This window comes from Meles meles, chromosome X (assembly GCF_922984935.1).
Source record: "Meles meles chromosome X, mMelMel3.1 paternal haplotype, whole genome shotgun sequence".
NCBI classification, from domain to species: Eukaryota; Metazoa; Chordata; class Mammalia; order Carnivora; family Mustelidae; genus Meles; species Meles meles.
Genome location: NC_060087.1, coordinates 11,418,361 through 12,571,793, shown reverse-complemented (window position 1 = coordinate 12,571,793; position 1,153,433 = coordinate 11,418,361). Strand labels below are relative to the sequence as shown.

The window sequence follows — 1,153,433 nt, the reverse complement described above, 5'->3', positions numbered from 1 at the left end:
GTGATCTCTCTCTCTGTCAAATAAATAAATAAAATCTTTAAAAAAAAAAAAAAAGAAATATCACTTTAGGGGCACCTGGGTGGCTCAGTGGGTTAAGCCTCTGCCTTTGGCTCAGGTCATGATCTCAGGGTCCTGGGATCGAGCCCCGCATCAGGCTCTCTACTCAGTGAGGAGCCTGTTTCTCCCTCTGTCTCTGCCTGCCTCTCTGCCTACTTGTGACCTCTCTCTCTGTCAAATAAATAAATAAAATATTAAAAAAAAAAAAGAAATATCACTTTAAAAGTAGGTTCCAGAGGTAACCAGAAGGGAGACGCGTTGGGGACGGGTGAAGTACACGACGGGGATTAAGGAGCGCGCTTGTTGTGATAAGCACAGGCTGACGTATGGAAGTGTTGAATCACTATATTGTATGCTCAAAACTAATATTACACTGTATGTTGACTAACTAGAATTTATTTTTTTCCCTTCCCTCTCCCCTCAACTAACTGGAATTTCAATAAAAACTTAAAAAAAAAAAGTAGATTCTACGTATTACAGAAATAATTTTAATATCCTGTCTCCTTTTTGTTTTCCACTTGGGCAACAGGTTAAAATAGCAATCCATACAGTTTGTAACCTGTCATGAAGCCATGGACCAACATTTCAGATTTAATACCCTTTCTTAGTGGGCATTCTGTCCACAGAAAATATTAATTTACACGAAAAACAATAATTCTGCCTGACACCTTTTGGAAATAAATATTTTCCCATTGAAATAGTGTTCTTGAGATCATCATATTAAGAGTTCAAAACAAGGGGGAAGTGAATGAAAGTATTCTTGGTTGGTGATATTTGGGAGTTATGTGGCAGCCTGGTAAAGTCTGGCCGACTACTGTCAAGGTCATTGTCTAGTGCCGAGGTTCTCAACCAGGGTGATCATGCTTCCCAATGGACATCGGCAATGTCTGGAGGCGACTGGGTTGTCACAACCCGGAGTGGGGCTGTTACTTCTCTCTAGTGGGATGCTCCTGAACATCCTTCAGTGCATAGGACTCAGCTCCCTGCCCCCACAAGGAAAAGTTACGGGCACCCCATGTCAGCAGTGCTACGATGGAGAGCTCTCGGTCTGAGTTGGGAGGCCCCGCTCCGTATAGCAGGGGAACTTGAGATCAAGAGGGTATGCTGTTTGTAGCTATGGGCCAGGATGATACACATAAACAGGGATAGTTCCAGGCAAAGCCCCTAGTCTCAGCACCCCGGGGTTATGTGAACCGGGGCAAACAACGTCCTCCTCTATACAATGAGGTGATAAAATTAGCCCCAGGTCCCTTTGTGCTCTAGCATCCTAGTTTCAGGGACGTAAGGCTTTACCCTCTCAGACATATATTATTTTTTATGTGTCACCTCGATCGGGTCATTAACTCTTCCAGAAGAGGCCTCTGTCCTATTCATTTTTCTGTCTCTCTTATTCTCTTAACACAAGCCCTGCAGAAATAATGTTTGTTGAACCGTATTCTTTCCAGCAGATTTATAACTTCCTACACCAGCAAAATGTTAACATGAAAGATTTTAATAACAACCATAGTTTGGTCATACTTTTCCATGGGGAATGCAGATGGGGCTTGACTTTCTCTTCTTGAGTTACTACCATGGCCACATAATTTATCTTCTAACCTAGGACACTTTTGAAAGCAAAAGGGAATGCTATTCATAACCACACCGGGACGATCGGCATGAACTGGGAAGTACAGTTGCCCTGACCAGTCTGAATGTCATCAGAATTCAAACTGTTCACTAGACAGATGTGTGTGGCTGGCAGATATTACGGCCACCCCTTAGGACCGCTGACCCCAGTTATATGGCCTCTTTGAAGATAAAACACAGCCAGGTCGTTTTGTTCACCTTGGATATTATCTGAATCTTCCCTTCACCCTTGCAAAACCCAAAGCTCATCCTTCCCCACATTAGAGTAGTTGACCTTTTAAAGCAAGTGGATAAAGTCCAGGAGTCTGGCTCGCATTAATCCAATCAAGTTTTATCCCATTCCTTAGCCTGTATGATCAGCCAGCATATCCTGTATAGAATGGGGGGGGGGGGGGCCTTTGTGATTCATTTGGGCTGGTGAGGAAGGAAAAGGCTCTGACCCTGTATTCTCCTTCCTGATGAAAATGGCCAAGCACTTGGGCTGGGAGATTGTAAGGCAAAAACACGCTCCTCCCACTTAGATGCATTTATTTTTTGACCGGTTTCCCTCTTTGAGAGTGTATTATTTACCTCTCTATCCCAGGATCTGGCACAAAGTGGATGATTCATAGCTATTTATTGAATGAATGGATGGATGGATGAACCACAGAGAAATTCCCTCTTTCCCCAGTATGGATAGAAACTGATGACCTCATGCTGAACCCCGTAAGTCTTGGCACTGAAGAATACTTGAGCTGGAAAGTCTCTTCCTCTCCCTCCCTCCCCTGTCCTTACTTCCTTCACTGAACTGTCAGTTCTACACAAGACACTGTAGCATTCCAGCCCTATGCCGCTTGTTGGAGACAGATATCCCAACCTGATGAAAGTCTATGGCCAGTTGCAACCCAAAGAAAGGGAATGTAAAGAGAACTACCCCAAGATCCAGCAAGTCCGCTTGCAGGTATTTAATCTGAAGAAAACAAAAACGTGAACTTGGAAAGAGATCTGTACTTCCAAGTTCACTGCAGCATTATTTACAATAGCTAAGACATGGAAGCAACGTAAGTGTTGTTAAAAAACAAAATTCGATGGAGTAAATTTGAAGATCTAAGTGGTTTTATTAAATGATTCATTAAGGGGCGCCTGGGTGGCTCAGTTGGTTAAGCGACTGCCTTTGCCTCAGGTCATGATCCCAGGGTTCTGGGATCGAGTCCCACATCAGGCTCCCAGCTCCATGGGGAGTCTGCTTCTCCCTTGACTTCTCCCTGTCATGCTCTCTCTCTCTCTCTCTCAAATGAATAAATAAAATCTTAAAAAAAAATAAATGATTCATAAATAAGACATCATCCCACCTAGCAAAGCAGAGGAGAGCTCTGATGAGCTGTACAAAATGGAAGGTTTTTATTAAAAGGGGGGGGGCACACTACTAAGAAAGTTACTAGTAAAAGAAAAGGACTGTTCTAGGCAAGGTCGCTTTCCCTCAGAGGCAAGAGAAGGGGGTTTTATCATGCAGACTACTTCATCTTTCTTTGGGGGATAGAGAGGACCCATGTGGCCGACTCATTGGTGCTGATCAGAAAATTCCTAACTGACCAGTTATGACTACATTTTTGGGGCAGGTTGAAACTGCAATTAGATTAGGTATTAAACCCTATTTGGGGGACTCAGCCTAAGGGATGCTGTCTTGGGCCTGCGGTTTTCTTTTTAACAGTGTCCACTGATGGATAAATGGATAAAGAAGATCTGAGATATATATATATATATATATATATATGAATGTTATCCAGCCATTAAAAGAATGAAATCTTGCCATTTGCAACAACATCCTAGAAGGCAAAATGCTAAGTGAAATGAGTCAGGAGAAAGAAAAAAACCATATGATCTCACTTATATGTATAATCAAAAAAAACTCAAACTCATAGATACAGAGAACAGATTGGTGGTTGCCAGAGTCAACCACCTGCCCTGAGTGGGCAAAATGGGTGAAGGGAATCAAAAGGTACAAACTTGCAGGGATAATATAAATAAGTCCCTGATGTCATGTACAACATGGTTGACGACAGTTAACAATACTGTATCGCATATTTAAAAGTTGCTAAAAACGCTTTGCGCAGTGGTCATATCGTAGCCAATGAGGTTTATCTGAGGCGTGATTATTGCTAATTAAGAGTTGCTAAAAGAATAGATCTTAAAAATTCTTATCACACACACAAAAAAACGGTAACTGAGTGGTGATGGACATTAACTAAACTTACGGTGATCATTTCACAATATACACAAATAATGAATCATTATGTTATACACCTGAAACTAATATAATGTTATATGCCAGTTATATCTCAATTTTTAAAAGAAAAAAAAAAAGTAAGGAAATGCCCCACTCCCCATCTGGGATTATAATGAGCTGATGACTATAGCAGGGTTTCTCAGCTATAAAATACCATGATCACAATTATCGTCACTAAAATTCTTTCAGCTTGTTGGCATTGGGTAACTCTTTCAGAATGCTATTTTTTTATTTTATTTTATTTATTTTATTTGACAGAGAGAGAGGTCACAAGTAGGCAGAGAGGCAGGCAGAGAGAGAGGGAGAAACAGGCTCCCCACTGAGCAGAGAGCCTGATGCGGGGCTCGATCCCAGGACCCTGAGATCATGACCTGAGCCGAAGGCAGAGGCTTAAACCACTGAGCCACCCAGGCGCCCCTCAGAATGCTATTTTCTGAGCAGAAGAGATAAGGTTGGAAAATTCTGTGCATGGCACCGATGATCAAGCCATTGCCTCTTCATTCCCCAAACACAGGTGAGGACTTTGATTTCATGTGTTCTGGGCACTGCGGAGAGTGCAAGGTTAAAAAGTGATTAAGTAGTCATGACCCCTGCCCTTCACAAGTCATACTACTCAAAATTTAACTGCCCTGTCACTTAAAAGAAGTTTTAAAACCCAACTAACTTCCTCACCCATTTTTAAGTTCACATCTCAAATTTTTCATCGTAAATTAAATATCTGTAAAGGTTAGAATTACCAATGCATTATAAATATGAACATTTAAAAGTACCCGACAGGGGCACCTGGCTGGCTCAGTCAGAAGAGTGTGCAACTCTTTTTTTTTTTTTTTTTAGCGCGCAACTCTTGATTTCAGGGTTGTGAGTTCAAGCCCCACATTGGGTGTAGAGATTACTTAAAAGTAAAATCTTTAAGGGGCGCCTGGGTGGCTCAGCTGGTTAAGCGTCTGCCTTCGGCTCAGGTCCTGATCCCAGGGTGCTGTGATGGAGCCCGGAGTGAGGCTCCCTGCTCTGTGGGAGTCTGCTTCTCCCTCTCCCTCTGCCCCTCCTCCCTGCTCATGTTCTCTCTTTCTTTCAAATAAATAAAATCTTTTTTAAAAAATCTTTAAAATAAATAAAGTGTCCAACAGAATCTAAATACCATTTGATACCTATCATCATCCATTTTTTAAATACAGAAATTTTACAGTATTTCCTTTTCTCCTCAATCTCATATTTTCATTCCACTTCTCCCATAGAATTTTATCCTAATGAAGTTTATTTTTATGTTTGAAAGATCCTGTCATCCTATAACACACACACACACACAACACACTTTTTGAACTCCAGTTCATCTTTCTCACCAAAGTCTAGCTGGGGCGTGGTACTGTTGGGTTCAAATTCTAGCTCTATTGAATAATAGTTGTGTATTTAGGTAACTTATTTAACCTCTATGAACTTCAGTTTTCTCTTCCATAATATTGGGATATTAATGTCGCCTATTGTATGTAAAGTTGTTGCAAGGACTAAATGAATCAGTATATTAAAATACTTAGTTCAGTGCCCAGTGTATAGTAAACATTTAGTAAAGGACGGCAAAGTATTAATCTGCTACACATAATACCTCTCCACTCAGCATATAAGAGAGCCCCCAGTGGAACATTTTTCATACATACTTGATCCATGATATTTTGGCCAACCTTTCCTTTTTATTGGAGAATAATTGACACACAATATTGTATTAGTTCTAAGTGTACAACATAGTGATTCGATATTTACATACATTAGGAAATAATAGTCACCACAATAAGCCTAGTTACCATCCGTTGCTTTGCAAAATCGTTACAATACTATTCATTATATTTCTGTGTCTTATTTATTCTGTAACTGGAAGGTTGTACCTCTTAATCCCCTTCACTTATTCTGTCCATCCAGCCCTGCTTCTTTATTCTTAGAATCCCTAACACAAACTACCAGTTTGCCAAGGATTCTTTTTCTAAAAGTACTTCAACATTTGATGGATGAGCAAATCACTAATTTCCTCCTGTCTGCCCATTGCCATGACAAACTGCCAAAGTTTTAAATGTAAAAACAGCAGAAACTAGAGTTTTCTTGACCATTTTAAGGAGTTATGAGGAAACGATAAACTATCATGTATGCTATTCCCTCCATAGCTCTTTGAAAATTACACAGTAACTTTAAGTTATTTTAAGATAATTTATGGCTCTCCCCCCCCCCCCTTTTTTTAAGTAGGTTCCACGCCCAGCATGGAGTCCAAAGCAGGGTCCAAACCCACTATCGCAAGATCAGGACCCAAGGTGAAATCAAGAGTCAGACACCCAACTGACTGAGCCACCAAGGCACCCTTATGGTTAATCCTTAATCAAAAGTCACCTCCACGTGTGATCCATGTGGTCTGTGTTTTGGTAATCCTATTAACTTAGAGTAGCTTTTTAAGTGAACCTTTGCTAGTAACAGGGATCATCTCTTTGGTTTCCTTAGGAACAGACTCAAGGAAAATGAATGCATCTGATGCAAAGAAAACCAGAGTGGCTGGGATGTGGAGCACACGGAATTCTCATATAGGGCTGGTGGGAGTGTAATATGGAAAACTTTTGGTAGTTCCTTATAAAGTTAAAATCCACTTGTCCTATGACCAAGCAATTCCACGCTTAGGTATTTACTCAAGAGGAATAAAACCCTATGTCCCTTGAAAATCTGCGCAAGAATATTTATTCTGCTTTATTCGTACTAGCCAAAACTCAAACATCCAACAACAAGAGAGTGAGTAAACGGTTTGTGGTCTATGTGTATAATGGATTACAACTCAGCAACAAAGCAGGATGAACCACTGATACACACAACCACGTGGATGAATCTCGAGAACATTATGTTAAGTGACAGAAGCCAGATATAAGTAAGTACATAACACAGAGGTCCATTTCTATGAAGACCTAGGATCTGTGTTCCGAGAAATCAGAACAGTGACTACCTGTGGAGAGGGGACTTTGATTGTAAAGGATTACAAAGAACTTCATGGGATGTGGAAATGTTCTATGTCTTGAATGGGGCAGAAGGTATACGGGGGTACATCTTTGTCAAAAATCCATCGAACACTATACTTACTATCTGTGCGTTTTATTAGAGGTAAATTATACTTAGAAAAAAAAAAGTGTTGAGAAAAAGAAGAAAACACAGCAGCATCCAAACTTACCATTGTAAGGGATCTTAAAGATCATTTCACTTTAATTTCCTCCATTTTGATGCCAGAAAATTCTATACAACAGCCCTAGTAGATGACCGCTAAACTTCAACTAGAGAAAACACAAAACCATCGCTCAGTCTTTTCCGTTTTCTGGCCTCCCCAGCTGAATCATATTGCGGGCTTACACTGGGCTTGTAGTTTTAACTAGTTCTTGCCCCAGCAGGCTAGGACTTCTCGCGTGAACTCAGCCCCGGGTGCCCTCACCCAGCTGTTGACCTTAGCACAGTACTTCCGCTAAGCAACATTTCTGCAGGGTCTTTAGAAGCAGCCCGTGGGCCTTAGAGTCCTCATTACGAGTAGATTATCTGAGACAATTTTGGGCAATTTGGGGTGAAATTTTCCCAAGACCCTTGAAAAATTAGTCTCAGATAAACACATTGAGCAACTTCCCCGGCAAGAACTGCAGTACAATGCAAGGACAGGAAAGCAGGCGGGGATCTCGGTTGCCTACGTCTCTTGTGTAGGAAGCCTTATAATTAGGCTGTCATACTTGAAACCGGGCTTGGGAACACAGCACAAAGCGTGACTGACGTGGATGTTTTCCTTCCCATCTCATGCGACATTACAGCACCAAGTTGTACCCGGACGGCTGCTGCGGGGGAGGAGGCAGAGCGGAGACCTCCTCATGCCCGGACCTGAGGGTCCCCAAAAGTGCCAGGAAGGGAGGTGGGGGAGCACTGCTATCCACAAGGGAAGAAAAGAAAAAGAGAGACAGAGAAGAAGAAGAATACAGATACACTCCTAGGAAATAATTTAATTTCATCAACCTTCTCCAGAAATATGAAATGTTTTGCTTTTTTGATTTTCCTCTTTGTTTTGTTTTCAAATAAGAGGGCAAAAACTTCACTGGGTACACACAAATAGATATTCAAATCTCAAGTTCTTAGTTCTAAGACTATGGCCCCACTGGGTAAGGAGGAGAAAGAGGGAAGTGGTTAAAGCCGTCGCAACCCAGGGGTGAGGGAGCCATGGACAGGTGGGGAGGCTCCGCACAGGTGCACGGCCCCTCCCGCTAACGTGATAGCAGCCGCCGCTTACTGGAAGCTCACTGTTTGCTTCCTGCTATGCCAAGCGCCTCGCGGGACACTGTCTGACAAGTCCTGTTATTATGCCCATTTTATAGGAGAGGGGCCTGCCGACTAGGGTGGCTATATAATTGGAATTGGCTGGGATCGGAACCGGACAGTTGACCCAGTGAGCTTGAACTTTCCATCCCCACGGGATACTCCTCCCAGGCCCCAAACCCCAACACAGCTGCGACACACCAATGTCTCTTCCGGGGGTCTGCAAGGCAAAATACAGCCCCAAACTGCCAAATCTCTCAGAGCAAAAGAAAGTAGTATCAAGTAAGTTTTGGACCTTTCTGCCTGCCCACGGCCGCAGGGCAAACAATAAAAGCGATCAAGAGGGTGGTTAAAAATTACAAGCTCTGGGGCGCCTGGGTGGCTCCGTGGGTTAAAACCTCTGCCTTTCGCTCAGGTCATGATCCCGGGGTCCGGGATCGAGCCCCGCATCGGGCTCCTTGGCGGGGAGCCTGCTTCCTCCTCTCTCTCTCTGCCTGCCTCTCTACTTGTGATCTCTATCTGTCAAATAAATAAATAAAATCTTTAAAAAAAAAAATTACAAGCTCTACTGAAAAGAGCACAAAAGAGCTATACTGTTTTCATTTTAATCATTTTTCTGGGTTTCTGTTAAGTTAGAAGAATTATCGAGTAATAGTTTATTTTAAATTCAAAACTGACACAGACCGTTAGAGTTAAATGAACCCAAACTAAGGAGGGAAAAACAGCGCGCAGGCGGATCAGCGAGTAGAGATCTCTGTTATGCATTATTGTATCCCCAGTGCCCCTTCCTGATTACCAAGTTCGCGTCATTGCAGGCAGCCCCACTGTCTCTCATCAGCAACTAAGTGTTCTTGCTATTTACCTCTGCTTCTTCCAGATTTGCTAAAAGCAGTCGGAAAGACTTTCACACTGAGTGTTATTTTTGATTCTTTCTCAAAGGCCCTAATATTTCTGCTAAAGATTCTGACTTAGGAAATTCAGTATCAGGGTTTCTCAAAGTATAATATTTTAAATGTGGAAAAGGTGACTCTCCTGCAAATATCAAGTGAGCGCGAATCACAGGCTTATTTATCTCATGAAATCAGAGAACAGCAAAGTAGTAAAGCTGGTTCGAAGGAGAATTCGAGAGACTGAGTATATACAGGCACTGAAAGAAGGAATGAGGGAGTAAGTACTAAATTAGATGTAAAAGGAATGTCCTACAGAGCAACAAAAATGTAGTCTTTGGGGTTATGTATTTTACTGGACAGAAATTATTTACATCTCAGCCAGCTTAAAAAAAAAAAAGTTCAAGTTATCACATAACCTCTCAGTGGCGGGGTTCGAATCAAGAGCAAACAGTAAATCAAATAAAGGTATGCTTTTTGCTTCCCTCTGGAATGAAATAATCCTGGGATGAGCCTGTTGGGAAAGGCTCCCATATGTCACTTAAAGGACACGCAGCCATCCCTTTGCCTTATGTCCAAGTTTTAGATAATTTTTCCAAGCAAATTTTATTTTATATCTACAATATATTTATTGTAGATATATATAAATATCTATAAAGTAAAATTTATTTTATATCTACAGTACTTTTATTCATTAGCAATAGGCATGGAATTTCAGTTTCAGTCTTCCAAATTCCCAGAAGTAAAAGTATTCTTGGGAGAACCTACTTTGGTTTATGACTGTGGGCTTAGAACCCAGCTCCTGGCAATGAACTTATTCTAGATGGTGTCAGGTAGACTCACTCCAATCCCGTAACTATGCCATCAAATTTGGTACTAACTGAATCCCAGTCTAATTCCAAGCTCTCTCCCTTCTCTTTCCTGCCACCGAATCCAAAGACTGAAGGACACAGTGAAAAACTACAGCCAAGTGTCTCTAGAGGGAGGATAAGATCTACCTTCGAGTCAGCCTGCCTTAAGTTCCTCTGTGTTCTCTGTTGATGGCCTGTCTTCTGTTCTTCCTGAAAGGACAATTGACCCTGGGGGCTGTGGAAGGTTGTACATTCAGTTTCTGCTCACATAGTGCCTTCTCTCAAACCACCGTCACTGCCTAAGCAGGTTTGCGTGGCTTAGAAATACTTCATGGAGGGGCCATGCTTGACTTGGCCCTTGGAGTATGTGTAGGACTTGGAAGCATGGAGAGAAGAGTTGAGGGCATTCCATGGAGGAATAATAAGGTGACCAAAGGCATAGAGTGAGGACAAGAATGCAGTTACTGTGGCTTGACTAGAACCACGGTTTGGGGATGTGAGAATTAAGAGTGACAAGCAGAGGGACACCTGGGTGGCTCAGTCGGTTAAGCCGCTGCCTTTGGCTCAGGTCATGATCCCAGGGTCCTGGGATTAAGTCCCGCATGGGGCTCCTTACTCAGCAGGGAGCCTGCTTCTCTGTCCTCCTCTGCCTGAAGGTCCCCCTCTGCCTGAAGCTCCCCCTGCTTATTCTCTCTCCCACTCTCTCTCTCTGACAAATAAATAAATAAATAAATAAATAAATAAAGGAGAGGCAAGCAAGGAGTTTGGGTTATATGACGTAAGAGGAAGGTAACATTTGTCAAGTACCTAATGTCAGGCACTTTTGAGACTCATTTTGCAATGCCAATTTCAGATATTATTCCTTATTCCCCAAGTCAACATGTTAGAGAGAGACCTTTCAAAATTAAAATAGAGAGGCAGGGTGTCTGGGCAGCTAGTCAGTTATGCGTCTGCCTTTGGCTCAGGTCATGGAGTCCTGCATCAGGCTCCCTGGTCAGCGGGGAGTCTACTTCTCCCTCTGCCCTTCAACCCGCTTGTACTTTGGCTCTCACTCTCTGAAATAAATAAAATCTTTAAAAAATAGTAATAATAAAATAAAATATAGAGGCAGAGTATTCCTTCTCCTAACATTACATGCCTTCCATTTTCCTTATCAATAAGCTACCAAATTTTTCTAGAAAATTTGGCCTGAGAGTAGCATAAGCTGAAAACTAAACACACCTACTCTCTGATGCTTGGGTGTTCTGTGACAGATCATGCCCCAAACTGATGTAGCCACCACAATACTCACAATCCTAGCTAATGTTTAGTGAGCAATTATTATGTGCCAGGCATATTGTACATAGTTTATGTGCACTGTCCCCTTCAATTGCCAAGACAACCCTATGTGGTAAGCACTACAATTTACTTCCATTTTGTCGAAAAGGAGTTTGTGACTTGAAGAGATAAGCAACAAAGACAAGGTCACAGAGTTGGTAAGTGGTGGCATAAGGATCTGAATCCAGGCCTCTGACTCCACATGGGAGAGAAATCTAGAAAGGGAAGCCTGCTGCGATGACCACATGACTGTGGCTCTTCCAGAACGTCACTCTGAACGCACATCTCTCCCACTGCAACGCGCCCATCTTATCTCCACCCTCCCAGTCCGGCCAGAAGCCAAGAGCTGTCATGCAGATGAAACTGCTCTATCTAAAATACTAAACTAATGACAGCATTACAAAAGGCAGACTGGTTCTGCCAAGTGTGATTGTGAGAAAGTGAGTAAAGGAATGAAGAGACAAGAAAGGAGAATGGACACAGAGATTAGGCTTAGATTCTAGAACAAGACTTCCTGAGTTCAAATCCTGCCTTCATGACTTACTAGCAATGTGACCTTAAGCAAGTTACTCAACCTCTCTGTGCTTTAGTTACCCCACGCAAAATGGAAATAGACACCCTGCCTGAAGGTCCTTATAAGGATTAAACGGGCAAATATTTGTAAAGCATGCAGAAAAGTGGCCGGCATATATTAAGTACATAAGAAATGAACTGAATGCAGGTGGGCCAATCATAGTCCTTCATGGCTCGAGCCACACTGAAATGTTTAAAAGTGGGATAAGAAATAGAGAAATGGACCGGAGGCTAGATTAGTAGCTCCTCTTCGAGCAAACACATAGGGTTTCAAAGGCAGTCGGTCAACACCCAAGGTAGCAATTGGCATGTGTTGGAAGTAGATGTAATTAACTTGCTTTGGTTCTAGCAAAGCCGCCCTGACATATATCATAGCACGTGTCTTTAAGTTCAGTAGCAGAAAAGCTTGTGAGTACAAGGGTTCAATAATGAGTGCTGAACATCTGAAAGTAATTCAGTTTTCCCAGTGGGTGATCCAATCATCGTGCTGAATAAGAATGGGTGACCCAATCATCGTGCTGATGAAAGATGGCCAGTCAGCCACCTAAGACAATATTTCCCAGGAACAGGAATTATCCCTATTGGGATTACATACCACCAGTATGTAACCTACCAAAAGTATGTAGCGGCAGTCAAATCGCTGACTCATATATGTCTCAGTAAGTAACTGCAGAGAGACAAGACTGGTAGGCTGAGTTTTGCCACCTTAACCAGATTCTCCTATTTTTTTTTTTTTTTTCTCCTGAAGATTTTTGCCTTCTACACCAGCTAGATCATGCCCTTTCCCTTCCAGGACCCTTTTTCCACAAGCCTCAGTATAGCATCATTTTATCAAGAAACAGACCTAATGGCACATAAGACTTGCGTACCTGGGTGCTCATGTGAGTCCCTTAACTGTGTCTTATAAAAGCATGTGTCCTGGGCGCCTGGGTGGCTCAGTTGTTAAGTGTCTGCCTCGGCTCAGGTCATGATCCCAGGGTCCTGGGATCGAGCTCCACGTTGGGCTTCCTGCTCTGAGGGGAGCCTGCTTCTCCCTCTCCCACTCCCCCTGCTTGTGTTTCCTCTCTCACTGTCTCTCTCTGTCAAATAAATAAATAAAGTCTTGTTTTTTTTAAAAAAAAAAAAGGGGGCGCCTGGGTGGCTCAGTGGGTTAAGGCCTCTGCCTTCGGCTCGGGTCATGATCTCGGGGTCCTGGGATCGAGCCCCACATCGGGCTCTCTGCTCAGCCGGGGGCCTGCTTCTTCCTCTCTCTGCCTGCCTCTGCCTACTTGTGATTTCTCTCTCTCTCTGTCAAATGAATAAAATCTAAAAAAAAAAAAAAAAAAAAGCATGTGTCCTCAGACAGCCTGCATAGTTGCTCTGCTGCTGTTATTTATCTTTTATTTCCTTTCCAATGATTGCTCTGCTTTTCTTCATTAATTCCTTTCTTCTCAGATCATTGCTAAATGCCAGTCTTCCCAGCCATGCAATGAAATAGGCTCTAATAGGTGTAGCTCTTGTAGAATATTGGAGAAAGCAGGTAGAGAGAAACCGAATGATTTTTAGTTCTGTGAAGTTTGTCTAGCTTCCATCTGACATTTAACTGTTGTACTAAACAAGCAAAATATTCTAGCGAAATTTGAAGTTTACGGAACTATTAACAATAATTTATCAAGTTATTCTTTTTCTCCTAAAACATGGATTTTGCTGTTAAAATTTTTTTCTACATCTCTCACTGTGATAGTCTTATATCTTGGAGCCAAAATATTCTTCACTTGCTTTAGTTTTGAAATGTGGCAACTCACAAATTAAGGCAGATTCATTTCTCAGACTGGTTACCTATTAGAAATGTATCCACTTCTTCTTCAGATTTCTTTAGATTTTTCTCTAGATTTCCTTCCCCCTTCCCTCAGTGGGTAGGATATTTCCTTCCTGCTGAGGATTCTCACTTCTCCTCAACACACATAAAACACAAAGGTTCTAAAGAGAAAGCATTTAGTTTGATTATAAGCAAAGGATCCCAACAGGAAATTAGGTATAATTTCATGTTACTACTGATAAACACCAAGATGTTGCTAGTCTTTTTTTTTTTTTTAAGATTTTATTTATTTATTTGACATGCAGAGATCACAAGTAGGCAGAGGCAGGCAGAGAGAGAGAAGGAAGCAGGCTCCTGGCTGGGCAGGGAGCCCGATGCGGGGCTCGATCCCAGGACCTGGGATCATGACCTGAGCCAAAGGCAGAGGCTTTAACCCCCTGAGCCACCCAGGCACCCTTGTTGCTTGTCTTTTGTTAAGGGATTATTTGTGTCTTCTGCTTTAAAGAAAAAGAAAAGAAATTGTTTTTCAATACCATGTTGCTGATTCACCATCAATATGTACATATTGTCCTGCCAAACAGTTGCGTGGTCCCATTTCTGATAAAGATATACAGATGTGCCTGTTAGCTGGCTGACATCGGAGGAGCAGCCTGTGTCCATTTGCTGTCTTCAAGAAAAGATGAGTGATCTATAAAGCTTTCTAACATAGAACCTTTGCCTTATCTAATAGGTAGCCTTAACTCAGTGATTCTCAGTCCTCGATTTTTCAATCTTCCTCTTTTTTTCCAACTACTTCAAGGTGTGTCGGGAAAGCTTTTAAGAAATTGGGAAATGAAATTAACTTCGGTTGAACCTACACTTGGTTGAATGTGTTCATTTTGAAGGTAGTGCATCTATTAAATTAAATTAAAATGTAGTAGAAAATGAAAAGATGGGGAAAAAAATCTTATCTTTTCCTCTGTAGTAGATACAGATACTGATTTATTAAAGGTCTTGCAGACTAAAAATAAACAAAACAAAAAACAAACTCGAAATATATGTGATTTGGTATTGAAAGTTGTAACACCATTCTACCCTTTGTGGACTATAATCCTGAAAACTGAGACATGCAGTTATAATCACATGACTAACTGGAAGCAATGAGCCTACAGTGAGATTGCAATTGTCAAAAAATAATCAGAAACAGGAGAAGGTTTTTAGGGGTCCCTGGGTGGCTCAGTCAGTTGAGCGGTTGAGCATCTGCCTTCCACCCAGGTCATGATCCCGGGGTCCTAGGATCAAGTCCTGCATCAGGCTCCCTGCTCAGCAGGGAGCCTGCTTCTCCCTCTCCCTCTGCCTGCTGCTCCCCCTGCTTGTGCTGACTATCTGTCAATTAAATAAATAAATTCTTTTTTTTTTCAAAGATTTTTAAAAAATTTATTTATTTGAGAGAGAGGGAGCACAGCATGTGAGAGAGAGAACATGAGTAGGGGGGAGAGGGGCAGAGGGAGAGGGAGAAGTAGACGCCCAACTGAGCAGGAGGCCCCACATGGGGCTCAATATCAGGACCCTGGGCCACGACCTGAGCTGAAGGAGCACACCCAACCGACTGAGCCACCCGGGCACCCCAAATACATAAAATCTTAAAAAAAAAAAAGAAAGAAAGAAAAAGGCTTTTAGTATTAAATAATATTCTAAATGTTAAATACCAGAACAAAAGACAGACATGGTAGGTCTCCTTCAGTCTCCCAGGTTCTGATATAAATGTAGACTTGCCTTAGTTTCAAGGGATCTTTGCTGTTACCCAGAGATGTAAAAATGCCAAGATTAAACAATCACTTTTATCTTGATCATATATGATAGCAAATACTCCTAAGGCTTACCTATGGACCTAAGGTATATATTAAGATAACTCGCAGATGAAACAGACTTACCATAGCATCCCATGGTACCCCTGGGTTAAAAGAAAAAAATATATACGTGTATATATGATATATACGAATATATACATCTCCCAAGAAGAACCTGGTTTCTTTTTTTTTTTTAATATTTTATTTATTTATTTGACAGAGAGAGAGAGAGAGAGATCACAAGTAGACAGAGCAGCAGGCAGAGAGAGAGGGGGAAGCAGGATCCCTGCAGAGCAGAGAGCCCGATGCGGGGCTCGATCTCAGGACCCTGAGACCATGACCTGAGCTGAAGGCAGCGGCTTAACCCACTGAGCCACCCAGGCGCCCCAGAAGAACCTGGTTTCTGCTAAATTTTGCTTTTTGTAAGATTTCATCCTACTAATTCTCAAATCAACACTTCTACTAAATAATTATTTTCTAGCCTTCTTCCAGTGAATATTCGGATGTATTAAGAGAAAATATGGCTTTTGCACAATTAAAAAATTGGCATTTTCAATCAAATAAAAGGTGATGTAATTTTCATTAGTTATTATTTTCAAAATGCTCAATATTTGTGTGAACTCAGCAATGATCTTAAGCCAAAATAAGGCAATTACATAGCCAACAAATATAAGCTCAGCAGGGTTTCATCAGGGGCTCATAATGGCTCTAGAAATGTGATTCAGGCCTCATATATCCAAATAGTAACTGACAGATGACCGTCAAATTCACATTCTTTCCACCACTCCCATCTAGAAACAGAGTCCATTTTGCCTCCCCCACCCCCGTGCTCCCGAATATGCATTGGGCTGGAAGTCCTTTACCAACATAATAACAGAATATAGAAGAAATGATGCTGTACCCTTTCCAGACTTAAGCCTTTAAGACACTTGGCTGCTTGGTTCTCTCTCGAAAGCTAGCTGCCATGTATGAAGTATGACCACCCTGAGCCCGTCATGCTCTGATAATCCCCAGCCACATGGAGAAACTCCAACGGATAAGACACTATATAAAAAAGGGGACCAATTTGCCTCAACGTTTCACATAACAGATATGTGAATGAAGAAGCTCTCTAGGGAGTGGACTCTCTCTCCTCCACCCCCCTTCCCCACCTCCACTCCTTCCTGCCTCATTGGCTGGACACAAAATTACAATGGAGTTGTCCTGCTAAGCCCTTGCTGAATTCCTGACCCATAAAATCATCATCAAAATAAAATGGTTGTTTTAAACCTCTAAGTCTTACAGTGGTTTGCTAAAACCAATGGATCAACTAAGAGATGATTCCTTTTGCATTACTGAAAGCTCAACTTTAAATTAACCTTTAAAGTGAGGGGCAATTATGTACAAATTGGATTTTTTTTCCTGTGGACTAGTAAATTAATATTAGAAGAATTATTGCTGGGGGCATAATTTGACTTCACTTTTCCTTATGTCCTCTAATCTAGTAAATGAAGACACCAGATTCTAGCCCCTAGCAGAGAACACATGATCAGAGCTCTAGGTTTCAGTGACAAAAAGAAGAGGGCATGTGGAATTGTCAGAATTATGCAACTTCAGAGATGGCCTCAGGAAAAAACCACCTGTGGAAGATTGGCAGAGAGAGAGCCATTGATTTGTTTAAGGATACTGACTGAGTAGTGACCTTGTGGTAGAAATCTGGAGACACACACCCAAAAAGTCCCCTTCTGCCATCAAGGAGTTTGTTTACGTGCTAGGTGAAGAGACAGGCAGGTAGACAATTACATTACTATGTGATAAATCCAAAAACCAAAGTGTGGGCCCATGGAAGCAGGATGAAAGAAGAGCCTGGTGTCCTTTAAATTAAGCTGAATGGGAGGAAGTTGCCAAGGTTCAGCTGGTTTTGATCTACAAATATGGTCACTTCCTACAGTTTCACCTACTAGTTTGGTCTACTTGGACGCAGTGCGAACAGGGAGAATACTGGACAATAGGGTTGGAAAGATAAACAGGGCCATTTCAGACTCAAAAACAAAAACCAAGGCTCCTTGATGTCAAGCTAATTCGACTGCTTTTTAAACTGGAGGAGACATTAAGTCTTTTAAGAAGAATAAAAGTAGGAAACTCTTTCAGAAAGACCACCCTTTATTGTGGCTCACTTAAACAACAAAAAAAAGAGTCTCCACCTTTTAGAGAGATATTCTCAAATATTTATAAATGAAATGATACAATGTCTGTAATCTTCCTCAAAATAAGGGCAGCGATTGGGAAAGTTGATGGAAGTAGAGATGAAACAAGATTGGCAATGAGTCTGATCGGTGCTTAAGCTGAGGCAATGGGTACATGGAGTTCATTAGACATGCTGTCTTTTTTTGTATATGTTTTTAACTTGCCATAATAAAAAATAAAAATACAGGAAAGAAAAATATAAAAGGAAGGAGGGAAATAAGAAACAAAGAAAATACCCTTGTTGCACTGTGGATCAATTTTGTGTGTGTTGGGGGTTGTATTAGTTCTCTAGGGCTGAAATAAAAAAATTAGTCTAAACTTCATATTTTAAAACAACACACATCTATTCTCTCACAGTTCCTGAAGGCCACAAGTCCAAAACCAAGGTACCAGTAGGGCCACACTCACTGCAGAAGCTTGAGGAAAGAACCCTTCTGGGCTTCTTCCAGTGCCCAATGGCTCCAGGTGTTGCTTGACTTATGGACACATCACTCCACTCTCTGCCTCTGTCTCACAGCATCTTTCCCTCTGTTTTTGTGCTCTCTTCTCTTCTTACAAGGATACCAGTCATTAGACTTAGGGCCCGCTTCAAATCTAGTATGAGGTTATCTCAAGATCCTCACCATATTTCCAAATAAGGTCACATTCTGAGGTTCTAGATGGACATGAATTGGGGCGGGGCACATTTCAACCCATGACAGGAGTATACGTTGGAAGTAAAAACTGAAACTGGAGATGGGAGGGAAAATTAGAAAACCAGTGAGTAATAATGTTCAGAAATAAGGAAAGCCAGAACTAAGGCATTGCCTGTGGGGATTCAGTTGGGTTTTACATGCAGATACATATATCATAGCTGCTAATATGGGCAGTAAGTTAATGACTGATGTAAGTTCACAAAGCAGCAGGAGGCCAAAGGGAACCTAGAATCAACTGGAGGAGGGCATTGGTTAGAGAAGGCTTCTAAGGAATCATCAAGTGCTGACCAGCAGAGGACGAGGCTTCACTCCAGAGAACAGACAGAATAAGGACATAGAAGAGGAAGTCAGTGCAATGACATGTGGAGAAAACTATAAACAATTTGGTGGTGTTGGAGTGTTAAATGTAAGGCAAGGAGAAGCAAAAGCAGAGCCTAAAGCAGTAGGCAGGGGCTAGATCAAGGACAACTATGAAAGCCATCTCAATGAATCAGTCCTTTTCTTGCTGGTTTTCTGGAGCCATTTCAAGGTTTAAGCAGGGGAGGGGCATGACCACATTTTCCTCTTAGAACGACTTGCCTGGCAAATAGCATTAAGGGTAGATTGGAGGCAGAGAGCTTAATTAGGATGTATTTGTGGTTCCAGCAAGAGATGATCGGGGCCTGACCTAGGGCAGCCATCATAGATTCGGAGAGTAGGGGGTGGAATCAAGAAATAAAAGCAGAAGGATGTGGCGATTCATGGGGACACCGAGGATTAGGGGATTAGGGTAAGGGAAGAATCAAGGCTATCAGCCAGAATGGGTTTATGAGTGATGGTGATGTCAACCACTGAAACAGAGAATACAGGAGCAGGTTTGTAGTACAGATGATCTTGAGTTTGTTTTATAATACTTTGAGTTTGTGGTCCCTATGGTACATGCAGGGGAATTAGCCAGCAGGCAGGTATAAATACAAGAGTATGAAATTTGAAGGAAGGATCAAGTTAGAGATGTAGATATTAATGCATCAGAATACTAAAAGTGGTCAAAACTGCAGAAGTAGCTAAGATTCCCAAGGTAGAAATTTAGAAGGAAAATGGGCTAAGGATGGAATTTAATAGTCAACAGAGGCTTATGTAAAGACAATATACAATAAAGTTGGCGCCACTGGGTGCCTTCGTGGCTCAATTGGTTAAGGAACTGCCTTCAGCTCAGGTCATGATCCCAGTGTCCTAGGATCAAGTCCCTTGGGCTCCCTGCTCAGTGGGGAGTCTGCTTCTCCTTCTCCTCTGCCACTCCCTCTGTTTGTGCTCTCCTGCTCTTTCTCTGTCTAATAAATAAATAAAATCTTTAAAAAATAAAATAAATAAAGATGGCACCACAAGTGAGTGGGAAAAGGAAAGCTGTTTAATAGATAACACTGGGAAAAAGTGGCTCACTGATGAAGAAAAATAGAACTGTACTAATATACATACAAAGATTGATAAACAGGGGTGCCTGGGTGGCTCAGTGGGTTAAAGCCTCTGCCTTCGGCTCAGGTCATGATCCCAGGGTCCTGGGATCAAGCCCTGCATCGGGCTCCCTGCTCTGCAGGGAGCCTGCTTCCTCCTCTCTCTCTGCCTGCCTCTCTGCCTAGTTGTGATTTCTGTCTGTCAAATAAATAAAATATTAAAAAAAAAAGATTGATAAACAAACATGAAATGTCCAACTGTCAACTTAATAGGTGAAAAAGTAAGAGGAAATCTTTGTGAATTTAGAGAGCTTCTTAAATAAAACCTCAAAAGCATAAGCAATAAGACAAAACAAGTTGATTAATTTCATTTAAGGTATCAGTTCAATGAAGAACAGCATCAATGACCAAATGGCAAAATGGAAGATACGTGCAATATCCAACACTGAGAAGAAAGGAATCGTCAAATTTTCAAGAAACTCCTAAAAATGAATTGTAAAAAGGAAACAACTTATAAAAATCAAAAACCAAGGGCCAACAAACAATATGAAGAGATGTATAAACCCATGAGTAACCAGAGAAATGCGAATCAATAGGACAATGCTCTACGGCTTCATAACCACCAGCAACAATCAAGAAGCTAGATAATGCCCAGGGAAGTAGGATACAGGGATCCACACACAACGCCAGTGGAGTGACCTGGTGAACCTGATCTCTATGGCCACCCCAAAGAATTTTGCTGAACTGTACAACTTAGTCAACTTGTATAAGACTACTCAACTACTCAAGAGTGCTACAAAGTGCTATTTGACCCATACATTACTCTTCCTGAATAATTCTGTGAGGGAAATAAGAACCTTACAAGTATTAAAAGTTGCTATTCAAGAATAGTCACTATAGGGGTGCCTGGGCAGCTCAGTCAATTAAGCATCTGCCTTCGGCTAGGGCCTTGATCCCAGGGTCCTGGGGGTCCTGGGACCGAGCCCTGCATTGAGCCCCGCATAGGGCTCTTTGCTCAGTGGGGAGCCTGCTTCTTCCTCATCCTCTGCCTGCCGCTCCCCCTGCTTGTGCTTTCTCTCTGGCTTTCAAATGAAAAAAAAAAAAAGAAAAGAAAAAAGAGAGCAGTCACTATAATATCATTTATACTTGAAAAAATGGTAAAGCCTTAAATGTCCATCAATGGGCACCCATTAATTATAAAGCACATTCAGCTTGAGTGCAAAAGCTCAATTTAGGGGATTAGAAAAGCAATTTGACCAGTCCAGATTCCCACATTTTAGTTATGTTATAGTTCTATCTGGCAGCAGTCACCAAACTTTTTCTATAAAGGAAAAGAAAATATATATTTTACGCTTTGCAGGCATATAGTCTCCATCACAAGTACTCAACTCTGCCATTATACTGTGAAAGCAGCCACATATACTACATAAATAAATGGACATTTATTTCCAATAAAACTTTATTTATAAAAACAGGTAGCAGGCTGGATCTGGCCCATGGCTATTGTTTGTCTATCCTTGCTGTTAGAAGAGAAGGAAATCTTCTTATGTTCTGGTTCTACAATGTTAGTCTTGAGAAATATTTCTTCTATCCTATTTCATCTTATTACTATGAGAATTAAATAGCATATGTGAATGTAAATTAGCCACTAAATGATATAAAAATATAGCCTGTTTTTATCATTTCCAAGTGTTTCTATCATTACATTTACTTCACTCCAGTCTTGAGACCTGCCTCTGAACGTAGGTGTTTGATAGGCATTTATCTGTCCGAGAAGCATGTTAAACATTCCCAGATCATTCTACCCAATCCCGGTCTTTGTTCATAGTCTTGCAGCCATGAGTTTAATCAAAGTCTTATCTAAAAGTCATCCTCAAGAAAAAAAAAAAAAAGTTACCCTGTTCAGATCATTCCTGGATTATTCCCATTTTTATAATTTGTAGAGCTATGCAGTCACACAGATCTTATGCACAGAAGGACCTCATGTTTGGTATGGGGGAGAAAAAATAATTTTCTCTCTACCCTCCAGGTTCTTTGCTGAGATCCCCTGTAATAAAAGACAGATTAACAAGAGAAAAACAAACAGAAGTTTAATACCATGTATACTTCCTGTATATATGGCAGAGACCCAGAAAAACTCAGTAACTCCCCAGAATGGCTCAAATCACCACTTCAAACATCGCCTCCAGCTATAGAAAAAGGGAGGGGGAAGCTGGTTTCATGAGGTGACCAGGCAAAGGACAGTGGACAAGGGTAAGGTCATTATGCAGATCTAAATCCTTGCCTTCTCCATTGAAGAGTATCTAGAGGTACCTGGGCGGCTCAGTCCTTAAGCATCTGCCTTTGGCTCAGGTCATGATCCCAGGGTCCTGGGGTGGGCCTGCATCGGGCCCCCTGCTCACTGGGAAGCCTGCTTCTCCCTCTCCCACTTCCCCTGCTTCTCCCTCTTTCACTCCCCCTGCTTGTATTCCCTCTCTCACTGTTTCTCTCTTTCGGTCAAATAAATAAAATCTTTAAAAAGGAAAAAAAAGTTTCTAGAGATCTGGTCGTCTTCCTTTTCCTGGTACAGGCAGAGAGATACGCTTACAAATGGAAATTTACCCTATGAAGGTAAATGGATCTTACAAATGGGTAACTTTTACCCAGTTGCAGGGCTCTTCCTGCACTTTTCGTTTACTGAAAATATTCAGCTGAAGATAATCCTTATGCCAAAGAGGCATATTTGTGGGTGGCAAATTTTGCACCCCTCCCTGGTTTAATGTTCTGTCTTTAAATTCTTAATTTTTTTTTAAAGATTTTATTTTTATTTATTTGACAGAGAGAGATCCAAAGTAGATAGAGAGGCAGGCAGAGAGAGAGAGAGAGAGAGAGAGAGAGGGAAGCAGGCTCCCTGCTGAGCAGAGACCCTCGATGTGGGACTCTGAGATCATGACCTGAGCGGAAGGCAGCGGCTTAACCCACTGAGCCACCCAGGCGCCCCTAAATTCTTAATTTTTGAACAAGGGACCCTGCGTTTCCACAAATTATGTAGCTAGTCCTACTCTTCTACACCAGGAAGAAAAATTAACATCCCTTTCCACATTTATAACACCTTCAAGCCACAAAATGTTTGATGATAAGAAAACTTAAATGACCTCTATTCCTTTGGATAGCTCCACAGAAATGTTTCCTGTATTCTTTTATCTCTTGAGTCTAGTCCACCTCAACGAAAAGAAGGAAAGCTCTTTAAATTATGTTAGACTTATGGAATGCCCCCAAACTGGAAGATATAAAATAACAGATTACAGATGCTTAGCTAGAAATATTAAAGGTTATTTTTGTCTTCTTACTGGATATAAAAATACTTGATCCATAAAGGTGATCTCAATAAATATTTTTTCCTGTTGTGATAGTATTGAGAATTTAAAATCAAGTCATAATTATATACTATTTGCATAGTTATAAATAACTTAATTAGTTTGTGGTCAAAATGCAAATACATACTGTTAAAGTACTAATTAAACTCTTCCTAGGAATTCACTTTGCTATTCAAATAGAAAACAAGAGGGTCCTGGTTTGAATGTGAGGGACAACAAAATATGTATAGGGTTTCAGGACAGATCCCCCCCCCCCCCCCCAATGTGCCACTTTGATGTAAGGGCCTATTTTATATTTTTATTTTAGCCAGAGGCTTCCATTGAGGTTAAACAATAACTTTGTTGTTTAACCCTTAAACAGTCCCTGCTCCCCTTCCCCCAAGGGACTTAAAAACAAGTCCCGGAAACCAGCCTCAGGTAACAAAGCTCAAATACAAGGGTGGGTCAGGCCAGGTGGAGACATCCGATCAGTGGGGGCGCATACTGTCTCCTAGCTACCAAGGTGATGGGCTAGTTTCCATGGCTACTGTGGGGTGAATTGTAATTCAATTAGCCACCTGTGTGTGGCCAGGCCTAACCACATGGCCTTTGCTCTACAAAAGTTAGTCTGGAAAGCAGGGAGGGGTCCTCCTCTCTCTAAGGGGCGGCCCCGACCAGTCTGTTTGACCATCGGTCTGATTCTTGATGCTTGGCACAAAATAAAGCTTTGCTTGACCTTCGCTTTGTATCAGTCTCACTCCCTTAATCACGGAGCCATTATTGGGGTACCCATTTTTGGGGGGACCTAACATTTGACATGTGCATTACTTTGAGCTGAAGGCACTTGAGACCCTGCAGGCTCAAGAGAAACTTTTGCCCTCCCTTTACCACAGAGAAGCAGCAGATTGGGGGTCTTTTCCAGAATAAGGGTCATTAACAGAAATAAATTTTATCAGAGTGACCCATGTGTATGATAGGGCAAACACCTAATTACCAAACATCTGCTCTCATCACCCTGTGAAGTGCCTTCCTTTCCTCTGAAATCCCAGACCCCAAGCCCCTTCTCCTTAGTTCAGAATGATGTACATACCTCATTTTGCCTGTCTCTGGAGTTTCCATCTATGTGGATTCCCCATACCTGTACCTATTAAATTGGATTTTTCTCCTGTTATCTGTCCCATGTCAATTTGTTTCTTAGTTCAGCTAGAAGGACCTTTGAAGAGACAGGAATTCTTGCTTTTCAACATATGTATCCCTAAAATATGCCAGTTTGGCATGTGGATTATATTGAGTTTAAGGCAATTGACACCCAGAAGTCTCAAGAAATCTTTACCTCTCCCTTAACTACTTAAAAGAATTTAGATAGGGGGCCTGCCCTGGAAAGAGAGTTATTACCAGAGATACCTTTTTATCGGAAAGATCTGTATGGCAGGGCAAACATCTAATTAACAAACATTTGCTCTTCTTATCTGTCTGTGAATTATCCCCTTTGAAGCCCCAGGCTCCCATGCCATTCTTTAGCTCAGATGACTAAGCCTCATTCCAAGCCTAAACTGACTGACTTGTCCTTGGGTCTCATGGTCTTATGGGGCTCCCATACATATGCAATTGGTTTTTCTCTTGTTAATCAGTTTTACATCAGTTTACCAGACAAAGAACCTAGAAAGGTAAAGGAAAAAAATTTCTTCTCCAACAAACGCTTCAGTATTACACTGATACTGTTTGGCACACATCAGTTGATTGTGTTTGCCCAGAAAGTGTGAACAATGACTGCTTCCAGCTGCTAGTGGGACGTGGACATTGCCTAAGAGTAGCAGCACGGTTTCAGTGGTCTGCCTTTGGTTTCCAAATCACACTGACCAGTTTCCAGCACTCTACAATGAGGTATTTAAAAGTAAACAGAGAACTGCATTGCTTCTTTCAAAGGGAGGGCTACTTTTTGATTGATTTATAATGGGGATAAGATACCCTTTCTTCAAAGAAAGCATATTTAGATACAATGAACCCATCTACTTTTTGTAAGTAACTTACAAGTCAAGGGAAGTAAAAACAAATATGACTTCAGTAGTGTTTCATTCATAACGAAAGTTGTTTAAAATTAAGTTTCTATAGTCAGGTAAGCCAATATTTGCTGGTGAGGTAGCCCCAGAAATTTCAACCCAAGATTCACTCTGGGCTATTTATGAGAAGAATGACCTAACCTAATTACAGACACTGTATACAAATATGTACATATGCATAAATGGACACATATATATATTTAGACACATTCATAAAATATATACACACATATGCTCACACATAGTAGCTGTGAATTTTTTAATTTTTCCTGAACATGTTATATAAAAAGCATTTCTCAGTGATGGCTGATTCTTTACAATTTGTAATATTCCCACTGCTTGTCATATGAATATCCATAAGTAGCATTTTTTAAAAAAGATTTTCTTTATATTTTTGACAGAGAGAGAGAGAGAGAGAGAGCACAAGCAGGGGAAGCAGCAAAGGCAGAGGGAGAAGCAGGCTCTCTGCTGAGCAGGGAGCCCAGTGCGGGGCTCCATCCCAGGACCCCGGGATCAAGACCTGAGCCGAGGGCAGCCTTCCCCTTAAGTAGCATTTCTAAAATTTATTCCAGATTTTTTACCATTTACTTGAAAACGTTAATTTCTTTGTGAAAGCATAAATGGTGTCCATTTAACTAATTAAAAGACTTAGCTGACAAAAAGTAGTTAGTCTAGAATTTCCTTTTGTATAGCTTTGGATATGGTGGAAGACTGTCAGCAAATGGATTTAAATCAGTCTGTCTTAAAAATTTTAAATTTAGAAAATATTGGAGCATTCAGACCTTGAGATGGATTCATCCCATCATTTATTTCAGAAATCCAAGTTTCTATGTATCTCACGGTTGGTCATCCTAGTGATAGAACTTTTATCTTTCAGGAAAGAAGCTAGTAAAAATGAATAGCTTTTGTCCTGAGTCTCCGACCTGAGCAGGGAGTCTCTGCTTTCCAAAAAGTCATTTTTATCTGGCATTTTCTTTCTTTTTTTTTTTTTAATTTTTTTTTAATATTTTATTTATTTGACAGACAGAGATCACAAGTAGGCAGAAAGGCAGGCAGAGAGAGAGAGAGAGAGAGAGGAGGAAGCAGGCTCCCCACGGAGCAGAGAGCCCGATGTGGGACTCGATCCCAGGACCCTGAGATCATGACCTGAGCCGAAGGCAGAGGCTTAAACACTGAGCCACCCAGGCACCCCTATCTGGCATTTTCTTATCTAAACTTTCCATTAACATCTACCATGTATGGTGTTCATTATATAGACATGTAGCTTCTGAGTCTTCAAAAAAAAATTTTTTTTTAATTTTACTGTGTCAGCTGTTTAGTATTTTATGGATTTTAGGCTTTGAAAATTACTATTCCATGTATGATATATCAGAATTCTTGATAATGTAGCATATATTTGCTAATCATGTCAGATAATAACTGAGTGTTGTATTCCCATAAGAAATTACACAAGACAGCACTCATTTCCATCATTTATGATCAAGGGTAAGTTACACAGGCTTTTTACTCTGGTTCAAAATTAATTTTAGTGGATGGGGAGCTGATCCATTTCTTTATTTTTTAATTAAAATTTTATTTATTTGAGAGAGAGAGAGAGCAGGAGCAGGGGGGACAGGCAGAGGAAGAGGGAGAAGCAGACTCCCTGTGGAGGTGGGAACCCAATGCGGGACTCAATCCCAGGACCCTGAGATCACGACCTGAGCCGAAGACAGATGCTTAACTGACTGAGCCACCCAGGTGCCCTGATCCATTTCTTTAAATATAGTTTCAACTTATACATACTACAGAGTCTTATGAAGAAAACTTTAAAACTCTACTGCAAAGCACAAAAAAGGAGAGAGAACTTGAGTCAACTTAAAAATATATGTTTTTTTCAATGGAAAGACTCAGTATCTTAAAAATATCAATTCTCTACTACTTCTTTCAGAAATCAAAACATGATAAAATGATTATAATGAAAACGTTTGATTCTGGCACTTAAAAGAAAGATAGATCAAGGTAACAAAATAGAATATGGAAATAGAGTAAAATAATTCAGGGATTTACTAAATCATAGAAGTAACATTTTATATCAGTGGAGAGACTATGTATTAGTCAATAAATATTAGAACAACAAGATACCTGTCTGGGGGAAAAAATGAAATGAATTCATTTCTCACTCCCCACAACAAAATAAATCTAAGATATATTAAAGATTTAAATTTAATAAAAATTAAAACAAATATACAGGAAACTCAAAGTTGTCTCTTTTTTTTAAAAGATTTTATTTATTTATTTTATAGACAGAGATCACAAGTAGGCAGAGAGGCAGGCAGAGAGAGAAGAGGAAGCAGGCTCCCCGCTGAGCAGAGAGCCCGATGCGGGGCTCGATCCTAGGACCCTGGGATCATGACCTGAGCCGAAGGCAGAGGCTTTAACCCACTGAGCCACCCAGGCGCCCCTCAAAGTTGTCTTTTTAAAAAGCATAATCTTGAGTAGGAGTGGATTTTCTAATTAAGATGCAAAACCCTGATGTCAAAAAACTGGCCCTTAACCTTGGCCGCACATTAGACTCAGCAGAGGATCTTGTAAAAACTTTGAATTCTTGAACTCCCCCTCAGACAAAATGATGCAGAACCTCTGGAAATGGGGCCCAAATCTCTGTTTTTGCTTTGTTTTTTGTTTGGTTGATTGATTAATATTTTTTAATGCTCTATGGTGATTCTGATACATGGTTAGACTTGAGAAAATGGCCACAAAATAAAACCTTTGAATTACCCCCACTCTGGAAACTATTTCAGATGTTCTTTGCCAAGAGGGACCCAACTGCCATTTTAATTTTGCAGCTGCCACCTTCCTCTCTCAGAGGCTTGCTGCTTTCGTGGCCTTCTCCCACAAACAAAAGGACAAATCTTTTCCATTCTCAGAATGCTGAAAATCTTTTAAGCGTCCTTCAGTGGGGCTGATGGCAGAAAACAGAAGGCATGCTCAAACTGGGTCATTTGAGAAAGGTTTAATTAAGGAGTTTGCATAGAGATGGAACCATTCATATCTTGGTTGTGGTGGTGATTACATGAGAATCTACAAATGTGAGAGAATTTTGTAGGACTGTATTTTAAAAAACATCAGTACTTTGAAAACTGATGCAATCCCAATAAGGTCTATAGTCCAGTCAATAGTATGATACCAATATAAATTTCCTTATTTTGTACTCTTTCCTTTACAAGATGTTATCATTGAGGGAAGCTGGGGGGAGGTACACAGAGTCTCTCTGTACTATTTCTGCAAGTTCTTGTGAGTCTATAATTTTTCCAAAATAAAGAGTTAAAAAGACAGACCGTATATAAGGATGTAAGTGAGGAGCAGGAAAATCACACAAGGGATGCTGTAGCAACCAGAACTGAACATTTGGGCCCAGTTTCCCACTCCCAGGCCTGAAAAAACAAAAGGAGTCATTGGGAGTGGGAATGGGGAGGAGGGAAAGAGAGAGAGAGAATGAACACAAGCTATATGAAAAGGGCTATCTGACAGGTGCTGTGACCTTGAGACAAGGGATGTCAAGTGGGCTAAGACATGGACTTCATTGATACTGGGCCCTGGTTCATTGTCTGAAATTGATCAAAATTAGTCCAGGGGCATGAGAAGAATTGTAAAGTTTGGAATAGCCACTGGAAGGAAATTTATGAAGTAGGGTATGATTTTACAAGAAGTCAGTCTCGGAAGAGTAATAATTACCAAACACATTTGTTATCATATTTTAAGCAGTAATACATCTCACAAGCATTATATGATTGTATTAGTTGGGAATCTTCAGGGAAACCGACTGAATAGGATCTATGCATGTATAGAAAGATGTATTAAGGAATTAGCTCACGTGATTACAGAGGCTGAGAAGTCCTAAGACCTATAACTGATAAACTGGAGACCAATGTCTAGTTCCAGTCTGATTCTGAAGGCCTGAGAACTAGTAGAGCTGATGATGTAAAGTCCAGTCTGAAAGCTGGCATTCTCGAGAGCCAAAAAAACTGGATGTTTTAATTCAAGTCCAAAGGCTAGAAGGAACTTCCCAACTCAAAACAGGTCAGAGTCCACTCTTACTTGTGTGAGAGTCAGCCTCTTTGCTCTATTCAGACCTTCATCTGATTAGATGAGGCCCACTCCTATATGAAGCACAATCTGTTTCAATCAGTCAATTCAAACGTTAATCTCATCAAGAAATCTCTTCACAGATACACCCAAACATCTGGGCACCCTGTGGCCCAAACTGACACATACAATTAACCATCACAATTATGGAAATGCAAATTTTTCTTACCAAGGAGTAACTCATCAGAATAGATAGTTGAATGCCCCATTACTTTGTTTCACTCTAGTGAGATACTATGAATAATAAAACCCTTGGATATGGTCACTGAAAGAGCCTGATGATAATTTTTTTTTCTTTCACTCAGGCCAGTCATCCTTTCTGCAGGAGAAAAAATTAATTGAATTCAAATATATTTTGCCTTGAGTAATAACTTGGAAATGTGCTCACTGGTCTCAGAGGTTCATTTATATTTCCAGTTGGGCCCAGTAGGAGTAAACTCATACGTGCATATTACATTCCAACAGCAATCAGCCTGATATAAACCACACAGAGCTCTAAATCCAAGAAGTGGTGTCTCAGAAAGGTAACACTCTGGGCACTTATATTGCCTATGCTTTTGTAAACCAAATGTTACTTAATTTTTTTTTTTTTTTAGAAGAGTTGGTACCTGACCTTGAATCCCAATGTGCATGCCACAAACTACAACCAAGATAGGACTTGACACAATTGCCACCTTTGCACTCAAGGGACTATCGGCTTCCTCCTGGATCCTCCGTCACCAGGGAAGGTAAAGTAAGACCACACACTTAAGATATCCTTGGTACAAAAAAAAAAAAAAAAGCCAGGTACCTATTATATGCATGAAAAATATTCCTTTTCATGCATTTGTTCATTTAGTCAACTGGTATTTACTGAGCACCTACTATGCACCTGAAATCATGACATGCTGGTATCTGATGTAAGAGTCCTTTCAGGTAGAGGGAGCAGAAAGTACCAGGAAGCCAGACCATGTAGGGGTTCCTTCTAGTCCACGGTTATTCAGAGTGAGATAAGAAGCCATATTCAATTACCTTTTTACAAAAAAAAAAAAAAAAGAAAGAAAGAAAGAAAGGAAAAGAAAAGCTTTTTATTTTTAAGGTAAAACATAAAATGATTAAATTATTTTAAATATTTTATTTATTTATTTGACAGAGAGAGAGAGAGAGAGAGAGAGAGAGAGAGCATGGGCCAGGGGGAGAAGCAGAAGGAGAACAGACTCCCCACTGAGCAGGGAACGCGATGACGGGGCTTGATCCAGGAACCCTGTGATCATGACCTGAGCGGAAGGCAGATACTTAACCACTGAGCCACCCAGGTGCCCCCGATTATATTCTTTTTAAGATAATAATGTTTAGAGAAAGTTTTAAATGAACTGAAGAAACTTAGTGTTTTCCATCTGTGTCCAAACAACGTAAGGTGACTCCTAGTGAGTCACACCCTTGTATAATCCCTCTACCACCACCCCATGGACTATGACTGGGAACTGTCACTTGCTTCTACTAAACTGAATACGACAAATGTGTTGGAATGTCACTCTTATGACTACTTTTTGTTACCGAAGTCTCCATCTTAGCAGAGTGGAGAGAGAGACTCTCTTGCAGGCCTTGAGGAAGCAGTAACCTTGTGACTTGCCTATGGAGAGGGCCAGGGGACATGGAACTGTGGGAGGCCTTTAGGACCTGAAGCCAGTCTCCAGCTGCTAGTAAGAAGCTGAGCGTCTCACCTCCTACCTCAACGTCCTACCACCACAAGGATCTGAATCCCGCCAACACTACATGAGCTTGGAAAGGACCCCAAACTCCAGGTGTTTTTCTCACCAAGGAGTTCTGCACCAACTGACATCTTGATGGCAGTCCAGTGAGACGCTGGGCAGAGAAACTAGGTAGGACCTGGACTACTGACCCTTGGGAACTGAGATAAAGACGTGACTTACTTTAAGTCCCTATGTTTGTGGTATTTTGTTACAGCAAGAGAAAGCAAATAACATGCTCTAACCTTGGTTTTCTCCTTAAGTTTAAGCAAAATTGTTTTTCCAACCTCGCTGGAGCCAGTTCTCTCTTGGGGATTGTTCACGAGCTCAGGAACATTAACCAATTCACCATCAGAAACCCTCTTGGCTTCTCATAAGCCCCAGTTTCCTGGTGAATATTGCTACTGCCACAGAGAAATTGTCAGCAAGGAACACTGGGGCCAGAAGTGGGAGACAGTATCTAGACTGCAGCATTCTTCTGTGAGAATGTGCTTTTCTTCTTTCTTATCCTCAGGCTCTCTGCTTTGGGGGCTCTCCTGGTTTTCTTAAAGGCAATCATGTCTGAAATTACCTGTGTTGATGCTAAGTAAATAGGCCAGTGTTATTCATTTCCAATGAAGACTAGAGTTTATCTGAGACATAGTTTGACACAGAACAGGCACACAATAGCCCCAGCATGAAGCGCAGAGTTTTCTAAGAAGTAAAACAATGAGATAAATCAGATTGCCCCTAAGTCATGTGCTGAAGTAACAATCCAGCCAGAGCAGAATGTTCGGAGGGTCAAGACTGTAATAACGGGAGGGGGCCTGACGGGACGGAGTGGACACTGTTAGTGCCCCTCCCAGATGCTAGGTATTGGCTGGGGCATCAGTCCTCCCGCAGTTATGACTACCAGCTGCGAGTACGTCACAGCCTCCCCTTTCTAGAACTGGTTTTGGTCAAAAGGAAGCTGACTTACCCAGGACGTTTTACACAGACAGATACACACTCACGAAGGAGAGACAGCCCACAGCCGATAATTGTCACGGACGTGCATCTCTTTTTATTTATTTACCTTTTTATTTTTTTTTTTAAAGATTTTATCTGTTTATTTGACCGAGAGAGAGAGAGCACAAGCAGAAGGGTTGGAGCAGAGAGAGAGGGAGAAGCAGGCTCCCCGCTGAGCAGGAAGCCCAATGAGGGACTCGAACCCAGGCCCCTGGGATCATGACCTGAGCCAAAGGCAGGTGCTTAACCGACTGAGCCACCCAGGTGCCCCATGGATCTATTTTTAAAAAGGCAAGTCCTTTGCTACTGTATGGTATATGGGACTACACTGTGGTGCTACTCATGTTCCAGAGGTCCCTGTTCCATCATGTAAAGGCTGGTCCTCAGCTGAGACCACATTTAGTGTTTACCTGCCTTCCCCACTCATTTTCGCCTAAGAGCACTCTTTCAGGAAACTGCTCACACAAGAATCACCATCTTAGGTTCTGTTTCCGGGTAACCTAATCTAAGACTGAAGAGCTTCTTGGATGCTGGCAGTGTTCTATTTCCCCCCCCTTTTTTTTTCTTTTTTCTCATTTGACAGCTTTAGGAGATATAACTCATGTACCACACAATTCATATACGTAGAGTGTATAATTCAGGATTTTTTAGCCTTTTCAGGGGGCTGTGCAGCCACCATCACCATTGCATTTTGAAACGTTTTCTTCCCCCCTAAAAGAAACCCGGTACCCATTAGCTGTCACTCCTCATTCCCAAACACCCCACCCACCCGACCCTAAGCAACCACCAATCCACTTTGTATGTCTACTGATATTGTCTATTCGGGACATTCTACGTAAGTGTCATTATAATATGTCATGTTTTGTGACTGGCTCCTTCCACAAAACATAATGGCTACAATAAAAAAAAGTGGACAGTGATGTCGTCGTTGACAATAACAGCTGTTGTCAAGGTTCATCCCTGTTGTAGCACGTACCTGCACTTCATTTCTTTTATTGCTGGATAATAGTCTATTCTACGCATATACCATATTTTATTTACCCATTCATCTGATAATAGACATTTGGGTTCTTTTCCCTTCTTAGTTATTAGACATGATGCCGCCATAAACATTTCTGTGGACACATGTTTTCATTTCTCATGGACACATGCCTAAGAGTGGAATTGTAGAGTCACATGGAAACTTACTTTAAACTTTTCCAAAGTTTAAACTCAAACTCTTTTTCCAAAGTGGCTGTACCATTTTACATTCCCACCAGCCCCATATGGGGGCTCCAATTTCCCCACATCCTTACCAATATTTGTTATTATCCACTTTTTAAATTATTATTATAGCCATCCCAGTGGGAGTAAAATAGTATGTCACTGTGGTTTGATGTGCACTCACCTAATGACTAATGCTGATAAGCATCTTTTATGTGATTATCGGCCATTTGTATATCTTTTTTGGAGAAATGTCTATATAAATCCTTTGTCCATATTTTAATTGTGCTCTCTTCTTATTATTTAGTTGTAATGCTCTTTATATATTCTTTACACATAAAGATATATATGTATATTTTTATATATTCTACATATAACTTCCTCATCAGATAAGTGATTCACAAATATTTTTCACCATTCTGTAGGTTATCTTTTCACTTTCTTGATATTGTTTAATGTTCTGTTTCTTGACCTGGATGTGGTTACATGAGTGTATTCACTTTGGGATAATTTATAAAACTGTGCACTTTTCTCCCAAATCTTTGCTCAGGTCTGGTCAAGTGAGGGCAGCAGGAGCCTTTCCTTTTCTTTTCTAGAAGAGATTTTTCCAAAATTCAGATTTATAAGGGAAAATTGGGGGGTAGAACTAGTTCTTTGGATATTGTAACTCTTTTTTTTTTTAAATTATTTATTTATTTGAGAGAGACAGAGAGAATGAGCGAGAGCATGAGAAGGGAGAGGGATAAGGCAGAGGGAGAGGGAGAAGCAGACTCCCCGCTGAGCAGGGAGCCCAATGTAGGGCTCGATCTCAGGACCCTGAGATCATGACCCAAGCAGAAGGCAGGCACTTAACCCACTGAGCCGCCCAGGCGCCCCCGGATACCGTGACTCTTATATATAATAATGTATTGTGTCCCGTCTTCAGTAAGATCTGTCTGCCTGCACTTTGGAGAACAGGCAGGAGGAACGCCCAAATGGGAGACTAGTGAGCACGCTTTCACTCATGGTATGTGGAGATGCTCTCCATCTCGGAGACTCTGAGACATAAAATCTCCTCAGGGCGTTGGGTCTTTAGGAAGACCATGCCCGTCACAGACATGCAAGTTTGCCTTTGTGATGTACACCCTAACTTAGCACCAAGGTCTCTGAACCTTCAAACACTTCAGTGCTGCCAACTTGATGGACTTGTTCCCACACTGTCCTTCACTGATCTAGTCTAGTTGTAGTCAAACTGTTGTTTAATACTAGACTCCAGTAAAACCGAGCTGCTCCGGTTGGAGCTGGGGGATTCAGAGCCCCATTTGAAAAGCGCTACAATCTAGTAAATATCAACAGTGAGCATGGCCGTGATCTGTAACAGTAGCCTGTACAAAATGACCGCGGATGACCACCAATAGGTAAAAAGACATTGTCTAAAATAGTTAGAGGAAAGACGCAGGTGAGAAGGAGTGTTGGTTTAGCAGAAATATCAAGGATGCTGGCTCCTAGCCCTCCCTCCGTCTGGGCTGGCTCCAAATCGTTAAGAGTTTCTACTACACATATCGAGAAGAGTAAAATTACAAACATCCAAAATGCCTACCAACAGGAATTTTAAAATGTTCACTATAGATCTGCATATTAACTCTATATTATTTTGAAAATTTACAATAGGAGGTTAAGTAAAAAGGGCAGACATGCAAATTTTAAGTGCATTCTTTTTTCTTCCTCTTTTTTTTTCCCCAAGTGCATTCTGAAGGACTCTGTAAAATACGCGTATGTAAATAAGAAGACAAAAACAAAATTCACAAAGGAGAACCAGACTGTTTTGTTACTATGGTGATTTATAAGGAGTTTTAAGATTTTTCAATAACATTCCTTTTAACACTATATTATCTTTTAATTTAAAAAGCCTCTGGGTGGCTCAGTGGTTTAAGTCTCTGCCTTCCGCCCAGGTCATGATCTCAGGGCCCTGGAATCGAGCCCGTCTTTGGGCTCTTCGCCTAGCAGGGAGCCTGCTTCCCCCTCTCTCTCAGCTTGCTGCTCTGCCTACTTGTGATTTTTCTCACTTATCAAATAAGTAAATAAATCTTAAGAATAAAATAAAAAGCCTCAAAAAAGCCTTAATCTTTAAAGATAAATTATAAGAATAAAAAGATAAAATGTGAGAAAACATATATGATATAAGGACGAAAGTGTTTTCTGAAGTGTCAAGCAGAAGAAAAGGTTTTTTCCCCTCACTGTACTGTTGGGGCTAAGGGCAGACCACCCCAAGATGAGCCACTTTGGCATGAAGATCATTTTGAGTTAAAAGCAATCAAAACCCAGCAGAGTCAGGAAAAGCTCTTAACCTCCCTCTCAACTGTCTGCTCGGACCAAGAAAAACAGCTCTGCACAAAGGCGACTCGCGTTCACCTAGGGAACTCATCTGCATAACAGGGCAAACTTTGTTTTCCAAACATCTCTTTTCACCTTCCTGCCAAGAGTCTTTCTCCCCTTACAATCCCCAATCTCTTTCCCCAATCTCTTACCCCTCTCTTTGGCCGAGATAAGTCTCTCCGTCGCCTTAGTGTCTTTAGAATTTCATTTCCGTGTGGATTCCCCACACTTGTGGAAATAAATTTTATTTTCTCCTGCTAATGTGGTTCATATCAATTTGATTCGTAGTCCACCCAGAAGGATCTTGAAAGGCAGAGGAAATTCCTCCTTAACGGTTCCACTGGCATCATTAAGATGGAAAATAAAAAGTTCCCAGAACAACTGCTGGAGCCCTGGGGATCCCAGCTGGAAATTTCATAACTGCTTTCTCAAGACATTATACAGAGGAATTGTGAGTATAAAAGACAACTTCGCAAATGATAAGTTCCGCATGTTTCAGAATATCCATAAAATTAGTTCCTTAAATTACTACAGTTTATATGAGAATTCTCTGCACTCAAATAATCATGTTATTTTCTAGCACAGATTTTTGTTTAAGCTTCATTTTGAAATATTCATAATTGGCTTCTGATTCTCCTGAGTGTCTCTTATATATCACTTGCTGGGAATCTAGCCAACATTTAAGAATTTTATTTTCTTTTTTGACTAATGTGGGGAAGGAAAAATCATTTTTCTTTCATCCTTCTAGGTTCGTGGCTAAGATATCCCGTAATAAAAAGACGAATTAACAGAAAAACAAACAAAAGTTTAACAACATAGACACTTCCTGTATACATGGGAAACACCCAGAAAAACTGAGTGTATCCCCAAAATGTCCCAAGCTGCCACCTTTAAATATCTGCAGCTAAAGACAAAGGAGACTTGGGGGGTGAGGGAGGCAGTCAGTGAGGTTATCAGGCAAAGTAAAGCAAACAGGGTTTGGTTGTTACACCAATTGAAGCCCCGGCCTTCTCCACTGATAAGAGTTTGAGAGATTTAAAGTCATCCTGTTCCTGGTACGGAGAGGGAGACACCCTTACAAATGAGGATTTGCCTTACGAATGTCAAAGTCTTTTCCGAAAGAGTGAGGGCACTGCTTTCAGAGCTTTCCCTATGTCAGCTGTTTCCTTAAAATGATCAGCGTAAAATAATCCTTATGCCAAAAGGTATATTTTGAGATGGTATGTTTTGCTCCGCTTCAGTAATAAGCAATATCCTTAAACACTTTAAATTTAATCATATTTATTTATTTGACAGAGCTAGAAACAGCTAGACAGGGAACTCAAACAGGGGGAGTGGAAGAGGGAGAAGTAGGCTTCCCTCGGAGCAGGGAGCCCGATGCAGGGGTTCTGTCCTGGAATCCTGACCTGAGCCAAAGGCAGACACCTAAAGATTGAGCCACCCAGGCACCCCAATATCCTTAAACTTAAGAAGCTTTAGCAAAGTGTGTGGACTAGCAAGTTTCCAAAAACATAATATAGCCACCAGATTGGCACTGTTCTGCTTAATTTAGGAAGAGTCAGGAGAGAGCCTTGGGAGAATTTGGAAGAGCAAAAGAAATAATATGACAATCTCAAATTACTAACACCTTCTGTTTTGAAAGTGGAAGGTTATTTGTTTTTAACCAATGGATCAATGGATTAACATCTGAACTAATTTGGGAGAAGAAAGGAACATTTGCAAACCACCCCCTTCCACAAAGTTCTATAACTAAGGTTTTTTAAATTTTGTTTTCTTTTTACCTCAAAGGAAACTGAAAGACCAATTTAGGATCTTTCAACTCTGCTGAATGTGTTGGAGATCTTTTTTTTTTTTCCCCCCTTAATTGGGGTATAGTTGACACACAACATTACATTGTGTGTATTGTTTGTGATCTTTTATTCAGTTTTTACCACTCTCTTTAAAAAACTTCTACACTGGAAAAAATTCCATAATTAAATGCAGAATCAAGAGCCTTCCCTCCATCCCCAAACAACAGTTGCCGTGTCTTACACGTACACATTTTACAGCCAGGCTCACTTCCTCTCTACTTTTTCCTCATTGTTTATCTCCCCATCTAACTGTCCGTTTTTACTCTGGCCCTGAGTCAGGGTATTTATGGACCAGAAATAAAATCACCCTCAACATGGGAACAGAGAAATGGAAGACATTGAAGGAATCAGAAGCCAGGCTGAGTTCTTGGGCAAAAAGACAGCAGAAGAGAGTAGATAAATGATCTCATGGTGTGATCTTAAGGACTACTTAATATATTCTGAAAGGACAGAGAAAGCTCCTGGGTCTGATAAGTGGTTTTAATTTAAGCCAGTAAAGTGAACCCAATAAGGTACCATCCCTTCTACTGCCTGAAGACCCTTCTTTATCTGATGACTGATGGGAAGGGGGATGTTTCTTATCTATTATGAGGCCAGTAGGCGAGGTAAATGTCAGTGTCAGTCTAGAGAAACTTGTCCAGGACAGTTTGTCAAAGCCAGGGTACCCCAAGCAAGAACCCAGGAAGCAGGGGTGATGAAACATGAGGAACAGGTCCCATCAGGCAAATGAGAAGAGTCTGGAAGTCTAGAAATAGAAGTAGAATGCCCTAGTTGGGCCCTGTTTGAATGAGTGGAACAGCTCCATTTGATGGATAAATAGAAAACCTAAGGGGACTTTGAATGTCTATGTGGATAATTGCTCATTCTAGTTGGGTTCAAAAGATGACTTAAAAGACCAGGAACTTAGGAATTGAGGGTATCAGCAACAATAAGAGACTGTTACAAAACAAAATTCAAATGAGTAAACTTTAAAGATGTTATTGGCTTTATTCAGTGATTCATGAATCACTGAATAGTGAATCACTATGGTCTACTAGGTAGAAAGGAACACTGAAGAGGTAAACAAAATGGAAGAGTTATAGGCAGAAGGGGGTATTGAATAAGGAAAGATTGGATTACCTCTTCTTTCTTTGGGGGATGGAAGGGGCCTATCAGGTGGCAGGTGGATTACATCACCAGGAAATTCCAGATTTACTGGTTTAAGATGACATTCCTGAAAGAGGCTGAAACTACAGTTAGGTAAAATATTAAGTTTTAGTTTGGTGACATGAGCTTAGCACATGGGCCTGTTGTTTCTTTTATAACAATACTTATTCATGAATCTTTTTTTTTTTTAAGATTTTATTGTTTATTTGACAGAGAGAGACAGCGAGAGAGGGAACATAAGCAGGGTCAAAGGAAGTAGGCTTCCTGCACGACTGATCCACCCAGGCACCCCTCATGAATCATTCTAGATTCTAGGTCTAGAATGAATCATTCTAGACCATTTATGCATCCATATTGGGTATTAGTCAAAACTCCCTTTGTTACAAAAAACTAAAATCTAAATCAAACTCTCATAAACAAAGAAAGGGATTTATTAGCTCACCAAGCAAGAAAGTTCTGAAGATAGCTCACAGAACTGAATGAGGAGATAAAAAAGCCAACACCAAGGTAGGCTGTCAGAGCCAGGGATTATAAACAAGGGTTGAGAGTTACAAAGTCAAAGAACCAGGGCTGATGAAATGAAAAGGAACATGATCCAACAGGCAGATGAGAAGAGTTTGGAAGAAGTCTAGAATTAAGGGCTAGAATGAGGAACTCAATGACCTCTAGCTTTCCATCTATCCCTCACCTCTACTGATCTCTGCTTCTACTTGTGTATTGTTCTCATTCTCTATTAGAAACAGGCTTGCTGTATATGGTAAATTAAACACCTTTCAGTAGTCCCTGACAAACATCCCAATGCAAAATAAAAAAGGAAGAGACATCTCCCATGCACACACAATTTGAATCTAAACAATTCTAAAAGAACAACAACAACAACAACTCTATTTGGCCTAGCTTGGGTCACATGGTTATCCTGGACCGATCATTGCAGTCACTGTGTCAAATGCCCATTCCTGTGGCAAGGGAAAACAAGGCACTGTAACTGAAAATCCTACTAGAATGCATGGAATGGGGGGGGAGAAATTCCCCAAGGGGAGGAGAAATTCTCCAAAGGGAAGAGAATGCTGAACCAGAAGGGGAATATGGAAGGATCATGGGCAGATGAGAACAACAGCTACCTGAGTCCTTATACATTTCCATCAAAGGATGATTATTAAAGGATGATTATTCCTGGGGGCAAGCCACATTCAATCACTGACAGCAATAGTATGAAACCATTTATCTCCTGATGTCTTTGATTTATAATTATACCCCAAAGTATCATTTTTTAAAGCAGAAAGCTGAGGTATTAGTAAAAGTGTAATAAAACTTAATATTTCCATGTTGTAGTCAGAGCTACAGTGGTGAAATGGAATATCGAATCACAAAGTTTCAAAGCTAATTGAGACCCCTTTTCCAATTCCTCATATTACAGGAGAGGAGGCTTGGGTCTGGGGATTTCTGTGTCAGGACAACTCCCAAGGCTTGCAAGGAAAAAGGCCAGGATCAGAACATCGATCTGTCATCCAAGCCAGCATTCTTTTCACTGCAAAGAGTAGTATCTAAATACAAATAATAGCCCATTTTTCTACTTTTAAAATGGAAGAATAGAGTGTATTACCTTTTTCCCATGAAGAATGCCTGCTTATTCATGGAAAAATTTATTTTCTACTCCATATAACTCCTTCAACATGACATTGATTGCATATTCCTTCAAAGTTAAGTGCAGTTCCCTTCAATCATCAAAATGCACTTCATTAAACATAAGAGAATCGAACTAAAAAATATTACCACCAGGGGCGCCTGGGTGGCTCAGTGGCTTAAGCCGCTGCCTTCGGCTCAGGTCATGATCTCAGGGTCCTGGGATTGAGCCCCGCATCGGGCTCTCTGCTCAGCAGGAAGCCTGCTTCCTCCTCTCTCTCTCTGCCTGCCTCTCTGCCTACTTGTGATCTCTCTCTGTGTGTCAAATAAATAAAATCTTAAAAAAAAAAAAATATTACCGCCAGCAGACCACACACATACAAATGTTTTGAAGGAAGGAGGTCTTATTTATATTTAAACTTTCTCATGACTTTCTGTAAGGCAAATACATAACAAATTTAAATTGCACGACCAAGTCTACATGTTGAAAAAGGAGAGTCTAATAAAATACTGCTCTTTGGTGCCAAGGAAGAACAGAATATTTGTTTTCCTGGAAACTTGAGCAAGAGTCACCTTAGGTCTACTCATTTAATGCAATTTTTTAGATAAGGCTATATTTTAAAAGGGAATTTTTAATATTTCAGGCATTATTTATGACATAGTAGAATTAGTTTAAAGATAATAGTGGTTCAATTTATACTCACATCAATCGCAAGGTCTCTTTAGTTCAATATTTTTTTTTAAAGATTTTATTTATTTATTTGACAGAGAGAGAGAGAGATCACAAGTAGGCAGAAAGGCAGGCAGAGAAAGGGGGAGGGAAGCAGGCTCCCTGCTGAGCAGAGAGCCCGGATGCAGGGCTCGATCCCAGGACCCTGGGATCATGACCTGAGCCAAAGGCAGAAGCTTAACCCACTGAGCCACCCAGGTGCCCCATCAATACATATTTTTTGACTCTCCCCAAGTCTGAGGTCTTTTAAGGGATAAAAAGATAAGGCACCCATTCATGCATCCAATCAACACATATTATCTCTGTGCCACCACTGAGATAGGAATAAAGGGTGAAAAAAAAAATGAGTGTGTGTAATCCACTGTAGAAAAAGGAAAAATTCTTGCTACTACCCTCCTAGAGTCTCTGGCTCGGGCCCTATAAACTGGACTGACAAAAGACAGATTAATGAAAGAAAAGCATACAAATTCATAATAAAAGTTTTATATGGCATGAGAACCTTCATAAGGAAATGAAGACAGGAAGAAACAGTTAAAGTTGAGTGCTTTTATACTAGGTTTGATGAAGAGTGGAAAGTTGTGAGAAAATGTAATGGACAAAAGGGCATGAACTGGGGGAATCTTAGCAAGGCCTCTTCATTCAGGCTCCTCTTAGGGTCCTTCCATCTCTGAGATAAGGTATTGAAAGGCCTCCTTTCACTTGAGAGTCTTATTATTTACCTCAGAGTAGAAGGGGGAGATCAGAGAGTCCTTGCACCTGTCACTTCTCAAATTCTTTTGATTTAAAATATTCAGTGTGCCAAAGCACGGTATTTTGTGGTAGTATGTTCTGAATGCCATCACTACTTTCAAGGACCTGATAAGTCAAGTCGAAGGGGGCAGACAAGGGAACAGAAACTTAGCAGAATGCACTTAAGAGGATAGGAAAGCAGGGAAGAGAGACTGTAATTCTGCCTTTGTGTCAGGGGAAGCTTCCCAGGTTTTGAGACTGCTGAGTTCCAAACAGGGATTTCTTTTTTTTTTTTTTTAAGATTTTATTTATTTATTTGACAGAGAGAGAGAGAGAGAGATCACAAGTAGGCAGAGAGGCAGGTAGAGAGAGGTGGGGGTCGGGGAAGCAGGCTCCCTGCTGAGCCTGATGTGGGGCACGATCCCAGGACCCTGAGATCACGACCTGAGCCGAAGGCAGAGGCTTAACCCACTAAGCCACCCAGGTGCCCCCAAACAGGGATTTCTTAAGCAGTTCTCATGGTTTGCCATGCACATCCATTGGTTGTCATCCTGTGTAGATGGTCTCTTTGTGCAAGTATCTAGACTTTCTGCTTCGGGGCCTTCTCAATCCACAAGGGCAAGCTTGTCCCTCACACCAGTTAGGTGAGGGAGAACAAGGGAGTTAAAGCTGTGAGAAGCAGCCCTCAACCAGTGGAGAATGGGATCTTGTGGATAAGTGTCCCAATTTCTTCACCTTGGATGGGGAGGAGTCCCCTGAGAGATAGAGCCGGGATGTTCATGGGATAACCTGCTCATTAATATACGTCATATAACTCCCTTTCCTACCTTACTTTCCTATCCCCTTCCAGTACTTCCTGGTATTCTCCCAAGTAAACCACTTGTACTCAAATCCTCACCTGATAGCCTACTTCTGGGGAACCTGACCTAAGGAAATACATAAAGCAACTGGAGATCTATTCATGAGCTAAATAAATCATGGTGGTTTTAAGGCACTAAGTTTTGGAGTGTTATTGTTATGCAACAAAAGTTAATTGATATAATCCAAAAAAATAAAAAGAACCAAGAAAAAACTGTAATTGAGGTATGTAGAAAATCAATAGAGCCATGGTTCTCAAACTTTACCTTGGATCAGAATCACCTGGAGTACTCATTAAAATCAGATTGCTGAGCCCTAACCCCAGAGCTTCTAATTCAGTTGGTCTCGGTTAAGATTTAAGAATTTTCATTTCTGGGGCGCCTGGGTGGCTCAGTGGGTTAAAGCCTCTGCCTTCGGCTCAGGTCGTGATCTCAGGGTTCTGGGATTGAGCCCCACATCGGGCTCTCTGCTCCGCGGTGAGACTGCTTCCTCCTCTCTCTCTGCCTGCCTCTCTGCCTAGTTGTGATTTCTCTCTGTCAAATAAACAAAATAAAATAAAATAAAAAGAATTTTCAGTTCTAACAAGTTCTCAAATAATGCTATTGCTGCTGGTCCAGGGACTACACTTTGAGACTCACTAGAGTTCACAGAAGCCAAAAGAGAAAGTATTTCTAGAATAGAGCAGTATTCAACTCCTTAAAATCCTACTGAGAAATCTAGTAAAATGAAGACCAGACAATAACTATAGGATTTCATAAATTATGACCAATGGTGACATTGACAATAGCAATTTGGGGGGGCGTGGTTTGGCAGCTAGTTTGGAGTAAGCTGGGAAGGGAATGGGAGGTGAGAAAGTGAAAACAGCACAGAGACAGTCCCTGTAACAAAAATGTTGGACGAGTAAACGGAGATACAGGGTCAAGAAGATTTTAATTTGGGGCAGTTGGGGATACTAGGGTGGATTTGTATGCTTATGGTAGAAATCCAGGAGAGAAGGAAAAAATGATGTGCAAAAGAGAAAGCATAATGGAGGAAGCAGTCCTTGGGGATGAAGGCAGATCACCTTTGAAAGAAGAAGGCATGTAATTTCCATCTTAGCTGGGGGAAGAATGGCACATATGGAGAAGATGGCTTTCTGTCCCATGACTTCAGTTTTCCCAATTAAGTATGAGATGTCATCAGCCAAGAGTGTGGGGAGGGAAAGGGGGATAGCAGCATTAGGGAAAAAGATAAGAGATTCTAATCTCTTGCGCTGAAGACAAATCTCCTTGCTCCTTGAAATGAAAGGGTCCATCAACATGAATGTCACTTAGGGATAAAGACATAGGACATTGAGATGGGACATTTATTTCACGCAAATAATCTGCACACCTTATATCTAGATCAAACTGGAACTGAGTATGCATATTCGTGGATCAGAACTCAGTTATTTCCCAGTTTTGCTTTGCTTTGAAAAGATTCCAGATAGTTTCTAGGAATGCATGAGAATTAGGACAACCAATTACTGGGAATTACTTACAATGGTATGGGATGATTTTTGGAGTATGTAAAGGTAGAGCGCCAGTCTGCTGTGTCCAGTGGCCCACACTAGCACCCTGACTGCAACCGCACCATGAATTCTCTTTTCACAAAGAAGAGCCTTTCAGTTTGGGATTTAATACAGTTTTTAGACCTAATTCTTTGTGAGTCATGAAATATGATTATTAGGAAGATGGTCTTATAAAAATTGTCCATCCAAAACTGTGTGTGAGAGCTGCTTAAATGTAATGTCTGGTATATTTTCACTGCTTGATTTTATATTTGCTTTAGTTTTTTTTACTACTGAAAAACTATGTTTTCTGGTTGTCTCTGGTTGACCTTTTTAGTTGGCTGATGATTTTGAGAGTGCTAGGTGAGGTACTGTGTGTATGTATATATATATTTATGTCATATATATGTAAATATATATATATTCTGATGAGATTAATATCAAGTTAGAGATTTATAAGTGTATACTCAGACTCATGAAAAATTCCTTTTATCAGTATTCTGACCTAAGTGGTTTGGCTATTTCTAAAGATGAGTGGGACAAGTCTATACTTTGGCTAGGTAGGAGGCATTGAAGACCTCCTATGAAACCAGCATTTATTTTTTCAGTGTCCCATTCCATGCAGTGGGGCCTTCACATCCTGCCCCCCAAAGCAACCCAGAGCTTCTGTGACATGAGCTGGTACCAAATCCTGTGCGTAGTGCAAAAGATGAGGTTTGTAGAGAGAAAGAAACCAGAGGAGCCCCTCATGACAATAACCAGTTTCCAAATCGGTTTTCTAAGGAGATATAAGAGAACGCTGTACAACAGGTCACTCGAGAATGAAAAAGTAAAAATGAGCATTAGGCATGCTCTCACAACTTCACCTTTGAAGCACTTACCCCAAATGTAATCAATTATATATAATTATTTGTGTAGTGTTTGTCATGCCCCTCTGACTGAAAGTTCTGTGATGGCAAGACAACGTCTGTTTTGCTCGCTACGGTATTTCCGGGACATAGAACAGTGCCAAGCATAAGGCGGACTTGCAATAAACTTGATGAAAGAGTCAGCAGTAAAGGCCTTCTGACATAACGAAGGACAGAGGATGGCCAAGCAGACCATCAAATGAAAAACAAACAGTGCTGTTTGGAAAGAGAAGGTTGGAATGCACAAACTATCTTGAACTGTTCGAACTCAAATATCTAGGGCAGGAGTTTTATAATTCTTATATGTACTCTTTTCCCCGACTACCATAATTGTCATTCTCTATTTATGGGGATTTGTTCTACGGTCCAGGGTGATTTGATCTTTGGGTACCTTTGTGCTTTTCTTCGGAGGAAAACCCATTTTCCCCCTTTTCAGAATCCATGCTATGGAGTAAGAAGTGACCAAAAGCCTCTAAGTAGGAGAATGGCCTGATCAGATTTGGATTATTAAGAAATCACCCCGGGTAATACAAGAAGTATTGAGGAAGAACTTAGAAGTCTCACTCTTCTTTTCATCTGGCTCCTGTTTTCATAGTTCCAAGCTTTTGTTCCTATTATTCCCTATGTCTAAAATGCCTGTATTAGTAGATAGGCCTGGATGCATGTAGTGGCTTACACAATAGGAGTTTTTTCCCTTCGCATGAAATAGTCCAAATGTAGGTAGGAGGTCCGAGGACAGAGCAGATCTATTCCATGAGGTCACCCAACAACCAGTCCTCTTCCAGCTATCATCTCTGACACTCTGTGCTGTCCCTATCATCATGGTCTAAGATGATCTGATGCTATAATCACATTCTAGTCAGTAAGATGAAGAAAGGTGGGTAGGGGAATGGATAACAGTGTGCCTCTTTCCTTATATGGATGGGTTGCCGAAGTTTCTGTCTTTCTGGCCATCTCATTGGCCAGAGCCTTATCACATGAACACAATTAGCAATTAGGGAGGCTGGGACAAATGTAGTCTTCATTCGGGGAGGCCATGTGATGGGCTAAATGCAAGGGGTCGATTCTCTTCATTTGAAAGGAAAGACTGACTCTTGACTGACAAGTAGCCATCTCGGCCATAGTACCTTCGTTTCCCTCCCAAACTATCAAAATCCGTTCTCTCCTTCAGAATCTGGTCTAATTTAAATTTCATACTCTCCGTGTGTGTGTAAAGATCAGGGAGAGCCAGGGAGTAATGAGTTTGTTTTCACTGAGTTTAAGGCATTGGAGGGCATGATTCAGAGATCTAAAAATGAAGATTCTGAGGACAGTGGAGTCAAAATCAAGCAACAAATTTTGAACTCCTTTAAACATAATGTGTAACCTTAAGTTTTTTGAGATGTCTCTCCCCACTTCTAGTAGTGAATAATAACACAAAGGTATGGCTTTGCCTAATACACGCTCTCCAAGTTCCTTCCAGCTCCCAAATTCCATGAGCCTTCCTTTATGAAATAGGGAAACCTCAAAGAACTCTGTTATAAGACAGATCACGATCAAAGACTCTACCAACCCTAGGTATGACTTGTTTCATTTTCTTGCCAAGAGTTGGTAATGAGTCCTTTGACTTTCTGCTTCTTGTGGGTTTCCTTTTGTTCCTAAGATTGGAAACCAGCTGTCACATCTCATTTGGCTTTTGGTTCCCATGTTCCATGTACCAATTCTCCAAAAGTGCTTTGGGGAAGTCAAGCATTCTCTTGGATACTTGGAAATTCAGACAAACCATTTGGAGACCCTCCGATCAATTGCTTTAGGTATATTTATTTTATTTTATTTTTTTTTAAAGATTTATTTGTATTTATTTTAGAGAGAGAGAGTGAGAGAGTGGGGGGAGGTGCAAGGGGAGGGGGGAGCGAGTCTGAGCACAGAGCCTAATGCAGGGCTCGGTCACATGGCCCTGAGATCATGACCTAAGCTGAAACAAGAGTCAGATACTTAACCAACTGAGCCACCCGGGCACCTCTAGGTATATTTATTTAGAGCTGATCTGAAATAACTTTAAATAACCTTTTAGCTAATTAACACCATAAAAAATCTTCATTAGTCATTAGGATCAAATAACCTTTAGTGAATTAGTTAATTAGTTAGAAAGGGTTTAATAAAAAACCTAAAATGTTCCCTATGTTTCTCCCAATTTCTCCCTATTTCAGATAGAAATTGATAATGCAATATTCTTACAAAACTGCTATTATTTTAAATACACAATTATTTGAAAAATAATGACTTGTTTGGTATAGTTATAGGAAAAAATAAGGTCCAAGTAAAGAGAGACAGACCACGGAGGGAATGCAAACAGGTGGCCCAACTGAGTCTATGAAGGGAAATGGCCGAAAGAAAGGGGTTGAACATAAAAAATATCCCAGTTTGTTTATGAGCAATCAGAGGCTATGATGGTAGATTTTAATATAAAGATAGGATCATGGTAATCTACCTCCTCTGAGCCTATCCCAACAGATGCAAATGGTTGTAGTCCTGTGTCTAGAGTCTATATAGCAGCCTTGCCTGAGTAAGGGGGAAATGTGTGTGGCAGGGGGCGTCTGATGGGGTTGTGGGCTAAGAATTCCAAAATTAAAACCAAATAAGAATGAGATGATCAAAGTAGGGACCAGTGAAACATAGGTAGGTGTCAGGGCTCATGAAATAAGCAATCTGAAAAAATACCAACATAACACGGCGCCTGGGTGGCTCAGTGGGTTAAGCTGCTGCCTTCGGCTCAGGTCATGATCTCAGGGTCCTGGGATCGAGTCCCGCATCGGGCTCTCTGCTCAACAGGGGGCCTGCTTCCCTCTCTCTCTCTCTGCCTGCCTCTCTGCCTACTTGTGATCTCTTTCTGTCAAGTAAATAAATAAAATCTTAAAAAAAAAAACAAACTAGAAGGCTCCTTTTAAAAAAAAACCAACATAACAAAAAACGGAGACTATTGTTAAATCACTTCATCTCAGAAATTGCTGCTGATTTGGGCAACAAGAGTGATTATTCTTATTTAAGAACAATGGGGGCTGAGTTTTGGCCAGTGACTGCAGGCTAATTTATAAGAGAAGACATCTCAGAAAAAGATGGTACATGGCACATTTATCTCACTCTTTTAGAACTGAGGAGAATTTATTCATGCAAATGTTTATATGTTATACCTTAATTTAGTGCACTATGAATTGAATTGTGTTAATTTGGGAAGGGTCATCTTCCTATGGGCCACAATTAAAGACACAGGGTCTTTTTATGCAAGGACATAACATTTCACTTTTAGTGCCAAATAATATTCATTCTAGTCTAGAACAACCCCAAATGTCATAGAGATGAGATTCACAGTTTCTTCAAGTGAGGAAGAGCCTTGAAAATTTTTTAAATCCATGTAACCATCACTGCTGCCTTTTTACAACGTATCGTGTGAATCACTCAACTTTATGTGTGATAGGAAACATTACAAAGAGGTAGATTTTTCTAAGTTGTTACACAAAAAGCCACACATTATAGAATATAGTAAAAATTAGAAATTCACAAAATAAAAAATGCTATTAAAGACTGAGTATCACAAGATGTGCTGAGTGACAAGAGAATTATTAATAAGAGCACATTATGTTCACTTTAGCAAAAAACAAAAAACAAAAAAACAAAAAAAAACAGACCCTCATAGTTTAAACTTCTTCCCTTCATCTCGGAGGAAAGAAAATGTAATATGTTCAGGTACATTTTGTGCCATCTGTGTGCCAAAGATTATGAACTTAAAGCTAAAGGTATTCTATAGAGGAAAAAAATTTACATATAGAATTTTAAAGTAATTCACTTTGCATAATACTCTCTAGCTCCAAGCCACATCATTGAAAATGGTTGGGGGGGGGATTGGGGGATGGGTGAAATAGAAGATGAGGGTTGGGGAGGGCACTTGTGATGAGCACTGTATTGTATATAAGTGTTGGCTCACAAAATTGTCCACCAGAAACTAATATTACACTGTATGTTAACTAACTGGAATTTAAGTATAAATTAATAGTAATAAATAAATTAACAAAAACTTGAAAACAACCTTGATAAAATATATCAGTATTGTAAAGGGAAAAAAAGTAATTTAGTACATGCTTTCCATATAGAATAAATAAAAGCAGAAGAGAAAGTAAAATTTAATCAAAGTAGGACTGGTCCGATTTTACTTTGGTGGGGAGGGGAAGGATAATTGAACGCATAACCTTGATAAGCATGGAGCCATGGAAAAGCTTAAAAAGTATGTATATATGAATTGAAAAAAAATTTTAAACTGTTAAGTCACTACTTTAAAACAACTCCCCAAAGTTGATTTCTCATGCTGAGCTTCAAATATCATTTTATAGACACAAAAAGAAAATGGTACTTTTGTAAAAGGCAAGGTAATTTATGGCAAATTCGTACAGGAAATACAAGCAGGGGGTTCTACTGCCTTTTCTCAGAAACATCGACACTGAGACCTAGGACGAACCTCTGAACCTCCCTCTGCATTTTATGATAGGAAGAGGTTAAATTAAAGTAAAAGAAAGGCCTAAGGACCAACTTTTTCTTCAGATACTATTATTTCATAAAATAAAAGCCAAGTAGTTGAGGAAATTTTTACCTTTATTGAAAAATCTGTGAATAATATTATTTAAATTCTTTTTATTTTCTTTTTTTTAAAGTAGGTTCCACACCCAGCATGGAGCCCAGTGTGGGGCTCAAACTCACGACTGTGAGATCAAGAACTGAGCCGAGATCAAGAGTTGGATGCTTCACCAACTGAGCTGCCCAGGCACCCTTATTTAAATTCTTTAATAAGTAGTTTTCATGTAAGTCAGTTAGCTCAGGGACATGGGTGGGATGTGTCTGTGTATACATAAAGACTTCATACATCCAGCTGTTCAGACCAGACCCTTGCAGTAATCCATGACTGCCTCCTCCATTTTCCTCATCTCCAAAATCCATTCTTCAATGAACCACGGCAACTCTACCTTCAAAGCAGATCCCACATTTGACCACTTCTCACTCCCGCCACTGCCACCATCATTGTCCAAGCCTATCAACGCCCCCAACTGCCAGAGCCTCCTAAGTGGTTTCTCCACTTCCTCTTCCTATAGCTCCCTGCCCTGTTCTCCAAGAGTGACCTTAAAGAACTCTGTAAAACCAAATCAAACCATGTCAGTCTCCTGCTCATAATCCTCCAGGGGCCATCCCTGTCACAGTCCGAATAAAACTTAAACCCTTCCCAAGCCTGAGCAATTTTATATAATTTGGTCCACGTTTTTCTCTCTGACTCTGCTCTAGCTAGCAACAGCTCTGGAAAATGAAACCCAACAAAAATATTTCTTCATTCTTTTAAAGTTTTTTAAAATTTTATTTATTTTATTTTTTAAAAGATTTTATTTATTCATTTGACAGAGAGAGAGATCACAAGCAGGCAGAGCAGCAGGCAGAGAGAGAGGGGGAAGCAGGCTCCCTCCTGAGCAGAGAGCCCAATGTGGACTCGATCCCAGGACCCCGAGATCATGACCTGAGCCAAAGGCAGAGGCTTAACCCACTGAGCCACCCAGGTGCTCCTTTATTTATTTATTTGAGAGAGAGAGCACAAGCTGGGCAAGGGACAGAGGGAGAGAGAGAATCTCAAGCAGACTCCATGCTGAGCACAGAGCCCAACGTGGGGTTCGATCTCACAACTCTAAGATCATGACCTGAGCTGAAACCAAGATATGGATGCTTAACCCACTGAGCCACCCAGGTGCCCCTATTTCTTTGTTCTTCATATGGTAGGCCCATTAGTTATCCATCTTGTAATCACTGTAGCTTGGTACAATGCCTGCGACATAATAACTGCTTAATTTCTTACATTGAATTACACCGAATCTTCTGATAGATGCATTTTCATAGGCTTTTTGGTAAAGTTTTAATTAATACCAGGTTGATATATGAGAATTGCTTTTCTTTCCTTCTCTTTAGAGGTCTCTAATAACATTCTAAGATCCTCTTGAGTTTCTATACATTCTTCTGCACATTTTAACCTCCATGTCAACAAGCACCTTCCTTGCATAGCATATGCTCCATAAATAGGTATTCTTATGGGAATATTTATTCTCTTCTGACTGAAACACGTGCCAAATACAAAGATCCAGCTTTAGAGTGGGAATCAGTAAACGTTTTTCTATAAAGGCCCATACAGTCTCTGTCAAAACTATTCAACCCATAGGACACCTGGGTGGCTCAGTCGGTTAAGCCGCTGCCTTCGGCTCAGGTCATGATCCCAGAGTCCTGGGATCGGGTCCAACATCTGGCTCCTTGCTCAGCTGGGAGCCTGCTTGTGTTCTCTCTCTTTCTGACAAATAAATAAGTAAAATCTTTAAAAACAAAAACAAAACTACTCAACCCTGTCATTGTAGCACAAAAGCATCCACAAACTATACATAAACACATAAAAATACACGGTCATGTTTCAATAAAAGTTTATTGCAAAAACAGGAAACAGGGTGCGTTTGACCCTCAGGCTGCAGGTTACCGACCTCTGCTATAGAGTAACATAAATACAAGTGTATATATATGCATACTAATTTATGCATGTAAACAATATATAGGTATGTACAAGCTATAAAACTCATTTTAGCAATTTTGAGGAAGAAAAAAGATTGAGATCATATTCTTACAAGATGGACTAAATAAAACTTTTTTAAATTTTTCATTTTTTAAAGATTTTATTTATTCATTTGACAGAGAGACAGAGTGAGAGAGGGAACACAAGCAGGGGGAGTCGGAGAGGAAGAAGCAGGCTTCCCACCAAGCAGGGAGCCTGATGTGGGACTGGATCCCAGGACCCTGCGATCATGACCTGAGCCGAAGGCAGACACTTAACGATGAGCCACCCAGGTGCCCTGAAACCTTTTCTAAACTATACTACATTCATTTCTCTTTTATATTTAACAACATCAGATTCAAATCATACACCATGAGAAAAGGCCGGGAGATCATTTCTGACCTTCCCCTCTGCCAGCATTCTCCAATGTTATTGACAAGTGTTCTCTTTTCAAAAGGCTGCAGCCCAAATAATTCCTTTCATCTTCATTCTCACAAAGCAAGTTAATACCTAATTAAAATGCCAACTCAATTAAAGATGAAAATCTCAAGTTAGTATTGACACTATTGAAAAAAAGGGCTCACCTCTCAGACTTGAATGATTTTGTTACAGTTTTTAAAGAAACCCAAATCTAGTACTGTTTGTCATGCTGCTCACCAACTGGGGAGGTAGTACTGAGTCACTGGGATCTGTCTCTCTCTGTGCTATAAAAAGAAGCTTAATGTTCTGGTCAGGAACCACTGGAACTTAGTATTGATTTTCCGTGCTCAATTTCTCTTCTAAGTCTTGGTCTTTCACTTGAAGATAATTTCATTACTATCAGGAAGCTTGGGCACCATGGAATGAACTGTAAGAAGCTAAGTTCTTTAAATGGATTTGGCCTCTCACTTCCATCTGCTAGCTTAGCCAGGCTGGTTTCCTTGGTTAGAACGTGGTACTTCACCACCTCTAGAGGAATATCCTTTTGAACATGTATAGTCCTTTTTGAAGAATTTGAAATTACTGCTCAGAGCAAATAATTAACTGAACATCCATGGGCAAATTGGAAAGATCTTGCTTTCCAGCCTTCTATGTATTTGATTTATTGATATCTGAGGCTCTTACCAATTATTGGCGGAATCTAATTGCTTCAGTGACAGTTCATTCCCCTGTTTTTTTGGTGCAGTAGCAACCTTTGAGCAATCATGCTCTTAATCACATCTTTCCCACAGGAAGGTTGAACAAAAAGCTTTCTGTAAAAGTTTGTTCTTCAAAGGGAAAAAAAACAAAAACAGTGAAAATGTCCAGCAATTGGGAAGTTGTTAGATAACTTATGGCAAATTCACATGGAATATTCACTCATTATTCTTTCAACAGATGTTTATTAGGCACCTGTTATGGGCCAAGATACTGGGGATAACAAAGATGAACAAGACCAGAAGGATCCCTGATCCCTGCCCTCTTGGAACTTACATTCCAAAGGAGAAAAAGAGAAAAAAAGAGCAAAAGCCAAGTAAAGAGGTAAGTGAATAAAGATAATTTCACAAAGCAGTAAGTGCTAAGAAGGACTGGTGTGCTGGAAGCATTAGAAAGCAAGAAATGTCTTTCCATCATATGTTTAATGGTAAAAGTTGGACTATAAAAACATCAAGATCCCAACTGTATAAAATCACACATTTAAAATATCCTTGAAGAAAATTTTTAATATTAATAAAAATTATCTCTTAATTGTGGCATTATGGATATCATTTCAGATAGGATAGGCTAGGTCTTGCTGCAGTAACAAATAACTTTGCATTTCAGAGGCTTTAAACAGCAAAGGCTTACTCTTCATCATCCAGGTTCTGTTGGTGGTTCTAGGTGACTCTTTCAGATAGCTGCCCTCCATCCAAAAGCTCAGTGTTACATGGGCCATACCAGCGTGGGTTTCCATGATCACTGAGGCAGGCGTAGAGAGAGGTGGGGATTTAGACACTGGCAATTAAATGCTCTTACATATCAGTGACACATTAACTTCCACTCACATTTTCATTGGCCAATGCAAGTCACAGGACAGTGCCTAACCTCAAGGGGGTAGGGAAACATGATGCAACACGTGCCTGGAAGGAAAGGAGAAGCAATGACTGATACACAGGGTAACACTGGCCCACAAGTATTTTTTATTTACGTTTAAATACTTTTCTGTGTTTTTCATACTGGTTTCATGAACATGTATTTGCTTTTGACTGAGAAGAAAAAGGGTTTTCTATGAAACAAAACGGGCTCAGATTAAAAGCAAATTATTCTGTGATTAGGTAATTCCCTGCAGGACACTGTTCTCAAACTTTGAAATACCACTCATTCCCCTAAACAAGAAGAGGTGGCCCATGGCTTTCTGATCAATTCGTCAAGTTCTTAGAAGTGATAGGAATGAAGCATTTATGGGTGTTCCTTTCCTTTAAAGGCTTAGATATGCCTATAGTTATTCAATATAATATGGTTCTTATAACGGAATTGGAAAAGGTCACAATGTGGTAATTTCTGAATTTGGGGTCCTGTGCTCTGTAGGTGAGTCTTGACTACCCCATTAAACATTCTGGCAGAAGCGAAAAAAGAAACTAAAACAGCCCTGGCCTGCAGTTAGTCAGTTCTAGGTGAGAAGAAAGTGAGGGCAGAACCTCTTCCCAGCACGCAGTACATTTCCGTGCCCTTGTTCATGGCAAGTGCTTAATCCATTTTGGTTAAACTGACTTCAGAAAATTAAAGCATCATAAGGAACAGACATTGGACAAAAAACTAAGGGTTTGGTTATTGTATACCAGTGATCCTCAACTGGAAGTGACTCTGCCCTCAGGGAGCATTTGCTAAAGTCCAGAGACATTTGTAGTTGTCACAACTTTTAGAGGGTGGGGGGCAGGGAGGGTGCTGTTGGCATCTAGTGAGTATGGGCCAGTGGGGTTGCTGAACATCTTGCATGCACAGGACAGGATCCCCTGCCACATACATGTACACAGCAAAGAATTATTCTGTTCCATATGTCAACAGTGCCGAGGTTAAGGAAGCCTGCTTCAGGTCAAGTTCAGAGCTGTTACGTGAGGGCATCTCTGAGATCCAGAACCCCCCCCGGAACCGAAGTTTTCTGCTCATTTGTCCATCAACCAACATAGAATCCTCTCAGCTTTCTAGATTCCCACCATATTCTTACTAACGTTCTGGAACAGGGTGAGGCGGTTTTGTCTTCCCCTCCTCCGTCAGCATTAAGAAGTCTGGACACGCTGATGTCCTAATAGCCCTCTGCATGGAAGGTGTCGACATGCGGCATTAGTCATTGAATCTCACAGAAGCTCGTCAGTGTCTCCAGCCAAATCTTCCTCTTTGTTCCGATTTCAATAAAGCCTTTTTAAAGGGGCTCTTCTATGAGCAATCCAATAAGATGCTATAAAGTATGCCAAATCCAATTACTTTCTGCATTCTTGCCTACTGTTTGGAAAAACCAGTCTCCCCTAAGCCACCAAGGTCATTCAAAAAACATGCCAAGGTGACCACATTAAAGGAAGTGGGAATCTTTTTTTTTTTTTTTTTTAGATTATTTATTTATTTATTTGACAGACAGAGACCACAAGTAGGCAGAGAGGCAGGCAGAGAGAGAGAGAGGAGGAAGCAGGCTGTCCGCAGAGCGGAGAGCCCGATGCGGGGCTCGATCCCAGAACCCTGGGATCATGACCTGAGCCGAAGAGCAGAGGCTTTAACCCACTGAGCCACCCAGGCGCCCCAGGAAGTGGGAATCTTAATGAAGGTCCTGACATCCACAAAGTACTAATGAGAGGGCAGGATTGGCTTGTTAGTCAAGAGTCTCGAGTGTGCCCAGAATATTAACAGACATTTTTTTATTCTGAGGCAAATGGCACTCTCACAACAACAGACATGAGCCACTGATGTCTGATTCAGATGCTTTGTCACCGAGTGAATCAGCAGAGCTGTTAATAAGCAGTGCAGTAGGGATACAGCGTGAACAATACTGGCTTTCAGTGTGTTCTCTGTTTTCATGGAAGCACTTTTCTTCTGGCTCAGAAGCCCACATGTGGTCCGCTCTGATGATGTGTTCTACCCCTCACCGGCACCGTGCATAAACCTGGTGGGCAAGGAGCATGAGAGATGCTACGGAAGCCACAGATGAGGAGCGGAGGAGGGAGTCTTGGCAGATGGTGCTTTCTCCCTGTGTAGTCCAACTCTCTTACCCAAGACCTTGGGGGTAAAATGCGAAAGACAAGAGCATTTATTTTCTACAATGCAGAACAAATGAGCACAAACTTAGTGGCTTAGAACAACATACATTTTTTAATCCCACAGTTTTCATGGGTCCTTAGCTGGGTCGCCTGCAATCAAAGTGTTGGTAGGAAGAGGGGTTTCATCAGACTCGTGGGCTTCTTCCAGGCTCACTCGGGTTGGTGGCAGAATTCAGGTCCTTATCGTTGGAGGACAGAGGCTCTCAACTCTTAGAGGGCATCCCTTTCCATTGTTGTTCACAATATGGCTGTTTGCTTCTTCAAGGCTAGGAGGAGATCATCTCACCTGCTTCTAGTCTCCTCTTTAAGGCAAGGTCTGGACCCCCTTTTAGAGGGCTCACCTGCTTAGAGCAAGACCACCGTGGATTTGCTCCCTTTTGATTAACTCAGAGACAGTGGCTTGGGTACCCTCATTACATCTGCAAAATCCCTTCACCTTTGCCACACCCATGCTCAAGGGAGAGGATTACACCACGCTGTGCACTCCAGGGAGTGGGAATCATGGCAATCACCTTAGAACGCTGCCTCCCACAGCAAACTTTTGCATGTTGAAGCTGACCGCACTGACCGAGAAAGAGTATATATGTTGTATGTCAGAATTCATATCCAATCCAGTAGGATGACAGCTTAGAATAATAAGTCAAAAGTGGCTAAAAGAGGGGCGCCTGGGTGACTCAGTCGTTGGGTGTCTGCCTTCGGCTCGGGTCATGATCCCAGGGTCCTGGGATCGAGCCCCGCATTGGGCTCCCTCCTCGGTGAGAGGCCTGCTTCTCCCTCTCCGACTCCCCCAGCTTGTGTTCCCTCTCTTGCTCTCTATCTCTCTGTCAAATAAATAAGTAAAATCAAATATCATTCTCAATGGAGAAAAACTGAAAGCTTTTCCGCTAAGGTCAGGAACACAGCAGGGATGTCCATGATCACCACTGCTATTCAACATAGCACTAGAAGTCCTAGCCTCAGCAATCAGACAACAAAAGGAAATTAAAGGCATCCAAATCTGCAAAGAAGAAGTCAAACTATCACTCTTCGCAGATGATATGATACTATATGTGGAAAACCCAAAAGACTCCACTCCAAAACTGCTAGAACTTGTACAGGAATTCAGTAAAGTGTCAGGATATAAAATCAATGCACAGAAATCAGTTGCATTTCTGTACACCAACAACAAGACAGAAGAAAGAGAAATTAAGGAGTCAATCCCATTTACAATTGCGCTCAAAACTATAAGATACCTAGGAATAAACCTAACCAAAGAGGCTAAGAATCTATCTGCAGAAAACTATAAAGTACTCATGAAAGAAACTGAGGAAGACACAAAGAAATGGAAAAACATTCCATGCTCCTGGATTGGTAGAATAAATATTGTGAAAATGTCTATGCTACCTAAAGCAATCTACACATTTAATGCAATCCCTATCAAAATCCCATCCATTTTTTTCAAAGAAATGGAACAAATAATCCTAAAATTTATATGGAGCCAGAAAAGACCTCGAATAGCCAAAGGAATATTGAAAAAGAAAGCGAAAGTTGGTGGCATCACAATTCCGGACTTCAAGCTCTATTACAAAGCTGTCATCATCATCTTTAAAGAAAAAAAAGTATCAGAAAGAAACTTGAGACCCATATTTAGCTTTTAACACGGAGAACTAGCTTAAAAGCACTTCCTGGAAAAAAGACTTGGGTTTTAATTGTTTAGAGCACAGTAAGTAATGTTGGTATAATGTGATTTTTTTTCAAGCTCAAAGTATAATTTACAGGGGCACCTGGGTGGATCAGTGGATTAAAGTCTCTGCCTTCGGCTCAGGTTATGATCCCAGAGTCCTGGGACTGAGCCCCACATCAGGCTCTCTGCTCCACAGGGAGCCTGCCTCCCCCTCTCTCTCTGCCTGCCTCTCTGCCTACTTGTGATCTCTGTCAAATAAATAAATAAAATCTTTTTTAAAAAATGTAATTTACAGAGCAATAATAAATTATAGCATCCAGATCAAGAAAGAATACATAAACAGTGAGCTTGGTATCACACGTGCCAAACTGTATCTGGAAAATTTTTTTGGCAGTTCCAGGTTTGACATTTTAAGCTGAACATTACTCAAAGGAAACCTTGAAATCAAATCATATGAAAAATTCCTGAAGGAACTATGGATGTTTATAAAAGAAACTGAAGAGGAAACAGAATTGCAACTGTGTACAAGTTGAGGAAACAGAAGTAAGACTCATAGATAAGTGTTACAAGAAAACATATTTCCCTTCAGTATAAGAAATATAGTTCTGGGGGCGCCTGGGTGGCTCAGTGGGTTGAGCTTCTATCTTTGGTTCAGGTCGTGATCTCAGGGTCCTGGGATCGAGCCCTGCATCAGGCTCCCTGCTCAGTGGGGAGCCTGCTCCCCCATCCCCACACTGCCTGCCTCTCTGCCCAATTGTAACCTCTGTCTGTCAAATAAATAAAAATAAATAAAACCTTTAAAAATTAAAAAAAAAAAGAAATACAGTTCTAATTTATAGAGTTGTATACAAAAGAAATAACTTGTGGGAAAGGGAACTAATGTTCAAAGCTGATCCCATCCACGGATGCTCTTGATTCCTTTCCTACCTCCATTAATTATGTCCTTTCTCACTTTGAACTTGACCCAGCCCATCTTCTGCTTGGTGATCGTGCATAGGTTTTTCCCATCACATACATAAAGTAACCTTCCTTGGCTTCACATTCCACCAAACTACTGCGTTCTTCTCCCACCCCCTTTGAAGCCTGGCCTTCTGAGAGAGTGGTATGCGCTTGTGATCTGCCCTCCATAGCCTTCGCTCCTCTGTCAGTCCACCCAGTCCGGCTTTTGCCCTGTGAGGCCACCCAAACCAATCTTTGCAATGTCACTGTAGATAAAGACTCTCTGCAATTTCTCTTGCATGACACTATTGACCATATTCTCCTTTTTGAAAGAATCTTTCCTTGGTTTCTCCAATATTATACTTTCTTGGCACTTCTCAGACCCCTCTGGCCACTCTTCTAAGCCTCCTCTGTGGTCTCCCTCACATCTAACCTGCACTGATGGGCACGGATGTTCCACCAGGCTCTGTCCTGGGTCTACTCTGTTCTCTTTTTACATGGTACCCTTTGCTGTTTCAATGACTCCTAGTGTTCTAATTGCCATTTATATGCCGTGAGACCTTACTCCCAGGGTAACTCTCTTTTCTGAAATCTATGTCTCTATCTGCAAAGACCAATGGGAGGGCTTCCCTGGAAAACCCCAGAGTCACCTGAAACTCAATGTGGCCAAACTTGAAATCATAATCCCCTACCTTGGCCCACCCCCAACCCAAACTCTCCTCCTTTAGGCTCCCCATTTCAGAGAATGGTTGGCAAGATGTCATCCTGGTCCTTACTCTCATCCTTACCATTTCTCCCTGGCCTATCAGTGTGCAAGTCCTGAGGACACTCTCCAGATCCATCTAATTTTTTCCATTCCCACTGATACTACCTCAATTCAAACCATCAACTTCTAATGATTACATCATTAACATCGTCTATAACTTCGCTTACATTTATTGAATGATTATCATGTACCAGGGACTGTTAGAGTAATATCTATTAATACACACACACACACACATTCATATTTTCCTCAAACCAACCCTATGAGTATAGGTACTCTTATTTCTCCCATTTTATTGAAGTAGAAATTGGGAAAATAAGGCGCAGACAGGTTAAGAACCCTCCCATGTTCACATACCTAGTAAGTGAAAAACCAGGATACGGACATGCAAGCTCAACCAGCTCACAACATGTTATAAGGGCTAAATAAATATGAATTAATAAACTAAACAGATTAAGCAAATTCTAGTTGATTGAAAGCAAAAGGGATTTCGGCTCTGGGTGACAGATTAGACTACAGAAGTATTTCTCAGTTGTCATTCAGCAGAACTTTAAAAAATTTCCTATCAATCATGGTCTCATATTTTTGCCCAATACAATACCACATACTTGATTTTCACTGCGATATCAAGTAGAATAAAAGTTTCTAAACACTTATTCTCCATTTCTGTACTTAATCATTATGGTCCGGTAAGAGATTGTGGACCGGCACCATGGATCACACTTTGAGTTCCACTGGAGTAGAGGATCCATGGGGTCTCTTTCAATTTGAAGATTATGTATTCTGTAGCATTAGAATCAAGATGCAAAGGGGCAAAATCTTCTCGAGAGTTAATAATGAGCCAGTGGAAGTCATCTACTCTAAATTTACCAATCAGAAGAGTGGTATATGCTAAGTGCTGTGGTGCAGAACCACACATACATTTAAAAAGATGCAGAACATGGGGCGCCTGGGTGGCTCAGTGGGTTAAAGCCTCTGCCTTCGGCTCAGGTCATGATCTCAGGGTCCTGGGATCGAGCCCCGCGTCGGGCTCTCTGCTCAGCGGGGAGCCTGCTTCCCTTCCTCCTTCTCTCTCTCTCTGCCTGCCTCTCTGCCTACTTGTGATCTCTGTCTGTCAAATAAATAAATAAAAATCTTTAAAAATAAATAAATAAAAACAAAAAGATGCAGAACACATGTTCCTCAATCTCAGCATACAGCTAGTAGGGCGGATTTAACCAATACCTCCAAAATGAGGACGAGAGAAGAGTGTGCTTCACGATATGTCCTATAAGAATATACAGACAAAAGACCTCATTCAAGTGGCAATTACTAGGGCATATTTTAAATAAGGAAGGCTATTCAGTTTTTTAAAAAATTGAGACTTGCAGGGCACCTGGGTGGCACAGTCAGTTAAATGCCCGACTCTTGGTTTTGGCTCAGCTCATGATCTCAGGATCACCATCTCAGGATTGTGAGATGAAGCCCTGCTTTGGGCTCAATGCTCAGTGCACAGTCTGCTTAAGATTCTCTCTCCTTCCGCCCCTCCCCTACTGCTCGTGTGCATGCGTGCACTCTCTCTCTCTCAAAATTTTAAAATAAAAAATAAAATAAAATAAAAATTGAGACTTGCCCACACAGAGTGAAAGTGAAATATACCCAAGAGATTTTAAGTGAAAAAAGCAGCCAAATACGGTCAACCTGTATAAAGTGCTGTTGTTAATTTTATACCCAATGAGAAACTTGTATTTGGAATATACAAAGAAGTCTTACAACTCATTTATAAAAAGACAAATAACCCTATTAAAAAACTGGCAAAGGATCTAAATAGACATTTCTCCAAAGAAGACATAAAAATGGCCGAAAAACACATGAAAATATGTTCCAAATCATTAGTCATTAGGGAAATGCAAATCCAAATTACAATGAGATTCCACTTCACACCCATTAGGATGGTTATAATCAAAAAGATAGACAATAACAAGTGAAGAAATTGGAACCCTCACATATTGCTGGAGGGCATGTAAAATAGTGCAGCCATTTTAGAAAACAGTTGCGTAGCCCCTCGGAATGTTGAACGCAGAGTTACCACATGGCCCAGCAACTGCACACTTGGATACATATGTAAGAGAAATTCAAGCATACGTCCACACAAATATTCATAGCAGAATTGTTCTAAGTTGCTAAAAATAGAAACAACCCTGATGTCCATGAAGAGACAAATGATGAATGGATAAACAAAATGTGGTATATCAATATAATAAAATATTATTTAGCAATTTAAAAAATGAAGTATGAATACATGCTGTAATATGGATGAACCTTTCAAATATTATGCTAAGTGAAAGAACCAGTCACAAAGGATCACGTATTGTATGATTCCATTTATATGAAATGTCCAGAATAGGCAAACCCATAGATATAGAAAATAGATTAGTGGCTGCCAGGGGCTGAAAGGGGGAGGGAATGGGGAGTGATCACTAATGGGCACATTGTTTCTTTAAGAGATAATGAAGATATTCTAAAAATTGTGGTGGAGGTTGCACTTCTGTGAATATATAAAAAAAATTGTACTGTAGGGACCCTGGGTGGCTCAGTCAGTTAAGTGTCTGCCTTCAGCTCAGGTCATGATCCCAACGTCCTGGGATCAAGTCCCACACCAGGCTCCTTGTTCAGCGGGGAGCCTGCTTCTCCTTCTGCCTGTTACTCCCTTGCCTGTATTCCATTCTCTCTCTCTCTCTCACACACACACACTCTGGCAAATAAATAAAAATTGAACTGTACATTTTAAATGGATAAAATGTACGTATGTGAATTATATCTCAATAAAACTGTTAAAATAATTTCTTTTTATGCATCTCTAAACTTAAAGCTATGACCCACTGCTAACTCCACTAGCGTTACAAAAAGTAAAGGATTAAAATTGAAAGCGATTTTATCTGTAGAAGCACAGTTTTGTGAAATGCCTCAGGCAAAGAATTAGTACGATAGGTTGATGCAAGACACTGTTTTATTAAAAATAATAACATACTCTTTTTTTAAAAAAAGGTTTTATTTATTTATTTGACAGACAGAGATCACAAGTAGGCAGAGAGGCAAGCAGAGAGAGGTGGGGGGAAGCAGGCTCCCTGCGGAGCAGAGAGCCCGATGCGGGGCTTGATCCCAGGACGCTGAGAGAATGACCTGAGCCGAAGGCAGAGGCTTAACCCACTGAACCACCCAGGCGCCCCCAAAATAATAACATACTCTTTAAAATACAAGTTCCTCTCTTGCCTCTGAAAATCAACAGCTATTCAGCTATTTATTTTTCTGAAACTGAAGTGTTTTGATAGTTCCTAATTATGAGATATATGGAGTAAATATCTCAAGAAAATCTATTGAAAAAGACCTATTCCTGGGGCACCTGGATGGCTCAGCCAGTTGAGCGTCTGCCTTTGGCTCAGGTCATGAGCCCTAGGTCCTGGGATGGAGCCTGGCATCGGGCTCTCTGCTCGCGGGGAGTCTGCTTCTTCCTAACCCTCTGCCCTACGCCCCCAACTCAAGCTCTCTCTCTCTAATAAATAAATAAAATCTGAAAGAAAGAGAGAGGAAGGGAGAGAAAGAAAGAAAGAAAGAAAGAAAGGGAAAAAAAGAAGGAAGGAAGGAACTAGTCCCTAAACTCTTAGAACCAGAGCTTACAAGCAGCAAGAGATTGAACAGGCAGCATGACCATCACTTGAACATGTGACTCACCTACTTCTGGTCTCTGTACACTCTGGAAACCAAGACATGTTCTTCAATTTTCAGTTTGAAATAATTTCAAATTTAAAGAAAAGTTACAAAAAAATATTAAAAGAATTTCCATGTACCCATTATCTGTGTCCATATTCACTAATTTTAAATAATTTGTCACATTTGCTTTTCCATAATCTCTCTCCCTCTACCCCCCCTTTTCTTCCTGAACCTTTTGCAGATAACGTGCACATTGACCCCTCAATCCTCCAGTGTGGATTTCCTATGTATCCTAACATAGTCCCAACATATAATCTTACATAACCACAGTACAGTTGTTGAAACTGGAAAATTTAGCATTGATGCAGTATGTTTTTTAAAAGATTTTATTTATTTATTTATTTGACAGACAGAGAGTGAGCACAAGCAGGGGAAGCAGCAGGCAGAGGGAGAGGGAGAAGAAGGCTCCCCACTGAGCAGAGAGCCCAATGCGGGGCTCGATCCCAGGACCCTGAGATCATGACCTGAGCGGGATGCAGATGCTTAACCACTGAGCCACGCAGGTGCCCTGCTGATGCAGTATATCATCTGTAGTCCATGTTCTAATTTTCCTGATTGTTTCAACAATGTGCTTTACAGCAACTTCTTTTTAGTACAGGATCTAGTCCAGTATCACACACTGCACTCAGTTATCATGTATATTTAGTCTCCTCCAATCTGGAACAATTCCTAAGCTTTTTAGTTTTAGTTTTGTATTTCATCAAAATTTTTTTAGTATTTTTTAATTTTTATTTTTTATTGAAAGATAATTAACATAGAGCATTATATCAAAGTGTACAATAGGATGATTCAATGATTCTATACACTTCTCAGTGTTCATCAAGATCATAAATATTTGCTTAAGTTTTTATTTTTTAAATTTTTTTGAAAAAGATTTTAGTTATTTATTTGGCAGAGGGAGAGACAGTGAGAGAGGAACACAAGCAAAGGGAGTGGGAGAGGGAGAAGCAGGCTTCCTGCAGAGCAGGGAGCCTGATGTGGGGCTTGATCCCAGGACCCTGGGATCATGAGCCAAGCTGAAGGCAGCTGCCTAACAACTGAGCCACCCAGGCAACCCAATTTTTTTTTTTTTTTTTTTTTTTTTTGAGGAAGAGTGAGAGACAGAGAGAGCATAAGTAGGGGGCGAAGGGGCAGTGGCAAAGGGAGAAGCAGACTCTCCACTGAGCAGGAAGTCTGACACAGGGCTCAATCCCAGGACCCTGTGATCAAGACCTGAGCCAAAGGCAGATGTTTAACCAACTGAGCCACCCAGGTGCCCCAAGATCATAAATATTTTATTTAACTCAGTATTTGTAAAGAGTATGGGCCAGTTATTTTATAGACTATCCCTTGATATGGGTTTGTCTAATATTTTCTCATGATTTGGTCCAAGTAATGCATATCTGGCTGAAATATTACATAAGCAATGTGTCTTTCTCAGGGTCTCATATCTGGAGGCACATGAAGCCTATTTCCCTATGTGTGTAGCAGCATCATTTACAATAGCCAAATTGCGGAAGCCGCTCAAGTGTCCATTGATAGATGAATGGACAAAGAAGTGGTATGCATATATGGCAGGACATTGTTTAACCATCAAAACCCAATGGAATCTTGCCATTTGCAATGACATGGATGGAGGTAGAGACTATAGTGATGAGCAAAATAAGTCAGGCAGAGAAAGACAATTACCATATTATTTTATTCATCTGTAGAATTTCAAAAAAAAACAAACAAGCAAAGGAAAAGAATGAGAGCTAGAGAGACGCAAACCAAGAAAGAGACTCTTAACTCTGGAGAACAAACTGATGGCTCCCAGCCGTAGGAGGATGGGCTGGGTAATGGCCCAAAGAGGTGATGGGGACTGACGAGTGTGCTTGTCGGAGGAGCACTGGGTGATGTGTGGAATTGCCGAATCACTGTATTGCACATCTGAAACTAATATAACACGGTATGTTAACAAGAAAAATTAAAAGAGTCTTAAAACTTGACATGTACAGAAATTGTCTTCTTGCCACATGTTGGTATTGAAGTTGTCTTAGACTATACAGACTACGGAGGGCAGGAACCAGACTGTGGAACGTACTTGTGAAGAACGCAGTAGTGATATGTGTTCATAATTACAATGAAAAATTCTTAGCAGCATGAAAGATGATCTTAGATTGGATATTTCAGATATGATACAGCCACTCTATGGAATGCTATGCAACCATTTCAAAAACGGAAATAGTGTTATATATATTGAAACTGAAATATCTCCAGGAAACATTCATGTGAAAAAAGCAGGATATATTAAAGTATGCACAGTATAATCCCATTTATGTTTTTTAAAACTATATTTGTACTTTTACATATTAATGTATGTAAATTTATAAAGACTAGCTTGAAAGAATACGCACCAAACCGTTAACAGTAATTACCTCTCTAGAGGCAAATGGGAAAATGGAGAGGGCACGGTGCTTGCTCTGTGGGGAATAAGACATTCATTTTTTAGTCTAGACACCTCTGTTTTTAGAACGGGAATGTATTTATGTTTTACCAAAGTATATATATTTTTAAAACATATATTTGCTAAAAACACCTATATTAGCATGATTTTCAAGATTTTTCTTGACAGTCTGGTTACGATTCATGCAAATAAAAGGGCTTGCAGATAAATGAAGCTTCCTTTACCTCTTTTTCGCTGAGATATATGTGATATGTATATGTTAATATGTATATTGTGTATATCCACATATATGTGTGATATGTATACAGTGCTTCTGAAAAATTATTTTCTATCATTCTCCAACATTCCCAAGTTTCACAGTTGGTGGTTACTTAACCTATAGAGATTTCATTTAATCATACTGGACTCATCAGTACTTTAGCAAAACAATAATTTAATTAGCCTCCAAGAACATTTACTGAACAGACCTTACACATTTGCTCAGGCAAGTAGAAATGTGAGAGTGCAGAGTTAACACAGTCATTCTTCGTCATTTCCTTGGCGATGTATAGGGAGAGTATCACAGACCATTTCACTTACAGTGGCTGCTATTTTTTAACTTGTTATTCATGGAAAATTTCAAAAATATAGAAGAGTAAACTGCACCTCAATGAATCCATCATCTAGTTTTAATAATTATCAACTCAGTTAATTTTTTTTTTTCATCTCCCCCTTACCAGCACCACTGTTGGGGGCCAGTTCTTCATGGGTCTCTTGTGTTTCTGCATATTTTGTGACCAGAGGTGCTGACTGCCTTGTTATGGACTCTTTTCAAGGATGCTTGTAAACAGTATTGGACAATAAAGATAGTGTCTCTCTTCAGAGCAGAGGGCAGATCTGTTTACTGACCAGTAAAACAGAGATAGTATCTCCCTCTGGGGCAAGGTCAGACAGGTCTACTTGTTTCCCATTATAAAAGATTCAGGATCTCTAGAGTCGGGCTCCCCAGCTGTGATGCAAACCCACTGCTCGCACAACATCCACCTGGACCGCTTCACTTTGCCCCGTGAGACTTGGAAAGCAAGAGGGATCTGATGTGAACAGGAAAGCCACACTGCTTGCTATTTGGTGAATAATAAAGTCTTTTACCTCTGACCCAAGGGTTTCATGTCTTCTGCCAGCTTCCATGAAACTGTGACAGACTAATTTGTAAGCCTACAAGTAGGGTAAAACCTAAGACCCTTCAAAGTTCTTGACATTCACTTCTTCTTTCCCATATTATTTTGAACAAACCCCAGATGCTACATTATTTCATCCATAAATATTTTGGTAGGTAAAAATGATTTTGAACATTCTTTGAAACTATCATAATCAAAGCTGATGGAACTTAATTCCACACAAGTGTTTATATACATACACTAACACCCCAGGGACCAAGTTTGGTAACTACCAGCCCAGGATCCCTTCCTCCAAAGAAATTCTTGGGATTAAATATATTTCAAGATCCAGACTTTTCAGATTTTAAGAAGGTCATAGAGAATGTAAAGTATATATTAAATAATATTTGCAATGGGCTTGGGATAGCACACAAGAAGCAAATGTTGATATTTTTGCCATGACACATGAATATTCACATAATAGGATAGAGACTGTAACTAATCTTTCTTCAGTTTAGCTCACTTTGTCACCAAACATGTCACAAAAAAACTGTTGCTTGTCAGAATTTAGGAATTTTCAGGACTGCAGTAAGAAACTATGGACCTAGACTTCTTTCATCAGGTTCAAGATTTAGGCCCTCAGCATCCTGATAAACAGGACCATTATAAAAAAACAAAAACAAAAACCACTTTTCAAAGACCTTCTGTTAATGAGTTTGGCCTCTTTTAAAAATAGACATGGCCGGGGCGCCTGGGTGGCTCAGTGGATTAAGCCGCCGCCTTCGGCTCAGGTCATGATCTCAGGGTCTTGGGATCGAGCCCCGCATCGGGTTCTCTGCTCCGCAGCGAGCCTGCTTCCTCCTCTCTCTCTGTCTGCCTCTCTATCTACTTGTGATCTCTCTCTCTGTGTCAAATAAATAAATAAAATCTTAAAAAAAAAATAGACATGGCCAAAATGAAGTTCTTTAATGCACTGATAAGATTTCAAATCACATATACTAATTTGACTATATTAATGATGTGTGATATTTTATCATGTTTCTATTTTGTTAGCATTAAATATTTCTGAGCTCTCATGATCCAAGTGGAAAATGAATGATAAAGTCATTGATGAATTCAGATAAAAAAGGTCACATACAAAAATTAAAAGGCAGGATGTTTAATCAAGGATGAATAAGAAAGGGACCTGGACCAGATCAAATCATGTCTGGATGATTTGATGTTATTTATAGCTGTGTTCACACAGAAAAAGGAACAGGACTCACAGTTTGCACACAAATTGTGTTCACGTAAGAGGGAGAAAGCACAATGCCTAGGAAGGACTTTTTCTTCTGTTCTCCTGCTAAGTATAGGCTGATAACCTGGAAGCTAACACGGATGAGTTTAGGACAGATAAGAACATGGTCCCAGAACACTTGACTGCTCTAAATAATATCTACTTCTTTGTGTTTCATGATTACATCTTTGAGTAGGAGGAAAGACTATCACATTATTTATTGAATACCCAATATGTGTCTGACGATTTGCCAGGTGATTTATTTGTACTGTTATCCTAATAAGAATAAAGAAAGTAAAGTTCAGGGAGATTGAATAATCTAAATGAATGAATGAATGAATGACTTTATGTGGACAAGCATTTCTTACAGTTTGTTAGGTGCCAGGCATTGCTATATATATATTTCAATATACAGATGAATGTATTGAATAAATGTATACATAGATGAAGGCCCAGAACTCCAACTTTCAGAGAGTTCCAAATTTAGTAGGAAAGAGAGATATGTAAGCACATACTTATGGTGTAATTTCACACATGTGGCTGTTGTAACTCAGGGTTTAAAAATAAATCTATGACCTGGGGCACCTGGGTGGCTCAGTGGGTTAAATAAAGCCTCTGCCTTTGGCTTGGGTCATGATCCCAGGGTCCTGGGATCGAGCCCCACATCGGGCTCTCTGCCCAGCAGAGAGCCTGCTTCCTTTCCTCTCTCTCTGTCTGCCTCTCTGCCTACTTGTGATCTCTCTGTCAAATAAATAAATAAAATCTTTTAAAAAAATAAAATTAAAAAAAATCTATGACCCTTAGAGATTTAGGGGCAAAAAAGATGTTACCAATCAGAGGCTGGGGTTAACCTATCCTAGTTCCTAAAAACACTGAAATTTAAGGCCTTCTTTTATATTCATATATAAAATAAGATGCCTTCTGAGAACTGTGCTGTGACTGACATGGAAGAGGGTCTTCATGACCATTGAGGAGGCAAGGGGATACTGGTGTCATAAACCGGCAAATTAAAAAAGCTACAGAAAGGAATGTTGATAGCTGTGCAGAAGGTCAATGTCATTCCTTTTCATAAGTTCTTCTAGCTTATTTTATTCATCTACTCATTCCAAGGATTGTCAGCAAGCTAATCAACCTATAGTTTGAAGAGTGCTCCTCCTTATTGGAAAAGAGAGAGACCATTTGCCCAACTCTCACCACCCAGAAGTTCTGCTGATATTGTATATTTCCCAAAGATTCCAAGCAATAATTTCATGTACTGCTCTTTTGCTGGGCTTGGTGTAAAGAACACAGGTTTTAGGTTCACATGTCAGCTCTGTCACCCTCTCTGATGTACAATTTCTCTCTAGTAGACAGAATGTTTTTTTTATATAACCCAACCTTTAAAAAGAACCAAAAACCCAAATATGAGATAATGACTTGCTAGAGTAGAGGATTCATCAGTCATGAGATAATGACTCCCAGAATTATTATTTTGCAGAATATGAAATTGAATGACACTCAAAACAATTAAACTCAGAAATAAACATGCTCCTGTCACAAGAAAAGAGGTATATTTGTACAAATATAATTGAGGCAACAGCAAAAGCAAAAAATAAGATAAGAGCAAAACAACGCAATTATTGTTGCCCCTTAAACAACATGGGGGTTAGGGGTGCAGTCAAAAATCAGCATATAACTTCTGACTGCTAATAGCCTACTACCGACCAGAAGCCTTACTGATAATATAAACAATCAATTAACACCTATATTTTTAGGTTTTTCTTTTCTTTGTTTTTTACTTTTTAGAGAAAGAGTGTGAGAGTTGGGGGAGGAGAGGAGAGGGAGAGAGAGAATCTTTTTTTTTTTTAATATTTTATTTATTTGACAGAGAGAAATCGCAACTAGGCAGAGAGGCAGGCAGAGAGAGAGGAGGAAGCAGGCTCCCTGCGGAGCAGAGAGCCCGATGCGATGCGGGGCTCAATCCCAGGACCCTGGGATCATGACCTGAGCCGAAGGCAGAGGCTTTAACCCACTGAGCCACCCAGGCGCCCCAAGAGAGAGAATCTTAAGCTGGCTCCATGCCCAGTGTGGAGCCCAGTGAGGGGTTTGATACAGGGCTTGATGTGGGGTTGAGCTCATGACCCTGAGATGGTGACCCTGAGTTCATGACCTGAGCTGAAATCAAGAGTCAGATGCTTAAGAGACTGAGCCACCCAGGCACGACCCCCCCCATATTGTATGTTATATGTATTATATACTATATTCTTATAATAAAGTAAGCTAGAGAAAAGAAAATGTTAAGAAAATCACAAGGAAGGGGTGCCTGGGTGGCCCCACCTATATTGGTATAGGTTATATGTATTATATACTATATTCTCAAAATAACGTGAGCTGGAGAAAAGAAAATGTTATTAAGAATATCACTGGACAGGGGTGCCTGGGTGGCTCAGTGGATTGGGCCTCTGCCTTCGGCTCAGGTCATGGTCTCAGGGTCCTGGGATCGAGCCCTGCATCGGGCTCTCTGCTCAACGGGGAGCCTGCTTCCCCCTCTCTCTCTGCTTGCCTCTCTGTCTACTTGTGATCTCTCTCTCTATATCAAATAAATAAAATCTTTAAAAAAAAAAAAGAATATCACTGGGCAGCTCAGTCAGTTAAGCAGTCAACTCTTGGTTTTGGCTCAGGTCATGATCTCCTGGTTGTGAGACTTAGCCCACGTTGGGCTCTGCATTCAGGGTGGTGTCTGCTTCAGATTCTTTCTCCTTCTCCCTCCAGCTCTCTCTCTCTCTCTCTCTCTCTCTTCCTGAAGGAAGGAAGGAAGGGGAAGGGAAAAAGGAAAGAGGGGAGGAAGGAAATCAGAAGGAAGAGAAAATAAATTTACAGTAATATACTGTATTTATCAGGAAAAAACCTACATATAAGTATAGACCCACACAGCTCAAACCCAGTTGTTCAAGGGCCAGTTATATACTCTACAGTCAAGCACATCCCTCACCCTACAGCACTATGGGTAATTCCTGCTGCTACTTTAGATACTGGCCTTAAGATCAGGTGACACGGGTATCACCTTCTTTGCCAGTCTGGATGCTGACCCCAAGTCTCCTCTTATACTTCCCTCTGGAGAGGAAACATGTTAAGTAGGTTCTGGTGAGTAAGAGGAGGGAGGCCTTTCTAGGGAGTCCAGTGGGCAAACTTCCAATCAAGATTGGCCTGGTGGAACCAGGTCAAGAAGTCACCCAGAACTGACCAAGTTCCTGGGATTAGAGAAATACCACAGAGCAGGAGAGGGGTTCCAACTATGTCCCAAATGACAAATTGTGCATGCTTCAAAGTTTCATCAAGAACTAGTCATGGACTCAGAAAAATCCAGCACAACTAATATCTAATGAGACCAGAGCGGTTGCCAAAGATCATCTTCACAAATTCACCTCTACCCACTCTGGGAATTAAACCACCTCTGCTTCCCTTGGGACTGAGGTTGAGACTTGGGGGACAGTTAGAATAATTTCTCTTCCAGATTCTTAAGGACTTTTTTCTATGTATTTATATGATCAGCAAAATCTGGATTTCATTAATCTCAAATAAGCACTATTTCTTCCTTTACACAAGCTATTCTTCCTCTCACCACTCTCTGCTTAGGAAATTTTTCCTCTTCACTCACTTCCCTAAACAACTTTCAGCAACTCTCAGTAAATTTCCTGAAATCTACTCTACTACTATACTCCAAAAACAATATTGAAGTACTTATATTACGAAATTAATTAAATTAATTAATTAAATTAAATTTAATTAATCTTTAAGCTTCTTGTGTCATTACCAAAGTTTCATTCCTTTCTGGGCTGGCATGAGTGTATTGTGATGCTTGGCACCAAGTAGACAGTAAATTAATGCTTATAAAGAAAATAAAGCATTTTAAAAAAAGAATAAAGCATTAAAAACTTTGGGCTTAAATTTTCTTGTGTCCTCTACATACCCATTCTGTTAGTAGCTCACACTAGTGTGTTTTGCTTCTGATACAGCACCCAATGATTCCCGTCTCCTGCATGCATACTTTTACGTAACCCCCTCCCTTTGAGTGAAGGTTGGACCTAGCAGCTAACAGAATATAGAAAAAGCGATGCGATCTCACTTCCAAGATGAGTTCACAAAACGCCGTGACTTGGGCACATTCTCTTGCTAGCACCCTCTCCTGTCCATCTGCTTGCTCCCCCTGATGAGGCCAGTCACCATGTATGAGATGCTCTATGGAGAGGCCCACATGGCAAGGAACCAAGGCAGGCCTCGTGAGGAACGGAGGGCTCTGCCAGCAACTCATGAGGAACTGCATCCGGCCATCAACCACTTGATCTTGAGCTTGAAAAGTAAATCCTTTCTGGTTGGGGGCCTGAGATGACAGCAGCCAGTGAGACCCTAAAGCAGAGGATCCAGCTGAGCCACGCCCAGATTCCTGGCCCCCAGAAACTGTGAGGTCATAAATGTGTGTTGTTGTAAGGCACTAAGTGTTGGGTAATTTGTACATAGCTATAGATAACTAATCATCGTTTATCAATCAGCTAGGGTTCACATATGATAAAACCCAACAATAACAAAGTACACAGCTTGCTTTATTTTTAAGCATAATTATTGGTGTGCAATAGGTATCAGCAAATTATTCTTCAGAATTCAAAACTGTGTTTTTCATTCATCAAAATGGTCAAAGCTCACTTGATCAAGTGAACTGTGCATTGATTTGGGCTTCTGAAAAGCACCAATTAAAAATGTAAGGGCCTACTTAATCAGAGGGAGCCATTTTGTTGTTTATGCAATAAACTTAGATTGACCCTGCCCCTCCCAGAGGAACTTACTTGCAAAGGCCAGATACAAGGGCGGTTCAGGCCAGGTAGAGACAACCAATCAGTGGGGCACGCATACTGTCTCCCTAGCTACCAGCCCCAGGTAGCAAAGCCCAGCTACAAGGGCGGGTCAGGCCAGGTAGAGACATCCAGTCAGTGGGGCACGCATTTATCTACTAGGGTAAATTGTAATTTAATTGGCCACCCCTGTGTGACCTAACATGACTTTGCAGTTTTCTCTGTGCATTGCGATCTCATTGGCCACCTGTGTATAGCCCGGCTAAACTACCTCTATAAAAGTTAGTCTGTGAGGCTGGGAGGGGTCGCCTCTTTGCAAGAGATGGCCCTGACCGGTCAGTTTGATTCTTGATGTTTGGCGTGAAATAAAGCTTTGCTTGACCTTCGCTTTGTATCAGTCTCGCTCCTTTGATTACAGACCCTAACAGAAAATCCAGGATATTTGTACACATGCATTCCATAAGCATTTATTGGGTCTGTATCGTGTGAGTTGGAGGCACGATTTCTCTCTAGCATATATGATTTTCTTTGGGTATATAATTTTCTTTTTTTTTTTTTTTTTTTCCGATAAATACATATTGCCTGTTGAAAAAGAAAGTTCCTCCCCTCCGAGGGCTAATATCTAGGGAGGTGACTGACATCTAAACAGACAATAACTACTTCTATTTCAAGTGATAGAAACCAGAGAGGAATGTGTGCTTTGCAGGCCTGTGCATGCTGCAACAAGCCAACTAATCCAACCTGGGGAGTGTGGATGCCCTTCAGAGCCTGGGTAGAATCTTCAAGGGCAGACAGAGTCACAGAAGAACAGTAAGAAGACTCCAGGCCAAGAAGATGGAATAATCCAAGGGATTTATCTGAATAAATTCTCCAGAACATTACTTTTGGTCAAATAGCATTAAACATATTCTTAGTAAGTCAACCGTTCTTTACGAGAAATATGTGTCTTATTACTATTATGAAAAAGCAAAAACAAACGGGGGTAATTTGCACAACTGGATCAAGACAATTAGAAACTAGACTTAGGATAATTTCCTAAGTGCTTGAAGCCAGTGCCTAGTTCAGAAAACCAGACTTGTCATCTTTCCTTTATTTATGATTCTGAAATGAACTTTAAATCCCCTGAATGAGAAGATAATCAGGAACTTCACAAATTAATGGATATAGATTTCATTTCTTAAACACTTAGGCCCTGACTTCTCTCAATTAACTTAATAATTACCGCAAAGAAAGCTCAAAGAACAGCATCCCAGTTGCTTTTAAAACCAAATACAACCTTACATTAAAAATGAGTAAATAAAACAAGCTTCTAGAGCTGGATGTACAAATTAATCTTCAATTGCATATTAAAAGGGTTCACCGAGTAAGTACATGATATATTTAAACTCTGGTCTCTCAGGGTTCAGTTTCCCTAGCAAGATGCTTACCCTTATATTTCTGGAAAAAAGCCCTCCTTATCTTCCGGATGAAACATACTTAGACCAAGGAGTCCTCGCTTGATTCCCAAAATGTTTTTTACTTTTATCATAATTATACCTCATACCAATTAGCAATAAACAAGATACCTTCCTGTGTTTGAGCTGAACTAAATTCATAAGCTTTAAAGGCTGAGCCGCTTAAGCATGGTTAGACCCAAGTAAAACGCATAGCCTCATCTATGGTATGTCCAATTTTTGCTGCACACCTCGGTAGTTAGACATGCTCTCTTACGGAGGACTGAGGGCAATACAGGCCACACCAAAATCTCAGATTACAAAGAAGCTGGAGGTGGAGAGGGAAAGGATTAGAATATAAGAGATAGGAGAGATGGTATGAATCTCTCCCTCTTCTCTCTAGCCAGGAGCAAGGGAACCTCTGGGAGATTCTAGGAATCATAAGATTGTTTACGTGCCTGCAAACACACACACATACTGACACACGAGCACACCTCTATATACCCCACATTCTCCAATCCCAGAGTTCACGCTTATATATTCTACGATAAAGGGAATAATGTGTTTCACCTGAAATCTGCTTGCATGAAATTCTGAACTCAAAATTCCTTTGGATGAATGTCATATTTACCATGTAATATTAATGTATCATTACCGCATAATATTACATGAATGTAATATATACTCTACATATGTCGGCACCGTTTAAGTGTTACCTCTTGAAACAGTTTCTTGCAGGGCCTTCATCCGCCATGAAATAAATCTGGTTGCCTATACCAGATTTATCTATATATTATATATACATATACATATATACATAAATGTATATGTATATATACATATACATATATTTATGTATATATGTATATGTATGTATATATGTAGATACATATACGTATCTGTATCTACATGTATATGTATATGTATATGTATCTATCTCTCTCTATGTTGGAGAGACCACAGAGACACAAAGATGCGCAGGGATCCCCATCCGTTCCGCCCCCAGCTGTTTGATTTCCCCAGCACAAGCGTGAGACATAAGGGTAAAGGAGTCTGAGACGGCCCCAACTCCAGCCACTGTGGCTGAAACCATCTCATAGGTCCCAAGAGAATCTGCCTGTCTACTCCCAGTCAACCCCCAGACTGGTAAGCAAAACAAATAGGAGCTGTTTTTTAAGCCCACATGGCAGGATGATCTGATAGGCAGCAGCAGCTAGCCAGAATAGTCTTTGAAGAAGAACATCGGTCTGGGTCTTCTGCCATTGGACCATTTTCCTGGTCATCTCAAAGATAGGAACTGTTTGGCAGCCACATCCTACATTCCCCCCCAGGGCTCACCATATACTCCTATTTTAGCTGCACGTTAAGCCCACCAGGACAGCCCTGCCAGGGAGAAGAGCACTGTTCTCAGGTTAATGAGACCAGGTACGTGATTAATGAGGGCAGGTGCACTGGCCTTCCCAAGCACCTGGCTGCCTGTGTTTACCTACTACAGCATCACTCAAGCAGTCTAGTCTGCATTTCACTTCGGATTCCCAGATTTTACTCCCAGACATACAGCTGTTCTGAAACACTCTTTACTTAGAGCCCCTCTGGCCCCATTGCCCTTAACGGCAACACACACTTCCAAACCTTTTCCTTTGTTTATTACACCCACTTGAACTACTGCCAGACTTGAACTGGCAATGCAATTTGGGAACACTTACGAAAACTATTACTTCACCCCCCCCTCCCAAATGCAGAATATTTTATCTTTTAAGAAAACATCCCACGGGGCACCTGGGTGGTTCAGTGGGTTAAGCCTCTGCCTTCAGCTCAGGTCATGATCCCAGGGTCCTGAGATCAAGCCCCACATCGGGCTCTCTGCTCAGTGGGGAGCCTGCTTCCTCTCTCTCTCTGCCTGTCTCTCTGCCTACTTGTGATCTCTGTTTGTAAAATAAATTAAGAAAAAAAATCCCACATTAAAAACTAATCCTCTAGCTCAAAGAAGATGGATTTCTGAGCCTCAAGATAGTGTTCGTCTATGCTAGGAGAGTTTAAGGTTACCTTGGAACCACGAAGACTTATTTTAGCTTCAAAGAAGAACTTTTGTTGTAAGCTACGGTATTAGACACCCAGACACACGCAGATGCATACAAGAATATACAGAACTTAACAACCACAAAAATTGGCTTTCCTGGAGGGCAGACAGAAGCTATGCCCAACTGCCCTCCGGTAGACTACAGACGTGAATAAGACACGCATTAACGACTTGATAGATGGTAGGTTATCACGGGAGCAATCGAGGCTTACTCAGTCAACTTGCCCAGCAGGACCAATCCAATGTGCCAAAGCAGGAATCTCCCAAACTCAAGGGAGCCCCGAGGAGGCACTGCTGTGAATGTTTTCCTGCACAGGCCTCCGGGAGGAGATGAATGAGAGCTACAGAAAGAAGCAACACGGGGCGCCTGGGTGGCTCAGTGGGTTGAGCCTCTGCCTTCGGCTCGGGTCATGATCTCAGGGTCCTGGGATCGAGCCCCACATCGGGTTCTCTGCTCGGCGGGGAGCCTGCTTCCATTCCTCTCTCTCTGCTTGCCTCTGCCTGCTTGTGATCTCTCTCTGTCAAATGAATGGATAAAATCTTTAAAAAAAAAAAAAAAGAAGCAACACAGTTTAAGAGGAAATTCTCATTTCCATGCGTAGCTCTTCTTTATTTTCTGAAGTGTTTTTGAGGGAAATAAATGGGTCCTTCACTGGGGTGCAATCTCAGCCTACTAAGGTCACATTCATAAAGGCGACCCGGCCCACGGAGAAGAGCGGGGCCTCCTGCTTTCCTGCTCCTGCCTCCCACGTGCTGTGTACACTCGCATCAGTGATATGACCTCTCTGATCTTCGATTCTTTTTCAGTAAAATGGGGGTTATAAGGCCCAGGATTGTGGCAGGGGTTAAAGGAAGGAATACTGTAACTAGGAGATTCTTCTGTGTGTACTTTGTGTCCTGAGGGCGCTTGTTTAAAATAAAGCCTATCAGAGGGGACGCGGGTGGGAGGCATGGGGGAATGAAGAGTGAACTTATCATGATGAGCCCTGAGAAATGTACAGAATAGTTGAATCACCGTATGGGTCACCTGAGCCTAACATAACACTGTCTGTTACCTATACTGGGATGAAAATTAAAAACTTAGGAAAAAAAAAAGAATATTGTAAATGGGCAGTTTGGAACCTAGAACGCATGAGGTATTAAATTTGTAATTATATACATCAAATACTAATACAATTGCTAATATTTCTTATTAAATTTTATTCTTTTTTTTCCATTTTGGAACATTATACTATTAATATGTATTGTTTAAAATACTTTTTTTTAAAGATTTTATTTATTTATTGACAGAGAGAGAGAGATCACAAGTAGGCAGAGAGATAGGCAGAGAGAGAGGGGAAACAGGCTCACTGCTGAGCAGAGAGCCCGATGTGGGACTCGATCCCAGAACCCTGAGATCATGACCTGAGCCAAAGGCAGAGGCTTAACCCACTGAGCCACCCAGGTGCCCCTAAAATACTTTTTTAAAACTCTATAGTCAAAGAGTCAAGGGACCTGCTTCTTTTCCCAACCCTGCTCTTGGTACACAAATGATCTGGCCAAGATGCTTTTATTTATGAGTTCCAGTTTACTTTTGGTTGAAAATAAATAAATAGTAAGTAGATAGATAGGTAGATAGATAAATAAATAAATAAATAAATAAATGAATAAATGGTTTGTATTTGCTGATATTTTCTCTCTGACACAGACATTTTAGCAATTGATGACCCTAAATTCAACTGAGTCTAATTTGTTTCCTCTGTCCAAGGTTGACTTGAGCAATGAAAGCAAAAATTAACAAGGAGGACTACGTTAAACTAAAAAGTTTCTGCACAGCAAGGAAACCAACAAAATGAAAAACCAAGCTACTGAATGAGAGAAACTATTTGCAAATCATTTATCTCCTAAGCGGTTATGATCCAAAATACATAAAGAACTTACATAACTCAATAGCAAAAAACACAAACACTGTGATTTTTAAAAAATGGGCAGAGTATCTGAATAGACATTTTTCCAAAGAGGACATACAGATGGCCGACAAGTACATGAGAAGATGCTCAACGTAACTAATGATCAGGGAAATGCAAGTCAAAACCACAATGGGATATCACCTCACACCTGCTAGAATGGCTATCAACAAAAAGACAGGAAATATTATGTGTTGGTAAGGATAAGAGAACCCTTGTGCACTGTTGGTGGGAATGCAAACTGGTGCTTACACCATGAAAAACAGCATGAAGACTCCTCAAAAAATTAAAAATAGAACGTCCTTTTGATCTGGCAATTTCATTTCTGGGTATTTAACTAAAGAAAAGAAAAACAGTTCAAAAAATTATATATATGCATCCCCATGTTCACGGAAGCATTATTTACAACAGTCACATTATGGAACCAACCTAAGTATCCATCAATGCATGAGTGGATAAAGACATCATGGTACACGGACACACACATACACATACACACACGTGAATATTATACAGCCACAAGAAAGAAACTCTTGCCATTTGTGACAACACAGATAGGCCTTGAGGGTGCTATACTAAGCAAAGTAGGTCAGAAAAAAAATACTGCATGATCTTACTTATATGTGGAATCAAAAAAAATGCTGAGCTCGTAGAAACAGAGAAGATGGTGATTGTCAGAGACAGGGAGGTTGGGATGGGCAAAAATGGGTGAAGGGGGTCTAAGGGTACAAACTTCCCTTATAAAGTAAATAGTCCATAGGGATGTAATGTACAGCATGGAGACTATAATTAATAATACTGTTTTGCAGGGTGCCTGGGTGGCTCAGTTGGTTAAACATCTGCCTTTGGCTCAGGTCATGAGCCCGAGGTCCTGGGATTGAGCCCTGCATTGGGCTCCCTGCTCAGTTGGGAGCCTGCTTCTCCCTTTCCTGCTTCCCTTGTTTGTTTCTCTCTGTCAAATAAATAAATAAAATACTTTAAAAAATAAATAAAAATAATACTGTTTGCATATCTGAAAGTTGCTAAAAGAGTAAATCTTAAAAATTCTCATTACAAGAAAATAATTTGTAACTATGTATGCTGACAGATGTTAATTAGATTTATTATGATTATTTTGCAATATATACAAATAACAATTCATTACACTGTACACCTGAAACTAATATAATGTTATTTGTCATTATACCTTAATTTTTTTTTAAAGTTGCTTTAATAAAGCATTTATTAGCGGCTTATGCTGAGGCCAGTGGTCTAGAGACTAGTGGTATGCTGGTAAATGCTTACTAATGTTGGCTCTCTGGAAGAAGAAAAACCAAACCAAACCAAACAAACCCTGATTTAGAGTGTTTGTCAATTTCCATGGTGTAAACACTCCCATTGTGGTCAATTTCCGGCTATCGGCAAGACGTCACTGAAGGTAGAATAGGAAAGAGATACACGGAACTGGCTTTTGTGGCGCTGGATCGCCCTGCTCAGCCCATGCTTCACGTTCAGTTCCTGAGCAGTAAGAACATCACGAGGGAAAACAGCTCCAGGTATCAGGATACTTTATATTCTTAGCCTCAATTCAGGACAGAGACATAAATAAACCCAGGTCTACCACACAAAATGTACCACTGAATTCACTGCCAGTTTGGAAAAAAAAGGGTTTTGGAGACCATGCAATACTGCACTGCAAACTCAATCTTTATCTACTTTAAAACATTCCTGAATCTCAGACTAGAAGAGTCACATATGACTTCTGAAGGTTCGAAGTCAGAAAATTAGCAAAAGCAAATTCTGTCTTTTCAATTCCTTAATGCTCATAAGAATGAAATTCGTCAAGGGTGCCTGGGTGGCTCAGTGGGTTAAAGCCTCTGCCTTCGGCTCAGGTCATGATCTCAGGGTCCTGGGATAGAGCCCCGCATTGGGCTGTCTGCAAGCAGGGAGCCTGCTTCTTCCTCTCTCTCTGCCTGCCTCTCTGCCTACCTGTGATCTCTGTCTGTCAAATAAATAAATAAAATCTTAAAAAATAAAAAAAGAATGAAATTTGTCAAATCAGCTCTCTCATCCGAAAAGTCAATCATCGATTTAATCATGGACAGACTCTGAATACAGGCTTTCCCTGGATGCTGAAGTTCAGAGTGCCCCAGGACTCAGAGCAGGGCTTCAAATGAGAACCAAGCACCGGCACGCTTTAACACCTGATACAGCATCTGTCAATTGCCACAGCGCTAAAGTCCTGAAATCCATTCTAAGAAAAACACTCAGGACACAATTCACCCCTTATTTTCTCACAAGCCTGACATCTTTGATCATCAGACTTCTCCAACCTCAGAGATTTGAAGTTAAAAAACCTTTCCAAAACCCAGGGTACTATTAGGAGTAGTGACAGCTGATATCTGACAGCCCTGTACACTGCCTTCCAAAATTCCCCTGAACATTTAGAAAGGAAGCACCTTCTGACTTGCACCTCAGCAAAGCATTTAAGGTTCCTAAATTGTCACCCTGAGTCATCATGGAAAGACCATTTCGATCTCATTATCTTCGGTGCAATGTAAGGAAAACATGTATTTTAGAAACATTTTCATCAAGAAGTTTTAGGGGTGCCTGGGTGGCTCAGTAGGTTAAGCATCTGCCTTTGGCTCAGGTCATGATCCCAGGGTCCTGGGACAGAGCCCCGCATCGGGCTCTCTGCTCAGTGGGGAGTTTGCTTCTCCCTCTCCCTGCTGCTCTCCCTGCTTGTGCTCTCTCTCTCCCCCAATCCCACTTTTCAAATAAATAAATTTTTAAAAGTTTTTAAAAGCACAGTCTTTAATATATAAGAAATTTAGGGGTGCCTGGGTGGCTCAGTCAGTTAAGTGTCTAACTTTGGCTCACATCATGATCTCGGGGTCCTGGGATCTGCCCCATGTCAGGCTCCATGTTCAGCAAGGAGTCTGCTTATCCCTCTCCCTCCACCTCTGTCCCTCCCCCATTTGTGCTCTCCCTCTCTCTCTGTTTGTGCTCTCTCTCTCTCTCTCAAATAAATAAAATCTTTTTTTTAAAAGATTTTATTTATTTATTTGACAGACAGAGATCACAAGTAGGCAGAGAGGCAAGCTGGGGGTGGGGAGGAAGCAGACTCCCCGCTGAGCAGAGAGCCCGACTCGGGACTCAATCGCAGGACCCTGGGATCACGACCTGAGCCGAAGGCAGTGGCCTAACCCACTGAGCCACGCAGGCACCCCTAAATAAAATCTTTTAAGAAATAAATAAAAAATAAAAATGAATTAAAAATTACTCATATGAAATAATTTATTCCTTGGAAATGTGATATTGCCATAGTTCTCTATGTTAAGGTACTAACATATAGAATGCCTACTGAGTACAGGCATTTTGGAGATAAAAACTCATAAAAAATATATGGAATGTTGTTGTTGTTCTTCTCCAATTCCTTTACTCAGTCCATATATCCAACCGCCACCCCCCCCACCATGAGTGTTGGCTGTTAGTAGCTTGCATTGCCTCCTTCTCTGAAAAAACTGTCATTGTCTGCCTGGGAGCCCTGTCACTGGGGTGGTCATTCCCTGCAAGAAGCAGCTTATTCCCATTAACTTAGTGACAAGGATGTACTAAAGTCCTTCCATGCCCACACCTGGCTAAAGGCAGAACCAATTTTGTGGTGCAATTTGTGCTCTAGAATTCCCTAAAGGATCAGACTGAGATAGTCTCCGGCTGAGATTACAACCCTGCTTGACTTCTTCCCTTGTCCTGTACTGTTCCCCTCAATTTCCTTCTGAGAAAATGTCCTCAATAAGGTATTTGCAAAAAAGTCCACATCTCAGGTTCTACTTCTGAAGTATCCAAACTAAAACAGACTTACACCATTTTTTCCAAGAATATCAGCCATATATAAAGGTTAGCTCAGCTATTAATTGGCCACTGATTGCATTTAGAGGATTAAAACTAAAAGGGGATTTAGACGATATGTCCATTCCCGATGCTCCCTGGTGGTCTAGTGGTTAGGATTCAGGGCCCTCCTATGTCTATTCCCAGCTAAGAGAGAATAATAGGCAGCAGATGGAATTTCCTGACAGATACACACACACACACACACACACACACACACACACACACACACACACACATATATATGGAAAATGGTTTTATGACATTAATACCAGGTAACAAAAGACAGTTTTCTCTAAAAGACAAAACAAACAAACAAATGAGATGTACGCTAAGGTTGCTCAAGCTTATTGCATGAAGAAAAAACACAGGACAGTCCTGGCAGACTCCCAAGTTGAGAATATAGAGCTGGGAGGCCAGAGAAGTCACGGTAAGAATTACTAAAGAAGGGGGCGCCTGGGTGGCTCAGTGGGTTAAGCCGCTGCCTTCGGCTCAGGTCATGATCTCAGGGTCCTGGGATCGAGTCCCGCATTGGGCTCTCTGCTCAGCAGCGAGCCTGCTTCCCTCTCTCTCTCTCTGCCTGCCTCTCTGTCTACTTGTGATCTCTCTCTGTCAAATAAATAAATAAAATCTTAAAAAAAAAAAAAAGAATTACTAAAGAAGAAAAAGCTACATAGAAGGAGAACACTGGAGATCAGCAGAGGGCCTCCCCCCCCACCCCGACTATTCAACTGAGTATAGGTCAGTACATACACATGAGGAAGGGAACACCAGAGAAGTTTAAAGGGAGAAATCCCTGAAGATCATACAGGACCAGGAATAATGCTCATTCCTAGCTGGTTGGGTGGAAAGCATAATTCACAGGGCACTGGGTAGAATACTAAAAGGGGTTTTGCCTTAGTAGTAACAGAAATATAGCGACAGACTACTCAATAATGCTCTGATCTCACCTAACAACCCTTAAAATCAATACTCAAAAGTATCAAACTGTTTCTAAGAAACTTAACTACACCCCAGAACACAGCTCAAGAATATTTACTAGAATCTGAAAATATACAGTATTCTTCAAGGTAAAAGTCACGTTTGATATCTAGTAAAAAAATTACCAGGCATGCAACAGATGCATGAAAAAGTGCTCCACATCACTCAGCATCAGGGAAATACAAATCAAAACCACAATGAGACACCACCTCACACCAGTCAGAATGGCTAAAATTAACAAGTCAGGAAATGACAGATGCTGGCGAGGATGCAGAGAAAGGGGAACCCTCCTACACTGTTGGTGGGAATGCAAGCTGGTGTAATCACTCTGGAAAACAGCATGGAGGTTCCTCAAAAAGTTGAAAATAGAGCTACCCTATGACCCAGGAATTGCACTACTGGGTATTTACCCTAAACATACAAAATAAAATTGCACTACTGGGTATTTACCCTAAACGTATAAACGCAGTGATCCGAAGGGGCACGTGCACCCGAATGTTTATAGCAGCAATGTCTACAATAGCCAAACTATGAAAAGAACCTAGATGTCCATCAACAGATGAATGGATAAAGAAGTGGTATATATACACAATGGAATACTATGCAGCCATCAAAAGAAATGAAATCTTGCCATTTCCAACCACGTGAATGGAACTAGAGGGTATTGTGCTTAGCAAAATAAGTCAATCAGAGAAAGACAAGTGTCATATGATCTCCCTGATATGAGGAAGTGGAGATGCAATGTGGGGGGTTTGGCGGGTAGGAAAAGAATAAACGAAACAAGATGAGATCGGGAGGGAGAAAAACCATAAGAGACTCTTAATCTCACAAAACAAACTGAGGGTTGCTGGGGGGAGGGGGGTCGGGAGAGGGTGGTGGGGATATGGACATTGGGGAGGGTATGTGCTATGGTGAGTGCTGTGAAGTGTGTAAACTTGGTGATTCACAGACCTGTACCCCTGGGGCTAATAATACATTATATGTTTATATAAAAATTTAAAAAATTATATATAAAAAAAGCAGAGTCTACCAAATTGCCATGGGTCACTTAGAGCATAAGAAAAAATATCAAGGGCTTCCTTATATATGTGGAAAATAGTGCATTAAAACAACACCAGTGGTATTCCAAACAACCACAATAAAATTTTTCTCATCAGTTAAAAAAAAAAAATTACCAGGCATGAAAAGAAACAGGAAAATGACCCAACATTAGAAAAAAAAAATCAATTAAAACCAACTCATAAATAACACAAAAACAAGGATTTTAAAAAATTATAACCGTATTCCACATGCTCAAAATATAGAGGAAAGACTGAACATGTTAAATAGAGACATGGAAAATTTGAAAAAGACCCAGTTCAAATCCCTAATGATTAAAATTACACTGTCTGAGATAAAAATACACTTGATGGAATTAATGGCAGATTAGCTATTACAGAAGAAAATATTAGCAAACTTGAATACTTAGTAATAGGAAATGAAAAACCCAGAGTTGGGGATTTGGCAGGGAGGAACAGAGAATCAGTCGTCTGTGAAAGAACTTCAGTGGACAAATATATATATGTAATTGCCATCTCCAAAGGAGAAGGGGAATGGACAAGACAGAAAACATATTTGAAGAAATAATGGAAAAAGATTTTCAAATTTGATAGCCTTTAAGCCCACAGATTCAAGAGGCTAAACAAACTCCCAAGTATAAAAATGAATAAAACTACATAAGACACATTATAATCAAAACACTAACAACCAGTGATAAAAAGAAAATATTGAAAGCAGGTAGAGGAAAAAATATGTATTAAGTACAGGAGAACAAAAATAACAACGACAACAGTTTTCTCATCATAAATAATGTAAGTCAGAAGACAGTGAAATGATATCTCTAGAGTTCTGAAGAAAAAACTGCCCACCTAGAATTCTATACCCAGCGAAGTATCTTTTTAAAAAATGGAGGCAGGGGCATCTGGGTGGCTCAGTGGGTTAAAGCCTCTGCCTTCAGCTCAGGTCATGATCCCAGGGTTCTGGGATCCAGCCTTGCATTGGGCTCTCTGCTCAGCAGGGAGCCTGCTTCCTCCTCTCTCTCTGCCTGCCTCTCTGCCTACTTGTGATCTCCGTCTGTCAAGTAAATAAATAAAATCTTTTAAAAAAGATAATAAAAATGTATTTGAGGTTCATATAATATGTAGAAGCAAAGTACAAGAAAACAACAGCATGAGAGTCAGGAGGGGACAAATAGTACATTATAGTAAGATCGTTAACTATATAGGAAGTAGTATAATATCACTTGAAAGCAGATTGGGGTAATATTTTGTGTTACCTCTGTGGGTAACTTTTTGTTTTATTATAAATTGTTACAAAGTTTGTATGATTATAAGTAACATAAAAAGTTAAAAGACAAAAAGCCACAACAGAGATAAATGGAAACAAAAATTACTCAGTTAATCCAAAAGAGGAGAGAAGAGAAAAAAGGAGAAAATAAAAGATGGTAAAATTAGAAAATAAATAGGAAGATGGTAGATATGAGTGTAGCCATATCTACAATCACATATGTGGTGGTAAGACTCTAAGATGGCCCCCAATTATCTCTGTCTCCTTGTATTTATGCCCTTGTGCAATACCCTCCTCTTGTGTGTAGATGAAACCTGTGACTTGCTTCTAACCTAGGGAATATGGGATGTCACCATCATGACTGTTACATAAGGCTAGAATTTCCATCTTGCAAGCAGACTCTATCGACTATTCCCTTTGCTAGCTTTGACGAAGTAAACCATCACATGAAGAAGTCCATGTGGCAAGGAATTGAAAGTGACAGCATGAAAAGAACTGAATCCTGCCAATAATCCCATTCGTTTGGAAGTAGACTCTTCTTCAGTTGATCCTCCGATGAGACTCCAGCCTTCCCAACACTTTGATTGCAACCATGTGAGAGATCCTGAAGCAGAGGACTCAGGCCATGCCTGAATTTCTGACTCAAAGAAACGGTGAGATAATAGATGTTTTGTTTCAACCTGCTAAGTTTGTGACAATATTATTCTGCAGCAATAAATATTAAAACATTAAATGTAAACGGTTTAAATACCCAATTAAAATGGAGATCATCAAATTGGATTAAAAAAGGAGACCCAACTATATGCTGTTTTTAAGAAATGTACTTTAAATATAGACACAAGCAGGTTAAAAATTAAAAGACAGAAAAAGATATACCATGCTATTTTGATCTAAAAAAAAAAAAAGGAGTTGCTTTGTTAATATAAGGCAAAGTAGATTTCAGAGTAAATATTAACAGGAATAGAGGAATAAAGGAATAGAGGGTCATTTCATAAAGAGCCCAATTCAGAAAGAGGACATAACAATCTTAAATTTGTATGCACTTAATAACAGAATTATTACATGAATTAAAAACTGGTAGAAGTATAAGGAGAAATAGACAAATTCATAATTATACTCAGAGATTTACCTTTTCTCAATAATCAAAAGAACAAATAGAAAACAAATAAGGAAAGAGAACAGTTGAACACCACTACCAACCAAATGTCTAATTAAAATTTGTACAGCACTTCAAAATATTGCAAAATATACATTTTTTTTTCTAGTGCACAGAGAACATTTACCAAAATAGAGCATATTCCGGCCCATCAAACAAATCTTTTGTCTCTTTCTCTGTGGTATTCTTAAATTATAGGTGCTAAAATTTCTATCTCTATCCTTAACCTTAATCACTAAAATTGTCAATGGGATTTCATGGGCAGGACGATGAGCCAGGCAAATCTCTAATATAAAGTGTGCCAAATGCTTGCTTTGGGAAAGAAAGACTTTCAAGAAGCAGATAAGATGGAGGTTGGAGGGACACTAGTTCACCTTCCTCATAGTTCTAAGAGTCAGCTGAGTTAGAAGCTTTAAACATGGGGGCGCCTGGGTGGCTCAGTGGGTTAAAGCCTCTGCCTTCAGCTCAGGTCATGATCCCCGGGTCCTGGGATCGAGCCCCGCATTGGGCTTTCTGCTCAGCAGGGATCCTGCTTCCTCCTCTCTCTCTCTGCCTACTTGTAATCTCTGTCTGTCAAATAAATAAATAAAATCTTAAAAAAAAAAAAAAAGAAGCAGCTTTAAACATGGTGTGTTCTGAATGGAACTCCCAAGTGGTCTAGACTAATCTATGCTCATAACAGATTAAGTCTTCTGTTACCAAAAAGGTTAAAGCCTAGTTACTTTTGGCTCAAAGACATTATGCATATTCCAAAAGTTTGTTCATATAAGATGGCATTTCGATCATCAGTAATACCATAAAAGTAATAAAAACCTCCAAGAAACCCAATATCTCACTAAGAGAGATATTTCTATCAGTATCTTTCACAGTGACATTACTGTGTCCAGGGGTGGGGAAATAATTTTGCCTGCAAGAGAATTTAAGATGATGCTATATAACTTTACTTGCTCACCCCATGTGAAATTAATCAACATTCCAATTCAACACTGCTACAATGTTGAATTGATGACTAGCTATAAAATCAAAGCTATTAATGGGAAGATAATTCACACAAAGTCACAATGATAGTGAACAAATGGGAAACTCCATAAAAAGGAAAAACGATGTGTAGAGGCCGCTTTGGGCAACAAGCTTGCACAACGGAGGCCTGAGTAAGGTAAAGGGGCCCACGGTGACCACCGGGCTGAATGCAAACAGGCTTATTAGGCGACCCACCTGGAAATAACCATAGACCCTCGCTGACCAATGGGCTTTTTACAAGAAAGCACAGGTACCAAAAAGGGAAAATTCCATATGTTCCCATAACTCCTCATCCCCCCCCCCCCGCCCACTTAAGTACAGCCCCTCACCACTGCCTCCTGGCAGACAGTCTCTCCTCTGCTCTCCCGCCTGTTGCCCCCTTGCCATGTATCCAATAAACCTCTATCTCCTTTGTTCTGCCTCTGGTGAATTCTTTCACCGCCCATGCTGCCGGCCTCCACCGGATCAGGTCACCTCACATGACATTTCTCTTTTGGGTTGCTATAGAAAATCCTCAGGTATGTGCAAAGCATAACCGATTTCTGGAAGTTTCTAGAACAGGTTACAACAATCCTAAAAAGCTTCAGGTTATTCAAATTCACATTAGTGCTCAGTAACTTTGGGCAATTTTGCAAAGAAAAGAATAAGATCTGGGTAACTAGAGCACGGATTATTTTTTTAGGAGATTAATCTTTTGCAAATTGGTACAACCATTCTGGAGGACAGTATTTACCTAAATGTAAAACGTGTGTACCTTTTAGCCTCCACATACTCACTGCTCAGATATGTCTCCAAAAATGACTCCTCAGATATGCCCAAGAAAGATATGTATTGTTAGAACATTTTTCTGGCAAAGAACACAAAATCAACACAATCCGTCTTGGTTTGTTGGCTCACAGGCTTGGAAAATGCAAGTGCAACATGGTTCATAGCTTGGGCCGTTTTTTGGGAGGTGAAGGAAAGAGCAATAGAAGAGTAGAGAAATGAGACAGGTGAGAGAGAAGGAAGCCAACACAGGGCACAGCATCAAGCTAATTTCCCCCGGGGACAACTAGAGTTTAGCTCTACTAAGGAAACCCGGAGAGCTAGAGTAAAACATATGCCTCAGAGGTAATCCGCCCTAGAGCGGAGAGGTACTTAGTGAGTCACTGGTGGAGAATTGTCCTTGAGGGACATGCATTCCATCCTGCTCAGTGGATGGCGAAGGGGACTCCAGGAGTAAAGAAACCCCTGGGGCAGAGAATTCAGCACTGACAGAAGTCAGGCCAGTGTGCCCCGAGGTGGTAAAGACAAGTGGATGTGGGTAGGGCACCGATAGCATCTGCCTCCAACGGACTCTGGGTTGGATGATCCAGCAGCTCAACAACATCATAAAGATGCTCTTTGCTCTGCTTTCCAGAGCGAATCTTACCCAACCAATGATTTCCATAGTGTTCATTAAGTGATTATCAGTCCCGACTAGGGCTAAAGATATTGTAGGCTACAGAAAGCACTTCAGTGTCCGTGTTCCAAGAAACAATGCTTATGCTTAGCCCAACAGGGCTGAACTAAGGCACAGGCATACCTCTGATTTTGCTACATGATTTAAATCGATCAGAGTCAACCCCCAAAGAGAAGGATGGGCTGTTTCCCTAGATAGAAAAGAAAAGCTGGGAACTATTGAGAAGGGAGAAGCTGGAGGTGGATGCTGGGTAGTTCAACTACAAATGTATAGTGACATGTAAGTCAAGATATGTGCATTAGCGGTGCCTGGGTGGCTCAGCAGTTAAACACAGCCTTTGGCTCAGGTCATGATCCTAGGGTCCTGGGATCGAGTCCCATATCAGGCTCCTTGCTCAGCAGGGAGCCTGATTCTCCCTCTGCCTGTTCTGCCTGCTGCTCCCCCCTGTTGTGCTCTCTCCTTTCTCTCTGTCAAATAAATAAACAAAATCTTTAAAAAAAAAAATGTGTGTTAATTGCAACCTTCTTTACAATAGCAAAAATCTAGGAATACCTAAATAATACATCAATAGGGGACTTAAATTTAAACAAATTATGGGACATTTTTATTATGGATCCCTTGCAGTGGTGGACCTTTATGTCGCTGATGTAGACGGGCCTCCAAAATATATCATTCAACAACAACAACAACAACAAAAAGGCAGGTGTAATTCTGTGTGAAAGGTAAATCACCTATGTCAATTAAAAACCAGGTAGATGAAAAAAAAAAAAAAACCAGGTAGATGAATAAAAAAATTATGTTATTTATTTATGTTAAAGCTAATCAGCCAAAGACTACTAAGGAAGGCTAAGTTTGAAACATGACAAGGTTAGACTGATCGTGTCTGTGCAGTGAGGGAGGGCCCTCCAGGAGAACCACGGAGTGCTGCTCAGCAGGAGGGAAGAGAGAAACATCTTTCGCAAGGTTTGCGTTCTCACTGAAGGATTGTGAGGAGGGCTCGAGAGAGTGGAGATCAGTTCTGGGTTGGCTGCTTTACCGAGGGAGTGTTAGAAGGGGAGCTCACCTAGGGATTGAATGCTGTCTTGAAGTTAGGGGACTTTAGCAGGATCGGGTCTCTTGATAGGAGATGCATGTAGAGAAGTGGGACTCCAGGCTGTCATCAGTAAGAAAGCGGGAGCCACTCACAGGGGGCACCATTACGGCATCTTATAGCTGTTGCACAGTCACTGGGGAAGAATGTTTTCTATTAATTTTGCATCTCATTTCATGTGGCTATCCCCCTTGCTTTAATGATAGAAGGACTTCCTTTTTTTTCCTGCCAAATCTGAGCTGATTTTTCACTCTTTCAATCCCAGATAGGTTTTTACTCTTTCTTAAGGAATAGTAAGAAACTGTTAACAGTAGTCACCTTTGGAAAAATAAAGTGGGTTGGGAAAGTAAGCAGTAAAAGATGCCTGTGCTATTTGTCTGTATCTTTCCTTTTTAGTTACATTTTCTAAATGTGTATGTATGTGAATTTTGGTTCATTTTAAGTGTTAACATGGATTCTCTGAGCAGTAAGAATATGACCTTTTTTGTTTGTGTTTTTTTTCTCCTTTTTATTTATCTGTGTTTTCTCAAGAATTAGTGTTATTTTAAAAATAACAATAAATAGACACTCCCAAAAAGTCAACAGTGTGACTGTTGCTACAGTCTAAACTTGGAGCTCAGAAATGAACTTGGCCAACCAATCCGACCCCCCCCCCCCCACTCTTCCCTTCTAATGCTACTACTTCCTGCTTCTCTTGGGTCTTTTGCTCCATGTCCAATCCTTGTCCCACCAGCTCCACCTCTAACAAAGGGTAGGAAATTCGGAGTGAGATCAGTGAGAGAGTGAGCCTATCATCTCACAGGGTGCCTAGATATTGCACTGAGACTAGAGAGCACAGTTGCAACAATGAACCTCAACATTAAGATCTTGTATCTCTTCTTCCCGTAACTCAGCCTTCTCCAAAGACCATACAACTATCAGTCTCAGCAAATGATGTGTTATTGTTGATCCTCCCCCTGCTAAAGATGAACATCCTATAATATTTCAATAGAAATGTAGCTGAGAAAAAGAAAGAGAGAGAAGAAATATAGGTGGGGAGCAGGTATGCTCCTTTTATAATATACCGTGAGGTAACTGATAGTATAGATAACTTAGGGGAGAAACCAAAGACATAAAGATACTTGTACTTTATTGCCTAAAAGTTCAATGAAGTCTCTCACCCAAGTGCCTCCCCTAAGTGCTTCCCCCATTCACAAAGGGATTTTTTCCTTTTAGAAGACTGGCTGAGAATGTTATAATTTGGGGACTTGCCACAAAAGTATAATGCTTGTAGCCATATGTCTAGGATGAGGAAGCAATGTCTTGACAAAAGAGAGTATCTTTCTTGTTGAGCCATTATAACAAAACCAATGACAAATGTGGGGAGTCTTCTGTGGGAGCATGCACTGTGTGTTTATGACATTCCCACTGGACCGTTATTTTTAAAGAGACTGATACCAAAAAATTGCTAGTGATATACAAGGAGTATTATCTACTCAAAAGTTGTATGAGCTTTTCTAGAGCCAAGTTCAACTATTGTTTCTAAACAAACAGAAAAATCTACTAAAATATTGAGTCTCTGATATCAAATTTCAATTATTTTGCAAACAGTTGAGAAATAATGACTTCAGTTGTTTTCCTGTCTTTGCTGTTAATAAGGACCCAAATTATCAGCATTTCTGACAAGCTCTGACCTTTCAGGCTAGTGTAATGATATTCTAAAGACAGTAAAGACTATACATATCGTCATTCTGCCAACTCATAGCTACAAACTTGTTAATGGAAAAATCTCTGTAGATTAATACCAAAAAAATTCAAGCCATTAAAAGTAAATAAAAAAAACTTTTATTTTCTAGTGTGCCATTTTCAATAAATACACCAAATATTTTGAAAGATACTCTGAACAAGTAAAAATAATTTCCAAGGAAACAGTTGCTTTCAAAGATTATCTGTTTCTTCTTTAGTTAATGGGGATATTATATGAAGGAAATATTTTAATGGGACTCAAATAAGTACAAGAAATATAGAATATATTATTGCAGGATCAGTGTTTAACCATGCCCTATTGAGTTATTAACAGAAAGGTATTATCAAGTGTTTATTGACATAATTGTGTGAAAACCACTATCAAACAGTAGGAGTTATTATAGTCAGAAGATCTGAGCTCATCTCAGACCATCATTTTCCAACTGTGTAAGTGGGTCTGTCATTCATTGTATCTGAGCTTCCTCTGATAAACAGACAGTATTGCTTTTTTCTTTTTTTTTAAAGATTTATTTATTTTTAGAGAGAGCATGAGTGGGAGTGTTAGAGGGAGAGGGAGAGAGAATTCCAAGCAGACTCTGCACTGAGCACAGAGTAGAGCCTGATGCGGGGCTCAATCTCATGACCCTGAGATCATGACCTGGGCCAAAATCAGGAGTTCGACACTTAACTGACTGAGCTACCCAGGCTGGGACCTCCTACCAGCAACCAGCAAGGAACTGAGGCCTCTTCCTGCAGTCGTTGCGTGACCTTGGCAATTGATTCTCCCACCCTAGTCAAGCCTTCAGATGACTGTAGTGCATGTCTTTACCTGTAACTTCACGAGACAATCTGAGCCAAACACATCCAGCTAAACCATTTTTGAACTTGTGACCCACAGATACTATGGAGTGATAAATTTTTGTTGTTTTAGGCCAGTAAGTTTTGGGGTAATTGCTACACAGAAATAGATAGTTAATACTCGTGTCTACCAGGAAAAATACAGCTACAAAGACAAGTACAATATGACTCTCTTCTAAGTATATGGAAATTTCCAAAGAAATTTAGAAAGAAATGAGAGATTTGACTTAGAAACAAACAATAACATTCTTTTTTTTTTAAAGATTTTTATTTATTTATTTGACAGACAGATCACAAGTGGGCAGAGAGGCAGGCAGAGAGAGAGGAGGAAGCAGGCTCCCCGCTGAGCAGAGAGTCCGATGCGGGGCTCGATCCCAGGACCCTGGGACCATGACCTGAGCCGAAGGCAGAGGCTTTAACCCACTGAGCCACCCAGGCGCCCCAAACAATAACATTCTTTTAAAGCTTCCACATATTCTGAGTTATAATGCAGTGAGAAGCTGTAATTTTCTGCCAGGCACAATGAAGGCTCTGCAGCCATTAGAAGACCCTGTGAGGAATGAAGAAACCTCTCTCTCAGTGGAGAGTAATTCTACACATGGGAGAATGTCACAAGCATCCTTAAACTTGGGCTCTACATTCATCATTTCAGACTGAAAGAAAAATCTTAGGCAAGCCTACAGTAAGTAAAAATCTGTATTATAAATACCCTGTCCTCTCCACAAAAAAAATCTATGTTTATCAAAATGATTTAAGAGAACCAAAGCTGCAGAAGAATGGAGTTAAAACTATAGCAGCGGCCTTCAAACTGGGGTTATACAAAGATCTTTCAAGAGGTACATGGACATAAATAGTTTTGAGGAAATCAATTTCAATTCAACTTCTATGTATATGCAGTCCTTCCTAAAGTGATCTGCCTGAGATACACATGATATGTGGACTTCTTTCCTACCTCTCCTTTCATAAGCGTCCTTTTACCATGTTTCAGACAAAGGCATAGTTCTGTGGATTCCCAAATCTTATTATTAAGAATGTGAAAAGTTCAGGGACACACAAACAAAGGAATAGTTTAAATACTGGTGTTTGCAAACTTCATTTATATAAATCACCATAAACTCACAGTAGGACTTGTCTCTTTCTTAGACATATTGTTATTGAATTAGAAGGACAGTAAGAATCATGTTGGGATGTTCTTTATTAAAAAATATTATAGTATGGGTAAGGGATTGTGAAATTCATATCAATTTTCATTTAGCAACCTTGCCTTTCAGTTCCATCAACTGTTGTAGAATAATGCATTGCTCCTGAGGATAAGTTCTGTTGAGACTGCTGCTGAGCAAAGATATGAAAGCACTGTTTTATGATTATCATTTATAGACAAAAGATTCAGACTGAAAAAAAATCCGACTTTTTTAAATGATGAAAATTCAGAGTATCAGGGAAAAGATACTGTCATTAGAGCTGGTTTTGGAATCCTTTTACATATTGGTTTTCGTCTCTTGAAAATACTAAATGATTTAGACAAGGTTGTGAAATAGGAGCACAGTTCATTCTTTACACAAATTATTTATTGAGTACCTTCCATTTACCAGGTACTGTTTTAGATTCCCAGATGCAATGCTGTAAAAAATAAGCAAAAATCTATTCTCTTAGAGCTTATAGAAAGGAGAGACAAACAATAAACAACAACAACAAAAAATAAGTAAATGGCATAGCACATTAGAAAGTCGTAAGTGTATAGAGAACAAGAAAAAAGGAAAGAAGATCAGAGAGTGCCGGGGACACTAGGGATTTTTTTTAGTAGGCTCCATGCCCAGCACAGAGCCCAGCGCTGGGCTTGAACTCGCTACCTTGAGATCAAGACCTGAGTGAGATCAAGAGTTGAATGCTTAACTGATCCAGTCATCCAGGTGCCCCTGAGGATTTAAAATTAAGTGGTCAGGGATGGCTCCATTTAGAAGATGACATCTGCATGAAGACTTAAAGGAGATGAGAAAACAAGACTTGTGGATATTAGGTAGAATGTGAGGCCAGTGTGGAGAGGAGTAACCTGGAGGGAGAGTAGAAAAATGAGAGGTGATAGAGGTAATATAATGTCAGGCCACGTGAAACCTAATAGGCTACTATAAGGATTTTGACTTTTACTCTGGGTATGGGTTTTGTGGAGTGACATAATCAAGGGCAGAAGCAAAAAAATCCAGCAAAGCAGTCACCGCAGTAATCCAGAAAGGGACCATAGATGCTTGGTCGAAGATGGTATCCAAGGACTTGGTAACAAGTGAGATACTGGATATATTCTGGACGTCAAGCCAATAGGATTTGTTGATGGACTGGATGTAGAGTGTAAAAGAGAATAGCTCTGTATTTATTAGAGAAATTACCTTCATAGTTAAACAGATTTCTGAAAAGGAAACTTCAAACTCAGGTGGTTTCACTTATAAATTCTACCACATTTATGGAAGAAATCACACTACTCTTACCAAAAACTCTTTCAGTAAACAAAGGATGAAAGAATACTGCCCAATTCATTTTGTGTGGTCAGCGTCACCTTAATTCTAAAACCTGATAGCAGTAGCCCAAAAAAGAAATTTATAGACCAATAACCTTCATGAACATAGATACAAAAATATCCTTAACAAAATATTAGCAAATGAAATCTAACAGTATATCAAAGGATAATACATGATGACCAAGTAGGGTTTATCCCAAGAATACAAGGTTGTTTAACATTAATGTCAGGGCAATCCACCATGTTAACAGAATGAAGGAGAAAAACTATATCATAATTTGAACAGATGAAGAAAAAAAAATCCATTCACTCATACAAACTCATAGCAAACTAGGAATAAAAGGGAATTTATTCAACCTGATAAAACATAACTTTCAAAAACCTGCAGCTAACTTCAGATTTAATGGTTAAAGTCTGAATTTGTCATCACTTTTATTCCATATTGTATAGGAGGTCTCAGTCAACTCACTGTGGCAAAATTTAAAAATTAAAAGAAATAAGAGGTAGAAAGATTGGAAAGGAATATATTCGCTGATGACAAAACTATGTACGAAAGCCTAAAGAATCACAAAATAAATTCTAGAACAAATAAACGAATTTAGTGAAGTCAAAGGATATAATGTTAATTTAAAAAGCCTATTAGTGTCACAAACAGTGGGGAAATGAAATTTAAAAATTGATTCCAGGGTGCCTGGGCGGCTCAGTTGGTTAAGCGTCTGCCTTTGGCTCAGGTCATGATCCCAGCGTCCTGGAATTGAGCCCCCCCCCATTGAGCTCCCTGCTCAGTGGGGAGTCTGCTTCTCCCTCTGCCCCTCTCCGCATTTGTGCACACGTGCTCTCCTTCTCTCTCTCTCTCTCAAAAAGAAATAGAATCTTTTTAAAAAAAAAATAAAAACTGATTCCATCTATAGCATCAAAAATTATGAAAAAATTCTAGCATAACATGTTATATAATATATATAACATACTTATAACATAAAACGTAACATAATCTAATAAAAGATTTTTAGGATCTGTACATTAAAAAATATAAAACATCACTTAGAGAAATTAAAGAAGATCTAAATAAATGTTGAGATATATCATACTACAGATAAGAACATTCCATTTTAGTAAGATGTCAGTCCACCCAAAATGAATCCATAGAGATACAACACAATTCTAACCAAACTCTCAACAGAGTTTTGTGGAAACTAACATGCTCAGTAGAGAAATACAAGAAATACAAGAAAAATCAAGGAACGTGAAATAGCCAAAACAACTTTGAAAATAAAGACCAAACTTAAGAACTTACACTACTTGACTTCATGACTTACTACAGGGCTGAAGTTGAGACAGTGTGGCTGGCATAATGATTAAAAAATAAGTCAAAAGAACTGAATAGAGTACCAATTACATGGTCATCTTATATTTTATAACATTATTAAAGGAATCCAAAGGGAAAAGTAGAGTCTTTTCAACAGATGCTGCTGGAATAATGGGATATCCATATGGAAAGGAAAAAAAAAATAACATCAGTGTCCACCTTACACAAAAATTAAATTGAGATATATCCTGGACCTAAACATAAAAGTGAAAGCCCTAAAGCTTCAGAAAACATTTTTCTGACAAAGGAGTGGTATTCAGGATATATAAAGAACTCTTAAAATTTAATAATTTTTTAAAAACCATTAAAAAAATGGGCAAGATATTTGAATAGACACTTTACAAAAGAACATATACCAGTGGCTAAAAAGCACACGAAAAAGTGCTTAACATCATTAGTCATTACGGAAATGAAATTAAAAACACAATGAGGGGTGCCTGGATGGCTCAGTCAGTTAAGCATCCGACTCTCCAGTTTAGCTCAGGTCATGATCTTGGGCTCCATATCCAGTGGGGAGCCTGCCTGAGATTCTCTCTTCATCTTTCCCTCTGCCTCTACCCCACCCTCCCAACCCCCTCCCCCCACACACACAATGAAATACTGCACATCTATCAGTAAGGCTAAAATTAAAAAGACTGACAATATCAAATGTTGCAAGGATTTGGGACAATCAGAACTCTCATACATTGTTGATATGACTGTAGAAGTATTCATCCTTTGCCAAAAGGTCTGGCAGCTTCTTATAGAACCAAACATATATGGACTGTATGATCCAGCAGGTCCTCCTAGGTACTACGAAAGAGAAACGAAAATAATGTCCACAGAAAGATTTATACGCAAATGTTCATAGTGGCTTTATTTTTAATAGTTGAAACTAGGGGCACCTGGGTGGCTCCGTTGGTTAAGCCTCTGTCCTTGGCTCAGGTCGTGATCCCAGGGTTCTGGAATCGAGCCCTGCATCAGGCTGCCTGCTTCTCCTTCTCCCTTTGCTGTCCTCCCTACCCCGCACTGGCTTGTGCTTTCTGGCTCTCTCCTTCTGTCAAATTAATAAATAAAATCTTAAAAAAAAAGTAGTTGAAACTAGAAACAGCCCAGGTGTCCATCAATAAGAGAATGGATAAGCAAACTATGATATATTCTTATAATGGACTACAACTCAGCAATAGAAAGACTGAGTTACCAATACACACGACGATATGCATGAATCTCAAAGACATTAAGCTGACTGAAAGAAGCCTTACACAAAGGAATACATGTTGTATGATACCATTTATATAAAGTTCTAGAACAGGCAAATCTTATCTATTGGGAAAATAAGTAGGACAGTGGTTTCCTGGCAGAGAAGTAGGTGTAAGATGGGGATGGTGTTTGCCTGGGAAAAGGCACGAAGGAACTTTTTGGAGTAATGACAGTGTTCTATATCTTGATGGGAGTCTATATGCATCAAAAACTCAGTGGATGTACGCTTAAGATTTGTGCATTTCATTGCGTGTAAAATTTACATCAAAAGGAGAACTTAAGGGGTGCCTGGGTGGCTCAGTCGTTAAGTATCTGCCTTTGGCTCAGGTCATGATCCCAGGTCCTGGGATCCAGCCCCGCATCAGGCTCCCTGCTCAGTGGGAAGCCTGCTTCTCCCTCTCCCACTCCCCCTGCTTGTGTTCCCTCTCTTGCTGTCTCTCTCTTTGTGTCAAATAAATAAATAAAATGGTTTTTTTTAAAGGAAAATTATAGATAAATACCGAACTCTAATTGTTCGTATGAATGCTGCAAAAGATGGAGGGAGCATACAGATGTTTTCAATTTACTTTGAAAATGCATCAACGTAAGAGGACTTGATACAGGTGATAAAACAATTATCATAAAATGTAAGTGGTACAATCTAGGTGACAGTATACAAATCATCCCAATAAAATTCTTTCAACTTCGCAGTATGTTTGAAAATTTTCACAGTAAAATCATTTAAAAAATTAAGGGCATATACACAGCAATGCTAATATTCCTCCAAGATAATTAAGGGTTTTTTTCCCCCCAAAAGGTACAACATTTGTATATTGATCTAGAGTTTGATGTAAAAAAATTAGGCAGGTCTGGGTTATCAGGAACTCAGTCAAACATTAAACAGTTATTTATTGAGCATCTACTATGTGCCAGGCAAAGAAAGTGAAAGAAAGTGAAAACGCGGAACAGTCCACTCAAGAAATAATTATTTACTTTTGTCCACAGTAACCTGCTTATAAAGGAATGCTTTGGGGAAAGGAGCTGTGACAAGAAAACCCTTCGTTCACAGCAATTTTCTTTTGTTACATTTTCCCCATCAGAGAAGCTACTTTTGACATGGGATATCAATACTGTTAAATAGAAAATAATAGCACAAATGCCGGTGTCAATTTCAACCTGTTCCTTGAACATATTTTCAAACTTGGAAGCAGAAAAATAGAGACTTAAAGAAAGAGAGGGCCTCACAAACATACAGTTTTTAAAATGCGGGCGTTATGCTGACAGATCGACAGAGCTCTAAATGTCATTCCCTCACCACAAGCTATTACGCATAGTGCTTGCACAGGCCTGGAGGACCTAGCAACAAGGGGAAGAAAGAGGTTTCCAAGGAGAGAGCACTGTTTTTTTTTGTTTTTTTTTTTTCCAAGCTAAACTTGAAATTGCCATGCCTAGAGGTCTAGACCAGGAAAATGAATAGCCAGCCAGTGCCTCAGCCTTATAACAGGGCTTTCCTGAATTTCCTGTTTCCCTGAATGATGCTGGATTTATTAGGTACATATTTTAAAATACACGGTTTTCCACTGTAGTTCAAGTTACATCTTGAGAAGGAGCTCAGACACTGATGAACGTTTTTGTAGCAAGATACATTCTGGTCTCTGAATCCACTGCCTCTTGCTGATGCAGAAGCAAAGTGTTAAGCCGGGAATGGGCAATAATGCCAGTTATCTACTGCTGTAATTCACAGCACAGCACCAAGCGGGACTCCGAGCGATTCAGATGCTAGGGAACATGCCTGGAGAGAGAGAAGTCAGAATTTGCCAACCAGAGAATTTGAAGCCCTTGCTTGACGCTTGTTCTCAAGCAACACTGGGTGTTCCGGGGTGTATTTAGGTCTCGTGACTCATTTCTCCCTTCTTTTTCCTTGGGGATGGTCTTACTCCCCCTGTTCTGCCCAAATTAGCCAAAGCTTTTATTATTCCAAAACCTGACTAAAACATTTCCTTTTCCTTGGAGGGCCTGGAGGAGGATCGCCTTGACTTTTAGCTTGATTGTCTTTCCTTTGATTTCTTCTCTCTTCCCTAAGTATCAGGGTAGCTTTGAAAGGGGGGGAAATATGGGGCGCCTGGGTGGCTCAGTGGGTTAAGCCTCTGCCTTTGGCTCAGGTCATGATCTCAGGGTGCTGGGATTGAAGCCCGCATTGGGCTCTCTGCTCAGCAGGGAGCCTGCTTCCCCCTCTTTCTCTGCCTACTTGTGATCTCTGTCTCTCTCTGTGTCAAATAAATAAATAAAATCTTAAAAAAAAGGATTTTAAAAAAATCAAAGGGGGAAAATGCCACGAAAAGGCTTATTTAAAGATAGAAATGGAACTGGGGGGAGATGCTTGTCAATGTTTGCTTCAGAGCTGAAGCGTGGGGAAAGAAACATTTGTGGATTCTCTAAATTCAAATTTTGAGTATGGTCACCTCCTTCTTGCTCTGCTGCTTCTGTGAAACACTGCCCAGGATCCACAGTATGAGCCCAGAAACCAGCTTCTCCCTCTCTCCCTCATTTCACCAACGTGTCCTCCAACAGACAAAGAGAAAAAGAGAAAAATAATTCAAGCACACTACAGACAGTTCTTATTCCCTGACAAAATACAACACACACACACACACACACACACACACCACATACAGATGCTTTTCCTATGTTTGCCCAGAGGCTTTCTCCACATCACGGGCTCTAGCATATGAGCAGAGACCGAAAATAAGGAGATGCTGCTCCATGAGACAAAAGGAAAAATCGGGCTCAGAATTCAATATTTCCTTTTATGTTAGTCTGATTTTTATATCTCTGTCTGGCCTGCTAGGTCACAGAATCTGGGGACTTGGTGTCTCAAGTCATAGGACAGTAAGACATAGGACAAAGTCATAGGACAAATGCCCTTCATCGCTACCAATCCCCACCCTACAATTCACATCCTAAAACTGACCAGGCAACAGTTCCTTATCTTATCCACTGCTCTCATTTCTCCAAATGGCTGTCCTAAAATTCCCTTAACAGGAAGAAAGTAACTTTTTGGTCTTGCCTCAAAGCATCTGTGGACTACAGTCACTAGTTTTCCCCTTGCTCTTAATTCAGCCATTGAGCCAATCAAACCCCTTCACGTTACCAGTAGTCTTTGTTTACTCCACTGTGTTTTCCCAATTTTAGGTATAATATTGTTTGTATTATTTTTGTAGCAACTCAGAAAGCCATATTAAGGACTTAGTTTGGTTTTTCTTGGCCACTGTTCAGTGAAGAACACAATCAAATTCTTTCCTCAAGAGGTAACATTTGTTTTTATAAACAATACTTTCATCTCATAATTGCCGCTGTAATAAGGATCTTTTTTGTCTCAAGTGATCAAAACTCAGTTCAAATTTACTTAAGCACAAGAAGAGGGAATCTGGGGGCTTGTTTCATCAACAAATCCAAGAGTCATCTGGCAGGAGCCCAGAAGAGTCTCTTTCCATTTCTCGACACTTTCTTTTTCTGCGTTGGTTTTATTTTCTAACAGTTCTCCCCCAGTGGTGACAAAGATGACCACCCAGAGCTCTGAGACCAAATCCTCCGTCCTTAACCCTACCGTCAGAGAGAGAGAGAATGAGATGCATTCCCCATAGCCCAGCCAAAATCCCAAGGAAAGTGATGGAGATCAGCAGGCAGGGGTTTCCCTCACTGGATCCTGGCAGAACAGCGGAGCTTCGGGTCAGAGAGAGGAGAACACAGCAGCTAGAAAGACAGGAATTTCAAGGACATCAGCTCTGATTTCCTGCGAGACGCACTTTATCCTACTAGCCAGCTTTTAGGAAAGTACAAGAAGATCCTGTCCATCTGGCAATTGGGTTCCAAATCAGGAGTCCAGGGATGAACTCACCACCGGTGAGACACAAAATGTGCAAACAACTAAAAACTTCTGAAACAATGCCCTCTCCTTTGTTCTCTAACCCAGAAGAGTGTATAGCCACGAAGATCCCAGACAAAGTAAAAATGGTCATGCGCAGACCTCGAGGGACTTGGAGTTCTCCAAGGTTAAGAGACAAGGGACCCACACAAGATTATCTGGAAGGAGGTTTGATGGTGGTGGTAGCTACTCGTTTATTTCAAATCTCTTTTAAAATTATATGACATAGACTCCAGCAACCTTCATACTTTAAGTTCTAAAGATTTAAATCAAGTTTTTCTGATTTTCATTTAAACATAGGATAATGGTGGTTTTAAAATAACTATCCCTGAAGTTTTATTAAAATAACACAGATGCGGGGCGCCTGGGTGGGTCAGTGGGTTAAGCCTCTGCCTTCAGCTCAGGTCATGATCTCATGGCCCTGGGACTGAGCCCTACATCGGGCTCTCTGCTTGGCAGGGAGCCTGCTTCCTAAAAAAATAAAAAATTTAAAAAAAAAAAAACAGATGCAAGTAAAGAGTATTACTTTCAAGATCTCAATTTGAAATGAAATGCAGACCTTCTAGATTTTAATGCATCATAAGCCACCAATTTCATAAAATGGCATTTACTTTACAAAGCTCATATCGCCTCATGGAAGAAGCCCTTTAGAAAGGGATGAGGTTATTTGATTCTCTAATGTCCCCATTTAGCCAGTGGCAGGTAGGTTTTCATATATCATTCCTTTAAAATATATTACAAAAGCACTTTCTACATATGGTTCTAGTACAGATGGAAAATGGGTTTTTTAAAACAGATTTATTCGACAGGGAGAGAGGGAGAGAGCTGAGGAAGGGCCGAGGGAGATAGTCTTAAGCAGATCCCGCACTGAGCGCAGAGCCGGGGCTCAATCTCTTGACCCAAAGAGCAGGACCCTGAGATCAGGACCTGAGCCAAAACCAAGGGTGGGATGCTTAACCGACTGCGCCACCCAGGCACCCCTGGATGGAAGATGTTAGGCATTAATTGTATGGAAATTAGAGGAAATTTTTCAGAAAATTTCAGATTAGAAGATGATAAGAAAGTTAAAAAAGGAAAACATTTTCCTTATAATGTGGCTTCAGTTGCAGGAAAACAGCTAAAATATTGACAAAAGAGATAACCTCTAACTTCAGGAAAAGCTACATATGGAATGAAGATAATTGTCATAGGGGTGGAAGGCAGTTTTCACTTCCAATGAGACACACATATATTGAGATATTCATGCCAGAGTAACCGGATAACCTCAGAGTAACATTAATATTTCTACACAATAAGAGTGGACAAACCTCTAAATTTCACAGTTTCCATAACTTTTAAGAGCTCCAGGCCTAATAAATCTAGAAAAGGTAGGAATTAAGGAAAAGTCAAATGTTGATTTAAACAAAAAATGCCATTATGTAAGATAGAAAAAATGGAAGTAGGGACAAAACTCTAAATTATTGCCTAAAAACGTGCTTCTACCCTTTCCAAACACTAGCTTGATATCTATCTCTGAGAATTTGATCACCAGTATCCAGAATGATCCCTTAGTAACCCCTGTCTCCAAGTTCATGTCCTTGTACAGTCCCCTCCCACTCTGACCTTACAGAGCTGACCTATTATAATCAACAAGATGTGAAAATAATAGAGTATGAGATTAAAAGTCGGGTCGGAAAGACATTGTAGCTTCTGTCTTGCCCTCTCTTAGATCACACGCTCTGAGGGAAGCCAGCTGCCATGCATCTGACACTCAAGAAGCAACTGGAGAGGTCCATGTGGCAAGGAACTGGGGCCTCCTGCCAACAGCCATATGTGTGTGCCATCTTGGAAATGGATCCTCCAGTCACAGTTAAGCTCTTGGGTGACCGCAGCCCCAGGTGACGGCTTGACTGAAATCTTAAGAGAGGTCCTCAGCCAGAACTGCACAGCTAAGATCCTCTCAAATTCTCAACCTGCAGAAACTATGAGATAATAAGTGTTGTTGTAAGCCATTACGTTTCGGAGTAACTCATTATGCAAAACAGAAAACGGGTACAGAGGATGTTAGCATAGTTTAAGTCTGTAAATATCTTAGAACTCTCTTATTAAAATCAACTGATGAATCATTAACCTGAGGGATAATGTTCTTTCCATCCAAAGATTTTTTTTTTAAATTTTATTTATTTATTTGACAGAGATCACAAGTAGGCAGAGAGGCAGGCAGAGAGAGAGGGGGAGGCAGGCTCCCTGTGGAGCAGAGAGCCTGATGTGGGGCTCAGTCCCAGGACTCTGGGATCATGACCTGAACCGAAGACAGAGGCTTTAATCCACTGAGCCACCCAGGCGCCCCTGTCCAAAGATTTTTGATGATTGTCATATATAGCTCTGGCTTGTGAAACACCTTTTAATAATGATCACAAACTCACAAAATTTAAGATCATTTGATAATCCTTCATACACCATTCAAATCATTTTATTACTACAAATAACATGTCAGTGGGTGGTTTTCCATACAGCTGGGCTAAGCATTCCTAGTTCTAGATGATAAAATCGAAGAGGTTTATTTTTCGTTTATGGAAGAAATACCATTTTCTGAATTGTCTGGAAAAGACTTCAGATACTTGGTACTAGTGGCATTGTCCTTAAAGATCTAGTATTTGGAACTGCCAAAGAGTTTTCATTTTCTCTAATTACCATGAATTTGATCAGAAGAGACCTGGTAAAACAGTTAAATCCAAGCACAGACTTTCAAACCCCTAATATAAGCATGGTTCTATAGCAAATAAAAAAAGATAAATATAAAACACAGTTTCAATGAATAGGTAGATAGAGCAACGGGGATTTTTAGGGAAGTGAAACTATTCTTCTGTATGATACTATAATGATGGATACTTTTGTTAAAACATATAGAATGTACAACACCAAGTGACCCCTAAGGTAAACTATGGACTTTGAATGATGATTATGTGTCAGTGTTGGTTCACTGATTGTAACAAATGTGCTACTCTGGTGGGAGGGTTTTGTGGGGTTTTTTGAAGATTTTTTATTTACATATTTGACAGAGAGAGAGAGACAGAGAGGGAGGGAACACAAGCAGGGGGAGTGGGAGAGGGGGAAGCAGGCTTCCCGCTGAACCGGGACCCTGGGATCAGGACCTGAGCTGAAGGCAGACACTTAACGCTTAATGACTGAGCCACCCAGGGGCCCCATGGTGGGCGGTGCTGATGATGGGATAGATTGTGGGATGGGAGGGAGGGGATATGTGGGAATTCTCTGTACTTTATACTCACTTTTGCTACGAATCTATAATTGCTCTTAGAAAGTAAGTCTTTTAATAAGAGGGAAAAAGCAGTTTCCGTATCCAGAAGACTTAATTATTTGTTCAACAAATAGTCACTTAGTTTTTCTTTTTCTATCCTTTTGCATTCCACCTTTCTGCTTCTTTATGCTTTATATGTGTCTCTTATAAACAGAACATGGATAGACTTGGGGTTTATTTAATCTAAGCTCTGTCTTTAATGAGGAATGTTGAACCATTTATGTCTATTGTTACTACAAATATATGTGATTTCTTTTTATTGAGTGTTCTATCTATCTAGATTCTTCTATGCTTTTTTTTCCCCTCTGTTTTCCATTTACTTAGGAGATATACATCTTATTTCTATTATTGTAGCAAAAAGATTTAATATACTTACTTGACCTTAAGATTTTGACTATAATCTCACGTTTAGACTCCTCCTGACAATTCAAAGTACTTAGAACCCTTTTACTCCATATGGACAGACCCGCAGGGAAAGGGGTGAAATGAAGGCTGGGGAGAGGGAACTGATATTTAGTCATACTAAACCTTGGAAAGTATTTGACTCTTTATAATTCACACACAGACCAGGTACCTGGGTGGCTCAGTGGGTTAAGCCTCTGCCTTCAGCTCAGGTCATGATCTCAGGGTCCTGGGATTGAGCCCCTCATTGGGCTCTCTGCTCAGCGGGGAGCCTGTTTCCCTTCCTCTCTCTTTGCCTGCTGCTTTGCCTACTTGTGATCTCTCTCTGTGTGTCAAATAAATAAATAAATAAATAAATAAATCTTTTTAAAAAAATGAAATAAATTACACACACAAAAACTGATAAAAAGGAAAAATTAAACTTAAAAGAAGGTGGCTAAGTAGAAATGAAATTATTGAGAAGAGCTATACAGATTTAAAAACCAAGTAAGAGAAATGAACAGACAGAACACAGAGGATTTTTAGGGCAGTCAAACTATTCGGTACGATGCTATAATGGTGGATACATGTCATTATACCTTTGCCCAAACCCACAGAATGTGGAACTCTAAGAGTGAACCATAATGTGAACTATGGACTCTGGGTAAGAATGACATGTCAGTGTAGGTTGTCAACTATAAAACACCACTCTGGGGAGGGATGTTGACCAAAGGGGAGGCTGTGCCTGTCAGAGGGAAGAGAAACCGGGGAGTATATAGGAAATCTCTGTATCTTCTACTCAATTTCACTATGAACCTAAACTGCTCTAAAAAATAAAATCCACTTTGGGGCGCCTGGGTGGCTCAGTTGATTAAGTGTCTGACTCTAGGTTTTGTCTCAGGTCATGATCTCAGTGTCATGGGATCAAGGCCCCCATGTTGGGCTCCACGCTCAGTGTGGTCTGTTTGAGATGCTTTCCCTTCCCTCTCCTTCTGCTCCTCCCCCTGCTCAAGCACTCTCTCTCTTTCTCAAACCAATCAATAAATAAAATCTTTCAAAAAAATAAAGTCTATTTTTTAAAAATCAAGTAAGGATTAGCATGTCATACCAATTGTGATTTGAAAGTACAATAACATGGTAAAATGACATTCTCTAAGTACTTGCAGTAAATTCTAAATTTTTGCTAACTACAAATCTTTTTGTACATAAATTTGCCATGTTGAAGTTTGTAAAAAGAAACCCCCAGAATCCCATGCTATAATTGATGAGGTTCACAAAATACACAAATACCAGTGGGAAAACTCACGTTGATAAAAGGGTTTGATGTTTTTAACTGATGCAATTTGGAAAATGGCTTTGACATTTTTCACTCTTTAGAAAAATAACGTTTTTCAAGCTACAGCAGTACATAACAAATTTACCAGTAACTCAACAAGTCTGGAAATACCAGTCGACCATTAAATAGTTCTTTCTACCCACCTGGTTCTGCCCAAAGTGTCAGAAATGGCTTATGGAAAAACAAGAAGGTGGTAAACTCTGAGAAATCACCTGTTATGGTTTTTCTAGTGACTTGATAGAGTTCTGTTTGTTAATAGAAAACTGGTTCAGTTATTAGATGAGTAAGTTCTGGAGATCTAAGGCACAGCAGTGGTGCCTATAATTAACAATACCGTGCTGTATATTTGAAATTTGCTAAGAGAGTAGATCTTAAATGTTTTCACACGCAAAAATGGTAACTTTACGAAGTCATGTGTTAACTAACCTCTTCTCACAACACATACGTATCAAATCATCACATTGTATACTTTAAACTTCCACGGTGTTATTTGTCAATTATATCTCAATAAAATTAGAGAAAATAAAATGCAAATTTGACCAAAAGAAAGAACATTCTATTTCCAGGGGGCAGTGGAGAGGGTGGCAGAAGCCAAAGGATTCAAACCAGCCCTGTCCAAAAGGAATAAAACATGAGCTCTACGTGTAATTTTTTTTCTAATAGCCACATTAAAAAGTCAGAAAAAGCAGGTGAAGTTCACTTAAAAACATATTTAACTTAAGCTAATATATCCTAAATATTGTCATTTCAATGGATCATCAATATAAAAATATTAATGAGAGACTTTCCATTCTTTTTTTGGTACCGATTCTTCCAAAATCTGGTATATATTTTATACCAAGAACACATCTCAATTTGCACTGGCCAGATTTTAAGTGCTCAGTAGCTACATACGTGCATAGTATCTATCATATCTGATAGCCCAGGTCCAAACCATCCCCTTTTATGTCCCAGCAAGACTGAAGATTGCAGAAAGAAAATTTACTATGAAAAATGTCAGAAAAGCAGGAAAGACTGATCAGACGTGCCCAAGTTAGCATTTTAGAGAAGAGGGCTCTCCCTTCTCTCTCTGTCCAAAAGGCCCCTTGATCAGGATTAAGCTAGAGCACAGTCAGCAAACTTTTTCTGCAAAGGACCAGAGAGCAAATATTTTAGGCATTGCTGGCTATACAGTCTGTTGCAATTACTCCTCTCTGCTGCTGCAGCCTGAAGACAGCCAGCGACACGTTCAGCAAGTGGGTATGCTTCTATTCTAATAACACTCTATTTACAGGCACTAAAATTTGGATTTCATGGAATTCTCACATGTCACAAGATTTTTTTCCAAACAGTTCAAAATAGAAAAACCATTCTTAGCTCAGGAGCCCTATCAAACCAGGCGGCAGACCAGACTTGGCCCACTGGCTATAGATTGCCAACCTCTGACCTACAGGGTGGGCTTGAAGGAAGGGGGTGCTAGGAGGCTGTCTTACTTTAGACATTTGTTGAAAATGAAAAATTAGAACTTTGGAAGCTAGGGGAAAAGAATGTAAAAACAACACAGGACTTAGTGTCCAGCCATCCGTGTTTTGACCTTCAGCCTGACATGGGTAAGTTCTCATGCCCTGGTCAGATCACTGATGCTCTCTGGTCCTCTGTTTCTTCCTGCCCGCTAAATAATTACCATGGCAACCTCAACGAGTCCAACAATAAATAGCTCACGGACTCACACGGTGTTAAATCAAAATGGGTAATATTCTGAACAGAGCCTGCACAAATTTACCATTTAAAATACAAAAGAAATGGCTCTGTTGAGAAATATCTAGGATTGCAGAGACGAATACATAGGTTGGATGCTGCGATAGCAATCTGGAAGCAATTCTTACTATAACGAAGTCAGTAATCACTACTGCTTACACGTTATAATAAAAAGAAACTCCATGTGACAACCCTGAAACCTGATTCTAATTGTTATTCATATTTTAAGTAACGAATAGATGAGTGTTTTGAAGTATTCAAATTTTCAGACTCTCAACTCTAATTAGTCCAAATATGCGTAGTTGTACAGTAGTTCACATTATTTCTTATTTGCCTTATTTTACAGATCTTCCATTAAATCTCAAGAAGGCAAGTTCAGCCAAACCCTTAACCTAATGTAAAATAACTGCTCAGACATAAAACCCGAGTTTTCCTTAATGCATTGGATTTCAGAATTAAAGTGCAAATAAAAAGATAATTTGTTGATCCTATTTCCCTATTAAACATTAAGATGATTTTTCCCCCCATGATGACCTATGCCAAGAATTTCAATAACAGCAAAAAAAGCAACAGAATTACCTACAAGTTGCAAGCTAAAAGAGACAGTCTGGATTGGCCTCCCGCAAACTATTCTCACCTCTATCCCTTCTCCCTTGACTTTCTCTACCCTAAAGTTGATTTAACTTCGAATGTTGTTCAAGTTGGCCATATGACGTGGTTCTGGCCGTGAGATGTGGCAGAAATCCCTGAGCAGAGTTACTTTACTTGAATAAAAGTAGGAGAAGGCCTTTGTCCTTCCTTCTCCTTCCTGCCTGGAACGTAGAAGTAATGCCTGGACACACCGCAGCCATCTTGCAGCTCTGGTGACAAAAGCCGCTAGCTAAGTGTGGCAGAATAGGAAGCTAGAAAGAGCCTGGATCCTTAGGCAGCATCCTCGAGCCCTGGATAACAACCTGGACAGCCTCCCTTGGTATTTCTTGTTTTGTGAGAATATAAAATTCTTCTTACTTTATGCAGCCACGATTTGCTAGGTTTTCTAGGTTTGGGGGGCATTTTTGGGCAGCTAATTGTATTTGTAACTGGTAAACAAGTAAAACAAGGCAGCATTTACTTGCCATCTATTACACACTAGTGATTCTCGAACTAGAGCATAGATCAGAATCACCTGGAAGATTTATTAAAATTCAGACCTGGGATGCCTGGGTGGCTCGGGACCGTTAAGAGTCGGACTCCGGTTTCAGGTCAGGTCTTGATCTCAGGGTTGTGAGCTGGAGCCCCACTCTGGAACCTCCCTAAACAATAACCAAATACATTAAATAAAATACATAAAATAAAATTTAATATATTAAATAAAATAAAGTCAACTTCAGATTGCTGGGCTCCAGCCCTAGGGCTTCTAATTCAGTAGGTCTTGGATGGCACAAGAAATGGCATTTCTAACAGGTGCCCACGTGATGCAGCCGCTGCATGGGGAGCAACACCGGATTACACAACAGCATTGTGTAACGTAACACAACATAACTGAACATCGGTTCCTACTTTCTGAGTTCCTGTTTCCCCACTGCTCTGCTTTTTAAAAAATAAATTTCTGCCTGATCTCCAGACCAAATGCTCCTTAGTAATCTGCACTCCAAGTGTAAAATAAGTTACAAAAAGATCAGCAGATATTATATTTCTGCTTCTGCCTGAAGCTGGACGATAGGGAAAGAGCCGTCTAGCACTTGCCAGGCTACACTATTTGCCATGTCATTTCCTGGCACATAATTATGCTGCTTGCTGACATCTATTCTACTTTCTGTCCTTCCGTAAATTGTAAATGACAGTTTGGAAGCTGCTGGCTGAAAATTCTGAAAAAGGAATCTTTACAAGGAGAGGCAAGGATAAAAATCACGGTCAATTTAGAGTGGCTGCTGATAAGCTGGCTGGAGAAGCTTCCTCAAGTTAGAGCGCTATGAAAGAAATGGAATTTCCTGCCACTCCCTCTTCCCCACCTCCACTCCCACCACTTAGAGTCTCAAAGCATGTGATCCACTCAACGATCCAAATTTCACCAGAAAGACTTAGACCAAGTCTCATGCTTGGAAGCCTTCTGCTGCTAGCTAGAGTAACACCCAGTTGAATTTTATGCTTAGGGTAGAATGAAAAGCTCCTTCCATGCCAACACATCGCCCTGTGCCCACAGCATGCCCCTCTCCCCATAATGACATGTTTTAAAACCCATTGCAAAGAGCCATTCTTTGAGAAAAGTAGTTCAACCATTTTCCAGGTCGAATATTTGGTCTGCTTTAGCTCCCCTCCCAGGAGCGGGTCAAAGGATTCCTTCTGTCCTCACTGCTACGTTTGTCTTAAGCCATGCTTTGTTAACCAAAAGGCGAGATGGGTCCATCTAATCCACGCATCGCTCATTCACTCCCCTTTGTGTTCAGGATCTCAGTGAGTGGCACAAAATAACTAGCCTATGTTAAGTAACCAAGTCTGGCTGGGCTTCATAGAAATACAGAATTAGGGAGCGAGCAAAGCTCATTAATCTTCCCAGGAATGACATCTAAGACCCTGACCTTCTTTTACCCCTGACCAGTCTACCGAGCTAATAATTCATAGATTCCTGGAACAGACTTTCATGGCTGCCTATATTCCTTCAAACATTTGCAGACTCTAGCCCCAGATACCGCTGGTTTTAAACCCTTCCAGTACCTACTTTAGCCTTTCAACAAGGTTTGATTCCTTGCCATTTCCCGTGAGAAGCCTGAGAATGAGGGACAGCGTGCTTTTCAACTTCAGCCAAAGCTCCTAAGTTTCTCTTGGAGCCAACCCACGCCACTACATCTAGCTCCATTCCCCAGCGTGGTTCAGTGAAGACAGAATATCTCACCTTTCCAATGAGCTACTTAGGGTACAAAACCAGCAGCTCTGGAAAACGTGGGGACGCATGGAGAATATATTTCAGACGTGTCTGCTCTTCAGCGCTTGCAAAGTATGCTTAACAGCTGAGAGAACGGGAAAGCCAAAGATGTAGTTTGAAAACAAATTCATGGGTAAGATTCCAATGCCTTTGACGAGATGACAGAGTACACGTATTCAGCGTATCAAGAACATAAAGAAATGATAAACACATGATGGAACAACACCTGAAAGGTAGGTGACTAAGCATGAATCGTTCCAGCTAATCCATAAATAGAAATATATGCCAATATATTAGTCCCCACAGGCCAACCGGGTATGCCGTGTGTTAAAAAAGATTCTAGGTAAAAATCTGAGTCTTAGTGAAAGTTGGATCTTTAGAACCACTAATAAGAATGACTCTCTTTGGGGTGCCCAGCTGGCTCAGTCAGTTAAGCGGCTGCCTTCCGTTCAGGTCATGATTCCAGGGTCGAGCCCCGCATTGGGCTCTCTGCTCAGCGGGGAGCCTGCCTTTCACACTGCCTCTGCCATTCCCCTTGCTTGTGCTCTCCCTCACCCCACCCACCCCCCCCTCCCGGTCAAAAAAACCCCCAAATCTTTAAAAAAAAAAAAAAAAGGACTCGCTTTGTAGGAATGTTTGTTAAGGGCTACACATCTTCCACTTGCTTTGCATGGATTAATTCCTTCCATTTTCACCACAACCTGCGTGTCAATATTATCGCCATTTTACAAATGAGGTAAGTGAAGCACAACAATTTAATAAATCGTCCAAGGCCTTCTCACTAGTAAGTGCAGGATCTGCGATTCAAACCCAAGCAGTCTTTCTGGAGAAACTGAACTGCGTCGTTGTTTTTGGCCTCCTACGTAAATGTACTATATCTGAGATTCTGCAGAGCTACTAAAAACCTTCTGAGGGGCCCCTCAAAACTTGAAGGTGCACGCTAGGCCTGGTATGTTGTGAAGCTCACCGTGGTACCATCGTGCTCCCCAGCATCTGGCCAGAAACACTTCCCAGTCTTTAGGTATCACCTTTCACAAAGCCCCCAAATAGGGCTATTTGGCCTCTCACTGAATAGGCTTTGGGAGAAACTGGAAGAGGTCTAAGAAGAATCAGATTACCCTGCTAACCTTGGGCAACTGTCAATAGAAATAAAAATATCACAGGCACTGGGAATCAACAGGCTTGGGTTCTAGCACTGACTATGCACTTGTCTGGCTAGGTAAAACAAACAAAGCCGCCAATATTTACTGACCATCGTTCTGGCTATCTACTTCTTAATAACGAAGTACCCCAAAATTAGTGGCTTAAGAGAACGACAATCATTTTGTTCTATCTCATGGTTCTGTGAGTCAGGAATTTGGTTGGGACTCCCTTGCATGATTCTTCTGATCCCCATGTTATCAACTGGGATTCCTCAGTGGTATTCAGCTGATGGATGGGCAGATCGGGAGGGTCCAAGATGGCTTCTTTCACGTGTCTGTCAGGGACGGCTGCGAGCCTAGCCTCAGTTAAGACTTTTGAGTAGAGTGCCTGTAGCTGGCTCCTCTAGCATGGTGGAGTCAAATTTCTTAGCAGGTGGCTGGTTTCCCTCAGGTGGGCATTCTAAGAGGCTTGGTAAGCTGCAAGGAGTATTATGTCCCAGCCTCAGAGTTCCCAAATATCACTTTTGCCATAAGCTATTGATTAAGCAAGTCACTAAGTCTAGTCCCAACCAAGGGGAAGAGAAGTAGATTCCAACTCTCAACGGGAGGAGTCACAAAGAAGCCATGTTTGATCTACTGCAAACACCTACCTTGTGCCATGCACTGTTCTAGCTGGTGGGAACCCTATACAGACAAAGACATAGAAGGCCCCTGCTTTCCTGGGTTGGATGTGTGCTTTACAACATCAAATGGAACATTTTTCTTATGAGACTGCCTTTTCTTTGAATATTCATTTACGACAGGGCCCTTCTTGATCCCCCAGGAGGATAAACTGGTGCTATGAAGAGCGAGACAGTAAATATTTTTGATTTCGCAAACCATACCATCTGTTGCAACTACACCACTCTACTGTTTGTAGGCCAAAAGTAGCTCTAGATCATTCATAAATAAATGGGCATGACTGTGTTCCTATAACATTTATTTACCAAAGCAGGCATTGGTCCTGATTTGGCTTCTAGACCACAGGTTGCCAACCTCTGACCTAGCAGATAATAGATGCTCAAATAAATACTGGTTGAATGGATGATTTTTTTTTAAAGATTCATTTATTCATTTTAGAGAGAGAGGGCTAGAGCACAAGCAGGGGGAGGGGCAGAGGGAGAGAGAGAGAATCTCAGACTCGCCGATGAGTGCAAAGCCCAATGAGGGGCTCAATCCCACGACCCTAAGATCATGACCTGAGCCAAAAATCAAGAGTCAGACACCCAACCGACTGAGCCTCCCAGGCATCCCAGATGGACGAATTTTTAAAGCCTGGAATTTGAAGAAACTATAAATGAATACTTGCATGAAACTTCATTCTCTCAAATGTTCAGCTGTTCCTTTCCACACAGGTTTAGAGAAGCTCAAACTGACATTCACATCAGCTCCACAGGATCACATGGACATCAAAGATTGAGGTACAAAGAGATCAGGCTATGGTACCCGTAAGCTAAGCCTGGATTAGGAAAAGAAGTTTAAAAAAATTCCAAGTAATTTGACAAAGTACAGCATCCTTTCTTGATCAAAACTCTTCACAGTATAGGGTTAGAGGGTATGTACCTCAATATCATACAAGCCATCTATAAAAAACCCACAGTGAATATCATTCTCGATGGGGAGAAACTGAGAGCTTTTCCCCCAAGGTGAGGAACATGGCAGGGATGTCCACTACCACCACTGATATTCAACATAGTACTAGAAGTCTTAGCCTCAGCAATCAGACAACAAAAAGAAATAAAAGGCATCCAAATTGGCAAAGAGGAAGTCAAACTCTCACTCTTTGCAGATGATATGATACTTTACGTGGAAAACCCAAAAGACTCTGCTCCCAAACTGCTAGGACTCATACAGGAATTCAGTAAAGTGTCAGGATATAAAATCAATGCACAGAAATCAGTTTCATTTCTATACACCACCACCAAGACAAAAGAAAGAGAAATAAGGAGTTGGTCCCATTGACAATTCATCCAAAACCATAAGATAACTAGGAACAAATCTAACCAAAGAGGCAAAGAATCTGTACTCAGAAAACAATAGAATACTCATGAAAGAAATTGAAGAAGACACAAAGAAATGGAAAAACGTTCCAGGCTCATGGATTGGAAGAACAAATTCTGTGAAAATGTCTATGCTACCTAGAATAATCTACACATTTAATGCAATCCCTATCAAAATACCATCACCTTTTTTCAAAGAAATGGAACAAATAATCCTAAAATTTATATGGAACCAGAAAAGACCCTGAATAGCCAGAGGAATGTTGAAAAAGAGAACCAAACCTGATGGCATCACAATTCCAGACTTCAGGCTCTATGACAAAGCTGTCATCATCAAGACAGTGTGGTACTGGCACAAAAGCAGACACACAGAGCCATGGAACAGAGTAGAGAGCCCAGAAACGGACCCTCATCTCAATGGTCAACTCATCTTCAACAAAGCAGGAAAGAATGTCCAATGAAAACAAGACAGTCTCTTCAACAAATCGTGTTGGGAAAATTGAACAGCCACATGTGGAAGAATGAAACTGCACCATTTCTTTACACCACACACAAAAATAGACTCAAAATGGATGAAGGACCTCAATGTGAGACAGGAATCTATCAAAATCCTTGAGGAGAACACAGGCAGCAACCTCTTTGACCTCAGCCACAGCAACTTCTTCCTAGAAACATCACCAAAGGCAAGGGAAGCAAGGGCAAAAATGAACTATTGGGACTTCATCAAGATAAAAAGCTTTTGCATAGCAAAGGAAACAGTCGACAAAACCAAAAGACAACTGACAGAATGGGAGAAGATATTCACAAATCACATAGCAGATAAAGGGCTAGTATCCAAAATCTATAAAGAACTTATCAAACTCAATACCCAAAGAACAAATAATCCAGTCAAGAAATGGGCAGAAGACATGAACAGACATTTCTGCAAAGAAGACATGGAAATGGCCAACAGACAACAGACACATGAAAAAGTGCTCAACATCGCTCGGCATCAGGGAAATACAAATGAAAACCACAATGAGATACCACCTCACACCAGTCAGAATGGCTATAATTAACCAGTCAGGAAACAACAGGTGTTGGCAAGGATACAGAGAAAGGGGAACCTTCCTTCACTGTTGGTGGGAATGTAAGCTGGTGCAGCCATTCTGGAAAACAGGATGGAGGTTCCTCAAAAAGTTGAAAATAGAGCTACCCTACGGCCCAGCAATCACACTACTGGGTATTTACCCTAAACATGCAAATGTATTGACCTGAAGGGGCACATGCACCTGAATGTTTATAGCAACAATGTCCACAATAGCCAAACTATGGAAAGAGCCTAGATGTCCATCAACAGATGAATGGATAAAGAAGACGTGGTTTATATATACAATGGGATACCATGTGGCCATCAAAAAACCCAAAATCTTGCCATTTGCAGTGACGTGGCTGGAACTGGAGAGTATTATGCTAAACAAAATAAGTCAGTCAGAGAAAGACAATTATGAGATGATCTCTCTGATATGAGGAATTCGAGAAACAAGAGAGAGGATCATAAGGGAAGGGAGGGAAAAATGAAAAAGATGAAACCAGAGAGGGAGACAAACCATGAGACTCTTAATCTCAGGAAACAAACTGAGGGTTGCTGGAGTGGAGAGGGGTGGAAGGGATGGGATGACTGGGTGATGGACACTGGGGAGGGTATCTGCTATGGTGAGCACTGTGAATTGTGTAAGACTGATGACTCACAGACCTGTACCCCTGAGACAAATAATACATTCTATATTAATTTTAAAAAAAAATTCCAAGTATACACATCAGAATTTGTGAGAGATCAGGAATTCAGGTTGAAAACTCAGGCACAGGGACACCTGGGTGGCTCAGTCAGTTAAGCATCTGCCTTCGGCCCAGGTCATGATCTCGAGGTCCTAGGAAGGAGCCCTGCATTGGGCTCCCTGCTCAGTGGGGAGTCTACTTCTCCCTCTCCCCCTACCACTGCCCCCCCCCAATCTCATATGCTTCCATTCTTTCTCTCTCCCTCTCAGATAAATAAAATCTTAAAAAAAAAAAAAAAAAAAGAATTCAGAAACATAGGGGCAGTGTGTCAATTTTAGCAATTGATTTTATATGCCATGTTTCATCAACTCTATGATACCATATAAGGGGGGAAATGCACCAATTAAATAATGAAGTACCTGAGTTGTAAAATGCATCCTAATTTTGGAGGTGTTAAAATGTGGGGGAAAAAAGAATGGCCGAGAACTGATAAAATATCATAAATTTCCTCATTCATTTGTCCAGAAAACAAACCAAAGCAAAGTAGCATTTATAGAGTGCCTCTAAGTCCCAAGCACTTTCCATAAATATTTCTGTGCAATCCTCACATCCATTTAAAGTGGCTCATTATCCTCTCTGCTCTCTGCATTCCTGCCTCCCTAAACCACTTCTGAATTGTCGGACAGGCCATTCTCTTCCCACCCAGGTGCCCTGTGAGTATTATTGTCTCTCTCTGGACCCCGAGGCCTTTCCCACAGTTCATCCCTACACCGCCTTCAGGCATCCACCCTCTTGTTTCTGTCTCAAGAAAATATTTTCTAAGCAAGATGCTCACGTTAGTTATAGTTCAGCACATCTAAGATGTTGTTAACTCTAAGACACACAACTATTATACCACTAAGAAAGAAAACCATGCTGACAATTAAATCATGACCCACTAGCAGGCATAATACACATCTCAATTTCACAGATGTTAAAATGTGGGAGGAAAATGTATGCTTTGGAAGTGATGAAATCTGTAGTTTGATACAAGTCAGTGATTTTTAGAAAGACTTGATACACGTGCTGAAAGGTAATGTCACTTTCCGTCCTATTTGCCTTTCCGAACAATGGATGAGATGAAGAAAATTTTACTCACAAGAATTCTTTTTTTTTTAAAGATTTTTAAAATTTATTAGACACAGAGAAAGAGATCACAAGTAGGCAGAGAGGTGGGGGAAGGAGGCCCCATGCTGAGCAGAGAGCCGGATGCCAGAATCAATCCCAGGACCTGAGATCATGACCTGATCTGAAGGCAGAGGCTTAACCCACTGAGCCACCGAGGCGCCCCTACTCACAAGAATTCTTAGGGAAGCTGCAAACAGCGGGAAGACTCGGGAAACCTGCCCCTTGTTGGACAGCTTGGAAGGTGAAGGGAGAAACATGAGGGGAGAGTTAGTGGGGGTGGAGGAGAGAAAGTCAGCTAAGGGCTGCTGAGATAATAGAAAGTTCAGCAGGTAGTTGCAAGTCTTCCTCTATGAGAACCCCAAAGCTGGATTAAATCTCCATGCTAACCATCCCATATATGGATGAAAACAAAACATACACACAGGCAGAGGAACCTTGAACTCTGGTAAGCTCAGGGCAGAATCGGGATGACCCACATGAATTCAGCCATGGAGATGGAGGGGAGATGGAAGCCCAGCCTGGAACTGAGAAGAGAGTGGGAGGATTCCCACATTTGGTCAAGCTGTGCAGCTGTGGGGTCCCAGCCACATTAACCTCCCAGAGCTGGAGATGGATTTGAGGTGATCCAGGACACACGGGTTCATCTTCTACCTGCTTAGATGGCAAGGGAGCTGCAGAGTGCAGTATTAGAATTGTTCTGAAGGTCGGGAACCTAGAAGCCAGAGAAGCTAAAGGAATTTGACCCTTGGTGATTCCAAGGGAGACGCAGCTGGTGAACACTAATATTTGCTAGAAATATTGATGCTGTGTACTACAGACTACATGTGTGTCCCCCAAATTCACATGTTGAAACCCTCTTTTCCAAAGTGATAGTAGTTGGAGGTGGGGCCTTTGAGCAGAAATTAGGTTTCAGTGATGTCATGAGGGTAGAGCCTCCATGATGAGATTGCTGCCTTGATAAGAAGCTGAAGAGATCAGAATGCTTGAGCGGGGCTCGCTCTCTCTCTCTCTTTCTCTCTCTCTCTCCCCACCATGTGAGCACACAGCAAGAAGGCAGTCACCTATAAACCAGGGACAGGGCCCTCACCAAGGACCAGACCATATTGACATGCTGATCTTGGACTTCCAATCCAGAAATGTGAGAAATACATGTTTTTGTCTAAGCCGCTGAGTCTACAGTATTCTGTTCTAGCTGTCCTGACACTGTAATTTGCGATCCCAACAGATGGGTCTTTATGAGACTCAGGCAGTTCAGAAAATGACTGGCCAAGCTCTCTTGGGCAGGTCTGCACACCCAGGCTGAGGCGGCAGAATGACTGTACCGTCCAGCCAGTCTCAAATTCATCTCACAGTGACTTCAAGTCGAAACGGAAGCACAGAGTGTCTTCCTCACGGGGCCCAGGAAATTAACCCCAGCCAGGAAGGAGACACAGAACACTCCAAAAAGCAGAAGATGTGGGCTCTGGCTCTGGTCTGTTTATACTCCTCCTAAGTGCCGGTGGCAAGGGCTCAGCGGCATGGGCTGACAGCCCCACGGAGACAAAATCCTCCCGCACTAGAAGGCTCTAGACTGACAGGGTTTGGACAGAGGATGCCGAGCTCAGGGTGGGCAGGTAAGGTACTTGCATAAAGGAAGCCAGGTGGGGACTCATCCAGAATCAGGACTTGCCGAGTATTGCCTCTCAAAGAAGTAACCATGCACTCCCAGATTTTCCAGTAAAAGAGATAAATGGAATTCTGATGTCCACGGTGATTTTCTGGGTCTTTAAACACTGGCAGCTACTTTATTCTTTTTTTTTTTTTAAAGATTTTATTTATTTATTTGACAGACAGAGATCACAAGTAGGCAGAGAAGCAGTCAGAGAGAGAGAGGAGGAAGCAGGCTCTCCACTGAGCAGAGAGCCCGATGCGGGGCTCGATCCCAGGACCCTGGGATCATGACCTGAGCCGAAGGCAGAGGCTTTAACCCACTGAGCCACCCAGGCGCCCCTATTCTTTTTTTATAAGCATCTGAGACTAGTCTGAAGGACCGACTTAACCATCAGGCTTCCTGCTCGCCATCTTGCAGGGAAGGCTAGCCCTCTGCCTCGCCCTCTTCTCCTTAGGGGAACCTTCTATAATCACTTCAGATTAAAGGCCCCAGAAGAAGTGCCTCCAAATGCATACTTCGGCCCTTGAGGCATGGGGTAGAGCTAACAGAGGACACTCTAGCCTGCTGCTCACTGCCTGGTGGCAAGCACAATTGATCACAAAACCACAAGGGCTGTCTTCCCCCGATTCTCAGAAAAGGGCGAATAGAGGTCCCCGCCGCAGGAGGAGCCGATCTGAGGGTTTTAATGCAGTAGAGCACTTGGTGTACTTGGGAACTAGCGGAACACCCAGGCGGCTGGACCGGGGCCAATGGGTCCGAGTGGCTTGAGATGAGGCTGGAGGAGTGAGCTAAAGCCAGATCACAGGACCAGGGGGAGCACACTCAGTGTCCGGGCTTCGTCCAAGAGCTGCGGGGACTTACTGGCTAGACAGAAGCAGGGGCATGGCCTGACCTGGTTTGTTTCACAGAGATCACTTCAGAGCGGGGTTTCTCCACCTGGGTAGTATTGTCATCTGGGATCAGCTCATTCTGTGTTGTGGGGGCTGTCCTCTGAACTGTAGGACGTCCAGCAGCAGTCCTGGCCTGTACCCACCAGATGCCAGGAGCAACCTCCTCCCCTACTGTGACAAACAGAAACGTCTCCAAACAGGTCTAAGTGTCCCCTAGGGGGCAGAAGTGCTGCAGTGGAGAACCACGGCTTTGGACGAGGGGTCCCAAGGACACCAGTGGCAGGGAGACCTGTTAGAACATTCACGGAAATCCAGGGAGGAAAGAATCGTGACTGAAACTGGTGTGTGGTTTTGAGAGGCAGAGAATAATCATCATAGTTCCTAGCTTGCCTCACAACAACCCATCCGGTAGGTATATGAGCGCCCTGTGATGGATGAGAAAACGGAGGGACAGAGAGTTTAAGAGACTTGTCCCCAGTGGGAGAGCCAGGACTCACTCAAGCACGGGCGTTCTGGAGCCAGAATCAACAGGATTTACTGATGGCATAAGGTAGGGGAAGGCAAGTTCACTCCAGTTAGGGGTCGTGGTGGGTAGCGGGGACATCTACTGAGCAAAGAATGCTGTAAGAGGAACAGATGGTGGGGGAGAAGAGAGGAAGTAAAAAATTCCACTTTTGGACAAAGTTGCATCTGAGGTTCCCGTAAGACATCCAAGTGAAGGAATCAGATAAGCAGTTGGGAGTGGCTTAGAATTATTCTGGATAAGAATTCTGGATTCGTTCCCATTTAGAGTTTTAGTTCCAGCTGTGGGTAAGATCATCTACATAGGGCAGAGATGAGAAGGAAAGTTGTGCAACCCTCCTTGCTTTTTCTGCTCCCTTCTGCTTTCTCCTCCTCTCTTGAATAACCGTCTGGCTGACTGGCAACTCTTTAAGGAGATCATAAAGGCCAAGTTTGGCCCTTCAGTCATTCATCCTATTTTATTATTTAAGAGACCACCATTATTTGGCATTTTGTTTCCAGAAGAACTGTAACTCAGAGAGGTCTATAGTCTATTTTTCATACTCCTGGCCATAAATAGCTCTCAAACCCTCGGACTGGCAAGCACAGGTGGTAAAATTAGTGACTAAGGGTTCCATCTTGGAAGTCAGAATGCAAGGGTTTGAAAACCAGCTCCGCAATAAATCAGCACATGAATATGGGCAACTTACCTAAGCTCTCCAAATCTAAGCTTCCTCATCTGTCAAATGGGCTTGTAATCGCTCCTCAAGCTCGTTGGCTTGTTTCGAGAAATAATGGATGCACATGGCAGGGTACCTTGCCCATAGCAACTACTAAACAAACATTAGTTGTTCTTATTAATTCAGATGAACCATAACTAAATGGGCCATGTCGCTTGTAAAATTTCTTTTCAGTGAAGTCAATTCAAAGCGCTGACAGATGGAAAGGACAGCGATAGTTCCTCCGCCCATTTAGGCGGAGAAAGGCTACAAGGAGGCGAGTTTCTGTAGCGTGAGAAGACTGTGGTTACCCATGTGGTCAGATGCTGTCAAGAGCCCTAAAAGAGCTCTTTGCCTCATCCTCATACTTCGCATTTCCTGACGCATAAAATCCCATTTGCATAGGACAAAGCCTTCCGATCCCGTGTTCAAGGATTTGGGAAGGAGTAAGATAGTTAATGTGATCCTTACCAAGTATAACAAAAGCAAACAAGGCAAACCCCCGAAGAAAAATCTCAGCCCCTTCTCAGATCTATGGACAAGGAATAATTCCTTTGCTTTTGGACAACACAGGGAATGTCTCTTTGTTGCTTTGATGATGACAAAGATACAGTCCTGGGCATTAAGGTTGGACCTCAGAGGCTCTCAGTTTCACTGTGTGTCAGAACCACCGAGTAAGATTCTGAATGATACCTATCATTCAGATAGGGCCCCACTCTCGGAGGTTCTGAGGCAACTGCCGGGGGGTACAACCACTTTGGAGCACTGTTTGTCAGTTTCTTATAAACATCCATGTGCCCTGTGATCCAGAAAATTCACTCCTAGGTATACACTGAACTGAAGTGAGTGCTCATGTCCACCAAAAGACATGCACAAGAATGTTCAAGGCAACCACATTTATAGTAACACAGAAACTGGAAACAAGCTAAGTGTACATGTATAGTAGAACGGACAGCGTAGTAGACGCATGGCACAGAACACTACCTAGCGATGGGGAAAAAGCACACCTCTGATGGAACAGCATGGGCCAATCTCACTCGTAACACTGCGTGAAACAAGCCAGGTGCGAGAGTATTTACTCTATGATTCTATTTTTATGAAGTTCAGACTATAATATGCAGGATTCATCTATGGTGAGAGAGGACAGAAGAGTGGTAACCCTTGGGGGAAGGTGATGGATGGGAGGTGTTTCTCCGAGGTGCTGGGAATGATCTGTCTCTTGACCTGAGTAACGGTAACGGAAGCGGATCCATATGTAAAAATTCACTATGTTGTATTCAAAAGATTTTTGCTGTGTGTGTATTTATTTGTTTGTTTATTTTAAATCTCACAATTAACATTTAAAATCTTAAAGTTAGAAGTGATTCTTAATATGGGGCCAGAATTGAGAACTTCTACCACCAGGCTACCACGATGGCCAGAGAATTGTTCTCCTACCCACCCCCAGCTTTGTCCTTAGGTAGCAAATTTCGCCACGTCATTCCCAGCTCTTATAAAACCGCCCATGAAGCTTCTGAGAGGCCAACAGAGAAAGCACTAAGTGCATCATTTAAAATTCCTAGCAAGGCTATTATCTTCACTAATTCAGCTTTCCTGCATTCTGCCATTGCCAATGGGGGTTGAAAATTCTCTTGTCAGTCTTTAAACTCTGCAGGTGAGGCCCATGTGTCCAGGAAGAAATCTAGGGCATAAACAGCTCTTAACATCCTCCTGGTTTAGAACTTAGCCTGTCTTCACTGCAAGTCCAAACAAGGAATTATGAAATATTGGCAAGTGAAGTGATTTATCTTATGTCACCCAAAAAATCAATGATCTAGTAATCTCCTGACATTCTCACTACCTCGACACCCTGACACTTTGCCATTAGTGTGCATTTCTGAATATAGAAACTGTCCCCAGAGCCACCTCGTGAATACTGGAAGTGATAGGAGAGGTCTTGGGAGGTTTGGTTTTTGTCTAATGAACATTTTTCCACTCAGGCCTGAGCCAAAAACACACCTTTTATCTTTAGCGTTACATGCTGTTGACATGGCACCAATAAGGCTAGGGCCCTTGTGTGCGCCTCGTCATTCACCTGAGGGTCCCGGATTACCCCAAACTATCTCAATCTGAAAAGCGAAGAGTGAAAGAAGGGTAGAAATGTTACAATGCAAAAGACACTAATCAGATACAGCGTTGTAATCCAAATTTGCTTGCCAGTTGATCCTGAATCATTAATCAGTTTGTTAACCTATAAAATGGGAAAATGAGGTAGGGTTCAAATATTTCACTGATTATTATAAATATCAAATGAGATAAGGCCTGCGAAACTACCTAAAGCCTCTACCCAAATACCCAAGGCTTTCTCCCTTTTGTTCATGCTACTAAATGTGCCTGTGAAGTCAGAGGAGGAGGACAGAGTTGGAAATGAGCTGATGGATGGTTTCTCTGCTAAAATATTTTCCAGCAAAAGACATCTTGTTAATAAGCTACTGTGTGTACTATAACATATATTTCTCAATTTATCTACCTCCTGCAGGATGTCAAAATAATTGGCCTGTAATATTTCTAAAATATAGTCAGCCATCTCTGGATTTATTATGTGAATATACATTTGCATAATGATGACTGAATTTACACATCATGCATCTTTCCAGAATTTAGGCTTCCATTACTCTTTCTTTTAAAATCGCAAGTCTTGTTACAAAATGCAAGAATCTCTAAGCATGGTTACCATTTTCTTCAGCATCAATATAGGTGATGGCAGCCGGGTTCCAACTGTTAGCCCAGAGATGAGAGATTAGTAGCCATTGATAACAAACTTGGAATTTTTCCTGCATTGGCCAAAGAGCAGATGGTCACGGCAGCAACGTTAGCCTCAGTAAGATGGCGGAACACCTGAGGCAGAAGCACTGTTGCTACCACATTTTTTTTTAAAGATTTTATTTATTTATTTGACAGGTAGAGAGATCACAAGTAGGCAGAGAGGCAGGCAGAGAGAGAGAGGGAAGCAGGCCCCCTACTGAGCAGAGAGCCCGATGCGGGGCTCGATCCCAGGACCCTGAGATCATGACCTGAGTCGAAGGCAGCGGCTTAACCCACTGAGCCACCCAGGCGCCCGCTACTATCACCATTTTATCTGTTGGTGGGAAAGCCAGTGCCTGCCCTAATCCAAGGACAGTGGAAATAGGGGGGACGTGGCCCCGACAGGCACTCAACGGGCACTGTTGTGTGGCTGTCCCAAAGCCACTCCCTGCCCCATTCTCCTTGCTGCCTCACACCACAGAGAGTGAAATGTCAAGTGCTTTCACATACTCGCTTTGCAGCTTTGCGTTGCCATATGACCCAGTTCTGGCTCATAACATACAACTGCATTTTTCCCCTTTTTCTGTCCATACGGTGTATCTTATTACACAGTCAAGGGGTGCCTAGGTGGCTTGGTTGGTTAAGCGTCTGACTCTTGATTTCAGCTCAGGTTGTGATCTCAGGGTTGTGGGACTGAACCCATGTCGGGCTCCAGGCTGGGCGAGGAGCCTCCTTGGGATTCTCTCTCTCTCCCTCTGCCCCTACCTACCCCTCTAGGGCATGCGTGTGTTCTCTCTCTCTCTGAGGGGAAAAAAAAAAGGAACATATGGTCAAATCACTGTGGTTTTAAAGTCATTTGAAATATCTCTTGTCTCTGCTTTGCCACTGACTTATTATACCTTTGGACTTGTTTGCTTTGTTTTGCCTTTTTACTTTTAGGAGGTAATTTTTTAGGAAATTCTTTTTAAGTTTAATTCTGGTTAGAGTTATGTAAAATATTGACATGATTCCAGAGTCAAGTCTACAAAACATAATATATCAGAAAATCCCATTTCTATCCCTATCTCCTCGACCTGATTTCCTCCTTCTTCCAACATGTAGCCAGTTTTAAAGTTTTTGGCTTATTTTTCCGTTGTTTTTTTCCCTCTTCTTTTTAAATAATTTTAGATTTACAAAAAGTTGCAAAGATAATACAGAGAGTTCTCATAGAGCTTTCATCTAGCTTCCCCGAATGTTACATCTTACTTAACCATGGCAGTTTCTCAAAACGTAGAAATTAACATTGGTATAATATTATTAACTAAACTACAAACCTCTCTCAGATTTCATGATATTGTTATTGTCCCACTGATGTCCTTTTCCTGGGCCAGGACCCCATCCAGGATCCTGCACTAGATTTATCTGTCCTAACTCCTAAATCGTCTCCAATCTGAGATGATTTATCAATCTTTTTTTGCCTTTCATGATTCTGACACCTTTGAAAAGGACTGGTCAGTTAGATTATATAAAGTTCCTCAATTTGAGTCTAAATGATGGTTCTTCATGGCTAACTTCAGGTCATGCATTTTGGGCAAGAAAACCATGGAAGTGATGCTGTGCCCTTCTCAGTGCGTCCTGTCAGGAGACACATGTCAATTAACCCCATTACCAATGAGGTTAATTTAGTTAAGGTAGTGTCTGCCTAGGTTTCTCCACTGTAAAGTTACTACTTTCCCCTTTGTAATTGCTAAATATTGGGGGAGATACATTTAAACTATACAACTAACCTATTTCCGGTAAAACTCGCTTTTTTTTTTTTTTTTTTTTGAAACTGGGTTATGAGTACTTGCAGATGATTGGATTTTTGTGTGTTCCAAAATTTCCATAACAAAGTTTTTTTAAACAGCTTTTTTTTCATTATGTTAGTCACTATACAGTACAGCATTAGTTTTTGATGTTGTGTTCCATGATTCACTGTTTGCATATAACACCCAGTGCTCCACACAATCCATGCCCTCCTTAATACCCATCACCAGACTGCCCCATTCCCCCCCAACTTCTCCCCTCTAAAACCCTCAGTTTGTTTCTCAAAGTCCATTGTCTCTCATGGTTCGTCTCCTCCTCTGACTACCATCCTTCATTTTTCCCTTCTTTCTCCTAATGTCCTCTGTGTTATTCCTTATGTTCCACAAGTAAGTGAAACCATATGATAATTGACTTTCTCTGCTTGACTTATTTCACTCAGCATAATCTCCTCCAGTCTCATCCATGTTGATGCAAAAGTTGGGTATTCATCCTTTCTAATGGCTGAGTAATATTCCACTGTAAATATGGACCACATCTTCTTTATCCATTCATCTGTTGAAGGATATCTCAGTTCTTTCCACAGTTAAGCTATTGTGGCCATTTCTGCTATGAACACCAGGGTACATATGACCCTTCTTCTCACCACATCTGTATCTCTGGGGTAACTACCCAGTAGTGAAATTGCTGGGTCACGGGGTAGCTCTATTTTTAATTTCTTAAGGAATCTCTGCACTGTTTTCCAAAGTGGCTGCACCAACTTGCATGCCCACCAACAGTGCAAGAGGGTTCCCCTTTCTCCACAACTTCTCAAACATTTGTTATTTCTTGCCTTGTGAATTTTGGCCATTCTAACTGGTGTAAGGTGGTATCTCAATGTGGTTTTCATTTGAATCTCCCTAACAGCTAATGATGATGAACATTTTTTCATGTGTCTGTTAGCCACTTGCATGTCTTCTTTGGATAAGTGTCTGTTCATGTCTTCTGCCCATTTTTTGACTTGATTATTTGGTTTTTGGGTGTTGAGTTTGAGAAGTTCTTTATGGATCTTGTATATCAGCCCTTTGTCTGTAGTGTCATTTGCAAATATCTTCTCCCATTCCGTGGGTTGCTTTTATTTTGTTGACTATTTCCTTTGTTGTGCAGAAGCTTTTTTATCTTGACAAAGTCCCAAAAGTTTATTTTCACTTTTGTTTCCTTTGCCTTTGGAGACGTGTCTTGAAAGATGTTGTTGTGGCGGATGTCGAAAAAGGTGCTGCCTATGTTCTCCTCTAGGATTTTGATGGATTCCTGTCTCACATTGAGGTCTTCCATCCATTTCGAGTTGATCTTTGTGTACGGTGAAAGAGAATGGTTGAGTTTCATTCTTCTGTATATAGCTGTCCAATTTTCCCAGCACCATTTATTGAAGAGACTGTTTTTCTTTTCCATTGGATTTTATTTCCTGCTTTGTCGAAGATTATTTGACCACAGAGTTAAGGGTCCATATCTGGGCTCTCTAGTCTGTTCCATTGGTCCATGTGTCTTAAACAGTTTTATTGAAATATAATTCACATACTATATCTGCTTAAACTTTTCTCCACTACTTTTGGTATACATTATTAATTCTTGCTTAAAACAATTATTATTGTAGCTTTTGCCAAATGGTTTCTACTTCCATCATTCTTTCCATATTTATTATTAAAATTTCATCAAAAAAAGAACTTTTTCTTCTCTTCCATTTATCATTTTACTCAATTAATTACTTATATCAGTATGGATTCATGGATATTTATTTTATTCTATAGGTTATAATCCATTACTATCATGATTTGTCTTGTTGCTCATATTTTCTCAGATTTGGCCACTAACAACTCCGTCAAGTTGACTCACATGTCCTTTCAACCCATCACCATGATTTCTTAGCACTTTTGCTTTCTGACGCCACAAGGTGTTTCCTGTATTTTTCCTGCCCCAGCCCTAGAATCAGTCATTTTTCTAAGGAGTCCCGGCTCCTTTTCCTGGAGAATGATTTTTTAAATCCAAGATTTAGACACTATATGTACTCCTGGTTACTGGGGTGTCATTGAATTTCATCAAAATTATTATTATTTTTTGCTCTGCAAAAGTACTGTTAAGAAAATAAAAAGACAAGCCATAGATGGAGAAAAAGATTTCTAAAACACATATCTGATAAAGAACTTGTTCTTAGAGTATTAAAACTTCTCAAAACTCAACAATAAGGGGGCATATGCCTGGCTCAGTTGGTACAGCATGAAACTCTTGATCTCAGGGTCGTGAGTTCAAGCCCCACATTGGTGTAGAGCTTACTTAAAACAAAACAAAACAAAACAAAGCAAAACACCACCACCAACAAAGAAAACCTCAATAGGAAGAAAACAGACAACCTAATTAAAAAATGGGCAGAGAGGAGCACTGTCTCAGCAAGGAGTCTGCTTGAAGATTCTCCCTGTGCCCCTCCCCCAACTTGTATTGTCTCTCTCTCTCTCTCTCTCAAATAAATAATCTTTAAAAGGGGGAAGTGCCAAGAATTTGAACAGACTTCACTAAAGATACACGGGTGGCAAATAAGCATATGAAAAAGTACTCAACATTGTTAGTCATTTGAATATGCAAATTACACCACAAGGAGCTGCCACCATACATCTGTTGAATGACCAAAACTGAAAAACAAAAACTGATAGTACTAAGCACTGGCAAGGATGCAGAGCACCTAGAACCCTCATACCCTGCTGGAGCAGATGCAAAATGGCACAGAAGACAGTGTGGCAATTTCTTATAAAGTTAAACACACACTTAACACACAACTCGGCAATCCCACTACTAGGAATGTACCCAAGAGCAATACAAACTTAGGTTCACACACACACAAAAAAAACTTACATAAATGTTTATATTGGTCTTATTCATAATCACCAAAAACTGGAAACAACACAAATATTCCCCATTGGAGAATACAGAATCAAACTGATACACTCATATAATGAAATCTACTTAGCAACAAAATGGAATAAACTACTGATAAAACATACAACAACATGGATGAATGTCAAATGCATTATGCCAAACGAAAGAAGCCAGGCACCAAAGGCTATATCCTGTAGGACTGCATTTACATGCCATTCTGGAAAAGACAAAACTACGCGGACAGAAAGCAGATGAATGCTTACCAGGGACTGGGGTTAGGGTACAGAATAATTACAAAAGGGCACCAGGGAATTTTTTAGGCCAATGGAAATGTTTCATATCTTGCTTGTCATGGTAGTTACATAACATTTAAATGTAACAGGTCACAGTGGTTACAAGCATTTGTCAAATTTCATAGACCTATACACCAAAAAGAATGGACTTCCTGTATATAACTTACTCCTCAGTTAAGAAAAAAAAAGGGGGGGAGGCAGGAAGGAAGGCAGACAAGAAATTCAAATCACATTTCTGAAACCCCAGATTAACTATGTCTTGTCAAAGGCTGCCCACAACACGTAACAGGGTGCCATTTAAATTTTCTATACCTTTTTGTGTTTCTCTGATCATAGGCCTGGAAATAGCCAGGAAACATCATGTGGGTAAAGTGCCTCTTACATTTGGAACAGGGTTTGACAAGAAAAGATGAGAAAAGCAGCTATTCTTCTACGCTGATAAAAGGTGTAAGAAGTAAACAGTGTTAAGAGGCTTAAAGACCCAAGCTCTGGCAATCTTAATTTAAGACATGCAGGTGGGCCAATTACTCCCTTTGAATAAAAGGCAGAAAATCTTCCCCAGCTTTGTTCAAGCCAGTGAGTCATTCGGAGCGAATCTATTCACAATGATTCCTCAAAGCAACAGGCACAGCTCATTACCGTGGTGGAGAGGAGGTGTCCGCCCGCTCTGAAGATCTTTCTCCCGCCTGTCCCTCTCGAAACCTGAAGTCAGGCATGTTTTCATCCTAATGTCTTTTCAACCCCCTCTTCCAATTAAACCCACATCTCCTTCGTCATGCCTTACAGCCATTCTCTACTAATGAGGCCAGCAGTTGGCGAACTGTGGCCCACGGGCCAAATCCAGCCTGCTGCATGTTTTTGTACAACCTGGGAGTGAAGGATGGTTTTGTTGGTTTTTTTTTTTTTGCATTTTTTAATGGTTAAAAAAAAATCAAAAGGAGGAAAATATTTCATGGAACAGGAAAATTATATAAAATCTGCATTTCAATGTCCATAAACGAAGTATTATTGGAACACAGCCATGCCCATTTGTTTCTGCATTATCTATGACTACTTGAGCTCTCCAACAGCAGAGTTGAGAAGTGGCCAAAAATCAAATAAATAAATAACTAAACCATGTGACTCACAAAGCCTAAAATATTTACTGTCTGGCCCACTACAGAAAAAGTTTGCCAACCCCTAATTTAGACATTTTCATTCTCTTGCCTGTTCTGTTGATGTCTACATTCTAAGTTTGTAAAAAGGCAAGGCTCGGCAGCATCCTCTACTCTGACATTGTAACAAATTGTACTCTTGCATAATACTTTTTGCTGCTGCTAAGCAGAATAAAGACATGTAACATTGCAGTAGGAAAAGAAATAATCTGAGGAAAATGGTGGATTTCTTGTTTCTAAAACTATCTACTTAAGTATTCCATTGTTAAGAGTCTTCCAGTCTTGGGGTACCTGGGGGGCTCAGTTGGTTAAGGGTTGGACTTTGGCTCAGGTCATGATCTCAGGGTCCTGGGATTGAGTGCCTTGTTGAGCTCCCGGCTCAGTGAAGAATCTGGGCCTCTCCCTTTGCCCCTCCCCTGACTCATGCTCTCCCTCTTGTTCTATCTCCAATAAATAAATAAAATCTTAAAAAAAAAAAAGAGCATTCTAGACTTACAGGAAATTTGTAAGTCCAAAACAATAAGTCGTCACTATCACTTCACAGTATCCAGTCACGCGACTCAAAGAACATTTTACGGGTCTATCAACTCTACAAGTTACCTTGTTGTCTTTCCAGTGTAAGTGTAAGTGTAACACTCACATTCAGAATTACGATGGCAAGTCTCACTGATTCTGGGCATTTGTCTACACCTGCTCATATCCTTACACAGCTCATATTTTCTTTTGACATTAACCAGATTACAAGGCCAAATGATAGAGGAAAAAGAGTGCTGGACCTAACATAGGATTTAGAGTCCAAAATGTGCGTTTATATTTTGGTTATGCCACTTATGTTGGATGAATTTCTGAACACCCTGTAGCATTGATGTCCCTATCTGTAAAATGGGCATAAGAATTGCCCCTCACAGGACTTCTGGGAAAGTGGTAATAATTATGTAGAAGCTTCGTGTTTGTGCGATGATGATGATGGCAATAAGGTTCATCAGATCTTGTGGGCTCCTTCTCTAATGCCCCCTCAACCTCTCTGCAATTACTTCTCTGCTATTAGGAAAGCAATTCTGCTAAGTAAGAGGTTTTCCCAACCAGTAGTGGCCAGTAAATTATTAAAAAATCAGTTTAAACTTTTTCATTAATCATTCCTATAAACTCACTTGACTAATGTCTGGCCCTTAAGTGGACAAAGACTTAACAGTTTAATATTGCTTTTATTCCGTACTTAGGGGAAAAGTCTCATTTCCAATCAGCAGGATCAAAGATACCTCACTAATAGGAAATGATGATCAATTAATTATGAGCTACACTGCTGTAAGGAGAAAATATGCACTTCCCTTCTGCAGTCTTATTATCCTTCATAAACACTGAGGATCAATCATCAAATACACAAATGACTATCACATCTTATGAGTTCTGAAGTAAGAGTTTAAAATGTGATTGATTAATCATTTCCATGGAAAACATACCTATAAAGGACCATGAAGGAAGGGGTGCCTGAATGGCTCAGTTGGTTAAGCGTCTGCCTTCAGGTCAGGTCACGATCTTAGGACCCTGGGACCTAGCCCCACATCGGGCTCTCTGCTCAGCCTGGAGCCTGCTTCTCCCTTTCCCTTTGCCTGCCTCTCCCCTGTTTGTGCTCTCTCTCTCTCTTTCTCTCTCTCTGTCAAATAAACAAAGAAAATCTTAAAAAAAAAAAAAAAGACCACGAAAGGACAAAAACAAATGGTGCTAGATGCCAACATAACATTATGAACAATGTCAATGCCTATGTACATGAGTGCCAATTTGATTGATATTGAAAAATAAATGTTGTAACATTTTTATGTTTAGAAAACTCACCTATTAAAGGGCACATCCAAGGGTCTTCTTTGATTACTGATTATTGCTGAGACCTATTGCTGGAGAACCAATACAATGAACTTTGGTTTGCCTCAGACACAGATCCAAGACTATATGAGAATTAGGCACACAGTACATATCCAGGGAGGTTAATGAACAGATAAATGAATTCTTCAAAGGTATTTGGTTTGGAAGTGGACTGGTCAAAGGGGACACTGAAATGGATCACCATCGACTGGCTCAGTGTGGCCTCCCAGCATGCCTTGCCCGGCCCCTGCCATTCTCAGCTTAGCCCTTCTATCTAGGACTCTTAGTCTTCAAAAAGAAAGCATAAGTATGAGTAGTTCCTAATTCTTGCATAGTCTTGCATCAGATTGGCACTCATGTACATAGGACCCTGGGATCATGATCTGAGCTGATGGCAGACACTTAATGACTGAGCCCCACCCAGGGGCCCCTTAACAGTCTTTTATTCTATTGAAGATTACATGCAATAAGAATCACATACGGGGGCTCTGGGATGGCTCAGTTAAGCGTCTAACTCTTGATCTCAGTGCAGGACTCAGTCTCATGGTTGAGAGTTCAAGCCTCACAGTAGGCTCCACGCTGGGTCTGGAGCCTACTTAAAAAGAAAAGAATTGTATACTACTCACAAAGTCAGTGGGCCATCTGGTTGTTTCTCTGCTCTAATTGTCTCCTATTACCCAGCAGTAAAAACCCACCCAAACCAAGTCATGCTCCCTTGGATGAGTCTTGGCCTCAGACAAAAAGATCTCCTTTGCTCTTTAATACCTAAGATGATTAAGAATAATGACCTCTGAAGGGTGCCTGGGTGGCTCAGTAGGTTAAAGCCTCCACCTTCGGCTCGGGTCATGATCCCAGGATCCTGGGATCGAGCCCCACATCGGGCTCTCTGCTCAGCTGGGAGCCTGCTTCCTCCTCTCTCTCTCTCTGCCTGCTTCTCTGCCTACTTGTGATCTCTGTTAAATAAATAAATAAAATCTTTAAAAAAAAAAAGAATGACCTCTGAAAAAGAAAAAAACCTCTGATAGCCAAAACTAATCTGATATTCCTGATTAGACCTCAATATTTTTACACACTCATCTAATACAGCCAGGCTGTTTTTTTCCTCCTGTTGGATATAAACAAACTGATAGAACACCAGTCTCAAACAAGGTTAGTCTGAGATCATGATAAAATGAAACAAAACAAGATCGCTTCATAATTTCGATTAAGCACTAACAAAAACAAGGTCACTATGCCATCCACAAAACACCCAATCATACAAGCACCCTTGCTTGCTGACATCATTCAGTCTAAACTGTTGCTTCCCTAGACTTCCCCCATCTCAGCAACTGAAGCCCAAATCCTAGAATATATTCTTTCTACCACTCTCTTACTGAGGGTACCCTGTGGTTCTCTACAATGAGTAATAAACACAGCTTATTTAATTAAGTGTACTTCCAGTGGTCTTTGGCTAAGGGGCACAGACACCTCCAAATACATCTTTTCCTCTCTCCTCTGGGGCACCAAGGTACAAGCGTATGAAAATTCTCACCACATCCAGTAAGCGACAAAGACTTGGCAGAATAACCCTGCACTCTAGCCGTCCCTTTTGTATTTTTTATTTAATTATCTCTTGGAAAGGGAATCTCCCAAGCCTGATCCAGAAGAAATTGGACTAGAAGGGAATTTCCCAAACCGTGCCTGGTGGGAAACCGGTGTCCTTCAAATGCTGATAGGTGTTCCAGAAAGGATTCTGTGGGAAAACAAGCTTGAGACACTCTGCATTCTAGAGTAAATCTCCTGGTACAGCTGGAGTCCTACCTCTATAAGCTACTTTGCGAGACTATTAAACCTCTCTTTGCTTAAATCTCAGTTCCTTATCTGCAAACTAATTCTTAGAATATGCCCTGCCCATTCCCCTGTGTTGGAGAGCAAATGAAAAATGTGACAGACAAGTATTTCAAAAATAGGAGAGCCTTCTGTTCAGGCAGGACATGGAGGCAGCATTGAATCTGAAAAGACCCTTCAGGGCAAAAGCCTAGTCCAGCAATCAGGCCAAGAGGATGCACATGGGGGGAGAGGCTAAGTCTTCCATGGCTATGGCTGAGAGACAAACCACCTGAAATCTTGCAAAAAACAGCCATTTACTATATTCATGGATTTTGTAGGCCAGAAGTTTGAAAGGGGTATCATGTGGCCAGTTTGTCTCTGCGCTAAAATGTCTGGGACTTTAGCTGGGGAAGCTTCAAATCTGGGAGTGACTCTATGGCAGGGAGCTCCATTTATTTATCTTGAAAGCTTCCTTGCTTCCATGTCTGGTAGCTGAGGCTGGCTATCAGCCGGAACACTTACACGTGGCCTCGTCATGGGGGTCTCTCCAGGTGAACCGTGGCTGGGCTCTAAGAGGGCAAGAGGAAAGCGGATGGCACATTTATGGTCTAGCCGAGAAGTCATATGATGTCACTTCTGCCATACTTTAACGGTTAAGGAAGTCACAAAGGTTCATCCAGTTTAAGGGGAAGGGGCATAGACCCTACCACCCAATAAAAGGAGTGTCAAAGTCACACTCTAAGAAGAGCATGTGGGATGGGAGACATTGTTGCCGCCATCTCTGGAAAGTACAGCCTCCTCCTCTGGGACAGATGCAAAGTCAATGAAGGAATATGGATACTTAGAGCCCAGCTGGAGGAGGAGGAGGAGGGAGGAAGGAAGAAGAAGAAGACGAAGACGAAGACGAAGACGAAGAAGAAGAAGAAGAAGAAGAAGCAGAAGGAGAAGGAGAAGGAGAAGGAGGAGAAGGAGAAGGAGGAGAAGAAGAAGAAGGAGAAGGAGAAGGAGAAGAAGAAGGAGAAGGAGAAGAAGAGGAAGAAGGAGAAGAAGAAGAAGAAGAAGAAGAAGAAGAAGAAGAAGAAGAAGAAGAAGAAGAAGAAGAAGAAGAAGAAGAAGAAGAAGAAGAAGAAGGAGGAGGAGGAGGAGGAGAAGGAGGAAGGAGGAAGACGGAAGAAGGAAGAAGAAATAATCAAGAATTTCCCGAGATTTTAAGTCTAGGTGGAAAAAAGGAAGGTTTGAGGCAGAGCTGTTTTAGGGGGAAAGATTATTTCAAAAGATGTTCCCAGTAGCTCTGTCCTTTGAATTTGGAGATCGGAGCATGTTTATTGGCAGAGATAGTGGAGCCAAGAGGAAGAGTAAAGATAGAAAATGGAAGAGGGAAAATTAATAGGGCAAGATCCTGGAGGAGACATAGAGGACCAAAATACTGAGGTGGAGGTTTAATTCCACAAGGAGAAACTCTGTTTCTCTGCAACAGGGAGAAATAAAAGAGAAGATGGGAGAAATAGAGCAGAATTCTGACACAGACAAGACATTTTGAAGTGGAGAGGAGGGAACATGGCAGAATGGCCTATATTCTAGGAGAAGTAAGAGGTAAGAAAATCAATTGAAACTCGGGTGAGATGTCCTAAGGTCCATAAGGAGTACCAAAACCCTGAACAGGACCTCTGTAAGACATGACTCAAGTATATCTTACTTTTAAAAGAAGTTGAAAGACTGGGGAAACTATAATTATTGTTGATGCCTGATGATAGACATGTCACAATGTATTATAGTGTTCTCACTGCTTATGTGTATATTTGATATTTCACAGTAAAATATTTATTTATCTACTTACTTACTACTTATTTTTAAGTAGGTCTCATGCCCAGAGTGGAGCCCAGCACAGAGCTTGAAATTACAACCCTGAGATCATAACCTGAGCTGAAATCAAGAGTCAGACGCTTAACCAACTGAGTCACTCAGGTGCCCAGTATACTTACCTGTTTTTTTAGAAGAAATTAATAAAATTGCATTCTTACTTGTGGGTTGTCAATAAAAATGTTTCCCCTAGGACGCCTGGGTGGCTCAGTTGGTTAAGCGGCTGCCTTTGGCTGGGGTCATGATCCCAGCGTCCTGGGATCGAGTCCCACATCGGGCTCCATGCTCGGCAGGGAGCCTGCTTCTTTCTCTGTCTCTGCCTGCCACTCTGTCTGCCCGCGCTAGCTCTCGCTCTCTTTCTCTCTGACAAATAAATAAATAAAATCTTAAAAAAAAAAAAATGTTTCCCCTACGTCAATGGCTCTCCATGGAGAATGGATTTTCTCTGTCTCATGCATACTAGTGTCCCACACTAAAGTACAATCAATTCAAATGTACCCATAAAATCTTTTGCCTAATGCTTTGTTTTTCTTTTTTTTTTATTTTTAGAGATTTTATTTATTTATTTGACAGACAGAGATCACAAGTAGGCAGAGAGGCAGGCAGAGAGAGAGGAGGAAGCAGGCTCCCCTCTGAGCAGGGAGCCCGATGCGGGGCTCGATCCCAGGACCCTGGGATCATGACCTGAGCCAGAGGCAGAGGCTTAACCCACTGAGCCACCCAATGCTTTTTAAAATGCCAGTCAAATACCTTCGTCAAGTTCTGAAATAATTTTGCTTATTTCCCCTAAGAGCACATTATTACTTTTTGTTGAAGTAAAACAATTTTCTTTTTATTATCATTATTATTACCTTTTATTTAAAAATTTTTTAAGTATCTTGTTTATTTGAGCAAGCGAGCTAGAGAAAGAGAGAGCATAAGCAGGGGGTAAGGAAAGGAGAGGGAGAAGCAGACTCCCCACTGAGCAGGGAGCTTGACATGGGGCTCCATCCCAGGACCCCAGGACCATGACCCGCGTTAAAGCAGATGCTTAACTGAGGGAGCCACCCAGGGACCCCCTTTTTATTGTTATTATTATTTAAGACAAGTTGTTTGCTATTCTGTCTTCCCTACAGCTGTACCCAAGTGAAGAATATCACAGGGCTTCTACTCTTGCTAGATTTCTTCCTGGCACTAGAGAAACACTGAGCTGACAAAATAAATAGCTCAAATCTCAGAAACATATTAGAGTGATAAGGAATCCTGTATGCTTCAGAGCTCTAATCATCAGCTCATTTATATTCATAGGGATTGAAGGAAACCTATGAAGAAAGGATATTCTTGCCCTATACAAAACTGTCACAGTCAGCCTGCAAGAAAGATCGAAGACTGAAGAAATATCCATGAAGCAGCCACTTGGTTTCCTGAAGCATGTCAGCGACACCCAGAATTCAAGTTCATGGTTCCACATCTTGGATTGTGAAAAGTGAGTAGGCAACGTGCGTGATTTTTGACCTTTAGTCAATATCTCTTTTCTGCCTTGTATTAGGAATAATGAGTTGTCATAAACAGCATGTGGCTCAAGTCAATATTCTGAGAAAATAGCTGGTGGGCTTTAGAAATTCGATGGCAAGCAACTCAAAACCTTCAGATGATTTTCTGGGCATACTGCAAGTATCTTAAAAGTAGAGTTGCCTAGCTTTCCAACTTTAGCTCTCACCAGACTACCCATATGCTGACCAGGCTCCTGCTCAGGTAAGAAGTGCTAGGATGAAGAACATAAATAATACAGTGGACGAAAAGAGATCTGAACAGGATAGAAGGAGAGGGAGAGAAAGCCAGGGAGATTAATGAAAGGAAGACTCAAAAGCATGAACTCGAAGTCTGAGGGCTAGAAGACATCACGCACTCCTTGCTAAGGGATCGGAGCATTTCTTTCATATCAGGACAGTAATGCAAAGACAGAAAACAGGAAACGCTTCAGTCAGATACGTTTGGCTAGGCAAAATAATGCCTAACTTCACTCTCAACGGCCTTTGACAGTAATTGGAAGAATGCAGAAGAAAAATTACGGATATCAAACGACAGCACCTTCTGACACCATTCCTCCCTTGACTGACATTAATCATGAGTTACTGTCCATAAAGGCATTTTTATTTAATGGAGAAAGAAGGCATATGCCACCTTATGTTAGCATTTTACTAAACAGTAGTTCTGGGATTCATTTGCATGTACTACAGACTCTGTCTGGAGCCCTGAGCCTGATTTTGATGCCTTTTGTAAAGAGGTAGACTGCAGGACAAATCAGGAAAAGAAACAGATTGAGAGTGAGGCTGGGGTGAGCCTCATGCTGATTTCTTCTTCAAGTCCCCTTGCTTCGTTAGTGAAGCTCTCGATTATCACCCCCATGTCCATATACACTCTTAGCAGAGAGAGAAGAGTCATCCCATCCTTTCCTTTTGGGTTTTAGTGAGTTCCCAAAAGAGCTAGTTGAAGAGTTGGTTTTGGATGGACCCTACGGAGATGCCACTCATGGTTCTGCCCTTGTCAAATCGTCCCAGGAGAAAACCTTGTCCATGTCAAGGCACACTGGTACCACAAAGCCCAGTATCCTCCGGGCTTGCGTGACACGGACCCCATGGCCCCAGCATTGCAGGCGAGGCCTGCAGTGGTCCAGCTCCGAGCTCTGACAGAGACTAACTCCCATGATCAAAAAGTGAGGAATAGGGGTAGACATTATGAACTCAGCAAAACTGACTCGAGGCCCTGAACATGAAGCAAATGTTGAAAAGCAAATACAACTTTTGTGTCCGCGCCTCCCTCACATGGTGGGCTGAATAATGCCCCTTCCTCAAGGCGCCCACGACTTAATACAGACAACGTGTGCGTATGTTACCCTGCATAACAAAAGGGATTTTGTAGATGTTATGAAATGGAGAATCTTGAGGTGGGAAGACTGTCCTGCATTATCTGGATGTGCCCCTCCTGTTCCCAAGGATCCCTTGCAAAAAGGACGCAAGAAGAGGGAGTCAGAGAGAAAGAGATGTGAAAGCAGAAGCAGAGAAACAGAGAGAAATTGAAAGATGCCGCACGGCTAGCTTTGAAGATAAGGAAGGGAGCCAGAAGCCGAAGAACGCGGGTGGTCTCTAGAAGCTGGAAAAGGCAAGGAAACGAATTCATCCCCGGAGCACCCAGAAGGAACACAGTCCTGAAAACCCACTTCGGACTTCTGATCTCCACAACCACAAGATCATAAATTCATGTTGTTTTAAGTCACCAAATTTGTGGCAGTGTGTTACAGCAGCCGTGGGAAACTGATTCGCAACAGCCTATGCAGACAAGATGAAATCAATTTGCTCCTGGTCCCCAAGTTCCAACAACGTAAGTCCCATCTTATTTGTCAGTAGAAGTCTAGGCTTTGTTTGACTTCCCACCACAAAGAAAAGGGAAGGCTTAGTCCTTCTCAGAGTTTGCCCTGGTTGTTTCCTGCTGACTTGGCTCCCTCCTGATTCAAAGTCACTCCTTCCCTCCACACTGGGGGCCACTGACGATCCTGCTGCTGGTCAGTGTCCTCTCCCAGGACTCACTTACTCACTTTGCACTCCCGCATCACTCTCTAGCCCCACTCTGCCCAAAGCACCATCCTGATCCCCTTCGTTAATTTCCAAAGTGAAATGCAAGGCTGCAGCTTGTGGCCATCAGAAGACACTAGTAAGTAATAATAAAACTGTAAGTTGAGGAAGGTATGAAACAGAGGTAACCGTCTTAGGCTAGGTTCCCTAGAAGCAGAACCTAAGATGAGAATTCTTGAGTATGTGATTTCTTAGAAAAGAGAGGAGTGAAGGAAGCAGGACGGGACAGAGGAAGGAGTGAAGTAATCATGAGGTCTCCCTGGGAGTTTAGCTTCAACCTGACCCCACGGGGAATCTGGAGTACAACTGCCCCAGAGGACAGCAGTATTTTAAAGGCAAAGGAGCCTGCCTTTTGTACCTTTATGCCAGTCAGTCACTGGCCATTGCCACTCAGGGGATAAGGTAACATAACTTCCCAGATGAGGAGACTCCCGTTCTATTGAGAATTCTCCAGAGAAAGAGGCACCTACGAACCATTAGCAAACAACACTCAGAGCAGCTCTGGGATGGCCACAGGCCCTTAAACAGACAGCGATCTGGGTAGGTACCAATAGCATCCATTACAATGACTGAACCAGAGCTCACAACCAGTCCGAAAAGCACCTCTGCAATTTCACTGGCCTCACCAGGGCTTGACTGAGTTAACCCTACTCATCATTTTTCCACTTCCTTTCCATTCCACCAACACAAATGTCTTTGATCTGGCTCTTCTCCCTGGAGTCAGAGGTCCCAGAGACATTTCTTTCTCTCTTAAAGATTCTTTTTTCTTTTTTTATTTGACAGATAGAGATCACAAGTAGGCAGAGAGGCAGGCAGAGAGAGAGGAAGGGAATCAGGCTCCCTGCTGAGCAGAGAGCCAGATGACGGCTGGATTCCAGGATCCTGAGATCATGACCTGAGCCGAAGGCAGAGGTGTTAACCCACTGAGCCACCCAGGCACCCTTCTTTCTCTCTTAAAGACATCACCCAATCCAATTCCAGGAATTCCAAGATGAGTGAGAGCCCTATTCCCTAATCTTGATTCTAGTACTCCAAGAGGATATTAGAACACAAAAGCTCAACATTAGTACATTTGGCCAAGTCTGACTCACATAAAATTGAGTAACATGCATGTAGGGCACCAACAGTCCAGTCTAAGTTCAGCCGACGTGATTAGCAGGGTTCATTTCCCTTTTACAGCCCTTCACTCCTCCTTGGGGAGGTGAAGATTAGTCCTCCATTTCATTCCAGCCATACACAAACATCACCATGAGAGTAAGAATCGACATGCAGGCACTGAGATCTATAAGCCCCTTCTTAGGGAAGAACGAATCACCAGGAAGTGTTATTCATACTTTAGGTGGCAACCCATTAGAAGTCCTGAGAAAAAAACAAATGAAGAAGGGTAGAATAGAACAGAAAAGATCAAAATTCATTTCAAACAATAATGCACATATTGTTTCATGGAGCAAGGCTTTGTTTCAGTTATGTCTATATATATATATATATATGTATATTATATATATATGTATATATATATATATGTATATATGTATATTCCAACATTTGGATGTGCAGGGTCATGACACATTTCTTACTACGGACAGGAATTAAAAAAAAAGTTGGGGAGGGGGCGCCTGGGTGGCACAGTCTGTTGAACATCTGACTCTTGGTTTCAGCTCGGGTCATGATCTTGGGGTCATGGCGATGGAGGCCCAAGTCAGGCTCTGGGTTCAGTGTGGAGTCTGCTTGCGATTCTCTCTCTCCCTCTCCCTCTGCCCCTCCTACTTGTGTGCACACACACACTCTCTCTCTAAAATAAATGAGACTAAAAAAAAAGTTGAGGGGAAAAAAAAAAAAACCCTCACCAATTTAAACACTCATTCTAATCCAGGCTTCTTGATGTCACTGGAGGTTTAGAAGTCTCCATTTAGGGGTGCCTGGGTGGCTCAGTGGGTTAAGCCTCAGCTGTTGGTTCAGGTCATGATCTCAGGGTCCTGGGCTCAGGGTCTCGGGCTCTCTGCTCAGCCGGGAGCCTGCTTCCTCCTCTCTCTCCGCCTGCCTCTTTGCCTACTTGTGACCTCTCTCTCTGTCAAATAAATAAGTAAAATCTTTTTAAAATAATAAATAAATAAATAATAGAAGTCTCCATTTATTGTTGTGGGTTTTTGTGTCATGTCTAGAGAAAGGTCCACTTGGGTATTTGTTTTTCCCCAAATGACACAACTCTCAACTCCACTCCATGTCCTAAAGGTGAACTGATCTCTACTTCTCCACAAAGGCTGCTTAAAGCTGTGAAATTATAACATTATGGGTAAAAGTGGGTAGCATTGTGTCCCCTAAAAAGATATGCTCTAGTTTTAACTCTCAGTACCTGTGACTGTGACTGTATTTGGAGATACAGTCTCTGCAGATGTAATCAAGTTAAAATGGGGTCATAATGGGTCAGGGTGGACCTCAACCCAGTGACTGGTATCCTTACATAACGAGAGGGAAATGTGAACACAGAAACACATAGGGGGGACATCAGGGGACAACCGAAGCAGATACTAGAGTGATGTGTCTACAAGGCAGAGAATGCCCAGGATTGCCGGCAACAGCCAGAAGCTAAGAAGTGGCAGAGAAAGATTTGTTGGAGCCCTGCTCCAGAAAACTGGCCCTGCTGACACCTTGATGTTGGACTTCTAGTCTCCAGGACTGTGAGAGAATCAGCTTCCATTGTCTTAAACCCCTCAGTTTCTGGTAATATTTTATGGCAGTCCTAGGTAATTAATACATGGCTTTTCCTACTTCTACCCTCCGCACCGACTTTTCAAAGATCTTAGGAAATATTTACATGTACCTGCTTAAATATTCATAAAACATCTCTGAGAAGATAACCAAGAAACGGACAACACTGGCTGCCTTTGAGAAATGAACTGGATACACACAGGATAAGGCAGAAAGACTTTTTACCATTTGGATTTTAAAGATTTTATTTATTTATTCATTTATTTATTGAGACAGAGAGCGGGGGCAGGGACAGAGGGAGACGAATAGAGACAGTCTCAAGCAGACTCTGTACTGAGCTTGGGCTCTGCACGGGGCTTGATCTCACAACCCTGAGATCATGACCTGAGCCAAAATCAGGAGTCAGATGCTTAACCGACTGAGCCACCCAGGCACCCCACCCTTCTGAATTTTAAAGATTTTTTTTTTTTTTTGAGAGAGAGAGAGAGAGAGACAGGGAGAGAGGAGGTGAAAGTGGGGTGAGAAGCAGAGGGAGAAGCAGACTCCCCACTGAGCAGGGAGCCCGACATGGGGCTGGATCCATGACCTGAGCTGAAGGTAGCCACTCAACTGACTGAGCCACCCAGGCGCCCCCCTGAATTTTAAACCATGTGATTTAGTATCTATTTTAAGGACAAAATAAGGGCGGCCCGGTCCTTCTTTCTTTCTCTCTCTCCCTCTCATCCATTCTCTCTCTCTCAAATAAATAAATAAAATCTTTTTAAAAAGAAAACAAAATAAAAATTTGGAAAATTTTTGACTTAAACTTGACCTACCTAGCAATCTTCTTCTCCCCACATATCACTGCTGATGGAAACCCATTCCATTTTTTTAAACAAAAGGGTAAAGTCTTGGGGTGCCTGTCAGTTGGGCATCTGCTTTCGGCTCAGGTCATGATCCCAGGGTCCTGGGATCAAGCCCTGTGTCAGGCTCTCTTCTCAGCACGGGGTCTGCTTCTCCCTGCCCTTCTGCTGCTCCCCCTGCTTGTGCTTGCTCTCTTTCTCTGTCAGATAGATAAATAAAATCTTTTTTTTAAAAAAATAGGGTAAAGTCTTAAGAAGATGGATCTCCCTCCTTCACAGAGAACCCATGGTTCATGCCATTTCCCTTTTGTACCACAAACACAGGAAGGCTAACTGTTCAGTCTTTGGAGAGAGAGAGAGAAGGAAAGAAAGAGAGAGAGAGAGAGCATGAGCAGGGGGAGGGCTAAAGGGAGAGGGAGAGAGAAAATCCTCAAGCAGATTCCATGCTGAGTGCAGAGCCCGACATGGGGCTTGATCTCATGACCCTGACCCTGACCTCGTGACCTGAGCCGAAACCAAGAGTCGATGCACCGCTGAGCCACAAAGGTGCCCGTAGCTGTCCAGTCTTATCCAGAAATATCTTTAGTCATCTGCCTCTCTCTTTCAAGCTATTTGCTTGAGGACAGAAAGGTAAAACGCTGGCAGCTGAAATAATGTTGCTCTCCATGATATTCCTTAATTACTGACTTAAATGAAGAGCTATTGTTACACTTCCTCATTTAAAGACATCTCTTATGAGCAGATAATTCACATGGGTGGCTTTAGAACAAACTCATCAGACAGTTTGAGACTGAATCTAACAAGGTATGCGTGGTGAATTATATCATTTGAAGTGTTGGACAAAACGGGCCCGAGGGTCTTTCAACATCAAAGCCTCCAGTGGGGGGGCTGCAGTGTAACTCGGGCCCTTCAGCAAAACACGCCTGTAAGACAACTCTACGCAATATGGTGATCAATGCATATTTTATGAATCGAATCAAATTAAAAGGCTAAAATGAAGAACGAGAAGAGACTTCAGAATTCTCAGGCCTGTTTCCTCTGTAATGCTCTGAAAATGAGCAGCGGACTCTCTGGGTTCGAATACTGACTCCACTTGGCCATGATTTTTCTAGGCTTCCATTTCCTCACCTGAAAAAGTGAGCCATCATAACATCAGCTGGATTCCCAGCTGAAAAGCATGTTGGCTACCCCAGCCGCCCCCTTCTCTGCAGAACTGCCCCGGGTTGAGTCACCATCTCCTCCTTGAAGTTACCGTCCACCCCATGGCCCACAGCCAACGACCAACCAATATGGGAGGCCAAAGGGACCCTCTCCTCTCAAGGCAGGAATAAGTCAGAGGTATGCCTTGCATTTCAGAGCCTCTCTTTGAGGAAAGGAGATCACGTCCTTGTTCAGCTTCCCTCACTCCTTTCCCTTCTTGCTTTCCTCCCTTCTCACAGGTTATTTCTGAGGAACACCCCTGCAGTACATCCCAGACACCTGACTTTCTACCTCAGGCTCTACTTCTAAGGAACCCAAGCTAAGAGCGGAGGCAAAGAGTTTCAAAGTTAAGTGTATAAAGAGTCGATCCTTTTCACCGTTATTACCTGATCATTCAAATTTAGGGCAGGCACAAAATCAAGGACCTCTGACATGCTCTAATCCAACGCACAGGCTTACATAGCAGAGTGGCGATATAAAGTCCCAAAAGAAAGAAAATTACGTGAATGAGTTTACTTCCAATGTGACACCGAAGACATAAATCAGGAGCCAGAAAGAGCTAGACTAGCCCCACTTAGATTTTTTTTTTTTTAAACTAGAGACCTGGTGGTGTAACGCCTAAAATTAGTATTAGATGCTGCCTTGACATCTGGTAAAATCAGGAAATGGCCGACATACGAGATCCTCTCCCGAGTCTGCTCTGGGGGATAATGACCTCCAGGCAAACGATTCTCCTTATACAGCGACTGAGCACAGCTCCTGCACATCCCTGAGTGGTGGGCTGCATTTCCCTGCAGCCTTTAGAACTACCCAAATGAGCCAATCACATCCTCCCACAGGAACCAGGGGTCACCTCTTGATACCCTCTTGACACCAAAAAGCCTGCCTCTCACAGCTGCTGGCTGCTGACTCTGCTCCTGAATGCAGTCCCCATGTAACCCTACATGGCATGTGGCACTGTCCTCCCCCGGACTGAATACCTGTGACCCATAAGCTGTTGTCCATCTCATCTACCCAGTGCTGGGTGTTGCGTGTTCAGCCGTCCCCAGAACCCTAGAGTGGAAAATTCCTCCCTCACTGGTGGGGTGAAAAGGAGGCAATTAAAACAGACCCTTATTATCAGGGCTTGTAAGAATTCTTACAGTTTTTTAAACTTCGCCATTGTTTTGTTAGACAAACGGAGAATTTTATATTTTCGTATACGAAATTAAAAAACGGTGTCTCTGTGTGTGTGTAAGAAAGAGAGAAAGAAGATTAGGGTTGGAGAGGTTGGGAGACCGTCTCTGTAGCAGACACAGGGAAGAGGCAGGCTCTGTGCGTGTGCAGGGGGGGTGGGATGGATGAGGCAGGGATCGGCTCAGGCCAGAGGAAATGAGCAACTTGAAGCTGAGACGAAGATGCAGCCCAGGTCGAAGCACCACGGCTCCTTGTTACACCAAGGTGCTTCCTATTGGAACAAAAACTCAAATTCAGTGGGAGGAGACCAGTGCTCAAAGGTGAAGGAAGTACAGGCACTTGGGCAAAAAGGAAAGATCAATGAGGAACTCGTGAAAAATCCATTATTTGTCAAGAAATCCTCACACTGATCCTTATTCATGCAGAATTTGAGGGATGAGATATGGTTTCTCTCACGACTTTTAGCTAAGGTCATCAAAAATGTTGGCTGCCGGGGCGCCTGGGTGGCTCAGTGGGTTAAGCCGCTGCCTTCAGCTCAGGTCATGATCCCAGGGTCCTGGGATCGAGTCCCGCATCGGGCTCTCTGCTCAGCAGGGAGCCTGCTTCCACTTCTTTCTCTGCCTGCCTCTCTGCCTACTTGTGATCTCTCTCTCTCTGTCAAATAAATGAATAAAGTCTTCTAAAAAAAATGTTGGCTGCCTCTTAAGCGTGCAATATCTCAGCCTTGGTAGTGACATTGTTACGAGATAACGGAGGACAAGCTGAAGGAGGTGGCCCATTTTAGAGGCTTACAGAAGAAGGCTTACTGATCATTCCCAAAGCAAATCCCTTCTGGACTTCTAATTCAGTTCAACTCATGAATTATGCACTGAGCACCTATATTATATGATACCTACTGTACAGGGCTTCTGCATGTGTGCACCTACGATAGAGGATAGAGGAGAGAACCCGCCATGTTAACAAGTCCACAGGTGATTGTTATGTGTGAGAAGTAAAAACTGAAAAGATACAACGGAGGAAAAGATGCAGGTGAAGCCTACTTGTGATCTCTGTGAAATAAATAAATAAAATCTTTACCCAAAAAAAAAAGCATTCCACACATCCATACAGTGTTGGAAATGTGCAAGCAATTCAGCAAATATTCATTAATTACTAAAAAAAAAAAACAAAACACAAGCATCACATCACAATGGTTGCCATTTTAATTTGGCCAACTCCCCATTTGAGGGAGACATTTTCGGTTACAAGTGACCAAAAAAAATCCAATTTAAACTCACTCAAATCATAAAAACTACAACTAAGTGGTCCCACAGTGTTTCTTCATTCAGGTGAGACTTGATCCTACAGCTCATGCAACACCACCAAGGACCTGGTTTCTTCTAGTTTCTTCTCAGCCTTCCATGGCACTGGCTCCACATTCAGGGTTTTCATGCTGATCCCCTGGCTTGCCCCTCCTTGTAGCAAAAGGACAGCTCAAGCCCAAACCTCACCACTTCACACCAACTCACTAAGATGACAGCTGTTCTCTTTCTCTAGCCCCTGCCTATCTTTCAGCCCCGCTCTGAATCGTGTTGTCACTTGCTCTCTGCAATCCACTTCCACTGGTCTATTTCCAGCTCATCAAATATGCCATCTTACTTCTATCAGAGCACATGGATTTCCGTGGTGTAGTCTGCCTCCTCCTTGCCTGGTTCATGCACACTCAAACTTCAGCTCCCAGCTAGCTTAAATCTTAGGACCTCCTTGCCATCCCCACCTACCAGCAAGGTCAGCCCCTGGTATACGCTCTCGAGACACAGTGTTTGTCTCTTCCACAAGAACAGAAACCATGTCTGGTTTTATTCACCGCTGTATCCTCAACATCAAGCATCTGAACAGTGGGAACTCAATAAATATTAGTTGGTTGGATGGATAGATGAACTTGACTTTGAAACCTGGCCATGTAACTAATTAGGTATGTAACCTTCAGCTTTTTTTGAGATTCAGTTCTCTCAACTGTGAAATGAAAAGGTTGGACTAGTTGACCTTTAAGATCTTTTCTGAATTTAAAACAGTGAATCCATAAGGTGCTACTGGCAAATATAACTGCAGGTGTCGTGAAACCAAACTAAAAAGTGACGCTTTTGGTTACTCTGCTATCCTTCTGCAAATTTTTTTTTTTCTTTTTACTCTAATTCTGACTTTGTGTGGTCTCGTGCGGTAGTTAGCAATCTGGAGAAAATGGTACCCTACAACTGTTACCAAGCAGCTGGAATTGCCAGATAGTTCATACGAGTCAGAAAAAGATAGGCTGACATTCTAGGCAAATGTTAAATGAAATGTTACTGAAAGCATTTTACACATGTTCCTTTGCCCACCTCACCCCACCCCAACATCAGCAATATTCAGAGTAAAGAGTTGATTTGATTTAATCCACACTTAAAAATAGAATTTCCATCTTTGTGTGATGTTTAATACAGAACAGTATGATACTGAAATAGTTTTATTTTGAATTTATAAAATAGCCTTATTGTACTTAAATTTCATAGAAATTCGATTAGATCCTAAATATATTTTCATTCAGGGTCCAATTCATAACCATCTATTTGTGCATTTAAAAAGAAAATACAATTCATCTTTTCACTTGACACGCCTAGGAAGCACAAGATAAAATTTCCTAACTGCTCCCCCATTCAACATCTGGATCTGAACTATAATCTGCCTATAAATAAGAAATGAGAATTTTGATCAGGCAGCTTTTGCAATCTGTTCAAAGCAGTCTGGGAATACTTGATTGCATAACAAATCTCCAAGTAAATTAAGTGGTGTTAAGACAGTTTAACTACCATAAAATATTTTATTATATTCTATATCCCCTTAAAAATTTATACTTTCTAATGAAGTGATGCAGCCAGAGTACTGGTAAAGAAAAAGCACTATATGGAACGGTCCCTGTAAAAAGAAACTCCCCTTTCTGAGAAAACTGAGGCCCCATTATTCCTTACATTTCCTCTTCTATGTGGCTGGGATAGGAAATGGCCAATTGTTCCCCAAACCATTTGCATTTCCTCCTTGGCGCCCAAGTAGACTACATTCCCAGCCTCCTGACCAATGGAATATAGACGAGAAGTCATCATTACCCCATTTCCAGGCCCAGCCTACAAAGCCCTCCCCCTCTACCCTTTTTCCTCCCACATGTTGACGATGGCTGAGATAGGTCTGCTTCGTTTTCTGAACACTGTGTGGGGTAGAGCCTCTCTCCAATTTCTCATATTTTCTTTTTTTAAGATTTATTTATTTACTTGAGAGAGAGAGAGAGAGAGAGCAGGGTGAGGGGCAGAGGAGGAGAGACTCCTAAAGCAGACTCCCTGCTGAGCATGGAGCCCAAAGTGGGGCTCCATCTGAGGACCCTGAGACCACAACCTGAGCTGAAATTAAGAGTCAGACGCATAACGGATGAGCCACCCAGGGACCCCCACTTTCTCATATTTTCAACCACATTAGAGCTAGCAAAGAGGGACTGCATTATCTCATCTTTCATTCTTAAGTCTCTTAAGCTTCAGAGCACACCACACAACCAAACCCACAGAGTGTTGTTTTTTTTTTAAAGGTGACATGAGTTTATCATTTTGTTTTAATAGATTTTAGCCACTATGGAAATATAAAGGCTCAGGACCAGAGCAAACTAATCTCAGTGATGGGTCTTGTTATCAATTTTGTTTTTATCAGTCATCGTCAAATGATCACACAGTGCTCCCTCCTTAACCAAGTTAGGATCTACATTCAGCTGCTAGTTATGGAGACCAAAGATAATAATGGTTTAACTGAGACAGATGTTTATTTCCCTCTCCATGTAAAAGAAGTCTATAGCTAAGCTGGGAAGCTCCACGGTATCATCCTGGACTCAGTCCCCTACTACATTTCTATTCCTTCAATATTAGAGTATGACTGCTATCCTCAAGTTCACCTCATGTTCCATAATGGCCACTAAGGATCCAGTCATCATGTCTGTGTTCCAGGCAGGATGAAGGGGAAGGAGTGAAACATATGAAGTACATATGCCAGCTGTGCACCCCTTTCGTAAAAAAAAATAAAATAAAAAAATAAAAAAAAATCCCACCTTTCTCTAGGAAGTCCCACTGCAGGCAGACAATTTCACCCTCCAACTCACTGGCAATACCTTGCTATAGAGGAGACTGAGAAATGAATTCTTTTAGCTGTGCGGGAAAATGCCCCAACTTTTTAATAGAAGAAAGGGATAAATATTTCCCCCAGAAGCAGGTATTCTTTGTTAGAGCCATTTCTTAGGTTTGGTTCTGAAAAGAAAGTTTTAATTAAAAAAGACTGACGAGATTTTTCCTGTGCTACCCAACGAATGTGCATTCTATTCATGAGAGCTATTGACCGAACTCAGTTGCCTTCCATAAAGTTGCAGATATTGTTTATTGATTGCCTTGTCTATATAACCTATTCGTTTTGTACTTTCTTTCCTCTCCGGGCAAAATTAATTTTTTTTTTCATTATATTAGAGGCCTTCTAGGCTATCTGCCCAGCCCACCAGCTCCCCTCGGTGAGAACTGCTCTCCCAGGCAAGAGTGGTCCCTGAGTCATATTTATGACTACCTAACCCGCCAGTTGGCCCTTGAATATTTGGGTCACGGGTGAAATTTACCCAAGCTGAGCAGACCTGGTTCTCTCTTATGAGAATGGATCTGGGATCAAATTCGCAAATTCACAAGTCAGTCTCCCCTGGCCATTCGAACAAAGGACATGGAAATTCAGAAATGATAGCGGTGCACATCTTCTGCCATGTTTATGCCAAGAGAGTGTTGTCTGCAGACATCTCCCCAAACATTACATCCAAACAGACGAGCTGGAAGGACCATTAAAAGCTGGTATACCTAGCGTCAAGGGCTTACCCTTACTTTTATGACCTAACCAGTACAATCCCGAACCTTTCCATCTGTGGGCTTTCTGTATGGTATACGAAAGCATGAAATTTACGGATTTTTTAAAAATCCCATCCCTATCCCTAGTGCACATTTGAGTACGGATCTGTTACTTCCCCCCCCAGTAGAGTCAACCTGCCTGCCACATGTTATCACAGGTTCTGAAGGGATAAAGATAGTGAAAGGGGTTGGGCTATTGGTTTGGTTTGTTAGATTCTATCTGAGAAGGAGAGTTCAGCGGAAGGGCCACCTCGTGCTAGGGCTTGCAACTGCACAGATGATTAAAACATGGACCCGGTCCAGGAATTTATAATTTGCTACTCTGAGTGACTCTCGGTCAACTCCAGTATTGTTTATGCACATAAGTCATATCTAGCAAGAAGGAGTTCAGATCTCTCACTTAGAAGATGACTCAAGGGGGGAGATGAGAAGGGGGAGATGATTCCATTGATTTCTTAGAAGAAGGAAACCCTTTCAAAGGTTTTTTTCCTCCTCTCTGACCAGATTTTTACCTACTCCCCTGTTTTTCTGCCTCTGTATAGATAGCTCCATGGAAGAGGGCATGAAAAAGAATGCCAAAGCAAAGTAAACAAAAGAAAAATATCTATACATAACTATTTTTAGGTAATCTTTAAATCAAAAAGCTCAGAATTATGCCAGGTTACGAAAGCCTATAAAACTTTTTTTTTTTTTTTTTGCCTATAAAACGTTTAATGCAGACACATTAAATAAAGAGCAATACTTTTTCTTCGTCTTCCCTTTTCACTCTGATTTGCTTTGTTTTTTTTTTTTTGTTTTTTTTTTTAAATTGAATTCCCTGACTTCTGAAACTTTTTACCAGCAGGCAGTGAGAAATCATATAAATTGCTGGAAATGAATGGTAACAGTCAGTCATTTCTTTTATAATGGACCATTAGATTGGTGTATTTGCATGTATCATTAAGATTTATTGCAAATTCTCTAATGGAATGACAATGTTAAAGATATAGTCTGTCTAATACAATTAGAATGTAGACTTCTGGGGCAAAATTACTATACATTTTCCTTGGAGAAGAAAAAATTATGTATCTTCTGCCATGAAAATACCAGTGAGAATAAAGAAGCTATTCCAAATGCTTTTGTCCAATCTTGCCATTTTTCCTATTGTAACAAAATTCTTATGAATTTCACATTAGCTAGTGAATCTTCTGGAGTGAATTTTTTTTTCAATGTAGAACACGGGATAATCAAGATTAGGAGCATTATCTTTTATTCATTAATGGAAAAGGCAAATGCTTTATGGGTACAATTACCAGCGAAGGCCAATGTTAGGTTTCCACAAAAAAACTGTAGTAAACTACAATTTAATTTTAATTTACAATTTTACCCGAGTAAAGTCTCCTTGTATCAGATGAGAGCTGGGACTAGGTACAAACTTTCAAAGGGGATAGAACAAGAAGTGAGGCCTTGTTCAGAGACACATATGGGTCCACCCCAACCTCGAGGCTGGTTTTCAAGAGCTTCTGGTGCCAGATTTAATTTTCACACCTTCTATTCTCATCAGTACTCGGAGCTATTGGTCACACACCGCCCCCCCCAGCCCCAGTGGAAGGCCTCCCCAGTGAATACTGCTCCCTTCTACTCCCTGAAATGACATAACTTTCCCATCACTCTTCGCATTGTTGTCACAGCTCCCTTGGCACCTGAGTCACTCCAGGGAACCCATAAAACCATATGGAAATCAAATCCAATGTGATTCTACATCTGGAAGGGTTTGGGAAATACTTCCCCAAGCCTGTAGTTTTATACTGAGTTTTTTCATACTCAGTGGATCTAAGGCTTTTGGAGACTGTATTTTCTTTTAATTTTTTTCTTAAGATTTATTTATTTATTTATTTATTTATTTATTTGACAGACAGATCACAAGCAGGCAGAGAGGCAGGCAGAGAGAGAGGAAGGGAAGCAGGCTCCCTGCTGAGCAGAGAGCCCGATGTGGGGCTCGATCCCAGGACTCTGGGATCATGACCTGAGCTGAAGGCAGAGGCTTTAACCCACTGAGCCACCCAGGCGCCCCTAGAGACTGTATTTTCTAACCACAACATTAATTTAACATATTAAATATTATGCATACAGTCTATAGAAAGGAAACATTAAAAAGAGGGGAGAGAGCCAGATGCAAAAACCAGTGGCTTTAACATGTATTTTTTAAAATGAATAACTTAAATCTGCCTCCTGGCATCAGAAAAACATTGTAGAATATTTTCCAGAGGTGAATTTTGGTTATTTGAAATTGAGTGATATGAGGGGTTTTAGTTATATCCAAGTGTATCATTATAAATGGAGTATGGCTAACTCAGGGGGTGCCAGAACCCTAAAGGAAAGAAAATATGAAAGAAAAATATGTGGTTTATTACACGTTCAGAAGCTTTGAAAATTTCTTTCTAAGTTGTACTTGAAATGTCTATGGCGTACTTTATTATAAATGAAGAAATAGAGTGTGAAATTATGTGAATTACTGAGTGACCAATCAATTTAAGTACATAAAGTGGAATATTCACTGAACCGCTTATACAGTGTTACCGGAGACAGAGCCATGGTGGAACGCATATACTTTGAAAACAATCCTGAAGGGTGTAAAACCATGTTGATCATCGTTTTTGGCAAATATTCTCCCAAATGTTACATCCTGGAAGGACCTACTGTCAGGTGCTTTCCAAACTACTCTTTTATGATCATGACCCAACCGATACGATCTGAAACCTTTCTCTCTCTGATCTCTTCCATATGGCACACTGAAATCAACACGCGATTTAGGAATTTTCTTTTGTCTACCTCATCCCCAGGTCCACCCTAATCTCTGGTGCAAATTCCCGAGAGCGTGTGTTTCCTTATTCACTTGTGCATTTATTGAGGGATCTGTAAGTAACCTGAGGACAGAGACCGTATGCAGTTCATCTCGGGATCCTCAGTGCCCAAGACAAGGTTGGTATCCAGCAGATGTCTGATGACAGCCTAGTTATGAATCTCAGGCATTTATTAATGTTGGGATCTCGGGCAGTAAATGGAAATCTCTGAGGCTCGCGTCTCCTCATCTATCAAGTGGGAATTAACGATAATGCTTGCTTACATCATGGAGTTATTTTTAGAAATAATGGTGTCAGAATATTTGGTTTTTATAATGTTGTCATCATTGTTATTACTGTTATTATTCTCATCATGAATTTTGAACTATTACCCGAGAAGAGTGACTGACTCGGTCCTCTCAAATGTATATGGCCGAATTTAAAGCTGGAAGATGAAACCTGACTCATGAGAAGATAATAATGGGCTACATGTTTTCACTGGAAAATTTGTGTTAGCAGCAAGAGCCCTGTTTGTTATCATTCAGACAGGGATACACAATGAGTATATGCAGGAATAATTGCAGTGTATCCATGGATACAAAAAATCTTGTCAACACCCATTGTTCTACTTATACCTTGGGAGACATGTCACCACATTTCTATAAATAGAGTAGAAATTAATTTAATTCAACACTGATCATGGGCCAGCCTGCGGTCCTCTGAGGAATAAGAGAACTGGACTTGAGTGTAATGGGGGAATATGTAATTTAGCGGGTGTAATGGGCCATATGTCTAGAAAGAGTCAACACAGCAAAGAAGAAAGTAAGTTTATAAAGGCAAATGAGGCTTCCTAAGGTCTTCGGCAAGCGACTGCCTGGGGAAGAGTGACCCTGAGAAGCTGAGCTACTTTATGCCCCAGTTTCTCCCGACCGCTCATTCAGCTGGGATACAAAACAAAATGATGCCTGGGAGGTTTCAGATTCAACATGGCAGGAAAATGATTTTCTGGTAAGGCTAAGAGGTCGGAAAGAATTAGAGAGGAGATGACAGCAAATGGGAGATGGCCGTAAAGTTCTGAAAGCTGGGAAGCAGATGGCTAGGTGGTAACTGACTTAGCATAAAGCGAAAACGTAGGTGTCCACGAGGATTCAGGGTCAGGTCGCGGTGGCAAGAAAAAGTCAATTTGAGCTGCAGAATCCCAGGGACACAAGTCAATTTGAGCTGCAGAATCCCAGGGACACTCAGAAACTGGCAGGACCAGGTGTTTCTGAAGGTTTCCTGGCAGAAGGCCAGAAAATAGCCATAGCTGAGGGCAGGGCTGCTGTACTAAAACCGGAGGGATTACTTGAGTTATTACATTTGGAACAGTGATAGGCTCCCAACCCCTTCTCCTACTTGGCTCTGAGAATACCAGCAGCCGCTCACTTCCTTCCCAGGTAAGATCATGATCCCTGAGAAAGTACTCATACATACTAGCATATGGGGTCTCCAATGCAACATCCAAGCCCCCTCTTCATCAACGTATGGTAAGGTCCATCGACTGTCAAGCCTGACTAATGTACAGTTTCCACTAAACTAAGCTTTAAAGTGTTTCACTCCTAGACTGTCAAGAATTTTGATTTAAAGAAAGTTTCTAACACAAAAGACAAAGAACCAAAATGGAAAGGGGGGGGCAAGAACTCAAAGAAGACAAAAACAACACAGAGAGTAGAGAGTAGAGAAAAACTACACCTCACTATAAATCATATCCCGAAACAGTAAAAGAAATTACATCATCCAAGGAACAAGAACAGCATTCTATACAAAAAAAGAAAAAAAAAGAAAGAAAAAAAAAACAATCTAAGAAGCAATAAAGAGTTTTTCGAAATTAAGATATAACAGAAAAGAAATCATTGGAGAAGTTATGAGATAAAGTGGAAGAAATTTTACAGAGAGCTAAATAGATAGAAAAAGAAAGAAATGGAAAACGCCAAGGAAAAAAATAAAATATGAGGATCAATCTATAAGGTCCAAGATTGAATTGTAAGAGTTCTGGAAAGAAAGATAAAAATGAAGAGGAGAAAACAATAAAAAAAAGAATTAAAATTGCCCAGAACAGAATAAGGGGTCCGGCTAGTGCCTAAGCACCTTACACTTGCTAAGGTATTACTATAAAATTTCAGAACACTGAGTATATGGGGAAGAGTCTAAAATCTTCCAGAGGAAAAATATAGCTCACAAATAAAACCTAAAGAAGCAGTCTGGCTAAAAGACAGTGGCATGATGCTATCACAATTCTGAAAAAACAGTTTTGACATTGGACTCTATACACAAGCCATCTCATCGATCTGTTTCGATGGTAGTTTAAAAATATTTTCAAACATGTAATATCTCAAAAACATGTAAGGTCTCAAAACCTGGGGTATTGCTATTTACATTTATTATTTCTTTTTATTTTTTATTCTTATTTCTTATTGGAAATATATATTGGGTCTTTGTCTCAGTCCTGGCTCTGAGTCCTCAAACCCTTGGAATTTCCTGTGATGAGAAAGATAAAGGTGCCATTCGTTATGTTAATGAGGTGACTTTTGGAAAGGACCTAAGGATGAGGGCTGGAGCCAAATCGTGTGATCCGAGGAGTGGAACGTTCAGTCCCACCCCCGCTAATCTCTAATCTCTCGGGAGGGAAGTGGGCTGGAGATCGGTGTTCAATCACCAATGACCAATGATTTCAGCAATCATATGTATGTACTGAAGTCTCCATAAAAAGCCAAAAGGACAGTTCTGTAGATAGGGTCAAAGTTGAGTTGAATTGTAGGACACCCAGCTGGTGTTGAAGAGTGACTTGGTAGGGTAGAAACCCCACCTCCATGTTGGAATTGGTATCAGAATTGGTAGATGTGCCCCACCAATCTGAGGGAGTAAACTAAGAAGATAAAGGGTCAAGAAAAGGCATCAAACAGAGGAGAGAGTAGAGAATTCTCTTTCACCAGGATGAGGGTGAAGAAAATCCCACACAGCTAAAAAGTGAACTCAGAGAATCACTGATTCAGATTGGAGAAAAGAGGACGAAGGCCTCCAATAAAGGTAACTCCAAATAGAAAACAAAGCTAGGGATTACGGCATGTGTTTGGTGTACTCAGAGGGGACTGACACCTCTGGCTGAGTGTTTGGCAGTGAATTAGGGAAAGATAAGTAGAAAGCTAGGCCAAGAATTACGCAATCATTAGCTCCAGAGAAAACAAATGTTTTCCAAGAAAAGTATATGTGCTGCTGAAGCGAGCACAAATGTTTTCCAAGAAAAGAAATGTAGTAATTATATGCTACATAATTCATTTCTGCATAATAGTTGCAAAGTCGTATAAGGAACAATGAATTCTGACCTAACTTTTTAAATTTTGCTGTAACAGGAACTGGAGGGTAGCATGGCGTAAACATATGTGTTTTGGAACTCAGCATGAGATGCGGAGGGGAATTGAGGGTAAGATTTAAATCCTCAGCCTCTGTAGTAATAAATTAATAAATAGTATCAAATTAGAAAACAAATTCGAACTCTCAGTGTTGATTTAAAACAAAGAAAAATCCCAGAAAAAAACAGTTGATAGAATCAACAGTGGTTGACTCTTAGAAGTGGGTGATGGGGTGGAGAAAGGTGGGGAAAGAGATGACTCATTTTCATTGAAAACTTTGTGGAACCATATGAGTTTATAGAGTTGTATGATAAAAACTAATTTGTTAAAAAGAAAGCATTGCTGTACATCTTCCCTCTCCCCCTCAGATCTACTCTTTGCTCCTCACCGTTGAGCATCCTAAAAAGTTGACTCTTGTGGACCCCACTAACAGACTTAGCTGAATTGGCCAAACAGCAGAGAGTAGAGTCAGAGGGAAGAGTGGGACCAGGGCATTGCTGTCACAGCTCTGTCTGTGCGTTGGCCCCACAGGCTGTCTACATCCTTCCAAAGAAGGTCATAACGCCACCAAGTTCTCTCTCCTCTTGCACTCCAGACCCAAGACTGACGACAGCTGCAGGGATCTATACTCAAGCACCACACTCTCCCTCAGGATTTCTCTCCACTCTCCCCAAACTTTTAAAAACAGATTCTTCATTAAAATTCTCTTCAAACTAATTTGAATGTGTCATGTATTTCCTGCCTGACCCGACTAACCCAGAGCTTTAGCTACATCTGCCTCCAGATGGACTAGAAAGTAATGATAGTAACATTTTCTTAACAACACATGCATATCTCTCTTCATGACAAATCTTTGAAATCATGGGTTTTTCTTAAGACTTACTGTTTTAGGGGCATCTGGATGGCTCAGTTGGTTAAGAATCTTGATCTCAGCTCAGGACTTGATCTCGAGGTTGAGAGGCATGGAGCCTACCTAAAAAAAAATTTTTTTTTTTTAAAAAGGTTTACTGTTTTGCAGTAGCCATAAGTTCACAGCTGATTTGAGAAGGTAAGGAGATTTCCTATATCTCCTTGCCCCCCACACATCCACAGTGTCCTCCACTATCAACGTCCTCACCAGAGTGGACATTTGTTACAACTGATGAACTCACACATGATAATCACCCCAAATCCATAGTTTACATTGTGATTCATTCTTGGTGGTGTACATTCCATGGCTTTGGACAAATGTATAATGATGGATACAGGTCATGAAGAGTATTTTCACCGCCCTAAAAACCCTCTGTGCTTTGCTTATTCATCATCCCCCCACCCACCCACCCACCCACACACAACCACTGGCAACCACTGATCTTTTTATTATCTCCATAGTTTTCCCTTTCCCAGAATGTCATATAGTTGGAATCCTACAGCATATAGTTCATGTTGTTTTGAGATCTTTTTCTTTCTAGTTTTATACTCATTATAGAAAAATTGGAAAATAAAGACATTAATCACTGTAATTCCACAAGCCTGAGTCAACAGATACTATTATTTTGGTGTGAAAACCTACAGCAGAGTCATGATTAGGCACCACTTCAAATGGATATTGTTAGGTGCTGCTCAGTATTTATACAGAGGAGAAGTGCTGTAAAGGAATGGCAGAATACAGGGACATCCAGTCTCTCTTAAAGCTCCCAATCAAGACTCCAACCCCCAAATGCTACACTTTGAGTTCACCATCTTCATTCACCTCCAAGCGACTTGGTGAAGTATTCCTTCCAACCATGCACAGTGCTGCATGACCTTTTACCCACCCTGTCTCTTAGCCACTTGTACCCTGAGATAACGTTCTGGCCCCCAACTAAGCCTGGTAGGAGGAGATCGCTCCGACACAGGCAGCAGCAGTAAAGTGGAACTAGAACATGATCTGCAATCTTCCAGTCATCCTATAAAAACGTCAGCTTCTCTTGTTTTACGGTCCCCTCCACCAAAGTTTCTTCGCGAAGTGTTCACAAAGCGATATTAATTTTGATCCATAGCTGGTGTGTGTGTGGGGGGGGGATCAAGTAAGAGTTATAAATAAACACTTTAACTTGGAAAAATGGAATGGCCTATAGATTAATGAACCTCGCCGACAGAACATGGGGTCAGGGAAAAGGAAAAACTTGTGTAGTCGGGGAGTCAAAATCGCACTGCTCTTTAACTTTGGGCTGTTATTGCTAAAAGTGCAGGAGCAATGGTGACATCTTGTGTCAGGTTCAAAAGTAACAGGATCTTAATTCTTGGTGGCGTCTACGGGGAGTACTTCAGATGAGGCCTAGCTAACATTCATCTTTATCTGCTCCTTTCAGCTCTTGATCAAATCATAAAACACGAGCATTAGTTGCTCAGATGCAGAGATGATATCTTCAGGAACGACGGGGCAATCTCCAGTTGGCCTTTCATTCATCTAGCTGCTACGTCAAGAGCAGGGGCACCCCCTGGAGTCCCAGACTAGTTCTTCAACCTCTGGAACCCTTCTGGAACCACTGTGGAACCATTGCTGGTAGCCGACACCTGAGGAGCGGAATCTTTTGTGTCATGTACTCTTTGTGGGAGCAGTGGGTCTTACCCCTGGCCACACAAAATCACCTGGGAGCTTATATAAAAATCCATACCTGGGCCTAACTCAGACCAATGAAATCAGCATTTCTGGAAGCTGAAGACAGACCTTTTTTTTTAGAAAGTCCCCCCCAGGTGATACTAGTATGCAATTTCACTTGGCTCTCTTGCCCTGGGAGCCCAACCACCATGCTGTGAGGAAGCCCAAGTACGCCTATGGCCCATGTGAAGACGATAGGCATCCTTGTGTTGAAGGTGTAGGCCAATCTTAGTGCAAATCTCTGATTATGCTTTCTTGAAAAACAACAGGGAATTTCTTAGAATTATTGAGTAAGAGAGTATCCTTATAAAATATATATATAAATGAAAAAGGATTTCATTTTTAAAGTTTAATCACTAAAAGAATTTAATTATGTATTTAAAAAAATATGTTGTCCTACAACTTTCCCAAAAGGTAAGTCTTTCCTCCAAAGATGTTTCTTCTTCTCCCATTCTCCATGGAACCCACCACAGTTATACCTTTGACCTCAGCATCCTACTGAAGCTACTCTCCACAGTTTGCCCAAGATCTTCCTATTGCTGAATCCCCGCTGAGTCTTCTCTTCCAGTGACCGAGCACGAGCATTTTGCACCGTCTGTAATCCCTCCTCCTTGACACTCACTTCTTCACTTTGTTTCCAGGACCCTGCCCTTTCTTGCTTTCCTCATCCCACTGGTTATACCTCCTCAATCTCCTTTGCTGGCTTCCTCTTTTCCTATAATGTTCCAGAGCTCAGCCCTGCCTCTCTTTTCTTCTCTGTTACTTCCTGTATGATCTCAACCAGCCTCAAGGCTTTTTTTTTTTTTTAAAGATTTTATTTATTTATTTGAGAGAGAGAACATGAGAAGGGAGAGGTCAGAGGGAGAAGCAGACTCACCGCTGAGCGGGGAGCCTGATGTGGGACTCCATCCTGGAACTCCAGGATCATGACCTGAGCCGAAGGCAGTTGCTTAACCAACTGAGCCACCCAGGCATCCTGTCTCAAGGCTTTAAATTCTACAAAATACCTCTAATTTCCCCCAGTTATATCTCCATGCCCTCCTTCTTTCCAATTCAGGCATGGTCATCCGACTGAATAATCAACAATTCCACGTGACACACATCACAAACTCAACATTTCCGAATCCTTTCCCCCTAGACCTTCTCAACCAGCAACCTTCCACATCTCAGGTCAAGGCAACATCTGCCTTCTATGTGCTCAGGCAAAATATCTTGACACATTCCCAACTCCCCCATTTTCTGCCATCCCATTTCCAACTCATCAAGAAATTCTGATGGCTTTACTTTCAAAAATATCCACAATCTGATCTCCTCTCACCACCTCACTGGCACCACCCTGGTCCAAGCACTTGGCCTCTTGCTTGGATAACTGTAACTCTCTGCCTGAACTGTAGGTCTCTCTGCCTAAATCTGTCCTTGCCACACACACATTCTAGCAGCCAGGGGGACAGAAACTTCTATAACATGTCAGCTTATATTGCTGTCTCTGCTAAAACTTCTCCATGGGCTCCCTCCCCTTTTCCTCCCACACCCAGTGTCCCTTTCCTCCTCCACATTTTTGGTTTTCTATTGCTAGTGTAGAAGAGGATGATTTTTCCTTCTACTCTTTTAACTCCTTTGGCTAGTCTAAGCATTAAATTGACATAAGACAGATTAACAGGAGAAAACTGAGTTGTGTCTGAACAGGTGCCCCAAAGCCATGAGACTCAAAGGCAGTCAGGCAATTAAGGCTTATAGGCCATCCTGAGCTAAGAAATGAGATAGGGACTGGGCCTTCAAAGGGGAGGAGGATAATTCACAGAACAGAAGAGCAAATGTTGGGTAATTAGATGTTTGTTCTGTCACACCCATAGGTCTTTTAGATGAAAGTTATCTCTGGTGAAATAGCTCTTTCTAGGCCAGGCTCCCTATCTAAATTTTTTAGGCAGTTAAGGGAGAGGTAAAAGTTTTTCTTGAATCTGCTGTGTCTTGATGGCCTTCACATGTCCAGGTGGCACATTTTAGGGCGTCATGAATATTCTGCTCCCCCTCGCTCATCTCACTTTCTAGCATGTTATATGGTTTGCTTATTTCTCGTGTCTTTTGTTGACTGTCTGTCTCTCCCCACTAGAATATGAGGTCTATGAGGGCAGGGATCTCTGTCCGTTTTCTACACTCATGTATTCTAAACACCTAGAAGAATGCCTGGAACGATGAAGGCACTCCCTGCGTATTTGTTAAATGAATGAATAGAAGTTATTACTCTACCTTGAGACCTCGGTTATGGCAGGCTTATCATAACTCCATTTATCTACCCTCTAGAAAAAGCGCACGTAGACAAGGTTTGTCTGCTTGACCCTCCACTTCCTCATTCAAGGTGTATTATCCTCTCGTTTCTGTTCAGACTCCTCGGGTATGCTCCACTCCAGGCTCCTTTTTCTCACAGAGGTCCAGGCTCCAAGATCAGGCCTTTTTCCTCTCCTGCCCCCATTCTGTCAGTCTCTTTCCTTCCAGCTCTGAATATCAGCAAATTGTCAGCAGGAAAACTTCCAGTTAAACTAATTCCAATTAAACTGATTCATAAAGGTCTTTGCAATGTCTTTGGTCCCTTTCCTAAGTCTCTTCCCCATGCTGAGGGATGAGCCATAGGATGAGCTGAATTCACCTTATCCATTAGATCTCCCAAACCTCCATTATTCAAGATTCAGAAGAGGAGGGAAAAAAACATGGTTTTAGTCATTTAAAAAAGGCAAAAAGAGGTAGTCCTTTCACTTATTCATCAGATAAAAGTATCATCAGATATTTTTTAAGCAACTATTATGTGTAGTCACTGTGCAAGGCACTGGGGATAGAGTAGAGATGAAGACAGACGGGGTCACACTCCCAGTGCAGCTGCAGCCCAATATCTGGATTTAAATGCTTTATGCAATGGCCTTAACATTAATTAACTGGTTAACATTAATTCACATTTATTAATTTAAATGTTTCTCCAAAGGTAAAAGCAAGATTTCCTTTATTATTAGACACTGTGATCAGTTTTTCCTTGTCAGTGTAAAGACAAAGGAATTTTATGCTATGAAAGGATTGTTAAAATGACCCACAAGATAGGCTTGGAAAGTTAAAGCTGATGACCGAAGCAAAGCCAAGACATTTACTTTACCACTGAAGGGGAACAGAATATGCCACCCCAAAATGTACCACTTTGACATGTGGATTATTTTGAGCCGAAGGCCATCAAGACACAGCAGACTCAAGAAAAACTTTCACCTGTCCTTAACAGCCTAAAAGAATGTAGACAGGGAGCCTGGCCCAGAAAGAGCTATTTCCAGAGATAACATTCATCTGAAAGACCTATGTCCATGGCAGGGCGAACATCTAATTACCCAACATCTGCTTTTCTTACATCCTGTGAATTGTCCTCTTTCCCTCTGCAAGCCCAAGCCCCTCTCATTCCTTAGCTCAAGACAACCTATAAGTCTCAACTGCCTGACTGCCTTCATGTCTTTGGGACACCCAAGGTAAATCTGTTTTTCTCCTGTCAATCGGTCTTATGTCGATTTAATGATTAGCCCAGCCAAAGAACCTAGAAGGGAAGAAGGGAACATTTTTCCACCCTCCACACCATCAAGTCAGCAAAGGACCTCATCATTCCTCTTTTCTAAACCAGAGACATCTTCAGAAGGGTCAGAAATTGCACGAGCCAAAACTGACCTCTTTCTGTAGCCTACCTGGGTCGTTTCTTAGGGTGAGATTATGAGTCCCACTGGTCAGGCTGTGAGCCTCCTCTGTCCCTTCTGTCATAGTGTCATGATTGAGCCTTTGACACCTGACATAATCAGTGAGCCATCTTGTGAGGAAGGCATTGCAATTTCTATCTTGCTGATGAGGAAATGAGAATTGGGAGGATAAAGGAATTTGCGCAAGACTACCCCTGCTGTTGGTGTTCATGCTGGTGTTTTAAAACCCGAATCTTGCTGCCTCGTAAGCTTACAGTGTTTTCACTGTGACATGCTGCCTCCTGGATCATACGTTTTGTGCGATCAAACTTAATAACTTTCTAATTCTGGTGTGACAATGGAAGGGGCACCCCTTTGTTCAGACAAGAAGAACCAAGAGGGGACTTACCTGCTTCTTGAATTTAATAAATAACAGCCGTGACAACAGAGCCTGGTAAATCGTTTATTTTTTTCCTGCATCTAGGTTTCTGTAGGTGGTAAATGGGAATAATGAAATAGAAAACACTCAAAGGGACCCTAGGCAAATAAATCGAGTGTTTACGACAATTGGACAAAGGAACACTAAACACTCTTATTAGTATATTTCTCATCTATATTAACAAGACTATTATAAGAACACTTGGAAACAATAAACTGCCAAGATCATTCACAGACAGAACTATGGCTAAGTGAATTGTGGTATATTCACAAAACGGAATATAAGAACAGTAGTACAAAGGAATGAACTTCAGCGACACGGGGTGATATAAGTGAACTGATGAATGTTAGAAACTTGAGTGGAAAAACACTATATATATTATGATGTTATTTTTTTATAAAACTCAAAATGAAGCAAAAATAAACTGTTCAGGAACGCATCTACATCTGGTAAAAGGGTTTTGTCTTTAATGAAAAGGAATAAAAAATTCTGAAGAGCAGTTATTTTGGTGGGAGAAGTAAAAATAATGGAGGAGAGCCCAGATATTAATGTGTCAACCCCTGTGTGTTTATATTGAACATTTTTCACTATATATATATATATATAGAGAGAGAAAGTATATATAGAGTTAGTATATATATATATACACATATTATTTTGTATACATAAAATATTATGTAATAAAAATTTAAAATAAAAATGTTCTTTCTGTCATAATATTGCAGGGTAAATTCCTAAAAGATCTTTTCTTTTTTTTTTTTTAAAGATTTTATTTATTTATTTGACAGAGATACACAGCAAGAGAGGGAACACAAGCAGGGTGGAGTGGGAGAGGGAGAAGCAGGCTTCCCACTGAGCAGGGAGCCCGATGTGGGGCTTGATGCGGGGCTCGATCCCAGGACCCAGGGATCATGACCTGAGCCAAAGGCAGATGCTTAACAACTGAGCCACCCAGGCGCCCCAATTCCTAAAAGCTCTTAAGACCAACCTATTTTCCTTGGAAAGTTCAGAATTTGTAAGAATTGAAAAGGAGGGTTGAAGTCTCAATTCTAGTACAAAGACTCACAATACATCTCTGCGGCTGGCCTTCAGAGCAGCCCTTATCAACTGACACGGCAGTTTCCTGGAGCCCAGGGTCACTCTTCCAACCCAACTCCAGATACCTCAGAATGAATGAACTGACTTATGTCAGCCAGCTGCTCCCTTCCACTGGATAAGGCCATCTGACATATTATGTAACCACTTTCAGGGGTTATCTTTTTTTTTTTTTTTTTTTTTTTTTTTTTAAGTAAGCTATACACCCAACCTGGGGCTTGAAGTCACAACCCCAAGATCAAGAGTCACGTGCTCTACCAACTGAGCCAGCCAGGCGCCCCATTTCATTCAATACAACAAATCTTCAGTCTGGAACACTGGACAAACATGTTTCAAAGACCGGAAAAGTAATGATCATTATCAGCAACTTCCCATCATTCTTTGTGTCCTTAATACTACAAGAAGAAAGTTTATGAAAGAACTCAGAAATACCGGAGAACCCTTGTGGGGCTTAGATTTACAACTGGGAGTTTTCCTTTGGACTATAATTCCCTGAACTTTTATGGTTTATTTCTAAGGGAAAATGAAACCATCCAGCATGTTTCTACCTTGGTTTTAATCCCTCTTATCTTCATGTAAGTCTCATCAGAAAGTTTCATGTCACTAAAAAGAAGGGTATTTGATCATTCTTGACTAGTCTTACTAGCAATCTCATTGAACAGCAGGAAGACAAAAGAAATGGGCCAGACACTTAATTCCGAACAGCCAAGAACAATCGATTAAACAGAAGTGTGGAGAACCTTTGAAGAAAGAGATAGCATTATCTAAAAATTCAAAAGGCAAGGAAAGTAAAACTAGATGTACACTTTCAAGAAAAAAAAACATTTCTGATTCACAGAAAAGAGAAAGTCACAAAGAGATAGTATCAAGGGACTCTAATTCAAGCTAGAAGCTCTAAAAATAAAATTCTGCGTATTTAATAAGAATACTCTAATACTACTTAAGATTAAAATAGAGAAAGAATTAAAGAAACAAATTTTGCTATAGGCTCAGGTGTTTGTAAGGATAAGAACTGGCCACACAACCTCTCCTAATTCAGGGAAGGGTTCAGGCATCAGGCATCAAAAATAAGGTCGAGGGGGTTAATATCCAAAATACATAAAGAATTTAGACAACTCAACACCAAAAATGAAACAAAACACCCATATAATCTGATTTAAAAATGAAGAAAGGACTTGTATCGACATTTTTCCAAAGATGGCATCCAGATGGCCAACAGACATATGAAAAGATGTTCAACATCACTCATCATCAGGGAGATGCAAATCAAAGCCACAATAAGATATCACCGGATACCTGTCAGAATGGCTAGAATAAAAAAGACAAGAAATAACAAGTGTCAGTGAGAATATGGAGAAAAAGGGGGTCTGGAGGGGTCCAGGGGAAACAGGAGATGGCTGTTTGAGAGTCATTGGTGGCTAGGCCTTAAGTTAAAGGAGAAAAGGGAGACCTTGACGTTCTCTGCATAATCCATCCCAGGTTCCCCGTGCCTGCAAGCAGTTAGGGATGCACAATATGCCAGGAGTAGGAGCGTACTTTTACCATCCAGGGTCTTGCCAGGCAACAGATGGCACATTCGCAGGCAGTAACTGAGAAGGGTTTAATGAAGAACTCGCTATAAGAACAAGGGCAAGGTTAAGGGAAACCAACAAGAACGGTGCAGTACCCTGGGCTGAGCAGTACCCTGAGAACTGAGCCCTGGGAGAGGGCTGCCCAGGCACCACGGCCACCCACAGTACAAGAAGGCAGCTAATGACGATCCTCAAGGAGGCAGGGTGGAAGTCAGAATATAGCACGCACCTGCAACGTCCTCCTTGAGCTTCCGACTGCCAGAGGGTAAATGAGCCCACTGATTGGGGCACAGAGCAAGGCAGAGAAGGGCGGGGAATAACCCAGAGGGGCGAACAGAGAGTAGGCAACACAGGCCTGGAAAAATTATGGGTATATGGAAAGATTTCGCTATAAAGATATTCAGCATAGCATTGTTTGTAAAATCAAACATATAGAAATGACCTAAATGCTACATAGGAAAAAAATTATGTTAAACCCAGATGAGGACAGAGAGGATCTTAGTGCTCACTTCGGCAGCACATATACAGAGAGGATCTTACCTACGTTTATTAGAGATAAACTACGGCAATTGGAATAGTTCCTTGCATAGAAAATACTCCTTGGGGGCGCCTTGGTGATAGAAAATACTCCTTGGGGGCGCCTTGGTGGCTCAGTGGGTTAAAGCCTCTGCCTTCGGCTCAGGTCATGATCCCAGGGTCCTGGGATCGAGCCCCGCATCGGGCTCTCTGCTCAGCAGGGAGCCTGCTTCCTCCTCTCTCTCTGCCTGCTTCTCTACCTACTTGTGATCTCTGTCAAATAAATAAATAAAATATTTTTTAAAAAAAAGAAGGGGGCGCCTGGGTGGCTCAGTGGGTTAAGCCGCTGCCTTCGGCTCAGGTCATGGTCTCAGGGTCCTGGGATCGAGCCCCGCGTCGGGCTCTCTGCTCCGCGGGGAGCCTGCTTCCCCCTCTCTCTCTGCCTGCTGCTCTACTTGTGATCTCTCTCTCTCTCTCTCTGTCAAATAAATAAATAAATGTTAAAAAAAAAAAAAAAAAACAAACACCAGGCGCCTGGGTGGCTCAGTGGGTTAAGCCGCTGCCTTCAGCTCAGGTCATGATCTCGGGGTCCTGGGATCGAGTCCCACATCGGGCTCTCTGCTCAGCAGAGAGCCTGCTTCCCTTCCTCTCTCTCTGCCTGCCTCTCTTGTGATTTCTCTCTGTCAAATAAATAAATAAATAAATAAAAAGAAAAGAAAATACTCCTTGAACGTTAAAAATGTTAGTGTGGGGGCTATAGTCACAGGCACAGAAAGACGTTCATGATTCAGTTTAAAAAACAGGTTACAGGTGGGGCGCCTGGGTGGCTCAGTTGGTTGAGCATCTGCCTTCCGCTCAGGACATGATCCCGAGGTCCTGGGATCGAGCCCCACATTGGGTTTCCTTCTCAGCGGGGAACCTGCTTCTCCCTCTCCCTCTGCCCCTGCTTGTGTTCCCTCTCTCGCTGTGTCTCTCTCTGTCACATACATAAATACGATCTTTAAAAAACAAAACAAAACAACAGGTTACAGGAGCGCCCGGCTGGCCCAGTTGGTGGAGCGTGTGGCTCTTGATCTCAGGGTTGAGAGTTCGAGCCCCGTGTTGGGTGTAGAGACGACTTAAAAATAAAATTAAAAAAAAAAAAAACAGTTACAAAATAATCCTATTTTGTTTGATAGCTAGCTACCTAGACAGATGCAGGATGCAGGCTTGGAAAAACACGCAGGGAGGTGGTTGGAATGATTAACGATGCTGTGAGGGAAACTGTGTTATGTTTTGTTTTGTTTGTTTGGTTTTTGCACTTCATGTTCTGATTTTTCCTGCAGTGAATACAAATTCCCTCGGTAATATAAGAAAATACATCTTTTTTTTTTTTTCAGTTTTATTTATGAAACAGTGTTCATTTTCCTGGTGTTTTCCTCTTCCTTCCCTGTGTCATCTCTTGCTCCTTAACCTTGAGAGGGGCAGCAGATGGCTGGGCAGGCATGTGGATGGAGAGGAGGGAGGGAATCCCACCATATGGGAGTCATGACTCACAGTTTTCACAGCTTGTGGGGCACCGAGGACCAAAATACAGAAGAGTGGCGGAGGCCTTGAAAAACCTCCTGTTCCCAAGGCTCTAAATCCTAGGAAGCTGAGAATTATAGTACATGCTGACGATGACTAAGAAGTATTTTTTAGCTACAATGGAAGCAGGATGAACGAGCAGCGAAGTGTATCAGTGCTAGCGAAAGATGTCGCATCCCCAGATAGCTTGGAGAAGAAGCGGTTGGTTTCAGTTGTGCTTTAAAGCAAGCCATACCTGGGGCTTTCTTCTCCTTGTCTCTGCCTTGGCCATCATCATCATCATCCCCACCATCATCATTCTCCAATTCTCCAAAGTCATTACGATTATCGACACCCCCAGCCCAGATAGTACACTTCCTGAGACAAATAAATACGCCTTAGCCTTGAATATACGCTGGAACACTGAACACATGATCCTACATAGGGCAAACCGGAACCGAATTCACAAGAACAAAGGCCACTCCTACCGAATGAGCAGATAACATGCTGCTGGGAGGAAGTTAATACACAGTATGACAAGTTTATAAAGCTTTTGAGCCAGCATCCCAAAGGGTGGGGATTTTAAATCATGTACCCCCACGCCAGTACATTTATATGTATTTATTTCTAAGTTTCGTACATATCCTACCACTATAGCACAATGCCATATATATTACAAAATACACACAAAATAAAAATTTTAATGAAAAAGGCGGTATTTGTTTTCTACAGGGGATCACGCATGGAACACCTCTGCCCTAAATGACAGAATCAGGATCCGAAGCTTTTGAAACAAATCCATAAAGGAGGCTGTAACCAACAACAGGAGATTAAATATAGATGAAGGTCAAATGTTGCATCTGAATTTCCAAACTGAGTCCAAGTTGAGGAATTCAATACGCAGGTACACTCCTGTAATGCCGATAAGCCACCACCAGATGACTTCTAGCTCTAGTAATTGAATATGGGTGGACTGAGCAATAAGCAGCTTTTAAAGAAAAGCCAACCTTGACAATTATTCAAACGTACCAGATGGTGCCCTGTTCTCGCTACTCTCACTATTCAACATTGCTGTATTAAATTAGCGTGTTTTCTTTCTAGGGATTTCTTGAAACAAAATAAGGTTTCCGAGGGCAAAAACAATACGTGCCTGCTTCCATCACTTTTGAAAACTGCTTTCATTCCAAGGCAACCAGAAATTCCCAGTTCCCCGAGAGAGCCTTACTTTTCATCCCTTTGGGACCAGCATCCTAGCCCCGGGTCATTCGTTTTGTTGGTTACTGACCGCAGCAGGAGGGGAGAAGGAGGGCACATCCTACCCAGTTCGCCAGTGTGGTTTCCTTGTGCAATTCCACCCAAATCTGGATGTCCGTGTCACAATTTCAGAATCAAATTAGGGAACTTCTGCAGAAACGGCCACTCCCAAAGGGTGGGGTAGGGGAAACCAGAGCGTGGGTAGAATAACCTTTGGGCCACAACAGCTTTATGAAAGGTGAGGGGGAGCAGAAGATGCAGCCCCAAATTGTGCCAGTTTGGTACGAGGACTGTTTTCAGTTGAAGGCAGTCAAGACCCAGCAGAAGGAAGAAAAACATTTACCTCTCCCTTAACTGCCTAAAAAGAACTTAGATAGGGGCCCAAACCAACCCAGAAAGAGACCTGTTATAAGAGATAACTTTTTATCTGAATGACCTATCTTGTGTGGCAGGGCAAACATCTAATTTCCAAACATCTGTTCTTTGGTCCTGTGAATCGCCCTCCTCCCCTTTGAAGCCCCAGGCCCCTCTCCTGTTTGCTCAACTTGTCCTTGAGGCTCACATCTTTGAGCTTCCATACATCCGTAACTAAATTTGGTTTTCTCCTATTAATCTGTCTCCTGGCCAGCCAAAGAATCTAGAAGGGAAGAATGGGAAAGTTTTGCTCCCCTACAAAGGTTAAGGTATGAGAGTAAAGAGAACGAAGGTTTTGGAGCCGAGCAGATCTGGGATGGAATCCCCCCTCTGCTGCCTACCACCCAAGCTTGGGCAAGCTTCTGAGCTTCTCTCTTACGAAGGCAATTAGTAAAAGGTTGTAGGATTTTGTAGGCTTATTGTAGACACTGGAAAGAGAATTTATAGAGTGCCACACCCAGGATCCAGGCTCACCTTTCACTCAGCCATGCCTGTGGATGTGAACACCTGAGGCATTTGCTAAAAATACAGATTTTTCTCCCCTAAAGATCCAGGTGCCCTAAGCCCAGGGTGAACAAAGCATAGAGCAGGGTGAACATTCCCGAATTCCCTGCCTCCGGGGGGGGCTGGCTTTTTTGAGAAGCCCCCCTCCTCCTCAAGGTGGATCTCAGGGTCACACAGGCTAAGCCACCCTGTGGCAACAGTGATTTACACTTATTGTGACCATGGTCAATGGTGATTTTGCTCCTTCCTGCCCAGCCCCACAGCACTACTCCAGGCTGCCGCAGTCCTGGGAGTCGGCCTCCTTTCTTCCACCAAAGGCGCGGCGTTTTCTACTCCACTTCCTTCCTCCCACCTTCACTCCTCAGTCAACCTGCTTTCTGCCATCTGTCGCACTGGAAAGGCCCGAGTGGATGAATTCACATGAAGACTCTGAACTGAAAATGACTTACTGAGTTACGCAGGCCGGGCATATTTCATAATAAGTGGCACAAACTAGAGAAATTTATCCTAAATAATAGCAGTCCGGGCCCAGTGGGAGATGTTTGGAGAAGAGGATCTCTCAGTCCCTGCCCCTGCCTAGTGCTGATACATTTGCATGTGTGTGGGAATCACTCGGAAGATCTTGTGAAAATGCAAATGATACCATCACAGGCTGTGGCTGAGGCAGGGCCAAGATTCCGCACTTCTAAGGAGCTCCCGGCTGTCCTGGGCTGGTGGTCCAAGGACATTTTGAGCGTCTAGGGTTGGGTAGTGGTGAAGAAAGGAGAGCTCGGGCCCTAACCGTCAGGAAGCTTACCGAAAGCTAGAGATGAACGTGATCAGGAAAGTCGAGAATCTCTTAGAAAGCATGGAGAGATAGGCCCGCTGCCAGTGCGCCCACACACAACCCACAAACCCCAAACCAGAGCTTTTCAACAACCTCCAAACTTCTCTTGATCTTAACCGAAAGGCCTGAGAATCAGCCATTCCTCAACGACTTAGAAATCGTGTTCTTTCCACAAGGAAACATCTCCACAGGGAAATAACCACCGAGAGCTCTGAAACGTATTGTAAAAGCATTTTATGCAGTTATTTTTAAATTACATCCAAACAATTATAGAAAGTGAGTAGAGGTAAGTGTGCTTGTTTACACAGGACAGACAATACAAGAACACCAAGAGAGCTGTTGACAGAGCCGCACTCCGGGAACAATGAAATTTCCATTAGCCCGGGTGAGCACAGTGAGCTCCACAAACGTAAGTGGTTTTGAAAACATTCGGCTGGCTACTGCTGTTAATGTTCTGTAGGAAGTTAAAGCACAACGTGAAACAATGTACTACTCAGTGTGAACGCGGGGAACAATGGAGCCCGGGCCTGGTGTTCTGGAACTGGGGCAGTAATCTCTTTGGAACCCTGGCAAGCACTGCTGGTCTGAAAGGTTACAATGAAGCAAGCGCCTTACTGGCAATTGTTCGGAGGAATACAAGTGTCACCTTGGGTGTGTGAGTGTGACGCCTCTAGGGACACCGACGTCCAAGGTCATAAACCTTACACTTGACCCTTCAGCTCCACCCATCAACTAGGAAACCCAGCTCAGGCATTTGCACAGATTCAAAGCGTCTTCCGGGGGTGGCCGGAACCTCCTGGAACAACACGGCAGTGTTGGCTGACAACCCACTTAAAAGCGCCCCCGCTCTCGAGAGGCCTCCGCCTATCACCCTCATCTGCAGTCCACGTTACCTCTTACTCAGGAGCCTTCCTCCCGTCCCTGGAAACTGGGCTTTTTAGCCTCCAGCTGCTGAGCTACCAGGCTGAGAAAAAAACAACATCAAGCAGTGTCAGCCAGAAATTTTCACTGTGTCTGCAGTTCCGCTTGTGCCTGTGGGAAGATGATATTATACCCAACCTCACACAAGCCTAGACTTCTTTGTGGGCACCGACCCATTAGATTTCAACCGCCGGGGCCTCTCGGAAAGGAGAAGACAAAGGAGGAGCAGCCTGTTCACTGTCTCGGTGGGGACAGGGTGGGACGATGGAGTAGTTTATTTCTGCTTTTAAACACATCACTCATGTGTTTCTTTTGTGTTTTAACTTTTGATTCACCTACAGTACACATACCGTAAAGTGCACCAATTCCGTATGGACAGCTCAGCGAATACTTGCAAACGGATCACATCCTCTGGTTGGGCCCCCAGACAGGAAATGGAGCACTGCAGGACCCCAGAAGCCCCCTTGGTGCTCCTTGGAGTCACTCTAGCCTCCCCCGGTCCCTGGAATGACTACCCTGACTTTTCATATTATTCCACAGATTGCTTTGGCAACTTCTCAAATTTTAAACAAAACTCTAAAAACTGATTTAGTTTTTGAAACACGAAATTAAAAGGGACTAGTACTAATACCCACTTTTTTTTCAGTTGGTTTTGTCACAATAACTTGAGAGTCCTCACATTAAAGTGTCTTTTTTAGGCCAGTTCAATTGCCCTGTACTGGATTGTGTGCCCCCAAAATTCATATGTTACATCCCAAGCCCCCAAAGTGACTGCGCTTGCAGACAGGGCTTTTAGGAGATGATCAAGGTTAAACAAGGTCACAAGGGTAGGGCTCTACTCTGATAGGACTGTGGCATTAGAAGTAGAGGACGGTAGCTCTGCCCTTCCACCCAGCCACCCCGCCCGGCCCAACCACAATCTGCCCTGTGAGGACACAGCAAGAAGGCTACCATCTGGAAGCCAGGAAGGAGAGCGCTCCCTAGGATCCAGCACCTTGATCTTGGACTTCCTCCCGGCCTCCAGAACTGGGAGAAATAAACTGCTATCGTTTAAGCCTCCCCAGTCCACGGTGTTTTGTTACGGCAGCCCGAGCTGACCCATACATCAGTTTTCTTTAAAATGCACTTCACTTTTCTGGGTAATGAGTTTATCACTGAAGACCAACCTCTACACTTCAAAATAACGCATTGTTTTTTCAGTACTAAGAGTACTTTGTCAAGTACACAAAATTAACTTGACACCGCCCACTAAGACAAGCAGGTTTATTAGATAAACAGAAAGAAACCTGGGCACAAAGTGCTGGGACATAGAGGCAGACCGGCCAGATCCGTCTCTTCCACGCAATTCATGCTTTCCTCAGGAAGTTTCGGTTAATGGCAAGTCAACAGTGGGTATTAAGGGCATCTCTAACGTACGGTTACCTGCCCTGACTTGGAAGGAAGGCAGGAAAAGCCCCCTGTCCTTGCCGCCACCTTTGAAATCAGGGCAGTAGCTGCAGCACCTCACACAAAAACTAGACACGGAACACATGTTGTTGATTAAAGAGGCCGCAGGAGGATTCGGCAGTGTAGCTGGAGCAAGAGACGTGCCAAGAGGCGGCTTTCTGTAATTAACACTCTGTTGGGAAGAGTGGGGCTCCCAGTGGAATCACCCACAGAACCCAAAGGGAGTGCAAGGATTCTATTTGCAAGCCAGTGTGACGAGAAGGGTTTCCAGTGAGTCATATTTTCAAAAGCCATCATTTCCCCCTGCTGTAAACAAATGCCAATTAATGTGTAGGATGTGACTTTCTTGGAGTCGAATAAAAATAACACGGCAACCGGGTGGTATGCAATTTGCCACTTGGGCTTTTAATTTACAGACCTACTGGCATGCCATTCGTGTCGGTCAAAGAAGAAAAGAAATAATCAGAAAGGTAGGCTAATGGGGAGACTCAGACGTTTGCATATCTGGGCCCTCCTCGTACCTCAAAACGCGCGGTTTGGTATCCTGCATCCAAATATAAAACAAATGATCTGTCTCCAACATAAACTATTGAGACTGAAAACCAGCCAAATGAAAGCAGCTGCCACTAGATTAAAGTGATTTTCTCAGCCAACTTGGATTAAAAAAGAAACATTTTATGAACATATTTCTTCAACTCAAGCAGATTTTTATTATTCTGTGTTTCAGCTGCACACAAAAATAAAAACAGCGTCTCCTGGCGTGACCATTTGCCAGAAATTTAATTTCAGATAAACAGATGGTGCTAAACTAAAAATATTAGTAGGGTATCATCTGTGAAATTCAAATCACTTTAGTATATGTTGTCCTTCGTCTTTTTTTTTAAACAAAGAAGTTTTTTTTTTCTCTCTAAATCTATGATGCCAAAATATAGCTAATATTTATGTTTGGGGATGTTGAACAAGGAGTAGCTGGCATTTCTCTTATGCCCCTTACCTCTAGGGGCTCTTGACAAGGAATAGACTTAAAATATGCTATTTCTTCTTCACTTCAGGGCCCTGAGCAAAATCTGAACCCAAATTTTGAAGACTACAAATTAAAGTTAGAATTCTCTTTCCTGGTTGATTTACTTGCTATTCAAGCCTTGGGCACATTTTGTGCACCCGGGGGTCTAAGTTTCACTGAAACTTACATGCCAGTGAAAAGCACAGAAGCAGATAAAGGAGAAGAGGGCTGGCCCAGTAAACAGCAGAAAGACAAGTTTCCCACGTGCCATTAGTAAGTAAAGCAAAGGGGCCCCTGCGTGGCTCAGCTGGTTAAGTGTCTGCCTTTGGCTCAGGTCATGATCCCCAGGGTCCTGGAATGGAGCCCCACATCGGGCTCCCTGCTCAGCAAGGAGTCTGCTTCTCCCTCTCCCTTCCCCCACCCTACCCTGCTTGTGCTTGCTCACTCTGTCTCTCCCTTTGTCTCAAATAAATAAATAAAACCTAAAAAAAAAAAAAAAAAGAAAGCTCTAACTGACTCCCTCAGTTGGATCACAGTGCACTCCCATTGTGTGCAGTCTTACTGCACACCCCACATCAGGTCGATCCAGGTGAAAGTGCCAATGTTTGATCGGTTTCAGTCGTCACATATTTCAGCCTAATATTGAGACTGTTTCCCAAGACCACTTCATTTCTAACCCTGCCCCTAGTCCAAATCAAGAATATTATTCAATAAGCATAATTAAGAGTACAAACCGAACACTGAAAGCCTTTCTAATATATGCTCAAGTACATTAAGAATCTGGGTCTACTTCTGCTGCCACCAGCATCCATAATTGTGAGTTAACTAGTTCAGGTAAAGAAATGGCTTTAGCATTAATTTTCTGGGAACTAAAAGAAGACCAGGACCTATTTAGAAATATATGGGTAGCCTCAAAGGGATTAAAAAACCCATAAATAGAGGCGCCTGGGTGGCTCAGTGGGTTAAAGTCTCTGCCTTCGGCTCAGGTCATGATCTCAGGGTCCTGGGATCAGGCCCCACATTGGGGTCTCTGCTCAGCGGGGAGCCTGCTTCCTCCTCTCTCTCTGCCTGCTTCTCTGCCTACTTGTGATCTCTGTCAAATAAATAAATAAAATCTTTTTTAAAAAAACCATAAATATATATGATTTTCCTGGATTTATACCAGCTTAGATGAGTGATTCTTCATGGCAAGGTTTCTCAGCCTTGGTACTATTGGCATTTTGGACAAGATAATTCTTTGTTGTTGGCGGGGCGGTTGGGGGGGCGCGTCCTGTGCACTGGAGAAAGTTTAACAGCATGGACCCTGGACTCAACCCACTAGATGCCAGCAGCAAACCCCCCCTCAATTAGGGCAACCAAAATGTCTCCACACACTGCCAAATGTTGGGATGAGGGACATGATCAACCCCAGTTAACACTTGAGAAGACTTCTTTAAGGTCTTTATTCGACGGCCAACGTATCTCATGTGTTTCTCCATCTTTCATGAGGAGGAAAGCCTCGCTGGAAATAATAAAGTGCTTCTCAAAGGCTTTGGGTTAGGGTTGCCAAATTTAGCAAATTCAAAATAGAGGATGCTCGGTTAAATCTGAATTTCAGGTAAACTTGAAATCATTTTTCAGTATAAACCTGTCCCCAAATACTGCGGAGCATTTAATCTGGCGAACTTATTTCCAGTGAAGGACTAATACCATGAATAAAGGACTACCAGTAAATAGGTAAATTACAATCTCATGACAGGGGAAAGCCAGGAATCAAACAGAATTAAGTAGAGTGGCGAAGACAACACAGTCAGCAGGTTATAGTAAGCGAAAGCAGCGCATACTTCGAAGTCGGGCAGCTCTGAGCCGGAACCTGAGGATGACCAGCCTCCAGTGTAGGAGGGGAGATTATAATTCCCAAGTAGTTACGTGAATGGTACCGTGAACAGGGGTAGCTTTCTCAAGATGAAGTGAGGAGAGCGCCTGGGTGGCTCAGTTGTTAAGCGTCTGCCTTTGGCTCAGATCATGACCCCAGGTCTTGGGATCCAGCCTCACATCAAACCCCACATCGAGGGGCGCCTGGGTGGCTCAGTGGTTTAAGCCGCTGCCTTCGGCTCAGGTCATGATCTCGGGGGCCTGGGATCGAGTCCCGCATCGGGCTCTCTGCTCAGCAGGGAGCCTGCTTCTCTCTCTCTCTCTCTGCCTGCCTCTCTGCCTGCTTGTGATCTCTCTCTGTCAAATAAATAAATAGAATCTTTAAAAAAAAAAAAAAACCCACATCGAGCCCCACATCAAGCCCTGCACCAGGCTCCCTGCATGGCAGGAAGCTTGCTTCTCCCTCTCCAACTCCCCCTGCTTGTGTTCCCTTTCTCACTGTCTCTCTCTCTCTCTGTCAAATAAATAAATAAAATCTTAAAAAAAAAAAAAAAAGATGAAGTGAGGGCTGCCTGGGTGGCTCAGTTGCTTAAGCAGTTAAGCATCTGCCTTTGTCTGGGGCTCTCTGGTCTGCGGGGAGCCTGCTTCTCCCTTTCCTGCTTCCCCTGCTGTGCGTGCTCTCTCTCTCTCTCTCTGTGTGTCAAATAAACAAGTAAAATCTTTCCAACAAAAAACAAAAACAAAGATGATGTCAATGACACATCATGTTTCTAGCATCTGGCACTCTGTGGGTGTGCTGGGCTGATGACCCGGAAGTGTAAGAGCACCATGGACAGGACGCTATCCCAGACAGAGGGGAGGCCGAGAAGACTGAGGTTACCTGTCCACTCGCAGCTACCTGTCATGCCGGACGACTAATAGCTCACGAACCCATTCAGGGCCCCTTGAATAGGGCTAGGCACATCTACTGAGCAGAGAGTTGTACAAAGACCAAGAAAAAGAGAATTGCAACCTGACATAAGCCCAGCTACATTGTTCAACACCTAAAAGGCTCTTCTCAAAAGAGCTTTTCACTCCAATTTTCCACCTTGCAATTGGTCTGACAATGTGGAGAATATATTAAGCATTTTTAAAGCCTTTTTTCTTCTTCTTTTTTTTAAAGGTACATCCTGGGGCTCCTGGCTGGCTCAGCTGGTGGTGCATAGGACTCTTGACCTCAGGATTGTGAGTGTGAGAGCCCCATGCTGGGTGGAGAAATTACTTTAAAAAAAATTTTTTTTTAATCTTTTAAAAGTAATAAAATTTAAGAAAGGTACCTTCCTGTATCTCAATTTCTTCATCTGCAAAAGGAGGCGGCAGGGCAAAGAACTCATATTCATTCCAGGTTTGAAAAACTATGTGATTCCTCCCTTCAAAGGGCCAAATGAAGTCTCAGTGCCTTCCAAGGGGTTCTGCTCTGGAAATTCTGCCAGCACTCAGCTCTCCCTGGGCTTTTACCATCTCTACCGGCCATTTAAACAAAACTACGTACCATGAGTTACTTCGTAGTTTCAAAGACTATATTACCCCCAGCAGTAAACCACTATGTTGAATTTTGTTAATTGTTCTACTCCCTTGCTTTTTCTTAATCGTTTCACCACACTTATCATGTATCCCTGAAGAATATCTGTTTTGAGTTGCTTGCTTTGGAACGCTGTGTGTGTGTTCATCCTCTGTATTCTAGGACTTTCTTTACTCCTTAGTATCCTTGTGAGATTCGGCCATCTTGACAGGTGAAATTCTAGTTCAATCACGACGACTGCTCTGCGGTATCGTATGATGTGAATATATTGCCATGTAGTCGTCATTCTGTCAATGGACTATTGGGTTGTTTCCAGTTTCCTGCTATTTTGAATAAAGCTGTGGTGGACATTTTTTATGTCTCCTGGTACACACAGACCAGAGTTTCTTCAGAGCAAACCAGTAAGGCCATGGGGCATGTACACCTTCATTTTCCTAGGGGATGCCGAATTGTTTTCCAAAGCGGTTTACCAATTCACATCCTCACCAGCAGAATGTTAGTTCTCTTTGAGGCACATCTTCTGCACTAGGTATTGTGAGAGTAAATAAAAAAAATTTCTCTAGGGGCTCCTGGGTGGCTCAGTGGTTTAAAGCCTCTGCCTTCGGCTCAGGTCATGATCCCAGGGTCCTGGGATCAAGCCCTGCGTTGGGCTCTCTGCTTGGTAGGGAGCCTGCTTCCCCTTCTCTCTCTCTGTCTGCCTCTCTACCTGCTTGTGATCTCTGTCAAATAAATAAATAAAATCTTTTAAAAAAAAATCATTGCTCTCTTGACAGAGGGCAAAGAGACCGTTGTCCCCCACTCCTGACCCTTCTCTCACAATGTTTTCTAAGACGCAGTAACATCATAAATCAGAGTCCTTACTCTAACCTTTAGAATAGAGATAAATCTCTCCAGTCCCCAATTTGGATGATGGAGTTATCTCTAAGGTCGAGGGCCAAATAGCCTCTAGATACGTAAATGTGTGTATCGCTGGAATTAGCTGAAGGGGCTCTTGAGAGAGGTACTAAGCCCTTTGTCTCCTCAGGAGAGAGGAGAAGTCACTGTTTTTCTTCCTGTTTTGCTCTATGTCTGTGAGATTTTGTCCTAATTTCATAGTCTCTTGTGCGGACTATCTGCAGCACGAATTTTCCTTAGCACAGAGAGGGGTCTTGCTGGCGGGATTGTTTTATTTTCTGATGTATTAGTCTTCCATCCATTAAATTTTTTTTCTTACTTTGGAGTAAATTTAGATTTACAGAAAAATCATAAAGATGGTATAAAGAATTATACCATGTACCCCTTATTTCCACTCATTGGACTTTTTTTTTAGTTTAATACTTAGTATATCTATTGTTTGCATATAAATTATATATAAACTATAGTATATATACCTGCTAATACATACATTTGTCTCTGTAAGAGTCTGGGGAAGGAGCTGCTCTAGGTTTTTTTTTTTGTTTTTTTTTTTAGATTTTATTTATTTATTTGACAGAGAAAGACACAGCGAGAGAGGGAACACAGCACGGGGAGTGGGAGAGGGAGAAGCAGGCTTCCCGCCAAGCAGGGAGCCCAATGCAGGACTCGATCCCAAGACACCGGGATCATGACCTGAGCCAAAGGCAGACGCTTAACGACTGAGCCACCCAGGCGCCCCTGCTCTAGGTTTCAGTACTTACTATAAGGCCGTAGCTCTGTGAATAAAGGCCCTCACTAAACTGGGAGGTAAAGGTGAGACAGGGCCAAATTGCTCCCTTCGGAAAATGGAAGTGATGGTGCGTTTGCCTCCTGAGAGGGACAAAACAGAGAAGGGAAAGAAGAGAGGGAGAACTGAACAAGGACACGAGAGGATGTGGAGTTGGAGATAAGGCCAAGAACTTGTTTTCAAAATCTAGATACCCAATATTAATTTTAAGTTTTGCCGGGGCGCCTGGGTGGCTCAGTGGGTTAAGCTGCTGCCTTTGGCTCAGGTCATGATCTCAGGATCCTGGGATCGAGTCCCGCATCGGGCTCTCTGCTCAGCAGGGAGCTTGCTTCCCTCTCTCTCTCTCTGCCTGCCTCTCTATCTACTTGTGATCTCTCTCTGTCAAATAAATAAATAAAATATTAAAAAAAAAATTTAAAGTTTTGCCCACTGTAATCCAGGGGTGCACAAAGTATACATTTTAGCCAAGAGCCCCGTGGCTCGAGCCAAGGCCAGAAACAAATACAGCTGATCTTGAAAACCACAGCTTTGAACTGCGTGGGTCCACTTATAAGCAGATTTGGTTCTGTAAATATGTTGGAAAGTTTTTACAGATTTGCCACAATTTGGAAAAAAACTTGCAGACAAAATGCATAGCCTGGAAATACCAGAAAGAAAGAAAGAACCAAGGGAGGGAAAGAGAGAGAGAAAGGGTTAGGTATTGTAAGAAGATAGCACATAATACATATAACATACAAAATACATGATCACTGACTTCATGTTATCAGTAAGGCTTTGGATATAAAGTAGTCTGTTAAGGTTGGGGGTAGTCAAAAGCTATACATGGATTTTCAATGGCAAATGGGGTTGGGACCCTAACCCTCTTTTTGTTCAAGGGTCAACTGTATTTTATCCTAGAATGAACTTCCGTATATAAATTTCATTCCAAAATATTACAATTTTATTATGAAAAGTTACAGTTGTCATTATTTTAAAAGTGTGATATTTTCCTGTAGCTACAGAAACATCTGGGCTCAGACAGCAGCTGGACTGCAAGTTTGTACCGAACGGACATTCACTTTCAAGTGAAGTGAGAACAGGTGCGCGCCAGCCAGCACAGCCAGCGTGGATTTCTGTTTCTGGGGATGTTGCCACCGATCTAAGTTTCCTTCCTAATAGTAACTGACCAAGGTCAAAATTCATCTCCTAGAGTTAAAGGTTAGAGTTAAAGCGACAGTGCCAGTTCACTGACCAAGGCTCGCCAACCAAGCTCTTGGGCGTGGCTTAAAGAGGCTAATTTCTGAATATTTTCAGAAGCAACCTTAAGATTGTTTTTTTCTTGCTCTAATAAGTGTGCAGCACTTACATTGCTTCACATGATTACGGGAGATAAATTTGTCCTGAGACCTTGCTTGGATCTGGAAATGTGGCGTTGGAGCAAGTAATTGGCTTTCAAGATGACAAAATTATCTCTGAATTTCCACCTGCATCTCAGCTTTCATTGCATTCACACCAATGTCAGCATCTGCAGTGGAGAAAAATGATAGAGGTATCTTTCCAGCAGGTCACGGAGAAAATGCCTGCAGCTTCAAGGCACATCAGTCTACTTAACTGCTTCAGCAGCTTCCAGCAAATAAACTATCTTCATTGCAAGTAACCACTGGTTGTTAATAAGCCCTGCTACGTTGGTATCATTATCTGCAAAGTACGGAAATCAGGTTCTTTTGTCTAAGTACCTTTTTTTTTTTCTTAAGTTTTGATTTATTTATTTACTTACTTAAGCAATCTTTACACCCAACGTGGGGCTTGAACTCACGACCCACAGATTAAGGGTCTCATGCTCTTCCAACTGAGCCAGCCAGGGGCCACCAAGTGACATTTTTTTTTTTTAAAGCATGTTATTGCTGCTTTTATATCTTATTTGACCCACAGTTTGGGAAGCACAGTTGGTAGCACTTTGCATACTGGTAGGGAAGGAGTTCTTGTTTATTAAAAATGACAATGAATTAGGGGTGCCTGGGTGGCTCAGTGGGTTAAAGCCTCTGCCTTCGGCTCGGGTCATGATCCCAGGGTCCTGGGATTAAGCCCCGCATCGGGCTCTCTGCTCAGCGGGGAGCCTGCTTCCTCCTCTCTCTGTCTGCCTCCCTGCCTACCTGTGATCTCTCTCTCTCTGTCAAATAAATGAATAAAAAAAAAAATGACAATGAATTAAATTCATGCTTCCTCGAGGTTAGTGATCCCCAGGGAATCCGATTTGGTAGTTTGGGGTAGGACCCAAGAATTTACATTTCTGCCGAGCTCCCAGGACGCACAGCTGCTGTGAATAGCTCTGAGTTAAATAATGACCTTGTCCCCACCCACAGACTTCAGTTGTAGGTCTGGTTTGCTGAAGGGATGTCCGTCTGCTCTCCTTGTTTTGCCAATTTCTAAGCTTCTTTCCTAGGAAACCATTCAGCTCTCTATTTTTCTTCTTTTTTTTTTTAAACAGCGGTATTGAGACACAATTCACATACCATATAATTCATCCAGTTAAAGTGTACGAGGCAGTCATTTTGAGTACGTCGACGAAGTTATGCAACCATCAACAGACTTTTGGAATATTTGCATCACCTCAGAAAGAAACTCCGTATCCTTAAGCTATCGCCTGCACTTTCCCCCCGCCCCCCCCCCCCCAAGTCCCTGGCAACCACCAATCCACCTTCTGTCTCCAGGATCTTGCCTATTCTAGATGTATTAGAGAAATGGAACTGTACGGTCACCCTCTGCTGGTACGTGTTTCCTTGAAGGGACAGGAGCTCGGCCATATTTGTCAGGACCGAACAAGATTAGAAAAACAACTCTGCTGGGCACCGTTCTTTAAGAAATGAGGCTCTCAGGGATGACATGTGCTCCTGAATAGGGTCAGTGGCATTGGAGATGAAGGTTATTTGGATTTTGAAGGTTTATTGTTTGCTGTTGTGCTGGGATCTACTTACCATATGTGGCCACTACCCCACCTTCTGCTACAACCCATTCTTTCTTCTGGAGGCCTGTCTTCCCTGTGCCAACGGTGCTGCTAATCACAATGCCCTCCTCCCAGCTCCCATCACTCCCCCACCCCCGCAATCCATGCTATAGACTGAACTTTGTGTTCCCACAAAACTTGTGTTGAGATCCCTGCTCCTGGTGTGAGGGTACGAGGAGGTGGGATCTTTGGGAAGCAATTAAGTCCGGGCCGAGCTGCATGAGCGGGACTAGTGCCTTCCTAAGAGACATGACCAAGCTGGCTTCCTCTCCCTGCACTCTGCCAGTGCGAGGACACAGCAAGAAGATGGCCATCTAGAAACTGGGAAGAGGGCTCTCACCGGAACCCGACCGTGCCGCCCCTGAAGTTCCTGCTTTCCGGCCTCCACAACTGTGAGAGAGAACTGCTGCTCCGGCCACCAAGCCCACAGTATTCTACGACAGCTGCCTGAGCTAAGACAACCTCAAGCAGGTCTGAAGTCTCAGAACCAGAAACGTGTGGTAAATGAACATCTGCTGTCGCCAGTCTCATGGCAAACGAGGAACTGTTTTGTGTCCATTTCTTATATCTGGCAAGTAGGCAAGCAGGTGGCCAGGCTCCCTGGTATGACTGAAAGGGGCTAAGAGAGTAAAAAGACCTCCGGAGAAGAGGCAGGTGAGTGTTTCTCCCACCTAGTAACATCGTCGCTCTGTGCCCACGGGCCGTAAAGGGATCTTGGAGGAATCAAGGATGCCAGCCGCATCTTCTCCTGCAGAAGATGCGGTTAAAGTGCACGAAGCTAAGTTTCTGTGTCTTTCGACATCAGCAAAAACACATTCCTTTAACTCTGTCTATGGCATCTTTCCGCCAACCATATCACTGTCCCGCTGAGAAAACGGTGCGATGAATTATCCCAAGATCCTTCTAACAGATCCCTTTTTATCTAAACTCCTTCTTGGTTGCTTTATGATCTGTTTTCAAAAGTTCCAACGAATACAACTACTGATGCCAAGGAACTGGGTCACCATTCTGCTTATCTAAAGATAAGGCCCTCGCTATACTTCTGTGCAAAATATGACTATATACCACTGTCGAGCAGGACATCGGGTACCAGCTATCAATCCCGGAGGGCAGAACACTGCGTACCAGCTATCATAGGACTCTAAACCCTTCTGCCCATTACATTATGCCATCAGAGTTGCCAAGGAAAACACAACACGGTCAAGCACTAAATGGAAAGATGTTGGGCTTACACGGGGAAAACAGACAAGACCAGCGTCGATAGTCGGGGTCGGTCCCCCATGGCCCAGCAGGTCCCCTGGGCAGCCAGTGCAGGGCAGTTGGCCCAGGCACACCCCTCTCGTGTCACAGCAGAACTCTGACCACTCCCCATGAAGTCTGAGATACTGCAAGTTAGGTGTGAACCTGTGGGCCATTGACGTACAGGCTTAAGCAGAGTGAAGGAACGTTCACTGAGCATGAAACACGGAAAGATACTCCCACACAAGGCAGTCAGCCCAGCACAGGCTGTGTGGGCTCCTTATCCCTTGGTAAGGAAGTGTTCCAGGTCCAAGGCCCAGTCTTCTGTGACCGAGTGGGGAACTGTGTACGTGAGCTTGCCTTCTTCAACAATAACCATATCCACTTGGAGACTCTGACTTGCAAGCTGCAGAAAACCTAACTCAGAACTGGCTCGTGTAACTGACAGGCTCCCACAGTAAGGGCCCCAGACTCCATTTCCTTGTGACCCTTTGCTCTGCCTTCCTACGTCAGCTCGCAACTATTTCAAGACAGGCATTCTTTATGGAAGCAAAATGGGTGCAGATTTTGTCTCTCCTGACATTAGACTCTTCTCTAATTGGACAAACTCAGCATTCCTGAAACAAAAGGGGCAGGGATTAAGGCTGCCACTTGTCGCAAGAAGCAGTCGCAAAGTCTGTCGCATGGACCCTAGTCTCTGTTTGGACTTAGCTTAGTTGATAACGGCTCTACTTCCGCTCTGGACCAGGCATTGCTGACCAATGAGCAACAGGCCCGCCCGACAGAAGAGCACAGGCTTCTACCCAATTCATAAATACTTCCTTTGCATGTAAAATCAAAGCCTCATTTAAAGGCAACGTAAGGGGCATCCGGGTGGCTCAGTGGGTTAAGCCTCAGCTGTTGATTCAGGTCATGATCTCAGGGTCCTGGGATTGAGCCCCACATCGGGCTCTCTGCTCAGTGGGGAGCCTGCTTCTCCCTCTCCCTCTGCCTGCCTCTCTGCCTACTTGTGATCTCTGTCTGTCAAACAAATAAGTAAAATCTTTAAAAAAAAAAAAAAAAGGCAACATAAGAAACCCAGAGGAGGGTACTTCGCCTAAGCAAGGGTGTTGTAGCGGCTCCCTTGTAAATATTGGTGGCATCTGCCCTTGATGCTTTAACTCCCCACAGAAGCTCCATGAGGCCTGACCCCACAGTATCCACTCATCCCCGACAGGGACTGGCTCTCAGACCATCCTTGATGTGTTCCAAACGAAGCCTTTGCATCACTGTATTTTAGCGTGTTAGTGGTTTTGTTTCCATTTTCAGCCAGTTGTTTGTTCGCTTGTTACACTCCCTTTCACTACCTTCTGACAGTGTGACATTCTTAGCTGCCCTCCTCCCTTTGTTCTCACAGCTTTCCACCCTCTCCACCTACAAATGAACACTTAGTTTTCATTTTCCAACTTATGGAGACACAGTAGCACTTCTCAGAGCCAAGTCAGAGGGTACTGGGAAGGTGAGAACTAACATTTATTAAGCACCAACCATGTACAGGCACAAGAGTAGACCTTTTTTTTTTTTTTTTTTGCGTCCATTTCATTCTCAAAGAAGTCTGTGGGATAGATCTAGTCTCCCTGCTTTACAAATGAGGAAATGAGCCCAGGGAAGGTGGGTAACCCGTGGAAAGTTATGCAGCTGCTTAGCGAAGAGGTAGGAATCTACATCTAAGGCCGTTTGATTTCAAAGTTTTCCCAAAGCTGTTTTCTTCATTACCTGGTGATTTCAATTTTGGCTGTAATAAAAATCATCCGGAGTTAACACACACACACACAAACACACACACACACACACACGACTTGGGTGCCACTCCTAGACAGGCTTCTTTTAAAAGGGTGGGGCCCAGACCTCAGCATTTTCCTTCAAAGCTCCTTGGATGAGTCTCATGAAAAGCCAGGGTTAGAACAAATTGTACTAGAAAAACTTGCCGCCCAAACCATATCAATAAATTTCATAAAACATAGCAGAGGCCGGACAGCACTTCAATCTCAACATCTAAAAATAGCTAATAGTGGCGCCAATATACAGTATGAAAGGAAACCCAGAGTCGGTTCACCTAGGATGCTTCACTCATGCAAAATGTTTATGACGGGCCTGGGACCAACTTAACAAATCCGATCCCAGACGCTTGCTCTGGACTCTGTCTCTGAGCCTGTGTATGACGTTTGACTTCTCGGCACACATCACGAATGTCCTGCCCCCTATGCCCTCGCCCCCACCCCCCTGCCGCCGCCCCCGGCCCGGGTTCACCTGCTGCTACCGGCTCTCCCTAGCACCTCTGGAGCCGGCTCGGCGCATCCACAGCTGTCTGGGAAGCCCCAGGGATTTCTTATTGCCTGGGACAGCCCTTAACCAGCGACGACAAAAGCCTCTTGATCGCCAAAGGGGGAAAACATTTCTGAACACCATCACAAGAAGGTTATGGGATGGATGCAATGAGCTTCAATTTCTTGAGAGAAAAGTATACCATTATCATAATGAAGACAGCCACAGATTCATACCCTGCTGACTCTATTTGACTCTATTAGTGGGTCCTTCATAAGAAAAATGATCTATTAGAGCAAATATTAGAAATAATTCTATGGTTTTACACAGGAGACGCTCAAGTAATTAATTAGTACGCCAACATCAATGGGTTGTGGGTAGTTTTTTTTTTGAAGGTTTATCATGAATAATCATTCACGCTTCATTATGTAAGATTTTATGTTAAAAATATGTGTTGTGGAAACAGTCTTCATTGAGATAAAAGCAGTTTGACATGGGTCACAGATTAGGGATAATGGAAATTCAACATTTTTTTTTCAGTCCTATCATTTAAATAAAATGATATTAAAAAAGGGGAGATCACTGGGGTTGCAACATAAAGAATATTATTCCTTGGCCATTACTTTGCAACATACAAAAGATTCTGCTGGGTATTATAGCTTCTAGCAGTCTTCGCTATAGAGAACTTTAGATAAAATTGACTAGCTCAAGGAGAGGATATTATTTTTGCGAGAATAAGAATGAGCAAAAATGCACAGCTCTCTCTCTCTCTCTCTCTCTCTCTCTGAATCTAAATCCCTAATGAAATGTATAATCCTGCAGCAGAAGAATTCGATTGAAGCTATTATTGTCCCGTCTGTGCTGAGTCAGGGCTGGCCACCTTGTACTTTTCTTCACAGAAAGCAGGGCTTCTTTCTCAGTAGAATTGCAATCTTTTTTCTGTTTTCTACAATTTGGACCTTTTTACTGCTGGTTGGATTTCTATTATTCATACTGTAAGGAATTTTAAAGCATTTCCTTAAAAACAAGAAGTTTTAAGTCTCTATAGGAGGGAATCACCTTAACCACGTAGTTAACTTTCTTCTGGTTTCATTTTTTTTTAAAGACTGTTATTTTTATGTAATCACTCCACGCAACATGGGGCTCGAACTCACAACCCCGAGGAGATCAAGAGTCACATGCTCTACTGACCCAGCCAGCCAGGCACCCCTCATATTTACTTTTCAAGAAAATCAAAATGATTTCTTAAAATGTCTAAGCCATAATAACCACAAACGAGGACTTGAACTTCCAGAGTTGTTTTCTCTTAACCCACTGGCCTCTGACCTTACATAAAGCACACTATTTCATTTCTCATTTGGGGTCATTTATCTTTTGGTCTGAGTGGTCATGACAAACTGGGGAACAAAGTGGGTGTTTCCTTATAGAGTCTGAAAGTGTAAAGGGGCAAGATGCTTCTCAGGAAAAAAACAAAAAACAAAATAAAACAGGAAAAAGTGCTGATCCTAATTGTGACTGAGAGACAGGGCAGGCCAGATATGGAAGCACATCTGTCTAGGCTCGCTGAACCCATGGGCATGCAAACCGGAGAGGGAGGAATTTGCAAACACTTAAATTAGTTTGAGGCAAACGGAGTGGGTGGGTAGAAAAAAGACACTGGAAATCACCGGAGCCCCCAGAGAGAAGGTGAGTTTGCTAGTAACTGCGTATTTGACCACCTCAGTATAATCATCTTTCTTTTTTTTTTTTAAAGATTTTATTTATTTATTTGACAGACAGAGATCACAAGTAGGCAGAGAGGCAGGCAGAGAGAGAGAAAGGGAAGCAGGCTCCCTGCCAAGCAGAGAGCCCGATGCGGGGCTCGATCCCAGGACCCTGAGATCATGACCTGAACGGAAGGCAGAGGCTTAACCCAATGAGCCACCCAGGCGCCCCAATCATCTTTCTAAAATACATGAACAAGTCCTGTTTTAGTCCTCAATCCCTACCAGAACATTCTGTATGGGCTTGGCTCGGCCTATAGTCCAACATTTTTATTCTTGATAATAATAATATGGAGACGTTCATGTATTAATTAAAAATGGTGTCCGTGTTCCAGATCATGATGGTAATTACTACTGTAGGCTTCAGGACAGATTGTAGAAGGGTAAAATGTAAAAAAATGTATTTACTCACCTGTTTTCCTGTGCTAAATGAATATGATGTTATCTTGGGGAAGCAGGAAGATGTAATGTTTTTGTCAACATTTTTCTTTGGGACTTTTTCATCTTTACTCTCAGTTTTTAGATTGTGGCTAGAAATCATTTTTTTGGAAAAATTCAAAATGCATTCACATCTTCTTTGAAGCAGATTTTTTATTTAAAGGAGTTGATTATTTGTTGTCAGCATTCCAAAAACATGTTTTGGGGGATTATTGCCCTCATCTGTGCTTATTTCTATAACTTACCAAATACCAACATTTTGGTTTGCAAGTAACTTTAAGAAAAAAAAAAAAAAACAGGTATTGGAAATGGATATTACTGAGATTAAGAGAGATGGCAATTTTGGTGTTTCCTACCTGAGGACTGTCTGAGAATTAGCTCTGTTGTTTTAGAATCGTCCAGTTGCCCCATACGGACCTGAATTTTTCTGTTACTCATGAAGATGTCATCTTATCCAGATATAGCCCCAAATTTTACCCTGGATTTTGTACTGATTCCTGTTCTCTTTGCTAGGGGTAGATACAGATGTTTGATATGTGAATTTATGCTTCTGAAAAGTTTTAAGTAATCAGTTAAGTTCACATACTACCGCATCACACAGAATTCTTGTTCATGTTTTCAAACACCAAATATTACTTTAAAATCATGCCCGCTGTAGCATTCAAATGAGTTTTCTGTTAGCACTTGGAAATTATAATATTCTTGGTTGTTTTATTTGTCAGCTCCCTTCCTCCTACTGCTGTTTGGGTGTTGGAGAAACAATGCAAGCCAAAAGACTTAAGTTAGAGTCATGGGAATGTTATAAATGGGAACAACCGGAACCAGACGAGAGACATAGATATTCCTAGGTCACTGTATGCATTTTGTTCTGGGTCTGGCTAAGAGTTAGGTCCTTTGATATCAGCTAAAACTGTCAAAAGTAGTCAGTTGCGAAAATGCAAACCTTAGGAGGCATTCTTCATCTGAAAATCTGTGTTAATGCTAACTGTCCAGGCCCCCAGGAGAAAATCTGGTGAATAAGATTGCAAGAGCAAATTCGAATTTTCTAATGCATGTTTCCCAGTTGGAAACAAATCACTTTTATTACCTTTTTCTTATTTTTTCATTTGCAATTTGTGGACTCATAAATATTATACGTAGTTTAAAACTGAATGGAATTCTATGATTTACTTTTTCATAAATTTTTTAGAAAGTAATTGGCTTGTTCTTTGGTGCTCTCCTGATACTGAAGATGAAAAATGTTATATAAGCATTTTGATGGATTTTGAGGTTTTAAAAAATTTATGGTGGGGAAGTTCACTCTAGAATAATACCGTTTCTGATTTGGTGTCTCAATTGTACTTTTTCTACTCCCACTCCTACCCCCATGTGCACACTCCACTCATTCATTACAATAGGTATGGTACCTGGAGGGGAACATTCCTAGTGAAAGCTGCTCCTAGAAAGTGGAGGAGAGGGGCCCCTGGGTGGCTCAGTGGGTTAAAGCCTCTGCCTTCGGCTCAGGTCATGATCCCAGGGTTCTGGGATCAAGCCCCGCATCCGGCTCTCAGCTCGGCGGGGAGCCTGCTTCCTTGCTCTCTGCCTGCCTCTCTGCCTGCTTATGATCTCTGTCTGTCAAATAAATAAATAAAATCTTAAAAAAAAAAGTGGAGGAGAGATATCAGTACCTCAAGTGAAGTGTTTGGCAACCGGTGGGTTTTGAGTTTGCCAACTCAGAAGGAGACACACTGTTGAGATTTTCACATTCATCTGTTGTGGGATATTGGAAAGACATTCAGGAACTTCTAGTGTATTCCTTGGTGGGCTACTTGGGTAGCCTCTGGGTTCTTGTTAAGGGCACCAGTAACTATTTTCGTGTTTATTTTTCTTAAGCAGGTATTTATTCCTTCCAGCTTTTGTTACACTTTGAAGGAAAAACTAGGTCCTTAAAGTTAATCTTGGAGATATATATTATATTATATTATATTAATGTGTTAACTGGCCTAGAAAATCTCTGAGTTTTTTTCCAAAGGTGACCCAGCTGACCCACTCTGAACTTGGGATGTTGGAGTATTTAGATACCTTTGGAAGGAGAAAAAGAAGAAAAGAAAAAGAAGGAAAAAAGTCACGAATAAACATCTGATTAGGTTTTCCTTATCTTCCAGGCTTGCCGCAATCTTTTAAAATCCTCATTCCGAATTTGGCATCCCATCCGCTCGGGTATCGTCTGAAAATCTGATCAATGTGCCAGCTCAAGAGAGCTAGATGGTCTACTGGAAGGGACTGTGCCTCCCCTCAGGGAACCTAGTGACAGGCTGTCTCGCAGGAAGAACTTCAGCTGACAAGGGCGGTTGCCTTGTGCAAATTCCAAGACTGGGGTGACCCTCACTCAGTAGGGCCATTCCAGTGACCATCCACCCCACCACCCACTTCCTAACGCACGACGATGCATTCCCGATCAGGTGCCTCCTGGCCCTCTCAACTTCTGCATGAGTACAGAGGAACACAGGCCTTCTCCCGGAGCCAACCCTGCAGACTCCCACTGTACCTTTCCCCCAAACACTTCCCTACAGGAAAGGAAAGAGAAGCGTTGGGAGGAGGGCACACACAACGCATGTGTGACATTGTCTGTCATAGATTTCATTGGTCCTCTCTAAGTTTCCTCAGTAAACCTGCCTCACCACTGCATTATGTACTAGGTATAGTATTTGATGTGGCCTTGGGATTTCGGAGCTAGTATTCAACGTAGGGCAAACACCACCTGACCTAATGCTATGATCTTTTGGGAACACAGAAGGGTTCACCCAGGGGTGAGATACATGTTCCCTGGGGTTGTTGGCAAGTCACCAAGCTGAGCTGGAATGACTAGTGATAAGGTGATCACAAGGCTTATGCCCAAAGGCTGCAGAAGTCCTAGAGCAGCGTACCTTCGATGAAAGGAACTGTGGGATGATAAAGCTGCCCACGACTTTATCCCCTGGTTCCTTCTCAGCAGTCAGAAGATCCTTCCAAGCCCTAAAGATGGCAAGGAAGGTGTGGAAGGCAGAATAATGGGTCCCAGAAGACATCCATGTGCTGATCCTCAGAACCTGGGACTATGCTACATGACACAGCAAAGGGGAATTAAGGTTGCTAATCAGCTGGCTTTAAAATAGGAAGGTTATCCTGGGTTACTGGTTGAGCCTGATGTAATAATGAGGGTTCTTTTTTTTTTTTTTTAAAGATTCCACCCATTTATATGAAACAGAGAGAGAGAGAGAGAGAGAGAGAGATCACAAGTAGGCGGAGAGGCAGATCATGACCTGAGCTGAAGGCAGAGGCTTAACCCACTGAGCCACCCATGCGCCCCAGTCATAAGGGTTCTTTTTTTTTTTTTTAAAGATTTTATTTATTTATTTGACAAACAGAGAGATCACAAGTAGGCAGAGAGGCAGGCAGAGAGAGAGAGGAGGAAGCAGGCTGTCCGCAGAGCAGAGAACCCGATGCGGGGCTCGATCCCAGAACCCTGGGATCATGACCTGAGCCGAAGGCAGAGGCTTTAACCCACTGAGCCACCCAGGCGCCCCAGTCATAAGGGTTCTTAAAAGCGGATGAAGGAGGCAGCAGAGTCAGAGTCAGGTTGTCCTGGAAGGCCACCTGCCTAGGGGACAAGGGTGTGCAGAGGCTAACACCTCCTGCTGTGTTAGGTCATCACCCAGGCCAAGTCAAGCAGGCCCTGTAAGGCCCAGGGAAGCAGTCGAGCAACTCCTGATCACCTCTCGGGATATTGTCTTGGGTATGAGTGCATTGAGCTCCACAGTGCTACATGATCAGCCCTGTTATTACTTTCTGGACTCTTCCTAGTAACACAGTGTCTTGTCTAACCTCTGACTTACTGAAGAAACCCTACTTATGGCCCAGTTATTTCCTGGCCCCGAGAGGAAGCTTGTATTTAACGAGCTCTGGGAGGAACGTCTGCAAGGTCTGATGCCTGAACGAAAACATCACCATGTATGCGACTGAAAGACTCATAACTCCTACAAAGAAGATGTCCCTAGATAACATCAAAGGGAAAAAGAGTTCTGTGATGAGGGAGCTCACGGGGGGAAGTGAGCAGTGTTTACTGACAGTAGACGGGTCCGGGAAACACTGAAAGAAGTCATGGTATAGAAGATCATGTTGCTACCCCAAGATAAAGTAAGGAACCATAAAAAGAAGAAAATATAGGTCACGTAATTTATGAATTTATGTTTAAATCTTGCCAACCAGGAGGGCTGATGGTAATAGCCTGGAACACATTTAGGAGGCAGGTGCAGAAACAGAAGTCCCTGATTGCCCTGTTCATATACAGAAATGCCTTACTTTTTATAAGTTTGAAGATTTAGTGACAGAAATGACTGGAGACTCCAGTACTGTGAGGAGCACCGCTATGCGAATGAGGGCTAAGTGACAGGTAATCAGGTCAGTGGCACGGGCCTAAGATCTAGGAGTGTGAGGACACAAAAGAGAAGGAGAAAAGTCTTGGCACACAGACTGACGCCAGCTTGGATAAAAAGGAATTTTTACGGTAACATAATAATGGCATAGAGGAAACATAATCTATACAACTGAAAAAAAACAGACTTCACGTCATCAATGTTATTTTATTAATCAAAATCATCACCATTATCATCATTTTTATTTCATCCAATTATCCTCGCCTAACCTTTACTATTCACGTAACTTCTTGGTAATCCAGCCTCTGCATTACTTTCTATGCCAAACAACTTTTATATGTCAAACACCAACACGTCTACGATCATAACCGGGCAGGATTTACAGTATCTATACTATTATTGTACCTGGACATCCCCTTCTAGAAGTCATCCCCTTACTGCCTTTCATTCCTTCAATTTATTTTTATCAACCCAAACGGGTGGACACACCACATTACTCAATGGATATTTGTGCAGCTGAGTTAAATGAAATGTTATGCTAATATAAAATAAATCATCAAAACAAATAATTTTTAAAAATATACAAAGGGCTTAAATAGACCTTTCTCCAAAGAAGATGGAGAAATGGCCAATCAGCATATAACAAAGTGCTCAACGTTCGTCATTAGGAAGACGGAAATCGAAACCATGTTGAGATACCATTTCTCGCCTACCAGGGTGGCTATTTAAAACAAAAACCAGAAACCAGAAAGTAACAAGCGTTAGTGAGGATGCGGAGATATTGGAATCCTCGTATATTGCTGATGGGATTATAAAATGGCACACCTGCTGCAGAAAACAGCTTGGCAGCTCCTCCAAAGTTTAAACATGAAGCTACCACACAGGCCAGCAATTCTACCCACAGGTATAGACGCGAAACAATTACAAACAGGTGTTCAAACAAAAACGACCACAGAGTTCAGAGCAGGACTATTCACAGTAGCCAAAGGGAGGCAACAATTTTCCAAATTTCCATCAGCTGATGAATGGATAAACAAAACGTGGTCTAACTACACAATGGAATATTATTTAGCGACAAAAAGGAGTGAGGTGGGGCACCTGGGTGGCTCAGTGGGTTAAAGCCTCTGCCTTCAGCTCAGGTCATGATCCCAGCGTCCTGGGATCGAGCCCCGCATCGGGCTCTCTGCTCAGTGGAGAGCCTGCTTCCCCTCCTCTATCTCTCTGCCTGCCTCTCTGCCTACTTGTGATCTCTGTCTGTCAAATAAATGAATGAAATCTCGGAAAAAAAAAAGAGTGATGCACTAACACAGGCTACAACATGAATGAACTCTGAAAACATGATGCTACGTGGGGGAAAAAAAAAAAACAGACAAAAAAGGCTGCATATTGTACAATCCCATTTATATGAAATATCCAGAAGAAGCAGATCCATGGATACAGAAAGCCGATTAGTGGCTGCTGGGGACTGGGGAAGGGGAGAATGGGGAGTGATTGCTTAAGGGGTATGGGGTTTCCTTTTGAGGCGATGAAAACTTTCTGCAACTAGATAGTGGTGACGGTTGTGCAACATCGAGGATTTACTCAATACCACGGAACTGCATCTTTTAAAACGATTAAAATGGCAAATTTTACTTTACGCGCATGCAATAACAAAAAAATAGAACAAAGCCACCTAATTAAGACGTCTGTCCATCTTGACCACAAGGATACCGAGACCTTGCCAAACACCTCGCAGGACTGTCTGTACACGACTTGCACCACATCACTTTGACCAACCAGCCTAACACCATTAGTAAAGGTACAAGTAACAGGAAATCTAATGACTGATGTGATGTACTTAGTGACCCCACCATCCTAGCCCCTACAGCCACCAATGTCCTGTGGGTGCTTGTAAATCATTCTTTGAATATTGTAATCAATGACCTGGGAGTAATATCAAGTATCCTAGACTGTTATCTTTGGTACTGTCTCATTTTCCAGAATTAGGTACCCTCCTCTTCTCCACACCCTTCCATTCCTCTAGTCTCCCTCCTAATTTCCAACTATAGGAATTCAGGGTCTCATTTGTAAGTTTTTGTTGATGGCTTATCATATGTACCTGGGCTCAAAGCCCAGTACTTATGGCCGATCAATGCTGCCTTTCTGTTTGCATTTCCTCTTCTTTTTTTTTTTTTTAGAAGATTTTATTTATTTATTTGACAGAGAGAGATCACAAGTAGGCAGAGAGGCAGGCAGAGAGAGTGAGAGGGAAGCAGGCTCCCTGTCAAGCAGAGAGTCCGATGCGGGACTCGATCCCAGGACCCTGAGATCATGACCTGAGCCAAAGGCAGCAGCTTAAACCACTGAGCCACCCAGGTGCCCCTCTTTCTTCTTCTTTTTGATCTCACCTCTCGACACTCTCCTCTTCACTCACTACTCCAGCCTCGCTAGCTTCCTTCCAGTCCCTCCCATCAAATATGCCATGCTCCCTCCCACCAGGCTTGAAGATTTGGCACTCTCTGCTCTGTCTGTCTGGAAAGCTTATCCCCCAGATTCCACTGGTTCATTCCCTCACTTTCTTCAAATCGGTGCTCAAATACCACTTTTCCAGGCAGGCCTCCCCCGACCACTCTATCAGAAATAACAGCCCCCTCTTCCCCTCTCTGGCATTTCTCTCCTGCTGTTTATTACCTCCTGACTTCTTTGTTTATCTGCTTGCTGTGTGTCTCCTGCTGTCACTCCCTTCCCCTCACCTCTCAGCAAGAGTTTTGTGTTTATTTTTGGATTGTCTGGCTCCCCTGGGATATCACGGGGGCGCTGTATTATTTAGGTAATAAATCCAGGGTGGCCTTCAACTCTCCCCTGGCCCATTCGCTCAATCCACTGAGTGTTTTTGGACAATCTTTATACTTGACCGTATCAAGTCTCAGAGACCCAGAAAATGGAAAATCGTGGTCCCTGCTGGCAAGGAACCTCTGGACTAGTGGAAGTGCCCGGACAACAACAGGTCAGAGAAGGGACCATGATCTAGGGAATGTCGAGGTCTCGTGGAAGAATGGAAAAGGGCTGAGGAAGGCTTCCACAGGTGTTCAGTTACTGAGGAGGAAGAGAACACAGGTCATTCACAGAAACTTAATATTCTGAGGCTGCAGCCCCAGATGCAAAGCATTTATCATCATCCGATCCTTTGTTTATCATTTATCTGCCCCCCCCCCTTTCTCCTTCCTTCTTGGGCTTATCACCTCCCGCGCAAACCCCAGGAGCTTGGCCATGAAAGGCCAGCAAGCAGTTTGACACCTGCAGGAGACAGAGCATGCAGTCAAGAAGACACAAAGGAGGAAACAAGGCAGGGAGGGAGTCCAGCGGCATGCTGTGTGCACAAAGCCCTCACTATTCCGGCTTGCAGATGGCTGCAGTACTCAAGAAAGCTGCCAGGTCAGATTACAATCAATCAAGAGTGTAGAATATGGGTCCTAGGTTCAACAGACAGAACCACTGGTAGGGGAATCATGGCTACACAAAAGCCTCCCTGTTTCAGGGTAGGCTGGAGCAGGGCACTGTTCGGGGAAAGGCTGGTTAACCAATCCAGCATATAATTGAGTCTGTTCTTTTCTCTGTTCTACTAATCATTCATTAAGCAGAGTGTACCACTCCCTGTGATCCGGACTCATGACTTCAAATCAAACAGAGGAGGCCAATTTCTGCAAAGCACAGGAAGGAAACAATCAGTGCCCTGGGCTTGGTTAGGCCAAGAAGCCTGCAATTGCTATTCTCTGGGCAAAATACCCTGGGAAAACTATAGCTTCAGACCTAGCACACAGCTGCAGCAGAAAAGGTCTAGGCTAATGAAAAACACATGCCTCGGACTTGGTTACCATCACACCAATTATTGTTTCAACAAATCTGTACAAAATTATGACGTTAGGACATTTTAGCAGTCCCTAAATGATTAGATTAGGGAAAGAAATGGACAACTGGCACAGAATATTTTAAATAGAAATATTATAGGGTAAGGGGCACCTGGGTGGCTCAGTGGGTTAAAGCCGCTGCCTTCGGCTCAGGTCATGATCCCAAGGTCCTGGGATCGAGCCCCGCATCTGGTTCTCTGCTCAGCAAGGAGCCCGCTTCCTCCTCTCTCTCTCTGCCTGCCTCTCTGCCTACTTGTGATCTCTGTCAAATAAATAAATAAAATCTTAAAAAAGAAAAAAGAAATTTTATAGGGTGAGGGGCGCCTGGGTGGCTTTGTTGGCTAAGCTTCTGCCTTCAGCTCAGGTCATGATCCCAGGGTGCTGAGGTCAAACCTGAAATTGGGCTCCCTGCTCGGTGGGGAGCCTGCTCCTCCCACTTGCACGCCGCTCTCTCTGTGTGTCAATAAATAAATAAAACCTTAAAAAAAAAAAGAAAGAAATATTAGAGTGTTAAACTAATTTGACCTGTTACTTTAAGGAGAGCTGAGAATTGTTGGAAAGTTGCTATTTGAAGAATTAATAATATTCAAATGCCACTTTATACCTACTATATCCAGTGTTTTATGACAGGTCCTTGGCATCCTCTATTTCACTGCAGCTTCAAAATAACTTTATGAAACATATTTTTTGAAGATTTTTTTTTTAAGTAATCTATATACCCGGTGTGGGGCTCGAATTTATAACCCCGAGATCAAGACTCACATGCTCTACTGACCGAGCCAGCTGGGTGCCCTTCTGAAACATATTATTTTGTTGTTGTTGCTGTTGTTTTAAGATTTTTTATTTATTTATTTGACAGAGAGAGAGAGAGGTCACAAGTAGGCAGAGAGGCAGGCAGAGAAAGAGGGGGAAGCAGGCTCCCCACTGAGCAGAGAGCCTGATGTGGAGCTCGATCCCAGGACCCTGAGATCATGACCTGAGCTGAAGGCAGAGGCTTAACCCACTGAGCCACCCAGGCACCCCTGAAACATATTATTAACCTCATTTAACAGATGAGAAAACTGAGGTTGTGAAAGATGAAGGAAGCTGACCAAGGTACAAGGAGTAGCCAAGATTTAAAGCCCGACTCTGCCTGACATGCTGTTTTGGATGGAGCCCTGGAAAGCTTTCAGGCTTTCAGTACCTTAAAAAACAGAGCCCTGGGGCGCCTGGGTGGCTCAGTGGGTTAAAACCTCTGCCTTTCGCTCAGGTCATGATCCCAGGGTCCGGGATCGAGCCCCGCATCGGGCTCCTTGGCGGGGAGCCTGCTTCCTCCTCTCTCTCTCTCTCTGCCTGCCTCTCTACTTGTGATCTCTATCTGTCAAATAAATAAATAAAATCTTAAAAAAAAAAACAACACAAAAAACAGAGCCCTGTTGGAGAAAGCATAAGATGAGAATTAGAAAAGTATTTTTGCTGAATGCGAATTTGCAATGATGGAAATTGCAGTAAGGAAATAGTTTCTTCAGTAGTTGTGAAAACACAGGATTCTCCGCCCAAATTAGCAGATACCCACAAGCAAAAAGAAAGCTGTTGAAAGAAAAGACTTTTATTTAAAAGAAATCACCTCAATTCAAGGTTAAATCATGAATATAAATGAGGCATAAAATGAGAGCATCTTTATGAGCAACACAGAGAAGCTTAAGAAAAGAGCCTCTTGGTTGAGTGTTTGTGCATTCAGCATTATGAGGGAGAACCAAAGAAAATTCTAGACACTGGCCTTCTACTTAGTTTGTGCCTGCTAATTCTAGACTTTTGGTATATAACTCATGAAACATCTCATTTCTGTTTAGGGTAGAGAGAACACCAAAACATACACATAAATCCCAAAACAATGGCAGACTTCAAGTGGTCTCTTCTGGATCCCCAAATTAAAAGGAGCTAAGGTTCAGAGTGTCCAGCGCTTCGTGCCGCAGAGGAGTCCCCTTCACCATGTCATTTGTCTGAACACCGCCAACAACCCAGAGCTCACCTACTTCAATTCCAGTCTCCTCATTATTAGTAGTACCTGCTTTATGTTATCTGAAATCTACCACCTTGTAACTTTCATCCATTGATCCCTGTTTTCCTCTTAGAACTAAACATAATTCTGCCTTCTATTCCATCTCTTTCAATGCTGCAAGAGAGACATCCTTTTGCCCCCTAAATACTTTATTCCATCTTTACTCATTTCAGTTTTTGCTCCTATTTCATGATTTATGGCACTGGATGGTATGACTCCTAGGAAGGAGTTGAAGTTGGTCTACGTCCCTCGTGAAATATGTTTCCCTGAATTGAACATAATAAATCAAAGGATGGTAAGATTGATTATCAAAAGCACAGAACAGTCAGAATACTATATTTCTATTTAAACAGCCGAAGATTCCTTTGGGTATATTTTTCCCTTCTATTTTGTAGCCTCATCATGCTCTTGGCTCTTACTGCCTTCAGGCCCCTGTAATCCCCGAGCCTTTTTTCCCCCACATGCTGCTATTTCACAAGTTCTCCCTATATCCTTAACTTTGGTTCCAAGGATAAAACACTCAAACTTGTCATATTTAAATTTCATTTTGAGAGAGATGACCACTTATACATTTATTTATGAATTTATCCTGCCTTATTCTAAAAGATACTGGCTGATAGACACATCATCCCTGGGACAATGCCAGTTTGCAACCTGCTTTGTCGTCTGATTCATTCACACTCCCTCCCAGCTTCTTATTCTCCACGTACTGATAACCAGGTCCCCTCAGTCCATATTCAGGTTACTAAAAAGGACCATGCTAGAAAAACAACCCTGTTCAATACAGACCTGCAACAAAATCTGCCAGATTTGACAAAGATCCATCAATCAGGATTCTTAAGGGAGAGTGGTCATGCTGCTAAATTTTCTTATGGTCTATCCGGTTTCCCCATCTCTTCCACAAGGATGCCATGGAAGTCTTTGAAAAATGTCTTGCAGTAATACAGAAACTCTAGGTCCACAGAATTCCTTTGATCTACTAGTCTTTTTTTTTTTTTTTTAAGATTTTATCCATTTATTTGACAGAGAGACACAGTGAGAGAGGGAACACAAGCAGGAGGAGTGGGAGAGGGAGAAGCAGGCTCCCCATGGAGCAAGGATCCTGATGCAGGGCTCCCTCCCAGGACCCTGGGATCATGACCTGCGCTGAAGGTAGAGGTTAATGACTGAGCCACCCACGTACCCCAATCTACTAGTCTAATAAACATATCACAAAAGAAACCAAAGCCTGCCCATCAGGCTGTCTTTTCTTAGTTAACTCATGCTGGTTTCTTTAAGGATCTCCTCCTCCCTCTCTGAGAATTCACACACCGCTCGTATGTATTCTTAATGTAGAATTAACACTGAAATCCCTGTTCACACTGGCATCACCCACCTTCTCCCCTTTTTGAAAACCAAGACATTTGCCCCTCTCCTGTCTTCAGGAAGCACTTCTCTTTCCCATAGACTAGAGACAGTATTTTAAGGACCTCTTTTGAAAACTGTTTTCATCTTCTCAGTTATGGCTTGTCCAAACCTGAAGACTCGTATTCTTTTAGTTTGCATCCTTTGAGTGGGAGTGATAGTAACAGCCCAGAACGGTTTCCCTGGAGAATGGGGGTACTGTATTTAGGAGTGAGGGATCCTGCGCAAACAAGAGATTCTACTGCGGCAGTGAACCTTAAATTCAAATACCCTTCAGCAAGTCTCAGTACTCTTGAGTTGTCTGTCTTGCATTAGTGTTAGAGGTCTGTGCTGTTCTTGTGGTTTGAGCCTTTGATTGCTATCTCCTTCCTCCCGGGTTTTTAATGTGTCTCTTAAAATCTGAGCTCCTCCAAAAAGCTTTAGTCCCTCTTACCAGCACACTTAGTCTCTTGCATTACTTTCTCCACTCTTATTAATAAGGGGCTCTCCGCGCCTTCATACAGACAACAGTCCCTTATGCTCACTTGTAACTGCTATTTCCTGGACGTAGGTGTATTCATTCGGTTTTAATGCTGTTAGTAGGCCCTGATCCCACAGAAAGTGATTCGCACACGGTCTGTTACTAACGTGGTTGAAAATTAGCCAAAGACCAGAAAACATGAAGCCATCGAGGGCCTCCAAGGTCAACAGGCTAGGAAAGATAAAGTATTCCACTATCAGGATGAAAACTGAATCCTCACATTAACGTTCCTAATGGCTTGCTTACCTTGTTTTTATACTTTCTAAGTGAACAGGAACAAAGCCACTTGCTGCCGCTCTCATTAACACTAATGATCAATAAGTAGAAAAAATTTTTTGCTGATTCTTATATTTCGTTCAAGATTATGTATGCTTAATTTAGAACTTATTAGGGCATTGCCAATTTTGCTCATTATCTCCTCTCCAAGATGAATGTGTTTCTTAAGCAAGTAGTTACCATGAAGCAACAATGACTGACTCAGTCTTTGTAATTAAGCAAGGTCTTCAGTTATCTTTACTGCTAGGGGTGGGGAGGGAAGAAGCAAGCATTAGCATTTAGTATTGACTTACTTTAGATACTCCCAAGAAAAAGAGGTACTTATAACAAACTCAACGCTGTTAATGACCAGAGCTGACTTGGTGGCCGAAGGAAGGGTTTGCCTCACGTCGTTCCCTAAGCTCTTTTGAGGTTCTTTCCACCCATTACAATCATGCTTTGAAATGAAAAGCCAGTACACGCTACACCATGAAGGAGCCCTGGAAACACTATGCTAAGTGAAGAAAGCCAGACACAAAGGACCATACATTGTATGCTTCCGTTGAAACGAAATGGCCAGAAGAGGCAAATCCACAGACAGAAAGCACATTACTGGCTGCCAGAGGCTGGCGGGGGTGGGAGGGTGGAGGTTGGCGTGGGAGGCAGTGCTGGAAAAATTACGGGGTAATGCTAAGAAGTATGGGGCTTCCTTTTGGAGTGATGAAAATGCTCTGAAATTGATGGTGGTGCTGACCACACAGCCACGTCAATGAACTAAAAGCCGCTGAACTGTACACCATAGCTGCGTAAACTGGGCGGCATGTGGGTCACACCTCCATAAAGCCGGTTTTTCAAAATGACACCTTAGTCTTTAGCAACTGGATCACCGTCGCCTTTTCCATCAGGTCCTGCTGCCACCCCAAGTGGCTTTAACATCCACACAGGTGACCTGCTACTCCACACCCAAGTGAGTCCGCTCCTTGGTCTTCTTCTCTTTTTTTTTTTCTTAAAGATTTTATTTATTTATTTGACAGAGAGAGAGAGATCACAAGCAGGCAGAGTGGCAGGCAGAGAGAGAGAGAGGGGGAAGCAGGCTCCCCGATGTGCAGAGAGTCCAATGTGGGGATCGATCCCAGGACCCTGAGATCATGACCTGAGCCGAAGGCAGAGGCTTAACCCACTGAGCCACCCAGACGCCCCCGCTCCTTGGTCTTCTCTGCTCCAGAGAGCCTCACCTCCTTTCTGCTCGGCCCCCCACTCTGCCCTGACGTGTTGTATACCCCACCCGACTTCCCACCTTCCCCCACCTCTGAAATAACGCATTCGTGTATTTCTCTCCGAACACAACTTCCCATACTTCTGGCTGTCTCACTCGGTTGTTCTAATTACAACCTGGCCTTGATAGCTGTAGGGTCTTCCTCTTCCTCGGCCCCATTACTTTCTCTCTTTCCGCTCTATCAGTATCCCCGAGGCCCCTCCTTCGCACCCTCCCTCCCTCCCATTCTGAAACTCCCCACTTTCATCGTCTGGCTTGAATGCCTCCCCTCACCACTCCAGTCTCTCATCCGTCCATCTCAGTCACCTGGCAAATCTCAACCCTCCATCAACGCAACTCATTACAGAATGACCCAGTCCTAGATCTTGTCTCCACTGCACATTCAGTGCCTTCAGTTATCCTTTCCTATTGCTCCAGAAGCTTCTCTTCAGTTCTCGAAGGTCTATGGTAGAAACCTGCTTCACAGTCCTCAACCCATCTCCACCTCCCTCTTCTACGCAGCAGATAATCCTACCTCCTCCTCTATGTCAGAGAAGGACCTCCTTCCCTACCACCAAACTATGTGCTTTATCTCCATACTTTCTTCCTCCTCTACCATTCACTGCTCATACCCTCATCCTCTCCCCGTCTGATTCCGACCCACCAGCAAGCAACAACAGCACCTTGAACTTGATGCCCCATCCTGTCCCAGCTACCTCTTTTCTTCCTCCTCTTTAAACATAAACCTCCTAAAAAAAGCTGTCTTCGCTTCTCCCTTTCCACTTTTTCCTCCATAGGCTGCAATGACTGTTTCTACACATCACCTCACTCAAACGGCTCTCCTGTCTATACATCACTTTCTCAAATGGCACTTTTTTTTTTTTTTTTTAAGAGACGGAGGTGGGGGGGCACCTGGGTGGCTCAGTGGGTTAAAGCCTCTGCCTTCAGCTCAGGTCATGATCTCAGGGTCCTGGGATCGAGCCCCGCATCGGGCTCTCTGCTCATCGGGGAGCCTGCTTCCCCCTCCCCTCTCTCTCTCTGCCTGCCTCTCTGCCTACTTGTGATCTCTGTCAAATAAATAAATAAAATCTTAAAAAAAAAAGAGAGAGACGGAGGTGGGGAGGGGCAGAGGGTGAGGGAGAGAGAATCTTTTTTTTTTTTTTTTAAAGATTTTATTTATTTATTTGACAGAGAGAAATCACAAGAGAGGCAGGCAGAGAGAGAGGAAGGGAAGCACGCTCTCCACTGAGCAGAGAGCCCGATGTGGGACTCGATCCCAGGACCCTGAGATCATGACCTGAGCTGAAGGCAGCGGCTTAATCCACTGAGCCACCCAGGCGCCCGAGAGAGAGAATCTTAAGTGGGCTCCAAGCCCAGCACAGAGCCCAACACGGGGCTCGATCTCACAACCCTGAGATCATAAGCAGAGCAGAAATCAAGAGTTGGATGCTTAATTGGCTGAGCCACGCAGGCGCCCCTCAAACGGCCTTTTGGAATCCAGTGAGCTCCTTCTGTTCCTACTTGAATTCTCAGCAATATTTGGTACATTGGACAACTTTCTGCTTCTTATCAGGATCTCTTTTTTTAGCTTTGTGACCCTACACACTTCTGGATCTCCTCCCATACTTTTTTTTTTTTTTTTTTTTTTAAAGATTTTTTTATTTATTTCTTTGACAGAGAGAGAGATCACAAGCAGGCAGAGAGGCAGGCAGAGAGAGAGGAGGAAGCAGGCTCCCTGCTGAGCAGCGAGCCCGATGCGGGGCTCGATCCCAGGACCCTGAGATCATGACCCGAGCCGAAGGCAGCGGCTTAATCCACTGAGCCACCCAGGCGCCCCTCCTCCCATACTTTTGATCATTCCTTTTCAGTCTCCTTTTGAGGCTTCCCCTTGCCTGCCCCCTAAAAGTTAGTACTCTGGAAGTGTGCCCTCATATTTGTATAAGCGATCCATTAATGTGTAACAAATTAACACAAACTTAGCAGTTTAAAACAATATCCACCTATCATCTCTCAGCCTCTATGGGTCAGGAGTCCAGGCACAAGTTTGCTGGGTCCTCTCCTCAGCTCTCACAAGGCTAAAGTCAAGGTGTTAGCTGGGGATGCATTCTCATTTGGAGCTTGGGGTCCTCTTCCAAGCTCATTCAGGCTGTTGGCAGAATTCAGGCCCAGATATCTGATCTTGGAGCTTAAAAAATGCGCTCATTCCACCAGCAGTCTGCTTTTTCTCTCGGGTTCCCTCTCTCAGAAAATCATCCCCCAGGGGCGCCTGGGTGGCTCAGTGGATTAAGCCGCTGCCTTCGGCTCAGGTCATGATCTCAGGGTCCTGGGATCGAGCCCCACATCGGGCTCTCTGCTCCGCAGGGAGCCTGCTTCCCTTCCTCTCTCTCTGCCTGCCTCTCTGCCTACTTGTGATCTCTCTCTCTCTGTCAAATGAATAAATAAAATCTTTAAAAAAAAAAATAAAAAAAAAAAAAAAAAAAAAAAAAAAAAAAAAAAAAAAAAAAAAAAAAAAAAAAAAAAAAGAAAATCATCCCCCATTGTCATCCGTGACTTAACACCTGCTCCCTTTGCCCCCACATCAAAGCAACCTACACCAATCAATCCTACCTCCTAAACTTTCCAGTCTCTCTCCTTCTCTTTACTCCTTGGTCAGGCTACCTTCACCACTCATGTGCATTATCCACCAGCTTCCCAACTGGTCTCTTAGCCACGAGTCTTAACCACTGCCATGGACATTGTGGACCGGCTTGCTCAATATCCATTCCGACCTCCTGGCAGCGCTTGCTCCAGAAAATGAAAAACGACATTCTTTAGCTAGGCTTCCGGCTGGGAAGTAGATTGTAACAATCACGTGTACTCACGTAACATTTGGAAGAAGGCAGTGATAGATCGTGAAAAGCGGCCTTGCCTCTGCTCTTTCAGCTGACAAGCTTGGTTACGGAAGCATTTGGCTTTCAGTGGCAGTTGGAGAGGGAGTCCAGACCCAAGCCATATAATGGGGAAAAAAGGCAGTACCCAAGCATCCATTTCATTGGCAACAACTTCCTGATTTCTTGAACACAGCAGAGGAGGCATAATTCCTGAAACTGGCAGTTACGGAGACAGCTTAACATCCCAGCTCACTGATCGTGGCAGGCACAACAGCTGCCTGGCCATCAAGTTCTACAGTGTTATTCTGGAAGGTTTTCTGGAAACTGAGCCTAAGTTTTACTTTCCTAATCATTTTTAGACTTCTTTGGTCAGGATTGGTGAGAATGGCTCATTCTATCTGCAGCTAAACTGACTACAATATATTCTGCAGTTAGCCACATTTCATCCAGTGAGATCTTTCTGAAACTCCAAAACTCAAATCCTATACTGCACTGCCCTTGCTTAAAATCTTTCGATATCCCCCAATATCCTTGCAGGAAGCCCAAGTCTTGTTAATCTGGTTTGAAAAGTCCTGCATGATATGGTTCTCCTGCCCTCTGCAGACTCACCCTTCCCCAGGGACTCTCCGGCCACGCTTATATTTATGCGTTCATCTCTTCATCTTCGCCCACACTATTCTCCCTTCGTGGAACACTCTTCCCCTATCTTCTCTTGCTTAATTCCTCCCCCCACTTTAAAAAAAAAAAATTCATTTGTCAGAGAGAGAGAGAGAACATAAGCAGAGGGAGCAGCAGGCAGAGAGAGAAGCAGGCTCCCCACTGAGCAGGGAGCCGGATGCAGGACTTGACCCTAGGACCCTGGGATCATGACCTGAGCCGAAGGCAGACACTTAACTGACTGAGCCACGTAGTGGTCCCTCAAATGTTGGCCAAAGACTGTGTCCTCCAAACAATCTTCCCTGACTCCACCACACATCACTAGTATCAAAACTCTGGGTTAGGCCCTCACTTATATGCTCCCACAACACCCTGGCCTTTCCCCTTTGAAAGAGCTGCTCCACTGTATTGGGATGGCCAACTGTAAACTGTACTCCTCGGACCTTTCCACCCCATGGACCTGGTGGGACGTTCCATCTAAGTGGTCCTCTATTTTATCCCCAGTACTGAGTGTCTGGCCCAGACTTGGGTGTATAAACTCAATGAAGTAACAAAGAAATTGAAGCATTTTAAGCAGAGAGTCTAATCTCTATTAGATTTATGTTTTAGATAAAACACTCAGGTGGCCATGTGCATACATCATAGAACAATGGCATGTAATGTGGAAGGAAGGGGCTGGGATAGAAGGTCCAGTTTCTTGATCTGACCTAGTACAATATTAGTGGGGATGGAAAGGATATCTTGCACGAAGGGGAAGAGGGGGATAGGGGGCACAGAAAACTGGCAACATTCGAGAAGTAGTAAGACAGGAGCTTATGAAAGCTTCTTCTGGCATTCCAATTCCATTTTTTCTCTAAATTGAAGTATAGTCATCCAATTCAATTTAATTAACATTTTTTGAGGGTCTACTTTATGCAAGGCATTGGATTAGGTTATGTGAGACAGAGATTCATAAGATACTGTCCCAATCTTGGAGATTCCAATGGTTTCACTTGGCTACCAGAGACACAAAAACTTTAAAAGAAAGCAGAGCAAACACAGGAGGAAGCACTGAAGACTTTACATTTTGAGGGGCTCTGCGTGTGTATAGTTTTCCAGTTTATTTGTTTGTCTCTTTTTGCCTAAAGATAAGGGCTAGTAGTTTATGGGCAATAGTGTACTGTAGTGGAAAAAACATTGCCTGGAACCAGAACACAGGGGTCTCTGTTCTTCACCTGCCACAAACCAGGTAGTATGATCTTGAAAAATTTGTTTAACTTCTCTGGGCCTTAATTTCCCTATTAGCAAAATGAAGTTTTCAGTGAAATGACCTTAAAATGTTATTATTTCAAGTATTTGTTATATTTTAAATACATGGCAGTATTTCTAAAAGCTCTTCAAGTCATTCAGTTAAAATGTTCAAGAATTCTTTCGGATAAATGTTTTAACTGTGTTCTGTAGTATTTATTTATTTATTTTTTGTTCTGTAGTATTTAGAAGACAAAAAAAAGAAGAAGACAGACAATCTGGTCACAAACTATAAACTTTGGTTTCTTGATTCAAAGAGATGATGATAATATTATCCACTTTGGACAATTAGGTACAGTTTACTGGAATGTGCCTTCCACCCCCATTTCCTTGGCTCTTTCAGCCCTGTGACTTGTTTGTTTCATTTTGACTTATCAGGGCACCTGGGTGGCTCAGTCCTTTAGCGTCTGCCTTCAGCTCGGGTCATGATCCCAGGGTGTTGAGACCGAGCCCCACGTCTCCCCGCTCACTGGGAAGCCTGCTTCTCCCTCTCCCAATCCCCCTGCTCATGTTTCTGCTCTTGCTGTCTCTCTGTCAAGTAAATAAATAAAATATTTTTAAAGTAAATAAATAGGGGCGCCTGGGTAGCTCAGTGGGTTAAGCCTTTGCCTTCAGCTCAGCTTCATGATCCCAGGGTCCTGGGATGGAGCCCCACATCAGGCTCCCTCCTCTGCGAGAAGCCTTCTTCTCCCTCTCCCACTCCCCCTGCTTGTGTTCCCTCTCTCGCTATCTCTCTCTCTCTCTCTGTCAAATAAACAAATAAAATCTTAAAAAAAAAAAAAATTCTGGGGGCGCCTGGGTGGCTCAGTGGGTTAAAGCCTCTGCCTTCGGCTCAGGTCATGATCCCAGAGTCCTGGGATCAAGCCCCATGTCGGGCTCTCTGCTCCCCGAAGAGCCTGCTTCCACCTCTCTCTCTGCCTGCCTCTCTGCCTACTTGTGATCTGTCAAATAAATAAATAAAATCTCCCTTAAAAAAGAAAATAAATAAATAAATAAACAAAATCTTTTTAAAAAAAATTCTGGGCTCAGACTACATGAGAATTTTTTTTTAAATTTCAATGGAAAGGAGACGCATGAAGGAGCACAAAAAGCAGGTTTAGAATCAAGAAAAAGCTATCTACTTGCTCTCCCCATCACTATGTTTCTTTCTCTTTGTAACTAAGTGTATAACAGCTTACAAAAACGGCCAGTAGTGCTAACAACTGTACCAGATGAACCCAGAAAAATCACTGGCTTGATACAAAGTTCTTTCTTTCTTTCTTTTTTAAAGATTTTATTTTACAGATTATTTTAAAAACTCAGCCATCTTAAACGAGTAACTTACGATGTCGCCCTGGATGTCAACATCCAGGGGACAAAAGTAGGGATGAGGAAGAAGGGAAGGAGAAGACGCCTTCCTGTGAAAGGTTTTTCTGGGCCCTGCCCGATATCACATTTCATCAGCGCAACCAGCCCCACAGGATACCGAACTGCAGGGATGACTGAACAACCGGGTCTAGCTAGCTGTGTGCCAAGGAAGAGAAGGGGCAGATTTTGATCACTTCAGGGTGAGTTTCTGCTATTTTCAGAGATACTGATTCTGTCTAGCTGTTCCCTCTCAACTCTCTCCTTCCTACTTCACGTCTGTAATTGTTAAAATATTTCAGAGGTGATTCCTACTTGGCATGAGTAGTTGGAAAATATTTTTAGAGCAGTGATATTCACCAAGTAAGCACCTGATTTTTATGGTGCAGCCTTCAAGTTTCTCTAAGTGCTCTAATGTCTAACTAACACCAACCCGGTATATTGGTTTGTAGATGGCGAACAGTGCTCCTACGCCACTTGGGTTTGTACGTCTCGATGTAGCTTCAGATTCATATAACTGGGAATATTAATCTCCTAATGTTATCAGACTTAGGTCAGTCACAAAAAAATATTCACACCTCAAGTTTCCTTAAGATCATCAGTCTTGGAAATTACATCAAAATTGCTGGCTTGAGAATTTGCCAGTTAGGTATCTTGGGGTTTTTTTTGTTTTGGGGGTGGGGGGGTTGGCGTAGAGCAGTGGTTCTTAAAGTGTGGTGGTCTCTGAAACAGTGGCAACAGCAGCACCTGAGAACTTGGTAGAAATGCAATTCTCAGGCCTCACCTCAGACCCAGTGAATCACAAACTCTGGGATGGGGCCCAAAATCTGCGTTTTTTTCATAAGCCGTACAGAGAATAACTTAGAACCAGTCATCTAGTTGAATTAGATTACTGCTGAAACATTTCATTCCAAGGACCAGGTCAAAAGAATATTACCTGAAATCGTTTTGTTGAAAACACCTCGACTTTCTTATGCTGCTGTGAATTCAGAGTACTGTGGAAAACTCACAGAATGAAAAGATCCCTGGGAGGCCCGGGAGGTCGTTAGGGCAAATAGTCTCCAAAGGTGTCCGTCATGGAAATCCAAGGTTCTAAGAAGCATCTTAAGGGACTACCCAAAAGAAAATGTGTTCTTATGTTTGACTGGTGACTGCTGCTCTAACCACCCGGAATTGGTCTCCAAAAGTCAAGAAATTCTGTGTCAGGAGAAATGGTTTTAGAGCTTTAGGAAAGAGCCAACATGTTACTCATCTTTGTATCCCCATTACTTTCCAGAGTGGCCAGCAGAGTAAACCATAAGAAACATAATAAACCAGCATAATAAACATCTATGTTAAACGAATGAAAGGATGGAACAGTCACCTCATGGATTCAGGTTCTAAATAATTTCCACGAATATTCTGGGGTCACTTAGAAAAAAAAAAAATCCCATTTCAAGAGTTTATTCTAGCTACCATTAAAGAATACTGACTGCCTAATGTAGGCAGCCAGTCTTTTCAGCAGTTAAGAATTTTAGCTCTCAGATATTTAAGAAGGTCTCCAACGCCTCTAAGAAAGAAAAAAAAAAACCACAAACAAAACTTATGTAAAGATAGTGCGTGTTCCGTTTCTTGAAATACCTATAAAAGCGCTCGGTTACTGCATGCTAACCTTTTCAATGACTAACTTGGAGCCTCTCAGCCTCAGCGCTGTTGACATTTGAGGCAGGATCATTGTCCTAGGGGACTGTCCTGAGCACTGTAGCAGCAGCACTCCACCTGCCCCATACCTGGGTGCCGAGATGACAACCACAATGTCTCCAGACACTCCCAGGTGTCCTCTGGGGTGGGGGGATAAAATTTTCACTGCCTTGGCCTAATATTAAAAAAAGAGCCATTTTCCCGCATTTTATTCAAAGCTCTGGAAACAGGCTTCGGGGAAAAGTGGATGTCCCACATTTATCTTTGGCTTATTGTTGGGGACTTTGGCAGTGACGGCTGTATCTATTTGAAATGACTGATTCACAAATCCTCGTTATTTTAGGCCAGTTTCCTCCTTGGAACAAGTTTGTCTTTGGAGATGCAAATCCATAAACTCTAAGCATCTTTTTTACACTTACGGTGCTCTTCTACATTGATACAGAGCTGAATTCCATTACAAGGGCATCTTTATTTAATAATTTCTAAGTAACACATAGACGGGCTAAAGATGCTGTACAAGTCCATAATATAGTGTTGACACTAACAGAAGAGTTTTTATCTACTTCATTGCAATATTTTAAAAAAATGGTCTAAGGAAAACTTGCACTAAAATAAAATGTAATAATAACCTTTAATACATCCTACCTCAAGATTCTGTCCCTTGAAAGAAAGTCATCATTGCTTCTGGAATTTACTTCCTGGCATCACTAATAATACTATTTTTTTGGTTTATGTTAGATGTTATCTATTTTCTTATTGCTAGTGCCTGAGGATTTAGCATGCTTTCAACAGCCCCTCACTTCTGCTCCTCTGTATTCCCAATATAAATACATTATAATTTTTACCTAAATCACAATGAGCCAACAGTGCACCGAGACATCCTTGGTGACATCCTCATGCTAATGTCCCCTGTCTTACTGCCCATGTGAGTATGTATTTCAAACATTCCTCTTTTTTTTTTTTTTTTTCCGTTTAATGGCATTTTGCGAGGGAGAGTAGATAAAAGCATATGGCCAACACACATTTAACAGGAAACTAAAACTAAAGCTATTTTTGAAAACTTTTAAAACATTACATTAAAAGTCTCAAAATTTTATTGTTAGAAGGCCCTCAACTCTTGCATTTAGCATAAATGAAAGCTAAGCACCTTTTTTTTTTTTTTAAAAGAAACGAGTGATATTAACTAGAATTATTGTGGTGATCATTTCACAAATGCATATAAATATCAAATTATGTTGTACACCTTAAGCTAATATAATGTCAATTATATCTCAATAAAAAAGAAATAAAAGGCAGTTTACCAGAAATACTTCATTTGTTCCCCTTCTGTATACTTGGGACATGGTTATTGTTCCCACTTAAGGACAGATCTGTTCTTCTTTCTTCTGACCTTGCTGAGTTTCCTTTATCTGCCTGGGCCATTGAAACCCGGGAAACATCAGGAAGCCTTGCACCAAGAAAGTCCATGTTCCTTCTTGTTCCATGAGAAACGATTTTGTAATAAATGTCTCCTGTACCAAAAAAAAAAAAAAAAGTATAAAGTCTGATTTTTAATTTTTCATAAGAAATTATTTTCGTATCAATATTAACAACCAAGAAATCAGGACCACCCACATAACAAAAGCAGAGGATAAAGAAACCCTATTAACATGACAGATGAAGCAGATACTAGGTGAGAAGAAATATGTACATAAGAAAGCCCACAATTTGGAAAATGTGGGAATCAAAGTCAAGCAGTTAATACTAACAGTGCTTCTTTTGTCTTTCACAGTGAATGCACAATTAGCACTTAATACTAAGACTGGGGAAAAACCATCTATAATCTACTGAAAAAGACCATCTGCTTCTATAAAATTTGTTCTTATACACTTGCCAAAAAAAGAGAACATATTAACAAAATAATGGGCCCTGCATTGTTAATTGCTAGGTTGTTTGCAGTTGTGCTGCTGCTATTAGAATTTAATAAGCTTCTTCTAAATTAATAAGCAGCCAAGATTATGTAATAGCTGCTTTCAGCTGCTAATTATTTTTCCCATAATTCCTTTCCCTCTCTACCCCTCACCCCCTCCTTTTCTTGGCTAGGATCACCAGAGACTGCCAATATGTCATCAGCAAGTCTGCCGTCTTCATTTTCAGAACCACAGACCAACATCAGGAGCATAACCAATGACTTTAAACTTGGAGGTAGTTAGCTTAAGAACACTGAGGATATGTGCTTTGTACAGAAAAAGAGAAAAACAGCCCTTGGATTCAGAGTGCACGTTTTCACTGCATAGTATTCAATCTATCTTTGAACTGGTTAATGGCATCTGTTTTGTGTAGTACGGGAGAAATGGGGCATTAATATGTGACTTTGGACCACGACTGGTTAGGAAGCAGAGAGAAATTTGGGCAGGGGGCCTAAAGACCACAGAATGCCAGTTCTGTGCTTTGTGTTGGCCACTTGTTTTCCAGTATACATTATCCTACATATTTGTGGGAAATTTTCCTAGCAGTATAGTAGTGCTTAAAAAAAGGGAGGTATTATACATTTTTATTTTGCCACATCAGGGTAATAAAAATGCCTTCAAATCCCTGTTATATACTATCATAGTTTTATGGACCTTTTACCACACACACACACACACACACAATGAACAATCCCTAATAAAGGATTCCTTTAAATTAATTCCGTTTAGCTTCGTGAAAAACGTAGCATTTCTTTTTCACTTTGGGTCATTAAAAAATTCTGGCGAGTACGTTTGGAAACCTCTGCAAAAAGGGCATAGCGCAATAAAAGCAATTTTCCAGCTTCCTTTGTAAGAACCTAAGTGACTGGGGTAATGAATACCATTCAACATGAGAAACCCGTGGCTGTTCAAGCAAGGTCACTTAATCCCATGGGGCTCCCCTTTCCTCATCTGTAAAAGATGAGTCGGACTAGATGATTCATCCGTCCTTTTCATTCAAAAAAATATGGACATCCATTATGTGCCAAGTACAATGCTCAGCACTATGGTTCTTAACAAATCTATCATTTCACAGTCCTCATCAGTCAACTCCCACTTATTAGATGTGTTATATACCAGGCAGCGAACTAGGTTGGGACGAAAAATGAAAAAAAATTAAGACGTGCTAAATACAGGCAAATGGACACGTGGGGATGCAAAAATGAATAAAATTCAAGATGTGCTAAGCAGAGGCTAATGAACATGTGGTTGAAAGAGGGATTCGTTCTTACAGGGTTTGAGGGTGAGGCTTCATAGATTAACATTTGACAGGAAGTACACGCCAGGCAGAGCAAGTCTTCGGCAAGGCTAATTGGAACCCAGGCGGCTTTGGGGTGGAGCGGCGGGGAACGCGACTCCGTGTGAAGAAAGTGGGATCTGAAACACGAGATGCTGTCTGGGCTTCTCAGCAGAGAACGGGCAGTAATTCATTAGGTCCGCAGCACTGCGAATAGGCGAGGCAAGCCCAGGGAACAGACACTTGCACAGCTTGGGGCAAAAAGTGTCTAGGTCTGTGGCAGTGCGATAGGTCGGACCGGCTGGATTCCAGGCGGGTTGGAAGCAGAATAATTGCCAAAGGCCCTCTGAACGCGTGCACTAGCTCCACGACAGAGCTGACTTGTTTTCCCCAGAGGTGCAGCACTCCCTCTCTCCCCTCACCATCATCTCGGGCAGTCACGCCTCCCCGCCCCACCCTCTTTGGGCTCGGAGAGTTATCGGAGCTCAAACTTGGCTCTTCGCAATCCTGACCTTCCCTGCCCCGCACGGCGGGGTCGACAAAGGGCACCGCAGAACCCTGTCCTCCCACCACCGGACAGCCGGGGAAGCTGCCTGCCCGAGTTCGAAACGCACAAGCAGGAGCACGCAGGCGCGCCGCCCTTGGCAGCAGCCGCTTCCGGGTCACGTGGCCTGACTTCCGGCCCAGACCGCCCCTCTCGGTAGAGACGTGGCCAATCGGCTTTCTTAGATTGTGCGGTCTCCGGCGCGGCCTCCGGTGCAGTTGGCGAAGGCCGAGCTGCTTCCCGCGCGTCGCCCAGCCCGCCCCTCCTCTCGCCGCAACCCCGGCTCCTCCTTCGTCCGGCCCACGGGGCGGGGTCTGCCGGCTCGCCCTCCCCTCGCCGCCTAAGCTTTCCCTCCGCTAACTGGGTCCCCTCCCCACAGCAACACGGCTTCTCTTCCTCAGCCTGGCGACAGGGGCTTCCCCTCAGCCGCCGCTGCCGCCGCCGCCGCCGCCACCGACGCCGGCCGAGCTCAGCCGCGTCCGCGGCCCGCGGCCGCCGTAAGTCCCGGGGGGCGAGCGGGGGCGTAGGGGACAGGCAGCCGGGAGGGCGGGTTGGGCGCTCCCTCCGCCGCCCCGCGCGCGCCCCGACGACCCCACCCCGCGCCTGGCCGCCCCGGCCCGCCAGGGGGTCGCCGCGCCCCGCAACTCACTTCTCTCCGCGTCCGCGCCGGTCTCCACTCCGCACCGCGCCCCGGGAATGCGGGGGGCCCCGCGGCACCTGTGGTTTGGGAATCACCTCAAGTTTTGCGGGGCATTTTCGGGAGGGGCCCGCGGCCGGGGGCGGTGGCGGCGGAGGACCCTTGGCGCCCCCTGCGCGGCGGCGAATGCCATTGTCTGCCCCGCGCCTAGCCTGTCACCTCTCCCGGGCTCGGTCAGTGATGGACTGCAGCCCCGTGGGGCGGCGGGGAGGCGTCGGAGACGGCCGGACCGAGGAACGCTGGCCCTGAGCCGGCTCCGCAGCTGAGCCTATTGTTTTTAAAACCAGTCTCGAGGAATTGAGGTGCCCTGTGATTTGCGGCAAAATCAAAGCATTAGTTTTTAAGTGGAGGAAAGGAATACTTGTGCCTCGCAACCGGGTATCGTCCCATGTTAGCACATAATTTATTTTAAAGAGTGAATTATTTATTCTGTAAAGTGGTAGGGAGGGGATATAGACAGCCTAGATAGAGCTCATACTCTTTCAGAAAGCAAACCGCCACTCCTCCAGGTCGTCGGGGTCCTGGAATAGGGGTCTGTTATTCTCAAAGTTCCGGTAACGGGTTCGCATTAAACGTCCAGTTGATGCTTTAGTTGCTGTTCCCCTCCGAATGCCGCTATCTTAACAGGAGTTGTATGGGAGGCACTTTGACATCAAAAATATCGTTCGCTTATTTTGTGCCAGTGAAGGTTTTAAGTGAGGCGTGATAAGCCAGTTTTAACTTTAATAAAGTTAAATCGCCACATCATAAATTTCTCAATACCATGTCGATGCCCGTTTGGATTAACACAAAAAGCGACAGTAATTTCTTAGCGAAATTTGGAGCCCATTTTTATTCTAAATTGGCCGTGTAGATTCCCCCACCCCATACTCAGATTTAAGATGGTGTAGTGCGTATTAAGAATCGGGCTGCAGTCTTACTTGTAGTAACACCGTTGAAGGAAGTTAACAACAGTTAGGAGGGGTGTGGGGGGGAAACCTGTCTGAATTCTACCTTTAAATTACTTTTGTAGAAACAATGCTTAATGTTTGCAGTTGGGAAGACCAGTTGGATTACAGGAAGCTTTCCTTTACAATTAAACATGTAAACTAATCAACAGATTTGAGGTTCCAAATACACGTATACAAAATAGTTTAAGTAACATACAGTAGAATTCAGCATCCACTCCATCTGTAGATGCGTTTTAAAAATTGTTTTAAATGAGGTATTTTGCGTAATGTGTCTGCATGTGTGTCTCTAAATTTTGGCTTTTTAAAGGTTTATATTCTCTTTCATATTGTTACATTAACCCACTTGTTTATTGTGTGTATATTTATGTTGGGATTTTTAGAAAGCAAAGATGAGAAGAGACACTTAAAAGTCAGGCTTTTATTAAGAGAAATGCGCATTTATGGGTTTTTTTTGTTGAATATTTTAGATCTTTTGTTTTGCTTAAAATGTGTGAGCGTAAACTGAAGAGGGCATTCTGAGTGATAGCAGTCTGAATACAAGTAATTCAGCCGGGGACTGGAACAGCCTCAGGATGAAAAATAGTTGTAGATCTGCTGTTTCTTTCAAATGTATCTAAACCAGTTGATGTCAACAGTTCTCTTTTGAAGCATACAGAGAGTGTGAAATGTACAGCACAAGTAGACAGTAGTTGTCTTAAATTGCAAGAGTTATCTTTCTTTTTCCTCAAAAATTTCACTTCAGCTTTTTACCTGTTTTTTATTTTTTTAATTATGATTATTATTTTGTGCCGCACACTACTCTCTGAACTTAGTGGAACGGGGTGGGGTGGGGAGATTTGCCCCTGGTGGGAAGATCTTTCTACAAGCATTTTCCTGCTATTTTAACTGGCGTAGAAATACTGATGGCTGCTAATCATTTGTCAGTTAAAGGCCCTGCACCCTAAGCTTCTCTAGGAACCATGTCATCTTAATCTTTACGGAATCAAAGTGTTGCATGTAATCTTGGCTCTATTTATCTTAACAGATGCAGTTTATGTTGCTTTTTAGTCGTCAGGGAAAGCTTCGACTGCAGAAATGGTATGTCCCACTATCAGACAAAGAGAAGAAAAAGATTACAAGAGAACTTGTTCAAACCGTTTTAGCACGGAAACCTAAAATGTGCAGCTTTCTTGAGTGGCGAGATCTGAAGATTGTTTACAAAAGGTATAATTTTCATTTATCGGAAAGGCGAAATCAGATTAAATGTTCAGTCATTTATAATGTGGCAATGGCAGACTTTTGAGAGATGACATTTACAAATAATGATTAATAATGATTTAGATGAAAAAGGTTTAAGTTAAAGCTTTGTGTCTTTTAAATAACTGGTGTTTTGATTGATTGCCCAGTCGAAAAAATAAAATCAGAAAAGTTGATTTAAAACTAATTATGTAATTAAAGGCATAAATGATTATTTCTACTTAATCATCTTTTTAGAAGAATTAAATGAATTTCTTCGCAGGTGAAAATGGGATCATATTTTAAATGGTGTAATTCTCTGAATTTTGACAAACCTTGCTTAAAAATCTATACAGTAATGACTGATAATTGACATGCCTTTTTTCTGACTTGTAGAATCTCACTTTTGAACACCTTGGATGCATAGATCATTTAGTCGTATAGAGGTTTTGAAACTCTATATAAGATTGCTTTGTTAGTAGTATTTATTAATATGAAGTACACTTGTTGCTGTCATGGAGGTATAATTAGATCTGATAGATAATTTTGTGAAGAATAGATTTTTAAATTTTTGATGTTGAAAAATGACTCACACGTTGGCTTTGAACACTAAATTTTTAAAAAATGTACATCTTTATTAATATCTAAAAGTCTTTTAATTCCCTAAAATAACATTTCTCAAGATTGGGCTAATCAGGGGTTAAAAGAAACTAATTACTTTGTTTCTTCTACATTTTCCCTCCCTTACAAATAATTTACTGTATTTAAGAAGAGTGTCTCTGCATATAAAAAAATTGTCTTCTGTAGGAAGTTCAGGGAGCTAACAGTATGGGCTGCAAGGCGGGGGTTGAAGAGAAGTCTGGGTTTTTATCTCTCTTCCTTTATTCTAGGTGTGGATGGGTTTTGTGTGTATGTGGGGGGTGGGTAGATGGCAGAGGAGGTGATGGGAGATTACAGGACATAGAGAATGTTTTAAATACCATAGAACTCTTTGCAGTAGAATAATTTTAGTCATCTTTGGGTGATTTTGGTTTAGTACTTGTTGAGAAAACTCACAGCATTTTAGAGCTGGGAGAAGTCTTGGAATAATGTAGTCAGGGGATTGTTTTTAAAAAGCTTTTTGCGGGGCGCCTGGGTGGCTCAGGGGGTTAAAGCCTCTGCCTTCGGCTCAGGTCATGATCCCAGGGTCCTGCGATCAATGGAGCCCCGCATGGAGCATCGCATCGCATCCCTTCGCATCGCAACCCATCCGGCTCTCTGCTCAGCGGGGAGCCTGCTTCCTCCAATCTCTCTCTCTCTGCCTACTTGTGATTTCTGTCTGTCAAATAAATAAAAATCTTTAAAAAAATAATAAAATAAAATTAAAAGCTTTTTGCCCAAAGGTCAGAACCTTCGATGAAACAAGTGGAAGTGGTGGTGCTCTCATGAAAACAGAACTGGGATCTCCTACCTCTGCTCACTTGGCTTGTGCCCTCTGCATCAGAGATGGTTCTTGAGCTTTAAAACCACTACTGGTTTTGTTGTTGTTGTTTTTAAAGATTTTAATCATTTTCTTTTATTCATGTGACAGAAAGAGACACAGCGAGAAAGGGAACACTAGTGGGAGTGGGAGAGGGAGAAGCAGGCTTCCTGCCCAGCAGGGAGCCCGGAGCCCGGAGCCCGGTGCCTGGTGCGGGGCTGGATCCCAGGACCCTGGGATCATGACCTGAGGTGAAAGGCAGGCGCTTAACGGCTGAGCCACCCAGGTGCCCCTAAAACCACTACTGTTGATTAAATTTCAGTTTTATGAAAGGAAGAATTTGGGAGAAGTGACTTGTCCAATATCATATTCTAGTTAGTGACTGACGAGGGGGCTAGAAGTCAGTTCTCAAGTGTGGAGGCAAAGGTTTTAAAACAGGGATGAGAAAAGAGCAGACAATGCCTTCTTGAAAGGTTCCTTGTAATTGGAGAATGAGTAGGGGGGAGGGCTGAGGCTGGCACCTGAGTGATCTCTTAGGAAACTGCATTATAATGAGGCCCTGAAGGAAGACCTCTGCTGTGGGCTCAGCAGGCGGAATGAGCTGTTCCTCCAAGGTAAGGTTTTTTGTTTTTTGGGTTTTTTTTGCCAGAAGCCAGGAGGGCAGGGATTCCACACTTCTGTTTCAGCAGACGGTCAGTGTGAGGTAGCAGACATGTTGACTTTGAGATGCTTGGTTTTCTCCGAGTGGGCTTGGAAGTCAGGGCCGAAATTAGGCATAAAGTGGTTTACCACATTCAAGGGGCAAGCAAAGGGGGAGAGACTAAGTATAGGGTCAGTAATGTCAGGAAGTGGGAGGGAGTTTTGAAAATTAAGTCACCAGGGCCAAATGTTGGAAAAACAGTAAAAGTGAAGAAAAAATCTGTTGGGTTTTATGGTGAGAGTTCAAAAAATGCCATTTGTTGGAGGAACATTTTCAGTGAAATAGTAGAAACTCTCGAAGAAATGGGGCGAAGTGTGAAGAGGTGGAGACTTAAACAGCAAATGTAGACTATTTCGGGAGCTTCGTGAGATGCGAAGAGGTGGTAACCGCCCATAGACACAGGAGTGAGGGACCGAGTTTTTAAAAAGGTGTGAGAGACTTCAGCTTATTTCTAGATAGGGGAAGGAGTCCCCCGTGTGGAGGAGGAAAATACCAGCAAGGGAATCAATCCCAGGAATGGAGTTTTCTGCCGCTGAAGGCAAAGGCCTGTTCCGACCGAAGGAAGGCGAGCAGTGGCTGGTGTCCCGCACGCAGCACTCAGCCCGCCCGCGCTGGCCTGCCACTTTTCCTTGTCAAGGCTTTAAAGGGTACTCTCACCTGTGTCTGATACTTTTATGAAGCTCCTGTAAGTAAAAGGTGTACTTAAAAAAAAAACAACAACAGCTTTATTGAGATAAGATTCACATACAGAACTTAGAATTTTTAATCAGTTTTTCTGTGCATCTGCCCCCGTTTCATACTGAAAATCTCATATATCGTATTTAAGAACATATTCTTTGTTGACGTAAACGAGTGATTTCTTTTCCTCCTGGTCCAGCTGGAAGAGGAGACCTTTTAAGCAAAAGGATTCTCGCTTCTGAGAAATTCTGAACCAGCACAGTCGCTGTTCCTGTCAGCAAGTGGTCTTTAGACCTGCCTTCTTCCACTGTCTCAGCCGCATTCTTCTTGCGAGCATTTCGCGGAGCTCCCCCTCTTGGGAAGGGTTTGGCGGGGGGGCGGTGTCCATAAGGAGAATATAGCTGAAAAAACAGACTGAAAATCTGGGGACTTGAGTTCTGTTTGGTTTGCACCCTTAGCTAGTTTTGTGACTTTGAACAAGTCATTTTGTGTGTGTGTCTCCTCATCTCCGAAATAAGTGCTCTTGAAAATCCCTGAAAGACCTAACCCTGTATGCTTTTTTGATTCCCGTTTTATGCAGCGTGTTTGGAAGAGGCACTACATGAGCTGTACAGTGAATCTAAACATACATGTATCTTACTAGTTTGAGACTTTGCCACAGTACTGTATTTTCTTGACTAACAAAAGAATTGTTAATGACATACCAGTGGGTATTGAGAATAGTTTAGTTACATTCACGCACCGGCAGCTGACGCTGAGCGGACTGTGGAGAAGTCATGTGTTTTGAATGTAAGAATAGGCACTTTCAGATGGTCTCTGAGTGCCAGGAATTGGAGTAAGCCTTAATCCATTCTGCTAAAAATAACCAAACATACCTTTCTTCTTACTAGTCCATTATTAATTTTACTTCAGGTTTAGACTTACAAATAGGTACTAAGAGAACAAAATGAGCTCATAATTGAATTTTTAAAAAGCATTTGGTTCTAAAAATAAGGAGTATGCTTCAGGTTCTCTTGGTAATCTTTTACTAAATCAGTATAACAACTTTTCTCTCCCTCTTCAAAGCTCTTAAATATTGCTTATTCAGTTTTAATTTTTGCCAGGTGGAGGATTACTTTATTTAATACAGTTCCTGGCTATAGTTTTTAATATAAACCTGGGGCTTTGGAGTCAAATTACTATTCCTGGGGAGGTTACTCAGTTAAGCTTGGGTCTCCTATAAATGCAAGTTAATAACAGTATCTTTCTTGAAGAGTTGTTGTGAGGATTAAAATGGTAAAATATGCAGAAGCCTTAGCTAACATTTAGTGTCTCACTCAGAGCGAGGACTCTGTGAATGTTACCTGTTAACTATTCTGTTTCTTTCTTCCATAAGCTTTCTGTAAAGAGGGGCGTTATAACCCTGATAACTAGATAATCACCTACAACAAAGAATTTGTCTAACTGATGGCTCTTTTTCCATTCTGAGTGAAAGCAAACATTAAGGTAGTATTGCAGGATTTTTATATTTATTTATTTATTTGGTATTGCAGGATTTTTTTTTTTTTAATATCTTATTTGAGAGAGAGAACAAGCATGGGGAGCAGCAGAGGGAGAGGGAGAAGCAGATATGAGACTTGATCCCAGGACTCTGGGATCATGACCTGAGCTAAAGGCAGACACCTACCTGACTGAAACACCCAGGTGCCCCTTTATTGCAGGATTTTAAGAATATTGGGATGCTTGGACACATCAGTCCTGGTGATATGTAGATTAATATTTCTAAATGATTCACACAATTAAGGACCATTGACAAGTGCTGTTTATTTGTTAAGTCAAGAGGCAGTTCTGTGGGTTAGGAGTGAGGATGCTGTAAGCATTAGATTGCTTAACAGTAGCATCGTAGGAATGCTGACATTAAGAGTCAAAGGAATTTTACCCAAAACTATTAATAAATTCCTTCTAATGGGATTATTTAAATAGCACTCTCTTCGTGTCAGCTAGTCATGTCTGTTTTTTATCTACCATTTTAAATGTGAATTCCTTTAATCTTTAGTTTTCTTGATGTGGAGACTTCTAACGTGTCATTTGTATCAGTTTCCTCAAATTCAAAACTATTTGGTGAGTATGGGTTGGAGAGGATGGAGAGTTGGAATTGCCTTTCTTTTTATTATTTTAATTTAATTTTTATTTTTTATTTTTTTAAAGATTTTGTCAGAGAGCACGCACAAGCACGGGGAGCTGCAGGCAGAGCAGGCAGAGGGAGAAGCAGGCTCTCCGACGAGCAAGGAGCCCGATGGGGGACTCAATCCCAGAACCCTGGGATCATGACCTGAGCCGAAGGCAGATACTTAACAGACTAAGCCACCCAAGCACCCCTAATTTCATGTTTTTAGAGAGAGTGTGAGTGCGCATGAGCAGGGCTAGAGTGGGGGGTGACAGAGGGAGAGTGATAGAGAGAATCCCAAGCAGATTCCATGCTCACTGCAGAGCCTGACACAGGGCTCAGTCTCGAGACCCTGAGAACACGACCTGAGCCAGAATCAAGAGTCGGACACTTAACTGACAGAGCCTCCCAGGCGAGGTCCCCGCTTTGCGTTTTAAACAGAGAACACGAAACCAAAGGGTAGGAAAGAGAGGAAGCACTTTGTTAAAGTTGGAGGTGGTACCCTCTTGGGTCCTTCATGCTAATAAAAGAACACATTCGAAAGCCTCCTCTTCAAGATTGCAGGAGACCTGCCATTTTAAATAACGTATTAATCAGGTAGACTGGACATGGCAAAAAAAGGCAAGCAGTGTATGAAGAGGGCGTCCCTGCGGTGGAGTGGGAAAAGGTCTGAAGATCGGATTTCTTGTCCCAGAATGACCACTTGGAGGCCTGGACTCAGGCCTCGTTCTTTTTTTCCTTCCCCGCCAATCAAGAATGATGGTGCTTGCTGTTGGAAAGACCAAATAATTGATCTTTATTTGGCCAATTTGATAATACGAATAGAGCATTCTGTAAATACTAGTTCCACTCATATTGAAGAGTAGGAATTCATTGAATTCCAAAACCGAGTTTATATGTATGTGTTATTTTCCATTAATGCTATGAGCAGTAATTAATTGCTCATTGTGTTTTCTAAAAATCACTGAGATGCTCCTCGGCGAAAATTACAATTGAAACTGAGACTTGTTTAGAATGTCTTGGGTTTCCTGCTTGTGTTTTTTCCAAAAGTCTTTAATACACTTAAACCATTTGTAAAATGCTCTTTTAATCCTCCTCAAAAGACTCGATCATTGTTTGTTATGCCTCAGGGTTGTATGTTAAGTTTGGCTTCCTTGGGTCAAGTATAATGTAGCCTCATGTGCTAGAATCCTAATTTGGAAGAGAATATGAGTTTTCCAGTGTTAATATTCAAGGGGTAAATGACATAAACTTTGATTTAACAGGTAGAACTTGGAAAATTTGAGAACAGGTCTCAGTTTCCCCTGTTCTCTTTCTCTGACTTCTGTAATAACTTAGAACTGTTCTTTTCTTGGAGTTTATTCCACAGTCCTAGAAACCTTTAAAAACAGTTCTATGCCATTGGGAGTCCAGATAGTAGTTACCCTTGGGGGTGGCAGATTGTGACCTAGAGGGGTTAGGAGAGGGGATTTAGGAGTTCTGTAATTGGTTTCTTGATCAGGATGCTGGTACACGGGGTGGGTTCCCTTTGAGAACTCCTCAAGCTGTACATATGACTTGTGTTCTTCTCTGTTGTGTATATTACACTTCAACAAAACGTTTCGGTCATTGCCTTCACATTGACAATATCCTCAATAAGTCCTTCAGTCGGAGAGTTTTATCTTCTTCCCTGTTTACTTGAAGTTTGAATTAATCACACCGTGCATTTTGTTTTAATTAGGTAAACATAAGATTATATTTCATACAATTTAGGACCATTTCATTCATTGTATTTCATAACTGGGTCCAGCTATGTTTTAGATATTCATAGAAGGCAGCCTGAAGAAGAGCAAAACGAGTTTAGTCTTTCTGCATTTCTAGATGGTATGATTGATTGTTTTTTGGTTTTTTGCTTGCCTGTACTTTTCAGACTTTCTCTACATGCATTCATTCCTTTTGGAGTGCAGGAGAAAAATCTAGACTGTTGTGAAAGGGGAAGTAAACTGTGTAAGTATGGGATCTTTCACAATAGGATATGAGAACATATTTAGATTATAGGGTAAAATTTCTTCCACATTTGCTTTGTTACAGATATGCTAGTCTGTATTTTTGCTGTGCTATCGAGGATCAGGACAATGAGCTAATTACCCTGGAAATAATTCATCGTTATGTGGAATTACTTGACAAGTACTTTGGCAGTGTAAGTAGTATTTTGTTTTAGGAAATTGAATGCCATAGTATTTTTTAAAAATCTTCTCTGTAACAAGTTTATTCTTTGATTGTCTTAGGAATTCTGTTTGAAAGTAACTGCAGAGGTGGGGAAGGGCTGACTCTCTTTTGCCAGCCGGCCCAATCAGTTAACTGCTGGAATGCTTGACCCCACAGCCCTGCTCATTTAATGATGGTTGTGAGAATGAGGTTTAAAACAGTGAAACAGAAAGGAGTTCAACTGCAAAGATTAATGTTCTGGAAGTGCTTAGTATAGAATTTAGATTTGGTAAGCAGTTATAATCACATTATACAGGAAGAATGTATTTAAAAACATCATTGTTTATGAGTAGAGAATTACTTAGTTGCCCACGTTGAGAACTTCCAGAATCAGGTCTTATTTAGTTTGTAGGCCTTGTGTTTCCAAGTACTTGAGATTTGAAAATTAAACTGACTAAATCAGTGATACTTAATTATTGGCAAGATTGCCATTTTTAGAAAGAATTAAGATCGATTCCCTGATCACCTTTTTATTCACTACTTGACGGCGGATAAGTATCTTTTGCTTTCTTCAATTGTAACATTGTTTTTCTTGCTTCTCAGGTGTGTGAACTTGATATCATCTTTAATTTTGAGAAGGCTTATTTTATTTTGGATGAGTTTCTTTTGGGAGGGGAAGTTCAGGAAACATCCAAGAAAAATGTCCTTAAAGCAATTGAGCAGGCTGATCTACTGCAGGAGGTAAGCTAATTGGAGTTCTCTTTACTACACATTAGCATGTTTTGCTATTGCTAGGGAAGTATCAGTTATGTTCCCCCATTCTTCAAGTTTCAGAAATTACTCTGAAGCATGCTTGGCATGTAGTGTCCATGAACAGTACATTGATTGGACTATGTGTCAGTCACATCAACTTAGTTATCTGTGGACGGACTGTTTGCTTTAGAGATGGTCTGTCATGTTGATGGCCCATTTTTGGAGCCCAAAACGTTTAGAGGACAGACTAAGAAGGGAAAAGATTTGTCCGACAGTAACTGGAGAACTCTCCATCCATTGCTCTCAGTTACTGCAGGTAACTCCTTTCCGCACAGTGTGGATGGGTCATCAGCCGACTGTGAGACTGTGTTACTTTCACCCCAGAAGGGCTCATATTTTCACCTCATGCCCATTAAGTGCAAATGGAGCCAAGCCAATGATAGTGTTAAAATTACACCCTTTGTAGAACTCTCTAGATATGTGTTAGCAAAACCAACTAAAAAGTATTTGGCGTTTTCTTTGCTCTTTTTAAAGATTTTATCTGTTTATCTGAGAGAAAGAGAGAGTGCGAGAGCACAAGTCGGGGAAGGGGCAGAGGAAGAAGGGGAGAGCAAGAATCTCTCAAGCGGACTCGGCACTGAGTGGGGGACCCAGCTCAGGGCTCAGTCTCGTGACCCTGAGATTGTGACCTGAGCCAAAAGCCCAAGAGTCGGGTGCTTAACCAACTGAGCCACCCAGGCACCCCTCTTTGCTCTCTTTCAATAACAGACCCTGTTCTGTCAAATGACTATATTCTTACTTTGCCTCAATAGCACAAGAACCGTTGATAAGCCCCTTCCATTTCCAGTTTCCACAGTTGTCCTGAGTTCATGGTATATTCGCTATTTCTGAACCCTCAATTTCTGAAGTTTAAAATTTCATAGATAAGGCCACCTTTTTCAAAATACTTAAGAATACCTTAATTCAGATACTAGGTTGAATTATGCTTTAGTGATCATTGTGGTTTTAATCAAATAGAAAGTCCATAGCACAAGGAGAAGCTAGTCAATTTAAAAAAATGTAGTGTGTTTCCATCAAGTTAATTCTCTTTGTTATTCTTAAAGGAGGCTTTAAATCCAATTTTTTAGCATTTCTGTTGTAACGGAAATATGAACTTAAAAGAGTAAATGTCTCTTTCTTAACTGTGGGCCTCAGGGGGAGGGCGGGCCTTGGATGAGGGCTCTTCGTGCGTCACTGCCAGGGTCAGATGTGAGGATTGCGCCAAGTGGGGGTGACGTCATCAGAACGTACATATATTAAATGTGAGACAATACGCTGTACATGTCACAGTCTTGAGTTAACCAAACAGTGGTTAAGGTCCCTGCAAAAGCGGAACCTTTTTTGGCAGCCCTGACGCTAGCCACTGGCAGTAGTGAAATGAGCACAGCCCCTTTTCCGTGTGTGTAGTTTGCCACAGTTCTCTATTTAATTGACTGTGGATGTGTCACTGGGGAGATTGTTTATTTTTTAACATCTGATATTGCGACCACAGGCTCATATTCGCCTATCGTATAATTGGTTTTGAAGTTAGGACCTCCTTATTTTGCTATTTACCAAATCAGACTTTTCTAAAAATAAGGTCAAACCAGAATCAGGAACTGGGAATTTTTTATATTTGTCTCTTTCCTTGTTCACTTTTACATTTCATTACTGTGGAACTATAATCTGCTCTGTCAGATCCTGGTATTTCCTCCAAGTGCTTCATTATTTCCTGATTAATTACATCTGTCTTAAAACATTTCTAAAGTTCTTGAAGTTCACCTTTTAATTTCAATATATTTTTTCCTGGAGACCACTGTTTAGGGCACTGATCTTTCCTGTGTCTGGATGGTTTTTTAAAGTGTACTAATTGCTATAGACCTCAAAATATGACCGATATACTAAGTTTACTTTATAACTTGTATTCGGGATAAAAATGTCATTCCAAGTCCATATTTGTATATGTGTGTATCTCCCCTATTGAAGTATCTTTTTTTAAAATAAACTTTATTTTTCTTTTTTTAAGATTTTATTTATTAACTTGAGAGAGAGAGAGATATCACAATTAGGCAGAGGCAGGCAGGGAGAGAGGGGGAAGCAGGCTTCCCACTGAGCGGGAAGCCAATACGGGGCTCAATCCCAGGACCCTGAGATCATGACCTGAGCCAAAAGCAGATGCTTAACCATCTGAGCCACCCAGGTGCCCCTCCCCTATTGAAGTATCTTAATAGTAAGTACCATCTCCCTTTTTTGAAGTAGTATTTTTGTATCTTAAAGAGAAAGGAGGAGTGGAGAGAAGCATAGGATGTCTGTGGTCCACGTTAAGATTTTTCTTTTCCTGGGGCGCCTGGGTGGCTCAGTGGTTTAAGCCTCTGCCTTCGGCTCAGGTCATGATCTCAGGGTCCTGGGATCGAGCCCCGCATCGGGCTCTCTGCTCAGTGGGGAGCCTGCTTCCTCCTCTCTCTCTGCCTGCCTCTCTGTCTGCTTGTGATCTCTGTCTGTCAAATAAATAAATAAAGTCTTTAAAAAAAAAAAAAGATTTTTCTTTTCCTGTCTCACCCTAGTTTTTTAAAAAAAAAAGTTGACTACTGTTAAATATGGTTTCTTATCTTTAGAGGAGAGCTTTGGCCTGGTTCTCATCTCTGACTACCCTAACACTGTTTTGTACATGAACCAAAGTGATAGTACATTAAGACATCTCTTCAGTTATCTGAGTGAACCATTTTTCTTAATTTAGCCATTCAGGTCTTGAGGCAGAACACCGCTGGTCTGTTCTGAATTCAGAGTGAGTTATCATACATGGCAGGCTTTAAGGCCTTTAGGAAGCCAAGCTGAAGTCTCTTTGGGGCAGTAAGGCTTCAGGTGATTCCGTTCAGGTTAACCTGTTACTCATTCAGGTTATTTGCCAGCATACTGTCACACATGCAGGGATGACAAGCTGCTTGTTTCCTAAAGTAGATTCGTTTATATGTTGATACATGATACGTGTTTGCATCTTTGGGAGAATATTTAAATATGTTCATAAAACAGGTGGTGGAATAAGATGAGAAAAAACTGCTAAATTTCTTTCAAGTTTCCCTTCTACCCAGGTTACATAGACTTCTTGTGGTCTGTTTAGGCAGTCCTTCATTTTATAGGCCAACAGAACAGACAGTTGACAAAGTAGGTTTTCTCATAGCGTATTATATATAGTCAGTGATGAGAACAGGTCTGGACACCGGGACAACAGAAAAGAACAGGGTGCTAGCTGGCGCTTATTGAGCACTTAGATGGGAAGCGCCCTGTGCTAATCCTTGGGGTGTCCTGAGCAGGATCCCGAGCACCTTTTAACAAGCAGAGGCTCGCGCAGTGAGCTTCCGGGGACTGTTCCCAGCATTCCAAACCTGTTCTGCTGGGCTTCAGTGCTGTGTGAAATCTTGACCACTGAGCAGTATCCATGTCTCCCCCCCGCCCTATTTGCGTATTGTCTTGCAATGTGTATTTTAAACCTGTTTTTGGTGCCAACTTCCGTGTTTTTCAGTAATTAAGAGATTCATCATTCTGGAGGTTTTTCTGTATGGAACAGAGTAGACTTCCTAAGACAGATGCCATTTTTTTACCTCTTATACTGAAAATGTTCATTGTCTTAACTGTCAATAGTTGGTATTTTCAAATTGGATATATAGATTAAAATAATACATTTTTAAAGTCATTTCTTGTTGGATTTATCGAAACTGGATTTATAGTAGCTTTTTTGGTATTATAATTTGGGATATAGTATTCACTTAGCCTATGTCACGAATATGATTTTGCTTCCAAAATTGTAAATATAGCTGCAGAGGCACTTAGCTAAATGTGGCCTTAAATTTGTAGAATTCCTAATTAATTTATTTTAATCTAGTTTTCTTTGTGTTGTGATTTTTCTATTTGTTATCAGCCCTTTTACTTGAATTGATTATTTCTAAACACCACGGATGACTTTGAATTTATAATGAAAATACCTGTTGGCTTAATACATGGAAATCACAAAATTATTTTGATTTTAGCCCTTTTGAAATTTGTGACATACACATTTCTATCCTTAAGAATGTTTATTTTCTTCAGAAAAATTTCTTTAAAATTTCAGTCCTTCATATTACAGGCAAACAGCACAGTTGGGAAAAAGTAGATCTCCTATTAGCATATTATAGTGAGTAATGAGAACATAAGTGTGTATTTGAATAATAATTGCTAAAACCTCGGACATAGTGATTAAATAATAAAGATACCGTTTTTAATTTTACTTAGCTACTTGGTAAACAGTGGTTCAGTTTTGACATTTCTGGAGTGAATTCTGAATTCTGTGTTTTTGGTATTTGGTTCTGTGAAAACATAATTAAATTTGGGGATAAAGCCCAGAAAAAATTGGTCCATTATCCAATTTTTAATGTTTTGGAATTTAACACCGGTTTTCTTAATATGCCACTGGTACTTAACTTGATTCCTAATTACTAAGGTGCAGCATGCTGAGATTACGAAACTGACATTCTTTGCAATACTTGGAACACTTCCCCAACACCACCAATTAAGTGCCTATTTTCAGCTAGTTTTCTGAGGAGGAGGACTTGGGGGAGTGGTACAGTTGATTTATAAACATAGATCTAATGACCAAGGAAATACAGAGTGCATTTTCTTTGTAAAGTCAGGCACTTACCAGTTTTTCTCTGCTCCTTAATTTTATAGAGCCAGAATGAAGAATGGGGAGGTTTGTCTGAGGATATCTTATGATAAAGAGCAGTCTAAGGCTTTAGTCCCTTTGACCCCCAACTTATTTATTGGTAACTACCAAATTTACCGTTTTTGTGGCATGGATAAGATGGGGTGTTATGCAAAGACTGTTGCACGTGAGATGATTTCAAGTCCTTGCCTGATCTGTGAAGATCGAACAGTTAAAACACCGGGCGTTGGGCTTTAACCTCAGCAGTAGCTGCATGATGATGTTGATCGGCGCTTTGAGATGTGTCAGCCTTTCTTTTTTATACTAACAGCATCATTTTGAAATTTGTGGGGGGTTTCCTTTTGAGCTTTGTTTGCTGTTGGTATCGTTTCTCACTAACGTAACCTGAGCAATGAAAAAATAAGTGAGGTACCAAAAGCAAGCATCACACTCACCAATTGGCTTCCACTTCGAGGTGACCCACTTTACGAACAGATTCCCTTGGGTTTGCCGTTGTTAATCTGCCTCGGCGAGAAAGTGGTGCTCTGTGGAGAATTAGCGCTGCTAGAATTGATCTGTTTTAGTGCTGGGGCTGCATGATAGATCTTAGTTATGCACCATCTTTGTGGAAGTAATAATAAATCTTTTGGACTGCATAAAAATGGAAAGGTAAGAATCTTAGAAAAAGTGATTTTTAAAAATGACTCTTCTGGATCTTAAAATTATTTTAAGTGGATAAGTACTTAGAGTATTTAATAACATGCCTTTTAGTATGAAGTTTGGGGATTTTTTTAATTAAAATCTTGCTAATTAAGAATATTTGGGTATGCCAATCAAACTCGAGAATATTGTACATTGTTTTATAACAGCTAGGTGTGTTCAAATACATACAATAATGTCCTTTAACAGCAAAGAGTATTTTGATATAAATCCTTGTAGGTTTTGGTCTAATCAGACAAACTCATAATTTCCACTCTTTGTTAAACCCTTCAAGCCTAAACCTTTTTCTTTTAAATTAGGCTAAAAGTTAACAAGGCTATATACTCTCATGCCAGCGTATTTTAAAAGGGCAGATACAGAAAAGACAGAAGGCAGAACAAATCTTGCTTGTTAACTGTTATAAGAAATTTGGCCAATGTCCTTGGTCACTGGTTTCCAGCTTGTAATCATTTTGCTCTATGTGTCTTTTTTTTTGAGCTCTTTGCTTTTCAGAATTCTGAGGCTCCCCCTCCCCTTGTTTCATTCTAACTCATTTTGAGCCTATTCTTGCTCCTCTGGACTATTTGTAATAATGAAAAGTTGGAGTAACTTAAAAATCAGCAGCTGTAAATCTGGTTTTCAAAGATACTTGACAAGAACCCACAGTAGTAAAATACACTTTTATGTCATAATAGTTACATGCACATAAACTGAAAAATATTTTATTAAATAATACTTTACTTCTTGTTTTGCAGTCTCACGTTTACCATCTGTCCTTTTTTTCAGTCCTGATCCTGATCTAAATGATTGTGTGCACCTTAGAACCTGCAAAGAGTCTATTCCTAGTTCTTGGTGATTTTTTTTTCTTTAAAAAGTACTTTCTCAAAATTTCAGGGTTTGAGTTCTTTTTTTCCCCTACTGACACATTCCTTAAAATTTTCTTTTATTGTTTCCTCTGTTGCCTTTTTAAAAAATAAAAGTTCCTATTACAGAAAAATCAACAAATACGGGCAAGCACACTAGAACGTGATTTTACCTGTCCATCAACCAGAGACAGTTAGCTTAGCTCAGTGGTTCTCAGCTGGGGTGGGGAGTGGGGCGGTCGCGCCTCCTCCCGGAACACTGAACAGTGCCAGCACGTCTTTTTGTGAGTGTCACGACCGGCAGTGGGGTGCTACTGGCGTCCGGTAGGTGAAGACCGAGGGTGCTGCTAAACGTCCAGCAGTGCCCCGGACAGCTCTCCCAGGACAAGGAATCATCCAGCTTCAAGTCTCAGTAGTGCTGTGGTTGCAAAGCCCTGGTTTAATTTAACACGACAGGATGTATAAAGATTCCATTTACATTTATAGACTGCTACATCTTTTCAATATAATATATAGTCCAGAGTTCAAATGACTGGCTGAAATGAATCACAAGTGTGGGGGGGTGGGGATCCCAAAGAAATGTAAAAGAAGGACAAATGGGCTTAATAAGAACATGTAAATGGCGATAAAAATCACTGCTGTGAGTCAACAGAATCACCTTTACTTGCTAGCCAGTGCCGGGGGTGATAATCTATGGTTGACTTCAGCTCCTAATCCACAGCAGAGCTTGTGGGATGTCACTATATAATTCCATTTCCTCGACCCCGAATCAGTTAATGTCTGTTAAGGTAATTGGGTTTTTACCTGGAAACAGAACTGAGTATACCCTGTAGGCAATCAGAATACTTTTTTAAATTTTCTGCTCATTTCCCCATCCACCTTAGGGACTTGGTAATTTTTTTTACAGGGAAACTAGTTTAAATGACCAGAATTTGCATATATAGACTTTTATTATTGTACATGTAGACTTTTTGTTGTTGTTCTTTTGTACCTTATTAGCCTTAAAGAATTTACTTGGTACAGATTTAGACTTTGAATATTTGAAATTCAGTGATAAAAAGAAATCTGTTACGTTTTGAAAACCCTGATCAAATTTAAAGCATTTCACATTATGATCCAAATAGAAGACCTAGGCAGATACAATATGGTTTCCCTAAAATATGCTTAGAACTATTTCTTTACAGTCTAATGTTATATTTACTAATTAATCTTTTTTAATTTAAAAAGTATAATGAACTGCCAGAGAAAGTAACTTGTTCTTGGTATTTTATAACTAATAGGTTTTAGAGTAGGGTTTACAAAATGTAGTTAAGTTATTCCCATCATTTTAAAGAGATTTCAGATATGTGATACAGATCAACAGCACAATAGAAAAAGACAGCAGTAGATATAAATAAATAATTCACAGATGAAAGAAAAAAGAAATGGCCCTTTTACATAAGGGAATGTAAATGAAAATATGAATGAGGACTTTTCTTGGTTCTTGAATTGGCAAGGATGAGTGACCCTCTTGTCTGCTGCTTGTGAGCACTTAAACTTATATTCCATTTTGGAGGATTAGTTTGGTGATACCTGTTAACAGAGAAATTTGTACACTTTTGACCCATCAGTTAAATTTCAAGGAATTATATCCAGTAGAAATATACAAGTGCACTAAAATTCAGTATAATATTAAGCCACTGGAACTTACCCAAATGTTAATCAGTGGGAAATAGGTTAAGGAAATTATAGTACGGCCATACGTGAAACTGTTACCCATCCGTAAAAGAAGGGAGATTGGTCTCTATGCAGTGATATGGAAAGATATTCCAGGTGTATAAAGTGAGAAAAGATCAGGAGTGGGGCATTAACTTAGCAGCATTACGTCTGAAAATGTTTGAGGTCCCCCCCTTTTCTAAAAGTGTGAAACCTGTATTAGAAGTATAAAATTCTGATTTGTAAATTTTTTAAGTGACAAAATGAAACTCTATGAGTGTAAGAGTACACATTGTGTTGTTCCATTACGTAAAATTAGAGTAGAATTTGCCAAAAAGAAAAGTTTCAGCATAAAGTGAAGCACTTGTGTGCTCTTGGCCATTTTAGGCACTAGCCATCTGGAACAACCATACTGCTCTTGCTACTCAGTGCTAAGGTAATGTTAAAAAAATTTAAAAATTTGACTTTCCTAGTGCCTCACAGTTGCTGGTGGAATAAGACTGACACCTGAGCTGTGTCATCTAAAAGGTACCTCAGAAGGGCTTTCAGTTCTCTGTATTCACTGCGAAACATAGATCTGAGTGAATTCGGACATTCTCTGGCCCGTTGGTCTTTAAGCATAAGGAATAGTGTTCCAGAGTCGAGAGTAGGGACTTTGCCACAGAATTCAGTGAGGGGCAATAAAAAGGACCACTGCATTCTAGAACGTGAAGGATAGAGGATGCTACTTCTAGTAAAAGGAAAAAGTGAAGCCCCTTCACAAGAAAAACGAGTAGAGCAGTAACTTCAAATCCCACTGAATTCCTTTTTCATTAAATGTAAATCATTTGCTCTTTGAACACGTTGTGTGCTAGAAAGAGAAAAACGGGAGACTAGGTTTTCAGTTTGGGGTCCAGTATCAGCAGTTTACTTAAGCACCGATCTCAACAAGACGTAAGCCTTCAGAGAAGTGCTAGCTTCCCGTTTCTTTATAGTTTCCCAGACTCTCTTACTTTTGAGTCATCAGCCTAATATGGTGACTATCTGAGAATTTTTCAGGTTAATAGGGTTTGTCTTAAGAATGTCGACGGTGTTAAGAGCAGGTATAACTTGATTCCGCTGCCATGTTAACCTGCACTTACTACTACCTCTGGTTCCTTTTGTAGGGGACTGAGAAAAAAGTTCCTTTTGGTGTGGAGGAAAGTTGAACATACGTGGTTAAGTTTTTTTTGTTTTGTTTTGTTTTTTTCTGTTTTTCTTCTGGCCTTTATTCCCATATAATCGAAATCACTGATGTTTTCGTGTATTGAGGAACTCAGCTTGCTGGGTAGTGGAACGAGAGAGTAGTTCTGCTTCTGCCCAGGACCCCTCGTGTGCTGTGACAGACTGGACGCTCCACCTCCCCAGTGCTTAATTAAATTAATTTTTCCATGACTCAGAAGATGCCCTGGTGGTGTGAGGGCCCAGAATACTGGAGTTCTATTCAGTCAACTATAATATTTTCTTTGGATATAAGAGAACAAATAACTTGGTTAATACGGTCATACCTGTATCGTTTAGCTTCAAGTCAACCTTTAAGGTTAGGTGGTCATTAAGGTATTTTTAGCACAACTTTTTCAGATTCCGTCTAAACTGAGAAATTACTGAAAACGTGTTATAGCAACTTAAAAGTGGTAAAAGAATACATTATTTTTGTGCATTTTAGGGTTTTTCTTAAAGGATGCTTTTCCAATGAAGAGGCTTTTCTCCCTATAAAGAATATTCCTCACAGTTGATGGATTCTCATTTCTTGCTTAAGTATAATAATATGGATCATTAGCTGTAAAGAAGTTTATCTTATCATCTATCCTTTCCCTCACTAATGTAGTAAAAGGTCTGTCAGAAATGCCAGGCAGTCTTGTTTAAGAATTGTTTGTAGCCTTTCCTCGTAAGTCTCTCCTGGGGAGGAACAGTGGCGTGCTCAGCCCTGTGTGGGGAAACTACCTCCCGCCGTTCTCTTTTCTCGCAGTGGGCATAAGCTCTCCCTGGTTGGTTTTCCCATGAGTGTATAAAATTGAGAAAACATAAAAGATGAAAAGCTATAATTTTATAGAGTCTCAAGAACTGGTATGTAGGTGGAAGGTTGACAGACTTAAACTTTTCTTGTTCTCTCTCCAGAAAACAGAGAATATGTATCACAGCAGGAGTTTCATTGGGTGTAAGAAAGCGTACTAGAATACGTGCTGGAGTACTGACATGCATCAAATGTAGTTGGATCTATGAATTCAGTTTGTACTTATAATTTTGTCAAGTTTGTTATTTATATTTTAGCATCACCTGAAAAGTCTCATTACATTAAATCCCAAGGGATAGTCCCAGTACTTTCTTTAACTGATTATTTTCATAGGGAATTTTACTCCGATACTGATCCATCATTGGGACTTAGAATTTATTTTTTTACAAAGAATATTGAAATAGGTTTAGAGGTTCGTTGGCAAGAAAATATTTTTAAATACTGTGAAGCCCTAGTGTCATCAGTACAGAAATAGAGAAATAGAATTCCCCTATGAAAATGAGAGCTTCTTTAAGAAAATGAAGCATTTGGGGTTCATTACTAGTATTATTTTAACTTGCTGGCTTATGCCACTGTATTCTGAATGGGGGAAAAAGCAAAACTCTTTTAAAACTGTCTTAAGAATTATCTGAGAATTAAATTTAACTGGCGCTTCTCAGATACTTTTGTATTTAATGGTTATTGTATAAAGGATCGGTTACATATTTGAACAGTTTACACAACTTTGTAGCCTAACATTTCAGAATGCCAACCTTAATATTAAAATGAGGATATTTTACAAGCCCTCAAATGAGCAGTTTTAAACTTTGAGTCACAAGCCTTTTGGCAGGGGTATAATCCCTTCGAGAGTCTGAAGAGCCATGGGTCCTCTTCTCAGGAAAATCTGTAATTTTGCGTCTAGTTTCAGGGATTTCTTCGAGTCCCCAGAAATCCATCTCTGGACACTCTTGGGTCTGTTTAAAACCTCATCTCAGGTTACCTTGTTGATATGAGAAACCTCTGTTCACATCCATTTGTAGGCATAGGCATTTAACAAATCTTTTTTGGAAAGTTCTTTAAAATCTATCTTGAGGATTATTTAAAAAAAAATATATCCTTAGTCTCAAAGGCGTAGTCTTCTGAAGTTAAGCTAAGTGAACCATTAAACACCTCCATTGCTACTTAAAATACCAAATAGGTGACTCCTTTTCCAGTTTTTCTTGGCAAAGATTTTCTTTTAGGATCTGTAGAAGCGTTTATGGTCACCTAAGGATGTAATGATTTTCATTAAGGGATTAAATTCCTTTCCTTTGTGTAATAAAATCCTGACATACTTGAAGACTGGTAGCATTCGAATTGAATTTTCAGTTAACTCAGTACTGACCAGACGATTTTACACTGAAAATCTTTGCAGCCTGTTAGTAACAGTGCTTTTGGATTTTGTCAAATATAGGTTATTATAGAGAGTTTATCATACAGAGTTACTGTATCTGTATCATTTATCATTATATGTAGAGTTACGTTAAGAGGAACTGGAACTCCTAAGCACTGTTTATAAGTTAAATGTTCAACCATAAACCAAAGAACAAAAACAAAACTTTACGTTTCCATTTTCTTTACTGTGTACTAAACATTCTAGGAATCTGATTGTGTCTGTCAGTTTGTATACTGTGTAAGAATATATGCATTTCTTTTGTAGCCACGACATGAATATTTTAATGTCCCTGTGTACTAAATGACTACTCGTCGTGTATGCAGAATTTCACAGAGGAAATAGAGAGCTGATATACTTATGAAAGAAAATGTCCTCAGCTTGGTGACCATCTTGTATAATAGAGCATTTCAGAACCAATACCTTTACAATTGTAATTGTTTTTCCTGACTCATTTTTCTTTTTGTTTTATTTTCGTTCTACATGTGATCTTGATGTAGTTTATTCCTGCTCGCAAACTCGTTTGATTTCTTGAGACATGACCTATGAATGTTTTGCGTAGTATTTCATCTTACATACACACATGTCCTCGTTTACGAACCATCCATGATTAAAGTCTAGTAAAAGGAAAGTGTAGCCATCGTTAAAATGTTCACCAAAGAAAACAGAGTGGAAGTGCTATGGCAGAATGAGCAGTGCAGTGACCTAGTGCAGGGCTTGGTCTTCACGTGTTCCGGGAGACAAGAAGTTCTATTTAGGGACTATGTTACAGCCTATGTGAGCCAACATATTCGAATGTATCGCAGAAAAGAGTATTTAGAAATACTTCCAAAAAGTAAGATCTGTACTGTTACGTAGTATTTAAGGGTCAAACATTCCCATTCTTAAGTATGTGATGCCACCTGGATTCAGTCACATTTGTGCTGGACAGTATTGGCCAGTCCCTCAAAGAGTGATCAAAAAGCTGTGTCAGAAGTCTCTGCGACAGTACCTCTCTTCGATAGGAAGTAACATTTTCAAAATGTTCATACTGACCTGATTTATATAGTTAAAATTCTGATACTCCACTCAAATACTAATATTTTACTAGTCCTGGTTTTATAGTATATATTAAGTCTTCCTTTAAATACTTAATGATTTGTTAACTGTGGTTTTATATTAAGGCTTTCAATATTGATCATTATTGTGTTACTTTTAATAAAACATGCAACTTAATTATAAAAGGAGAAGTACCAAATAACTCATTGTTTATAGCTAGAGAGTTTAAAGCCTAAAAGTAAGTTATCCTTAAACAAATTCAGAAGCAGCTCCAACAGGCTCACCACTGAAGGAAGACCTATGAAAACGTAGAGCAGGCAGGTGCGCAAAGCAGGGCTTTCCATTCGCTTTGTCCTGCATTACATTTGAAGCATCTGGATGGGCTGTCAAATGAGAAACTTAGCTGAAAGCATTGGGAAACATTGGTCTTTCGTTTCCATTTTTTCCCTCTGTCCCTCTCCCCGCCCTGCAAGATGTCACTCCTCTGGTTTTAATGCTGAATATGCATTGTCTCCTGCCAGTGCGCTTTGGATGCTGTGTGCTGAGCTGTAACAAGATGTTGCCTCTTTTGTTATTGGTATACAGCTGCTTGCTTTCAATTCATAGATTCTGAAATCGCTTTTCTTGCACGTCTAAAATAAAAGTATTGCATGTACTTTGTCTCATGTGAATGACTTCTTTCTTCTCCATCCCTTTGGACAAATACATATTTTGGTTTTTCCAGGTAATTTTATTAAATCGTGTAAAAAAAACCTAAAGTGGTTAAGCTGGCAAATTCTGTTAAGTGTACAGTTCAGTACTGTTAAGTATATCCACAGTGTTGTGCATCTGACTTTCAGAAATGTTTCCTCCTGTGAAACCGAAACTGTGTCCATTAAACAACTCTCCATTTCCCTTCCCCTTAGCCCTTGGTAACCACCATTCTACTTTGTTTCTAGGACTGTGACTACTTTAGCAACTGGTTCTTCTAGGTAATTTTGAGCCACAATTTCAGTGTTAACGTGAGAAAGTTACATTTTATACTACGGACACAATTTGTGAAAAACTAATGTACTATTTGTACAAGTCTCAAGGAGTAAAATGTATAAATGATTCCTTTAAGCCAGCCCTTGTAGGAAGGACACATTTTAAACAATGCGTATTTGATAAGTAACATGGTTCTCTTCATGAAATGCTATACAGGACTGCAAGCAGTGAGCACAGAGGGGAAATCGGACCAGGCCCCAGCGAACAGAAGGGAGACATTTTTACATGGATAAGCGAAGAATGTTAGCCGTGTAGAGTTCAGTGTAGGCGTCTTTTAAGAAATGCAGTAAAGGCCATATGGTGTTTTTAAGAACTATTTAACATTATCTATGAACGGGGGGGGGGGGGGGGTGGTTAGGAGCACTGACCCTCCCAAGCAGTTGAAAACCCACATACAACATTTGACTCCCCACAGATTTCATAGCCTACTGTTGACTGGAAGCCTCATCGATAACCTCAACATTCCAGTAACCCAGCTTCAGTGTACGTACTGTGCACTGTATTCCTACAGTAAAGTACGCTGGAGCAAAAATGCTAAGAAAATCCTAAGGACAATACACTTACGTACTGCACGGTAAAAAGTCTCCATATAAATGGACCCGTACAGTTCAAATCCGTGTTGTTCGAGGGTTAAATGCAAATGATTATTTTTGAATCGTTTCATTTATTAATGATATATGTGATTCATGGTCTACATTCTTCGGAGTGTCGCATCTTTTCCATTAGACTTTCTTTAAAAATGATCATGAACACTCTGAGACAATGCTAGAAGGAACCTTCATGTGCACACCCCTCAGCTTCAGCACCCTTCAGCTCAGTACTCCTAGTAATAACGCCTGTTGTGTCATCTGCCTGCACACAACCGCCCCCCCCCCCCCAGTTTTGGCCTCAGTGTTTTAAAGCAAGCCCGGGATCTCATTTCATCTTCTAGATAACGCAGTATCTATCACCAAGAGACAAAAGTACCACCACCACCACCCCCAAAATTAACAGTAACTCCTAATATCTTGTTTCTGGTTCAGTTTTTCCTAATTGCATTTCTGTCTTCAGTTTACTAGAACCAGATTCCCAATAAGGCTCACATTGTATCTGGTTGATGTCTCAATTAAGTCTTTTTATCTTCAACAACTCTGCTTTCCTCCCCTGCCCCCCGCTTTTTTTAACCTGAGTCCCCCATGCTGTAGAACATCCTCCATTCTGTACTTGGATTGTCATCTGGTGGCAGTATTGACCTTGTTGGCCCATCCCCCATATGTATTTTGATGTAGCCTGGTTGGGCTGAGGTTTGGCCTGGGGGCGGGGGGGGGTTGGTGCACGAGGTCAAGAATACTTCATAAACCCCCCCCCTTTTTTTTTTTACCAAAGCTGGTTTTTACCTATTTTTCATTAATAAACCTACTAAAAGATCATCATGTGGACTTCATACAGCATCGGTTTATAATATTTTATTTAGTACTGAATGCTAAATACCTTCACATAGGTAGGTCTCAATTATGTTACCAGTTAACATTTTTTGAGCACTTTCTAGAAGTCAGGCACTAAGCCTTCTCTCCCTTAAATGTCTATGCATGAAGGTAAGTACTGTGATCCTTGTTTTCCAAATCAGGAAACAGGCTAGAGCTTAATTTACTTAAGATTATTACTCCATGTGATGCTTACATATAATTAAATCTAATGTATGGATTTATGGTTTAATATTTTTCTTCTCCTTGTTTTGTGCTCTACCACAATTAGGATGCAAAAGTAAGTTAATTTATTATTGGAAACTAAAAATTGCCTTTTCTCCATTAAATTGTCATATGCCTTTTAATTACAAAATTTTTGCAAGTAATAACTGAATTTGACCTGGTCCAGGTTTTGTGATGTGCAAAACCAACCACTTTGGAAAATTTTTAATAATTTTCTAGATATGCCTGCTTTGTTTTTGTCTTCCTTTGACATTTAAAAATGAGTATCAGTTGCGGCATAAGACAAAAATATGCCTTTGCTCCTAGAGTTTTCTTTCTCATATGTTGCCTCCACTGAAGCCACTGGTTGCCCGGGGGAGGGCTGGGAAGGTGAGTTTCTGAAGCTATGCTGCTGGGGACAGTTAAATCAAACACTAAGTAAAAACGCAGAGGAAGACATTTCTATAAATACGTATGACCAAAAAGAAAAAGAAAACATGGAAAACAAAATTATGTGAAGATTTGGGAGAACTCTGGGTTTTCCCTGGTTTTTACTTAGGGGAGGCTTTGGATTTGAAGACTAAGGTGACTTACCTTTCCGGTAGCTAATTTAATAGCAGTGATTTCCTAAATTGCCAATGGGTTTGCCTGCTTTTTGCGTGACAGCAATGGTGCCCAGCACACTGGTAGGTGATCAGTAGGTATTTAATGCACGCTGAAAATATCCTTCTGTGGTCTCTGACATTTGGGGCAAAAAACCCTAAATAACCGCCTGCTTTCAGTATTCGAATGTGCCCGAACCAATGACCGGTTTGCATTGTTCTCTGAAACTTGCACATCCTACCGTGTCGGTTTCACATTCTCCGGCCTCCCCGGATCTGCTTACCAGAGTCTCACATTTTCCCTCCACAGGAAGCTGAAACCCCACGTAGTGTTCTTGAAGAAATTGGACTGACATAACTCTCCTCCCTTGTTGATGACTTCTGTGGCATTTCACACACTGTAGATGGTCACTGCCTTCATGTCCATGTTAGCTAATGGTATAAGATGACGTCTTGTCAGTATTACTGTTTTGCTAAGCTGCTTCATTCAGGCCTACACAATTTTTTTTTTTTTAAAGGGAACTTTGGTTAATCAAGTGATAACTTAAGGGACTTAAATACAAATTAGAACGATGCAGAAAAAGAAAGGTACCTTTTCTGGATATTTTAAAGTTTATAGATCTGTTTCTCCCAATTGAATCATGTTATCTATGAGAACGACAGAATCAGGCAATTTACATTCATTAATTACCGTCTTTGGCAAAGGAAACTGTTAAATTATAATATGCAACCTGGCATTATGAAACCAAAGACTAGTGTGTAGTATTTCAGCATATCTGAGAATAAAGGGAATCGATACTCACATAGCAAATGAATTAACATTTAACTGTTTATATTGAGACTTCAGAAAAAAGAACCAAATTTATACCAAAGACCCTTATTGGAAACTACATACTTAAAGGGAATACACAAATGACTAAATTGAAAGGATTCATTTTACATTAAAAATCATTTCTCCGGCATTCCAAACCGGGGTCAAGGAACAGAGATTGACTGTGTCATAGTGAGCATGTTACTTTTAAGGCCAAGGAATGTTCAACTCCTGAGACAGATTTTTTTTGTGGTCCTAACGATTTAGTGACTTAAGACAGCTTTTGAGGCCCCCAAATAAAAATGGAAACATTGACTTACCGGAATTCTTTACAACAGTATCTTACAGAAAATGTGTTCTTCTCTTCACAAAGTGTTGCTTAAGTCATTGTTTCAAGCATGGCTTGTTCCTTCTGGGGTGCTTGTTATGGCCCAGTTTATTTTGCTTCCCTCCACTTAAAAGTGCTGTAAACTTGAGGGCAGCTTCCTTCCCTTCCATGGCAATGCCTAGTTATCAGAAATCTTACAAAAGCAGACACCACGTTTCATGTAAAAGTGCGAGTCGAATGAGGTCAAATGACATTAGTAGGCCCTGTATTTCTTAGAGCTACACAGTTGTTTCAGTGTCAACCTGTATACACACTTCTGTGTATGTAGACACATCTTCACGGTTTACACTTTTCATTTGTATCTGCTGGGCTGGATTAAGCTTTGTTGTGATTGTGACCAGTACACATATTCAGGCCGTGTTAGCGCTCTTACCACATCACTGATTAGTTGTAATAAACGTTCGACGTACACCACTGTAGTGTGTTCTTATCTTTCTCTTTGCAAAAGTTTGTCAAACTATGGGGAGCTGCTGAAAGAATTTTAAGTTTTTCTCAGTAAAATGTCAAAAATTCACCTCCACGTGAAGGTGGATGCTAAAGGCACACATAAGACAAATGATGGAAGATGTAAGTTTTCATGTACTTCGAGCTCACTAAAGAATAACGTGGCTTCCCTGCTGAGAGTTTATCTACACATTTTCAGTCAATAAATGCCGCTTTTAAAACCTTGATGCAGCCGACTTTTCTACTTTCTGAATGAGCAATTCTCATTGCTGCAGGTAATCAAAGGTACTGCAAATCAACAGACCCCCAACCCCCGCCCCCCCCCCCCCCCCCGGAGGTGCTAGCACGCTCCCCGAACTAGCACCTAACATAAGCCGCGACTCAGGCTTTGATTGTGATCATTACGGGACCTCTTACTAAGTGCAGATGCGAAACTGCACATACTGAAATGAGGCTATTCAAGAACAAGGCATCGACTACCATCGGATTCCTAGTCCGCTACACAGGTACTTGCAGACATGGAGAGTCCAGCACTCATCTGGTTTATTCACTGAACACAGGCCTGATGGGCTTCTGCTGGTACTGTAGAGCTGGAACGTTTAAATCATAAATAGTAATCAGGTTATAAGTTTAAAAAACAATACATTTAAGTTCAAGATGGACATTTATCAGGATAATGAACCAGTTAACTGGTTTAAAACTGCTCCCCCCCCCCCACACACACCACAGCACCCATGAACATTGGAGGGAAAACCCCCATCATCTCATCATTACCTTGAGCACAAGCTGGTGGTTATCCTGTTTTGTCCTCCGTGACCTATGAAGCCTATTGAACTTGGGATACCACCTTTAATTATGCATATCTTGGTTGTATTTAGGGAAGTACTGAAAAGTACTGGATTCAGTGAGAGTTATTCAGCATTAGTGAATCCAGTGGGTAATTACAGACATTTTTCATCATTTTTAGGGTAAAGCAATAATTTAAAGTTGAACTTTAAAGTAAAATGATTTCTGGAGCATACTCCCTTTTATAGACTACATATAAAGAACTCTCACTTTAACAGCTAGCCACTCATTCAGAAATCCCAACATTGAAATTTCTTTCCCTGTTAGCTTCAATGGTTTGTGCATCCTCAGGCCCTTATTCCCAAATCCCAAGCTGCCAAAAGCCACATACTCTGAAATTCAAGATGTCCAGTATAGCAATGGGAAGGTTATGAAGAAAATTTAAAACGTATAAGGAAGTATAAGAGCATCTTTTCCTTTTTATGATCTGAAATCTAAGAATATTTTTTGCCTTAAGCCTTTTTTTTTCATAAGTTTCTCTGACCACTTTTTTTTTTCTTCCACTTTTTCTTTTTAAATGAGAATTGCTTTAACACTAGGGAGATGCAATAGCAATGACCATAATTTTCCTGAAAAGGACAAAAATAAGACTTACCTGTATATGAACAGCTCCCCAACACACTATGAAAAAGATGAAGCCCCCAATGGGAAACCTCCAGCTGAAGAGGGGTTGTGAATGTGGGACAGGATGGAGAGGAAAGAGACCGACTTTACGCTCTAAGTACTTTAAAACAAGGAATTTTAAAGACAAAAAGCTGCTCAGCTATTGCATGTAGAAACCCCCAAGAGATTATTAATAAAGAGCAAACAACCAAATTTCACAGGCATTAGGTACAGGAAAAGTGGCGAGCTCAGCCAATACATACAGAAACAAACAGTTCAACATAAAATTTACCAAACCGGCACAGATGTACTTGGCGGTGTGGCAACAGCAAAACTTATTATCAAGAGAGTAAATTTTTTGTAGCCTTTCCAGAGGGGCAATTTAGAAACACTTTAGGAGTCCTATCTCTTGATGTAACAGAATTTATCCTAAAGAAATGGTCAGAAATGTGTGAAAGTATTTAAGGAAATCCACAACAGGACTGTTTGTAGCACTGGATTCTTTAATAGTGCAAAATTAAAGATAATTTAAAATCCAACAATAGGGACATGGTTGAATAAATGGACAGGTCCATGCTGCGCAGTGAGAAAAAGAAGAAGCTGCATGAAATAGGTTTGGCGGAGAGGGAAAAAGCATTTTCAACTGCAGCCATATATGATCTCTGCGTTAAAAAGAAAAACACGTGTATAGACGCAGCAGAGGAGAAAAAAAGACATAAGCACTGCTCTCATGTTAACATTCTAAGGGCTAGGATTACAGGTGATTTCCATGTTATCTGTACATTTTAGGTTTTCTAGGTTTCTACACTAAACACACTGATTATTAGAGAATAAAAGCATTTTTAAATAGGCTTCTGGCCGGCTTGCTAGCCCATGGAGCTCAGAGCCCTCTACGACTATGCAGGTAGGAAGCAGCCATCCTCATAAATAAGATCTGCAGTCCATGAAGAACAAAGTACGTTTATTTGCATTTGGGGCTCTGGAGAGTTCGGTCTCTGCTGCCTGACCTCCTCCTGCCGCGACTCCTGGACCTAGAGGAGCTCTGGCTCCGGCTGCCCCGGCCCCGGCTGCGGTCCCTTTTTCTTCCTCTACTTCGGGAGCTGTGCCTCTCGCGGCTCTTGGATATGTGTTTGTGCGACTTCTTCCCCCGGTGACTGCTTCTCCTTCTCCTCTCAGCTTCCCCGTTTCTCTTGTAGGAGTGGGATGGACTAGGGCTTCGTCTCCTCCTGGGCCTCCCATAGTACTCATCGTGGTGGCCGGTCCTCTCTCTCCTCTCTGAGCCCTTACCAAAGGAGGAGCCCGTCCGATCGGGAGACAGGTAGATGTCTCGGTTAGCTTCCCAAAACTCATTGTTGGGATTTCTGAACACGTGCAGGAAGTTGCAGTGTTTTCCTCGAGGGCACTGTTGTATCTCAAACAAACCTGCAACGGCACAGTGAGGAAAAGCATTTACCGCCGGGACTCCATCCTTTCCAGAGGGTACGCTGCCAATGGGCAGACGCAACTGACCTATCTCCTCCTGCGGCCTATATGGATGGACGTCATAGCTCTGGCTCCCAGAATTTCAAAAATACTCAAAAGCTCTACCAAACGGCACTGTGAACGGTAACAAACCGGAGGTTTTCAGTAAGCTGGGTATCCTGTTCCCCAACCGGATGAGGGGGTAGAGGGCGACCAAACACACAGTGACCACATCAGGGGGTTTTAGAGTTTCCCCATCCCACTGATGGACAATGTCGAGCCCTAATTAACCCCAAAGAACCGGCCCTTGGGAGCCTCTGGGACACCGTGCTCTGAGAGCATGGTGGTGGCAGGACCGGACTGCTGGCCAACAGGGAGCCTGTGAGAAGTGCAGGGCTCGGTATTTTCTTTAGACTTTAAGAAGATGGCAAACATTGGCCTAACGCTTTTAACTTTACCAAGTGCTTTTAATATGGAAGATCCTTGCCACGATGAAATCTATTTGAACCACTTCAAGATCCTCTTGACGCTAACTTTTTGAAAGTCCGTAAATTCCCCAAATATGTAAAACAGTTAAAAGTGAAATATCTCCATCCCACACATTATATACGAAAGGTCAGAATCGATCAGAGTCTTAAATGTAAGACATGAAACCATACAACTGTTTGAGGAAGACATACAAGTAAAATCTGCATGACACCAAAAGTACGAACAAAAAAACATAGGGATATAAATAGATAAAATGGATTTCATCAAAATTATAAACTTCCATACTTCACAGGACATCATCAAAGTGAACAGACAACCCACAGAATTGGAGAAAATATTTGCCAGTCATATTTGCAAGAGGCTTGTCCGAAGAACAGGTCAAGCACTCTTACATAATTGCGATAATAAAAAGACAACCTAATTAACAATGGGCAAAGTATCTAAACAGACCTCTTTCCAAGGAAGATACACAAATAGCCAGTAATGAGGACACATGAAAAATGTTCAACATCATTAGTTACTAGGGAAAATAACAAAGCTGTTATTAAAAAAAAAAAAAAAGTAAACTAGTCTCCTGCTTCGGGGGAGCCAATGTCACACTCAGAAGTATCTCACTGAAAACACACTGGATTCCCAGGAACTGACAAAAATAATTGCCTTCAGGGAAAAAAAAAGTTCCATCTCTTCCAGCCCGCAAACTTACACGTTTCAGGCATAATGGTTCTTCTGCTTTCCAAAGCAAGGAATTCTAAATTCTTTGTTCCCCCTTCAATAAATAGTTTTTGAGTGACAGCGTCCATTAAGACCAGGCTGCCAAAGATAAACACTTGGTAAATTATAGACTTTTTTTAATTAGAGGCTTTAAGCCGGCAAGTGTAAAGCCAAAAAAAGCAAAGGGGAAGAAAGGTGCGCCCCCTAAGGCAAGGACAGTTCCCCCTCTTTGTTTCCGGAGTCGATCGACAATAAATAGTTTGACTAAGCCTATGAGACAGAAATACAAAAATAACGAAGCCTTCCAGAGGGCTGGCTACGCAAAGGACTGACTCATTTCTTGACTTTCCGGCCACAGTCCGATGAGTCAGTCTGACTGAATGCGCGCCCTGACGGGATCCTACAGCTATGGTCAATTTCCACTGCACGCAAGCACGTCTTTCAAGCAAGGCAGGAACTGTTAAACTGCTTTAGGCAGCAAGGATGACAGAAAATTCTTTAGGGATAAAGATGGGGAAAAAACTCAGCTTGAGTGAGGGGGTCTAATGAGAGATCACTTCCGACGTTGCAACAAGGAAAAAGGCTCCCCAAAGACACAGGTCCTCGGGCTTCCCGAAGTTTTAAAGCCCAGGACTGAGGATGAGGACATGGGAATTCTAGCCCCAACTCTGTCACCGATACACTGTAATTTCTCTCACCTTACCCATAAAGTGACCCACAAGGTCCACCACTGATGGACCTTGTGGACAGAAATGTGAGCTACTTTATAGAACGATCGCTGCTCATCTAGTTCCTGAGACAAAAGCCATGTTTCATCCCTTTAAAAGATTGTTTTTTGGGGTGCCTGGGAGGCTCAGTAGGTTGAGCATCTGACTCTTGAGCTCAGCTCAGGTCTTGATCTCAGGGTCGTGAGTTCAAGTCCCGAACTGAACTTAAAAAAAAAAAAAAAAGTTTTTTCTCTTAAGAATGTCCCTTTACACAACAGTGGAAGCACTGGGGTAAAATCATCATGTTGTATTTTACCACAAATTGCCATTTTCCATCGGGTCACTGGGCAGAATTCACACTGAAGCTGCCGTCCTGCATACCATCGTCCATTAAACAGGGAAAGGGCTGCTTGGCATTCTTCTTCCCTTAAAAAAAAAAAAAAAAAAACCCACAAATTAAAGGATGCCTTTTACAGTAACTGCCTATTATGGAGATGACCCCTAATGTTAACTAACCTTTTTATTAGTTTACCATAGGACCACCAAGTTCACTGCTTTAGTACTAGGGAGTCCTCATGAGAGCATTCAAGCTCCTGAAAGCTCACAATTTATTCAGGAACGCTTTTTACTAACCATCCCTGAGGTCCTGATCCATGGAAATCAGCTTGAGTCAAAGCTGCTTGAACCAAAAGACTGGACCATTAAAAATGCACAAGTGTCTCCCACTGTCAGAGCCGCTCCTTTCTTAGCTAGGGCTGCTATATTTCCTTATTACAATGGTTAATTTAACCCATTAGCCACAGCATGGCCCAGACAAACAGCAGGACAAGCAGAAATGATATACCAACTGCTGTCTTAGAAGGCCGAACGCACACCGAGATGGCACGGGGCTTCCATTTCTGGCTCGTTCAATGTATCCTGTTCTGTTACCCCTTTTCAGTGTGTATTTTAATTATTAAAACTATGAAAGTAAAAAAATAACCATTGTAAAAGTCAAAACTATGTAAGTATACAACAAATGACATACAAATGCATTTTCAAGTCCCTTCTCTATGTATGTCTATATCAGCCCTTAATATTTACATTTTTAAAAATACCACGCACATGAAAGCTATCTATTTAGTGGGGGAAACCTGGACAGCAACATAATTACAACACTATACCGAGACAGAACGGGAAGATGTTTATGTTCAGGATACTTACGATTGATACTGAACATACACATTGCCCCTCAGATGAGGTTCCAAGTTGCAGCTGACCTAAAGAGCAATGAAGAATTTGATCATCAAAAAAAAAAAAAAAAGGGAAAAGCAACCCTCCAGTCATCATAATGCACTTTGTCCAGGGTGGCACTACCAAAAGCAGTTCTCATTTGAAGATTCCAAATACCCCTCCCCGGTCTATGCAGGGCTTCCACGCGCCGCAGTGATAGAGGCCTCAACTATCTGATCCCTGCTGATCCGGGTTCATTTTTCACAGACATGAAATGCTTCACACATACGTAAAAATACAGAGAGCAAAATCAACACACATGTCTAGCCCCCAGGTTCAACACCAGCGCTTTCCATTTTTGACGAAGAACGGTTAAGTATGCAAAACATTCCAGACCCCGTTGAAAGCCTTCTGCCTATGCTCCCTGCCCCATCACAGGGATGAGCACGAACCATCCTGAGGCTGGCATATCCTTCACATTCCAAATGCAAACACACAGACATACACACGCACCCATGTGCACAGACACCAACACTCGTATCCATATGTACACAGGCAGACACACGCCACACGCACACCATCAAATTCTATACATACTATGCATAGACATGTCTCTTATGAATACATGGCTATATTTATGTATACATATGCAAAGCAACTTGTATATATGCACTGATAAACAACGTACAGTACTTCGTACATTTCAAATTTTTACACAAATAATGTATATTTTACATTCTTTTTTCACAGGTATCATCACAGAAACATAAGGACTCATTTTAACTGTACATTGGATATATCAAATTATCAAATTTATTTATCTACTCCTCTAATGATGACTATCCAGGATGCTTCCAATTTTTCATCAACAAACAGCCCTCAGGCCACATTCCTGGACATGCCTCTGTGGGGAGAAGGATTTCTCTAGTATGCATAACCAGGAGTACCGGGGCGATTTATAGGTTATACGTGCTTTCGACTTCACTAGGATTCACAAACTGCTCTCTGAAGTGGTTTTACTAATTGGTATTTCCTCGCCCACTCCTGGTATTAACAGAATTTATAATTTTTTTTACCTGGTAGGTGTGAATAATCTCATTTCATATGCACTGTTCTACTAGTTAGATTGAACATCTGCCTTCAAAAATGACAAATCTGAGGGCACCTGGGTGGCTCAGTGGGTTAAGCCTCTGCCTTCAGCTCAGGTCATTATCTCAGGGTCCCGGGATCGAGGCCCACGTCAGGCTCTCTGCTCAGCGGGGAGCCCGCTTCCTCCTCTCTCTCTCTGCCTGCCTCTCTGCCTACTTGTGACCTCTGACTCTCTGTCAAATATAAATAAAATCTTTTTAAAAAAATGACAAATCTGGGGGCGCCTGGGTGGCTCAGTGGATTAAGCCGCTGCCTTCGGCTCAGGTCATGATCTCAGGGTCCAGGGATCGAGCCCCGCATTGGACTCTCTGCTCCGCGGGGAGCCTGCTTCCTCCTCTCTCTCTGCCTGCCTCTCTCTCTGCCTGTCTCTCTGCCTACTTGTGATCTCTCTCTCTGTCAAATAAATAAATAAAATCTTAAAAAAAAAATGACAAATCTGGACAAACAGATCAATGGAACAGAACAGAAAGCTTAGAAGGAAACCCATGATTATATGGTCAATTAATCTATGACAAAGGAGACAAGAACATGCAATGGGTAAAAGTCTCTTTTTTAGAAATGGTGCTGGGAAAAATGGTCAGCTACATGCAGAAGAATGAAACTGGACCACTTCGCTACACCATACACAAAAATAAACTTGAAGCGGATTACGGACCTACATGTGAGACCTGAAACCATAAAAATCCTAGAAGAGAGCACAGTGATTTCTCTGAGGCTGGCCCTACTAACATTTTTTCTAGATAGGTCTCCTGAAACAAGGGAAACAAAAGCACAAGTAGGGGCGCCTGGGTGGCTCAGTGGGTTAAAGCCTCTGCCTTCCGCTCAGGTCATGATTCCAGGGTCCTGGGATCAAGCCCCTGCATAGGACTCTCTGCTCGGCAGGGAGCCTGCTTCCCTTCCTCTCTCTCTGCCTGCCTCTCTGCCTACTTGTGATTTCTGTCAAATAAATAAAACCTTCAAAAAAAAAAAAGCACAACTAAACTATTGGGACTACATCAAACTAAAAAGCTTCTGCCCAGCAAAGTTGACAATCAACCAAACTAACAAAGGCAACCTACGGCAGGGGAGAAGATATTTGCAAATGACATATTTGATAAAGGGTTAATATCCAAAACAGAGAAAGAAATTCTACAACTCAACACCCAAAAAACAAATAATCCCATTAAAAATGGGCAGAAGACATTAACATTTTTCCAAAGAAGATATCAAAATGCCCAACACATGAAAAGAAGCTCGACATCCCTTATCATCAGGGAAATGCAAATCAAAGGAGGAGATACCACCTCACACTCACCAGGAAGGCTAAAATCGAGAAGAAAAGAAACCAGCAGTGTTGGCAAGGATGTGGAGAAAAAGGAACCCTCGTGCACTATTAGTAGGAATGCAAACTGATGCAGCCGCTGTGGAAAACACTAGGTAGGTTCCGCAAAAAGTTAAAAAAATAGAATTACCTTATGACCCAGTAATCTCACTACTGGATATTTACTCAAAGAATATGATAACACTATTCAAAAAGATACATGCAGGGGCACCTGGGTGGCTCAGTGGGTTAAGCCTCTGCCTTCAGCTCAGGTCATGATCTCAGGGTCCTGGGATCGAGCCCCACATCGGGCTCTCTGCTCAGCGGGGAGCCTGCTTCCTCCTCTCTCTCTGCCTGCCTCTCTGCTTACTCATGATCTCTCCCTGTCAAATAAATAAATCTATTAAAAAAAAAAAGGATACATGCACCCTGATGTGTAGAGCAGCAGCATTTACAATAGCCAAAGTATGGAAATAGCCCCAGTGCCCATCAATAGATGAACAGGTAAAAAAGGTGTGGTATATATACCATGGGCTATTACTCAGCCATGAAAAAGAATGAAATCCTGTCATTTGCAACCTGGATGGAACTAGACTGTATAATGCTAAGTGAAATAAGTTAAAGAACAGTGATTTTACTCATCTGTGGAATTTGATAAAACAAGGGGAAAAAAGAGAAACTGAAAATAGACTCTTAACTAGAGAACAAATGGATGGTTGACATTGGGAAGGTGGGGGAACAGGTGAAACAGATGAAGGAGATTAAGAGTACACTTACCTTGATGAGCACTGTTACATAAAGAATTCAGGAATCACTATGCTGTACACCTGAAACTAACACTGGATGTTGACCATACTGGAATTTTTTTTAAAAAGGCCAAATCTGATTTGTTTTTATTCAATGGTATAAGAAGCTCCTCAAATATTGATAGAAATGCTTAGCTTTTATTTTCAAAATGAATCTACAATGTTACAAATTTGTTCTATAGTATTTTTGTTAGAGTACCCAAAAAGAGGCACAATCTGTAATGATAGTTTATAACACCATCCTTAGAAGAAAGACTAATGATAGTTTATACCACCACCCTTGAGGTCTTAAAAGGCCTTGGGAGGCCACGTCAGTTATACCAGTGACCTCAGAGATCATTCAATCCAGTGGTTCCCAAGGACCTATTAATTTTCCATGATGAATTCAATGTTCTGGAACTTTTCCTACTAAAAATCTACCGAATAGCTTTCCATTTATAAATGCTAATATGATTAGCACGAGCTTTGCTGATAAAATTCTAACGGAAGTGGGGAGGGGGGACCAAACCACACCGTGGCTAGCAGGTGCAGCCTGTTCTAAGCAATGATTTCCACTAACCAGGTGGAAGTTCTAAAGCAGCTCCATCGCTGACCTCACAGAAGCAGTACAACGTAGGGACCCCACAAGGGAAACCGCTGATGGGGTCCAATTCCCTCCCTTTCGGGAAGAGGCAAAGGCAAGAAGAGGTAAAGTGACCCACTCGGGAGCACAGAGCTAGTCAAACCATGAGGACTGCCGGGCTGACCCTGCCATACTAGTATTTGCTGTGTACGCTGAGAAGCGGCGTGAAGACTAGAAGGTGCGTGCAACAGAAGCAAGAGGTAAAAGGGAAAGAGAAATTTTAAAAAAGTTTTTTTTTTTTTTTTTTTTAAGATTTTGAACTCAGGGGCTCCAGGGTGGCTCAGTTGGTTAAGCATCAGCCTTGAGTTCAGGTCCTGATCCTGGAGTCCTGGGATCGAGCCCCGTGTCGCGCTCCCTGCTCGGCGGGGAGTCTGCTTCTCCATCTCCCTATGGCCCTACCCCAACTCCTCCTGTTCTTGTTCTCTCTCGCTCGCTTTCAAATAAGTAAATAAAAATCTTTAAAACAATAAAATAAAAATTGTGAACTCAGTGGACTAGAAGTATAGTTTTGCATTTCATGACTGCTGCTGGGGGCTTAGCAGCCACTGTTGCTGGCTGTTCCAGCTTTGCCCTGTCATTGCCAACTTGCAGAGGGAAAAACCTCGTGATTTTATTCTTTTTTCCCTTTCAAATTATGGGACATTTCCCCTACTCTAACAAAGCAAAAACACTGCTGTCTGGATCCAATCAAGTCAGTAAGTGGGAGGCCTCAGTATGCTAGGATTCAACCCCCGGGGTCCCGTAAGCAGCCACTGGTAAGTACATCTGCCTTTATTCTTGCCTTGAGGAACCTTTTCCAGTAACTGTGTACTCTCGGTGGCTCTTTTTCATCGGGTATGCTGCATCACCAGCCACGATTTGGGGAACACTATGTTCGGTACTGAGAGTACTGAAGGCGTAAACACACTGTCAGAAAAAGGAATCAAGGTTTCTGTTCTCGGGCAGCTCCAGAAGAGTAAGTGCCTCGATGGAAGGTGCAAGCGGGTGCCATCCACATCACGCAGCAAACTCAGTGAGCGGAGAGCTGGGCAGGGCGAGCACACCGTGGCTCTAGGTGAGACCCACTACAAAGGAAGGGAGGGGGCTGCCTTCGGCGTCACGTGCAGCCTCTAACTGAGCGCTGGGACGGCTATCTGCAGGACCTTATGCAGCTCGAATCTCATGCAGTCCCGCTGCTGTACCGGCAATGAGGGCTGGTGGGAAGGGAGTCACATTTACCGAGCACCTGGGTGCCCAACTTTGGACCGGGCCCTGCGCCATCGCACACGCCCCGCCCAGGCAGACAGCCTGCGCCCTAGCGCTCGCATCATCTAGGGCACTTTGGCGGGAAGTGAAGCAGTCCCCTTCTTCATGTGCATCGTGCACACCCACCTTGAACTGGATCACCTTCCCCACGTTCTTGAACTCGGGAAGCACGTCATCATAGAAGTCCAGGAACTGCTGGTAGGTTTCCTCTTCACTGTACTCTAGGCTGGCATCTGGGTCATAGTCATCCCTTCTGCACTGCTCCATTCCAAACGTTGTGAACATGCTTTTAATAAGGAGTGTGGGGCTCGAGGATGGGAAATTGTGTTTGCGTGAACACCTGCACATGAAAGGAAAACTTAAATGCAGCACTCCAAGAGTTAGAAATTACACACCAAAAGCTTCCTTTAAACTTGGAGATAGAGACTCAAAGAACTTGCTTAACTGCAAGATAATAAACACCATCCAGGTGTCAAACTGCAACACTTGAACTGCTCTAAGACTGACCGATATATATATTTGCTCTCCTTAAGATGTGAGGTTGGGAATTATTTCCACATCCGTATGCCATTCAGCTGCCTTTTGATGAAGTTCACAAAGTCTTATACATGTAAAAGCACAGGAAAGAGGTCCACTGACATGGCAGACTGTGGTGACAGGCACAACACTGTATGTGGGACTCAGGAGGAAGGTGAGAACAATACGATCGTGGCTCTATACCATCCTCTTCTAACTCAGTGCTTAGAGACGAGGGTAACGTAAGGGTTTTGAGCTAATGGACTAGTTCAATTGCACATATGTATACATAGCATTTCACGGTGTTCATGACATTTTTCTATTTCTTCCTCTGATCCTAGCAACCCGTTACTACAGTCGGGGCTAGTATTTTCTCCACTTTGCAAAGGGAAGCTGAGGCCTAGAGAAGCACTCTTACCCAAAGCACACGGCTGGTAACAAAGGGCCCAGAGATGGGGGTTAACCTCCAGTCTAGTGCCCGTTTGCCATCTGTGACAGGATGCAGAGAATTCTCGTGTCATCAGGTGGCTAACCATTATGAACGATTTTCTTTTCGTAGTTTGAACTGAGCCAGGTTGTACCTGAGTCATTCAAGTCTTATATGAGTCTACTTTATTTAGTTCCCTCCCCAAAAATGAGGGGAAAAAACATACCTCCAGGTTCCAAATCATCAGATTTTCCTGATTAGGTTTCCAGTTTAAAAAAAAACTGGTTAGGACAAAATTTTTAGGAAAAAAACAATCCCAGAATGGAGGAAGAAAAAAGTTAAAGAACAAGAACAAGTGTTGGAAAAATCAATCGCCTCAAAATGCCCAAATGTTTCTCTCCTCCTCACTTTCCATGTCTAGGATACACATCTGTGCACCATGTGAGACAACAGGGAGGGCCCCCCCCGCACCCGTGCCCGGCTCAGAGATGCAGAGTGTCCAGTCATGGGAAATGTTCTGTTCGCCAAAGGACCCTTCTAGATGATTCAGCAGAGACCTCGTGATGAGTTCCACCTTCCCAAGCATAGCTGCCCACAGCACAAAGAGGGAAAGTTCAAGCTGACTGCGAGTGTCAGCAGTGAGGCAGAATTTTACACGGAAGAAACACACAGATTTTAAACAAGGAACCAGTTTATGGGGGTTAAAATTCTGCTCATGGGATTATTACATCTGAATGAACCTGGCTCTACTTCCGAGGGTGTTAAGCGAGCCTCTGAGTTTTGGACCTGAGCCCGAATCCCTGTTTAGGGAAAAGCCCCATTTGGCTTGGAGACTGTCCATACAATCTGCGTATAATCAGGGCTAGCCCTACAGCTCCTACTGAGAAGTCACCTAAGACAAGAGACATTTGGGGAGGCAATCGAAAGGTGTGATGCCAAACCTGTGTGAGTCCCAGAATCACCTGGAAAGAACTGAGATTTCTCAAGTTCTGTTCCAGACCATCTGTTAAGACCTCAGGGTAGGGAAACCCTATTTTCAGAGAAACTCCCCACTTGATCCTGAAGGTCAGCCATGTTTGGGAACCCCTGGTTTAGGCTATGCTATTTACTTATGATGCAGATACTAGAATCAAGTAAGACGGCCGCGAAACCACACAGTAAGAAGTTACCCTAGCCCAAGGTCAGCCAACGAACCATGTGGTCTCCAGATGGCCCTTCCGGTGGAGCTAACTGACTACACCTCTTTATCTCTTCTGGAGGGAGCACTCACTACCTTTGTCCTTCACACATTTCAAGGTGCATGCTGAAACTGGGCTGCTATCGTTTACTGAAGGTCTCTGTAAGAAACATTTTCAGGAAAATTATGTAAGCAGCTGTTCATAAACCATCTATCAAAGTTATCGTCCACCTCCTTCCTCAGTGTCTTTACACAGTATTCCACGGGACAAACATTTAGAATCTGATGCCTGCAAAATCTATCTTTCCAGAGATACCACGCATTCTTTTTGGCAAGAAGCGAATCTCTGCCTGGGCTGTGTTAAAATCCAGAGCCAAGTGCACTGTGCACTCACAGTAACGCCCTCTCTCTTCCTTTCCTTGCTTTACATTTCTTTCATTACACTTGGGGCAGTACATTATAAGCTCTCTTTCAATCACTTCTGGAAACCGGGGAGTTATGAATAACTACTCTGATAAGTAAGTTTTACCTTTCATCAGTGATTATGTTTTCAGGAGGGGAAAAAAACACCACCACCACGGAACTCCCTTCAAAGCTGTGACTCCAAGCAGTATCAACTCCAGAAAGGTTCTAGAATTGAACTATGGACTAATTACAAAACCAGAACCACCAAAGGAATGCTGGGGGGATGGAAGTGTCTGTCTGAAGTGACAAGCCTTAACAGGCAAGAACAGCTGTGTGATTCTGAAGCAAGTCACTGCGGCTCTGAAAAAGGGGAACGGCTTCACTGTCTCCACCAATGGTGCTGGGTTTTGTAACTGCTCATTTCATCACATTTTATTTCATAATTCATCACTTGAATGATGAAAATACCCAAATTGCTCTCATACTTTGATAGCTGTGATCGTGAAATTTCATATGCCTATGAAAATACGAAAAAATGTTCACAAACCAATCTGCTCACAGTCACTATTTCCTTGGAATGAGTCTCAGGGGTGGGTGGGAGAGCCTAGCAGCCCGTGCTCCTTTCCGCACACTAGCACTGCCCATTCGGGACTTCTCTCCTTCTCTCGCCTGTGGCCATCAAAAGGAGAACTTAGAATCAGATGACCACCATCTTAAAATACAAGGAAACGTTAGAGATACAGCATAAACGAGGAATCCTGTAGCCAGAAAACCTTAAAGGCCACCTGGTTCAGCTACTCACAAAGATGTGAATTTATATGGAGTCTCAACTGTGCTTCACAGGTACCGCCCATGTTTTCTTTGGTGGGGGGTGTTTAACATCAATTATGACTATTTCTTGATGAAACTAAGCATATGTTCAGGAGATATTACTAAAGGCAAAAGGGAATAAAATCTCTTCTCCTTTCCTTAGTTCCTAGTTCCTCAGGAGGCTTTCACTACTGACCACATCCTACAGATCCTCTCACAGGCTTTATACAACACCAGCTATCAGCCGTAAGAGGAGCTGCACATCCCACACTGGCGGCTCTCAGTCCTAGGGTGTGTACGAACACCTGAGGACATTTCAAAAGTAAGGCTGCCCAAGTCTCAGAGATTTACTCAACCTCTGGTAGGACATAAATTTTTAAAAGCTTTCTAGAGGAGTCTAACGTGTACCTGGGTTGAGAACCACTGCTCTTAAAAAAAAAAAAAAAAAATTATAAGGCATGAGGGCTTAACTTAAACAAGAAAAGTAAGAGGAAGAGAGAAAGTTTGTATTTTCAAAGAAGGACATGAAACATGGCTTGGATAATTTTATGAATAAAATAACATGAGTGACAACATATAGTTTTCTCATTAAATACATATGAATTTGCCTATTCATGTCCCTTTTGGGATTAACAGGACCTTAAGAAATGATTAGATCTCTTCTGCAGAATGCTTAATCATTGTATTTCATCTTACATAGATTCAGTCACCATTATGAATTATTTTTCTCCTTTGAGTTGTTCATTCATAAATAAGCCAAATGATAAACATCACCAATTCTTGGCATATTATCAAGTACTTAAATATTTGCTTAATGAATGAAGACTTCGGCACTTAGTTCTCTACATGAACGTCTTGGTTTCAAAAATGCTGAGGCTTGTGAAGCCTCGGTGGCTCAGTTGGTAAAGTGTCTGCCTTTGGCTCAGGTCATGATCCCAGAGTCCTGGGATCGAGCCCCGCATCGGGCTCTCTGCTTGGAGGGGAGTCTGCTTATCCCTCTGCCTGCTTCTCCCCCTGCTTGTGTTCTCTCTCTCTCTCTCTGGCAAAGAAATAAATAAAGTCTTAAAGAAACAAACCACTGAGCCAAAAGAGGTAGACAACAGAAGTGTCTCAAAGAATAAGGGCAACCATAACAAAATGAAAATACCAGTGACCACTCAGGCCAGTGTCTGCCATGTGCCTGCCATGGTGCCTGTGCTTGCCCTGCATCCACTCCATGCAGCCTCACCACCTCCTTCGAAGGGAGAAACTGCTTGTCATCCCCATTTTACAGATGAGGAAACTAAGGCTCAGAAAGCTTAAGGAACTTGCCCAAAGGGAAAGGTGCTCAAGTCTGCTTCTGCACCCTGGCTCTGTTCCTGAGTCAGAGCAGACTGAGAATGGGGAATTAGAATACTTTTCCTCACTCACTCAGGTCCTGGCTTTCACAGATACCCCTTGGGTATTGGGCGTGCCAATTTCTCAAAGCCTCTTTTGCGCACAGTGTTGGCCACTCAAAAATAAGTCAGTAAGTAAGTACATAAATAAATAAATAAATAAGCAAGCCAAGCTGCTCCAGTCTCTTGAAATACGTTCTCTCCCCATCCAAGTTGTCCCACGTGGACTCACGCAAGCACAGGAAGAAAACGAAAAGCACAAGGTCTTCGTGAAGCTGTGGAAGGAATGCAAAGGAAGCTCTAGGAGAGAACCAGGCTGAGCCGGCCCAGGGAATAGGTACCAGAAGGGCAATGCAACTGGAGAAGCAGCAAGGATGCAGCCTGACAGGGAACCTTTCAAACTCAAGCCCACGGTGCTCCCAAAGAGAGAACGAAACAACCTTGACATTTTGATTCACTGAATTCTGACATGATAAAACAAAATGAGTTACCTATCTCCAAATCTGCACGCTCCTGTTTTACTGTAGAATGGGCAATTAGCTCGATCTTTCTCCATTATCCTTAAGTCCATGGGTGGCTCTGGGTTTTGCCATGTAGCACCATTTTCCAACTGTTGAAAATAACCATGACTTTTATTGGTGGTATAAAAATCCATGATAAACTTGATGTTTAAAATGTATTCATATATTTTGGTCAAAAAATATATGGGGACTTAAGAATATACACATTTAGGTCATAACAGGCAATCGAGATTTCACAATCGTCCAGAGACATGCACGGGGTCTTTCTTGGCTTCCAGTCATTGCGCAGGACTGGGCATCACCGTGGCTACCAGGAGCAGTCACCAAGGTCTCCCTGCTGCCCATCCATTCTGAATGGGGTCAAAGGACTTGCCAGGGAACCACGCCTGAGACCCAAGGCGCTCTGTAGCAAGTTCTACCATTTATTTCAGGGCAACAGTGCGCGGTGTCGCTCTCACACACTTCAAGGACTAGAAATAAGTAGAGTCCGCAGCGGGGGACATGATACCATTTGCTTTTGTTCATCAAAAACCACCTGCTGCTGTTGCTGCTGTAAAAATCACAGAGCTGCGAAGTGATTCTGATATTCAGATGCGACCTAAATAGCTTACCACAAAATTAACGTTCTACTAGAGGAACAGTTTCTAAAGAAATGTTCACTGGTCTCAAATTCTGAATGAAAGGTTTGAAAATACCTCATTTTCAGCCTGCTCCAGCATCTTCTGCACAGCTTCCTACAAATGGTGCAAACATAGGACTAATGAAAACCTGCAAGTCAGGAAAGTCACGTCTGGTTTCTCTGGTTAAGAAGCTCATGCGTAACAATTCATAAGAGAAAACAAAAAGAGAAATCACACCCGCCAAAGGCTTCAGGTTCTAATTTGCTTTCTACAGCACAGACCTTCTGAAAAGCTTTCAAAGGACATATAGCTGAGAATATTTATTCAAGTAGGACATTTATTAGCTCCCACTGCAAAACAGTCTTAAAATAGTTCCAGTAACAGTAATATTTAGCATATTTGATCATATATACCACATTCTAGCTTTCAAGATGAATGATACAGCATCAGTGAATTATTATATAATGCAATGCTTAGATCAAACGTCATCAACACTTAACAGATCTTAAATTATGACATGAACATAGTAATTCGGGTTGATGAGAAAATCTCACACTTTTCAGTAAGACAAAGAAGTCTTGCAATATACCAGTAAATTCTGAGCTCACTGTCATTTAAACAAGTTTTTAATTATTCTTGACAGACCTCCCTTGCCCCTTAACGCATTACATAAAAGACTCCTCTGTCTAGCTGCTTGAAGATGCTACCCGGTCACATGGGGGACCAGGCTAACTCCACGTGCTCGCAGTGCAACTCGGGTTCTTCTTCACCCCCATCCGCCTGAACGCCCCACATCTCAGTAACCGATGCTGCCATCCACTTGCCCACTTGTTTGGACTAACAACCTAAAAAGTAGAACTGGAACTCGTCTCCTTTTCCTTCTCCTCCCCGTCCATTCAGTCTACAAGCCAGAGCCCCGACTGCCTCTCCCTCCACACACCCCACCTCTGTGTACTTATCCTTACGAAGCTTTCCCCTCGTCCAGACTACCATCATGTCCTATCTGGAACAGTGGCCTTCTAACTGGTCATTCTATTTTCACTCCTGTATCCTTAGTGCGGGCTCCCTGCTCTCTACCCTCCCCCTTCTTTATATAAAAGTTGGAAGGATCTGGTAAAGGTAGAGATACAAATTAAATGAAGTCACACCCTGCTTCAAAACCCTGCAATGGCTTCCCATGGCACTTAACACAAAACCCAAACTCCTCCTTCCAGTCCAGGAGGCCTTACACGATCTGACCCTGCCTACCTTCCTGACCCCCTTCCTTGCCCCCACCGTTCTCTCCTTTGGTCTCCAAGATTCAGGCGCCCGGACATCTTTTCAGCTCCATGGTTCAGGCCTCTTCCCTCTGCCTGGACTCCTTCTCCCCAAGATCTTTGCACTCAGGTTTCAGCTCAAACACTGTCTCCTTGGACAAGTCTTCCTTGACTAGGCAATCTAAAGAAGTACACCCCTACCCCAATCACTACCGCATGGCTGTTTATTTCTGTATAGCACTTAACATCATCTCACAGCACTTAAAATTATTTTTTTGGTTACTTATCATCTGGCTCCCGCATCTAAAAAACTCAAGGAGAGCAGGGGCTGTGTTTTTCACTGCTTTATCTCCCTCTACTAGAAAAGTATCTAGAGACAGCAGAAACACGGACTGCATACCCCTTTATACATGCTTACAACCTACCTCATTTCACCTGCCTCTCCGTAATGTCTCACCTGACTTCCTTTGAAACAAAAGCCTTAGCTTTCTTAAAAGAAGCCTTGGCTTTTTTCTAATGCCAGAAAGACCTCAGGTGAGAACATTCTACTGTCAAAATGGGAATCAACTGCTCTATAAACAATGACAAGCTCCTGACAACTTCCCTGTCCCCTAAAAAGCTAGCGTGGTCTTGCCTCATCTGTAACGCAGCACTCAAATGAGGGTATTAAAAATCTGCACTGGAGAGGTGCCTGGGTGGCTCAGTTGGCTGAGCGCCCAGCTCTCAGTCCCGGCTCACATCACGATCTCACCGGTCATGGGATCGAGCCCCGCATCAGGCTCCGTGCTCAGCAGGCAGGCTACTTGAGGATCCTCTCCCTCTACTCCTTCCCCTGCTCACGTGCACTCTCTCACACATGCTCTCTCTCTAAAATGAATAAATAAATCTTTAGAAAAAAATTGCATTGGACTTCACTGACCTGAGACACAAAATATAAAATTTGTAGAGGCTGCTCCTACCCTATCATGACTAGGATATAAACAAATGCATTTTTAACTACCCACTTTTATGCTATTCAAACTTGGGAATATGATAGAAAAGATACATCCTGAGGACTCAGTCAAGGAATGATGAGCTGTGGGATCTTGGAAATAAATACACTGTGTTAAGGAATAGCAGCAAAATAAACCAAAGCAATCTTTAAGACTCTGAAAGATATATACACATACCTTATAGACTCTTTTTTTAACGAGGAACTACGTGTTAGCTACAACGGCCTTTATAGCCAAGTAGGAAAGGCAGTCACGATTTAGCAATAAAAAATATTTCCTAACTCCTCAATATTGGAGTTACTGATTTTTTTTCAGTCAATTGATTCTTGCCAACATGTTATAAGCAGTTAAATGTCTTGTTAACTCAGTGAGGATACGACACAAAGTATTCTCTAAATGGGTCAACCCACATACAAAAGAACCTCAGAAAAATGGTTTGGTGTGAAAGTAAAGAGCTAGAGCAAAACCAACATTTGCCCTAGGGTAGGACAAAGTGGAAAGCAGGGGCCAGCTGCCTGTTTTTCAAAATAAAACAACAAAGTTTTACTGGATCACAGCCACAACCATTCATTTACATATTACCTAAGGCTGTTTTCACGCCACACCAACAGAGTTGGATGCTTGTGACAGAGACCATACACACCATAAAGCCCCGAATTTTTACTCTCTGGCCTTTACAGGGCAAGTCGGCCAATGCCTGGTATAAAGGGGCAGAAGGGTAGTTAAAGGCAAAACTTAATTTAAGGTATCTGCCACTGCACAGACCCAAAGAAGAGATAAGGGAACTGGAGCGTGAATGTGTACTAAAAACAGGACTCTTCCTAGACAGGAAAATGAAGCCCAAAGCCCGATACGCCTACAGCCCAATCTTCAGCCCCATCCCACACCGTATCTGTGCACCAAGAGGATACGCAGTGCGTTTATCCTCCTGTGACAGGAATCACCTCTCTTTCTCTCTTCTCTTGCAGCTTCTGTTCCTCCTCTTCTCTCTCTCTTCTTTGCTGCTCTTCCCATTCTTCCTTTAACTTTCTCTTTACCAGAAAAAAGCAAGAGAAGGAACAGTAATTCTTATCACTTACTTCTTGAAAACATTTAACATATGGGGCAGATAAATGAAAAACTTTGCCACTGGTAAAATGCGTATTACCCATTTTAAGTTCGAGACCTGTAACTCTTACTGGGAGTTATTTTTGGTTAACTAATTAGTTAGCCGGCCATCGGACTAATATCGTACCTCTTGTTCTTCTTGCCGCCTTCTAGCTGCCTCTTCCTTTTCCTTCCTTCTTCTGAATTCTTCTTGTGCTTTCTGCTCCCGAAGCAACCACGCCTCATGTAATTTTTGCCTATAATGTAAAGATGTAATCAAATAAGAAAAATGAACACTAATTTACAATTACATACACACAATGATAGCAAAATGACATATTTGAGGATGATCAAGCTATCATGAAAGGTATTTCCTAGAAAGCAGTTAAGTGGAAGGTAAGAGGATCTCTTCCTAGTGGGTAACAGTTGAAAATCCCTACTTCTACACTTCCTGTCCATGACATCTTTCACACAGGAACAAGGACACTACAACTTGTCCTTTAGGCTGACCATTGGGATGTATAGGTGTCAATAAAGATGCCAACAAGTCTCAAGGCCCCATCTAGCTTTTCACGTTCAGAAGGTCCTACTCTTCCCCTTCTATGCATTTAACAAGCGGCACCTGTGAGACCGCGGCACTATGAAAACCTGGCACCTGCCCCCCTCTGTCTTTGCACTGTTCCTGCAGACAGTTAAGAGTCTGCCATGGCTTGTCCCAAGCACATAAACTGCTCAAAAAAGGGAAAGAGAACTCTATCTGACCAAGTTTTAAAATAAAGGATGCTACGGGTTTTGTGACAAGGAGTTATACAAATAAATTAGCAGGTGTCTAGTTTATTTTTAAAAATGATCAATTACAGGGTGATGCTACCTTAAAATGGCAAGCGTCTCAGACATACAATACCAAAATTTCTAACTGAAAGATGGGTTCCATTTATTTTCTTTTCTAAGAGCCCAACATGGGGCTTGATTCCAGGACCCTGGGATCCTGACCTGAGCCAAACGCAAACGCTTAACCAACTGAGCCACCCAGCGCCCCATGAACGGTTATATTTCAAAAGTTCAAAAGCCAATCGGGTGTTTAGAACTTAGATTGCATTTTCCCACCGAATTTGTAAAAGGGAAGTGAAATATGAGAAATGGTTCTGTATTACTTCAGCAACATTAGGCGTTACATAAGGTTTCAGTTGTAGTCTGGGGAACAGATTCACAACTTCCAATATCCTATGGGAAAAGAGATTTCATTTCCAGCTACGGATTTCAGGAGCCCATCTTTCACCACAGTGGAGGCCGGCACATCGCATCGGTCAATGGTCCCGTGCAGGTTGTGGATTATGTACAGATGTTTCAGTGTACAGAACTCTGACTTTGGAGTCTTTTGAGGAGCATTAATTACACATAAACCAAACCAAAGCACATATAAATCTAAGACCTCGAAAGAGTCAATGCTGACAGAGCTGCAACTTGGTAACTTGATATACTGTTGAGAAGCAGAACTGGAGACCCCGCCCCCCGCCCGACACACAGCTCAGTCAGACCCCGGCACCGGGAGGACCCAAGGAGTGTCTAGCACGGCTTCCAGCAGTGGCAGGCTGTGCCCTCCGGTGGACCCCAGCCCCTCCTCTCTCACCCCACTAAAATGCCTGCCAGACAAAGCTCAAAGCTGCTGGGAAAATGGACTCTGCTCTAGCCAACACAGGACCACAGGCCCCTGCCTTTGCTTTCTTAGAGGATTTACTAAAAATGGCTTATAATTGTGATTCGGTCTCTCTCAAGGACCTGAGAGCCATTTCTTGGAAATATCATCTTTAAGAAGGAGAGGGCCCCTGTGTCCCAGCGTCTGCGAAAGGCTGGAATCCTAACTTGCCTAACTGCCTGCTGGCCACATTTACCCTGACCAACCCTCCACACATCCTCCCCTCTCTCATTCCTCTGCGCCCCTACACTCCTCCCACCCTCTCCCTTGTAAAGGTGCCAATCGCGCCAGCAGGAATCAGAATGGAGCTCAGCTCTTTCCCCTACAGCCCGGCAATCCAATCCGTTCTCAACACTTCAACGTCTGCCTGTGCTAGTCTCTGACACTCTGCATGTGCTCTCAGGCAGTACATCAAGCCATACAGTGTTTCCACAGAATTAATTCTCCTGCTTTTCAGCAACACACTACCTTGCAACTGGTACAGGAACAAAGATCAAAGGAACACAAGATCTGGTTACCTGATTTAAAAGAAGCACCTCAAATTAAATGGGAAAAGAGAACACATGACCCCTATTTCATACCATATATGGCATCTTCATCATAACAGAAATCTCTAACAACCAGAGAGAGATATTTCCGCATCTTGGCGTCTCCTATCTACTAACACTATGTTAAGTGCATATACTTGCCACCTCATTTCATCTCCCCAATTCCATGAGGTAGGTACTAGGATTGATTTTATTTCCATTTTATCTCCATACTTAAGGCAAGGAAACTGAAGCTTAGAGAGAGAGAAGCAACTTGAGCACAGCTAGAAGGCGCCAGGGCCAGGACTCAAGGTTGTTCTGCTCAATCGACTCCATGTTCTCAATCACTGCTACATTTTCCTTTGGCATTTTGCTGATTGCACCTATTTACATGCTTAAGTGGAGAATAGGAGTGTGAATTACATCCAAAGCAGCAACATTCCCGACAAAACATGCCACTAAATAGCTAGAGATCGCCTATAAAATTTTCTTACTCCTTTTAAAAATATTTTTTTATTGTGGCAAAATATACATAACATAAAAATTTAGGATTTTAATCATTTTTAAGTGTACGGTTGAGTAGCATGAAGCACATTCACATTACTGTGCACCATTTGGCAAAAAAAAACTACCCCCTGAAAAATACTAAGCAAGAGAAATAGAAGATTTTCATCATCTTGGGATGGAAGAGGCCTTTTATAGTCCAGAGACCATGGTCAGATATCATGATGAAAGTCGATAACGTGAAAATCAAATTATGGTAAGTAATGCCATAAGCCAAGTTAGGTAGGACTGATGACAAATGAGAAAAACATACATCACACATATGACAGATAAAGGACAAACATCTTTAATCAGTAATAATCTTGCTTACCTAAACACACTTAAAAAAATGTTTCCCAAAAGAGGAGAGGTAGAAGACTTAAGCAATCTAAAATAGGTAATAAAATATATTAAAAAAATATACAAACTTGGAGCGCCTGGGTGGCTCAGTGGGTTAAAGCCTCTGCCTTCGGCTCAGGTCATGATCCCAGGGTCCAGGGATCAAGCCCCACATCGGGCTCTCTGCTCAGCAGGGAGCCTGCTTCCTCCTCTCTCTCTGCCTGCCTCTCTGTCTACTTGTGATCTCTCTCTGTCAAATAAATAAATCTTTAAAAAAAAAAAAAATCTGAGTATAAGTAGTAAACAATAGGAAATTCATAAGAAATAGTAAGTGAATGTTATTTAATAGTAAATAACCCAAATGTCCATCAGTAGAGAACTATAGATTATGAATCCAGAATAAATTATGCTACATCCATACCATGGACACTGTGTTGCCACTGAAATGGTTGAATTAGGTATCTGAACCAACACTGAAATATAGGTCCTATATATTAAGCAAAAAAAGCCATTAAAAATGCATAAATAACATCCCATTATAGACATAAACACATATAGTACATCTACATTCTTACATTTTTAACAGCGGCTATCTTTGGGTTTACTGAATTCACTGAAGCCCTTTCACTCTTTATACTTATTTCAATTTTTTTTTGTAAAAACATTTTCAAATTAGCAAAAATAGTGAAAAATATTCCCATTTAAGAAAAATTAGAACATCTAATTTTAGTCTGTTAGGTGGAGATTTAAATATTTTATCCAGGGTTATTTTATAAGACCTGTTTTGTACAAAGTGTTATAAAGAAGACCTGTACTAGTTTGTAGAGACTTATAATATTTTTTTAAATTTCTTTTTTTTTTTGAAAGTTTTTTTTTTTTAATTTATGACAGGGAGAGATAGGGAAAGAGGGAACACAAGCATGAGGGAGCTGGAGAGGAAGAAGCAGGCTGCCTGCTTCTGGGACTCAATCCCAGCATGGTGGGATCATGACCTGAGCCCAAGGCACACGCTTAACAACTGACCCACCCAAGTGCCGCCCCCCTTTTTTTCCCTTAAGTAGGCACCACACTGAGTGTGGAGATCCTGAGATCAAGACCTGAGCTGAGATCAGGAGTCAGAAGCCCAACCAACTGAGCCACCCAGGTGCCCCAAGACTTATAATAGTCAAATAAAACAACTGGATTCATGAGGAAGTTCTCCGATCACTGCTGACCTTTCTATCTCCAACAGCTTCTCTTCTTCTAGGTGTTGTTCTTCAATAAAAGCATCCTCCTCCTCCTTCTGCGAGAGTCCTAAGGAAATTTAAATGTTTTATTAAATGATCCAAATATTGTAAAACCTTGGTCAATGATTCATGGGGAAAAAAAAAGATAAAATCTAACCTTTACAAATATGTTACAAATCTCTTTTTAAAACCAACCAGATTTGAAAAAACTTTGAAACCCAAAATGAATAATGGTAGATAACACATTCAATTTAAAGTATTAATTTATGGTTCCACAGTGATACTCAAAAAAGTGGTGGGGTATGAAAGGGAACATTCATCTTTACAGAAAAATGGCAACTAAAAAATGCAGACTTAAGTAGAAAAGTCATTTTTGCAACCCCACTTGAAGAACGGATTTTTTTTTTAAATGCTAAAAACACTGGATGAAAGCTTGCTCCAAAGAAGATACTTACACCAACTCAAATCAGCAGCCCACGGAGTACTAATGACAAAAGGGAAACTTCCTTTACAATGGAGCCATCAGACTGACAACACTTTGACCACTCCCAGCAATACTAAGAGGGGAACAACCTGACATTACAGCCCCCCTGATGTGGGCAGTGAGAGGTATACAGCATCAGCTTTGTAGGATTTGCCATAACGGGCGTGACCTGAAGCTAATCAGAAGACAGGCTAATCCAGAATGCAGTGCATTCCACCAGACGACTGGCTTGAACTTTTCATAGTCCTGAGTCTTGGTTTGGGAAAGTTCAAGTACGGCATGCATATCACACACCATTGAATTACTATTCCTTTACTTGGCTGCAAGTCTGATATTACGCACTTCATTCTAAGGAGATGCAGGCTGAAGTATTTAGTGGTGAGAGATCATGATATCTGCAACTGACATGCAATAAATTCAGAAAAAATATGTACATATGTATCTATCTATATAGGGAGTGAGGCAAAATGTTAAAATGTTAACACTGGCAAATCTAGATGACGTGTTCATGGTTATTTATTGTACCATTTTTTCAACCTTCTGTACACTGGAACCTTTTCAAACTAAGAATATGGGAGGGGCACCTGGGGGGCTCAGTGGGTTAAGCCTCTGCCTTCAGCTCAGGTCATGATCTCAGGGTCCTGGGATTAAGTCCTGCATCAGGCTCTCTGCTCAGCTGGGAGCCTGCTTCCCCCTCTCTCTCTCTCTGCCTACTTGTGATCTCTCTCTGTCAAATAAATAAATAAAATATTAAAAAAATATATGGGAAAACGTTTTTAATATAACAACTTATTATATAATAATAATACATATATATAAATTCTTAATCAGAATTTAAATTTGGGGGGGCGGAGGAAAACTGAAGTGATCCTAAGGAAATATAACAGAAGATCTCAGGCTTAAAGGAAAAAGATTTTCTATCTGTCACATATGATGAGTATAGGTCTAATCAAAGGCACACCCAGTCCTAGATAATTACAATTTAGTTTTCTTAAGTAAATTCCATTATTTTAGTACCTGAAATTAAAATAGGTTAAAAAAAGAAAGAAAGAAAAAAAAATTGGGTAAGTTCTAGCTCACACAGAATAAAATCTAATTATTCAGATTACTAAATGAGCTAATGTTCCTAAAGGGATTTCAGACACCCTGGCCCAGAAGCTATGCCTGCCTGACTGACAGGTATGCCTATAGACTAGGCACTGTCTGGCACAGCTGATACTCAAAAATATCTGTTGCCTGACTCACTCAACCCCTCTATCCTCCCAAAAACAAGCTCACACTCCTCAGAAGTGATCACTAACAGTACCAGGTGTAGCATTTGCTCGACACACATACAGTCAAACGTATGCAAGGACACATGTAAGTATACTATACCTAATTGTATCATACATGTAACTGTATAAACTGGAATCACACAACTTGCTTTTGATTCTGAATGCCACCTTAACTTCTGACAAGGCAGCTTATTTCAGACTATTTCGAACAGAACTGGATGCTACCTATAAATGAGAGGTCAATATTCCAGAAATTTCTACCACCCATTTTCCAATTCACTTTTACCAGCAATTCTTATAGACTATCTCCCTATTCTAGCCTTCGGGGTACTGTCTGCCCATTCAATCTGTGCTACAATGAACAGCAGTGTTTGGTAGGCCACACTATTCATGAAGCGCAACTAAGAATTAGGAGTTGGAGTGGGCCAAGGTAGGAGCAGTAGTCCAGACACAAATGCTTCCACGTGGATCTGTCATTAGCTATATAATCCTGACCAAACCAGTGCCTGCAGCCTTCAACTGACCAAACTGACAAAGAACATGATCTGCCTGCCTCTCCACAAAGGCTCACTCTGAAAGCACTCTGCAAAGTCAAAGGGTGGGGGGCGGGGGGAATCCAATGCAATAAATGCAATAAAAACAGCTCTAGGATTTAAGAAAGGGAAAAAAGATTAAGTAGTTAAAAAAAAAAAAGTTGTATTAAAGAATACTGGTTAAGTAAACCAAGGTAGCTGAGATCATTGCGGGAGGGGATGGACACAGAAACCAAGGGCATTGATAACTCCAACCTACCCTGTTTTTTCCCTTTTATCCCTGATACTTTGTCCTGCCTTTAATGGTCTAGTTATGAATAAAAGAGAGATGCTAACACAGGCCGCAGGTAAACACCCTGCTTCTCCCATTCTAAATATTCCAAGTACTGCTACTAAAAATAAGTACTGGGCAATTCCAAGGGTAAATAAAATGTCTACAGTTGTTTCACAAGGCTAGAGAACATTGGTTACTTGAGGCCCTTGCCTGTGGACTACAGGAATCGTCCAGATACATTTTTGCAACGTATTCAAATATCGAATCATTACAATGTATACCTATAACGAATGTGTCAATTATATGTCAAAGGAAAAAGAAAGGATGTGAAGATCTGCCTGGATAACCTGGATGGCAGATCGTAATGCAGTGCTGCTGTGTGATTTCAGGGCTTCCATCCGCATTCATAGTTTTCTAAGTTATTACTAATTTCATTCCATTCAACAGGCGGGTTTAATATGTATTTGTTAGATTCTGCCATATGAAGGACAAATGACGCCAAAGCCAGTAAAAATGACACCACAGCCAGTATTTTAATGGGAAAAAACAACAACCGGTAAACAAGCACAGGGCAACAGTAGAGGCACTCCCAGCTCCAATCGGTTCCATGTGCACGCTCAGAGCTTGTCCCACACCATCGCTAACATCACATTAATGTAGACTGGAATTTTACTGGGTGTGTAATTTCACTTGGTTTTATAATCTTGTACATATGTCGTTTTCTAGTCAATTAAGAGTTTTGTATCTGGTTTTATGCTGGTATGTATACTTCAGTGGCATTAATAATAATCCGAGTCAACAAAGGGTCTCTTGTTACGTTTGAGAAAAATGTGCAAAATGTCTAAACCCCTCAAGTGCTGCTGGTTTTACAAAGGAAAACATTCGCTCAATACTTACTATGCGCTAGGGCTGTGCTGCTGTAATTCATGATGCCTGCACCTGTAATATCAGACACTTCATAAATACTTACACATAATCAGTGCTTGATTCACCATGACCTTTTCCCCCCTCTTTGGTACGTTAATATCGTTTCTGAAGGAGGTCTAACATAGCTTTACTCCGGAGGGAGCAGACGCCGTAACTCTCAGCAGGTTAAGTACTTGGCTTCCTTCTGGCACTGGGGCTTCGAGTTAAGACGGGAGCGGAGAGATCAATTTCATACACAGAAAACAGGCTAAGGAGTCGGTTACCTGAGTCCCTCAATCGAGCCAGTTCTTGCCGTCGTTTCTTTCGTTTGGCCTTCTTCAGGGCGGCCCTGTACTTTTTGTGGCTGGAAGATTGAAACAGGCACACACCGGCGTCAACTGACCGCACCTGCGGCGCTGCCTGAATGCCCCCCACACACGCCGCGCCGCGCCGCGCCCAGTGACAGGAAATCGCTCGGGGGCCGGGGCGTGAAATCTTGCTTCCCGGGTTTTCATCACGGAACACACATTTACTATCGCCTCGCCATTCCACGACCAGACGGCAGGTCTTTTCCATCCCACCGCCCGTACCCCTCCTCACCTCTCTGAACCCACAGAAGCCCGTGACAGTCCGGGTCGCACCCCCGGGAAGGACTCCAGCGGCAGCAGTAACTCGCCTGCTTGGCCCAGCTCCCCTTTCCTTCCTGCTTACACATCCTGCATGTCCAGCCTCGGGCAGCTCCGTCCCCTCTTCTCGTCGCCTCATCTCCCCCAGCCCAACTTACCTTAGTTTCTCAGGAAACAACATCTTCTCGGGCGCCGCCATTTTGCCAGGACGGCCACGCCCCCCAAGAGTTGGGCGGAAGAGGCGGGTTTAAGGGGAAGGGCGCGGTCGCGCGCAGGCGCGGGTGCCGCGGGGACTCTGAGGCGAGGGGGAGCGCGCCTCCTCCCGGGAGGAACAGAGACAGAAGACGCGAGGTTCCTGTGGGCGGCTCCTCTTCCCAAAACTCTGCACAGACAAATGTCTCCTTCCCGAAAATTCCTACCCCTCCCTGAAAATAATTCTTCCCTTCTAGACTTTCGCTATTGCCTTATCACTACCTGCCCCAACACCACAGTGGTCTGTCCTGTGGTCAGGAAGTTAAAGTAACACTTCTCTGTCTCTCTCTGGTCCTCATCCATTCACGAAACCTGGCCCCACGCAGTCACTCGCCTAGCGTGCCAGCCCGACTGGTCCAGGCTCCGCCTTCCGCGGTTCCACCTATCAGCCCCTCAAACTCCACAGTGCGCCAGTTTCCATTCACACCTGCCGCCTCTATAGGGAAACTAACACCCGCGCTGCAAACGTGTAACCTCTGCTCCCAAGGAATGTGCAACCTAGAGGCGGGAAAGGACCAATACATAGAGAAAATAATACAGTACAGACAACGTAGTTGACTTAACAGTCCACTGGGGATTCAGGGAGAACTTTCTGATGCCTGAGTTTTGCAGGAAGGTAGCCTTTACTCAGGTGGAGAAGGGTGAGATTCCCAGGTGGGAATGGTAACTGGAATAAGAAGTGGCATCGGCCAGAATTTTGGCAATCGAATTTAAAGGGAAGTTCCAGAGTATCAAGGATCACAGCAGTAGAGACGGGCTAGGTCTGGGTTATGTAAAACGGGCCGAGTAAACCATGCCAAGAGGTTCTAATTATGTTCTGCGGCAACAGGGAACCATCAAAAAGCTTTTAAGTTGAGGTTTGTTATCATATTTGTGTTTTAGGTAAATTACTCCGGTTTGCAATATAAAGGACGGAACTGAATATCACTGTCTAGATGAGCACTTAAACTGGAGCAGTGAGAGTAGGATTGAGAAAGTAAAATCAGCCCTGCTAATAATCAGACTGTGGTGTACATATACAAGGGCAGAGACAAGACCAGGAAAAAAAAAAAAAAAGAAAGAAAGAAAAGAAAAGCTTCTCTTAAGGACATGCTGCAGCTGCAAAATGATGAGCAATCGCCATCTTTTGAGGAAGACCTCAAAAGACCTGGCCTAGCTTTGTTCCTCTTTCCTCCAAATCAAAATCACTGAGCTACCCAACTACTAAACTGGCCCTGCTTCTCCTAGTCCATCCTGGGAATCATTCAGCAAACACCCCAAACTGCATAAAGCCTTGCCCTATTCCCTCTTGCAGAGACACTTGGAATAATACATCTCCCAGTTGACCTTGCCCAGCTCAGTGCATCAGTAATTAGTGTCATAAGCTCTGGAGTGGGACAGATGGGGAAACTCAAGCCGTGGCTCTCTGATCTTGAGTAAATTCCTTAGTGTCTAGTCCTGTTTTCTCATCTGTAGAAATTGAGGTAGAGATAATAGCTCCCAAGTGCACGCTGTATGTTGGCAAAGTGCCCGACAATAGTGTTTCTGACATGTTAGCTGTTGTATCATCATCGTTGATGTGAAAACTCCCCTACCTCCTCAAGAGTGGGTTGGTACTTGACCCGCATGTATGCTCTTAGCACAAGTATTTTGCCTCTGTAACACCTATCACACTATATTATACTTCATTGCCTTCACAAAGCTGCTGCTTACAATAAACTTTAAATTCCTTGAAGGTGGAGACTTAATTACAGCCCCTGACCAGAGAATGCCTTGAGTGGCCAAAAATGTAGCTGTACAAATCACCAATTTTGCTGGTACCTGTGACCAGGAAAATCACTGAGAATCATTGAGAATGGCTACTATTGTGAAAGTGTCACTGTTTGGGTTGCTGTAACATTTCTCATGAGTTAGACCAGACTTTCCTGTCAGGACAATAAGTAAGAATGTCTTCTAGGATGGGCACCTGGGTCATTCGGTTGAGTGTGCAACTCTTGATTTTGCTCTGCACTCAGTGGGGAGCCTGCTTGGGATTTTCTCCCTCTGCCCCTCCCCGCTGCTTACACATGAACTTTCTCTCTCCAAAATAAGTAAGTAAATCTAAAAAAAAAAAAAAAAATGCCTTCTAGGAAGATGTTCCTAATTAAAAAAGGATACAGATTTAGATTTTATTTTATTATGATTTACAAATGAAGGTAAATCTCCTTTTATAGGCGTTAGACATTTATCCTCTACAATTAACTACTGAATTCATTTTCCTGAACAAGATTGAATTGCTCAAATTAACTTCTAAGTTATTCTAAAAGCCAATTTCATCTCAAATTATAGCTACTCTCATTTGAACTCAATAAATCATTAGATGAAAATAAAGTATGTAAAAAATCTAATGCAAAGATACATTGTACGATGATATCCTAATAAATAGAACAAAGTAATCTTTATTCTGCAACATAATATTTTTCTTGGTTCCTGACATATATACATCATCTACTTACTCTCAGGTAAGTACATTTTAGTTTACCCTCCCTCTATGAGAAAATGCCTAAATTTTCATTTTACATCATCAGCAGAAACTAGAAAATAAAACGACCAAAGAATGATCTATAAATGTATCCTACATTTATTGCAAGCATAATGGGAGAGGAAGAAAAAAAAATGTCTATTCTCTAAAAGCCAAACTAGGACTCTTTGAATTAATTTGGATTTTTTTCTTGCTCTAGTAGGACTATGGTAATAGATTCATTGAATGGTCAGTGCAGAAATTCTCAGGAAAGAACATTTCATTTCTTACCTACCATTAATTTCAGAATTAGTCACCAGGTTTATTCCGGGACATACAGTGGGGTCTCAAATCCTCTCCCACCATCATTGCTATAGCAAGGGCTTTATATATTTTCCAGATTACAGTTATTAGCTAAGATAGCAAAATAAAATACTTAATGTATATTCATATGAAAAGTACATTCAAATCTATATTTACACAACTGATTAAAAGAGGAAAGAACTGGGGTGCCTGGGTGGCTCAGTCCGTTGGGTGTCTGCCTTCAGCTCAGTTCATGATCCTGGGGTCCTGGGATGGAGCACCATGTCAGGTTCCCTGTCCAGCAGGTAGTCTGCTTCTCCCTCTCCTTCTGTCACCCCCAAACTCTTGCTCTCTGTTGCTCTCTCTCAAATAAATAAAAGCTTAAAAAAAAAAAAAGGAAAGAACTATGCAGTGATAGTATTTCTTACTTGATTCTTTTGTCTGGTGATAAGGACTCAGCAACACAACGAGCATTTCTGAAGAGTGGTTGAACTCAAAAAGCAGGAACCAGAATGTACATAGGGATGACAAGTGTCTTAATCTGTTTGGGCTGCCATAACAATGAACCATAGACTGGGGAGCTTACAAACAACAATAATTTATTTCTCACAGATCTGGAGTCTGGAAGTCCAAGATCAAGGTGCCAGCAGAGTCAGCATCTGGTGAGAACTTCCTTACTGGCTCATTGGTGGCCATCTTCTTGCTGTGTCCTCACGTGGCGGAAGAAGTGAGAGAGCTCTCTGGGGTTTATTTTATTAGAGCCCTAACCCAATCATGAGACATCACCCCTATGACCTAATCATCTCCCAAAGGTCCCACCTCCTAATACCATCACACTGGGGATTAGATTTCAACATACAAATGGGGGGGGGGGTAAACATTCAGTTTCGAACAAGAACGCACTACTATTTACATGTAAAGTAGCCAGTATTACTTAGATGCCCTCATTATATGGTTAAAATTAGAGCCTATTTGCTTAAATAAACTATCTCCATTTTTTTTAAAGATTTTATTTATTTATTTGACAGACAGAGATCAGAAGCAGGCAGAGAAGCAGGCAGAGAGAGAGAAGGGGAAGCAGACTCCCTGCTGAGCAGAGAGCCCGATGCCGGGCTAGATCCCAGAACCCTGGGACCATGACCCGAGCTGAAGGCAGAGGCTTTAACTCACTGAGCCACCCAGGCGCCCCAACTATCTCCATTTTTGATCAATAACATATTATGGGAAAGAATTTACCCAATAAAGTTGAGTTAAAAAGACAATAAAACATTAAGTAGAACAGGTATCAAGTAAATAATGTTGGTTCTTCTAGTGACAGAGAAAAATACCTAAAGTGATTACAGTAGTGTAATTTTGCTAATAACGCACCAAAAGAAATGCTTCCCCCAGGGAGCAAGGGAAAGCCATCTTCCCCAGTTTTTTTGACGTGGATGCCTGCTTTTAGAATAGCCAACCTTACCCTAACCCATGTAGCTCTGGAAAGGAGAAAAGGACTGGTGGCTTGCCCTATTGGTGATGTCCTCAGATTGTGTACCGATCTGACAGAAAAAGGTGAGCGGAGAAGGGGGTGGTTTTTGTTTTCCTGCTTTTCTAATAAATGTCTTGGGAGTTTTCCAGTCACTTTCTGATCTACTTGATAAAGGATGTCTCACTAATATGGCAGAAATTGTACATATCTTTTAAAAATAGGAAGAAACAGTCATTCAACAAATATTAATATTGTAAAGAAAGGGTTTTATTATAGTATTTAATGAAGATGAGCAGCAATGGTAATACAAAATTCTTTCTCAAGCCCGCTGACAGACCTCAAGCCCATCTTCCCCCTTCAAGTTTAGGAAGGTACAAGTGAAGCACTTTTGGAGGCACAGAAGACAAAAAGTTTCTTGTTGGGGTGTCTCAGTACCCCCCAGAATCTGTAGCACCCCTTTGGAGGTCATATGACAGGGGGTAGAAAGCACACCTCCCCAAGGCAGTTTCCATAACCTCTCTGGAGAAGGTGACCAAGAATTTATCATGCAAACCAGGACACGGTTGAGAGTGAGAGAGTGCTGTTAATAATCACACCAGAACACCAGCTGCCAGTAAATCACGAGTGGCAAACTGGGACACACCCAATAAATACATCTTTGTAGCTCTAAGATTTAAGGACAAATCAGGCCTTGGTACATGGGCTCTTACTCCAATCTGGAAGACTCACTGCAAGAGAATTTTGCACGAGGAACTTGTGAGAGGCCTAGGAGGGAAGCCCATGTGCGCTGGAAAATGTGTATCTTTTGTGTTTACCCTTTTAAAATAACTATGGTTTGAGCAGATCAATTACATACATTTAACATAAACCTCCCCCCCATTTATCTTAAGAATTTTATTCATTTTCTAGATGTGCACTCTAGAAGCAAATGCCTTTACCAACCTCCCTTTTTAAAGAACAGATAACCCCCCAAACTTACACAGATAACTCCAACCTTTTTTTCTTCCTACTGAAGGTATTATTTATTTTTAATTGTGGTAGAACACACATAAAATTAACCAGCTTAACCTTTTCCAGTGTACAGTTCAGTAGTGTTAAGTCTACTTATCCAACCTTACCTTGCAGATCAGATGATTAGCATAGTAATGAAAGAAATGCTACTAGTAAATGCAATATGAGTTTGAACACAGGCTTACAGGCAGCTAGAAACATTCCAAGATATTTACAAGCAAAGGCAACAATGGCATGGCTTCCTCAGAATATGCAGAATTCTCTAGACTTTAGCCTGTTAAGTTTCTCTCCTTATTACTGTAGCAAAAGTCTTCTAAACCACTGTGTAAATTGGAAACATGAGGCATAGAACCTCAACTAATAAAATAAAGTTCAGAGAGTTTTCAAGGGAAATCAAGATAGTCCTGTCATTGTGGGAAATATTATATTTTATGAAACCACGTACAGACAATGCAAAATAACACTATAAACTATAAGCTGTTATATTACTCATCTTTTGAAAAAGATTTCTGTAAATATTCATGAAAGAATTTTAAATTCTAGGCACTTCAAGCATTTTCTTTAAAATGTTCTGCATATGCTTTTATGTGATCAAGTTTTGAACTAATATATCTAATCTTCAGAAGTACAAAAGGATTCCCAGTTAGAAGTAAATTCTTGTCTTCTTTGAACTACAAAATACTTTTTGTATATCATAAATTGATACTAAGTAAGCATATCATGTACTAGGAACAACTAAAGATCTGGGCAAATATACTCATTGCGAAGGCCTCAGAAAAGAATATATATTCATGTTTTGAAATAAAATATACCGAAAACGATGGCCTGTGTTCAGCAAGCCAGGAAGTACCAGTGTGGGCCCTAGGGCTGTTTCTCAAAGGCCTGCCTCTGGATAGTCAGTGTCTGCCTTTCTAGTTGTTACATATTTTGGTTACCATCCCTACTTATAACTCTACAGAACTACTAACTAATAAACATAAAAAGGCAGTGCAGAAATATCAGATGTAAAAAGACATTACAATTACCCAACAGGTTACTGTAGGAAACTCCCATCTCTTGCTGCTAGTTCAGCGTTAAATGTCATTATCAATCAAATGAAGAACAATTCACCAAAGAGCCTTCCTCAAAGACTGATGGAGCACTGCCACACCAAGAAATGCACATCTGCAATTATTATTAAATGTAGTTGTTTAGAATAGTCCAGTTAGCAATATTTAAAAAGCTAGTATTTATTAAAGCAAAGCACTGCCTGGAGATGGACTTCTTAGGGGATCACTTGGCTAGTTGACGGCTGGGGTTTCGCTTGTATATTCAGTACATAATCATGACGGAAGGAAGAGCGGACAGTGCGATTCATTAGGGGCTGAAGGGGGCGGAAATTGTCCACCATTCTTTTCTCTTTCTCCCCCTCGGAAGTGAAAAGCAGGGTCCGAAACTGCTCAAGCTAGAAACAGAAGTACGAAGCGTAAATAATTTCAATAGAGCAACAGATGCACTTTCATTTTTACAATTCTGAAACATTCTTCCAGAACTAGACACGGTACAACCTCTCTCTGGGTAGGAATGCCTTTCACTGCTGAACGGGGAATCAGATGTGTGGGGAGGAGTGGCAGGACGTGATAAAGACAATGCGGTACTTGGAATCCGAAGACTGGGGGCCAAAGGCCCGGTCCCCCACATACTGGCTATTTGCCAAGGACGAGTTATTTCATCTTTGATTCTAGGAACCTCATCTTTATTTTTTTAAAGATTCTATTTATATGTTTGACAGAGAGAGAGAGTGCAAACACAAGTAAGGGGGAGCAGCAGAGGGTGAGGGAGAAGCAGGCTCCCCGGCAAGCAGGGAGCCTGATATGGGGCTCGACCCCAGGACCCTGGGATCATGACCTGAGCCGAAAGCAGAGGCTTAACCGACTGAGCCACCCAGGCGCCCCTAGGAACTTCATCTTGAAATGGGCAAAATAACTAGCCTACAGGATAACACAGGGAAGGCCTGATGCATATATTAACAATGCCGAAAATGTTCGAATATAACTAAATCATTAACATAAACAATGCATTCTTCATTGCTCACTGTACCTGGGCATTGTGGGGAAGGCAGTGCATGGAGTTATCTTTTTAACAGGCAGTGGGATGCCGCCTGCCATCACTGTCGGAAAGAATTTTCTATGATGGTAGAAATGTCCTTTGCATGACTCATTACGGTAGCCACTAACCACATATGGATTCTGAGCGCTTTAAATGCGGCCAGTACAACTAAGGAACTGAATTTTTCTGTATTTATTTATTTCTAATATTTTAAAGTTTATTTATTCTTTAGTAACCTCTACACCCATCATGGGGTTTGAGCTCACAACCCCGAGATCAAGAGTTGCATGTTCTGCTGACTAAGCCAGCAAGGCACCCTGTAACTGAATTTTTAATTTTTATTTTAATGTATTTATATTTAAATTTAAATGGCCACATGGGGCTAGTGGCTAATGGACTGGACAGTGCAGCTCAGTACAAAAGGAGCTGCCCCAAGTCAAGGCTTGTTCTTTAACATGGCAATAGCATCATTCGCCCCCTGGCTTTCGGAGCAGCCATATTCTGGAACAGTTGACTTCAAGCCAGCCATAAGATATTGTCACAACACTTCTCGTCACTCAATCCCGCACACTGCAGCTATGGAGAGGACCACCTGGGGCACAGTATGCAAGCATGGGAAGATCTGTTTGGAACAAAGACTTCAGGTCAAGGAGAGCTGCCGAGGCAGGACTGTGACCAGAAGCAAGTGCCAAAGGGACTATACTTGCAAATTACTTATCTACCCTTGTAAATCAAGAACATGTCCAGAAGTTAAGATTTATTTTTATTCAGCTAACCGCAAAAGATTAGAAATAGCTCAAGTGTCAATAATAAGTTACATTAGATCTATAAAATGGACTAGTACATAGCCATTAAAAACGGTATCAAAGATATTGCTTATTACCTATAAAATGTCCCACATATCACTGAGTGAAAAGAGGAACAAAATGGGGCACCTGGGTGGCTTAGTTGTTAAGCATCAGCCTTCGGCTCAGGTCATTAACCCAGGGTCCTGGGATCGAGCCCCACATTGGGCTCCCTGCTTGGCGGGGAGCCTGCTTCTCCCTCTCCCACTCCCCCTGCTTGTGTTCCCTCTCTCGCTGTGTCTGTCTCTGTCAAATAAATAAATAAAATCTTAAAAAAAAAAAAGAAAGAGGAACAAAATGGTAGGTACACAATGATTCCATTTGGTTTGAGAAACTTATGTATATTTATACAGATAAAAGACCAAAGAATTTATATGTCTCTGTAAAGATAAAAAAACAAGAAGGATTTACCCAATGACTGACACTGATTATAGGTGACTGAATTGTAGATGACAACTAACATTGTTTTCCTGACTGAATTTTCTGTGTTGAGATTTCATTAGAAAACTACCCACATGGGCCACTAACCCTCTGATTGATTGATTTTACTGATTTATTTTTCAGTGTTATGTCAATTTTAAATATGAAGGATAGACACAGACTAAATGTATAGGCCAGCAAGACCAGGCTTATGGACAGTTAAGCTCTCTCTGTTTTGTCATTTGTTTTTGGTGGTTTTCATCACACACATTAAGAAAAATAAGTTACATGGTCTAACTTACTAGTTGCTTTCTTTAGGACTTCTTGGTTTTGGTATATAGTTAGAAAAGCTTCCTCCATTTGGAAGTATAAAAAGATTTCTCTGTGTTTATCCTCGCACTTTTATGGTGGTGTTTTTAACATTTAATACATCCGGAATATAGTCCTGTGCGAGGTCTGAATGGTGGATCTAACTTTTCTCCCTCCAATGTCTGCCCCGTTGTCGCCCAACAGCATTTACTGAAGAATCCCATTGTTTCCCCCCAGTGAGATGAGATGCTATCTTTATCGCAAACTAAATTCTCATATGTACTTGGCCTATTCTGAACTTAACATTTTCTCCCCTCCAGTGGTCTCTTTACTTTTGTGCCAGTACCACACTATTTCATTATTGAGGCTTTATAATTTTGTGGATCTAATCATCTCTCATTTTTTCTTTCAGAATTTTCCCGGGCTATTTATGCTGTTTGTTTTGCTGTGTGATTTTCGAAGTAGCACATCTATCTAAAAATCCCATTGGCACAGTAAATGGACCACATCAAATTTAGGGAGAATAAACAATTAATGGAGTATAACAACTGAAAGACAGTTGACATCAAAGGTGTTTTTATGCTGTCTTCTGATTCAATAGCGTAGTATGAATTTTATGAATTCTTTTGGGATCTTCAGGGATGTTTTAAGATTATACGTTAAATTTTCTTCTTATGCTTACTCCAAGCCATTTTATATTTTTGTTTCCATTATAAATAGTTTTCATTCTTTTATTATAACTTTATATCATTACATCCTTTAACTGATTATGATTTGTATATGTTAAATGTATTGATTTTTATAAATTAATATTATACTCCACTAATTACTGAGCTACCTCATTTTTGAAGTAGTTTTTTAATGTTTCTTTAGTTTGCTTTTTCTTTTTTTGGTCTAATTGTATTGGCTACTTCAGGAATGTAATATAAAATTGTATATTGTAATAATCTTTCTCTATTAGGCATACTATTTATTTTTGAACTGAGAGCAATCCCTTTTATCGAGTTAGGGAAATCTCCATTCGTTTCTATGTTATTTAAAATTTTAAGAAACTAAGGGACCCCTGGGTGGCACAGTGGATTGAGCATCCAATTCTTGGTTTTGGCTCAGGTCATGATCTTAGGGTCATGGGTTCAAGCCCTGTTTCAGGCTTCAAGTGCGAACCTCAGTGAGGAGTCTGCTGAAATTTTTCTCACTCTCCCTCTGCCCCTCCCTATGTGCTCTCTCTCTTTATCTCCCCCTCTCTCTCAAATAATGAACCTGGGGCACCTGGGTGACTCGGTCGGTTAAGCCTCTGCCTTCAGCTAGGGTCATGATCCCAGAGTTCTGGGATCGAGCCCCACATCGGGCCCTCTGCTCAGTGGAGAGCCTGCTTCTCCCTCTCCCTCTGCCTATGGCTCTGCCTACTCATGCTTGTGTGCACGCTCTCTCTCTCTCTATCAAATAAATAAATAAATATTTTTTAAAACAAAATAAAATAAATAAACCTTAAAAAATTTTTAAAACTGAATAGTGAATTTTGCTAATGCCTTTTAACAATATATAGAAATGGTTATATGATTATTCTATATAGAATCACTGATATGATGGATTATATTAATATCATTCCTAATAATGAACCATCCTTACTTTGCTGGAATATGAATTACTAAGTCAAAGTGTATTATTTCTTCTAATGTACTGCTAGCTTGTTTCTCATACATTATTTTTCCTTTTTTTAAAATATATTCTTCCGAGGGGCACCTGGGTGGCACAGTCAGTTAAGCACTAACTCTTGGTTTCAGCTCAGGGTCATGAGATCTAGCCCCACGTCAGGCCCCATGCTGGGAATAGAGTTTTCTTAAGATTCTATCTTCCCTAGGGCGCCTGGGTGGCTCAGTGGGTTAAAGCCTCTGCCTTCGGCTCAGGTCATGATCTCAGGGTCCTGGGATCGAGCCCCGCATTGGGCTCTCTGCTCAGAGGGGAGCTTGCTTCCCTTCCTGCCTCTCTGCCTGTTTGTGATCTCTGTCTGTCAAACAAATAAATAAAATCTTAAAAAAAAAAAAAAAGGATTCTCTCTCACTCTTCCTCTGCCCCTCCTGCTCGTGATTTAGTTCCTCTCTCTCCCTCTCTAAAATAAATAGATAAATCTTAAAAAACAGAAAATATAATCTTCAATCGTTAGCTTATCTTTATTTTTTGGTCCAATATTTGATGGACGTGGTATCTGTTATCCTGGCTTCATATAAAAAAGACTTTAGAAGCTTTTGCTCTTGTAAAAATGCTTTGTAATTAATAAAAAGTCCATAAAGCAAGCATTTACAAGTATTACTGTAGTTTAGTTAAATTGTGAATTAAACAGGATTTTGTACATTGACATAGTAGTCATCACTTAAACTTACTTTTTAAAGAGAAAATAAGTTCAAAATAACTGACTTAGAATTTCTGGACAGACATTGTGGGATTCTGTCTTAATCCTGAGGTTCCAGAGCAAAATTTCCTTAAGGATTTTAAAGGGTTTTGAGTATATCCATTTCCAGCCTTCATTCTTCCTTTTAAAAGGGTCTCGTGTATATAGAGATTTATTGTTATATATAAAATACACAATGCATAAGACATAATACGTCATTGTCAAATATGAAAGTAAAAAGCTTACGCTTCCTAAATTTTAACTCTTCTCTCTAGTTGATTTGAAGCATTCCCTAATTTATATCCAAATTTTAAGATAAGATGTTAGCACATTTTAATACAAATATAAAGCATTACAAGATCTTAACAACCAATACCTAAGTTGGAGCCCAGCCTTGCTTTAAAGGGGCAGGCTAGCATTTCCTCAGGAAGAAATGTGGAAAGAACATACCTGATCGTGATCAACCTCTACGGGCTGCTTCTTAATGATCCAGGTGACGGACTCAGAGAGTGGGGGGGTAGTCAGGGACCCCGAGTAGGTCCAGTAATCTGGGCAGGCAGGCATCAGGCAGGAAGGATCAAATGACCCAAATTCCACAAGGGTGTCCTGGCCAAGAGAAGAGATCACCAAGTCATCATTTTGTGGCGAAAAGCACTCAGAAATCAGAGGACGGGGTGATGAGTCTAGGGGAGTCTAGGGACTAGCAGCGGTCTGGAGGATCTCTGGGCACTTTGGGACCGACTCACGCCCCTGCCTTGTTCCTGTCATTAACTAGGTAGTTCTGCTCATCCTCCCTGGGAACGGGAACGAGGCACGACGTACTGCCTCCCTCCATTCTAGTGAGTTTACTGCAGGTGCTCTCCTCTCAACTCTTTGGGAGGCATCAGGCAGTAAGTAGCTGGTGCATGAACAAGGAGACTTCCCTTTTTCAAGAAAAACCGACAGAATTCTCCTTTCTAAAACGCAATGCAAATTTGGGGGAGCCAAGTTCCTGGACTAAAAGGGGGAGACAGGGAGGGAAGGGAAAAGAGGCAGATGGACAGGGAGGGAGAGGGAAGGAGGCAGTGGGGAGAGAGACTGAGGTGGGGAGGAGAGGGGTAGAGAGAGAGAGAGAAGTGGACCTCCAGGGAACGGCCCCTTCGGGACTCTGAATCACCAACAGTTAGTCTGGGGCCAGGACAAAGGTGTCCATTCTGAAGGATGTGGCTAATTGTTCTGTACAGCCGGCCACGCCACGTTTCTGTCCAACTCTTCTCTGCTTCCCGCCTGCGGGACCGGAGGTTGAGTCAGCAGGGCTGCTCTGGCTGTTTCCACAGGGACTCAGAAGGAGCAGAGGAGGGGACAGCACTGGGTTCCCGACTCCCTGAGGGCCAGGGCAGGGCAGCAAAACCAAAGCGGTGAGCATGCACCCACAGAATCCCTTCCGGCCCCTGCAAGGTGTCCCAGGGCCGGAGGCGCTGTCAACACACGCGTGTTGAGTGGCAAGTGCTCTTCCGGGGCAAGTCGCCAAGTGCCGTGTGTCTCTGCTCTGAGATTACACGAAACAGGCATTTCAAGTGACCTGAGAAAGACAGTATTACCTTATGCTTGATCGATGGCAAAGTATCCACCAATTTCTGTAGCTCTTTGTGATGTTTGCCTAGCTAAAGAAGCAGCAATGAGAAAATATTAAAAACCATGGACATCTGACTTTTGCCATGGTGACACGATGTGAATGAAAATGAGCCACCTGGTAATTACCTAAAAACAAACCAATCACACGACTTAAACTACACTTAAACTGGTAGTTTAGATCACTATAAGCATCACTGAATTCAATTAGACACAGAACAAGTGAGCAGGCTGTTTGGGGACAAGGTCCTAGTGCCTGCGGTGGGGAACGGGCTCCTGCTCCCTTTAAATATCAATCCTTGTGTCGCAATCTGAATTAATTACAATTAAAAATTGTTCCACTTGGGGCGCCTGGGTGGCTCAGTGGGTTAAGCCTCTGCCTTCGGCTCAGGTCATGATCTCAGGGTCCTGGGATCGAGCCCCGCATCGGGCTCTCTGCTCCGCGGGGAGCCTGCTTCTCTCTCTCTCTCTCTCTCTGCCTGACTCACTGCCTACTTGTGATCTCTATCAAATAAATCAATAAATAATCTTTAAAAAAAAATTGTTCCACCAAGTAGCCACATTTCAAGAGCTCATTTGCCACATGTGGCTTGGGACTACTCTACTGGGCTGCATTTTTATACCATTTGAAATATATTTAGAGCAGTCTTCTATTTAGCTGCCGTTCATTTTTTTTTCCTTCTTGCTTGCTTTCTTAAGGCGAAGTGTTGCTGACACACAATGATGCGTTAGTTTCAGGTGTACAACAGAGTGATTCCACAAGCCAACCATTGTTTCTTTTTAATCCCAATACACTTAGATGTTCATATTACAATGTTGTATCTTTTCATCTTAGGATAAAACACGTCATTTAAAGTTGGTCGGACTTTCTCACCTTTAAAAACACTCCGATCACAGCCAAACCATGTTCTTCCAGTGCTGCGTCCTCAAAGTTTTCAAACCTGACTGCATTCCAATGCACCAAGTGCAGCTGAAACACCGTTAAAAGCTGGTTTGCCACATAACCGCATAGGATTGCTCCAAAACAAACAGCCTTACTCAACACAACATTTTAACATGTTTCCTCACCCAAAGTAAAGCCGCTGAGAAAAGCATACAGCAGTCTGGTGCAAAAGGAGATAGAAATGAGTAGGAAGAACCGCATGCAGGAGCAGCAATTACTATTACTTTTTTTAGGGGCACCTGGGTGGCTCAGTGGGTTAAGCCTCTGCCTTCGGCTCAGGTCATGGTCCCAGGGTCCTGGGATGGAGCCCCGTGTTGGGCTCCCTGCTCAGTGGGGAGCCTGCTTCACCTTCTGCCTCTGCCTCTGCCTTCGGCCTGCTTGTTCTCTTGTTCTCTCTCAAAACAAATAAATTGTTCTTTAAAAATACTACTTTTTAAGGGTGCCTGGGTAGCTCAGTGGGTTAGGGCCTCTGACTTCAGCTCAGGTCATGATCTCAGGGTCCTGGGATTGAGCCCGCATCAGGCTCTCTGCTCAGCAGGGAGCCTGCTTCCCCCTCCCCCTCTGCCTGCCTCTCTGCCTACTTGTGATCTCTCTCTCTGTTAAATAAATAAAATAAAATCTTTTAAAAAAATACTACTTTTTAAAAAAAGATTTATTTATTTTGGGGGAAAGGCTGGGGGGGAGAGAGACTTTCAAGCAGCCTCCATGCCGAGAGTAGAACCTGATGCAGGGCTCGATCCCAGGACCCTGAGACCATGACCTGGGCTAAAATCAAGAGTCAGCCACTCCACTGACTGAGCCACCCAGGTGCCCTAATATTACCTGTGAATAGAGGGATTTGGAGAAAAAAAAGAGAAATACAACAAGGTGAGTACATTTCAGTGAGGGAGCAACGAATGTCCATTCCCATACTGATTTGCATGAAACCATCACATCCAAAATCCACTTGCGTCCTCAGGAGAGATTTTTATATTGAGAGAAATAGATTCTCTCCATGGGAATTAGACAAGAGTTAAGTCAAATTTCTTTGAGGGATAACGACTTAAAATGTGTTTCTTTTAAAGGTAACATCTAAAGGTAAATTAGGGGAAAATCTCTAAGAAATTCTACTTCCTTATGCCTTCCCTAGACTTCCCTACAAATTATTTCTTGTCCACCGTTCACAAAAGCATCTTCACCCCGCCTCCCAAGTAGATCCTCAAGGTCATGTTTCGCTTGTTCCTCTCCTCTCCTGAAGTAGACCCTGCCTCCAAGTCCTGTTGCCTTTATTTCAGAAATGCCTGTTAAATTTTGCTCTTTTCCTCTATTTCTATCACCGCAGCCTTCATCGAGGCTCCCACCAATTCTCACTTGGGTCAATTCAACCTGGAGGCCCTGTACTGTGGCCTGGGTTATAACTTCAGGCTATAATTTGAGCCGAGCTTCGAATTCCGAAGGATTCTCTTTTAGGATCTTACGGTTCATTTCTGCTCTATTATTTGAGATGAGATCATGTTTACATGTATAAACAGGGAGTAATCACAGATGCTTAAGAGAGCGCGTTAGCATTTATAGGACCTCCCCCAGCCCCCCCGATTCTTCCTGTGGCTGTCTTAGAAATACAGCACTGTCCCCCCACTCACAGTTGTCACTGCTCCCAAGCTGTTCAACATACCTCTGCTGGGTAACATTTGCTGTCCACGGTGTGCTCGGAGCCCCAGGCATCAATGGCCCCCCAGTGAAAATGGAATTGCTTTAACCGGTAGTTGTGCTCCAGGGGTCCTCCCTCGATCACTGAAATGGCACATCCGACAATTCAGGGGACAGTTTTTCACACCATGGAAGAACGTGGAGGAAAGGCCAGAGCTTTGGATGGACCTTTTACATGAACTGTCGTAAGCGGAGCCCACTCAAAAATTAGACACAAGTGCACAGAAACTTGACTCCCATGCAGTCAGTTCAAGTGTAAGGGCGTGACCTGTGCTCTGAAAGACACTGAGATTTAACAACACTCCAAGCTACCTACAACTGTTAAAGGCCAATTTTTGACTTATTTTTATATTCTATATTTACTGTGCCCACTTTTTTTTTTTAACGGGAACATGAAATAAGTTTCAGGGTTTTATTATCAAAGTCTTGCAAAACAATTTTAGAAACTGTACACCAACATGGGACAGACTGTAGCCTACCTTAGTTTTCAAGGCACAAACGTGAAGCTTGAAACTCCTGCGAGAAGTTGTTAGTTGCCTAACTATGTTGCATTTCACAAGGGACTACTATGTGCATTAGACTATGTAAAAGTAACACAAATGTTTTGTTTTTCTACTTGAGGTCAAATAAAAAGAACATTATGAAGTAGATCTGTAATATTTTAAAAGATGTGACGGTCCACTTAAAATGTACTACCCCCTTTGTCCAACACTGGGATGAAACCAAATTAATAAAAGAGTGGAACACTGAAAATCAGGACAAGAGATCACTTTCTTTCACAGATGGACTCAGGAGAGGCAGATAGCTTTCTCTGAGGTAGAGGTGAGATAAATGATTTCAGGGGAAAAATTCCCAAACGCCTTAATGAAAAAGTATATGACTCTACTTCAAAATATGCTACTCACCACCACCGAGAGTTTCATTTGAGATCTTGTTTCTGTAATTAAAGCCTCGTCAGCCATCAGAAAGAGTGAGTGCACAGATAATCTTTCAAAGTTAAACAAAAGCCACAAAAATTTAGGCACAAGGCTTAAAGGACTATCGATTTCAAATGTTCATTTTCAGATGTAACTGTAAGAAGGCTAATTTGTCATGTCAGCAAACAAGACCACAAGTAGATCCATCACGTCGGAGGACTTTAATGACAATTAGGATATTCCTGCCACAGTTAACATGCAATCAGTGCATTCCCTATATGGCTCTTTTATTGCAATGAATCAAATTCTAGAAATACTATAAGCGCACGTACTTAATAAAGGAGAGCACATAACAGAAACAGTCCAGGCCGGCTGTGGATGCAAGCCACTTTTCGTGTTTGTTACGGAGCAGCAGCAGGAGTCCAGCTGCTTGCTTACCCAATCAGATCTCACCATGTCAAGAACTGGTCACTCCTGTATGGCTTTCCACAAGCTTTGGGCTGTAAATAACTAATGTCAATATCAGGAGCTCTGGAACCATCTGTAACCCGGAGATGTATCCACGTGGGTTTGAGAAGAACAAATAGAGCATTAAGAAGTCACACGAAGGCACCGCGCTGCTGTGTGCATGCGGGAGGCTCCCCATGGAGGCCACATGCGGCCACTCACCTCCATGCCTTCTTCACGATGCTCGTCTCCATTCACGCCGATTCTCTTAGTGAGTCACCAGTTCCCTTTTCCACACAACAGTCTTTTGTTTTAGGGGAACTTGGTTCTCTTGGTTTCTCCTCTTGTTTCTCTTTCTCGCTGTCCTCCCCTTGTTCCTCTTCATCGTAATCCTGTGTAACTTTCACATCTATGTCACTCTCTGATTGTCTTTCCCGATGATCCATTTCCCTATTTTCCTTTTCTTCTTGCTTGTTGATTATTCTCTTTCATCTCTGCTTTTTTCTTTGCTTTTATCTTTCTTCTCATTTTTATGCCTCCTAGGGGATGGTGAACGAGAGAGTTTTCTCTTTTTAGGAGATCTTGGGCCACTCCTACTTCGTCCTTGTCCCTCTGTGCTTGAGCTTCTGGAATGTCTGTCTGTGCTATACAACTTTTTGGTGGTATTTTGGAACGTTCCTTCTCTTTATCTTCTTTCTTTTTGCACTGGTTTTGATGTGCTCCTTGGCCTTCTACCTCTCTCTCTGGAATGAAATCTTCTCTGTCTTGGACTTTTGGATCACTGCCTACTCCTTGACCTAGAATGTGATCTTCTCGAACTGCTTCTTGATTGCCTCTGCCTAGAAGATATGGGAGCCCTCCTCTTCTTAGAATATGATCTTGACCTTGAGTTACCGTGACTGCTTTTTAAATGTGCAATAAAATACAAATTTCTCTTACCATATTTATCCAATCCAGTTTCATAAAATGGAAATGTGGAAACAAAAGATGCTCTCTTTCTTTTTTAATGCACTGGTACTTTTTTTTTTTCTTAAGTAAACTACACTCATCGTGGGGCTTGAACTCACAACCCTGAGATCAAGAGTCACATGCTCTGTTGACTGAGCCAGCCAGGTGCCCCTTGTTTTTCAATTTTGGAAGAAAAATATTCAGATAAAACGAGATTTTAAAATCACCCTTCCTCAGACTTTGGGTCGTGCTGGTATTTTTTTCCCTTGAGTTTGCTAACACATATTAATGAGTTCCTCTTTTCCTCCATTTAATCCAACCCTGGTGATGTCTGTCCATGGTTAAACCAACACGACAGCACAAAACCCACCCATCTCATCCATCTTAGCGATCTTTTGCATCTCTTGCATCACTAGTTGAATTTTATGTACGACTACAGCAACCCCAAGGACCAAACACATTGGATATGTCATGCAGTGGTTGGCTATGTATCTTACTGCCTTTTGAAAATATTTCACATAATTTCTTCTTTAAAAAAAGTTTTTGAAAGAGGTGAGCAAAGACACCAATGAGAACTTCTCTTTGAGGGACAGGGGAGGTGCAGAGAATAATACCACCCGATTCACTAAATGACGAGGAGGATGGTACTAAAACATACCGAAATAAAAGTAAAATCATCTTCCAAAAACTTGTTTTTCTATGCCAGCTCCATACTGTGAGCTTGATTTTGGCAGATATTCAATCTAATGTGTTCAATGAAACTCCAGTTCTCGTGCCAAGTGAAGTGAGCAAGGTGAGAGGGGAAGGCCTTCTCTCCTATCCGCAGAAAAACACTGGCCACATACCCTGGACCCTGACGGTGTGCCTCCTCCCAAGATAGTGAGCAAGGCAGAGAGGAGATGTCAGCAATGGGTGGCTGCAGGGGGGAAGGCAGCAGAACTGGTCTCCAGGTGTGTTTTGATTCCCCCACACAATACGAATACATTTTAAAGTTCATTGCCAACGTTGAAAGCTATTCAATTTCATATAAAAATCCACATTTGCCATTAGACAAAGAGATGCCCCGCCCATGCTGGGCACACGGTCCCGCCAGGCAACAACAGGTTGGGTGGGGGGAAGAGCCACTGACTTTAGACGGTCCTGCCAGTTCTTCACAGTTGCCACTGCTGCCGATTCTTCCAGACTCTCCCAGCCTGGCTCACGCTCGTCACCTCTGCGGCATTGCAGGTACCTCTACGTTTGTGATCTCTGGGAGGGAAGTTAGATTCCCAGGCACCTGACTCGGGCACTTCTAGCTAGAAAAATCATTAAGTCTCTACATATGGGGGCGCCTGGGTGGCTCAGTTGGTTAAACATCTGTCTTTGGCTCAGGTCATGATCCCGGGGTGCCGGGATCGAGCCCCATGTCGGGGGCTGCTCAGCGTCAGTTCCCTGTTCTGCAGGAAGCCTGCTTTTCCCTCTCCCTCTGCCTCTCCCCCCCACTTGTGCTCTCTCTCTCTAATAAATAAATAAAATCTTTTTAAAAAAAAAGTCTCTACATGTGCTGAGTACTATACCTTTATAACCTGTACACAGGGAGAAGTGAGAGGGAGATACTCTCCTGTATGATGTGGCTAAGAGCATGTACTTTACAGGAAAAGGACCTCAGTTTGCATTTATGGGCTTTGTGTCATTAGCCATGTGGCCTGGCAGTTTCTAAGATGACTCCCAACGACCCCTATCTCCTGCTATTCACACCCTTGTGTGATCTCCTCCCCTGAGTATGAGCTAGGCCTTGTGACTTGCTTCTAAGGGCAAAAGTGGTAAGGATGTCACTTCTGAGATTAGGTTACAAAAAGGTGCGGGTTGCCATCTCGCTTGCCCTCTCGGACTCTTCTTACTTGTCCGCTCTGACGAAGCCAGCTGCCATGCTGTGACATGCCCACTTGGCAAGGAAAAGGGAGTGGCCTCTGGCCAACAGCCAGCAAAGAACTGAGGCCCTGAGAGAAACTGAATCCTGCCAACGGCCACTTGAGCGAATTTGGAAGAGAATCCTCTGCCAGACGAGTCTTGAGATGAAACGCCAACACAGCTGACACCTCAATCACGGTCGAGCGCGAGACCCAGAGCAAGAGTTCCCAGGTAAGCTGCACCCTGATTCCCCATCTCTGGGAACAGTCCACAGAACTTTCCGTGTCTCGGCTCCTGCCCGCCTCAGGATGTGCTTGTTTTCTTCCACGTTGCACTCTACGTGCTAAAACAAGCATGGTTCCGCCTCAAATGACCTCCCCGCGAACGCCCAGGTGTCACCCCTGCCCGGAAGCCTTCTCCCACTGGAGCCCATGTGAACACTAGCGCTCTGCATTAGCATCTCTTCACGGCTCTGTCCGCCCCGCCCCCCCCCCCCCCCCCTGCAAACTTCTTAAAGGCAGCGACCATCCCTTCTTCCTCTTTCTCTTCTGAGCACGTGGCACGGTGCCTGGCCCTTCGAAGATCCTCAATGAAACCAGGAACTAAAGAAATAGACTACAAAGTGTCGGTTGGGTTTGTTGATTGAAACCTCACTGGTATCCTCAGCAAGGGTGAGGAAAAGGGTGGGTTGGGGGCGGCAGAAGTGTGGATGAGAGGGGCAAGGACAGTCAGCAAGAAACAGGCAGAGGAGGAAGAGAGAAGACAGGAAATTAGGAAGCAGAGTAGTAGTCATAAGACACAGATGTGCTTATTTATTTGAGATTGCTGACATTTTGTTGTTTCAGTTTTCTAAGGTGAGAAACAATCGAACTTATAAAAAATTAGGTAACAAATATAAAACACCCAGCCTAGTGTTGGGCCTACAAGCTATGCAATGTTCACTCCCTTCCTTTGCTTTTAACACGGAGGGGAAGGAGCTAGCAGAGGAAGGGATGATGAAGGGAAAGGCGATACACAGGACCCATACAAATCAAACAAAATGCAAGGAAAAGGCCACAAAACTGGGGGTGATGGAAATCTTCTAAAATTGGACTGTCCTAAGTGTCACCACCCTGTGAATGTGCTAAACATCATTACATTGTTTTCTCTGAAAAAGGAAACGCAGCACCAAAATTTGGAAGGAGAAGCTCAAATACCTGTGGAAGCAAGAAATTCTTCCTGGGTTTACCCTGTAAAAGTGTAAAGGGATGTAAGATGGGGCAAGACGCACCCTTAGGAGAACAATGGGACTCATCTCTTGCTCTCTTTGAGGCCTGGTGACATAGCCAATGAGAGTACTTTCACAGGAGGTGAAATGAGAGATCATTTATGGGCCCAAGCATAATTTAGTGACCTTCCCCACAATATTATGTATCCTTCACACGCCCTCATTAAAATCACTGACTGTGTTCTATTCAGGGGAGACAAACAATAAAACAATACCCAGCAAAGGGCGGTGGTATGAGATGCTCACATACCTTCTCTTATAATCCTTCTAATTTCTGTAGGGTCGGTGGTGATGTCCCTCTTTCATTCCTGATTTTGGTAATTTGAATCTTCTCTTATTTGTTTTCTTGGTGCACCTATCTAAGAGTCTCTCAGCTTTGTTGATCTTTCTGGAGAATCAACTTTTGACTTCATTGATTTCTACTCTGTCCTTTATTATGCCCTTCTTTGTGTCTGCTTTGTTTACTTTGCTCTTCTCCTTCTAGCTCCTTAGGATGGAAAGCTAGGTTATTGATTTGAGCACTTTCTTCTTCTCTAGTGTGGGCATTTTCACATCTATCTTCCCTCTAAGCACTGCTTTTGCTGGATCCCATAAGTTTGGTATGTTTTCTTTTTGTCACATACCTTCCCCAAGCCCTCTCCTTGCACAACTTATTCTGAATTCTTCGTAAACCACATTGCAACAGCGGTGCCTAGTTTTTTTTGTTTTTTTTTTTTTAAATTTATAGACACTGATATTTATTAGCTCCTTTCCTTTCTAGAATTAGAATTGGTTCTTTCCTGTCTTCATTTCTATGAAGTCTTTGCTCTCTTTTACTTTTTCTTTGTGTTTTGTGTTCCTTCACTCTTTCTTCCTCTTTGAATGCTATGAATTATTTTGCAACAGCATGGAGAAATAGCAATGGAGAGTAAGCAGGAAATAGGAGGCAGCCACTGAAATGTGGAAAAAGAAAGACAGAAAGTTAGGTACTTATCGAAGATTAATGGTATCTTAAAGAAAATGATTATTAAAGCAAAACAAAAAGAGGTTACCTATTTTGGTCCCTCCTAACAAAACAAATGGAAAATTAGCAACCTCTCTACAGTTTTTCTAGTATGTTTTGGAAAAACAGTGTGACACTCTGACACACCTAGGGAGGGTAGCATCAAGGAATGATTTAGTTGTCTTGGGAGGTCTCTAATGAGCTATTATGAGGAAAATGGAGGTCATTTGTTTTCCATCTGAGACGTCCAATCAAACAGGTGGATAACAATTCTTGAATGTATTATTCAAAAGAAAAAAAAAACGACTAAAAAATAAAACAGAAGGCTATCTGCCTGGAACGGTCTGGAGATTAACTCACTTGGTTAAGAAACCGACTGAACAACTTCCCACAATTTCCAACTCAGTGAAGAAATCATAGATTGGAAACACACAGTCTCTGGATGGGCAAGGTCATTAGAAGGCTAACCAACATTCAGGATCTTCAGAAGAAAAGAAAGAAGGTTGCCAGGGACCTAGACAGGACTGAGACTTGAGAGGATCGCTACACCTCCAGAGTGCACAAACAAGAGGTGTTATTTACAGACTGGGTCTCCCCACTAGGCTAGTTGGCAGGAGTAATGGTAGAACTCGACAGAGATGAGTAAAGCTCATCATCGAACAAGACAGTCATCTGGAACATAGGAATGTAGATTGATTTTGAAGATTTCTGGAATCCTTATATACAATGTAATATTACAGGCTTCCAATTGAGATTGGGGCACACTACAGGGTTTTGGAAAAAATAAGGAAAGATACTAAAGAATCTGGGTTGAAAAGGAGTAATTACTTTCTTCTTGGTTTGTGAAATAGAAGTAAGATGGTCAAGGTTGGGGGCCATGTCATAATCTGGAGAGAAAGAAGAAAATGGGGAACATAGAGACACCTAAGCTCTATAAAGCCAGACCTGAGCACTTCCTGGATCACGGCAGAGAAGCAGGTCAAAGGGAAGAGAACTAGAGAGAATTCCCAGGGGAGGAGGAGTCAGTTTGCAGCTGGGCCGGAGGGCCCTGTCTAAGCATCAGAGCATCACTAGGAGAATGCAAAGAGAACCAAGATACGGTTGAGAAACCTAGAGCCAGGGTAGATACAGAAGGGAACACTTCTATTTAAGCTTTAAGCCACACTTTTTACTTCATTCATTCACACTTTCACGGGCTCATCTCCTCATATTCATTGGAGAAAACTAATTTCCTAAAGGGTTTCTTAGTCTTGGCTCTATTGATACTTGAGGCTGGATAAGTCTTTCCGATTGCTGTCCCATGTACTGTAGTTTTTCCTCACCAGTTTTTCTCCTCTTGACCCACAAGATATCAGTCGCACCGCCCTTCCCCCACTCCGCAAGTGTGACAACTGAAAATGCCTACACTTGTGGCCAAGTGTCCCAAGCCCCTGGGGAGGGAGAGGGGGCAAAACTGCCCCTGGTTGGTAGCCACACTTTAAAGATACACAATTTTAACTATTAATTATTTCAGACTAAGATTACGTGATACCATCAAATTTGGTTGGAAAAAAGAAGAGATGGAGAAAAGAAACCTACATAGACTTAATCACATTCTGTGTTCAACAGACACTAAAGGTTTCAGGTAAACTTTGAAATCACTCAGATTAGTTTATATCTGGGTAGACTGAAAACCAGAGAAGATTCAAAAGCAATATAACATTTGGATCTGAAAATCTCTTTTAAATTGTGCCTCTGTTAAACTAGGTAACATGGTTTAATCAACAAAATTAACATGACTTTCCATTTTTCTATGTAGAACTGGTTGTTAAGACTATAGCCTCATACACACATGAATATTCTTTTTGTCCCATGTCAAAGGTATTGCAGTCTGCTCAGTTAAATCTAAATTGTAATACTATTTAATGTAAAAGAGTGTTGTGAAGTGACCAAGCAGAGAAAATTAGTACATGTTCAAAGCACACAAAATAAACTTCAGGCAAAGCTTTTATTTCAAAACCTATCTCCTTTCTATACAGAGAGATATACACACTTATTAATAAATACTATCTATACTAGAGAAGAAAATGTTCAGAAAACCTAGACGGAATTTTTTTCCATATGTTCAAAAAGCTCAGTGCAGTGAGTCCCATGCCACTGCCCAAAGAGGGGGCAGCGTGGTGTGGCCTGTGCTGACACCAGGCTGTCCCTTTAACTCCAGACAAGACCACAGGTCGGGCTCTCACCTGACTTATCTGTAGAATCTTCAAATTCCACCAAGAAAGAGTACCCGTTATTCCAGACATGGAGGCAGGTGGTCGGGTCGTAAGAGATGGTGAGCGGTTTTAAGCCGGGATCATAGACGCTGTCCCTCCAGCGGATGTTGATGGGCGACTGGCGCTCGCCCTCCGGGACCAGGTCCACGGTCTCCCAGAGTGGGTGCACTAGGAGAAAGCACAGGGGGCCATCGTCAGGACGTGTGCTCTCTGGGATCACACACCGGGCTAGTTCAGGGCTGCGATGTGCCGAGGGGATGCAATCCAAGTCTCAGGGAGGAGCCACTCAGGGGCTCAGGGACCAGACAGAAGCAGGGGCCAGAGGCCGCGCAGAGAGCCCCTGGCACGGGAGCCGCCTGCCTGCTGCTCTGCCAGCCGGGAGCCACTCCGTCCGTCCTCTCCTCTCACCTAAAGCAAGCGCTGCCCGGTCTCCTGAGGACAGGAAGACCCATGCAGACCAGCACCATGCGGTAGGAGGCTGTTTCTCCAACATGTTTCTCTTCCTTATTGATCATTTTCTGAGCCCCACCCACCAGACCAGGTTCACATGCAAATACAAACTAATGAAACTTTCAATTGTGGATTTCTTTCCAACAAAGGCCAGAGGGAGGGAGAGAGGAGGGAGAAGTTTTGGAAAGCAAGTGTTCACCAGAGTGATGAGGGAACAGAAGGCTAGCTAAGGACAAAGCACAGGGGACACCCTGCAACCGGCAACCCCCACCCCCACTCCTGGGTGGGACAGGTGGGCCGTTCTTCCCGGAAGCTCCAACTGTCTTGATGTTAAGGCCTTGCTACAGGGAAAAACAACCTGCACTTGACAATGGCAAGGCCTCCAGTATCCTGGGAGCCTTTAGCATATGAAAGTTCTTTTGAAAACCTCCCTTTCCCTTTCCCTTATCTCCCCCAACTCCCAAGTATATAACCAGCTACCCACCCCCCCAACCCTGGGGCAGCAGCTCTTCCTGCCCAACGGTCCTGTCCCCGCACTTTCAATAAAACCACCCTTTCGCACCAAAGACGTTCAAGAACTCTTTCTTGGTTGTCAGTCCGGACCTAACCCCACCAACCTCACCTATATTCCAAAACCACATCAAAACATACCTCATAAGTTTTTTTTAATAGAAACATAAGTTTTTAATTGCTTGTCTAGCAGAAATAAAGGCGTGTGTGGCATGAGACTGTAATTTAGCTCCCAGTTTTGAAGATTTCTGGATTAGTTATACAATGCAGTATTACAGGCTTCCAGTTGAGGTGAGGGCAACACGCTAGGGTTTGGGAAAAATGGAGGAAGGTACCGATGAATTTGGGGAGGAAAAGGCATCACTACTTCTTAGTTTGAGATAGGCTAACCTTACGAATAACACTGCCAGTCATTTCACCATTAAAAAAAATGGGGCTTTGGTAGGGAAGGGGAAAAGCAGAGAATTACAATCTGGGACAAGCAAGGTCTAGCAAACCCATAGACAAGTGCAGACAACAAAGGAGAGGAACGCTCTTTTACAGAGGAAAGGAGGAAGCTGAAAAGGCTTTTAGAAACACAAAGTCCACAGAGTAACCTGGGAGCTGGAACTACAGTGGCTTCTCACTGCCCAGGTTGTAACTGTGTCTCACTGGCCGGGCTCTGGCTGGGGCAGAAGGGAAGTGCTCCCTCCTCGTGCTGAAATAGTAAAGGGGCAGCGGAAGGAGCATCCACGTGCAAAATCGATTTCTTCCTGTTGAGTTTGCAACTGACAAGGAGCGCTCCCACTCCATTACAGACATAGGTGTGCGTGCACAATCTGTCCCACACAGACGCCGCCCACCACTGACACTGATTTTCCACGAAGAATCCAGCACCGGGTGTTCCTGCTAAGTCTCTGAGAAATCTCGGCGGACTTCCTGTAACACAGAGAGCTGTTGAGACATCATGCAAGATGGACGGAACGACATGCATGACTCGGGGTGCTCCATTCCTCTGGCCCTTAGAAGCACCCCAGATGGGTAGAACCAGAGCAATTGGGAAAGTGAAAGATTTATGAATTGAGATAAATCGTTATCAATGACCCTCTGGGCCTCATCCCACCACGAAGAGTCTAAGGATTTGTAAGTGATGAGGCAGCTGTGACTCAGTCGATCTCTCACATGTGTCTGGTGGGGTCCCTGACACTCCACTGTCCTTCTTTTTTTAAAAGATTGTATTTATTTAATTGAGAGAGAGAGAACACAAGTGGGTGTGAGGGGCAGAGGGAGAGGGATAAGCAGGCTCCTGGCAGAGCAGGGAGCCTGATGGATGTGGGACTCGATCCCACGGCCCCGAGATCATCACCTGGGCTGAAGGTAGATGCTTAACTGACTGAGCCACCCCGGAGCCCTGAGCCTCCACTTTTCATAAAAAAACAGAAACTTACCACTGGTTTACTCCTACAGAGAAGGCATCTCCTTGAGGTCACTACCCCAAATCCAAGAAATTGGAAATTCAAGATCTTAGTCTTGTCATTTCTGGAAATAGTGCCCAGACAGAACAGACAAATCTCTTCAGGAAGTTGCCACAACTGTGATTCTCAATGGAGGGAGCAATTCTGCTCCCAGGGGACCTTTAGGAACATCTGGAGACTTTTTTTTTTTTTGGTTGTCACAACTGGAATTGGGTGCTACTGACACCTAGAGGGTAGAAGCCAGGGATGCAGCTAAACATCCCACAATTCACAGGACAGGCACCCACAAGAAAGAACTGTCTGACCGCAAATACCGATAATACCAAACTTGCGAAATCTTGGTCTAGAATTAAAAGCTATAGACAAACACAAAAGAGTATTCTCTTTTTCTTTTCTCATATAATACACTACTCCCATCTCTAGAGCGGTCTGAGCCCAATGTTTTTGGTATTTTCCCTAAGTGTAAAAGAACTGGTGAAGATCAAGACCTTGCTATAGAGAAGAATGACAACTTTCTGTTTCCTAAGTCCTGACTGAAAAATCCATATGAATGGGTACAACAGAGTCATAGTCAGATTACAATACACATTCCTTGCAGACAGGAGCCTTATCTTCCTCCCCTTTTTGTTACCTTGTAGTGCCTTATTCAATATATGTCCTTTTATTTTAGTATTGATTATCCATCCGCTATTGTTGGGATAAAAAGCTGTATTTACTTATTTGTGTGATATTTTTTAAACTTCTAGAAAGCCCTAGAACAGCGCTGATTCACTTGTACTATTCTTTGTTCTAATTTTTAACACAGTTAACATAACAGTGCAATATTAGTTTCTAGTGTACAAAACAGTGATTCAACAATTCCGTACATTATCGTCTGCTCATCACAACAAGTGTATCCCAAATCCCATCACCTGTTTCCCCCATCCCCCACCCACATCTCCTCTGGCAACCACTGGTTTGTTCTTTTTTTTTTTTTTTTAAAGATTTTATTTATTTATTTGGCAGAGAGAAATCACAAGTTGGCAGAGAGGCAGGCAGAGAGAGAGAGAGAGGGAAGCAGGCTCCCTGCTGAGCAGAGAGCCCAATGCGGGACTCGATCCCAGGACCCTGAGATCATGACCTGAGCCGAAGGTAGCGGCTTAACCCACTGAGCCACCCAGGCGCCCTGGTTTGTTCTTTAGAGTTAAGAGTCTGTTTCTTGGTTTATCACTCTCTCTCTCTTTCTCCTTTGTTCGTTTCTTAAATTCCACATGAGTGAAATCATATGGTATTTGTCTTTCTCTGACTAATTTCACTCAGCATTATACTCTCTAGCTCCATTCACATCACTGCAAATGGCAAGATTTCATTCATTTTTACACGGAATAACATTCCATTGTATACACATACCACTTCTTTATCTTTAGGCTTTCTTTATCTTTATTCTTTAGGCTGCTTCCATAATTTGGTTACTGCAAATAATGCTGCAATAAACATAGGGGTTCGTGTATCCCTTTGAACTAGTATTTTTGTATTTTGGGGGTAAATACACAGTAGTGCAATTACTGGATCGTAGGGTAGGTTCCTTAATGCTTTGAGGAATCTCTATATCAGTTTCCACAATGGCTTCGCCAATATGCATTCCCACCAACAGCACAAGAGGGTTCTTTTTTTCTCCACATACTCGCTATACTTGCTGTTTCTTGTCTTATTGATTTTAGCCATTCTGGCAGGTGTGAGGTGATATCTCGTAGTGGTTTTGATTTGCCTGATGATGAGTGATGCTGAGAATCTTTTCATGTGTCTGTTGGCTAAGCATGCGTCTTCTTTGGGGAAATGTCTGTTCATGCCTTCTGCCCATTTTTTAATTGGGTTATTTGGTTTTCTTCATATTGAGTTGTATATGTTCCTTGTATATTTTGGATACTAACCGTTTAACAGATAGGTCATTTGCAAGTATCTTCTCCCATTCCATAGGCTGCCTTTTACCTCTGTTGATTGTCTCCTTTGCTGTGCAGAAGCTTCTTATTTTGATGTAGTCCCAATAGTTTATTTTTGCTTTTATTTCCCTTGCCTCAGGAGACATGTCTAGAAAAGCGTTGTTACGGCCGATGTTAGAGACATTACTGCCTATGCTCTCTTCTAGGATTTTTATGATTTCAGATCTCGCACTTAGGTCTTTTAGTCCATTTTGAGTTTATTTTGGGTGTGGTGTGAGAAAGTGGTCCAGTTTCATTCTTCTGCATGTAGCTGACCAGTTTCCCAACTCCATTTGTTGAAGAGACTATCTTTTCCCCATTGCATATTCTTTCCAGCTTTGTTGAAGATTAATTGATCATATAATTGTGGGTTTATTTCTAGGTTTTCTATTCTGTTCCATTGATCTATGTGTCTAATTTTTTTTAAAGATTTTATTTATTTATTTGACAGACAGAGATCACAAGTAGGCAGAGAGGCAGGCAGAGAGAGAGGAGGAAGCAGGCTCCCTGCCGAGCAGAGAGTCCAATGCTGGGCTCGATCCCAGGACCCTGAGATCATGACCTGAGCTGAAGGCAGAGGCTTTAACCCACTGAGCCACTCAGGTGCCCCTATCTATGTGTCTATTTTTGTGCCAGTACCATACTGTTTTGATTACCACAGCTTTGTAATATAACTTGAAGTCTGGAATTGTGATGCCTCCAGTTTTGTTCGTTTTCAAAATTCGTTTGGCTATTTGGAGTCTTTGGTGATTCCATTTAAATGTTAGGATTTCCTGTTCTAATTCTTTGAAAAACGCTGTTGGTTTTTTTTGTTTTTGTTTTGTTTTTCACAGACAGAGATCACAAGTAGGCAGAGAGGCAGGCAGAGAGAGAGGAGGAAGCAGGCCCCCTGCCAAGCAGAGAGCCCCACATGGGGCTCAATCCCAGGACCCTGAGATCATGACCTGAGCAGAAGGCAGAGGCTTAACCCACTGAGCCACCCAGGTGCCCCTCTTTTTTTTTTTTTTAAGATTTTATTTATTTATTTGACAGAGATCACAAGCAGGCAGAGAGGCAGGCAGAGGGAGAGGAAGGGAAGCAGGCTCCCCACTGAGTAGAGAGCCTGATGTGGGGCTTGATCCCAGGACCCTGAGACCATGACCTGAGCTGAAGGCAGAGGCCTAACCCACTGAACCACCCAGGTGCCCCAATGCTGTTGGTATTTTGATAGGAATTATATTAAATCCATATAGAACTTCGAGTAGTATAGACATTTTAACAATATTTGTTCTCCCAATCCTTGAGCATGGGATGTTTTCCCATTTGTTTGTGTCTTCTTCCATTTTTTTCATCAGTGTTTTGTAGCTTTCAGGGTATAGGTCTTTCACCTCTTTGGTTACATTTATTCCTAGGTACCTTACTTTTGGTACAATTGTAAATGGGACTGTTTTCTTAATTTCTATTTCTGCTGCTTCATTATTAGTATATAGAAGTGAAACAGATTTCTACACACTGATTTTGTATCCTGCAACTTTAACTGAATTCATTTATCAGTTCCAGTAGTTTTTTGGTGGAATCTTTCCAGTTTTCTATATGTAGTATCATGTCATTTCCAAATAGTGAAAATTTTACTTCTTTTCTTTCTTAAGATTTTATTTATTTATTTATTCGACAGTGAGAGAGAGAGAGAGAGAGCACACACAGAGCAGCAGGCAGAGGAGGAGGGAGAAGCAGATTCCACACTGAGCAGAGAGCCCAAGATATGGTTGATCCCAGGACCCTGGGATCATGACCTGAACTGAAGGTAGACACTTAACTAGTTGACTGAGCCACCCAGGTGCCCTGTGAAAGTTTTACTTCTTACTTACTGGTTTGGATGCCTTTTATTTCGTTTTGTTGTCTGATTGTTGTGACCTGGACTTCCAGACCTATGTTGAATAAAACTGAGAGTAGATATCCATGCCTTTTTCCTGACCTTAGGGAATAAGCTCTCAGTTTTTTCCCACTGAGTACAATGTTTGCTGTGGGTTTTTCATATGTGGCCTTAATTATGTTTGAGGTATGTTCCCTGTAGCCATACTTTGTTGAGGGCTCTTATCATGAATGGATATTGTACTTTGTCAAATGCTTTTTCTATATCTATTGAAATGATCATATGGTTTTTATCCTTTCTCTTATTGATATGATGTATCTCCTCGATTGGTATCTGAATACTGAACCACCCTTGCATCCTAGGAATAAATCCCACTTCATCAAGATGAATGATCTTTTTAATGTATTGTTGGATTCTGTTTGCTTTTATTTGTTGAGGATTTTTGCATCTATGTTCATCAGAGATATTGGCCTCTAGTTCCATGTTTTGTGGTATCTTTATCTGGTTTTCATATCAGGGTGTTACTGGCTTCACAGAATGAATTTGCAAGTTCTTCTCTTTTTTGGGATAGTTTGAGAAGAATAGGTATTAACTCTTCAAATGCTTGGTATTGGGGTGCCTGGATGGCTCAGTCGGTTAAGTGTCAGCCTTCAGCTCAGGTCATGATCTCAGGGTCCTGCGATAGAGCCCTACGTTTGGCTCTGTGCTCAGTGAGAAATCTGCTTATCCCTCTTCCTCTGCCTCTGCCCCTCCCCCGGCTCATGCAAGCTCGCTCTCTCTCAAATAAATAAACAAAATCTTTAAAAATAAATAAATAAATGTTTGATAGACTTTGCCTGTGAAACCGTCTGCTCCTGGACTTTTATTTGTTAGGATTCTTTTGATTACTGATTCAATCTACTTCTTGGTAATCGCTCTGTTCAAACTGACTCAGTTTTCAAGATGCCTGGCACAAGGAGACCTTGCAACACCTTCCCCTCTAAGATACTCAGACTGTGGCTGAGAGTTTGAGGATTCACACCCTTCAAAACCAATTTACGAGGGTGTCCCGTAAAGACTAGGCAAAAAGGAAACTAACAAGCAGATGCCCAAGACGATCCCTCCTTTCACCTTGACTTGTCCCCCACACTCCATTCAGGAAATGCCCAGAATCTACCCTCACCCACAACAAACACTAGCCTAAGACAACCAGGCCTATTCCTTGGTTGCTATTTTGTGACCTTAACGCTCCTATCAACGTGTGCCCTTTGGTTCACAAGTTCAGCTTCTGGAAGGTTTTCTTTCCCCACCACTTCCTCCTTTAGCCCAAACCATCCCCCTACCAGGGGCCCTTGGTTACTGTCCCCTTATTGAAGACAACTTTTGTCAAGGGTTTGTTCTTTTAAGGATAATTCATATTCTTACTCTCTCCCCCCATCTTCTTCCTCCATGTTAAGAAAATACAGATTGAAATATCTTGGTAGTTGCTCACACTTTCCCTCAAAATAGGAAGAGGATTAAGTGTTCTAACAGTGCCTTCATTTTCAGGAGAAAATGAAATAAACAGAAAGTGATTTTATCAACCATGGTTTCAGCGAGCAGAGGTACACTGTCATTATAAAGGAGTTGTTATGCCCCAATAATGGGTCCGTGATTAAAGGAGCGAGACTGATATAAAGCGAAGGTCAAGCAAAGCTTTATTTCGCACCAAGCATCAAGAATCTAACCTCTTACAAGAGAGGGTGACCCTTCTCTGTTTTACGGACTGGCTTTTAAGGGCAAAGGCCACGTGGTTGGGCCTGGCCACGCACAGGTGGCCAATAAGATTGTAACACACACAGGAAACTCCACAGTGATGCTAGGTGACCAATTGAATTACAATTTACCCTAGTAGACATTAGAACCAGCCTATTACACCTTGATTAGGATTGGCGTCCAAAAGGCTCCTAGAGGGCGGGGGTCCCTCCTCCTTGGTAACCAGGGAGACAGTATGTGCCCCCCCCACCCCCACTGATCAGATGTCTCCACCTGGCCTGGTCCACCCTTGTATCTGGGCTTTGTTACCTGGTGCTGGCTTCTGGGACTTGTCTCCAAGTAAATCCCCTGGGGGAAGGGGAGCAGGGACAGTTTCTAAATAGGTCCTTACAGGAGTCACTAATATATTGGTGACAAGCACCAAAATCTCTTTAGATTCCATAATAATAATACGCTTGGTTTTAGTTCTTATTTATAGAACTAGTCCTGGCTTTGACTTATTTTGTGTTTGTACCACCCTATGTCTCCAGCCTGGGGAGGGTCCCTCTTTCAACTCCTGAAACAGAGAAAGCACCTTCCTGCCCTAGCCCCTCAGTTCCTGCTCCTTCTCATTCAAAATCAATTTCCCCTTAATCAGTTTCCCTCTTATCTATAGGTCTTGGGCTTAATTGTCACCTTCTCAGTAAATTCAGTAAAATGTTCTCTCACGGGCTACTCTCGTATAATATGATCTCCTCTTCTTAGTATTTTTAATCATAGCACTCTGATCTTTTTCTTTCAAAAGATCTATTACACTGGTATAGTTATTATGATATTCATATGAAGGGTAGTAGAATATGCCCCTGTAGGGAAGGACAAATACTTTTCTCCCTACGCTTCTAGGTCCTTAGCTGGGACACACACACACACACACACACACACACACACACTGACAGTAATAAAAAGCCAGATTAATAGGAGAAAAAAAATTTTTTAATTACCTACTTCCTGACCAGAGACCCACAAAGATACAAGACTCAAAAGGCAGCCAGGTGATTGAGGCTTAAAAATACCACTGGAGCTAAGGAAAGGGATGGGGCTCTAATGCTTCAAGTGGGGGAAGGCAATTCACAGGAAGGTGAGAAGAGGAAATGTATGGAGAGCCAAGTTTGCCTTCCCAAGCAGGTCAGGCTCCCTAACGAAAAAGCTGTCTCCGGTAATAGTTCTCTTCCTGGTACAGCCCCCCTTTTTAATGTAAATTTCCCTGACAGAAGGATAATGTCTACTCTGCTTTCAGGGTTTCTCCTGTGTCTGCAGTTTCTCAAAATAATCCTTATGCCAAAGAGGCATGTTTTAGGGGTGGTGAAGGGTAGTATAATATGCCATCCCGTGTGTCTCTTTTGTCTGGGAAATTTACATTTATAAGGGAAATCTCCTTGTGTGCGGGTGTCTCCTTCTCTGTACTAGGAAGAGGATGACTCTAAATCACCAGAAGCTCTCAGTGGAGAAGGCGGGACTTAAGTCTACATAAGAACCATGCCCTTGTCAACTGTGCTTTGCTTCGTAACCTCCCACAACTGCCCCCAACCCCAGCCCGTAACATCTTTTGTCTTTAGCTGGAGACGGTATTTAAGGTGATGGCCTGGGCCATCTTGGGGAGCTTCTCGGTTTTCCTAGGTTTCTCCCACGTACACAGGAGGTGTACAGGTTACTGCACTTGTATTTGTTTTTCTCTTATTAATCCGTCCTTTATTATGGGTGGTCTCAGCCAAGAACTCAGAAGGGTGGAAGGAAAATTATGTGTTCTCCCTGCACATATACATTGATTATCTGTCCCCCTCCCCTGCACTGCTCTGCAATGTACAATGGAACTGGCTTTCAATCACTGCGTGTGCATGGAATGTGTAAAATGAAGAGCATCCCTGGGAAGTTTCCAGTCCCATTTTATCTTTATTCCTCTTACTCTACTGATCACCACATTACTCCTCCTTTAAGGATCTTTCAGGTTAATCTCTTCCTCACCTTGCCCATGACCAGAAGCCCGAACACCTTGGACTTCTTACCACACTCCTTGGTTTCTCTTCCTGTTCTCTCATTCCTCTCTAGCTCATCTTCCCAAACTTTGGTTTTGACATTGTCTCCCACTGCTCTGACCTTGCCTTCTTTTGAGCTCACATCATTTGCACTCTTGCCCTTTTCACACCCAACCATTGCTCCTTTGGTGTGCCTTTGCTTTATCTGCTCACGGGGCCCGTGTCAAGGCCTCAGTGTTAGGGCCGGTGTCCTAAACTTCTTCTACAACCTCTAGGCTGAACCTGGTACCAGGCACAAAGAAGCCACTTAATGCTTATTTTATTGATAGAGAAAACCAAACAAGTTGATACCAAGGCTCTCTACCCTTAAATCACACCTACAGTCTCTCCAACCAGGCAAGCAGGTTTAGGTCAGAAAACTTCCTTTGTTCCTTAGGAGCCAAGGGCAGGCCACACCAATATGGCCCACTTTGGCATGAACATTATTTTGAGTTAAAAGCAATCCAAACCCAGTAGATTCAGGAAAAGTTCCTTACCTCCCCCTCAACAGCCTGCTTTATCAGGAAGGGAGTTATTAACAGAGATTCCTCCTTACCTAGGGAATTCATCTGCATAGAAGGACAACCTCTGTTTTCCAAACATGTCCTTTCACCTTCCTGCTAATGGTGTTTCTCCCCTTTGTGTCCTCAGGCCTCTACCTCTCTCTTTAGTTCAAATAAGCCTCATTGTCTTTGGAATTTCCATGTCTGTGGGGATTCCCCTTACACATGGATTAAATATGACGTTCTCTTGTTAATCTGTCTCATGTCAATTTGATTCTTAGTCTGACCAGAAGGACCTTGAACAGTAGAAGAAATTCTTACTCCCTAACCGTTGGCATAGTCTGCAGGATACTTTAACTCACTGGACATCTCTTGCCCCAGCAATGCCAGGGCTGAGAGACCCTTGGGACATCTGACATTCAGCCAGTGGAAGGTGAGATTTCTTACCATGTCAGCCCCCCAGAATCTCTATCCGCAGAATCCGATGGAGTGAGAATGGTGAGAGTCCTTTTTCTCTCTTTCAAAATTTCGATTAGCCAGAGAAAATACCTGTGGAAAATATTTGTCTTTGGGCCTAGTGACTCTGGTTAAATTTGATAGAATACTCTGGTTACCGATCCATTTCCTCCTAGAGATGGTCTTTGTTTTCTTTTATCTGTATCATTTGATGCACACATGAGGTAAAGCCTGTTACTAAGCCACACTTTGGAAGTCAAAGCCACAAAACTGGTGGGCATGGGCTGAGCACTTAAAAGCTATGAAAGCATTCACCACCTTAAGAAGACTCCCGTGATAGGGTAAGTTGGTCACAGAATGGATTAGATGGACACTAGGTCGCCTGCCAATCTCAAGAAAACCATGCACCAAAGTACACTGCAAAACAACCCAGTCCCCAACCCCATGGTACATCCTTCTTAGGTATTAGTGTGTCTCTAAGAGACCCAAGGCTTAGCCAAGACTGTTAACATGTGAATATTTTTCCTTTCATCTTGTTCTGTGTCCTAAGAGCTTGGCTTATTGATCAAGGAGAACATTCTCTTTGGTCTCCACAATCCAAAGGGCGCACTCACCAAGGTACACCTTGGTGGCCAATTAAACAGATCAAACTCGGACACACACACACACTCAGTCTCTCTATCCAGCTGTGTGAGCTCCCCGGGGTGTCTGACATGAGGGGTTCCAGTCCATAGGAACCTTTGTCACCCCAATCCTTGTTGCCTGTTAGTGCTGGGAAGTCCCATTCTAGTATCATCTACCCGGTGTCACCGATTAGTGGGTATATGACTGAAGGCATTTCACAATTTTGCAGGAGACCGGAGACACCATTTTCACTGCCTGTGTAACGACACTCTTTGCTTTTTTTTTTTTTTAAGAACTTATTTATTTATTTTAGAAAGAGAGAGAGAGTGAAGGAAGGAACAGAGGGAGAGGAACAAGCAGATTCTATATTGAGTGCAGAGCCCAACGCAGGGCTCATGCTCCCAACCCTGAGCTCATGACCTGAGCCAAAATCAGGAGTCCGACACAGAACTGACTGAGCCACCCAGGTGCCCCAGGTCTTTGTTTTCTCAGACTAATTTTGGGACTAAACTTCTGGATCACAGGGACACGTCACCTTTGCCCTCTTTGGATGCACCTGCATACATCTTTGGTTAAGCCATTAGGGCTTATTGGTTTGAGTTGCTATTAATCTTCATCAATGGCTAGATGATGGAATCTTTAAATTGGTATATTTATTTATTTATTTATTTATTTTTAAAAGCATTTTATTTATTTATTTGACAGAGGGAGAAAGATCACAAGTAGGCAGAAAGGCAGGCAGAGAGAGAATGAGAGGGAAGCAGGCTCCCTGCCGAGCAGAGAGCCCGATGTGGGGCTCGATCCCAGAACCCTGGGATCATGACCTGAGCCGAAGGCAGAGGCTCAACCCACTGAGCCACCCAGGCGCCCCTAAATTGGTATATTTAAAAGCAAAAGTTTCGGAGCGCCTGGGAGGCTCAGTGGGTTAAAGCCTCTGCCTTCTGCTCAGGTCATGATCTCAGGGTCCTGGGATGGAGCCCCGCATGGGGCTCTCTGCTTGGCAGGGGGCCTGCTTTCTCCTCTCTCTCTGCTTGCCTCTCTGCCTACTTGTGATCTCTGTCCGTCAGATGAATAAAATCTTTTTTTTAAAGATTTTATTTATTTATTTGACAGACAGAGATCACAAGTAGGCAGAGACAGAGGAGGAAGGAAGCAGGCTTCCTGTTGAGCAGAGAGCCCGATGTGGGGTTCGATCCCAGGACCCCGGGAATATGACCTGAGCCAAAGGCAGAGGCTTTAACCCACTGAGCCACCCAGACGCCCCCAAATGAATAAAATCTTAAAAAAAAAAAAAAGAAAAAGTTTCTTTATAAAGAGCTCTCACTTGTTTTATGAGTATAATGGCCAGTCTTGGGGCCTCCCTCAGCAAAATAAAATCACAGAAATTAGACTTAAGAATTTCCTTTCCATGTAAGTTTTTTTTTTAAGATTTTATTTATTTACTCGACAGACAGAGATCACAAGTAGGCAGAGCAGCAGGCACAGAGAGAGAGGGGAAGCAGGATCCCTGCAGAGCAGAGAGCCCAATGCGGGGCTTGATCCCAGGATGCTGGGATCATGCCCTGAGCCGAAGGCAGAGGCTTTAACCCACTGAGCCACCCACACGCCCCTCCATGCAAGATTTATAGGAACACTCAAGTCTAATCTCTAGGTTCAAAGTACACAGGTCTTCATGTAGATGCTGGAAGCCAGGAAATGAATTTAACAAAAGCACTTGAGACTGGCGATGAGCCCTGCATTGTTCCTGCTTTCCAAGGATTGATAACCAGGCTCTGCCAGCTTTGCAGGTGTATCTTAGACTCCCTACTAGAAAAGAATTCATGTCTCCTAGGAAGCAGCAAGATGTTTTAAATTATAAAGCCCTTTTACCTCCTCTTTGAAAAGATTCTACTAAATTTAGAGATTAAAAGGAACGACTATTCACAAACCCTCTTCACAGGAAACAGGACTAAAAATTTCTCTGGGCCCCCTTGCAAATGATCCTCAAAAGGCCATTATTCAGGGATTAATAGAAGCCCACGCTGAATTACGAACCCAGAAAGATGGCTTAAAATTCTTTGTTAAATGTTAAAATGTCGAAGGTTAAAATGTTAAAATGCTTTATACAGACTTTACAAAGATAAAAATCTTTTGATTCCGATTTTAGTTAAAAACCTCCCTAATATAAAGAAGCAAATTTGGTTAAAGACAGGTCAGTCCTTTGATAGTCACACTAAAATCTAGTTCTTTGAGGAACTAAAAACAACTCTTTGTCTTATAAATCTCTACAAACCCAGATATGCAACTGCAGGAGCCCGTCAAAGCCCACCCATCGGTGCCAATTCCCAAACCTCACCTACTCCTCTCGAAATGTTTGTGGATATTATGAAAGATCACAATAGTAAAACAACTGTCCTATACTTTAAAAGAAAGGTAAACTTTATTTTATCTTTTTAAAAGACTTTATTTATTTATTTGACAGAGAAAGGAGACAGAGAGAGCACAAGCAGTCAGGGGGCAGGCAGAGGGAGAGGGAGAAGCAGGCTCCCCCTGAGAAGGGAGACCTACGTGGGGCTCGCTCGCAGGACCCCATCATGACCTGAGCCAAAGGCACATGCTCAAACAGCTGAGCCACCCAGAGTCACCAAGGGACCCCAGAAAGGTAAATTTTAAGTCACAAGTGCCCTGAAACTCTGAGGAAAATACAAAAAATTCTTTGCATTCTTCCTGTTCCTTGAAATTATAAACCTTATGTTTTTAAGATGTAAATACAGCCCACAATTGCCTGAGAGTGAAGAAACAAAAGAGAAAAAGAGGTTTTTAAAAGATACAGACTTCTAGGGGCACCTGGGTGGCGCAGTGGGTTAAAGCCTCTGCCTTCGGCTCAGGGCATGATCCCAGGATCCTGGGATCGAGCCCCACATCAGGCTCTCCGCTCTGCGGGGAGCCTGCTTCCTCCTCTCTCTGCCTGCCTCTCTGCCTAGTTGTGATTTCTCTCTGTCAAATAAAAAAAAAAAAAAAAAGATACAGACTTCTAGAGTGGCTTTTGTGCCCAACTCCAGCGCCTCTTCTAATAGACAGATAGGTACCAAATCTCCAATTTGAAGATGTGGATACTCTCTCTGCCTTTGTGATGTAAATTTCCTACTCCCACCTTCTTTAGGACCTAAGAGCCATTCTTTAAAATACAAAAATTAGGCGGAAGGATAGAGACAAGTTTTTCCCCAAAACAAAAAAGGTGGGGAAAGGTATTTGGAAATTGGGCCTTTAATGTCTTTTCCACAGATACTACCAAGACAAAAGCTAGAAGACTGCATCTTGTCTGTATATGAGCATCTATATATGTTATAAATGTTGGATATTTTCTCTACCTCTGGATGGTATTGCTAAAATTAACTTGTAAAAGAGCTCTATTTGGTTGGTTTGAAGACAAGTGCCTATAAGAATTCAGCATTCCAAAAGTCTGAAAGATAAAAACCCAAATCTTTTTTCAAGTTGATGTGATCTGGAAAAATATTCAGTACTAAAACTAACTAAAGGTTGTTGGTTTAATTGAAATAAAATTGTCTTGAGAGTTAAGCACTAAATGTCAGACTTTTATGTGTTTAATGAAGGTCAAATGGATTCTTGTCTCTGTTACAAATTTGTCAAAAATATTAGAATAATGGTTAACTTTGTCTAATGCCTCATGAAGTTTTGTAAGTAATCTAAACATAATTGTTAAGAACAGGTAGATTAAATAGATATAAATAAGACTAAAAGGGTTATAAGCAAACTTTTAGGTGGCTTCCAAAATGTTTGGTAACCTGAAATTTTGGAATTTTCCTGAGTCCAATGATGAGTTGAATTTGTTGAATATTTGCATAATTTCTTTTTTTTGCACAATTTCCAAATAAGATAAAATAATGAAATATTAAGTAACAAACAAAGGTCTGTTTACTCTTGTCTTATTGCAGAGAAACTAAAAGCAAATATGGCTCTATTAGTAAACCTGCCATGTGATTTCTTTAAGAAATTGTACTATGAAAGTGCATGTTCCTAGAAATTATGAAATGTATAAATAAATTTACTAATCTGAAGAATACTGGAATAATAGAAGTTTATAGTTGCTTAGTACTTAGTTTTCACCAAAAGCTAAAGTTCCTAAGAGTTAAGAATTCTAATAAATGTAGTTAAGACTACTAGAAATAATAATAACAAAAACTCTGTATGCAAGAAAGTAAGATCTGTGTTTGGGGGGGAAAATATGAAGAATGCGAACACATTTTTGTTGAGGGAAAAGAAAGTATTTTTTCCTAAAGTGAGATGGATTATTTAAAGAAACAAAACTTAGGGCAAACTCTGAATGTAAACAAGAAAGTTACAGAAGGTTTATGAAATGGGAATCCTTAGAAGGGAATTTTGTATGTGGTCAATGCTAGCTAAGATTAGAATAAATTTAAATAAGTAAATGAGTTTTAATGTCAAAATACATTAATGCAAACTTGAAATTCTTGTTTTCCCTTTGTTAAAAACCCAAAGTTTTTTTAAACTATTGATCTACTTTTTTTTTTTTTTTGAAGATTTTATTTATTTGTTTGACAGACAGAGATCACAAGTAGGCAGAGAGGCAGGCAGAGAGAGAGGGGAGAAAGCAGGCTCCCTGCCAAGCAGAGAACCCAATGCGGGGCTCGATCCCAGGACCCTGGGATCATGACTTGAGCCGAGGCAGAGGTATTAACCCACTGAGCCACCCAGGTGCCCCTATTGATCTACTCTTACTAAGACATTATAAATGTTTTTATCTTTAAAGCTATCTGCCTAGGGGCACCTGGGTGGCTCAGTAGTTAAGCATCTGCCTTGGGCTCAGATCTTGATCCCAGGGTCCTAGGATGGAGCCCTGCATTGGGCTCCTTGCTCAGTGGGAAGCCCGTTTCTCCCTCTCCCACTCCCCCTTCTTGTGTTCTCTCTCTCGCTGTGTCTTTCTCTGTCAAATGGAAAAAAAAAAAAAAAGTCATCTGCCTAGAAAACAAGGATTCTGTAGTTTGCCAAAATAACTTCCTATGTTTTTCAGGTCTTTGATTTACTAAAAAATAAAAACAAAAACAAAAAACCAAAAACCAAAACAAAACCAAAAAAACCTCTGAACCTTAATATTTTAAAAAAACTAAATTTGATCATAGCTATGGAATCTTCTGTATTTGCCTTTGACATCTTATTATCAAGTTGGCTATATAGATAATTAAATACTGTTTCATAATGATCAGAGATTCTATTTAATAAAATGTTCAAACCTATTGATATTTTTTGACATACTTCCCAAAATCAAATTCTAAAATCAAATCTTTTGACTTCAATCTAACTGAGATGTTTTCCAGGGAGCTCCTGGAATATTTTTTTTTTCTTTAAAGATTTTATTTATTTATTTGACAGACAGAGATCACAAGAAGGCAGAGAGAGAGGAGGAAGCAGGCTCCCTGCTGAGCAGAGAGCCCGATGCCATGCATGCGGGGCTCAATCCCAGGACCCTGAGATCATGACGGAAGCGGAAGGCAGAGACTTTAACCCACTGAGCCACCCAGGCGCCCCTCCTGGAACATTTCAAAGATTTTGTGAGAAATTAAACTAATTAGGCTTATTTGGTATATTAAATTAAATGAGAAGCATTGGCAAATAAGTGATATTAACTGTTAGATTATATTTGTGTAGATATGTAATTAAAATAAGTATTCTAAAAACTGCATAAAACCCCTAGAAATCTGATGTTCTGGTATGTTATTATCTTGAAGTGTTGCAGGTCGGAGAAATAATCACATTTCCCTGCCACCTGCATCATAATGAACTCTAATTAAATCTTTAACCACGGCCATTTTTTAAAAAGATTTTATTTATTTATTTGACAGAAAGAGAATCGAGCAACAGGCAGAGGGAAAGGGAGAAGCAGGCTCCCCGCTGAGCAGAGAGTCCTGCAGGACTCAATCCCAGGACCCTGGGATCAGGACAGGAGCCCAAAGCAGACGTTTAACCACTGAGCCACCTAGGTGCCCCGTAACCATGGCCATTTTTAACTATTGTCATTTATAGTCACTGTTTTACACTGATCCCATTGCAATGTATTTCATCTTCAGGGACACTCACAGAAAAACTCTTGAGGACAAGTTTCCGATAACCTTAATATCATAAAACTGCTAGGTAAGAACTTCTAAAACTAATGGAAAAACTGGATTCAAGCAAAACAAAAACATGGGACTGAATGAACTGAGGATGATGATTATAATTTTTGTGACTTTTGTTTTGTAAGGACCTATTTTAGCCAGAACACTTCCATCCAGGTTAAACAATAACCTTGTTGTTTAACCCTTAAACTGTCCCTGCTCCCCTTCCCCCAGGGGACTTACTCAAAAACAAGTCCCAGAAACCAGTCCCAGGTAACAAAGCCCAAATACAAGGGTGGGTCAGGCCAGATGGAGACATCGGATCAGTGGAGGGTTGCATACTGTCTTCCTAGCTACCAAGGAGTATGGGCCCCGCCCTTTGGGAGACTTTTGGGCGCCAATTCTGACCAAGGTGATAGGCTAATTCAAATATCTACTAGGGTACATTGTAATTCAATTGGTCACTTATGTATGACCTAACATGACTGTGCAGCTTTCTCTGTGTGTTACAATTTCATTGGCCACCTGTGCGTGGCCAGGCCCAACCACATGGCCTTTGCCCTTAAAATCCAGTCTGTGAAGCAGAGAGTCATCGCCCTCTCTGTAAGAGGCGTGGCCCGGAACGTTCCGTCTGATTCTTGATGCTTGGCGCCAAATAAAGCTTTGCTTGACCTTTGCTTTGTATCAGTCTCGCTCCTTTAATCGCGGACCCATTATTGGGGGACCTAACAGTTTAAACCATTTCCAACTTTTAAAAATGGTTTCCTTTTCGAAATTAAGGAAATCTTTTCTCTTAAGCTAAGTGACCTATAATAGTTCGACAAATTATACCGTTATAAGCAGTTTTGAAACATTTATCTTTTCTCCCTATCTGAACCCTCCAGAATTCAGAAACTCAGTAAGAATACTTTTATTTTAATGGCAGTATATTTATTTTCATAAATTCCGTAAGAATCTGTTCTCCTTGTAATAGGACACAAGTGAAAGAACTGGTTTTATTACCAAGGCCTTGAACAGAATGTCATATTTGAGGGGCGCCTGGGTGGCTCAGTGGGTTAAGCTTCTGCCTTCAGCTCAGGTCATGATCCCAGGGTCATGGGATCGAGCCCTGCACGGGCTCTCTGCTCGGCAGGGAGCCTGCTTCCCCCACCTTGCAGGATAGAGGAAATTCATCCTTCCCAGTAGTTCACAGGATCACATCTATCCATTTCGCTCTCATTTCTTAAAATCCTACAGGCCCTCAAGATCACTTCCATCCCCTTCCCGGACAACCCTACACTATAGTAAGCATCCCTTCATCTGCTGTTACTCCTTAACCTCTATTCTCTCTACCTCCACTGCCTAATAAGGTAACCACTCACCCTCTGTGACTCTTTAAATTGAGCTCTGGTGTAAATGTAAAACACCAAGGGGCCTAAAGACTAAGCACAAAACAAAGAATGTAAAATATTTTATTTATAATTCTTATATTCATCTCATGTTAAAGTAAGAATATTGTGGCAATGCTAGGTTAAATATTCTTCCTCCCCCACAAATACATTGGTAAAAATAATTTTGCCTACTTACTATATTTTACCTACGTATTTGCTGTATTAGAATTACTTTCCCCATTTTCAAATGCAATTCACATATTATTTGTTCTTTTTTAAATGTGGTTGTTGGAAAACACAGACTTGCTTATATGGCTCATATTGGTGGATCACATTATTTATCCACTGGACATAGTTGTTCTACACCTTCACTGGCTTTTTCTCCCGTGCCTTGCCCTGTTCTTGTCCTTCTCTCAAGATGTGTGATTTCCTCTTCGAACTAAAGACCACCCTAGCAAGCCTAAGGCCCAGCAGTGACAGCCCCCTCCCATATGAATTGTTAATGATGATCACAGAATGACCAAACGTCTTCTCAGAGCATGAGGGCTGTAAGAGGTACTTCGATGCCGAGCCCAGGAACCCCAGCACACACACACACACACACACACACACACACACACACACACACACACAGTGTTATCAGCACAGGAGACTAGAGCCCACAGTTCCTGGGTTTTTGGTTAGCTCTTTGTTGCTGCTGACACCTCTGAAGCTATTAATACAATTCAAGGGGGCTCTAATCAGCCTACAGTTTCTCAAGGTTATCTGAATGTTAATGAGTCGGTCTGAGGCATCCTGAATCCATATTACTTTGGGATTACCAGAGTTCCTGGGAAGATACTGCAAAACAGACTATTTAGTACTAATGTTCTCGAGGATTTTCGTCCTCCAAAATTAACTGGAGAAATAACAGAACAACTGTCTAACACATTTCAGTTATAATACAGACCAGTCCTGTCAAACAGAACTTTCTCTGATGATGGAGATTTTCAATATGGTGAGTGCTAGCAACATGTAGCCATACCATTTTAATAAATTTATATTTACATGAAAATAAACACATAGGACTAGTGGCTAGATTTTATACAGTGCCATTCTATTCCACATTGTGCTAAAAAAAAAAATTCTCTTCCATCTAAAAGTGGAGATCATGAACAATAAGAATAAATGAAACAGTAACAAATAGCAAATACATACCATTTCAATTCTAGATGATATTCTTTGTATTTAATTCAATTAAGAATTAACATTATTAAATTTTGTTATGGTCTAAGATCTCATGTTTAATTTTTTTTGAAGATTTTTTTTTATTTGTTAGAGAGAGGGCATGTGTGCATGAGCAGGGAGAAGGGGCAAAGGGAGAGAAAGAAGCAGATTCCCCACTAAGCAGGGAGCCCAACATGAAGCCCAATCTCAGGTCCCTGAGATCGTGACCCGGGCTGAAGTTATACGCCTAACCGACTGAGCTACCCAGGCACCCCTCCTGTTTAATTTTTTAAGACTTTATTTATCCATTAATTTAAGGTACATTGGTTTCCTATTTATCCCTGTCCCCACACATGCAGCATTCCCATTATCAACATCCCCAACCAGAGGAGGACATTTGTTACAGTTCATGAAACTACATGACACATAATAACACCCAAAGTCCAGAGTTTACATCATAGTTCACTCTTGGTGTTATATATTTCATAGGTTTGGACAAATGTATACTGATCAGTACCCATCATAATACACAGAGTATTTTCATTACTCTAAAAATCAGGGGCTCCACGTACTCATTCTTCCCTCTACTCTAACACATGGCCACCATTGATCTTTTTCCTGTCTCCATTTGCCTTTTCCAGAATGTCATATAGTTGGGATCATAGAGTACACAGGCTTTTCAGATTGGTTTCTTTCACTTACTAAGAAGTGTTTAAGATTCCTACATTTCTGGGGCACCTGGGTGGCTCTGTGGGCTAAGCCTCTGCCTTCGGCTCAGGTCATGATCCTAGGGTCCTGGGATCGAGCCCCGCATTGGACTCTCTCTGCTCCGCAGGGAGCCTGCTTCCTCCTCTCTTTCTGCCTGCCTCTCTGCCTAGTTGTGATTTCTCTCTGTCAAATAAATAAAATATTTTTTTAAAAAAAGATATAATAAAAAAAAAGTTTCCTACATTTCTTTTCATGGCTTTCTAGCTCATTTCTTTTCAGTGAGGTACAAAATTCCATTGTCTCTCTACGCCACAGTTATGGTACCCATTCACCTACTGAAGGACATCTTGGCTGCTTCCATGTTCTGGCAATTACGAATAAAGCTGCTATAAGTAGCCATGTGCAGATTCTCGTGTAAACATAAGTTTTCGACAATGTTGGGTAAATACCAAGGAATATGAGTGCTGGGTTGTATGGCAAAGATACATTTTGTTCTAGAGGAAAACTGCCAAGTTATCTTCCAAAGTGGCGGTACCATTTTCCATTTTCATCAGTAATAAATAAGAGTTCCTGGTGCTCCACATCCTCATAACCACTTGGTGTTGTCCGTGTTCTGGAATTTGGCCACTGTAATAGGTATGTGATGATATCTTAACGTTGTTTTAATTTGCATTTCCCTGATCAGAGAACACATAGTAGCGCATCATTTTATACTCTTACTTGCCATCTATAGATCTTCTTTGCTCAGGTGTCTGCTAAGTATGGACTCTGATCCATTTCTTTTTTAAATTTAGATTTTCTTATTGTTGACTCTTTGGCTTTGTTTCCTGATCTACTCTAACCCTAAACTGTTTATGTGACAATTAAAATAAATTTCCGTAGAAGATACACTAAGTGAATTTGATTCTATTTTCATCTTGGGTAACAGGTGCAGGCTTTTATCTTTATTTTGTCATTTTACAAATCAAGTTAAGATTGTCAACACTGTCTGCTACTGGAGATAAGAGCAAACAGCCATCTGAGTGGACAGACAATGCTTCCCCGGGAGGCCGGGAGCGGAGACTGAGGTGAGGCACAGAGCACAGACAGGCTCTAGGAAATGCCGCTTTCGGAATCGGCCGTATCCTCCCACTTCCTTTACTCCTCATCCTCCTTAACCCCATCTGAACAATGCTCAAGCATCTGAGGGAGGCACTGAGCCTGTGACGACGATAAAGACGGTGATGGCGATAAGCCTAGTGCTAGAAGGACCCGCAGCACCGTCCCCACCGAGTGGCAGGCACTAGCAAAGGACTTTCCGGGTTATCTTTTCTAACCCTCAGAGGTCCTGGGTTCTTCTGGGGCACAACTATACAATGGGCCTTCTGCTGGGGTAGTAAGTTGCCAGACACGATGTGTACTGTCTTTACAATTGATCAGCAGGAGGTCTGGGATTTAGCAACAGGAAATGCTCAGTAGCTCAGGACAGCAGGGACCATAAATTCTCCCCAGCTGAAAAAAACATGCCAAAAGCCAAATCAAATTACGACTGTCACCTGTTTTCCTTAGTAACTTAAAAACAAGAACATCTGATGTGAAAAATTAATCACAGAAAGCGCACATCTCCCCAAGCCACCACTTTTTGTTTCAGTCAGCACTAGAACAAGCAAACTACCCTAAAGACATTCTTATGTTGGATTTTAGCCCTTTAACTTTCAACTCTGTTAAAAAAAAAAAAAAAGTAAAACTTTAGTAACTACATGAATATGACTAATTTTTTCCATTTTAAGCCTCAGACCACAAAATGCCAGTGTTGAAAAATAAGCCAGTCCTGGTAGGATGTGGGTCTGTTGGTAGGAAGCCACACCCAGCAACCAGAAATTTATTATGACTCCGACAAGTTCATTTGAATGAGAACATTGTCATTGTTGGAGGAAACAAAGTAAATATATACTAAAAATGTATTTGTGGAGCAGTTTCAACTCCTTGGATTTAGCTCAATTAGCGCTACTAACGTGAAAGCATTCCTTTCTTACCTTCTTCCTTTTTTATTAGGTGCATATGAAATCAGAAGAGAGCAAACCCAAAGGGAAAAAGTGGAGAAACTTAGACCCAGAAGGAAGGCAACATGAAAACTCTGTCAATTCTTTACAATAATGGAAAATATGACAAAGTCCTCTTTAACGATGTACGTAGCCATTTTATCTCTCCACAAATTCAAGTTCATCTCTCCACACACACACACAAAACCACATTATTCTCTACTATCATCTCACTGATTCTTTTTTTAAAAAGATATTTATTTATTTATTTGTCAGGAAGAGAGAGCACAAGCAGGGGGAGAAGCAGGCTCCCTGCTGAGCAAGGAACCCCATGTAGGATTCGATGTCAGCACCCTGGGATCATGACCTAAGCCAAAGGCAGACACTTAACCAACTGAGCCACTCAGCTGTCCCTGTCCCACTGAATCTTAAGCAGGGGCAGTTTTGTGCCCCCAGAGCCCATTTGGTAATGTCTACTGAGATCTGTGGTTGTTACAACTGGGTGGGGATACAATGGTCATCTTGTGGGTACTTGGCAGGGATGCTGTTAATCACCCTCCAGTGCACACGACACCGGCGACAACACAGAAGGGCCCCCCCACCCCCACCGCATGTCAGTAGTGCGTCGCTGGACAATCGCTGCACTTAGGGACGGGGCAGGGAACTGGTACTTCAGGAGGGGAACGAGATGCAAAAGCGTTCAGGAAAGGCCATCGGCTGCCTCGCTCCATATGCTGCGTCTACAGCAGCGCCCACACTGCTAAGCTGGTCAATGAGAATGAACCCTGCAATGTGTGACTTGAGAAAGAATATTCCAGACTGTGAAGCTACTGACCTGCTGACAAACATTAACATGCAACTTCCAGAACGTTAAGACTCGCAGAAATAACTGGCCGTCTGTGGATCAACGTCAACAAGAACAATACAGAATGGGTTCCAGAGTATTTGAAACTGGGATACCTCTCTTACCCTATTTCTGCATGGCATCATTTTTACTTTGTTTTGTTTTTTTTGTTTTTTTGTTTTTTTTTTACTTGACAGAGAGATAGAGAGAGCATAAGTAGGCAGCGCGACAGGCAGAGGGAGAGATAGAACCAGGCTCCCTGCTGAGAAGAGAGCCCAATGCAGGGCTCGAACCCAGGACCCTGGGATCATGACCTGAGCAGAAGGCAGACGCTTAACTGACAGAGAGACCTGGGTGGCCCTGCATGACATCATTTCAACATGTTAAAATTAGTCAAGCAAAGGGCTTTCCAAACCTTATTATGGAAATCATTTCGCAACGTATATGCATATCAAATCAGCACACTGCACACCTTCGACCTACATGACGTCAGGTGGCAAGTCTACGTCAATAAACCCGGGGAAAAAGAATTTTCCACGTTTATTTTAGAAGAGAAACAGAAACAAGTAGTTATTCTCACGGTTCTGAAGGCACACAATCCCACTCTGGAATGCCACTGACACCATATGGGTAAACACAGGACACATTTGACTGTCATAAAGCACCAAGCCTCTCGCTCACTCTATTTTTAAACACGTATTTATTTGAGAGAGAGAGACCATGGGCCAGTAGGGCCGGCGGACGCAGGGAGGGAGGAGGGGCAGAGGGAGAGGGAGAGAGACTCTCAAGCAGACTCCAAGCTGAGTGTGGAGCCTGACGCGGGGCTCGATCTCACGACCCCGAGACCACGACCTGAGCCGACACCGAGAGTCGGCCGCTTAAGTGACTGTGCCCCCGAGACACCCCCACCTCTTGCTCTCCACAAGGCGGCAGTGTACTCACGGGCTCGGTTCCGGCTTTTGTATGTGCAGGTGTAGAGGCTGCAGGGCCTCGCTGGCACGAACCTGGGGGTCTGGAATCTTCTCCACAGTGACTTGCATGGAGAGGCTTGAAGAATGACCCTCAGGCTACTCATCACCACCATGCTGAGTCTGGAATCCGGACCGGGCCCCGGATAACTTGCAGGAACCTGATGTCCTAGAGGCAGGAGGACAGAGGAGGCAAAGTTGTGAGCAACGGAGACAGACCGTCGGGTGGAAAGCTCCAAGCGGGACAACCATACGCAGACGATGCGTCCACACAGCAGGGCTGGGGCTGGGGGGGCGGAGGGGGAATGACTCAATACTTTATCCACTCCTCTTCCTCAAATTCATTCGTCACCTCATTGGCAGGATTTGGAAGACTGACTCAGAAGCCCTGCCTTTCTTTAAGGTTGACAAATATTAGGGCCCAGAGAAACCATCTTCTCTTTATCCACAAGAATGAGAAGACTGTTTATAGTAGTTTCTTAAAATTAAAAGAACCTTCCTGAAATCCAAATTAGATATCCAGCAGGCTATTTACACGTAAGAAGAAACCGAAGATTAAAGCTTCTGGGTTAAAAGGAAAAAAAAATCAATCTGTATCTGGATGGCTTTAAAAAAACACAAGGATCTATCCTGTCAAAATAGTCCTGAGTGGTTTTGAAATCTAAGCTTAAATGCTCTGTGACTCTCTGCCAGTTTTAGGTATAACACTGTATCCCTTGGTCATGGGGGAAATGGAAGTTAATCCTGAACTAATCTGCAAGTAGGTCCAACATGAATATTCATTTATGACTGTCCTGATGACCTCTCTACCCCTCCAGCGTTCCAAGTGAAGGTCTCAGAAAACAATGCTTTCCAGAGTGTTCAGAAATTACAATGTGAACTTTCACGGACTCTTTCCTGCCACCTCCACCCAATAATGCTACATCCACTTGTCCTGAAAATTCCTATCCCGGTACCAAGCGAGTGAACAAGGTCAGAAACAAAACAACTTTTTTTTCCTGAATATACCTTCACCCCAGCGTCGATTTCAAAGTGTTTGTAGTCATCCTTTGAGATGCCTCCTGGCAGCCGATAGAGACACCATTTGAGCACCTGTGAGGGACGTCTGGCCGCCTGGCCCAGTACCCTGGCGCTGACCTCGCGGCCTCAGTCCACCCCTTGCTCCCGTCTGCACACCAGCCCCACGGCCTTTGGTTCTTCCCACTCCCCAAGCGCCCTCTGGTCTCAGGGCTCCTGCGGATGCTTCTCCTCCCCCTGTGCCTGGTGAATGCCTCCCCTCCCCTCGGGTCTTCCTCTCCAGCATCCCTTCCAAGAAGCCTCCCCTGTCCCTGCGCTTACGCTCACCGCTCACCGGGGGAGCCCAGCTCCCTCTCCACCCCCCTCAGGGCACCTCCTGCACCGCACACCTGATCCAGAAGGTACTTGAAGACGCCCCCTCCCCAGCCACCCAGCCCCGCGGCACTAAGGACCCGGTCTGTCTCTGTCACAGCTGCATCTCTCAGGGACACGCTGCCTGGCCCATGACAGTGGCTCGGTGACCTGGGCACACTTCCTTGGTGACGGAGATGAGGATCCCGATTTCCAGAACTCCAGACCGGGAAGCGACTGCCAGCCCATTCCTGCTCCGTATGAAGGGCTCTTCCTAGATGCCTCCCTCACCCAGCTGTGGGGTCCTTCACACTTTCGAAACACTTTTCAGGGCTTGCCATTGCAGACGAGGGCCTCATGCCCCTCCCTGTGAGATCTGGAGGCCCCTAAACCTCTGCCCGATCTGAAGGAGGACCAGACCCAAAGACAAATCTAAGCTGGTGTCACAGGAATGGGAATTCTGCCAGTAAACGTTTGCATTTCAACGCTCATTGTCATTTCCTTTGTTCCCGAGAACCACGTTGGGTGGTGCCATGCAAAGCGGAACAAGGCATGAACTCTACCTTGCAGGTGGGCCATCAGCTTCTCCCCCTTGAAGCCTCTAGAAATGCACATCATATGGCAAGGGAAACCATCCAGGACTCCTCAGTCTGCCTTCGGCCTAACAGAGGCCACTCAACTGTCTGGCAGTGGTGGCAGGGGGAGGAGGGGGCCCAAAGACACAAAAAGAGAAATTATGATCCCTAGCAATGCTAAGCAGAGGCAAATGTTCTCAGGTCACCCTTCCCTCTCTCCATGTACTTCACTGCTTGTCACTGGCTGTGAACGAGCTCTTCTTCTCTGTATTGGTGCCCTTGACCCTGCTAGATCTGAGCTACGGATGAGAAGGCTACATCTAAGGGAAAGGAGAGAACAAAAACCACACCTGAGCTGTGTCCACTGAAAGCAGGAAGCAGCTTCTTCCTACTACTGCCCTGGAAGGAACAAATGAGGGCTCCAGGCAGAACCCTTTATAACCAGCAACACGGGACAAGGATTGCCAAGCGAACTGTGGCAAGAAGCCAGCCTTGAGGCCTGGAGCCAGGCACTCTGTCGTATGCATCACTTTGCCAGTGAACACACAACCCAGGGAGCAAAGATGCACAGTTACCACATTAAAGGGGACTGTCGAAAGTTCCAGATCCCACGGAGGCTCCTGACCGTCCGGCCTAGCTCCTGACCTGGGGTCCTTAGACCAACGGCCCCTGAAGTATGTCTGCATTGCCAAGAGACATCAAAAATTCTCGAACCAAGTTAAAAATCATTTTAGTTTTATGTGTGTACTTACATATATATACATTTTGTTTTGTTTTGAAGATTTTACTTATTTGTCAGAGAAAGAGAGAGTGCGAGAGCACAAGCAGGGGGAGGGGCAGGCAGAGGAAGAATCAGGCTCCCCACTGAGTAAGGAGCCTGATGCAGGACTCAATCCCAGGACCCCAAGATCATGACCTGAGTGGAAGGCAGACGCTTAACCAACTGAGTCACCCAGGTGTCCATATATATATATATATATATATATATATATATATATATATACACAATTTGGGGCATATATCAATATGCACCTTATTTAAGATATCCAAAAGTCTGACTCAGGATTTCAAATATAGATTGCTAATAAACTTTCAAGATATTATCTTTCTTTTTAAGATTTTATTTATTCATTTGAGAGAGAGAGCGCGCACTAACGGTGGAGAGAGAGAAGCAGACTCCTGGCTGAGTTGGGAGTCTGACATGGGGCTCGATCCCAGGACCTGGAGTTCACCACCCGAGCTGAAGGCAGACGCCCAACCATCTGAGCCACCCAGGTGCCCCTGAAGATATTATCTTGATAGTCCTTGAGTCAAATAAAAGTCCCTCATTTTCAAATACCTTCATTAACTGAATTAACTGAGCAGGCTTAAGGAATAACAGACCATTGGCTACCTCATTTCAGAATCTATTTCTTTTCTTTCCTTAATTTTTTATTTTAGCAAACTTCAAATTTGAACAAACAGTGAAAATAAATATAATAAAACCACTTACGTACCCTACACTTTATTTCAATAATTATCTTTTGATGGCCAAGCACGTTTTACTTATACCCTCCCTCCTACTTCCCCTCTCTGTGAGACTTTGAAGCAAAGGACAGACATCTTAGAAACTTATCCATGAGTGGCTCAGTGGGTTAAGCCTCTGCCTTCGGCTCAGGTCATGGTCTCAAGGTCCTGGGATCGAGCCCCGCATCGGGCTCTCTGCTCAGCGAGCCTGCTTCTCCCCTCTCTCTCTGCCTGCTTCTCTGCCTACTTGTGATCTCTCTCTGTCAAATAAATAGAAAAAAAAAAAAGAAGAAGAAAGAAACTTATCCATTGTTTCCCAGAAGAAAATATCTCCAAATTAACTTACAGTTTCTTCTCCATAATAATTATCTGTAGGAAACAGCCTCTGGTGATAGTTTATGGACAGAATATGAAAACTATTAATTTTCCAAAATTAAAAACATAGCAAAAGGCCCAGTAACCTGATACCTTCTCAGAGCCCACCTACTGATTCATGTAAACATTTCACTTCTCTCTTGATCTCTCCACCCTAATCCTGGATGAGAGCTCACATCAAGAACTTTATGCTTCTTTCTGACTTGGAAGACTACGCGCAGCATGCAACTGTATAATTTATCATTGCAGATCAGCAGAGTTAAAGGATTATACCAACTGAAATATTTAAGAGTGAAGCTTAATGTCCGCCTTCATCTCACGCAAGAAAGAATCCAGAAGCAGAGCAGCATGAGAAACACCTGTGCAGTGACACTGTACAAGACCTTGACACTTTCTGTGACTTCAGAGGGCCTAAGGGCTGAGAAAGCTCCCAGAAAGAGCTGGTAAGTGTTGTATAAATGAAAGTTATTATTATTCAAATTGAGTTTGCTAAAACGTCCCATGCTTTAAATGCAAACACTAAGAAAACAGAAAGCAGTTTGGGACAATTTTTAGTTTCGTGTTTTTCGTTTTCTTTCTGAGATAATACCATCAAACAATTTCAACTACACAGGGTTCTCTCTGATAAAATCAATTTGACAATGAAATGAAATTTTAAAAAACTGCTAAGAGGAGGGCGCCTGGGTGGCTCAGTGGGTTAAAGCCTCTGCCTTCAGCTCAGGTCATGATCCCAGGGTCTTGGGATCGAGCCCCACATCGGGCTCTCTGCTCAGCAGGGAGCCTGCTTCCCTTCCCTCTCTCTCTGCCTGCCTCTCTGCCTACTTGTGATCTCTGTCTGTCAAATAAATAAATAAAATCTTAAAAAAAAAAAAACTGCTAAGAGGTATGGGGAAACCTTGCTTCAATTCCATACTTCTTTCCATTGACTTCCATCCCTGAATTGAAGCAATCATGAATGATTATCTCATGCAAAGCACTGGGCTGGAGGAAGATGAAAAAATCACGTTTTCTCCCTATACTCACAAGCTTGCAATCTATTAAAAAACTATTAAACAAGTAACCTTTCTGGGTTTTTTAGTTGCCTTTTTCTTTTGCATTATGTGCAAAATGCACATAATATTTATCATTTTAACCTTTTTCAAATGTACAATTTGTTGGCATGAAATACATTCATGATGTTGTGTAACCATCACCAATATCTATACCCCAAACTTTTTCATCATCCCCAACATAAACTCTATAGACATTCAATGAAAACCTCCCCATTCCCCCTCCCACCAGCCCCCAGCAACCACGGTTTTAATTTCTGCCCATGTATTTGCCTATTCTGGATACTTCATGTAAGTGGACTCATATAATATTTTCCCTCCGAGTCTGGCTTATTGCACTTAGCATAATTAAACAAATACTTCTTAATCAAAGCCAGACATGATGACAGCTCTGACTTAATTCAATGAGAACACAGAGGGCAGAGGCTCTAAGTTTCAGGAGGGGGGCAGCATCTGAACCATGTGTCATTAAGAGAGAGACAATTTTAATAGGAGAAAGAAAGGTCGAGAGACATGGGGCGCCTGGATGGCTCAGTGTGTTAAAGCCTCTGCCTTCTGCTCAGGTCATGATTTCAGGGTCTTGGGATCAAGCCCCGAATCAGGCTCTCTGCCTACTTGTGATCTCTGTCTGCCAAATAAATAAAATCTTAAAAAAAAAAAAAGAAAGAAAGAAAGGTAGACAGGGGTAATGTCAGGGATTACGAGGACATTTGGGGAGGTGGGGGAGTTTAGTAGAAGTCAAGGCTAGAGAGGACAATTAAAATTGAAAGGCAGAACCTTGGGTTTATTCAATAATCCCAGTGTGAGAGAGAGGTTGACAAAGATGTGGAAAAGGACTTCGTTCTTGCTTACAATCTAGATGGAAGAGACTTAGTAATTCCCAGTAAGACAATGACAAGTACAACATATACTCAAAAGATGGGACATGCTGGTTTGTCCTTCAAAGGGAAAGCTGTAATAAGACACAGCCGAAGGCATGCCTAACTGCCAAAGAAGTTGTAGAGTCGAGTGGGCATGCACCTGGCCCTGCATAAGGGGCTCTATGGGGATTGGAGGCACGTTAGCGTGGTGCCAGAGAAGTCTAGGGGGACTGATCCTTGGCCAAGCTCCACGGAGAGCCAGGGTTGTGGTCATGCCTTGGGGGACTGTGCTGCACTCCACAGTCACGCGGGCTGTGCACAATGCTGAGGCCGGCAGCTGATGACACCTGGCCCAGAGAAAATGTCTCCTGTCCACTGCCAGACTGACTCTCTAGGGCCAGGTGGCCTGACATCACCTCCCCTTCTCCTTCCTCCTCCTTCACAAAACTCACCCAATGGTGGGACTACATGTCATGGTGTGGAAATCTGGCTCTGTCTGAACCCTAAGAATGCTGCTGACCTTACTGCAGTGGACCCAGACTCTGAAGATAACTTCTGGTGTGTTGGGACAAAAAAATCCTGCTTTGTAACAAAGCCAAGTGTATCTGAGCTTCTCATCATCCCAAGTCTGTTATGAATATCTGTCAAGGCACCGGCCACCAGAAGCCCGGGGGATGCAAAAGAAGGTTGGATCGGATGGGGATTTGAGATTAACTTGAATACCGATTTCCAAGAGACCGGAAGACCCTCAGGTATTATTCCATATACAGAGGACGGTTTCTGATGACCCCATGCGCACAGCACAGGAGGGAACGGAGTGTGCTGAGTGGAGCCGGGAAGGTCAGTGACAAGACATTCCTTCAACCATCCTTCATGTAGTTCATCATTCTTTTATCCTCTCATTCATCAGGACAGCAATTAAACACTATTAGATGCCAGACACTGTTCTAGGATCACTGAGGTGGGGGATAAAAGAAAGTTCCTACCCTCGCGGAACTTACATCCTACTAGGGGTTGACAGACAATAAACAGCAGTATAATATGTACATCAGTTGTACCGACAATTACATTAGAAAATACTCAGTGAAAGAGCAGGATAAGGTAAATCTGGAGCACCACTGGGAAAGGGGTGTTGCATTTAAAATCAGTTGCTCAAAGGAGCCTTATGGGGAAGGTGAGATTTGAGCAAAAGATTGAAGGAAATGAACGAATTAGTAATAGGGCTGTCAGGAGGAAGGGTACTCCAGAAGAGGGAATGGCCTGTATTGCTACCTCATACTAGCTCAGGTGCAAAGACCCTGAGGTGGGAGCGTGTCTGGCACATACAAGGGGATAGTAAGGAGGCCAGGATGGCAGGAATCGAGTGCACTAGGAGGATGGTAGTAGGAGAGAAGGTGGAGAGGTCACGGATGCCAGATCATGTAGATTTCTAGGCCACTGTAAAGGTTTTTTTCTCCAACTCACGGTTTCTCAACCATGACATATTGCCATTTGACCAGACAACTCCGTCTGGGGACTGTCCTATATGTTGTAGGATGTTTAGCAGCATCCCTGGCCTCTACCCATGAGATGCCAATGGCACCCTCCCTCCAACTGGGACAACCAAAAATGTCTCCAGACGCCACAGATGTCCCCGGGAAAGGGAAATCACCTGATTGCAAACGACTGCTCTAAGCGAAATCTGGACACAACGGAGTTTTGGCAGCACAGGAGGGACACCATCTGATTTATATTTTTGAAAGATCACTCAGGCTGCCCTACTGGAAATCAACTGGGATAGGAAGAAAGAAAGCAGCAGGGAGCTCCTTCAGGATAATCCAGGGGCTTGGAACAAAACATGTCACGGTAGAAGTGGTGAGAAGTGGTTTGGCGTTGGCTATATCTTGGAGAGACTGCCTGTAAAACGTGAAAGAAAGGAGTCAAGGATGGCTAGAAGATTCTTGGCCTAGTCAGCTGGAAGGATGGAGTTGCCGTGAACTGAGATGAGGACCGCACTGTGCTGACTAGGTTTTGGGTGGGACATCCGCAGGTCAGATTTGGGCACGAGAGGGTGAAATGAAATTCCAGTAACCCAAGTGAGACAGTGTGAAGCACCGAACCGGAGAGGGACAGCAGTGATGCACCAACGTTCTCTGTGTTCAAGAGACCGTCGTTTTGATCAAAAACATAGGATTTGGCACTCAACTGGAGGAGAAGGGAAGTAGTTGTTGAAGAAGACCCCGTGATTTTATGGCTGGATGATGCTGGTGGTAGAATGAGGATGAATGCCTGAAGAGAGAAACAAGCTGGCAAAAGGAGCCGGTGGGAAGGGAAAGAGGGCAGAGTCTTCCTGCCAATCCTATGGACTGAGGTCCAAGTGGACAGTGAGAGGAAAAGTCTTGAAGAGAGTTCTTTTTTTTTTTTAAGATTTTATTTATTCATTTGACAGAGACACAGCGAGAAAGGAAAGACAATCAGGAGGAGTGGGAGAGGGAGAAGCAGGGAGCCTGATCCTGGATCCCAGGATCATGACCCAAGCAGAAGGCAGACACCTAATGACTGAGCCACCCAGGCACCCGCAGAAGAGAGTTCTGATTTGGTGATCAGGAGAGGTCATGAGGCTAGAGAGAGAAGGAAAAGCCCCCCCCTTCCCCACCCCTCACCAAGGAGTAACAGGTGTATAGAGGAAGCCTGACAAAATGGAACAAGGAGGCCAAGAGACAGAAGGAGCCGTCAAAGACAATCAAGGAAGGAACAGAGCATGGAAGGTCAGCAGTGAGGAAGGTTCCAGGAAAATCCAAATAAACAAAAACTCGATTTAGCTAATGCTAGGCTATAATACCTGCAGCAATACATGAGGTTATTTATGCTAAAGCCTAAAGCCAAACCACTCTGCTACATTAAAATTATAATTTATTGATAGGTGGTTATTTAACTCTACCTACAGATCTCATAAAATCTAAGCTTGTAAAACCACAAATAATGTTTATCAAACATTATACATAACAAAGATGCTAATATAACATCTTAAACATAACAAAAATGCTAGCATACATTACCAGGTTTCACAGAAAATCTGTTCTTACTTAAGTTTGTCTTGAAGATGGGACCATAGCCTGGATGGGCCCAGGAGTGCTAAGTCTTTTGTACTATATCTACTTATTTATGTATGTCCTTGGCTTTTACTAATATGTCCTTTATCCACTGTTTTGCAGACCAAGAAACGTGGTGAAAAAAAGAAAAAAATTCTAAATGCCTTTAAAGAATCATTCATAAATTACGTATTCATTGAATGACAGGTAGAGCTAAACCTTGAACAACACAGTTTCATTTATATGTGGGTTTTTTTTTCCCAGTTAGTAGAGCACAGCATTGTAAACGTATTTTCTCTTCCATATGATTTTCCTAATCATATTTTCTTTTCTCTTGCTTACTTTATTGTAAGAATATAGTATGTAATACATTACAGCATATAAAATAGGTGTTAATTGACTATATTATTGGTAAGGCTTTGATCAACAGTAAGCTATTAGAAGTTATGTCTTTGGGGAATCAAGTTACAGGTAGAATTTCACCTGGGCAGGATGTCAGTGCCCCTAATCCCTGTGCTGTTCAGGCTCAACTGTAGTTTGAACTCTGCTTGATTAAGCCATTTATACGTATGCAAAACAGACAGAAAAAAAAAAGTACTCTAACTAAAGGTTACAATTACACTGAAAAAAAAAATTCCTTGATTCTCATCAGACTGATCTTTCGTTTTCCACCCCTCCTGAGTTCAAAGGAAGCCAGTCTTTTGCAAACCCCTGAAATGTAAATCAGAGGTTATGCTGTCTTGTCCCAACTGGAAAGCTAAGCTGCTTCCTCTCACCTACTTCTTCCCCAAGATCATGATCCCAATCTGGGGTTCCCAGAGATTTCAAAATATATTTCTGGCAGCTGTTTTGTGTGCTGCAATTAAGTGCCCCAGTGCTGCCAATGAGATGAAATTAATGTCCTCTTCCCATCAGATTTCCAAAATATTCAAGCCCACTCATTCACTCACAATTCACTCAGTCTTTCCCAACTGTGAGTGGTCACAACCTTTTGACTGGCTCCAGGGAGAACAGGAAATGCGTGTACAGGACCAGAGAACAGTGCCCTTGCTGATCTTGGCCTTTCCACGAATTTCAGCTCTGGTTCTCACATAAAAATTATCTGAGAAAGGCCCTAGATAGCTGAGAGGTTTTCCACGTCCAACATATCTGTGAACAGTGACCATTTTGAGGGATGTGCAGGGGCAGATAAAGGGTAGGGTCTGGAGCAGCTTCCCTCATGAGAAATCTGCGTATTCCTCTGCTTATTCCAGCACGGTTGGGTGTTGTTTGTTTTTTTTTTTTTAATTTTTATTTATTTATTTAACAGAGATCACAAGTAGGCAGAGAGGCAGGTGGCAATTGGGGCGGGGGGAGCAGAGAGCCTGAAGCGGGGCTCCATCCCAGGACCCCGAGATCATGACCTGAGCCGAAGGCAGTGGCTTTAACCCACTGAGCCACCCAGGTGCCCCTCCAGCAAGGTTTTTAATAACAAAAAGGAGATGGCCAGATTAGCAGTAAAGTTAGAAGAAGCAGCAGAAAGCAACGTAGTTTTCAGTGGCTGAGAGAGAACAAGTTCTAACCGAATTAAGATGTACACATTTACTTGTATTTCTCAAACTTTCCCAGGGACAATACAGGAGAGGGGAAGGCACTTAAATTAATATTAAGGAGTTGCCACCAGCCTTAAGGTAGTAGCATTTAATACTGAATGCCGCAAAGACTCGAAACTATCAAAAATATTTGTACTTCAGCTGTTCTCCAGTTCTGGGGTGGGGCACAAAACAAAAAGACCAGAAGTAATTGCAGAATGGAGAAAGCTCAGATTTGTCCACGTGACACAGCTGCGATGCTGATCCCCTGCCTTGGAGGTGGTTGTGACTCCGTCCACAGACCCTGGTATAGTCGGGGTGGGGGACAGGGGGAATACAATCCAGACCCCAGTTAGTCCCAGTTTGCTGCGCCTCGGTTTCCGGAACTGCAATTTCAGATTTTGTAGTCCTTACCTCTGTCTACAGCAAACTGGACTTTCTTGAGTTAATTCATATCCAACCACCCCTGGCAACACTCCTTCCTAGGGAACTGCCCTCACGCCCCACCCCCAAATTCCCTCAGACAACTGTTTCCCGGCAAGTGCAAGAAGGTGCTGCCATCTGGTTGGTGACTCCCATAGTAGAAGAGGGCTGCGGGGGGTGGGGGGGAGGGCGATATGCGGTGCCAGGACCCCGGTAATACTCGCAGGACCAACAGCTGTCTGGGCTCTGAGACCTGGCGTGGCGGGACTGTGTGAGGACGGTCCCGGCCCTCCCTGAGTCGGCCTGCCCCCGCTGTGGCCCTCACTCCCGCGGCCACCCGCCCTTACCTTAATGTTTCTCCAAAGCACGAAGTTCAGCCGCTAGTTCTAGCCCGGGGACCCGCCACCAGTGAGCCTGCCATCGTAGCCACGCCCCGTCTTCGCGCCCCACAGCCCAGGCCACGCCCCCTCCAGGCCTCTCCCCACACGGCCGGGACCACGCCCCCTCCCGTCCTCACCGGCCGCCCGGGCTTACGCCCCTCCAGGCCAAGCTGTCTGTAGCCGGCATCCAGACCTCTCCCCTTCGCCCCCGTCACAGCCACGCCCCCTCCCCCGGGCCTCGCCTCTGAGCTCCGCCTTGGCCCCGCCTTCCACCTTGGTTACGCCCAAGCGCTCCGCTAGGGCCGGGCTCCTCGCGCAGGACCAAGTCCCTAGCGCGCCCTCCCACCAGGCGGGACTTGGCCACCGGGTTTTGAGGTCGCGTGGGCGGCCCCCCCCCTTGTCTCTAGAGAAACCCTCCCGGGTCTGGGAACTGGGCACTGGCGACATTTTGTCGGGTGAAATCAGACTGCAGGCTTAAGAGCCTGATCTAGAGAATGGCTTTCCTCAGGTTTTCCCATTTCCAGACATGAAGATTGAATGTACTGAGAACCGGTCACTCAGAAGGGAATTGCAAATATTGGACGAGTCACACAACGGTGTTCCTTCCTGTTATTTTCATGTCCACTTTACCAGAGTTTCTTGGAGCCAGTTTTCACAGCCGAACTCGAATTTGGAACTGCTTCCAGACAGTTTTCACATCCTCTAAACCAGAACTATGGACCGATGTTCCTTCTAGTCCCTCAGCCAACCTTAAGTGCTAGACAGATGAGCAGAGTAAACAGAACTCCCGTATTTCCTGGTATCTCCTACAGACATTGCTTAGACACGCAGTGAGCTCTGGCTGTCTAGGGCCTGTGGAGACACGACCACACCAAGACGAAAACTCTGGTTGCAAGCCCTGTGTGTGCCCTAAGATCATTCTGCTAGCTTTCCTCTTTCCACTTAAAACTCTGGGTCCACAAGAGAAATGTGAAGGTTGCAACCAGCTTTGCTACCCCTGTGCAGAAATCTCTGATTCATTCATTCAATACAATTTTTTTTTAGCACCCTCTCCCTCAAAAAAGTAGATAAGCCTCAAGGAGCTTTCAGTCTGAAGTTGTCTTTTCCCAACTTGGGTTTGGATGTGACAAAAAATGATGAGAAAGTTAGGGAAAGTGTGGCAAGGGGCTGATAGATGGAAAAGGATTTGGTAAGCACAGGTCTTCTTGATTTGATTAGTGGGAATATTTTGGGGTAGCAAACACAGGAAGTCACTTTTATAGGACTTACTATACTTCTTTTTTTTTAAAAAAAGATTTTATGTATTTATTTGACAGAGAGAGATCACAAGTAGGCAGAGAGGCAGGCGGAGTGAGAGGGGGGAAGCAGGCTCGCTGCTGAGCAGAGAGCCCGATGTGGGGCTCGATCCCTTGACCCTGGGATCATGACCTGAGCTGAAGGCAGAGGCTTTAATCCACTGAGCCACCCAGGCACCCCACTATACTTCTTTACACTATAAATTCTCAATAAATCTTCACTGAATACTTCGCCTTTTCACGTGTGCAGAAAGATAACATTTCTTTGTTCCCAGCAGTAAGGCTTGCTACATTGATTTCTTCATATGACATCACCACACATTTTGTGATAGCATATTTAGCTACTTTCTCGTTTCTTCCTACTCTCCATTCCATTTCTTGCTGGAAGATAGTGGGAATATTCAAAATGCTGTGCTACAAAGAACACAAAGAAAAGAACAAGTTTAACAGAACACTTGTATTAAGCTCATCCTGACCCTGAGAACACTGCTTCATTTATAAAATGTTTCAACTGTCAGTCATTTTTGCCTGAAAAATGGACACACAGAAATTAGTCCAAATACAGCCTGTATAAATTACTGAGCTGATTTTTACAGTGAGTTCTACCTCACCTCTTTCCACTTCTTTCCAATTTGAGGCAGCTTACGAAAATATTGACATTACTGGATGAAACACCTAACTGAAGGAGCCAGGGAAACGGGAATTTAATGTAAGGAGATTAAAGTGGCCAATGATAAGATTAACATTTAAGTAAGCAGGCCCCCAGATCTAGAAGAGTTAACTTGGGACGAAGAAGATTTGCCCCCAAGTTTTCCAACAGCGTTAGAAAAGAGGAAATAGCAACTGTTTTAAGGTTTTCTAGTGTTCTTAAGATGAAAATCAACCTTAGTTTTGTTTTTTTAGAAACAGTTTTTCTTGAATTTCAGTCTTGAGAAAAATCCTGTTTCCTCATATAGCTGACGTGGTGAGCTAAGTGGGAAGTAAGCGTCGTGAGGAGTTAAACACAGGTCCCCTCACTGTGCGGCGTTGGCGCAATCACAAAGCACAGCGCGTTAAATCAATTTCTGTGAACCATTGAAGCTTTTCTGTTCATCCAAGTACACAGGCCCTCCAGGGTTAGCATTTTCATAATCTTTCCCTAGGATGGGAAATGGGGTCAGCTCACATGTCGGCTTTGAACCATTTGTGGTATCCGCCTGAATAACTATGCTGAACTCCGTACCTTCGTCTGGGCGCAGAAAGAAAACGTTCTGTGACTGATTAACAATGTCCATCATGGGTACAAGACAGATGAGTGGCTGCGTGCAAAACCCAATCTGATAGCTCCAATTTGCAGAAATAGAGGGGTCTGTGCACGTAGAACTTTTGCGTAGTCACTGCAAATGGACAATCCTCATTGTAGGGCTTTTGATAAATATCCAACAGTAAAGTTCAAGTCATCCTCTCTCAATCTGTCCCACTCACACTAGTCTCCCCTGTTCATTCCTACCTCAGGACATTGCCTTCGCTGTTCCCATTGTTTGGACCACTCACTCGTTGCCTACATTTACATGACTGGGTGTTGCTCATCATTCAGTTCTCAGCTAAAATATTGGGTCTTTAGAGCTGTCTTTCCTGATAACCACAGGTCAAGCTGTATCCAGAGTCTCTCCACTGAACACAGAGATCACCGGGGTATCATGGTACAGGGCATTCTCTGCCTCAGGGGTTCTGGAGTGTGACCCGAGAGTCTGCATTTCAAGCAATCTCTCAGGAGATGCAAAGCTGATGTTCCACAAAACACACTTTAAGGGGCGCCTGGGTGGCTCAGTGGGTTAAAACCTCTGCCTTTGGCTCGGGTCATGAGGGTCATGATCTCAGGGTCCTGGGTCTCTCTCTCTCTGCCTGCCTACTTGTGATCTCTGTCAAATAAATAAATAAAATCTTTAAAAACACACACACACTTTAAGTAGCAGCCCCGCCTCTCTATCTCTGTTACATTGTCTGTTTCATTTTCCTTATGGTGTCTCACCACTCGTAATTATGTATTTTCTGGTTTGTATATTTGGATTGTCTGTTGGTCGGTTGTTTGCTATAATGTAAATTCCCTAAGACAGGGACTTTGACCAGTTTGTTCAATGTTGTATGCCCAGCACTTACCCCAGTACTGGCACCCTGGTAGGGGCTCTGCAAATACTGGTGAATAAGTGATATTCGAGGTTCATCGATGCCTTCATCTCTTCAGCTCCTGCTTATTGGATACTTCAGTCACTGCTCATTTATATACCAGGAAGTACACAAGAAATGGAAAATGGCAGTGCTCCTGCAGAACCAGTCCAGGAATTGCTGGAACTGGAACCAGGAACTGGTCCAGGCCGAGATAAGATACTTGAGCCAGAATGTAAATCTGATATGTCATTAAACACAGTATTCAGTTAGATGACTTTTTTTTCTCCCCTTAGCAAGGCTTCTTGATGACAGCAGCAATGAGTTGTTTTTTTCCTTCCAGGGAAAGAAATTCTGGGGAGAACGAAGATTTTGAGAAATAACAGAGAATTGTGGGAAAGGCAAAGAATTTGGAGAGACAAGATGTGATGGTTAATTTTATGTGTCAGCTTGGCTGGGCCATAATGTTTAGATATTCTGTCAACATTATTCTAGATGTTACTATTAAGATATTTTGTTTTGTTTTGGTTTTGGACGAGACTAACATCTGAATTGGTGGACTTTGAGTAAAGCAGATTACTCTCCATATTGTGGGGGAGCCCCATTCAATCAACTGAAAGCCTTAATAGAACAAAGACTGACCTCCTCTGGAGGAATTCGGCCAGCCAACTGTTTGGACTCAACTCTACCCTGAGTCCCAGCCTGCAGGCTTACTGCGGATTTTGGACTTGACTCCATAATCATTCGAGCCAATTTCTTAAAATCAATCTCCCTCTCTCTTTCTCTCTGTATATATATGTGTGTGTGTGTGTGTGTGTGTGTGTGTGTGTGTTTATTCAGTTTCCCTACAGAACCCTCAGGAATACAACAAGGTATTACAGAAAAGACTGAGAACTGGCCCCTTCACCCCGGCCTTGGCACCTGAGCTCAGTCTTAGTCCTTGGGATATTCCCTTGGCTACTCCTTTGCTCCTTCATGACCATTCCATCCCTCTTGAGTCATACCCTCTACTCTGGCTGACCGAATTTTCTTATCTGAGCCACTACCCATCCCTTCTCTCTGCTACATTCTTCCTGGTCAACACTTGTGCTCCCCCTTGGCCACCACAGTCTGGGAAAGTGGCTAGCATTCCATCTAAGCCGTGTCCTTTTCCTTCTTATTGCCACAAGCTAAGCCCTCTGATGAATGTGGTGGCCACACGGCTACTGCCAGAGCCATGCCCCCCTGCACATCTAAACAACATGCCCACTACCAAGGTATCACAAAGAGCCTGGGAAACATACAATTAAAACAGAAAATACATATAACAGAGAATTGTCAGTGAGAACAGAAATATGTGAGAGATAAGAAATCTGGGGGGAGAGAATTGTGGGAAAAACAATGTACTGTGGGAGAGACTGAAAATTCACCCTTTGTGCTTGCCCTGCCTCTTCTGCTTTTTTAAAAAAGAAATTAAAAAAACCACCTTGAGACAAATGGGAATAGAAATACAACACACCAAAATTTATGGGATGCAGTAAAAGTAGTTCTAAGACAGACATTCATAGTGATAAATATCTACATCAAAAAATAAGAAAAATTTCAGACAATCCAACTTTATACCTCAAAGAACTAGAAAAAGAACAAATGAAGTCCAAATTTAAAAGGACGAAAGAAATACAAAGATAAGAGAATAAATAAATGAAATACAGATTATTAAGACAACAGAAAGGATCAATAAAACTAAGAGCTGCTGGGGCGCCTGGGTGGCTCAGTGGGTTAAAGCCTCTGCCTTCGGCTCAGGTCATGATCCCAGGGTTCTGGGATCGAGCCCCGCATCGGGCTCTCTGCTCTGCGGACAGCCTGCTTCCTCCTCTCTCTCTCTGCCTGCCTCTCTGCCTACTTGTGATCTCTGTCTGTCAAATAAATACATAAAATCTTTAAAAAAAAACCCAAAAAACAAAAAGCTAAGAGCTGCTTTGGGAGATTAGTCCAACATGGCAAAGGCGTAGGAGACCTTAGTCTCAACTGGTTCCAGAAATTCAGCTAGATAGCTATCAAATCATTCTGAATACCTATGAACTCAACCGGAGATCTAAGAATCGCTGCAACTCTATAAACAAAAAAGTGGCCACTTCTGCAGGGTAGGAGGTGTGGGGAAGTAAATCAAAGTGATACATGGGAAGATAAACTGTGGGGAAAGTTTGGGGGGGCTCCATAAGCCAGCACCAGAAAGTGATATAGCAGTGGAACACAAGATTGGAACTTTTAGAAGTCTGCTTGAGTAGGGACATCCTGGCCTGAGAGGCGCTCCTGTGGCTAAGCAGGGACAGTGTGCTCTAAAGATCCCTGGGGTCACAGGAAGACTGCGGGAGCCTGAGTGTGGCAGATCTCCCAGGCACTGCAGCTGGAAAGCCGGCTGCAATCAGGGAGCCCAGAGTGGGCTCTCAGCTCAGGGCTGTCATAAACGAACTGTGGCACAGCTTGGGGACTGCTCTCCGAGCAGGGGCCCAGCAAGCAGCAGAATCAGCGAGACCCCCCACCCCTTCCTCCCTGGGGAGGAGTGGAACAGTAGCACACTGCAGGAGTCTGCAGGGTTTGGAGACTCGAAACAGGGTCATGTGCCCGAGATAGACATGCTCGGTCACAGGCTGGATGAGCACGGAGTGCAGACGGAGATCTGGGAGACAAGAGTGATGGGCTGCCTTTCTCTGAGGCCACCCTGAGGAGTGGGGGCCCTGAGCACTCAGCTCTGGGTCTAGAGACTGGGAGGCCACCATTTTCATTCTCATCCTCTAAAGGTGTGAGGAAAGCGTTCAGGAAACAAAAGCTACATAGAGAAAACCAGAGCAGATGACTTAGCCTAACCCTGGGGCAAGGGCAGTGTAATTCTGCCCAGAGCAAATACACTTGAGAATCAAAGCAAAAGGCCCCTCCCCCAGAAGATCAGCAAGAACATCCAGCCAAGACCAAGTTTACTGATCAGGGAGAACGGCAGAACTGCAGTGCTAGGGGAATATGGCATATAGAAATCATGGGGTTTCCCCCCCACACAATTATTTATTCTTTAAATTATAATTTTTTTTCTCTTCCTTTTCTCAACCAATTTCTTATTTTATCAACTCTTTTGTTTAAATTTTTTTTAATTTTCATTTTTAAAATTACATTCTATCTTTTCATTGTATTTAATTTCATTTTTGTACATATATAAATTTTCTTTCTTTACAATGTTGGGATCTAAGTTTTCTAACTGGACCAAAATACACACAAGATCCAGTGTATTGCTCTATTCAGCTCACCTGTCTGATTATATTCTCTTTTTTTAATTTTTATTTTATTTTTTTTTCTATTTGGGAACTCTTCTGATTTGTTTAGTGTCTATTTCTCTGGGGTCATTGTTGCCATTTTATTATTTGGTTCTCTCGATCATCTATTCTTCTCTGGACAGAACGAGAAGATGGAAAAACTCACCTCGAAAAAGAGAACAAGAGGAGTTACTGACTCCTAGGGAACTAATCAGTATGGACATAAGTAAAATGTTGGAACAAGAGTTCAGAATAATGAGTATAGTATCTTTATAATATAGTGGGGCTTGAGAAAAGCATAGAAGACACTAGAGAATCCCTTTCAGGAAAACTGAAAGAACTAAAATCTAATCAAGTCAAAATCAAAAAGCTTATTATTGAAATGCAATAAAAAATGGAGGCTCTGACTGCCAGGATACATGAGGCAGAAGAGAGAATTAGTGATAGAGAAGACAAAATGATGGAGAATAAAGAAGCTGAGACAAAGAGAGATAAACAACTACTGAACCACAAAGGGAGAATTTGAGAGATAAGTGATACCATAAAGTGAAACAGTATTAGAATAATTGGGCTCTCAGAAGAAGAGGGGAGAGATGGGCAGAAAGTATATTGGAGCAAATTACACAGGCAGCAAACTCTGTGACCTCGACCACAGCAACTTCTTGCTAGACATGTCTCCAAAGGCAAGGGAAACAAAGGTAAAAATGAATTATTGGGACTTCATCAAGATAAAAAGCTTTTGCACAGCAAATGAAGACAACTGACAGAATGGGAGAAGATCTTTGCAAATGACACATCAGATAAAGGACTAGTATCCAAAATCTATAAAGAACTCATCAAATTCAACACCCAAAGAACAAATAATCCAATCAAGAAATGGGCAGAAGACATGAACAGACATTTCTGCAATGAAGACATCCAAATGGCCAACAGACACATGAAAAAAGGCTCAATATTACTTGGCATCAGGGAAATACAAATCAAAACCACAATGAGATATCACCTCACATCAGGCAGAATGGCTAAAATGAACAAGTCAGGAAATGACAGATGTTGGCGAGGATGCAGAGAAAGGGGAACCCTCCTACACTGTTGGTGGGAATGCAAGCTGGTGCAGCCACTCTGGAAAGCAGTATGGAAGCTCCTCAAAACCTTGAAAATAGAGTTACCCTACAACCCAGCAATTGTACTACTGGGTATTTACCCCAAAGATACAGATGTAGTGATCTGAAGGGGCATCTGAACCGCAATGTTTATAGCAGCAATGTCCACAATAGCCAGACTATGGAAAAAGTCCAGATGTCCGTTGACAAATGAATGGATAAAGAAGATGTGGTATATATGTACAACGGAATACTACTCAGTCATCAAAAAAATGAAATCTTGTTATTTGCAATGACATGGATGCAACTAGAGGGCGTTGTTCAAAGTGAAATAAGTCAATTAGAGAAAGACAATTATCATATGATGTTGCTGATATGTGGAATTTAAGAAACAAAATAGAGGATCATAGAGGAAGAAAGGAAAAAATTAGACAAAATCAGAGAGAAAAACCATAAGTGACTTTTTCATTAATTAAAGATTTTATTTATTTGGGGCGCCTGGATGGCTCAGTGGGTTAAGCCTCTGCCTTCAGCTCAGGTCATGATCTCAGGGTCCTGGGGGGAGCCTGCTTCCTCCTCTCTCTCTGCCTGTCTCTCTGCCTACTTGTGATCTCAATCTCCCTATCAAATAAATAAATAAAATCTTTAAAGAAAAAAAGATTTTATTTATTTATTTGAGAGAGAGAGAGAGTGAGAGAGAGAGAGCATGAGAGGGGAGATGGTCAGAGGGAGAAGCAGACTTCCTGCTAAGCAGGGAGCCCAATGAGGGACTCGATCCCAGAACTCCAGGATCATGATCTGAACTGAAGGCATTTGCTTAACCAACTGAGCCACCCAGGCGCTCCCTGAAAGTGACTCTAAATCATAGGAAACATACTAAGTGTTGCTAGAGGGTTGCTGGAGGGTTGCTCCTAATGATAGACATTAAGGAGGGCATGTGATGTAATGAGCACTGGGTATTATATAAGACTGATGTATCACTAAAAAAAAAAAAATAACTAAGAGCTGGTTCATTGAAATGATAAACGAATTGACAATCAAGGTAGACTCACCAAGAAAAGAAGAGAGAGGGCTCAATCAGAAATGAGAGGAGACATTATAACTGATACAACAGAAATACAAAGGATCATAAGAGACTACTATGAACAATTATATATCAATAAATTGGATAACAGAATAAATGGATAAATTCCTAGAAACATCCAATCTTCCAAGACTGATGAAGAAGTAGAAAAACTGAACAGATGGACTACTAATAAAGAGAGTGACTCGTAAACAAATGCTACCTAAAAGACAAGTACAGGCTTCACTGATGAATTCTATCAAATATTCAAAGAAGAATTAATATCTATCCTTCTTAAACTCATCCAAAATGTTGAAGAGGAGGGAACACTTCCAACCTCATTTTCCAAAGGCAGCATCACCTTGATACCAAAACCAGACAAGGAAACCACAAGAAAAGAAAATTACAGGCCATTATTTTCGATGAACATAGATGCAAAAATTCTCAATAAAATTTAGCAAAACAAATTCAAAAGTACATTAAGAAATTATACTTCATGAACAAGTAGTATTTATTCCAGGGATGCAAGGATGATTCAACGTCCACAAATCAACAACATGATACACCACATTAACAAAATGAAGACTAAAAATCACATGATAATCTCAATTGAAGTTGAAAAAGCATTTGACAAAATTCATCATTTGTTTATGATAAAAACTTGCAACAGGGTGCCTGGGTAGCTCAGCTGGTTAAGCAACTGCCTCCAGCTCAGGTCATGATCCTGGAGACCCAAGATTGAGTCCCGCATTGGGCTCCCTGCTCAGCAGGGAGTCTGCTTCTCCCTCTGACCTTCTCCCCTCATGCTCTCTCTCCTTCATTCTCCCTCAAATAAATAAATAAATAAATAAATAAAATCTTTTAAAAAAAAACAACTGCAACAAAGTGGGTATAAAAGGAACATACCTCAACATAATAAAAACCATATTTGACAAGCCCACAGCTAACATCATACTTAATGGTGAAAAAGTGAAACCTTTTCCTCTAAGATCAGCAGTAAGACAAGGATGCCCACTCTCAGCTTTTTTATTCAACACGGTATTGGAGATCCTAGCCAGAACTACTAGGCAAGAGAAAGAAATAAGAGGCATCAAAATTAGAAAGGAGAAGTAGAACCATCACTGTGGATAGCACATTATATATAGAAAATCCTAAAGACTCTACCAAGAAACTGATAAAACTAGTCCATGAATTTAGTAAAGTTGCAGGATACAAGATCAGTATACAAAAATCTGTTGCATTTTAAACGCTAATAGTGAACTCTCTGAAAGAGAAATTTAAAAAGCAATTTGATACAAGTTATAATTGTATCAAAAAATAAAATACCGAGGAATAATTTTAACCAAGGTAGTGAAAGACCTATACACTGAAAACTATGACTGATGAAAGTAACTGCAGAAGACACAAACAAATAGAAAGAGAGTGCTACAGTCAATTAAGCATCTGACTCTTGGTTTCAGCTCAGGTTGTGATCTCAGGGTCATTAGATCCAGCCCCGTGCCAGGCTCCATACTCAGTGTGGAGTCTGCTTGGGATTCTCTCTCTCTCTCCCTCTACCCCTGCCCCCATATACTCTCTCTGTCACTCTTTTAACTCTTTTAAATAAATAAATATTTCACAAAACAACAAATAAGTAGAACGATATTCCATGCTCATGAATTGGAAGAACTAAGACTGTTAAAATGGCCATACTACCCAAAGCAATCCACAGATTCAATGCAATCCCTACCAAAAGTCTAATGGCATTTTTTACAGAAATAGAATAACCCTAAAATTTGTAAAATCACACAAAAAAACCCAAACAGCCAATGCAAACTTGAGAAAGAAAAACAAAGCTGAGGGCATCACATTTACTGATTTTAAACTATGTTACAAAGCTATAATAATGAAAACAGTACAATATTGACATAAAAATAGACACATTAATCAATGGAACAAGATAGCCCAGAAATAAACAAATACATATATGGCCAATTAATTTATGACAAAGGAGCCAAGAATATACAATGGGGAAAGGACAGTCTCTTCAATAAATGGTGGTTGGGGAAACTGGCAGACACATGCAAAAGAATGAAACTGGATTACTGCCTCACACCATAGTCAAAAATTTAAAAAGGTTTAAAGACTTGAACTTCAGATCTGAAACCATAAAGTTTCTAGAAGAAAACATAGGAGGTAAGCTCCTTGACATTGGTCTTGGCAATGACTTTTTTTATGTTAAAATAAATGGACACATCAGGAATACATTTTATTGCATTTTAATCATATGTAATGCATAAAATGCCTGTTCACGTGTGTATGTACAGATTCTACAATATACGGAAAATGTACTTTAAAATTTCCCACCACATATTTCAAATCCAACAGAAGCAAAGGCAACAAAAACAAAAATAAACAAGTGGGACTATATCAAACTAAAAAACTTCTGCACAGCAAAGGAAATCATCAACAAAATGAAAAGTCAACCTACTGAAAGGAAGAAAATATGTGCAAATCATAATCTGATAAGCAGATAATATCCAGAATATATGAAGAACTCATACAACTCAATTGCAAACAAACAAACAAACAAACAATCTGATTTAAAAATGAGCAGAGGTTCTGAATAGACATTTTTCCAAAAAAGAGATACAAATGGCCAATAGGTACATGAAAAGATGCTCAACATCATTTATCATCAGGGAACTGCAAATCAAAACCAAAATGAGATATCACCTCTGCCTGTCAAAATGGCTATGATCAAAAAGACAAGAAATAACAAGTATTGGTGAGGATGTGGAGAAAAGAGAACCCTTGTGCACTGTTGGTGGGAATGTAAGTTGGTGTAACCACTATGGAAAATAGTATAGAATTCCTCAAAAAAAATTACAAATAGATGAGACGCCTGGGTGGCTCAGTCAGTTAAGCATCTACCTTCAGCTCCGGTCATGATCCCAGGGTCCTGGAATTAAGTCATGCATTGGGTTCTTTGCTCAGTGGGGAGTCTGTTTCTCCCTCTGCTTGACATTCCCCATACTTGTGTGCTCTCTCTCTCTCTCTCTCTCTGTCTCTCTGACAAATAAATATATTCAATCTGAAAATAGAAAAAAAATAAAGAAATAGAACTACCAGGTGATCCAGCAATTCCACTTCTGGGTGTTTATCCAAAGAAAATGAAAATACGGATTTTGAAAAAGATAAATGCACTCTCATGTCATTGCAGCATACATAGCTGTTCAGTGGTTAAACCCAGCCGGTAGATGGGTCATAGAACCATGTTCCATCCAGCCAGTTTTCATGCCCACTAAACCTGTGTTCCTTCTAGCCACGTTTCACTTTCTAGAACATGACCTGGAAAACCTGTTCCTGCCAGCTCCTCAGCTGACACATGCATGGAGTAAGCAGCAATCCTGTATTTCCTGATGTCTCCTCCCAAGGACCTTTCCTAGGCACCCGGGGTGCTCTGTCTGTCTAGGGCCGGACCTGACCTCACCCCAAGCTTAGATTGAAACTCTGGCTGCAACCTTGTGCTCTGCGATCACTCTGCTAGCCTTGCTCCCTCCATTTACAACTCTGAGTCCAGAAGATTAAAAAAAATTGAAGAGGTTATATATAACCAATTTTTTTTTTTCCATCTAGAAGCCCAAAGTCAGCCTGCGCTTCTGAGAAATACCTAACATACACCAGTCACTGCCCTCCCATTCTGCTTTAGCGGGCCTACCTTACCCTAGACAATTGGACCTGCTAGCCTTATAAGGAAGTCCTTGGCTTCCTGCCAGTTGTGCTCTCTTCCTGGGCTGCCCCTTCAAACGATCTGTGAAACTCGCTTTCGCCTGAAATCCATGGGGAATGACGCATGTGAGGCCCTGTACTCCCCAATCCATGCATTGTTTTCCCTCCAATAAAAAAAAAAACATCAAATTTGTTACTAAACTGTATTATTTTTGTCACTTGACAACAACCACAGGCCTTCTTGATCTACTTAGTAGGAATATTGGGGGCAGAAAAACATAGGAAGCCACATTAGTAGTATTTACTATGGGCCCTTGTACAATAAACTCTCAATAAATCTTCATTGAATGTATATCCTTTTAACTGAGGTAGAGAGCTACAGTTTTTCCTCCACAGTAGCAAGATTTGCTACATATAATTCTTCATATGCCAGCAATAATGATTTTAGGATCACACATCAGTTCTCTTTCCTGCCCACATTCCTCCATTTCCTTTCTGCTTTAAAGATGGTGGCACCTTTCACGATGTTGAGCTAGAAGGAACACAGAGAAAAGAACAATTTTCAACAGAACACTTCAATTGAGCTCACTCTGACCCCAAGAACTCTGCCTTATTTACATAAAATGTTTCAAATGTTATTCATTTCTTGCCTTGAAAAATAACGAGAAATGAGGCCAGGGGCGCCTGGGCGGCTCAGTTGGTTAGGCCACTGCCTTCAGCTCAGGTCATGATCCCGGAGTTCTGGGATTGAGTCCCTCATGGGGCTCCCAGCTCTATAGGGAATCTGCTTCTTCCTCTGACCTTCTCCTTTCTCATGCTCTTTCTTACTCACTCTCTGTCTCAAATAAGTAAGTAAAAGCCTTAAAAAAAATGAGGCCAAATACAGACTGAGTTACTGAGTTACTTTTCATGTAATTAGCAAGAGCTGACTTCTACAAATGATTTGAGGCAACTTATGAAAACAAAGACGATGCTGGATAAACGAAATAGTTGAAGGAATCAAGAAAAGGGGAGCTTAAAACAAAGAAGTAATGCAGTCAAGTAGACAAGCTGCTTGATTCCTGAACCTTCCCCTTGTGAGCACAGAAGAAAATGTCCTTGTTAAAGGCAGGCCAGAGGGGCGCCTGGGTAGGTCAGTGGGTTTTGCCTCTGACTTCAGCTCAGGTCATGATCTCAGGGTTCTGGGATTGAGCCTGCATCAGGCTCTCTGCTCAGCAGGAAGCCTGCTTCCCTTCCCCCCCGCCCCCAGCTTGCCTCTCTGCCTACTTGTGATCTCTCTCTCTCTCTGTGTTAGATAGATAGATAGATAGATAGATAGATAAATAATAAATCTAAAGGCAGGCCAGAGATTTGATTGTAAAGCTCTGAATGTCCATCAAAAGAGAGAATGGTAACCATTTTAAGGGTTTCCAGTTTTCATAACATAAAAGCTAGGGTTTTTCTTTGATTGATTTAGGGAAGTAAAACTTTCTCAATTTTTAGTACTGGGAGAAATCCTGATTTCTCATAAAGATGATGCTGTGGGACCTAAGTGTCATAAGGAATTAACAGGGTTCCCCTTTGTGTAAATCATTGCTACAATCACAAAGCACAACACATTAAACCATGTCCAAACTTTCCTCTTTAACTAAGTAAAGTACTCGGGTCTGGCCTAATTCAGGATAGCATTTAGATTATTGTTCCCTAGGATGGCAAGGTTTCAGCTTGCATTTCAACTCTGATCCATTCATAGTAGCTGCCTGAGTAACCGTACTGGGAAGTTTTGAGGCTGAAGGAAGGAGAAAGGAAGGACAAAATTTTGTGACTGATTAACACTACAGGATGAGTGAGTGGCTGCAAGCAACAACCTATCCAGTACCTCTGATCTGTAGGAACAGAGTCTTTGCAGCCTTCCAGAAACAACACTTCTCATTAAAGGGCTGCTGCTAACTATTCATACAGGAGAGTACAAGGTCATTGACGCTGGCCAAGACTTAAGGGCCAAAGCTTTGATATATTAATTCATATGCTTTGTATATCAGTTAGGAGGAGGGCAGTTAAAGGTTCTGTTATGAAAATGAGAGCTTCTAGCCCAGGTGGTACATCGCCTGATGCCCTCTCTGCCTCTTTATAAAGGCTGGCAAAGGAAGTACATATGGGCTGGGCTACAGACTTCTGGGTAAACTGCAACAGGCAGCCCAACAGGCAAAGACTGAAAATCCTTCTCCGTGAATGGCTGCAAGAATTTAGCCTAGAAAAGCAGGCATTATGTGCCAAGACAATGAAAACCTTTCCGTGTAATATCTAAGAAGCAGTATAAATAATTAAACCTCTAGAAGAAAATATCAGAAGACTCAGTACAGTCTTGCTTTTACTACTAAGCCTCATGATTTACTGGTCGTTATTCATGGGATGAAGGCACACAAGCATATCATCAAAGCAACTCTTCTTTAAATTCTCACTTTAGGAATATGATGTTGGCAAAACTACAGTCGGTTTGTCTAATTTTTGTTTTTAAGCGGTAGTGATTCACTTTCACTGAAGTAAGACAATGTTAGCTTGTGAAAAATAAGTCAAAGTTCATCATGGTTATGGCTATAAAATTAACCTACAAAACCTGACGAGCCTTTTGAATATCATAGTTTCATAAGATTTTCTTGTCCTAAAATAGGGCATAAAATATCAGGATGGAGACAACAATATTCTAAAGCCTTTTTTATGACAGATTCTGGAAACTGGTTTTTTTTTTTTCCTTTTTTCTGTCTAGGAATGAGAAAAAAATGTATTGGGCTTCACAGAAATCAAGTTTATGATTAGGATTAGTTAGTTCAATTATATTCAACAAATACTCATGAGCCATTAGAAACACCAAAAAATGAAGCAAAGTCAGTCCCTGCCCTCCAGGAAGTTTCAATTTTGTTGGACAAAAAAGTAAATCATGTTGGCAACATCTGCATATGCAAATGTGAAATAAATACTATGAAAATACAGGAAGAGGAGAGAATACAGAGATGGTAGATTAGACAAGTCAGTCATAAAACTCTACAAAAAAAGCAAAAAAAGGGAAAGTTTTCTCAAAGGAGTAAATAAGAGAGACCTGGAACAATGGCTAAGGTGTTTAAAAATAGAGCTTCCCTATGACCCCAGCAATTGCACTACTGGGTATTTACCCCAAAGATACAGATGTAGTGAAAAGAAGATGTAGTGAAAAGAAGGGCCATCTGTACCCAATGTTTATAGCAGCAATGGCCACGGTCGCCAAACTGTGGAAAGAAGCAAGATGCCCTTCAACGGACGAATGGGTAAGGAAGATGTGGTCCATATACACGATGGAGAATGATGCCTCCATCAGAAAGGACGAATACCCAACTTTTGTAGCAACATGGACGGGACTGGAAGAGATTATGCTGAGCGAAATAAGTCAAGCAGGAGAGAGTCAAGTATCATATGGTTTCACTTATTTGTGGAGCATAACAAAGAACATGGAGGAGATGGAGAGGAGAAGGGAGTTGAGGGAAAATGGAAGGGGAGATGAACCATGAGAGACTATGGACTCTGAAAAACAACCAGAGGGTTATGAAGGGGCGGCGGTGGGGGGGTGTGGGTGGGAGGTTGAGGAACCAGGTGGAGGGTAATAGAGAAGGCACGTATTGCATGGAGCACTGGGTGTGGTGCAAAAACAATGAGTACTGTTACGCTGAAAAAAAAAAAAGTTAAAAAACTCACAGCGTTGAAGTTAAGAAAACAGACAAGGCGGTGGGGCGGGGGTGGTGACGGGGTGGGGGGGGACAGGACAGGGCCCCCTGCAGGGGCCTGCAGGTATGAGGGGTCAAGGGGTCTAGGGGTCAGGAGGATGGGGGAGGGAGCATCAGTGTAGATGCATGTGAAAAGCCAAGTGGGGTTTAGGTCTTAGAGGCCTAGGTGTTCGGGTTCCCTGACATGCTGATGGAGATTTCAGTGTGGCGATGACTCCACTGTAAATGCCAAGAAAGAGGACGACAGAAGGCAGGCAAAGCATTCTGGGACCGAGAGCTAGCCACGTCCCTGTCGGACTGGCAGCCACAGGGCCCCGAAAAACCAGGGCAGCACACGGGAGGCTCTTGAGGCAGGAAGGAGAGGGGACGAGAATTCTAGAATGAGTGAATAAAGCAGGAGAAGGGAGAAGGGGACTTTGGAAATGATCTCACAGCGACGTGGACTTTATGCCACTTTTCTCTGGACCTCAGTTACTGTGTCCACTTGGAAAATGACACCTGGGCGAAAGGATACAGGAGATTCGGTTCAGGTTTACTAATTCGACACCGTTCCATGGTGCTGCAAATGGGGAGCAGATGGGAGACAAGAAGCAAGGGGGTGGAGGCGGCTGCGGGCTAATCTGAGAAGCCCTTGAGAACGAACACCGCTGGGAGAAAAAAATAAATAAATGAAACCTCACAAGTGTGGTCTCTGAAGACATCCCAAGAAGGGAGACTTTGTCGGGAAGGCCGTGGGGACGGGGTGGTGGGGCTGGTGGGAGATCAGCCCCACGGTGCTTATCCAGGGACCCTGGAACAAGGTTTGGCTTGGATTGCGGCTTCCAGGGCCACAAGGAAGATGGGAGCCATTTCTGCTGCCTCGTGCCTCGCTGTCCTGCAGGGCACTCCACATTTTCGTGTCTCCAAGGGTGACATTCACTACACATACGACTAGGAGGTTTTCCTCAGAATATGACATATGACTTATTTATTTGTACTTGTGAACGATAAAAGTAATGATCCCGATTTATCAAGGTGTCAGTGCCCAGTATTCTCCAGTAGACCCTAGACTGCTGTTTCTGATATTGGGCAACTAGGAGGGGATATGTGGCTCGTTACCCACAAGCATCTGCACAGTGAAAGTGGCACCATTAGGTTAAAACAGAGTTCCCCAGCCTTGGCACTATTGACATCTAGGGCCAGATAACTCTTTGTTGTGGGGGGCTGTCCTGGGTACTGCAGGAGGTTTAGCGGCATCCTGTCTCCACCGACCTGTCAGAGGGCCACTGAAGTCCCCATCCCTGTCCCCCACAGTTTTAACAACCAGAGATGTCTCCAGAAGTTTCCAGATGTTCTCTGGGGGACAAAATTGCCCCTGATTAACAACACTGAGTTAAAATAGAATAGGTTTGCACAGAAGCAAAAATCTTTTATCCCCCTACATATCTTAACCTGGTGGTAGCTTAAAGAGGGTAGAATCACTTTTTTAAAAGATTTTTATTTATTTATCTGACACACAGGGAGAGAGAGAGATCACAAGTAGGCAGGCAGAGAGAGGGGGAAGGGCTCCCTGCTGAGCAGAGATGTGGGGCTCGATCCCAGGACCCTGAGCTCATGACCTGAGCTGAAGGCAGTGGCTTAACCCACTGAGCCACCCAGGGGCCCCTAGAATCACTTTATTACCTCTCAAAGTATTCTGAAAATATTGGAGTAATTATTATAAACCTCTTGAAATTTTTACATTTTATAGATAAATCAATTTCATTCCACTTAAACTAGAAAGGATCATATTTGATTAAAAATCTACAACTTCAGGGCACCTGGCTGGCTCAGTCAAGAGAGCATGCAACTCTTGATCTCAAGTTTGTAAGTTCGAGCCTCATGCTGGGTGTAGAGATTACTTAAAAATAAAATCTTTTAAAAAAGTCTACAATGTCTGTTGTAGAAAATTAGTGAGTGGTCCTAAATATAATTGAGATGCTAGTTTTAAAAGTGTAGGGTTTTGGGATGCCTGGGTGGCTCAGTTGGTTAAGCGGCTGCCTTCGGGTCCTAGGATCAAGTCCTGCATCGGGCTTCTTGCTCTGTGGTCTGGGGGGAGCCTGCTTCTCCCTCTGCCTCCTCTGCCTGCTGCTGCCCCTGCTTGTGCTCTCTCTCTCTCTCTCTCTGACAAATACATAAATAAAATCTTTAAAAAAAAGTGTAGGGTTTTTATCTTATAAAAGGTTTCCATATTCAGTGATTGAAGGTTTTATCTGATTTCTTTTAATGTGTCACAGCCAGATACATTTCCCCAAAACCAGTAAAATGTACAGGGGCACTCAGTGGCTCAGTCAGTTGAGCTTCCAACTTTTGGTTTTGGCTTGGGTCGTGATCTCATGGGCCATAGGATTGGGGCCCCTGATGGGCTCCATGCTCAGTGGGGAGTCGGCTTGAAGATTCTCTCCCTCTGTCCCTCCCCCTGTGCTGCATACTCTCCCTCTCTCAAATAAATAAATCTTTAAAAAATGTTTAGGCTACATCATATTTTATTTTATTTTTATGTATTTCCTTTTTAAGTAGGCGCCATGCTCAGCATGGAGCACAATGCAGGGCTTGAACTCATGAACCTGAGATCAAGACCTGAGCTGAGATCAAGAGTTGGATGCCGGGGCGCCTGGGTGGCTCAGTGGGTTAAGCCGCTGCCTTCGGCTCAGGTCATGATCTCAGGGTCCTGGGATCGAGTCCCGCATCGGGCTCTCTGCTCGGCGGCGAGCCTGCTTCCCTCTCTCTCTCTGCCGGCCTCTCTGTCTACTTGTGATCTCTGTCTGTCAAATAAAAAAATAAAATCTTTAAAAAAAAAAAGATTTGGATGCCTAACCAACGGAGCCACTTGGGCACCCCAGAGTAACATCATATTTTAAATGGTTTCACAGTATACTGTAGTAGATTTCGGTGCTATAGGTTTAGTAAATTTCTATTTGTGATAATGAAGTGAAATAATCAGGGTCAAAATTCAGAAGGGACATTGACCCCTACTACTTTTTGTTTGATTGCAAGTAAATGGAGTATATGTATGCCCACATGCTTTTACAGCACTGTGAACTTTTGCATGAATTAAAAGAATGACACATGTCTTCTTTCCATGTGATCTCATATTTAATTTGCCCTCCAGGGCAGTAAATCAATAGTTATGTATGAGAAACTGCTTTTCAATAGTGTCGTAGAGCATGAAAAAACATGGAGAAATCAATTACTTTTTCCTGTCTCCGGAGATTTGGTCCCTTCTGTATTGCTCATGGCAACAGTAATCTCAAATTTTTATCTTTGTTCTCTAAACTCTGAACATTGGGAGTAAATAGTAACGTATTCAGAATGATTGAAACTGCTTTATTTGTCATCGTTACCATTGTTACTAATAGGTTATTGGCTTCCTATATGTGGAACTGCTGAAATGAGCATTGGATGAAGCAAATTACATAAGATGAGCCCTCTGGAAGTTCACTATTTAAAACTTGTACATACTAAATTTGTGCGAGATACTAAAAATTATAAGAAAGTAAAGACAGTATGTTGAAAGGCAAGAATCCTAGTATCCAGTTCAGTTTCCCATCATTTTATTGAGATCTCCATAAAGCTTTTTAAACAATTCATTTATTTTTAGTACTTTCTTTTTTTACAAGATTTTATTTATTTGACAGAGAGAGAGAACACACAAGCAGGGCGTGTGGCAGGCAGACAGAGGGAGAGGGAGAAGCAGACTCCCCACTGAGCAGGGAGCCCGATATGAGGCTTGATCCCAGGACCCTGGGATTATGACCTGAGCCGAAGGCAGCCACTTAATGATTGAGCCCCCCAGGCGCCCCTATTTGAGAACTTTCTATGTAATATGTAACTTGCAGTGTCTTTGGATACGAAGTCAAGTTATTAACTTACTGGTGTCTCACATTTGTCACTTTAGCTTTTGTCTTTATATTCACCTGACAGGACCTAGTAAAGTTGACATTTTTAATCAAGACATTTTGAATCATGACATTTTGAGCTGTACATCTGACAATTTTTGCTGTTATTGTCAAACAAATCCAAACATATGAGCACATTAGCCCATAGCCAGAAATTTGTTTTATCCTGATCTAAAAATATTATTATCTTAAGAAATTGCATATTTCATAGCTTTTTAATATTATGATAAATCTGCTCTAAAACAATATGAAAGTCATGTGTAATGCCTTTATTGTAAAAAAAGAAATTTACTCTAACACCATGGTATTCATGTATGGTTCCTTTTATTTATTTATTTATTTATTTAAAGATTTTATTTATTTATTTGACGGACAGAGATCACAAGCAGGCAGAGAGGCAGGCAGAGAGAGAGGTAGGGAAGCAGGCTCCCTGCTGAGCAGAGAGCCTGATGCGGGGCTCAATCCCAGGACCCTGAGATCACGACCTGAGCTGAAGGCAGAGGCTTAACCCACTGAGCCACCCAGGTACCCCTATGGTTCCTTTTAAAAGAATATTGTTTGATGCTTATTTGATGTTATGAATGAAATATCTTTGGATGTCAGTAGATAAGTTATACACACTTCCCCTTATAAATTCTAAAATTAAAAATGCATCAACGTACTTCAGATTAATAGGAATGCTACTGAAAATGGGATATATACATATATATGTTTAGTTAAATTTGAAAAGAGCATAGACATTTAGAAAACATTTTTTTCTAAGTAATTACTGGGGTATAGAAAAAATTAAAACTGTAACTCTTTTGGAAATGAATAATCATGAGATCATTGTACCTCTACACTTACGTCACATGGCCAAAGAAGTGGTCAGAGGAAAATTCACAGCCACAGATGTTTTCATTATTAACTACGACTAAAAATAAATGAGCTTATTAGTCAACTCAAGAGTTAGAGACAGAACAACAAAACAAGTGTAACAACAGAGGAGGGACTTAATAAATGTAAATACGATGGTCAAATCAGAAAACAGAAAGAATAGAAATAAAAATTAATCTAAGAACATGTTGTTTGAAAAAGCAGTAACAAAAATTAGCCAAACTTCTGGCAAGTCTAATGGAAAATGAGAAAAAGTGTATTCACTAGAAAATACATAAAACACGGCAACAAATGTGGGTATTTGATGGGAAATAGTCTATAAAGCTCACGATAGAGCATAGCGGTCCAAGATGGCCGAGAAGTAGGAGACCTGAGTTTCGTCTGGTGCCAGGAATTCAGCTAGACAGCTACCAAATCGTTCTGAACGCCTGTGAACTCAAGGAGAGATCTAAGAAAAGAAGAGCGGCAACCCTACAAACAGAAAAGCGACCACTTTCTGCAAGGTGGCAGGTGTGCAGGAGTGAATCGGAGGTGATATATGGGAAGATAAACTGCGGGGGTGGGGGGTGGGGGGAGACCCCATCGGCTGGCTGCTGGAAAGTGATTTAGCAGCAGAACACAAAATCGGGACTTTAGAAGTCTGCTCCAGTGAGGGACATCCCTGCCTGAAAGGCACTCAGACGGCAAGGTGGGGAAGAATCCTAGGTGGGACAGTGTGGTCCCAGGACCTCTGGGGTCGCAGGAAGACTGGGGATGCCTGAGTGGGGCTGGCTCCCAGGCAGCTGAACGGGGAAGCTGGCTGCAATCAGCGAGCCCAGGAGTGGGCTCTCAGCTCGGGGTTGTCATAAATTGTGAACGGTGGCTTGGTCAGATTGACTGCACTCCCAGCAGAGGCCCAGCAAGCGGCAAAACCGGGGACACCTCCCTCCATCCCCCAGGAGGAACAGCGTGAGTGAGTCACAGGCCGGATGAGCACGGAGTGCGGACGGAGACCTGGGAGACAGGAGTGATGGGCTGCCTTTCTCTGAGGCCACACTGAGGAGTGGTGCCCCCGAGCACTCGGCTCTGGGGCTGGAGACTGGGAGGCCGCCATTCTCATTCTCATCCTCTAAAGATGTGAAGAAAGCCCTCAGGGAACAACAGTCACATAGAGCAAACCAGAGCAGGTGACTTAGTCTGGCCCCCAGGCAAGGGCAGTATAATTCCACTGGGAGCAAATACACTTGAGAATCAAAGCAAAAGGCCCCTCCCCTAGAAGATCAGCAAGAACATCCAGCCAAGATCAAGTTTACTAATCAGTGAGAACTGCAAAACTCCAGTGCTAGGGGAATGCAGCCTATAGAATTCATGGTTTTTTCCCCAGGATTCTTTAGTCTTTCAATTTTAATTTTTCCTCTTTCCTTTTTCAACCAATTTCTTTTTTTTAATGAATACATTCTTTTTTTAAGATTTTATTTATTTATTTGACAGAGAGAAAGAGATATAGAGATATAGAGACAGGCAGAGGCAGGGGTGGGGGAAGCAGGCCCCCTGCTGAGCAGAAAGCCTGATGCAGGGCTTGATCCCAGGACCCTGAGATCATGACCTGAGCCAAAGGCAGAGGCTTAATCCACTGAGCCACCCAGGTGCCCCTCAACCAATTTCTTATTTTATCAACTCTTTTGTTTAAATTTTTTTTTAATTTTCATTTTTAAAATTACATTCTATCTTTTCATTGTATTTAATTTTATTTTTGTACATATATAACTTTTTCTTTCTTTACAGTTTTGGGATCTAGTTTTCTAAGCACTGAACCAAAATACACACTGGATCCAGTGTCCTGCTCTATTCTGTTCACCATACATGAAAATAAACTCAAAATGAATGAAAGACCTCAATGTGAGACAGAAATCCATCAAAATCTTAGAGTAGAATACAGGCAGCAACCTCTGTGACCTTGACTGCAACAACTTCTTACTAGACATGTCTCCAAAGGCAAGGGAAACAAAGGTAAAAATGAACTATTGGAACTTCATCAAGATGAAAAGCTTTTGCACAGCAAACAAAGACAACCAACAGAAGGGGAGAAGGTATTTACAAATGACACATTAGATAAAGGGCTAGTATCCAAAATCTATAAAGAACTTATCAATCTCAACACCCAAAAAATAAAAAATCCACAGGAAATGGGCAGAAGACATGAATAGACATTTCTGCAAAGAAGACATCCAGATGGCCAACAGACACATGAAAAAGTGCTCAACATCACTCGGTATCAGGGAAATACAAATCAAAACCACAATGAGATACCACCTCATGCCAGTCAGAATGGCTAAAATTAATATCAGGAAATGACAGATGTTGGCGAGGATACGGAGAAAGGGGAACCCTCCTACACTGTTGGTGGGCATGCAAGCTGGTGCAGCCACTCTGGAAAACAGTATGGAAGTTCCTCAAAAAGTTGAAAATAGAGCTATCCTACGACCCAGAAAGTGCACTACTGGACATTTACCCTAAAGATACAAATGTAGTGATCCAAAGGGGCAACTGCACCCCAATGTTTATAGCAGTAATGTCCACAATAGCCCAACTATGGAAGGAACCTAGAGATGAATGGATAAAGAAGAAGTGGTATATATATACAATGGAATACTATGCAGCCATCAAAAGATGAAGTCTTGCCATTTACAACGATGTGGATGGAACTAGAGGGTATTATGCTAAGAGAAATAAATAATCAGAGAAAGACAATTATATGATCTTGTTGATATGTGGAATTTAAGAAACAAAACAGAGGATCATAGGGGAAGAGAGGAACAAATAAAACAAGATGAAATCAGAGAGGGAGACAAACCATAAGAGACTCTTAAGCTTAGGAAACAAACTGAAGGTTGCTGGAGGGGTGATGAGTTGGGGGATGGGGTAACGGGGTGATGGACATTAAGGAGGGCATGTGATGGAATGAGCACTGGGTATTATGTAAGACTGATGAATCACTGACCTCTACCTCTGAAAGCAATGATAAATACATTATATGTTAATTGAATTTAAATATAAATAAATAAATTTGAATTAAAAAAATAAAGCTCGTGAGAGTACTGGAAACTCTGAATGAATGAAATGATTTTCTTAGAAACTGTAGGGAATTTAAATGGATTCAGAAAGAAGTATTAAATCTGAAATAACTAAACCATGGAAGAAACAGAGTTTTCAGAGAACTTGCCCCAAATATGCATGGTCCCGATTACTTACCTATAACTTTTTATTTTTATGCTTTTTGAATATTTCTATACACAAAAAATGTTGGAAATATTTTTGTGTATGATTTTCAAGGTGATATAACGACGAAAAAAGAGAATCTTTAAGAGTTAGCACCTGAAAAGAAGCCCACATGCTATTTTTCCTACGAAAATAGGTATAGGGGCACCTGGGTGGCTCAGTGGATTAAGCCGCTGCCTTCGGCTCGGGTCGTGATCTCAGGGTCCTGGGATCGAGCCCCGCATCAGGCTCTCTGCTCAGTGGGGAGCCTGCTTCTCTCTCTCTCTCTGCCTGCCTCTCTGCCTACTTGTGATCTCTCTGTCAAATAAATAAATAAAATCTTTAAAAAAAAAAAAAAGAAAATAGGTATAAACATTTGAGGGAAAGAAAGTAGCAAAATCAGTCCAGTAGCATGTTAAAAATAATCAAACTGAATTTATCTAAGGATTGGATCAATGTAAAGAAATGTATTAGTATTAGTATAATGCACCAAATGGTAAAAACCCAATGATCAGACTAACATGTACTGAAAAGGCAATTGATAAAGCTCAGCATCAATTACCGATAAAAAGAATTTTTAAGTAAACTAGAAATCCATTATATTTAAAATGACTCACAAGATCCAGCAGAAGAGCAGCATTCCCATCAGGGGTGAGGAGGAAGACAAAAGCCCATGTTATTCCCACCATCCCATCAGCGTGTTTGGACAGCGCCACTACAGTGAGAAAAACGTCGTCATCTGCTGGGTATTACTGTTGAAAAGTAGAAGAAAGGGTTTACAGTAGGTGCACATGATATGAAATATAGGATTGCTTTCCAGGAAAATGCAAGGGTATAATCACATATCGAATTGAACGGGGGTACTAATCTTTTGTGCAACACAAAAGATTTGAGAAAAATCACTCTGGCACAAGAAAGGGCAAGGGAGCAAATAAGCAATTTACAAAAAAGAAATACAAATAGCTGTTCAATATGTAAAACGTTCCGCTGTACGTGAAACAAAGAATTGCTAATCAAAGCAGAATTTACATACTGCGGTTCCATTTGTACTGCCAAAAGAGTTTTGAGGACCATAATATCTGGTGCAGGATCCTGGAAGATGAACATGCCCATGCTGCCAAAAACATGTACATTGATAGAATACGTTTGAAAGGAAATTAACATGTATCAAAACCTTACATTTTTGCATATCATTGAACCCCAGAGTTTAAATTTTAAGAATTTAAACCAAAGGTATTATTATAAATGAGCAGAGAATTGTTAGGCTCCAGAACATTTATCACAGTATTTTTTACTGTAATATAAAAAGAAAGTAAATTAGATTCGAAAGCATGGGATATACCCATAAAATGAACACAAAATTAGACAATCATTAAAATTATATCATAGAGGAATTTTTAATGATGTGGAAACACATTCAAAAGATACTGTGAAGTTCAAGGGAGGAGGTGAGAAAGTTTCATAATAGTATGGTCCCAGTTTTTTATTGAGATATAATCGACATATAACTGTGCGTAAATTTAAGGTATAAAATGTGAGGTGATACACTGGTATATTGCTGTGTGATGACCACCATAGCACTAGCTGAAACCTCTACTATGTCACATAGATATTTCTCTTTTGTGGTGAAAACAATTAAGATCTAGTCTCTTAGCAATTTTGAGGTCTACATTGTACTCTTGTTGACTATCATCACTATGCTGTGCATTAGATCTGCAGAACTTGCAAGTTTGTACCCATTCATCTCCCCATTCCCTCAATTCTCCCAACCCCCAGCCCCTGGAAACTACCGTTCTACTTACATTTATTTTGTAAGAAGAAATCTATCTGTATTTACACACACACATACACATGCATACAGAGAAAGACCCAAGGCTAAGAAAAATATGTCCCAAATATTTAGAAAACATTAACAATGGTCATTGATGTTTGTGGAATTACAGGTCATTTCTACCTGTCTCTTTTGCCTTCTCTGTTACCTTCTATAAAGAACTTGCATTGTTATTTTCTCTGCCTTTAAAAAATGATACAACAAACATCAGGCAATCGTAATTCAAAAGGGAAGATATTTTCTTCTTTTCAAATAAATGGCTTACACTACAATTCAGCATTTTACTGTCTTCAATTTTGGTCACATAAACGACTAAGTAGAGTGAAACAAGGATGTTTGATACTTTTGGGAAGTTTAAGGCTCAAGGAAGGCTGAATCAGATTCGTCTCTAACATAGCTTTGTTCCTGATGCAAATAATTAGCTTTGTTGTAATCTCTATCTACTGGCTTTTCCTTCCCGTGTTGACTTAAACTAGTCTAACATTTCCCCAGATAACTTCATCTAGACTGACTTTCTTTTCAGGACTAAGTTATGTGAGCCCTCCCTTCTAGGAAATTTCCATTTCACCTAATCGTGAAATTGCTAGAATGACAGGCCTAACTTTTGGCGGCCTCTCCCTCTGATCCAACCTTTCCTGATTCTGTGCACTTGCGACCAAGGTGAGGGAGAAGAGACAAGCTTCCTCAGGTGGAGTCACCAAGCAGAAATGGGTCATCGGTAATAAAACATCACCCTGCCCAGGACGGGGAAATGACAGGACTCTCGGAGTGCTGCGGGATTGTAGCTGTTGATCTCTCTCTCATGGTGGCTTTGAAAATCCAGATTTTGTATTTAACATCAGGGTCACCCAGTCTTATTTTTCCTTCCATGGTTTTCAAGCAATGACGTGGAATCTGGGGACTGACTTCATGAAGCAGCAACGTGGTAGAGAGGAAAGCCCTGACATCAACCTGCCTGGGGGGCTTCTGTTGACATCCATAGAATGCCCGGTAGGGGAGACTCTCTTCCACTCATTATGGTAATCCCGAGAGCATCTCTGAGGCTTTGTTGCAATTTCAGGTCTGTTTGTTTGTTTGTTTTTAAAGATTTTACTTATTTGAGAGAGAGAGAAAACACAGAGGGAGAGGGAGAAGCAGACTCCCCACTGAGCAGAGAGCCGGGGTTCGGGCCTCCATCCCAGGCCCCTGAGATCATGACTTGAGCCCAAGGCAGACGCTTAACTGACAGAACCCCCCGGGCGCCCCTGTTGCCTTTTCGGTTTTGACCAAGGCCGACCAGTGAAGGCCCAGGGCGGGTCAGTGCGGTGCAGGCGGGTTTCAGGTGACACCCACTCCCTCCTCCCACGGCCACCGCTGCCTCGAACACCAGATCCTCAGTTCCCTCGTGTGTGAGATGATTCCAGCAACAGCGACTGGGAGGTGCTGTTTTGAGGATGAGAGAATCCAGCAAACCTAGCTCATGGCGGGAAGCTCTTAATGACTGTTCTCTGGCGCGCTGACCAATGCGGTTGCTCGTCGCAAGTTCCTACAGAAATTAAATTAATAGAAAATTGAGTTTCTCCGCAGCCCAGCCCCATTCCCGGGGGTCAGTGGCCACCCACGTGTGGTGGCGACCGTGTTGGATAGTGCAGCTCCAGAACATTTCCGACATCGCAGAATGTTCCACTGGACAGCACCGCTCTGTACCATTAACTCTGAATCTACACAACCGCCAGAACTTAGGGCTGACCAGAATGATTCCCTTTGAGGGGGGAGCGCTCCCCGGATGTTTGCCTGTGGAGGTGAGAGTCAGGTGAGGCCATTCTTGGAAGGGTGTCGGTGTCCTTTGTTCCCCAGAGATAGAAAGGGGTGACGTTTGTTTTCCACCCGAAGGGAGCTTATCAAGGACCGGCTATTTTGGCCCTGGAAAGGTGGAAAGGTGAGGCTGAGGAAACCATTCAGAGAGGGCTGGGTTCTTTCCAGGGTGAGCTGAGCCAGGGGACAACAGCGGGGGCGGGGGCGGATTCCGACTGGAGTCAGCAGAGGAAGCCGCCGCTGGAGGCAGAGTTCAGAAAGGACAACTAATCTGTTTTCCAAACAGATTTTCGTAAATAACTGACAGGAGATGGGCAGCTTCTCTGTAAGTATTAACCCAAATAATGGGGTTTAATCATTAAACCTTCTAGGTGGCGGCTTGCTCATTTCTCTGATATTCTAATCCGGGTCACAGAATGGCTAAGGCAGCTTTAAGTGGAGGGTGGATTTTGTTTTCTTTCTTTTTTTTTTCCTTTCTCTGTTTGCCTTTTATTTTCCACTCTGAAAGAACGTTATGGCCTCTTTCTCCTGGGGACTACTATTCAAGTTGAACACTGTGGAACAGGTACGTCACCTTGAAACTTGAAATTAGGTTACATTTTCAGTCTTCTGATTGGCAAGCCTTGGACGCAAAGAACTCGGTCACTTTCTAAACTTGCGTAAGTGTCACGGCTTGAAAGTTGAGCCCTTGTTTTACGAGTTTGGAAAACAACTATTAAAACACCTATGATGATTGGGGCACCTGGGTGGCTCAGTGGGTTAAGCCTCTGCCTTCGGCTCGGGTCATGATCCCAGGGTCCTGGGATCGAGCCCCGCATCGGGTCCCTGCTCAGCAGAAACCCTGCTTCTCCCTATCCCACTCCATCTGCTTGTGTTCCCTCTCTCACTGTGTCTCTTTCTGCCAAATAAATAAATAAAAATTAAAAAAAAAACACCTATGATGATTGATATTAAGGTTTCCAGAGGGTTTGGGCCAAAATATTTGTAGTTCTGTTTTCTGGTTATTGAAGTGACATTAACTATTAGCACTTAGCACGGTTTGACACAATTTCTCATCACATGCTGCTCTTTTCAGGGGTTCAATAGCGACCTCTGGCTACTGTCTGCCTTGCTAGACAGCATAGACCTAGAATGTTTCCATTATCGCAGAAACGTCCATTAGATGGCACCGGTCTTTACCATTAACACTGATTTCATAAAAGTACCAGACATTAGGACTGACCAAAACCATTCTCTATGCAAGAAAATGCTTTTAAAGTGAGCATAGTATCAGACCAGCTTAAAGAGCTGAAGTGTAGAAGGATTTCAAGTCTACAAAGGTAAAAGGCAAGACCAGCTTTGACCAGGAATCAACACAGACAGTGTTTACACAGGAAAGGCTTGATAACCATGCTGAGGATGTGGGGATAGGCCTGCTTACACAGATGAGAACAATAAACTCAGTGCTGTGCATGGAAATGGAAGGTCCTAGCCAGCTGTCCTTGGAGCATGAATTTATGTTGTCTTTCAGATGTTGGGGATAATTTGACCTGATATCCTGTCTTTTCATTGCTTCCTCGTAAATTCAAGAGTGTGAGCTGGCTGGTGATGCATGGGAGTTGAGTTCTGGTCACAGCACAAAGCCTCAGCTATTCAGATTAGAACAGGATGGACATCGTTCTAGATTACACATCTTGCCAATGGAACCCCTCATCTTGGGTAAATGTTAAAGGACTGAAAGCCCGTGCAGTGGATGAAGCCTACAGCCACTACAGCATTCAAAACATTTCAAAGCGATAAGCTCTGTTCACAAAAGGAATCAAAGGGTTCAATACCAGAGAGGACAAGGAAAGAGTTACTGAAGCTAAACATATGTATACTCTATGACCAGGAGTTTCGCTCCTGGGTAAATACCCAAGAAAAAGAAAACATACGGAAAATACATGGGCAAGAATGTTCATAGCAGCTTAGCTGTCTGCTATGCAAATACTTGACACAAAGTAGATGCTCAATAAATGTGAAATCGGATTGAATCTTTGTGTTTCATGTGTGGCTTCACGATGAAAAGACACCTACTGGTTGTATATATTTGTTCATCAGTTTGGATTTCTAGCCTATACTATGGATTACATACCTTAAGCAAAGCCATTTTGTTAACGATTTCTATTTATTTATTTATTTTTTTAAAGATTTTATTTATCTATTTGACAGAGAGAGATCACAAGTAGGCAGAGAGGCAGGCAGAGAGAGAATGAGAGGGAAGCAGGCTCCTCGTGGAGCAGAGAGCCCGATGCGGGACTCGATCCCAGGACCCTGAGATCATGACCTGAGCCGAAGGCAGCGGCTTAAACCACTGAGCCACCCAGGCGCCCAACGATTTCTATTTAAATCCATTATTACTTTAATAAAACATCAGACTGAACTCTTCGGGATAATTTTTTTTTAGTTCTTATTTCAATTCCAGTTAGTTAACATACAGTGTAATATTAGTTTCAGGTGCAGAATTTAGTGATTCATTACCTACGTACAATATCAGGTGCTCATCATGAGTACCCTCCTTAACCCCCATCAACAATTTGTCCCACCCTCCCACCCATCTCCCCTCTGCTAACCATGTTTGTTTTCTATCGTTAAGAGTCTGTTTTCTAGTTTGCCCCACTTTTTTCTGTTTCTTTTTCATATGTTCATCTGTTTTGTTTCTTAAATTCCACGTATAAGTGAAATCATATGATACTTGTCTTATTTCGCTTAGCATATACATGTTAGCTCCACCCATGTCATAGCGAATGCCAAGATTTCAACCCTTTTTATGGCTGAGTAATATTCCATTGTATATATATACCACATCTTCTTTATCCATTCATCAGTTGATGTACATATGGGCTTTTTCCATAATTTGACTATTAATAATGCTGCTAGAAATACTGATGCACATGTATCCCTTCAAATCAGTATTTTTGTATTCTTTGGGTAAACAGCCAGTAGCACAGTTGCTGGATAGTAGGGTAGTTCTATTTTTAACTTTTTGGAGGACTCTCCATACTGTTTCCCACGGTGGCTGCACCAGTTTGCATTCCCACCAATAGTGTGTGAGGGCTCCCCTTTTCTCTGCATCTTCACCAACACTTGTTGTTTCCTCTATTGTTGATTTAGCCATTCTGACCAATGTGACATGAAATCTCATTGTATGTGAAATCTACATTGACTTGTATTTCCCTGATGATGAGTGATGTTGAGCGTCTTTTCATGTGTCTGTTGGCCATTTGCATGTCTTCTTTGGAAAACTGTCTATTCACCTCTGCTGCTCATTTTTTTAAACTGGATTATTTGTTTGTTGGGTGTTGAGTTTTATAAGTTCTTTACAGATTTTGGATAGTAACCCCTTACCAGATGTGTCATTTGGAAATATTTTCTCTCACTCTGGAGGTTGCTTTCAGTTTTGTTGATTATTTCCTTCACTGTGCAGAGGCTTTTTGTCTTGTTGGAAGTCACAATAGTTCGTTTTTGCTTTTGTGGTGCCTCAGGAGACATACCTAGCAAGAAGTTGCTAGGGCCAATATCGAAGAGGTTACTGCCTGGTTCTGCTCTAGTGTTTTGATGGTTTCTTGTCTCACATTTAGGTGTTTTATTCATTTTGAATGTACTTTTTTTTAACAGATTTTATGTATGTGTGCATGTATGTATGTATGTATGTATTTAGAGAGAGCACAAACAGGGAGTGGAGAAGAGGGAGAGGGAAAGAGAGAACCTCAAGCAGACTCTGTGCTGAGCATGGAACCTGATGCCGGGACCCATTCCACGACCCCGAGATCATGACCAGAGCCAAAACCAAGAGTTGGACGACCAACTGACTGAGTCACGTGGGCACCCCTCATTTTGAGTTTGTTTTTGGGTATGGTATAAGAAAGTGGTCCAGTTTCTTACCTTTGCTTGTTGCTGTCCAGCTTTCCCAACACCATTTGTTGAAGAGACTGTCTTTTTTCCATTGGATAGTCTTTCTTGCTTTGTTGAAGATTAGTTGACCATATTCTTGTGGGTTCATTTCTGGGTTCTCCGTTCTGTTCCATTGATCTGTGTGTCTGTTTTTGTGCCAGTACCATACTATCTTGTTCACGACAGCTTTGTAATATACCTTGAAGTCTGGAATTGTGATGCCTCCAGCTTTGCTTTTCTTTTTCAAGATGCTTTGGCTATGCAGGGTTTTTCTGGTTCCAAACAAATTTTAGGGTTGGTTGTTCTAGCTCTGTGAAAAATGCTGGCGGTATTTTGATGGGGATCGCATTAAATGTGTCGATTGCTTTGGGTAGCATAGAGAGTTTAACAATATTTGTTCTTCCAATCCATGATCATGGGATGTTTTTCCATTTCTTTGTGTCCTCTTCCATTTCTTTCATCAGTGTTCCATAGCTTTCAGAGTACAGATCTTTTACCTCTTTGGTTAGGTTTATTCCTAGGTATCTTATGGGTTTTGGTAAAGTTGTAAATGGGATTAATTCCTTGATTTCTCTTTTTGCTGCTTCATTATTGGTGTATAGAAATGCAGATTTCTGTACATTGATTTTGTATCCTGTGACTTTACTTAATTTGTGGATCACTTTTGCAATTTTCTGTTGGAGTCTTTTGGGTTTTCTATATTGAATATCATGTCATCTGCAAATAGTGAAAGTTTGACTTCTTCCTTGCTGATTTGCCTTTTATTTCTTTTTGCTGTTGATGCTGAGGCTAGGTCTTCCAGTACTATGTTAAGTAGCAGTGGTGAGAGCAGACATCCATGTCTTATTCTTGACCATGGAGGAAAAGCTCTCAGTTTTTCCCCATTGAGGATGATATTGGCTGTGGGTCTTTCGTATATGGCCTTTATGATGTTTAGGTATGTTCCCTCTATCCCTACTTCAATTTAAATTTTAATTAATTTTAATTTCCTGGTTGACCCATTCATTCTTTAGTAGGATGTTTTTAGCCCCCATGTATTTAAGGTCTTTCCAAATGCTTTCTTGTGGTTGACTTCAAGTTTCATAGTGTTGTGGTCAGAAAATATACATGGTATGATCAGTCTTTTTGTACTTGTTAAGGCCTGATTTGTGACCTAGTATGTGATCTGTTCTGGAGAATGTCCCATGTACACTTGAATACAATGTGTATTCTGCTGCTTTAGGAGGAAATGTTTTGAATATATCTGTTAAGTACATCTGGTCCAGTGGATCATTTAAGGCCGTTGTTTCCTTATTGATTTTCTGCTTAGATGGTCTGTCCATTGAGGTAAGTGGGGTGTTAAAATCCCCTATTATTATTGTATTATTATTATTGAGTTTCTTTATATTTGTTATTAATTGTTTTATATATTTGGGTGTTCCCATGTTGGGTGTATAAATATTAACAACTGTTGGATCTTCTTGTTGGATAGTCCCCTTTATTGTGATATAGCGCCCTTCCTCATCTCTTGCTACAGTCTTCGTTTTGAAATCCAATTCTCTAAGTATTGTTACTTCAGCTTTCATGTCCGTTTTCTGTGATAAATGTTTTTCCATTTTTGTGCATTCAAAATGCAGGTATCTTTAGGTCTAAAATGAGTCTCTTAGAGGCAACATATAGATGGGTCTTTTTTTTTTTTAATCCATTCTGACACCCTATGTCTTTTGATTGGAGCATGCAGTGAGGTCTTTGGAATAATTAATTCAAGCTTAGGATAACTATAAGGAAGGGCCTGATATTAAAGCATAATATTATTAGAAAATAAATTTTTAAAATGAATATGCCGATGCTGGAGCAAAATAGCCATTAGGCTTTTTTGGCATAGGACACATTTGTGTGTCATTTGTGGCACAGGACACGTTTCCCTCTGCTTTTCCATCAATGAGAATGTCTCACTGGTGGCTTCAGATTGTGTCTGTAGATGGGTGGGGAGGCCACGAGGGGCTCTCTTCTCCTTAACTTTTATATATATATATATATATATAAATGTAGAGTCCCATGGGAGGTACTGATGGAAATAGCCATAGGCTAAAGCAAACCCCCCAAATCATCCCGTGGGGCCACTACTGTCTACGTATTCACACCTTTACTTGTGTAAAGAGGCATGAAAAAGTAGCAATCAACTGTACATAGCAAGTGACAGAGAAGACAGCACTTGCGAGGCCTGCGGTGCATAAAATTTCCCAAACCCCAAATGGGCAACATGGTGGACTACTGTGAATGTCCTTAGGAAATGCTCTTCATGATGTCTGTGGACCAGTGGAGACAAAGGTGGTAAACATGTGTTAAAAGGAAAGGACCGCACTACCTTGACAACTGCAGGGTAGGTGGGGACTTCATGTTGAACAATCAGGGGAAGGCCTCTCCAAAGGGATGCCCTTTAAGCTGAAGTTGGATTAGCAAGCAGCAGCCTTCCAGGGGAAAAATGTCCCAGGAAGACTTGGCTTTTTGGCAGGATGCCCTCCGTGGAGGGAAGGGATGATCTTGCTGCCAGAAAGTATGAGTGCCAGCAATACTGCTGTCAGGGGGCGGAGTGATGAGGGCTGCCTCACGAATCAGTGTGTGTTTAAAATGCAATTCAAGGGGCGCCTGGGTGGCTCAGTCATCAAGTGTCTGCCTTCGGCTCAGGTCATGATCCCAGGGTCCTGGGATTGAGCCTCGCACCGGGCTTCCTGCTCAGAGGGATGCCTGCTTCTCCTTCTCCTACTCCCCCTGCTTCTGCTCCCTCTCTTGCTGTCTCTCTCTCTGTCAAATAAATAAATAAAATCTTAAAAAAGAAATGCAATTCAATTGCTGATCCCATTCTCCACGCGCTGCCACGAAGAAAGCTGCATCCTTACATGAACAGGCTTCCCCTGTGGGAAGGGGCCCCCCAGAATGCAAAATGGGATTGAGAAAAACTTTGCAGAGGCCGCCTCTCTCCAGCGGGTGGGTGGACAGAAGATGCCAGTGGCTTGGCAGCCGGCTCAGGTTTTAACTCTTCTGCCTTAGAAAGGCCTTCTGGTGCCAGGGCAGGACAAAATAAATGCTGGGGGGGGGGGGTAGCGGCTCTTGGACGAACTGCATCCTCTCAAAATGCTTATGATCGAGTCCGCAGCCCTAGTAGCTCAGAATGGGTATGTGTTTGGAGATAGGGTCCTTGAAGAGGTGATGAATGGACGATGAGGTCACAGAGGTGGGCTTTGGTCCAGTAGGAATGGCGTCCTTACAAGAAGAGATGAGGACACAGGTGTGCACAGATGGAAACCCAGGTGAGACAGGAGAGAAAGCCATCCACAAGCCAAAGAAAGGAGCCTCAGAAGAAATTGACCCTGAGCACCCCGTGATCCTGGGCTAGTAGCCTCAGGACCGAGAGACAATAATTCTCCGTTGTTTAAGCCGCCTGGTCTGGGGCGTTTGTTAGAGCAGCCCTGCCGGACTGACCCAGAGGCAAGTAGCGGTTTCCGGGATGGCTTCAGGGATCCCGATCTGGAACATCACTGTTTCCTTCTTTCTCCTCGTGGCTTATTTTATGAATATTGCAGAAAACTAGAAGTTACTGAGACGGACAGAATGGAAGATGTTAAAAGTAATGCAATAAGGATAATCAACTCAGAATCAGAATAATGAAAACTCTAGTTTTCTTTTTTTTTAATTTTTAAAGATTTTTATTTATTTATTTGACAGATAGAGATCACAAGTACGCAGAGAGGAAAGCAGAGAGAGAGAGAGGAAGGGAAGCAGGCTCCCTGCTGAGCGGAGAGCCCGATACGATGCGGGGGATCAGGACCCGAGCTGAAGGCAGAGGCTTTAACCCACTGAGCCACCCAGGCGCCCCTATGTGAAGATTTCTTGTGAATTTGAAGATGGCAGCGAGGTGTTTTTAAGTTGTTACGAGAAGGTTTAGGCCAGATTTAGTAAAACAGTTTCAGAGAAATTTGTAACTGTTGAAGGTAGTTTCTAGGAAATGTAACCGAAGGTGACACTCGAGTCTCCTTCCAAGTAAGTTGGGAAATGTACTGCCTCGTTTGTCACGTGTTGGCTTTTAGGGTAATTTGTCACTTTTAGCACGAGAGGGAGAAGTCTGACTCGGGCGTGGCCTTTTCCTTCTGAATTTCATGGTGTAGGGCACGGAATGGATTTCTTCCTGGCTTAATTATCCAGGAATAAGTCTTGTGATCTGAAAAGGAACAAAGTGCTGTTTTGTCCAGGGTAAGGGGATTAACGGTCTTGTGCTTGTAAAACAGCAGCGCAGCTCCTCTTTAGTCCTTTGGTTTCCAGAAACAAGAGCCTGATTCTTACCTCCCCTTGGATGCCGTTGGCCCTGTCTGGCGCCACCGAGGAGAGACGGCGGTGGAGCAAATCGCAGAGGCCTAGTGTAAAACCGGGGCTTTCTACACTTGAGGAAACGGAGCGGACATTTTTATCTTTTCAGGGCTTTGCTTGAGAAGCCGTTTGAATATGTATAAATATTAGTACTTTGTAAAAGAGTTGGACAGAATGATTATTGAAATGAATTCCGGTAATTCCATCAGACCGACCTCTATATACCAGTACCCTCGTGGACACACTAAGATCTCCAGCCCTTTCTAGCAAGTGCTGTAGAGTGAAATGCCTCGTCTCAAGCCCAGCAAATGGCAGGTAGTAAACCTCAAAACACAAACTTGACGTCTAGCGGTTCAGTCCAAGACATTTTGTATCTAACAGTAACTGTCAGCATTGAAAATGTTGACTTCAATATTTACAGGAACCGTTTGAATCTTCTAGTAATCTTCACGTCTAGGTAGATCAGACATTTTCAATCTCTTCGCTGAGGTGCTACATGAAAGTGGGCATTGCCCCCAACGGAAACCCCAGGTAAAGAACTTGAATTCGTAGTCAAGGATGGTGTAGTTGCATGGTGATGGGGACACGGGAAAGTACGTAGGGTCACAGTTGCGTTGGTGGATTCATATGCGTCCCTAGTCCTTCTTTATTTTTCCTTATGGAGCTTCTCTGCACCTGCGAGTGTGTCCATTTCCTTGCTTATCTTCTGCCTGCGCCCCCTTAGAACGCAAGCTGCACGGGAGAGGAGACTTTGTTTATTCCCTGACTCTCTAAAGGTGGATGCTGTGAAATTCATGTCTGAACAGTACTTAAAGAGGCTTTAGATGGAAAGAACGAGGCAGGGAAAGTGTCCAGAAGACCTCTTAACACGGTTCCTGACTTCCCCCAGCAACGTTACTTTGCATTTGTTTAAATTCTGTAAACGGCGTGTGCCGCTCGTACTATACCACTCCCCGGCTTTTTCATTCAGCAGTTTCCTTTAGAGATGTAACCTGTTGTCAAAAACGCGGAGCTCTAGTTCAGTGCTTTCCAACTGGGGGTGATGGCGGTCCCTCTGGGGATATTTGGCAATGTCTGGAGATGCGTGCGACTGTCACTGCTGGAGTGGTCCTGCTGCTGTCTGGGCGATGGGGCCAGGTGTGCCGCTCAGCATCCCGCGATGCAGAGACCTGCGTGGCCCAGTAGCCCAAGAGCGGAGAATCCTTGGGCTATGTCCTTCCTTCGGTTTGTGGGACAGTATTTCCTCGCAGCGCATAGTATGTTTACTTTAGCCGTCCCCTGTGAGGGAGCATTTAGGTTGTTCGGCTTCTCTGTTCTGATGGAGGGCTGGGAAGAACATCCTCACTGCTCTGTGTGTGTGTGTGTGGGGGTTGTGGTGTGTGGTTGTGTGTGTGGTGTGTTAGTGGGGGTGCGTGTGGGTGTGGGGTTTGTGTATGGTGGGTGTGTGGGGTGAGTATATGTGTGGGGATGTGTGTTGTGCGTGTGGGTGTGTGTAGTGTATGTGGTGTGTGGGAGTGTGTATGTGATGTGTGGGTGGGGTGTGGGGGGTTATGTGTGGTGTGTATGGGTGTGGTGTGTGTGGGTGGGGATATGTTTTGTGTGTGTGTCGTGTGTGTACGGTGGGTATGTGGTGGGTGTAGGGGATGTGTGTGGGAGTGTGTATATGGGGTGTGTGTGGGAGTATGTTGTGTGTGGTGTATGTGTGGGGGTTGTATGTGTGGGGTGTGTGTGTTTGCACGTGGGGAGTATGTGTGTGGTTTATGTGTGTGATGTGTGTGTATTTGTATGTGGGGGGTATGTGTGTGGTGTGTATGGGTTGTTTGTGGGGCGTATGTGTGTGGTGTATGGCGTATGTGTGTGTGGCGTGTGTCTGTGTGTGGCATGTGTGTGGACACAGCGTGTAGGGGAGTTTCTCATGGTCACACTCCGCTCCGGGCAGCACTTCCAAGCGCTGCTATAGATTCACACTCAGCACCGCCTGGCGGTCCAGTTCTCAGCATCTTTACCAGCACTTACGAGTATTTAGCATTTTCAGTTTTGCCAACAAGTAGCTGATTTTTTTTTTTAAAGATTTTTATTTATTTATTTGACAGAGATCACAAGCAGACAGAGAGGCAGGCAGAGAGAGAGGGAGAAACAGGCTCCCCGGGGAGCAGAGAGCCCGATGTGGGACTCGATCCCAGGACCCTGAGATCATGACCTGAGCTGAAGACAGAGGTTTAACCCATTGAGCCACGCAGGCGCCCCAAGTAGCTTATTTTTAAAAAGACCAAGCCTGACTGTTTCTGCCAGCAGAGGTCACTGTCCCTCAGTTTTTCCACCAGTGTGGGCTTTTTTTTTTTCCTTCAGGTGCTCCACCCCCACCCCCTCACCCCCAACGGCCCCTGCCCCCCCACCCCCCACCCCTCCCGCACCACCACCCTCAGCCCCCCACCCCCTCACCCCCCTCTCACCACCCCCCCCCCCCCCCGGAATATATGGCAATGTTGGGAAATATTTTTGTATTTTCACAATGTGGGTGTGCTGCCGGCTGGCCCCTAGAAGACAGAGGCCAGGGGTTGTGCTAAAACCCTACGATGCAGAGGACAGCACCCAAGGACCAGGAAAGAATTACCTGGCCCCAAGTGTTAACAGTGCCAAGATAGAGAATTCTCGGTTTAGATGAAATCCTCGTTTATGTCCCTTTGAGAGAAAGACGACACTCTGTATAACGCAACTTTATTATTGTTACTAACACAAGAACGCTGCTTTCACTCAAGACACTGGGAAACGGGGAGAAGCAGGCCTTCCTGCTAAGTGTGTCTCCAGGGAGAAGGTGGGCAGGGGGAGGGCAGGAGGAAGCGGAGGTTTGGATCGCAGCCCTGTGGGCTCAAGGGAGGTGGGTCTGGGGCCTGGGCGGAGCTGCCTGCCCAGGTGGTGAGGGCTGGCTGCCGGGGACAGTCACTCATGCGGGGGTAGAGCGCGGGTCAGCGTGGTGAAAGGACTGCTGGTTTGAGTCTCTGGAGGTGGCTCAGGATACCAGGGGGACGCCAGGATGCGGGAGGGCCCAGGCCCTGGGGCATGCTCATCTGATCTCAGGACGGGGCCCGATGACTCTCCTGTGGCCTGATGGTGTCCTGGCAGCAGGTCGGGCCCGGGCCGGGTGTCCTCTCCGTCGCCGGGATGCCAGGAGAAGAGGCCTCTTCTCAGAGGCCCAGGCCTGGGCACGAAGGAAGGGACCAGGCCATCCTTCCACACAGGCCGGAAGGCGGATGGCCTGGCCCCTGGGCTCTGCCTCCTTCTCTTGGCCGGGGGGCCTTCGAACCGGAGACGTCTGCGGCTCCTCCTTTTCCCTCTCTGGCCCGGGCTGCGAGCCCTCGGCCGGATCTCCTTGGCGCAGGACTGCGGCGGCTCCTGGGTGGCTGGGCGGCTGCTGGGGCTCCCGCCGTCCTCAGGAGGAGTGATGTTGACGGTCACCATGTTCCAGACGTTCAGGACGTTCTGGGCCTTCCAGAGGCAGTGCGTCACGAAACTCTCGCGACTGCTAGAGAAATCCAGCCCCAGGAAGCTGCGGAGGGGGGACTTGCCGTGGAAGCTCCTCCGGGCCTTGGGGACTGTCATCCTCTGGACTCGGGGGTGGTCCAGGTGGGGCGGCAGCGGGAGGCGGGTCCGGCTCCGCATCCAGCGCTCCTGGTGCACGGAGATGACTTGGCTCTGAACCGGGCCCTGGGGGCGGTGGGCGGGCCTGGCCCGCAGGTACCGGTGCCCCCAAGCGGGGCGTAGCAGCGCGGCCTTGGCTGTGCCCAGGTATCTGCCCAGGTGTCTGCTCAGGTAGCTGCCCATGGTCGCGGTGCGGCGGGGTTGGGGCCTCGGAGGGCGAAATACGGCTTCCGCAAGGGCTCCGAATGTCTGCGGACGCAGAACACGCAGGGCTGGGGCGACCGTTGAGATCGCGGCGCAAGGACGGCACGTGGGGTCTCACGTGGTGTCTCACGCGGGGAACCTTCTGGACAGGGCTCCTGCACCAGCCAGGCCCGGGCCCCGCGGACGCGGCAACTGCCCCGGGCGCGCCTGCTGCTGAGGACAGGGAACCCTCCAGGTCGCACTGCAGGTCCCCGGCCATGGCTCTAGGCACAGGGGCCACGAGGGCTGCTTCGGCGTTTGTACCTGACACTTAGCGGGAGAAAATGTAGTCATTTCTATCAGGTCCTGAAAACTACAGAAAACCGACAGAATGGCACTCTCCGTCGTTACTATAAAAATGCACTTGAATGCTCTTTTAAGGGAAGAGGAATTTACATTTATTAGTAAAGGTGATGTGTGCTTCCATCTTCCAGAACGGTTGCTAATGTTTTTGCTAGCAACCACAACGGTTGCTAACTTTTTGCAGTTTTGCTCCTCCGAAAATGGTGAATGCGTTCATGATTTATGTTTTAGCCCTGGTAACATTGAGTTATGGGGACTCTCCTGCAATTTTCAGTCTCCTTCCATTCCTAGAATGTGTTTTCTGTGAATGCAAATGCTGTTTCTGTTCATTTCTGCTGGTAATGACAGAGTAGCGTGAGTCATGTTTTGCATTAACAATTGAAAACATCTTACTTCCAAAACGCTGTTCGAGAGCTGCTATATAAGTGATTATAGTACTTAAGTTTAAGGTCTGTTTAAGTTGGTGTGAATCAATCTTTTTGTGAAAATTTCCTTGCCACGCCCATGTTGAAATGCACCTACTGGGCTGTTCCCCATGATGGGATGAGAGATAGAAAGTAGGAGCTAGTGACGAGTCCGAGGGCAGGCCAACAGATCTGAGCGGTGCACGGCTCAGTGGTGAGGATATATACTCAATATAATTTAATGAAGAAGCACCGGAAGCTTTTTTCCTTTTTTTAAATTAGGTTCAGAGGTAGAGTTCAGTGATTGATCAGTTGCACATAACACCCAGTGCTCATTGCATCAATTGGCCTACTTCATGCCCAACCCCCTGTTAGCCCCCCAACCCAGCCTCCCCCACAGCAACTGTTTGTTTCCTCCAATTTAAGTCTTATGGTTTGTCTTCCTCTCTGATTTCATCTTACTTTATTTTTCCCTCCTTTCCTTTATGTTCCTGTTTTGTTCCTTAAGTTCCACATTTGTGAAATCTTATGATAATTGTCTTTCTCTGACTGACTTATTTTTCTTAGCCTAATGCCCTCAGTTCCATCCACGTCCTTGCAAGTGGTATCAGTCTTTTTGATGGCTGAGTATAATTCCATGAGGTATGGGTGTGTTTGTATATAGACACACATCTTCCTTATCCATTCATCTGTTGGACACCCGTGGTCTTTCCATATTTTGGCTGTTGTGGACATTGCTGCTCTAAGCATTGGGGTGCAGGTGTCCCTTCGGATCACTATGAGCACCTGATATTTTCTGAAGTCAGTGCCTTCGGCTCAGGTCACAATCTCAGGGTCCTGGGGTCGAGCCCTGCATTGGGCTCTCTGCTCAGCGGGGGGGACTGCTTCCCCCTCTCTCTCTGCCTACTTGTGATCTTTCTGTCAAATAAATAAATAAAATCTTTTTTTTTTTTTTTTTTTTTTTAAATACCAAATGTTTCAGGATGCAGGGTGTGGTTAACTGGCGGGTGCAGGGCAATGAGCTGACACTAAACTTTTTGGCAAATTCATTAAGGAATGATCTCCAGGTAGATGATTTTTTTAAAGAGTTTTAAAACAATTTGTCTGACAGGCAGAGATCAGAAGTAGGCGGAGAGGCAGGCAGAGACAGGAGGAAGCAGGCTCCCTGCTGAGCAGAGAGCCTGATGTGGAGCTTGATCCAGAACCCCGGGATCGTGACCTGAGCCGAAGGCAGAGGCTTTAACCCACTGAGCCACCCAGGCGCCCCTGGGTAGATGATTTTTTAAAGAGAAATTCCTATGATACAAATTTCTTCATAAGAGATTTTTCATGGTAGAAAATAACTCTTCCTATATACCTAACATATCTCTTCAGGTGGTCACAGCTTGAGACTGGACAGCCTAATGCCACTGTGTAACGGATTTCTTATAACGTATTTTTCTTTCCGATGTCTATGGAATTTCCCGCATCTTATCCTCAGCATAACCGAGTGGATGTCATTCTGCTTTGTAGGTAAAGAATCCTCCAATAAATCTTCTGCTGGTGAGCTATAGGCAGTAATAAATGCATCATCCCTGTGCTTTTACTGGTAAACCAATGTGTTGATTTATTAAAAGCTGTTTTCACATTGAAGATGTTTCTTTTCACACGCTAGGCGGTAAAGGACTGCGTGTATTAGTTGGTGTTAGAGATCAGCACATATTAGCGCTCAAGCAGGGGTGAGCTTGCACCAGACATCAGAGACGGTATGGAGACAGTTCTGGTTGTTAACTTGTTGGGGGTCTTCTGGCATCCAGTGGGTAGAGGCCAGAGACATTGCTAAACATCCTACAATACATGGAACAGGCCCCCCACAATGTAAGAATTGACATATTTATTGGGACCACATAAAATTTATGGGGAATAAACAATTCGTGGAAAATTACAACTTAAGAATTGACATCAAAGGTGTCTTTATCTTTCTATTTAATACCACGGTATAAATTTTATTTCAAATAGTGTTTTGTGTCCCTTAGGAATATCTGACAGTTTTCTAACATTTTAAGTTCATCCAAGGTATTTTAATTGATTAGTTTCCATTATAAGTAGGGTTCTTTCTTCCATTCTATCTTGTGATTTAAGTATGTCAAAGGAACTGATGTCTATAAATTAGTATGGAACTCCACTAATGTTTCTCTCATTTTTTTTAAACAACCTAACAAGATTCCTTTTTTTTTTTTTTTAAAGATTTTATTTATTTATTTGACAGAGAGAAATCACAACAAGGCAGAGAGGCAGGCAGAGAGAGAGAGAGAGGGAAGCAGGCTCCCCGCTGAGCAGAGAGCCCGATGCGGGACTCGATCCCAGGACCCTGAGATCATGACCTGAGCTGAAGGCAGCGGCTTAACCCACTGAGCCACCCAGGCGCCCCTCCTTTTTTTTTTTTTTTTTTTTTAAGATTTTATTTATTTAAGAGAGAGAGGGAGAGAATGAGAAGGGTGAGGGTCAGAAGGAGATGCAGGCTCCCTGCCGAGCAATGCGGAACTTGATCCCAGGACTCCAGGATCATGACCTGAGCCGAAGACAGTTGCTTAACCAATTGAGCCCCCAGGCACCCCAATATTTCTCTCATTTCTTTTATCTTCTTTTGTCTACTGACTGCTACCAGAAGTTAGCCAATTTAATATTTAATATGCTAGTTAGATGTCCTTTCCATACTAGTCATACTCATTATTTCTGAACCAAGATTGGTCAGTCTACTTTATCAACTTAGATAATTCTCATTTCATTGGCTTTATTAAAAAATTTTACAAAAATGTGGCTTAGTCAGTTAAGCATCTGCCTTTGGCTCAGGTCGAGCCCCACATCAGGCTCTCTGCTCGGTGGGTGAGCCTGCTTCTCCCTCTCCCTCTGCCTGCCGCTCCCCCTGGTGATGCTGTATGTCAAATAAATAAAATCTTTAAAAAAAATTTTACAAAAAATACATTGTGAATTTTGTCAATACATTTTAGGAATGTATGAAAATGAAAATATGAGTTTTCCCTTTAGCTTTGCTAATGGGATGAAGTCTGTTAATCATAACTACATCATTCCTCCCATCCAAGTACTAACCAGGCCAGACCCTGCTTAGCTTCCGAGATCAGATGAGATCGGGCGCGTTCAGGGTGGTATGGCCGTAGACTAATCATAACTGCATCATTCCTAATACTGAATGATCCCTACATTACTAGAAAAAATCCTATGTGATGTACTGTTAGACTCAGGTATTTTATTTAGCTTTCCTTATTTCTAAATATTCTTGAGAGGTACTACTTTTGGGGCTTAGTGTTTATTTGGGGGTGGGTGTCCAATCTTTGGCGGGTTTTGGTTTCACTGTTATCTTGGCTTCATAAAAAAGAACTGAGAAGCTTTTGTCTTTGGAAAATTTTTTAATCAATAAAATTTCAAAACAAACAAGTGAAAGCAATTATTATTACAGTTGAGTTCATTTATGAATTAAACAGCGTTCTGTGTATTGACACAGTAACCACCACTTAACCTTTCATTTCTAAATGCAAAACAAATACCAAAACTTCAAAGTCAGAACTTCTGACTTAGAATAAAATTTCTGTGTAGACATTGTTGGGCTCCGTCCTTACCTTGAAATTCCATAGTAAGTATCCCTTAAGAAAATTAAGGCTTTTTACACAAATACAGAGAACAAACTCTGTATGACAGTTGGCAGAGGAAAGGGGAATATTGGGGAGGGGGGATGAGAAGGAGAAAATGGGTGAAGGGGAGTGGGAGGTACAAGGTTTCCAGTACTGAAATTAGTAAGTCATGGCGATGAAAGGTAAAAAGCACAGGGAAAAACAGTCAATGGGTTTGTACCAGACTTGTATGGTCACGTGACAGATGGGAACTATGCTTGTAAGCACAGCTTAACATACTGGGTTGTCAAATCACCATGTTGTACACATGAACCTAATGTAACACTGTGTATCAACAGTACTTCAATAATAAATAAATACCAAACTGGTTTGAACACATCCATTTCCAGCCATTTTTTCCATTTAAAGATTTAATTTTTAAAGTGATTCTACACCATGCATATATAGCAAAATATACATTACTGCCAAAAATGAAAGCAAAAAGCTTATGTTCTTCTAGGTCTTAATGCCTGTCTCTGGTTAATTTGAAGTATCTCCAAATTGATGTCCAAACTGAGAAAAGATGTTAGCACATCTTAATAAATAAACATGTATTAGCATTATGAGATCTTAAAAACTGATGCCAAAGTTGGAGCCCAGCCTTGCTTTAAAGGGGCAGGCTAGCGTTTCCTCAGGAAGAAATGTGGAAAGAACATACCTGATCATCATCAACCTCTACGGCTTCTTAATGATCCAGGTGACGGACTCGGAGAGTGGGGGAGGTAGTCAGGGACCCCGAGTAGGTCCAGTAATCTGGACAGGCAGGCATCAGGCAGGCAGGATCAAATGACCCAAATTCCACAAGGGTGTCCTGGCCAAGAGAAGAGATCACCAAGTCATCATTTTGTGGCGAAAAGCACTCAGAAATCAGAGGATGGGGTGATGAGTCTAGGGGAGTCTAGGGACTAGCAGCGGTCTGGAGGATCTCTGGGCACTTTAGGACCGACTCACGCCCCTGCCTTGTTCCTGTCATTAACTAGGTAGTTCTGCTCATCCTCCCTGGGAACGGGAACGAGGCACGACGTACTGCCTCCCTCCATTCTAGTGAGTTTACTGCAGGTGCTCTCCTCTCAACTCTTTGGGAGGCATCAGGCAGTAAGTAGCTGGTGCATGAACAAGGAGACTTCCCTTTTTCAAGAAAAACCGACAGAATTCTCCTTTCTAAAACGCAATGCAAATTTGGGGGAGCCAAGTTCCTGGACTAAAAGGGGGAGACAGGGAGGGAAGGGAAAAGAGGCAGATGGACAGGGAGGGAGAGGGAAGGAGGCAGTGGGGAGAGAGACTGAGGTGGGGAGGAGAGGGGTAGAGAGAGAGAGAGAAGTGGACCTCCAGGGAACGGCCCCTTCGGGACTCTGAATCACCAACAGTTAGTCTGGGGCCAGGACAAAGGTGTCCATTCTGAAGGATGTGGCTAATTGTTCTGTACAGCCGGCCACGCCACGTTTCTGTCCAACTCTTCTCTGCTTCCCGCCTGCGGGACCGGAGGTTGAGTCAGCAGGGCTGCTCTGGCTGTTTCCACAGGGACTCAGAAGGAGCAGAGGAGGGGACAGCACTGGGTTCCCGACTCCCTGAGGGCCAGGGCAGGGCAGCAAAACCAAAGCGGTGAGCATGCACCCACAGAATCCCTTCCGGCCCCTGCAAGGTGTCCCAGGGCCGGAGGCGCTGTCAACACACGCGTGTTGAGTGGCAAGTGCTCTTCCGGGGCAAGTCGCCAAGTGCCGTGTGTCTCTGCTCTGAGATTACATGAAACAGGCATTTCAAGTGACTTGGGAAAGACAGTATTACCTTATGCTTGATCGATGGCAAAGTATCCACCAATTTCTATAGCTCTCGCGACCCGCGACCCCCCCCCAGCTTGGAGGTCGCCGGCGGCTGAAGCCCTCCCAGCCAGTCAGGGCGTGCTAATGCCCAGCTCTCAGAGCACACCCACGTCCTCAAGGGCTCATTCCTGGAGCCTCAGTGTAATAACCTGTTCCAGTTTGTGTTTGATGCTTTGACATCTGAGGCTTCCTGGCACTGGGGGGGGGGGGGCTGCCCCTCCCAGGGTGACGTAACTCCAAGAGAGAACAAACAACCGGGAAAGCGCCCTCATAGGGAAACCAACCAATCCAGAGCCCCGGCAGCTCATCAGCACTAATGTGCCAGGTCACGATCCCTGTGCCCCACCCGACCCAGGACCAGGGGGCAGACAACTAGGGGACAGCCTCTCTAGGCTGCCTTGTGTGCTCCTTCCCCCGGAACCACAACTGGCTCTCAGCCACCATTCCTCCTCCTTCCCTCTGCCTCCTGGCCATCCCTGGCACTGCACTTCCCCATGTGGCCCTGCCTTTCGGCTTTAGGGACGGTAGGATACAATTCTTCTTGCAGGACAGTCATTCCCACGTCTGTCTGTCTTACTGTACCTGATGAAAACAAATCTGGGGCGCCCAGGAAACACTCTTCCTCCAGAGCTTGCGGGAGGCCGGCACCAGCTGAAGTCTCCAGGAACTCAGAGGCCCCGCACAGCGTGTGGTCTGATTTTCCATCAGTTCTCCAGCGGTCAGCCGTGTGACCTGGCAGGAAAGCAGTGAACTTCAGGGAGCTTCACTTCCTCTGGAAAATAGAGACGACAGTATCGTCATCAAAGACCTCTGGGGAAGATAAATGAAGCACTTAGCAAATAGTCACAGAGCACTCATAAATATTGCTTCCTTTCTGGATCACTTCCCATAGCTGTTTGCTTTATATTTTTATGCCATTCTGAATGTATTCACTGATCTCACCTTTTAACCATTATTTGCCTTTATCCATTTATAACAGTGCCAACAAACAGAAATGTAATGCAAATCACAAAGGTAATTTTCAAATCTGTAGGAACCACACTTAAAAGTCTTAAAAATCCATTTCCTTGTTGTATTAGCCACATTTCAAGTGCTCAAAAGTCACACCAGCCTTATGTATACCATACTGGACAGCACCATTTTATACCATTTGAAATACAGTTGTAACAATCTCGTCTTGTAAGCATGGCTTATCTTACCAGTGTATTGATCCCAATATTCTTTTTTTTTTTTTTTTAAAGATTTTATTTATTTATTTGACAGATAGAGATCACAAGTAGACAAGAGAGGCAGGCAGAGAGAGAGGAGGAAGCAGGCTCCCTGCTGAGCAGAGAGCGCAATGTGGGGCTCGATCCCAGGACCCTGAGATCATGACCTGAGCCAACGGCAGAGGCTTTAACCCACTGAGCCACCCAGGTGCCCCGATCCCAATATTCTTTTTTATTTATTTATTTTTTAAAGATTTTATTTATTTACTTGATAGAGAGATCACAAGTAGGCAGAGAGGCAGGCGGGGGTGGAGGGGTGGGGAAGCAGGCTCCCCGCTGAGCAGAGATCCCGATGCGGGACTTCATCCCAGGACCCTGAGATCATGACCTGAGCTGAAGGCAGAGGCTTAACCCACTGAGCCACCCAGGCGCGTCCCGATCCCAATATTCTTAAATAACAATATTGTGATGTTCCATCTTTCCATTCTAGAATACATTTAAAGTTGGTAAGTTTTTTTTTTTTGTTTTTTTTTTAACCTTTAAAAGATATTCTTATCATAGGGGCGCCTAGGTGGCTCAGTTGGTTAAGTGTCCCAACTCTTGATTTTGGCTCAGGTCATGATCTCAGGGTTGTGACACCGAGCCCTGTGCTGGGCTCCGCGTTCAGTGTGTAACCTGCTTATTCCTCTCCCTCTGTTCCTCCCCCTGCTTGCGCTCTCTCTCTCAAATAAAATCTTTAAAAAGACTGCTATCATAGCTAAACTGTCTTCCTCCAGCTGCTGCATCCTCAAAGCTTTGAAACCTGATTGCATTATGATGCACCAAGTGCAGCTGAAACACTATAAAAAGGATTAATGCCTGACCCTATAGGATTGCTCCCAAAGAAATCTCCTGCCTTATTCAACCTACAGCATTTAAACATGTTTCTTCACGTAAAATAAAGCCAGTGGGAAAAGCATATGACAATCTGATACAAAATGAGACAGAAACAAAGAGGAAGATTTAATGCAGAAGCAACAATTAATATTACTTTGAAATAAAAGATATGATGAGAAAAAGTTTTTATTAGAAAAGTGGATAATAGGGGCACCTGGGTGGCTCAGTGGGTTAAGCCTCTGCCTTCAGCTCAGGTCATGATCTCAGGGTCCTGGGATCGAGCCCCGCATCGGGCTCTCTGCTCAGCAGGGAGCCTGCTTCCTCCTCTCTCTCTGCCTGCCTCTCTGCTTGCTCGTGATCTCTGTCAAATAAATAAATCTTAAAAAAAAAAAAAAAAGAAAAGTGGATAATATTTCAGTGAGGGATCAACATTTATTCATTCCCATCTTGATTTGCAGGAAATACTAAAACCCAAATCCACTGGCATCAAAAGTAGCAAAGATGCTTATCTTGAGAGAAGCAGATTCTCCTTATGGAAATTAAACAGGAATTGACACAATTCTTCTTTGATGGATAACCACTCAACACGTGTTTCTTTCTATTTTTAATGTAATGTTTAAAATTAAATAGGGTAAAAGTTATAAATTTTTAAAAATGTATTTCCTTATGTGCTTTCTATAGTTCCCTAAAATTATTCCTCAACCATCATCCATGACCTTTCTGGCATCACCATCCCCCCAGCCTCCCAAGTGAGAGGACTCAAGGATGTGGTTAACGTTGCTTTCTCCTGACTCGATGAGGAGTCCATCTCCAAGTCCTGTTGCTTTTGTACATAGCAAGATGGAGTCCCTCACGTCAAGCAGGGGCCCGTGTCAAGCAGTGATACAGGCAGCTGAGCGTACTGCAGCCACCAGAGATCGCGAGACCAGCCCCCACCGAAGATACCCCAGACCTCCTAACCAGCAGAGGCACAGAAATCTGCAGAGGCTCAGGACTGATTTGATCCCTTCAAAAAGAAGACTTTTGCAGCCAACAGTCAGATGCCTCAGACAAGACCTGTGGATGTCTGACCACTTATAAAAGGCCCCTGTTGCCGCACGCAGTGCCAGATCAATCTCCAAACAGAACAGAGATCCTCCGGGGGCTTGAACAGAAGCGGTGAGCGCCGAGTGCTGACTCGGGCCGGACTACCCACTGCTGCCTTCTCTCACCTCCCTGCCCACAGCCTAGCTTCATGTTTGGTTCCCTCACTTCCTGCCCCCCTGGGTTATCTTCTTTGTTGTGTGGCTCGTCTTCTGTCCTGCTCTGTGTGAAAGGTTGAGAAGCCAAGTTCACCATGTGGGGACATGTCACTGAGTTTGGAATCCTGAACCTGCTTTATAATTATGTTAACCTTGCCTAGGACTGGATAGGGCTGACACTGTGGACACAATTCGTGTGTGTGCCTCCACAGGGTGCTCATGACACTTTTATTTTAGAAATGCTTTTTAAAAATGTGCTTTCTCCCTACTTCAATTCTTATAGCCTTCATGTGAGCTCCCACCGTCTCACACTTGGATTAATCTGACCTTGTGGACCTGCACTACTGATGGGTTAATCTCAAAAAATAAAGCAACTGACTAATGAACTAAATGAAATCATGCTGTGTCACGGTGTCATGTAAAAATAACCAGTACTGATGAACCTGCCTTCCATCTCCCCTCCTAAGCATCAGTGATCATCATTCTTCCTGTCTCTCCCCAGAATGCACATTCTGCATTCTGGCCACTTTGTTTTTGGCCATTTTCTGAACATCTGCTTTTGCACGTGATTTTCCGTCCATTTCCAATGCCCTTCTAATCCTTTTGAAAAACTCCGACTCATCCTTCAATAGCCAAGATAAATATCCCCTGATAAAGGAAATTTTCAACTTTTAATATTTGTGGGTCCTGCTCCTGGGCTCCCAGGGAAGCTCTGCTTTAACATTTACCAAGGTCAGAATGACTCAGCCACACCTCACAGCGTGCTATCTGTGCTTTGTTAAAGAAAATAACCAAAAAGGTGCATTCTGAACACAAAAGATAACAGAAAGTAAGAAACTTCCTTGGTTCTCAAGAGGTTAAAATCATATAGCCCTGCATATACTGGAAACTTAAGGCCTGCAACTTCCTGAAAAGTTCTTTGACTAATAATTTGTAACTTCTTAAAAATGTTGTAACCGCTTATGTATATAAAATGTATATAGCCGTACCTCAAATGATCCTTTACTGGAAGCACTCTGGAGACTGCGTATCCTGGGCAGCTGTCCTCACTTGGGCTCAAATAAAACTCTCTTCCTTCCCCCCGCCCCAACAGAAATTCTAAGAGGTTTGTTCATTTTGCATCGACACCCCTCCTTGCTGAAGACTTCTCTGAGCAGTCTACATCATCCCCTCCTCTGTGGTCCCACAGCACTTTTAGAAACCCTTTCTCAAATTACACTTGCTTTATACTTCTAATTTCATGCATGCATCTCTCACTAGACTTTGAATGCTGGAAGATCAAGAATCTCGTTAGTATTCCTGGCACTTAGTGCAAGGCCTGGCACGTGGCGGGCACTCGGCAAATACAGAATAAATAAATCAGTCATTGGCTGACAAAATACATACATGTTACTTGGTGACTAAAAACATAAAAATGTCTTTCTCTCACCTGACTATCCTTTTGCTCTGCACTGCAAACTTATCATATAAAATCTGGCTAAACTGTATTACTATTTAATACAGAAGCTCTTTGTAATGTCAGCAACCAGAGGAAGGTTAGCACGCATTCAACACACGGAGAACAAATTTCAAATAAAAGTAATTCAAATGAACAATCAATATATATACAGTTTCAAATAAAAGTAAATTCAAATACATAACCTTAAATTTCAAATACAGAATCTATACATATATACATATCTGTTTTTTAAAAGATTTTATTATTATTTATTTGTCAGCGAGAAAAAAGAGCACAAGCAGGGAGAGATGCAGGCAGAGGGAGAAGCTGGCTCCCCGCTGAGCAAGGAGCCGGACATGGGACTCAAACCCAGGACCTTGGGATCATGACCTGAGCTGAAGGCAGACACCTGAACCACCCAGGTGTCCTGATACATATCTACTAATAGGAAATACCTCGTATACCAGAAGGAAACATGCACAAAAATGAAAGGGACATGGTTCATATACTTGGGGGTGCCTGGGTGGCTCAGTGGGTTAAGCCGCTGCCTTCGGCTCAGGTCATGATCTCAGGGTCCTGGGATCGAGTCCCACATTGGGCTCTCTGCTAGGCAGGGAGCCTGCTTCCCTCTCTCTCTGCCTACCTGTGATCTCTCTCTCTCGCTGTCAAATAAATAAATAAAAATCTTAAAAAAAAAAAAAAAAAAAAAGAAAGGGACATGGTTCACATACTCAAAAACCTCTAATGATGATGCAGCAATTCCACATGGGTTATGTACCAATGGGAAACACCCTGGAAGATATATGGACACCCATGTTCACAGGCGCGTTAGTCACAATAGCCAAAGGGTGGCTGCAACCAGTGCCCACAGACAGGTGAACGGATAAACAAAACGTGGTCTATCCATATAAGGGAGTATCACTCTGTCTCACAAAGAAGGAAATTCGGCCATCTGCTACAGTATGGATGAGCCCTGCTGACATTAGGCTCAGTGAAATCAGCCAGTCGTAAAAAGACAAATACTGTGTAATTCCACTTACATGAAGTACCCAGTAGTCCAATTCACAGACAGAAGGCAAAATGGTCATAGCCAGGAGCTGAGAAAAGGGGAAAATGGGGACATACTGTTTAAGTGACACAGTTTCAGCTTTGCAAACCAAGAGTAATGGAGACGAATGGGAGCGCGGGTCGCACAGCAGTGTGACTGGACCGATTACTGAACTGTATACTTACAGATGGTTAAGATGACAAATTTTGTGTAACATGTACGTTATCACATTAAAAAAAGAAAAGCTCAGTGCAGTGAGTCCCATGCCACTGCCCAAAGAGGGGGCAGCGTGGTGTGGCCTGTGCTGACACCAGGCTGTCCCTTTAACTCCAGACAAGACCACAGGTCGGGCTCTCACCTGACTTATCTGTAGAATCTTCAAATTCCACCAAGAAAGAGTACCCGTTATTCCAGACGTGGAGGCAGGTGGTCGGGTCGTAAGAGATGGTGAGCGGTTTTAAGCCGGGATCATAGACGCTGTCCCTCCAGCTGATGTTGATGGGCGACTGGCGCTCGCCCCCTGGGACCAGGTCCGCGGTCTCCCAGAGCGGGTGCACTAGGAGAAAGCACAGGGGGCCATCGTCAGGACGTGTGCTCTCTGGGATCACACACCCGGCTAGTTCAGGGCTGCGGTGTGCCGAGGGGATGCAATCCAAGTCTCAGGAAGGAGCCACTCGGGCTCAGGGACCAGACGGAAGCAGGGGCCAGAGGCTGCGCGGAGAGCCCCTGGCACGGGAGCCGCCGGCCTGCTGCTCTGCCAGCCGGGAGCCACTCCGTCGTCCTCTCCTCTCACCTAAAGCAAGCGCTGCCCGGTCTCCTGAGGACAGGAAGACCCATGCAGACCAGCACCATCTGAGCCCCACCCACCAGACCAGGTTCACATGCAAATACAAATTAATGAAACTTTCAATTGTGGATTTCTTTCCAACAAAGGCCAGAGGGAGGGAGAGAGGAGGGAGAAGTTTTGGAAAGCAAGTGTTCACCAGAGTGATGAGGGAACAGAAGGCTAGCTAAGGACAAAGCACAGGGGACACCCTGCAACCGGCAACCCCCACCCCCACTCCTGGGTGGGACAGGTGGGCCGTTCTTCCCGGAAGCTCCAACTGTCTTGATGTTAAGGCCTTGCTACAGGGAAAAACAACCTGCACTTGACAATGGCAAGGCCTCCAGTATCCTGGGAGCCTTTAGCATATGAATGTTCTTTTGAAAACCTCCCTTTCCCTTTCCCTTATCTCCCCCAACTCCCAAGTATATAACCAGCTACCCACCCCCCCAACCCTGGGGCAGCAGCTCTTCCTGCCCAACGGTCCTGTCCCCCACTTTCGGTCCTGTCCCCCACTTTCAATAAAACCACCCTTTCGCACCAAAGACGTTCAAGAACTCTTTCTTGGTTGTCAGTCCGGACCTAACTCCGGACCAACCTCACCTATATTCCAAAACCACATCAAAACATACTTCATAAACTTTTTTTTTTTTAAAAATAGAAACATAAGTTTTTAATTGCTTGTCTAGCAGAAATAAAGGTGTGTGTGGCATGAGACTGTAATTTAGCTCCCAGTTTTGAAGATTTCTGGATTAGTTATACAATGCAGTATTACAGGCTTCCAATTGAGGTGAGGGCAACACGCTAGGGTTTGGGAAAAATGGAGGAAGGTACCGATGAATTTGGGGAGGAAAAGGCATCACTACTTCTTAGTTTGAGATAGGCTAACCTTACGAATAACACTGCCAGTCATTTCACCATTAAAAAAAATGGGGCTTTGGTAGGGAAGGGGAAAAGCAGAGAATTACAATCTGGGACAAGCAAGGTCTAGCAAACCCATAGACAAGTGCAGACAACAAAGGAGAGGAACGCTCTTTTACAGAGGAAAGGAGGAAGCTGAAAAGGCTTTTAGAAACACAAAGTCCACAGAGTAACCTGGGAGCTGGAACTACAGTGGCTTCTCACTGCCCAGGTTGTAACTGTGTCTCACTGGCCGGGCTCTGGCTGGGGCAGAAGGGAAGTGCTCCCTCCTCGTGCTGAAATAGTAAAGGGGCAGCGGAAGGAGCATCCACGTGCAAAATCGATTTCTTCCTGTTGAGTTTGCAACTGACAAGGAGCGCTCCCACTCCATTACAGACTTAGGTGTGCGTGCACAATCTGTCCCACACAGACGCCGCCCACCACTGACACTGATTTTCCACGAAGAATCCAGCACCGGGTGTTCCTGCTAAGTCTCTGAGAAATCTCGGCGGACTTCCTGTAACACAGAGAGCTGTTGAGACATCATGCAAGATGGACGGAACGACATGCATGACTCGGGGTGCTCCATTCCTCTGGCCCTTAGAAGCACCCCAGATGGGTAGAACCAAGAGCAACAGGGACAGAAGAAGAAATATTTGAGACGAATCATTACCAATGATCCTCTGAGCCTCACCCCACCATGAAGAGTGAGAGTAAGGATCTGAGAAAATGATAAGGCGGCTGCTACTCAGTCAACCCACTCTGTAGCAGGTTCACAGAGACACCTTTTTTATTTTTAAAAGATTTTATTTATTCATTTGACAGAGAGAAACAGTGAGAGAGCGGGGGAGTGGGAGAGGGAGAAGCAGGCTTCCTGCTGAGCGGGGAAGCAGGAAGGGGACTCAAACCCAGGACCCCAGGATCATAATAGAGGCAGTCGCTTAAGGACTGAGCCACCCAAGTGCTCTAAGACACCTTTTTTCATTATAAAAAAAAAAGACAAAAAACCCAGAAACTTGCCTCTGGTTGACCTTTACAAAGGAGACATTTGTTTTGCTTGCGTAGCTGCTAAAATCTGTAAATTAAAAATCCTAGCCTTATTGGTTTGTTTCGGTGGTGGTGGTTGTTTTTTTTTTGGGGGGGTGGGGTGGGATAAAAATGAGATAGAGGGCTCTCCTGTGAGTAGACCACTGGTTCTCAATGAAAGGAGAGATGCTGCCCCTAGAAGATGCTGGGCAATGTCTAGAGGCATGGTTGGTTGTCACAACTGGAAAAGAATGCTACTGACATCTAGTGGATTCAGGCCAGACGTGCAGCTAAACATTTTAACGCACAGACTTATGATGACACCCCCAAATGCAAATGAACTTGAGAAACCATGGTCTCTGCAAACTCAAGGTATTCCCTCCACCCCCCCTCTGTCTCCTTCTTTTTTTTCTTACTCTAAAACAGTACCATCTTATCTCTGGAGAGGTCCAAACCCAGTGTTTTCCTTGATTTTCTTAGTATAAAATAACTTATTCCTTTGAGAACAAGAATTTTGTTTCAGAACCCTAAAAGAGAAATGCATTTGCCTGTACAATATCTTAATATAATAATCTAATTAGAATATGCAAATCAGAAAGCATCGCGTAGGGGCGCTGACAACACTGACTCCATCTCCGGTCCTCCATCTTGTCTGCTGACCTGTCTTGGGGTTATATGTTACGGGCCCCTTAGAGATTAATATCCACACCTTAGAAATGCCAGCCAAGGCCGGAATGTGAGAGGTTTGCTTTGGCTTCCCATGAATCCATTAGCGATAACACAGTCTCTCTCCTTTCCTGACGCACAGCTGGTGCCACGACGTCTGGTAAATGTTGGCTGCCCACGAGGTGCCTGCAAACCCTTTGAAATGCACGTGAACGCTCAGACCTCACAAGTGTGCCCCATGAGAGCTCCCTCACTCTACAAAACCTGTGGACCTAGGTTCAGAATTTGCAAACAATAGCTGTGCCTCTTCTGGATCATCAGTCACCTGCCTGATACCCTGCGGTAAGTTAACTCTGAATAAAACTGGGTATATAAACTGTACGGAGTGGCCTGCTCTGTTTTCTAGTCTTGAAGTGCCTTCCAGTTTGGGGGAAGCTTTACTATTCGTCTCCCACCTTCTAACACAAGTCAACAGTCCTGATTCAGTTGTAAGGATGCCTGGCACAAGGACACCTTGCAACACCTTCCCGTCTGAGATACTCGGACTGTGGCTAAGGGTTTGAGGATTCACACCCTTCAAAACCAACTCAGGAAGGTCTCCTATAAAGACTAGGCAAGAAGGAAATTAACAAGCAGATCCCCAAGACGATCCCTCTTTTCACCTTGACTGACTCGTCCCCCACACTCCATTCAGGAAATGCCCAGAATGTACTCTCACCCATGCCAGCACTAGCCCAAGAAAACCGGACCTATTCCCTCATTGCTCTCTTTCGTGACCCTTACACTCCTATCAATGTATGCCCTTTGGCTCACAACTTCAGCTTCTAGGTTTCCTTTCCCCCACCACTTGCTCGTCTGGGAACCCAGATCAGGCCCCCACCAAGTACCTTAAGACATAAACACTACTTTGATTCCATGCTGATAAAGAAAAGATTTTTCTTCTTTATGGAAAAAAAGAAGGTAAGAAGCTATGTGCATGCCAAGTTCACTTGTTTTCCACCGCAGAGCAGTTGTGCTCTCAAAGTAAGAGAGAGGATCCTGCACAGACAATAAAAGCAATCTGCTTATTTAGCATTTTTATCGAGCCCAACCGTTCTCCCCCTTCAAAAAAAAAAAGAAGAAGAAAAGAAAGAAAAAATATCTAGATACACCTCATAAATACATAGAAACTATCTTCTAAGGTGACCACACAAATGAAGCCAGCTTTCTCCAAGGGTTTGTTTTGCAAGATAAACCGTTGTGAGACACAGAGTCACATTTTTGCTCTTTCTTCCTGTGGGTACCAAGGGCAGGTCACCCCAAAATGCACCACTTCAGGTTATTACTTCGCATTAAAATTACTTAAGAAACAGCCAGTATAAGAACATTTGGAATCCCCTTTGCATCCAGAAAGCCGGAAATAAATCTCCCACGTGAAAGGTATCCTTCCCGCACCAGGCGGTAACGAGACAACCAGATTACCAGAGAGAGGAAATTCAGAGCCAAGAAGCTTGCATAGGTAAACCTTGTTCCTTTTACTAATTTGCTACTCCAGCCCAAACTCTGTTTAGAATTCCTTACGAATCGAAGATCCTGAATAATTCATTTTCTTTGTCGTGCCAATTCCCCACGGAATTTTTGTTTCTTCGTCTAAACGGTAAAAATGCTGCCCGCTTTAGTCGTTTCTTTAGATGACGATTTTATTATTGGGCCTCCACATGCATGTAATTAAACTTTTGGGTTTTTTTTTCTCTTCTTGCTCTGTCTCATGTCAATTTAATTCTTAGACAAAATTTTTCTCTCCAACACTCTCACCTTCTTCCCCACGTTAACAAAACACAGATTGAAGTGTTCTGGAACTTTGCTCCCACTTTTCCTCAAAATAGGAAGAGGATTAAGTGTCCTGATTAATATAGTGCCTTCATTCTCAGGCTCTTCTCATATGGGGAAGGTGAAATGAACAGAAAGAGTGATTTTTACCCAGCACGGTTTTGGCGCGCAGAGCCACACTGCTGTTAGGAAGGGGTCACTCCTACACTGCGGACGTGCAACAAAATCCCTGTAGCTTGCACAGCGACCACATGCTCGGTTCTGGTTCTTATTCACAGGACTAGACCTGGTTTTGACTTATTTTGTGTTTGTACCACCCTGTGTCTCCAGCCTCGGTCCCTCTTTCAACTCTTGAATCACAGAAAGCACCTTCCTGCCTTAGCCCCTCGCTTCCTGCTCCTCCTCCTCCAAACTCAATTTCCCCTCACTCAGCTCAGGGCTGTGCTCCTACTATTGGCTTGTCACCTCTTCAGCAAGACTGTCACCTCCTCGCCTTTCTGACTACCCTCTTATTCTAGGACGCCCCCTCTTTTGAAACAAATCCTAACATTCTGATCTTTCTTCTTCAAAACACTTATGACACAGGTGTAACAATCATTTGCATGCGTGCTTAATGATCTGCCTCTCCCAGTGTTGTATAAACCCCAAGAAGATCTCAGGTGGCTCTTAATCCCGCCTGTTCACTGAACATATAAGATAGACCAGAAGGTTCCAGTCTTTCATCTTTATTCCTATTACCTTATGGATCACATTATATTTTCTGTAAGGATCTTTCGGGCTTATCTCTTTCTCACCTTGCCCGTGACCAGAAGCCCAGTTCAGGCCCCTACACCCTGGACTTCATACCATGCGCCTTGATCTCAATACCCTTTACTATGTTTTGCCATTCACCAGTGCTCCTAAATCACCACTTATCATGCTGTTCCTGTATTAAAGTCTGTATGTCATGTCTTAATCTGCGTCTCATACCAAGGCTTTCCTATTAGGAACCCACCTAAGCTACCTAAATTTTCTTTTTCTTCAATCTCCCCAAACTCTGGTCTTACCATGCTATTCCCCTCGGTCATTCCAAGAGAGAGATGCCATGAATGTCTGTAACACCCACTGGGCTTTGAAAACTTAGTACAAAACAAAGAATGTAAACTGTCTCAATACTTTTTACAGGTAAAATATATATTCCCTGTACAGAATTTCATAAACGAACAAATTTATTTTTCCTTCAGTTTTACGGAGATGTAACTGACACACTATTTGTTCTTTTTTTTTAAAAATTAATTTATTTATTTGACAGACGGAGATCACAAGTAGGCAGAGAGAGAGGAGGAAGCAGGCTCCCTCTGAGCAGAGTCCAATGCGGGGGCTCCATCCCAGGACCCTGGGATCATGACCTGAGCCGAAGGCAGATGCTTTATTTAACCCACTGAGCCACCCAAGCGCCCCCTATTTGTTCTTTTTTAACGTGGTTGTTGGAAAACACAGACTTGCCTATATGGCGCATATTGGTGGCTCACGTTATTTATCCACTGGACATTATTCTTCTACATCCTCATTGGCTTTTTCTCCCATGCCTTCCCCTGCTCCTGTCCTTTCTCTCGATATGCAATTTCCTCATGGAACTGAAGAGCATCTTAGTAGGCCTAGAGCTGAGCACAGGGAAAGGATACACAGGGACAGCCCCCTCCCATATGAACTGTTAAGGATGATCACAGAATGACCAAATGTAGAGCATGAGGGCTGTAAGAGACACTTTGATGCTGGGCCAAGGTAAGCGCAGCGCGCGCACACGCGCGCGCGCACACACACACACACACACACACACACACAGCGTTATCAGCACAGGAGACTAGAGCCCACAGTTCCTGGGTTTTTCGTTAGCTCTTTGTTGCTACTGACACCTCTGAAGCTATTAATACAATTCAAGGGGGCTCTAATCAGCCTACAGTTTCTCAAGGTTATCTGAATGTTAATGACTCGGTCTGATGCATCCTGAATCTATATTACTTTGGGATTACCAGAGTTCTTGGGAAGATACTGCAAAACAGACTATTTAATACTAATGTTCTTGAGGATTTTCGTCCTCCAAAATTAACTGGAGAAATAACAGAACAACTTTCTAACACATTTCAGTTATAATACAGACCAGTCCTGTCAAACAGAACTTTCTCTGATGATGGAGATTTTCAATAGGGTAAGCACTAGCAACATGTGCCTATAAAATTATAATAAACTGACATTTATGTGAAAATACCCACATGGGTCCAGTGGCTAGATTTTATACAATGCCACTCCATTCCATGCTGTCCTAAAAGAAAAATGTTTCTTTTCCTTTAAAAACTAGGGAGATCGTTAGGATTATCATTGGAATAAACAAATCTGTACCATTTCTATTCTAGTTGATTTTATTAAATTAAAAATTAACATGATTAAATTTATTTTCTTCTGCCCTAAAATCTCTGCCTAATATATTTTTTTTTCATGTGACGATTAAGCTAAATTTCACTAGATGATACACTAAGCGAAACTGATTTTATTTGCACCTTGGGTAATAGATGCACGACTGTCAACATTTACTGTCTGCTACTGGAGATAAGAGCAAACAGCCATCTGAGTGGACAGACAATGCTTCCCCGGGAGGCCGGGAGCGGAGACTGAGGTGAGGCACAGAGCACAGACAGGCTCTAGGAAATGCCGCTTTCGGAATCGGCCGTATCCTCCCACTTCCTTTACTCCTCATCCTCCTTAACCCCATCTGAACAATGCTCAAGCATCTGAGGGAGGCACTGAGCCTGTGACGACGATAAAGACGGTGATGGCGATAAGCCTAGTGCTAGAAGGACCCGCAGCACCGTCCCCACCGAGTGGCAGGCACTAGCAAAGGACTTTCTGGGTTATCTTTTCTAACCCTCAGAGGTCCTGGGTTCTTCTGGGGCACAACTATACAATGGGCCTTCTGCTGGGGTAGTAAGTTGCCAGACACGATGTGTACTGTCTTTACAATTGATCAGCAGGAGGTCTGGGATTTAGCAACAGGAAATGCTCAGTAGCTCAGGACAGCAGGGACCATAAATTCTCCCCAGCTGAAAAAAACATGCCAAAAGCCAAATCAAATCACAGCTGTCACCTGTTTTCCTTAGTAACTTACAAACAAGAACATTTTGTCTGATGTGGGAAGTGAATCAAGGGAAGCCCCCACATCCCCAAGCTACGACTCTTTGGGTTTGTCAATACTGAAAGAAGTAAACTATCTTGAAAACATTACCTTATTGAATTTTATACCTTTAAATGTCATTTTTAAGTAAAAACAAACAAACAAAAAAACACAGAAAGCTACCACACTCACACGCAATTTCAGTAACTAGCCAAGTATGACTATTTTTTTTTCCTCCAATTTAAGCTTCAGACCCCAAAATGCAAATATTGAGAATAAGCCATTGGAGTAGGATTTGGGTCTGCTGGTAGGAAGCCACACCCAACAACTAGAAACTTAGAGGACTCCAGCCAGTTTACTCTGAGAACACAATGTCGGAAGAAGCAAAATAAACTTAAAATGAGAATATATTTATGAAGCAGTTTTAGGACAATGAATTTAGCTCAATTAGCATTACTAACCAATTCCTTTCTTATGTGCAATACAGGGTCAAAGAGAGGAAACCAAAGGAGGAAAAGTTAAGAGACCTGGAATTTTGAAGGAAGCCAACATTTAAAACTCTGTGTTAATTCGTGGAGAAAAGTGGGAAATACATAAAATATTCCTAGCCATTTCAGTAAACTTTAAACTCCTCTCTCCACTAATACATACATTATCCTCCTCCCATCATTTTGTTGGTTCTTTACCAGAATTATTTTGTTTCTCAGGGATATTCAGAATGTCATTCAACACCTACAATGCGCACTCTACGCACAACGACACAGAATGACACCCCCCCCCCCAAATCCCATGTCAGTAGTGCCTCGCTGGACAATCGCTGCACTTAGGGACGGGGCAGGGAACTGGTACTTCAGGAGGGGAACGAGATGCAAAAGCGTTCAGGAAAGGCCATTGGCTGCCTCGCTCCATATGCTGCGTCTACAGCAGCGCCCACACTGCTAAGCTGGTCAATGAGAATGAACCCTGCAATGTGTGACTTGAGAAAGAATATTCCAGACTGTGAAGCTACTGACCTGCTGACAAACATTAACATGCAACTTCCAGAACGTTAAAACTCACAGAAATAACTGGCCGTCTGTGGATCAACGTCAGTAAGTAAGAAGACTGTTGCTAACAAAAACGATTCAGAATTGGTTCCAGAGAATTTGAAATTGGGACACTGCTCTTATTTCTGTATAACATCACTTTAACATGTTAAAATTAGTCAAGCAAAGGGCTTTCCAAACCTTATTATGGAAATCATTTCGCAACATATATGCATATCAAATCAGCACACTGCACACCTTCGACCTACATGACGTCAGGTGGCAAGTCTACGTCAATAAACCCGGGGAAAAAGAATTTTCCACGTTTATTTTAGAAGAGAAACAGAAACAAGTAGTTATTCTCACGGTTCTGAAGGCACACAATCCCACTCTGGAATGCCACTGACACCATATGGGTAAACACAGGACACATTTGACTGTCATAAAGCACCAAGCCTCTCGCTCACTCTATTTTTAAACACGTATTTATTTGAGAGAGAGAGACCATGGGCCAGTAGGGCCGGCGGACGCAGGGAGGGAGGAGGGGCAGAGGGAGAGGGAGAGAGACTCTCAAGCAGACTCCAAGCTGAGTGTGGAGCCTGACGCGGGGCTCGATCTCACGACCCCGAGACCACGACCTGAGCCGACACCGAGAGTCGGCCGCTTAAGTGACTGTGCCCCCGAGACACCCCCACCTCTTGCTCTCCACAAGGCGGCAGTGTACTCACGGGCTCGGTTCCGGCTTTTGTATGTGCAGGTGTAGAGGCTGCAGGGCCTCGCTGGCACGAACCTGGGGGTCTGGAATCTTCTCCACAGTGACTTGCATGGAGAGGCTTGAAGAATGACCCTCAGGCTACTCATCACCACCATGCTGAGTCTGGAATCCGGACCGGGCCCCGGATAACTTGCAGGAACCTGATGTCCTAGAGGCAGGAGGACAGAGGAGGCAAAGTTGTGAATAATGGAGACCGACCGTCGGGTGGAAAGCCCCAAGCGGGACAACCACACGTAGACGATGCGTCCACACCGCCGAGCTGGGGGCGGAGAGGGGGGTGGAGGAGGACTGATTCAATTCTTTATCCACTCCTCTTCCTGAAACTCACTGGTCACTCCAGGAGGACAGACTCTTCTGCTGTGATGTCCACTTCCCACTCCCGCCTGCACACCAGCCCCATGGCCTTTGGTTCTCCACACTCCCCAAGCGCCCTCTGGTCTCAGGACTTGTGCAGATGCTCCTCCTTCCCCTGTGCCTGGTGAATGCCTCCCCTCCCCTCGGGTCTTCCTCTCTAGCATCCCTTCCTAGAAGCCTCCCCTGTCCCTGCACTCACCGCTCACCTGGGGAGCCCAGCACCCTCTTTACCCCCCTCAGGGCGCCTCCTGCAGCTGCACACCTGATCCAGAAGGTACTTGAAGACGCCCCCTCCCCAGCCACCCAGCCCCACGGCACTAAGGACCCGGTCTGTCTCTGTCACAGCTGCATCTCTCAGGGACACGCTGCCTGGCCCATGACAGTGGCTCGGTGACCTGGGCACACTTCCTTGGTGACGGAGATGAGGATCCCGATTTCCAGAACTCCAGACCGGGAAGCGACTGCCAGCCCATTCCTGCTCCGTATGAAGGGCTCTTCCTAGATGCCTCCCTCACCCAGCTGTGGGGTCCTTCACACTTTCGAAACACTTTTCAGGGCTTGCCATTGCAGACGAGGGCCTCATGCCCCTCCCTGTGAGATCTGGAGGCCCCTAAACCTCTGCCCGATCTGAAGGAGGACCAGACCCAAAGACAAATCTAAGCTGGTGTCACAGGAATGGGAATTCTGCCAGTAAACGTTTGCATTTCAACGCTCATTGTCATTTCCTTTGTTCCCGAGAACCACGTTGGGTGGTGCCATGCAAAGCGGAACAAGGCATGAACTCTACCTTGCAGGTGGGCCATCAGCTTCTCCCCCTTGAAGCCTCTAGAAATGCACATCATATGGCAAGGGAAACCATCCAGGACTCCTCAGTCTGCCTTCGGCCTAACAGAGGCCACTCAACTGTCTGGCAGTGGTAGCAGGGGGAGGAGGGGGCCCAAAGACACAAAAGAGAAACCGAGGGGCACTGAAGACACATGTCACTTACATACTGGAACTTTATTTCCAATTTCCATGTTTATTTTTTTTTAAACACTTTGCTCATTTGACAGATCCATAGCAAGAGAGGGAACATAAGCAAGGGATGTGGGAGAGGGAAAAACAGGCTTCCCGCTGAGTGGGGAGCCTGATGCGGGGCTTGATACCAGGATCCTGGGACCATGACCCAAGCCAAAGGCAGACACTTGATGACTAAGCCACCCAGGCATCCCTGGAACTGTTTCTGTATACCATCTTTCTGAGAAGAGCGTAAGATACAAAAAAGCACATTATGATCCCCAGCAAAGCTGAGTAAGAAGGCAAATGTTAGGGGCATCTGGGTCGCTCAATGGGTTATAAGCCTCTGTCTTTGGCTCAGGTCATGATCCCAGGGTCCTGGGATCGAGCGCCCCCCACTGGACTCTCTGGTCGGTGGGGAAACTGCTTCCCCCCCACCCCGACCTCTCTCTGCCTGCCTCTGCCTAATTGTGATCTCTGTCAAATAAATTAAATCTTAAAAACAAAAAAGGGAAATGTTCACCTCACGCTCTCCTCTTCACGTACCTCACTATTACCTGACTGTAAACTAGATCTTCCCCACCGTATTGCTGCCTCGTACTTGCCAACTCTGAGGAAGAAGAAAGAAGGCTACACCCAAGGGAAAGTAGAGGAAAAAAAAAAACACACCTGAGCTGTGTCCACTGAAAGCAGGAAGCAGCTACTTCCTATTACTGCCCTGGATGGAACAAGTGAGGGCTCCAGGAGGAACCCTTTAAAACCAGCAACACACCACGTGTCGGGACAAATACTGCAAAGTGAACTGTGGCAAGAGTTCCCTGTGGCTAGAACTGGCCTCTCGGCCGGGAGCGAGGCACTCTGTCGTATGCATCACTTTGCCAGTGAACACACTCAGGGCAGGGAGTGAAAATGCACGGTATGTTAACCAGCTTGGGCTGCTGGACCAAAAGTGTGTTAACCAGCTTGGACTGCTGGACCAAAATACCACAAACTGAGTGGCTTCAACAACAGACTTATTTTCCAGTTTTAAGAGTTGGAAACCGTAGACCGACGTTCCAGCCAATTGGTTCCTGGTGAAAACCCACTGCATAGCTTGTACACAGCTACTTTCTCACTATGCCTTCAGGTGATGGACAGACAGCAAGCTCTGGACTCTTCCTTTTCTTATAAGGACACTAATCCTATCATGGAGCAGCAACCTCGTGACCTAATCAAACCCTAATTATTTCACAAAGGCTCCATTTCCTAATACGATCCCACTAGGTATTAGGGCTTCAACCCATGGATGGGGGTAGGGAGAGCAGAAACATTCAATCCACAATACACGGCCACCACATTAAAAGGGACCAGTGGGAAGTTCATGAATCCCATCTAAGTGCCTCGCCTCCAGGCCCAAATCCCTACGCGAGGTCTTAGGGCCAGTGTATCAGTTTGTAATGAAGAACCACAACCTGTGTGGCTTAAACAACAGCAATTTATTGTCTCACAGTCCTGGAAGCTGGAAGTCTAAGATCAAGGTGCCAGTACGGTTGGTTCTTTGTGAGGGACAATGTGTGCCAGGCCTCTCTACTTGGGATGGTTAATTCTATGTCAATCTCTCCAACAGATGCATGTGACGCAACTGAAGCATGGAGCTGGGTGGGGATTTGAGACTGATTTGAAAAATACCGATTTCCAAGAGACCGGAAGACCCTCAGGTATTATTCCATATACAGAGGACGGTTTCTGATGACCCCATGCGCACAGCACAGGAGGGAACGGAGTGTGCTGAGTGGAGCCGGGAAGGTCAGTGACAAGACATTCCTTCAACCATCCTTCATGTAGTTCATCATTCTTTTATCCTCTCATTCATCAGGACAGCAATTAAACACTATTAGATGCCAGACACTGTTCTAGGATCACTGAGGTGGGGGATAAAAGAAAGTTCCTACCCTCGCGGAACTTACATCCTACTAGGGGTTGACAGACAATAAACAGCAGTATAATATGTACATCAGTTGTACCGACAATTACATTAGAAAATACTCAGTGAAAGAGCAGGATAAGGTAAATCTGGAGCGCCACTGGGAAAGGGGTGTTGCATTTAAAATCAGTTGCTCAAAGGAGCCTTATGGGGAAGGTGAGATTTGAGCAAAAGATTGAAGGAAATGAACGAATTAGTAATAGGGCTGTCAGGAGGAAGGGTACTCCAGAAGAGGGAATGGCCTGTATTGCTACCTCATACTAGCTCAGGTGCAAAGACCCTGAGGTGGGAGTGTGTCTGGCACATACAAGGGGATAGTAAGGAGGCCAGGATGGCAGGAATCGAGTGCACTAGGAGGACGGTAGTAGGAGAGAAGGTGGAGAGGTCACGGATGCCAGATCATGTAGATTTCTAGGCCAGTGTAAAGGTTTTTTTCTCCAACTCACGGTTTCTCAACCATGACATATTGCCATTTGACCAGACAACTCCGTCTGGGGACTGTCCTATATGTTGTAGGATGTTTAGCAGCATCCCTGGCCTCTACCCATGAGATGCCAATGGCACCCTCCCTCCAACTGGGACAACCAAAAATGTCTCCAGACGCCACAGATGTCCCCGGGAAAGGGAAATCACCTCTGACTGGAAACCACTGCTCTAAGCGAAATCTGGACACAACGGAGTTTTGGCAGCACAGGAGGGACACCATCTGATTTATATTTTTGAAAGATCACTCAGGCTGCCCTACTGGAAATCAACTGGGATAGGAAGAAAGAAAGCAGCAGGGAGCTCCTTCAGGATAATCCAGGGGCTTGGAACAAAACATGTCACGGTAGAAGTGGTGAGAAGTGGTTTGGCGTTGGCTATATCTTGGAGAGACTGCCTGTAAAACGTGAAAGAAAGGAGTCAAGGATGGCTAGAAGATTCTTGGCCTAGTCAGCTGGAAGGATGGAGTTGCCGTGAACTGAGATGAGGACCGCACTGTGCTGACTAGGTTTTGGGTGGGACATCCGCAGGTCAGATTTGGGCACGAGAGGGTGAAATGAAATTCCAGTAACCCAAGTGAGACAGTGTGAAGCACCAAACCGGAGAGGGACAGCAGTGATGCACCAACGTTCTCTGTGTTCAAGAGACCGTCGTTTTGATCAAAAACATAGGATTTGGCACTCACCTGGAGGAGAAGGGAAGTAGTTGTTGAAGAAGACCCCGTGATTTTATGGCTGGATGATGCTGGTGGTAGAATGAGGATGAATGCCTGAAGAGAGAAACAAGCTGGCAAAAGGAGCAGGTGGGAAGGGAAAGAGGACAGAGTCTTCCTGCTAATCCTATGGATTTGAGGTACAAGCGGACAGCGAGAGGAAAAGTCTAGCAGAGAGTTTCCAGTAGCTATGGTGCTCAACAAAGGTCATGAGGCTAGAGAGATTGTTTTCACAATATCCAAAAACAGTACAGCTCTTTACCAAGACCCAGAAGGGAGGGTGGGTGTGGTGAACTTTGGTTCACTGTAAACTCCAAAGCAAGCTGAGAACAATGACAGTTCTCAGGGATGTGCAGGGGCAGGTTATGGGTAGGGTGTGGGGCAGCTCCTCTCACCAGAGATACCAGACTTCTCTCCTCCATATTCCAGAAGACCTCAGCAGAGTGGAGATGGCCAGATTCGCAGTAAGGGACGAAATGAAAACAGAAAGTAATGTGACTTTCAGGGACTGACGGAAAATTAATTCCACACAAATTTAGGTGTACACATCTTTGTCATCGTCCGGTATTTTTCAAGCTTTCTCAGCAAAAATAAATGAGAAGGAACTGCAGTGATAATAACGAACTTCCGGCAGCTTCCAAACAGTAGCTTTTAACTCATCCCACAAAGAATCAGAGCCACCACCAACGCTCATATTTTGTGGGTTATTTCCCCTCCAGATCTGGGGTAGAGCACAGATGAAAAAGGAGACAACTGAGTAGAGAAAACTCAGATACATGAGTTTTGCTGCTCATGTATCAGAGCTATGCTGCTGATCACCTGCCCTGTGAGGGTGGTTATGAATTTGTCCATAGCTTTTGGCATGGTCAGGGGAGTCAGAGCAACAATGCAGATGTGAGTCTCAGCCTGCTACGCCTCGGTTTCTGGAACTGCAATTCCCCCACCTCCTAAAGTCTCTGAAACAGCTATTCTACCGTTGCGTGGCAAGACCCTAAACAAATGTAGCTGTCTCGTGACCCTCAAAGTGGAGTAACAGAGTTAGAGAAGGGAAAAAGCGATTCCCTCCCTCCTCCTCTCCGTTCTACAGAGAAGCCCGGCCGGGATTGCGGCCACCCTCGCGAAACCGACAGCTTGTCCCAGCTCCACGTGGGTTACGCGTACCCTCTACTCCTCACGCTCCAGTCGCCGCCCGACCTTACCCGAACGTTTCCCTGAACGCGGATACTTCCACTCTGTACCGGGGAGAGACTCATGCGCGCGGCCATTTTGGCTACGTCCCATTACGTCTGCCACGCCTTTCACGCCGGGTACGTCATCTCGCTTAATCACGTCACGTCCCTTTCGCCCCAGCCCAAGTCTCCGACAAAGCAGTGTAACTCCCACCTTGGGCTCGCTCACCGCGTGGGAGCCCGAACTCTCTCCATCCACTCAGGGACTGGGTCTGCACTGGTTGTCCGCCCTGGCTACACTTCTGCTACCGTCGCTCCTGGCCGGCAGCCGCGACCATGCGCCTGCGCACTAACTTGGCCGCGCCTCTGCCTTCCGCCTGGGTCGCCCCTCCCTGGAGCTGGACCATCTTTGTCACGCCCTCACGGATGTGTCACGCCCTCGCGCTCCGCCTACACCACGACCCTTCTTCCTGTTACGTAGTTTGTGTCCCGTATGCTATTCCATGGCCCCGCCTTTTCACAGATCTTTTTCACGTGCCTGTTTTCCCCTGAATCACGCTCGTTCCTCTGACACCACGTTCCCTCCCTTGTACCCACATCCCTCCTTTCCACTTGGTAATTCCTCTGTCCTTTGCCTGAGCTCACCTTTTCCGCAGACTCGACTAGCTTTGTCGCGCCTTCGTAGCGGCCACGCCACGCCCCTCACGCACTATGTCCAGCTTTCTCAGGGGACGCCCCTAGGCGATGCCTAGGCCACGCCCTTCCCGCCTAGAACGTAGCCTACGCTCCTTCCCACGGTGTCCATGCCCCGCCCCCCACGCCGCGTCACGTTCCTCTCTTGCTTTCCACGGTCCTACGTCATGGCCAATCCCAGCGCCCCACGGCACGACCCTACGATCCACATTGGCCTCGCTCGTTCCGGTTTGCGCGTTTTTTGGCTTTGCGTCGTGGCCGCGCCCTGCGTTCTCAGGACCCCCACTTTTGGGTCCGCTCTCACCAGTCCACGCATCCAGCCCTCCCTCTGCTGGCGGAACTCGGTCGGGGGAAGCTGTTCAGGAGCGGGCGGGGCTCTTGTGTTTCCGGAGAAAAGAGCCTACGCCTTAGAGCTAAACGTCAGTGGCATTTATAAAGTGAAAGAAGTCTTTGGATCCCTAATCCTCGTCTGTAAATAGTCTTTCTTCATATTTCCTCCCAGCTCCAACCGGGTAGGAAACATAACTGGGCACTGACTGGAACTGTGTTCTTACCAGCCCTTCAGCCAACCTTAAATGCTAGGCAGATGCACGGAGTAGTAAGCACTTTCTTCTACCTCCTGGCATCTTCAGAAGACTTTTTCTAAGCGCATAGTGCCTTCCTGCTATCTAGCGCCTGTCAGGACAGCACACTTAGACCTCTGTAGACCCCCTGCTCTGGGATTAAAGTAGAGGTTTACTTCCTCCATTTTACAATTCTGCGTCCACAAGAAAAAAGTGGAGGGGTTACCGCCCCCCCCTTTTTTTTTCCTGTCCAGAAATCTCTGAATGGGGCACTTCTGAGGGAAGGGCACTTACGTTTGCCTTTCAGTTATGCATTCATTTAAATTGTGTTTATGGAGTACTAAGTTCCAGTGCCAAGACATGTCTCAAGGGACTTACAGTCTGAAGTTTTCCAGGCTGGGTTTGGATGATACAAGAATTGAAGAGAAAATTAAGATGTGGTAAGGGGGTTGGAATAGGTAGAAAAGGGCTTGTTAAGTGCTGGTCTCTTTTTTTAGTTGAGGTATAACTGACACATAACATTATGTTAGTTTCAAGTATACAACATAATGATTTAGTATTTGTGTATATTGTGAAATGGTCACAATAACTATCCGACCCCATACTTAGCTGTAATTTTTTTCCTGTGATGAGAACTTTTTAAGATTTACTCTTAGCAAATTTCAAATATACAGTATAGTATTATTAGTTATGGTTACCATTCGGTACATTACAGCCAATGGCTGACTGACTTTATAACTGGAAGTTTGTACGTTTTGACCATTTTCACCCACTTTCCCCTTCCCCCATTCCCTGCCTTTGGCAACCAACAATCTCTTATCTGTATGAGTTCAGTTTTTTGTTTTTGTTTGTTTTTTAGATTTCATATGTAAGTGAGATGTTATTTGTCTTTGTCTGATTTATTTCACTTAGCATAATGCCCTTCAGTTCCATCCGTTTGTTTAGTTTTTTTGGTTTGTTTTTGAAAAGTAGGTTTTGTTGATTTTTAGCCCCAAGGGAAATCTTTACTCCTCTTCTTGATGACACTGGGAATTAAGTAGGAGACAAGTGCCAAAAGGACTTTTATATAGATCTCCTCAATGTATGCTGTTGCCTGCAATCACAAAGTATTGAATCAATCCTATAAGCCACCCAAACTTTTCTGTTCATTTGAAATTACAGGCACTCAGTGGTATGGCTTTATTCAGGACAGCATTTATTTTATTATTGTTTTCAATTATATGACAGAGAGCAAGAGCACAAGCCAGAGGAGTAGCAGAGGGGGAGAGAGAAACAGACTCCCCTCTGAGCAGGGAGCCCGCCGTGGGGCTCAATGAGATCCGACCGGAGCAGAAGGCAGGCACTTAACCATCTGAGCCACCTAGGCGCTCCCCCGTTCAGGCAGCACTTCGATCATCATTCTCCATGATGGCAAGTAAGTTTCAACTTGTCAACTGACTGAATAACTATTGGGAAGCTTTATGGTTGAGTCCACACTCAAAAGGAAAAAGTTCTGTCGTCGATTAACAGTGTTTGTTGCGGGTGCAGGATGAATGCATGGCTGCAACAACCTATAGGGCATCTCTGATTTGCAGTGATAAAGGTATTGCGTGCATATCTTTACCAACAGCAGGTCTCACCAACAGCAGTTCTTATTATACAAGCTGTTGATGATTTCCAGATAGTAGAAGGGTCAGGATCATTGTTGCTGGTCAGAACTTAAGGGCAGAAACTTTGATATGTTGAATAATTCATATGCTTTGTATATCCATTGGTATGAGAGTTATTAAAGATTCCGTTATGAAAATGAGAGCATCTGACCTGAAAGGTACAAGGCCCAGTGGCCCCTCCGTCTTTTTTATAGGTTGGCAAAAGAAGTACCTATAGTCAGGGCTAAATGTGACTGGGTGACACTAACTGTTTGCCAAATAGAAGGTGAAAAATACTGCTCCGTAGAGCATGGCCATAATAATTTTGGAAAAAAATAACCTGCCTAAACCATGAGAATACTCTTAATATAACACCCAAACAATATTGGAAAGAGTTAGAGGAAGAAATATCGGTGAGAGCTTGCTTTTACTACCTGAGACTCATTTTAATGCGTTGGTCTTCATGCAGGAGATGAGGCACACAAGCATTCCATTTAAGAAGCATATGGAGCACTGGGTGTGGTGCAGTGAATTGTCCTTAAAATTCTTTTTTTTTTATTTTTAAAAATATTTTATTTATTTGACAGAGAGAAATCACAACTAGGCAGAGAGGCAGGCAGAGAGAGAGAGGAGGACGCAGGCTCCCCGCGGAGCAGAGAGCCCGATGCGGGGCTCGATCCTAGGACCCTGGGATCATGACCTGAGCCGAAGGCAGAGGCTTTAACCCACTGAGCCACCCAGGCACCCCTGTCCTTAAAATTCTTAATTTAAGAATATAAAGTACCCTAAAGATACAAATATAGTGATCCGAAGAGGCACGTGCACCCAGATGTTTATGGTAGTAATGTCCACAATAGCCAAACTATGGAAAGAACCTAGATGTCCATCAACAGATGAATGGATAAAGAAGATGTGATATAGAGAGAGAGAGAGAAAGAGAGAGGAATATTATGCAGCCATCAAACCACCCCCTGAAATCTTGCCATTTGCAACCACGTGGATGGAACTAGAGGGTATTATGCTAAGGGAAATAAGATGGTCATAGAAAGATAATTATCATATGATCTCACTGATAGGAGGAATCTGAGAAACAAGGCAGAGGATCATAGGGGAAGGGAGGGAAAAATGAAACAAGATGAACCCAGAGAGGGAGAGAAACTGTAAGAGACTCTTATTAATCTCAGGAAACAAACTGAGGGTTGCTGGAGGGGAGGGTGGTGGGGATGGTGTGTCTGGGTGATGGACAGTGGGGAGGGTATATGCTGTGGTGAGTGCTGTGAGTTGTGTAAGATGGATGAATCACAAACCTGTACCCCTGAGACAAATAATATACATTAATTAAAAAAACAAAGTTGGCAGAATTACACTCAACTCAGCTTGTCTAAATTAATCTTTATTTCTAAGCAGTAGTGATTAACTTTCTCTGAACTAGAAAAATGTTACGCTGTGGGTAAAAAGACTAAGCTCGTAATGGTTATGGCTGTTGATTAACCAACAAAATTTGATGAACCTTCCAAATACTGTGGCTTTAGATTTCTTTTCATCTTAAAAAGGGCAGAGGTATGGGTGTGGAGACAAGCATATCCCAAAGCCCAGCGTTCCTTGTTTAGCAGATACTAGAAGTTGTTTTTCTCTGACTAGGAATGTAAAAAAAATTGCAGTGTACCTCATGATTTATATCTGCATTCTTGAGCTTTTCAAATGTGAGTCTATGATTCAAATAAGTAAATTCAGTTCTATTAAGTTATCAAATACTCATGGGCCATGAGAAAGGCAAAATTAAACCAAATATAGTCCTTGTTCTCCAGAAACTTAAAATTTGTAGGACACAGAAGTAAATCATGTTGGCAATAGATACATGCTCAAATGGGAACAAATGCTGTGGGAACCCAGGAGAAGAAGAGAATAAAGAGTTAGTGGACTGGACAAGTGTAAAACAAATAATAGCAAAAACCTATAACAAAAACAAAAGACAGCTTTCTCTCTGTGTCTCTTTTTAAAATATTTTATTTATTTGTCAGCAGAAGCGGGGGGGAGCAGCAGGCTCCCCGCTTGATCAAGGAGCCGGATGTGGGGCTTGATCCCAGTCCCAGGACCATAAGGACCCGAGCTGAAGGCAGATGCTTAACCCCCCAGGGGTCCCCAAACAAAGGTTTCTCAAAGGAGATGATCTCAAAGGAGGTAGACCTGGAACGATGGCTAAGAAGTTTAAAGGTAAAAAATGAAAATTCGGGGTGCCTGGGTGGCTCAGTGGGTTAAAAAGCCTCTGCCTTCGGCTTAGGTCATGATCCCAGCATTCTGGGATCAAGCCCCACATCGGGCTCTCTGCTCGGCCAGGAGCCTGCGTCCTCCTCTCTCTCTGTCTGCCTCTCTGCCTACTTGTAATCTCTGTCTGTCAAGTGAATAAATAAAAATCTTTAAAAAAAATGAAAATTCACTGTATTGAACTTAAGAAAGCAGTGTGGAAAGAAGCACACTCAAAGGACAGAGGTGGGATGAGGCCCGCTTGCACTCTGGTGAACTTTAAAAAGCACCTTGCATGCATCAAAAGAATGACATACATGGTTTTTTTGTGTGATCTCATATTTAATTTACCCTCCAGAGCGATAGATCAATAGTTATGTACTGAGAAACTGCTTTTCAGTAGTGTTGTAGAGCAGGAAAAAACATGGAGAAATCAATTTCTTTTTCCTGTCTCAGGAGACTCGGTGCCTTCTGTATTGCTCATGGCAACAGTAATCTCAACTTTTTATCTTTGTTCTCTGAACGTTGGGAGTAAATAGTAACGTATTCAGAACGATTGAAACTGCTTTGTCATCGTTACCACTGTTACTGGTAAATTCTAGACCTCCTGTATGTGAAATTGCAGAGATGAGCTTTGTATGAAGCAAGTTTGGTATGAATTCTCTGGAGGTTTAATTTAATTTAGTTTAATTTAATTCTCTGGAGGTTCCAATTCTGTGTGAAAATAGAGAGCAAGTTTGTGCAAGATTTTTATAAGTGGAAGAAAAAAACCCAGTATGTTAAGAGGCAAGAACAACTTTATTAAGTTTTAGCATGTTCTAAGTGACCCATACCTTGTAAGAATTTTCATGTTTTAAATTGAGCTATTGACAGTGTCTTATTTTACCATTATACCTTTTCTATTCACCTGACAGAACTATAAAAGTTGATATTTTTCATGATTGTCTTTTGGGCTGCTACCAATTTTACTACTGTCAAATACTTTTCTAAGCAAACACTGGGATATAGGAAAATTGAAACTATAATTACAGACTCTTTTTTTTTTAAAGATTTTATTTATTTATTTATTTGACAAGCAGAGATCACAAGTAGGCAGAGAGGCAGGCAGAGAGGGAGAGAGAGGAGGAAGCAGGCTCCCTGCTGAGCAGAGAACCCGATGTGGGGCTCGATCCCAGGACCCTGAGCTGAAGGCAGAGGCTTTAACCCACTGAGCCACCCAGGCGCTCCTATAATTACAGACTCGTCCTGGGATCAAGCCCCACATCGGGCTCTCTGCCCTGCAGGGAGCCTGCTTCCTCCTCTCTCTGCCTGTCTCTCTGCCTAGTTGTGATTTCTGTCTGTTAAATAAATAAAATATTAAAAAAAAAAAAGAAAATAAGTATGAGCTCAGTGTACATCTCTACTTCTTATGTCATGTGGCCAGAACAATAGTCCGAGGAAAATCCATAGCCACAGATAATTTCTTTATTAACCGAGAAAGACTAAAAATGCATAAGCCTATTTGTCAGCCCAAGAGTTATAAGAAGAACAAGAAAACCAGCACGATAACAATAGGAGTAAGGACTTAATAAAAAAAAATATATAAGATTGATGACTCAGAATGCACAAAAAAAGATTTGAAAGTTAAATTTGAGATCTTGTTCTTTGATTAAGTGACAAGAAAACTAGACAAATCTCTGACAAGAATAATGGAAAATGAGAAAAAAGTAATATGTATACTAGAACATGCAAAGGGAATATAGCAATGAATGTGTAGATATTTGATGGGAAATACTGTATAAAGTCCATGAGAATACTGGAAAATCTTTTTTTTTTAAAGATTTTTATTTATTTATTTGACAGACAGATCACAAGTAGGCAGAGAGGCAGGCAGAGAGAGAGGAGGAAGCAGGCTCCCCACAGAGCAGAGAGCCCGATGTGGGGCTCGATCCCAGGACTCTGGGATCATGACCTGAGCTGAAGGCAGAGGCTTTAACCCACTGAGCCACCCAGGTGCCCCGAGAATACCGGAAAATCTTGATGAAATAATGACTTTCTTAGAAACAGCCAGAATGGACTCAGTGAAACATGAAACTTGCAGTAAATGACAGTGTAAGAAATGAAAGTTTTCAAAGAGCTCTTCCCCTAAAATATGTACGAACCAGATTCTTCAACTCTGCATTTCTTCTGCAATTTTCTTTGGCATTTTAAAGTATTTGTAAACATAGAGGATATTAGAAATCTTTGTACACCATTTTCAAGATGATAATGTAAGGGCCAGAAAAAAATAAACTTCAGGAATCAGCACTTGAAAAGGAACCTAAATGGTATTCTTCTACGAAGATAGGTTTAGAAACCTAAGGAAAAACACAACAATTAAGTCCAGGAGTATGTTAAAAATCATCAAACTGAGGGGCGCCTGGGTGGCTCAGTGGGTTAAGCCGCTACCTTCGGCTCAGGTCATGATCTCAGGGTCCTGGGATCGAGTCCCGCATCGGGCTCTCTGCTCAACAGGGGGCCTGCTTCCCTCTCTCTCTCTCTCTGCCTGCCTCTCTGCCTACTTGTGATCTCTTTTTGTCAAGTAAATAAATAAGATCTTAAAAAAAAAAATCATCATCAGCTTTGCACAGTGGCAGTATTGTAGCCAATGAGGTTTATCCAAGGCGCGATTATTGCTAATTGAAAAAAAAAATCATCAAACTGAGCTTATGTAAGGGTTGCATCAATGTAAAGGAATTTATTAGTAAAATGCACCAAATGGTAAGATCTCTAGGATCATATTAATAGATGTTGGAAGAGCAGCTGATGAAATTCAACATGATCTCTGGATAAAAAGAATTTTTAGTAAAAGGAGACTTTTTATATCACTACACATCAAATTTAAAAGTGGCCCACCAGATCCGGCCGGAGAGCTGCACTCACATTAGAATAAGGAAGGAACAAGGGTCCATGTTATTCCACAATTACGATTCTTTTTTTTTTTTTTTTAAAGATTTTATTTATTTATTTGACAGAGATCACAAGTAGGGAGAGAGGCAGGCAGAGAGAGAGAGAGAGGAGGAAGCAGGCTCCCTGCCAAGCAGAGAGCCCGATGCGGGGCTCGATCCCAGGACCCTGGGATCATGACCTGAGCTGAAGGCAGAGGCTTTAACCCACTGAGCCACCCAGGCGCCCCCACAATTACGATTCTGACAGTGCTGCTATAATGAGACAAACCAAGAGCTTCACACAAGAAGATCCAAGGCGAAGGCAGGTATGTTTCCACTCTCAAAATATATTAGCATTGGTCGTTCATGCTGGTGATGTTCTGGATATTTTATATTTTTCTCTTTTGGCTTTTCTGTATTTTCTATATAGAACTTCTGTTGCTCTTTTTTCCTGCCTTTTTTTCTCCCCTCTGTCATTTTTCAAATGTGACAACAAACATCGCTAAAGTATAGAATAGTGAAAGTGAAGTACAGCATAGGGAATGTAGTCAGTAAGATTGTAGTAATGTGTGGTGACAGATGGCAACTACACTTACCGTGGTGAGCGTTTTGTGATGTATATAAATGTTGAGTCACTCTTTGGTACACCTGAAACTCACATAATGTTGTATGTCGATTCTGTTTTAGTAAGGATAATTTTTTTAAAAATCATGTTTATATTAAGCACTACTAGAGTGCCTGGCACATAGAAATTGTTTAATAAATGGTGAATTTTATTTTGAAAAAAGAGAAATCATAATTCAAAAGGGAAGAAACTTTCCTTGATTTTCAAAGAATGACTTAACTCTAATTCAGCATTTTACTGTCTGCAGTCCTAGTCACATATGTGATTAAGAGCAAAAGAGAAAAAAAAAAAAGAGAGAAAAAGAAAAAAAAAGAAGAGAAAAAAAAAGAGCAAAAGAGAAACGTTTGATACTTTTGGGAAGTTGAAGGCTCAAGGAAGGCTGAATCAGATTTGTCTCTAACATAGCTTTGTTCCTGATGCAAATAATTAGCTTTGTTGTAATCTCTATCTACTGGCTTTTCCTTCCCGTGTTGACTTAGACTAGTCTAACATTTCCCCAGATAACTTCATCTAGACTGACTTTCTTTTCAGGACTAAGTTATGTGGGCCCTCCCTTCTAGGAAATTTCCATTTCACCTAATCGTGAAATTGCTAGAATGACAGGCCTAACTTTTGGCGGCCTCTCCCTCTGATCCAACCTTTCCTGACTCTGTGCACTTGCGACCAAGGTGAGGGAGAAGAGAGAAGCTTCCTCAGGAGGAGTCACCAAGCAGAAATGGGTCATCGGTGATAAAACATCACCCTGCCCAGGACGGGGAAATGACAGGACTCTCGGAGTGCTGCGGGAGTGTAGCTGTTGATCTCTCTCTCATGGTGGCTTTGAAAATCCAGATTTTGTATTTAACATCAGGGTCACCCAGTCTTATTTTTCCTTCCATGGTTTTCAAGCAATGACGTGGAATCTGGGGACTGACTTCATGAAGCAGCAACGTGGTAGAGAGGAAAGCCCTGACATCAACCTGCCTGGGGGGCTTCTGTTGACATCCTTAGAATGCCCGGTAGGGGAGACTCTCTTCCACTCATGGTGATCCCGAGAGCATCTCTGAGGCTTTGTAGCAATTTCAGGTCTGTTTGTTTTTAAAGATTTTACTTATTTGAGAGAGAGAGAAAACACAGAGGGAGAGGGAGAAGCAGACTCCCCACTGAGCAGAGAGCCGGGGTTCGGGCCTCCATCCCAGGCCCCTGAGATCATGACTTGAGCCCAAGGCAGACGCTTAACTGACAGAACCCCCCGGGCGCCCCTGTTGCCTTTTCGGTTTTGACCAAGGCCGACCAGTGAAGGCCCAGGGCGGGTCAGTGCGGCGCAGGCGGGTTTCAGGTGACACCCACTCCCTCCTCCCACGGCCACCGCTGCCTCGAACACCAGATCCTCAGTTCCCTCGTGTGTGAGATGATTCCAGCAACAGCGACTGGGAGGTGCTGTTTTGAGGATGAGAGAATCCAGCAAACCTAGCTCATGGCGGGAAGCTCTTAATGACTGTTCTCTGGCGCGCTGACCAATGCGGTTGCTCGTCGCAAGTTCCTACAGAAATTAAATTAATGGAAAATTGAGTTTCTCCGCAGCCCAGCCCCATTCCCGGGGGTCAGTGGCCACCCACGTGTGGTGGCGACCGTGTTGGATAGTGCAGCTCCAGAACATTTCCGACATCGCAGAATGTTCCACTGGACGGCACCGCTCTGTACCATTAACTCTGAATCTACACAACCGCCAGAACTTAGGGCTGACCAGAATGATTCCCTTTGAGGGGGGAGCGCTCCCCGGATGTTTGCCTGTGGAGGTGAGAGTCAGGTGAGGCCATTCTTGGAAGGGTGTCGGTGTCCTTTGTTCCCCAGAGATAGAAAGGGGTGACGTTTGTTTTCCACCTGAAGGGAGCTTATCAAGGACCGGCTATTTTGGCCCCGGAAAGGTGGAAAGGTGAGGCTGAGGAAACCATTCAGAGAGGGCTGGGTTCTTTCCAGGGTGAGCTGAGCCAGGGGACAACAGCGGGGGCGGGGGCGGATTCCGACTGGAGTCAGCAGAGGAAGCCGCCGCTGGAGGCAGAGTTCAGAAAGGACAACTAATCTGTTTTCCAAACAGATTTTCGTAAATAACTGACAGGAGATGGGCAGCTTCTCTGTAAGTATTAACCCAAATAATGGGGTTTAATCATTAAACCTTCTAGGTGGCGGCTTGCTCATTTCTCTGATATTCTAATCCGGGTCACAGAATGGCTAAGGCAGCTTTAAGTGGAGGGTGGATTTTTTCCCCTGGGTTTGCCTTGTGTTTCGCACCCTGAAAGAATGTTGTGCCTGCTCTTTTTTCTGGTGACTGCTATTCATGCTGAACTGTGTCAACCAGGTATGTGGTCTTGAAACTTAAAAATAGGGTAACAGTTTTCTAAATGATTGATAAGTCTTCAACTGAATGACCTCTTTATTTTCCTAAATCCGCAGACGTGTCGTGGCTTGAAAGTTGAGACTGTGTTTTATGAGTTTGAAGGAAAAATTTGAATGGGCTAAGGTGCTTGTAGTTAAACTTTCAGTTTTGGGGGCAGTTTAACTGAAGATCTGTGTTCTGTTGATTTGAGTTGCTTAAATGTTTGGACTTGATATTTCGGCAGATTTTTATCATCACACACTGCTCCTTTTTCTTTCTGGCAGATGCAGAAAATGCTTTTAAAGTAAGACTGAGTATCAGAACAGCTCTGGGAGATAAAGCAGTAAGTGAAGAACCTGCATGTTCATTTTTTAATAACTCTTCTTTCTCTAGTAATGAGCCTCTGCCTCGTATCTTAAACTCATAGTTTGATCCTAAAGACCTCAAATCAGATATGGTCTTAAAGTTAAAAAATAGTAAAATGGAAATTGTTAAAAAATGGTTTTGCCTCAAGTCTTTAATCTGTGGTGTGTGCTAGCAAATCTGTGAAGCTTTGTAGCTTTGGCTGGAGCATCTCAGCCAAGCACAGTGGAGCGGGGGGGGGGGGGGGGGGGGGGGGGGGGGATAAGTCCTGCACTCAGTTCTGGGCCGGCTCTGCACACCATTGCGTTCATTAGGATTTTGTCAGCCTCAGTTTTCTAGTCCGCGAAAAGGTGGCATTGTTCCCACATCAGATTTTTCATAGCACGACAAGTTTCTAGTTCTAACGTGAAGTTCCTCCAGCTCCAGTGTCGGAGTAACAACGTGAAATACATGTTTATGAAATTGAAGTTAAAAAATACTCGTAAGGCTCACGTAGCTCTAAGAACAATACGGCCTGTGGAATTAATGAGATGATTTGTGCAATTCAAGTTTGGGTATCCCCGTGTGGTCTGTGAAGACTTTCCCCAGTAGAAGGCGATAGTAATATGCCTTGGGGTAGAAGCAATCGAAGAGTGCTAAGGAAGCTTAGAGGTCCGGATTCTGTTCGCAGGCCAATCCACCAACGGGTTATTTTATTCATTCAGTGAGTAAGGATCATTACCGCGCCCAGCATTTATTGAGAACTTAGTTTACTTTCCAGCAGAGACCCTTCTGAGCTCTCGACTTACATCAGTTCCCGCAGCCCCCACAACAGCCCTTTGAGGAAGGTAGTACAGGCACGCCCGCTCTCATGGAGTAGAGGAGAAAACCGAGGTACAAAGAAGTGAAGCAGCTTGCTCAGGAGCTCAGGTCAGCAAATGACAAAGAGGTGAGATTTGAACCAGGCCGTCTGACTGTAGAATCTACTCTCTCCACCAGTGTGTGGTTGTGTATCCCAGGTCCTCCCAAGGTCCTCCCAGGGTCCACCATGCTGGACACCGGGGATGCAATGGCAGATAAATCAGGCTTGTCGCAGCTTTCGTGGAGCTTATGGTATCGGGAAGATTGGTTGCCCATGAAACATTCGGTAAACGAAATGGAAATGTGCGATCTGGACAAGTATTACAGGGAAGAGAAGTACCTGGGGGCTTTGGCCTTGTCGGGGCCTTAGTACTTGGCATTTGCTGTGAAGTCTAAAGTCTTAGCGGAGGTGAGCCGGAGGATAAAAGAACACAGGGCAGAGGGAACAGAACATGCAAAGGCTTGTTACAGGAAGGAACTTAGTGAGAGTATGAGATGGAAGGAGGGCTGAGGCCTCTGCACTGGAGCAGGGCGGTAGAGCCTGGCATGTGCTGAGTTCGGGCAGAAAGCAGAGATCAGGCTGAAGAGTACGTGGACTGTGTTAGGAAGTTTTGAGATTATCTTTAAAGCAAACGTGAGTTTTCTGAAAGAGATGTTATAGAATTAGTGCTTGGAAAACACTCTGGTCACAGTGTGGAAGGCAAATTGGAGGGGACAAGAGTAGAAAGGAAAGGGGGAAGGAGGAGTCAAGGGCGACACTTTATTTATTTTTTAAAAAGATTTTATTTATTTATTTGACAGAGAGGGAGAGAGGGCGCGGCATAAGCAGGGCTAGAGGCAGAGGGAGAGGGAGAAGCAGGCTCCCTGCAGAGCAAGGGAAGCCTGATACGGGACTCCATCCCAGGACTCTACCATCATGACCTGAGCCGAAGGCAGTGGCTTAACCACCTGAGCCACCCAGGTACCCAAGGATGATGCTTTAGTTTCTAAGTATGCAGCTGAACGGATGATGACCTACTTATGAGTCAGGGAAGCAAGTACAGACAAGAAAATCATGGCTTTAATTTTGGACTTGTTGAGCGTGAGGTATTACTGAATAAGCAAGGACAGGGTCGGCTTGAGATACGGTGCTGGGTCCTTCACGTTACGGTGATGATGGAAGCCTGGAGTAGATGACAGTGTGAGCGAGAAAGTACAGAGTGACAAGAGGGGAAGCTCTAGCATAGAGTTTTGAGGTTCCCTGAGACCCGAAGCCCTTACAGGAGAGTGCGAACCTACATGGGGACAAAGGGACAGGAGGAGAACCAGAATGCATATCACAAAGGGGAAGAGAGTGCTTCAGGTCGAAGGAAGTGTTCAAGAGCATCAGATGCTGTTGACAGGTCAAGCAAGGTGGGACTGAAAGCCACTCGTTATGTTGAGTCCTGTGGAGGTCCCTGGTAACTGTAGAGAGAGCCGTCTTTGTGGAGTGGTGGAACTGGAAAGCAGATAATGGAGGGAGCTGAGAATCAGTGGGTGGCAAGCGGGTGAAGACGCAAGTATGACAACTCTTTTGAGGCTGCTGGCTGTGAAGGGCAGGAGACAGACAGCAGTAGATTGAGGAAGAAGGATTGAGGTCAGTGATTTGGTTTTGGTGCCGTTTTAATGGGAAGGCTTGAGCATGGCTAAAAGCCAGGGTCTCGTGTACAGAGGAGAGGGGAAGCTGTACCCTTAGATCCTGAGAAGGGCGGAAGGGAAGTGTTCCTAATACAGGTGGATGGAATAGCCATTGACAGGAGGAGAAACACCACATCAGCCTTCGGGGGGAGCTTGTGGACAGCATATCTGTCTACAGAGGGAGTTTTTTGTTTGGTGTCAGGAGGATGGGGGAGTTTAAATTCATGACTTGAGGATGTATCTCTAAATTATGAGACAAGAGCTTCTAGTGAGGGGCGCCTGGGTGGCTCAGGCAGTTAAGCCTCTACCTTTGGCTCAGGTCACGATCCTAGGGTCCTGGGATGGAGTCCCACAGAGCATCAGCCTCCCTGTTTCTCCCTCTCCCTCTGCCTCTCCTCCTGCTCATGTTCCCTCTGCCTCTCTCTCTCAAATAAATAAATCTAAAAAAAAAAAAAAAGCATCTAGTGCGTATGAGGTTTGAGTTTGGTGGAGGTGGGGAGCTGAAAGAGGTTTGAAATAGCCGTCGTAAGCCATGAGAGAGAGAAAATGATGGAGACCTGAGGGATTCCTGGGCAAATGGGGAGTAGGTTATTATCAACTTAGAGTTAAACAACCCTGTTGTGTGACTTTCTCCAGTTCCACGTGATTACGTGCCTAAAATATGTAGTCAGCCACATTAGTTAGCTAGGGCTGCTGTCATAAAGTACCATGACTTGGGGGGCTTAAACAATAGACATGTATTTTTTTTAAATTTTATTTATTTATTTGACAGACAGAGATCACAAGTAGGCAGAGAGGCAGGCAGAGAGAGAGGGGGAAGCAGGCTCCCTGTGGAGCAGAGAGCCCGATGTGGGGCTCGATCCCAAGACCCCGAGATCATGACCCGAGCCGAAGGCAGAGGCATTAACCCACTGAGCCACTCAGGTGCCCCTAGACATATATTTTATCTTAGTTCTGGGGGCTGGCAGTCCAAGCTCAGAGTATCAGCAGGGTTGGTTCCTTCTGAGGTGTGTAAAGGAAAGATCTATTCCAGGCCTCTCACTTTGGCTTGTAGATGACTGTCTTCTCTCTGTATCTTCACATTGTCTTCCCTCTATATGTGGCTGTGTCCGAGTTTCCTCTTCTTGGAAGGACACCAGTCCATACTGGATTAGGGTCTACCCTAATGACCTCATTTAAACTTAATCACCTCTGTAAAGACACTGTTTCCAAATAATGTTACATTGTAAGGTATTAGGGGTTTGGACTTCAACATATAAATTGGGGGGGGGGCACAATTCAATCCATAATATGCACACACTCAAGTTTCCAGCTAAGAAAATGGAAAGAAAAATTGTACCTGTGTTAGTAAAGGAAAGGCAACTGAGAGAGGTAATCCATTTATGAGGAAAGAGAGTGAGGGAGGAAGGGAACTGACTGTATGTGTCCAGAATACGACGTCCAAATGCACTATTTGTTGACTGGCTACTAACACTGCAGATTTTGAAGAAGATAATGCGATGGAAAGTGCACCACACTTGGAATGACACAATGTCCAAGAAAGCTCATCCTGAACATTATCGTGACATGATTTATCTTGGCTTCTGGTCTTTAGTGTGTGAGAAAGATGAGAAAGAGAGAGAGAGAGAAGGACAGGCACTGATTAACACCGCCACTGTGGTCACAGTTAGATTCCAACGGGACCATTTTTTTTATCCTAAGCCTTTTACATTTTCTGTTTTACTTCTCTTTTAGTATGCCTGGGATACAAATGAGGAATATCTTTTCAAAGCAATGGTGGCTTTCTCCATGAGGAAGGTTCCCAACAGAGAAACAACAGAGTAAGTAAATAGTAAAAAATCTTAATTGGTTATTTGCAGTGATATTTGAGACATGCATTAATTCAAAATTCTATCTTAAAAATAATTAACCTAATTTTTGGAAAGGATCCACATTGTAACATTTAAAAAAACTTTTGTAATCTGGTTCACCTTGCAGTCTATACCACATTCCAACAGTGCTCTTTGTTCAGTAGGCAGTATGATGATAAAAATTTGTATATGTGGTCACATGTCATAAGCTTGTTCTACATTCCTGTTGTATACATGTAGCGTCTCCTGTAGATAGGTAGAAAGAAAGAAGGAAGGAGGGGAGGGAGGAGGAAGGAAGGAAGGGGTGAAGAGATGAAGGGAAAGTAAAAAGGAAAGGAAAGGAGAAAAGAATTCTGCTCTCATTGTATTAGTTTGCTAGGAGTGCTACGGTAACAAAATGCCACACGCTGGGTGGCTTAAGTAACAGACACCATTCCTCACAGTTCCAGAGGCTCCAAGGCCAAGATCCCGGTGCTCAGGCAAGGTAGATTTCTTTCTGAGGCTTTTTCTCTTGCCTTGCAGACACCACTAGAACTGTGCTCTCACATGACCTCTTCTTTGTTGGGGGAGCATGGAGGGAAGAGAGAGTGAGCTCTCCAGTGTCTCTTCGAATGAGGACACTAATCCCATGAGGACTCCACCGTTATGATGACATTTAACTGTAATTATCTCTTCAACGGCCCTCTCTCCACGTACAGTTCCGGGAGCACGGGGTGGGGTGGGGTTAGGGCTTCAACATAGGAATTTGGGGGAGGGGGAACAAGTCAGTCCACAGCACTCATCTTGGAAATACACCTGTATAGGTTCATCCCACTGTTGGCATCTATCATAGTACCTTGGTTATTTTCTTAGAAGCTTTAGTACAAACTTTTCACAGTTTCACATTTTTTTCTGTTCTTCCAGAGGCCTGGTCTCTATTTGGCATGTTTCCTTCTATCTCTGTTTGTGATTCTGGTACCACTTCTGGTTTCTGTCTATTCCCTCTGTCCTTCTTCCCCTTGAGAGGAGAAATGGCTGATGATTGGTGAGCTGGAAGGAGAAGCTCTCCCTGGGTTCCCTTCTGTGCCCGCAGACAGCAGGCGTTAATCTGTGCTACTCCCTACACTAAGTGCAGAACAGTCCGTGCAGGGACAGGCCCATGCAGCTGTAAGGCTGGGTGTGCTACAGAGGAGGACCGTTTCCGTTGGTCGGTGCCATAGCATATAGCTGTTCAGTATCGTGCATGTTACTCCGGCATGTGCGATAGATGCCCCAGCTCAGCTCTACCCGGACACTGTCGATGAATTGCTTCCTTTCAGGAGTTTTGTGATTAGGAAGAAAACTCACCTGCTGACTAGTGTTAAGTCTTCCACCCTGGCCTTTTCAGTATCCTATCTGCTTCATTCTTTTCTTTTTTTTTTTTTTAAGATTTTATTTATTTACTTGACAGAGAGAGAGAGATCACAAGTAGGCAGAGGCAGGCAGAGAGAGAGGAGGAAGCAGGCTCCCCGCGGAGCAGAGAGCCCGATGTGGGACTCAATCCCAGGACCCTGAGATCATGACCTGAGCTGAAGGCAGAGGCTTTAACCCACTGAGCCACCCAGGCGCCCTTGCTTCATTCTTTTGTCTTAACTCTGTAAGGATTCAGAACCTGACAAAGAGGATCACTATTTATCGACCTCCCTCAAACCCACAATATGAGGCTTGGGCTGTGAATGTAAAGAATGAAACAAAAGAGTGGCATTTGGGGAAGCAAAATAAGCATATGATATATTTCAAAATAGGTAATATAGTCACATGATTCAAAAAAATTAAAAGAAGGAGTTATATAGTAAAACGAAATTGTGTCCGAAGTGAATTCTGTTCCTGTTTTATAGAGTTTTAGAAAAAAACCTAATTGTGCCTGTCATATGCCTTTTAAACTGCCCATTCTTTCCACAACTACATTACAACTTTTCTCAAAAAAATTAGGTGGTTCGGGGTACCTGGGTGGCTCAGTCGTTAAGCGTCTGCCTTTGGCTCAGGTCATGATCCCGGAGTCCTGGGATCAAGGCCTGCATTGGGCTCCCTGCTCAGCAGGAAGCCTGCTTCTCCCTCTCCCATTTCCTCTGCTTCTGTTCCCTCTCTCATTGTGTCTCTGTCAAATAAATAAATAAAATCTTAAAAAAAAATTAGGTTATTGCTTTGCAAAAAATTGAAAAGGAAAAATTTAAGGAAAAAAGAGCCGTCTTGTCATCTTACAATGCAGCCGCACCCCAGATAGTCTGTTTATCTCCTACTCTTCTCATCTCCAGGTTTACACATTGCTCTGTTGGTCATACTGTTTCTTCCTCTGGGTGCCTGCATTGAACCTTGTTAATGGCTATGTTAAATCAGATGTTTCCATTCTTAGGAAAAGTTAATTTAAACATGTAGCAGTTTAGATGAATTTTGAGGAATTCACGTTTGCATTTTTTTTTTTAACTTGGAGCATTGTGTACATTTGTGAATATCTGATCTTGTTTACTTGGCAGATGTGTTTCACTTGTACGTGATATGGAGAAGGCGTCATTGCCAATGCCCACTGAAAGTCAAAAAGTGCAAAGCTCCATCAAGGGTCAGCAGACGTTTCTGTAAGGCCACAGGCAGTATGAGTGCCAGCAATACTGCTGTCGGGGGGCAGAGTGATGAGGGCTGCCTGATGAATCAGGGTGTCTTTAAAATGCAATTCACTTGCTGAGCTCATTCTCCACGTGCTGCCACGAAGAAAGCTGCATCCTTACATGAACAGGCTTCCCCTGTGGGAAAGGGCCCCCCAGAATGCAAAATGGGATTGAGAAAAACTTTGCAGAGGCCGCCTCTCTCCAGTGGGTGGGTGGACAGAAGATGCCAGTGGCTTGGCAGCCGGCTCAGGTTTTAACTCTTCTGCCTTAGAAAGGCCTTCTGGTGCCAGGGCGGGACAAAATAAATGCTGGGGGGTAGCGGCTCTTGGACGAACTGCATCCCCTCAAAATGCTTATGATTGAGTCTGCAGCCCTAGTAGCTCAGAATGGGGATGTATTTGGAGATAGGGTCGTTGACGAGGTGATGAATGGACGATGAGGTCACAGAGGTGGGCTTTGGTCCAGTAGGAATGGCGTCCTTACAAGAAGAGATGAGGGCACAGGTGTGCACAGATGGAAACCCGGGTGAGACAGGAGAGAAAGCCATCCACAAGCCAAAGAAAGGAGCCTCAGAAGAAATTGACCCTGAGCACCCCGTGATCCTGGGCTTGTGGCCTCCGGACCGAGAGACAATAATTATCTGTTGTTTAAGCTGCCCGGTCTGGGGTGTTTGTTGGAGCAGCCCTAGTGGGCTGACCCGAGGCAAGTAGCGGTTTCCCGAATGGCTTCAGGGATCCCGATCTGGAACATCACTGTTTCCTGCTTTCTCCTCGTGGCTTATTTTATGAATATTGCAGAAAACTAGAAGTTACTGAGACGGACAGAATGGAAAATGTGCAAAGTAATGCACTAAGGATAATCAACTCAGAATCAGAATAACGAAAACTCTAGTTTTCATACCCCTTTACCCAGTCTTTACTACCGTCTCTTACATCAAGCCTGGCGGCCTCCAGTGACGCAAGCTCAGGAGGTCCCGAGGAGCTTTTGCGTACTTGGCCACCATGGCTGGCAGAGCCTTGATCCACTGCAACCTCGACTGACAACACAAGAGGGTGGTCCTGCTAGAGAGATGGGTCCTGGCTGCGTGCGCACAGGACTGACAGGCAGCGGGATGGGTCCAGTCCCCCTCAGCCAGCAGGCAGTGGGAGAGAAAGCCAGGGGGCCGGAGAGGCAGGGAGTCTGGGCAGGCGGAGAGCGCTATGGCATTTCCTGTCCCTTTCCCGGAGGACAGGGCCGGGCGGGAACAGGTGCCAGCGCATAGGCACGTGCGGCCTGGAGGGGTGCCCACAGCCGGGCCGTTCGGATGAGTTGCTGCCCACGCCGCACGAGCGATTATGTGCTCTGAGTGACACTTTTGCTCGGGTATGGTCTACCTCAAGGCAGGCCTCGAACTGCTCAGAGCATCACGCTGTCTGTAGATGAGACACGGGCATGTCATTCCCTCGCTGTGCACGCCAGGGAGCCCCGTCCCAGAGGGTGTGCAGCGGAACAGACACGGGGCCTGCCTTGGGGCTGGAGAAGTCCAAAGCGGGAAGGCTGACTCCGGCTCCGGGGACTGGGCGAGAGGACGGCTCTGCGAGCGGCCTGCCCCCGCTGTATCCCGGGGAGCCGGCGGCGGCTGCTGGAGGGAACTGGGGGGACTCCCTGCCTTCGGGGCCGGGGACCCCCGGCGGGGCCAGGAGAGCAGGACGGTGAGGCTGGATGGGCCCGCCGGAGGCTCAGCACCGGGTGGGCTGGAGGACGTTGGCCAGAGCGCACTGGGCGCCCCCGAGGCCCCCTGAGTGGGGAACCTGAGGGCGCCCACCACAGCAGAGGAGAGGAGCCCGGACGGCGGAGCAGCCTGGGGCACCCACGAAGGACCCTGGCGAAGGAAAAAGAGCCCTGCTGTTCCCTTCGGTAGATGCCCCAGCCCTCTCCGTTCTCCTTTCCGTCCCTACAGGAGCCAGAATGACGTGGGTGGGGGGACAGATGGGGAGACGCGTGGGGTGGGGTGGCGCGGGGACAGGAGGGCAGTGGGGCTGCGGGAGGGAGAGCGGCTGTGTCCGAGGCGGGAAGGCGGTTTGGATCCGAGTTCGGATTCGACCGCCCCGAGCTCTGTCATAAGCAGAAGTGACGGGAAAGCTGCATGGTTCGTCTGAGCCGCTGTCAGGGACCGATGGAGAAAGCGGACAGAGCAGCCGGAGGCAAGCGCGTGAGGACAGAGCCTCTCTGTGTGCCGCGGTCGGCCGAGGCAGCCCGTGCGCCGGCGTGGCTGCAGCTGCCCCCACAGAACGGGGGACCCTGTGCCGCAGCCGCCTGCGGGCTCGGCCCTGTCACCGAGATGTGGGTAAAACCAGGTGTCACTGGGCGCAGCGCCCGCGGAGGAAGCGGGGCCTGGAGACGTGATAGGAAGGCGGAGGAACCGGACTAAATGCCTTCGAGGTCCTTACAGAAGTCCTGCTATCAAGTGGTTTGCGTCCTGCTTCCTGGATGTTCCTTATTCTGTTTGTTTTTGTTTTAAGACTAATTTATCTATTTCAGAGAGAGAGACAGAGCAAGCGTGACGAGGGGCAGAAGGACGAGGAGAATAAAATCTCAAGCAGACTCTGGGCCAAGCGAGGAGCCCAATGTGCGGCTCCATCTTGTGACCCTGAGATCATGACATGACCTGAAATCAAGAGATGGTCGCTTAACTGACTGACCCACCTAGGAACCCACCCCGCCCCCGGGTTTTCTTAAAAGCAGAATGGAAGATGTATGGGAAAATGGCAAGGACAGAAAGTTCTGGTTTCCTTAGGTCAAGTTATGTGAAGATTTCTTGTGAATTTGGAGATGGCAGCGAGGTGTTTTTAAGTTGTTACGAGAAGGTTTAGGCCAGATTTAGTAAAACAGTTTCAGAGAAATTTGTAACTGTTGAAGGTAGTTTCTAGGAAATGTAACCGAAGGTGACACTCGAGTCTCCTTCCAAGTAAGTTGGGAAATGTACTGCCTCGTTTGTCACGTGTTGGCTTTTAGGGTAATTTGTCACTTTTAGCACGAGAGGGAGAAGTCTGACTCGGGCGTGGCCTTTTCCTTCTGAATTTCATGGTGTAGGGCACGGAATGGATTTCTTCCTGGCTTAATTATCCAGGAATAAGTCTTGTGATCTGAAAAGGAACAAAGTGCTGTTTTGTCCAGGGTAAGGGGATTAACGGTCTTGTGCTTGTAAAACAGCAGCGCAGCTCCTCTTTAGTCCTTTGGTTTCCAGAAACAAGAGCCTGATTCTTACCTCCCCTTGGATGCCGCTGGCCCTGTCTGGCGCCACCGAGGAGAGACGGCGGTGGAGCAAATCGCAGAGGCCTAGTGTAAAACCGGGGCTTTCTACACTTGAGGAAACGGAGCGGACATTTTTACCTTTTCAGGGCTTTGCTCGAGAAGCCGTTTGAACATGTATAAATATTAGTACTTTGTAAAAGAGTTGGACAGAATGATTATTGAGATGAATTCCGGTAATTCCATCAGACCGACCTCTATATACCGGTACCCGCGTGGACACACTAAGATCTCCAGCCCTTTCTAGCAAGCGCTGTAGAGTGAAATGCCTCGTCTCAAGCCCAGCAAATGGCAGGTGGTAACCCTCGAAACACGAACTTGACGTCTAGCGGTTCAGTCCAAGACATTTTGTATCTAACAGTAACTGTCAGCATTGAAAATGTTGACTTCAGTATTTACAGGGACCGTTTGAACCTTCTAGTAATCTTCACGTCTAGGTAGATCAGACATTTTCAATCTCTTCGCTGAGGTGCTACATGAAAGTGGGCATTGCCCCCAACGGAAACCCCAGGTAAAGAACTTGAATTCGTCGTCAAGGATGGTGTAGTTGCATGGTGATGGGGACACGGGAAAGTACGTAGGGTCACAGTTGCGTTGGTGGATTCATATGCGTCCCTAGTCCTTCTTTATTTTTCCTTATGGAGCTTCTCTGCACCGGCGAGTGTGTCCATTTCCTTGCTTATCTTCTGCCTGCGCCCCCTTAGAACGCAAGCTGCACGGGAGAGGAGACTTTGTTTATTCCCTGACTCTCTAAAGGTGGATGCTGTGAAATTCATGTCTGAACAGTACTTAAAGAGGCTTTAGATGGAAAGAACGAGGCAGGGAAAGTGTCCAGAAGACCTCTTAACACGGTTCCTGACTTCCCCCAGCAACGTTACTTTGCATTTGTTTAAATTCTGTAAACGGCGTGTGCCGCGCGTACTATACCACTCCCCGGCTTTTTCATTCAGCAGTTTCCTTTAGAGATGTAACCTGTTGTCAAAAACGCGGAGCTCTAGTTCAGTGCTTTCCAACTGGGGGTGATGGCGGTCCCTCTGGGGATATTTGGCAATGTCTGGAGATGCGTGCGACTGTCACCGCTGGAGTGGTCCTGCTGCTGCCTGGGCGACGGGGCCAGGTGTGGCGCTCAGCATCCCGCGATGCAGAGACCTGCGTGGCCCAGTAGCCCAAGAGCGGAGAATCCTTGGGCTATGTCCTTCCTTCGGTTTGTGGGACAGTATTTCCTTGCAGCGCATAGTATGTTTACTTTAGCCGTCCCCTGTGAGGGAGCATTTAGGTTGTTCGGCTTCTCTGTTCTGATGGAGGGCTGGGAAGAACATCCTCACTGCTCTGTGTGTGTGTGTGTGGGTTGTGGTGTGTGTCGTGTGTTAGTGGGGGTGTGGGTGGGTGTGGGAGTTGTGTGGGGTGTGTATGTGGGTGGGGATGTTGTGTGTGTGGTTGTGTGTAGTGTGTTTGATGTGTGTAGGGAGTGTGTATGTGATATTTGGGTGGGGTATGTGTGTGGGGTTATGTGTGGTATGTGTGTGTGTGGTGTTAGTGCGGGTGTAGGTGGTGGGTGTGTGTGGGGTGTGTATGGTGTGTGTGTGGGTGGGGATGTGTGTTATGTGTGAGGGTGTGTGTGTGGTATGGGTGGTATGTGTGTGTGTTTGGGGTATGTGTGTTGTGGGTGTGTGTTTTGTGGGTATGTGTGGTGTGTGTAGGGTGTGTGTGTGTGGTGTGTGTGGGTGTCTGTGTGATGGGTCTGTGGTTGGTTGGTGTCTGTGAGTGTATGTGTGTGGGAGGGTGTGTGTATGGTGGGTGTGTGGGATATGTGGTGTGTGTAGGGGATGTGTGTGGGAGTGTGTATGTGGTGTGTGTGGGTATGGTGCATGTGTTGTGTACGTGGGAGGGTATGTGTGTGGTATGTGGTGTATGTGTGTGTGGTGTGTGTGTTTGTATGTGGGGGGTATGTGTGTGCTCTGTGTGTGTTTGTACATGGGGGTATGTGTGTGTGGCGTGTCTGTGTGTGGCATGTGTGTGGACACAGCGTGTAGGGGAGTTTCTCATGGTCACGCTCCGCTCCGGACAGCACTTCCAAGCGCTGCTACACATTCGCACTCAGCGCCGCCTGGAGCTCCAGTTCTCAGCATCTTTACCAGCACTTCCGAGTATTTAGCATTTTCAGTTTTGCCAACAAGTAGCTTATTTTTAAAAAGATCAAGCTTGACTGTTTCTGCCAGCAGAGGTCACTGTCCCTCAGTTTTTCCACCAGTGTGGGCTTTTTTTTTAAACTGCTCCCCCCACCCCCCTCCCACCCCCCACTGCCCCCTGCCACCCTCCCACCCCCTCACCACCCCCTTCCACTCCCCACCACACCTGCCACCCTCCCACCCCCCCCCCCAACGTCCCCCCGGCCAATATATGGCAATGTTGGGAAATATTTTTGTATTTTCACAATGTGGGTGTGCTGCCGGCTGGCCCCTAGAAGACAGAGGCCAGGGATTGTGCTAAAACCCTACGATGCAGAGGACAGCACCCAAGGACCAGGAAAGAATTACCTGGCCCCAAGTGTTAACAGTGCCAAGACAGAGAATTCTCGGTGTAGACAAAATCCTTGTGTATGTCCCTTTGAGAGAAAGATGACACTCATAGTATAACGCACCTTTATTATTGTTACTAACACAAGAACGCTGCTTTCACTCAAGACACTGGGAAACGGGGAGAAGCAGGCCTTCCTGCTAAGTGTGTCTCCAGGGAGAAGGTGGGCAGGGGGGAGGGCAGGAGGAAGGGGAGGTTGGATCGCAGCCCTGTGGGCTCAAGGGAGGTGGGTCTGGGGCCTGGGCGGAGCTGCCTGCCCAGGTGGTGAGGGCTGGCTGCCGGGGACAGTCACTCATGCGGGGGTAGAGCGCGGGTCAGCGTGGTGAAAGGACTGCTGGTTTGAGTCTCTGGAGGTGGCTCAGGATACCAGGGGGACGCCAGGATGCGGGAGGGCCCAGGCCCTGGGGCATGCTCATCTGATCTCAGGACGAGGCCCGATGACTCTCCTGTGGCCTGATGGTGTCCTGGCAGCAGGTCGGGCCCGGGCCGGGTGTCCTCTCCGTCGCCGGGATGCCAGGAGAAGAGGCCTCTTCTCAGAGGCCCAGGCCTGGGCACGAAGGAAGGGACCAGGCCATCCTTCCACACAGGCCGGAAGGCGGATGGCCTGGCCCCTGGGCTCTGCCTCCTTCTCTTGGCCGGGGGGCCTTCGAACCGGAGACGTCTGCGGCTCCTCCTTTTCCCTCTCTGGCCCGGGCTGCGAGCCCTCGGCCGGATCTCCTTGGCGCAGGACTGCGGCGGCTCCTGGGTGGCTGGGCGGCTGCTGGGGCTCCCGCCGTCCTCAGGAGGAGTGATGTTGACGGTCACCATGTTCCAGACGTTCAGGACGTTCTGGGCCTTCCAGAGGCAGTGCGTCACGAAACTCTCGCGACTGCTAGAGAAATCCAGCCCCAGGAAGCTGCGGAGGGGGGACTTGCCGTGGAAGCTCCTCCGGGCCTTGGGGACTGTCGTCCTCTGGACTCGGGGGTGGTCCAGGTGGGGCGGCAGCGGGAGGCGGGTCCGGCTCCGCATCCAGCGCTCCTGGTGCAACGAGATGACTTGGCTCTGAACCGGGCCCTGGGGGCGGTGGGCGGGCCTGGCCCGCAGGTACCGGTGCCCCCAAGCGGGGCGTAGCAGCGCGGCCTTGGCTGTGCCCAGGTATCTGCCCAGGTGTCTGCTCAGGTAGCTGCCCATGGTCGCGGTGCGGCGGGGTCGGGGCCTCGGAGGGCGAAATACGGCTTCCGCAAGGGCTCCGAATGTCTGCGGACGCAGAACACGCAGGGCTGGGGCGACCGTTGAGATCGCGGCGCAAGGACGGCACGTGGGGTCTCACGTGGTGTCTCACGCGGGGAACCTTCTGGACAGGGCTCCTGCACCAGCCAGGCCCGGGCCCCGCGGACGCGGCAACTGCCCCGGGCGCGCCTGCTGCTGAGGACAGGGAACCCTCCAGGTCGCACTGCAGGTCCCCGGCCATGGCTCTAGGCACAGGGGCCACGAGGGCTGCTTCGGCGTTTGTACCTGACACTTAGCGGGAGAAAATGTAGTCATTTCTATCGGGTCCTGAAAACTACAGAAAACCGACAGAATGGCACTCTCCTTCTTCATTATTGTAAAAATGGCACCTGAATGCTCTTTTAAGGGAAGAGGAATTTACATTTATTAGTAAAGGTGATGTGTGCTTCCATCTTCCAGAACGGTTGCTCATGTCACTTTTTGCAGTTTTGCTCCTACGAAAACGGTGAATGCGTTCATGATTTATGTTTTAGCCCTGGCAACATTGAGTTATGGGGACTCTCCTGCAATTTTCAACCTTTATATCTTTCATACATTCATATATGATTGTTTCCCATCTGAATACTAATGTCATTTCTTTCCTGTCATATGTCCTGGCAATGTATGTCCTCAGAGTGGTGTGGCACATTCCCATTGACAGTTGGAATGCAAATAATTACAGAAACAGTGTTTAAAGACTGCTGATAAATTGATGATAGCACTTCAGCTTGGAGGTCTCCTAGTGTGTCCGCTCCAGTATTGGAGTGGGAAAGGGACGGCGGTGTGGCCAGCACAGCAAGCAATATGGGACCAGGGAGTGGCAACTGATTTGTCTGGATCTGAGATGTGCCAGTCTGAATGAGACTAAGAACAGCTGGTTGAGGCAACGCCAGAGGCGTCTGTGGTTTCGAAAGAGGCTCAGTGTTGGGGAAGCAGGGATGCTTGTCAGCTAACAGGTGATGAAGAATGAGATCCTTAACACTCTTGACTGTGTACTTTGGTTATTTTCTCATTTTGGTAGATTCTCATTTAAGGAGTGATTCCCAACTATCTGAGTTTGAAACAAAGGAGATTTCCTGTGTTATTTTCTTCTTAATAAGGCATTTCTTAAAACAGTAAAAATGACTTCATAGCTAAGACACCTTTTAAGATGGTAGTTATGCCGGAGTGGATGTTCTAATGGAATCGGTCACTATTTGCTTATAATGTATTTTTTTTCTCCATCATCTGCAGAATTTCCCATGTCCTGCTTTGCAATGTAACCCAGCGGGTGTCATTCTGGTTTGTGGTTACAGATCCTTCAAAAAATCACACCCTTCCTGCTGTTGAGATACAGTCAGCCATAAGGTAATCACCACTAAATGTATCTTCTACTGGCATATCAACCTGTTGATTGATTCGACAGTTTTCATAAATTTTGAAGAATTCTCTCTGTGTTTCACAATGATTTATGTATTCATATGTGAAAGATTTAATTTCGTTAGCTTGTCTTAAGCATTGGTTTGGATCAGTGTTTCTTATCCAGGGACAATTTTGCCTCCAAGGAGACATCTGGCAATGTCTGGAGACATCCTTGTTGTCACAATTGAGGTGGGGGGCGTGGGGTGTTGAGTAGACGGAAGGTAGGGGTGATGCCGAACATCCTGCTATGCACAGGATGGCTCCTCAGAACAAAGAATTATTCAACCACAAATGCCGATTGTGCTGTGGCTGAGAAGCCCTGGTTTAAATATTAGCTATGAATGTTTAGGGCTGTCTTCTTTCGGCAAGAAAACCTGGTGTGGTGCTGTTGTGTGATGGTTTATCACGTGGATTCTGGAGCCCAAATTCGTAGGTTTTGTCTCTGGAATACAGACAAGTTACTTCCCGTCATTTTATTTTCCTCTTATAATCTATAAAACGGGAATAGTTATGGTACCTCTCCCTCAGAGTTGTTGAGAAGATTAAATGAGTTAATAAATATAAGGTGTTTCAAAGGACAAGTCATACCCTTGACTTTTATTTAAACAATAAAAATGGTCTCATTTTTTGGGTCTCTAAGGACTTAGCTTCTTTAGTTAATGTACAGTCTTTGCCTTTAAAAGATTTTTTTTTCAAAACAAAGTAAGAGTGTGACTGTCATATGAATTAAAAGTAAATGCCACTAAAGATTTTATTGTCTCATTAATTAATGAGGGAACTAGTAAAATGGTAAAAGCAGTTCAAAGGAGACTTCAAGGGATGCCTGAGTGGCTCAGTCCATTAAGCGTCTGCCTTCGGCTCAGATCATGATCTCAGGGTCCTGGGATCGAGTCCCACATTGGGCTCCATGGTCAGTGGGGAGCCTGCTTCTCCCTCTGCTTGCCTTTCCCTCTGCCTGCTGTTCACCCAGCTCGTGTTCTCTCTGACAAATAAATAAATAAAATCTTTAAAAAACAAACAAACAAAAAACCAAAGGAGATTTCAAGGAACCGTGCATGTTTGGCAATCAAGGAATGGTGATTTCTATTTACAAAAAAGTGCACCATTCTGTCCATCAGGTAGTGATTAATCATATTCCACCAGACACAGTTCACTTGATTTTCTCTGGGCAAGAATCATTTACATTATGTCAGTTTTCTACCACTTACAGATTTGCGAAATAACTCAAAGACAAATAGAAGGTATAAATTGTCCAGAAAGGTGTATTCTCCAGATACTCAGTAATATTTTTTTACCCACTTCAGATTTTACACAGTTTTCCCCCAGTTCTTCTCCACCCCTCCTTGTAATCATAGCGATCTTTCAGAAGTGAAGTGTATTCTTGACTTCAAAGAAGGATGCAGTTTGGTTTCACTTTAATCAATGCGTACTTTATGCATGTAAACTTTCCATCCCTAAAATGACTACTGTTGGGCAAAGGTGTATTGGAACAGTAAGTTCAGAAAATAAACTATTTCTGGAAAAAGAAAGAAGGAAACAAAGTAACTCCCCTTACAACAGACTTACAAGTTATCGAAATACACATTATTCTCTTTACCATGAAGAAATACCTAGCAGAACTCATTTACTGTCTGTAAAATATTAACATTTAAGATAGTATGTAATCAATGCCAAAGGTTTTTGTGTGAACAATCATCCATTTCCCTTGCCGAAGCAAAGGCCTTGAGGATCTATACTAGTGGGATATGATTTCATCTGCTCTAACAGGAAGGTTTGAACTACATTGCTCCTGTACTTACACCACTAAAAAATACTGTTAAGACCCACCACTTAGGGCACGAGAATTAGGAACACTGTATTTCACTGTATTTTATTCACGCCCTCTCCATGATCTAGGAGGACTACAAGGAAATGAAGGCACTGCGGTGAGAGCAGGCTCCCATTAATGTGAGGGCGAAGAGTGAGAAGAAGTTGGGGGTGAAGGTGGAGGGCACAGATGAGTACATCCACGACAGAATGCCTCTGTCAAAGGTCCTTGCAGGAGAAGCTGCTTAGGGGGTGGGGAAGGCTGAAAGAAGGAGAAATTATGTCAGGGATAGGTATCATCAGGATTGTATGAAAATAAAGGGAACAATACCAAGAAAGAAGGGTAGCATGAAAAGCGAGGGGATGGCAGCTAGAGGGCAGGTAATAGGAATTTCCAGGCTGAAGAATCTGGTGGAGGTGGGCACAGTGATGCTAGTTCTGCTTCATATTTGCACAACCCTCTCTGCTTCGTGAAGTGCGTTCCTGCACGTGTGTGGCATTTCATGTCAACACCAATCACTTCTGAGTAATTGTTTTTCCGTAAGGATTTTATTTATTTGTTTGAGAGAGAGAGAAAGAGGGGAGGGACAGAGGGAGAGCAGGGAGCCCACTGCGGGGCTCGATCCCAGGACCCTGGGATCATGACCTGAGCTGAAGGCAGACGCTTAACCAACTGAGCCACTCAGGTGCCCCAGGACGTCTGTCTCTTTCTTTGTATCTATCTATCTATGTACCTATCTAGTTATTTATTATTTTTTATTATGTTCGGTTAGCCACTGTATAGTACATCATTAGTTTTTGAGGTAGTGTTCAGTGATTCATTAGTTACGTATAACTTCTAATCAGTCCGAGAGGCAAAAGAACAGCAAAGTGTTCACTAACCAGGTAGTTAGAATGAGAATATAGAGCAACTTCTCATTTTACTCTGAGTCATACCTTAGTAGTGGGGTTTGTTATTTGTTATTTTGTATTTTGTGTTCCCAGATTATCAGTGATACGTTCTGGAAAAAGGAAACTTTTCCATAATTGACAATACCCAAAATATGGAAAGAGCCCAGACATTCATCAGCAGATCTCACACACATACACACACACACACACACACACACACACACACAGGAATATTACTCAGCCATCAAAAAGAATGAAATCTTGCCCTTTGCAACAACATGGATGGAACTAGCGGGTATCACGATAAAAAATAACATTGGAATTATCCGCTGCTATAGATTATCTGGCTGGGATTCTTTTTTCACATTTGTGAGTAATCATGTCTCTACATAGATTTTTATTTGCTAAAGGAGGTCTTTCCTGATAGCCTCATGCTGATCTGCAGAGATTCTCAAGCCATTACTGTCAGGTTCAAGACCTGCACTGTCCAGGATGGTAGTCATCCCCCATATGTGACTGCTGAGTACTTGAAACGTAGCTAGTCCAAGATTAGATACACCCTAAGTGTAAAGTACACATCACATTTCAAAGATTGAGTACAAAATACAATGTGAGCCAACTCAAGATTGACGACAGGTTGAAATTATATTTTTCTGGATGTGTTGGGCAAAAAAATTATTAAAATAGTTTCACAGTACCTGGCTGGCTTGGTCAGTAGACCATGTGACTCTTGATCTTGTGGATACGAGCTCAAGCCCCATGTTGGGTGTGGAGCCTCCTTAAAAAAATTAAAATAATTTCACCCCCCCCTTTTTTTACGTTCTCTTAAAATGCACCTCATAGAGTATTTGAAGTCACACATGACGCTCACATCATATATGTATTTTCCATTGCTGATCCAGAGGTAGATGAAGTCAGTTGTCTAGTGTGAATTCAGTAAAGGCCAGAGAATATCCCAAGAAATCTCCTCATCTAGTTTGCAAATTCCAGTTAGAAATTCACTTATTTGGTTTCAGTCAAATAATTCTGTGCTCTCAACCCCTCCCTAACCACTGCCACCACCAAAAATGCAGATTTTTCCCCAGGAAGAGTAATTCATTTACCTTGATATTTTTTCTGGATTTTGGGGCTTCTTAAGCACCAGTGACTTTATTCATATGAAACTTGTAGTCCTGAACAAAGCTATTATGCCATTGTCTCCATTTCTGTGCTTACTACACACTCTGGCCTCAAGAATTCCTGTGGGTTCCTCAAAACATAGCTCAAAGTTGCTTTCTCAGGAAAGCAGCCCTGACTTCTCGATATGAGGTACTTGGCCCCCCCGCTGTCTCCCATGGCGGCCATACTTAACGTCTTTCATGGAACATTTTGCACCGTGCTGTGATTGTGGAGGGACTGATGTGCCATCCTTCTTGACTGGTCTAGACTGTAAGCACCTTGGTATTTTCATTTCACTTTGTATCTCCAGCACTTACCACCGTATCTGGTACTTGGTAAGTTTTCAGCAAATGTTTGTTGAATTAATGAAAAAAAAAAATCAAACTGATGGATTTACAGCTGCTCCTGACTTCATGGTTCTTTTTATTCCTGATTTTCTTTTCTTCTTGTGTTTTTCACCCACTTTTTTTTTTCCATTTTATTTATTTTTTTCAGCATAACAGTATTCATTGTTTTTGCACAACACCCAGTGCTCCATGCAAAACGTGCCCTCCCTATTACCCACCACCTGTTCCCCCAACCTCCCACCCCTGACCCTTCAAAACCCTCAGGTTGTTTTTCAGAGTCCATAGTATCTTATGGTTCGCCTCCCCTCCCCAATGTCCATAGCCCGCTCCCCCTCTCCCAATCCCACCTCCCCCCAGCAACCCCCAGTTTGTTTTGTGAGATTAAGAGTCATTTATGGTTTGTCTCCCTCCCAATCCCATCTTGTTTCATTTATTCTTCTCCTATCCCCCTAACCCCCCATGTTGCTTCTCCATGTCCTCATATCAGGGAGATCATATGATAGTTGTCTTTCTCCGATTGACTTATTTCACTAAGCATGATACGTTCTAGTTCCATCCACGTCGTCGCATATGGCAAGATTTCATTTCTTTTGATGGCTGCATAGTATTCCATTGTGTATATATACCACATCTTCTTTATCCATTCATCTGTTGATGGACATCTAGGTTCTTTCCATAGTTTGGCTATTGTAGACATTGCTGCTATAAACATTCGGGTACACGTGCCCCTTCGGATCACTACGTCTGTATCTTTAGGTTCACCCACTTTTTTACACACAACTTTCCCTCTTCCAGCTGTTGGTATTTGTGTAAGTCACCTTAAATTGAGTTGTGTCATCTTAGTCTAGAGGCTGCCTTTCTGGAAATAAAACCTGGTAGGCAGAGCTTCAAGCTCAGAACTTCTGGTTACTTCTAGGACTTTCCCAACAATGGAGGGCAGTAGGCGAGCCTTTCTGTAGCAGCCAGCACTGCTATGAAAAGAGTACCACAGCATGACTGCCCTCTGTCAGACTGTCTAGTCAACCTGAGGTCTCTTGCCACAGGGATGCTCTGTTTCTAGAGATAATTACAATCATGAAGAGATAGGACGATACCTTCTGTTTCTAACTTTTTTTCTCTCTTGTTTGTTTTTAATCATCGTTATATTGTAGAATGAATAGGAACCGGATCAACAATGCCTTCTTTTTGAATGACCAGACCCTGGAATTTTTAAAAATTCCTTCCACTCTTGCACCACCCACTGACCCATCCATACCCATCTGGATTATTATATTCAGTGTGATATTTTGCATCGTCATAGTGGCAGTCATGCTGTTGATTTTATCAGGAATCCGGCAACGTAGAAGGTAAGATACTTAAACAGAGTGACTTAGGGAGGATTTTCCTATTTCCTTATGACTTGGAAAAATGAGGAGGGGATTTTCTCCAGGCTGAAGATAATGCCTTAAATCTGAAACTTTGAAAATATTGGTGATTATCAAAATATCACTTAGGCTCTTGTGTTTAGAGACTCTCTAAAGTCCAGTGTCCCTTACTATGACTCCTTCCATTACTATCTTTTTCTTTCTTGTACACCGTATGAATATTTCATATCAAGAATTGATTTTAATATCTGTATTATGCTATTGTAAGTTGGATATACAAACCTAAGTAGACTTTTTGGGTAGGCAGAGTTAATCTTTAACTGTCCTCTATCTGCAAATGCCAGCAGTTCCACGGTTCTTTCCACGCCTCCCCAGCTTGGCTTGCCTTTTCTTGGCCCAGTGCCTACAGCCCCCATCTTGTCCCGGATACTCTTGTGCTTCTCTGCTTCCCTCCTTTCAACTGTTGCTTGTCCCTCTAGTGCCTGTAGAACTACGTTCCTCGAGGTGAACTTTGAATCAATACCTTGCATCAGAATCACCTGGAGTGCTTGTTTAAAATGAAGGTTTGCCCTACTGCAAACCTTCTAAATTATAATCTGCAAAGGGGATGCATTTTAATGAATATCCGGGTTATTCTAATTCACTTAGTTTGAGCGCTTCCAGTGTGGCGATTGCTACTCCCGGAGTTCCTTTACCTGGATTCCCGGGCACCTACAAACTTTGCTGTCTAAATTATTGCCGTTACTTCAAGGGAGAATTTCAGACCACTGGGAAAGTTATGAAGGTAGGAGAACAGGAGGAGAGGAGGAGAGGATAAGAAAGGAGAAAATTTTGTTTACAAGTACCTCTGATCCAGAGGGGAAATGGAGAGGGTCCTTACTCTTCATTAGACAGTTTGATTTTTCTAAAACCTTCTCATCTGATTCCAAGGAAGAATAATTTTGGTAAGTGGGAATCACAGGGACATGCATTGGCTTTCAAAAGGGTCGATGCCCACACAGACATGGGGGGTGAGTTTGGCAAAGTGCGGGTGCAACTAAATGTTTATCTGGAGGTTTACTACTTTCCCTATGCCTCACCCTCGTTACTAGCAGAAAGGAATCATTTCAGATGTTGGCCTTTGTAACTTTTTTTCACAAATGATAAGTGAAATGCTCTGGAATAAATGAGATTTATGGCTAGTCCCCATCTTAAAACTCAAAGATTAAAATCAAGTTGTACTTGCTTGATTTTCTTCATCTTGGCATGGCATACAATGCTGAGAACCGTGGTACAAGTTGTCAGTTTGTTTTGTTTTCAGTCTTTTTTTTTTGAATATTAAGAAAGATTCCCTTAGAATATTTGACTACTTATGTTTGATATATTTAAGTTCCATGTAATCCTATAATACTGTGACTCTAGGATTTCTAACGATCGTAACCTCTGTAAATTCACTTCATCTCCTTGGTTCCCAGTTTTCTCACTAGCACAGTATACTGTAGGAGTTAGAAGGACGGACGATAAGACATACTGCTTAGATCCAAAGTATTTATATCCTGGATTCTGCTGTTGTATGTAATCCATTAACTCTGCGTATCAGGAGGCACAGGCAATGAGTCAGGGAACCCAAGCGCAGGAGAGTATGGTTTGCGGTGCTAGCTAGCATCGGGTTGGTTAAATTTTTCTTTGTTGCTTGTGCAGAGATGACTTTGCTGGAGTGACAGCAGGGTATACCGGAAATAATGAACTTGGTGGGATAAAAAGAGTTAATGCAGTGGTGTGCTTAGAGTGGTGCCTGGCCCACGGTGAGCGCTCAGTAAGTGTTAGCTGTTACTGTTATTTTATTATCCTGCCATTTGCTGGCCTTCCAGCTCGTGCTATCTCTTTCCTGCTGAGCAGGTCCTGCGGTAATATAATAATTGGGTGTGTAGCATCATAATCTGTTGCCTGGGAGGAGTGAGGCTGTTGTCACAACCTTGCCTCCGCAAATTCATTTTGTGTTCAGGCTAGGAAAACAGATAGACACATCTCTTGCAGAAATCTGGAGAGCATCACTAATTGGCAAATAGAGTCAGGACAGTTACGACAACCTTCTGAAGATAAATTGGTCGGTGGTGTTGTAAGTTAGATACGATCTGTGGTGGGTTTCTCATGGGCAAAGTACTGCTTGGAAGGTGTGGAGAGGGTGCGGTCCGGAGTGGGGAGAGCCCTGGTGATGGTGATGAAAGCCCTTTCTAATCATGGAAAAGGCAGAAGTTGGCCCCAGTGCTTTTAGTCTGAAGGAAACAAAGATTTGTTTAACAGTTCAATCCATACATTAGATACTAATGAACATAGTTTGCATGATAGAAAATCTTACGTTTAGAAGGCTGGGAGGGGGTCCTCTCCGTTAACCGTTTTGCTTCCGTGGAGAAGAATGCCACTGTCATCGACGACATATGCATATTTAAACCTACTGTTCAGGACATTTCTCAAGGAAACCTTTAACAATTCTTTTACCTTTGTCAGTAGCAGCATTACATTGATTACTCATAGCTGATCACTGTGAAGTATGCAGTCAGTGGAAGCCAAACTAGGTGAACTCAAACACCACCTATGCCCTTTAGCCAGATGACCTTGGTCGAGTCATCCAGTTTCTGTGGGACTATTTCTCCATCTGTAGTAAGAAGATACTATCTCACAGGGCTTCCGTGAGGATTGGTTGAGATAAATGTGTATGAAGTACCTAGAATATAGCATGCACTAAATAAACAGTATTATGATCCAAGATCAGCTTAACCCATTTCTGTGACTAAGGGATACTGAAAAAAAGGATCTCATTTTCATCCAGAAATTGCCAGGATGCTGTAAAAAGTTTTCCAGTTCAGTGGCTCATTGTTTGGGATTTTATTAGTTAACAAATCCCTACTTTATTTTATTTTTTAAAAGGTTTTATTTATTTATTTGACAGAGGAAGAGAGATCACAAGTAGGCAGAGAGGCAGGCAGAGAGAGAGGAGGAAGCAGGCTCCCCGCTGAGCAGAGAGCCTGATGCGGGGCTCGATCCCAGGACCCTGGGATCATGACCTAAGCTGAAGGCAGAGGCGCTAACCCACTGAGCCACCCAGGCGTCCCACAAATCCCTATTTTAAAAAGCAGGTGATCTTATTAGGATTGCTGTTTACTACAATAGAGGTGAACTGGTTAACCAGCTGTCCAAAAACTAGCCCAGTTTGGGAGCTCTAGTATTTATCAGGGACGATACATACACAGATAATGTGGATGGTCCCTGCCTACAAGGAGATTATAGTCTTGCACTTGGTAACAACGCCAGATTAAGGACTCAGGACATAACCCTAGCTAATGCTCCCAGTAGAGCAGAGTCGTTCGTAGATTCACTTGGTTTATATCTGGTTATATTTCTATTCCCATAAGGGCAGTAGTAACAGAAATGCATTTAGATTTCTACAAAGACTGCTTTTCACACAAGGGGATGGGGCTCAGCCAACACTTTTAATATACTGAAATTTCACATTCTTAAAAAGTGTTAAGTCAGTAGTCTTAAAAATAGATGTATAAGTAAAATCAGAAATGTTAGAGCTAATGTTTTCCTTTGCTGTTCTTAAATGTACATACTCAGTAGGAATCAAATGTGTGTTTTGAGTGAAGCCTGGGGAGATTAAGTGGAGTTCTAGGTGCACTGGTTTCACCAGTCTTGTTCCATTCTTAAAGATAAGCTGCTTTACATAGTTGAGTCTTAGCTCCTTCATTTGAAAAACAGGGATAATAAGGGGCACGTGGGCGGCTCAGTTGGTTAAGTGTCTGCCTTTGGCTCAGGTCATGATCTCAGGGTCTCTAGATCAAGCCTCTAATCGGGCTCTCTGCTCAGCGGGGAGTCTGCTTCTCCTTCTCACTCTCCCTCTGTGTTCTCTCTCTCAAATAAATAAATAATGTCTTAAAAAACAGGGATAATAATAAAATCTTTATAATACTGCAATAGGAATTAAATGAGGTGATGTACACAAAGCACTTAGTCTGGTTTCCGTCATGAAATAGATACTAATTATTACTATCACTACCACATGGCAGACATGAAGCAACCTGTCTATGGTCACATGGTCGGAAGGTTCGTAGTAACCATCTTTAAAACCAGGTAGTCTGGGGGCACCTGGATGGCTCAGTGGGCTAAAGCCTCTGCCTTCGGCTCAGGTCATGATCCCAGGGTCCTGGGATCGAGCCCCGCATCGGGCTTTCTGCTCGGCAGGGAGCCTGCTTCCCCCCTCTCTCTCTGCCTACTTGTAGTCTCTGTCTGTCAAATAAAATCTTTAAAATAAAACAAAACCAGGTAGTCTGGATCCCAAAGCCCATCTGACTGGACTGCAATGCCCACTGAAATCATTCCAGTAACACTGACGTTTTCCCCAGGAATCATCCATACTGATTATGAGGATGGTTCTAATCCCCCAATAATTAATTCTGTTCTGTTTCAAAATCATATTTGTCTATCCTTTAGTTGTTTTTCTGGCTATTCCTGGGCCTTGGCTCTTTAGTCCTATCTTGTTTGAAGGGGAACAGACATATTCTTTGTGCTTTCAGCCACCACTACTTTATTTTTTTTTAAGATTTTATTTATTTATTTATTTATTTATTGGAGAGAGAGAGAGAGAGAGCGAGAACAAGCAGGGGGAGCAACAGAGAGGGAGAAGTGGGCTCCCTGGAGGGAACCCGATACAGGGCTTGATCCCAGCATCCCTGGGATCACGGCCTGAGCCGAAGGCAGATGCCTAACGACTGAGCCACCCAGGCGCCCCACCACTACTTTATCATGAGCAAACCCTAACCCTAACCCTGCTCCTCAACACCCTTTATCTCCAAGGGTCACCCGGCATTTTTTTTTTGTCCCTTCATTTGCCCCTCTTCTCTCTAGATTTATGAGAAGTATCTACCCTCAAGGTTTTTAAGAACTAGTTTCAGGTATTTTAGTTACTTTTTAAAAACAATCTTCTTCCTGAACCACTGTACACTGCAAGAACAGTGGAAGTCAGCACTCGATTTTATTTTTCAGGAAAAGGAATTCACGTTTCTAGTGGAACATCAAATCAGAATGATCCAGAAACATAGTTAAGTTTTATTATTGTTAGTAAGAGCAACGCAGAGGCAGTGGACCAGTTTATTACCGCATGTACTATGAAACGTGACAAAGCCCTGCATTACTGTTAGATAACCAGTGAGCTGATTATCGTGTCCAGCCAGCGCGGTCCTGACACTGCAGTTTGTGAAGCCCGGCAAGGCCAAGACTCTGAACGACCGGATCCAAGGTCACGGAAGCACAATATGTACCGCATTCGCCACCGGCCCAGCTCCATTAGATACATTTCCACAGCCGTTTTGCCCAGAATCTTTTTGGTTGAGAAATCCTTCTTCTCAAGAAGATCAATTTGTCTTTGTCTGTTCACATCTTTCTTTTTAGTTCTTCCCCATTCCTTTGTGAGGCCTAATGGATTAGTTCTCCTTTATGGCGGGGAGTGGAAGGCGAGATTCCTTGCGGTGAACTGCAAGTGTCCAGCTCCCTGGGATTTTTCATCTAACTCGATAAAAGCACTTCCTTAACTGAGGGAACTGACAAACGGCCATGGCCATGTCTATTTCGAAGACTCCCATTGCACGACCACCTCCTTTAGAATGCCCCATCCACTAAGATTTTTGTGATGTGAATTTCATACTTACATATGCAAATTTGAGAGTAAGAGTTGACTGTTTAAAATCTGTTTATTGTTAGGGAGAATTCTTATTCCCTCCAAGCCCAGTGAGGAGTGAGTGTGGGGGAGATTGCAGGAACTAGACATTTTTTGATGATAATTTATAAATACGCATTTTTTACTGGGGCTTCATTCCTTCTGAATCATCACTTCTTTTTATAGTCCATAAAAAATGGGAGGGAGGATGAGTGAAATTTGGAGCTTTCCCCCATTGTTAAGTCCTTTCTTTTCACTTTAGGATAAGGACTGTGTCTGAACACACAGTAGTCACTCAAAACATAGTTATTCAATGAATGTTGGGTACTGTGAATGGAAGTGATATGATTGATGGTTATAGAATGTCGGTTGAATACCCTGTTCCCAAGTCACCTCTTATTCAGTGGTTGAGTATCCATTGATGAGCCTCATTAGAATCAATTATTATTATAGTGGTGATTTTCTATTTCTGTTACTCTGTCTATAATAGCAGTCATTCCTGTGTCAATAAGAGGTCTTTCTTTCCTCTCCCTCCCACCATATTCTTTCAAGCACATTAAAATGGACTCTCATGCAGGACTAATAGGAAACTCTACCTCAGTCCTCTCTGGGGCATCTTTACCACCCGTTCACTCACCAGAGACTCACCAAGGTTCTAAGGGACGTCCATAGTGGTGGGAGTCCATCCTGGTCACCGCAGGACTGCCCACCATCCGGCGGTATGATCCATTCAGGTCTGCCTCTCCGAAGTCTCCACAGGTTCCTGGGACAAAAGAATCTCTAGCAAGTCTGAGAGCCTTATGCCCAAAATCATGCCTCCATGATGCCACAACCTTAATCTCTTATTAAGCATAATTGGCTCAGTGACTTGGTCTTTCACAAAAGACAGGAAGACCCTTTGAATTCAAAGCTGCAGCGTTTCACACTCCTTTTTGTTAAGGGTGGGGATAGCAGAGTCTACAAAGAATCTGAGAATGAGGAACTCAAAGATTTATACTGTCATATAGCGGTTTTTTGTTTTTGTTTTTTGTTTTTTGAATGACCTGCAGTTTTAGCTATGAGTTGTGTTCTGAGTTCCAAAAACCCAACTTACAAAGGAAGACAACTATTTTGTAGTAAGTAGAGCCAAGCTGATACCTGCAGTTTATAATGCTTGCTTCTTTTCTACAAAGGAAGGTGAGTTTGCTTCCTGATACCTCATTTCAATTTGATTTTCACTCAACATTTGCAGACTATTTGTCAAATCGTGTGAGAGAAATTTCATGCTTTTTTAAAATTCAATTTTAGTTAAGTTGTCCTAGAGCTAAGTATTTTGACTTGCCAATTTGCCATACGTTTTCTTCACATTCCTTCACTCAGTATGTGTAAGTGAATATGTATGTGTGTATGTGTGTGTATACAAATGCTTCCATTCATATACATGTATATATTCACTCATGTACCTAGTCATATATATTTATTTTAGTATTCCAAATGAAACCACTTGTTTTCACCCCATTAGGTCTTTATCATCTTTGCAATTTATTTGGAAAATATGGAATCTCATCAATTATTCCATCATTCTAAGTTTCCTCTTCCCTCTCTTGCTCTCCATGTTTGTGCAGAAGACCAGGCTTTCTGCTTCTAGACCCCAATCATTCTTTTTATCTGCATTTAGGAAGAGCAAAGGACCATCTGAAGTGGATGACACTGAAGACAAGTGTGAAAACATGATCACAATTGAGAACGGCATCCCCTGTGATCCTCTGGACACAAAGGGAGGGCACATTAACGATGCCTTCATGACAGAGGATGAGCGGCTCACCCCTCTCTGAAGGGCTCCTGTTTTGCTTCCCCAGGAAACTCAACACTTGTTTCTGTGCCACTGCTGAGCATTATAAATTATCAAGGACAGATCATCTATTTTATTTCACCATTCTTCTTTCCTAAGAAATTCTGCGTGTGCATGAAAGTAAAAGGCCATCATTTATACCCATGAAGACCACTGGAATCCTAAGCTGTTAACTACTCAAAATATTCTAAAATATTTCTCTGACAACACAATGTATAAGTAGAGTCACGTGGTGCCTTTACTTATTGGTTTAAAGGTGCATTAGTGTTGAACATTTCTGGAAATAAGGTCAGGCCACTACATATATATACAGATGTATATATATGTATATATGTATATAACCCCCCCCAACAATTTGAAGACCCACGGAGAGAGATTTTTCCAGTAGAGAATACCCATTATATGGTGTAAAAATCTTTGAAGATGGATCTTTTTTGAATATTGTTTATATCACTCTGTATATGACTAAGCAAGAATAAAATACGATTGGGATATGAATGATGACAATGGGAGTGTCAGTATCCAAGGTGGAATTTCATCCTATGACCATACCAATACTTACTTATTCTCTATCATTCTCTAATAAGTCAGCCCTGTTGGTTGACTATTTCTGCCATTTGTAAAACTACAACCTCTGTGAATTTAATAAAGCGCTAATCATCTCTTTTTAATTATGTGACTGATTGTGGTCTGAGATTTATTTTCATACTGTGGAAATTAGGAAGCCTAATTTTTATTAGTTTTGTGTAATCTGTTCTGCAACCCTAGAATTGAATTATTTTTGTTGTGTGTATCCTTGCTTGAAGACATCTTGTAGTTCGTAGACTTCATTTTATTTCCAGATAGGCCATGGCTATTCTAATCTGTAATAATAAATTATACATTTATGAATAGAAAGAAACTTTGCTGCTCAGTCTCCTACTGCTTTCACCCATAGCTGATGTTACAGCAACAGTTTCTAATTCCCTTTCCTGTCCCAGTGTTGCTCCCCAGACACAGACCCCAAGATAGGTAGTTGCAGGCAGAAGGTTCGCTGGGCCATGCTCTGAGGAGATCCACTTGTAAGAAGTGAGGAAGGCGGGTGTGGCAAATAGATTCCAAGATGTCTGCCATCTCCCAGTGTTCATGCCTTTATGTAACCCCTTTCTGGGAGTGAGGATGGCACCTGGGACTTGCTTCTGCATGGAATACAGCAAAGATGAAGAGATGTTACTCCTACAATTACTTTGTATTACGTCTGAGTCTGTCTGCCAGCAGACTTGTTCTAGAGATTCTGCTTGCTGGCTTGATTAAGTAAATGGCCATGTTGGAAAAGCCTATGTGGAAGAGACTGAGCAGCCTCTAGGAATTGTTGGTGGCCTCTCAGCACTGAAGACAACCTCTGAACAATAGCCAGCCAGAAGCTGAGGTCCTCAGTCCTTCAACCACAGGGAAATGAACTCTGTCAACTAAAGTGAGCTCGGAAGTGGATTTTTCCCCAGTCAGACTGTCTCCAGATGAGAATGCAGTCTGGTCAGCACTTTGATTGCAGACTGAGGAGAGGACCCAGTTGAGATGCGCCCAGACTCCTGACCCATGGACGCTGTGAGATGATAAATGTGTATTTTTTTAGCCACTGAGTTTGCAGGAAGGTGTTACGCTGCTCATAGGATTAGGCAGAGGGAGAAGGGACCAGCAACATGATTACAACAGAGGCTTCAGCCAGTCCTTCAAGAAGCTTAGGAGCTGAGGTTGTCCCTGACTGAGATAAGGTGGCTGAACCTTTGTTATCTCCACATGAACCGTCACAGCCAAGGGTGCTGTCTGGGGAGTGTCTGCTCTTGGCAAAGGTAGTTCCCCTGTCACCGAGGGCAACTCCCATCAAAGGAATGAGCTGTGAGCCTTCAAAAGCCCATGTTTCCAGAAGCTGGGGATGGGTGCATGGAACTTGAAGAGGGGACCTGGCAGACCCCCAGAATATCCACTGTACCCTCTCCAGTCCATTGGCTGTAATGTAGCCTAAATAAATATCCAAAATATAAACTTGTTCCTGTTGGTTCCTAGCATAGATGCTTTTTTGTTTTTTAAGAGTTTATTTATTTACTTGTTTGAGAAAGCACAAGCAGGAGGAGTGGCAGGGAGAGGGAAAAGCAGCCTCCCCACAGAGCAGGGGGAGCCTGATGTAGAACTCGATCCCAGGACCCCGGGATCATGACCTGAGCTGAAGGCAGTCACTTAACCAAGTGAGCCATCCAGGCGCCCATAACATAGCTGCTTTTAAATGGTGTTTTATTATCTTTAGGATAAAGCCAGACGTTTTAAACATAGGCAGGACCTGCATTTTGACCTCCACCTTTCTCGGGGCGCCTGGGTGGCTCAGTGGTTTAGGCCTCTGCCTTCAGCTCAGGTCATGGTCTCAGGGTCCTGGGATCGAGCCCCACATCGGGCTCTCTGCTCAGCGGGGAGCCTGCTTCCTCCTCTCTTTCTCTGCCTGCCTCTCTGCCTGCTTGTGATCTCTGTCTCTGTCAAATAAATAAATAAAATATTAAAAAAAAAAAAAAACTCTTGACCTCCACCTTTCTCTCACGTGCAGGCCATCGAACAAGCTGTCCTCTCTATGCTATTCCCTGTCTCTCAGCCACTTTTTCAGCTTGTCCTCAGCCTTTCTCTCACTTACACATCTTGCCCCTCCTGGAGGTCTTCGCTGGACCTCCCAGCTATGTGTTCTTAGACCGCCCAGATAATTATGCTCATCTTGCTGTACCAGAGTTACGTTATATCTAAATGTGTTTTTATGGAGGAAAGAGACCGTACAGGCAAGAGGATTCCTAGTACACTGTCTTCCTGAACGTTCTCATAACCTACTTCACTTCCCTCGACCTCTAACAGGATAGAATTAACCACTACTTTGTAACCTCACCATAGTTAGGTATCTTTTTAATGAAAATTACAATATTTTACTACATTTGTTTTTACATCTCTGTATCTTCACACTAAATAGAATATTCTTGGAAGCAGTGTTCAAGTCACTAAGCATAGTACCTTGTCTTCTTCTTTCCTCTCTCCCTTCTTTCTGTCCTTTATTCTACAAGGGTGAGCAAAATCAAACAGAATCCCTGCCCTCACAGAGTTGAAAGTCTATAGAGCTCAATAAATGTGTGCTGATAAATAAGTAAATGAGATGGTAGCTGTTGCAAGCTCATAGCTTATCCTTTCTGAGAGCAAAGGCTGTCCCTCTCCCTGTATGTGGAAGAGTTTGAAATTGTGGGTATGAGATTTTTGATTTGGACGCCATTTTAACTTGGGAACCATGTGTTCTTTAATATTAGTAGGGCTTCCTCATTTTTAGGAGAGGAAGATTTATTTTCTCTATTGACAATAGATGATTTGCTAAAGAACAATTTTCTAGCTTACGTTTTCTTGAGTTGTGTACTCCGGAATAGGGTAGCTTTGCATATAGAATCGGTGAGACATCATCAGAATTTAGTGTGTACTAGCAAGCATAATCCAAGACATGCATTCTCAAGATGGTGGAAATTGTTCTTACTGGGGAGATAAAAAGCTTAGATGTCACAATGGCTTATACTCCTCCAAAGGACCATTATACATAAACAGATAAAAAGTGTATCTATGGTATCAACATTTTCTGGATGAGCTATTAGGAAAAGATGTCTAAAAAGTCCCAATAATGGGGAGACAACAGGTGGAGAAACACTGATCCCAGATAGGCTTCTTATTTTGAAAACATGGGATGAACCAATTTGATCACTAGATCATTTTCTTCACTGTTAATCCTAACGCTGAGGGCACTGATTCCACTTGCAAAGGTCTACTCCAATAGGTATCCTTACTGGGGCAAGTTTTCTGTGCTAGCAGAAATGTGCTATAAACTTGACAGTCAATATAACAGCAAAGTGGGGTTTTATGCCTTCTGTCTACTGCCTTTGACAAACACTCTGGGTAATTAGAGAGCAGTCAGTCATCAACCACACCTTTCATTTTTAATTTAATGATCCCATAATGTGTCACAAGGGACCACATTGTGAGGTGATATGTACTGGAAATAAAATGGTGTAAAGTAAGTGGAAATATAGCTGTCATTCCACTCTCCAAGTCCTTAATAAAAACTGGAAAAACAGAAATGTCTGAAACACAAGTCACTTAAGAAAAAATTAGATGGGATGGTTATATCTGGCTTTGTTTCATAGAAGAAATGTAAATGTGTGTAACTTTTGTGGGGATTTTTTTTTTTTTTTTGGTGTAGTTTCACCTTCTATGTTTTCCACAAGGACTAACTACTACAAGCGTCACTATATTATTTTTTAAAGATTGATTTATTTGAGAGAGAGAGAGAGACTATGAGTTGGGGGAGGAGCAGAGGGAAAGGGACAAACAGACTCCCCACTGAGCGTGGAGCCAGAGGTGGGGCTTGCTCCCATGACCCATGCTGAAACCAAGAGTCAGACACAACCGACTGATCTACCCAGGTGCCCCCAAACATCACTATATTAAAGAATGCAGGGGTGCCTGAGTGGCTCAGTCAGTTGAGTGGCCAACTCTTGGTTTCAGTTTGGGTCATGATCTCGGGGTCCTGGGATTAAGCTCCTTGTTATGCTCTGCTCAGTATGGAGTCTGCTTGGGATCCTCTCTCTCCCTCTGCCCCACCCCAGCTCATGCTCTCTTTCTCTCTCAAATAAATATTTTTTAAAAAATGAATGCAGTGAGTTCCTGCATTTCAAAAGATCCGTGATCAGATTCCAGATATGAACATCACCAAGTGAAATACACACATTTATCATTCCTGGACAAGGAACAAAGAATGGGAGAGAACACAGGTTAAGAACCAAAAAGAGTAAAAAAAAATCCCTCAAGAGTCCAAATTCCCAGTCCTTTTTTCAAATTCATGGGACCCTGTAAGATAATATTTTATTTCCTACTTTACATCTTGTTTTCCTTCATAAAAAATATTGCATGTCTAATTAACTTGATTACATAAGCAAATGCAAGGAAGATTTTCCCCTTTCTTTCCTGCTATCTTTCCTTTGCTCCTTCCTTTCTGCCTCAAGAACTTATCGATGTCCACTTTAGGTAAAATACCATGCTAGTTCAGGAAATGTAAACAAAAGAAGAATATTTTAGAAGGGACCCATTCATTATTTATTGCAAGATTAAGCCCAATACTAAGAATACCATTCTATTGGGGCACCTGTGTGGCTCAGTGGGTTAAAGCCTCTGCCTTCGGCTCAGGTCATGATCTCGGGATCGTGGAATCAAGCCCCGCATCGGGCTCTCTGCTCAGGAGGGAGCCTGCTTCCTCCTCTCTCTCTCTCTGTCTGCCTGCCTCTCTGCCTTCTTGTGATCTCTGTCTGTCAAGTAGATTAAAAAAAAAAAAAAAAAAGAATACCATTCTATTTTAGGGAATTTGGGATTGAATGAATGAATGAATGGTTTCTGGTTGTTATTGATTGATTTATTCTGCTCTTCATTTTTATAGCATTGTTTGAGAAAGAATTTTATATCAGTTATTCATACAGAATAAGAACCAACTTAGCATAGCATTAATCTCTTTTTTATTATAGCCCAGTGGGGGCAATAGCAGACTACAAATGGTTGGTGCCAGTGTACTGGGCAGTAGGGGAGAATTTTGCCAGTAATGAAATGAAAACTGTGTCCCTAGATACAATTTTTCCAGAGTTACTCTTTGATGTCACATTTTTTGAAAATTAGTGATTATATAATAATAATATGGGTGTGGGGTGTTGGATGAAGGGAAATATTTATTCAGACCCAGAGAGAGTGATCCTAGTTTTTTTTCCCCCAAGTGTCGGATGTCTTTTGACCCAATCTGAAAGTAGGTTCCCAGAACAACAGGGCTAGGTCATAACGAAGACCATTGGAAAAGGTGGATCGTGAGCTCCTGGGCATGGCATAGAACAAAGGGGAACACTAGCCACCATGGACAGGCGAGCTAGAAGTGCCACTGTCAGGTGTCTTGGTACAGTGAACAAGTGTCCCTTACATGCAAAATTTAGCAAAAGTTCAATTAAGACTAACATCCTTTTTACAAAGATTTTATTTATTTATTTGACAGGGAGAGAGAGATCACAAGGAGGCAGAGAGGCAGGCAGAGGCGGGGGGCGGGGGAGGCAGACTCCCTGCTGAGCAGAGAGCCTGATGTGGGGCTCGATCCCAGGACCCTGAGACCATGACCTGAGCCATGAGACCATGACCTGAGCCAAAGGCAGAGGCTTAACCCACTGAGCCACCAAGGTGGCCCTAAGACTAATGTCTTAATCACTCCCTGGATTCCCATTTGTCATCCTAAACCCTTAATTCATAGCCCATCATAATTAGTGAACAATGAATTATTGTGGCAACGTTCAGTTTCTATGATAGTTGCACTTGAAAACTTACAAGGTTGAATCAGATAAAATTTCTTCTATGCAATCATTTTTTAATAAAGTATTTTTTTTTATTTTTTTTATTTATTTGACGGAGAGAAATCACAACTAGGCAGAGAGGCAGGCAGAGAGAGAGGAGGAAGCAGGCTCCCCGTGAAGCAGAGAGCCCGATGCGGGGCCCGATCCCAGAACCCCGGGATCATGACCCGAGCTGAAGGCAGAGGCTTTAACCCACTGAGCCATCCAGGTGCCCCAATAAAGTATTTTTTTTAATTTTATTTATTTATTTGACAGAGACCACAAGCGGACAGAGAGGCAGGCAAAGAGAGAGAAAGGGAAGCAAGCTCCCTGCTGAGCAGAAAGCCCGATGCGGGGCTCCATCCCAGGACCCTGGGATCATGACCTGAGCCAAAGGCAGAGGCTTTAACCCACTGAGCCACCCAGGTGCCCTGCAATCATTTTTGATTTACAAAAATGGCAATTTCCTATGGCTCAAGCTATTAGTTTGCTAGCCAGTTCCTTGGGCTTTGGGAAAGATGATCCCCATGTAAGTATGTGTCATATGCGGTAAGACAGCCCTCAGGCCAGCTCACAGGAACATATTAACCCATAACATAGCTTAAGTATTACACATTTATGATATAAAATATTAGAAGACAAACTTACAATGCCAGTAATTTTTTTTTCGTTTATTTGTTTATTTACAGCATAACAGTGTTTATTGTTTTGGCATCACACCCAGTGCTCCATGCAGTACGTGCCCTCCCTATTACCCACCACCTGGTTCCCCAACCTCCCCCCCCCCGCCCCGCCCCTTCAAAACCCTCTGGTTGTTTTTCAGAGTCCGTAGTCTCTCATGGTTCATCTCCCCTTCCAGTTTCCCTCAACTCCCTCTTCTCTCCATCTCCCCATGTCCTCCATGTTCTTTGTTATGCTCCACAAATAAGTGAGACCCTATGATACTTGACTCTCTCTTACAATGCCAGTAATTTAATGAAAACAGAAGATTTAATAAGAACTAGCTTTGACCATATTTTGTCAGTGCTTGAAGAAAAACAGGTTTTAACGGAAGAATAAGAAAGCACATGGAACTTGTCTCGTACAAGGAATTCATAGATAGTCTGGAGACCTTTAAAGGACCTTGATCCTGGCTCATTAAAAATTGGGTCTATAGGGGTACCTGGGTGGCTCAGTGGGTTAAGGCCTCTGCCCCATGTCGGGCTCTCTGCTCAGCAGGGAGCCTGCTTCCCCTTCTCTCTCTGCCCGTCTCTCTGCCTGCTTGTGATCTCTGTCTGTCAAATAAATAAATAAATATTAAGTATTACACATTTATGATATAAAATATTAGAAGACAAACTTACAATGCCAGTAATTTTTTTTTCGTTTATTTGTTTATTTACAGCATAACAGTGTTCATTGTTTTGGCACCACACCCAGTGCTCCATGCAGTACGTGCCCTCCCTATTACCCACCACCTGGTTCCCCAACCTCCCACCTCCCGCCCCTTCAAAACCCTCTGGTTGTTTTTCAGAGTCCATAGTCTCTCATGGTTCATCACCACCATCCACTTGCTTCCTAACTCTTTGCAGTCTGGCATCCATTCCCATAACCTGGAGGAAACTGCTTCCTCAAAGTCACTAGTGAATTTCTGGTTGTTAAAGTCACAGCTTCCTTGTCCTCACCCTCCTGAATTTCTTGGAATCATTTTACAGTACAGGGCACCCTGCCCTCCTCTTTGACACACTCTTTGTTCTTGACTTTTCTGTGATACGGTCTTGTTGTTTTCCTCCTCCTCCTCTCTCTTTGACCATTCTAACTCCCAAATCCAAAACCCTCTGAAAACCATTTGGCAGCAACTCTGAGTTGAACAGATGCAATGCTCTTCATGATCTTTATTTATTGTATTTAATAATATTGAATGCAGAAATATTCAAGTGTTTGGTGATGAGATGCTGCCCCAGATCCCAATAGGAGTAGATTAATACATGCTATAGGCACAGTATTACCGGTGCGGTCTGGGTTCCAGTCCTCACACCACCATTAACTAATTGTGTGGTACCCGCTATGCAGGGATTCATCAGAGTGGCGAGAAGGCAATCCCACGAAAGCAGTTGTCTCCATTTAGTGTAAAGAGAGTAATTTTTAAAAAATTTTATTTATTTATTAGACAGAGATCACAAGTAGGCAGAGAGACAGGCAGAGAGAGAGAGAGAGAGGGAGAAACAGGCTCCTTGCTGAGCAGAGAGCCCCATGCGGGGCTCGATCCCAGGACCCTGGGATCATGACCTGAGTTGAAGGCAGAAGTTTTAACCCACTGAGCCACCCAGGCACCCTAAAGAGAGTAGTTTTAAAAAGGAACTAATACTTGCCCTATCTTCCCAAAAGTTTATTGATAGAACAGAATTTAATAAATAATAAGAATCGCAAAATTAATAAAGAAAATGTGCTCTGTGAATGAAATTTTTTATTTCTTAAAATTGGTATTGAGACTACTCAACTTGAAGCCATAAAGAGGAATAAAAGGGTTTGTTTAAGGGAAATATTTTACTATATAAATATATATTTATATCTACAATGGCTGAATCTCAGAAATAGATAACCTACCTATCTGGAAAGATAAAACCACACATAGATTTGGTAGGAAGACACCTGGTAGGAATATAGGTGAATTGTCCATTGCATTTATATGTGGGTTTTTTACAGTATAGTACTATTAATGTATTTTCCCTTATGATTTTCTTAGTAACATTTTCATTTTCTAGTTCAGTTTTGTTGTAAGGATGCAGTATATAATACATATAACAGGGGCACCTGGGTGGCTCGGTGGGTTAAGGCCTCTGCCTTCAGCTCAGGTCATGATCTCAGGGTCCTGGGATTGAGCCCCGCATCAGGCTCTCTGTTCAACGTGGAGCCTGCTTCCCTTCCTCTCTCTCTGCCTGCCTCTCTGCCTGCTTGTGATCTCTGTCTGTCAAGTAAATGAATAAAATCTTTTAAAAAAATACATATAACATACAGAGTATGTATTGACTATCTTATTGGTAAGGCTTCCAGTCAAGAGTAGGCTATTAGTAATTGAGTTTTTGGGGAGTCAGAAGTTATACCTAGATTTCCTACTGCCCAACGGGTTGGTGCTTCTCACCACCACATTCTTCAGGGGTCAACTGTAATTGCAAAGAAAAAACTTCCCAGTACACCGTACTTCTAACCCCAATAACATCTTCATTTCCCCCCAGAGGATATAATCCCATACAATCCCTGAAGAGAGGAGAGAGACAGAGAGAAACTCGTGTAACTCAGCTAATTGTCCCAATATTAACTTCAACTCAATGAGGTAATGATCCTGTTTTTATTTTTTATTTTATTTTTAAAAAATATTTATTTATTTGACAGAGAGAGAGATCACAGGTAGACAGAGAGGCAGGCGGGGGCGGGGGGAGGGGGAAGCAGGCTCCCCGCTGAGCAGAGAGCCCGATGCGGGGCTCGATCCCAGGACCCTGAGATCATGACCTGAGCTGAAGGCAGAGGCTTAACCCACTGAGCCACCCAGGCGCCCCAATCCTGTTTTTAAATGATTATTCTTTTTTTATTCTTTTAGTCTATGACGGTCATTGAACTAGTTGACATTTATTGAATCAACTGTCCTCCAAATCAATTCAGTCAAAAAAAAAATTCTATCTCACCGGAAGAACAAGCTGTTTTGTTGAATTAACTAGTCAATATGGTAGAACTTTGTGCATCTGGTCAAATTCTAATGATACTTAGACTCTTTGACATTGAGGATTGGTGCCTGTGATTTGTCTGCCAGGTATATGGCTATGAGTCACTCATCCAATTTTTTCATTGCGTGGGGCTGTTAAAAGCAAGGACTCAAAGGTCCCCGGGAGAACAGGGCCACAGGCCAGCAGTGGAACAGTTCATTCACATGACAAGCCTTTCAGGTTTTCTGTAGCACAATTCCAGGAAATCTAACATGCTCTTTGAAGAACTAAAGAGAATTTAAATCAATGAACGTAAGAACTAAAATCTGCTTGCTCAAAAGTGATAGTGGTTTGCCAGTGTTAGAATCTGCCGTCATTCCAAGGCTGATTGAGGCTCATGTTATATTATAGTATTTGCTTGCTCGATTATCTGCTTAGCTATAAAGGGGAATACCAAGGTTCATTTCAGTAATACAATGATTGCAGAAATCCTCTCGGGTTACAGTTTCAACTCTAGTGCTTTGACATACCCCATTCCAGTACATCGGCAGATAAAATGCTATTGACGAAACCTCACCAAAGATAATATTGGAGCCCTTTGGGGGAGTCAAGGGTGTTGTGGGGACTAGAAACCAGTGTCCTTGGCAGTTTTTCTCAGAGTTTCATAGTTCGTTCTTTGCGTTGAGAATCCCAGTAGATGCCTTACATATCTATGTATTCCCTTTCACCACCTCTCTGCCAGATCTGTGTGTCTTCCAGACAGCTGGGTTATCTTACTTCTAAGATTTGGTCAGTGTGGAAATGAATATTTATCCATGCAGTGAAATATTTTCCCTAAATAAATCTTTCTTTTCTTAGCGAACACAACTTGAGGTTTTTCAATATCACTTTTTATAAAGAATATAAAAGTTTTATTCACAGGATTCATTTTGTTAACTAATTTTTAGTGCTTTTCCTTATTCACCCAATAGCAAGTATTACTAATCCTACCTAACAAAAGAAGACATGGAGGCTAAATGAATTTGAATATGTTGCCCAAAGTCATATAACATTTTAAAATGTTCATATGTTGTTGGAGGCTTTATAGCAACTGATTCATTTTGTTTCCTTATTTTAATTATGTTGTTCTACTTTTTTATTTATGTTCATTTAAAATGTACTCTGTCATCAGCTCCTCTTCTGAGAATAACTTGAAAGTGCCAGGTTGTGTATTGGAGGACAAGAACTGGGACGGGGGTGCCTGAAACCCCATTACTGAATAACATGCCGGGTGGTTGCCAGGATTATTCTTCATCCGAGCCCAATACAGTACCATGGGCAGTGGCATAGAGAGAAATCTGAACCTTACACGGATTAGATGCTTTTCAAAACTGGAAATTTTATTATATTCTATTTTTTAAAGATTTTATTTATTGATTCAACAGAGAGAGAGAGAGATCACAAGTAGGGGGAGCAGGAGAGGGAGAAGCGTGCTCCCCGCCAAGCAGAGAACCCATTGGATCAGGCTGTTAGAGAGGTAATGGAAGAGGGACTAGGATGCCTATTAAACCCCGGTCCTTACTCAGTGAGTGGGAGTTGGGGTGGTTGGAGCGGGGGTGCGGAAGGAGGCCTCCGTTGGGTTATGGTTGGGGCTCATTCCTAGAGCAGCCTTTGGTTTTGTTTGTTTTCCAACTTTATGGCGATATAATTGACATAACTTTGTGTAAGTTTAAGGTATACAATGTAATAATTCGGAATATGTATACATTGCAAAAATGATTACCATGCTAAGGTTAGTTACCATGCCCATCACTTCACATAGTTACAGGTTTTCTTTTTGTGGTAAGAATTGATAAAATTGACTCTTAGCAACTTTCAAATATATAATACAGTTTTGTTAACTATAGTAACCATGCTGCACATTACATTCCCAGAACTTTTACCACATCTTTTCCTATCCATTTATCCCGGGACAAACACTTAGGTTTCTTCGATATCCTGGCTATTGTGAAGAATGTTTCAGTGAACATGGGCGTGCTGGTATCTCTTTGAGATCCTGTTTTCATTTTCTTTGGATATGTACCCAGAAATGGCATTGCTGGATCATATGATAGTTCTATTTTTTAATTTTTGGAGGAAACTTCGTACTGATTTTCAGGGGGACTGCACCAACTTACATTCCCACCAACACTGAAGTTCTCTTTTCTCTACATCCTCACCAACACGTGTTATCTCTTGTCTTTTCTTTTTTAATCACAGCCATTCTAACAGGTGTGAAGTGATGATTTGTATTTCTCTGATGAGGAGTGATGTTGAACACCTTGTACCTATTGTACCTATTGGCTATTTATGTGTCTTCTTTGGAAAAATATCTTTAAAAAGATATTGGTATGTTATGTTTCCATTTTCATTTGTTTCAAGATATTTTTTTAATCTTTTGACTTGTTTGTTCTTTAGCAGTGTATTGGTGGTTTTTTTTTTAAGATTTTATTTATGTATTTGAGAGAAAGAGTGAGCATGAGAGAGGGAACCACAAGCGGGGAGCAGCACAGGGACAGGAGAAGCAGACTCCCCACTGAGCAGGGAGCCCGAAGATGTGGGGCTTGATCCCAGGACCCTGGGATCATGACCCAAGCTGAAGGCAGACACTTAACTGACTGAGCCACCCAGGCGCCCTTGCAAGTATTGTTTAATTTCCACATATTTGTGAATTTCCCAGTTTTCCTCCCGTTATTGATTTCTAGTTTCATACCATTGTGGTTGGAAAAGATAGTTGGTATAATTTCAATCTTCTAAAATTTGCCAAGTCTAATTTTGTGACCTGTCCTATCATCTGTCATGGAGAATGTTCCATGTGCACTTGAGAAGAATCTGTATTCTGCTTTTCTTGGATGGAATGTTCTGTGTATGTCTATTAGGTCCATTTGACCTGAAGTATGGTTCAAGTCCAATGCTTTCTTGTTGATTTTCTGTCCGGATGATCTATCCATTGTCAAAACTGGGGGAGTATTAAAACCCCTTACTTTATTATAGTGTTGCCTGTTTCTCCCTTCAGATCTGTATTTGCTTTACAGTTGTCGTATCTTCTTGATGAATTGGTCTCTTCCCCATTATATAATCACCTTCTTTATCTCATTTTACCACTTTTTTTAGAAAAAGATTTTATTTATTTATTTGACAGAGAGAGAGCACAAGCAGGGGGAGTAACAGGCTCCCCGCTGGATAAGGAGCCTGATGTGGGGCTCCATCCCAGGACCCTGGGACCATGACCTGAGTTGAAGGCAGAGGCTTTAACCCACTGAGCCACCCTGGTGCCCCTCTTTTTACCACTTCTGATTTAAAATCTATGTTGTCTTATATAAGTATAGCTACTCCAGCTCTCTTGGTTTTCACTTGCATGAATTATCTTTTCCATCCCTTCACTTTGAACCTATGTTTGTCCTTAAAGCTGAGGTGGGTGTCTTGTAGGCAGCAGATAGTTGGGTCTTGGTTTTTAGCCACTGTACATCTTTTCATTAGAGAATTCAATCTATTTACATTTGGAGTAATTATCAGGAGGTAAGGACTTTCTAATGCCACCCTGTTAATTGTTTTCTGGCTATTTTGTAGTCCCCTTTTCCTTTCTTTCTCTCTTGCTTTCTTTCTCTAAGAACTGATCATTTTTCACAGTGACGTGCTTTCATTCCCTCCTCTTTATCTTTTGTGAACCTGCTGTTAAGTATTTGCTTTTTGGTTACTGTGAGGATTACATAAAACATCTTACAGGCTGATAACAACTTAAATTCAATTGCATATAAAAACTCTATCATTGGGGCACCTGGGTGGCTCAGTCATTAAGCGTCTGCCTTCGGCTCAGGTCGTCATCTGGGGGTCCTGGGATCCGGCCCTGCATCGGGGCTCCCTGCTCGGCAGGGAGCCTGCTTCTCCCTCTCCCACTCCCAGTGCTTGCGTTCTCTCTCTTGCTGTGTCTCTCTCTGTCAAGTAAGTAAATAAATGAAATCTTCTAAAAAAAACCCCTCTATCCTTTTACTCTCCCCCTTTTATGTTTTTGATGTCTGAATTTACATCTTGTATTAGGTATCCATTAACAAATTATTGTAGCTATAGCTATTTTTATTTTTATTTCTTTAAGATTTTATTTATTTATTTGACACACAGAGCATGAGATGAGGGAAGGAGAGGCAGAGGGAGAAGCAGGCTCCCTGCTAAGGAGAGAGCCCAACTAGACCTGGGGCTCGATTCCAGGACACTGGGATCTTGACCTGAGCCGAAGGCAGAAGCTTAAACAACTGAGCCACCCAGGCATCTCCCCATAGCTATTTTTAATATTTTTGTCCTTTAACCTTTACAGTAAAGTGGCTAACACCCCACCATGTGGCAGTATTAGAGTATTCTGTGTCTAACTATATATTTGCTTTTATCAGTATGCTGTATATATTCATGCGACTAATCAGAGTCCTTAAGTTTTGGCTTGAAGAACTCCTCTCAACATTTTCTATAAGGCAGGTCTAGTGGCGATGAGCTCCCTCAGATTTTGTTTCTTAAGGAAAGTCTGTATGTCACCTTCATTTCTGAAGGACAGCTTCACTGAGTAAACCAATTTTCTCTCAGCACTTCAAATACGCCATCTCATTCTCTCCTGACCTGCAAAGCTTTCTGGTGAGAAATACACTTTCAGCCTTATGGGGACTCCCTTGTATGAGAGGCTTTTTTTTGTATGAGAGGCTATTTTAAAAATGATTTCAGACCATTTTATTATAATATGTCTTGGAGAAGATCATTTTAGACTAAAATATTGGAGTGACCTGTTAGCTTCAGGAACTTGGATATCTGAATCTCTCTCTCAGCCATTACTTCTTTAAATAAGCTTTCTCCCTCTCTTCCCCTTCTGGGACTCCAGTGATGTTCTCTAAGTCCTGTAGGCATTCTTTATTCCTTTGCATTCTTTTTTTCTTTTTCCCAGAGCGGCATTTGACTGGAGCTCTGGTCATCCATGTCCTCCCACTCAGTCAAGGCCACGTTTAAACCCTCAGCCCACGAAACCCTCCAGAGATGCAGATTACACAACACCCTTCAGTAGTCTGTATCACTGTTTACAACTGTCCAGCGATTCTCTCTTAGGACTAAACATGAGCTTTTGACGTGTTCTTTCAGCCCATTCCGTCCTGTGCTTTTCCTGGTAGGGAGGGACTTATCTAGACAATATGTCCTACGTGTTGACGTCAACAAATTTCAAGGCAGAAGTACTACATCATTTTCATCTGTTTTTAAGAATCCTAATTATGAGGGGCGCCTGGGTGGCTCAGTGGGTTAAAGCCTCTGCCTTCCGTGTAGGTCATGATCCCAGGGTCTTGGGATCGAGCCCCACATCGGGCTCTCTGCTCAGCGGGGAGCCTGCTTCCCCCCCCCCCCCGCCCCGCCTGCCTCTCTGTCTACCTGTGATCTCTCTCTTTGTCAAATAAATAAATGAAATCTTAAAAAAAAAACAAAAGGCAAAACAAAAAAGAATCCTAATTATGGTATGAAGTCTTGCCATTTCCTCTGAACCTTTGCCAAATCCCACAGCAAGCATCAGCAAGCTGATATGCATTGGTGCCTTGCACACACAGTAAATATTTTGTATCAGTTCTCTCCCCTGTGATATTCAAAACAGAGCTAATTGATCGGATTGGTATTCTACACTTTACTTTTTCTCGCTTTCTCATAGTTGCTGCTGAGACCAGTGTATACACATGCATACATACATGTAAACAGGATCAGACACTTGGTGCCTGAATGCCTTGGCAGCTTTGCTACTTAACTTAATCGCCCGGGTTGAGACCCACTGCTTTATATCACTGGCAAAGATTGGCTTTGAAGAGCACAAAATTATCACCATGCCATCCGAAGTTGTCATCTCTGAATCTACGATCTCTAATTGTTATTCTCTGTTACTGAAGATACTCACCCTACTGAGAAAAACCTCGCTTTTTAACAAGATAGGGCAGAGCACCCATGGTCTCCCCTCAGTGCAAATCATGAAGATAAGGAGAGAGAGAAAAGGAGAGAAACTGTGTTTGTGACTGATGTGAGTTTGATGGCATCCTGGGGCCATGTTTTGAGCCGTCCAGCCACACCTTTTAGGCTTCTTCGGACCTTGACGGTCCCTCTTTTCCATGCCTGTGATAAGAATTCTTTCAAAGCGCGCTTTCTGACCCCAAAGAGTCCGATCTTGAAGTCAGACTGCTGAAGCTCAAATCCCCGTTTGACTGCTTTTGAGCTTTGTGATCTTAATTCCGTGCCTCAGTTTCCTCATCTAGGAAACAGGACGATGCAATGGCTTACCTCTTGGCACGTTGTGAGGATTAAATGTAAAGCAGTTAAACTCTGGGTGGCACACAATAAGCGTTCAGCAGAGGTTAGATTAGATATCATTATTGTTAATTAGTAGTGTTAGTCTCTATGATTCAGAGACGCGGGTCCTGCAGAACACCTAACCGATGACTCCTTGGGGCCACTCTGTCCTGTTTCTCTGAAATCATGAAAAGTTTTATAATTTTACAAATCAGAGTTTATTCGCATCATCTTTGTCCAAGTAAATTTCCCCAAAACACAAGGTGTATGAGCCAGAAATTATATGTTCTATGTGATTTTCATTCTTTCGTTCCTCTCACTTATTGAGCCAATAGTTGTTAACACTGTTGTGGAGAGGTCCTATACCCTGCAAGAACTGGGGTAGTGGTTTGGATAGATATCTTTCCTCTCCTATCAAGACTTTCTCTTCCTCTTGTTCACTCTCACCTGGTTATGTCATATGTAGTCAGTGGGTAGGGGCAGCAGCAAGATATTCATGACTAAGATGGAAACTCCATCCAGATCAAGGCATCATTCAGGAAGGTTTTGCAAGTTCTGTCTTCGGTTCCTAAAATTCATTAAGAACCCAAACTCACAGCGGGAATGAAATCTCTATGGAAAATGTCCCCACAAATAGCTCCTTCTGCAGTGGGTGGAACAAGCACTATATATGTTACCTATATGAAAGACATTCCCTCCCACTTCCTAAAGGCAGAGCCAACCTTAGCTGGATGTCTACCATTCTCCAACATGAATTGGATGCAAGTCTTGATTAGTCTAAGTCGATTTTCCTAGTCTCCTAGGGATGGAGTCTGTAACTATCCCTACTATAATGGCCCAGACCAATCAAATCCCTTAGAAGATGTGGAGGGAGAGGAGCGTTATCTCCAAAATGAGCCTGATAGTCCTCAACAAGACAGCGACTATTGGACATTGCTTGTTGGATTAGAAAACGTGGCTTTAATACTCAATCTGGAGACCGAGGTAGAGCCCAAAGGGGATGAAAGTTTATTCTAAGATATTTAGAGACAGTTAGGAACTATTAAGCGAAGTGTAAGTGTCCTCAGTCACCCTCAGACTCTAGCTGAGAGGCAGGAACTGGCTCCAAAAGGAGACTTCCGTGCTTTGAATATCTGTCAATGTTTCAGGCTTGACCTGGCTGGGTGTACGCTACTTGACTTTGTGTATCTCTCATGTCAGCTGCCTTCTCTGAACCCGTACGTTGCTTCACCTCGCCATCTCATGCTCCTGAGATGTGTCTACTTTTCTAAACCAGTCGAGAAATGTGATGTTCTGGCCAAGTTCTTGAAACTCCCTTTTTTTAAAAAAAAAATGAAATTCAGTTTATTAACATATAGTGTATTATTAGTTTCAGAGGTACAGTTTAGTGATTCCTCAGTTGCATGTAACACCCCGTGCTCATTATATCACGTGCCCTCCTTCATGCCCATCCCCCAAATACCCCATCCCCGCCCCACCCCTCCGGAAACCCTCAGTTTGTTCCCTAGAGTTAAGAGTCTCTTATGGTTTGTCTCCCTTTCTCATTTTGTCTTGTTTTATTTTTCTCTCCTTTCCCCTATGATCCTCTGTTTTTTTTTAATTAATTAATTTATTTTTTCAGCGTAACAGTATTCATTGTTTTTGCACCACACCCAGTGCTCCATGCAATACGTGCCCTCCCTATTATCCACCACCTGGTTCCCCCAACCTCCCATCCCCGCCCCTTCAAAACCCTCAGGTTGTTTTTCAGAGTCCATAGTCTCTTATGGTTCGCCTCCCCTTCCAATTTCCCTCAACTTCCTTCTCCTCTCCATCTCCCAAAGGAACAGAGACAATATATAGAAACAGGGACTTCATAAATAATACAATGGCAGTAAATTTATATCTTTCAAGAATTACTCTGAATGTAAATGGACTAAATGTTCCAATCAATAGACACAGAGTATGAGACTGGACTTAAAAAAAAAGACTTATCAAGATGCTGTCTACGAGAGACTTATTTCAGACCCAAAGACACCTCCAGATTGAAAGTGAGGGGGTGGAGAGCCACTTATCATTGTTAATGGACATCAAAAGAAAGCTGGGGTAGCAATCCTTATATTAGACAAATTAGATTTTAAACCAAAGACTGAAACTCCTTTTTATCACTTCTCTGTTCAGTCCACAGATGGCTCCTTGAGGGGGGACGAGGGTTGTTTCAAGTAACTTTTTCCCCTGTTTATCCACCTATTTTCCTCCTCAGGTATGAACTAAGTAATGCTTTCCAGCATTACTGGGATTCTGAAGTAAGATCTTTGCCTCTTGGTCTTAACTGAAAAGACATATTTGAGCAGCATCTCTGGATAACTCTCCCATTCATATCTTCACCCCAGGCCTCTGTCAAACCACGGATTTGTATACCTGCCTTCTCAACAGCGTTACTTGAATTTCTGTGAGATATCACAAACTTGACTGGACTCCTAGTCTTCCTTCCAAACTGTTTTACCTGCAGCCTTCCCCATGTAAATTGATTTCCATCTTGCTCTCCCAGTTGGTCAATCCAAAAACCCTGGAATGATCCTTGACTCTGTCTTTCTTTCTTGGCCTACACCCAGTTCGTTAGCAAATCCTGTTGGCTCTACTTTCCAGTAGAGAAAGTACTTCTCTACTTCTCATGAGCTCTGCTGCTACCATCAAGCCACTGTCTTATCTCACGTGGATTCTTGGAATGACCTCCTCACTGGGCTCTGTCTATGGTTTTTCCCCTATGGAGTCTCGTCTCCACACAGCAGCCAATGACTCTCTTCAAATGGGAGATCATGTTACTGCTCTGTTCAAACTCTACCATGGATTCCCATTTCACTCAGGATAACGGCTCAAGTTTTGCTTCTAAGGCCCTAGAAGTAAATGTATACCAGCGGCTCTAGTGTTGCCTGCTATTTCGTACGGCCTGAGTGTAGAAATAAATTTGGGTGAGAAGGCAAACACCGTACAATTATAAATTCAGACCAGTAATAATTAGTACAATCCTCCTGGAATCCACAGCTTGTCCTCACAAGTTTGAATTCTGTCCACTGAAAATATTTGTCATTTTCGTTAATGGAGATTATCTCTGCTCTATCTGTAGGGAAAAGGGAGTGCTGGGTAGCTAGAAATGTAAACAGGAAAGAGCTTTCACTTTCCCTTTGGGCTAAAAAGTCAACTTGTTATTTATTTTCTGTAAAGTACTTAAAAATCCACTTCGTATGGTAAGTATGTGGTCAAAACCAATTGCACCAAATGCAAATAATTTGGGGCCATGTGGAGTTTTATTTTATTTATTTTTTTTTTGTTTTTGTTTTGTTTTTGTTTTTTGGTTTTTTATTTATTTCTTATTTTTTTCATAAACATATAATGTATTTCTATCCCCAGGGGTACAGGTCTGTGAATCGCCAGGTTTACACACTTCACAGCACTCTCCATAGCACATACCATGTGGAGTTTTAAATTTGTTTATGCTTTTTATGCTCGAGATGCCCTTCCTTATTTCTGTTGAGAACATTACTCTATCAATCTTAAGACAGGAAACTTCATGAAACATCCTTTTCTCTTTGAAGTTAACCAAAGTTTTCTTCTCGGCTTGGGGAACTGGAAGACGTTTTCACTGTAGCTAGTTGGCAACCTCACCATTGATGACTCAGTTGGAAGTATATGAAAAGTAGAGCAGTAAGGGAAATAGGATCTCAAAGTCTACGCACTTTGCTCCCACTCAGTGCAGACACACCCTCAGCTCTGAGCCCGTGGAGAAGGGGCTTTCTGACTAACTCGGTAGTTATCTGGTTTCCATTTAGGTTTTAGGAGACAGCAGTTCAAACGGGGAGGGGCTTTGTAGTGGCCAGGGTGACAGCAGTAGATTCTTCAAGAGGTGACAGCTGATTCAGAACCTGCAGTGACCCCAGAGTTAAGAGCAGTAAAGCTCTTCGGAGCCATTAATGTAAAGCCCTAAAGACATTGTCACGTTATAGCCTCGTCAGGAAACAATATTCAAGATGATGACACTGAGTCATCCAAAAAAAAAAAAAAATTGCTCAGGCAACATCCTAATTAGGATGGAATATATTTTAGAAAAAAATTTCTGTGTTCAGTGGTTTAAATATTCAAGATGATGACACTGAGTCATCCAAAAAAATAATTGCACAGACAACGTCCTAATTAGGATGGAATATATTTTAGAAAAAAAGTTCTGTGTTCAGTGGTTTAAAAACACACAACTATACAATCACATCAGTACCTTTTCATTTTGCTTCTGTGGGCCCACTCATTCTGAGAATGTGCCAGTGTCCCTATAGACGAAAACTGTACTATGGACACTTCTCTTGTTTCTCTTACTTCTCAAAGTGGCCGAATTACTACCCAGCTCCTCTCATTTTGGGTGGCTTTTATTACTAGGTTCCCAGCATTCTGATCTGTGCTCTCAGGTACTAATTCATATAGTAGTCACACTATGTATTATTATCATCAGCTTTGAAATCGGGAAACAAGGTGCAGGGGTACTATTACCTGCTTCAAGTCACACAGCCAGCAAGGGGCAGAGTGAGTCTGTTACGCTACCTGACTTCTTCTAAATGGCAGGCTGGTAATGGGGGAGAGCTGTCCACCTGTCTCTACCTCCAAGTCTGAACTGTGCTTCAAATTACATTATTTTAGACCATCCACTCTCGTGTTTCTTTTCCTCTGGATACTCTCCTGTGTCTCTCTACACTTGTGTTCCTCTGACATGAGCTTCATACTCTAAGTGGTTTTGCATCTAATACTTCTGTCAACAAAGTCTAAGATAGTGGGAGGGGAATTTTCCTTTTGGTGGGCTGGCAAACTGGAGTTACAGCTCATCTTGGTTTTTTTTTTTTTTTATTCATACCACTTGTTTGGATGGCAGTGGTTGCAATCTGACTGGTCTCTCTGCCCACCCTTCCCTCCCTCCCCCTCCCACAGCCCTTACCTCCCTCCGTGTCTGCTCTCTAATCAGCAATGAGAGTGAATCACTTCTCTGCTGGAAGTCCTCCAAGTTCTCCCCACATTACTCAGAGTAAAAGCCAAAGTTCTACAGTCATTTGTCCAGCCCTCCTGGTGTGGCCCCCAGCTTCCTTTCCATCTTCAGCCCCCGCCACGTTCCTTACACACTAGGGTCCAGACACGAAGGCCTCTGATGTTCTTCAGAACTTCCTATACCCTTTGCACTTGCTGCTCCCTCTGCCTGGAACAGTTTTCCCAGATATCCACTTGGCTTTCATCCCTTCCTTTGGGTCTTTGCTCAGAGGCCCCCCTTTCATCCCACACCATCCCTCACCGCCCCCCTTTCCTGCTTATTGTAAAGTCATAGCATCGATCATCATCAGCGGTTTGTTTCTTCCTTCTACCCCACCTCATATCAGATGATATCCACAACAGCTCTTCCTGTCTTAACAGTGTACATCCAATACCTAGGAAGGTGCCTAGCACACAGTAGGTAGCCAATAAAGAATTGTCGAATCAAGGTTCTTGTTAATAATATTGTTAATATTACATACAACACTCAGTGCTCATCCCAACCAGTACCAACCTTAATAGCCGTCACCCCTTTGGCCCATTGCCTGCCCACTTCCTCTCCAGCAACCCTCAGTTTGTTTTCTATAGTTAAGAGTCTGTTTTATGGTTTGCCTCTCTCTCTCTCTCTCCTTTTTTTTAACCCACATTCATTTGTTTCATTTCTTAAATTCTACATGTGAGTGAAATCATTTGGTATCTGTCTTTCTCTGACTGACTTATGGTGCTTAGCGTAACACTCTCTAGCTCCATCCATGGTGTTGCAAATGGTAAGATTTCATTCTTTTTCGTGGTTGAGTAAGATTCTATTGTATATATACCACATCTTCTTTATCCATTCACCAACCGACGAACATCTGGGCCCTTTCCATAATTTGGATATTGCAGATAATGCTGCTATAAACCATCAGGGTGCATGTGCCCCTTTGAATCAGTATTTTTGTACCCTTTTGGCAAATACCTAGTAGTGCAATTGCTGGGTTGTAGGGTAGTTGTATTTTTAACTTTTTGAGGACCCTCCAGAGTGTTTTCCAGAGTGGCTGCACCAGTTTGCCTTCCCACCAGCAGATGTTTCAGGGACATTTAAATCTCCTTGTATAACTTTACATTTTCTTAAATCCCTTACTGAAGTGGAAGGTACATGGTATCTTCGTTTGTTTATTTTACTATTGTATTCTTTTATCAGAAAAGAAGTGAGGCAGTTAGCATGTGACTTGTTCCTAGTGAATCTCTAGATATGTATTTAGGGCCAGAGAGCTATATATTTCTCAGATGCAAACCATATCCTAAAAATTACATTTTATAGATTGATCGGGTGTCAAGATCAAAGTCTTCCCTGTGCCACTTATGAAATTCACCCTCCAACCCTTTGGAAAAGCAGAACAGGTTTCCTGCCCTTTGGAAAAGCAGAACAGGTTTCCTGCCTCTCCAGTTTTCTAATTTTTTTCTGGGTCTCTGTTATTTCTCAAAGACAGTGCATTCCTTTGAGCCAACTGTGTTTCTGGGTTCCATCCCCTGGGTCTTTAGTGGAATCCTTCCATTCTCAGCATGAGCTTGGACAGAACACTTCTGGGTAGCTGTCAGAACGGCAGCTTCTTCTCAGTGGAGAGTGAACAGAAATTCCAACAATCCAGTCTCTGCTTGCATGACGAGCTAGTTCTACAGAATTATTGCGACAGTTTCTGACTTTTCCAAGTTTCATGGCTTCCAGAATTTTCCTGCCTCGCTATTATCTCAGGCTCCTTGTCCATCTATTTTTAGCTCTCAGATTTCACATCCTGCTTTCTCCATTTCAATTTGATCATGTTAATCTTATTTTCTGCCTCAGTGAATTAAAATTGGACTACTTCCATTTTTTTTTTTCTAAACCCAAGAGCTTCATTCAGGAAGTGACCTGAGTAGAGTTTTGTTTCGGCTTTTATTAAAGTAACATTCCAACTCTTTGTTCACAGCCTCACCTGCTGCTCCCCTTTCTCTTGACTGATTTTTCTCCTAATGCCTGTGAGAAGTGAGTAGATCCCAGCTTCCTTAAATGTGGGGATTGCTGTGCTTCACTGAAACTCAGAAAATTCTCTGATTTCCCCCCCACTCCCTCCGCCAGCTTTCTGTTAACACTCTTTATCGTAATTGCCTAAATTTGTCAATTACCTTATTTCTTAGAAGGATTACAGGTTTGATTCACATTGGATGTGGCAAGAGTAAATCTGTCACCTTCACTGAAGGCACCTGTCCCTCTGCTGCTGCCATTATTGCTCTTAGACTCCTGGCCACAATGGAAAGGTCTGTATTCTAGAATCAAATGGCGTTCCTGGCTCTACCACTGACGAGCTGAATGAGATTTGGCAATTTAAGTTCTCTGAGCCTCGATTGCATAATCTGTATAATAGCAATTAAAAAAAAATTTACCTCCAGGAGCACCTGGGTGGTGCTGTTGGTTAAGTGTCTAACTCTTGGTTTTCACTCAGGTCGTGATCTCAGGGTCGTGAAATCAAGCCCCGCATTGGGCTCCACGCTCAGCACAGAGTCTGCTTGAGATTCTCTGTCTCCCTCTCCCTCTGCGCCTCCTGCTTGTGCTCTCTCTCACTCTCTGAAATAAATAAATCTCTTTTTTAAAAAAAAAATTTACCTCTAGGTTTGCGGCGATGCTTAAATGAGATATTATAATGCAAAGCGCCTTGAACAGTTACTTAGAATTATTTTTTCCTGTTCTATAATAGCACTAATTTAACAACTGTGGAATAAGGGAAAGTCATGAAACCTTTTTTTTTTTTTTTCAAGGCTTGGTTACTGCACCTGGACCTGGAAGACTTGTTTTTCTAGGTGAAGAAATATTTCCCCTGTGTGAAGGTTTCATAATCACCGCCAAGCTGGCCCGAGTGCTGCCATTTAAAGTGGCTCCTCTCTTTTATCTCTGATACACCCGCACCCTGGGAACGAGGACACTGATCCAGCTCCTGGGACTCTACAGGGTAATCGCCGAAGTCTCTTCGAATTCTGTGTTGCCATGGTATCATGGTTTTGGATGCCCAGAGCGTGACATGGGCACTCTTTGAATTTCATACCATGCAGAGTCATTTTTATTTCCCTGGGACCTCGACTGAGTTTAGATCAGGTAAGTGAAAGGGAAGGAGGCATACGGTGAAGTCGGCCATAGAACCACTGTTCAACATGGTCACCGGAGAAGTAGAAAGGGAGCCTTCTTAAGCTTACGCAAGCCACATCAGGTGAGTTAACCTGTGGAGTGGAGGGTAGTCTTATACTTTAAAAAAATGGCCTTGGAAGGTAAAATTTATCAGAAAAAAAAATGAATTCTGTAAAGACATGAGCAAAGCAGTTTATTTACGAAGGGAAAACGTTACCCAAGTAGAGAGACACTGTCTGGAAATATGAGCTTGAAATTTACAAAAAAAGGAGAGGTAACTGACTTTCAATGAAATCCTGTCTGGAAAATATGTCAGTACCACTACTACCCCCGTGATTCCTAAATCTAGACTTCTTTGGTCCCTGTAAAATTATAACACCTTTAGTGTATCTTTAACAGCTTTTTTAGGAACATATTAACCAAATGTGCAAGTTCTGATCTGGCCATAAAATACTAGGAGAACTATAATTCTCTAGGATTAATGAATAACATTTGTTTATTTGATTTACTTTATAAAATCATTCTAAAATCTGTTTACATATCTGTCCTCTCCGGGGTGAAATTTATAGTGGTTCAGCAGACTGTTTACTGTTTCTTCTACTACTACTACTACTTCTTCTTCTTCTTTTTTTTTTTTTTCCCATCTTTCCTGCTCAGTGCCCAACCCAAGTTCAAAGGCTGATGAGAGAGAAAAACTCATGAAGAGGTTTTACTCTAGGGAAAGTTGTTCAGTGGATGGGATCTTGGTGCATAGGGAAGGATGTTAGGCTCTTCCTGGCTCCTTCTCAGCCTCGCTGCTCTAACTGCTGCTCAGTCCACCACTGAGGATCTGGCCAAGACATTTTTGGAGAAGTTTAACCATGAAGCCGAAGAGCTGTCTTATCAAAGTTCACTTGCTTCTTGGAATTATAACACCAATATTACCGACGAGAATGTCCAAAAGATGGTGAGTTTTTGTGGCTATGTAGGGGTATTTGTTGCTTCTTAAAGGTTAGATTATTGTCTGTGCTACTGAAAAGGGAAAGCCAAGAAATGCTCTGAGTTGTGAGATTGGATGTTTGCCTCAGTATTTCTGATTCTGGAGTCCCAGATGACTAAACTTAATTGACCCCGGGGCTCATTTGGAAGCTGTTACAAAATAATTCACTGGTCTCAGTCCAAATTCTTAGAAACAAGTGAACACGCTTTATAAAGTTACCACCATAATTCTCATCATAATCAGGGTTTCAAAGCATTTCACGGAAATGCCATAAGTTATTGAGTTAATAATTTTCCCAAGCCTACGATGTCAACAGGAATATCTGAAGACTCTCTAAAATAATATATTAACTGGAAAATGCAATTGGAGGCTTAGTGGAAAAGCTAGCTAATAATTAAAGTAACCATGGGTCTGGTGACTGGATTTGGGAATTCCTTCCTTCATTGTCACGGAGCTCTAAGGGACTTCCAAAGGTCATAGAATCCATCCAGAGCCCTTGCAGAAAAACCATAATCAAGCCAGTTTTGACAAATCTCAGAATGCTCTGACAAAGCAAGATGCTTTGACAAGTGCAAGGATTTAGGAATTTCTTCTCTCACCGATCGCAAAGCAGTGTCTGTACACATTGGGGCTGGAAATTGAGCAACATTATTTTAGAAAAGATTTTGTATCACTTGTACGGCAATACGTTCCTTCAAAAATGTAGTTCACATATTTTTTCAAATGCTGAGTAGGTTGCATGCTTAAATGACTGCCACTCACGGGACAGATCATACCTGAGACATACCACCTCGTTTGAAATTCCCCAAGAGAAGGTTTGCCATTTTTCTAACGCTCAAGGAAATCCTGGAGATTTTGACAGCCTGGTGTTGTCATAGGAGATCATTTTTTTCTTATCTCCTATTTTGGTCTTACCTCTCTCCCTCTCTTTATTGTTGCTTTTCCCTCACTTTTTATTTGATCTCTCTCGGAGGTGCCTAAAGTGTACTGTGTATTGGCTTTCATTCTCAGCCGGATGGTCCTGTAGGTGCTGGGGAAGGTGTACCGGCTTCATGCCTGAGGACTCTGGAGCCAGACTGCCGAGGTCCAGATCCTGGCCCTGGCACTTTCCAGGTGGGTGAGCTTCAGCTGGTCAGTTAATGTCTCTGCACCTTCAGGAGCTCACCTGTGTAGAAGAGCATCCGGCTCCTGTCTGCCTTGGAGGGTGGCCGTGAAGCCCGAATTCATACTCAGAGCCCCCAGAGTGGTGCTCGATGCTTGTGAGCCTGGGAGAACAGCACAGTCCTATTGCTCTGAGCCTGGGAGGGAGTTCTAGCTGCCGAAGAGACAGGTAACAGTTCTGCTGAGCGCCCTCTGCTGAGAAGGCACGTTACGGAAGGAGATAGAGCAATGGTTGTTGATAGCTTCTCTGATCATTGAAGGTTATTACTTTTGAATTGCAGTGGCTGATGAGAGTCAAGTCCAGAGAGGAGAGGGCATCAATCACAAAGTGTGGCCAAGCTGCAGAAAGCATGGACCCTTGAAAGGAAAGTGAAATTATTAGAATGCAAAAAGGAAGCAGGTGACCACTGGCGACGCCCAGGGAGGGTGGTCCCGTGGTCAGGAATGGCTGCTGCTGGCTGCTGCTGCTTGGTGCACGCCAGGCACCTGGCTAAAAGAGTGTGGGGGTAATTTTGGCTAACTCTTTTGGTTTGGCACAACTTCGTGAAGTTTCAGATCTAGTTATAGGACCTGGGCGATAAGGTGAGGTTTTTTCCTTTGCTTTTACTATCGAGAGCTTTTAATGAGAGCTTTACTGAGGTACAATTTATGCACCATAAACTTCAATTCAAAGTATGTGATTCAGTGTTTTTTAGTATTGTACAATTTACAGAATTGTATAACCTTCGCCACCATCTAATCTTAGAACATTTTCATCACCCCAGAAAGAAACCACATGCCTCTTAGTCATCACTCTTCCTCCCAGCTCCTAGCCCTAAGCAACCACCAGTCTACTTTCCATCTCCTTAGGTTTGCCTATTTTGAACATTTCATATAAACAGAATTGTACAACACATGGTCTCTTGTGATTGGCTTCTTTTACTGTGCATGGTGCCCCATGTAGCATTACTTCATTACTTTTGGTTGCAAAATAGTATTCCGTCATGTGGTTTTTCCTTATTTTTTAATCATAAAAATTTTCAAGCATGGGGCCGCCTGGGTGGCTCAGTGGGTTAAAGCCTCTGCCATCGGCTCGGGTCATGATCTCAGGGTCCTGGGATCGAGCCTCGCATCGGGCTCTCTGCTCGGCAAGGAGCCTGCTTCCTCCTCTCTCTCTGCCTGCCTCTCTGCCTGGTTGTGATTTCTCTCTGTCAAATAAATAAAATATTAAAAAAAATTTTCAAGCATGAATAAAAGAAGAGAGATGAGTACATTGAATCTCCTCATACCCATTGCCCAGTTTACAAATTATTAACACTTTGGCCAGTCTTTTTTTTTTTCTCTACCCAACCCCACACTTATTGGATTATTTTGAAAGAAATCCAAAACACGATGTAGTTTTATGTGTGTATTTCAACTTGTAGCTCTCAAAGTATTTTTTAAAACAACCTTAGTAACAGTACCATGCCGAAAACTTAACAATAACTCCTCAGTATTATCAATTATCTGGTCATCATTCAAATGCGCCCTACCGTCTCCTATTTCTTTTTCAATTTCAGCTGTTTTGTTTGAATCAAGATCTAACAAGGGCCTCTCCTTCCAATCATTTTGAAGGATGTACTTTTAGCTCTCTTTTAATCCGCAGAGTCCCTCCCTCACTTTTTTTTCTTTTTTGCAATTTATTTGCGTAAGAATTAAACTTTGGGTGCTGTAGAAACTCACACTTTCTGGACTTGCTCATTGTGCCCCCTAAATGTTGCTCAACATGCTCTTTTGTCGCCTGCATTTCCTGCAAATGTATAGATCTAGGGCAGAGGGCAGAGCAATTTTTCTGTAAAAGGTCAGATAGTAAGTATCTCAGGCTTTGTGGGCCCTGTGTCCTCTGTTCAACTCTGCCATTGTAACGCGAAAGCAACCATAAGTGAGTGCGATTATGCTGCAATTAAACTTTATTTACAAAATCAGATGGTGGGCAGAGCCCTGATCTATAGATTTGATCAGACTCAGGTTTTAACCCCTGAGTTACTTAACAGGTGTGGACATTGAATTCCAGTACTAGCATGGTGCAGGAATATTGAGGCAAGAAATGAACAAAAAACTAGTTCAGGTCCCTAGAACTCTGGAAAAAAAGAGTAGCTTGGGATGGAACACTATGTCCCAGGGGGTCGAAATTCAAGGCAACATTATGTAGTTTTTTGCGGGGGGGATTTAAAGTATAACACTTATGGTAGTGATAAATAAAATAAAACCGGTATCTTCAAAGTACCTCTATGTCGTATAATGAAAAAACGTCTAAGACTGGGCCCTTTTGGGGATTATGAGTTGTTTCCAGAGGAGACTGAGAACAAAACTATTGCTATAATTTGGTATCAAATTTGGTATTAGGGTTAATTTGGTACCAGAACTTTTGCTTGACAGTAAATCATCCTGGATTGGGTGAAGAAGAATAGGGATTTAGAGGTAAGTTGTGAATTGACAGATGAGTCCGTGCCGTAGACCAAACTCTTCTTTCCATAGCCCGCTACTTCCCACTCACGTGTTGCAGAGAACACAATGCGCTGAATATCATCTAGAGTCAATGAGTCAATGGTGAAAAGCGTTCGCTTTGGAGGTAAACATATCTGGATGGCACGCTGGTTCTTTCAAATCACTAGCTGTGTGACCTACCGGACCCTGTGCCTCAGTTTCCTCGTTTAAAGGTGGAGACTGTCAGAACTACCTCACAAGATTGCTTGTGAAGATTAATTGGGAAGTAGTTCCTGAGGGGTTGTATGTATTCAATCAAGAGAGAAATCATTTTCCATTTCTACTGCCGTTATTTGCAACTCTTGTCTGATTCCATTGCTGTCACGTGCACACACCATTCCCATCACGTCCTGTGCCTGCTTGCAGCCCCTAAGTGATCCCCTGGTATTCAAAGGATAATAGTCAAAGTCTTTGGCCTGGAAAATGCAGTTGTGCCCGAAGTCCGGCCTTTGGGATTGGTCCTAATTATTGATTATGTTAAAAATTACCACAAGCTTAGCAGCTTAAAATAACACACATTTATCATCCCACAGCTTCTGTGGGTCAGGAGCCCAGGCATCGCTTACCTGCATCTTCCATTTCTGGGTCTTCTAAGGTTGTCATCAAGGTCCTGGCTAGTGCCGTGGTCTCAGCTGAGGTCTGACCGGGGAGGAATCCACTTCCAAGCTAATGTGGTTAGTGGTAAGCCTTCAGATCCTCGGGTGCCGCGGGACTGAGGTCCTTAGTTTCTTACAGGATATCAGGCAGAGGCCATCCTCAGTTCTTCCACACATGGCCCGTTCCACAGGGTTGTTCACAACATGGCATCTTGCTACATCAGAGTCAGCAAGGGAGACAGAGTTTTAGCAAGATAAAAGTTAGAATCTTATATAACATAGATAGGTACATGACGTCACCTTTGATGCATGCTACTGGTTAGAAGCGAATCATAGCTCCTGCTCACACTTAAGGGGAAGGAAATCACACAATTGTGTACCACTGAGAGGTGAAGACCAAGGGATCCATCTCGGAGTTTGTGTACCGCAGGAGCCAGGATCCAGATGCTGTCAGCTGATGGCCATAACCACTATTTACCACTCTCAGCCCCTTTATGCACTTATGAACAATGGAGACAGAATGACTTTCTATCTCATGCAAGTAGGAAGATCAAATGAAATAAATTATTCTGCAAAGTACTCTACATCCACCCAACTCCTACCTACTTTAGGGTCTTCTCCACGAGTGTTTGGCCAAATCTAGTTGCCGACGTGAGTCTTTCTTTTCCTATAGCAGAAACTGCGTGGCCACTGCAAGTTAATACATGATCATACACTGTTAAATTTCATTAATGAAACAGTCATGCTGCATACCTTATCTTTCTGATAAAACCATAGTAACTTAAGGACAAAGTACTTTTTTCTATAAATTATAAAATAGCTAACTTTTAAAAATGTTTAGTTTGTATCAGATACTGTGATAAACATTTTATTATTTGTTAATTCTTCTCATCCTTACATCACCTCTTTGAGGTAAGTCCTGGTATTACTCTCATTTTACAGATAAGGTAACTGGCTCAGAGAGGGTAAGTGATTTGCCTAAAGTCACACAGCTAGTTAGAGGTAGGTGACTTCAAGAATGGAGATCTGACTTGTCTTATATGCTACCTCTTTTATATAGTCTAGAGAAATACAATGTACAAAGTAATTGCTCATTTTCATCTTTGGTAAACGAAAATGAGTTTGTACATTGAGAAAAGATTATACTAGAAGAGTCTGGAGAAGTCCACTTGCCTATACTGATGTTCAAGTTGGGGGGGGGGGAGTGAGTTCCGGCATCATCACCTGCTTGTTGGTTTCTTTTGTGTTAGAAAATCACCGTGGCTACCAAATGGCCATATTCTGGGCGACCTTCTTTGGGGAATGTAAGTTAAGATCAGACTCTCTTGTAAGTCATGGCACCATGGAGCTCACTGCAAACTGTTTCTCATTTCTTATGGTTCCAATTGTCACGAGGGGCTGTATTCCCATTAAGTTTGCTCTGAACTTTACTGCCCCCCCCCTTTGGAGCATTCATCCTCAAATCCTTGATTAACTCACAATGCTAAGACATAAATTCCAGGGACCCATGTCACAGTGCTAAGGCCATAAATTCCAGAGACCCACCCACAGTGTGAATTATCTGTGAGAATTCATTTCCAGTTCAGGGTTTAGGACCCTTGGGAAAACTAGGCACTGGGCCAGAAAGAGAGAGTGACCAAGAATGGCCTGGTCACTCATGACCTAAGCCTTGACCTCCAGCAAAGTAGAGAACTAAACCACTCAGGAAGTATTAGATTTTCCACCAGATGTTTTCTGGATGGTATCTTCTGTTCTCTCTGTTTAAGCAGTGCCATTCTGACTTCAACTTTATTTTTTGTCATTTCAGAATATTGCTGGGGCCAAGTGGTCTGCCTTTTATGAAGAACAGTCCCAGCATGCCAAAACCTACCCACTAGAAGAAATACAGGATCCTATAAACAAGCGTCAGTTGCAGGCCCTTCAGCAGAGTGGGTCATCCGTGCTCTCAGCAGACAAGCGCGAACGAGTATGTGAACATTCCAGCCCTGACCCCAAGAGCTGAAATATTTGGGAAACATTAAACATTAATATCCCCATGGCTTCTTCCTTTATCTGTGAAGACAGGGATGCTGGCATTAGAAAGAACTCTGTGCCTAGGTAGGGTGACCACAAAATTTGTCATCTAAACTGGAATCCTTTTGCAAGTGAAAGAAGTCACTGGTAATAATTATGTTATTATACAGAGTTAAACTGGTGCTGTCTGGGCATGGTGTTGTATATGCATGCTGTATACAGAAGTCACCTTCCTGAGGACCAGGCAGCCTGAAGGATATGCTAAGTCTATGTCAGTCATGCTCAGCCAGGGGCGATTTTGCCCCCTAGGGACATTTGATGATATGTAGAGACATTTTGGTTGAGGGAAGGGGCTAGCTATTAGCATCTAGTGGGTAGAGGCCAGGGATGCTGCTAACCATTCTGCAATGCACAAGAGAACTCCCAATGATAAAAAATTACGTGGTCTGAAATACTAATATTGCCAAGCTGAAGGAGTCCCGTAAGTGGTCCAATTCGTTCCCCCTTTCGTTCTTGAGTCTTCTCTGTAACGTCTTCAAAAAGTGGCCAAGAACCTCAGCTCAAACTGCTTTAGAGGTGGGTGATTCGTCTCTTTCTAAGACATCCATTCCATATGTGAGTCCCCCTCACTGAGGGAGATTCTCCCCCCATCGAGCATTAAGTGCTTTACCTCCACTTTGTTCTGCCTCCTGGATCCAAATTGCTCTTTCCTAAGATAGTTTTTAAATAAATGAAGGTACCTATTTTTTAAAAAGATTTTATTTCTTTGTGAGAGAGAGAGAGAGAGCACAGGCAGGGGGAGCACAGGCAGAGGGAGAAGCGGGCTCCCTGCTGAGCAAGGGGACCAATGTGGGACTTGATCCCTGGACATTGGGATCATGACCTGAGCCAAAGGCAGACAGACGCTCAACCGACTGAGCTGCCCAGGTGCTCCAGCTATTTTTTTTTTTTAAAACTAGTCGAGTCCTTTTTTTTTCTTTAAATCTAGGCTAACTAGATTAAATTCACCGTGTCAATTTCCTTCTATACAATGTTTTCAAGTTTCCTAACCAGTCCTAGCTGCTGTCGTCATTTTGTCAGTAACCTTGAACTAAACACCACACTCTGAGTTGGTTCCAGTCTGCATTGAAGGTGAGCAGGAATATGACATTCTGCACCCTGTGCCCTACATCTGTTAAGATAGTCTAGGACTATACTAGGTTTTTATTGGTTGGGGTTGGGTTTTTTGACGGATTCCATGTTGGTTCATATCAGCATCACTGTCGATGAAGTTCTCCAGATCTCTTCCTCTGATGTTGCTCTAAAATAATAGCTTTCAAGATTCTATTTTTAAATAGGTAGTTTGTTCAAATTTAAGGAAGCCTATATTTGCCCTGTTAAAATAACATCTCTCATCCCATCTCTCTAGCCTGGGAGCCAGCAAATTTTTTTTCTGTAGAAGGAAAGATAGTAAATATCTTGGGTTTTGTGGGCCATATATTGTCTGTCACAATGAGTCAACTCTGCTGTTGCAGCAGAAAATCAGCATAGCTAATACATAAACAAATGAGTGTGGCTGTGTTCTGATAAAACTTTACAAAAACAGGCAGCAGACGGTATTTGGTCTGCAGATCATAGTTTATAGACCCTTGATCTAACCTACTAAAACATTTTTATCTAAAATATTTGACTATTTAATATCAAAGTCTTCTTTCTCAGTTGCTTGTCCTCTGGAACTCTGTCGTAAGCTCCATCTATAAAAAGAAAAAAAATTCATGATAAGGACAAAGATAAAACCATATGGCACATATCTTCCTACAAGTCGATATTTGTTATTCCACATTCTTTGGATTCAATGAGCCAACTCGTTATTGATCCACTTTATCTTATCTACTCCATGCTTCCCCATGTTTTTCACAAAGACACCACATGAAACCTTGCTTGTTAGTATTTTATAGTCTAGACATCTAGACAGAACCTAGACCCTATATTTTTATAAGATCCCAGGTAATTCTAATGTGCAGCCAAAGTTGAAAACCACTGAAATGCCTGTAAAAGCTTGGAGTGTTTGGGAAGACAGGAGACTCAAGGATGCGTGAGTTCAATGGAGAGGAAAGAGGGGAGATTGACAAAGCAGGTAGATCAATAGACCATGAGGAGTCATGGTAAGGAATTTGGATTGAGTCCTTTGGACTATGGGACCTTGTTGAAGTTTTAAGCATGGGATCTATTTCATGTTTTAGAATAATGATTCTTGTAGCAGAGTAAAAGAATAATGGAAGAAGGAAATAGGAGAAGGGAAACAGAGCCTTTCATCCAGAGCTTCTTAAACCAAATGTGGAAGAGAACCAGTTCCTTCCCTCCTCTCCCCTCCCCTTCCCTTTTCTCCCTCTCTTACTCCCTTTCTTCTTTTATGACCAATCCCTTGCAGATCAATACTTGGTTAACTTCATTGCTCTCATGCCTAAGTGTCATGGAAATATCAAATGGTTCTTAAAAGTTTATCAACATTTATTCTCTTTAAAAAATTTATTCTCTTGATTCCTGTACTTATCACAGAATAGAAACAAACCATTTACTGTCTTGCTCTGGTCCGCACACTATACTTCGAGTAGCAATGCTTAACCCTATTACCTTTACTCTCCCTTACTTATAGGGTAGAATTCAAACTCTTGAGTGTAGCACAGATGACCCCTCATGACCTGGCCCCCGCTGACCTCTCCATCCATACATCCCCCACTTCCCTCAGTCAGCCTCACTATGCCAGTTTCCTTCAAGGTGTCATCACTTCTGGAAAATGCCTGCTCTTTCCCAACCTCCATCCATCTTTTAGGCTCTGTCTTCTATCTCCTTTTCCTACTGGACCAATTCCTACTTCTCTTCCAAGACACTGCGCTAATGTCCCCTCATCTCTGAAGCTGTCCCTTAATCTCCAAGTTATCCATTTATCCACTCCCCACCAGACTGCCACATCATTTTCATGACAGTTACACCACTTGTCACTTGGTTATGTCATTATGGATTTCATGGCTGCCTCACTGTCCCATGACTGTGAGGTCCTTGAGGACCAGTGTTCGTGTCGGTTATCCAAGTGTAGGGCACAGTAGATGTTCAGTAAATGTGTACTCAAAGATTGCTGAACGAAAAACAAATGCCCCTGTCTGCCCATGTATACCTGAGCAGCATCCCCGGAACTCCGGTAAATCTGTTTTTTTCAGTCACTCCACGTGTATTTATTATGTGTTTCTATCTAAACTTCCATGTTAGTTGGTGGGGGAATTTAACAGAGATATTCCTACCCCACATGAAGGAGGATACTTGGCAAAGATGTGAGCTGCTGTATTTTGAGGCATAAAAAATCACATGGTCTAAAGGACATATTTGCCTTAGCACATTTATCAGTTTAAACATTGTTTATTATATTTAATTTGCAGCTGAACACAATCCTAAATACCATGAGCACTATCTACAGTACTGGAAAAGTTTGTAAACCAAATAATCCACAGGAGTGTTTATTACTTGAACCAGGTAAGTTGTTAATTTTGAGCAAGGATTATGAAATTTAACTTCTTTCCTCTAAGTTTTAAATTTTAAAAATACATTTGTTTGTTTGCTTATTTGAGGGAGAGAGATAGAGAGAGGATACACCTGTGCATGAGGGTTGGGGGACAAGGAGAGTCTCAAGCAGACTCCGTGCTCAGCTCAGATCCCTGCATGGGGCTCGAGCCCATGACCCCGAGATTATGACCTGAGCCGAAATCAAGAGGTGGACGTTTAATGCTTAACTGACTGAGCCAGTCACCCCTTTTCACTCTAAGTTTTAAAACTGAGATGGGCACTGGCTGATAATATGGTGCCTTTCAAATGGATAATGTGAAGATTAGGTAAGATTTCAAACAGGTGTTTTAACACATAGATGAACTTTTAACTTTTAACCAAACTTCATGGTAAATTCTGTCACATTCCAAGGAGTTTAATTAAGTTTACAGCTAAGTGATTCCAAAGGTTTATTTTCTCTGCAGAAATATTTTGAAACTATAACGAGGATGAAGAAATTGATATATCGTGAGATTTCCTTTAATAACCTTATGCCTTCGATGTCTGCTAGCCTTACTTTTAATTCTTTAAAGCTCATATAATTGCGAATAAAAATATTACAAATGCATGTTTATTTCCTATTGGGCGCTTTTCAATGACAGGTTTGGATGACATAATGGAAAACAGCAGAGACTACAATGAGAGGCTGTGGGCCTGGGAAGGCTGGAGGTCTGAGGTCGGCAAGCAGCTGAGGCCATTATATGAAGAGTATGTGGACCTAAAAAATGAGATGGCAAGAGCCAACAGTAAGTCCGCCAGCCTCTAGAGGTCCTGCAGCCCGCTCTGGGGATGTGGGCTATTTCTCATGAATTACCAAGGCTTCCCTTCGGTAGAAGATGTGTCCCTAAATTAATGTTCATCTGTGGAACAAATTCAGGTTATGTGTCTCAAAGAAGAAACTACTAGGGAGTAAGTTATGCTGACATTCTACAGTTTAGAGAACTCAGAAATGAGACTGAACTACAGGGCGTCGAACAAGTCAGTTGTCCAGGAAAGTATCAGGAACCAGAGATAGCCGGGAGATGGAGTAGGGATTCTATTTCTCAGATAGGATGGGAGACAGAGACAATGTCGTTCCCCTAAAATCCTATCTGGCCACAGTTCATTCTCAAAGGCCATTTGTGTGTTTAACTCAGGGTGGTTTCCTGGAAAGAAAACAAAAATCAGATTAATTTAGGCTGGAACTCCATTCTGTTCTGCAGTTGTAATGATAACTCAGATCGTGTAGTCCTAAAACTGTTAACATGGGACAGAATTTCCATATCTCCTGACTTATTCTCCTGCCTGAATAATGAGCTGAAGCTACGGTGTTATGAGTAACTTAATGCTTTGGTGATTCACTGCCCCCTGGGGTTCAGTAAGGAAGCATTTTCTTTTTCATCTGTCATTTCTAAATATCTCCCACTGTCGCTTAAAATGATACTGTCAAGCCACAGGCAAGCTGGAGACAGTAGCTCATTACCACATCCTTCCGTTCAAAGAGTTCTTTCTCTCTTCCTTCTGATCATCCATTGCCAATGTGCATGTAAAAGTAAAAATTATCAGAACACATTTGCAAACGTTATTGGCTAATATCCCAACGCAAGCTTGTGTCTCCCGATGCCGAGATGCTACGTGAAGCCCAGAGAGATGCTCTGTGCAGATGCGTAATTTACAAACACACATAGGCCTACTGTAGCAAGTCCTAGATGAGGTGAGTTAGATGTGACAAGTCCCTGAACAAAAGGAGAATTTACAAACACAAATCCAGTCACATGTTTTAAAGCCAAAAGTACAAACTCAAATATGGAGAGGGTAGAGACTGAGGGTTACGAGACTCGTAGCGTGCCTTTGCATCTTACCAGTGGGCTGATCCTGGACAAATGATTCCCCCATCTGAGAACAGCCTGCTAATCTGCATGACTTCTATGATGTCAATCTGGTAGGGCTTTTGTACTTATTAATGAGATAAAGCCTTCAAATTTCTGGCAGAGAGCAAGTGCTTGACAGACGGCAGCTAGCGTCATTCGTTCCATCCCTTTGAGTTATTACTTAGAAGGGCAGTAAAAATGGGACAGATCTTTGGATTTTTTTAACCTCCCAGCAAGGTTAATCCACGCATACAGTGCTTCATCTCTTTCTTTCCCTTATGTTCTCTTCCTTCTTTTTTTTAAAAAACAGATTATGAGGACTATGGGGATTATTGGAGAGGAGACTATGAAGAGGAGTGGGCGGACGGCTATAACTACAGCCGCAACCAGCTGATCGAAGATGTGGAACACACCTTCACACAGGTATCCAAGGAACCATACCCAGAGACAGATGTAGGGCAGTGCGTGGGAAGAAGGGACAGTGACCAAAGGCATTCTGGCTTCTCCTTAACATGCTCATTGGCCATTCCCAGGCTTCAGAGCTATGGAATATTAGAGCTTGAAAAGATTTTAAACATGCACTTGTCATATGACTAAAGTATTCCACTCTGAGGCATCTATATGAGAGAAATGAACATAAAGATCCATACAAAGACTCACCCATGAATGTTCATGGAAGCATCACTCGTAAGAGCCCCAAATGGGAACAACCTAGTTGTCCTTTAGCTGCTGAGCTGTATCCACGAGATACTAAATGAAGCAAACTTGGATGTATTCATACAATGAAACACTACTCAGTAATAGAAAGGAGCTACTGATCCATGCAGTAACATGGATGAACCAAAAAATCCTGGTGCGTGAAAGGAGCCAGACGCAAAATGTCACAGACTTTATGATTTCATTTATATGAAATTTCCAGGATAGACAAAACTATGGTGACAGAAATCAGTTTAGTGATGACCTAGGGCTGGGAGTGGGACAGAACTGACCGCAAATGGGGACAAGGAAAGTTTTGGGGATAATGGAAATATTCTAAAAGTGGGTACTAGTGAAGGTTGCCCAACAGTATACATTAACTAAAACTCATGAAACTGTACATTTAAAAATGGGTGAATTTTATCGGATTTAAATGTACTTCAATATAAAAACAAAGGAAGTAGGTAACATCTTCAAAAGGAATATTTTTTGCATCCGCTTTCATTTCGGGACCTGTATTCCTCCCAGGTGTGTTAATTGCTTTATGCCGTGAAGCTAGTCATCATTAATATCTGGGAAGAAGAGATCCTTTCAAACTCTCCAGTGTATTTGAGAGGAGAAGAAATTAGAATTTAGGGAAATTCTACTTGTCTAAAGAGGCTTCTATCTTTAGTGTTGGGGATTGGAAATTGGAGTAGACTACTCTTGGTCTTACATTTTCTTCCTGGGCTTTTCAGATTAAACCACTGTATGAACATCTTCACGCTTATGTGAGGGCAAAGTTGATGGATTCCTACCCTTCCCGCATCAGCCCAACTGGATGCCTCCCAGCCCATTTGCTTGGTGAGAAACTCCAGGAACTCTTTGTGTACTTCTAGTTCTCTGCTATTTCTTTTTTCTTTTTCTTTTTCTTTCTTTCTTTCTTTCTTTCTTTTTTTTTTTTTTTTTTTTTGTTCTCCGCTATTTCTACCAATAAAGTTTGTTTGTTTGTTTTTTGGAATGAGGCCCAACATAAAACCTTCAGAAAATTTTGTGAATGTAGTTGGTAACATTATCGAAATCAGATTTTAAAAGGATTTTCTTCAACATAAAAGCCATTTAAAATTATTCTCTATCGCATTATTTTATTTTACCCATAAAGGGTTATTATGTTGGCCACAGTCCAAAGGATAAAGGGGTTATTTAAGATAACTAGAGAAAGAACTCCAAGTTCAAATGAGAGTGGAAATGGGGAAAATAAGTTTTACAATTTAAGTTGATTGGCTAAGCTCTTGAGGTGGAGTTTGGCATTTTAGTATAATATTATCAGAGGAATGAAGCTTGGTAGGCTGGGGGTGGTCAGGGACAAGAGAAAGGCTTTCTAGAATTAAGGTATAGCTTGAGTGCACCTTTCATAAGTTTATTCTAAACTGCACCAATTACTTTCACTGCAAAATATGTGCTTTGGAACTGTATGGGTTATGAATGAAGTCTTTGCCATGAAGAAAAATGCCCAGCTTAAGAGGAGACTCAATCTCCCAAGAACTTTCTATCCCTCCACAGAGCCTTTGTAGACCATGAAAGACCTGAGGCCCTTTATTGAATCTCCTAATTCCCTTCTAGAGAGTGGCCATCCTTCCTTCCCCTCTGCCACTCCCTAGCTGAAGCCAAATGAGATATACGTGTTTCAAAAGTTCATGTCATGCATTCATAGCATTCCTACCAAGCTAAATTGCTGGTGACTAATTCTGCTCAAGAGCCAAAGCTCTCTCACAGCAGGAGAGAATATAGACAAAGGGCCTGTGGAGACTTTTACTTTAAGGCAATATATAAATACTCTCTACAATGTCTTTGGTAGGCATTCTTCCATAATTCAGTTTCGGCTTAACCCTGTCTTGTGTGATGTGGCTCTTTCTTCCTTCCAAGTTAGACTAATCTAGTGCTACATGGCACCAATTATAAGCAAGTTCTGCCTTATGTGGGACTGAATCAACACCCCTCTAATGCCTTGCATTCATTATATCTAATTCCATGATATGAGTTTCCTTGGAATATGTCCATTCTTCTTCCATAAGATGGCCTTCTGGATCTTTAAAAAACCATTGTATAAGGCACAGCATAGTACCTGGCCCAAGAGTATGTAATCAATATATTTTAGAGGGTATTATTGTATACACTCTTTGCTTCTTTCCAGTGAAATATCCTACACAGATTTTTAGCCATCCTTTAAAATCTCAATTTTCTAATTGTTCTCCTTTGGACAAGCTAGGTCTTGTTGATGTCTCTCTTCACATATCATGCTCAGAACTGAACAATTTTTCCAGCTGAGGTTTGGCCAATATGGAGTAAAAATGGTACCATGCCTTCCTTTGTTCTAGAGACTATAATTCTTTCTTTTTTTTTTTTTTTTTTTTTTTTTTGCTTTTTCTATATGTTTATTACGGGTACAACAGAGATCTTCATAAATAGTTGCTTTTTTTTTTTTTTGCTTTTTCTTAATTCTATTTATTTACCTTAAGATCACATTTGTGTTTTGGACGCCATGTCACACTGTTGGGCCCCTTTTGGGCTTTTACACGTAGACTGTTTCAGCTCAAAGTCACTTATCACATATTTTTATAGTGGATACATCTTTCTTTAAAACTTAAGTAGAGGGGCACCTGGATGGCTCAGTCAGTTAAGTGTCTGCCTTCGGCTCATATAATGATCCCAGGGTCCTGGGATCGAGCCCCACGTTGGGCTCCCTGCTCAGTAGTGAGTCTGCTTCTTTTTCTCCCTCTGTCCCTCTCCCCTGCGTGTGCTCTCCCTATCTCTCAAATAAATAAATAAAATCTTTAAAAATAGTGGTGCCTGGGTGGCTCAGTTGTTAAGCAACTGCCTTCAACTCAGATCATGATCCCAAGGTCCTGGGATTGAGCCCCATGTTGGGCTCCCTGCTCAGCGGGGAGCCTGCTTCTTCCTCTCCTACTCCCCCTGCTTGTGTTCCCTCTCTTGTTGTGTCTTTCTTTGTGAAATAAATAAATAAAATCTTTAAAAATAAATAAATGAAATTTGAGCATAGGCCCTTATACTTATCTCTACTGAATTTTAATGTTTAAAACACGAGTTCATTGGAATATTTTTCATGTAGTTATGTTGCACCATTCCTTTGGTGCCAACACTCTGATCTTGCTATTAGATTGACTTTTTCTAGATCCATCTTGCCTTTTAGGGTCTCTGGCCTTGGAATCCAATTTCGCATTTGTTTGAGATGTTTGAAAAATTACCCAATTAAATGTATCACTATAGTATATTGATAAAGGTGAAACTTTGTTACTAGTTAGTAGAGATTCCTCGATGATGATCCCATATGATCTCTCTTGAGTCCAATATTAGGAATTACTGATAGTATAATTTTCAATATTTTGTTTCATGGATGGTGGATTATATAAATCTGTTTCTAATCTATAGTAGCTATGATGTTCCATACAGTTAATAAGTAGTGCCTTTGAATTGTAATTCAAAATGGGAGAAACAGGGATAGTCTCCTGCCATTTTAAACTTTTAGAGGAGATAGTTAGAAGGGAATGTTGAAAATATAAATAAGAGAACAGAAAAAGAGGTAATGAAAAGAAACTAGATTAAATCTAGAATACCGTATGACCTATTTACTGATCCTAACTTATGCACTGTGTAAAATCAAGTCTGTGTAAAATCAGAAATCACTTCTGCCTTTGCTTTGTATTAACAAAATCTTTTTTTTTTTTAAATAGGCGATATGTGGGGTCGATTTTGGACAAACCTGTACCCTTGGATGGTCCCCTTTGGACAGAAACCAAACATAGATGTTACTGATGCAATGGTGAACCAGGTAGGGAGAGGCCTTGAAAACCAAATCTAAATCCTCAACTTCATTCCTTTTTCTGCCATTTTTCTCTCATTATCTTTTGCATATAAAACCACGTGTATAAAAAAGTGTTAAGTTAATTTAAATGTATTTCTCGGGAGGGCCTGGGTGACTCAGTCATTTAAGCACCTAACTCTTGGTTTCAACTCAGGTCATGATCTCGGGGTCATGAGATCGAGCCCCAGATCCTTGATCGGCACGGAGTCTGTTTGAGATTCTTTCCCCTTCCCACTCCCTTACCCTCTGGGCCTCCCCGCTCTGGTGCACATAAAAATAAATAAAATAAATAAATAAAATAAAATAAATAAAATCTTAAAAAAATAATAAATGTATTTTTCTGTAACTGTCTTTTCATGGAAAAGTAATTTACAATGTCAGTGACATCAAGTACCTTGAAAAGTACGGTGTTGATCTTGCTGAGTGATATTAAAAAATGGAGAGGACCTGGGTTTTTCATTAAGCAGTAAGGTATGGAATTATCGACTGGTTGGCATTACTCTTTCCAGAGTTAGTTGCCACTAAGTAATCAGTCTATAGTCTCTATGAACAGAAAAAAATATCATTAGAAGATTTTTGCATATTTAAAAAATCATTATTATTAAAAATATTATAGGAGTCTTTAAAATAATTTTTAAATTACTTTTTTGCTACCATCCTTGCATAATTGTTTAAATTCACCCTACCATGGGTGAAATCATGGTATAATTATGTATTTTTCTTTCTTCAGCTAATAGTCTACATTTTTCAGATACAACGTATTGGTGTACATCTCTTGGCTGTATAAAATGTCTTCAGAGAGTTGCACCATGATTTCCTTTCCTATTTACACATCGTTAGATTTTTCTTTGGTAATGGTTTTAAACCTGCAAGCAGCCATGCCGTTAACAACTTCATGTATATAACATGCTCCTGGGAAAAGGCCACAGCAGAATAAAAACATGAAGCTACAATGGCCTCCAAACTCCCACAGCTGGGCTAGGGCGGGTTTCACAGCCTGTGTCCAGGGCTGGTACACACACACACTCTCCTAAGATCATCTTCACGACACACTTCTGAGACTGTCCAGACAGGAATGGGGATGGATCCGTGTTGTAGGTGAGGAACCTGAGGCCTGGGTAAATGTCTTGCCCAAAGTCACAAAGACAATCAGCGGCGACTAAGGTTTGACTTCAGAACTCCTAATATTTCCAGTATTTTTCCATTCGCGTTAACAGATGTTAACCGTGCTTACTGGTCTATGCTGTTTTGGTATACAGACATTCCTTCTGCTTGAGAATGCCATACCTACAAATACCAATATTGCCTTTAAAGGGCAATAATAATAAAAAAAATCCCCAGTTTCACATCCTGTTTCATATCCCTGAGGCAATGGAGGAGAAAAACCAGACTTGCCTGGTCTTTGAGAACAGAGGAAGTTCTCTGGGTCACGAGAAGCAATTGATGAATTATCTGCCAGTTGTACAAACTTAGTTTGCCTCGCAAGGGCCTTATTTCCAAAGAAGTCCTGATCAGCTCCCAGAAGAGTTTGCTGGATGCCAGACACCGACTGCTGCCCCTCTCCAGTTCCAGAACATTCTGAAACTCGAGATTCCCATACGGACTATGAAGCCAAGGCCCAGCTACTTAATTGACTACTGGGTCACACGCAGGCCTTTTGGGCTCTAAAAGTCCGTGACTTGTCTGCCCCTTATTGTTTGTGTCTTCCACTAAGCCTAACACCAGGGCCTCCTTCCTTAAAGGAGCTTGGTCAAGGATTGTTGGCTTGACTTGAAGAGTTTTTTGGGAAAGAGAAGGTCATTGTTGTTTGCTTTTACTTGAAATATAAAGGATTAAGACAAAAACATCACACATAATCTCACAGAGTCTACTGTTAATTTTTTGTGTGTTTCCTCATTAATACCACATTATATAAGTGGTTTATATATTCTACTTTTCACTTAATATCAAATTATTAAAAAATCATCAACAAAAAGTCTTTATGAATTGAATTTATTTAGATTTTCCATTCCACGAAGACATCTTTATGTATATAACCATTTTGGTCGTGGTTTCCACTTTTTTCTCTATTAAAAATTATTTTACATGTTGTGCACCTTAAATTTATGCAGTGTGATGTGTCAGATATGTTTCAGTATTTTAAAATAATAAACCAAAATCCCATTTAAAATGTCATTCTTTGACCTAACTTCTGAGAATTCCTAGGTGAGTTCCCTAGAGACAGAATTACTAAGACAAAGAGTGTGACCATTTTGAAAACTTGACGTGTCTGTACATGTCGCCAAACTGCCTTCCAGAAAGGTTCTGCCTCTGTACATAGCCAACAGAAAGAATGCCGTTATTTTAATGCTAGAAGGAAATGCTTTTCTTTCTTTCTTTTTTTCTTTCAGAGCTGGGATGCAAGGAGGATTTTCGAGGAGGCTGAGAAATTCTTTGTATCTGTTGGCCTTCCCAACATGACTGAAGGGTTCTGGCAAAACTCCATGCTAACAGAGCCAGGCAACAACCAGAAAGTGGTCTGCCACCCCACAGCTTGGGACCTAGGGAAGCGTGACTTCAGGTAGTGAGGGTGATTCTTACACAGCTGATACCAAACTGAGAGACACTGGAGGCAAGGACGAGGATGGATTTGGAGTTCTTCTCTGCTTCTCTGACCACAGAAGAGATGCGTGAACTCTCCTTAAACGAGGGCTCAGGAGTCCATGAGAGCACATCTGAGCTTTTCCAAGAAAAGGGGCTTGTCAGCAGGCCCTAACTTGAACTTGAGACAGTCTGCCTTGTTTGAAAAAATATATGCACCCATTAGATTTATCTGGTCACGGGAAGGGTGGTGTCCCGTGAGAAAGATTTGGTGCTAAGATTTATGGAAGATGGGTGGGTGAATCAGGCATCGTTCCTCCCCTCCATGTTTCCCTCTTGTGAATGAGACAGGACAGGTGAATAAGTAAGCTGGGATAAAAGAGAGAGAGTGGCATGTGTTAGAAGAGAACCACAGAGAACACTCTATAGGAAACTGGAAGAGAACGGACTACGTTCGGAATAGGATGTAGGCTCAGACAGGGCTTTTCAGGTGACATTTGAATGAGGCTGGAAAGGTGAGAAGGGTTTGGATAGACAGAGCTGGGATGAGGTCACTGGACTGGGAAAAAAGCAGGATCCAATGCAGAGAGGCAGGACCTGGTACCGTGTACCAGAACCAGCAAGGCAGGCTAGAATAAAGGCCATGTGAAGAAGGGTCTGTGAAACGGCAGAATGAGCACAGGCTTTTGAATCCCAGGGGCGCCTTAATAACTAGGCAGCCGGAACAAGGTATTTAACCTTCTTGGATTTCATTTTCCTTATCTACAAAGGGGAGTGGTAATTCCCAGGTAGCAGGTTTGTGAGGGTCTTAGGTTGGGTTCCCCAGCTTGAGAAGAAGATTCTGGTGTAAGTGCTTCATTGAGGGACAGACAGACATCAGGCAAAAGGGAGTGAGGGAAGCAGGGTGGACGGGGGAGAGTTAAGTAAGGATGTGGCCTCTGCTGGAGACTTGGCCTCAGCCTGATCCCACAGGACTCTGTGGACCCCAATTTGCGCCATAGTTAGTCACACCTTGAGAAAAGAGGACTGGCCTTTTGTACCCCGACATTAGTCAGTCACTAGCTGCCGACTGCCCCAGAGCGTGGGAGGACGTAATCTCCTGGTTGAGGCACCTCTCACTTAGCCAAAGGCAGTGCTCAAGGAAGAAGCTGTTGTCTTTTAACCGCTGTGACTCAGTCAGAATGGGGCATGTGGGAGAGCTGGCCTGGGAAGGCCCCCAGCAGCGCCCACTAGAGTAGGGCTTGACAGTCCTGTTCTGGAAAGGGTCAGATAGTAGATAGTTCAGGCTTTGCAGGTCTCTGCTGCAACGACTCCGTTCTGCCCTTGTGGCATCAAAGCAGCCACGGACCGTACGTAAATAAATGTTCCAAGAAAGCCTTATTTATCCAAAACACTTCGCTGACACCAGTACTAGAGTGAGGCTGAAAAATGAGGGAGTTAATGTAAGTTTCCTAGCCCAGGATCTTGGGTACTGTAGACACTGACCACACAGCAGCCCTTCCTTCCTGGAATTGTTTCAAGAGAGAATGGAGAAAACCCGGCTTAGAAAAGCAGGTCTTACTGGGCTGTATTAAGGTGGCTGAGTTTCTTCTTGAGCACTGGGGGACACTTACAGGGTATTTATCAGGGGCGTGGCGTGGTCAGAGGGGTGGGAAAATTAATTTGGGAACCTACTGAACTACACCGGCTGCACTCACCGGAATGGAACTGCTCTGGCCACGCTGAACAGGACCATAGTCTCATTGCCAAACGCAGTCCTTATCGCATTGGGCCGCTGTGGCCTTAGACAGTGTTTACAGGTTTTCTTCGAAATGCCATTTTTTTTTCATTGGCTTCTGCATTGTCGTGCTCTTCTGGACTTCTTTGACCTCTCTCTCTCTCTCTGTCTTTCCCTCTCTCCCTCTCCATCTTCTCTGAATCACCTTTCTCCACTCCATCTGTACTGGGACCTCTTAGGGCTCTGTTTTTGGCCCTTTCCTTGCCATTCTATACCTGCTTCATGGGCCATCACATCTGCTCCCTGACTTACATGCTAATGACTCCCACATATCAAGCCCCTTCTCCTCCTACTTCTCTTCTCTTGGCTCTACCGAATTGCCTGCAGTGTCCTGAACGCTACCCCCTTTTCTCAAGCCTTTCTCACGGAGCACTTCCAGAAATGTCAATGTCTGGCCCCTCCCTGCCATCTACCTGGCCAACTTCTACATGTTGATCAAGGTCCGGGTTGCCCAGACCGTTGCATCCTCAGGTATGCCCTTCTCTGTGCTTCTAGGAGACTGTACCTACATTCGCTGATGGTTAAGCCCAAGGCCATGTCTACTGATCACTGACAGAGTACTTGCCCGAGGGTTTTTCCGGTAGAAGACTCTGCTTATCTTTCTATTAGTTTGTGAACAATAGCATTCAGCCCCGCCCATCACTTTATTTTGAGTACCTTGTACTGTTTCTAGGACAGAAAAGGTAAGTCCTCAAGATTCGTCCGGGAACAGATCTTGGAATGATGATCTGTGCTACCAAAATCCTATACTGCGCTTACTGTGATGATTCCATTCAATTCATTGAGATTCGTTTGCCATCTTGCCTGTTTTTGTGAAGGATCAAGATGTGCACAAAGGTGACGATGGATGACTTCCTGACAGCCCATCACGAGATGGGACACGTCCAGTATGACATGGCGTATGCCGGACAACCCTTCCTGCTGCGAAACGGAGCTAATGAAGGGTTCCACGAAGCTGTGGGGGAAATCATGTCACTTTCTGCAGCCACACCCAACCATTTGAAAACCATTGGTCTTCTGCCACCTGATTTTTCTGAAGACAATGGTGCGGACCTTTTTCTTCATGGCTTGTTTTGGGGAGTCTTGGTTGTGGGCAAAAGCAGTTATTATCATGTGTGGGATATATTTGATTTTTGCCACAGGAAGCATATGGTATTTATGGGTAACTGGGAATTGCTACTGGTAAAAACATTTTTAAAAGAATATATCACAACAGGGGGCGCCTGGGTGGCTCAGTTGGTTAAGTGTCTGCCTTCAGCTTGGGTCGCGATCCCAGGGTCTGGGTTCGAGCCCCACATCAGGCGCTCTGCTCAGCGGGGAGCCTGTCTCCATGCTTGTGCTCTTTCTTCTTTCTTTCTTTCTTTCTTCCCCTCTTTCTTTCTCAAATAAATCTTTAATTAAAAAAAAAAGGCATAAGAGAGCTGACTGACTGAATGGTCTTAGAACTGTAAGAAACATCTCACGGGGAAAAAAAAGATGCTAAAACAGGCCCACAGAACTGACATGGCTTATCCATGGTCACGCAGCTAATTAGTGTTAGAGTTCTGACTAGATCCCCCTGGTTTCTAGATAAAAACTTCCCAAAATGTGGGAGCTGAAACATTCCAAAAACCATTTTGCTGACGCAGCAAACTGAAGACAGGAGAGGAAAAGTAACTAGCCCAAGGTCAAAAAGCAGCATAGCGGAACCCGAACCAGAGTCCTAATCTAAAGCTTTTCCCGTATTATACAAAGCAAAGTGTGACTTGAAATTTGAGAGTTCTTAAAGAATGAGTGGTCGAATATCAAGATTGGACGGGACTGAAACGTTTTCTTCAGCCAGCCGACGCGTGAATTCGCCCCTGTGACATCCCCTCAGATCCATGCCATCCGTCGACATCTTTGCCCAAGGAAGCCTGCTTCTCTTTGGGTGGCTGGGACTTGATGGCATGTGACGAATATTCACGAGATCCAGATTCTTCAGTGAAGATGCCATGACTTCCGATTTTTCCTTGTAAAAGGAGGATGCTTAGAGCCAAATATAGTCTCTTCTGTATATTTCCCTCCCCTCATTTTAGTTGTTTGGTTAAAACATCAGAACATTTAGCTGGAACATTTGGTCAGTGAGGTCAAGGTCATGAGCTCCATCCTTGTGGGGGAGGAGTTCATGGCAGCCACACCTGTTGCCCAATTTTAAAATATAATTCTTAAGTCAATTAACAGACAATTATTTTTTTATCATTTTTAAAATATTTCCTGACAGCAGGCAAAGAGGATTGAATCACTAGAATAGTACTAAACATGGTTAAGCCACTGGTTTGAAAAACTCTTGCTTCCCTACTTGGCTCTGCCCCAATCTGTGAATGAGGTTGAGCGAATCCCTTCATTCCTTCTCTTCCTCCCTCCTTCCCTTTACCTTGCCTCCTTTCTTCTTCCAAAAATATTTACTGAGCCTATACTATGTGCAAGGCATTTTTCTCAACACTGGAGATACAGTGGTGCGCCGAGTAGATAGTATTCCCCTGCTTACAGTTCATGGTGCTTCATTGGTATACTAAGGGTGAGCTCTACTGCTTTTTTTTTTTTTTTTTACATCACTAAATAAGGGATAGATGAGATCACATAATGTGTTAAAGCATTTTAAACTGAGGCGAAGAAGATGCCAGTACATTTAAGGTGTACTGTACTTCTGATTATCCAAAAGATAGTTTCTTCTGGGGAGGCTCTTTTTTTTTGTTTGGGTTTTTCCTCCCTGGTTTACTAGGTTTTGGTCACATCTGTTTACTATTTGTTTTTTAACAAAGACTCAGAGAGGGTATCATGTAGGAGCCACCAGGCTAGGTATACAGTCTCAAATGAGACACTAACAGTCACCGCCTTCATGGAGTTTACAAGAATAAATAGAGTGACAGTAGACGAACTAGCCCTAATTAGCTCTGAAAAGAGGTATGTAAGGAGGGCAATTGACACTAATGAAAAAATGGGGATTAGCAGTTACTTGCAGATTCATTTTACCTGTTCTTTCCAAGTCTTTACCCTCCTCCAAGTCCCCTAGCTGAGAAAGTGAGTAGATCCATATTATCATGTCCGCTGTCACTATTTCTCGCGTAATCTCACTGTAAGCATATCTTGAGAAATGATATCTTGAGATTGGGAAATCAATGCAAAACAATGAAACACCCACTGTCATCCTCATGTTAATATTTATCTTCTTCCATTGTACTTTCAGAAACAGACATAAACTTCCTACTCAAACAAGCTCTTACAATTGTTGGAACGCTACCATTTACTTACATGTTAGAAAAGTGGAGATGGATGGTCTTTAAGGGTGAAATTCCCAAAGAGCAGTGGATGCAGAAATGGTGGGAGATGAAGTAAGTCAATGAATATGCAATCAGCAAAATGTTTTGTCTCATGAGTTTGCCACTCATCTAAAGGCATTTTCCTGGCCTGAAGGCGCGTGTGCACGCACACACACACACACACACACGCACACGCACATTCACGTGCACACACGCGCATGCTCGAACACACGCGCATGCACACCCTGCCTCCTTTTTATTTTCTAAGTCTCCATTTGGATGCTTTCTCCTCAGATAACATTTCCTTGGCCCTCCCTTGCCCCAAGCAGGATCTGATGAGACAACTTCTCATGGCCTATCTTCTTAAGTGCTGGGTCACCCATCAAACTGTAATATCTTAGGCAAAGCACTGGAGATCCAATGCTGGCCATTTCAGGTGTTTTCCTTGACTTCAAAGAACTTTCAGTCTGTGGAGGGATGTGGAAAATGAAACCATGGCAATGTGTTCTGTTGTGATGGGGGTGTATGGGGATCCACGAGCATCCAACGCAAGATCCAAAACCATATCTGGTGGGTCACATGTAGAGAGGCCTCCAGATTGAGCTCTGAGAAAGAGGTGAGAGGTAACCAGGTGTTTGTAGAGGGAAACAGAGAGAATTCCAGGCTAGTGAGAGGCTGGCACTTTTGGGCAACAGATCATGATCCCTTTTAATAGTTTCAGCACTACGGGGGCACCTGGGTGGCTCAGTGGATTAAAGCCTCTGCCTTCGGCTCAGGTCATGATCCCAGGATCCTGGGATCGAGCCCCGCATCGGGTTCTCTGCTCAGCAGGGAGCCTGCTTCCTCCTCTCTCTCTCTCTGCCTGCCTCTCTGCCTACTTGAAATCTCTGTCTGTCAAATAAATAAATAAAATCTTAAAAAAAATAGTTTCAGCACTACGTTCTTCATGCCTGGGACACACAGGTATGAAATAAATGGATTTGGGATGAAAGAATTACAAAAAAAGACAGGAAGGAAGGAAGAAAGGAAAGGAGGGAGGGAGGGAAAGAGAAGGAAGAGTCCTCTCCCCTCCCTCTATTAGACTCCTGTCAATTTTGCCTGTTTTTCTTATCTTTCCTTTTTGCGGTGAAGATCTACCTATATAACATTTAGCCCCATGTCTATGATTTTAAGCCAGTACCACTGTTCTGCCAAGATTCTCTGTTGACATAAATTCTACTTGGGAGGAAGGAGCATAACCATTTCTAGCATTTGAGTATTACTGAATTTGTCTCTAATGACCCCACAGTCAGAAAGGACACATGTTTTAAGTTTAAATAATGCCAAATACTTGGTTTCCCTATTTTTTTTTCTGGTTGAATTCGTTTTTGATCCCTTTAAAAGTTTATTTTGAAAGGTTAAATGGTACCAGACCCTTAAAATAATTCATTATGCATTAATCAGTCCATTAGTTCACTAAACATACATGGAGTCTTTGCTTAGCATCAGGCATCATGTTTGATACTGGACCCGTAAAGGTAACTGAGACAGCCCCGCCCTCTAGGAGCTCCAGTCTCCAGGGCCAAGAAGAAGCTGTGTATGAATAATTGTAAAACAGAGAGAGAAATGCCAAAGGAGCATGGCTAGAGAAGGCTAAGGTTGCTGAAGGGGTTCACTGTGCTGGCAGGTGGGTGGGGTCAGGAGCAGGCCTCACAGAGGCGGGGGCACTCCAGCTAGCTTTGAAGAATAAGATGTCAATGTCACAAAATTCTGTCTGCCAGGAACATGGGCAATGTGGCATCGAAGAGGGATTAGTAAGATTTTCATTGTACATTTTTGGCCTTGCGATCGATGTACTTTATTACATTAGTGTTTTGAAGATACAGCTGTTTTCCAGTGATATATTCTGGGTGAATTAAAAAAGGAAGAGATAACCACATAAGGGCTCTATTCTGTAATTTTTTACACTGTTTCTATTTCACGTGACACCTAATTCCACTACAAATGCCATTGGCTGACAAAAGCATGCTGACTTCATCTCACCATACCTTTCCCTGATAAGGGCCCCATGGCTAACGGATCTGCTTTTTTCTCCCAAAGGCGAGATATCGTCGGGGTGGTGGAACCCTTGCCCCATGATGAGACATACTGTGACCCTGCCGCTCTGTTCCATGTCGCTAACGATTACTCATTCATCAGGTAACTGACAGGTTTCTTCTTTCTGTTTAACTTCCAGGGTTGTGGACAGCTGTGCTAATGGCAAAGAAATAGGGATCTAAGAAGTAATGCCTGAAATTTCTCTTTCTACCCTCCTTCCCCCTAGAACCTCAAAACAGATCATCAATTTTCACTCAGTTTAACTCAACACGATTTATTGGGTCCAGTAAAACTTACATGAGATCTTTTCTCCACCACGAAGGAATGTTTAGTATCCCTAGGGGAAATAAAATGATCTTTGTTTGTCTTCTTGTTACTGGCAGTGTTCAGAGTGATGGTAATAGAGTATTTTTAATTGGAAGTCCAAAAACCTCTGTTCTTCACCTGTTAGCCCCACAATTTGAACTTGCTGAACCTCAGTTTCTTTAGTTGGAAGATGGGAATAACATCGTGGACCTGCCATAAGGATCACTTGGCATTATTTATATGATGGGCCATAAATACGTAAAACACAATATAAATGTGAACTAACATTTAACAAAGTAATACCACCTTTTTAATCAGCTGATCCAAAAATACAAGTAGGCTATGATGTGTCTGCAGGATTCATTTTTGGGTCTTTCTGGAGAAAGAGGTTGGACTAATATCTCTTTGGGACTAAAGCCTTAGAATTTAAACTTCTGCCCCAGTCTATGAGTCTGGCACAGTAACTAAACACAGCACTGCTCTCTTGTTCGTCTGCTTTACAGATATTACACAAGGACCATTTACCAATTCCAGTTTCAAGAAGCCCTTTGTCAAATAGCTAAACATGAAGGTCCCCTATACAAATGCGACATCTCCAATTCCCATGAAGCTGGGCAGAAGCTGCTGTAAGAAACACTTCAAGGGGCACTTGGGTGGCACAGTTGGTCGAGCGTCCAACTCTTGGTTTTGGCTCGGGTTGTGATCTTGTGGTGGTGGGGTCGAGCCCCGCTTCGGGCTCCATGTTCAGCAGAGAATCTGATTGAAGATTCTCTTTCCCTCTGCCTCTCTTCCCACCCGTTCTCCCTCTCTAAGTTAAATAGGTGAATCTTTAAAAAAAAAAAAAAAAGAAATATTTCAAAATATTGAACCTCTCCTGCTACCCAATATTACCAATATTTGCATGCTTAGATTTGAATTTGATTTCCTTGTTCTAAAAAGAAAAATTTTGAACTCAGAATGTCCTCATTCACAAATTAAATGTTTATTTTATGGTCACACAGGAACCTAGACCATGTGATGGCTGGACAGTCTATCTCCTCTCCATGTCATAACTACAGGGCTCCCTCTCTAGTCATTAGAAGGAAAGAGATTGAAGGATGAATACATCCATTAACCCACCTGATTTTCTTATCAGCCAGCAGCAAGCTTAGCTAAGCCAAAAAGGAGAAACCATAGATCACAGTGTAAATATGTGTACATCTGGAATTCCTCAAAAGGCCCTAAACCCACGCTCCCCTTTTTGCATGTAGCGAAATGCTGAGCCTTGGGAGATCAAAACCCTGGACCTTCGCACTGGAACGTGTTGTAGGAGCAAAGACTATGGATGTAAGACCACTGCTCAACTACTTCGAGCCCTTGTTTACCTGGCTGAAAGAGCAAAACGGGAATTCTTTTGTGGGTTGGAACACTGACTGGAGTCCATGTGAGTACACTGAGTTTTCACATTTCAAATGACTCCCTTTCTGCTTCCCCTACTCCCCTCTGGCCCTTCTCATGAGGCTATGACACAGCCGAGTATGTTTTCCCTCTAATAGACCCTGCTTCTGACTGCCATTTTATTGGGGGGAGGAACCACATTCGTTGAGCACCTACTATGTATCAGGCATGATGAAAACTACACACACATACACACACACATTTTCTCTCTCTCTTTCAAGTCTGCTTTATCAGCCCCATATTTAAAATAAAAGAGTAAAAAACTCCCCAACCCACTGCATTCAAATTCCACTCTTCAAAGACAAATGCTTTTTAAATCAATTTTAATGCTATTACCTCTTCTTTCTGGCCGTCACTTTCATATTTCTGAACATTATGTTTATATAATTTCTTTATTGGTCAGTTTTAGGCACGCGCTCCTGCCTCCTCTTTCACTTTCCTCTCTCATCTCAATAAAGTTTTAGTATTTCTATAAGAAATTATCAGTATTTGTATCATAGTGCCCATAGAGCCAAGTAATACACTATTTTAAAGCCTTTCCTATGTGGTTCTTTGTTTGTCCTGGAGTTTCTACTGCCTTGTTTTTTTAATGCCCAATTTGCTATCAATGTTGCATTTCTCTTTTCCAGGTATTCCAACATATCTATTCTTTTCAGTCTCATTTGTTCCTGAAGACTTCCCTCTTAGAGGCCTGCGTTCTTCTGTCTCAGTCTGACCACAGTTTTCATCCTGAGCCATCCATCCTTTTGCTGGTTTCCTGGGCTGAATCTGTTGCTTCCTGAATTCCAGAGCTTCTTTCTTGGATCACCTCAACTCTTGTTTTGCTGCAGCAGAGCCTCCGAGTGACTTTCTAAACAAGAGCATGTGGGGTAGGAGGGTCACCGGTGTCCCACGGTGGCTTTAACCATATCTTGATTTTCATTCCCATTGTTTTCAGTCTGATATCTTCTTCTTCTTCTTCCCAAGCTGCTCCAGGCCTCTCTGGGACTTTTGGGGTCTGTACTACGTCTGCATTCGCTTTAGGCTGTGGCTTCCTGGCCCCTGAGAGAGTCCTTACCACCACCACCGTCCCCGCTGCCATTACTTCTCGTTTTCCAAAACTATTTATACCTGTTAAAAAAAAAAATCCTTTATTATCACTTCGGTGGGATCTTGAGAGGGGAAGGAAGTAAAGGCCCATGGTCGATCTGTCTTCTGTAACCAACAGTCTCTGATTTCTCTTTAATCAGATGCTGACCAAAGCATTAAAGTGAGGATAAGCCTAAAATCAGCTCTTGGAAAAAAAGCAGTGAGTATTCTGGACAGTGTGTCTTTTTTTTAAAAATAAGTTTTATTTATTTATTTATTTGAGAGAAAGCACATGCTGAGGGACAGAGGGAGAGGGAGAAGGAGAGAAGCAGACGCTCTGCTGAGCGTGGAGTCTGCCACTGGGGCTCGATCTCAGGACCCTGAGATCATGACCTGAGCCGGAGGCTTAACCTACTGAGTCACCCAGGCGCCCCCAACCTTTACTACTTAATGCACTCCCTTAAGTGGGACAAATAAGCCCATTCCAGTGTGTTCTAAAAGAAGACAGGCCACATGTTTCTCTTAAAAACTACAAGCTCCAGATTCTGCCTCTTGGGATTTTTTTTTTTAAGTAACACATTCCTTATTGGTTTGGTGATGTCTGCTTTTTCCTTGTTACTTTCAAGGTGCTATGAAAATCAATGAAAAAACATCCAGTCTTAAATATCAAGTGTCCACCCTTTTTAAAAATACATTTTAAAAATTTTTATGTATTTGAGAGAGAGCAAGAGAGCACAAGCCGGGGGAGTTGCAGAGGCAGAGGGAGAAGCAGGCTCCTCGCTGAGCAGGGAGCCCAGATGCGGGGCTCGATCCCAGGACTCCAGGATCATGATCTGAGCCCAAGTCAGAAGCTTAATGGACTGAGTGCCCCAGGCGCCCCAAGTGTCCAACCTCATAATTCACTCTTATCACCATTACACGTACTTGAAGAAGAGGACAAGGTTATATTTTGAGAGACTGTTTAACAAGTAAGTAGTGTAAATAGTTTTGCTTTGTTTTATTTTAGTCAGTCATCCATATCCTGGAAGCTTGTTAAAAATACAGAATCTTAGTCCCCAGCCCCGGACCTGCTCAGTCCAGATCTGCATGTTCACCAGCGCCCGGCTGGCGCGTGTGCACACCAGACTGGGAAGCTCTGGTTTTTCAAACCTGGCTGCACCGTGGAGCCGTAGGGGATGTTGAAAAAATATCACAGCTCAAGTATCAGTCCCAGAGAGTCTGACTTCACTGTTCTGAGGTGTAGCATCGAAAGCTGGGCATCAGAAGTTTTAAAAGCTCCCCAGGCGAGTGCCTGGGTGGCTCAGTTTGTTAGGCGACTGCCTTTGGCTCAGGTCTGGAGTTGCGGGATTAAGTCCCGCATCGGGCTCCCAGCTCCATAGGGAGTCTGCTTCTCTCTCTGACCTTCTCCCCTCTCCTGCTCTCACTCACTCTCTTGCTCTCAAATAAATTTTTTAAAAAAAATCTTTAAAAAAAAAAAAGCTCCCCAGGTGATTCTAATTACAGCCAAAGCTGAGAACTACTGATGAGTCTGCATTTGAGGATAATCGAATGTTTCACGGCAAATCAGATTCCTCACAGCTGCGTGTGACCGCCTTGCAGCAGCTGTCGCTCTGCTGGACACCTGTCTCGGGCTAACCAGGCTGAAGAGATGGTGGCTTTGGGGAGAGGACAGGACAGCCCCAGGCAGATGAGGGGCACAGGAGGCCGTGCGGGATGAGAGGACAGCCTGGGACCATTGAATAGAGCGGCCCAGGGTACAATAGAAAATTGTGATCTGCAGTGGATAGAGCCCAAGATTACATTTCTACCCCCTCCCATTTTCTGCCCAGTTAAATATTGCCTACAGCTCCACGGCAGTCACGGCATCGTTTGTCTAGCTGAGTAAGACGGCTAAACATAGATAACGCAGTAGGAGTGAAAAATGAACCTTTAAGAAAGAAATAGTAAAAATGAAGGTGCAACCCTTCCCGAACTTGAAGAGTTCCGATTTCCAGTTCTCTACCACCACTGAATGTCTGTGGGATTATTTTTCTTAGCGTCTTTATATTAGCTCTTCCTTGACCTAACACATTTTAGTTCCTTTTCAGTTATATTGTTTTCTTGACGTTTGTCCCCAGGTTCTTTCTCTGCAGTGAGGGATTGGTAAATGGTCTTCAGAGGGGTTGGTGGTGAGCTGCTCTGAGGCCCCTTAGCCGAGCAGGAGGCTGCTTTGCTGAGGCCGACCCATGCTTTAGCATTCCCCCGCCCCGCGGGCATCTGGGGCAGATTATTGGCCCAGGTCCAGCTTTTGCATGGCCAAGTCCAACCCGATCTTTGGCATTGTTTTGTGAACTTAACCTTTGCGTTTTTAAAAAATATGGAAATAATAACCAGAACATTCCTAGTACCGATACTAATAACATTATTAGTAATCTTTTTTTAAAATATTTTATTTATTCGACAGAGAGAAATCACAACTAGGCAGAGAGGCAGGCAGAGAGAGAGGAGGAAGAAGGCTCCCCGCGGAGCAGAGAGCCCGATGTGGGGCTCGATCCCAGGACCCTGGGATTGTGACCCGAGCCGAAGGCAGAGGCTTTAACCCACTGAGCCACCCAGGCGCCCCACATTATTAGTAATCTTAAAGCAGCTTTTTTGCCCAACCCGAGTGGTATCAAGCTGAGGTCGATGTAACACCGCTGTGAAACCTCGTCATTGTTTTTTCTAAAAGGGAAAGGAGAGATGCAAAATTTGTGCCATTCATCCATCTCTATTGCCGGCTGGTGGAGGAGTGAATGCCTTTTTTCTCTTTTAGCAAGGGTCACAAACTATGCAAATGCACGAGCTGTGTGTTTAACACCGATAAACAAGAACAGATTACCTCGCGGACAGTTATTTTTCCCTTCGGAACTCTAGTCTCTTTTTCTTTTACACTTGCGCATATAAACCTTTTAAAAATTTCAACTGTAATTAACAGTGTTGTATTAGCCCCAGGTGTACAATACCAGGACATTTTAACCAAAACCCATGACTCACACAACTCCCATCCATAAACCTGCCCTTAGGATGTTTATTTCAGCTCCTCTCAAACTGAAAAGGATCCAGAACATGGTCCTTAAAGTGCAGGTGCATTAGCGCCACCTGAGGGCTTGTTAGACATGCACGTCCTCCGGTCTCATGCTAGACCTTCTGAATTAGAAAGTCAAGAGGGACGAATGGAGAAAGAAGATGTGGTCCATATACACGATGGAGTATTATGCCTCCATCAGAAAGGATGAATACCCAACTTTTGTAGCAACATGGACGGGACTGGAAGAGATTATGCTGAGCAAAATAAGTCAAGCAGAGAGACTCAAGTATCATATGGTCTCACTTATTTGTGGAGCATAATAAATAACATGGAGGACATGGGGAGATGGAGAGGAGAGGGAGTTGAGGGAAACTGGAAGGGGAGATGAACCATGAGAGACTATGGACTCTGAAAAACAACCAGAGGGTTTTGAAGGGGCGGGGGGGGGGGGGGAGGTTGAGGAACCAGGTGGTGGGTAATAGGGAGGGCACGTATTGCATGGACACTGGGTGTGGTGCCAAAACAATGAGTACTGTTATGCTGTAAACAAACAAACAAACAAAAAAAGAAAGTCAAGAGCGGAGGGCCCACTATTCAGTGGTTTAACCAGCCCTCCAGGTGATGCTGGCGCCCGCACAGGATTCTCTGGAGTTTTAGAAAATGTAAAAGCAAAATGCTTCTGGAATATCAGGTTTTGAATGTATCCCATGATCCCTACTGAGCAGTGTTTTTCTTTTGCATTTGCAGTACGAATGGAATGACAATGAAATGTACTTCTTCCAGTCGTCTATTGCATATGCCATGAGAGAGTATTTTTCAAAACTCAAACGCCAAACGATCCCCTTTGTGTGAGTTACTCCAACCACTACTTCTCTTTCTCTTGGGTCTGAGGAGATACTGTGCTTAAACTCTGATGCAAGAAAATTAAGAAAAATTAAGAAAAAAAAAGAAAAATGACTATGGAACTTCTCTGATATCCTGGAATTTGGGCCATTCTCTTTAGGGAGGACTGTGACTTACTGGACTTGCAGATTGCAAGAGCACTGTTCTCTTTCCCCTTTGCCTCCCCCTCCTCTTTCCTTTTCCCTTTCCCTCCACCAAATGCTTCCTCCACCATCAGCACTGAAAGCAAAAGGCAGACATCTCTGCCTTCATTGAACTTGTGTTCTAATGTATGTTTCATGCGTGCGTTACAATCAGCAAAGTATGTTAAGTGAAATACAGCACAATGAGACGGTGACAAGTTCAAGGGAGGGAAGAACCACAGATGGGGGGGGCGCTTGGGAATGCTGGTGTGTCTAGAGTTCAGCCTTAGCTGCAATGGTCAGAAAAGGCCTCATGAATCCTTGAGCAGACATCTGAAGCAAGGAGAGCACCAGCAAAGTAGTCAACGGGGACGGTAGGTAGCAGGTGGAAAGATCCTAAGGAATAAATATCCTCCACCTGTTGAAGGAATAACAAGGCGGCCAGTGCGGCTGGAGCAGTGAGCTCACAGAAGACAAGTGGGAGGTGTGGTCAGGGCGGCAGTGGGGCGTGGGGGTGAGAAGAGGAGAAGAACTTTCCCATGGGCCTTGCAAACTATTCCAAGGACGTTTGCTTTCTTCTGAGTGAGAAGGGCTGGGAGTCCCAGGATCTGCCTTAGGTTTTGTCAGGATCCCTGTGGCAGCGGGGAAAGGCCAGTCTTGTCACACTGTAGGTGAAGCCCACTCCTACCCCCCCGGCTGCGCGTGTAATGTGAGGGGGTTTGCAGCGTGGAGGAGGGGTGGGGGAGCCGAACTCACCGCCTCTGTTCGCGGTACTGAGCCCTTGCTGCTCGCCACGGTATGTATCACGATCCTGGGGCACCCGTGGTTCTTCGCCAGTTCTCCGGCGGCTTTCAATTTGAAATTTTTGTATCATTGAAAGGAAATGGGGCTCATCTAGGGAGCAGAACAAATAGTACCAATAGTGTGTTATCCCAACGTATGTCCTTAAGTTCCTGTGCTTAAGTGTTAAGAATGTGGGGACAATCACAGCCTTCCATTGTTTGCCCCGTCCCGTGTCTCTTGCCTTCACCCTGTGACTCTCCCCTCAACCTCCTTTTCACTGGCAGGGGGAGCCCCCATTCTCTTTGCTGTGTCCTCCTTGCCACAAGGAAAGATGTTTCTTTTGCTTCCCTGCAGGGATGAAGACGTGAGGGTGAGCAATTTGAAACCCAGAGTCTCCTTCAATTTCGTTGTCACTTCACCTGGAAATCTGTCTGACATCATTCCCAGAGCTGACGTTGAAGAAGCTATCAGGTGATTTTACTTTCAGACAAGCTCTCCGGGGTGGGTACCGAATGCAACCACAACAAGCGCTCGTGGTTTAGCATGCTGTGTGTGCCGGGCACTGTTCTGAGTCCTTTTCAGCCTAAAGACTGGGGTTTTAATTCCAGAAGGATCTCGTAGCAAGGGACTTGTCTTGATTTGGGCTCCTCCTTACCGCAGGCCCAGAAATGGTATTTGTAGTTGATTTGGGAGGCGATCTCAAGAAGCTTTGAGGAAGAAAAGTGCACAGGGGCAGAGGGTGGAAGGAAGATAATAAATGACATGTTATCGAGCAAGGGACCACAGTGGGCAACTAGAGCTCCACCGTGCCGGGGAATTCTGGGAGACTGAGCAGATCATTCACCTGAATTGTCCCATCACTGCGGGGGCACTTATCCACCGCCTCCCACCGGTCACTGGTTGAGAACTGCTGGCCAGTGGTGAGACTTCCCCGGCATTTCTGACCTGTAGGCTGGGCAGCCCCTCGTGACCCAAGAACGCTCTCGGGGAAAGGCAGCAGGTACTGGCTGGAGGAAGTCTGGCATGCACACCTGGTGAACGGTAGATGGAGAAGGGACGTGGACACATGTCGCCGGCATTTGTTGTAGGGACTCGGATGAAGGAATCATTTCAGTAACTGGAGTCAGAAGTGGTGTAGGCAAGAATAGGATCCCTTAGGCGTTGCTTGGCCTCCACACTAGGAGAGGGACTCGCTCTGGGCAGCGAGCATCTAGAAGCAATGACTGGCCCAAGGTGCCCCGTCTGTTTCCCCAAACAGCAAGAGTGAAGAAAAGACAGGCAGATGTTTTCCCTTGTCACTAAAAAAGGCTTAAGATACCTGCTGCTATGAGGGAGCCCACTAGGTGGCCCTCTTGAGCTGCTCGTCGTCTCTGGAAGCACATCCAGGACCTGCCAGGCAGAGTGAGCCTGGAAAGTGTGGCTTAGTTGGGGTGTGCAACCCACTTACAACCAGAGACCTCACTACTGGCCCCCAAAGGGCTTGTTTCTGCCTTGGGGAAAAGCGCCAGCTGAGATCATCACGAAAGAGCCCAGGCCTGCTTGTGAGCAGCAGGGGATGGCAAATTGCCTGTTTCCAGAATGACTTGAGACACTTGAAGGCTGAGGTTACATGGTGAATTCTGCTCTGACGGGTCTCCCTCTCTCCTGACCTCCTGACCTGCACTACACCCCAGGGTAGGAGGACGGGCTGCAAGGCACCTGGGCTTTCAACTCAGAATATTCTCAATGTTCCTAGTTTGGGTTTTCAAAATCATATCCGTCCTTTTTTTGCTCTCTAAAATCTAGCCATTTCCCATCCCAGTGCTGGAGAAATTGGCAGAGGCCCCTCTTCTGTGGTCCTCCCCTGTCTCCAAAGGACAATACCTTTTTATTTGGAAACGAGAACCATCAGGACTTGGGTATAGGACCCAGTCTATTTGTAGAAGAGATGTACTGAACTGCCCTTTCCTCTTATCTGATATAAAGTCATTGTGGACCTACTCCGACAGAAGGGAGATTCTTGCCAAATACGCTGACTTTGCCTTTACAACACAGCAGTCACGAACCAACAGACCCCAGCCTGTTGCGAGTTTCCACGCTTGCAACCCAATTTTCCAAGGAAGTCGTTGCCAGTTGCCAGATGTAATCTAGGCTACAAGATACAAAAGGGGCCGAATTGTCAAATCTTGAATCTTTTGTGGGACCTGGTTATCGACCTTGATTTCATTGCTATTTGAGGTGTGCAGTCTTAAGCTAAACCTTATCACATCCCTTCAGGAGCAATGGCATAGGAAGTAAATAATTACGCACAATTCTGCTTTGCCTAAGTGTCTTGCTTTTGGGAATAGGATGTCCCGGGGCCGAATCAATGATGCTTTCGGCCTGGATGACAACAGCCTGGAGTTCCTGGGGATTCAACCAACATTGGAACCCCCTTACCAGCCACCTGTCACCATATGGCTGATTGTGTTTGGGGTCGTGATGGGAGTGGTGGTGGTTGGCATTTTCCTGCTCATCTTCTCTGGGATCAGAAATCGAAGGAAGTAAGTGCCCTTTCCTAGACTTACCTATCTTAAAACAGAAAGGTTTAGGGAAAACTAACTGGATATTTTGCAGCAAGTGGTAGGTGTATAAGCCAATTACTTTTGGGGACCATTTTGCACCTAAATATTCTGATGCATTCCCTAGAAATTTCCCAGATTTCGTCAGCACTTTGTGTTCCTAGCAGGCGCCAGAGTGCGGTGTTCAACCTGGGCTTCCAGCGTGACCAGGTAAACTCCATCCTGGCCACAGTGTCCTCTCCCTACTGCTGAGACGCCCCGCAAACTCGGGGATGGTCGGGGGGCAGGCAGGCTCAGGGAGTTATCATCACTCCTAGTCCTCCTTGGTCTACAAGTGACCCAGAGACTGACTCAGTGGTGGTTGGCACTATAAAATCGTTCTAGAATGAGCTCTGCGATTTGCTTCAAACTTCTACCCTTCCATCATCTTCATTCCCCCTCAGGTGGCCCAGGCTTCCTGTCATCCCCTTAGGTCATGGGCCACGACACCCTCTCATCTGTTCTTGAGTGGAAGATCCAAGTTCAGTGGGGATTTAAATCACCAGAGACCTGATTAATAATCTTGCTCTACCACTCGATGGTTTTTCGGACTTTGAGAGATCACTGGCTTCCATGGGCCTATGTAATTAAGGTCAAAATACTATTTTATAGCTCCTAACAAAACTCAGCACACTGCAGGTTGCTTAAACGTGTTCGTGATAGAATTTTGACACGCTCTTGTCTATTTTGCTCAATTCTTCACTATAGAGATTTATAGTTCCCTAAAATAGCTTCCGTTAAGGAAATTAGGCATTTAATAGAGTACATTCATATGGTTAGAATTTTAAAACTATGAAAGGATACCCAAAATCTTCTTGCCACCCTTTGCCTCCAAGTTCCCTTCCCAAAGCCAAGGACAATTATCAGTTTCTCAGAGACCCTGCTGTTGTTGGAGGGTCCACGTTTTCACTAAGGCCATCCCCCAGGTGATTGGTATGCACATGACTTTGTACATGAGCTACTATTCCAAAGTGATTTCATGAAATGAATTACTTGGGGAACCTCCTTCCTGCCACATGCTGTGTTAATTGAAGGCACACGGCAAAATCGGACAGGCTACCCTGCTCTGTACTTTGATGCATTAATATTTTCAGCAAGCATAGGATGTCAACATGCAATTATCTAATTATCTTCACGTACGTATCAAACTAGATTCAGAGAGACCAAGTCACTCTCTTAAATCGACGTGGCTCGTCAGTAACAGACTGGGACCCGCAGCCAGTTTGCAGGGCCGGACCTTGTGCTACAAAGCTCTCCCGCTCTGGTCTGGACACTTGGCAAGCTGACCGTGTAGCAGGGAGGCACTTTCAAAGGAGGCTCTTGGCTTAACGACCACTTGGTTTCTAAAAGGAATCATCCAGTGTGGCGCCTGGGTGGCTCAGTGGGTTAAGCGTCTGCCTTCGGCTCAGGCCATGATCTCCAGGTCCTGGGATGGAGCCCCAGGTCGGCATCCCTGCTCAGCGGGGAGCCTGCTTCTCCCTCTGCCTCTCCGCCTGCTTGTGCTCTCTCTGAACGACTCTATTTCTCTCAAATGAATACATTTTTAAAAAATCTTAAAAAAAAAATGAGAAGAATCCTCCGAGCTGCTATTTGCAGAGGCTGCACCATCTCCTGGACTTTGGCAGAACTGCCATTGTTTTCCAAACAGACAGACTGAGGTACAGAGGCCCACCCTCTCTGACCCCAGAACACACACCCTAAGCAGTCTCCCACGGCCTGCCGGCCATCCTGCCAACTAGCCGTGGGGCAAAAGGAGAGAATCCTGCTCTCTCTGGGTTCCCAGTCCACCGGGAGGGGATGGTTCGCCAGCGAGCCATTCGGTGTTGAGGGGTCAGAGACACCTGGGCCAGCGGGGTCCAAGGGAGGCCGTGTCCCCCCGGCAGCTCTGTGCTAAAGGTCACTTCACTTTATTCAACAGGAACGATCAAGCCAGAAGTGAAGAAAATCCCTACGCCTGTGTGGATTTGAGTAAAGGAGAAAATAATCCGGGATTCCAAAATGTTGATGATGTTCAGACTTCATTTTAGGAAAATCTATTTGATTTCCTCTTGAGGTGATTTTCTTGCATGCGACTGTTAATTTTATGGTACAGACAATAGGAGATTATAAAGCTGTCATTAAATATCAAAACTATGGCTCTGTTCAGGAAAAGTTGTCCCAAGAAGACAAGCCTGAGGAGAGGGCATCTTCACTGGCTTTCAGTATTTATTTCTGCCTCACGAGTTCACTTCTGTTCATGTTGGAGAGTAATAGAGAAAATGTGTCTCTGGCCTCACCGGCTCTTAGGGGTAATGGAAGCGGAAATGTCTGTTGCCTGGCCGCAGCGGAAAGCGAAAAGGGGGATATATGATGGGAGCAAGTGGGGCCTTGTGTGGGATCCGGATGGATCACTTTTAAGGACAGTGTCCGTGAAATGGTGGAAATGCAGGGAGCGAGAGCGGCACATGCCGCCCGCTTCGCTCTAAGTGTAAAGGATTTTGCATTACGCTAATCTAAGCACTAGAGTGATTTGCCCACTGCGGTGATTGGACTGGGTCAGGTCTTCTTCAGGATGACAGGTCTGAAGAAGAGAAGAATCCGGGGAGCCGTTCACAGATGTTGCCTTTTCCCTTCCGCCCGCGCCTGATCACCATCTCCCTGACAACTTGAGACCAGCCCCAGGGGCCTCCCGGAACCACCTTCCGCCGGAGCGCACCTGACGGAATCTCACTTCTGTTCTCCGTGGAGTGAGGGGGAAACCTCCACTGCATGTCCTCCTCGGAAGTGGGTTCCCAATCTCTTAAATCTTGTACTCACCCACGATGCCCGAGTAGTGCTGAGCGCAAAGCAGACCCCCAATAAACACTACATGCACGCTCCTGCGGTCTCGTGTGTATGTCGGGGCTGGGGAATCAGGCTGGGCATCGGGCGTTCTGTCTGCTTGTCACTTCCACGGCCAAGGTTGCCGTCTGACTGCCTGGGACTCTTGACCTCTCAAATGTCATGGAATGTGTCCCAATTTCTTAAATTGCTTTAGCGTACAAAGCAGCTGCAAGATCGGTCTAGAGAGGGCTGTGTTAAGATTGTTTACACCGCCAGGTTAGGAACCAAGTCTGACTCCTTTTGTAGATCTCAAAATCCAGCCTGGCTCTGAACACAGCATCACTACATACCCGAGGACTGAATCGAAATTGAGGAAAACATCCCAACATTACCCAGCAACTCACTCTCTGTGGTGACCAGTATAATGTTAGAGTAACTTTGTACTTAATACATTCTGTGGAGACAGGCGACTAAGTGGTTTAGTCAGTTAAACATACGACTCTTCATTTGGGCTCAGGTCATGATCTCAGGGGCCTGGGATCGAGCCCCGTGTCGGGCTCTCTGCTCAGCAGGGAGCCTGCTTCCTCCTCTCTCTCTGCCTGCCTCTCTGCCTCCTTGTGATCTCTGTCAAATAAATAAATAAAAATTTTAAAAAAAGGAAATAAATTCTATGGAGGAGTCATGGTGAATCAGCTAAGGAGAAGATGACTTTTACTTCACTTCCAAGAGCATGCAGACAGGCCCCTGGCTTAAAATAGTAACAGTAAATGCTAGATGTCACCCCTACAGGTGGTTAAATAGCATTTTCAAAATCGTGCATGTTTTACATGGTATGACTATTGTTCCTTTCCTCAGCTCCTCCTAGCATCACTGGGCTGCTTTTCTCATAAACATCTACTGGTACCTTAAAATCTTCTTTGACGTGATTTCGGGAGCCAGGCTTCCAACCAGGGCTCCAGCTCTTGCCACAGCAGGCGATTCTGTACTGTTTCAATTTTTGCAACAAGCCTATATTTTGTTACAAAGAGGATGGTTTTTTAAAAAACCAAATACATAAAAATAAGCAGGAGAAAGGAAAACAAACTTCACGAGGGCCTGTCAGGGAAGAGGCATTGCGTTACTTGTTCCTCCTTTTCCCTCGGTAGGAAAGAACCTGTCCCACGTATTGGCCCAAGAAATGCTCACTGAATGTATTCATGGCCCAGTGGTGATTTTTGAAGTTCCATTTCACTGTAAGTCGAAATTTGTGCACCTCTGTAAAAAAAATAGAAAACTCTCAAAAATCAGTTCTTCTGGCAATACAGGAATCCACATTTACGTGTTAAGAAACAACCAAGAGAGGGGCGCCTGGGTGGCTCAGTGGGTTAAGCCTCTGCCTTCAGCTCAGGTCATGATCCCAGGGTCCTGGGATCGAGCCCCACATCGGGCTCTCTGCTCAGCGGGGAGCCTGCTTCCCTTCCTCTCTCTCTCTGCCTGCCTCTCTGCCTACTTGTGGTCTCTGTCTGTCAAATAAATAAATAAAAATTTAAAAAAAATGAAATAAATTCTATGGAGGAGTCATGGTGAATCAGCTAAGGAGAGGATGACTTTTACTTCACTTCCAAGAGCATGCAGACAGGCCCCTGGCTTAAAATAGTAACAGTAAATGCTAGATGTCACCCCTACAGGTGGTTAAATAGCATTTTCAAAATCGTGCATGTTTTACATGGTATGACTATTGTTCCTTTCCTCAGCTCCTCCTAGCATCACTGGGCTGCTTTTCTCATAAACATCTACTGGTACCTTAAAATCTTCCTTGACGTGATTTCGGGAGCCAGGCTTCCAACCAGGGCTCCAGCTCTTGCCACAGCAGGCGATTCTGTACTGTTTCAATTTTTGCAACAAGCCTATATTTTGTTACAAAGAGGATGGTTTTTTAAAAAACCAAATACATAAAAATAAGCAGGAGAAAGGAAAACAAACTTCACGAGGGCCTGTCAGGGAAGAGGCATTGCGTTACTTGTTCCTCCTTTTCCCTCGGTAGGAAAGAACCTGTCCCACGTATTGGCCCAAGAAATGCTCACTGAATGTATTCATGGCCCAGTGGTGATTTTTGAAGTTCCATTTCACTGTAAGTCGAAATTTGTGCACCTCTGTAAAAAAAATAGAAAACTCTCAAAAATCAGTTCTTCTGGCAATACAGGAATCCACATTTACGTGTTAAGAAACAACCAAGAGAGGGGCGCCTGGGTGGCTCAGTGGGTTAAAGCCTCTGCCTTCGGCTCAGGTCATGATCTCAGAGTTCTGGGATTGAGCCCCCCATCTGGCTCTATGCTCCGCAGGGAGCCTGCTTCCTCCTCTCTCTCTGCCTGCTGCTCTGCCTACTGGTGGTCTCCATCTGTCAAATAAATAAATAAAAATCTTAAAAAAAAAAAAAGCAACCAAGAGAGATCGTTGGAAACAGCTGGGAGGGGATGGAGCTGGTGAGATGAGATGGAATATGAGGGTCTCTTCAGGGAGGTGGTTCACTTCCATCCGGAGACGAGGAGCGGCACTTAGAGCATCTTTTCAGTGCAATTATGCCTTCACGTAGCCTTTCTCTTTCCCTCCTTGACGTTACAGGAGAGACCATGAAGTGCTTCAAAAGAGATAAAAACCTAGGGGTTCAGAAGCAGGCTGTGGAGTAGGAGACTCCCGGGAATAGGTTTTTTTTTTTTATTATTCGCAGCGAGAAGCTGAAATAGTACTTTTTTTTTTTTAAAGATTTTTATTTATTTATTTGACAGGCAGAGATCACAAGTAGGCAGAGAGACAGGCAGAGAGGCGGGGGGAAGCAGGCTCCCTGCTGAGCAGAGAGCCCAATTTGGGGCTCGATCCCAGAACCCTGGGATCATGATCTGAGCTGAAGGCAGAGGCTTAACCCACTGAGCCACCCAGGCGCCCCTGACGTAGTACTTGTGTCCCTTTGTGTCAAGATAGAAGCCTGAAACAGAAATGTCAGTCACCAAACTAGCCAGATGCCCCCGGGCCCCAAACCTAAGGATAGAAAATGATTAGAAGGCAACAATAATTCTAGAAATAAGACTGTGGTTACACTGTATCCCAGTTGATAAGGATTAAGGTTTAAGAAAAAGGCTTCAAGTTTACCTTAGCATCTTTAAAAATTTGCTCTATGTGGAAATATATTTAGTATCTTCTTGAATGATATTATTTAATTTTAGTTTTATATTTGCATGGCATACATACATGACCCAAAGAGTCACTGTTCGAATCTGGAAGTCAGATGAGAGTTGAGTCATTTGGATTGAATATGGACCACCTAATGAGGCCCCACTGTATAAGGAGGTCCCCTAGGGCAGGGCTGACTGCACAGGAACATCTGGAAGCTTCTTAAAGAAAAAAATTCTCAGGATGCATTCAGACTTGCTCTACCTTAGTTCCTAAAGAATCGTGTGTGTGTGTGTGTGTGTGTGTGTGTGTGTGTGTGTGTGTGTGTGTGTTTAGGGATTTTATTAGAGAGAGAGAGTACACATGAGCAAGGGGAGTGGCAGAAGGAGATCGAGAAGCAGGCTTCCCGCTGAGCAGGGAGCTCGACTTGGGACTCGATCCCAGGACCCTGGGATCATGACCTGAGCCGAAGGCAGATGCTTAACCCACTGAGCCACCCAGGTGCCCCAGGAGTTTATTTTAATGAACTCTCCTTTTGATTTGCGTACACATTAAAGTTTGACAGTATTGAAACATGAAGGCAAATGTCCACATTTTGGTATTTGTTAATATCATATTTAATTATCAGGATAGTGACTATATAAGGAAAAGAACAAATATCCAACAAAGAATATTTCAATTCTATCTGATCTTTACACATGGTACACACTCTGTCTACCACAATCAGAAAATATGCTTCTGCTATAGGCTGGGAAGTGTAATAATATTAAAAGTAGCATACACAGAATTACTAATTTGACCTAAATTTCAAGGAAATCTTTTGTATCTTGTTCATTTCGAGATACTACAACAGGCAAACAGCACACAGAATGCTATTAAGAAGAACTAGCTAAATTACGTTGTCTGCACCTTGCGACTTTCCTTAATAGTAATGAAAATGTTGTGCAGCATTCACATGAGCTCTCATCAGATCTCCTAATTTCTTCTTCATGGCTTGTCTTTTTCCCGAAGTGGTTCAATGGAAGCTAGGAGTTGCTGAAATGTGGGACGCTTTTCTGGAAGCTAAATAAAAGAAAAACCCAATGGTTTAGTTTAGGAAAGGATTAAAAATAAAATATAGAAGATATGTATACCTCAATCCTAAAACTAGTGACTTTTTAAGTGTGGAAACACTAACGACAAAACAACTAGAGCCCTAAGATTGGAAAAGTAAAAGTATCTTTATTTGATGTGGTTGTATGCCTGGAAAAACCAAGAGAATGAATGATAGCATCAACCCAAATGATAAGGAATGCAGCAGGAGAGCAGTATGCAAAATTAACACATAAAATCAATAACCTTCAGGTACATGTACAAGAACCAATCAGAAGACACAATGGAAGAGAAAACTCCATTTAGAATAGCAATGATATCAAAATAAAATACAAACAAAAATGTAACCCCCCAAATGAGGACAACTTTAAACACTGCTGAAAAATACAAATGAAGACTTATGCACATAGAAAAACGTTGTTTGTTCTTGAAGAGGACAAATCAATATCACAAAGATGTCAAGTTCCCCTAGTTAAAATATAAACTAAATACAGCCTCCCCCAAAAGATGAACAAGTTTGTTTCAAGCTGGACAAACTGATTCTCTAGTTCACAGGTTTTTTTTTTTTTTAAGATTTTATTTACTTATTTGACAGAGAGAGAGATCACAAGTAGGCAGAGAGGCAGGCAGAGAGAGAGGAGGAGGAAGGCTCCCTGCGGAGCAGAGACCCCGATGCGGGGCTCGATCCCAGGACCCTGAGATTATGACCTGAGCCGAAGGCAGCGGCTTAATCCACTGAGCCACCCAGGCACCCCTCTAGTTCACAGGTTTTTAAAGTATGCAGAAATAATAGCCAAAATGAATATAACTACAACTGGAACTAAAATTTAAAAAATTAAAAAATTAAACTCAATTTTAAAATATGTATATAAAAATAGCTAGGAAAGGTATTAAGAAAGGCGAGTAATGAGGGAGTGCGAGTCTACCTAGGACTGACACATAAAGTCTCAGGACTAGCTCATGAGAACAGAGAACAGAAGAGAGTCCCAAATACATATGGACATTTCCTATGTTAGATATTTTGGCACCATTAGATGATATCTTGTCCCTGGGAATGACATGGTCTTCTAATGATGCTGCAGCAAGCAGGTAGTCAATTAAAAAACGAGATCTTTGGACCCACACTTCATACCATATACGATAACAAACACAAATTAAATCAGAGATCTACATGTGAGAGAACGAAGCCATAAAAGTATTAGAGGAGAATCTGAGTGAATGCTATCATAATCAGGGTCTGGGGAAACCTATCGAACTTTAACTCAGTTTCTAGAAGCAATAAAAACCAGTATTAATAGAGTCGACCGTAATTTTTTAAAAATCTTCTGCATGGCAAAAACTACCATAAATTCAATCTAAGAGGTAAGTGACAAACTGGGAGAAAATCTTTATAACTCTCACAGATCAAGTACTAATCTCTTTCATTCATAAAGCGGTCTTTAAAATCAAGGTGAGGGAAACAAAAAACCTGATCGAGCAAAGGGAAAAGATACATCCTTTAATTGTCCGAAATCCAGAAGCTTGAAAAATGGTCTGTGTCGGTGAGATGGTTGGAAATAGGCACACTGATGGAGGGGCAACTCCCTAGGAGTGGATTTGTATGCTCCTTTTTTCCTAAGAAAGGCAGGGAAACACACACACACACACAGACACACACACACACACACACACACACTCACTTTTGTGCAAAGAATTATGGGAAAGATAAATTGGAATCTAATGAAAATTGTCAGTGTTCCTCGGAAAGCTGTCAAATACATTTTAAAAGTGGAGGACCAAAATATCCAAAACACTCACTATATGCAGAACCTTCAACAGAGGACTGTCTCTGTGCAAACCCACACTGTTGTGGTTAAGAACAGGGACTCTGGGGGTGCCTGGGTGGCTCAGTGGGTTAAAGCCTCTGCCTTTGGCTCAGGTCATGATCTCAGGGTCCTGGGATCGAGCCCCACATCGGGCTCTCTGCTTAGCGGGGAGTCTGCTTCCCTTCCTCTCTCTCTGCCTGCCTCTCTGCCTACTTGTGATCTCTGTCTGTCAAATAAATAAATAAATAAATAAAATCTTAAAAAAAAAAAAGAACAGGGACTCTGACACTGGCCAGTTTAACTCTTACTAGCTGTGTGACCTTGGGCAAGTCACTTAACCTCTCTGGTTCTCTGTTTCCTCTTCTCTTAGTTTTGCTCATGCTAGTTCCTACTTGATAGCGTGTAGCCTGATGGATAAATGAGTTAATATTTATGAAGTACTTAGAACAGTGCTGGGTACACGTTGTTTGTTAAACAGCACCCACGTTGCTATGTTGCTGATTTTCAATTACAAACACTTGGGGGAAAGGGCTCAGGGCCATTGCACCTGCTGTGTAGCAGGTGTTTTCCCTCATAAATGCCTCGCCCCGTGGTGTCCTGGGCAGCTGCCCTTGCTGCACCTGATGCCCCTTCCCGCGCCCCCACGCGGTGCACTTGCCTCGTGCCAGCAGCTGTACATGATTTGGTAGATGGTGTCGGACGCCAGTTGGGGTCGGTAGAGTCTGTGGCCCTGGGAGACCTTCACAACCACCTCGGAGTTGTCATACAAATCATAGGGCTGCTTCCCCAGGCTGAACACTTCCCACATCAGGATCCCTGCGCCACGCGAAGGGGGACCGGCAGACAAAAAGGAAAGAGAGCGGATGTCAGAAGGTACAGAGTTTGTTGAACGAGCTTCACACACCGCATCAGGAAGGCTACGGGTCAGAGCGAGGGGCCCCTGGGAAATGAGTCCTAGCAAAAACGACAGGGTATGGAGGGTGGAACTGTACCATCACTTCTGGGGCCCAGGGTACCCTTCTCCATGTTTCCGGAGCCCAGGACGCCTGTTCCTGCCGGTAAACGGCTCAGTGGCGAAGGCGGCCGCAGCAAGAGCTACCTGGGGCCAGGATTCCTGGGTGGCTTCAGAGAGGCCACTGGGGCCTCGTTCACCCACAGAGTCAACCCCCGGCTCCAGCCCGGCAGCGTGACTGACTGAAGTCCTCGCCATTTCTTGCTCTCTGCCTTGACAGTTGTGTGCAACACTTTCAATGCACTGTCAAATTACCTTCCCGTGGAAATGTACAGATCAAATCATTGACAAAATCCCTCATTTTTGCCTCAGTCGTTCCTAATATTTTGTGGGTCAGGTGTCCCTTTGAGAATCTGATAAAAACCAGTGGCTTTCTCATGGGAAAGTGAACGCATAACATTTTTGTGTTTGGTTTCTGGATGTTCATGGTGTGCTGAAGCCCATCCAAGGTCACTGCAGACTTCGGGTTTAAAAACCGGGTTCTGGTCATGGTGGTTGAAGGTGGCATTTGGGTCAGTTAGATGTGGCTTTTGAGGCTCAGTTTTGCCACTTAGAGGCTGGGCAAGTTTCTCGGCCCTTCTCGGAGCAGACTCCTTGTCTATAATATGCAGATAGTTGCAAATCATACGGTTGCCGAGCACGCAAAGAACACGGGGACACTAAATGCTCTCTAAATGGTGGCCAGTGTTCTTTCACCCTGACCAAACCAGAGGATTTCAACAGTCAGCCAGCTTCAAAGCTTTGGCAAGCCAGAAATATGTAAGAAGGAAGAAAATCATTCTAGAACCGTAACTGAAGTACTAACTTCAAAATTTCTTTGACTTTTAGATTTTATGTAAAATATTTACAATAAGGCAATATCACAAGTTGCTGTGCCTATATATATGTATATATGTACACATATATATATATTATATGATGTTTTAAAATTTATTTATTTGACAGAGATCACAAGTAGGCAGAGAGGCAGGCAGAGAGAGAGGAGGAAGCAGGTTCCCCACTGAGCAGAGAGCCTGATGCGGGGCTCAATCCCAGGACCCTGGGATCATGACCTGAGCCGAAGGCAGAGGCTTAACCCACTGAGCCACCCAGGCACCCCTATATATATATTTTTAACAATCTTCTAAAACAACCATCCAAAAGTATACTGCTCCCTTCACAGTTCTGTCTTTGGAAGGCTATCCACTTATCTCAAAAACAGTATCATTGCTTCAAATATCTGTGGGGCCCCTTCTTTGAGAATTGCTTTCAGAGGCCCTGATCCAATTTGAATATCCTCATTGGGGACATTTTACTTAAAAACAGATTTACTTTTTAGAAATAGCTAGAAAATATCTGTAGCCAACTTCTAGAGCACAGGATGAGTCATCAAGCAGGGTAATGTCATTTTTGGGTCAAAAACAAGCTGTAGGGCGCCTGGGTGGCTCAGTGGGTTAAGCCGCTGCCTTCAGCTCAGGTCATGATCCTGGGATGGAGTCCCACATCGGGCTCTCTGCTCAGCATGGAGCCTGCTTCCTCCTCTCTCTCTGCCTGCCTCTCTTGTGATTTCTCTCTGTGAAAGAAAGAAATAAAATCTTTAAAAAAAAACAAGCTGTAACTCTTGAGTAAGGATATTAATTTTTAAAAACATCTTTCATAAGGCATTTCAACACCAGGAGACTGAAACTAATTTTGACAAATTAATCAGCCCAGAAGGATATCATTTATTTACCACAGTGCTATCTTTGTGGGGTTTTTTTCTTTTTCTGTGTATGTTGGATTTTTTAAAGTGATTGATACTACTTTAGCAAAAATAATACTTATTTTAAAAGTGTGTGTTGGCCAAGAACCATAAGATACCTGGGAATAAACCTAACCAAAGAGGTAAAGGACCTGTACTCGAGGAACTACAGAACACTCATGAAAGAAATTGAAGAAGACACAAAAAGATGGAAGACTGTTCCATGCTCTTGGATTGGAAGAATAAACACTGTTAAAATGTCTATACTGCCTAGAGCAATCTATACTTTTAATGCCATTCCGATCAAAATTCCACTGATATTTTTCAAAGAGCTGGAGCAAATAATCCTAAAATTTGTATGGAATCAGAAGAGACCCCGAATTGCTAAGGAAATGTTGAAAAAGAAAAACAAAACTGGCAGCATCACGTTACCCGATTTCAAGCTTTACTACAAAGCTGTGATCACCAAGACAGCGTGGTACTGGCATAAAAACAGACGCATAGACCAGTGGAACAGAATGGAGAGGTCAGATATGGACCCTCAACTCTATGGTGAAATAATCTTCGACAAAACAGGAAAAAATATTCAATGGAAAAACAGTCTCTTCAATAAATGGTGCTGGGAAAACTGGACAGCTATATGTAGAAGAATGAAACTCGACCATTCTCTTACACCGTACACAAAGATAAACTCGAAATGGATAAAAGACCTCAACGTGAGACAGGAATCTATCAGAATCCTAGAGGAGAACATAGGCAGTAACCTCTTCGATATCAGCCACAGCAACTTCTTTCAAGATATGTCTCCAAAGGCCAAGGAAGCAAAAGCAAAAATGAACTTTTGGGACTTCATCAAGATCAAAAGCTTCTGCACAGCAAAGGAAACAGTCAACAAAACAAAAAGGCAACCCACGGAATGGGAGAAGATATTTGCAAATGACAGTACAGACAAAAGGTTGATATCCAGGATCTATAAAGAACTTCTCAAACTCAACACACACAAAACAGATAATCATATCAAAAAATGGGCAGAAGATATGAACAGACACTTCTCCAACAAAGACATACAAATGGCTATCAGACACATGAAAAAATGTTCATCATCACTAGCCATCAGGGAGATTTAAATTAAAACCACATTGAGATACCACCTGACACCAGAATGGCCAAAATTAGCAAGACAGGAAACAACGTGTGTTGGAGAGGATGTGGAGAAAGGGGAACCCTCTTACACTGTTGGTGGGAATGCAAGTTAGTGCAGCCACTTTGGAGAACAGTGTGGAGATTCCTGAAGAAATTAAGAATAGAGCTTCCCTATGACCCTGGAATTGCACTGCTGGGTATTTACCCCAAGGATACAGATGTAGTGAAAAGAAGGGCCATCTGTACCCCAATGTTTATTGCAGCAATGGCTACGGTCACCAAACTGTGGAAAGAACCAAGATGCCCTTCAACGGATGAATGGATAAGGAAGATGTGGTACATATACACAATGGAGTACTATGCCTCCATCAGAAAGGACGAATACCCAACTTTTGTAGCAACATGGACGGGACTGGAAGAAATTATGCTGAGCGAAATAAGTCAAGCAGAGAGAGTCAAGTATCATATGGTCTCACTTATTTGTGGAGCATAACAAATAATATGGAGGACATGGGGAGATGGAGAGGAGAGGGAGTTGAGGGAAACTGGAAGGGGAGATGAACCACGAGAGACTATGGACTCTGAAAAACAACCAGAGGGTTTTGAAGGGGCGGGGGTGGGAGGTTGAGGAACCAGGTGGTGGGTAATAGGGAGGGCACGTACTGCATGGAGCACGGGGTGTGATGCCAAAACAATGAACACTGTTACGCTGTAAATAAACAAATTAAAAAAAAAAGTGTGTGTTGGGGTGCCTGGGTGGCTCAGTCAGTTGAGCATCTGCCTTCAGCTCAGATCATGATGCCAGAGTCTTGGGATCGAGCCCTGCATCAGGCTCCCTCTCCCTCTGCCTGGCGTTCCCTCTGCTTATTCACTCTCTCTGTCAAATAAGTGAATGGAATCTTTTAAAAAAAGTATGTCATATAAAAAAATGGCTAACTGAGTTTTTTTTACTCATGCAGTCTTTTGGGTGTCATATAAAAAGTCAAATTATGCTTATGGATCAAGACAGATGTGAACTGGATCTCAGGTGCATTTAATATATCCATAACTTTATGATAATTTGGACGATTTATCTTGGATCCATGTGATGGTGATTATAAACATAGTGTAGAAAGATATCAGAAAATCTACCAAATCACAACTTAAGAATTGCTTCCGTTTTCTAATGACCTTTACTAAATTTCACGATAGATCTTTAATAAAATAGGGGTCAGCAAACCTTTCCTGTGAAGGGTCACATAGTAAGTATTTTAAACTTTTGGGGTCGTACAGTGTCCCTGACACCTGCCCCATTCTGCTCTTCCAGGACAAAATCAGACCCAGTACAGGAACGAATGGGCATGGCTTGCTCCAATGAAAATTCATGTACAAAAACAGTCCACCAGACTTGGTCCTGGCCCAAGGTTTGCTGACCTTTGATCTAGTGATGAATTTTAATGAGGACCCGAGCTGATATTAGTGTGGGCTAAAGACAGCACTGAGTTGAATTTGGGATTGGCACCAGGCATGCCCAAAGGGTTGGTCCCTTCTGAAGGGAATGGTGGTCACGGCTGCTTTCACACTGAAAGTCCATGACTACCTCTCAAGCTGTTTAACGTTTTGGACTTCACGCAAACTCAGCTCTAGTTGTCAATGACTCTTTTAAAACTGTTCGCAGTTTTCGGTGGAGGAGATTTTATCTCCTCTGGTTGGCTACAAAGGCGCTAGCAGGATGCGGATTTTCTACAGTAGGGGCAGACATCCCGACACTGGCCCAAGCAAAGGTCACAATCATCTTCAGTCTCTTGCTTATCTCAGACTGTACAGGTCCTTTCGCAAGTGCACGGGGCTTTTGCTAAAAATGGATGTTGCTGCCCTTGCGGTTTCCTGTTGTGGAAGCGAGCTTACAAAACAGGGCTGGGGCCCGTGTGGCCACATGCTTACCGAACGCCCACACGTCTGACTTGCTGCTGTACTTGAAGTAGTGAAACACCTCTGGGGCTGACCACTTGACCGGAAACTTGGTTCCTACTGAGCTGACGTACTGGTCATCAAGAACATACCTGTGGGGGAAAACATCAACACAGACCTCAAGTCACTAGGCTGCGCAGCATGAGAAGCTCTCTGCGGGCCGCCATCGCCTCTGTGGCAGGTTGATTAAGGACACAGAGCCCCACAGTCTCAGGGGAATGCCTCAGTTTTCTAGAACTTTCGCTCCTTTCAGTGTGTAGCTCAAAGTCTGCTTGTATGACTTGTAAGCCTTACATTATATCTAACTTTGCAAATACCAAAATCAGAATGCAAAACCTTTTGGGAAATATAGAAAAACCCAAAAAGGTAAAAATAAAATGACTCAATCTCACCTTGAAGATAATTTGTAATTCTAACATTCAAGATACATCTTGGCTTGTACTTTCCAATTTTTTGTTCTACATATAATATGCACAAAATTGGGTTTCTGCCATACTGAGGTTTGCTTTTCCCTTTAACGGCATGGCAAGAACCACTTTCACCATGTGGTCACATTTTCTTCTGCGGCATCATGTTTAATGACTGAATAGCATTCCCTCTTGTGGATTAACAGTGTCTGGTTTCACCTTGTAAGTTGCTTCTCATCTGCTGTTATAAACAATGATGAATGACAATATCCTCTGGAGGTATGGAGACCATAAAAAGATATATTCAAGGGCGCCTGGGTGGCTCAGTGGGTTAAAGCCTCTCCCTTCAGCTCAGGTCATGATCTCAGAGTCCTGGGATCGAGTCCCACATCCGGCTCTCTGCTCAGCAGGGAGCCTGTTTCCTCCTCTCTCTGACTTCCTCTCTGCCTACTTGTGATCTCTCTCTGTCAAATAAATAAATTAAAAAAAAGATATATTCAAGAAGTATGCACTATATAATAATAAAAAATAGAAGCAGTCTCCATGTCCCCATGTTGAAGAACAATTAAATATGCTATAGCCCATTACTGCAGTAGAACAGTATGCGGCCATGTATGAAACAAGATATTTTGGTATCTACCAAAATAAAAAAAATGCCCATGGAAAACAGGTATGTGCAAAAGTAGGTATCTAGAGTGTAATTCTATTTAAAAAATTTAAGTCTAGCATAGTTAATGTACAGCATTACATGAGTTTTAGGTGTACAATCCAGTGATTTAACACTTCCGTGTGTTACTCAGAGCTCCTCGAGGCCAGTGGACTTTTAATCCCCTTCACCTATCTCACCGTTTTTGTGGGAGCAAATGATAAATGCACAGACTTGTGTATATGATTGGGTGTACTCAGGAATGAAGTGTGAGAGGACAGACATCACATGTGTAAGCGGTAGTTACTCCTAGTGCTGAAAATAAGGGGAAGGAGTAGGGGGCAGACTCTCCTTTTCCTTTATATGCTGCTGTGTATACTTCTTACAATAAGCATATATTATTTCTATAACTAATACAGGGGAACCCCATGTATTTGCCTGGAAAAAAAAGCAAATAATGACTCCTAAGAAAAAGGGAAAATGAGTGGTGCCTGGGTAGCTGAGTCTCGGTTTTGGCTCAGGTTCTGATCTCAGGGTTGTGGACTCGAGCCCCATGTCTGGCTCTATGCTCAGCAGGGAGTCTGCTTGGGATTTTCTCCCTCTGAAGCCCCTCCCCCACTTGTTCTTGCTCGCTCTCTAAAATAAATAATAAAATAAATCTTTAAAAGAAAAGGAAAAGGAAAATTATGAAAACTGAAATTTTGGATATACTTTACATACCAAAAACATGTTAGAGATATTTACTGTAGCTTAAAATGTCAGAAAATCTGGTTTTGAACATCGTTCTTTGAAATAATAATAATATTAATATTTGTATTATGTGAATATATTAATATTAACATGAATATTTTACAAATAAAATAGGAATATTAATAGCAATAATCACACTTCCACAGGATTACATAAACCCCCTTCCATACATACCCCCTGACCCCCTCAGCTCCTCTAGACACCACAAGACACCCAGAAACTACCCTAGTACTGGGTCCTGCTCATGGTTTAAAACTTCCTTCAAGTCATCAGGATCAAGTGAAGTCACAGGCTTCTGAATGACGTCGCCACAGGACCTCGTGACCAACAGGGCCTGGTGCCTGACCTCCAGGATTCCTTATTCAGAGCAAGACTTTGTGTCTCCCTTTTCCTAAGCTACAAAGAACTTGACAGTATATTCCCTGGATGCTGGCCCAACAGCCAATATTCCCACTTTGAGAACAAGGTTGGGATCGGTCTCCCTGTCTTGGGAGCTTCTCCCCACCCTATGAAGCTGCGAGCAGCTCTTTCTCTCACATTCAGAGAGTAACACAGCTGGGGTGTTGGCTCAGGAGGCTTGGTGTATGGCGGTTGGGGCGATGGCGAGGAAGATGTCGCTCAAGGGACATCTTGACAGAGGTTGAGGTGTCCCGGAAGAGGAGCACTTCCCAATACTGCATTTTGGAGAAGACTTAAAAAAAAACCAGATCCAGAGGGGGAGCGGGCTATGGACATTGGGGAGGGGAGGCGAACCATAAGAGACTATGGACTCTGAAAAACAACCTGAGGGTTTTGAAGGGTCAGGGGTGGGAGGTTGGGGGAACAGGTGGTGGGTGATGGGGAGGGCACGTTTTGCATGGAGCACTGGGTGTTGTGCAAAAAGAATGAATACTGTTACGCTGAAAAAATAAATAAAAAGGGAAAAAAAAAACAAAAAAAAAAACCAGATCCTTCTGGGTGGCTAGCTAGCTCAGATGGAGGACGTGTGGCTTCTGATGGCGGGGCAGTGAGTTTGAGGCTCACGTTGGGTGTAGAGCTTACTAAAAAAATACCCAAATAAACTTAAAAACCCCAGCTCCTCCTATGGTGTCTTAGGGCTAGGTATGCTGAATATAGGGCCGGCCTTAGTCAGCTCTTCTGACTTCTTTGAAACTACACTCTTCCTCCTCAGAATGATGTGTGCTTATGTTGAACCGACACAACTTTAGAGCTGCACTGGGCCTCAGTGTCGACGTCTGCTTGCTCTCTGAGCGAAGCAGACCCTTCCGAAGGCAGCGCCTTTCCCATTCATTGCAGTGTCTGCCACAAGACCTCGGCATCATGCGCGTCCTCAGGAAATGTTTGCTGAATGACAAGGCCGACATGGGCCTCTTCGTTTCTCATGTAAACCCGTGAACGCTGGCTCTGAGGCTTACACAGGAGGGAGATTCAGAATAAAGAAAATGGAAGACTCTTCTAAGCAGCTGTCATAAAACCATTTCTCTAAATCATAAAGTGGTGCTAGAATGTCAGCTAAGAAAATCCCAAAGTGTACTCTCATGCCTTACTTGGTGAGACAGAAAATTTAATGACGTGACAACAAAAACTTTCCTAGTGTTAATGCTATACCTATTTGAATGAATATTAAGAGATTAAACAGAAAGGGCTGAGGGAGCCTTGATTGACTTAAAAAATATATATACGAAAACATTTATCCCAATAATCTGACTATAACATGTTACATTTTTATGTTAACATTTATTTAATATATAATTTATAATTATATAAATCTATGTATAGTTTATATATTATATATAAATTTCTATATATTAATTTTTATGTATAAATTTCATATATAATTATATATAATTTATTATAAGATATGTTATATATTTTAATATAATGTATAATTATATGTAATTATATATGATATATATTATGTCATATATATTTTAATATAATTATATAATCATATATTATATATTTTAATATAATTATATATAGTTAATTATATATATTTTATAATCATTATATAATTTATGAATATTTAAATATAAAATATCTATTAATATTATTATTTCCTGGAATTGTTTATAAGTTTAAAAAATGTTTATCAGAGTTTTGAATGAATGAAAAGGGACTTTGGATAATTTGTGAAGAAATAAGGCAAACCATGTTTCCTAGGTGGTCAGAGGTACTACGGGGAGGGAATCCAGGTTTCAAAACCCCCAGTCTAGACCATGTTTTCCATCGCCGCAAGGCCCACAGTTCTGCTGGCATTAAGATGTGAAAGAAAATCCATCTTTCTTCGTTCGCCCCTTTGGAGCTGGACCTGGCTTACCTTGTCATGCCAAAGTCAGACACTTTCACAGAGAGATCACTGTCTACCAAGCAGTTCCGAGCCGCCTTTGGAGGAAAAACAAAATTACCAAGTAGTAAAAGCAGCCAAGAATCTCCCCACCTCAGAATCCAAGATTTTCCTTCTCTCTGGCAGAGTTCTCACAAAATCTAAGATCACCTATCAAACCCCCAAATGTTGAGAAGTTGTCTTTTTTGCCTTTGCAGTTGTCCATGTTTCAAAATGAAACATCAGTATATTCACCCAAGCCTCCACCCTTGTCAAACAGTATGAAGGGGATTACACATTAAACACAGACCCTCAGCTCATCAGCAAGAAGGGAAAAGTTATTTCTGGGGGTTCCTTCTCCACCACTGGGGTCCCACGCATTAACAGGTGCTTTGAAGACATAAATGCTGGCCTAGCACATGACACGTTTGCTGTTCGGCAGAAGACAATCTCTGGGGGTAGACAACAGTGAATACCAAGCAGAACGCCCCCCAACCCCGCTCCCACCCTGAGCCTAAGACACACATAAATTTCATTTCCTTCTGGTTTTGTTTTTCTCCATGATGGTATTCATTGACTGCTTTAGCGCTAAGCCCTTCCTGGAGCAAAGGTCAACTTGGATTTCATGGTTGTGAGACATGTGAGATAAAAATCTATTTTCCTCCATACCCCAACACAGCTACATAAATCATGATGGCTTCTTCTCTTTCTGTACTATTTTATTTTATCTTATTTTATTGGGCAAGTCACAAGGGAGCAAAGTGCAAGTGGAGATGCCTTCCTTGCCAGCCTTCCCAAGGGTTTCAGCACTGGGGGTGGGGACCGTCGACCCCTTGCTTGCTTTGAAGGGCCAGTGGCTTTGCTTACCAAGTCCCTGTGTATGAACTGGTGGCTTTCCAAGAAGGCCATGCCTTCACACACATCGTAGCACATCTCTAAGAGCTGGGAGTTTTCAAGTCCTTTGCCATGACTCTTCAGGTAATTAAGCAAGCAGCCGTTGGTGATATATTCAGTCACTATGTATATAGGGTATTTCTTTGAACATACTCCGTAGAATTTCACCAGCTTGGGATGGCTGAGTTTCCTGGAAACCACAGATTTTCAAAGATTAGTACTCAACTTGCATAGTCCATTTTCCAGATGTCCTGAACAAGAATCAGACTCAATTTGTGCTGGTTTTAATCCCCGCCCCCCCCATTTACTTGAACAGAGAAAGAGCGGGGAAAATTGCTAATTTTATTCTGGGAACATCAGCATTTGAAGGCAAAAGAAAAAAAAAGCTGCCTCCTAGTAAACATTGACAACCCCAACAGCAGCTGGGCAGTTGTGGGTCCTGGGTTCGCCTGTCCTACAGAGAATCAGAGGAGTGAAGGGTCTATTGCCTCAGAAATGCCATTGAGCACCCCCTGGCATCTAGAGAATTCAGTGGCTGATTTTTGAGGAAGCTACACACTAAGGACAATCACTTCCATTTTAAAGCATCTCTTTAAACTTGCTCAGTTTTGAAGTCCAAACACTTCCTTCTCAAAAAAAACAACTATCAGAATATGAAAGGTACAGGAAAAATGAAAATCGTTGCCATGGTAGGAAAGTGAGATTAGCTGTGATTTTTTTTCCTTTTTTTTTAAAAAAAAATTCATTTGAGGGGCACCTGGGTGGCTCAGTCATTAGTCATCTGCCTTTGGCTCGGGTCATGGTCCTGGGGGCCTGGGATTGAGCCTCGCATCGGGCTTCCTGCTCACTGGGGAACCTGGTTCTCCCTCTCCCACTCCCTCTGCTTGTGTTCCCTCTCTCGCTGTGTTTCTCTGTCTATCTGTCAAATAAATAAAATCTTTTTAAAAAATTCATTTGACATTATTGCTACATTATCTTTTCTTTTTTAAGATGTATTTATTTTAGAGAGATCAAGTAGGGGGAGGAGCAGAGTGAGAAGGAGAGAGAGAATCTCAAGCAGATTTCCCTGTGCAGAACCCTACAGGACTCTTTCCCATGATCCCGAGATCACAGACCAAGCTGAAATCATGAGTCCAACACTTGACTGACTGAGCCACCCAGGCGCCCCATATTATCTTTCAATAATAAATTTAAAAGGTGGTAACCACTTGACATAGCGCTTTCGGGTAGGTCATGACAGATGGACGCTCTGCTATTACGGTGTTTGTCTGCTTGTCCATGTAATAGTTCAATTTACAGGCTGATTCTTTAATGTTCAGATGTGTAAAGGAAATCTCAAGCTAACGTGTCGATTTCCGAATTTTTTAATGAGCATTTATTAAAATAGTTATTTTCTATAGTTATAGTTAAATAGTTGTAACTATTTATTTTTAAAGATTTTATTTATTTATTTGACAGAGAGAGATGACAAGTAGGCAGAGGTGCAGGCAAAGAGGGGAGGGAAGCAGGTGCCCCGCAAAGCAGAGAGCCCGATGTGGGGCCCGATTCCAGGACCCCGAGATCATGACCTGAGCCGAAGGCAGAGGCTTTAACCCACTGAGCCACCCAGGCGCCCCAATAGTTTTAACTATTTAAATCATGATTTTCCTTCCTTCTTAGTTTAATGACATGCCTTATCAAGTTGCTCAAAGCTATGAGCTCTGTTAGGCCTCTTTTATCTCTTTTAGAGAATGGCCTGGAACTCAGCATTGCTCCCTGCAGAGGGAAGGCTCGTGTTGGGACAAGGTCCCTCACCCAAAAAAGCTGTTCCTTGAGTAACTTCAGTCACTGCTCAGGGGCCATGTGATGGGAACACCATGGCAACTGCTACTGCCCACAGGATAGGCCTCAATATGACCATCACAGCTGAGCTATAACGTTCTCCCCATACGGTGCCATTTGACTTCCTTCTTAAGACTAGGTGATTTGTTAATGACCTTTTATGATGCTGTGTGATTATCAGTCCTCTAAGAGCACAAAAAAATGTTTTGAAGTTACACCATGACATGGGTTACACAGTGAGCCTAAGGGAGTTTCTGCTAGCTTTTTTCTCTCCTGCAGAAGGAGAACATCGCTGGTCTCCTTCCCAGTTTATGACAGCATGGTTGCCAAAGGCAGAACAGGCTACATAATTTGCAGGGACTGGTATGAAGTGAAAATGCAGGGATCCTTATTTAAGAAGTAGGAAAAATTTCAAAATGGCAGGACACCTGGGTAGCTCAGTCGGTTGAGCATCTGACTCTTGATTTCAGCTCAGGTCCTGAACTCAGGGTTGTGAGATCGAGTCCTGCATCAGACTCCACATTCAACAGGGGGTCTGCTGGAGAGTCTCTCTTCCTCGCCCTCTGTCCCTCCCCTGCCCCATTCTCTCTCTTTCTCAAAGTAAATAAATACATCTTTAAAAAAAGAATTTCAAGATGGTGACATCAGAACAATAAAGTGCAGTGCCCTCCCAAGGGTGGGGGCCCTCAACACAGTGCAGGTTGAATGCCCACGAAACCAGGCTCGTGTTCACATAGTACCTCTGCTTCCAGACAATTCCACCATTGTGGTCAAAGTGATTGTTCTGACTCTCTTGGTAACTTTGGTCTTCATAAAAGAATGACTAAGGAAATGGGCTGGAAGTTCTGCCTGGGTTTGCGTCTCTGCTCTACCACTTTTACTAACTTCCTGACCTTGGACCCATTACTGAACATTTCTGTGCTTCAGTTTCCTATAAACACAGATAGCAATGGTACATCCCTCCCAGGCTTCTTGGGAGGACTGAATGTGTTAACATTTACAAAGTAGTCAGAGAAATGCTGGAAAATACCATGTAAGTGTTAAACATTTTTTTTAAAGTGCCCTTTTTCAGCAGCAGGCTAGGATTTGTGATTTCAGCGGTCTCTGATCAGAATCCTGCTAGGAACTGTAACTCATACAATCATTAGTTAGTTTCCTAAAGACAGGATGATCAGCTAACCCAATTGACCGGGCACTGCGGGGCCCCTAGATTACAGTAATTTTAGTGCTTAATCACGGAAGTCGTAGGCACACTTGGGTGATTGGTCACCTTTCAAAGTCTTGTTCACCATGAGGGGGCGGGAAGAGAGAGCATGTGCGTGAGCCAGCTCAGAGACAGCACTTACTTGCCTCGCAAACTGTGCTTGGAGCTGAGGCACGTTAGGAAGGGTATGATCATTTATCAGATGATGAAAGAAGCAGGCTGAGAAAGGGATTCTGTCAGATTGTATTGAAGGCACCAGTATTGCCTTAGTTGGTAGAGGGGGGCCAGAGGCTGGTTTCTGTAAAGAGTCTTGAGAATTCTAAACTTGGATGGCCTCTCTGGTTGTTACGGGGGTATGCTTGTCAAAGTAAGGGCATAGAACTGATTTTATTTAACAGCTTGATTAATAACTTCTAAGTATATCTGTAATATGTGGACACTTGCTCTAGGCTTTGCAAATGTTAGGGAAAGACCCCTTAGCATGAACCTTCCCCCATGGTGAGGACCAAAGGGCCATTCCTCAGAAGAAACTTACATCATGGTCTGGGCCTCCTGGAAGAATTCATCTTCCGACATGGAGCCCTCCTTGATCATCTTAATGGCAACATCATACTGCCCCTTCCACTTGCCCAGATGGACCACTCCAAACTGACCACTTCCCAGCTCCTTCAGGAGGGTTAGCTCTTCTCTTTTCAGTTCCCATATTCCTAATAAGGCAAGACAGACACTCTTTAAAATGAGAATCGAAGGCTTTGGGGCTGGCAGCTTCCCAAGAACTTTGTCCTCCGGTGAGTTCCATATTGACAACATGAAGAACAGCGAGAGTTTTCATTTTAAGCTGATCACTTTAATGTATCTTACTGACAATACTGTTCTTGAGGCAGCCATAGTTCTTGACAAAAGGCTTAGACCACTATGCCACCAAGAGGCATCTTGGAAACACCTGGCATCAAGATGTGGTCAATGCTTTTAGCTTGGTAAAAAAAAAAAAAATCATTAGTGTTTTCTTATAAAGCAGACTAAACTGTTATCTGGGTGAGTGTCTTGATCCTAAATACACACGGTTGAAAATGGGCTCCCTGAACAGGCGCAGAAGCCCGGAAGGAGAAAGGACAGGCAATGGCGTTCTAGATGCTGCTGATCAGGTCTAATAAGAGGACAAATTGGGTAGTCTTTTTGGTAAGGCTGGGGAGATGACTGAGTTAGGTCAGGAGGACAGAAAAGTTTTTTGTTGTTTTTTTTTTAAATGGACAAACGTTATTGCTGAAGCCCTCAAGGCACACTGAATAGGGACCTCCTTCTGCTCTTCCTTCTTTTTATAAATAAATAAATAAATAATATAGTAATCATATAATAATATAAAATATATTTAAAAAGTATATATATATTCTTTTTTGAAGTAAATATAGATATATAACTTTTTAACCAGAAATGGTGGGAAATGGAGTTTAAGAGCCCAGGTGTGCATCCATACCACTTCCCAAGGACACGGAGGTGGGAACCTTGTTGGCCTTGGTCGACACAGGGTGGCGGAGTCGTGTGATCATGCCTGCAATGGAATCAGCACCATATCATCACATCATGTCACATCATACGACATCACACCGGGTCACACCCCTGCGCTCTCCAGTGTAGCCGGAAAAACACCAAGTTCAGGATGTCATGACGGAGAGAGGAGATCCATTCTGACCCCATTCACCCTGTAGCTGTATTGATGTGCTTGGCTTGACTAATGAGCTCAATGTGAAGCAAAAGTGGAAAAAATAGAACAAATTTATGTGACTTTTAAGAATCTGATCAAATTAGTTGCTCAACGGAATCTTTCATTTAAAAAAGATTTTTTAATCTTTTAACAAAAATTTTAATAAAAAATTTTAATAATAAATAAAATATAATAAATAAATTAAACAAATTTTAATAAAAAATTAAAAATTTTTGTTCTTTTTATAGCCCTATATTTAAATACATATACACACGGCACATACATCTGGTTAAAAGAAAAACCCAAACTGTACAGAAGGGTGCAAAATAAAAAGCAAACCGTTCAGTTTTAAAAAATGGAACGTATTACTAAGTTGCATGAAGCAGTTAAGTCATTTTCATTGTTTGCATCAAGTTATGATAAAACTTGATTAAAATTATCACAGTATTTATAGTGGTTGGAAAGAATTCATTTAAAAAATGCTTCTTGCCTAAACGTGTGATATTTTCAAAGTCCCGGGAACTGTCAAATGGTCCTTTTTCTCTCCTTCCTTTTTCTACATATTGCTTTACTTTTTATATGAGTCGTCTCCCATGTTTCAAATCTCAAACTTTTAATTAGAAAAAAAAATTAACTCACTTCTCCAAAACACATGCATACAATGGCTACTGTATTAATACATTATGTGAATCATAAAATACAGTCATAATAGAAAAGGAGATTTTGAGAAAAATCTAAAGAAAGATTTTAATGTTTTCTTCCTAAACCCTGCGGAGTTTCTTGGGCATTCTCTGGAATGGAATCATTCTACTCAGATTTTTTTTCTATACAATACCTTTTGAGGGCACTTTTGAGGTGCTGGAGTTTAAAATATACAATTGAGAAAATTGGAACAAAGGAAAAACAGAAGTGAGGACCAAAATCAAAGCCAGGGAGTAAGGCTAGTTCCCTATGTGCATGTAATCCGGTCAGGCAGACTCGCACAAATTTGATGCCGTGCCCACGGCTTATGTTTCCTTGCTGTTGGAAATCCATCCAGTCATTGGTCACAAGTGACACTTGTCTAGAAGAGGCATTAGAGGAGATTTCCTTTTTTTAATTTCTCATTTCTTTTTTTCTAAGCTTATTGAGATGTTATGGACATATGTAACTTTACAGGTATGCAGCGTGATGATTTGACACGTCTGTAACGTGAAATGACCACCACACCAGGGAGTTCCCGCTTCCAATAGAAGGGATTTCTATATACATTTTCACCGGTCGATTAGGCAAAATCTAAAAAGAGTAATAGTACCCAGTGTTGGTGAGGATGAAGGAGATTGCCGTTGGTGGGAGGACACATCCCTAAAAAGCATTTGAAAATGTCTCCACTTTAAATCTTCTTAACTGTTATCTTAGAAATTCCACCTCTAGGGAATTTGGCTACAAAAACACCCATACAGAGCCACGGGCACAGTCCTGTGCACTGAAACATCAGTTATAATGTGAAAATACTGTATGTGACCCAACCACTATCAATACAGGGTTAGGTGAATAAATTACGGAGCAAATCTACAATAAAATTCTATGTAGCTCTTAAATAGACCATAAGCTATATGTATTTGCCTGGGAAGACCACTGAGACATGTTGAATATAGACAGCAAGCTGAAAAGTAGTATGTGTGGAATGATCTCATCTCCATAAAAATATAATGTGCATACATACATATATATAAATCATTAATACATATAATAAATGAATGTTAGCATCAGCATAGAAAAAAATTCCGTCAGAACAGACACCAACTTGTCCGTGGAGGTCCTCTCTCCCATGGTAAACATTTCTATAATGTGTGCATTCTGTGATCAATTTATCTCTAGGGACAGAAAAAGACAATAAATATTTTTATAAAGAGAATATCTACTTCTAAGTCACTCAGCTTACTCTTCTTCATTTTTCTGGCATCTTAGAGCCAGAAATGTTCCAGGAAACGTAGGCTAAAAATCATAGCATGTGTCTAGCTTGAAAACATATTTATTCTTATTTTTATGGAATATCAGCATAGAAAAATATTCCGTCAGAACAGACACCAACTTGTACATGGAGGTCTTCTCTCCCATGGTAAACATTTCTATAATGTGTGCATTTTGTGATCAACATATCTCTAGGGCCAGGAAAAGACAATAAATATTTTTATAAAGAGAATCTCTACTTCTAAGTCACTCAGCTTACTCTTCATTTTTCTGGCATCTTAGAGCCAGAAATGTTCCAGGAAACGTAGGATAAAAATCATAGCAGGTGTCTCACTTGAAAACACATTTATTCTTATTTTCATGGTTCCCAATAACATTAAGAATATTAGGAGGACTGGCTGTATCCCAGAAAACTGATATTAACAAGGACCAATAAGAGAAAAACTGAAATAGATTACCTGCTGAATTGTGTTGATGGTAGTGGATAAGATGTGGAATAGAATCAAAACAGTAGTTTTCTGCCAGGTACAATTTGTTCTCAGCATTTGTGTGTACGTGGTAATGCTTGACAGTTCCTTTTTTATCACTAGTAAGGAAGAAAGAATGTTAGAGTGTTTTTTTTTTTTAAAGATTTTTTTATTTGGGAGAGACACGGAGCAAGGGGAAGGGCAGAGGGAGAAGGAGAAAGTGAATTCTTAAGCAGACTCCCCACTGAGCGCAGAGCCCGACATGGGGCTCCATCCCAAGACCCTGAGATCACCACTGAGCTGAAATCAAGAGTCGGATGCTTAACCGACAGCCATCCAGGTGCCACTAGAATGCTTTTAGTTATCAACTGAAGCTTGATTCAACAATGGTTAAATGATAATTTAGAGGCATCTGCCAGTTTTGGAGAGGGAAGTCAGAGAGGCATTCTCAGTCTTGCTATCTGATATTTTTTCTCTATATGGAAATTGCTATCTGATATATTTCTATTATCTGTGATGATTGGTAATTGTGGAAGAGGGTTCCCCTCTGAACTCAGTGTCATCTTTGTGCACATACAGAATGCGTGTATAATAAAATTCCAACTTTCTGCATGGTTCCTCCCTCGGCCAGTCTAAAATAATGATGATTATTCTGAACACCAGTTCTCTTTAAGGATAATAATGAAGATTAAAATACTGGAGACAAAGGTGACTAGGCTGTGGGTGTTTCACCCAGAGCATGGGGAGAGGCTCTTTGGGGAGTAGAGCATGCAAGATGACATGATCTTGCTCTTGACTCATTATCTATTTCCTGTTTTTTCCTACCAGGCCATCTTCAAAAATAAACCTGGTGTCAAGAATCTTGACTGATACCAGATTTGGTTGAAGCTGCAGGGCCAGAGGGTCACAGAGTTCTTCACAGTCAATGAAACAAGTCTTTGCCTCTGATTCTTACTGGGTTGGCTTTGGCCGGCATCTAGGTGTGCAAACTGGTCCATGAGATGCACTGGGGACATAGCTTCCTGCATTGGAAAATTCTGGTTGCTGCTTAGGGCACATCTTAGCCTCTCAAATTGGAGGTAGAAACTCCATAAACAAATTCTTAAATAAAATAATCTTTTAATCAATCATTATGACCAAAAACCCTACAGGTGCCCAAGGTAGGGTCATGCCTTCCAACCAGGAAGAGAAATATTGGAACCTCAGAGCTCTCCTCTGTAGAATGGTGCCCATGAAAACACCTTTCCTCTTTGCTTCACGGGGCCATTAGAGGGAACAAAAGAGCTAACAGCCAATGGGAAAGTGGCTTGTAAAACTCTGGCAGAGGATCCTGATGTCGGTGACAGTGTCTTGCAGGTGGTGACTGGGGTGTCGTATGTGCATGGATGTTGGGACAGAAGAGTAGCGTGCCTAGACTTGCTCCTTCACAATAACGACAATATCATAGTGATTGCTGTCCGTGTATTAAGCGCTTACCCTGTGCCGAGCACTGCTGTATCCACCATGTGAATTAACTCACTTCATCCATAGAGCATAATAGTCATTGTTATTTTTCCTTTTCAGATGGGGAAGCCAAGAGTGCCTGGGTGGCTCAGTTGGTTAGGTGACTGCCTTCAGCTTGGGTCATGATCTCAGGGTCCTGGGATCAAGCCCTGCATCAGGCTCCTTGCTCAGCTGGGAGCCTGCTTCTTCCTCTGCCCCCACCTCCCCATTCATAAGCGCTCTCTCTCTTTCTCAAAATTAAATAAATAAACAAAATCTTTAAATGGGGAAGCCGAGGCACAGAGGCTAAGAAACTTACTCAGGGTCCTAAAGCCTTGAAATGGTAAAGTCAGCAGTTGGACCCTGAGGTGCAGCTTCAAGCCAGAGCTCTTCGCCACAAATAGGGGACAACACCCCAGAAAGAAGCTATCTGGGGAACCCAGATACACTGATCCAACTTTCTGCTAGCTCTGCTCCTAGTGGAGAGGCTCCTGAAAAGCCACACCCTGGGGTAGGTTTCTTGGCTCAGCAGGTGTGTCTGGCCAACCGTGGGCAGACTCCATTGTGCTTTTTCTCTCTTTCTAGGCTTAGGGCTAAGTCAAAAGGGAACAGGCCAAGATTCCTTTAACAAGTGTTTAGTGAGGCGTGCTGTGTGCTGGGCACTCCACCGCTGCCTGGGATGGGCACAAGAGGCTCCCCCAGAAAACGAGCTCTCAGAGTCGGGGCTGGATGGGCCAGGTAACTATTGAATGGTCACATTCAATACAAATCCTTTGAGCCAAAATGCCAGAGTTTAAAGATGGTGTCTTATCCCCAGATGTGACTAAATGGCCAGCGTATTCAAAGAACATACACAAAAGATAAAAGAAAGACATCCATGTCATACTTACTCCATGGCCTTGCTAAATAAGGACACCGTGTACATTCCTGCCTGGCGGGAATTTCTAACCATAAATGCACCTTCTTTTCCCTGGAAAGGAAGGAAAGAGTGGAAGGAATGGAAAACATTTTCATTATTCTGGTAGTTGGTAGAGAAATGGATCTTTTCGATCAACTTTAAATATCAATGACCGCCCAGGTCACCCAACAGCTGGCGCACAAGGGGACCCACAGTACAGCTTTCCTCCTTTTCTCGCTCATTTCCTTGAGACACCTACCCCACTTAGTTTTTAAACCTCTTCAATAATTTTGTCTGTATTTGTGCAAGCCTCTGATATTTTAATCTTTCAGAAATAACACTTAAAAACCACCTATGCCCGCAGATAGAATACCTTGGAAGGTATTAGAAAACCAAAGATGCATTTGTCGAAGTTCCGCGCTCAACTTGTCTTTCTTAATGACTTGCGCTAACTCCAAGCAGACCCAGACTAGGAACAGCAGACAGTAAGCTAGGAATGCGACAACGTGACAAGACACCGCGTTCGGTGATAACGTCATCACGTTCCCACTAGTACCCCCTCAAAGAAACCCCTGGTGTGTTTTACTAGGTCGAACTATAACACAGCATCAGTTTTGCAGGTGGAAAGAGTTTGCTTCTGTTATTTCCGTGCCAATTTTTTGACAGAATCAGGTAGAGGTTCTCCCGCTTACACCTGCTGGACTCCAGTTCGGGTGCTCCCGAGTAGGGACAGAGATGACCTAGGCTGTCAATCAGGTCTCCGTATTCTTGCCCTGGGCAGTCCCTTCCCACACCGAGTCCGAGCTGGGCCACCAGACTTGCTTTGGCTAATAGGGCATTCGCAGGCATGACAAGAGCCGAAATTCCATTCGTGCTTGCAGTGAACCCCGGGGCTTGTCCGTGTCTATCCCACCTCGGGATCGCCAGGCTGTGAGGAAGCCCGCATCAGCCACACGGAGCAGAACCGTGGCACCCTGTGCCCAGAATGGTGAGAACTCCTGAATCTTGTTTCAAACCACTCAATCTAGAAGTGGCTTATTACCCAGCACGAGCTGTGAAAAACAGAGGAGGTGGCGACAGGCGAAGGGCCTGGTAAGCCCCGGGACTATGAGCCCTTAACTGTAAACCCTCCAGTTTCTACGAGAAGCAAGGGCACTACCCTCTGGGCCCGAGAGAGGTCCTTTAAAGACTGGACGACTTACCTTTTGTCTCAGTAACTGTTCCGACTGGGCCCTGGAGATGTTACCCGCAAACCAGCTACGACGGGAAAGAATCGCGAATTCGCGAGTTAATAATTTGTAACCGGATCCCTCATCACTCCGCTTTCCACTCTGTGCAATGAGGCATTGGCTTTGATCAGAGATTGCCCAACCTGACTGCTCTCCCCCCCCACCCTGGGGGCTTTTCAAAACTACTGGTTCCCGTATCTCCACCACGCAAGTACGAGTCTGGGCTGGTGCCCGGGTGTCTGTTCCACACCGGCTGTCACTGAAGAGCCTCTGGGCTCCTTCGGGCCGGTCTGTGCGTCCTGTGTGTCCCTGATTCGAACGAGAGCCAGAGATGAGACGAAGGAAAGAATATTCCAGTGGGAAAGTGGGGTGGCCACAATGACAAGATGAAAGTGCGTATCTTTCAGCCCTGTATTTTTCTTGTAATGATCTGATAGAAGCACCCTTTATAGCACCTACTTTCAAAGCAAATGCTTTTGTAACAAATTTTTTTTTAATTTGTGGGATAGCAATGATAAGCCTCTATGGTTATGTTAAGCCAGTAACACAGCGACCTGAGAGACAGATGGTGTGGAACAGCCAGACGTGATCTTGAAATATTGCCTTCTTCACTAAGTGAGCCAAGAGCATCATATCTTACTATGTAGAGCTCAGCAGGCCCCAGATTTGTTTCTCATGTGAAATCAGCAGTGTGTGCTGTCTACTGGCTTTGGCCAGAATGTCACACTAGGGAAACGAACAGGGTGTGAGGTGGAGTGGGGCGGGGGTTCGGGGCCTCACAAGGACCCTCTGGCTAGAGGATAACACCTGAGGAGGAAAGAAGAACCCGATGGTGAGGATGTATTAGGTGGGGCGGGGGTGGGGGGCGGGGCTTGTCAGCTGGTGGTGAGGCCAGTGGAATGGAAGGGCCACCAGCCGGCTGGGAGGTTTGGATCCTAGACATAACTTCCTAATAAGTAGCTGTATGGCCCTGGACAAGCCACTTGGCCTTTTCTGACCTTGGAACTGCCCATTTGCAAAATGAGGATGAGGGTTGAATTTGATAAGTTTAAAAGTCTCTTCTAATTCTACCCTTATAGATCCGCTATAATTAATACTTGAGGTAGAAACTGATCATTTTCTTTGGAGCCAGTATTTTAAGCTAATCACAGCTAATCAAAAGACTCCTCAGGGAATATGATCCAGGAAACATGCCTATGGGAGATAGAAGAAAGAGTGATTGAGTATAAGGACAGAGGTCCAGAGAAGCAAAGTGGAATTGTGAATAAGCCTTGCCCCCCCCCCCCACTTTGCTTGTGTCATAACTTTGCTGAGGCCTGGCTCTGTTTTAAAAAAAAGATTTCAGCATGTCACTGCCAGAGCAGCAGAAGCTTAAGCCTGGTTCTAAGGTATGATTTTCCATCTAAACTTCGGTGCGTCAGCCTTCAATAGAACATAGTAGAATTCCTCCTGAAGTTCTGCCCACCAAACAAATGCTTCAGTACCACTGACAGAGGAAGAAAGTGGGGACCCGAGCACAGTGTGAGAGGTTGCGCGCTGGACCCTGCAGCCCCCTCCTCCTGATGGCCCTCTGGCATCTCTTTGACTTGGAAGAGGGCAGGTCTCTCCTGAGTGTTTCCCCCAGAGCCCACGTCTCATGCCCCTCTTGAATTTAGAAATGATGAAAGTAGAGACTGTCCATATGGTCAGATCTGGGCTTTCCAAATCAAAGAGAGACTTCCAATTTATCAAAATGCTAAAGACTGGCATCTACAATTAGGGGTTCACTCCCCTGGGTTTAAATCTTTCTCCTCTGTCAAAGTACTGTTATCTTTGGATAATTTGGGTGCGGGTGTTTCTCAGTCCTTTGTCTTCGTTTGAATTATTCCATCAGAGGCTTTCCTGAGGGTAGATGTTGGGGAGGAAGGTAGGGATCAGTGGGAGCTAGAAGGTGGTGAGAAGGCCATGGTGTGTGTGTGTGGGTGGGGCCTACAGTAGGTGTTCCCTAACGTGGCGCGAAAGCCAAGGGCTACGCTGGGTTAGAGGTAAGACGAAGAGTTGAAACAGTGACATGTGCTTTATAAAACCTCTCACTGTACCTAGAGCCAATATCTCAGTGAGCACAGTCATAGAAACACAGAACTGCAAAGATGTATAATCCCGATGGTCAAGTGAGTTGGCTACCGTTTGGTAGCAGGTGTCCGGGAGAGACAGTCTGCCCTGTCACTCCTGCATCTCCTTATGCCAACTTTAAATAAAGTCCCGGAGACTTATTTGTCCCTATTTATAGAAGGATACAGTCTTGGATTTTGGAAAGGACCTTAAGCGCCCCTTAGGCCAACCTATCTCAGTATCCTCACCAGTCCAGGTCATGCCTGATGTCCAAGTATAATATTTAATAGTGTGCTCTTTTTCTCTTTCTAAAATGTCCTAATCTGGATGTTAAATGATAAGGTCGCCCTGGGAATAGGACTCTCTCAACATAAAGGCAGTCACGTTCAAGTCTCAGTTGCGCTTCCTTGTTATGTATCATAAACAACTTCATGGATGGGACTAATAAGTGCTAATAAGAGCCTTCAAATGTCGCCCTGGCCAGAGACCTCCAGGACAGAAAAACTCGGCAGAAATGTCATATACTGCATCTACGGAAACAAAGCCAAGTGAAGGGGACAACAGGTATATGATAAATCCAGTGAATATGTACAGGCAATTTAGAGAATCCAGACTGAGGAAAATCATTTCCCTTAATAACAACCCAGCTCATTCTCACCCATCATCCGGATAAGTGGCCCAGACCTCACATGAGTTTACCCAAGTAAATACAGGCCTCCTGAGCAAGTTTGAGGCGTAGGCTCTAATTCCTTTGGAGAAGAATGGAATAGAAACATCTACGTTAGGTTTAGAGGAGCACAGAGGACTTTCAAACTCACTCATAGTCATCCAGGTTTTCCTCTCCTTCAGATGAACTTGACTCGGGCAACCCCCTTAAGAAGAGAGGGAAGGAGATGAATGCCCAAAACCAAAACAAAACACAACCCAAAAAATCCCCCCACCATCTAGCAGTGCAACATCAAATCCCACCCAGCTTTCGCCCCCACAAATAAAATTCCCTCTTTGCACTTGGGAAGGTATCTGCCAAGTGATGAGAGAACCACTCAGAAGTTGAGTTCATGCCCAGTTTAATGAGGAAATGGCTCTTTGCTCCAGGAGTCGCCAGGAACATGGATTTACCTGACTCTTTTGGAAGAGTGGGCTCATGAAATAGACAAATGCCTTCAGAAGCAGCTGGAGTGGGAGGTTAAAAGAAATTGGGGTTTTGTATAGAGCAATTCTTAGAGAAGAGTTACTTGGCTTTGGGTGGTTTTCCTCCTGCTAGCGTGGCCCCCCGGTATACTCTTGCTCGCGCTAACACTAGCGTATATCATGAATGATGGACAGCATATATCAAGGTGAGGAGAACTGTAACCCACGGATCATCAAGTCGGACCGACTGAAGGGTTCAGAGAGGCAAACTGCGGGAATTTTTTGGTTCGTCTTTACCTTAAACGTGAAGTCTGGTTGCAAAAAATGATTGCAAATGTGGTGAGTTTTCCTGCAAATAGAAGCAAATCCTACACGTAAAGGAATGATCTGCCTTTGATTTACCATGACATCTTGGAGGTGCTGTGATTTGCAACCGTCCTTTCCCTTTGGTGGCCAGATGTAAAATCTTCACTGCTGTGACAAAAGATACATGTTGTAAATTCACGTTTATTTATAAATATCAAAAGAGAAAAATAGTTTTGTTAGATATCTTTGAGCTTCCTTGAACATTGGGACTGTCACCTTTCCCTTGGGTTAGGAATTTAAGCTAATGATGTTCTGATGTTCCTTGATTTGATTTTAATGATGTTTTGATGTTCCTTGATTTGAGTGAGAGTTATACAGATCTGTTCAGTTTGTGAACACATTTCACATTTTCATCCTTGCAGGGACCCCAATAACCAGAGGTAGCTTGACAATGCTTCCTAAGCAAAAGAGAGCCGTGACTAGAAAAGTCGGATGAATAGATCATCTGGACGGGGTTTGCCTTGATTTTCTTGTCGCTATGCAGGCATTCGGTCACTCCGATATTTTAACACGTTATTTTCCTCTTGGCTGTTATAACTGCAATGAAAAGTCTGAAAATGCTGTTTTGCTTGGAAGGTAGGACCTATTTCCTGCTTGCTTTCCTATCTCGGGCTGTTTCTCAAAACCACCCTTCGTAGCAACAAGCTTCCTTAACAAGGAAATGCTTCTCTGGCTCCATTTCCTCAACGCTGAGAAGGAGCCATCTCTGCCTTCCGAAGAGCCTTGCTCACTAGCATGGTTTTTGTTTTGTTTTGTTTTGTTTTTTACTTCATCTCTTCATAAGAAAACTCTTATTTTAAAAGGTGAAGCAATTTTCACTTTTATGTTGTTTTTAAGAACACACGGAGAGTGTCCATCCATGGTGCATCTCTGAGGTTTTTTTTTTTTTTTAACTTCATCTCTTCATAAGAAAACTCTTATTTTAAAAGGTTAAGCAAATTTCACTTCTATGTTGTTTTTAAGAACACACGGAGAATGTCCATCCATGGTGCATCTCTCAGGTTTATCTCTGAGGTTGTTGTTGTTGTTGTTTTTACTTCATCTCTTCATAAGAATACTCTTATTTTAAAAGGTTAAGCAGTTTTCGCTTTTATGTTGCTTTTAAGAACACACAGAGAATGTCCCTCCATGGTGCATCTCTGAGGTTTATCCATATGGTGGAACACTGTACAGACACTCAAAATAATCGGGGAGCTTGCACGACAGTGTGAGTGTCCCTAACACCTCTCAACTCAATTTTTAACATACTTAAAAATTACTAAGAGGGCAAAACGCAGGTTATGTGTAACCACCATTCAATATTTTTTCATATTAAAACCTAAATGTCACTTCATGTATTTAAATGGGGAAAAAATGCCCAAGATGTGAAGTGAAGAGAGAGAGTGGCACAGAAGAATCTGATTTTTTTAAGTCTCTACACACGGTAACGTGTGCATAGAAAATAACCTAGGAGAAGGTACCCTGGATATTCTACAATATTTGAATGCTTTAATGGAAAAAATTAAAAAGCAGCTCAAGTGAAGGCAGTTGATAGAAAGTATTATCTACTTATGCGAGCTGAGACTTATGACGGCATTTTAAAAATTCAATCCACAAGATCTTTAAGCCATCATCATCTTTCACTCACTGATATAATGCTACTCAGGCTAAAAAGTGATTCATTGACTCTTTGTTCAGATGACCAGGTTTCTCAAGTTCTAGGGAAAAATCCAAGGTCGGGACTGAATCTGGGGTGCAAAACCTAAGAGGGCATCAGAAAAACTCAGTAACATGTTGATGAAACTTTTTTAAGATAAAAATTAACAAAAAAATCTGTGATAAAAAAATGTCAATAATTTCAATAAAGATAGGATCTAGCCATCCAGGCGTTGGTGGCTGTACAACCCCCCTCCCGCCCCGTAAATTAATAGTTCCAACTACTTATTTGAATACTGATCAGTTTCACCGCACATTTCTCTCAATGGATCCCGGGGCTTCCAGTGGGGAGGGGGCCTGGCACAAAGCTGACATGACACCCACTCTCCTAGTATCTGTGTCTATCGATGGTCTCCTTCCACAAGAAGACTGGATTGTGGGCAAATGAATGGGACATGTCGCCTCAGGCACCAGGTATAGATTAATACATTTAGACTCTAGCTCCACTTTGAAATGAAAAATACTGCAATTTGTTATGCTGAAAGCAATAGCAAGAATACACCTACATTCTTTCAAGTTCCGTGTGGCCCTGTGTCTGTGTCATCGGTACAGTGAGTCATTCGCTTTGGGTAAAAATGATGAGGATGAAAAGAATAAAAAAAAAATAAGGGCACAAGGGAGAAAAGAAAGAAAGGAGATGCCTGGGAGCCAAGAGATGTTCTGCATTATTGGGAAAGACAGACCCCAGTGCCCTGCAGGGAGGCCAATGACTGGGTGAGGGGATGTCAGACAGTGAAGAACGTGATGGGGAGGAAGGCGGGGGCAAGAGGGAAGGACAGTCACTTGACTCTTTTACTATTGTCATCTTGCGATTCAATCCAATCTTTAGTGAACATCAAGTATGGAGCCTTCAAGGTAATTTTCAGTCTGGCTTTAGACAGCAACTTTTGGCTTAAGGGTATGTGCTATGGTGAGTGCTGCGAAGTGTGTAAGCCTGACGATTCACAGACCTGTACCCCTGGGGCAAATAATATACTATATGTTAATAAAAATAATTGATTTTTAAAAAGTGAGACTTATGTCAGGAGAGGTGAAGGTGTCCATCCTGAGAAGGCAGCCAAAGCCTCACTGGGAGGGTTACTTGTCATTTGTAAGCACAGGACAAAAGTAAGCTCACCCTGAACTATCTCATGTAAAGGGTATATTTTACAACTTCCAAGTTCTGGCATGTAGGGTTATTTGGAGGAAAGGAGGAGAGAAAGAGGAGGGAATAAAATGTGCAAGTATTGTTTAGATCATAGATCATCTAGATGGGAGAACCACGCTGTTCGGTCCCAGCAGGGCACCTGCTCGCCCAGACTTCAGGCTCAAGCACTGAGCCTTTTCGGAAAGGGTAGCCCTTCTCAGCTAAGGCCCATGTGGACAGCTTTGAGGCTGACATCCAAGGCTGCGGTTAATTCTAGCCTACGTGCTGGGGAGCCCAACTAGGAGCTGAAGTTTACCTTTTCAGTTTCCTTACTTTCCACCAGTCAGGGCAATCTTCTCTTGGAGTATGCTGCGTGTTGACAGTCAGCTGAGAGCTGTAGTTTCTCTTGGAGTCATTGTCATACTGGGCCGTGGTGGTACTTGAGGATGGTTCATTCATTCTGAAAACAGGAACTGCTCGAGGAATCTTCAGCTTTGGAGGAGAAGAGATTTTAATATATCACAGTGAGGCACAGATTGAGGCACTGGGAACTAACAAGCCAAGTACATTAGCTCTTGGGAAGGAAAGAAGAAAGGAAAAGAAAGGAAGACAGGGCAACAAGGGCAGTACTAAGTATTGGCAAAGATGTGGAGCAACTGGAACTCTCATACTGGGCTGGTTGCAGTACAGAGAGTATATGCACATTGAAAAGCGGTTTGCAGAATCTACTGAGGTCAACTGTGCACATACCCTATGATCCAGAAAGTCTATATGCGCGTCTAGCAGTGAAATCAAATGATGCATATAAGAATGTTCATAGCAGAATTATTTCCATTTGATAAAAACTGGAAATGACTTAAATGTCCATTTAAAGGGGAAGATAATACACTTGTTTGATATTAAACATAAGGTGCTACCCTTCTGGTCCTGAAGATAGAGGAGGGGGCCAGAAAGCAAAGAACATAGGTGGCCCCTAGAAACTGGAAAAGGCAAGGGGATGGATCTTTCCCCTCTAAAGCCTCCAGAAGGAATGTAGCTGTGTGGACCCATTTTATGTTAGACTTCTGACCTTCAGAATTTCAAGAAAATAAATTTGTGTTGCTTTAAGTTGCTCAATTTTGGTAGTTTGTTACAGTAGCAATAAAATGAACATGGGGTATATTCACAGAGTGGTATCCTATACAGCAGTGAGAGTAAACTACAACCACACACTAAAGTGTCAGTCAGTCTCATAGAAAGACAGATAATACACGACTACGATGTGCTTTATGATCCCATTTATGTAAAGGTCAAAACCAAGCACGTGAGCTATGATGTTTAAGTCAGGCTAGTGAGTACTCTCAGTGGGATGTAGTGAAAGAAACACGATGGTACCCGTGGGGTTCTGCGATGTTCTGTTCCTTGATTTGAGTGAGAGTTATACAGATGTGTTCGGTTGGTGAAAAGTCATCAAGTTGAACACTTCGGGCGCGTATACTTGTCAAAGTGCATGTTATATCTCAATTAAAAATTCACGTAAAAAGATGTAGGGTCTGCATTTAATTTTTCATACTCGTATTTTTACTTCTTTGCAGGGATCGACATCCCAGTGCTGGACCCTGCTATTTATGAGCTATGTGGTGGTTCCATCCAGAGATAAATGCTCCAGAAAGTTCCCTAAATGGAATTCTGAACAGAAGGGCTAGAAAGTGGATTTTTAATTTCCTCCACTCTGCAAAGTAAGTTCTCTACAGAATGTTCTGGTAAAAACCAAACAAGAGAAAACATGTTTTTCATAACACTCTCACTGATCCTTGATCCCTTAGGGCAGCTTACAATCAAAACAGACTTACAAATCCTTGGCTGCTGATTTGCCTGACTGATAATTTTCAGCACATTTCCCAAATAATTACTTGCCAGAAATTAGATGTAATGGTTTCTGGCTCCTAAATTATCCTCTGCTCTTAGATTTGTTTAAAACGATTTGTACTGGACTATGATTTGTATACCATGAAAATTACCCTTCGTCAGTGTAGAATTTGGTAACTTTTGGTAAAATTATCCAGATGGACAAACCATCACCACAATCCAGATGGGGCACATTGCCATCACTCGTGTAAGGCTCTTGTGACTGTGAATAGTCACCCATTCCCATCGTGGCCCTGGGCAACCACTAGTCAACCCTTTGTTCCTGTAAATTTGCTTATTCTGGACATTGCTCTTAGGTGTTTTATAAAGCCATAATCTTCAAGCTTCAGGACTGGAGCATGGAGCCAAACCAAAATAGCAATGTTGCTGATAACAAAACCCTCAAACCTGAACAACTGTATTAGTTTCCTTGGGCTGCCATAACAAGTCAGTACACATTCAGTGGATTGAAACAACAGAGATTTGTTCTCTCGCTGTTCCGGAGGCCCGAAGTCCAAAATCAGGGCTTCATTATGACTGTGCTCCCCATGGAAGCTCTGTGGGAGAATATTCGTTGGCCACTTCCAACTTCTGGTGGTTCTAGCATTCTTTGACTTGTGGCAGCATAACTCGAATCTCCTGTGTAGGTGTTTATTTATTTATGTATTTAAATTTTAGGTTTAGTTAACATACAGTGCAATATTGGCTTTGGGAGAAGAATTCAGTGATCCATCACTGACATACAACACCCAGTGCTCATCACAAGAAGGTGCTCTCCTTGGTACCCATCACCCATCTAGCCCATCCCCCTGTCCACCTCCCTCCATCAACCCCTTAGTTCTCTATCATTAAGAGTCCCTTATGGCCTGTTTCCCTCTCTCCCTTCTCCCTATCCTTGCCATATGTTCATCTGTTTTCTTTCTTAAATTTCACACGAGTGAGATTGTATGGTATTTGTCTTTCTCTGACTTATTTTCCTTAGCTTTATACTCTCTAGCTCCATCCACATCACCGTGAATGGCAAAATTCATTCTTTTTGTTGGCTGAATAATATTCCATTGTATAGATATACCACCTCTTCTTTATCCATTCATCAGTGAGGGACATTTTGGCTCTCTCTGTAGTTTGGATATTGTTGGTAATGCTGCTGTAAACGTTGGGGTATCCCTTTGAATCAGTGTTTTTGTATCCTTTGGGTGAATACCTAGTAGTGTGATTGCTGGGTCACAGGGTAGTTCTGTTTTCAATTTTCTGGGGAACCTCCATCCTGTTTTCCAGAGTGGAAGCACCAGCTTGCATTCCCCCCAACAGTGCAGAAGGGTTCCTCTTCCTCTGCATCTTTGCCAAGCCCTGTTGTTTCTTGTGTTGTTAAATGTAGCCATTCTGACAGATGTGAGGTGATATCTAATGGTGGTTTTGATTTGTTTCCCTGATGACGAGTGATGTTGAACATCTTTTCATGTGTCTGTTGGTCATCTGGATGTCTTCTTTGAAAAGTGTCTATTCATGTCATCTGCCTATTTCTTAACTGGATAATTTGTTTTCTGGTCTGCCTAGGTCTTTAAATGGCCTTCCTCTCTGTGTATCTCCCTGTGTCCTCTCCTCTTCTTATAAGGATACATCCTAATCAAGTATGATCTCACCTTAGTCCTTAATTAATTACATCTGCAAAAACCTGTTTCCAAATAAGGTCACATTCTGAGGTTCTGGGTGAACATGAAATTTAGGAGATACAATTTAACCTCCTCTAATGGATTTCCTTTTGTCCTTCATGTTGGTTCATAAAGATTATGTTGTTTTTACTTAGAAAGAGAGGGGTGTGTGTGTGTGTGATTGTGTGCAGCTGAAAATAAGTACCCAAGACACTATGGAGCTAATGGATGGGTAGAGACACTCCTTTACTTCTGGGAGAGCTTCTAGAGCATCACCGGGAGGCCATTTTATATGTCCCCTGGCATTTGAGGAGGGTGACATCTGCCTGGGAAGCCTAAAAGCAGAAAGCTATGGCTACGAACCAGAAAGCAGAGCAAAAACAGAGCAGCAGCCTGTATTGTGAGAGTGAGTCACATACAGTTGTACCAACCAGAGCAGTCAGTTTTGTCTGTTGTACTGTAGGCCAACTCCACCCTTGGGAGAGGGTTCTGAGAGCCATCTTGAAAGGAACTCTGTCCAAGATGGGTGAATTGACCCAGCAGAAATGTGAAGACTAGAAACTCAAGAGCTAAGGGTCAAGACAACCACTCCATCATAAAACTCCATTTGGATCTGTGCTCTCATGGGGAACCCACAAAGTTTCCCATAAGCTAGAGTCAGCATTAGACAACTGCCTCACCCAGAAGCCACCCCTACCAAAATCATGATGCAATCTGCCACAAATGACTGTTCTTTAGACCCCCTCTTCCTGGGCCGCAACCATGAAAGAATCAGAAATCTCAGCTTCTCCATGGCTCTCTCCCCAAAGCAGGCAGCCAGCTAGCTGATGCACACCTGAGCTATGTGAAGGGGAGAGGCTGTAACTTGGAATGACGTTTGGAGGTGTATGTTTATAACATTGGATAGGACAATTTAGAGGTTCTTCTCGTGACTACTAGTAATTGGGACATTTTGTTTCATCTAAGAGCAACTGGAAAACTATGGAATCTCCCTAAGATTCCATTCAGGGACAGAGAAGAAAGCCCACCAAGTGGCTTTGAAGGGATAACGGAGGGAAGGAATTAGGTTATTTTCTGCTTGTGCCCTATGAGGTCCCATCCTTCATCAGGATACCCACATGAGGCGGTATTGGTCATGCACCTGCTGGGGCAGGAATGACAGCTAATAACACCTGCCTGTCCTGTGTGATGCCATCGTAAGGATGTCTCCCACATGCACCCATTTTTTGGTGACTATTTATGTGCTTACAGGTTAGAAAAGGCCCAGTTATTAAGTACAATAATATAAAATGGTAAAACGATTTGCTATTTGAACTTGGCATTCAATGCTGCCATTGCTATCCGTGATAACTCACCTCTGTCCTCTCTTTGCTCAGCAGTCCCAGTGCAGGCCACATTTTCTAGTCTTGAAGCTGGCAACTCGTGGTTTATTTAACATGTCCTGACTATGCAAAAATTTTTAATATTAACTTACCACTCTGTCTGGGAAGATGGGAACTCTGTGTTTCTCTTCATGGGTTGTAACGTGCAGATCAGCATCTGAAATGCAAAACCAAATAATATCAGAAGGAACTTTTAAACAAAACAAAGCAGATGTTAGGAATCAAAAGGATGAACTAGCTTATGTGATCAATGCTTCAGATGACTTGAATTTAGACACAGCACTTGGAGTGATTTTGTTGTTTTCCTACGTAACACCCAACTCAAATACCACTGCTCCCCCCTTGGTTATCAATATCCTCCCCAAATGGATAAAAACATTTGAGTTCCTCTAAATCCTGTAAACTATTAACTTATACCACATTTCCACCTCGTGTTTGAAATGCAGGTATCTAATCTTGTTGGGTATTACCTATGATGCCAGGTGTCAAGAATCCATTCTGATTCCTCTTTGATTGACTCATACGAGATGCTTATAAGTAGTTGATTTATTTTTTTAAGATTTTATTCATTTATTTGAGAAAGAAAGAAAGGGAGAGTGCACAAGAAGTGGGGGGGGGTGGTCAGAGAGAGAAGCAGACTCCTTGATGAGCAGAGAGCCCAACCCGGGGCTGGATCCTGGGACTCCAGGATCATGACCTGAGCCTAAGGCAGACTCTTAACCGACTGAGCCACCCAGGTATCCCCAGATAGCTGATTTATAAGTGAACAAACCTGTCTCTGACTTTTTCCATTTCTTTTTTTTAATTTTTATTTTTTTATTAACACATAATATATTATTAGCCCCAGGGGTCCAGGTCTGTGAATCGCCAGGTTTACACACTTCAGAGCACTCACCACAGCACATACCATCCCCAATGTCCATAACCCCACCACCCTCTCTTTTTTTCCATTTCTTATGACAATTGCTAGTTTCTCTTTCCACTTCCACGTGTAGATAGATGCCCAGGCTATGGGTGTAAAGCCATTAGGTGCCTTACAAGTAGAGCGGCCATATAATTTACTAACCAGCCTGGAACATTTCTTACAGGGATAGGTAAGCTTTTAATAATTATGCCAGGTCACCAGCTACAGAATAAGACTGCTCCCAATGAACTGGGGGGTATGGTAAATTTACCTATAGGCCGTGCACGTATCCTGGAAAAGGAATGGTCCAGGGCATTTTGGAGACAGAAGGAAGCAAGAGCTCGCATCTATTTCCTTCCTAGTAATTGTACCCTTGGACTACCCCGTAACCCAGCAGAGGAGTAAGTTATACTCGGCTAGCTAAACGGTATCATAGCTGCTCACGGGCCCACGGCAACTCCAAATTCTGTAGTTTTCCTCAGAGGCTGGCAAAGAGCCTCTCACACCAGAACATTTGGCAGATGCCACCCAGACCGAGCCTAGGAAAAATCCCAAGGGAGTGCTCTCTCTGGCCTCTTCTCCTGCTTCTTCCCAGGGAGTTAGGTTCAGAGCTAGAATCTGGCCTGCTGGGTAATGATACCAGATCACTGACAGAATAACTGGGGGAAAGAATTAATGCTGTAAGGAAACATTATTCCTCAGCTCCTTAAGTGGAGGGAAGAATCCATATACAATAATTTCTGTATAGTTCATCAAATCACAATAATTCCTAAATATAAAGGGCAATGTGATATATTTAAGATTAATAAATATTTGTTGTATAGTCTAATTAAGATAGAAAACACCATGAACATTTGTTCATTGATTTTTGTTGTCAAATTACTAGTAATACTATTAATGAGACTGTCAGTTGTCAATACTATAATGGAGTAAATTGGAATAATAGCTCATGTCCTTGTGTGTTTTGTAATTGATAAAGAGGTATCATACCGCTGGCCTTATTCAGTTCATTAAAGTTGTAACCCAAGCATATTTTGTTCAAGCTGGTAAAACTGTTACCAGAATAACTTCTCCTTTTTAATTTATTCACAACGTACTGTTTTTACACAATGACAAACTTCTAAAATTTATAAGACTGCCTCATGGGGCACCTGGGTGGCTCAGTCAGTTAAGTGTCTGACTCCTAGTTTCAGCTCAGGTCCTGATCACAGGATTTCAGGATCGTGGGATCGAGCCCCATCTCGGGCTCCACGTTCGGTGTGGAGACTGCTTGTCCTTTTCCCTCTCCTGACATTTAAATAAGCATCTTAACAGAAGATGATTTCTGCTGGGAATTCCTTGGGGAGGGACATGACCCAAGAGAATGAAGTAATAGGGAGAGCTATTTTTACTTAATAAAAGCATGAACAATATAAAGCTTATATAATAATAATATTTAAATAAATAAATAAAATCTTTTTAAAAATCTTAAAAAAGATAAAAAGACCACCTCATGTAAATATCCTAGAGATGGGCTGGGACCCTATAGGGCATAAGCAGAAAACAACCTTATTCCTTCCCTCCCTTTGCCCTTCAAAGCCACTTGGTGGGCCTTCTTTTCTGTCCCCAGATAAAATCTCAGGCAGATTTTCTTAGGAATATAACTCTGGGTAGAATCTGATTGCCCTTAAAGCAGATCCTTTACTACCTTCTGTGGTGTTATTACGAAATCAGTAAACAAACAATGGTAAGCCCTTTAAATATGTCTTTTAAAAACTTGATCGTCCATCAGTTTGGTATTTATAGTGATCAAAGTGTTACTTAAATTTTATCCCTTGACGTATTGTTAAAAAGAACATTGGTTTTTTAAACTTTATTATTTTAGGCTATGAACCATGGTGATATGTTCACCATATTCTACCCACTGGGAGTTTATCTTAAAACAGAAAGAATTATGGGAGGAAATAAACAGCTCCTTGCTTGATTCATGATTCCAATTTTAAAAAAATTTCTCATGAAGTGAAAGAACAGCAAATGTTAATATTGTTATCATTTCAATGAACATGACTCAGTTGACCCTAGAATAGACTTCATCTGCCCGATAGCATTTTTTGAGGCTGGGTTTACATGATGTCAACCAATGCAGCACATCTTGTTTTCCCAAGCTGGTGAGAAGTTCTGGAATTTGGCAGGTTTGCCTCACGGGGCCCCGTCCTCCCAGGGTCCCACCCATTGGGGGGGTCACCTTACATGCTTCCCAGAGGGTACATCCTGGGGCTGCTTTGCAACTCTGTTGGCAGCACAGGAACTTTCCGTCCACGAAGAACCCACTGTGGTACTTGATCAGCAAGTGAGGGTTGCCCCTTATCTCTGGGGAACAGGCAGGAAGAAAATACAGCATGAGCAAATGTTGGCCCAAGAGAAGAAACACATTCAGTAAGGGCTGTTATCACAGAACAATGAAAACCTTATTTTGCCAGCAACCAGGGTAAGAGCAAACGGCTCCCCAAGGATATAAGTCTTTCACTCCGAAGTTCATAAGCCAAAAATTTGCTTAAAAGTCTACCCAGGTATAGAGTGAGAACAACACATAAGAATTTCTATCACTCTTATAAAAAAACAAACAAACAAACAAACCAACAACAACACTAGAAAATGTATATGCAGATTAACTTGGTGATCTAGGGTTTTAGAAATACATCTGTAAAGGAAACAAGTGGGTTAGAGCACATGGGGTTCAAGGGGCTGAAGGATAGGCCTAGATCTCAGCAAGAAGAGAAGACGGTTCTAATGAACATGTGCTTCCCTCGGCTCTTCATTTTGAAATATTTTAAAGACACAGATGAGTTTCAAGGATAGTACAATGAACGTCCGTCTACCCTTCACCCAGACTCGCCAATTTTAAACTATTTACCATATTTGTTTTTCTCTTCTCTCTGTACATACATACTATTAAAACTTTTGAAATTATTACTATGTTTTGTTAACTATTTGAAAGTTGTGGATATCATGACCTAAATAACATCACCAATAAATATATTGGCATGTAACTTCTGTTAGTCGGGACAGTCTGTTACATAACCATGATACAGTTATTAAATTCAGGAACTTTGACACTGATACAACACTACTGCTGAGTATTTTGTAGTCAAAATTTTCCCAACCGTTCCAGTAATACATCCTTTATAATCATTCACTGTTTCTGATTGGGGATCCAATCCAGAATCACAATGGTTTCTCTTGATCTGGAATTGTCCCTCATCTCTGCTTGGTCTCTTGTGACTTTGACTTGTTTACACTAAGGAATGGATCATTTGTGTGGCTACTTTTCTAGGAATAGGTGCATATTTTAAAAAATAATGGGAACAGGGCAATGTTTAATCTAAAGAAATGATATTCTTTTTTTTCAAAAATGCTGTTATTTTTTAAAGATTTATTCAGTCACTTTAGAGAGGCAGGGCATGGGTGGGTCACAGGGAGAGGGAGAGAGAATCACAAGCAGACTCTGCCAAGTACAGAGCCTGATATAGAGCTCGATCCCATGACTCTGAGACCACAACCTGAGCCAAAACCAAGAGTCAGACACTCAACCAACTGTGCTACCCAGGTGTCCCCAAAGAAATGAAGTTCTAATATTGGAGTAGAATACTGTTTCTACACCAAATGAGCCTCTTTCAAAACACAGCAGAGAAACCTACAAGATCTTAGTAGAGGACAGTTCAAGGAGAGTCTCTAGGTGGGGAGGGCTGATTCTATGTGTGACTTCAATTCTTTTCCTCTTGATTTTATATTCATTTTAAGCCTTCCTTATTTTAATCCCAGGAGAGTTCTGTTCCTCCTTTCCAACCCCGATTCAAGGAAGTGTTTGGAGATACTAAGTGCTTTACTAGGTCATCAGATCATTTCCAAACCATAATGTATGTAAAGCAGCCAGCTCAGTGTTATCGTTCCCTTAGGTTAGCTCAGCTCAGCCTAACTGAAAGCACTGGTATTAAAAAAACAACAACAAACCTTCACTAAATATTAATGGGAACTAAAGGGAAATTATTGCAGAAGTCCCAAAAAGCCAAAAGAGTTAAAATTATAAAATGCTAGTTTTGGACTAGGAACTGGTGGTCATTGACCACCATTGACCATTGACCAAATGGTCATTGCGATTCCTTGGGCACGAGACTTGCCTTCCAGCTCTCCAAGCTCCTGCTTCCCACATGCCAGGATTCCTGTTATTTCCTACTACACCGATTTTGTTTCCTGGGTAACTATTTCTTTTCCAATCAAGTCCAGAAGTCCACATGTGACAATCCCGCCATTTAATCATGACAATTAGAGGAACTGAGGTGCAGAGAGGTGGTCTAACTTGCTTAAGTTCATAAACCTCTAGTAAACAGCATATCTGAGACTCAGCCCCAAGATTCTTCTATTATAATCCAATGACCAGGTGCCAGCTTCCCTGTAGCACCCCCTTCGTTTTTCATCTTTGGAAAGAAGGACATGCTTTTTCTGCATCTGCTCAGCTGAATTCAGAACCGTGGTGGCTGGCACTCCCCAGTCCCCACTCAATCTGCCCAAACCTCCTGGGTATAGGTCACCTTCTACAAAATGCCGTATCTCCAATGCCACCTGAGTTTACAATGCCCAAGCTAACTAGCAGACAAAAAGACTTCACAGGGGAGAGGATTTCTGTGAGGAAACTTCTTTGTTTTCCTGGGGAGGTGGGTTGGTTGGCCGGCCGGATGGCTGATGCCATCCTCTTCTCTTGTTTCCTTCAAGTCCATCTCACCCACCTCCTCTCCCACTGTTGTCCAGCAGAAAGGCTGGAAAACCACATACTGTCTTCCAGGCCCCCTTACACATGGAGATGGCCACGAGACACAGATCTGGCCAGTAAACACCTGCAGGAGTTTGTAGGGGACGCTTCTGGAAAAGCTCAGAGCCTTCCCAAGAGCCTCTGAGGGTAGCAGAGCAGAAAGCTAGCGGGAACCTGGGTACCTCCTGACTTGCCTGAGCTGCTGCCCCAGCCTGGGACCGTTTACCTCTGGACTTGTGAACAGTGTGAGAGGAACAGACGTACCTTTGTTCCAACAGCTGCCTGGTGTCTTTTTACCTGCGTCCCCAAGCATTGTTAGCAGATACACACGGCTTCCTCTGCATGCAGCAGCCCTCGTGATAAGGTCTTCCTGAAGTTTTAGGAGGGGCTAAGAGATTCCCTCTTGCTTCTCTCTCTCCACTCTCCTTTATACTCCATTCGCCTTTACCTGAGCTCTCTAGGGCCGCCTAAACCGGCTTGTCACACAGGGTTGCAGAAGGACCCTGAGGCATGCCTCACAGCTGCACACCGGGCGGTCGATGCCTCAACCGCTCCTGGGAAGTCCCCCCAGAGCAGCATCTTAGGGCTCGTCTAAGAGGCCCCACTCTAGCCACCAGGACTCACGTTTGTGTGTCGGACCCTTCAGTATATATGCGAGTTTTATTCATTTGTGGCTCATGATCCCTCGAGGAAAAAAGCGACGTGACCTCCCATTTCATAGGGTTGGGAACCTGAGATCCAGAGACTCGAGATGGTTTCATTAGGGGACACAGCAAAGCAGGGCGTGGAGGATGTGTCTGTCGCTAAGATGGATGCCCTTCTCAGTTCAGCAGGTTGGGAGCAGGGAGAGGGAGGGTTCTGGACCTCCCTGGACCACTGGACTATCCTACAGGAGAGGCTGCTAAACCCTTCCAAGCAGAGGGAAAACAAAGCCCTATGTGTGAAGAAAAACTGAGAAAGAACCCTAACCTGAGACTCAAAGAAAAAAAAAAAACCTCACTAGGTCTCGGGGCTCGATATCTGAAATTCCACCAGCAGAGTCATGCCTTCGGGTTATACGGTTATACGCTGTCCTCACACTATCACCTGCCTGCCAAACAAGAATATCACCGGGAGGGGCGCCTGGGTGGCTCAGTGGGTTAAAGCCTCTGCCTTTGGCTCAGGTCATGGTCTCAGGGTCCTGGGATCGAGCCCCACATCGAGCCCCGCATCGAGCCCCGCATCGAGCCCCGCATCGAGCCCCGCATCGGGCTCTCTGCTCAGCAGGGAACCTGCTTCCTCCTCTCTCTCTCTGCTTGCCTCTCTGCCTACTTGTAATCTGTCTGTTAAATAAATAAATAAAATCTTAAAAAAAAAAAAGAATATCACCGGGAGAAACATCATAGCGCCAAATGGCCAACAACGTTCTCTCTGCTACTGCAGCCTGTCACCAAAGCAGCCTGAGAATCCCCGAGCAAAAGCTCCATTAACTGGGGCACCTGGGTGGCTCAGTCATTAAGCCTCTGCCTTTGGCTCATGAACCCAGGGTCCTGGGATGAGCCCTGCGTGGGGTCCTTGCTCAGCAGGAAGCCTGCCTCTCCCACTCCTCCGTTTGTGTTTGCTCTCTCTCTGTATCTCTCCCTCTCTGTCAAATAAGTAAATAAAATCTTAAAAAAAAAATGAATCCCCCAGTTTTGCCTAGCATTGATACCATACCGGTTAAAAAGCCGGGTTGGGATAGTCGAATTGGGGGTTCTCCATTATTACGTATGTGACCCTGGCCATGTCTCTTTAAGTTCACTTGTCTGGAGAAGGGAAAGTACGATGACGTTCCATGGAGTCATCAAGATTACTCAAGGAAATGCTTTACGAAGTACTTGGCATAGCAGTTGGCAGATGATACGTCCGTAGTACTTCTATAGAACTTTCTGTAAACAGCCAAAGTACGGCAGCCACACAGCCTCAGAGAAGGTAGACTTTGCCCCGGGGAAGGGCAGGAAAGGGAACCAGGCTCAGTCCGCATAACAATGAGAATGCAAAATGAGCCTGGCAGTTTCTCCGGGGTTCGTGGGAAAATCAGCAGATTCTTTCCTGGCTCTGGGTCCTTTCACTGCCCTATCTCTCCTCCACCAAGCCTCATCAGAACTCCGCGGAGAACTCCCTTTTATGACTTTTTAAAATTACCTTTTTGTAACGCTTTCAGCCACTGACTTCTGCTCTCTTCGTTTGATGCATAGACATAGAGAAGCCCATCTTTATAGACAATCTGGAAAGGGAAAGATTGGGGGCATTTAGATACAATTGCCTCCACGGCTCATTCCAGGGCCACTGCAAATTTTCTGGCATCCCAAAGAAAAGTTGAGTTTGCTTATAAAATATGCATTCATTCTGGAATTAGATGAAAAAAAATCAAGTTATTTTCTATCCTCCACCCTTCAATTTGTTTTATCCCAGACACTTCTACACTTGGGAAAATCACGGCAATGATGCATCTGACATCAGGGAACATTGAGGACCATGGAGAATTATAGAAGTCTAAAATGTTAGATATTATAGGGCTAAACCTGCTAATTTCTGGGCTCTTTCCTAGACAATTTCAGATCTAACCCTGTCTCGGCTCTGTGAAATATGGATGACTATGCCCACTTGGCGAATGAAGAAACAGACTTGGATAGAGAGTTGAGTGCGTTGCCTATGGTAATGACAGTACAAGCTGTGAGGTTAGGAGCTCTGGGTGCCTCCGAAGCCTGTGGTCTTTTGAGCCTCCCATGCTTCTGTGATATGAATTTGAAGCATCTTCCAAGAAACCCCCCTGGTTTCTTCCAATAGGAGAGTGAGGTGTGAAGCTTTCCTTTCGCTGAGGAACCAAGGCTCCTCGGCATCCCTTCATCCCAACTCACCTTCACCCCCCACTGCATTACAAGGATCTGCAAATGCCTTGGGGATGAGGATGGCATTTGATTCCTTCTGGTGTGCCTGGTACCTTGGAGCCCCTTGGAAATGCTCAGCAACCTTCCATATGAAAGACTGTTGGACTCCAAGGCAAGTCATGCCACTGTGGCTTACGTGCTCCCCTTTCTTTCTCTCCCTCTAGGGAAAGCAGATCGGTAGATCAAATTTCAGCAAAGTGCTGGACTCCCATCTGGGGATGTTCCAAGTCTGGTCATCGTCTTTGTCATTTTGCAACATCTTTCGTTATTGCCAATATGTGGAATTTGTAATAGAACGTTGTTCCTCCCCTTACCTGAAAGGGGTATTGTCTCTCCGCGGGGGTCTGCTCCTCAAGATTTACTTTCTCCACACATCTGATTTTCTTAATCTCAATTGATCCTTTTCTGCTGCCTCTTTTCTGAATTAAAAAACAAAATATAAGATGCCTCATGTGATACACAGCGGGACACAAAGAAAAGCATAAAGTGAAGGTTATCCTGGGAGGGAGATTGAGAGATGGGACGGGTAACTGAGAATTCTTCCAATTATTCACCAGAGTCAAGATCCAATGGCAACAGGATATGTTTCCTAGTGTGGGCACAAACCCATATAACTCCCCCCAAAGCAAGGCTAGAAGCAGCACTTAATGTTGTTTAATAACCTTGAAACGTATTTCCATCACCTGTGGTGTGCTTAATCTATGGAAAATCAACATTTAACTCCAGAAGGCATCTTTAAAAATTTCAAGTTGAGGACCAGTATTCTAAAGTTACAATTTGCCTTAGTGAAGTTAGCCAATATTTTAAAACACTTTATCTTGAACTAATCAGATCTTGGTTAAGAAAAGACAAAGTGATAAGTGAAGGAAAGTTGATCTTTACTTCGTGAGCTAAGAAACCTGACATTGTTTCATTAAAATTAAGCCCTTTGTGGACACTCAAGAAAAATAAATAGTAGAAAAACAATGGGATAAGCAGGGTCTCACCATTTTGTCATATTCATAGTAGGAGAGATTTGTTTTGGTTAGAACAAAAAGCCTCTCTTTGTAATTACTTGGCGACATTTTCTTTTTTTGCTGTGACCTTTTGAGAAGAAGTTCTTCTAGAATGGATTTTGTATCCATATTGTCGTCCTAAGTAAAATAAAATAATGAAAATGAGTGTTTTCACCCCGCTACATTCTCTTTTAGCCTTCAGAATGTTTAGTCAACTGCTTCTCATTCAGGAATAATATAAATAATATAATTTTTACAAATTAGGTTTAGGATTAGAGAAGAAATTTTAACTCAGCAGACTCTTAAAAACACATAACTTCATTCCTAACTGCCTTGGCCCTGGCTATTATAAATACGTTGATTTATTTACAACGTTTTATCTGTTTTACTCACCTCCCACTCTGGATCATAAATTCACCATCTTTGAGCTCCTTATTCCTTAAAAATTCTGTAGGGATTTGTTGAGTCACACTGAATATGATCAAGCTTTGAAATATTTGAACTCCGGGCAGCTCACCATTATCCGAAGTGACTGATCAACAAATTCCTCTCTATTACTGTGGCTGGCTGTTGACCAGATCATCCAGACCCCCTGGGAGACTCTAATATCATTGTAAGTAATATCCACGGTTCCCGATCACGATCAGATCTTTCACATAAAGAAGATGAGTCTACTTTTCAATATTTCTGAGAACAAAACATTTAAAAATGTCCTCCAAATCGATCTCAAAGAACTGAACAAAATTGGTACCTTACAGACTAAAAACATTCTTGCTTTTTCTTCCAAAGCCATGGAAAGCATTAAAGCTTAAGGTATTTCTGGAAAAAAATCCATTAGTTTTCTGGTTCTACTAAGACTGTTCCTTCAACCCTCCGTCCGAAATCAGGTCTGCTAATGAAAAGTAACGTTAAAAAAAAAAAAAGTAATGTTAAGTAGTAGGCCACAAGAGATAAACTTTCTTATGGTCTATGCTTTGTGGAATCACACCTGTACCAACAGTGGGATGTTCAATAATTTCTATCTTTCTTTGTTTACTGATAATCTGAATGTCACTAATTTTACTCACCTTGCATTTGATCGATCAGCTGGCGTGCGCTTGTGGGTCTTTAATTTCCAACTGCTGAGCTCTAAGCAAAACCTTGCTTCTCTGAGGCACTCATATTCCCTCTGGCTATGCCAGGATCATGCATTACAGAGAAAATATTTGCATCCTATTTATCACTATCCATCAGGAAGCACCCACATAGGCATTGCTCTGTGTGATGGGGGGGAGGTTGCCAAATGAACCCGTCCAATCACTAAAGGCCACTTCTCCTGGCCCCGAGCATAATGGGCCCACTATGACAGGGAAGTAGGAGGGAAAGGAGACACAGCTAATAAACCATGGTCAGGTCCAGCCAGCTGCTCTCCTGACATAGATCACACCACTCTAGAAACGGGAATCAAGAAAATCAGCCTATGTTCATTATTTATACAGATGACATGGTTATCTATGAATCCCTCAAATGTTCTCCAAGGGCATCTTTTGACTTAGAGTCAGAAGTAATGGAAATCTTCTCTGTTACAAATCGTATCCATTGGTTACTTTTTATTTTGAATATTGTTTTATCAGGGAAGGGGAGTCTAATTCCTTTGGGAAAATAGAATGAGTTTCTTTTGAGCACAGTGAGTGTTCTATGCCATGGTCGCTGGTTTCTTGGCCCCCGAACTCAAAGATGGGGATCTGTTAACTCTATTAAGTTAAGCTAAGATGATTTTCTACACCCAAAGTCTATGTCTGGAAGAGAATTTCCTTGAAGACTTAGTGAAACTGTGGAAGGTCTAGTTTTTTTGGGGGGGGGTACATGCCCCTTTTGGGGAGTCATACCACACTGGGCATAGTTTTAAGACATTTTGCCTTTTACATTCCTGTGTTCTACAATATTACTAACAAAGCATACAAAGAAAACTGTGAAAACTTTTGTCAAATGTCTTTTAGAGCCACAGCTAAAACATGACTCCTTAAAGCAGAATGCTAGTTAAATAGATCTGGTCAGCTAACACAAAATTTTTACTTAAAAAAAAAAAGAGTGTTTACTTTTCAAAACCTCTTCAGATACTGAATGAACTTGTAACATTAAAAGCACTGTTTTAAAAAAGCAAATCCCAAAGTCTCAGGTATTAAGCAGCCTTTCCCAGGACTGCATGACCTTACGCACACTTTACTATTTATAGAACTTTTACATTCATTACATTAAAGATTTTGGGGAGGGAATTTTATCTAAAAGATTAATATGGTGAATCACAGAAGCAATTGACAAATGAAATTCACAAGATTGCTTCTGTGTATTGAAGGGAAGAACAATGGCTAGAAAGGAAGGTACCAAGTCCTCGAGCTTCATTCATGTTATTGCATTAGATGTTATATAATTTCTCAAATTTCGACAAAATTGTTAACTCCAAAGCTCTACATTTTGTGAATTTTTTGGCTTTCCTTTCTAAAATCAGATATGATGTGTGTTTATTCTACAAAATTAAGAACTAACAGCAAGCAAAAGAAAAAAAAATGTTAACATTTTGTTTACCATACCTCAGGATTTTTCCAAATATATAGGTATCTATTTTCACAAACATGAGCTCATGCTCTGTGATGATAGGTCTGTAATCTGTTGTTCTTATGTAACACGCACATGGGCCCACGTGTCTTTGGAGACCTCAAAGTTCTACTCCCCCAGTTGGCCCCCAGAGCTTCCTAACGAACTTGAAGAATCCTGTTTTGATGACTCACGCTTTGGTCTCATCCAGATCAGTTTCTTCTAGGGCAGTGCGTGGCTCCTGTTATAGTTGGGATCTGCCTTTCTACTTCTATTTGCTTCTATCCCTTCCTTGTGTTGATCTCTTCTCCTACATTAGCCTAGATTTGAAAATGGAGGCATCTCTGTGGTCTCCCTCAGTTTAGGACGAGATTATCAGTGATGACTAATTTTTAGAAATGCAATATTTCCTCCCTGTATTAGGACAATAACTCGACTGGTTCAGGTACTCCTGTTGACTCAAATGCCTGCATGATGGCTAACAAATTTGACTCTGCCTGCCCATATTTAATAATATATGTTCAGTCGGGAAGGTTAAAAAACAATTTCAAAATGAAGTGAGATCCTGAAGCCAGTTAGTATTAGCCAGAAATGTATTTCCATAGAAGAGCCAGCAGAATTTGGCTGGGCTCTCATATTACCAACTACACGGAATAGACACATCAATTTGCTTACCAAATAGCCCGGGCTGGCTATTTCCATAAGTATGTGAAACTAGAAAGAGATTAAAATGCAGGGGACATAAAAACAAAAAATAGAATTAAAAAAACTGGCAGAAACCAATATAGTATTTTCTCTAAGGAAGCCTGCAACCATCCCGGAACCCATAACGTAGGTAAGAGGTGAACACTAAGTTAACATGACCTAGAATTCCTGTAGTTATTTAGCATTTATAAGGAAATGTTGTCAGGAGAGTAAGGAGTTCAGAATTTTGAGCCCACGACATGCTGGACTTCATTACAGAGCTGTCATTCCTGGACAGTGTCACCCTGACCAAGCCCCTTCCCTGTGCTAAGCTTCAGTTTTCTGACCCGGAAGAGAAGATGAGTCACAGCTCTCTCAAGGGGCTTGATTGAGAAAGCTTATGTAAAAGTTCTGGGCACACCATGGGCACACCATGGGCACACCATGGGCACTGAACCACGATTGAAAAAGAAAAGGGGGGAAGAAACAACTAGAATGCTAGAGCGAAATGTTCTTGTTGCCCTGAAAGGCCCAAGAATGGAAGGCCCAAAGAATGTTCTCATTGCCCTGAAAGGCCCAAGGAAGGAAAGTTGTTTCTTTTTCTTAAGATAATCAAGGAAAAAAAAAAAGGTAATCAAGAAAGACATTACGGAAGGGAGGACATTAACACTGGATGTTGCAGAATATGAGTGATTATAGCAATAATCATCCTAGCTAACATTTAAGGAGGGCTTGCCTTATGCCAGGCGCCTTAAAAAGCACCTGGATTGGACTCTGAAAAACAACCAGAGGGTTTTGAAGGGGTGAGGGGTGGGAGGTTGGGGAACCAGGTGGTGGGTAATAGGGAGGGCACGTAGTGCATGGAGCACTGGGTGTGGTGCAAAAACAATGAATACTGTTATGCTGAAAAGAATTTTAAAAAAGTGACCAAAAAAAAGCACCTAGAAAATATGCATTCGTTTACTCTGTGGGGTAGGCCAACTCCCCCCCCCCCCATGCTATGGGGTATGTCCTAATTCAGTCACCTTATGGGGTGGTTAGGAAAAAGGCAAAAGATGATAAAGCCATGTCCTGATCCCTTATGCTGAATTAGTAACACGCAGCCCTGCTTAGGGGATACCGGCTGGTGTGGGCAGAAGCAACCAGCCCGTGGGTTCAAATCCCTGCTCCGTCTCTGTGCAACCTGGCATGTTACTTCCCCATCCATAAAGGGAGTAAAACAGTATCCATGTGGACGAGTTAGGAGGAGTCAAGAGAAAATGGCAGTACACCGCCTAGCACGCTGGCTGATACTCCCAAATTCTGTACTCCTTCCCCCATCACTCCTAGGCAAAGTTAAAAAAAAAAAAAAAAGACCATAGGAAAGGTTAAAAACTGAAGAGAATGAAATGATCTTTGATGATAAAATCTCTGTCCTCATCCCTGTTCCCCGGGCCCTAGGGATGGGAGAGAAACAGACGCAGGAACACTTCCCGTGTGCTCTCTCCTCTGCACGTATCTAAACTGTTAAAGATACAAGTTACAGATACAAGTAACTGTCTGTTACAAGCTTTCCATCCTGGGACGACTTACCTTAGGTTCAAGGTGAACCAGCCCCTTACAGACTGGGTTTTTGGGCCACTGGGTTTCTTACAAATCAATACGTGGATGTGAGTGCAGGGGTGGTCCATGGACCGGCGGTATCAGCGGGGCCTGGGAGCTTGGGAGAAATGCAGCCGCCCAGTTCCCGCCCCAGGCCCTGTGCACCAGAACCTGCATTTTAGCGAGATCCCCAGGAGCCTCGTGTGCCCGTGAGAGTTTGGAAAGTCCTGACCTAGACCACAATCCACTTGTGCTACTTCTTTTTTTTTTCTTTTAAGATTTTATTTATTTATTTGACAGACAGAGATCACAAGTAGGCAGAGAGGCAGGCACAGAGAGAGAGGAGGAAGCAGGCTTCCTGCTGAGCAGAGAGCCCAATGTGGGGCTCGATCCCAGGACCCTGGGATCATGACCTGAGCCGAAGGCAGAGGCTTTAACCCACTGAGCCACCCAGGCGCCCCCACTTGCGCTACTTCTTAAATCCAGTGAAATTATCCTGCTGCACAGGAACTTTCAACTTTTTCTGGCTGTGGCTGTAACTAAAAGCTTCGCCTCCCCCAGCTTTCCACCCCCATCTAAAATCCTCCCCTCAAACCTCAGACGCTGGAAGCCTTCAGGAACCTGAGAACAAATATTTGCAGTTAAAGTAACACCATAAAAACACAAGTAAATAAAAGAGGGTAGGACTAACATTTCTCCGTCTTTTGGGAAACAGTTAGGAAGCCAATATGCAAAGTCACAAAAGTCCATGCCTGCAGAAGAGGACAGAGAAAAGCAGCAGAGGAAATGCACAGAGCTCTTCGGAGCTGATGCCCAGGGACACACAGCCTGACAGCTTCCCTGAACGACATTTTCGAGCCGGGGGAGGAATGGACAGTAAAACCGCAACAGGCCCCCAAATTAGATGGTCTCACCCAAAGTCCAGAGAAGCCCCAGCAATCTCATATTCATCATTCTGAACCTATTTGCCTGGAGGATATGACATGATGGGGCCACCTGCCACCTCAACGCACCATTTTGGCCTGATCCGCCGTCGGGGGTCCACCGCCGTGTGGTTAATCCGCTCTCACACGAACACAAGCCCCAGCTGCCCTCCTTCCAGCAGCAGCAAATTGTCTCACATTTTCCCCGCTGCCGGATCAGAAATGGCTACATTACTCAGTGCCCCCAAAACGTTTATTGTCCTGCAAGGGCCTTACACAATCCCACAGGAAACCACGCTCAACACTTAGCCAACACTTGTTGATCTGATTGAATGCAACAAAAACGGAGACAAAAGCCCATTTCATAAAGGTTCCAATTTTGATAACCACAGCCCCTGCTTTTCCCAGGCAGCCGTCAGGAACATGTGATAACCCTGCCTTTGTTTGTAGAGCTCTGGGCTGGAAAGGACAAGAAAATAGCTCGGCAAAACCTCACTTCTGACGCTGACTTCTCTCACGAATCAGGAAACCATGAGGTAACGCCAAAGAACGCAGAGAATGAGCAACGAAAACTTCAACTCAACATTGGACAAGGGGACGCTGCAGGAAATGTGACCGAAAAGGACAGTTAATATGACCGAAAAGGAGCACATTTCCACACCTGAAATTGTTAAGAAACCCAGAAGTGGAAAAGAGATCGGTTTAGCTTGTGTAGCAGTCCCCAAGTTTGCAATGAAAAAGTGTGATTGTCACTCGACATCACTGTGACAGCACCGCAACTTTTGGCTTTCCTCGTGCCACCCTCTGGTCTCTGGTGCACATGGACTGGTCATATGTGGTGAAACTAATGAACTCGTTGAGGCTCTACTGTCCACAGCTGAAAACCTCAATCATCCTTTTGGTATGCCGTGACACACCGAATTAAGTCACCCGTGGTTGGCTACTTCAACTTATTTGGAAACATCTATGGTGTGAGGAAACCTTGGGTTGGCAGAGGAGAGAGATGCCGCTGACTTTCCAAGAGGTCTTCACTTGAGTTGACGCAGGATTAGCATCACTTCTATTTTCTTGACATTCAGTCAAGTCTTTTTTTTTTTTTTTTAAAGATTTTATTTATTTATTTGACAGACAGAGATCACAAGTAGGCAGAGAGGCAGGCAGAGAGAGAGGGAGAAGCAGGCTTCCTGCGGAGCAGAGAGCCCAATGTGGGGCTCGATCCCAGGACCCTGGGATCATGACCTGAGCCGAAGGCAGAGGCTTTAACCCACTGAGCCACACAGGCGCCCCTCAGTCAAGTCTTCTTGAGAACCTACCATGCGCTAAGCATTCTGTTAGGGACCAAAGATAGTGGTCAACAGAACGAGGGCAGCCCACATCTTCAGGGGCCTAATGTCCGGTGGCGGTAGGACTCCAAGGAAAGGCTTAATTACAGTGGAGTGTGGGAAAAATAGCTTACAGAGGTATTGTCAGTGTTTCTGTTTGAAACTGGAATTTGGGAAGGGGCAAAGGGTCCCTCAGAAGAATTCCGAAGAGGGGAGTTTACACTCTGATAGTAAATGAGCCCCTGATGGTTCCCAAATAGCTCTTTGGTCTCTGGGAATAAGGTAGGCAGCCATTCAAGAAACCCAGGGTGAAACAGAGTACCTGTGGCCCAGCCTCTTGGCCAAATAAATGAATTCCATCATGTTAATGAACTTCCTTTCCCACATGGCGATTTGGATTTACTCTGCTGTTTAAACAGAAGATCAACTCTAGAATGACTAGTCAATTTCAAGGAGGGGGGACAGGAAGCAGTAGAAGCCTGGAAACACCTGGGCACAATCTTAGGATTCCCATCCCTTCTTGGACCTTGAAACACTCCAGGGCAGCTGGGAGGAGTGGTTTCCTCTGAGTCAAATGTCACAGATTTATTGACTTATTCAATTCATTCGCTTCCTCTGCCACTTCTCCTGGACCTTTCTTTGGCTCTGTATGTTCCAGGTCTTCAAGTTTCATTCTAACTTGTGGCAACGTGCTAAGTCGATTACATGAGTTAATTTGTTCAAATTATGGTCTGCATTGTCACCTGCGCCGGGCAAGCCCCTTAGGAACGTGCTCTAATAATAATTTGACTTCATGACGTGAGCAAGCTTGTTCACTTGGGAGTTCTAGTGCTTGTCTGTAGCATAAGAAAGAAACCCGATAGCATCCATTGTGTGTGTGTGTGTGTGTGTGTGTGAGAGAGAGAGCAAGAGCAAGAGAGAGAGCTTCTTCTGGCTTCTGGCTGACCTTTATTTTTTCTCACTTTAAAAAATGCATTTGACTCATGGCTTTAAAACATCATGCAGGGGCGCCTGGGTGGCTCAGTGTGTTGCAGCCTCTGCCTTCAGCTCAGGTCATGATCTCAGGGTCCTGGGATCGAGCCCCACATCGGGCTCTCTGCTCCGCAGGGAGCCTGCTTCCTCCCTTCTCTCTCTGCCTGCCTCTCTGCCTACTTGTGATCTGTCAAATAAATAAATAAAATCTTTAAAAAAAAAAAACCATCATGGATATGCTCATGATTCCAAATTTCAGCCAGGTCCTCTCTCCTGAATTCCAGACTTGGAATTCAGACTGTCACCTTGTCCATCTCTACTTGGAAAGTCTAATCAATGTGTCTACCTTACCCTCCCAATGCCGACCTCCTGACTAACCCCCCCACACTACCTTCTCCTGTAGTCGTCCCCTCTCAGATAACAGCAACAGGATTTTTCCAGCTGCTTCACGCCAAAGAGTGTGGAATCATCCTTGACTTTCCCCTTCCTTCACACCCAGCATCCAGTCCTTCACACAATTTGGTGAGCTCTCTCTTCAGAATATGTGCAGAACGTGGCCACTTTTCACCACCTCTTGGCTACTTGCTGAGCAATCGCCATCATCTCTCACCTGCAATGTTGCCCCTGCCTCCTGAGTGCTCTCCCTGCTTCTGCTTTTGCTCCTGGAGATCTGTTCTCCACTGGCTAGCCAGAGCAATTCTTTTAGATGTAACTCAGATCCGGTCACTCCTCCAGTGTGAACTCTCCTTCGGCCCCCCGTCTTCTGGTTCACAGTACTGTCTCTAACATCATCTCGTGATTCTTCTGCCTCACATCGCCACTCCTAATGCTGGCCTCCTTGCTCCTCCTACGATATTCTTAGCACTGTCTGCCCCAGGGCCTTTGCATTGGTGGTTTCCTTGGCTTGGCAAACTGTCACAGACATCTGGCTGGTTCGTTGGCTCATCTCTGGTCTCTGCTTCAAATGGCATCTTCCTAATGAGCCCTCCCTGGACCACCTTGTTTCATCCTACAGCCTCACTCCACCCAGCACTGCCAGTGGCCCTTACTCTGCTCTACTTCGTCTTTCTCCATGACGCTCAACACCTTAAAACCTGCTGGACGATTCATTTATTTATTACCTTTAATGTCTGCCTCCGCTTTCTAAAGAGTGAGCCCCAAGGGCTCCAGTAGCGTCTCTCTCTACGGCCTGAGGCTTTTCCGCAGGCATCTCTTCCCTGGGAGTGTTTCTCTACCACCTCCTGCATTTACTCCCCCAGTGCTGAAATGATCTACTTGGAGGTTGGGATCGAATGTGAATAGTTTACGCTTATTGGGATGGGACGTTAACGTGTTGCCTCTCCTAGAAATGCTTCCTATTAAGCCTCGGGCTCAGTGGTAGAACAGTCACACTTGGTCCTTATGAGAGGAGATGGATGAGTAGGAGATGGAGGTGGACATGAAAAGTTTTGTTGTTTCTTTTTGTTAGTACCTTTCCCGATACGTGTGAAATCTTTACAGAGCCTTTTGGCACACTGTCGATTTTACTCTCACTTTTTTAAAAAAGATTTTTTATTTGTTTACTTGACAGATCACAAGTAGTCAGAGAGGCAGGCAGAGAGAGAGGGGGAAGCAGACTCCCCGCTGAGCAGAGAGCCCGATGCGGGGCTTGATCCCAGGACCCTGGGATCATGACCTGAGCCGAAGGCAGAGGCTTTAACCCACTGAGCCACCCAAGCGCCCCTTACTCTCATTTTTAGTGGAAGGTAAGGATGTGGGGGCTAAGAGGGGCTCAGCGAACCATGACCACCACCTGTTCTTGTAAATCAAGTTTATGGGAACACAGCCACCACTGTGTGCCTGCAAAGTCTCAAATATTTACTATCTGGCCTTCGCAGAAGAAAATGTGCCAGCTCATACTCTAGAAGAGTCTTGCCAGCTGTACAAGTGATGTGTAGCTTGGAATTCAGCAGACATTCAGTGAGCTGGACTGCGGGCGAGGTTGCCAGAGTTGGAAACGAGGAAAGTAGGCACAGGAGGTATCTTTATGGAACCCTCCCAGCCATGATTCCCGCTTTGAGTCAAATGATCTTTCCCAAAGGTTTATCACGGGCAATTTCAAAATACAGAAAAGTTAAAAGAATTGTACTGCAAGCACCCCTACATCACCCTCTAGACTCTGCAGTTGAATTTTGCTATATTGGCTTTGTCACGTATCTGTGAATCCATCTGTCTATCCGCCCATCAGTCTGCCTGATCGGTCTTAATACCTCCACCGCTACCGCAGTTCTTACCATTGTTATTTTCTGGTGCTTTCAAGTTGCAGACAACCGTCCACCTCATCCATGAACACCAGCATTCATAACATTAACTAGACAGAGGTTAATTCAAATTAGCCTCTTGTTTGAACTCCAATGCTGTGACCTTGAAAGCAGCCTCCATTTAGCCAGAAGGCACCACCATATAAAAGCTGGAAAGTGAGAAAGGTTATCAGGGTAACTAACATAAGTATCAGGGGAACCGGTCCCCTACATTTCTCCCCTTCCTTGGTGCAGAGATGAATCAGCCTTTCAGAGCCAAGAACATTTTGCTTGTGGGGAATTGTAGAAAATTTCTGTGGCTCAGAAGAGGGGTCATAAGCTGTTCTTTTCTGGAATGCTGCCAAAAACCCATGGGAGAGACAGGAACACAGTTGTGTGTTTCACACAATGGTGGATCACACGTAGCTTCCAGGTCAAAAGGCTGGGTGATAGAAGAGACCCAGGGCTGTGCGGATTGCTTTCATAAGGGTAGAAGTTGGAGTAACAGCTGCTCGTCTCTAGTGGATGTCTTTGGATGTCCTCAACCAGCAGCCCCTTGATGACCTTCATAAACGAATGTTTACAAAACAGTGTCTGATTTGAGCCAGTCTATTTCCCTGGGTTCGATGGGTCTGAATGCCTAGTTTGGAATATCCCAAAGACATTGATCATTTCATGAATAGCCACAATAGTGCTCCAGGAAGCAAACGACCAAAACCTGACCAAACTGCAAGAAAGCATTTTTGAGCTGAACGGTAGAAGAAAAAAAAAATTGGACATGAGGAAATAAAGAAGACATCTGTGTATTCCTACAAAATATATCTTGGAGAAGAAAATCGGTAAGTCAGACAAAAGAGGAATATGCAATTTTGAGATAAAAAGTCAAATAAAATGCGTCGACGATGTGGGTGTCTTTAAAGATCATAAGGGTAGGGGCGCCTGGGTGGCTCAGTGGGTTAAAGCCTCTGCCTTCGGCTCAGGTCATGATCTCAGAGTTCTGGGATTGAGCCCCCCATCTGGCTCTATGCTCCGCAGGGAGCCTGCTTCCTCCTCTCTCTCTGCCTGCCTCTCTGCCTAGTTGTGATTTCTCTCTGTCAAATAAAAAAAAAAAAGATAATAAGGGTATTATTTAGAATCATTTAGGAAAGGTTTTCATGATTGTCATTTCATCACAGAGTTTTCTTTACGCTTCCCAGGACCCCAAGGGCGGTTGGTGATGTAGCCACACACTCGTATATCCACCTACACACTCATTCACACACACACATATTGGACATCTCATCTGGATGACGGATGACAGTGTGAAAAGTGCACCAAGCTCCACAACAGGGTCACGCTGCTCCTCTCCAAGGTGGGCCCTGCTAGGGAAACGTTCCATGCCCCGTATTCCATCTATAAACAGTGGCCCCTCTCTGACTTTGCTTTGTCCTCGATTTAGGTCTTCTAGCTTTTCCAGGCCTGTTCTTTTCCTCCACGGGGTCTGCAAAGAGAGCTCCTTGCCTTGCCCAGACCAAGCAGGCCCTCGGACTTAGCCGACACCCACGCCTAGCCTCTCAAAGCAAGACAAAAGGGAAGCTCTCACTCCCGGTACAGTGTTGGAGGTGGAGGGTGTTCTGAGGCCCAGAGGAACCTTTGAAAAGGTGATAAAGCAAAAGCATCCCCAAAAGCATTGCAAATCTAGTAGAGACGTGGGTAACGATGTAAAGGGAAGCCGTTCTCTTCTGCTTCCTTTTAATGCAAAGCTCTCCTTGTAAATGCTTTTTTAACAGAGGAACTCTTCAGGACACCTGAACTCCAGTGGTCACTGCTGTGGCCTGTGGCATGCAATGCTTCATCTCTCAAGTCAAGTTTAGTAAGTTTTCTTGGCGGTTGGCTGGTCACCTTGGTAATAACATTTAAATGCTTTCGTAAAGAGTCATTATTTTTAAGAGCACTTCTTTAGCCCAGAGAGCTTTGAAAAACCACCTTATCTCCTCTGGCATTCAAGTTTCTTTTCCAGTTGCCTATTATCACAAAACAAATGATCTAGAAGCTGAGTGGCTTAAAACAACCGTTTTTCTTTGCTCATGGTTCTGGGAGTCTGGAAGTGTGGAAGGACGGCATTGGGGCGCTCCTGTTTTATTGACGTGGCACCGGCTTTTCCCCCAAAAGTTGGCCTCTGATCCATGGTTCTTCTCGCCGGGCAACTGCTCCCAGGGGCAGGAAGCAGGAGCCACCAGGCCGTCTCAGAGCCATACCTGGAACTTGCGGTCCAAGCCACCACAAGTCCCGCCTAGACTCCGGAGGAAGAGAAGTAGAGGCCGCCTGCGATGGAGGGAGCATCAAAGTCACAGTGCAGAAGACACGTCGAATGGGACATCCGGTTGCAGCTGTCATAGGAATAGAGAATCTTCCACAAGATGATAAACAATGAGTCTGATCAACAGCGGGTGCTTGTGATCGATGCAGGCTGGCCTGGGTCCGAGGACCCAGAGGGCGTCCTGCAGGACCAGCCAAGGGGGGGCTCCGGCTGTATGCAGGATGGAAATCATCTGCAAGCCGAGAGGAAGGGAGAGCAGAGTTTAGGGAAGACGGAGAGGGAGAGCACATCAAGACCGAGCGGCTGGGAGACTCGGAAAGGAGGGAGAGTGAGTCTCGTCTTTGCTCAGGGTCTGGGGTTTTTAATGAAGACGATGGTCTGGTGTCCCTGCCCTCTCAGGCATCCAGGAACTGGTCAGAACAAGGACCAGGGCTCTGGTGTGCTCCATAAGTCAGTTATGCCCCGGGGGCCAGAGGTCTGGTGTCAAGGTGTCTGGAGTCGGTGGTCTTGGAAAAAGTTCGCAGTGACCCGCCCGGTCACTCTGTGGGTGTTACCTGTTGTGCTGGGAGACTCCAAAGAAATCGTTAGCTCCACCTGAGGCGGGGGTGCCGGTCCTAGCAAGGATAGAAGCAGGCGAAGGAGGAAAAAGGCAGGTTTTCTTTTTCCCCATGGAGCCCCTTCAGCTTCCCTGTCTCACAGTGATGGCCATGTCGGACACCTCACCCAGATTTGAGGGGAAGGTTTCCCAGCGGGAGTGACATGGAAACTGAACTGAAAGATGAATAGGGATAAGCCGGATGAAGGAGAAAGCAAGTTGCAGACAGAGGCACAGCAGGCCCACAAGTGGGAGAATCTACATTCCAGAGCCTGAAACAAGTCAGCATGGCAGAAAGAGGGAGTGGAGTGCCTCTGTGTGCGCGTGGGCATGTGTGTGTGTCCTTGAACAAGTGACAGCATGTTCGGGGGGAGGCCAGATCACAGACATCAGAAGACCTTCTCTTGAAGGCCCTGAAGGTTTTAGGCAGTTATTTCATTTCCTGGGGAGGTAGAGAGTGGATGGGCCAGTAGCCAGCCTGACGGCCAGAAGAGGGGCGTGGCTATCAGGTAAGATGACCGGAGGCTATGGTATGTAAGAGACATTAGGCGTGGAATCCACAGGATTTCGAGGTGGAAGAGTGATGGGGATAGCCTGAGTTTCAGGCCCGGGCAGCCGACTAAATCTTGACATTTTTGGTAGAAAATTTTTTGCAGAACCATTTACTAAAGGCTGCAAGGAGCCAGAGAGTCCGTATTTCTATTTCATTTGGAGAAAGTTTCAGAAGTTATCTTAACAATGAGAAGTAACAATACTGTATTATTTCGTGGCACTTTTATTTATTTTTTTAAGATTTTTTTAAAAAATTTATTTGACAGACAGAGATCACAAGTAGGCAGAGAGGCAGGCAGAGAGAGAGGAAGAAGCAGGCTCCCCCCACTGAGCAGAAAGCCCGATGTGGGGCTTGTTCCCAGGACCCTGGGATCATGACCCGAGCCGAAGGCAGAGGCTTTAACCCATTGAGCCACCCAGGCGCCCCTTCATGGCACTTTTAATATTCATGTGTATTATCTCAATTAGCCTTGAATCACAGTAAGGTAGAGAGGAAGTATTTGAGTCCCACTCACCTATAAAGAGTCCAGGGGAAAGTCCTTGTTCCTCTACTACCCTGTTCTTTTATTTTATTTTTTAAGATTTTATTTATTTATTTGACAGAGGGATAGAGCACAAGTAGGCAGAATGGCAGACAGAGGGAGAGAGAGAATCAGGCTCCCCACAGAGCAGAAAGCCTGATGCGGGGCTCCATCCTAGGACCCTGGGATCATGACCTGAGCGGAAGGCAGAGGCTTAACCCACTGAGCCACCCAGGCGCCCCTACTACCCTGTTCTTTTACAGCAGGGACACTACGTAGTTTTTACAGTCTGTGAGCTGAGAGCAGTTTTTACATTTTTAAGTGGTTGAAATTTTAAAAAAATCAAAAGAATTTTTCATGACAAGTGAAAATTATATGAAATTCAAATTTCAGTGTTGTAGGGACAAGGGCAGGTCACCTCAAGATAGGCCACTTTAAAAAAAAAAAGATTTTATTTAGTTATTTGAGAGAGAGAGAAAACACGCAGGTAGCGGGGCAGAGGGAGAGGAAGAAGCAGACTCTTCACTGAGCAGGGAGCCCAACGTGGGCCTCAAGTCCAGGACCCCAGGATCATGACCTGAGCTGAAGGCGGATGCTTAACTGACTGAGCCACCCAGGACATCCCCAGATGGGCCACTTTGGCAGGAAGATTATTTTGAGTTAAAAGAGATCAAAAGCCCGCAGATTCAGGAAAAGTGCTTTACTTCTCTGGCAACTGTACCAAGAAGAGAGCTAATAACAGAGGTTTCTCTTTCGTTAACAAACTTAGGTGCATAGCAGGGCAAACTTCGTTTTCCAGACTTCTCTCACCTTCCTGCAAATGGTCTTCCTTACCTTGTTTTCCCACACCCCGCCCCCTCCCCTGAGCTCAGGACACCTGAGCTCAGATAAGCCTCCGTAATTTCAGGCTGTGTGGATTACCCGTATTTAGGAAATTTAATTTGATTTTCTCCCGTTACTCCCGCTCATGTCAGTTTGATTCTTCGTCCATCTAGAAGGATCTTGGAGGGCAGAGGAAATCCGTCCTCCCGAACAGTAACCGCAATTAAAAGTTTATTGAAACAGCCACACCCGTTTATTTTAGGTGCTGTCCGCGGCCGGGTTGTTGCTACAAAGGCCAGCTGGAGCAGTGTTCTCACAGAACGTAAGTGGCCCGCCAAGTTCAAAACATTTACCTTCTGGCCCTTTACGGAGTTTTCTGGCCCCTGTTTTATAAGCACCAGTGTCTTGCCTTTCTCAAAACCACACAATGAATTTTCTGGTCTTTAGAGGACAGGAACCGGCTGCCATGGCTGTACCCCTGGTTCGTTGCATTCCAGCAATGAACTAGACCGGTGCACTCACCGGCTCCCGCAACTCCGCTCGGCTCTCGGAAAACTCTCCAATGCAACACAACAACGAAGCTCTTAACCAACTGTCTCCGCACTACCGGGTGTCTCTTTTTCAGGCAGGAGCACAAAATTGTTGGTCTGCGGCTCCCCCGCCATCGTGTAGCGCCGAGGGCATAGCCAGCTCACTGACTTCTCCCTACATCCCCATCAGGTGGGTTCTGTTCTCCCCGTCCCCATTTCGCGGTGGCAGGACTGGAGGCACAGAGCGGCTGCGCCACCTGCCCCACCTCGCGCAGGTGACAAGTGATGGAGGCACAATTGGAAGCCACAGCGTCCCGATCGGAGCGCCTGCCGGGCTCAGAGAGCCCCCCACCCCAAAAGCCTGGAGGGGGTGAGTAGCGTCTGTCCCGGGCGGGAGGGGCGCGGAGGTTGCGGGACAGCAGAGCAGGCAGGGGAGGGGCGGAGAGGAACCCCCGCGGTCCGGAAATAACGGAGCGCTTCCCACGCCCACCCCTCCCGCGCCGGCTCCCCGCCGCAGACCCGCAGGCTACCGCCTCCCGCCCCGCGGCGGTGGCGGGCGGCGAAACGCTGAGTCCCTGTGAGGCGGCCGGCTCGGCGCCCTCCCTATCCTGCGCTAAATGCCTGCGCCCCGAGCCGCCTCCGCGGGTGACCGGAGGCTCGCGTGGGTGCTGCGCTCCGGGCGCCGACCCCGCCTTCCCCAGCAAGCGCGCGACTCCGGGGGAGGCTCGCAGGAGGTGACGGGAGATGCTTAAATAGGACTCAAACATCGGGCGAAAGTGCCAGGCGGCTTTCCTGTCTGCGAAGCACCGCGGTCTGGTAAGCATCTCCTCAGTTGTTCGCCTGCGTACAATTTACCGAGCGGGAGTTTGGAAGGACCTAGAAGTGGCGCGCGAAGGGGTAAAGCCCTCGCTGGTTGCTTGTGGGGAGGTGATGTCGGTTCTGTACCGCTCTGAGGATTGAATGCGTTTCTGAGCCCCCACTGTCCAGCACCCAATAAGTATTGATTGATCGATTGATTGCCGGAGATGGGGGGTACTCATTTTGACGGACTGGCCGGCCGTTGCCGAATGGAGTGCTCTGCCTAACCGCAGCTAGCATTCCTAGAGGGCTGACCACACTCCTTTGAGGTAGGTAGTCTTGGTACCCCTAGTTCACAGATGGAAAAACTGAAGCACAGAGAGGCTTAGGAAGTGGCCCCGGGGCATACAGCAGGTGCCTGGTGACGCTGGGGTCGAAACCAGGGCTCTCGGGTCTATGCTTCTTCTTAAAGCGTCTTTCCTGATTTGAGTAGGAATCTTTGAAGGAATGAGTTGTCTTTCGCTTGAAAATGAGTTTTAGAGATTTGGCGGTACGCTGTGCAAGCATTTGAAGTGGCAGGGAGATGGATGGTGTTTGTTCTGGGATACTTCGTTCGGTAGAACTGCTGGCCCCCAGAGAGAAAACTCTTTTGAATAACAATGGTGGGTTATAGACTGGTCTTCAAATACAACATTGGTGTCAGAGACACCTCCTCCTTCGGTTTCCTGCGCTCTGGAAGACTTCCTGACAAAGCTCAAAGATTTCTTGCCGCTAAAGTTGGACCTGAACTTGAGGGATAGATGGATCTTTGAATTTGGTGATCCTCGAAGATCCTTTCAGCGCCAAGATCTTAAACGTGTTCTGGTAAGAGTCACAGACCTCACGGATTTCCTCCGTGTTCCCACAGTTACCACGTAAATCTCTCTCAGCCTCAAGGTAGCACCTACCTCGTGGGGCAGCAATGAGGGGTGGGGGAGGTTGAGAAATTGCAATAAAATAAAGCAGATAAAGGGGCGCCTGGCTGGCTCAGTCAGTGGAGCATGCAGCTCTTAACCACGAAGTCCCGAGTTCCAGCCCCATGTTGGGTGTAGAGCCGGCTTCAAAAAAAAAAAAAAAAGACAAGCAAATAAAGCACTCATTAGAGGTTAGTAAGTGCCCAGCAGAGCTGTTATTGCTAAACCTTGTAAAAGATGGCTGTAGGATTGCGTGAGATTGCAAATGATTAGTGGTACTCATGTATTAGTACTCATACATGTTCACCAGCGTTATTGTTTTAAATTTCCTAACCCAGGTCTTCTCCAGACTAAGCAGCCAATATATTGCAGCTGTTAATATTTTGGGCAGGTCTGAATTTAATATCCTTCATTTCGTGGCCTTTGGATGTGCCCTCCTTATGATTTTTCTTTTTTGTTGCCCCCCCCCCAACTCTTTGGCCCTCTAACCTCTACACCTCAGCATAGGAACACTCTTTTTTTTTAAATATTTATTTATTTATTTAATTTATTTTTTGTTTTTTTATAAACATATAATGTATTTTTATCCCCAGGGGTACAGGTCTGTGAATCGCCAGGTTTACACATTTCACAGCACTCACCATAGCACATACCCTCCCCAATGTCCATATCCCCACCACCCTCTCCCTCCCCCCCTCCCCCCAGCAACCCTCAGTTTGTTTTGTGAGATTAAGAGTCACTTATGGTGCGTCTCCCTCCCAATCCCATCTTGTTTCATTTATTCTTCTCCTACCCCCCCTAACCCCGCCATGTTGCATCTCCACTTCCTCATATCAGGGAGATCATATGATAGTTGTCTTTCTCCGATTGACTTATTTCACTAAGCATGATACCCTCTAGTTCCATCCACGTCGGGAGGAACACTCTTTTGAGACTTCAGCATGGCATCCTCCAAGAAAGTGATCCTGTCTGTACTCAGCCTGGAGCAGTCGGAAGGGGTTGGCGCCAGGGTCCGCAGAAGCATTGGCAGACCCCAGGTAAGCTGCTTGGGGAGCTGTTCTCGTGCTTTCCTGCAGAAGCTGCTGGTGGGACACTGAGGCTTACCTTGGGAAGAGAGGGCTTGGGGCAATCATGAGCGCCTTATGGGGGGGCCACAGGGGCTAACTCTGAGCGGGTTTCGCTAACTTGGGCACAGAGGTCTGGCACAGAAGGTGCAGCTGAACCCTCCCCCTCTCCCCCGCATTCGCTTGTCCTACCCTGAATTGAGCCACCAGCCTGAGCATGCACATCACCAAACATGCCCACCTTATAGCCCCAAGTTGACTCCCCTGCAATTCAAAGCACCAAGGAGTAACATTAGGTCCCAGTTCCAAATTCCCAGAGGAGAGCATCTGCTTGGCTTGGTTTGGGTCCCATCTCCCTGCTCCTTGGCCAGTTTGCCTTGCCAAGGATTTGGGTTTGTGGATAAACCACAGAAACCCAACTCTGTGGACCTCCTGTGGGGGTGTGAGAAGGCTTCTCTCATAGATGATTTTAGGTTAGGTAGACCTCCTTCAGCAGAGCAGTTTTATTTGAAAATTACAGCGGACGTGGGACTTGCAGAAAAGAACATCTTATTTGTACAGAAAGGTATCAAGTGGTGATTATAGCCCATGGAAAATAGCACTCATCATCATCCCAGATTCCAGAAACATTTTTTGATTGCAGTATAACTAACCTATGACATTGTAAGTTTCAGGTAAACACCACAGAACACAGAGATTTGGTATTTATATATATTGCAAAAACAATTACCACAATCGTTCTAGTTAACATCTGTCATCATATGGAGTTACACAACTTTTTTTTTCTTGTGATGAGAACTTTTCAGATGTACTCTCCTAGCAGCTTCTAAGGGTGCAGAACAATCATGTTGATTACAGTCACCATGCTGTACATGACATCCCCAGGACTTACTGATACCATAACTTATAACTGGAACTGTGTACTTTTTGAACACCTTGACGTATTTAGCCCACCTCCCACCCCCCTACCTTTGGCAAAAACCACGAAGCTGTTCTCTGCGTCTGCGTGCGTGGTTCATTTATTTATTTTTGATTCCACATGTAAGTGAGCTCTTATGGTATTTGGCTTTCTCTATTTCACTTAGCATAATACCCTCAAGATATACCCACGTTGTTACACATGACAAGATCTCATTTATTGCGGCTAAGTACTATCTCAGTGTGTGTGTGTGTGTACACACATATATATAATATTTTCTTTTTCCATTCAGTGGGTGTTAGGGTGGTTTCCATGTCTTGGCTATTGTGGAAAAATGCTGCAATGAATGTGGGGTGCAGATCACTTTCTGGAAGTTAGTGTTTTTGTTTTCTTTGGGTGAACACCGAGAAATGGGATTGCTGGATCATATGGTAGTCCTATTGTTAATTTTTCGAGGAGCCTCCTACTGTTTTCCATAGTGGCTGCACCAATTTACATTCCTGCCGACAGGGCACAAGGGTCCCTTTTCCTCCACACCCTTCCCTACACTTGTTATTTCTTGGCTCTCTGATGCTAACCATTCTGACAGGTGTGAGGTGATCTCTCACTGTGGTTTGGATTTGCATTTCCCTCCCTGGTGATTAGTGATGTTGATCATTGCCCCCTACCCCTGCCAGATATTTTTGAATAAAGGAAGAAGTATATTAGGGAAATGGATTCTTTTTAATTTTTTTTAAGATTTTATTTGTTATTTATTTATTTGTCAGAGAGAGAGAGAGACAGAGAAAGACGGAACACAAGCAGGCAGAGGCAGAGAGAGAAGCAGGTTCCCTGCTGAGCAAAGAGCCTGATGTGGGACTCCATCCCAAGACCCCGAGATCATGACCTGAGCCGAAGGCAGAGGCTTAATCGACTGAGCCACCCAGGCATCCCTGGATTCTTTTTAAAAAATGAGGTCAGTTTGTTCTTCTGCCTAAAATCGGCTCTGGCATTCTTATGCTCTTTCGTTTTCACCCGTGAATGTCATTGGGGGGTCCATCAGACATTGTTTTCCAAAGCGTTACACGCAAACAAGATTATTCTAAGGTCTAAATGGACAGTGGGTGTTGGAGACACGGAGATGGATGTGCTATCATATTCTACTAGGCCACATCACTGAAAGAACAATTATGAGGAATTTGGACACCCATTCGTAAAGCCATTATTGTGTGTCGAGGGTAGCTAATTCTTTAATGACTCCATCTGTCAGGACACATCTACTGAAGCTTTCTAAATATTTTTAGTCCTGTCAACCCCTTTCGTAGTCTGATGAAACCAACACGTTTCTTCTCAGAGTAACATATATTTTTTAAGATTTTATTTATTTGGTGGACAGGGAGAGTGAGAGAGCACAAACAGGGGAGTGGCAGAGGGAGAGGGATATGAGATCATGACCTGAGCTGAAGGCAGATGCTTAACCCACGGAGCCACCCAGGTGCCCCAGAATAATATTTTTTTAATGTGTGAAATAAAATACCTAGGATTACAAAGGAAAACATACGGCAATATGGCGAGCAGAATATTACAAAAAAAATTTGTAATCTAGTAATTTGCATTAAGTAATAAGACTCAGTGGCAGGTCATATCACTACGTAATTTCAAAGCTGCGAGGGACGTGGATAGTAATAGTTCCCTATACTGGGGCACCCGGGTGACTCAGTCAGTTGAGCATCTGACTCTTGGTTTCAGCTCAGGTCATGATCTCAGGGTCCTGAGGTTGAGCCCTGCCCCCCAATAAATAAATAAATCTTTAAAAAAGTAGTTCAGTATACTTGTAGCAACTGTCACGTTATATGAAACAGCTTTGAGTTCTAGTGGTGACAGGGTCGCAGGTGCTGGTGATTTACTGTGCTGCTTTGACTGCATTCATGGTTAAAGTATTACATTCCAGGGGCGCCTGGGTGGCTCAGTGGGTTAAAGCCTCTGCCTTCGGCTCAGGTCATGATCCCAGGGTCCTGGGATGGAGCCCCACATCGTGCATCGGGCTCTCTGCTCAGCGGGGAGCCTGCTTCCCCCCCCCTCCCCCCCCCCCCCCCCGCCTCTCTGCCTACTTGTGATCTCTGTCAAATAAATAAATAAATAAATCTTTAAAAAAATAAAGTATTACATTCCAGCCTGGAGATGGCTGCTGGGGACGCTTGTTTACCAGTGTGAATGTACTTCATGACACTGAAGTGCTTACTTAAAAAAAAGTTAAAATGGTAAATTTTCTTACGTATATTTTACTACCAAAAAAAAAAATTCCAGATGAAAAAACAATTTTCAGTTAGAGGTTAGTGAAAATCAAGATGTAATTTTTTTCCCAGCCGAATTTATAGCTGCCCTGAATTCTGTCCGTGGTACACAATTAAGAGGGTGAACTGAAATTAAGAGCATGGCTGAAAACCCGTGCTTTAAAGACCCCCACATTCTACTGATTCAGAGGGTCTCCCATTTATGCCTCTACCGTAAGGAAAAATATGTGGATTGGAATCATTCCTAATGCCATCACCCTGGTTTAATCATGATTAAGACGGAGAATGTTTCCTTTTTTCTCCATTAGAGCTGTATGTTTTGCATCACGGGGATTATATAAACTAAACAATTTTCTGTCCTTATTTTTTCATTTAACTGGGTAACATGAGCACTTCCCATGGAATTATAAATTCTTCATGCACATCTTTTTTTTTTTTTTTTTGAGAGAGAGAGAGAGAAAGAGTGTACACACACATGTGAGGCCAGGAGGGGCAGAGGGAGAGAGAGAATGTCAAGCAGGCCCCACGCCCAGTGCAGAGCCCGACTTGGGGGCTCGGTCTCACGACCCTGAGATCACAACCTGAGCTGAAATCGGGAGTCCGATGCTTAACCGACTGAGCCACCCAGGCGACCCCTTCACGAACATCATTTAAGTAGCTGTGACATGTTCCCGTGTCCGGCATACTGTTACTGTCTTAGTCATGGACCAACTTTGACCATTTAGGTTGTCACCGTACTGTTTCAGTGCCCCGCACTCCATCAGCATGGCAGAAGGGCAGACCCTCACCCTCCAATCTGCAGAGAAGGGAAGCACTGATGAGGTTTTGGGGCGGTGCGTTTTAAACTCTTTGCACCAAGGCTTCGTCTCTAAAGAAACATCACTGACCCTTTGGAGCCCAGAGCTATTTTAGCGTAGAATTTACAAAAGTGTTTGGTATGAGTGGCCCTCAGCGACCTATTCCCTATGGCCGTAAATGAGGAAGGAGAGGTATTTACAAAGCTTTCACTGAGCCTTCCGGTGATGAACAATAAAGCAGAGATGGAGTGGGGTCGGCTTTCATTACGATTCTGTGCGGGCCAAGGCTGCCAAGCTGGAACGTGGATGATTGCATAGCGTGATGTTTGAGGCTCCCTCGGCTGTGCTCCTAGCAGGAGGGAAGCCCACGACTCATTTGTACCTGCCTCTGAGCTCCACTCCCCCTTCCACTTGGACACTCCTTGGTGGAACATGATTTTCCTGGGACCAGTCTCAGACTTTTTTTTTTTAATCACGAAAAATTGCAAACCTAGAAAAATAGAGAAAAGAGTCTAATGAATCCCCATGTAACCAATCTCCATAGTGATCACCTCATGGACGTTCTCATCTCCTCTCTATTCCCCATCTGTTCCTGCACTCAAAATATTTTATTTTATTATTATTATTTTTAAAGATTTTATTTATTTATTTGACAGACAGAGATTACAAGTAGGCAGAGAGGCAGGCAGAGAGAGAGGAAGGGAAGCAGGCTGCCTGCTGAGCAGAGAGCCTGTTGCGGGGCTCAATCCCAGGACCCTGGGATCATGACCTGAGCCGAAGGCAGAGGCTATATATATATATAGGATTTCCCTAAAAGGCTCACCCAGCAATTTCTACATACCTCTCATTAGCCAGAGTCAGTGATGTGACCACACCCAGCTACGAGGGTGCCTTGGGATGTAACCCAAGGACCACTTGGGATGTCTTTAGTACCTTCTGTGCACACAGAATTACTCTAGAGGCAGCGGAGCGGCATAAAAAAGCATAATGTTGGCCCTATCTGCAAGGAACCGACATTCCTGGTCGCTAGGTCCAGTGCTTCCTGATTTACATGAAATGCCAGGCAGCTGGAGCCTTACTAAGGGAGGGTCACAGACTGGACGGGTGGTGGCCACAGGTCTTGACGGGCCTTCTCAGGACATCAAAGGAAATAGCTTTGAAGCTGCCACCTGAATTTGGTAGTTAAAGGATTTGGAACAGTGTGAGGGAAAGGACCTTCTCCTTTGGTTCAAAAGCTTTGAGAAGCTCATCAGTTTAGTATGTAGAGAGAGAAAGGTGTGGATGAGTTGGCGACCAAGTCAAAATGTAGAAAATCCGAGTTCTATCAGTCAGATCTTGCCTACGGGTCACAAGACATGCTCTTGACATGCCCTTGAATACTTGCTAAATATTTACTGAATGTTAGGAACTTGATTTATTCTTTTAAAAGACTTTATTTAGACACAGAGAGAAGGTGCCTGTGTGCACAAGCAGGGGGAGTGGCAGAGGGAGGGGGAGAAGCAGGCTCCCCACTGAGCAGGGGCTCCATCCCAGACCCTGGGATCATGACCTGAGCTGAAGACAGATGTCTGTCTGTCTGAGCCACCCAGGTGCCCCCAGAATGTTAGGAACTTTAATAAGTCCTAATGCCCAGCCCTGCAAATCACACTCTAGTACAGTAGTCTGATGCCAGATACTCACACTTACGCCCCATCTCTTGGCCACAAACACAATATTCTTCTGGCTCTTCTCGACCAGCCCCCACTACTGCAGACTTTTCTTCCTCTGCGCATCCGCGTGTCATGGATTGGTGACCAGAAGTTTCGAGTGTGCGATCAGTGTGGAAAAAACAGTCCTTGCCAGGTGATGACCCTTGTCCTGCAAGCGGCGGATGGTGATGAGGGAGGGCCTGGAGAGAAGGAACCTCTGCTTTCTACCATTTATCTCATAGCGGGACATACTTGCTCATGGGAAACTCTTTCCGTTTTTTTTTTTTTTTACACAGTTTTTTCTTTTGCGTGTATGTGTGTGTGTGATGGTATTTTTACTTCTCTGCTGCAGCATAATGGCTGGTGTCTTAGCTTCAAGTGTCCCACAGAGTGATTTGATATTTACGTACGTTACGAACTGGTCGCCGCTGCAAGCCTGGCCACCACCTGTCAGCAGACAGCGCTGGCTGTCCTGTCTGTCCCCATGACTTATTTTGTGACTGGACGTTTCTACCTCTTCAGCCCTTTCCCCTATCTCTTGGACACTAAACTGGTACCAAGAAGCAATACATATTCATCTCCTCTTTACCCATTTTTTAATATCAGAGAATCCTAATAGCGTGGAACTAAAAAGCTACCTTAAAAAGCCATCTGAAGCCTTTCTTCTGCATGTGGGGACGGTGTGGCTCAGAGACGGGTCGGTGCACATCCCGGCCACTGGTCTCAAACCCTCGGCGCTCCAGGCATGGGCTCGGCTGCCAAGCACTCATTGTTTCCAGTGCTTCAAGCTGTGTATTAAAGAGGAAAAATAAATAATAGGAGAGGAGCATTTTCACCCTCTTCCTCCCAGCCCTGGTTCCATTCACGGGCTTTCATTGAGCTGAAGTGGGTTTTTGAGTGACGGGGGGAAGACTAGAAAGGTCTAGGACTGATTTTCCCCTGGAAGGGGCAGAGAGCTGGCGGGGGAGAGGGTCCATTCAGAAGGGGCGAGGGGAGGAAGAGGAAAGGAGCGCGCTGTCTCCCGGGAGTGCAAAGGTGAGAGGGCGTGAGGGGGTGAGGAGTTGAGTGACAGGAGATGGAAATATTGGGGACTTGCCGGCGGCAGTGAGGGTGGTTTGAAATGGACCTTAAGGTTGAAGCGCCCTCTTGGGTGTTTGGGGGGAGGATGCAATAAATGTTTTGCTTTTCAGTTACCTTTTAGTATTTCACTGCATGAAACACAGGACTGAGATGGGCTGCAAAGTGGCCCAGCTTTTTGATGGGTGACAGGCCACATTTTAAAGTGAAGGAACTGAGACTTGGTTATGTGAAAAACTTGCGGTAGCTTGTTAAATTTATGTGTGTGCACACTGTCTGGGGTGTGTGTGTGTGTGTGTGTGTGTGTTTTCCCATGGAAAGTGAAAAATCAGAGAGTTAAAACCAGAGACAGGGACAAAGAGAGGGCCTGGTACTCTCTAGAAATTTCTAGCAGCATGACCCAGTAGACACCCTGAGATAAATACGTAACTTAAGAATGTAATTAGCTCACCTGCCCGGAAGCTGGAGAAAGGCTTAGAGTCTGAAAACAATGAGAAAGAAAGAAGAAAGTCTGAATAGTTTCATAGCCATTAGGGCAATGGAGTCAGTATTTTATTTTTTAAAATATTTTAATTATTTGTTTGACAGGGAGAGGGAAAGATCACAAGTAGGCAGAGCAGCAGGCAGAGAGAGAGGGGGAAGCAGGCTTCCTGCTGAACAGAGAGCTGGATGCGGGGTTCCATCCCAGGATGCTGAGATCATGACCTGAGCCGAAGGCAGAAGCTTTAACCCACGAAGCCACCCAGGTGCCCCTGGAGTCAGTATTTTATTTTATTTATGATTTTTTTAAAGATTTTATTTATTTATTTGACAGACAGACAGATCACAAGTAGGCAGAGAGGCAGGCAGAGAGAGAGGAGGAAGCAGGCTCCCTGCTGAGCAGAGAGCTAGATGCGGGGCTCTGAGATCATGACCTGACCTGAAGGCAGAGGCTTTAACCCACTGAGCCCCACCCAGGTGCCCCTGGAGTCAGTATTGTAAAAGCCTGTGATAAAGACAGCACCTCCAGATGATTTTACAGATAAATTTCATCCAATATTTAATATTTAAGATACAGATAATTCCAGTACTGTGCAGACTGTCCAGGGAAAGGAAGCTCGAGGGAGTCCTCCCATCACTTCATGAAATGGCATTGCCTTGCAGTCAAGACCAGACAAAGACAGCAAGTGAAAGGATAATCACATTGCTTTTATACACATTTTAGCAAGAACCATAAAATATTAACCAACCAGATATAGCAATGTATTAAAAAGACAATATATTGCCACAAAGTTTGGATTGCCGAAATGTAGCAAATTTGGTCTGAGGTTGGTTAATCAAGTTACATAATTTACCAACATTAAGAGATTACAGGAGAGAAAAAGTATCTCAATAACACAAAAAAAGGGTTCAATAAAATTCAACAACTGTGTATGTTCAAAAAATTAGTAAACTAGAAGAAGTGGGGATTCTTTCTTCTTATGAAGAGAATCTGCAGAAAACCTGCATAAACAACCTGTGTGGTGGTGAGTCTGTATAAACTCAAAGGAAACAAGGACATCTATTACTGTCACTTCTCAGCATTGTTGTAGATAAGCTAGCTTGCAAAAAGACAAGAGAAAGAAACAGAACGTGTAAGGCTGGACAATGAAGGGGAAAAACCCATTATTTGCTGACGGGTGTTGGTTGGGATATTATTCCCAAATATTTACTGCCCACCCCCTGTGGGATTACACACTCCCCCCAGTTTTAGGTACATTAACTGTGAGTCCTATAGGCACGGTGTAAGTGCCCTCCTCCTGCCCTGGGCTTGGCCATGTCACATGCTGACACCAATGGGGTGTGTTAACGTGATTGTGCTCTGTTGGCTTGGCTTCCATTTGCTCCTGTCCTTGGTTATGAGAACAGCATGCCCAAATTGTGGACACTGTTTCAGCTTGGGATGAAGAAGGACAAGCCATGTGGAGGCCAGCCAAGCCTAGCAAAACCCAGAGAAAAGCAGCCTGCCACACCTTTAATGCAACCAAAGGAATTTAGGAACTACTGGGCAAAAGCTTATTTTTTTAAAAAAAGATTTTAGTTTATTCATTTAAGAGAGAAAGAGACCACTCACGAGCAAGCAGAGGAAGGGGGGAGAAGCAGACTCCTGGCTGAGCAGGGAGCCCAGTGTGCAGCTTGATCCCAGAACCTGGGGATTATGACCTGAGCCAAAGGCAGACACTTAAAAACTGAGCCACCCAGGTGCCCCTGGGCAAAAGCTTATTGATAAATACACCCGTGATCTGAATGTCTGGAAAGAAAACCCAAAGTATGGATAGATTATTAAAATTAACAAGAGCTTAGCACTGTTCAAAAATCACTTTTCTATTTACATTTTTAATCCTTAGTAGCATACTATTCAAAAACACAATTTAAAAATTGTATTTACAATGTCATTAGAAATGTTAGCTACAAAAATTTAAAAAAATATATACAAAGTCTTTATAGAGAAAATTACAAACCCTATTGAAAGACATTTTAAAAGCCCCAAATAGGTGGAGATAATTATGTTTATGTATAGGAAACCTCAGTATTATATAAATGTCAACCTCTCCTAGGGACACCTGGGCGGCTCGGTGGCTTAAGCATCCCACTGTTGATTTCAGCTCAGGTCCTGTTCTCAGGGTCGTGGGATGGCGCCCTGCCTCAGGGCTCCACACTGGGTGCTGATCCTGCTTAAGATCATGTCTCCCTCTCCCTCTGCCCTTCTCCCTGTGTTCATACATGTGCACACTCTCGTTCTCTCTCTCTCTCTCAAAAAAAAAAAAAAAAAAAGGTCAATCTTTCCCACTTGGTCCATAGACTCAAAGCGATTCCAATCAGAAATACAACATTTCTATTTCCCTAAGCTTTTAAGTTTAATACATTTTTTGTAGAATAACAAGTGGCCAGGAATAACCAAGATAGCTGTAAAGATACACTGACGGCTGCCTGATCTGTTTCTGCCTCTCTCAACCTTTTTTTACAACATACCGGACGCTGATGATCCATAGTTTTATTTTTTACAGAAAACGTTTTTGTAGATTTCTCAGTGTCAGCGTGACCTAAAATAACAATTTCAGGGCTGCTTCTTCTGTTAGATCCCCTGGGTTTCTGGATGCCTCTCCAATCTTCCCAGGCACAGTTGCTAGAAACCTGGGGGTGGGGCATCACATGCTCCTCTGTTTCTCATTCTCCATCTCTACTGCTGTTGCCTGAGTGGAACTTTGTTTTTGCCTGGACTAGTGAAAGTGCCTTCTGAATATTCTTTGTCTCCTGTCTCTTCCTTCTCTCAGCTATATTCCACTTGAATGCTACAGTGATCTTTCTAAGTCTGATCTTAACCTGATTAAAACCCGTCACCTTCAGGATAAAACCCCAACTCCTTTAAGATTTGGCCTCTATCCTCAGCCCATCTCCCATCATAATTTCATGTGTATCTTTGCCTGGATAGAGTAGTCTAACATATGTGTTAAATTGTCCTCCTCCAGAGCATTTATGATAATGCAGTCACTGGTGGGCTTTTATGTTTTTTTTTTTTGTATCTGTTTAGGAAAGACAGTATCTTGTTTGTGCTAACCCTTTAGATCTTAGATGATCATGAAATGTTTTTCCTCTCTTTGTACTTCTTATAAAATCAGCTCTTTAACTTAGTCAGTCTCTGTGTGTGTGTGTGTGTGTGTGTGTGTGTGTGTAACTAGTTCTTGCCCTGACTAGTGTGGTTTAAAAGGCATGTCTAGGGGCGCCTGGGTGGCTCAGTGTGTTAAGCCTCTGCCTTTGGCCCGGGTCATGATCTCAGGGTTCTGGGATCGAACCCCGCATCGGGCTCTCTGCTCAGCAGGGAACCTGCTTCCCCTCCTCTCTCTCTGCCTGCCTCTGTGCCTACTTGTGATCTCTCTCTGTGTCAAATAAATAAGTAAAATATTAAAAAAAATAAAAGGCATGTCTAATCTGCTGGATTTAATTTTTATTTCAGTTAAAAAATCTGGATCCATTTTTACTGTTTGATGAATTTAAAGGAGGTAGAACAGGTGGATTTCCTGATCACCCGCATCGAGGTTTTGAGATAGTAAGTAAAATAATTTGACTCCAAACGTGAGTATTTTTGAATTTGCCTCTGTTATTAAATCTAGTAATCATTTCCTTTTTTTTTGAAGATTTATTTATTTGAGAGAGAGAAAGAGCACATGCACATGTGGGGAGGCGGGGCCAAGGGAGAGGGAGAGAAAATCTTAACCAGACTCTGAGCTGAGCACAGAGCTATCTTGGGGCTCCATCTCATGACCGTGAGATCACAACCCAAGTCAAAACCAAGAGTTAGACGCTCAACCAAACTGTGCCACCTAGGTACCCCCAAAATCTAATAGTCACTTCTTGTTTTAAATATTTATTGACTTAAGTAAACTCTACACCCAGCGTGGGGCTCAAACTCACGACCCTGAGATCAAGAGTCGAACTATCTTCTGACTGAGCCAGCCAGGCACCCATAGTAATCATTTCTAATAGAAAACTCAAAGTTAGAAACCATGAATAATAGTTAAATTAATTTATGAGTTCTTAGCTATAGACTAGCTACGATGGCAAGTCACATACTTTACATGAAGTATATTCAAATTTAAATATTTACTGTTTTTAATATTCTTTGAATTTGTGCAACTGGAGACATTTTTTTTTAAAATATTTTATTTATTTGACAGAGAGAAATCACAAGTAGGCAGAGAGGCAGGCAGAGAGAGAGGAGGAAGCAGGCTCCCCATGGAGCAGAGAGCCCAATGTGGGGCTCGATCCCAGGACCCTGGGATCATGACCCGAGCCGAAGGCAGAGGCTTTAACCCACTGAGCCACCCAGGTGCCCCTGGAGACATTTTTATTTGAGCAGTTAATAAAGGACAAGAATTGGTTTCTGGGGCACCTGGGTGGCTCTGTCTTTAGGGTGTTGGCCTCTTGATTTCGGCTTAGGTCATGATCTTGGGGTTGTGGGATCAAGCCCTGTGTGGGGCTCATGCGCTGGGCATGAAGTCCAGTTGGGATTCTTTTTCTCTCTCTCCCTCTGTCCCTCTCCGTTCCCCCCCCAAAATAAAAAAAAAGCATGGGCTTCTTAAAATATTTATATAATTAAAATAATTTGTGAGAGAAGAAACAATTTAAGATGTGATTTAAATAATTTTATGTAAAAAACTAGTTTTTATTCAAGAATATTTAGAAATGTGGAGCACCTGGGTGGCTCAGTGGGTTAAGCCTCTGCCTTCGGCTCAGGTCATGATCTCAGAGTCCTGAGATCAAGCCCTGCATCAGGCTCTCCACTCGGTGGGAAGCCTGCTTCCCCCCACCCCGCCTGCCTCTCTGCCTACCTTTGATCTCTCTCTCTGTCAAATAAATGAATAAAATCTTTTTAAGAAATGTTTAATCTCATAATATTTATACTCCAAAGACAATCCAAGAACACTATTAGTATTTACTTCTAAAAGGAATTATAGAATGAAAGGCTGAAATAGAACATAGCCTAAAAACTAGGATTTTTACGGTCATACCAATACATTTACAAATTTAACTGTAATATTTGTAGAGATGGGGTGAACACTTATTTTCAGTTTTAGATAAGGAGATAAAAATGTATAATGCGGGTGCCTGGGTGGCTCAGTGGGTTAAGCCGCTGCCTTCGGCTCAGGTCATGATCTCAGGGTCCTGGGATCGAGTCCCGCATCGGGCTCTCTGCTTGGCAGAGAGCCTGCTTCCCTCTCTCTCTGCCTGCCTCTCTGTCTACTTGTGATCTCTCTCTGTCAAATAAATAAATAAAATCTTTAAAAAAATGTATAATGCAGTATTGTGGCACTCATATGTAGAGTCTCATTCTCTACATACACCTATATTCTGAGAAAACGCGGGGACAGTTAACGAGAAAATGTAGCCATTGCTCCATGGGAAGAATCTGTATTAGGAAACAGACCAGGTCTCAGTGTGTTTGTCAAGCCAATTACTGAATGAGTAAATACTTACTAAAGACTGGTGCATGAAGGTATTGTGGTCAGGCAGCCTTTTGTAGGTTGGGTGTGTGTTTGTGTGTTGGGGAGGGAGGGAGGCTAAGGAAGAAGAAGGCTTGGCCCCTGCTTGCTTCCAGTTCCCAGTCTGGTTAAGGAGGTGAAAGATGGACCGGTCAAGAGTTAACCACTGCATTGTAAAGATTGAGTAAACCAAGAAGCTTCTGGAAATAATGCGAAGGATCAAGGTAGTTGGACCGATCTCCCTTCCTCACTTAGTCATTGGCCTTCAAGTTCTCTTCTTTATTAGCTTTTGGGGGGCATTGTGTCTTGCCTTACAGTAGTAAGGGAAACCATGCCTTTCACTCACCCTACACCCACGCTGGGTTCTGACTCAGTTTCCAGAACACATCCCCCACCATGCTCCTCTGCTTCTGGTTTCAGGACGTCGTCACTGCCTCCTCCCACAGCTCCGGTTACCCCTGTACTTGTCCCTCAAGCTCTTTTCAGATGTCACTGTCTCCATCACGTTTCATAAGACAGTCTCAAGAGGGTGCACTTTCTCCTTCGTTGGGTCCCCATTGCTTTCTCTGTTTACCCGTCTCATGCACGATACATGTATACGGTAGCCTTGATCGTATTCTGTCTGCCGTGTATTGGGGTTAGGAATGGCCTCAACCTCCCCTCCCATGGTCAGGAGGACTGTAAATTGCTTCAGCTGAGATAATCCCACACCTCTCCATGATCTGCAGGTGGAGATACTCAGTGAGTATGGGCTGAACTTAATTGGATAAGAAAGTTTTTGCTAAAATCAATGAGTACATTAAACCAAACGAATGATGGCACACATTGCTTTCTTTTGCATTATGGAAAGGAAACTTAATTGCCTCTATAAATTGTAATTTATAAATTGTAAGGTGCTCAACTTTCACTTGTGAAGGAGTTCAGCTGTAGCCTACTGCTGTTTGGCCCTTGACTTTTGAGTAAGAAAACCGAAGTTATAATTGCAGTCAATACCCATTACCTGTGGAGTCTATGTTCGTGAATTCATCTACTTACTAAAATTTATTTGTAACCCCAGACGCCGTACCTGTGGTGTTGGTGCTGTCTGTCATGGGCGAGCACAGAGCAGGTCAGTGTGCGTGGTCCCGGCCGAGGCCCCGCTGCCTTCTCGGTTCAGCTCGCCGACTGTAAACAGGTGCCTTGAGGTCTACTTAATACCGCATCTTCACATTCTTGTGCTTTTTGTGAGTGGTTTTGCTGTTTAAAGTAGTCCACAAGCATACTGCTGGAGTGCTGTCTAGTGTTTGAAGAGTAGGAAGGCTGTGATGTACCTTTCGGAGAAAGGATGTGTGTTAGATACTTTTGTTCAGAGTTGAGGCCTAGAGGGCTACTTGCTTAGAGTTCAGTGTTAATGAATCAACTGTATATATGTGTATACACACACACACACACACACACACACACACACACACACACATAAATGAGGTGTCTTTAAACAGAAACACACATAAAACAAGGTTATATATGATTGGTTGATGAAAATGTGGTTGGAGGCTCCAAGGGACCAGACCCTGTATTTTTCCAGAGCATTGATTGGTTCGGTGTTCACGAATCTGATGATTGTGCCAACTTTAGAGAACGTAACGACTGGGAATAACCAGAATCAACTGTATATGTTTTTCCCAGGCGTGTAGGTTAGCCAAGGGCTCCTCTGTCTCTTAAGGATTGTTAAAATGTTAAAAGTATGCAGTTCAAAACCAGGTGCACTTATAGGCTCTCATCAACTCCTCTTGACTCATTTTCTACAGGCTTCGTATAAAGTTTGAAAAGGCTGATTAGTGTAAAGAACGGAGCTGGGGGCGCCTGAGTGGCTCAGTCGGTTAAGCATCTGCCTTTGGCTCAGGTCATGATTTCAGGGTCCTAGGATGGAGCCCCACTTTGGGCTCCCTGCTCAGTGGGGAGCCTGCTTCTCCCTCTGCCTCTGCCCCACGCCCCCCCCCATTCATGTTCTGTCTCAAAGGAATAAATAAAATCTTTAAAAAAAAACCCACAGAGCTAGAATCACTTATGTTGTCCTGCTGCTCAGAAACAGGTGTCATACGCTGAAAAGAAATAAAAAAAATAAAAGAAACAGGTGTCATTGTTGTTTTGATCAATTTACTTTCAGTACTTTTTTTCCTGGTATCATGCTGTATGCTTTCTGCCTTTTTCTTTTCCATTTAACATTATACCGTTAGCATTTTCCCAGAATTCAAAAAACTCATCTTTAATGGCTTCATTAGGCCCCTGCCATGAAGATTGTACCCATCGACAGTACCACAGCAGTGTAGGAGTCTGCCTGCCTTTCCTCAGCATCACCAACATCGTATATTTGTCCAACTTTTCTTTATCTTTGCCACTTGATAAGTGAAAAAGAATGCATCGTCATAGTTTTAATTTGTTTTTTTTAAATTTTATTTATTTATTTGACAGAGACAGTGAGAGAGGGAACACAAGCAGGGGGAGTGGGAGAGGGAGAAGCAGGCTCCCTGCTGAGCAGAGAGCCCGACGTGGGGCTTGATCCCAGGACTCTGGGATCATGACTGAGCCGCAGGCAGACGCTCAACCAACTGAGCCACCCAGGTGCCCCCATAGTTTTTATCTGCATTTCTCTTTTCTGAGTGAGGTTGTATCTTTTCATTTTTAAATATTTGTTTACCTTACGTATTTATATTCTCAGCTTATTTTTTTTTCCTTTCGGGTTGCTGGTATTCTTACTGTGTTATAGAAGCTTCTTCTATATTAAGGAATCAGGCCCTTCTCAGTGATTGGAGTTGCCAGAGTGTTAAGAGGGATTAGGCTGGTTTTGCAGGCCCTAGAGGTAAGCCTTTGGATACAGAGCATACACACAAACCAATAGAAGGAGGAACTTCCTTTCTTCTTCTTCTTTTTAAAAAAAAATTTATTTATTTGAGAGAGGGAGAAAGCGAATGAGCACAGAGTGAGAGGGAGAAGCAGACGCCCTGCTGGGCAGGGAGCCCAATGGGGGATAGGGGGGCTGGATCCCAGGAGCCCGGGATCATGACCAGAGCCAAAGGCAGATGCTTAACTGACTGAACCACCCAGGCATCCCTATTGCACTTGTTTAAACTCCCTGTAGGTAGAGAAAAATCTCTTTGAAATTAGAAATTTCCTTCTTTTTTAAAAAGATTTTATTTATTCATTTGACAGAGACACAGGGAATGAGAAAACATAAGTAGGGAGAGTGCGAGAGGGAGAAGCAGGCTTCCCGCTGAGCAGGGAACCCAATGTGGGGCTCGATCCCAGGACCCCGGGAACATGACCTGAGTCGAAGGCAGATGCTTAGCTGACTGAGTCACCCAGTGCTCCAAGAACTTTCTAATAATATAGACCATATATATATATATATATATATAAAATATATATAAATAATATAGACCATATATAGTACATATATATTATATATTATATTAATATATAATAATAAATAATAAATAATAATTATAATATATAATATATTATATATAATATATATAATTATAATAAATAATAATATATAATTAATATATATTATATATTAGTTATATATAATATATATAAATTATATATAATAATATATATACATATATAATATATATATGTAAAATATAGAATAGGCTTAATTATATATATAATATATATATTAATTATACATATTAATATATATATGTAAAATATAGAATAGGCTTCTTGAATCAGTGATTGAATCTTGAATCAGTGATTTTCTCATGCCTGGAGAAATAACAAGGATTCACCGAATGTTAACATAATGGGTGCGTTTTCAGGATCAGTGGTCCTCCAAATAGGCTGGGTGTTTACATGAGTCCCAGTGCTGTGCTGACGGACATGAATTTTTTTAAAATAAAAGTGCAGTTGTGCTGTACTAACACGTGAATATAAAATATAAATAGATATCTATATTAGGAGTGCACGCTCACATTTTTTTCAAATAGTGATATATGATCAAAGAAATGAGAATATTCTTTTACAAAATTCTTATTACCTTGAGTGTGAACTGTGAAACTGGGACCTCAGACTCCCCCTCTGCTCTGTGGACGCATAATCTGCATTTCATCAACATCCTCAAGCGATTTGATACGTGCAGTAGGATTGGAGAAGTGCCCATCTAGATGATCTTTGAAACCAGAAATACTATAATTCTGTAAGAGCGAGGACCTGATTTTACTGAGTTAGCAAGTAATCCTTTTTTTTTTTTTTAACTTAATGGTTTGGATAACTATATCTTTTCTGTTAAAAACTTGCCCGACAATGGAGGAAAAAGGAATGTGCTGGAAAAGGAGGCACAGCCGAAGGTCACAAGACCAAGGGGAAAAATGCGTTCAGTATTTCCTGCTGTCAGTTAGGACTCTGGGGAGCCCTGTTTTCAAAAGGCCTCAGTAGTAAAGGGTGGGATAATTCTGTAGTTACCCATTTCCGGTCAGTCTTCATATCTTGATTTGCTACAGCAGCTATGAACAATCCAAAACAGAATGATCTGAAAAACCCATGCCCTGCCCAAGTTTAGCACTTGAAGTTCAGTGCCCCATTGATGAACTTTTCACCTGTTCTGAGAAGAAAGGCATTTTGTGTCTTTCACAATCGTCCTTTAAGTTACAGCCTTGGGTCTTTTCTGGTTCCAGCACTGAAGGTCCCATGTCCAGGGGCACCCCTCAGTCCTGGGGAAGCCGGCGTGATCGGTTACTCCCGCATAGGGACATTAACAACACCATCATTAATTCAGGGACACTTAAGAATGACTTCGTCGCTTATGTTCTTAGCTGGGCTTTGAAGGTGTGTTTTCATGTTTTTCCCTGCAAGCCTCAGCAGGCTTTTTGATTTGTGCTCAGGAGAACAGACTGGTCCTGTTGGCAAGGGTGTGGCCTTTGGAAAAGTCACACTCTTATTTGCCAGATGGCAGTCAGCAGCATTTGCATTTAAAGGCTGAATGATGTCCTGGGGAGGAAGGAAAGTGTGCTGGTAATTCACACCTCAAGCTTAGGACTGCATTCCAGACCTCCCATCTCCCACACAACCTGTGGTTTCTAGCTTGCTGGTTACTCTCCAAAATGGAGCCATACCATTGTCGAAGCCAAGCTGTGGAGGGGACGGGCAAAAAACTTGATTAAAATCCAAACCCTTTTGCAAAGACAAAAGCTTACTCTAGGAAAACTGGGAATTCACAGTTCGCAATATCGTGTGACTTTTCAGTGGACTTCCCGTGTCGTGTCTAACACTGAGCTATTACATATAACCCTGTTCATCTGAGGAAAAAAAGAACACAAGAATGTCTCCCAGCCCCATTATGATTTAATATGGCTCTGAAGCTTCGAAGCTACTCGTAAGAGTCAAGGCTGTCGGAGAGGAGGAGGAAAGATTGTTTATTTTTAGGAAATATGGTAATAAAAACAAATCCCACAGTGGCCACATCCAGCGTTGTGTGGTGATGTGATGGAAGGAGGACGGAGGGCAGAGGATTTTTCCAGAAGCCAGGCTTGTAGTGTATGCATGTAGGTCTTAGCTTCTGTCTGTGTTTGGCCTGATTTGGGGTTGGGGCTCAATAGATTATAGGAAGGAAGTAAAATCTAAGAGTATCAGTCAAAACCTCTTAGTAAGTGGCTGGATATAAAATCATTCTGCAGGGGCACCTGGGTGGCTCAGTGGGTTAAGCCTCTGCCTTCAGCTCAGGTCATGCTCTCAGGATCCTGGGATCGAGCCCCACATCAGGCTCTCTGCTCAGCGGGGAGCCTGCTTCCTCCTCTCTCTCTGCCTGCCTCTCTGCTTACTCGTGATCTCTCTCTGTCAAATAAATAAATCTTTAAGAAAAGGAAAAATCATTCTGCAAAAGTCAGCCACTTCCCTGCATGAAAGCAATAACCAGAGAGAATGGGGGGGAAATATCCCCTTCATGGGAGCAGTGGGAGCCCCATATATCATCTCAGAGGAAAAAGTTACTCCCCTTTAACCCAGTAACCTACTTCTAGAAATTGAAATAATTTTCTGGGGAAAAAAATAAAAAAAAAAACAAAGGCTTGCTGTACAAATGTTTATTCCAATTTTAAAAAGTTGGGAAAAAGGGCAACAAAGTATCCAAAATAATAGGGGAATCGTTATATACCTGGAAATTACATATAAGGAAGTTCTGTATCTGGAAGATGGCATATTCAACATCATTTATAAAAGCAAATATTGTAAACAATTTCAGTTTTCCTTAATCATGGGCTGTTTAAATGAAGGCTTCTCAACCTGGGCGCTAGTAAAATTTTGAGAGGCTAACTGTGCTGTGGGAGGCTGTCCTGTACATTGTAGGGCGTGGAGCAGCCTCCCTGGGCTGTACTCACTAGATCCCAGTAGCTCCCCAACTTCCAGTGGTGATAACAAAAAATATTTCCAGATACTGCCTACTGCCTGCTTTGGGGTAGGCGGGCTACCCGATGGCCCCCAGGTGAGAACTCACGGTTTAAACACACGAGTCCATAAAATGACTACGTGATGCACTATTTAAGAAGAATGCCACGGCTTGATATGTTCTAATGCAGAATAATCTCCATGGTAGTTGGAACGTGCCAGAATTATTGTGACATAGCGTAGGATTTACATAAAAAACAAAAAAACTATACCTTTATTCTTTGAAATTTTTTTATTTTAAAGATTTATTTATTTGAGAGAGAGGGTGTGCTCATGAGTGTGCTTGGGGGTGTGGGGGAAAGGGAGAGGGAAGAGAGAGTCTCAAGCAGACTCTTGAGCTGAGCACAGAGCTTGACGCGGGGCTCGATCTCACGACCCTGAGATCATGACCTGAGCCAAAATCAAGAGTCAGATGCTCAACCGAATAACTGTGCCACCCAGGAGCCCCTACCTTTATTTTTTAAAAATGGTTTTTTATCAGTTGTATTATGGGAAAGCTGGGCTGTTTTAACAAGTGATTACTTCTACATACTACATTAATGCAAAGAAAATAAAATTCCAAAATTCATGTTACAAGTCCAGAAGATGGCGCTTAGAGAAAAAATGCTTAATGACAGATACGGATACATAGTCACGAGGCTTTTTGAAAATATTTAGCAGTTTTTAGTATTTTCACGATATTGAGCAACTGTCACTACTGATCCCAGAACATTTTCATGAACCCCAAAAGAAAGCCGATACTCACGGAGAGTCCCTCCCCTTCTCCACTTGCCCAGCCTCTGCCAGCCATGCTCTCTGTTTCCATGGGTTTGCCTATTCCAAACATTTCGTAAGAAGGAATCATATGCTATGTGGCGTCTTGTGTCTGGTTTCCTTCCCTTGGCAAAAGGTTTTCAAGGCTCCTCCATGTTGTAACACGTGTCAGAACTTAATTCCTTTTTATGGCTGAATAATTATCCATCCTATGGCTCGGCCGCATTTTGTTTATTCAGTCCTGTGTTGATGGCCATTTGGGGTATCGCCCACTTAGACCTTGATTCTTGGGTATGCCTAAGTTATCTCTGAGAGGACACCCAGGAAGCCGGTCCTGTGCCTTCCAGGGGAGGTTACTGAGGGATGGAGGGAAAGAGTTCATTTTCACTCTAACCCTCTTTTTCTTGTGGTGCCTTTGCAGTTTTGAGCCATGTGTATTGGTTATTTAAGTAACACTATTTGCAGAATTCCCTCTTCACACACCATATTTGAGGATCAACAGTGCTTTCGTGCCTGGTGAAGTTCCTGGTGCCCACTGGCCCTCTGGGAACTCCTGCTGAGGCGTCCAACTTGGGTCTGCCCTCTCCATGTCAAATGAACCAGTCCACCAGTTAAGCTAATAGTGTAGGCCAGTGTGTAATGGGGAGGGTGACCCAGGGGCACCTTCCTAGGAGACATTTGTTTGCCATTAGAGGGTCCCGTGAAATATAAAGGAGCGCCTCAAGTTAGAAAGTGTAACTTTCTCCTCGAACTCTTCCCCGGCCGTAAGGAAATTAAAATTGTGTGTGTGCGCTTGCATGTGTGTGTGAAGGTGAGTCTTCGGAAGGAGCAGAGGACTACTAGTTGGCAAGACCATCAGAAAACAATTAAAGAGGAGCAAGAGAGGTCCTGTTGATGGAGTTTCACATTTTGGGGGAGAAGCTAGCATTTCTCACAGAAAGGTCTGGGAGCATTTTATTTAGTACAGCCTTAAGGAATAAGTTAGATATGAGGAGAGGAAACTCTGGTGGAGGAAAAGGTAGAGGGTATGGCATGGGGATATCCTAGAAATGGTGAGTAAGTAGTTAGACTTAAAAATTCGATGTGCATAGGGGGGTGCGCCTGGCTTGCTCAGTAGAGCACGTGACTCATAATCTCAGGGTCGTGTGAGTTCAAGCCCCACGTTGGGCCTGGATGGAGCTTACTTTAAAAATAAATAAAAGCTCTGTGGGATACATTTTTAAAAAATTGGATGTGTAGGGTGGGGTGGGATCTAGAGCTGTAGGTCGCGCCTTTACTGGGGAAGGTCTTCCACAGTTGAGCTTGACCTCCAGTTACGAACGATGGGCCAATGTTTTCTATCCTGACACTCCCCAGTTAATGCTGTCATTTCTTTTTCTTTTTTAGATTTTATTTATTTATTTGACAGACAGGGATCACAAGTAGGCAGAGAAGCAGGCAGAGAGAGAGGAGGCAGCAGGCTCCCTGCTGAGCAGAGATTCCCGATGCGGGGCTCGATCCCAGGACGCTGGGATCGTGACCCGAGCCGAAGGCCAGAGGCTTTAACCCACTGAGCCACCCAGGCACCCCCAATGCTGTTGTTCTAAATTAGCGCCATCTTAAGTCTGAAAATCAGGACTAGAGACTGTCTACCTCAGTGGTTCTGACCGGGGATGACTTCGCCTCCATGAGGCCCATGTGGGAATTTCTGGAGACTGGTCTGGTTATACCAATTGGAGGGAACTACTGCCATCTAGTGAGGAGAGGCCAGGAATGCTGCCGAACGTCCTGCCGCCCAGAGGCCTGTTCCCACAGGGGAGAATCCCACCCCGGTCCAGGTCACACACGGGAAAGTAGCACTTAACTGAAACAGTCTTCAAAAGTAATCCAAACAAATTCCCAGCGGGCTCCCCCATCTTCCCCACCCCTACCCTGTCCAGTTACAAACAGAAACCATTCATGTCTGAGAGACTATGTTGACACTTCGGAAGAGGGGACATGATAGCAACTGTAAACCAGTCATTAAACATCCTTTTATGTCACCCAATAACGCATTTGAAGGAGACTGAAATTAAGTCCAGAGTAAATGAACATAGATCATTACGTGATGAAAAGCTCCTTGCAGTGGGCGCCTGGGGGGCGCAGTTGGCTAAGTGTCCAGCTCCTGGTTTCAGCTCAGGGTTGTGGATCGAGCCCCATGTCTGCTCCGAGAGCAGAGCCTGTTTATAACTCCCTCTCTCTCTGCTCCTCCCCCCTAAAATAAATAAATCTTAAAAAGAAAATCCTCGTGGGGCGCCTGGGTGGCTCAGTGGGTTAAGCTGCTGCCTTCGGCTCGGGTCATGATGTCAGGGTCCTGGGATCGAGTCCCGCATTGGGCTCTCTGCTCAGCGGAGAGCCTGCTTCCCTTCCTCTCTCTCTGCCTGCCTCTCTTGTGATTTCTCTCTGTCAAATAAATAAAAATAAAACAAAATCTTAAAAAAAAAAAAAGAAAATCCTCGTAAGTCTTCAACCCTATTAGCAAAGCCGCTTCAGAGTTCTCCATCAATAGACTCTCTTAAAATGAAATGCCCCACCACATAGGACCAAACCCGAAGGAAATTTGCCATACACTCTGAGCTGCCACATGGCCTCCATACATCACCTCCAAGCTTCACAACAATCCTGAATAGTAGGAATTGTTAGCCACCCCCCATTTTACAGGAGAGGCAGCAGAGGCTCAGAAATGGTGACTTGTCAAGGTCACACTGCCCATGTAGGGCAGGATTGGGTCGACGCATCCAATCCCAGGCCCGCACTTGTCCACTCTCACGCGCTACCACTCCTTCTAGAACAGAGCTCCCTGATACTATCTCTAAACACTGTCAAGTTAATACCATTAGAAACAAGATTGTGCCTGAGATGCGGATCCCCAGCTGTGAACACCTCAGAGTGTCTCTGTTACTGTGGGACCCAGTGCTTTTGTGGTCCAGGGATCCAAATTTCCTGCCTGTAAATGCAAAGTAATGCTCTTCTCTGAACTTCAGGGAGGGAACGGATGAGGCCGGCTCACCACCCGGGTGTCTAAGGAGTCGTTTCATTTCTTGTGGCCGCAAGACCATTGGTGATCTGGTAATAACAGCGTAGCTAACAAAACCATGCTTTAATTGTTTCTGGCCTTTTATTACAACATACGGATTCTTTGCCTCCTCTGTACGTTTTTTGCCGACCCTCCCCGGCTTTTCCCAGTAGTGCAGTCTCTTAAGGACCAGTGGGGGGGGGTTGCCTCCTCCATGAACGTCTCCCCCTTTCCTTCAGATTCTTGCTCTCAGCAGAGTTAGTCTTTTTCTCGGTGTTTCCACAGAGACTAATTGTACATCTTTCTCTTTTAAAAAAGATTTTATTTTTAAGTAACCTCTGTACTCAATGTGGGGCTTGAACTTAGAGTCCTGAGATCAGGAGTCGCCGCCCCCCCCATACTTCATTTTAGTATCAGATTCTCTCTCTCTTTTTTTAAAAAATTTTATTTATTTACTTGACAGACAGAGATCACAGGTAGGCAGAGAGAGAGAGAGGAAGGGAAGCAGGGTCCCTGCTGAGCAGAGAGCCCGATGCGGGGCTCGATCCCAGGACCCTGAGATCATGACCCGAGCTGAAGGCAGAGGCTTTAACCCACTGAGCCACCCAGGTGCCCCTAGTATCAGATTCTCTTATCTGCATATTTTAGTGTTTCCTCTGCTAGAGTGGTGGCTCCCTGAAGGCCGGGAAGGGATGATCCTTGTGTTTCTTTGGGATGATTTCTAACTTCCTGTTTATGAGTTTGTGATGACATTTTCCCCTGTGCAAGCTGCAAAGACAGGGGGAAAAAAGAGACATTTAAAATTACCCCCAAAGTTTATTAAACAAAGGCAAAAGATAAAAATTGACTTCCTTCTATCACACCCCCTTACTATAAAATGTTTTTATTGCTTCTTTTTCTTTGTTTGCTTGGAGGGTTTTTGTTTTTTATTATTGTTTTTATTGCTCCTTGAGGTCGAAAACCCGAGAAATGTGGCCCCAGTAACGTCAAGTACGATAAACACACTGGCCAGAAGTTTGACAAATTAAATCCTTACGGTGAATTGAATCAGAGAATAAGAATATTCTTATATTCCCATCTAAAAATGTCAGCTGCTTAATTAAATTAAATATTGTAATGAAATCTTAACAAAATATTTAAACAAGAGGGAAATCCCTAAAATCTATCTCGGTAAGCGCCCTGTGAGCCCCAAACCTTCATTCTTTGGGGTCTGCCTTGACAGCTTTTAACTAGAGAGCATGGGGGCAGAAAACCTTCCCTCTGCTCCACGACAGAGCTGGTCCCTTGACGTCCAGATGGCCACCTGCCACCTGCACGCGGTCTTGGAGCAGAGACCCCATGCTCGGGCTAGAAGACAGGCTTGGCTATCCGCGGCTGTTAGGGAGGCCCAGCCCTGTTTGGGGCCGGTCTGAGCGCGCAAGATCAGCGAGCACACACTGTTAGGATCAGCAGAGGGCGCTCTTCAGCAACAATACTTCCAACGACCCACTATTCTCACCCTGGCTGCAGACACTACACTTTTGCATGTGGAAAATTCGTGTAATCATAGAAGTTGGTAGAACATTCCCTTGTGGCCCCTTCAGTACAGCACAGGAACCATAACAAAACAGATGCGAACACCTTGATCACAGTTTTAAGAGATGTAGGTGCTCTTTGCCTGATGATTACATGAGGAGCCAGTGGTAGTTTGTCTGAAGAGATTCTCCAAAAGGTTGAATCCTGAGTGGGGTTTGAGGAGAAAGGGCATTCCTGGCTTTGCCCTGGGGTTCTAGAAACAGCTGGAAGGTTCTGAGGGAGTCCACGATTCAGCTCACCTGAGTAGTTGGATTCAGGAATATGATTGTTATCGAACCTTGATGTTCCTGTCAGATATTTTACTCCTAGGGAAAGGAGAATGAGTGGATCTGGGAGACATTTGCGAATGGGAGCAATAGAAAAATATAAAAGGAAAATTGCCTAAATTAAATTGGTTGTTCTTTTTTCTGTAGTTAGACATTGTTGGGTAGAACTCTTCATGTCCGCACCAAGTAAGGATCCTGGGAGCACCTCCTCTCAGGAACCTGTGGCTGCCCATCTCTCCATCTGCCTCTTCTCCTCACCCAGGACTCATGAGGCCTGTTTTCAGCTTTGCCTACAACAGCATAAGGACCCTTTCTTTGCCAGAGGTGGCCAGTTCGCCTAAAGGCCTTGCAGTTGGCAGTCCTGGCTGGTGTTCTCTCTCTCTCTCTCTCTCGTCTCTCAGAGAGAGTGAACCCGGGAGAGGGGCAGAGGCAGAAGGAGAGACAATCTCAAGCAGGCTCCACACCCAGCATGGAGCCTGACTTGGGGTTCGATCTCACGACCCTGAGGTCATGACCCGAGCTACAATCAAGAGTCGGATGCTTGACGACTGAACCACCCAGGCACCCCAGTCCTGGCTGTCTTAGCAGCTCCCATCAGATCTCACAACACATGCGCTGCTGAGCTCCCCGCCTAGGCCCCGGTTGTACCGGAAGAAACCGAGCCTCCACGAAGTTAAAGGACTTGGCTCCACATCTCACACCTGGTAAATGGCAAACCTTAGGTTCCAGCCCTGGCCCCGGAGCCTGAGTGGTTCTCCAGGGCAGGGGTCCACCAGCAGGGGGCAGTGCCGAGGCAGTCCCTGCAGCGTCGGCCCCCCTCCCCCCCACAGCAGGGTTGGAGCAGAAAATGGCAAGGCAGGACCCAGTAGCGCTTTTTAAAAAAATACTTGGCTGAATACCTAAACGGTGTTGGTTATGTTTTCTTTTTAAAACCGCCTTTTGGCCCTTGTGAAGGTTTCTGTGGGGCCGGGATTGGGTGAGCTTAGAGGGGTGATACTCCAGCAGTCTCGGTGATTGCCCCAGTAATTAAAACATTTTTGTAAAATAACGTGGGTCCTTACTTGTATGGATTCGAACATTATGTTTCCATACTTGAAGAGCTGCTAGTCGCTTCTCTTATGCGATATGTTCCTTGCTGGCCTCTCTGAATAGCCATGGCCTCAAGCCATGGTTTTTATGTTTTGTATTTCTCTTTTTCCTACTCAGCTGCCAATAGAAAAAAAAAAACCCACCATTTGAGGCCCATGGAAATCAAAAGTAAACATGGTCTTATCTATAATATAAATGCTTTGCTTTCAAGAAAGAGTTTTGCACCTAGAAACATTGAATGAGATCACCAGACTCGGCCTTCTAAATACCAGCCAGAAGGAAACAACAAGCTTTACTCTGTCTCGTACTGTAATTCTTCAGAATTAATTAGAGCTCTTCAATGTCACATGGCAAGCGCCACTTTTCTTTCGTTCCTGTTTTGGTGTTGTGTCTCTGTCCTCCCAAATATATGAACGCGCCAAGAAGTGGGAACTGACAAGGAAGCAGAAATGTTTCGTTAAGATCCATGGAAAGCTTAGGACAAAGAAGGAGGAAAAGGACTGAGGGAGGACCAGGGCGCATGGCAGGTCCTTTAAGAAAACACCTGTTTCAGATTACAGATTTCTTAATGAGACACACGCAACTCTTGAGTTTAAACATAACACTCCCATTTCTATCAACGACCCACGGCCATTCTCCAGGTGTTTGCGATTATGCAATGTCCTGAAAAATCATCTGGGTTGTGTCAACTCTCAGAATACTGCCTGAGTTAAAAAAAAAAAAAAATCCTCCGCAGGCGTTAATTTATACTGAAAGTCTCAGTAGCATTTACAGCACTTGCGCAAAATAAATAAATAAAATAAAAGACAATCATAAATAAGGGGGTCATTGGTTTCTAATTTTTTTTCCCTCCTAATGGCTAAAAGTCGTTTTTGTTTTAAGTAGTAAAAGGCAGGCATTACGAACTCTGTAAAGCTTCATTGACCAGACTTCTCTAATTTAGATTTTATAGTATTTAGGATGGTGTTCACTTTTGTATTACCAGAGAAAAGAGGACATCCACACTGAAAAAGTAGAGGAAAAGTGGAGATAAGCGTCTGTGTTTTAGAAACAGCGTTGACATTGCTTTCTAAGACAAAACTTGTAACACAGGCGCGCGCAAAACCTCTTGGTGTCTGCGTAAGTTTTCATTTTTAAATGAGTCATGCTCACCACAATTTACTTTTTAAAGTTGCCTGCCATATTTTTAGATGATTAACAACTTGAAAGGCCCTAGTTTTGGATAATTGAAAGGACTTTGGGGATGGAAGGAATAAGATTTGAAAGAGACTCCTTTTGAGAACCCAAAGCTTCAGCCCCAACAGAATGAAAATTGCCTTTATTATGCAGCTATTTTAATTAAAAATGCATGCATAACAGGAAAAGGAAAGCAATTCTAGACACTGCTCCTTCTAGTTTGACTGGTTGTTTGAGATTTGGAAGCTTTTTATTTGTTCTCTTCAATTTTTAAGCTTTGTATGAAGTCCTAAGTGCTTCATTCCTATTTTGGCTTCATAGTAATTTTAGGTCTTTTCTTCCTAGCAGTGTCTTAAAGTCAGAACTAGCTACGTTGTCCTCTCACACAGTATGGCACTATTCTTCCAGTTCTTTGTGTTTTCCCTTCTGTCTCATGGCCTTCCTCGCCAGCCCCAGGTCCCCTAAAGAGGGAACAAATGCCAGCGTCTTTGCAGAATAAAGCAAATCACTTCTTTTCATTCACCGATTAGCGGTAGCATCTTTATATCTTTGTGAGATAAAGTTGTTTCCATTGTAAAAAAGTAAACTACTCATTGCAGAAGGCCCAAACTATCAGGAAAGTGGAAAGAGGATATAATAAAATGTACCTGCAATTCCCACCATCTGGGGGTGACCGCTGTCCACATTTGGGTGTGTTCATCCGGGCATTTCCATGCACAGTAATGATGAGCTACAATTTTATTTATATGAACCCATTTAAACTCGTCACTGTATGTGACCTCTTTAAATAAAATTGCTGTTCAGTAACCTGCTTTTTTTGATTAAATAGTATCTCATTTATCTTTGTCAGTGAATAGAGATCTACATCTCTTTTTAACAGTTGTGTAATATTCTCTTGTATGGCTGTACCATAATTAGGTGCGTGTGCCCTCGCCTAGTAGACCCATCATCCAATTGTTCCCATCTTTTTACTATCATAATAAACACTACAAAGATAGATTTGTGCTGACATTTTGTATTCTTGTCTCCATAGATTTAAATCTTAGAAGTGTGTTTTTAACATTTAAGTCTTTATCCATTTGGAACACTGTAGTGGGGGCTTACTCTCTTTACTCATATGGTCAGTCAGTTGTGTTCTGATACCATTTATCAGAAAAGGCATCCTTGCCCCACTAATCTGGAATTGCTGTCGTCATATGTAAATTCCCCATGCAAATGGGTCTCTTTTCTTTCTGTACCAGTGTTGCATGGCTGCCATTCCTATAGCAAGTTCCATTTTACCATGTATCTGGGCATCCCTTAGCCCAACCAAGGTGACACATGAAAGGCACCATCCCAACCTAGAAACTCCAATTTCCGTAGCCATCTGCCTTTCACCTGCTGGGATAAAGGTTGCTGCCGAGACCATTCTGTACAATGTCATTGTTTGGAAGGATGACACGTGGAGGGTCCTAATATCAGCCAGCCCTGATTTCTGTGGTCCTAAGTGTTCTGCATAAGACTTTGGTTTCCGGATCTGGCATCCAATAAAGTTGGCTCTGGAAGAAGACAGTTTATTATAAGGCTACAGTAGAAGATCGCAACAGTTGGACTGTAGGCAGCTCTTTAACTGCCCTTTGTTTGGGGTATGAGGAGGTGGAGTAAATGGTGGCTCATTTTCTCAGCATGAATTCCGAGTCAGTTGAGTAGATGACAGAGTAAGAGAGATGGCAGACGTAAAAAAATACCTCATTTCTGATAAAGCTCATCTTGGAGAATGTGGCTTCTGTCTGCATGCAGCCGAGCTTCCAACTACTGTATGTGAGCGAGACTTAGGCCGACTTTATTCAGCTCTCACTGGCTATGCCAGACCTGTGAGGGCCACGGCCATGGGGGCTGGCCCCTCCCAGAGGGACTTGCTTTCTGTGGACAGGCTGATTCCCTAAAAACCCCTGGGGAGAACCAGGGGTTTGTCACTTGAAATGTGGCTAGTGGAACTGCGGAGCCAAATTTTTTGTAATGTTATTTCACTTTAATTAAGCTTAAACCGCCACACACAGCTAGTGGCTACTCTGTAGGACAACACGGGATTTGTTGTGTTGTCAACACGACACGACGTGTACGGACGTGGCCCTGGAAAAGCTGACTTCAATTCTAGGGATTCATTTGACATTTTACTTGTGTTTATGGAGCACCTAAGTGAGTTTGTGTGTCTGGTGTTGGAAAGACGTTGTCTTTGGATTTCTCGAATCAGCTTTTAGGGGAAGGTGTGGAGACCTGAAATCTGTCGCCCGACACACCTGACGGACAGTGGCCTTGGTAACAGGGCCCTGCTGTTTCAGAGGAAGCCGCCTCTTTCACCCCGAGCTCTAGGACCCGTCATGGTAGGCTGAGGGGACAAGTGGGGGCTTCTGTCACCGGGCTGTGAGCACTCATATGCTCAGGGCTGCATCTACATGGAAGAAGGGGCTCCTATTTGGAATTCTCTCAGAAACATTGTATGGGCTAACACGGCGCCCTCACTGGAGGTTCATTCCCTCAGCTTGTGCTGCTTAGTCGCTCCTGACACTTTCCTCAACTCATTTTCTATGGAAAAGTGAGCAGTTCTTCATAGCTGCCAAACACGTACTTTTTCTTCTGCTTGTCTTGTCAAAGGTGTCTTACCTCTTGGAGGGTGGCAGCATGGCCCATGAAGACTTCTGTGGACATGTTGGTCAGATGAACCCAGGAGACCTGCAGGTATAGCCAACGACAAGCAATTACTGATGTTTAATCACCTCTGGGCACACATGTTTGCTCTTCCCCAGTTCCAGTACAGTCACACTTTCCTCCCTCTCTCCCTTCAATTTTTGACCTCTTCTTTTCTGTGGATCCTCCCACTCAGGCTAGAAACCTGCACAGGTTGCTTGTATTTTCTCAAGATTTCCATGACCCCTTCAATCACTTTTTAGTTCCCAACTAGTCTTTTTCTTAAATTTCTCAAAGGCATAATCAAGGATGGTTGTCTTAACATCCTCAGCTTCCATTTCATCCTTCACTCACAGAAATTGGGGTTGGCCTCTCTCAGCATCCACCCAAAACTCTACAGAGGCTGTTCAGGCAGTGGTCACTCATGATGTCCCCACTGCCAAATTCAGTGTACCAGTATCCATCCTCATCTTTTAGACCTTCCTGCTGCATTTGCCACAACTTAGTTGTTTGATTTGTTTTAAGGTTTCATTTATTTATTTGACAGAGAGACACATCGAGAGAGGGAATACGAGCAGGGGTTTTGGGAGAGGGAGAAGCAGGCTTCCCGCCGAGCAGGGAGCCCGACATGGGGCTCGATCCCAGGACCCTGGGATCCTGACCTGAGCCAACAGTGAAGCCTTCTCAGCTGTCTTCCTTGTTTGCAGGGGTAGGTGTTGTCAATTAAGTCCATGACTCAAATCTTGCCACCATTCTCGGCTTGCCTGAGACATGTTAGACTTAGAATCCCTAGAAATTCTTAGGTATTTGCTGGGTTTTTAAGTCTGAACTCTGTGTCAAGAACTTTCTGGGATTATTTACATATTATGTGGAATTTTAACTGCAAATATTTGAATTGTATTTCAATGAGCATGAAACTGAAAGCATTTTCATATGAATAATCTTTCTAAAGTAAGTATTCTTTTTACTTCATCTTTTAAAATGAGAGAGCCATGCCTGGGTGGCTCAGTGGTGAAGCTTCTCTCTTTGGCTCAGGTCATGATTCCAGGGTCCTGGGATTGAGTGCAGAATTGGGCTCCTTGCTCAGCAGGGAGTCTTCTCCCTCACGCCCCCCCACTTCGTTGAATGCTCTCTCTCTCTCTCTCTCTCTCTCTCAAATAAATAAAACCTTAAAAAAATAAAATAAGAGAATGGGGATTTAAAGATGTCAAGAAAAGCTGTGCAGGTCCTCAGAGCTAGTAAACGGCAAGGTCAAAAAGAGAAATCTCTCTCCCTCCAAATCCAGTGGGTGGGCTAAACATAGTAAGAAAGTTCCTGCCAAATTAGCTTATATCTAAAAAAGGATAAAAAAGGTGTGAAAGGTAGATTGAAAACATGGACAGATAAACTGTGAACGAAACAGGAAAACCAATGGGAGGCCAAGTCCTTGAGGACCCCAACAGCTGCCCTCAGAGGGGAGCACGGGGGGGTGGGGCGTGCTGAGATCTTCATGCTTTGTTGTAGCAGGACATAGATCAGTGAATGTTTCCTGTCATACGTAGATAGCATGTGTTTTAGGCTTCGTGGATCCTGTGGTCCCAGATGTGGCTGTTGGGGTCCGTTATCAAAGGAACAAGATTGAGACAAAGTGAAAGTTATGCAAAGCCTTATTCTATGCCAAGCATTAGAAGGTAGACTGACTGGTCAGGGGAACGAGACTGAGACAAAGTGAAAGTTATGTGAAGCTTTATTCTATGCCAAGCATTAGAAGTCAGACTGACCGGCCAGGGCCGCCTCTGAAGAGAGCGACCCCCTCCCGATCTCACAGGCTGGTTTTATAGGGCGTAACCGCAGACCCAAGGCACGTGGCTTCTATTGGTAAGGCGTTTACTCCCGGAATCGATACCCGGAACCATAGGGGTGGTTATTCCCTGAACGAAATCCGTGGATATAAACAACAATATGGCTACCCAGGCAATATGGAGTTGCTCTGGCTAGGCAGGCCCTAATAGTTAAACAGGTTTTAACATTAAATTGGCCCTAACATTCCCCCCTTTTCTTTGGAGATTAGTCAATTCTTTGACTCTTCAGCCAGTTCTTGAGGGTGAGAACAGGCTAACCTGAGGTGTTGTTAACCTTGAGTGTTGTTCCATCTGCTGTTTTTCTGATTTTCTATTGGGCTGTTTTAGGCAGATGAGGTGTCCCCTGGCTGCTGCTGAGTAGGAACAGGGTTAAAAGTGACCAAGTTATGAAACCCTTTTGAGACTTAGTTTTAGTCCACAGTTAGTGGGGTCCACCGGCAGTGGCTCCCATTTCTGGGGGTGTCCTTGTTTTCAGATCATTTGACGTGACACGCATGAATCCAAGTCCTGATACCATCTACTTTTACTGCCGTGGGGTTGATCAGGATGACAGTGAATGGTCCATTTCAGTGAGGCTCTACATTTTTCATTCGGTGATGATGTATCCAAACCAAGTCTCCGGGTTGGTAAGGATGCGGTTTTATTTCTGTTTCTGTCTGAGTGTAGGCAGCTCAGATCCCTGTGTGGGCTCTTTTTAAGACAGACTGTAGCGCCTGCAGTGACTGGAGTACAGACTGAGCAGTCATTTCCATTAGGGCAACCTCTTGTAGCCATGGGCAGAAGGGGGGGGTCTCCTGAACATTATTTTAAATGGGGTCACCTTGTTCAAGTAGGGTGTACATTGTGCCCTAAGGAGGGCAAAGGGAAGAAGATCCACCCATCCACAGGCAGTCTCCAGAATTAACTTTGTTAAGGTCTCTTTTAGAGTCTGGTTCATTTTCTCTACTTGTCCGGAGCTCTGGAGCCGGTAGGCATAGTGTAGTTTCCAATTAGTGTCCATAGCCTTGGCCAGTGCCTGTGAGACTGAACTCACAAATGCAGGGCCATTGTCTGACCCAATCGCGAGAGGCAACCAAACCTAGGAATGATTTTCTCTAGTAGCTTTTTGACTACCATTCCTGCCGTTTCATGTTTGGTGGGAAAAGCCTCTACCCAGCCTGAAAAGGTATCCACAAAAACTAACATATACTTATGTCCATGCTTCACCTGTTTCATCTTTGTAAAATCTACTTCCCAATAAATTCCTGGTTCCCTTCCTCTTTCTCTTTTTTTCTCTTCCCATCCTAGTTCCTTGTGCATTTACTGCCTGACACTGAGCACATCTATCAACCACATCCTGAGCCATACGCCCTAACTTAGAAACCTGGAACTGTTTACCCATGAGCTCCTTAAGCCTGCGTGTCCCTAAATGAGTGCCCTGATGTATTTGGCTTACTGATTTTTTTTTTCCTAGTCTTTGAGGAAGAATTAACTCTCTTGCTCTAGTCTTAGCCCAATCCCCTTCATAATCTAATTTAGTCCATTTTTGTAACTATTTTAAACCTTTCTCTGAATAATCTGGTTCTTCTGGTAGGGCTGGAGCCAGGAGTGTAACCAGTTCTTGAGCCATTTCCCTGGCTTCTTGCTTTGCTGTTCAACTTGTTAATTGGTTTCCTTTTGAAACCAGATCAATTCCCTTTTGGTGCCCTGGGCAATGCATAACAGCCACCTCTTTTGGGTCCCAAATAGCCTGGAGGAGAGCCAATATTTCTTTCCTGTTTTTACTTTCTTTTTCTTCTGTTGTTAATAGGCCCCTTTCTTTGTAAATAGCCCCATGTATGTGGAGAGTAGCAAAGGCATACCTGCGGTACCTGCGGTCCGTATAGATGTTGGCGGGCTTACCCTTGGCCATCTGCAGTGCCTTGGTGAGTGCAATCAGCTCCGCTTTTTTGTGCCAAGGTTCCCTGTGGCAGAGCTGCCTTCCAGAGTTCCTGTTCAGGAGAAACCACTGCAGCTCCCGCATACCTCTTTCCATCGGCCATGTAGCTACTCCCATCTATGAACAGAGTCATCTCCGCATCCGGGAGGGGAGTGTCTCTGAGGTCAGGCCTTATTTCTGTGATCTGGGTTAGGACCTCCCCGCAGTCGAGTGGGTGGTCAGCTAGCTTTTCTGGCAGCAAGATGGCTGGATTTAGCATCGCCGGGGGCCTGAAAATCACTTTCGGTTCCTTGAGGAGGACGGCTTGATACCCTGTCACTGGGGCGTTTGTCATCCACCAGTCTGGTGGGGTCCGGAGGAGGCCTTCAATAGTGTGAGTAGTGGTCAAGTTGAGATTTTGACCCAAAGTTAAGTTATTTGCATCCTTGACCAGGAGGGCCATGGCAGCAATTATGGGGAGGCAAGGGTGGGGGGGGGGGAACCCAGCCACTACTGGATCTAGTTTTTTTGCTAAGATAGGCTACTGGCCTTTGCCAAAGTCCCAGAGTCTGAGTCAAAACCCCTTTGGCCACCCCTGCCTTTTCATCTACATACAAGTGGAAGGGCTTGGTAACATCTGGGATGGCCAGTGCTGGGGCACTCAGTAAGGCTGTTTTTAATTTTCGAAATGCTCCTTCTGCCTCGGCTGTCCACTCAACCATAGTGAGTCCCCCCTTAATCAGTTCGTAGTGGGGTCAGGCAATCTCCGTGAACTGCGGTATCCACAGCCTGCAGTAGCCCACCGTCCCAAGAAACTCCCTCACTTGTGGGGACGTGGTGGGGCGCGGGTATCGGGCGATCACCTGTTTCCTGGACTCAGACAGTGAACACACTCCCTCGTGGAGATCAAAGCCTAAATAAGCGGCGTGGCTCTGACAAAGCTGTGCTTTCTTTGCTGACATCCGATACCCTTTTTCCTGCAGAGTCTGTAAGAGAGTTTCGTCCCCCCACAAGCATGACTCATAGTCCTCAGCGGCTATCAGCAAGTCATCAACATACTGTAACAGAGTGACTCCTGGGTTGGTGACTCTGTACTCACGCAAATCCTCGTGTATGGTCTCGTCGAAGATGGTGGGTGAATTTTTGAATCCTTGGGGAAGTCTTGTCCAGGTGAACTGACCCTGGAACACTTCCTGTGGGTCAGACCACTCTAAAGCAAAGAAGGGTTGAGACTCCCTTGCCAAAGGTATATAGAAAAATGCATCCTTGAGACCTAAGATGGTATACACAGTTCTTTTGGGGCCTAGGAGGGAGAGTAGGGTATAGGGGTTGGGAACCTTCGGGTGGATATCTTCAACCCGTTTGTTAACTTCCCGCAAGTCCTGAACGGGTCGGTACTCCTCAGTTTCAGCCTTTTTGACAGGCAACGAAGGTGTGTTCCATGGAGACTTGCAAGGAACTAGGATCCCGTCTCTTCGGAGGTGGTTAATGTGTTTTCTGATCCCTTCCTTTGCTTCCCAGGGGAGGGAGTATTGCCGGACTCGAACGGCTGAAGCTGTTGCTTTCAATTGTAGCACTACTGAAGGCCATCCCTTGGCCAGGCCAGGAGGCCTCCCTTCTGCCCAGACTTTGGGAAATTCGACCTGTAGGGTTTGGAGAAGGCTTCCCTCCCTCATCTCCTCTGGTTTTGAGACTGGCTTGTAAACGAGATGTTCATCTCCTGCTGCCACAAGCATCTTCACAGTGGGTTGTCCCAAAGTCACAGTCATGTCTCCTTCCAAGAACTGAATGCCAGCCCGTAGTTTGTGGAGGAGATCTCTTCCAATCAGGTTATACAGGGCATTAGGGAGGACCAAGAATCAATGTTTGACTACTCCCAAGGCCAAATTTAAAGTCCTTTCTGTTGTCCATTTCTGTTTTTCTGTGCCATTTGCCCCTTGTACCCAGAGTTCCTCTCCAGATAGTTTTCTCATAGGCTTTAGTAATGATGAAAATTGGGCTCCTGTGTCCACCAAAAAAATCAATTGATTTTCCCTCCACCTCAATTTTAACCCGAGGTTCAGGGAGGGGCTCCGAACCACAGCCCCTTCAATCTTTGGTGGCCAGCATTGCCATTTTCTTTTTCCTTGGAGTAAGCACACTGATCTGAATCTAAGCCTTCCCACCTGCTTTCTCTGTGTTTAGGATTTTTTTTTTCCACTGACCATCTCCTACCTGCCTTTTTTCTTTTCCACTGTCCGTCCTTTTTCTCTCTCCTTCTCGCCTCATGTGATGTCAAAACTTTAACTATTTTTTTAGTCTGTTTTTCATTTTCTTGTATATCCCTGTTGTTAAACACCTTTTCTGCTACTCCCATTAACTCAGTCAGATTCTCTCCTTCAAATCCTTCAATTTTCTGATGTTTCTTCCTTATATCTGGGGCTGACTGACTGGCAAAAGTGGGATTTACTGCCCTCTGATTTTAACATTTACTTGAATGGATCACCAATATAGATTTGCCATGACACAGGGCTTTAGTCTTCCTTCCTTAAACACTATGCCTCATTTGAACAGAAACATTTTACAGGAAAAGATTTGTTAGTCTTTTTTCCCTTCTTGTGAATAAATCCATCAAAACTGATCTAATATGGTCAAATTTTTAACACATTTCATTGTTTTATTTCAAACGTATAAACCAAGGCAAACAAAAGTCACTTTCCCCAAGCCTTCTACAACTTACTATATACCCTCAAGTTTAGTTTTTATTATCTCCTTTCATGTTCTGGTGCAACCAGATTTTTTTTTTTAAGATTTTATTTATTCATTTGACAGACAGATCACAAGTAGGCAGAGAGGCAGGCAGAGAGAGAGGAGGAAGCAGACTCCCTGCTGAGCAGAGAGCCCGATGCGGGGCTCGATCCCAGGACCCTGGGATCATGACCTGAACCGAAGGCAGAGGCTTAACCCACTGAGCCACCCAGGCACCCCTAGATGTTTTTACTTTAAGACAAAACTATTTACTCTCTTCGGCACTCTTTTTTGTGTGTACAGTTTTTTTTAAACTTACTATCAGTCAACTGCCTTTCCTCTATTTTTTCAGACAACATTAAAACTTTTAATAAAAACCTTATGGCATTTTTCTTTTGGTAGTCCGTCCTGACCGTACCTAAATTTTTTTTTCTGAAAATTTCCCTTCACAAACATTTTAAAACTTTCTATTGTATCCAGGTTTTGTCCCAAGCCATTTCCTTTCAAACAACCATCTCATTTAGGACAAAATTAACTTTTCTTTACCAAAATGTATTCCCATTCCTTATCTTTCTTATGTATCTCCTACATTTTTACATATAGGGTTATTTCCCTTACTTCCATCAGTCCATCAGTTAGAGTTAGCAGATTTTCTTTTTTTTTTTTTTTAAAGATTTTATTTATTTATTTGACAGAGAGAGATCACAAGTAGATGGAGAGGCAGGCAGAGAGAGAGAGGGAAGCAGGCTCCCTGCTGAGCAGAGAGCCCGATGCGGGACTCGATCCCAGGACCCGAGTTAGCAGATCTTCTATTCTTAGAAACACTTCAGTCTATAGCGATGGTTAAGTATTAACCAATTGTGAACAGTTACAACAGAATTGCAGTAAGAAGTCAAAATCACATAGTATAGTGGTGAGTATCCCCACCTGTCACGTGGGAGACCGGGGTTCAATTACCCCACGGGGAGCCAAACCTACATCAAGTACTCAAAGCTTTAGCAATTTATCTCATTTGGTTAAGACCTAGATGTCCATCATTTAATTTCATTTATCATCCAACCAAAACTTTAAGGTTTCAGATTACTAAAGACTTTGAAAGTTACTTTAACAATTACCCATTAAAACTTTGAGACAGACAATTAACCATCTGTTCAGTTATTTCTTTGCTAACAGATTTTAACAAATAGTATGAGTTTATTTGACATTCAGTAAACTATGATTGAAGTTTCCCATTTACTGCTGTAACTTTAAAGACACATCTATCTTAATTAAACCAACAAACTTAACTTAGCTCAAATACTGTTTTACGTTTCACCTGGACCCACTCCACTTTTAATGTTTACCTGAGACATGGGTGGGAAGATCTGGAGTGGGGGGTGTTAGGTCCAGGGGCTGCTCTTCTTGCTCCATGACAGTGACGAGGGAAGGAGCTATGGTGCAGGAAGCACCGAGGATGGTCCAGAGGCCAGTTATACAGGCCACACACAAGTTGGTGCAGAAACAGAAGGGGGAGTGCTGCCAGAAGGCAGAGAAAGTATTCCCAGTTTTAGAGAGTTTTTCTGGGTAAACCTTGTTACCCAACTGGGTGGTTTTACCTTGGAAATCCTTGAAATGCTGGAGAACAAGACTTAGGGGTGTCATAGGTCCCTTACTCTCCACTTGCCCCATGTCTTCACACACAACAAACAACACAGCAGACAACAAAGAGAAAAGACAAAGATAACTGCAGACCAGACCCAGCAGCCCTTCCTCAACCAGATATCAAGTCTAAGGGTGTGCAAGATATAATCCCAACTCAAAAATACAACCTGCCGCTGTTGGGGATTTTCTCAGACCACTGATCACCTAGGGGGTCTCGAAGCCCATGGCAGGTCCCCTGACCTCCTAGGGGGATTTGAACCCCCTGGCAATCTCCCAGTGAAGGGATGGGGATTCTCTGCATCCACTCCAGCCCTAGGGAGCAATGGTGCGTGAAGCTTCTCTGCAGTGGGCTATGCCCTGGAGCTCCACAACCAGACAGACAGACCAGATCCTGCAGGATAAAATCTCGAGATCTTACCTCCGGAGGCTTTTCCCAGAAATTCTGATGCTGACTCAGTTCTCGTGGTTAGATCCCGGACGAGCCCCCAGAATGTGGGGGTCCGTTATCAAAGGACCGAGACTGAGACAAAGTGAAAGTTATGCAAAGCCTTTTCCTATTCCAAGCATTAGAAGTTAGACTGACCAGACAGGGGAAAGAGACTGAGACAAAGTGAAAGTTATGTGAAGCTTTATTCTATGCCAAGTATTAGAAGTCAGACTGACTGGCCAGAGCCGCCTCTGAAGAGAGCGACCTGTCCCGATCTCACAGGCTGGTTTTATAGGACATAACCACAGGGCTTCTTATAGGGCTTCTATTGTTAAGGTGTTTACTCCTGGAATGGATACCCGGAACCATACCAGGAACTACTGGGGCGTTTAATCCCGGAATGAAGTCCGTGGATGTAAATATCAATATGGCTACCTAGGAAATATGGAGTTGAGATGGCTAGGCAGGCCCTAATAGTTAAACAGGTTTTAACATTAAATTGGCCCTAACAGTGGCCACCACTGCGTCCTGCCTCCACAGCACGAGCCGACAGACAGTGCGTCACTGAAAGGGCCTGTCTGTGGGTCAGTAAAACTTATGTACAGGATCAAGCGGCCATGATTTGGCCCCTGGGCTGTCATTTGCAGAACCCTGTACTAGAAGGTGTCATCAGTATGGTCAAATAGAAGATAGAAATCTATTCACATTCAGTGCCAGAAAACTCTCCGCTATGTACTGGCCCTCCTGCAGATCTAGGAACAGATATTGCCCGTTCTGGTCTTGGAGTCTTTTCACCTGCTCTTCCGTCTGTATGGACTCCCCTTCCTCTCGCCCTTCCCCGGGTCACTTCTTACTCCCTGTCTGGGTCCCAGCCTGAAGGTTCCGCCCTCCTTTCAGCTGCCTGGAATAGGCAGGCCATTTCATGTGCTCTCCCAGAAGCCCGTGGTGGCCCCTCACCCACCCCAGCGCCAAGTACAATCACATGCAAAATGATTATCTGTTTAATTGTTTAAGGTTTCTCTCCACCTGTGGGCCATGAGGAAAATTCTGTTGGTTGCCTGCATCTTGTCCCTCTGCCCCACCTGCAAGTCCAGGTGGCAGCCGTCCCTGTGCGCAAGCGGCTGCCATTGCCCATGCTGCTGGTGCTCTGCCAGTGGCTCTCCCAGCAGCCGGATGTGCTGGGCACTGGACACCCCCAGAGGAAGTCTCGTCAAAGAGGGGTGGGAGTTGGTGGTAAAGCCCCTAGCTTCCCCTCCCCTCCGTGCACCCATCTGCAGATTGTCTCCCCCGTGAGCCCCGGGGGGCCCACATATGGCATCTGCTTGTTCCCACCCCCTTGCAGCTTTCTCCTTTTCTGAGCCTCGTTCTGCCTACTTCGCTTGCACTCTCCTGGGAATTTGCTAGATAAATACTTGGCCTCCACTCCAAGTCCTCGGGAATTTGTGGCAGCACCCAAGCTAGGACAGGAGGGAAAGCTGCCTGCCACGTTCCATCTCTTCATCCCTGGATCCCAGGCTTAGTGTCTGGGGCGCGCCCCTGGACCCTTGTTAGGTCTCCATAAAGAAAGAAACAAATTCTTGAAGACTCTGCAAAACGGCAAGGTCAATCCCTGCTTCTCCAGGTAGTTAGGGCTCCATGAGTGGAAGGGAGCAAGCTGAGACGAGTCACCTGTGCACAGTGACTGGGCACCATGGGTTATCCCTGTGTATCTATGGACAGATGACCCTGGCCTCCAGCTGCTGCGCATATGGGCTACAGCGGGCTCACAGAGGCATCATCCTAGACTCCGCCTCCTTCTGTCCTAGGCTCTGCACCCTCCTGCAAGGCTCCGCCTCCTCATGGTAGGGTCTGCCCTCTCCTGCCAGAGCTCTCCCAGGACTGTGCTCCCCCCTGGGGCGTGGCCCACAGTGAATATCTAGCCCCTGTGGGGATCCAAAAGCTGGGCTACCTTGGCTACCTCGGCTACCTCAGCTACCTCGGCTTCCTCGGTACCTCGGCTGGATTTGGGGCATCTCTAAACGTTCATCCCACGCTGGAGCTCTGTGTTGGAACTGCATTGCTGCTTGGCTTCTCCCCAAGCCCAGTCATGTGCTTCCTCCCTAAGGTGTAGCTCCTGAGAGTGCTCCCCATCTGGGAGCTCAGTCTAAGATTCAGGGACGCCAAAGAGAGGATTAGCGTTCTTCCATTTGTGTAAGAGTCAGGTGTGATACTTTGAGTTCAAGTGAGGAAGCGTGCACAGATTTCAGGATCCTGGCAATGGCTTCAGCTATTGTCTTTTTTGCTTTTGTAGCTCCCCACGAGGCCGGGGTTTGCGTCCCTGAGAGCAGCTCTTCTGAGGTGCCGGGCTTAGTCCCCGTGACATCATTGCCCCATCCGCAGACTTGTTAGAGGCTAGGTTCCACTGCCTTCTTGTTGGTCTGCTGTTTGCAGTGGATGACTGTGGGCCATGGCATTCTGCATGCCGAGATGCCTTGCTTCAAAGAGCCAACCCACAGCTTCCAGCTGTGGGTAATTTGTGAAGCTCAGAGAAGACGGAGGAGCCTCAGTACCAGAGCTGAAGAGTAAAGAAATCCCCAGACCCAGCCATGATGTTGTGATGGTTGCCATCATTTCTGGAGAAGCCCTGGGAGTAGAGGTGAGCCACTCGGTTTAGTGTTTGGGAAAGCCGCCATTTGCATTCACGGGAGTTTGGCCCCAGCAGGGTCCCCGGTCTCCAGTGGATCCCAGCTCATATCCCATGGGTGTACTTGCTTTAGGTGTCATAAGTGGTGGAACCCATGTGAACCCAAACTTCCTCTTTTTTTTTTTTTTGGCAACATTCAAACCCCATAGAGTTAGGGAAATTTCTAGAAAGGAAGCTCGTATAAAAATGTGGTCAAGAAGAAGGCCTTTGAGAGACGGACACCCAAACCAACTCCACACTCTGAAGATTTATTTAAATCATTGATGCCCCGATGAGGAAGGAAAGCACACCGGTACCTCCTAGTAAGGTTGTTTTTTATAATTGAACTTTTATTGAACCCACAGCTGCCCCACCCTGTACATTCTTCTCAACTGAGACTTTATAATATTAAGATTAGGGTCCCCCCTATTGACTCAAGTAAGGGCAAAGGTGTCAAAAGATCACAGACACGTTTGTGGTAGGAAACGGGTGTGGATCCAGTACCGTGTTCATTAGCTGTACGTGAGAACTACCAGCAGGTTGGCTGATGGTTCATGCTAATGGCCAGTTGGGTGGTGAGCCAGGTGGTGTGGTCTCTTAGGTGGCATTTCCCAGAGGCAGACCCTTGGAGCTGGGAATTCCTGTGTGGGTCATTGCAAAGGAAGCGCCCCTTACAGAACAGCAAAAGGAATGAGGGAGAGGAGACAGGAAGGGTGTCCCCTTGGGCGAAGTCCCGAAGAGGTTAGGGACTCAGGGACTCACAAAGTTTCAGTCAACCTTCAGGTAATCCTGACCCACCTGGGGCAAGGGAGCTGGGCTCTCATGTTCTTACTAGAAGTCATTACCTACCTATTGGCCATTGAGTTTGGGCTGGGGGCACGGAAATGGTTAAAAGAGTTACTTGGTGGGGCCAGTGTGCACCTGGGTGGCTCAGTCATTAAGTGCCTTTGTCTCGGTTCATGATCCCCTCGTTCTGGGATGGAACCCCATGTTGGGCTTCCTGCTCAGCGGGCATCCTGCTTCTCCTTCTCCCACTACCCCTCCTTGTGTTCCATCACTTCCTTTGTGTCTTTGTCATATAAATCAATAAAATCTTAATTTAAAAAAGGACATCCAAAGGACAGCACTGTGTGTAGGATCATGCAGGGAGGCCCAAGGAGAGCTGAATTCGTACAGATGCCTAGCGGCACATTCTCTTTCTGGGCACTTTTTTATTCTGGATTTTTAGGGTTCTGGGGTTCTGGGGAGCTCCCTTCAGGGGATACTGAGGTTCATGGTGGTGTTGAAGAGATTTTCCACTCTTCACTCCAACCAAAGCACAAGGCTTTCGTCAGGCACATATATTGGAATGGCCTTAAAGATTTCATGAAGAGGGGTGCCTGGGTGGCTCAGTCGTTAAGCATCTGCCTTCTGGTCAGGTCACGATCGCAGGGTCCCTGGATTGTGTGCAGAATCGGTCTCCTTGCTCAGCGGGGAGTCTTCTCCCTCGTTTTCCCCACCCCCACCCTGAATGCTCTCTCTCTCTCTCAAATAAATAAATAAAACCTTGAAAAAATAAAAAAAAAGAATGGGGATTGAAAGATGTCAAGAAAAGCCGTGCAGGGCCTCATAGCTAGTAAATAGCGAGGTTGAAAGAGAAATCTCTCCCCCTCCAAATCCAGTGGGTCGGCTGAACGTAGTAAGAATGTTCCTGCCGAATTAGCTTATATCTAAAATAGGATAAACAAGGTGTGCAAAGTTGATTGAAAACATGGACAGATAAACTGTGAACGAAACAGGAAATCCAACGGGAGGCCAAGTCCTTGAGGACCCAACAGCTGCCCTCAGATGGGAGCACGGGGCGGGGTGCTGAGATCTTCATGTTTTCTTGGAGCAGGACATAGATCCGTGAATGTTTCCTGTCATACGAGGATAGCATGTATTTTAGTCTTCGTGGATCCTGTGGTCCCAGATGTGGCCATCACTTTGTCCTGCCTCCACAGCAAAGGCCAACAGACAGTGTGTCACTGAATGGGCATGTCTGTGGGTCAGTAAAACTTATGCCCAGAATCAAGTGGCCAGCTGGATTTGGCCCCTGGGCTGTCGTTTGCAGACCCATGTACATGAAGGTGTCATCAGTCTGGTCCAATAGAAGATGGAAATCTATTCACATTTAGGGCCAGAAAACTCTCCGCTATGTATTGGCCTTCTTGCAGATCTAGGAACAGATATTGCCCGTTCTGGTGTTGCAGTCTTTTCACCTGCTGTTCCCACTGTATGGACTCCCCTTCCTCTCGCCCTTCCCTGGGTCACTTCATACTCCCTGTCTGGGCCCTCCCTGATGATTCCACCCTCCTTTCAGCTGCCTGGAACAGACAGGCCATTTCATGTGCTCTCACAGAAGCCCGTGGTGCCCCCTCACCCTCCCTAGTGCCAAGTATAATCACATGCCAATTGATTATCTAATTGTTTAAGGATTTCTCTCTGCCTGAGGGCCATGAAGAAGAAGCTGTAGGTGGCCTGCATCTAGGCCCTCTGCCCCCACTGCGAGTCCAGGTGGCAGCCATTGCCATGCGCCCTCGTTTGTCATCCCCCACACCGCTACTCTTCCAGTGGCTCTCCCAGCAGCCGGGTGTGCTGGGCACTGGACACCGTCAGAGGAAGTCTTGTCAAAAAGGGATGGGAGTTGGTGGTAAAGCCCCTAGCTTCCCACCCCTCTGTGCACCCATCTGCAGATATCCCTCCCACCCCGCGACAGCGCTAGGGGCCCCACAGATGGCACCTGCTTGTTCCCACCCCCTTGCAGCTTTCTCCTTTTCTGAGCTGGCTTTGCCTTCTTCGCTTGCGCTTTCTGTGGCACTTGCCAGATCAATACTTGGCCTTCACTCCCAGTCTCGGGATTCCTGTGGCAGAACCCACACTAGTACAGGTGGGAAAGCTGGCTGCCACGTTCCATCCCTTCATGCCTGGATCCCGGGTTTAGCGTCTGGGGCCTCCCCTGGACCCCTGGTAGCTCCCTATAAAGAAACAAACAAATGCTTGAAGACTCAGCACACCAGCAAGGGCAATTCCCGCTTCTCCAGGTAGTGAGGGCTCCATGAGCGGAAGAGAGCAAGCTGAGACGAGTCACCTGTGCACAGTGATAGGCGGCTGTGGTGTATCCGTGTGTATCTATGGACGGATGCACCTGGCCTCCAGCTGCTGCGCAAAGGGGCTACCGCAGGCTCTCAGAGGCAATAATCCTAGACTCCGCCTCCAGCCATCCTAGACTCCGCCCCTGCCATCCTAGGCACTGAGCACTCCAGCTAGGCTCTGCCCCTCCTGCTATGCTCAGCAGCCTCCACCTAGGCCCCGCCACTCCTGCTGGCTCAGCCCATGCTAGGCTCTGCCCCCAGCCTAGGCTCCTCCCCTCCTGCTAAGCTCCGCCCCTCCTGCCAGAGCCACCTCTCCCAGGACTGTGCTCCCCCATGGGGCGTGGCCAACAGTTAATGGCTTGCCCCTGTGGGGATCCAAAAGCCCGGCTACCTCGGCTACCTCGTCTACCTCGGCTCGATTTCCGGCATCTCTGTAGGTTCTTCCCACGCTGGAGCTCTGTGTCAGAACTGCATTGCTGCTTGGCTTCTCCCCAAGCCCAGTCATGGGCTTCCTCCCTAAGGTGTAGCTCCCGAGAATGCTCCTCGCCAGGGAGCACCATCTAAGATTCAGGGACGCCAAAGAGAGGATTAGGGTTCTTCCATTTGTGTGAGAGTCAGGTGTGATGCTTTGAGTTCAAGTGAGGAAGCGTGTGCAGCTTTCAGGATCCTGGAAATGGCTTCAGCTATTGTCTTTGTTGCTTTTGTTGCTCCCCCCAAGGCTGGAGTTTGGGTCCCTGAGAACAGCAATTGTGAAGTGCTCGCCTTAGTTCCCGTGACATATTGCCCCACACTCAGACTTGTTAGAGGCTGGGTTCCCCTGCCTTCTTGTTGGTCTGCTGTTTGCAGTGGATGACCGTGGACCGTGGCATTCTGCACCCCGAGATGCCTTGCTCTGAAGAGCCGGCCCACGACCTCCAGCTGTGGGTTAATTTGCGAAGCTCAGAGAAGATAGTGGAGCCTCAGTACCAGGAGCTGAAGAGTAAAGAAATCCTCAAAGCCAGCCAGGATGGTGTGACGGTTGCCGTCATTTCTGGAGAAACCCTGGGAGTAGAGGTGAGCCGCGTGGCTCCATGTTTGGAAAGCCGCCGTGTGCGGTCACGTGAGGCTGGTCTCAGCGGGTTCCCCGGGTCTGCAGTGGATCCCAGCTCCTATCCCAAGCGTGGACTTGCTTTAGAGGTGTCAGAAGTGGTGGAAACCAAGGAACCCAGACTTCCTCTTTTTTTTTTTTCTTTTGGCAACATGCAAACCCCATAGCGTTTAGGGAAATTTCTAGGAAGCAACCTCATAAAAAAAGTGTGGTCAAAAAGCAGGCCTTTGAGAGACCAAAACCCAAACCAACTCCACTCCCTGAAGATTTATTTAAATCATTGATGGCCAGCTGAGGAAGGAAAGAAAGCACACTGCTACCTCCTAGACACATTGTTTTTTTTTTAATTGAACATTTATTGAACCCACACCTGCCACACCCTGTACATTCTTCACAACTGAGACTCTATAATATTTAGGATTAGGGTCCTACCTATTGACTCAAATAAGGGCAAAGGTGTCTAAAGGTCACGGACACATTTGTGGTAGGAAACGAGTGTGGCTCCAGGCCCGTGTTCATTAGCTGTACGTGAGAACTGCCGGCAGGTTGGCCCATGGTTCATGCTAACGGCCAGCTGGGTGTGAGCCGGGTCATGTGGTCTCCTGGGTGGCGTTTCCCAGAGGCAAATCCTTTGAGCTGGGAATTCCCGTGTTTGTGATTGTAAAGGAAGCGCCCCTACAGAACAGCAAAAGGAACAGGGGATGGGAGCCATCAAGGGTGTCCCTCGGGCAAAGTCCGGAAGAGGACAGGGATCAGGGACTCAGAAAGGTTCAGTCCGCCTTCAGGTAATCCTGACCTACCTGGGGCAAGGGAGCTGGGCTCTCATGTTCTGACTGGAAGTCATTACCTACCTAATGGCCATTGAGTTTGGGCTGGGTGCACGGAAATTGTTAAAAGTTACTTGGTGGGGCCAGGGGGTGGGTGCGCCTGGGTGGCTCAGTTGTTAAGCGCCTTTGTATCTGGTCATGATCCCGCAGTCCTGGGATCCAGCCCCACATTGGGCTTTATGCTCTGCCGGAAGCCTGTTTCTCCTTCTCTGGCTACCCCTGCTTGTGTTCCCTCATTTCCTTTGTGTCTATATCATATAAATAAATAAATTCTTAAAAAACAAAAGAGGACTTCATCCTGTATAGGATCTGTCAGGGAGGACTAAGGAGAGCTGAATTCCTACAGATGCCTAGCGGCACATTCTCTTTCCTGGTCTCTTATTCATTCTGGGTTTTTAGGGCTCCGGGTTTCTAGGGACCTCCCTTCAGAGGAAACCGAGGTTCATGGTGGCTGCCAAGAGATTTTCCCCTCTTCACTTCAACCAAAGCACAAGGCTTTGGCCAGTCACGAATATTGGTATGTCCCTTAGGATTTCATTTAGAGGGGCGCCTGGGTGGCTCAGTGGTTAAGCATCTGCCTTCTGCTCAGGTCCTGATCCCATGGCCGTGGGATTGAGTGCAGAATCAGACTCCTTGCTCAGCGAGGAGTCTTCTCCCTGGTCCTCCCCCGCCCCCTACTGAACGCTCTCTCTCTCTCAAATAAATAAATAAAACCTTAAAAATTAAATAGGAGAATTTAAAGGGATTTAAAGATGTCAAGAAAATCTGTGCAGGGCTTCAGAGCTAGTAAAACGTATATCGAAAAGAGAAATCTCTCCCCCTCCAAATCCAGTGGTTTGGCTGAACATAGTAAAAAGTTCCTGCCAAATTAGCTTATATCTAAAAAAGGATAAACAAGGTGTGAAAAGCAGATTGAAACATGGACAGATAAACGGTGAACGAAACAGGAAAACCAAAGGGAGGCCAAGTCTTGAGGACTCCTACAGCTACCCTCTGATGGGAGCACGGGGTGCTAATATTTTTATGTTTTGTTGGAGAAGGACATAGATCAGTGAATGTTTCCTGTCATACGTGGATAGCATGTATTTTAGTCTCCGTGGATCCTTTGGTCCCGGATGTGGCCAACACTGCATCTAGCCTCCACTGCACAAGCCGGCATACAGCCTGTCACTGAATGGGCATGTCTGTGGGTCTGTAAATCTTATGTACAGAATCAGGCGGCCAGCTGGATTTGGCCCCTGGGCTGTCGTTTGCAGACCTCTGGACTAGAAGATGTCATCAGTCTTTTCAAATAGAAGATGGAAATCTATTCAGATTTAGTGCCAGAAAACTCTACGCTATGTACTGGCCCTCCTGCAGATCTGGGAAGATATTGCCCGTTCTGGTCTCGGAGTCTTTTCTCCTGCTCTTCCCTCTGGGTGGACACCCCTTCCTCTCCCCCTTCCCCGGGTCACTTCTTACTCCCTTTCTGGGTCTCAGCCTGAAGGTTCCGCCCTCCAGTCAGCTGCCTGCAACAGGCAGGCCATTTCATGTGCTCTCCCAGAAGTCCGTGCTGCCCCCTCACACACCCCAGCTTCCAGGACAATCACATGCTAATTGATTATCTGTCTAATTGTTTAAGGGTTTCTCTCCGCCTGAGGCCCATGAGGAAGATGCTGTTGGTGGCGTGCATCTTGGCCCTCTGTTCCACCTGCGAGTCCAGGTGGCAGCCGTCCCCATACTGCTTGGCTCCCATCTCCCGCACCACTGCTCTGCCAGTGGCTCTCCCAGCAGCCGGATGTGCGGGGCACTGGACGCCCCCAGATGAAGTCTTGTCAAATAGGGATGGGAATTGGAGGTAAAGCCCCTAGCTTCCCCTCTCCTCTGTGCACCCATCTGAAGATTGCCCCCCACCTGTCAGCCCCAGGGGGACCACAGATGGCACCTGCTTGTTCCTACCCCCTTGCAGCTTTCTCCCTTTCTGAGCTGGCTTTTGCCTTCTTCCCTTGCCCTTTCTGCGGCACTTGCCAGATCAATACTTGGCCTTCACTCCCAGTCTCGGGATTCCTGTGGCAGAACCCACACTAGTACAGGTGGGAAAGCTGGCTGCCACGTTCCATCCCTTCATGCCTGGATCCCGGGTTTAGGGTCTGGGGCCTCCCCTGGACCCCTGTTAGCTCCCTATAAAGAAACAAAGAAATGCTTGAAGACTCAGCACACCGGCAAGGGCAATTCCCGCTTCTCCAGGTAGTGAGGGCTCCATGAGCAGAAGGGAGCAAGCTGAGACGAGTCACCTGTGCATAGTGATCGGGGGCTATTGCGTTTCCGTGTGTATCTATGGACGGATGCAACTGGCCCCCGGCTACTGCGCATATGGGCTACCGCAGGCTCTCAGAGTCCTGAAGCCTAGACCCCGCCTCCTGCCGTCTTTGGTTCCGCCCCCTCTGGCTAGTCTGGGCACCACTCCCGCTAGGCTCTGCCCCCTCTTGCAGGAGCTGCCTCTCCCAGGACTGTGCTCCCCCTGGGGCGCGCCTCACAGTTATGGGCTAGTCCCTGTGGGGATTGAGAAGCTGGGCTACCTTGGCTACCTTGGCTACCTCGGCTGTATTTCGGGCATCTCTGAACGTTAATCCCACGCTGGAGCTCCGTGTTGGAACTGCATTGCTGCTTGGCTTCTCCCCAAGCCCAGTCACGTACTTACTCCCTAAGGTGTAGCTCCCGAGAGTGCTCCTCGCCTGGGAGCACCGTCTAAGATTCAGGGACGCCAAAGAGAGGTTTAGAGTTCTTCCATTTGTGTGAGAGTCAGGTGTGATGCTTTGAGTTCAAGTGAGGAAACGTGCATATCTTTCAGGACCCTGACAATGGCTTCAGCTATTGTCTTTGTTGCTTTTGTTGCTCCCCACGAGGCCGGGGGAGGGGGGTCCCTGAGAGCAGCCCTTGTGAGCTGCCTGTCTTAGTCCCCGTGACATCATTGCCCCACCCGCAGACTTGTTACAGGCTGGGTTCCACTACCTTCTTGTTGGTCTGCTGTTTGCAGTGGATGACTGTGGGACATGGCATTCTGCACCCTGAGATGCCTTGCTTTGAAGAGCTGGCCTATGGCCACCTGCTGTGGATTAATTTGGGAAGGTTAGGGAAGAAGGTGGAGCCTCAATACCAGGAGCTGAAGAGGAAAGAAATCCCCAAACCCAGCCAGGAAGATTTGTCGGTTGCTGTCATTTCTGGAGAGGCCCTGGGAGTAGAGGTGTGCCCCGCGGCTCTGTGCTTAGGAAAGCCACCATGTGCAGTCATGCAAGGCTGCCCCAGCGGGTCCCTGGGTCTGCAGTGTATCCCAGCTCGTATCCCACGGGTGGACTTGCTTTAGAGGTGTCAGAATTGGTGGAACCCAAGGGAACACAGACTTTTTTTTTTTTTTTTTTGGCAACATGCAAACCCCATAGAGTTAGGGAAATTTCTAGAAAGCAAGCTCATATAAAAATGTGGTCAAGGGGCGCCTGGGTGGCTCAGTGGGTTTAAAGCCTCTGCCTTCGGCTCAGGTCATGATCCCAGGGTCCTGGGATCGAGCCCCACATCGGGCTCTCTGCTCAGCAGGGAGCCTGCTTCCTCCTCTCTCTCTGCCTGCCTCTCTGCCTACTTGTGATCTCTGTCTGTCAAATAAAATAAAATTTAAAAAAAAAGAAAAAAAAAGAATGTGGTCAAAAAGCAGGCCTTTGAAAGTCCGACACCCAAACCAACTCCACTTCCTGAAGATTTATTTAAATCATTGATGCCCAGCTGAGGGAGGAAAGCACACTGCTACCTCGTGGAAAGATTTATTTATTGATTTATTTAATTTTGTAGATTTTATTTATTTACTCGACAGAGAGAAATCACAGGTAGGCAGAGAGAGAGAGGAGGAAGCAGGCTCCCCTCCAAGGAGAGAGCCCAATGCAGGACTTGATCCCAGGACCCTGAGATCATGTACTGAGCGGAAGGCAGAGGCCTAACCCACTGAGCCACCCAGGTGACCCTGGTTTTTTTTTTTTAATTGAACATTTATTTAACCCATACATGCCACACCCTGTACATTCTTCTCAACTTACACTTTATAATATTTAAGATTAGGGTCCCACCTATTGACTCAAATAAGGGCAAAGGAGTCTAAAGTTCACGGAAACATTTCTGGTAGGAAAAGGGTGTGGCTCCAGGTCCGTGTTCATTAGCTGTACGTGAGAAGGGCTGGCAGGTTGGCTGATGGTTCATGCTAACGGCTAGCTGGGTGGTGAGCCGGGTCATGTGGTCTCCTGGGTGGCATTTCCCAGAGGCAGATCCTTTGAGCTGGGAATTCCCGTGTGGGTGATTGTAAAGGAATCACACCTACAGAACAGCAACAGGAATGAGGGATGGGAGCCAGCAAGGGTGTCTCCTCGGGCAAAGTCCTGAAGAGGACAGGGCTCAGGGACTCGGAAAGGTTCAGTCCACCTTCAGGTAATCCTGACCCACCCGGGGCAAGGGAGCTGGGCTCTCATGTTCTGACTCGAAGTCATGACCTACCTAATGGCCATTGAGTTTGGTCTGGGGGCATGAAAATGGTGAAAAGAGTTACTTGGTGGGGCCGGGGGGCGCCTGGGTGTCTCAGTCGTCAAGTGCCTTTGGCTAGGGTCGTGATCCTGCGGTCCTGGGACCGAGCCCCACATCGGGCTCCCTGCTCAGCGGGAAGCCTGCTTCCCTCTCTCCATTTCCCCTGCTTGTGTTCCCGCTCTCGCTGTCTCTCTAATAAAGAAATAAATATTTTTAAAAAAGATTTCATTTAGAGAAGGAGGTCACTGTAGCTCAAAAGAGAAATGAGAAGGCGCATTTAACAGATTAACAAAGCCAGCATTATCATGAATACTTAGAGTTCGCAACTGGTTCTCATTTGTTGAAAACACGATGCAATTTTAAGGTTGGGGCTGATTCCAGTTCCCGGTAGAAGGATGTGTTCAAGCACTTCCAAGCAGCAAACCGCATTGTCTTGCAATCACAAGCAAGAATAAGAGACCAGAGGTCAAGTTTTTTTTTTTTTTTTTTTTTTTTTTTTTGTCAAGTTAGATCTCTGAAGTGAACTTCGTTCTCCTAAGTACATGATCAGGCTTTATTATGAGGGCATTACAATAAGGGACTCCGGGAATCCTGGGTGGCATTACTTTGACTTTTGAGAGGCCATGTGGTGCTTCAGTCACTAGCATGGCCTCCAGAGATAGCTGGCCTGGACTAGAATCCCCACCTTGACTTAACAGTGTGGCCTTGGGCAAGCTACTTGACCTCTCTGTGCTTCACTGTATTCATGTGTTAACAGGGTTGCTATGAGGATTAAGTGAGATCTTGATAATATTTAAGCTATCAAAACAACACCAGACACACTGTGAGTACCATGTAAGTGGTCATGGTTATCAATATTATTTTGTTTCGTTCAAGTTCACTTGGGCAGGAGCTGGGCAGTGATGTATGTTTGCTGTCTGTGCTAAAGAGACTTTTCTGGGCTTCGGGAAAGGCATTTAACCTGCTCTGAAGAAAAGACACCAGCAGGAGTCATTGTAAAGACAGGGCATCGGTCATTTCTTACTGGGTCTCATAGGAAACCTAGTGTTTTATGTCTGAAGGCTTAATATCTGCTCCCCAAGGAGTGACTGAGACTTAAAAGCCTAGACATACCTTGAATCAAACTGTAGACTGTTTTGCGTCAGAAGATGATTTTAAGTTCAGTTACAAGGTGAGGCTGGGAAGATACCTTTCAAGAGGTGGATGAGCTTCTAGCCAATATGGCATCAAGGATAGCTCCCCTCCCGCAACTAAAATTTCTAAAAAATGGAGTTAGCGACTATCCCAGCACTTCTCCAACTTTATTCATGTGCATTACCTGGGGGAGGAGGAGGCTTGCTGGCTGGGCTGGGGTGAGACCTGACTCTGCATTTGTTTTTTTTTTTTTTTTTAAGTAAGCTCTTTGCTGGGTGGGGCTTGAACTCGTGACCCTGAGATCAAGACCTGGGCTGAGATCAAGAGTCTAACACTTAACTGAGCCACCCAGGTGGCCTGTGAGACTGTATTTTTTTAAAGTTATTTATTTATTTATTTGAGAGAGAGCAGGAGCAGGGGGATGGGGAGGGTCAGAGGGAGAAGCAGGCTCCCCACTGAGCGAGGAGCCCGATGCAGGGTTCTATCCCAGGACCCCGGTATCATGACCTGAGCTGAAGGCAGCCGCTCAAGCGACTGAACCACTCAGGTGCCCTGCCATTCTGTATTTTTAACCAGCTCCCAGATGATGCCAATGCTGTGGTCCAGGGACCACTGTTTTGTTATACGTGTAATGACTGTGGGATCCAAGACCCAGGAATTGACTTGCCATGAGGATCAGGTTGATTACATGCCCAGAGAAGGTATTCAAGTTCAACCCTTTGGCTTTTGGCAAACCTTAACTTAACCTTTCTGGATTTTAGTATGGACATCCAGAAAAAAGGTGAGGGGGTTTTGTCCAAGGTGTTAAAAGCTTTTTGCAAGCAGCACAACTGTCCTTTTTTTAGTCTGAAAGGTAGATGTGTCCCTAATCCCAGGTTCTGTATGTCTCAGCCCTCAGGAAGCCACAGCCAATTTTGAGCAAAATTCTGCCAGAACGTCATGATCTCAAGTGCAGACTGAAAGGAGAAAAGGATATAAAAATGGGCTACTTTGCATGGTTTCTGTCACTTCTGGAAGGTCAAATCACATGTTTATTTCATGACAGTATGAAATTCTCCAAAGGCCATTCCATCCTTATCAGGCAGCCAATCAGCAATGTTTCTTGACAATTCTGTCTGGAATATAAGTTTTCCAGCAAATGCCTCTACTTGCCTCCTGCTGTTTTAAATTCCACTGTGTGGGAAGCAAACTTTAAGGAGGCCTCGGTCCCACTGAGGTCAGAAAAAGGCAACCTGGAGCCAGGTTGCCTGGGTTCAAGGCCAGCTCCACCACCAAGTAACTTTAGAAAGGTCACTTCCACTTGCCGGGCCCAAGTGTTCTCATCTGTAAAATGGGTCGAGAGGATTAACTTGGTTAATATGTGTAAGGAACTTAGAACAACATCTGGAGCAGCATAAGCTCTAAGTGGCACCTGCTTTGACTCTGCAAAAGCTTTGTACACGTTCATGTGGCCGATGAACGTAAAGAAAAGGATCTTCCTTCTGATGGATGGATTGTATATCCACGGGTTGGGTGATAATCAAAATTTTCAAAATTCCCTTTCCAAGAAGGGCTGGCCGAGCATGTCCTGTCGTTCGCTCAGTTCCCACCACTGTGCCCCAGGCCCTGAAACAGTGCCTGATACGTACCAGACAGTGGATGAACAGTTTCTAGGCGCCTAAGTGAAATCGTTACGGTATAACCGAACGCTGGAGCAGGAGAAAGCGGTGAAGCACTGAGAAGGTAGACGGTCTAGGGGTTAAGAATGACTGCAGTAAGTGTAATATGAGCTAACTGAAAAGTTGAAAGAACAGTAAAATTAGCCAAATTGCATTTTTAATCTACTTTACGAAGTAGAGAAATTAAAAAAAAAAGTTTTTTTTTCCCCTTTAAGTGACCCAAATTGTTCCCTGCAGGTTTCTTAAATTCAAGCAGTGACAGCAAGGATAGCACAGGTGTGGAGGCTTGGCGGTCCACAGGCGGCTGTCTTCTTTGCTTTAGCATCTTAACTGTGGGTTTTCAAGGTGTGGCTTAATCTCTAGTGGGAAGGGGGGGGGCAGATTTACCAGGTTTCAGTGCGTCCCTGTTGGATATCCGCTCCCTCCTTCCCGGCTCTGGTTTCACTCCAGCAGGCACTGGGTGACCCTGTGTCCCTCCGGCATGTCTCTCTGCCAAAAAGCAAACTGCTTGCTCATCAGCCTGTGTTGGTTGTGGGTTGGCACACGATTTCGAATCCAGTCTGATTGTTACCTCCGAGGCAGCGAGCTGGTGGGTGTTATCAGGCTGTGTAGCAGGCTGTTGGTGCACACACGTACTTCTTCCTTTACCAGAACTAGACAGAGCTGCCTGCCTCATTTTCCAGCCTTTGTCAGCATCCAGGAAGCATTAAGGGCAGAATGTCATTTGAAACACTTCACTGCTGGTATACACTTTTGTCAGTATTCCTTCTACGTTAGTTGGATTAAATATATATATATATATATATATAGAGAGAGAGAGAGAGAGAGAGAGAGAGAGTAGTGTGTGTGGCATTCAGGGGAGTAACTTTGATAGCATATCCAAAAAGGAGTGGGTTTTTGGCAGTCCTAATACTGGGCAATACCCTTAGGACATTTTTGCATTGTACCTATTTCTCTATTTCCAGGATACTTTGAACTCCATGATTGTGTCTGGCACATTTCAAGTGCAGACTTTATAGTTGACCCTCCCCCATCTCTGCTCCCCCACTGCTCCTCTGCCTTTCTGAGTTTGCTCCCATTCAGTTTGTGATTTGGGGGAGAGCTGGCCCCTCCACAGGAGGCCTTGCTTTCCTTCCCGAGCTCAGAAGAACAACTTCCAAAGTAGCATCTAAAAACTATTAAATCATGAGAACAGGTAGCGCAGGCACAGCTTTTTGTTTTTGTTTTTTACTTTTTTGGCCTTTAATGCATGCAGATGAGTTCTTGTGTCTGGCTCACAGAAGAATGAATGAATATTCTCTCAGGGGCAGAGGTTGTAAGTTTCACAGTGTGCCTGGCAAATGGGGTTTGAGAGAACGGGCTCTGGCTGCCCCAGAGAACGAGCAGAGGGGAAATGACACCTGCCCGGAAAGGAATCATCCCTTCCAAAGGCTTCTCTGTTCATTTATTGTATTTCTAAGTCAGAGTACTCTGTGATAGGCTTAAAAACTGGATATTTAGAAACTGTTCCCTTTAGGGGGAAAATGGGGGGGGGTTAGGATGGATCTAACACTTCTCTCCGTTTGTCTTTTTTCAGTTTTGAAAGATGTAAATGTTTACATATTTAAAACAGCAAGTAAGACCAGAAAAGGGGGGGGGAAGCCCCACATCTTAAACTCAAGAACAAACAGAAGCAAATGAAGACCTTGATATGTGTATAAAAATATCAGCAACATAACTACACAGAGAAAAGTATTTATTTTACGGGCTTTTAAACATAGTTCTCTGATGGTACATTTTTAGTGGGATGCGCTCTAAAGAGAAAAAAAAGGCACAAAAATTTTAAACTTCACTCCATCATTTATGGTTAGTGTTGGCATTACAATTTTAAAATAGTTTTGTATATATTGTGAAATAAAACAAATGAGTTAACTTGTTAATATTTTGGGAGTCAAGATTCTCAGTGTAAGAAAAATAGATACAAATATAATAGAGCTTAAAAATGCTGTAATATTCAGTGCTACATTGAACTGTAAGTGGATATTTTAAAAAATGGATGGCCATTATCTCTCTGAGGCAGTTTCTGGAAACCTGATATGATTTGACCATTTTAGGAATTCCAAGCTTTTCAATAATGTGATTTTATGTTTCTTTCTGATAACGGTCTTCATTTTCCTCTATGTTATTTCCATTGATTTTTTTTCTTTTGTTTTTGTCATGGTTCATGTTTAATGAGATGCTATGAGGAGCGCTGTTAAAAGTCCCACCCAGAAATCCAGTTATCCAATGAATTCTGGCTGAATTTCCTTCTGGAGACTTTAAATAAATAAATAATGGGTGTTGGGAAAGAGGAAAGGAAACAGCACAAGGCAGAGAACCTTCTGGTCTCCCTTTGTTTTGTTTTATTGAGATTTTTTATATGTTCATTTGAGAGAACATGAGCAGGCAGGGAAAGGGCAGAGGGAGAGCGAGAAGCAGGCTCCCGCTGAGCAGGGAGCCTGACATGGGGCTCGATCCCAGGACCCCGGGATCCTGACCTGAGCCAACAGTGAAGCCTTCTCAGCTGTCTTCCTTGTTTGCAGGGGTAGGTGTTGTCACTTAAGACCATGACTCAAATCTTGCCACCATTCTCAGCTTGCCTGAGACATGTTAGACTTAGAATCCCCAGAAATTCTTAGGTATTCTTTGCTGGGTTTTTAAGTCTGAACTCTGTGTCAAGAACTTTCTGGGATTATTTACATATTATGTGGAAATTTAACTGCAAATATTTGAATTGTGCTTTAATGAACATGAAACTGAAAGCATTTCATATGAATAACCTCTCTAAAGTAAGTATTCTTTTTACCTCATCTTTAAAATGAGAGAATGAAGGCACTTGGGTGGCTCAGTGGTGAAGCTTCTCTCTTTGGCTCAGGTCATGATCCCAGGGTCCTGGGGATGAGTGCAGAATCCAGATCCTTGCTCAACGGGGAGTCTTCTCCCTCTTCCTCCCCCCCCCCCCCGTCCCGTTGAGTGCTCTCTCTCTCTCTCTCAAATAAATAAATAAAACCTTAAGAAAATAAAATAAGAGAATGGGGATTTAAAGATGTCAAGAATATCTGTGCAGGGCCTCAGAGCTAGTAAATGGCGAGGTCAAAAAGAGAAATCTCTCCCCCTCCAAATCCAATGGGTGGGCTGAACATAGGAAGAAAGTTCCTGCCAAATTAGGTTATATCCAAAAAAGGATAAACAAGATATGAAAGTTAGATTGAAAACATGGACAGATAAACTGTGAATGAAACAGGAAAACCAATGGGAGGCCGTCCTTGAGGACCCCAACAGCTGCCCTCAGATGGGAGCATGGGGTGGGGGGTGCTGAGATCTTCAGGTTTTGTTGGAGCAGGGTATAGATCAGTGAATGTTTCCTGTCATACGTGGATAGCATGTGTTTTGGGCTTCGTGGATCCTGTGGTCCCAGATGTGGCCACCACTGCATCCTGCCTCCACAGCACGAGCCGACAGACAGCGTGTCACTGAATGGGCATGTCAGTGGGTCAGTAAAACCTATGTACAGAATCAAGTGGCCGGGTGGATTTGGCCCCTGCGCTGTCATTTGCAGACCCCTGGACTAGAAGGTGTCATCAGTCCGGTGAAATAGAAGATGGAAATCTATTCAGATTTAGGACCAGAAAACTCTCCACTATGTACTGGCCCTCTTGCAGATCTGGGAACAGATATTGCCCGTTCTGGTCTTGGAGTCTTTTCACCTGCTGTTCCCTCTGTATGGACTCCCCTTCCTGTTGTCCTTCCCCGGGTCACTTCTTAATCCCTGTCTGGGCCTCAGCCTGAAAGTTTCGCCCTCTGGTCAGCTGCCTGGAACAGGCAGGACATTTCATGTGCTCTCACAGAAGCCCGTGATGCCCCCTCACCCACCCAGTGCCAAGTACAATCACATGCCAATTGATTATCTGTCTAATTGTTTGAGGATTTCTCTCCGCCTGAGGGCCACAAGGAAGATGCTGTTAGTGGCCTGCATCTTGGTGCTCTGTCCCACCTGCCAGTCCAGGTGGCAGCTGTCCCCATGCACAAGCGTTTGCCATGCCCATGCTGCTTCTTTGCCAGTGGTTCTCCCAGCATCCGGATGTGCTGGGCACTAGACACCCCAGAGGAAATCTTGTCAAAGAGTGATTGGAGTTGGCGGTAAACACCTAGCTTCCCCTCTCCTCTGTGCACCCATCTGCAGATTGCCCACCACACCATGAGCCTGGGGGGCCCACAAATGGCACCTGCTTGTTCCTACCCTCTTTTATATTTCTCCCTTTCTGAGCTTGCTTTTGCCTTCTTCGCTTCTGCATTCTGCGGCACTTGCCAGATAAATATTTGGCCTTCACTCCTAGTCTCGGGATTTCTGTGGCAGAACCCAAGCTAGGACTGGCGGGAAAGCTGCCTGCCCTGTTCCATCCCTTCCTCCCTGGATGCTGGACTTTGTGTCTGGGCCCTCCCCTGGGCCCCTGTTAGCTTTCCATAAAGAATCAAACAAATGCTTGAAGATTCTGCACAAGGGCAAGGGCAATTCCCGTTTCTCCAGGTAGTGAGGGCTCCGTGAGTGGAAGGGAGCAAGCTGAGATGAGTCACCTATCTCATATGCACATATCTCATATCTCATGCACAGTGATTGAACGCCATGAGCTTCTGTGTGTATGGATGGACGGATGCCCCTGGCCTCCAGCTGCTGCGCATGTAGGTTACCTCAGGCTCTCAGAGGCATCAATCCTAGGCTCCGTCTCCTGCTGTCCTAGGCTCCTCCACATGCTCTGAAGCTTCCTATTAGGCTCCGCCCCTTCCTGTGAGGCTCTGTCCTCTCCTGGGGGAGCGGCCTCTCCCAGGACTGTGCTCCCCCTGGGGCATGGCCCACAGTTAATGGCTAGTTCCTGTGGGGATCCAAAGGCCCGGCTACCTCGAGTGGATTTGGGGCATCTCTGAAGGTTCATCCCACGCTGGAGCTCTGTGTCAGAACTGTATTGCTGCTTGGCATTCTGCACGCCGAGATGCCTTGCTCCGAAGAGCCGGTGTTGGGGTCTCTTATCAAAGGAACGAGACTGAGACAAAGTGAAAGTTCTGTGAAGCTTTATTCTATGCCAAGCATTAGAAGTCAGACTGACCGGCCAGGGCCGCCTCTGAAGAGAGCGACCCCGTCCAGATCCACAGGCTGGATTTATAGGGCGTAACCGCAGACCCAATGTATGTGGCTTCTATTGGTAAGGCGTTTACTCCCGGAATCGATACCTGGAACCATACCAGGAACTACGGGGGCGTTTATTCCCGGAATGAAGTCCGTGGATGTGAACAGCAATATGGCTACCCAGGCAATATGGAGTTGCTCTGGCTAAGCAGGCCCTAGTAGTTAAACAGGTGTTAACATTAAATTGGCCCTAACACCCCTCCCCTTTTCTTTGGAGATTAGTCCATTCTTTGACTCTTCAGCCAGTTCTTGAGTGTGGAAACAGGCTGACCTGAGTTGGCGTTAACCTTGAGTGTTGTTCCATCTGCTGTTTTTCTGATTTTCTATTGGGCTGTTTTAGGCAGATGAGGTGTCCCCTGGCTGAGTAGGAACAGGGTTAAAAGTGACCAAGTTATGAAACCCTTTTGAGTCTTAGTTTTAGTCCACAGTTAGTGGGGTCCACCGGCAGTGGCTCCCATTTTTGGGAGGGGTTCTTGTGTTCGGCTCGTTTGACATGACATGCATTCTGCTGCGGGGGTGGCCAGGATGACAGTGAATGGTCCCTTCTAACGAGGCTCTAAGTTTTCCATCTGGTGGCGGCGTATCCAAACCAAGTCTCTGGGTTGGTAAGGATGTGGTTCCACCTCCGTCTCCATCTCAGTGTAGGCATCTCAGATCCCTGAGTGGGCTCTTTTTGAGACAGACTGTAGCGCCTGCAGTGACTGGAGAACAGACTGATCAGTCATTTCTGTTAGGGCAACCTCTTGTAGCCATGGGCAGAGTAGAGGAGTCTCCTGAACATTATTTTAAATGGGGTCACTTTGTTTAAGTAGGGTGTACATCGCGCCCTAAGGAGGGCAAAGGAAAGAAGATCCACCCATCCATGGCCAGTCTCCAGAATTAACTTTGTTAAGGTCTCTTTAAGAGTCTGGTTCATTTTCTCTACTTGTCCGGAGCTCTGGAGCCCGTAGGCACAGTGTAGTTTCCAATTAGTGCCTATGGCCTTGGCCAATGCCTGTGAGACTGAACTCACAAGTGCAGGGCCGTTGTCTGACCCAATCGTGAGTGGCAACCCAAACCTAGGAATTATTTTCTGTAGTAGCTTTTTGGCTACCATTCCTGCCATTTCATCTTTGATGGAAAAAAAATCTACCCAGCCTGAAAAGGTATCCACAAAACCTAACATATACTTATGTCCATACTTTCCCTGTTTCATCTCTGTAAAATCTATTTCCCAATAAATTCCTGGTTCCCTTCCTCTTTCTCTTTTTCCTCTTCCCATCCTAGTTCCTTGTGCATTTACTGCCTGACACTGAACACATCTATCAGCCACATCCTGAGCCATACGCCCTAATTTAGAAACCTGGAACTGTTTACCCATGAGCTCTTTAAGCTTGCGTGTCCTTGGACTCCCCTTCCTCTCGCCCGTTCCTGGGTTACTTCTTACTCCCTGTCTGGGACCCGCCTGAAGATCCGCCCTCCCGTGAGCTGCCTGGAACAGGCAGGCCATTTCATGTGCTCTCACAGAAGCCCGTGGTGCTCCCTCACACACCCAGCGCCAAGTGCAATCACATGCTAATTGATTATCTAATTGTTTAAGGATTTCTCTCTGTCTGAGGGCCATGAAGAAGAAGCTGCTGGTGGCCTGCATCTTGGCCCTCTGCCCCACCTGCGAGTCCAGGTGGCAGCCGTCACCGTGCGAACGAGTTTGCCATCTCCCGCACCGGGGCTCTTCCAGTGGCTCTCCCAGCAGCTGGATGTGCTGGGCACTGGACAACCCCAGAGGAAGTGTGTCAAAAAGGGATGGGAGTTGGCTGTTAAGACCCTAGCTTCCCCTCCCTTCTGTGCACCCATCTGCAGATTGCACCCCCCCGTATGCCCCAGGGCCCACAGATGGCACCTGCTTGTTCCCACCCCCTTGCAGCTTTCTCCCTTTCTGAGCTGGCTTTTGCCTTCTTCGCTTGCGCTTTCTGAGGCACTTGCCAGATCAATACTTGGCCTTCACTCCCAGTCTCGGGATTCCTGTGGCAGAACCCACACTAGTACAGGCGGGAAAGCTGGCTGCCACGTTCCGTCCCTTCATGCCTGGATCCCGGGTTTAGGGTCTGGGGCCTCCCCTGGACCCCTGGTAGCTCCCCATAAAGAAACAAAGAAATGCTTGAAGACTCAGCACACCGGCAAGGGCAATTCCCGCTTCTCCAGGTAGTGAGGGCTCCATGAGTGGAAAAGCTGAGACGCGCAACCAGTGCACAGTGAGTGGGTGCCATGGTGTTTCGGTGTGTATCTATAGACGGATGCACCTGGCCTCCAGCTGCTGCGCAAAGGGGCTACCGGGGCCTCTCAGAGGCATTAATCCTAGACTCTGCCTCCCGCCGTCCTAGAATCCACCTCCTGACGTCCTAGGCTCTGAGCACTCCAGCTAGGCTCTTCCCCTCCTGCTAAGCTCTGCCCCTCTGGCTAGGCTCCTCCCCTCCTGTTGGTCTCTGCCCATGATAGGCCCTGCCCCCTAGTCTAGGGCCCTCCCTTCCTGCTAGGCTCCACCCCCTCCTGCCAGAGCCACCTCTCCCAGGACTGTGCTCCCCCATGGGGCGTGGTTCACAGTTAATGGCTAGCCCCTGTAGGGATCCAAAAGCCCGGCTACCTCGGCTGCCTCGGCTACCTCGGCTGGATTTGGGGTATCTCTGAAGGTTCATCCCACGCTGGAGCTCTGTGTTGGAACTGCATTGCTGCTTGGCTTCTCCCCAATCACATGTGCTTCCTCCCTAAGATGTAGCTCGCCAGAGTCCTCCCCATCTGGGAGCTCTGTCTAAGATTCAGGGACGCCAAAGAGAGGATTAGCGTTCTTCCATTTGTGTGAGAGTCAGGTGTGATGCTTTGAGTTCAAGTGAGGAAACGTGCGCAGCTTTCAGGATCCTGGGAATGGCTTCAGCTATTGTCTTTGCTGATTTTGTTGCTCCCCCAAGGCCAGGGGTTTGGGTCCCTGAGAGCAGCCCTAGTGAGGTGCCCGGCTTAGTCCCCATGACATCATTGCCCCACACGCATACTGTTAGAGGCTGGGTTCCACTGCCTTTTTTTTTTTTAAGATTTTATTTATTTATTTGACAGAGACCACAAGTAGGCAGAGAGGCAGGCAGAGAGAGTGAGAGGGAAGCAGGCTCCCTTCAGAGCAGAGAGCCGGACGTGGGACTCGATCCCAGGACCCTGAGATCATGACCTGAGCCGAAGGCAGCGGCTTAAACCACTGAGCCACCCAGGCGCCCCTCCACTGCCTTCTTGTTGGTCTGCTGTTTGCAGTGGATGACCATGGGCCACAGCATTCTGCACCCCGAGATGCCTTGCTTTGAAGAGCCGGCCCATTGCCTCCAGCTGTCAGTTAACTTGCCAAACTCAGAGAAGATGGTGGAGCCTCAGTACCAGGCGCTAAAGAGTAATGAAATCCCAAACCCAGCCAGGATGGTGTGACGGTTGCCGTCATTTCTGGAGATGCCCTGGGAGTAGAGGTGAGCCGTGTTTCTCCGTGTTTGGGAAAGCCACAGTGTATGGTCACGGGAGGCTGGTCCAAGCGGCGTCCCTGGGTCTGCAGTGGATCCCAGCTCTTATCCCATGGGTGGACTTGCTTTAGAGCTGTAAGAAATGGTCGAAACCAAGGGAACCCAAATTTCCTTTTTTTTTCTTTTGGAAATATGCAAACCCCATAGAGTTTGGGAACTTTCTAGAAAGCAAGCTCATATAAAAAATGTGGTCAAAAAGCAGGTCTTTGAGAGACCGACACCCAAACCAGCTCTACTCCCTGAAGATTTATTTAAATCATTGATGCCCCGCTGAGGAAGGAAATCACACTGCTACCTCATAGAAACGCTGTTTTTTTTTTTTTAATTGAACATTGATTGAACCCACACTTGCCACACCCCATACATTCTGCTCAACTGTGACTTTATAATATTTAGGATTAGGGTCCCACCTTTTGACTGAAATAAGGGCAAAGGAGTCTAAAGGTCATGGACATATTTGTGGTAGGAAAAGGGTGTGCCTCCAGGCCCGTGTTCATTAGCTGCACGTGAGAACTGCCGGCAGGTTGGCGGATGGTTCATGCTAACGGCCAGCTGGGTGGTGAGCCGGGTCGTGTGGTCTCAGGTGGCATTTCCCAGAGGCAGACCCTTTGAGCTGGGAATTCCCGTGTTTGTGATTGTAAAGGAAGCGCCCCTAGAGAGCAGCAAAAGGAATGAGGGAAGGGAGCCCGCAAGGGTGTCCCCTGGCGACGTCCCGAAGAGGACAGGGACTCAGGGACTCAGAAAGGTTCAGTCCGCCTTCAGGTAATCCTGACCCACCCGGGGCAAGGGAGCTGGGCTCTCATGTTCTTACTCGAAGTCATGACCTACCTAATGGCCATTGAGTTTGGGCTGGGGGCACAGAAATAGTTAAAAGATTTAGGTGGTGGGGCTGTGGGGGCACCGGTGTGGCTCAGTCGTTAAGGGCCTTTGTCTCATGATCCCATGGTCCTGGGATCGAGCCCCGCATCTGGCTCCCTGCTCAGCCGGAAGAATGCTTCTCCCACTCCCGCTCCCCCTGCTTGTGTTCCCTCACTTGCTTTGTGTCTTTGTCATATAAATAAATAAATTCTTAAAAAATAAAAGTATATCCAAAGACATCACCATGCTTAGGATCAGGCAGGGAGGCCTAAGGAGAGCTGAAATCGTACAGATGACTCGCGGCACATTCTCTTTCCTGGGCTCTTTTTTATTCTGGGTTTTTAGGGCTCTGGAGGGTCTAGGGACCTCCCGTCAGGGGATACTGAGTTTCATCGTGGTGGTCAAGAGATTTTCCTCTCTTCACTCCAACCAAAGCACAAGGCTTTGGCCAGGCACATATATTGGAATGGCCCTTAAGATTTCATTTAGAGGGGCTCCTGGGTGGCTCAGTGGTTAAGCACCTGCCTTTTCCTCAGGTCATGATGACAGGGTCCTGTGATTGAGTGCAGAATCTGGCTGCTTGCTTAGCGGGGAGTCTTCTCCCTCATCCTCCCCTGCAGGCCCCCTCCATTGAATGCTCTGTCTCTCAAATAAATAAATGAAACCTTAAAAAAAAATAAAATAAGAGAATGGGGATTTCAAGATTTCAAGAAAAGCTGTTCAGGGCCTCAAAGCTAGTAAATACTGACGTTGAAAACAGAAATCTCTCGCCCTCCAAATCCTGTGGATGGGCTTACATAGTAAGAAAGTTCCTACCAAATTAGCTTATATCTAAAAAAGGATAAACAAGGTGTGAAAAGTAGATTGAAAACATGAACAGATAAACTGTGAATGAAACAGTAAAATCAAGAGGAGGCCAAGTCCTTGAGGACCCCATCAGCAGCCTTCAGATGGGAGCAAGGGTGGGGGTGTGGTGTGCTGAGATCTTCATGTTTCGTTGGAGCAGGGTATAGATCAGTGAATGTTTCCTGTCAAACATGGATAGCATGTATTTCAGGCTTCGTGGATCCTGTGGTCCAGATGCGGCCACCACTGCGTCCTGCCTCCATAGCACGAGCCGACAGACAGCGTGTCACTGAATGGGCATGTCTGTGCGTCAGTAAATCTTATGTCAAGAATCAAGCGGCCGGCTGGATTTGGCCCCTGAGCTGTCGTTTGCAAACTCATGTACTAGGTGTCATCAGTCTAGTGAAATAGAAGATGGAAATCTATTCATATTTAGGGCCAGAAAACTCTCCGCTATGTACTGGCCCTCTTACAGATCTGGGAACAGATATTGCCCATTCTGGTCTCGCAGTCTTTTACCTGCTATTCCCTCTGTATGGATGGACTCCACTTCCTCTCGCCCTTCCCTCGGTCACTTCTTACTCCCTGTCTGGGTCCCAGCCTGAAGGTTCCGCCCTCCTTTCAGCTGCCTGGAACAGACAGGACATTTCATGTGCTCTCACAGAAGCCCATGGTGTCCCCTCACCCACCCAGCACCAAGTACAATCACATGCTAATTGATTATCTGTCTAATTGGTTAAGGATTTCTCTCTGCTTGAGGGCCATGAAGAAGATGCTGTTGGTGCCTTGCATCTTGGCCCTCTGTCCCACCTGCGAGTCCAGGTGGAAGCCATCCCTGTGCACACGTGGCTGCCATCTCCCATGCTGCTGTATGCCAGTGTCTCTCCCAGCAGCCGGATGTGCTGGGCACTGGACAACCCCAGAAGACGTCTTGTCAAAGAGGGATGGGAGTTGGCATTAAAGCCCCTAGATTCCCCTCCCTTCCGTGCACCTGTTTGCAGGTTGTCTCCCCCGTGAGTCCTGGGGGGCCCACATATGGCACCTGCTTGTTCCCACCCCCATTCAGCTTTCTCCCTTTTTGAGCTTGGTTTTGCCTTCTTCACTTCTGCATTCTGCGGCACTTGCCAGATAAATACTTGGCCTTCACTCCTAGTCCTTGGGATTTCTGTGGCAGATCAAAAGGTAGGACAGGCGGGAAAGCTTCCTGCCACATTCCATCCCTTCATCCCTGGATCCCAGGCTTAGTGTCTGGGGCCGGCCTCTGAGCCCATGGTAGCTCCCCATAAAGAAACGAACAAATGCTTGAAGACTCTGCCCAACAGCAAGGTCAATTCCTGCTTCTCCACTGAATGGGCCTGTCTGTGGGTCAGTAAAACTTTTGTCCAGAATCAAGCGGCCAGCTGCATTTAGTCCCTGGGCTGTCGTTTGCAGAACCCTGTACAAGAAGGTGTCCTCAGTCTGGTCAAATAGAAGATGAAATCTATTCAGATTCAGTGCCAGAAAACTCTCCGCTATGTACTGGCCCTCTTGCCGATCTCGGAACAGATAAGCCCGTTCTGGTATCAGAGTCTTTTCACCTGCTGTTCCCTCGGTATGGACTCCCCTTCCTCTCGCCTATCCCCGGGTCACTTCTTACTCCCTGTCTGGGTCCCAGCCTGAAGGTTCCGCCCTCCTTTCTGCTTCCTGGAACAGGCAGGCCATTTCATGTGCTCTCCCAGAAGCCTGCGATGTCCCCTCATCCACCCCACACATGGCACCTGCTTGTTCCCACCTCCTGTCAGCTTTCTCCCTTTCTAAGCTTGCTTTTCCTTCTTTGTTTGCGCTTTCTGTGGCACTTGACAGATCAATACTTGGCCTTCCCTCCTAGTCTCGGGATTTCTGTGGCAGAACCCAAGCTAGGACAGGCGGGAAAGCTGCCTGCCACGTTCCATCCCTTCATCCCTGGATCCCGGGTTTAGTGTCTGGGGCCAGCCCCGGGCACCTGGTAGCTCTCCGTAAAGAAACAAACAAATGCTTGAAGAGTGTGCAGAAGGACAAGGGCAATTCCCACTTCTCCAGGTAGTGAGGGCTCCATGAGCAGAAGGGAGCAAGCTGAGATGAGTCACCTGTGCACAGTGACTGAGAGCCATGGGGTTTCCGTGTGTATCTATGGACGGATGCCCCTGGCTTCCAGCTACTGTGCATAAGGGCTACTTCGGGTTCTCAGAGGCATCAATCCTAGACTCCGCCTCCAGCCGTCCTAGGCTCCGTCCCACGTTCGGCCCCATCCTTCTAGGCTCCGCCCCCTCAGTGGAAGCTGCCACTCCCAGGACTATGCTCCCCCCTGGGGCGTGGCCCACAGTTAATGGCTAGCCTCTGTGGGGATCGTAAAGCTCGGGTACCTCGGCTACCTCGGCTGGATTTTGGGCATCTCTGAATGTTCATCCCACGCTGGAGCTCTGTGTCGGAACTGCATTGCTGCTTGGCTTCTCCCCAAGCCGAATCATGTACTTACTCCCTAAGGTGGAACTCGCGAGAGTGCTCCCCGTCTAGGAGCTCAGCCTAAGATTCAGGGACGCCAAAGAGAGAATTAGGGTTCTTCCATTTGTGTGAGTCAGGTCTGATGCTTTGAGTTCAAGTGAGGAAGAGTGCGCAGCTTTCAGTATCCGGAAATGGCTTCAGCTATTGTCTTTGTTGCTTTTGTTCTCCCCATGAGGCCAGGGGTGGGGGGAGTCCCTGAGAGCAGCCCTTGAGGTGCCCGGCTTAGTCCCCGTGACATTATTGCCCCACCTGCAGACTTGTTAGAGGCCTTGTTCCACTGCCTTCTTGTTGGTCTGCTGTTAGCAGTGGATGAGCGCAGGCCGTGACGTTCTGCACGCCGAGCTGCCTTCCTCTGATGAGCCAGTGTTGGGGTCTGTTATCAAAGGAACAAGACGGAGACAAAGTGAAAGTTATGTGAAGCTCTATTCTATGCCAAGCATTCGCATCGCTCCAAAGAGAGCAACCCTGTCCCGATGTACCAGGCTGGTTTTATAGGGCATAACAGCAGACCCAAGGAACGTGGTTTCTTTTGTTAAGGCGTTTACTCCCGGAATCGATACCTGGAACCATACCAGGAACTACAGGAGCATTTATTCCCGGAATGAAGTCCGTGGATGTAAACAACAATATGGCTACCCAGGCAATATGGAGTTGCTCTGGCTAAGCAGGCACTAGTAGTTAAACAGGTTTTAACATTAAATTGGCCCTAACACCCCTCCCCTTTTCTTTGGAGATTAGTCAATTCTTTGACTCTTCAGCCAGTTCTTGAGTGTGGAAACAGGCTGACCTGAGGGGTTGTTAACCTTAAGTGTTGTTCCATCTGCTGTTTTTCTGATTTTCTATTGGGCTGTTTTAGGCAGATGAGGTGTCCCCGGCTGCTGCTGAGTAGGAACAGGGTTAAAAGTGACCAAGTTATGAAACCCTTTTGAGTCTTAGTTTTAGTCCACAGTTAGTGGGGTCCACCGGCAGTGGCTCCCATTTTTGGGAGGCGTTCTTGGGTTCGGCTCGTTTGACATGACATGCGTTCTGCTGCGGGGGTGGCCAGGATGACAGTGAATGGTCCCTTCTAACGAGGCTCTAAGTTTTCCATTTGGTGGCGGCGTATCCAAACCAAGTCTCTGGGTTGGTAAGGATATGGTTCCACCTCCGTCTCCATCTCAGTGTAGGCATCTCGGATCCCTGAGTGGGCTCTTTTTGAGACAGACTGTAGCGCCTGCAGTGACTGGAGTACAGACTAATCAGTCATTTCTGTTAGGGCAACCTCTTGTAGCCATGGGCAGAGTAGAGGAGTCTCCTGAACATTATTTTAAATGGGGTCACCTTGTTTAAGTAGGGTGTATATCGCGCCCTAAGGAGGGCAAAGGAAAGAAGATCCACCCATCCATGGCCAGTCTCCAGAATTAACTTTGTTAAGGTCTCTTTTAGAGTCTGGTTCATTTTCTCTACTTGTCCGGAGCTCTGGAGCCCATAGGCACAGTGTAGTTTCCAATTAGTGCCTATGGCCTTGGCCAATGCCTGTGAGACTGAACTCACAAGGTCAGGGCCATTGTCTGACCCAATCGTGAGAGGCAAATCCAAACCTAAGAATTACTTTCTCTAGTAGCTTTTGGGCTACCATTCCTGCCATTTCATGTTTGACAGAAAAAGCCTCTACCCAGCCTGAAAAGGTATCCACAAAATCTAACAAATACTTGTGTCCATGCTTTCCCAGTTTCATCTCTGTAAAATCTACTTCCCAATAAATTCCTGGTTCCCTTCCTCTTTCTCTTTTTTTCTCTTCCCATCCTAGTTCCTTGTGCATTTACCACCTGACACTGAACACATCTATCAACCACATCCTGAGCCATACGCCCTAACTCAGAAACCTGGAACTGTTTACCCATGAGCTCTTTAAGCTTGCGTGTCCCTAATGAGTGCCCTGATGTATTTGGCTTACTGATTTTTTTTTCCTAGTCTTCGAGGAAGAATTAACTTTCCTGCCCTAGCCTTAGCCCAGTCCCCTTCATAGTCTAATTTAGTCCATTTTTGTAACTATTTTAAACCTTTCTCTGAATAATCTGGTTCTTCTGGTAGGGCTGGAGCCAGGAGTGTATCCAGTTCTTGAACCATTTCCCTGCTGCTTGCTTTGCTGTTCAACTTGTTAATTGGTTTCCTTTTGAAACCAGATCAATTCCCTTTTGGTGCCCTGGGCAATGCATAACGGCCACCTGTTTCGGGTCCCAAATAGCCTGGAGGAGAGCCAATATTTCTTTCCTGTTTTTACTTTCTTTTTCTTCTGTTGTTAATAGGCCCCTTTCTTTGTAAATAGCCCCATGTATGTGGAGAGTAGCAAAGGCATACCTGCAGTACCTGCTGTCCGTATAGATGTTGGCGGGCTTACCCTTGGCCATCTGCAGTGCCTTGGTGAGTGCAATCAGCTCCGCTTTTTTGTGCCAAGGTTCCCTGTGGCAGAGCTGCCTTCCAGAGTTCCTGTTCAGGAGAAACCACCGCAGCTCCCACATACCTCTTTCCATCGGCCATGTAGCTACTCCCATCTGTGAACAGAGTCATCTCCGCATCCGGGAGGGGAGTGTCTCTGAGGTCAGGCCTTATTTCTGTGATCTGCGTTAGGACTTCCCCACAGTCGAGTGGGTGGTCAGCTAGCTTTTCTGGCAGCAAGATGGCTGGATTTAGCATCGCCGGGGGCCTGAAAATCACTTTCAGTTCCTTGAGGAGGACGGCTTGATACCCTGTCACTGGGGCGTTTGTCATCCACCGGTCTGGTGGAGTCCGGAGGAGGCCTTCAATAGTGTGAGTAGTGGTCAAGTTGAGATTTTGACCCAGTTAAGTTATTTGCATCCTTGACCAGGAGGGTCATGGCAGCAATTATGGGGAGGCAAGGGTGGGGGGGGGGAACCCAGCCACTACTGGATCTAGTTTTTTTGCTAAGATAGGCTACTGGCCTTTGCCAAAGTCCCAGAGTCTGAGTCAAAACCCCTTTGGCCACCCCTGCCTTTTCATCTACATACAAGTGGAAGGGCTTGGTAACATCTGGGATGGCCAGTGCTGGGGCACTCAGTAAGGCTGTTTTTAATTTTCGAAATGCTCCTTCTGCCTCGGCTGTCCACTCAACCATAGTGAGTCCCCCCTTAATCAGTTCGTAGTGGGGTCAGGCAATCTCCGTGAACTGCGGTATCCACAGCCTGCAGTAGCCCACCGTCCCAAGAAACTCCCTCACTTGTGGGGACGTGGTGGGGCGCGGGTATCGGGCGATCACCTGTTTCCTGGACTCAGACAGTGAACACACTCCCTCGTGGAGATCAAAGCCTAAATAAGCGGCGTGGCTCTGACAAAGCTGTGCTTTCTTTGCTGACACCGATACCCTTTTTCCTGCAGAGTCTGTAAGAGAGTTTCGTCCCCCCACAAGCATGACTCATAGTCCTCAGCGGCTATCAGCAAGTCATCAACATACTGTAACAGAGTGACTCCTGGGTTGGTGACTCTGTACTTACACAAATCCTCGTGTATGGTCTCGTCGAAGATGGTGGGTGAATTTTTGAATCCTTGGGGAAGTCTTGTCCAGGTGAGCTGGCTCTAGAGCCCTTCCTATGGGTCAGACCACTCAAAAGCAAAGAGGGGTTGAGACTCCCTTGCCAAAGGTATGTAGAAAAATGCATCCTTGAGGTCTAAGATGGTATACACAGTTCTTTTGGGGCTTAGGAGGGAGAGTAGGGTATAGGGGTTGGGCACCGTCAGGTGGATATCTTCAACCCGTTTGTTAACTTCCTGCAAGTCCTGAACGGGTCGGTACTCCCCAGTTTCAGCCTTTTTGACGGGCAACGAAGGTGTGTTCCATGGAGACTTGCAAGGAACTAGGATCCCGTCTCCTCCGAGGCGGTTAATGTGTTTTCTGATCCCTTCCTTTGCTTCCCAGGGGAGGGAGTATTGCCGGACTCGAACGGCTGAAGCTGTTGCTTTCAATTGTAGCACTACTGAAGGCCATCCCTTGGCCAGGCCAGGAGGCCTCCCTTCTGCCCAGACTTTGGGAAATTCGACCTGTAGGGTTTGGAGAAGGCTTCCCTCCCTCATCTCCTCTGGTTTTGAGACTGGCTTGTAAACGAGATGTTCATCTCCTGCTGCCACAAGCATCTTCACAGTGGGTTGTCCCAAAGTCACAGTCATGTCTCCTTCCGAGAACTGAATGTCAGCCCGTAGTTTGTGGAGAAGATCTCTTCCCATCAGGTTATACGGGGCATTAGGGAGGACCAAGAGTCAATGTCTGACTACTCCCAAGGCCAAATTTAAAGTCCTTTCTGTTGTCCATTTCTGTCTTTCTATGCCATTTGCCCCTTGTACCCAGAGTTCCTCTCCAGATAGTTTTCCCATAGGCTTTAGTAATGGTGAAAATTGGGCTCCTGTGTCCACCAAAATAATCAATTGATTTTCCCTCCACCTCAATTTTAACCCAAGGTTCGGGAGGGGCTCCGAACCATGGCCCCTTCTGTCTTTGGTGGCTAGCATTGCCGTTTTATTTTTAGGGTACTCTCCGGCCCAGTGTCCTTTTTCCTTGCAGTAAGCACACTGATCTGAATCTAAGCCTTCCCACCTGCTTTCTCTGTGTTTAGGCTTTTCTTTCCATTGACCATCTCCTACCTGACTTTTTCTTTTCCACTGACTTTTTTTTGTCTCATTCAACATTTTACAGGAAAAGATTTATTAGTCTTTTTTCCCTTCTTGTGAATAAATCCATCAAAACTGATCTAATATGGTCAAAATTTTAACACATTTCATTGATTCCTTTCAAACCTATAAACCAAGGCAAATAAAAGTATCTTTCCCCAAGCCTTCTACGACTTACTATATACCCTCAAGATTAGTTTTTATTATCTCATTTCATGTTCTGGTGCAACCAGATATTTTTACTTTAAAACAAATCTATTTACTCTCTGAGGCCCTCTTTTTTTGGTGTGTGTACAGTTTTTTTTTTTTATACTTACTATCAGCCGACTGTCTTTCCTCTGGTTTTTCAGACAACATTAAAACTTTTAATAAAAACCTTATGGCGTTTTTCTTTTGGTAGTCTGTTCTGACCATACCTAAAAATTTTTCCTGAAAATTTCCCTTCACAAACGTCTTACAACTTTCTTTTGCATCCAGGTTTTGCCCCAAGCCATTTCCTTCAAACAACCATCTCATTTAGGACAAAATTACCTTTTTCTTTAAAAAAATGTATTCCCATTCCTTATCTTTCTTATGTATCTCCTACTTTTTTACATATAGGTTATTTCCCTTACTTCCATCAGTCTTAGTTACAGTTAGCATAATTTTCTATTCTTAGAAACACTTCAGTCTATAGTGATGGTTAAGTATTCACCAGTTGTGAAGAGTTACAACGGAATTGAAGTAAGAAGTTAAAAGCACAAACCTACATCAAGTACTCAATGCTGTAGCATTTTATCTCATTTGGTCAAGACCTAGATGTCCATAATTTAATTTCATTTGTCATCCAACCAAAATTTTAAAGTTTCAGGTTACCAAAGACTTTGAAAGTTACTCTAACAATTACCCATTAAAATTTTGAGACAGACAATTAACCATCAGTTCAGTTATTTCTTTGCTAACAGATTTTCACAAACAGCACAAGCTTATTGGACCTTCAGTAAACTTTCGTCGAAGTTTCCCATTTACTGCTGTAACTCTAAAGACATGTCTATCTTAATTAAACCAACAAACTTAACTTAGTTCAAATACTGTTTTACGTTTCACCTGGACCCACTCCACTTTTAATGTTTACCTGAGACACGGGTGGGAAGATCTGGAGTGGGGGTTGTTAGGCCCATGGGCTGCTCTTCTTGCTCCTTGACAGTGAAGAGTGAAGGAGCCATGGTGCAGGAAGCACTGAGGACAGTCTAGAGGCCAGTTATGCAGGCCACGCCCACTTGGGTACAGAAACAGAAGGGTAGTGCTGCCAGAAGGCAGAGAAAGGATTCCCAGTTTTAGAGAGTTTTCCTGGGTAAACCTTGTCACCCAACTGGGTGGTTTTATCTTGGAAATCCTTGAAATGCTGGAGAACAAGACTTAGGGGTGTCATAGGTCCCTTACTCTCCACTTGCCCCATGTCTTCACACACAACAAACAACACAGCAGACAACAAAAAGACAAGGCAAAGATAACCGCAGACCAGACCCAGCAGCTGAGGTTGATTCCTCAACCAGATATCAAGTCTAAGGATGTGCAAGATATAATCCCAACTCAAAAATACAACCTGCCGCTGATGGGGATTTTCTCAGTCCCCTGACCGCCTAGGGGAACTTGAATCCCCTGGCAGGTCCCCTGACCATCTAGGGGGATTCAAACCACCTGGCAATCTCCCAGTGGAGGAATGGGGCATCCCCGCATCCACTCCAGCCCCGGGGAACAATGGTGCGTGAAGCTTCTCCACGGTGGGCTATGCAACCAGACAGACAGACCAGATTCTGCAGGATAAAATCTCGAGATCTTACCTCCGAAGGCTTTCCCCAGAAATTCTGATGCTGACTCAGTTCTCGTCGTTAGATCCCAGACGTGCCCCCAGAATATTGGGGTCCATTATCAAAGGACCGAGACTGAGACAAAGTGAAAGTTATGCAAAGCCTTATTCTATGCCAAGCATTAGAAGGTAGACTGACCAGCCAGGGGAACGAGACTGAGACTAGGTGAAAGTTATGTGAAGCTTTATTCAATGCAAGCATTAGAAGTTAGACTGACCGGCCAAGGCTGCATCCGAAGAGAGCCACCCCGTCCCAATCTCACAGGCTGGTTTTATAGGGCATAACCGCAGACCCAAGGTAGGTGGCTTCTACTGTTAAGGCGTTTACTCCCGGAATCGATACCTGGAACCATACCAGGAACTACTGGGGCGTTTATTCCCAGAATGAAGTCCGTGGATGTAAACAACAATATGGCTACCCAGGCAATATGGAGTTGCTCTGCCTAGGCAGGCCCTAATAGTTAAACAGGCTTTAACATTAAATTGGTCCTAACAGTGGCCACCACTGCTACCTGCCCCACAGTGCAAGCCAACAGACAGCATGTCACTGAATGGGCATGTCTGTGGGTCAGTAAAAGTTATGTCCAGAATCAAGCGGCCAGCTGGATTTGGCCCCTGGGCTGTCGTTTGCAGAACCCTGTACTAGAAGTGTCATCAGTCTGGTCAACTAGAAGATGGAAATCTATTCAGATTCAGTGCCAGAAAACTCTCCACTATGTACTGGTCCGCTTGGAGATCTGGGAACAGATATTACCCATTCTGGTCTCAGAGTCTTTTCACCTGCTGTTCCCTCTGCATGGACGGACTCCCCTTCCTCTCGCCCATCCTCAGATCACTTCTTTCTCCCTGTCTGGGCCCCAACCTGAAGGTTCTGCCTTCTGGTCAGCTGCCTGGAACAGACAGGCCATTTCATGTGCTCTCCCAGAAGCCCGTGGTGCCCCCTCACCCTCCCTAGTGCCAAGTACAATCACATGCCAATTGATTATCTAATTGTTTAAGGATTTCTCTCCACATGAGGGCCATGAGGAAGATGCTGTTGGTGGCCCTCATCTTGGCCTTCTGTCCCACCTGTGTGTCCTGGTGGCAGCCGTCCCCATGTGCATGCGGCTGCCATGACCCGGGCCACTGCTCTGCCAGTGGCTCTCCCAGCAGCCGTATGTGCTGGGCTCTCAACACCCCCATACGAAGTCTTGTCAAGGAGGGATGGGAGTTGGCAGTAAAGCCACTAGCTTCCCCTCCCCTCCGTGCACCCATCTGCAGATCGTCTACCCCATGAGCCCCGGGGTGCCCACAGATGGCATCTGCTTGTTCCCACCCCGTTTCTGCTTTCTCCCTTTATGTGCTGGCTTTTGTCTTCTTTGCTTGTACTTTCTGTGGCAATTGCCAGATAAATATTTGGCCTTCACTCCTCATCTCGGGATTTCTGTGGCAGAACCAGGGCTAGGACAGGTGGGAAAGCTTCCTGCCACGTTCCATCCCTTCATCCTTGGATCCCGAGATGAATGTCTGGGGCTGGTCCCTGGCCCCTGGTTGCTCTCCATTAAGAAAGAAACAAATGTTGAAGACTCTGCACAATGGCAAGGGCAATTCCTGCTTCTTCTGTTACATAGGGCTCCATGAGTGGAAGGGAGCAAGCTGAGACGGGTTGCTTGTGCACAGTGAGTGGGGGCCATGGTGCTTCACTGTGTATCTATGGACGGATGCACCTGGTCTCCAGCTGCTGTGCATATGGGCAAGTGCGGGCTCTCAGAGGCATCAATACTAGACTCTGTCTCCTGCCCTAGGCTCTAAGCTTGCTGCTAGGCTCTGCCCCATCCTGCGGGAGCTGTCTCTCCCAGGACTGTGCTCCCAGCTGGGGCATGGCCCACAGTTAATGACTAGCCCCTGTGGGGATCGAAAAGCTGGGCTACCTAGGCTACCTGGTCTACCTGGGCTACCTCTGCTAACTCGGCTGGATTTGGGGCATCTCTGAAGGTTCATCCCACCCTGGAGCTCTGTGTCGGAACTGCATTTCTACTTGACATCTCCCCAAGCCCAATCATATGCTTCCTCCCTAAGGTCTAGCTCCAGAGAGTGCTCCCCATCTGGGAGCTCAGTCTAAGATTCAGGGACGCCAAAGAGAGGATTAGGGTTCTTCCATTTGTGTGAGAGTCCGGTGTGATGCTTTGAGTTCAAGTGAGGAGGCGTGCACAACATTCAGGATCCTGGAAAGGGCTTCAGCTATTGTCTTTGTTGCTTTTGTTGCTCCCCACGAGGCCGGGTGAGGGGGTCCCTGAGAGCAGCCCTTGTGAGGTGCCTGACGTAGTTCCCGTGACATCATTGCCCCACCCGCAGACTTGTTAGAGGCTGGGTTCTACTACCTTCTTGTTGGTTTGCTGTTTGCAGTGGATGACCGTGGGCCGCGGCATTCTGCATGCTGAGATGCCTTGCTCCGAAGAGCCGGCCCAAGACCTCCAGCTGTGGGTTAATTTGCGAAGCTCAGAGAAGATGGTGGAGCCTCAGTGCCAGGAGCTGAAGAGTAAAGATATCCCCAAACCCAGCCAGGATGGTGTGACGGTTGCTGTCATTTCTGGAGAAGCCCTGGGAGTAGAGGTGAGCCATGCGGCTCCGTGTTTGGGAAAGCCATCATGTGCGGTTATGTGAGTTTGGCCCCAGTAAGGTCCACAGGTCTGTAGTGGATCCCAGCTCCTATCCCACGGGTGGACTTGCTTTAGAGGTGTCAGAAGTGCTGGAAACCAAGGGAACCCAGAATTCCTCTTTTTTTTTTTTTTGCAACATGCAAACCCCATAGAGTTAGGGAAATTTCTAGAAAGCAAGCTCATATAAAAAATGTGGTCAAAAAACAGGCCTTGGAGAGACCACCACCCAAACCAACTCCACTCCCTGAAGATTTATTTAAATCATTGATGCCCCGCTGAGGAAGGAAAGCACACTGCTACCTCCTAGACACATTGTTTTTTTTAATTGAACATTTCTTGAACCCACTCCTGCCACACCCTGTACATTCTTCTCAAATGAGACTTTATAATATTTGGGATTAGGGTCCCAGCTATTGACTCAAATAAGGGCAGTGGAGTCTAAAGGGCATGACACATTTGTGGTATGAAATGGGTATAGCTCCAGTCCTGAGTTCATTCGCTGCATGTAAGAACTGCTGGCAGGTTGGCCGATGGTTCATGCTAACGGACAGCTGAGTGGTGAGCTGGGTCGTGTGGTCTCTTAGGTGACGTTTCCCAGAGGCAGACCCTTTGAGCCGGGAATTCCCATGTGGGTAATTGTAAAGGAAGCACCCCTACAGAACAGCAAAAGGAACGAGGGAAGGGAGCCAGCAAGGGTGTCCCCTCCGGCAATGTCCTGAAGACGACAGGGACCCATGGACTCGGGAAGGTTCAGTCCTCATTCAGGTAATCCTGACCCACCCGAGGCAAGGGAGCTGGGCTCTCATGTTTTTTTCTTGAAGTCGTTGCCTACCTAATGGCCATTGAGTTTGGTTTGGGGGCACGGAAATGTTTAAAAGAGTAACTTGGTGGGGCCAGGGGGCACCTGGATGGCTCTGTCGTTAAGCGCCTTTGTCTCGGGTCATGATCCGGAGGTCCTGGGACCAAGCCCCCATCGGGCTACCTGCTCGGCAGGAAGCCTGCATTTCCCTCTCCTGCTACCCCTGCTTGTGCTGTTCCCTCTATTGTTTGTCTATTTGTCATATAAAAAAATAAAGTCTTAAAAAAAAGGACATCCAAAGGACATCACCGTGTGTAGAATCAGGCATGGAAGGCCCAGGAGAGCTGAATTCAGACAGATGCCTACCAGCATATTCTCTTTCCTCAGCTCTTTTTTATTCTGCGTTTTCAGGGCTTTGGGGTTCTAGGGAGCTCCCGTCAGGGGATACTGTGGTTCATGGTGGCGCTCAAGAGTTTTTCCCCTCTTCACTCCAACCAAAGCACAAGGCTTTGGCCAGGCACATATATCAGAATGGACCTTAAGATTTCATTTTGAGGGGCGCCTGGGTGGCTCAGTGGTTAAGCATCTGCCTTCGGCTCAGGTCCTAATCCCAGGGTCCTGGGATGGAGAGCAGAATCAGACTCCTTGCTCAGCGGGGAGTCTTCTCCTTAGTCCTCCCCCCACATTCCCCCTGTTGAACGGTCTCTCTCTCTCTCTCAAATAAATTAATAAAACTTTAAAAAATAAAATAAGAGAATGGGGATTTAAAGATGTCAAGAAAAGCTGTGCACGGCCTCAGAGCTAGTAAATAGTGAGGTCGAAAAGAGAAATCTCTCGTTCTCCAAATCCAGTGGTGGGCTGAACATAGTAAGAAAGTTCCTGCCAAATTAGCTTATATCTAAAAAAGGCTAAACAAGGTATGAAAAGTAGAGTGAAAACATGGACAGATAAATTGTGAACGAAATGTAAAACCAACAAGAGGCCAAGTCCTTGAGGACCCCAACAGCTGCCCTCTGATAGGAGCATGGTGGGGGGGAGGCGTGCTGAGATCTTCATGTTTTGTTGGAGCAGAGCATAGATCACTGAATGTTTCCTGTCATACGAGGATAGCATGTATTTTAGAGCATAGATCAGTGAATGTGTCCTGTCATACGTGGATAGCATGTATTTTAGGCTTCATGGATCCTGTGGTCCCAGATGTGGCCACCACTGGGTCCGGCCTCCACAACACGGGCCGACAGACAGTGTGTCACTGAATGGGCATGTCTGTGGGTCAGTAAAACTTATGTACAGAATCAAGCGGCCAGCTGGATCTGGCCACTGGGTTGTCGTTTGCAGACCCGTGTACTAGAAGGTGTCATCAGTCTGGTCAAATTGAAGATGGAAATCTATTCAGATTTAGGGCCAGAAAACTCTCTGCTATGTACTGGCCCTCCTGCAGATCTGGGAACAGATATTGCCCGTTCTGGTGTTGGAGTCTTTTCACCTGCTGTTCCCTCTATATGGACTCCCCTTCCTCTCGCCCTTCCCTGGGTCACTTCTTTCTCCCTGTCTGGGACCCGTTTGAAGGTTCTGCCCTCCGGTCAGCTGCCTGGAACAGCCAGGCCATTTCATGTGCTCTCCCAGAAGCCCGTGGTGGCCTCTCACCCACCCCATCGCCAAGTACAATCACATGGTAATTATTATCTAATTGTTTAAGGATTTCTCTCTGCTGAGGGCCATAAGGAAGATGCTGTTGGTGGCCTGCATCTTGGCCCTCTGCCCCACCTGCGAGTCCAGGTGGCAGCTGTTACCATGCGCACGTGGGTGCCATCTCCCGTGCTGCTGCTCTTCCAGTGGCTCTCCCAGCAGCCGGACGTGCTGGGCACTGGACACCCCCAGTGGAAGTCTTGTCAAGGAGAGATGGGAGTTGGTGGTAATGCCCCTAGATTCCCCTCCCCTCTGTTCACCCATATTCAGATTGTCCGCCCCCCCTTCAGCCCCAGGGGGCCCACAGATGGCACCTGCTTGTTCCAACCCCCTTGCAGCTTTCTCCCTTTCTGAGCTGGCTTTTGCCTTCTTCGCTTGCGCTTTCTGCGGCACTTGCCGGATCAATACTTGGCCTTCACTCCTAGTCTCGGGATTCCTGTGGCAGAACCCACACTAGTACAGGTGGGAAAGCTGGCTGCCACGTTCCGTCCCTTCATGCCTGGAACCCGGGTTTAGGGTCTGGGGCCTCCCCTGGACCCCTGGTAGCTCCCTATAAAGAAACAAACAAATGCTTGAAGACTCGGCACACCGGCAAGGGCAATTCCCGCTTCTCCAGGTAGTGAGGGCTCCATGAGCAGAAGGGAGCAAGCTGAGACGAGTCACCTGCGCACAGCGAGTGGGTGCCATGGTGTTTCCGTGTGTCTCTATGAACGGATGCACCTGTCCTCCAGCTGCTGCGCAAACGGGCTATCATGGGATCTCAGAGGCATCAATCCTAGACTCCGCCTCCAGTCGTCCTAGACTCCACCTGCTGCTGTCCTTTGCTCTGCTGCCTCCCCCTAGGCTATGCCCCACTCCTGCTAGGCTCCGCCCCCCTCTTGCAGGAACTGCCTCTCCCAGGACTGTGCTCCCCCTGGGGCGTGCCTCACAGTTAAGGGCTAGCCCTTGTGGGGATTGAGAAGCTGGGGTACTTTGGCTACCTTGGCTACATCAGGTACCTCGGCTGTATTTGGGGCATCTCTGAAGGTTCATCCCACGCTGGAGCTCTGTGTCGGAACTGCATTGCTGCTTGGCTTCTCCCCAAGCCCAGTCATGTACTTACTCCCTAAGGTGTAGCTCCCGAGAGTGCTCCTCGCCTGGGCACACAGTCTAAGATTTAGGGACGCCAAAGAGAGGATTAGGGTTCTTCCATTTGTGTGAGAGTCAGGTGTGATGCTTTGAGTTCAAGTGAGGAAACGTGTGCAGCTTTTAGGATCCTGGAAATGGCTTCAGCTATTGTCTTTGTTGCTTTTGTTGTTCCCCACGAGGCCGAGGCGGGGGGGGGGGGTCCCTGAGAGCAGCCCTTGTGAGGTGCCCGGCTTAGTCCCTGTGACATCATTGTCCCACACGCAGACTTGTTAGAGGCTGGGTTCCACTACCTTCTTGTTGGTCTTCTGTTTGCAGTGGATGACCACGGGCCACGGCATTCTGCACCCCGAGATGCCTTGCTTTGAAGAGCCGGCCTCCAGCCTCCAGCTGTGGGTTAATTTGTGAAGCTCAGAGAAGATAGTGGAGCCTCAGTACCAGGAGCTGAAGAGTAAAGAAATCCTCAAAGCCAGCCAGGATGGTGCGACGGTTGCCGTCATTTCTGGAGAAGCCCTGGGAGTAGAGGTGAGCCCCGTGGCTCCATGTTTGGAAAAGCCACCGTGTGTGGTCACACGAGGCTGGCCTCAGCGGCTTCCCCGGGTCTGCAGTGGATTCCAGTTCGTATCCCACGGGTGGACTTGCTTTAGAGGTGTCAGAAGTGGTGGAAACCAAGGAACCCAGACTTCCTCTTTTTTTTCTCTTTTGGGAACATGCAAACCCCATACCATTAGGGAAATTTCTAGAAAGCAACCTCATAAAAAAGGTGTGGTCAAAAAGCAGGCCTTTGAGAGACAGACACCCAAACAAACTCCACTCCCTGAAGATTTCTTTAAATCATTGATGCCCCGCTGATGAAGGAGAGCACACTGCTACCTCATAGATAGGTTGTTTTTTTTAAATTGAACATTTATTGAACCCACACCTGCCACACCCTGTACATTTTTCACAACTGAGACTCTATAATATTTAGGATTAGGGTCCTACCTATTGACTCAAATAAGGGCAAAGGTGTCAAAAGATCACGGACACGTTTGTGGTAGGAAACGAGTGTGGCTCCAGTCCCGTGTTCATTAGCTGTACGTGAGAACTGCCGGCAGGTTGGCAAATGGTTCGTGCTAACAGCCAGCTGGGTGGTGAGCCGGGTTGTGTGGTCTCCTGGGTGGCGTTTCCCAGAGGCAGACCCTTTGAGCTGGGAATTCCCGTGTTTGTGATTGTAAAGGAAGCGCCCCTACAGAACAGCAAAGGGAACGAGGGATGGGAGCCATCGAGGGATGGGAGCCATCAAGGGTGTCCCTCGGGCGAAGTCCCGAAGAGGAAAGGGTCTCAGGGACTCGGAAAGGTTCAGTCCGCCTTCAGGTAATCCTGACCCACCCGGGGCAAGGGAGCTGGGCTCTCATGTTCTGACTCGAAGTCATTAGCTACCTAATGGCCATTGAGTTTGGGCTGGGGGCACGGAAATACTTAAAAGAGTTACTCGGTGGGGCTGGGGGTGCAGGGCGCCTGCGTGACTCAGTCCATAAGCAACTTTGTCTCGGGTCATGATCCCGCGGTCCTGAGATCGAGCCCCCCATTGGGCTTTCCGCTCTGCGGGAAGCCTGTTTCTCCTTCTCCGGCTACCCCTGCTTGTGTTCCCTCATTTCCTCTTGTCTATGTCATATAAATAAATAAAGTCTTAAAAAACAAAAGAGGACTTCACCCTGTGTAGGATCTGTCAGGGAGGTCTAAGGAGAGCTGAATTCGTACAGATGCCTAGCGGCACATTCTCTTTCTTCAGCTCTTTTTCATTCTGGATTTTTAGGGCTCCAGGGTTCTAGGGACCACCCTTCAGGGGATACTGAGGTTCATGGTGGCTGTCAAGAGATTTTCCCCTCTTCACTTCAACCAAAGCACAAAGCTTTGGCCGGGCACGGATATTGGAATGTCCCTTAAGATTTCATTTAGAGGGGCGCTTGGATGGCTCAGTGGTTAAGCATCTGCCTTCTGCTCAGGTCCTGATCCCATGGCCGTGGGATTGAGTGCAGAATCAGACTCCTTGCTCAGCGAGGAGTCTTCTCCCTGGTTCTCCCCCGCCCCCTACTGAACACTCTCTCTCTCTCAAATAAATAAATAAAACCATAAAAGTTAAATAAGAGAATGGGTATTTAAAGATGTGAAGAAAAGCTGTGCAGGGCCTCAGAGCTAGTAAAAAGCCAGGTCGTATGGAGAAATCTCTCCCCCTCCAAATCCAGTGGTTTGGCTGAACATAGTAAAAAGTTCCTGCCAAATTAGCTTATATCTAAACAAGGATAAACAAGGTGTGAAAAGCAGATTGAAACATGGACAGATACACGGTGAACGAAACAGGAAAACCAAAGGGAGGCCAAGTCTTGAAGACCCCAACAGCTACCCTCTGATGGGAGCACAGGGTGCTAACATCTTTATGCTTTGTTGGAGAAGGACATAGATCAGTGAATGAATCCTGTCATACGTGGATAGCATGTATTTTAGTCTCCGTGGATCTTTTGGTCCCGGATGTGGCCAACACTGCATCCTGCCTCCACTGCACAAGCCAACATACAGCCTGTCACTGAATGGGCATGTATGTGGGTCGGCAAACTTATGTACAGAATCAAGCAGCCGGCTGGATTTGGCCGCTGGTCTGTCGTTTGCAGACCTCGGGACTAGAAGATGTCATCAGTCTTTTCATATAGAAGATGGAAATCTATTCAGATTTAGTGGCAGAAGGCTGTAAGCTATGCACTGGCCCTCCTGCAGATCTGGAAACAGATATTGCCCGTTCTGGTCTCAGAGTCTTTTCTCCTGCTGTTCCCTCTGTGTGGACACCCCTTCCTCTCCTCCTTCCCCGGGTCACTTCTTACTCCCTGTCTGGGTCCCAGCCTGAAGGTTCCGCCCTCCTTTCAGCTGCCTGCAACAGGCAGGCCATTTCATGTGCTCTCCCAGAAGTCCGTGCTGCCCCCTCACACACCCCAGCTTCCAGGACAATCACATGCTAATTGATTATCTGTCTAATTGTTTAAGGATTTCTCTCTGCCTGAGGCCCATGAGGAAGATGCTGTTGGTGGCCTGCATCTTGGCCCTCTGCTCCACCTGTGAGTCCAGGTGGCCGCCATCCCCATACTGCTTGGCTCCCATCTCCCGCACCACTGCTCTGCCAGTGGCTCTCCCAGCAGCCGGATGTGCGGGGCACTGGACGCCCCCAGATGAAGTCTTGTCAAAGAAGGATGGGAATTGGAGGTAAAGCCCCTAGCTTCCCCTCTCCTCTGTGCACCCATCTGAAGACTGCCCCCCATCCGTCAGCCCCAGGGGGCCCACAGATGGCACCTGCTTGTTCCCACCCCCTTGCAGCTTTCTCCCTTTCTGAGCTGGCTTTGCCTTCTTCGCTTGCGCTTTCTGCGGCACTTGCCGGATCAATACTTGGCCTTCACTCCCAGTCTCGGGATTCCTGTGGCAGAACCCACACTAGTACAGGTGGGAAAGCTGGCTGCCACGTTCCGTCCCTTCATGCCTGGATCCCGGGTTTAGGGTCTGGGGCCTCCCCTGGACCCCTGTTAGCTCCCTATAAAGAAACAAAGAAATGCTTGAAGACTCAGCACACCGGCAAGGGCAATTCCCGCTTCTCCAGGTAGTGAGGGCTCCATGAGCAGAAGGGAGCAAGCTGAGACGAGTCACCTGTGCACAGTGACGGGGGGCTATGGTGTATCCGTGTGTATCTATGGACGGATGCACCTGGCCTCCAGCTGCTGTGCAAAGGTTCTACCACGGGCTCTCAGAGGCATCAATCCGAGACTCCGCCTCCAGCCGTCCTAGGCACTGAGCACTCCAGCTAGGCTCTGCCCCTCCTGCTATGCTCCGCCCCCTCCGGCTAGGCTCCGCCCCTCCGCCAGGCTCCGCTCACGCTCGGCTCTGCCCCCTAGCCTAGGCTCCTCCCCTCCCGCTAGATTCCACCCCTCCTGCCAGAGCCACCTCTCCCAGGACAGAGCTCCCCCATGGGGCGTATCATACAGTTAATGGCTTGCCCCTGTGGGGATCCAAAAGCCCGACTACCTCGGCTACCTCTGCTGGATTTGGGGCATCACTGAAGGTTCATCCCACGCTGGAGCTCTGTGTCAGAACTGCATTGCTGCTTGGCTTCTCCCCAAGCCCAGCCATGGGCTTCCTCCCTAAGGTGTAGCTCCCGAGAATGCTCACCATCTGCGAGCTCTGTCTACGATTCAGGGACGCCAAAAGAGGATTAGGGTTCTTCCATTTGTGTGAGAGTCGGGTGCTTTGAGTTCAAGCGAGGAAGTGTGCGCAGCTTTCAGGATCTGGAAATGGCTTTAGCTGTTGTCTTTGTTGCTTTTGTTCCTCCCCCCAAGGCTGGGGTTTGGGTCCCTGAGAACAGCAATTGTGAGGTGCCCGGCTTAGTCTCAGTGCCATCATTGCCCCACACGCAGACTTGTTAGAGGCTGGGTTCCACTGCCTTCTTGTTGGTCTCCTGTTTGCAGTGGATGACTATGGGCCGTGGCATTCTGCACCCCGAGATGCCTTGCTCTGAAGACCCGGCCCACGACCTCCAGCTGTGGGTTAATTTGCGAAGCTCAGAGAAGACAGTGGAGCCTCAGTACCAGGAGCTGAAGAGTAAAGAAATCCTCAAAGCCAGCCAGGATGGTGCGACGGTTGCCGTCATTTCTGCAGAAGCCCTGGGATTAGAGGTGAGCCGTGTGTCTCCCTGTTTGAGAAAGCCGTCGAGTGCGGTCATGTGAGGCTGGCCCCAGTGGGGTCCTCAGGTCTGTAGTGGATCCCAGCTCGTATCCCACAGGTGGACTTGCTTTAGAGCTGTCAGAAGTGTTGGAACCCAGGGGAAACCAGATCTCCACTTTTTTGGTTTTTTTCGGCAACCTACAAACCCCATAGAGTTAGGGAAATTTGTAGAAAGCAAGCTCATATAAAAAATGTGGTAAAAAAGCAGGCCTTTGTGAGACCGACACCCAAACAAATCTCTCCCTCTCCAAATCCAGTCGGTGGGATGAACATAGTAAGAAAGTTCCTGCCAAATTAGCTTATATCTAAAAAAGGATAAACAAGGTATGAAAAGTACATTGAAAACAGGGAAAGATAAACTGTGAATGAAACAGGAAAACCAACAGGAGGCTAAGTCCTTGAGGACCCCAACAGCTGCCCTCTGATGGGAGCATGGTGGGGGGAGGCGTGCTGAGATCTTCATATTTTGTTGGAGCAGGACATAGATCAGTGAATGTTTCCTGTCATACGTAGATAGCGTGTATGTTAGGGGTCATGGATCTTGTGGTCCCAGTTGTGGCCACCACTGCGTCCTGCCTCCACCGCACAAGCTGACAGACAGCCTGTCACTGAATGGGCATGTCTGTGGGTCAGTAAAACTTATGTCCAGAATCAAGTGGCCAGCTGGATTGCCCCCTGGGCTGTCATTTGCAGACCCGTGTACCGGAAGGTGTCATCAGTCTGGTCAAATAGAAGATGGAAATCTATTCAGATTTAGTGCCAGAAAGCTGTAAGCTATGCACTGGCCCTCCTGCAGATCTAGGAACAGATATTGCCCGTTCTGGTCTTGGAGTCTTTTCACCTGCTCTTCCGTCTGTATGGACTCCCCTTCCTCTCGCCCTTCCCCGGGTCACTTCTTACTCCCTGTCTGGGTCCCAGCCTGAAGATTCCGCCCTCCTATCAGCTGCCTGGAACAGGCAGGCCATTTCATGTGCTCTCCCAGAAGTCCGTGGTGGCCTCTCATCCACCCCAGCGCCAAGTACAATCACATGCAAAATGATTATCTGTTTAATTCTTTAAGGTTTCTCTCCACCTGTGGGCCATGAGGAAAATTCTGTTGGTTGCCTGCATCTTGTCCCTCTGCCCCACCTGCAAGTCCAGGTGGCAACCGTCCCTGTGCGCAAGCGGCTGCCATCTCCCGTGCTGCTGGTGCTCTGCCAGTGGCTCTCCCAGCAGCCGGATGTGCTGGGCACTGGACACCCCCAGAGGAAGTCTTGTCAAAGAGGGATGGGAGTTGGTGGTAAAGCCCCTAGCTTCCCCTCCCCTCCGTGCACCCATCTGCAGATTGTCTCCCCCGTGAGTCCCAGGGGGCCCACATATGGCACCTGCTTGTTCCCACCCCCTTGCAGCTTTCTCCTTTTCTGAGCCTCGTTTTGCCTACTTCGCTTGCACTCTCCTGGGAATTTGCTAGATAAATACTTGGCCTCCACTCCAAGTCCTCGGGAATTTGTGGCAGCACCCAAGCTAGGACAGGAGGGAAAGCTGCCTGCCACGTTCCATCTCTTCATCCCTGGATCCCGGGCTTAGTGTCTGGGGCGTGCCCCTGGACCCTTGTTAGGTCTCCATAAAGAAAGAAACAAATTCTTGAAGACTCTGCAAAACGGCAAGGTCAATCCCTGCTTCTCCAGGTAGTTAGGGCTCCATGAGCGGAAGGGAGCAAGCTGAGACGAGTCAGCTGTGCACAGTGACTGGGCACCATGGGTTATCCCTGTGTATCTATGGACAGATGACCCTGGCCTCCAGCTGCTGCGCATATGGGCTACAGCGGGCTCACAGAGGCATCATCCTAGACTCCGCCTCCTTCTGTCCTAGGCTCTGCACCCTCCTGCAAGGCTCCGCCCCCTCATGGTAGGGTCTGCCCTCTCCTGCCAGAGCTCTCCCAGGACTGTGCTCCCCCCTGGGGCATGGCCCACAGTGAATATCTAGCCCCTGCGGGGATCCAAAAGCTGGGCTACCTTGGCTACCTCGGCTACCTCAGCTACCTTGGCTACCTCAGTACCTTGGCTGGATTTGGGGCATCTCTAAATGTTCATTCCATGCTGAAGGTCTGTGTCAGAACTGCATTGTTGTTAGCTTCTCCCCAAGCCCAGTCATGGGCTTCCTCACTAAGGTGTAGCTCCCGAGAGTGCTCCCCGTCTGGGAGCACCGTCTAAGATTCAGGGACGCCAAAGAGAGGATTAGCGTTCTTCCATTTGTGTGAAAGTCAGGTGTGATGCTTTGAGTTCAAGTGAGGAAGCGTGCGCAGCTTTCAGGATCCTGGCAATGGCTTCAGCTATTGTCTTTGTTGCTTTTATTGCGCCCCCCGAGGCTGGGGTTTGGGTCCCTGATAGCAGCAAATGTGAGGTGCTCGCCTTAGTTCCCATGACATATTGCCCCACCCGCAGACTTATTAGAGGCTGGGTTCCCCTGCCTTCTTGTTGGTCTGCTGTTTGCAGTGGATGACCGTGGGACGTGGCATTCTGCACCCCGAGATGCCTTGCTCCTAAGAGCCGGCCCACGACCTCCAGCTGTGGGTTAATTTGCGAAGCTCAGAGAAGATAGTGGAGCCTCAGTACCAGGAGCTGAAGAGTAAAGAAATCCTCAAAGCCAGCCAGGATGGTGTGACGGTTGCCGTCATTTCTGGAGAAGCCCTGGGAGTAGAGGTGAGCCGCGTGGCTCCATGTTTGGAAAAGCCACCGTGTGTGGTCACACGAGGCTGGCCTCAGCGGCTTCCCCGGGTCTGCAGTGGATCCCAGTTCGTATCCCACGGGTGGACTTGCTTTAGAGGTGTCAGAAGTGGTGGAAACCAAGGAACCCAGACTTCCTCTTTTTTTTCTCTTTTGGCAACATGCAAACCCCATACCGTTAGGGAAATTTCTAGAAAGCAACCTCATAAAAAATGTGTGGTCAAAAAGCAGGCCTTTGAGAGACGGACACCCAAATAAACTCCACTCCCTGAAGATTTCCTTAACATTGATGCCCTGCTGATGGAGAGCACACTGCTACCTCATAGATAGGTTGTTTTTTTTTAAATTGAACATTTATTGAACCCACACCTGCCACACCCTGTACATTCTTCACAACTGAGACTCTATAATATTTAGGATTAGGGTCCTACCTATTGACTCAAATAAGGGCAAAGGTGTCAAAAGATCACGGACACGTTTGTGGTAGGAAACGAGTGTGGCTCCAGTCCCGTGTTCATTAGCTGTACGTGAGAACTGCCGGCAGGTTGGCAAATGGTTCGTGCTAACAGCCAGCTGGGTGGTGAGCCGGGTTGTGTGGTCTCCTGGGTGGCGTTTCCCAGAGGCAGACCCTTTGAGCTGGGAATTCCCGTGTTTGTGATTGTAAAGGAAGCGCCCCTACAGAACAGCAAAGGGAACGAGGGATGGGAGCCATCAAGGGTGTCCCTCGGGCGAAGTCCCGAAGAGGAAAGGGTCTCAGGGACTCGGAAAGGTTCAGTCCGCCTTCAGGTAATCCTGACCCACCCGGGGCAAGGGAGCTGGGCTCTCATGTTCTGACTCGAAGTCATTAGCTACCTAATGGCCATTGAGTTTGGGCTGGGGGCACGGAAATACTTAAAAGAGTTATTCGATGGGGCCGGGGGTGCGGGGCGCCTGCGTGGCTCAGTCCATAAGCAACTTTGTCTCGGGTCATGATCCCACGGTCCTGAGATCGAGCCCCCCATTGGGCTTTCCGCTCTGCGGGAAGCCTGTTTCTCCTTCTCCGGCTACCCCTGCTTGTGTTCCCTCATTTCCTCTTGTCTATGTCATATAAATAAATAAAGTCTTAAAAAACAAAAGAGGACTTCACCCTGTGTAGGATCTGTCAGGGAGGCCTAAGGAGAGCTGAATTCGTACAGATGCCTAGCGGCACATTCTCTTTCTTCGACTCTTTTTCATTCTGGATTTTTAGGGCTCCAGGGTTCTAGAGACCTCCCTTCAGGGGATACTGAGGTTCATGCTGGCTGTCAAGAGATTTTCCCCTCTTCACTTCAACCAAAGCACAAAGCTTTGGCCGGGCACGGATATTGGAATGTCCCTTAAGATTTCATTTAGAGGGGCGCCTGGGTGGCTCAGTGGTTAAGCATCTGCCTTCTGCTCAGGTCCTGATCCCATGGCCGTGGGATTGAGTGCAGATTCAGACTCCTTGCTCAGCGAGGAGTCTTCTCCCTGGTTCTCCCCCGCCCCCTACTAAACGCTCTCTCTCTCTCTCTCTCTCTCAAATAAATAAATAAAACCGTAAAAGTTAAATAAGAGAATGGGGATTTAAAGATGTCAAGAAAAGCTGTGCAGGGCCTCAGAACTAGTAAAAAGCAAGGTCGAAAAGAGAAATCTCTCCCCCTCCAAATCCAGTGGTTTGGCTGAACATAGTAAAAAGTTCCTGCCAAATTAGCTTGTATCTAAACAAGGATAAACAAGGTGTGAAAAGCAGATTGAAACATGGACAGATACACGGTGAACGAAACAGGAAAACCAAAGGGAGGCCAAGTCTTGAAGACCCCAACAGCTACCCTCTGATGGGAGCACAGGGTGCTAACATCTTTATGCTTTGTTGGAGAAGGACATAGATCAGTGAATGAATCCTGTCATACGTGGATAGCATGTATTTTAGTCTCCGTGGATCTTTTGGTCCCGGATGTGGCCAACACTGCATCCTGCCTCCACTGCACAAGCCAACATACAGCCTGTCACTGAATGGGCATGTATGTGGGTCGGCAAACTTATGTACAGAATCAAGCGGCCGGCTGGATTTGGCCGCTGGTCTGTCGTTTGCAGACCTCGGGACTAGAAGATGTCATCAGTCTTTTCATATAGAAGATGGAAATCTATTCAGATTTAGTGGCAGAAGGCTGTAAGCTATGCACTGGCCCTCCTGCAGATCTGGAAACAGATATTGCCCGTTCTGGTCTCAGAGTCTTTTCTCCTGCTGTTCCCTCTGTGTGGACACCCCTTCCTCTCCTCCTTCCCCGGGTCACTTCTTACTCCCTGTCTGGGTCCCAGCCTGAAGGTTCCGCCCTCCTTTCAGCTGCCTGCAACAGGCAGGCCATTTCATGTGCTCTCCCAGAAGTCCGTGCTGCCCCCTCACACACCCCAGCTTCCAGGACAATCACATGCTAATTGATTATCTGTCTAATTGTTTAAGGATTTCTCTCTGCCTGAGGCCCATGAGGAAGATGCTGTTGGTGGCCTGCATCTTGGCCCTCTGCTCCACCTGTGAGTCCAGGTGGCCGCCGTCCCCATACTGCTTGGCTCCCATCTCCCGCACCACTCCTCTGCCAGTGGCTCTCCCAGCAGCCGGATGTGCGGGGCACTGGACGCCCCCAGATGAAGTCTTGTCAAAGAAGGATGAGAATTGGAGGTAAAGCCCCTAGCTTCCCCTCTCCTCTGTGCACCCATCTGAAGACTGCCCCCCATCCGTCAGCACCAGGGGGCCCACAGATGGCACCTGCTTGTTCCAACCCCCTTGCAGCTTTCTCCCTTTCTGAGCTGGCTTTGCCTTCTTCGCTTGCGCTTTCTGCGGCACTTGCCGGATCAATACTTGGCCTTCACTCCCAGTCTCGGGATTCCTGTGGCAGAACCCACACTAGTACAGGTGGGAATGCTGGCTGCCACGTTCCGTCCCTTTATGTCTGGATCCCGGGTTTAGGGTCTGGGGCCTCCCCTGGACCCCTGTTAGCTCCCTATAAAGAAACAAAGAAATGCTTGAAGACTCAGCACACCGGCAAGGGCAATTCCCGCTTCTCCAGGTAGTGAGGGCTCCATGAGCTGAAGAGAGCAAGCTGAGACGAGTCACCTGTGCACAGTGACGGGGGGCTATGGTGTATCCGTGTGTATCTATGGACGGATGCACCTGGCCTCCAGCTGCTGTGCAAAGGTTCTACCACGGGCTCTCAGAGGCATCAATCCGAGACTCCGCCTCCAGCCGTCCTAGACTCCGCCTCCTGCCATCCTAGGCACTGAGCACTCCAGCTAGGCTCTCCCCCTCCTGCAATGCTCCGCCCCCTCCGACTATGCCCCGCCCCTCCCGCTAGGCTCCGCCCATGCTAGGCTCTGCCCCCTAGCCTATGCTCCTCCCTTCCTGCTAGGCTCTGACCCTCCTGCCAGAGCCACCTCTCCCAGGACTGAGCTCCCCCATGGGGCGTGGCCAACAGTTAATGGCTTGCCCCTGTGGGGATCCAAAGGCCCGGCTACCTCGGCTACCTAGGCTGGATTTGGGGCATCCATGAAGGTTCATCCCACGCTGGAGCTCTGTGTCAGAACTGCATTGCTGCTTGGCTTCTCCCCAAGCCCAGTCATGGGCTTCCTCCCTAAGGTGTAGCTCCTGAGAATGCTCCCCGTCTGGGAGCTCTGTCTATGATTCAGGGACGCCAAAAGAGGATTAGGGTTCTTCCATTTGTGTGAGAGTCGGGTGTGATGCTTTGAGTTCAAGCGAGGAAGTGTGCACAGCTTTCAGGATCCTGGAAATGGCTTCAGATATTGTCTTTGTTGCTTTAGTTGCTTCCCCCGAGGCTGGGGTTTGGGTCCCTGAGAACAGCAATTGTGAGGTGCCCGGCTTAGTCTCAGTGACATTATTGCCCCACACTCAGACTTGTTAGAGGCTGGGTTCCACTGCCTTCTTGTTGGTCTCCTGTTTGCAGTGGATGACCGTGGACCGTGGCATTCTGCACCCCGAGATGCTTTGCTCCGAAGAGCTGGCCCAAGACCTCCAGCTGTGGGTTAATTTGCGAAGCTCAGAGAAGATGGTGAAGCCTCAGTACCAGGAGCTGAAGAGTAAAGAAATCCTCAAAGCCAGCCAGGATGGTGCGACGGTTGCCGTCATTTCTGGAGAAGCCCTGGGAGATGAGGTGAGCCGCGCGGCTCCATGTTTGGGAAAGCCGCAGTGTACGATCACGTGAGGCTGCCTCAGCGGGTTCCCCGTGTCTGAAGTGGATCCCAGGTGGATCCGAGTTCGTATCCCATGGGTGGACTTGCTTTAGAGGTGTCAGAAGTGGTGGAAACCAAGGGAACCCAGACTTCCTCTTTTTTTTTTTCTTTTGGCAACATGCAAACCCCATACCGTTAGGGAAATTTCTAGAAAGCAATCTCATAAAAAAGGTGTGGTCAAAAAGCAGGCCTTTGAGAGACGGACACCCAAACTCCACTCCCTGAAGATTTATTGAAATCATTGATGCCCCGCTGAGGAAGGAGAGCACACTGCTACCTCATAGATAGGTTGTGTTTTTTTTTTTAAATTGAACATTTATTGAACCCACACCTGCCACACCCTGTACATTCTTCACAACTGAGACTCTATAATATTTAGGATTAGGGTCCTACCTATTGACTCAAATAAGGGCAAAGGTGTCAAAAGATCACGGACACGTTTGTGGTAGGAAATGAGTGTGGCTCCAGGCCCGTGCTCACTATCTGCACGTGAGAACTGCTGGCAGGTTGGCTAATGGTTCGTGCTAACAGCCAGCTGGGTGGTGAGCCGGGTCATGTGGTCTACTGGCTGGCATTTCCCAGAGGCAGATCCTTTGAGCGGGAATTCCCGTGTTTGTGATTGCAAAGGAAGCGCCCCTACAGAACAGCAAAAGGAACGAGGGATGGGATCCTTCAAGGGTGTCCCTTGGGGAAAGTCTCGAAGAGGACTCGGACTCAGGGACTCGGAAAGGTTCAGTCCACCTTCAGGTATTCCTGACCCACCCGGGGCAAGGGAGCTGGGCTCTCATGTTCTGACTCGATGTCATTACCTACCTAATGGCCATTGAGTTTGGGTTGGGGGCACGGAAATACTTAAAAGAGTTACTTGATGGGGCCGGGGGTGGGGGGCGCCTGCGTGCTCAGTCCATAAGCAACTTGTCTTGGGTCATGATCCCGAGGTCCTGGGATTGAGCCCCCCATTGGGCTTTCCGCTCTGCGGGAAGCCTGTTTCTCCTTCTCCGGCTACCCCTGCTTGTGTTCCCTCATTTCCTCTTGTCTATGTCATATAAATAAATAAAGTCTTAAAAAACAAAAGAGGACTTCACCCTGTGTAGGATCTGTCAGGGAGGCCTAAGGAGAGCTGAATTCCTACAGATGCCTAGCGGCACATTCTCTTTCTTCAGCTCTTTTTCATTCTGGATTTTTAGGGCTCCAGGGTTCTAGGGACCTCCCTTCAGGGGATACTGAGGTTCATGCTGGCTGTCAAGAGATTTTCCCCTCTTCACTTCAACCAAAGCACAAGGGTTTGGCCAGGTACGGATATTGGAATGTCCCTTAAGATTTCATTTAGAGGGGCACTTGGATGGCTCAGTGGTTAAGCATCTGCCTTCTGCTCAGGTCCTGATCCCATGGCCGTGGGATTGAGTGCAGATTCAGACTCCTTGCTCAGCGAGGAGTCTTCTCCCTGGTCCTCCCCCGCCCCCTACTGAACGCTCTCTCTCTCTCTCTCAAATAAATAAATAAAACCTTAAAAGTTAAATAAGAGAATGGGGATTTAAAGATGTCAAGAAAAGCTGTGCAGAGCCTCAGAACTAGTAAAAAGTAAGGTCGAAAAGAGAAATCTCTCCCTCTCCAAATCCAGTGGTTTGGCTGAACATAGTAAAAAGTTCCTGCCAAATTAGCTTATATCTAAAAAAGGATAAACAAGGTGTGAAAAGCAGATTGAAACATGGACAGATAAACGGTGAACGAAATAGGAAAACCAAAGGGAGGCCAAGTCTTGAGGACCCCAACAGCTACCCTCTGATGGGAGCACAGGGTGCTAACATCTTTATGCTTTGTTGGAGAAGGACATAGATCAGTGAATGTTTCCTGTCATACGTGGATAGCATGTATTTTAGTCTCCGTGGATCCTTTGATCCCGGATGTGGCCAACACTGCATCTAGCCTCCAAAGCACAAGCCGGCATACAGCCCGTCACTGAATGGGCATGTCTGTGGGTCTGTAAAACTTATGGACAGAATCAAGTGGCCGGATGGATTTGGCCGCTGGTCTGTCCTTTGCAGACCTCGGGACTAGAAGATGTCAACAGTCTTTTCAAACAGAAGATGGAAATCTATTCAGATTTAGGGCCAGAAAGCTGTAAGCTATGTACTGGCCCTCCTGCAGATTTGGGAACAGATATTGCCCGTTCTGGTCTTTGAGCCTTTTCTCCTGCTGTTCCCTCTGTGTGGACACCCCTTCCACTCGCCCTTCCCCGGGTCACTTGTGACTCCCTGTCTGGGTCCCAGCCTGAAGGTTCCGCCCTCCTTTCAGCTGCCTGCAACAGGCAGGCCATTTCATGTGCTCTCCCAGAAGTCCGTGCTGCCCCCTCACACACCCCAGCTTCCAGGACAATCACATGCTAATTGATTATCTGTCTAATTGTTTAAGGGTTTCTCTCCACCTGAGGCCCATGAGGAAGATGCTGTTGGTGGCCTGCATCTTGGCCCTCTGCTCCACCTGCGTGTCCAGGTGGCAGCCATCCCCATACTGCTTGGCTCCCATCTCCCTCACCACTGCTCTGCCAGTGGCTCTCCCAGCAGCCGGATGTGCGGGGCACTGGACGCCCCCAGATGAAGTCTTGTCAAAGAAGGATGGGAATTGGAGGTAAAGCCCCTAGCTTCCCCTCTCCTCTGTGCACCCATCTGAAGACTGCCCCCCATCCGTCAGCCCCAGGGGGCCCACAGATGGCACCTGCTTGTTCCAACCCCCTTGCAGCTTTCTCCCTTTCTGAGCTGGCTTTTGCCTTCTTCGCTTGCGCTTTCTGCGGCACTTGCCGGATCAATACTTGGCCTTCACTCCTAGTCTCGGGATTCCTGTGGCAGAACCCACACTAGTACAGGTGGGAAAGCTGGCTGCCACGTTCCGTCCCTTCATGCCTGGATCCCGGGTTTAGGGTCTGGGGCCTCCCCTGGACCCCTGGTAGCTCCCTATAAAGAAACAAACAAATGCTTGAAGACTCTGCCCAACAGCAAGGGCAATTCCTGCTTCTCCAAGTAGTGAGGGCTCCATGAGCTGAAGAGAGCAAGCTGAGACAAGTCACCTGTGCACAGTGACTGGGGGCTATGGCGTATCCGTGTGTATCTTATGGTCGGATGCACCTGGCCTCCAGCTGCTGCGCATATGGGCTACCGCGGGCTCTCAAAGTCATGAATCCTAGACCCCGCCTCCTGCCATCCTTGGCTCTACCCCCTCCAACTACTCTGGGCACCACTCCTGCTAAGGTCCGCCCACTCCTGCAGGAGACCCCTCTCCCACGACTGTGCCTCCCCCTCCGGAGCGTGCCTCACAGTTATGGGCTAGCCCCTGTGGGGCGATTGAGAAGCTGGGATACCTCGGGTACCTCGCCTGGATTTGGGGCATCTCTGAACGTTATTCCCATGCTGGAGCTCAGTGTCGGAACTGCATTGCTGCTTGGCTTCTCCCCAAGCCCAGTCCTGTGCTTCCTCCCTAAGGTGTAGCTCCCGACATTGCTCCCCTTCTGGGAGCTCTGTCTATGATTCAGGGACACCAAAGAGAGGTTTAGGGTTCTTCCATTTGTGTGAGAGTCAGGTGTGATGCTTTGAGTTCAAGTGAGGAAAGGTGCATATCTTTCAGGATTCTGGAAATTGCTTTAGCTATTGTCTTTGTTGTTTTTGTTGCTCCCCACGAGGCCGGGGGAGGGTCCATGAGAGCAGCCCCGTGTGCTGCCCGGCTTAGTCCCCGTGACATCATTGCCCCACCCGCAGACTTGTTACAGGCTGGGTTCCACTACCTTCTTGTTGGTCTGCTGTTTGCAGTGGATGACTGTGGGCCACGGCATTCTGCACCCTGAGATGCCTTGCTCTGACGAGCTGGCCCAGGGCCACCAGCTGTGGGTTAATTTGCGAAGCTTAGGGAAGAAGGTGGAGCCTCAATACCAGGATCTGAAGAGTAAAGAAATCCCCAAACCCAGCCAGGATGATTTGATGGTTGCTGTCATTTCTGGAGAAGCCCTGGGAGTAGAGGTGAGCTGCGGGGCTCCTCGTTAGGGAAAGCCGCCATGCATGGTCATGCGAGGCTGGTCGCAGCGGGGTCCACGGGTGTGCAGTGGATTCCAGCTCTTATCCCAGGGGTGGACTTGCTTTAGAGGTGTCAGAAGTGGTGGAAACCAAGGAACCCAGACTTCCTCTTTTTTTTTTCTTGCATAATGCAAACCTCATAGAGTTAGGGAAATTTCTAGAAAGGAAGCTCATATAAGAAATGTGGTCAAAAAGCAGACCTCTGAGAGACCAACACCCAAACCAACTCCACTCCCTGAAGATTTATTTAAATCATTGATGCCCTGCTGAGGAAGGAAAGCACACTGCTACCTCATTGGAAGGTTTTTTTTTTTTTAATTGAACATTTATTGAAACCACACCTTCCAAACCCTGTACATTCTTTTCAACTGAGCCTTTATAATATTTAGGATTAGGGTCCTACCTATTGACTCAAATTAGGGCAATGGAGTCTAAAGTTCAGGGACACATTTCTGGTAGGAAAAGGGTGTGGCTCCAGGTCCGTGTTCATTAGCTGTGTGGGAGAACTGCCGGCAGGTTGGCTGATGGTTCATGCTACAGACAGCTGGGTGGTGAGCCGGGTCATGTGGTCCCTTAGGTGGCGTTTCCCAGAGGCAGATCCTTTGAGCTAGGAATTCCCGTGTGGGTGATTGCAAAGGAAGCGCCCCTACAGAACAGCAAAAAGAACGAGGGATGGGAGCCAGCAAAGGTGTCCCTCGGGCAAATTCCCGAAGAGGACAGGGACTCAGGGACTCGGAAAGGTTCAGTCCAACTTCAGGTAATCCTGACCCACCCGGGGCAAGGGAATTGGGCTCTCATGTTCTTACTAGAAGTCATGACCTACCTAATGGCCATTGAGTTTGGTATGGGGACACGGAAATGGTTAAAAGAGTTACTCAGTGGGGCTGAGGGGTGCCTGGGTGGCTCAGCCATTATGCACCTTTGTCTCGGGTCATGATCTTGTGGTCCTCGGATCGAGCCCCGCTTCGGGCTTTCCGCTCAGCGGGAAGCCTGCTTCTCCTTCTCCGGCTCCCCTGCTTGTGTTTCCTCACTTGCTTTGTGTCTTTGTCATATAAATAAATAAAGTCTTAAATAAAGAAAGGAGACATCACCGTGTGTAGGATCAGGTAGGGAGGCCCAAGGAGAGCTGAATTCGTACAGATGCCTAGCGGCACATTCTCTTTCCTGGGATCTTTTTAAATTTGGGTTTTTAGGGTTCTGGGTTTCTAGGGACCTCCCTTCAGGGGATACTGAGGTTCATGGTGGCGCTCAAGAGAATTTCCCCTCTTCACTCCAACCAAAGCACAAGGCTTGGCCAGGTACGTATATTGGAATGGCCCTTAAGATTTCATTTCGAGGGGCGCCTGGGTGGCTCAGTGGTTAAGCATCTGCCTTCGGCTCAGGTCCTGATCCCAGGTACCTGGGATTGAGTGCAGAATCGGGGTCCTTGTTCAGCGGGGAGTCCTCTCCCTCGTCCTACCCTCCCCCACCATTGAACGCTCTCTCTCTCTCTCAAATAAATAAATAAAACCTTAAAAAAGAAAAAAAGAGAATGGGAATTTAAAGATGTCAACAAAAGATGTGCAGTGCCTCAGAGCTAGTAAAGAGCGAGGTCGAAAAGAGAAATCTCTCCCTCTCCAAATCCAGTGGGTGGGCTGAGCATAGTAAGAAAGTTCCTGCCAAATTAGGTTATATCTAGAAAAGGATAAACAAGGTGTGAAAAGTACATTGAAAACATGGACAGATAAACTGTGAAGGAAACAGGAAATCCAAAGGGAGGCCAAATCCTTGAGGACCCAACAGCTGCCCTCGGATGGGAGCATGGGGCGGGGTGCTGAGATCTTCATGTTTTGTTGGAGCAGGACATAGATCCGTGAATGTTTCCTGTCATACGAGGATAGCATGTATTTTAGGCTTCGTGGATCCTGTGGTCCCAGATGTGGCCACCACTGGGTCCAGCCTCCACAACACAGGCCGACAGACAGCGTGTCACTGAATGGGCATGTCTGTGGGTCAGTAAAACTTATGCCCAGAGTCATGTGGCCAGCTGGATTTGGACCCTGGGCTGTCGTTTGCCGACCCGTGTACTAGAAGGTGTCATCAGTCTGGTCAAATAGAAGATGGAAATCTATTCAGATTTAGTGCCAGAAAACTCTCCACTATGTACTGGCCATCTTGCAGATCTAGGAACAGATATTGCCCGTTCTGGTCTCGGAGTCTTTTCTCCTGCTGTTCCCTCTGTATGGACTCCCCTTCCTCTCGCCCTTCCCTTGGTCACTTCTTACTCCCTGTCTGGGTCCCAGCCTGAAGGTTCCGCCCTCCTTTCAGCTGCCTGGAACAGGCAGGCCATTTCATGTGCTCTCACAGAAGCCCGTGGTGTCCCCTCACCCACCCAGCTCCACGTACAATCACATGCCAATTGATTATCTGTCTAATTGTTTAAGGATTTCTCTCCGCCTGAGGGCCATGAAGAAGATGCTGTTGGTGGCCTACAACTTGGCCCTCTACCCCACCTGCGAGTCCAGGAGGCAGCCATACCCATGGGCACAAGACTCCCATTTCCCGCACCGCTGCTCTTCCAGTGGCTCTCCCAGCAGCCGGGTGTGCTGGGCACTGGACACCCTCAGAGGACCTCTTTTCAATGAGGGATGGGAGTTGCTGCTAAAGCCCCTAGCTTCCCCTGCCCTCTGTGCACCCATCTGGAGATTGTCCCCCCGACAGCACCGGGGTGCCCACAGATTGCACCTGCTTGTTCCCACCCCCTTGCAGCTTTCTCCCTTTCTGAGCTGGTTTTTGCCTTCTTCGCTTGTGCTTTCTGCTGCACTTGCCAATCAATACTTGGCCTTCACTCCTAGTCTCGGGATTCCTGTGGCAGAACCCACACTAGTACAGGTGGGAAAGCTGGCTGCCACGTTCCATCCCTTCATGCCTGGATCCCAGGTTTCGGGTCTGGGGCTGCCCCCGACCCCTGGTAGCTCCCTATAAAGAAACAAACAAATGCTTGAAGACTCAGCACACCAGCAAGGGCAATTCCCGCTTCTCCAGGTAGTGAGGGCTCCATGAGCGGAAGGGAGCAAGCTGAGACGAGTCACCTGTGCACAGTGACTGGTGCCTATGGTGTATCCGTGTGTATCTATGGACGGATGCACCTGGCCTCCAGCTGCTGCGCAAAGGGGCTACCGCGGGCTCTCTGAGGCATCAATCCTAGATTCCGCCTCCCGCCGTCCTAGACTCCGCCTCCTGCCATTCTAGGCACTGAGCACTCCAGCTAGGCTCTGCCCCTCCTGCTATGCCCCGCCCCCTCCGACTATGCCCCGCCCCTCCCGCTAGGCTCCGCCCATGCTAGGCTCTGCCCCCTAGCCTATGCTCCTCCCTTCCTGCTAGGCTCTGACCCTCCTGCCAGAGCCACCTCTCCCAGGACTGAGCTCTCCCATGGGGCGTGGCCAACAGTTAATGGCTTGCCCCTGTGGGGATCCAAAGGCCCGGCTACCTCGGCTACCTAGGCTTGAACGGGGCATCTCTGAAGTTTCATCCCACGCTGGAGCTCTGTGTCAGAACTGCATTGCTGCTTGGCTTCTCCCCAAGCCCAGTCATGGGCTTCCTCCCTAAGGTGTAGCTCCCGAGAATGCTCCCCGTCTGGGAGCTCTGTCTACGATTCAGGGACGCCAAAAGAGGATTAGGGTTCTTCCATTTGTGTGAGAGTCGGGTGTGATGCTTTGAGTTCAAGTGAGGAAGCGTGCGCAGATTTCAGGATCCTGGAAATGGCTTCAGATATTGTCTTTGTTGCTTTTGTTGCTCCCCACGAGCCTGGGGTTTGGGTTCCTGAGAACAGCATTTGTGAGGTGCCCGGCTTAGTCTCAGTGACATCATTGCCCCACACTCAGACTTGTTAGAGTCTGGGTTCCACTGCCTTCTTGTTGGTCTGCTGTTTGCAGTGGATGACCGTGGACCGTGGCATTCTGCACCCCGAGATGCCTTGCTCTGAAGAGCCGGCCCAAGACCTCCAGCTGTGGGTTAATTTGCGAAGCTCAGAGAAGATGGTGAAGCCTCAGTACCAGGAGATGAAGAGTAAAGAAATCCTCAAAGCCAGCCAGGATGGTGCGACGGTTGCCGTCATTTCTGGAGAAGCCCTGGGAGATGAGGTGAGCCGCGCGGCTCCATGTTTGGGAAAGCCGCAGTGTACGGTCACGTGAGGCTGCCTCAGCGGGTTCCCCATGTCTGAAGTGGATCCCAGGTGGATCCGAGTTCGTATCCCATGGGTGGACTTGCTTTAGAGGTGTCAGAAGTGGTGGAAACCAAGGGAACCCAGACTTCCTCTTTTTTTTTTTCTTTTGGCAACATGCAAACCCCATACCGTTAGGGAAATTTCTAGAAAGCAATCTCATAAAAAAGGTGTGGTCAAAAAGCAGGCCTTTGAGAGACGGACACCCAAACTCCACTCCCTGAAGATTTATTGAAATCATTGATGCCCCGCTGAGGAAGGAGAGCACACTGCTACCTCATAGATAGGTTGTGTTTTTTTTTTTAAATTGAACATTTATTGAACCCACACCTGCCACACCCTGTACATTCTTCACAACTGAGACTCTATAATATTTAGGATTAGGGTCCTACCTATTGACTCAAATAAGGGCAAAGGTGTCAAAAGATCACGGACACGTTTGTGGTAGGAAATGAGTGTGGCTCCAGGCCCGTGCTCACTATCTGCACGTGAGAACTGCTGGCAGGTTGGCTAATGGTTCGTGCTAACAGCCAGCTGGGTGGTGAGCCAGGTCATGTGGTCTACTGGCTGGCATTTCCCAGAGGCAGATCCTTTGAGCAGGAATTCCCGTGTTTGTGATTGCAAAGGAAGCGCCCCTACAGAACAGCAAAAGGAACGAGGGATGGGATCCTTCAAGGGTGTCCCTTGGGGAAAGTCTCGAAGAGGACTCAGACTCAGGGACTCGGAAAGGTTCAGTCCACCTTCAGGTATTCCTGACCCACCCGGGGCAAGGGAGCTGGGCTCTCATGTTCTGACTCGATGTCATTACCTACCTAATGGCCATTGAGTTTGGGTTGGGGGCACGGAAATACTTAAAAGAGTTACTTGATGGGGCCGGGGGTGGGGGGCGCCTGCGTGCTCAGTCCATAAGCAACTTGTCTTGGGTCATGATCCCGAGGTCCTGGGATTGAGCCCCCCATTGGGCTTTCCGCTCTGCGGGAAGCCTGTTTCTCCTTCTCCGGCTACCCCTGCTTGTGTTCCCTCATTTCCTCTTGTCTATGTCATATAGATAAATAAAGTCTTAAAAAACAAAAGAGGACTTCACCCTGTGTAGGATCTGTCAGGGAGGCCTAAGGAGAGCTGAATTCCTACAGATGCCTAGCGGCACATTCTCTTTCTTCAGCTCTTTTTCATTCTGGATTTTTAGGGCTCCAGGGTTCTAGGGACCTCCCTTCAGGGGATACTGAGGTTCATGCTGGCTGTCAAGAGATTTTCCCCTCTTCACTTCAACCAAAGCACAAGGGTTTGGCCAGGTACGGATATTGGAATGTCCCTTAAGATTTCATTTAGAGGGGCACTTGGATGGCTCAGTGGTTAAGCATCTGCCTTCTGCTCAGGTCCTGATCCCATGGCCGTGGGATTGAGTGCAGATTCAGACTCCTTGCTCAGCGAGGAGTCTTCTCCCTGGTCCTCCCCCGCCCCCTACTGAACGCTCTCTCTCTCTCTCTCAAATAAATAAATAAAACCTTAAAAGTTAAATAAGAGAATGGGGATTTAAAGATGTCAAGAAAAGCTGTGCAGAGCCTCAGAACTAGTAAAAAGTAAGGTCGAAAAGAGAAATCTCTCCCTCTCCAAATCCAGTGGTTTGGCTGAACATAGTAAAAAGTTCCTGCCAAATTAGCTTATATCTAAAAAAGGATAAACAAGGTGTGAAAAGCAGATTGAAACATGGACAGATAAATGGTGAACGAAATAGGAAAACCAAAGGGAGGCCAAGTCTTGAGGACCCCAACAGCTACCCTCTGATGGGAGCACAGGGTGCTAACATCTTTATGCTTTGTTGGAGAAGGACATAGATCAGTGAATGTTTCCTGTCATACGTGGATAGCATGTATTTTAGTCTCCGTGGATCCTTTGATCCCGGATGTGGCCAACACTGCATCTAGCCTCCAAAGCACAAGCCGGCATACAGCCCGTCACTGAATGGGCATGTCTGTGGGTCTGTAAAACTTATGGACAGAATCAAGTGGCCGGATGGATTTGGCCGCTGGTCTGTCCTTTGCAGACCTCGGGACTAGAAGATGTCAACAGTCTTTTCAAACAGAAGATGGAAATCTATTCAGATTTAGGGCCAGAAAGCTGTAAGCTATGTACTGGCCCTCCTGCAGATTTGGGAACAGATATTGCCCGTTCTGGTCTTTGAGCCTTTTCTCCTGCTGTTCCCTCTGTGTGGACACCCCTTCCACTCGCCCTTCCCCGGGTCACTTGTGACTCCCTGTCTGGGTCCCAGCCTGAAGGTTCCGCCCTCCTTTCAGCTGCCTGCAACAGGCAGGCCATTTCATGTGCTCTCCCAGAAGTCCGTGCTGCCCCCTCACACACCCCAGCTTCCAGGACAATCACATGCTAATTGATTATCTGTCTAATTGTTTAAGGGTTTCTCTCCACCTGAGGCCCATGAGGAAGATGCTGTTGGTGGCCTGCATCTTGGCCCTCTGCTCCACCTGCGTGTCCAGGTGGCAGCCATCCCCATACTGCTTGGCTCCCATCTCCCGCACCACTGCTCTGCCAGTGGCTCTCCCAGCAGCCGGATGTGCGGGGCACTGGACGCCCCCAGATGAAGTCTTGTCAAAGAAGGATGGGAATTGGAGGTAAAGCCCCTAGCTTCCCCTCTCCTCTGTGCACCCATCTGAAGACTGCCCCCCATCCGTCAGCCCCAGGGGGCCCACAGATGGCACCTGCTTGTTCCAACCCCCTTGCAGCTTTCTCCCTTTCTGAGCTGGCTTTTGCCTTCTTCGCTTGCGCTTTCTGCGGCACTTGCCGGATCAATACTTGGCCTTCACTCCTAGTCTCGGGATTCCTGTGGCAGAACCCACACTAGTACAGGTGGGAAAGCTGGCTGCCACGTTCCGTCCCTTCATGCCTGGATCCCGGGTTTAGGGTCTGGGGCCTCCCCTGGACCCCTGGTAGCTCCCTATAAAGAAACAAACAAATGCTTGAAGACTCTGCCCAACAGCAAGGGCAATTCCTGCTTCTCCAAGTAGTGAGGGCTCCATGAGCTGAAGAGAGCAAGCTGAGACAAGTCACCTGTGCACAGTGACTGGGGGCTATGGCGTATCCGTGTGTATCTTATGGTCGGATGCACCTGGCCTCCAGCTGCTGCGCATATGGGCTACCGCGGGCTCTCAAAGTCATGAATCCTAGACCCCGCCTCCTGCCATCCTTGGCTCTACCCCCTCCAACTACTCTGGGCACCACTCCTGCTAAGGTCCGCCCACTCCTGCAGGAGACCCCTCTCCCACGACTGTGCCTCCCCCTCCGGAGCGTGCCTCACAGTTATGGGCTAGCCCCTGTGGGGCGATTGAGAAGCTGGGATACCTCGGGTACCTCGCCTGGATTTGGGGCATCTCTGAACGTTATTCCCATGCTGGAGCTCAGTGTCGGAACTGCATTGCTGCTTGGCTTCTCCCCAAGCCCAGTCCTGTGCTTCCTCCCTAAGGTGTAGCTCCCGACATTGCTCCCCTTCTGGGAGCTCTGTCTATGATTCAGGGACACCAAAGAGAGGTTTAGGGTTCTTCCATTTGTGTGAGAGTCAGGTGTGATGCTTTGAGTTCAAGTGAGGAAAGGTGCATATCTTTCAGGATTCTGGAAATTGCTTTAGCTATTGTCTTTGTTGTTTTTGTTGCTCCCCACGAGGCCGGGGGAGGGTCCATGAGAGCAGCCCCGTGTGCTGCCCGGCTTAGTCCCCGTGACATCATTGCCCCACCCGCAGACTTGTTACAGGCTGGGTTCCACTACCTTCTTGTTGGTCTGCTGTTTGCAGTGGATGACTGTGGGCCACGGCATTCTGCACCCTGAGATGCCTTGTTCTGACGAGCTGGCCCAGGGCCACCAGCTGTGGGTTAATTTGCGAAGCTTAGGGAAGAAGGTGGAGCCTCAATACCAGGATCTGAAGAGTAAAGAAATCCCCAAACCCAGCCAGGATGATTTGATGGTTGCTGTCATTTCTGGAGAAGCCCTGGGAGTAGAGGTGAGCTGCGGGGCTCCTCGTTAGGGAAAGCCGCCATGCATGGTCATGCGAGGCTGGTCGCAGCGGGGTCCACGGGTGTGCAGTGGATTCCAGCTCTTATCCCAGGGGTGGACTTGCTTTAGAGGTGTCAGAAGTGGTGGAAACCAAGGAACCCAGACTTCCTCTTTTTTTTTTCTTGCATAATGCAAACCTCATAGAGTTAGGGAAATTTCTAGAAAGGAAGCTCATATAAGAAATGTGGTCAAAAAGCAGACCTCTGAGAGACCAACACCCAAACCAACTCCACTCCCTGAAGATTTATTTAAATCATTGATGCCCTGCTGAGGAAGGAAAGCACACTGCTACCTCATTGGAAGGTTTTTTTTTTTTTTAATTGAACATTTATTGAAACCACACCTTCCAAACCCTGTACATTCTTTTCAACTGAGCCTTTATAATATTTAGGATTAGGGTCCTACCTATTGACTCAAATTAGGGCAATGGAGTCTAAAGTTCAGGGACACATTTCTGGTAGGAAAAGGGTGTGGCTCCAGGTCCGTGTTCATTAGCTGTGTGGGAGAACTGCCGGCAGGTTGGCTGATGGTTCATGCTACAGACAGCTGGGTGGTGAGCCGGGTCATGTGGTCCCTTAGGTGGCGTTTCCCAGAGGCAGATCCTTTGAGCTAGGAATTCCCGTGTGGGTGATTGCAAAGGAAGCGCCCCTACAGAACAGCAAAAAGAACGAGGGATGGGAGCCAGCAAAGGTGTCCCTCGGGCAAATTCCCGAAGAGGACAGGGACTCAGGGACTCGGAAAGGTTCAGTCCAACTTCAGGTAATCCTGACCCACCCGGGGCAAGGGAGCTGGGCTCTCATGTTCTTACTAGAAGTCATGACCTACCTAATGGCCATTGAGTTTGGTATGGGGACACGGAAATGGTTAAAAGAGTTACTCAGTGGGGCTGAGGGGTGCCTGGGTGGCTCAGCCATTATGCGCCTTTGTCTCGGGTCATGATCTTGTGGTCCTCGGATCGAGCCCCGCTTCGGGCTTTCCGCTCAGCGGGAAGCCTGCTTCTCCTTCTCCGGCTCCCCTGCTTGTGTTTCCTCACTTGCTTTGTGTCTTTGTCATATAAATAAATAAAGTCTTAAATAAAGAAAGGAGACATCACCGTGTGTAGGATCAGGTAGGGAGGCCCAAGGAGAGCTGAATTCGTACAGATGCCTAGCGGCACATTCTCTTTCCTGGGATCTTTTTAAATTTGGGTTTTTAGGGTTCTGGGTTTCTAGGGACCTCCCTTCAGGGGATACTGAGGTTCATGGTGGCGCTCAAGAGAATTTCCCCTCTTCACTCCAACCAAAGCACAAGGCTTGGCCAGGTACGTATATTGGAATGGCCCTTAAGATTTCATTTCGAGGGGCGCCTGGGTGGCTCAGTGGTTAAGCATCTGCCTTCGGCTCAGGTCCTGATCCCAGGTACCTGGGATTGAGTGCAGAATCGGGGTCCTTGTTCAGCGGGGAGTCCTCTCCCTCGTCCTACCCTCCCCCACCATTGAACGCTCTCTCTCTCTCTCAAATAAATAAATAAAACCTTAAAAAAGAAAAAAAGAGAATGGGAATTTAAAGATGTCAACAAAAGATGTGCAGTGCCTCAGAGCTAGTAAAGAGCGAGGTCGAAAAGAGAAATCTCTCCCTCTCCAAATCCAGTGGGTGGGCTGAGCATAGTAAGAAAGTTCCTGCCAAATTAGGTTATATCTAGAAAAGGATAAACAAGGTGTGAAAAGTACATTGAAAACATGGACAGATAAACTGTGAAGGAAACAGGAAATCCAAAGGGAGGCCAAATCCTTGAGGACCCAACAGCTGCCCTCGGATGGGAGCATGGGGCGGGGTGCTGAGATCTTCATGTTTTGTTGGAGCAGGACATAGATCCGTGAATGTTTCCTGTCATACGAGGATAGCATGTATTTTAGGCTTCGTGGATCCTGTGGTCCCAGATGTGGCCACCACTGGGTCCAGCCTCCACAACACAGGCCGACAGACAGCGTGTCACTGAATGGGCATGTCTGTGGGTCAGTAAAACTTATGCCCAGAGTCATGTGGCCAGCTGGATTTGGACCCTGGGCTGTCGTTTGCCGACCCGTGTACTAGAAGGTGTCATCAGTCTGGTCAAATAGAAGATGGAAATCTATTCAGATTTAGTGCCAGAAAACTCTCCACTATGTACTGGCCATCTTGCAGATCTAGGAACAGATATTGCCCGTTCTGGTCTCGGAGTCTTTTCTCCTGCTGTTCCCTCTGTATGGACTCCCCTTCCTCTCGCCCTTCCCTTGGTCACTTCTTACTCCCTGTCTGGGTCCCAGCCTGAAGGTTCCGCCCTCCTTTCAGCTGCCTGGAACAGGCAGGCCATTTCATGTGCTCTCACAGAAGCCCGTGGTGTCCCCTCACCCACCCAGCTCCACGTACAATCACATGCCAATTGATTATCTGTCTAATTGTTTAAGGATTTCTCTCCGCCTGAGGGCCATGAAGAAGATGCTGTTGGTGGCCTACAACTTGGCCCTCTACCCCACCTGCGAGTCCAGGAGGCAGCCATACCCATGGGCACAAGACTCCCATTTCCCGCACCGCTGCTCTTCCAGTGGCTCTCCCAGCAGCCGGGTGTGCTGGGCACTGGACACCCTCAGAGGACCTCTTTTCAATGAGGGATGGGAGTTGCTGCTAAAGCCCCTAGCTTCCCCTGCCCTCTGTGCACCCATCTGGAGATTGTCCCCCCGACAGCACCGGGGTGCCCACAGATTGCACCTGCTTGTTCCCACCCCCTTGCAGCTTTCTCCCTTTCTGAGCTGGTTTTTGCCTTCTTCGCTTGTGCTTTCTGCTGCACTTGCCAATCAATACTTGGCCTTCACTCCTAGTCTCGGGATTCCTGTGGCAGAACCCACACTAGTACAGGTGGGAAAGCTGGCTGCCACGTTCCATCCCTTCATGCCTGGATCCCAGGTTTCGGGTCTGGGGCTGCCCCCGACCCCTGGTAGCTCCCTATAAAGAAACAAACAAATGCTTGAAGACTCAGCACACCAGCAAGGGCAATTCCCGCTTCTCCAGGTAGTGAGGGCTCCATGAGCGGAAGGGAGCAAGCTGAGACGAGTCACCTGTGCACAGTGACTGGTGCCTATGGTGTATCCGTGTGTATCTATGGACGGATGCACCTGGCCTCCAGCTGCTGCGCAAAGGGGCTACCGCGGGCTCTCTGAGGCATCAATCCTAGATTCCGCCTCCCGCCGTCCTAGACTCCGCCTCCTGCCATTCTAGGCACTGAGCACTCCAGCTAGGCTCTGCCCCTCCTGCTATGCCCCGCCCCCTCCGACTATGCCCCGCCCCTCCCGCTAGGCTCCGCCCATGCTAGGCTCTGCCCCCTAGCCTATGCTCCTCCCTTCCTGCTAGGCTCTGACCCTCCTGCCAGAGCCACCTCTCCCAGGACTGAGCTCTCCCATGGGGCGTGGCCAACAGTTAATGGCTTGCCCCTGTGGGGATCCAAAGGCCCGGCTACCTCGGCTACCTAGGCTTGAACGGGGCATCTCTGAAGTTTCATCCCACGCTGGAGCTCTGTGTCAGAACTGCATTGCTGCTTGGCTTCTCCCCAAGCCCAGTCATGGGCTTCCTCCCTAAGGTGTAGCTCCCGAGAATGCTCCCCGTCTGGGAGCTCTGTCTACGATTCAGGGACGCCAAAAGAGGATTAGGGTTCTTCCATTTGTGTGAGAGTCGGGTGTGATGCTTTGAGTTCAAGTGAGGAAGCGTGCGCAGATTTCAGGATCCTGGAAATGGCTTCAGATATTGTCTTTGTTGCTTTTGTTGCTCCCCACGAGCCTGGGGTTTGGGTTCCTGAGAACAGCATTTGTGAGGTGCCCGGCTTAGTCTCAGTGACATCATTGCCCCACACTCAGACTTGTTAGAGTCTGGGTTCCACTGCCTTCTTGTTGGTCTGCTGTTTGCAGTGGATGACCGTGGACCGTGGCATTCTGCACCCCGAGATGCCTTGCTCTGAAGAGCCGGCCCAAGACCTCCAGCTGTGGGTTAATTTGCGAAGCTCAGAGAAGATGGTGAAGCCTCAGTACCAGGAGATGAAGAGTAAAGAAATCCTCAAAGCCAGCCAGGATGGTGCGACGGTTGCCGTCATTTCTGGAGAAGCCCTGGGAGATGAGGTGAGCCGCGCGGCTCCATGTTTGGGAAAGCCGCAGTGTACGGTCACGTGAGGCTGCCTCAGCGGGTTCCCCATGTCTGAAGTGGATCCCAGGTGGATCCGAGTTCGTATCCCATGGGTGGACTTGCTTTAGAGGTGTCAGAAGTGGTGGAAACCAAGGGAACCCAGACTTCCTCTTTTTTTTTTTCTTTTGGCAACATGCAAACCCCATAGCGTTAGGGAAATTTCTAGAGAGCAAGCTCATAAAAAAATTGTGTTCAAAAAGCAGGCTTTTGAGAGACCAACACGCAAACCAACTCCACTCCCTGAAGATTTATTGAAATCATTGATGCCCCGCTGATGAAGGAAATCACACTGCTACCTCCTAGAAATGGCGCTGTTTTTTTTTTTTTAATTGAACATTTATTGAAGCCACACTTTCCAAAGCCTGTACATTCTTCTCAACTGAGACTTTATAATATTTAGGATTAGAGTCCCACCTATTGAATCAAATAAGGGCAAAGGTGTCTAAAGATCAGGGACACGTTTCTGGTAGGAGACGACTGTGGCTCCAGGCCTGTGCTCACTACCTGCACGTGAGAACTGCCGGCAGGTTGGCCATGGTTCATGTTAACGGCCAGCTGGGTGATGAGCCAGGTCATGTGGTCTCCTGGCTGGCATTTCCCCGAGGCAGACCCTTTGAGTTGGGAATTCCCGTGTGGGTGATTGTAAAGGAAGCGCCCCTACAGAACAGCAAAAGGAATGAGGGATGGGAGCCATCAAGGGTGTCCCTCGGGCGAAGTCCTGAAGAGGACACGGACTAAGGGACTCGGAAAGGTTCAGTCCGCCTTCAGGTAATCCTGACCCACCCGGGGCAAGGGTGCTGGGCTCTCATGTTCTGACTTGAAGTCCTTACCTACCTAATGGCCATTGAGTTTGGGCTGGGGGTACGGAAATAGTTAAAAGAGTTACTCGGAGCTTTGCGCAGTGGCAGTATCGTAGCCAATGAGGTTTATCCGAGGCGCGATTATTGCTAATTGAAAAGAGTTACTCGGTGGGGCCGGGGGTGTGGGGCGCCTGCGTGGCTCAGGCCATAAGCAACTTTGTCTCTGGTCATGATCCTGCGGTCCTGGGATTGAGCCCCAAATTGGGCTTTCCGCTCTGCGGGAAGCCTGTTTCTCTTTCTCCGGCTACCCCTGCTTGTGTTCCCTCATTTCCTTTGTGTCTTTGTCATATAAATAAATAAATTCTTAATAAGCAAAAGAGGACATCACCCTGTGTAGGATCTGTCAGGGAGGACTAAGGAGAGCTGAATTGGTACAGATGCCTAGCGGCACATTCTCTGTCCTGGTCTTTTATTCATTCTGGGTTTTTAGGGCTCCAGTGTTCTAGGGACCTCCCTTCAGGGGATACCGAGGTTCATGCTGGCTGTCAAGAGATTTTCCCCTCTTCACTTCAACCAAAGCACAAGGCTTTGGCCAGGCACAAATATTGGTATGTCCCTTAGGATTTCATTTAGAGGGGCGCCTGGGTGGTTCAGTGGTTAAGCATCTGCCTTCTGCTCAGGTCCTGATCCCATGGCCATGGGATTGCGTGCAGAATCGGACTCCTTGCTCAGCGAGGAATCTTCTCCTTGGTCCTCCCCGCCCCCTACTGAACGCTTTCTCTCTCTCAAATAAATAAATAAAACCTAAAAAGTTAAATACGAAAACGGGGATTTGTAGATGTCAAGAAAAGCTGTGCAGGGCCTCAGAACTAGTAAAAAGCCAGGTCGAAAGGAGAAATCTCTCCCCCTCCAAATCCAGTGGTTTGGCTGAACATAATAAAAAGTTCCTGCCAAATTAGCTTATATCTAAAAAAGGATAAACAAGGTGTGAAAAGCAGATTGAATCATGGACAGATAATCGGTGAATGAAACAGGAAAACCAAAGGGAGACCAAGTCTTGAAGACACCAACAGCTACCCTCTGATGGGAGCACAGGGTGGTTACATCTTTATGCTTTGTTGGAGGAGGACATAGATCAGTGAATGTATCCTGTCATACGTGGATAGCATGTATTTTAGTCTCCGTGGATCCATTGGTCCCGGATGTGGCCAACACTGCATCCTGCCTCCACAGCACAAGCTGACATACAGCCTGTCACTGAATGGGCATGTCTGTGTGTCGGCAAAACTTATGTACAGAATCAAGCGGCCAGCTGGATTTGGCCCCTGGGCTGTCGTTTGCAGACCTCTGGACTAGAAGATGTCATCAGTCTTTTCAAATAGAAGATGGAAATCTATTCAGGTTTAGTGCCAGAAAACTCTACGCTATGTACTGGCCCTCCTGCAGATCTGGGAAGATATTGCCCGTTCTGGTCTTTGAGCCTTTTCTCCTGCTGTTCCCTCTGTATGTACACCCTTCCTCTCGCCCTTCCCCGGGTCACTTCTTACTCCCTGTCTGGGTCCCAGCCTGAAGGTTCCGCCCTCCAGTCAGCTGCCTGCAACAGGCAGGCCATTTCATGTGCTCTCCCAGAAGTCCGTGGTGTCCCCTCACCCACCCAGCGCCAAGTACAATCACATGCTAATTGATTATCTGTCTAATTGGTTAAGGGTTTCTCTCCTCCTGAGGCCCATGAGGAAGATGCTGTTGGGTGCATCTTGGCCCTCTGCTCCACTTCCGAGTCCAGGTGGCAGCCGTCCCCATGCTCACGTGGCTGCCATGTCCTGCACAGCTGCTCTGCCAGTGTCTCTCCAGGCTGCCAGATGTGCTGGCCACCGGACACCCCCAGTGGAAGTCTTGTCAGAAAGGGATGGGAGTTGGCTGTAAACACCTACCTACCCCTCTCCTCCGTGTACGCATTTGCATATTACCCCCCCGTGAATCGTGGGGGGGGGGGCCCAAAGATGGCTCCTGCTTATTCCCACCCCATTTCTGCTTCCTCCCTTTCTGAGCTTCCTTTTGCCTTCTTCGCTTCTGCATTCTGCGGCACTTGCCAGATAAATACTTGGCCTTCACTCCTAATCTCGGGATTTCTGTGGCAGAACCCAAGGTAGGTCAGGCGGGAAAGCTTCCTGCCACGTTCCATCCCTTCATCCCTGGATCCCAGGCTTAGTGTCTGGGTCCGGACCCTGAGCCCATGGTTGCTCCCCATAAAGAAACGAACAAATGCTTGAGGACTCTGCCCAACAGCAAGGTCAATTCCTGCTTCTCCAGGTAGTGAGGGCTCCATGAGCTGAAGAGAGCAAGCTGAGACGAGTCACCTGTGCACAGCAACTGGCAGCCCTGGTGCATCCGTGTGTATCTATGGACGGATGCGCCTGGCCACCAGCTGCTGCGCATATGGGCTACCACAGGCTCTCAGATCCATCATTCCTAGACCCCGCCTCCTGCCGTCCTTAGCTCCGCCCTCTCCCGCTAATCTGGGCACCACTCCTGCTAGGCTCCGCCCCCTCCTGGGGCAGCTGCCTCTCCCAGGACTGTGCTCCCCCCTGGGGCGTGCCTCACAGTTATGGGCTAGCCCCTGTGGGGATTGAGAAGCTGGGCTACCTTGGCTACCTTGGCTACCTCGGGTACCTCGGCTGGATTTCGGGCATCTCTGAGCGTTAATCCCACGCTGGAGCTCCGTGTTGGAACTGCATTGCTGCTTGGCTTCTCCCCAAGCCCAGTCATGTACTTACTCCCTAAGGTGTAGCTCCCGAGAGTGCTCCTCGCCTGGGAGCACAGTAGAAGATTCAGGGACGCCAAAGAGAGGATTAGGGTTCTTCCATTTGTGTGAGAGTCAGGTGTGATGCTTTGAATTCAAGTGAGGAAACGTGCGCAGCTTTCAGGACCCTGGAAATGGCTTCAGCTATTGTCTTTGTTGCTTTTCTTGCTCCCACGAGGCCGGGGGAGGGGGGTCCCTGAGAGCAGCCCTTGTGAGGTGCCTGGCTTAGTCCCCGTGACATCATTGCCCCACCCGCAGACTTGTTACAGGCTGGGTTCCACTACCTTCTTGTTGGTCTTCTGTTTGCAGGGGATGACCGCAGGCCGCAGCATTCTGCACCCTTAGCTGCCTTCCTCTGATGAGCCGGCCACGGCCTCCAGCTGTGGGTTAATTTGGAAGCTCAGGGAAGCTGGTGAAGCCTTAGTACCAGGAGCTGAAGAGTAAAGAAATCCCCAAACCCAGCCAGGATGATTTGACGGTTGCTGTCATTTCTGGAGAAGCCCTGGGAGTAGAGGTGAGCTGCGCGGCTCCTCCTTAGGGAAAGCCGCCATGTACGGTCATGCGAGGCTGGTCGCAGCGGGGTCCACGGGTGTGCAGTGGATTCCAGCTCTTATCCCAGGGATGGACTTGCTTTAGAGGTGTCAGAAGTGGTGGAAACCAAGGGAACCCAGACTTCCTCTTTTGTTTTCTTTTACAACATGCAAACCCCATAGAGTTCAGGAAATTTCTAGAAAGCAAGGTCATATAAAAATGTGGTCAAAAAGCAGGCCTTTGAGTGACCGACACCCAAACCAACTCCACTCCCTGAAGATTTCTTTAAATCATTGATGCCCCGCTGAGGAAGGAAAGCACACTGTTACCTTAGAGAAAGGTTGTTTTTTTTAAATGGACATTTATTGAACCCACACATGGCAAAGACTGTACATTCTTCTCAACTGAGACTTTATAATATTTAGGATTAGGGTCCCAGCTATTGACTCAAATAAGGGCAAAGGAGTCTAAAGTTCACGGACACATTTGTGGTAGGAAAAGAATGTACCTCCAGTCCCGTGTTCATTAGCTGTACGTGAGAACTGCCGGCAGATTGGCCGATGGTTCATGCTAACGGCCACCTGGGTGGTGAGCTGGGTCGTGTGGTCTCCTGGGTGGCGTTTCCCAGAGGCAGACCCTTTCACCTGGGAACCACTGTGTTTCTGATTGTAAAGGAAGCGCCCCTACACAGCAGCAAAAGGAACGAGGGACGGAGTCATCAAGGGTGCCCCTGGCGACGCCCCGGAGAGGACAAGGACTCTGACTCACAAAGGTTCAGTCCAAATTCAGGTAATCCTGACCCACCCGGGGTAACGGAGTTGGGCTTTCATGTATTTTCTCAAAGTCGTGACCTACGTAAAGGCCATTGAGTTTGGGCTGGGGGCACAGAAATAGTTAAAAGAGTTAGTAGGTGGCTCAGTGAGGAATCTTCTCCCTGTCCTCCCCCGCCCCCTACTGAATGCTCTCTCTCTCTCTCTCAAATTAATAAATAAAACCTTAAAAGTTAAATAAGAGAATGGGGATTTAAAGATGTCAAGAAAAGCTGTGCAGGGCCTCAGAACTAGTAAAAAGCCAGGTCAAAAGGAGAAATCTCTGCCCCTCCAAATCCAGTGGTTTGGCTGAACATAGTAAAAAGTTCCTGCCAAATTAGCTTATATCTAAAAAAGGATAAACAAGGTGTGAAAAGCAGATTGAAACATGGACAGATAAATGGTGAACGAAACAGGAAAACCAAAGGGACGCCAAGTCTTGAAGACCCCGAAAGCTACCCTCTGATGGGAGCACAGGGTGCTAACATCTTTATGCTTTGTTGGAGGAGGACATAGATCAGTGAATGTATCCTGTCATACGTGGATAGCATGTATTTTAGTCTCCGTGGATCCTTTGGTCCCGGATGTGGCCAACAGTGCATCCTGCCTCCACAGCACAAGCCGGCATACAGCCTGTCACTGAATGGGCATGTATGTGGGTCTGTAAAACTTATGGACAGAATCAAGCGGCCAGCTGGATTTGGCCCCTGGGCTGTCGTTTGCAGACCTCTGGACTAGAAGATGTCATCAGTCTTTTCAAATAGAAGATGGAAATCTATTCAGATTTAGTGCCAGAAAACTCTACGCTATGTACTGGCCCTCCTGCAGATCTGGGAAGATATTGCCCGTTCTGGTCTTGGAGCCTTTTCTCCTGCTGTTCCCTCTGTATGTACACCCTTCCTCTCGCCCTTCCCTGGGTCACTTCTTATTCACTGTCTGGGTCCCAGCCTGAAGGTTCCGCCCTCCAGTCAGCTGCCTGCAACAGGCAGGCCATTTCATGTGCTCTCCCAGAAGTCCGTGCTGCCCCCTCACCCACCCCAGCTTCAAGTACAATCACATGCTAATTGATTATCTGTCTAATTGGTTAAGGGTTTCTCTCCTCCTGAGGCCCATGAGGAAGATGCTGTTGGTGGCCTGCATCTTGGCCCTCTGCTCCACTTCTGAGTCCAGGTGGCAGCCGTCCCCATGCTCACGTGGCTGCCATCTCCCGCACAGCTGCCCTGCCAGTGGCTCTCCCAGCAGCCAGATTTGCTGGCCACTGGACACCCCCAGTGGAAGTCTTGTCAGAAAGGGATGGGAGTTGGCTGTAAACACCTACCTACCCCTCTTCTCCGTGTACGCATTTACATATTACACCCCCGTGAGTCATGGGGGGGCCCAAAGATGGCTCCTGCTTGTTCCCACCCCATTTCAGCATCCTCCCTTTCTGAGCTTGCTTTTGCATTCTGCGACACTTGCCAGATAAATACTTGGCCTTCACTCCTAGTCTTGGGATTTCTGTGGCAGAACCCAAGCTAGGACAGGCGGGAAAGCTTCCTTCCACGTTCCATCCCTTCATCCCTGGATCCAAGGCTTAGTGTCTGGGGCTGGCCCCTGAGCCCATGGTAGCTCCCCATCAAGAAACGAACAAATGCTTGAGGACTCTGCCCAACAGCAAGGTCAATTCCTGCTTCTCCAGGTAGTGAGGGCTCCATGAGCTGAAGAGAGCAAGCTGAGACGAGTCACCTGTGCACAGCAACTGGCAGCCCTGGTACATCCGTGTGTATCTATGGACGGATGCCCCTGGCCACCAGGTGCTGCGCATATGGGCTACCACAGGCTCTCAGAGCCATCAATCCTAGACCCCGCCTCCTGCCGTCCTTGGCTCCGCCCCCTCCCACTAATCTGGGCACCACTCCTGCTAGGCTCTGCCCCCTCTTGCAGGAGCTGCCTCTCCGAGGACTGTGCTCCCCTCTGGGGCGGGCCTCACAGTTATGGGCTAGCCCCTGTGGGGATTGAGAAGCTGGGCTACCTTGGCTACCTCGGCTGTATTTCCGGCATCTCTGAACGTTAATCCCACGCTGGAGCTCCGTGTTGGAACTGCATTGCTGCTTGGCTTCTCCCCAAGCCCAGTCATGTACTTACTCCCTAAGGTGTAGCTCCCGAGAGTGCTCCTCGCCTGGGAGCACCGTCTAAGATTCAGGGACGCCAAAGAGAGGATTGGGGTTCTTCCATTTGTGTGAGAGTCAGGTGTGATGCTTTGAGTTCAAGTGAGGAAACGTGCGCAGCTTTCAGGACCCTAAAATGGCTTCAGCTATTGTCTTTGTTGCTTTTGTTGCTCCCCACGAGGCCGGGGGAGGGGGTCCCTGAGAGCAGCCCTTGTGAGGTACCTGGCTTAGTCCCCGTGACATCATTGCCCCACCCGCAGACTTGTTACAGGCTGGGTTCCACTACCTTCTTGTTGGTCTTCTGTTTGCAGGGGATGACCGCAGGCCGCAGCATTCTGCACGCCGAGCTGCCTTGCTCTGATGAGCCGGCCCGGCCTCCAGCTGTGGGTTAATTTGGGAAGCACAGGGAAGCTGGTGAAGCCTTAGTAACAGGAGCTGAAGAGTAAAGAAATCCCCAAACTCAGCCAGGATGATTTGACGGTTGCTGTCATTTCTGGAGAAGCCCTGGGAGTAGAGGTGAGCTGCGCGGCTCCTTATTAGGAAAAGCTGCCATGTACGGTCATGCGAGGCTGGTCGCAGCGGGGTCCACGGGTGTGCAGTGGATTCCAGCTCTTATCCCAGGGATGGACTTGCTTTAGAGGTGTCAGAAGTGGTGGAAACCAAGGGAACCCAGACTTCCTCTTTTTTTTTTTTTTAAACATGCAAACCCCATAGAGTTAGGGAAATTTCTAGAAAGCAAGCTCATATAAAAATGTGGTCAAAAAGCAGGCCTTTCAGAGAATGAAACCCAAACCAACTCCACTTCCTGAAGATTTATTTAAATCATTGATGCCCCGAAGAGGAAGGAAAGCACACTGCTACCTTATAGAAAGGTTGTTTTTTTTTTTTAATTGTACATTTATTGAACCCACACATGCCCAAGACTATACATTCTTCTCAAGTGAGACTTTATAATATTTAGGATTAGGGTCCCAGCTATTGACTCAAATAAGGGCAAGGGAGTCTAAAGTTTACGGACACATTTGTGATTGGAAAAGGATGTGGCTCCAGTCCCGTGTTCATTAGCTGTACATGAGTACTGCCAGCAGGTTGGCCGATGGTTCGTGCTAACGGCCAGCTGGATGGTGAGCCGGGTCGTGTGGTCTCCTGGGTGGCGTTTCCGAGAGGCAGACCCTTGGAGCTGGGAAATCCTGTGTTTCTGATTGTAAAGGAAGGGCCCCTACAGAGCAACAAAAGGAACGAGGGAAGGGAGCCAGCAAGGGTGTCCCCTGGCGATGTCCCAAAGAGGACAGGGACTCTGACTCACAAAGATTCAGTCCGACTTCAGGTAATCCTGACCCACCTGGGGCAAGGGAGCTGGGCTCTCATGTTCTGACTCAAGTCATTACCTACCTAATGGCCATTGAGTTTGGGCTGGGGGCACGGAAATAGTTAAAAGAGCTAGTTCGTGAGGCCGTGGGGGCGCCTGTGTGGTTCCGTCTTTAATGGCCTTTGTCTCGGGTCATGATCCCGCGGTCCTGGGATCGAGCCCCACATTTGGCTCCCTACTCAGCCAGAAGAATGCTTCTCCCAACCCCACTCCCCCTGCTTGTGTTCCCTCACTTGCTTTGTGTCTTTACATATAAATCAATAAAGTCTTAAAAAAAAAAAGTACATCCAAAGATATCGCCGTATTTAGGATCAGGCAAGGAGTCCTAAGGAGAGCTGAAATCGTACAGATGTCTCGCGGCATATTCTCTTTCCTGGGCTCTTTTTTATACTGGGTTTTTAGGGCTCTGCGGGTCTAGGGACATCCTGTCAGGGGATACTGAGTTTCATCGTGGTGGTCAAGAGATTTTCCCATTTTCACTCCAACCAAAGCACAAGGCTTTGGCCAGGCACATATATTGGAATGGCCTTTACGATTTCATTTCAAGGGGCGCCTGGGTGGCTCAGTGGTTAAGCATCTGCCTTCTGCTCAGGTCATGATGCCAGGATCCTGGGATTGAGTGCAGAAATCGACTCCTTGCTCAGCGGGGAGTCTTCTTCCTCGTCTTTTCTAGCCCCTCTCCGTTGAATGCTCTCTCTCTCTCAAATAAACAAATGAGACCTTAAAAAAATAAAATAAGAGAATGGGGATTGAAAGATGTCCAGAAAAGCCCTGCAGGGCCTCGGAGCTAGTAAATACTGACATCGAAAAGAGAAAATTTTCCCTATACAAATCCAGTGGGTGGGCTTACATAGTAAGAAAGTTCCTGCCAAATTAGTTTATATCTAAAACAGGATAAACAAGGTGAGAAAAGTAGATTGAATACATGAACAGATAAACTGTGAATGAAACAGTAAAATCAAGAGGAGGCCAAGTCCTTGAGGACCCCATCAGCGGCCATTAGATGGGAGCCAGGGGGTGGGGAGGGGTGTGCTGAGATCTTCATGTTTCTTCATGATCTTCATGATCTTCACTGACATAGATCAATGAATGATGCCTGTCATAGGTGGATAGCATGTATTTTAGGCTTCGAGGATCCTGTGGTCCCAGATGTGGCCACCACTGCATGCTGCCTCCAAACATGAGCCGACAGAGAACGTGTAACTGAATCCGCATGTCTGTGTGTCAGTAAATCTTATGTCCAGAATCAAGCGGCCGGCTGGATTTGGCCCCTGAGCTGTCGTTTGCCAACTGGAAGGTGTCATCAGTCTGGTCAAATGAAAGATGGGAATCTATTCAGATTTAGTGCCAGAAAACTCTCCGCTATGTACTGGTCCTCTTGCAGATCTGGGAAGAGATATTGCCCATTCTGGCCTCAGAGTCTATTCTCCTGCTGTTCCCTCGGTATGGACTCCCCTTCCTCTTGCCCTTCCCTCAGTCACTTCTTACTCCCGGTCTGGGTCCCAGCCTGAAGGTTCCGCCCTCCTTTCAGCTGCCTGGAACAGGCAGGCCATTTCATGTGCTCTCACAGAAGCCCAAGTGTCCCCTCACCCACCCAGCGCCAAGTACAATCACATGCCAATTGATTATCTGTCTAATTGTTTAAGGATTTCTCTCCGCCTGAGGGCCATGAAGAAGATGCTGTTGGTGGCCTACAACTTGGCCCTCTGCCCCACCTGCAAGTCCAGGAGGCAGCCATCCCCATGGGCACACGACTCCCATCTCCCACACCGCTGCTCTTCCAGTGGCTCTCCCAGCAGCCGGGTGTGCTGGGCACCGGAAACTGTCAGAGGACCTCTTTTCAATGAGGTATTGGAGTTGCTGCTAAAGCCCCTAGCTTCCCCTGCCCTCTGTGCACCCATCTGGAGATTGTCCCCCCGACAGCACCGGGGTGCCCACAGATGGCACCTGTTTTTTTCCACCCCCTTGCAGCTTTCTCCCTTTCTGAGTTGGCTTTTGCCTTCTTCGCTTGCGCTTTCTGCGGCACTTGCCGGATCAATACTTGGCCTTCACTCCTAGTTTCCTCATTCCTGTGGCAGAACCCACACTAGTACAGGTGGGAAAGCTGGCTGCCACGTTCCATCCATTCATGCCTGGATCCCAGGTTTCGGGTCTGGGGCTGCCCCCGACCCCTGGTAGCTCCCTATAAAGAAACAAACAAATGCCTGAAGACTCAGCACACCAGGAAGGGCCATTCCTGCTTCCCCAGGTAGTGAGGGCTCCATGAGCGGAAGGGAGCAAGCTGAGACGAGTCACCTGTGCACAGTGACTGGTGGCTATGGTGTATCCGTGTGTATCTATGGACGGATGCACCTGGCCTCCAGCTGCTGCGCAAAGGAGCTACCGCGGGCTCTCAGAGGCATCAATCCTAGATTCCGCCTCCAGCCGTCCTAGACTCCGCCTCCTGCCATTCTAGGCACTGAGCACTCCAGCTAGGCTCTGCCCCTCCTGCTATGCTCCGCCCCCTCCGGGTAGGCCCCGCCCCTCCCGCTAGGCTCCGCCCATTCTAGGCTCTGCCCCCTAGCCTATGCTCCTCCCCTCCGGCTAGGCTCTGACCCTCCTGCCAGAGCCACCTCTCCCAGGACTGAGCTCCCCCATGGGGCGTGGCCAACAGTTAATGGCTTGCCCCTGTGGGGATCCAAAAGCCCGGCTACCTCGGCTACCTAGGCTGGATTTGGGGCATCCATGAAGGTTCATCCCACGCTGGAGCTCAGTGTCAGAACTGCATTGCTGCTTGGCTTCTCCCCAAGCCCAGTCATGGGCTTCCTCCCTAAGGTGTAGCTCCCGAGAATGCTCCCCGTCTGGGAGCTCTGTCTACGATTCAGGGGCGGCAAAAGAGAGGATTAGGGTTCTTCCATTTGTGTGAGAGTCGGGTGTGATGCTTTGAGTTCAAGTGAGGAAGCGTGCGCAGCTTTCAGGATCCTGGAAATGGCTTCAGCTATTGTCTTTGTTACTTTTGTTGGTCCCCCGAGGCTGGGGTTTGGGTCCCTGAGAACAGCAATTGTGAGGTGCCCGGTTTAGTCTCAGTGACATCATTGCCCCACACGCAGACTTGTTAGAGGCTGGGTTCCACTGCCTTCTTGTTGGTTTCCTGTTTGCAGTGGATGACCGTGGGACGTGGCATTCTGCACCCCGAGATGCCTTGCTCCTAAGAGCCGGCCCACGACCTCCAGCTGTGGGTTAATTTGCGAAGCTCAGAGAAGATGGTGGAGCCTCAGTACCAGGAGCTGAAGAGTAAAGAAATCCTCAAAGCCAGCTAGGATGGTGCGACGGTTGCCGTCATTTCTGGAGAAGCCCTGGGAGACGAGGTGAGCTCGGGGCTCCATGTTTGGGAAAGCCGCCGTGTATGGTCATGTGAGGCTGCTTTAGCGGGTTCCCCGTGTCTGAAGTGGATCCCAAATGGATCCCAGTTCGTATCCCACGGGTGGACTTGCTTTAGAGGTGTCAGAAGTGGTGGAAACCAAGGGAACCCAGACTTCCTCTTTTTTTTTCTTTTGGCAACATGCAAACCCCATACGGTTAGGGAAATTTCTAGAAAGCAACCTCATAAAAAAAGGTGTGTTCAAAAAGCAGGCCTTTGAGAGACCAACACGCAAACCAACTCCACTCCCTGAAGATTTATTTAAATCATTGATGCCCCGCTGAGGAAGAAAATCACACTGCTACCTCCTAGAAATAGCTTTTTTTTTTTTTAATTGAACATTGATTGAACCCACACCTGCCAAAGCCTGTACATTCTTCTCAACTGAGACTTTATAATATTTAGGATTAGGGTCCCAGCTATTGACTCAAATAAGGGCAAAGCTGTCTAAAGATCACGGACACGTTTGTGGTAGGAAACGACTGTGGCTCCAGGCCCAGGCTCATTAGCTATACGTGAGAATTGCCAGCAGATTGGCCGATGTTTCGGGCTAACGGCCAGCTGGCTGGTGAGCCAGGTCGAGTGGTCTCCTGGGTGGCATATCCCAGAGGCAGACCCTTTCAGTTGCGAAATCCCGTGTGGGTGATTGTAAAGCAAGCGCCTCTATAGAACAGCAAAAGTAACGAGGGATGGGAGCCTTCAAGGGTGTTCCTCGGGGAAAGTCCCGAAGAGGACATGGACTCCCGGATTCGGAAAGGTTCAGTCCGCCTTCAGGTAATTCTGACCCACCCGGGGCAAGGGAGCTGGGCTCTCATGTTCTGACTCGAAGTCATTACCTATCTAGCCCATTGAGTTTGGGCTGGGGGTTCGGAAATAGTTAAAAGAGTTACTCGGTGGGGCTGGGGGTGCGGGGCGCCTGCGTGGCTCAGGCCATAAGCAACTTTGTCTCTGGTCATGATCCTGCGGTCCTGGGATCGAGCCCCCCATTGGGCTTTCCGCTCTGCGGGAAGCTTGTTTCTCCTTCTCCGGCTACTCCTGCTTGTGTTCCCTCATTTCCTTTGTGTCTTTGTCATACAAATAAATAAATTCTTGATAAACAAAAGAGGACATCACCCTGTGTAGGATCTGTCAGGGAGGACTAAGGAGAGCTAAATTCGTACAGATGCCTAGCGGCACATTCTCTCTCCTGGTCTCTTATTCATTCTGGGTTTTTCGGGCTCCGGGGTTCTAGGGACCTCCCTTCAGGGGATATCGAGGTTCGTGGTGGCTATCAAGAGATTTTCCCCTCTTCACTTCAACCAAAGCACAAGGCTTTGGCCAGGCACGAATATTGTCCCTTAAGATTTCATTTAGAGGGGCGCCTGGGTGGCTCAGTGGTTAAGCATCCGCCTTCTGCTCAGGTCCTGATCCCATGGCCGTGGGATTGAGTGCAGAATCGGACTCCTTGCTCAGCGAGGAGTCTTCTCCCTGGTCCTCCCCCGCCCCCTACTGAACGCTCTCTCTCTCTCAAATAAATAAATAAAACCTTAAAAGTTAAATAAGTTTTATTTATTATTTTTTAAATTATTATTAATAATTTAATAAATTTTTTTTAATTTATTTAATTAAATTTAATAAATAATTTAATAAATTAAATTATTAAATTAATTATTATTAATTTAAAAAAGTTAAATAAGAGAATGGGGATTTAAAGATGTCAAGAAAATCTGTGCAGGGCCTCAGAACTAGTAAAAAGTAAGGTCGAAAAGAGAAATCTCTCCCTCTCCAAATCCAGTGGTTTGGCTGAACATAGTAAAAAGTTCCTGCCAAATTAGCTTATATCTAAAAAAGGATAAACAAGGTGTGAAAAGCAGATTGAAACATGGACAGATAAATGGTGAACGAAACAGGAAAACCAAAGGGAGGCAAAGTCTTGAAGACCCCAACAGCTCCTCTGATGGGAGCACAGGGTGCTAACATCTTTATGCTTTGTTGGAGAAGGACATAGATCAGTGAATGTTTCCTGTCATACGTGGATAGCATGTATTTTAGCCTCCGTGGATCCTTTGGTCCCGGATGTGGCCAACACTGCATCTAGCCTCCACAGCACAAGCCGGCATACAGCCTGTCACTGAATGGGCATGTCTGTGGGTCTGTAAAACTTATGGACAGAATCAAGCGGCCAGCTGGATTTGGCCCCTGGGCTGTTGTTTGCAGACCTCGGGACTAGAAGATGTCATCAGTCTTTTCAAATAGAAGATGGAAATCTATTCAGATTTAGTGCCAGAAAACTCTACGCTATGTACTGGCCCTCCTGCAGATCTGGGAAGAAATATTGCCCGTTCTGTTCTCGGAGCCTTTTCTCCTGCTGTTCCCTCTGTATGTACACCCTTCCTCTCGCCCTTCCCCGGGTCACTTCTTACTCCCTGTCTGGGTCCCAGCCTGAAGCATCCGCCCTCCAGTCAGCTGCCTGCAACAGGCAGGCCATTTCATGTGCTCTCCCAGAAGTCTGTGCTGCCCCCTCACCCACCCCAGCTTCCAGGACAATCACATGCTAATTGATTATCTGTCTAATTGGTTAAGGATTTCTCTCCTACTGAGGGCCATGAGGAAGATGCTGTTGGTGGCCTGCATCTTGGCCCTCTGTTCCACCTCCGAGTCCAGGTGGCAGCCGTCCCCATGCTCACGGGGCTGCCATCTAGCGCACAGCTGCTCTGCCAGTGGCTCTCCCAGCTGCCAGATGTGCTGGCCACTGCACACCACTAGTGGAAGTCTTGTCAGAGAATGATGGGAGTTGGCTGTAAACTCCTAGCTACCCCTCTCCTCCGTGTACGCATTTGCATATTACACCCCCGTGAGTCGTGGGGGGGGCCAATGATGGCTCCTGCTTGCTCCCACCCCATTTCTGCTTCCTACCTTTCTGAGCTTGCTTTTGCCTTCTTCGCTTCTGCATTCTGCGGCACTTGCCAGATAAATACTTGGCCTTCACTCCTAGACTCGGGATTTCTGTGGCAAAACCCAAGCTAGGACAGGCGGGAAAGCTTCCTGCCACATTCCATCCCTTCAACCTGGATCCCAGGCTTAGTGTCTGGGGTCGGCCTCTGAGCCCATGGTAGCCCTCCATAAAGAAATGAACAAATGCTTGAAGACTCTGCTCAACAGCAAGGTCAATTCCTGCTTCTCCAGGTAGTGAGGGCTCCATCAGCTGAAGAGAGCAAGCTGAGACGAGTCACCTGTGCACAGCGACTGGCGGCCCTGGTACATCCGTGTGTATCTATGGACGGATGCCCCTGGCCACCAGGTGCTGCGCATATGGGCTACCACAGGCTCTCAGAGCCATCAATCCTAGACCCCGCCTCCTGCCGTCCTTGGCTCCGCCCCCTCCCACTAATCTGGGCACCACTCCTGCTAGGCTCTGCCCCCTCATGCAGGATCTGCCTCTCCCAGGACTGTGCTCCCCCCTGGGGCGTGCCTCACAGTTATGGGCTAGCCCCTGTGGGGATTGAGAAGCTGGGCTACCTTGGCTACCTTGGCTACCTCGGGTACCTCGGCTGGATTTGGGGCATCTCTGAACGTTAATCCCATGCTGGAGCTCCGTGTTGGAACTGCATTGCTGCTTGGCTTCTCCCCAAGCCCAGTCATGTACTTACTCCCTAAGGTGTAGCTCCCGAGAGTGCTCCTCGCCTGGGAGCACCGTCTAAGATTCAGGGACGCCAAAGAGAGGATTAGGGTTCTTCCATTTGTGTGAGAGTCAGGTGTGATGCTTTGAGTTCAAGTGAGGAAACGTGTGATCCTTTGAGTTCAGAACCCTGGAAATGGCTTCAGCTATTGTCTTTGTTGCTTTTGTTGCTCCCCACGAGGCCGGGGGAGGGGGTCCCTGAGAGAAGCCCTTGTGAGGTGCCTGTCTTAGTCCCCGTGACATCATTGCCCCACCCGCAGACTTGTTACAGGCTGGGTTCCACTACCTTCTTGTTGGTCTGCTGTTTGCAGGGGATGACCGCAGGCCGCAGCATTCTGCACGCCGAGCTGCCTTGCTCTGATGAGGGGGCCACGGCCTCCAGCTGTGGGTTAATTTGGGAAGCACAGGGAAGCTGGTGAAGCCTTAGTAACAGGAGCTGAAGAGTAAAGAAATCCCCTAACTCAGTCAGGATGATTTGACGATTACTGTTATTTCTGGAGAAGCCCTGCGAGTAGAGGTGAGTTGCGCGGCTCCTTATTAGGAAAAGCCGCCATGTAAGGTCATGAGAGGCTGGTCAAGCGGGGTCCCTGGGTCTGCAGTGGATTTCAGCTCTTATCCCAGGGGTGGACATGCTTTAGAGGTGTCAGAAGTGGTGGAAACCAAGGGAATCCAGACTTCCTCTTTTTTTTTTTTTTTTTTTTTTACAACATGCAAACCCCATAGAGTTCGGGAAATTTCTAGAAAGCAAGCTCATATAAAAATGTGGTCAAAATGCAGGCCTTTCAGAGACCGACACCCAAACCAACTCCACTCCCTGAAGATTTATTTAAATCATTGATGCCCCGCTGAGGAAGGAGAGCACACTGCAACCTTATAGAAAGGTTGTTTTTTTTTAATTGAACATTTATTGAACCCACACATGGCAAAGACTGTACATTCTTCACAACTGAGACTTTATAATATTTAGGATTAGGGTCCCAGCTATTGACTCAAATAAGGGCAAAGGAGTCTAAAGTTCACGGACACATTTGTGATTGAAAAAGGATGTGGCTCCAGTCCCGTGTTCATTAGCTGTACATGAGTACTGCCGGCAGGTTGGCCGATGGTTCGTGCTAACGGCCAGCTGGATGGTGAGCCGGGTCGAGTGGTGTCCTGGGTGGCATTTCCGAGAGGCAGACCCTTTGAGCTGGGAAATCCTGTGTTTCTGATTGTAAAGGAAGGGCCCCTACAGAGCAGCAAAAGGAACGAGGGAAGGGAGCCAGCAAGGGTGTCCCCTTGCGACGTCCCAAAGAGGACAGAAACTCTGACTCGGAAAGGTTCAGTCCGCCTTCAGGAAATCCTGACTCATCCGGGGTAAGGGAGCTGGGCTCTCATGTTCTGACTTGAAGTCATTACCTACCTAATGGCCATTGAGTTTGGGCTGGGGGAACAGAAATAGTTAAAAGAGTTAGTTGGTGGGGCCGTGGGGGCGCCTGTGTGGTTCCGTCGTTAATGGCCTTTGTCTCGGGTCATGATCCCGTGGTCCTGGGATCGAGCCCCACATTTGGCTCCCTACTCAGCCAGAAGAATGCTTCTCCCAACCCCGCTCCCCCTGCTTGTGTTCCCTCACTTGCTTTGTGTCGTTACATATAAATCAATAAAGTCTTAAAAAAAAAAAGTACATCCAAAGATATCGCCGTGTTTAGGATCAGGCAGGGAGTCCTAAGGAGAGCTGAAATGGCACAGATGTCTCGCGGCACATTCTCTTTCCTGGGCTCTTTTTTATTCTGGGTTTTTAGGGCTCTGGGGGTCTAGGGACCTCCCGTGAGGGGATACTGAGGTTCATCGTGGTGGTCAAGAGATTTTCCCCTTTTCACTCCAACCAAAGCACAAGGCTTTGGCCAGGCACATATATTGGAATGGCCTTTACGATTTCATTTTGAGGGGTGCCTGGGTGGCTCAATGTTTAAGCATCTGCCTTCTGCTCAGGTCATGATGCTAGGATCCTGGGATTGAGTGCAGAAACCGACTCCTTGCTCAGCGGGGAGTCTTCTTCCTTGTCCTCTCCTCCAGCCCCCCTCCGTTGAATGCTCTCTCTCTCTCAAATAAACAAATGAGACCTTAAAAAAATAAAATAAGAGAATGGGGATTGAAAGATGTCCAGAAAAGCCCTGCAGGGCCTCGGAGCTAGTAAATACTGACATCGAAAAGAGAAAATTTTCCCTATACAAATCCAGTGGGTGGGCTTACATAGTAAGAAAATTCCTGCCAAATTAGCTTATATCTAAAACAGGATAAACAAGGTGAGAAAAGTAGATTGAATACATGAACAGATAAACTGTGAATGAAACAGTAAAATCAAGAGGAGGCCAAGTCCTTGAGGACCCCATGAGCGGCCATTAGATGGGAGCCATGGGGTGGGGAGGAGTGTGCTGAGATCTTCATGTTTCTTCATGATCTTCATGATCTTCACTGACATAGATCAATGAATGATGCCTGTCATAGGTGGATAGCATGTATTTTAGGCTTCGAGGATCCTGTGGTCCCAGATGTGGCCACCACTGCATCCTGCCCCCAAACACGAGCCGACAGAGAGCGTGTAACTGAATGCGCATGTCTGTGCGTCAGTAAATCTTATGTCCAGAATCAAGCAGCCAGCTGGATTTGGCCCCTGAGCTGTCGTTTGCCAACTGGAAGGTGTCATCAGTCTGGTCAAATGAAAGATGGGAATCTATTCAGATTTAGTGCCAGAAAGCTCTCCGCTATGTACTGGTTCTCTTGCAGATCTGGGAAGAGATATTGCCCATTCTGGTCTTGGAGTCTATTCTCCTGCTGTTCCCTCTGAATGGAGTCCCCTTCCTCTCGCCCTTCCCTCAGTCACTTCTTACTCCCTGTCTGGGTCCCAGCCTGAAGGTTCCGCCCTCCATTCAGCTGCCTGGAACAGACAGGCCATTTCATGTGCTCTCACAGAAGCCCGTGGTGTCCCCTCACCCACCCAGCGCCAAGTACAATCACATGCCAATTGATTATCTGTCTAATTGTTTAAGGATTTCTCTCCGCCTGAGGGCCATGAAGAAGATGCTGTTGGTGGCCTACAACTTGGCGCTCTGCCCCACCTGCAAGTCCAGGAGGCAGCCATCCCCATGGGCACACGACTCCCATCTCCCACACCGCTGCTCTTCCAGTGGCTCTCCCAGCAGCCGGGTGTGCTGGGCACTGGACACCTTCAGAGGACCTCTTTTCAATGAGGGATGGGAGTTGCTGCTAAAGCCCCTAGCTTCCCCTGCCCTCTGTGCACCCATCTGGAGATTGTCCCCCCGACAGCACCGGGGTGCCCACAGATGGCACCTGCTTTTTTCCACCCCCTTGCAGCTTTCTCCCTTTCTGAGTTGGCTTTTGCCTTCTTCGCTTGCACTTTCTGCGGCACTTGCCGGATCAATACTTGGCCTTCCCTCCTAGTTTCGTCATTTCTGTGGCAGAACCCACACAAGTACAGGTGGGAAAGCTGGCTGCCACGTTCCATCCCTTCATGCCTGGATCCCAGGTTTCGGGTCTGGGGCTGCCCCCGACCCCTGGTAGCTCCCTATAAAGAAACAAACAAATGCCTGAAGACTCAGCACACCAGCAAGGGCAATTCCCGCCTCTCCAGGTAGTGAGGGCTTCATGAGCAGAAGGGAGCAAGCTGAGACGAGTCACCTGTGCACAGTGACTGGTGGCTATGGTGTATCCGTGTGTATCTATGGATGGATGCACCTGGCCTCCAGCTGCTGCGCAAAGGGGCTACCGCGGGCTCTCAGAGGCATCAATCCTAGATTCCGCCTCCAGCCGTCCTAGACTCCGCCTCCTGCCATTCTAGGCACTGAGCACTCCAGCTAGGCTCTGCCCCTCCTGCTATGCTCCGCCCCCTCCGGGTAGGCCCCGCCCCCTCCCGCTAGGCTCCGCCCATTCTAGGCTCTGCCCCCTAGCCTGTGCTCCTCCCCTCCGGCTAGGCTCTGACCCTCCTGCCAGAGCCACCTCTCCCAGGACTGAGCTCCCCCATGGGGCGTGGCCAACAGTTAATGGCTTGCCCCTGTGGGGATCCAAAAGCCCGGCTACCTCGGCTACCTAGGCTGGATTTGGGGCATCCATGAAGGTTCATCCCACGCTGGAGCTCAGTGTCAGAACTGCATTGCTGCTTGGCTTCTCCCCAAGCCCAGTCATGGGCTTCCTCCCTAAGGTGTAGCTCCCGAGAATGCTCCCCGTCTGGGAGCTCTGTCTACGATTCAGGGACGGCAAAAGAGAGGATTAGGGTTCTTCCATTTGTGTGAGAGTTGGGTGTGATGCTTTGATTTCAAGTGAGGAAGCGTGCGCAGCTTTCAGGATCCTGGAAATGGCTTCAGCTATTGTCTTTGTTGCTTTTGTTGCTCCCCCGAGGCTGGGGTTTGGGTCCCTGAGAATAGCAATTGTGAGGTGCCCGGTTTAGTCTCAGTGACATCATTGCCCCACACGCAGACTTGTTAGAGGCTGGGTTCCACTGCCTTCTTGTTGGTCTCCTGTTTGCAGTGGATGACCGTGGGCCGTGGCATTCTGCACCCCGAGATGCCTTGCTCCTAAGCCGGCCCACGAGCTCCAGCTGTGGGTGAATTTGCGAGGCTCAGAGAATATGGTGGAGCCTCAGTACCAGGAGCTGAAGAGTAAAGAAATCCTCAAAGCCAGCCAGGATTGTGTGACGGTTGCCGTCATTTCTGGAGAAGGCCTGGGAGATGAGGTGAGCCACACGGCTCTATGTTTCGGAAAGCCGCGGTGTATGGACACGTGAGGCTGCCTCAGCGGGTTCCCCGTGTCTGAAGTGGATCCCAAGTGGATCTCAGTTCGTATCCCACGGGTGGACTTGCTTTAGAGGTGTCTGAAGTGGTGGAAACCAAGGGAACCCAGACTTCCTCTCTTTTTTTCTTTTGGCAAAATGCAAAGCCCAAAGCATTAGGGAAATTTCTAGAAAGGAAGCTCATAAAAAAAGTGTGTTCAAAAAGCAGGCCTTTGAGAGACCAACACGCAAACCAACTCCACTCCCTGAAGATTTATTTAAATCATTGATGCCCTGCTGAGGAAGGAAATCACACTGCTACCTCCTAGAAATAGCACTGTTTTTTTTTAATTGAACATTGATTGAACCCACACCTGCCAAAGCCTGTACATTCTTCTCAACTGAGACTTTATAATATTTAGGATTAGGGTCCCACCTATTGACTCAAATAAGGGCAAAGGTGTCTAAAGATCACGGACACGTTTGTGGTAGGAAACGACTGTGTCTCCAGGCCCGTGCTCATTAGCTGTACGTGAGAACTGCCGGCAGGTTGGCTGATGTTTCGAGCTAACGGCCAGCTGGCTGGTGAGCCGGGTCGAGTGGTCTCCTGGGTGGCGTTTCCCAGAGTCAGACCCTTTCAGTTGCGAAATCCCGTGTGGGTGATTGTAAAGCAAGCACCCCTACAGAACAGCAAAAGGAACGAGGGATGGGAGCCTTCAAGGGTGTCCCTCGGGGAAAGTCCCAAAGAGGACACGGACTCAGGGACTCAGAAAGGTTCAGTCCGCCTTCAGGTAATTCTGATCCACCCGGGGCAAGGGAGCTGGGCTCTCATGTTCTGACTCGAAGTCATTACCTACCTAATGGCCATTGAGTTTGGGCTGGGGGCACGGAAATAGTTAAAAGAGCTAGTTCGTGGGGCCGTGGGGGTGCCTGTGTGGTTCCGTCGTTAATGGCCTTTGTCTCGGGTCATGATCCCATGGTCCTGGGATCGAGCCCCGCATTTGGCTCCCTACTCCGCCAGAAGAATGCTTCTCCCAACCCCGCTCCCCCTGCTTGTGTTCCCTCACTTGCTTTTTGTCTTTGCATATAAATCAATAAAGTCTTAAAAAAAAAAAGTACATCCAAAGATATCGCCGTGTTGAGGATCAGGCAAGGAGTCCTAAGGAGAGCTGAAATCGTACAGATGTCTTGCGGCATATTCTCTTTCCTGGGCTCTTTTTTATTCTGGGTTTTTAGGGCTCTGGGGGTCTAGGGACCTCCCGTCAGGGGATACTGAGGTTCATCGTGGTGGTCAAGAGATTTTCCCCTTTTCACTCCAACCAAAGCACAAGGCTTTGGCCAGGCACATATATTGGAATGGCCTTTACGATTTCATTTTGAGGGGCGCCTGGGTGGCTCAGTGTTTAAGCATCTGCCTTCTGCTCAGGTCATGATGCCAGGATCCTGGGATTGAGTGCACAATCCGACTCCTTGCTCAGCGGGGAGTCTTCTTCCTTGTCCTCTCTTCCAGCCCCCCTCCGTTGAACACTCTCTCTCTCTCAAATAAACAAATGAGACCTTAAAAAAATAATAAGAGAATGGGGATTGAAAGATGTCCAGAAAAGCCCTGCAGGGCCTCGGAGCTAGTAAATACTGACATCGAAAAGAGAAAATTTTCCCTATACAAATCCAGTGGGTGGGCTTACATAGTAAGAAAGTTCCTGCCAGGGGCGCCTGGGTGGCTCAGTGGGTTAAGCCGCTGCCTTCGGCTCAGGTCATGATCTCAGGGTCCTGGGATCGAGTCCCGCATCGGGCTCTCTGCTCGGCAGCGAGCCTGCTTCCCTCTCTCTCTCTGCCTGCCTCTCTGTCTGCTTGTGATCTCTCTCTGTCAAGTAAATAAATAAAATCTTAAAAAAAAAAAAAGAAAGTTCCTGCCAAATTAGCTTATATCTAAAACAGGATAAACAAGGTGAGAAAAGTAGATTGAATACATGAACAGATAAACTGTGAATGAAACAGTAAAATCAAGAGGAGGCCAAGTCCTTGAGGACCCCATCAGTGGCCATTAGATGGGAGCCTTGGGGTGGGGAGGGGTGTGCTGAGATCTTCATGTTTCTTCATGATCTTCATGATCTTCACTGACATAGATCAATGAATGATTCCTATCATAGGTGGATAGAATGTATTTTAGGCTTCGAGGATCCTGTGGTCCCAGATGTGGCCACCACTGCATCCTGCCCCCAAACACGAGCCGACAGAGAGCGTGTAACTGAATGCGCATGTCTGTGCGTCAGTAAATCTTATGTCCAGAATCAAGCGGCCGGCTGGATTTGGCCCCTGAGCTGTCGTTTGCCAACTGGAAGGTGTCATCAGTCTGGTCAAATGAAAGATGGGAATCTACTCAGATTTAGTGCCAGAAAACTCTCTGCTATGTACTGGTCCTCTTGCAGATCTGGGAAGAGATATTGCCCATTCTGGTCTCGGAGTCTATTCTCCTACTGTTCCCTTGGTATGGACTCCCCTTCCTCTCGCCCTTCCCTCGGTCACTTCTTACTCCCTGTCTGGGTCCCAGCCTGAAGGTTCCGCCCTCCATTCAGCTGCCTGGAACAGGCAGGCCATTTCATGTGCTCTCACAGAAGCCCGAGTGTCCCCTCACCCACCCAATGCCAAGTACAATCACATGCCAATTGATTATCTGTCTAATTGTTTAAGGATTTCTCTCCGCCTGAGGGCCATGAAGAAGATGCTGTTGGTGGCCTACAACTTGGCCCTCTGCCCCACCTGCAAGTCCAGGAGGCAGCCATCCCCATGGGCACACGACTCCCATCTCCCACACCGCTGCTCTTCCAGTGGCTCTCCCAGCAGCCGGGTGTGCTGGGCACTGGACACCCTCAGAGGACCTCTTTTCAATGAGGGATGGAGTTGCTGCTAAAGCCCCTAGCTTCCCCTGCCCTCTGTGCACCCATCTGGAGATTGTCCCCCCGACAGCACCGGGGTGCCCACAGATGGCACCTGCTTTTTTCCACCCCCTTGCAGCTTTCTCCCTTTCTGAGTTGGCTTTTGCCTTCTTCGCTTGCACTTTCTGCGGCACTTGCCGGATCAATACTTGGCCTTCCCTCCTAGTTTCGTCATTTCTGTGGCAGAACCCACACAAGTACAGGTGGGAAAGCTGGCTGCCACGTTCCATCCCTTCATGCCTGGATCCCAGGTTTCGGGTCTGGGGCTGCCCCCGACCCCTGGTAGCTCCCTATAAAGAAACAAACAAATGCTTGAAGACTCAGCACACCAGCAAGGGCAATTCCCGCCTCTCCAGGTAGTGAGGGCTCCATGAGCAGAAGGGAGCAAGCTGAGACGAGTCACCTGTGCACAGGGACTGGTGGCTATGGTGTATCCGTGTGTATCTATGGATGGATGCACCTGGCCTCCAGCTGCTGCGCAAAGGGGCTACCGCGGGCTCTCAGAGGCATCAATCCTAGATTCCGCCTCCAGCCGTCCTAGACTCCGCCTCCTGCCATTCTAGGCACTGAGCACTCCAGCTAGGCTCTGCCCCTCCTGCTATGCTCCGCCCCCTCCGGGTAGGCCCCGCCCCCCGCTAGGCTCCGCCCATGCTAGACTCTGCCCCCTAGCCTATGCTCCTCCCCTCCGGCTAGGCTCTGACTCTCCTGCCAGAGCCACCTCTCCCAGGACTGAGCTCCCCCATGGGGCATGGCCAACACTTAATGGCTTGCCCCTGTGGGGATCCAAAGGCCTGGCTACCTCGGCTACCTAGGCTTGATTCGGGGCATCTCTGAAGTTTCATCCCACGCTGGAGCTCTGTGTCAGAAATGCATTGCTGCTTGGCTTCTCCCCAAGCCCAGTCATGGGCTTCCTCCCTAAGGTGTAGCTCCCGAGAATGCTCCCCATCTCGGAGCTCTGTCTACGATTTAGGGATGCCAAAAGAGAGGATTAGGGTTCTTCCATTTGTGTGAGAGTCAGGTGTGATGCTTTGAGTTCAAGCAAGGAAGCGTGCACAGCTTTCAGGATCCTGGAAATGGCTTTAGATATTGTCTTTGTTGCTTTTGTTGCTCCCCCCGAGGCTGGGGTTTGGGTCCCTGAGAACAGCAATTGTGATGTTCCCGGCTTAGTCTAGGTGATATCATTGCCCCACACGCAGACTTGTTAGAGGCTGGGTTCCACTGCCTTCTTGTTGGTCTCCCCTTTGCAGTGGATGACCGAGGGCAGTGGCATTCTGCAACCTCAGATGGCTTGCTCTGAAGAGCCGGCCCATGACCTCCAGCTGTGGGTGAATTTGCGAGGCTCAGAGAAGATGGTGGAGCCTCAGTACCAGGAGCTGAAGAGTAAAGAAATCCTCAAAGCCAGCCAGGATGGTGTGACGGTTGCCATCATTTCTGGAGACGCCCTGGGAGATGAGGTGAGCCGCGCGGCTCCATGTTTGGGAAAGCCGCCGTGTATGGTCACGTGAGGCTGCCTCAGCAGGTTCCCCGTGTCTGAAGTGGATCCCAAGTGGATCCCAGGTCGTATCTCATGGGTGGACTTGCTTTAGAGGTGTCAGAAGTGGTGGAAACCAAGGGAACCCAGACTTCCTCTTTTTTTTTTTTTTTTTTTTGGCAACATGCAAACCCCATAGCGTTAGGGAAATTTCTAGAAAGCAAGCTCATAAAAAAAGTGTGTTCAAAAAGCAGGCCTTTGAGAGATAAAAGCCAAACCAACTCCACTCCCTGAAGATTTATTGAAATCATTGATGCCCCGCTGAGAAAGGAAAGCACACTGCTACCTCCTAGAAATGGCGCTGTTTTTTTTTTAATTGAACATTTATTGAAGCCACACTTTCCAAAGCCTGTACATTCTTCTCAACTGAGACTCTATAATATTTAGGATTAGGGTCCCACCTATTGAATCAAATAAGGGCAAAGGTGTCTAACGATCACGGACACGTTTCTGGTAGGAGACGACTGTGGCTCCAGGCCCGTACTCACTACCTGCACGTGAGAACTGCCGGCAGGTTGGCCATGGTTCATGCTAACGGCCAGCTGGGTGATGAGCCGGGTCATGTGGTCTACTGGCTGGCATTTCCCAGAGGCAGATCCTTTGAGTGGGAATTCCCGTGTTTGTGATTATAAAGCAAGCGCCCCTACAGAACAGCAAAAGGAACGAGGGATGAGAGCCTTCAAGGGTGTCCCTCGGGGAAAGTCCCGAAGAGGACACGGACTCAGGGACTCGGAATGTTTCAGTCGTCCTTCAGGTAATCCTGACCCACCCGGGGCAAGGGAGCTGGGCTCTCATGTTCTGACTCGAAGTCATTACCTACCTAATGGCCATTGAGTTTGGGCTGGGGGCACAGAAATACTTAAAAGAGTTACTCCATGGGGCCGGGGGTGGGGGGTGCCTGCGTGGCTCAGGCTATAAACAACTTTGTCTCTGGTCATGATCCTGCGGTCCTGGGATGGAGCCCCCCATTGGGCTTTCTGCTCTGCGGGAAGCCTGTTTCTCCTTCTCCGGCTACCCCTGCTTGTGTTCCCTCATTTCCTTTGTGTCTTTGTCATATAAATAAATAAATTCTTGATAAACAAAAGAGGACATCACCCTGTGTAGGATCTGTCATGGAGGCCTAAGGAGAGCTGAATTGGTACAGATGCCTAGCGGCACATTCTCTCTCCTGGTCTCTTATTCATTCTGGGTTTTTCGGGCTCCGGGGTTCTAGGGACCTCCCTTCAGGGGATACTGAGGTTCATGCTGGCTGTCAAGAGATTTTCCCCTCTTCACTTCAACCAATGCACAAGGCTTTAGCCAGGCACAAATATTGGTATGTCCCTTAAGATTTCATTTAGAGGGGCGCCTGGATGGCTCAGGGGTTAAGCATCTGCCTTCTGCTCAGGTCCTGATCCCAAGGCCATGGGATTGAGTGCAGATTCAGACTCCTGGCTCAGTGAGGAATCTTCTCCCTGGTCCTCCCCCGCCCCCTACGAAGGCTCTCTCTCTCTCTCTCTCTCAAATAAATAAATAAAACCTTAAAAAAGTTAATAAGAGAATGGGGATTTAAAGATGTCAAGAAAAGCTGTGCAGGGCCTCAGACTTAGTAAAAAGCAAGGTCGAAAGGAGAAATCTCTCCCCCTCCAAATCCAGTGGTTTGGCTGAACATAGCAAAAAGCTCCGGCCAAATTAGCTTATATCTAAAAAAGGATAAACAAGGTGTGAAAAGCAGATTGAAACATGGACAGATAAACGGTGAATGAAAAAGGAAAACCAAAGGGAGGCCAAGCCTTGAGGACCCCAACAACGACCCTCTGATGGGAGCACAGGGTGCTAACATCTTTATGCTTTGTTGGAGAAGGACATAGATCAGTGAATGTATCCTGTCATACGTGGATAGCATGTATTTTAGCCTCCGTGGATCCTTTGGTCCCAGATGTGGCCAACACTGCATCTAGCCTCCACAGCACAAGCCGGCATACAGCCTGTCACTGAATGGGCATGTCTGTGGGTCTGTAATACTTATGGACAGAATCAAGCGGCCAGCTGGATTTGGCCCCTGGGCTGTCGTTTGCAGACCTCTGGACTAGAAGATGTCATCAGTCCTTTCAAATAGAAGATGGAAATCTATTCAGATTTAGTGCCAGAAAACTCTCCGCTATGTACTGGCCGTCCTGCAGATCTGGGAAGATATTGTCCGTTCTGGTCTCGGAGCCTTTTCTCGTACTGTTCCCTTTGTATGTACACCCTTCCTCTTGCCCTTCTCCTGGTTACTTCTTATTCCCTGTCTGGTCCCAGCCTGAAGGTTCCGCCCTCCAGTCAGCTGCCTGCAACAGGCAGGCCATTTCATGTGCTCTCCCAGAAGTCCGTGCTGCCCCCTCACCCACCCCAGCTTCAAGTACAATCACATGCTAATTGATAATCTGTCTAATTGTTTAAGGATTTCTCTCCTCCTGAGGCCCATGAGGAAGATGCTGTTGGTGGCCTGCATCTTGGCCCTCTGCACCACTTCTGAGTCCAGGTGGCAGCCGTCCCCATGCTCACGTGCCTGCCATCTCCTTCACAGCTGCTCTGCCAATGGCTCTCCCAGCAGCCAGATGTGCTGGCCACCGGACACCCCCAGTGGAAGTCTTGTCAGAGAATGATGGGAGTTGGCTGTAAACCCCTAGCTACCCCTCTCCTCCGTGTATGCATTTGCATATTACACCCCCGTGAGTCGTGGGGGGGCCCAAAGATGGCACCTGCTTATTCCCAGCCCATTTCAGCTTCGTTCCTTTCTGAGCTTGCTTTTGCCTTCTTCGCTTCTGCATTCTGCGGCACTTGCCAGATAAATACTTGGCCTTCACTCCTAGTCTCGGGATTTCTGTGGAAGAACCCAAGCTAGCACAGGCGGGAAAGCTTCCTTCCACGTTCCATCCCTTCATCCCTGGATCCCAGGCTTAGTGTCTGGGGCCCGCCCCTGAGCCCCTGGTAGCTCCCCATCAAGAAACGAACAAATGCTTGAGGACTCTGCCCAACAGCAAGGTCAATTCCTGCTTCTCCAGGTAGTGAGGGCTCCATGAGCTAAAGAGAGCAAGCTGAGACGAGTCACCTGTGCACAGCAACTGGCAGCCCTGGTGCATCCGTGTGTATCTATGGACGGATGCCCATGGCCACCAGCTGCTGCGCATATGGGCTACCACAGGCTCTCAGAGCCATCAATCCTAGACCCCGCCTCCTGCCGTCCTTGGCTCCGCCCCCTCCCGCTAATCTGGGCACCACTCCTGCTAGGCTCCGCCCCCTCCTGCGGCAGCTGCCTCTCCCAGGGCTGTGCTCCCCCCTGGGGCGTGCCTCACAGTTATGGGCTAGCCCCTGTGGGGTTTGAGAAGCTGGGCTACCTTGGCTACCTTGGCTACCTCGGGTACCTCGGCTGGATTTGGGGCATCTCTGAACGTTAATCCCATGCTGGAGCTCCGTGTTGGAACTGCACTGCTGCTTGGCTTCTCCCCAAGCCCAGTCATGTACTTACTCCCTAAGGTGTAGCTCCCAAGAGTGCTCCTCACCTGGGACCACCGTCTAAGATTCAGGGACGCCAAAGAGAAGATTAGGGTTCTTCCATTTGTGTGAGAGTCAGGTGTGATGCTTTGAGTTCAAGTGAGGAAACGTTTGCAGCTGTCGGGACCCTGGAAATGGCTTCAGCTATTGTCTTTGTTGCTTTTGTTGCTCCCACGAGGCCGGGGAGGGGGTCCCTGAGAGCAGCCCTTGTGAGCTGCCTGTCTTAGTCCCCGTGACATCATTGCCCCACCCGTAGACTTGTTATAGGCTGGGTTCCACTACCTTCTTGTTGGTCTGCTGTTTGCAGGGGATGACCGCAGGCCGCAGCATTCTGCACGCCAAGCTGCCTTCCTCTGATGAGCCGGCCACGGCCTCCAGCTGTGGGTTAATTTGCGAAGCCAAGGGAAGCTGGTGAAGCCTTAGTACCAGGAGCTGAAGAGTAAAGAAATCCCCAAACCCAGCCAGGATGATTTGACGGTTGCTGTCATTTCTGGAGAAGCCCTGGGAGTAGAGGTGAGCTGCGCGGCTCCTCGTTAGGGAAAGCCGCCATGTACGGTCATGCGAGGCTGGTCGCAGCGGGGTCCACGGGTGTGCAGTGGATTCCAGCTCTTATCCCAGGGATGGACTTGCTTTAGAGGTGTCAGAAGTGGTGGAAACCAAGGGAACCCAGACTTCCTCTTTTTTTTTTTTCTTTACTACATGCAAACCCCATAGAGTTAGGGAAATTTCTAGAAAACAAGGTCATATAAAATGTGGTCAAAAAGCAGGACTTTCGGGGCACCTGGGTGGCTCAGTGGTTTAAGCCACTGCCTTCGGCTCGGTTCATGATCTCGGGGTCCTGGGATCAAGTCCCGCATCAGGCTCTCTGCTCGGCAGGGAGCCTGCTTCCCTCTCACTCTCTCTGACTGCCTCTCTACCTACTTATGATCTCTCTCTGTCAAATAAATAAATAAATAAATAAATAAAATCTAAAAAAAAAACCAACAAAACCAGGACTTTCAGAGACCGACACCCAAACCAACTAAATAAAATTTGGTTGCCACCAACCAAAAAAATGATTTATTTACATCATTGATGCCCCGCTGAGGAAGGAAAGCACACTGCTACCTTATAGCAAGGTTGTTTTTTCTTCAATTGAACATTGATTGAACCCACACCTGCCAAAGCCTGTACATTCTTCTCGACTGAGACATTATAATATTTAGGATTAGGGTCCCAGCTATTGACTCAAATAAGGGCAAAGGAGTCTAAAGTTCACGGACACATTTATGATTGGGAAAGGATGTGGTTCCAGGCCCGTGTTCATTAGCTGTACGTGAGAACAGCCCGCACATTGGCTGATGGTTCGTACTAAAGGCCAGGTGGGTGGTGAGCCAGATCGTGTGGTCTCCTGGGTGGCGTTTCCCAGAGGCAGACCCTTTGAGCTGGGAATTCCCGTGTTTGTGATTGTAAAGGAAGCGCCCCTACAGATCAGCAAAAGGACCGAGGGAAGGGAGCCAGCAAGGGTGTCCCCTGGCGCTGTCCCGAAGAGGACAGGGACTCTGACTCGCAAAGGTTCAGTCCCCCTTCAGGTAATCCTGACCCACCCGGGGTAAGGGAGCTCGGCTCTCATGTTCTTACTCAAAGTTGTGACCTACCTAATGGCCTTTGAGTTTGGGCTGGGGGCACAGAAATAGTTAAAAGAGTTAGTTGGTGGGGCCGTGGGGGTGCCTGTGTGGTTCTGTCTTTAAGGGCCTTTGTCTCGGGTCATGATCCCGCAGTCCTGGGATCGAGCCCCGCATTTGGCTCCCTACTCAGCCAGAAGAATGCTTCTCCCACTCCCGCTCCCCCTGCTTGTGTTCCCTCACTTGCTTTGTGTCTTTGTCATATAAATCAATAAAGTCTTTAAAAAAAAGGTACATCCACAGATATTACCGTGTTTAGGATCAGGTAGGGAGTCCTAAGGAGAGCTGAAATCGTACAGATGTCTCGCTACACATTCTCTTTCCTGGGCTCTTTTTTATTCTGGGTTTTTAGGGCTCTGGGGGTCTAGGGACCTCCCGTCAGGGGATACGAGGTTCATCGTGGTGGTCAAGAGATTTTCCCCTCTTCACTCCAACCAAAGCACAAGGCTTTGGCCAGGCACATATATTGGAATGGCCTTTACGATTTCATTTCGAGGGGCACCTGGGTGGCTCAGTGGTTAAGCATCTGCCTTCTGCTCAGGTCTTGATGCCAGGATCCTGGGATTGAGTGCAGAATCCGACTTCTTGCTCAGCGGGGAGTCTTCTCCCTCGGCCTCCCCTCCAGCCCCCCTCCGTTGAATGCTCTCTCTCTCTCTCAAGTAAACTAATGAAACCTTAAACAAATAAAATAAGAGAATGGGGATTGAAAGATGTCAAGAAAAGCCGTGCAGGGCCTCAGAGCTAGTAAATACCGACATCGAAAAGAGAAAAATCTCCCCATCCAAATCCAGTGAGTGGGCTTACATAGTAAGAAAGTTCCTGCCAAATTAGCTTATATCTAAAACAGGATAAACAAGATGAGAAAAGTAGATTGAAAACATGAACAGATAAACTGTGAATGAAACAGTAAAATCAAGAGGAGGCCAAGTCCTTGAGGACCCCATCAGCAGCCTTCAGATGGGAGCAAGGGGGTAGGGTGGGGTGTGCTGAGATCTTCATGTTTCTTCATGATCTTCATGATCTTCACTGACATAGATCAGTGAATGTTTCCAGTCATACGTGGATAGCATGTATTTTAGTCTCCGTGGATCCTTTGGTCCCGGATGTGGCCAACACTGCATCTAGCCTCCACAGCACAAGCCGGCATACAGCCTGTCACTGAATGGGCATGTCTGTGGGTCTGTAAAACTTATGGACGGAATCAAGTGGCCAGCTGGATTTGGCCCCTGTGCTGTCGTTTGCCAACCCGTGTACTGGAAGGTGTCATCAGTCTGGTCAAATGAAAGATGGGAATCTATTCAGATTTAGTGCCAGAAAACTCTCCGCTATGTACTGGTCCTCTTGCAGATCTGGGAAGAGATATTGCCCATTCTGGTCTTGGAGTCTATTCTCCTGCTGTTCCCTCTGTATAGACTCCCCTTCCTCGCCCTTCCCTCGGTCACTTCTTATTCCCTGTCTGGGTCCCAGCCTGAAGGTTCTGCCCTCCTTTCAGCTGCCTGGAACAGACAGGCCATTTCATGTGCTCTCACAGAAGCCCGAGTGTCCCCTCACCCACCCCAGCTTCAAGTACAATCACATGCTAATTGATTATTTGTCTAATTGTTTAAGGATTTCTCTCCGCCTGAGGGTCATGAAGAAGATGCTGTTGGTGGCCTACAACTTGGCCCTCTGCCCCACCTGCGAGTCCAGGAGGCAGCCGTCCCCATGGGCATACGACTCCCATCTCCCACATCGCTGCTCTTCCAGTGGCTCTCCCAGCAGCCGTGTGTGCTGGGCACTGAACACCCTCAGAGGACCTCTTTTCAATGAGGGATGGGAGTGGCTGCTAAAACCCCTAGCTTCCCAAGCCCTCTGTGCACCCATCTGGAGATTGCCTCCCTGTCAGCACCGGTGGGCCCACAGTCGGCACCTGCTTGTTCCCACCCCCTTGTAGCTTTCTCCCTTTCTGAGTTGGCTTTTGCCTTCTTCACTTGCGCTTTCTGCAGCACTTTCTAGATCAATACTTGGCCTTTACTCCTAGACTCGGGATTCCTGTGGCAGAACCCACACTAGTACAGGTGGGAAAGCTGGCTGCTACGTTCCATCCCTTCATGCCTGGATCCCGGGTTTAGGATCTGGGGCCGCCTTCCGACCCCTGGAAGCTCCTCATAAAGAAACAAACAAATGCTTGAAGACTCTGCACACCGGCAAGGGCAATTCCCGCTTCCCCAGGTAGTGAGGGCTCCATGAGCGGAAGGGAGCAAGCTGAGACGACTCACCTGTGCACAGTGACCGGTGGCTATGGTGTATCCGTGTTATCTATAGACGGATGCACCTGGCCTCCAGCTGCTGCGCAAAGGGGTTACCACGGGCTCTCTGAGGCATCAATCCTAGACTCCAACTCCATCCGACCTAGACTCTGCCTCCTACCATCCTAGGCAGTGAGCCCTCCAGCTAGGCTCTGACCCTCCTGCTATGCACCACCCAGCCCGCCAGTCCCGCTAGGCTCCGCCCATGCTAGGCTCCGCCCCTGGCCTATGCTCCTCCCCTCCTGCTAGGCTCTGACCCTCCTGCCAGAGCCACTTCTCCCAGGACTGAGCTACCCCATGGGGCGTGGCCTACAGTTAATGTCTTGCCCCTGTGGAGATCCAAAAGCCCAGCTACCTCGTCTACTTGGGCTACCTCGGCTACCTCGGCTGGATTGGGGCATCACTGAAGGTTCATCCCACGCTGGAGCTCTGTGTCAGAACTGCATTGCTGCTTGGCTTCTCCCCAAGCCCAGTCATGGGCTTCCTCCCTAAGGTGTAGCTCCCGAGAATGCTCCCCGTCTGGGAGCTCTGTCTACGATTCAGGGACGGCAAAAGAGAGGATTAGGGTTCTTCCATTTGTGTGAGAGTCGGGTGTGATGCTTTGAGTTCAAGCAAGGAAGCTTGCGCAGCTTTCAGGATCCTGGAAATGGCTTCAGCTATTGTCTTTGTTGCTTTTGTTGCTCCCCCCGAGGCTGGGGTTTGGGTCCCTGAGAACAGCAATTGTGAGGTGCCCGGCTTAGTCTCAGTGACATCATTGCCCCACACATAGACTTGTTAGAGGCTGGGTTCCACTGCCTTCTTGTTGGTCTCCTGTTTGCAGTGGATGACCGTGGACCATGGCATTCTGCACCCTGAGATGCCTTGCTCCTAAGAGCCGGCCCACGACCTCCAGCTGTGGGTTAATTTGCGAAGCTCAGAGAAGATGGTGGAGCCTCAGTACCAGGAGATGAAGAGTAAAGAAACCCTCAAAGCCAGCCAGGATGGTGCGACGGTTGCCGTCATTTCTGGAGAAGCCCTGGGAGACGAGGTGAGCTCGGGGCTCCATGTTTGGGAAAGCCGCCGTGTACGGTCACGTGAGGCTGCCTCAGCGGGTTCCCCGTGTCTGAAGTGGATCCCAAGTGGATCCCAGTTCGTATCCCACGGGTGGACTTGCTTTAGAGGTGTCTGAAGTGGTGGAAACCAAGGGAACCCAGACTTCCTCTTTTTTTTTCTTCGTTTGGCAACATGCAAACCCCAAAGCATTAGGGAAATTTCTAGAAAGCAAGCTCATAAAAAACAGTGTGTTCAAAAAGCAGGTCTTTGAGAGACCAACACGCAAACCAACTCCACTCCCTGAAGATTTATTTAAATCATTGAAGCCCCGCTGAGGAAGGAAATCACACTGCTACCTCCCAAATAGCGTTGTTTTTTTTTAATTGAACATTGATTGAACCCACACCTGCCAAAGCCTGTACATTCTTCTCAACTGAGACTTTATAATATTTAGGATTAGGGTCCCACCTATTGACTCAAATAAGGGCAAAGGTGTCTAAAGTTCACGGACACGTTTGTGGTAGGAAACGACTGTGGCTCCAGTCCCGTGCTCATTAGCTGTATGTGAGAACTGCCGGCAGGTTGGCCGAGGTTTTGGGCTAATGGCCAGCTGGCTGGTGAGCCGGGTCGAGTGGTCTCTTAGGTGGCATTTCCCAGAGGCAGACCCTCTGAGCTGGGAATTCCCGTGTGGGTGATTTTAAGGAAGCGCCCCTACAGAACAGCAACAGGAACGAGGGAAGGGAGCCAGCAAGGGTGTCCCCTCGGGCGATGTCCCGAAGAGGACAGGAATGCGGAAAGGTTCAGTCCGCCCTCAGGTAATCCTGACCCATCCGGGGCAAGGGAGCTGGGCTCTCATGTTCTTACTCGAAGTCATTACCTACCTAATGGCCATTGAGTTTGGGCTGGGGGCACAGAAAGAGTTTAAAGAGTTAGTTGGTGGGGCCGTGGGGGTGCCTGTGTGGTTCTGTCGTTAAGGACCTTTGTCTCGGGTCATGATCCCGCAGTCCTGGGATCGAGCCCCGCATTTGGCTCCCTACTCAGCCAGAAGAATGCTTCTCCCACTCCCGCTCCCCCTGCTTGTGTTCCCTCACTTGCTTTTTGTCTTTGCATATAAATCAATAAAGTCTTAAAAAAACTACATCCAAATATATCACCATGTTTAGGATCAGGCAGGGAGTCCTAAGGAGAGCTGAAATGGCACCGATGTCCCGTGACACATTCTCTTACTTGGGCTCTTTTTTACTCTGATATTTTAGGGCTCTGGGGGTCTAGGGACCTCCCGTCAGGGGATACTGAGGTTCATCGTGGTGGTCAAGAGATTTTCCCCTCTTCACTCCAACCAAAGCACAAGGCTTTGGCCAGGCACATATATTGGAATGGCCTTTATGATTTCATTTCGAGGGGCGCCTGGGTGGCTCAGTGTTTAAGCATCTGCCTTCTGCTCAGGTCATGATGCCAGGATCCTGGGATTGAGTGCAGAATCCGACTCCTTGCTCAGCGGGGAGTCTTCTCCCTTGACCTCCCCTCCAGCCCACCTCCGTTGAATGCTCTCTCTCTCTGAAATAAACAAATGAAACCTTAAACAAATAAATTGAGAGAATGGGGATTGAAAGATGTCAAGAAAAGCCGTGCAGGGCCTCAGAGCTAGTAAATACCGACATCGAAAAGAGAAAAATCTCCCCATCCTAATCCAGTGAGTGGGCTTACATAGTAAGAAAGTTCCTGCCAAATTAGCTTATACCTAAAACAGGATAAACAAGGTGAGAAAAGCAGATTGAAAACATGAACAGATATACTGTGAATGAAACAGTAAAATCAAGAGGAGGCCAAGTCCTTGAGAACCCCATCAGCGGCCTTCAGATGGGAGCAAGGGGGTAGGGTGGGGTGTGCTGAGATCTTCATGTTTCTTCCTGATCTTCATGATCTTCACAGACATAGATCAGTGAATGTTTCCTGTCATACGTGGATAGCATGTATTTTAGTCTCCGTGGATCCTTTGGTCCCGGATGTGGTCAACACTGCATCTATCCTCCACAGCACAAGCCGGCATATAGCCTGTCACTGAATGGGCATGCCTGTGGGTCTGTAAAACTTATGGACAGAATCAAGCAGCCAGCTGGATTTGGCCCCTGGGCTGTCGTTTGCGGACCTCTGGACTAGAAGATGCCATCAGTCTTTTCAAACAGAAGATGGGAATCTATTCAGGTTTAGTACCAGAAACTCTCCGCTATGTACTGGCCCTCCTGCAGATCTGGGAAGATATTGCCCGTTCTGGTCTTTGAGCCTTTTCTCCTGCTGTTCCCTCTGTATGTACACCCTTCCTCTCGCCCATCCCCGGGTCACTTCTTACTCCTTGTCTGGTACCCAGCCTGAAGGTTCCGCCCTCCAGTCAGCTGTCTGCAACAGGCAGGCCATTTCATGTGCTCTCCCAGAAGTCCGAGCTGCTCCCTCACCCATCCCAGCTTCAAGTACAATCACATGCTAATTGATTATCTGTCTAATTGGTTAAGGATTTCTCTCCTCCTGAGGCCCATGAGGAAGATGCTGTTGGTGGCCTGCATCTTGGCCCTCTGCACCACTTCCGAGTCCAGGTGGCAGCCGTCCCCATGCTCACGTGGCTGCCATCTCCTGCACAGCTTCTCTGCCAGTGGCTCTCCCAGCAGCCAGATGTGCTGGCCACCGGACACCCCCAGTGGAAGTCTTGTCAGAGAATGATGGGAGTTGGCTGTAAACCCCTCGCTACCCCTCTCCTCCGCGTATGCATTTGCATATTACACCCCCGTGAGTCACGGGGGTGGCCCAAAGATGGCACCTGCTTGTTCCCACCCCATTTCGGCTTCCTCCCTTTCTGAGCTTGCTTTTGCCTTCTTCGCTTCTGCATTCTGCGACACTTGCCAGATAAATACTTGGCCTTCACTCCTAGTCTCGGGATTTCTGTGGCAGAACCCAAGCTAGCACAGGCGGGAAAGCTTCCTTCCACGTTCCATCCCTTCATCCCTGGATCCCAGGCTTAGTGTCTGGGGCCCGCCCCTGAGCCCCTGGTAGCTCCCCATCAAGAAACGAACAAATGCTTGAGGACTCTGCCCAACAGCAAGGTCAATTCCTGCTTCTCCAGGTAGTGAGGGCTCCATGAGCTAAAGAGAGCAAGCTGAGATGAGTCACCTGTGCACAGCGATTGGCAGCCCTGTTGCATCCGTGTGTATCTATGGACGGATGCCCATGGCCACCAGCTGCTGCGCATATGGGCTACCACAGGCTCTCAGATCCATCATTCCTAGACCCCGCCTCCTGCTGTCCTTGGCTCCGCCCCCTCCCGCTAATCTGGGCACCACTCCTGCTAGGCTCCGCCCCCTCCTGCGGCAGCTGCCTCTCCCAGGACTGTTGCCCCCCCTGGGGCGTGCCTCACAGTTATGGGCTAGCCCCTGTGGGGATTGAGAAGCTGGGCTACCTTGGCTACCTCGGGTACCTCGGCTGTATTTTGGGCATCTCTGAGCGTTAATCCCACGCTGGAGCTCCGTGTTGGAACGGCTTTGCTGCTTGGCTTTTCCCCAAGCCCAGTCATGTACTTACTCCCTAAGGTGTAGCTCCCGAGAGTGCTCCTCGCCTGGGAGCACCGTCTAAGATTCAGGGACGCCAAAGAGAAGATTAGGGTTCTTCCATTTGTGTGAGAGTCAGGTGTGATGCTTTGAGTTCAAGTGAGGACGCGTGCGCAGCTTTCAGGACCCTGGAAATGGCTTCAGCTATTGTCTTTGTTGCTTTTGTTGCTCCCCACGAGGCCGGGGAGGGGGGTCCCTGAGAGCAGCCCTTGTGAGCTGCCTGTCTTAGTCCCCGTGACATCATTGCCCCACCCGCAGACTTGTTACAGGCTGGGTTCCACTACCTTCTTGTTGGTCTGCTGTTTGCAGGGGATGACCGCAGGCCGCAGCATTCTGCACGCCAAGCTGCCTTCCTCTGATGAGCCGGCCACGGCCTCCAGCTGTGGGTTAATTTGCGAAGCCAAGGGAAGCTGGTGACGCCTTAGTACCAGGAGCTGAAGAGTAAAGAAATCCCCAAACCCAGCCAGGATGATTTGACGGTTGCTGTCATTTCTGGAGAAGCCCTGGGAGTAGAGGTGAGCTGCACGGCTCCTCGTTAGGGAAAGCCGCCATGTACGGTCATGTGAGGCTGGTCGCAGCGGGGTCCATGGGTGTGCAGTGGATTCCAGCTCTTATCCCAGGGATGGACTTGCTTTAGAGGTGTCAGAAGTGGTGGAAACCAAAGGAACACAGACTTCCTCTTGTTGTTGTTTTTTTTTTTTTTTACAACATGCAAACCCCATAGAGTTAGGGAAATTTCTAGAAAGCAAGCTCATATAAAAATGTGGTCAAAAAGCAGGACTTTCAGAGACCGACACCCAAACCAACTAAATAAAATTTGGTTGCCACCCATCCAAATAAAAAGATTTATTTACATCATTGATGCCCCACTGAGGAAGGAAAGCACACTGCTACCTTATAGAAAGGTTTTTTTTTTTAAATTGAACATTGATTGAATGCACACCTGCCAAAGCCTGTACATTCTTCTCAACTGAGACTTTATAATATTTAGGATTAGGGTCCCACCTATTGACTCAAATAAGGGCAAAGGTGTCTAAAAATCACAGACACGTTTGTGGTAGGAAATGACTGTGGCTCCAGTCCCGTGCTCATTAGCTGTACGTGAGAACTGCCGGCAGGTTGGCCGAGGTTTCGGGCTAACGGCCAGCTGGCTGGTGAGCCGGGTCGAGTGGTCTCTTAGGTGGCATTTCCCAGAGGCAGACCCTTTGAGCTGGGAATTCCCGTGTGGGTGATTTTAAGGAAGCGCCCCTACAGAACAGCAACAGGAACGAGGGAAGGGAGCCAGCAAGGGTGTCCCCTCGGGCGATGTCCCGAAGAGGACAGGAATGCGGAAAGGTTCAGTCCGCCCTCAGGTAATCCTGACCCATCCGGGGCAAGGGAGCTGGGCTCTCATGTTCTTACTCGAAGTCATTACCTACCTAATGGCCATTGAGTTTGGGCTGGGGGCACAGAAAGAGTTTAAAGAGTTAGTTGGTGGGGCCGTGGGGGTGCCTGTGTGGTTCTGTCGTTAAGGACCTTTGTCTCGGGTCATGATCCCGCAGTCCTGGGATCGAGCCCCGCATTTGGCTCCCTACTCAGCCAGAAGAATGCTTCTCCCACTCCCGCTCCCCCTGCTTGTGTTCCCTCACTTGCTTTTTGTCTTTGCATATAAATCAATAAAGTCTTAAAAAAACTACATCCAAATATATCACCATGTTTAGGATCAGGCAGGGAGTCCTAAGGAGAGCTGAAATGGCACCGATGTCCCGTGACACATTCTCTTACTTGGGCTCTTTTTTACTCTGATATTTTAGGGCTCTGGGGGTCTAGGGACCTCCCGTCAGGGGATACTGAGGTTCATCGTGGTGGTCAAGAGATTTTCCCCTCTTCACTCCAACCAAAGCACAAGGCTTTGGCCAGGCACATATATTGGAATGGCCTTTATGATTTCATTTCGAGGGGCGCCTGGGTGGCTCAGTGTTTAAGCATCTGCCTTCTGCTCAGGTCATGATGCCAGGATCCTGGGATTGAGTGCAGAATCCGACTCCTTGCTCAGCGGGGAGTCTTCTCCCTTGACCTCCCCTCCAGCCCACCTCCGTTGAATGCTCTCTCTCTCTGAAATAAACAAATGAAACCTTAAACAAATAAATTGAGAGAATGGGGATTGAAAGATGTCAAGAAAAGCCGTGCAGGGCCTCAGAGCTAGTAAATACCGACATCGAAAAGAGAAAAATCTCCCCATCCTAATCCAGTGAGTGGGCTTACATAGTAAGAAAGTTCCTGCCAAATTAGCTTATACCTAAAACAGGATAAACAAGGTGAGAAAAGCAGATTGAAAACATGAACAGATATACTGTGAATGAAACAGTAAAATCAAGAGGAGGCCAAGTCCTTGAGAACCCCATCAGCGGCCTTCAGATGGGAGCAAGGGGGTAGGGTGGGGTGTGCTGAGATCTTCATGTTTCTTCCTGATCTTCATGATCTTCACAGACATAGATCAGTGAATGTTTCCTGTCATACGTGGATAGCATGTATTTTAGTCTCCGTGGATCCTTTGGTCCCGGATGTGGTCAACACTGCATCTATCCTCCACAGCACAAGCCGGCATATAGCCTGTCACTGAATGGGCATGCCTGTGGGTCTGTAAAACTTATGGACAGAATCAAGCGGCCAGCTGGATTTGGCCCCTGGGCTGTCGTTTGCGGACCTCTGGACTAGAAGATGCCATCAGTCTTTTCAAACAGAAGATGGGAATCTATTCAGGTTTAGTACCAGAAACTCTCCGCTATGTACTGGCCCTCCTGCAGATCTGGGAAGATATTGCCCGTTCTGGTCTTTGAGCCTTTTCTCCTGCTGTTCCCTCTGTATGTACACCCTTCCTCTCGCCCATCCCCGGGTCACTTCTTACTCCTTGTCTGGTACCCAGCCTGAAGGTTCCGCCCTCCAGTCAGCTGTCTGCAACAGGCAGGCCATTTCATGTGCTCTCCCAGAAGTCCGAGCTGCTCCCTCACCCATCCCAGCTTCAAGTACAATCACATGCTAATTGATTATCTGTCTAATTGGTTAAGGATTTCTCTCCTCCTGAGGCCCATGAGGAAGATGCTGTTGGTGGCCTGCATCTTGGCCCTCTGCACCACTTCCGAGTCCAGGTGGCAGCCGTCCCCATGCTCACGTGGCTGCCATCTCCTGCACAGCTTCTCTGCCAGTGGCTCTCCCAGCAGCCAGATGTGCTGGCCACCGGACACCCCCAGTGGAAGTCTTGTCAGAGAATGATGGGAGTTGGCTGTAAACCCCTCGCTACCCCTCTCCTCCGCGTATGCATTTGCATATTACACCCCCGTGAGTCACGGGGGTGGCCCAAAGATGGCACCTGCTTGTTCCCACCCCATTTCGGCTTCCTCCCTTTCTGAGCTTGCTTTTGCCTTCTTCGCTTCTGCATTCTGCGACACTTGCCAGATAAATACTTGGCCTTCACTCCTAGTCTCGGGATTTCTGTGGCAGAACCCAAGCTAGCACAGGCGGGAAAGCTTCCTTCCACGTTCCATCCCTTCATCCCTGGATCCCAGGCTTAGTGTCTGGGGCCCGCCCCTGAGCCCCTGGTAGCTCCCCATCAAGAAACGAACAAATGCTTGAGGACTCTGCCCAACAGCAAGGTCAATTCCTGCTTCTCCAGGTAGTGAGGGCTCCATGAGCTAAAGAGAGCAAGCTGAGATGAGTCACCTGTGCACAGCGATTGGCAGCCCTGTTGCATCCGTGTGTATCTATGGACAGATGCCCATGGCCACCAGCTGCTGCGCATATGGGCTACCACAGGCTCTCAGATCCATCATTCCTAGACCCCGCCTCCTGCTGTCCTTGGCTCCGCCCCCTCCCGCTAATCTGGGCACCACTCCTGCTAGGCTCCGCCCCCTCCTGCGGCAGCTGCCTCTCCCAGGACTGTTGCCCCCCCTGGGGCGTGCCTCACAGTTATGGGCTAGCCCCTGTGGGGATTGAGAAGCTGGGCTACCTTGGCTACCTCGGGTACCTCGGCTGTATTTTGGGCATCTCTGAGCGTTAATCCCACGCTGGAGCTCCGTGTTGGAACGGCTTTGCTGCTTGGCTTTTCCCCAAGCCCAGTCATGTACTTACTCCCTAAGGTGTAGCTCCCGAGAGTGCTCCTCGCCTGGGAGCACCGTCTAAGATTCAGGGACGCCAAAGAGAAGATTAGGGTTCTTCCATTTGTGTGAGAGTCAGGTGTGATGCTTTGAGTTCAAGTGAGGACGCGTGCGCAGCTTTCAGGACCCTGGAAATGGCTTCAGCTATTGTCTTTGTTGCTTTTGTTGCTCCCCACGAGGCCGGGGAGGGGGGTCCCTGAGAGCAGCCCTTGTGAGCTGCCTGTCTTAGTCCCCGTGACATCATTGCCCCACCCGCAGACTTGTTACAGGCTGGGTTCCACTACCTTCTTGTTGGTCTGCTGTTTGCAGGGGATGACCGCAGGCCGCAGCATTCTGCACGCCAAGCTGCCTTCCTCTGATGAGCCGGCCACGGCCTCCAGCTGTGGGTTAATTTGCGAAGCCAAGGGAAGCTGGTGACGCCTTAGTACCAGGAGCTGAAGAGTAAAGAAATCCCCAAACCCAGCCAGGATGATTTGACGGTTGCTGTCATTTCTGGAGAAGCCCTGGGAGTAGAGGTGAGCTGCGCGGCTCCTCGTTAGGGAAAGCCGCCATGTACGGTCATGTGAGGCTGGTCGCAGCGGGGTCCATGGGTGTGCAGTGGATTCCAGCTCTTATCCCAGGGATGGACTTGCTTTAGAGGTGTCAGAAGTGGTGGAAACCAAAGGAACACAGACTTCCTCTTGTTGTTGTTTTTTTTTTTTTTTACAACATGCAAACCCCATAGAGTTAGGGAAATTTCTAGAAAGCAAGCTCATATAAAAATGTGGTCAAAAAGCAGGACTTTCAGAGACCGACACCCAAACCAACTAAATAAAATTTGGTTGCCACCCATCCAAATAAAAAGATTTATTTACATCATTGATGCCCCACTGAGGAAGGAAAGCACACTGCTACCTTATAGAAAGGTTTTTTTTTTAAATTGAACATTGAACGCACACCTGCCAAAGCCTGTACATTCTTCTCAACTGAGACTTTATAATATTTAGGATTAGGGTCCCACCTATTGACTCAAATAAGGGCAAAGGTGTCTAAAAATCACAGACACGTTTGTGGTAGGAAATGACTGTGGCTCCAGTCCCGTGCTCATTAGCTGTACGTGAGAACTGCCGGCAGGTTGGCCGAGGTTTCGGGCTAACGGCCAGCTGGCTGGTGAGCCGGGTCGAGTGGTCTCTTAGGTGGCATTGCCCAGAGGCAGACCCTTTGAGCTGGGAATTCCCGTGTGGGTGATTTTAAGGAAGCGCCCCTACAGAACAGCAACAGGAACGAGGGAAGGGAGCCAGCAAGGGTGTCCCCTCGGGCGATGTCCCGAAGAGGACAGGAATGCGGAAAGGTTCAGTCCGCCCTCAGGTAATCCTGACCCATCCGGGGCAAGGGAGCTGGGCTCTCATGTTCTTACTCGAAGTCATTACCTACCTAATGGCCATTGAGTTTGGGCTGGGGGCACAGAAAGAGTTTAAAGAGTTAGTTGGTGGGGCCGTGGGGGTGCCTGTGTGGTTCTGTCGTTAAGGACCTTTGTCTCGGGTCATGATCCCGCAGTCCTGGGATCGAGCCCCGCATTTGGCTCCCTACTCAGCCAGAAGAATGCTTCTCCCACTCCCGCTCCCCCTGCTTGTGTTCCCTCACTTGCTTTTTGTCTTTGCATATAAATCAATAAAGTCTTAAAAAAAACTACATCCAAATATATCACCATGTTTAGGATCAGGCAGGGAGTCCTAAGGAGAGCTGAAATGGCACCGATGTCCCGTGACACATTCTCTTACTTGGGCTCTTTTTTACTCTGATATTTTAGGGCTCTGGGGGTCTAGGGACCTCCCGTCAGGGGATACTGAGGTTCATCGTGGTGGTCAAGAGATTTTCCCCTCTTCACTCCAACCAAAGCACAAGGCTTTGGCCAGGCACATATATTGGAATGGCCTTTATGATTTCATTTCGAGGGGCGCCTGGGTGGCTCAGTGTTTAAGCATCTGCCTTCTGCTCAGGTCATGATGCCAGGATCCTGGGATTGAGTGCAGAATCCGACTCCTTGCTCAGCGGGGAGTCTTCTCCCTTGACCTCCCCTCCAGCCCACCTCCGTTGAATGCTCTCTCTCTCTGAAATAAACAAATGAAACCTTAAACAAATAAATTGAGAGAATGGGGATTGAAAGATGTCAAGAAAAGCCGTGCAGGGCCTCAGAGCTAGTAAATACCGACATCGAAAAGAGAAAAATCTCCCCATCCTAATCCAGTGAGTGGGCTTACATAGTAAGAAAGTTCCTGCCAAATTAGCTTATATCTAAAACAGGATAAACAAGGTGAGAAAAGCAGATTGAAAACATGAACAGATATACTGTGAATGAAACAGTAAAATCAAGAGGAGGCCAAGTCCTTGAGAACCCCATCAGCGGCCTTCAGATGGGAGCAAGGGGGTAGGGTGGGGTGTGCTGAGATCTTCATGTTTCTTCCTGATCTTCATGATCTTCACTGACATAGATCAGTGAATGTTTCCTGTCATACGTGGATAGCATGTATTTTAGTCTCCGTGGATCCTTTGGTCCCGGATGTGGCCAACACTGCATCCAGCCACCACAGCACAAGCCGGCATACAGCCTGTCACTGAATGGGCATGTCTGTGGGTCTGTAAAACTTATGGACAGAATCAAGCGGCCAGCTGGATTTGGCCCCTGGGCTGTCGTTTGCGGACCTCTGGACTAGAAGATGTCATCAGTCTTTTCAAACAGAAGATGGGAATCTATTCAGGTTTAGTACCAGAAACTCTCCGCTATGTACTGGCCCTCCTGCAGATCTGGGAAGATATTGCCCGTTCTGGTCTTTGAGCCTTTTCTCCTGCTGTTCCCTCTGTATGTACACCCTTCCTCTCGCCCATCCCCGGGTCACTTCTTACTCCTTGTCTGGTACCCAGCCTGAAGGTTCCGCCCTCCAGTCAGCTGTCTGCAACAGGCAGGCCATTTCATGTGCTCTCCCAGAAGTCCGAGCTGCTCCCTCACCCATCCCAGCTTCAAGTACAATCACATGCTAATTGATTATCTGTCTAATTGGTTAAGGATTTCTCTCCTCCTGAGGCCCATGAGGAAGATGCTGTTGGTGGCCTGCATCTTGGCCCTCTGCACCACTTCCGAGTCCAGGTGGCAGCCGTCCCCATGCTCACGTGGCTGCCATCTCCTGCACAGCTTCTCTGCCAGTGGCTCTCCCAGCAGCCAGATGTGCTGGCCACCGGACACCCCCAGTGGAAGTCTTGTCAGAGAATGATGGGAGTTGGCTGTAAACCCCTCGCTACCCCTCTCCTCCGCGTATGCATTTGCATATTACACCCCCGTGAGTCACGGGGGTGGCCCAAAGATGGCACCTGCTTGTTCCCACCCCATTTCGGCTTCCTCCCTTTCTGAGCTTGCTTTTGCCTTCTTCGCTTCTGCATTCTGCGACACTTGCCAGATAAATACTTGGCCTTCACTCCTAGTCTCGGGATTTCTGTGGCAGAACCCAAGCTAGCACAGGCGGGAAAGCTTCCTTCCACGTTCCATCCCTTCTTCCCTGGATCCCAGGCTTAGTGTCTGGGGCCCGCCCCTGAGCCCCTGGTAGCTCCCCATCAAGAAACGAACAAATGCTTGAGGACTCTGCCCAACAGCAAGGTCAATTCCTGCTTCTCCAGGTAGTGAGGGCTCCATGAGCTAAAGAGAGCAAGCTGAGATGAGTCACCTGTGCACAGCGATTGGCAGCCCTGTTGCATCCGTGTGTATCTATGGACAGATGCCCATGGCCACCAGCTGCTGCGCATATGGGCTACCACAGGCTCTCAGATCCATCATTCCTAGACCCCGCCTCCTGCTGTCCTTGGCTCCGCCCCCTCCCGCTAATCTGGGCACCACTCCTGCTAGGCTCCGCCCCCTCCTGCGGCAGCTGCCTCTCCCAGGACTGTTGCCCCCCCTGGGGCGTGCCTCACAGTTATGGGCTAGCCCCTGTGGGGATTGAGAAGCTGGGCTACCTTGGCTACCTCGGGTACCTCGGCTGTATTTTGGGCATCTCTGAGCGTTAATCCCACGCTGGAGCTCCGTGTTGGAACGGCTTTGCTGCTTGGCTTTTCCCCAAGCCCAGTCATGTACTTACTCCCTAAGGTGTAGCTCCCGAGAGTGCTCCTCGCCTGGGAGCACCGTCTAAGATTCAGGGACGCCAAAGAGAAGATTAGGGTTCTTCCATTTGTGTGAGAGTCAGGTGTGATGCTTTGAGTTCAAGTGAGGACGCGTGCGCAGCTTTCAGGACCCTGGAAATGGCTTCAGCTATTGTCTTTGTTGCTTTTGTTGCTCCCCACGAGGCCGGGGAGGGGGGTCCCTGAGAGCAGCCCTTGTGAGCTGCCTGTCTTAGTCCCCGTGACATCATTGCCCCACCCGCAGACTTGTTACAGGCTGGGTTCCACTACCTTCTTGTTGGTCTGCTGTTTGCAGGGGATGACCGCAGGCCGCAGCATTCTGCACGCCAAGCTGCCTTCCTCTGATGAGCCGGCCACGGCCTCCAGCTGTGGGTTAATTTGCGAAGCCAAGGGAAGCTGGTGACGCCTTAGTACCAGGAGCTGAAGAGTAAAGAAATCCCCAAACCCAGCCAGGATGATTTGACGGTTGCTGTCATTTCTGGAGAAGCCCTGGGAGTAGAGGTGAGCTGCACGGCTCCTCGTTAGGGAAAGCCGCCATGTACGGTCATGTGAGGCTGGTCGCAGCGGGGTCCATGGGTGTGCAGTGGATTCCAGCTCTTATCCCAGGGATGGACTTGCTTTAGAGGTGTCAGAAGTGGTGGAAACCAAAGGAACACAGACTTCCTCTTGTTGTTGTTTTTTTTTTTTTTTTACAACATGCAAACCCCATAGAGTTAGGGAAATTTCTAGAAAGCAAGCTCATATAAAAATGTGGTCAAAAAGCAGGACTTTCAGAGACCGACACCCAAACCAACTAAATAAAATTTGGTTGCCACCCATCCAAATAAAAAGATTTATTTACATCATTGATGCCCCACTGAGGAAGGAAAGCACACTGCTACCTTATAGAAAGGTTTTTTTTTTTAAATTGAACATTGATTGAATGCACACCTGCCAAAGCCTGTACATTCTTCTCAACTGAGACTTTATAATATTTAGGATTAGGGTCCCACCTATTGACTCAAATAAGGGCAAAGGTGTCTAAAAATCACAGACACGTTTGTGGTAGGAAATGACTGTGGCTCCAGTCCCGTGCTCATTAGCTGTACGTGAGAACTGCCGGCAGGTTGGCCGAGGTTTCGGGCTAACGGCCAGCTGGCTGGTGAGCCGGGTCGAGTGGTCTCTTAGGTGGCATTTCCCAGAGGCAGACCCTTTGAGCTGGGAATTCCCGTGTGGGTGATTTTAAGGAAGCGCCCCTACAGAACAGCAACAGGAACGAGGGAAGGGAGCCAGCAAGGGTGTCCCCTCGGGCGATGTCCCGAAGAGGACAGGAATGCGGAAAGGTTCAGTCCGCCCTCAGGTAATCCTGACCCATCCGGGGCAAGGGAGCTGGGCTCTCATGTTCTTACTCGAAGTCATTACCTACCTAATGGCCATTGAGTTTGGGCTGGGGGCACAGAAAGAGTTTAAAGAGTTAGTTGGTGGGGCCGTGGGGGTGCCTGTGTGGTTCTGTCGTTAAGGACCTTTGTCTCGGGTCATGATCCCGCAGTCCTGGGATCGAGCCCCGCATTTGGCTCCCTACTCAGCCAGAAGAATGCTTCTCCCACTCCCGCTCCCCCTGCTTGTGTTCCCTCACTTGCTTTTTGTCTTTGCATATAAATCAATAAAGTCTTAAAAAAAACTACATCCAAATATATCACCATGTTTAGGATCAGGCAGGGAGTCCTAAGGAGAGCTGAAATGGCACCGATGTCCCGTGACACATTCTCTTACTTGGGCTCTTTTTTACTCTGATATTTTAGGGCTCTGGGGGTCTAGGGACCTCCCGTCAGGGGATACTGAGGTTCATCGTGGTGGTCAAGAGATTTTCCCCTCTTCACTCCAACCAAAGCACAAGGCTTTGGCCAGGCACATATATTGGAATGGCCTTTATGATTTCATTTCGAGGGGCGCCTGGGTGGCTCAGTGTTTAAGCATCTGCCTTCTGCTCAGGTCATGATGCCAGGATCCTGGGATTGAGTGCAGAATCCGACTCCTTGCTCAGCGGGGAGTCTTCTCCCTTGACCTCCCCTCCAGCCCACCTCCGTTGAATGCTCTCTCTCTCTGAAATAAACAAATGAAACCTTAAACAAATAAATTGAGAGAATGGGGATTGAAAGATGTCAAGAAAAGCCGTGCAGGGCCTCAGAGCTAGTAAATACCGACATCGAAAAGAGAAAAATCTCCCCATCCTAATCCAGTGAGTGGGCTTACATAGTAAGAAAGTTCCTGCCAAATTAGCTTATATCTAAAACAGGATAAACAAGGTGAGAAAAGCAGATTGAAAACATGAACAGATATACTGTGAATGAAACAGTAAAATCAAGAGGAGGCCAAGTCCTTGAGAACCCCATCAGCGGCCTTCAGATGGGAGCAAGGGGGTAGGGTGGGGTGTGCTGAGATCTTCATGTTTCTTCCTGATCTTCATGATCTTCACTGACATAGATCAGTGAATGTTTCCTGTCATACGTGGATAGCATGTATTTTAGTCTCCGTGGATCCTTTGGTCCCGGATGTGGCCAACACTGCATCCAGCCACCACAGCACAAGCCGGCATACAGCCTGTCACTGAATGGGCATGTCTGTGGGTCTGTAAAACTTATGGACAGAATCAAGCGGCCAGCTGGATTTGGCCCCTGGGCTGTCGTTTGCGGACCTCTGGACTAGAAGATGTCATCAGTCTTTTCAAACAGAAGATGGGAATCTATTCAGGTTTAGTACCAGAAACTCTCCGCTATGTACTGGCCCTCCTGCAGATCTGGGAAGATATTGCCCGTTCTGGTCTTTGAGCCTTTTCTCCTGCTGTTCCCTCTGTATGTACACCCTTCCTCTCGCCCATCCCCGGGTCACTTCTTACTCCTTGTCTGGTACCCAGCCTGAAGGTTCCGCCCTCCAGTCAGCTGTCTGCAACAGGCAGGCCATTTCATGTGCTCTCCCAGAAGTCCGAGCTGCTCCCTCACCCATCCCAGCTTCAAGTACAATCACATGCTAATTGATTATCTGTCTAATTGGTTAAGGATTTCTCTCCTCCTGAGGCCCATGAGGAAGATGCTGTTGGTGGCCTGCATCTTGGCCCTCTGCACCACTTCCGAGTCCAGGTGGCAGCCGTCCCCATGCTCACGTGGCTGCCATCTCCTGCACAGCTTCTCTGCCAGTGGCTCTCCCAGCAGCCAGATGTGCTGGCCACCGGACACCCCCAGTGGAAGTCTTGTCAGAGAATGATGGGAGTTGGCTGTAAACCCCTCGCTACCCCTCTCCTCCGCGTATGCATTTGCATATTACACCCCCGTGAGTCACGGGGGTGGCCCAAAGATGGCACCTGCTTGTTCCCACCCCATTTCGGCTTCCTCCCTTTCTGAGCTTGCTTTTGCCTTCTTCGCTTCTGCATTCTGCGACACTTGCCAGATAAATACTTGGCCTTCACTCCTAGTCTCGGGATTTCTGTGGCAGAACCCAAGCTAGCACAGGCGGGAAAGCTTCCTTCCACGTTCCATCCCTTCTTCCCTGGATCCCAGGCTTAGTGTCTGGGGCCCGCCCCTGAGCCCCTGGTAGCTCCCCATCAAGAAACGAACAAATGCTTGAGGACTCTGCCCAACAGCAAGGTCAATTCCTGCTTCTCCAGGTAGTGAGGGCTCCATGAGCTAAAGAGAGCAAGCTGAGATGAGTCACCTGTGCACAGCGATTGGCAGCCCTGTTGCATCCGTGTGTATCTATGGACAGATGCCCATGGCCACCAGCTGCTGCGCATATGGGCTACCACAGGCTCTCAGATCCATCATTCCTAGACCCCGCCTCCTGCTGTCCTTGGCTCCGCCCCCTCCCGCTAATCTGGGCACCACTCCTGCTAGGCTCCGCCCCCTCCTGCGGCAGCTGCCTCTCCCAGGACTGTTGCCCCCCCTGGGGCGTGCCTCACAGTTATGGGCTAGCCCCTGTGGGGATTGAGAAGCTGGGCTACCTTGGCTACCTCGGGTACCTCGGCTGTATTTTGGGCATCTCTGAGCGTTAATCCCACGCTGGAGCTCCGTGTTGGAACGGCTTTGCTGCTTGGCTTTTCCCCAAGCCCAGTCATGTACTTACTCCCTAAGGTGTAGCTCCCGAGAGTGCTCCTCGCCTGGGAGCACCGTCTAAGATTCAGGGACGCCAAAGAGAAGATTAGGGTTCTTCCATTTGTGTGAGAGTCAGGTGTGATGCTTTGAGTTCAAGTGAGGACGCGTGCGCAGCTTTCAGGACCCTGGAAATGGCTTCAGCTATTGTCTTTGTTGCTTTTGTTGCTCCCCACGAGGCTGGGGAGGGGGGTCCCTGAGAGCAGCCCTTGTGAGCTGCCTGTCTTAGTCCCCGTGACATCATTGCCCCACCCGCAGACTTGTTACAGGCTGGGTTCCACTACCTTCTTGTTGGTCTGCTGTTTGCAGGGGATGACCGCAGGCCGCAGCATTCTGCACGCCAAGCTGCCTTCCTCTGATGAGCCGGCCACGGCCTCCAGCTGTGGGTTAATTTGCGAAGCCAAGGGAAGCTGGTGACGCCTTAGTACCAGGAGCTGAAGAGTAAAGAAATCCCCAAACCCAGCCAGGATGATTTGACGGTTGCTGTCATTTCTGGAGAAGCCCTGGGAGTAGAGGTGAGCTGCACGGCTCCTCGTTAGGGAAAGCCGCCATGTACGGTCATGTGAGGCTGGTCGCAGCGGGGTCCATGGGTGTGCAGTGGATTCCAGCTCTTATCCCAGGGATGGACTTGCTTTAGAGGTGTCAGAAGTGGTGGAAACCAAAGGAACACAGACTTCCTCTTGTTGTTGTTTTTTTTTTTTTTTTACAACATGCAAACCCCATAGAGTTAGGGAAATTTCTAGAAAGCAAGCTCATATAAAAATGTGGTCAAAAAGCAGGACTTTCAGAGACCGACACCCAAACCAACTAAATAAAATTTGGTTGCCACCCATCCAAATAAAAAGATTTATTTACATCATTGATGCCCCACTGAGGAAGGAAAGCACACTGCTACCTTATAGAAAGGTTTTTTTTTTTAAATTGAACATTGATTGAATGCACACCTGCCAAAGCCTGTACATTCTTCTCAACTGAGACTTTATAATATTTAGGATTAGGGTCCCACCTATTGACTCAAATAAGGGCAAAGGTGTCTAAAAATCACAGACACGTTTGTGGTAGGAAATGACTGTGGCTCCAGTCCCGTGCTCATTAGCTGTACGTGAGAACTGCCGGCAGGTTGGCCGAGGTTTCGGGCTAACGGCCAGCTGGCTGGTGAGCCGGGTCGAGTGGTCTCTTAGGTGGCATTTCCCAGAGGCAGACCCTTTGAGCTGGGAATTCCCGTGTGGGTGATTTTAAGGAAGCGCCCCTACAGAACAGCAACAGGAACGAGGGAAGGGAGCCAGCAAGGGTGTCCCCTCGGGCGATGTCCCGAAGAGGACAGGAATGCGGAAAGGTTCAGTCCGCCCTCAGGTAATCCTGACCCATCCGGGGCAAGGGAGCTGGGCTCTCATGTTCTTACTCGAAGTCATTACCTACCTAATGGCCATTGAGTTTGGGCTGGGGGCACAGAAAGAGTTTAAAGAGTTAGTTGGTGGGGCCGTGGGGGTGCCTGTGTGGTTCTGTCGTTAAGGACCTTTGTCTCGGGTCATGATCCCGCAGTCCTGGGATCGAGCCCCGCATTTGGCTCCCTACTCAGCCAGAAGAATGCTTCTCCCACTCCCGCTCCCCCTGCTTGTGTTCCCTCACTTGCTTTTTGTCTTTGCATATAAATCAATAAAGTCTTAAAAAAAACTACATCCAAATATATCACCATGTTTAGGATCAGGCAGGGAGTCCTAAGGAGAGCTGAAATGGCACCGATGTCCCGTGACACATTCTCTTACTTGGGCTCTTTTTTACTCTGATATTTTAGGGCTCTGGGGGTCTAGGGACCTCCCGTCAGGGGATACTGAGGTTCATCGTGGTGGTCAAGAGATTTTCCCCTCTTCACTCCAACCAAAGCACAAGGCTTTGGCCAGGCACATATATTGGAATGGCCTTTATGATTTCATTTCGAGGGGCGCCTGGGTGGCTCAGTGTTTAAGCATCTGCCTTCTGCTCAGGTCATGATGCCAGGATCCTGGGATTGAGTGCAGAATCCGACTCCTTGCTCAGCGGGGAGTCTTCTCCCTTGACCTCCCCTCCAGCCCACCTCCGTTGAATGCTCTCTCTCTCTGAAATAAACAAATGAAACCTTAAACAAATAAATTGAGAGAATGGGGATTGAAAGATGTCAAGAAAAGCCGTGCAGGGCCTCAGAGCTAGTAAATACCGACATCGAAAAGAGAAAAATCTCCCCATCCTAATCCAGTGAGTGGGCTTACATAGTAAGAAAGTTCCTGCCAAATTAGCTTATATCTAAAACAGGATAAACAAGGTGAGAAAAGCAGATTGAAAACATGAACAGATATACTGTGAATGAAACAGTAAAATCAAGAGGAGGCCAAGTCCTTGAGAACCCCATCAGCGGCCTTCAGATGGGAGCAAGGGGGTAGGGTGGGGTGTGCTGAGATCTTCATGTTTCTTCCTGATCTTCATGATCTTCACTGACATAGATCAGTGAATGTTTCCTGTCATACGTGGATAGCATGTATTTTAGTCTCCGTGGATCCTTTGGTCCCGGATGTGGCCAACACTGCATCCAGCCACCACAGCACAAGCCAGCATACAGCCTGTCACTGAATGGGCATGTCTGTGGGTCTGTAAAACTTATGGACAGAATCAAGCGGCCAGCTGGATTTGGCCCCTGGGCTGTCGTTTGCGGACCTCTGGACTAGAAGATGTCATCAGTCTTTTCAAACAGAAGATGGGAATCTATTCAGGTTTAGTACCAGAAACTCTCCGCTATGTACTGGCCCTCCTGCAGATCTGGGAAGATATTGCCCGTTCTGGTCTTTGAGCCTTTTCTCCTGCTGTTCCCTCTGTATGTACACCCTTCCTCTCGCCCATCCCCGGGTCACTTCTTACTCCTTGTCTGGTACCCAGCCTGAAGGTTCCGCCCTCCAGTCAGCTGTCTGCAACAGGCAGGCCATTTCATGTGCTCTCCCAGAAGTCCGAGCTGCTCCCTCACCCATCCCAGCTTCAAGTACAATCACATGCTAATTGATTATCTGTCTAATTGGTTAAGGATTTCTCTCCTCCTGAGGCCCATGAGGAAGATGCTGTTGGTGGCCTGCATCTTGGCCCTCTGCACCACTTCCGAGTCCAGGTGGCAGCCGTCCCCATGCTCACGTGGCTGCCATCTCCTGCACAGCTTCTCTGCCAGTGGCTCTCCCAGCAGCCAGATGTGCTGGCCACCGGACACCCCCAGTGGAAGTCTTGTCAGAGAATGATGGGAGTTGGCTGTAAACCCCTCGCTACCCCTCTCCTCCGCGTATGCATTTGCATATTACACCCCCGTGAGTCACGGGGGTGGCCCAAAGATGGCACCTGCTTGTTCCCACCCCATTTCGGCTTCCTCCCTTTCTGAGCTTGCTTTTGCCTTCTTCGCTTCTGCATTCTGCGACACTTGCCAGATAAATACTTGGCCTTCACTCCTAGTCTCGGGATTTCTGTGGCAGAACCCAAGCTAGCACAGGCGGGAAAGCTTCCTTCCACGTTCCATCCCTTCATCCCTGGATCCCAGGCTTAGTGTCTGGGGCCCGCCCCTGAGCCCCTGGTAGCTCCCCATCAAGAAACGAACAAATGCTTGAGGACTCTGCCCAACAGCAAGGTCAATTCCTGCTTCTCCAGGTAGTGAGGGCTCCATGAGCTAAAGAGAGCAAGCTGAGATGAGTCACCTGTGCACAGCGATTGGCAGCCCTGTTGCATCCGTGTGTATCTATGGACGGATGCCCATGGCCACCAGCTGCTGCGCATATGGGCTACCACAGGCTCTCAGATCCATCATTCCTAGACCCCGCCTCCTGCTGTCCTTGGCTCCGCCCCCTCCCGCTAATCTGGGCACCACTCCTGCTAGGCTCCGCCCCCTCCTGCGGCAGCTGCCTCTCCCAGGACTGTTGCCCCCCCTGGGGCGTGCCTCACAGTTATGGGCTAGCCCCTGTGGGGATTGAGAAGCTGGGCTACCTTGGCTACCTCGGGTACCTCGGCTGTATTTTGGGCATCTCTGAGCGTTAATCCCACGCTGGAGCTCCGTGTTGGAACGGCTTTGCTGCTTGGCTTTTCCCCAAGCCCAGTCATGTACTTACTCCCTAAGGTGTAGCTCCCGAGAGTGCTCCTCGCCTGGGAGCACCGTCTAAGATTCAGGGACGCCAAAGAGAAGATTAGGGTTCTTCCATTTGTGTGAGAGTCAGGTGTGATGCTTTGAGTTCAAGTGAGGACGCGTGCGCAGCTTTCAGGACCCTGGAAATGGCTTCAGCTATTGTCTTTGTTGCTTTTGTTGCTCCCCACGAGGCCGGGGAGGGGGGTCCCTGAGAGCAGCCCTTGTGAGCTGCCTGTCTTAGTCCCCGTGACATCATTGCCCCACCCGCAGACTTGTTACAGGCTGGGTTCCACTACCTTCTTGTTGGTCTGCTGTTTGCAGGGGATGACCGCAGGCCGCAGCATTCTGCACGCCAAGCTGCCTTCCTCTGATGAGCCGGCCACGGCCTCCAGCTGTGGGTTAATTTGCGAAGCCAAGGGAAGCTGGTGACGCCTTAGTACCAGGAGCTGAAGAGTAAAGAAATCCCCAAACCCAGCCAGGATGATTTGACGGTTGCTGTCATTTCTGGAGAAGCCCTGGGAGTAGAGGTGAGCTGCGCGGCTCCTCGTTAGGGAAAGCCGCCATGTACGGTCATGTGAGGCTGGTCGCAGCGGGGTCCATGGGTGTGCAGTGGATTCCAGCTCTTATCCCAGGGATGGACTTGCTTTAGAGGTGTCAGAAGTGGTGGAAACCAAAGGAACACAGACTTCCTCTTGTTGTTGTTTTTTTTTTTTTTACAACATGCAAACCCCATAGAGTTAGGGAAATTTCTAGAAAGCAAGCTCATATAAAAATGTGGTCAAAAAGCAGGACTTTCAGAGACCGACACCCAAACCAACTAAATAAAATTTGGTTGCCACCCATCCAAATAAAAAGATTTATTTACATCATTGATGCCCCACTGAGGAAGGAAAGCACACTGCTACCTTATAGAAAGGTTTTTTTTTTAAATTGAACATTGATTGAACGCACACCTGCCAAAGCCTGTACATTCTTCTCAACTGAGACTTTATAATATTTAGGATTAGGGTCCCACCTATTGACTCAAATAAGGGCAAAGGTGTCTAAAAATCACAGACACGTTTGTGGTAGGAAATGACTGTGGCTCCAGTCCCGTGCTCATTAGCTGTACGTGAGAACTGCCGGCAGGTTGGCCGAGGTTTCGGGCTAACGGCCAGCTGGCTGGTGAGCCGGGTCGAGTGGTCTCTTAGGTGGCATTTCCCAGAGGCAGACCCTTTGAGCTGGGAATTCCCGTGTGGGTGATTTTAAGGAAGCGCCCCTACAGAACAGCAACAGGAACGAGGGAAGGGAGCCAGCAAGGGTGTCCCCTCGGGCGATGTCCCGAAGAGGACAGGAATGCGGAAAGGTTCAGTCCGCCCTCAGGTAATCCTGACCCATCCGGGGCAAGGGAGCTGGGCTCTCATGTTCTTACTCGAAGTCATTACCTACCTAATGGCCATTGAGTTTGGGCTGGGGGCACAGAAAGAGTTTAAAGAGTTAGTTGGTGGGGCCGTGGGGGTGCCTGTGTGGTTCTGTCGTTAAGGACCTTTGTCTCGGGTCATGATCCCGCAGTCCTGGGATCGAGCCCCGCATTTGGCTCCCTACTCAGCCAGAAGAATGCTTCTCCCACTCCCGCTCCCCCTGCTTGTGTTCCCTCACTTGCTTTTTGTCTTTGCATATAAATCAATAAAGTCTTAAAAAAAACTACATCCAAATATATCACCATGTTTAGGATCAGGCAGGGAGTCCTAAGGAGAGCTGAAATGGCACTGATGTCCCGTGACACATTCTCTTACTTGGGCTCTTTTTTACTCTGATATTTTAGGGCTCTGGGGGTCTAGGGACCTCCCGTCAGGGGATACTGAGGTTCATCGTGGTGGTCAAGAGATTTTCCCCTCTTCACTCCAACCAAAGCACAAGGCTTTGGCCAGGCACATATATTGGAATGGCCTTTATGATTTCATTTCGAGGGGCGCCTGGGTGGCTCAGTGTTTAAGCATCTGCCTTCTGCTCAGGTCATGATGCCAGGATCCTGGGATTGAGTGCAGAATCCGACTCCTTGCTCAGCGGGGAGTCTTCTCCCTTGACCTCCCCTCCAGCCCACCTCCGTTGAATGCTCTCTCTCTCTGAAATAAACAAATGAAACCTTAAACAAATAAATTGAGAGAATGGGGATTGAAAGATGTCAAGAAAAGCCGTGCAGGGCCTCAGAGCTAGTAAATACCGACATCGAAAAGAGAAAAATCTCCCCATCCTAATCCAGTGAGTGGGCTTACATAGTAAGAAAGTTCCTGCCAAATTAGCTTATATCTAAAACAGGATAAACAAGGTGAGAAAAGCAGATTGAAAACATGAACAGATATACTGTGAATGAAACAGTAAAATCAAGAGGAGGCCAAGTCCTTGAGAACCCCATCAGCGGCCTTCAGATGGGAGCAAGGGGGTAGGGTGGGGTGTGCTGAGATCTTCATGTTTCTTCCTGATCTTCATGATCTTCACTGACATAGATCAGTGAATGTTTCCTGTCATACGTGGATAGCATGTATTTTAGTCTCCGTGGATCCTTTGGTCCCGGATGTGGCCAACACTGCATCCAGCCACCACAGCACAAGCCAGCATACAGCCTGTCACTGAATGGGCATGTCTGTGGGTCTGTAAAACTTATGGACAGAATCAAGCGGCCAGCTGGATTTGGCCCCTGGGCTGTCGTTTGCGGACCTCTGGACTAGAAGATGTCATCAGTCTTTTCAAACAGAAGATGGGAATCTATTCAGGTTTAGTACCAGAAACTCTCCGCTATGTACTGGCCCTCCTGCAGATCTGGGAAGATATTGCCCGTTCTGGTCTTTGAGCCTTTTCTCCTGCTGTTCCCTCTGTATGTACACCCTTCCTCTCGCCCATCCCCGGGTCACTTCTTACTCCTTGTCTGGTACCCAGCCTGAAGGTTCCGCCCTCCAGTCAGCTGTCTGCAACAGGCAGGCCATTTCATGTGCTCTCCCAGAAGTCCGAGCTGCTCCCTCACCCATCCCAGCTTCAAGTACAATCACATGCTAATTGATTATCTGTCTAATTGGTTAAGGATTTCTCTCCTCCTGAGGCCCATGAGGAAGATGCTGTTGGTGGCCTGCATCTTGGCCCTCTGCACCACTTCCGAGTCCAGGTGGCAGCCGTCCCCATGCTCACGTGGCTGCCATCTCCTGCACAGCTTCTCTGCCAGTGGCTCTCCCAGCAGCCAGATGTGCTGGCCACCGGACACCCCCAGTGGAAGTCTTGTCAGAGAATGATGGGAGTTGGCTGTAAACCCCTCGCTACCCCTCTCCTCCGCGTATGCATTTGCATATTACACCCCCGTGAGTCACGGGGGTGGCCCAAAGATGGCACCTGCTTGTTCCCACCCCATTTCGGCTTCCTCCCTTTCTGAGCTTGCTTTTGCCTTCTTCGCTTCTGCATTCTGCGACACTTGCCAGATAAATACTTGGCCTTCACTCCTAGTCTCGGGATTTCTGTGGCAGAACCCAAGCTAGCACAGGCGGGAAAGCTTCCTTCCACGTTCCATCCCTTCATCCCTGGATCCCAGGCTTAGTGTCTGGGGCCCGCCCCTGAGCCCCTGGTAGCTCCCCATCAAGAAACGAACAAATGCTTGAGGACTCTGCCCAACAGCAAGGTCAATTCCTGCTTCTCCAGGTAGTGAGGGCTCCATGAGCTAAAGAGAGCAAGCTGAGATGAGTCACCTGTGCACAGCGATTGGCAGCCCTGTTGCATCCGTGTGTATCTATGGACGGATGCCCATGGCCACCAGCTGCTGCGCATATGGGCTACCACAGGCTCTCAGATCCATCATTCCTAGACCCCGCCTCCTGCTGTCCTTGGCTCCGCCCCCTCCCGCTAATCTGGGCACCACTCCTGCTAGGCTCCGCCCCCTCCTGCGGCAGCTGCCTCTCCCAGGACTGTTGCCCCCCCTGGGGCGTGCCTCACAGTTATGGGCTAGCCCCTGTGGGGATTGAGAAGCTGGGCTACCTTGGCTACCTCGGGTACCTCGGCTGTATTTTGGGCATCTCTGAGCGTTAATCCCACGCTGGAGCTCCGTGTTGGAACGGCTTTGCTGCTTGGCTTTTCCCCAAGCCCAGTCATGTACTTACTCCCTAAGGTGTAGCTCCCGAGAGTGCTCCTCGCCTGGGAGCACCGTCTAAGATTCAGGGACGCCAAAGAGAAGATTAGGGTTCTTCCATTTGTGTGAGAGTCAGGTGTGATGCTTTGAGTTCAAGTGAGGACGCGTGCGCAGCTTTCAGGACCCTGGAAATGGCTTCAGCTATTGTCTTTGTTGCTTTTGTTGCTCCCCACGAGGCCGGGGAGGGGGGTCCCTGAGAGCAGCCCTTGTGAGCTGCCTGTCTTAGTCCCCGTGACATCATTGCCCCACCCGCAGACTTGTTACAGGCTGGGTTCCACTACCTTCTTGTTGGTCTGCTGTTTGCAGGGGATGACCGCAGGCCGCAGCATTCTGCACGCCAAGCTGCCTTCCTCTGATGAGCCGGCCACGGCCTCCAGCTGTGGGTTAATTTGCGAAGCCAAGGGAAGCTGGTGACGCCTTAGTACCAGGAGCTGAAGAGTAAAGAAATCCCCAAACCCAGCCAGGATGATTTGACGGTTGCTGTCATTTCTGGAGAAGCCCTGGGAGTAGAGGTGAGCTGCGCGGCTCCTCGTTAGGGAAAGCCGCCATGTACGGTCATGTGAGGCTGGTCGCAGCGGGGTCCATGGGTGTGCAGTGGATTCCAGCTCTTATCCCAGGGATGGACTTGCTTTAGAGGTGTCAGAAGTGGTGGAAACCAAAGGAACACAGACTTCCTCTTGTTGTTGTTTTTTTTTTTTTTTACAACATGCAAACCCCATAGAGTTAGGGAAATTTCTAGAAAGCAAGCTCATATAAAAATGTGGTCAAAAAGCAGGACTTTCAGAGACCGACACCCAAACCAACTAAATAAAATTTGGTTGCCACCCATCCAAATAAAAAGATTTATTTACATCATTGATGCCCCACTGAGGAAGGAAAGCACACTGCTACCTTATAGAAAGGTTTTTTTTTTTTAAATTGAACATTGATTGAATGCACACCTGCCAAAGCCTGTACATTCTTCTCAACTGAGACTTTATAATATTTAGGATTAGGGTCCCACCTATTGACTCAAATAAGGGCAAAGGTGTCTAAAAATCACAGACACGTTTGTGGTAGGAAATGACTGTGGCTCCAGTCCCGTGCTCATTAGCTGTACGTGAGAACTGCCGGCAGGTTGGCCGAGGTTTCGGGCTAACGGCCAGCTGGCTGGTGAGCCGGGTCGAGTGGTCTCTTAGGTGGCATTTCCCAGAGGCAGACCCTTTGAGCTGGGAATTCCCGTGTGGGTGATTTTAAGGAAGCGCCCCTACAGAACAGCAACAGGAACGAGGGAAGGGAGCCAGCAAGGGTGTCCCCTCGGGCGATGTCCCGAAGAGGACAGGAATGCGGAAAGGTTCAGTCCGCCCTCAGGTAATCCTGACCCATCCGGGGCAAGGGAGCTGGGCTCTCATGTTCTTACTCGAAGTCATTACCTACCTAATGGCCATTGAGTTTGGGCTGGGGGCACAGAAAGAGTTTAAAGAGTTAGTTGGTGGGGCCGTGGGGGTGCCTGTGTGGTTCTGTCGTTAAGGACCTTTGTCTCGGGTCATGATCCCGCAGTCCTGGGATCGAGCCCCGCATTTGGCTCCCTACTCAGCCAGAAGAATGCTTCTCCCACTCCCGCTCCCCCTGCTTGTGTTCCCTCACTTGCTTTTTGTCTTTGCATATAAATCAATAAAGTCTTAAAAAAAACTACATCCAAATATATCACCATGTTTAGGATCAGGCAGGGAGTCCTAAGGAGAGCTGAAATGGCACCGATGTCCCGTGACACATTCTCTTACTTGGGCTCTTTTTTACTCTGATATTTTAGGGCTCTGGGGGTCTAGGGACCTCCCGTCAGGGGATACTGAGGTTCATCGTGGTGGTCAAGAGATTTTCCCCTCTTCACTCCAACCAAAGCACAAGGCTTTGGCCAGGCACATATATTGGAATGGCCTTTATGATTTCATTTCGAGGGGCGCCTGGGTGGCTCAGTGTTTAAGCATCTGCCTTCTGCTCAGGTCATGATGCCAGGATCCTGGGATTGAGTGCAGAATCCGACTCCTTGCTCAGCGGGGAGTCTTCTCCCTTGACCTCCCCTCCAGCCCACCTCCGTTGAATGCTCTCTCTCTCTGAAATAAACAAATGAAACCTTAAACAAATAAATTGAGAGAATGGGGATTGAAAGATGTCAAGAAAAGCCGTGCAGGGCCTCAGAGCTAGTAAATACCGACATCGAAAAGAGAAAAATCTCCCCATCCTAATCCAGTGAGTGGGCTTACATAGTAAGAAAGTTCCTGCCAAATTAGCTTATATCTAAAACAGGATAAACAAGGTGAGAAAAGCAGATTGAAAACATGAACAGATATACTGTGAATGAAACAGTAAAATCAAGAGGAGGCCAAGTCCTTGAGAACCCCATCAGCGGCCTTCAGATGGGAGCAAGGGGGTAGGGTGGGGTGTGCTGAGATCTTCATGTTTCTTCCTGATCTTCATGATCTTCACTGACATAGATCAGTGAATGTTTCCTGTCATACGTGGATAGCATGTATTTTAGTCTCCGTGGATCCTTTGGTCCCGGATGTGGCCAACACTGCATCCAGCCACCACAGCACAAGCCAGCATACAGCCTGTCACTGAATGGGCATGTCTGTGGGTCTGTAAAACTTATGGACAGAATCAAGCGGCCAGCTGGATTTGGCCCCTGGGCTGTCGTTTGCGGACCTCTGGACTAGAAGATGTCATCAGTCTTTTCAAACAGAAGATGGGAATCTATTCAGGTTTAGTACCAGAAACTCTCCGCTATGTACTGGCCCTCCTGCAGATCTGGGAAGATATTGCCCGTTCTGGTCTTTGAGCCTTTTCTCTTTCTGTTCCCTCTGTATGTACACCCTTCCTCTCGCCCATCCCCGGGTCACTTCTTACTCCTTGTCTGGTACCCAGCCTGAAGGTTCCGCCCTCCAGTCAGCTGTCTGCAACAGGCAGGCCATTTCATGTGCTCTCCCAGAAGTCCGAGCTGCTCCCTCACCCATCCCAGCTTCAAGTACAATCACATGCTAATTGATTATCTGTCTAATTGGTTAAGGATTTCTCTCCTCCTGAGGCCCATGAGGAAGATGCTGTTGGTGGCCTGCATCTTGGCCCTCTGCACCACTTCCGAGTCCAGGTGGCAGCCGTCCCCATGCTCACGTGGCTGCCATCTCCTGCACAGCTTCTCTGCCAGTGGCTCTCCCAGCAGCCAGATGTGCTGGCCACCGGACACCCCCAGTGGAAGTCTTGTCAGAGAATGATGGGAGTTGGCTGTAAACCCCTCGCTACCCCTCTCCTCCGCGTATGCATTTGCATATTACACCCCCGTGAGTCACGGGGGTGGCCCAAAGATGGCACCTGCTTGTTCCCACCCCATTTCGGCTTCCTCCCTTTCTGAGCTTGCTTTTGCCTTCTTCGCTTCTGCATTCTGCGACACTTGCCAGATAAATACTTGGCCTTCACTCCTAGTCTCGGGATTTCTGTGGCAGAACCCAAGCTAGCACAGGCGGGAAAGCTTCCTTCCACGTTCCATCCCTTCATCCCTGGATCCCAGGCTTAGTGTCTGGGGCCCGCCCCTGAGCCCCTGGTAGCTCCCCATCAAGAAACGAACAAATGCTTGAGGACTCTGCCCAACAGCAAGGTCAATTCCTGCTTCTCCAGGTAGTGAGGGCTCCATGAGCTAAAGAGAGCAAGCTGAGATGAGTCACCTGTGCACAGCGATTGGCAGCCCTGTTGCATCCGTGTGTATCTATGGACGGATGCCCATGGCCACCAGCTGCTGCGCATATGGGCTACCACAGGCTCTCAGATCCATCATTCCTAGACCCCGCCTCCTGCTGTCCTTGGCTCCGCCCCCTCCCGCTAATCTGGGCACCACTCCTGCTAGGCTCCGCCCCCTCCTGCGGCAGCTGCCTCTCCCAGGACTGTTGCCCCCCCTGGGGCGTGCCTCACAGTTATGGGCTAGCCCCTGTGGGGATTGAGAAGCTGGGCTACCTTGGCTACCTCGGGTACCTCGGCTGTATTTTGGGCATCTCTGAGCGTTAATCCCACGCTGGAGCTCCGTGTTGGAACGGCTTTGCTGCTTGGCTTTTCCCCAAGCCCAGTCATGTACTTACTCCCTAAGGTGTAGCTCCCGAGAGTGCTCCTCGCCTGGGAGCACCGTCTAAGATTCAGGGACGCCAAAGAGAAGATTAGGGTTCTTCCATTTGTGTGAGAGTCAGGTGTGATGCTTTGAGTTCAAGTGAGGACGCGTGCGCAGCTTTCAGGACCCTGGAAATGGCTTCAGCTATTGTCTTTGTTGCTTTTGTTGCTCCCCACGAGGCCGGGGAGGGGGGTCCCTGAGAGCAGCCCTTGTGAGCTGCCTGTCTTAGTCCCCGTGACATCATTGCCCCACCCGCAGACTTGTTACAGGCTGGGTTCCACTACCTTCTTGTTGGTCTGCTGTTTGCAGGGGATGACCGCAGGCCGCAGCATTCTGCACGCCAAGCTGCCTTCCTCTGATGAGCCGGCCACGGCCTCCAGCTGTGGGTTAATTTGCGAAGCCAAGGGAAGCTGGTGACGCCTTAGTACCAGGAGCTGAAGAGTAAAGAAATCCCCAAACCCAGCCAGGATGATTTGACGGTTGCTGTCATTTCTGGAGAAGCCCTGGGAGTAGAGGTGAGCTGCGCGGCTCCTCGTTAGGGAAAGCCGCCATGTACGGTCATGTGAGGCTGGTCGCAGCGGGGTCCATGGGTGTGCAGTGGATTCCAGCTCTTATCCCAGGGATGGACTTGCTTTAGAGGTGTCAGAAGTGGTGGAAACCAAAGGAACACAGACTTCCTCTTGTTGTTGTTTTTTTTTTTTTTTTACAACATGCAAACCCCATAGAGTTAGGGAAATTTCTAGAAAGCAAGCTCATATAAAAATGTGGTCAAAAAGCAGGACTTTCAGAGACCGACACCCAAACCAACTAAATAAAATTTGGTTGCCACCCATCCAAATAAAAAGATTTATTTACATCATTGATGCCCCACTGAGGAAGGAAAGCACACTGCTACCTTATAGAAAGGTTTTTTTTTTAAATTGAACATTGATTGAACGCACACCTGCCAAAGCCTGTACATTCTTCTCAACTGAGACTTTATAATATTTAGGATTAGGGTCCCACCTATTGACTCAAATAAGGGCAAAGGTGTCTAAAAATCACAGACACGTTTGTGGTAGGAAATGACTGTGGCTCCAGTCCCGTGCTCATTAGCTGTACGTGAGAACTGCCGGCAGGTTGGCCGAGGTTTCGGGCTAACGGCCAGCTGGCTGGTGAGCCGGGTCGAGTGGTCTCTTAGGTGGCATTTCCCAGAGGCAGACCCTTTGAGCTGGGAATTCCCGTGTGGGTGATTTTAAGGAAGCGCCCCTACAGAACAGCAACAGGAACGAGGGAAGGGAGCCAGCAAGGGTGTCCCCTCGGGCGATGTCCCGAAGAGGACAGGAATGCGGAAAGGTTCAGTCCGCCCTCAGGTAATCCTGACCCATCCGGGGCAAGGGAGCTGGGCTCTCATGTTCTTACTCGAAGTCATTACCTACCTAATGGCCATTGAGTTTGGGCTGGGGGCACAGAAAGAGTTTAAAGAGTTAGTTGGTGGGGCCGTGGGGGTGCCTGTGTGGTTCTGTCGTTAAGGACCTTTGTCTCGGGTCATGATCCCGCAGTCCTGGGATCGAGCCCCGCATTTGGCTCCCTACTCAGCCAGAAGAATGCTTCTCCCACTCCCGCTCCCCCTGCTTGTGTTCCCTCACTTGCTTTTTGTCTTTGCATATAAATCAATAAAGTCTTAAAAAAAACTACATCCAAATATATCACCATGTTTAGGATCAGGCAGGGAGTCCTAAGGAGAGCTGAAATGGCACCGATGTCCCGTGACACATTCTCTTACTTGGGCTCTTTTTTACTCTGATATTTTAGGGCTCTGGGGGTCTAGGGACCTCCCGTCAGGGGATACTGAGGTTCATCGTGGTGGTCAAGAGATTTTCCCCTCTTCACTCCAACCAAAGCACAAGGCTTTGGCCAGGCACATATATTGGAATGGCCTTTATGATTTCATTTCGAGGGGCGCCTGGGTGGCTCAGTGTTTAAGCATCTGCCTTCTGCTCAGGTCATGATGCCAGGATCCTGGGATTGAGTGCAGAATCCGACTCCTTGCTCAGCGGGGAGTCTTCTCCCTTGACCTCCCCTCCAGCCCACCTCCGTTGAATGCTCTCTCTCTCTGAAATAAACAAATGAAACCTTAAACAAATAAATTGAGAGAATGGGGATTGAAAGATGTCAAGAAAAGCCGTGCAGGGCCTCAGAGCTAGTAAATACCGACATCGAAAAGAGAAAAATCTCCCCATCCTAATCCAGTGAGTGGGCTTACATAGTAAGAAAGTTCCTGCCAAATTAGCTTATATCTAAAACAGGATAAACAAGGTGAGAAAAGCAGATTGAAAACATGAACAGATATACTGTGAATGAAACAGTAAAATCAAGAGGAGGCCAAGTCCTTGAGAACCCCATCAGCGGCCTTCAGATGGGAGCAAGGGGGTAGGGTGGGGTGTGCTGAGATCTTCATGTTTCTTCCTGATCTTCATGATCTTCACTGACATAGATCAGTGAATGTTTCCTGTCATACGTGGATAGCATGTATTTTAGTCTCCGTGGATCCTTTGGTCCCGGATGTGGCCAACACTGCATCCAGCCACCACAGCACAAGCCAGCATACAGCCTGTCACTGAATGGGCATGTCTGTGGGTCTGTAAAACTTATGGACAGAATCAAGCGGCCAGCTGGATTTGGCCCCTGGGCTGTCGTTTGCGGACCTCTGGACTAGAAGATGTCATCAGTCTTTTCAAACAGAAGATGGGAATCTATTCAGGTTTAGTACCAGAAACTCTCCGCTATGTACTGGCCCTCCTGCAGATCTGGGAAGATATTGCCCGTTCTGGTCTTTGAGCCTTTTCTCCTGCTGTTCCCTCTGTATGTACACCCTTCCTCTCGCCCATCCCCGGGTCACTTCTTACTCCTTGTCTGGTACCCAGCCTGAAGGTTCCGCCCTCCAGTCAGCTGTCTGCAACAGGCAGGCCATTTCATGTGCTCTCCCAGAAGTCCGAGCTGCTCCCTCACCCATCCCAGCTTCAAGTACAATCACATGCTAATTGATTATCTGTCTAATTGGTTAAGGATTTCTCTCCTCCTGAGGCCCATGAGGAAGATGCTGTTGGTGGCCTGCATCTTGGCCCTCTGCACCACTTCCGAGTCCAGGTGGCAGCCGTCCCCATGCTCACGTGGCTGCCATCTCCTGCACAGCTTCTCTGCCAGTGGCTCTCCCAGCAGCCAGATGTGCTGGCCACCGGACACCCCCAGTGGAAGTCTTGTCAGAGAATGATGGGAGTTGGCTGTAAACCCCTCGCTACCCCTCTCCTCCGCGTATGCATTTGCATATTACACCCCCGTGAGTCACGGGGGTGGCCCAAAGATGGCACCTGCTTGTTCCCACCCCATTTCGGCTTCCTCCCTTTCTGAGCTTGCTTTTGCCTTCTTCGCTTCTGCATTCTGCGACACTTGCCAGATAAATACTTGGCCTTCACTCCTAGTCTCGGGATTTCTGTGGCAGAACCCAAGCTAGCACAGGCGGGAAAGCTTCCTTCCACGTTCCATCCCTTCATCCCTGGATCCCAGGCTTAGTGTCTGGGGCCCGCCCCTGAGCCCCTGGTAGCTCCCCATCAAGAAACGAACAAATGCTTGAGGACTCTGCCCAACAGCAAGGTCAATTCCTGCTTCTCCAGGTAGTGAGGGCTCCATGAGCTAAAGAGAGCAAGCTGAGATGAGTCACCTGTGCACAGCGATTGGCAGCCCTGTTGCATCCGTGTGTATCTATGGACGGATGCCCATGGCCACCAGCTGCTGCGCATATGGGCTACCACAGGCTCTCAGATCCATCATTCCTAGACCCCGCCTCCTGCTGTCCTTGGCTCCGCCCCCTCCCGCTAATCTGGGCACCACTCCTGCTAGGCTCCGCCCCCTCCTGCGGCAGCTGCCTCTCCCAGGACTGTTGCCCCCCCTGGGGCGTGCCTCACAGTTATGGGCTAGCCCCTGTGGGGATTGAGAAGCTGGGCTACCTTGGCTACCTCGGGTACCTCGGCTGTATTTTGGGCATCTCTGAGCGTTAATCCCACGCTGGAGCTCCGTGTTGGAACGGCTTTGCTGCTTGGCTTTTCCCCAAGCCCAGTCATGTACTTACTCCCTAAGGTGTAGCTCCCGAGAGTGCTCCTCGCCTGGGAGCACCGTCTAAGATTCAGGGACGCCAAAGAGAAGATTAGGGTTCTTCCATTTGTGTGAGAGTCAGGTGTGATGCTTTGAGTTCAAGTGAGGACGCGTGCGCAGCTTTCAGGACCCTGGAAATGGCTTCAGCTATTGTCTTTGTTGCTTTTGTTGCTCCCCACGAGGCCGGGGAGGGGGGTCCCTGAGAGCAGCCCTTGTGAGCTGCCTGTCTTAGTCCCCGTGACATCATTGCCCCACCCGCAGACTTGTTACAGGCTGGGTTCCACTACCTTCTTGTTGGTCTGCTGTTTGCAGGGGATGACCGCAGGCCGCAGCATTCTGCACGCCAAGCTGCCTTCCTCTGATGAGCCGGCCACGGCCTCCAGCTGTGGGTTAATTTGCGAAGCCAAGGGAAGCTGGTGACGCCTTAGTACCAGGAGCTGAAGAGTAAAGAAATCCCCAAACCCAGCCAGGATGATTTGACGGTTGCTGTCATTTCTGGAGAAGCCCTGGGAGTAGAGGTGAGCTGCGCGGCTCCTCGTTAGGGAAAGCCGCCATGTACGGTCATGTGAGGCTGGTCGCAGCGGGGTCCATGGGTGTGCAGTGGATTCCAGCTCTTATCCCAGGGATGGACTTGCTTTAGAGGTGTCAGAAGTGGTGGAAACCAAAGGAACACAGACTTCCTCTTGTTGTTGTTTTTTTTTTTTTTTTACAACATGCAAACCCCATAGAGTTAGGGAAATTTCTAGAAAGCAAGCTCATATAAAAATGTGGTCAAAAAGCAGGACTTTCAGAGACCGACACCCAAACCAACTAAATAAAATTTGGTTGCCACCCATCCAAATAAAAAGATTTATTTACATCATTGATGCCCCACTGAGGAAGGAAAGCACACTGCTACCTTATAGAAAGGTTTTTTTTTTAAATTGAACATTGATTGAACGCACACCTGCCAAAGCCTGTACATTCTTCTCAACTGAGACTTTATAATATTTAGGATTAGGGTCCCACCTATTGACTCAAATAAGGGCAAAGGTGTCTAAAAATCACAGACACGTTTGTGGTAGGAAATGACTGTGGCTCCAGTCCCGTGCTCATTAGCTGTACGTGAGAACTGCCGGCAGGTTGGCCGAGGTTTCGGGCTAACGGCCAGCTGGCTGGTGAGCCGGGTCGAGTGGTCTCTTAGGTGGCATTTCCCAGAGGCAGACCCTTTGAGCTGGGAATTCCCGTGTGGGTGATTTTAAGGAAGCGCCCCTACAGAACAGCAACAGGAACGAGGGAAGGGAGCCAGCAAGGGTGTCCCCTCGGGCGATGTCCCGAAGAGGACAGGAATGCGGAAAGGTTCAGTCCGCCCTCAGGTAATCCTGACCCATCCGGGGCAAGGGAGCTGGGCTCTCATGTTCTTACTCGAAGTCATTACCTACCTAATGGCCATTGAGTTTGGGCTGGGGGCACAGAAAGAGTTTAAAGAGTTAGTTGGTGGGGCCGTGGGGGTGCCTGTGTGGTTCTGTCGTTAAGGACCTTTGTCTCGGGTCATGATCCCGCAGTCCTGGGATCGAGCCCCGCATTTGGCTCCCTACTCAGCCAGAAGAATGCTTCTCCCACTCCCGCTCCCCCTGCTTGTGTTCCCTCACTTGCTTTTTGTCTTTGCATATAAATCAATAAAGTCTTAAAAAAAACTACATCCAAATATATCACCATGTTTAGGATCAGGCAGGGAGTCCTAAGGAGAGCTGAAATGGCACCGATGTCCCGTGACACATTCTCTTACTTGGGCTCTTTTTTACTCTGATATTTTAGGGCTCTGGGGGTCTAGGGACCTCCCGTCAGGGGATACTGAGGTTCATCGTGGTGGTCAAGAGATTTTCCCCTCTTCACTCCAACCAAAGCACAAGGCTTTGGCCAGGCACATATATTGGAATGGCCTTTATGATTTCATTTCGAGGGGCGCCTGGGTGGCTCAGTGTTTAAGCATCTGCCTTCTGCTCAGGTCATGATGCCAGGATCCTGGGATTGAGTGCAGAATCCGACTCCTTGCTCAGCGGGGAGTCTTCTCCCTTGACCTCCCCTCCAGCCCACCTCCGTTGAATGCTCTCTCTCTCTGAAATAAACAAATGAAACCTTAAACAAATAAATTGAGAGAATGGGGATTGAAAGATGTCAAGAAAAGCCGTGCAGGGCCTCAGAGCTAGTAAATACCGACATCGAAAAGAGAAAAATCTCCCCATCCTAATCCAGTGAGTGGGCTTACATAGTAAGAAAGTTCCTGCCAAATTAGCTTATATCTAAAACAGGATAAACAAGGTGAGAAAAGCAGATTGAAAACATGAACAGATATACTGTGAATGAAACAGTAAAATCAAGAGGAGGCCAAGTCCTTGAGAACCCCATCAGCGGCCTTCAGATGGGAGCAAGGGGGTAGGGTGGGGTGTGCTGAGATCTTCATGTTTCTTCCTGATCTTCATGATCTTCACTGACATAGATCAGTGAATGTTTCCTGTCATACGTGGATAGCATGTATTTTAGTCTCCGTGGATCCTTTGGTCCCGGATGTGGCCAACACTGCATCCAGCCACCACAGCACAAGCCAGCATACAGCCTGTCACTGAATGGGCATGTCTGTGGGTCTGTAAAACTTATGGACAGAATCAAGCGGCCAGCTGGATTTGGCCCCTGGGCTGTCGTTTGCGGACCTCTGGACTAGAAGATGTCATCAGTCTTTTCAAACAGAAGATGGGAATCTATTCAGGTTTAGTACCAGAAACTCTCCGCTATGTACTGGCCCTCCTGCAGATCTGGGAAGATATTGCCCGTTCTGGTCTTTGAGCCTTTTCTCCTGCTGTTCCCTCTGTATGTACACCCTTCCTCTCGCCCATCCCCGGGTCACTTCTTACTCCTTGTCTGGTACCCAGCCTGAAGGTTCCGCCCTCCAGTCAGCTGTCTGCAACAGGCAGGCCATTTCATGTGCTCTCCCAGAAGTCCGAGCTGCTCCCTCACCCATCCCAGCTTCAAGTACAATCACATGCTAATTGATTATCTGTCTAATTGGTTAAGGATTTCTCTCCTCCTGAGGCCCATGAGGAAGATGCTGTTGGTGGCCTGCATCTTGGCCCTCTGCACCACTTCCGAGTCCAGGTGGCAGCCGTCCCCATGCTCACGTGGCTGCCATCTCCTGCACAGCTTCTCTGCCAGTGGCTCTCCCAGCAGCCAGATGTGCTGGCCACCGGACACCCCCAGTGGAAGTCTTGTCAGAGAATGATGGGAGTTGGCTGTAAACCCCTCGCTACCCCTCTCCTCCGCGTATGCATTTGCATATTACACCCCCGTGAGTCACGGGGGTGGCCCAAAGATGGCACCTGCTTGTTCCCACCCCATTTCGGCTTCCTCCCTTTCTGAGCTTGCTTTTGCCTTCTTCGCTTCTGCATTCTGCGACACTTGCCAGATAAATACTTGGCCTTCACTCCTAGTCTCGGGATTTCTGTGGCAGAACCCAAGCTAGCACAGGCGGGAAAGCTTCCTTCCACGTTCCATCCCTTCATCCCTGGATCCCAGGCTTAGTGTCTGGGGCCCGCCCCTGAGCCCCTGGTAGCTCCCCATCAAGAAACGAACAAATGCTTGAGGACTCTGCCCAACAGCAAGGTCAATTCCTGCTTCTCCAGGTAGTGAGGGCTCCATGAGCTAAAGAGAGCAAGCTGAGATGAGTCACCTGTGCACAGCGATTGGCAGCCCTGTTGCATCCGTGTGTATCTATGGACGGATGCCCATGGCCACCAGCTGCTGCGCATATGGGCTACCACAGGCTCTCAGATCCATCATTCCTAGACCCCGCCTCCTGCTGTCCTTGGCTCCGCCCCCTCCCGCTAATCTGGGCACCACTCCTGCTAGGCTCCGCCCCCTCCTGCGGCAGCTGCCTCTCCCAGGACTGTTGCCCCCCCTGGGGCGTGCCTCACAGTTATGGGCTAGCCCCTGTGGGGATTGAGAAGCTGGGCTACCTTGGCTACCTCGGGTACCTCGGCTGTATTTTGGGCATCTCTGAGCGTTAATCCCACGCTGGAGCTCCGTGTTGGAACGGCTTTGCTGCTTGGCTTTTCCCCAAGCCCAGTCATGTACTTACTCCCTAAGGTGTAGCTCCCGAGAGTGCTCCTCGCCTGGGAGCACCGTCTAAGATTCAGGGACGCCAAAGAGAAGATTAGGGTTCTTCCATTTGTGTGAGAGTCAGGTGTGATGCTTTGAGTTCAAGTGAGGACGCGTGCGCAGCTTTCAGGACCCTGGAAATGGCTTCAGCTATTGTCTTTGTTGCTTTTGTTGCTCCCCACGAGGCCGGGGAGGGGGGTCCCTGAGAGCAGCCCTTGTGAGCTGCCTGTCTTAGTCCCCGTGACATCATTGCCCCACCCGCAGACTTGTTACAGGCTGGGTTCCACTACCTTCTTGTTGGTCTGCTGTTTGCAGGGGATGACCGCAGGCCGCAGCATTCTGCACGCCAAGCTGCCTTCCTCTGATGAGCCGGCCACGGCCTCCAGCTGTGGGTTAATTTGCGAAGCCAAGGGAAGCTGGTGACGCCTTAGTACCAGGAGCTGAAGAGTAAAGAAATCCCCAAACCCAGCCAGGATGATTTGACGGTTGCTGTCATTTCTGGAGAAGCCCTGGGAGTAGAGGTGAGCTGCGCGGCTCCTCGTTAGGGAAAGCCGCCATGTACGGTCATGTGAGGCTGGTCGCAGCGGGGTCCATGGGTGTGCAGTGGATTCCAGCTCTTATCCCAGGGATGGACTTGCTTTAGAGGTGTCAGAAGTGGTGGAAACCAAAGGAACACAGACTTCCTCTTGTTGTTGTTTTTTTTTTTTTTTACAACATGCAAACCCCATAGAGTTAGGGAAATTTCTAGAAAGCAAGCTCATATAAAAATGTGGTCAAAAAGCAGGACTTTCAGAGACCGACACCCAAACCAACTAAATAAAATTTGGTTGCCACCCATCCAAATAAAAAGATTTATTTACATCATTGATGCCCCACTGAGGAAGGAAAGCACACTGCTACCTTATAGAAAGGTTTTTTTTTTAAATTGAACATTGATTGAACGCACACCTGCCAAAGCCTGTACATTCTTCTCAACTGAGACTTTATAATATTTAGGATTAGGGTCCCACCTATTGACTCAAATAAGGGCAAAGGTGTCTAAAAATCACAGACACGTTTGTGGTAGGAAATGACTGTGGCTCCAGTCCCGTGCTCATTAGCTGTACGTGAGAACTGCCGGCAGGTTGGCCGAGGTTTCGGGCTAACGGCCAGCTGGCTGGTGAGCCGGGTCGAGTGGTCTCTTAGGTGGCATTTCCCAGAGGCAGACCCTTTGAGCTGGGAATTCCCGTGTGGGTGATTTTAAGGAAGCGCCCCTACAGAACAGCAACAGGAACGAGGGAAGGGAGCCAGCAAGGGTGTCCCCTCGGGCGATGTCCCGAAGAGGACAGGAATGCGGAAAGGTTCAGTCCGCCCTCAGGTAATCCTGACCCATCCGGGGCAAGGGAGCTGGGCTCTCATGTTCTTACTCGAAGTCATTACCTACCTAATGGCCATTGAGTTTGGGCTGGGGGCACAGAAAGAGTTTAAAGAGTTAGTTGGTGGGGCCGTGGGGGTGCCTGTGTGGTTCTGTCGTTAAGGACCTTTGTCTCGGGTCATGATCCCGCAGTCCTGGGATCGAGCCCCGCATTTGGCTCCCTACTCAGCCAGAAGAATGCTTCTCCCACTCCCGCTCCCCCTGCTTGTGTTCCCTCACTTGCTTTTTGTCTTTGCATATAAATCAATAAAGTCTTAAAAAAAACTACATCCAAATATATCACCATGTTTAGGATCAGGCAGGGAGTCCTAAGGAGAGCTGAAATGGCACCGATGTCCCGTGACACATTCTCTTACTTGGGCTCTTTTTTACTCTGATATTTTAGGGCTCTGGGGGTCTAGGGACCTCCCGTCAGGGGATACTGAGGTTCATCGTGGTGGTCAAGAGATTTTCCCCTCTTCACTCCAACCAAAGCACAAGGCTTTGGCCAGGCACATATATTGGAATGGCCTTTATGATTTCATTTCGAGGGGCGCCTGGGTGGCTCAGTGTTTAAGCATCTGCCTTCTGCTCAGGTCATGATGCCAGGATCCTGGGATTGAGTGCAGAATCCGACTCCTTGCTCAGCGGGGAGTCTTCTCCCTTGACCTCCCCTCCAGCCCACCTCCGTTGAATGCTCTCTCTCTCTGAAATAAACAAATGAAACCTTAAACAAATAAATTGAGAGAATGGGGATTGAAAGATGTCAAGAAAAGCCGTGCAGGGCCTCAGAGCTAGTAAATACCGACATCGAAAAGAGAAAAATCTCCCCATCCTAATCCAGTGAGTGGGCTTACATAGTAAGAAAGTTCCTGCCAAATTAGCTTATATCTAAAACAGGATAAACAAGGTGAGAAAAGCAGATTGAAAACATGAACAGATATACTGTGAATGAAACAGTAAAATCAAGAGGAGGCCAAGTCCTTGAGAACCCCATCAGCGGCCTTCAGATGGGAGCAAGGGGGTAGGGTGGGGTGTGCTGAGATCTTCATGTTTCTTCCTGATCTTCATGATCTTCACTGACATAGATCAGTGAATGTTTCCTGTCATACGTGGATAGCATGTATTTTAGTCTCCGTGGATCCTTTGGTCCCGGATGTGGCCAACACTGCATCCAGCCACCACAGCACAAGCCGGCATACAGCCTGTCACTGAATGGGCATGTCTGTGGGTCTGTAAAACTTATGGACAGAATCAAGCGGCCAGCTGGATTTGGCCCCTGGGCTGTCGTTTGCGGACCTCTGGACTAGAAGATGTCATCAGTCTTTTCAAACAGAAGATGGGAATCTATTCAGGTTTAGTACCAGAAACTCTCCGCTATGTACTGGCCCTCCTGCAGATCTGGGAAGATATTGCCCGTTCTGGTCTTTGAGCCTTTTCTCCTGCTGTTCCCTCTGTATGTACACCCTTCCTCTCGCCCATCCCCGGGTCACTTCTTACTCCTTGTCTGGTACCCAGCCTGAAGGTTCCGCCCTCCAGTCAGCTGTCTGCAACAGGCAGGCCATTTCATGTGCTCTCCCAGAAGTCCGAGCTGCTCCCTCACCCATCCCAGCTTCAAGTACAATCACATGCTAATTGATTATCTGTCTAATTGGTTAAGGATTTCTCTCCTCCTGAGGCCCATGAGGAAGATGCTGTTGGTGGCCTGCATCTTGGCCCTCTGCACCACTTCCGAGTCCAGGTGGCAGCCGTCCCCATGCTCACGTGGCTGCCATCTCCTGCACAGCTTCTCTGCCAGTGGCTCTCCCAGCAGCCAGATGTGCTGGCCACCGGACACCCCCAGTGGAAGTCTTGTCAGAGAATGATGGGAGTTGGCTGTAAACCCCTCGCTACCCCTCTCCTCCGCGTATGCATTTGCATATTACACCCCCGTGAGTCACGGGGGTGGCCCAAAGATGGCACCTGCTTGTTCCCACCCCATTTCGGCTTCCTCCCTTTCTGAGCTTGCTTTTGCCTTCTTCGCTTCTGCATTCTGCGACACTTGCCAGATAAATACTTGGCCTTCACTCCTAGTCTCGGGATTTCTGTGGCAGAACCCAAGCTAGCACAGGCGGGAAAGCTTCCTTCCACGTTCCATCCCTTCATCCCTGGATCCCAGGCTTAGTGTCTGGGGCCCGCCCCTGAGCCCCTGGTAGCTCCCCATCAAGAAACGAACAAATGCTTGAGGACTCTGCCCAACAGCAAGGTCAATTCCTGCTTCTCCAGGTAGTGAGGGCTCCATGAGCTAAAGAGAGCAAGCTGAGATGAGTCACCTGTGCACAGCGATTGGCAGCCCTGTTGCATCCGTGTGTATCTATGGACGGATGCCCATGGCCACCAGCTGCTGCGCATATGGGCTACCACAGGCTCTCAGATCCATCATTCCTAGACCCCGCCTCCTGCTGTCCTTGGCTCCGCCCCCTCCCGCTAATCTGGGCACCACTCCTGCTAGGCTCCGCCCCCTCCTGCGGCAGCTGCCTCTCCCAGGACTGTTGCCCCCCCTGGGGCGTGCCTCACAGTTATGGGCTAGCCCCTGTGGGGATTGAGAAGCTGGGCTACCTTGGCTACCTCGGGTACCTCGGCTGTATTTTGGGCATCTCTGAGCGTTAATCCCACGCTGGAGCTCCGTGTTGGAACGGCTTTGCTGCTTGGCTTTTCCCCAAGCCCAGTCATGTACTTACTCCCTAAGGTGTAGCTCCCGAGAGTGCTCCTCGCCTGGGAGCACCGTCTAAGATTCAGGGACGCCAAAGAGAAGATTAGGGTTCTTCCATTTGTGTGAGAGTCAGGTGTGATGCTTTGAGTTCAAGTGAGGACGCGTGCGCAGCTTTCAGGACCCTGGAAATGGCTTCAGCTATTGTCTTTGTTGCTTTTGTTGCTCCCCACGAGGCCGGGGAGGGGGGTCCCTGAGAGCAGCCCTTGTGAGCTGCCTGTCTTAGTCCCCGTGACATCATTGCCCCACCCGCAGACTTGTTACAGGCTGGGTTCCACTACCTTCTTGTTGGTCTGCTGTTTGCAGGGGATGACCGCAGGCCGCAGCATTCTGCACGCCAAGCTGCCTTCCTCTGATGAGCCGGCCACGGCCTCCAGCTGTGGGTTAATTTGCGAAGCCAAGGGAAGCTGGTGACGCCTTAGTACCAGGAGCTGAAGAGTAAAGAAATCCCCAAACCCAGCCAGGATGATTTGACGGTTGCTGTCATTTCTGGAGAAGCCCTGGGAGTAGAGGTGAGCTGCGCGGCTCCTCGTTAGGGAAAGCCGCCATGTACGGTCATGTGAGGCTGGTCGCAGCGGGGTCCATGGGTGTGCAGTGGATTCCAGCTCTTATCCCAGGGATGGACTTGCTTTAGAGGTGTCAGAAGTGGTGGAAACCAAAGGAACACAGACTTCCTCTTGTTGTTGTTTTTTTTTTTTTTTTACAACATGCAAACCCCATAGAGTTAGGGAAATTTCTAGAAAGCAAGCTCATATAAAAATGTGGTCAAAAAGCAGGACTTTCAGAGACCGACACCCAAACCAACTAAATAAAATTTGGTTGCCACCCATCCAAATAAAAAGATTTATTTACATCATTGATGCCCCACTGAGGAAGGAAAGCACACTGCTACCTTATAGAAAGGTTTTTTTTTTTAATTGAACATTGATTGAACGCACACCTGCCAAAGCCTGTACATTCTTCTCAACTGAGACTTTATAATATTTAGGATTAGGGTCCCAGCTATTGACTCAAATAAGGGCAAAGGAGTGTAAAGTTCACGGACACGTTTGTGGTAGGAAACGATTGTGGCTCCAGGCACGTGCTCATTAGCTGTAATTGAGAACTGGTGGCAGGTTGGCCAATGGTTTATGATAACGGCTAGCTGGGTGGTGAGCCACGTTGTGTGGTCTCCTGGGTGGCATTGCCCAGAGGCAGACCCTTTGAACTGGGAATTCCCGTGTTTGTGATTGTTAAGGAAGCACCCCTACAGAACAGCAAAAGGAATGAGGCATGGGAGCCTTGAAGGGTGTCACTCGGGGGAAGTCCCAAAGAGTTCACAGACCTAGGGACTCGGAAAGGTTCAGTCCGCCTTCAGGTAATCCTGACCCACTCGGGGCAAGGGAGCTGGGGCTCTCATGTTCTGAATCGAAGTCATTACCTACCTAATGGACATTGAGTTTGGGCTGGGTGCCCGGAAATACTTAAAAGAGTTACTCGGTGGGACCGGGGGTGCGGGGCGCCTGCGTGGCTCAGGCCATAAGCAACTTTGTCTCTGGTCATGATCCTGCGGTCCTGGGATTGAGCCCCAAATTGGGCTTTCCGCTCTGCGGGAAGCCTGTTTCTCCTTCTCCGGCTCCCCCTGCTTGTGTTCCCTCATTTCCTTTGTGTCTTTGTCGTATAAATAAATAAATTCTTGATAAACAAAAGAGGACATCACCCTGTGTAGGATCTGCCAGGGAGGCCTAAGGAGAGCTGAATTCGTACAGATGCCTAGCGGCACATTCTCTTTCGTGGTCTCTTATTCATTCTGGGTTTTTAGGGCTCCGGGTTTCTAGGGACCTCCCTTCAGGGGAAACTGAGGTTCATGGTGGCTGCCAAGAGATTTTCCCCTCTTCACTTCAACCAAAGCACAAGGCTTTGGCCAGGCACGAATATTGGTATGTCCCTTAAGATTTCATTTAGAGGGGCGCCTGGGTGGCTCAGTGGTTAAGCATCTGCCTTCTGCTCAGGTCCCGATCCCATGGCCGTGAGATTGAGTGCAGAATCAGACTCCTTGCTCAGCGAGGAATCATCTCCCTGGTCCTCCCCCGCCCGCTACTGAATGCTCTCTCTCTCTCAAATAAAGAAATAAAACCTTAAAAAAGTTAAATAAGAGAATGGGGATGTCAGGAAAAGTGTGCAGGGCCTCAGAGTTAGTAAAAAGCAAGGTCGAAAGGAGAAATCTCTCCCCCTCCAAATCCAGTGGTTTCGCTGAACATAGTAACAACTTCCTGCCAAATTAGCTTATATCTAAAAAAGGATAAAGAAGGTGTGAAAAGCAGATTGAAACATGGACAGATAAATTGTGAACGAAACAGGAAAACCAAAGGGAGGCCAAGCCTTGAGGACCCCAACAGCTACCCTCTGATGGGAGCACAGGGTGCTAACATCTTTATGCTTTGTGGGAGAAGGACATAGATCAGTGAATGTATCCTGTCATACGTGGATAGCATGTATTTTAGCCTCCGTGGATCCTTTGGTCCCAGATGTGGCCAACACTGCATCTAGCCTCCACAGCACAAGCCGGCATACAGCCTGTCACTGAATGGGCATGTCTGTGGGTCTGTAAATCTTATGGACAGAATCAAGCGGCCAGCTGGATTTGGCCCCTGGGCTGTCGTTTGCAGACCTCTGGACTAGAAGATGTCATCAGTCCTTTCAAATAGAAGATGGAAATCTATTCAGGTTTAGTACCAGAAAACTCTCCGCTATGTACTGGCCCTCCTGCAGATCTGGGAAGATATTGCCCGTTCTGGTCTTTGAGCCTTTTCTCCTGCTGTTCCCTCTGTATGTACACCCTTCCTCTCGCCCTTCCCCGGGTCACTTCTTACTCCCTGTCTGGGTCCCAGCCTGAAGGTTCCGCCCTCCAGTCAGCTGCCTGCAACAGGCAGGCCATTTCATGTGCTCTCCCAGAAGTCTGTGCTGCCCCCTCACCCACCCCAGCTTCAAGTACAATCACATGCTAATTGATTATCTGTCTAATTGGTTAAGGATTTCTCTCCTCCTGAGGCCCATGAGGAAGATGCTGTTGGTGGCCTGCATCTTGGCCCTCTGCACCACTTCCGAGTCCAGGTGGCAGCCGTCCCCATGCTCACGTGGCTGCCATCTCCTGCACAGCTGCTCTGCCAGTGGCTCTCCAGGCTGCCAGATGTGCTGGCCACCGGTCACCCCCAGTGGAAGTCTTGTCAGAGAATGATGGGAGTTGGCTGTAAACCCCTCGCTACCCCTCTCCTCCACGTATGCATTTGCATATTACACCCCCGTGAGTCGCGGGGGTGGCCCAAAGATGGCACCTGCTTGTTCCCACCCCATTTCTGCTTCCTCCCTTTCTGAGCTTCCTTTTGCCTTCTTCGCTTCTGCATTCTGCGGCACTTGCCAGATAAATACTTGGCCTTCACTCCTAGTCTCGGGATTTCTGTGGCAGAACCCAAGCTAGCACAGGCGGGAAAGCTTCCTTCCACGTTCCATCCCTTCATCCCTGGATCCCAGGCTTAGTGTCTGGGGCTGGCCCCTGAGCCCCTGGTAGCTCCCCATCAAGAAACGAACAAATGCTTGAGGACTCTGCCCAACAGCAAGGTCAATTCCTGCTTCTCCAGGTAGTGAGGGCTCCATGAGCTGAAGAGAGCAAGCTGAGACGAGTCAGCTGTGCACAGCGATTGGCAGCCCTGGTGCATCCGTGTGTATCTATGGACGGATGCCCATGGCCACCAGCTGCTGCGCATGTGGGCTACCACAGGCTCTCAGAGCCATCATTCCCTTGACCCCGCCTCCTGCCGTCCTTGGCTCCGCCCCCTCCCGCTAATCTGGGCACCACTCCTGCTAGGCTCGGCCCCATCCTGCGGCAGCTGCCTCTCCCAGGGCTGTGCTCCCCCCTGGGGCGTGCCTCACAGTTATCGGCTAGCCCCTGTGTGGTTTGAGAAGCTGGGCTACCTTGGCTACCTCGGGTACCTCGGCTGTATTTCGGGCATCTCTGAGCGTTAATCCCACGCTGGAGCTCCGTGTTGGAACTGCATTGCTGCTTGGCTTCTCCCCAAGCCCAGTCATGTACTTACTCCCTAAGGTGTAGCTCCCAAGAGTGCTCCTCGCCTGGGAGCACCGTCTAAGATTCAGGGACGCCAAAGAGAGGATTAGGGTTCTTCCATTTGTGTGAGAGTCGGGTGTGATGCTTTGAGTTCAAGTGAGGAAACGTGCACAGCTTTCAGGACCCTGGAAATGGCTTCAGCTATTGTCTTTGTTGCTTTTGTTGCTCCCCCCGAGGCTGGGGTTTGGGTCCCTGAGAACAGGAATTGTGAGGTGCCCGGCTTAGTCTAGGTGATATCATTGCCCCAAACGCAGACTTGTTAGAGGCTGGGTTCCACTGCCTTCTTGTTGGTCTCCCCTTTGCAGTGGATGACGGAGGGCAGAGGCATTCTGCACCCCCAGATGGCTTGCTCTGAAGAGCCAGCCCATGACCTCCAGCTGTGGGTGAATTTGCGAAGCTCAGAGAAGATGGTGGAGCCTCAGTACCAGGAGCTGAAGAGTAAAGAAATCCTCAAAGCCAGCCAGGATGGTGCGACGGTTGCCGTCATTTCTGGAGAAGCCCTGGGAGATGAGGTGAGCCGCGCGGCTCCATGTTTGGGAAAGCCGCAGTGTACGGTCACGTGAGGCTGCCTCAGCGGGTTCCCCGGGTCTGAAGTGGGTCCCAAGTGGATCCCAGTTCGTATCCCACGGGTGGACTTGCTTTAGAGGTGTCAGAAGTGGTGGAAACCAAGGGAACCCAGACTTCCCCCTTTTTTTTTCTTCGTTTGGCAACATGCAAACCCCAAAGCATTAGGGAAATTTCTAGAAAGCAAGCTCATAAAAAACAGTGTGTTCAAAAAGCAGGTCTTTGAGAGACCAATACGCAAACCAACTCCACTCCCTGAAGATTTATTGAAATCATTGATGCCCCGCTGAGGAAGGAAATCACACTGCTACCTCCTAAATAGCGTTGTTTTTTTTAATTGAACATTGATTGAACGCACACCTGCCAAAGCCTGTACATTCTTCTCAACTGAGACTTTATAATATTTAGGATTAGGGTCCCACCTATTGACTCAAATAAGGGCAAAGGTGTCTAAAAATCACAGACACGTTTGTGGTAGGAAATGACTGTGGCTCCAGTCCCGTGCTCATTAGCTGTACGTGAGAACTGCCGGCAGGTTGGCCGAGGTTTCGGGCTAATGGCCAGCTGGCTGGTGAGCCGGGTCGAGTGGTCTCTTAGGTGGCATTTCCCAGAGGCAGACCCTTTGAGCTGGGAATTCCCGTGTGGGTGATTTTAAGGAAGCGCCCCTACAGAACAGCAACAGGAACGAGGGAAGGGAGCCAGCAAGGGTGTCCCCTCGGGCGATGTCCCGAAGAGGACAGGAATGCGGAAAGGTTCAGTCCGCCCTCAGGTAATCCTGACCCATCCGGGGCAAGGGAGCTGGGCTCTCATGTTCTTACTCGAAGTCATTACCTACCTAATGGCCATTGAGTTTGGGCTGGGGGCACAGAAAGAGTTTAAAGAGTTAGTTGGTGGGGCCGTGGGGGTGCCTGTGTGGTTCTGTCGTTAAGGACCTTTGTCTCGGGTCATGATCCCGCAGTCCTGGGATCGAGCCCCGCATTTGGCTCCCTACTCAGCCAGAAGAATGCTTCTCCCACTCCCGCTCCCCCTGCTTGTGTTCCCTCACTTGCTTTTTGTCTTTGCATATAAATCAATAAAGTCTTAAAAAAAACTACATCCAAATATATCACCATGTTTAGGATCAGGCAGGGAGTCCTAAGGAGAGCTGAAATGGCACCGATGTCCCGTGACACATTCTCTTACTTGGGCTCTTTTTTACTCTGATATTTTAGGGCTCTGGGGGTCTAGGGACCTCCCGTCAGGGGATACTGAGGTTCATCGTGGTGGTCAAGAGATTTTCCCCTCTTCACTCCAACCAAAGCACAAGGCTTTGGCCAGGCACATATATTGGAATGGCCTTTATGATTTCATTTCGAGGGGCGCCTGGGTGGCTCAGTGTTTAAGCATCTGCCTTCTGCTCAGGTCATGATGCCAGGATCCTGGGATTGAGTGCAGAATCCGACTCCTTGCTCAGCGGGGAGTCTTCTCCCTTGACCTCCCCTCCAGCCCACCTCCGTTGAATGCTCTCTCTCTCTGAAATAAACAAATGAAACCTTAAACAAATAAATTGAGAGAATGGGGATTGAAAGATGTCAAGAAAAGCCGTGCAGGGCCTCAGAGCTAGTAAATACCGACATCGAAAAGAGAAAAATCTCCCCATCCTAATCCAGTGAGTGGGCTTACATAGTAAGAAAGTTCCTGCCAAATTAGCTTATACCTAAAACAGGATAAACAAGGTGAGAAAAGCAGATTGAAAACATGAACAGATATACTGTGAATGAAACAGTAAAATCAAGAGGAGGCCAAGTCCTTGAGAACCCCATCAGCGGCCTTCAGATGGGAGCAAGGGGGTAGGGTGGGGTGTGCTGAGATCTTCATGTTTCTTCCTGATCTTCATGATCTTCACAGACATAGATCAGTGAATGTTTCCTGTCATACGTGGATAGCATGTATTTTAGTCTCCGTGGATCCTTTGGTCCCGGATGTGGCCAACACTGCATCTAGCCACCACAGCACAAGCCGGCATACAGCCTGTCACTGAATGGGCATGTCTGTGGGTCTGTAAAACTTATGGACAGAATCAAGCGGCCAGCTGGATTTGGCCCCTGGGCTGTCGTTTGCGGACCTCTGGACTAGAAGATGTCATCAGTCTTTTCAAACAGAAGATGGGAATCTATTCAGGTTTAGTACCAGAAACTCTCCGCTATGTACTGGCCCTCCTGCAGATCTGGGAAGATATTGCCCGTTCTGGTCTTTGAGCCTTTTCTCCTGCTGTTCCCTCTGTATGTACACCCTTCCTCTCGCCCTTCCCCGGGTCACTTCTTACTCCCTGTCTGGGTCCCAGCCTGAAGGTTCCGCCCTCCAGTCAGCTGCCTGCAACAGGCAGGCCATTTCATGTGCTCTCGCAGAAGTCTGTGCTGCCCCCTCACCCACCCCAGCCTCAAGTACAATCACATGCTAATTGATTATCTGTCTAATTGGTTAAGGATTTCTCTCCTCCTGAGGCCCATGAGGAAGATGCTGTTGGTGGCCTGCATCTTGGCCCTCTGCACCACTTCCGAGTCCAGGTGGCAGCCGTCCCCATGCTCACGTGGCTGCCATCTCCTGCACAGCTGCTCTGCCAGTGGCTCTCCCAGCAGCCATATGTGCTGGCCACCGGACACCCCCAGTGGAAGTCTTGTCAGAGCCGGATGGGATTTGGCTGTAAACCCCTAGCTACCCCTCTCCTCCGCGTATGCATTTGCATATTACACCCCCGTGAGTCGCGGGGGTGGCCCAAAGATGGCACCTGCTTGTTCCCACCCCATTTCGGCTTCCTCCCTTTCTGAGCTTGCTTTTGCCTTCTTCGCTTCTGCATTCTGCGACACTTGCCAGATAAATACTTAGCCTTCACTCCTAGTCTCGGGATTTCTGTGGCAGAACCCAAGCTAGCACAGGCGGGAAAGCTTCCTTCCACGTTCCATCCCTTCATCCCTGGATCCCAGGCTTAGTGTCTGGGGCCCGCCCCTGAGCCCCTGGTAGCTCCCCATCAAGAAACGAACAAATGTTTGAGGACTCTGCCCAACAGCAAGGTCAATTCCTGCTTCTCCAGGTAGTGAGGGCTCCATGAGCTGAAGAGAGCAAGCTGAGACGAGTCACCTGTACACAGCGATTGGCAGCCCTGTTGCATCCGTGTGTATCTATGGACGGATGCCCATGGCCACCAGCTGCTGCGCATATGGGCTACCACAGGCTCTCAGATCCATCAATCCTAGACCCCGCCTCCTGCCGTCCTTGGCTCCGCCCCCTCCCGCTAATCTGGGCACCACTCCTGCTAGGCTCCGCCCCCTCCTGCGGCAGCTGCCTCTCCCAGGGCTGTGCTCCCCCCTGGGGCGTGCCTCACAGTTTTGGGCTAGCCCCTGTGGGGATTGAGAACCTGGGCTACCTTGGCTACCTCGGGTACCTCGGCTGGATTTGGGGCATCTCTGAGCGTTAATCCCACGCTGGAGCTCCGTGTTGGAACTGCATTGCTGCTTGGCTTCTCCCCAAGCCCAGTCATGTACTTACTCCCTAAGGTGTAGCTCCCGAGAGTGCTCCTCGCCTGGGAGCACCGTCTAAGATTCAGGGACGCCAAAGAGAAGATTAGGGTTCTTACATTTGTGTGAGAGTCAGGTGTGATGCTTTGAGTTCAAGTGAGGACGCGTGTGCAGCTTTCAGGACCCTGGAAATGGCTTCAGCTATTGTCTTTGTTGCTTTTGTTGCTCCCCACGAGGCCGGGGGAGGGGGGTCCCTGAGAGCAGCCCTTGTGAGCTGCCTGTCTTAGTCCCCGTGACATCATTTCCCCACCCGCAGACTTGTTACAGGCTGGGTTCCACTACCTTCTTGTTGGTCTGCTGTTTGCAGGGGATGACCGCAGGCCGCAGCATTCTGCACGCCAAGCTGCCTTCCTCTGATGAGCCGGCCACGGCCTCCAGCTGTGGGTTAATTTGCAAAGCCAAGGGAAGCTGGTGACGCCTTAGTACCAGGAGCTGAAGAGTAAAGAAATCCCCAAACCCAGCCAGGATGATTTGACGGTTGCTGTCATTTCTGGAGAAGCCCTGGGAGTAGAGGTGAGCTGCGCGGCTCCTCGTTAGGGAAAGCCGCCATGTACGGTCATGTGAGGCTGGTCGCAGCGGGGTCCACGGGTGTGCAGTGGATTCCAGCTCTTATCCCAGGGATGGACTTGCTTTAGAAGTGTCAAAAGTGGTGTAAACCAAAGGAACCCAGACTTCCTCTAGTTGTTTTTTTTTTTTTACAACATGCAAACCCCATAGAGTTAGGGAAATTTCTAGAAACAAGCTCATATAAAAATGTGGTCAAAAAGCAGGACTTTCAGAGACCGACACCCAAACCAACTAAATAAAATTTGGTTGCCACCCATCCAAATAAAAAGATTTATTTACATCATTGATGCCCCACTGAGGAAGGAAAGCATACTGCTACCTTATAGAAAGGTTTTTTTTTTTAAATTGAACATTGATTGAACGCACACCTGCCAAAGCCTGTACATTCTTCTCAACTGAGACTTTATAATATTTAGGATTAGGGTCCCAGCTATTGACTCAGATAAGGGCAAAGGAGTGTAACGTTCACGGACACGTTTGTGGTAGGAAACGACTGTGGCTCCAGGCATGTGCTCATAGCTGTAATTGAGAACTGGTGGCAGGTTGGCCAATGGTTCATGCTAACGGCTAGCTGGGTGGTGAGCCGCGTCGTGTGGTCTCCTGGGTGGCATTGCCCAGAGGCAGACCCTTTGAACTGGGAATTCCCGTGTTTGTGATTGTTAAGGAAGCACCCCTACAGAACAGCAAAAGGAATGAGGCATGGGAGCCTTGAAGGGTGTCACTCGGGGGAAGTCCCAAAGAGGACACAGACCTAGGGGCTCGGAAAGGTTCAGTCCGCCTTCAGGTAATCCTGACCCACTCGGGGCAAGGGAGCTGGGCTCTCATGTTCTGAATCGAAGTCATTACCTACCTAATGGACATTGAGTTTGGGCTGGGTGCCCGGAAATACTTAAAAGAGTTACTCGGTGGGACCGGGGGTGCGGGGCGCCTGCGTGGCTCAGGCCATAAGCAACTTTGTCTCTGGTCATGATCCTGCGGTCCTGGGATTGAGCCCCAAATTGGGCTTTCCGCTCTGCGGGAAGCCTGTTTCTCCTTCTCCGGCTACCCCTGCTTGTGTTCCCTCATTTCCTTTGTGTCTTTGTCATATAAATAAATAAATTCTTAAAAAACAAAAGAGGACATTACCCTGTGTAGGATCTGCCAGGGAGGCCTAAGGAGAGCTGAATTCGTACAGATGCCTAGCGGCACATTTTCTTTCGTGGTCTCTTATTCATTCTGGGTTTTTAGGGCTCCGGGTTTCTAGGGACCTCCCTTCAGGGGAAACCGAGGTTCATGGTGGCTGCCAAGAGATTTTCCCCTCTTCACTTCAACCAAAGCACAAGGCTTTGGCCAGGCACGAATATTGGTATGTCCCTTAAGATTTCATTTAGAGGGGCGCCTGGTGGCTCAGTGGTTAAGCATCTGCCTTCTGCTCAGGTCCCGATCCCATGGCCATGGGATTGAGTGCAGAATCGGACTCCTTGCTCAGCGAGGAATCTTCTCCCTGGTCCTCCCCCGCCCGCTACTGAATGCTCTCTCTCTCTCAAATAAAGAAATAAAACCTTAAAAAAGTTAAATAAGAGAATGGGGATGTCAGGAAAAGTGTGCAGGGCCTCAGAGTTAGTAAAAAGCAAGGTCGAAAGGAGAAATCTCTCCCCCTCCAAATCCAGTGGTTTCGCTGAACATAGTAACAACTTCCTGCCAAATTAGCTTATATCTAAAAAAGGATAAAGAAGGTGTGAAAAGCAGATTGAAACATGGACAGATAAATTGTGAACGAAACAGGAAAACCAAAGGGAGGCCAAGTCTTGAGGACCCCAACAGCTACCCTCTGATGGGAGCACAGGGTGCTAACATCTTTATGCTTTGTGGGAGAAGGACATAGATCAGTGAATGTATCCTGTCATACGTGGATAGCATGTATTTTAGCCTCCGTGGATCCTTTGGTCCCAGATGTGGCCAACACTGCATCTAGCCTCCACAGCACAAGCCGGCATACAGCCTGTCACTGAATGGGCATGTCTGTGGTCTGTAAATCTTATGTACAGAATCAAGCGGCCAGCTGGATTTGGCCCCTGGGCTGTCATTTGCAGACCTCTGGACTAGAAGATGTCATCAGTCCTTTCAAATAGAAGATGGAAATCTATTCAGGTTTAGTGCCAGAAAACTCTACGCTATGTACTGGCCCTCCTGCAGATCTGGGAAGATATTGCCCGTTCTGGTCTTGGAGCCTTTTCTCCTGCTGTTCCCTCTGTATGTACACCCTTCCTCTCGCCCTTCTCCTGGTTACTTCTTATTCCCTGTCTGGTCCCCGCCTGAAGGTTCCGCCCTCCATTCAGCTGCCTGCAAGAGGCAGGCCATTTCATGTGCTCTCCCAGAAGTCCGTGCTGCTCCCTCACCCATCCCAGCTTCAAGTACAATCACATGCTAATTGATTATCTGTATAATTGGTTAAGGATTTCTCTCCTCCTGAGGCCCATGAGGAAGATGCTGTTGGTGGCCTGCATCTTGGCCCTCTGCACCACTTCCGAGTCCAGGTGGCAGCCGTCCCCATGCTCACGTGCCTGCCATCTCCCGCACAGCTGCTCTGCCAGTGGCTCTCCAGGCTGCCAGATGTGCTGGCCACTGGACACCCCCAGTGGAAGTCTTGTCAGAGAATGATGGGAGTTGGCTGTAAACCCCTAGCTACCCCTCTGCTCCTTGTATGCATTTGCATATTACACCCCCGTGAGTCGCGAGGGGGCCCAAAGATGGCACCTGCTTATTCCCACCCCATTTCAGCTTCGTTCCTTCCTGAGCTTGCTTTTGCCTTCTTCGCTTCTGCATTCTGCGGCACTTGCCAGATAAATACTTGGCCTTCACTCCTAGTCTCGGGATTTCTGTGGAAGAACCCAAGCTAGCACAGGCGCGAAAGCTTCCTTCCACGTTCCATCCCTTCATCCCTGGATCCCAGGCTTAGTGTCTGGGGCCCGCCCCTGAGCCCCTGGTAGCTCCCCATCAAGAAATGAACAAATGGGGGCGCCTGGGTGGCTCAGTGGTTTAAGCCGCTGCCTTCGGCTCAGGTCATGATCTCAGGGTCCTGGGATTGAGTCCCGCATCGGGCTCTCTGCTCGGCAGGGAGCCTGCTTCCCTCTCACTCTCTCTGCCTGCCTCTCTGCCTACTTGTGATCTCTCTCTGTCAAATAAATAAATAAAATCTTTAAAAAAAAAAAAAGAAAAAAAAAGAAACGAACAAATGCTTGACGACTCTGCCCAACAGCAAGGTCAATTCCTGCTTCTCCAGGTAGTGAGGGCTCCATGAGCTGAAGAGAGCAAGCTGAGACGAGTCACCTGTGCACAGCGATTGGCAGCCCTGATGCATCCGTGTGTATCTATGGACGGATGCCCCTGGCCACCAGCTGCTGCGCATATGGGCTACCACAGGCTCTCAGAGCCATCAATCCTAGACCCCGCCTCCTGCCACCCTTGGCTCTGCCCCCTCCCGCTAATCTGGGCACCGCTCCTGCTAGGCTCTGCCCCCTCTTGTGGGAGCTGCCTCTCCCAGGGCTGTGCTCCCCCCTGGGGCGTGCCTCACAGTTATGGGCTAGTCCCTGTGGGGATTGAGAAGCTGGGCTACCTTGGCTACCTTGGCTACCTCGGGTACCTCGGCTGGATTTCGGGCATCTCTGAGCGTTAATCCCATGCTGGAGCTCCGTGTTGGAACTGCATTGCTGCTTGGCTTCTCCCCAAGCCCAGTCATGTACTTACTCCCTAAGGTGTAGCTCCCGAGAGTGCTCCTCGCCTGGGAGCACCGTCTAAGTTTCAGGGACGCCAAAGAGAGGATTAGGGTTCTTCCATTTGTGTGAGAGTCAGGTGTGATGCTTTGAGTTCAAGTGAGGAAACGTGCGCAGCTTTCAGGACCCTGGAAATAGCTTCAGCTATTGTCTTTGTTGCTTTTGTTGCTCCCCACGAGGCCGGGGGTGGGGGGTCCCTGAGAGCAGCCCTTGTGAGCTGCCTGGCTTAGTCCCCTTGACATCATTGCCCCACCCGCAGACTTGTTACAGGCTGGGTTTCACTACCTTCTTGTTGGTCTGCTGTTTGCAGGGGATGACCGCAGGCCGCAGCATTCTGCACGCCAAGCTGCCTTCCTCTGATGAGCCGGCCACGGCCTCCAGCTGTGGGTTAATTTGCGAAGCTCAGGGAAGCTGGTGAAGCCTTAGTACCAGGAGCTGAAGAGTAAAGAAATCCCCAAACCCAGCCAGGATGATTTGACGGTTGCTGTCATTTCTGGAGAAGCCCTGGGAGTAGAGGTGAGCTGCGCGGCTCCTCGTTAGGGAAAGCCGCCATGTACGGTCATGTGAGGCTGGTCGCAGCGGGGTCCACGGGTGTGCAGTGGATTCCAGCTCTTATCCCAGGGATGGACTTGCTTTAGAAGTGTCAAAAGTGGTGTAAACCAAAGGAACCCAGACTTCCTCTAGTTGTTTTTTTTTTTTTACAACATGCAAACCCCATAGAGTTAGGGAAATTTCTAGAAACAAGCTCATATAAAAATGTGGTCAAAAAGCAGGACTTTCAGAGACCGACACCCAAACCAACTAAATAAAATTTGGTTGCCACCCATCCAAATAAAAAGATTTATTTACATCATTGATGCCCCACTGAGGAAGGAAAGCATACTGCTACCTTATAGAAAGGTTTTTTTTTTTAAATTGAACATTGATTGAACGCACACCTGCCAAAGCCTGTACATTCTTCTCAACTGAGACTTTATAATATTTAGGATTAGGGTCCCAGCTATTGACTCAGATAAGGGCAAAGGAGTGTAACGTTCACGGACACGTTTGTGGTAGGAAACGACTGTGGCTCCAGGCATGTGCTCATAGCTGTAATTGAGAACTGGTGGCAGGTTGGCCAATGGTTCATGCTAACGGCTAGCTGGGTGGTGAGCCGCGTCGTGTGGTCTCCTGGGTGGCATTGCCCAGAGGCAGACCCTTTGAACTGGGAATTCCCGTGTTTGTGATTGTTAAGGAAGCACCCCTACAGAACAGCAAAAGGAATGAGGCATGGGAGCCTTGAAGGGTGTCACTCGGGGGAAGTCCCAAAGAGGACACAGACCTAGGGGCTCGGAAAGGTTCAGTCCGCCTTCAGGTAATCCTGACCCACTCGGGGCAAGGGAGCTGGGCTCTCATGTTCTGAATCGAAGTCATTACATACCTAATGGACATTGAGTTTGGGCTGGGTGCCCGGAAATACTTAAAAGAGTTACTCGGTGGGACCGGGGGTGCGGGGCGCCTGCGTGGCTCAGGCCATAAGCAACTTTGTCTCTGGTCATGATCCTGCGGTCCTGGGATTGAGCCCCAAATTGGGCTTTCCGCTCTGCGGGAAGCCTGTTTCTCCTTCTCCGGCTACCCCTGCTTGTGTTCCCTCATTTCCTTTGTGTCTTTGTCATATAAATAAATAAATTCTTAAAAAACAAAAGAGGACATTACCCTGTGTAGGATCTGCCAGGGAGGCCTAAGGAGAGCTGAATTCGTACAGATGCCTAGCGGCACATTTTCTTTCGTGGTCTCTTATTCATTCTGGGTTTTTAGGGCTCCGGGTTTCTAGGGACCTCCCTTCAGGGGAAACCGAGGTTCATGGTGGCTGCCAAGAGATTTTCCCCTCTTCACTTCAACCAAAGCACAAGGCTTTGGCCAGGCACGAATATTGGTATGTCCCTTAAGATTTCATTTAGAGGGGCGCCTGGTGGCTCAGTGGTTAAGCATCTGCCTTCTGCTCAGGTCCCGATCCCATGGCCATGGGATTGAGTGCAGAATCGGACTCCTTGCTCAGCGAGGAATCTTCTCCCTGGTCCTCCCCCGCCCGCTACTGAATGCTCTCTCTCTCTCAAATAAAGAAATAAAACCTTAAAAAAGTTAAATAAGAGAATGGGGATGTCAGGAAAAGTGTGCAGGGCCTCAGAGTTAGTAAAAAGCAAGGTCGAAAGGAGAAATCTCTCCCCCTCCAAATCCAGTGGTTTCGCTGAACATAGTAACAACTTCCTGCCAAATTAGCTTATATCTAAAAAAGGATAAAGAAGGTGTGAAAAGCAGATTGAAACATGGACAGATAAATTGTGAACGAAACAGGAAAACCAAAGGGAGGCCAAGTCTTGAGGACCCCAACAGCTACCCTCTGATGGGAGCACAGGGTGCTAACATCTTTATGCTTTGTGGGAGAAGGACATAGATCAGTGAATGTATCCTGTCATACGTGGATAGCATGTATTTTAGCCTCCGTGGATCCTTTGGTCCCAGATGTGGCCAACACTGCATCTAGCCTCCACAGCACAAGCCGGCATACAGCCTGTCACTGAATGGGCATGTCTGTGGTCTGTAAATCTTATGTACAGAATCAAGCGGCCAGCTGGATTTGGCCCCTGGGCTGTCATTTGCAGACCTCTGGACTAGAAGATGTCATCAGTCCTTTCAAATAGAAGATGGAAATCTATTCAGGTTTAGTGCCAGAAAACTCTACGCTATGTACTGGCCCTCCTGCAGATCTGGGAAGATATTGCCCGTTCTGGTCTTGGAGCCTTTTCTCCTGCTGTTCCCTCTGTATGTACACCCTTCCTCTCGCCCTTCTCCTGGTTACTTCTTATTCCCTGTCTGGTCCCCGCCTGAAGGTTCCGCCCTCCATTCAGCTGCCTGCAAGAGGCAGGCCATTTCATGTGCTCTCCCAGAAGTCCGTGCTGCTCCCTCACCCATCCCAGCTTCAAGTACAATCACATGCTAATTGATTATCTGTATAATTGGTTAAGGATTTCTCTCCTCCTGAGGCCCATGAGGAAGATGCTGTTGGTGGCCTGCATCTTGGCCCTCTGCACCACTTCCGAGTCCAGGTGGCAGCCGTCCCCATGCTCACGTGCCTGCCATCTCCCGCACAGCTGCTCTGCCAGTGGCTCTCCAGGCTGCCAGATGTGCTGGCCACTGGACACCCCCAGTGGAAGTCTTGTCAGAGAATGATGGGAGTTGGCTGTAAACCCCTAGCTACCCCTCTGCTCCTTGTATGCATTTGCATATTACACCCCCGTGAGTCGCGAGGGGGCCCAAAGATGGCACCTGCTTATTCCCACCCCATTTCAGCTTCGTTCCTTTCTGAGCTTGCTTTTGCCTTCTTCGCTTCTGCATTCTGCGGCACTTGCCAGATAAATACTTGGCCTTCACTCCTAGTCTCGGGATTTCTGTGGAAGAACCCAAGCTAGCACAGGCTCCACGTTCCATCTCTTCATCCCTGGATCCCAGCTTAGTGTCTGGGGCCGGCCCCTGAGCCCCTGGTAGCTCCCCATCAAGAAACGAACAAATGCTTGAGGACTCTGCCCAACAGCAAGGTCAATTCCTGCTTCTCCAGGTAGTGAGGGCTCCATGAGCTGAAGAGAGCAAGCTGAGACGAGTCAGCTGTGCACAGCAACTGGCAGCCCTGGTGCATCCGTGTGTATCTATGGACGGATGCCCATGGCCACCAGCTGCTGCGCATATGGGCTACCACAGGCTCTCAGATCCATCATTCCTAGACCCCGCCTCCTGCCGTCCTTGGCTCTGCCCCCTCCCGCTAATCTGGGCACCACTCCTGCTAGGCTCCGCCCCCTCCTGCGGCAGCTGCCTCTCCCAGGGCTGTGCTCCCCCCTGGGGCGTGCCTCACAATTATGGGCTAGCCCCTGTGGGATTTGAGAAGCTGGGCTACCTTGGCTACCTCGGGTACCTCGGCTGTATTTCGGGCATCTCTGAGCGTTAATCCCATGCTGGAGCTCCGTGTTGGAACTGCAATGCTGCTTGGCTTCTCCCCAAGCCCAGTCATGTACTTACTCCCTAAGGTGTAGCTCCCAAGAGTGCTCTTCGCCTGGGAGCACCGTCTAAGATTCAGGGACGCCAAAGAGAGGATTAGGGTTCTTCCATTTGTGTGAGAGTCAGGTGTGATGCTTTGAGTTCAAGTGAGGAAACGTGCACAGCTTTCAGGACCCTGGAAATGGCTTCAGCTATTGTCTTTGTTGCTTTTGTTGCTCCCCCTGAGGCTGGGGTTTGGGTCCCTGAGAACAGGAATTGTGAGGTGCCCGGCTTAGTCTAGGTGATATCATTGCCCCAAACGCAGACTTGTTAGAGGCTGGGTTCCACTGCCTTCTTGTTGGTCTCCCCTTTGCAGTGGATGACCGAGGGCAGAGGCATTCTGCACCCCCAGATGGCTTGCTCTGAAGAGCCAGCCCATGACCTCCAGCTGTGGGTGAATTTGCGAAGCTCAGAGAAGATGGTGGAGCCTCAGTACCAGGAGCTGAAGAGTAAAGAAATCCTCAATGCCAGCCAGGATGGTGTGACAGTTGCCCTCATTTCTGGAGAAGCCCTGGGAGAGGAGGTGAGCCGCGAGGCTCCATGTTTGGGAAAGCCGCAGTGTACGGTCACGTGAGGCTGCCTCAGCGGGTTCCCCATGTCTGAAGTGGATCCCAGGTGGATCCGAGTTCGTATCCCACGGGTGGACTTGCTTTAGAGGTGTCTGAAGTGGTGGAAACCAAGGGAACCCAGACTTCCTCTTTTTTTTTTTTTTCTTTTGGCAACATGCAAACCCCATAGCATTAGGGAAATTTCTAGAAAGCAAGCTCATAAAAAAAGTGTGTTCAAAAAGCAGGCCTTTGAGAGATAAAAGCCAAACCAACTCCACTCCCTGAAGATTTATTGAAATCATTGATTCCCCGCTGAGGAAGGAAAGCACACTGCTACCTCCTAGATATGGCGTTTTTTTTTTTTTTTAATTGAACATTGATTGAACCCACACCTGCCAAAGCCTGTACATTCTTCTCAACTGAGACTTTATAATATTTAGGATTAGAGTCCCACCTATTGAATCAAATAAGGGCAAATGTGTCTAACAATCATGGACACGTTTCTGGTAGGAGCCGACTGTGGCTCCAGGCCCATGCTCACTACCTGCACGTGAGAACTGCCGGCAGGTTTGCCCATGGTTCATGCTAACGGCCGGCTGGGTGATGAGCTGGGTCATGTGGTCTCCTGGCTGGCATTTCCCAGAGGCAGATCCTTTGAGTGGGAATTCCCGTGTTTGTGATTATAAAGCAAGCGCCCCTACAGAACAGCAAAAGGAACGAGGGATGGGAGCCTTCAAGGGTGTCCCTCGGGGAAAGACCCAAAGAGGACATGGACTCAGGGACTCAGAAAGGTTCATTCCGCCTTCAGGTAATCCTGACCCACCCGGGGCAAGGGAGCTGGGCTCTCATGTTCTGACTCGAAGTCATTACCTACCTAATGGCCATAGGGTTTGGGCTGGGGGCACGGAAATACTTAAAAGAGTTACTCCATGGGGCCGGGGGTGGGGGGTGCCTGCGTGGCTCAGGCCATAAACAACTTTGTCTCTGGTCATGATCCTGCGGTCCTGGGATCGAGCCCCCATTGAGCTTGCCACTCTGCGGGAAGTCTGTATCTCCTTCTCCGGCTACCCCTGCATGTGTTCCTTCATTTCCTTTGTGTCTTTGTCATATAAATAAATAAATTCTTAAAAAACAAAAGAGGACATCACCCTGTGTAGGATCTGTCAGGGAGGCCTAAGGAGAGCTGAAATCGTACAGATGCCTAGCGGCACATTCTCTCTCCTGGTCTCTTATTCATTCTGGGTTTTTCGGGCTCTGGGGTTCTAGGGACCTCCCTTCAGGGGATACTGAGGTTCATGCTGGCTGTCAAGAGATTTTCCCCTCTTCACTTCAACCAATGCACAAGGCTTTGGCCAGGCACGAATATTGGTATGTCCCTTAAGATTTCATTTAGAGGGGTGCCTGGGTGGCTCAGTGGTTAAGCATCTGCCTTCTGCTCAGGTCCTGCTCCCATGGCCGTGGGATTGAGTGCAGAATCAGACTCCTTGCTAAGCGAGGAGTCTTCTCCCTGTCCTCCCGCGCCCCCTACTGAACGCTCTCTCTCTCTCTCTCTCTCTCTCTCTCTCTCAAATAAATGAATATAACCTTAAAATGTTAAATAAGAGAAGGGGGATTGAAAGAGGTAGAAAGGCTGTGCAGGGCCTCAGACTTAGTAAAAAGCAAGGTCGAAAGGAGAAATCTCTCCCCCTCCAAATCCAGTGGTTTGGCTGAACATAGTAAAAAGCTCCGGCCAAATTAGCTTATATCTAAAAAAGGATAAATAAGGTGTGAAAAGCAGATTGAAACATGGAAGATAAATGGTGAATGAAACAGGAGAACGAAAGGGACACCAAGTCTTGAGGACCCCAACAGCTACCCTCTGATGGGAGCACAGGGTGCTAACATCTTTATGTTTTGTTGGAGAAGGACATAGATCAGTGAATGAATCCTGTCATACGTGGATAGCATGTATTTTAGTCTCCATGGATCCTTTGGTTCCGGATGTGGCCAACACTGCATCTAGCCTCCACAGCACAAGCTGATATACAGCCTGTCACTGAATGGGCATGTCTGTGGGTCTGTAAAACTTATGTATAAAATCAAGCAGCCAGCTGGATTTGGCCCCTGGGCTGTCGTTTGCAGACCTCTGGACTAGAAGATGTCATCAGTCTTTTCAAATAGAAGATGGAAATCTATTCAGGTTTAGTGCCAGAAAACTCTACGCTATGTACTGGCCGTACTGCAGATCTGGGAAGATATTGCCCGTTCTGGTCTCGGAGTCTTTTCACCTGCTGTTCCCTCTGTATGCACACCCTTCCTCTCGCCCTTCCCCGGGTCACTTCTTACTCCCTGTCTGGGTCCCAGCCTGAAGCATCCGCCCTCCAGTCAGCTGCCTGCAACAGGCAGGCCATTTCATGTGCTCTCCCAGAAGTCCGTGCTGCCCCCTCACCCACCCCAGCTTCAAGTACAATCACATGCTAATTGATTATCTGTCTAATTGGTTAAGGATTTCTCTCCTCCTGAGGCCCATGAGGAAGATGCTGTTGGTGGCCTGCATCTTGGCCCTCTGCTCCACTTCCGAGTCCAGGTGGCAGCAATCCCCATGCTCACGTGGCTGCCATCTCCTGCACAGCTGCTCTGCCAGTGGCTCTCCCAGCAGCCAGATGTGCTGGCCACCGGACACCCCCAGTGGAAGTCTTGTCAGAGAATGATGGGAGTTGGCTGTAAACCCCTAGCTACCCCTCTCCTCCGTGTATGCATTTGCATATTACACCCCCGTGAGTCGCGGGGGTGGCCCAAAGATGGCACCTGCTTGTTCCCACCCCATTTCGGCTTCCTCCCTTTCTGAGCTTGCTTTTGCCTTCTTCGCTTCTGCATTCTGCGGCACTTGCCAGATAAATACTTGGCCTTCACTCCTAGTCTCGGGATTTCTGTGGAAGAACCCAAGCTAGCACAGGCGCGAAAGCTTCCTTCCACGTTCCATCCCTTCATCCCTGGATCCCAGGCTTAGTGTCTGGGGCCGGCCCCTGAGCCCCTGGTAGCTCCCCATCAAGAAATGAACAAATGGGGGCGCCTGGGTGGCTCAGTGGTTTAAGCCGCTGCCTTCGGCTCAGGTCATGATCTCAGGGTCCTGGGATTGAGTCCCGCATCGGGCTCTCTGCTCGGCAGGGAGCCTGCTTCCCTCTCACTCTCTCTGCCTGCCTCTCTGCCTACTTGTGATCTCTCTCTGTCAAATAAATAAATAAAATCTTTAAAAAAAAAAAAAGAAAAAAAAAGAAACGAACAAATGCTTGACGACTCTGCCCAACAGCAAGGTCAATTCCTGCTTCTCCAGGTAGTGAGGGCTCCATGAGCTGAAGAGAGCAAGCTGAGACGAGTCACCTGTGCACAGCGATTGGCAGCCCTGATGCATCCGTGTGTATCTATGGACGGATGCCCCTGGCCACCAGCTGCTGCGCATATGGGCTACCACAGGCTCTCAGAGCCATCAATCCTAGACCCCGCCTCCTGCCACCCTTGGCTCTGCCCCCTCCCGCTAATCTGGGCACCGCTCCTGCTAGGCTCTGCCCCCTCTTGTGGGAGCTGCCTCTCCCAGGGCTGTGCTCCCCCCTGGGGCGTGCCTCACAGTTATGGGCTAGTCCCTGTGGGGATTGAGAAGCTGGGCTACCTTGGCTACCTTGGCTACCTCGGGTACCTCGGCTGGATTTCGGGCATCTCTGAGCGTTAATCCCATGCTGGAGCTCCGTGTTGGAACTGCATTGCTGCTTGGCTTCTCCCCAAGCCCAGTCATGTACTTACTCCCTAAGGTGTAGCTCCCGAGAGTGCTCCTCGCCTGGGAGCACCGTCTAAGTTTCAGGGACGCCAAAGAGAGGATTAGGGTTCTTCCATTTGTGTGAGAGTCAGGTGTGATGCTTTGAGTTCAAGTGAGGAAACGTGCGCAGCTTTCAGGACCCTGGAAATAGCTTCAGCTATTGTCTTTGTTGCTTTTGTTGCTCCCCACGAGGCCGGGGGTGGGGGGTCCCTGAGAGCAGCCCTTGTGAGCTGCCTGGCTTAGTCCCCTTGACATCATTGCCCCACCCGCAGACTTGTTACAGGCTGGGTTTCACTACCTTCTTGTTGGTCTGCTGTTTGCAGGGGATGACCGCAGGCCGCAGCATTCTGCACGCCAAGCTGCCTTCCTCTGATGAGCCGGCCACGGCCTCCAGCTGTGGGTTAATTTGCGAAGCTCAGGGAAGCTGGTGAAGCCTTAGTACCAGGAGCTGAAGAGTAAAGAAATCCCCAAACCCAGCCAGGATGATTTGACGGTTGCTGTCATTTCTGGAGAAGCCCTGGGAGTAGAGGTGAGCTGCGCGGCTCCTCGTTAGGGAAAGCCTCCATGTACGGTCATGCGAGGCTGGTCGCAGCGGGGTCCACGGGTGTGCAGTGGATTCCAGCTCTTATCCCAGGGATGGACTTGCTTTAGAGGTGTCAGAAGTGGTGGAAACCAAGGGAACCCAGACTTCCTCATTTTTTTTTTTTTTTTACAACATGCAAACCCCATAGAGTTAGGGAAATTTCTAGAAAGCAAGCTCATATAAAAATGTGGTCAGGCACGCCTGGGTGGCTCAGTGGGTTAAAGCCTCTGCCTTTCGCTCAGGTCGTGATCCCAGGGTCCTGGGATCGAGCCCCGCTTCGGGCTCTCTGCTCCAAGGGGAGCCTGCTTCCTCCTCTCTCTCTCTCTGCCTGCCTCTCTGCCTACTTGTGATCTCTGTCTGTCAAATGTATAAATAAAATCTTAAAAAAAAATGTGGTCAAAAAGCAGGACTTTCAGAGACTGACACCCAAACCAACTAAATAAAATTTGATTGCCACCCAACCAAATAAAATGATTTATTTACATCATTGATGCCCCGCTGAGGAAGGAAAGCACACTGCTACCTTATAGAAAGGTTGTTTTTTTTTCAATTGAACATTGATTGAACCCACACCTGCCAAAGCCTGTACATTCTTCTCGACAGAGACATTATAATATTTAGGATTAGGTTCCCAGCTATTGACTCAAATAAGGGCAAAGGAGTCTAAAGTTCACGGACACATTTATGATTGGAAAAGGATGTGGTTCCAGGCCCGTGTTCATTAGCTGTACGTGAGAACAGCCGGCACATTGGCCGATGGTTCGTGCTAACAGCCAGCTGGATGGTGAGCCAGGTCGTGTGGTCTCCTGGGTGGCGTTTCCCAGAGGCAGACCCTATGAGCTGGGAATCCCCATGTTTGTGATTGTAAAGGAAGCACCCCTACAGAACAGCAAAGGGACCGAGGGAAGGGAGCCAGCAAGGGTGTCCCCTGGCGACGTCCCGAAGAGGACAGGGACTCTGACTCCCAAAGGTTCAGTCCACCTTCAGGTAATCCTGACCCATCCAGGGTAAGGGAGCTGGGCTCTCATGTTCTTACTCGAAGTCGTGACCTACCTAATGGCCTTTGAGTTTGGGCTGGGAGCACGAAAATAGTTAAAAGAGTTAGTTGGTGGGACAGTGGGGGTGCCTGTGTGGTTCCATCATTAAGGGCCTTTGTCTCGGGTCATGATCCCACGGTCCTGGGATCGAGCCCCGCATTTGGTTCCCTACTCAGCCAGAAGAATGCTTCTCCCACTCCCGCTCCCCCTGCTTGTGTTCCCTCACTTGCTTTGTGTCTTTGTCATATAAATCAATAAAGTCTTAAAAAAAAAAGGTACATCCAAAGATATCGCCGTGTTTAGGATCAGGCAGCGAGTCCTAAGGAGACGTGAAATCCTACAGATATCTTGCGGCACATTCTCTTTCCTGGGCTCTTTTCTATTCTGGGTTTTTAGGGCTCTGGGGGTCTAGGGACCTCCCGTCAGGGGATACTGAGGTTCATCTTGGTGGTCAAGAGATTGTCCCCTCTTCACTCCAACCAAAGCACAAGGTTTTGGCCAGGCACATATATTGGAATGGCCTTTAAGATTTCATTTCGAGGGGCGCCTGGGTGGCTCAGTGGTTAAGCATCTGCCTTCTGCTCAGGTCATGATGCCAGGATCCTGGGATTGAGTGTAGAATCCGACTCCTTGCTCAGCGGGGAGTCTTCTCCCTCGGCCTCCCCTCCAGCCCCCCTCCGTTGAACGCTCTCTCTCTCTCTCTCAAATAAACAAATGAAACCTTAAACAAATAAAATAAGAGAATGGGGATTGAAAGATGTCAAGAAAAGCCTGCAGGGCCTCAGAGCTAGTAAATACAGACATTGAAGAGAGAAAAATCTCCCTATCCAAATCCAGTGGGTGGGCTTACATAGTAAGAAAGTTCCTGCAAAATTAGCTTATATCTAAAACAGGATAAACAAGGTGAGAAAAGTAGATTGAAAACATGAACAGATACACTGTGAATGAAACAGGAAAATCAAGAGGAGGCCAAGTCCTTGAGGACCCCATCAGCAGCCTTCAGATGGGAGCAAGGGGGTGGGGTGGGGTGTGCTGAGATCTTCATGTTTCTTCATGATCTTCATGATCTTCACTGACATAGATCAGTGAATGTTTCCTGTCATACGTGGATAGCATGTATTTTAGTCTCCGTGGATCCTTTGGTCCCGGATGTGGCCAACACTGCATCTAGCCTCCACAGCACAAGCCGGCATACAGCCTGTCACTGAATGGGCATGTCTGTGGGTCTGTAAAACTTATGGACAGAATCAAGCGACCAGCTGGATTTGGCCCCTGGGCTGTCGTTTGCAGACCTCTGGACTAGAAGATGTCATCAGTCTTTTCAAACAGAAGATGGAAATCTATTCAGGTTTAGTGCCAGAAAACTCTACGCTATGTACTGGCCCTCCTGCAGATCTGGGAAGATATTGCCCGTTCTGGTCTTTGAGCCTTTTCTCCTGCTGTTCCCTCTGTATGCACACCCTTCCTCTCGCCCTTCCCCGGGTCACTTCTTACTCCCTGTCTGGGTCCCAGCCTGAAGCATCCGCCCTCCAGTCAGCTGCCTGCAACAGGCAGGCCATTTCATGTGCTCTCCCAGAAGTCCGTGCTGCCCCCTCACCCACCCCAGCTTCAAGTACAATCACATGCTAATTGATTATCTGTCTAATTGGTTAAGGATTTCTCTCCTCCTGAGGCCCATGAGGAAGATGCTGTTGGTGGCCTGCATCTTGGCCCTCTTCTCCACTTCCGAGTCCAGGTGGCAGCAATCCCCATGCTCACGTGGCTGTCATCTCCCACACAGCTGCTCTGCCAGTGGCTCTCCAGGCTGCCAGATGTGCTGGCCACCGGACACCCCCAGTGGAAGTCTTGTCAGAGAGGGATGGGAGTAGGCTCTAAACCCCTAGCTACCCTTCTCCTCCGTGTATGCATTTGCATATTACCCCCCCGTGAGTTGCGGGGGTGGCCCAAAGATGGCTCCTGCTTCTTCCCACCCCATTTCTGCTTCCTCCCTTTCTGAGCTTGCTTTTGCCTTCTTCGCTTCTGCATTCTGCGACACTTGCCAGATAAATACTTGGCCTTCACTCCTAGTCTCGTGATTTCTGAGGCAGAACCCGAGCTAGCACTGGCGGAAAAGCTTCCTTCCACGTTCCATCCCTTCATCCTTGGATCCCAGGCTTAGTGTCTGGGGCCGGCCCCTGAGCCCCGGGTAGCTCCCCATCAAAAAACGAACAAATGCTTGAGGACTCTGCCCAACAGCAAGGTCAATTCCTGCTTCTCCAGGTAGTGAGGGCTCCATGAGCTGAAGAGAGCAAGCTGAGACGAGTCAGCTGTGCACAGCGATTGGCAGCCCTGGTGCATCCGTGTGTATCTATGGACGGATGCCCATGGCCACCAGCTGCTGCGCATATGGGCTACCACAGGCTCTCAGAGCCATCAATCCTAGACCCCGCCTTCTGCCGTCCTTGGCTCCTCCTCCTCACGCTAATCTGGGCACCACTCCTGCTAGGCTCCGCCCCCTCCTGCGGGAGCTGCCTCTCCCAGGACTGTGCTCCCCCCTGGGGCGTGCCTCACAGTTATGGGCTAGTCCCTGTGGGGATTGAGAAGCTGGGCTACCTTGGCTACCTTGGCTACCTCGGGTACCTTGGCTGGATTTGGGGCATCTCTGAACGTTAATCCCACGCTGGAGCTCCGTGTTGGAACTGCATTGCTGCTTGGCTTCTCCCCAAGCCCAGTCATGTACTTACTCCCTAAGGTGTAGCTCCCGAGAGTGCTCCTCGCCTGGGAGCACCGTCTAAGATTCAGGGATGCCAAAGAGAGGATTAGGGTTCTTCCATTTGTGTGAGAGTCAGGTGTGATGCTTTGAGTTCAAGTGAGGAAACGTGCGCAGCTTTCAGGACCCTGGAAATGGCTTCAGCTATTGTCTTTGTTGCTTTTGTTGCTCCCCACGAGGCCGGGGGGCAGGGTCCCTGAGAATAGCAATTGTGAGGTGCCTGGCTTAGTCCCCGTGACATCATTGCCCCACCCGCAGACTTGTTACAGGCTGGGTTCCACTACCTTCTTGTTGGTTTGCTGTTTGCAGGGGATGACTGCAGGCCTCAGCATTCTGCACGCCGAGCTGCCTTCCTCTGATGAGCGGGCCATGGCCTCCAGCTGTGGGTTAATTTACGATGCTTAGAGAAGCTGTGAAGCCTTAGTATCAGGAGCTGAAGAGTAAAGAAATCCCCAAACCCAGCCAGGATGACTTGACGGTTGCTGTCATTTCTGGAGAAGCCCTGGGAGTAGAGGTGAGCTGCGCGGCTACTCGTTAGGGAAAGCCGCCATGTACGGTCATGCGAGGCTGGTCCCAGTGGGGTCCACGGGTCTGCAGAGGATTCCAGCTCTTATCCCAGGGATGGACTTGCTTTAGAGCTTTCAGAAGTGGTGGAAACCAAAGGAACACAGACTTCCTCTTGTTGTTTTTTTCTTTACTACATGCAAACCCCATAGAGTTAGGGAAATTTCTAGAAAGCAAGCTCATATAAAAATGTGGTCAAAATGCAGGCCTTTCAGAGACCGACACCCAAACCAACTCCACTCCCTGAAGATTTATTTAAATCATTGATGCCCCACTGAGGAAGGAAAGTGTTAGTGTCCGTGATCAAAGGAACGAGACTGACACAAAGCGAAAATCAAGCAAAGTTTTATTTCGCGCCATGCATCAGAAACCAAACTGCATCAGAAACAAATCTGCATCAGAAACCAAACTGCATTAGAAACCAAACTGCTTCAGAAACCAAACTGACAGCTAGGTGCCCGAGTCTTGCTGGGGACCATCGCCTCCCAGTTGCTAGGGTCCCCCCTGGAGGCTCCCTGCCTCACCCTCACCATACCACAGACCCACTCCTGGCGTGGCTGCACTGTTGTCTCCTGAGAGGCTGCTCCTGATGGTGGCACTGCCCAAGGCGGTGTCTGCTTGCGGCGGCGCTGCTGCTGTTGCTGCTGCTGATACTCTGGCTCAGGGTGGCGTCGCTCGTGGCATCGCCGCTGCCACTGCTGCTCACGGTGCCACTGCCGCCGCTGCTGCTCTGGGCGGTGCTGCTCGGGGTGGCGCCGCGGCCACTGCTGCTCTGTGTGGTGCATGGTGCGATGCCGCTTGAGGTGGCGTCAGTGCGACTGCTGCTCTGGGCGGTGCCCGGGGTGGTGCCGTTCGCTGTGACGCCGCTGCCGCGGCTGCTCACAGTGTCGCCGCTGCCGCTGCTGCTCTGGGCGGTGCACAGGGCAATGCGGCTCGCTGTGGCGCCGCTGCCGCAGCTGCTCGCAATGGCGCCACTGCAGCTGCTGCTCTGGGCGGTGCATGGGGCGGCGCCGCTCGTGTTACACTCAAGGCAGCGCTGCTGCCACTGGTGCTCTGGTGCACGAGGCGGTGCCGCTAGCTGTGGCACCGCTGCCGGGGCTGCTCTGGGCGGTGCACGGGGCAATGCGGCTCGCTGTGGCGCCACTGCCGCAGCTGCTCGCAGTGGCGCCGCTGCCGCTGCAGCTCTGGGCGGTGCACGGGGCGATGCCGCTTGCGGTGGCGCCGCTGCTGCTGCTGCTCGCGGTGGTGAATGTGGTGGCGCCGCTCATGTTACAGCTCAAGGCGGCGCCGCTGCCGCTGCTACTCTGGTGCACGAGGCCGTGCCACTTGCTGTGGCGGCGCTGCCGCGGCTGCTCTGCACGGTGCACGGGGCTTTGCAGCTCGTGGTGGCGCCGCTGCTGGTGCTGCTCGAGGTGGTGCACGGGGCGATGCCGCTCTCTGTGGCGCCGCTGCTGCTCGCGGTGGTGCATGGGGTGGCGTCGCTCATGTTACAGCTCAAGGCGGCGCCGCTGCCGCTGCTGTTCTGGTGCATGGGGCGGTGCCTCTGGCTGAGGCGCCGCTGCCGCTGCTGCTCTGGGCGGTACACTGGGCGATTCCGCTTGCAGTGACGCTGCTGCCGCTGCTGCTCTGAGAGGTGCATTGGCGATGCCGCTCGCTGTGACGCCGCTGCTGCTGCTCGCGGTGGTGCACAGGGCGATGCTGCTCGCTGTGGCGCCGCTGCTGCTGCTGCTCGCGGTGGTGCACGGGGCGGCGCAGCTGGTGTTACAGCTCAAGGCGGCGCCGCTGCTGCTGCTGCTCTGGTGCACGAGGCGGTGCCGCTTGCTATGGCGCCGCTGCTGCTGCCCTGGGCAGTGCACGGCTCTTGCTAAAAAAAAAAAAAAAGCCTCCCCTATCCAGCCTCACAGACCATCTTTTATAGTGGTGGTTGAGCCCGGCCCACACACAGAAGGCCAACAGGATTTCAACCTACCACAGTTAATATATGCACACCCCTCTGACTGAATACGGCTATCTGGCCTGGCCCGCCCCTATATCTGGGGTTTTTAAGTAACTTCTTCTTGATAACCAGGCCCCTACATTCCCCCTTTTTCTTTGGAAATTAGTCAAATCCTTGACTTTTTTTTTTCAGCCAGTTCTATGTTCTCCTATTGTAAGGGGGTTATTTTGAGCATGTAATATTGGGGCCAAAAAGTAACAGTAGTGTACAGTCGGCTGTTGAGTTAGCCATTCAACATTTTGTATAACCTTTTCCATTTTTTTCCCTATTTCCGTTCATCTAATTTCCCACCTATACATTTCATAAACAGGGAACAATAGGAGCAACAATAAATTCACAGTTTTTAGCCTTAGCTTTAGTCCATGGTCAGCGGGATCTGTCGCCTGCAGCTTCCATCTCTGGGGAGTGTCCTCATTCTCCGCTCGTTTGACATGACCCGCATGAATCCAGGCCCTAATGCCTTCTACTTTTACTGCCGTGGGGGTGGTCAAGATAACAGTAAACGGTCCCTTCCAGCGAGGCTCCAAGTTTCCCACTTGATAGCGACGTATCCAAACCAAGTCCCCGGGTTGGTAGGGATGTGGTTCCACCTCCGTCTCCGTCCCTAGTGTGGGCAGTCTGGATCCCTGAGTGGGCTTTTTTTAAGACAGACTGTAATGCCTGCAGTGACTGGAGTACAGATTGGTCAGTCATTTCCGCTAAGGCAACCTCTTGTAGTCGAGGATGGGGGGGGGGTGTCTCCCAAACATTATTTCAAATGGGGTCACCTTGCTTAAATAGGGTGTACATCGTGCCCTGAGGAGGGCAAAAGGGAGGAGATCCACCCATCCACCACCAGTCTCCAGAATTAGTTTTGTCAAGGTCTCTTTAAGAGTCCAGTTCATTCTCTCTACTTACCCGGAACTCTGGGGCCAGTAGGCACAATGTACATTCCAATTAGTGCCCACGGCCTTGGCCAATGCCTGTGAGACTGAACTCACAAATGCAGGGCCATTGTCTGACCTGATTGCAAGAGGCAGCCCAAACCTAGGAATTATTTCTTCTAATAGCTTTTTGGCTACCACTCCTGCCGTCTCATGTTTGGCGGGAAAAGCCTCTACCCAGCCTAAAAAGTATCTATAAAAACTAACATGTACTTGTGCCCATATTTTCCAGGTTTCATTTCTGTAAAATATATTTCCCAATAAATTCCTGGTTCCTTACCTCTTTCTCTTTTCCCTCTTCCCATTTTAGTTCTTCCCATATTAACTGCCTGGCATTGAGCACATCTATCGACTACATCCTGTACCATACGCCCTAATTTAGAAACCTGGAACTGCTTGCCTATAAGCTCCTTGAGTTTGCATATCCCCAAGTGAGTACCCTGATGTATCTATTCTACTAACTTCTTACCTAATCTTCGAGGAAGAATTATTTTTCCTGCTTCAGTCTTAGCCCAGTCCCCTTCATAGTCCAATTTAACCCATTTCTGTAAATACCTTAAATCTTCTTCTGAATAATTCGGTTTTTCTGGTAGGGCTGGAGCCGGGAGTGTAACCAGTTCTTGCACTGTTTCTCGTGCTGCTTGCTTAGCGGCTTGATCTGCTAATTGGTTTCCTTTTGAGATCAGATCAATTCCCTTTTGGTGTCCTGGGCAATGCATAACAGCCACCTCTTTTGGGTCCCAGATAGCCTGGAGGAGAGCCAATATTTCTCCTCTGTTTTTAATTCCTTTTCCTTCTGCTGTTAGTAGGCCCCCCCTTTTTTTTTTAATAAATAGCCCCATGTATATGGAGAGTAGCAAAGGCTACCTTTGCTATACAGACCTGCTGTCCGTATAGATGTTGGCGGTTTTACCTTTGGCCATCTGCAGTGCCTTAGTAAATACAATCAGCTCCGCTTTTTGTGCCGAAGTTCCATGTGGCAGGGCTGCTGTCCAGAGTCTGCCCAGGAGAAACTACCGCAGCCCCCGCATACCTCTTTCCATTGACCATGTAGCTACTCCCATCTGTGAACAGAATCATCTCGGCATCCGGGAGGGGAATGTCTCTGAGATCCGGCCTTATTCCTGCAACTTGGGTTAGGACCTCCCCACAGTCATGTGGGTGGTCAGCCAGCTCTTCTGGCAGCAGCGTGGCTGGATTTAGCACTGCGGGGGGCCGGAAGGTCACTCTTGGTTCATTGAGGAAGAGGGCCTGAAACCCCGTCACTCGGGCATTTGTCATCCATCCGCCTGGTGGAGTCCGGAGAAGGCCCTCAATGGCATGTGTGGTGGTCAAAATGAGATTTTGACCCAAAGTCAATTTACTTGCATCCTTGACCAGGAGGGCCGTGGCAGCAATTATGCGGAGGCAAGGGGGAAACCCAGCTGCTACTGGATCTAGTTTCTTACTAAGATAGGCTACTGGCCTTATCCAAGGCCCCAGGGTCTGAGTTAAAATTCCTTTGGCCACCCCTGCTTTTTCATCCACATACAAGTGGAAGGGCTTGGTAACATCTGGGATGGCCAATGCTGGAGCACGTAGTAAAGCTGCTTGTAATTCCCGAAATGCTCCTTCAGCCTCAGCTGTCCACTCTATCATTGTGAGCCCCCCCTTTGCCAGTTCGTAGAGAGGTCGGGCAATCTCTGCAAACCACGGTATCCACAGCCTACAGTAGCCCACTGTCCCAAGAAACTCCCTCACTTGTCGGGGCGTGGTGGGGCGGGGGTATCGGGTGATCACCTGTTTTCTGGACTCAGACAGTGATCGCACTCCCTCGTGAAGATCAAAGCCTAGATATGTGTCATGGCTCTGACAGAGCTGTGCTTTCTTTGCTGACACCCGATACCCTTTTTCCTGCAGAGTCTGTAAGAGAGTTCTTGTTCCCCGCAAGCATGACTGATAGTCCTCAGCGGCTATCAGCAAGTCATCAACATACTGTAACAGAGTGACTCCTGGGTTGGAGACTCTGTACTCACGCAAACCCTCATGTAGGGCCTCGTCAAAAATGGTGGGTGAATTCTTGAATCCTTGGGGAAGTCTTGTCCAGGCGAGTTGGCCTTGAAACCCTTTCTGTGGGTCGGACCACTCAAAAGCAAAAAGGGGCTGAGATTCCTTTGCTAAAGGTATGCAGAAAAATGCATCCTTGAGATCTAAGACTGTATACACAGTTCTTTTGGGGCCTAGGAGGGAGAGTAGGGTATAGGGGTTAGGCACTGTTGGGTGGATATCTTCAACCCCTTTGTTAACTTCCCGCAAGTCCTGAACAGTTCGGTAGTCCCCAGTCTTGGCCTTTTTGATGGGCAGTAAAGGTGTATTCCATGGAGATTTGCAAGGAACTAGGATCCCATCTCCTCGGAGGCAATTAATGTGTTTTCTGATCCCTTCCTTTGCTTCCCGGGGAAGGGGGTACTGCCGAACGCGAATAGCCGTAGCTGTCGCCTTTAATTGTACCACCACTGGAGGTTGTTCCTTGGCCAAGCCAGGGGGCTTCCCTTCTGCCCAGACCTCGGGAAACTCGACCTGTAGGATTTGGAGAAGGCTACCCCTCTTTGTCTCCTCTGGATTTGAGACTGGCTCGTAAAGGAGGTATTCATCTACTGCTGCCATAAGCACCTGTACAGTGGGTCGTCTCAAGGTTACAGTCATGTCTCCTTCGGAGAACTGAATGCCAGCTCATAACTTGTGGAGGAGATCTCTTCCCATCAAGTTATATGGGGCATTAGGGAGGACCAAAAATCGAAGTTTAACTATTCCCAAGGCCAAATTTAAAGTCCTTTCTGTTGTCCATTTATGTCTCTCTGTGCCATTTGCTCCTTGTACCCAAACTTCCTCTCCAGATAGTTTTCCCATAGGTTTAAGTAATGATGAAAATTGGGCTCCCGTGTCCACCAAAAAAATCAACTGATTTCCCCTCCACTTCAATTTTTCCCCGAGGTTTGGGGAGGGGTTCCGAACCATGACCCCTTCAGTCTCTGTTGACGAGCATTGCCGTCTTCTTTTGGGGGCTCTCCCTGGCCCAATGTCCTTTTTTCCTTACAGTAAGTGCACTGGTCTGGATCTAAGTCTTCCTGCCTGCCTTTTCTGTGCTTAGGCTTTTCCTTCCACTTACTATCCCCAACCTGTTTCTTCCCCACCTCATGTAATGCCAAAACCTTAACTAGTCTTTTGGTCTGTTTTTCATCCTCTTGTGCATCCCTGTTGTTAAACACCTTTTCTGCTATTCCCAATAACTCAATCAGATTCTTCCCTTCAAATCCTTCAATTTCCTGAAGTTTCCTCCTTGTATCCGGGACTGACTGACTGGCAAAATCAAGATTCATTGCCCCCAGATTTTCGGGTTCCTCTGGAGTAGTTACAGCATTTACCCAAATGTAACCCAAGGTTTATCATTGATTTAGCAGTACTTCCTGAGTAACTTAGCACATCAGGGAAAAAGCTTATGAGTCAAAGAGATCTCAATTACAATTCTAGGTGGGCAAAGAGAAAACCATTCACATTTTAGCCACTTGTGAACTGTTACGACAGCCGTTAAGCACAAAACTTGTTTACTAACAGATTTCAAAAGCACAAACCCAGTTCCAGCAACCAGCACCCTAGCACTTCATCCCATTTGTCATCCAAGCTAAACTTCAAAGCTTCAGGTTGCCAAAGACTCTGAAAGCTACTTTAACAATTACCCCTTAAAACCCTGAGACAGACAATTAACCATCAGTTCAGTCATCTCTTTGCTAACAGATTTCATGTTCCATCTGGGCCCATTCCACTTCAGACGCCATGCTTTCCCGCCAGCAAGGGGGAGGGGTTAGGCAGTCCACGTTGGGCCAGAGAAGGCAAGGAATTCCCTGAAACAAAGGGAGTTTCGGCAGCTGCTTGGGACTATTCCTTAAAGTCTCTGTCCTGAGTTAGACTAACCCCAGTTGGCTCTAGTGATAGCCCTTAACACACGAAATGAGTGAGGGAGAAGCCCCACATCTATTATGAGGAACGGAGGGATGAAAGTGAGAGTCCCCTTACTCTTTGCTTGCCCCATTCCTTCAAACATAACAAACAACACAGCAGACAACAAAAAGACAAGACAAAGACAACCACAGGCCCAGCGGTCCTGCCACCCATGGGGATTTCCTAGGGGGACTCAAACCCCCTGACCGCCTAGGGGGACTCAAACCCCTGATGACCACCTCGGGGGACTCGACCCCCGATGACCGCATCGGGGGACTCGAATCCCCTGACCATCCAGGGGGACTCGAACCCCCTGGTGACCATCCAGGGGGACTCGAACCCCCTGACCATCTAGGGGGACTCAAACCCCCGATGACTGCCTAGGGGGACTCGAACCCCCTGGCCATCTAGGGGGACTCGAACCCCCTGACCGCCCAGGGGGACTCAACCCCCCTGATTTTCTACCAGTAGAGGGATGGGGGCGTCCCCACATCCACTCCAGCCCTGGGGAGCATGGCTGCGTCCAGCTTCTCCCCGGTGGGCCATACCCTGGAGCTCCAACCAGACAGACAGATAAAATCCTAACACCTCCAGAGGCTTTTCCCATAAGTTCCGATGCTGGCTCAGTTCTCGTTGTTTGATCCCAGACGAGCCCCCAATGTTAGGGTCCATGATCAAAGGAAAAAGACTGACACAAAGCAAAAATCAAGCAAAGTTTTATTTCACGCCATGCATCAGAAACCAAACTGCATCAGAAACCAAACTGCATCAGAAACCAAACTGCATCAGAAACCGAACTGCATTAGAAACCAAACTGACCGCTAGGTGCCCGAGTCTTGCTGGGGACCACCGCCTCCCAGTCGCTGGGGTCCCCCCTGGAGGCTCCCTGCCTCACCTTCACTGTACCACAGACCCACTCCCGGCGTGGCTGCAGCGTTGTCTCCTGAGAGGCTGCTCCTGATGGCGGCACTGCCTTAGGCAGTGTGGCTGCTTGCAGCGGCACTGCTGCAGTTGCTGCTGCTGATACTTTGTCTCAGGGTGGCGTCGCTCGTGGCATCGCCACTGCCACTGCTGCTCACGGTGGTGCCGCTGCCGCTGCTGCTCTGGGCGGTGCTGCTCGCGGTGGCACTGATGCCGCTGCTGCTCTGGGCGGTGCACGGGGCGATGCCACTTGAGGTGGCGCCAGTGCCGATGCTGCTCTGGGCGGTGCCCGGGGCGGTGCTGCTCGCGGTGGCGCCGCTGCCGTGGCTGCTCGCGGTGTCGCCGCTGCAGCTGCTGCTTTGGGCGGTGCACGGGGCGATGCGGCTCTCTGTGGTGCCGCTGCTACTACTGCTCGTGGTGGTGCACGGGGCGGCTCCGCTCGTGTTACAGCTCAAGGCGGCGCCACTGCCGCTGCTGCTTTGGTGCACGGGGCGATGCCTCTGGCTGAGGCGCCGCTGCCGCTGCTGCTCGCGGTGGTGCACAGGGTGGCGCCACTCATGTTACAGCTGAAGGCGGCGCCGCTGCCGCTGCTGCACTGGTGCACGAGACGGTGCCACTCACTGTGGCGCCGCTGCTGCGGCTGCTCTGGGCGGTGCATGAGGCGATGCCGCTCTCTGTGGCGCTGCAGCCACTGCTGCTCGCGGTGGTGAATGTGGTTGGGCCGCTCATGTTACAGCTCAAGGCGGCACCGCTGCCGCTGCTACTCTTGTGCACGAGGCCGTGCCGCTCGCTGTGGCGCCACTGCCACGGCTGCTCTGGGCGGTGCACAGGGCGATGCCACTCGCGGTGGCGCCGCTGCCGCGGCTGCTCACGGTGGTGCACGGGGTGGCGCCGCTCATGTTACAGCTCAAGGCGGCGCCACTGCCGCTGCTGCTCTGCTGCATGGAGCGGTGGTGCTCGCTGAGGCGCCGCTGCCGCTGCTGCTCTCGGCAGTACACGGAGCGATGCCGCTCGCGGTGGCGCCGCTGCTGCTGCTGCTCTGGGCGGTGCACGGGGCGGTGCCGCTCGCAGCGGAGCCGCTGCTGCTGCTGCTCGCAGTGGTGCATGGGGCGATGCTGCTCGTGGTGGTGCACGGGAGGATGCCACTGGCTGTGGCGCCGCTGCCGCTGCTGCTCTGGGCGGTGCACGGCCCTTGCAAAAAAAAAAAAGCTTCCCGCTCCAGCCTCACAGACCATCTTTTATAGTGGTGGTTGAGCCCGGCCCACACACAGAAGGCCAACAGGATTTCAACCTACCACAGTTAATATAAGCACACCCCTCTGACTGAATACGGCTATCTGGCCTGGCCCGCCCCTATATCCGGGGTTTTTAAGTAACCCCTACAGAACAGCAAAAGGAACGAGGGAAGGGAGCCATCAAGGGTGTCCCCTGGCGAAATACTGAAGAGGACAGGGATTCTGACTCGGAAAGTTTCAGTCCGCCTTCAGGTAATCCTGACCCACACGGGATAAGGGAGCTGGGGTCTCATGTTCTTACTTGAAGTCATGACCTACCTAATGGCCATTGAATTTGAGCTGGGGGCACGGAAATAGTTAAAAGAGTTAGTTGGTGGGGCTGTGGGTGTGCCTGTGTGGTTCCGTCGTTAAGGGCCTTTGTCTCGGGTCATGATCCCGCAGTCCTGGGATCGAGCCCCACATTTGGCTCCCTACTCAGCCAAAAGAATGCTTCACCCACCCCACTCCCCTGCTTGTGTTCCCGCACTTGCTTTTCGTCTTTGCATATGAATCAATAAAGTCTTAAAAAAATACTACATCCAAATATATCACCATGTTTAGGATCAGGCAGGGAGTCCTAAGGAGAGCTGAAATGGCACAGATGTCTCGCGACACATTCTCTTTCTTGGGCTCCTTTTTATTCTGGGTTTTTAATCACTCTGGGGGTCTAGGGACCTCCCTTCAGGGGATACTGAGGTTCATCGTGGTGGTCAAGAGATTTTCTCTTTTTCACTCCAACCAAAGCACGAGGCTTTGGCCAGGCACATATATTGGAATGGCCTTTACGATTTCATTTCGAGGGGCGCCTGGGTGGCTCAGTGGTTAAGCATCTGCCTTCTTCTCAGGTCATGATGCCAGGATTCTGGGATTGAGTGCTGAATCCGACTCCTTGCTCAGCGGGGAGTCTTCTCCCTCGTCCTCCCCTCCAGACCCCCTCCGTTGAACGCTCTCTCTCTCTCTCTCTCTCTCAAATAAACAAATGAAACCTTAAACAAATAAAATAAGAGAACGGGGACTGAAAGATGTCAAGAAAAGCCATGCAGGGCCTCAGAGCTAGTAAATACCGACATGAAAAAGAGAAAAATCTCCACATCCAAATCCAGTGGGCGGGCTTACATAGTAAGAAAGTTCCTGCCAAATTAGCTTATATCTAAAACAGGATAAACAAGGTGAGAAAAGTAGATTGAAAACATGAACAGATACACTGTGAATGAAACAGGAAAATCAAGAGGAGGCCTCGTCCTTGAGAACCCTATCAGCGGCCTTCAGATGGGAGCAAGGGGGTGGGGAGGGGTGTGCTGAGATCTTCATGTTTCTTCATGATCTTCATGATCTTCACTGATATAGATCAGTGAATGTTTCCTGTCACACGTGGATAGTATGTATTTGAGTCTCCGTGGATCTTTTGGTCCCGGATGTGGCCAACATTGCATCTAGCCTCCACAGCACAAGCCGGCATACAGCCTGTCACTGAATGGGCATGTCTGTGGGTCTGTAAAACTTATGGACAGAATCAAGCGGCCAGCTGGATTTGGCCCCTGGGCTGTCGTTTGCAGACCTCTGGACTAGAAGATGTCATCAGTCCTTTCAAATAGAAGATGGAAATCTATTCAGGTTTAGTGCCAGAAAACTCTATGCTATGTACTGGCCCTCCTGCAGATCTGGGAAGATATAGCCCGTTCTGGTCTTGGAGCCTTTTCTCCTGCTGTTCCCTCTGTATGTACACCCTTCCTCTCGCCCTTCCCCGGGTCATTTCTTATTCCCTGTCTGGGTCCCAGCCTGAAGGTTCCACCCTCCAGTCAGCTGCCTGCAACAGGCAGGCCATTTCATGTGCTCTCCCAGAAGTCCGAGCTGCTCCCTCACCCATCCCAGCTTCAAGTACAATCACATGCTAATTGATTATCTGTCTAATTGGTTAAGGATTTCTCTCCTCCTGAGGCCCATGAGGAAGATGCTGTTGGTGGCCTGCATCTTGGCCCTCTGCACCACTTCCGAGTCCAGGTGGCAGCCGTCCCCATGCTCACATGGCTGCCATCTCCCACACAGCTGCTCTGCCAGTGGCTCTCCCAGCAGCCAGATGTTCTGGCGACCGGACACCCCCAGTGGAAGTCTTGTCAGAGCCGGATGGGATTTGGCTGTAAACCCCTAGCTACCCCTCTCCTCCTTGTATGCATTTGCATATTACCCCCCGTGAGTCACGGGGGTGGCCCAAAGATGGCACCTGCTTGTTCCCACCCCATTTCTGCTTCCTCCCTTCCTGAGCTTGCTTTTGCCTTCTTCGCTTGTGCATTCTGCGACACTTGCCAGATAAATACTTGGCGTTCACTCCTAGACTCGGGATTTCTGTGGCAGAACCCAAGCTAGCAGAGGCGGGAAAACTTCCTGCCAAGTTCCATCCCTTCATCCCTGGATCCCAGGCTTAGTGTCTGGGGCCGGCCCCTGAGCCCCTTGTAGCTCCCCATCAAGAAACGAACAAATGCTTGAGGACTCTGCCCAACAGCAAGGTCAATTCCTGCTTCTCCAGGTAGTGAGGGCTCCATGAGCTGAAGAGAGCAAGCTGAGACGAGTCACCTGTGCACAGCAACTGGCAGCCCTGGTGCATCCGTGTGTATCTATGGACGGATGCCCCTGGCCACCAGCTGCTGCGCATATGGGCTACCACAGGCTCTCAGAGCCATCAATCCTAGACCCCGCCTCCTGCCACCCTTGGCTCCGCCCTCTCCCGCTAATCTGGGCACCACTCCTGCTAGGCTCCGCCCCCTCCTGCGGCAGCTGCCTCTCCCAGGGCTGTGCTCCCCCCTGGGGCGTGCCTCACAGTTATGGGCTAGCCCCTGTGGGGATTGAGAAGCTGGGCTACCTTGGCTACCTTGGCTACCTCGGGTACCTCGGCTGTATTTCGGGAATCTCTGAACGTTAATCCCACGCTGGAGCTCCGTGTTGGAACTGCATTGCTGCTTGGCTTCTCCCCAAGCCCAGTCATGTACTTACTCCCTAAGGTGTAGCTCCCAAGTGTGCTCCTCGCCTGGGAACACTGTCTAAGATTCAGGGACGCCAAAGAGAGGATTAGGGTTCTTCCATTTGTGTGAGAGTCAGGTGTGATGCTTTGAGTTCAAGTGAGGAAACGTGCGCAGCTTTCAGGACCCTGGAAATGGCTTCAGCTATTGTCTTTGTTGCTTTTGTTGCTCCCCACGAGGCCGGGGGAGGGGGTCCCTGAGAGAAGCCCTTGTGAGGTGCCTGGCTTAGTCCCCGTGACATCATTGCCCCACCCGCAGACTTGTTACAGGCGGGGTTCCACTACCTTCTTGTTGGTCTGCTGTTTGCAGGGGATGACTGCAGGCCGCAGCATTCTGCACGCCAAGCTGCCTTCCTCTGATGAGCGGGCCACGGCCTCCAACTGTGGGTTAATTTGCGAAGCTCAGGGAAGCTGGTGAAGCCTTAGTACCAGGAGCTGAAGAGTAAAGAAATCCCCAAACCCAGCCAGGATGACTTGACGGTTGCTGTCGTTTCTGGAGAAGCGATGGGAGTAGAGGTGAGCTGCGCGGCTCCTCATTAGGGAAAGCCACCATGTACGGTCATGTGAGGCTGGCCCCATTGGGGTCCACGGGTCTGCAGAAGATTCCACCTCTTATCCCAGAGATGGACTTGCTTTAGAGGTGTCAGAAGTGATGGAAACTAAGGGATCCCAGACTTCCTCTCGTTTTTTTTTTTTTTCTTTACTACATGCAAACCCCATAGAGTTAGGAAAATTTCTAGAAAGCAAGCTCATATAAAAATGTGGTCAAAAAGCAGGCCTTTGAGAGACCGACACCCAAACCAACTCCACTCCCTGAAGATTTATTTAAATCATTGATGCCCCGCTGAGGAAGGAAAGCACACTGCTACCTTATAGAAAGGTTGTTTTTTTTTTTTAATTGAACATCGATTGAACTCACACCTGCCAAAGCCTGTACATTCTTCTCAACTGAGACTTTATAATATTTAGGATTAGGGTACCAGCTATTGACTCAAATAAGGGCAAAGGAGTGTAAAGTTCACGGACACATTTGTGGTCGGAAAAGGATGTGGCTCCAGTCCCGTGTTCATTAGCTGTACGTGAGAACTGCTGGCATGTTGGCCGCTGGTTTGTGCTAGCGGCCAGCTGGGTGGTGAGCCGGGTCGTTTGGTCTCTTAGGTGGCGTTTCCCAGAGGCAGACCCTTTGAGCTGGGAATTCCCCTGTGGGTGACTTTAAGGAAGCGCCCCTACAGAACAGCAAAAGGAATGAGGGAAGGGAGCCAGCAAGGGTGTCCCCTGGCAACGTCCCGAAGAGGACCGGGACTCTGACTCGCAAAGGTTCAGTCCGCCTTCAGGTAATCCTGACCCACCCGGGGTAAGGGACCTGGGCTCTCATGTTCTTACTCGAAGTCGTGACCCACCTAATGGCTATTGAGTTTGGGCTGGGGGCACGGAAATAGTTAAAAGAGTTAGTTGGTGGGGACGTGGGGGTGCCTGTTTGGCTCTGTTGTTAAGGGCCTTTTGTCTCGGGTCATGATCCTGCAGTCCTGGGATCGAGCCCCACATTTGGCTCACTACTCAGCTGGAAGAATGCTTCTCCCAACCCCGCTCCCCCTGCTTGTGTTCCCTCACTTGCTTTTTTTCTTTGCATATAAATCAATAAAGTATTAGAAAAAAACTACATCCAAATATATCACCATGTTTAGGATCAGGCAGGGAGTCCTAAAGAGAGCTGAAATGGCACAGATGACTCGCGACACATTCTCTTTCTTGGACTCTTTTTTATTCTGGGTTTTTAATTGCTCTGGGGGTCTAGGAACCTCCCGTCAGGGGATACTGAGGTTCATCGTGGTGGTCAAGTGATTTTCCCCTCTTCACTCCAACCAAAGCACAAGGCTTTGGCCAGACACATATTGGAATGGCCTTTACGATTTCATTTCGAGGGGCGCCTGGGTGGCTCAGTGGTTAAGCATCTGCCTTCTGCTCAGGTCATGATGCCAGGATCCTGAGATTGAGTGCAGAATCCGACTCCTTGCTCAGCGGGGAGTCTTCTCCCTCGTCCTCCCCTCCAGCCCCCCTCCGTTGAACGCTCTCTCTCTCTCTCTCAAATAAACAAATGAAACCTTAAACAAATAAAATAAGAGAATGGAGATTGAAAGATGTCAAGAAAAGCCTGCAGGGCCTCAGAGCTAGTAAATACCGACATCAAAAAGAGAAAAATCTCCCCATCCAAATCCAGTGGGTGGGCTTACATAGTAAGAAATTTGCTGCCAAATTAGCTTATATCTAAAACAGGATAAACAAGGTGCGAAAAGTAGATTGAAAACATGAACAGATACACTGTGAATGAAACAGGAAAATCAAGAGGAGGCCAAGTCCTTGAGGACCCCATCAGCGGCCTTCAGATGGGAGCAAGGGGGTGGGGTGGGGTGTGGTAAGATCTTCATGTTTCTTCATGATCTTCATGATCTTCACTGACATAGATCAGTGAATGTTTCCTGTCATACGTGGATAGCATGTATTTTAAGCTTCTTGGATCCTGTGTTCCCAGATGTGGCCACCACTGCGTACTGCCTCCAAACTCGAGCCGACAGGGAGCGTGTCACTGAATCCGCATGTCTGTGTGTCAGTAAATCTTATGTCCAGAATCAAGCGGCCGGCTGGATTTGGACCCTGGGCTGTCGTTTGCAAACCCGTGTACTGGAAGGTGTCATCAGTCTGGTCAAATAGAAGACGGAAATCTATTCAGATTTAGTGCCAGAAAACTCTCCGCTATGTACTGGCCCTCTTGCAGATCTGGGAACAGATATTGCCCCTTCTGGTCTCGGAGTCTTTTCACCTGCTGTTCCCTCGGTATGGACTCCCCTTCCTCTCGCCCTTCCCTGGGTCACTTCTTACTCCCTGTCTGGGTCCCAGCCTGAACATTCCGCCCTCCTTTCAGCTGCCTTGAACAGGCAGGCCATTTCATGTGCTCTCACAGAAGCCCATCGTGCCCCCTCACCCACCCAGTGCCAAGTACAATCACATGCCAATTGATTATCTGTCTAACTGTTTAAGGATTTCTCTCTGCCTGAGGGCCATGAAGAAGATGCTGTTGGTGCCCTACAACTTGGCCCTCTGCCCCACCTGCGAGCCCAGGAGGCAGCCGTCCCCATGGGCACAGGACTCCCATTTCCCGCACTGCTGCTCTGCCAATGGCTCTCCCAACAGCCGGGTATGCTGGGCACTGGACACCCTTAGAGGACCTCTTTTCAATGAGGGATGGGAGTTGCTCGTAAAGCCCCTAGCTTCCTCTGCCCTCTGTGCACCCATATGCAGATTGACCCCCGTCAGCCCTGGGGACCCACAGATGGCACCTGCTTGTTTCCACCCCCTTACAGCTTTCTCCGTTTCTGAGCTGGCTTCTGCCTTCTTCCCTTGCGCTTTCTGCGGCACTTGCGAGATCAATACTTGGCCTTCACTCCTAGTCTCGGGATTCCTGTGGCAGAACCCACACTAGTACAGGTGGGAAAGCTGGCTGCCACGTTCCATCCCTTCATGCCTGGATCCCGGGTTTAGGGTCTGGGGATGCCCCCATACCCCTGGTAGCTCTCCCTAAGGAAACAAACGAATGCTTGAAGATTCTGCACACCGGCAAGGGCAATTCCTGCTTCTATAGGTAGTGAGGGCTCCACTAGCAGAAGGGAGCAAGCTGAGACGAGTCACCTGTGCACAGTGACCGTGGGCTATGGTGTATCCGTGTGTATCTATGGACGGATGCACCTGGCCTCCAGCTGCTGCACAAAGGGGCTACCGCGGGCTCTCAGAGGCATCAATCCTAGACTCCGCCTCCTGCCCTCCTAGGCACTGAGCACTCCAACTAGGCGCTCCCCCACCTGCTATGCTCCGCCCCCTCCGGCTAGACACCGCCCCTCCCACTAGGCTCCTCCCATGCTCGGCTCCGCCCCCTAGCCTAGGCGCCTCCCCTCCTGCTAGACTCCGCCCCTCCTGCCAGAGCCACCTGTCCCAGGACTGAGCCTACAATTCATGCCCCATGGGGCGTGGCCTACAGTTAATGGCTTGCCCTGTGGGGATCCAAAAGCCCGGCTACCTTGTCTACGTCCACTGGATTTGGGGCAGCTCTGAAGGTTCATCCCACGCTGGAGCTCTGTGTCAGAACTGTATTGCTGCTGGGCTTATCCCGAAGCCCAGTCCTGGGCTTCCTCCCTAAGGTGTAGCTCCCGAGAGTGTCCCCGTCTGGGAGCTCTGTCTACGATTCAGTGACGCCAAAGAGAGGATTAGGGTTCTTCCATTTGTGTGAGAGTCGGGTGTGATGCTTTGAGTTCAAGTGAGGAAGCGTGCGCAGATTTCAGGATCCTGGAAATGGCTTCAGCTATTGTCTTTGTTGCTTTTGTTGCTGTCCCCGAGGCGGGGGGTTTGGAACAGCAACTGTGAGGTGCCCGGCTAAGTCCCAGTGACATCATTGTCCCACACGCAGACTTGTTAGAGGCTGGGTTCCACTGTCTTCTTGTTGGTCTGCTGTTTGCAGTGGATGCCCGAGGGCCGTGGCATGCTGCACCCCGAGATGCCTTGCTCCAAAGACCCGGCCCACGACCTCCAGCTGTGGGTTAATTTGCGAAGCTCAGAGAAGATAGTGGAGCCTCAGTACCAGGAGCTGAAGAGTAAAGAAATCCTCAAACCCAGCCAGGATGGTGCGACGGTTGCCGTCATTTCTGGAGAAGCCTTGGGAGTAGAGGTGAGCCCAGGGGATCCGTGTTTGGGAAAGCCTTCCTGTGTGGTCATGCAAGTCTGGCCCCAGCGGGGTCCCTGGGTCCACAGTGGATCCCAGTTCATATCCGACAAGTGGACTTCCTTTAGAGCTGTCAGAAGTGGTGGAAACCAAGGGAATCCAGACTTCCTCTTTTTTTTTTTTTTTAACAACATGCAAACCCCATAGAGTTAGGGAAATTTCTAGAAAGCAAGCTCATATAAAAATTTGGTCAAAAAGCAGACCTTTGAGAGACCGGCACGCAAACCAACTCCACTCCTTGAAGATTTATTTAAATCATGGATGCCCCGCTGAGGAAGGAAAGCACACTGCTACCTTATAGAAAGGTTGTTTCTTTTTAAATTGAACATTGATTGAACCCACACCTGCCAAAACCTGTACATTCTTCTCAACTGAGACTTTATATTATTTAGAATTAGGGTACCAGCTATTGACTCAAAAAAGGACAAAGGAGTGTAAAGTTCACGGACACATTTGTGGTCGGAAAAGGATGTGGCTCCAGTCCCGTGTTCATTAGCTGTTCGTGAGAACTGCCGGCAGATTGGCCGATGGTTCGTGCTAACGGCCAGATGGGTGGTGAGCCGGGTCGTGTGGTCTCTTAGGTGGCCTTTCCCAGAGGCAGACCCTTTGAGCTGGGAATTCCCGTGTGGGTGATTTTAAGGAAGCGCCCCTACAGAACAGCAAAAGGAACGAGGGAAGGGAGCCATCAAGGGTGTCCCCTGGCGACGTCCCGAAGAGGACAGGGATTCTGACTCAGAAAGTTTCAGTCTGCCTTCAGGTAATCCTGACCCACCCGGGATAAGGGAGCTGGGCTCTCATGTTCTTACTTGAAGTCGTGACCGACCTAATGGCCATTGAATTTGAGCTGGGGGCACGGAAATAGTTAAAAGAGTTAGTTAGTTCGTGGGGCTGTGGGTGTGCCTGTGTGGTTCCGTCGTTAAGGGCCTTTGTCTCCGGTCATGATCCCGCGGTCCTGGGATCGAGCCCCGCATTTGGCTCCCTACTCAGCCAGAAGAAGGCTTCTCCCACTTCCGCTCCCCATGCCTGTGTTCCCTCACTTGCTTTATGTCTTTGCATATAAATCTATAAAGTCTTAAAAAAAATTACATCCAAAGATATCACCGTGTTTAGGATCAGGCAGGGAGTCCTAAGGAGAGCTGAAATCGTACAGATGTCTCGCGGCACATTCTCTTTCCTGGGCTCTTTTTTATTCTGGGTTTTTAGGGCTCTGAGGGTCTAGGGACCTCCCGTCAGGGGATACTGAGGTTCATTGTGGTGGTCAAGAGATTTTCCCCTCTTCACTCCAACCAAAGCACGAGGCTTTGGCCACGCACATGTACTGGAATGGCCTTTACGATTTCATTTCGAGGGGCGCCTGGGTGGCTCAGTGGTTAAGCATCTGCCTTCTGCTCAGGTCGTGATGCCAGGATCCTGGGATTGAGTGTAGAATCCGACTCCTTGCTCAGCGGGGAGTCTACTCCCTCGTCCTCCCCTGCAGCCCCCTTCCGTTGAACGCTCTCTCTCTCTCAAATAAACAAATGAAACCTTAAACAAATAAATTAAGAGAATGGGGATTGAAAGATGTCAAGAAAAGCCGTGCAGGGCCTCAGAGCTAGTAAATACCGACATCGAAAAGAGAAAACTCTCCCCATCCTAATCCAGTGGGTGGGCTTACATAGTAAGAAAGTTCCTGCCAAATTAGCTTATATCTAAAACAGGATAAACAAGATGAGAAAAGTAGATTGAAAACATGAACAGATACACTGTGAATGAAACAGGAAAATCAAGAGGAGGCCAAGTCCTTGAGGACACCATCAGCAGCCTTCAGATGGGAGCAAGGGTGTGGGGGGGGGTGTGCTGAGATCTTCATGTTTCTTCATGATCTTCATGATCTTCACAGACATAGATCAGTGAATGTTTCCTGTCATACGTGGATAGGATGTATTTTAGCCTCCATGGATCCCTTGGTCCCGGATGTGGCCAACACTGCATCTAGTCTCCACAACACAAGCCGGCATACAGCCTGTCACTGAATGGGCATGTCTGTGGGTCTGTAAAACTTATGGACAGAATCAAGTGGCCAGCTGGTTTTGGCCCCTTGGGCTGTCGTTTGCAGACTTCTGGACTAGAAGATGTCATCAGTCTTTTCAAACAGAAGATGGAAATCTATTCAGGTTTAGTGCCAGAAAACTCTCCGCTATGTACTGGCCCTCCTGCAGATCTGGGAAGATATTGCCCATTCTGGTCTCGGAGTCTTTTCACCTGCTGTTCCCTCTGTATGTACACCCTTCCTCTCGCCCTTCCCCGGGTCACTTCTTACTCCCTGTCTGGGTCCCAGCCTGAAGCATCCGCCCTCCAGTCAGCTGCCTGCAACAGGCAGGCCATTTCATGTGCTCTCCCAGAAGTCTGTGTGCCCCCTCACCCACCCCAGCTTCAAGTACAATCACATGCTAATTGATTATCTGTCTAATTGGTTAAGGATTTCTCTCCTCCTGAGGCCCATGAGGAAGATGCTGTTGGTGGCCTGCATCTTGGCCCTCTGCTCCACTTCCGAGTCCAGGTGGCAGCCATCCCTATGCTCACGTGGCTGCCATGTCCTGCACTGCTGCTCTGCCAGTGTCTCTCCATGCTGCCAGATGTGCTGGCCTCCGGACACCCCCAGTGGTAGTCTTGTCAGAGCCGGATGGGATTTGGCTGTAAACCCCTAGCTACCCCTCTCCTCCGTGTATGCATTTGCATATTACCCCCCGTGAGTCGCGGGGGTGGCCCAAAGATGGCACCTGCTTGATCCCACCCCATTTCTGCTTCCTCCCTTTCTGAGCTTGCTTTTGCCTTCTTCGCTTCTGCATTCTGCGGCACTTGCGCGATAAATACTTGGCCTTCACTCCTAGTCTCGAGATTTCTGTGGCAGAACCCGAGCTAGCACAGGTGGGAAAGCTTCCTTCCACGTTCCATCCCTTCATCCCTGGATCCCAGGCTTAATGTCTGGGGCCGGCCCCTGAGCCCTGGTAGCTCCCCATAAAGCAACGAACAAATGCTTGAGGACTCTGCCCAATAGCAAGGTCAATTCCTGCTTCTCCAGGTAGTGAGAGCTCCATGAGCTGAAGAGAGCAAGCTGAAACGAGTCACCTGTGCACAGCGATTGGCAGCCCTGTTGCATCCGTGTGTATCTATGGACGGATGCCCATGGCCACCAGCTGCTGCGCATATGGGCTACCACAGGCTCTCAGAGCCATCAATCCTAGACCCCGCCTCCTGCCACCCTTGGCTCCGCCCCATCCCGCTACTCTGGGCACCACTCCTGCTAGGCTCTGCCCCCTCTTGCAGGAGCTGCCTCTCCCAGGACTCTGCTCCCCCCTGGGTCCTGCCTCACAGTTATGGGCTAGTCCCTGTGGGGATTGAGAAGCTGGGCTACCTTGGCTACCTTGACTACCTCGGGTACCTCGGCTGGATTTGGGGCATCTCTGAACGTTAATCCCACGCTGGAGCTCCGTGTTGGAACTGCATTGCTGCTTGGCTTCTCCCCAAGCCCAGTCATGTACTTACTCCCTAAGGTGTATCTCCCGAGAGTGCTCCTCCCCTGGGAGCACCATCTAAGATTCAGGGACGCCAAAGAGAGGATTAGGGTTCTTCCATTTGTGTGAGAGTCAGGTGTGATGCTTTGAGTTCAAGTGAGGAAACGTGCGCAGATTTCAGGACCCTGGAAATGGCTTCAGCTATTGTCTTTGTTGCTTTTGTTGCTCCCCACGAGGCCGGGGGAGGGGGGTCCCTGAGAGCAGCCCTTGTGAGCTGCCTGTCTTAGTCCCCGTGACATCATTGCCCCACCCGCAGACTTGTTACAGGCTGGGTTCCACTACCTTCTTGTTGGTCTGCTGTTTGCAGGGGATGACCGCAGGCCGCAGCATTCTGCACGCCAAGCTGCCTTCCTCTGATGAGCCGGCCACGGCCTCCAGCTGTGGGTTAATTTGCGAAGCCAAGGGAAGCTGGTGAAGCCTTAGTACCAGGAGCTGAAGAGTAAAGAAATCCCCAAACCCAGCCAGGATGATTTGACGGTTGCTGTCATTTCTGGAGAAGCCCTGGGAGTAGAGATGAGCTGCGCGACTCCTCGTTAGGGAAAGCCGCCATGTACGGTCATGCGAGGCTGGTCGCAGTGGGGTCCACGGGTGTGCAGTGGATTCCAGCTCTTATCCCAGGGATGGACTTGCTTTAGAGGTGTCAGAAGTGGTGGAAACCAAGGGAACCCAGACTTCCTCTTTTTTTTTTTTTTTTACAACATGCAAACCCCATAGAGTTAGGGAGATTTCTAGAAAGCAAGCTCATATAAAAATGTGGTCTAAAAGCAGGCCTTTCATAGACCGACACCCAAACCAACTAAATAAAATTTGGTTGCCACACAACCAAATAAAATGATTTATTTAATCATTGATGCCCCGCTGAGGAAGGAAAGCACACTGCAACCTTATAGAAAGGTTGTTTTTTTTTTAATTGAACATTGATTGAACCCACACCTGCCAAAGCCTGTACATTCTTCTCAACTGAGACTTTATATTATTTAGGATTAGGGTACCAGCTATTGACTCAAATAAGGACAAAGGAGTGTAAAGTTCACGGACACATTTGTGGTCGGAAAAGGATGCGGCTCCAGTCCCGTGTTCATTAGCTGTTCGTGAGAACTGCCGGCAGATTGGCCGATGGTTCGTGCTATTGGCCAGCTGGGTGGTGAGCCAGGTCGTGTGGTCTCTTAGGTGGCCTTTCCCAGAGGCAGACCCTTTGAGCTGGGAATTCCCGTGTGGGTGATTTTAAGGAAGCGCCCCTACAGAACAGCAAAAGGAACGAGGGAAGGGAGCCATCAAGGGTGTCCCCTGGCGACGTCCCGAAGAGGACAGGGATTCTGACTCAGAAAGTTTCAGTCCGCCTTCAGGTAATCCTGACCCACCCGGGATAAGGGAGCTGGGCTCTCATGTTCTTACTTGAAGTCGTGACCGACCTAATGGCCATTGAATTTGAGCTGGGGGCACGGAAATAGTTAAAAGAGTTAGTTAGTTCGTGGGGCTGTGGGTGTGCCTGTGTGGTTCCGTCGTTAAGGGCCTTTGTCTCCGGTCATGATCCCGCGGTCCTGGGATCGAGCCCCGCATTTGGCTCCCTACTCAGCCAGAAGAATGCTTCTCCCACTTCCGCTCCCCCTGCTTGTGTTCCCTCACTTGCTTTATGTCTTTGCATATAAATCTATAAAGTCTTAAAAAAAATTACATCCAAAGATATCACCGTGTTTAGGATCAGGCAGGGAGTCCTAAGGAGAGCTGAAATCGTACAGATGTCTCGCGGCACATTCTCTTTCCTGGGCTCTTTTTTATTCTGGGTTTTTAGGGCTCTGAGGGTCTAGGGACCTCCCGTCAGGGGATACTGAGGTTCATTGTGGTGGTCAAGAGATTTTCCCCTCTTCACTCCAACCAAAGCACAAGGCTTTGGCCACGCACATGTACTGGAATGGCCTTTACGATTTCATTTCGAGGGGCGCCTGGGTGGCTCAGTGGTTAAGCATCTGCCTTCTGCTCAGGTCGTGATGCCATGATCCTGGGATTGAGTGTAGAATCCGACTCCTTGCTCAGCGGGGAGTCTACTCCCTCGTCCTCCCCTGCAGCCCCCTTCCGTTGAACGCTCTCTCTCTCTCAAATAAACAAATGAAACCTTAAACAAATAAATTAAGAGAATGGGGATTGAAAGATGTCAAGAAAAGCCGTGCAGGGCCTCAGAGCTAGTAAATACCGACATCGAAAAGAGAAAACTCTCCCCATCCTAATCCAGTGGGTGGGCTTACATAGTAAGAAAGTTCCTGCCAAATTAGCTTATATCTAAAACAGGATAAACAAGATGAGAAAAGTAGATTGAAAACATGAACAGATACACTGTGAATGAAACAGGAAAATCAAGAGGAGGCCTCGGCTTGAGGACCCCATCAGCAGCCTTCAGATGGGAGCAAGGGTGTTGGGGGGCTGTGCTGAGATCTTCATGTTTCTTCATGATCTTCATGATCTTCACAGACATAGATCAGTGAATGTTTCCTGTCATACGTGGATAGTATGTATTTTAGCCTCCATGGATCCTTTGGTCCCGGATGTGGCCAACACTGCATCTAGCCTCCACAGCACAAGCCGGCATACAGCCTGTCACTGAATGGGCATGTCTGTGGGTCTGTAAAACTTATGGACAGAATCAAGTGGCCAGCTGGTTTTGGCCCCTTGGGCTGTCATTTGCAGACCTCTGGACTAGAAGATGTCATCATTCTTTTCAAACAGAAGATGGAAATCTATTCAGGTTTAGTGCCAGAAAACTCTCCGCTATGTACTGGCCCTCCTGCAGATCTGGGAAGATATTGCCCATTCTGGTCTCGGAGTCTTTTCACCTGCTGTTCCCTCTGTATGTACACCCTTCCTCTCGCCCTTCCCCGGGTCACTTCTTACTCCCTGTCTGGGTCCCAGCCTGAAGCATCCGCCCTCCAGTCAGCTGCCTGCAACAGGCAGGCCATTTCATGTGCTCTCCCAGAAGTCTGTGTGCCCCCTCACCCACCCCAGCTTCAAGTACAATCACATGCTAATTGATTATCTGTCTAATTGGTTAAGGATTTCTCTCCTCCTGAGGCCCATGAGGAAGATGCTGTTGGTGGCCTGCATCTTGGCCCTCTGCTCCACTTCCGAGTCCAGGTGGCAGCCGTCCCTATGCTCACGTGGCTGCCATGTCCTGCACTGCTGCTCTGCCAGTGTCTCTCCATGCTGCCAGATGTGCTGGCCTCCGGACACCCCCAGTGGTAGTCTTGTCAGAGCCGGATGGGATTTGGCTGTAAACCCCTAGCTACCCCTCTCCTCCGTGTATGCATTTGCATATTACCCCCCGTGAGTCGCGGGGGTGGCCCAAAGATGGCACCTGCTTGATCCCACCCCATTTCTGCTTCCTCCCTTTCTGAGCTTGCTTTTGCCTTCTTCGCTTCTGCATTCTGCGGCACTTGCGCGATAAATACTTGGCCTTCACTCCTAGTCTCGAGATTTCTGTGGCAGAACCCGAGCTAGCACAGGTGGGAAAGCTTCCTTCCACGTTCCATCCCTTCATCCCTGGATCCCAGGCTTAATGTCTGGGGCCGGCCCCTGAGCCCTGGTAGCTCCCCATAAAGCAACGAACAAATGCTTGAGGACTCTGCCCAATAGCAAGGTCAATTCCTGCTTCTCCAGGTAGTGAGAGCTCCATGAGCTGAAGAGAGCAAGCTGAAACGAGTCACCTGTGCACAGCGATTGGCAGCCCTGTTGCATCCGTGTGTATCTATGGACGGATGCCCATGGCCACCAGCTGCTGCGCATATGGGCTACCACAGGCTCTCAGAGCCATCAATCCTAGACCCCGCCTCCTGCCACCCTTGGCTCCGCCCCATCCCGCTACTCTGGGCACCACTCCTGCTAGGCTCTGCCCCCTCTTGCAGGAGCTGCCTCTCCCAGGACTCTGCTCCCCCCTGGGTCCTGCCTCACAGTTATGGGCTAGTCCCTGTGGGGATTGAGAAGCTGGGCTACCTTGGCTACCTTGACTACCTCGGGTACCTCGGCTGGATTTGGGGCATCTCTGAACGTTAATCCCACGCTGGAGCTCCGTGTTGGAACTGCATTGCTGCTTGGCTTCTCCCCAAGCCCAGTCATGTACTTACTCCCTAAGGTGTATCTCCCGAGAGTGCTCCTCCCCTGGGAGCACCATCTAAGATTCAGGGACGCCAAAGAGAGGATTAGGGTTCTTCCATTTGTGTGAGAGTCAGGTGTGATGCTTTGAGTTCAAGTGAGGAAACGTGCGCAGATTTCAGGACCCTGGAAATGGCTTCAGCTATTGTCTTTGTTGCTTTTGTTGCTCCCCACGAGGCCGGGGGAGGGGGGTCCCTGAGAGCAGCCCTTGTGAGCTGCCTGTCTTAGTCCCCGTGACATCATTGCCCCACCCGCAGACTTGTTACAGGCTGGGTTCCACTACCTTCTTGTTGGTCTGCTGTTTGCAGGGGATGACCGCAGGCCGCAGCATTCTGCACGCCAAGCTGCCTTCCTCTGATGAGCCGGCCACGGCCTCCAGCTGTGGGTTAATTTGCGAAGCCAAGGGAAGCTGGTGAAGCCTTAGTACCAGGAGCTGAAGAGTAAAGAAATCCCCAAACCCAGCCAGGATGATTTGACGGTTGCTGTCATTTCTGGAGAAGCCCTGGGAGTAGAGATGAGCTGCGCGACTCCTCGTTAGGGAAAGCCGCCATGTACGGTCATGCGAGGCTGGTCGCAGTGGGGTCCACGGGTGTGCAGTGGATTCCAGCTCTTATCCCAGGGATGGACTTGCTTTAGAGGTGTCAGAAGTGGTGGAAACCAAGGGAACCCAGACTTCCTCTTTTTTTTTTTTTTTTACAACATGCAAACCCCATAGAGTTAGGGAGATTTCTAGAAAGCAAGCTCATATAAAAATGTGGTCTAAAAGCAGGCCTTTCATAGACCGACACCCAAACCAACTAAATAAAATTTGGTTGCCACACAACCAAATAAAATGATTTATTTAATCATTGATGCCCCGCTGAGGAAGGAAAGCACACTGCAACCTTATAGAAAGGTTGTTTTTTTTTTAATTGAACATTGATTGAACCCACACCTGCCAAAGCCTGTACATTCTTCTCAACTGAGACTTTATATTATTTAGGATTAGGGTACCAGCTATTGACTCAAATAAGGACAAAGGAGTGTAAAGTTCACGGACACATTTGTGGTCGGAAAAGGATGCGGCTCCAGTCCCGTGTTCATTAGCTGTTCGTGAGAACTGCCGGCAGATTGGCCGATGGTTCGTGCTATTGGCCAGCTGGGTGGTGAGCCAGGTCGTGTGGTCTCTTAGGTGGCCTTTCCCAGAGGCAGACCCTTTGAGCTGGGAATTCCCGTGTGGGTGATTTTAAGGAAGCGCCCCTACAGAACAGCAAAAGGAACGAGGGAAGGGAGCCATCAAGGGTGTCCCCTGGCGACGTCCCGAAGAGGACAGGGATTCTGACTCAGAAAGTTTCAGTCCGCCTTCAGGTAATCCTGACCCACCCGGGATAAGGGAGCTGGGCTCTCATGTTCTTACTTGAAGTCGTGACCGACCTAATGGCCATTGAATTTGAGCTGGGGGCACGGAAATAGTTAAAAGAGTTAGTTAGTTCGTGGGGCTGTGGGTGTGCCTGTGTGGTTCCGTCGTTAAGGGCCTTTGTCTCCGGTCATGATCCCGCGGTCCTGGGATCGAGCCCCGCATTTGGCTCCCTACTCAGCCAGAAGAATGCTTCTCCCACTTCCGCTCCCCCTGCTTGTGTTCCCTCACTTGCTTTATGTCTTTGCATATAAATCTATAAAGTCTTAAAAAAAATTACATCCAAAGATATCACCGTGTTTAGGATCAGGCAGGGAGTCCTAAGGAGAGCTGAAATCGTACAGATGTCTCGCGGCACATTCTCTTTCCTGGGCTCTTTTTTATTCTGGGTTTTTAGGGCTCTGAGGGTCTAGGGACCTCCCGTCAGGGGATACTGAGGTTCATTGTGGTGGTCAAGAGATTTTCCCCTCTTCACTCCAACCAAAGCACAAGGCTTTGGCCACGCACATGTACTGGAATGGCCTTTACGATTTCATTTCGAGGGGCGCCTGGGTGGCTCAGTGGTTAAGCATCTGCCTTCTGCTCAGGTCGTGATGCCATGATCCTGGGATTGAGTGTAGAATCCGACTCCTTGCTCAGCGGGGAGTCTACTCCCTCGTCCTCCCCTGCAGCCCCCTTCCGTTGAACGCTCTCTCTCTCTCAAATAAACAAATGAAACCTTAAACAAATAAATTAAGAGAATGGGGATTGAAAGATGTCAAGAAAAGCCGTGCAGGGCCTCAGAGCTAGTAAATACCGACATCGAAAAGAGAAAACTCTCCCCATCCTAATCCAGTGGGTGGGCTTACATAGTAAGAAAGTTCCTGCCAAATTAGCTTATATCTAAAACAGGATAAACAAGATGAGAAAAGTAGATTGAAAACATGAACAGATACACTGTGAATGAAACAGGAAAATCAAGAGGAGGCCTCGGCTTGAGGACCCCATCAGCAGCCTTCAGATGGGAGCAAGGGTGTTGGGGGGCTGTGCTGAGATCTTCATGTTTCTTCATGATCTTCATGATCTTCACAGACATAGATCAGTGAATGTTTCCTGTCATACGTGGATAGTATGTATTTTAGCCTCCATGGATCCTTTGGTCCCGGATGTGGCCAACACTGCATCTAGCCTCCACAGCACAAGCCGGCATACAGCCTGTCACTGAATGGGCATGTCTGTGGGTCTGTAAAACTTATGGACAGAATCAAGTGGCCAGCTGGTTTTGGCCCCTTGGGCTGTCATTTGCAGACCTCTGGACTAGAAGATGTCATCATTCTTTTCAAACAGAAGATGGAAATCTATTCAGGTTTAGTGCCAGAAAACTCTCCGCTATGTACTGGCCCTCCTGCAGATCTGGGAAGATATTGCCCATTCTGGTCTCGGAGTCTTTTCACCTGCTGTTCCCTCTGTATGTACACCCTTCCTCTCGCCCTTCCCCGGGTCACTTCTTACTCCCTGTCTGGGTCCCAGCCTGAAGCATCCGCCCTCCAGTCAGCTGCCTGCAACAGGCAGGCCATTTCATGTGCTCTCCCAGAAGTCTGTGTGCCCCCTCACCCACCCCAGCTTCAAGTACAATCACATGCTAATTGATTATCTGTCTAATTGGTTAAGGATTTCTCTCCTCCTGAGGCCCATGAGGAAGATGCTGTTGGTGGCCTGCATCTTGGCCCTCTGCTCCACTTCCGAGTCCAGGTGGCAGCCGTCCCTATGCTCACGTGGCTGCCATGTCCTGCACTGCTGCTCTGCCAGTGTCTCTCCATGCTGCCAGATGTGCTGGCCTCCGGACACCCCCAGTGGTAGTCTTGTCAGAGCCGGATGGGATTTGGCTGTAAACCCCTAGCTACCCCTCTCCTCCGTGTATGCATTTGCATATTACCCCCCGTGAGTCGCGGGGGTGGCCCAAAGATGGCACCTGCTTGATCCCACCCCATTTCTGCTTCCTCCCTTTCTGAGCTTGCTTTTGCCTTCTTCGCTTCTGCATTCTGCGGCACTTGCGCGATAAATACTTGGCCTTCACTCCTAGTCTCGAGATTTCTGTGGCAGAACCCGAGCTAGCACAGGTGGGAAAGCTTCCTTCCACGTTCCATCCCTTCATCCCTGGATCCCAGGCTTAATGTCTGGGGCCGGCCCCTGAGCCCTGGTAGCTCCCCATAAAGCAACGAACAAATGCTTGAGGACTCTGCCCAATAGCAAGGTCAATTCCTGCTTCTCCAGGTAGTGAGAGCTCCATGAGCTGAAGAGAGCAAGCTGAAACGAGTCACCTGTGCACAGCGATTGGCAGCCCTGTTGCATCCGTGTGTATCTATGGACGGATGCCCATGGCCACCAGCTGCTGCGCATATGGGCTACCACAGGCTCTCAGAGCCATCAATCCTAGACCCCGCCTCCTGCCACCCTTGGCTCCGCCCCATCCCGCTACTCTGGGCACCACTCCTGCTAGGCTCTGCCCCCTCTTGCAGGAGCTGCCTCTCCCAGGACTCTGCTCCCCCCTGGGTCCTGCCTCACAGTTATGGGCTAGTCCCTGTGGGGATTGAGAAGCTGGGCTACCTTGGCTACCTTGACTACCTCGGGTACCTCGGCTGGATTTGGGGCATCTCTGAACGTTAATCCCACGCTGGAGCTCCGTGTTGGAACTGCATTGCTGCTTGGCTTCTCCCCAAGCCCAGTCATGTACTTACTCCCTAAGGTGTATCTCCCGAGAGTGCTCCTCCCCTGGGAGCACCGTCTAAGATTCAGGGACGCCAAAGAGAGGATTAGGGTTCTTCCATTTGTGTGAGAGTCAGGTGTGATGCTTTGAGTTCAAGTGAGGAAACGTGCGCAGATTTCAGGACCCTGGAAATGGCTTCAGCTATTGTCTTTGTTGCTTTTGTTGCTCCCCACGAGGCCGGGGGAGGGGGGTCCCTGAGAGCAGCCCTTGTGAGCTGCCTGTCTTAGTCCCCGTGACATCATTGCCCCACCCGCAGACTTGTTACAGGCTGGGTTCCACTACCTTCTTGTTGGTCTGCTGTTTGCAGGGGATGACCGCAGGCCGCAGCATTCTGCACGCCAAGCTGCCTTCCTCTGATGAGCCGGCCACGGCCTCCAGCTGTGGGTTAATTTGCGAAGCCAAGGGAAGCTGGTGAAGCCTTAGTACCAGGAGCTGAAGAGTAAAGAAATCCCCAAACCCAGCCAGGATGATTTGACGGTTGCTGTCATTTCTGGAGAAGCCCTGGGAGTAGAGATGAGCTGCGCGACTCCTCGTTAGGGAAAGCCGCCATGTACGGTCATGCGAGGCTGGTCGCAGTGGGGTCCACGGGTGTGCAGTGGATTCCAGCTCTTATCCCAGGGATGGACTTGCTTTAGAGGTGTCAGAAGTGGTGGAAACCAAGGGAACCCAGACTTCCTCTTTTTTTTTTTTTTTTTACAACATGCAAACCCCATAGAGTTAGGGAGATTTCTAGAAAGCAAGCTCATATAAAAATGTGGTCTAAAAGCAGGCCTTTCATAGACCGACACCCAAACCAACTAAATAAAATTTGGTTGCCACACAACCAAATAAAATGATTTATTTAATCATTGATGCCCCGCTGAGGAAGGAAAGCACACTGCAACCTTATAGAAAGGTTGTTTTTTTTTAATTGAACATTGATTGAACCCACACCTGCCAAAGCCTGTACATTCTTCTCAACTGAGACTTTATATTATTTAGGATTAGGGTACCAGCTATTGACTCAAATAAGGACAAAGGAGTGTAAAGTTCACGGACACATTTGTGGTCGGAAAAGGATGTGGCTCCAGTCCCGTGTTCATTAGCTGTTCGTGAGAACTGCCGGCAGATTGGCCGATGGTTCGTGCTATTGGCCAGCTGGGTGGTGAGCCGGGTCGTGTGGTCTCTTAGGTGGCCTTTCCCAGAGGCAGACCCTTTGAGCTGGGAATTCCCGTGTGGGTGATTTTAAGGAAGCGCCCCTACAGAACAGCAAAAGGAACGAGGGAAGGGAGCCATCAAGGGTGTCCCCTGGCGACGTCCCGAAGAGGACAGGGATTCTGACTCAGAAAGTTTCAGTCCGCCTTCAGGTAATCCTGACCCACCCGGGATAAGGGAGCTGGGCTCTCATGTTCTTACTTGAAGTCGTGACCGACCTAATGGCCATTGAATTTGAGCTGGGGGCACGGAAATAGTTAAAAGAGTTAGTTAGTTCGTGGGGCTGTGGGTGTGCCTGTGTGGTTCCGTCGTTAAGGGCCTTTGTCTCCGGTCATGATCCCGCGGTCCTGGGATCGAGCCCCGCATTTGGCTCCCTACTCAGCCAGAAGAATGCTTCTCCCACTTCCGCTCCCCCTGCTTGTGTTCCCTCACTTGCTTTATGTCTTTGCATATAAATCTATAAAGTCTTAAAAAAAATTACATCCAAAGATATCACCGTGTTTAGGATCAGGCAGGGAGTCCTAAGGAGAGCTGAAATCGTACAGATGTCTCGCGGCACATTCTCTTTCCTGGGCTCTTTTTTATTCTGGGTTTTTAGGGCTCTGAGGGTCTAGGGACCTCCCGTCAGGGGATACTGAGGTTCATTGTGGTGGTCAAGAGATTTTCCCCTCTTCACTCCAACCAAAGCACAAGGCTTTGGCCACGCACATGTACTGGAATGGCCTTTACGATTTCATTTCGAGGGGCGCCTGGGTGGCTCAGTGGTTAAGCATCTGCCTTCTGCTCAGGTCGTGATGCCAGGATCCTGGGATTGAGTGTAGAATCCGACTCCTTGCTCAGCGGGGAGTCTACTCCCTCGTCCTCCCCTGCAGCCCCCTTCCGTTGAACGCTCTCTCTCTCTCAAATAAACAAATGAAACCTTAAACAAATAAATTAAGAGAATGGGGATTGAAAGATGTCAAGAAAAGCCGTGCAGGGCCTCAGAGCTAGTAAATACCGACATCGAAAAGAGAAAACTCTCCCCATCCTAATCCAGTGGGTGGGCTTACATAGTAAGAAAGTTCCTGCCAAATTAGCTTATATCTAAAACAGGATAAACAAGATGAGAAAAGTAGATTGAAAACATGAACAGATACACTGTGAATGAAACAGGAAAATCAAGAGGAGGCCTCGGCTTGAGGACCCCATCAGCAGCCTTCAGATGGGAGCAAGGGTGTTGGGGGGCTGTGCTGAGATCTTCATGTTTCTTCATGATCTTCATGATCTTCACAGACATAGATCAGTGAATGTTTCCTGTCATACGTGGATAGTATGTATTTTAGCCTCCATGGATCCTTTGGTCCCGGATGTGGCCAACACTGCATCTAGCCTCCACAGCACAAGCCGGCATACAGCCTGTCACTGAATGGGCATGTCTGTGGGTCTGTAAAACTTATGGACAGAATCAAGCGGCCAGCTGGATTTGGCCCCTGGGCTGTCATTTGCAGACCTCTGGACTAGAAGATGTCATCATTCTTTTCAAACAGAAGATGGAAATCTATTCAGGTTTAGTGCCAGAAAACTCTCCGCTATGTACTGGCCCTCCTGCAGATCTGGGAAGATATTGCCCATTCTGGTCTCGGAGTCTTTTCACCTGCTGTTCCCTCTGTATGTACACCCTTCCTCTCGCCCTTCCCCGGGTCACTTCTTACTCCCTGTCTGGGTCCCAGCCTGAAGCATCCGCCCTCCAGTCAGCTGCCTGCAACAGGCAGGCCATTTCATGTGCTCTCCCAGAAGTCCGTGCTGCCCCCTCACCCACCCCAGCTTCAAGTACAATCACATGCTAATTGATTATCTGTCTAATTGGTTAAGGATTTCTCTCCTCCTGAGGCCCATGAGGAAGATGCTGTTGGTGGCCTGCATCTTGGCCCTCTGCACCACTTCCGAGTCCAGGTGGCAGCCGTCCCCATGCTCACATGGCTGCCATGTCCTGCACACCTGCTCTGCCAGTGTCTCTCCAGGCTGCCAGATGTGCTGGCCACCGGACACCCCCAGTGGAAGTCTTGTCAGAGCCGGATGGGATTTGGCTGTAAACCCCTAGCTACCCCTCTCCTCCGCGTATGCATTTGCATATTACACCCCCGTGAGTCGCGCAGGTGGCCCAAAGATGGCTCCTGCTTGTTCCCACCCCATTTCTGCTTCCTCCCTTTCTGAGCTTGCTTTTGCCTTCTTCGCTTCTGCATTCTGCGACACTTGCCAGATAAATACTTGGCCTTCACTCCTAATCTCGGGATTTCTGTGGCAGAACCCAAGCTAGCACAGGCGGGAAAGCTTCCTTCCACGTTCCATCCTTTCATCCCTGGATCCCAGGCTTAGTGTCTGGGGCCGGCCCCTGAGCCCCTGGTAGCTCCCCATAAAGAAACGAACAAATGCTTGAGGACTCTGCCCAACAGCAAGGTCAATTCCTGCTTCTCCAGGTAGTGAGGGCTCCATGAGCTGAAGAGAGCAAGCTGAAACGAGTCACCTGTGCACAGCGATAGGCAGCCCTGTTGCATCCGTGTGTATCTATGGACGGATGCCCATGGCCACCAGCTGCTGCGCATATGGGCTACCACAGGCTCTCAGAGCCATCAATCCTAGACCCCGCCTCCTGCCACCCTTGGCTCCGCCCCATCCCGCTACTCTGGGCACCACTCCTGCTAGGCTCTGCCCCCTCTTGCAGGAGCTGCCTCTCCCAGGACTCTGCTCCCCCCTGGGTCCTGCCTCACAGTTATGGGCTAGTCCCTGTGGGGATTGAGAAGCTGGGCTACCTTGGCTACCTTGGCTACCTCGGGTACCTCGGCTGGATTTCGGGCATCTCTGAACGTTAATCCCACGCTGGAGCTCCGTGTTGGAACTGCATTGCTGCTTGGCTTCTCCCCAAGCCCAGTCATGTACTTACTCCCTAAGGTGTATCTCCCGAGAGTGCTCCTCCCCTGGGAGCACCGTCTAAGATTCAGGGACGCCAAAGAGAGGATTAGGGTTCTTCCATTTGTGTGAGAGTCAGGTGTGATGCTTTGAGTTCAAGTGAGGAAACGTGCGCAGCTTTCGGGACCCTGGAAATGGCTTCAGCTATTGTCTTTGTTGCTTTTGTTGCTCCCCACGAGGCCGGGGGAGGGGAGTCCCTGAGAGCAGCCCTTGTGAGCTGCCTGGCTTAGTCCCCGTGACATCATTGCCCCACCCACAGACTTGTTACAGGCTGGGTTCCACTACCTTCTTGTTGGTCTGCTGTTTGCAGGGGATGACCGCAGGCCGCAGCATTCTGCATGCCAAGCTGCCTTCCTCTGATGAGCCGGCCACGGCCTCCAGCTGTGGGTTAATTTGCGAAGCCAAGGGAAGCTGGTGAAGCCTTAGTACCAGGAGCTGAAGAGTAAAGAAATCCCCAAACCCAGCCAGGATGATTTGACGGTTGCTGTCATTTCTGGAGAAGCCCTGGGAGTAGAGGTGAGCTGCGCGGCTCCTCGTTAGGGAAAGCCGCCATGTAAGGTCATGAGAGGCTGGTCGCAGTGGGGTCCACGGGTGTGCAGTGGATTCCAGCTCTTATCCCAGGGATGGACTTGCTTTAGAGGTGTCAGAAGTGGTGGAAACCAGGGGAACCCAGACTTCCTCTTTTTTTTTTTTTTTTACAACATGCAAACCCCATAGAGTTAGGGAAATTTCTAGAAAGCAAGCTCATATAAAAATGTGGTCTAAAAGCAGGCCTTTCATAGACCGACACCCAAACCAACTAAATAAAATTTGGTTGCCACCCAACCAAATAAAATGATTTATTTAATCATTCATGCCCCGCTGAGGAAGGAAAGCACACTGCTACCTTATAGAAAGGTTGTTTTTTTTTTTTTTAATTGAACATTGATTGAACCCACACCTGCCAAAGCCTGTACATTCTTCTCAACTGAGACTTTATATTATTTAGGATTAGGGTACCAGCTATTGACTCATATAAGGGCAAAGGAGTGTAAAGTTCACGGACACGTTTGTGGTAGGAAACAACTGTGGCTCCAGGCCCGTGCACATTAGCTGTAATTGAGAACTGGTGGCAGGTTGGCCAATGGTTCGTGCTAACGGCCAGCTGGGTGGTGAGCCGGGTCGTGTGGTCTCCTGGGTGGCCTTTCCCAGAGGCAGACCCTTTGAACTGGGAATTACCGTGTTTGTGATTGTAAAGGAAACGCCCCAAAAGAACAGCAAAATGAATGAGGCATGGGAGCGTTCAAGGGTGTCCCCTCGGGGGAAGTCCCAAAGAGGACACAGACCTAGGGATTCGGAAAGGTTCAGTCTGCCTTCAGGTAATCCTGACGCACCCGGGGCAAGGGAGCTGGGCTCTCATGTTCTGAATCGAAGTCATTACCTACCTAATGGCCATTGAGTTTGGGCTAGGGGCACGGATATACTTAAAAGAGTTACTCGGTGGGGCCGGGCTGCAGGGTGCCTGCGTGGCTCAGGCCATAAACAACTTTGTCTCTGGTCATGATCCTGTGGTCCTGGGATTGGGCCCCAAATTGGGCTTTCCGCTCTGTGGGAAGCCTGTTTCTCCTTCTCCGGCTACCCCTGCTTGTGTTCCCTCATTTCCTTTGTGTCTTTGTCATATAAATAAATAAATTCTTAGAAAACAAAAGAGGACATCACCCTGTGTAGGATCTGTCATGGAGGCCTATGGAGAGCTGAATTTGTACAAATGCCTAGCGGCACATTCTCTTTCCTGGTCTCTTATTCATTCTGGGTTTTTAGGGCTCTGGGTTTCTAGGGACCTCCCTTCAGGGGAAACCGAGGTTCATGGTGGCTGCCAAGAGATTTTCCCCTCTTCACTTCAACCAAAGCACAAGGCTTTGGCCAGGCACGAATATTGGTATGTCCCTTAAGATTTCATTTAGAGGGGCGCCTGGGTGGCTCAGTGGTTAAGCATCTGCCTTCTGCTCAGGTCCTGATCCCATGGCCGTGGGATTGAGTGCAGAATCGGACTCCTTGCTCAGCGAGGAATATTCTCCCTGGTCCTCCCCCGCCTGCTACTGAATGCTCTCTCTCTCTCAAATAAAGAAATAAAACCTTAAAAAAGTTAAATAAGAGAATGGGGATATAAAGATGTCAAGAAAAGCTGTGCAGGGCCTCAGAGTTAGTAAAAAGCAAGGTCGAAAGGAGAAATCTCTCCCCCTCCAAATGCAGTGGTTTGGCTGAACATAGTAAAAACTTCCTGCCAAATTAGCTTATATCTAAAAAAGTATAAAGAAGGTGTGAAAAGCAGATTGAAACATGGACAGATAAATTGTGAACGAAACAGGAAAACCAAAGGGAGGCCAAGTCTTGAGGACCCCAACATCAACCCTCTGATGGGAGCACAGGGTGGTAACATCTTTATGCTTTGTGGGAGAAGGACATAGATCAGTGAATGTTTCCTCTCATACGTGGATAGCATGTATTTTAGTCTCCGTGGATCCTTTGGTCCCGGATGTGGCCAACACTGCATCTAGCCTCCACAGCACAAGCTGATATACAGCCTGTCACTGAATGGGCATGTCTGTGGGTCTGTAAATCTTATGGACAGAATCAAGTGGCCAGCTGGATTTGGCCCCTGGGCTGTCGTTTGCAGACCTCTGGACTAGAAGATGTCATCAGTCCTTTCAAATAGAAGATGGAAATCTATTCAGGTTTAGTGCCAGAAAACTCAACGCTATGTACTGGCCCTCCTGCAGATCTGGGAAGATATTGCCCGTTCTGGTCTTGGAGCCTTTTCTCCTGCTGTTCCCTCTGTATGTACACCCTTCCTCTCGCCCTTCCCTGGGTCACTTCTTACTCTCTGTCTGGGTCCCAGCCTGAAGGTTCTGCCCTCCAGTCAGCTGCCTGCAACAGGCAGGCCATTTCATGTGCTCTCCCAGAAGTCTGTGCTGCCCCCTCACCCACCCCAGCTTCAAGTACAATCACATGCTAATTGATTATCTGTCTAATTGGTTAAGGATTTCTCTCCTCCTGAGGCCCATGAGGAGGATGCTGTTGGTGGACTGCATCTTGGCACTCTGTTCCACCTGCGAGTCCAGGTGGCAGCCGTCCCCATGCTCACGTGGCTGCCATCTCCCGCACAGCTGCTCTGCCAGTGGCTCTCCCAGCAGCCAGATGTGCTGGCCACCGGACACCCCCAGTGGAAGTCTTGTCAGAGAATGATGGGAGTTGGCTGTAAACCCCTAGCTACCGCTCTCCTCCGTGTATGCATTTGCTTATTACACCCTGTGAGTCACGAGGGGGGCCCAAAGATGGCACCTGCTTGTTCCCACGCCATTTCAGCTTCCTCCCTTTCTGAGCTTGCTTTTGCCTTCTTCGCTTCTGCATTCTGCGACACTTGCCAGATAAATACTTGGCCTTCACTCCTAGTCTCGGGATTTCTGTGGCAGAACCGAAGCTAGCAGAGGCGGGAAAGCTTCCTTCCACGTTCCATCTCTTCATCCCTGGATCCCAGGCTTAGTGTCTGGGGCCGGCCCCTGAGCCCCTGGTAGCTCCCCATAAAGAAACGAACAAATCCTTGAAGGCTCTGCCCAACAGCAAGGTCAATTCCTGCTTCTCCAGGTAGTGAGGGCTCCATGAGCTGAAGAGAGCAAGCTGAGACGAGTCACCTGTGCACAGCGACTGAGAGCCATGGTGCATCCGTGTGTATCTATGGACGGATGCCCCTGGCCACCAGCTGCTACGCATATGGGCTACCACAGGCTCTCAGAGCGATCATTCCTAGACCCCGCCTCCTGCCGTCCTTGGCTCCGCCCCCTCCCGCTAATCTGGGCACCACTCCTACTAGGCTCCGCCCCCTCCTGCGGCAGCTGCCTCTCCCAGGGCTGTGCTCCCCCCTGGGGCGTGCCTCACAGTTATGGGCTAGCCCCTGTGGGGATTGAGAAGTTGGGCTACCTTGGCTACCTTGGCTACCTCGGGTACCTCGGCTGTATTTCGGGCATCTCTGAATGTTAATCCCACACTGGAGCTCCGTGTTGGAACTGCACTGCTGCTTGGCTTCTCCCCAAGCCCAGTCATGTACTTATTCCCTAAGGTCTAGCTCCCGAGAGTGCTCCTCGCCTGGGAGCTCTGTCTACAATTCAGGGATGCCAAAGAGAGGATTAGGGTTCTTCCATTTGTGTGAGAGTCAGGTGTGATGCTTTGAGTTCAAGTGAGGAAACGTGCGCAGCTTTCAGGACCCTGGAAATGGCTTTAGCTATTGTCTTTGTTGCTTTTGTTGCTCCCCACGAGGCGGGGGGAGGGGAGTCCCTGAGAGCAGCCCTTGTGAGCTGCCTGGCTTAGTCCCCGTGACATCATTGCCCCACCCGCAGACTTGTTACAGGCTGGGTTCCACTACCTTCTTGTTGGTCCGCTGTTTGCAGGGGATGACCGCAGGCCGCAGCATTCTGCACACCAAGCTGCCTTCCTCTGATGAGCCGGCCACGGCCTCCAGCTGTGGGTTAATTTGCGAAGCTCAGGGAAGCTGGTGAAGCCTTAGTACCAGGAGCTGAAGAGTAAAGAAATCCCCAAACCCAGCCAGGATGATTTGACGGTTGCTGTCATTTCTGGAGAAGCCCTGGGAGTAGAGGTGAGCTGCGCGGCTCCTCGTTAGGGAAAGCCGCCATGTACGGTCATGCGAGGCTGGTCGCAGCGGGGTCCACGGGTGTGCAGTGGATTCCAGCTCTTATCCCAGGGATGGACTTGCTTTAGAGGTGTCAGAAGTGGTGGAAACCAAGGGAACCCAGACTTCCTCTTTTTTTTTTTCTTTACTACATGCAAACCCCATAGAGTTAGGGAAATTTCTAGAAAACAAGGTCATATAAAATGTGGTCAAAAAGCAGGCCTTTGAGTGACCGACACCAAAACCAACTCCACTCCCTGAAGATTTATTTAAATCATTGATGCCCCGTGAAGGAAGGAAGGGTTAGGGTCCGTGATCAAAGGAACGAGACTGACACAAAGCGAAAATCAAGCAAAGTTTTATTTCGCGCCATGCATCAGAAACCAAACTGCATCAGAAACCAAACTGCATCAGAAACCAAACTGACCGGTAGGTGCCCAAGTCTTGCTGGGGACCACCACCTCCCAGTCGCTGGGGTCCCCCCCTGGAGGCTCCCTGCCTCACCTTCACCGTACCACAGACCCACTCGCGGCATGGCTGCACCGTTGGCTCCTGAGAGGCTGCTTCGGATGGCGGCACTGCCCGAGGCGGTGTGGCTGCTTGCGGCGGCGCTGCTGCTGTTGCTGCTGCTGGTACTCTGGCTCAGGGTGGTGTCGCTCGTGGCATCGCCGCTGCCACTGCTGCTCACGGTGGTGCCGCTGCCGCTGCTGCTCTGGGCGGTGCCCGGGACGGTGCCGCTCGCTGTGGCGCTGCTGCTGTAGCTGCTCGCGGTATCGCCGCTGCCGCTGCTGCTCTGGGCGGTGCATGGGGCGGCGCCGCTCATGTTACAGCTCAAGGCGGCGCTGCTGCTACCGCTGCTCTGGTGCATGAAGCGGTGCCACTCGCTGTGGCGCCGCTGCCGCATTTGCTCTGGGCGGTGCACGGGTCGATGCCGTTCGCTGTGGCGCGATGCCGTTCGCTGTGGCGCTGCTGCCGCTCGCGGTGGTGCATGGGGTGGTGCCGCTCATGTTACAGCTCAAGGCGACGCTGCTGCCACTGCTGCTCTGGTGCATGAGGCGGAGCCGCTCGCTGAGGCGCCGCTGCTGCTGCTGCTCTGGGCAGTGCACGGGGCGATGTCGCTTGCGGTGGTGCCATTGCTGCTGCTGCTCTGGGCGGTGCACGGGGCGATGTCGCTTGCGGTGGTGCCATTGCTGCTGCTGCTCTGGGCGGTGCACGGGGCGATGTCGCTTGCGGTGGTGCCATTGCTGCTGCTGCTCTGGGCGGTGCACGGGGCGATGTCGCTTGCGGTGGTGCCATTGCTGCTGCTGCTCTGGGCGGTGCACGGGGCGGTGCTGCTCGCGGTGGTGCACCAGGCGATGCCGCTGGCTGTGGCGCCGCTGCCGCCGCTGCTCTGGGTGGTGCACGGCTCTTGCGAAAAAAAAACCTTCCCACTCCAGCCTCACAGACCATCTTTTATAGTGGAGGTTGAGCCCCGCACACACACAGGTGGCCAATCGGATTTCAACCTACCACAGTTAATATATGCACACCCCTCTGACTGAATACGGCTATCTGGCCTGGCCCGCCCCTATATCCGGGGTTTTTAAGTAACTTCTTTTTGCTAACCAGGCCCCTACATTCCCCCTTTTTCTTTGGAAATTAGTCAAATCCTTGACTTTTTTTTTTTAGCCAGTTCTATGTTCTCCTATTGTAAGGGGGTTATTTTGAGCATGTAATATTGGGGCCAAAAAGTAACAGTAGTGTACAGTCGGCTGTTGAGTTAGCCATTCAACATTTTGTATAACCTTTTCCATTTTTTTTCCTATTTCCGTTCATCTAATTTCCCACCTATACATTTCATAAACAGGGAACAATAGGAGCAACAATAAATTCACAGTTTTTTTAGCCTTAGCTTTAGTCCATGGTCAGCGGGATCTGTCGCCTGCAGCTCCCATCTCTATGGAGTGTCCTCGTTCTCGGCTCGTTTGACATGACCCGCATGAATCCAGGCCCTAATGCCTTCTACTTTTACTGCCGTGGGGGTGGTCAAGATAACAGTAAACGGTCCCTTCCAGCGAGGCTCCAAGTTTCCCACTTGATAGCGACGTATCCAAACCAAGTCCCCGGGTTGGTAGGGATGTGGTTCCACCTCCGTCTCCATCCCAGTGTGGGCAGTCTGGATCCCTGAGTGGGCTTTTTTTAAGACAGACTGTAATGCCTGCAGTGACTGGAGTACAGATTGGTCAGTCATTTCCGCTAAGGCAACCTCTTGTAGTCGAGGACGGGGGGGGGGTGTCTTCCAAACATTATTTCAAATGGGGTCACCTTGCTTAAATAGGGTGTACATCGTGCCCTGAGGAGGGCAAAAGGGAGGAGATCCACCCATCCACCGCCAGTCTCCAGAATTAGTTTTGTCAAGGTCTCTTTAAGAGTCCAGTTCATTCTCTCTACTTACCCGGAACTCTGGGGCCAGTAGGCACAATGTACATTCCAATTAGTGCCCACGGCCTTGGCCAATGCCTGTGAGACTGAACTCACAAATGCAGGGCCATTGTCTGACCTGATTGCAAGAGGCAGCCCAAACCTAGGAATTATTTCTTCTAATAGCTTTTTGGCTACCACTCCTGCCATCTCATGTTTGGCGGGAAAAGCCTCTACCCAGCCTAAAAAGTATCTATAAAAACTAACATGTACTTGTGCCCATATTTTCCAGGTTTCATTTCTGTAAAATATATTTCCCAATAAATTCCTGGTTCCTTACCTCTTTCTCTTTTCCCTCTTCCCATTTTAGTTCTTCCCATATTAACTGCCTGGCATTGAGCACATCTATTGACTACATCCTGTACCATATGCCCTAATTTAGAAACTTGGAACTGCTTGCCTATAAGCTCCTTGAGTTTGCATATCCCCAAGTGAGTACCCTGATGTATCTGTTCTACTAACTTCTTACCTAATCTTCGAGGAAGAATTATTTTTCCTGCTTCAGTCTTAGCCCAGTCCCCTTCATAGTCCAATTTAACCCATTTCTGTAAATACCTTAAATCTTCTTCTGAATAATTCGGTTTTTCTGGTAGGGCTGGAGCCGGGAGTGTAACCAGTTCTTGCACTGTTTCTCGTGCTGCTTGCTTAGCGGCTTGATCTGCTAATTGGTTTCCTTTTGAGATCAGATCAATTCCCTTTTGGTGTCCTGGGCAATGCATAACAGCCACCTCTTTTGGGTCCCAGATAGCCTGGAGGAGAGCCAATATTTCTCCTCTGTTTTTAATTCCTTTTCCTTCTGCTGTTAGTAGGCCCCCTTTTTTTTTTAATAAATAGCCCCATGTATATGGAGAGTAGCAAAGGCTACCTTTGCTATACAGACCTGCTGTCCGTATAGATGTTGGCGGTTTTACCTTTGGCCATCTGCAGTGCCTTAGTAAATACAATCAGCTCCGCTTTTTGTGCCGAAGTTCCATGTGGCAGGGCTGCTGTCCAGAGTCTGCCCAGGAGAAACTACCGCAGCCCCCGCATACCTCTTTCCATTGACCATGTAGCTACTCCCATCTGTGAACAGAATCATCTCGGCATCCGGGAGGGGAATGTCTCTGAGATCCGGCCTTATTCCTGCAACTTGGGTTAGGACCTCCCCACAGTCATGTGGGTGGTCAGCCAGCTCTTCTGGCAGCAGCGTGGCTGGATTTAGCACTGCGGGGGGCCGGAAGGTCACTCTTGGTTCATTGAGGAAGAGGGCCTGAAACCCCGTCACTCGGGCATTTGTCATCCATCCGCCTGGTGGAGTCCGGAGAAGGCCCTCAATGGCATGTGTGGTGGTCAAAATGAGATTTTGACCCAAAGTCAATTTACTTGCATCCTTGACCAGGAGGGCCGTGGCAGCAATTATGCGGAGGCAAGGGGGAAACCCAGCTGCTACTGGATCTAGTTTCTTACTAAGATAGGCTACTGGCCTTATCCAAGGCCCCAGGGTCTGAGTTAAAATTCCTTTGGCCACCCCTGCTTTTTCATCCACATACAAGTGGAAGGGCTTGGTAACATCTGGGATGGCCAATGCTGGAGCACGTAGTAAAGCTGCTTGTAATTCCCGAAATGCTCCTTCAGCCTCAGCTGTCCACTCTATCATTGTGAGCCCCCCCTTTGCCAGTTCGTAGAGAGGTCGGGCAATCTCTGCAAACCACGGTATCCACAGCCTACAGTAGCCCACTGTCCCAAGAAACTCCCTCACTTGTCGGGGCGTGGTGGGGCGGGGGTATCGGGTGATCACCTGTTTTCTGGACTCAGACAGTGATCGCACTCCCTCGTGAAGATCAAAGCCTAGATATGTGTCATGGCTCTGACAGAGCTGTGCTTTCTTTGCTGACACCCGATACCCTTTTTCCTGCAGAGTCTGTAAGAGAGTTCTTGTTCCCCGCAAGCATGACTGATAGTCCTCAGCGGCTATCAGCAAGTCATCAACATACTGTAACAGAGTGACTCCTGGGTTGGAGACTCTGTACTCACGCAAACCCTCATGTAGGGCCTCGTCAAAAATGGTGGGTGAATTCTTGAATCCTTGGGGAAGTCTTGTCCAGGCGAGTTGGCCTTGAAACCCTTTCTGTGGGTCGGACCACTCAAAAGCAAAAAGGGGCTGAGATTCCTTTGCTAAAGGTATGCAGAAAAATGCATCCTTGAGATCTAAGACTGTATACACAGTTCTTTTGGGGCCTAGGAGGGAGAGTAGGGTATAGGGGTTAGGCACTGTTGGGTGGATATCTTCAACCCCTTTGTTAACTTCCCGCAAGTCCTGAACAGTTCGGTAGTCCCCAGTCTTGGCCTTTTTGATGGGCAGTAAAGGTGTATTCCATGGAGATTTGCAAGGAACTAGGATCCCATCTCCTCGGAGGCAATTAATGTGTTTTCTGATCCCTTCCTTTGCTTCCCGGGGAAGGGGGTACTGCCGAACGCGAATAGCCGTAGCTGTCGCCTTTAATTGTACCACCACTGGAGGTTGTTCCTTGGCCAAGCCAGGGGGCTTCCCTTCTGCCCAGACCTCGGGAAACTCGACCTGTAGGATTTGGAGAAGGCTCCCCCTCTTTGTCTCCTCTGGATTTGAGACTGGCTCGTAAAGGAGGTATTCATCTACTGCTGCCATAAGCACCTGTACAGTGGGTCGTCTCAAGGTTACAGTCATGTCTCCTTCGGAGAACTGAATGCCAGCTCATAACTTGTGGAGGAGATCTCTTCCCATCAAGTTATATGGGGCATTAGGGAGGACCAAAAATCGAAGTTTAACTATTCCCAAAGCCAAATTTAAGTCCTTTCTGTTGTCCATTTATGTCTCTCTGTGCCATTTGCTCCTTGTACCCAAACTTCCTCTCCAGATAGTTTTCCCATAGGTTTAAGTAATGATGAAAATTGGGCTCCCGTGTCCACCAAAAAAATCAACTGATTTCCCCTCCACTTCAATTTTTCCCCGAGGTTTGGGGAGGGGTTCCGAACCATGACCCCTTCAGTCTCTGTTGACGAGCATTGCCGTCTTCTTTTGGGGGCTCTCCCTGGCCCAATGTCCTTTTTTCCTTACAGTAAGTGCACTGGTCTGGATCTAAGTCTTCCTGCCTGCCTTTTCTGTGCTTAGGCTTTTCCTTCCACTTACTATCCCCAACCTGTTTCTTCCCCACCTCATGTAATGCCAAAACCTTAACTAGTCTTTTGGTCTGTTTTTCATCCTCTTGTGCATCCCTGTTGTTAAACACCTTTTCTGCTATTCCCAATAACTCAATCAGATTCTTCCCTTCAAATCCTTCAATTTCCTGAAGTTTCCTCCTTGTATCCGGGACTGACTGACTGGCAAAATCAAGATTCATTGCCCCCAGATTTTCGGGTTCCTCTGGAGTAGTTACAGCATTTACCCAAATGTAACCCAAGGTTTATCATTGATTTAGCAGTACTTCCTGAGTAACTTAGCACATCAGGGAAAAAGCTTATGAGTCAAAGAGATCTCAATTACAATTCTAGGTGGGCAAAGAGAAAACCATTCACATTTTAGCCACTTGTGAACTGTTACGACAGCCGTTAAGCACAAAACTTGTTTACTAACAGATTTCAAAAGCACAAACCCAGTTCCAGCAACCAGCACCCTAGCACTTCATCCCATTTGTCATCCAAGCTAAACTTCAAAGCTTCAGGTTGCCAAAGACTCTGAAAGCTACTTTAACAATTACCCCTTAAAACCCTGAGACAGACAATTAACCATCAGTTCAGTCATCTCTTTGCTAACAGATTTCATGTTCCATCTGGGCCCATTCCACTTCAGACGCCATGCTTTCCCGCCAGCAAGGGGGAGGGGTTAGGCAGTCCACGTTGGGCCAGAGAAGGCAAGGAATTCCCTGAAACAAAGGGAGTTTCGGCAGCTGCTTGGGACTATTCCTTAAAGTCTCTGTCCTGAGTTAGACTAACCCCAGTTGGCTCTAGTGATAGCCCTTAACACACGAAATGAGTGAGGGAGAAGCCCCACATCTATTATGAGGAACGGAGGGATGAAAGTGAGAGTCCCCTTACTCTTTGCTTGCCCCATTCCTTCAAACATAACAAACAACACAGCAGACAACAAAAAGACAAGACAAAGACAACCACAGGCCCAGCGGTCCTGCCACCCGTGGGGATTTCCTAGGGGGACTCAAACCCCCTGACCGCCTAGGGGGACTCGAACCCCTGATGACCACCTCGGGGGACTCGACCCCCGATGACCGCATCGGGGGACTCGAATCCCCTGACCATCCAGGGGGACTCGAACCCCCTGGTGACCATCCAGGGGGACTCGAACCCCCTGACCATCTAGGGGGACTCAAACCCCCGATGACTGCCTAGGGGGACTCGAACCCCCTGACCGCCCAGGGGGACTCAACCCCCCTGATTTTCTACCAGTAGAGGGATGGGGGCGTCCCCACATCCACTCCAGCCCTGGGGAGCATGGCTGCGTCCAGCTTCTCCCCGGTGGGCCATACCCTGGAGCTCCAACCAGACAGACAGATAAAATCCTAACACCTCCGGAGGCTTTTCCCATAAGTTCCGATGCTGGCTCAGTTCTCGTTGTTTGATCCCAGACGAGCCCCCAATGTTAGGGTCCATGATCAAAGGAAAAAGACTGACACAAAGCAAAAATCAAGCAAAGTTTTATTTCACGCCATGCATCAGAAACCAAACTGCATCAGAAACCAAACTGCATCAGAAACCAAACTGCATCAGAAACCGAACTGCATTAGAAACCAAACTGACCGCTAGGTGCCCGAGTCTTGCTGGGGACCACCGCCTCCCAGTCGCTGGGGTCCCCCCTGGAGGCTCCCTGCCTCACCTTCACTGTACCACAGACCCACTCCCGGCGTGGCTGCAGCGTTGTCTCCTGAGAGGCTGCTCCTGATGGCGGCACTGCCTTAGGCAGTGTGGCTGCTTGCAGCGGCACTGCTGCAGTTGCTGCTGCTGATACTTTGTCTCAGGGTGGCGTCGCTCGTGGCATCGCCACTGCCACTGCTGCTCACGGTGGTGCCGCTGCCGCTGCTGCTCTGGGCGGTGCTGCTCGCGGTGGCACTGATGCCGCTGCTGCTCTGGGCGGTGCACGGGGCGATGCCACTTGAGGTGGCGCCAGTGCCGATGCTGCTCTGGGCGGTGCCCGGGGCGGTGCTTCTCGCGGTGGCGCCGCTGCCGTGGCTGCTCGCAGTGTCGCCGCTGCAGCTGCTGCTTTGGGCGGTGCACGGGGCGATGCGGCTCTCTGTGGTGCCGCTGCTACTACTGCTCGTGGTGGTGCACGGGGCGGCTCCGCTCGTGTTACAGCTCAAGGCGGCGCCGCTGCCGCTGCTGCTTTGGTGCACGGGGCGGTGCCTCTGGCTGAGGCGCCGCTGCCGCTGCTGCTCGCGGTGGTGCACAGGGTGGCGCCACTCATGTTACAGCTGAAGGCGGCGCCGCTGCCGCTGCTGCACTGGTGCACGAGACGGTGCCACTCACTGTGGCGCCGCTGCTGCGGCTGCTCTGGGCGGTGCATGAGGCGATGCCGCTCTCTGTGGCGCTGCAGCCACTGCTGCTCGCGGTGGTGAATGTGGTTGGGCCGCTCATGTTACAGCTCAAGGCGGCACCGCTGCCGCTGCTACTCTTGTGCACGAGGCCGTGCCGCTCGCTGTGGCGCCACTGCCACGGCTGCTCTGGGCGGTGCACAGGGCGATGCCACTCGCGGTGGCGCCGCTGCCGCGGCTGCTCACGGTGGTGCACGGGGTGGCGCCGCTCATGTTACAGCTCAAGGCGGCGCCACTGCCGCTGCTGCTCTGCTGCATGGAGCGGTGGTGCTCGCTGAGGCGCCGCTGCCGCTGCTGCTCTCGGCAGTACACGGAGCGATGCCGCTCGCAGTGGCGCCGCTGCTGCTGCTGCTCTGGGCGGTGCACGGGGCGGTGCCGCTCGCAGCGGCGCCGCTGCTGCTGCTGCTCGCAGTGGTGCATGGGGCGATGCTGCTCGTGGTGGTGCACGGGAGGATGCCACTGGCTGTGGCGCCGCTGCCGCTGCTGCTCTGGGTGGTGCACGGCCCTTGCAAAAAAAAAAAAAAAGCTTCCCGCTCCAGCCTCACAGACCATCTTTTATAGTGGTGGTTGAGCCCGGCCCACACACAGAAGGCCAACAGGATTTCAACCTACCAGTTAATATAAGCACACCCCTCTGACTGAATACGGCTATCTGGCCTGGCCCGCCCCTATATCCGGGGTTTTTAAGTAACCCCTACAGAACAGCAAAAGGAACGAGGGAAGGGAGCCATCAAGGGTGTCCCCTGGCGAAATACTGAAGAGGACAGGGATTCTGACTCAGAAAGTTTCAGTCCGCCTTCAGGTAATCCTGACCCACACGGGATAAGGGAGCTGGGGTCTCATGTTCTTACTTGAAGTCATGACCTACCTAATGGCCATTGAATTTGAGCTGGGGGCACGGAAATAGTTAAAAGAGTTAGTTGGTGGGGCTGTGGGTGTGCCTGTGTGGTTCCGTCGTTAAGGGCCTTTGTCTCCGGTCATGATCCCGCAGTCCTGGGATCGAGCCCCGCATTTGGCTCCCTACTCAGCCAAAAGAATGCTTCACCCACCCCACTCCCCTGCTTGTGTTCCCGCACTTGCTTTTCGTCTTTGCATATGAATCAATAAAGTCTTAAAAAAATACTACATCCAAATATATCACCATGTTTAGGATCAGGCAGGGAGTCCTAAGGAGAGCTGAAATGGCACAGATGTCTCGCGACACATTCTCTTTCTTGGGCTCCTTTTTATTCTGGGTTTTTAATCACTCTGGGGGTCTAGGGACCTCCCTTCAGGGGATACTGAGGTTCATCGTGGTGGTCAAGAGATTTTCTCTTTTTCACTCCAACCAAAGCACGAGGCTTTGGCCAGGCACATATATTGGAATGGCCTTTACGATTTCATTTCGAGGGGCGCCTGGGTGGCTCAGTGGTTAAGCATCTGCCTTCTGCTCAGGTCATGATGCCAGGATTCTGGGATTGAGTGCTGAATCCGACTCCTTGCTCAGCGGGGAGTCTTCTCCCTCGTCCTCCCCTCCAGACCCCCTCCGTTGAACGCTCTCTCTCTCTCTCTCTCTCTCAAATAAACAAATGAAACCTTAAACAAATAAAATAAGAGAACGGGGACTGAAAGATGTCAAGAAAAGCCATGCAGGGCCTCAGAGCTAGTAAATAACGACATCAAAAAGAGAAAAATCTCCACATCCAAATCCAGTGGGCGGGCTTACATAGTAAGAAAGTTCCTGCCAAATTAGCTTATATCTAAAACAGGATAAACAAGGTGAGAAAAGTAGATTGAAAACATGAACAGATACACTGTGAATGAAACAGGAAAATCAAGAGGAGGCCTCGTCCTTGAGAACCCTATCAGCGGCCTTCAGATGGGAGCAAGGGGGTGGGGAGGGGTGTGCTGAGATCTTCATGTTTCTTGATGATCTTCATGATCTTCACTGATATAGATCAGTGAATGTTTCCTGTCACACGTGGATAGTATGTATTTGAGTCTCCGTGGATCTTTTGGTCCCGGATGTGGCCAACATTGCATCTAGCCTCCACAGCACAAGCCGGCATACAGCCTGTCACTGAATGGGCATGTCTGTGGGTCTGTAAAACTTATGGACAGAATCAAGCGGCCAGCTGGATTTGGCCCCTGGGCTGTCGTTTGCAGACCTCTGGACTAGAAGATGTCATCAGTCCTTTCAAATAGAAGATGGAAATCTATTCAGGTTTAGTGCCAGAAAACTCTATGCTATGTACTGGCCCTCCTGCAGATCTGGGAAGATATAGCCCGTTCTGGTCTTGGAGCCTTTTCTCCTGCTGTTCCCTCTGTATGTACACCCTTCCTCTCGCCCTTCCCCGGGTCATGTCTTATTCCCTGTCTGGGTCCCAGTCTGAAGGTTCCGCCCTCCAGTCAGCTGCCTGCAACAGGCAGGCCATTTCATGTGCTCTCCCAGAAGTCCGTGCTGCCCCCTCACCCACCCCAGCTTCAAGTACAATCACATGCTAATTGATTATCTGTCTAATTGGTTAAGGATTTCTCTCCTCCTGAGGCCCATGAGGAAGATGCTGTTGGTGGCCTGCATCTTGGCCCTCTGCACCACTTCCGAGTCCAGGTGGCAGCCGTCCCCATGCTCACATGGCTGCCATCTCCCGCACAGCTGCCCTGCCAGTGGCTCTCCCAGCAGCCAGATGTTCTGGCGACCGGACACCCCCAGTGGAAGTCTTGTCAGAGCCGGATGGGATTTGGCTGTAAACCCCTAGCTACCCCTCTCCTCCTTGTATGCATTTGCATATTACCCCCCGTGAGTCGCAGGGGTGGCCCAAAGATGGCACCTGCTTGTTCCCACCCCATTTCTGCTTCCTCCCTTCCTGAGCTTGCTTTTGCCTTCTTCGTTGTGCATTCTGCGACACTTGCCAGATAAATACTTGGCGTTCACTCCTAGACTCGGGATTTCTGTGGCAGAACCCAAGCTAGCAGAGGCGGGAAAACTTCCTGCCAAGTTCCATCCCTTCATCCCTGGATCCCAGGCTTAGTGTCTGGGGCCGGCCCCTGAGCCCCTGGTAGCTCCCCATCAAGAAACGAACAAATGCTTGAGGACTCTGCCCAACAGCAAGGTCAATTCCTGCTTCTCCAGATAGTGAGGGCTCCATGAGCTGAAGAGAGCAAGCTGAGACGAGTCACCTGTGCACAGCAACTGGCAGCCCTGGTGCATCCGTGTGTATCTATGGACGGATGCCCCTGGCCACCAGCTGCTGCGCATATGGGCTACCACAGGCTCTCAGAGCCATCAATCCTAGACCCCGCCTCCTGCCACCCTTGGCTCCGCCCTCTCCCGCTAATCTGGGCACCACTCCTGCTAGGCTCCGCCCCCTCCTGCGGCAGCTGCCTCTCCCAGGGCTGTGCTCCCCCCTGGGGCGTGCCTCACAGTTATGGGCTAGCCCCTGTGGGGATTGAGAAGCTGGGCTACCTTGGCTACCTTGGCTACCTCGGGTACCTCGGCTGTATTTCGGGAATCTCTGAACGTTAATCCCACGCTGGAGCTCCGTGTTGGAACTGCATTGCTGCTTGGCTTCTCCCCAAGCCCAGTCATGTACTTACTCCCTAAGGTGTAGCTCCCAAGTGTGCTCCTCGCCTGGGAACACTGTCTAAGATTCAGGGACGCCAAAGAGAGGATTAGGGTTCTTCCATTTGTGTGAGAGTCAGGTGTGATGCTTTGAGTTCAAGTGAGGAAACGTGCGCAGCTTTCAGGACCCTGGAAATGGCTTCAGCTATTGTCTTTGTTGCTTTTGTTGCTCCCCACGAGGCCGGGGGAGGGGGTCCCTGAGAGAAGCCCTTGTGAGGTGCCTGGCTTAGTCCCCGTGACATCATTGCCCCACCCGCAGACTTGTTACAGGCTGGGTTCCACTACCTTCTTGTTGGTCTGCTGTTTGCAGGGGATGACCGCAGGCCGCAGCATTCTGCACGCCAAGCTGCCTTCCTCTGATGAGCGGGCCACGGCCTCCAACTGTGGGTTAATTTGCGAAGCTCAGGGAAGCTGGTGAAGCCTTAGTACCAGGAGCTGAAGAGTAAAGAAATCCCCAAACCCAGCCAGGATGACTTGACGGTTGCTGTCATTTCTGGAGAAGCGATGGGAGTAGAGGTGAGCTGCGTGGCTCCTCATTAGGGAAAGCCGCCATGTACGGTCATGTGAGGCTGGCCCCAGTGGGGTCCACAGGTCTGCAGAAGATTCCACCTCTTATCCCAGAGATGGACTTGCTTTAGAGGTGTCAGAAGTGATGGAAACTAAGGGAACCCAGACTTCCTCTCGTTTTTTTTTTTTTTTTTCTTTACTACATGCAAACCCCATAGAGTTAGGAAAATTTCTAGAAAGCAAGCTCATATAAAAATGTGGTCAAAAAGCAGGCCTTTGAGAGACCGACACCCAAACCAACTCCACTCCCTGAATATTTATTTAAATCATTGATGCCCCACTGAGGAAGGAAAGCACACTGCTACCTTATAGAAAGGTTGTTTTTTTTTTTTAATTGAACATCGATTGAACTCACACCTGCCAAAGCCTGTACATTCTTCTCAACTGAGACTTTATAATATTTAGGATTAGGGTACCAGCTATTGACTCAAATAAGGGCAAAGGAGTGTAAAGTTCACGGACACATTTGTGGTCGGAAAAGGATGTGGCTCCAGTCCCGTGTTCATTAGCTGTACGTGAGAACTGCTGGCATGTTGGCCGCTGATTTGTGCTAGCGGCCAGCTGGGTGGTGAGCCGGGTCGTTTGGTCTCTTAGGTGGCGTTTCCCAGAGGCAGACCCTTTGAGCTGGGAATTCCCCTGTGGGTGACTTTAAGGAAGCGCCCCTAGAGAACAGCAAAAGGAACGAGGGAAGGGAGCCAGCAAGGGTGTCCCCTGGCAACGTCCCGAAGAGGACCGGGACTCTGACTCGCAAAGGTTCAGTCCGCCTTCAGGTAATCCTGACCCACCCGGGGTAAGGGACCTGGGCTCTCATGTTCTTACTCGAAGTCGTGACCCACCTAATGGCTATTGAGTTTGGGCTGGGGGCACGGAAATAGTTAAAAGAGTTAGTTGGTGGGGACGTGGGGGTGCCTGTTTGGCTCTGTTGTTAAGGGCCTTTTGTCTCGGGTCATGATCCCGCAGTCCTGGGATCGAGCCCCACATTTGGCTCACTACTCAGCTGGAAGAATGCTTCTCCCAACCCCGCTCCCCCTGCTTGTGTTCCCTCACTTGCTTTTTTTCTTTGCATATAAATCAATAAAGTATTAGAAAAAAACTACATCCAAATATATCACCATGTTTAGGATCAGGCAGGGAGTCCTAAAGAGAGCTGAAATGGCACAGATGTCTCGCGACACATTCTCTTTCTTGGACTCTTTTTTATTCTGGGTTTTTAATTGCTCTGGGGGTCTAGGAACCTCCCGTCAGGGGATACTGAGGTTCATCGTGGTGGTCAAGTGATTTTCCCCTCTTCACTCCAACCAAAGCACAAGGCTTTGGCCAGACACATATTGGAATGGCCTTTACGATTTCATTCGAGGGGCGCCTGGGTGGCTCAGTGGTTAAGCATCTGCCTTCTGCTCAGGTCAAGATGCCAGGATCCTGGGATTGAGTGCAGAATCCGACTCCTTGCTCAGCGGGGAGTCTTCTCCCTCGTCCTCCCCTCCAGCCCCCCTCCGTTGAACGCTCTCTCTCTCTCTCTCAAATAAACAAATGAAACCTTAAACAAATAAAATAAGAGAATGGAGATTGAAAGATGTCAAGAAAAGCCTGCAGGGCCTCAGAGCTAGTAAATACCGACATCAAAAAGAGAAAAATCTCCCCATCCAAATCCAGTGGGTGGGCTTACATAGTAAGAAATTTGCTGCCAAATTAGCTTATATCTAAAACAGGATAAACAAGGTGCGAAAAGTAGATTGAAAACATGAACAGATACACTGTGAATGAAACAGGAAAATCAAGAGGAGGCCAAGTCCTTGAGGACCCCATCAGCGGCCTTCAGATGGGAGCAAGGGGGTGGGGTGGGGTGTGGTAAGATCTTCATGTTTCTTCATGATCTTCATGATCTTCACTGACATAGATCAGTGAATGTTTCCTGTCATACGTGGATAGCATGTATTTTAAGCTTCTTGGATCCTGTGTTCCCAGATGTGGCCACCACTGCGTACTGCCTCCAAACTCGAGCCGACAGGGAGCGTGTCACTGAATCCGCATGTCTGTGTGTCAGTAAATCTTATGTCCAGAATCAAGCGGCCGGCTGGATTTGGACCCTGGGCTGTCGTTTGCAAACCCGTGTACTGGAAGGTGTCATCAGTCTGGTCAAATAGAAGACGGAAATCTATTCAGATTTAGTGCCAGAAAACTCTCCGCTATGTACTGGCCCTCTTGCAGATCTGGGAACAGATATTGCCCCTTCTGGTCTCGGAGTCTTTTCACCTGCTGTTCCCTCGGTATGGACTCCCCTTCCTCTCGCCCTTCCCTGGGTCACTTCTTACTCCCTGTCTGGGTCCCAGCCTGAACATTCCGCCCTCCTTTCAGCTGCCTTGAACAGGCAGGCCATTTCATGTGCTCTCACAGAAGCCCATCGTGCCCCCTCACCCACCCAGTGCCAAGTACAATCACATGCCAATTGATTATCTGTCTAACTGTTTAAGGATTTCTCTCTGCCTGAGGGCCATGAAGAAGATGCTGTTGGTGCCCTACAACTTGGCCCTCTGCCCCACCTGCGAGTCCAGGAGGCAGCCGTCCCCATGGGCACAGGACTCCCATTTCCCGCACTGCTGCTCTGCCAATGGCTCTCCCAACAGCCGGGTATGCTGGGCACTGGACACCCTTAGAGGACCTCTTTTCAATGAGGGATGGGAGTTGCTCGTAAAGCCCCTAGCTTCCTCTGCCCTCTGTGCACCCATATGCAGATTGACCCCCGTCAGCCCTGGGGACCCACAGATGGCACCTGCTTGTTTCCACCCCCTTACAGCTTTCTCCGTTTCTGAGCTGGCTTCTGCCTTCTTCCCTTGCGCTTTCTGCGGCACTTGCGAGATCAATACTTGGCCTTCACTCCTAGTCTCGGGATTCCTGTGGCAGAACCCACACTAGTACAGGTGGGAAAGCTGGCTGCCACGTTCCATCCCTTCATGCCTGGATCCCGGGTTTAGGGTCTGGGGATGCCCCCATACCCCTGGTAGCTCTCCCTAAGGAAACAAACGAATGCTTGAAGATTCTGCACACCGGCAAGGGCAATTCCTGCTTCTATAGGTAGTGAGGGCTCCACTAGCAGAAGGGAGCAAGCTGAGACGAGTCACCTGTGCACAGTGACCGTGGGCTATGGTGTATCCGTGTGTATCTATGGACGGATGCACCTGGCCTCCAGCTGCTGCACAAAGGGGCTACCGCGGGCTCTCAGAGGCATCAATCCTAGACTCCGCCTCCTGCCCTCCTAGGCACTGAGCACTCCAACTAGGCGCTCCCCCACCTGCTATGCTCCGCCCCCTCCGGCTAGACACCGCCCCTCCCACTAGGCTCCTCCCATGCTCGGCTCCGCCCCCTAGCCTAGGCGCCTCCCCTCCTGCTAGACTCCGCCCCTCCTGCCAGAGCCACCTGTCCCAGGACTGAGCCTACAATTCATGCCCCATGGGGCGTGGCCTACAGTTAATGGCTTGCCCTGTGGGGATCCAAAAGCCCGGCTACCTTGTCTACGTCCACTGGATTTGGGGCAGCTCTGAAGGTTCATCCCACGCTGGAGCTCTGTGTCAGAACTGTATTGCTGCTGGGCTTATCCCGAAGCCCAGTCCTGGGCTTCCTCCCTAAGGTGTAGCTCCCGAGAGTGTCCCCGTCTGGGAGCTCTGTCTACGATTCAGTGACGCCAAAGAGAGGATTAGGGTTCTTCCATTTGTGTGAGAGTCGGGTGTGATGCTTTGAGTTCAAGTGAGGAAGCGTGCGCAGATTTCAGGATCCTGGAAATGGCTTCAGCTATTGTCTTTGTTGCTTTTGTTGCTGTCCCCGAGGCGGGGGGTTTGGAACAGCAACTGTGAGGTGCCCGGCTAAGTCCCAGTGACATCATTGTCCCACACGCAGACTTGTTAGAGGCTGGGTTCCACTGTCTTCTTGTTGGTCTGCTGTTTGCAGTGGATGCCCGAGGGCCGTGGCATGCTGCACCCCGAGATGCCTTGCTCCAAAGACCCGGCCCACGACCTCCAGCTGTGGGTTAATTTGCGAAGCTCAGAGAAGATAGTGGAGCCTCAGTACCAGGAGCTGAAGAGTAAAGAAATCCTCAAACCCAGCCAGGATGGTGCGACGGTTGCCGTCATTTCTGGAGAAGCCTTGGGAGTAGAGGTGAGCCCAGGGGATCCGTGTTTGGGAAAGCCTTCCTGTGTGGTCATGCAAGTCTGGCCCCAGCGGGGTCCCTGGGTCCACAGTGGATCCCAGTTCATATCCGACAAGTGGACTTCCTTTAGAGCTGTCAGAAGTGGTGGAAACCAAGGGAATCCAGACTTCCTCTTTTTTTTTTTTTTAACAACATGCAAACCCCATAGAGTTAGGGAAATTTCTAGAAAGCAAGCTCATATAAAAATTTGGTCAAAAAGCAGACCTTTGAGAGACCGGCACGCAAACCAACTCCACTCCTTGAAGATTTATTTAAATCATGGATGCCCCGCTGAGGAAGGAAAGCACACTGCTACCTTATAGAAAGGTTGTTTCTTTTTAAATTGAACATTGATTGAACCCACACCTACCAAAACCTGTACATTCTTCTCAACTGAGACTTTATATTATTTAGAATTAGGGTACCAGCTATTGACTCAAAAAAGGACAAAGGAGTGTAAAGTTCACGGACACATTTGTGGTCGGAAAAGGATGTGGCTCCAGTCCCGTGTTCATTAGCTGTTCGTGAGAACTGCCGGCAGATTGGCCGATGGTTCGTGCTAACGGCCAGCTGGGTGGTGAGCCGGGTCGTGTGGTCTCTTAGGTGGCCTTTCCCAGAGGCAGACCCTTTGAGCTGGGAATTCCCGTGTGGGTGATTTTAAGGAAGCGCCCCTACAGAACAGCAAAAGGAACGAGGGAAGGGAGCCATCAAGGGTGTCCCCTGGCGACGTCCCGAAGAGGACAGGGATTCTGACTCAGAAAGTTTCAGTCCGCCTTCAGGTAATCCTGACCCACCCGGGATAAGGGAGCTGGGCTCTCATGTTCTTACTTGAAGTCGTGACCGACCTAATGGCCATTGAATTTGAGCTGGGGGCACGGAAATAGTTAAAAGAGTTAGTTAGTTCGTGGGGCTGTGGGTGTGCCTGTGTGGTTCCGTCGTTAAGGGCCTTTGTCTCCGGTCATGATCCCGCGGTCCTGGGATCGAGCCCCGCATTTGGCTCCCTACTCAGCCAGAAGAAGGCTTCTCCCACTTCCGCTCCCCATGCCTGTGTTCCCTCACTTGCTTTATGTCTTTGCATATAAATCTATAAAGTCTTAAAAAAAATTACATCCAAAGATATCACCGTATTTAGGATCAGGCAGGGAGTCCTAAGGAGAGCTGAAATCGTACAGATGTCTCGCGGCACATTCTCTTTCCTGGGCTCTTTTTTATTCTGGGTTTTTAGGGCTCTGAGGGTCTAGGGACCTCCCGTCAGGGGATACTGAGGTTCATTGTGGTGGTCAAGAGATTTTCCCCTCTTCACTCCAACCAAAGCACAAGGCTTTGGCCACGCACATGTACTGGAATGGCCTTTACGATTTCATTTCGAGGGGCGCCTGGGTGGCTCAGTGGTTAAGCATCTGCCTTCTGCTCAGGTCGTGATGCCAGGATCCTGGGATTGAGTGTAGAATCCGACTCCTTGCTCAGCGGGGAGTCTACTCCCTCGTCCTCCCCTGCAGCCCCCTTCCGTTGAACGCTCTCTCTCTCTCAAATAAACAAATGAAACCTTAAACAAATAAATTAAGAGAATGGGGATTGAAAGATGTCAAGAAAAGCCGTGCAGGGCCTCAGAGCTAGTAAATACCGACATCGAAAAGAGAAAACTCTCCCCATCCTAATCCAGTGGGTGGGCTTACATAGTAAGAAAGTTCCTGCCAAATTAGCTTATATCTAAAACAGGATAAACAAGATGAGAAAAGTAGATTGAAAACATGAACAGATACACTGTGAATGAAACAGGAAAATCAAGAGGAGGCCAAGTCCTTGAGGACACCATCAGCAGCCTTCAGATGGGAGCAAGGGTGTGGGGGGGGTGTGCTGAGATCTTCATGTTTCTTCATGATCTTCATGATCTTCACAGACATAGATCAGTGAATGTTTCCTGTCATACGTGGATAGGATGTATTTTAGCCTCCATGGATCCCTTGGTCCCGGATGTGGCCAACACTGCATCTAGTCTCCACAACACAAGCCGGCATACAGCCTGTCACTGAATGGGCATGTCTGTGGGTCTGTAAAACTTATGGACAGAATCAAGTGGCCAGCTGGTTTTGGCCCCTTGGGCTGTCGTTTGCAGACCTCTGGACTAGAAGATGTCATCAGTCTTTTCAAACAGAAGATGGAAATCTATTCAGGTTTAGTGCCAGAAAACTCTCCGCTATGTACTGGCCCTACTGCAGATCTGGGAAGATATTGCCCATTCTGGTCTCGGAGTCTTTTCACCTGCTGTTCCCTCTGTATGTACACCCTTCCTCTCGCCCTTCCCCGGGTCACTTCTTACTCCCTGTCTGGGTCCCAGCCTGAAGCATCCGCCCTCCAGTCAGCTGCCTGCAACAGGCAGGCCATTTCATGTGCTCTCCCAGAAGTCTGTGTGCCCCCTCACCCACCCCAGCTTCAAGTACAATCACATGCTAATTGATTATCTGTCTAATTGGTTAAGGATTTCTCTCCTCCTGAGGCCCATGAGGAAGATGCTGTTGGTGGCCTGCATCTTGGCCCTCTGCACCACTTCCGAGTCCAGGTGGCAGCCATCCCTATGCTCACGTGGCTGCCATGTCCTGCACTGCTGCTCTGCCAGTGTCTCTCCATGCTGCCAGATGTGCTGGCCTCCGGACACCCCCAGTGGTAGTCTTGTCAGAGCCAGATGGGATTTGGCTGTAAACCCCTAGCTACCCCTCTCCTCCGTGTATGCATTTGCATATTACCCCCCGTGAGTCGCGGGGGTGGCCCAAAGATGGCACCTGCTTGATCCCACCCCATTTCTGCTTCCTCCCTTTCTGAGCTTGCTTTTGCCTTCTTCGCTTCTGCATTCTGCGACACTTGCCAGATAAATACTTGGCCTTCACTCCTAGTCTCGAGATTTCTGTGGCAGAACCCGAGCTAGCATAGGCGGGAAAGCTTCCTTCCACGTTCCATCCCTTCATCCCTGGATCCCAGGCTTAATGTCTGGGGCCGGCCCCTGAGCCCTGGTAGCTCCCCATAAAGCAACGAACAAATGCTTGAGGACTCTGCCCAATAGCAAGGTCAATTCCTGCTTCTCCAGGTAGTGAGGGCTCCATGAGCTGAAGAGAGCAAGCTGAAACGAGTCACCTGTGCACAGCGATTGGCAGCCCTGTTGCATCCGTGTGTATCTATGGACGGATGCCCATGGCCACCAGCTGCTGCGCATATGGGCTACCACAGGCTCTCAGAGCCATCAATCCTAGACCCCGCCTCCTGCCACCCTTGGCTCCGCCCCATCCCGCTACTCTGGGCACCACTCCTGCTAGGCTCTGCCCCCTCTTGCAGGAGCTGCCTCTCCCAGGACTCTGCTCCCCCCTGGGTCCTGCCTCACAGTTATGGGCTAGTCCCTGTGGGGATTGAGAAGCTGGGCTACCTTGGCTACCTTGACTACCTCGGGTACCTCGGCTGGATTTGGGGCATCTCTGAACGTTAATCCCACGCTGGAGCTCCGTGTTGGAACTGCATTGCTGCTTGGCTTCTCCCCAAGCCCAGTCATGTACTTACTCCCTAAGGTGTATCTCCCGAGAGTGCTCCTCCCCTGGGAGCACCATCTAAGATTCAGGGACGCCAAAGAGAGGATTAGGGTTCTTCCATTTGTGTGAGAGTCAGGTGTGATGCTTTGAGTTCAAGTGAGGAAACGTGCGCAGATTTCAGGACCCTGGAAATGGCTTCAGCTATTGTCTTTGTTGCTTTTGTTGCTCCCCACGAGGCCGGGGGAGGGGGGTCCCTGAGAGCAGCCCTTGTGAGCTGCCTGGCTTAGTCCCCGTGACATCATTGCCCCACCCGCAGACTTGTTACAGGCTGGGTTCCACTACCTTCTTGTTGGTCTGCTGTTTGCAGGGGATGACCGCAGGCCGCAGCATTCTGCACGCCAAGCTGCCTTCCTCTGATGAGCCGGCCACGGCCTCCAGCTGTGGGTTAATTTGCGAAGCCAAGGGAAGCTGGTGAAGCCTTAGTACCAGGAGCTGAAGAGTAAAGAAATCCCCAAACCCAGCCAGGATGATTTGACGGTTGCTGTCATTTCTGGAGAAGCCCTGGGAGTAGAGATGAGCTGCGCGACTCCTCGTTAGGGAAAGCCGCCATGTACGGTCATGTGAGGCTGGTCGCAGTGGGGTCCACGGGTGTGCAGTGGATTCCAGCTCTTATCCCAGGGATGGACTTGCTTTAGAGGTGTCAGAAGTGGTGGAAACCAAGGGAACCCAGACTTCCTCTTTTTTTTTTTTTTTTTACAACATGCAAACCCCATAGAGTTAGGGAGATTTCTAGAAAGCAAGCTCATATAAAAATGTGGTCTAAAAGCAGGCCTTTCATAGACCGACACCCAAACCAACTAAATAAAATTTGGTTGCCACACAACCAAATAAAATGATTTATTTAATCATTGATGCCCCGCTGAGGAAGGAAAGCACACTGCAACCTTATAGAAAGGTTGTTTTTTTTTTAATTGAACATTGATTGAACCCACACCTGCCAAAGCCTGTACATTCTTCTCAACTGAGACTTTATATTATTTAGGATTAGGGTACCAGCTATTGACTCAAATAAGGACAAAGGAGTGTAAAGTTCACGGACACATTTGTGGTCGGAAAAGGATGCGGCTCCAGTCCCGTGTTCATTAGCTGTTCGTGAGAACTGCCGGCAGATTGGCCGATGGTTCGTGCTATTGGCCAGCTGGGTGGTGAGCCGGGTCGTGTGGTCTCTTAGGTGGCCTTTCCCAGAGGCAGACCCTTTGAGCTGGGAATTCCCGTGTGGGTGATTTTAAGGAAGCGCCCCTACAGAACAGCAAAAGGAACGAGGGAAGGGAGCCATCAAGGGTGTCCCCTGGCGACGTCCCGAAGAGGACAGGGATTCTGACTCAGAAAGTTTCAGTCCGCCTTCAGGTAATCCTGACCCACCCGGGATAAGGGAGCTGGGCTCTCATGTTCTTACTTGAAGTCGTGACCGACCTAATGGCCATTGAATTTGAGCTGGGGGCACGGAAATAGTTAAAAGAGTTAGTTAGTTCGTGGGGCTGTGGGTGTGCCTGTGTGGTTCCGTCGTTAAGGGCCTTTGTCTCCGGTCATGATCCCGCGGTCCTGGGATCGAGCCCCGCATTTGGCTCCCTACTCAGCCAGAAGAATGCTTCTCCCACTTCCGCTCCCCCTGCTTGTGTTCCCTCACTTGCTTTATGTCTTTGCATATAAATCTATAAAGTCTTAAAAAAAATTACATCCAAAGATATCACCGTGTTTAGGATCAGGCAGGGTGTCCTAAGGAGAGCTGAAATCGTACAGATGTCTCGCGGCACATTCTCTTTCCTGGGCTCTTTTTTATTCTGGGTTTTTAGGGCTCTGAGGGTCTAGGGACCTCCCGTCAGGGGATACTGAGGTTCATTGTGGTGGTCAAGAGATTTTCCCCTCTTCACTCCAACCAAAGCACAAGGCTTTGGCCACGCACATGTACTGGAATGGCCTTTACGATTTCATTTCGAGGGGCGCCTGGGTGGCTCAGTGGTTAAGCATCTGCCTTCTGCTCAGGTCGTGATGCCAGGATCCTGGGATTGAGTGTAGAATCCGACTCCTTGCTCAGCGGGGAGTCTACTCCCTCGTCCTCCCCTGCAGCCCCCTTCCGTTGAACGCTCTCTCTCTCTCAAATAAACAAATGAAACCTTAAACAAATAAATTAAGAGAATGGGGATTGAAAGATGTCAAGAAAAGCCGTGCAGGGCCTCAGAGCTAGTAAATACTGAAATCGAAAAGAGAAAACTCTCCCCATCCTAATCCAGTGGGTGGGCTTACATAGTAAGAAAGTTCCTGCCAAATTAGCTTATATCTAAAACAGGATAAACAAGATGAGAAAAGTAGATTGAAAACATGAACAGATACACTGTGAATGAAACAGGAAAATCAAGAGGAGGCCTCGGCTTGAGGACCCCATCAGCAGCCTTCAGATGGGAGCAAGGGTGTGGGGGGGCTGTGCTGAGATCTTCATGTTTCTTCATGATCTTCATGATCTTCACAGACATAGATCAGTGAATGTTTCCTGTCATACGTGGATAGTATGTATTTTAGCCTCCATGGATCCTTTGGTCCCGGATGTGGCCAACACTGCATCTAGCCTCCACAGCACAAGCCGGCATACAGCCTGTCACTGAATGGGCATGTCTGTGGGTCTGTAAAACTTATGGACAGAATCAAGCGGCCAGCTGGATTTGGCCCCTGGGCTGTCATTTGCAGACCTCTGGACTAGAAGATGTCATCATTCTTTTCAAACAGAAGATGGAAATCTATTCAGGTTTAGTGCCAGAAAACTCTCCGCTATGTACTGGCCCTCCTGCAGATCTGGGAAGATATTGCCCATTCTGGTCTCGGAGTCTTTTCACCTGCTGTTCCCTCTGTATGTACACCCTTCCTCTCACCCTTCCCCGGGTCACTTCTTACTCCCTGTCTGGGTCCCAGCCTGAAGCATCCGCCCTCCAGTCAGCTGCCTGCAACAGGCAGGCCATTTCATGTGCTCTCCCAGAAGTCCGTGCTGCCCCCTCACCCACCCCAGCTTCAAGTACAATTACATGCTAATTGATTATCTGTCTAATTGGTTAAGGATTTCTCTCCTCCTGAGGCCCATGAGGAAGATGCTGTTGGTGTCCTGCATCTTGGCCCTCTGCACCACTTCCGAGTCCAGGTGGCAGCCGTCCCCATGCTCACATGGCTGCCATGTCCTGCACACCTGCTCTGCCAGTGTCTCTCCAGGCTGCCAGATGTGCTGGCCACCGGACACCCCCAGTGGAAGTCTTGTCAGAGCCGGATGGGATTTGGCTGTAAACCCCTAGCTACCCCTCTCCTCCGGGTATGCATTTGCATATTACACCCCCGTGAGTCGCGCAGGTGGCCCAAAGATGGCTCCTGCTTGTTCCCACCCCATTTCTGCTTCCTCCCTTTCTGAGCTTGCTTTTGCCTTCTTCGCTTCTGCATTCTGCGACACTTGCCAGATAAATACTTGGCCTTCACTCCTAATCTCGGGATTTCTGTGGCAGAACCCGAGCTAGCACAGGCGGGAAAGCTTCCTTCCACGTTCCATCCTTTCATCCCTGGATCCCAGGCTTAGTGTCTGGGGCCGGCCCCTGAGCCCCTGGTAGCTCCCCATAAAGAAACGAACAAATGCTTGAGGACTCTGCCCAACAGCAAGGTCAATTCCTGCTTCTCCAGGTAGTGAGGGCTCCATGAGCTGAAGAGAGCAAGCTGAAACGAGTCACCTGTGCACAGCGATAGGCAGCCCTGTTGCATCCGTGTGTATCTATGGACGGATGCCCATGGCCACCAGCTGCTGCGCATATGGGCTACCACAGGCTCTCAGAGCCATCAATCCTAGACCCCGCCTCCTGCCACCCTTGGCTCCGCCCCATCCCGCTACTCTGGGCACCACTCCTGCTAGGCTCTGCCCCCTCTTGCAGGAGCTGCCTCTCCCAGGACTCTGCTCCCCCCTGGGTCCTGCCTCACAGTTATGGGCTAGTCCCTGTGGGGATTGAGAAGCTGGGCTACCTTGGCTACCTTGACTACCTCGGGTACCTCGGCTGGATTTGGGGCATCTCTGAACGTTAATCCCACGCTGGAGCTCCGTGTTGGAACTGCATTGCTGCTTGGCTTCTCCCCAAGCCCAGTCATGTACTTACTCCCTAAGGTGTTTCTCCCGAGAGTGCTCCTCCCCTGGGAGCACCATCTAAGATTCAGGGACGCCAAAGAGAGGATTAGGGTTCTTCCATTTGTGTGAGAGTCAGGTGTGATGCTTTGAGTTCAAGTGAGGAAACGTGCGCAGCTTTCGGGACCCTGGAAATGGCTTCAGCTATTGTCTTTGTTGCTTTTGTTGCTCCCCACGAGGCCGGGGGAGGGGAGTCCCTGAGAGCAGCCCTTGTGAGCTGCCTGGCTTAGTCCCCGTGACATCATTGCCCCACCCACAGACTTGTGACAGGCTGGGTTCCACTACCTTCTTGTTGGTCTGCTGTTTGCAGGGGATGACCGCAGGCCGCAGCATTCTGCATGCCAAGCTGCCTTCCTCTGATGAGCCGGCCACGGCCTCCAGCTGTGGGTTAATTTGCGAAGCCAAGGGAAGCTGGTGAAGCCTTAGTACCAGGAGCTGAAGAGTAAAGAAATCCCCAAACCCAGCCAGGATGATTTGACGGTTGCTGTCATTTCTGGAGAAGCCCTGGGAGTAGAGGTGAGCTGCGCGGCTCCTCGTTAGGGAAAGCCGCCATGTACGGTCATGCGAGGCTGGTCGCAGTGGGGTCCACGGGTGTGCAGTGGATTCCAGCTCTTATCCCAGGGATGGACTTGCTTTAGAGGTGTCAGAAGTGGTGGAAACCAGGGGAACCCAGACTTCCTCTTTTTTTTTTTTTTTACAACATGCAAACCCCATAGAGTTAGGGAAATTTCTAGAAAGCAAGCTCATATAAAAATGTGGTCTAAAAGCAGGCCTTTCATAGACCGACACCCAAACCAACTAAATAAAATTTGGTTGCCACCCAACCAAATAAAATGATTTATTTAATCATTGATGCCCCGCTGAGGAAGGAAAGCACACTGCTACCTTATAGAAAGGTTGTTTTTTTTTTTTTTAATTGAACATTGATTGAACCCACACCTGCCAAAGCCTGTACATTCTTCTCAACTGAGACTTTATAATATTTAGGATTAGGGTACCAGCTATTGACTCATATAAGGGCAAAGGAGTGTAAAGTTCACGGACACGTTTGTGGTAGGAAACAACTGTGGCTCCAGGCCCGTGCACATTAGCTGTAATTGAGAACTGGTGGCAGGTTGGCCAATGGTTCGTGCTAACGGCTAGCTGGGTGGTGAGCCACGTCGTGTGGTCTCCTGGGTGGCCTTTCCCAGAGGCAGACCCTTTGAACTGGGAATTACCGTGTTTGTGATTGTAAAGGAAACGCCCCAAAAGAACAGCAAAATGAATGAGGCATGGGAGCGTTCAAGGGTGTCCCCTCGGGGGAAGTCCCAAAGAGGACACAGACCTAGGGATTCGGAAAGGTTCAGTCTGCCTTCAGGTAATCCTGACGCACCCGGGGCAAGGGAGCTGGGCTCTCATGTTCTGAATCGAAGTCATTACCTACCTAATGGCCATTGAGTTTGGGCTAGGGGCACGGATATACTTAAAAGAGTTACTCGGTGGGGCCGGGCTGCAGGGTGCCTGCGTGGCTCAGGCCATAAACAACTTTGTCTCTGGTCATGATCCTGCGGTCCTGGGATTGGGCCCCAAATTGGGCTTTCCGCTCTGTGGGAAGCCTGTTTCTCCTTCTCCGGCTACCCCTGCTTGTGTTCCCTCATTTCCTTTGTGTCTTTGTCATATAAATAAATAAATTCTTAGAAAACAAAAGAGGACATCACCCTGTGTAGGATCTGTCATGGAGGCCTATGGAGAGCTGAATTTGTACAAATGCCTAGCGGCACATTCTCTTTCCTGGTCTCTTATTCATTCTGGGTTTTTAGGGCTCTGGGTTTCTAGGGACCTCCCTTCAGGGGAAACCGAGGTTCATGGTGGCTGCCAAGAGATTTTCCCCTCTTCACTTCAACCAAAGCACAAGGCTTTGGCCAGGCACGAATATTGGTATGTCCCTTAAGATTTCATTTAGAGGGGCGCCTGGGTGGCTCAGTGGTTAAGCATCTGCCTTCTGCTCAGGTCCTGATCCCATGGCCGTGGGATTGAGTGCAGAATCGGACTCCTTGCTCAGCGAGGAATATTCTCCCTGGTCCTCCCCCGCCTGCTACTGAATGCTCTCTCTCTCTCAAATAAAGAAATAAAACCTTAAAAAAGTTAAATAAGAGAATGGGGATATAAAGATGTCAAGAAAAGCTGTGCAGGGCCTCAGAGTTAGTAAAAAGCAAGGTCGAAAGGAGAAATCTCTCCCCCTCCAAATGCAGTGGTTTGGCTGAACATAGTAAAAACTTCCTGCCAAATTAGCTTATATCTAAAAAAGTATAAAGAAGGTGTGAAAAGCAGATTGAAACATGGACAGATAAATTGTGAACGAAACAGGAAAACCAAAGGGAGGCCAAGTCTTGAGGACCCCAACATCAACCCTCTGATGGGAGCACAGGGTGGTAACATCTTTATGCTTTGTGGGAGAAGGACATAGATCAGTGAATGTTTCCTCTCATACGTGGATAGCATGTATTTTAGTCTCCGTGGATCCTTTGGTCCCGGATGTGGCCAACACTGCATCTAGCCTCCACAGCACAAGCTGATATACAGCCTGTCACTGAATGGGCATGTCTGTGGGTCTGTAAATCTTATGGACAGAATCAAGTGGCCAGCTGGATTTGGCCCCTGGGCTGTCGTTTGCAGACCTCTGGACTAGAAGATGTCATCAGTCCTTTCAAATAGAAGATGGAAATCTATTCAGGTTTAGTGCCAGAAAACTCAACGCTATGTACTGGCCCTCCTGCAGATCTGGGAAGATATTGCCCGTTCTGGTCTTGGAGCCTTTTCTCCTGCTGTTCCCTCTGTATGTACACCCTTCCTCTCGCCCTTCCCTGGGTCACTTCTTACTCTCTGTCTGGGTCCCAGCCTGAAGGTTCTGCCCTCCAGTCAGCTGCCTGCAACAGGCAGGCCATTTCATGTGCTCTCCCAGAAGTCTGTGCTGCCCCCTCACCCACCCCAGCTTCAAGTACAATCACATGCTAATTGATTATCTGTCTAATTGGTTAAGGATTTCTCTCCTCCTGAGGCCCATGAGGAGGATGCTGTTGGTGGACTGCATCTTGGCACTCTGTTCCACCTGCGAGTCCAGGTGGCAGCCGTCCCCATGCTCACGTGGCTGCCATCTCCCGCACAGCTGCTCTGCCAGTGGCTCTCCCAGCAGCCAGATGTGCTGGCCACCGGACACCCCCAGTGGAAGTCTTGTCAGAGAATGATGGGAGTTGGCTGTAAACCCCTAGCTACCGCTCTCCTCCGTGTATGCATTTGCTTATTACACCCTGTGAGTCACGAGGGGGGCCCAAAGATGGCACCTGCTTGTTCCCACGCCATTTCAGCTTCCTCCCTTTCTGAGCTTGCTTTTGCCTTCTTCGCTTCTGCATTCTGCGACACTTGCCAGATAAATACTTGGCCTTCACTCCTAGTCTCGGGATTTCTGTGGCAGAACCGAAGCTAGCAGAGGCGGGAAAGCTTCCTTCCACGTTCCATCTCTTCATCCCTGGATCCCAGGCTTAGTGTCTGGGGCCGGCCCCTGAGCCCCTGGTAGCTCCCCATAAAGAAACGAACAAATCCTTGAAGGCTCTGCCCAACAGCAAGGTCAATTCCTGCTTCTCCAGGTAGTGAGGGCTCCATGAGCTGAAGAGAGCAAGCTGAGACGAGTCACCTGTGCACAGCGACTGAGAGCCATGGTGCATCCGTGTGTATCTATGGACGGATGCCCCTGGCCACCAGCTGCTACGCATATGGGCTACCACAGGCTCTCAGAGCGATCATTCCTAGACCCCGCCTCCTGCCGTCCTTGGCTCCGCCCCCTCCCGCTAATCTGGGCACCACTCCTACTAGGCTCCGCCCCCTCCTGCGGCAGCTGCCTCTCCCAGGGCTGTGCTCCCCCCTGGGGCGTGCCTCACAGTTATGGGCTAGCCCCTGTGGGGATTGAGAAGTTGGGCTACCTTGGCTACCTTGGCTACCTCGGGTACCTCGGCTGTATTTCGGGCATCTCTGAATGTTAATCCCACACTGGAGCTCCGTGTTGGAACTGCACTGCTGCTTGGCTTCTCCCCAAGCCCAGTCATGTACTTATTCCCTAAGGTCTAGCTCCCGAGAGTGCTCCTCGCCTGGGAGCTCTGTCTACAATTCAGGGATGCCAAAGAGAGGATTAGGGTTCTTCCATTTGTGTGAGAGTCAGGTGTGATGCTTTGAGTTCAAGTGAGGAAACGTGCGCAGCTTTCAGGACCCTGGAAATGGCTTTAGCTATTGTCTTTGTTGCTTTTGTTGCTCCCCACGAGGCGGGGGGAGGGGAGTCCCTGAGAGCAGCCCTTGTGAGCTGCCTGGCTTAGTCCCCGTGACATCATTGCCCCACCCGCAGACTTGTTACAGGCTGGGTTCCACTACCTTCTTGTTGGTCCGCTGTTTGCAGGGGATGACCGCAGGCCGCAGCATTCTGCACACCAAGCTGCCTTCCTCTGATGAGCCGGCCACGGCCTCCAGCTGTGGGTTAATTTGCGAAGCTCAGGGAAGCTGGTGAAGCCTTAGTACCAGGAGCTGAAGAGTAAAGAAATCCCCAAACCCAGCCAGGATGATTTGACGGTTGCTGTCATTTCTGGAGAAGCCCTGGGAGTAGAGGTGAGCTGCGCGGCTCCTCGTTAGGGAAAGCCGCCATGTACGGTCATGCGAGGCTGGTCGCAGCGGGGTCCACGGGTGTGCAGTGGATTCCAGCTCTTATCCCAGGGATGGACTTGCTTTAGAGGTGTCAGAAGTGGTGGAAACCAAGGGAACCCAGACTTCCTCTTTTTTTTTTTCTTTACTACATGCAAACCCCATAGAGTTAGGGAAATTTCTAGAAAACAAGGTCATATAAAATGTGGTCAAAAAGCAGGCCTTTGAGTGACCGACACCAAAACCAACTCCACTCCCTGAAGATTTATTTAAATCATTGATGCCCCGTGAAGGAAGGAAGGGTTAGGGTCCGTGATCAAAGGAACGAGACTGACACAAAGCGAAAATCAAGCAAAGTTTTATTTCGCGCCATGCATCAGAAACCAAACTGCATCAGAAACCAAACTGCATCAGAAACCAAACTGACCGGTAGGTGCCCAAGTCTTGCTGGGGACCACCACCTCCCAGTCGCTGGGGTCCCCCCCTGGAGGCTCCCTGCCTCACCTTCACCGTACCACAGACCCACTCGCGGCATGGCTGCACCGTTGGCTCCTGAGAGGCTGCTTCGGATGGCGGCACTGCCCGAGGCGGTGTGGCTGCTTGCGGCGGCGCTGCTGCTGTTGCTGCTGCTGGTACTCTGGCTCAGGGTGGTGTCGCTCGTGGCATCGCCGCTGCCACTGCTGCTCACGGTGGTGCCGCTGCCGCTGCTGCTCTGGGCGGTGCCCGGGACGGTGCCGCTCGCTGTGGCGCTGCTGCTGTAGCTGCTCGCGGTATCGCCGCTGCCGCTGCTGCTCTGGGCGGTGCATGGGGCGGCGCCGCTCATGTTACAGCTCAAGGCGGCGCTGCTGCTACCGCTGCTCTGGTGCATGAAGCGGTGCCACTCGCTGTGGCGCCGCTGCCGCATTTGCTCTGGGCGGTGCACGGGTCGATGCCGTTCGCTGTGGCGCGATGCCGTTCGCTGTGGCGCTGCTGCCGCTCGCGGTGGTGCATGGGGTGGTGCCGCTCATGTTACAGCTCAAGGCGACGCTGCTGCCACTGCTGCTCTGGTGCATGAGGCGGAGCCGCTCGCTGAGGCGCCGCTGCTGCTGCTGCTCTGGGCAGTGCACGGGGCGATGTCGCTTGCGGTGGTGCCATTGCTGCTGCTGCTCTGGGCGGTGCACGGGGCGATGTCGCTTGCGGTGGTGCCATTGCTGCTGCTGCTCTGGGCGGTGCACGGGGCGATGTCGCTTGCGGTGGTGCCATTGCTGCTGCTGCTCTGGGCGGTGCACGGGGCGATGTCGCTTGCGGTGGTGCCATTGCTGCTGCTGCTCTGGGCGGTGCACGGGGCGGTGCTGCTCGCGGTGGTGCACCAGGCGATGCCGCTGGCTGTGGCGCCGCTGCCGCCGCTGCTCTGGGTGGTGCACGGCTCTTGCGAAAAAAAAACCTTCCCACTCCAGCCTCACAGACCATCTTTTATAGTGGAGGTTGAGCCCCGCACACACACAGGTGGCCAATCGGATTTCAACCTACCACAGTTAATATATGCACACCCCTCTGACTGAATACGGCTATCTGGCCTGGCCCGCCCCTATATCCGGGGTTTTTAAGTAACTTCTTTTTGCTAACCAGGCCCCTACATTCCCCCTTTTTCTTTGGAAATTAGTCAAATCCTTGACTTTTTTTTTTTAGCCAGTTCTATGTTCTCCTATTGTAAGGGGGTTATTTTGAGCATGTAATATTGGGGCCAAAAAGTAACAGTAGTGTACAGTCGGCTGTTGAGTTAGCCATTCAACATTTTGTATAACCTTTTCCATTTTTTTTCCTATTTCCGTTCATCTAATTTCCCACCTATACATTTCATAAACAGGGAACAATAGGAGCAACAATAAATTCACAGTTTTTTTAGCCTTAGCTTTAGTCCATGGTCAGCGGGATCTGTCGCCTGCAGCTCCCATCTCTATGGAGTGTCCTCGTTCTCGGCTCGTTTGACATGACCCGCATGAATCCAGGCCCTAATGCCTTCTACTTTTACTGCCGTGGGGGTGGTCAAGATAACAGTAAACGGTCCCTTCCAGCGAGGCTCCAAGTTTCCCACTTGATAGCGACGTATCCAAACCAAGTCCCCGGGTTGGTAGGGATGTGGTTCCACCTCCGTCTCCATCCCAGTGTGGGCAGTCTGGATCCCTGAGTGGGCTTTTTTTAAGACAGACTGTAATGCCTGCAGTGACTGGAGTACAGATTGGTCAGTCATTTCCGCTAAGGCAACCTCTTGTAGTCGAGGACGGGGGGGGGGTGTCTTCCAAACATTATTTCAAATGGGGTCACCTTGCTTAAATAGGGTGTACATCGTGCCCTGAGGAGGGCAAAAGGGAGGAGATCCACCCATCCACCGCCAGTCTCCAGAATTAGTTTTGTCAAGGTCTCTTTAAGAGTCCAGTTCATTCTCTCTACTTACCCGGAACTCTGGGGCCAGTAGGCACAATGTACATTCCAATTAGTGCCCACGGCCTTGGCCAATGCCTGTGAGACTGAACTCACAAATGCAGGGCCATTGTCTGACCTGATTGCAAGAGGCAGCCCAAACCTAGGAATTATTTCTTCTAATAGCTTTTTGGCTACCACTCCTGCCATCTCATGTTTGGCGGGAAAAGCCTCTACCCAGCCTAAAAAGTATCTATAAAAACTAACATGTACTTGTGCCCATATTTTCCAGGTTTCATTTCTGTAAAATATATTTCCCAATAAATTCCTGGTTCCTTACCTCTTTCTCTTTTCCCTCTTCCCATTTTAGTTCTTCCCATATTAACTGCCTGGCATTGAGCACATCTATTGACTACATCCTGTACCATATGCCCTAATTTAGAAACTTGGAACTGCTTGCCTATAAGCTCCTTGAGTTTGCATATCCCCAAGTGAGTACCCTGATGTATCTGTTCTACTAACTTCTTACCTAATCTTCGAGGAAGAATTATTTTTCCTGCTTCAGTCTTAGCCCAGTCCCCTTCATAGTCCAATTTAACCCATTTCTGTAAATACCTTAAATCTTCTTCTGAATAATTCGGTTTTTCTGGTAGGGCTGGAGCCGGGAGTGTAACCAGTTCTTGCACTGTTTCTCGTGCTGCTTGCTTAGCGGCTTGATCTGCTAATTGGTTTCCTTTTGAGATCAGATCAATTCCCTTTTGGTGTCCTGGGCAATGCATAACAGCCACCTCTTTTGGGTCCCAGATAGCCTGGAGGAGAGCCAATATTTCTCCTCTGTTTTTAATTCCTTTTCCTTCTGCTGTTAGTAGGCCCCCCTTTTTTTTTAATAAATAGCCCCATGTATATGGAGAGTAGCAAAGGCTACCTTTGCTATACAGACCTGCTGTCCGTATAGATGTTGGCGGTTTTACCTTTGGCCATCTGCAGTGCCTTAGTAAATACAATCAGCTCCGCTTTTTGTGCCGAAGTTCCATGTGGCAGGGCTGCTGTCCAGAGTCTGCCCAGGAGAAACTACCGCAGCCCCCGCATACCTCTTTCCATTGACCATGTAGCTACTCCCATCTGTGAACAGAATCATCTCGGCATCCGGGAGGGGAATGTCTCTGAGATCCGGCCTTATTCCTGCAACTTGGGTTAGGACCTCCCCACAGTCATGTGGGTGGTCAGCCAGCTCTTCTGGCAGCAGCGTGGCTGGATTTAGCACTGCGGGGGGCCGGAAGGTCACTCTTGGTTCATTGAGGAAGAGGGCCTGAAACCCCGTCACTCGGGCATTTGTCATCCATCCGCCTGGTGGAGTCCGGAGAAGGCCCTCAATGGCATGTGTGGTGGTCAAAATGAGATTTTGACCCAAAGTCAATTTACTTGCATCCTTGACCAGGAGGGCCGTGGCAGCAATTATGCGGAGGCAAGGGGGAAACCCAGCTGCTACTGGATCTAGTTTCTTACTAAGATAGGCTACTGGCCTTATCCAAGGCCCCAGGGTCTGAGTTAAAATTCCTTTGGCCACCCCTGCTTTTTCATCCACATACAAGTGGAAGGGCTTGGTAACATCTGGGATGGCCAATGCTGGAGCACGTAGTAAAGCTGCTTGTAATTCCCGAAATGCTCCTTCAGCCTCAGCTGTCCACTCTATCATTGTGAGCCCCCCCTTTGCCAGTTCGTAGAGAGGTCGGGCAATCTCTGCAAACCACGGTATCCACAGCCTACAGTAGCCCACTGTCCCAAGAAACTCCCTCACTTGTCGGGGCGTGGTGGGGCGGGGGTATCGGGTGATCACCTGTTTTCTGGACTCAGACAGTGATCGCACTCCCTCGTGAAGATCAAAGCCTAGATATGTGTCATGGCTCTGACAGAGCTGTGCTTTCTTTGCTGACACCCGATACCCTTTTTCCTGCAGAGTCTGTAAGAGAGTTCTTGTTCCCCGCAAGCATGACTGATAGTCCTCAGCGGCTATCAGCAAGTCATCAACATACTGTAACAGAGTGACTCCTGGGTTGGAGACTCTGTACTCACGCAAACCCTCATGTAGGGCCTCGTCAAAAATGGTGGGTGAATTCTTGAATCCTTGGGGAAGTCTTGTCCAGGCGAGTTGGCCTTGAAACCCTTTCTGTGGGTCGGACCACTCAAAAGCAAAAAGGGGCTGAGATTCCTTTGCTAAAGGTATGCAGAAAAATGCATCCTTGAGATCTAAGACTGTATACACAGTTCTTTTGGGGCCTAGGAGGGAGAGTAGGGTATAGGGGTTAGGCACTGTTGGGTGGATATCTTCAACCCCTTTGTTAACTTCCCGCAAGTCCTGAACAGTTCGGTAGTCCCCAGTCTTGGCCTTTTTGATGGGCAGTAAAGGTGTATTCCATGGAGATTTGCAAGGAACTAGGATCCCATCTCCTCGGAGGCAATTAATGTGTTTTCTGATCCCTTCCTTTGCTTCCCGGGGAAGGGGGTACTGCCGAACGCGAATAGCCGTAGCTGTCGCCTTTAATTGTACCACCACTGGAGGTTGTTCCTTGGCCAAGCCAGGGGGCTTCCCTTCTGCCCAGACCTCGGGAAACTCGACCTGTAGGATTTGGAGAAGGCTCCCCCTCTTTGTCTCCTCTGGATTTGAGACTGGCTCGTAAAGGAGGTATTCATCTACTGCTGCCATAAGCACCTGTACAGTGGGTCGTCTCAAGGTTACAGTCATGTCTCCTTCGGAGAACTGAATGCCAGCTCATAACTTGTGGAGGAGATCTCTTCCCATCAAGTTATATGGGGCATTAGGGAGGACCAAAAATCGAAGTTTAACTATTCCCAAGGCCAAATTTAAAGTCCTTTCTGTTGTCCATTTATGTCTCTCTGTGCCATTTGCTCCTTGTACCCAAACTTCCTCTCCAGATAGTTTTCCCATAGGTTTAAGTAATGATGAAAATTGGGCTCCCGTGTCCACCAAAAAATCAACTGATTTCCCCTCCACTTCAATTTTTCCCCGAGGTTTGGGGAGGGGTTCCGAACCATGACCCCTTCAGTCTCTGTTGACGAGCATTGCCATCTTCTTTTGGGGGCTCTCCCTGGCCCAATGTCCTTTTTTCCTTACAGTAAGTGCAGTGGTCTGGATCTAAGTCTTCCTGCCTGCCTTTTCTGTGCTTAGGCTTTTCCTTCCACTTACTATCCCCAACCTGTTTCTTCCCCACCTCATGTAATGCCAAAACCTTAACTAGTCTTTTGGTCTGTTTTTCATCCTCTTGTGCATCCCTGTTGTTAAACACCTTTTCTGCTATTCCCAATAACTCAATCAGATTCTTCCCTTCAAATCCTTCAATTTCCTGAAGTTTCCTCCTTGTATCCGGGACTGACTGACTGGCAAAATCAAGATTCATTGCCCCCAGATTTTCGGGTTCCTCTGGAGTAGTTACAGCATTTACCCAAATGTAACCCAAGGTTTATCATTGATTTAGCAGTACTTCCTGAGTAACTTAGCACATCAGGGAAAAAGCTTATGAGTCAAAGAGATCTCAATTACAATTCTAGGTGGGCAAAGAGAAAACCATTCACATTTTAGCCACTTGTGAACTGTTACGACAGCCGTTAAGCACAAAACTTGTTTACTAACAGATTTCAAAAGCACAAACCCAGTTCCAGCAACCAGCACCCTAGCACTTCATCCCATTTGTCATCCAAGCTAAACTTCAAAGCTTCAGGTTGCCAAAGACTCTGAAAGCTACTTTAACAATTACCCCTTAAAACCCTGAGACAGACAATTAACCATCAGTTCAGTCAAAAACCCTGAGACAGACAATTAACCATCAGTTCAGTCATCTCTTTGCTAACAGATTTCATGTTCCATCTGGGCCCATTCCACTTCAGATGCCATGCTTTCCCGCCAGCAAGGGGGAGGGGTTAGGCAGTCCACGTTGGGCCAGAGAAGGCAAGGAATTCCCTGAAACAAAGGGAGTTTCGGCAGCTGCTTGGGACTATTCCTTAAAGTCTCTGTCCTGAGTTAGACTAACCCCAGTTGGCTCTAGTGATAGCCCTTAACACACGAAATGAGTGAGGGAGAAGCCCCACATCTATTATGAGGAACGGAGGGATGAAAGTGAGAGTCCCCTTACTCTTTGCTTGCCCCATTCCTTCAAACATAACAAACAACACAGCAGACAACAAAAAGACAAGACAAAGACAACCACAGGCCCAGCGGTCCTGCCACCAGTGGGGATTTCCTAGGGGGACTCAAACCCCCTGACCGCCTAGGGGGACTCGAACCCCTGATGACCACCTCGGGGGACTCGACCCCCGATGACCGCATAGGGGGACTCGAACCCCCTGACCATCCAGGGGGACTCGAACCCCCTGGTGACCATCCAGGGGTCTCGAACCACCTGGTGACCACCCAGGGGGACTCGAACCCCCTGACCATCTAGGGGGACTCGAACCCCCGATGACTGCCTAGGGGGACTTGAACCCCCTGACCATCCAGGGGGACTTGAACCCCCTGGTGACCATTCAGGGGGACTCGAACCCCCTGGCCATCTAGGGGGACTCAAACCCCCTGACTGCCCAGGGGGACTCAAACCCCCTGATTTTCTGCCAGTAGAGGGATGGGGGCGTCCCCACATCCACTCCAGCCCTGGGGAGCATGGCTGCATCCAGCTTCTACCCGCTGGGCCATACCCTGGAGCTCCAACCAGACAAACAGATAAAATCCTAACACCTCCGGAGGCTTATCCCATAAGTTCCGATGCTGGCTCAGTTCTCGTTGTTTGATCCCGGACGAGCCCCCAATGTTAGGGTCCGTGATCAAAGAAAGGAGACTGACACAAAGCGAAAATCAAGCAAAGTTTTATTTCGCGCCATGCATCAGAAACCAAACTGCATCAGAAACCAAACTGCATCAGAAACCAAACTGCATTAGAAACCAAACTTACCGGTAGGTGCCCAAGTCTTGCTGGGGACCACCGCCTCCCAGTCGCTGGGGTCCCCCCTGGAGGCTCCCTGCCTCACCTTCACTGTACCACAGACCCACTCCCGGCATGGCTGCACCGTTGGCTCCTGAGAGGCTGCTCCTGATGGCGGCACTGCCCGAGGTGGCGTGGCTGCTTGCGGCGGCGCTGCTGCTGTTGCTGCTGCTGATACTCTGGCTCAGGGTGGCGTCGCTCGTGGCATCGCCGCTGCCACTGCTGCTCACGGTGGCGCCGCTGCCGCTGCTGCTCTGGGCGGTGCACGGGGTGATGCCGCTTGAGGTGGCGCCAGTGCCGCTGCTGCTCTGGGCGGTGCCCGGGGCGGTGTCGCTCGCTGTGGCGCTGCTGCTGTGGCTGCTCACAGTGTGGCCGCTGCCACTGCTGCTCTGGGCGGTGCATGGGGCGATGTGGCTCACTGTGGCGCCGCTGCCGCAGCTGCTCGTGGTGCCGCCACCGCCGCTGCTGCTCTGGGCGGTGCACGAGGCGGTGCCACTTGTGTTACAGCTCAAGGCGGCGCCGCTGCCGCTGCTGCTCTGGTGCATGGGGCGGTGCCTCTGGCTGAGGCGCCACTGCTGCTGCTGCTCGCGGTGGTGCACGGGGTGGCGCCGCTCGTGTTACAGCTCAAGGCGGCACCGCCGCCGCTGCTGCTCTGGTGCACGAGGCGGTGATGCTCGTTGTGGCGCTGCTGCCGCGGCTGCTCTGGGCGGTGCACGGGGCGATGCCGCTCGCGGTGGCGCTGCTGCTGCTGCTGCTCGCAGTGGTGCACGGGGCGATGCCGCTCGCGTTGGTGCCCGGGGCGATGCCACTGGCTGTGGCGCTGCTGCTGCTGCTGCTCTGGGCGGTGCACGGCTCTTGCGAAAAAAAAACCTTCCCACTCCAGCCTCATAGACCATCTTTTATAGTGGTGGTTGAGCCCGGCCCACACACAGAAGGCCAACAGGATTTCAACCTACCACAGTTAATATAAGCACACCCCTCTGACTGAATACAGCTATCTGGCCTGGCCCGCCCCTATATCCGGGGTTTTTAAGTAACTTCTTTTTGCTAACCAGGCCCCTACAGAAAGCACATTGCTTCCTTATAGAAAGGTTGTTTCTTTTTAAATTGAACATTGATTGAACCCACACCTGCCAAAACCTGTACATTCTTCTCACCTGAGACTTTATAATATTTAGGATTAGGGTACCAGCTATTGACTCAAATAAGGGCAAAGGAGTGTAAAGTTCACAGACACATTTGTGGTAGGAAAAGGATGTGGCTCCAGTCCCGTGTTCATTAGCTGTACATGAGAACTGCTGGCATGTTGGCTGCTGGTTTGTGCTAGTGGCCAGCTGGGTGGTGAGCCAGATCCTGTGGTCTCTTAGGTGGCGTTTCCCAGAGGCAGACCCTTTGAGCTGGGAATTCCCCTGTGGGTGATTTTTAGGAAGCGCCCCTAGAGAACAACAAAAGGAACGAGGGAAGGGAGCCAGCAAGGGTGTCCCCAGCACGTCCCGAAGCGGACAGGGACTCTGACTCGCATAGGTTCAGTCCGCCTTCAGGTAATCCTGACCCACCCGGGGTAAGGGAGCTGGGCTCTCATATTCTTACTCGAAGTTGTGACCTACCTAATAGCCATTGAGTTTGGGCTGGGGGCATGGAAATAGTTAAAAGAGTTAGTTGGTGGGGCCGTGGGGGTGCCTGTGTGGTTCTGTCATTAAGGGCCTTTGTCTCGAGTCATGATCCCGCAGTCCTGGGATCGAGCCCCGCATTTGGCTTCCTACTCAGCCAGAAGCATGCTTCTCCGAACCCCGCTCCCCCTGCTTGTGTTCCCTCACTTGCTTTGTGTCTTTGTCATATAAATCAATAAAGTCTTAAAAAAAAAAGGTACATCCAAAGATATCGCCGTGTTTAGGATCAGGCAGGGAGTCCTAAGGAGAGCTGAAATCGTACAGATGTCTCGCCGCACATTCTCTTTCCTGGGCTCTTTTTTATTCTGGGATTTTAGGGCTCTGGGGGTCTACGGACCTCCCGTCATGGGATACTGAGTTTCATCGTGGTGGTCAAGAGATTGTCCCCTCTTCACTCCAACCAAAGCACAAGGCTTTGGACAGGCACATATATTGGAATGGCCTTTACAATTTCATTTCGAGGGGCGCCTGGGTGGCTCAGTGGTTAAGCATCTGCCTTCTGCTCAGGTCAGGATGCCAGGATCCTGGGATTGAGTGCAGAATCCGAATCCTTGCTCAGCGGGGAGTCTTCTCCCTCATCCTCTCCTCCAGACCCCCTCCGTTGAATGCTCTCTCTCTCTCAAATAAACAAATGAAACCTTAAACAAATAAAATAAGAGAATGGGGATTGAAAGATGTCAAGAAAAGCCGTGCAGGGCCTCAGAGCTAGTAAATACCGACATCGAAAAGAGAAAAATCTCCCCATCCTAATCCAGTGGGTGGGCTTACATAGTAAGAAAGTTCCTGCCAAATTAGCTTATATCTAAAACAGGATATACAAGGTGAGAAAAGTAGATTGAAAACATGAACAGATACACTGTGAATGAAACAGTAAAATCAACAGGAGGCCTCGTCCCTGAGGACCCCATCAGTGGCCTTCAGATGGGAACAAGGGGGTGGGGTGGGGTGTGCTAAGATCTTCATGTTTGTTAATAATCTTCATGATCTTCACTGACATAGATCAATGAATGTTTCCTGTCATACATGGATAGCATGTATTTGAAGCTTCGTGGATCCTGTGTTCCCAGATGTGGCCACCACTGCGTACTGCCTCCAAACTCGAGCCGACAGGGAGCGTGTCACTGAATGCACATGTCTGTGGGTCAGTAAATCTTATGTCCAGAATCAAGCGGATGGCTGGATTTGGACCCTGGGCTGTCATTTGCAAACCCGTGTACTGGAAGGTGTCATCAGTCTGGTCAAATAGAAGATGGAAATCTATTCAGATTTAGTGCCAGAAAACTCTCCGCTATGTACTGGCCCTCTTGCAGATCTGGGAACAGATATTGCCCCTTCTGGTCTCAGGGTCTTTTCACCTGCTGTTCCTTCTGTATGGACTCCCCCTCCTCTCGCCCTTCCCTGGGTCACTTCTTAGTCCCTGTCTGGGTCCCAGCCTGAAGATTCCGCCCTCCTTTCAGTTGCCTGGAACAGGCAGGCCATTTCATGTGCTCTCACAGAAGCCCGTGGTGTCCCCTCACCCACCCAGTGCCAAGTACAATCACATGCCAATTGATTATCTGTCTAACTGTTTAAGGATTTCTCTCTGCCTGAGGGCCATGAAGAAGATGCTGTTGGTGCCCTACAACTTGGCCCTCTGCCCCACCTGCGAGTCCAGGAGGCAGCCGTCCCCATGGGCACAGGACTCCCATTTCCCGCACTGCTGCTCTGCCAATGGCTCTCCCAACAGCCGGGTATGCTGGGCACTGGACACCCTTAGAGGACCTCTTTTCAATGAGGGATGGGAGTTGCTCGTAAAGCCCCTAGCTTCCTCTGCCCTCTGTGCACCCATATGCAGATTGACCCCCGTCAGCCCTGGGGACCCACAGATGGCACCTGCTTGTTTCCACCCCCTTACAGCTTTCTCCGTTTCTGAGCTGGCTTCTGCCTTCTTCCCTTGCGCTTTCTGCGGCACTTGCGAGATCAATACTTGGCCTTCACTCCTAGTCTCGGGATTCCTGTGGCAGAACCCACACTAGTACAGGTGGGAAAGCTGGCTGCCACGTTCCATCCCTTCATGCCTGGATCCCGGGTTTAGGGTCTGGGGATGCCCCCGTACCCCTGGTAGCTCTCCATAAGGAAACAAACGAATGCTTGAAGACTCTGCACACCGGCAAGGGCAATTCCTGCTTCTACAGGTAGTGAGGGCTCCACTAGCAGAAGGGAGCAAGCTGAGACGAGTCACCTGTGCACAGTGACCGTGGGCTATGGTGTATCCGTGTGTATCTATGGACGGATGCACCTGGCCTCCAGCTGCTGCACAAAGGGGCTACCGCGGGCTCTCAGAGGCATCAATCCTAGACTCCGCCTCCTGCCATCCTCGGCACTGAGCACTCCAACTAGGCGCTCTCCCACCTGCTATGCTCCGCCCCCTCCGGCTAGACCCCGCCCCACCCGCTAGGCTCCTCCCATGCTTGGCTACGCCCCTTAGCCTAGGCTCCTCCCCTCCTGCTAGACTCCGCCCTCCTGCCAGAGCCACCTGTCCCAGGACTGAGCCTACAATTCACGCCCCATGGGGCGTGGCCTACAGTTAATGGCTTGCCCTGTGGGGATCCAAAAGCCCGGCTACCTCGTCTACCTCCGCTGGATTTGGGGCAGCTCTAAGGTTCATCCCACGCTGGAGCTCTGTGTCAGAACTGAATTGCTGCTTGGCTTCTCCTGAAGCCCATGACTGGGCTTCCTCCCTAAGGTGTAGCTCCCGAGAGTGTCCCCGTCTGGGAGCTCTGTCTACAATTCAGTGACGTCAAAGAGAGGATTAGGGTTCTTCCATTTGTGTGAGAGTCCGGTGTGATGCTTTGAGTTCAAGTGAGGAAGCGTGCGCAGATTTCAGGATCCTGGAAATGGCTTCAGCTATTGTCTTTGTTGCTTTTGTTGCTGCCCCCGAGGCCGGGGGTTTGTAACAGCAACTGTGAGGTGCCCGGCTAAGTCCCAGTGACATCATTGTCCCACACGCAGACTTGTTAGAGGCTAGGTTCCACTGTCTTCTTGTTGGTCTGCTGTTTGCAGTGGATGCCCGAGGGCCGTGGCACGCTGCACCCCAAGATGCCTTGCTCCGAAGGCCCGGCCCAGGACCTCCAGCTGTGGGTTAATTTGCGAAGCTCAGAGAAGATGGTGGAGCCTCAGTACCAGGAGCTGAAGAGTAAAGAAATCCTCAAACCCAGCCAGGATGGTGCAACGGTTGCCGATATTTCTGGAGAAGCCTTGGGAGTAGAGGTGAGCCCAGCGGCTCCATCTTTGGGAAAGCCTTCCTGTGTGGTCATGCAAGTCTGGCCCTAGCGGGGTTCCTGGGTCCACAGTGGATCCCAGTTCATATCCGACGAGTGGACTTCCTTTAGAGCTGTCAGAAGTGGTGGAAACCAAGGGAATCCAGACTTCTTTTTTTTTTTTTAACAACATGCAAACCCCATAGAGTTAGGGAAATTTCTAGAAAGCAAGCTCATATAAAAATGTGTTCAAAAAGCAGGCCTTTGAGAGACCGACACCCAAACCAACCCCACTCCCTGAAGATTTATTTAAATCATGGATGCCCCGCTGAGAAAGGAAAGCACACTGCTACCTTATAGAAACGTTGTTTCTTTTTAAATTGAACATTGATTGAACCCACACCTGCCAAAGCCTGTACATTCTTCTCAACTGAGACTTTATATTATTCAGGATTAGTGTACCAGCTATTGACTCAAAAAAGGGCAAAGGAGTCTAAAGTTCATGGACACATTTGTGGTCAGAAAAGGATGTGGCTCCAGTCCCGTGTTCATTAGCTGTACGTGAGAACTGCCGGCATATTGGCCAATGGTTCGTGCTAACGGCCAGCTGGGTGGTGAGCCGGGTCGTGTGGTCTCTTAGGAGGCATTTCCCAGAGGCAGACCCTTTGAGCTGGGAATTCCCGTGTGGGTGATTTTAAAAAAGCACCCCTACAGAACAGCAACAGGAACGAGGAAAGGGAGCCATCAAGGGTGTCCCCGGTGACGTCCCGAAGAAGACAGGGATTCTGACTCAGAAAGTTTCAGTCCGCCTTCAGGTAATCCTGACCCACCCGGGATAAGGGAGCTGGGCTCTCATGTTCTTACTCGAAGTCATGACCTACCTAAGGCCATTGAATTTGAGATGGGGGCACGGAAATAGTTAAAAGAGTTAGTTGGTGGGGCTGTGGGTGTGCCTGTGTGGTTCTGTCGTTAAGGGCCTTTGTCTCGGGTCATGATCCCGCGGTCCTGGGATCCAGCCCCGCATTTGGCTCCCTACTCAGCCAGAAGAATGCTTCTCCCACTTCCGCTCCCCCTGCTTGTGTTCCCTCACTTGCTTTATGTCTTTGCATATAAATCAATAAAGTCTTAAAAAAAATTACATCCAAAGATATAACCATGTTTAGGATCAGGCAGGGATTCCTAAGGAGAGCTGAAATCGTACAGATGTCTCGCGGCACATTCTCTTTCCTGGGCTCTTTTTTATTCTGGGTTTTTAGGGCTCTGGGGGTCTAGGGACCTCCCGTCAGGGGATACTGAGGTTCATCGTGGTGGTCAAGAGATTTTCCCCTCTTCACTCCAACCAAAGCACAAGGCTTTGGCCAGGCACATATATTGGAATGGCCTTTACGATTTCATTTCGAGGGGCGCCTGGGTGGCTCAGTGGTTAAGCATCTGCCTTCTGCTCAGGTCATGATGCCAGGATCCTGGGATTGAGTGCAGAATCCGACTCCTTGCTCAGCGGGGAGTCTTCTCCCTCGGCCTCCCCTCCAGCCCCCCTCCATTGAACGCTCTCTCTCTCTCAAATAAACAAATGAAACCTTAAACAAATTAAATAAGAGAATGGGGATTGAAAGATGTCAAGAAAAGCCGTGCAGGGCCTCAGAGCTAGTAAATACCGACATCGAAAAGAGAAAAATCTCCCCATCCAAATCCAGTGGGTGGGCTTACAAAGTAAGAAAGTTCCTGCCAAATTAGGTTATATCTAAAACAGGATAAACAAGGTGCGAAAAGTAGATTGAAAACATGAACAGATACACTGTGAATGAAACAGGAAAATCAAGAGGAGGCCAAGTCCTTGAGGACCCCATCAGCAGCCTTCAGATGGGAGCAAGGGTGTGGAGGGGGTGTGCTGAGATCTTCATGTTTCTTCATGATCTTCATGATCTTCACTGACATAGATCAGTGAATGTTTCCTGTCATACGTGGATAGCATGTATATTGGTCTTCGTGGATCCTTTGGTCCCAGATGTGGCCAACACTGCATCTAGCCTCCACAGCACAAGCCGGCATACAGCCTGTCACTGAATGGGCATGTCTGTGGGTCTGTAAAACTTATGGACAGAATCAAGCGGCCAGCTGGATTTGGCCCCTGGGCTGTCGTTTGCAGACCTCTGGACTAGAAGATGTCATCAGTCTTTTCAAACAGAAGATGGAAATCCATTCATGTTTAGTGCCAGAAAACTCAACGCTATGTACTGACCCTTCTGCAGATCTGGGAAGATATTGCCCGTTCTGGTCTTGGAGCCTTTTCTCCTGCTGTTCCCTCTGTATGCACACCCTTCCTCTCGCCCTTCCCCGGGTCACTTCTTACTCCCTGTCTGGGTCCCAGCCTGAAGGTTCCGCCCTCCCGTCAGCTGCCTGCAACAGGCAGGCCATTTCATGTGCTCTCCCAGAAGTCTGTGCTGCCCCCTCACCCACCCCAGCTTCAAGTACAATCACATGCTAATTGATTATCTGTCTAATTGGTTAAGGATTTCTCTCCTCCTGAGGCCCATGAGGAAGATGCTGTTGGTGGCCTGCATCTTAGCACTCTGCTCCACTTCCAAGTCCAGGTGGCAGCCGTCCCCATGCTCACGTGGTTGCCATCTCCTGCACAGCTGCTCTGCCAGTGGCTCTCCCAGCAGCCAGATGTTCTGGAGACCGGATACCCCCAGTGGAAGTCTTGTCAGAGAATGATGGGAGTTGGCTGTAAACCCCTCGCTACCCCTCTCCTCCGTGTATGAATTTGCATATTACCCCCCCGTGAGTCGCGGGGGTGGCCCAAAGATGGCACCTGCTTGTTCCCACCCCATTTCTGCTTCCTCCCTTTCTGAGCTTGCTTTTGCCTTCTTCACTTCTGCATTCTGCGACACTTGCCAGATAAATACTTGGCCTTCACTCCTAGACTCGGGATTTCTGTGGCAGAACCCAAGCTAGCACAGGCGGGAAAGCTTCCTTCCACGTTCCATCCCTTCATCCCTGGATCCCCGGCTTAGTGTCTGGGGCCGGCCCCTGAGCCCCTGGTAGCTCCCCATCAAGAAACGAACAAATGTTTGAGGACTCTGCCCAACAGCAAGGTCAATTCCTGCTTCTCCAGGTAGTGAGGGCTCCATGAGCTGAAGAGAGCAAGCTGAGACGAGTCACCTGTGCACTGCGATTGGCAGCCCTGGTGCATCCGTGTGTATCTATGGACGGGTGCCCATGGCCACCAGGTGCTGCGCATATGGGCTACCACAGGCTCTCAGAGCCATCATTCCTAGATTCCGCCTCCTGCCGTCCTTGGCTCTGCCCCCTCCTGCTAATCTGGGCACCACTCCTGCTAGTCTCCGCCCCCTCCTGCGTGAGCTGCCTCTCCCAGGACTGTGCACCCCCCTGGGGCGTGCCTCACAGTTATGGGCTAGCCCCTGTGGGGATTCAGAAGCTGGGCTACCTTGGCTACCTCGGGTACCTCGGCTGTATTTCGGGCATCTCTGAGCGTTAATGCCACGCTGGAGCTCCGTGTTGGAACTGCATTGCTGCTTGGCTTCTCCCCAAGCCCAGTCATGTACTTACTGCCTAAGGTGTAGCTCCCGAGAGTGCTCCTCGCCTGGGAGCACCGTCTAAGATTCAGGGACGCCAAAGAGAGGATTAGGGTTCTTCCATTTGTGTGAGAGTCAGGTGTGATGCTTTGAGTTCAAGTTAGGAAACGTGCGCAGCTTTCAGGACCCTGGAAATGGCTTCAGCTATTGTCTTTGTTGCTTTTGTTGCTCCCCACGAGGCTGGGGGAGGTTGGTCCCTGAGAGCAGCCCTTGTGAGGTGCCTGGCTTAGTCCCCGTGACATCATTGCCCCATCAGCAGACTTGTTACAGGCTGGGTTCCACTACCTTCTTGTTGGTCTGTTGTCTGCAGGGGATGACCGCAGGCCGCAGCATTCTGCACGCCAAGCTGCCTTCCTCTGATGAGCGGGCCACGGCCTCCAGCTGTGGGTTAATTTGCGAAGCTCAGGGAAGCTGGTGAAGCCTTAGTACCAGGAGCTGAAGAGTAAAGAAATCCCCAAACCAAGCCAGGATGATTTGACAGTTGCTGTCATTTCTGGAGAAGCCCTGGGAGTAGAGGTGAGCTGCGTGGCTCCTCGTTAGAGAAAGCCGCCATGTACAGTCATGTGAGGCTGGTCCCAGTGGGGTCCACGGGTCTGCAGAAGATTCCACCTCTTATCCCAGGGATGGACTTGCTTTAGAGGTGTCAGAAGTGGTGGAAACCAAGGGAACCCAGACTTCCTCTCGTTTTTTTTTTTTTCTTTACTACATGCAAACCCCATAGAGTTAGGGAAATTTCTAGAAAGCAAGCTCATATAAAAATGTGGTCAAAAAGCAGGACTTTGAGAGTCTGACACCCAAACCAACTCCACTCCCTGAAGATTTATTTAAATCATTGATGCCCCGCTGAGGAAGGAAAGCACACTGCTACCTTATAGAAAGGTTTTTTTTTTTTTAATTGAACATTGATTGAACCCACACCTGCCAAAGCCTGTACATTCTTCTCAACTGAGACTTTATAATATTTAGGATTAGGGTACCAGCTATTGACTCAAATAAGGGCAAAGGAGTGTAAAGTTCACGGACACATTTGTGGTCGGAAAAGGATGTGGCTCCAGTCCCGTGTTCATTAGCTGTACGTGAGAACTGCTGGCATGTTGGCCGCTGGTTTGTGCTAGCGGCCAGCTGGGTGGTGAGCCGGGTCGTGTGGTCTCTTAGGTGGCGTTTCCCAGAGGCAGACCCTTTGAGCTGGGAATTCCCCTGTGGGTGATTATTAGGAAGCGCCCCTAGAGAACAGCAAAAGGAACGCGGGAAGGGAGCCAGCAAGGGTGTCCCCTGGCGACCTCCCAAAGAGGACCAAGACTCTGTCTCAGAAAGTTTCAGTCCGCCTTCAGGTAATCCTGACCCACCCGGGGTAAGGGAGCTGGGCTCTCATGTTCTTACTCGAAGCCGTGACCTACCTAATGGCCATTGAGTTTGGGCTGAGGGAAGGGAGCCAGCAAGGGTGTCCCCTCGGGTGATGTCCCGAAGAGGACAGGAACTCGGAAAGGTTCAGTCCACCCTCAGGTAATCCTGACCCATCCGGGGTAAGGGAGCTGGGCTCTCATGTTCTTACTTGAAGTCGTGACCTACCTAATGGCCATTGAGTTTGGAATGGGGCACGGAAATAGTTAAAAGAGTTAGTTGGTGGGGCTGTGGGTGTGCCTGTGTGGTTCCGTCGTTACGAGCCTTTGTCTCAGGTCATGATCCCGCGGTCCTGGGATCGAGTCCCACATTTGGCTCACTACTCAGCCAGAAGAATGCTTCTCCCACTCCCGCTCCCCCTGCTTGTGTTCCCTCACTTGCTTTTTGTCTTTGCATATAAATCAATAAAGTCTTTAAAAAAAAACTACATCCAAATATATCACCATGTTTAGGATCAGACAGGGAGTCCCAAGGAGAGCTGAAATGGCACAGATGTCCCGCGACACATTCTCTTTCTTGGGCTCTTTTTTATTCTGATATTTTAGGGCTCTGGGGGTCTAGGGACCTCCCGTCAGGGGATACTGAGGTTCATCGTGGTGGTCAAGAGATTTTCCCCTCTTCACTCCAACCAAAGCACAAGGCTTTGGCCAGGCACATATATTGGAATGGCCTTTACGATTTCATTTCGAGGGGCGCCTGGGTGGCTCAGTGGTTAAGCATCTGCCTTCTGCTCAGGTCATGGTGCCAGGATCCTGGGATTGAGTGCAGAATCCGACTCCTTGCTCAGCGGGGAGTCTTCTCCCTCGTCTTCCCCTCCAGCCCCCCTCCGTTGAATGCTCTCTCTCTCTCAGATAAACAAATGAAACCTTAAACTAATTAAGAGAATGGGGATTGAAAGATGTCAAGAAAAGCCGTGCCGGGCCTCAGAGCTAGTAAATTCCGACATCGAAAAGAGAAAAATCTCCCCATCCAAATCCAGTGGGCGGGCTTACATAGTAAGAAAGTTCCTGCCAAATTAGCTTATATCTAAAACAGGATAAACAAGGTGAGAAAAGTAGATTGAAAACATGAAGAGATACACTGTGAATGAAACAGGAAAATCAAGAGGAGGCCAAGTCCTTGAGGACCCCATCAGCAGCCATTAGATGGGAACAAGGGTGTGGGGAGGAGTGTGCTGAGATCTTCATGTTGTTCATGATCTTCATGATCTTCACTGACATAGATCAGTGAATGTTTCCTGTCATACGTGGATAGCATGTATTTTAGTCTCCATGGATCCTTTGGTCCCGGATGTGGCCAACACTGCATCTGTCCTCCACAGCACAAGCCGGCATACAGCCTGTCACTGAATGGGCATGTCTGTGGGTCTGTAAAACTTATGGACAGAATCAAGCGGCCAGCTGCATTTGGCCCCTGGGCTGTCGTTTGCGGACCTCTGGACTAGAAGATGTCATCAGTCCTTTCAAATAGAAGATGGAAATCTATTCAGGTTTAGTACCAGAAAACTCTACGCTATGTACTGGCCCTCCAGCAGATCTGGGAAGATATTGCCCATTCTGGTCTCGGAGCCTTTTCTCCTGCTGTTCCCTCTGTATGCACACCCTTCCTCTCGCCCTTCCCCGGGTCACTTCTTACTCCCTGTCTGGGTCCCAGCCTTAAGGTTCCACCCTCCAGTCAGCTGCCTGCAACAGGCAGGCCATGTCATGTGCTCTCCCAGAAGTCCGTGCTGCCCCCTCACCCACCCCAGCTTCAAGTAGAATCACATGCCAATTGATTATCTGTCTAATTGGTTAAGGATTTGTCTCCTCCTGAGGCCCATGAGGAAGATGCTGTTGGTGGCCTGCATCTTGGCCCTCTGCTCCACTTCCGAGTCCAGGTGGCAGCCGTCCCCATGCTCACATGGCTGCCATCTCCCGCACAGCTGCTCTGCCAGTGGCTCTCCAGGCTGCCAGATGTGCTGGCCACCGGACACCCCCAGTGGAAGTCTTGTCAGAGAATGATGGGATTTGGCTGTAAACCCCTCGCTACCCCTCTCCTCCACGTATGCATTTGCATATTACACCCTGTGAGTCGCAAGGGGGCCCAAAGATGGCACCTGCTTGCTCCCACCCCATTTCTGCTTCCTCCCTTTCTGAGCTTGCTTTTGCCTTCTTCACTTCTGCATTCTGCGACACTTGCCAGAAAAATACTTGGCCTTCACTCCTAGTCTAGAGATTTCTGTGGCAGAACCCAAGCTAGGACAGGCGGGAAAGCTTCCTTCCCCGTTCCATCCCTTCATACCTGGATCCGAGGCTTAGTGTCTGGGGCCGGCCCCTGAGCCCCTGGTAGCTCCCCATAAAGAAACGAACAAATGCTTGAAGACTCTGCCCAACAGCAAGGTCAATTCCTGCTTCTCCAGGTAGTGAGGGCTCCATGAGCTGAAGAGAGCAAGCTGAGACGAGTCACCTGTGCACAGCGACTGGCGGCCCTGGTACATCCGTGTGTATCTATGGACGGATGCCCATGGCCACCAGGTGCTGCGCATATGGGCTACCACAGGCTCTCAGAGCCATCAATCCTAGACCCAGCCTCCTGCCACCCTTTGCTCAGCCCCCTCCCGCTAATCTGGGCACCACTCCTGCTAGGCTCTGCCCCCTCTTGCAGGAGCTGCCTCTCCCAGGACTGTGCTCCCCCCTGGGGCCTGCCTCACAGTTATGGGCTAGCCCCTGTGGGGATTGAGAAGCTGGGCTACCTTGGCTACCTCGGGTACCTCAGCTGTATTTCGGGCATCTCTGAACGTTAATCCCACGCTGGAGCTCCGTGTTGGAACTGCATTGCTGCTTGGCTTCTCCCCAAGCCCAGTCATGTACTTACTCCCTAAAGTGTAGCTCCCGAGAGTGCTCCTCGCCTGGGAGCACCGTCTAAGATTCAGGGACCCCAAAGAGAGGATTAGGGTTCTTCCATTTGTGTGAGCGTCAGGTGTGATGCTTTGAGTTCAAGTGAGGAAACGTGCACAGCTTTCAGGACCCTGGAAATGGTATCAGCTATTGTCTTTGTTGCTTTTTTGCTCCCCAGGAGGCCGGGGGGCGGGGTCCCTGAGAACAGCAATTGTGAGGTGCCTGGCTTAGTCCCCGTGACATCATTGCCCCACCCGCAGACTTGTTACAGGCTGGGTTCCACTGTCTTCTTGTTGGTCTGCTGTTTGCAGTGGATGACCGAGGGCCATGGCATGCTGCACCCCGAGATGCCTTGCTCCGAAGACCCGGCCCACGACCTCCAGCTGTGGGTTAATTTGTGAAGCTCAGAGAAGATGGTGGAGCCTCAGTACCAGGAGATGAAGAGTAAAGAAATCCTCAAACCCAGCCAGGATGATGCGACGGTTGCCGTCATTTCTGGAGAAGCCTTGGGAGTAGAGGTGAGCCCAGCGGCTCTGTGTTTGGGAAAGCCTTCCTGTGTGGTCATGCCGGTCTGGCCCCAGTGGGGTCCCTTGGTCCACAGCGGATCCCAGTTCATATCCGACGAGTGGACTTCCTTTAGAGCTGTCAGAAGTGGTGGAAACCAAGGGAATCCAGACTTCCTCTTTTTTTTTTTTTTTTACAACATGCAAACCCCATAGGGTTAGGGAAATTTCTAGAAAGCAAGCTCATATAAAAATGTGGTCAAAAAGCAGGCCTTTGAGAGACCAACACCCAAACCAACTCCACTCCCTGAAGATTTATTTAAAGCATGGATGCCCCGCTGAGGAAGGAAAGCACACTGCTACCTTATAGAAAGGTTGTTTCTTTTTAAATTGAACATTGATTGAACCCACACCTGCCAAAGCCTGTACATTCTTCTCAACTGAGACTTTATATTATTTAGGATTAGGGTCCCAGCTATTGACTCAAATAAGGGCAAAGGAGTGTAAAGTTCACGGACACATTTGTGGTAGGAAAAGAATGTGGCTCCAGTCCCGTGTTCATTAGCTGTACGTGAGAACTGCCGGCAGTTTGGCCGATGGTTCGTGCTACAGACAGCTGGGTGGTGAGCCGGGTCGTGTGGTCTCGTAGGTGGCGTTTCCCAGAGGCAGACCCTTTGAGCTGGGAATTCCCGTGTGGGTGATTTTAAGGAAGCGCCCCTACAGAACAGCAACAGGAACGAGGGAAGGGAGCCATCAAGGGTGTCCCCTGGCGACGTCCTGAAGAGGATAGGGATTCTGACTCAGAAAGTTTCAGTCCGCCTTCAGGTAATCCTGACCCACCCGGGGTAAGGTAGCTGGGCTCTCATGTTCTTACTCGAAGTCATGACCTACCTAATGGCCATTGAATTTGAGCTGGGGGCACGGAAATAGTTAAGAGTTAGTTGGTGGGGCTGTGGGTGTGCCTGTGTGGTTCCGTCGTTAAGGGCCTTTGTCTCGGGTCATGATCCCGCGGTCCTGGGATCAAGCCCCGCATTTGGCTCCCTACTCAGCCAGAATGCTTCTCCCACTTCCGCTCCCCCTGCTTGTGTTCCCTCACTTGCTTTGTGTCTTTGCATATAAATCAATAATGTCTTTAAAAAAAAAAAAGGTACATCCAAAGATATCGCCATGTTCAGGATCAGGCAGGGAGTCCTAAGGAGAGCTGATATCGTACAGATGTCTCACGGCACATTCTCTTTACTGGGCTCTTTTTTATTCTGGGTTTTTAGGGCTCTGGGGGTCTAGGGACCTCCCGTCAGGGGATACTGAGGTTCATCGTGGTGGTCAAGAGATTTTCCCCTCTTCACTCCAACCAAAGCACAAGGCTTTGGCCAGGCACATATATTGGAATGGCCTTTACGATTTCATTTCGAGGGGCGCCTGGGTGGCTCAGTGGTTAAGCATCTGCCTTCTGCTCAGGTCATGATGCCAGGATCCTGGGATTGAGTGCAGAATCCGACTCCTTGCTCAGCGGGGAGTCTTCTCCCTCGTCCTCCCCTCCAGCCCCCCTCCATTGAACGCTCTCTCTCTCTCTCTCTCTCAAATAAACAAATGAAACCTTAAACAAATAAAATAAGAGAATGGGGATTGAAAGATGTCAAGAAAAGCCTGCAGGGCCACAGAGCTAGTAAATACCGACATCGAAAAGAGAAAAATCTCCCCATCCAAATCCAGTGGGTGGGCTTACATAGTAAGAAATTTCCTGCCAAATTAGCTTATATCTAAAGCAGGATAAACAAGGTGAAAAAAGTATATTGAAAACATGAACAGGTACACTGTGAATGAAACAGTAAAATCAAGAGGAGGCCAAGTCCTTGAGGACCCCATCAGCGGCCTTCAGATGGGAGCAAGGGGGTGGGGTGGGGTGTGCTGAGATCTTCATGTTTCTTCATGATCTTCATGATCTTCATGATCTTCACTGACATAGGTCAGTGAATGTTTCCTGTCATACGTGGATAGGATGTATTTTAGTCTCCGTGGATCCTGTGTCCCCAGATGTGACCCTCACTGTGTCCTGCCTCCAAACACGAGCCGACAGTGAGCGTGTCACTGAATGGGCATGTCTGTGTGTCAGTAAATCTTATGTCCAGAATCAAGCGGCCGGCCGGATTTGGCCCCTGGGCTGGCGTTTGCCAACTCCAGTACTGGAAGTTGTCATCAGTCTGGTCAAATAGAAGATGGAAATCTATTCAGATTTACGGCCAGAAAACTCTCCGCTATGTACTGGCCCTCTTGCAGATCTGAGAACAGATATTGCCCCTTCTGGTCTCGGAGTCTTTTCACCTGCTGTTCCCTCTGTATGGACTCCCCTTCCTCTCACCCTTCCCTGGGTCACTTCTTACTCCCTGTCTGGGTCCCAGCCTGAAGGTTCTGCCCTCCGGTCAGCTGCCTGGAAAAGGCAGGACATTTCATGTGCTCTCACAGAATCCCATGGTGCCCTCTCACCCACTCCAGCTCCACGTACAATCACATGCCAAATGATTATCTGTCTAATTGGTTAAGGTTTCTCTGCACATGAGGGCCATGAGGAAGATTCTGTTGCTTTCCTGCATCTTGGCACTCTGCCCCACCTGCGAGTCCAGGTGGCAGCCATCCCCATGAGCACGCTGCTGCCATCTCCCTTCCTGTTGCTCTGCCAGTGGCTCTCCCAGCAGCCAGATGTGCTGGGCACTGGACAACACCAGAGGACGTCTTGTCAAAGAGGGATGGGAGTTGGCCATAAAGCTCCTAGCTTCCCCTTCCCTCCGTGCACCCATCTGCAGATCGTCTCCCCCGTGAGTCCCAGGGGGCCCACAGATGGCACCTGCTTGTTCCAACCCCCTTGCAGCTTTCTCACTTTCTGAGCTGGCTTTTGCCTTCTTTGCTTGCACTTCTGAGGCACTTGCCAGATCAATACTTGGCCTGCACTCCTAGTCTCGGGATTCCTGTGGCAGAACCCAACCTAGGACATGCGGGAAACCTGCTTGCCATGTTACATCCCTTCATCCCTGGATCCCGGGCTTAGTGTCTGGGGTGGGCACCTGTTCCAATGGTAGGTCTCCATAAAGAAAGAGACAAATGCTTGAAGACTCTGCAAAACGGCAAAGACAATCCCTGCTTCTCCAGGTATTTAGGGCTCCATGAGCAGAAAGGAGCAAGCTGAGACGACTCACCTGTGCACAGTGACTGAGAGCCATGGTCTTTCTGTGTGTATCTATGGACGTATGCACCTGGCCTCCAGCTGCTGCGCATATGGGCTTGGGGGGATCACAGAGGCATCAATCCTAGTCTCCCCCTCCTCCGCTCCTAGGCTCCGCCCCCTCCTGCTTGTGTTTGCCATATCCTGCCAGAGCTCTCCGTCCCAGGACTGTGCTCCCCCCTGGGGCTTGGCCCACAGTGAATGTCTAGCCCCCATAGGGGGCTAAACCTGGGCTACCTTGGCAAACTCGGCTACCTCGGCTGGATTTGGGGCATCTCTGAACATTAATCCCATGCTGGAGCTCTGTGTCGGAACTGCATTGCTACTTGGCTTCTCCCCAAGCCCAGTCATGTACTTACTCCCTAAGGTGTAGCTCCCGAGAGTGCTCCTCGCCTGGGAGCACCATCTAAGATTCAGGGATGCCAAAGAGAGATTTAGGGTTCTTCCATTTGTGTGAGAGTCAGGTGTGATGCTTTGAGTTCAAGTGAGGAAACGTGCGCAGATTTCAGGATCCTGGAAATAACTTCAGCTATTGTCTTTGTTGCTTTTGTTGCTCCCCAAGAGGCCGGGGGGTGGTTCCCTGAGAGCAGCCCTTGTGAGGTGCCCGACGTAGTCCTCAAGACATCATCGCTCCACGCGCAGACTTGTTAGAGGCTGGGTTCCACTACCTTCTTGTTGGTCTGCTGTTTGCAGGGGATGACTGCGGGCCGCAGCATTCTGCACGCTGAGATGCCTTCCTCTGAAGAGCTGGACCAGGGCCTCCACTGTGGTTTAATTTGCGAAGCTCAGAGAAGATGGTGGATCCTCAGTACCGGGAGCTAAAGACTAAAGAAATCCCCGATCTCAGCCATGATGGTGTGACGGTTGCCGTCATTTCTGGAGAATCCCTGGGAGTAGAGGTGAGCCACGCGGCTCCGTGTTTGGGAAAGCTGCCATGTGCCGTCACGCGAGGCTGGCCCCAGCGGGGTCCCCGGGTCTGCAGTGGATCCCAGCTCGTATCCCACAGGTGGACTTGCTTTAGAGCTGTCAGAAGTGGTGGAAACCAAGGGAACCCAGACTTCCTCTTTTTTTTTTTCAACATGCAAACCCCATAGAGTTAGGGAAATTCCTAGAAAGCAAGGTCATATAAAAAATATGGTCAAAAAGGAGGCCTTTGTGAGACCGACACCAAAACCAACTCCACTCCCTGAAGATTGATTTAAATCATTGATGCCCAGCTGAGGAAGGAAAGCACACTGCTACCTCATAGAAAGGTTTTTTTTTTTATTTGAACATTTATTGAACCGTCACTTTCCACACACTGTACATTCTTTTCAACTGAGACTTTATATTATTTAGGATTAGGGTCCCACCTATTGACTCAAATAAGGGCAATGGAGTCTAAAGATCATGGACACATTTGTGGTAGGAAAAGGGTGTGGCTCCAGTCCCGTGTTCATTAGCTGTACGTGAGAACTGCAGATGATTCGTGCTAACGACCAGCTGGGTGGTGAGCCGGGTCATGTAATCTCAGGTGGCATTTCCCAGAGGCAGACCCTTTGAGCTGGGAATTCCCGTGTGGGTAATTGTAAAGGAAGCGTCCCTACAGAACAGCAACAGGAACGAGGGAAGGGAGCCAGCAAGGGTGTCCCCTCGGGCGATGTCCCGAAGAGGACAGGAACTCGGAAAGGTTCAGTCCACCTTCAGGTAATCCTGATCCGCCCGGGGTAAAGGAGCTGGGCTCTCATGTTCTGACTCGAAGTCGTTACCTACCTAATGGCCATTGAGTTTGGTATGGGGGCACGGAAATGGTTAAAAAGTTACTTGGTGGGGCCGGTTGGCGCCTGGGTGGCTCAGTCGTTAAGCCCCTTTGTCTCGGTTCATGATCCCCTGGTTCTGGGATGGAGCCCTGCTTCGGGCTCCCCACTCAGTGGGAAGCCTGCTTCTCCTTCTCCCGCTACCCCTGCTTGTGTTCCCTCACTTGCTTTGTGTCTTTGTCATATAAATAAATGAAGTCTTAATTTAAAAAAGGACCTCCAAAGGACACTACCGTGTGTAGGATCAGGCAGGGAGGTCCAAGGAGAGCTGAATTTGGACAGAGGCCTAGTGGCACATTCTCTTTCCTGGGCTCTTTTTTATTCTGGGTTTTTAGGGTTCTGGGTTGCTAGGGACCTCCCTTCAGGGGATATTGAGGTTCATGGTGGTGCTCAAGAGATTTTCCCCTCTTCACTCTGACCAAAGCACAAGGCTTTGGTCAGGCACATATATTGGAATGCCCTTAAAGATTTCATGAAGAGGGCCGCCTGGGTGGCTCAGTCGTTAAACATCTGCCTTCTGGTCAGGTCATGATCCCAGTGTCCCTAGATTGTGTGCAGAATCGGGCTCCTTGCTCAGGGGGGAGTCGTCTCCCTCGTTCTCCCCCACCCCCACCCTGAATGCTCTCTCTCTCTCTCTCTCTCAAATAAATAAGTAAAACCTTAAAAAATAAGAAAAAGGATGGGGCTTGAAAGATGTCAAGAAAAGCAGTGCAGGGCCTCATAGCTAGTAGATAGCGAGGTTGAAAGAGAAAACTCTCCCCCTCCAAATCCAGTGGGTGGGCTGAACCTAGTAAGAAAGTTCCTGCCGTATTAGCTTACATCTAAAAAAGGATAAACAATGTGTGAAAAGTTGATTGAAAACATGGACAGATAAACTGTGAACGAAACAGGAAATCCAATGGGAGGCCAAGTCCTTGAGGACCCCAACAGCTGCGCTCGGATGGGAGCACGGGGCGGGGTGCTGAGATCTTCATGTTTTGTTGGAGCAGGACATAGATCATCAATGTTTCCTGTCATATGTTGATAGCACGTGTTTTAGGCTTTGTGGATCCTTTGGTCACAGATGTGGCCACCACTGTGTCCTGCCTCCATAGCACGGGCCGACAGACAGTGTGTCACTGAATGGGCATGTCTGTGGGTCAGTAAAACTCATGTCCAGAATCAAGCGGCCGGCTGGATTTGGCCCCTGGGCTGTCGTTTGCAGACCCCTGTACTAGAAGGTGTCATCAGTCTGGTGAAATAGATGATGGAAATCTATTCAGATTTAGAGCCAAAAACTCTCTGTTATGTACTGGCCCTCTTGCAGATCTAGGAACAGATATTGCCCGTTCTGGTGTTGGAGTCTTTTCACCTGCTGTTCCCTCTGTGTGGACTCCCCTTCCTGTCATCCTTCCCCGGGTCACTTCTTACTCCCTGTCTGGGTCCCAGCCTGAAGGTTCCGCCCTCCTTTCAGCTGCCTGGAACAGGCAGGCCATTTCATGTGCTCTCACAGAAGCCCGTGGTGTCCCCTCACCCACCCCAGTGCCTAGTGCAATCACATGCCAATTGATTATCTGTCTAATTGTTTAAGGATTTCTCTCTGCCTGAGGACCATGAGGAAGATGCTGTTGGTGGCCTGCATCTTGGCCCTCTGTCCCACCTGGCAGTCCCGGTGGCAGCTGTCCTGGTGCGCACGTGTTTGCCATTCCCATGCTGCTGCTCTGCCAGTGGTTCTCCCAGCATCCGGATGTGCTCCACACCCCCAGAGGAAATCTTGTCAAAGAGTGGTTGGAATTGGCTGTAAACCCCTAGCTTCCCCTCCCCTCTGTGTACCTATCTGCAGATTGCCCCCCACACCATGAGCCTGGGGGGCCCACAAATGGCACCTTCTTGTTCCTACCCTCTTTCATATTTCTCCCTTTCTGAGCTTGCTTTTGCCTTCTTCGCTTGCGCTTTCTGTGGCACTTGCCAGGTAAATATTTGGCCTTCATTCCTAGTCTCGGGATTTCTGTGGCAGAACCCAAGCTAGGACAGGCGGGAAAGCTGCCTGTCATGTTCCATCCCTTCCTCCTTGGATGCTGGACTTCGTGTCTGGGGCCCTCCCCTGGGGCCCTGGTAGCTCTCCATAAAGAATTAAACAAATGCTTGAAGACTCTGCACAAGGGCAAGGGCAATTCCCGCTTCTCCAGGTAGTGAGGGCTCCGTGAGTAGAAGGGAGCAGGCTGAGATGAGTCACCTGTGCACAGTGATTGGACACCATGAACTTCTGTGTGTATGGATGGACGGATGCCCCTGGCCTCCAGCTGCTGCGCATGTAGGTTACCTCAGGCTCTCAGAGGCATCAATCCTAGGCTCCGTCTCCTGCTGTCCTAGGCTCCTCCACATGCTCTGAAGCCTCCTATTAGGCTCCGCCCCTTCCTGTGAGGCTCTGTCCTCTCCTGGGGGAGCGGCCTCTCCCAGGACTGTGCTCCCCCTGGGGCATGGCCCACAGTTAATGGCTAGTTCCTGTGGGGATCCAAAGGCCCGGCTACCTCGAGTGGATTTGGGGCATCTCTGAAGGTTCATCCCACGTTGGAGCTCTGTGTCAGAACTGTATTGCTGCTTGGCATTCTGCACGCCGAGATGCCTTGCTCCGAAGAGCCAGTGTTGGGGTCTCTTATCAAAGGAACGAGACTGAGACAAAGTGAAAGTTATGTGAAGCTTTATTCTATGCCAAGCATTAGAAGTCAGACTGACCGGCCAGGGCCACCTCTGAAGAGAGCGACCCCGTCCAGATCCACAGGCTGGATTTATAGGGCGTAACCGCAGACCCAATGTATGTGGCTTCTATTGGTAAGGCGTTTACACCCAGAATCGATACCTGGAACCATACCAGGAACTACGGGGGCGTTTATTCCCGGAATGAAGTCCGTGGATGTGAACAGCAATATGGCTACCCAGGCAATATGGAGTTGCTCTGGCTAAGCAGGCCCTAGTAGTTAAACAGGTGTTAACATTAAATTGGCCCTAACACCCCTCCCCTTTTCTTTGGAGATTAGTCCATTCTTTGACTCTTCAGCCAGTTCTTGAGTGTGGAAACAGGCTGACCTGAGTTGGCGTTAACCTTGAGTGTTGTTCCATCTGCTGTTTTTCTGATTTTCTATTGGGCTGTTTTAGGCAGATGAGGTGTCCCCTGGCTGAGTAGGAACAGGGTTAAAAGTGACCAAGTTATGAAACCCTTTTGAGTCTTAGTTTTAGTCCACAGTTAGTGGGGTCCACCGGCAGTGGCTCCCATTTTTGGGAGGGGTTCTTGTGTTCGGCTCGTTTGACATGACATGCATTCTGCTGCGGGGGTGGCCAGGATGACAGTGAATGGTCCCTTCTAACGAGGCTCTAAGTTTTCCATTTGGTGGCGGCGTATCCAAACCAAGTCTCTGGGTTGGTAAGGATGTGGTTCCACCTCCGTCTCCATCTCAGTGTAAGCATCTCAGATCCCTGAGTGGGCTCTTTTTGAGACAGACTGTAGCGCCTGCAGTGACTGGAGAACAGACTGATCAGTCATTTCTGTTAGGGCAACCTCTTGTAGCCATGGGCAGAGTAGAGGAGTCTCCTGAACATTATTTTAAATGGGGTCACTTTGTTTAAGTAGGGTGTACATCGCGCCCTAAGGAGGGCAAAGGAAAGAAGATCCACCCATCCATGGCCAGTCTCCAGAATTAACTTTGTTAAGGTCTCTTTTAGAGTCTGGTTCATTTTCTCTACTTGTCCGGAGCTCTGGAGCCCGTAGGCACAGTGTAGTTTCCAATTAGTGCCTATGGCCTTGGCCAATGCCTGTGAGACTGAACTCACAAGTGCAGGGCCATTGTCTGACCCAATCGCGAGAGGCAACCCAAACCTAGGAATTATTTTCTCTAGTAGCTTTTTGGCTACCATTCCTGCCATTTCATCTTTGATGGAAAAAAAATCTACCCAGCCTGAAAAGGTATCCACAAAACCTAACATATACTTATGTCCATACTTTCCCTGTTTCATCTCTGTAAAATCTATTTCCCAATAAATTCCTGGTTCCCTTCCTCTTTCTCTTTTTCCTCTTCCCATCCTAGTTCCTTGTGCATTTACTGCCTGACACTGAACACATCTATCAGCCACATCCTGAGCCATACGCCCTAATTTAGAAACCTGGAACTGTTTACCCATGAGCTCTTTAAGCTTGCGTGTCCTTGGACTCCCCTTCCTCTCGCCCGTTCCTGGGTTACTTCTTACTCCCTGTCTGGGACCCGCCTGAAGATCCGCCCTCCCGTGAGCTGCCTGGAACAGGCAGGCCATTTCATGTGCTCTCACAGAAGCCCGTGGTGCTCCCTCACACACCCAGCGCCAAGTGCAATCACATGCTAATTGATTATCTAATTGTTTAAGGATTTCTCTCTGTCTGAGGGCCATGAAGAAGAAGCTGCTGGTGGCCTGCATCTTGGCCCTCTGCCCCACCTGCGAGTCCAGGTGGCAGCCGTCACCGTGCGAACGAGTTTGCCATCTCCCGCACCGGGGCTCTTCCAGTGGCTCTCCCAGCAGCTGGATGTGCTGGGCACTGGACAACCCCAGAGGAAGTGTGTCAAAAAGGGATGGGAGTTGGCTGTTAAGACCCTAGCTTCCCCTCCCTTCTGTGCACCCATCTGCAGATTGCACCCCCCCGTATGCCCCAGGGCCCACAGATGGCACCTGCTTGTTCCCACCCCCTTGCAGCTTTCTCCCTTTCTGAGCTGGCTTTTGCCTTCTTCGCTTGCGCTTTCTGAGGCACTTGCCAGATCAATACTTGGCCTTCACTCCCAGTCTCGGGATTCCTGTGGCAGAACCCACACTAGTACAGGCGGGAAAGCTGGCTGCCACGTTCCGTCCCTTCATGCCTGGATCCCGGGTTTAGGGTCTGGGGCCTCCCCTGGACCCCTGGTAGCTCCCCATAAAGAAACAAAGAAATGCTTGAAGACTCAGCACACCGGCAAGGGCAATTCCCGCTTCTCCAGGTAGTGAGGGCTCCATGAGTGGAAAAGCTGAGATGCGCAACCAGTGCACAGTGAGTGGGTGCCATGGTGTTTCGGTGTGTATCTATAGACGGATGCACCTGGCCTCCAGCTGCTGTGCAAAGGGGTTACCGGGGCCTCTCAGAGGCATTAATCCTAGACTCTGCCTCCCGCCGTCCTAGAATCCACCTCCTGACATCCTAGGCTCTGAGCACTCCAGCTAGGCTCTTCCCCTCCTGCTAAGCTCTGCCCCTCTGGCTAGGCTCCTCCCCTCCTGTTGGTCTCTGCCCATGATAGGCCCTGCCCCCTAGTCTAGGGCCCTCCCTTCCTGCTAGGCTCCACCCCCTCCTGCCAGAGCCACCTCTCCCAGGACTGTGCTCCCCCATGGGGCGTGGTTCACAGTTAATGGCTAGCCCCTGTAGGGATCCAAAAGCCCGGCTACCTCAGCTGCCTCGGCTACCTCGGCTGGATTTGGGGTATCTCTGAAGGTTCATCCCACGCTGGAGCTCTGTGTTGGAACTGCATTGCTGCTTGGCTTCTCCCCAATCACATGTGCTTCCTCCCTAAGATGTAGCTCGCCAGAGTCCTCCCCATCTGGGAGCTCTGTCTAAGATTCAGGGACGCCAAAGAGAGGATTAGCGTTCTTCCATTTGTGTGAGAGTCAGGTGTGATGCTTTGAGTTCAAGTGAGGAAACGTGTGCAGCTTTCAGGATCCTGGGAATGGCTTCAGCTATTGTCTTTGCTGATTTTGTTGCTCCCCCAAGGCCAGGGGTTTGGGTCCCTGAGAGCAGCCCTAGTGAGGTGCCCGGCTTAGTCCCCATGACATCATTGCCCCACACGCATACTGTTAGAGGCTGGGTTCCACTGCCTTTTTTTTTTTTTTAAGATTTTATTTATTTATTTGACAGAGAGAGACCACAAGTAGGCAGAGAGGCAGGCAGAGAGAGTGAGAGGGAAGCAGGCTCCCTTCAGAGCAGAGAGCCGGACGTGGGACTCGATCCCAGGACCCTGAGATCATGACCTGAGCCGAAGGCAGCGGCTTAAACCACTGAGCCACCCAGGCGCCCCTCCACTGCCTTCTTGTTGGTCTGCTGTTTGCAGTGGATGACCATGGGCCACAGCATTCTGCACCCCGAGATGCCTTGCTTTGAAGAGCCGGCCCATTGCCTCCAGCTGTCAGTTAATTTGCCAAACTCAGAGAAGATGGTGGAGCCTCAGTACCAGGCGCTAAAGAGTAATGAAATCCCAAACCCAGCCAGGATGGTGTGATGGTTGCCGTCATTTCTGGAGATGCCCTGGGAGTAGAGGTGAGCCGTGTTTCTCCGTGTTTGGGAAAGCCACAGTGTATGGTCACGGGAGGCTGGTCCAAGCGGCGTCCCTGGGTCTGCAGTGGATCCCAGCTCTTATCCCATGGGTGGACTTGCTTTAGAGCTGTAAGAAATGGTCGAAACCAAGGGAACCCAAATTTCCTTTTTTTTTTCTTTTGGAAATATGCAAACCCCATAGAGTTTGGGAACTTTCTAGAAAGCAAGCTCATATAAAAAATGTGGTCAAAAAGCAGGTCTTTGAGAGACCGACACCCAAACCAGCTCTACTCCCTGAAGATTTATTTAAATCATTGATGCCCCGCTGAGGAAGGAAATCACACTGCTACCTCATAGAAACGCTGTTTTTTTTTTTTTTAATTGAACATTGATTGAACCCACACTTGCCACACCCCATACATTCTGCTCAACTGTGACTTTATAATATTTAGGATTAGGGTCCCACCTTTTGACTGAAATAAGGGCAAAGGAGTCTAAAGGTCATGGACATATTTGTGGTAGGAAAAGGGTGTGCCTCCAGGCCCGTGTTCATTAGCTGCACGTGAGAACTGCCGGCAGGTTGGCGGATGGTTCATGCTAACGGCCAGCTGGGTGGTGAGCCGGGTCGTGTGGTCTCAGGTGGCATTTCCCAGAGGCAGACCCTTTGAGCTGGGAATTCCCGTGTTTGTGATTGTAAAGGAAGCGCCCCTAGAGAGCAGCAAAAGGAATGAGGGAAGGGAGCCCGCAAGGGTGTCCCCTGGCGACGTCCCGAAGAGGACAGGGACTCAGGGACTCAGAAAGGTTCAGTCCGCCTTCAGGTAATCCTGACCCACCCGGGGCAAGGGAGCTGGGCTCTCATGTTCTTACTCGAAGTCATGACCTACCTAATGGCCATTGAGTTTGGGCTGGGGGCACAGAAATAGTTAAAAGATTTAGGTGGTGGGGCTGTGGGGGCACCGGTGTGGCTCAGTCATTAAGGGCCTTTGTCTCATGATCCCATGGTCCTGGGATCGAGCCCCGCATCTGGCTCCCTGCTCAGCCGGAAGAATGCTTCTCCCACTCCCGCTCCCCCTGCTTGTGTTCCCTCACTTGCTTTGTGTCTTTGTCATATAAATAAATAAATTCTTAAAAAATAAAAGTATATCCAAAGACATCACCATGCTTAGGATCAGGCAGGGAGGCCTAAGGAGAGCTGAAATCGTACAGATGACTCGCGGCACATTCTCTTTCCTGGGCTCTTTTTTATTCTGGGTTTTTAGGGCTCTGGGGGGTCTAGGGACCTCCCGTCAGGGGATACTGAGTTTCATCGTGGTGGTCAAGAGATTTTCCTCTCTTCACTCCAACCAAAGCACAAGGCTTTGGCCAGGCACATATATTGGAATGGCCCTTAAGATTTCATTTAGAGGGGCTCCTGGGTGGCTCAGTGGTTAAGCACCTGCCTTTTCCTCAGGTCATGATGACAGGGTCCTGTGATTGAGTGCAGAATCTGGCTGCTTGCTTAGCGGGGAGTCTTCTCCCTCATCCTCCCCTGCAGGCCCCCTCCATTGAACGCTCTGTCTCTCAAATAAATAAATGAAACCTTAAAAAAAAATAAAATAAGAGAATGGGGATTTCAAGATTTCAAGAAAAGCTGTTCAGGGCCTCAAAGCTAGTAAATACTGACGTTGAAAACAGAAATCTCTCGCCCTCCAAATCCTGTGGATGGGCTTACATAGTAAGAAAGTTCCTACCAAATTAGCTTATATCTAAAAAAGGATAAACAAGGTGTGAAAAGTAGATTGAAAACATGAACAGATAAACTGTGAATGAAACAGTAAAATCAAGAGGAGGCCAAGTCCTTGAGGACCCCATCAGCAGCCTTCAGATGGGAGCAAGGGTGGGGGTGTGGTGTGCTGAGATCTTCATGTTTCGTTGGAGCAGGGTATAGATCAGTGAATGTTTCCTGTCAAACATGGATAGCATGTATTTCAGGCTTCGTGGATCCTGTGGTCCAGATGCGGCCACCACTGCGTCCTGCCTCCATAGCACGAGCCGACAGACAGCGTGTCACTGAATGGGCATGTCTGTGCGTCAGTAAATCTTATGTCAAGAATCAAGCGGCCGGCTGGATTTGGCCCCTGAGCTGTCGTTTGCAAACTCATGTACTAGGTGTCATCAGTCTAGTGAAATAGAAGATGGAAATCTATTCATATTTAGGGCCAGAAAACTCTCCGCTATGTACTGGCCCTCTTACAGATCTGGGAACAGATATTGCCCATTCTGGTCTCGCAGTCTTTTACCTGCTATTCCCTCTGTATGGATGGACTCCACTTCCTCTCGCCCTTCCCTCGGTCACTTCTTACTCCCTGTCTGGGTCCCAGCCTGAAGGTTCCGCCCTCCTTTCAGCTGCCTGGAACAGACAGGACATTTCATGTGCTCTCACAGAAGCCCATGGTGTCCCCTCACCCACCCAGCACCAAGTACAATCACATGCTAATTGATTATCTGTCTAATTGGTTAAGGATTTCTCTCTGCTTGAGGGCCATGAAGAAGATGCTGTTGGTGCCTTGCATCTTGGCCCTCTGTCCCACCTGCGAGTCCAGGTGGAAGCCATCCCTGTGCACACGTGGCTGCCATCTCCCATGCTGCTGTATGCCAGTGTCTCTCCCAGCAGCCGGATGTGCTGGGCACTGGACAACCCCAGAAGACGTCTTGTCAAAGAGGGATGGGAGTTGGCATTAAAGCCCCTAGATTCCCCTCCCTTCCGTGCACCTGTTTGCAGGTTGTCTCCCCCGTGAGTCCTGGGGGGCCCACATATGGCACCTGCTTGTTCCCACCCCCATTCAGCTTTCTCCCTTTTTGAGCTTGGTTTTGCCTTCTTCACTTCTGCATTCTGCGGCACTTGCCAGATAAATACTTGGCCTTCACTCCTAGTCCTTGGGATTTCTGTGGCAGATCAAAAGGTAGGACAGGCGGGAAAGCTTCCTGCCACATTCCATCCCTTCATCCCTGGATCCCAGGCTTAGTGTCTGGGGCCGGCCTCTGAGCCCATGGTAGCTCCCCATAAAGAAACGAACAAATGCTTGAAGACTCTGCCCAACAGCAAGGTCAATTCCTGCTTCTCCACTGAATGGGCCTGTCTGTGGGTCAGTAAAACTTTTGTCCAGAATCAAGCGGCCAGCTGCATTTAGTCCCTGGGCTGTCGTTTGCAGAACCCTGTACAAGAAGGTGTCCTCAGTCTGGTCAAATAGAAGATGAAATCTATTCAGATTCAGTGCCAGAAAACTCTCCGCTATGTACTGGCCCTCTTGCCGATCTCGGAACAGATAAGCCCGTTCTGGTATCAGAGTCTTTTCACCTGCTGTTCCCTCGGTATGGACTCCCCTTCCTCTCGCCTATCCCCGGGTCACTTCTTACTCCCTGTCTGGGTCCCAGCCTGAAGGTTCCGCCCTCCTTTCTGCTTCCTGGAACAGGCAGGCCATTTCATGTGCTCTCCCAGAAGCCCGCGATGTCCCCTCATCCACCCCACACATGGCACCTGCTTGTTCCCACCTCCTGTCAGCTTTCTCCCTTTCTAAGCTTGCTTTTCCTTCTTTGTTTGTGCTTTCTGTGGCACTTGACAGATCAATACTTGGCCTTCCCTCCTAGTCTCGGGATTTCTGTGGCAGAACCCAAGCTAGGACAGGCGGGAAAGCTGCCTGCCACGTTCCATCCCTTCATCCCTGGATCCCGGGTTTAGTGTCTGGGGCCAGCCCCGGGCACCTGGTAGCTCTCCGTAAAGAAACAAACAAATGCTTGAAGAGTGTGCAGAAGGACAAGGGCAATTCCCACTTCTCCAGGTAGTGAGGGCTCCATGAGCAGAAGGGAGCAAGCTGAGATGAGTCACCTGTGCACAGTGACTGAGAGCCATGGGGTTTCCGTGTGTATCTATGGACGGATGCCCCTGGCTTCCAGCTACTGTGCATAAGGGCTACTTCGGGTTCTCAGAGGCATCAATCCTAGACTCCGCCTCCAGCCGTCCTAGGCTCCGTCCCACGTTCGGCCCCATCCTTCTAGGCTCCGCCCCCTCAGTGGAAGCTGCCACTCCCAGGACTATGCTCCCCCCTGGGGCGTGGCCCACAGTTAATGGCTAGCCTCTGTGGGGATCGTAAAGCTCGGGTACCTCGGCTACCTCGGCTGGATTTTGGGCATCTCTGAATGTTCATCCCACGCTGGAGCTCTGTGTCGGAACTGCATTGCTGCTTGGCTTCTCCCCAAGCCGAATCATGTACTTACTCCCTAAGGTGGAACTCGCGAGAGTGCTCCCCGTCTAGGAGCTCAGCCTAAGATTCAGGGACGCCAAAGAGAGAATTAGGGTTCTTCCATTTGTGTGAGTCAGGTCTGATGCTTTGAGTTCAAGTGAGGAAGAGTGCGCAGCTTTCAGTATCCGGAAATGGCTTCAGCTATTGTCTTTGTTGCTTTTGTTCTCCCCATGAGGCCAGGGGTGGGGGGAGTCCCTGAGAGCAGCCCTTGAGGTGCCCGGCTTAGTCCCCGTGACATTATTGCCCCACCTGCAGACTTGTTAGAGGCCTTGTTCCACTGCCTTCTTGTTGGTCTGCTGTTAGCAGTGGATGAGCGCAGGCCGTGACGTTCTGCACGCCGAGCTGCCTTCCTCTGATGAGCCGGTGTTGGGGTCTGTTATCAAAGGAACAAGACGGAGACAAAGTGAAAGTTATGTGAAGCTCTATTCTATGCCAAGCATTCGCATCGCTCCAAAGAGAGCAACCCTGTCCCGATGTACCAGGCTGGTTTTATAGGGCATAACAGCAGACCCAAGGAACGTGGTTTCTTTTGTTAAGGCGTTTACTCCCGGAATCGATACCTGGAACCATACCAGGAACTACAGGAGCATTTATTCCCGGAATGAAGTCCGTGGATGTGAACAGCAATATGGCTACCCAGGCAATATGGAGTTGCTCTGGCTAAGCAGGCACTAGTAGTTAAACAGGTTTTAACATTAAATTGGCCCTAACACCCCTCCCCTTTTCTTTGGAGATTAGTCAATTCTTTGACTCTTCAGCCAGTTCTTGAGTGTGGAAACAGGCTGACCTGAGGGGTTGTTAACCTTAAGTGTTGTTCCATCTGCTGTTTTTCTGATTTTCTATTGGGCTGTTTTAGGCAGATGAGGTGTCCCCGGCTGCTGCTGAGTAGGAACAGGGTTAAAAGTGACCAAGTTATGAAACCCTTTTGAGTCTTAGTTTTAGTCCACAGTTAGTGGGGTCCACCGGCAGTGGCTCCCATTTTTGGGAGGGGTTCTTGTGTTCGGCTCGTTTGACATGACATGCGTTCTGCTGCGGGGGTGGCCAGGATGACAGTGAATGGTCCCTTCTAACGAGGCTCTAAGTTTTCCATCTGGTGGCGGCGTATCCAAACCAAGTCTCTGGGTTGGTAAGGATGTGGTTCCACCTCCGTCTCCATCTCAGTGTAGGCATCTCGGATCCCTGAGTGGGCTCTTTTTGAGACAGACTGTAGCGCCTGCAGTGACTGGAGTACAGACTGATCAGTCATTTCTGTTAGGGCAACCTCTTGTAGCCATAGGCAGAGTAGAGGGGGTCTCCTGAACATTATTTTAAATGGGGTCACCTTGTTTAAGTAGGGTGTACATCGCGCCCTAAGGAAGGCAAAGGGAAGAAGATCCACCCATCCATGGCCAGTTTCCAGAATTAACTTTGTTCATGTCTCTTTAAGAGTCTGGTTCATTTTCTCTACTTGTCCGGAGCTCTGGAGCCGGTAGGCACAGTGTAGTTTCCAATTAGTGCCTATGGTCTTGGCCAGTGCCTGTGAGACTGAACTCACAAGTGCAGGGCCGTTGTCTGACCCATTTGTGAGAGGCAAACAGAGGGGGAGTGCTGCCAGAAGGCAGAGAAAGGATTCCCAGTTTTAGAGAGTTTTCCTGGGTAAACCTTGTCACCCAACTGGTTGGTTTTACCTTGGAAATCCTTGAAATGTTGGAGAACAAGACTTAGGGATGTCATAGGTCCCTTACTCTCCACTTGCCCCATGTCTTCACACATAACAAACAACACAGCAGACAACAAAAAGACAAGACAAAGATAACCGCAGAACAGACCCAGCAGCCCTTCCTCAACCAGATATCAAGTCTAAGGGTGTGCAAGATATAATCCCAACTCAAAAATACAACGTGGGGATTTTCTCAGTCCCCTGACCATCTAGGGGGATTCGAACCCCCTGGCAATCTCCCAGTGGAAGGATGCGGCATCCCCGCACCCATTCCAGCCCTGTGGAGCAATGGTGCGTGCAGCTTCTCCCTGGTGGGCTATGCCCTGGAGCTCCGCAACCAGACAGACAGACTAGATCCTGGATAAAATCTCAAGTTCTTACCTCCGTAGGCTTTTCCCAGAAATTCTGATGCTGACTCAGTTCCCGTTGTTAGATCCCGGATGAGCCCCCAGAATATTGGGGTTCATTTTCAAAGGAACGAGACTGAGACAAAGTGAAAGTTATGCAAAGCCTTATTCTATGCCAAGCATTAGAAGGTAGACTGACCAGCCACGGGAATGAGACTGAGACTAAGTGAAAGTTATGTGAAGCTTTATTCTATGCCAAGCATTAGAAGTCAGACTGACTGTCCAGGGCCGCCTCCAAAGAGCGCAACCCTGTCCTGATCTCACAGGCTGGTTTTATAGGGCATAACCAAGGTATGTGGTTTCTATTGTTAAGGCGTTTACTCCCGGAATCGATACCCAGAACCGTACCAGGCACTACTGGGGTGTTTATTCCCAGAATGAAGTCCGTGGATGGAAACAACAATATGGCTACCTAGGCAATATGGGGTTGCTATGGCTAGGCAGGCCCTAAGAGTTAAACAGCTTTTAACATTAAATTGGCCCTAACAGTGGGCACCACTGTGTCCTGCCACCACAGCACGAGCTGACAGTGTGTCACTGAATGGGCAAGTCTGTTGGTCAGTAAAACTTATGTACAGAATCAAGCGGCTGGCTGGATTTGGCTCCTGGGCTGTTGTTTGTAGACCTCTGTTCTAGAAGGTGTCATCAGTCTGGTCAAATAGAATATGTAAATCTATTCAGATTTAGGGCCAGAAAGCTCTCTGCTATGGAATTAGCTTATATCTAGAAAAGTATAAACAAGGTGTGAAAAGTGGATTGAAAACATGAATAGATAAACGGTGAAAGAAACAGGAAAACCAATGAGAAGCCAAGTCCTTGAGGACCCTAACAGCTGCCCTCAGATGGGAGCATGGGGAAGGTGGGGGCTAGATCTTCATGTTTTGTTGGAGTAGGACATAGATCAGTGAATGTTTCCTGTCATATGTGGATAGCATGTATTTTAGGCTTCGTGGATCCTGTGGTCCCACATGTGGCCACCACTGCGTCCTGGCTCCACAGCACGAGCCGACAGACAGCGTGTCACTGAATGGGCATGTCTGTGGGTCAGTAAAACTTATGTCCAGAATCATGCAGCTGGCTGGATTTGGCCCCAGGGCTGTCGTTTGCAGACCCCTGTACTAGAAAGTGTCATCAGTCTGGTCAACTAGAAGATGGAAATCTATTCAGATTCAGGGCTAGAAAACGCTACGCTTTGTACTGGCCCGCTTGGAGATCTGGGAACAGATATTCCCATTCAGGTCTCGGAGTCTTTTCACCTGCTCTTCCCTCTGTATGGACTCCCCTTCCTCTCGCCCTTCTCTGGGTCACTTCTTACTCCCCATCTGGGTCCCAGCTTGAAGGTTCTGCTCTCCAGTCAGCTGCCTGGAAAGGGCAGGCCATTTCATGTGCTCTCCCAGAAGCCCGTGCTGCCCCCTCACCCACCCCAGCAACAAGTGCAATCACATGCCAATTGATTATCTGTCTAATTGTTTAAGGATTTCTCTCTACATGAGGGCCATGAGGAAGATGCTGTTGGTGGCCTGTATCTTGGCCCTCTGCCCCACCTGCCAGTCCAGGTAGCAGACGTCCCCATGCACATGCAGTTGCCATCTCATTTGCTGCTGCTATGCCAGTGGCTCTCCCAGCTGCCAGATGTGCTGGCCACTGGACACCCCCAGAAGAAGTCTTGTCAAAGAGGGATGGGAGTTGGTTATAAAGCCCCTAGCTTCCCTTCCCCTCCGTGCCCCCATCTGCAGATCGGCCTCCCTTGTGAGCCCTGGGGGGCCCACTAATGGCACCTGCTTGTTCCCATGCCCTTGCAGCTTTCTCCCTTTCTGAGCTTGCTTTTCCCTTCTTCACTTGTGCTTTCTGTGGCACTTGCCAAATAAATACTTTGCCTTCACTGCTAGTCCTCGGGATTTCTGTGGCAAAACCCAAACTAGGACAGGCGGGAAATCTGCCTGCCACGTTCCATCCCTTCATCTCTGGTACCCGGGCGTAGTGTCTGGGGCTTCCCCTGGGGCCCTGGTAGCTCTCCATTAAGAAACAAACAAATGCTTGAAGACTCTGCACAACGGCAAGTGCAATTCCCGCTTCTCCTGGTAGTGAGGGCTCCATGAGCAGAAGGGAGCAAGCTGAGACAAGTCACCTGTGCACAGTGAGTGGGAGCCATGGGGTTTCCGTGTGTATCTATGGACGGATGCCCCTGGCTTCCAGCTGTTGCGCATACGGGCTACCACCGGCTCTCAGAGGCATCAAAACTAGACTCGGCCTCCTGTCGTCCTAGGCTCCGCCCCCTCCTGCTAGGCTCTGCCCCCTCCTACCTGAGCCACCTCTCCCAGGACTGTGCTCCCCCCTGGGGCATGGCCCACAGTGAATGGCGAGCCCCTGTGGGGATCCAAAAGCTCAGATATCTCAGCTACCTCCGCTACCTTGGTTACCTCGGCTGGATTTGGGGCATCTCTGAAGGTTACCCCACGCTGGAGCTCTGTGTCAGAACTGCATTGCTGCTTGGCTTCTCCCAAGCCCATTCATGTGCTTCCTCCCTAAGGTGTAGCTCCCAAGAGTTCTCCCCGTCTGGGAGCTCAGTCTAAGTTTCAGGGACGCCAAAGAGAGGATTAAGGTTCTTCCATTTGTGTGAGAGTCAGGTCTGATGCTTTGAGTTCAAGTGAGGAAGTGTGCTCAGCTTTCAGGATCCTGGAAGCGGCTTTAGCTATTGTCTTTGTTGCTGTTGTTGCTCCCCACGAGGCCGGGGTGGGGTCCCTGACAGCAGCCTTTGTGAGGTGCCCGGCTTAATCCCTGTGACATTATTGCCCCAACCGCAGACTTGTTAGAGGCAGGGTTCCCCTGCCATTTGTTGGCCTGCTATTTGCAGTGGATGACCACTGGACGTGCATTCTGCACACTGAGATGCCTTGCTCCGAAGTGCAGGCCCATGGCTTCCAGCTGTGTGTTAATTTGAGAGGCTCAGAGAAGATGGTGGAGCCTCAGGAAAAGGAGATGAAGAGTAAAGAAATCCCCAAACCCAGCCAGGATGGTGTGACTGTAGCCATCATTTGTGGAGAAGCCCTGGTAGTAGAGGTGAGCCATGCAGCTCCGTGTTTGGGAAAAGCGCTGTGTGTGGTCATGGGAGGCTGGCCCCAGCAGGGTCGGGGTCTGCAGGGAATCCCAGCTTGTATCCCATGGGTTGAATTGCTTTAGATGTGTCAGAAGTGGTGGAACCTCAGGGAACCCAGACTTCTTATTCTTTTTTTTTTTTTTTAAGATGCAAAACCCATAGAGTTAGGAAAATTTCTAGAAAGCAAGCTCATATAAAAAATATGGTCAAAAAGGAGGTCTTTGAGAGATCGACACCCAAACCAACTCCACTCCCTGAAGATTTATGTAAATTATTGATGCCCAGCTGAGGAAGGAAAGCACACTACTACCTCATAGAAAGGTTGTGTTTTTATTTTAATTGAACATTTATTGAACCCACACCTGCCACACCCTGTACATTCTTCTCAACTGAGACTTTATAATATTTAGGATTAGGGTCCCACCTATTGACTCAAATAAGGGCAAAGGAGTCTAAAGCTCACAGACACATTTGTGGTAGGAAAACTGTGTGGCTGCAGTCCTGTGTTCATTAGCTGTACGTGAGAACTGCCGGCAGGTTGGCCGATGATTCGTGCTAACAACCAGCTGGGTGGTGAGCCAGGTCATGTAATCTCAGGTGGCATTTCCCAGAGGCAGACCCTTTGAGCTGGGAATTCACGTGTTGGGGATTGTAAAGGAAGCGCCCCTAGAGAACAGCAAAAGGAACGAGGGAAGGGAGCCAGCAAGGGTGTCCCCTCGGGCGATGTCCCGAAGAGGACAGGGACTTAAGGACTCGCAAAGTTTCAGTCTGCCTTCAGGTAATCCTGACCCACCCAGGGTAAGGGAACTGGGCTCTCATGTTCTTACTTGAAGTCGTTACCTACCTAATGGCCATTGAGTTTGGTTTGGGGGCACAGAAATGGTTAAAAGAGTTACTCGGTGGCACCTGGGGGTGCCTGGGTGGCTCTGTCATTAAGCACCTTTGTCTCGGGTCATAATCCCACAGTCATGGGTTCTAGCCCCACATTGGGCTCCCTGCTCAGCGGGAAGCCTGCTTCTCCCTCTCCCGCTCCCCCTGCTTGTGTTCCTTCTCTTCCTTTGTCTCTTGGTCATATAAATAAATAAAGACTTTTAAAAAAAAGGACATACAAAGGACATCACCATGTTTAGGATTAGTCAGGGAGGACTAAAGAGAGCTCATTTCGTACAGATGACTCGCGGCACATTCTCTTTCCTGGGCTCTTTTTTATTCTGGGCTTTTAGGGCTCTGGGGTTCTAGGGACCTCCCTTCAGGGGATACTGAGGTTCATGGTGGCGCTCAAGAGTTTTTCCCCTCTTCACTCCAACCAAAGCACAAGACTTTGGCCAGGCACGTATCTCAGAATGGCCCTTAAGATTTCATTTAGTGGGGCGCCTGGGTGGCTCAGTGGTTAAACATCTGCCTTCAGCTCAGATCCTGATCCCATGGTCCTGGGATTGAGTGCAGATTCAGACTCCTTGCTCAGCGGGGATTCTTCTCCCTTGTCCTCAACTCCCCCGCCCCCACCCCCGTTGAGTGCACTCTCTCTCTCAAATAAAAATAAAACCTTAAGAAAATAAAATAAGAAAATGGGTATTTAGAGATGTCAAGAAACACTGCACAGTGCCTCAGAGCTAGTAAATAGCGAGGTCAAAAAGAGAAATCTCTCCCCCTCCAAATCCAGTGGGTGGGCTGAGCATAGTAAGAAAGTTATTGCCAAATTAGGTTATATCTAGAAAAGGATAAACAAGGTGTGAAACTAGATTGAAAACATGAACAGAGGGGCACCTGGGTGGCTCAGTGGGTTAAAGCCTCTGCCTTTGGCTCGGGTCATGATCCCAGGATCCTGGGATCGAGCCCCACATCGGGCTCTCTGCTCCGCAGGGAGCCTGCTTCCTCCTCTCTCTCTGCCTGCCTCTCTGCCTAGTTGTGATTTCTCTCTGTCAAATAAATAAAATATATTTTTTAAAAAACATGAACAGATAAACTGTGAATGAAACAGGAAAACCAATGGGAGGCCAAGTCCTTGAGGACCCCAACAGCTGCCCTCAGATGGGAGCACAGGGGAGCTGGGTGTGTGCCAAGATCTTCATGTTTTGTTGGAGGAGGACATAGATCAGTGAATGTTTCCTGTCATACATGGATAGCATGTATTTTAGGCTTCATGGATCCTGTGGTCCCAGATGTGGCCACCACTGCATCCTGCCTCCACAGCATGAGCCGACAGGCAGCGTGTCAATGAATGGGCATGTCTGTGGTTCAGTAAATCTTTTTTTTTAATTAATTAATTTATTTTTTTCAGCATAACAGTATTTATTGTTTTTGCACCACACCCAGTGCTCCATGCAATACGTGCCCTCCCTATCACCCACCACCTTGTTCCCCAACGTCCCACCACCCGTCTCTTCAAAACCCTCAGGTTCTTTTTCAGAGCCCATAGTCTTTCATGGTTCACCTCCCCTTCCAATTTCCCTCAACTTCCTTCTCCTCTCCATCTCCCAATATCCTCCATGTCATTTGTTATGCTCCACAAATAAGTGAAACCATATGATACTTGACTCTCTCTGCTTGACTTATTTCACTCAGCATAATCTCTTCCAGTCCCGTCCATGTTGCTACAAAAGTTGGGTATTCATCCTTTCTGATGGAGGCATAATACTCCATCGTGTATATGGACCACATCTTCCTTATCCATTCATCCGTTGAAGGGCATCTTGGTTCTTTCCACAGTTTGGCGACCGTGGCCATTTCTCCACATCCTCTCCAACACACGTTGTTTCCTGTCGTGCTAATTTTGGCCATTCTAACTGGTGTCAGGTGGTATCTCAATGTGGTTTTAATTTGAATCTCCCTGATGGCTAGTGATGATGAACATTTTTTCATGTGTCTGATAGCCATTTGTATGTCTTCGTTGGAGAAGTGTCTGTTCATATCTTCTGCCCATTTTTTGATATGATTATCTGTTTTGTGTGTGTTGAGTTTGAGGAGTTCTTTATAGATCCTGGATATCAACCTTTTGTCTGTACTGTCATTTGCAAATATCTTCTCCCATTCCGTGGGTTGCCTTTTTGTTTTGTTGACTGCTTCCTTTGCTGTGCAGAAGCTTTTGATCTTGATGAAGTCCCAAAAGTTCATTTTTGCTTTTGTTTCCTTTGCCTTTGGAGACGTATCTTGAAAGAAGTTGCTGTGGCTGATATCGAAGAGGTTACTGCCTATGTTCTCCTCTAGGATTCTGATGGATTCCTGTCTCACATTGAGGTCTTTTATCCATTTTGAGTTTATCTTCATGTATGGTATAAGAGAATGGTCAAGTTTCATTCTTCTACATATAGCTGTCCTGTTTTCCCAGCACCATTTATTGAAGACACTGTCTTTTTTCCACTGTATCTTTTTTCCTGTTTTGTTGAAGATTATTTGACCATAGAGTTAAGGGTCCATATTTGGGCTCTCTACTCTGTTCCACTCGTCTATGTGTCTGTTTTTATGCCAGTACCATGCCGTCTTGGTGATCACAGCTTTGTAGTAAATCTTGAAATCAGGTAACATGATGCCACCAGTTTTGTTTTTGTTTTTCAACATTTCCTTAGCAATTCGGGGTCTCTTCTGATTCCATACAAATTTTAGGATTATTTGCTCCAGCTCTTTGAAAAATACCGGTGGAATTTTGATCAGAATGGCATTAAAAGTATATATTGCTCTAGGCAGTATAGACATTTTAACAATGTTTATTCTTCCAATACAAGAGCATGGAATGGTCTTCCATTTTTTGTGTCCTCTTCAATTTCTTTCATGAGTGTTCTGTAGTTCCTCAAGTAGAGATCCTTTACCTCTTTGGTTAGGTTTATTCCCAGGTATCTTATGGTTCTTGGTGCTATAGTAAATGGAATCGATTCTCTAATTTCCCTTTCTGTATTTTCACTGTTAGTGTATAAGAAAGCACTGATTTCTGTACATTGACTTTGTATCCTGCCATGTTACTGAATTGCTGTATGAGTTCTAGTAGTTTGGGGGTGGAGTCTTTGGGTTTTCCATATAAAGAATCATGTCATCGGTGAAGAGAGAGAGTTTGACTTCTTCCTTGCCATTTTGGATGCCTTTTATTTCTCTTTGTTGTCTGACTGCCGTTGCTAGGATTTCTAATACTATGTTAAACAAGAGTGGTGAGAGTGGGCATCCTTGTCGTGTTCCTGATCTCAACAGGAAGGCTGCAAGCTTTTTCCCATTGAGGGTGATATTTGCTGTGGGTCTTTCATAGATAGATTTAATGAAGTTCAGGAATGTTCCCTCTATCCCTATACATTGAAGCGTTTTAATCAGGAACGGATGCTGCATTTTGTCAAATGCTTTCTCTGCATCAATTGAGAGGACCATGTGGTTCTTCTCTCTTCTCTTATTGATTTGTTCTATCACATTGATTGACTTGTGAATGTTGAACCATCCTTGTAACCCAGGGATGAATCCCACCTGGTCATGGTGGATAATCTTTTTAATGTGCTGTTGGATCCTGTTTGCTAGGATCTTGTTGAGAATCTTTGCATCCATATTCATCAGTGATATTGGTCTGAAATTCTCCTTTTTTGTAGGATCTTTGCCTGGTTTGGGGATCAGGGTAATGCTGGCTTCATAAAAAGAGTCTGGAAGTTTTCCTTCTGCTTCAATTTTTTGAAACAGCTTCAGGAAAATAGATGTTATTTCTTCTTTGAAGGTTTGGTAGGATTCCCCAGGGAATCCGTCAGGTCCTGGGCTCTTGTTTTTTGGGAGGTTTTTGATCACTGCTTCAATCTCGTTGCTGGATATCGGTCTATTCAGGTTGTCAATTTCTTCCTGGTTCAGTTTTGGGAGTTTATAGTTTTCCAGGAATGCATTCATTTCATCTAGGTTGCTTAGATTATTGGCATATAACTGTTGGTGATAATTTCTGATGATTTTTTCTACTTCCTTGGTGTTAGTTGTGATCTCTCCCTTTTCATTCATAATTTTATTAATTTGGGCTTTCTCTCTTTTCTTTTGGATTAGTGTGGCCAATGGTTTATCTATCTTATTGATTCATTCAAAAAACCAGCTTCTAGTTTCACTGATATGTTCTACTGTATCACTGGTTTCTACCTCATTGATCTCTGCTCTAATCTTGATTATTTCCCTTCTTATGTGTGGAGTTGGTTTGATTTGTTGTTGATTCTCCAGTTCTTTAAGGTGTAGAGACAGCTGGTGTAGTCTGAATTTTTCAATATTTTTGAGGGAGGCTTGGATGGCTATGTATTTCCCCCTTAGTACCGCCTTTGCTGTATCCTATAGGTTTTGGACTGAAGTGTCTTTGTTCTCATGGGTTTACATGAATTGTGTAAGTTCTTCTTTGATCTCCTGGTTGATCCAAGTATTCTTAAGCAAGATGCTCTTTAGCTTCCAGGTGTTTGAGTTCCTTCCAAACTTTTCCTTGTGATTGAGCTCCAGTTTCAAAGCATTGTGATCTGAGAATATGCAGGGAATAATGTCAGTCTTTTGGTATCAGTCGAGTCCTGAATTATGGCCCAGTATGTGGTCTATTCTGGAGAAGGTTCCATGTGCACTTGAGAAGAATGAGTATTCTGTTGTTTTAGGGTGGAATATTCTGTATATATCTATGAGGTCCATCTGGTCCAATGTATCATTCAATGCTCTTTTTTCTTTATTGATTTTCTGCTTGGATGCTCTGTCTATTACTGAGAGAGGCTTGTTAAGATCTCCTACTATTAATGTATTCATATCAATATGACTCTTTATCTTGATTAATAGTTTTCTTATGTAATTTGCTGCTCCCATATTGGGGTTGTAGATATTTATAATTGTTAGATCATCTTGGTGGATAGTCCCTTCAAGAATTATGTAGTGTCCTTCTGTATCTCTGACTACAGTCTTTAGTTTAAAATCTAATTTATCTGATATGAGAATTGCTACCCTGGCCTTCTTTTGAGGCCCATTGGCATGAAAGATACTTCTCTATCCCTTCACTTTCAGTCTGTATCTTTAGGCTCAAAATGAGTCTCCTGTAGACAACATATGAATGGGTCCTGTCGTTTTATCCAATTTGCAACTCTGTGTCATTTTATGGGTGCATTTAGGCCATTCACATTGATAGTGATTACTGATAGATACATTTTTATTGACATCGTGTTACCTTTGAAGTCTTTCTGTCTGTAGATTGTCTCTATATTTCTGTTCAATGATATTCTTAGGAGTGTCGGCTTGGTGGTTGCATAGTCTTTTAAGTCTTGCCAGTGTTGGAAACTCTTTATCTCTCCATCCATTTTGAATGTCAGTCTTGTGCTCGCTTCAGCAGCACATATACTGAATGTCAGTCTTGCTGGATAAAGTATTCTTGGCTGCATGTTCTTCTCATTTAGTGCCCTGAATATATTTTGCCAGTCCTTCCTGGCTTGCCAGGTCTCTGTGGACAGGTCTGACGTTATTCTAATGGACTTTCCTCTGTATGTAAGGAGCTTCTTTTTTCTAGCTGCTTTCAAGAGGGTCTGCCTAGAATTATAATTCTTCATTCTAACTATCAGGTGCCACGAGGACTTTCGAGAATCTAAAATCTTGGGTGGAAACCATTCTGCTTCTGGTACATGAATGCTGTTTCCATTCGTGAGATTGGGAAATTTTTCATAGACAACTTGTTCCACTATATCTTCTAGATTTCTTTCTTTCTCCTCCCCTTCAGGGATTCCAATAATTCTGACGTTGGAATGTTTCATGGCATCATTTATTTCCCTGATTCTGTTTTCGTGGCTTCTGAGCTGTTTGTTCCAGGCTGCCTCCTGATCCTTTCTCTCTATCTGTTTGTCCTCCAGATCACTAATTCTATCTTCTGTCTCAGTTACCCTAGCTTTTAGAGAATTTAAATTAGATTTGAACTCATTGAGAGCATTTTGAACATCATCCCTGGTGGCTTTCAGTTCTGCCCTAACATTGTGAACATCATCCCTGGTGGCTTTCAGTTCTGCCCTAATCAATTGCGTTTGGTCATCCATGGCTTTCTCCAACCTAGCTATTGCCTTGATAATTGTTAGCCTGAATTCCCTTTCTGACATATTGTCTATGTCGATAGCCATTAGCTCTGTTGTAGAAGGCCCATCCTCTGTATTTTTCTTCTGTCATTTGATGAGAGATGAATGATTAGATGTAGCTGGATGTATCGACTGTGGTGCAGTCAAGGTGCACCCTGGAACGCTTCTGAGAATACAGGATTCCCCACCCAAACGGGAGAAAAAAGAAAAGAAAAAGAAAAGAAGAGAAGGGAAAAAAAAAGGAGAGAGAGAGACAGGGAAAAAAGGGAAGATAAAAGAGAAGGCTCTGCCCAAATGGGCCCCAAGGTAAGATTTATGAGGTATACAGACAAAAACAGACAAAGAAAAAGACTGATAAAAGTATATGACAAGAGGAAAAAATATATATGTGTATATATATAAAAGCAAAAAAAAAAAAAAAGGGAAGAACCTCATCAAAAGGAACCCCAAGTGTAGGATTTATATACTATCAGGACAGGTCCTTTACTTCTTTGGTTAGGTTTATGCCCAGGTATCTTATGGTTCTTGGTGCTATAGTAAATGGAATCGATTCTCTAATTTCCCTTTCTGTATTTTCATTGTTGGTGTATAAGAAAGCCACTGATTTCTGTACATTGACTTTGTATCCTGCCACGTTACTGAATTGCTGTATGAGTTCTAGTAGTTTGGGGGTGGAGTCTTTGGGGTTTTCCATATAAAGAATCATGTCATCTGCGAAGAGAGAGAGTTTGACTTCTTCCTTGCCAATTTGGATACCTTTTATTTCTCTTTGTTGTCTGATTGCCGTTGCTAGAACTTCTAATACTATGTTGAACAAGAGTGGTGAGAGTGGGCATCCTTGTCGTGTTCCTGATCTCAACGGGAAGGCTGCAAGCTTTTTCCCATTGAAGATGATATTTGCTGTGGGTCTTTCATAGATAGATTTTATGAAGTTCAGGAATGTTCCCTCTATCCCTATACTTTGAAGCGTTTTCATCAGGAACGGATGCTGGATTTTGTCAAATGCTTTTTCTGCATCAATTGAGAGGACCATGTGGTTCTTCTCTCTTCTCTTATTGATGTGTTGTATCACACTGATTGATTTGCGAATGTTGAACCAACCTTGCAACCCAGGGATGAATCCCACCTGGTCATGGTGGATAATCTTTTTAATGTGCTGCTGGATCCTATTTGCTAGGATCTTGTTGAGAATCTTTGCATCCATATTCATCAGTGATATTGGTCTGAAATTCTCCTTTTTGGTAGGGTCTTTGCCTGGTTTGGGGATCAGGGTAATGCTGGCTTCATAAAAAGAGTCTGGAAGTTTTCCTTCTGCTTCAATTTTTTGGAACAGCTTCAGGAGAATTGGTGTGATTTCTTCTTTGAAAGTTTGGTAGAATTCCCCAGGGAATCCGTCAGGTCCTGGGCTCTTGTTTTTTGGGAGGTTTTTGATCACTGCTTCAATCTCATTACTAGATATCGGTCTATTCAGGTTGTCAATTTCTTCCTGGTTCAATTTTGGGAGTTTGTAGCTTTCCAGGAATGCATCCATTTCATCTAGGTTGCTTAGCTTATTGGCATATAACTGTTGGTAATAATTTCTGATGATTGTTTCTATTTCCTTGGTGTTAGTTGTGATCTCTCCCTTTTCATTCATAATTTTATTAATTTGGGCTTTCTCTCTTTTCTTTTGGATTAGTGTGGCCAATGGTTTATCGATCTTATTGATTCTTTCAAAAAACCAGCTTCTAGTTTCATTGATACGTTCTACTGTATCTCTCGTTTCTACCTCATTGATCTCTGCTCTAATCTTGATTATTTCCCTTCTTGCATGTGGAGTTGGTTTGATTTGTTGTTGATTCTCCAGTTCTTTGAGGTGTAGAGACAGCTGGTGTAGTCTGGATTTTTCAATGTTTTTGAGGGAGGCTTGGATGGCTATGTATTTCCCCCTTAGAACCGCCTTTGCTGTATCCCATAGGTTTTGGACTGAGGTGTCTTCATTCTCATTGGTTTCCATGAATTGTTTAAGTTCGTCTTTGATCTCCTGGTTGATCCAAGGATTCTTAAGCAAGGTGGTCTTTAGCTTCCAGGTGTTTGAGTTCCTTCTGAACTTTTCCTTGTGATTGAGCTCCAGTTTCAAAGCATTGTGATCGGAGAATATGCAGGGAATAATGTCAGTCTTTTGGTATCGGTTGAGTCCTGCTTTGTGACCCAGTATGTGGTCTATTCTGGAGAAGGTTCCATGTGCACTTGAGAAGAATGAGTATTCTGTTGTTTTAGGGTGGAATGTTCTGTATACGTCGATGAGGTCCATCTGGTCCAATGTTTCATTCAATGCTCTTATTTCTTTATTAATTTTCTGCTTCGATGATCTGTCTATTTCTGAGAGAGGCATATTAAGATCTCCTACTATTATTGTATTCGTATCAATATGACTCTTTATCTTGATTAATAGTTTTCTTATGTAATTGGGTGCTCCCATATTGGGGGCATAGATATTCACAATTGTTAGATCGTCTTGGCGGATTATATACTATCAGGACAAACACAAATACACAGAAACACTGGAGGAAGAAAAAGATGGGAGAGTGGTTATAAGTTCTCAGTGTGGACGAGGAAGGTTATTTTGATTCTTCCTGGATGTATCTTGATATCTTTGTTAAAGGACTCAACTCTCCCAAGATAAAGGGGGATTAAAAATTGGTTTACCGGGGCGCCTGGGTGGCTCAGTGGGTTAAGCCGCTGCCTTCGGCTCAGCTCATGATCTCAGAGTCCTGGGATCGAGTCCCACATCGGGATCTCTGCTCAGCAGGGAACCTGCTTCCCTCTCTCTCTCTCTCTCTGCCTACTTGTGATCTCTCTCTCGCTGTCAAATAAATAAATAAAATCTTTAAAAAAAATTGGTTTACCTATAGGGGTAGCATGATTGGGGAAAGGGGATTGCCTTGAAGTTTAACTCTATATGAATATTAGAAAATAAAAATAAAAAAAGAATAAACTAGACTAAACTAAACTAAAATTTAAAAGTTAAAAAAATAGAAAAGCAAAAGAAAAACACGGGTGCTTGTTTCAAAAAGTTCAGGTTAGAAGGTTATTATGGAATTTGATGTACTGGACATCTCACTGTGATGGTAAATAGGTTAAAAAATTATCTATATAAAAGTAAAAAAAAATGAACCAGAATAGTGGGAACGAGTTAAAAATAAAAGTTGTATCTATGAAGTAGTGGTGGTTGTTCTCTTGTTGTCATTTTTTTTCTTCCTTCCTGGTTGGTTTTCTGGGGGAGGGGCCTGCCAGGTGGGTTTTCAGTCAATGATGTTCCCTGAGTTAAGTCCTCCTGCCCCCCTCAAGGGGGTGGGCTCTGAGCAAACCGATTTTTCAGGCTTGTTCTCTGGAAGTTTTTATGTTTGTTTGTTCGGGTTTTTTTTTTTTCTCTTGCCTTGACAGCTTTTGATGGTTTTTGGAGGTTTAGAGGAAAGCAAACTGCTCCCCGACCTCCCTCTCAGAGAGAAGCCTCAGAGCAGGTTCTGAGTTGAGGTCCCTGGGGTCACGGATCTCCCACTTGTACCCAAAACCACTGCGGCAGCGGCTGTCTGGGCAGCTCCAGACCACCAGAGAGGTTCCAAGCAGCAATCCCACACTGAGATTTTCCCGCTGGCCTGGGCTGGGAATTCCTGGTCTTTCCAGGTCTGAGAGCACCCAGCTGGCGCCTGTGTGCAGTCTATCAGGGGAGGGTGTGGAGCGCGCGCTTCTCGGGCTGTAATGGCACGGCGCGCTTCTTGAGGTCTAAGAGCAAGCATCAGGCTGGTGCCTGCCCACACGTCTCTCAAGGGAGGGTGTGGGTTGCGTGCGTCTCAGGCTCTACTGGTGGGACCCGATTCTGCCTTCTGGCAAGACTCCCAGCCCCTCACAAGAGCTGGACCCCATGCGTTCTCGGGTGCGCTGGCAGCTCAGGCGCGCTGGCGGATCAGAGACCAAGACCTGGTTTCTCCGCCACACTCTTTCTGGCTCAGCGCCAGGGGAGGCTGTCCTGGGTACAGAGGCGTAAGGCCCTGTCCCCAACCGCCCCGATTCCCACAATTTCCCTCCAAGATCCTTTGCTCTTTTTGAATGCTTTCAACCAGACTCCAAGTTAATGCTGGTCCCCAGACACAGGGCACTCTGGTATTGGGGTATTACTTTCCAATCGGTCACCTCTGTGGCTCCCTCCCCCTTTTGTTTATCTTCTGATATCAGTTTGACGTTCCCACTCTGCTTTACCTGCCCACTGGCGTCTTCTGCTCCTGTAGAGATCCAGACATGTGTAATTCTGCTCTCAGACTGATTTCATGGGTGATCGGAGTTCTTTGGTAGGTAATCAGCTCACATTAGGATAAAGGTAAATGGCGCCTCCTCCTACTTCCCCGCCATCTTGTCTCAGTTGTGGGTCAGTAAATCTTATGTCCAGATTCAAGCGGCTGGCTGGATTTGGCCCCTCGGCTGTTGTTTGCAGACTGCTGTACTAGAAGGTGTCATCAGGCTGGTCAAATAGAAGATGGAAATCTATTCAGATTTAGGGTCAGAAAACTCTCCACTATGCACTGGCCCTCTTGCAGATCTGGGAACACATATTGCCCGTTCTGGTCTCAGAATCTTTTCACCTGCTGTTCCCTCTGTATGGACTCCCCTTCCTGTCCTCCTTCCCTGGGTCACTTCTTACTCCCTGTCTGGGTCCCAGCTTGAAGGTCCCGCCCTCCAGTCAGCTGCCTGCAACAGGCAGGCCATTTCATGTGCTCTCAGAGAAGTCCGTGCTGCTCCCTCACCCACCCAGCGCCAAGTACAATCACATGCCAATTGATTATCTGTCTAATTGTTTAAGGATTTCTCTCCTCCTGAGGGCCATGAGGAAGATGCTGTTGGTGGCCTGCATCTTGGCCCACTGCCCCACCTGCAAGTCCAGGTGGCAGCGGTCCCCGTGAGCATGCGGCTCCCATCTCCCGCCCTGCTGCTCTGCCAGTGGCTCTCCCAGCAGCCGGATGTGCTGGGCACTGAAACCCTCAGAGAAAGTCTTGTCAAAGAGGGATGGGAGTTGGCGGTAAAGCCCCTAGCTTCCCTTCCCCTCCATGCCTCCATCTGCAGATCGCCACCACCGTGAGCCCCAAGGGGCCCACTAATGGCACCTGCTTGTTCCCACCCCTTTGCAGCTTTCTCCCTTTCTGAGTTTGCTTTTCCCTTCTTCACCTGTGCTTTCTGTGGCACTTGCCAGATAAATACTTGGCCTTCACTGCTAGTCTCAGGATTTCTGTGGCAAAACCCAAGCTGGGACAGGCGGGAAATCCACCTGCCACGTTCCATCCCTTCATCCCTGGATCCCAGGCTTAGTGTCTGGGGCTTCCCCTGGGGCCCTGGTAGCTCTCCATTAAGAAACAAACAAATGCTTGAAGACTCTGCACAACGGCAAGGTCAATTCCTGCTTCTGAAGGTAGTGAGTGCGCCATGAGCAGAAGGGAGCAAGCTGAGACGAGTCACCTGTGCACAGTGAGTGGGAGCCATGGGGTTTCCGTGTGCATCTATGGACAGATGCCCCTGGCTTCCAGCTGTTGCGCATACAGGCTACCACCGGCTCTCAGAGGTATCAATACTAGACTCCGCCTCCTGTCGTCCTAGGCTCAGCCCCCTCCTGCTAGGCTCTGCCCCCTCCTGCCTGAGCCGCCTCTCCCAGGACTGTGCTCCCACCTGAGGCATGGCCCACAGTGAATGGCTAGCCCCTGTGGGGATCGAAAGCCCGGCTATCTCGGATACCTCTGCTACCTCGGCTGGATTTGGGGCATCTCTGAAGTTTCATCCCACGCTGGAGCTCTGTGTCAGAACTGCATTGCTGCTTGGCTTCTCCCCAAGCCCAGTCATGGGCTTCCTCCCAAGGTGTAGCTCCCGAGAGTGCTCCTCGCCTGGGAGCACAGTCTAAGATTCAGGGACGCCAAAGAGAGGATTAGCGTTCTTCCATTTGTGTGAGAGTCGGGTCTGATGTTTTGAGTTCAAGTGAGGAAGCCTGCGCAGCTTTCAGGATCCTGGAAATGGCTTCAGCTATTGTCTTTGTTGCTTTTGTTGCTCCCCCCGAGGCTGGGGTTTGGGTTCCTGAGAACAGCAATTGTGAGGTGCCCGGCTTAGTCTCAGTGCCATCATTGCCCCACACGCAGACTTGTTAGAGGCTGGGTTCCACTGCCTTCTTGTTAGTCTGCTGTTTGCAGTGGATGACTTCGGGCCGTGGCATTCTGCACCCTGAGATGCCTTGCTCCGAAGAGCTGGCCGACGGCCTCCACCTGTGGGTTAATTTGCGAAGCTCAGAGAACATGGTGGAGCCTTAGTACCAGGAGCTGAAGAGTAAAAAAATCCCCAATCCCAGCCAGGATGGTGTGACGGTTGCCGTCATTTCTGGAGACACCCTCGGAGTAGAGGTGAGCCGCGTGACTGTGTGGGAAAGCTGCCATGTGCGGTCATGTGAGTTTGGCCCCAGCTGGGTCCCCAGGTCTGCAGTGGATCGCTGCTTGTATCTCACTGGTGAACTTGCTTTAGAGGTGTCAGAAGTGGTAGAACCCAAGGGAACTCGGACTTCCGCTTTTTTTTTTTTTTTTTTTTTTTTTTTTTTTTTTTTTTTTTTGGTGGCCACATGCAAACCCCATGGACTAAGGGAAATTTCTACAAAGGAATCTCATATAAAAAATGTGGTCAAAAAGCAGACCTTTGAGAGACCAACACCCAAATCAACTCCACTCCCTGAAGATTTATGTAAATCATTGATGCCCAGCTGAGGAAGGAAAGCACATTGCTACCTCATCGAAAGTTTTTTTTTTTAATTGAACATTTATCGAACCCTCACTTTCCACACCCTGTATATTCTTCTCAACTGAAACTTTATAATATTTAGGATTAGGGTCCCGCCTATTGACTCAAATAAGGGCAATGGAGTCTAAAATTCACGGACACATTTGTGGTAGGAAAAGGGTGTGTCTCAGTCCCGTGTTCATTAGCTGTACGTGAGAACTGCCAGCAGGTTGGCCGATGGCTCGTGCTAATGGCCAGCTGGGTGGTGAGCTGGGTTCTGTAGTCTCTTAGGTGGCACTTCCCAGAGGCAGACCCTTTGAGCTGGGAATTCCCGTGTGGGGCTTGTAAAGGAAGCGCCCCTATAGAACAGCAAAAGGAACGAGGGAAGGGAGTCAGCAAGGGTGTCCCCTCGGGCAAAGCTCTGAAGAGGACAGGGACTCTGGGACTTGGAAAGGTTCAGTCCGCCTTCAGGTAATCGTGACCCACCGGGGAAAGGGAGCTGGGCTCTCATATTCTGACTTGAAGTCATTACTTACCTAATGGCCATTGAGTTTGGTTTGGGGGCACGGAAATGGCTAAAAGTGTTACTGGTTGGGGCCGTGGGGTCCCCAGGTCTGCAGTGGACCCCAGCTCGTATCCCATGGGTGGATTTGCTTTAGAGGTGTCATAAGTGGTAGAACCCAATGGAACCCAGATTTCCTCTTTTTTTTTTTTTTTTTTGGCAATGTGCAAACCCCTTAGAGTTAGGATAATTTCTAGAAAGCAGGCTCATATAAAAAATGTGGTCAATGGGAAGAGTCAAGATGGTGGAGTAGTAGCAGGCTGAGACTACATCAGGTAGCAGGAGATCAGCTCGATAGCTTATCTAAACATTGCAAACACCTACATATCCAATGGGAGATCGAAGAGAAGAACAGCAACAATTCTAGAAACAGAAAATCGACCACTTTCTGAACGGTAGGACCGGCGGAGAAGTGAATCCAAAGCAACAGGAGGATAGACTGATGGGGGAGGGGCTGGCTCCTGGCAAGTGGCAGAGGAACGGAGCACTAAATCAGGACTTTTAAAAGTCTGTTCCACTGAGGGACATAGCTCCAGAGGCTAAACTGGAATGAAGCCCACGCGGGGTCAACATGGACCCAGGTCCCGCAGGGTCACAGAAGGACCAGGGTTGTCAGAGTGTCACAGAGCTTGGAGGTTTTAGAGCAGGGAAGCCAGCTACAGAGACAGAGCTGAGGTGTGAGCTCTCAGCTCAGGGTTACCTTGAACTGGTCGCAGGCTGGGTGAGCTCGGAGCGCGGCCGGAGGCCACAGAGACGGGAGTGATTGGGCGCTATTCTCTGAGGGCGCACTGAGGAGTGGGGCCCCAAGCTCTCTGCTCCTCTGGGCTGGAGACTGGGAGGCCTCGATTATCATTCCTGTTCTCCGGAACTCTACAGAAAGCGTTCAGGGAACAAAAGCTCCTGAAAGCTAACCCCAGTGGATTACTTAGCCCGGCCCCTGGTAAGTGCGGTGCAATTCCGCCTCGGGCAGAGACACTTGAGAATCACTACAACAGGCCCCTCCCCCAGAAGATCAACAAGAAACCGAGCCAAGACCTCACTTACCAAGCAGAACAGCGGAATTCCAGAGGAGGACAAAGCAAAGCAAGGAATTCATGGCTTTCTCCCCATGATTCTTTAGTCTTGCAGTTAATTTTTTTTCTTTTTTCCACTGCTAAATTTTTTTTAACTTTTACCCTTTCCTCTTTTAACTTTTTTTAAGTAGTTTATCTTAACAATACCTTACCAAATAATAATCATCATCATCATTTTCTTGAACATTTATTATTATAGTCATATTTTATCCTCCATTGTATCTAACTATATTTTTTGTATATACATATATTTTCTTTTTTTAATATTTTTTTCCTTATTTGTTTTGCTTTCTTTTTTTTTTTCTTCTTGTTTATCCCCTTTATCTCTTCCATGATTTGGGGTCTCTTCTGATTTGGTTAAAGCACATTTCCCTGGGGTCTTTGCCACCCTTTTAACATTTTATTTGCACCTTTATATATTCTTATCTGGACAAAATGATAAGGCGTAAAAACTCACGACCAAAAGAAGAACAAGAAGCAGTACCGAAGGCTAGGGACCTAATCAATGTGGGCATTGGTAATATGACAGATCTAGAGTTCAGAATGACGATTCTCAAGGTTCTCGCCGGGCTCGAAAAAGGCATGGAAGATATTAGAGAAACCCTCTCCGGAGAGATAGAAGCCCTTTCTGGAGAAATAAAGGAACTAAAATCTAACCAAATTGAAATTAAAAAAAGCTATTAATGAGGTGCAATAAAAAATGGAAGCTCTTACTGCTCAGAAAAATGAGGCAGAAGAAAGAATTAGTGACATAGAAGACCAAATGACAGAGAATAAAGAAGCTGAGCAAAAGAGAGACAAACAAATACTGGACCACGAGGAGAGAATTCAAGAGATAAGTGACACCATAAGAAGACACAACATTAGAATAATTGGGTTTCCAGAAGAAGAAGAAAGAGAGGGGAGCAGAAGGTATATCGGAGAGAATTATTGTAGAGAATTTCCCTAATATGGCAAAGGGAACAAACATCAAAATCCAGGAGATGCAAAGAACGCCCCTCAAAATCAATAAAAATAGGTCCACACCCCATCACCTGATAGTAAAATTTACAAGTCTTAGCGACAGAGAGAAAATCCTGAACGCAGCCCAGGACAAGAAGTCTGTAACATACAAGGGTAAAAACATTAGAATGGCAGCAGACTTATCCACAGAGACCGGGCAGGCCAGAAAGAACTGGCATGATATATTCAGAGCACTAAATGAGAAACACATGCAGCCAAGAATACTATATCCAGCTAGGCTATCATTGAAAATAGAAGGAGAGATAAAAAGCTTCCAGGACAAACAAAAAACTGAAAGAATTTGCAAACACCAAACCATCTCTACAGGAAATATTGAAAGGGGTCCTCTAAGCAAAGAAAGACCCTAAAAGTAGTAGATCAGAAAGGAACAGAGACAATATACAGTAACAGTCACCTTACAGGCAATACAATGGCACTAAATTCATATCTCTCAATAATTACCCTGAATGTTAATGGGCTAAATGCCCCAATCAAAAGACACGGGGTATCAGATTGGATAAAAAAACAAAACCCAGCAATATGCTGCCTACAAGAAACTCATTTTAGACCCTAAGACACCCTCAGATTTAAAGTGAGGGGGTGGAAAACAATGTACCATGCTAATGGACATCAGAAGAAAGCTGGGGTGGCAATCCTTATATCAGATCAATTAGATTTTAAGCCAAAGACTATAATAAGAGATGAGGAAGGACAATATATCATACTCAAAGGGTCTGTCCAACAAGAAGACCTAGCAATTTTCAATATCTATGCCGCTAACATGGGAGCAGCCAACTATATAAACCAATTAATAACAAAATCAAAGAAACACATTGACAATAATACAATAATAGTAGGGGACTTTAACACTCCCCTCACTGAAATGGACAGATCATCCAAGCAAAAGATCAAAAAGGAGATAAAGGCCTTGAATGACACACTGGACCAGATGGACATCACAGATATATTCAGAACATTCCATCCCAAGGCAACAGAATACACATTCTTCTCTAGTGCACATGGAACATTCTCCAGAATAGACCACATCCTGGTCCTAAATCAGGGCTCAACCGGTATCAAAAGATTAGGATCATTCCCTGCATATTTTCAGACCACAATGCTCTGAAGCTAGAACTCAATCACAAGAGGAAAGCTGAAAAGAACCCAAATACATGGAGACTAAACAGCATCCTTCTAAAAAATGAATGGGTCAACCAGGAAATTAAAGAAGAATTGAAAAAATTCATGGAAACAAACGATAATGAAAACACAATGGTTCAAAATCTGTGGGACACAACAAAGGCAGTCCTGAGAGGAAAATATATAGCGATACAAGCCTTTCTCAAGAAACAAGAAAGGTCTCAAGTACACAACCTAACCCTACACCTAAAGGAGCTGGAGAAAGAACAACAAAGAAAGCCTAAACCCAGCAGGAGAAGAGAAATCATAAAGATCAGAGCAGAAATCAATGAAATGGAAACTAAAAAAAAAAAAAAAAAAAAAAAAAACACAAAAAAAACAATAGAGCAAATCAATGAAACTAGGAGCTGGTTCTTTGAAAGAATTAATAAGATTGATAAACCCCTGGCCAGACTTATCAAAAGAAAAGAGAAAGGACCCAAATAAATAAAATCATGAATGAAAGAGGAGAGATCACAACCAACACCAAAGAAATACAAACAATTATAAGAACATACTATGAGCAACTCTACGCCAACAAATTCAACAATCTGGAAGAAATGGATACATTTCTGGAAACATATAAACTGCCACAACTGAACCAGGAAGAAATAGAAAACCTGAACAGACCCATAACCAGTAAGGAGATTGAAACAGTCATCAAAAATCTCCAAACAAACAAAAGCCCAGGGCCAGACGGCTTCCCAGGGGGAATTCTACCAAACATTTAAAGAAGAACTAATTCCTATTCTCCTGAAACTGTTCCAAAAAATAGAAATGGAAGGAAAACTTCCAAACTCATTTTATGAGGCCAGCATCACCTTGATCCCAAAACTAGACAAGGATCCCATCAAAAAAGAGAACTAAAGACCAATATCCTTGATGAACACAGAAGCAAAAATTCTCACCAAAACACTAGCCAATAGGATTCAACAGTACATTAAAAGGATTATTCCACCACGACCAAGTGGGATTTATTCCAGGGCTGCAAGGTTGGTTTAACATCCGCAAATCAATCAATGTGATACAATACATTAATAAAAGAAAGAACAAGAACCATATGATACTCTCAAATAGATGCTGAAAAAGCATTTGACAAAGTGCAGCATCCCTTCCTGATTAAAACTCTTCAAAGTGTAGGGATAGAGGGCACATACCTCAATATTATCAAAGCCATCTATGAAAAACCCACTGCAAATATCATTCTCAATGGAGAAAAACTCAAAGCTTTTCTGTTAAGGTCAGGAACACGGCAGGGATGGCCATTATCACCAGTGCTATTCAACATAATACTAGAAGTCCTAGCCTCAGCAATCAGACAACAAAAGGAAATTAAAGGCATCCAAATCTGCAAAGAAGAAGTCAAACTATCACTCTTTGCAGATGATATGATACTATATGTGGAAAACCCAAAAGCCTCCACTCCAAAACTGCTAGAACTTGTACAGGAATTCAGTAAAGTGTCAGGATACAAAGTCAATGCACAGAAATCAGTTGCATTTCTTTATAGCAACAACAAGACAGAAGAAAGAGAAATTAAGGAGTCAATCCCATTTACAGTTGCACACAAAACCATAAGATACCTAGGAATAAACCTAACCAAAGAAGCTAAGAATCTATACTCAGAAAACTATAAAGTACTCATGAAAGAAATTGAGGAAGACACAAAGAAATGGAAAAATGTTCCATGCTCCTGGATTGGAAGAACAAATATTGTGAAAATGTCTATTCTACCTAAAGCAATCTACACATTTAATGCAATCCCTACCAAAATCCCATCCATTTTTTTCAAAGAAATAGAACAAATAATCTTAAAATTTATATGGAATCAGAAAAGACCTCGAATAGCCAAAGGAATATTGAAAAAGAAAGCCAAAGTTGGTGGCATCACAATTCCGGACTTCAAGCTCTATTACAAAGCTGTCACCATCAAGACAGCATGGTACTGGCACAAAAACAGACACATAGATCAATGGAACAGAATAGAGAGCCCAGAAATAGACCCTCAACTCTATGGTCAACGAATCTTCGACAAAGCAGGAAAGAATGTCCAATGGAAAAAAGACAGCCTCTTCAACAAATGGTGCTGGGAAAATTGGACAGCCACATGCAGAAAAATGAAATTGGACCACTTCCTTACACCACACACGAAAATAGACTCAAAATGGATGAAGGACCTCAATGTGGGAAAGGAATCCATCCAAATCCTTGAGGAGAACGCAGGCAGCAACCTCTTCGACCTCAGCCGCAGCAACATCTTCCTAGGAACATTGGCAAAGGCAAGGGAAGCAAGGGCAAAAATGAACTATTGGGATTTCATCATGATCAAAAGCTTTTGCACAGAAAACAGTTAATAAAACCAAAAGACAACTGACAGAATGGGAGAAGATATTTGCAAAGTACATATCAGATAAAGGGCTAGTGTCCAAAATCTATAAAGAGCTTAGCAAACTCAATACCCAAAGAACAAACAATCCAATCAAGAAATGGGCAGAAGACATGAACAGACATTTCTGCAAAGAAGACATCCAGATGGCCAACAGACACATGAAAATGTGCTCCACATCACTCGGCATCAGGGAAATACAAATCAAAACCACAATGAGATATCACGTCACGCCAGTCAGAATGGCTAAAATTAACAAATCAGGAAATGACCGATGCTGGTGAGGATGCAGAGAAAGGGGAACCCTCCTACTCTGTTGGTGGGAATGCAAGCTGGTGCAGCCGCTCTGGAAAACAGCATGGAGGTTCCTCAAAATGTTGAAAATAGAGCTACCCTATGACCCAGCAATTGCACTACTGGGTATTTACACTAAAGATACAAAGTAGTGATCCGAAGGGGCACGTGCACCCGAATATTTATAGCAGCAATGTCTACAATAGCCAAAGTATGGAAAGAACCTAGATGTCCATCAACAGATGAATGGATAAAGAAGATGTGGTATATATATACAATGGAATACTATGCAGCCATCAAAAGAAATGAAATCTTGCCATTTGCGACACCATGGATGGAACTAGAAGGTATTATGCTTAGCGAAGTGAGTCAGTCAGAGAAAGACAATTATCATATAATCTCCCTGATATGAGGAAGTGGCGATTCAATATGGGGGCTTTGGGGGCTAGGAAAAGAAAAAATGAAAGAAGATGGGATTGGGAGGGAGACAAACCATAAGTGAGTCTTAATCTTACAAAACAAACTGAGGGTTGCTGGGGGGAGGGGGGTTGTGAGAGGGGAGTGAGGTTATGGACATTGGGGAGGGTATGTGCTATGGTGAGTGCTGTGAAGTGTGTAAACCTGGTGTTTCACAGACCTGTACCCTGGGGATAAAAATACATTATATGTTTATAAAAAAATATATAGTCAAAAAGCAGGCCTTTGAGTGACCGACACCCAAACCAACTCTACTCCCTGAAGATTTATTTAAATCATTGATGCCCAGCTGAGGAAGGGCAGCACACTGCTACCTCATAGAAAGGGTTTTTTTTTTAATTGAACATTTATTGAACCCACACCTGCCAGAGCCTGTACATTCTTCTCAACTGAGACTTCATAATATTTAGGATTAGGGTCCCACCTATTGACTCAAATAAGGGCAAAGAAGTCTAAAGGTCACGGACACATTTGTGGTAGGAAAAGGGTGTGGCTCCAGTCCCGTGTTCATTAGCTGTACGTGAGAACTGCCAGCAGGTTGGCCAATGGTTTGTGCTAACGGACAGCTGAGTGGTGAGCTGGGTCGTGTGGTCTCTTAGGTGGTGTTTCCCAGAGGCAGACCCTTTGAACTGGGAATTCCCATGTGGGTGATTGTAAAGGAAGCGCCCCTACAGAACAGCAACAGGAACGAGGGAAGGGAGCCAGCAAGGGTGTCCACTCGGGCGAAGTCCCGAAGAGGACAGGGACTTAAGGACTCACAAAGGTTCAGTCCGCCTTCAGGTAATCCTGACCCACCTGGGGCAAGGGAGCTGGGCTCTCATGTTCTTACTCGAAGTCATGACCTACCTAATGGCCATTGAGTTTGGGCTGGGGGCATGGAAATGGTTAAAAGAGTTACTCGGTGGTGCCGGGGGCACCTGGGTTGTTCAGTTTTTAAGCGCTTTGTCTTGGGTCATGATCCCTCAGTCCTGGGAATAATCCCGGCATCGGGCTCCCTGCTCAGCAGGAAGCCTGCGACTCCCACTTCCACTCTCCCTGTTTGTGTTCCATCTTTTGTTTGTCTCTTGGTCATATAAATAAATAAAGTCTTTAAAAAAAAAAAAGGACATCACTGTGTGTAGGATCAGGCAGGGAGGCCTAAGGAGAGCTGATTTCATATAGATGCCTAGTGGCAAGTTCTCTTTCCTGGGCTCTTTTTTATTCTGGGTTTTTAGGGTTCTGGGGTTCTAGGGACTTCCCTTCAGGGGATACTGAGGTTCTCAGTGGCGCTCAAGAGATTTTCCGCTCCTCACTCCAACCAAAGCACAAGGCTTTGGCCAGGCACATATATTGGAATGGAACTTAAGATTTCATTTAGAGGGGCGCCTGGGTGGCTCACTGGTTAAGCATCTGCCTGCGGCTCCGGTTCTGATCCCAGGGTCCTGGGATTGAGTACAGAATCGGACCCCTTGCTCAACAGGGAGTCTTCTCCATAGCCCCCCCCCCATGCTGTCTCTCTCTCTCTAATAAATAAATAAAACCTTAAAAAAATAAAACAAGAGAATGGGGATTTAAAGATGTCAAGAAAAGCTGTGCAAGGCCTCAGAGCTAGTACATAGCAAGGTCGAAAAGAGAAATCTCCCTCTCCAAATCCAGAGGGGGGCTGAACATAGTAAGAAAGTTCCTGCCAAATTAGGTTATATCTAAAGAAGGATAAACAAGGTATGAAAAGTAGAGTGAAATCACGGACAGATAAACTGGGAACGAAACAGGAAAACCAACAGGAGGCAAAGTCCTTGAAGATCCTAATAGCTGCCCTCAGATGGGAGCACTGGGGCGGTGGGTTGCTGAGATCTTCATATTTTGTTGGAGCAGGACATAGATCAGTGAATGTTTCCTGTCATACGTGGATAGCATGTATTTTAGGCTTCATGGATCCTGTGGTCTCAGATGTGGCCACCACTGCGTCCTGCCTTCACAGCACGAGCCAACAGACAGTGTGTCACTGAATGGGCATGTCTGTGTGTTAGTAAAACTTATGTCCAGAATCAAGCGGCCGGCTGGATTTGGCCCCTGGGCTGGCGTTTAGACTCCCGTACTAGAAGGTGCCATCAGTCTGGTCAAATAAAAGATGGGAATCTATTCAGATTTAGTGCCAGAAAACTCTCTGCTATGTACTGGTCCTCTTGCAGATCTGGGAACAGATATTGCCCATTCTGGTCTTGGAGTCTTTTCACCTGCTGTTCCGTCTGTATGGACTCCCCTTCCTCTCGCCCTTCCCCGGGTCACTTCTTACTCCCTGTCTGGGTCCCAGCCTGAAGGTTTCGCCCTCCTTTCAGCTGCCTGGAACAGGCAGGCCATTTCATGTGCTCTCACAGAAGTCCGTGCTGCCCCCTCACCCGCCCCAGTGCCAAGTACAATCACATGCTAATTGATAAGCTGTCTAATTGTTTAAGGATTTCTCTCCACCTGTGAGCCATGAGGAAGATGCTGTTGGTGGCCTGCATCTTGGCCCTCTGCCCCACCTGCAAGTCCAGGTGGCAGCTGTCCCCGTGCACACATGGCTGCCATCTCCCGTGCTACTAGTGCTCTGCCAGTGGCTCTCCCAGCAACCAGATGTGCTGGGCACTGGACACCCCCAGAGGAAGTCTTGTCAAAGAGGGATGGGAGTTGGTGGTAAAGCCCCTAGCTTCCCCTCCCCTCTGTGCACCCATCTGCATATTTCCTGCCCCGCCGTGAGTCCCAGGGAGCCCACAGATGGCACCTGCTTGTTCCCACCTTCTTCCAGCTTTCTCCCTTTCTAAGCTTGCTTTTGCCTTCTTTGCTTGCGCTTTCTGTGGCACTTGCCAGATAAATATTTGGCCTTCACTCCTAGTCTCAGGATTTCTGTGGCAGAACCCAAGCTAGGACAGGCGGGAATGCTGCCTGCCACGTTCCATCCCTTCATCCCTGGATCCCGGGTTTAGTGTCTGGGGCTGGCCCCTGGGGCCCTGGTAGCTCCCCATAAAGAAACAAACAAACAATTGAAGACTCTGTATATTGGCAAAGGCAATTCCCACTTCTCTAGGTAGTGAGGGCTCCATGAGCGGAAGGAGCAAGCTGAGACCCATCACCTGTGCACAGTGCCTGGAGACCATAGAGCTTCCTTGTGTATCTATGGACAGATGCCCCTGGGCCTCCAGCTGCTTCGAATTTGGGCTACTGAGGGCTCTCAGAGGCATCAGTCCTAGACTCCGCCTCCTGCTGTCCTTGCCTCCGCCCCCTCCTGCTAATCTCCACCACTGTCTTGCTAGGCTTCACGCCTTCCTGCCAGAGCCACCTCTCTCAGGACTGTGTTGGCCCCTGGGGCGTGGCCCACTGTTAGTGGCTAGACCCTGTGGGGATCCAAAAGCTCATCTACCTGGACTACCTCGGCTACCTCGGCTACCTCGGCTGGATTTGGGGCATCTCTGAAGGTTCATCCCATGCTGGAGCTCTGTGTCAGAACTGCATTGCTGCTTGGCTTCTCCCCAAGCCCAGTCATGGGCTTCCTCCCTAAGGTGTAGCTCCCAAGAATGCTCCCCGTCTGGGAGCTCAGTCTAAGATTCAGGGATGCCAAAGGGAGGCTTAGGGTTCTTCCATTCGTGTGAGAGTCAGGTGTGATGCTTTGAGTTCAAGTGAGGAAGCGTGCACAGCGTTCAGGATCCTGGAAATGGCTTCAGCTATTGTCTTTGTTGCTTTTGTTGCTCCCACGAGCCCGGGGGAGGGGTCCCTGAGAGCAGCCCGTGTGAGGTGCCTGTCTTAGTCCCTTTGCCATCATTGCCCCCCCACAGACTTTTAGAGGCTGGGTACCACTGCCTTCTTGTTGGTCTGCTGTTTGTAGTGGATGACTTCGGGCCACAGCATTCTGCACCCCGAGATGCTTTGCTCCAAAGAGCCGGCCCACAGCCTCCACTTGTGGGTTAATTTGCGAAGCTCAGAGATGATGGTGGAGCCTCAGTACCAGCAACTGAAGATTAAAGAAATCCCCAAACTCAGCCAGGATGGTGTGATGGTTGCCATCATTTCTGGAGAATCCCTGGGAGTAGAGGTGAGCCACATGGTTCTGTGTTTGGGAAAGCCCCGGTGTGTGGTCACACGAGGCTGGCCCCAGCAGGGTCCCTGGGTCTGCAGTGGATCCCACCTCGTATCCCATGGGTGGACTTGCTGTAGAGCTGTCAGAAGTGGTGGAAACCAAGGGAACCCAGACTTCCTCTTTTTTATTATTTTATTTTTTTCTTTCTGATTTTAGGTTTCTTTGTGATAATGGTCTTCATTTTCCTCTATCTTATTTCCATTTATTTTTTTCTTTTGTTTTTTTCATGGTTCATGTTTAATGAGATGCTATGAGGAACACTAAGTTAAAAGTCCCACCCAAACTGGCACTAAAAACAGACATATAGACCAGTGGAACAGAGTAGAGAGCCAAGATATGGACCCCCAACTCTATGGTCAAATAATCTTCGACAAAACAGGAAAAAATATTCAATGGAAAAGAGACAGTCTCTTCAATAAATGGTGCTGGGAAAACAGGACAGCTATATGTAGAAGAATGAAACTTGACCATTCTCTTACACCATACACGAAGATAAACTCGAAATGGATAAAAGACCTCAACGTGAGACAGGAATCCATCAGAATCCTAGAGGAGAACATAGGCAGTAACCTCTTCGATATCAGCCACAGCAACTTCTTTCAAGATATGTCTCCAAAGGCAAAGGAAACAAAAGCAAAAATGAACTTTTGGGACTTCATCAAGATCAAAAGCTTCTGCACAGCAAAGGAAGCAGTCAACAAAACAAAAAGGCAACCCATGGAATGGGAGAAGATATTTGCAAATGACAGTACAGACAAAAGGTTGATATCCAGGATCTATAAAGAACTCCTCAAACTCAACACACACAAAACAGATAATCATATCAAAAAATGGGCAGAAGATATGAACAGACACTTCTCCAATGAAGACATACAAATGGCTATCAGACACATGAAAAAATGTTCATCATCACTAGCCATCAGGGAGATTCAAATTAAAACCACATTGAGATACTACCTGACACCAGTTAGAATGGCCAAAATCAGCAACACAGGAAACAACGTGTGTTGGAGAGGATGTTGAGAAAGGGGAACCCTCTTACACTGTTGGTGAGAATGCAAGTTGGTAGAGCCGCTTTGGAGAACAGTGTGGAGATTCCTCAAGAAATTAAAAATAGAGCTTCCCTATGACCCTGCAATTGCACTGCTGGGTATTTACCCCAAAGATACAGATGTAGCGAAAAGAAGAGCCATCTGCACCCCAATGCTTATAGCAGCAATGGCCACGGTCGCCAAACTGTGGAAAGAACCAAGATGCCCTTCAACGGACGAATGGATAAGGAAGATGTGGTCCATATACACGATGGAGTATTATGCCTCCATCAGAAAGGACGAATACCCAACTTTTGTAGCAACATGGACGGGACTGGAAGAGATTATGCTGAGCGAAGTAAGTCAAGCAGAGAGAGTCAAGTATCATATTGTCTCACTTATTTGTGGAGCATAACAAAGAACATGGAGAACATGGGGGATGGAGAGGAGAAGGAAGTTGAGGGAAACTGGAAGGGGAAATGAACCATGAGAGACTATGGACTCTGAAAAACAACCAGAGGGTTTTGAAGGGGCGGGGGGAGGGAGGTTGAGGAACCAGGTGGTGGGTAATAGGGAGGGCACGTACTGCATGGAGCACTGGGTGTGGTGCAAAAACAATGAATACTGTTACGCTGAAAATAAATAAATTAATTAAAGAAAAGTCCCACCCAAGAAATCCAGTCATCCAAATGAATTCTGGCTGAATTTCCTTCTGGAAACTTTAAATAAATAAATAATGGGTGTTTGGGAAAGAGGAAAGGAAATAGCACAAGGCAGAGAACCTTCTGGTCTCCCTTTGTTTGGTTTTATTGAGATTTTTTATTTATTCATTTGAGAGAGCATGAGCAGGCAGGGGAAGGGCAGAGGGAGAGTGAGAAGCAGGCTCCCAGAGCAGGGAGCCCGACATGGGGCTCAATCCCAGGACCCCGGGATCAGGACCTGAGCCAACCGTGAAGTCTTCTTAGCTGCCCTAGATCTACACAGCCATCTATTTTCACTTTTGAAGTAGTGCGTTTTGGGACTGACAGTTGTTTAATCCATGTGTCCCATTTCTCTGTGAACTCCGTTCGTTCAGTCATTAGGCACCAGCCGTGTGCACACTGTGCACTACCTTGGAGATCGGTGACTAAGAAACAACCACCGTCCCCATGTAAAGTCATGGTTTATCAGGGGAAGAGAAACAGGCACACATCAGAAGTATGTGATGTGTGAAAGGTGAAGCCAGCAGCAGGCCAAACCTCCGTGGTCATCCGGAGGAGGGAGCGACCATTGATTTTGCTTGTGTGCATAAAGCAAGGAAAAGGAAGAAAAGACAGGTCCTGGCCCCATCTTAAAATGGCTTGTATAAAGGGCCTGGGTAGTAGGAGTGTGAAACCTATTTGGGGATCATGATCGCAAGCTCTATGGATAACCAGATCCTTGTGTGCGGTGACTGGCAAAATACGGGCCAGAGAAAAATCCAAGACCAAGTGTGTCCACTCCTGGATTTTTGCCTAGAGCTGACCTTGGCTGCACGGACCCACCCCCGTCTCCCTCTCTCTCAGGTTCAAAGACCTGTCCTATGGGAGGCAGCCGTAGCTGACACTTCATTTGCACTTAGGAATGCTCACATAAACAGTGGTCAAGATTTGCTGAAATCTGCTGTACAGAACATTGCCCTTGCCCAGGGTGTTCCACTCCCCCTGAAATACCATTGTTGGTGCGCACAAAGGGCCTTCACAGTGTCCCCAATGACCTGGGACACACATTCCAGTGGTGGGAATGAGCCCTTTTCCGGCAATGAGTGAAGAATGGATAGGTGTGCTTTTAAACCCGAGAATACATCCTGTGCCCTTCATACATCACAGCCCTTGGCTGTCAGGATGATAGGTTAGCCAGGAGATTGAGAATAAGCATGTAAGGAAAGCCATAAAAAACCCAGGTGTTACCCTCAATAAAGGTGAGTGGACACTTTATTAAAGATCACTGTAATCACTCCTGCGGCTCTCAAGGCTTGGACTTCCAGGAGATAGTAAGTCTTTCCCCTGGAACATGGGACTTATTTTTTTCTAAGCAGAGCAGAAAATACAGACCCACTCCAGAGAGTTACAGATGCTCTCATGTGTTGCCTTGAAATGAACTCTTGTGGATATAAATGAGGTACGTGTCCATATTTTAGAGACCGGGACTGGCATGAATGAAGCTGTGTTACTGATAGCCGCAAACACACTGTTTTATTTTGTCCAAAGCACCTGCACTCAAGATCACCTACCTTATGAACAATTCGACCGAACTCAGGATGAAAGGGGGTGAGAAAATTTGGTGTCAGATACCATTCTGATTATAGGAAGCTTTAAAAATTTTGCTCCTGTGGATTGGTAGAAGTACTCCAAAATGGACAAGAGTTTTTCAATTTCAACTCACAGGGGCCCTAGAACACTGATAGGGTTTACTCTGTTAAAGGAAGTGCGTGTGGTGGTCTTAAAACCCCAGGGAAGACTTTTTATCATTCACTGCCTATCCTTGGGCTGTAGATGGAAGTCAGGGAGCTGGAAGAGCACAGCTGCAGGGACAGACAGACACATCAGCTGCCAACACAAGTCTTCTGTGCTGAGTCGCCGGCCTGGTGAACATGACAGGTTTAGGGGAAGGCAGGCTGGAGGCTTAACCCAATCTGAAGGTTGAGGAAAAGCAGGCCTGAACCAAGTCTGCAGGAGCCACCTGACCTGGTGAAGAAGGATGGAAAGGGTCTACACAGTGCAAAGGAGACAGTATGAAGCCACAGACGTGTTTATAAGGTGTTTCTGCTTAAAGACGGTGAAAGAGCCAGTGGACTAGCTTCATGCTTGAAGAAGGCTTTCAAAGCATATGTTCATTGTCTTAAGCACAAAAACGGGAAAAATGATCATCTTTATCATGTAAAACTTTTCTGATCTTTTCTCTCCCTCCCTCTCTCTTTCTCTTTCTTTTTCTACTTTTCAATGTCATTTTCCTTTGTGTCTAGAACAATCTTGAATATAGCAGTAGTGTTTCACCTGGAGTAACTGTTCTTCTGTCTTCTCTGCCTCCCCCCACCCTCTCTGAGTGGTCAAAACTAAATCCGTGCAAAATCACAAAGATACAGTGTGCTCATATCCTTATCTGTGAGAGTCACCCATGTTAAGAATAAAGCGGTTACATTTGGAATACAACATGCATTGCCTAAGACCCAGTTTGTTAAGTTCCGCTGAACAATAAAATGATAATTTGCTTCCGTTTCTTGAAATCTTTTTATAGATTTTTAAAAATTTATTTGACACACAGATTGAGAGAGAGATCACTAGTAGGCAGAGTGGCAGACAGAGGGGGGAAGCAAGCTCCCTGCCAAGCAGAGAGCCTGACGTAGGGCTCGATCCCAGGACCCCGAAATCATGACCCAAGCTGAAGACAGAGGCTTAGCCCACTGAGCCCCTGTTTCATGAAAATTTAAAGCTCCCTTGTTCTCTTGGCTTCCATATAGATGGTCATTTTTAACATTGTGGAAGGAAACCACGGTGGCCAAAATTTTGCTCTTGGTGCAATTATAAATAGCACGGGGAGAAGTTTAAATCATCCTTGTAGAGGAAATCGTTTTGAAGTCCAGAGCACAAGGCTCTTCTATCCCACCGCCTTCAAACGCTGCCTGTGGTCAGTTTTCCTCTCCTCCCTGGGCTCTGAGAACAACGCTGGCTTCCAAGAAGGGATCCACAAAAGAGGCAAAGGGACAGCAGGGCTGGGAAAAGGAGAAGGATAGAGAACGTAATGTAGAGGATGTAACAACCTTTTCTACTCCATCTTAGTTCCTTTGGCATTGATTTTTGTGCCTTTCCATCCTCCCTCCTCTGGAGTATTTTCTCAGAAACCTGTCTCCCTCTACCACGCTGTCACCACCAGCAATTAGAGGTTCTGCGAGTTGAGCCCTGGCCAGCTCAGTTTGCCAGGCGTCGGCACCACTTACATCTTCATGTGCTTTGGAGATTTTGAGCGTCTCCGAGTAACTCCCGAGGCTTGGATGGTAGATTCTGTCCACACTGGATCCTGATTCAAGGCCATCTGTAACTGATCAGTGCAAGCGTTTCCAGCAAGAGAGTTCCCAGGGGGCGGTGATGAGCTGTTTTCATAGGTTTTAACTGCCAGTGTTTGTAAGCCAGACAAAAGTGCAAGAGGACTTGAATTGAGTGGAAGTCAAGTGGAGGGAGCCGAGGTAGAGGAGAGAACCAACACGTCACTGTCCCCTCTTCCCCTCCCAACCTCAGGATGAATTGAGACAAGACTCAGGAGTTAGCCAGATGGGGATCCAAAGAGCACCTTTATTACTGGTAAAATCTGGGCAAGGGCACATGACTTGTCTCTTGAGAACTTTTGAGCTTTAATACTTCCTCCATTTCATGAAACATGTCCTGGCAGAGCTTAGAAGCATCCTCTTCAGAGGCTGGCCACTTAGCTCATGGCAGAAGAGACAGACAGACAGAACAGCCTAGCTGAGTATGCTCAGTTCCTGGGTTTGCCCTTACCGGCCGGATCCCATCCTTCCTTCTCCCCTTCACCCCCCAGGGATAAGCGAGGAAGGCAGAGAGCAGCTGGCTGTTGTCTCATGGGGACATTAGGGAGGGGTCTGGAGGCTCCCCCAATGTTCCTCTGCATGTTGTTTTGGTAACTTACTGGACTTGACATTTAGCAGTGGCCGCCTCCCACCCCCACCCCGCACCTCAGGGAAGGACAGAAGCTTGTCAGTGTGGACCTCCTCCCACCAAAGCTAACTTGAACTCTCTCGGATAAATTTTACCCCCAGAAGGGTCTGAAATGAGTATAGAGAGTATTTTCATTAAATTGATACCAAGGTGCTTTGTGTTCTAGGCTACACATTCACCCCCTCTCCTAGTTCTCTGTTGAATTATTCCCAACTGTGTTGACGGGTGTGTGAGAAGCCCAAGCAGTGGCATAAAAATTACCTAAATATTAAAATGTCCCAACTTTTGAACCCACCTCTACCCCATCATCACATTTCTAGGAAGAAATCTAAACCCCTGCTCTAAAACCTCTTGACTTTATAAACCGAGTCAAAAGAAATGATAATTTCTAATTACATGCGAAATAAAGTTCCAAAGCCTTCTTACCCAGCTTTAAGTCTGCCTTGCTTGTGGGGGAAGTATGGATTTTCTTGTCCTTTATAAACACGCCGCAGCCTGGCGTGTTGCCTGGACTGGACAGGGCTGTCAGGATGCCAAACTTGAGTTCCTTCTACCCGGCTTCTCCTTCATCTCACTTGAGAGGTAGTACTGTCAGGTAGTAAGAGACACATTTATGGCAATACCAGTCCTGGTTCCATGAGATTTCACTATACAACCAAATCTCTGAGCCCTGGAGTGGTGATATCTGCAGAAAATTGAGGGATGTGGTCAGTCCAGAGCATTACTGTCACTGGGAGAACAAAGCCATGTGTCCCTAGTGCCTCTACTCTCTGAGCTGAAACATTCTTGCCTTGAAAAGTCAGTTGTTTGTGTTGGTGGCAGCTCCGGATTTCAGGTCCTAAGAAAATCTTCCAACTCTGGAAGGCCACTAAGAACATTAAGAAATGTTCTTCTAACCAATATGCAGAGAAATGGACTTTCGAATCATATGCTACCCCTTGACACTGTTCCAGTTGGCCAAAGTTAGGAAGTTGGGTACTGTCAAGTGGGGCAGGGATGGGAAGAAATAGAAGCTTCACACATGGCAGGCGACTAATTATTCATTGTGGAGAGGGAGCTGGCATTGCTTGGTTACTTAGTGAAGCTAACACAGACTATGAGAGTATGCCCCAGCATTCCCTCTCCTGGCTATTTACTCCAGCAAAACTTCAACAAGTAGACCTATGGCAGTGGTCGTCTCCATGTCATGGGTGGTGGAAAGGAGTCTGAGATGATGTCAGTGTCACCGTTCCAGGAATGCATGAGTAGGATATGATAGTTATGTATGATGGAATAGATTATATTTACTTCTATCCACGTTATTAGATTTCAGGAAATAATGTGGCATAAACCAGAACCAGGAAACAGTTTTGCACACAGTAACACTTTCCAAGGACACCTGTAGATCTAAATAAACATATGAAGGGTATTATTGAAAGGATGTTCATTATGTGTGCTCAACTAAGAGCCAGTGGGAGGGTGGAATTGAATGGGAGAAAAATACAGAACAAAGGGGGCTCTCATGGATGTATGATGACCATATGGCATGGGCCAACTGAATTCCATTTCCTGCACTTGAAAGCGAGAGGGATGGTTGAGGGGGATTTTGATTGATTGATTGGTGTGCAGCAGCAACTTTTAACTTGATTAGTGTCATTGACCTCCTGGGTAGGTGATTTAAGGGATTCTAGGAAGCCCTAACATATGTCAAAAAACCTCAATTATTGAAACCACACCATACCATTAAAGCCAATCATCTGACAGTATGATAGATTGAAAAGAGCGTGGACTGTAGAGTCAAGCAGACCTGGGTCTAATTTTCAGGTCTGTTGTTTAATACCTCTGGGACCTTGGGAAAGTAATTTTGAGCCCTTACTTCCTTATCTGCCAAAAGGGGATAATAATGAATAAGCTTTGAGTATTTGCATGATATGTAGCATGGCTGGTGATATTGAGGGTACTTAATAAATATCTTTTCCCTTTTCCTTGTCTGTCTCCCTTTCTGTTCCCACATTCTTTTTATCATTAGGCCTCGTTGACAGCCAGCCTCTAGAACTTCTTGGGAAGAGAAACAAAATTGACTAGCGTCTTTTACAGACTTAGGAGGTACTAAATTCTCAGAGCTGTCCAATAAAAATGGAATGGAAGCAACATATAATTTAAAATATTCAGTAGGCACATTTTAAAAAGTAAAAAAAAAAGTGAAATTAATTTTAATTGTTTGCTCAAGCCCAGTTATTCAAAATATTGTCATTTCAGCACACAGTCCGGGGAAGTTTATAATGGGATCTTTTGCATTTTTGTACTAAGTCTTTGCAATCCAGTGCCCGTTTTTACACTTAGAGCACATCTTGGTTCCCACTGAGCACAGTTGGCATGCTCAGTAGCCTCATGATCAATGGCAACTGTACCGGACAGCGATGTTCTGAGTGCTTTACATGTATCAGTTTTTTCCCTCCCAATTTTTGAGGGGAGGGTTAATATTTTGTTTTTTTCCTACCAATTTAACTTGAGTTCTCTGGAAAACAGAGCCTGGAGCAGGTTTTCCATACAGTTCCAGGGCAGTGAATGGACTGTCACCTGGCCACTTGAGGCAGCCTCTGAGGAGGGCGCAGACCACATCCAGTGGCTTGGCTCTTTGTTCCAGGCTGTGTGTGGGTCCAGAGCCTCAGTTGGTCTGTCGGATCAGGCCCAGGAGCTCTGGAGCTGTTGTGGCTCCCAGCACAGTGGGGGCGGTTGGCCAGGAGGAGGCCAAGGGCTCAGGAGCTAGTGAGGCTGAGAGACCCTGAGGGAGGCCCATGTTGTGTGATATAACCTGGGTTCTCACAACAACATAATGAGAGCAGAAACTGAGGCACAGCGAGAGTAGCTATGCATGTAGTGAGTGACAGAGCTGCCATTCTGACTAGGTGTCTGGCTCCATGGTTTGTGCTCTAAACCACAGTCTCATGGGTCCATGCCGGTTTGGCACAACCCAGCATAAATCAGATTTTCTGCTGAGAACAGCTCTTTATTTGTGGAGATTTAAAAGACAGGGAGGCCTAAGAGGAGAGATGGATCGTTGAAGAGTTCAGGAAAGATTCTTGACCCATCAGTGATTTTGCTACGGAACTGACCACTTCCTACTTGCCCGACTTGGGGGGCGGGTTGCAGGGTGGGGGTAAGTACCAACCCCTTCCATGGGTCTCCAGGCCTTTAGTTGATTTGGTCAACTCTTTAATTTCTCAGAGTTGTTGCTGATTAGTAGGGAACCTCCTCTTTTGTTTTTGGAGAGAGGGGAGGCTATTCTCAATGCTCTGGGATCCTGTTTGAATACTTACTTTATTTAGATAGGTTGGTGTAGGAAGTTTGGGGATTTGGAAGTTGACCAAGGAAGAGACAGGTTGGTGAGAGGTGGTAACACACATGCTTTGCTTGGGTGGTTCACGGATGAGGTTGATGAGAAGGGAGGTCCCTTACAGTTGGAGACCTTCCAGAGACAGCAGCACGAGGCCACACTCAGAAGGGGAATGGGGCAAGAGACTTCCTGGGAGAGTCAGGGAGATCAGAGAGGCAGCTTACTTGGCTAGGTGATGTGGCTCAGCAACAAGGTAGAGGACTCTGGGACAGAGAGCTCCAAAGGGCAGCGGCATTTGGGGGAACTTTGTAGCTGCAGGGTGTCGTTTGTCGCTGGGAGACAGTGGGTGTAATTTCGTAGGGTATGTGTGGTAGGTGGGCTCTAAATGACTAAAAATATGTTTATTTGGAACATAGTTAAAGCAATTGGAAGTAGGAGAATTTGAATTGGCTTCAGCTTAACAATGTAGGGACCTGCTGTGGCCCATTTATGTAGTAGTTGGACAGGAGACTTGCCATTCATTCACCTCCTTCGTTGCCATAGTGGTGTAATTGGGCTGTGAATGAAGTTCTTAGGGCAGCAAGAGTTTGGAGTTCATGAAACTATGAGATGCTTTTCAGAGCCACCCAAGACCTACTCTTCCTTTTTCTCCTGTTGGAATCAGAGTATCAGACAGCAGTAGGCAGGCGAGATCAGCTCTTCAGCTCCCCCACCGCTTGGTAGAGGAGAAGGCTGCAGCCCACCTTGGTGAAAGTCTTTTCCAAGGTCACACAGCTCCTTGTGGAAGGAATGCAGGCCCAGACTCAGGTCTCCTGAATTTTGCCCTATTTTATTTGCACAGCACCTCGGCCTTGCTGTACTGTTCAGCCCTGGTGCATGAACTTGCTGAGTGTGTCTCCTTCTAGTTTCCAAATGTCTTGTCTCTTTTTCCTGGAAGGAAGCTTCAGAAAATACTTTTCTCTCTTTCTACACCAAAAGGGTACCTTCAGGCACGTGTCTGTCCAAGCAGACACCCCTGACTAGGTCAGAATGTCCTTAAACGGTCACGTAGGAGAAGCCCTGTGCCATAATAAATTCCCACTTAATCATATCTGCACAGATGTATCCATCCCAGTGCTCTGTGATGTCTTATCTTTGCCAAATAGCTTCCCATCTTGATACACTTTATTGCAAGAATCCTTAAAAACATCTTAGTAAATACCAAATGTAACTAACAGAGATAAAAAAATATTATCAAGCCCTGTGAGGAATATTCTAGCATCAGTTAATTCGCTGACTCAGCCTTGGAACACATTACCCATGGATAGGAGGCAAGGGATAGGAAGGCTCCCTCTTGGCATATTTGGGGGTCATTGTGGTTTTATTGTACTGTTGCCTTTGCAGAATTATGGAGGGGTCATTCATATAAGGGGTGGGTATTTGTTCTTCCTCTGGCTTTAATTTTTAAAAAAATTAAAACATCTCTAGCCCGACTTCAGGCAGTAATGCCGGCTCAAAGAGAGAAGTCCAAGTTCAGTATCAGAGTTAACATGCCTCTGCTTAAATGTCAGGACTGCGAGTCCTATGAGCATCTTTATTCCCTTCCTCTTTAGCTCCTCACTAGCCCTCTCCTAAACAGAAGGTGTTACTGTTACTGTTGACAACAGGGCTGGTCAAGATAAGATACTGGACTGAAGGATACTTTGGCTATGTCCAATTGGGTGCAGTTGGATGTAGGAGAATTTGAGTTGGCTTCAGCTTAACAACATAGGGGCCATCGATCAGCCCAACAGCTTGATGCTCCTGAAATCTTTTATGGTTGATCAAAGTTAAAAATGTTGTCTGGCTCTCTTTCTCTCACCCTATACAGAGTTGTTGGCATTTTGCCAAAGGGTTCGTTGTTTCTTTATGTAGCACTTCATGTATATGTCAAAATATGATTACCAAGTTTTAATCCTCCTGCGATACGTTTGGCACTGAGGATGGAAACTAATCTTTCCCACTCCTTATCGAAATTCTTTAAAATAATCAAGAACTCGGAAATCCGAGTGCTTTGGATTGGGGACAGAAGACTTACCATTTCATTGAAGGACTTACCATTTCATCTGAGCAATGAGATTGGAATTTTGCTTCAAATAATGTGGTAAATGTATTTTTCACTTCCTTGATACCTTAAGATCTCCTGGAGAAATACTAAGGTATGGTTTTCCACTTGGGGGCCAAGGGGTCTGGCAGTGAGTTTCTTGAGTGTGTGTGTTGAAGGTGTTAATGGTAGAGAGAAGGGGTCTGTGCTGATGGGGTTTTTTTCCCCCATGCAAAGCCCAGCACACCATGAGAGTAGGATGAGGAGATTGGAAAGCCTGGCGGGAAGTGTACTATGCCAAGAAGTCCTTATGGAATAGATCTTCCTCTGTTAGGGGCTTTTGTGCTAATTAGTGAAGTTTTCTTCATTAAGTGTCTTCCTTGTGATTGACGGATAACTTACCTGAAATAGACTGAAGAAGATAATCATTAGAAAAAGATAAGGCAACTGGGACAGTTGATGAACCATTCATAAAAAGACACCAGTTTAGCTCATGACCTTCTACCTCATAGCAAAATAAATTCAGCATAAAGAATTAAAGGTTAAAATTGAAAAATGTAGGAAGACATGATCTTTGGATGGGGAAAGACCTTCTAAGTTTAAAAGCATCAGAAGGAGAAGACTGATAGCTCTGATCCATGTTAGAACTGCTACAAATGAAATTAAAGCCAAAAACAAACTGGGAGATTTTTTTAAAAGATTTTATTTATTTATTTGACACACAGAGAGATCACAAGTAGGCAGAGAGGCAGGCAGAGAGAGAGAGGGAAGCAGGCTCCCTGCTGAGCAGAAAGCTTGATGCGGGGCTTGATCCCAGGACCCTGAGATCATGACCTGAGCTGAAGGCAGAGGCTTAACCCACTGAGCCACCCAGGCACCCCAAACTGGGAGATTTTTATAGCAAATATTACTAAAGTCCAGTAGCCTTAATTTATTTAAAAAAAAAAAACACCTTTCATATAAATTGATGAGAAGAACCTAACTCCCTTAACGCCCCCCTCCCCTGCCACCATTCTTGGCTCCTACTCAGTCATAGTCACAGAAGATTTGTCTGCACATGTTGTGTCCATTCCCTAACACTCTCAGTACTCACAGCCTGGTGTCCAGCCCCATCAGTGCCTAGAGTCACCACTGACTTCCGTGTCATCAAAGCCAGAGGTCATCTTTTCTTTCATGTTTTTTTCATGTTTTCTTTCATGTTGACTCTTCCTCTACGTGGGTTGACTGCTTCCTCCTTCTCCACACCCTCTTTCCTCTCTTTGGTCTCTGAGATGATGGGTCCTTTTGTCTCCAGGTACACCTTGCTCTTTCAGTTTCCTTTCTCAGGTAGGTCCCTTTCCTCTAACAGACCCCTACATGTTCAAGTTCCCAGAATCTCAGTCCTGAGTCCTCTTTCATCATACATCCTCTCTGTAAATAATCTTGTCCACCCCATGGATGTAGATGCCATTTATAGTCTTAAAACTCCCACAGTGATACTCACAGTGCAGGGCTTACCTCTGAGCTCTGTGCACTCACTTATTCAACTACCTCCTTGACATCTCCTTTTTCATGTTCCCAGGCCTGTCCCATGTAAAATAGCAGACATTGAATCCTTCTTCCTCCTATTCTCACATGTCTTAACAATGAAAACTCCTTTCCCTTCCAGTCTTTTCCATCTTAATAAATGAGTGGCACTCACTGCTCAAAGATGAAACATGGTGGTCATCCTTATTCCTTCTCCTCCCCAACCCACATCCAGTCCATTTGCAAAACCTCTCTATTTCCACAATATATTTTAAATTTATCTACTTTACTCCTATCCCTTGTCCAGTCGTGGACAGACCCACTGTAGCTGCCTCTTTGGGGTCACCTCTCTCCTGTTCTTACTCCCTTCCAGTTCTCCAAATTATGGCTCAAGACACCTGTCTAAGATAAAAATTGGATCATTGTGTTCCTGTTGTATTATTTTCCCTGTAGTACTTTTAAAGAAATCCCAGATATCTTACAATGGTGTCTTTTCTGACTCTGAACTCATCTCTGTGTCTGCATATCACTCTCCTCTGACTGCCTTAAGGCCTTTGCACAGGCCGTACTCCTTTCTCTGACTGGAAACCTTTTACCCTCCCTTCTGTTCATTTAAGGCCTTCCATTAGTCTCCTGACTTTCTATCTCCACCCTATTTATTTCTTTTATAACACTGTGATTTTATATTTAATTTGTTCCATTGCCTTCCTCACTAGAAAGGAAATGGAACAAAGCCTGAGCAGATCTGTTATTCAACAATATATGTATCCAGTGACCAACACACTACATGTTCTCAAACTGTATGTCTTGAATGAGGGAACGAATGAATGAATGGAAACTTAGCTGGAATAAGCAGATATTTTATGAAATGGGATATGCAGATGGCCTAATTAACAGAAGAAGCAGCTAGAATAGTGCATGGTGTATATCTAAGCCCTTACATATTTAGCTATTGTTATTATTTATTAAAAAAATTTTAAATAAACATATAATATGTTTTTATCCCCAAGGGTACAGGTCTGTGACCTGCCAGGTTTACACATTTCACAGCACTCATCATAGCACATACCCTCCCCAATGTACATATCCCCACAACCCTCTCCCGTCCCCACTCCCCCCAGCAACCCTCAGTCTGTTTTGTAAGATTAAGACTCACTTATGGTTTGTCTCCCTCCCAATCCCATCTTCTTTCATTTTTTCTTTTCCTAGCCCCCAAAGCCCCCATATTGAATCGCCACTTCCTCATATCAGGGAGATTATATGATAATTGTCTTTCTCTGACTGACTCACTTCGCTAAGCATAATACCTTCTAGTTCCATCCATGGTGTCGCAAGGCAAGATTTCATTTCTTTTGATGGCTGCATAGTATTCCATTGTATATATATACCACATCTTCTTTATCCATTCATCTGTTGATGGACATCTAGGTTCTTTCCATACTTTGGCTATTGTAGACATTGCTGCTATAAATATTCGGGTGCACGTGCCCCTTCGGATCACTACTTTGTATCTTTAGTGTAAATACCCAGTAGTGCAATTGCTGGGTCATAGGGTAGCTCTATTTTCAACATTTTGAGGAACCTCCATGCTGTTTTCCAGAGCGGCTGCACCAGCTTGCATTCCCACCAACAGAGTAGGAGGGTTCCCCTTTCTCTGCATCCTCACCAGCATCGGTCATTTCCTGATTTGTTAATTTTAGCCATTCTGACTGGCGTGACGTGATATCTCATTGTGGTTTTGATTTGTATTTCCCTGATGCCGAGTGATGTGGAGCACATTTTCATGTGTCTGTTGGCCATCTGGATGTCTTCTTTGCAGAAATGTCTGTTCATGTCTTCTGCCCATTTCTTGATTGGATTGTTTGTTCTTTGGGTATTGAGTTTGCTAAGCTCTTTATAGATTTTGGACACTAGCCCTTTATCTGATATGTACTTTGCAAATATCTTCTCCCATTCTGTCAGTTGTCTTTTGGTTTTGTTAACTGTTTTCTGTGCAAAAGCTTTTGATCATGATGAAATCCCAATAGTTCATTTTTGCCCTTGCTTCCCTTGCCTTTGCCAATGTTCCTAGGAAGATGTTGCTGCGGCTGAGGTCGAAGAGGTTGCTGCCTGCGTTCTCCTCAAGGATTTGGATGGATTCCTTTCCCACATTGAGGTCCTTCATCCATTTTGAGTCTATTTTCGTGTGTGGTGTAAGGAAGTGGTCCAATTTCATTTTTCTGCATGTGGCTGTCCAATTTTCCCAGCACCATTTGTTGAAGAGGCTGTCTTTTTTCCATTGGACATTCTTTCCTGCTTTGTCGAAGATTCGTTGACCATAGAGTTGAGGGTCTATTTCTGGGCTCTCTATTCTGTTCCATTGATCTATGTGTCTGTTTTTGTGCCAGTACCATGCTGTCTTGATGGTGACAGCTTTGTAATAGAGCTTGAAGTCCGGAATTGTGATGCCACCAACTTTGGCTTTCTTTTTCAATATTCCTTTGGCTATTCGAGGTCTTTTCTGATTCCATATAAATTTTAAGATTATTTGTTCTATTTCTTTGAAAAAAATGGATGGGATTTTGGTAGGGATTGCATTAAATGTGTAGATTGCTTTAGGTAGAATAGACATTTTCACAATATTTGTTCTTCCAATCCAGGAGCATGGAACATTTTTCCATTTCTTTGTGTCTTCCTCAATTTCTTTCATGAGTACTTTATAGTTTTCTGAGTATAGATTCTTAGCTTCTTTGGTTAGGTTTATTCCTAGGTATCTTATGGTTTTGTGTGCAACTGTAAATGGGATTGACTCCTTAATTTCTCTTTCTTCTGTCTTGTTGTTGCTATAAAGAAATGCAACTGATTTCTGTGCATTGACTTTGTATCCTGACACTTTACTGAATTCCTGTACAAGTTCTAGCAGTTTTGGAGTGGAGGCTTTTGGGTTTTCCACATATAGTATCATATCATCTGCAAAGAGTGATAGTTTGACTTCTTCTTTGCAGATTTGGATGCCTTTAATTTCCTTTTGTTGTCTGATTGCTGAGGCTAGGACTTCTAGTATTATGTTGAATAGCAGTGGTGATAATGGCCATCCCTGCCATGTTCCTGACCTTAACAGAAAAGCTTTGAGTTTTTCTCCATTGAGAATATTTGCAGTGGGTTTTTCATAGATGGCTTTGATAATATTGAGGTATGTGCCCTCTATCCCTACACTTTGAAGAGTTTTAATCAGGAAGGGATGCTGCACTTTGTCAAATGCTTTTTCAGCATCTATTTGAGAGTATCATATGGTTCTTGTTCTTTCTTTTATTAATGTATTGTATCACATTGATTGATTTGCGGATGTTAAACCAACCTTGCAGCCCTGGAATAAATCCCACTTGGTCGTGGTGGAATAATCCTTTTAATGTACTGTTGAATCCTATTGGCTAGTGTTTTGGTGAGAATTTTTGCTTCTGTGTTCATCAAGGATATTGGTCTTTAGTTCTCTTTTTTGATGGGATCCTTGTCTAGTTTTGGGATCAAGGTGATGCTGGCCTCATAAAATGAGTTTGGGAGTTTTCCTTCCATTTCTATTTTTTGGAACAGTTTCAGGAGAATAGGAATTAGTTCTTCTTTAAATGTTTGGTAGAATTCCCCCTGGGAAGCCGTCTGGCCCTGGGCTTTTGTTTGTTTGGAGATTTTTGATGACTGTTTCAATCTCCTTACTGGTTATGGGTCTGTTCAGTTTTTCTATTTCTTCCTGGTTCAGTTGTGGCAGTTTATATGTTTCCAGAAATGTATCCATTTCTTCCAGATTGTTGAATTTGTTGGCGTAGAGTTGCTCATAGTATGTTCTTATAATTGTTTGTATTTCTTTGGTGTTGGTTGTGATCTCTCCTCTTTCATTCATGATTTTATTTATTTGGGTCCTTTCTCTTTTCTTTTGATAAGTCTGGCCAGGGGTTTATCAATCTTATTAATTCTTTCAAAGAACCAGCTCCTAGTTTCATTGATTTGCTCTATTGTTTTTTTTGTGTGTTTTTTTTTTTTTTTTTTTTTTTTTTTTTAGTTTCCATTTCATTGATTTCTGCTCTGATCTTTATGATTTCTCTTCTCCTGCTGGGTTTAGGCTTTCTTTGTTGTTCTTTCTCCAGATCCTTTAGGTGTAGGGTTAGGTTGTGTACTTGAGACCTTTCTTGTTTCTTGAGAAAGGCTTGTATCGCTATATATTTTCCTCTCAGGACTGCCTTTGTTGTGTCCCACAGATTTTGAACCATTGTGTTTTCATTATCGTTTGTTTCCATGAATTTTTTCAATTCTTCTTTAATTTCCTGGTTGACCCATTCATTTTTTAGAAGGATGCTGTTTAGTCTCCATGTATTTGGGTTCTTTTCAGCTTTCCTCTTGTGATTGAGTTCTAGCTTCAGAGCATTGTGGTCTGAAAATATGCAGGGAATGATCCTAATCTTTTGATACCGGTTGAGCCCTGATTTAGGACCAGGATGTGGTCTATTCTGGAGAATGTTCCATGTGCACTAGAGAAGAATGTGTATTCTGTTGCCTTGGGATGGAATGTTCTGAATATATCTGTGATGTCCATCTGGTCCAGTGTGTCATTCAAGGCCTTTATCTCCTTTTTGATCTTTTGCTTGGATGATCTGTCCATTTCAGTGAGGGGAGTGTTAAAGTCCCCTACTATTATTGTATTATTGTCAATGTGTTTCTTTGATTTTGTTATTAATTGGTTTATATAGTTGGCTGCTCCCATGTTAGCGGCATAGATATTGAAAATTGCTAGGTCTTCTTGTTGGACAGACCCTTTGAGTATGATATATTGTCCTTCCTCATCTCTTATTATAGTCTTTGGCTTAAAATCTAATTGATCTGATATAAGGATTGCCACCCCAGCTTTCTTCTGATGCCCATTAGCATGGTAAATTGTTTTTCACCCCCTCACTTTAAATCTGGAGGTGTCTTCGCGTCTAAAATGAGTTTCTTGTAGGCAACATACTGATGGGTTTTGTTTTTTTATCCAATCTGATACCCCGTGTCTTTTGATTGGGGCATTTAGCCCATTAACATTCAGGGTAACTATTGAGAGATATGAATTTAGTGCCATTGTATTGCCTGTAAGGTGACTGTTACTGTATATTGTCTCTGTTCCTTTCTGATCTACTACTTTTAGGGTCTCTCTTTGCTTAGAGGACCCCTTTCAATATTTCCTGTAGAGATGGTTTGGTGTTTGCAAATTCTTTCAGTTTTTTGTTTGTCCTGGAAGCTTTTTATCTCTCCTTCTATTTTCAATGATAGCCTAGCTGGATATAGTATTCTTGGCTGCATGTGTTTCTCATTTAGTGCTCTGAATATATCATGTCAGTTCTTTCTGGCCTGCCCGGTCTCTGTGGATAAGTCTGCTGCCATTCTAATGTTTTTACCCTTGTATGTTACAGACTTCTTGTCCTGGGCTGCGTTCAGGATTTTCTCTCTGTCGCTAAGACTTGTAAATTTTACTATCAGGTGATGGGGTGTGGACCTATTTTTATTGATTTTGAGGGGCGTTCTTTGCATCTCCTGGATTTTGATGTTTGTTCCCTTTGCCATATTAGGGAAATTCTCTACAATAATTCTCTCCGATATACCTTCTGCTCCCCTCTCTTTCTTCTTCTTCTGGAAACCCAATTATTCTAATGTTGTGTCTTCTTATGGTGTCACTTATCTCTTGAATTCTCTCCTCGTGGTCCAGTATTTGTTTGTCTCTCTTTTGCTCAGCTTCTTTATTCTCTGTCATTTGGTCTTCTATGTCACTAATTCTTTCTTCTGCCTCATTTATCCGAGCAGTAAGAGCTTCCATTTTTTATTGCACCTCATTAATAGCTTTTTTAATTTCAATTTGGTTAGATTTTAGTTCCTTTATTTCTCCAGAAAGATCTTTTATCTCTCCGGAGAGGGTTTTTCTAATATCTTCCATGCCTTTTTCGAGCCCAGCTAGAACCTTGAGAATCGTCATTCTGAACTCTAGATCTGTCATATTACCAATGCCCACATTGATTAGGTCCCTAGCCTTCGGTACTGCTTCTTGTTCTTCTTTTGGTCATGAGTTTTTCCGCCTTGTCATTTTGTCCAGATAAGAATATATAAAGGTGCAAATAAAATGTTAAAAGGGTGGCAAAGACCCCAGGGAAATGTGCTTTAACCAAATCAGAAGAGACCCCAAATCATGGAAGAGATAAAGGGGATAAACAAGAAGAAAAAAAAGAAAGCAAAACAAATAAGGAAAAAAATATTTAAAAAAGAAAATATATGTATATACAAAAAATATAGTTAGATACAATGGAGGATAAAATATGACTATAATAATGAAGGTTCAAGAAAATGATGATGATGATTATTATTTGGTAAGGTATTGTTAAGATAGACTACTTAAAAAAAGTTAAAAGAGGAAAGGGTAAAAGTTAAAAAAAAATTTAGCAGTGGAAAAAAGAAAAAAAATTAACTGCAAGACTAAAGAATCATGGGGAGAAAGCCATGAATTCCTTGCTTTGCTTTGTCCTCCTCTGGAATTCCGCTGTTCTGCTTGGTAAGTGAAGTTGGTCTTGGCTGGGTTTCTTGTTGATCTTCTGGGGGAGGGGCCTGTTGTAGTGATTCTCAAGTGTCTCTGCCTGAGGCGGAATTGCACCGCACTTACCAGGGGCCGGGCTAAGTAATCCACTCACGTTCGCTTTTGGGAGTTTTGTTCCCTGAACGCTTTCTGTAGAGTTCTGGAGGACGGGAATGATAATGGCGGCCTCCCAGTCTCCGGTCTGGAGTTGCTGAAAGCTCGGGGTCCCGCTCTTCAGTGCACCCTCAGAGAAAAGCACCCAATCACTCCCGTCTCCCTGGCCTCTGGTCGCATTTGGAGAAAAGCACCCAGTCACTCGCAGTTAGAGAAAAGCACCTGGTCACTCGCGCTTGGGGAAAAGTGCCTGGTTGCTTCTGTCTCCATGGCCTCTGGCCATGCTCTGAGCTCACCCAGCCTGGGACCATTTCAAGGTATCCCCGAGCTGAGAACTCACTCCTCGGCTCTGTCTCTGTAGCTGGCTTCCCCGCTCTAATACCTGCAAGCTCTGCAACACTCAGACACCCCCGATCCTTCTGTAACCCTGCGGGACCTGGGGCCACGCTGACCCTGCGTGGGCTTCATCCTGGTTTAGTTTCTGGAGCGATGTCCCTCAGTGGAACAGACTTTTAAAAGTCCTGATTTAGTGCTCCGTTGTTCTGCCACTTGCTAGGAGCCAGACCCTACTTCTGCAGTCTATCTTCCCGTGGCTTTGGATTCACTTCTCTGCCAGTCCTACCTTTCAGAAAGTGGTCGATTTTCTGTTTCTAGAAATGTTGCTCTTTTCTTAGATTTCCCATGGATTTGTAGGTGTTTGCAGAGTTTAGATAAATTATCTAGCTGATCTCCTGCTCCCTGATGTCATCTTAGCCTGATACTTCTCCACCATCTTGACTCCTTCCCCTATTGTTATTCTTTTTTAAAGTTTTTATTTATTTGACACATGCAGAGAGAGAGCACAAAGAAGTCAGGGTAGTAGCAGAAGGAGAGAGAGCAGCAGACTCCCTGCTGAGCAGGGAGCCCAATTCAGGGCTCAATCCCAGAACCCTGGGAGCATGACCTGAGTCAAAGGCAGATGCTTAACTGACTGAGCTACCCAGGTGCATGGCTATTGTTATTCTTATATTAATAATACTTAATAGTACTATCACCCAAAGTTATAGCAACATCATAAGAGCAAGGTGATAACAATTCTGCTTCTTAAATTAGCTAAAATTTAAAAATATAAGACAGTCAATATTTTGATGAAATGGGTACTTTTTACAGGTAGTTACCAAGTGATTTGATTAAAAAAAAACAATTTTAGTGAAAGCAATTTAGTTAGTATAAAAGTTGGTCAAAATTATTTTTTTGTTCAAAAACAAGAACTGCTAGACCCTGGCTGTTCAGATATCAGTGTTTGTACTATGGAGGTGGTATTTTTTTCTTTTCCTTTCCTTTTTTTTCCCCTCATAATTAATCCTCCCCTTCTGTATTTGTGACAGGGGTGTATTGGAGAAAAATATATAAATATACAACAACAGGTGATTTGTTGGGATGAGTTAATAACTTTCTAACAATTGGGGGTTAAATGGGGTGGGGGGAAACAACATTTAGAGCATGTAACTAGTTGAAAAACTGCCCTGTGGTGTAGAAAAATCCCAAGACTGGAGAAAGCAGTGACTAACAGAATCGTTAAGCAAAATTGCTGTTCTATCATGTGATTGTGTTGACCAGTTTGCTTTTGGCCACATGACATTCAGCCATAAATCTACAGATATATCAAGAGCCGTTATAATGTCTAGACCTCTGGGCTCAAAATTTCACTGTGAAGGAAAAAAAATAGAAATTTGGTCGAAGATTAATGTGCAGAGGAGGAGTTAAGATGGTGGAGGAGTTGGGGGCCCCTAAGCTTGTCTCATCCCTCAAACACAGCTAGATAGTTATTAAATCATTCTGAACACCCAAGAAATCATTGGAGGTCGGAGAGTCTACAAGGAGAAAAACAACTATCTTTTGGAAAGTGGGACGTACAGAGAGTTGAGTGGGGGGAATTAAAGCTGTGGATATGGCAGCAGAGAGAGAGCCTGCTTATGGAGACTACTGCAAAGTGTTATAAGCAGCAGAGCACAAAATCCAAACTTTTAGAAGTCCGCTACCATGGCGAATGTGCCTGGCTTAAAGGTGCTTAGGTGGTGAGATGGGGAAGAATCCCAGTGGGTCACAGCATGGTCTGAGGATCCCCTGGGTCACAAGAATGGGTGGTGCCATCCTATCGCAATGTTCCCAGGACGCTGGCTGAGAGGAGCGGGTCTTGGTGCCTGTTTTCTGCTGTGTTTTGCCATAAGCTGTGAACCACTGTGAGGTTGTGTGACCACTTTCCTGGTACCACCCAGGAAATGGCAAAAGCATAGTGAGATCCTCCCCCAGGGGAACAGAGCCTGTCCATGTCACAGGAATCCCCAAATTTGGACCTTTGAAACTCAGTCATGCACCTGAGATCAAAAAGCTGAGACATAGGCAGGGTGCATGCAGGTTTCAGGTGGAAACCAGGGACATAAGTAGGGTGATTGGTTGTTCTGTGTGGGCTCACTGAAGAGTGGGGAGCGGGGGTGAACTTTCAACTCCAGGGCTAGAGAGCTGAGTGCCACCATATCCCGCTATATTCATCCCTCTCATCAGCACTGGAGACCTTCAGGGAGCAAAACAGTGCCACCTAGTGTGGGCTGGAGCCACTTACACCAAACCCTATGCCCCTGCACCCTGGAGGTGCATTTTCCCTAAAATCAGTCAGTCTGAGAATCAGCCCAGCAGGATCCTCCCCGGAAAACACGCACAAGCAACTCGCTTGAACCAAGTCTCCTGATCAGGGAGTACTACAAAGCTTCAGGTCTAGGGGAAATAGGATCTAGCTTCCTTTTTACTTTTATATTTTACCTATTGATTGTTTTTCATTTCTTTTCTTTTTTTTCAATTCCTTTTTTAAGTTTTTTATTAAAAAATGTCATACATATACATATATATGTACACACACACTTTATATATTTATATTTTTGTTTATTTTCAGGGTTTTTGGGGGTGTGGAACCTGGATTCTTTTAACAAGCCGACCAGAACACACCCAAGATCTAGTTTTGTTTTGTTTTTTTCCCTTTGTCTTTTGTGTTTTTGTTTTTCTTCTTTCTTCTTTTCTTTTCTGGAAAAAACGATGAGACAGAGAAATTCATCCCAAAAGAAAAAATAGGAAGTAGAACAGCCAGGGATTTAATTAGTACAGATAAAAGTAAGATGTCTGAATGAGAATTTGAACAATGATTATAAGGGTATTGGCTGGGCTTGAAAAAAGCATAGAAGACACTAGAGAATCCCTTACTATAGAGATAAAAGAACTAAAATCTAGTCAGGCCAAAATTAAAAATACTGTAACTGAGACACAGTCCCAAATGGAGACCATAAAAATGAGGATGGACAAAGCACAGGAGCAAATCAGTGATACAGAAGATAAAATTATGCAAAATAATGAAGCTGAAAAGAAGAGGGAAAGAAAGGTAATGGACCACGAAGGTAGATTTAGGGAACTCAACGACTTATTAAAACATAATAACATTTGTTCTCATACAAGTCCCAGAAGATGAAAAGAGAGAGAAAGGGCCAGAAGGTTTATTTGAACAAATTATAGCAGAAAACTTACCTAATCTGGGAAAGGACACAGACATCAAAATTCCATAAGCACAGAGAATTCCTGTTGAATTCTACAAAAGCTGACCATTGCCAAGGCCTATCATAGTCAGATTCACAAAATACACTGACAAGGAAAGAATCTTGAAAGCAACAAGGGGAAAAAAAGTCCTGAACCTACAAGGGAAGACAGCTGAGGATAGGAGCAGATCTTTCAACAGAAATGTGGAAGGCCAGAAGAGAGTGGTATGAATACTCAATGTACTGAATAGGAAAAATATGCAGCCAAACCTTCTTTATCCAGCAAGGGTGTCATTCAGAGTAGAAAGAGAAATCATTTCCCAGACAAACAAAACCTTAAAGGAGTTTGTGACCAACCCTGCCACCAATTTTAAGGGGTCTCTTTGAGTGGAGGAAAAAGACCAAAAGCAACAAAGACTAGAAAGGACCAGAGAACAATCACCAGAAACACCAACTCTACAGGTAACACGAGAGCACTAAATTTGTGTCTTTCAGTAATCACTCAATGTAAATGCTCCAATCAAAAGATATAGGGATCAGAATGGACCAAAAAACCACAATCCATCTATATACTGCCTACAGGAGACTCATTTTAGACCTAAAGATATTCACAGATTGAAAGTGAGGGGGTGGAGAACCATCTATCATACGAATGGACATCAGAACAAAGCTGGAGTAGCCATACTTATATCAGGCAAACTAGATTTTATTTTTCTTTAGTTTCTTAAAAGATTTTATTTATTTTTTTGGACCAGGGGAGGCGCAGAGAGAGAGAGAATCTCAAACAGAATCCCTGCTGAGCGCAGAGCCTGACATGGGGCTTGATCTCACCACCCTGAGATCATGACCTGAAATGAAATCAAGAGTTGGACACTTAACCAACTGAGCTACCCAGGTCCCCCTGGACAAACTAGATTTTAAAACAAAGACTGTAACAGATGAAGAAGGGCAATAAATCAGAATTAAGGGGTCTATTCATCAAGAAGATGTAACAATTGCAAATATTTATATCTCAAATTGGGAGCACCCAAATATATAAATCAATTACTAATAACCATAAAGAAACTCCTTTATTCTAATACAATAATAATAGAGGACTTTAAGACCCAGCTCACAGCAATGGACAAATCATCTAAGCAGAAAGTCAACAAGGACACAATGGCTTTGAATGACACACTGGACCAGATGGACTTAACAGATATATTCAAAATATTTCAATCTAAAGCAGCAGTATACATGTTCTTTTTGAGTGCATATGGAACATTCTCCAGAACAGATAACATATTGGATCACAAGTCAGCCCTCAACAAGTACAAAAAGATCGAGATCATACCATGCATATTTTCCTACCAAAACACTATGAAACTTGAAGTCAACCACAAGAAAAAAATTGGAAAGACCTCAAATACACGGAGGTTAAAGAACATTCTACTAAAGAGTGAATGGGTTAACTAGGAAATTAAAGAAGAAAAGAAATACGTGAAAGCAAATGAGAATGAAAACATGGCAGTCCAAAACCTTTGGGATGAAGCAAAGGCTGTCCTTAGAGGGAAGTATATTGCAACACAGGCCTACCTCAAGAAACAGGAAAAGTTTCAAGAGATACAACCTAACCTTATGCCTAAGGAGCTAGAAAGGGAACAGAAAATAAATCCAAGAGCCAGGAGAAGAAGGGTAAATAAAGATTAGAGCAGTAATGAGAAATATAAAATTAAAAAACCACCAGAATTGATTAGCAAAACTAAGAGCTGGTTCTTTGAAAGAATTAATAAAATTGATAAACCCCAAGCCAGACTTACTAAAAAGAAAAGAGAAAGGACCCAAACAGATAAAATCACAAATAAGAGAGATCACAGCCAACATCACAGAAATGCAAAGAATTAGAATACTATGAGAAATTACATGCCAACAAACTGGACAACCTGGAAGAAATGGGCAAATTCCTAGAGACCTATGAATTACCAAAACTGAAACAGGAAGAAATAGAAAATTTGAACAGACTTATAACCAGCAAAGAAATTAAATCAGTATCAAAAATCTCCCAACAAGCAAAAGTCCTGGGCCAAATGGCTTCCCAGGGGAATTCTACCAGACATTTAAAGAAGAGTTAATACCTATTCTATTCTGCTACTGCCCCTCGGAACAATTTGTTGCTTAAACTATAGCCCCTGGAGGATTTTACTAGTTAGAAGCACATTTAGAAATGGCCTTAAGAAAAACATATACTGGAAACAGGTCTTTGGGGAGAAGGATGATATACAACCATGAAGCTGGGCAGCTGGGGATGCCCAGCTCACTCAGGGCAGAACGCCACCTGCTTCAGGTAAGCGGAGCACCTGGGAATGCCTGGTCAGCTCAGGGTGGAACGAAATACCGCCTGCTTCCCTTTTCCGTTATCGCTCCTTTGTCTTCCCAGAAGCGCCTGTTGTCTTTTAGATGAGGCCTTTTGAGTGTGCTTGGTTAACTATAAACTTTATCCTTCTCCTTGCTTGTTGTCCACAAGACATGTGACTAGCCTTTGACCTTCATCGATTCTTCTGTTGGCTATTGTTTCTACCTAATAAAAGTGAGACTGTGGAGTTGCTCGTGGCTGCAGTCTTTTCAACTGTTGCCCCCTGCTCCCAATCTCTTGAAGCTGACTTGTTTGTGCCTAATTCTTCTCCCGTCGTTGCCGACTGGAAGCGGCACTATTCTATTCCAAAAAGTAGAAATGGAAGGAAAACTTCCAAACTTGTTTTATGAAGCTAGCATCACTTTGATCCCAAAACCAGATAAAGACCCCACTAAAAAGGAGAGTTACAGACCAATATCCCTGATGAACATGGATACAAAAATTCTCAACAAAATACTAGCAAATTCAACAGTACATTAAAAGAATTATTCACCATGGTCAAGCGGGGTTTATTCATGGCCTTCAGGGGTGGTTCAGTATTTGCAAATCAATCAATGTGATACACCACATTAATAAAAGAAAGGATAAGAATGATATGATCCTGTCAATAGATGCAGAAAAAGCATTTAACAAAATACAGCATCCTTTCTTGATAAAAACCCTCAACAAGGTAGGGATAGAGGGAACTTAACATCATAAAGGCCACATATGAAAGACTTACAACTAATATCATCCTCACTGGGGAGAAACTAAGAGCTTTCCCCTATGGTCAGAAACAAGACAACAAGACCATTCCCACCATTACTTTTAAACAGCACTGGAAGTCAAAACCTCAGCAGTCAGACAACAAAAGGAAATAAAGGGCATCCAAATTGGCAAGGAAGAATTCAGACTTTCACTATTTGCTGACAACATGAGACTCTACGTAGAAAACCTGAATGACTCCACCAAAAAATTGCTAGAACTAATCCATGAATTCAGCAAAGTTGCAGGATATAAACTCAATGTGCAGAAATCTGTTGCATCTCTATATACCAATAATGAAGCAGCAGAAAAAGATATCAAGGAATCATCCTATTTGCAATTGCACCAAAAACAGTAAGATACCTAGGAATAAACCTAACTAAAGAGGTAAAAGATCTGTACTCTGAAAACTATAGAACACTTATGAAAGAAATTGAAGAGGACAGAAAGAAGTGGAAAAGCATTCCATGCTCATGGATTGAAAGAAGAAACATTGCTAAAATGTGTATAGTACCCGAAGCAATCTACACATTTCATGTAATTCCTGTCAAAATACCACCAGCATTTTTCACGGAGCTAGAACAAACAATCCTAGTACTGGTACGATACCACTGAAGACCCTAAATAGCCAAAACAATTCTAAAAAGAAAAAAATGGGAGGCATCACAGTTCTGGATTTCAAGCTCTATTACAAAGCTGTAGTCATCAAGACAGTATGGTACTGGCACAAAAACAGACACATAGATCAATGGAACAGAAAAGAGAACTCAGAAATGGACCCAAAAACTCTATGGTCTAATTGTTGACAAAGCAGGAAAGAATAGCTAATGGAAAAAAGATAGTCTCTTTAAAAAATGGTGTTGGGAAAACTGGACAGCCAACATGCAGAAGAATGAAACTGGACCACTTTCATAAACCATATACAAAAGTAGATTCAGAATGGATGAAAGACCTCAATGCAAGGTAGGAAGCCATCAGAATCCTAGAGGAGAACACAGCCAGCACCCTCTTTGATGTCAGCTGTAACAACTTCTTACTAGACCCATTGCTGGAGGCAAGGGAAACAAAAGCAAAAAGGAGCTATTTGGGACTTCATCAAGATAAAAAGTTTCTGCCCAGCAAAGGGAACAAGCAAAACTAAAAGGCAGCCTGCAGAAAAGGAGAAGATATTTGGGAACATATCTGATAAAGGGCTAGTATCCAAAATCTATAAAGTACTTCTCAAAGTCAACACCCAAACAACAAATAATCCAGTTAAGAAATGGGCACAAGTCATGGATAGACATTTCTCCAAAGAAGACATCCAGATGGTGAACAGATACATAAAAAGATGCTCCACATCCCTCATCAACAGGGAATTATGAATCAAAACCACAATGAGATACCACCTCACACTAGTCAGAATGGCTAAAATTAACAACACAAGAAACAACAGATGTTGGCAAGGATGGGGAGAAAAGGGAACCGTCCTACACTACTGGTGGGATTGCAAACTGGTGCAGCCACTCTGGAGAACAGCGTGGAGGGTCCTCAGCAAGTTAAAAATAGAATTCTTCTACAGTCTAGCAACTGCACTGCTAGGTATTTACCCAAAAGATAGAAACATACAGATTGAAAGGGGAACATGCACCCCAGTGTTTTCAGCAGCATTATCAACAATAGCCAAAGTATGGAGAAAGCCCAATTGTCCATCAACTGATGAATGGAGAGGGAAGATTGTGTGTGTGTGTGTCTGTGTGTGTGTGCACGTGCCATCAAAAAGAATGAAATCTTGCCATTTGCAACAACATAGATGGAACTAGAGTGTATTATGCTAAGTGAAATCAGAGAATGACAAATATCCTATGATCTCACCCATATGTGGAATTTAAGAAAGAAAACCTAAACATGGGAAGGGGGAAAAGAGATAAAGGAGAAAGGGATACAAACCATAAGAAAAATTTCACAATAGAGAACACACTGAGGGTTGATGGAATGAGGTGGATGGGGGATGGGCATTAAGGAGAGCACTTGTGATGAGCACTGGGTGTTGTATGTAAGTGATAAGTCACTGAATTCTACTCCAGAAACCAGTATTGCACTGTATGTTCAATAACTAAAATTTAAATTTAAAAAAGATTTATGTGCAAAGATATTTATCAGAAGTTAGCAATGATGGCAAAAAAAAAAAAAAGACCCACACCATAAACCATAACAGTATCCAACAGTAAGGGGTTGATCCAACATGAGGGCAAGGGTTCTGGAATTGGTGGAAATTCTGCTTCTTTCCCTTCTAGGGTTTTGAGGGTTTGCACTTGTTCGCACAATCACTTAGAGGAATTTGCTTAAGCAACAGATAGTAAGACTGAGCATCTGAGTGCCTTTTCTAAAAATAACCAAATCATAAAAGATTTTGGAAATCCTTCCCACAGAGAAGTGGGAATGCTTTTATTACAGCTCTGACATGTGACAAATTGCTACTACTTGCTTTTAGGGAGAACCCGCGTGGCAGCAAAATTAGAAGCATTCAGCGATTAGTGGATGGCAGTGACGTGTGAAAGGAGCGGAGGCGAAAGGAAGGAGACCTTCTGCGCCATGGTCACACGCAGCAACCGGTGTGGTGTGCTCTCTACTTTCTTGTGGGAAGACGTTTTAAGCCACATGGCTTCCATGTGGAAGCGATTTCATCTCCTTAATTAAGATCACATTTACGAATACAGGCAGAGTCAGGAAGCCGCCTTGACAAGGGTATCATACCAAAAGCCAGGGTAAGCAGGAAGCCTTTGAAGGATTTAAGACGAAGGTAACTGGGGTTCGGAAGGAAGTGGTTTTGTATACCTTGTTTGGTCTTGCTTATTTTGTGGTCATTATTGGTGTGGCGTGGTGGGTTCATTAAAGGTTTAATCCTGACATTTAGAGAGAAAGACAGACAAGGCTCGTCTGGATTTTGTAGCACCCCCGTTGTTGTAGGTTAGCCAGAATTTACCCTTGACCTCTTCTGAATAGTTTTATGTTACCTTCTGGAAGCTTTGCCGACGTATTTGAACTCTTGAGATTTTAAGCAATTAGATTTTTCAAATGCAGACTAAAACCTTGAAAGATAAGTTTCCTTAATACTTTTAAGAGAAATATGAAATGAGAAGAAGGACAAAAGAGGAGTAGCCTTGAGTTTTAGGACCTGTGCAGGCAATATTGGTCAGGACCAAAACATGGGAAAAGAAAAAGAAAACAATTTCACTGATGGACTTGAAGTGCCTTAGTTCTGTTCATGCTGAAATGAATTTGTAGAATAATATTTTATTTTAGGTTGTCATGGACTGATTTATTTTAATCCTGTGGAAATAGGTATACATTGATAGCTAAGTTTTAACCAAGAAAGTATGATTTGTTTGTTTAAATTATCATTCAGTTTGAGGACCGACCATATTCATAGTTTAGTACTATCCACAAAAATAAACAGAACACAGGAAAGAATGTCCTAATAGGGATCTTTCTTTATGGCTCCAAATCAATAGTGTGTGTAATAGAAAAATTAAATCTAGGTTTGCTCAAAGTGCATTCAAGGCTGGCATTATCTTTAAGTTTAATGAACATAATTTACATTTGCTATTTCAACAGAGTTACCATGGAAGATCAAAATTTTAAAAAACTATCTGCTTTTCAAAAACTATGTTTATATAACATGTATAAATATACACCTATACATACTCATGGGAACAGCTTCCAAATTGATTTTATCTCATCTTGGATTAATTGAAACAATAATATACATTTAGGTTTGGGATAGTTGTTTATTCAAGACATGAGTAATATTAACAATTGCAATGCTCCCATTTTCAGTACAAAAAAGGGTATTAGAATTGGGATTCTCTTTTAGGCTGTAGATGTAAAAAGTACTTTCAGAATGAATTAAAATTTCCCTTTAGCCCTCTTCACACTGTAAGATGATAGGATATATTTGTGGCTTTATAATGTATTTCACTGCTTTCTGTTTTTTTATTTTTGTAAATGAGTACAGAAGTCTAGAATTCTGTGTGTGTTTACGTGTGCCCATGTGGGTCTGTGTAGTGGCGGTCTTAGTGAGATAGGCTACGATTTTTTGGATAGTATGGATGACGTTAAGAAGCTTGAGGCAGGAAGAAAAGAAAAAGAGCTAACCAGGAGGGCAGGACTGATGTCTGCAGTGGAGGGCAAGGGTAGAGCAAGTTAACCAGTGGTTCCCCACTCACTCCCTACTGCTCTAGTTGTGCTCCCTTGCCCCAGACACATTCTCCCTTCTCAGCAGTTCTAGTCTGAGAAATCAGAAGGGAACTTTCAACAGACCATAAAAGACTCTTAATCTCAGGAAACAAACTGAGGGTTGCTGGAGGGGAGGAGTGTGGAAGGGAAGGGTGGCCAGGGGCTGGACATTGCGGAGGGTATGTGTTGTGGTGAACGCTGGGTGTCGTGTAAGACTGATGATTCACAGACCTGTACCCCTGAAACAAATAATACATTCTATGTTGATTAAAAAATAATAAAAAATAGAGCTTTCAAAATTAGAACGTGAAGGTAAACATTAATTTTCTGACTTGGAATTTTAGGAATGTACATGGGTTTAAACATCAGTGAGTCCTATCATGAGATTTTCAGATGAGTGAACTAAGCCCAGTAGAAGATAAGTGCTTTATTAGGCAGTGGGAAAAGCAATGCTGGCCTTAGTACCTCCGGGTTTCCAGTTCAAGAATATTTTTATGACTACATTCTGGGAGGATTTGAGTAAAAATTAAACCAAGGGCCTCTTTGTGATCAATCCCTTTGCTGTAGGCAGAGATCCTGCACCTACTACTGAGGCAGAAGTTAGAAAGACAGTTAAGTGAAACAGGGCTTATTTTTCTAAAGGAGAACCAAATACCCCCCAGGCAGAAGAACCATCAATGTTATGCGAAGTTGACCCACGACCTTTCATTTTATTTATTTATTTTTAAGCAATCTTTACCTTCAACGTGGGGCTCGAACTCAAGACCCCGAGATCAAGAGTCATATGCTCCACCCACTTAGCCAGCCAGGCGCCCCTACCCTTGATCTTTTTAGAAGTAATTTTAGAAGACTTCATTTAAAAAAAAAAAAAAAAAACAGATCCTTTCCAGATGGTGCCATATACACACCTAAGGATCGTAGAGAATTAGATCCTGTGTCCCACGGGTGCCGGCCTTGTTTTCTGTACGTTTCAACATCTTCAGATTGATGGTGAATGTTTGGCTTCAGGCTGCACCCAGTGCCCTAAGTCTTTCTGGTTTCTTTTATGCAGGCGCAGGGGAGTTTGCTTTTGCTGTCTTTGAAGCTGCGTGGATGCAGCTTGGCCTTCTAATCCACATAAAACCACCTACCAGACCTTTTAAAACCCAAAGCTTCACAAATGAGATACTCATAGGAAAGGGAATAGTCTTCTGGTCACATTATTTACAGTTCTCTCTTCCAAAGTTTAATGCACAGACATACACTTTGGCCATACCAAATCCCCTGTCCTGAAGAGGCATTTTGCTGCATGTAGGTAAAGATATTGATGAGTAGTACCCTGTGTATACTGTAAATAATTGTATTACTATGCATGGGATTTTTCCATTATGAAAATGAGTCAATAAATATTTATTGAATACCTACTATGTGGTGGGCACTGTAGGTTGGCCCGGGGTGAAAAGGCAACAATATTCATGTCCTCATAGTGTTTACAGAAATACTGTGCAAAATGATGCCTTTATCAAGGATAGTAAATCATTCTAGGCTCTGGATTCTCTTTTGGTCTATGTATACATGCATGTTTTTAATCAATGTAAGCTTTCTATTAAAACAGAATAAGACACAGAAAAGTACATAGATCAAGTGTGAAGATCAACTTCATAGATCAACTTCATAGATCAACTTAGAACAATTTTCACCCAGTCAACACACCCATGAAACCAGAAGTCAGGTCAAGAAGCAGTCCGTGCTTGACCCCAGACGTTTCCTTTTCAACCCCCTCCAGCTACTGAGCTTCCCAAGGTGACCACTGTTCTGACTTCTGACATCATAGATTAGTTTTTTCTTTATTTTGAACTTCATAGAAATGGAATCATACCATATATTATCTTCTGTGCCTTCATTTGCTCAGTATTATGATTGTGAGATTCATCTGAGTTGTTGCCTATAGTTGGGTTCATTCATGCTCCTTGCCATGTAGTAGATTTCATTGTATAAGTAAATTACAGCTCATTTATCCCATCTGTTGTTAAAGATAGCTGGAGTAGTTCCTGTTTGGGGCTGTTACTGATGGTATCCTCTATCATGTACTCTATTCATGTACTCATCTCTAGGTGAACATTTTTGTTGGGATCCACTTACGTATGTTTTTTGCCATGTTTATACCAAGTCGTAGTCCCACCAGCCCACCAACAGTGTATGAAAGTTCCAGTTGCTCCACATCCTTGCGAAATTTGGGGTTATGCGCTTTTTCATTTTTGTGTGTATTCTCAGTTTTTACAAAGTTAGAACCACTGGAGCTTTGTGATAAACAATGAGACATCATAAAGTTCAGGGCAACAGTGATAATTCCTTGGATTTCGGTCTCTGCCAGTGATTCAAAATGGTATTGTAGCGGATTACAAACTCTGCTTAACTGTTGATGGAATCAAAGCCACCGTTTGCAGTGGAAAATCCTGCACAAGTTTGCCTTTCTCACATTTGGAATTGTGGCTTTTTCAAGCCAGTGGTGGTGAACGGCATTTTTTGTTTGTTTGTTTGTAAGAGGCCCAAGTTAGAACAAATAAAAGTATTTAGTGGCCACTTAAAAATTTTTTTTAATTAATTTACTCGACAGAGAGAGAGAGAGATCACAAGTAGGCAGAGAGGTAGGCAGAGAATGAGGGGGAAGCAGACTCCCCGCTAAGCAGAGAGCCCGATGTGGGGCTCGATCCCAGGACCCTGAGATCATGACCTGAGGTGAAGGCAGAGGCTTAACCCACTGAGCTACCCAGGTGTCTCTAAAATAATTTTTTTAATGGACATGGCTTTATTGAGACCTGGGGAAGAAGCATACATGTGGGCATGAGATACCCTACTCCTGTATCAAGTACAAGACTAGAAATGAGAAAGCTGGAACAACCCTAGGTCAATAAACTATTAACATCAGACCATGTTTGAGAAATGATTATAGGGAGAGAGCTGTCATCCTGAAATAAGTCTGTCAGCCATATTGTAAAACTACGAGGGCTAGCTAGCTCTTAGAACCAAGATCCTTAAGAGGGCGCTGTATGGTACCCATCCGCTTACTTTCCCAGCACTGGGCAAGGAGAAATTGTTAATATAATCATCCAGGCCCCAGTCCCATCAGAGAAGGGCCCAGCTGAAGTGAGGAAGAACTTTAATTTTGGATAGATGCTGATGGTTTCCTCTTCCTTTTCAGTCTAAGATTTACACTCGCACACCAACCTTATATTTGGACTTCAAACTGGACGCTGGAGCCAAGCACTGCCAGCTTATTCCTAAAGGTATGATGACTTCTGGGATTTCATCAAAAGAAAAAAAAAAAACAAGAGGCCCCTTTCTCAGAAATGGACTCATTTCTGAACCTCAGCACAAGATTCTGTGAACTTTGTTTATGTGTAAGTACGTTTAGCAAATATCGCTGGGGCTTTTCGAGCAAAGAAGATCAGATGGAATTCATAGAACGTTAGGGCTGGACTGTCTGCTCCCTCCCCCGCATTTTATAGGTGTAAACGCTAAGACCCAACAGAGTAGTTACTTGTTCAAGTCCTCATAGGGACTTGCTGGACAAGGCAGAACTTTTACCCATGTCTCCTGATTTCCCAGCCACCGGTGACTCTACGTGTTCCTGGAGGCAAATTCCAACCTTGTCACTTATGAACAGGTGTGCCCCTCATTGAGATATAGGGATCTCTTGATAAAAGTATTATTATGGATGACTTACCTTTAAGTTGACTTTCAGATTCAAAGACTACTTAGAAAAGTGCCAAGTGTCTAAGTCCAATTTTATTTATTTATTTATTTAAAGATTTTATTTACTTAGCACAAATGGCGGGAGGGTAAGAGGGAGACAGAAAATCTCAAGCAGACTCCCCACCAAGCGTGGAGCTCCATGTGGGGCTGGATCTCATGACTCTGAGACCACGACCTGAGTTTGAAGCCAAGGGTTGGATGCTCAATTGGCTGAGTCACCCAGGTACCCCCGCCCCCGACAACGAAGGCCAATTTTATTTTTAGAAATGGTAGCACCTGAGGTCATTAGGCATTCACCTCGAATCCATTATTTTCTTCTTTGGTTTTGTGGTTCTGGCTATTTTAAGGTGCAGAAAGGGGGTGCCTGGGTGGCTCAGTGGGTTAAGCCTCTGCCTTCGGCTCAAGTCATGATCTCAGGGTCCTGGAATCGAGTCCCGCATCTGGCTCTCTGCTCGGCGGGGAGCCTGCTTCCTCCTCTCTCTCTCTGCCTGCCTCTCTGCCTACTTGTAATCTCTGTCTGTCAAATAAATAAATAAAATCTTTAAAAAAAAGGTGCAGAAAAACTTTTTAATTAATTCACTTAAACATATGCCTACCCCTTAAAACACATTTTTTAATAACAATAAGGATGAAAGCACATATTTTTAATGGATTTTATTCATTTTATTTTATTTATTTGAAAGAGAGAGCTTGAGAGGGGAGAAGGTCAGAGGGAGAAGCAGACTCCCCATGGAGCTGGGAGCTCGATGTGGGACTAGACCCCAGGACTCGCAGATCATGACCTGAGCCGAAGGCAGTCACTGTACCAGCTGAGCCACCCAGGCGCCCTAATGGATTTTATTTTTAAGTAACTTCTACACCCAACATGCAGCTTGAACTCACAGCCCTGACGCTGAGTTGCGTGTTTTTCTGACTGAGCCAGCCAGCTGCTCCTGAAAGCACATATGCTTTAACCATTCGTGCGATGCTTTTGCTTTTCCTTTTGAGCTTACTTCTCTCCGGTTCCTTCCAGTACCTTCCCTATACATCCCACCTCTAGGATGTATCCTAGATATGTACTCAGATTAGATCTCATAACGGCGGCACCCTGGGCTATGGGTTGGGTGTGATGCATCCAGCTCGTCTCTCTGCGGGTACTCCCTTCGTACCTAGTGCTTGGCCCCTGCTCACTGGTCCGTGATAAACATCCTTGTCCACCTGTCCTTCCGCATGGGGACTTATTTGAATGCAGTGATTTTCCAGGGATGGTCGCAAGGTAGATGCACGTTTAATTTCAAAACACATTGTCAGACAAGTACAATCCCACTTTCCATCAGGAACATCTGAGAGCACCAGCTGCTCGGTGACCCCACTGACACTAAGCGGCTGGCTCCTGTTGAGTTTTGTTCTACCCTTAGTCACTATTCTATATGGCCTCACAAGAGAATGTGATATGTCACTTGAAAAGGGTAGACTTCGGTTTTAGTTCATCCTTCTAAATTCTAAACCCGAGATTTGTTTTCAAAAACATTTTTGGAGAGATGCCAAAGCTAGTGGCTAAGAAACACACGTTTATCACTGAGTCAGTATAAACCCACTTGAAACAAGTCTGTTATAAACCCAGCTATGAAGCCAAAGGACCTGTCTTTTCTAAGACATCACTCCAATTATACTGTGTCCCCTCTTTTTCTCAGTGTCTCTGTCTCTGTCTCTCTCTCTCTCACACACACACACACACACACACACACACACACATGTCCCTGTTTACATTACATTCAGTGACAAATCCAGAGTTCGGGGCATCTCTGTCCAGCACCAGACAAACAATTTAATTCCGGTATTATAAGGCACTTGTTATTTACAGATTTGATACCTGTGGCTGCCTGTAATCAGCCATATTGACTGGTGAAATCATGTTGCATAAAATTTATTATCAAGTCGTTTAAGTCAAGGTCACCCTGTGTCCTTTTTTTTTTTAAACTACCTTTCTGGGCCAAATTCCATTATGAAACCCAAGGACTGTTTAAATTCATTTTATTTGGGTGCTTTGCTGCAGCCAGTATTTCTTAAAATGTGTTTGTCACTGTCTGGGTCCTGGACATATTTTGTTTGTAATATTTTAATTGTTTCGTTACTCACGGTAAGGGGATTTGACATGGATATCTGGGTTATGTTTGGCTTTTGGCATGAGCTTCGCAATCTCACTGATCTAATATTGACATCACTGTATCATTACCAAAGCAGTGGGCCTGAACCAGAGGCAAGACAGCACTACCATCGCACCCCCAATTCCGGGGAAATACAGATTTCCCGAGGAACATGCCGTTAAGGGTGACTGGAAGCATTTCTCGTGGATCAGACTGGGTTTTATCTGAATTCTTTCCCGTAAATAGTATAAGAATTGGTTTTTACCATCTCTGTCTTGCCTTTTTTAAGGCCTATTCCTGTGGAGTTGGGCTAATCCCGCAGAAAACAGATGTTTCATGCAGTGATGGTTTGGAAGGGAGCTGATTGCATGAACGGAGCATCACTTACAAAGAATCCAATTTGTCAGGCCTCTGACAATACCAGATTCCTTTAACACTGGCTGCACGTTTTTCATGTTAGTTCTTGGCTGAAATAGGAATAAGTAGTTGTTTTTTTGGTTTGGTTTTATTTTATTTATTTATATATTTTTTTGACCATGACTTTTACCATCTCTTACAAAGCAATCTGATTTTCCTTGCTGCAAATTAACTTACAGATGACACTTTTATCACTCACTGAGAAGCACCTAAATCTGTGTTTCTAGGAAAATACCAGTCTTGCCCAAGAGACTTGGGCCTTCTGGTCCTCACGTCCTCTTTGCCTTTGTCTTCTGACGGCATCAAAGTGTGGCTCTGAACAGCGCCTCTGTGGCTCCCCCACCTTCCTGCACGGGGATTCTACCACTATGCATGCAGGCATGCATTCATTTTATTTAAGATTTTATTTATCTATCTGACAGAGGGAGCCCAAGTAGGTAGAATGGCAAGCAGAGGGAGAGGGAGAAGCAGGCTCCCTACCGAGCAGGGAGCCCCATGTAGGGCTGGATCCCAGGACCCTAAGATCTTGACCTGAGCCCAAGGCAGAGACGTAATCCACTGAGCCACCCAGGTGCCCTTTTCTGTTACTAGGTATTTAAACGCATGATCTACAATGTTAAAAATGGACGATGGTTATGGCATGGAAAAACTTCATCGTGTATTTTTTGCTTCCCCAATCTTTTCGTTTTCTTTACAGTATATATACATCAATCCCCCCAATTTCTACTATCCAGGAGAGTAGCTTGGATAGTCCAGGTGGCCCCAATATCATCAAAGGGTCTGTGTAAAAGAAGGAGGAAGCGAGAGTCCGAGGGAAAGGTGTGACGGTGGAAACATAAGTCTAGCTGATGCCGTTGCTGCATTTGAAAATGGGAGGGGGGCCTCTGGCCAAGCAGGAGGGGCAACCTCTAGAAGTTAGAAAAGGCAGGGAAGTACATTTCCCCCTAGAGCCTGCAGAAGGAAGGCTGTCCTACTGGTATCTTGATTTTAAGACCTTAAGACCCATCTTTGGACTTCAGACCCCCTAGCATTATTACATAACAAGGTTGTGTTGTTTTAAGCCAGCAAGTTTTGGTCATTGTTATAACAACAATAGGAAACACATACATTCTCTTAAATATTGTCAACGTATTTTTGCTTTGGTGGGAGGAACAAACAGAAAGGAGCCCTGTCAATTACACTGCACTGGAACTGGGAGGAAATAGAAATCAGCACTTCAGAGTGCTTTTTGAAAAAGTAGATTGTAGCGGCATGTGGGTGGCAGAGTCGGTGAAATGTCTGACTCTTGGTTTTGGCTCAAGTCATGATCTCAGGGCCCTGCTCTCAGCGTGGAGTCTGCTTGGGATTCTCTCTCCCCTCTCCTTCTACCGCTCCCTGCCCACCCCCATTCCCTGCTCTTGCTCTAAAATAAATTAATATATCTTTAAAAAAAAAGAAAGTGGATTTTAATGCTGTGCATACAGTAGCTACTCCATAAATCCCATTAGGATATGTTCAAATAAATATTACTGAACTACTTATCCATGTTGCTCTCTAACAAATTACTCCCAAATGTAGTGGCTTAAGATCACACTTGTTATCTCACACTTTAGCTGTGGTCTCCAGCTCAAGGACTCGTACAAGGCTGCAATGGACCGGTCAGCGGGGCTGCAGCAATCCCAGGGCTTGACTGTGAAGGATGCGCTTCCAAGCCCGCACCCCCGTGGCTGGAGACAGCCCTCAGGGTTGTTGGCTGTGACCAGCTGTTACTTCCGTGCCACGTGGGCCTCTCCCTAGGATGGCTCACAATGTGGCCTCTGGCTTTATCAGAGCCTACGAGTGAGAGAGGAAGAGTGAGCATATGGAAGCCGGAGGCTCTCTGTCACCAGATATCAAAAGCGACATCCCATTACTTTTGCCCATTCTGCTGGTTAGAACCAGGCCACCAGGTGCAGCCCCTGCTCAGAGAAGAGAGGATTACCCAGGGCATGACTATGAGGCAGTGGGTGTCTTCGAATCAACTTGCCAAGCTTAGGATCTCAAGTCAGAGCGCCAGACATTTCTCCGTATGGTCAGTGACTCGAAAATGAAGTCGTGTTTCTTTTTCTCTTGTGATTTCTTTTTTTTTGAAAATGGAAGGCGGGCTGGGGGAGGCATGATGGATTCTCCTCAGAGTTCCTACCTAAATGTCTCTTCAGTCATTATCTACTTTTTTTTTAAAGATTTTATTTATTTTTTTTTTGATAGAGAAAGAGCACAAGTAGGGGGAGCAGCAGGCAGAGGGAGAGGGAGAAGCAGGCTCCCCCCAAGCAGAGAGCCCAACGTGGGGCTCGATCCCAGGACCCCAGAATCATGACCTGAGCCGAAGGCAGATGCTTAACAGATGGAGCCACCCAGGTGCCCCCATTATCTACTTTTTAAGGGAGGATGCCCCAAACATGGATGATTCATGTAGAATTTTAGACTTTCAGGTATTCCATAGAGAGAAGAAAGGCTGATTTTGTTCACTACACAGAATGCATGATTTAATTCATGGCTAGTTTTTGCCAAGCTCTCTACTTATCAGTAGTACATTAAAATATTCTATCACGGGGGCACCTGGGTGGCTCAGTCGTTAAGTGTCTGCCTTCAGCTCAGGTCGTGATCCCAGGATCCTGGAATCGAACCCCGCATCAGGCTCTCTGCTCAGCATGAAGCCTGCTTCTCCCTCTCCCACTCCCCCTGCTTGTGTTCCCTCTCTTGCTGCATCTCTGTCAAATAAATAAAAAAAAAAAAAGAAAAGAAAATATTCTATCACGGTGCCTCTTGCCCTTAGGATATATTCATAACAGACACGGATGTTAGTAAGTCTTCAGAGCAGTGATGAACACAAACCAGAGCCCGAGCATAAAATTACCATAAAGAAGCTTCATATCATTTTCCTTTGGGTGGGTTGTCTGTCTTTTTCATACTGATTTGTAGGGGTTCTTTATTATTATTTTTTTAAATATTTTATTTATTTGACAGACAGAGATCACAGGTAGGCAGAGAGGCAGGCAGAGAGAGAGAGAGGGGGTAGCAGGCTCCCTGCAGAGCAGAAAGCCCAATGTGAGTCTTGATCCCAGGACCCTGGGATCATGACCTGAGCTGAAGACAGAGGCTTTAACCCACTGAGCCACCCAGGCGCCCCTGTAGGGGCTCTTTATATATTATTTTTTAATGTTCATTTTTATTTAAATTCAGTTAACATATAATGTATTATGGGTTTCAGAGGATCTTTATATATTCTAGATGCTTTTCATTGTCAGTTATTTGTAATATAATATGAGAAGATATATGCAAATATCTTCTCCCTTTTTCCTTGTTTTTCACTCTTGTATATACTATGATATTTTTCTATATGTTAATAAAAATTCCTTAAATTTATTGGTTTGTTCCTGGGGCGCCTGGGTGGCTCAGTCAGTTGAGCGGTCATGGTCCTGGAGTCCTGGGATCGAGCCCCACATCGGGCTCTCTGCTTGGGTGGGGAGCCTGCTTCTCCCTCTGCCTGCTGCTCCCCGTGCTTGTGCTCTCCTTCCCATTTTATCTCAAATAAGTAAATAAAAATCTTTTTTAAAAATGTATTGGTCTATTCCTTAAAATGTTAGTAAGACTTTTCTGTAGCTTCTTTAATATAAAGTGTCCCAGCTCAAGATCATGAAAGTGTTCTATTATTATAGATGCTTTGTTGTTTTGCTTGTTGTATTGATTTATCTACACCTGGAATTGATTTTCATATGCAGTGAGATGCAGTTGCATTTTTTTAAATGTGGTTTTGGAAAAGAGAAAAAAATAGCCAAAATCCGTGACAGAGAATATCATGAACATTTGAGGAGGTCACACTTCACTGAATCATCCTGTGGTAATAATTATTATTTTTAGCATTTATTAAGTGCCTGTTGTTTGCCAGAAACTGCTCTAAGAACTTGCCCTGTATTAACTGCTGCAGTCCTAAGTCTGTGAGGTAAGGACTGTGATTGTGCCATTTTTCAGATGAGGAAACTGAGGTACAAAGAAGTGACTTGCTTGACTTGAACTTACTCAAGGTCAACCAGCTGGAGAGTGTTGCCCAAGAGATTCTAACTTACATAGCTGGGCTTTTGCTGTGACTCAGCTACCAAGGTCCAGACAAAATGAGTGGCTCTTTACATACCATTACCCACCCTCTCAGCAGTGCCTTGGACATATTGGTAAATAAATCCAAGACTTGGCAGATAATTTTCAAAAATTGTTATTTTTTTAACCTTTTAAATAAATCTCCCCAGTTTGAAAATTGTATTGTCTTTTTCTAATATATCATTCTTAGGAGAGAACAAATTAAATTGATAGTGTAAAGTAAGAAATGTTCTAAGAATTTAAACGCATTTCAACTTTGATGGGGGTTTTGTTTTGTTTTGTTTTGTTTTTCATAGTTGCAGGTCCTACTTAAAAATCTTTTTTCTTTTGGGGCGCCTGGGAGTCTCAGTCAGTTATGCCTCTGACTCTTGAGTTAGGCTCAAGTTATGATCTCAGGGTTGTGAGATCAAGCTCCATGCTGGGCATGGAACGTACCTGTTTAAGATTCTCTCTCCCTTGCCCTCCCCCCCATAAAAACTTTATTAAAAATGTTTTTTCTCTTAGGGCATTTATGGCATTCTCTGCTTATTTCAGGTTTCTATTGCTTTCTGAACCTTTATTTAATCCTTAAAGTTCTATATATTTTGGTTCCCAATTGTCTTGGCCTTAATCTAAGTTCAAATGCCTAAATCATTTCTATTTTACAGCCCTTAAGTGTAATTTGATGATTATAACTACATATTTCAATTATTATCTGGGTTTTTCTGAGCAATTAAAAACCAATTGTGAGCACTGTATATTTAGAGATGAGAAAAAATCTGTCTAAAACTAAAAGAATGATAAAACTAAAGAATGATAGTTACATGTATTATTTTAGTTAAAACTGATCACATTAACATATCTTAGTGGTGGGAAAATTTCACTGTAGACTTAGTCTGAAAAGAGTGGGAAGCTCCTGGGGGATTCTAATGCCCTTTCTTTTCTTTTTTTTTTTTTTTTTGCTGTTTTATTAGCAAGAAGTTAATCAGCAATGCTTGTCCTCCATTCTGGACACACAGAAGGCGGTCTTCATTCCAGAGACCTTGTGTTGCTAATACATTTCTTACTCAAAATGTTAAATTTTATTCATTTCTTAATTTTTCTGTTAGTTTCTGGTGCAGTGAATGTTCAGTATTCTCAATGGTGGCCCGAACCGTAGGGGAAGGTTTTCTTGTAGATTTCAGTTCTTCTTGGTAAAATATAAGTGCTTTAAAGATAGCTCTTAATGGTATATGCCTATGGCTTAAAAACATAGACTGTAGTAAGATCATTCTTGAGTATGTAAAACATATTCTGAGGATATGTTACTCCAGAAAGCCAGTCATCTCAAGTATCTTTACCTTGCTACCATTCTTTGCAATATCGTTGGGCATTTTTTCATGGTGTCACTCACCAAATGTGGTAAAATGGGCATTCTCTTGTTTTCTTTTGCTAGAATTCCTACAAGGTTATGGAATAACCTACCTCTTTTCCCATCCCTTTGGCAGAGCTATAATGCTGACGATCCCTCTCGTGGTTTGCTTGTCCTTATAAAACAGCGGTTCAATGCCAGTGCTTGGTGAGCTTGTACGTCTAGTGGGATGTCAGCTTCCGTATGATCAGAAAGCCTACCTTATGCCACCAATTCTAGACTGCAGTGTTCGATGCAACACAGTGTCCTAAGTGCTGTGGGGTTCTTGATGAGGACAGCAGGGATTCATTCTCTATGCTCTGGGAAATGACACCACTGAGCTTTGTTCGGTGTATACTGTAGTCCGAGAGACCAGTTGGCTTGAAGTTGAGGGTGATGCTCTGGGGCCCGTGGGCCCATCTCTGTGACAAGGACCCTCCTCTGGCCTGGGTCCCAGCTCATCAGAAGCATGGGTAGCAGCCACTGCAACCTCTTGACCTATATAAAGTCAGAGGAGAGGGGAAAGAGAAGGAAGGGGCAGGAATGGGGAACCTTGTGTAGATAACGGTGACAACATCGAACACACACACATGTACATAGACACGTGTATACGATACAGATATGTGTCTGTTCAGACCAGGCACACACTGTCACTCGGTCAGCATAACAGCCGTGTCATACATATTATGTCCTTATTTTACAAACCAGGAAACTGCCTCAGACAGGCTGTGTGCTCCTGGGTCTCCCTGAAAGTCTTTTGCTGATTTTTAAACAAGCATTTCCTGCCTGTGATTGTGTTCGAATTTGTTGCTTAGTTGCCTTGTTTTCCATGGTACCAGGAGGTCCCTGTAAGGCTGGCTGCTGCCTTCTGCTTCCTCCTTCCCCTGGAGGGATTTGCTGTGTTAGAATGAACCGAGGAGGGAGGACAAGCGGAGAGGCGACAGGACTGGAGAAGTAGGACCGGGCTGAGAGGGGTCTGTCTGCCTGGGCTGGCGTCTGGGCATGTCAGGGAGAACAGGGAGACACTGAAGTGTTTTCAGTGAAAGCTCCCGCTAGCTGTGTGTAGCAAATGGATTGAAGGCAATCAGGGGACATCTCTCTCACTTACAAGATTTTTATCTGTAAAAGAAAAGAAGATAAGAAATATGGCAACACGTATATTCATTATTTCCTTCTTTGTGCTCTTATGAATTAAAACAATTAAGACCTTGAAGATAAACTCTTCTCTAAAGTTGAGGAATGAGGGATGCTGGGTGGCTCAGTCAGTTAACGATCTGCCTTCAGCTCAGGTTTTGATCCCAGGGTTGTGGGATCGAGTCCCATATCAGGCTCCCTGCTCAGCGGGGAGCCTGCTTCTCCCACTCTCGCTCCCCCTGCTTGTGCTCTCTGACATATAAATAAATAACATCTTTTTAAAAGTAAAGTTGAGGGATGAAACAGTTTTGTCTAAGGATGAGGAAACATCAGACAAACCCATACTGAGGGACATTTTACAAAATAACTGGTCTATGCTTCCTTTTATTTTTATTTTTTATTTTTTCAGCATAACAGTATTCATTGTTTTTGCACAACACCCAGTGCTCCATGCAAAACGTGCCCTCCCTATTACCCACCACCTGTTCCCCCAACCTCCCACCCCTGACCCTTCAAAACCCTCAGGTTGTTTTTCAGAGTCCATAGTCTCTTATAGTTCGCCTCCCCTTCCAATTTTTTTTTTATAAACATATAATGTATTTTTATCCCCAGGTGTACAGGTCTGTGAATCGCCAGGTTTACACACTTCACAGCACTCACGATAGCACATACCCTCCCCAATGTCCATAACCCCCACCCCCTCTCCCAACCCCACCTCCAACCAGCAACCCCCAGTTTGTTTTGTGAGATTAAGAGTCATTTATGGTTTGTCTCCCTCCCAATCCCATCTTGTTTCATTTATTCTTCTCCTATCCCCCTAAACCCCCATGTTGCTTCTCCATGTCCTCATATCAGGGAGATCATATGATAGTTGTCTTTCTCCGATTAACTTATTTCACTAAGCATGATACCCTCTAGTTCCATCCACGTCGTCGCAAATGGCAAGATTTCATTTCTTTTGATGGCTGCATAGTATTCCATTGTGTATATATATATATATATATATATATATATATATATATCACATCTTCTTTATCCATTCATCTGTTGATGGACATCTAGGTCCTTTCCATACTTTGGCTATTGTAGATATTGCTGCTATAAACATTCGGGTACACGTGCCCCTTCGGATCACTATGTTTGTATCTTTAGGGTAAATACCCAGTAGTGCAATTGCTGGGTCATAGGGTAGTTCTATTTTCAACACTTTGAGGAACCTCCATGCTGTTTTCCAGAGTGGTTGCACCAGCTTGCATTCCCACCAACAGTGGAGGAGGGTTCCCCTTTCTCTGCAGCCTCACCAGCATCTCTCATTTCCTGACTTGTTGATTTTAGCCATTCTGACTGGTGTGAGGTGATATCTCATTGTGGTTTTGATTTGTATTTCCCTGATACCGAGTGATGTGGAGCACTTTTTCATGTGTCTGTTGGCCATCTGGATGTCTTCTTTGCAGAAATGTCTGTTCATGTCCTCTGCCCATTTCTTGATTGGATTGTTTGTTCTTTGGGTATTGAGTTTGCTAAGTTCCTTATAGATTTTGGATACTAGCCCTTTATCTGATATGTCATTTGCAAATATCTTCTCCCATTCTGTCAGTTGTCTTTTGGTTTTGTTAACTGTTTCCTTTGCTGGGCAAAAGCTTTTGATCATGATGAAATCCCAATAGTTCATTTTTGCCCTTGCTTCCCTTGCCTTTGCCAATGTTCCTAGGAAGATGTTGCTGCGGCTGAGGTCGAAGAGGTTGCTGCCTGCGTTCTCCTCAAGGATTTGGATGGATTCCTTTCCCACATTGAGGTCCTTCATCCATTTGGAGTCTATTTTTGTGTGTGGTGTAAGGAAGTGGTCCAATTTCATTTTTCTGCATGTGGCTGTCCAGTTTTCCCAGCACCATTTGTTGAAGAGGCTGTCTTTTTTCCATTGGACATTCTTTCCTGCTTTGTCGAATATTCGTTGACCATAGAGTTGAGGGTCTATTTCTGGGCTCTCTATTCTGTTCCATTGATCTATGTGTCTGTTTTTGTGCCAGTACCATGCTGTCTTGATGATGACAGCTTTGTAATAGAGCTTGAAGTCCGGAATTGTGATGCCACCAACTTTGGCTTTCTTTTTCAATATTCCTTTGGCTATTCGAGGTCTTTTCTGGTTCCATATAAATTTTAGGATTATTTGTTCTATTTCTTTGAAAAAAATGGATGGGATTTTGATAGGGATTGCATTAAATGTGTAGATTGCTTTAGGTAGCATAGACATTTTCACAATATTTATTCTTCCAATCCAGGAGCATGGAACATTTTTCCATTTCTTTGTGTCTTCCTCAATTTCTTTCATGAGTACTTTATAGTTTTCTGAGTATAGATTCTTAGCCTCTTTGGTTAGGTTTATTCCTAGGTATCTTATAGTTTTGTGTGCAATTGTAAATGGGATTGACTCCTTAATTTCTCTTTCTTCTGTCTTGTTGTTGGTGTACAGAAATGCAACTGATTTCTGTGCATTGATTTTATATCCTGACACTTTACTGAATTCCTGTACAAGTTCTAGCAGTTTTGGAGTGGAGTCTTCTGGGTTTTCCACATATAGTATCATATCATCTGCGAAGAGTGATACTTTGACTTCTTCTTTGCTGATTTGGATGCCTTTAATTTCTTTTTGTTGTCTGATTGCTGAGGCTAGGACTTCTAGTACTATGTTGAATAGCAGTGGTGATAATGGACATCCCTGCCGTGTTCCTGACCTTAGCGGAAAAGCTTTCAGTTTTTCTCCATTGAGAATGATATTTGCGGTGGGTTTTTCATAGATGGCTTTGATAATATTGAGGTATGTGCCTTCTATCCCTACACTTTGAAGAGTTTTGATTAGGAAAGGATGCTGTACTTTGTCAAATGCTTTTTCAGCATCTATTGAGAGTATCATATGGTTCTTGTTCTTTCTTTTATTAATGTGTTCTATCACATTGATTGATTTGCGGATGTTGAACCAACCCTGCAGCCCTGGAATAAATCCCACTTGGTCGTGGTGAATAATCCTTTTAATGTACTGTTGAATCCTATTGGCTAGTATTTTGGTGAGAATTTTTGCATCTGTGTTCATCAAGGATATTGGTCTATAGTTCTCTTTTTTGGTGGGATCCTTGTCTGGTTTTGGGATCAAGGTGATGCTGGCCTCATAAAATGAGTTTGGAAGTTTTCCTTCCATTTCTATTTTTTGGAACAGTTTCAGGAGAATAGGAATTAGTTCTTCTTTAAATGTTTGGTAGAATTCCCCTGGGAAGCCATCTGGCCCTGGGCTTTTGTTTGTTTGGAGATTTTTGATGACTGTTTCAATCTCCTTACTGGTTATGGGCCTGTTCAGGTTTTCTATTTCTTCCTGGTTCAGTTGTGGTAGTTTATATGTCTCTAGGAATGCATCCGTTTCTTCCAGATTGTCAAATTTGTTGGCATAGAGTTGCTCATAGTATGTTCTTATAATTGTCTGTATTTCTTTGGTGTTAGTTGTGATCTCTCCTCTTTCATTCATGATTTTATTTATTTGGGTCCTTTCTCTTTTCTTTTTGATGAGTCTGGCCAGGGGTTTATCAATCTTATTGAGTCTTTCAAAGAACCAGCTCCTAGTTTCATTGATTTTTTTTGTATTGTTTTTTGGTTTCTATTTCATTGATTTCTGCTCTGATCTTTATGATTTATCTTCTCGTGCTGGGTTTAGGGTTTCTTTCTTGTTCTTTCTCCAGCTCCTTTACGTGTAGGGTTAGGTTGTGTACTTGAGACCTTTCTTGTTTCTTGAGAAAGGCTTGTACTGCTATATATTTTCCTCTCAGGACTGCCTTTGCTGTGTCTCACAGATTTTGAACCATTGTGTTTTCATTATCATTTGTTTCCATGAATTTTTTCAGTTCTTCTTTAATTTCCTGGTTGACCCATTCATTCTTTAGAAGGATGCTGTTTAGTCTCCATGTATTTGGGTTCTTTCCAGCTTTCCTCTTGTGATTGAGTTCTAGCTTCTGAAAATATGCAGAGAATGATCCTAATCTTTTGATACCGGTTGAGACCTGATTTGTGACCCAGGATGTGATCTATTCTGGAGAAGTTTCCATGTGCACTAGAGAAGAATGTGTATTCTGTTGCCTTGGGATGAAATGTTCTGAATATATCTGTGATGTCCATCTGGTCCAGTGTGTCATTTAAGGCCTTTATTTCCTTGTTGATCTTTTGCTTGGATGATCTGTCCATTTCAGTGAGGGGAGTGTTAAAGTCCCCTACTATTATTGTATTATTGTCGTTGTGTTTCTTTGATTTTGTTATTAATTGGTTTATATAGTTGGCTGCTCCCACGTTAGGGGCATAGATATTTAAAATTGTTAGATCTTCTTGTTGGACAGACCCTTTGAGTAGGATATAGTGTCCTTCCTCATCTCTTATTATAGTCTTTGGCTTAAAATCTAATTGATCTGATATAAGGATTGCCACCCCAGCTTTCTTCTGATGCCCATTAGCATGGTAAATTGTTTTTCACCCCCTCACTTTAAATCTGGAGGTGTCTTCGCGTCTAAAATGAGTTTCTTGTAGGCAACATACTGATGGGTTTTGGTTTTTTATCCATTCTGATACCCTGTGTCTTTTGATTAGGGCATTTAGCCCATTAACATTCAGGGTAACTATTGAGAGATATGAATTTAGTGCCATTATTAGCCTGTAAGATGACTGTTACTGTATATTGTCTCTGTACCTTTCTGATCTACTACTTTTAGGCTCTCTCTTTGCTTAGAGGACCCCTTTCAATATTTCCTATAGAGCTGGTTTGGTGTTTGCAAATTCTTTCAGTTTTTGTTTGTCCTGGAAGCTTTTTTTTTTTTAATTTTTTTTAAAGATTTTATTTATTTATTTGACAGAGAGAGATCACAAGTAGATAGAGAGGCAGGCAGAGAGAGAGAGAGAGAGGGAAGCAGGATCCCTGCTGAGCAGAGAGCCCGATGCGGGACTTGATCCCAGGACCCTGAGATCATGACCTGAGCCGAAGGCAGCGGCTTAACCCACTGAGCCACCCAGGCGCCCTGTCCTGGAAGCTTTTTATCTCTCCTTCTATTTTCAATGATAGCCTAGCTGGATAGAGTATTCTTGGCTGCATGTTTTTCTCGTTTAGTGCTCTGAATATATCATGCCAGCTCTTTCTGGCCTGCCAGGTCTCTGTGGATAAGTCTGCTGCCAATCTAATATTTTTACCATTGTATGTTATAGATTTCTTTTCCTGGGCTGCTCTCAGGATTTTCTCTTTGTCACTAAGACTTGTAAATTTTACTATTAGGTGACGGGGTGTGGACCTATTCTTGTTGACTTTGAGGGGGGTTCTCTTCATCTCCTGGATTTTGATGCTTGTTCCCTTTGCCATATTAGGGAAATTCTCTCCAATAATTCTCTCCAATAGACCTTCTGCTCCCCTCTCTGTTTCTTCTTCTTCTGGAATCCCAATTATTCTAATGTTGTTTCATCTTATGGTGTCACTTATCTCTCGGATTCTCCCCTCATGGTCCAATAGCTGTTTGTCCCTCTTTTGCTCGGCTTCTTTATTCCCTGTCATTTGGTCTTCTATATCACTAATTCTTTCTTCTGCCTCATTTATCCTAGCAGTGAGAGCCTCCATTTTTGATTGCCCCTCATTAATAGCTTTTTTGATTTCTACTTGGTTAGATTTTAGTTCTTTAATTTCTCCAGAAAGGGCTTTTATATCTCCAGAGAGGGTTTCTCTAATATCTTCCATGCCTTTTTCGAGCCCGGCTAGAACGTTCAGAATCGTCATTCTGAACTCTTGATCTGACATATTACCAATGTCAGTGTTGATTAGGTCCCTAGCCTTTGGTACTGCCTCTTGTTCTTTTGTTTGTGGTGATTTTTTCCGCCTTGTCATTTTGTCCAGATAAGAGGATATGAAGGATCAAATAAAATACTAAAACGGTGGCAAAGACCCCAGAAAAATGCGCTGTAACCAAATCAGAAGAGACCCCAAATGTGGGGGGGAGAAAGGGGATAAAAAGAGGTTCAGAAAAAAATTTAAAAAATAAAACAAATAAAGAAAAAATATAAAAAAGAAAGAAAAATATATATATTTAGATAAACTAGTCAAAAAACATTAAAAAAGAAAAGGGTAAAAGTTTTAAAAAATTTAGCAGAAGAAGAAAAAAGAAAAAAGAAAAAAAAATTGAATTAGCCGCAAGACTAAAGAATCATGGGGAGAAAGCCATGAGTTCCGTGCTTTGCTTTCTCCTCCTCTGGAATTGCGCTGCTCTCTTAGGAATTGAACCTGCTTTCCTTGATAGATGAACTTCGTCCTGGCTGGATAGTTTGTTGATCTTCTGGGGGAGGGGCCTATTGTAGTGACTCTCAAGTGTCTTTGCCCCAGGCGGGATTGCACCGCCCTTACCGGTGGCCGGACTAAGTAATCGGCTCGGGTTCGCTTTTGGGACCTTTTGTTCCCTGAACGCTTTCCGTGGAGTTCCGGAGGACGGGAATGAAAATGGCGGCCTCCTAGTCTCCCGCCCAGAGGAGCCGAGAGCCTGGGGCCCCCCTCCTCAGTGCGCCCCCAGAGGACAGCACCCAATCACTCCCGTATCCCCAGTCTCTAGCCTTGCTCCGAGCTCACCCAGCCCGTGACCAGTTCAACGTAACCCCGAGCTGAGAGTTCAGTCCTCGACTCTGTCTCTGCAGCCGGCTTCTCCGTTCTAATACCTGCGAGCTCTGTGACACTCCGATACCCCTGATCCTTCTGTGACCCTGCGGGAGCTGGGGCTACGCTGACCCCGTGTGAGCTTCACCCCGGTGTAGCCTCTGGAGCAATGTCCCTCAGTGGAACAGACTTTTAAAAGTCCTGATTTTGTGCTCCGTTCCTCTGCCGCTTGCCGGGAGCCAGCCCCTCCCCCCACGGTCTATCTTCCCGTCATTTTAGATTCACTTCTCCGCCAGTCCTACCTTTCAGAAAGTGGTTGATTTTCTGTTTCTAGAATTGCTGTTCTTCTTCTCTTCGATCTCCTGTTGGATTTGTAGGTGTTTGCAATGTTTAGATAAGCTATCGAGCTGATCTCCTGCTACCTGATGTAGTCTCAGCCTGCTACTTCTCTGCCATCTTGACTCCTCTCTCCTGGTCTATGCTTCTAATGAAAAGCATTGAAGAAGTGTTGCCCAGGGAAGGCGATTCAATGTGGGGACTAAATGCAGCCCGTGACCCAGGATTAGAGCCTGGCCTGGGCTTCTGTTTTGGGGTTTGTTTGTGTGGTTGGTTGGTTGGTTTTTTGTTTTGTTTTGTTTTTTGTTTTTGTTTGGCATAAAAGGCATTATTGAGACATTTGGCCCAATTTGGATATCTGTGTATTATTTTTCCATTGGTATTTTATCAGTTTCATAATTGTTATAAAAGTTTATGTAGGAAAATATCCTTATTTTTAGGAACTATATCCTGCTAAAGAACAAAAATTGAACTGAGTAAATCTGAAGATTGAATGGCTTTATTCCGGAGCTCATGATTGAGGCAGCTTCCCATCTAGTAAGTAGACAGGGGCTCCCGGGAGTTGTACAAAATGGAAGATTTTTCTAGGGCAGTAGAAGGATGCGGCAAGATATTAGCAAAAGAAAAAGGATTATTTCAGTTCTGGATATCTTCCTTTTTGTGGGAAGGGACTCCCCCCTCAAAGGGTTTTTATCATGCAGATGACCTCACTAGGCATGGTCAGGGCATTTCTGGGAGACTCTTAAAAGATCACATTTTTGGGAGAAGTTGAAAGTTGTAATTAAGGGGCACCTTAAGGTGGCTCAGTCAGTTAAGTGTCTGACTGTTGATTTCAGCTCAGGTCAGGTCTTAGGGTCGTGAGATTGAACCCCATGTGGGCCTCCAGACTCAGTAGGGAGTCTGATTGAGAACCCCCCCATATTTGTCTGTGCACTCTCTCTCTCTCTCTCTCAAATAAAGAAGTTGTACTTAAGTCTTGGCTTTCTGTCTTGGGGTGACAAATGACTCCATTTCGGACTTCTTTTTTTTAACAATATTGAATTATTTCAAGTACAGGGATATCATATCTGTAAACCTGTTCACATATTTCAAAACAGAAGAGATACGTATTGCTAGAGAGACTGGTGAAGCATATTGTGATAATGTGTAAGCTTTTAGAGAATCTGGGTTGGGGGGATATGGTAATTCTCTATATTATTTTTGTAACATTTCTGTATTCTGAAATTATTTCAAAATAAAAATTAAAAAAGGAATTTGCTTAAGTGAAGAGGGGGAAGAGACGATCAGGTGGGTCGCCTTCCATCCCAGACCACTAGGCTTGAAGTCCATGGGGAGGGAGCTACTTCCCCAAGATGAACTTAGAGCCATGGAGGGGTAGGGGAGTTGTCATGAGTGATGTGGCTTGAAGTGGGCGGGGCGGGGGGCGGGAGAGGAGTTTGGAGGCAATGGCCGAGAAAGAATTCTTGAGATGTCTTCAGTGCAAAATGGTGGTTTTATTAAAGCCTGCGGACAGGACCTGTGGGCAGAAAGAGCGGCACTGGGGTTGTGATGGGTGACTGATTCTATACTTTCAAGTTGGGAAGTGGTTAGGGAGAGCATAAGTCTCTAAGAAATTTTAGAGACAAGATGTCCAGGACGTTGAGGGGGCTAGCTGTTGTTAGGAAAAGGTCATTTATTACTGTCTAATAAAAACTCAATCATGAGACCCTTCAGATGTGTATCAGTGGGCCATATGCTTGGAGGGTGATTGCCAACATGTATCTTGGTGTGGGGGGAAAGTAGAGATAAAGGAAGTAAAAGTGATCCTACTTAATCTACCATATCCTTGAATCAATCTCTTTATTTTTTTTTTCATTTTATGTATTTATTTGACAGACGGAGATCACAAGTAGGCAGAGAGAGAAGGGAGGAAGCAGGCTCCCCACTGAGTTGGAGAGCCCGATGCAGGGCTCGATGAAGGGCTCTGAGATCATGACCTGAGCCGAAGGCAGAGGCTTAACCCACTGAGCCACCCACACGCGCCCTTCTAAAGGAATTTATTTATTTATTTATTTATTTGACAGACAGAGATCACAGGTAGGCAGAGAGGCAGGCAGAGAGAGAGAGGAGGAAGCAGGCTCCCCGCTGAGCAGAGAGCCCGATGTGGGGCTCGATCCCAGGACCCTGGGATCATGACCTGAGCTGAAGGCAGAGGCTTAACCCACTGAACCACACATGCGCACCCTTCTAAAGGAATTTTTAAATGTTAAAGTAGACTTACAGGATCCTGAGGGTCAAGTTAAGATTGTCTCTTGCCTTGCAGAGTAGTAACAGTGACGCATCTGAGTTTCTAGAAGAATGTCCCTCTGCCTGTTTCAAGGACTTGTCCATGGGCTATAAATATTAAGGACATTTTTTTCCCCTTGTGCCTCGGTTTCCCACGTCCCATGTATAGGGAGTAGCTGCAAAATTCACTGAAATAAGGAACTCTCCGGCTCAGGCAGGAGGAGAATGAGCTGGGTTAAAGCAAGGAACACAGGCCAGGAAAAGTTCTCACTAGGGACACTGGCAAGAATTAGGAACCTCCCTGGGAATGAGAGCAGAAGCCACAGAAAATGATTTTCATATTTAAAAGTCTTACTTTTTTGTTAATGTTTGACTAAAGGAAGTCCCACTTACATGTGGTATTGATTAAACCGTCCTACAGAGCCAGAGGTGAAATGAGACCTCCGTTCCCTGTTCTGTCGTGGCCTGAGGGAGGGGAAAAGCTTCCCAGCTGCCCTGACCCAGTAGCTTGGAGACCCCGTTGGTGGAAGAAAGGAAACTATAGGGCCTGTGACCTCTGACAGAGCAATAAAAATGGGGGGATGGTATTAATTCCTGGTACAGGACATAAAGTTGTGGGGAGGGAGCAGGGAAGGATGAGAAGGACCCAAAATCTTACCAAAGAGTGCTTTGCTGATGCAATCCTATTCTTGCAGAGAAGGAATTCTAATAAAATGTGCTGGTTCTTAAACATATAGGAAGCATTCACACAATTGGGCTCTTGTTTCACTGTAGTCAAAAGAGGGCAGAGAAAGAGGTAGTGGTGAAACAAGAAAGGAGTTTATTCATTTGTTCCCACACAGGGAATACTGCAAACTCGTATCTCAAAGATTGTCTCCAAAGTGCTGAAAATACATCCCGGCTTATAGAAGGAAAATGTGGGACACGGGTGGGGTGGGTACCCGCAGGTGGGCAGTGAAGGGCAAATCCATCGTGGGAGGGGGCTTGCTGGCTCAGGGTGGTCCTTACTGCTTGAGGAGGTAGTTTCAGGTCCCATCAGGGCGTGCCCTGCCCTCAAGGTCTTTTACCTGAGCCAAGAGACAAGCTGGAAAGAATGGAATCAATTAGAAAGTTTGAGGACAAAACATAGGTAGTTGGAAGTCCTCTTTCAGGTTTACCAGGGGCATGTGCACTTGGACAGCATGTTAAAAAGAAGGAAGAAAGGCAGTTCCCGCCCCCCTCGCCCCCTGTTTTGACTCCATTCCCTCTAATGCTGTGTGCCTTCCCCCCAGTAACATGAATTTTGTTACTGCTGGTGAGGATAGGCTCTGTAAGCTAATAGAAGACTTTTGCAAGGGGCAAACATAGGTGAATGCATGTACTCCCTTGACCTGGCCATGACTTCGAGCAAATGTTTGATCCTTCTGGATCATGTATAAAGATAAAACAGAAAACAGGCCAATGACAATTCTGTGTGGAGTAGTTTTCTGTTTGGAGGGTGAGTAGTAATGAAACACAGAGGGCAGAGAGGAAATGAGATTAGGACAATCACAGTAAACCTCAGTTAAAAACCCAGTGGAGCAATTGAGAGCTTTGAGGTTTTGTCGAACTCAGAAGCCATTAATTTTTTAGTACCTTTCCAGCACAAAGAGGGGCTTGGTTGTGTGCGTAAATTATGACACGTCCTTACACTGGAATGCTTTGCAGTCTTTCCTGAGGATGAGTTATTTCTCTGTTTTGACATGGAAAGGTATTCAGAATAGAACATTGAGTTTGTTCAGGCTTTTAAGCAAATGATATATAGCACAGAAAACAAAAAAACTGCAAAAAGATAAAATATCAAATTGCTAACAGTATTGATGTTGGGCCAAGGATTAAGATTTCAGAAAGATTTTCAATTTAGATATTGCACACTTCCAAGTCTTAAAATATGTTTGAAATTTATGTGTATGAGGGTTTTTTTTAATAATCAGAGAAACACAGCAAAGGCATTTGCACTTTGAAAAATCAATGTAAACAACGTTCAGTGGTGGATTTTTTTTTTTTTTAAATAAAAAATCAGCGAGGAAAGAGGTTTTGTTGCAGAATTACGGTTCGCATCAGGCCCAGTAGGACTGGAGAGGCTGAGCCACCATGAGAAAGCAGAGAGGGCTGTTCTGTAATAGAGCCCGGCCCACCCCGATAACACATGGAAGTGGGCTGTGGATCATTGGCCTGGGCTTTCGGCATCACGAACCTCCCTTCGCCAAATTGCACAACTCACACATTCCAGGTGGGCCTTCTTCATCCCAGTGACTCCGCCCACAGCGCATGTGCGGGAGTGAGTGTTGTCGGCTACGTGCATGGTGACTGAGCATGTGGGTCGGGACATAAGGGAGAACAAGGGGGAGTGAGCCATCAGCAAGTCGAATTACTTCCAGAGGCCTTCAGCTGAGGCTGGTGAAATCTCAAAGAGGAAAAACTGGGCAGTGAGAGGGTGAAAAGACCTTCTCTGGCGTCTGCCTAAGTGTCTTGGTTTGTTTCGCCATCTGTTGGATTTTCTTAACCAGACTCAGTGGATGTCGAGTGTTATCAGTTACACCTTCTCTCGTGTGTGTTTCAACCTGCCTGGCCTTGCACCCGCAACCCTAGAATATATGTTGTCCTCTGTGATCCTTCCACACCTGCCTTTGCTTTGTTCCCTGTGTCACTGCGGTGACTCACACTGGCTTCAGTCTGGGCCCTGCCCTTCCACCTGGAACTCTACCATCCCACATCTTCTCGTTTTCCACTGAAGGCTCACAGGTGATGTCCTGCTTCTGTTTGGAGTTTGCCATTCCTGGATTCAGGTCTCCCTGTGGCCCTGCAGCATCCCTTGTGGGTCATGGGTACGAAGACCCATGGAAACCCAGTGCTGCCTCGCACTGGGAGAGCAAGAGGTAGGTTGTCTGTGATTCTGAGCTCGAGACCCCATGGGTCACAGTGGGAGTCTGCTGAATGCTGTATAACGTCACAAAAAAGTGCACACACTTGAAAAATTGGGTACGCAGTTCCAGCGAGTACACAGACCATCTGAGCCCCACGTGTACCCCTAAGATTGTGCATCCCCAAATCCCTGGAACTGATCCTCCATTTTAGGATAGATGAAGAGGAATGAGTTCACTAGACACTCAAGTACAACTAAGAAAAGTGTGTTCCTAGAGTTTTCTTCGCACTTGAAACTACCCGGATATACAATGAACTAAAGATAAGCCAGACTGGGACATTAAAACTGGAGGGGATGGTTTGTTAATACAGCTGTTGGCATATGGCTGTGTAGTTGGGGGAGCTGTATACTGCCTACTTGGGTGGACTAAAACATGGTGGGCCAAATCCTTTACTTTTAGGCGTACGTGTATATGTGTGTCCATGCACGCACACATGTGGGAGTGTGTGTTTTTAACAGCTCGCAGAAGTTTAAATTTTAACTGTGCATCTAAGAGAAAATAAAGGATTTCATCTCAATTTATCTTTCATATCTGTTAGATGTATTTATATTTCCTAGAGATTGGTTGAATATATTATTATATCTTTGTTCCTTTTGGCATTATGGACACTAACCTTTTAACATTGCTGGTTCTTTTTCAGGATGGACAAGCTTCATTTATACCATATCTGGAAATGTGTATATTGGTAAGTGATGATAATGTTGTTTGGATTCAACTGCACTGTAATTTGAAGGACTGAAGGGGGGAGAAAGCAGTACTGTGCTGCCTTCTTGTCCGGCACCAGCCCTCTCTACATCCTAGTATGTCCTGGAAGGCCAGGACAGGGCACGTCTCAGCTTCCGGCATGTTCAGTGAGGGAGGGGAATATGAACGCACGACAGCCACCATTTTACTCTGGCCTGTGTGTGGATGTAAGGTCCAGGCATGATCATGTGGACTGACATCCTTGTTAAGAGGTTGGCGATCTCTGTGCTGATAGATGGATGGGGCTCTAACGGGCTAAGGGGAGCAGGAATCTTTCTCCTGGGAGGCGGAAGGAGGTGAGTTTGCAGTCCCAGGTGCTGCTGAGAAATCTCAAAGTCGGTCTTCCCTTATTTTAAGGGTTGTATACGTGTCTAGTCTAGGAGGGCCATTGAAGACTCAACCCACTGTCATTTTATAGATGACAAAAGTAAAGTCTAATGGAAGTTATATAACTTGCCACGATTATGCGTTGGTGGACCTGGGACCAGAACCAAGGACTCCCCAGTCCCCTTTCCCATGCCGCACTCCATAATCTTTCTACAGTGACAACTCGGCAGCCCCACCATCGAACTTGTCTTTCCGAGTCTAGCCTGTAGGCTGGCTCCTGCTGCCTCTCTCCCCACCTGCCCTGTCATCCTGGAAGCGGCACAGGGGTCAGGCACGTCTCTACGTGGGCCCGACGGAACACTGCCGTCGCAGATGCTGTAGGTGCCCTCCCCACACCCCCGAGGCCTCATCTCCACGGTGCCCACTGACAACTCCCGACTCACCAGGCTATCTGTGTCTCATGGCCTGAAGCTGTCTCTGAAATGGGGAAGGCTGCTCTCTTTGCCCCAAACAGGGCAGGATAGAGGTGCTGGGGGAATTGACATTTCCAGAAGCTACCTCATCCCTGAGGTGGGATAATGGAAGGCTGTGTGTTGTGAGGCCTTTCCAAGCCTTTCCCCATGGGTTTATGTCCCAGCCGCCCACAGTGGGCACAGGCTTGATAGCACACTCTTCTTTGTCCTCTTCCCCTGACCTAACTCTCTCAGTTCCTGGACGGTTGTTGCCTGTGTCCAGCTTCGGGTAAATTCCTTGCCCTTAAATATGCATCCCAGACAGTGCTGCTGGGAAAACCGAAACTAAGAGAACCAGCTTCCCCCTCCCTGCCCCTCATGACAGTGATACGTGCCACTTAACCTCACAGGGCCCCAACATGGCCACCTCCTGGAGCAATACAGCCCCAACGGCTGCCTGATTGATAACATCTGCTCTGAACTTGAAGGCGACTCCCAGAGCCACTTAAAACATTCTTCATAATCTCTGAAAGAGTTCAGTTGCCTCAAATTCCTCTCCTGGAAAATAGTGGTAATACAAATCCATGTATTTTGATTTTATACAGTAAAAATGGCCTTAGTTCCTCTTTCACTGAATAGCTTTTCAATTACAGGTCAGAAGCAAAATTCATTTCTTTCAGCATTCGAAAAAAAAAAAAACACGAGAAAAATTAGTAGTAATATCACAAGTATCACAATTAAACTCTATTGACTGTCTGAAAGAGGCGAAGCATCAACTGTTTGAAGAGCTTTTGAAAATCTTGAGTATCACAACGTACTTGATACACGGGGAGAGTCAAGACTGGTTTTTGTGATAGAAGTGCCCGTTAATTTAGGATTTCAAGAGAAACAAAATAACCTGCACAAATGGAAAGTAACAAAGGGAGCTCGTGAATTCCGAGGTGGTAAGGAGAGCAGAAATGTTTGTGTAGAATGAGAAAAGGCAGGGGCAGCAAACTTGTTATAAAGGCCAACAAGATAATAAATACTTTCGTCTCTGTGGACCAGACAGTTTTCATTGTCAAGGACTCTTTCCAGCCCTCCCCACACAAAAGCAGCTGCAGTAATCCAGTAATCCAGAAGCCCTGTGGTGGCCACTGAAGCGTGAATTGCATGTCTTTTTCATGTGTCACAAAATGCTATTATTCTGATACATTTCAACCCTCTACAGAGGTAGAAAACTTTCTTAGCTTCTGGAACGCTACAAAAGCTCCTATTTGATTTTGGTTTAAATGGTGGTGTGGAGGATGATGCGGAGAAAAAGGTTAACAAATAATCTGCAAAACCTGTTTTGTTATTCAGAGTATCGTTGACGCGCCCGTGACATTAGTTTCAGGGGCACCACGTAGAGATTCAACAGGTCTGTAGGTGATGCTGTGCTCACCACACCTGGCGCTCCCAGCTGTCGCCATCCAACACTATTCTGATATCAAGGCCCGTATTCCCCATGCTGTGCCTCCCCCCACCCAATTTTTTGATTGATTGATTGATTGATTGTGAATGCTGCACACTTCATCCCTGTGATTTAGTACTTCTGTAACTAGAAGCCTGTACCTACCTCCTGCTTCCCTTCACCCATTTTGCCCATCCCCTCATCCTCTTCCCTTCAAAACCTGTTCTTAGGGCGCCTGGGTGGCTCAGTTGGTTGAGCGACTGCCTTGGGCTCAGGTCATGATCCTGGACTTCCAGAATCGAGTCCCGCATCGGACTCCCAGCTCCTTGGGGAGTCTGCTTCTCCCTCTGACCTTCTCCTCTCTCATCTCTCTCACTCATTCTCTCTCAAATAAATAAATAAAATCTTTTTTTAACAAAACACCTGTTTTTAAGATTTTAGGGGGCGCCTGGGTGGCTCAGTGGTTAAGCATCTGCCTTCAGCTCAGGTCATGATCCCAGAGTCCTGGGATCGGGTCCTGAGATCGGGTCCTGGGATCGAGCCCCCGCATCAGGTTCCATGCTCAGCGGGAAGCCTGCTTCTCTCTCTCTCCCACTCCCCCTGCTTGTGTTCCCTCTCTTGCTGAGTTTCTGTGCCAAATAAATAAATAAAATTATTTTTTTAAAGATTTTATTTGAGAGGAAGAGTGTGCCTGTGCGCCTGTGTGGGCAGGAGCAGGGGGAAGGGCAGAGGGAGAAGCCAGCTCCCCGCTAAGCAGGGAACCCCAACTTGGGCTCCATCCTGTTCTCTGAGCCAAACGCAGAGGCTTAACTGACTGAGCCACCCAGGCACCCACTCAAAACCTGTTTTCATCAGTAGTTAGAGCCCTGTTTCCTAGCAGACCTTTAGTCCAAGAATTTAACAAGTCAAAAGCTCAACAACTGAAGGGGTAAGAATGATCTATACGTCCCTTTGTTTTTCTTGAGAAGGCAGGAGGTTTCTGAGCCGTTTCTCGTCACTGCCCTGGTCCCCTCTCCTGACTGTGGGCTACTTGTACAAAACATCTGGCAGGAAATGGGGTCACAGTTGCAGCCTTGGAGCGGACTTGCATCTGTCCAGGGTAAACTGGACAGTGGAGAGAATCCAGCTCGCTTACCGGCCTCTGGGGACTCTGCTTTAGCCAATCGGTGACTGGCCAAATGATCTCATTTGAATTTTATCTTCCTCCCTCCCTCCTACCACCCCCATGGAGATGTTAATGAGAAAAACAAAAGGGCAAGAACAAATCACCAGAGGCAAAAAGACAAAGCCGGATAGCTCTTAAATATGTACTGATGTATAAAATCTATATGAGAGAATCCAGAAAACGCGTTCTGACTTTACTGCCTCAATTTTTTTTTAAAGATTTTATTTATTTATTTGACAGAGAGAGAGATCACAAGTAGGCAGAGAGGCAGGCAGACAGAGAGGAGGAAGCAGGCTCCCCGCGGAGCAGAGAGCCTGATGTGGGGCTCGATCCCAGGACCCTGAGATCATGACCCGAGCCGAAGGCAGCGGCCTAATCCACTGAGCCACCCAGGCGCCCCTACTGCCTCAATTTTATATTGCTTTTGAAACCTGGATGGCACCAGCAAACCACAGATGGCAGGAACCAATAAGCAAGTAATTGTCTTTTCCAAAATGCCGTGCACCTCCATTCTGTTGGAATAGATGTTATAAGTGTGCATTGAGCTGGAATAAAGAGACTGCCATTTGGGTTGAGAAAGTAATCTGGGGAGATTCCATAAAATGGAGATTCAGGTGGACTCAAAATATTAATTGATGCTGGAAGTTCTTAAAAGACAGACATTGGTAAGTTTTGAGTAAGGACAGGTGGAGGTTTCAACATGACATTACTGGAGTGAGATCTTTGACAATCATCTTCTACTGAGGCATCAAGTCCTTTGGCCAGCCCTCAGCTGAAACAAAGAAACTGAAAACCACACAGTCAGAAAGCCAATAGATGCCAAGTAAACTGGTGCTAAACCCCTTCCCTGGCGCTGAGATGAAAATGGCATTAGACATTAACACAGATAGAGGACTTTATATCCCGTAGCCCTCCGGCGTGGGACGGTTTATCAGCTTGGATGTCAGTCTCCTAGAGGGACCAGTATCGCATATACTGTTTGGCTGAGAAAGTATATTTAGGAATCTAAAAATATTTGTCTGTGGTTATTGAAATGACACCTAACTGGCTTATTATGAAGGTAGTGAAATGTGTCAGACTCACTTAAGTAAGTATTTATTCATGCTTAGTTTGTGCTCAGCCCTTTGCTTCTGGTTCTGGGTGGTACTAAGTTTGACACGGACCCTGGATCTCAGTAAAAGGGGAGAAATGCTAGAAGCCCTCCGAATTGACCTCCACTCACCTAGAATGAACTGGACTGAGCAATGTGTTCCTTCCATGAGGAATACCTTCCGTGAGGTGCTTTGAAACCCAGGATAATGAGCAACCCTGGTCTGCTTGCCCATTGCTACTCCCTGCAACCAAATTGAGCTTTAAAGGCAGTTGTGATTGCAATGAGGCACTTTAATTAAGCAATATCTAAATTAATGAAGTAGGTATCAAAAGAGTTGGGCTCAGTCTGTTAAGCGTCTCTCTTCAGCTCAAGTCCTGATCCAGCTCAAGTCCTGATCCAGGTCCAGGGATCGAGCCCCAGGGTCAGGTTCCCTGCTCAGCAGGGAGCCTGCTTCTCCCTCTCCCTCTGCCTCTTCCCCTCCCCATCACTCCCCATTCCTGCGATCTTTCAAATAAATAAAATCTTTAAAAAAAAAAAAGAAGAGTCGGTATTTTTAGAATTCAGCCAAATGCTTTGTATAAGTGAATTGCTAAAAAAGAGCTTTTGAATTAGAATGGGAAAGATGAAAGAAAAAGAGGGGCTCCTGGGTGGCTCAGTGGGTTAAAGCCTCTGCCTTCTGCTCGGGTCATGATCCCGGGGTCCTGGGATCGAGCCCCACATCGGGCTCTCTGCTCAGCGGGGAGCCTGCTTCCCCTTCTCTCTCTGCCTGCCTCTCTGCCTACTTGTGACCTCTATCTGTCAAATAAATAAATAAATAAATAAATAAATAAATAAATAAATAAAATCTTTAAAAAAAAAGATTAAAGAAAAAGAATGGGAGCAACTAGTAATCAAGAAGGATTTCAGTGGTTGCAGTCATGTACTCTTTGGAGAGACAGGGCTTCAGTCCAATCAGCTGACCCACTTGACTGTATTTCTAAAAATTGGCAAATGTATGCACAGTTGCGCTTTTTTAAAAAATGTCGGAGGCAGTTGACTGTCTTTTCCAGTTAATGATCCTGATTGCATCAGATAAGGGGGCTTCGACTGTACATACAAAATTGAGGAAATCAGACTCTAGTGGAAGTGCCAACGCGGGTAGAACGGCCCATCACTGGCACGGGCGTCCTTGTAAAGACAAGAGAAAGGAAATCGGGCATCTGGGGAAAAGTTGCCCAGCGATTAATCACACACTGAAACCGCGGCACTAACTTGAAAATATGTGTTAAAGTATTTTGCCCTTTCAGGACTGTTTTGGCAAACCAAACTATTTGCAGTTCAATTGTTTTCCAGTACATCTTCCTTCACTGCCCTCTTAGAGTCAACATTCTTGGCGAAGCTTCTCGATGGAAACTATTTAGTATCTGATTTGGCTCTGGTATAATTGAAAGTAGTCAAACACAATAAAGTATATTTTCTTTGCAACTAATTTTAGGTTCAGGAGATAACCAGGTGGGTGAAATAGCATAGAAACGATAAGATGACAGAAGCAGTCTTTGCTTTGGGGGATCCTGTTTTAAACATTTCCTAAAACAATATAGAAGCAATAACGTACAGTTAGAATGACCTGGAAACCTGACTCCAGCATCTACAATGAAGGTCAGCCATAAGCTGGAGCATTTCACATAGTCTCTTCAGAATCAGCACTGTGATTCCTCCCCTTGAGCAGCAAAGAGGGTGGGCAGAAATGGTGTTCCAAATAAAGTGACGATTGGCGTTCTCAGGAAAACACGAACTCTTTGTTTCTAATTTCGCGTTTGCTCATAGACCCGGGAATGAGCTCCCTTGCGAGCTCATTGGTGCAGAGGAACCCAGTTCTGCATTATTGGAGAGTTGTCCCTCGCCAGCCCACTCCATAACGACAGGAGAGGTGCTGTAGAAGTTGTTGGGGCTTCTGTTCTGTGGAACATTCTAAAATGTTCCCTCTAAAATGAGAGGCCAGGAGTAGACCTTGTGGGTAACGTATTTGGGTGTTTTGTATGAATGAGTTGAAGATAAAATACATGGTCCATTGCCCCCAGGGCATCTCAGTAAAGCATCCTTAATAAAATGCTTCTTCATCACACAATTAAAGATATTACCCAGTTCTAAGTGAGATTATTCTTAGACTCCCAGACCTCTGTTCTATTGCCAAATCCGTGCATGAGTAGAAAGTCCACGGTGGCCTCTCGTTCACTTCCATGGCCCCTGCTGACCTAAATCTTCAATAGAGAAAGGACCTTTAGTGGTGTGCGGGGCCAGCTGTCGCTGGCTCAAGGGGGCCGATTGTACACCTCTTCCCTGACCTCACACCTCACATTGGTAACTTGAAATTGGCCACAGTGGGAGCCTTTATGCCACAGAAATGAGCACGTGCTACAAATTGGGTTCATTCTCCCACTCCTCCCTGAAAGCCAGTTTTTTTTTTCAGTTAAACATTTTATTCAGTAATTCTATTTAAAATTTACATTAATCCTTTTTCTCAAATTCTTTTTTTATTTCTTTTTTTTAAAATATTTTATTTATTTATTTGACAGAAAGAGAGGTCACAAGTAGGCAGAGAGGCAGGCAGAGAGAGAGGGAGAAACAGGCTCCCCATTGAGCAGAGAGCCCGATGCGGGGCTCGATCCCAGGACCCTGAGATCATGACCTGAGCCGAAGGCAGAGACTTAAACCACTGAGCCACCCAGGCGCCCCTGTTTCTTTTTAAAATTAACATATAATGTATTATTTGTTTCAGGGGTATAGTCTGTGAATCATCAGTCTTACACAATTCACAGCACTCACCATAGCACATACCCTCCCCAGTGTCTATCACCCCACCACCTCATCCCTACCCCACCTTCCTGCTCAGCAACCCTCAGTTTGTTTCCTGAGATTAAGAGTCTCTTATGGTTTGTCTCCCTCCCCAGGCCCATCTTGTTTCATTTTTTCCTTCCCTACTCTCCAAGCCCCCCACCCTGCCTCTCAAATTCCTCATATCAGAGAGAACATGTGATAATTGTCTTTCTCTGATTGACTTAGATAACTTAGCATAATACCCTCTAGTTCCATCCACATTACTCCAAATGGCAAGATTTCATTTTTTGATGGCTGCATAGTATTCCATTGTATATATAAACCACATCTTCTTTATCCATTTATCTGTTGACAGACATCTAGGTTCTTTCCATAGTTTGGCTACTGTGGACATTGCTGCTATAAACATTCAGGTGCACGTGTCCCTTCGGATCACTACATTTGTATCTTTAGGGTAAATACCCAGTAGTGCGATTGCTGGGTCATAGGGTAGCTCTATTTTCAACTTTTTGAGGAACCTCCATGCTGTTTTCCACAGTGGTTGCACCAGCTTGCATTCCCACCAACAGTGTAGGAGGGTTCCCCTTTCTCTGCATCCTCACCAACATCTGTTGTTTCCTGACTTGTTAATTTTAGCCATTCTGACTGGTGTGAGGTGGTATCTCACTGTGGTTTTTTTTTTTTTAATTCTTTTTAAAAGATCTTATTTATTGATTTGACAGAGAGAGATCACAAGTAGGCAGAGAGAGGCAAAGGGAAGCAGGCTCCCCGCTGAGCAGAGAGCCCAATACGGGGCTCGATCCCAGCACCCTGGGATCATGACCTGAGCCAAAAGCAGAGACTTAACCCACTGAGCCACCCAGGCGCCCCTCACTGTGATTTTTATTTGTATTTCCCTGCTGTTGAGTGACGTTGAGCACTGTTTCATGTGTCTGTTGGCCATTTGGATGTCTTCTTTGCAGAAATGACTGTTCCTGTCTTCTGCCCATTTCTTGATTGGATTATTTGTTCTTTGAGTGTTGAGTTTGATAAGTTCTTTATAGATTTTGGATATTAGCCCTTTATCTGAAATCTAGTGTTAAACATTGACTAACACACCCCTTCTTCTGGGACAGAGGTTCTTAATCTTCTTTTGTGCCATGGACGCTTTTGGCATTTGCCAAGTCTCCACCTCTTGAACATTGTTGTTGTTGTTGTTGCTGTTTTTAATTCAATGAAACCATTAAAACGTTAAAAGCAGAAGTTTGCAGTAGAGTTCTAGGTATGCTTTTTGGATGACATCTGAAAGAACACCATGGAGCAGCAGCTCTACTCTACGTTCTCAGCACTGATTCCCATGAAGGGTGTTTTGAGATGGCCATGGCACTGTAACGGGAGGGGAAAACACCTGTGATCTCTACTGGAGACAGAGTCAGCGGCCCAGCCAATACTACAGTGGTTGTTGGCTACACTCATGACCAAAGGAAAGGCTGCATCTCAACTCCATGTTTGTGAAAAGAAAGTTTTTGTCTGCCTTCCAGCAATTGCTCTGAGTTCTAGCCATGGGTCCTAGGACTGCATTGACCCCAGGTTAAGAACTCTTGCTCGTGGTGGGGGTCAGGGGGTGCCTGGGTGGCTCAGTCGGTTAAGCCTCTGCCTTTGGCTCAGGTCATGATCTCAGGGTCCTGGGATCGAGCCCCACATCGGACTCTCTGCTCAGCAGGGATCCTGCTTCCCCCTCCCTCTCTCTGCCTGCCTCTCTGCCTACTTGTGATCTCTGAAATATAAATAAATAAAAATCTTTAAAAAAGAACTTTCGGTTGGTTAGAATCCTATTTCACATTTGCAAGCATCAAAATGAGCCTTGTTGCTCACATGGGTGATCTCCAAAGTGGAGGTAGAAGGGAGGCTTTCCCTCAGGGGGAAAAAAAATTACTATGTTTGGGCTCCAGTATTCACAAAATTCACAAATTATGTGTCTGTTTATATAGTAATTCCTCAAGCTGTTGTTTTCATTTAAATAAGCATCCCCTAATTGATTATTCAGCTTTAGCTTTAACATGTCAGGGGGTTGCCCAGATTATGTCTTCAAATGTCCTTAAGGTGTATCCCTCTTAGGCATCTCTATGGGCTTCTCTCCCTGCTTGGTACCTTCTCTCTGTTGTCCATTTGCATGTCTTGGTTTTTTTACCCAACTGAAAGAACTAGCCCAAATTCCACCTCCTATCTCCAGCCTCCTGTGACTATTCCAGCCCATGTAGCTTTTCCAGTCCCTACCCTCGTGCAGAAACATAGCTGTCATCTGGTCGCTATATTATCATGTTCCTAGTGAGGATCCTAGGTGGGAGGTCTCCTCTCTCCCACTGTTGCCAAATCCTTTAGATTCTTTCTTAACTCTGCCTCCGAAATCCATCCCACTCTCCTAGTTCACACTGTACTTGATTTTCTTCTTCTTCTTCTTTTTTTAAAAGATTTTATTTATCCATTTGAGGTGGGGGAGAGCGCGCCTGTGTGCGCACAAGATGGGGGTAGGGGCAGAAGGAGAGGGTGAGGGAAAAGGACCAGCAGACTCCCCACTGAGCATGGAGCCCGATGCAGGGCTTGATCCCAGGACCCTGAGATCCGAACCTGAGCCAAAGTCAGCAGTGTAACCGAATGAGCCTGCCAGGCACCCCCAGACCGTAATTCATTTTCATTGAGACTGTAGCAGGAAACCCCTAACAGGTCATGCTAATTTCATTCTTGCCTCCTCAATCTGTTCTATGCTCTGCTCCCAGTGTTATGTCCCCAAGACACAGATCTGACCATTTCACATCCCACTCTGTCCTCAGAGGCCCCCCACTTTATGTGGATAAGCATGGCTTCCGAATCTTTTCTTGATCTGAAGCCAGTCTCCATTTTCATCATTCTTCCCAAAGGAATGTCACAGCAGTAGTGGACAGGTCACACTTCCCCTAGAGATGCCCTGCATGTTCCCCACACCTCAGCTTCACACAGGCTGTTGTCTTGTCTGGGATGCCCTATCCCCTAGCTTTACATGGTGTAGATCTCTGTAATCCTGCAAAACTCTGTTCAAGTCAATTCCTCCATGACAAATCCTTAGGGCCCCTAGACCTGAGTTAGCCTCTACAGCCCCGTTCTCTCATTGAACTTCGCTCATTATTTTACTGTTGTACTAGGACACGATTTCATTTGTATTTCATCTGTCAGTCTCATTATAGAAGGGGTAGGAACGTAGCCATCCTGAAGACACCCCCCCCAACATAGCCTTTAGCACAGAGCGTTGTTCAAAGTGCAGTAGCTATCCCACATACTTATTTTTCAAGGGAGTTACTCTCTGATTTTTTTATGAAAATATATTTAGTTTCTCCCACTGAGATTTGAGTTACTTGTGTAAAAGGAGCCTGAGAGGTGCCCAGCTGGCTCACTCAGTAGAGTTTGCGATTCTTGCTTCTCAGGATCATGAGTTCCATCGAGCCCCACGTTGGGCGTGGAGCCTACTTTAAAAAAAAAACAAAAAAAAGGCTTTGATCTTCTTTGGATTTTCTCATAGAACTAGGCACTTATGGGTGTTCCATAAATACTGTTGGTAGGAATTAATGATAGCATTTACTAATTTTCCCAAGTATGCTTAATTCCTAGGAGGTGTGTATAATTTGCTCAAGGAAGCGTTCTTATTAGCATGTAATGCCAACGACTTTGCTTATGAATTGAACTGTTAGGCCTGCCACTGAAATTGTAAGTGGAAACACGATGCAGGATTCACCTCCTTGTTTTTTTCTGCATTGGAAACTAGCCAGTTTCAGACTTTAGTACTTACAGGTATAATAAACCAAGAGATATACAGAGACTCCTAAGTCTCTTAAGTCTGAGGTTGAGATGAGTATTATGGTGCTATGGAGTTAACCATGTTTGTAAGCATGTGATAAATGTACTATAAAGAATGTTTGATTTCATGGGTCATCTTCTTTGTAGGACCTAAGGATGCACAACAGAAAATAGAGCCTCATCACACAGCAGTGCTGGGGGAAGGTGACAATGTCCAGGTGGAGAACAAGGTAAGTATTAAAAATCGCTAATTTTCTTAAATTGTACTTTCTACTGGTTTACAGGTAAATGCCCGTCTCCAGTGCAGCTGGAAAATGTTCTCTCTTCCCTCGGCAAGGAAACTATGCCAAAGTTTATTATGCCCTTTCATTAACCTCTGCTATTTCTATCGGTTTATTTTAAGGTTTTCTCTATACCCATTGCTCATTTTCAGAACTCACCTGAAGTCTTTCTTGTTTACCCCCAGACATGTGAGCCTGGATGCAACATGTCTTCCTTGTCTCTCAATTTTCTTTCTTTAGACCCTTGATTGATTTCATTTTTAGTCGAAGTGAAAATCGATCAGCCCACTAGGAGTATTAATATAGATCTCCATGCTTACTCACAGAGAGCCCTTTGCAAGTCAGCCCCGTTTCAAGCCAAGAAGAACATATGATGCATTTCGTCCCTTTTGGGTCCAACCCCTGCTTCTTAGGTAGAGTTTCTGCTATTTTAGGAGTCTCGGGAGCTTCTATCCCCACATGGTCAGTTTCTTCCCTGGGTCTCTTTCATTGCGTTGGTGATTCTGTCACTCTCTTGTGAGCCTGCTAAGCCAGCCCCATGGCTTTGTGTCCTTCTCATCAAGAGGACTGAAGAGACAATTGTGCAAAAGCTCCTGACAAGGTGAATTTTGCAAAGTAGGGATGAAAACTACTTCAGTGTGCAGGTGACTGGCGGAGAGGTGGGCTGACTGCTGTGAGGTGCTCTGCCCCCGGGGTTGCAGAATGCAGTGGATTTGAAGAATTACTACATCCTTGCCCACTTTTCTGGCAGTTCACCTACTGTGGCTTTAGTCACCCAAGGCACCACCCTGAAACAGGAAGCAAGTAGAAGAAAATTCTCCTGGGCACAAGAGAAAATGCAGATCTTGGGGTCCGTGCCCTCTCTTATTAGGTTGAACTGTTTGAAACTGCTACTTTGGACCTACAGAAATGGCAGTTTCCTCTGTGCCGACCCCAGGCAGGAAGAGAGGCATGGAAGCTACACAGAGGCCAGAACCTCCTGATAGTGGATTTGTTTGTAACATTATCTGATTTTAACTCGACACCATTGTTCCTCCTATAATCTAGCAGAGGGCACATTGCAAATGAGAAGGGCTCCAGAAGCTGGAAAGCACCACCAGAAAGATTTGTGGCAGGGCTGGGGGGTGGGGGACAGCCGGAAAGGTGGGAGGCAGCTGGGAGAGCCAAGAAGCACCATCCTGTTGTGGGCACTTCTGTCGATATGGCTCTGTACGAGCACAGCCGAGCTGGTGATGCAGGAGACCGATTTCAATGAAAAAAAAAATGGATTTTAGAAAACTAGCATTTCAATGGGTATGTCATGTTTATGTCCATGGATAGCAGCAAGTCCCCCTAGATTAGGAGGGCGAAGAGATAGTGACCTTGCCACTTGTTAGCCATGTGACTGTGGGCGGGTTGCTCCACTTCTCTGAGATTCGGTTTCTCTGGCTGTGAAAACGAAATAATGATGCCATGTGCAGGGGGTCTAGCACAGGGTAAGTTCTGCTCAATAGGCCAAATTCAAACCTGGCTCTGTAAATAAAGTTTTGTCAGAGCACAGCCATACCCGTCCCTTTCTGTTTGTCTGTGGATGCTTTCAAACTACAACGGTAGATTGGAGGGTTTATCCCAGAGACTGGGTGACCCACAAAACCCAAGGTACTTTTCTGGTTCTTTGCGAGGGCAAGCGTGCTAATAATGCCTGCTCTAGTACCTAGCAGCTGCCCAGTAATGGTAGCTAAAAAGTTCACTGAGCTAAACGCCTAATTTAACAGATCGTCATGTCAGATACGTGTTACCTAATGAGGATTCATACTTTAGGCCTGTGGGCTCAGGGTATATAACAGTTTCTAGAGCTCGAAAAAGCCTCTGAAGTATTCTGATTCACTCCATGGCTCCAGCTCAGGGTTATCTGCACTTGGAACGAAGCCTGAGGATTAAAGAAGGAAGATGTGACTTCCTAATGCTCCCCGTGATCCCCTTTGCACTGAGCTGTGGCCAAGAATAAGGATTCGGTATGCTCCCTGGCTTCTGTCTAGTCCTTTCAGTACTCCTTACTTCCACAGTCAAGCCTGTCTTCCTGGTTAACTAGTGGTAATGGGCGGTTTCCTCTAGAGTGGCCAGTCCTCTGGGGCCCCAAAGAGTTGATGCGGGTTGCGGTCTATTCCCAGCTGTCCTGCTCCATCTAGCATTTGACCTGCCTTAGAACGGCACATTTTCGGCTTCAGGGACCCCCGTCTTCTCGCACAGGGGGATTATCCTCCATGACTATTACTCTGAAGTCCTCCCTGGCAGGTAGCAACTGTAGGGGGGTTGGTTTATGCCAGATTTCAGAGTCTTTAAGCCAGAAATTTGACTTCTTGGAGGAAGCCCAAACTCCCCAACAGTGGTTTCAAAATAGTCTTAAATTTCTCAGAGTTCTTACAGATTGGGATCAACCCCATGCTACTCTGGGCATTTAATCCTGGACTGTACTGGTGACCCTGAAATGGTCTCTGTTTCAGGAGTTCAGGCTCCCTGTGTGGCTCTGGCCCACAGTGGGTGCTCTGGATGCCAGGATGGCTCCCTGACCAGGAGCACATCGGTTTGATGTGAAAGGTTCGATGTCACCTTCAGATACATGTTTATATTGATGTCTTAGTGAGAAAGCCTTAAGCCTCATGGATCAGCTGATTCACTTATAGTTTAAGGTAGACAATCAATTCTTCTTTGGCCGCTCCCAAAATAATAGGTGAGGGTCACAATAATTTTTAACTGCCGCCGTTCATGGGGAACTCAGTAACTGAATACAGATTAACATTTTGATTCAAATATAGATCGAAAGGCAGAAATAAAACACTCTATTAAAGCTAGAGAGTTTTTTCGCTTATTTATGGGTAAAAAATTCATAACCATTTATTTTTAAAAAACTGGTAGCAGTTCATTCTCTTACCTTTCAATTGGCCTACGAGGTGTGAACAGTGAAATCCAGTAAGAACAATTGCATGCAATTAAGTTGTGCTAAAGCACAGTTTCTTCCTGGTGATTGTTTTCAGGTACTGTAGGACTATGATAGGTGTTCTTAAACCAAAAGCATGCCCTTGGATTCATTCTCAGAGTCCTACTGCCATCTCAAGCTTCAGGATCAGACTGGGAGTCCTTACTGCTCATAGCTGGGAAGCTGTCCACACCTCCAGTAAATCGTAGGGCCTTCACCTGAGCATTAACCATTTATCGTTAGTATCAGTGGAACTCTGGATTTTTCTTAGGAATGGAATTTGTGGAATAACAAGAGCAATTTGTAAAAGGAAATTTTCATGGAAACCCAAAAGGGCCTAACTCTGAACTCAGAACTCTGAGAAGGTTGACTGAAGTCAGAGACATATATGGTCTGGGCTGGAAGAGACCATGGCTTTCAGGTGGGGAAATTATACCTGAAGCAGTACGTTGGCCCCCGTTACCTTTTGGTCTTTTCATCAAGCCCTAAAAGGCATTTACTGAGATCCTCACAGGGACTCATCTCTGAAACAGCTCTCCATTCTCTTTCCTTGTGCGTGATTTTCATCATTTGACAGTATGCCCAAGGTCACCATAGATGAGGACTTTTCAAGGTAACAGCAGTTGGGCCTTTTAACCATATCAGCACTCTACTGAAGATCCAGAAAGATGATTAGCTTTCTCCAAAGAAGGCTAAGTAGGGAAAGAAAAAAAAGATATATTTAAGGAACAAGAAAAGGACATCAGACATCTGGCTTAGGATAGAGGAGGAAGGGCTACTGAGAGGTTAATTTAGTGGAAAGGTCATGAAAGGAAGCGAGGACTGTCATTCGGGTTTCTGAAATGGGAATCCAAACTCCTGGCCTCTTAACACCAGCAGTGAAATCATCTTTCATTTCACATTGGCTGTCAGTGTCCCTTCATTTTTCTATCCAAATTATAAATAGAAAGTCATCCTTTGATCTAATATGAAAAGAAGCAAAACTCTTATTTTTAAATTTGACCATTATTTCTAAATGTATCAACTGGGGATATTTTGTCATTCACAAAAGGTATGCCTTCTGCATTAAGAAACTTACATTCTTGGGGCACCTGGCTGGTTCAGTGGGTGGAGTGTATGACTCTTGACCTTGGGGTAAGAAGTCTGAGCCCAAACATGTCTATTTCTGAATGTCCCATTGGGAATAATTTGAAGCTAATGTGCTGGCCAAATGGACGATGTTCCTAATTCCAAATATAATAAATTCCAGAAATAGTTTCTGTGTAGCACTCAACATGGAAACATTTACTCCTTATGAAGATTTGTCTTCTCAGTCAGCACTCGGCAGTGCATCCAGACCACCAAACCATTAACCTTCTCAGATAAAGGAGGAAAATGCAAATTAAGAGTTTCTTTAACTAGAAATATCCTTAAGGCAAACCGTATGATTTACTTATCTTATTGCAAGGTTTAAAATCTCCCATTAACAATTTTTAAAAGGGAAGATTATGCAAATCCAAAAGTAAGGTTTACGTTTTTAAAATTTATTTTTAAAGATTTTATTTATTTATTTGACACAGAGAGAGAGAGATCACAACTAGGCAGAGAGGCAGGCAGAGAAAGAGGAGGAAGCAGGCTCCCCGCAGAGCAGAGAGCCCGATGTGGGGCTCGATCCCAGGACCCTGGGATCATGACCTGAGCCAAAGTCAGAGGCTTAACCCACTGAGCCACCCAGGCGCCCCAGTAAGGTTTACTTTTGACATTTCTTTGCTATTAATGTAAAATAGGTCCCAGAAATATTGCACTAAATGGAACCTTCTAAAACCATCCAAGTGATATCTGCTCAGGTAATTTTGTCTCCAAATGGGTCCTATTATATTAAAGCCTCTAAAGTTTGTGTTTAGAATTAAGATTTGATTTTTTCCCCCGAAACTGAAAAAAGTATTAATTACAATGTCCATGCCAGAGACAGGTTTTTAGATCACTTGGGAGATTTTAATTTGCTACAGGACTCCTTCCAGAGAACACATGGACAGTATGACTCCGATCCCCTGCTATCACTGATGTCCTGTGACGGCCCCCAACCTGTGCAGGAGAGCGCAGGAGAAGAACCTCCACCACACTGTGAGAGAACCTAACTGTTGTAAGCCGCTGAGTTTAGGGTGATCTGTTAATCACTGATACAGAACTGAATGTTACGTAATTCTTTGGAGGCATGTCTTAGGTCTATCTAATTTAAAATAAAATAAATAAAGCAATAATGATTAAAACTTACCCTATTCTAATAATGTAGCATATTTCTTTTTTTTTCTTTTTTATTTTTTTTATTTTTTTTTAAAGTGGGCTCACATTCTTTTTTTTTTTTTTTAATATTTTATTTATTTGACAGACAGAGATCACAACTAGGCAGAGAGGCAGGCAGAGAGAGAGGAGGAAGCAGGCTCCCCGCAGAGCAGAGAGCCCGATATGGGGCTCGATCCCAGGACCCTGGGACCATGACCTGAGCTGAAGGCAGAGGCTTTAACCCACTGAGCCACCCAGGCGCCCCTTTTTTTCTTTTTTAAAGACTTATTTATTATTAGAGAGCGAGACAGAGAGGCAGCACACAAGGGGGAGGGACGGGGGAGAGGGAGAGAGAGAATCTCAAGCAGACTCCCACTGAGTGCAGAACCAGGCATAGAGCTCGAACCCACAACTCTGAGATCATGACCTGAGCCAAAATCAAGAGTCAGATGCTCAATCCACTGAGTCATCTAGGCGCTCCTCATATAGCATATTTCTAAATATGTGGTAAGGTAATTATACTACATCATATTATATTTATATACTTCTTTTTTTAAAAGATTTTATCATTTATTTGACAGAGACACAGCGAGAGAGGGAACACAAGCAGGGGAAGTGGGAGGGGGAGAAACAGGCTTCCTGCGGAGCAGGGAGCCTGATGTGAGGCTTGATCCCTGCACCCTAGGATCCTGACCTGAGCCCAAGGCAGACGCTTAACAACTGAGCCACCCACGCGTCCCTATATTTATATAGTTCTGATACAAAGCTTATTAATTAGAAATTATTATCATGTTACTAGTACCAGAAGACTTATCCCTGGATTCAACAAAAATAATATTTTAAACTGCCATGCAGTTAAAAAAAATTCATATTGTACAGGCCTGAAATTGATTTCTTCTTTTGCCCTGCACTTGAAAATATTAAAAGGCAAGTTGGGGTAGAATGGTTTCTGCAAAAGTCTTAACTTATTCCCTGCAGTCCCAGGGCTGGTATCATTTAACACAGTCCCCCAGCAGATGCACTGATCATCTCTTCGGGTTTTTGTTCAAGGGCCACTTTGTAATTTTGCAAGTTGGTAAAAATTCCTGAACATTCCTGAATTAGATAGCAAATACATTTTCGTTTTTAAATATCGTATGGTCTCCTGCTTATGAGTTGTACCATTTTGAATCCCCATTAGAAAAATAATGATCATTCTTATTTCCTTACAGCTTTGCCAAAAAACATGTTTTTGAACTTTTAATAGAACAACTTTTTCCCTTAAAAAAAAATCTCTGTTTAACCATTTCCAGGCTCAATTTATTTATACATCATCACCCTACCTACCCACAACCCAATTTGCTGTCACAGCATGCTTACATGAATTCATCCGAAAATCAAAAAATGATTCTGGTAGTTCATATTTTAAAAACAGATATCATAAACTCCATACACTAAAGATTAGTGCTTTAAACTAAGCGCAGATGGGGGCACCTGGGTGGCTCAGGGGCGCCTGGGTGGCTCAGTGGGTTAAAGCCTCTGCCTTCAGCTCAGGTCATGATCTCAGGGTCTGGGATCGAGTCCCACATCAGGCTCTCTGCTCAGCAGGGAGCCTGCTTCCCTCTCATTCTCTCTCTGCCTGCCTCTCTGCCTACTTGTGATCTCTGTCTGTCAAATAAATAAATAAAATCTTTAAAAAAAAATAAAAATAAATAAATAAACTAAGCGCAGATGATCAATCCCTGCTTATTCTTGCTTTAGACACCATGCTAACAATTAGGCTTTGTGGTTTTCAGATCTATGAGGTATTCAGAGGTAGAAGAAAGAAAAGCACTATTATAGAGCAATACAAGAAAATAGCTTAAGATCAATGATGGAGGGGCGCCTGCGGGGGCTCAGTCTGTTAAGCCTCTGCCTTCGGCTCAGGTTATGATCTCAGGGTCCTGGGATGGAGCCCTGCATCAGCTCTCTGCTCAGTGGGGAGACTGCTTCTCCCTCTCCCTCCCCCCCCCACGCTTGTGTTCCCTCTCGCTGTGTCTCTCTCTGTCAAATAAATAAATAAAATGTTTTTTAAAAAGATCAATGATGAAAATGAAAAAAAACTTCATAAAACAGGCACAGAAGCTTAAAAACTAGTCTAGGACCACTTAGTTAAGCCAACAGGCTCTACAGACATCATCATACATTATAGCTCAGGACAATAATTAATATACATGCTGATGATCCAAATTTGTGAGCAAGTTCAATTGTGCATAATATACACTAAGCTCTGAGCAAAGGGTGTGGTTTCTATCAGAAATGATTTTTCTTTTCAATATCACATTTAAATGACTAAAAATTCAACTTAGAAAATGCAGTTATCAAGAGAGCTTTATTCCGGGGCACCTGGGTGGTTCAGTGGGTTGGAGCCTCTGCCTTTGGCTCAGGTCATGATCCCAGGGTCCTGGGATCAAGCCCTGCATCAGGCTCTCTGCTCAGCGGGTAGCCTGCTTCCCTCCCTCTCTCTCTGCCTGCTTCTCTGCCTACTCGTGATCTCTCTCTGTCAAATAAATAAATAAAATCTTTTAAAAAAAGAAAGCTTTATTCCCTAATGGCTGTGGAGTGGTGAAATTTAAGTGTGAATCAACAGACATTTGAAAGAAAAGTATTTTAGGGGCGCCAGGGTGGCTCAGTGGGTTAAAGCCTCTGCCTTCAGCTCAGGTCATGATCCTGGGGTCCTGGGATCGAGCCCCACATCGGGCTCTCTGCTTGGTGGGGAGCCTGCTTCTCTGCCTACTTGTGCTGTCAAATAAATAAATAAAACCTTCAAAAAAAAAAACATGTTTATTGTTTGATGTTTTGTTCCTTAACTTTAGGACCCTGAGAGAAGCCACTTTGTTCTAATTGCTGGGGAGCCACTAAGAGAACCAGTTGTCCAACATGGTAAGCCCCAAACGACGGCAATTTTCCCATTGATTTTGTTTTTCTTTGAAAGTAGTATGCATGGATAGTATTACGGGGAGGGGAGGCTGGATTTTTGTCTTTCTTTACCTACAAATTCGAGGATTTTGTTTCATTGTGCCATCATCAGAGGAAAATATATACATGGCATTTATTTCTATATTCATTGTCTCCTTCTTTTAAAGGAATAATACCTATTACCTGTAGGATGTTGAATGTCAAACTATGGGGAAACAGAAGTAGTGTTTTGCATTTTGTCACAGGGAACTTGAACTTACAGAAAGGTTTTGTGGCCTGCTACTTGAATATCATTTTTATCTTTATCAAAAACAGCAGTGATTTCAATACTGTTTGTAGTCCATTGTATTTTTAGTGAAAAACGGGTATCTCTTAAGAATATTTCTTTAGCAGTTTCTAAAGTATCTGAGCCACTCCTTCTTTGTTTAAAAAACAAAAATGAATAGAGGGAATGGTGGTATCGTAGGACTAAGACTAGTTGGAGGCAGAAACTCCTGGAATAGGGACCTACTCACTTCAATTTGTCTTGACTTCCTCATAATATTATTGTTTTATTAAATGAAGAGCATCTAAAAACAGCTGGAATCCACCTTCATATCCATTTTTATTAAGAAATTTTTTGCCAACTTACTTAGATAAATGCCTATAAAACATGAGTCTACTTATCTGATTATGAAATTTGGCCTTAAAATCCCATCATAGCAGCTTGCCTTGCGTGAATTCCCAGCTATACACAACGATTTCAGGAAAAATCATAGCTGATCATACATTTCAAGAATAGCTTACTGTTTTAAAAAGATTCTCTTGTTCTATTAATAACTTCAGGGGAAAACATGAAGTTAATACTCTACCTAGCCGATAGCAGTTGATCTCCATATTGTGTGCTTCAGTTTCCACTCCAAAGTTCCATGGTTCTTGTTGCCTTTCATCTTGATTGAAGAGCACTGAAATGGTGTGTTGTTCTAGAAGAAGCCTGAAGACAGATCATAAAGGGTCATAGTCTTTGTTCATAGTGGCTAGAATTTAGGTGGGGAAAGGAGGTGTGGAATGTAAGTCTTTTGAGTTTAATAATCGCCTCTGCACCGAGGATGAGAAATGAGAGTCCAATCAGATTAGGTGACTGAAGGGGAGGGTCTGCTCGAGGCCACTGTCCGTCTGTGTTACAGAAATCCTCTCTTGGAGGCTTAGATCTTGAGAACACTGCATAACTAAGCCTGCACCTTCAAACTCAGATGAACCAGACAAGATAGGTAAGTCCCTTGACATCTCAGTTAATGAGAGGCACAAAGCATTTTATTTCGTTTGTTTATTGTAGTTTTTTGGGTGGGTTTTTTTTTTTTTTTGGTTTTTGCTTACTTTTTAAACCCTAGAGAGTTGTTCTTTTACCTGTGTGTGTCTAAAGACAGCCACAACCATCTCTTGGCTGTTTGGGAACCTTACCAATTTAATGAACTAGCTGAGGACCTTGTTTTTCTTATCAGAGATTGTCCGTAATGATATGCTACAAATTAAGCATGGACCACCACAGAATGTTGAAATAGGGAATGTCCTTAACATCAATGTAGTCATGTCCCTTTTTATAAATGAGGAAAATGAAATCAATATATTTTATTTATTTACATAACAGATAATTGGGTAGTATTTATCATTACTATGAAGGGTCAAAGTGCTTTCCACCTATTACTTCATTTAATCTGCAGGACAAACTTATGAGGTTGGGACTCTCAGCCCCATTTTACAGATGAGGAAGTGGAGGTACAGAGGTTCATTGGCTTGCCCACCACCACATAGCTGGATTCACAGTCAGGCTGTCTGATCTCCAGCCACCCTGCCCTTCTGGTTCTCACTGTGTTGGGGTGACCCCCGCTCTGCCCTGTGGCTTCTCTGATGGGAAGCGGTGATTAGTAGTGGAGCTGGGATATGAACCCTAGGCTTCTGCTCCCCCTGCTTTGTGCTCTCCACTGTACTAGGGGGTTTTACCTAATGAGAGCTTGAACTCACACCATATTTATTACCCGGGAGGGAGTGTAAAGGTTTAACTAGAGAAAAGATGAAAGCTGTAGTTTGAAAGAGTATTTATGAAATAATTGATAACTATCAAATAATTTTCTGGTTTATAACCCTTATAGTTGATCAATTAAAAAACGTACGCTTTCTGGGGGATGTAATGTACAGCTTGATGATTATAGTTAATAATACTGTAGTGCCTATTTGAAAGTTGCTAAGGGAATAGATCTTAAAAGTTCTCATCACCAGACTGCGGTGCCTGGATGTCTCAGTCAGTTAAGTGTCTGACTCTTGGTTTCGGCTCAGCTCATGATCTCAGGGTCATGAGATGGAACTCTGTATCGGGCTCTGCACTGGGCATGGAACCTGCTTAAGATTTTCCCTCTGCCCCTTCATCCCTCCCTGCCCTCTCCCCACACACACACACAAAGTTCTCATCACAAGAGAGGTGCCCGGGTGGCTCAGTGGGTTGGGGCCTCTGCCTTCGGCTCAGGTCATGATCCCAGGGTCCTGGGATCGAGCCCCACATCAGGCTCTCTGCTCAGCAGGGATCCTGCTTCCTCCTCTCTCTCTCTCTGCCTGTCTCTCTGCCTACTTGTAATCTCTGTCTGTTAAATAAAATACATAAAAATCTTTAAAAAAAGAAAGTTCTCATCACAAGAAAAAAATCTGTAACTTTGTGTGGTGATGAATATTAACTAAACTTACCATGATGATCATTTTACAACATGTACAAATACCAACTCATTATGTTGTACATCTTGAGACTAATACAATGTATGTCAATTATACCTTGATTAAAGAAAACAAATTTAGTGATCTACTATGCAAAAAAAGAACAAAAGGAAAAGAAAAACAAAACATGCTTTCTGGTTTATTTTTCTTCTTCATCTTAAGGATTTGAGCAGACAAGCATCCTCAGCTCGGCTTTGGAGGGCTCCAAACTTCCAATGCTTCCTTTGTTTCCCAAAGTGTGGTCCACGGACCAGCAGTATCTGCATGACCGGAAGAATAGTGAGAAATGCAGAGTTTCCGACTCCACTCTAGACCCTTGAAACGGAATATGCATTTCAGTAAGATTCCCAGGTGGTTCACCTGCACATTAGAAATTGAGAAGCAGAACATCGTACTGTAGAAATGTGTCAAAATGGAAGCCGAGAAGTGCACCATTTTTTCAGGAAAGTAATGAGGGGATGGGAGAGGTGCTCCACAAATCCAAACTGTAGCGATATTATGACGTGTAAGAAGTGGGTCCTTGGCCCAGGATCTGCTCTCATTTTAAGTTCATTTCCCTTTCTTCTGTGTGTCTTTTAGAAGCAGACGTCTCCAAGGTGCCCTCCTGGATTGATTTTGCATATGAGCTCTCTGTCGTCATTTTTTCCTACCTGACAGAGTCCAGTTCTCTGTCTCCAGATGAAATTTCTCTCATGAGCCCCAGATCCGTGTTTTCAACAACACACCCAGAACCCCTGCCAGGAAGCCATTGTCATCTCTCCAGTTCCTTCCTGTCAGCATAGCCAGAGCTGGCTTCTTGTCCTACCCACCCCCTCCTGTGTCCGGGATCTCAGCTGCCCTTAACAGTTGTACCATCTAGTCAGTCTCCCAGGCCAGACCCCTTCTCCACCCTGGTGCCAGAGTCTGAAAAACTAGAAATCAGATCACATTGCTGTCTACTTAACCCTTCGGTGACTCTTGATCATCTGCGGAATTATGCCCAAACTTCTTCCCATAGACTGTACCCAAATCCCACAGGGGTCTGGCCTCTTCTGGCAAGGCAGGCCCCTCATTTCTTTCCTGCTTCAATCTCTCCTTCCAGCACTGTGCCCCCGTCCTCAGTTCTTCCACTTTTACCAAAACTCAAGTTCAAACCTAGGAATTAGACAAAGGCGCCAACAGGGTGTGACCCATGGACCAAATCTGCCCACTGCGTGATTTTGTAAATAAAGTTTTATTGGAACACAGCCGTCCCTATTCGCTTTCATACGGTCTGTGTCTACTCTTATGCTTCACCAGAGGATTTGAGTAGTGGAGACAGACACTGTTTGACCCCCAAGATCTGAAATACATACTGTCTCATCCTTTACAGAAGAGGTTTGCCAACCCCTAGAGAATCCAAAACATGATGGTTTCTTGACTCAAAATGTTTGTAATCTCCTGTTCATGGCCAATGAGTTGCTGCTGATTTTCCAAAAAAATGACTCAAATCCTTCATGTAAGCGCACAGGCTTATTTGCCATGTACACATCCAAACTACGACATTGCCATTTCTTGGCATCAGATCGGTTCAGTTCTTGACATCGACTGCTGCTATCAAACTAAAAACGAGGGGAAATCTTAAAAGTTCCCACCATAAGGAAAAACAGTTCTCTGTGTGTGGTGACAGCTCTTAACCAGACTTACTGGGCTGATCATTTTGCAGTATATACAAATATTAAATCATTACTTGTCCACCTGAAACTCCACCTGAAAATGCAATATAATGTTGCATGTCAATTACTCCTCAGTTAAAAAAAAGGGGGGGGGGAGAAAGACCTCACAACTCTCAAAATCCTTGTAAGGGAACCAAGCCCAAGAATGTTTTGAATGAAGAGATTGCAACAACGGCTGAGTGGGAGGCAATCATTTATCTGATTTGTTTATCTGAAGTCTGGTCTTTATAATCCTTCACCATCCTAGTCAAGAACTTTGTATTACTGTCCTCAGGGACTGGACACTGTGAAAAAAGCCTTTTACTGCTCCCATATGCCTGGATTGGTTTCAGGTTAAGGACTCCAGAAATACATATCATTTCTAAATGATAAAATATTATTGTCACCCAGAACTTTGTGAACATCTCTTTCTGCCGTAAGTCCATTTGTGATGAACACCAATGAAGAGATTTCTCAGGCCGTTCTTGATTTCAGAAATGCAAAAAATGGGTTTGAAAGAGCCAAAACCTGGAAATCAAAGATTGGAAACCAGTGAAGAGCCCAGGAGCGCATCTCCGTGCTTTCTAGAATTTTGCCCATGGTGGCATCCGTCTGTTCAGCAAATTCGAGTTTCCAGAGCTGACTGAGCCCATGCTTCTACTGAATTCTACCCTGAAGTGATAACACGGTTTTTATAGCAACGCACGTGAGATATTTCCTGCTACATGTAAATAAACCTAATTGTTGCTTCTTTAAAGATCCGTGTTCTTCATTTTGATCTAAGTTATTAGGTTTCTGTTTTAAAAAATCATTTCGTGTATTGTTTCCCTTTTTGTGTGTGTCTGAATGTTTTGTGATTTTTGCTCACGGGTGAGTTTTGTGAGCATATGTGATTGCTTTCTGCCTGTCCCTGGCAGTCGATGTGTGGGTATCTGAGGTCCCTTCCTGAGCAATGCAGTTTCCATGCAACATTCATGCCTGTGCTCTGGGGTTTCACGTTACAGGTTATCTGCGTTAAAATAACAGCAGTTCTGACAGTTTGAGTCAGTTTTCAAAACTGCCCTGCTATTGGTAGGGACACGACAGGATTACAGCCAAGACTTCCCTGCATTTTCTGCCAAAATCTCTGTCAGATTTCAGACACATGCTTCCGCAACCTCCCATAAGGGTTGTGAAAAAAGTTTGAATCCAGAATTGGGTTCCAGCCTTCTGCGGTGGCCACACCACCTCTTCACAAAGCAACTAGAACCTGGGGCATAGGGTGGCGAGTTGTTGTTTTTTTTTTGTTTGTTTGTTTGTTTGTTTTTAATTTGCTGGATGTGAAGTGAATTGCGAGTGCTTTTTCATGTCAAGGGCAAGTCATATGCACCTCCTGATTATTTTTGGAGCATGAGAGCATTTAGATTTTTTTTTCAAGTCTCTCCCCACATAAGATTGAGCAAAAAAGTTCCTTGACTAATTGAAGTCATTTCATTGGATTTTGATCACAACTGATTATTTGTGTTTTTCCATGTGTCTTGGGGTTTCGAACTTTCCTTCTGGAGAATGCCTTTTGAAACAGTTTGCTCTCGCTGCCTGATGTCAACTGCTTGGTAATCAGTGGATATTAAAATACTCAAAATGTACGGACAGTGGGCCGTGCTGAATGTTTTCGTGATGTCTTCTCTGCAGTTGGTGCAGGGTTCCAGTTATGAACGTGGACCAGTGAAGGTAGGTGCCTTAATTTTTAGTGTGATGCAGAGTTTTCTTATGGCTCATACAGAGGATTTTCTTTCTTTGCCCCCGATTTTCCAGACAATATTAAAATACAGAAACTCCTATTAGCAGACCAGAGATATCTTTCATTGGTTAATGAGTGTTCTGATTCTTAGGCTTACTAAGATTCCTGCCATGTGTGTTGGAAAATGCTGTTGTTGTTGTTGTTGTTGTTTTAAATTTTGGAGCTCTAATAGAACATAAATGAGCCTTCTAGACACTTTTCAGATGGATAAGTTTCACCTCAATTATATATGCAGATGGCACAGTGATTTTCTAATGAAGCACTGATTTGTTTTTGTGACATGGATAACTGTGTGGGCCATTTATTCATGTTGTTTGTAAGCAGCAAACGTTAGTTTGGTTCCTTTAGTTAATTTCTTTTGTAAATTGCAAAGTGCAGTACTTTATCCAGATGGTTTCTATCTGGTTTTCTAAAATACCCATTGCTACCATCTAGAAAAATGGTTTTTGGAAATCGTTTGCTTTTTTTTACTTTTTAAAGTGTGTAAAATTCAACAGTAATTGAATCCTTGGTTCTTAAAGACAAGTCTCGGAGCCAGACGAGTTGAGAGTAATGCAAAAGAATTAATTGGGTTGTTACTGGCTGAGCAATATTTCACCGAGTTTCATGTATTTTGCAGATTAGACTGTTTTCTTCAGCTCTCTATTTTGAAAATGATTTGGATTTCATTGTTTTGATGAAAGAGATAGTAAATCGTTATTGATTTAGGAATTTCTGGCCGCCAATAGACAAGTTAGACGTGAACTTGAGGTTTTGTAGCTGTTGTTAGGACATATATTTTCGGCAGGGGTGACAGCGCCCCCAACAGGAGAAGATTGGTCCTTGGGGTGAACAAGTCTTCCTCTCATTCCATGTGGAATGCCAAGGTACACGCAGTGCCTAAACAGATGTACAGTTTGTAAAGGTTGAACACTGTGCTGGGGGACAGCCGCCCTGAGTAGTCTGGCAGTCTACTCAAATCTTTCTTTAAAAAAAAAAAAAAAGGAAGTCTAGCTTTCCAAATTCCAAATGCACTCCGGAGAACTCCCAGCCATACAGCCCTACCTCACTGCTGCCAGCCTCCGGGCTGCAGCTCCATGCCAGATGGTAGGCAGAGAGGAACCCACCGTTGAGCCTCAGTGACAGGGGGAAAAATTGGACTTGTTTGAAGCAATTAAGACTTCTCAAGCTGTTCAGCTTTTTTGAAGTCCACGAAACTCAGAAATCCTTCATGGAAGCTTTCTTTTTCCCCCCAGCATTATGCATAGATTTAAAAAATGTTTCCATTTGACTTTGAACGTCACCGCACTTGACAGTACAAGAGAAGATTTTGAATTGTTGGAAAGAAGGAATATGTTTTAGGTTCTTCCACTCTTTTAAAGAACTCACACACCAAGAATTCTCTAGGTGTCCTGGGCACAGTGAGGTTTGAAGTGGTTCGCATGTACTGATCACACATGAACTTATTGCTTGGGGCAGAGGAAGAAAGCGTGTGAATTTGCATGTGACCTTCTACATAGAAGATGCAGCATCATTTGCTTAGTAATATACTATTAGCGATTTTTTTAATATGTGTCTGAGTTTCATTTAAAAAGTGCAGCTAGGGGCGCCTGGGTGGCTCAGTGGTTTAAGCCGCTGTCTTCGGCTCGGGTCATGATCTCGGGGTCCTGGGATCGAGTCCCGCATCCGGCTCTCTGCTCGGCAGGGAGCCTGCTTCCCTCTCACTCTCTCTGCCTGCCTCTCTGCCTACTTATGATCTCTCTCTGTCAAATAAATAAATAAAATCTTAAAAAAAAATAAAAAAAATAAAAAGTGCAGCTACACACATTGCGCTTCCGTCTACCCAACCCCCAGCTAAATTAAATATTTCCGATGTGAAGGGGTGGGGGGTGCCTAGAGTAAACAGAAGTTTCGACATAGATCAGACTGGACCGTGTGAGGGGTGAGGAACTGTACCTTATAGGTTATTAGGCTTTTCCTTTAACCCCTTTTTCTTAAGAGAAAATCTAAGACGGAATAAGCTTCTTAATGTTCTTGTTTAATGGAAATTTTAGTATGGAAGCATATTCGGGATGGTAATGAACACTGGGATATGAATTTATTTTTTGCTTTAGGGGAAAAAATGTTCCATTTATTATTAGACATTTTCAGGGTCCTTCTCAGTAGTAGGTCTCTGAGCCTGTTCTTCTCTCCACCCTCCTGTCTAGACACAGCCCTGGCTGTTCCTAAATGGATCCCTTCCCCTACAGTCCTCACTTTCTGTCCTTAAACACTGTTCTTGTCTTCGCTTTGACTAGCCTTGCCTCTACCCTAATCATATGAGTCTGCGCATATTTTTTTCTGCAACAACCATGCATCGAGCCACTGATACCCTAGACGATTGTACTTAATGCCACTTTAGGGTGAGGTGTCCTATTTTCATTAGGCTTGTCACCTGTATTTAGGAGAGCTGTTTAGGGTTGGCAGTGCATGGACTTTGTGGACTGAGATAATTCTTTTTGAAAATCTCAACTCAAATCCGCACATGCTGTTTAGCTGGCTAAGTTTTCAATCTAAGCAGAACACATTTTCTTCTAGAAACAAGGTTAACCCAGTGCCTGATCTTGGCTCACTAACATAATCAGATTAACCATCTAGATGTGGGATTTATTGGTGTCTGTTTTCTCCAGATTTTATTCTACAATTGGGATAGTCCTGTAAATTTGCACAGGATGTGCACTGCCCAGCTCTAGGAAGCTTTACATAGACTCACTTCTGTCTGTAACAGCCCTGAGTCCCAGAGTGTTGACATTTGGGGCATTTGGTAATAAATACCTACAATTTCACTGTCCAGTCGTTCACACTGCCTGTCTGGCCAGCACTATTTTGGTTTACTTGATAAGCAGTTCCTGTCATGGGGAATCCTGGCATCTCCTTAAGCACTCCTATGAAGCCAGCCTCCCTAAATCTTTTCAGCATCACTGATGCAGACATATCACTAGAGTGATGAAGGAATAACTCCAGGTTATGATAGGCTTTCCCACCTCTTTTCTGGCAAAACTGGTTTCCTTCTCCTCCACACTACCTTATAGCCCCGTCCTTCTTCACTGGTGAATGAATGTTGCTGGGGGTTGGAGTCATTCAAACTGTATGTGATGCCAAGACCCACTGGAACATGGGGTACCTCTTAGCTTTCATGAGAAGTCCCATGGCCGACAAGACTTTGTAAGTCTGGTGTCACGTGCCTTTTCCTGACATTGACTCTAGAGCGAACTGAATAACAAGAACTGAGTGCATCTTGCATATTTCACTCCAGGAAGTGGACCCTCTGTTCCCCTCCCTCTTTTCACATCCTAAGTTGACTGTTGCTAGTCACATGGCCTACTGAGTTCTTGTTCACTTTTCGATCAGGCACAGTCCTTGGCACAAAAAAGACATTTGAAATGTTTTCTATGAACTTCTTCACTTATGACCCCATGGCTAAATGGGTTGAATTACATGCTTCTATACACAGATCTGTTCTACCCCTACTCAGTCACCCTGAATGATGGTTGAAGCTTTTATATCTCCGTAGCATATTATTGGTATTCAGGATATAGTAGAACCCCTGTATCTTATGTCTTCCTTGTGTGACTTTTTTTTTTTAATTTAAAAAATCCTGATTTAGACTTGTGGATAAGCCTTTACTGTAGAACCCTACGAGTGCTAGGAAAAACAATATCAGTAATGCTAAATGTTGAATGAGTTCCGTTATGGAACTCCCTTTTGGGAGCAGCTTATAAAAGATAGTTTATGGGGCAAAAATATAGTGTTCGGACACATGAATGCTTCCACGTAGAACCTGATGTAGTAAGATCTGGAACTCCTGGTCACATGTATCATCACCACAATTGGCTCGAGGTCCTAGAGAAATCGGGACACACATAAGAGTAACCTTGTTTCTGAGCACAGTTCTAAACTTAAGTCTTTCCTACCACTCGAGATTAGCAGTGAGGATGGGAAACTATATGTAATTGGGAATGTGACTGAGATGCAAGGAGAGGAGACCTTTCTTCTTAGGTGGCTTGCATGTGAAGTCCACTTTTTTCTCTCTTGCCACTAGTTCTTATAATCTCTACGAAGATATTAGGATATTATAAAACCAAGACACATTGAAGCCTCCCTGCATGTCATGAAAGCTATGACCGATCATCACATACCAGTTGGTAAAGGATCTCCTTTGCTTCTCATTAGGACTTAACCGTGGTTGACAGTGCATTCACTGAATTGTTGAGCATGTACTACGTCTGGGCACTGGTCTCAATGCTGGAAATGCAACAAGAAAGAGGACAGTGTTTTGACTTTCATGGAGCTTACATTCCAATGGAGGGGAGAGGCAGGCAGTAGCAAATCTAGAGCATGGAGTATCTCAAGGTGGTGCCATGGAGAAAATCAAGCAGGAGGAGGAGACACGGAGTGATGGGTGGGAGAGACTTACCGGATCTGATTTCACTTGTGCAGAGCCCTGAAGGAAATGAGGTGGGCGGGACAACCATTGCACACTGGCCATGGGGAGGGCCGGGAAGTGACTTGGGTGTTTGGGTTGTAGCTCCAGTGGAGGTAGAATTAGGGGCGGGGGCCAGAGCCACAGTGGTTGAGGTTGCAGAAGTAGCCAGGGCAGATCATACAGGATGTGGCTGTGTTCTAGTAAAACTTTATGGATACTGAAATTCGAATTGCATATCACTTTCATGCATCATGAAATAACCCTTATCTTCTCTTCGTTTGTTTCAACCACTTAAAATTATTAAAAATAATCCTTAGCTCACAAACCATAGTGAAATAGGCAGCAGGCTGGATGTGGCCCGTGGGTCATAGTTTGCCAACCCTGATCTGTATCATTACATGATTTTATCCTCTGCAGTCTGTTTACTGGTACCTGACATTTTTAATTGGTGTCTAAGTTTAGTGTTTTGTCATCTTCTGCTAGAAGGAAAGTTTTTTAACAACAGGGACTTTTCTCTTGTTTTCTCTCTCTCCTCCTTTGTTTTTTGTTTTAAGAAGCTGCTTATGCTCTTTGACATTGGGCATGCACCACTGCTCCAACCGCAGCCAGAGTTCCTTTGCCCACATGGCAGCCACGTCCTTCATACCCCCTGCAGGGTACCCTGAGTCTGGGGAAACTGCACTGCGTGCTACCGGTCTCGGTCACCTAGTACAAAGCCCGTAAGAGAAGAGATGCTAACAAGTGTGTGTGGACGGACTGATGGACAAGGCCTCTGGGATTTTGACATACCCAGCTTACAAACTGCCACATTAAATCATCTCCAACGTCTCCTCTCGTCATAGCTTGTCTGATTCCCATTGTTTACATTCAGACGCATTTTTGATAAGGCAGTTGATTCACCATGTGCCATCTTCCTCTGGGGATTAGAGAGGGGTCAGATGACGGTATCAAAGAACACTGCAGTGTCCTTATAACCACAGGCCCTCCAGAAAGGTGTTCACTCCTAGGAGCCAGTTACAGAAGGATGTCCCCTTCACCCATTTTCTAGCCTTAGTGGTCACAGAGAGAGATCCAGGGAAAACCGCATTGGGCCACATGGCAGATCTGGATAAAACACAGACACCTTGAAGATTTCCTTCATCTTTGGGATTCCTGAGAAGTGCTGTCTATGTTTCCATGCAGTGATTTGTGGGGATGTGGTAGATTATGGCAAAGCACTCTGGTTCAGTACTTTGTCAGTCAGCATCGGCCAGGGTATGCTGCAAAAACAAGCACCCCCCCCCCCAGATCGTGGTGACACAGAAACCGGTTTATTTATTGCTCCTACTGCAGAACCATCTGGGTTAGTTCAGGGTCATCGCTAGCTCAGGATGAAACTGACTGAACATCCACATCTTGAATGTCATCAATCTCTATGACAGGGCAAGAGAGCCCCCAGAGAGTTTTGCTTTGGCAATTAAATGCTCTGGCCTGGCAGTGACCCATGTCACTTCTGGTCACAGTCCCTTGACCCATCGCTCCATCGAACCACAAGGGGCCAGGAAGTGCGCAATCCTTCCATGTGCTCAGAAGAGAGACTGGAAATATTTGGTGAACAGGATAAATGACTAGCAGCCCAGCTCTGATTTCTTCTAAATGTTTTTGAACATGTCTTTGAGATGGGAAACAACCATGGTTGGTTACTCAGGTAGAGTTGCTGAAGAAAGACACACAAGTTTATTTCTGCTGTTCAATAGTCGGCTTCTTGTCCCTGGAGAAAGAACAGCTGTGCTTTTCAGTTCAGTAAGTATTTGTGGAATGTCTGCTGTGTGCCAGGCACATGAGTGGAAATGATATTTTTATGAAATAAAGATGTCTTAGTTATTTTCATGTCTTACCAATGACTGAGGAGTTCAGTTGTGGCCTGCAGGAAAGATAATTTTAAGGCCTGGAACTTTAGGTAATAATGTCAATTTTTAGGAGTCTTTTTTTTTGGTTGTTGTTCATTGTTACCTAAACAATCATAACAGTCACATGTTTGACAAAACTATTGCTTTTCTGATATCTAGGTTTGGTGAAAATTCTTTCTGGAGAGAGAGAATGACATTTGCGGGATACAGGCATGACAAATATTTTGTTGCTGCTTACAGTTCCGTTCTGGAGAGAGTTAGGAAGGGTGTAATTTTGACTAGGTGAATGCCCTGAATTCATCCTAAATTAAGATTCCCCCAAAAGGAGAGTGGGCTGAAAAAGCAAAAGTAGACTTTGCAGTGGTGTGCATGGTTCATAACTACACCCTCACAGCAAGACTGGGGATCACTGGGTATCTGCTGGTGCAGAGGATATTGGCAAGGAAGAGGAGAGCCATGGATGTTGACGTGGGACCACTGCATCTTTGTAAGAAGGAAAAAGGGGTCACACTGGACTGACTCCCAGCAGTATAGTGGGGTGCCTTGCCAAAAAGACATGAGGATTTACATAAAGATCCCCTGCCCAGCCAATAGATTATGTTATACTTAGGCTGAAATAGGACTGTAGCAATTAACTGTTGCCACAGTAACGCTGTGTAACAAACCAGTCCAAACTTAAATGGCTTAAAAAATCTCTTCTCACTCTTGTTGCTGTGGGTCAGCTGGGAGTCAGGATCAAGGCTCGAGCCATTGGTTGAATGTGGGTCTGCCCCACCTGTCTCTCATCCTCCTTGGATCAGTGGGCTAGCAGGGGCAGGTACTTGTGATAGCAGAAATGTAGAAGTGTACACTCATGTGTACATTTCAACTCTCTGTATCATATCATGTAATGCATCACTGGTCAGAGCAAGTCACATGACCCAACATCAGTAGGGCTTAGAAAGACACTTCTCCCTTTTTGTGGGGAGCTGTGGGGTTGTTGATTTTTTTTCTTTAAAGATTTTATTTATTTATTTGACACCAAGAGAGATCACAAGTAGGCATAGAGGCAGAGAGAGAGGGTGAAGCAGGCTCCCCACTGAGCAGAGAGCCCAAAGTGGGGCTCTATCCCAGGACCCCAGGATCATGACCTAAGCCAAAGGCAGAGGCTTAACCCACTGAGCCACCCAGGCACCCCTGTGGGGTTGTTTTTAACAATAACCAAATTACCATGAAGGCTTTGAGTTGTTTTCTTACAAATTGGGCCCTTGATCTTTGACATTGGTATAAAGAAACTGTAACAGACCTCAGGCTCAGGAATATATGCTCTTGGGGTTATTCAGAGCACCCTTCTGAGTCTTGCCACTTGAGTGCATCCCACAGTCATCTACCCCACATTTCCTAAGCACAGATACATCAGATGGGAGCAGAGGCATTGAGTAGAGCACGGATTTAAAACATGTGGGGGGGGTGGTGCCTGGGTGGCTCAGTCGATTAAGTCTCCAACTCTTGATCTCAGAGTCATGAGTTCAAGCTCCATACTGGAACCACACCCAGTGTGGAGCCTATTTAAAAAATAAAAATAAATGAAATATGTAAAGGGGGATGCTAACTAAATTGAATTTAATAAAAAATTTTTTTTAATATTCAGACTTTAAAAAATGTAAAGGGACATAGAGGTATCCCTAGATCTCCACATTTGGCTGGGTAGAAAAACCACCCTCAGCATTCATCAAACTGGAGGATGTGGAGGTCCCAGCCATCTTAGTCCTCCAGTATCTCCCTAAAATACCAGACGGCTTTGCACACACACAGAAATCCATGTACATGGTTTCCCTGAGTTTGTAATCCTTTTCCCTAATCAAGTTTAATTAAACACCCAAGGTTTCTCACAGATATGCATTTTGGTACAGAACTACGTAAGTCAAAGAGCCACCAAGAACATGATGCCCCCAGATGGCCAGATTCCTGGATTTCAGAGAAGGACCAGGTCCTCGGCTCCCTCCAAGCAGCCCCAGCAGTAATTTCTAGCAAGGTTGCATTCTCCTCCCTGCCTTCAGTTGGTGCACCCCATTCCATTAGGTACCATCTGTTCTGGGTAAGACCAGACCTCCAATAACAGAACACAAAGGTTTAAGATGTGGGTTGTTTCTTCATCCATCTATACATAAAGCCTGGGCAGATTACATTGAAATTGGCCTTTCATCTGAAAACCCTTCCAACAAATGTTAAAAAAAGAAGATGAAAAAGCTTGTCCTTGCTTTACCCTGGAAGTTTTTTCTCTTTTCAGTTTTTATTTACTGTGATGGAAGTTGCGCCATCTTGCTCTTGTCAGACTCGCCTCTGGTTACTGAGGGAGACCAGGGGCCAGAAGACACACAAACTTCTGAACCACAGTGCAGGCCCAGATGCTGCACCCCCCCCCCGCCGCCAGAGAAAGGAAAGAAAGGGCCTTAACTTTACTAAATGCCTAGTTGGTGCCTGCCCCTTTCCCCCATCAGACCTCGTAAATCTCCCCATTAGCTGCTGAAGTGGGCACTGGGAGCATCGCCAGCCATAAAATGAGGAAAGGAAATCAAGTCTTATGGAAGTTCAATAACTGACCCTCAATCACATAGCTAAAAAGGAGCAGTGCCTTGATTCGAAGGCTGCTTGCTTTATTTTTTTATTTCTTAAAAGTCATTAGCATTTTTCCCCTTTTGGCGGGCAGTTCCATGAATTTAAACACACTGTAGAGATTTGCGTAACCAGCGCCATAATCAGGATAGGGAAACATTCATTTATGCTCTCCTTTCCGAGTCACACCCTCCCGCCAAAGCCCTGGCAGCCTCCAGTCATTGCCTCTAGCACGATCATTGGGGTTTTTTTAAGAATGTCATAAATGGAGTCATACAGTACATAACCTCTTAAGATTGGCTTCTTTCACTGCCAATGCCCTGTGGACCCATCTGAGTCCTTGGGTGCACCAGATCGTTCTGTTTTCTTGCTGAGTGGTATGTCACAGGCTGGATGGAACAGTTTGTTTAAGTACTCACACATTAAAAGACATATGGGTTGTTTCCAGTATGGGGACTATGACGAAGAAAGCTATTGTAAGCAAACATTAGTGTAAAGGCTTTGGGGTAAACCTAAGTCCTCTTTTATCAAGGGTCAGTTCCCAGGAGTGTGACTGCTGGGTCATATGGTGGGTGTCTGCTGAACTTTGTCAGAAACTGCCAACACGTTCTCCAGAGTGCTGTTCCATTAACAACTCAACTCCATGCATTCCCCTCTCCAGTTAGCTGTGGTTTACGGATATCAGGCAAAGCTTCTTTTCAGGGAATATTATTTTCACTTGGGAGCTGTGGGAGGCAAAGGCAGAAAAGTTCATTTGGACTCATCAGGGTAACATGGCCCAGGGACTCGAGGGACAGGGGGAACTGTATTCGCGGAGGACAGCTGGGAGGATGTCTGTGCCACCTGGACCCCAAACTGGGAAAAATTTGGTGGTTTTGGCTAAGCTTTAAACGTTTTGTCGGAACTGAAATGCCAGATGCTCTTGCCGCAAAACAGAAGTTACTAAGAGGTGAAGGGAAGGCAGAAATATTTGTGTTGCAACCTGATCCACAAACCCAAACCAACTGCAAAGGGAAATTGCTGACTGCTGTGATGCCCCTGACCTCCAGGGGCAAGTAATAGAACTGTGTCCCCAGGCAACACTTGTAAATCCCTAAGCAGATCTAGGGAAAGTCGGGTGAAATGTGTTTCCTCCATAGCCCACCCTGAAGCTTCTGGATTTTCCCAATATATAAATTCTAGTCACTCCACCTCCTTATTATCAAACTTCCTGAAGATATTGCCAACATGTTTGACAAAATAACATAAACTGTTTTTAAGAGGCTTGGAATCCTGGGCTCAGACTGCCTGCTCTCACAGAGGTCCAGAGAGGAATTTTGCAAAGCTGGTCTTTTCCCATATCTTGAATGGGAAGACTCCTAATAGCATGAGAATGGATGACTCAAGAAAAGCTTTTCATGGAGCTTTGGAGGAAAGTAGTCAGCAGCCCCACTCTGAAATTCCTTGCCGAAGGTCTGAGAGCTCGGAGCGGGGATCTGAGCCATGCTGTGTACTCCAGGCCATGTTAGACTCCTCATTTATATTTTCTTTCAAATACTTTATGGACTGCCTTGTGAAAGGATTGTAACTGACACTCCCCTGTCGAATTCCAGTAGGTTGAAGCACTACCTATTATTTTTCTTTCTGTTTTGAGAAACGGGTTGTTTTGAGTCCTTGGAAATTTGAGAAGCAATTTATTCTATCATTTAGCCTGGTCTCAAGAAAGGCAGCTGGCCTCCTCATGCTCTTTGACCTGGAAAACATTATGGTTGGTCTTCAATCTTGAAAAAGTCATACAGGTTGGGAACTGGTGTACCATCAGTCAGACTTGAGTTAAGAAGGGCTTTGGATATCCACTTAAGGAAGATACTTACACAAGTATTTTGAATCCAAGGTGTAACCCAAAAGGATTTAAAGAAAGAGATTATTTCTCAGCGTGCGTCTACCATTTATTCCCTACTGAATGGACTTGTACCTAGCTCAGGTGCTAACCAAGGTCTTCGGACTTAGACCAGCATGCCCCAATCCCCGCAGATGAGTGGTTCTTATTAAAATCACTTAGGAAATTTTTTTTCTAAGATTCGTTTATCTGAGAGAGGGAGAGAGCACGAGGTGTGGGGAGAGGAGGGGCAAAGGGAGAGAAACAGACTCCCCCTTTAGCACAGAACCCATCATGGGGCTCAATCTCACAAACCGGAGAGTATGACCTGAGCTGAAATCAAAGAGTCTGCCACTTATCCGACCGAGCCACCTATGTCCCCTAAAATCACTTAGGAAGATTTTTTTTTTTAGATTAACTTTTTACTTTGAAGTAGTCTTAGATTTATGGAAAACTTTCAAAGGTAGTATAGAGAATTCCTATATATTTCCCGCCCATCCTCCCCGAAGGCTAGAAAACACTCAAAGTTTAAAAAAAAAAAAAAAACTGATGACAAAGCTTCAGCCCAGTACCTCTGAGGATGGGATCACAGAGCATCAGCAGTTCTTCGAAGCTTCTTTCCCCAGTAGGTTCAAGGTGAAGCCAAGAGTGAGAAGCACTGCTACAAACCCTGACTTCTCTAAGTATGCTCAGCCAGCTAGCAGGACCACCATCATCTGAGATCTCGTTAGAAATGTGGCATCCTAGGTCATGCCCCAAATCTCCTGCATCAGGATCTGCTTTCTAACAAGATGGCCAGGAGATTCATATACCCGTTAAGCTTTGAGAAGCACTACTCTATACAAAACGTTACACAGATCACAGAAACCTGGGCCTGATCGCTCGTTGTCAAATGCATGATGTATTTATTACTCATCAGTTTCTTCCTCAGATATCTACTAAGTTGCCTAAAAAGGATGAAGCAGACATGTGTTCTGCCCTAGAGGAGATCACAGTGTAGTAAGGGAAATGCAGTGTGTTCATAAATCATACAGTGTAAGTTAGAGACATCATATAAGCTTGATGGAGGAAGCAGCATCGGATTTGGACTTGGAAAGAGGACACCTGGAGGAAGATACTTGAATGATAATTGACGTAGTTTGAACAAATGAATCATCTCGGGGTTAGATTTGCTCTAGTGTTTGATGAATCAGTTTTTTCACCTATTTAATGAATCTTTAGCTCTTACTGTTGCTATGTGAGTAGGACATCTCCTTACTGCCGCAGTAGCCCTTACAACCCAGGGGGGAAGACAAACACCAAGCAAGTAATGACACAAATAATTCATTAGTGTCAGCAGTGGTAAGCGCTGGGAAGGAGAAAAATACAGTGCTGTGAATCCATGTGACCTAGGGACCAAACCCCAGTGGGGTTGGGAGTTGTGGAGGAGGTTTCCCTAAGAACGTAACACCTGGCTAAGAAAGGCTCAACAGGACAGAGAGTGGAGGGAACTCCCAAGCAGAGGCAACAGCATGGACCAAGGCCAGAGCAAGAGGAAATGAACAAAAGAACAAATCAGTGAAGTGGATGTCCAGCAATATTCAGCTCTCCAGTATTTTCCATTGCCTCCTGAATTGGTGCAGTGGATGTGAAGTGGTACGTCTTAGCACCAACCTCTCCCTAATCTTATTCCCTGGTCTTCCCACTCATCAACTTGCTCTGTTCCCAAAGTGACCCTCCCACTGTTCTTTTCAGTAGGGCTTCTTGATATCCCCAAATCATGCCCCTGTTTACCTTTTGAAGGTGTTACTTGACTAGATATTTTTGAGGAGAAGCAGGGATGGAAATTTAGAATTTAAACTAGTAGGCACGCAGAAAGCCTTTGATTTCCTCACAACACAGAGAATGCCCGGTGACCTTAGCAATTAACAAAAGGAAAAATGGCTCCCCTTCCTTCCTCTTGCCCTGCAGGGACCGGTATACATTTAAATAAGGGTACGATCTTGTTACAAAGGCTTTAAGCCTCACATTTTAGAAACTGGCTCTGGTCGCCAGGACATCAGAGAATGATTTTTTATTTAGGAGTGAAATTGTTAACAGTATCAGATCAATTATCACACATGTGAATAAAAAGACGCTGTAACAAAAAGCAGAGACCAGGCAAGCCTGGTTCACTTCTTCCTCTCGCTGAGTGCTTTCTAATTACTTTAGTTTTGACTAGGACTTCCACTAGAAAAGAGGAAGAAATTACAAGCAGCTCATTTGGCAAATGTTTGGTAGTTAAAACTGTTGAAATCAATGGTTTAAATATATATTCAGGACTCTATTTTACACTTGGCGATTTTAATTTTTGTCTTCCCCAAGCAGATAGCATCAAGTTAATTATACAAAATTCAACCAGCGCGGAAAGTCTATTGGAGCCCAGCCGCCATTCTTGATCCTCTGTAAACGTATCCACTGACAAATGAGTTGTCAGGTTTAGGCTGATGTTGAGTGGTTAGTACTCCCACTTGTAGTAGTAAAATGACCGCCTGCAATTCCTCAGCGATTTCAAACTAGATTTGAAATTATGAGACTTAAAGCATGCTTAAATAGCTCTGAGTATTTGAGTAAACACTGCTTTTTTTTTTTTTTTTTATGATGAGGGAAGTCTTGAGCTGCTCGGCGCCTTTCATGCAATCCAGAGATTTGAAATCTTTCTGCAGAGTTCTCAGTTGGGTAGTTTAAAACCATTTCTGAGATTGAATTGAAGCCTGTCAGAGCTATGCATACATACATCACTCTATAATATTTATGGATGGTATTGAATGAAATTTGCCTCAATAAATAAAACTCCTTTAGATACAGCATGATTTTTAAAACATTAGAAAGGTATTTGGTTTATTTTCATCTGGAAGCAAAGGTGTAACAAAATTTTATTTCAAGGATGACATTGAATATGAAATAGTAATACTGTCCAACCAGAAGAGGCAATGGATAATCAGGAAAAGAGGGACTATTGACAAATGAGTCTTTAATGGAGAATCACTGCTTTTCTGAGTTGACAGTTGAACATTTAGGTGGTTTCATTCCCAGATTCCCTAGATGAAGAAGCTGTGGCCTGCCCCTTAAACTTGATGCCTGTTCCACAAGCCCTATCTTTGCTCTCCAAGCTTCCTCCTCCCCATGCTCCCTGAAAATTGCCTCGATCTAAACTTCACAGAGAAGTGAGAAATCCTAGGTCCCAAGCAGCCTTGCCGCCTACAAACCCATGTCATTCTCTGCAGGCCTCCTATTCTGGAAGGTGACCCTTTCATCCATTCATGCACTTATCTCTGGAACTTAGGTCAAACCAACCCCTCTGCTTTCTCTCCTGCATATGTGTTCTGTGTCTTCCCCTCTGGTGACACCTAATCTTAGCTTAGAAACATTTTCCAAGACTCCCCTGCTTTTGTTAAACACACACACACACATTCATATCTGAACTTCCAAGCAGGATGACCTTCTCAGTTCATGTTTTGAGATCTTTTCCAGTCCATAGCCATGATAGGTAAAAGAGAGAATTGATCAAGGGGCACCTGGGGGGCCCAGTCGGTTAAGCCTCTGCCTTCGGCTCGGGTCATGATCTCAGGGTCCTGGAATCGAGCCCCAGTTTGGGCTCCCTGCTCAGTGGGGAGCCTGCCTCCCCCTCTCATTCCTGCTCATGCCCTCTCTTACTATCTCTGTCGCTATCTCCGTCTCTCTCAAATAAATAAATAAGATCTTTAAAAAAATTGATCTAATGCTGGTAAACATCTGCAGATGACAAACATTGGCAGAAATGGTACCAAGACCATGAAGCCTAAAAGATCAATGCATTGAACACCCTAAACTTACGGCAAGTGGTATGTCCGTTATATCTCAGTACAACTAAACTTTTAAGAAACATGAAGCTGAAGCTGCAGAGCTGGGTCTGGAAGGTGGAGGCCCCCGAGAGTTCAACGTCAGTGGGCAGGACGCTCTGGGAGTGCATTCCATCAGCTCCCCGGAAGCCAAAGGAAGAGTTCCCATTCACTGCTGCCCGGAGTGTGTCTTCTATGAAGCTGCTTAACTAGGAGTAAAGGAGGAAGCAGATACTTCCTGGCAGCCAGGACTTGAACTAAGCTGATCCCTGAGTCATAAATACTCAGCAAGATTCTGGATTCAGGGTTCTGGGAGTCAGGGGGTATAAGCGCAGAACTTCTCAGTGAAGGAAGAATAGGGAAAAAGAAAGACAATCCTGTCCCCAGTGAAGGTGAAACCACTAAACAAAATTCCAAAGCACATACAGGTGAGTATTACTAAGAAAGACAGCCAATAAAGTTTATCATCAGGATATAAATCACACATATTAATTTAAAATAGAATTTGAAGAAATAAGTATATTTGGAACCCTCAAAGAGATAAAGAAAGGAATAATATAAGATACAATGACAAATTAGGAGAAACATACAGAAATGAAGTGAAAAGGAAGGAGAACAAAGGGGAAATATTTGGAATTAGAAATATGGTGATTGAAATTAAAAACTTACCAAAATAAACTCTAGGCTCACACAGTTGGGGAACTGGTGATTGGGAAGATGAACCAATTAATTTAACACATTGAAGAGAGATGAAGGGAGAACCAAACATAAAGGTGAAAGCACATTTAAGAGACCTGTAAGATCACTAAAAGGCTCCAATACTTGTCTGATAAGTATTTCAGAAACAATTGAGACAATGTAATACATAGAATAATGAAAAATATAATGCTTGAAAAGATAAAGAATTGAAATTTGGAATGGCCTCAAGATTCAAATTGCTTCGAAGGTCTCTGTTGCAACTTCTCAACCCTGCCATTATAGACAATATGTAAATGAATGTGCTCGATGTGTGCCGATAAAACTTTATTCATAAAACAGGCAGGTGGCAGGCTGAATTAGGCAAGGGGCTGTAGTTTGACAGCCCCTGATCTGGAGCAGGAACCATTGTTTATATTTTCATGTAAATCCTTCCAGATATTTTGCATATATAATTTTACATACATGATTAACAATGGTTAATTGTTTATGCATACGTATATCATGTACGTCTTACACACATAAATTAAAGAGACACCATAATGGAATCATACATGGTTTGGACCACACTTGCTCCTCTGAGCACCCACTTTTGGACAACACTCAGTATCCATCATCGTATCTAAAAACAAAAAGTCCTACTCTTAAAATACTGATGAATGAGGCAGATTTTAACTGAAGTTTCTGAGGAGCAGTGGAGGAGGATGGCACACATCACAATACTCAACATAAAGCTTCCTAAAGGCCCCATCTGCTCACCTCTCTTTCCCCTCTCTTCCTCCCCCTGCAGCAGGCAGCCGATCTCCACCTTTCTCAGCCTTTCTCAGCACCATCCTGCAGCTGCCCTGGTCCCTCGGCTCCCCTCTCACCCAGCTCTAAAAATCCCCTCAGCCCGCATATCCGAGCTGCCCAGGAAAACAAAGATCCAGTAACCCCAGGCTCAGCAGGAGAAAATCTGGGTCCCCAACCATGGACAGACCCCTGTACGGTTTTTCTAGCATGTTCCAGGGAGGAGCTTGTGTCATTCTGTCCTAGTATATATCTCTATCACTGGTTTTGATGACCATGTAGTATTTCATTGTATGTAAGTACCATTGTACATATAACCTAGCCTCAAATTCTAAACAATTGAGCTACCATACTGAAAACATTGTCTTAGCAGGGCCATTCGTCACTTGTGCATGACACGTGCACAAATCCAGGCATTGTGTCAGTCAATACCGTTCGTGCAACGGTGTGGAAAGCAAATTTTCGACATAAACTTTAGAAGTGCATTTTCTCAGAAAAAGAAAGATGTATTTTAAATAGTAAACAGGTTTTTCCCAAAAAAGCCTCAGGATCTTAAAACTTTCCTGTCTTGTGTGACTGCAGGCAGGCTCCCTGGGACTTTGTGGGCCAGTTTCTCAGATCACAGGGACGAAAGCAATTGTCACTGGCCCCTGTCACAAAAATAGTATGATTTTGAAACCTGTATTTGGTTCCTGTGGCTGCTGTACAAAATTACCACAAAGTGGGTGGCTTAAAACAATAAAGATGGATTCTCTCACACTTCTGGAATCCAGAATTGTGAAATCAAGGTGTCAACAGGGCTGTGCTCCTTCCAAAGGCTTTTGGAGAGAAGCCTTCCTTGCCTCATCCAGCTTCTGGGGGCTCCAGGCCATTCCCAGCTTATGGCTGCATTCCTTTAACTTCTTGTGTTCACAACACTTCACAACACTTCTGTGCCCATGACTTCCCCCCTCTGCCTCTTATAAGGACCTTTTGTCTGTGTATTTAGGGTCCACCTGGGTAATCCCAGATGGTCTCCTCTGATGATCATTAACTTCATGACATCTGCAAAGATCCTTTGCCTGAATAAAGTCACATGCCCAGGTTCTGGGGGTTAGTAGGTGGACATATCATTTTAAAGTTCACCATTCAACCCACTTTGATGTTGTTTTTTGTTCCAAGAACCCAAGGGGAATAATTTTTTATATTTATTTTTATTTATCTTATTATTCTTTTTTAAGATTGTACTGATTTATTTGACAGAGAGAGACAGTGAGAGAGGGAACACAAGCAGGGACAGTGGGAGAAGGAGAACTAGGCTTACCACCAAGCAAGGAGCCCGATGCAGGGCTCCATCCCAGGACCCTGAGATCATGACCTGAGCCAAAGGCAGATGCTTAACGACAGAGCCCCCCAGGCACCCCAAGGAGAATAATTTCTTTGATTCAATCATAAATGAGCAGAATGTGAATCAGAAATACTAACTAGTATTTTCCCTAGATACTCGTGTGCATCTAAATAATCCCTCTAATTTCTTTTCAGTTCTATTTACGTCTTTAAGTGTCAGCAATGAGGGTTATCAAAACAAACTAAAACTTTAGTAACTGGCTTTGAAACCAGTATTTTTTTTTTTTAAAGCGGGGATCTCGGTCAACGTTAGAACGGTCTGAACAGCAGATTAGGGCAGCTTCTGGTTTGGAGGAACTGCTGCGAATCACCCACTTCGAGGACTGGAAGCTGTGGAGATGCCGACTGAAGCTCAAAAGTTTGACCAACACAGACTCTCGCTCCACATCCCATCGGGCCACCAGGTTTGCGGCAACTTTCTATGACATTGAGACCCTAAAAGGTAGGTGTGCACCTGCGCATGCACGCATGTAAGTGTGTATGCATGCACGCGTGCGTGTGCGTGTAAGCCAGTTCTCACTCTTTGTCAGCTACCAACCAGGCAGCAGCTTCTTCCAGAGGTTTCAGGAGGGCAGGCACATGTCCAGGAGAAGAAAAGGGTGTCTTTAACTTCATAGCCTGGGTGTTAGCAAAGAATCCTGGTTTGCTGTGTTTATAGAGAAATATGTTCAATATGATTTTGAGATCTAAAACTGACACAAAAGAACACTTCAGAATTCAGAAATATATTGAACTCAGAGATACGAATGTAAAACAAACCCAGAAAGACCATTCTTAATAGAAAAAAAAATCATTGAGTTACTTGAAAACATAAAATGACGTAGGGGTTTGGCAGCAAGGAGCATTCTACTGCCATACCTACATGAATAAAAACCAATAGATTAGGCATGGCTTTTTAAAATTTTTATTTATCTATTTATTTATTACTAACATATAATGTATTATTTGACCCAGGAGTACAGGTCTGTGAATCGTCAGGTTTACACACTTCACAGCACTCACCATAGCACACACCTTCCCCAATGTCCATCACCCAACCACCCTCTCCATACCCGTCTCACCCCGGCAACCCTCAGTTTGTTTTGTCAGATTAAGAGTCTCTTATGGTTTGTCTCCCTCCCTGATCCCACTTATTTCATTTTTTCCCTCCCTTCCCCCCACAACCCCTCCGCCCTGCCTCTCAAATTCCTCATATCGAGAGATCATATGGTAGTTGTCTTTCTCTGATTGACTTACTTTGCTCAGCATAATACCCTCTAGTTCCATCCACGTCGTTGCAAATGGCAAGATTTCGGGGGTTTTGAATGCTGCATAGTATCCCATTGTATATATATATACACCACATCTTCTTTATCCATTCATCTGTTGATGGACATCTAGGTTCTTTCCATAGTTTGGCTATTGCAGACATTACTGCTATAAACATTCTGGTACACGTGCCCCTTCGGATTACTACATTTGTATCTTCAGGGTAAATACCCAGTAGTGTGATAGGCATGGATTTTTTATTTCTTCAAAATTCTGTAATTTTTCTTTTTTTAGTAACAATGAAAAGTAGAAGTTGGAAGCTGAGTTGTAATATCGCATATGGCGTTTCCTTGGTGATAGAGGTGGGGAATCCACTAGACAAAAGAATCCAAACCCCAGATAGGAAATAACCTAACTTGAAACAAGGGGGATGATTGTTCCCTAGTAAGGGTATGGAGGTTCTTCATAAGAAAACCATCATCGTATATGTACTGTGCCATAATTAATGAAGCTTGCCAAGCACAGTGGTTTGGCTTCTGATAAGCATTTAACTTTTGGGATGATTTAGCAACACAACACAAGAAGCCACTGTGGCGTTGTTGATCTAGCATCTGAGACCCGATTACTATATGATTGTCTAGTAATGGATTGCATCTATCACATAATGCAAACTGGCCACTAAGTCAAAATTAGTTTTTGCCTTTTTTCTAGAATTATCCGTCTTTTTTCCATTTGTACAAAGATGACGATGTTGCACAGGCCCCTGTTGTCAGCTGTGGGGAAGGCTGTGTGAGGTTGGGATAAATCCCTTGGCAGCACAGCGGGCAGGAGCGTGAAGAGGATTCTTTGCACTCGTGTGTGTGACTGTGTGTCTGAGTGAGCTGAGATAGTTGGCACTTGGGCCTAGAACCCACTTTAGCTGGAGGTTTTGAAGCTCTAGTTGTTTCTGTGTGGTGAACTGGCATGGACTTCATGGAAACAAAGGGGTCAGACCTCACCTGGAGATCCAAGGCCTTAACCAGATTGCCTATCTGAAAGTCCAAGGTGAGCCTGGAGACACTGTGACAATAGAGAGAGACAAGCATTTACCATACACCAAAGACAAGGTGATTTAAAAAAAAGCCAGCTGGGGCGCCTGGGTGGCTCAGTGGCTTAAAGCCTCTGCCTTCGGCTCAGGTCGTGATCCCAGGGTCCTGGGATCGAGCCCCACATCGGACTCTCTGCTCAGCGGGGAGCCTGATTCCTCCCCTCTTTCTGCCTGCCTCTCTGCCTACTTGTGATCTCTGTCTATCAAATAAGTAAATAAAATCTTTAAAAAAAAAAGCCAGTGACATTGGCATTCTCTAAGGAGGAAACCTTAAAAATAATAATAAAAAGTTTTTAAAGATTTTATTTGTTTATTTGAGAGAGAGAGAAAGAGAGTGAGAGAGCATGAGTTGGGGGAGGTGCAAAGGGAGTAGAAGGAGGACCCCCCCAACCACTGAGCAGGGAACCCCAATGAGGGGCTCAATCCCAGGACCTTGAGATTGTGACCTTGAGCTGAAGGCAGATGCTTAACAGACTGAACCACCCAGGCACCCAAAAATATTTTTTAAAGAACATAAAAATATGGAATTTTGCCAACTCTAATTAAAACATCTCTTATTACATGGAGGATCATCTGAAGTGATTTACTAAGTTAGAAGCAGTAAATAATCAAATCGATGTGTTACACCAATGGTAATAGGTTATGATCCACCCCACGGATTTGGGGGTTTTTCCTTGAGACTGAGCAGTCGTGCTGGGCAATGGGAAAGAATAGTGGCATTAGACATAATTCCACACAATTTTGATTCCAGTCTTACCACTCCAACTTTCAAAACTTAGTTTTACAAAAAATCCAATGGAAAGCAACATTTAAGTAGACTTTTAAACAAAGAATGTTTTCATAAGTTGACAACTTGTTTTTCCCAGGATTCATGATTAAAAACTGTGAATTAAGTAATATTCATATTCATACCTAATGGGGTAATTTATCTCTCATGGTTATAGCCTTTAGGCTCTTTCTATAAATATTCATAATTGGAAATTTAAAAGGGTCTCTTGGGTTAGAAGATTTTATGATGAAAAAACAAAGTTAAGGTAAATTGTGTAGTGTATACAACATTTCTGAGGCAGCCAAACATCTTGTTTTTTGTGTTTTCAGTGACCAAAGGAGCAACTTCTAAGGAGTACTAAGATGTGCGGCGGGGGGGGAGATAAAGATATGGAAAGGTGCTTTAAGGGAATAATTTAGACACTGGGGTCAAATATCCAACAATAACGTATCTGTGTACTTTGAGCAGAAGTTCTCTTTGGCCCTTCTAGTGGAAATTGTTCACATCTGTGGGAACTCAGAATAATGTGGGAAGAGACCAGTACAAACTTGAAGATGGGGTGAAAATGGAGAACAGTTTATCTGTTGCTGTATAACACATTACCCTCAAACTTAGCTGTTTGAAACACATTTTTTATGTTACAATTTCTGTTTAGAAATATAGACATGGCCTACCCGGGTGTCTCTCCTTCAGGATCTCTCCAAAGGTCGCAGGCAAGGTGTCATCTTGGGCTGCAGGTGGCTTCTCATGGCTTAATCGGGGCAGGACGTGCTTCCCAGTTTACTCAGAGGGTGTTGGCAGGACTCAGTTCCTCACAGGCTGTTGAACTGAGGGCCCCAGTTCCACACAGGGCGGTTGGCCAGAGTCCGCTCTCAGTTCCTTGCCATGTGAACCTTTGCAACATGGCGGCTTGCTTCATCAGAGCCCATAAGTTGACAAGGCAAGAGAAAGAGTGTGCCAGCAAGAGAGAGAGACTGCTACCAAGACAGAAGTCACATCTTTTTTAACCTAAGCATGGAAGTGGCATCCCATCACTTTTCCTGTATTCTCTCGTAAGAATCAAGTCATTAGGCCCAGTCCATACAGAGGAGGGGATTGTACAAAGGTGTGAACCCCAGGAGGTAGGTATCATTGGGAGTCGGTTTAAAAGCTTCCTACCACAGGAGGTTTTCACCACCTTATCCAACATATAATAAACTCTACAGTTGTATGACAAGCTAAAAGAAAATCTTTAAAATTGTCTTTAACATAAAATTGAATATTTCCCAAAAACATCTGTAGAAAGCCTCTAAAGCTCTGAGTATCAAAGTGTCAGAATCTAATTTTTAAAAATAAATGATGAGAGAAAAGCAAGTCCTGTTTTACCAGAAAGTAGGTAATCTTTTTTTATTATTATTAGCATGTATTATTTGTTTCAGGGGTACAGGTCTGTGAATCATAAGTATTACACAATTCACAGCATTCACCATAGCACATACCCTCCCCAGTGTCCATCACCCAGCCACCTCTCCCTCCCACCCCTCTCCTCTCCTGCAACTCTCAGTTTGTTTCCTGAGATTAAGAGTCTCTTATGATTTGTCTCCCTCTCTGGTTTTGTCTTGTTTCATTTTTCCCTCCCTTCCCCCATGATCCTCTGTCTTGTTTCTCAAATTCCTCATATCAGTAAGATCATATGATAGTTGTCTTTCTCCGATTGACTTATTTCACTAAGCATGATACCCTCTAGTTCCATTCACGTTGTCTCAAATGGCAAGATTTCATTTCTTTTGATGGCTGCATAGTATTCCATTGTGTATATATACCACATCTTCTTTATCCATTCATCTCTTGATGGACATCTAGGTTCTTTCCATACTTTGGCTATTGTAGACATTGTTGCTATAAACATTCGGGTGCACGTGCCCCTTCAGATCACTACGTTTGTATCTTTAGGGTAAATACCTAGTAGTGCAATTGCTGGGTCATAGGGTAGTTCTATTTTCAACACTTTGAGGAACCTCCATGCTGTTTTCCAGAGTGGTTGCACCAGCTTGCATTCCCACCAACAGTGTAGGAGGGTTCCCCTTTCTCTGCAGCCTCACCAGCATCTCTCATTTCCTGACTTGTTGATTTTAGCCATTCTGACTGGTGTGAGGTGATATCTCATTGTGGTTTTGATTTGTGTTTCCCTGATGCCGAGTGATGTGGAGCACTTTTTCATGTGTCTGTTGGCCATCTGAATGTCTTCTTTGCAGAAATGTCTGTTCATGTCCTCTGCCCATTTCTTGATTGGATTGTTTGTTCTTTGGGTGTTGAATTTGCTAAGTTCCTTATAGATTTTGGATACTAGCCCTTTATCTGATATGTCATTTGCAAATATCTTCTCCCATTCTGTCAGTTGTCTTTTGGTTTTGTTAACTGTTTCCTTTGCTGGGCAAAAGCTTTTGAGCTTGATGAAATCCCAATAGTTCATTTTTGCCCTTGCTTCCCTTGCCTTTGCCAATGTTCCTAGGAAGATGTTGCTGCGGCTGAGGTCAAAGAGGTTGCTGCCTGTGTTCTCCTCAAGGATTTTGATGGATTCCTTTCTCACATTGAGGTCCTTCATCCATTTTGAGTCTATTTTCATGTGTGGTGTAAGGAAGTGGTCCAATTTCATTTTTCTGCATGTGGCTGTCCAATTTTCCCAGCACCATTTATTGAAGAGGCTGTCTTTTTTCCATTGGACATTCTTTCCTGCTTTGTCGAAGATTAGTTGACCATAGAGTTGAGGGTCTATTTCTGGGCTCTCTATTCTGTTCCATTGCTCTATGTGTCTGTTTTTGTGCCAGTACCATGCTGTCTTGATGATGACAGCTTTGTAATAGAGCTTGAAGTCCGGAATTGTGATGCCACCAACTTTGGCTTTCTTTTTCAATATTCCTTTGGCTATTCGAGGTCTTTTCTGGTTCCATATAAATTTTAGGATTATCTGTTCCATTTCTTTGAAAAAAATGGATGGTATTTTGATAGGGATTGCATTAAATGTGTAGATTGTTTTAGGTAGCATGGACATTTTCACAATATTTATTCTTCCAATCCAGGAGCATGGAACATTTTTCCATTTCTTTGTGTCTTCCTCAATTTCTTTCATGAGTACTTTATAGTTTTCTGAGTATAGATTCTTAGCCTCTTTGGTTAGGTTTATTCCTAGGTATCTTATAGTTTTGTGTGCAATTGTAAATGGGATTGACTCCTTAATTTCTCTTTCTTCTGTCTTGTTGTTGGTGTACAGAAATGCAACTGATTTCTGTGCATTGATTTTATATCCTGACACTTTACTGAATTCCTGTACAAGTTCTAGCACTTTTGGAGTGGAGGCTTTTGGGTTTTCCACATATAGTATCATATCATCTGCAAAGACTGATAGTTTGACTTCTTCTTTGCTGATTTGGACGCCTTTAATTTCTTTTTGTTGTCTGATTGCTGAGGCTAGGACTTCTAGTACTATGTTGAATAGCAGTGGTGATAATGGACATCCCTGCCATGTTCCTGACCTTAACAGAAAAGCTTTCAGTTTTTCTCCACTGAGAATGATATCTGCGGTGGGTTTTTCATAGATGGCTTTGATAATATTGAGGTATGTGCCCTCTATCCCTACAGTTTGAAGAGTTTTGATCAGGAAGGGATGCTGTACTTTGTCAAATGCTTTTTCAGCATCTACTGAGAGTATCATATGGTTCTTGTTCTTTCTTTTATTAATGTGTTGTATCACATTGATTGATTTGCGGATGTTGAACCAACCTTGCAGTCCTGGAATAAATCCCACTTGGTCGTGGTGAATAATCCATTTAATGTACTGTTGAATCCTATTGGCTAGTATTTTGGTGAGAATTTTTGCATCTGTGTTCATCAAAGATATTGGTCTATAGTTCTCTTTTTTGGTGGGATCCTTGTCTGGTTTTGGGATCAAGGTGATGCTGGCCTCATAAAATGAGTTTGGAAGTTTTCCTTCCATTTCTATTTTTTGGAACACTTTCAGGAGAATAGGAATTAGTTCTTCTTTAAATGTTTGGTAGAATTCCCCTGGGAAGCCATCTGGCCCTGGGATTTTGTTTGTTTGGAGATTTTTGATGACTGTTTCAATCTCCTTACTGGTTATGGGCCTGTTCAGGTTTTCTATTTCTTCCTGGTTCAGTTGTGGTAGTTTATATGTCTCTAGGAATGCATCCGTTTCTTCCAGATTGTCAAATTTGTTGGCATAGAGTTGCTCATAGTATGTTCTTATAATTGTCTGTATTTCTTTGGTGTTAGTTGTGATCTCTCCTCTTTCACTCATGATTTTATTTATTTGGGTCCTTTCTCTTTTCTTTTTGATAAGTCTGGCCAGGGGTTTATCAATCTTATTGATTCTTTCAAAGAACCAGCTCCTAGTTTCATTGATTTTTTTTCTATTGTTTTTTTGATTTCTATTTCATTGATTTCTGCTCTGATCTTTATGATTTCTCTTCTCCTGCTGGGTTTAGGCTTTCTTTGTTGTTCTTTCTCCAGCTCCTTTAGGTGTAGGGTTAGGTTGTGTACTTGAGACCTTTCTTGTTTCTTGAGAAAGGCTTGTACCACTATATATTTTCTTCTCAGGACTGCCTTTGCTGTGTCCCACAGATTTTGAACCATTGTGTTTTCATTATCATTTGTTTCCATGAATTTTTTCAATTCTTCTTTAATTTCCTGGTTGACCCATTCATTTTTTAGAAGGATGCTGTTTAGTCTCCATGTATTTGGGTTCTTTTCAGCTTTCCTCTTGTGATTGAGTTCTAGCTTCAGAGCATTGTGGTCTGAAAATATGCAGGGAATGATCCTAATCTTTTGATATCGGTTGAGACCTGATTTGTGACCCAGGATGTGGTCTATTCTGGAGAATGTTCCATGTTCCCTAGAGAAGAATGTGTATTCTGTTGCTTTCCTCAAGGATTTTGACAGATTCCTGTCTCACATTGAGGTCTTTCATCCATTTGAGTCCATTTTTTTGTGTGGTATAAGGAAATGGTCCCGTTTCATTCTTGTGCATGTGGCTGTCCAATTTTTCCCAGCACCATTTGTTGAAGAGACTGTCTTTTCCCTCACTGGATATTCTTTCCTGCTCTGTCAAGGATTGGTTGACCACAGAGTTGAGGGTCCATTTCTGGGTTCTCTGTTCTGTTCCATGGATCTATACTGTCTTGGTGTTTACAGCTTTGTAATAGAGCTTGAAGTCCAGAATTGTGATGCCACCAGCTTTGGATTTCTTTTTCAACAATTCTCTGTCTACTCAGGGTCTTTTATGGTTCTATACAAATTTTAGGATTATTTGTTCCATTTCTTTGGAAAAAAGTTGATGGTATTTTGATAGGGATCGCATTAATGTGTAGATTGCTCTAGGTAGCATAGACATTTTCACAATATTTGTTTTTTCAATCCATGAGCATGGAACGTTTTTCCATTTCTTTGTGTCTTCCTCAATTTATTTCATAAGTACTTTATAGTTTTCTGAGTACAGATTCTTTGCCTCTTTGGTTGGGTTTATTCCTAGGTATCTTATGGTTTTGGGTGCAGTTGTAAATGGGATAGACTCCTCAATTTCTGTTTCTTCTGTCTTGTTATTGGTGTATAGAAATGCAAGTGATTTCTGTGCATTGATTTTATATCCTGACACTTTACTGAATTCCTGTATGACTTCTAGCAGTTTTGGGGTGGAGTCTTTTGGGTTTTCCATAAAACACATCATTTCATCTATAAAAAGTGGGATTTTGACTTCTTCTTTGCCGATTCAGATGCCTTTTATTTCTTTTTGTTGTCTGATTGCCGAGACGAGGCCCTCTAGTACTATAGTAGGTAATATTTTTATTCCCAGAGGCTTGTCTCTTTTTCCTGTTTCTTTCATATTTACTAGAATGGCCAGAATATTGGCCCTGCCATCAAAAGGAACTGGCCTATTCAATTATTTACTTAAACATTGGTATTAGGCACTCGCCCATGAAAAAAACCCCACTCGAGGAAAGATTAGTTCCACTTAAATTCCCATTCATGTAACTGACCCACTTTGAATCCTACCGTGGTTACTAAAACTACCAACAGAAATTATTTCTTGACAGTGTGAAGACCTAACCACACCTGACTTCTAGTGGAAGTTAAGCTATCCACCTGTGTCCTTAAATTGCTTAACAAATGCCACTTACACGTTATTTCTCTGCATGCTTCTGTTTACTTCCTTACTAGGCAGCTTTTCCAGAGGTACCCAGTGTAGTTTTTTTTTTAATTTTTTCTTTAAGATTTTATTTATTTGACAGAGAGAGAGATCAGAAGTAGGCAGAGAGGCAGGCAGAGAGAGAGAGGGAAGCAGGCTCCCCGCTGAGCAGAGAGGCCGATGCGGGGCTCGATTCCAGGACCCTGGGATCATGACTTGAGCCAAAGGCAGTGGCTTTAACCCACTGAGCCACCCAGGCGCCCCCCCCCCCAGTGTAGTTTTATACCAGAGACGGTGTTCTTCACCAGAGAAGGTATTGTATATGTGAGAAGGAGCACAGACTTTGGTTTTGATTTTTCTGAAAACAGTCTTTCTTTAGGGGATGGACAGAAAATATCCATCTCATAAGATAATCACCCTGCACACGTGAACATGACGGTGTGCAGCCTGACCTTGGCGCATGCTGGCCTGTCAAGGCCATTCCCGGGGCTGGCTCCCAGGAGCTTCCTCTCCGCAGTTATAGATGAGGAATGGCAGCGGACTCAGTGCAGCCCTCGAGAGACGTGCGTGGAGGTGGCCAGCGAGCTCGGGAGGAGCACCGACACCTTCTTCAAGCCGCCCTGTGTCAGCGTGTTCCGGTGCGGCGGCTGCTGCAATGAAGAGAGCCTCGTCTGTATGAACACGAGCACCTCCTACGTTTCCAAGCAGGTAGGAAGGCATTTGCCGGTGTGACCCTTACGAAGCCCCGAGGACAGGCGTGCTGACAGCTACAGCGAGGGGGCAGAGCTGGGACTCTAATCCAGGCCTGTGGGACTGCATGGCCTGAACGGCTTATCAGCTCCTGTCTCTCTGATGCTCTAATGTCAAGAATCAGAAAATCACATGGGAGTTCACTAGAACAGACGATAAAAGGAATGAAGACATCCACACTGCCTTGTGTATCCGTTGGGGGCTGTGTTGTTCAAGGGGAGCAACTGAGAGGAGTTGGGTAGGTGGTGTGGGCAGGGATATGGGAAGGAGGAAGGTGCTAGCAAGAGCGGGGAACTCTTGCGATCCTTGGGCTCAAGAGGCTAGGGGCTGGAGCAGTTCAGGAGCCCAGAGAGAAAGGGCAGAAGAGGGCTGCTAGACTGGTTGGAGGAGTGGCAGCAAGAATTTGGGGGGTGGGGGAGGGACAAGAGGACCTCTAGATGGAGACGTGGGGGTCAGCATCTTTAGACCCAGAGCCCGGTGGGGAAGGAAGGAGAGAGGGCGGCATCTCTGGAGGGGCAAATTGAGCACACTTAGTGCAAAAGATCTTTGAAAAGTAGTCTGTACCCCATGGAAGAAATCCTTCTTCTCTCTCCATCTTGTAAAGTCTCTTTTGCCCAGTAGGTAAGTTTTTCTTTCTATCACTACCATATTGTTGTCAGGTGTAAGAAATGTTGCATTGAAGAGCAGTAATAACAAACGTCGGAAAAGACATTAACAGGCTGTAAGTCTGACCACATTCTGTTTAGTTCTGTGTCACACATTCCTCATGCATGTTCATGCATTCATCCACTTGGTCACATTCCCGATACCATATAGTCTCTCTTTGTGAAAAAGGTAGAATAATAAAATGACATATGCAATGAATATTATCCACGGCAGGAAATTATGTTTTTTAAGAAAAATTTTTAGGGGCGCCTGGGTGGCTCAGTGGGTTAAGCCTCTGCCTTTGGCTCAGGTCATGATCTCGGGGTCCTGGGATCGAGCCCCACATTGGGCTCTCTGCTCAGCAGGGAGCCTGCTTCCCCCTCTCTCTGCCTGCCTCCCTGCCTACTTGTGATCTCTCTCTCCATCAAATAAATAAAATATTTAAAAAAGAAAAGAAATTTTTTAAGAGAGGGCACGAGGAAGGGGAAGGACAGAGGGAGAGGGAGACAGAGAGTCTCCAGCAGACTCCACATCCAGTGCGGCAACCAGTGCGGGGCTGGATCTCAGGACCATGAGATCATGACCTGAGCGGAAATCAAGAGTCAGATGCTTAACCAACTGAGCTACCCAGCATCCCCCCCTTTTTTTAGAGGAATTTTTCTTATTGGTAGAAAGAATGGAATGCTGATTTGATAATAGTTGAAATTATCCTTAATTTTGTTCCCCCTACCTCCTAAAATATTCTACAAACTGTTTAGTTTTTTCCCCCAATTCTTTTTTTTTAAATATTTTATTTATTTGACAGAGAGAAATCACAACTAGGCAGAGAGGCAGGCAGAGAGAGAGGAGGAAGCAGGCTCTCTGTGGAGCAGAGAGCCCAATGCGGGGCTCGATCCCAGGACCCTGGGATCATGACCCAAGCCGAAGGCAGAGGCTTTAACCCACTGAGCCACCCAGGCACCTCTCCCCAAATTCTTTTAGAGAATCTTGGAACTTGTAAAAAATTTGACTTCTCACTCTTTGACAATCAGGGGGAAAGTGATGTAAGTATGGCTAAGCACCAACTGTCAGTAGAAACAAGCTTGCATAACATAAGAGGCTTTGGTTCATGACCATGTTATTCTCTAAAGCATAGCTGAAAAATTTCACAAGGATATGAAGTTTATGCAAAGTAAACACTCTAAAAACGCTTTCTTACTTAGACTCATAGAGGGTCCAACACATATCAAAAGGTAAGAATAAACAAAACTTTAATGGATTGTTTCCACTTAATAGAGAGTTGAGTACTTTATTTTGACTGTTGTACTCAACAAATAATTAGTTTTAAAGAATGTACTTAAGTGTAAGTCTACAGAAGTTTTCTGTTCCAAATATGCACACTTGAACATTTTAATAGTGGCTTAAAAAAACTACCTTCACCCCAAAGTAATGGACTGTTTGATGAAATACATCTTTGAAACTAAGTGAATAAATGAATACTCTGCGTAGTTAGGACTACGTGGAATGGGGACTGATTGAACAGAACACTGAAATCAAGTTCAAATTTATCCAGACACCCTAGAACCAGTCTAAAAACAAAGTAATTGACATTTCTCTGAATTCTACTTGGCAGGATCCCATCTTGCTTCTTCGGGTCACAGACATTCTGTTCCAAAAAGTCATATTCCTTTTTTTTTAAGCTTTTATTTATTTATTTGACAGAGTGATACACAGCGAGAGAGGGAACACAAGCAGAGGGAGTGGAAGAGGGAGAAGCAGGCCTCCCACCAAGCAGTGAGCCCAACGCAGAGCTCGATCCCAGGACCCCGGGATCATGACCTGAGCTGAAGGCAGATGCTTAATGAGTGAGCCACCCAGGTGCCCCAGTAAGGCATATCCTTAAGAGTATCACCTCTGGCTCTGGAGCAGACTGTCTGAATTCAAATCCCTACTCTTCCAATAAATAGTTATGTGGCTTTAGGCACGTTATGTAACCTCTCTGTACATCTGTTTTTTCACCCATAGAGTTGGGGGTGGATAAAGAAAAAACCCACCCTATAATGTTGTTATTTTTTTTAAGATTTTATTTATTTATTTGACAGACAGAGATCACAACTAGGCAGAGAGGCAGGCAGAGAGAGAGGAGGAAGCAGGCTCCCCACTGAGCAGAGAGCCTGATGCGGGACTCAATCCCAGGACCCTGAGATCATGACCTGAACCGAAGGCAGAGGTTTTAACCCACTGAGCCACTCAGGCGCCCCCTATAATGTTGTTATAAGGGGTAAATGAATGAATATAAAATAGGACCTGGCATATAGAAACCTAAAAAGAATGCTATTCATGTTACCTATAGTATCTGGTTGGGCATGGTGATCTTGTATCAGCCAGTTATTACTGGGTAATTCTGTATAATATACACCCTAAAATGTGGTTTCAAATGATAGTAACTTATTCTTACACATGTATTCAAAGATCAGTTAGTTTGGAGTGGGCTTGACTCTGGGCTACAAGTTAAGTGCAGGTCTGTTCCCTGAGTCTCTCATCCCTTGGCCCAGCACACCTGACAAATCACGCTCTTCTCATGGCCACAGCATACGCAGGAGAAAATGAGCCCACAAAGCACACACAGTTCAAGTTCGTAGTTGTGTCATGTCTGCTAGCATCCTGTTGTCCAAAGGAAGTCTCATAGCCACATCCAAAGTCAACGAACAGGGAACTGTTCCTTCAGTGGAGATGGTATGAGAAAGGATAAGTAAACAGTTTTGGAGAATAGTCTATTCACCATGGTCTCAAACGTCATAGCTATAATTTCACTCAGTCTGTATAATTTACACTCAAATTTAAGACAGGAGCAGACTCCAACAGTGCTTTTTACAGGGGTACCAGTGACACCAAAAAGTTAAGAGACTTGGTCAGGCTTAAATACTTGTTGAAGTTGCATAAGCCCATTGTCCTGATTCCCAGCCCAGCATCCTTTCCATCAGGCCAGACTTACCCTTATTAGTTCCGTTGCTAATGGACAGCTTTGCCAAAGTCACTCCCATAAAGGACAAAGGCAAAAATGCAGACTATAGAAATTATTATCTAAAAATTATATATGTGTTGTGGTTCTTTCTCTCTTCTAGCTGTTTGAGATATCAGTGCCTTTGACTTCCGTACCTGAATTAGTGCCTGTTAAAGTTGCCAACCATACAGGTTGTAAGTGCTTGCCAACGGCTCCCCGCCATCCATACACTATTATCAGAAGATCCATCCAGATCCCGGAAGAAGATCAGTAAGCCCTTCTTGTATTCAGTTATGCTTGTTCTTGAGTTTGCTAAAGCTGTGTGTGGAGAATTCTTCCTTAATTAGGTGTTAGATGGATATTGCATTAGGACCAAAAAGCTCAGTGGTTATGAACTTACCCATCTACTTACAGACACCTTTGCTCTTTTTTAAAATAATTTTTAGGAGCACCTGGCTGCCTCAGTGGGTTAAGGCCTCTGCCTTTAGTTCAGGTTATGATCCCAGGGTCTTGGGATTGAGTCCTGCGTTGGGCTCTCTGCTCAGCAGGGAACCTGCTTCCCTTTCTATCTCTCTGCCTACTTGTGATCTCTTTCTGTCAAATGAATAAATAAAATCTCTTAAAAATAATAATTTTTGAACTATTTTAAATCAAATTCAATTATTTTAAATAATTAAAAAATAATTAAAATAATTAAATATTTAAAATAACTTCATTATTGTAATCTTTTAAAAAATAATTCTTATTCTTTCTTTCTTTCTTTTTTTGTTTAAGAGAGAGAGTACATGCCTGCATGTGAGATCAGGGGGTGGGGTAGGGGTCAGAGGGGCAGAGGGAGAGGGAGAGAGCTCATCTCAAGTAGGCTCCATGCCCACACCCGGTGTGGAGCCTGATGCCGGGCTCAATCTTACCACCTGAGATCACGACCTGAGCTGAAATCACAAGTCAGGTATTTAACCAACTGAGCCACCCAGGCACCCCAGACACCTTTTTTTTTTTTTTTAAGATTTATTTATTTTAAAGAGAGAGCGAGCATGGGCAGATGGGGGGTGGAGTAGAGGGAGATGGAGAGAGAAACTCAAACAGACTCCAAGCTGAGCATGGAGCCACATGTGGGGCTTGATCTCATGACACTGATATCACAACCAGAGCCGAAAACAAGAGTCGGAAGCTTAACCAACTGAGCCACCCAGATGCCCTGACACCTTTGATCTTAATGTACATAGTCCAGTGGAATTGTATAATTCTTCTTCAGCCTCAGCTTTGGCACATGTCCCTGTTCCAGAACAAGCATTACATGGAACTCATTTCCGGCTGTCTATCATTTTAAGTCCCCAAATTGGCAGGTGGTGGGAGTTCGGGGAAGGTTCCCAAAGTCCCTGAGAGTGACAAAACTGTCTGCATCTGTGTTTGGTGACTATTCTGACTTTCCTCTTCTGAGTCCCAAATGGAAAAGTCTTATTTTTAATTAAAATGGCTTAAAGTTGATTTGACTTTGAAATTTCTTGAGAGTAGTCTGTATATAGTTCTTTATGAGACAAATTATGACGCCCTGGTGTCCTGAAATCAAAGGTAAGAATCACGGATTTGCGGGGAGGGAGGAGGAAGGAATCCCATAAAGAGAAACCAAGGGTAGATGCCGCTGGATGAAAATCTAAAGTGAGTAAGTTAGGTACTTCGATCTTGCAGAAGTGGAGTAATAAATGTGTTGGATGAGTGGCAAGTAGGACTGAGCTGGTCCTTATGTTAGCTATTACCCTGCCAAGGAGACACTTCTGTCGCTCTCAAGCACAAACGAAAGCTCCTGGGGAAAGAACGCTTATCCTCCTCATGTTCCTGCTGTCCTCGCCAGTGCTCTTATCTCCATTTTATTTTTAAAGTTTTATTTATTTATTTGACAGAGAGCGAGCCTGTGTGCGGGGCAGGAGGAAAAGCAGAAGGAGAGAAAGAACTTTAGGCAAGCACCATGCCCAGCATGGAGCCCCACATGGGGCTTGATCTCATGACCCTGAGATCATGACTTGACCCCCAAATCCAGAGTCAGATACCCAACCAACTACGCCAACCAGTTGCCCCTTATCTCCATCTTAAAGAAGAAAGTGTTTTAGAGCTGCGACAGCTAATTTGCACAGTTTTAACAGCAGCCTTCTTAAAAAGATTGTAACTGTCCAAAATTACAGTTTAGTTTCCAAATAGAGTATTTGTGCTTACAGATTTGCTGTCTAATAACAAGCAGTTCATAAATATGGATTAAGCTCCTTAAAAACCTTAACTGTTCTCCCCTCAGAAATGTATTCAGTCTTTTTAAAAAAATGCCACAAAGGTGTAATTACCCTTGAAAGATTTTAAATGTAGTTTATTGTTTTCTTTTCCTAGCTGCTCCCATTCTAAGAAACTCTGTCCTATTGACATGCTGTGGGACAGCGACAAATGCAAATGTGTTTTACAGGAGGAGAATCCACTCGTTGGAATGGAAGGTAATGATGACAGTAAGGAAATAATAAGAGTAATAATAAAAATAACAATTGTAACTCACATCTACCGAGTGCTTACAATGACCAGGCAATGTTGTAAGCCTTTTCGATGTATTAACTCATTTGATCCTCGCAACAATCCATAATGTACTATTATTTTTTTAAGATTTTGTTTATTTATTTGTCAGGCATAGATCACAACTAGGCAGAGAGGCAGGCAGAGAGAGAGGGGGAAGCAGGCTCCCTGCTGAGCAGAGAGCCCGATGTGGGGCTCAATCCCAGGACCCCAGGATCATGACCTGAGCCGAAGGCAGAGGCTTAACCCAGTGAGCCACCCAGGCACCCCCGTAATGTACTATTATTATCCCTCTTTTTTACGATGACAAAATGGACACACCAAGATGTCTTGTCATTTTCTCCAGATTACACCCCTAAGAGTGACAGAAGCAGTCAGGTCCCAGAGCCCTCTCTGCTCTCATTATACAGTTAAGTCTTCCAATGCAGGACTCTTTTAATCTTAAAGAAAAGCCCGGGGATTAGAGCAACCCCCAACACTGGGCTTGAAAGGCAATGGCAGCCTTTCATGAAAGCCACTTCCAAACTCAACACTAGTCAACCATATGTTACTAATTTATTTGTTTAAAAGTCTCACAGGAACGTAAAGTAATTTGAGACTTGTTGGTTTCTTTCAACAATGGCATGTGGAAACAGACCAATTACTTGAGGGAAAAAAATGGGGAGTGGGAGAAAACTTTTTCTGGAACTAGGGCAAAGTAAAAGCAAAACACGGCTAGCTAATAATGGGCAGAGAGGAGTTGGGAAACCAATCTCATCACTGCTCAAAGTCGCAATGCTGTGACGTTTGATGACGACTCTGGCTGAAAATGGATGCATGTTAAAATTTCTTTCCCAGAGAACATGACAGAATTCCACTGGAAAAAAAAATCACAAGGAGTCATGCGCTTTGAACCTTGCTTGTTTTAAGCTGATCTACAAGCAAGACTCTGTAAGGACTAAACTACTCTATGCAATGCTGTCCTAGAAACCGTAAATAACATTCCATTTTCTAGACTTCTGTCTCTCAGCTTCCTCCTAAATGTTTTCCTGAAAGTTCATGCCAGTCCTGAATGTGGTCTACATCCTTCCCACCAAGTGTTGAGATTATCCTCTGCTAGAATATATACCTCAGTCCCAGGGAAGTCTGCCACCCGCCGAGGCAGCCCAGTTACCCTGGGCTCACCCTTGCTGGTTACTAAACCGTATTGAACATCAGTCTGTCTTTCCAGAACAGGACCGTTCAACTGAATGAGAGTGAGCGTCACAGATGTGACTCACATTTTGTAGTACTTACATTGAGAAGGTCAAAAGGAACAAGTCAGTTTAATTTTTATATCTTTTTATTTAATCTAACATATCAAAATAGAATCATTTCAGCATGCTCTCGGTATACAATTCCTAAATGGGCTGTCCTGGGGAGAGACTGAGCGGGCGCTTGTGTGTGCCTAGGGTGGGAAGAGTGGAGGGGTGGGGAAGGAGAGAAGTGCTCTGAGCAGGAGGAACATGAGTGCAGGAACATGAGGACAGTAAGTGAGAAGGTAGCAGGTCCGCATTCTAAAAAAAGTTCGGCCTGGTGGGAACTTAACGGGAGGGGGCTGGGTAGATGTGAGAGAGGAGCTGGAGAGGTTCACAGGGGACGTTGGGCATCTTGTCCCAGACATTGGATGTGATGCTAAGGGCAAAGGGAACCCCTCATCTCGTTCAGGCAGGAGAGCGAGAACACCAATTCGAAATTTTTTTTAAGATTCATTTCTTTATTTTAGAAAGAGAGAAAGAGCACGCATGCATGCACGTAAGCCCATGAGTTGGGGGAGGGGTGGGGAGAGAATCTTCAAGCAGACTTCCCGCCGAGCACGGAGCACACCAAGGGCTCTTGCTCATGACCCATGAGATCACGAACCATGAGCTGAAACCAAGAGTCGGACACTTAATGGATGGAGCCACCCAGGAGCCCCAAGGAAGCACCAATTTGAATTTTAACACAATCAGCCAGTGACAGGGTAGAAGAGGATGTGTTGGCCAAGGATAGGAGGGCCTTTGGGGATGTGGTCGCCATGATAGAAGCAAGAGACGTGGGGTAGCTAGTTCACGGTCACTCCTCCAATAGGCTCATCAAACTGATGACATACACTGAGTTTACTGTTCACTAAACACCCTTTGCACACACGTGACTGTTAAGCCAACTCCCTTTTCTACATCTACAATGACTTCTCTTCCTTGAATGAGTACATGTGGCTTAGTGAATCCAAGACCAGTTTAATTTCATCTCATTGGATTCAGATGATAGCTTTAAAGTGGTACAACAAACAATAGCAAAAAAGAAAAAAGGAAAATTGGGGATTCCTCGTGTTAAATTTTAAATTCTTCAAGGTAGCCATAACTTTAAGAACTTATTTGGAAAAAAAATCCACGAGCTTATTGATAAAAATGATGAATAAAACAAGGCTGGGAACAGAACTCATGGCATTCCATCATCAACCTCCCTAGGCTTGAAATCAGTATGTAATAGTTTCGGGTGTCACCCTTGCCTAGTGGCTGCTTCACGCAGTTTTCCTTACACCCAGTCTCTGTTACTTTTTTTTTTTTAAGTAATCACTACACCAAAGTGGGGCTCGAACTCATGACCCTGAGATCAAGAGTCACATCCTCTATAGCCTGAGCTGGCCAAGTCCCCCAGCCTCTGTTGCTTTTAACTAATGCCTGTAGGGATTGAAGCCAGCCTCTGCCAACTACCTCAGCAAACGCCTAGTGGACTGTTTCCCTAAACCACTCAAGGGCGTTGGTGCTAGTCGAAGGGGTCTAAATGAATCTCTACCGCCATCTAGTGATTTGTGTGGGTCTTTTAAGAACTACTTAACTGTCCTTTTATAATTGGTTTGTTTTGTTTTCAGTTTTTATTTTAATTCCAATATAGTTAATATACACTGTTATAGTAGTTTTGGGTGTACAGTATAGTGATTCAGCAATTCTTTTGAATTTCACGTCACCTGGTCCTCATCACGTTAAGTGCCCTCCTTAATACCCATCCCCTGTTTTCCCCAGCGCCCCCTACCCACCTCCCCTCTAGTAACAATTAATCTGTTCTCTAGAGTTAAGAGTCTGTTTCTTGATTTGTCTCTCTCCCTCTTTTCTTCCCCTTTGCTTGTTTTGTTTCTTACTTTCCATATGTGAGTGAAATCATAGGGTAATTGTCTTTCTCTGCCTGACTTATTTCATGTAACATTATACTCTCTGGCTCTATCCACGTCATTGCACTGGAAAGGTTTCATTCTTTTTTTATGACTAAATAATATTCCACGGTATACATATATACCACTTCTTCTTTATCCATTTATCAATCAATAGACAATTCCAGACTTAAAGTTATATTATAAAGCTGTAGTCACCAAAATAGTATGGTACTGATACAGAAATGGACACATAGATGAAGGGAACAGAATAGAAAACCCAGAAATGACCCCACAATTATACAGTCAATTAATCTTTGACAAAGCAGGAAAGACTATCCAATGGGAACAATGTATTCTCATCTTGCCCCAAAGTGACATATGCCTCATTGGCATATGGCTTATAAAGATTACCTTATTCCTCTTCACACAACTCCAAGAATCTCCCCAGATCTAGCCTTCCAACACGCTTTACACATGGTTCCTTGAATATCATCAACCACAGAGAAATTAAAACTATGAGATTAGACAGCCTGAGATTGCCATTTTGATATACTACCAGTAGTCAGATATTGACAAGAACATATGGTTTAGGGGCGCCTGGGTGGCTCAGTGGGTTAAGCCGCTGCCTTCGGCTCAGGTCATGTTCCCAGGGTCCTGGGATCGAGCCCCGCATCGGGCTCTCTGCTCAGCGGGAAGCCTGTTTCCTCCTCTCTCTCTCTCTGCCTGCTTGTGATCTCTATCTGTCAAATAAATAAAATCTTTTAAAAAAAATAAAAAAAAAAGAACATATGGTTTAACCCAATGTCTTGGAACGATGGATAGAATTCTTCAGAGTCTTCATATATCTGCCTGTTTCAGGACCCTTTTATTAGGGCAGATGAACTCAACATTTATCATGTGCCATTTTTATGTCAGAATGATGAGATCTGATTCCTATAACCCTCAGCATCTTTTTTTTATAAACCTTTTTTTTAAATATTTTACTTATTTATTTGACAGAGAGAGAGATCACAAGTAGGCAGAGAGGCAGGCAGAGAGAGAGGAGGAAGCAGGCTCCCTGCGGAGCAGAGAGCCCGATGCGGGGCTTGATCCCAGGACCCTGAGATCATGACCTGAGCCGAAGGCAGCGGCTTAATCCACTGAGCCACCCAGGTGCCCCCCCCCCCAGCATCTTTTAATTCATTGAAGAAATGGACAAATGTAAGCAGTGTAAGAAAGGACAGGATGGAAATATGCAGAGGGCAAGGGCGCTTAGCTGAACTTACAGAAGTGGGGAAAGAGACCGGGGGAGAAAGGTGATGGGCAGGGTGAAAGGCAAGGCCAAAAACATGGGGCTGAGAGATCCTAAGCATATCAGGGGAACAAAAAGTGGTATAATTTGGTACGGATGGAACACAGGATATATATGGAAGGGGAAGGTGAGAGGGAGAGATGTGAGTCTGGGAGGTTAGTAAGATCTAGTTCATGGAGGATCTCATATATCCTGGTGGGTAAACTGTTTTTTTAATTGAGAATCTTTTAAGGAACTTAAAGCAGTAGAATGATGTGAGTAGATTTACATTTGATAATATTGTGGAAATGGATAGAAGGGATAAAACTTATGATAGTAAGATCTGTGACGGTGTTGATGGAAATGATAGAACAAATTCAGGATGGCAGAACCGGGTAGACAAAGCGATGAGACCCAATATGGCACGAGAGTCAGGAGTGATGGCATCATTCCTTAAATGAGGTAGGTTTGGAAAGAAATGGGTTTGGGGGAGAAGCTAACCACATACTTGCCTCCAGAACCTCTAAGAATGCTCAGATGTCACAGTCAAGTTCTTCCCAAGTTTCTATCTCTTCCATTTCCTTCCAAGTTGACTGGATCTCAACTTGATGATCAGAATTGGACATGGAGTAAGAGTTATCAATTGTGTACACTCTCTAGAAGAAATAGCTGTCAACCAAGTGTGTTAAAAATCTCTCAGACCCTCCTCTCAGCTGAACGTATTCTTCCAACAGATGTCTGTGGAATCAAAGTTTATCATCACTGGTGTATCTTTTATAATAGCACTGTGATCTGTGGTGAGGAAATACGTCACTGCTTCTATCCACAGCTTGGAAGGTCTAAGGTCATGCCGATGCCTCTGTTCCTCCCTCCTTTTAGTCTTCACCTCAAAACTAGGAAGGATCAGCCTCATAATTCTTAACTATCCTATGTTTTATTCCTAATACTTGGTTGTGAAAGACTGCATTGTGTAACAAGTCACCCACCAACCAAAAAAATCTCTTTAAAAATCCAATCAAATATATTCAGCTCAAAACCTCTTTCTCACAAACGTAAGAGAACACATGCATTCGGTGTTTGTATTATGAAATCAGAGGTGAACCTCCTTCACTGCGTGGAAAGAGGAGCAGCAAAAATCGACAGGAAAGGAGATGAGGAGAATCCAAGTTATTTTTCCACAAATGGAGAGTATACAGCCAACTTCAATGCCATATGATCCGTGCTGCAACCATTCAAGCAACCCTTTTCTCTTTCCATCTAGACCACTCTCATCTCCAGGAACTGGCTCTCTGCGGGCCACACATGAAGTTTGATGAAGATCGGTGTGAGTGTGTCTGTAAGACCCCATGTCCCAGAGATCTCATCCAGCACCCAGAAAACTGCAGCTGCCTGGAGTGCAGAGAGAGCCTGGAGAGCTGCTGCCAGAAGCACAAGATATTTCACGCAGACACCTGCAGGTCAAGTGCATTTTCACTTTCATCTTCATTTGTCCCATTGACATTGAATGTGAATGCCCTTTCTTTTGATGTGGTGACATTTCTTGTTGAGGCATTGTTTGCAGTGCCCAAGCCCCTTTTTTAGATAGTAAAACAGAGGTTTGGCAACTAAGGACAAAGTGAGATTATGTAGAGTGATGATGCACTGTGAAAGTAAGACAGTCATGGGGCACCCGGGTGGCTTAGTGGTTAACTGGCTGACTCTTGGTTTCGGCTCGGGTCCAGATCGCGGGGTCCTAGGATCAAGCCCGGTGTCAGGCTCTGTGCTCAGCGGGGAGCCTGTTTGAGATTCTCTCTCTTTCCCTCTGCCCCTCCACTCCCTCTCTCCAATAAATAAATAATTCTTAAAAAAAAAGAAAGAAAGACAATCCTGCCTGCTATTGTTGGGTATGGATCTTCAGCAAAAACTTTAATTGATGAGATTTAAACAATTATTTTGGGGGCTGAGTTTCAAATCAGCAGACTCTTTGGTTCCATCACTCTCAATATATGTCTACCTATGGTTTTGTTTTTGTTTTTGTTTTTTTGCTTTTTTCTTTGAAGAAGGGGATGGCACTGGATTGATATCACAAGAAATTTGTTGATAAATAGAAGCCTTACGGGTTACTGTTTGGCCTTTCTTAGATTTTTGCATCCATGTGGAATAACAATTCGGGATTTTATGTTGACATTTTAAATACATATCTGGAAAATTCACTTGGAAAACATAATCAAATCAGAACAGAGTTATTCCTTTGAATGTAGTCCTTGATTCGGAACTCTCGTGTTTCTTTTCTTCTGCAACAGCTGTGAGGACAGATGTCCCTTTCACACCAGAACATGTGCAAATGGAAAACCAGCATGTGCGAAGCATTGCCGCTTTCCAAAGGAGAAGAAGGCTGCCTATGGGTTCCACGGTCAAGAAAATCCTTGACTCAACTTTGTTCTGAAGTTCCCCAGCCCTGACATTTTAAATAGCGTGCTGCTTTGCCAAGTTGCGGTCACTCCTCCCCTCCCCAGGTACTAGAAAAAGGTCCATTTTACCCAGTCCCACAGTGAATGCAGACCACTCTTCCATTACACACCAGCTGAGGATTCCCTGCCCTGGCTCACTGACAGATGCCTTCCAACTGCAGATGCCCCCGCACAAGGAGAATGGAGAGGAGGGAACCTGTGTGAACCTTTTCTTTTTTCCTAGTGAAGGAAAAAGGTCTGATCATCCTAGAATCAGCGGGGCCATATGATTGACTACTCAAAGCCGATGAGATAATTTTATAGTCTCCAAATCCTTTGCTAATGCAACTCTCTTGTGAATTATTCTGACTCTATATTATGCAAATTTTGATTTTGTAGGATCAGCACTGATTTGCTGATGACTGTCCAGCTTGTAGTTTCAAGTTTACTGAATTACTGTTCTGTTGTCTCATATTTAAGTGTATTTAAAGAAAATAAACACCATTATTCAGGCTATGGGATTTTGTGTTATTTAATGTCTTATCACTCTACATTTTATGCCAAAGGCAATAGCGTGTTTTAAAGAGAGAAAGGAATTGAGAAGGGGGAGGGATGGGGAGAGACATGGGCACAAAAAAACTTGATGTCAGTTTGGGGAAGCCCAGGGAGCAGCTCTCAGAATGTTTAAGATTCTCAGTGAAGTTAAGTGTCTGCCTTGGGCTCAGGTCATAATCCTGGGGTCCTGGGACCAAGCCCCAGTTGGAGCCCCACTTCCGTCCATCTGGCCCCCTGCTCAGTAGGGAAGTCTACTTCTCCCTCTGCCCCACCCCTCACTCGTGCTCGCATTCTCTCTCTCTCAGGTAAGTAACATCTGAATGAATGAATGATTGAATGAGATGAAGCAAATGTGACCCAAGAATTAGCCTGAAATCTATCTTTCCTTTGAGATTCAATTTGATTTCACTTGACCCGTGTCTCATGATGAAGGAGAGTCCAGTGATAACCCCTGATGTCTTTGAAAGTTTGCATCTTCCAATGGCTTCCAGCTCCAACTCTGTGCCCTCATGCTCTGGTCGTTCACATCGCCCCTCTCATGGCTAAGGGATTCTTCTCTCTGTTCCATAGCCAGCCGGGAAGGGAGCATGGGCCTCTTCCCTTGCTTTTTCTCCAAAACACTGCCGGGAGTACTTTTTCGATGGCATAGACTTTACTGCACGTTTGGCAAACCAGAATGAAGGCAGTTTTATGGGTATTAAGCCTTTTAGCAAATTAAAATGTTAATGCACAGAATTAAGTTATTTAGCAAGTAACTCCCTCCCTAGCATCTTGCGGAAATAGAAAGCTAGATAGATCCACAATCTATTACAACACTTCATCGCAGACTTTTGTAAAGGGCTGTGTTCACGCTTCTCTCTCCATACACTGTGACCTCCTTACAACTGGAAACGCTCCTGATCAAATTTGTGTGACCCGAGCTGGACAATAACAAGGGGGAGGATGATGATCAACAAACACAGCAAAGTAGTCTTGTTTCTGATGCCCACAGTAGAATTGTTGGACCCTGGCCCAAATCCCTGCCCTTCCTCTCTCGGTCCCTAAGCAGTTCCTGAATTCTCCTCACCTTCACGCAAGTCCTCTGTGGCCTGTGGCTCTGGGCCCCTGCTCCCTTCCTCACTTTAGTTCTCAGTCCCTGCCCTGGGGACACGACTGATCTGGAGCTGGCCTGGGACCAGTCCCCAGCGTGCTGCCATTACCACGGCTGTCATTTGCTGGCGTTGGCCCAGTCATTCCTCTCCTGTCACTGTTCCTCTTGTCCCTGCCTTATGACCTTCAACCCAAAGCGCCTTCTTCCTTCTAGTTTCACTGTTTGATTCCTAGCCTTCCAAAAGGGCTCGTACATAACCCATCAGCTTTCAACTCCTAGCTGTAGTCCTTCATTTGATTCCTACCGGTCTCTCCTCCTCTGCAGCTGTTGGTCAAATTCCATTGAGAGCTGGGGCAGCAGACAGCAGACACTGCACGAAAGAGTCACTTTGCTCATCTTTGGTATAAAGAGAGTCTACATCCAAGCACGGGCTCTGTCACCTCACCTCATTAAGAGGCTGAGAAACCCTATGGGTCCTCAGTTTCCACACCTGTCAAACGTGGGGGATAATCCCATCTCTCTGCTCTCAGAGTTGCTAATGTCACCTGAGTTACCACACGTGAAAACCATTTGAAAAATACAATGTAATTTATAAATTAAAGGGATCATCCTGAAAGAGAGAAGCATGACTGTGAGCAAAGTTCTTGGCTTATGCTGGATTCCTGGATCTCCCCTAAAACCACCTAAAAACCGTGCTTTGGTTAGTGGCTCTGGATTCCTAACTGCCATTTAGAAGGGGGATATAATAGAGAATTCTGGGCTGGGACAAAACTATTTGCTGTCTGATTTTGTGCCCCTAGCCCTCCGTAACTGCCAAGATAGTTGCACTTGGATCCCCGAGGGCTGTAGGCTGCGTCTGAGCTGGGATGGGGCTGGTCCTCAGGGTAACTGGTCTACCGCTACTCATGTCTTTTTCATACTAATAGCTTTGGAATGTGGACTGAAAATTCTCAACTTGTTGCAAAATAAAAAAATATGTGGGAAGCCTCAAGAGCTTAAAGCAAACACAGTAAACTCGAGTGCTGCGTGATGTCCCTGATTATTTAAGCCACAAGGCTGGAGAATGTATTTAAGTAAATCTATCCCTCATGTGGGGCTCGAACTCGTGACTCAGAGATTAAGAGCCGCATGCACTACTGACCGAGCCAGCCAGGAGGCCCTCATTTGAAGGCTTTCAAGGAAAGTAGTAGTTTGGTGAAAATTGTGACCTTAATGGATTTGGTCATTTGGTCATCAAGAGCTGGATTTTGTCTAATTTATCCATAATCCCCAGTGTGGAAACAATGTCTTACGTTTAGTAGGGACCGAATAAATAAGAAAGAAGTATCGCATTAATTTTGTGGAAGCCCAAGCTCTCATTCTCCAGGTGGCTTTTCGTCATTCAGCATCTTGCCTGAGTTTCATTGCTGCATAGCCCTAGGCGATCAAGAAGAGAGTATCTGTTAGGACATCCATCCGTGCAGAAGCACTTAGTAATTAAGCTTCTGCTGCCTTCCCTTTACTGATGACCTGCTGGCCAAGCAGGTCACGCGGCCCAGCCTGCTGTCAGTGTGGGAGGGAATAAGATACGCCTCCTACAAGCCTGGTTCCTGTCTCTGGCCACAGGCAGAGCCCTTAGTCTTTGTCATTCTTCAAGAACCAAACCCAGTTCATGTCTTCCTGCTTCCACATACAGAGTCCAGGACCTGTTGTGGCTTTGGTCTGATTACCATTTTGCATTTTGGTTCTCTTTCTGGTTCCCAGAAATGTTTGTTCTTTTTGAACTCACAGCTATGACATTTTGATTTTCTTGTATCTCTTTTTCTTTTTGAAGCACAATGAGGAGGAGTGAATCGTCTCAAGATGTTAATTGAAAATATTATTTTGGCTGCAAGTCTGGCTCAAGATCAAGTCCATTTCGCTCAGTAAGATCCTTCACCAGTTTCCTTCAACCTTTGCTGGAAGTGCCACACTTGTCCTGTCTGAACCCTTCCCCTCCTCATCCCCTGTATGATCGCACAGCAGTATACAATGGACAGTCAGCACCTGTCTCTCTACCTTGTTCCTATTGTTCTTGGAACGGTCTTGTGCCCAACAATTGCATGAGCCACCTTTTACTTCTATGCTAAAGGCTGCCAGCTAGAAATACTCTTTCCCTCTGAACTCCCAGTGTTTCTCTTGCATTTCTCTTGCAGTGCTTACCACTTCCTACCTTTTCTCACAGGTATTTACTTATGCCTTATCGCCGTCTTGGTTCCTTGGGTATAAAGCTCATGCCTGAATTTCCCTGCCTCGTATCTTATATGTAGATAGCAAGTTCTTGATACAAATGTGTGGCCTTCCCACTCCAAAATTACCCAAGGGAACTTGGAGCCAAATTTACGAAGAGCTGGATTTCAAGGGAAGGTGATATCGACCTTTATTTTATACCTTCTCCATGTACAGATTATTTTATACCCCAGCTGGTCCTGACTACCCTCATATTTTACTAAGTGTCATCAGAAGACACCGCAGGTAAGTATTTCACTTTCACTTTAATAGCTTCTAAGAAAATTCTCTAAAAGCATACCTTGATTCCACACATTAGGCAGCACACGATAATTAGAACGATCCCTCGTTTTATAGTTGAATCCTGATGCTACAACTTTGCTTTGACTTTCAGAAAGTAGCCTTAAATTTTTTTTTAAAGATTTTATTTATTTATTTGACAGAGAGAGATCACAAGTAGATAGAGAGGCAGGCAGAGAGAGAGAGAGAAGCAGACTCGCCGCTGAGCAGAGAGCCTGATGCGGGACTCGATCCCAGGACCCTGAGATCATGACCTGAGCCGAAGGCAGCGGCTTAACCCACTGAGCCACCCAGGCGCCCAGAAAGTAGCCTTAAATTTTAACGAACTAGAAATGGAGTCTCATACCCACCTGAGATTGTGAGCCACGTGCAGAATTACCATTCGTTTGTCTTTAATGTTCAGTGCCTAGGTCAGAGACTAGAGCATGATAAATGAATTTCAATGTTTTCAGACTGCTAGAACCTACACACTTCATTGGAACAGCCTGCAGTTTTCTCAGCCCTCTCCCCTGCCACAGAGACTCAGCAACGGTGTGCCTTTATTAATTATTTATAAAGGTCAACCTATTCTACAGTATTTAAAACACAAAGAACCTTTCAAGGAAAGTGGATTGCTTTTTACCATCGGCAAAAGGTATATAAAAGCACAGAAGGAATCAAAAAAACGTTTAAAACATAGGGACTATGTTTAAAATTCCTTGTATTCCCCACAAAGCCTTCTACAGAGTTGGCACTCAGTAAATGTTTGATGATAAAGGTAGAAAATAGGCTGTTTTGAAAAAAAGATCACAACTGTTTTGAAGGAGTATTGGCACCAGGATCTTAGAATTTCAGATGTGTATTGTGATTAGAACTATGGCACTGGCAAACCAGGGGATCAATGAATGGGCTTATTATACTTTCTAGGGTCTCTGCCCACACCGTGTCTTAAAACCTATTGCAAAATGAAAAGGAGACCAAAGCAATGCTGTAGTTTGGTGCGATCTGTGCAACTAACTGCACCTTATTAAGCTTTTAAGTATCCTTGAGCCTTCATTATCTTTATTTTCTGATGCTTCAATATTAACCCAGTGCAATGTATCTCTTCCTACCTGACTGAAATAAATTTAACTCATGAAAGTTAGCTCATTGATACACTTCAAATCCTACAACCAACATGTTCTTTGAAGTCTATCACTGAACTGTAATTTAAAAAAAAAAGATTTATTTAGTTTTAGAGGGAGGGAGGAAGAACGGGGGAGAGAATCTTTAAGCAGACTCCCCACTGAGTGCTGAGCCAGACACTGGGCTCAATCCCATGACCCATGAGATCAAGACCAGAGCTGAAACCAAGAGTGAGACGCTTAATGGACTGAGCCACCCAGGCACCCCTGAACTATAACGTTTCTATGGTACACACCATAAAATATTTTCAATACATTTTATTGGGTATATGTATTTGTACTGGGACTGTACTCGTATTGGATTAAAAAGTCCATTAATATAACTAAAACTTACTCAGTGTCTATTACCAAGAACAAACCCTGACTCAGCTTACTATCTGGCCAGGAGGGCAGACATTCAACAAGCAAATTCAATTGCCAGTTTTCAGAAAGAAGTCTGTGTGAGAGCCCAAGAAGACAGGTCTTCCATGATCAGGTTGAGGGGGACGGGGCCTGGCAACCAGGCAAACCACTTGAATATCACCCGATAACTGCTATACCAGCATATGGCCAAAGTAGTATCAAAATACAAAAGAGAGAGTGGATTTAATTCCCTCAGGAGGCTTGGGGAGCGCATCAGAAAGGAGCTGCAATTCTCAGGGGGTGAATAGGACTTCTACAGGCTTAAAAGGGATATGCCAATGCTAGTGCGCAGGAAGGCATCTCTTCCCAAAATTGTACACATGGCAGAGCTGGGGGAACTCCAAGCGCCAAATGGAAGGGGTGGATGGCCACCAGACCACTTCCACGGATTCAGTAGCTTCCTGGCCAAGCACCACCATAGCCAGTTGAACCAGTTTGAGTGGGACTTGCTATTTCAGGTCAGACCTCCGAGTTTTTTCTTCAGAGCGTAGGGTTGCCTCATAAAACACAAGATACCTAGTTAAGTTTGAATTTCAGATCAACAACGAGTACTTTTTTAGTAAAGTCTCCAATGTTTGGGACATACCTGTATAACCTGTATTTACCTGAAATTCAGATTTTTATAAAACTTGATTTTATTTTACTCTTTAGCTGTGTGTTTTTATTTGCTACATCAGGCAACCCTAGCAGGGGGCTTAAGAACAAGCGCGGTTCGGCTGCTGGCACAGATAACCACGAACACAACGCTGCCACGACCCCGGTAGCCTTCCGCCCCCAATGTCTCTCCAGTCCCAAGCCAGAGAGAACGGGATTCCAGAAAAGAGACGCTGTAACTAGGTAACCAGGACGCGAACCCACCCGACCTTCTGCAGAATTCAGGTTTAGAGGTGCGGTGCATCCTGGGAGTGAGTTTTCTAAGTTCTGTTTCGCTTCCAAACGCCACTGGACTACAACTCCCAGCAGCCCTAAAGGCTCGCAGCGAGTCACACTGGGATTTCTGACTTGAGCCTGAGGAAGGCTGCTAGTAGGTTGCTTGTGTCAGAAGAGACAGGGGACGGCTTCTAGAGATTCGCGACACTAAGAATTCATAAGAAAGGTTAAACCGAGGATTACTACTTTCGATGCAGAGAAAACAAGTCTCCCCGAACATTGCGAAAACATTGTGCCTGCGCGCGCTGACGTTACCGCCCGCGCTGAAGGGTGGGGACGGAGCGGCGCTCCTGCACGTGACGCCAGCGCATCTTTGCGATTGGCCGCCTCGGGGGCGCGGAGCTCGGGCGCGGACGCCTCGGATTGGTGTTTCCGGGCAGCGGGGTGGGACTCTGGCTGCAGCCGCGGGAGGTCCGGACACTGGCGGCCATGGGACTTGCCGGTAAGTGCGCGTCTGACCCTGCGCCGGCACTCTCGGCCGCTTCCGGATGGGACTGGGTAGCACCCGTGGGAGTGTGGCCGGCGATGGAAGGGGAGAACCCGGCGAGGTTTAGAAGCTCGGAAGTAGGGGTCGAGAACCTTCGGAGTCGAGTAGGGCTGAGGGTTCGCTGGGGCGGCCGCGCTGGAGCCGGTTCCGCCGAGATTGAGGCGGGCAGGGTGAAGGGCTCCGGGACCCCCAGCCTCAGACACCTGCCTACTGTCTGGCCATCGTCCTCCTTTTGGGCCTGGCGAGACCTCCAGCGGGGTCGGTGGTTGAACGGGGTCGTCCCTTTCTTGGCCCTGGCGCTCTCGGGTGACCTCTCCAGTGAGTGGAGCCGGGAGTGAAGCCGGGGTATTGCCCAGGGTGGGGGTGGGGGTGGCGGCGTGGGCGTGGGTGTGGAAACAAAGTCCTCTTGACCCAAGCCCCCGCGGGATCTTCCTAAAGCTCCTCGGGAGCGTCTGCTGCTGAATGCCCAGGGATTCGTTGGCCGTGGCTGGTTGTAAATTTACAGCCCTCTCGCATTTGCCACTTAAGTGTCTGGGTGGAGACCTTGGACAAATCGCTCAACTTGTTTGGCTTCTCATTTGTAAAGCAAGGGAGGTATTCCTGGATTTCCAAGCCTCTAGTCGGATTTAAAATCTAAGGTTCTGTGATTGTTCCGTTTATTGAGCTTTAGGCGTGATAACCCGATGGAAGTAGGCAGACCCCACAATGTTTGCAGGTTAATGACAAAACTTCAGATAATTTCAGATGGTTCTTTGCTCACTTTTTTTTCTTTTAATCACTCATCTTTTTAAATTGAATACAACTGGAAAATCAGGATTAGGTGACAAACCACAGTAAGAAAATGTTACAGAAACCACTTAAAAGTACAAAACGGAAGAATCGCAGTATTTGGTAATCTTTAATTTTAATTAGTAAATTCAGGTCAACAAACATTTACTGAGTATTTCTGAGACTGTGTTTAAAATACAGATGACTTTGTTGCAGGAATAGATAATTAAGAGTTTACAAAGGCAGTTACTTTGCATTTCCTGAGTTTGCAGGTGAAATCAGAAACACAGACCTTTAGGATGGCTTTCCATTGTGTAGTTCAGTTTAGGGAGGTATGAAAATCTTATTTGTAAATCTGAGGAAGATTGTCACTAGTTTTCCAAAACACTCTTTAGCTTTAAAACCAAGAATCTGTAATAAGACTGAATATTGAGTGAGTTTTGTGAATAAAGTGAATAAATAAGACTGAATTTTGTGCTGATAAGGATCTAGGAGACCCCTGTGATCAATATTTCCTACTTTAGATGTAGGAAATAGCCCCAGATCTGCTCTACCTCGAACTGAGCCTTTATCTTTAGACTTCAAACCAAAGAGAGAGACACTTCTGGAAGTAGGCCTGTGTAACTGAAAGAAAGGTTAAGAAAGAAAATGAAAGCAGTGTATCGCCATTCTTAAATTAAGGAAGAGGAAAACATAGATGGATGCCTGTAGCACGTGCAGTAGGCGCTCCTTGAAAAAGCTGTCAGAAAGACACCTAGGACGCCAGGTATATTTTAGTATAAGCCACAAAAGCGAATAGCAAAATTGTATGGGATTCGCCGCATCAGTGGCTTAAGCTCTAGAGCAGGACTGGCAAACTCTTTCTGGAAAGAGCCATATATTTAATGATCGGAATGAACTGGATTGTTAGCACATTCTTCTACACTGTGATGTAACAAACTAATTTTTAAAAATTAGGTGTAGCAGTATTTTTAAAGCAAAATTAAAATGTAAGGGCGTCGTGGAATCGAGTTTTGTTGTAGAGCGCAGAGGAAGTACTAAGCAAGTAAATGTCAGATGAGTCATTTCATTTTATGCTTGTGTTTTAGTTCTAGGGGGAAAGCTAGCAAATATACATTAGCATAAAACAGTGTTTTATGTCTGGATTTGGAAAATGTAATATATTTTGTCGCTGAGCTGAGATCTTGTTTTACTCTCTCTTTCAGGTACTAGACGACACATAACCGAGTTGCTCTAAGGACAAATGCCTAAACAATCTCAGCATGGCTTATAGAGGAGGAGGTGGGCGTGGCCAGCCCTCCTCAGCTCTGCGCTCCTGTGTTAGCCCTGGAAGTCTCTCGACATGTAGGACCCGTACCCATAATATATGCATGGTGTCGGACTTTTTCTATCCTAACATGGGAGGCGTGGAAAGCCACATTTACCAGCTCTCTCAGTGCCTGATTGAAAGAGGGCACAAAGTCATAATTGTCACCCATGCTTACGGAAATCGGAAAGGCATCCGTTACCTCACTAATGGCCTCAAAGTCTATTACTTGCCTCTGAAAGTCATGTACAACCAATCTACAGCCACGACCCTCTTTCACAGTCTGCCATTGCTCAGGTACATATTTGTTCGGGAGAGAGTCACGATAATCCATTCACATAGTTCTTTTTCTGCCATGGCCCATGATGCCCTCTTCCACGCCAAGACAATGGGGCTCCAGACAGTCTTCACGGACCATTCCCTTTTCGGATTTGCTGATGTCAGCTCGGTGCTTACAAACAAGCTTCTAACTGTGTCTCTTTGTGACACAAACCACATAATTTGTGTCTCTTATACTAGTAAGGAAAACACTGTGCTAAGAGCAGCACTGAATCCTGAAATAGTGTCCGTCATTCCTAATGCTGTAGATCCTACTGACTTCACTCCAGACCCATTTAGGAGGCATGATAGTATAATAACTATTGTTGTTGTCAGCAGACTTGTTTACAGAAAAGGTAATGAAATGAAAGCTAAAATTGCACTGCACAGACTTTTTTTTTTCCTTGTAGAAAGCTGTTGAATACTTGAATGTAATGATTGTTTGGCTTTTCGTTTTGTTCTATGGTTTCAAAACTACTTCTGCATTAAATATAGCCAAGAAAGGTGTAATGTCTTATACATTCAAAAAGAAATTTCTGGAGTGGTGGTGAATGCTGCCCACTCCCCCCTCCCCTGTGACTGCCCACCTTCGATGCTTTAGTAGTTACTTAAAGATAAAAACAGTAATCTGATGTTGTTTAATAGGGCAGGTCTTTTTAAAGTTAAAACAGCCCCATATGTGTGGTAAGAAGTAAAAGGCTGAGCCCATCACTAGCCCTTTCTTTCTGATGGCAAAAGTCATGTGTTTCATTGCAGGTATTTTGAAAACTCAGAAAAGTACAGGGGTGAAAACTAAAATCAGCTGTAACTGTACTGTTCAGGGGTGACCCTTATGAATATTTTGATGTACAACTCTCCTGTGTTTTATCGGTATCCTCAAAGTCAATGAACTTGTCCCCCATGTGGCTCTTTGGCAGCTTGCTTATTTCATCTCGTCGCAGATTTAGACATTAAGAGCATGTAGGCAGGTAAGTGGTGAAGGCAGGGGGATTAGACAGCCTGAAGTCTGATCCTGGCTGCATTCTGTTGTGTGATTGAGGACAAGCTACTTAACATCTCTGAGTCTCAGTTTTTTCATTTGTATGGTTTGGGCAACAAGGGGACTCTTGTGAGGGTTCAGTGATGGTTCCTCTAAAGTACTTAGGCCAGTTGGTATTTGATAAGTGTCTGCCATTACCAAGGAGGATTTTTTTTTTTTTTTTAGTGCCTCCGCAGCACTTGACACCACAGTAGCATTCTTAGAGCCTCGTGTACTAGAAACCTGGAACAGTCTGGTTCAAGACCTAACTTGTCTTCAGGGTGGTATTTGAAAACCTGTCTAGTAATCAAAACTGTCACTCCAAGTAGGGAATTATTAAGATAACAGGTACCCTTAAATACTTGAATTTAACCCCAAATGTTATTAACATGCACCGAGTTGCCAATAGTCTGAGGTTGGCCTGCAGGCGCAAGAGTACTGGTCTGCCGCTTGGAGCTGCATCAACTTTCTGCCATAGTCTCCTTCAAAAAGCATAACTTTATCGTTGCCAATTTGGGTTCCTTGTAAGCGGGGCGAGAACGTAACAGTGTATGAAGGAATGTACTTCTGGATTCTTAACTAGTTTTTGATTTTCTGTAGTGGTTTAATCTGACTAGAGCTTTTCTCCATAACTTCGCTTTGTTGAATTTTTCGAACCGTTCAACTTAGTTTCATAGAAACTTATTCCGTCAGTTTATGTGCTGTTTAACTAAATGTCCCAACGCGATAGCAAGTGTAACTGGCATCAAACACGTGGACCAATGCAGCTGATTGTTGGTAGGCACGAAGTGCAGCAGTGGGCTCAGCAGCATCCCGGTGTGCTAGGGAGCGGTCTGAAATCCACGTGTGGGCCTTGGTCAGTAGGCTTTAGATTTGGAACAGAGCCTTGGTTGATCCAGCAGGTTGGTGGGAAAACCACTGAACTCCGTTTTCTGGGGTGAAGGCATGCTCTCATGATGTGCTCTCATTCTTGAATCAAGAAGATGTGAATGGACCAGCATTCTCTGTTCTGAATCCCTCTTGGGATATTGGTGATATGTTTGTCGTAACTTAGAAAACGTGCCTGGTTTGTCTTAATCACCTTCGGGAGCTAGCTAGCCGAGCAAGCACATGATGCACACATGGTCGAGAATCAGAGCAAAGCAATTTGTACAAAGATTAAACCTGTTACCTTTACTTCACGAGTGATGGTATTTTAACCAGCTGAGTTAACCACCAGCCACAGAGTGAAGGTATGGCCTGTCCTGTTCTCAGTTCAGTACTTGAACGAATATTGAACCCTCTCCATATGCCAGAAACGGTGCAAAAAGTTAACATTCTCAGAAGGAATGGTCACGTCCATAGCCCAAAAGTGAGTAGCTGTATTTATGGTCCATTACTTATTAACTAATTAATTTCCATAGGAGGTGTTCCTTTGGACCAGTTCTCAAAGGCCCGCTGCCACACATTGAGTGAGAGAGAGGCTAAGGCCCAGTTCTTATCACCCAGGTTTTCTGGCTGCCATCCTCCCTCTTCTCTAGAGCCTGTTGTGCTCTCAGTCAGGGTGTCACGGTGCTCCCGTGTGTGTGCAGGCCGCCCCACTTGCTGCTGTGGTGGTAATGACAACTTCCATTTATATTCTGCAGTTGATAAAGCCTGTGCACGGTACAGTACCTCACTTGACTCTCCCAACAACTGTAGGGTAGATGTTATCTGCATGTAACAAAGAAACTGAGTCTCAGAGAGGGTAAGTAACTCGCTCAGGTTACACAGTAAGTATCAGAGATGACAAACATGAGTTCAGCTCTTGAGTTAAGGGCTCCTGTTCCCCTCACCTCTGGCCCAGCCTCTAGGTATATGCAGACTGATTCGAATCTTTAAAATATTGTTAGACTAAGCTTTAAAAGACGTTCGAATCATGATTTTTCTTGTCCATTTTGTGTGACTATGGCGATTGAAAGCCCTTTTCTATGTTCCATTGTGTTAGACTCTTCTCAGAGGCAGGAGAGTATCTTTTATCGTTGGGGAAAAACCTTTTTATTCTTAGAATAATATTATAGATCATTGGTAATATTCATCAGTTCCGTTCCTTATAAGGTAGTTGTCTGGATTAAATGACATGATGCACTTAAGGGACGTAGCCTGATGTAGTAACCACTCAGCAAATGTTACTAATTGTTATCAGCTCTTGTGATTATTACTCTGTATGCATTGCATTTCAGTTGAAGGATGGGTTCTTAACCTTCGATTCGAAGGGAGAAGGAAAGGAAAGAAAGAAAATGAAAGAATTAAAGGAAGCTAAATGTTAAAAGTCGTTAAGCCACCTTCTGGTTTAGATAGAAATCCAGCTGGTGGATTTCGTAATTGTCTCAAAACAAAGGTAGCTAAGATTTTAATGAGAAGCTTTCATAATTTAGAAAAGCTGCATGTGAATTTATGTTTGCTAATGCAATCATATTGGAAAATACTGGCAGAGTTTACTTAAATCCTACTTTGAATTAATAAAAATGACCCCGTATAAGTGATTTCTCCCACCATCTTTTTAAATAACTCATCTGCCTATATTTGGGAAGATTGATAGAAAAAGTGCAATTCTTATGTATGTGCGTGTGTATGTATGCATTTCTTAAATTAATAAACTTTAACTAGGTTATTTTACATTTACTTTTACTTTAGAATATGTCCAGTTTATAGTTGTTAATGAACTAAATTCCCGAATAGTGTCAACATTGCTGTCACTTTGGGTAGCCACTTTCAGACTGGTAGGGCATGGTTTTTGCTACCGCTTTATATCACCTGAGGTTGGTTTATGTATTGTAAGAAAAAGGTTTCATTAAAGAAACGAACCAAGATGCACCCTTCTGTTCTCCGTACTGCAAGGATCTGGCAGTTGACGTCCTGCCACCTGCATTTACTCTCATTCAAGGGCAGTGGGCTTCGGCAGGTTTGGACAGACTGCTCTTACATTTGGCTAATACCATGGGGTTCGTTAAAAGACCCTCCTCACAAACTGCCTTCTCACCAAAGCCGAGGCGGTGGTTCCACTTTGTGGCTTAGCCCCTTCCTGTGGCGGGAAGTGGAACACAGACGTAGAAATTTTGTCGCTGAAAGAGACCTTGGACTTCAGGTACATCTGGTCTCTTCATTTTCTATATCGGAAAACTTCCCCATGATCAAAGAGCTTGCTCCTAAAACGGCTGGGACAAGGCCTAGCTCTCCAGTCAGCTGCCCGGCTGTGTAGAAAACTTAAATATTAGCTACCTCAAATACCTTTCTTAGATGTAGGTAATGTGGAAATGCAAGTGAATAACTTTAAGAATGTTATGTTAGAATGAAACACAGTAGTCCCCGTATTGGATAACAATGGATGTCAACGGATGTATCTGTAAGATTTGCAACTTGTAGGAGACCACTGGTGGTTGGGACGTTCTACCTCCCCAGGAAAGGTTTGAGAGTTAACTTCTCCACTTAGGGAGGGCATAGCTAATACTTTTCAAAGTGAGTGGTTTCTCAGTTCTGATGATTTTTTTTTAAGTTTCAATGTTAATATTTCCAACATTCAACATTATTTTATATTTTCAGGGACTGATTTGCTTAGTGGTATAATACCTGAACTCTGTCAGAAATATCCAGATTTAAATTTCATAATTGGAGGAGAGGGACCTAAGAGAATCATTTTGGAAGAAGTACGAGAAAGGTACCAGCTGCATGACAGGTATTGATGGATTCTGTATTGTCTTGGGTGAGAAAATATGTTACCTAAATTCAGTTTTGGTTCCATGTGTCTGTTAAGTGGGCTGCTTCTCCTACATGCACTTGATGTAAAAATGTAACGCAAGGCCTATTTTTTAAAAATGCGTATAAAATGGGAAACCTTAGTTTAAAAAAAAATCACAATCTAATTTTTTTTTTTTTTGCTAGTCCAGTATTATTTGACTTTTGAGGGCAGTGGTTGGAAGTACCCTAGAAGGGATGTGTGCGCGCACACACACACACACACACACACACACACACACACACACAACAACCACTTTGGAAATGTTCGTATATTTTCAAGTCTTGCTGAGTTCTGCTTTATATAGCATGGCCCAAATCATGTAAATTGTCCTACACATACAGATTCAAATGTTTCCCTTTCTTAGTAACTTAGAATGATATTTGCTGTGAAGCATCAATTTAAAACGGGCCTTTTTCTGTTTAGAAATGACTCTTTAATATTTACTCTCCAAAGTATATATATGTTTTCTTCATGGTTCCTTCTTTTGCCTCAAAGAGTGACATTTATTCAAAGAAAAAAAATGACAAGATGGCTTGTCTCCCTTGGCTCCCTTCCCTCCCCCCTCCTGTCCAAAGTATATTGATATTCTTACTAAATGCCAACTAATTTTGGAGAAGTTGAAATTTGTTTGCGTGACCAAAGTTAGAAATATGTCAGCTGTATGAGTTTTAACCACATAGCTCAAAAAGACTCTTTTAGATCAGAATTTGGGGTGTTAATCTTTTGCGGTGGGAAATACTAGAACTAGCAATAATCTAAGTATAATATGAATAGCACACTTGGCTTCTAAATGGTATTTCTTTTCTAGCATGATTTTCACTCCCTTCTTTTCTTCTTTCATTTCAAAAATCAGAGTGCGTCTTTTGGGAGCCTTAGAACACAAGGATGTTAGAAATGTCTTAGTTCAAGGACATATTTTTCTTAATACTTCCCTTACTGAAGCATTCTGCATGGCAATCGTGGAAGCAGCCAGTTGTGGTTTACAGGTAAAAATCTTTGAGGGCTTACATTGTTGGGGTTCCTATACTTGTATTTTGAAAAACAAGCAGATACATTCTGTAATAACTTTTAAGTTGGTTTTGCTGATTTTCCTGAGACATGAATTATGATATATTATATATTCTTTTTCTCTTTTTAAGGTTGTAAGTACCAGGGTTGGTGGAATTCCTGAAGTACTTCCAGAAAATCTTATCATTCTATGTGAGCCTTCTGTCAAGTCCTTGTGCGAGGGTTTGGAAAAAGCGATTTCCCAGCTGAAGTCAGGAGCGTTGCCGGCTCCCGAAAATATCCATAATGTAGTAAAGACTTTCTACACCTGGAGGAATGTTGCGGAAAGAACTGAAAAAGTATGTCGTGCTAAGCAGAGAGTATTTGAAGGTTGTGTCTAAATTCTTGGCGTTTCACGTACATGTTTGCTTTTTCTTGTATAGGTTTACCCTTTCTGTTGCTTAAGTTTATGAAGTCTCTTCAGATGAAAAGAAATGTACTTTGTACTACTTTGGTATATGCTAGGCTGAGTTTCTAGTCAACTTGTTACGTTTGACATCTCAAAATAGCAGTAATGCCATCTAGAGCTTTTGTTAAAGTGGGTATAAGGAAGTTACCGAATTTTCTAGAAGTCAAAACCATTAAGGGCCAGACTGATACTAATAGCTACTCTTAGACGTTTTCTTGGGGCTGTTTCTAATTCTAAATTAGGCGGTCTATTAGAAAACACCTGGCTTTGCTTAGTCCAATGGCGGCAGTGTTAAAACAAACGTTTAATTCAAGCTACTTCCCAAAATTCTTGCGTCACCTTGGCTAAATACCTTGATTTTCTTTGGGAAGAGGATTTTTGCATCTCTGCACTGATTGAGAACATAGTAAGTTAGGAGTCAGAATGCTCATGACAGATGTTGGAAAGACCACAGATAAAAAGCAGCAATAGAGGGGCGCCTGGGTGGCTCAGTTGGTTGAGCGACTGCCTTTGGCTCAGGTCATGATCCTGGACTTCCAGGATCGAGTCCCTCATCGGGCTCCCAGCTCCTTGGGGAGTCTGCTTCACCCTCTGACCTTCTCCTCTCTCATGCTCTCTCTCACTCATTCTCTCTCAAATAAATAAATACAATCTTAAAAAAAAACTTTTTTTAAAAAGCGGCAATAGAGAATTTATAGTCATTCTCTTAATTCTACCTGTTCCGCACAGGCCGTTTTGATCCTTTGCAACCCTCCTCCGTAGTTTAACTGTGCTTATTTAGAAAATTGATGGAAGAAATTAAATTGGAGCTGGAAATATACTTTGTCCACTGTTCTAATTCACCAGTCTCAGCATAATTCGGACTGAAATGTATTCCAGATGTTTTGAGGGTAGAAGAGCTAGCTGGAAACAGCCTGTACCTTTCCAGAGGCCGCTGGCGTGTAGAGCCCGCGCTGCACGTCTCAGCTGTCCCGAGTTCCAAAGGAGATGGCTCATAGGTCCGCTGTGTGACAGTGACCACAAGTCATGCTCCAGTGCAATCGAAACAGATAAATGCTGGCTTCATTTATGTGTTCGAAACTAAGTATGTTTACAGATCTTTGTTTTTAAAATATTTCCGAGTGTCGTGCTTAGCCACGCTTCCAAACAAACAGCAAGGCACCTACTGTACCGATTCACAGCGGTGAACGTTGTTTTGTTTGCCAAAATCGTCTGACCTATGCCATCTGCTACAATTTCCCTGTCTTTCCCCCCTCCCTTTTATTTGGAGTCCACAAAGTGGTTCTGTATAGTCTCACCATCCGTGCTCAGCAACACGGCCTCACGAGGCCCAGAAGCGCCCTAGGTTAGAGCCCTCTGATGGTGGTTGATGTCTGCCAGCCAGCTGGGAGAGCTGCTTAGCCAAGTCAAGGAATCTTAGAAGGCCAGTCCTGCTTCAGGAAGTCAAAGCGGTCCCAACTTCTCAGGACTTTGGAATTCTCGTAGTTGCTTAGAGTTGATGGTGATCTCCTAGGGGACAGGAGTCCTGGCATATTCGTCTTTGTGTGATGCAGTGTCTCGCCCTGTGTTTTGTCCAGAAGCAGCACTCCATAAGTGTTGAATCACATGGCAGTAATTACTTTAGTTTCATTAATCACATCCTTACTAAAACAACAACGACAAAATGTAAGCGCCTCCCGTTTGCATCTATAACACATTCCTGGTCCGTGCAGGTCGTCGTTTCTTGTGGGTCAGAGCGCTCACTCTCGGCCTCTCTCCCGCCAGGTGTACGACCGCGTGGCAGGAGAAGCTGTGTTACAGATGGACAAACGACTGGACAGACTCATCTCTCACTGTGGCCCAGTAACAGGCTGCATTTTTGCTTTGTTGGCTGTATTCAACTTTCTCTTCCTCCTTTTCCTGAGATGGATGACTCCAGATTCTATCATCGATGTCGCAATAGATGCCACAGGGCCCAAGGGCTCCTGGACTCATCAATATCCTTACAGTAAAAAAGGGGGCGAGAATAATGAGATGTCTAAACCCAGGTAGAGGAAAGCCTGGATTGTAAGGTTTTACACATTTATAATAGTTCTAGTAAGATGATTGAAAATAACCTTGCTTTTTTCTTGCTTTTTTTTTAACATTAATTTAGTAAGTTATGCTACCTCTATATCATTCAATGTTTTATTTTGAGGAAAGATAAAAACTTATGCAATTCCTGAGTATAGAAACTCCTTGCACTTACTTAAGATTTAGGAGAGAACATTGAAGCCACTCAGGTATGAAATTTTTCAGACTACTGAAGTCCCTCTAACAGAGATGTTTTAAAATTATATTTTGGGAGCTTTTGGGTGCTGAAGGGCCAAATGTTTTCTGGGCATTTTTTGGCCAATTTTAAATGTTCTACCATTAATTAGACATTCACCAGATGTTTACAGATTTTCTTTCGGGAAGTACAACAATGATATGAACTGTTTTTAAGTCCTCTTCATAAACATTTTAGTCATTGAAGTCGTGTTCTTAGACATTTCATTTGGTGCGCTCAGTAAGTGTTACAGACCGTCAGCAGGATTCTTGAGCAAAATGGTCCATCAGTTATGAGCATGTTTTAAGCACCTACTGTGTGTAGAACATTGAACTAGACGCATCCTGCTGTTAAGGACCAGGGGCGCATTCAGATGTTCTTTGTGTATCGCTTGGGTGGCTCACTTCACCGTAGTCACAGTTAACAAAATGGTAAACTATCTAACATGCCAAAACACTCAGGCTTCCAACGCCAGGAAAAAAAAATGGTCGGCAGACTCTGATTTCTTCGATCTGCTCATACGCATTCTCCTAGGTAGAGCCTTCGTCTTAATTTGTGTTTATGAAAAACCTTTTGCTTCTGAAATACTAGGGACCGATATCACTGTTGACGATAGTGCAGAGAAACCCTCCAAGTCTTCCCAGGCATAATTGAGTTCCCTGTAAATGCCTTCGTATTTTCCGAGCAGAACGGACGAGGTGTGCCATCTCCTACTCAGCTGTTACCCTCCTCGACCTTTGATAGAAGTCACTTCCCGTCACTTGTGGCCTAGTTGATGTCTGAGAAGTATTGTCAGTGTGCAGAAGTCTTCACCCCAGAATGTTTTATTTATAGCAAATTGAGGCTGAAAATTGTAGAAACACAGTCTCTTTGTGGTTGTCTGTTGTTAACTGTAATCGTTGTTGCCCAGAGCCATGGGTTTTTAAACCCCAAATTATCCACATGGTGTGTCTTATTAACTCCTTGAACTCCTTAGAATACGTTTTTGTGATAAAGGACTGTGAAGTCAAAAGAAAGAGGTGCTCGTGGCGCACTAGGAAGATGCTGGCAGTATTGGGATTCTGTACAGGATTGGTTTCCCTTTTTTTTTTTTTAACGACAACACACAAAGCTTCTTTTTTAAGAAGTATGTTAACATGCCTATTAACCGGTTGCCACTGATACGTAAGAAATACGATTTTTGTTTTGTGCTAAAACACAAATGCAATGCGATTTTAAAAACCTGCAAGTTGAGGGATCTTTTGTTAAAGAAAAATGGGCTGACCCAAACCATTAAATCTTAGGGATTTTTTTGCACAGAAATTGATTTATATAAATATGAAATAAACAGTGCCAATAATCACGAAAAAGCAAGAAACAGTAACCTGTGTTTTTATTTATTCTCTTCAGCAATTTTTAAGGGCATACTACCATTGGTTCTTACATTTTTGTTTCTCAGCATATTTTCAAGATGGCCATTTATTTCAGATGGAAATGGGATTTAAACTATTTGCATGTAAAATATGTAATTTGCAAATCAAAATTAGTTCCTTTGGTTTTAACAAATGGAGGTAAATTTGCTTGTTCTAGTAAATCTTAATTTTCAGGCTTCCTGGATACCTTAATTGTAACTGTCGGTGTTGCGCTGGTCAATATGTGCAAACATATTGTTCAACCCTGCTACTTCCATTAATTTGAAAGTGAACTTGCAGTGACGAGGAATTTATGAAAAATAATACTGTATTTCTCTCGATATTACAAAAACTAGCACATATGAAACTGATTTATGAAAACGCTACACGTCCAAAAAATAAAGACCAAAATGACATTTTGACAATTTTCTGAGTTTGTCTTGTTTTATGAAGAGAATATGCTTTCTTCGTTTAACAGTGCCCCCCCCCCACCCCCGCTCCCTCTGATGCGTGCTCTTTCACTGTGATTAGACAGACGTGTTGCTTGGTCTGTTAGTTAAACAGGAACTGTCCTTCAGATGATGAATTACTCTGTCATCTTTTCTCTCTAGAGTACATTCTCTCTCTTTACTCATGGAATAGCACATTGAATTATGCCTTTGTTTCCTGATCCACACAAGCCCTGTTTTTCCCTGCACTGGAGTGGTCGCATGAGCCAAGCGAATACATCTAGAAGCTATTGTGTATGCGAACTACGTAATTATGCTTTCTATCTTCTAAGCTATTTTAAGAGGAATTTGAATTTTGATTTCACTTACAGGAGCCCAGCTTCTCCCACCCCTTTTGTTGGAAGCAGTGGAGAGCAGTCCTCTATGCTGGTATGTTCTGATTTATCTTGCACCAAAACTTATTTTTGGCCAAGTCGGGGTATCATAGGTCTGTGTTTACTTTAGCACAGGATTTTTTAAAGTCCTCTTTCTCCTCCACATTCCCAAAAGAATGTAGTGAGATGTTAAATTATATCATCCTGTGGCTGGGCTTTTTTTAATATGAAATTCAAAAAATTCAAGTTCTGTACAAAATTTAATTTGTATTCACTAGTACTTCGGGAGCTGATTTTCCTTTATCCTTTATGTTTGGCTACGGCTCAGTGGTTCTTTACTGAATGTGGGTGGGAGGGTAGGGGAGAAGGGGGGTGGCGATTTTGCCCCGTAGGGGACACCTGGCAGTGTCTGGAGACACCTCTGGTTGATAGCCGTGGGTAGGAGTGGGGGTGTTGGCATCAAGTGGGCAGAGGGCAGAGATGCTGCTGGATATCCTACAATGCTTTTGGATCCCCGCCAAACAAAGAATTATCTGGTCCCAAATATCAGTAGTGCTGATGCTGAGAGATTGGTGCTACAGAGGATTTCGTCTGAAGGTTGCTGTGAGTTAACCCTTTATTTTGTGCCCATCCTGAATGTCATGCTCAAACACAGTTAAAGATGGTCTCTCGGAAATAGCATAGACATCGGTTTGAACCTTAAAAAAAGAGCCGAGCTCCTCATGACCAACACAGAAAGTATAGCCATGTTTTAAATGAAGATTAAGGCCCAAACAAGATTGACTGACGTGCTATAATATGTCACTGGACTGACTTGAGTAAAGGACGGGCTTCTTAGAGGGCGGTGTTCTTGTGTTCACAGATGCCTGTGTTCACGGATTCTCCTACGTTGGCACTCTGTAGGTAGCAACCTGTAGGTCTGTACTAAGCTGGGTTAAGAAACCGTGTATGTTGATCTCAGTTCTTGGGAGTGGGAACTGCACTGGGTCTTCTGGTTCTGTAATTCACTGAGATGGACGCAGTGTATACTGGGACCCAAAGCTGTGTGCTCACACGTCAACATTTCCCCGGACTACAGGGAGCCAGTTCTCATACAGGTCATCATTCCACTTTGCCTGAGTGCTGTGAGAAACTCCCATATTTTGCACATAAAGCATTTAGTAAGTAAGATTTCTTTAGTCTGCTCTAGGCAATTTTTTTTGGTTTGCCTTTTTCAATAATTTGGATAGATTTTTGAAAATCTGATATAGCCAAGAATGAGAGAGGAGACCTGGATTTTCCTCATCTAATTTTTGTAGGTGAAGGAAATGAACAGCAAGCCAATTTCCCCTGTATTGGCCCACTGACGTATGTTGAAGGGTTAGCGTTGTAAGAGAATACTGTCCAATGTGGGAAGGTATTGATATGTAGAATCTTTGGGTGATTCACTTAGAACATAGGGCATCTTCTTCATTTCGTTGTAACTCTTCCATGGTCAAGGAGAGTGCCCATATTCCAGTCTGAGGCACCATCTTTACTAATACTTGAAATAGGGAATCAACAATGGGCTTTGCTGGCGGACCTTGTCACGGAAGAGACCATTAGAGCAAGTGGTCTAATGCTTTCAATGTGACACAACCACTTGGAGAGGCATCCAGGATGAGCCCTTTACTAAATACTGCTTTAGAGTAAATGATCTTGTTTAACTGGTCGTAGTTCAGATTGGGGCATTATCTCCCCAAAACCTCAGGAGGAAGAGAAAATGAAGTGGTCTGGGGCCAATTCTTACCCCTTCATATAACTCACTCCCCACCCCCCCCCCCCACCCGTTTGTTTTCTCTCTCCAACGCTGCCTTCCCATGTAACTGGGATTTAGGAATAGAACAGATCCAGCCAGGAATCCTGTGTGTTAAATTGCACTGAGGAATGCGGGTCGAAAAGGAAGTTTCTTGAGTTCATTTCCCATCGCTACGGAAGTCAGCATTGCAGCCGCCAAATCACAGTGAGCTTAGAATGTATGAGTGAGTTCCCAGTAACAGGAGCAGCAAGGGCTAGAAAGTTGAAAATAGATGTCATATGATACCAATTATAACTCAGTGAGATTTTGCAGTACCAAGAACCTATACAGAGGGTGAGCCAAAATGGAAGACGGTCCTGTTTCCTATGGCTTTAAAAACATTTTTATTACGATGTTTGCTACCTTTTTTTTCTTCAAACTTTTAATTAAAGTTTGTTTGGCTCTCCTGACTCATTTCTATATCGTCAAAGGAAATAGAAAAGAAGCTGCTAGGATAGCAGAAGAGATCTATGGTGGAATTTCAGGTAAAAATACCCGGATTTGCTCCTAAAACTTAAAAAAAAAAAAAAAAAGAAAAAACTCTCCTGGATAGTTCATGTGAATAATATTTCTGGAGGGCAGATTTTATTATACTTTGGCTTTGCGTGGGTAGTTTCAAGAATTATTTAACGTAGCAAGTGATGTTGGCTGCTCCAATTTGAAGGATTTCTCAGCTTTATTTTTTGCAAGTTTGTAGTTCTTTTGGGGGTTATTTAAGTAAATAGGTTAGTGGCTTTCTTAGAGTATGTGGAGAAACCTCATTGCTACTAAACTAGAGAATGACTTACATGGGATTATTTTCTTTAATATTTTTAAGCAGACTTTAACAATGCATTCTAACCAGACTAAGTTTCCTCCAGAAATAGAATGACCAGGAAATCTGATTTGAAGCAGCAAATGTGCCATGCTATATATATTTGTGTGTTGTCACTTGCAATTCGAATCCATTAGCTACTCGTCGCTTTCAGGAAAAACCCTGCGTTAAACCCGTTTATACACAGCACTGTGCAAAGCCCTGCAAACAAAGGTTTTCCTAATATGAAATGCCAGCATTCGGGAAAAACATTTTTAAGTCTCATGCTCTGTAGGATTGAGTCTCCAGTTCTCTCAGGAAATGATTCACCTTAATTGGAGTGAATTGCTGCAAAAGTAAATGATTTGGATAGCTGTCACTGCTGGGATGGTCACTTGACAGAGGAGTATTTATTTGTAAACAGAGTTCACAATTTCCCTCTCTATCCTTAGTGTTCATAGGGATTCCAGGATGATGTCATTCTTGATCTAGTATACATGTCAATTTGCACCCAAGATTCTCTTTCAAAATAGACCTGTGCAATGTGATTCCAATACACTAGACAACTTTGAAGACACTAGATGACGGCAGTCTCATCCCCCCCCCCCCCTCCCCAAATAAGACCTCCAAAGACAAAGCCTCAGAATGCTTCAGTTCCCCGGGGGAAATGAGGAGAATCTTGAAGTTTCAGGAAGTGTCAGAAGGCCCGGAATGTGGAAAGAGGTTTCTTTTGGGGATTACATTTGTCACACTTTTCAGGGAGGTATGTTGCTTAGACTGGTTTTTTAAAAGTTTCTCTTTCATTTCAAGTTAAGTGTGATCTGAAAATCTATTTTCTAATTTCATATGTAAATGTGGGCAGGGACTTTCTAAAAGTTTCGGTCACACAGTGTGGATGTTCTCTTAGATTGATCCTCCTTACGGTTTAAATGAAGTAAAGTGCAACAAAGTATTGACAGGAGCCTGTTAAGAATATTTTGTCCTGTTGCTTACCTGTATTGTTTCTGTCTTTGTCATCCTGAATTAAGTACACTCTTAAAAAGTTTCGATAGTAGTCAAAACCCATGTAAAAACATGGTTTGGATTTAGGTCTGGAGCCGTAATACAGATCTCATAAATAGAGCTCATTCATTCTTTAGCCCAAATGTCCTCATTTGGTCATTAAATGGGTAATATCCCATTTAATTTGGAAGTAGCATGGCGTTATAAAATCAAAAATGTGTGCCTTAATTATCATCAACGAGGCGGACGGCAGGGGGAATAGTACATGTCAATTTCTCAGTTTAATTTCCTTTCTATGTATACATATATGTGTGGGTAGGTGACTGTGTGTGTATCTGAATGCACACGCGCACCCCCCCACGTGTGTATAATAGACAGTATATCCAGAAATCCATAAATAAGGCTTTCTATAATAAAGTAGGCAGCAGCATGCCAGAAACAGTGTTTTTTTTTTTTCTTTTGACACTGTTAGGAGTCAGTTGCTATACATTTAAAGCTAAATGTATTAACAAAATTTTGTGCCAGTCTTCAGCTCAAACCTGAAATTCTCTTTGCTGCTTGTGGTTAAGGCAAATGTCTGTTGGGAAAATATGTGACCTTTAGTAAGTAAGTTAGCTAACTGACTTAGAAAAGTCTCAGTCCAAGGTTAAATTTCTTGATTCCAATAGTATATTATGATCCTGTAAACTATCATCAGAGCTGTCAAAAACAAGGGGAGGGAGGTAAAAACTAAGCCAGGACAGAGTTCAGCCTGTCATAGCCGCTGGCACGCTTTCTTTTGGAAGCTACACCTAGAAACATGTCCTTCATTAAATATCATTTCTCGGATGGTAAAATGTGGAATTTTCTTTTTCGACTCTCATATTCTGAACTTAAGGGTTCCATATGTCTTTGTGGCTTAAACTACTGCATTTGTAGATAACTTACCAGACTTGAGGTGAATTGTGGCTGGCTGGTTTTTTTATTTTTGGGGACGGCTTTGTGTAATTGGCCAATTATATATACATACGTAGTTAAGTTTAAAACATTGTCATTGGCCCTTGGCACTGCAGCTTGAGCACCAGATGAATCACTGGATCCCACCTTCAGCCCCTAGAGATTCCTGCAGGCACTTTTCTCCTGACAGATGTGGTATATGATTTTTCTGCCTTTGCTAATTTGGCCAGAATTGAAGCTATTTTTAGTCCAGGGCTTGGTCATCAAACTTGATAAAAATATAAAATTAGCTACAGGTTGATCATCTGTTTTCACAACCCTTGGGCCAGACGTGGTTCAGGATTCAGGAGTTTTGGGGATACTGGAAAGACCTCACAGTGTGTATAGCATCTATCACACAGCACTCCCGTAGTCAGGCTTTTTGGTATTTCTATTTCTGAATTACATTTGATATTTGACACCAAGTGGAAATACAAATGAAAGAGAATAAATTGCTTAACCTGAGTCCTTACCATGTTTTGCTGTCAAGGGAGTTTGTATCAAACTTGAGGAAAAACTTGGTTTTCCAAAATTTGGGCGATTTTACAATTGCAGATAAGAGATTGTGGAACTGTTGTACTCTCTTTTTTAAAGAATTTATGCTAAACCATATCTAAAAGATTAGTTCTAGTCTAAGTGTTAATGCTTAGAATCAATTGTCCTTGTTCTAAATTCAGAAAAGACTCACCTTGACTTGATGGCCACGCCTCTGTCTGACTCAACATCCTGACTCCTTTTTCCTGTCCTTCCCCTTCCAACAGGTTTTTCCTGCTTTTGGCCCATTCTTGCCTAATCCTCTATTTAGCTTTCTACCCTGTTGAGTTTTGCCGGTTGTCTTCTCAAACCTTGGCCCAGCCATCCTATGCAGAGTGATCTCTTACAGGAGTCTCCTGGCCTTTCCAAATTTCGACAACCCGTCCTCAGCAGGGACTCTCTAACACCCCCTGTTACCTCTAGCTCAGCTCTCCTGCTCCTGATGGGCTCAAGGGTACCTTCTTTCTAACACCCTACAGAAAGATGTTCATTGACCACGGTGTGTCTCCTGACTAGAACCGTGTATTCTAGAGAGTACACATTTTAACTCAATTTTATTATAGTATTTTAGGTATCCCAGAAACTTCTTATAATATGGGTTTTTGCCAGTTACCTTTGTTTGACTTGAAATACCATTAACTCTGCCAGGTTCTTGTGTATATTTTGGTTCAGAATTGAGATTCCTTTTTAATTTTTTATTTGATAGATGCTACAAGAGAAGATATTGCTTCATAAGATTTTGGAACTTGAATAAAGAGAATAAAGTTTGTTCCATGTGCACCAGAGATGATAACCCATTAGGTGGTTCTTTAAAAATAACAAACCAATAATCTTAAAACTTGTTGGAATTAGGAAGGGGAGAATTGCAAAAAAAATTTTTTAAATAGTCATAATGGGTTTTATCTTGAATACTTGGCACTCAGACAACTGTATTCCTTCGGAACCAATTTTGTTATTGAAATTTGTGGTTTTAGAAGTTGTCATGAAACTGTTATTCAAAGAATCTGAGAACTAGAGATATAAATCATATTCTGAGAAAAAGTCAAAGAGGGAGAATGAAAAAATACTTGAACATTTTCCATACACCTCATCAGGAACAAGTAAACATATTTGTCCAGTAAACTATCTTCCTAATGTGCTTGCAACCCTGTGACCCAGGCAGTCCGCCAAGGGACTAAAAATAGGCTGCCTTAGAAGAGAATGGCTGATTTCTACTTAGGCATTCATTTATTTGGAGAGCTTGGTTGATATTTCCTGAAAGGAATGGAAAAACTCCTTAGCTGCCAAAAAACTTTTATCCTTAATTTCTCACAATTAGCTCCAATTTGCAAAACAAGAATGATAAGAGTGAGAGACTGTGTGTTGGGAATAAGAAGAGGAAGACAGGAGAGCCCACCATGGCAGAGTCGCTGGAAAGGATTTGTGTGAAAACTCAAGGTCCTTTGAAGCGAGTGTTGGAAAACAATGTGACTGGAAAGGAGATTTCCTTGAGAGTCCTTTTTCCAGTTGGGAAGCAAAAGGAGTTCTGCACTTCCGGTGATAGGAATGGATTCATTTCATGCTGTGTATCAGGAGATGGTGGACGGAGCTAAGCATCCTGGGCCAATAAATGGGCCTCAGGTTAAGCGGGAATTAAAACCAGTGGTTCTTAACACCAGAGCAGGGGGTGTCCTAGGTCTCAAAACCTTGGGATTCGATTCTATTTTGGCCCTGCTGCAAGTGAGATCTCTTCCTGTGGGGCAAATGGGTTGGCATGCATTTTGGGTGGTCTTTCCCATCATGAAGCCAGGCTCTTCCCTCCTCTCTGGAAGGCCAAGGGCGGGGTCTCCAGGAGAAATCCAAGTTGAGATAAGGGGTCTCTGGCAGGAGGGGAGCTTGGTATTTCCCTCTCAAGGTGGAAGTCAGGCAGTTTACTGAGCTGCCCCCCTGGGCCTTGATGCCCCCTGGGTCTGGCTGCCCCCTGGGCCTCGCCTGTGGGAAAAGAGCAGCCGAGAGCAGTCCTGTGCTGAGAGACAAGCCCAGGACGCCTCACTGTTCCTGCTGTCCTGGTGCAACGGAAGATGGCCCCGCAGGCTTCCCATGACGTCAGAGGCATGGCGTGGGAGTCGGGGGTGTCAGAGGGTGCTGCATTGATAGGGGACACTACGAGAGGTGGCCCAAAGCCGAGACATAGCAAAGGGGCCTGGAAGTGAGCCTCGGCAGGAAGGGCGAGCCTGCCACCAGTCATGAGACGTGCAGTGGAGGCCACAAGGCCGTGAGACCTGCCTCCTCTTCCAGGGACCCAGGGAGCCATCTTCCCTCTCTTGTTGCCGCCTCCCCCCAAGCCCCGGAGGATCTGCCACCTAGAAGGAGGATGCTGGGGCACGTATGAGAACGCTCTCCTGTCTGCAGCTGCTGGGGCGGCAGAGAGGGCCGTCCCCTGGGCTGGGAGAAGGCCAGGGAGCAGAGATGATAGTCTGAAAGTGAACTGACCTGTAGACTAGTTTGAAAATCTCCTTACTGAAGTACTTCGTAAATACAGCCACTGGCACAAATTCTAAGCGAACATCTACCTGAATTTTCACAAGGTGACTGCGATCAGGTGTCAGCTCCCACGAGCCTGAACCCGCATATAATCGGCACGGCCCCTCCTCTTTTCCTCTTGCAGGCAGGCCCCGCCCCTCCTTGGGGGCCTTCTGACTCCTAACACCCCAGGTGAGTTGGGGCCCCTTTCGTACATTACAGAAAGGGACGGCACAGCGCATGCTGTTTTGTGTGTGGTTTCCTTCACTCAACATTAGGTTTTGAGCAGCAGTGGGTCTTATGGGACTGTTGAGTCACAGACGTTACTAGAAATAGGACGAAGATGTGGTTAAGGTTCCTGCTTCTCGGAAGGAAAGGGGACACCACAGCCCACCTGGAGGTAAGTTTTAAAAATAATAAAGCCAATTCATGCTAGTATCCTAATTTCCTAATAGCAAGCCTGGCTCTTCTTGGAACAAAAGAATAACCGAGCCATGGCTGTGGGTTTCCTTCTTATATTGGTCAGGGTGCTGAGTTGCCGTCCGTGGATGAAGACTGTCTGTCCTTCCAACTCCAGCCCCATGGCCCTTTCCAAGAGCGATTAGGCAAGAGGGCAACGTGTCTGATACACAGATCATGTTGAATGCGGTGGAGATATATTAGAAGAAAACCAAGGCTGACTAATTAAGGACTATGTGCATTCATTGTCTCATTATTCCCAGCTTATGCAACTTATAAATGTCAGAAGAGATTTAAAAATACTCCATCAGCTTTTAACGGACTCAGGAACAAATGAAAATACAAGCACAAGATTTTTTCCACGTGAAAATTTTTATCCATTTTTCTTATAAAAACATCCCACATTTGTATCAGGAATATGAAAACATCAGTGATTATATGTGTATATAGGTAAACTTGTATATAAGTTCATTCCAATTCTCACACACACACACATTCTTTTTAATTTGGAACTAATTTCAAAGCGATAGGAAAGTTACAAGAGTGCTACAAAGAATTCCTACTCCTCTTTGCCCAGAGATGCCATTCCTATTGACCCAACTGGCCTAATACTGTCTCATCAGCCTGCTGTCCTGTGTAGTCGTTCCTCAGTCCCTCCTTGAACTGGTTACAGGCCACTTACTTTGCAAAATACCCTTCAGTGAGTTGGTTCACAGTGTCCTCGGGTTGGATTTGGGTTATGCATCTCGAGCAGGAATATTGCAGAAGCTATGGTGTTTTCTTCGCTGCATTTCCTTCCAGAGTGCATGAGGTCGCCCCTCACATTCCATCCCATGGTTCGCTGTGCCGATCTGTCTTGTTAACTTTGATCCCCTGTGTAGGATGGGGTCTATAATTTTGTTCCCCCATAAAATGGCCCGTTTCCTTTATAACTAACAATTATTTTGTGGGGAAGTAACTCGAGTCAGATGCGATAATTTCTTCTCCATTTCCAAGCAGGTGTTCTACTGTGAGGTAGAGCTCCCACCTGGCTATTTATTAATTTATATCAGTGAGGACTTAGAGATTCCTGTTTTGTTTGTTAGGGTATAACCTCCTAGTACCATTTTTTATTTCGATGCTTAGGTCACTTCGTGTTTGACCAGTGGGAGCCCCTGCAAGCCAGCTTCCGTGTCTTGTTGACATGTCCCATCATTCACTATATTTCTGGCAAGGTGTTCGAGGCCCATCTTAATTTTTCCTGGCCCCGCCCTGGAATCACCCATTTTTCCAAAACCTTGTTAAAATAATATGAATAGAAACATAAATACACATATGTTGAAAAATCACATTTTTGTACTAACGAGTCCAACTTCAATCCAACCCTGTAGAGTTCATTCTAGCCTTCCATGTTTTCATACCCTTTTCTCACCCAAGGGTAAGAGAAAATAAAAATTAAATTGCAATATTTGAGGGCCTAATGAAATGTTTATAGCCCTGGTTCTCATCTGTTGGAGAAGTTCACTGTGTCCTTGTGGCCTCGAGCCATTTCACACTTACATAATCCCATCTTTGGTGGGGTTGTGTTTGCCAAGGTTGCAGGTATAGGAAAACCCAAATTCTTGGCACCGTCAGGATCCCCTAGAGAAGGTTGATAAGATTGATCCTTCGTGTGAAATCCAAATTATGTCACATGCTATTCAGTGAACGAAGAGCACAATTATGTTTGAAATTTTACAAACTGGAACAGGTGTTTGTCCCAAACAAATGATTGCCCTTTGGCATGTTTAAATGTTCTTAAATGCCCCTAGAAGCTGGTTAGTTTTGTTTACTAACAAACGATTACAAGGGAAAAAATACTCGCCCTACCATGTGTACTTATTAATCATAAATTGCTTGAGTACCTAACCGTATGGATGTGTTTTATTGGCCCACTTAGAGACCAAAGCACTTGCTAAATACCAAATTACTAGACAGCGCCCCCCCCCCCCACTTTACAGATCACGAAATTGAGGTCAAAATAGTTTTAGTTAACCTGCCTCTCTTGGCAGAAAGGGGTTGAGGTTGGATTTGACCCCAGGCAGTGTGGCCCCACGGGCTCCATGTTTAGCAATCACGCTCAGCTGCCCATAGGAAATTTTGGAAGATGTGTCATCTGAAAAACCATACCTATTCTGCATCATGGTAATAGATATGCCTTGTGACCAAAATGAACTGAGACAATTACCTTGAGCATTGAGAACCAACCCATTTCCCCTGATCATCCAGCCTCCATGGGTACAGGCTGTTGAGTTTTCAGGGTAGAGGTGAGGGAGGGAGGTGAGGGCAGGATGAAAGCAGGGAGGCTCAGTGAGTAGCTTTGCCCATCATTTGCCTTATTTGGAGCTATCAGATCCAGGCCTGGGGTAAAATGTATTAGAAGTAAATCTATTGCTTGTTAAAACTGCCCCCCCCCCCCCAAAGAGTGAGAGAGCTTCTCTGTGCTCCCTCTCTGCACACACCACTAGACAAATGGGCTGTACACTCACTGGGGTGTTACCCTGAAAGCAGCTGATGAGAGAGCCCGATGTGAGGTCTGGGCTTCCGTTGTCTTCCCCAGACCCTCTCCCATGGTGGGTGGGCTGCAGGATGGAACAGCCAGAAGAAGACTCCAGACCTTGACTTTGTGTTTGATTTGTCTTTCAGATTGCTGGGCTGACCGATCTCCTCTTCATGAAGCTGCGGCCCAGGGGCGCTTACTGGCCCTTAAAACTCTAATTGCACAAGTAAGTAAACCACAGACGTGCTCCTTTGTGCTTCTGCTATAATTGGTGTTGTGCTTCTGGAGCTTTGGCTGTGGCAGAGGTCTTGCTCGCCCCATTTGATGGCCCGTATGGCCAGTCTAGGTGTACATATTGCTCCCTCCCCTTCTGGGCCTGCCTTGACCCCAGAGGCAGTTTCCCTCTGACGGGGACAACAGATGCCCTCAAATTTTTCTTGTATTAACTCCCCCTGTACTCTCCCAGCGTGCTTGAGTAACAACGGCCCTGAACATGCATTTGTCAGCTATTACCGCATAACAAATGACCTTAAAAACACAGTGGCTGAGGGGCGCCTGGGTGGCTCAGTGGGTTAAAGCCGCTGCCTTCGGCTCAGGTCATGATCCCAGGGTCCTGGGATCGAGCCCCGCATCAGGCTCTCTGCTCAGCAGGGAGCCTGCTTCCTCCTCTCTCTCTCTGCCTGCCTCTCTGCCTACTCGTGATCTCTGCCTGTCAAATAAATAAATAAAATCTTAAAAAAAAAACAGTGGCTAAAAACAAGGAGCACAGATTCTTGAACTTTCTGTGGGCTAAGGAGTGGCCTGGCCAGATGGTTGTGGCTCTGAGTCTCTTATGAGCAGTCAAGTACCAGCCAGGGCTGCAGTCACCTCCCAGCTTGGTGGGGGAAGATCTGCCTCCAACCAAACTCATGTACTTGTGGGCTGGCATCAACTCCTTGCCATGAGGGCCTCTCCACGGGGCTGTGCCATGAAATGGCAGCTGGCTTCCCCCAGAGAGAGCACAAGACAGTGCCTAAGAAGCAAGTCCTAGTATAACCTAATCTCCAGAGTGACATCCCATCACTTCTGCCATATTTTATTCACTAGATGGGAGTCAGTGAATCCAGCCCACAGTCAGGAGGAGAGGAGCACACAGTGAGCCAAACCCAGGAATCAGGGGTCACGGAGAGTTTCTCAAGAGCAAACATTACAATAGGTTGACAGAGATTCATGAAATCCTTTGGGAAGATTTGTGAAAGTCTTAGTAAGGCTACTTTGTTTTTATTGATGACTATATCTCCTAGCACCTTGAACAATGAATAGCGGCTTAGTAAATATTTGTAAAATGAATGAACAAAAGTATACATGCTCCATTTACTTTGTTTGTTTTAGACTCTGCATGTGTATAGAAGAGGTGATTTATTATATCTTCTTTCCACATTCTAGCTACCACCGAATTTGGCTTCCTTATCATTTTGAATTTAAGCAGCTGGGTGCGCTGTCTGGTGTGTGTGCACATATGCGTGCACGTGTACACACACATGCACGTGCACACACTTTTTTTTTGGCTTCCTCTTTTATGAGCTGGGTTACTTAAGAAAGTAGAGGCAAATGGAAAACAGTACTGCCAATAATGATCCAATGGATTTTGTATGTGATTTTTATCACTTATTTATTTCTAAGCACTTAAAATTGGATCTGATTATTTTTAACATGTAATATATTCCCATAGTTTGAAAATTAAAGTAATACTTAAAGGTGAAAAGTTTTGCATCCACCTGCTCCCTCTCTGCCCTCCTCAACACTTTTATTAGTATTTTTTTTTTTAAGTAGGCTCCACACCCTGCATGGAGGCCAATGTGGGGCTTGGTCTCATGACGCTGAGATCAAGACCTGAGCTGAAATCAAGAGTCAGACACTTAACTGGCTAAGGCACCCAGGCACCCCTTATTAGTATTTTTTAAAAATAAACTTTTAATCTTGGAATAATTTTAAAGACAAGTTGCGAAGAGAGTGCATATACTTGCCGCACACCCTTCACCCAACTTCCCCTGGTGCTAATATCCTACATAAGCATGTACTTCAGTCAAAACTAAGACAATAACATTGGTACAGTAGCGTAAACTACAGACTATTAGAATTGCACCGGTTTTCCCACCGAGTCCTTTTTCTGTCCCAGGCTCCAATCCAGGATCCCACATTGCCTTTAGTACTTCTTCATTTTTATTTTATTCTTTAAAAAGATTTCGCTTATTTATTTGAGAGAGAGTGAGAGAGAGCATGAGAGGGGAGATGGTCAGAGGGAGAAGCAGACTCCCCGCTGAACAGGGATCCCGATGAAGAGCTCAGTCCCAAGACTCCGGGCTCCTGATCTGAGCCAAAGGCAGTCGCTTAACCAACTGAACCACCCAGGCGCCTGTTTTTAACTATACTCCATAAGCATGTTGGTTTCTGTAAACCAGTGTGCTTAAATGTATGAGGAGTGTTCTTCAGAGGGAAGTTCAACTTTTTCACTGCGCATGCCCATTTCTTCACACTTAGACCCTAGTGCAAAATGTAGTATTCTATTTTTTTTTTTTTTTTGCTTTATTTCACGTACAGTGGGGTGGAGAAAAGCATTAAACCAGGCATCAGGCGCTCCTGACTTTCAGAGTCATCTGGCTGTCATCAACCCCTGGGAAGCCTTGAGTTTTATGAATAATTTGAACTTTCTGCCTCTCCATTTTCTCATGCACAGGGGAGGGGATTCAGTCTAGATGGTCTTTCAGGCGTGTGGGCGTTAAGATAAGCACAAATGCAGGGATTCTTTTTTTTTTTTTTTTAAAGATTTTATTTATTTATTTGACAGGCAGAGATCACAAGTAGGCAGAGAGGCAGGCAGAGAGAGAGGCGGAAATGGCTCCCTGCTGAGCAGAGGGCCCGACATGGGGCTCGATCCCAGGACTCTGGGATCATGACCTGAGCTGAAGGCAGAGGCTTTAACCCACTGAGCCACCCAGGCGCCCCAAATGCAGGGATTCTTACACCTTGCCAAGGATGCAAGTTTTTTTTTCTAGTGTGTTGCTGCCACCTTGTGGATGAGCCTGTTTTTCTTATTTTCTTAAAAGGAAATCCTATCCAGGAAAAGGACAAGATTTTTCTAATTGTAATAATTACCTAATTTGAAATCTATAACACTGCTCTAGAGTAATGACATCGTATTCAGGATACGAGAGGGGACAGGACCAGGACCAAGGAGGCATAGAGAGGCCCTAAGATGAAGGGACCAGGAGTCGTGGGCAGTTGTGGGCACCAAGGGCAGTCTGGCAGGAGTTGGTGGGAACTTAGATGGGGGTTTGGGGTTCAGGGTCATGCAGTAGGTTCTGGAAGCTTTTAATGGGCAGGTGAGGAGGTAGGAAATCAGAAGCAGAACTTGGCTGGGAAGGACGGGCAGGGACCTAACTCATTTCCCAGACAGAAAGTGGTCATCACGGGGTGGGGGGGGGGGGATGGTAAGGACCAAGTTGTGAATATCAGGGCATGAAGTCAGAGTTGGCCAACAGCTAGGCTGATCTTGTCACCCGTAACATGGACTCCGAGAGGAGGAAGGTGGAGTGTGGCAGGTAGAGGAGGGGGATGTGCTGGGACTGGGTAAGGAGGTGAAGTTTGGGGGAAGCCCCTGGGCCCCTAGATGCTGTTACGGCAGAGACCCCTCCATGCTGTGGGGTTGCGGGCCCCCTGCAGTGTGCTTCCGGCACAGGGATCCTAGGAGCCCTGTCTCCTTGACTCTGTACTCTTCAGTCCAGGACTGGCTGCCATTGCTATTACTAATGCAGCCTTTAACCCCTTCTCTCCAAATTCTAGGGTGTCAACGTGAACCTTGTGACCATTAACCGGGTCTCTTCGCTCCACGAGGCGTGCCTTGGAGGTCACGTAGCCTGCGCGAAAGCCTTATTGGAAAAGGGCGCACACGTGAGTACCGCACTCCCCGCCCCCTACACCCGCCCCCCACAGCTCCGCACCCCCGCGGCTCTGTCTGCTCAGGTGCACCTGCTAGCGGCTATAGAGATGCTACCTTCCAGATTGTGCATCCCCTGGGGGTGTAGGCAGGTCTGGCCCTGTCCCCATGCACATTCCCGAGCCAGTGACACACTGCGGGTTCCTCCGCTCTTCAGTGTCTGTGCCTGTGGATGAACATTTGATAAGGTGATTCATAGGACTCTTTGAAAATTGTGATGGTGAATTTCAAAAGATCAACGGGAACTGAAGTTATTTGAAAATGGCTCTTGGGAAATGGATCGGGAAACATGAAAAAGAACATAATTTATTTATTTATTTTTTTTTAAGATTTTATTTATTTATTTGACAGAGAGAGATCACAAGTAGACAGAGAGGCAGGCAGAGAGAGAGAGAGAGAGAGAGAGAAGCAGGATCCCCGCTGAGCAGAGAGCCCGATGCGGGATTTGATCCCAGGACCCTGAGATCATGACCCAAGCCGAAGGCAGCGGCTTAACCCACTGAGCCACCCAGGCACCCTGAAAAAGAACATAATTTAAACGAACAACAACAGAAACACTCTTAATGCGACACCTTAAACCCACTATTTTCATGGAGCAAAATCACCATGTGAGTTTCTTAGTAAAAAATACATGGAAAAAAAATCCAACAGAATGAACTTTATTTTATTTTAAAATTCTACCCTTATTTCTCTTCTTCTTTTGCAGATTCATTTTATTTTTATGTCGTTTTTAACTCTAGTGTAGTCAACATACAGCAATACCCTAGTTCCGGGTGTGCAATATGGTGATTCACCGTTGCCACACATTACCCAGTAGCCTCAGTTCAAGGCTAAGTAAGGAGGGGCTTAGGTGCTGTGTGTAATGAGCTATCACAACAGAATTATAAAATTAGAACTTCGGAAAATCTCAGGGATGTTTCTTTAGTTGCCAGCTATCGTTTTGTTGCTAATTTTGGTTTTTAAATTCAGTGCCTGTGTTCTTTGTTTCTGGAGCTGCAATGTTTGTAAGTGCTTTCGGGAGATTTTCTTAAGCACTTTGTGTGGCATTTGGGTTTCTACGGGAGAACTCAATAGGAAAGTCTTTCTTGGGCAAAGCGTTGCTCCCGATGCCATCGCGGGTACGTATTTTTATTAGGTAGTGCTGCTTTAGGTTACCACTTACTCAAATCCCACGTAATGATGACAGTGAGGCTGGGTGAGGGCCACTTCCTTTTTTTTTTTTTTCCTTTAAGATTTATTTGTTGAGCGGTGCCTGGGTGGCTCAGTTGGTTAAGTGTCTGCCTTTAGTTCAGGTCATGATCCCGGGGTTCTGGGGATCAAGCCCCACATCAGTCTCCCTTCTCAGCAGGGAGCCTGCTTCTCCCTCTCTCCCTCTGCTGCTCCCCCTACTAGGGCTTGCGCGCTCTCTCTCTCTCTCTCAAATAAATAAATCAATAAAAATAAAATCTTTTTAAAAAAGATTCGTTTATTGATGTATCTGTTCATTGGGGGTGGGCGGAGGGGCAGAGAGAGAGAGAGAAACCCAAGCAGAGTCCATGCTGAGTCTGACATGGGGCGCCATCTCACGACCCTGAGATCATGACCTGAGCCAAAACCCAAGAGTCCGACGCTTCACTGACTGCCCCACCCAGGTACCCCAGAGGGCCCTTTCCTTCTGTTGGTGGAAAAGGGCAAACAACATCTGATTGTAGAGGAGTGTGTGCTGGTACAACGCGGGAGGTTTTGTGGAGGACAAAGAAGAGAGTAAGACACAGTCCCTTGGTTGTGACCATCTTATGAGGGAAGAGTGGACAAATATTGTATTATTTAACATTTAAATCAGAAGGAGAGAAAGAATCAAAGCAAGTTGATTAGTCAGTAGAAAATTTCTCAAAACTGGCAGCCCTGTGGTTTTCTCAAACTCAGTGCGTCTGAAACTTTGGTTAGGATATTCCTCCCTCGGGGACGGCCCCTCCCCAGACACCCGGCAACACACATTCCTGCTTTCCCATGTTCCAAACCTGGGCTCAGCCTAGATCTCTCTCCCCCACTAATTAATGTCCACATCCTGTTCCTTTTCCTGCTGAAATATTTCTCAAGTCTGTACTCTCTTTTCTCTTGCTTCTAAGAGTGATCTAAAGCGATTTTCTTACTAGTCTTGGCTTCTGAAACTCTGGTGCCTAATAGGTGCTCAATAAATGTTTGCTGACCTGAACTGAGAAACTTAGGAAATCAAATTTGAAGACTTTCAGAATGAAGATGAGGATGATTCTCATAAGAACAAATCAAATGAAACCAGCCCTACCGAATGTTTTTTGGTAAAAGTGTGAATGGGTTAGAAATCCCTAGACTGTATGAATTCACACACATTTTGGCCCGGCCTTGTCTGTCTCTGCCACCTTAGCATCTCCTCTTTAACTTTCCACTTTAACAGGGGATATCCTGGCACTGTGGAGAAATATCTTGTATTGTTTCTTTTTTAAAAGATTTTATTTATTTATTTGAGAAAGAGAGAGACAGAGTGAGTAGGGGGAGGGGCAGGGGGAGAGGGACAAGCAGACTACCGGCTGAGCAGGGAGCCATACTCGGGGCTTGATCTCAAGACCCTGAGATCATGACCTGAGCCAAAATCAGATGCTTAACCCACTGAGCTACCCCTTTTCTGATTTCTGAAACAAGAAAATTTAGGGTCCTGATTATTACAGGCATATTTTCTCAGTTGTTGAGGCAAATGCTTTGACATCAAGCCTTCATTGTCCTCCATTTCAATCCTGTCAGAGCCTCCCCACCAGAATGTCTTGGTTCCCTGATGTTCATCCCAATCCATTGCTGATACTCAAAAGATGCCTCCCACACCCCTAGAAGGCAGTGAGGGTGGCTGGAGATGCCATATTGATGGCTATATTTTTTGTGCCTTTGACTGGATCACAATCTCTTTGGGAGTCCCTGCCCACGTGTGTAGTTTGTATGAATTCTAGTAGACCAGTAAGGAAATCTGTGGCAACAAAAATCTCCTCGGGCACAGATTTGGGGACCTGGATTCTCCAGCCTTTTTGGTTCCTGCCATGTTGGTTCATGATTAGGAGGGGGAGTCAGACCCTTATTCATGGAAAGTGAAGAAAATTGTTGCAAATGCTTAAATGCTTACTGGGCATGAGGCAATGTTCTAAGTGTTTAACATGTTGTAATTCACTTGATCCACCCAATAACCTCTTGAGATAGATTCTGTTATGATCCTCCTTTAAGGAAACTGAGGCACAGAGAGTTAGTATCCCAACCAAGATCTCTGAACAGATAGAAGACAGGGCTCTGGGATTTGAACGTAAGCTAATGAGTCCATAAACCATGTTCTTAACCACCAAATAGGACAACTCCTCAATGATTAGGAGGCTCCTTAGAAGTTCTGGAATACCCCTGAATACATTTGAAAAGCTTTCTCCCATTTTGCCACTTGGGATGTTACTTAGAGGTGATAGTTGATAGGCTACTGGTATATCTAAAAAAATGTAATACTGTAATGATGTGGGGTGCCCTCGCTCACTCACCAGCCTGGAACATTCCTCCAGGCAGATGCACAGGAATACACTCTTGGAAACAGAGAGAGAAAACTGGCAAATTCTCTGGGTCTCTTTTTTACCATCAGGTCAACGCAGTGACCGTGCACGGAGCCACGCCCCTATTCAATGCCTGCCGGAGCGGCAGTGCTGCGTGTGTCAACGTGCTGCTGGAGTTTGGAGCCAAGGCTCAGCCGGAGGTGCACTTGGCCTCACCCATCCATGAGGCAGTGAAGAGAGGTAAGTGGGCCGTCACATTGCACACCCCACATTGGTGGGCTCACTGCGAACTGCACGAGTCAGCGGTACCGTGTCACCATGCAAGAAATGCCCGGACCTTCGCTGGTAGGCTGTGTGTGGCTTAGGGTCTCAGAGCAGCAACTTCAGAGTGCCCGAATCTTCTGGAAATGCTGGTGGGGCATGCAACCCTTCTTAGGACCTGGGAATGGGTTTTTGTCTCAGATGTCGCATTTCCTGGGGAGTCGGTCTCTCGGCAGCCCTTTCTGGAAGCTCTTTGCTGGTGTTTTGGGGGCAGCTGGCCTGGTCACGGCTGCAGGGGTGACTTCCATGAACAGTACTTTGCTAATGTCTCTGTCTTTACTAGAAGAAAACAGCTCATCTCTCAAAGCCCATAAAACCTCAACCACTAAAATAAATTATGAAAGCGTCTGAAAGCCAAGGCTGATCGGATTCTTAATGGAAGATTTAAACGTAGTTGTCCACAACAAGCAACATACTCTTTCTAGATGAGCTGCTGACTTCAGGGTCATTAGTTATTGAAAAAAAGTTGCAACTTTAAAAAGCATGGCTTTAGAAACCTTGAAGTTGATTCTAGACGCCGGTATTCTCAGTTATTTTTGAAAGGAGGAAGAGAGTAAGACGAAGGTCTTTAAAAAGTCCATGCTTTGGCTAGACATGAACAAGAAGATGTCACTGAAAGGCCAAGGCCATTTGTCAAAGGTCACACTGAGAAAGCAACATTTCTGTTACCCAGTGGTGGAGTTATTCTCTTGTACTGAGATAAGAAATAAAATGGGGAAGTTAAAACACCGTGGAACAGTGATCTTTGCTGGTCTAATTGGGGATGAAAGTCTTTATTTCCAAAGGCAATAATGAAAGATTTGCCCTGGGTTAATTAAACATGTCACTTGGTAATTTTCTTTTGCAGTGGATTTTTTTTTCTGTGCTTTTATTTTTTCCGCATTTTTTAACAGTTGAGGTATAGTTAATGCACAGTGCTGTATTTGTTTCAGGTGTACAATATAGTGATCCAACACTTCCATTTACCACCCCGTGCTCATCCCACGTGTACCCTTCGTCCCCCTTGCCTGTTTCACCCAGCCCCCCGCCCCCTTCCCCTCTGGAAACTGGCAGTGTGTTCTCTGTATTTGAGTCTGGCTTTTTGTCTTTTTCTTTTCCCCTTTGTGGATTAATTTAAATGAAACAAAAGACCCAAATCTCAATGAATCTATGGTTTTCATGTCTTATACATATTTAATAAACATTTATTGATTAAATAACCGATGCTGGTCATTTCCCAAACTCCAAGTACATTCTTTAAGTTGAAGGGAAATGGTCTACTTTGGAAATGATCTAAAAGTCTTAAAAAATTTTTTTAATGTTGACTTGAAGTAAAGATTCATCTGTTAGTTGCATTTCCATCCAAATATTTTAAAAACGGATTAATATTGGGAATGATTTGAATTGCTGAAGCTATTCTGTGGTACTTGAATGGTTTTATATTGGGAGTGTTTGGTATCTATGTACTTATAAAATATATATAGACATCATAAACACATCAATTCATGGGTCTTTATGTATTTTTTTGTCTGTATCTACAAGCATGTTGGGGACCAATATCTGCAGAATGGAAGAAAGAAGAGCAAATTCATTGTTTTAGATACTGTGATATTAGTGCTAATCTTTTATATGTTAATTTTATAAAACTTCCTGTGAGTACTTGAGTTTAACTCAGACCAGGCTCAGTTTCTTCTGCAAAGAAAAAGAAAGAAAAAATTTAAAGGACAGGAATTATTTTAAAATGTTTATTAGATACCCAGACAGTTTGAGGTACTGATTACATATTATTTCTGGATTCTTTAAACCTCTGTGAACAGACTAGGTCAGTCTGAGTCCATACTTTGATGTACTGATGCCATAATCTCAGTATAATATTTACTTGCATGAACAAATAGTTTGGATCCATAGGATCCTTATTTGTACATTTTAATGCATATTTCTACTTAATTTAGCATTTGTGATAAATCAGCCAGGTTTGAGATGCAGCTTGCTTTTATGTTATAAAGAAAAGATTGGTGAAGTGACAGTAAGAGTTGTTTTTTAAGAAAACACTTCAATCTTCAAAGAGAACAACTTCTTTATAAGCTCCCATCAATTCCTCAGAAGTATTTGCTCCTGATCAAATCATTTGTATGTTGCAAATTAATCAAGTCTGTTCATTGGGCAGCCTCTCCAAAGACAACTCTTGTCTACATACTTCTTGTTAGCCACCAGATGGGAAAGTGCAATTAAATATATCCTGTATTTGAGGATTTAAAAGTGCAGTTAAATATATTCTATATTCAAGGCTTTTTATTCTCAGAGGTGTCTTCCAGGTTAACCAAAATAAGGAGGGACGACCATACATGGGTGAAGCAGAAAACGAGAGATTTGTAGCGGAGAGGGATCTGGGCTGGGCCTCACATCGGAGTGCTGGCTTTTCAGGGGGGCAGTAGGATGAGTCGTTCACCCCTCTGCACCTTGCAGCCTCTATTTATAAACTGGCTTCGTTGTAAAGAGTGATTTCAGCTGAGCTCCTTGGAGCCCTTCATCTAGTTGGAAGGTATCTCAAGGCAGCAAAGGGGAATTTGAGTGAGGAACTGTGAGCATGCTTTTCTTTTTAATGGTTTTGATTTTGGAGTTTTCTAAGATTTCCCCTCCTCCCCTTAAAAAAAATCTAGGTTATTTCTAAAGCCCATTCCAGGTAAGCAATTCTATAGTTCTATAAATAGTCAATATTTCCCTTACTTGAGTAAGGTTATCTTTTTTCCCCCACCAGGTCACAGAGAGTGCATGGAGATCCTGCTGGCAAATAATGTTAACATTGACCAAGAACTGCCTCAACTTGGAACTCCCCTGTATGTGGCCTGCACCTACCAGAGGGTAGACTGTGTGAAGAAACTTCTAGAATTAGGTAACTTCCAGAAATCTTTTTTATGAGAGGAATGTCTTTGTTGGTTTCCCATGGCTTTAAAGACAAAGTTCTTGTCAGGCTGGACAAAATCCTGACAGTATTTGATGTTTGAATGCTTGAAATCACAGAACTTTTAGAGAAATGAGTATCTACTTCCTTTGATATTGGCTCCGTTTACCTGGTATGGTTGTCCTTGGTGGTTTCAAGAGAGAATTAGAGTTTCTTTCCCATAAGTCCTAGTGGGAAAAAACAATTTTATTTCTTTGGATCTTTTTGAGTCACATGCCCATCTCTGAGCCAATCATGGTGGCCAGAGGAGTACAATGCACTGATTGGCTTAGGCCTAAATTTCAGCCTAGACTGAAGTTGTTGGGCTTCACTGGAAGCACATGAATTGAGAATCACAAGGGATGTTTCCCCAGAGGGAAATCTAGGTGTGGTTATTAGGAAGATGCCAGCAAAAATAACAGACATTTGCCATCGACTCCTTTAGATCAATCCTGCTAAGATCCTTAGTAACCTTTTAATTTTTTTAAAATCGATTTTAAAATGTATTTTAGAGAGAGAGTGAGTGAGCATGAGGGCAGGGGCAGAGGGAGAGGGAAAGAGAATCCCAAGCAGATTCCCTGCTGAGCATGAGCCCAACGCAGGGCTCAGTCTCACAACCCTGAGATCATGACCTGAGCTGAAATCAAGAGTCGGACACTTACCTGACTGAGTCACCCACGTGCCCCCTTAGTAACCTTTTTAATTCTAAAAGGCATAATAGAAACTGAGAGTCCAGGAAAAAGTAGAATGTTTTGAAGTATTACTTGGTTAAAGGTTCTCCAAACTTAGCTACTGACATAAAGGTAGAGTCTGTACTATGAACCTTTAAATAAGAATTTTTATCTCTAAGATATTTTTTTCTCTTTTTCATCCCCCATCAGTTACTACTCCCTGTAGTAATTCAGAAATCTTTTTTTTTTTGAGCCCAGAATAAGAGAAATACCAAAGAAGCTTCACTTTACCCTTTGCCAAAAACCAAAATAATTCTGTGTAAAAGGAGGCGCAAATATGTAATTGTACTTGTCACACAGTTCATACGGGAAAGCAAGTGACGTATTCTAAATGACTAAAAATACCTTTCTTCACTTTTCTCATCAAAATAGTTTTAGGTGGTCTGAGTAGCTGTGGCTGAGGCTCTCAGCATAAGTCATATATTTTCAAAGATCTGTCAAACACGTCATGATAGTTCAGATGCCTTGATCTGAGCTGCTGTATTTTTGGCTCTTGGTGTTCCCATGGTAACGTTTTATGTTGGCTTGTGGTCATCTGCTCTCTTCAGGAGCCAGTGTGGACCGCGGCCAACGTCTGGACACTCCCCTGCATGCGGCAGCGAGGCGGTCCAGCGCGGAGGTCATCCACCTGCTGGCTGACTACGGGGCCCCCCTAAAGTGCAGGAACGCTGAGGGCAAAAGTGCACTGGATCTGGCCGCTCCCAACAGCAGCGTGGAGCAGGCACTCCTGCTCCGGGAGGGTAAGGAACGGGCTGGGTGTCCACTTCTCCCCCATAAGCACATTGGCTCTCTCTCTCCTTCCTGTCTCACCTCCAGACTTCCCTACCTTTGTTCTTCTCTCAATTTGATTGCAAGTGGCATGTGGTAGGCCGCGGGTCTCACTTGCATCGCTGGGGTGAAATCTTATAGGCTTGGTCTGTTCACTTATCACAGAATGGCCTTTATACATGGCTGGCATGTCACTGCATATTTTCGATAAGGAGAAAAGAATCCAAGAGCTTGGTTTTCACCATGAGGAGGTTGAGCTGCCACATCTGTCCTGGTCTAAGTGCGCAACTGTGTAGACCAGAAGTCTGCTTTGCCATATTCGGGGGAATTAGCGGTACTTGAGCTAGAGGCTGTAGGGTGGACACAGAGCGTGTATTTCAGACGCCGGACTAGATGGCGAAGTTGCTTGCCCGATCTGTTTCTCCAGCTCGGGGAGTACGTGGCTCTGAGCCCTCCATTGCCTTGCTCCCATTTCCACCGTGAGCTAATGGAGCTACGGATGCCAGAGGAGAGAAGGCAAGTCTCTAAAGTACGCTGCGTTCCAGATTCAGAAGTGAGCCAAGCGAAGTCTGCACAGAAAGAGAACTTCACCCGAGCCTATCCTGATCATTTGTGTGCCTGGGAGACGCTTAAGAAATAATAGTCATTATTCAGCTGTATGCATGTGTCAGGGTTGAGCTAAATTGGAAACTAGATGAATCTCCCTGAGTTGTGAAAACTTGAAAGCAGGGAGAACTTTTGAGTAACTGGTGGTAGCCCAGCTCCAGACGGGAAAAGAGAAATCTGAAGACACCGCCTTGCCGAAGGCCGTGTGACTCCTCAGAAGAACTAGGATTCCAGCCCAGCAGTCTGACCTCAGAACACGCACTCTTATGTCATGCCGGTCCTATCCCGAACCTTCTGAAACAGTTTCTGGGGGAGACGGTTTTTACTTTACTCACCGGTCCCATTTAGGAAATCATCTCGTCTTCTAACACCTTCCAAGTGGAATGCTTGGTTCAATAATTGTAGGCATACTTTTAAGGTCTGTGCTTCCTGAGTTCTGCCATGAGTACGAATCACCAAGGGGGGGGGGGTCTCATTAAAATGCGGATTTGGATCCGGGAGGTCTGCATTGGGGTCTAGACTCAGCATACCCACTGGATTCCCAGGTGATGCTGTTGCTACCCCTGGCCTGAGGCCTCGCTTGGAGTACCGCTGGTCTAGATGATCTCCGGTAGTCTAGGTCATTCGTGATTGGTCTTTTAGTTGAACCTCCACTTGAAGAATCACGATTTTCCTTTCCAGCTCCCCGTCTGGAAATGCCGGGTCCCTTCCCAACTCTCTGCTGAGAAGATGTCTTATAGCACCTGTCACATCTCCTCTTTTCTTCCATCAAAAATGTTTCCAGGTCCAGGATTTAGATTTCTTCTAAGCGGGTTCTTCTGTCTTCTGTTGTCAAAAATACAGTGGCTTCCTCCGGAAGGGTGAACACAGCTCTGTCAGAGGTCACTCTGGTATCTGAGCTCCTGTAGGCAAACTGGACAATCCGTCTGCATTACTGTTTTCCAGAGGAGCTTTAGTTGGGTGATGGGTAGAGAGGCTTTCCATTCTTGCTGCCCAAGATTTTAACTGAGAGCAATTATTTGCTCTTTCTATCACATGGCTGGTCCTTGGAAACATCAGATCAAACGTGATCTAGTCATTTGCATATGCAGTGCGCTATTTCTCGTGGGGTGCAAGATCCTGGTACAGTAGGATCTTCTTGACAAGGACAACCTTGTGTCGTCCGGTAACCACGCAGGTCTACCTGAAGAGATCTTTACCAGTACATTCAGATCAGGGAATAATGGGACATTACAAATACCTCGGTATAACTAGTATTCCAGCCTCAATCTCCTTAGTCCTACTCAACCATATTTTGGCTCCATTACTTTCCTTCAGCCACTCAAAGCCATGGGTGTGATGACTCCATGAACCTCCTTGAGACTGAAGTCCTGGGCATAATGGGGGTTAAGCGAGTTGAGTCCGTTTGCTAGTCCTCTATTGAGCTGGGAGCCTGACACAAATGGAGGGCCTCTCCTAGTAGGACTTGGCACGTAGCCAACACCACCTTGCGAGCGGCCTGAGCCAGGAGGTCCTGGAGGCCTCTGTGACCACACAGGCCCCACTACCCGCTCGGCACTTGGCCCTTGCTTGGCAGCTCTGTCTCAGGCTCCTGCCTGCTGAGTGCCTCTATTCAGGTTTTCTCCTCGGCCAGCAATATCACATTCATTGGCATGTACAGTGCATGAATGCAGTGCATTCCCTTTATTTATTTTTCAATTTTTTAATTGAAATTCAATTTAATTAACACATAGTGTATTATTCGTTTTAGAGGTAGAGTTCAGTGATTCATCAGTTGCATAGAACACCCAGTGCTCATTACGTCCCATGCCCTCCTCAGTGCCCATCCCCCAGTTACCCCATCCTCCACCCCCCTCCCCTGCAGCAACCCTCAATTTGTTCCTTATAGTTAAGAGTCTCTATGGTTTGCCTCCCTCTCTGGTTTCATCTTATTTTATTTTTCCTTCCCTTCCCCTATGTTCATCTGTTTCCCCTCCCCTTTGTTCATCTGTTTTGTTTCTTAAATTGCACATATGAGTGAAATCATATGGTATTTGTCTTTCTCTGATGGACTTATTTCCCTAAGCATAATACCCTCTAGTTCCACCCACATCATTGGAAATGACGATTCCTTCTTTTGGATGACTGAGTAACATTCCGTTGTATGTATACACCACATCTTCTTTATCTATTCCTCCACTGGTGGACATCTGGGCTCTTTCCATAGTTTGCCTACTGTGACATGAAATGCAGTCAGTCCCTTTAGACCTCACGCTTCTTTCCTGGATTGCCTCTGGTTAGCCTCACTCTTCAGTGTCACTAATACAATTACCTTTAGAGGGTCAGCTTAAATGTGTCCCCACCCTGGGGGGGGCAAACTGGGGTCCCTGTGTGTATTAGTGTCTGCTCCGTCACTCTGAAATCTGTGTACAGATGCAGCCTTTAAGCTGGCAGAACATTTCAGCCTCTCCCAGTCCTCTGGTCTCCCCGTGTCCCCCACCCCCACCACTAGGAGCTTCACACATTTTAATTTCTTCCCCAGGTCCACCGGCTCTTTCTCAGCTCTGCCGCCTGTGTGTCCGGAAGTGCTTGGGTCGAGCTTGTCATCAAACCATCCGTGAACTCCATCTACCAGAGCTGCTGGAAAGATTCCTGCTCTACCAGTAGTCCCAGCTGGCTGGGGGAAGATACCTGGAAATAAGCAGGTTGTTGCCTGCTGTATCCAGGGTACCTAGTTTAGGATGCCCAACCACTAGACTCTGACTATCTTCGGATGAGCTAAGTCAGTTAGTGTAGGTCCCTGATAGACCGGAACCCTTGAGGAGTGGAAACTCCCGGTGAATGCTCTCATTAACCAAGAGGCAACCACACAGAGCCTTTTTGTCTTTAGCCCTTGCTGTTAAGAAACTTTAAAAATCTGTGAAGGAGAGTGAAAATAATCTATATTTGAAGATTCATGATCTTTAATTATCTAAGGGTCAATATTCTGAACATCATACAGACACATGTAAATCTGGGTGAATAAGATTGTGATGAGTGTAAGTATTTTCAGATGTGTTCCTGATTTATTTCCTCCCTCTTTCCCCTTTCTTTCATTGCTTCTGTGAATAAATCTCTGCTATAATTTTGATTTCCTTGCTATTTATACACACACACACACACACAGTCACTGAATACGTTAAAATCATCACAGTTAATGGAGACTTCCAGTTACTGAGGTCCTGGTTGATAAGAGAGATGTTGGAAGAGATTAGCTCACCCAGAAGCTGGGGTCTATTGCTCATCACTTTTGATATTAAATGCTGTTCTTTGAAGGAAACAGTTCTAAAGATTTTGTTTGTTTGTTTGACAGGGAGAGAGGGAACACAAACAGGAGGAGTGGGAGAAGGAGAAGCAGGACTTCCGCAGAGCAGGGAGCCTGATGTGGGCTCGATCCCAGGACTCTGGGACCACAACCTGAGCCAAAGACAGATGCTTAACAACTGAGCCACCCAAGCACCCAGGAAACAGTTGTAGGCTCGAGCAACAGTGGGGGCTCCCAACTAGCTGAACCCCCAGGCCCTGTTTGATGCTTGTTGCAGCCCAAGCATCCATCAGCTTATTTTCAAAGTCAGGAGCCTCAAGGTTTGTTAATGACCGTCACTAAGACAGGCTAATGCTGGGTCAATATTATTTCTGTGAATCTGGGCTCCAAATAAGCACGACGATTATAATAGAAAACACAGCCTTCCCTCCTCCTCTTTTTCTTCTTTTCCACTCCTTCCCCTTCTGCTTTTCCCACTGCTAGCCTTTCTTTATCTCCTCCTCCTTTTTGTGAATTTGGAACTTGGAACCTGGATAGAATTTCAATTGTGGTTAGTACTTCTGTCATGGTTCAGTGAGTATAGTTAATATTAGCTTCTAAGAAGAAAATTTTTTTTCTCAAATGTTCCTAAGGTTTGTTCCAAACATGTATTTTCTCCCCAGTATTTCTAGCCCCTTGATTTTCAACTGGGGACAATTTTGTCCTTCCTTCTACCCCCGCCTTCCCCCAACCCCCAGGACATTTGGCAGTTTGGACATTTTTAGTTGCCACAACTGAGGGAGGGGTGCTACTGACATCTAGTGGCTGGAGGTCAGAGAGGCAGCTAATCATCCTACTGTGCACAGGGCAGCCGTGCAGCAAAGAATTATCAGTCCAAAATGTCGAGTGGTGAGACTGAGAAACATTGCTATAATCTTGGGCTATTCGGTACAGAAGCCACAAGCCACATTGAGGCTTTTGAGCAGTTGAAACGTGACTAGGCTGAATTGAGATGTGCTGTAGTATAAAAAAAAGCATACCGTGTTTTAAAAAGATTCAGTACAAAACCTGTAAAATAGTAAGAATTTTGATGTTGATTACACATTGAAATGATAATATTTTGAATATGTTAGGTTAAATAAAATTCATCATGAAAATGAATTCCACTTCTTTTTACTTTTTTAATGTGATTCCCATACAATTTTAAATTATAGGTGTGGCTAGCATATTTCTGTTAGTACTGTTCAAGACCTTTTTCCAATTTTCACAACTTTGGAATATCAAGTAAGTTAATCAGTTAACTACCTAGGGAAAAAAGATTAAATTATTTTAAATTGCTATTTAACATCACATTCCAAAAACAAATCTTGGTTTTTTGGAAAATGTGAGAAAATTTCAAATGCTCTCAAATATTAGAAGAAAATGTACACGGAAGGGAAGGTCTTTTCTAAGCCCAATATCAAAGCCAGAAACCTTAAAAGAAAATACTGTTAAATTAAAATACATATCATATATATTCAGTAATTAAAATATATATCATAGAACATTCAGGAATTGGAGGCCTTCTATCTTTAAAGTGTTCTCCTGAGTACGTTTTTTGATCAACTTGCATCTTGTTCAATGTCTGAGCTCTGTGTTAAGCCCCAGGATGTCCTAGGATATTCCTTCTGTCTGTGGCTCCAAGGAATTGAGAATCCTGCTGTTCCATTCACTTTCTGAAACCGCAGACCATGAATTTCACCAATTACTTGTATGGACCTCCCAGCTCTGGTAAGTGTGTTTTGTGTGTGTTTGTGGCCGGGGGGAGGGCACTTTAATCCCAAACTGAGCCCCAAGAGACCACTTACCAGACCGATCCTTCTGATTCCAGAAGGATGTGGATGCAGAACAGGTCCAGATCCCTGTGTCTTGGGGCTGCTGCCATGTTTTATGATTTATAAATACAGAGATTGGACATGAGGTGATCTTTATATTTCCTGTGAATCCCACAGTCCACCAAGCTAGAATTAGACCATCAGATGGAATCCTCAGGTTTATATGCTATTATATTGCTTGCTTTTGGGAGTTCTTAACACTAATCTGGAGTATTTCATTTTTCATAGGATGTGGGATGTTTTATTCTCCAAGTGGTGTAATTTTCTACAATTACAATCATATTTGAAGTGCTATAGGACAACTTTTCAGTTAATTCCTTCAATACCTTTTACCTGGCATCTATTATGAACCAGACACTAAGGCTTTGAAAAAGATAGACAAGGTCCTTGCCCTCGACAAACTTATGTGTTACTGGAGGCAACAGCGACTAAGCAACACATACATATGTGTCATCTTGATAAGAAAAATAAAGCAGATTGGGGTAAAGACTGGTGATGAGAGCTATTGTTTTAGGTAAGGTAATTAGGCAAGGTCCCTGGCAGGGTGACTGAACTGTGAAAGAACTCCTTGGGCAGATGTCTAAAATTTATTAGTTTATTTTTACCATGAAATTTTCATGACTTTTTTTCAGAATATCATGTTTTTTTTTGTTTTGTTTTGCTTTCTTTGCTTGGTTTAACGTCATGATCCTGTCATAAAAGTATTTTTGATTCTTGTCTTACCCCCACACCGTACTGTAATGATTTTCTCAGTTTCAAACCCTTTGACTCTATCCTCTTAAATGGTTGCCTTCTATCTCTTAGCTACTTCTATATTGTTGGAATACTTAGATTACTTCTAATTTCTTACTGTTGCAAATACTGCTAATGTGAACTTCAATTTTTAATGAATCTTTTTAAATGTTTGAAGTATTTCTTAGATGTTCAGAAGAGTTATCTACTGATTTAAAAACTATTTAAAATAATAGTTAAAAACAATTGAAATATTACACAATAAATCACTTTCAGGGAAAAGTATTTTTGTAACCACACCAACATCCAGTATTATCTATCCAGGTACCACGTGTCTCTCTATAGAGACACCTAATACGTCAGTCTCTGTACCCTGTGTCTGTCTCTCCTCTATGTATTCATCCATCATTTATCTGACTATATCCCTCATCTCCCTTGAGCCATTATTTTAAAAGAGTAAACTTGCCTGGTTTTTTTTTTTTTTTTTTGTAAATATATAATGTATTTTTATCCCCAGGGGTAAGGTCTGTGAATTGCCAGGTTTATACACTTCACAGCACTCACCATAGCACATACCCTCCCCAATGTCCATAACCCCAGCCCCCTCTCCCAACGCCCCTCCCCCCAGCAACCCTCAGTTTGTTTTGTGAGATTAAGAGTCACTTATGTAAACTTGCCTGTTTTATTTGAAGACTTACACCTCAACTCTCTTGACATCCCTTAAAGTATTTAAAAGGTTAGGTATGTCATTCAACATCTGTTTTTTCTGTGTTCTTTATTAAGGAACGGTTTCTCCCAAAGTGATTCTCTTCCCTGATACTTCTAATATCACCTTGTCAAAGAAACTTGAGGTTTACAGGTGATATCTTTCTCAGTAACAGTGCTCACGGTGGAGACGATTTGATGTGCCTGGAGCTGGCATGGGGAGGGAGGAATGGTGGACAAACAGCTTGCTAGGGATTTTAATTTTTATGTAGTATGTTTCCCCCTGCCGCTGTTGTTTGGAAACTTTCCCAGCTTACTGAAAAATGACAAGAATAATACCATGAACATTCGGATATATCTATATCTATATCTATATCTATATCTATCTATCTATCTATATATATGTAGGACACATGTGTACATAAGCCATGTGTAATGAATACATATACCAATAATTTTTTAAAAGATTGATTTATTTTTGAGAGAAGGAATCTCAAGCAGACCCCACTGGGCACAGAGCCCAATACAGGCTTGCTCCCATGAGACCATGACGCTGAGATCACAACCCCGAAATCACCAGCCCAAGCCAAAATCAAGAGCCAGACGCTTAACCTACTAAGCCACCCAGCCACCCCTAGAGAAATCATTTTAAATGAGCCATTTGTGAATAAACTGTGGAGGTCATGATTCTTCCCCAAGACCAGGGTTAGCTGAGGCGAGTGTTGCAGAAAATGTAAGGGGCCACCCAGAAACTCTATGGTCAAAGTAAATATTTTGGTGCAATATTTTTAAAAAATTCGATGTTATGGAAAAAAGCCCCTGATGACCAACAATATCAAAAAAATTTTAATGAAGACAGGCTGTTGTTTATCTTATGGGCTTATGTAATTGCACAAGGAGAGGAGTGTTTCTAGTCAGCTGGAGGTGCTGGGACTTGCGGCTGTTGGGTTTATGAGGAATGGCAGTGGCTTGTGAACAGATTGGGCAATGTGGGCTTTGCATATACTTGTGTGTGTTGACTGTGGAGCTTGCATTAGTTTTTTGTCTTCAGTGCTCAGTGTGTCCACAGGGGCAGGCATTCCTCCCTGTGCACGCTGCATGTGGTTCAGTCCTGAGCACTGCAGCAAGCAACTCCTGGAGCCCAGAGATTCTTTCGTATCCCCTTGGTGCAGTAATCACATGCGGGAAGCTTGACAGTGATGCTTTTGTGACTACATGATTTTAGTCCATATTTAAATTTTTGCAGTCGTGGCATTGATGTCTTTTAGGTCTTGTCCCCCCTCTCCCCAACACACCCCCAGTAAGGATCTGATCAAGGATCACTGGCTGTTTTCTCCTTGGAGCTAGAAAGCCCCCCCCCCCACTTTTGTCTTCCGTGCCCTTGGCAGTTCTGAAGACTCCAGCCCCATTGTGATGCAAACCATCTCCTTCAATTTTGATTTGCCAGATTGTTTTCCTCAAGAATACTGCATTATGCCGGATTTTAAAGAATACATCCTTGTCGGAATCTTACTGTACTGCTAGATGAAGCCGGAATGAGTGAGTGTGGTCCCAAGTACCCCTAAGCCAGAACAAAGGAAACAGCGAGACTTTTTGCGGGAAACGCAGAGGATTCCAAATTATCAGAGGAGATGTGTAGCTTTGGGGTTTTAAAGGTTTTGTGCTAGAAAAATTGCTGGCTGGAATGACAAGAGGTTTCTGCGCTTGGGCCGACTTTGACTGATTGGAGGTGACTTTTAAAGCTGCCCAAGGCCTGGGGTGGGGAGAAAGAGGCCATGAGTGATGTCAGCCGTGGACATCTAGGTGGGGGGGGGGCGCGCAGAGGCACTGGCTAGTGTTAAGACTGCACTTGATAAAGAATGACTGTGGCCTTTACTGCTGTTGCAGGCCATAACTCTTTTTTCTTACCTAACCTGGGCCAAGTGTCTTGAGCACGCGTGCGCGCGCACACACTAGGACTGACTGGAAATCTGTAAGTTGTCCTTCTCGGGTTGTCAGCCCACCTGTTCGTCTGTAGTCACAGCTCATACACATGTAAATCAGCTTCATCCTCACATAGACCCTTCAAAATGCATGACTTCTCTTGTAATGCTGTTTGAATTCCTGACCGGAGGTGTGGTTGAACAGTTAAAAAAAAAATCAGTTCCCATCCTCTCCTATTCACAAGAGGTGACCAACTTTATAAATGTAGGGAGAAGGTTAAAAGCTGAGTAATTCCTTCCCAGGTACTAAGGCAACAACCTGGAAATCCTCTTTATTGCCCTTTTGGACAATAAACTGAAATCTGGATATGGAAAAGGGCTCTCTTCTTGGAGTTTAATTAAAAGTAAATAAAGAAGCTGTACCATGAAGATTTTACTCAAAGAACGAGGATCATATCACATATTAACTCTGTGTCCTCCAGTCTACGATGGGAATACATTTCTCAGTCTCTGCCAAATGCAAGTTTTGCAGTTCTTTGAATCTGTCCTGCTGTTGTACCGAACAATGCCTGTGCCTCCGGCCTGTTAGGTAAATTCTGCGAAGAACCAGAGGGCAGTTTGGCAGAGTCTCTCTCCATCTTGCAGGAACAACCTTGAAGTTTCTCTCAATCCTTCTCCAAAATGAAATGAGTATCGAGATAATTGAGCCTGTGTGTGCAGCCGTAAGCAGGAACACAGAGAGGCCTCCCACGCCTTTGCGTACTTTGCTGCAAGGACGGCTTTCTGGAAACCTCCAGTACCGTGGAGCTCAACCATGCCCCAAGCCCCCGACCTCACTCAGAAATCCCCAGTTTGCCTTGTAGTCTCTTCCGCATGTGTCTTTAGTTCTGGACATTGTGGGAGCACACCTCTGACCCGGCCTTTCCCCCTCTTAGGAATCTCTCCTCCAGAAACATTTGCAGCTGTGCACAGAGCCACTGAGACCAAAACATGAACTGCGCTATTTCTGTGGTCCTAACGGAGATGGTAACAGCCTACCTCCATCATCGGGGAGGAGGGAAATGCTTGCGGCCCGACATGGGCCCGACATGGAACGCTACACAGTAATGAAGAAGGGGACAGCTACCGACCCACGTGGGGAGAGCTCCAAGATGAAACGAGGGCGAGAGGCATGGGACAAGATGGTAATATAATTACATTTCTGTGAAAAATGGAAAGAGATGAATGTGTGTCCATATGTCTGCCCAGAAATGCATTTTAAAATGTGAAGGCCATTCCACGCGTCGTTGCCAAGTGTCTCCGTCCAGGACTCCCCAAGTCTGAAACTGTGCGGCTACCTTTTGGGCATTAAAACAAAACAAAACAAATGAACAAAACCCCCAAATCCTCTGCAGCCATTTCAGAGACAGACTGTGCCTGAGATTAACTCAGATCCTTCCCTCCCTGGGAAGAAGGGCGCCCTGGGGCCGGCCGTCAGCCCAAAGCAGCACCCAGGGGTGTGGGGGAGCCCGGGTCCACCTGAGGAGACCCACATACAAGGACCCACTGTTTTCCTAAAGGCGAGTGGGTGAGACCTTCCCAGAGGAAAACTTTTTATAATTAACAAAGTAGCAGGTTTCTCTGGCACCCCAGGGCCAGGCAGCAACCCATTTTCCAGTAGCAACCATTAATTATTTATTTAGAAGTTAAAATATAGTTTGGGGGAGAAGGGAGAAGCAGGACACAGAGGGAAATCCTAGCAGTCAGAGGGAAGAAAACAGAAGTTCTGTCCAAAGGGGCATTTTTGTAATATATAGGCACATTTTCCCATAAGAAACTCCCAGAAAAATTAAAACCACATGTGCAGATGGCCAGGGCGTGCTGTGCATGTTGCTGGGCAAGCAGTTCAGGCGGGCTGCAGCGAAACCCGCTCTCTCAGCTCTTGGGTTCTGGGGCTTTCTCTGCAATGAGAAGCCCCTAGAGAACCAGCCGACCTCAGCTGAGTGCAGGGAGTGGCTTCCTTCACTCCCCCACCCTGCTTGTTCCCTTTGCTCTCCAAAAAGTTACAAACTGGCTTTCCTTCCTGATAAACCAAGGTTTCCTCACTGATTGGTCTCAGTTTGGGAAAGGACGTGACATCAGCAGCTTTGCAGACTGGGGCTGGGGGGCCGCTGTGAGCTTTGGCCAACCTCCAGGCAGCTAGGTGGAGTGTGTGTGTGTGTGTGTGTGTGTGTGTGTGTGCGTGTGCGTGTTTGTGTGTCTGGGCGCGCGCGTCTGTCTGACCACAGGTAGTGCTCAGATTACCGTGCCTGCTCTGTTCTCTGCTGTTCTCTACCGTCTGCCCAGGACGGTGCGGTTCAGCCAGCCCCAGCGCTGGAATTCCCAGGAGCAGGGGGAGCATGGAATTTGGACTCAACTGAGCGACTGAAGTGGAGAGTGGAGCTTGCCGGGCCAGGAGAGCACCATGGATGGCGAACCACAGGGCAGGAGCAGCAAGTCCCTGAGGCCAGGGGACCTTCCTGACACCCAGCTCCTTTCAAACTCATGGATGGGGGGTGAGTCGCTACGCAGTGGCATCAGGGCGCTGGGGAGGCTGCATATACTGTGCGTAGGGGAGGAGAGGGCGGGGTGAAGTCGGGGGCTCTGTCTGAGGTGTGTCCACAGCTTGGAAGGTCTGTCTGTATCCTTCACATGGTTGTTCAAAAAGCTGTACCCCTCTATCTGCAGAGTCTCAGAGACCGTACAAAGGCGATTGTCACAGTTCACTCACCAGTGGAAACTTTAGCTCCAAAGAATGGAGGTATAAAGCTTACTTATAAATAGGATATTTTTACTGCCAAGTCGTTTATTAAAAGGTCTTAGGTATTTGGCATGTAGGTGGGGCTGGGCTTTAAATGACGTCCAAACACTGAGTACTGATTGATTCGCTTTAAAAGGAGACATTTTTTTTTAACCCTTGGAGAAGCATCTTTTAGGGATGCTTGTCACCTGTCACGTGGTGTCTTTGCTAACTGTAGAGTCTCATGCCTCTGGGCAACTGTCATTTTTCGGTGAGCATTCAGCAGGTGCCTGATGACCAAAAGGATTCTGAAAAATGGGTCTGAGCATCAGAGGAGCGATAATGACATTGAGACTCATGTTACTAGCAAGGCTGCCCACAACACTTGTCCGTCACAGGGGCAATTTGCAGGGACCCAGCAGTCAGGGAGGATTTATTACTTTCCTCTGGTACAGCTGCTGAAAAGGTAGGGGTGGTACCCCCAGAAGAAATAAAATAACAAAATGCCTTCCCTCCCACTAACCCAGCCTTCATGCATGTATCCAATTTTGCTCGGAAAAGGAGCAGAGCACTCAACAGTAAGTAGGATTCCGGTTTGCAAAGGCAGAACTGGATTAATCAGATTTTTGGAGCACAGACTTGGAGCAATAGAAAGCAGAGTGACACCAAAAATGGCTTTTAAAAAAGGAATTAGATAAATATGTTTTGAAAGCAGCAAATTGTATTTCCAAGTTCATATGGGAAAGTCTTACTAATCTGGGTGATTTTCACATGGTTATTTTACAGCTAGGTATGATGTTTATTTTTATTTCCACTCCAAAGTGGGGTGGCAGCCTCTTTTCACTGATTAGGGTCCTACTCTAACTCCCATTTGGGGCAGGATCCGTTGCTGGGGGGAGGTGAGCAGCTGCCCATATCCTCAAAGGTCTGGTGCTTAGAAAGTGAACACATTGTAAATAAAGAGTAAGAAGGCAGAGGGGCTTAGGGAGTCAGCTGAGGACAAGTCTGGAGAGTTGGAACTTGGTCATGGAGCTGCAAAAGGTTTGGTGGCATTAAGCCTTCATGAGGCAGGGAGTTGAGAGCCATTGATGGTTCTGGAGTGGAGATCGGGCAGTAAGGCAAACTGTAAGCAGATGACAGTCAGGATGGAGGACAGGATCCCTGTCTCGTGCAGGGAGCCACGTAGATGGCTGTCCCCCCACCCCCCACCCCTGACCCCGGGATTCTGATACCCCGGTAGGCCTGGGGGAAGCCTGGGAGTCATTTCTAATAAGCTCCCAGGTGAGGCTGATGGTGCTTGGAGAGCTGTGCACTCACAGTTCTAAGCATGGAGCTTACATTTGGATCGAACTTGGGGAATGACATAGAAAGGGGACACGGGTGACAATTTCAAAGGAGAAGGCAGTCAGTCTATGTTGCTTGATTAAGTATTGGGACTAAAAGAGGGAAATGGCCGCCGAAACTGTAAAGTTTTGAAGTCTAAATTAATGTCAGCCAAGAGGGCTAGGTAAGAGAGAAGCTGGGGATGGGAGCTGGCTTGGGAGCCACGTGAGGAAGGGAGGACAGGGCTTCTGTTTTGAACATCAGAGTTTCAATGCCTGTGCCCAGTGCACAGCGTGCCCCTGTGGCCCAGACGCTGGGAGAGCAACAGGTCAGGAAGCTGAGACCTCAGAGCCTTGTGCTGGGGCTGTGCAGAGCTGAGAGCCAGGCGTGGAGCCCGGGGCCAGGCCTGCAGGTGAGCACGTAGGCTCAGTGAGTTAGAGAAGCAGAAAGAGATTCGGATGCTGTCATTCCCCAGGAACTAAAAGAAGAGAAGTTTCCAAAGAAGCAGAAGTCACGAGGGCAGATGACAGGACACCTCTGCTCTCCTCTTTCCTTGTCCCCCACCTCTGACTGGCCAGGTCCCCCTCATCTTCCACCTCCAGCCTGGCCGCTGCCACCATGAAGCCCTCCCAGGCTCTCCGCTGCTCCTTTCCTGAGCGGAGCCCGGCTCCCCCTGCTTTGTGCAGCCCTGCCCCTTGGGCACAACCGAATTGCCCTTGTTTATGCTTCTGAATGCCTGACCTTGGTGAGCTGTGGAAGGCGATGTACTCCTCATGCTGTTTCCCAACAGCCCCGCCAAGAGACTCAGCTCAGGTGAAGCGTGTCCGGGGCACCGGACCAGGTCAGGGGTTAATGAGGGCCTGGGTGCCGCTCCTCTGGGGGAACTCAGCTGCTCCCTTGCTCGCCTGCAGGCCTCTCTCCGCCTCGTCCTCTGAAGGAAGGGAGCAGAGGTTATGCAGATGGCAACCAGCTCTTCGGAGAGATGGGTTTAATGCTTCAGTCCTCTGCCAGCAGCAAAAAAAAAAAAAAAAAGTATCTTTTTTTTCTTCCTGAAAACACCTTGTTATGGGTGAATTGAGTCTCCCCACAGGATAGGTTGGAGCCCCAACCCCCAGTGCCTCAGCATGTGACCTTACTTGGAAACGGGGTCTTTGTCGATGTAATTAGTTAAGATGAGGCCCTATTGGAGTAGGGCGGACCCTCATTCGATGACCGGCGCCTTCATAAGAAGAAGAGAGGAGAAAAGGGGGAAGGCCTGTGACGGCAGAGGCAGAGACTGGGGTAACGCGTCTACCAAGCCAAAAACCCCAGCAAAGATGGACGGCTGCCACCTGAAACTAGAAGGGGCGGAGAAGGAAGGATTTTTGCTTAGAGCCTCCGGGGAGAGCAGGGTCCTGACCACACCTTCCTGTGGGACTTCTAGCCTTCAGAACTAGGGGACAATGGATTCCTGTCGTTCTAAGCCACATTTGTTATGGCGGCTCTAGGAAACCAACGCGTACCCCCCACAGCAACTTAGGAGAACGTGCTGAAGGAGAAACTAAACACCACCCACTCCTGCGGGTTTGTGTAGGGAAATTTCTTTCCTCACAAAATCGAGCCCACCCTGTAGAGAGTGGGCTCACATTTAAAGAGGAGACAGGCATGAGCAGGCCCGGAAAGGGAGCAAGCCCATGCGTTCATGGTGGCTTTTCAGAGATCGGGGTGCCTCGGCAGGAGCAGGTTTTCCAGGGAAACCTGCCTGACCAGACAGTGGGTGCTGCTGTCAGGTCCCTGTGGAGAGAGACAGACAGAGACCGAGAAAGAAGAGGCCGGCGATGCGGCTGGAGAAGGAATTACAGGGGACAGGTCTGACTTGCCCAAGAGCTGCCTCTGTGGGCCTTTCTGTTTCCTGTTTCTGACCACGAGGCTCTGTGTCTCTTCCTCCTCTTTTCGTTTGTCCCCGGATCCAACCAGATCCAGCCCCCAGACCTCTGTTGTGTCGGTGAACACCCCTGGGCCTCCCCTTACCACGTCCCGTAGGCCAAGGCAGACGCTCCTGCCCTCCCGCAGCCACCCAACCTCCCCTTCTTCCCCTTGACCTCGCACAGTGTTTCCCAGGATGGAGACAGGTTTATGCCACTGCCTCAGAGCTCTCTTAGCAGCCCTTCTCAGAATGTATCAATTAATGCCTTTAAAAATATCTTCTGAAATAATGGAAATTAAAAAAAGAATCATTCCAGAATGGCAAGAAAAATGAAACGGCGGCCTTCCTAATGCATTGCAGGGTTTGCTGGAGACTCGATTTAAGAGAAAGGTAAGTTTAATGGCAGTCATCGGAGGACTGGCAGAGTGGGTTTGGGAGAAGGGCTGCCTGCCCCGTTTCCACCTCGAGCCCCGCTGCTGTGTCTGAGGCCTTGCCAGTGACCCCATTTGGCATCAATTTCCTGGCAGGAAAACCAGTAGACCCCGGCTGAGTGAGTGTTGGGGAAGAATCCCTAATGTATACTCAGGGCTTGGCCGGGGCGCTGTGTACAGACAAAGGCCCTTGAGTTGCAAAGGCGGTGGTGGGGTCAGTGGAAGGAGGGGACGGTGACTTTGAGTCCCATCTTTATCCAGTCTTCTACTGGGAGCATTTCCGTGCTCTGGAGGCAACAGGTCCCCTTTCCTGCCCCGTCTGCTCTCTCTGGTGCTTAGCAGGAAGGCAGGCAAATCTTCCCCCCCGTGGGGAATTGCACATCGGTAGCTCATTGCCTGCTTGGGTGTGGGCTCTGGAAAACCCCGGAGAGCCCCCCTCCCTGATCTTCCCAGGCAGGATCCACACAAGATGTACGTCTCAGCCGTCTCTTCAGTGTTTTCAAGAGCTAAAGAGAATGTGCGGGGACTAGTCCCTGTTGCAAATTATGGTGTTTACAACCGTGTGTGTGTGTGTATGCGCGAAGATACCGATCTCCATGCTCTTGATGCTAGAAAAATGTCACCCTACCCACGGTCACGATTCTGAGTCTTTACATAATCACTCAGTTGTTCAGGGACCTATTTCCTCGTGGAAATTTGTGATGAATTTTGGCTTTGTCGGGACCCGAGTTTTTCTCCTGGGTGGGAGTGATAGACACATTATGATAGGCTTACCGAACCCTAGTCTAAAATGACTTTATTTCTTTTAAGGTTTTACCTATTTATTTGACAGAGACACAGCGAGAGAGGGAACACAAGCAGGGGCAGAGGGAGAGGGAGAAGCAGGCTCCTCACTGAGCAGAGAGCCCGACGTGGGCCTCAATCCTAGGACCTCAGGACGATGACCTGAGCTGAAGGCAGACACTTAACAACTGCGCCTCCCAGGTGCCCCCCATAGGACTTTAAGTTAAAAAGCAAAGTTTCATACACCGCTGATGGGAATATGAAGTGGTATGGCCCTTTTGGAAGAGAGTTTGGAAGTTCCACAAAAGTCTAAACATGGGGTGACCTTGTCCTAGAGCATTTCCACTCCTACGTATGAAGCCAGGAGAACTGAAAACAACCACCCACACACTTGCCCATGAATGTTCATAGCAGCGTCATTAATAACAGCCAAGAAGTAAAAACAAGCCAGGTGTCCATCAGCTGACGAATGAATAAATAAAACACGGTCTGTCTCCACAGTGGGTATTATTCGGCCGTGGGAAGGGATGAAGTGCTGTTTCATACCATAACGTGGATGAACCCCGAGACGTGATGCTAGGTCGAAGAAGCCAGTGGCAAAGGACCGTGTTCCATACGATTCCACTTACATGACCTGTACTCATAGACAGATGTGGCTGCTCAGCCCCCAACCACGTGCACCTGCACAGTTCCCTGTGCTTCTCAGTGACACAGACTGTGTCTGCTTTGTAAATGCCACATTCTCAAGCACGGGGACCCCACTACAGGTAGCCTTTTTTTTAAAAAAAAAAAAGATTTATTTATTTATTTGACAGAGATCACGAGTAAGCAGAGAGGCAGGCAGAGAGAGAGGAGGAAGCAGGCTCCCCGCTGAGCAGAGAGCCTGATGTGGGGCTCGATGCCAGGAACCTGAGATCATGACCTGAGCTGAAGGCAGAGGTTTAACCCACTGAGCCACCCAGGTGTCCCTACAGGTAGCCTTTTTTTATTCCTCTTAGGCGAGTACACAATTCTTGATTTACCGTAAGCAGAAGGAGGAATGGTTTGAAGACGAATGAATAGAAAGTTTTTGTCTCTAGTTCATAGTATAATTGCATCATTTTTTATGAAGCCTGAACAGAGTTACAATTTAGAACCCTGATTACCTGCCCGGACTGTTTAGGCAGTCAGCTCTGATGATCCGAGCTCGCTTTAAGAAAGGGGAATGTGCCAGCTATGTTTCTTAGCCCCTGAACACTTGGAGGAAAAAAATGGATTAACCATCACACACATGGTGATCCATTAGGATATACTTGCAAATTTCTTTTAAAATGGATTTTCAAAACCTTAATTTTTGGCTCTTCCGTTGCACCCAAGATTTTGCACGGATTGCATTTTGTGATTGCTCCAACGGTATAGAAATTGTTGTCCTTTTAATTCTAATTTGGAGAGAAATCTTTCCGTATCTACTGTCTGGAGGGTAGTCTCTAAGCACTGGAAACAGCAATTTTTTCCTGAGAGAATCAGGAACCTCAGAGAATTTTGTGAGGCCATCAATTTTCTATTGATTGAGCATAAGGTTTGGGAGGTAAGAAAAGCTATTTCACATAAGGTACTCGTAGTCACCCCAGGAGGAGAGCGTTGGATGGACTGTGTGTCGGTAGGCTCATTCGGCTTCCTCTTCCCTATAAATGCTTCATGCCTCCATCTGGAATGATAGTAATCTGGTCGGTGGGACGCACTTTCCTGGGTCTTGATAGCTCCCAGGTGGCAAGGCCGACCTCAGCTACTGTGTTAAGTACAAAGTATTCTAGCCTCCTCCTTTCTGGCTTTTTTGGTTGATAAGGTACTAGAAATTCCCTGGTTCCCCGGGTCTCCGTAGCTTTTAGGAGACACCGGTTCCTTACGAGGCATGCCTGCCATCAGACTGTTCTGCCTTGTCACATTCTGACTTCCTGTGCTTGTTCTGGAAATCAGTCACAGCTTGAGATGAGGAAAATGCAGGGCTCTACCTCATTCGCATTACCTCCACATTCAATTAGAGACAGGAAGACATTTGATGTGTTGGGATAAGGTTTATAGGGTTTCTTCGGAAGAACGTGTGTTCTTCCTGCGTGGTCGTGGAACACATTTGCTATTTGCAACAGCAGCGGTGATGGGGTGTAATTAAGACTCTGCTTAAGGGGAGGTCAGGCTAATGATAGTAGCTAATAGCTGTTGACCTGTGCATAAGTTTATTGCTGTCCTTATATGACAGGGAAGGAAACTGAGGCTCAGAGCCTGTCCGGGGACCCACAGGTCTGAAGCAGCCAAGTGGGTCTGAATTCAGAGCTCTCTTAACCACACTGCCATGCTGCCTTTTGGGGTAAATAATGTCCCTGTTACAAGGTCAGACTGAACTCTGCTTTGTGCTTGATACTGGGACGGGCGGTAGTCCAGAAATAGATACCATTCTGTTTAGCTCCGATTTTTTTTTTAAAGACTTTATTTATTTATTTGACAGACAGAGATCACAGGTAGGCAGAGAGGCAGGCAGAGAGAGAGGAGGAAGCAGGCTCCCTGCTGAGCAGAGAGCCCGATGTGGGGCTCGATCCCAGGACCCTGAGATCATGACCTGTTAGCTCTGATTTTAAACCTAATGGCCTACGTAGTGATGTGATCACCGCTATTAGTACACGGCGCTGTTGGCTGAGATACTGAAGTTCGAGCCCATGCAGGAAGCTAGACTGGCAGCCGCAGCTTAACACGCGAATGCTGGTGATTAGTGAAGCTCTCACTGAACTAAATGGACCATTTGCCTTTGAAACCCACGTGTAAATGGAGGTCCTGTGGTCCATCACCCCAGTCTACCTCTTTTGTCCTCAGGCTGGAGACTGGCTGTAGTTCTTTCTTCAGCTACCTTGACATTTCAAATACAATGTGTACTGGGAGCATTGATGGAGGCGAGAGATGCTGAAGGGCTCGTGGGCGTCTTGACTGATTGACTCCCATGTCTCCATCCAGGAACACCCCTCGGGCTCTTACGGATGGCGGGGCTGCATCTCAGGTCTATAGCACGGTGACAGGTGTAACCCGGTCCTCCCTTTCCATGCAGATGTTGTGTCTGATTGGTCTCCTGTGCATGAAGCGGCCATCCACGGACGTCTTCTCTCTCTGAGGAACCTCATCAGCCAGGTACATGGCTTTTCGGGGAAAAAAAAAAAAAAGACAAACATTAAGAATATCCTATTGCTCTCCATGCTGAGAAAAAAAAATCATAGTCTGATATATTAAGATCAAAATTTCCTCTCTGGCAAAATGAGGTGAATCCTGTCCCCTTTAACCATTTCTTTATCTGGAGGCTGGCGTAAATACTAGAATTTAGTGTAATTCTGTGCACATGATCGGTACTATTATACCTATTGGGTGAATAACAGGCAGATGAGTACGCTCAAGTCGCCCTCGCTTTACTCGATAGGTTGTATTCTTGAAAATTATCACGCGAAACAGTTTTTCTCAACTGAGGCAGTTTTGCCCCCTTAGAGAACATTTGACAATGTCGCGAGACATTTTTGGTTATCACAGCTGGGAGTGGGGGCCGGCTGGGGGGTGCTGCTGGCGTCGAGTGGATAGAGACCAAGGATGTCACTGAACATCGTACGTTGCTCAGGACAGCCCTCTACCTCAGGAAACTATTCCAGCCCCAAAGGCCAGTAGCGCTGAGGCTCAAAAGCCTGGATGTAAAATAAATGCTTGCAGATGTCTTTTTAAATATGCCATCTTATCATTTCAAAGATATTTTCGGTCTTCCGGGACCTCTAGCTGATAGTGTGGTTCTGCCCAGTTTGACACCAGTTTCTGTGCTCTGCAGGTGTGATTTGCAGTACACATTAATTTGAGTCTTGCTTCTTTGAAATTATTGGGAACTTAAGCTAAGATACTTGTAAAAAAAAAAAAAGCAGTTGAAATCACCATTCAAAATCCTAATAAAAGTTTTTGTTCAGAATGTTCTGTTTTCTGAAGACTATAGATCTTTCCAGGTGGGAGCTATTGACTCTTTTCAGACCATGGACCCTTTGGCAGTCAGGCAAAGTCTGTGGACCCCTTCTCGGATGAATGTGTTTTTTTTTTTAATTTTTAATTTATTTATTTGACAGACAGAGGTCACAAGGAGGCGGAGAGGCAGGCAGAGAGAGAGGAGGAAGTAGGCTCCCTGCTGAGCAGAGAGCCCGACGCGGGGCTCGATCCCAGGACCCCGAGACCATGACCTGAGCCGAAGGCAGAGGCTTTAACCCACTGAGCCACCCAGGCGCCCCTCGGATGAATGTTTTAAATGCATGGAACACAGTACTGAGAAGAACTATCAAATTAGTAAAAGAACAGGGGCGCCTGGGTGGCTCAGTGGGTAAAGGCCTCTGCCTTCAGCTCAGGTCATGATCCCAAGGTCCTGGGATCGAGCCCGATATCGGGCTCTCTGCTCTGCGGAGAGCCTGCTTCCTCCTCTCTCTCTGCCTGTCTCCCTGCCTACTTGTGATCTCTGTCGGTCAAATAAATAAATAAAATCTTTTAAAAAATTAGTAAAAGAACAAATGTGACATAGTGATATAAACTGCATTAATTGAGATTTAGTGGCGATTCCATTAACCACTGTATTTTGTAAGTAGGTTGAGTGCATATTTTGAGATATTTTAGATGTCTATAACAGTCGTAATAGAATAAAAGTGTCTGCAATTCCTCTCAGTGATAGCCCTATGACTATCTCAGAGGTATATGACTATCTCATATTCCTATGGACTGGTGCTATTACCACCGTGGTTTGTCATCCGGATTCGTAATGGAAGGACATCAGACATTTTAGGTGGTTGTTAGTGAAAATAAATGTTTTAAATTTTAAAAATTTCCAATTTCATGGACCTATCTAGACTAAGAAATCCTCCTGTAAGATAACAATTTCTAAAGAAAAATTTCAGACTACCCTAAGCCACTATCTGAAGCTGTTTGTGGTAGCGGCAGCCCTATTATAAATCGAAATCTAGATAGTAACACATAACTCTAGCTAAAAGCAGTTAAGCTGCTTCTCGGATAAAATGAAACATTCCCCTATTTTGATGGGAAGAAACATGATCGCTGTAGCTTTTATTTATCACTTATTAAATTGGACCGATATTCATTTATATTCAGTATTTATGCTTATTGCACATCAGATGGAACTATTCTCTTTATCTAAGTTCTGTGACATTATTTGAGCAACTTATCTTCTGGGAACCTCAGTTTCTGCCTTCATAAAGTGAATTTCGTCCTCATGCCGAAAGGCTAGAGCACAGCAGGGCAAGCCCAGCCGTGCAGGAGTACTTCCAGTCTGTTCATGTCACATCTACCAACATCCCGTTGGCCAAAGCAAGTCGGAGGACCAATTCTGAAGTCAAGGATGAAGGAAGTACATTTTTTCAATTACGAGGTGATGGCAGAGGTGTGAATGTATTGCTCTGCTACGGGAGAGTGAAGCATTAAGACCAAAAATTGTCTATTAGGTTACCTTATGCGAGTGGGCGAGGATTAACTGAGGCCACATGTAAATTACCTACTCCAGTTACCGTCATCACGCATGGTATTTATTTTCTGATTACACTAATAACACTTTGGCTAATCAAAGAATAATGACAAACACAGTTGCTAAACCAAACCTATTTTAGGGAGGGAAATAAGACCAACATTCAAATGTCTATAAAACAGAGAGAAGAGAAAAAAAAGAGGAAAGAAATTTTTTTTGGCCCAAGAAAAGAGAAACTCATTCCGTAACTATTCTTCACCACGGCTTCACATTAAAATATCCGGGATGTTTTTAAAAAATAACAATGCCTGGGCTTCACGCCAGACAGTCTAATTTTAACTAGGGCAGTCTTCATGCACTGCTACTTTTTTTTTTCAGATTCTATTTATTTATTAGAGACAGAGCAAATGAGGGGAGCGAGGGCAGAGGTAGAGGGAAACGGAGAGAGAATCTCAAGCAGATTCCCCACAGAGTCCAACTCGGGGTTCGATCCCAAGACCACTAGACTATGACCTGAGCCAAAATCAAGAGCCAGATGCTTAACCAACTGAGCCACTCAGGTGCCCCCTTGCTTTGGTAGTTTTTTAAAAGCTCCTGTAGAACCGCTGCATTCAAGGATTTTTTTTTTAAATAAAAGAGAACATGATGATAGTGTAGGTGAGAGAGAAAGACAAATGGACATGAAACAAATAGTAGGAAGAAAGAAACAAAAAGGCCAGTAAGTTAGATTTCATTAAGATTAAAAACTTCTTCATCAAAAGGCAGTATTTAAAAAGCAAGGAGGTAAGCCACAGATGAGAAAATATTTGCTGTGTATATATGTACATCTGTCCATCCATCCAATGAAGGGCCCGTAGTCCTTGTCTAAAATCAATACAAAAAGGATACGTAACCCGGCAGAAAAATGAGCAAGAGACTTGGACTGGCACTTCATAAAAGGGGCTGTCCAAATGCTCAATGAAATTATCCAACTCTGCTGATTAGTAATTGGGGTAATTCAGATAACGAGTACGAGATGGTATTAGCAGCTCCTCCCAGCAGAGGGGTTAAATGTGAAAAGACGCATAGTACCAGGTTTCTTTACCTGTGTAGTGATAATATGCATGTTTTCTTTATGATAACTCACTGAGATTTACACTTAGGCTCTATGGACTTTTCTTTATTGCACTTAATAAAACCTTATTAAAGAAGCAGTAGTGTTTGTTAGGTCAGCCAAAAGCAATCCTGATACTCCTTGACCTTAATGTGGTGGTTCTCAATGTGGACTGCACGTTAGAATCACCTTGAGCTGTCTGGGATAAGGTGAGGCTCTTAAAAAGCCTGATGCCTGACTTCAGCCTCCTTTGATTATATGGCAAATGCTCTGGGGTGCAGCCTGGGTATCAAGCCTTTAAAAGCTCCCCAGGGGATTCAAAGGCACAGCTGAGACTGAGAACCTTAGCAATAAGGCATGGCTGAAAGCAAGTGGTGAAAACCAGCTGTTCAGTTCCTTGAATAAAACTCCTTATGCAGCAACCCCCCCCACCCCGCCCCGCAATCCTCAAAGGGCTAAGTCCCTACCAAGTGGAAATAAGGAAAGACCCCGGTGTTCTGAAACATCAGATCTTTCCGATGTGGCAGCTAATTGAAGGCAAAGTGGTAATGAATAAGAAGTCTCAGATCATGATTGCCTGCAAGTTACAAGTTGCTAAGCACGCATCGTTTCTTAGTCCTCGTAACAATCTTGTAGGGTAGGTACAACAGTCCCCATTTTACAAATGAGGAAACTGAGGCTTAAGGAGATAAGTAACTGGCTTGAGGTCACGCTGCATGTTAGATGATGGTGCCGGCATTTGAACTTGGGAATCACGCTGCTTACCCTCCCTCTGAGGTCTGCATCCTAGGTATGAGACAAGATAGTGGGGCCATTCAGAGAAGTTGGGCCAGCGAGACAAGGAGCCCTTTTCAGGGAGAGTTTGGTTGTTGGCAGAGGCTGCGTTTATGTTGTGAGTTGGGTCTCTAGGTGGTTACGTCTTAGTGGGGAATTAGAGGCATGTATCAGGGGCAGAGAAAGCCAAATACAGTATGTAGAGAGTATTGAGAGAAAAATGAAAGGATCTGAGGACAAATCTTCGAAACGCCTGCACTTAGGAGCTGTGAGGAGGAAAAGGCCAGAGTTGGTGAGAGAGACAGGGAAAGGACAGTAGGAAGTCAGAGATCGAGTTCTTTCTCAGGGAGAGCTTGGTTTGCGAAGCCAGAGGAGAGGTTTCACGAGCTTGGGATGAATACAGAGCCAATTCAGAGGTGGACAGAGATGGGAGACGGAGCAATGTATATTGGATTCAATAAGGAGGAAGTCTCTGGTGATCTTTAAAAGCAGTTTGAGCAGGACTGGGTTGGTAGGTGAGAGAAGGGCGACAAGCAGAGACAATGGGGACAGACTGCTTTTGAAGAGAGAGAAAAAAGGAGGAAGCAAAGGGGAGAAGAGCATTGGTTGGAAATGTGGTAGAGGGTCGGAATGGGGATGGAAAGACTTCAAGACACAGCTTCTGAGTTTGGGAGTAATTGGTTACACAGCACGAGATGCCTCATCTACGGCCAAAGCATGAGGTGAACCTGCACAGACAAAGGCAGAAAGTCCTAAGACAGAGGGGAATGACGTTCTCACTCTAGGTGAGAAGGTGGCCAAAGGCAAGTCATGAGGTGGTGGAGGGACTGGGTAAGGTCATGAGCTGTTGGGGTGAGCTTCGTGAACAGACCTATATTAGCTCACAGTGTCTGTGGGTCAAGAATCTAGACACAATTCACCTGGGTCAGGGACTCCTATGAGTCTACAGTTAAGGTGAAGGCCAGAGACAGAGATACTTTAAGGCTCGACCGGAGGTGGACCTCAGTCCTAACTCACTTCCATGGCTGTTGGCATGGTTCAGTTCCTCCTGGTTCTTGAACTGAGGGCCTCAGCTCCTGGGTGGCTGTTGGCTGGTGACCGCTCTCTGTTCCTTGTGGACCTCATCGAGACAAAAAGTGAGCAAGTGAGGGGACAGGAGAGAGTGAGAACGAGAGAAAAGTCAATCTAGAATGTGTGTCCCCGAGAGTCAAATGGCTGGGTCACAGGGACGCATCTTGACAACTCTAGTGGAGACTCTCCAGCTGTTTTCTCCAGGGGCTGTGGCTTGTCATCCTTTCACCAGCTGCATGAAGGTTCCTTGTTTGCTTGACATCATTAGCAACACCTCAGCACACTGGCAGACCGGGAGCCAAGTGAACTTAAAGAGAATTGTCATAGGGCTGCATCGGGCTTGAATCCCCACCCTATGGAGCTGTGGCTTTACACCCCTTTCTCTGCTCACTTCCTCTCCTGCAGGGGTGGCCCGTGAACCTCATCACGGCCGATCGCGTGTCCCCACTCCATGAGGCCTGTCTCGGAGGTCATCCCTCTTGTGCAAACGTTTTATTAAAGCATGGAGCTCAGGTAAGTGCGGCTCAAATAATGTCTTAGGGACCATGACAAGGGCCTGTTTCCATCCCTTTTGAGTCATTTCTGGCATTTTTGACTAGTCTGATTGGAAGGTCGAAGAGGGGGTTTCTCAAAAGCATGACATCCATCAAGCTTCTTTGCCTTAGCGATAGAGGAGGAACCGAATTTTTAGCCAGGAAGGAATGGTTTGAGTCTGCAGCAGTTTCTTTAGCAGTCACTCCTAATAAATACCCGGAAATAGATTTCTGCCTTCGTTCCCGTGGCTGGAAGGTAATGAAATATTACAGAAAACGTGGAACATTTGGCTCCATAAGACCTGAATAATGGTCCCAAACCATGTCTACCATTTACTAATATTGGAAACTTGGATAAGTTACTAGGGCTCTGAGCTTTAGAGTCTGTATCTGAGAAGAGGGGGGAGGATAACAAAGAAGCTGTGTACCCTGGAGAGAGGAAAGAGCTTTCTGGCACGCATGGAATGTCTGCCCCAGCGGGCGACGACCAAACACTGTTCCTACCCATTATGTCTGGGTGTGTAACAAGCCACCCCAACTTAGTGACTTGAGACAAGAGTCACTTATTTATTTATTTATTTAACATATAATGTATTATTTGCACAAGTCTGTGAATCATCAGGCTTACACACTTCACAGCACTCACCATAGTACATACCCTCCCCAATGTCCATCACCCAGCCACCCTCTCCCTACACTCCTCCCCCCAGAAACCCTGTTTGTTTTGTGAGATTTAGAGTCTCTTATGGTTTATCTCCTTCCTGATCCCATCTTGTTCCATTTTTTCCCTCCCTACCCCCCACAACCCTTGCCGTGCTTCTCAAATTCCTCATATCAGAGAGAGCGTATGATGATTGTCTTTCTCTGATTGACTTACTTCACTCAGCATAATGCCCTCTTGCTCCATCCATGTCATTGCAAATGGCAAGATTTCATTTCTTTTGATGGCTGCATAGTATTCCATTGTATATATATATACCACGTCTTCTTTATCCACTCATCTGTTGACGGACATCTAGGTTCTTTCCATAGTCCAATGTCCTTGTAGACGTTGCTGCTATAAACATTCGGGTGCACGTGCCCCTTTGGATCTCTCCATTTGTATCTTTAGGGTAAATACCCAGTAGTGCGATTGCTGGGTCATAGGGTAGCTCTATTTTCAACTTTTTGAGGAACCTCCATACTGTTTTCCACAGTGGTTGCACCAACTTGCATTCCCACCAACAGTGTAGGAGGGTTCCCCTTTCTCCGAATCCTCGCCAACATCTGTCCTTTCCTGACTTGTTAATTTTACCCATTTCAACTGGTGTGAGGTGATATCTCATTGTGGTTTTGATTTGTATTTTCCTGATGCCGAGTGATGTTGAGGACTTTTTCGTGTGTCTGTTGGCCATTTGGATGTCTTCATTGCAGAAATGTCTGTTTATGTCTTCTGCCCATTTCTTGATTGGATTATTTGTTCTTTGGGTGTTGAGTTTGATAAGTTCTTTATAGATTTTGGATGCTAGCCCTTTATCTGATAGAGACAAGAGCCATTTATTTATCTCACAGTTTTTCATGTTGGCCAGATAGTTCTTCAGGTCTGGCCTGGTTCTGCTGACCTTGGCTGGGCTTCCTTAGGCCTTCAAGGTTAGCTGACAAGTTCGCTGGGGCAGGCTGCTTTGTGATGACCCTGCTGGGGTGGCTGGGCAGACAGGAAATCTCTATGTGTTCTCTCATCCTTTCCCAGACAGCCTGGCCTGGTACCCGTGGTAGCAGGCATCCCAAGAGCATCAAAGAAAGCAAGCTTTTGGCTTGCATCCCATTTGCTTTCATCCCATTGGGCAAAGCAAGTCCCGTAGGCAAGCCCAGATTCAAGGACTGAAAAAGGAGTCTCCATGTTTGATAGCAGGAACTGCAATGCTGTGTCGTGAAGGGACATTTCCAGGGGGGAGTGATGTCTAAGTTGAAACTCGAAGGACCTGTTGAAATCCGTCAGCTGAGGCGTGGGTTGGGGCAAGTTAAACAGCCTTGCTATCCCTGCCAAGAAAATGGGCTTTGTCCTGAGAGCAGTAGTAGAGAGTTGTAGGTGAGCGTGGTCATTGGGTCTATATTGGGGTTACGAAAACTTACTCCACTTGTGGAAACAGGGCCAGGATGATGGAGAGGCTGAGAGGCACCAAGAGTACCATCTATAGTGAGCTCTCAGGGTTGTGGGGCAATCGCATGCCCCCGGGAGGGAGTGTCTCCTTAAACTTTGCGCCCTGGACATCTGGGCCTCACTTGCCATCTTCCTTGGAGATGGGCTGTGAGAATGATTTCATTGTCTTCATAATATCTTTGCTTTTGACTTTGCTCTTCCCTATTTGCTTATAGCCCAAACACTGTGAGTCAGATGTGAACGTGTAAGTTTCAGTCAGATTTCCAAGATGTGAAAGACAGTCCCGAAGACTCTAGTTTTCTAGCCTTGTAGGACATTAACCAGTCTTGTAACTGTTAGCAGAGTTATTTTAGCATTTAATTGACTGAAGATATAAATACTCCTTTGAGCTAGCCTTACCATCTTACAGGTTCTCTCATTCATGAACGAGTTGAAGAAAATCTTTGGCATGCCTTCACCCTATATTTCTGTACAAGTCATGTTTTAAAATTAAAAAAAATAATACGCAAACAACTCTAAATGGTTACTCTCACTCTCAAGAAAAGACTCTGGATTGGGGCGGGACGGGTCTGGAATGGAATGTTTAAAGCAGGGAGATTAGTTTGTAAACCCTATAGGATTATCCTGACTAGTTTCGAAGTTCATATTCCTGGGGGCATAGAAGTGATAGAATATTCGGTAACATTCTCGGGGCCTTACGTCATTCAGCTTTTCCCAGCCTTGTGGATGTTTGGTATTTTTGTCCTCATTTTAGAGCTGTGGAATCAAAGGCTCAGAGACATTAGAAAGCAGCTTAAAGTAGTGGAGGCTAGATTTGAACCCAGGACAGCCCATTGCCTGCCTTTAGCCTGGGGCTTTTTTTTTTCCAGGTGAATGGGGTCACTACAGACTGGCACACCCCGTTGTTTAACGCGTGTGTCAGTGGCAGCCAGGACTGTGTGAGTTTGCTTCTGCAACATGGGGCCAGCCCCCACGCTGCGAGCGATCTGGCGTCCCCCATCCACGAAGCGGCTAAGAGAGGTAAACCTGCTGAGATTTTGTCTTCCACCACTCCTTCAACAGACATCTCACTGTTGTAAGAGGAGGGATAGCTTTCAGGGATCTTTCCTCAGTGTGGGGCCCTGGGACCAGAAACACGGGCCTAGCCTGGCCGGCAATGGCAAATTCTTGGCCTCCACGCCAGGCACGTTAACTCGTTAACTCGGCAACTCTGGGGTGGGGCCGGGCCATCTGTGTTTTGTTTAGCAAGCATCCCGGTGATTCTGATGCACAAGAAGTTTGGGAACCACCCTTTCAGAGCATCTGGAATGTGGTTCACTGCTGTAGGTTCTGGAATGGGGGCTGGCCCATGGTAGACTGTCCATCAAGATCTATGGAATACATTGTTGGACCTATGACCCCAGAAAAATCAGATTATTTTATTAATTTTTTTAAAGATTTTATTTATCCATTTGACAGACAGAGATCACAAGTAGGCAGAGAGTCAGGCAGAGAGAGAGGAGGAAGCAAGCTCCATGCTGAGCAGAGAGTCCGATGTGGGGCTCCATCCCAGGACCCCGGGATCATGACCTGAGCTGAAGGCAGAGGCTTTAACCCACTGAGCCACCCAGGTGCACCTATTTTATTAATTTTTTAAAAGATTTTTGTTTATTTATTTGACAGAGAGAGAGCACAAACAGGGAGAGCAGCAGGCAGAGGGAGAGGGAGAAGCAGACTCCACACTGAGCAGGGACCTCCCACATAGGGCTCCATCCCAGGGCCCCAGGATCATGACCTGAGCTGAAGGCAGATGCTTAATGGACTGAGCCACCCAGGCGCCTCTCAAATTATTTTATAAAATAAATTCTATTCTTTTGTTTTAGGGCCTTGAAGAATATTGTCTCATGACCACCTAGGTTTTCATTTTTAAAAAATATTATATTTATTTGAGAGAGAGAGAACACAAGCAGGGGGAGACAGGCAGAGGCAGAAGGAGAAGCAGGCCCCCTGCTGAGCAGAGAGCCTGATGCAGGGCTCTATCCCAGGACCCTGGGATCATGACCTGAGCTAAAGGCAGACCCTTAACCAACTGAGCCACCCAGGCACCCTCGTCACCTAGGTTTTCTAAGTGAAACAAACTTTCAATTTTTATTGGAAATACAAGATATTATATACAGCTCGGGGTAATTCTCTACCACACCTGGCTTTATTGAGATTTAACTGACAGAATTGTATATATTTAAGGTGTACTAACATGATGACTCGATAGATATCTACATTATGAAAGGGTTACCAATCAAATTAATGAACATATCCATTGTTTCAGTGTTACCATTTTTTTGTGTATGGGGAGAACACTTAAGGTCCACTCTCCTAGCAAATTTCAAGCATAACGATATGGCATTATTGCGTACAGTTACCATACTGTACATTAGATCCCCAGAACGTCTTCAGCTGGGGTAATTCTTTTCATAAAGCCACAGTTTTCCCAATGCTCTTAACTCTGGCACAAAAAAATACAATGGCAAGTCCTTCCTCTCCCCAGTGCCCATGACTGGCATCATCACTATCGTGAGCACACATTGCGGGAAGAGTTTTTAGTTCCTCGGTGGCTTTCCCAGAATGGCTCCCCATGAGCCTTACAGCGGCCCTATTTGACCGAATCCATCCATATGATAATTATCTCCCAAGGCACTGGCATTTCTTTGTTAAGAGACCTGTCAACTCATCATATTCCCTGGGTGTGTGGAAATCAAATGATTTTATAGAAAGAGAAACGCAAGGGCGCCTGGGTGGCTCAGTGGGTTAAAGCCTCTGCCTTCGGCTCAGGTCATGATCCCAGGGTCCTGGGATCGAGCCCCGCATCGGGCTCTCTGCTCGGCAGGGAGCCTGCTTCCTCCTCTCACTCTGCCTGCCTCTCTGCCTACTTGTGATCTCTGTCAAATAAATAAATAAAATCTTAAAAAAAAAAAAAGGAGAGAGAGAAAGAGAAACGCAGGGCACCTGGGTGGCTCAGTGGGTTAAGTGTCTGCCTTTGGCTCAGGGCATGATCCCGGGGTCCTGGGATGGAGGCCCAAGTTGGGCTCCTTACTCGGCAGGGAGCCTGCTCCTCTCTCTGCCTGCCACTCCCCCTGCTTGTGTGTGCTCTCTCTCTCAGAAATAAATAAATAAATACAATCTTAAAAAAGAGAGAGAAAAGCAAAGAAGCAGTGTTTAAAGTATGACATTCTAGACCAAGCAAGAATGATTTGGCTTTCACCAAACCCAGTTTGCCAGACCAGGCCCCACTTGGATTGGATGGGGCAGGTGCTTCTCAGCCTCACCTTTCTTCCCACGGGCTGGCCCTTGGCAAGCTTCTGGGCTGCTTCCCCAGGACCCATGGTTCCTACTGTGCCCTTTCTTCTCCGGGCCTACCTGCAGTCCTTGTTCCCCCACCCCCTCCCCACTGTCCCCTTCATTTCTGTATTCAGTCTGGTTACAAAGCCACAGACCCTCGGAGCAGGCTGCTGTTACTTTCCGTAACCCATAAACCCAAGTGGGGTTCTCCCCGGAGCTGCAGAGAGATCATGCCTTACGGTCAGCACATCAAGGGACGGCAGTGTGTAAAGTCCTTCCCTGGGCTAAGTAAAGTAGCTTTTGGTCCGTGGCAAACATAAGCTTGCAGGAGAGAGGAAAGATGTTGTGTCACTGGCTAAGAGAATGCGCGCTGCAACCATGTTTCTTCTGCCCTGGGCTGCAGGCCATGCGGCGTGTGTGGAGACCCTGGCGGCCCATGGGGGCGACGTGGACCATAACATCAGCCACCTGGGCACGCCGCTGTATTTGGCTTGTGAAAACCAGCAGATAGCCTGTGCCAGGAAGCTTCTGGAGTCAGGTAAAGCTAAAAGCACACAAAACAAGGAAAGAGAATGAGAAATGGAATGTCTTTTAAAAGCCGTTTGTATTTTAACGGGGAAGAGTGTGGGCCGTAGAGTCGGTCAAGGTCAGGGTTCTTGGAGGCTGTGTTCTGGGGCGGGGCAGCGGGCGGGGGGGGGGGGACACATAGATTTTACCCTGTTTGCACTTCCACTCCTGTTCTCTCGCTTGGAATGAGGGTAAGGATGGTGAGCATATCTCCTCCCAGGGTGGTCCTCGGTGATTATTGTTCTCTTCCCTTCCCTCTCACCTCCTCCCTCCAGCCAGTCCCGTTCTGAGGCCAGCAGGACTCGCACAGCTGCTGGAGACTGGCTCAGTCTCCCCTCTGGGACCTTCTTCTCCAGTACTTGCCCTGTTTTTAGCTCATTGTTGATCTTCTGTGTTCCTCGGAAAGGCCTATGTCGCATCATTCTTTTGCACCTCCTTGGTGTTATCTAGAACCTTCTGCAACCTTGGAACACCACTTCGTTACCCCTGTAATGACCCGAGTCCTGCTTATTCTTTAAAACTCCAGCAACCCTTCCCTTCCCTTGACTGTCCTGTGGTGCCTGTTGCCTTCTGCTCATGTGACAGTCATTGTCACGAATAAGGAGAGTCATTCTCCTTCTCTTTCCCTCTCTCCCTCCCACCATCCCCTCCTCTCTCCCTCATCCCACCCCTTTCCCCCAATGCTCTAGGTAGATTTTAAGTTCTAGTCAGGAAAGGGCAGGGTTTCCCATCCCTCACAAAACCAAGAAGAGAGCCGGAACAATCTAGTTACCTTGTGTTGGGTGGACATAGGTTTCCATTTTCCTAGGGGAACAGCAGCCCAGGCAAAGCCACATGTCCCCACATGTCCTGGTGGGAGCCAGCCCATCTGGCTCGGGTGGGGATTTGTAGAGCGTAGGGATGGAATTGGCTTGGGATGGCCCCAGAAGAGGAGGATTTTTCTAGAATGTAGCACACCTACGGTCAGCACTCAGAGGCAAGGTTTTAAACCTCATATGCTACAAAGCTTATGTTGTACCTTCAGTCATGTTGTCACGTGGCACTTTCCCCATCTTAGTCGATGGAATCAAGACACATCTCCCACTTTCCCAGGATTGCCAGGCCCGCTGTCGAAGCGCTTTTGTTAAGGACTGTTGAGGAAGCGTGCTTCGAGAAGGGGAACACTTGGGCTCAGCTCCCTGGTTGACTCTCTCCTTCTTGTGACTTTTCAGGAGCCAGCGTGAACCAAGGCCGAGGCCTGGACTCCCCCCTCCATGCGGTGGCCAGGGTGTCCAGTGGCGAGCTGGCACTGCTGCTCATGGACTTCGGAGCGGACATCCGGGCCAAGAACGCCGAAGGGAAACGCCCCTTGGAGTTGGTGCCCCCCGAGAGCACTCTGACGCGGCTCTTCCTGCAGCGAGAAGGTGCTTTTCCTTTGCCCGAACCTAAGCCTTAATCCGTAGCAACTCCTGCGGGCTCTCGCAGGAGGCAAGTGCTGACCGAGCTCTGACTTGTGAGACTATGAGATCCTTCTCTGCCCTCGCCGAAAGTGGGGAGCTGAGCTCATTGACTGTTCAACAAGGTATGGTCCTGGTCACGTGGTCAGGAACCACCTGTGGTTTGCAATGTTGGAGACCAGTTGTTTTGGTTGATCTAATACTCCGTGTGAGGTAGGCCAGCTTTGAAAGAATGAACACGATCTTCAAATTTTGATATGAAAGTTTTCTAGAACATGGTTTAGAACGATGCACCAGAATCCTCTTCGGGGTTGGACAATGCCCCCCTCGGGTGCCTTAACTGCCCTACGCATGGATCAGACTACTGGGCACTTGCTCACTGGGGGCAAGGATGCTACTCGAGATAGTGCTAGAAAGTCTTCCTTTAATGATCGACAGCAGTCTGAGGGCATTTACTGTTGCAAGTCCATCGACACCTAAGTCCTCCACAAATAAGAGCCGACACTTCTAACCCAAACAACTAAACGTGGTCATTGGGTGCTGTGCGAGGGGGTCGGGCTGTGAGGTCAGGGTGGGCTGGGGAGAGGAGCAGAGACCCCTCAGATGGCACTCGTAACTGTCCCTAGACAGAGAGCAGCCAGCTCATGACCTCCTTTCTTACTAGAATGTGGACTTTGTTAAGTTTTTCGAGGCGGTGGGACTTTGAAGCCGGCTTCCCTGCCTGACAGGTTCTGATGGTGGGTTATGGGGTTATACTCCGCCTGCGTGCTGAGAATTAGGCCTCACCCTGGGCAGAATTATAAAGTGGCTGCAGAACCTTCTTCCTCCTACTCCGACTGCCCGGGGTACTTGCAGCCAAAGCCCTGCCTTTGGGGCCCCCAAATGCGGCCTGTGTGGTCCTCACCAGGCCGCTCTTCCTGCATTGTGATGATTTGCTTTTTAAAAAATTCTCTCTATCTATCGCCTGTTTCTCCAGCAGGCACAGATGGCACAATGCTTGGGGCCCACGATGTTTTTAGGGGCCACAGAAATATGTTCATCTCTTTTAAAATCCGAACGAAAAAAGGGATAAAACTCAACCTGGATTAGGCGTGCCTTTATACCGACACGGTGGCAAAATACCATTTTTTTTTTTAAACTGGGAAAGAGATCCACAAAAGCAAAAGTGCCTCGTGGCCTCCTAAAGTTACAAAGTCATGGACACACACACGTGTGTGCGTGCGTGCATGCACGCTCGTGTGTGTATACGTGTGTATCTATCTCTATCTCTATCTCCAGTCCCTCATCCCTTGCCTCAGCAAATAATCGCATTGGATTTTCAGTTTGCCTCCCCTGACTCCTCCCTTCCACTTGATGTCCGCAGGCCATTCGTAGGCACGTACATTGCCTTTCATTCCTTTCATTCGCATTTTGGCGACAGTGGGGTCCATGATCCCACTGGCTTGTAGAATGTCATTTGCTCCTGCAGAGAATTACTGCTGCTTTTGCCCCCATGAGTCATTTTTTGGGGTTTTGGTGAGGTCACCTCTCAGCAGTCTGGAAGGCCACGGACATGGGGCCAAGCCAAGGGCAGGGAGAGCCAGACCTGCAGATTCAACCCAGCAAATTCTATCTCCGATCGTCCCTGGAAAGGAGTTCTGGAGTATTCCTACCCCAGTAGCCTTGAACAGCATCTAAAGCAGTGTTTACTCGCGGCTCACCATGGAAACGACAGATGACCCCCCGCCCAGCATGGCCGGAGCCACCCTCAAACCCACTTTGGCTTTAAAGCATCATGAGTGCTGCTGGGAAAAAAAAAAAAGTGCTCCGGAGTCCACGTTGACAAGACTGCATTTATTTTTGTTTGCGCCACCTGTTTCGCGGCGTCCCTGGCCTCAACCCGCCAAATGCCGGGAGCACCTCTCCCCCAAGTGGTGACAAGCAGAAGTGTCTCTACCCTTTGCCAAGTGTCCCCGCCTTTTCCCTTCCACCTGACCCCCTGCTGAGAACCACTGTCCTAAAATGTGAACTGTTGGCTGGTTCCGGGTGCGAAGTCTGTGCTGGTTTACTGTTCAGCTCTGAGTTGAAGCACTCTGAATGCAGAATCAAAAACAACTGGGACTTAAGGTAACATATCCTTGGGCTCCACTGATGGCTCATCAGATTTGAATTATCGTAAAAGGCTTCATTGTAAAACTCTTTGTATCTAGACATGCCTTACTTTGGGGGAAGTACCTTATTTTTAAAGGTAAAATACAAGAAAGCTGTTGAACGTGAATTTTATTTTCAATATTGGGAGTTTTGTGTAACTTCCTAATTCCAAAATTAGCTGCTTTAAGCCTCCATTAGTGAGATTAAGCTTTGATTTTTTTTCAGTCTGCTCTACATCAAAAGCTAATAAGCTCATTTCAGTGAGATACCAGAAAAGAGAGAACATAGCCTAAAAATGCCTCCTACTACAAAACCCCGAAAATGGTGTTAAGCAGAACCACGTTATTTCCCTATGGCAGTGTTACCTCTTGTCTGCTTTCAAGGAGAAGGAACCTTAGATGACGCCAACATGTGGCTTGTCTTGCGATCTCTCTCCAGGACCCCCCTCTTTGCTGCAGCTCTGTCGCCTTAGAATCCGGAAGTGCTTCGGGACCCAGCAGCATCACAAGATCAAGGGACTCGTCCTTCCCGAGGAGCTGAAACGTTTTCTCCTTCATATGTAAATGTGTCGAGGGACCAGAGTCACAAAAAACCCACCAAGATTCTGGAGTGTTGCGGCCGCTGGCGTTTTGGAATAAAATCAGGTTCATAGAGCTTGGCCAGTTTCGTCAATGAGATTTTTATTTTTGATGGAAACACACTGGGAACTTCTGTGTTATTGGTTGGGAGGCCTGAGACCTTTCCCCCTGCTCCCTGGAAGAGGGTGGCGGTAATCCCAGCTCCTGTTTGAGCCACTGCTGAGCCAGGACCTGTGGCCCGTTTGTTGAGTTCCTCATGGTGAGTTCAGGGAAGCCAGATTCCAGGATGGGTTTTCTGAGGCTAACCCGGGGACTTGGGTGTGAGGCCGAATTTTCAGACACGACTCTCTGGGCTCCATCCATTACGTGGGAAGGAGGATAAAGAAGAAAGAGATTTCTTTGTCTACCTCTGCCTCTTTTTCTTTAAGATTTTATTTATTTGACAGAGAGAGAGAAAGAGACAGTGAAAGGGGGAAGATAAGCAGGGGGAGTGGGAGAGGGATAAGCAGGCTTCCCACTGAGCAGGGAGTCCCACGCAGGGCTCGATCCCAGGACCCTGGGATCACGACCCAAGCCCAAGACAGACGTTTAACGACTGAGCCTCCCAGGCGCCCCTGACTTTTTTTTTTTTTAAGCTTCCCCATTCTTATGACAAAACCACTACTGCTATAGTACAACCTAGGGGCCGTTTCTTTTTCTTAATCAAAATGTCATATATATGTTAAGCATGTTCTAGAACTGTGCCGTCCACTACAGCAGCTACTAGCCCAGTGGTTCTCAATCAGGGGTGATTTTACCCCCTAGGAGACATTTCTGGGGCAACATTAGGAGACTTTTTTGGTCGTCACAACTTTGTGGGGGTCGGGAACTGGGGTGGGGGTACCCCCCAGAATCTTGTGGGTAGAGAGCAGGGCTATTGCTAAAGCAGCCTGCAGGGCACGGTGCAGGCCCCCAGCACAGAGAATGAGGCAGGCAGTCCAAAATGCACAGAGCGCCCAGGTTGAGGACCATTCCACTAGCCATCCGTGGCTGGCTAATTTTAAAAATGTAAATTAATTAAAATTGGATAAAATTAAAAATCCAATTCCTCGGTGTCACTGACCACATTTCAGACGTTAATAACCACACGCTGCCAGGGGCCCCTGTACCAGACAGCAGGCACAGATAGGGATCATTGCAGAAAGTTCTAATGCTCCATTGTCATGGACGTTTGTGTTGGACAGCACTCTTCAGAGCTTAACAGGTGGATTTTAACAGCCTTTCAGTTTCTGATTTGCACGAGACCTGTAATACAGTTTAGTAATAATAGCTGTCGTCAGTCTTGTCTCAGGGAAATGAATTTGGGGCTCCATTGTATTAACAGAAAGAAAATGTTGTACCTACTTAAAGCCAGTCCTTACCTGTAAGATGACACGTGGCCTCGATGATCTCTAAAGATATTTCTGAGATCATTTCTGTGATTCTAAATTCAATTTGCTTTTGGGGTGGGGGAGCCCACTAGAATATTGTTCTAAACTGTCCAACTAGTTACCCCAGCAGATGGCGCTGCTGCCACATAATCCCTTCGGCAGAAAGGCCTGTTCCTCATAAACGACCCATTGTAAGGCAGTTTACAACATGGGCTCTGGAAATTTCCATTCAGGAACAAAAACTTTGTAGTGATAAATTCTATTGCCACTGGGTTTCCTTTTGCCCTTCCCGTGTACCCCCAAATGCAAATATGACTCTACAGAACCCCACTTCCCTGCTCCTTTGTTTCCCTTTTCCATCTGATCATGTTGACATTTACAACTGCTCAGAACTCAGACCGAAAGAGAACATCAGCATCCTGCTACTTGCTAATTCACTTAATTTCTCTAACCCATTTATTCAGGGAATATTTCATGCCCGTGTCTGCGCCAGGCCCTGTTCTAGACCCCACGGTAGCCACAGCGAAGGAGACAGGCAAAGATACTATATTGACTTTCCGGATCTTAACACTGTAGTTGGGGGAATCATTGGCTAAGGAGTAAGGAATGATAGACTCTTTGCTATAATTTTCTTTCTGAAAACATCAGGTCAAAAAATAGCCTGGTTTCTCATTTAAAATGTATCAGGCAGACTCTTGCTTATGTTAATCTTCCCTCGGCCAAAATCCTCTGAGCGCAGGACGGCACAGAATTACTAGAACAGCATTTTTTCTTCTTAAATCTTCCAGACAATTAACCAATTTGCAAATCCGTATAATAGATGGTCATCTCCGCAAATGGGAAAAATACCACCACCATTGCAATTTGGGAAAATTTCACATTACCACGCTTAGCAATGCTCAGAAAGAAGATTCAATTTAAATAGGGAGTCTATTTTTATGAGTCTCGATGTGGTTATATTTGTAAGTGGCATCTACCTTCGAACACTTGATCACAATCTGGCACAGCCTCATAAATTCTGTCATCAAACTGGTTCCATGACATCTAATAGATCTGCCCTCCCCCCAGTGCACGAGGGATGTAGATTTTTAGCCTCAGGAAACGGTCTTTTAAAAATGGTAATTACTTTGTCTGTTTTTAGAGTGCAAACTGAACTCCTCTATTTATTGTAGCCCGGTCTCCTCTATTGTCGGTGACTGCATTCCCTTGGTTTTATTCCAGTAGAAAATGCTGACTGTTTGGTACCCATCTGTAGCACAGTTCTTGTTCTAATGAAACAAGTGAGCAAAGAGAGGAAGGCGGGGAACGACAATTGATTGACTCTGGGTTTGTACTGGGGCTGATTGATGTGGTTCTGTACTCCATGTACCAGGTTGGAGTGGTTAGTCATTAAGCAGACGCTTGGGGCTCAGGGACAAGGGACGGAGATGTGCTGGGTTGGGTATTTATAATACAACGGACGCTTAGCCTTAGAGCTTGAGTGTAAGACTCAGGCAGCATCAAAAGCAATTAAACACCACCTCTCATTTTAGTGGGCTTGCTAACGGCCGGGCCCTACAGATCCGTGATTTGTAAGCCTTACCTCAAACCCTCACAACGCTGTTATCCCCATTTTCCAGATGGGGGTGCAGATGGGTTAAGGAATTTATAAAAGTTCACACAGTAGTTGGCTGTGCCAGAGTTTAAGGCATAGGCCAGAGCTCCTCTGCAAAGCACTCTCTCCTCTTTGATAAATTCTAGAGCTAGGATCCCTGGGTCCTAAAACCACCTGTCAATTTCAGGCCGGCCTTGGAAGTGGAGGTGGAGCCTCATCCGTAGGTCAAAGGTCGGGACACACCTGTAGGATGTAGCGCCTGCCTAAGGTGGACATTGCCCAGCCATCTCCCCAGCTGAAAGAGACCAGCCTGCGGGACCCCAGACTTGTTGCTCTTGGCGCACGCAGCTCGGCTGTGCGGGGTCAGGGATGCCGGTGAGTACTGAAAGGTGCCTTCCCACGGGAGCGGCAAAGTCCTTTTTTTTTTTTTTTTTTTTTTTCTCTGAACGGGGAGAGTACTTTGTAATAACTCGGTCAGCGTCAAAAATCTTCACCCGTAATGTGGCAGGGCGGAAAGGAGGCTGCCTGGGCTTCGAACAAAATCGTCTAACTGATCATGTGTTACGTGTACCTATTTGCTTTATTGTTTCACTGTACCAGTGTTCTAGTGCCGCATACTGAATTCTCGCAAACGTAGTGGCCTAAAGCAGTACAAATCTATGTTCTCCTAATTTCTGAAAGTCAGAAGTCCAGGCCCTGTGTGACCGGATTCTCCACTCAGGGTCTCACGGGGCTGAAATCTGGGTGCTGCCCGCGGCTAGAATTCTTCTCTGGGGCTTGGGGTGAAGGTTGTGTCTTCCTCCAAGATCGCTGGTTGTTGACAGAATTCGGTTCCTTGCACCTGCGGGACTCACGCCCTTGTTTTCCCGCGGGCTCTCAGCTGAGAACTGCCCTGCGCACCTACCGGCCTCCCACAGTCCCTTGCTCTAGGGCCCCCTCCCTAGGAATTTCACAGGAGGGAAGCCAGTGCGGCTTTCTTCCCGGCCAAGTGGCTTGACCTCTCCGCAGCTCCTCTGCTGCGGCCAGCCGGAGGAAACTGCTTCTAGAGGGTTTGCCTGATTAAGTCCGGCCTACCCAGATCATCTCCAGATTTGGGACCTTAGTCACATCTGCGAACTGGCAGAAGGAGTGTGGATACCGGGGACCCAGAATCTTGGGAGACATCTTAGAATCCTGCCTACCACACCTGCTGATGGCTCATTGCCATCAGGTTTGTGCTGAGTTGTCTGAAGTCCAATATATAACAACATGATCATGATTATTTTTGTCAAGTCGAACACATGTATGGTGTTTACTGTATGTAAAGTATGTCAGGCGTGGCTCTCAGGTTTTCACAAACATCAACTCCCATAATACGTGTAATAATTCTTTGATACAGGTGTGTTATTATGTCCATTTCACAGCTAAGGAAAGGGCAACAGAGAGGTCAAGTAACTTCCCCAAGGCCACACAGCCACCTATTCACCTATTTTGTCCCCCCAAACGTATGTTGATCATATGTTGAAATCCTAAGCCCCAAGGTGATGGTATTAGAAGGTGGGGCCTTTAGGAAGTGATTAGATCTTGAGGGTGGCAGCCCCATGCTGGGGTTAAGTGCTCTTATGAAAGAGACCTCAGAGAGTTCTGAGATTTTATTTATTTCTTTGACAGAGAGAGCACAAGTAGGCAGAGAGGCAGGCAGGGGGAGAGGGAGAAGCAGGCTCCCTGCTGAGCAGAGAGTCAGATGCGGGGCTCCATCCCAGGACCCTGAGATCATGACCTGAGCCGAAGGCAGAGGTTTAGCCCACTGAGCCACCCGGGCGCCCCCAGGCAGACCTTTTACAGGAGTCTTCACTGAAGTTTATAAAAACCAAAAGGGAACCAAGGAGCATGCTTATGCAACACCGGGAAGTTTGCTGCTGGTGCACCTGCTGGCCCAGCCCCTGGCCAACTCCCCTTGCGCAGAGAATGTGCGTCCCTTACCTCGCCTGACTTCCCTGAAGCATTTCTCTGTGATGTCTCCCCCACCCCCAGCAGAGTGGAAGCCAAGACAGACACTAGCCCCCTGGTCTGCTTTCTGCTCAAGGCCCACCTTCCATGCTCTGGTTTCCTGTCTGAGTCCCTGGCGATGTCACTGGGAGTGATCAGTCCCTACTCACTAAGGCGTGAGTCCCACCTTCAGGCTGTACTGGCCACCATGTGATGGAGAATGTCCTACAGCCTAATACACCCTCCAAGACCTTTGGACTCCTTCAAGTGTATAAATTCTCACTGATTTGACAAGATTGATTTTCTACCCTTTACTTTGCAAAATCCATTGTGAAGCCGAAGCAAGTAAAATTGATTTCCGCTCACTTTCCTCCCCACCCAAGGCCTCTTTGCTCACTTCGGGCGATATGAGATTTTTCAACTTTCTATATACCTTTTGAAAGCTTGGGGTTTTTTTTTTCTTTTTTCTGAGTACAGTGAAATCAGGTGGTTCTACAGGCCTGTGTGGGAATTTTAATGCAACGTTTTTCTCCGTGTTTAAGCCTCACAGGCTTAGAAGATACGGCTGTTGGAAGCCAAAGTATTTACATTGTAAACGTTGTGTTATGACCACGGAAACTGATGATGGTATCACTGTGCTTTTCACCCAGTACATGTAGTCCTGTGAGTTGTGGTGTGCAGAATCGAATGTACTAGGTGTGGGTTTTATTCCTCAGCATACAATGTAAGGAGCACCCCGTTTACTTGAGTTCTCGAAAGTGGATTTAATTGGTCCCAAACCACCATCAGCCCTGCCGGAAATTCCACCGTGGTCATAAGATGACCCCGCTGAAGAGTTAAGCAGGGTCTGTTGCCCCGAACCTGCAAGGAAGGGCTCCTGAAGCTATTTTAAAACATTTCCGCTCTTTTTGGAAACTGGAATCTGTACAGTTGCCTCTTCCACAAGAGCTTTCTCCTTGTATGTCAGCTAGCTCAAAGCTTCTAGTCCTTGGGACTGAATGGTTGCTGATGGAGTCTGAGTGCCACGATCGGGGTTATAAGTGGGCCTGTTGTCTCACCTCATTTCAGATCAGATGTGTTCCCCAGGCCAGTAGTGCTTTATGCCCTTCGTCATGAGGACAAAGGGTACAGGAAGGAGCCGCACAAATGCATATCAATCTTGACTCTTGGGAAAACCACTGATAGCCGGAACCGCCCCCCAAAGCCGAGTCAATTAGGTGCACTTTCTATGACAGATGTATTTTTTCACTCTTCGTAGGAAAGACTGACAATCCAGTAGCAAGAGCCGTGGGTTATTTGCTGCCCAGAGACAGCCTGTAGAGCGTCGGAGGTGCAAATGGTCCCCTTGGGCCCTCTTGTGTCCTTTGGCTCCTTAATGTTTTTTCTGATCCAATCACTTCACTTGTTCATTGGGTTGAGTGAAAATGCGCTCTGCTGTTGTGAGATTTAGCAGTAGAAGAGAGGAAGAAACAAATCCGTGTGCTAGTACTGGCTACAAAATGAAAACATGGTACCAGCGATCTGGAAGGATTCTGGGCAGTGGGATTACTGATGTCTTGGTTCCCAGGCTGCAAGTGGACGGTCTTTGCCATGCCTGGTCAATGGTGACTCCTTTCCCTCTGATTAATGAATAAGCCATTCTCTGTCTTTAGTTCAATAAACTGGGGAGCAAAGGCAGCTGTTCTGCTATGGATCCCCACCAGTGGTGGCGATGCCAAATTAGTTGTCAAATGAGGCTGGCAGGTAGTTTTCCTTGGGCTGCAAATTTTTGTGTCTCATGGGATTTCCACTGTAGGTCAGGACTCGAGACGGCCCGCTACTTGGAAAGGTGAAAAATTGCAGTTTGATGTGAGACTTCTGGCTGCCCTCTGCTGGAAGAAGTGACGGAAACAAATGACTTCTTTCTGAACACCTTCCTCTTCTTAGGCTTGTCATAGGGCACCGAGGTCCCTCTTTAAGTGGAGAGTCATGGAATAATGAGTTCCTCTGAATTAGTGTTAGTTATGTAAAGAGTGACTCAAGAATAGGGAGGAGGCTTGTTCCCCTCCCCCCCCCACCCCGCCATGTGGAATAACAGGACAAGATTTGATGTTTGGCTGCTCTGGCTGTGGAGGAGCCCCTGTAGCAAACAGCTTGCTTGACTAGTGGAGACAACGTAACAACCTTTTAGTACGCCTGCCTTGGTACGGGCGATAGCTTCTGAGTAGCTGTACCCTGGTGAATTTTTGAGATTCGAGTCTTCAGAAAAAAAATGTAGAGACATCTGATTTGTAGCGTTTACCAATTTCTGCGGTAGACTTATGCCCACCGTGGCCAATTTCAGCCCACCCACCTGATTCTGTGGAGCCGGTACCACTTGGCTTCAGCCACCTGCGCTTTGTAGGAATGGTTAAACCTCGCACAGCGAAGCTGGCTCCTGTTGACTGACGTTTTCTTCTCCGGAAGATCTGCTGGATAGGAGAGTTCAGGGCCCGTGTTTTGATATTGTTCCTTTTACTGGTGCCTCGCCTTGATGGCTTAAACACAAACTGAGGAGAAGCCGCCTAATGATACAGATTGATTTGTCTACTCCAGGTCAGTTGTAGGTGGCCTCCAACTGCATGTTTTCATCGTGACGGTGCGGGGTTGTGGAGAGAACTTCGTGTTGGAGTGTGGGTGAGGCCCACTGGGCAAAAGATCTTTCTTTTCTCCCCAGATTTCCTCATAATTGACCATTTCACTCTGGGACAAATCGTACGTTGCCTACCCGCGTCCTTGCATCCCCAACAACTTAGGAATAACAGCCAGGCACCAGCTTCTTCCAAACCAACTCGAAAGCAAGTGTATGGGGCTGTGCACTTTACATTCATCTTCTCTGCTCTCCCTCTGCAAGTTCAAACAGTAAGGTAATAGATGAAAGACGGAAATAAGATGTCAGCAAACTCACCAAGCCCAGAGCAAACTCTGCAGTCTTCTCTGAAAAGACATCACCACTTTGACTCTGAAAAATATAACGTACAGCATGGTGACTGTAGCTAATAACACAGTGTGGTGTATTTGAAGGTTTCTATGAGTAGATTGTAAAAATCCTCATCCCGAGAAAAAAAAATTTTTTTTAAAGATTTTATTTATTTATTTGACAGAGAGAGATCACAAGTAGGCAGAGAAGCAAGCAGAGAGAGTGAGAGGTAAGCAGGATCCCTGCCAAGCAGAGAGCCCGATGCGGGACTCGATCCCAGGACCCTGAGATCATGACCTGAGCCGAAGGCAGCGGCTTAAACCACTGAGCCACCCAGGCGCCCACCGAGAAAAAAAAATTTAACTCTGTGAGACAATGCATGTGAACTACGGTTGTGGTGTACATTTTGTCATATACACAATTGTCAGATCATTGTGTTGTACACCTGGAACCAATACAGTGTTAGAGGTCAATTATATCTTCATACAACTGGGAAAAAATAAAAATTAAAGAACAGATTCCTGGAGAGAAGAAAAATGAACATTAAAAAGGAGTTTACTCCTATAATTCAAAAGAAGTGAACATGCTTTGCTCATTAAAATCACTAATCAGTTTTGAATTCCCTAATTCTTTACAGTACAATTTAGAAAAGATATTCCCCAACTGTAAAATCACACACAGAACTTCTAAAAACACTGGTTTCCCAACCTCAGACTTGATGACTGAGAATCCCACCTGGGGTGGGGAGTGGAGAGGAAGGGCAGACCCTGTGTTTAAAAAAAGGACTCGGTTAGTGCTCAGATAAGCAGACCTGAGAGTTAAGTGGTGTTTTCTAGATCAGCAGTCCATATGGGAGCTAGAAAGACAGAGGGATTTACGGATTAATGTTGCTGGTGATAAGAAGTCAAACTTCCGTATCAGTGGCCCATCAAAATGGCTCCCCACCAAACCTCTGGCTCCCCGAACTTGGCGATGGGTCTCACTGTGGTGTTGGCCAGCTGCTGGCCATTTCCTCTTCCTGCCCCTAGAACAAAGTCTGTGAAATAGAGAAGGTTCTGGAAGTACTAGGGAAACTGAAAGCTATGCCCCATCTGGGTGACTCTGCCTTCAGAGGCTGGAAGAGCTGTCAGAAAGACAAGTTCTTAGCCACTTGTGGCCCTTCGTGGACATCAGGTTTTGGACTTTGAGTCAATGTAGATTAGGTATGCCAACTGCTGTTGCAACTGACCGTGAGTTAGCATCTCTGTGCCTTATGATAACTGACTTGAGTATAATCAGCAGGCAAACATGCTCTTTATCACTGTCCATCTTTCTAAGCTTCTGTATATTGATTTCCAGCCTCAGAGCTGGGCCAAAACAGCCTTGAACTCAAAGTGATAATTCTACTCCGCCTCTTTCTGCACTTACTTATTCATCAAATAATAAATGCAGAAGGTCCACTATGGTCCAGAGATACAGCAATAAAGAAAAAATTAGACCAGAAACCCTGCCCTCATGGAGTCCCCTAATGGGAGGACAGTTAAAAAATTATAAAAGCAAAGTAATAACAAATACATATGGTAATGTAGTAAACAAAATCATTAAGTAAAATTTACAATATATCAGATGGTGCTTAGTGTCACAGATCCAAGGAAGAAGAGGGAGCGTTGGGTCGGGATTGTGCACTATCGGTGGCTCTTAAACAGGGTTTGGTTGCTAACGAAGACTCCCAGGACCTTTAATGACTGTGCTGACAAATCTGGAATTTATTCCAGGAAGAGGGTGCGGTGGAGAAAGAGCATTAAAGTGAGGCTAGGCATCACAGCCAGAGACCGTCTGGTAGCAAGGGGTCTGGAGAAGTCAGGGCTGGGGCTCTATTGCCCTCCGTCCGTAAGAACTGTGGCAAGAATGCATTCTTGCTTTCCGATCAGGAGTCAAAAATGTGTACATGGGACCCCTGGAAACCAAGAACCTCCAAATGGAGTGTTGGCTTGGAGTTTTTTCTATTTTGCCGGTTATATATGCATATTTCTGCTGTGTAACCACAGTTACCAGCAGAGAGCTCTGAGGGGCTCACTCTGATTGGATATAGATCGTCGGTCTTGCTGTTATCAATAAATAATGTTGACAAGCTGGTACAGACTGCTTCAAACTCCCCCATCCCACAGTCGCCCAGCAGCACAATTAGCTAATAGTTTTCATGCCTTGACCAGGAGTCATTGCCCTATAGACACGCTTCTCACTTAAACAGAATAGCTTGGGCCAATTCTAGGCATGCTACAATGAACTCTCCCAGAACAGATTGCAATTCTAAATATGAAGTCAGGGAGTTTACCTGAGAAGTGACATTGAAGCCAAAATCTCAACTAGCGGCAGAACTAGCTATCTACAGATCTGAAGGCAGCTCCTCTCCCTACTCAGGCAGGGAGAGCAGCAAGTGCAAAGGCCCTGAGGCAGGTTTGTATTCAGGGAAAAGCAAGGGGGTCTCTGAGGTCAAGGCTGAATGAATGATGGGGAAACTTAGTAGATGATCTCAAATAGGTAAGTTACCAAAGCTGAGTGGAACTCTTGAGTCACATGGTCTTTGTTTTCAGACTCTGTCTTGCTTTCCCCTCCCTGTTGCCATGGACTATGTCAGTCCATTAGAACAGGAATTCTTAATGTGAGAGTCGATGGCTAGAATTCCAGAGGCTGGTATCTTTAATTTTTTTAAAATCTGTATTTTATACCATGAAATGGAAATGGAACATTTCTTTTAATTAGGAATTCAGGCAACCAAAGTAGTATTAACAGTACCTGTTAACTTGGCTCTGCATGGATCTCACAGATATTTTTATATCCCATTATAGTTGTAGCAAATATTCTGAAATATCTTTTATGCTCCTCACATCTTTGAAATTGCTGTAGTTATTAACCTGCTGCTAGATTACACATGACCATGATCTTCCTGTCTCCAGATCAAATGGTGAAGTGAATATTTTCACAAGTGGAGTTATACTCAGAACATTCTAAGAGTATAGATTTGAAAGTTGCTAAGAGAGTAAATCTTTCTTTTTTCAAGATTTTTTTATTTATTTGAGAGAGAGAGTGTGGGGGTCGGGTAGGGTGTGAAGGGGCAGAAGGAGAGGGAGAGAATCTTAAGCAGACTCCCCGCTACATGGGGAGCCCAATGCTGGGCTCAATCCCATGACCCTGAGATAGTGACCTGAGCCAAAATCAAGACACTTAACTGACTGAGCCACACAGGCTTATCCTAAGAAAGTAAATCTTCCTAGGTTTTAAAGATTTAATTTACTTATTTATTTATTTTTTTTTAGAGAGCAATAGGGTGCAAGCAGGGGGAGGGGGAGGGACAAGCAGACTCTGTGCTTAGTGCAGAGCATGGCACAGGGTTTGGTCCTATGACTGACTCCAAGATCATGACCTGAGCTGAAATCAAGAGTCAGCTGCCTAACTGAATGAGCCACCCAGGCATCCTCCCCCCAACCTTTTTGAAAGGAAAGTAAATCTTAAAAATACTCATAAGAGAGAAAAATCAAAGCTATGTACAGTGAGGATGATAGCTAGATTTATTGCGGTGATTATTTTGCAATATATCTGAATATTGAATCATTATGTTCACCTGAAACTAATATAACATTATATGGCAGTTATACTTCAAGAAAAGAAACCAACAGCATCACCACAAAAGCAAATAAATAGCAATAATAATAATAATAATAATAATGACAGTTTAGAATTCCTATTAAAATAAAGCTCTAGAGAATTCTGATGTCTTTGAGAGATTATCATCCCCCTGGAAAATGAGCTATGGAAGTTTAATTTTATTCACCAGAGTGTAACTCTGTGGATTGGCTTTTCAATACTGGTGACCGTTAAAACAAACAAACAAAAAATGATACTGATTGGATATTAAACAGGAAGTGTCTCCCCTCCTCCCAAACACCACCCCACAGTCCACGGTTTTTTGTTTTTGTTTTCTGGAGCAAAGCAACAATCACCTTCACACAAAAATATCTTTTGAAGATTCCTGTAACTTGCATACATGTATTGTTACTTTATTTGTCGTTAATTTAGGGGGATAACAAAAAAGCACTCGAGTCACCAGGCTATAAATGTATTCATTTTGCTTATTTGTTTTAGATTCATGGAGGTACACTTCATATCCAATTCACAGAACTTTACCAGCTGCAAAAAAAAAAAAAAAAATGCTCAGCAAGAATATTTCCTATTAGCTGTTCCAAATAGATATGCAGGGTCTCCGGAATAACAGCTGGTATCTTGAGAAATTGAATTTTCCAGTGCCAGGTAGGGTTGATGAGGTATTAGCTCCTGAATGGAATATATCATATAAGATTTGACAAGCTTGAATTAATACCTAATGTTCTCGAAAGGGGTGGGAAATGATTGGAGAGCAATCAGGGAGCATTCCCAAAGAGGCCCCAGACAATGTGCGAGCAGATAAATCCGAAAATGCACCCCATTAGCAGGTCACGGATGACCTGGCCTCGGCTCGTTATGGCTGAGGGCAAAATGAAAGCTCGGGGAGGTGTGTGAACACAGCGGGGGGGCCACACCTTCCTGCTTCTTCCCTCCCAGGTAACCGGAAATTCATTGACAAGGCTTGGCAAGCCAGAGATGCTTTTGGCCCAGGGCTCCATTTCAATAAAGAACAAAAGGTCCTCTGTGTCTTGCCCCTCGGTTCTGTTTCAGTTGTGGGTCCGGGCTCGCAGTACGTCTGATGTCTCCCATTTCCCCCAGCAGCCCCTTCTCCACCCGGCACTGTGCTATGGAATCTTCTGGAGTCCAGGGTGGGGGGACTCCTTGACACCGGAGCGAGGGGGGATTTGGCCCCTTCCCCAGGGACATTTGACCACATATGGAGATCTCTTTGGTTGTCAGAACTGGACACTGTTGGCATCTACTGGGTAGAAACCGGGGTTGTTGCTCTGTGCACGCCCCCCCAACAAAGAACCCTGGTCCAGAATGTGAGCGGCAGCAAGGGTGCGAAACCCCGGTTTCAACGATGGGGGGCACAGCTGCCTGGGAGAGTTAGGCTGACAGACAGCACGGGCTTGACACAGGAGCACAGTGGCCACGGAGAGAAGACAAGAGAAAGTGCACCATGGCGTCTGCCTGGACACGTTTTCCAAAAACAGCTCTGTTCTGGACTTCCGATTGTGGCACAGAAATCACTCGTTTCTGTCCTGCTTTCGTGTTTCCTCTGGACAAAACGGGGCCGCCCAGACCAGGGAGGGCTCCGTCAACGCTCCGGCAACCCCCTGACAACCCCTCAGAAAAGCCTCCACCCTGGAGTCTCCCTTGTTCAGGGACTCATACTGAAACAGCAATACGGTATCAATGAATATCGGTTTATCCTGTATCAATCGTAATATATCATGCATAGTGAGATATGTCATCCTTCTCCAAATGAATATGATTTTTAGCTGCTGCCCAAAGAAAGAACTTGAGTGCAGTCATACCTCATATGGTGACAAATGGGTTTTCAAGCACTGTTCCAACCCTGCCCCAACGGGGGCTCAGAGACGCTCTGTCCAACCCCATGGAGAGGAAGGGCCATGGTAGGACGCTGGAAACTGTGGCAGAGAAGGAAGGAAGCACGTTTTCCCTCGGCTGTGGGACATGGGGATGGGACTCGGGCCAGGCCGACTAAGAAGCAGGGCAAACTGGTAATGAGTGCCGTCCTTGATCGGTAAGGACGACCCTCCGGCCAGGTGATCCTGAGGGATCGCTCCTGTGATCCCGTTCCCGCCACAGAATCTGCCACCCACCTATTCGAACATCTTGGGGTCTGCTGGCTGCTCACTCTTCCTGCTCTGATATTTGCTGGTGAAAGCCCAAAATGTTTCCTAGCAATGTATTTAGAGATTCTGGGAAACAGAAAAGTCCTCAAGGCGCCAAGAAATCGCTTTTGGAGCTCAGAGGGGCGTTCAGAGAACCCCTTCAGTCACCACGTAGGGCATCGCCGTCTCTGTTCTCCGAAGCCACACAGCTTTCTCTTGCCCGGCACTCCCACTCCCTGGGAGTCCTGGGTGCCCTTATCCAGTCCCATAGCTGTCAATGCCGCCTTTATACCAACACCCCCGAACAAGCACTAGGAAGTGACTCTCTGATTGGGCCATCACTGATTCATAACCAAGCAGGAGCTCAGCTTTGAGTTTGCAATTTGACCGTGGTGGCTGAAAGAAAATGGTAGGTGAGGAAGTCGAAAGAGATGGCCACTCTTTCAAGAAGAAACCAGCGATGAAGTCCAGGGCAAGGGAAGGTTGTGATCGATCTCTTTAGGAAGATGGTGCTTGATACAAGCGTCATATCCACATGGCCTGCCTCTGATTTCACTGATTTCAGAGGCAGCCCAGATGGACAGTCTAGATTTGCAGGAAGCTGAGTAGGCCTTTGTACAAGCACAGTCCAGAAATAGGAGGCAAGTACCCTCACCACAAGGGAAGGAAGCTACTGCGTAAGTGTGCGGATGTCCCACCTGTAGGGTGGTCATTTTTTCCAGCTTCTCCTGCAGAATGGAGCCCCCATTTCACACAGCGGAGACGTCAGTAAGGTGCCTTGATGTTGGCTTTTCCTCCTTCCCCATCCCGCTCTTCTCACTCACTCCTTCATTCCCGATTATTTTTTTTTAAGATTTTATTTATTTATTTGACAGGCAGAGATCACAAGTAGGCAGAGAGGCAGGCAGAGAGAGAGGAGGAAGCAGGCCCCCCGCGGAGCAGAGAGCCCGATGCGGGGCTCAATCCCAGGACCCTGAGATCATGACCTGAGCCGAAGGCAGAGGCTTAAACCACTGAGCCACCCAGGCGCCCCTCATTCCCGATTATTATTGCCTGATGTTCTTGCTCAGAGCTTGTCCTCACCAGCAGTGAGCGAACTCTTGGCTCTGCTGGGGTTTAAATAAAGACCATTTCCCTCAGTGCCCTGCCCAAATAGAGCTGTAGCATCTTTTTGAGTCCAGTGATCCTATCAACAGATTCCTTCCAGAACATTCCAGTTTACAGTGTCGTGAACCAGCAGCTCCCTGGTGCCCTTCTCACTGTTGCCGACTGTCCATCTCATGGGGAAGAGTCAGCCGGAGTAGGTCTCTCTCTTTTGTTTTAAGTCACTAAGTCCCAAGATTTCACTTCTGTCATGTTCCTCAGAGTGAAGGGGCTCAGATAACGAGTTCTGACTTTTCTGTGTCACTATGTCTGCTCATTTTATCATTGCTCTCCAGGGGTCTGGGCTTTGGATTTGCTTCAGGATCTCTATCAGTGTAACAGACTCTTGATCATATATTTTTGGTGACCAGGACTCCCTGGAATAGCCCTGTCTGACAACAATATTCTTAGTGTATGGATCAACTCTGGTCAGATTTCCCGCTGGTGATATTTTCAAGGCAGCTGGAGGACACCTGAGATTTCTGGTCCTGAGCTTCCCAAGAAGGCTGCGGCTCACCTTTAGGGCGCAACATGCTCCCAGAAGCCTGCAGAGGGCTGGAGTAGACAGAGAATGGAGGGACTAGATGATTCATTTCAGCAGGTGCAGCCCATCTTCCTGAAGTTCTTATGTCTTTGGGTAACTCCTTCCAGTTTGTAGGTTTTTTTTTTTTTTTTTAATTTCTTTTCAGTGTAACAGAATTCATTGTTTGTGCACCACACCCAGTGCTCCATGCAATACGTGCCCTCCCTATTACCCACCACCAGGCTCACCCAAACCCCCATGCCCCTCCCCTTCAAAACCCTCAGGTTGGGGCGCCTGGGTGGCTCAGTGGGTTAGGCCGCTGCCTTCGGCTCAGGTCGTGATCCCAGGGTCCTGGGATCGAGTCCCGCATCGGGCTCTCTGCTCAGTGGGGAGCCTGCTTCCTCCTCTCTCTCTGCCTGCCTCTCTGCCTGCTTGTGATCTGTCTGTCAAATAAATAAAATCTTTAAAAAAAAAAAAAAACCCTCAGGTTGTTTTTCAGAGTCCACAGTCTCTTGTGGTTCATCTCCCACTCTGATTTCCCTCAACTCCCTTCTCCTCTCCATCTCCCCGTGTCCTCCATGTTATTTCTTATGATCCACAAATAAGTGAAACTATATGATAATTGCCTCTCTCTGCTTGACTTATTTCACTCAGCATGATATCTTCCAGTCCCAACCATGTTGATACAAAATTTGGGTATTCATCCTTTCTGATGGAGGCATAATACTCCATCGTGTATATGGACCACATCTTCCTTATCCATTCGTCCGTTGAAGGGCATCTTGGTTCTTTCCACAGTTTGGCGACCGTGGCCATTGCTGCTATGAACATTGGGGTACAGATGGCCCTTCTTTTCACTACATCTGTATCTCTGGGGTAAATACCCAGTAGTGCAATTGCAGGGTCATAGGGAAGCTCTATTTTTAATTTCTTAAGGAATCTCCACACTGTTCTCCAAAGTGACTGCACCAACTTGCATTCCCACCAACAGTGCAAGAGGGTTCCCCTTTCTCCACATCCTCTCCAACACACGTTGTTTCCTGTCTTGCTAATTTTGGCCATTCTAACTGGTGTGAGGTGGAATCTCAATGTGGTTTTAATTTGAATCTCCCTGATGGCTAGTGATGATGAACATTTTTTCATGTGTCTGATAGCCATTTGTATGTCTTCATTGGAGAATTGTCTGTTCATGTCTTCTGCCCATTTTTTGACATGATTATCTGTTTTGTGTGTGTTGAGTTTGAGAAGTTCTTTATCGATCCTTGGTATCAGCCTTCTGTCTGTACTGTCATTCACAAATATCTTCTACCACTCCATGGGTTGCCTTTTTGTTTTGTTGACTGTTTCCTTTGCTGTGAAGAAACTTTTGATCTTGATGAAGTCCCAAAAGTTCATTTTCGCTTTTGTTTCCTTTGCCTTTGGAGACATATCTTGAAAGAAGTTGCTGTGGTTTGTAGGTTTAAGGCCACTCTCAATGGGTGTTAAAAAAAAACATTAAACGAATTCTTCTCTTTGAGTATAGCTGACACGCAATGTTACATTAGTTTCAGGCATATGATGTAGTGATTCAACTTCTCTACACATTACGCTGTGTTCACCCCAGGTGTAGTTCCCATCTGTCACCATGTGTCACTATTACAATATCACTGAGTACATTCCCTACGCTGGTAACTTTCATCCCTGAGACTTATTCATTCCGTAACTAGAAACTGTACCTTCCGCTGCCCTTCACTCATTTCGCTCAGTATCCTCCCTCTTCCCCTCTGGTAACCATCAGCTTGTTCTCTGGATTTATAGGTCCAATTCTGCTTTTGGTTTGTTTATTCATTTTTTTTATCCATCTATGAGTGAAATTATGTGGTACTTGTCTTTCTCAGTCTGACTTACTTCACTTAGCATAATACCTTCTGGATCCATCCATGTTGTTGTAAATGGCAAGGTCTATCCTTTTTTATAGGTACATAATATTACATTGTATATATTTATATGTTTATATATATGTGTATATATATACACACACGCCATGTCATATGCATACCATATATATACATATGTGTGTGTGCATACCATATCTTCCTTACCCATTTGTCTATCAATGGACAATAGGTGGCTTCCATATTTTGGCTATCATAAATAATGCTGCAATAAACATAGAGGTGCACGCATCTTTTCAAATTAGTGTTTTTGTTTAGGTAGATACTCCGTGGTGGAATTATTGGGTCATATGGTATTTCTATTTTTAATGTTTTGAGGAAACTCCATACTGAAAAGCATTTGTTTTCATGAGCTGCATGAAGTAGAGACTGATTACATTTTCTTCAAAATCTTCTGCTCTCTGTGCACATGTTAGACCACTTGTCCCACTCCCTGAGGTTAGTTGTGGCTATGTGACCGAGCGTGACCGGCGGGATGTAGACAAAGGTGGAAAATGCCACCTCCAGCCCCAACTCATAAAAACCTCCATTGTGGTCCTCCATACTCCTCTTCTGGTAGGTTGGAATGGAGGGCACCATGTGGAGGGCATTTGGGGAGTGACACCTTGAAGATCACGTGTCTAGTCGATGGAATGCAGAACTGGGCATTGCGCAGACTTGAATGATGCTGGAGGGATTCTGCTATGGGAGAAAGAACAGAAGGGAATTCCATGTGAGTGTTTTACTCCCTCACCCATGTATCCCATTGCGATCTGGAGGCTGTGTCACGGATTCAAGTCTCTGAGCTTTGCACATGAGAGGGTTTCATTCAGTGGAGCTGGGCAGAGGCCCAGGAATATGCGTTCTAATCGGCAGCCTACCGGATTTGGATGCAGGTAGACATGGAAGACTATTTTGAGAAATGGGGAGAACACGGTCTCTCACAGTGCTAAGGGGATGTTTGTCAAATGAATAATTAAATGAACAAAGAGCAGGAGAAGGGAGAGCGAAAATGAGATCGCAAGTGGGGAGACGTGAAAGAAGAAGGAAACAGCTGGGGAGAACCTAGCCCTGAGGCGCACGAGAAGGTGGGGATGTTTTGTCACAGGTGGCCAGGGCTGATGATGGCAGACAAGGCATATGGAGTGTGCTCCTGAGCTTGCCAGCCCTCGTTTCCCCAGGGGAAGCCCTCTGTTTTGAGGAGCCTGCTTTTTATCAGGCATTTTATGTACCTCCTGCTGTCGCTGTCCTCTGACAAGCTGCTCTTCGGCTAGACGCATTTTCATAGCTAATGGCACTGACGTTTTGGGAGATTCTGGGGGCAACAGAACACAGGGAACATTGTGGATAGATTGAAATCAGTCACCACATGCCAGCCTTTGCTCATTTGTGGCACAAATTTAATTTAAGCCAAAGAGATAAGATCTCTCTTGTCCTGCAGCCTTCTCCTTGCTTTCCTGACACCCAGGTAATAAATTCGATTTGTGGAAATAAATACCACGCTGTCCCTAAGGGTGCTGGAAGAAAATCCACCCAGGGCTCATACAGTGCTGAGGGCCAAGCAGGGTCAGGCAGCGAGCAAGGGGGTTAAGCTGGCAAGGGGGCAAAGGGGTCAGGATGGAATGCACTTTGAGTGATGTGAGCAGATGCCCCTCTGAGACAGGAAATGGCAGAGACATATGACAGCATGTGAGGCTGCAGACCATGGACAGGGCGTGCTGGGAGGAGCATCGACCCCAGGAGACTGCTGGACCATAGGTGAGGGATGGACCACACACACCTTTCCAATCGGACTGTCTGAAGATTCCATGTCCTCCGCCGCTGTCCTCATCAGCTCCTTTCAAAATCAGTGAAGTGCCTTATGTCCGAAGGTCACCAGTTGGTCATTCCTACTGTATCTTCGAGAGTTTGAGGTATGCTGTGCCTGGTTGAACAGTCCTCCAGGAAAGTCATTTAGAATTAATCTCCATTCCTTAAAACATCAGGATAGGAATATTGTCACTCGAATGTCCCATGCGTCCATTATAAAAAGAGCTCCTGTGTATGAAGAACTTAATGTGTGGCTCACATTGTGCAGAGAACCGGTTCTAACGGTGACCTCTCGAGACCAACGTCTTGACTCTATGAGGTTCAAGTCAAGGCAACTGAGTCTTAGAAAAGGAAGAAATAGGTCCACGTTCTCAAAGCAGCAAAGCCAACATTCGAACCTAAGCATGAAGGTAATTGTTTTAGTATCAACCTATTAGAAAAATTACATAATGCTAAGTGAAATTAGCCAGACAGAGAAAGACAAATACTGTGTAATCTTTTATATGTTGAATCTATTAAAAAAAGCCAAATTCATAGAAATAGTAGTATGGTGGCCACAAGGGCCTGGGGGTGGGGGAGATAGGGAGATGCTGGCGAGAAGCTTGTAAGCCCATAGTTGTAAGATGGGAGTCTGGAGATCTAATATACACCACGGTGACTCTAGTTAATAATATGATGTGTATTTGAAAGTTGCTAAGACTTTGTGCAGGTATGCTCAGCACACACACACACACACACACACATACACACACACACACGATAACTATGCGAGGTGATGAGTGCATTAACTAACTTGATTGGAGGAGATGATATAATGAACCTTTAGACACATCATATCCATTAATCTTGCCAAAAGGAAAAAAATCATATTTGCTATTTAAATATATCCAATTTCCTTGTTAGTTATACCTCAGTAAAGCTGAAAAAATTAAATGTAAACTCTTAAAAACATCTTTTCAGCCAACTTTTATTGGGGGAGATATAATGAACCTTTAGACACATCATATCCATCAATTTTACCGAAAGCCCCATGGAGTAGGCATCGCGGTCATCACATGGAGATGAAGGAAAGAAGGGGTAGACAGATCAGGTGACTTGCCCAAGATCAGACAACTCTTCAGTAAGACAGAACTGTGATATGTTGATCCCAAGGATCTCCGGCTAGGCGTTTAACGGCTCTTCTCTGTGGACTGTCCTGTGAGTCAGGCTGACATTGGGAGCCCCAAATGCTGATATCCAGTCTCTACTGTCCCAACCTGTCAGCCGGTTCTAGGCATCACCGAGGGAGGGTATCCTTTGTTATTTAACACACCAGTTTCTAAGCTGTTGATACTGCAGGAGTTAGGAGGCTCTGGGGAGACAGTGTGAGGGGCCTGGGAGATTAATTTTTTTACTTTATTATTTTTATTAACATACAATGTATTATTTGCTTCAGGGGTACAGGTCTGTGAATCATCAGGCTTACACACTTCACAGCACTCACCATAGCACACACCCTCCCCAATGTCCATCGCCCAGCCACCCTATCCCTTCCCCCAACCCCAGCAACCCTCAGTTTGTTCTGTGAGTTTGAGTCTCTTACAGTTTGTCTCCCTCCCAATCCCATCTTGTTTCATTTTTTTCCTTCCTGACCCCACAAACTCCCCTGCCCTGCCTCTCAAATTCCTCATATCAGGGAGTTCGTATGATAATTGTCTTTTCTCTGATTGACTTATTTCGTTCCACATAATACCCTCTAGTTCCATTGTATATATATACCACATCTTCTTTATCCATTCATCTGCTGATGGACATCTAGGTTCTTTCCATAGTTTGGGTACTGGGGACATTGCTGCTATAAACATTGGGGTGCATGTGCCCCTTCGGATCCCTACATTTGTATCTTCAGGTTAAATACCCAGTAGTGCAATTGCTGGGTCATAGGGTAGCTCTATTTTCAACTTTTTGAGGAACATCCATGCTGTTTTCCAGAGTGGCTGCACCAGCTTGCATTCCCACCAACAGTGTATCAGGGTTCCCCTTTCTCTGATTCTCGCCAACATCTGTCATTTCCTGACTGGTTAATTTTAGCCATTCTGACTGGCGTGAGGTAGTATCTCACTGTGGTTTTGATTTGCATTTCCTTGATGCCAAGTGATGTTGAGCACTTTTTCATGTGTCTGTTGGCCATCTGGATGTCTTCTTTGCAGAAATGTCTGCTCATATCTTCTGCCCATTTCTTGACTGGATTATTTGTTCTTTGGGTATTAAGTTTGATAAGTTCTTTATAGATTTTGGATACTAGCCCTTTATCTGATATGCCATTTGCGAATATCTTCTCCCATTCTGTCAGTTGTCTTTTGGTTTTGTTGACTGTTTCCTTTGCTGTGCAAAATCTTTTGATCTTGATGAAATCCCAGTAGTTCATTTTTGCACTTGCTTCCCTTGCCTTTGGCGATGTTTCTAGGAAGAAGTTTCTGCAGCTGAGGTCAAAAACGTTGCTGCCTGTGTTCTCCTAAAGGATTTGGATGGTTTCCTGTCTCACATTGAGGTCTTTCATCCATTTTGTGTCTATTTTTGTGTGTGGTATAAGGAAATGGTCCAGTTTCATTCTTCTGCATGTGGCTGTCCAATTTTCCCAACACCATTTGTTGAAGAGGCTGTCTTTTTACCATTGGACATTCTTTCTTGCTTTGTTGAATATTAGCTGACCATGGAGCTGAGGGTCTATTTCTGGGCTCTCTATTCTGTTCCGTGTGTCTGTTTTTGTGCCAGTCCCATACTGTCCTGATGATGACAGCTTTGTAATAGAGCTTGAAGTCTGGAATTGTGTAGCCACCAACTTTGGCTTTCTTTTTGAACATTCCTCTGGCTATTTTGGGGTCTTTTCTGGTTCCATATAAATTTTAGGATTATTTGTTCCATTTCTTTGAAAAAAATTGATGGTCTTTCAATAGGGATTGCATTAAATGTGTAGATTGCTTAGATAGCACAGACATTTTCACAGTATGAGCATGGAAAGTTTTTCCATTTCTTTGTGTCTTCCTCAGTTTCTTTCATGAATACTTTATAGTTTTCTGAGTACAGATTCTTTTGCCTCTTTGGTTAGGTTTACTCCTAGGTATCTTATAGTTTTGGGTGCAATTGTAAATGGGATCAACTCTTTAATTTATCTTTCTTCTGTCTTGCTGTTGGTGTGTAGAAATGCAAGTGATTTCTGTGCATTGATTTTATATCCTGACACTTTACTGAATTCCTGTATGACTTCTAGAAGTTTTGGAGTGGAGTCTTTTGGGTTTTTCACATAAAATATCATGTCATCTGCAGAGTGAGAGTTTGACTTCTTCTTTGCTGATTCAGATGCCTTTTATTTCTTTTTTTGTTGTCTGACTCCCAAGGCTAGGACTGAGAACACTATGTTGAATAACAGTGGTGATAGTGGACATGACCTTAGGGGAAAAGCTCTCAGTTTTTCCCCATTGAGAATGATATTTGCTGTGAGTTTTTCATAGATGGCTTTGATGATATTGAGGTATGTACGTACCCTCTATCCCTACACTTTGAAGAGTTTTGTCTGAAGATTTTATTTATTTATTTTTCAGAGAGAGAGAGAGAGCGCGCACAAGCAGACAGAGTGGCAGGCAGAGGTGGAGAGAGAAGCAGGCTCCCCGCAGAGCAAGGAGCACAATGTGGGGCTCAATCCCAGGACCCTGGGATCATGATCTCAGCCGAAGGCAGCAGCTCAACTGACTGAGCCGCCCAGGCATCCCTGAAGAGTTTTGATCAAGAAAAGATGCTGTAATTTGTCAAAAGATTTTTCAGCATCTATTGAGATTATCATATGGTTCTTGTTCTTTCTTTTATTAATGTATTGTATCACATTGATTGATTTGTGGATGTTGAACCAACCTTGCATCACAGGAATAAATCCCACTTGGTTGTGGTGAATAATCCTTTTAATGTACTGTTGGATCTTATTGGCTACTATTTTGGTGAGAATTTCTGCATCTGTGTTCATCAAGGATATTGGTCTATGATTCTCCTTTTTGATGGGGCTTTTGGTTTTGGGATCAAGGTAATGCTGGCCTCATAAAATGGGTTTGAAGGTTTTCCTTCCATTTCTATTTTTTGGAACACTTTCAGGAGAATAGGTATTGATTCTTCTTCAAGAATTCCCAGGGAATTCCACCCCTGGGAAGCCATCTGGCTCTGGGCTCTTGTTTGTTGGGAGATTTTTAATGACTGCTTCAATCTCCTTACTAGTTATGGGTGTGTTCAGGTTTTCCATTTCTTCCTGGTTCAGTTTTGGTAGCTTATATATCTCTAGGAATGCATCCATTTGTTCCAGATTGTTAAATTTGCTGGTGTATAGTTGCTCATAGTATGTTCTTCTAATTGTATTTCTTTGGTGTTGGGTGAGATCTATCCTCTTTCATTCATGATTTTATTTATTTGGGTCCTCTTTTCTTTTTGATAAGTCTGGCCAGGGGTTTATCAATCTTATTAATTCTTTCAAAAAAACCAGCTCCTAGTTTTGTTGATTTGTTCTACTGTTCTTTTGGTTTCTATTTCATTGATTTCTGCTCTGATCTTGATTATTTCTCTTCTCCTTCTGGGTTTAGGCTTTCTTCGCTGTTCTTTCTCCAGCTCCTTTACGTGTAGGGTTAGTTTGTGTACTTGAGATTTTTCTTATTTCTTGAGAAAGTCTTGTATCGCTATATATTTTCCTCTCAGGACCACCTTTGCTGTGTGCCACAGATTTTGAACAGTTGTGTTTTCATTTTCATTTGTTTCCATGAAGTTTTGTCAATTCTTCTTTAATTTCCTGGTTGACCCATTCATTCTTTAGTAGGATGTTCTTTAGCCTCCATGAATTTGAGTTCTTTCCAACTTTCCTCTTCTGATTGAGTTCTAGCTTCAGAGCATTGTGGTCTGAAAAATGCAAGGAATGATCTTTTGATACTGACTGAGACCTGATTTGTGACCCAGGATGTGATCTATTTTGGAGAATGTTCCATATGCACTAGAGAAGAATGTGTATTCTGTTTCTTTGGGATGGAATGTTCTGAATATATCTGTGATGTCCATCTGGTCCAGTGTGTCATTTAAAGCCTTTATTCCTTGTTGATCTTTTGCTTAGATGATGTGTCCATTTCAGCGAGGGGGGTGTTAAAGTGCCCCACTTTTATTGTATTGTTGTTTATGTGTTTCTTTGATTTTGTTATTAATTGGTTTGTATAATTGTCTGCTCCCATGTTAAGGGCATAGATATTTAAAATTGTTAGATCTTCTTGTTGGACAGACCCTTTAAGAATGAGAGTGTCCTTCCTCATCTCTTATTATAGTCTTTGGCTTAAAATCTAATTTATCTGATATAAGGATTGCCACCTCAGCTTTCTTTTGATGTCCATTAGCATGGTAAGTTGTTTTCCACCCCCCTCACTTTAAATCTAGAAGTGTCTTTGGGTCTAAAAAGAGTTTCTTGTAGATAGCATATTGATGGGTCTTGTTGTTTGTTTGTTTGTTTGTTTGTTTGTTTGTTTTTAATCCATTCTGATACCCTGTGTCTTTTCTTTGGGGCATTTAGCCCATTTACATTTAGGGTAACTATTGAAAGATATGAATTTAGTGACATTGTATTGCCTATAAGGTGACTGTTACTGTGTATTGTCTCTGTTCCTTTCTGGACTATTACTTTTAGGCTCTCTCTTTGCTTAGAGGACCCCTTTCAATATTTCCTGTAGGACTGGTTTGGTGTTTGCAAATTTTTTTAGTTTTTGTTTGTTCTGGAAGCTTTTTATCTCTCCTTGTATTTTCAATGACAGCCTAGCTGGATATAGTATTCTTGGCTGCATTTTTTTCTCGATTAGTGCTCTGAATATATCATGGCAGCTCTTTCTGGCCTGCCAGGTCTCTGTATATAAGTGTGCTGCCAATCTAATATTTCTATCATTGTATGTTACAGACTTCTTGTCCCAAGCTGCTTTCAGGATTCTCTCTTTGTCACTAAAACTTGTAAGTTTTACTATTAGATAATGGGGTGTGGACCTATTTTTATTGATTTGGAGGGACTTCTCTGTGCCTCCTGATTTTTGATGCTTGTTCCTTTTACCATATTAGGGAAATTCTCTACTATAATTTGCTCCAATATACCTTCTGCCCCCCTCTCTCTTTCTTCTTCTTCTGGGATCCCAATTATTCTAATATTGTTTTGTCTTATGGCATCACTTATCTCTCGAATTCTCCCCTCCAGGTCCAGTAGCTGTTTGTCTCTCTTTTGCTCAGCTTCTTTATTCTCCATTATTTGTTCTTCTATATCACTAATTATCTCTTCTGCCTCATTTATCCTAGCAGTAAGAGCCTTCATTTTTTTAATTGCACCTCATTAATAGCTTTTTAAATTTCAACTTGGTTAGATTTTAGTTCTTTTATTTCTTCAGAAAGAGATTTTTATTTCTCCAGAAAGGGATTCTCTGATATCCTCCCTGCCTTTTTTGAGCCCAGATAGCACCTTGATAATCGTCATTCTGAACTCTAGTTCTGACATATTACCAATGTCCATATTGACGAGGTCTCTAGCCATCGGTAATGCCTTATGTTCTTTTTTTTGTGGTGAGTTTTTCCGCCTTGTCATTTTATGGAGATAAGAATATATGAACAAGAGAATAAAATACTAAAAAGGTGGCAAAGACCCCAGAAAATATATGCTAAGCTAATCAGAAGAAACCTGAAACTGGGGGGAGAAGAAAGGGGGAAAAATAAAAATAGAAAAATAAAAAATGAAAAAAAATGTATATATAGCAGACTGGTGAAGAGAACAGAGCCACCCACTTGATTTTGGGTGTATTCTGGTCTCTCAGAAGAAACTACCTATCAAAATTTTAAAGAATGAAAAATATATATATATATGGGTAACATGATTAAGGGATGGAATATGACTGTAAAGATGAAAATTTTAAAAAAAGATTCTATAAAAGGAATTGGTAAGATAAGTTGATTAGAAAAAGAGGAGAGATTGTGATCAGGCTGGAGAGTAGAACAAAACCATATGTTAGATTTAGGGTATATTTTGAAATATTAGCAGAAATTGCATCCCAAAATTTTAAAGAAAGAAAAAAACCTATATGTACACAAAAAATAAAGTTAAATACAAAAAATAAGTTTAAATATAATGAAGGGATAAAACATGACTATAAAAGTGAAATTTTAATAAGATTCCTTTAAAATAGGGATTGTTAAGATAAAATGTTTAAAATGTTTATTTAAAAAAGTTAAAATGGTAAGAGGGAAAAGTTTTAAAAATAGTATAAGAAAAAAATTTTTTTAAATTTAGCTTTGCAAGACTAAAGGATCATGGGGAAAAAGCCGTGAATTCTATGAGTTGCTTACCCCTACCTCTGGAGTTCTGCAGTTCTCATTGATCAGTCAACTTGGCCTTGGCTGGATGTTCCTGCTGATCTTCTGGTGGGGAGCCTGTTGCTGTGATTCTCAAATGTCTTTGCCTAAGGTGGAATTGCACTGCCCTTGCCATGGGCCAGGCTAAGCAATCTGCTCGGGTTCGCGCACAGAGATTTGGTTCCCTGAACGCTTTCCGTAGAGCTTTGGAGGACAGGACTAAAAATGGCAGCCTCCCAATCTCCAGCCTGGAGGAGCTGAGAGCCCAGGGCCCCACTCCTCAGTACAGCATCAGAGAAAAGCTGTCAATCCCTCCTGTCTCCCTGGTCTCCAGCCATGTTTTGTGCTCACCCGGCCTGTGACCAAGTGTTTCTATCTCTGGTACATGGCCCTGCTTGGAGTATCCAAGCCCAGCAGATTCTTGCCGTGCTGCTCCTCCCAGAGGAGGAAGGTGAATCTCCCCAGATCTTCCAGTTGTGGGGTCCCTGCTCAAAGAACAGTGACCCAACTGTACCTCGGATCATGGTTTAAGGTAATCCTGAGCTGAGAGCTCACTGCTCAGCTCTGTCTCTGTAGCCGGCTCCCCGGTCTGATACTTGGCAGCTTTGCCACACTCAGGGACCCCCGGTCTTTCTGTGACTCCACGGGCCCTGAGACCACACTGTCCCCACAAGGGTTCTATCCCCTCTTTGCCTCTGGAGCAATGTCTCTCAGTGGAGCAGCCTTTTAAAAGTTCTGATTTTGTGCTCCGTTGCTTCACTGCTTGCTGGGAGCCAGCCCTTCCCCCCGGGGGTCTATCTTCCTGTTGCTTTGGATTCACTTCTCCGCATGTCCTATCTTCCAGAAAGTGGTTGATTTTCTGTTCCTTGAATTGCTGCTCTTCTTCTCTTCTATCTCCTGTTGAGTTTGTAGGTGTTCGGAATGGTTTGATAAGTTTCTAGCTGAACTCCTGGGACCTGATGATATTTCAGTTTGCTTCTCCTCTGCCATCTTGCTTCTTCCCCCCTAATTTTGGTGGAAATTCTGACAGAAGAGAATGTGAAATGGTGGCTGCTTCAGAGATTTAAAAGAAATCGCTGTGTGTATGTGTGATTTCCTCCTAACACTCTTGGGGGCTAACTAAAGGAAAGCTATCAGATCTTTGCCCCATACCCAGTGCTGTCCCAAGAGTGATAAAAAGCCTGTCTGAACTGGGGCCAGGTATTTGTCTGAAAAAGGAAATTAGGCATAGAAATATACACAGCAAGCATCAAATGGGGAGAAGTGTTTAATCTGCCTTTTGAATAGATTAACGGTTGGTTTTAAGAAGGTGCCTCTGACTTTTTGCAGCATAGACCTAGAGGAGAGACCATGCTACATAATGAGGATGAGCACTGAGGAGGAACTTGTTGTGTATCTGCTATCAGCAAAAAATAGCCATAAAATTATTTCCAGGGAAAGTCAGACTTCCTCACGTCAAACTTGGATAGAAAAAATTACACCTAGGATGCTTTGGAACAGTGTTGTAAAAGGTTTGCTTTCCAAAGCAGCACAGCATAGAGCTGGACTGCCCAGTACCGCGGCTACTTAGCCCCATGTGGTCATGGAGCATGTGAACAGTGGCCATTTCTGCATTATTATTATTATTTTTAAAGATTTTATTTATTTGTTTGAGAGAGCAATACAGAGATAGAGAGAGCACAAGTGGGGAGGAGAGGGAGAAGAAGGCTTCCCGCTGAGCAGGGAGCCTGATGTGGGATTCGGGATCCCAGGACCCTGGGATCACAACTCGAGCCGAAGGCAGACGCTTAACCAACTGAGCTACCCAGGTGCCCCAAGGTGGCCATTTCAAATAGAGCTGTTCCATAAGGGTTAAAGATGTACCAGATTTCAAAGACTTAGTAGGAAGAAAGTTAAGTATCTCCTCGACCACTTTTCAACACTGATCACATGCCAAGAGGACCATGTTTTGGATAAATTGAACTAAATAAAATGTTAAGATGAATGTCACCTGTTTACTTTTTCAAACGTGACCACAAGGAAATGTGAAATAATATATGTGGCTTGCATTGTATTTCCATGGGAAGGCAGTGGTCTAGACTCTGAGAAGGGCTGTGAGGTCCAGGAACACTGGACTGAAATGATACCTGCTGCTCATTTGCTGGATAGCTCTGGCAGGAGAACACCCTTCAGAGCTCAAGTTTCCACTTACGTTGGATGACTTCCTCTGCTTTTGGATTATTATGGTGGCAAAGTACCAAGCATATTGAAAGTGTGGGCAGAGTAGCCCACTCTAGACAGATAGTAGTTTTCCTCTTCCCTTCCCTCTTGCCATATATTTTGAAAACTTGGAGGGCAATGATTTTGGCTTTTGAATCCCATAACCTAGCAAACTACCATTCAAGTGTCGAGAAAAATTAAGACTATTTAGAGATACAGAGACTCGTGGAGGCACTTTGAAAGTGCTACTTAAAGATGTTACTTACAGAGGTGCCTGGGTGGTGCAGTTGTTTAAGTGTTCAACTCTTGGTTTTGGCTCAGGCTGTGATCTCAGGGTCTTGATCTCAGGATGGAGAGATCCAGCCCCACATTGGACTCTGCACTCAGTGGGGATTCTGCTTGAGATTCTCCCTCTCCCTCTGTCCTTCTCCCCTCCTGCTCTCTCTTTCTCTCTCTCTCTTTCCCTCCCTCTCTTTCTCTCAAATAAATAAAGCTTTTAAAAAAAGATATTACTTACAGTACCACCAGAATGAAAATAGAAGCCATGAGAGAGATGTAGCACCAGAATCACAGTGGTCAGCAAAGTACAAGAAAAAGCTACTGATCATTGTACATGATTATAGAGGCAAAAGTCAAATGGTAATAATAGCACTAATGATACAACCTAGGAATTGGAAATCCTAGCTGTTAGAAGGGAAATGAAAGGGAGAAGAGGAAGTGAAGTTTCCATTTTGTTCAGGAGAAGGATTTAGATATTGATTACCTTTGTTTTTTTTTATTTTCATTAACATATAATGTATTATTTGCCCCAGGGGTACAGGTCTGTGAATCATCAGGCTTACACACTTCACAGCACTCACCATAGCACATACCCTCCCCAGTGTCCATCACCCAACCACCCTATCCCTCCCCCACCTCCCTGCCCAGCAACCCTCTGTTTGTTTCCTGAGATTAAGAGTCTCTTATGGTTTGTCTCCCTCCCCAGGCCCATCTTGTTTCATTTTTTCTCTCCCTACCACACCCACAACCTCCTGCCCCACCTCTCAAATTCCTCATTACTGATTGCTTTTGAATGCAACTAAAATACTATGATTTTAAGTATGCTTTTGTTAAAAATCTAAAAGTATCAAGTATCAAAATAGAAAAATGATGACCATTTCGAGATTGCTAGAAGAAAATTAAGTAGAACAAAAAACAGTGTATCAGCACAACAGTAGACAAGTAAAAAGAAGAAATAAGGGCAAAGTCATGGTAAAGAGAACAAATGAAATAATATGGAAGGAATCAATCCAAGAATAATAACAGTTGTATTAAATGTAGATAGGTTAAATATACCTTTTTTTTAAAGGAAAAGGAAAAACAGATTGGTTGAACAATTTTTAAAAATCTAGCAATATGCTGTTTACAAGAAATAGCCTTAAGGTGAAATAACATCAAAAATTGAAAAAGTAAAGGTTAAAAAAGATACATCATCAAATGCTAGAGTGGAAAAAAACACAAGGGCAGAAATATTAATATTCGTAAGAGTGAAAGTCGAAAGTAGTAAGAGAAAAAGAAATGATGCTGACAACATATCCGTGTCTTGAAGACAGTATAATGGCTCTGAACAGCACAATTTTGAAATAGGTAAAGGAAAACAAATAGAAATACAGAAGAATAGACCACTTGTCAAATATATTGGTAGAATTTAACACAAGTTCCCGGAAACCAATATCCACAACTCAAAAGCATTGGTATGTAGAGCTTTTCATTGCACATTTATGAAGTTTAACTTGATATATTTTCATAACCAACAGACTGACGATAAAATTCTTTCCAAACATGGATGACAACAAATTCTCCAGAGCAGAAATCACAGGCCGTGTTTTCTGATACCCACGCCATAAAATTAGGAATTAGTGACAAAATAAAAGTCCAAATACCCCAAATTACTTCTGCAATGAAGAGGATATGAAAGCAAATTATGAGGTTAATCAAAGTCAATGACAGTCCTACAAAAAAAACATGGCAGGCTGGGGCTGCCCACGTTGCTGGCGCTGCCCATGGTGCTGGCTCTGAGCCCCTGTCTCTGCCCAATGGCCAGGCTCTGTGACCTATACCACTCCTGGTGCAGATGTCTCCAAGCCTGCTACACCTCTTCCCCTAGAACTTCCACTTCAGCCACAGCCCCTCGCCCACCACTGTCCTGCTTGCTCTCTCCTGCAAGAAGGGATTTAAGGAGTGCGTTTGTTGTGATGAGCACAAGGTGATGTATGGAAGTGCAGAATCACTATCTTGTACACTCAAAACTAATACAACACTGTTAACTAACTGGACTTAAAAACTTAAAGGCAGTGTTTCACCAGTATCATGACTATATTTTTGGTCTCTACAAGGCACCATGGCCCTCCTAAACTTAATACTGCAGTCAAGTTACAGCAACTTCTAATCTAGGTTGTCCTTGATTCAGAATGTGATGTTTTCCCCAATATCTCTGCAAATGAATTCTATACTTTGAAAGGACCCATGGCTTTACTCAAAGCTATCAGAGTGTGGGGAGTATTACGAGGATGCCATGGCTTTTAATAAGTTTAATGTTCTGCCCTGGCTGATGACCAGTCTTCTCCTTTTTAGAGCATAGCTTTTCCCAAGTCAAGCAGCAAAGGAAGCTATTCTTTGTCTCGTGTTTCTACACCAAATGATGTCCATATGGTGATCTCATATGCCCCACTACAAGGGACCCAAATCATACCAGAATTTGACAACCCTGGACATACACAGTCTTCAGGAGAAGTTCAGAAGACCTTGTGACTCCACGTTACAATGGACCTAAGCTGTCTGGGACGTTTTGAGCTATGAACCCTATTCTGAATTCAACCTAACAGCTTCCTATCTAAATTTTTCAAAGAAATTAGTATAGTGTTTCCAGATACTTCATTCGCTTGGGAGGAGATGAAGTGGAATTTAAATGTGGGGAGTCCAATCCAGAAATCCCATTATTTCATGAAGCAGAAAGGCTTTGGTGAAGATTTTAGAAGACTAGAATCTTTCTACATTCAAAAGCTTGTGGGTCTTGTTTCAACCATAAACAGGGATCCATAGTCCGGCAAGAGGTTTTTTGATGATTGTGGGAAGCTTCAGCCAAGGACTTCAGCTCAAGTATGGAAAGAGCAAATGTATGGTGAGGAACAGGGAACAATCACAATTCCTTGTGGTCCTTTCTGCTCCTTGGTACTTAGATTTGGTTAGTTATGGACAAGACTAGAGAAATTCCTATAATGTGGGCCCTCTTGATTTTGATGGTTCTCAAGAACAGAAAAAATCATCATTGGTGGAGAAGCTTGTCTATGGAGAGAATTTGTGGATGCAACTTGCCTCACTCTGAGATTATGGCCTTGGGCAAGTGCCATTGGTGAGAGACTCTGGAGTCAGGGGGATGTCAAAGATAGAGACGATGCCTGGACCAGACTAACAGTTCACCTCTGCAGGATGGTCAGGTGCGGAAGATCTGCAGAGCCTTTTTTTTTTTTTTTAACTAGATATTGTAACCATGAGTACAAAATATAAAAATGGCCCAAAGAAGAAAATAGGAGGGGACAAAGCTCACAGCAATCTGTACTACAATCAACTTGATTTTGAAATCATAGAAATTAAGATTTTGTATTCTGTTTTTGAATCATTTAATGATTTAATGATTAAAAAAAACCCCACATGGAGTACAGCCAAAAATGTGCTTGAAGAAAAATAGAGTTATAAATACATTTCCTAGAGAAGCACAGAAAATGAAATTAGCAGTGAAATCTAAAATGTAATAAAAGAACAACAAAAAAACTTTTAAAAAGAAATAAATATAAAGGCAAAGCAGATGTTAATGGTATTTTTCTAAAAATTGTAGTTAATCAATATAACACAAATCTGATTCTTTTAAAAGATCTCCCAAATAGTCTATCCTTTAACAAGTGTGATGTCAAGAAAAATAAAGACATAAAATAAAAATAAAGACCTCAGATGCCATTTTTTTTAGTAATTGCTCCCAAACCTCACAAAATCTCACATAGATTTCATGCTTTGTAAACTATTGCAGAGCGTTAACAATCTGATAAGCTCCCAAACTCACTTTTTAAAAAATATATTTTATTTATTTATTTGACAGACAGAAATCACAAGTAGGCAGAGAGGCAGGCAGAGAGAGAAAGGGGAAACCAGGCTCCCTGCTGAGCAGAGAGCCCAATGCGGGATTCGATCCCAGGACCCTGAGATCATGACCTGAGCCAAAGGCAGAGGCTTTAACTCACTGAGCCACCCAGGCACCCCCAAACTCATTTTTTGATGCTACTATCTCACTAACAGAAGAATCAGAAAACTATCCTCCTCCCCGACCCCAGCATTTGGCCAACCTAGTCTTTGAACTTGTATGCAAAATCCTAAGTAAATTCAGCATTTTAAATCTGGCAGTGTATTAAGCCAGTATTATATAATGGTTAAGTAGCATTTATCCTTGCAAGGAATGCAAGGATGGTTTAGAATTTGGTCATGATAGGTTATTTATAACTGCAACAGATTAAAGGAGTCAAACTCAGTAATCATCTCATGCATGCTAAAAAAAAATACTTGATAATTAAATTTAAGACTGATTTCTCCTGTGCTTAATAGAGAAATGTAAGTGGCATTTATATTAAATCCAGGTAGGATACAAAATGTCCATTTTCACCACTGTACTGCCAAAGCAGGTAGACAGGAAAAAGATACAAGAGGCGTAAATATTGGAAAGAAGAGAGAAAAGTGTCTTTGCTTGAAGATAATACTGATGATCTGCTTTGAAGATCTAAAAGATTTCTCTGAAAAATGATTAAAGCTATGAATAACATTCCTATATTTAAGGAAAGAGAAAATAAAAATATGAACATCAATACCTTCTTATACTAGTAATAACCTATTTGAAAGTGGAATTTTAAAAAGTTACATTCACGGTATGAACAACAATAGCAAGTATGTTAAAAGAATAAGTAAAACCAGAACTAAGCCTAATACAATTTGTAAGCCTTAGTTGAAGAAATTAAAAATAAACTATTTACTGAAGGATATTAAATAATTCCTGAAAAGTGTAGTTGTGTCATATTTCTGAATGACAAAACTCAATGTTGTAGAAATGTAAGCTTTTGACAAATTCATGTATAAGGTCAGTGCTTGCCAACTCGAAATCCCAACAAGGAATTATAAAAGGAAGTTAACAACCCAATCCTAAAATTCATATAAAAGTGAAAATGTAATAAAAGGAGCAAGAGAGTTTTTATTTATTTATTTATTTAAAGATTTTTATTTATTTGACAGAGACACAGCGACAGACACAGTGAGATAGACACAAGCAGGGGGAGTGGGAGAGGGAGAAGCAGGCTCCCACAGAGCAGGGAGCAAGAAGTGGGGCTCGATCCCAGGACCCTGGGATCATGATTTGAGTGAAAGTCAGATGCTTAATGACTAAACCACCCAGGAGCCCCACCATTGTAGTTTTTATATCTTTATTTAAATTTTTCCTTTCCTAACAACTAAATTTTAGTTAGATTCAAGAGCTAAATGTAAAATCAAAATATCGAAATTACTAGAAAAGATTTAGGAGAATATAAATGACTAAAATGAACTCCAGGGGTGCCTGGGTGGCTCAGTGGGTTAAGCCTCTGCCTTCAGCTCAGGTCATGATCTCAGGATCCTGGGATCGAGCCCCGTATCAGGCTCTCTGCTCAGCGGGGAACCTGCTTCCCTTCCTCTCTCTCTGCCTGCCTCTCCGCCTACTTGTGATCTATCTCTCTGTCAAATAAATAAATAAATTCTTTAAATAAAATAAAATGAACTCCAAACTTTATTATTATTTAAATGGAAAAAGAAATCACAATATAATACATATGATGTATTTTATCAAAGTAGACAAAAAATAGCTGGATAAAGAGCTAGAAGGATTCTTATCAATATGCTGGGAAGCTAAGAAGTGGTTACTTCTAGAAACCATCTAAGTGTTCATCAGGAAAAAAAAAAAAAGATCTCTAGGACATCCTATTAGTTGAATTAAAAAGGCAGGTCACCAGGACACTTGGGTGGCTCAGTCAGTTAGGCGTTTGTCTTTGGCTGGTGTCCTGATCCTGGGGTCCTGGGATTGAGTGCTTGCTCAGTGGAGATCCTGATTCTACCACTGCCTATCTTTCCCTCTGTCTCTCTCTGATAAATAAATAATAAATAAATAAATAAAATCTTTGTTTAAAAAAAAAGGCAGGTCACCAAGTTATATGTTTATGTACATATGTGCATGATTTTACATTTATAGTGTAAAACCATAGGAGATGTAATTTAAGGTAGAAGAAGGACTAGAATGACATTTAATAGTTTTTAAGGAGTGGTGGCATCTTAGGGCGGGGCTGGGGAAGGGGTATGGGCAGTGATTTGGGTCCTTTGCTGTTCAGCCCTTCCACAGAAAACAAAACTTTCCATATGAGGGAAATGTTCCATTGTCTGTGCTATCCCAGGAGCTCCCAGTGACATGTAGCTATGGAGCCCTCGAAATGTGGCTAGTGTGATGGGGGAAATAAATCTTTCCTTTTACTAATGTTTAAAACTTAAATAGCCATGTATGACTAGTGGCTAATGTGTTGGAGACTGAAGCTCGATATACCTTTATATTGTTTGAAAAAAAAACTTTAATTTTTTTAACAATAAAAATGTCTACCTCTGTTATGGTTTAGGTTATGCTGGGATGACACATTGCCCTTAAAAAAAATCTGTGATTTAACAAATGCTGATTTGTCTGTCCTATCTCATGTGCTCATCATGAGCTGGCTGGTGGGCTCCGCTCCATGCCTTGTCATCCTAGGACCCAGGCTGATGAAGTCTACACCTGCAGCTCCACTGGTCACCATGGTAAGAGGAAGGAGATGGTATGGGTCTCACAGAGGCCATTTAAAGCTTTCCTCCTGGAAGGAATGAACACACATCCCTTTATGAATTTCATTGGTCAAAGCGAGTCGCATGGCCACCCCAAGTCCAAGAGGGTAGGGGAATACAAACAGACCTTGTGCCCAGAGAGAGGTGAATTTGCGTGCCGCCCTAATGTCTCCCTCATTAGCATCATTTCCCTTTTTAATTAAGAATGGAAGAAGGAAAAGCAGGAAGGTGAGAAACCGACCTCTATGGTAACATTCATGAACGCTTAAGCGGTGTTTGAAAGTTACTCACCTATCCAATTCCCCCTTTTTTTAAAAGATTTTATTTATTTATTTGACAGACAGAGATCACAAGTAGGCAGAGAGGCAGGCAGAGAGAGAGGAGGAAGCAGGCTCCCCGCTGAGCAGAGAGCCCGATGTGGGGCTCGATCCCAAGACCCTGGGATCATGACCTGAGCCAAAGGCAGAGGCTTTAACCCACTGAGCCACCCAGGTGCCCCTCCAATTCCCTTTTTAAGTAAAACACAGTCATCTTCAGAGCACCTGGTGGTGGTTAAGCATCTGACTCGATTTCGGCTCAGGTCATGATCTCGGTGTCATGAGATCAAGCCCTGTATAGGGCTCCATCCTTAGCTTGGAGCTTGCTTAAGATTCTCTCTCTTTCTTCTCCCTCTGCCTCTCCCACCTTGTGTGCCCTCTCTCCAAAAAGACAAAAAACAAACAAATGAAAAAAAAAAAACAAAACCCGCAGTCATCTTCATTTGTGTAATTGGAGAACTTAGCATATACTGAAAACGTAGGTTGTTGCTTCTCGAGCTATTTTGGTCGACTACCTGGGGAAATATTTCAATAGGATTTAGCAGTTCTCATCTCATAAAGCATTCAGGCTGATACTGAATACACATCTGTTTTTTTCCAAATAATAATTTATTTTGAGAAAATACACCAATTACCGATAATACTGATTAATGATATTTCTGCCACAATGTGCATGTGTCTTCTAGTAATATGACAGTGTACAATTTTGATGACATCTGGAAAATTGGTAGAAGTGAGAATTTGCTGCTCATTTCCACTCTTCAGTGACTGCAAATGAAAGCAATACCATATAAGAAAGTATAAAATACTTATTGGAAAAAATGTGAAGGTAAATGAGCCAGAAATTTGGGCCACACTAACTCTAAAGAATGAGTCTCTGTGCTCCTGTAAGAACAGATTTTGCTTACTATGCACAGGGTTGAGTCTTATAAGAAGCTAATGTGTGGGGGGAAATCCATTTTATCTATGGAACCTTACTTTGTCTTGTTGGAGTCTAGGCATTGATGGGAGAATATGTTACTGACTATTCTATTTAGAACTTCTGGAAAAGTTGTGCTTTATCGGTGACTGCTTCCTGCATCTGTCTAGTCTCAGCACCGTTGCCTAGCCTGGGCCAATCCTAAATTCACCTGGTGATTTTATTCAAGGATCCTTTGTGCTGTTGAGCAGCGCTTGAAATTCAGTGTGTTTCAAACCAGACCTACAGCAGAGCGCTTAGCCCTTTGAATGGGAAGGAAGGAAGCGCTGAAGCCCGCTGAATGGAAGGCCAAAGAACACAGCCGTACTCAAACAGTGTTAGGTGCATGGAGCTTGTTGCCATAAGAAATACCATCCCGTGGAAGAACCGTGGTCATCTCAGTAAGAGAAATCTGGGAAAGGCCTCCTTAGAGGGCTTACGCTTGTGCTAAATCCTCTAAGGAGGATTTAAGAAATCAGGGGCTCTTCTGGCTTGCCTGTTACCAAGGAGCCGTGACAATTTGGTGACTGGGTATTTTAAAATGGTGTTTATTTAGGAGACAGGAGGATTAAAGCAAGGCTTGGGTGGTTAGTGGTAAAGAAGCAGCAGGAACTCACGCTGATCATAAGAGAGGAATGTTCAATCATTTCTGTGGTTGTGGATTGGCCTTGTCCGAGCATAGATTTTTTTTTTTTTTTTTTTTTTTTTGGTCAGCTTTGCTTATCATCAGTTGAGAGTATCAGCCTCCAATAAGGCTGTTTTTCACGGGCACATGGCTGCCTCCCTGTTTAGGAACTGCCCCTTATCTCCTGTATTTAATTACTTCAGTAGATTGAATTTCAAAGAAAGAATGTATTGTTGAGGTATTTGGAGAAAAGAGGACATTTACCAGATATCAGTAAGGTGTAATAGGGCTTCCGGTAGAGGACAAGTATAGACAAGGAACCTGAACCAGACAACTATTCAATTGTCTAAATGAGTTGACTCTTTCTAGATGAGGGCCAGTACATGCTAATCATCACAAGTTGGGGCCTGATCATGACTTGTACGCACCTGGAAGAGGAGTGTGGTGATTGCAGAAATGGCCCCAGTTCCTTCCTCTTCCCCACGTCCTTACTCTTTGCCTTGGCCTTATCATAGTATATATCCACCCTTTTTGACTTTGGACTTGGCATATGATTTGCTTTGGCCAATGGAATTTTCAGCAAATGTAATGCAAGCAGAAAAGACTTCTTTGAGGAGACGAATTAAAACCATGATCTGAAAAATGAGAAGGGATCAGCTAGGCAAAGGAAGGGGGCAGGCATGGGAAGCATGAGCTTTCCTGGAAGAAGGAAGAATAAGAGATCCAGAATAGGAGAGCACAGAATTTGATGGAGAGGGAGTGCATTGAGACTGACGGGAAAGGCAGGGCCTAGAAAACACTCATCTTCCACGAGCTGCGTGACAGATTTGGGGATTTCTCCTAACAGTAACGGAAAGCTATGGAAAAGGTTTAACCTGGGAATGACACGATCTAATTTACTTTCATGAAAGATGGCTTTGGTCGCAGAGTTCTTATTATAATTAGAGATAGAATTTGGGACAAATGAGTCCTAGAATTTTCCTATCTTTGTCAGGATGCCATGCAATTCAGATTGGTTCTCTCATTTGTTCTAGTAAAATCAATGACTTTGTTTAGGCAAAGTGGCTTCTGGACATTATCCCAGAGAAGGGTTAGAAGGGTTCTTCATAATATTCTAAATTTACTAAATGAAAATTAGAGAGCGACCAAGAGGATTGATTTTGGGGTGAGCCAACAGTCCTTGGTGGCACTGGGCCAAGCAAAGGAGGGCCATTAGACTGGGCTTAGAAGGTTATGGCTGTGGGTAATGAAGGGCTGCCATTTTCTTAGAGTGGTGACTCATTGTGGAAATGAGGTTGATAAGAATAAATGGAATGTTTCTATATGAGAACTAAAAAGCACAACCCTTTCCAGCATAGCCTCTCTTTAATTACTCAGATTTGAGTATCATCTGGAGGTACACTTTGAGGCTATGTCATACGTTAGAACATTAGATGCTCTCATTTAGAAACTCTAGAGGGCTGATATCACATAGCCTTTCATAAGAACACAGAATTAAGACAAGAGTGAGATCAGAGGACACGAAGTCTCAGAACCCTGAAGTCCTGAGAACAGGAAATAAAATTACAAGAAGAAATTTGGCTTGCTTTTTAAAGTTGGCTTATTTGTTTTTTAAAACAAAAAAATTGAGAAACATTCCCAAAACAGGCTTGTGGATTGCTGATTTTACTGGCTACTTAAGTTTTGGGGCCTGGTTTATCTTTATAACCTGATGTAGCCATGTTTTTATTTCCAGAATGAATGACTTACAAAGGGAACTTTGGTGGCACCAAAGTCGTCTGCAGGCTGAAATGTTACAAAATTGTTAGGAAAAGCGCATTTTCAGGAAGTGGAATTGTGCAAGCGTAAATTGTATTAAATGTTGACAGAGGTTTTAAGAGTTTCTCAAGTTTCACCCTGTTGACATTTTGGGCTACATAATTCTTCCCCGTGGTGCCAAATCACCCCAGGCTGAGAACTGCTGGGTTAGATACTATTTGTTTTTGAAGAAAAGGCTTCTTAATATCTTGTTCTGTGGTTTCCATCAAGGCTGAAGCTGTATGAGTGAGCACAGAGGTCAAATATCAGAGGTGCTTGTCGCAGTTTTGGAAAATATCTTGCTGGCCTCTGATGAGGGAGAGAGAATTTTAAAAATGTGTGTGTGTGTGTGTGAGAGAGAGAGAGAGACCCTCAAGATCTACTTTTTCTGAATATTTATTTATTTGAGAGAGACAGAGATAGTGACAGAAGCACGAGTGGGGAAGAAAGGAGAAGCAGACTCCCCGCGGAGCAGGGAGCCTCATAGGGGGCTCGATCCCAGGACCCAGGGATCATGACCTGAGCTGAAGGCAGACATCTAACCGACTGAGCCACCCAGGCGCCCCAAGATCTACTTTTAAAAGAGTTTGCCAAGGTCTCATGATTCAATGTATTTTGTACATGTGACAGAGCATGAAAAAAATAAATATTCATTGAATGAAATATTCATTAAAGTCAAGTTTGCTTTTTCTATTTACCTTTAGATATTAGAATAGAAATTGAGAAATGCTGTGGATTACCAGGATGAAGGGCTGCTGACTGAGGTCATGTGATTGTGTTTAAGAGCACGTAAGAAGGGCCAAATAAAACTGGTGACTACAAACAAGTGGTAAAGGAAATTGAGAAGATGGTTTTAGAAATGAGTTTCATTTAAAGAATTACTGGAATATGAAATGCAGAACAAGGCTCCTTAGAGAAATAGCTGAAGTCACCAAGCATCAAGTAATTTGAAATTGGGAAGGGATGACTCATAGCATGTCTTCGGAGAATTTGTCTAGCCCTGAGATCCTGATGGGACGATTAGCCCAGAGAAATTAATGAGATAAATGTATGTGTCACCAAGTTATCACAAACAGCTAAAGATGAAAATGGAGAATATAAGTAATCCACTCTTTCAAAAAGAGTGAAACCCCCGATGCCAATAACTCTGTAGGGGCCAGCCTCCCCACCTGTGGCTAATACTTGATGCGGGAGGAATGATAGTAGAAGCACACATGGGATTCTGGGAAGCATAACAGAAGGACTCTGGTGTCCTGCGCACAACGGCCATCAGGGAGATCTTGCTGGCAGAAAGGGCATCGATCTAAGGCCTTTCTTTTCCTCTCCCCAAGAGCTCTGGGATCCATTCATTTAATTCCAATCCCCCTTCCATGTCTTCTATCATCTCTTATCTGGGTTTCTATCTTCTGACTGCTCAATCCATGTTCTGCCTGCAGCCGTATGATGATTCTAAGAAAGGAATCGCTCATTCCCATCTCCGCCTTCACCCCTTTAGTGACTTGTCATCCCCTCCAGAACAAGCCAGCCTCCCCCAGGGCAATTACAGTTCTTCAATTCTGGTCTGTGATCCTTTATCAAGACCTGTCTCTCCCCAACACCCCATATGCTCTCTCCACACTGAAACACATTTCAGCTGAAACCTGCTCCACATCCTACGTCATAAAGAAAATGCAAATTACAGTGGCAACGAGATACCACTACCCACCTGTTAGAACAGCCAAAATCAGAATGCTCACAGCACCAACTGCTGGTGAGGATGGGAGCATCAGGAGCTCCCCTTCATTGTGGGTGGAATGCAAAATGGTATAGTCACTTTGGAAGGCAGTTTCTTGGTTTTCTACAAAACTAAACGTACTCTTACCATCTGATTCAGTAGCTGAACTCCTTGGTCTTTACCCAAAAGAGCTGAAAACTTCTATCTACGCAAAACCCTTGCACATGGATGTTTATAATAGCTTTCCCTGTAGTTGCCAAAACTTGGAAGCAATCAAGATGTCCCCCAGTAAGGGAATAGATAAATAAACTGGGGCCCATCAGGGCAGTGGAATACAGGCACACCTTGGGGATACTGCAGGTTTGGTTCTAGACTACTACGGTAATGCAATTTTCACCATAAATGGAGTCAAGTGAATTTTTTGGTTTCCCAGTGCATAGAAAAGTTGTGTTTATACTATAGTGTAGTCTACTAAATGTGAAATGGCATTATATCTTTTTTTAAAAAAAACCCTCCAAGGTACATACCTTAATTTTAAAAATGCTTTGTTGTGGGGTGCCTGAGTGCTTCATTCGGTTAAGCATCTGCCTTTGGCTCAGGTCATGATCTCGGAGTTCTGGGGATCGAGCCCCACATTGGGCTCCTTGCTCAGTGGAGAGTCTGTTTCTCCCTCTCCCTCTGCCCCTCACCCCTGCTTGTGTGCGTTCTCTCTCTCAAATAAATAAATAAAATCTTTTAAAAAATGCTTTATTGCTAAAAACTGCTAACCATTCATCTGAGCTTTCAGCCAGTCATAATCTTTTTGCTGGTAGAGGGTCTTGCCTCAGTGTTGAGGGCTGCTGACTGATCGGAGTGGTGGTTGCTGAAGGTTGGGGTGGCTATGGCAAATTCTTAAAATAAGATGACAGTGAAGTTTGCTGCACTGATTGACTGTTTCTTTCATTAAAGATTTCTCTACGGTATGTGATGTTGTTTGATAGCATCTTACCCACAATAGAATTGGAATTTCTTTCAAAATTGGAGTAAGTCCTCTCAGACCCTGCCACTGCTTTGTCAGCTAAGCTCATGTCATATTCTAGATCCTCTGTTGGCATTTTAATGGCCTGTGTCCCATCTTCACCAGGAGGAGATTTCATCTCAAGAAACTTTGCTCCTTCTTTGCTCCTTCATCAGAAGCAGCTCCCCATTCATGATCCGAATAATGATCATGATTCATGATCTGTTAAAGCGGTCATGAGAGTACAGTGATTTAGTCCCATCTTCAGGCTCCAGTTCTGATTCTAGTTCCGTTGCTGCTTCCACCCCATCTGGAGTCAGAACCCACATAGCATGTGTTGATTAAGCTTGCCATCTTAAATAGGTGTGATTCGTAGGGCCCTTGAACAATTACACTAGTAATATCAGAGATCACCGGTCACAGATGCCCATGACAAGTAGAATAATCCTGAAAAGGTTTGAAAGAGTGCAGGGATGACCAAAACATGGCACAGAGGCAGGAAGCGAGCAAATACTATTGGAGAAATGGCACCGACAGGCTTGATGCAGGGTTGCCACAAACCTTCGATTTGTAAAAAAAAAAAATGCGGTATCCACAAAGCACCATGAAGTGAAGCACAA

At 45.2% G+C, this 1,153,433-nt stretch overlaps 12 protein-coding genes, 1 non-coding gene and 3 pseudogenes across 35 annotated transcripts; 11 read left to right on the top strand and 5 right to left on the bottom strand.

The window, feature by feature from the left end:
- Positions 1–3,764: 3,764 nt before the first annotated feature.
- On the top strand, positions 3,765–3,892 carry LOC123935639 (annotated as a pseudogene).
- A 209,647-nt stretch (positions 3,893–213,539) lies between these two features.
- AP1S2 (adaptor related protein complex 1 subunit sigma 2) lies at positions 213,540–241,659 on the top strand. Of its 5 annotated transcripts, XR_006816848.1 has the most exons (7): positions 213,542–213,775; positions 215,950–216,128; positions 223,194–223,302; positions 223,914–224,051; positions 228,783–228,877; positions 239,255–239,263; positions 240,100–241,659. XR_006816848.1 is itself a non-coding variant. In XM_045995169.1 (6 exons), the coding sequence occupies exons 2-6, from the start codon at positions 215,950–215,952 to the stop codon at positions 240,145–240,147; spliced, it is 483 nt and encodes a 160-aa protein (XP_045851125.1). In that variant the 5' UTR covers positions 213,551–213,775; the 3' UTR covers positions 240,148–241,659. The 5 variants fall into 5 exon arrangements, 4 of the variants coding, with proteins under 4 accessions (XP_045851126.1, XP_045851128.1, XP_045851125.1 ...); XM_045995169.1 differs by lacking the exon at positions 228,783–228,877 and having other exon boundaries at positions 213,551–213,775; XM_045995170.1 differs by lacking the exons at positions 228,783–228,877; positions 239,255–239,263; positions 240,100–241,659 and adding an exon at positions 234,150–235,713 and having other exon boundaries at positions 213,540–213,775.
- Positions 241,660–243,226: 1,567 nt separating this feature from the next.
- Positions 243,227–270,452, bottom strand: ZRSR2 (zinc finger CCCH-type, RNA binding motif and serine/arginine rich 2). 2 transcript variants are annotated; one of them, XM_045996062.1, is made up of 12 exons: positions 270,356–270,452; positions 269,856–269,935; positions 269,563–269,604; positions 266,089–266,167; positions 261,918–262,026; positions 261,628–261,714; positions 258,511–258,549; positions 257,786–257,904; positions 252,710–252,923; positions 247,453–247,508; positions 246,566–246,675; positions 243,227–244,303 (listed from the first exon to the last, which is right to left on the bottom strand). In XM_045996062.1, the coding sequence occupies exons 1-12, from the start codon at positions 270,394–270,396 to the stop codon at positions 243,843–243,845; spliced, it is 1,437 nt and encodes a 478-aa protein (XP_045852018.1). In that variant the 5' UTR covers positions 270,397–270,452; the 3' UTR covers positions 243,227–243,842. The 2 variants fall into 2 exon arrangements, with proteins under 2 accessions (XP_045852018.1, XP_045852019.1); XM_045996063.1 differs by lacking the exon at positions 269,563–269,604 and having other exon boundaries at positions 243,228–244,303.
- A 4,496-nt stretch (positions 270,453–274,948) lies between these two features.
- Positions 274,949–330,812, bottom strand: CA5B (carbonic anhydrase 5B). 2 transcript variants are annotated; one of them, XM_045994684.1, is made up of 8 exons: positions 330,678–330,812; positions 319,507–319,701; positions 294,681–294,878; positions 285,970–286,088; positions 284,247–284,342; positions 283,342–283,404; positions 282,212–282,367; positions 274,949–277,154 (listed from the first exon to the last, which is right to left on the bottom strand). In XM_045994684.1, the coding sequence occupies exons 2-8, from the start codon at positions 319,646–319,648 to the stop codon at positions 276,975–276,977; spliced, it is 954 nt and encodes a 317-aa protein (XP_045850640.1). In that variant the 5' UTR covers positions 319,649–319,701; positions 330,678–330,812; the 3' UTR covers positions 274,949–276,974. The 2 variants fall into 2 exon arrangements, with proteins under 2 accessions (XP_045850640.1, XP_045850639.1); XM_045994683.1 differs by lacking the exon at positions 330,678–330,812 and adding an exon at positions 321,464–321,484.
- A 43,796-nt stretch (positions 330,813–374,608) lies between these two features.
- On the bottom strand, positions 374,609–399,375 carry LOC123934528 (carbonic anhydrase 5B, mitochondrial-like). Of its 4 annotated transcripts, XR_006816819.1 has the most exons (6): positions 398,724–398,899; positions 392,970–393,164; positions 383,203–383,400; positions 382,837–382,893; positions 377,616–377,805; positions 374,614–376,024 (listed from the first exon to the last, which is right to left on the bottom strand). XR_006816819.1 is itself a non-coding variant. In XM_045994691.1 (4 exons), the coding sequence occupies exons 1-4, from the start codon at positions 398,803–398,805 to the stop codon at positions 377,753–377,755; spliced, it is 528 nt and encodes a 175-aa protein (XP_045850647.1). In that variant the 5' UTR covers positions 398,806–398,899; the 3' UTR covers positions 374,609–377,752. The 4 variants fall into 4 exon arrangements, 3 of the variants coding, with proteins under 3 accessions (XP_045850647.1, XP_045850648.1, XP_045850649.1); XM_045994691.1 differs by lacking the exon at positions 382,837–382,893 and having other exon boundaries at positions 374,609–377,805; XM_045994692.1 differs by lacking the exons at positions 382,837–382,893; positions 398,724–398,899 and adding an exon at positions 394,158–394,178 and having other exon boundaries at positions 374,609–377,805.
- A 243-nt stretch (positions 399,376–399,618) lies between these two features.
- On the top strand, positions 399,619–439,315 carry CLTRN (collectrin, amino acid transport regulator). 5 transcript variants are annotated; one of them, XM_045994690.1, is made up of 7 exons: positions 399,619–399,805; positions 401,177–401,363; positions 409,993–410,051; positions 414,302–414,387; positions 425,388–425,501; positions 430,909–431,103; positions 438,471–439,315. In XM_045994690.1, exons 2-7 carry the CDS (start codon positions 401,354–401,356, stop codon positions 438,625–438,627), a joined length of 621 nt encoding a protein of 206 aa, XP_045850646.1. In that variant the 5' UTR covers positions 399,619–399,805; positions 401,177–401,353; the 3' UTR covers positions 438,628–439,315. The 5 variants fall into 5 exon arrangements, with proteins under 5 accessions (XP_045850646.1, XP_045850645.1, XP_045850644.1 ...); XM_045994689.1 differs by having other exon boundaries at positions 399,619–399,857; XM_045994688.1 differs by having other exon boundaries at positions 399,619–399,898.
- LOC123935618 lies at positions 406,419–406,548 on the top strand (annotated as a pseudogene).
- On the bottom strand, positions 422,997–425,362 carry LOC123934526 (POM121-like protein 2). The gene has a single exon (XM_045994685.1). It carries the CDS (start codon positions 424,074–424,076, stop codon positions 423,195–423,197), a length of 882 nt encoding a protein of 293 aa, XP_045850641.1. The 5' UTR covers positions 424,077–425,362; the 3' UTR covers positions 422,997–423,194.
- Positions 439,316–463,877: 24,562 nt separating the features above from the next.
- ACE2 (angiotensin converting enzyme 2) lies at positions 463,878–503,270 on the top strand. 3 transcript variants are annotated; one of them, XM_045994978.1, is made up of 19 exons: positions 463,878–464,162; positions 468,395–468,535; positions 470,265–470,423; positions 473,884–473,977; positions 474,649–474,792; positions 476,207–476,319; positions 477,330–477,435; positions 480,324–480,421; positions 482,845–483,014; positions 485,630–485,856; positions 488,020–488,164; positions 490,172–490,270; positions 490,978–491,100; positions 491,725–491,897; positions 493,141–493,199; positions 496,773–496,873; positions 498,188–498,304; positions 500,161–500,355; positions 502,331–503,270. In XM_045994978.1, exons 1-19 carry the CDS (start codon positions 463,977–463,979, stop codon positions 502,437–502,439), a joined length of 2,559 nt encoding a protein of 852 aa, XP_045850934.1. In that variant the 5' UTR covers positions 463,878–463,976; the 3' UTR covers positions 502,440–503,270. The 3 variants fall into 3 exon arrangements, with proteins under 3 accessions (XP_045850934.1, XP_045850935.1, XP_045850936.1); XM_045994980.1 differs by lacking the exon at positions 463,878–464,162 and adding an exon at positions 465,212–465,308; XM_045994979.1 differs by lacking the exon at positions 468,395–468,535 and having other exon boundaries at positions 463,896–464,162.
- Positions 503,271–506,954: 3,684 nt separating this feature from the next.
- On the bottom strand, positions 506,955–557,752 carry BMX (BMX non-receptor tyrosine kinase). Of its 4 annotated transcripts, none has more exons than XM_045994460.1 (19): positions 557,639–557,752; positions 551,778–551,924; positions 551,106–551,210; positions 550,046–550,127; positions 545,326–545,445; positions 542,285–542,349; positions 537,588–537,763; positions 534,487–534,558; positions 533,772–533,825; positions 530,836–530,890; positions 529,626–529,705; positions 527,245–527,372; positions 524,606–524,680; positions 523,667–523,838; positions 520,080–520,296; positions 519,207–519,271; positions 515,057–515,175; positions 509,917–510,074; positions 506,955–507,423 (listed from the first exon to the last, which is right to left on the bottom strand). In XM_045994460.1, exons 1-19 carry the CDS (start codon positions 557,639–557,641, stop codon positions 507,349–507,351), a joined length of 1,968 nt encoding a protein of 655 aa, XP_045850416.1. In that variant the 5' UTR covers positions 557,642–557,752; the 3' UTR covers positions 506,955–507,348. The 4 variants fall into 4 exon arrangements, with proteins under 4 accessions (XP_045850416.1, XP_045850417.1, XP_045850418.1 ...); XM_045994461.1 differs by having other exon boundaries at positions 534,487–534,555; XM_045994462.1 differs by lacking the exon at positions 557,639–557,752 and adding an exon at positions 552,854–552,959.
- Positions 557,753–570,132: 12,380 nt separating this feature from the next.
- PIR (pirin) lies at positions 570,133–990,469 on the top strand. Its single transcript, XM_045995952.1, has 9 exons — positions 570,133–570,228; positions 580,983–581,075; positions 599,959–600,042; positions 645,392–645,598; positions 943,315–943,399; positions 965,866–965,910; positions 977,210–977,292; positions 985,396–985,466; positions 990,355–990,469. Exons 1-9 carry the CDS (start codon positions 570,133–570,135, stop codon positions 990,467–990,469), a joined length of 879 nt encoding a protein of 292 aa, XP_045851908.1.
- LOC123935614 lies at positions 678,341–678,480 on the top strand. Its single transcript, XR_006816924.1, has one exon. It is a non-coding gene; the product is annotated as a U4 spliceosomal RNA (small nuclear RNA).
- Positions 990,470–991,487: 1,018 nt separating the features above from the next.
- VEGFD (vascular endothelial growth factor D) lies at positions 991,488–1,032,289 on the top strand. Its single transcript, XM_045996091.1, has 7 exons — positions 991,488–991,623; positions 1,009,421–1,009,631; positions 1,018,989–1,019,179; positions 1,022,971–1,023,119; positions 1,025,226–1,025,326; positions 1,031,082–1,031,277; positions 1,032,103–1,032,289. Exons 1-7 carry the CDS (start codon positions 991,534–991,536, stop codon positions 1,032,227–1,032,229), a joined length of 1,065 nt encoding a protein of 354 aa, XP_045852047.1. The 5' UTR covers positions 991,488–991,533; the 3' UTR covers positions 1,032,230–1,032,289.
- A 6,806-nt stretch (positions 1,032,290–1,039,095) lies between these two features.
- Positions 1,039,096–1,079,390, top strand: PIGA (phosphatidylinositol glycan anchor biosynthesis class A). 4 transcript variants are annotated; one of them, XM_045995793.1, is made up of 12 exons: positions 1,039,096–1,039,378; positions 1,041,397–1,042,171; positions 1,046,395–1,046,527; positions 1,047,444–1,047,576; positions 1,047,730–1,047,936; positions 1,052,545–1,052,602; positions 1,063,293–1,063,372; positions 1,066,969–1,067,076; positions 1,070,745–1,070,895; positions 1,073,714–1,073,848; positions 1,075,176–1,075,367; positions 1,078,523–1,079,390. In XM_045995793.1, exons 2-12 carry the CDS (start codon positions 1,041,454–1,041,456, stop codon positions 1,078,645–1,078,647), a joined length of 2,040 nt encoding a protein of 679 aa, XP_045851749.1. In that variant the 5' UTR covers positions 1,039,096–1,039,378; positions 1,041,397–1,041,453; the 3' UTR covers positions 1,078,648–1,079,390. The 4 variants fall into 4 exon arrangements, with proteins under 4 accessions (XP_045851749.1, XP_045851751.1, XP_045851750.1 ...); XM_045995794.1 differs by lacking the exon at positions 1,039,096–1,039,378 and adding an exon at positions 1,039,463–1,039,741; XM_045995796.1 differs by lacking the exons at positions 1,039,096–1,039,378; positions 1,041,397–1,042,171; positions 1,046,395–1,046,527; ... (1 more) ...; positions 1,047,730–1,047,936; positions 1,052,545–1,052,602 and adding an exon at positions 1,054,653–1,054,848.
- Positions 1,079,391–1,080,849: 1,459 nt separating this feature from the next.
- On the top strand, positions 1,080,850–1,110,919 carry ASB9 (ankyrin repeat and SOCS box containing 9). Of its 2 annotated transcripts, XM_045995583.1 has the most exons (8): positions 1,080,850–1,081,033; positions 1,086,822–1,087,030; positions 1,094,771–1,094,850; positions 1,100,550–1,100,657; positions 1,103,687–1,103,837; positions 1,106,536–1,106,670; positions 1,107,911–1,108,102; positions 1,110,704–1,110,919. In XM_045995583.1, the coding sequence occupies exons 2-8, from the start codon at positions 1,086,940–1,086,942 to the stop codon at positions 1,110,826–1,110,828; spliced, it is 882 nt and encodes a 293-aa protein (XP_045851539.1). In that variant the 5' UTR covers positions 1,080,850–1,081,033; positions 1,086,822–1,086,939; the 3' UTR covers positions 1,110,829–1,110,919. The 2 variants fall into 2 exon arrangements, with proteins under 2 accessions (XP_045851539.1, XP_045851538.1); XM_045995582.1 differs by lacking the exon at positions 1,080,850–1,081,033 and having other exon boundaries at positions 1,086,698–1,087,030.
- A 3,296-nt stretch (positions 1,110,920–1,114,215) lies between these two features.
- LOC123935275 lies at positions 1,114,216–1,143,042 on the top strand (annotated as a pseudogene).
- The last annotated feature ends 10,391 nt before the right edge of the window (positions 1,143,043–1,153,433 follow it).

What these genes read in the sequence shown, in the direction of transcription:
- ZRSR2 (XM_045996062.1), bottom strand. Translation starts at nt 270,396, where the DNA reads ATGGCGGCGCCCGAGAAGATGTTGTTTCCTGAGAAACTAAG. An exon ending in GGCGGCAAGAAGAACAAGAG is followed by an intron (nt 261,715 to 261,917) that starts GTACGATATTAG and finishes TTTCTGGTAAAG; the next exon opens with AGAAAGTTAAAGGAAGAATG. An exon ending in GCGTGCAGATTTGGAGATAG is followed by an intron (nt 252,924 to 257,785) that starts GTAACTCATTTT and finishes TTTCATGTGCAG; the next exon opens with GTGTTCACGCAAACACAATT.
- LOC123934528 (XM_045994691.1), bottom strand. Translation starts at nt 398,805, where the DNA reads ATGGGACGTAGCCAAAATGGCCGCGCGCATGAGTCTCTCCCCGGTACA. An exon ending in GCGTTCAGGGAAACGTTCGG is followed by an intron (nt 393,165 to 398,723) that starts GTAAGGTCGGGC and finishes TCCTGCCTCTAG; the next exon opens with GACATCAGGTTCCTGCAAGT. An exon ending in AGATTCTACAGATAAGTCAG is followed by an intron (nt 377,806 to 383,202) that starts GTGAGAGCCCGA and finishes TCTATTTTCCAG; the next exon opens with AGGAAGTGAAGCTCCCTGAA.
- VEGFD (XM_045996091.1), top strand. Translation starts at nt 991,534, where the DNA reads ATGTACGGACAGTGGGCCGTGCTGAATGTTTTCGTGATGTCTTCTCTG. An exon ending in CCTCCTACGTTTCCAAGCAG is followed by an intron (nt 1,019,180 to 1,022,970) that starts GTAGGAAGGCAT and finishes TCTCTCTTCTAG; the next exon opens with CTGTTTGAGATATCAGTGCC. An exon ending in TTTCACGCAGACACCTGCAG is followed by an intron (nt 1,031,278 to 1,032,102) that starts GTCAAGTGCATT and finishes CTTCTGCAACAG; the next exon opens with CTGTGAGGACAGATGTCCCT.
- LOC123934526 (XM_045994685.1), bottom strand. Translation starts at nt 424,076, where the DNA reads ATGGGCAGCTACCTGAGCAGACACCTGGGCAGATACCTGGGCACAGCC.
- CA5B (XM_045994683.1), bottom strand. An exon ending in CAAAAGCCGGAACCGAGCCC is followed by an intron (nt 294,879 to 319,506) that starts GTGAGTACACTG and finishes GCTTTCTCCTAG; the next exon opens with TGCACCCACTCTGGGAGACC. An exon ending in TAGAGGTTGATCACGATCAG is followed by an intron (nt 277,155 to 282,211) that starts GTATGTTCTTTC and finishes TTCTGTTTCTAG; the next exon opens with CTTGAGCAGTTTCGGACCCT.
- ACE2 (XM_045994978.1), top strand. Translation starts at nt 463,977, where the DNA reads ATGTTAGGCTCTTCCTGGCTCCTTCTCAGCCTCGCTGCTCTAACTGCT. An exon ending in TGGAACACACCTTCACACAG is followed by an intron (nt 476,320 to 477,329) that starts GTATCCAAGGAA and finishes TGGGCTTTTCAG; the next exon opens with ATTAAACCACTGTATGAACA. An exon ending in CAGCTCTTGGAAAAAAAGCA is followed by an intron (nt 493,200 to 496,772) that starts GTGAGTATTCTG and finishes TTGCATTTGCAG; the next exon opens with TACGAATGGAATGACAATGA.
- ASB9 (XM_045995583.1), top strand. Translation starts at nt 1,086,940, where the DNA reads ATGGATGGCGAACCACAGGGCAGGAGCAGCAAGTCCCTGAGGCCAGGG. An exon ending in TGAGGAACCTCATCAGCCAG is followed by an intron (nt 1,094,851 to 1,100,549) that starts GTACATGGCTTT and finishes CCTCTCCTGCAG; the next exon opens with GGGTGGCCCGTGAACCTCAT. An exon ending in GCTCTTCCTGCAGCGAGAAG is followed by an intron (nt 1,108,103 to 1,110,703) that starts GTGCTTTTCCTT and finishes ATCTCTCTCCAG; the next exon opens with GACCCCCCTCTTTGCTGCAG.
- CLTRN (XM_045994686.1), top strand. Translation starts at nt 409,633, where the DNA reads ATGTTGTGCCTGCTCTTTTTTCTGGTGACTGCTATTCATGCTGAACTG. An exon ending in TGCTGAACTGTGTCAACCAG is followed by an intron (nt 409,691 to 409,992) that starts GTATGTGGTCTT and finishes TCTTTCTGGCAG; the next exon opens with ATGCAGAAAATGCTTTTAAA. An exon ending in CAGCTCTGGGAGATAAAGCA is followed by an intron (nt 410,052 to 414,301) that starts GTAAGTGAAGAA and finishes CTTCTCTTTTAG; the next exon opens with TATGCCTGGGATACAAATGA.
- PIR (XM_045995952.1), top strand. Translation starts at nt 570,133, where the DNA reads ATGGCATCCTCCAAGAAAGTGATCCTGTCTGTACTCAGCCTGGAGCAG. An exon ending in CTGCCAGCTTATTCCTAAAG is followed by an intron (nt 943,400 to 965,865) that starts GTATGATGACTT and finishes GTTCTTTTTCAG; the next exon opens with GATGGACAAGCTTCATTTAT. An exon ending in ATGTCCAGGTGGAGAACAAG is followed by an intron (nt 977,293 to 985,395) that starts GTAAGTATTAAA and finishes CCTTAACTTTAG; the next exon opens with GACCCTGAGAGAAGCCACTT.
- PIGA (XM_045995793.1), top strand. Translation starts at nt 1,041,454, where the DNA reads ATGGCTTATAGAGGAGGAGGTGGGCGTGGCCAGCCCTCCTCAGCTCTG. An exon ending in CAGACTTGTTTACAGAAAAG is followed by an intron (nt 1,042,172 to 1,046,394) that starts GTAATGAAATGA and finishes TTATATTTTCAG; the next exon opens with GGACTGATTTGCTTAGTGGT. An exon ending in TTGCGGAAAGAACTGAAAAA is followed by an intron (nt 1,047,937 to 1,052,544) that starts GTATGTCGTGCT and finishes TTTCACTTACAG; the next exon opens with GAGCCCAGCTTCTCCCACCC.
- AP1S2 (XM_045995169.1), top strand. Translation starts at nt 215,950, where the DNA reads ATGCAGTTTATGTTGCTTTTTAGTCGTCAGGGAAAGCTTCGACTGCAG. An exon ending in CTGAAGATTGTTTACAAAAG is followed by an intron (nt 216,129 to 223,193) that starts GTATAATTTTCA and finishes GCTTTGTTACAG; the next exon opens with ATATGCTAGTCTGTATTTTT. An exon ending in TTGACAAGTACTTTGGCAGT is followed by an intron (nt 223,303 to 223,913) that starts GTAAGTAGTATT and finishes CTTGCTTCTCAG; the next exon opens with GTGTGTGAACTTGATATCAT.
- BMX (XM_045994460.1), bottom strand. An exon ending in CTCCGTGTCCTTGGGAAGTG is followed by an intron (nt 523,839 to 524,605) that starts GTATGGATGCAC and finishes TTGCCTTATTAG; the next exon opens with GAATATGGGAACTGAAAAGA. An exon ending in TGTACAGCTGCTGGCACGAG is followed by an intron (nt 507,424 to 509,916) that starts GCAAGTGCACCG and finishes TCTTTTATTTAG; the next exon opens with CTTCCAGAAAAGCGTCCCAC.